Genomic DNA, 1,153,433 nt, shown 5'->3' with positions numbered 1-1,153,433 from the left:
GTACATCAGTACAAGAGGAGGTCTCAGTGACTTTCTTACCCCAGGGTTAAGAGTTGAGTCCAGTGGAATCAATAAATACCAGCTGCTGTGGGCAGCACACATTCTCTTTCCTTTCCTGGGAAATAAGAATGCTCCTCTATCTTGTTCAAACTAAACAATATTCCAGGCACTAATCTCATTTCTTAATGACACCACTATAACCTCATGTTACTTTATCACTTGGCGATTTGACACTGTAACATTTTATTTTATTCTTAGCTAAATCTAGAATTGTCCATCTTATTGTCCATTTGTGAAAATTTTCTTAATCCTAAAAGAATATGAGAAACTATTTTTCTCCATAGTCTATAACGCATAAATATTTTAAGTAGACTGGATGATGGCTGTAAAGTTTCAGCATAAAATAGTTCACTCAAATAAAAAATATAGCATAATGGGCATTAACAATAAATAAGAATTAGTTTTTTCAAGTAATTTTAGAGAAGTTAACAATACAAAATACTGATGAATGCTAAATCAATACAGATTTACTGTTCTTATAATTCTTGTTTTCTTTCTGATAGATATAAGTTTTGGTTGCTAAAGTATATGGAATCTAATTTTTTCAAGCAAATATTCTCCAAGTGATATAATATTTCGGATGGAACTTTTTGATAGACTTGGTTTTTGACTATTTGAACACCTCACTAGTAAATAATTAAACATGAAAAATTGAACTTAGTATCTGCTTTAGGGAGAAGATGGCACATTTTACCTCAAAGGCACATAATAAGAAACCCTATTTGACCAGTTAAACAAGCAGAAATAAATTCTCCACAGCCCATTGCAAACCTTGCTGCAGTCAATGAAACTGACCTATTAACATCAAAGGGGTTCAGGTTATCTCTTTACTGAATAAGTGCTTGTATTATTCGAGTGGTCAGGGACAAAGGGAATTAGTTGTTGCTGATAGGAGAGCAATTCAGCCACCTCCTTTGTTATTCCTGCTGAATGCATTGCCTTTGGCTGTATGGGCATTGAGAGGCACAAGGGCTTCTCAAAGACTCAGGATGGGTAATTTTTGATTTTCCTTCCGGTGAAAATGAAGGAGGATACTCTCCTGTGATCTAACCAGGCCATGTATTTTATTGCCTGCTATCTAGAAAAAGCCTCACATGGCAGTTTGACTCCAGAAATTTAAAGTCCCATTTCATGTCCAAGTGACAGATCGTGGCTCCTCCTGCAGCTGCTGTGTGTGAGCTGAGCAGTGCCAGGCTCCAGGAGTGACACAGCAAGCACACCTGAAGTCCGAGTGTGTCACTGCCCGCTCACATCCACCCCCATCACTGTAACTTTGCTCCAGCACCCCACAGAAAGGTCCTCAAAAGCCCTGCACGCTATGGAAGCGCTCACTTTTGAGAATAAAACCCAAGCATCTTTTAGCTTTGGTGCTGTTTCTTAGGTAAAATTCCCTCAGTTATCTTCTTTGGTAACTCTGCTTTTTGTTGCTTCCTAGTCTGAAATGTTGGATCATGACTGTGAGCTGTTTATCAGTTCCCAGATCTGTGCTCCTCTTCAGACACAGGTACATGCAGCAGTAATTTTGGTTTTGCCTTCCTTCTGTTACCACCAAAATCGACAAATTTGTTTTGACTTATTGTAGTAAGAGCCTATTGACTTCCCAAGAAAGGTACTCTCCACCTTGTGCTTGACTCAGTGCATTAAGCTGTAAACCTGAAAAAGAAGTTAACTGTGTCTCCCTTGAATAAGAAAATTGAAAGACCTTTTTTTGAAAAAGCAGAGGAAAGGTCCCTTAATGGACTTAGACTGCATTAAAGCGGCTATAAAATACCATACAGTTATTATATTACTCCTGCCATTTTTATTGAGTAAGCAAAAAACATTCCAAACAAAAAGCCTCTAAAATGACTTAAAATCTATTTTAATACCACCTGAGTTAACATTTAAGCAGCTTTCTTTTATTTTCTGTTTTTCTTCCTTTCTTTTTAATTTATTTTTTTGTATTACTGTGTTAGATGTCAGGAGCAACAGTTTCCATACAAGGTAATGACCACATAGCTTATTGATTTCTCAGTCAGTTATGCCATGACATATCAAAGTACATATACTGCAAATCAGTTCAGTGCCATTGAAATTAGTAGCAGCAAAGACTTTAAATGCACGAGTCAGCATTACAGCAGCTGAAAGATCACACCTCGGATATACCAGGTACCTCAGCAGGAAAAAGAGCCAGCAAGGAATCAAGAGACAGGTTTTGGGGTCTCTTTAACAATGACCTGGCAGGACCTGGTGACCAGCTCAAGGTGTGTTTAGGAGAGGTCATCATCTCACACACCCCCTCATGCTGAGCACAAAATAAAGTGTCAGGATTCCCTTTTTATCTAAAACAGGTTGATTCAGTAGGTAAGTTTGGGGGATGATTGCTTGGATTATCTCTCAATGCCCCATTCAACTTTTAATAGCAGGTATAAAAATTTTATCTGATTTTCTACTTTACTCTTTTGAAATATTAACCATTGATAAATTATTAAACTAAATATAAAGTGGTACAAATGTACATAGATTTCATAAAGAAGTCTGCTCAGGCAGGCTACATAATGGGGCTGCTTCTGGCACCCAAACAGGTCAGAAAACAGCTCCTCTTCTCTTTTTTTTTTTTTTAATGCCTAATGGCTCAGGTATTTCCAAGTTAGCTGCATATTAAACTGCCTATTTTTCTCAAAAGGTTAATATTAAGGGGCCCCAAGAAGCCTATTCATGCACCCTAAAACAGTTTCAGTACATTTTTGCTTTGAACCAGCCAATATTCAACTAAGCCGTTCTTAAGAGACCCCAGCAATGGAGGTTATGAGACCTCCCCTACTTGTTAGTACTATAATAATTTTTTGTCCCTTGAGGTCTAACTGAAATCCCTGATGGCCTTTTCAGCCTGATATTTTTTGCTTTATGCCAATATAGAAAAAAAATCAAAGTTAAATACCGTAGCTATTCTTGTGCCTTCATCTTCCCTCTTTTTTCCTTCTAATTACACAGGTCAGGTTATGTTCCCATAGCTCATACCCTTAAAAGCTTTGGCCATTCTCTGTCCACTTTCCTGGGATTCCTTTAAATGGTATTTTTGGAGGGAGCTGAAACCACATTTACCACAGCAATGCTTCCCTCATGGTGGACTGCCTCCCATAGTGGGTCCAGTCACCCTGGAAAATGAAATTCCACTTGGGACCCTGGCCTCAAGACACAAGGAGGAACATGATGGCTGTGAATGGCAACCCCTGAGCACCATTCTGCAAAGCAAAATGTTGATGTTTCATGATTTGACAGACATTGCTTCACTGGCCCCTGAAATTTCAAGAATTCTACCATAAAGATGAGGGAAAATCCTACTTTATAGTCATTACAATTGCAAAAAAATCAGGAAAATATAGAACAAGTAGCTATTACACCAGCTCTTAGTGAGAGCTGTGCACCAGGGAGAAAAACTTGCAGCTCACTCAGACACTGTATTGTGGACTTCAAAGAGACACTGTGCAAGTCATTTGAGAAAGAGCCTAAATGTCACTGCTGGTATTGTTTGTCCTTACATAATTCCAGTAGCTTTAGCACTATAAAGAAAAATGTAAACTCTGGCCCTAATTTATATTTGTACTTGGAACCTGGTGAATTACCCTGGATATTAGCTGTATTAAGTTACCATGAAAATATAAGCCTTAACAAAAGTAATTAGCACTGATACCTGGTTTTACATGGGCAATGCACTTTGTGGATAAGAGAATAACAGTGGTGTTAAAGTCATGCACGTTGTGCTTTATCAGACTAGTGTATTATAGCCCTTCATGTTAAAGGGTTCAGAATAATGAAAGAAAATCCAGGTGCAATTTCCTGCTGCTGTTTTGCTGTAATATCAAATCCTTGCAGGGTTAACCCTTTACTTGCTAATTCGCTATGTGTTTGCAGTTTCAAGTTGCCATGAGATCATTTGCAGAACCTATGCAATTGCTTGTTTCAAGAATTATGGGAAGTGAAAAAAGTGTGACTACAGATCAAGAAATCCATCTGTATTTCTTTTCCCATTTTTAAAATGGGTTTGGCTTTTTTTTTTTTTTTGCTTTGAAGACCATAGGCAGAAGGATCACTTCATATTCATGGGGATATGCTTGCACCTCTATATTTTGCATAGATTTTTATTTTTGCCTTTCTCTACAAGGAAAAGTAAGATGAAGAGCTGCTGCCCTTTCCCACAGCTTGCCATAAATCATCCCCTTTTGTGTGGCAGAACATTTATTGGAAACATCGTTATAGTGACAAAAATGCTCATATGCAACTGATGTCTAGGCTAATTAAACCAAGATATAAGCGGGCTGTGAAGTGGCTGATGAGAATCCCAAGCCAAATCAGAGTTACCTGAGTGCAGCCTTTGGAAATATGACTTACTTTTCTACTGTACCACACTGCAAAGTTACTTCTTGAGTCAGTACTCATCTTTACTGCTTTGGCTCAACTGCCCTCCCTAAGAGAAAAACAAATATCCAAGGTTGCTCAGAGTTCAAGACTTTCCCTGAGGAGGATATCAGATAATAAAGACATCAGCCAAAATAATCTGGGACCTTTTACCATCAAAAAAATTTCATTGATCACCATATAACATATCACATTTTTCTGACACATGTAAAATTAAATGAAAGCAAGTTATCTTTAATGTTCTCTCAACTTAAAAATAAACGTTTCATGAGTGCTCTATATATATATACTATATATATTCATAGGTTTTTATCTCAGGAAGCATGACAGTTTTAACTATTCACATGAAGGAAGGAATTTTCTTATTCACACATGGGCATCCTGGAGGCTTTTTCACAGAAGTTAATAATGCCAGTGTATTAGGATACATTGGACATTCAATGGGTAATAAAATCAGCAGTCTCCAGAAAATCCTCCAAGAAGTATTTTACTAAACACAGAATTCTTGAAAGGGATGTAAGCCCACAAACCCACATGCCTCAAGCTTTAACACAGCCTCTACCTACCAGTGGTTAAAGCAGATTTTGTGGGCAATCTTCTCCATAATTAAATACTGTGGGGTTTCTTACACTGTGTTTGCAGGTTGCAGCAGCCATTGCTAGAGACAGAATTTATGAACAGACTGGGATTACAGTCTGCTCAGGCAGTACTAATTTTTAGACTAGAAATTGACACCTTTCATAAAAGTAGAAACATGCTTTAATTGAGGTGTCAAAATTAATTCTTATATTCTTAAAATAGTCATGGTTTGATAACTCTCTTAATATTTTGTGCTCGGTTTGTTTGCTAACGTGCAATACTTGAGGTAGTCCAGCTGACTTCTGTAACAGGACAGAAGGTAGACTCAGTTCTGCCTCAGTATTAACATTCAAAATACACCAGTTTTCATATTTATAGGAGTATGGAGAGTGCACCATAGAGGGGTGTACATTAGGTAGGAAGTCCCATGTATTTACTTTTTTCTCACTGCATTCCATCCCTGGGCTGACATCCCTGGATATGCTAGTTTCCATCACCATGACATGCTATTTTAAAGTAATGCATTGTAAGTGAAGCAAGTGTTGCCATAAAGAAATCTTTCATAAAATCATGTCAATGGAAAGTAACACATTCCATTCAGACCAATCTCCTTGATGGAAAAGGGGGCTTTGAATAAGCAGAGATTGTCTAGCTCCATGGATAATTTATCAGTGCCACCAGCTGATCTCTAGAAAAGGCTTAAAAATAACAAAAGACAACTAATCCATTTTTTGAAAAAAAAAAAAAAAAATTGAAGATGTGTTTCACAAGCTCATTGGTGCTTCTGGCATTAAAAATCTTACCCTGGTGCATTCCATCGATGGCTTTAGACTATTCATCATATCATTTGCATGAAGAGGCTTACAGCTCTCCCCAGACAGAGAGCGGATTACAAATGTTCCTAAGTCAATAGCCTTCGCATTTTAAAGTATTTCCTTATTAAAGGCTACTTTTAAAAGTTCAGAATCAAAACCTTGCTATTCCTGTTTGACAAGAAAACCTTGGCAGTTCCCTAATTCTCAGTATAAAAATGATGCTTTACATTTCTTTAACAGTTTCTCTCCTAGGAACTCCAGGTACTTTGGATAATTAACATAACTCCAATATGTATCCTTAGAAACATCTCCCTGCAGTACAGAACTCTTTGCACCACACCATGGTCTCTCAAGAAGAGGTCACAAAACTGGCATCCAAAGGCAATTAATTCAGAGCTTGGATTCCGACTCATGTGAAGTGGTTTTTGATAGATTACTGGTGGATTTGATAGATTGTTTGGTATTGTTAGGGCTGAAGGACCTTCCATGGGCACACTGGCTGACCTTTACCACAGTGAAGGATTGTGCCCAGTGACTCTCTAAGCTCTTAATCCCATGGATATGGCCCCAGGATGTTGCTCTGTCTTTGCTCAGATCTCAGAGGAGGAAAAGGCAATGTGATCATGCTGCCTGCACACTCCATAGTGTTTTTGCAACCCACAACTCTCAATCTATGAAGAATTCTAAGCAATTTTAGCACAGCAAAAGAGACCTCACAGATGTTCGAATAATTTTATGGGGAAAAAATTATAGGTCTCAGCACTCAATCTATTACTGCAGTGGAGCTCCAGGGATATAAGACACAAATCCACAACAGACTCCCTTCATTAGCCAGGATGCTCATGGACCAGGCTATTATACTGGGACAGATAAAGCAATTCAAATTCCAACAGAGACAGGGAGAAATATGTAGGACTAATAAAACAATAACATTGGAGAGATTATACCTTTATCTTAATTCTCACTAAAGACTGTAGCAAAAGATTATTCTGTATAAAGAAAAATAAAAGTATTTAACAAATATAATAAAATTCAAGGTGCAAATAGACTGTTGCAGAGTCAGAGGCAACATTTAGTCATTTAGTTTTACTGACTTGCAAGCTGTAGCCAGAATTTCACCCTCTTTATCACAGGGACTAGATAGGCTGGTTTGAAAAAAAAAAAAAAAAAAAAAAGTTGCACCTATTTTACAGGTGATGAATGATGATTTTGATTTTTCCTTTATTGACTCTGGCAAAACCAAAACATGCTGGTTTTGTGGGATTACTAAACTGAATAATAATAGGAAGATAAAATAGTTACATTCTAGTAAGAAGCCATTGTGCTTTGTGTGTGACATTTACAGTTGTATTTAGATTATATAGATGGCTTAAAATAACCTAGCATTAGTTTTAGCAATCCCTATTTTTTCCCAAATAAACTCACTGGTGGGTTGATTTTTCTGCAGATTCCTTCCTAAATATAAAAAGCTAGAGAGAAAAAAAAAAAAAAGAAAAAAGAAGAAGCCAAATTATGCCTTTCCCATATCTGTGGAAGAGCTAAATGTTCCAAGAGTTAAAAGTTTCAAGCTCTCCTACAGACCACTACCCAGAATAATTTTGCCAGTACATTGTTTCACTTGCAGGGAACATGCCTTTCTACTGCAAGAGTAAATCAATACCATTTTATAAATTGTATCAGTGTAAAAGTTCTTAGTAGCTGGGTAGTATATTGTCCTTTCTGGACAGATATAAGATCTATTACTACATGTACCTTAATAAAGACATAGATGACTCTGCTCTTATGGTGCTCTGCCATATTTATACTAGAATTTTGAAAGCAACTTCACATTTTGTGCTATAAAAAGATGATATAACATTATTTAATACTTGTGTTTCAGAGTTCTCCCTCTTTTCTCCCACTCAGAGTGAAGAAGAGTTTAATATTCTTCCACCCACTGCACATTTTACTTGTCTAAATATATAATTTCTTTAGGTCAGAGTCTTTTACTTAAAGTGAGTATGTGTGTATCTACATATGCTTTGTGCAGAGCAACCTGGGCACAGTGATAACTGCTTGGGAAAAGCTGGTGAAGGGATGTACTGGCCACCACCCCATTTAAATTCTTTAGAGCTGTTGAAGTAAACTCAAAAGATAAATCAATGGTCATGGGTTCAAAGTAAAATTTACTGAGTGAAACATGAATGTCTGATAAACAGCCAAAGAAAGAGTAGATAACTAATGTAAACTATTATTTGGATCTTATTTAATCAGGATTGCTTAGCAATATTATGATGATAGAAAAATTAATACTAGGAAAACCCTTCATCATAGACTAGCTGTATCTGGGCAGATATAGATGCAAAGAGATGTGGATATAGATATAGTTCAGATGCAGATGATGGATACCTAGATAGAAAGGGGGGCACTTCTCTAAGTACTGGAAGCCCAAATGCTGGGATAAAGTATTGAGTCTCAGAGTCTCCATCTGTGGCACTGGGAACCACCACACTGAAGTCCAGCTGGGCAGCCTCCAGATGTAAATCAAGTCAATTCAAGCTGCTTCAAGAAATGTTAGCTAAAACACATTGTCTGCTGTTCTAACTTAACTTCCTAATGCTGGCATAAGTGACTTATAGCACTTGCAAGCTGAGGATATGAAAGGGGGAATGAGACTCTTGACTGGCTCAGTGACAGAGCTTGTCTGCTTTGGGGGATTGTTAATTATTATCCTCTTAACTGAATCACCCTCATGTGGAGCTTATCAGTGCAGGTAAGTAGACAGACTATTGAGAGCAAAACTCTGTGTCTCACTTTGACCTTCATTTACCACTTCCTTCTTTAAAATGTAGCCCTAATGTGTAAGGTATTTATCCTATTCAATAGTTGATTGCACACCACCTAATCTCTTGATGTTGGTCTAATCCATCCATGCCATGGATTTTTGCTACTGTTGCTGAATCACTCTCACTACATCTTCTCAGAAAGCCCCATCAATCAAACAACCATTCTGATTTTCTGCATCCCAGGGTAACTAGAAATGCTTTGTTCTTGCTGTATATTTTTAAGCTATTTTGAGCCCTCCCACAAATTAAAGTCAGAGGAGCACTAAGTGAGATGGCTCTCTGTGCCATGGGAGCAGCACAAGCTGTTCACAGCATTAGGGTGGGCTTTCAGTGGTGACAGGCAACTTCTACCTACCCTGGACGTTTCTCTCAGCATTTTTCTCAGCCACTCAGGCTCTGCTCTCCGCCCCTGTGGAGATGAGGTTGGCCAGACACCACAGTGCAGGATTCACTTTAATGTCTCAATGGGCTTGAAGAAACCACCTTCCCAGAGGCAATAGCACACAGGGACTGTCCACCAGAGAGAGGGGCTGTGTTGTCCTCAGTCAGTCTCAGGCAGTTCCCAGCTGTTCCTCAGTTCATTTATATGTTTCCAAATTTGTCCTAAAATTTTCCCTGCAACTCAGAAAGGCACCCTGGAACAGCCTGGTGAACCACTAGAGTCTCTGTGCTGATTTACCCACCCTGGTTTGCCATTCAAACCACAGGTGGTGTTGAGGGGTGGGAGGAGGGCAGAAGAGGGGATGCTCGAGTGAGTTTTCTTCTCTTGGGTAGGATCCTTCCATCCCTGACAGGGGCATCAAGTTTGAGTTTAGGCCTGATCCAGGAGCTCTCCTACGAAGTCTCACTCTATGAATAAAGGAAACAAATGTGTAATCTCTACTAGAAAAATCACACTCATCAAAACATTCATAAAGCCATGCATATTTGCACACAAATCTAAAGACTTTTAAAATTACAGCCTAAACCATTTTCCAAAGAAGTTTTCTTTAATTGGCACAAGGTGTTGAATTATGCAGAACAGATCTCAACAGAGATTTTTTTTAATATAAAGTTAATTACCTTATCTTGGTGTGCATGAGGAAGCACAATACTTTTTGCAGTGACTCTTTGTATCAGAGACAGCTAGTATCCGTGTTAGTCTGTTCATGTAATAAAAATCAAATTGCATCAATTCCTTAACAAAGCACAGCAGAGGCTTCTCTTAATAGAATCTTTATTAGAGAAGCAGATACAGATATCTCCAAAGCAAGGATTTTTTAAAGGTACTGGGATTTCTCTGTAGTTTATTAGCTAAAGCAACACTGGAATTAGCTGCTGGGAAATGTTAGGTTGGAATAAGAACTGCTGGGTGGAAGCAGAGGCAATTGGGATACCCTCTGCTGTTGACATGATTCAATGGTGAGGTGAGAGGGGCAGAAGTGCTGCCAGTCAACATTTTGACTCTTCCATTTCTCTCTGCAGAGAGCTCCTCCCTCATATGCATTTCACTCCCAGGCAAGACCAGGGTTGCAAACCAAAACCCTTCCAACTCTGCAACCATTCCTGATGCCCCATCACAAGAAACACAGGGAAACAGGGAACTCTGGGGGTTCTGCTGTGATGAGATTTGGCTTAACCTTTTTCCCGTGCCCCAAAACCCAAACAATTTAACAGGCCAAATCTGGGCTTGAGAATTTGTAAGCAAGCAGGTGAATTCTGCACACCTTTGTTTTTGTAGAGAACAGTTCTCCCAGGCTCATCCCTAGCCTGAAACTGTGTTGAGTTTGAGCCCTGAAGCATGAGGACTGATAGCCCTCGTTGTTTGCTGCCAGGCAGTGTAAGTGCCTTATCTTAGCAGAGCACACCCCACGGCCGTGGGACTCCTCTGGAGAACAATTAGCAGCAGCAATAATTGGAGAACAATTAGTGACAGCAGGGCCACGCTCAGGCTGTGCAGGGACAGACCCCGTGTACATCTCAGGGCTGCTCTCCACAGCTCCCAAGCCATGGCTGGGCATGCTGCTGGCAGGAGGTTGGCAGGAGTTTAGAGGCAGCTGTCAGGGCAGCCCAACCAACAGCCACTGCAAACCCTTCCTGGCAACTTCTGCACTTCAGAGATGAGGGGTTTCGAAATTCCAATTTGTGGCATTTTAAATTACTGGTGCCAGATCCCTCAGTCACCACTGCTTATGGTATTCTTGGCCACTGCCTTCAATTTTTTGGTCATAATGGCCATGCAGAGTTCAGTGTACACTCCAAGCTTGTGTTCAACCTGATGCTGATAGTAAAATGCCAAGCAGCACCATGGCACCCAGGGTTATCCTCCTTCCTTCAGCATCCTATTGCTCCAGCACTCCAGAGCTGCTGAAGAGGGGAAAGTGAAATTGCTTCTAAAACATCCTGCCTCTTCAGAGTTATATTTTCTCTCCTGGCAAGCTGTTATAGAAAAGGTTTTACAGACCAGGATTTCAAAAATAAATTAGTTTCCCCCTCTTCTCTCTGTCTGTGGTGATTTAGAAGTGCATGGACAACTCCTGCAATACAGAGGAGGTTAAAGAGTCAACAAGAAAACTGTGAGGGTTCCAGGATTTGGAGAGGGAAGAGACAGCCAAAGGAAAGGAGTAGGAGCAAAGGCATTGCTTGCCAAAGCTGAGGGTGTTTTGAAACTGCTGTGGAGCTGGATCAGAGGGAGAAATGGCAGAAAGTTATGCATTCCCATCTCTCTCTTGGTCTTCATTTTCCAGATAGACAAAAAGACTGTTTCTTTGCTTGGAGATCTATCAAAACCAAGGCAAGGGCAGCTACTGGTACTGGTACTGTCACAGAACCAGAGATGTGCCAAAGTTGATGCTGAACCCTCATCAACTGCCAAACTCCAAAAAAACAACAGGCAAGATGCAGTTCAGCAGCACTTTCTGTATTCATTCCTTCTAGCATGAGGTGTCTAACTGAGCTGTCACTCTCATGCCCTGCTGCAATCAGCAGCCCAGACAGGACCTTCCACAGACACAGTGCCTTGTACAGGCTGAGTCACACTCCAAAGGATCCTAATTTCTGAAACTGTTCCACATTGTCTGGGAGTGTAGCAGGAACCTCCAGCAACTCTGTCCCTATCTCAGACCCTAAATAAAAAAATCTGCAGCAGTGGGTACAATGATGCATGTTTACAGATGCCTAACTTAACCATAAATAAATTGCTTAAATATGTCCCCTGATGAGCTGCATGTGTTGTTTTTTAAGTCAAAAGCTACCTGTAGCAATTTTTACAAGCACTAGCTGTTAAAGATGAGCATTATTAAGCATGCTTTAAAATGCCCAGAAGATAGCAGCAACGTGACTTTTGGACAGTTCCAGCTTCAACGCCTTCTCAGTTTGCACTGCTGGGACAAGGGCATCTGGTCCTGCCCTCTGAATTTTTGTTCCCCACCTGCAGGTGCCAGAAAAAAAGTGTGAAGTGTTTGTCTCCAGCTTGCAGACATTTGAAGACAAGAGACAAGTTTAAGTGGCATCTCATGGGGTGAACTTTTCCAGGCAGCCAAAGCAATGATATTGAGTACTATCATTCTCTGCTGTACACATCTTTGCCTGACCTTATCCTGGACGCATCCCCTTTGACTTACTTCTTTAAAGAGCCTAATAGATTTTCTTTAGCTTGAGGCAGAGCAAACCTCTGCTGGATTGAAATAATGTAGAAGTATTAGAAAAGATTGGTGCTGGGAATTTTTTCCCTTCTTCCCCTTGCTGCATGATAGGAAGAAAATATATGACCCAAATCTGCCAAGCACTTTCAAAGGGAGGGAAGAAACACATGTGGAAAAGCATTAGAAGGCCACCCATCTCCCTTTAATTATAATGGGAATGCCACCATTGCTAAATGAATAGAAAATAAACAGAATAAGTATTAAATGATTATGGTTTCCCTCACATATTTCTTTTCACATATTCAGCAGCAGATAGTTTTACAACACAAATAAATCTTTGCAGATGTAAACAAGGCTGCAGCACAGCGCTGGGGCTGGCGGTGTGAACATCTCCTGTGGGGAGAGGGAAGGTTTGCAAATCCCTGCTATTTAGGAAGAAACAAATAATGAGTTAGATTTTTAAAGAAACCTGAATCTCTTCCTGAGGCTGGATGTAGATTGCCGCATTGCTTCCCATTGATCTGCCTTCTCCCTGTGCTAGAGACACATTCCAGCCCAGCCCTGACTGGCTCTATAGGGTAGACCAAAATAATATAATTACACTCTTAAGTTCTTGAATTTTCCAATTTAGTCCTTGATATGCTGACCAAAAGGCTTTCCATTTAATCTCCACAGATCCAGCACCAACCTGCTTACCTATTGACATGCAGTAAGAGCATAAGACAGGGATCATACACCTTTAAATTTACTAAAATGAGTTAGAAGCCTAGATCCCATCCTCAGTTACACAGCATCAGGTACCCTGTGCAGGGAAATGTCAGTGTGGGGACTGTTCCAGCTGCAAAATCTATAACCCAGTAAGAGTACAGAGCTGCCCTGCTTTGCACCTCCAGGGCTCTGTCTCACCCTGTTGCCCATCAGAGATACTCCCCAGTCTGGTTTGACCCCTCTAGGAGAAGGAGGGGTCAAACCCTGATTGCAGAGCTGCCAGTGAGCCCCTCTACTTTGCTGAAGTACAAACATGAACTTCAACATATTTGCCTCAGAATCAGGATGGTCTGAGCCTGTTTTTTGCTAACACAAGAGAAAAGAAAAATTACAAAATTATTCTTTTCTTTGCCAGACTGCTTCCCAGGCAGGTTTTGAGCAGAGCTAATTTGACACATCCCCACAGGCCTCCCTGGTGACAATTATGCAACAGACCCCTCTCATGTGGGGCATTTCACACTACTCAAACATGCACCTGGGAAGAAATCTGTTTATATTGTATTTATATCCTTCTTTGCAGCCCTGAGCTGCAGAGTGCTTCATGTCCCTCTCCAGCTGCCCACAATCTCCAGCACTTCCATCCTGTCCCTTCTGTTGAGCACCTAGTGTGACTTTTCTCCTCTGCCCTGTCCCCTTGTCAGGTCACCCTCCTGCAGAGAGCTGCTGTTGGAGCAGATGTAAAACGGTTCAGTAACACTTGCTAATATTAGCATTGACACCAGCACAGAGAGGAAATAAATTCTTTTCTAGGGGAGAAGCACAAATTACTTAATGCAGCAGATCAGAGCAGCATCTGCAACAATGCTGGAAGAGAGCTGGTTTAATATCTCCTTGAATATAACACACACACACAAAAAAAAGTCACCTGCCCACCAGCAGCTATGGTACAGCCTGTCCCAGCACACCATGTACAACCTGTGGTGATTCTTTCCCAGCCTTGCAGGACTCTGGTCCTTAATCTAGAATCTATTTGTCATTCCATAAAACACTGCTTCCAAGGGCTTTTTCCATGGCAATTACAGCTGCCAGTAGCAGCACTGGATAGGAGGCTGAGGCATGTTGAGATGGAGGGGCTGCTTGCTGGTGTTTAGTCAGGCACAGGTCACAGGTCATGAAGTGGGGTGACAAGCAGCACCCAGGCATGATCAATTCACACTTTGGCACAAGCCATGCAAGTCTGGCTGGTCAGTGGGAAGAGCAGAGGGATTTACAGTGGATAGGGAACCCAGATGGAGTGTTGGAGTGACCTGAAGAGGTTTCGGCTTCCTCCTCAAGGAAGAGAAGCTTCTCGTGGCTATATGTATTGCTCAGCAGTCAAATCCCACCTGTGCTCTGTACTATGGGGCCTTCAGCTACAAAACCTCCTTTGCCAATGATCCTGGTTCCAGACAAAAAATAAGGGATGCAGGGATGGTGCTGTTGTGCAGGGTTCAAGGACTCTGAAACACTTCTGCCTGCAGGAGTGTCCCATCCTCTGCTGCTCCAGCACAGCTCCTACCCAGACAAATTGATTTACTCTGCCCTGAGTGACTTTGCCATGGCAGGAGTGTGGCCAATGATTTATGGTGGCCTTGAGATGGAGAGGAATCACATCTCATTCCTGTGTGATGTGCCAGGTTTTCTGTGTGTACCAGCCCTAGTAACAGATTTTCACCTGCCTCTGAAATCTCAGGTACAAGAGGGATTCAACATGGGTGGGATGACCTAGTATGCAAATTATTACATTCCTGACTTGGAAACTCCTCTTGTTTCTCTTTGTTCTGCATTTGGGATGAAATCAATGAAAGCATTTCAGCAAAGTCAGTACCAGCTGCCGTGGTGGGAAATACCTTCAAAGGGTCTCTTTTGCTGGTGCTGCAAGGCTGAACACAGCCGAGGAAATAAGGAAACACATCAAATTTGGGAAGTGCATCCACTGACACCACCAGTAATTGGCCCATTGTGCCTTTGAGGAGTTCTAATGGAAATCTTGGCCGGCATGGGAGTGTTGATGTGTTAATCACCAGAGCACACGCCCACCTCGATTGTTGGCCAGCTCTGTGCACAATTTCTGCTCAGGTTATAGATTGGTGTACCATGTGCAACACAGAGCAGCATATCCAGGCAGAAACAAAATAATGCATTCAACACAAAGAATCAAGAAACTAAACTGTTTAGATAACCTTAGGCTTTTTCTGCTAAGAAAATCAATATGGTTAGAAGCTGGGAAACTACCCATATTGCCAGCAGAGTGAGAGTGCAGAGACACAGAGAAACCAATATGAATGACCAAAACAGTTCAGTTTCCTTTTCTTTTTGCTTATGTTACCTTTTTAAATAGTCCCAAGGGTTTCACTGTCATTTACACCTATCTCTTAAGGTACCTTTGCCTGTAAAGTTCAATATTATTTGTATCCAAAATCTTAGTTCTCAGTCTCCTGTATCTGAAATGCTACAGCCCTATGAGTTCCCTTCCCTTTTGATACTATCTGTTATTAGGGCACCGAAAATCTGGCATAGAAAAGACTGTGTCAACTTGCAGTCTCCCAGCATGGGTAGTTTATTCTCTGTATTCCATTCACACATTTCATGTCCTCACCCGACAGCCAACATGGGTGCTAATTAGCAGCTACACTCCTGGCAGGTTGTGTGGGCAACCTTCAAGTAGAACTTGACAGGAATTTAATTCACATCACGGATTAACTGCTTTGTTATTTGCATTGCAAAAACACCATCAGGTCCCAGGTAGGCTGGGACCCCAGGCCACAGAAGACAGAGAAGGACAGTGTAGAAATGTAATTAGGTGTGAGGGCATTAACAGGCCTCAAACGACACTAACCAGCCTCAGCTGGGACCCACATCCACACCCTTCCCCTGGGTCTGAGGATCCCACTGAAGCAAAGGCCAGGGGGTTCAGCCCTTCCCCACACTGTGCTGTGTTTCTGTAGAACAGATGTGCTGTATCTGTTCCCAGCCCTGCTGCAGAAGTTCTTTTCAGACCTGGCCAGGGCTGTAGGTAGCATGTTTCCAGTCCTGTCTCATGGATGGTGCTTGGACAAAGCTGCAGCCTTGCCTCTCTTCTTTTGCTGCTGTGTACATTCTTTGCATGGATTCTGGACTTCATGTGCTGCCTTTCTTTATCTGGGATTGTTGACAGACCCTGTTACCTCCTATGCTGTGATCTTCCTCAGCTCACAGCTTCCCTTCTGTTGCCTTCTGCTCTTGCTGCTGCCTGATAACAAAACAAGAGATGTGGAGAGAAAGGAGTGACTACAGCAGCTCAGGGAGCACTGGAGGAGCTGCCACCAAAGGAAGTGGACAAGGAAGAAAACTATCCTCGTGTGCTGCAGTGAGGAAGAGATGTATTTGGTAGTCTTTAACCACAGGATGGACAGATGGAAATTGTGGGACTACCTGTGCCTTCCTTCCTCCTCAGGTAAGCGTTCAAGCAGGAGAATGCTCTTACTCCAGCAGTCAGGGCAGGTAGCCAAGGACAGCAGTGGGTTGTGCTTGCTGTGGATCAATCTTTGATCCTTGTCTAAAGATGCAGGGTAATCCCAAGCAGGAGTTCTGAAACCTTTGGCCTTGGGACCCATCTCTGGGTGTACCCAGAGCCACCTCTGCAGTGGGAGTGCCAACAGTGGTTTAGCTGATTTCATGTCTCACACTGCCCAGCCTGAGACACCAAGTACTTGCTCCCAGTTTCCTTAGTCATTCCCACCTGATATAAGGCTGCACTGTGTTCTCTTTAGCAGTATAGGTATGCCCTTAAGTTTGATATGACATGCAGAATGAATTCTGATTAATGGAGGAGGAAAAACACCAGAGCAAAGAGGTCTTTTTAAGCAAATAACAAAATACTCTAATCTTTGGAAGAAGTTTGTTCCCTCTGTGTTTCAAATTTTATGCTGCAGAAAGGAGATGCCATTTGCTGCAAACTTTTTTTTTTTTAATCTTAGGAAGAGACTAAAGACTGACGTACTAAGAAAAAATAAGTATCTACAGACACTGAAGAGTCAGGAAACAGTGAGATCTCCTCCTTTCCATACTTTGTATGCCAAATGGCTACCAGTGCTTGTCAGCCTTGCAGAGTATCAGGGAGTGCAGCAGACTGTGTGTTCCATAAGGAGAGCCAGCTGGGCTGCCCCATAAGGTACTGCCTCACTTAGTGCTGCTGAGCCATCCACATCCCCAGCACCAACAGCAGATTGATGAAAACCAAGCTGGGGCCCCCCAACAAAGCTCAGAGAAGGGAGTTCAAATCCCTTGTGGGGGTTTCTTAAGCTCATCTTGCTGTGCTGCCAGCCTGGAGCCTGCATGGAGCTGCATCAGCCCAGGTGGAATACTGTATGAAACAGCTCTGCATGCTGCAGGGAGGAAAATGTTAGGAGATTTTTACTGAGCAAGAAACCTTAGATTTCCCCCTAGGGACCAGGGATGTGCATACTGAGGTGTTGGCTGATAATCCAATCTATAAAACTCTCATGCAAAAAGGTGTTTCTCTGTAAAGAATGAAGGGATGCTAAACAGTGGGAGATTAATCACTCCTCCTCCCCTTTCCTCCCACTTACCTCGTGGATCATTAGGTCTCAGGAAGGTTTTAATTCTGTGTGTACATGGAAAAATTGACACAAGTTTCACCTGACTGGTGACTAGGTCGTGTTAAGATCTGTATCACAATCAACACTCATTAGTCCAAAACAGCAGAGAAACAACGCATCCTACTGGGAGAGGAGGATATTTATCAAGTTAGGAGGCTTTTATGGGGGATTATCTTGACAGCTGTATGTACAGCTCTTCCACAAGAGCTTCCACTAATATAAGCCGGAGACAGGGAAACCTGTTGTCCCTTGGCATCCCTCTCACTTAAGTGATCACAGTTTATGTCCCAGCCTGCTTCCCCCAAGGAGGCTTTCCATCACAGGAGCTTTGGGGTGAGAATTTCAAAATGCCTTAATCAAAACTCTTCTGTTTAGTGCTGAAATGTGTCTCACTCAAATGCAAAGCCCCTGAGACTGTCCTGGATTGGATTTACTCCAATCTGAGCCCACTTTGTGCCTGGAGTTATTTACTGTGAAACTGTTGGGAAGTGGACTTTCCCATGCAAAGCAGCACCTTTGATTCACCCTCAGTTATATATTGATCATATTTTGATCCTTCTTCATTGCAAATGCTCCTGAGAATATATTTCTGTCCAAAAGAGTTTGGGTGTGTCTGTTCTTTATGGGTTAACAGTTGAATTCTTGTATTCATCTGCTGGTGCTTCAAGCGATGCTAATCTGTGCAGAGAACAGGGACAATAATATGGGATTTAAGGGATCAAATAAACTGAAGTAAAAATCAAGATTGCAGAGGAAAGATATTTGACTTAAATGTTTGAACTAAGATAAAACTCAAAGGCTAAAAACTTGCAAGTAGGTAAGAAGGGAAAATATTAAAATCTTTATTTCTTACTCAGTGTGTTTGGAAAATAGAAATAGATTTTTTTTCCTAGTTTTTAAGCTTCTAAATTTTATAGTATTGGTAACTAAAGCTAGAACTAGCTTAAAACTTTAAAAACCTTTAGAAGTTGTTTATAATGACTGTAGTGGTGTTTTATAGAGGAAAAAATAATCTGCTGAATTCCTCCCCAGTTTACTAAAACAGGTGTGAAAAGTCAGCCTTTCCCTCTGCAGATTAAACTAGAGCAATATTTTACTCTGCCTATTCCAAAGGTGATTCCACTGGTAAATGCTTCCATGCAGGGGGTGCAGTGAATTTTAAACAGTCCATCCTCTTTCTGTGAAAGAGGTTATTGAAGTCTATTAAAAGCTGTTATGAAGTTTACAAAAGAAATTCACTCTGGAGTTATGGTATTTTATACCAACTTTCAGCTCAAACTAAACTTTTATAGCCAGGATATAAACTCCTGAATATGGGGTCTTCGTAACAGAAAACTTGTCTGACTAGAGGGTCAGGAGGAGCAATGGTATAATGCAATTTATAGCCTGCTCAGCTTGGATTTACACTTCATCACAGTACAATATCAGGAGCAGATGTTACAATGACAGTCCCTGTTTTTTGTTGCTGTGTAAAAAACAACATGTTTTAGTCCTAAACCAGAATTGCTGTCTTCCTATGGGAGAGGCAGGGTAGCTCATGTTTCCCAGAACTACTTTTATAAGCATGGCCTTTGCAACAGCAACCCCTCAGATATCCCCAAGCCCCTTCAAATACAGGGGCATTCAAGACAAAATCTCTGGATTTGACCTGTGAAATTAGAGATTAGAAGCACAGGAAAATCAAAGCCTGATCTTTCTTGAGAGAAAGATCAAGCTATAGGGTGCTGGGAAAGGGAAGCCTATTTTAAAGATGAGAGGGCATTTGCCATGGGTAGAATCAGTAAAGTTGGAAAAGGAGTACTCTGGCCAACACCTGCTCAAAGCAGGGCCAGCAGGAGGAATAAAGTCACTTCTTATTGATGGTCCATACAAATAAGTTATACTGAAGAATACAGCAGTCCTTGCTCAGCGCCCAAATCAACCAGTTCAGTGACAGATATGTCACCCTAACACTGCCTGGATAGAAACTTCCTCACTGGATCACAGTGCAGTGTGCATTTAACAGATAAACTAGAAATGCTAAAGCCTTCTCTTGTCCCCTTGCAACCCTCCACTCACTTCCTTTTTACTTTGCTAATAGAACAGAAAATAACAGTTGCTTTAAGGCATGTAATGACTATAAAAACTCTCTGGTTTTAACCCTGGGTGTTGTTCTTTGGGGAAAACTAGTAAACATAAATTTTTGACCAAGTCTGGCAGAGTTTGTCCTGTGATAGATCATTGGCACCAGATAGCTTTTTGTTCTGTGCTTGTTCAGAATCTGCTCTGAGAAGGGAGAGTTCAAATACAGAGCTCCCAGGCATAATTGGAAATTAAATAATGATATAGGAATGTCTCCCAGTAATTTTCAAAAAACTGATTATGTGAGATTGACTGCAGAAAATCATGTATGTAATTATTTCTGTCTTTATTCTTTATTGCTGTCTTAAAGTCTGCAAGGCTGAGGGAAAACCAGTCTCCTTGTACCACTTCTCTTGCTGTAAAGATACTTTCCAGGCTACAGAACTACATTTCTTACCATCTACCATATTATAGCTCTGAGGAGAGGGCAGTGTTGGTAATATTAGCAAGCAAATTCTTGTGTAAGACCGATGCTTTCTAACAATTCAGCTGGTGCCCATTGTTGAGGTATCATTGCCTACATAGCTGCTGGTGCTCTGTGCCACCAGCAAGGCTAGCAGGAAAACAATGACATTTGAAGTAAATCAAATGCATTCTACTCTCTTTAGTTAGATCCTGGCTGCAAGAAATGCTGTGAACTACCAGTGAACCCTGGCTTAGAGCTAATGCCTCCACTTCATGCTTTTGGGCAGGTTCCCTGGTGTTTCCTAACAGTGCTCCTGGCCTTGAAGGCACCAGATAATCCATGCACTGCAAAGGGCAGTGATGGTGTTTGTTTGGGGAGGTCAAAGAGTGGCAGCACTGAAGGGAAAAGTTCAGACTGTTGCAAGAGGAGACTGAAAATATTCCCTTGTTTAATATTTTGTTGTGTGCCAGTGTGTACCAAAAAGCACATCCTGGGCATGACATTCAGAGCAAGGTTCAATTTACCATGTCCTGGCTATATTGCCAGTAAGATTTGACTGTGAAGCTTACAAACTCTGTACAACTAAACCTTCAAAACATTCAGCCTTCTGCCTTGCAAATGGATACCCAGACTGTCCTTTTACTATTTGATAAGTTCATGCATTCTATCTTTTTGCCCTTGCAAAGTATTTCCCAGGAATAAACTTCCTGATGCCATTTTGGCTTGTCTGAATTGCATATACATACACATGATTTTCAAGGTATTTTGTAGATTTTTTTTTAGTTTTCTAAGCATTAACTACAGGAGAAGCAAGGATCATATGTGATTATAACAAGTTTCTCCTGACTCTATGTAATTTAGTGTTGGTCATTAACCAAAGCACCAGAATGGATCTTCATGGCCTCTGTGATGCTGTCTAGTAAGCTGGGTACTAAAGGACAGAGCAGAAGCTCTGTTTTTCTCTGTCAGTTCCCCTCACTTTGCTGTTTTCCTTCTCCACAACTACTCTGCTTCCAACCTGACTTCCTACCAAGTCCTCTATGTATGCAGTTTGTCACTCCATGATAATCTTGATGGAGGCATCAAGGAGAAATAAGCATGAAAGAAAGAGGTAGGATGAGTGATTAGAAAATTTCTGGAGGATGGGATGACAGGGTGAATCTTATAGGCAGGAATTTTCTCCCCTCCCATAATTCTGGGGAACCCAGGACTTTCAATTAGGGCAGATGTGTTTTGTGTTTTCACACATCAATCTTTCATTGTCCTTGCATCAATCATTCACTGGTTTGTGCAAATAACTTCTCCCAAACAATATTCTCCTGTCAGAAGCAGGCACTGTCTTCTGCAAACCTGTTTGAATATTCCGTTATTACCAGATGATGCTTTTTGTTGAGGCTTTTTGTGTGTTTTCTGAATGACATACAATATAATCTCTGTGCTCCTTGCCCTAATGAAGCTGGAAGGCCAAGGTAAAGCCAGACACTGACAGGGACTGTGTCCAGAAACCTTTTCTTTGTATCTGCGCAGGGAGGAACAAAGGTAGCTGCAAACAGGGAGCCCTTGTTCACTGCTTGATTCCAGCCCAGCCAGGCTCAACCTAGCTGATGTCAAGAGTGGCTAATTGGTTTTATAAATCCAATTTATACAAATACAAAGCCTACTTTGTACTTATTCCTTCAGGCAAATATTAAGCCATAGGTTACATTTCCAGTCAGATTGCTTGTTTTCTGGAGGTGTTACTGGAAAGTCTTTGTGCATGGTCCCTGAGGGGCCACACTGACCCGAGTCTAGGTCAGCATGGATGAAAAGAGCTTACCTGGGGAGAAGCAAAGCACAGAACTGAGGGGAGTTCTGGTAAAAACTAACCCACCCAACAGCTTCTGAAAAGGAAGTCTAGCCAGCTGGACACTACAGAAATTGGCTGATCTGAGTACTGAAAGCTAGGCCTGCCCTGCAAGGGCATCACTGATGCAGCAAGCAGTAAATGCCAGTGAGCTGGGCTGGCTCATGGCTAGGGCAGTATAGTGTTTATCCAGTGACAAGAACATGGCACTTATAATGGAAGTGAATTTTTATTCCTGGTGACACAGAGGTCACCTTTACTTCCTATGATGCTAAACAGCTTCTGCAGGAACAGTGTTTAACTCAATGCAGGTCTTTTCAAAAGTGCATCAACAGATTAAAACTACAAATTAACACCATGTTGCTGTGTTCCTGTGGTCTCAGATTTCCCCCTGAATATACAATAGCTTCTGCAAGTGTGTATCAAACTTGTTGTCTTTGTGCTCTCTCACCAGGTTTCTTGGTGCTATGCTTCTGCAGTAGAAAAGACTTTGAAATCAATTGCTGAAATGTAGTTCAGTTTATGGTTCATAAAGGGCTTTGGGAAACCATTTTGTATAAAATGTGTAACATAAATAAAGGCAGCATATTCATTCCCCTTTCTTAGTTTTGAAATTATCCTATTAAGCTGGCAAACATGTCAAATATGTAACTTAACTTGCTGAAGCCCTACCTACCAAGAGGCACTTAAGTGGATGCTTAAAATTAAGCATGTGATTTAATCCTGCCTTATACAGTTCTTAACCACAAGCATAAGTCTCACTGGAGTCAGGGCAAGCACATTAGAGCTAAGTGTGTACTAAGCACTTCGTTAAACCAAGGCCTAACTCTGATTATTTTCATATTCCTTTCTAATTCTGAAAAACAAGTATGCTACAAGAGGCAATGACATCTCAACTTCTGCCCCCATTAAATAAGTTTAAAAATCATGAATCCTAAAGCAATAGTATTGCCATCATACTACTTTTCTTTTATGATTAATCCAGAGTTTGATATGTCTTTCTATAGGATTAATATCTTAACAGCAAGGTAATAGGTAGTGTGACATTTAATCTCTTTGATTAAATTCCATACTAAAAATGTCCCATAAATAAAAGAAACAATTGAGGCAATCATAAATTACCTTCATTGTTGCAAAGTGATGGATTTAGTGGTTACAGAGTGTAAAATCTCATGAGCTCATTAAAAGCTATAAGGGTTTTTCCTTCCAGAGCCCTAAAAGATGTTGTGGCCTACGGCAGGTTTTCTCACATTGCTTTCATTTAATCAGTCGAAACCTTAAGAGGAAATAGGAGATGCTTTATATGTGTGTCCATTTCATTTTCTAGTAGAGATCACTAGATCCAAACAAAGTTTTCTATCTCAGGTGCCTCCTGTGGCTTCAATACTGTGTACCTAATGAGAGAGGGTGTAATTTTTGAGTTAACAGACAGAATGAAGTTATTTCAAAATCTGAGTCTGCTTTTCAATTCTGGCACGGACCTCCACTGTGACCTTGGGCAAGTCACAGAAGGCCAAGTATTCAGGAACTCAGTATCAACCACCAGGACCAGATCAAAATGTATCAGCCCTCCATACTGCCAAATTAACAAGGTTTGGATGCAGCCCAGCAAGCTGCTCTTTTGAGTACTTGCCTAAAAGCATCACAAGGGAGATGTTCATCTGAGTATCTCTAAAAATCCATGTGCAGGTGAAGGTCCCAGACCTTTCAAGGCTTCACTGTACTACTTAAATGCACCTAGAAGGATTCATTTCTCCCTTTCCAAAATTAGCAAAAGGTTGTATTCAACCAGAAGGGCTTCACTTAGCATAATAAGACATCATTTTCCTGTCCAATTAAAAACTTTTTACTACACATACAAAGACACTTTTTACCTTTCTGTTTGACTATAGCAGGTGAAAAAGTCAAGTGACAAGGGCAATAAGTGAACAAGACTCTCATCCAAGTTGCTGGGGGTTTCAAGGGCTCTCATAAGAAACTTTCCTAGTTCCTGAAATCTGTGCTGTCCCTTTGATTCCTCACAATGAGCTGTCATGACATGAAACCCATCCTCCAACAAGAAGCACACAGATGCACAGGCTGCACCATGCCTCTGCTGAGCTGCAAGGTTAGGTATGGACAAGAGGCTTCTATACTGTCTCATAGTGCTGCTATAAAAAAAGAATTAAAATGGGATTAAGGATTGAAATGAAAGGCTTTCTGTGAGGATGTATTTTTAATATAAAAGGTTAACAGCAGAGAAGTCCCCCATGGTGCAGTTTGTAGGATCTTCTAAGAGTTTAGCAAGATTAAGTTAATGTAAGTTACTTGAGGAATATTTGTGTAACCCACAATGAGGTTGGTTTTGCTGCACATTCGCCAGATGAAATGCTGCATTTCAGAGTTAAACCTCATTCAAGCACCCATGAAAACAGCACAGCTGACAGTGCTGGGAGCAGCAGGCTTCCTCCTGGGGAGTTACTGTAGGATTAGCATTAGTGCCCATGGCATGGGTGTTCTGCACAGGTGGGCCATGAGTGGTTTTGCTGTAGGTCTTTGCCATCAGCAGAGAGTGGGAAATTCTTAATTCAGCCTTAAAAAACAAACAAAACAACAACAACAAAGGGAAAAAAAAAAAAAAAAGAAAACCCCCACAAAACAAGCAAGGGAAAAAAAACCCTGCCCATACTGACCAAGACATTTCTAATTACTGTCTCAAGAGCTGCCCACAGCCTATCTCCTTAAATTGTGGGAGGCCTGTTTTAGCAAAGATTCATGGTAGGCAGAAGCTTGCTGACCGGCCCTGATAAATCAGTCAGCTTTTGGATTGCTTTTTAAAAGCTTCAGCCTGTTTTTCTGAAATCTGTTATTAAGCATGCCCTGTTCTGACCAGTTCCTTTCACAATGACCTCCAACATTGCTCTGTTGGAGAAGATATAAAAGGAGAATGGGCTTGGGGCCAGGGACCCTTGAAAAAATGCCTTGCTATAGAGGATGGCAGGGCCTGCAGACAGTGCAAGAATGGCCCAGGACTGCATCAAAAATTCCTGTTAGTGGAGACTTAATAATGCTTTGGATGGATTTGCAAGAAATGCATCCCAAAGGGTCCAAAAAAGGGAGGAAAACCATGACTTAGCATCCCTGTGCGTTGGTTTTCTTGTCTTTCTTTGTGTACCTCCATACTGTGACTGGTTTATCACAGACTGGGCTAGTGCAAGCCTGGATTATTGTAGAAATCTCACAGTGACCTTCCAGACATATGGAATCTTCATAATCCTTGACAGCCACTTCTCTTCCATCACCCATGTTGGTCTGAGAGGCACAGGCTGTGGCTGGGGATGGAGATATTTTCATACCCTACAGGAATTATTTTAGATTTTCACACAAAAACAAACATTTTTCACTATGACTGAATTTTATTCAAAACTCAACTTTCCATAGGAAAGGGAAATTCAGATTTTTCCCACCTCCTTTGTTATTAAGCTGAATGTGCCTGGGCAAGAACTAATAGGATTTAGAGGGAACTGGTAGCTACCAGGGCAATTTCAGAAGTTTGTGACATGACCTGAAGAGCTGATTGATTTCCACTGTCCCTTGGCAAGGAAACTAAGTCATGTGCAAGGAAAGAAGCATCCAGGCATCTGAGGTCAATTGTCCAGCAATTTCTACAGTGGTGCAGAGGGATGCAGAGCAAATTAAACACTTTCTTTAATAACAGGAATTCAGTCCTGCTTTCTTTGAAGCTGAGTGAATTGTTTTCAATGTGTTCTGATTTATATTATAAAGAAAGTACTCATCTCAGGAAGTTGAGTTGTGTAATTCAGACCAAAGTAAAACATTTCTGACTGCTTTAATATTTGTTTGGAAGATAATAGTTTAGAATGAAACAGGCAATTTTTTGATACAACTAAGTCTTGATGATTGTTGTTGTTTTCAATTTGCATTTATTCTAGTTCCCTTTTTCCAAACAGACCACTTCACCCTTTGCTGGAAATCAAAAAATTAGTTGTAAGTGTAGTCCTTGCAGCAAACACACTATTCCTTTTCCGTTACTCACTTTCACTCTCCCCATGTACCTTTTACAACCTTATGCCATTATGTGGCCACTTTTCTGCCCACGTGCATTTTAACAAGTGAATTTCCAAAGTTTGTATGGATGAGTATTTACAGGAGATTCCTTGTTTTTCCTCACTCATTGTACATCTATTGAGCCTGGTGCCCTATTTGGAGGTATTTGTTCCTATAACATATTTCACTCAAGAAAACTGGCATAGTCATAAGGGCTATCACTAGGGTCACCCTAAAGCAGAGGGTAAGTACTTTTTCAGGTAGACTCTGAATTTGTATTCATATTTAGGGTTGATTTAGAAGTTATTCTCTGTAGGGTTTACAGATCCTTTTTTTTCCCCCTTCCCTTAAATACTACAAAATGTATCTCAGGTTCTCTTGAAGGGCTGTTCAAGGGATCACCCTGCATATTTATTTGATTTTTCTTGTAGAAGTCCATAACTTAACTGTAGCAGATTTAGAAAACGAGCTGTAAAACAGAAATCAAAACAGGGAGTTCTGGCATTGCAGGCAGTGTCCTGCTCGAGCTGGAGGCTAGAAAAATGGGTGAAAGCTGCAGATATGAAAGCTGCCACATACATCGGGCAACAACTAAGCAGAATGAGAATTCAAAAGAGGGACTGAGCTAGGGAGAAAAGGGATTTACTGGATGTATATCAGTGGACCAGGATAAAGGATTGATGGCATCCTAGGATTGGCCCCCTGCATTGTAGACAGGCTTGAAGACAAACACAGTGCTTGCAAATACCCTGGAGCAGTAGGCTCCAGTCACAGCCAGCAAGTTTTTTAAGGGTTGACAATATATATTGATAATACTTGGCATTTACCTGCCAAGTTGAGAATTACTGGAGCTGGAATCTTTGTCTGTTTAGTTAAGGAGAGAACAGAAGTAACACAATCTATTTCCCCAGCCATTCACACCTCCACAATGAAGCCTGAGCTTCTAATGCTCCTGGTCCCATTGCTGTGTAGGCTTTCTTTAAACTATCAAGTTCATATGATAAATAGGTTTGAGGAAATCTCTTCATTTAAGTGGATCCCCTGAGCAACAAAAGTTGTGCTGTATATATGAAATAAAGTATTAATTCTGAATTATTTACTCAGCTCCACTTACTTGTTCTCATTTCCTTCTTTTTTACTAAAACTAAATCATTCATCTTCTCTTCCTTCCTTAAAGATATTTCAAAAGTTTTTTAATCACTTTACACATATCAAATGCTGTTAGATACCATGATCATACTTCTGTTTGGGATGCCTACAAATAATATTATGTGCATTGAAGTAAATAAACCTCATTACCTTTATTAACTCCATTAATCACAGCTAAAAATGTTAATTAAGCCTATTTTAATGCCACTGACAGATTTAGGACTAATTGATCTCATTATTAACTTTTGTGAAATTACAACCATCTTGAAATTTATCCCTCAGTACTATCAAATTTTATGTGAGGCCAACATTTTCCTAGGAGATTTTGAAACCTAAATTCAATGAAAAACATTGATTTTGGAAGCATTTTGAAACATTTTGAGTTTGACGGCAAAAAGGTCTAAGAAGTAGAAAGTGAGGAGGACTGGAAAGGGAAACTACAGAGTGAAACTTCTTTTGCTACAGTCTACCCTCCCTGTGACAGAGGTGTCACCCGAGCAGCAGTGTCCCAAATCCCAAATGGGACTCAGGAGCCAGGTCTGACACAAAGACATTGACTTAGGGGCACAGAGGCCACCCCAAAGGTCTCCAGTGCACATGGACTTTACCTCACTATTCCCTCACAGGTGTCTTGAATACACTCATGCACTTGGATCTCCACATCTGGGGGGTTGCAGGAGGGTGTTAGCAGACTAACATATTAGTCTGTTTATAGGCTGCACTAAAACAGCTTTATTTAGCAGATTGTACAGGTCTGACATGATACAGTTAATTCTATACAGAGCCACAGAAAAGATTATTTTATTTTCCTTAAAATGTTGTTCCTCTTTTTGGTGAAATGTTGACAAATCCTCTATATTACATTCCCTGAGCATTTTAAAATTTAAAGCAACACTTCTACTGTTACACTATTTTCTACTTTTGATGCTTATTTTTTTTCCATATATCTCCCATTCTGGTTTTTGGCATGGATTAGAATTGGCAGTATCTAAAATGCCTTGAAAAATATGTCTTCCAATAAATCTTTGCAGTTGAAAGTAGGAACACCAGTGATATAAAAGAGCCCATTTTGCAGTTAGACTTGATAAGTATCTATTCACATTAATACATACCAGCCTTCTGTATGAGGTACCCAAATCTTTCTCAAGCACAGCAGACTTTCCTTAGAGTTTTCCCCATTCCCACAGCATGAAAACAGATTAGTTGCTCATTTCAAAAGTGCTAATCCAAAATAAACATAGTTTCTGTATTTTGGTCTCCAGTTATATAATGTTAAATGTCTATGTTGGGCTTGAGGTCAATCAGTTTGAATTTTTTAAGAACCAAAGCCTGAAGTATCTCCAGTGTGACATTCCCTCATTCAGGCAGCCTTAAGTCCCTTCCCCACTCACAAAATAAGACATTTTTATCCCTACATAATTACCAGGCAGAAAGATTAAGGAAAAAAAGAGGCGGGCAAAAGACACTTTAGAGCTCTACCTAGTGAACTGTCTGAGCCTTTCCATCAGTTCCCTTTAACTGCTCTGTGGTTAACTTCCCAGGTTTCTTTCAGTGACTAATGCTGGATATTAGTTTAATGGGTCATAGTTACTGATTGGATCATAAATGCAGAAATCTCACCACTGAAGCTTAAAAAAAAATCCCTTGGAGCTATTCAAGAGGAAAGTAAAACTCAGCAACTGTTGGCTTTCCCTTGCCAAGAGAGCCTTTCCTGACCCTGCTGCACTTCCTCTGTGTGAAAAGGGTGGTTATTTCCTCAAGAAATCCAGATTTTATAATGCCTTATGCCAAATTAGATTTTCCTTTCCTTTGGAAGGAAGGGGGATCAAGGCTGAGGCTATGAGCACAGGTCACTGGAATGACTTGGAATTTGTTTAGAATTATGAAGATCATCAGTTTTGCCAGGTGTCAGTGGCATTTCTGTTCTAGGGCAGTCTGGTACAACTTCATTATTGCAGTGCTTTATTGAAGTCTTTGAGGGGTAACTAAGGAGCTATTTACATTGACCTTTACAACACTGGCCTGAGGCTCAGAACAACATGGCAATATTCCTTGCCAGCACAGCTCTGCAGAGATCCCTCACACTGCAGGAGGTGGGAAGGAGGCAGACATTGCTGGTACAGCAATGGCCTGAAAGTTTTCCAGGTCCAATGACTCAGAGGTTCAAGGTGCACCAGAGTCTGGGGGCTGTTTCCAGCCCTAATTGTGCACCTTGCTCCTGCTCTGCAGAGGTGCTGGACTGCCACGTGCTGCAGTGGAGACACCTGCTCATTCTAAGTTTTAAGACTGACATTGTAGACCTCTGTGAAATCTCACAGTCTCCAGGACTGCATTTTACTTTGATTTGTATTTGATCACATTCGTACATCTTCTCTTTAGAGCTGTAAAAATGAAAAAAAACAAGTGAATACTGAAGCTCACTGGGATCAAAAGTGGAGTCTTTAAAATAAAAGTGTTTCAAGACTCAAAATCCAGAATGTGAGTAGTACCAACTGAGTTGGACTATTAATGCTCTTTTTCTCTCACTATAGATTTGCTCAGGAACATTCATTGTATCAGCTACTTGCATCTGAGTTCCACCTTCAAGGAAATAGTAATGAAATATAATTTTCAGGGACAGGTCCCCTGTCTGTTTGTCAGGAAGGACAAAGCAGAATGTGTATACCTTTACCACATTTATTCTTCTCAGGACTTCATGGGAAGGAAAAAAATTCCTTGCCTTTCCTACCAGAATCCTTGCATTTCAGTCATGTATAGACACACATTAGAGGGATGCAGATGTAAAAGAAGCATGCTATCCATTTCTTGCAATTTTATTTAAAGCTTTCTTTTCAACACAAAGTTTCAGAATGTTTTCCTATTCAGAATCTGAGCCAGCCATATTAGCTTTCAGACAAGTTCAGATGAGTTTTCATCCTGTGTAACAGAATGAAAACCTGAGTATGATGTGAAGGGCTCAAGAACTCAAAATTACTTCATTGTACTTTGGGTGAAGCAAATATCAGATTCAGGATGAAGGCACAAGTCCAATGCAGCTTGACAAAGATTTATCATCTTAACAGAAATGTAAAAGTAAAAGAACTTCCTAAATGACAGTTTAGTCCCCTGCTAATACCTGCATGATATAATCCCTTTAAAAACAAAAAGAAAAAAGGATTTACTTTAAATGGACTTTTATTTTAAAAAGTAGAGTGGTACTTAGTAAAAAGGAAAAGATTGAAAGTTTTTCAGTCCTGGCACAAATAGGTAAACAAGTCTTAAATCATAAAAAAAAATTGCTTTAGTGATCTGTGTGAAATCAAGGTCACTGAGGAATTTAAGGAGTGCAAGGTGAGAGGAACAGTCGCATGCCCAGCAGAAGCAGATAGGAGCTGCTGCTCTCTTTTATTCTAACTGGGCAGGAATACAGACAGTGGCACAGGAAAAGACTGTCTGCAGTGATAAAGCATCCTGTAAACCTTGTAATTCTGTACCTCCTGTGAAGTATGCCAGAACTGCAGCAGAAGCAGCACAGCCCAGAACTGACTGACACTTTGCCAAGGAAAGGCACAAGCACAGGAATGGAAGGGTTGCCATCCTCTCCTCGCAGCTCAAATGCCTCACAGAGATAAAGGTTACCATGAGTAACAAGTCTCATTTCCCAGGGAGAGAACATGCAGCACCACGGCTCTTCCCATATGGAAAGTGGTAGTGGAGCAGGAGCTGGGTACACACAGAGCTTTGGGATCAGCAGCAGAGCTGGCTTCCCTGCTGTCACACTGCCACCTGCAGACATCTCCTGCTGCTCCTAACTGATCTAGCAGTAAACCTTCAGGAACATGGAAGGAAAACTACACTCTGAAAAATTATGCACCCTACAAACAGGAACCCTTGCTGTGTCATTTCAGAGTGCTTTGAAAATGCAAAAAGAGTAGGCTATAGGATCAAAAATAGAATTGGCTTTGCCTGGGGCCTAGGAGAACTTCTGAAGTCATAAGGCCATCAGAGCTTCTGTTTTCTTCAGAATTTGCCTCAATCCTTTGTAGCTACTTAATTAGACTGAAATTATCAAGAAACAATTTATTCTGAATCCAAATTTAACTTCCTAATGCAATATGTGTCCCTCACAAAAAATAAAGCATGAAGTAAAAGATGCACATCATTAAATGTTTGGAAGCTTCAGGAATAGATTATTACATGAGGCAGAAAAAACAATCCTGCATTTTACTTAGTATTCAATATTTCACCTTGAGCATCTTATAATAATTGATATCTTGCTAACAATTAGCCAGCAAGGCCATCTTTGATGTGCAGAACTTGTGTCTAAGAAGACAGGAACTCTGAAGGTGATTTGATCATTCTAGAATTAGTGAGGAGGTAGGTGAAATTACTCTTCTTGTGTTGTTGCCTGATGCCCAGATATAAATCTAGCTGATGACAGATGCCCTCTGCTCTTGCTCTCCACAAGGAGACAGGGGTGCACACGAAGTTGGGAGGGGACACACCAGGACAGCTGATCCCAGCTGACCACTGGGATATCCCATCCCATATGGCATCATGCTCAGCACATAGAGCTGGGGAAAGAAGGACAAGGAGATGTCCAGAGTGATGAAATTTGTATTCCCAAGTCATCATAACATGTGATGGAGCCTGGCTGTCCTGGGAAGTGGTGTATGAATTCCTTGGTTTGGTGTCCCTGTGTGCAGGACTTTTGCTTTGCCTATTAAGCTTTCTTTACTTTGACCCTGGAGTTTCTTCACTGTCCCCCACCCCACTGTGGTGCTTAATTGCTGACAGGACTTAAACCATGATAAATATCAGCACTTTTCTCCCTTCTTCTTCCTGTCTTTTTGTCTGTCTACCTATTAATAGACTGACAGGATTAATGTAGTGCTTGATTGACTGCTTGTTGTCAATCAAGCCTCTCTGCCTTAACAACCAAACAGTCATTTAGGTAGCAAATTCTCTCATAAATAGGAGGTGTAATGGAGGGAAGGCTCAATTTAGCCTCCCAAAATTTATCCTTATAAAAAAGGGGACAAAAATGCTGCCTCTGATTTCAGCTTGTGCTTCGGGTTTGTTTTTTTTTTAAATCCAGAATATGCCTGTTAGCCATTTGTGATGTGCAGCACATAGTAGCCGATGCTCCCCACTTCTCCAAGAGGCTTAGTGGTATTCTTCCTTTCCCAGTTAGAGAGATTGAATTTCTTCCTGCTTTTCCCTAGCCTATCCCCTCAGCAGCTGCAGCAGGGAGGGGTGCGGGCGCTTTCCCTGCTGCCTCTGCCGCTCTGCAGGAGGTGCAGCCGCATTCGTGTGCGCGCTGTGCCACCGCGCGGGGCTGTGCGGCACTGCCGCCTGCATCCCCGGCACTGCCTCCTGCATCGCTGCCACTGCCGCCTGCATCCCCGGCACTGCCTCCTGCATCCCTGCCACTGCCTCCTGCATCCCCGGCACTGCCGCCTGCATCCCCGGCACTGCCGCCTGCATCCCCGGCACTGCCTCCTGCATCCCTGCCACTGCCTCCTGCATCCCCGGCACTGCCGCCTGCATCCCTGCCACTGCCTCCTGCATCCCTGCCACTGCCTCCTGCATCCCCAGCACTGCCTCCTGCATCCCTGCCACTGCCTCCTGCATCCCTGCCACTGCCTCCTGCATCCCTGCCACTGCCGCCTGCATCCCCGGCACTGCTGCCTGCATCCCTGGCACTGCCTCCTGCATCCCTGCCACTGCCGCCTGCATCCCCGCCACTGCCGCCTGCATCCCCGGCACTGCCTCCTGCATCGCTGCCACTGCCTCCTGCATCCCCAGCACTGCCTCCTGCATCCCTGCCACTGCCGCCTGCATCCCCGCCACTGCCGCCTGCATCCCCGGCACTGCCTCCTGCATCGCTGCCACTGCCTCCTGCATCGCTGCCACTGCCTCCTGCATCGCTGCCACTGCCTCCTGCATCCCCAGCACTGCCTCCTGCATCCCTGCCACTGCCGCTTGCATCCCTGCCACTGCCGCTTGCATCCCTGCCACGGCCTCCTGCATCCCTGCCACTGCCACCTGCATCCCTGGCACTGCCTCCTGCATCCCTGCCACTGCCTCCTGCATCCCCGGCACTGCCTCCTGCATCCCCGGCACTGCCTCCTGCATCCCCAGCACTGCCTCCTGCATCCCCGGCACTGCCTCCTGCATCCCTGCCACTGCCACCTGCATCCCTGCCACTGCCTCCTGCATCCCCGGCACTGCCTCCTGCATCGCTGCCACTGCCTCCTGCATCCCTAGCACTGCCACCTGCATCCCTGCCACTGCCTCCTGCATCCCTGCCACTGCCTCCTGCATCCCCGGCACTGCCTCCTGCATCCCCGGCACTGCCTCCTGCATCCCCAGCACTGCCTCCTGCATCCCTGCCACTGCCGCCTGCATCCCTGCCACTGCCTCCTGCATCCCTGCCACTGCCGCCTGCATCCCCGGCACTGCCACCTGCATCCCTGCCACTGCCTCCTGCATCCCTGCCACTGCCGCCTGCATCCCTGCCACTGCCTCCTGCATCCCTGCCACTGCCGCCTGCATCCCCGGCACTGCCACCTGCATCCCTGCCACTGCCACCTGCATCCCTGCCACTGCCACCTGCATCCCTGCCACTGCCTCCTGCATCCCTGCCACTGCCTCCTGCATCCCTGCCACTGCCACCTGCATCCCTGCCACTGCCTCCTGCATCCCCGGCACTGCCTCCTGCATCCCTGCCACTGCCTCCTGCATCCCTAGCACTGCCTCCTGCATCCCCGGCACTGCTGCCTGCATCCCTGCCACTGCCCCCTGCATCCCTGCCACTGCCGCTTGCATCCCTGCCAAGGCCTCCTGCATCCCCGCCACTGCCGCCTGCATCCCCGCCACTGCCTCCTGCATCCCTGCCACTGCCTCCTGCATCCCTGCCACTGCCGCCTGCATCGCTGCCACTGCCTCCTGCATCCCTGCCACTGCCACCTGCATCCCCGGCACTGCCACCCCCATCCCTGGCACTGCCCTGAGCCCCCCCGGCTGCACACACAGCCCCCATCACTGCTGCCTCCCAGCCTGCCCTCGGCCCTGGGCACAGCTGCTGCTCCAAGCCTTCCCACACACCATCAAAAGCTCCCACAGAGAAATTAGTGAGTGCACAAGAGGATGGTGGGATCTGCCGAGAGGACTAGCATCTGTCCTGACTCCCAGAAGAAGCAAAATGAGGATTCATTTTTGTTCTATAGAGCTGTCTTCACTTGGATTTGAGAAAGATACAGGGAAGCTGTATTGGTTTTTAAACATTCTTTACATGGTCAAGTGATCAGCCCTTGTCAGCTCCATTGACAACATCAGGAACGCAGGGCACACAGCTGTCTCCTGCACTCTGTCTTGGCTAGCTTGTGCTAAATTCTGAAAATTTTTTTCTAGTACTTCTTGTTATGTAAGTAATAGCAACATTAATGCAGTTAGAGAGTGTAGAAAATACATATCTAATGGCATTCTAGTATATTTTCTAAATTGTACTATATTTTCCAGTAGGTTCTGACAAGGAATAATCTGTCTCATTATCCTGATTTCCTGTAGCAGCAAGGTTTGCAGGACTGCAAGTATCTCTACCATTTTTTCCTTCAGTTTGAATTTGTTTGACACAGTGGAAGTTTCAAAGACCTGAAATTCCCATACATTTTGCAAAAATAGGAAAAGATCAGAGAGGCTCTAGTAGAGCTTTTACCCAGAAGAAAGAGTGGAGCATAAACTGACCCTTGATTAGACATCAAAGTATGCACTTGAGAGAGCAGCAGGAAGACATAAGTCCATAGAATCACCATCTCCTTTTGATATGTTACTTGCAAAATGACATGTTATTCTCCCCTATGCATGCAGAGACAAAGCAACATAAAGTGAACATCACAAGTAGTTCTCACACTGCTGCAATTTCCTAATGAGTCATTTTATAAGGTCATGGCAATACTCTGAAATTGTTAAAATGGCATCTGGGCTGCCTTTTGATCTAGAGGATTCCATTATCATTCCTTTTTTACAGTTTATTGTAGCAAGAAAGCACAGACCTTGAAAATCTATAATCCAATTTTTGCTTCTCAAGAAAATTTATATTCTTAAAAATATACGAAGAAAGAATTCTTCCAGATAAATAATTTGTACTATAAAATTATTTCATGTAAGGCCAAATACAGATATCCATGTTTCTAATGAAGTACAGTCTTCTGAGTGAGTTGTCACAGTAAAGTAAACAAAACAATTTTAGAATAAAAATTCCTATTACCTATAGATAGTAGGAAAATCCTGAAATCAATTCAGAAGAAAGTGTTCCAAAAAAGGGAATGAAAAAACCACACACCAGAAAGAGGTGACATATTACTAGAAGATGGAAAAAGAGCCAACTGTATCAAATAATTCTGCACTGCTTTGATTACTCTTTTTTTTAATATTCAGTTCTTTTGAATCATAGGTTTGAGATCCATGGTACAGCAGGAAGCACATGCCCATGCTAAAAGCAAGCCAAACTAAGTTACACCTATACAGCTCCACGGGTTCCCCTTGGCTCCTTTAAACTCTTCCTTCCTCATCGTCTTCATGAAGTTTTTCTTAGAGTCTCTGTTCTCTCTTTATTTTTTCCAGGTGATGAAAGGCTAAGGAGTCCATGACAAATAGCAATTCAGTCAGCTCTATCTTAACTACTTTTCATTTTTGGCTTTATTTCATCTTCTCAATTTCATCTGCCTTTGACTCTCTGAAACAATTCAGTTTAGCTTGAAGATTTTTTCTTATTATTAATACAATGGCTCATTAGATTAATCTCTGCTTAAAATTCATGTCCTTCTCTATTACCTCTGAGAGACAACCACTGAAAAGCGACCTCCTCTGATGTGTATTTACAGGCTGTTGAAGGTCACTTTGTGAAAAACCTATTTCCTTCCCCAAAAGTCTAAAGATTCAGGATGAATGGATGATAATCCATATCCTGTCCTCTTCCTTTATAGCTTATTGTTGTAGATTTGAGGTTGTGGGGTTTTTTTTCAATCAAAGGAGATTTAGAAATGCTTGCAGGAATTCAGTATTTGTTATTCAAATTGTCTGTGCCACTGTCTTGACAAAGCAGCTGTGCTCTGAAAATGATGACATTTCTACCCCTCTAGGCTAGAAAAGGAAACTTCTGTCCAGGCTACACAGATCTCTAGTGACATTAAAAGAGATTTTCATGAAGTGGAAGGCAAACACCATTAAAAGCTGTAATTTTTGCTCTTAAGAAATTATGCATATTTAACCAGATGTCTTTGAACTCATGCCACCTATGTAAAAAAACAAACAGCTTTTTTGAGAATTTGAGGATTATTTTACATGAGAATTTAATTTGTTTCAAAGGAAATGAATATGGATGAGGATATTTGAATAGGTTTGGTGTGTTTGTCAGTCACAATTGCAAAGCAGGGACTAATCTTGGTGATTAGTACGGGTAGTGATAAAAAATATGCTTGTACCCAATGTGCCTCCTGATTGGCATTTTATTGCTCTTGGAGGACCAGATGTCAAAAGCCATATGCTAATACTCAGCTCAGAACAATCCTCTGGTTTTTGCTTTAAAATGCACCATCATCATATGTCAATATTCAGCACGGAACAATCCTCTGGTTTTTGCTGTGAAACCCACCGTGGTTGTCCCTGCCGAGCAGTGAGCGAGCAGCAGCCCTGGAAGACAAGAGCCCTTTCAGCAAAAGCAGCATTTGCTGCAGCAGTTGGCAGAGGGAAGAGGGGCTGCTGGGGCTGCTCCAGGCTCTGCTGCCGACTCCTGGCATCTTATGGCCACCAGCAGGGAAGGGGACATGAAATATTTTACCTAAACTGCACTTCATACTTATTTAAACCAGGAATTATTTTCTCTTTACATAGCATCTGGCACACTGTGGTTCTGCCTCATTACTGGAGGTGCAGCAATGGAGTTACTAAATCAGAACTTAAAAGTATGTAACGTGAGAAGTGCATTAAAATGGGGAAAAAAAACAAACTTTGGATATCAATGGCTTAAAATGTCTTGTGTTTATATAGGATTTGAGTTCATGATCTTCTTGAGCAGGGGAAGTTTATATTTTTACTGGAATGATGAGTTTTGAATACAGAATTAACAATTAAGCAAAAAACCTCTATTAACTGGTTTCTTTAAAAATAGAAGTGCAAGCAAAAGGAAATTTTAAAAAGCGTGGAGGGAGAAGTAGACCCTTGAAGCATTTCACTTACATAAAAACAAAGCCAGCTTCTGCCTGCAGTTAAACCTTCCAGCCCCAAAATTCAGTGATACAAAGTTTGACTAAGGGCAGCATTAAGTTTGGTTTATTCTGGTACCTTTTTCCATATGCCAAATATATCAACCATAACAATTCCAGGTAACATTAGCCATAATGTCAAGGAAATAATTGCCAGATCCATCAGCATTTGCTGTCCACCTGATCAAACCATAGGGACAACAATGGGAAGGTCTCTCTCAGGACAAACCAGGCTGTAGAAATGCAGAGAACCAACAAGATTTCCAGCCACTGCCAGCAATAAGCAAACCCACCAAGATGTTCTTAAAGGCAATGGTGTTCTGCAACATGCTGCTGAAATTTCCTTGAAATTCTGAAGTTTCAATTCCTTCTGATTTGATAGCTGCTGCATAAAAAACTTCTATTTCAAAGATCAGTTTGAACAGCACTTGCAGTAGCTGATCTTACAGGTGGTTAACCTCATTTTACATCCCATTCTCTTGCACAGAGACTGAAATGAGCATAGTTTTGTACCTGCATCATTCCATCTCCAAATGATCTACAGCCACAGCATAAATGGAAAGTGTGTCTTTGAAACATCTCCATTCCAGGCTGTATTTTGATGCAAGATGAGAATTACGAAAGCCTTACCAAAAAAAATCAATTGAGTTTTTTCTTTAAGGATACTCAGGTTTCAATGTGTAGGAGCCAGAATTTCAAACTTTTGTAAAGTTGGTCTGGAGCACATTTAAATTGGAGAAGATGCTCAGTGATAGTCTCATTCCTGTACAGCTGTATTACATCTGGCATGAGCTTCCCCTTCACTCTGGGCTTTGGAGAGCTCTGTCTCATTCTAATGGAGAACTGACAATATGGTCTGAGTGAAGGAGAAATTAATCCAGTTCTTATGATATTCCTCTCTTTTTTTTTTCTCAGTCTAGAAATAGAGTGAGGTTGTATGCATCTCCAAAATGATTGCCTTATTTGCACCATTTAATGAAGTTCTTTTCACAAGTTCTGTAATCCCACACTAATTAAAGAGGGCTTAATAGACCATTACATCTCCCTTGTGTTCCTCTTGGAAGGTGTCATGCACAGGGAGGACTGAACAGGAAGGAGCTCAATGGGGGTAAATGAGTTTCTGGAGGCAAATTGTCCTGTGTGTCTGTAGGAGACAGTGTTTGAGGACAAAGGTCTGTGTTACATGCTCTGCAGAATGTAGATTATGCTTATCTTACTGTTATTCTCTCTTTGTTTTTAGCTTTGTTGGGAGAGGATCTTGGCAGAACGTGCTGGAGGGTCCTGGGCTTCAGAGGATGCTGTTGGAGAAAGAGGTATTGATCACTGTGATAATACTGTTGGGATTGTGATGGCTGAGATAAAAAAAAGACTTATAATGCCATCTTCAGAGAGTGCACACACTCCTGTACAAGTAAGCTTTAAAAAGTTGTAGTCTCTGTGGCCAGGGAATGGTGCACAGATGAAGGTCTTTTACAGGGCTTTTAACCAGAGCTGGTTTGGAGCCTGCCAGCTGGGAAATGCAGGCAGAGTTGGTATGCAAACCCTGAGCCCCAAATTACTGATGTGCCCTGTAACACCTTAGTTTTAATGTATTTCTTGAGAACTGGTTTAATATTTCACTAAAGGCTTTGACAAGGTGAAGCTTCAGTAAATTTCAGAAAGACTCATCTGCTGTTTTAGTCTGGTGAGCAGAATGTGCTTTAAGATGCTCTGATGATTTGAAAAAAACACTTTTGGGCTCCCTGAATTTTCCCAGTGTTTTTCAGTCTGATAGTTTTATTAACTGCTTTTCTAGTACTGTATTATAAATCCATTAATTTATTTGGTTCGGGCCATAATACTGACTTGGTGTGTGGTCTTCTACAGTCCTGGCTTTTAAGAATAGTAGCTTATTGAGTTTATTGAAAAGACTAACAAAACTACAGTGGTTTGTTTATGGGCAACCAATTTCTGTAAAGGATGTAGACTAAAAGAAGGATGATTTTAAATAAGTGGGATCACTTGTAGTTTGTTTTTTGTTTTATAAAGTGGGAGAAAAATCAGCCAGGATGAAATTTCATTATGGTTTTCCTGTCACATAAATGAGAAATGCTGAAGCTTTCTCCTATGCATTAGTTCGTCCCTTAACAAAATTATTTATGGTTAGGATGAGCTCTACATAGACACAGATACTTTTGTCATGTACTTTGGTAAGGTGATTAAATTCAATGACTTAAAATATCCAGAGCATTGCACCTCAAGAGAGCCCTGTCCCTGAAAGTGGTTTACAAAGTCACTTACAATCTTGCTGTGAATCATAATTGAATAGCTGCTTTAAACACCAAAATATTTATAAGAATCTAGGTGAAAATCATGAGCTGTCAAGATCTAAAGGGGCTGAGGGAGTTCTGAATCGTCTGCTATTAGATTGGATCAAGCTTTTTTAAGAGGTAGGAATACAGGGAACCATAACAGCACGCAGATAATTATCTCTAGGGATGTTAATTAATTTCTGCCTGCTAAAAATCACTTGACTTTGGACTTAACAAAAACGAAATTTTCCCTTTTATTTGTTACAACACCATATCTTCTGCAGCATTAGCACTAATATATTTTATTTTTTCAGCATATACTCTAAGAGGTCATGTAATTTTAAAGTTTCTGATTTCTCCAAACTTAATGATTCTGGGGAGAAAAGTCTCTCAAGTTTGATTCACTAAGTCTTAACAAGTAATGCAGATGCTACAAGACACAGTCTTGTAAGCCCTTAATTTACAATTCTTTTGAGGCATACATTTTATATCTGAGTCACCTTGCTAGCAAGTGCACTTGCTGGAGGGAGGATGGTGCTCTCAGGGGGGTTATTCAGGCTCTCTGTGTTAAGCTGACTTAGAATGACCCTGGTGTGGCTGAGACTGTCAATATTTATTTGAAACTCCATTCTTTATCCTGGTTCAACCCTCACGAAACTCAGAGCTTTCTTCTTATTAGCTCATAACAAGGCTGATGTGTCACTTTGGGGAGGCCAAAGGATATCACTTTTGCAGTGGAGCTGGGGGATCCCTGCTGGGGGCTCTGGGTAGGAACCATCTCCAGGTGCTCCAGATATGCCCTTGGCTGTGTTGGGCTGCCCAGGCCCCTGTGAGAAGAGACAAATGGCTCGGGGCTGGGAGGATGCTCAGGTTTGTGTGCTTTCATTATCTGGTTTTTGATACTGAAAACAGCATTCCAATGTCCTGAGGGATGCCTGCCTAGGGTAAAACAGATATGTATGGATATTGCTAGACTAGACTTGCCTTCTGAATGGGTTGCTTTGAAAAATCAATGCAAGCTGGATAGGATGTGGTCTCACCATTTTCCTGACACCCTGGTGGATTTTAGCCTGAGGGACTTATTTCCTCATCCTGACATCATTCCTTGTGGGGTCTTTTGAAAAGCAGCTGTCATCTTGGCCTATTTTGTATCCTCTCTCTGTCTCAGGGGAGAAGCAGATGGAAGCTTTGGGCTTCTTCTCTTTTTAGATACAGTATGTTAAAAACACAATGGCTTCTGTAGCCAAGGATGGCTCCTAGCCAGGCCAGAGGACCAAACATTTGTTTGTACCATATGTGGCCCAAGTGCTAAGCTTTAAGGAATGTCCAACAACTCAAAGTATGGGTATATGATGAGTTTGTTCTCTGTAAGATAGGTGTGATGGGATGTTCCAGCTTCTGTGTGTAAGAGGAAGTGGCTGCTGTAGGTGCCTCTTCAGTGCTTATTTCTCCCCAGGTACTCCATAGGGACCCTTGGCAAACCTGGCAGCACTTCAGCCCCTCTCTTCTTCTGTTTATTTAGATCCAAATGCATCAGAAATCCAAACCCTTTCTTTTATGTTCTTTTGCTGAATTTATCATTTAGCCCCATAGTGTGCATATCCTAATTGTAACAGTAAATTTTTAAAATTGGAGGAAGGAGGACAGATTTTATCAGCATATTGATTTTGATTTCCCAAGTATTACTGTAGACAATCTCCTCACAATCATAACTCTTTGGAGGCTAAAGAAGTTATAAGCATAGAAATATCCCTAGAGCTCAACTTAATTACTTGTGCCAAAATAGCCCCTTGCTCCTGCAGGGTGCTGTGAATCATTACACTTGCAGCTTTAATTTAGAAGTGTAAGTATTTTTCTCATTTCTCAATCCCTGCAAATCTGTTTCTAAGGCAATTCCTGCAACTTTTGTACAGTCCAAATTGATCCCAGACTCAGAGCAGTCCTGAAATCCTTTACAGGTCCCCTTGACATCTGCTGCTCCCAAAACTGCTGGAGTGGCCATCTGTTAATTTTAAGCCTACAAATGTCAAGTGGCAAGGATGAAAACAACCAGGAGAAGGCTTCAAACTCTTCCCAGCTGTGTCTGTCAACTGAGCCAAAAATGGCCTTTCCGTGTTTGTATCTCGTCTGTGGACTGTCACCTTTGGTGTCCCTGGTGTCCCTGTTCTCCTGGCTCTTCTGCCTCCTGACTGTTCCAGTCTGCTCACAGCAGAGCTGCCTGCTCCTAGGTTCTTCTCCCCAGTAAGGGAACAACAAGGAACCGAGTAACAAGGGATTTAATTTCAAGGTTTTCTGACACCAGAGGCTTTCTCTAGCTCTGCTTAGGCTGTTTCACCCTGGCCATGCTGGGAAGTGCTTGAATGTGAAGCACTCACACATTAGGTGGTGCTAAACTCCAATAAATGTGGGCAAAGTGATTTCTGCAGCTGTTCCTCATCTCACTTGCTGCCACTTGCCAAGACTCTGCACTCATCCTCATGCTCTGAATGCTGCCCTGCACAGAAGTGATTGCCAGTTCAGAAGCTTGACAGTTTGCTGTTAAACTTGCCATTGAATAATTTGAGATTAAAACTCTCCTGAGTACTTCTTTTCCTCTCCAAAAAAATTACACCAAATATTACCAAACTTAGGAGGCTGAATTTAATATTTTGGGACTTTCCTGCTCCTAGCTATATTTCTGCTGCATTTGAGGGGCAATTTAATAGTGAATCTGCTCTTGGGTATCTGGTAGATCTTGAGACATGCTGCAGAGGGTGAGAGAAGGAAGTCTGTGGTCTTCCCTGTACACTGCCAAGCACAATTTTTTAATGCTCTGCACACACCCCCAGGCTGCATGAAAGGTCATGGGATGCAGCAAGAATTAGCATGGAGCACATGGAACTTACAGACATCTATCAGAGTTTGCTTGTAAAATGTTTAAGACATACAGGAAAGTTCCTTGTGTTCTGTTGCATGGGCAAAGCTTTGCATTAGGAGATCAGGACCTTACAGGATAATCGTGGCCAATATTAGAAATGAAGGCATGTAAAATAGCTGAAGAGGTGCTTTGAAACAAGCTGCCACATAATGAATAATCACAGAGAATTTAAATGAGACTCACAGTACAGCCTTTTGTTTCTTAAGGCAAGCTATGTCTCTTGAACTTTTTTTCCGCTCAGAGAACAAAAGGCAGAATCAATAAGCCGGTCAAAGAGACTACTGGAAATGACTTTGAAGTTAGCGATGAAAGAGAATTTTCCTTCCTGTTTGAATTGCAGATTCCTTAACACAAAATATGGCTGGATCACTTCCACCTCAACAAATCCACCCAAGGAGTCTAAGTTTTCATTCTACCCTAGCACTCAGCCCTCCTGAGCAGCACTCCACCAAATGAGTTCCACCAGCTGTAGTCTCTACTGCAGACATTGCCTTTCCCAATAGGAGCTGAATCTGCTCTTTCACCACCACAGCTCTCAGGAAGTTTTGTTGTGGCTGTTTTAAAGTTGTTATATATTATAGGGTGGGGTAGGGGGAGGTTGTTTCTTGAACAGTCCTAAGCTCTTTAACCTTTTGGTTTTTGCCTTAAGTTTGTGCTCTTAACTTGGGTTAAGAGAGCTGCAAATGGGTTGAGAGCTGCAAAAGTACCATAATCATTACCATTAAATTAAGAGTTAAGTTATATTAACATGTAAATTAGCACTTGATAGTTCCAAACAGTTCCAACTATTGGTTGGAAACTGGTTGGACACAAGAATCATGTAATTCCTAAAGAAGAACAAGCCTGAGTGCTACAAATCATATCAGTCCTACTTTCACCTTTTAAACATAAAACACAACAAAGATGGATCTCTTGACTTTCTAGCTCCTACCTGGAGGACAACACCACTTTTTCCTGGCCGATTCATTCAAAAGACCAGGTATCCCACAGACTTCAGTTGAAGCCTTTAATGTCCCTGCCACTGCTTCACTGCTCACAGAAACCCCTGCTACCCCAGGCATTTCTGAAGGAAGCTCACTCAGCAGAAGTGCTTTTATACTGCAAGTGACCTTAAACACTTGGGTTCATTCTGAGCTAAGGTAAAGTTCCAGGGAGTTTTCTTCAAGTGAAGGCTGGGAAACAAAAGGTTAACTAGCTGACTGCAAAACCATTCCCTTTAACTGCAGGCAGGGAGGCATGCTGCATTTTTTATAGCTTGGGACAGAAAAGTGCACAATAAGACATGGATGCAGAATAAATGTTTCATGAGGCTCCTAAGAGACTCTTCCCTGTGAGGAAGGAGCTGGCATGGTGGTGGCAGCTTCAGGGCCTGAAGGAGCAAGTCATGAAGTCTCTGGTAGCTGAGACAGCTTTCTTAGGTGATCTTACCCCTTGGATTTCCATTGCTTTTTGTTAAATAAAACTTGGGCCCTTTCTTAGCAGAAGGGTGCTGTGCATCCAGCATGCACTGCACTGGACATAGAGACAGGCAGTACTGGAGATGTGTTGGATGCAGCTCTGTGAGCCTGCTGGCCCTGTACTTGTGAGCACATAAATAATTGAATGCTCTGTCAGACCATGCTCTTATTTTTAGTAGCATTGTTGCAAGTACCCTTTGTGATACAGAGATCTCTCTGCAAAAGAATGTCATTTGCAATGTAATTTCAACATGGTTAGCAGAGTTTGCAAACACGATAATAGCCTTGGGAAAATTGTTTCTGTGAGAGAAGAACCTTTGGTTTAGTCTGAGACTGTTATTATTCTATCTCTTATGTTATCTCTGTTCTGTGGCAGAAAGACTGCAGGGAATTTGTTACAGCTTGCAGTGAAAACAGATGGTGCAACAAAGGAGTCAAAAAAAAAACAGGGACAAGAAAATAGATTATGTTATTAGATTAGATTATGTATATATTATTATCTAAGATACTTCGGTCAATTCTTTAAAAAAAGTCAGGCATCATCTTTCTGGTATCAAATATAGATGTCAGGTGGGTTTTTCAGAATAACTAAGTACATTACTGCACTTTCTTCTACAAAATCCTTTTGCTCCAGTTACCAGGGAACAGTCTTTTCCCCCCAACTGTTGCAAGTCCCAAGGTACCTCCGTAGTCCCACCACAAGAAGGTGCCAAAAAAAAGAATTTTCCCCTGGCAACAGCATAAAGATCCTCACCACTTATAAATTATGATGCTCCACAAGCAAAGCAAACTAAAACATTTATTCATCACTTCCCATGGTAAAGTTCAGCCACCTCCAATGTAACAGCAACTGAAGAAAACAAACACCATCACTTTAAATACCCCATTTTCATCTCTCCCCAGCTTTATGCTGAGCATGTGGCCATACAGGATATCCCTGTGGCCAGCTGGTGTCCTCTGTCCCAGCAGTGTCTCTTTCCAACTTCTTGTACCCCTGCCCCAGCCTCCTCAGTGGCCTTGGCTCTGTGGAGGCACTGCTCAATAGCAGCAAGTGGTGTGGAAAGGTGTTTAAGAGGCATCTGGATGTGGAGCTGGGAGATAAGGTTTAGTGGTGTAGGGGTTACAGTGATGCTGACTTCATGGTTGGACTTGATGATCTCTTCCAGCCTTCATGATTCTATGATTCTAGGAAAACATCCCTACTGGCAGCACAAATCAAAACCATAGCCTCATACCAGCTACTATGAAAAAAAAATTAGCCAAAACCAGCAAGTCACACTGAATAAACTAAAATATTAAACTATCCAAGTTGGAATGAAGAAACAAGTCTGGGAGCGTGGAAGAACAGGGGCTGTGATGCTCCCACTGCCTGGCACAGGGACCAGGCTGTGTCATTTATTCTGTACAGAACTAGAGCAGTACCTCAGTGTGCACATCTGGAGCCCAGGGGTGTCACCACCACGTGTGTGAACATTTTTCTATTTGGTCTGGCCACAGACAGCTCCAGGGACCACCAAAACCTCGGTTTTGCCCTGGCCTCCCAGCATGGGGAGCTCCCCTGTGCCAGGAGCCGGCTGCAAGCTGCTCTTACGAGACTCTCCACTTCGTGTCCTCGCTCGCCTGCTTTTGGATCAACTAGGAAAAGGAAGGGCTCTGGATTCAGGAAGGACAGAGGCTGAAAAGCAAGAAGACCTGAGTTTACCTGCATTTTTTACGACAAGAATGAATCTGAAATTTCAGTCCTCCCCAGGCTCTGACTGAGCACCGTGAGGTTGCAGCGTCTCTCCTGATGCCTCTTGGGTTTGAATGGCTTCAGGATGGGACCCACACTGTGAAATTTGTAATCCACATTCAGGGGCTTGTCTTAGCTCCTCGAAGCCTGTGGAGTATGGCAGACTGACCTGTAGGTTCTGATAGAGACCCAAAAATCCCCTTTCACAACTGTCTCTGTTAAGCTCATACGCTCACTACCTGTAAAGTTCAACTAGCTTTTTAATAAAATCTCATTCCCTGGATGTCTCAAGCTGGGGAGAATAAGGTCTGTGCAGACCAGCTCATGCATTGCAATCACCTGCATCTCACAGGACATGTGGAATTGCAGGGGAATCTCTTCACACTTCCTCCTTGCCCAATTCCACAAACCTGAAATGGATCCTTTCATAATGGAAATTGTTTTAGTAAATGCAATGAAAGAATTTATAACTAATTTTATAACTTTAATATGATAACTATTGCTCACCTTAAGGAAATGTCTTTGCAGTTTTTATATTACGACAACAAAGAGTGCACAGAACCTGCTCCAAAAGCTTTCACCAGCTTGGACAGAGGAAGATTGAACCACATCACTGAGCAGCCCTGGGCTTTGCCTTAATAATTGTTTCAGGAATCTTTCTCTACTTGGGAATCTGGAGCCCTGAAAGTTTCAATTCTGTAGCTGGTAGAAGAAAATACCTATTTCAAAACTGAAGTCATTCATGAAGTAACAACTTTGTATTTTATATTATCCTCCTTTTACCAAGGTGAAAACCTGTGCGGTTTTTTCAGATCTTTTTTCCATACAAAAGCATAAATGTGGGACAATCCAGCCCTTCCACTAGAGATCTGTTCCAATGATAGAAACTATCTTGCCCTATTTCTTCTGTGAAACATTTCTAGCTTAAATTTGCAGCAGGTTGTTTAAGTACTGCCAATTGCTACTAGGGTAAACTTCAGAGGGATAAAATCTCCTGTTAATGGTAAATGAATGAGTTGGACTTTTCACCCAGTAATTCCACCAACAGTTAGGGGTATAATAAGAGGATTATCTCCTTCAGTTCCCATTCCTGTTCCCCAAACTCAATGCTCATCAGTCCAAAGTCTCTTAATTATTTTCTAGGCCCTCTGACTTTTGTCCAATTGACCATTAATTTGAACAATTGTATCTAGCAATATTTCATGTCTATTTAAATCCAGCATAATTCTTGATTCCTTTTCTTTGTCCTGACAAATATCAGGACCCAGGCCTCTAACCTAATCCTTTTCCTTGTGAATTGTTAGGATCCACCTTGAGGCTGTTGCGAGGTGGATGGCAGAGCTGGGGTTTTTTGCAAGATCAAGAACAAAACTGAAAAAACAGAAGCATTTATTTCTCCAAGGTATAGACCTAGACCAGAAAGGTTGGGCTGTCACTGATGTGTTAGGTGTGAAATACCCAGTATCTTTAATAAGGTGAATCTCTCACAGTAAAGCCTTTTATTCATGGCACCATAGAGAATTGCATCCATGGGCCAATTTTCTGTGCAGCTGAAAATCACACTGCATTTCTTCGCAGAAAATACACTTTCTTTGCAGGAACTGATTGTATTTGGGTGAGCTGTACTGAAGGAATTACTGCTATTTTAAAAATAACTGTTATTGGTTTTAGTTTGATGTGGAATACAATAAAAACTAGGCCAAATTATGCAGGGTTACTATAATTATTTTGAAAGCTCAGCATGGAAGACTTTGTAACAGTTCATGTGCTCACATCAGGGATTGTTTCAGTTTTACCCTCATGAACAGTTGTTCATTCATTGCTGATTGCAACAATCTTTTAATCAAGAAAACTGTGTGGATGTTTTACTCCAGCTGGTAACAGGGATTTAAGGAAATTGTGAGATTAATTTTACAAGCTGAATTTGAGAACCAAATTCTTCAAAGTAGTAATACTTGCTAAATAGAAAGAAGTGGCTTTAAATCTTCTTTAAAAGGAAAGACAGTGTCAAATTCAGCCTTTAAGCAGTGTGTTGCAAATTTTCTTGGGCCCAAGATGCAGCAGTGGGAAGGTCTTTGTCACAGTCAGATCACAGAGGGTGTTTTTCCCCATTGCTCTTCATGTGGCAGCAATAGGCAGCAGCTCTGGTTTGCTTCACCAGCAACAAATTATAAATCACTAAATGAATGAGACAACACACAACAAAACAGCTGGAAGCCAGGATCTTCCCTTCCTTTCTCCTCGACACTGCAATTAGCTCATGCAGTGCTTATTTACTCTTCAGTGTCCAATCCCAGCACCTTCCTGATTAGCTTAGAGCAGGTGTTATCTGACAGCAGAAAGGTGGACAGACACTGCTGTGCTTCCCAGAGAGGCAGATATAGGGAAGGGATAACAAGTCTTTTCTCTGTCCAAGCCCCATACTCCTTGGTGTTACCATCACAGCTGTCTGGAAAGCAATTTTCAATATTTTCCCATTCTTAATGTGAAAGAGGGAAGAAAGTCAGCCAGGGGGATCTCTTTAGATGTTGTTGTTGTTGTTAACTTTCTGGAAAACACTCTGGAAACTATTGAGGTTGAAAGTGCTAGAGGTATCTAATGAAAGCAGGAGAATTCTTGATGAAACCTGGTTTAAGGGTTCCCACCCAAACACTCACACAAACACACTTTTTCAATAGAAAATGGTACTTCTGGAGAAAGGAACCCAAACTTTTCTGACTACTGTTTGATCAGCTCCAGTATGATGACAAATGCTTCAGATTTGTCTGATTATAGTCATCATTTTTCAGTAGGTCACATCCAGAAATTGCACAAAGAACAGCACTTGCATTGCAGAGTTCCCTTGAAGAAGGGCACATTTGGGCATAATTTGCACCAATACTGTTCAGCTTCAGGTTGCTGCAGGGCTCAGTTGCCTGCTCTTACTGTGCTGGCTTGTGTCTGCTCTGTCTCTGCTGCTGAACTGTTTGGAACCATTCTTCCCGACAGGACACTGCTCTGAGAGCAGGATGCTAATCAGACTTCTCAGCTGGCCCATCTGAGGAGACAACAGCAAAGGAGAGTTTACCCCCCAGACCTCACTACTGTTCTCAATGACCAGATTTGGAAACATGTGAAGGAGATGCCCAAGAGATAAGAATTTACTCTCAATTCAGGCTTGAGCAAATAAGCAGATATGGAACCAGACAAATATCTGTTTTGCAGTCAGGAGATAAGACTAAGTTGTCTATGGGACACACTGCTTTTACCAGTGATCTTGTATTCTAGTAAGCAGTGGAAAAACTGTATCAAAGATGTACTTTTTAACAGTAAAGTCATACTGCAAAGTTATATACAAGTTAGGGGTTTTTCTGTCAGTGTAAAAAGGTAAGGCCCAGGCTCCTCAGCCTTCCCAGGCACAGCTGGAGTGACACCAGCTATCAAAGGTGCACCTGATAGGCATCACTCCCCTCACCCTGGTTAATGCTTGGTGGCTTCACTGGGGATCTTGCATACCTGCAGAATTCAGGCTGGGGTTAGTCATCATTACTACAACAAAAAGCAAAGGAGAAATCCCTGGTTAGGGCTGTTTTTCATATCTGTTTTCACAGATTGCTTCCAGACTGATTTGATTTAGGGGGTTGTTTTTTCTACTGGCTCTTCTGGAATGCTAATAGGAACGGGGAAACTTGAACCTATTCAAATTGATCTCTTGATATTTCTCATTGATTTATGTATTGAGATTATTCCATAATGAGAAAATGCTTGGATTTTTCATACAGAATCAAGCAGCTTTGATATGCCATACTTTACCTCAGCCAGTATCTTCTACATAAAGGGAGCATAGATTGACCTCTGTCATGGTGATATTTTCCTTATCTTTTTAGCGGCATGAAAACTGGCAAGTAAATCTTCTGTAGAAGCTCCCAGCACAAAAGTGAAAATTAAATATTTAATCCCCATGGAAACAGCTTATCATGGAGGAAGGATTTCCCCCGAAATCAGATTGTGAGGTTCCAAGAACACATCCTAAAAATGGTGATTTCACATCAAAGCTGAAAAGGCAAGTGGGAGGAGAGAGATTTGGAGGAGGAGGGGGAACCTGACTGCTGGTGCTCACCAGGCCTGTGCAGTCTCACCCTCCAAGACCTAACTCCTTTGGATTCAGTGTACTTTTGAGCTCTTCTTAGATTTTAAGCACTATGGGCAGATGTGGCATTGTTAGGTATTTAATCTGAAAGTAAAGAGGATTGTCTTTCTTCCTTTCAAATCTAAATCCCTTATTAGCTTAATTTCTTAAGAGGGAAACAGAGGGAAACAAAATCAGATGTTTCCCCCCCCCCCCTCCCCAGTACAATTGAGAGTCAGTCTTCTTTTCTGTCCTTACTCCCAAAGAAAAGTAGAAGTTATAAAGGAATGCTTACTTTTATTTGTAGCTTTTTTCCAATCACTTAAGTGCACATGATATGTCAGCCCCTTAAATTCCTTTATTCTGTGTCTGAGTCTGCACTCATCCAAGTATTTTGTTTTCAGTCTGCTGTGTCACTTCCCATTTTCCTCAGAGGTTCTTCTTTTAACTCTAGAATTTTAAAACTCAGTAACCACATACCATAATGCAAGCATACCATCTTCTCTTAAGTTTTAGATTTTCTACTCCTAAGCAATGATCAATGTACTTGATCGCTCATGCCATCTACCAGAAGAGGGAAGAAAGGAAAATCCCTCATGAATGGCCCAGACCACTTTTCACAATCCATGGTTGAACTAGGTCCTCCTGCCTTTGTCCTGGAATTTATTTTCTTTCTGCAAGTCACTGAATTGTTCTCATACACTTTTATGATGATTCCTTAAGTGTCTCAAGTCATGGCAATTGGACTCCTCTGTGGCTTCTCTGCTTTAGAAACAGTGCTCAGGCACTCAAGTTACTTAACTGTTCATGATCTTTGCACAGCTGAGGGAGAACGGATTGTTCCCAGCGAGTAGCCCACTTCAGAATCTTTTATTCCTAATCTCACTGATCTGGATCTTGGTTGATATCTGAGTAAAAACTGACATTACTTGACAGCTGGTTTTGAAATGAACTGGCAGTTTCTGTTTTCTAAAGGTATGTGGTTGATATGGAATACTGGAAATTTTGGTGACACATTCTTAACAGAGAGGAAGCCAAGGATGGAATTAGCATGCAATCTGAATTACTGCAGCATGATGAAACATCTCTTTAGATCAAATTAACCTCTTGTCAGTGCAAACCACCCCATGTATTCACACTGTTTAGATTATTCCTTTGGAACCTGGACTGTTGCAGAATTCAAAATATTATATCATTGGATATAAAGACCTGTGCAAGCAACAGCATCCTTTATCCAAGTGGGCTTTGGAGTGGCAATATACTGAGGGTGAGGTGGAACCTCAGCACTGCAAGGAGCTTTGCATGTGTCCACGAAACCACATTCAAGCAAAGGCTTGTCAAGCATCAGAGTCCTTCATCATCCACTGAAAGCCTAGATCAGCTTTGCTTCTTGTAAAGAGATAGCTATGGAAATGTCTGGCCTTCCATAAACACCACCCAGTCCTGGTCAGTGAGGGGATGGGGGTGTCAAGGGCTTAGTTCTTCCTCACTCAGGCAACATTTCACTAATTTCTTTCTGAAAAGAAATAGTTCACTTTTATTAAAACTTGGCAGAAAGCAGAAGTCTGAAGAGCAGCACAATCCTAGCAGCATCCCCATGAGGTGTCCATGTGGGGCATGGATGCTGGGCAAGCAGTGTCACTTCAGGCTGAAATCATTACTCTGCCTTTGAAGCTGTTCCAAACTCAGTTCCCCTTGAGGAAGCACTGAAAAAGAGCGGAATTGTACCAACCATTATGGAAATTTTAGTGCCTTTCCATTCCAAGACAGTCCTTCTTTGAGTAAGGAGTTTCAGTTTGTTGTGACCTGATCTAATGCCTGCCACATTCACTGAGCTGCAAGGTTGTCTCCTCAAATTTGCTTTGTTGAAGTTTTTCCACCAATTGCCTGTAAAAGAGTGGGGCAAAGAGCCTGTTTTCCCATTTCCCAGTGAGGTTTGTTTTACTGATGTTTTTAAAGCATATGGTAGTTTCTGCCTGAGGATTTCAAAGATTTGCACTTCTGCCTAGTCTAAGTACCCTGACTTCAGCAAAGCTATGAACCAGATTAATACCTCCATCTTGTGCTAGTAACTTCTAACTAATGTTATTAAATCCTTTCCAGACACAGATCAATATCTGAAATGCACTCTGTCCTGTAATTAATGCTAGCCTTGTTTGTAAGTCCCTTCAAAATTTTCTTTAGAGATTTTTATTTTAAAATTAAACTGGCTTAGCAGAAGCATGGTCATGATCTCTGTTTCTCAGTAGCTTTTTCATGCCCTTATTAAATCTCCTGTACTGAGTGCATTCAGTAATTCAGTGATCCTGCCTGGTGAACAGGTCACCAGGTTCTTAGAGACCCTGCACAAGGGCATATTTGGCAGTCTGATGGCTCATATGTGAAAGGAATCAACCAGCACAACCTGACAGATTTGTGGATTTGTTCCTCAGACACATAAACTTGTGATGAAGTGTGTGGAACTACACGAGTTAGAGCAGTGTCAGTACGCCTGGCTCCTACTCATGCAGCCATGCGTCCTCACCAATGCTTGGTCTGCTTCGGCTCTGGAGGACAGGGTGCCCCTCTTGGCAAGGACAGTTTCCTGACACCTGGCTCTTTCAGCGTGAAGGGCTATTCAACAATCAGTGGTGAACCACTCATCAGTGATTAGTGCTACTAAATTGATTAGGGCATGAAACCACCAGCCTTTAGCTTCATTGCCCTCCAGAAAATTATCTTAGTTTATTAATAGTATAGATGGCAGCAGGACTTAGAAGTAAGCTTAGGAACAGAAGGAATGAACAATATCCTGCCCCAACTCTGTTGCCATTGACCAACAGTCACATAGCTCACGTACACGAGAGTGCAGGAAATCAACCCACTACTGTTGTGTGCAGCTCAAACCCACAGCTGCTGCTCTGCTGTTGAGCAGGAGGCTGGACTGCAGACCTCCACAAGCTCCTCCCAACACGTTTTTCCAGGAGTCTGTGACCTGCCTGGGAGTCCTGTCCTGTTGCACAACACACAAATGTTCACACTCTAGTGAGAAAGAAAGGGGTCTAGGGATGGGGAGAAGCTATTGGATATACACACAGGGAATCATACAGATCTGGAAACAATATTATGATGTTGATTTCTTTTCCTTCATTGGTCTTTAGTATTCTTTGGAAGGGACTCCGCTAATTGAAGACATCAAGGAGGTGCTGAAGAGGCTTATGGCAACCAGGGCAACAAGCAGGGCAAGGCTGAGACAAAACACTGAGATACTGGGTAGAGAGCAAAGCTACAGATATTTCCTAGTCCCTAGAGCTTTCTGTGAAAGTCTGAAGTTTTTCCCATTTAAAGAGTAGGACCTACAAAGATTTTTGGCCTCAGATTTAAGGTTTCTCCACGAGACACAAAAAAATATTGCACAGCTCAAAACGCAGCATGTGAAATCACTGACAAAGTGTTGGCTCTTGGACATTGCTGTTGCCCCTAAAGGAGCTCAAAAGCCCTGTGAGGAGGTCCATGCCACTCTTTTTTATTATTTGAAGCTTAAGTCATCATAGAATTGTTTAGGTTGAAAAAGAGCTTTCAGATCATGGAGATTAACCCAGCACTACCAAGGCTACCACTAAACCATGTCCCCAAGTGCCACACCTACACATCATGTAAATACCTCCAAGGACAGTGATTCAACCACTTCCTTGGGCAGTCTGTTCCAATGCTTAATCCCTCCAGTGAAGAATTTTTTCCTAATATCCAATCTAAACTCTCTCTGTTGCAATTTGAGACCATTTCCTCTGTCCTGTCACTTGTTACCTGGGAGAGGAGAAGAGAGAAATGGGCCTTTTTGACCCTTCTGAAGAGACTTAAGGCACTTACCAACAGTTCAGCTAATGATTCAAGTTTGGCACATGTCCAGAATGTTCTTGTGCCCAGTTCATGTATCTTGTAGCTGATACGTATGCTAGTTTGGATTCAGAGCCTATTAAGAACATCTTCCTTATCTCTGAGGGAATTTGCATGCCTCACTGATCCCCTTGCACAATAAGGAGAGCCTGACCCTCCAGCTTGTGAAAATCACCCCGCAGCTTGTGAAAATTTCCCACTTTTGCATCAAATATTTTGCCTGGGTATAGTGACCCAGCCCTGACTGGGAGAGATAACCTGACTGACCAGCCAGAACCATGCTGGGCTGACAGGAAACTGGCACACCTCAGTTCTGCAAGGAGCTGCTCAGCTGGGCTGCTGCTGCTGCGTGGGATGCAAGGATAAGAAATCCTTCCAGGATGAGATCTGGGACACAGCCCGGCCCTGTGGGTGGGCTTCACACAAGACCCTTGCTCCCGCAACAAAATTTTAGAAGAATGCTCAGCATAGTTTGAATATCCCAGCGTGGGGTGGGGGTAAGGGAGCAGCTGGGGGGCTCTTCCTCTCACCCTTCATCCTCATGGGAATTAAACATGAGAGCTAAATGCTCGCCTTTTCTGAAGCTATTATTGGCAACCAATGCAAAATGTCCCTTTTCATGACAAGTAAATGACCTGCTAAGTACAAGCTATAAAAATTCAGGTCATGTTTTCTGTTTCATTAATATGCTGCCTGACAAAGCCTTTGCCTGCTGGGGCTCTCTGCTGGGGAATGGGAGTTAGAAAACCCTTAAGGATTCCTCACTGTCATTATGAGATAGAAAGGCAAACAGGCTTCTGAAGGAAAGACAGCTCCCAAAAGACAAGGGTTTGTGTCCTGATCTCACGAACAACCACAGGAGCAGGCAAGTAATGCCATTTACACACACAGTCACAGTAGTGTGGGGTTCAACTGCTTTTATGTTTCACTAATAGCTGGGCCTGACTGTCCCAGAAGTCAATAAGACGGTTCTTTTGATTGCAACAGGCAGTGGACCAAAAATGCTATTTAGACACAGAAATGTTTGTTAAGTTGGCAAGGAGGGAGAGAAGAACAATATTAATCAGAAAGAGAATTCAAGGGAGAGTCTCTCTGAAATGTTTTTCCACAAAAATCATAGAAGCATTTACACTGGAAAAGCTGCCTAAGATCATCAAGTCTGGCCATTAACCCAGCACTGCCAAGGCCACCACTAAACCATGTTCCTAAGTGCCACATCTAAACCTCTTTTAAGTACCTCCAGGGCTGATGACTCCACCACTTCCTGGGCAGCCTGACCAAGGCCTGACCACCCTAATAGTGAATAAATCTATTCTAACAAACATCCAGTCTTAACATTCCTTGGTACAACTTGAGGGCATTTTCTCCCATCCTGTGCCTGGCTGCTGGGAGAACAGACTGACCCTCACCTGACTACAACCACCCTTCATGGAGGGCAATAAGGTCACCCCCAAGCCTCCTTTTCTCAAGGCTAAACACTCCCAGCTCCCTCAAATGCTTTTCACAGGCCTTGTGCTCCAGACCTTTCACCAGCTTCCATGGTGACTGTAGTCTTTGGGCAAGTAGCGTCAAGAATTTACTGGAGATTTTTTTGATGTAGTTGTTCTTTCCGCATAAAACTGTCTTTCAAAAATCAGAGAACTGATTTCTGTCTTCTGGCAGGAGACATCCAAGGTGGATTCAGAGGGTGTATCACTTCTAGTTGTAATTACAGGGATTTCCCATAAAGGATGTAGCGAGGCTGGACCTTCATTCACATGCTCAGCTCAAACTGGATTAATCTAAAGCTGGGTTTTGGATCTAAAACCTTTCCCCAGTGTAAGGAGTTTGGGCTTGAAGGAATTTGAAGAGCATTAGGTTTTGCTCTTGACAATATTGAGTAGGATGTGTCCTGCCTTCCTGAGTATGTTCTCTGGGCTTGCAGGGTGGTAACTAATGTGCTGTCCTACCTAGGGCTGAGGTTTGGCTTTCCACCTCCAGGTCAATTCCCATCTTCTCATCTGTCCTGCTTCCTCAACTACAAGCCGATAAAGCGAGTTTCATGTGGAGAGCATGGAGGCTGAGATGTAGCAGGGAGATGCATGTAATCTGACTGCCATTCAGAAGGTTATAAACATATAATTTATAAATAAAAATCACTGCTATTCAGAGGGCTATAAATATTTCCTTGAGCCACCAGGTATTTCCAGGTTTGGCATCCAAATGTCCTGATGAATTACTTCTTGTCAAAGGTAGGTTTTAGGGACCTGGCTGCTTTGTGCCCTTTGTGTGGTTCATTACCATGTATTTTTTTCTCTGCAGTGCTCTTGCCCAGAATGCCAGTGTTTTGGAGCAGCACTATCAGCCTCATTCCAGGGATACTCAGCCTGCAATGAATGCATTGATTCATAGCTTATTTTCAAAGCCAGAAGGAACTGCTATGCTGATCTGCTCTGACCTCGAGCATTCAGTGGGCACAGGAGTATTTATAGCTCTGTTTACAGCATTCTGCTCTGTGTACAAGTGAACGGGGACAAGAGCAGGTTCCCTGTCCCAGTGTAGGTTTGACAGCCACTACAAGTTCAACTGCTTTATTAAGGTATTGCCCTCAGTAACTGGCAGGGCAGATTAGCCTTGCCAATTCCAGGGCGTGTGGGCAGGGAGTCACCCACACACAGCACTTGTGCATACAGTTCTGCTCTGCTTGCAGCACAAGCAGAAATAAGCTCCAGGTGCAAGGACAGAGATCTGGGAAATCCTGGGCCTGTCTTTCTTAGTCTCCTCGCTAAGCCTGTCTTGTGTCTTCTCCTGGGGGATCATCTGTCCTATGTTCTAACCATATGGAAGCCCAAAAAGGTGCATAAAATCACCGGATAAGATGACTGAAATGAGCTTAGCAATAAAAAATAACTCGTAGGGAGGTTCTAGAGAGCAGCAGGACAGAATCAAGACCAACTGCAGCTGTTACAGCTCTCCCTGTATGTTTCAGAGTGTGTTCCCTGCTTTGTATTTGGAGTCACAGGCTAAGACACAGTTTCTTCCAGAGCACACCATGCTGCTGCATTTCAGATGTGGTGATGAACAGACCTGCCCCAAGCTCAAGCAGTCCCAGAAGATAAACTCACTTCTATGTGTGCAACTGAGACTATTAAAATGGAAACTGCTGAAAGTTATCTCACTTTCCACTTGCTGTGCCCTGTCTTCATGCCTTGCAGCACACAGCCAGTCTGTGTGACCATTTATCTTTCCCCTGCACTTAACTCTGTTGCCTGAACTCCTGATGTGTGGTGAATGTCCATCCAGAAACCTGAGCAACAACCAAATATATTCATTAGACAGATTAGCTAATTTTTCTTCCTGTTCAAGGTCACATTGCTGCAGGTTAATGCCCTGGAACTTCCAGTGCAACATAAGGTGCCCGTGTCACTTTTTCCCAGTAAAATGGAATTTACTACATTCCTTAGAATATGATTTTCATAGCTAAATTTTGCTAGAGTTCTGATTGACATATGTCCTGTCAGGTTCAAATTCCCCTGACAGCCTGCCTTTTTCACCAAACTGTACTTGTGAGTGAACACATAATTGTCCAACATTGTACAACCCTCGGGTGAAATCCCCAAGAGAAAAAGTAATTGCTTTTTTACATGCACAAAAGTAAAATCAGCTGGAGATAATGCTCTGATAGTTAAGAGAAGCAGTTATTAATATTTCTGCGTAGAGGCAACACAGCCACCAAGGCTACTGTGAATCTCACAGTCTTGCTCTTAGGCAAAGTATATGCAGTCATATCTCTAATCTGTTCCATCTCTCTCCAAGCAGCTCACCCAGCAGCGTGAACAAATGGCCTGGAAATGTCGTCATCAGGCTTCATCTGGCACTATCTCTCCTTCTGTCTGGGTCATTGATTTCCTCATCTCCTCTGCCTTGAAACTCACATCATACATTAATTTGTGGCTCTCTGGTACTGAAGCAGCTGCACTGTGCCTTCACTGCTCGACACCAGCAGCTTTCAGCCGCTGAAGTGTCCTTCACTGCTGCTCACATGAAGACCTCCTGAATGTGTCTCAAGTGGCCTCCCTGCCTGCCACATAACAACATGTGCTCTGCCAGCTTTTGTTTCATCACAAGAGAGCTTAGAGCTCTTCTGCTTTTGGAAATTGGGTAAGATTCAGTCTCCTTCCTACAATGACTCAGTGTGCTGCAGAAATTACTCCTGCCTTGTATGAGCAGCTACTGTGCATCTCTCAGAGCTGTGCCAGTCTCTGCTAGCCACCAGCTGCCCTCTGGAGAGCAGAGCAAAGACCTGGGGCTGCTCCATGCTCTGGTCTTATGATTGCTAAATACAGCCCATTGATAAATAACATAAATGCACGAAGGGCACAAAATCAACAGTTGTTGCAGGTGCTAATGCAGCCTTTTCCTCTGTTCTTTCACCCTGTCACTGACACCTTTCAACACCACCCTTTGCATTTTGAGTAGGTATTGTAGCTTTGCATAGCTAGTTCCAAGGACCTAATCTGGCCAGCAGAAATTTACTTTCCTTGTGTTTATTAGGAGTTATAAAAGTCCTACCTTTCCTCAACACTTGTAAACTGAGTGCATCTGACATGGAAGTTAGTACACGATAGTGAGACCTCAAATGTGAAGCCCTTGCTCCTAAATTAATGGTGATCTTAATGGGAATAATTCAATTCAAAGAAGTGCCAGATAAATTGAGTCTATTTCCTTAGGGAAGTGTGTTCTTTTGTAAAGCTCTGCCAATCCTTGCCTTTTTAGAAATCAAATTGGCAGTCTGTTTCACAGCCAAATTCCTGATCCTGGGCCTGGAGTATGTCAGGAAAAATATTTCTAGAGAATCCCCTGTTATAAATAACCTGGAGAAGGGAAGTATTCTTTGTATCCTTCCTAGAACAAAGAGTAGCAGGCTGTAAATGGGCATGGAGAAAGGGCTGATCTAGTGTACTAGAGAAAAAAAATCTTGATCTTGAGTCTGATGTTTGCAGCTTGTGCTCAGGATGAGTCACATGAAAGGCAAACTGAGATAAGAGCAAAGACTCCTGAAAGAAAACGACTGATTTTAATCTCTGTATCCCAGTTTACATGGTCTTTGCTGTAGAAATAAAAGCTCTGCACTCCCCTGTAATGTCTCCTTAAAAGGTGCAGCACCACCAGTTCCTGACTGTGCCCTCGCTGTATGTTCCCTAAGCCTCTCAGGAAGTTTTTCCTTTGTGACCCGTTTATAGAGGATGCTCATAGTCAGCCTGTCCCAGCCCTCCTGCAGCTGTCACAGCCACACCATGTCCCATCTCCAGCCATGCTGACCCTGAGGAAGTCACGTGAGAAATTTTATGTAGTTTATGTAGTTGCATGTGAATATCACTAGATGTCCTCTACTGCTAAGTAGCTTCGCTGTGGTCTGCGAAGCACCAGAGAAATCTGGTGAAATCAATCTCAGTTGTTTAAACCATGTTATAGTGTCATTGTTCCTATCCATAGAAGCAGAGCAATATTGTCCATCCATAGCCCAAAGGTGTGATCTGCTTTCTCTGACCAACTGGACTCACAGTGGCAGCAAAGCTACTGCATTGGTTTCATGCAGATTTGGAGTCAACTGGCAGTGTAGGAACACCTCAACTTTTTCCTTTGCAGCTCATTTGCGATTGTGCCATCTGACAGGGTTCAGGCTGTGGTCCCTTTGTGCTCTTCTCCAAATTCAACCCCAATGGTCAAGCCTGCAGGGCTCTGCTCTAGCAAGATCCAATCTGGTGCAGGATGGTGCTTTTATCTCTGCAGGGTGCAGGCAGCTACAGCTACCTCCTCCAGCACAATCTGCCTGTCCTCCAGACACTGATGCCAGCAGCATCTTGGGTTAGTACTTGGGAGGGTCACTGCATCTTCTTAAACCCCATCTCCATCCTCTGACTTCCCTGAAATGACCTGAAGTAAATCTTATCCCTGGATATATGGCACCAACAGGAACTTGTACTGACAAAAATCTTACCCATTGCACTGCATCTGCAAGTAAAACTTTTTTCCTTTTTCTTTTTGTGTGCTCTTTTTTTTTTTTTTTTTTTTTTTTTGTGCAAACAGTCTCTGCCTTGCTGTGGTGCTGCGCAAACCCTCATGTTTGCAACATCCTGCTGCAGAGCCTGGGCAAGAGAAGTGTCCCCAGCAGCCCAAAAGGCAGGCAGCTGCCAACAAAACAAGCCGAGAGGCTCATGCTGCACTAACCCACTCAGCTTTAATATGGGATAATAAACAGCCACATTCTCTAGACCTAATAGTGAAATACCATGCTATATACATAATGCATCCTCTGATTTAGTGAGAGCTTGCTTGAAGTATAATCTGACTTGAGGAGTTCAGAGGTTGTACAGACACTTTAATCTACTCACTGAAGCTGAAACAGACTGGAAATGTCATGTGCTTAAATCTGTATGGGGGAAATGTTGGCTGAAATTGTAAGGCACTCTTTTCTTTTAGCTTTCTATTTGTTCCAAGGTTTGAAGTGTCATCCATCCTACACTCGCATCCCCCCAGGGAGGGCTGGTAAAGGGAAAGCTCTTCATGCCACTGTCTCTGCTGTCAAACTGAACGTGATGCTTTGTTTGAGGGCTCCTTGGGGTGACTCAGCAGGATACAAAAATGCACTTAAATAGGAGTTGTATTGTATAAGCGCTCAACCACAGCTGCAATTCCCCTTTAGCAATGTTGTTAACTAATACGCACTACAAGAAATTTAATGCTGCTCCAGATACTGGATGGAATTGAAAGAGGACTTTTTGGCTTTCTTCCATCCATAATTTTAGTATTTCTTATGATAGGAAGGCTACTGAGAACTGAGCAATAAGCTAGATACCTGACGTACAGGAGCCAGGCCACAGCTTTTCCTGTCAAGTGTTACTGACTTTGGTATGAAATGCATCAGAGATTTTCAGGTTTTGGTGTATGAATATTGGGCTTGGTTGGCAAATGCAGAAGCAAAAATGTGCAGCTCTGAAGGGTGATCTGTTTAAAATGCCCAAATAGAAAACTGGATTCTCAGATTTAAAGATCTAAACCTGAAATCTTTGGCCTACTAGTCCCAGGACTGCTGTGTCCCCAGCATTTAGTGACAGCACTTCCACACCTCTGAGAATGTACAGATGACCTGCTGTGTGCAGTTTTGCCAATTTTGCCCTCCCTGGTGGCAAGATGTGCTGATAGCAAAAACCAGATTCCTCATATCCAGTCACCTCCATCACTGCATTGCAGTCTGCCCTGGGAAGATGAGGAGACTGTTTTGTCCTAGAGGGAAAATCTGTAACCAACAGAGAAGCTGTTTCACACCAAATTCAGGTGTAAACATGTGACTCCTTTTGACAAATGCATATCTTACAAACCCAGCTGTCAATTCATGTAAACAAAACACGTCTGTCCACGGTTTGGTTTGGAAAGCCTGTGGGGTTCCTCCTGGTCTGCTCCCTCTCACCTCTTCCATGCAGCTGGACCAATGCAGGTTTTGAGGCAGATACTCACATATCTTGTTTGCAAAATGGCAGTATACTTCTCTCTGCCTGTTACACGTGTGGGAAAGATAGCACGGAAGCTGACTTGTTCCGTTCATGCCGCAGCGCTGTGCCAGACTCCTTGGGTAGATCTTTCTGAGGACTACTGGAGTATACAGAATGCTAATTCAGCACAGGAGGAGTGCTGGGACTGTTCACTTGGGTTTAAGAACCATTTTGAGTTCCTGTACCTCTGCTTTGCTCACCACCAGGGAGGTAAGCCCTGAGCCAGCACGGTAAATCAGCAAGTGCCTAAATGTACCCTCTGAGATGCTTCAGGCACTCGGTCTGTACCTGAGCACCACCCAGGGTTGTGCTCAAGGTGCTCCTGTGGTAGGACACGTCGTTCCTGTCATGGGTCATTCTCACACAGCCATTGCCAGCATCCTCTGTGAGGGCAGCATGTGTCAGTAAGTGTGTGTAGGTGCGGGAGCAGAGCTTTTGCTGGTGTCAGGCGCAAGGTGTGAGGTGGCAAAGGAGCCCGCAGGTGGCATGGGAAGCGCTGCTTTGGTTGTGCCTCGAAGTGCCAGACAAGGGCACAAATGAGAGGTAAAAAAATAACCACTGCTTATATGTTCCCCGAGTGCTGTATAGGATGAGCTCTGGTGTATTCAACACGAATTCTCTTATCGGGATTCAAGTTGATGAGGCTTCCTAGTATTAAGTATGAATATATATACATGGGGGAGGGGGAGAAGGGGGTTGTGTGCGCACAGTAGCTGCTTCTCAAAGGCTCGGTGTGCGCCGTGTTCATGCGGCGTGAACGGCGCTCGTACCAGTCCGTGCCGTCCGGCCGCTGCCCCGTCCGTCAGACAGAACCGGCTGTTTACTGTCCTCCTGCTCCTCCTCGTTTGCTGGCGGCTGCACGAACCCCGCGGCCGGACGGTCGGTGCGCTCCCTTCAGCCGCAGCCCCGTGGGGCCCGGGGTGCCGGGCGGGGAGAGCGGCCCGAGCGGTTTAAGGTGCCGCCGCCGCCGCTCCGCTCCACCTTAACGCGCGGCGGCGGCGGACGGGCCCATTGCCGCGCCGGGGGTCGGCGGGCCCGGGCCCCCGGGAGCCGCGCCGCCGCCGCGCCCACGGACAGCGGCACCACGGGCGGCCCGAGCGGCGAGCGCGGCCGAGCCGCCGAGCCGCAGGTGACGGGGGTCCCCGCGCCGCCGCGAATCCCCCTGCGGCGGCGCCCGGGCGGCCCCCGGCGGCGGGGCCGGGCTATTTATAGCAGCCGCCGCGGCGGTATAAGGACGGCGGGCGCGGGCTGCGCTGCCGCGGCCGCCGGGGCCAGAGCGCGGGGCCGCCGGCGCTGCCCGGCCGCCTCTGCGCGGGCGCTGAGGGCGCGGCCCCGCAGCCCGGGTGAGAGGGCGGGGAGCGGGCTCGGAGCGGGGCCGGGGGACGCGGCCAAACAAACAATAACCGGGTGCGTTCTGCCCGTCCCCCGCGGGGCGCGGGACAGCGCCGCGCACTTCGGGCGCTCCACGCGTGACAAGCCCGCGGGAGGGGCGGGACACTCGGCGGTGACACCCGGCGGTAACCGCGGCGGGGCTTCCCCCTCTGCTTCTTTCCTCTCTCCACAGCGATTCCTGCTGAAATGCGGCGCCCCACGCTGGCATGAGCCCCCGCGTCGGGAGCAGCGCGCCCCGGGCACCGCCGCTTTCCCTGGCCGCAGCTCGGTGTCGGGAGGAAAGCGCTGTCGCCGACTGTCGCCGCGGAGCCGCCGCTCGCGGCAGCGCCGGACGCCGGGCAAGGCACGGACGGTACGAGGGCTCCGTGCGGCGGGGGGCTGCGGGGGCCCGGGGTGCCCGCCCCGCCGGGAAAAGGGAATGGATGGCGCAATGGTCGGAGCGCCGTGCGGTCCGTGTCTTCTCCGGGCTCTGCGCTGCGGAGGGGGGGTCGCTCTGAGTTACGCGGTGTAATGGAAGATCTTTGTAAGTTGAGGGTTTGTTGGATTTTGCTTGTGTCAGGGTTATTCCCCCCGCCACAGATTCAGAGCCACGGTAATATTTTACTTTCCTGCCCCGGGTGCGTTTGGATGTGATCTGGGTACGGCGAGGATTCTTATCTTACCTTAAAATTGCTCTTGGATCACTGAGTACTTTGTATAAGCTTCCATAACTTTTAAAAAGGATAGAGATGCTATCTTCAATTACAGAGAAACAAGGAGAGGAGGAGGTTCAGGTTTGGGTTTGTTGGTTGGTTTTCTTCTTTTTTTTTTTTTTTTTTTTTTTCTTATTCCCGGTTTTACTTTACTTTTACTTTCTTCATTAAGAAAACAAACTGAACCACAGATAGGACAAGGATTTTTCAGACCTTGTGACTGTGATTGCTGGGGATCAGAAAGAAAACTTGTAGGTTTTTTGTTTGTTTGTTTACTTTAATCAATGGCTCAAGAGCTGTAGAAACAACGCATAAAACCCTACTTCCTAGACAGAGAAACTAAGAGCCACGCTGGCTGCAAGCTGAGGAGCAAGTTAAGTGTGGATCAGTCTCAAGCATCCTGCACTCCTCTGCTCCAGTGACCCTCCCTGTCGAGCTGGTCACGTCGTGCATCAAACTGGGACTTCACAGAGACAGGGCTTTTCTTAGAGGAGCAAAGCGCACAGGGGAGCCCTGACCCCGGCGTGAGGCTTTTTCCCAGCACAGGGAGCTGCAGCCCTTCAGCACTGTCAGCTGGCACTGATCTCCAGTAATGCCACGGAAATAGGAAAATCTAAGCCACCAACTCTTCAGGTAGCTTAAATTATCTAAGTTCGGATTTTTCAGTAGGCTTAAAGGGATGCTATTTTCCATCTGGAAATGTTTATGTACGTCTTACCTGGAAACTATTGTTCATACAAGAGTTGTTATTAAGAAAAGTGAATCAACTTTAGAGTTGTATCAGCTATAGGTGTACTTTCTGAGTTTTCACTCTGAAATTACCTGGTTAACTCATGCTCTTTTTGCACAAGAGATGCATTTAAAATGCCTAAAACTGTTCTTTTTCTTTATGAAGGGTACTTGTCTCTTGCTCTGAATCTGTTAAAACAGATTTGCAAAAACAGTGTCCATTAAGAAAGGCTGGGAGAAAGATAAGGAAAGAACAAGGGGTGTGGCAAGGAAATTACAAAGTAACAGCTTTAAAGAAAAACTCTGTAGCAGAGCTTTAGACTGCCTGAGAGGTAAGATTTCTTTCTAGATCCTTGAGTCTGAAAATACCAAGCTGACAGCATCCCCTTAAAAATAATAGTGTATGTAGAAAATAGGTATGAATAGCTTCATATTGTAGTTCTGCATCAATTTGTTTGTGTTTCTTTGATTTTGCTCCTCCATACCAGGCGCTAGCCAATATGATAGAGTGTATACCCAGATTGCAGAGGGCCAAACACCCCACCAGCATCACTTCTGAACCAGAAGAGCTGCAGTAGGGTCAGAGCTGGCCCAGCACCTCTTTTCAGAAATTATCTGAGAGGCAGTTCTATTTATTGATGTTTTAGGTGGGTATTTTCACAAACTCAAATTTTTTTGCAGAGCTGCTAAGAATTGCAGAAACTAAACCTGTCTTCTTTGGGGGAAACTTTTGTTTGTGTCGCATTGGATGTTCTTTTCTTAACCTGAGACTGAGGCTAACACTGGGGAGGAATAACATTGTATCAGAAGGTGGTTAGAGAGGACTTTATTCCTCCTCCTCACACAGTTTTTTGGCACTGGTGGAGAAACGGCATTTGGGGACTGGAAGGAAGAGGATGAGTCCTGCAGATGAGCTGGTGTTGTCATTGGGAAAGGCAATGTTAGGCAGGTGGATATAGGAAAAATTGATGTGATGATTCATTATTTTTGTCATTGTGCTGGGGTTTCTTAGGTTCTTCTTCAACTGCAGTGTCCTGCACCCACGTCCTCCCTGGCTCATTAGCCTTGTTCTAATGTACCGTGTTCTCCTAGCAGGGCTGACAACGTTTGAGCAGAAACTCTACTCCCTTCTTTTAATTCTAGAAGGCTCCTTGAGCAAAACTGTTAAGCTTTATTAATTTCTGCCCTTTAATTTTTATCTTTCTTCCTCGGGTGTGAAGTCCTTTTTGTAGCTGGATTCAAGCCAAGAACCTCTACCCACAGCTGCCAAGCCTGGCATCCCTACTGGCTCCAGGTGAGTCAGTTCATTAGGATGAATCAATATGCCCCGTAAAAGTTTTAGGCTCCAGACTTCAGCTTGACCACTCTTAATAATTCAGTTTACCTGGTTTATTTGTTTGTCCCTGCTTCAGCTAAGCTGTCACTTCTGGTGGCTCCTCACTTCAGATTTGCTCAGCCTTTGGAGCCATGCAGGGCCTTACACTTTGTGGAGCTGCTTTTGCCTCAGCATTATAACTTCTCCATGACCACTCATCCCTTTTCCTCGCTTACTTGCACAGGGGGAGTTAGGACGGATTGCACCTCAGCATGGGAATGTGCAGCTCTCAATGCAGGGAGTATTTGAGACTCTGGAGGTGGAGAATATTAACATGAATCCACAGGAATGAAGAGGGGAGTGTTTTTGCATGGTGGAGATGTTTGCATAAACTTTTACTGTCATGAATAAGTAGATTGAGACTCAGGGGACAGATTCAATGTGAAAAATAGGGAATTAATTTTCAGGCTTTCAAGACAGGGCTGAGGAAGAGAATGGTGTTAAAAGACATGGAAATGTGCCTTAAAAGTAACCTTGCAAAGATGGATGACATTTTTGTTGTGTGAAGCACCCAAGTTTAATGAGGTATAAAGCAGAAGGCTTGGGAGGATGTGGTCCAAGTGAAAACAGAATGAGCGTGGGACTGGCAGATGGGAGGAACATTAGCCCACTCCTTGGTGGAGTTATTGCTTCCTTCTCCTGTTGTTGCTTACAGGGGTGCTTGAGAGGAGATGCTTTCTGGTGTGGGGAGAATAGCCTTCCTGTTCTACTTGAATGCCAATGGCTGTATTTTTCTCTGTGGGGAAACAAAGTTCCAGTGCTCCAGTGGGTCACATCATGAGTGTATCCAAAGTCAATCTAGAGCAACACCGTCTACTTCAAAAACATCTGCAATAAGCCAAGGCTGGCTCTTTCTGAACAGAGAGGAGAAATGAACAGCTGTAACTTCAGATGCTGAATTGTTTGGCATACTCTATTTTCTTGAGATTTATGGCTCTTTTATTCTCTGAGAATGTAGTGGAGCAATTGCTGATCCGTGCATGTGTATGTGTGAGAAAATGTCAGTGGAGGAGTAACATATATGGAAATCTTGCACAGAGATAGAACAGGCAGCCATTAGATAATGAAATAATTCTACAAAAATATATCTCCTGAAATAATGATTGAGGGAGGGGGTAGGGACCAGGTTGGGGGAGGTTAACAATATTTTTGAGTAGTTTGCTCTACTTATAGTACTCATAGACTCTCCTGCAATTTTCCAGTGAGTGGTGCTTTGTGTTGCACAGGCAGATAGGTTCCATCTGAGACACCAGCCCAATTGCTGGAACTAGGGAAGGGATAGGAAACTGCCCCCAAGCACTTTCTCTGTCACAACCTGTCCAAAGGTAAGTAAGCTAAGGTCAGCAACTCTCACGGGCACCAATGAAACCTGCCTGTCACTGAGTCCACTTTTCTTCTTTCTAAACTGGAGTAGTAGAAGTTATTTCTTTGTGGGGTGTGTTGCAAACATAAATATAGCTGAGATAGTTCAGAAGGCATCTAAGTATCTGAGACACAGTCTTGGATGGGGTTCCCCTTCCTGCTATTTCTCTTCTGGCCAAAATGGACCAGCAGAAATTTTCAGTGCTTGTACAATTTACATATTAATTTTTGGCTAAATTTTATTAACCTTGGAATTTGTTTGACATCGATAGGCTCAAGAGTAAAATCTTTAATTACTTTCTTGTACTTTCTTCTACTACAGAGCAGCTTAAAAAGTTCCTGGCACTCTTTTCACCTTCTCCCAAATAACCCAATGCCTTCCTTGCTTTCTCTTTGAGAAGGTCTGCTTCTGTAAAGAATGTTGTACCAAATATATATCTTTATGCAAGATGGTAAAAATGGTTTATTCTTTCTTCATCCCAGCTCTTGACTGCATCTACCTAGTTCTTGGTCTAGAGATAAATGTCACTGAGGACTGCCTGGGGACTAATTTACCTCTGAATGGTGACTTGTAATGATTCAGATAATGGGCCAGACCACTGTTTTATTTAGTGACTGGTGCTAGTCCACTGAAGTTCAAACAGCTGCTCCAAGTTTCTATCATCTCCAGTGAAAACAAGTCCAGCAACATCAGCTTGCAGCCGGTTTACAGTAAACCTACTCCCTGGGCTGTGGGTTAACTTCCTTAAATGTCCCTTGTGGTCAAGTCTGTTACTCTTGTATGTGAAAATAAGTCTTGGTGTGCTTTCTGATTTACTGAAGTGTAAATAAAGCAAGAAGGTCTTTCACGTTCAGGTTCTCTCATCAGCATATATTAGTAACGCTCATCAGCTTTTGACTGGGACTTTGATGGCATAATTACTCTGAAAGGGTAACATATTCAGAACTACCTGTGTGACTTTGGGAGTTAGATTCCTCAGAGTCTTAGTCATTATTTTAAAAAGTAATTAGCTTTTTAAGCTACACACACTCCTGGAAGTTTTAAGCAAAGGCTTCTGTTTATCTTGTCTTTAAAATGCCAGTTTCTAGGATGACAGTGACACTCCACTTATTTCAGATATCAAATAAGAGTGTTGGAGAAAAAAATAGAAAAATACTGTGGTGTATAAATTCTCTTGCATAATCTTACTAGAGAGGTCCACGAGGTAAAAATGTACTTTTCAGTCACCTGACAGCAGGATGGATATGGGCATGCATTTTCAGCTATGTCTTTAGGACAGCTGAGAGGATGACTGATGTCTCAGCTGTTTTTGTAGACAGAGTAAAGCATGTATTTCTCTAGATAGGATTTGGTGCACTTAATTCATAGCTTGTGACTAGAACAGTTCAAGTCACTGGGGCAATCATGGTTATCAGCAGAAACAGATAAACTAAGAAAACAGTCTTGCATACTGTAATGTTTGTGTAGGTAAGATTTTAATTTGCTATCAGTCCTAGGGTTCTTTATGAGCAGTGATGGATTAGTCTTGATACTTGTGAAAGTTTTAAAGCATTCCTGTAACACTTGTAATGCAAAATCTATTTATTTTGCAACATACCTGTGAGATAGGGGGCTGCTATTTATCTCATTTGTACAGCTAGGGAGCTGAAGTATTCAGTAAAGCTAAACACAGCATGAAGGATTGATCACACAAGAAAGTCTGCAGCAGGACAGACAGGAGGGTGCTCAAACACTCTTAATTCCCATGAAAATCAACAAGCTCTGGTCTATGCTTTTCCTATCTGATTCTTCCTCAGTGCTTCTGAAGCAGCTTGTGGCATTTGCTTCGTTGGACAATATGGGTTTGGCTTTTCTAAGAAGAAAGCTCAAGCCCAGTGATGGAGGGAGGGAGGTGATGTGTGTCTGGGAAAGAGTGAGGAACATCCTCCAGCTAGCGATGCCTCCACCACCACTTCTTCAGTGAGTGGCTTCCCCAAGGCTGCACAGGCTGCCTCTCAGCTGCTTAAACTGTTCCTCTCTGGACAATCCCTGCTCTTCCTGTGCCCAGAGCCAGCTCTGCTCCTCTTAATAAAGTTGGTATGAGTGTCTGGGTTGATGATGGAGCTTCCTGCCCAGCTCCATATCTGCCGCCACAGTGCTCAGTCCCTGTGCTGCCTGGGTTCCCTGATGGAGCAGAGCTTCCACTGCTCCATCTCAGCCATGTGAGGGTCACCAGTGTTTGGAGTTTGGTGAAGGAAGTTGCCCAAAGCTGGCAGGAGGAATTTTTTGTTATGGTTGCATGATGAACAGTAACAATGTGAGTTTTATTGCTCAGATTGTATCCACATTTATAGGATGCTATATTTAAAAAGGAGAAAAAATGAGTCATGGGGAGCTATGCTAATGCTAAGTATTTATGTCTACCTCTTGTGAGGCTGAAGGTGGTGGGAGTTGAGCAACATTCTTGTGAAGTGTCTAGAGGATTTACAGATCAAACTAAAGCCTGCTGAAGTCAGCTGTAAGTCATGCAGTGCCTTGCTCGGGGCCCATGTCATGTACTGTGTGTGGGTTACAGTGAAATATTCCTCTTGGGAAGCCCGGGAGCGCTCAGTGCTGCTGCCTTCCCTGGGCTCGGGCCGGAGCTTGACTTGCTCCCAGTGGTTATTACTCTGCCACTGGAAAGTCACTCCTGGCTTGCTGCCAGGGCAGGAATGTTGCTGTGCCTCCCAGGTCATGCCTGCAGCACCATAGGAAGGGGTGCCTATGCCCTGAGTGGGAGCAGGCAGAGCCTGGAGTGTCTCAGCTTCTCCTGCAGTCCCAAGGAGATGAAGTGTCAGGGTCTGCTGTGGTACAAGCTGCTAGAGCTTTCCTTTCAGAGCTGGCTAGGGTCACAGGGGTGCCAGGGTTCGGATGCTTTCACTTATGCCATGGCTTGACACTAATTCAGTTGGCTTCCACTTAATTATGAAGTGCAAATGTTGGAGTTTGTTTTATTTAAAAGTTCTTTAATGAAATTGTAATCTGATTGAGAGCGCCAGTGAATTCAGCTTTCCAAGTGTCTGCTTGCCAGCATGCCTCAGCTCCTGTCACAGCTATAGGAAGGACTGGGATCAGGATTTCAGTGGTGGGTGAGCCAACAATGGAGTATGGAGAGGGACTCTGTGAACAAACCCTGACAGCACCATGTGTCCAAAAAATGCAGAATTGGCAATAGCAAGAGGCTCTGCAGATCCTCTGTATAATCCACTTATTGGAAGGAGGAGGTTTTGAAGTGAGCAAAAAATAATTATTGAAGTGAAATCTTCAGCTTTATTGGGCTTTATTGTTTTGTTTTATTGTAATTTTTTTTGTTTGTTCTTTAAGAATTGGTCATATCGACATGGAAATGAACGTGTTTAATCTTCCTTTGATATAATTTTGTGTGGTACACTATTGCAGCTTGTTCTGTTTTCCAGTGCAAGGCATGCTCTGGTTTATGGAAACAAATACTTGTTCATCTTGCAAATATAAGAGGGATTGAAAGGCTTTTGAATAGGGATCTGCTCTTTGCACTGCTGGAAGCACTAAGCCTCATGGTGAGCCTGATAAGCAATAGTTGGAACAAAGACCCACCCATTTCAGATTAAAGGGATATTAATGGACATCAGTGTAGTGGGAATCGCATCCACCTTTTTCTTGAACTGGCCTTCCCACTTAAAGAACTGCTAAAACACCACTGTAGCATGTCTGCAGGTACCTGGTGACTCCAAGAAAGAATTTAAAGGATTTTTTTTCCTGTAAACTTGTGATACAAGCTCTTTACGCATTGCTTGTTGAAACACTCACTCTGAAGGAGTACCAAATAACAAAAGTAACAGGATGCAGATGGAATTTAATCTCTTAGACACATTCAGAGCTGTTATCGAGTCTGTCATCTGTACTTAGCATACCCAGATAGCTCTTGAATGGTCTGCATAGACATCTGGCAGTTTAGTAGAGATTGTGATCTTCAGAAAACAAGTACCTGATGTCTTATGTAATACTTGCTATGAAAGTATTGGTGTTATTGGTGTCACCAGCCTAAGAGAAGCTTGCTGGGTGGGGAACATATGTCTATAAAGCAGGACTCTGTGGAAGAAGTTATTCAGTACCAAGCACTCAATCCCAGAAAGGGTCATAAGGGCATCCACAGAGCTTGTGCTGCAGGATGATGAACTGGGAGGTGGGAGATCACTGAAGGAATCCCTTTGGCTCAGCAGTGCTTGCTGCTGACTGCAGTTGCAGACTGAGGCTGGTTTGGCTGCTGGTGTTTCATAGGGACAAGAATCCCTAACTAACCTTGGAACAAGAGGAGACATGCCCCAGTGCTCTGGAAAAACCCTCAGCTGTTGTCAATTGTTTTTGTGCAACAGTGCAAGGTCAAACACTGCTGCTGTAGCGCTCAGAATAGTGCATGATCTTGCTGTTAAGGTACCTGCCTGCATCTGACACAGCTGCCCTGGGGGATCAAGGCAGGTATTGCCTGAGCCCACTGTGTGTGCACCTCACCTGAAGAGACCTTGGTGCTAGCTGGGGAAGGATCATAGCTTGAAATTGGAGCATCCAGAGCTTGTGATCAGCTGTAGAGATGAGGTGGACTTGAATAAATACTTGTAGTGCTTCCGTAAAAAAATATTCTGTAGCTCAAGGGCAGAGTGCTTTGAGAGAGACTTCTGTTTCCTCCACATGCTGTGGATGCTTTCAGATCTAATCTGCAAACAGGGAATATTTCAGGCATGAGGAACTGTGAAGACCATTTGCTTTTCATGAGCTTTGGGCAGGTCCAAAGAGATACTGAACGCTCTGTTAAAATGCTCTGCTGGTCATCGCTTCTTCTGTGTGTCCTGCAAAATAGCTCTACAAAGCACAAGGATGCTGACAAGGGGCTGCATCACCCTAGTCCTGTGAGCAGCAAGGGTTTTGCTATGTGAGATTTACTTGTGGAGTATTAAGTCTGTTTTCAAAAGTTTTACTTGGACCAAACTCCTGTGGAGCATGAAAAGGCTTTCATGTTAATTGGCAAAGTTAGCTAAGAGAATATATAATTCCTTATTCTTTTTGCAATGTAGCAAGCCTGTTTAATTAGGCAACTGGGATTTGAATTATTAAATAACAGAACAGTTTCAGCCTACTTTTTTCTGTTGGTAAAGATCTGCAGCTACCCTGTTTTTATTCCGTGGATTTTTAAATTATGAGTTCCAGAAACTCTTTGAACCTCAGGAGGATGACTTGCTGGATCCAGGAGGACAGAGAAATAGGACTCTTATTTTAAGGTCTTCTGAGCACAGCAAGTTACTCTCTGTTGTTTACATACCAGCCTCACAAGAATATGGAAATAAATGCTAGGCTGATGAACCAAAGCAGAAAAATGGTTTTTTCGGGCATATCCTGTGTCGAAGCATCTGTTCGGTTTTGTGCAGCATAAGTCCTTCTACCCCACAAAATACTGGGAGCAGTTCTCTGATTTGGGGTAAAAGAGAATAGAGAAAAGTAACAGGATCTGCAATTCATGTGAGCTTGGGAAGACTGGTGAAGATGAGCTGGCATAGCTGAGAGGTGAGAAGGGAGGTGCTCTGGTGTCTTAGCCGGAGCAGTGAAGAACTGCTTGGGCAGTGATTGGAGATCTGCCACCTTCAAGGCATTGACAAAAGGGCTGAAGAAATGCCTGCTAGTGTCCATGATAGGGGCAAACACGCCAGCAGCCCTGGGCAGGGTGTCCTCGTGGGCAACAGGAGGGGAGGGATTGCTGACAAAGCAACGTGGACCCAAAAAAATCCTTAAATATCTCCCAACCTCAGGCTCACCAAACCCTCCTGACCCCAGGCTAATGTATTCTGGCTTCTGTTTGGGACTGGTGCACTTCAAAAGCCTTGTTGAGTGGAGGGGTGGGTGGAACTGGTGACCCAAAATACCATTTCCCCTTCCTAAAGCTGGGCGTATACCAAACTTGTGTCTCTGTGTGGTAAAAGAATATGAACCAAAAGTGCTGAGAGATGCAGTGGTTAAATTGAAACATGCTGTGGCAGGATGAAAGTAATCTTGTCCCTTACAAGGCCTTAATGCTTTGGGGATTTTTTTTTTTTTTTCAAGTGGCTGCCATCCATGCTCTCTCTATCTGTGATTTTAGTAGAGGTATTTTTATATGCAGACATGTGTCAAGATGCCATCAGGTTAAATCACCCCATGTTATATTATCAATCACTAGGTCAAAATAAAAAAACAATATCTATAGTTGTGTTTTATTTAAAATTTTAAGACTGAATTTTCATTGAAGGTGCTGAAGCATAAGAGGATAATTCCATGTAAAGGTCTGTGTCATTGCAGAGAACCTTGCAGTACAAAGAAGGGTCAAATCCAAATTTTTTGCCGTTTCTGTGAGTCTGGTATGTAAAATATGATGCAAATGAGACATTTGCCTAAATTGTCAAGACTAAGGCTAATCCATAATCTCATTGCTTGGGTTTAAAAATAATGGCACTGTACATGCATAGGAATGGCATATGAGATCTACCCTAAGGCTAGAGCAACATAACGCTGCACCCCATTGGTTTTGAGAAGAGACCCTGGTGTCTTGACTTGGTTGCAGCTTTGCAGCAGGATAGCTGTACTTCAGAGCTGTGTTGTGGATGGAAATTAAAAATGGGTCTTATGGCAGAACCTCAACATTTCTTTGGAATTTCTCAGCCAAGAGAAACTTCTCAGCCAGTCTTTAGGAGATTGAATGTGTTTCCTTGCTCAGATTCTTCTGAGTTTCAAACAGGAGAAGGAGAGCAGAGTAATTGAACCAAAACAGTGATTTGGAAGAGCTAATGAAGGACCAGGAATTCTTTTTTGAAGGTAGCTCTTGATTTACCTCAATATCTAGATACAGAAACGTATCCTTGCATAGCCTTAGCTATGAAGTGATCCTTCCCACTGCTCAGGTAAAGCACAAGTTCTGTACACTTGTAGGAGCTCTGTACCACTCAGGTATAGCTGCAGTGTCCAGTGGCACTGTAGTACCACTCACAGCTAAGGAAAGGTGAGTGTGGTCCAGCCCAGAAAATGACAAGCAGTGTGGGGATACCAGTGTTTAACTGATGCTTTATCCTCTTGTCCCATCCAAGGTCCTTACCTGCCCCATTGCCAAGACTCAGTGGTGTGTGCAGTGCCTGTATTCTCTGTAGTCCAGCACATCTTCTCATTCCCTGGGACAGCATCCCCTCAGGGAATCTGACTGTGCAATTTCTGCAAATCTGTCAGTGTCAGCCTAATAAGACAGAAGGAGGCATCATGTTGGGCGTGGAGCACTCAGTACCTTGAAAGCTGACTTCTGAAATGAGTATAAACAAGTGTGGTGTGTTTCTCCAATGTGAAAACAGTTTATAGGGCAAAAGCAGATGTTATTGTTTGGTGTGTGTGAAAGATGCTTTGTGGTAGAAGCAGGTGTGCCTCTCTTTTCCTTTAACTGGCAAGAGAATATGCTGTTGCTTTCTTCTTTTCCATTTTTTTTTTAACTCCATGCAATGGTGATTGAGTTTTGAGGGATATTATCTTTCCCTGAAGTTGTGGGTGAATTTCTGATGTGATTGCACAGTGTAGTGGTGGTTGGAGCCCTCTGTTGCCTTGTTATCAGAGCTGCTTCACAAGAGTGCAGTACACTTTTGAGGTTATGATTTCCCATCACATGTTAATCCAGTGAAGTGCTGTAGATTCACTTGCTGGCACTGTTTAAATCCATAATGCAGCACCACCTGCCAAACCATGGGGCATAATGGAAGTGTTAATGAATGTACATATATACCCTCCCACATGGCTGCAAGTTGAATGACTTAAGAGTCAAGGCAGAGAATTTAGGCTGAGTGTAGAAGGAACCAGAATTAGGGTATCCTGATGCACATCTCTGCTGAAACTGGGGGGTGAGGGGTGGCCACAGGGGATGTAAAGTTGGGTCAGCTAACTTACAGGGTGCTTTCAAAGATGTGTTGATTTTCAGCTGCTGCTCTATGGATGCATCCAGTCACGACACCTGAGATGTAACTTGGGCATTCAACAACAAAGTGCAGGTACTGAGCAGCACCAGCTGCTGAGGCTCTGGTACCTCTCTTCTGAGGGGTATTCTCATGGGATGCTTCTCTCCAGTGCTGGAAGGGTGAAGGCACTTGATAGGAGAGTGGACTTGAGTCATGCAAGGGTAAACTCTGTTCCTCATGGGTGGTTTGGCCAGTTGCCCACTGGTTTGAGTGTCAAGGTGTGTGTTTGCCACCAGGATGGCTTATCCAAGCTAGCACAGAATGGAAAGAGAATAGCAGGGAAAGAACTAAAGAGGGACAGCCAAGGGATTTGCTAAAGAGAGGGGCTAGGAAGAGGCAGCAAGACTGTCTTGGCACGTGGCTGGGATGCTTGCAGTGTACATGCACCCTGTCCTCAGGCAGGTTCAGTGGAAAGCTGTGGCTTTGCAAAACTCTGCATCATGATGTGTGAGCAGAGGAAGGGCCTGTGCATCCACTCCTCACCCCTGTACCCAGCACCGAGTTCTGCCCACCCTCCTCTTTGAGACAAGCAGTTGGATTTGCCAAGTATGGAGTCACCTCCCCAGCATGCTGTTCTTAAATAAGAGGCTTATGCTCTTGGCAGACACTGTAATGAGCCTGGAAAAAATTACTGTTACAGGTCCTGGCCCAGTGATGGGATCTTGGAGTCTTCCAAGTGACAGAGTAATGACATGGACCTGGGAAATGCCTGGAATAGCCTTCCACACAGTTCTGGGATTTAACGTCATTAGATTCTAATGTGCCTATTTGGGTAAATTTGGGAGGTAGCTGTTCCTTCATCTTCTGAAGTCCATGCTGGTGAAGCTCTACTAAATCTCCAGCATTACAGACCAGCATACTCTCTGTTCTTCTGTACCTGTAAGTGAGTATTAGATGTGTTGTGGGGAACCAGGACAACTGTCCTTGATCCAAGACCCTGGGAAAATTTATAGAGAGCCCTTTAAGCCTGCCCTGTGCCTTGGGGTGTAGAACTATTGCAGAAACATAGCTCACAGATAATTTCTGGGAACCTTGTGATGCAAAGTGAACAGGCAATGTGTCTTTTTTTTCTGTAGGAGATGTACAATACTCTTTTTGCCTAGGAAGGATATAGACGTGAGTCAAGTTTTGGAAAAAGATTTGCAGGTAGAGGACAGATTTTGTAAATAGCCTGGAGATCCCTACTCTCCTCACTTTCCTTCATCTGTCCCTTGGAGTTAGGGTTCACCCATCTCCTAGTGGAAATGCTGTTACCAGAGAACTTCACAGCCTTCAGCTCTTTGCAGCTGTCTAAGAGATGCAAAGTGTGTTTGCCAGGAGGGAAGGGAGTCTTTAAAAATCCATTTACATCCTGAAAGGCATCCGGTAGCAACACTGGAGATGTAAAAAGCATTAAATACTGAATTGAGCCTGACTGGAAAACAAACGTGGTGCCAATTGCATTGATTGATTTGCAAGAGGGTGACTGGAATGAGGTGGCCCTGTACCCTTTCTATCCATTAATCATCTCCAAAGCATCCATAGGTGCCATGAAGTCTGTGCCTTGACACAGCCGTGTGTGGACAGCATGGTGCTCATAAGGCTGCAGGGCAATGACTCTTCAAGGAGCTGGGCAGAGGGGTGGATGCACCCCTTGTTTTGGCAGGGGCTTTGAGACTGATGTGGGGAGGGCAGGGTGGAGCAGTGATGAGGTCCATGCTGGGCAGTCCTTGGTGCTGCTTAGGATCCCCTCACAGCTCCATGATGCAGCACAGGAATTTGTTGCCTGGACCACTTCCACCTGCTCAAGTTGATGCTCATTGAGGCCAGGAGGGCTGTGCCATGCACATCTGGCTGTGCCATGCACATCTGGCTGCAAAGCCAGCATCAGGGCCTCATGCAAGCAGCAGAACATCTGGGCTGCAAACAGGACATTGCTGAAGCATTGAGTTGTTGCTTCAGAAACCTCACTGAGGAGTATTAAGAGCAGCAAAACCACCCAGGGCAGTGAATTTGGGGTCTTTTCTATTGGTGTGTCAGCAGGCTGGGATGTTTAGGAGGGAAGCTGCCCATTTCCAGGGATTGTGCAAGCAGGAAGGGCAGCTATTGGAATTCGAAGCCGCTTCCTCCACTAAATTTGTTCTTACTGTGTTATCTCTGCCTGGGCAGGGCAGGGGAACATCTTGGCAATCTGCTTTTTTGCTACAGTATGTTTAGGTCAGCTTCATTGGTTCCATGATAACATAGGAGAGGCCTTCCTGGTGTAACTAGCAAAGAATTTGCAATAGTAATACAGGAATCTATCATCCCCTGATGTCTCCTAACAATTTTGGAAACAAATGAGTAAGGAAAGGAATGGTGGATTTAAACGCACAAGAAGTAATGGAAGTAAGAGTAGCTGAGCCAGGCCCCAGATACTGAGTAGGATGCTCTCATTTCATACCTTGGTAAAAGGCTTGGATCAGCCTCCAGTGGACACCCCTAAACTGGCAACAATTCAGTTTCATTTGAGGCCTTAAAGATAAAGGAATGGATCTTGTGTAGCTGCTTTCTGGTGCATAACTGGATTCTTCTACAGAACTGGAAGTGGTAGAGCTGTAACTACAAATGGCCCAAATCTGACTGAAGTATTGTTTTTAATAATAATGAAAAAAAAAAATCTGGCATCTGCGCCTGACTGTTGGTTTGTCAAAGTGACAGAACTCTTCTTACATATTTTGAAAAGGGCACTACATCACCGAGGGAAACAGGCTGAAGATTAATGGAGTTTTTGTGGGAGGTGGAGGAGGAGTTGGGAGAGGGAAGCAGAGTTGGTTTTGGATGACATTTGTCAGTGTGATTGACTCATGCTGTGCTGCACTTACATACAGATTGGGACACCGACAAGCACGTGCTTCCCAGTAAAAACAAGTGAGTCCCTGAACCCAGCCTGGCCACGGGAAAGCTGCTGCTCAGTTCTACAGCAAGGGCTGCCCCTTACATCACTTAGGGATTCACAGAGGGGGAAGGTGGGGGGCCGCCTACTACCTAAGCCATTTCCAGTGACGTGGCTTTTTATTATTATTATTTGTTCAGGCTATAATTCTGTATTTCCTGAAATAACTAGGAAGTATTCATCAGGCAGCTCCTGCCTTTAGCTACCTTTTGTGTGAATCTCAAGTGCTTCATTACTCCCCCGGTGCGTTTTCTTTCTCTTACAGTAAATCTGAGCAGCATCTGTGTGGTGGGGGAGGTGATGCAATTTTGGGTTGAAAGGGAGAAAAGGTCTGGCTGGCACAGGAAGCCAGTGAGCAGTTCACAGAACACAACACTTGGGGTACAGCATCTTTCTGCACAGGAGGAGAATTGATGAGGCCACTTCCAGGACCCCACAGTTACATCTCCTCACATTCAAAGCCCAGCCAATTGCAGCTCTCTATTGCTTGGTAGAGGATTTTATTTTTAAACGACAGTTGGTTTAAGGCTTTCTTTTTTGTCTCCCTTTTAGTAGCAATCTGATAGTGCTTTGATCACCACTCCAAAAGGAAATGCCTGTAATTTCCTGTGCAGGTCTTACCAGGTGCTGGGCTACATCAGATCCGGAAGCTGTTGGGAGCACCTGTTAGAATATGCCTTCTTAGAAATCCTCAGAGACTTGAAATTTCACTTGTGTTTTGAAAAACCTTAATGCCAGAGCTACAAAGGGCATCAGACTCTGGCTTCCCACATGACAGATCTGTTCCATGCTGACTTCCCACTGAAGACTGGAACACAGTCCAGCTTTTGTTCACTGTGTCCTTTTAGAGACATTGGCTGGGAAGGAAATCTGACAGACTGGAGAAAACTTGGCTAAGAGTTAATCATCTTTATTTAGTAATAATTGGCATGTTTTTTCATACACCTACAAGTCCTTTGGCACTTGATGGCTTGGGACATGGTCATGCCTACTTGAGGGAGAAATTCCTGAAGTTCATTCAGTCCCGGTCAGCATGACTCAAGGGAAGCAGCAGCCTCCTAAAAGGGCATGTCCTGTCTTTCAAGGATTCTTAGTTGTTCCCAGCCCAAGGGATTGCCTACAACACATCAAGCTGAACTATTTTGGTACCTGGCTAACGTCTCTGGGTGTGTCGTGGTGGCTGTGTGGCTGCAGCCAGCAGTCTGCAAGAGGAACAGAGAGGGAAGTGTTCAGATTTTGCAGAGTTTCAGCCCTGCAGGCACTGCATGGAGCCGCTAATGCTTATAAAGTGGCTGGGTAAAAGGGTGTAATCAAGTGAGCTGTGGGCAGAGGAAGAGTTCTTAATTGCAGCTGTAGGAGTAGTTGGCAGCCTCGGTGGCTGATAGTCTTCCTCAGGTGAGATTGGCATCCTCAGGTATGCAGAGCTCTGTCAGGCCATAGACCAAAATGAGCTGAGGATAGGAAAATTGCCTTAGCCATGAGTTGATGGAATCATCAGCATTGCTTGTACATTAGGATGTGCTAATTATGGCCTATTGCTGAGGTGGGCATCGGCTCCCTAAAGCTGTCTGCTTTGGAGAGCTGCAGCAGAGGAGGAGAGAGCTTGGTAGTTCTCACACAGGCCCTGCTGTAGCTTTTCCTGGAGGTTTCATAACAGAATTAAGCAATTTGTGTTGCGCGTTGCCATGGAGACTGTAAATCACTGTCATGCTGGTCTTCCCAGCCGGTGTTTTTAATTGCACAAACCTCCCCTACCAATCCAGGGCTTGGTTCTCAGCTTGCTGACCTTCTGTAAAGGCCTCGCCCTGGGAGCTCAGCCTCCAGGACAGCAGAGCAGAAACCAGGGAGAGGGGTGCCAGCACATCAAGTATCAGCTATCTGGGGTCCATTCTAATTTTTATTATTATGTGGCCACAACTCTGCTCAGAAGCTGTGCTTGCATTTACCCACTTGCATTCAGGGCAAGTTTTGTAATGAGGGTGGGGATTAGACACACTACCTAGATTTTGTGGGCCAGTCATACAAACTAAGATGAATTTGGTGTTTTTATGTTACTTGGCTGCTCCAACGGGATAGCTCAGCCCTCCTACTCCACTTCCATGTCTAGACAGGTAAATGGGATTTTATGCAGTTTATTCTGCCTCCTAAAAGAAAACAATTTTTTGCTGAGGAGGATATAAGGAGATGATACCCTTGGACCAATGTTTCTTTTTGTTTCACATCCACCTACCTCAGAAGTAGCCACATTTCTGACTGTCTCAGCATTATTGGCTTGTGCTGTCAGGCCACCAGTCTTGCCAGTGTGTATGAAGATGGTTGTATAAGTCAGCCTCCTTCCAGTGACTAAAGCAGAGCCCTGGACGGCATTTGTCAGCATAGGGTATAGATCCTTTTCTTGGCTCCTTCAAAATAAACTACTATATAAATTGTAAGATCATTATCATCAGACCTTATTAGTGTATTACCACATGCTGTTTTGTATTCAGACAATAGATAAAAACATTTGTGCTTCACTTTTCTCAGTCAGATCTACAGCAAACACGCTTATTCTTGCTCCCACCTGAGGAGGACTGTGTCAGTACTCTTGCCAAAAACACATGAAAATTAGCCCAAGTCTTTTGCACTTGCCTGTAGCTCTGCACACCTTTAGGAGTGCATTTCCAGGAAATGATATATGTTGTTTTAAAGGTTTGAATCATGATCTGGTTAAGTTCATAATCTTGTCAAGGCATGAGTTGTCTTCGTGCTTTGGTTATCAGGGCAGATGGAGGGGTAGAGGGACTGAAGTGCTTGACTTTTGGCTGGTTCATTATGTATGTGCATGGCTGGAGCATGGAACCTGCCATCTCAGTAGAAAGAGGAGTGTTTCCTTGAGCAGCAGAAACAATCCTGCAGAAACATCTAAACTTGCTGCCTTTTGACACTCTGAAATTTTCATCTGTTGTGCTAGCATCACCTAAAATACAGGGAACTGTGCTCAACAAGCCAGCCTACAGTTTTTGGTTTTGTTTGGGTTTTTTTGGTTTTTTTTTTGTTTTGTTTTGGTTTGGTTTTTTTTGTTTTAATTTTTTTTTCAGTCCAGTTCTTGCTGTTTTCCCCAGGCTACGTAACTCTCAGTCTGGTGGTTCAGGCACACAGCATGACCAAACTTCTGGAAACAACGGGAAGCAAATGCCCCGATTCAGCTGATAAGCATGCTGGGCAGAGACACAGTTTGTACAATGGGCTAAACATTATCCTAGCACTTTGGGGAGCATTTCATGCAAGATAAGCTTCAGGCTTCTTAGGAGCGGGTTAAAGGGCTGGCACAAAATGTCAGTAAAAATGTAATGCTTGTTGCCAAGCAGCAGCTTGTGGTTTTGTGAGGAGGTCAAAAATTGTGCACAAACGGAGTATGTTTTTCACATCCACAGACTGTCCCCCGCCATGTCAGTAACAATCAGTCTTTCATTCTGCCTGGCTGGAGCTGCTCTGCTGTGTAAAGAAAGATGGGGTGAAATCTTGGCCATGGGCAGAAGTAAAAATTGTCATTAAATGTGTTGGAAGGAGTCAGTCGAAAAGCCTGTGAGGATCATATGACTCAAAAAGGATTACACCAAAATAAAACTTGGTTTTTTAAGCAAAAATTAGATATTTAGTTGAAATTCATAGGTTTTTCTGCAGACCAGCCTGATATGTATTGATGTGTGGTCTCATAAATATGACAAAGTGACTTACTCAAAAATAGGGCAAGAAACTTTTCCTTGAAGTTTTTGTGAGGAAATGCAGTAAGAGTAAAACCATTTGAAACCTCAGCTGGTTTGAGGTGTTGCTTGCTGTGGATATTCTTGAGAATAGCAAGAATTTCCTCCAAAAGTGGTTTAGAAACAAGCAGACTTGATCACGCTTCTTGCTCAGAAAATGTTGGCTGGTCTCAAGTTGGACAAGAGGCCTTTACTGTTCTTAGACTCAGCAATCTCATCCTCTGTCTCCTTATGGGTTTTTCTTTTTGGAGGTGGTATGGGGTCTCCAGTGTACTGAAAGAACATGAGACCCCCAAGTTTGCCAGGTCAAAAGTGCTTTTATGATTCAATATGTTGGATTCAACTGAAGTAATGATTATGGACAAAGGGACTAGAGAAATCAGAAACTAACCTGGATTATGGGATTATGTTCTTGTGTATTGACAAGAACACAGCTTCTGTGGCACAGAGCACATTAGACTTGTTTGGTAGTTTCTGAGAATGAAAAAGTTAAAATTGTCTTTTTAATGAAAAAGAAATCCCTAGGGTTATTGGGAAAGCCTCCAAAAGCTTGTGTGGGTTGGTGGGGATACAGGTTAGCTACTTACAGGTTGGGAGCCAACAGTTTATGGAGGTTCCCTCAGAGCAGTCCTGGTCCCACCTCAGTGCTGACCCCAGCCAGCACCTGCAAGCCCAAAGGGCACCAGCAAAACCAGAATTTCTGGGAGCAGATGCCTGCAGAGATTGTCACCACAGCTGCTGCTGCACTGAACAGTATTTTGAAGAAAACCAATACCAAGAAAATCAACTGCCTTGTCTTTGGCCTTATCATTACGATGGATTTTTTAATCTTCTCTTTAAGTGTGTGAAAGACCTCCCAGAAAATGCAACGGTCATTCAGATCTGGGAGATGGCCACCTGGTTCCTCTGTGATCTGAGTCACTGTTACTGCTGCCCAAGGGTGGGTGGAGGACACTTTCATGCACAGAACCTCCTGTCTGCCTTCTCCTTCAATGAGCAGCCTCTGCTGCTGAGTGTTGAAATGGGCCAGTCAGTCAGCTACAGCTGCCTCTTCTCTCTTCTCCACTAACCTGTGCTGTTGCCCAGGTTCAGCCAGGGAAATTTTTCATCTTGCTTTTAGGAAGCAGCTCTGAGGTGAGGGGAGCAGTGTGCCCATGCTGCCAGGAAGCTGCTCTCTAGGCTGTGTCACAGCCACAGGCACCAGTCTTCCTGCCACAGCAGGGTTGAGGGTTTAAAAAAAAAAACACCTGTTGTTCCTGGCTTGCTGCCTTCTTGTTTTTATTTCTCAAAATTGAAAGAGAGAGAGAAGAAAGTAGCTAAGTGCATTTTTGTCTACTGGCAGAGCTATGCTTGGACCTTTATCTCCAGTTTTATCTATCACCAGCAGTTCTGCCTGCAGATCTGGCCCTAGGATGTAACATACCATTTAGTGTTCTCTGTACCTTGGGTTAAGCAGTGAGGAATAGCACAACTCTGACTTATCAATGGGATATGGGCACTGGCAACAGGGAACTGCTGGGAGCTTGATAGGTGCACTGAGGCAGGGTGATTTTTGTCATTGCTGTGTGGACCTAGCCCCTGTAGGAAAGGTATTCAATGGGATAGGTGTTGTGTGTGCATTTGGTGACAATTAGCAATGTTTGCAGACAAACAGGGCACAGCGGTGGAGATGTCTGCACTTGGGAGTGCTGGGTCTGAGTTGGAGCAGAGCTGTTGGGAAGGGCTGGTGCTGCTGCTCCTTTCCAAAAGGATTTTGGATGTCAGAGCTGCCTTCATTCTCACTTCTTGGCAGCAGGTAAAAGCTGCCTTGTGCATTTTTCCCTCTTATTGTTGCTGCTGAGTGATTGGAGATGATCTCTCTCTCCAGTAGGTTTGGCACACTGGAAGCATGGCTACAAGTGCCGTTCCCAGCGAAAACCTCCCCACGTACAAGCTGGTGGTTGTTGGAGATGGTGGTGTGGGGAAGAGTGCTCTCACTATTCAGTTTTTCCAGAAGATTTTTGTGCCAGACTATGACCCAACTATTGAAGACTCCTACCTGAAGCACACAGAAATCGACGGGCAGTGGGCAATTCTTGATGGTAAGCAAGCTAGTCTCACCATCCCTTTTCCCTTCCAGCTGAGCACAGTTGCAAATAGACCTCAATGTCTCCCACAGCATGTTATGTCTCTGTCCTCCTGCTCTGGATCTGGAGCTGCAGTGCATGGTCTGCAGCTGATCTCCAGCAAAGCTTCTGCTTCCAGTTGCATTGGTTCCAGTTCTGCACAGAAATGTTTCTTGCAGGCCTGTGAAAACCTACAGATCCTCATTGACATTTGGAGTAGACTTCTGCAGCCGGTGAATTACAGCACTGCCAGGTGGCTATTGCTAATGATACTTCACTGAGGTTGAGCTCATCCCCAGGGAAATAACAGTGAGTGGGTAACTGAGTGAGGGTTGTAACCAGAAAGAATATTTAATCAAAACTGTTGTCCACTGACAGTGAAGAATCATTACAGCTCTTAAATCCAGTCATTCAGTGTGATGTTTTCACATTCAATTACCTGTTTCATTTAAATACTGCTAGGAGATTGGAGCCTGGAGATCAGAGAGCTGCTGTAACCAAGAGTTTTCAGTCTTTTGAAGAAAAACTGCCTTTTTTTGTTTTTTCTTTTTAACAAAACAACAACAGTGAAACACACAGACAAAAAAAACCTCCAAAAAGCCACAAACCAACCACGGTGATTAGCAGGTGAGGAGAAAGCCCTGTATTGCCTAAAGCTGCAGCTTGTTCATTTGTGCTGCATGAGGCAGGCTAGCCACAGCTACAAAGGGAATCTTGCTCTTAAAGGTTTTAAGTTTTGTTTTGCTTTATAGGATTATTAGGTAATACATAAAAGCAAACAAGTATTTTGTGCCTTAGTTACCCAAGTTCATGTATGTATGTGGTCACTAACATAACTGAACTAAATTTAGCCTCATTCGTGCCAAATTCTACCTCCACCCTCTTGCCACAAAGGTGCTCAAGATCTTTGATGTCTCTGCATAAGTGTCACTGGTGTGTGGGCACTGAAAGCTGGGGGTTTGTCAAGCGTAGTGGAATATGGATGCTGGTGGGGTTTGCTATGAAAACTGTTAGCTTGTTCTGGAAACTTGAGATCTTAGTTACAGTCTTATGGATTTATCAGATATAATTTAGTGAGTTCAAATGGCCACAAAGTCCTTAAAATAACAGCTTTCTTTCAATATTAAACAAAACCAGCAAACAACAAAACAAGTTAGTCTTGCCAACATTTGTTCATTTGAATATGTTAATAGTTGATATGAGGCAGTATTTGTGAAATTGGTGTTGAAATGTCTCTTCTTGTCATCTGCATTAGAGATATCTGCTCCCAATTAACCATCTCAAAATGTATACATTCAGCTTTATTTTTAAAATTCCAGTCCTGTATAAAAGAAAAATCCAGTCCTGCTGTAAATTAAATTCATTATTTTGAGTCTAAAATTCAGCCCTCTAAAATGAGTGACCTTTATCTTCACTGGTATGTCTCATATTCTGATATATATACCAGCTGCTGTACATGTTGATGTTGGCTGAAACAGCCTTGGCTTTGCAAATTATTAAAAAGTAGAAAAGGCATCTTTTACTGAATATTTGGAATTTTTGTTTAGAGAAAAAAAAAAAAGAAAAAAAAAAAAAAAACAAGAAAAACCCAACCAAACCTGATCTGAGTGGGAGTGGTGAAAGAAATTGTTTTCCAACAAGCAGAAAATTAACCCTTTGTTTTAATGAGAAAACCTTTCCTTTGCTCATATGGAGCTGTACTTGGCTGTACTTGGGCTGAACTGAATTCAGCTGTGGCCTTGAATGGCACGTTGGGAATCCCTGACTTCCAGGGCTTGTGTGCCCACAGATGCTTCACAGCCAGAGGAGTGAAACTGCAGCTGCTTCTCTTTCCTACCACTTGATATTTTGAACAATCACAATTTTGGAAGAAAGGCAATATTCTTGCCTGAAAAAGGATGTGGCCCTTCTCCATCTGCCCAGAAGAAACAGGGCACCACGAATGACTAACACTTGTGTCATTTGCCTCCTCTCTCTGTCACAGGCTTTGGATCTAGGCCATTCTCAGAGGTCACCATATCCTGGGACAGCTGCTCTTGCTGTGGCTACGTGAATCACTTCTGGTATAAAATTAGGGACAAGCAAGATAGTAAGGGTAAAGATGCATCATGATAATTCCTAGACTTTCCAGTTGTTCTTTATGACCAAAGCCTTTACAAGCTGGAGTTTCATGCAGTGCTTAGTGGGCAGAAGCAGCTGCCCATCCCCCCAAATAGGAACTAGTTTTGGAACACAAACAACCAAATAAGGCTATAGCATGAGGGGCTCTATAAGTTTTGAAATTTTCAGAAACAGTTATTATTTTTAAAAAACCAAATACATAGGCATCCAACAACTTTTTAAAAGAAGGGAAACAGCTCATCCTTTTCCAGGCTGTTGCCTGAGCAGTTCTGTACAAAGCATCTCAAGCATTTTGTAACTGCACCAGCATTATGTTGTAAAAAACCCTTCTGCTATCCAGCTTGCATAAAGCATTTGGCTTCCCTCCATGAAGACCTTCACCCACATTTATTCAACAGCACTAACAGCATGATGAAATGTTTGACTTGCATTTTTTTCTTTTGCTGAAATCTCTCAATGAAAGTAGACTGAAATGGAATAGGGTTTTATTTTAGATCTTGAAACAAAAGTTACATTCAAAATCTTCTTTTACCTGTTTGTTCTTTGGCTACAGCATGTCTCTATTTTTCTCACCAAGAGTTATCTGTGTTTGCCGCCTCCTAAAAGATTGTGGGACCTATGTTCCACACTACACAAAATCACTTGGTTGTTGACCTTATGCCAGCTTTAGAAGACCATCAATGCAGTGTTTGGAAGACAAGTGTTGAAGAGTGGAAGAGGGCACTTAACCTAAATCAAAGATGTGCAGGCAGTTAGTGGCTAGCCCATTTTTTGGCTGCTGCCACTCTAATGAGGCTTTAGGATCAGCCTCCAATTTTCTCTGTATATGTTATCTTGGTTTATTCCCTGCTGGTAGTGCTGAAATCAGCACAGTGCTGTGCTCGGTGAAATGCACGTAGGTGCTATACAGACATGAGGTCAGAATTAAGTGGGGGCCAGGGTTAATCTGCTTTGATTAGCTCTTGCTCCAGTTGCATTGCTGTGATTAAATTTGCACACTCCTTTCTGTGTGCAGGCTAATTTAGCAAGTAGCAGAGGATTTCTTTTGGTGTGGCTGCAAAATGCCAGTCTGGAATTATTAATCTGGGCATGAAGCCAAAAGTGGAATACCTTAATATGGCAAAAAGTTCCCTATGGTTCAGAATTCCTTATGGTTCATACATCATACAGAGATAAAAAGGTGGCAAGCAAAGGGAGATGAAGAGATGACCACAAGCACATGGCTTGGTCTTGTTGGGGAATTGGGCTGAACTCTGAGCTGTCAGTAGGGCTGTGCCAATTGGTATGAGCCAAACAAGGAATTGTGTTGGATGAAAGGAAGCTGTGGTTTCCATTCTCTTCCCTTTCCTTTCCCTGGTATGATTTTGATGAAACTCTCACAGCCTAGAAGTTGTTTCTCTGCTTCTGAGCTTCAGTTTCTCTTCCAGTTCTCTTCCCAAGACCTCCTCCCAATCCTGGGGGGCCTTGTGTTGGGCTGGACCTGCACAGCCTGGTGTTCACCCCTGTGCAGTCACACCAAGCTCTCTTCCTTCCCCCACACTCTATCTGCCCTTCCACCTGTTTTTCCCTTGCATCCCTTTTTGTTGAGGGTTTTTGCTGCTAGTCATCCCTAGGCACACTGTCTGCTTTTCTTCTGGGGAAACTTGAGATTAACTCAGTCATGAGGTCAGAAGGAGAGCAAAGATCACTTCAGATTTGCAGGCAGAAGGGTTGGTTTGTGGCTTGCTTTCTTCTCGTTTTTGTTAATTTAGAGTAACATCACTGAGAGCATTAAAATTCAAGTTAAATTTGTACTTTCATTATTTGTGTGTACAGTATTTCTGCTCCCTTAATTGCTGAGATTTTGCAACAGTGAAAGAGGGGGTTTTGTCTTGGGTTGTCTTGGGTTGAATTTTTTTCCTGCCAGGAAAATTTTGATGTTGCAACATGGAAAACGCAAGGCCTTGAATACTTGCCCTTTGTTAGAGAAAGGGCTCCTTTAAGGGCTTGCATCTTTATTCTGTTTATTGATGTAGAAGCCTGTCGTCTTTTTGCCTAAAGAAAGGGCAGGAATTCAAGTACTTGGGTTTTCCATGTTATAACATCTGTGTATTTAGCTAGGGCACAGAAGAAGAGCTCATAAAAGCCCCAGTGTTTTCCTATCATGTGTTTTTTTCTGAGGAAAGCTGTCATGCCAGGGGTAGCATGGCTGTGTCTGAGAAGGAGCAGAAGCGTCAGTGACCGAGTAAAGCATCTGCCTTGCTTTGCACATGGCAAGGGCACCTCATACCTCTTCCAGGTGATTTGGGGTGCGGGGATACAGAGTAGGAGCTGTGACCCCAGTACCCCATCTGTGGGATGCCCAGAATACCAATTCCTCAGCTGTAGCCAGTGGCTGATAGGAGCACCTCTCCCACGGTGCTGCTGATGGGAGAAGACAAAGACTGTGCACGTGTCTTTCCTCAGCCTGAAGCTCACTAGTTTGACTTGGCAATTCAAGCTAAATTTTCCCATGAGCTTAGGTACCAAGCTGCAGGGCAGTGAAACCCAAAGGCTGAAGGACAGAAAATGGGTTGATGTGCCTGTCAGCTCATCTATATCCCCTCTAGATGCCATGGGCAATGGAGAAACTCTCTTGAGGTGATCTATACACCCAGCTGCCTGGCAATGTAAAGGCTAAGATGTAGGAGGAAATTTTGCCTAGATATGAAAAAAGAACTCATCTGCACAACCAGATGGGCTCATCAAAGGTTGGGAATGCTGTATTTGAACTGAATCCAGCCTAGGCTCCAGAAAAAGCAATGTCATTGCTGACTTAGAGTTCACAGTGTGTCTCTGTCCTGGGTTTAGATTCACCAAGTGCCTTTGTCTCTGGATGGGCACTTGGAGCGCAATCAGTTGCAGAGGCATTGCCACATGGTACACCTTGAAGCACCAAGGGCTTCTATTTTGGACCATAAATTCCTGTGTATTCCTGGACTCCTGTGCCTGCTCAGAAGTGCTCTATAGGCAGCTCCACTTTTGCATAACCCATCAGGATTCAAAGGAAAATGGTGTGGAGAGTTCTAAAGGGGCAGGATTCAATTAGCAAGGAGTTCATCACAGCAGCTGGGGGTCACATCCACTAGAAAGTCAAAAAGGCCATTTCTTCATTCAGCAACCTCTTACCTGCAAAGCAGGAGACCTCCCTGCTGGGCTCTCACAGCCTAATTGCTCTTAGTTTAGTCTCCAGCTGGTCTCATGACAGCTCTAAATGGCTTTGCCCTCTTTGGATGTCTGTTCCTGCATCATACATCATCCTTGGCTTCTCTCTCCTTCAGCATACCCAAAAGCTTTCATAAAGCTCCTTGCTTCTTTGGTCAAATTTGTGAGAACTTCACCAAGTTTTCTGTTGGAAGTCCCTGACAATGCATTGTGCAGCCAATGAGTTTGATTTCAGTTTTTGGAAGAATGAGGTAGGAGAAACCCACTGTGCTTTGGTCCTTGTTTCCATGCTGGCATTTATCTGCTGCCAGTGGTTTAAAGTGTACCAGCTCACAGTTCTCTACTCATTGTTCTTTCTGTCTTCCTGTCTGTAGAAACAGCAACTTTAAAAGAAGGTGAATGCTGGCTAACGTGCTAAATCTTCTCATCCCTTTGGGAAGCCAATCACCTTCTGAGTTACCCCCTCCCAAGGTTTCTCCTTGCTACTTTCCTCTTTCTATGGGTAGGAGTTTTCTTGAAGCTTTTATGCCATAAGATACCACAAGCAAAGCCACTTACATCTGACCCTTTTTCAATGCTGATGCTTTTCAGGATGGGGTCCTTTCCTGCCTACCAAGGATCCAGATCCCTCTCCTGTGTTGTTTACAATTCACAAAGCACAGAAATGTTAGGCTGCAGGGGTTTGCCTTGATGAAGAGCACATTTAAAGTTAAGATAAGGACTTTCTCTGGTCATCTATACAATGCTTAATTTTGTATGAATAACTTTAACCTCCACTTGCTGTGTGTCTTTTACTTACACTTTCAAATTGCCATTTTGAATGCTGCCTGGACTTGCTCACCTTTCTATCAATGCTGCAAGTGAATTCCCTTTAACTAGGAGCTGCTGACACCGCAGCTCTGCCTGTGTTTAGTGTGATGGCCAAGATCCAGGCAAGGTAGGAGAGCCCCATGCAGTGGGGTAACCCCATAGCCCCCACCAGGGCTTGCCCCCTCTCCCAGCAGATGCAGATTTTTGGAGGGGCAGCAGCTGGGGAGGGGTTGATGGGTGCAAAGGCAGAGCTGGATGCTTCTTATATGTTTCATGAGAAGTTTGCAAATGTGCCAGAGCAAGGGGAAGTCCCTAAGCAAATTACCATGCAGGATACAGCACATCCATCTCCACCTTCCTGCCCACAGCTTGTGCTGGGGCACCTCAGGGGGAGGGAGGGCAGGAGGGCTCGGCTCTCAGTGGGGAGCTCTCCCACTCCACCACAAGCTGGGTTTGTGTGCTGGCTGTCAGCTCTCAGCCCTGCCCTGACACCGTGTCTCGCTGCTGCAGGAGTCAGATGAGGGCAGCCCAGCCTCTCCATACAGGTTGGGCAGGTAGGAGAGATTAATTTCCTCTTCTGTCCCAGCTCCAGAGTCCTGGCCTTATTCCATGGTAGCAATTCTGCCCAGGGCATAGAAATTTACCAGCACATGCAGTCTCTTTGGATTTTCTATTTCCTTTTTTTTTTTTTTTTTTTTTCCTTTTTCTTTGTACAGTCCTTAACAATAGCTGAAACGTCTTTGAGCTGAGACCCTTGTTTCCTAGATTTAGAGGGAAGGAGCAGGATAAAAGGCTATGAAGAGATTTAGGTGACTTTCCAACAATCTTGGCAAACAAGCCTAAATCTCAGCATCTTTGCAAGAGCCTGGAAGCTCTTTTTACCTTAAGAGCTCATGAAAACAGACATTCAACACCAGTTAAGGAAGGAGAACAAATGAGGCTGAAGGCTTTAAAGGGCCTACCAGCACCAAGGAAGGTCTCCAGGTCTTCCAGTGTAGCTGTCTCTCCTCCAGACATGCAGCGGAGGTGTGTGGCTGGCTCATGAAGTGTGCTGTGATGTGCAGCGTGTCCACCTGTGCTGATGCAGCAAAGTGGTCTTTATCATGGCCCCATCTGGAAACTGGGGCAGCCTGAGCACTTCCCCTACAGGGAAACCTTGCAGGGTCTGTGGGTCGGCTCAGACTAGACAAACCTGTATCAAGCCCTGCTGCTCTGTCAGCAGTATGCTCCTGCCACTGTCTCCATCCATGGCTGTGCTGGGCTTTCCCCATCACTTGTGGGCAGCAGATGTTTACACCACAGCTTTACAGTTTTGCCATGTTTACAGCAGAGGCAAAACAATTTTCCCACCCAACCCAGCTGACTGGGATGTGAAAATGCTCCAGTCATCATGAGGGTCCCACATTTGCCTCTGGGATGCAACAATGCATTAGGATTAGTACTTTGGAGCAGCTGATGCCCTTTGAGTGCACCCCATGTTTGTACTGGCTTAGCCTAAACTGATGAACTCTTCTTATAACCTCCTCCTGCCAGTCAAAATCCTGGCTGTGCACAAAGCTGGGCTCAGGAACTGGCACTGATGTGTGTGCCAGTATGTGGTGTTTACCCAGAAGGCTGGGGTAGCTTTTTCTACAAGTGATGGGACCCTCTGGAAGACAGATCCATAGAGAACCAGTGAGTTGTGATTCCATTAAGTTTAATTGAGTGGGGAACAGCATCTGAGTGGCTATCACAGCTGAGGTGTTTTAGGGGATTTGAGCATGGATTTATTCACTGAAATGTGATCACTGTATTGGATGTTCAAGGTACTTAAAGCTTTTCCATCTGTTTTAGTTACCTCCTTAGTATCAGCACACCATTTGGGACTAAATATTTAAGGGGAGGTCCCCAAGTTTCACTCTGGAAGGACAAAATTGTCTAGAAATAATATCCAGGTCTTGAGAAAAGGAAAACACTTGTAGCTATTCCTTTGGGTTGTCTCATAGCTCTGCTTCACCGTGTATTTTGTAGGTTATCCCAGACATTTAAACTGGCTTTTAGCTTATCTTCCAGTCTTGGGTTTTCTTTTCTGGGAGAGGGAAAAGTTGAGAGGGTTCTGAAATCCTTTGAGCCATATCTTACCAGAGGACCAACTCTACCAAATTCAGTGATCTGTATTGGTACTGGAAAAGGAAAATTAAATCCACATAGTCATGTTCCCCTGCTCCAAACTTAGGCATACAAGGATGAGTGAGGTCTGGGACAGAAACTCCTTTGTCAATCCAATTTGATTTCATCACATCTTACAGTCTTTGAGGAAGCCCAGCAGAGGCAGAAAGGCCACAGGACACATAGTGGTGCCAGCAGCTACAGATCCCCCACAGTAATTAAAAACCTTTGTCTCTTCTGCCCTAGTGCTGGATACTGCAGGCCAAGAGGAGTTCAGTGCAATGCGGGAGCAGTACATGAGGACTGGAGATGGTTTCCTCATCGTCTACTCGGTGACAGACAAGGCCAGCTTCGAGCACGTGGACCGCTTCCACCAGCTGATCCTCAGAGTCAAGGACAGGTGGGTGCCCTGGGCCAGCACTGCCTGACCCGCCACGCTGCCGACCGTCCTGGGGCATGGCTGCACCTCTGACCCCAGCTTCTGCCTTCTGGGTGTCCTGAGACAAATCCTTGTGTGGTGAATAAGAAGTAGTTTACTTCAATAAGCATGAAGCGCTTTCAGCCTGGAAAGGGTCAGTAGAGTTACAGTGGAATGAGAATGTATCTGGAAGAGAGAAACTTCTGCCAGAATGGCCTGGCAGAGCAGTGTGAGAAAGAGATCAGACACCCCTAAAGGTAACCAGCTCAGCTCTGAAGAGGGGGAAGGATGCTCTTTGCCCAGTGCAGACACTTTGGGATCACCAGCAGGGAGGCAGCAAGCATTTGGCCCTCATTATTTCATGTGTCCTGGTACCATCTTCCTATCCCTGCCTTGTGCCAAATGCACCTGCGAAGGCCCTGCATTATTTGGGGGTGTGAACAAGTGTCTTGAAGGGAAAAAAACTCGTGCTGGGAAGGAACTGTGTTTCTTACTAGGGATGTAATGTAGTTAATGCACTGTGCTCTGCAGAAAACAATTACACAGAATAAAACATCTGTCTTTGCCTGGGGAGACAGCAAGACAGGTCGCCTCTCTCCTCCTTGCATGTGCAGGGGAGAAGGTAGCACTGGGAGTTTAGTCATGGTAAATAAATGTGTCCTGGCACAGTGAGGGGAAGCTGCTGGTTTATCTCCAAGATAACTCCCTCTTCCCACCCTGCTTCAAGAGGCAGTGGATCCATTCTCACTGGGTGGGGTGTGAATTAAGCCCTTATATGTCTGCAGCTTTGAAACACTTAGTTCTTCCGTTTATAATGACTTTTAATTATGGAAGTCATCAAGAAAAGTCACCAGAGGGTTTGGGCCTCGTTGCTGGCTTCCTTTCACAGCTCTGAATAACTTCCCCACAGGAAGGGTGGACTCCTATCATGTGAGGTTCACAGCTGACAGCTCTTCCAGTAAAGCATCCAAAGTGTGGCCCACAAGAGTGAAAAGTAAAGGAAAAACCACCCTCTGATTTCATTTAAATGAAGAAGAATGTCAGTCCCTCAGTCAGCCTCTCAGATCACAGCAGTCTAAGCACTGGCTGACTTAGCTTGGGGCAAAGTAAATCTGTTTTAAAAGCTGGAGAGAGGACAGAATTTCCTGTAACCTTCGCCAGTGCTGATTTTATCTAATTTACCTTGGTGAAAATAAGATGTGGTGTTCACTGTTTGCTCTGGACCGAAGTTTTACCCCCCGTACGCCGCCGTGCAAACGCTGCAGCAGCGTGTGAGCGGCAGGAAGTGAAACGGGCTGGGGAGGTTGTTTGTGTTTCCCCGCTCAGCGCCACTCCGAGCGTGAGCAGCGTATCAATGCTTCATCCAAAACCTGAGCTTGGGCAGAGAATCGCAGCAGTGGGAGCAGCATGAGTGAAAAAAACCCCTCCTGCCAAACCCTCAGGTAGCTAGGAACAGAGCATCACCCTGGTTTGCAGTCTGGCAGGCAGTTTTGGCAACTTAAAATCCAAAAGAATTGCAGGCTGCTGTGTTAGCAGGGCTATTCAAAGCCTTCCTCCCATTTCTTTTCACAGCTTTCATTATAGTAAAATTTCCAACTGTTGCAGTTTTGTCCAACTTGCAGTTGCACAGCTTACAATAGGGAACAAAGTCCCCATAGAGTTTTATGCCTGATGTAAACAAGGCAAATGAGATATCATCCAAAAGTAATACCTTTCTAATCAATGTCCTGCAAGCCAAAAAGCAATCAAATAATCCAGACAAGCAAATATTTTTCTCCAAAAGGATCAGAGTCAAAATATATCAATGCTCAGGTATTAACATTAAATCACAGTCACATTATCAGAATGAATAACTCTAAGACTCATTTAAAATGCAGAGTGCAGTATGGTATTTTTCCAGCCAGAGCAATGGGGCAACATGCCAGAGGGAAGATGGAGCTCTTATCATCTTGATGAATAATGACCCAGAAAAACTGTTTTAAAATCCAGAGTTACCAGAGAAGTGTTTTATACAGAAATGAGTATAGCCAGCTGCTCCTTACCCCAGTAAAATCAGGTCTGTTACAGCAGAGAACACTGGGATCATTTAGGATGGCTTAAAGTTAAATATAAGACACCAATACTGCAGTAACTGTCAGTGATCAGAAGGGACCTCCTCCCTCCCAGCAGTGCCTAAGAGGTCCTGCAGCAGCTGATTGCTCTGTTTCATGAAGCCAGAGGAGACAGTGGCACTGCCAACACCTCCCATGGCTCCCAGCCTTGGTTCTGTTTATCGCTGGAACAGTGGAGCTTTCTGCAGGGGGAGAGGGGGAGAGCCTTGCACAGGACATGCTGTGGATAGATGGATCTCTTCTCAGGTGGTGGCTGAAGGCAGGCACTTACATGCCTGGTAGTTAAGGAAATACTGTGTATTATTACAGAGGGAGATGGGTTTGGTATTTTTTTCTGGGATTAGAAACAGGAGAAGGTAGGTAATAGCACTGGAAGCTTAAAAAATCTCTTCGGTTCCTTCCAGCCTCGTTCCAGCTACAACTGCCAAGCACAGTTTGTCTTGGGGTAACATCTGATGGCCATTTCTTTGCTTCCACTCATTTTCTCCACCATTTGATGCCCCTCTAAGCACCGGCTCCCAGAGTCCATCTTTCTTTCCCCACAATTGTTCTCAGTGGATGACCAGGAATGAAATTATTCCAATTCTTCCATCATCCCTCAGTATCTTGCCAAGATAAGCAGTTAGTGAGATGCCTTAACTGCTACAAAAGAGTCCCAGTCTCCTGTCCAAGATCTGTCTTTATGTCTCAGCTGATTTTCTGTCTAATTCTCTAGATCTTTCTAGTCCCAGTTAGATCTTCAGGCTTAGTTATCATCAGGCATTGCAAAAATGGTGACAATAAGTTCCTGAGGTCCCTACAAATAACAAGGAATGTGTGCATGCATGCAACTTGTCAAGTAAATTTTTACAATATGAACATATGTATAGCACAGCCTGGGGGTTTTATTTCTTTACACATATGTGGTATGCCTGTAGCTGAAAATGCTAGATGATGTCAGCATCAAAAAGGGAAATTTATGCTCATAATTTTTGTTGTAGTCTGCTAATAATTGGGTGGTGGTTTTGATTTTTTTCCAGGGAGTCTTTTCCAATGATTTTGGTGGCAAACAAAGTTGATCTAATGCACTTACGGAAAATTACAAGAGAACAGGGGAGAGAAATGGCAACAAAACATAACGTAAGTTTGTGGGATTAATGGGTTATTGAAAGTCCTTCAGAATCGAAAGCTGTGCTCATTAGGAACTGAATTAAAGCTTACAATTAAACATTTTTAAACACATTTTTGTCTACTACATAGTAGCAGCTATGCAGTTTCATTTCAGTAGGGCTAAATCATCACTGAAACCAGAACCTCTGCTGTGCACCAGGCTGTAGCAGAGCTGTGGCAATCACTAAGATTTATGTACAAGGTGTCTGAAAGTGGTGAGAAGTGTTCAGGATGAGGAAAGAAAGTGCACCTCCCTGGACTGAAAAGGCAGAGTCAGGTTTTAGGAGGTATATCCAGGTGCCTGAGCTTGTTCAAGATAATGAAGTTTACAGGGTTGTTAAGCCTATATAAATCTGGCCCACCATCTTAGCTCTGCATTATTCATGCTGTTAGTTTAGCCTGAGAAATTGGTCTTAGATGGGTGTAGATCACATGCTGCTCCTCTAATCACTTCTAAATGCCAGCAGCCCTGAATACCCAGAGGGAGACAACAACTCCCTTCGGAGGTGGAACTGAAGGAAAGGTTGAAGGCAAACAAGCCTGAGACCTCTTGGCAGCTTGCTGTGCCTAAAGGACAAGCTGTGGTGGTTTCTGAGCAAATCTCGATGGGAGTTTGGCAGGGCAGGTTCACTCCCTCCCCTCCCCACGGAATCTGGTTTCTGTCAGAGCCAGAACACCTAAACTGCAGCACAGCATGTTGTGTCCATCTGTGTACACACGCCTTGGAAAAGGCCATGCATGAAAATACCTTATCAGAGGCAGTTTTATAAATCTGCCAGTGTGCTGGACAAGCACTCTAGGAGGCCCCATCTGGCTGTCAGACTTTGAAGGGGAAGATCATTTTACACTGAAGGGGAACTGTAGTCATGAAATATTCATGCAGTAGTCCCAATAAAATGTGGCAAGCAAGAATTTTTGGCAAGTGCTGGTCTTTCAACAACCTTCGGCTATTTTCATGTCTGTGAGCACAGCTCAGGGGGAGAGAACATCTGACGACATGAAGTCTGGGATTATTCTCCCCCAAACCCAGAGCTCGACAGCAGCTGTTTAGCCTGGTGCTTATTCCAGACCTTTTGTAAGCAGTCCCTGACCTTGCTGCAAGTGTGAGGGTGTTGATAGCAGTGTCATGGCAACATTCTGTTTACCTGTATTTCTGTGGTATTAGCAGCCCATTTCTCCAGCCTTCAGGCTTTTCATTTTAAAACTGGTATTATCACTGATCTCTTTCATGATACACTTCTCTCCTCCAGATTCCTTATATAGAAACAAGTGCCAAGGACCCACCTCTGAACGTGGACAAGGCCTTCCATGATCTCGTGAGGGTAATAAGGTAAGCTGCAAACTCCTCCCTTCCTTACTGCCCATGGATGGGATGTGCAGGAGTCACAGCCCAGAGAGTTAAGAGCCATTTTTTGGGGAGCAGGTTTTCTTGAGGATAGGTTATTTCTGATGTTTATTGACTTCCTTGTCCTGTATCTGCTTAGGTATGTTACTAGCACTTAGCTACCCATGCAGGACATCAGTGCCAAGCCCAGTAAGAAGTAACTGTGGCCATAATGAAAATTATTTTTATTCAATGAACAGTGCAAAGCCTACTATAATAATCAGCTCTAAAAGGCTAGCATTGAAAGCTCTGGACCAGTAATTTGGGTTTTCAAAATTTTGTCCTCTCAAGGTCTTGCCTTGCCAGAAGTTAAAAAGGACTGGCAAAAAATTCTACAAAATTCTAATGTTGTAGGTGACTTCGAACATTTTGTGCTCACTAAATGGAAAAATTAAGCCATTTTGTATGAGAAACTGCATGACCTAATGGCTAAGGCCCAGGTTTCCTCAGACTGCAGAGGTTTGTTCCCAGTTTTGGCATGAGCTGCCTTTGGCAAACACGCGCTCTCCGGGCAAACCTCTGCTCTGGCTGCCAGCAGGGAGGGACTGCCTTCTCAAAGCCCAGCTCCCCTGCAGGAAAAGAGCTGCACACACATCCCAGCATCTCGGCTGATAACCTAGCTCTCTCTGAGAAGATTTGTTTTTCTGGCACTACTTGTCTGCCAGATTTTCTGGGCCCTCATTTTTCATGTTTTGGGAGGGCGCTGAGCTGAAATCACGCTCCTTCCTGCCATGCAGTCAAAGTGCCTCGCCCGGCAATTAAGCCACAAGGCATTTATTCACAGCATATCTGTACTTGTGAATATCCTAGCAGAGCCTCAAGCCAGCCTCCATCAAAACCAGATGGTACTGCCCACTCTTCCCACATGTCTCAAAAGCAGAGGGCAGAAAGTCTTTGGAGAACTGAGTTGGAAGTGCCCCAAGCTCTTTCCCAACTGTTCTCTAACTCAGTATTAGCTGCCTAGATATTACTTCTGTGTTGCAGCAAGCTCTTACCACCATCTACTCTGCTCTGCAGGAAAAGAAAACAGCCAAAAATAAGATGGAAAGGCTTTGTTTGCTTTCTCCACGTAATACAGCTCCAGGCATGCTGAAAGGGGTATTGTAATGAGGCATTACTAATTTCAAGCCCTGAAAATGCACTCCATAACCTCAAAAATAAGTGGTACACCTCAGTTTCCTGAGTAGCTACTGTGAAAGTCCTTTGCCAGCCTGTGATGTCAAGGGCACCAGAAATGTTCACAAGAGCTGGAACTCAGGTTTAGTCAGCAGGGAGACGCTGTGTGATCTGGCTGGTTATTGGCAACAAAGCAGCTTTGCTTGGTTTTTGGACATTACAAACTGTCCACAGTAGAAGGTAGCATCACCCATCTAGTATTGTTTTTCTGGTTTTCAAGTAAGCTTTTTCAAATAAAATGTAAGTTTCAGCTCCCTGATAACTGTTGTTGACAAAGTGCTTTGCAAATGAAGGGCTTCCTCAGAGCCCTGGTGAGCTCTCAGGGTGAGGATGCTCGTTCAGGGTTGCACTGTTTGTGTTCCTTGCACATGGCTGATTTCCAGTTTATTTATTTAGCTTCATGCAAGGAACTGTTGTCTGGAAGTAATCCAGAAAGAAGTGGGGTGACTGAGTCCACTCAATAGATGGTTTAAATTTCCTGATGCCCCTTTTATGCTGCAGCAGTGCACACACAGGAATTGTCACAGCAGAAGCCTTGAGTCAGGGTGTGGTTTCTGGATCTCTAAAATGGATCCAGAAGAGTGTGAACAGCTTGTGGTCACTTAGTGTTTATCCAGATTTAAAGTATTTTCTGAATTTCATTTTTGTAGTTTTGAGCTTTAAAATTTTATCTTTTTCATGCCTCTAGCCTTCATATTCACTGAGAAAAAGTCTTACTAATCAAGGCTGAGTTTTTCAGGTGGTTGCAAGAATTTAGAAGCTGAGGCTATAAGAGAAACACCAGCTAAAGCCATAGTGACTTATGCCCCAGTGATGTCTCATCCTGGTCTGGATTACTTGGTATGAACACTTGGTTTAATACCTGGCATATGACATGCTTTTGAACTGCTCAGACTCTCAGGTTTCAATCTACAGAAGCTGCTGGTGTCTGTATGTTTTATCATGCACTAAAATCTGCATCTACAGGCTGCCTGTCAGGTGTTTGAGCTACAGAGCCTTCTCTGGATCTGCACTGCTGGGCTGCCAGAGTAGCTCTGCAGTTGGGTGCAGCTGCAAACACACATTTGGGCAGTGCCTCACTTTACTGGACAGGGAGAAGCCCTCAACAGAATGCTTCAGAGGCTGCTCACTGCTCCGGGGCATACTGCAGGAGGGCTCTCGGATGTGTGTTCCCAGGTGGCTGTGACTTCAGACAGCCAGTGACATCTTTCTGGGGTCAGCTCATTCTGTGTGCACTGATGCTCTTCACATCAGAGGAAGCCAGAGCCCCTTTGGCAGCAAACTCAATTTTTGGTTTATTATTTTTTAGCTCCCCTCCATCACCAAGTCTGCATCAGTGCAGCTGGCTAAGGGCAATGCCAGCTGAAAGGCAGAAGAGAGTATTTCTCTGCGCTCTCTGGATCTCTCTCATCCTCTTCCCTACTGAGTGTCAGCAGTGTAATGGATGGTTGCATCACTTAGAGCATCCCCGTTTCCCAGAGCAGCCCCCATGGCAGGGGAGGAGGCAGCAGTTCACCGTGGGCAGCTGGAGGCATAGTGCCCTGGCAGGACATACATCCCTGCTATTAGCCTTAATGGCTTCTTTCCTCCTTCCTAAAGAATGCAGGCCAGGCCTTCTCAGCTGTGTGGCATCAAAAGCCATGAGTGCTGGAAGGGTACATGGAGATCCGTATGCAAACATGCACATGCACACCAAGGTGCTGCTCTACAGGCTGCCCAGGGCTCTGGACCCAGCCCAGCCTTATGCCTCACCTGCCTGCTTTCTTCTCTGTCTCCCAAAACAGGCAACAGATCCCAGAGAAAAGCCAGAAGAAGAAGAAAAAGACCAAATGGCGAGGGGACAGAGCCACGGGCTCCCATAAACTCCAGTGTGTGATTTTGTGACGGGACACCCTGGGAGTGCCTTGGATGCCTCCCTCCTCCCTCCTGACCCCCTGCCAGCCCAGGCAAGGAGCCACAGCTCGATGCTGATGCCCACAGGGCCCCGTGGCCCCCCGGGCTCCCCACGGCGGCTCAGACTCGGAGCGGGCGGCTCAAAGGATCCGGACCCAGAGAGGGGCTGCACGTCAGGGCCAGCGTGGGAGCTGTGCAAATGGGAGGCAGAAGGGATCGGCAGGACCTCAACTCTCAAACATCCCCAGCATCTTCCAGGGGCCTCCATGATGTTTATAAAAACAAACAAAAAAAGGCAGAAGTTAAAAAAAAAAAAAAGTGTTGGTTTTATCTGCAAACATTTCTCTTTGTGACCCATTTCAGAACAGCCTTGAATAGCCCCCCTGTTTGGTACAGTTTTCTGTGTATGTGTGGGGGAAGGGAAAGGGTTTTTCTTTCTCTTCATTTTTTTTGTCCTCTTCTTCCTTTTTGTTGTTTGCTCAGCAAGTGTTGGGTTGCAAAGAAACAACGGCCAGGCTTAGATTTTTTGCACTGGACTCTCTTGGGCGGCAGTGCCAAAACACAACTTCATATGAAAGTGCATAGATTTGGAGGAAGAAAATTAATTCCAGCTGCTCTGGGTGCTCCAGACATTGTGTCAGACTCTGGAGGGTTGCCAGCTCACAGACCATAAACTCCAGTTTAGGAAAGGAGGTTTGGGCTTGGATTATATATTTTTTTTTTCTTACCCTTTGTCAAGAGGTTTTGTTTCTGTTTTGTAACTTCGGACATGTCAAACTTAAGACATTTTGTTAACCTGGAAGTATTTAAATTAAAGTAATTTACAAATGGAAGGTATGTCATTTTTGGGGGAGGGGGGTGGAGGGGAAGGGAGAAAGGAAGTAAAATCTGAACTGAATTTGTTATTTGGGTGTTGAATTTCTCCCTCATAAATGCATGTACAGTGGTGTGATCTAAATCACTCTATTATTCCTTAACCTTTCCCAGCAAAGCCACTTGTGGGTAGATTAATTGTTTTGCTTTTCCCAGGCTCATCTCATACACACAGGAAACAAAATCTGTTTATGGAGTTTGGCTCAATGTTTCTTCTTCTCCCTCCTTCGCCAAGTTGGTGACTTGAAAGGAAGAGGTGTTTTTAGAATTATTCAAGTGGGATGGGTCTCTTTATAAGCTGACTGTATCTAAACTGTCTCCCTGAAAACAGCAAGGACTAAATATGCCTTATGAAAAGACAAGGCAAAAAACCTGCAAGCATTCAAACTGCCATCTGTAGCACCAGAACTATGGCTATGCACATCCTGGAGGGGCCACGTGTTCTTTCACACCTTTTCTGGCAGTAAGAACTACAGTAGCAAATTTGTCTTTAATGGTATGTCATCTGCTGGATTGAATCCATTGGCTCCACTCACATGGTCACCAAATCTGTTTAAAAGTAGCAACTTGCTTTTCATCAGCTTGAATCCTCTTCAAATATGCTTTGTGGGCATGACTTAAAATATTGGCAGAGTATGAATGCCTGAGATTTATGTGTCTGAGCACAGAAAATCCTGGTGCTGTATATTGAGGATCCATCCAAGATGATGGATCATCATAAACTTAGTTGCCCATACTTGTCTATTTGCCACTAGATTTCATTTCTTGACCCTTTGCCAGGCCACTTTTTAGAAGTGAGTTGGCTACTGATTGTTTTTCAGGTGAATGAGGCTAATGGAAACATGTTCTTAATTTGTCCAGTCTTCATCACAGCCAGAAGATGCAAAAGCCTGCAGCTGGCTCAGCAAGCTGCTTAGGGTAATGCTGGCTGGCTCTACTGCCTCTGTGCCCTTTGGTGTGGTGACAGATGCTGGGGATGGATTAAGCAGGGGGATATTGGAAAGAAGTGTCTCTCATGGACCCTTAGGTTGGATGTGGGCCATACACTTCAGTGAAGTATCAACGTGATGTGGCTTCTGACCATCACAGCATTTCTCCCAGGGCTGGCTGAACAGAACTGCAGCAACTGAAGCCATCCACTTCAAATTCTGGTCCTTGAGACTTGCCTCTGCCCTCTGCAGGAAGATCTCCCTGTAGGCATTTAATTTGTTCTGCTTTGAAAACCTCTAGTAAATCAGAAATTGTCTGATCTTTGCAACCACCCCATTTCACCATCACCCCTGTAACCACTTCCCTACCAGAATCCCTGTCTGGCCTCACTGCTGGCTTAATAGTTTTAATTATACACTGCTAATGCTATGGGATCCCACACAGAAGATGATCATGGTATTTTCAGGGAACTCTTTTAATGTCCCCTAGAGCCCTTCCACTTAAAAAATAACTTGATTTCTGCTGAAACACCTCATCCTTATTATTTTTATCTAAACCCTTGGGAATGCTTGCCTGAAAGCAGCATGTGTATCTCTTGAGTCGCATCTGCTGTGTACTCAGCACTGCATGTGAGAAATTACCTGCTTTTTCTAAAGCTTCTTAATTTTTTCTTCAGTTCCTTTAGCAACTAACAGCTATTACAGAATAATTGAAGGGAGGAGGAGGGGAAAGGAGCAAATTAACAACAGAATATGGAGTAGTGGCCATCACCTTGGAGTGTTTTCCAGCAAGGACTGCATTTCTGACAATCCTAGGGTGCTGAAAACAGCAAAGCCCTCTGCCACCTAACCCACCCTGTCCTGTTCAGGCCTGTTGGAAATGGAGAGCACCTTCCCTGCCATGCAGAGCACCTACAGACCTGGCAGGGAGACACCAGTTGGTGACACACTGCAGAGAGCAACAACTGTGCTGTGGGTGTGTATATTTTTCTGTGGAACATCTAGTGGATAGGGACATTTTTGCTGTGGTCAGGGCCAGACTGGAGAAGGATCCTGTAAGGGCACACGTGGAGCTCATTACCAAAGAGTGGATGGTCCAAATGATCTAACATCATCTGATGTTAGAGCTGACCTCGCTTTCAACACACAGTTTCAAACAAAATAAAAAGAGGGGTAAAACCTTACCAATTTATTGGCATTTAATAACTGAATAACATCCTTTTTCTATTTTAGACACTGAATAATATTTGTAGAACCACAAACCAAAAGTATTAAGGCACCTAAGTTTTTGCTTTGCAAAGGTGTCATCACCTCCCTGACCTGGGATCCCATAGCATCTGTACCACTGCCATCAGGTAAATCATGCTGCTGTTTCCTCTCTGTGGTCCTGCCTATAAGGCAGCCACTGGCTTTGTTTTCTTACCAGCTTCTGAGGTGCATGACATTTTTTGTACAAGCTAAGTCACCTGTTTGTCTTTTGACCTCATGTCTCTCAAAAGGGGGGGTGGGAAGGAAGAAAAGGAGAAATACCTGGTTGAAATAAATTTCCCTTGGCATGAGCAGAGTTTAATTTTCCCTCTCTGCCTGCCAACTCTAAATGGCACAAAAGCCTGATAAGAGTAAAACCAAACAAGACCACCCCACAGCTGAGGAGGCCTGTAGGTGCTGGCCACCTACAAACCTGCTTTCCTGGCTGTCTCAGCCAAGGTCACTGCTGTCACTGGCAATGCTGCTCTGTGATAGTCTGGGTACATCTAAATAAACCATGTTCAGATGATGGTTCTCAGCAGCAAAACACTGGAGAGTGAACAAGAGAAGCAAGTACTTAACAAGGGGCTGAAATTGCTTAGTTTGGATCGGCTGTTTCAGTTTAACAAGAGGCCATTGCTGTTTGTTGCTCAGTTCCTTAATCTGCAATAATTAATTTTGGCTGGCTCTTTTAACCTACAGCTGTATTAGAATTTGCAAATTAGGACAGGCTGAGGGGATTAGACATACATGGTGTGTCTCGTCTGCAGAGGAAATGAGAATTGTTGGGCACAGAGAGGACAGCACTGTAATAATGGGTCAGATTTTTTGTTTTAGCTTGTTACCATTCTCAGGCCAAAATGGACTGCCCAGAGGCTTATTCAGCTTCAGTGATTTCAAGAGATGGTTCCTGAATGCTGCTGAAGTGCTTGGGAAGAAGGTGATCCCCCTCAAAGCTCTGCTAAGAGTAGAATATAATGGGGAATACAGAAGATAGTTTAAGAGACACAACTCATGGTCTACTCCAGATGTCAGAGTTCAGATATTTATTAATGAGGGAGAGAGAGGGCTTGAGAGAAGTTTGGCATTAAGGAAATAGCCAAGGCCCTGTGACAGCTGCCACGTCAACCTGTGTACCTTGGAATGGACAGAAGAGCTCTGTGTCTGGAAATCTGCTTTCTGTGAGCTGGGTTCAGTGGCCAACCAATTCTGTCTGCTGTAGGATGAGCAGGAAGGAGGAGTTTTAGTGCATTTGTACAGGACTGCATTACAGTGCACAGCAAATGTGGCAGTGAAAAGGAGAGGAAGGATGCTGTGGCATGGAAAGTGTTGCTGTTCTTGGTCACTGCTCCCTGTGCTGGGAGGTCTCCAGCAGTCACACAGGTAAATTGAGTGTCTTGCTTTTATGTATTTAATGCCATATGAAGTTGCCTGGAGGTATCCAGGGCATTTACCTGTGAGTTTCAGCTATAACACGAGACCTATAGGAAATCTGGGCCATTCTGGAGCAGCAGCCACCAGCCAGGCAATGATTCACCTGAGCACCTGAAATGGCTCCAATGTGTACCTTGGGGCAGCCAGTAGGTGCTCTGAGAACCCTTTTCTATTTCACAGCAGTGCCCCAGACAAATCAGTGGCTATTTCAAGTGTCTGTGGATACCCTCGTTCTTCTCCTGCAAAGTGATGTCATCTGTGTTTTGGGGACTCATTGATGCATCTAGACAAAGTCTAAAGTAGAAGTTACCAATTCTGTGAAATGTATGAATTGCATTTTGCAGCCTAGGCAGTCTCATGAGTGTCAGTTGTACAATTAGGCTGTAAATAATTCAATATTTGGTTATCAGGGATTCCATCAATATTATGCAGGCCTTTTGCTTCCTTTTCTCTTGCATGCAAGGGAAATAAATATTTCATAGATGATCTCACAGATGGTTTCTGGAATGACACAGGACTTGCTTGCAGCAGAAAAGAGCAGGGAGAGAGATGCCTGCATGTGCTGGATCCCATGATGGGGAGGCACAAGGAGTTACAGCACAGAGGTAGGCTCTGGTCTGAGGGGGTTTCCCACCACTGTGGTAAATCACTGCTGCTTCTCTCCAGCTCCAAGAAGTCACTCATGAGCGGCCAGCAGGTCAGGCAGGTCAGGACTTCCAGAGGCAGGAGAAACACAAGGGGACTGTGTCCCTGCTGTGCCAAAGGGAGGGGCCAGGGAAGGAAGGCTCACACTCAGCAGTGGGACCTGCCAGGTGGGTGAGTACAAGGGGCTACTGCTAATGACAGGAGGGGGATGTTCAGCCATGCTGAGTGCAGAGAGACAGCCAAAATCCCCTAATCCTGGCAGTTCTGGGACAGCTTTTTTAATTATTTTGAATTCAGAGTTCCCTTTGCCAAATTCTGGGGGACCAGCAACATCATGCCAAGCCAAACACAGCAGTCTGACTTGCCACAAGCATTACTACTCCTGTGGTTTCCATCCCTCCAGCCAGGCCTCTCTGATGCAGACCAGGACATGTACAACATTGTCTGAGAGCTCAGACTGGGCACATGGTCAGACCCAGGGGCCAGAGAGGGACTCGGGCAGCGTCCTGGATTTGGCCAATAAGAGAGCAGGAGTAAGAGGTGAAGGAAGGAGCTTTATGAATCAGGACCCTGTTCTATAAAGCCAAATCCTCTGCAAATCTGGGAAAGAGGCATTGTACAGCTTGTGATTAAGACAATCTCTGCTGAGAAGTCAGCCCAGCTGAACAAGTCACGAGCTGCTCCCTGGGCTGCCACACACAGAGGTGGTTCTCATGTGGCTTCTGTGGCAGCAGCCCCTGTCACTGTTGTAGTGGAGCCCAACCAGCCCAGACCCAGGCAGATACTGGGCCTGTCTCTTTGCAGCTCAATAGCCCATGTCCCCATAAAGCAGGGAGTTCTTTTCTGCAACTCCATAATAAAGCTGTGTTTCAAACAACAGTCCCTGGGATGGAGCCGACAGAAAGCAGGAAATTCGAAGTTAAGGCTGATGCTCCGGGCTTTGCTCACACAATTGTTGAGGTCAAACAAAGCACAATGATGTGAGCTGGGGACAGGGTGCTACTCACCCTCCCCTGGGAGCTTCCTGCCTTGCCTCGTCTCATCCCAGTCTCCAAACTTTCATAAAAGCTTGTGCTGGTTTCTGGCATTGAGTTTCCCACAGAGCAGGTCACAAAGATTCGTTCCCATGGTTTTTTTGCTTGGCTTGGTGAAGTCTCTCTGTCTCCCCCAGCACCCTTTGGGCACCAGGGTTAGAGTGGTGATGGTGTCTGGGCTGCCTTTGGCAGCAGGGGCTTTGTGGGGAAGAGGAGGTTCAGCAGGAGACAGGGAAAGCAAAGCAGTAACACCATCAGCATAAAACACTTAAAGGCAAAGATGGCACTCAGGTTTTTGTTGGTTTTACTTTGGCACATAAAAAATTGCTCTGGGAAAATTCACGTGACACCTGCTACCATAAAATAATATAGAATAGAGAACTAGAAATAATGAAAGAATTAGAGAACTAATGATTTTTCACTTCAGGGTCTTAAAGCATTCAAGAAACAATCCAACCTCTCACAGTCAGGACTCTTAGAAGCAGCAGATCCTGTTCCATAGGCTGAAGAAACAAGAGCATAGATGTCTGAAATGTAGAAAAAGGACAGGGGCTAGTGAGATGCCCAAAAATCAAACACTGCTGGGACTTGTGACTCAAGCTGTGACACTATAATTAACATAGATTAAGCTGAAGATAAATATTAAATGCAAAAAGAAGAGGTCTAAGGCCAACTATCTCAAGAGCTTCAGCCCCTGATAAAATCTGTAAATACCTACTAGATATAGGCTGCTTTCATAAGTGTAATTTTCTCAGTATTTGCAAATTATTTTTCCCGCTAAGCAATATATCTCCTTCCTAATTAAGGATTCATCTTATCACATCATAGAGATAAACTAAAAATGGAAAAGGTCACAAGTTCTACTTTATTTCGGGGGAAAAAAAACACCCTTTGTAAAATGCCTTTGGACCTATTTACATGACTGCTTTTGTTTTTCTTAGAGAACAAAATCTTGACTCCTGCTTGTCCCATGGAGTCCTCCATACCAGTGACTGGATCAGGGATGGGCTGCCTGAGGAAAACAAACCTGTGAGCACCACGTGGAAGCTGTGTGAGCCCACAGATAAGCTGCTGTTTTTGGTTTCCAAGGGTCAGAGGCTAGTGCTTAATTTTAAAATGACAGGTCCTCTGGTAATGTTGTCCTAAGACAACAACAAAGAAATGGCACTGTCTAATGGCAGTGACTGTTCCTCCCAGCAGCCAGAGGGCCACCAGACCTGGCCATGTAAATAATGGTACTGATGTCTCTGTGGCAAACACTACCTCTGCTTCTTGAGACAGGAGTTAACACCAGCCCGACCAATGCTCCAGGCTGCTGCCTATTTGTTTATGTTTTATTGCAAACTATGCCAAACTTCAGGCTTAGTCAGGTCTACCAACAGTCCAAGTTGGATTTCCTCTTATTATGACTAGTGTGGGACTTGTAGCACTGAAAAATCACTGCAAAGTCAGTCTAGGCACAGCATAACATTTTGTTACTGCCCAGCTGCCTCTTGTCTGCAACAGCCTTTTACCACAGGCTCTGCAAAGGTGGGACAGAGCTGCTGCTGCTCCCTGGAGAGAGGTAAGTGCCTTGAATTTGATCGTGTGGGCCTGGGCTTGTGTCTGCTGCATGCCTCTATCATTAAGGGGATCTTTGCATCTCTGTGGGGCAATTTAGCTGTTTTCAAGAAATTAATTATCTGCATTGACCAGCTGAGGGCAGGAACAATTTGTCTGCGTTTTCAGGTAGTATCAGAATAAGTGGTTTATATATAGATTAAACCTCAGGAGAGCATCTGTGATGAGAGATGACCTTACCTGCCATGTGGACTGGCCTTGTCCCAGCCCAGCCTCTGTCAGTCACCTGCCCCTTGCAAAAATGTCCAGCAGCAAATACACACATGGGTGGGTGGCATCTGGTGTGAGCAGGGAAGTCAGTACAGCCCAGGAACCCTTCGTGTGTGTGCAGAACAGGTGCTGGCAGCAGGACTGACTGCTCAGCACCACTGGGAATGCACTGAAGTCTTTAGTAAGGGCACATTATGTTTTTCCAGATCAGTCCTGCCCCCCTCCCTTGCCTATTGGTGCAGAAAATAACCCAAAGAACAACTAAACAGCAGACAAAGAAAGTTTCCCTAACATCTTAGTCTTTGTGTCCCTTCTCAGTGAAGGCTAGGAATAAAACTGTCCCAGACACAATGGTTAAAAAAATGCTGAAGGGGGAGAGTGTAGCAGAGAAACTACAATGTGCACTTGTGCTGGTGATGGATGCTTTTTATTACTGTTATTGGCTATTCAAACACTTACCCAAAAAAAAAGAAAAGAAGTAGAGACAGCAGCCTCAAATCAAACAGATTTCAAACACTTCACAAACTTTTCCAAAATATATTAATCTTCCAAACACTCTTTAGCCTGTTAGTTAGATTTAAATAATCATGACCTAGTACTTACTAAATAACTAAAATCTTTTGAGAGTTCACATTTATAGTCCAGATCACTGCAAAACAAAGGGCAGGAAGAAATCCCATTTGGATGTGAATACTTAATATATCATCTGGAAAGCTGCTGCACTGACACTAATTTGAGCAGATAATCAAATAAGTATTAAAACAAACAATTATGCAGACATATAATTAGAACAGGAAAAGCTTCTAAGTTAAGCCAATAGAAAATGGTTTATAAAGACCATTTGATCACAGCCTTTCAAACAGATCTGGAAAAAAACACCAAGGCTGTTACTTTATGTTTGGGATTATAGATCAGTGGAGGTACCAGTAGTACCTGGTATGCAAATACAGGATGGATGCTGGGTCTGTTCCTCAGGGATGCACTTCAGAGCCTGTGAATGTTAAATGCAGCCTTTTACTTATGTCAAACAGGCTTTGGGTCAGGATCCATCACCCTCTGATGAGGGAGTCCCACAATTCCTTTATTTGGCAGCTTGCAGGAGAAGCAGAAGTAAAACATATTGCAAAAGCCAAACTCCAACAGGAGTTCTGTTCAATTTTGTCTTAACATTAAACTGTAGCTAATGTGCTTTTACCAGATGTCCTGATGAAATACTATTACAAGCTGGCGCATTGCATTAATTAAAGTGAAATTTCATAATGAATTTTTTTTTCAAGGCAGCAGGGATGAATTGATGACCTACATAACCTCCCTTTGCTCTAAAATCGCTTTCCAAACTAATGAAATGAATCCCCCTGGTTGTGGCAGGGGAGCAGAGCAAGCTGTGCTTTGCATCCCAGCTACACACTGCGACAGGAAAAAATCTGTGCACTCTCCACAGAGATTATGGCTTGCCTTTCATTGTATCTAGCAACAAGACGAAACTTTCAGAGGCAGGAGGACTGTCCATTAAGGCACCTTTCAGAACAGGAGGCTTTTGAAAGCTCCATTAAAATTCTTGGACAGTACCCTTACAGAGAAGCTGGGGGATAAGCTGGCTGACCCTCTACCTCATAAACTGGCCCAAATGCACAGACAGTTAAATGCACATTTGTTCAAGATTAAGAGGCTTAGGGGATGTCATTAAAATATAATCCACAAGGGACAACAAACATGCCCACAGCTGGCAGGCTCAGACCCGTCTCTGCAGCGAGCGCGAGGAGCAGCATCACACAGCCCGTGTGTGTGGGGAGGAGGGGAGGCCTCTGCTCCCAGGCATATGTTTTTAAAAGAGAAAATATGCCTATGAATTCTGATTATACCTGTGTTAGAACATTCTGATCCATGGTGGTTTGAGATTAAAAGCAATTTATGGTGTTGCTAAGTCTAGGCAGTCTACATTTCACTGAGCCATTGCAGTGTGATCAAAACAGTGCCTCTCCCAGTGCTGGATTGTGCCAGTGAGTCCTAATTGCCTGAAAGATAATGGTGTCATTAAAGTCTCTTGCCTCTGTGAGCCTTGTAGTTCTCGACAGAAAAGATGCTTTTATTGTTGGTTTCAAAGGAGCCCTCAGTCACTGCTAAAGCACGTTGTCCATTCAGAGATGCTGGGAGGCTCCATTCTGTAGCTCCTTTATTTCTCATCTTCTCCCTTCATAAGCAGTGGGCAGGCAAGAGCAATGGAGAGAAATGCCAAAAAAATATTGACTTTTCAACAAGCAAGACAAAACATAAATCGGATATGATTCAGTTAGACATTATAAGTGTCTAAGACCTTGCACTGGTCTAGGCTTCTAGCAACTGAAATGGAGAATGCTAATGTATAAGGAGACACACTCCACAAAAATGCCAACTTCACCAATAATTTTCAAGTCAGTAATCATTTTGACAGAAAAGCTGTGACCAGCTTCTTTATTCACACAAAAGGCATGTGGTTCTGCAATTACACCTTAACTCATAGCCATTCTTTCTGGACAATTTCAATTAAGAAATGACCTCTCCATAAAACATTCAATTTTGCTACAAGATTTATTCTTGTCTTCATCTGGTGGCATCTTCCGGAAAATCAGACAGACACTTATGCAGGTAAATTTATCACTTGTCTATTTATGGGTGTGAGTTTTCTTTAAGAGAAGAGGGTTTTGCTATTGTTATTTGCCTGTACTCTGAAACATGTTATTTCTTGTGCTTCAAGAATCACCTTTCTGTTTGCTTTGCACAGTGCCCTGCTCACTCACTGGGTCAGCAATACCAGACCACATACATACAACAGTGACTTGCAGAGATAGCCAAGAGTTTTCTGCATTTGTGCCATCCAAAACTGAACAGAGATGTATTTAATCTCTAAGACCACAGCAATGTCAGGACAAGTAGTATCTGCTGAGTACAGTAAGAAGCTTGGTTTGCACAGGGGCTGAAGTCCACCTGACCTGCTACCTACATACAATTTTTACATTTAAATGTATGCTCAGTTACCCTTAAGAAACTTAGGGCAGAACATTACATCATGCAGAGTGCTCACCAATGCATGCATTACACAAAAAATGCTTGGCATTGCTGCTGCAGGGTACTTTCAAGCAGAGAAGAGCCTCCACAAGTCAGCACTCAGATAATGTTCCTTTCATATTTTCCTTCTCCTTATCTGCCTTTCTCTTAGCTGTTGCTTTTACTCCTCCAGCTGTTACCTTTCCATCTTCTATCCATGTTATCCATCATGATGGGTATAAGAGCCTTTCTTCATTGCATCACATTTCTGGAGTACTTTGGAGTACTCTGCTGTAGCTTTTGCCACTGATTCTCCATTTGTTTATGATTTACTGACATTTAATACTTTTTCTTTGCTGAAACCTTTGGAATGTAGTATCTAAACTGCAGGCCTGCTGCCAGGGCTGTGCCTGTAAGGTGGCACCAGAGCAGGATTTTTTCTGAAGGCAGGAGGGGTCTCAGCTGGATCAGTTAGGGGGGCCTCTCACATGGAGGGCAGGCAGTAATTACACAGAAAACTTAATGCTTCTTGCCTGAAATGTAAGTGGCAGAGGGAGATTATTTAAACATCAAAACCAAATTTGGAGGTCCCCCTCTTCATACAATGCAGCAGCCTGGAAAGGTCCAAAGTGGTTATTGATGACCACACCAGAAAGCCCAGGGCAGCAATGTGGGCAGCTCGACCCAGTTTTTCAAACCCCTTTGTGCACACCAGGCCCTGCCAGGGACTTGCACTGATGCCCAAACACTGCAAAATGTGAACTCAGATCTTAATCTAGTGTATTGAAAATAGACAGAGTTTTACTTGTTTTTACAAAGAACCAGAGCACAAATGAGCCTTTTGGCTTAATCCCATTTCAGACACAAAAAAAGAACTCCTGCCTGACAGCCACAAGCTCTCTGGGAAAAGTCTGCTCTTCCTATGTTTCCCTAACTATATTTACTCTGCCATGTGCTGTCATCTTTCAATCCTCCTTGAGTGTCACTTGAAGAAAAAAGTCTGTAGTGAATTATAATGACAATACATTGAAGATGGCTTGCAGCAGAGAATGGCACTTCATAGCAGCCGGCTGTGACAAATCTGGGTTGGGAGAGAACATTGTGCATGTCCCAGAGATTATAGCTTTTAAAATAAAAACCTCATTCTTGTTCCCTGGGGCTTTTTAATGAATTGCCACATGCAACAATGCCTTAAATTAAGCACTGGTGATTATCCATCTGACTGTGGCTCAGTGATTAAAATAAAAGAACAGACAGCACCCTGAAAACTCTAAACCTACTTGAAGAGCTCTACGGATGCTAAGAATAGTCCCATTTTAAAGGCAAAGAAGTAGAGATCACCAAAGGAGCAAACACCTTTAGAGAGGTGGGACGTCTTACAGTGGTTAATGTTTCTCAGCAGGATAAAACTCCCACATCTGAGCCATGGACCAGTTGCACCACACACAGACTGAGGGTATGAGTGCCAGTCAGAACCCAGGATGATTCAGACATCTGGCTATATGAAAACCTTGTTTTTGCACTTCTGGCAAGAGCTAGAACAAGGCCAGGAGCAGCAGTCCTGCTGGTGTGACCCAAAGGGAAGTGGTTCTTGTTGGAGCACAAGGATACAGTCCAGTGGGGGTTACAGGTCTTATATCTGCCAAAAAGGATGTCCTGTCCCATCCAGATATCTGCTTAAACACATCAACACTATGGCTTTTCCCTCTTGGACAGATATGCTGGTCACAGCATTTAACTCTGTATTTGGCTTCGAGGTGCAAGGGAAGAGTCCAAACTACCATGGCTCCCTCTGCAGTTGCTGGGCGAGATGAGCTCCTCTCCCTGTAACACAGACCCTGCTGCAGATCATGCTGCAGCAAAGTCTACCACACTCCAAGGAATGTACAGGGGCTCTGGAGATCACAGTCCAAAATCAGACACCTCCTTTAAATGCCTCAGCTTGGGCTGTGCACACACAGAGCACCAGGTACTAGTGGAGACCTCCAGCTCCCTTGTTTGTTTAACCAATTTCTCAAAGCCTGTGCATGAGCTCTCTGGGGCTCTCCCAGTCCTCCACAGCCTGTACAGCCCTAACCACTGCTTTGGGTCCAGAAGCATGTTTTAAAGCATCCCAAACTAGATTGCTCTGAATAGCCTCTGCACAGAAGGAGGCAGATTCATCCCAATGCATTGGGCTTGCTGTGCATGGAACAGTGTCCCTCTGCCCTTCCCAGGATTTCTGGATGCCCAGAGCCTGCCTGGCAGATATCCAGATACCCACTAGCTCACTGCCTGTGCCACTGTGGAGCTGGCAGGTCCACACACTCCCTCGACGTTCGCCCCGCATTCATTTTCTGCTGCTCCTGGGCTTGGCAGCTTCCAGGGTAAATCTGGGTCAATATCTTTCCATAGGATTTCTGTTCCCTTCCTGCCATGGCTGGCAGAAGGGGATGTGCCAGGACAGAACTGAAGAGCCTTTGACTGATGAGGAAGGACAGGAAGGGAATGAGGGATTTTGGTTTAACTATGTCAACGCTGTGTACAAACACAGACCCACAGGCATTGCAAGCAAATGTCAGTAAAAATCAGAGGCTGATGTACAAAAATCTCTTGTTGTCTCCAAAGATTGCACAGATTCATTTGAATCCAGTGGGAAATTCAGTGTTTGCATTTTTCTGTAATTAATAGCTATTCAGGCTTTCAAAATTTTAAGCCTTTATTCCTAACATATGTAACAAAGTAAATTTAAAACCTTAGACCACTTCAGCTCTGAATGTTGGGAAACCCACAGGAAAAAACAGCCTCAGCCCTATTTCAGTAAATGTGCAGGAGGATCAGTATGAGTAAAAGCTCTTGTTAGTTCTCTCATGCTTTGCTCTTAGTAATTGGTTGATATTTTAGGGATGGAATAATCTGTGGAAGTTGCTTTCTGTAGCATGTGCTGCTAACCCTTTTTTTTTTTTCTGTCAGAAAATCCTTTTGAAATTAGATCCAACTCCTGGAATCAACCCAGACACTGCTTTTCAAGCCAGAAGCATATGTATAAGTATCATCAATCATGTCACTGACTCTTATCACTACTCTGTATTCACTTTCTACCTGGTTTGAATTCTTAATTGGCCCTGCTGAGCAACTCAGAGCCCTGAAGAAAGTGGTGGAAGGGAGATGGGAGAGAGTGTGACTTTCCAGCTGGGACTGGGAGGGTTTCCTGCGAATGACACTGATAAAGTCTGTTTCCTGGAGAAAATAGACAAGAAGCAGTTGGCAACAGGGTGAGTAAGAGTTGGATGCAATGGGGTATGATGTACAAAAGTGTGTACAACTGGCTCAATTATCATCTGAGCAGTTGGCCTGGCAGCTGCTTATATCATGTGTTTCAGACTCGTGTACTGCAACGCAAACACACAAGGAGTCATTTGAACAGGAATGGAGTAGATCATTCAGGAGACAGGGCTGTTTTTCTGATTTAAGTACAAGAGAAGTTCTGAAAAAAGGCAGGTGATTTCCTGTGCCACCTAGAGCAGGATTTCTCTTTCTCTGCTTAGGAAACCACTGATGTTCTCCTCATCCTCTAGCTCTCATTTACAGAAATCTCTTTCTCACAGTAAGGCTGTCCCAAGCTGCCTAAAACAATGCAAATTGGGTGGGAGCACCCTGAGGGATGGTGACCCAGGACATGATGATGGGTCTGGGCTGGGCCAGGGAATGGGCTGCCTCCTCAGGCAGGGATGGTGGGTTTCAGGTTCAGCTAACCCAAACGGGGATTGGAGCTAGCTCTCCATCTCAGGTGCAGGGTAAGCACAAATAGTATGCACGCAGAACATTTATTTCATTGCTTTGCCCCCGCTGCTGTCCCCCACCCTCTTCCCATTAAGCAGTCACACATGCTGCTGAAAGCCAGGGCAGCTGTATTCATCTATCAAAGCCTGTCAGCTTGAGAGCATAGGCTCTTCCCATTAATTAAGCAAATGTAATGTGATTAGCTAAGGCTGTAAATGTTTCTAGGCCCATTTAGAAAGCTACAAAACACCGAGCATCATGGTCTCTTATTTTCATGTGCTTGTGCTATGTGGGATGCTCCTCTGGGGCTAAGACTTTAGCTGTTAAATTTTTGTGTGTGAGAAAAAATAGGGAAATGTAATAGAAAGCACAAAAAATGGGTCATGTAGTTCTAAAATTACTGTTTGAATCTGAAGAAGAAATTAGTTTCTGCACTTTTAAAAAACTTACCTACTTTTTTTTTTTAAATGGATATGACAATAACTGCTGGAAGCTGAATTTTTGGTAAGAATCTATATACCTCATTTAAATTTTCTACTTGCTTTGATGAAAAATATATATTACTTAGCAGCTAAGTATCTAAACTGGGGTGCTTTAGGCTGTCAACCTGAAAGCAAATGGAACAGTCAGTGGGAAGTTGCATACAGAATAAGAAAATTCTTGAAGGAAATTTGAGTGTTATGAACTAGAGCTACTTAAGGATTTAAAGCTGAAGTGGGGATGTGGGTGCCTAAATCTAATATTGTGTTGCTGAATGCAGCCCTTGCCAGACTTTCTGTGAGTAGGAACTCCAAAGATACTTCCCTGTTTAAAGCTCCCCAGATGTTTACAGTCATTTTGATCTCCAGGTCTCAAAAAGTGCTCCCACCCCATCCAGGCTGAGCTGCTCAGGAATGTCATGTGAGTCTACAGCTCTTTGGGATCCAGAAATTTGGCATTTCTTTCCCCAATTCCTTGCACAGGCTCAGCCTGGTAGCCACGCACTAAGAATATCTCAGACAAAGAGACTGTACCTCTCCCAGCAGCTTAGGCCACTCTTGAGCTCCTACAAGGACTTTCTAGAGGTTGCATCCACACATGGACCACAGCAAGGGAAGCCCAGTGCCTGATGTTTCACCATCTGTGGGTTCTGTGCCAGCTCTTGGGATCAAAGCCTTGGCACCACATCGCATACTTTCACGTGGATGTTAAAAAGCCCTCGGGACTCAAATCATGAGAGTCATTTTCTGAAGCTGAATTCATTTAAATGAACCATTCCATCAGACACTGACATCCTCTCTACAATCTCTTCGATTGATCCAAATTCCCAACTTTTTTTCCAGAAACCTGGGTCTTTTCCTGCATGGGTGAGGAAGAAGCTCCATCATGGCAGGCAAGGCAAGAACAGGGATGAACGCCTGGTAAGTTCTTTTCTGGCAAGGCAAAAAGCTTTAGGGAGCGTGGGATAAGAAGGTGCTCCCTACAATCCTTATCTCACTGCTCTCACAAACATCCAGGGGGACAAAGGGAGGAAAATGCTCCCCAAGATCACTTTAATGCCTTCCCTGAAATGGGGCAGCACCGCAAAGAGCTGCTGCTCTCACCAGTCAGGGCCAACAGAAGCACATGGGAGGAGTTTCACCAGTGGCACCTCACAGCCTGAGGCTTTCTGAGGGATTGCTCCTTTGACTGCCCCAGCCTCTTCCCAGGGAGCACTTCTTACTGCTGAGGTAGAAATGGAAGGAGGAAGAGGACTGTTGGCCCAGTTGTCCTCTCATCTAGATGAACATGTGATTAGATGTGAGGTTTGCCCTTATGGTGGACCTGTAGCGCTTGAGACCAAGACTGGGCTCAAGCCCAATCCCTGTCAAGAGCTGTTTGTACAGCTGGGGCCCTTTTCTTACAAGACATAGGTGCAGTTGCTAGAAAGGCAGCAGCAATGCCACATTTTGTATAGCTTCCTAATGCTGAGATCAACAAGAAGCAGGATTCAAAGGAGACTCAAAGACCTCTCATCGAGTCAGTGCCTTGCTCCAGGCTTTTAAGAGTTTTTGACTGGAGAAATTTCCCATCTCTCCTGGATCAAAAGCAGAGAAAAGGACTATCAGGCCTATATGGCCAAGGAGCACTTACAGAATAGGACAATGCTAGAGCTTCATGTTTTGAGCCTTCACCTGGCTGTCAGCATAAGTGAGAGTAAAGAGATCTGCTGAATTACTGCAGCATCTCCTGGCAATTGCTGCAGATGTTTTAAACCTAAGGGGCATAGGTTATCCTTTTTATGCTGTTAAACCCAGGCCATCAAAGGTGATTCTAGTGAGAGCAAGACACCAAAATATTTCCTCTGACTTATTAGCTTTCAAAGAAAAACGGATTATCAGTTTGATTTCTTGGGGTGTGTTAGCACTGGAAGCAATGTGAGCAAACCTATGTGGCATTTGAACAAGGTACCCTTGGGTCTCCAGGCCCAGTAAAAGCCATGGGAGCCTAATAAATGGGATATTGTGAAACTCTATTAGGTGCCACTCTCCTTCTTCAGGCAAGATCCCCTGAAGTGTTACAATGCCGTTAAAAATCAGTGGTGGTTAGATGGCTGAATGCTTTCAGAAATCTGGCCTCCATCTTTCTCAGAAATGGGAAAATTTCCCTATGATTTATGCTATTGAGGTGTAGCCTCTGACAATAATAGCAGAAACCTAAATATTTTACTCAGAGGACTCAAAGAGCCTTTTTCATACTTCAGTTTGAGGCTGGCATTCAGTTAATGTTGATGTAATGTCTTTTTTAAAAAGACTGTAATTAAATTTGCCAACACAGTCACCAAAGAGCCATTTATAAATTGTATATATAGTTGCAATTCAGCATCTGTTGTGACTATTTCATTGGGTTAGTCCTAACATCACAAGGTAATAATAATGGAAACAGGGATATGGATAATTCACAAAGGACACTGTACTCAGTATATAGCTAACAGTGATTAAGTAGTCTCTGCTTTCAGAAGAAAGATAAGGGCCAAAAAGAATAGGTCCCTTGATAATATCAGGTAATTCTTATATATGGTCCTTCATGACATGAGCATAAATCACAATAAAACCCATCTGCAGATCTAAGGGGTGAAACCATAAATCCTGCTTTATAAATGAAACCTGCACATCTGATAGTGCACATTGCTCCAGATTTACAGCATCTGTAAATGATGTACTAAGGTTCACAAACCCATTTGTGCTCTCTGGCTGGGAGAAGGGAGGTGAGATTTTACTGGAGAGGAGAATATATTGGAAGATGCAATGAGAGAGACCATGTGGATGTGTATACAAATAAGAAATGTGTATTTTAAAGAGAATTGCCATATCTTGACTTTACATTTGAGACTCCCTCCTCTGTCCCCAGTTTCTGTAAATTCATAGTATTGTGTTATGCCTTCCCATTCACTCCAGGTCTGACAGGGTAAATGCAGGTGAGGAGGCCAAAGGCTCAGCATTTGTGGTCACTGGAACAAACTGGGCTCAAATAAAACCTTTCATGCTGGCCAGAAGCCATGCCTTTTTTCAGGCTGCAGCTTTGCCTGAAGCAGGTGAAACCCAAGTGATCATTTAAGCAAGTGCAGGGTGATGATGATCCAGCACCTTTCCTGGGTCATGCCCATCTTCTGCACAAAGCTGGCCAACTTGTCCAGCTGCTCCTTCTCCTTTGGGCACTTCTCCCCTGGAATCTCCACCTTCTTCTGACCACAGAGCTGCCTCTTACCAGTAGCACTGAGCCTCCTTGGAGCCACTTGCCATTGCACCCACCACACGAAACATCTCTGGGGCTGCTCCCAGGATGGCAGGTTTGGGTTTTTGGCTTGCCCAGCTCCTTGTGTTGCTGTAGCTCTCCTGTGACAGCATTCTGCAGGGCGTGTTCTTGTCCTTTCTGTTAGCAGCACAAGATATTATTTGCCTGGTGCTCTTGTGTGACCTGACAGTGCTGAGCACAGGGTAGAGGCTGACTTGGCACATTTTCTCACCTGTGAAATGTTGTTGTTTGGATCCCCTCTCCTTCACACCGATGCCTCTGCAGGAGCTAACAAAGGGTAAAGTATCTGTGCCTGTGCTTCCCTCACATTCTGCTTCAGCTCAGCCAGTAAAACTGAGGCATGATCCAAAATGCATGACTGATTATTTCATTTTCATTGTTGAAACTGGGACCTTGGAAATGTCATGGGCTTCCTATAACATTTGCATTTCACATTCATTAGAGTGTCTTCCCAATGGCAATCCCAAGTTTTGGCTTCATACACCCAAAGAAAGGTGTGGCCTTCCTCACGGCTTTTGCCACAGAAGTCTTCTCTAACCTTCATTTTTAGCACTTTACTGTGAAATTCCAGCACACTCTGCAGCCAAGGTTAGTGCAATCCAGTAGTGCTAACTTCTCTCCTTCTTTTGGTATTACTTTCATCCTAAATTTACATTTCTAAATAATTGAGCCCAGCAGTGTTGCTTCTTTCAGAGCAGTTGGAGCTCCCAGGCATGAGCTTTCTGTGTTTCCAAATTTCATCTATGTAAAGTTTAGTACCTCCTGAACAATTAAAGACGTTCCTGTGTTTTCCTGTAAAATGCCTTAGGAAATGAATGTAACCAAAATGTCAGTCTGAGGAAGAAGTGTCTCCCAAAGAGTGAACAGATCATATAGAAATATGGACTTTGTTTCTCCAGGAACACCTGCTAGAAATCAGACAATGCATATAAAGCTATTTGCTACCTGTCAGCTCCCCAGAAATCTTTCTTTTGAAGCTAATAAAGACTACTTTCTTTTATTACAGACTTCTTTTTTGTTCAGTCATACCTAAATATAACATTCTAGATTTTTAACATAGCTTCCTAAGACAACTGTATCCATGCAGTCCCTCTGCCTGTTTCTCTGTCTGCCTGTGGTAATCTGAATTTCTTGTCCATATAAACACATTAGGCAGGCAAATGGAGGCTTCCAATAGAAGTTTCCATAAGCTTAATGTTGAAATCTATGGCTGGAGAGAAGATAAAATTATTAATGCCTCTACTGAGTGAAAACTGAGGGTCATCCCTCTGCTTGCTGATGGCTGATTGCCAGCTAGCCCTGTGTAGCTTCAGATCAGCCAAATGCCATAATGCCTTTTGACATGGCAAGAGGAAAAATACATGATGGAGGGCAAGTAGGCAGCTGAGAAGTTGGCTTAGAAGCTGAATCATGGAGTGAAAGACAAGAGCAAAAGGGAGAGAAAAGCATGGGGGAAATATCACAGAGAGAGAGGTGTGAGGAGCAGGTTGTCCTCTTTGGGATGTTCCAGGGAGCAGCAACAAAGAGGTGGACTATTGCAGGGGGCAGTGCAGGGGCATGGACCACAAACTCTCAGTGGGTTTGCTTTTTGTGGAAGACTTATTTCAGTGATGATGGACCTCTATTTCCATTGCCTCATTAGCCTCTACTTGGCCTTAAAGCCCAAAAGCAAGCAATGTGCCAGCTGACAAACTTTTTCTGAAAGCCTTTCCATGGCTCCTGGAAGGAATTCCTGAGTGCTACTAGAGCTTCTCAGACCCCTCTCACCTGCTGTGGGCACCTGCTTGACATCTCAAAAAGGCTGTGAAAATGGTCGAGTTTTTTTCATTCAGATGGTTTATAATATATTTGTCACCTTTTCATACTGCCTTATCTTACTTTGGTGTGCTTTAGTGTCCATAACTTGGCCCTTAGTCCAAGTCAGCTGAAAGCTATTAGAACTGTCAAGCAATTCAGAACCAATTACTGTTGCACACAAAACTGCTTTCCCATTGCCATAATCTTCATCAGTTTAGTTAACATTTGCAGCTAATGGGGACAAAACAACAGAGGGTCTAAATCAGTTGTCTTCCATATTTCCAGAGTTTAAAATACAGGAGAGCTATTAGCTACCCCTTTGTGCTACTTTAATAATTATTTTATTTTCTTTCACTTTATGTTTTTCTATTTATTTTATTAGCAAACACTTCAAATGGCTCGCTCTAGGCCAGCAGTTGTGTTCAGGGCTTACCTCACTGCCTGAGCTCTTCCCAATTGGCCCCCTGCAAGGCAAATCTTTGCACTCAGCTTGCTTGCTGCAGCATCTCTGAAAGGTCCCAATCTTGGAAACAACCTTAATGGCTTCAAGACAGTATTTGGTAGGCTGGTTTTGCACATGGTTCCCCAGCTGGAATACAGGAGCAGCAGGGCTGGGACAAATGCTGTGGCGAGTGCCTGTGGGGCAGCAAGTGCAGTGGGGTGGCTCTGACGAGTTAAATCTCACTGACATTTCTAGTAGATGTTTGTTGTGGTTCCTAGGGGGTAAAGGAGGCAGGAGAAGTGCCCTGTGTTTTAGAAAACATGAGGAGCAAGAAGGGGACTCCACAGCTAACTGAGCTGGCAGCTGGCACAGCACAGGGCAGGTCCTGGCTGCGTGCCCGGGAGCGGCGCTGCTCCCACTCGCTGCCAGGGGCTGGTTGTGCAAGCTGCAGTTTGAAGCTGCCTGAGGAAGCTATAGGCAAAGCTCTTTTGTTTAGATGCTGGCTCGAGGTCTGCTTGGACCAGAGCTGAGGAAAAAGCTTTAACCCCTCCAGCAGGCCACCACCTACAGCCAAGAGGAATCACCAGTGCTCTTCTGGGCTATAAAGCAGGGGGAAGGTGGACTCTGTGGCCCTAAGGGAGCTGTTAATTCCCAGGGGTGCTCATCTGAACAGCTCTTGCTAAAAATCCAGAGGATAGGATGTGCTGTGCTTTAAGGGCCTCTTACTGAAACTTGAAGAGCAGTGCTTCTAGTTTGTCAGTGCAGCAGGAATAACTCAGCTTGGCACCTCTTGGGACTTTTTCACCGAACAGTAAGCACATGGTTTAGGACTTCCTCACATCCCAACCTCTCCTTCCATCCACACAGAGTTTGCTGGAGGGAGCAGCTGCTCATGTTCCCCAGACAGCAAAGGACAGTTGGAAGTGAGTTCTGCTACAGTTTCAGATATTAACAGATCTTTAAAGTGCACATTTAATGATGCTAACCCACTTCAAAGAGAAGCAGTACCTTTCAACTATCCTCCTCCATAACATCTGAGAGCTTTCCTAAACTGTTATTTCCCCTGAAGATTTGTTCCACAGCCTTATAGATGTGTTGAGCATATTAACCCACCTGGATTTTCAGGGTCTCCCATCTCAAGAAGTCAGCTGCCTAATTTTACCAGCCTGACCTGTTAATCTCTGTACTCCACTTTGATAGATCTGCTCAGCTTGTCCCTGATGGCTTGTGTGGTTCTTCCTAATATTAGGAGCTGGCCAGTCTGGGAGCACTGGACCTGACAGCTGTGGGCACTGTGGCCATGAAGGAGCAAACAAAGGCTTTTCTGTTTTGGGGGCTGCCATGCTGTCAGTCTTCAGGCAGGGAAAGGATCACTTGCTGTTCCCTTCCCCTCCTGTTCCCTAAATGAATACAATACTCCATTTTAAACATGCAAAACTTACCTTTCCCCACCACAGCTGAGCATCTGGGAACTTAAAACGGACTCGGCTAGTAAATAAAAAGAAGCAGCTTGATTAGTTTTATAGCAGTAAAAGGGGGTTAATCACTAAAACTGCTTCTTCTGCTGCCATGGTTCAGATAAATGGGTTTAGCACAGCAAGCAGCCGAGGGCAGGCATTAGTGGCTCATTCTGCAGCAGAGGAGGAGAGTGTGCTCAGCCCATCACTGCAAGGCACCAGCCTGCTGCCTGTGAAGATGGTGGCAGACTTCCTGCTGACTTCAGTGGAACTGAGATTGTGCTGCAAATAAATATATCTGCTTCCAAAGGGTACAAGAGACAGATCAAACATGAGTGAGCTTTTCTTGTATCTGGTATAATCTTTTTCCTCTATCCCCTCCATGGATTTCCACAGCATTAAAGTTTCATTAAAAAGAAAGTGATTTAAAAATTGCATTTACCTAGAGCCTCTGACCATATGGAGCCATATTGCTACATAAAATGTATGTGTATTCTCAACTCCTACTGGGAAAAAAGCTATCTGGGCTTCAGTTGTGGCATCTATAGCAATTCTCTACCTGTGTGAGCCCTAGATCAAAAGCACCAGCAACTGGTAGCCAGTACCAGCTGACTATTTGCAGCCTAGAGCCAAAGATAATTCAGGGTAATTTTGTTAGTCTGGATGCAGGACTTGGAATATATTAAAGGAGCGGCTGCAGTCTGTATTTGTTCACACAGCAGTTGAAGCAGGGAATGTGAAGCCAAGGAGGGAAATGGGTACCGCCTTCCAGGAGGAGGGAAAATGCATAAAGCCTCAGTGTAATCATTGGAGTCTAGAGTTTGGCTAAATCTTTAGGGGTGAACCTTTGAAATATAAAACATGAGGGGTTTTATGTCCAACCTGTTGTTGGCATTAGGTAAAACTGTTGGTAAATTATGGGTAGCCAAATTTTGGAAGTATTGTATTCCATTAGCATATTGCTACAGACTCTTCAAAAGCAGTTTTATGGAGTAGAGAGAAAATGCAAGATAGATTTCCATTTCCTGAGTGAATAACTACAACAACTCCTCTAGAACAAATACTTGCATAAATGGCTAAAGGATTTGATTTCTGACATTTCATGTGCAGCAGTGTCATTCACTCCTGCACAGCAGACTCACTGTTCATGTGCCTCATAAACACAGCAGAAACTCATCATGTTTTGGTGCTTATTGGCTTTGGTACTGGCTTTTTGCTGTTATGTTATTTATCCATTTTTCTGGCAAACTCTCATGTAAAACCCATTAAGATGCAAGAAATCATTAACCTGAGATTCTCATCTCTTGTCAGTTCACTGAGGCAGGCACCACCAGCCCTCTTCCTACAGCATGCTGCTCACTTAGAGGCTTTCCAACTAACCCTGGGACCTCACCAAATCTGCACAGGTGGCTGTCAGACAGCCATACCACCCTCCCCTTCTTCACAGAAAGCAGCACATGAAATCTCTACTTATTGACTGTAGCAGACAAGCCATTTCAGGTGCATGTGGAAGAGAAAAGCCGTTTGGTGGGTTTTCACTACAGCAAAAAACTCTCACACCAGCTGCAGCCCTCAGCTCTCTCCCAAACCCTGCACAGCCCTTCCCTCATCCCCTCCTCTCACAGTGCCAGCGCTGAGCAGGGATATGCTGTGTTTATCTGCTCTCAGAGCAGCTCTCTAGGCTGGTGGGAACTGACAGATGGTTGCTCTGAGCTATTTCCAAAAGAGGGAAAAAACAGGAGCTTCTCAACCCACTGCAAGTCCCTTGTTCTGGCTGCATTGGTAAGGCAGCATGCTTAAATGAATCAGGGAAAGCAAATGAAGTAAGGGGAAAGGTTAGGTTAAAGTAGCTCTCAAATCAGAGTCCTCATGGCAAATTTTTGCGTAATCTAAATTTCCATTCTCTTCCCCAATTGCTCAGCTGTTGCCCAATTTATGAGGGGAGCAGACCCAAGCAAATTATAATCAGAAAAATCTTGGGAACTTTTCTAGGAATCAGTGTTTATCTTTTAGCCATGGCATTCAGATTTCTTATTTCTTCATTTGCCATTTGGTTGAAAGGAGCAAGCATGTTCCAGCAACTGGCACTGAAATGGGAAGGCCCTGTGTGTGTGCTTGAATTCCTCACTGTTTCCTGCAGCAGGCTGGTAACACTGTTGGATGCCCAGGGGTCTGTCAGAGCTCTCAGGGCTGTCAGAGCTGCTCTCACTTAGGGCTGGTTCTGCTGCTTTGTGGTGAGTTACCCTTACCCTGTCCAGCTGCTGCTTTCCTCTTCTCTGTGCTGTGGCTTTTCCATGTATCCAAGACTTCCCCAGTTTGCCCAGCACTTTTCCTGGCCTCAGGTTAACCCCTGCACTGCCAGGATCCATAGCTTGCTGATGGAGGAGCCTTAAAGACTCCATGTCCCTACTGAGTGCTTTGCCTTCCAGTAGGTCTCAACTAATTGGAAGTGGATATGGAGCTATTACAGCCCAGAAAAAAAGGTTGTTAGTGGGGAAGGGGAATTGAAGGACAAAATATCAAAACACTATGCCTTTCTAGCCCTGGGACATACAGAAATGTCACAACTCTTTGGGAACAGTATTATGCCACTGACAAAAGCTATTTGAGCTTCTCTTTCTTATTTTTTAATGATATTAAATAGCATTCACTCTCTCCCCTCAGGGCACATTCTGGTTAATTCGTATCTCACTGTAAACCAAAAGCATTTCCACTAATCTCAGAAAAGACTGACTCAGTGGAAAGTAGGATTTTTAACTAGATAATTAGGGCATGAAAAATAGGGTGGTCATCAGGCTTCAAAATTTTTCTCCAATATTTTTGCAAAAATCTCTCTGCAAAGGTGAACATGCAGCAAGGGAACCTGCTTTAATAATTAACTCAACCCTCCCTTATGTAAAAACTGTGCTGATATCTAAATTAAACAAACAAAAGTCACTCTTAGAATGGCTACTTCGTTACACTGATATTTGTGATGATAAAACACAGTCAATTTCAACACCCTGTAGTGGCACAGATTTGATGGTGCCTTTTATAACTGACAATACAAAACACCAGACTGCTCAGTTTTTAGCCATGTTACCATTTGAAAACAGTCTTACGAAACAACACTGTCAGCCGCATCTTTCTTCTCCCAGTCCTATCACTTTCAGCTGTATCACCCAAATTTAAACCAACAGATAGGGGAGGAAAATAGAATCTGAAATGTTATGGAGTGCCCACGTAATTCATTAAATAAGGGGAGAGGACAAGTGCTATTAAGGACGTCGGCTTGCTGCACAGGGTGAAGGGAAGGCTGGGATGGAGATGACCCTTTCTAGATCTAGGAGGGTCCATGCTGGAGCTCTGCCTGTACGTGAACCCACAGGAACAACATATCTGTGGTTTCATTGCTCAGGCTTTGATGTCTCTGTGCATGGCTTTCTTCCCACCCCATTTAACATTTTAGTTGAGAAGGCATCCTCCTAATGTGAGCTATAATGTCTATTATTTCCACAGATCACTGATGGGACCACGAACAAGTGTGTTCATCTGGGTTTCTGTTCCTCCACTTTCCTCCCCTGTCAGCAGTAGCAACTCTTTCCTCCTTTTCCTACCCCAGAGAAGCATAAACACAATGAACACTGTGAGCAACCCTCATTTACCACCTCTGTTCACTCCAATCCCAAATGTATTTCTATGCTTACAACAGAAGTACTTCAAACACTCTTTCACTACAGGTCCCCTCCTGCAAGATAAAGTATCTAAACAAGCATGTGCATCCTTGCACAGACCATGTTGTCCAAGATACATGCATTTGCTATGGGCCTTTGGGGACCTATCCTTTACAGAGCAAGTGCATTTTATATGATGCTTAAACATCAGCACTTCACACTTCCTCCGCCACCCCCCACATTAGTTAGCTTGGGTTGGTAATTCACCATTGCTTTGACATCTGGCACTACAGTCAAAGCAGGATCTCACTGATGGAGGGTGCAAGGCAAGCACATCTGTGTTTCCCTCCAGCTTTGTCACCTCATCATGTTTCACAGCAGAAAGTTCATTGCTGCCCCCGTGACAAGGCTCTTCTGCTACCAAGGGGATGGTTTCCCATCAGGATTGCTCTGCCAGCAAAGCCTGTCCAAGAAGTTTCTCTGAGTTCAAGCCCCCACCTACAGGTGCTTCACCCCATTCAGGTGTGCTGACTTAACTTTTTCCTGTTGTTATGCTCTCAAACTTTTTTAAAGTGGATTTGCTTCTGGGAAACTGTAATGTAGCATGTCACAGAGATTCAACTACTCTTGCCAAGCAAGTAAGAGTTCCTCTTATGCTATCCTATAAAATACTAATGCACACACAGTGAAGCCTGGACTTTAAAAATAATTACCATCAACACCACCATCACCACCACAAAAATTTTTTTTAAAAAAAGTAATTTGATGTAATTTTATATATTTTGGATGGAAGAAAGGCTGATCAAACTTCTATTAAATTAGGGTTTACTCCTATGTTGCTACTAAATTAGGGTTTATTCTCATGCTTCCTACTCTACAATGAAGTATATTTATTTCCAGACCAGATGTGCACATAGGAACTTACTCTGCCAAGCACAGAATGAATCAGAGGGATATGAGAGGATCTAAGGACTCAGCTAAACTTTTCCCACTCTGCCCATTCATAACTGCATTCAGCAGCACTAAGTCACAAGACAGATGTCCATCAGCACTTCCACACCTGACCCTGCACCAGGAGCTCTGTAGTCAACGCCTCCAAACAAGACAAATCCTTCACAGAAGTACAAGAAAGTTAGTGCAGGAATGAGGACACAGGTAAAGCAGTTCTATATCTGAAGTGTGATTTGTTGGGATCTGTCATCTCTTTTGTTGAAAATTTAATCATTATAATTATTTCAACAATAGCTGCTCTATCATACTGTATATATATATATATCAAAAAACCTAACAAAAACCAAAACCTTGAAATTATATCTGAAAAACAAAGCTATAAAAATTTTAAATTTCCACCATTACCAGTCTCTCTTGGGATCTAGCTGATTTTATTTCCTTCATCTTCCCAAACCATGCTATGTATTATTTCAGTCAATTTGATGTTCAGCACTGTGGGTTTTCCACTAAAGGGTAGGAGCAGGCTCTTACATTTGCTTTATAATTGTCAGTTGCCGCTCTGTGTTTTTGCTTTTCATATTATCTGCTGCTTATGCTTTGGCTTTCTTTCCCTCTCTTTGTTCACAAATACTGCAAGCACAAACCAGGTATCTGCAAACAGCCATTCCTTCCTTTACAGAAGAGGCACCAACATATCTCTGAGATCTGTCTGCAAGCATACAAGGAAAAATCAATTCCAGACATACTGTATCAATTTCAGCACTAGGTAGGAACCAGCATAGTTTAAATCTCTTAGCTTTGTATATCTTGAATCAATTCTGTCTTTCTCTTGCATAGATACAAAAGCAGAATAATCTTCCTAATTTTGAGGGAGTTTAATTCAAGGGTGCATCTGTCTAAAGAAATTAAATAAATGTGTTTCTCCCAAATCATACATCTTCTGAGGAAAGGGAAAGATGCTATCACTTGATTTTGACACTTCTAGTGACCATCAGCTAATTCTACCTTAGTCCCACATTCTCCAAAGGAATTACAATGGAGTAAAAGCTTAATCTTGTTCTCATTCAAGTCAATAAAAAATTCCCATTGGTTTAAATTAGAGCATGAGCAATCCTAAAATATGAGTCAGAATTGCACAACCCAATTTTCATTGGGCTAGGCCTAAAGAATCTCCTTTAAACCACATACTCACTCAAGTTCCTCATGTGCAAAAATACTGATTTACCAAATGAGGCCCCAAACTCTGACTCACATGTTCCTTAACTGAATTCCCACCACAGTACTGTAAATATTACCTAGGGATTTATAGATTTGTTCTTTCACCCTTATAGCACCATCACTTTTTTTCCTTCCTTAAGTCTTCTCTTCCAAAAGCCCCTACGCTTTGCCCTGTGCCTTTATAGAAATAGCAAAAGCAATAAACTTTTGCTTCCCTCTACAAACATTATGAAACTTCTTAATTATTAAAATGTCTGTGTTGTTTCACTGGAGGGAAAAACTTAAGCTCTGCATGTTCTAATTGTTTGTTTTCTTCTCAGTTTCCTTGGCATAGGTTTATTTTTTTTATAAAAGCTTAAGCAAACATTTCTCCAGACTCAGCACTCAAAAAGTTCCTGATGAATTAAACCAGTTGGGACTCACCAACCCGAATCTTTCAATGAAGACATGACAAGGGGAGGTGATTTTATTTTATGATAAGATGTCTGCAGGACATCTATGAATTTCTGGAAGTGAAAGAATACAGTTGGCCTTTTAAACCACAAGAGTTACAGTCAAAAACCTTCTCAAATCTGTAGCTGAGCTACAGGCAGTGTATTGCAGAAGGCATTTTCTAGTAAAAACATAGCTGATGCTGTAATAAACTGTGGTTCAGGAGATCTTTGTGGCTGCCAGGGCCTGTCATGGGGCATTCAGCAGAGCAGCAGCTGTGCAGAGAGGCTGTGCAGGCACAGCGTGCCACAAGCACTCCTCACAGCAGCGATGCAGGACATAGCTCCTGTCTGGAGAACCAGCCTCCTGTCAAAGAGCTCAGGCTCTACCTCTTGCCTGAAATCACTCCTGCCCATGCTGGGAGCTGCCTGCAGGAGCTGCAGGCAGGAGAGAGCTCTCATTTCCCTTCCTTTATGAAAATTGTCATCACTAAGGTTTAAGCTCCCTTTCTCTTTGACTTTTCCAGGCCCCTCAGGCTCTGCTCCAGCAGACAGGCAGCACAAACATGGTGATTCCAGCATATCTGAAGCCAGCATATGCAGGGGATTTGAGTGAGCTTCATGGCTACAGTCCAAGTGTCAGCCAGCCTGGGAGGGGTTCCAGCCACAAACGAGTTCAGGACAAATGGCCAAAGTCTTTTTTCAGCCTGGAGAAAGTTGGCTTTGTGAAACATGCCCAGTGAAACCTACACATATGGTAGCTTTAGCTGCAGAGGACTTCATGTGCATAATCCGCCTTCCCGCACTTCTGTTGGTGACAGCTGGGAGGTCACTATAATTATCCTGAATTTGGATACTGAGCAGCACTCAGCACTTGTCTGTTTAAGGAAAGAGAGAAAATCTGTTTGCAAACGGCTTGTAGCTTAATGCCTTCAAAGTGTGTCTGCCCCTTCTCACTCTTCAGGACTGTGCACTGGGAGATCAAGCAGAGCATTAATGAAGTGGACACTCATCCACTCAAGGTTTTGCTAAAGCTGAGTCAGAAAACCTGATTAGTCGTTGGGATGTCCAGGCAGGATTAATCTGGGATTGGAAATAGGCTGGTAAAGAAATGTTTGGCTGTATTTCTCCTCCTCCTGCTCTGTCAGTGCTGTGAGAAGATTTCATGCATGTGGGATGTGGTGTGATCAAGTGGCTAGTCCATGAGAGAGGCTCTCAGCAGCAAGTGGAATGAGATATGTTACTCTCTAAGCTGCAAGGAAAAACAGAAAGGAGGTCACTTTGTTCTCTCTTTGCAATATTTTCCTGCTATTTTATCTGAACTGCAGAATCCTTCTCTATTAAAAAATTATCTGTACTCTTATCTTAGATTCTTGATGAAGCTGGAAAATTTTTAATCAGAGATACATTTAAGGAGTTACACAGTTTCTCAAATTTTTTGATGAAAGCTAAGTCCAGTTCAGTTATTTATCAAGTAACACCCAAAAGGTACTAAAAGAAGCCCAGAAGGATCCAAATTTAAGGCCAAGAAGACAGATCCTCCATACTAGAGACAGAGCACATCATCCTGTGTGCACTACTCAGGTTATAGCCATGCAAATTTTTCAGGATAAAGAATCTTTTGGGATGGTGGCAATCAGAGTGGGATGCACACAGCACGCACTTCCAAGTATGTTCCTCAAATCCACATTTTTGTGTCAGTGCTTCCCTTGGAGGGCAGCAGGCTGGAGGACCTAAGGGGATGGACAGTACAGGTCAGAAGCACCGTGGTGTTTCACAAGCAACTCCCAGTGTGACAATTTGTAGAAGGACCTCCTGTACCTAGGACTTTCTCCAAATAACAATTAGACTTTCCAGGAAAGTACATACAAAAGCATGATGTCGTGACTTCTGTGAGAGAACACGGCACTCTCTGCTTCAGAATTTGTCCTTAAAATGTACAGTGCCTTCAAACAAAGAGAACTGGGGCTTCATGCCTCTGTTTAACTCTGCTCCTACGCATAGTTGCTGAATGTCCTTCAAAGTGGAAAACGTTACTTGCTGTCAGCTATGCAGGCATACTGTGCAAGCAAAGAACTGTAACACGGAGCAGCAGGATGGCATAAGGAGGGAGGGGGTTTTGATTTCTGACTTATTCATGATCCATACAGCTAATTTAAATTATTTTTATAATTGTGTTTAGACCGAATGTGTTGGTGTTTTGCTCTCTTAAACCCAGAGGGCATTTTTAGGATATCTAATACGCTATTCCAATGCTTTCAATACTAGTTCTTGAATGAACTCTTTGATCATAGAATCATCAAATGGTTTGGGTTGAAAGAGACCTTAAAGATCATCTGTTTTCAACCCCTCCACCTTCTACTAGACCAGGCTGCTTGGAGCCCCCACCCAACCTGGCCTTGAATACTTCTAGGGATCGGGCATCCACAGCTTCTCTGGGCAACCTGTTCCAGTACCTCATCACCTTCAGAGTGAAGAATTTCTTCCTTATATCTAATCTAAACCTATGTGCTCTTTTGGCTTCCAGTCATTATCCCAGAGTAAAGATAATGACTCCCAGAGTACTGTGCAAATTCAGAAGAATTCTCTAAAAACCATTTGCCATCATCTGTCAAACAGAGGTATTTCCCATAAAATCTAAAGGGGTACAAAACTGTGAAGAACAGATTTATAGTGAGCTATTATTCGTACTTGGGAGGAGAGGAGACCTTCTGGCTTAGCACAAAGCTTTAGAAAACAGAGGTCTGAAACACAGCTCTTTCCTCTGATGTCTTCCTGCAACAGCCCCTGGAGGAAAGTATCATTTATGAAGCATTGAGCTTGCAAGTTAAATGAGCCATTTTGTGTGATCTGTGCATTCAAGAATGGGCTCACTTCTTACATGGTATGTGTGAGCCACAGGCTGCTCTTAGAGAAGCAAGTGACACTCCTGGACCAAGATGATTCAGTGTTTCTGCTTTCCAGGTTCTTGCTATTGTGCAGATATGAAAAGATGGAAGAGGCACAGAATACAATGTTTATTGTGCACTGCAGTGAATCTCTTCCCAGTCACACAGCCAAGTTTGAAGTTAAATTCAAATGAAAGCAATTCATTTCAATGAAGATAAAGTTTGCAAAAGATAGTATTTCCCAGAGAGTGCAGCTGAGGCAAATGATTTTCTCATCATCTTTGGAAGGAGAAGGTCACTTGGGAAGAGGTGAGTGAAAATTACTCAAGACTGCCTATCCAACAGCCTGTGACAGGGAACTGGATCAGATTCAGCTTTGGTGGATGAAAAATAGCAAGAGATGGGCATTCTGTGAGCTGCCCTTTTTCCCTTCCTGCTATCAGAGGATTCTCTGGTACCAAGCTTAAGCCTTTCTCCCAAGAATAATTATCAGATAAAAAACCCTATGGACTCCTCCAAATACCTTAATTCTTTCAGTGCATAAGGTGCTGCCACTGGGGGTGACAAGATGAAACCATCTCTGGATAATTGACAGGGCTAAGCCCATGCTGTTTGCTGCCAGCTTGTGATCTGCTCTGCTCTCTCAGCACATGCACCACTCAATGCCCGTGCCAAAGCAGGCAAATGCCTCTCACTCACTAGCTGGAAAGTGCAGGGACATCTTTTCCTGTTGTCTGGACCATAAAGCACTGGGCAATGTGCCAAGGATTACCTGATCTGCTGGTGCTTTTTGCAGCAGTACATGTGAAACCCTCCAAGAGGTGGAAGGTAAGAACAACCTCTTGCAACTGCTGCCTGTTTTTGGAACAGTGGTGCCCAGGGCTGGCTGGTAGCTGATGAAAATGGGCATGAGTGGTACAGAGCCCAGCAGAAGGTGCTGCAGGGAAGAGGCCACTGGTGCAGGGGACAGAAAAAATGCCAGGGGTCAGTTGGAAGAGTGAGGTGGCCATGTGTGCATTAAGGGTGAGTCAAGTGAGAGAACTTTTTAAATCATTGTAAGGTTTTCCCCCTTGAATAGAAGTTCCTCAAGCAGAGGAAATGGAGATGGAATTTGGGATGAGTTTTGAAACCATTCTTATCTATAGTAATACAACAATAAACAATAATCCTGTTACTTGTGCTTCCCCTCATGGTGATCTTACTTGGCACACTGATTTTTTGGAGCCTTGTGTCCAACATTATCTACACAGTGTTTAGGGCTCTGAATACATTGGCTGTTGCATGAAGTCCCCAGCTACTTTAATCTAATATTAATTCAAGACCAGCATAAGGAGGAACTGAAGACAGTCTGTTTTTCAAAAGAAAAAATCTCTTGGACAAGTCTAAGCAGATCACTCTTCTGCTTAGAAAAAGAGAGTAAATCCCAGGTTAAACCACTGAAGAGCACATGCTCTTTCCCTAGTGACCTCCTGGGAAAGATTGTGAATTGAAACTCAGGCTGTGTGTTGTTTATCCAGAAGTGATTATGCCAACAAAAATGCACTTATTCTTCTAGGTTGCTTTTATGAAAATCTTTTATAATTACCTTGGTTTGAGATAGCATTTGATAGCATCTAGCAGCTGAACAACCCTGATTGGCACCTCTGATTACAAGAGACTACACAGGGTGGGAAATCTGAAATTTAGCTTTATTTGCTTTAGAGCACTTATTCTTTTGCTGCTTGCTCCAAAGCCCACCAGAGTCCAAATGAAAGTTCCCATTTCTTTAAGTTTTAGTTCAATACCTTTGCCAATAGTCATTTAGTCACAGACTGAATACTAGCATATGGAATCAAAACAAATCTTACAAAGAAATGTTAAACAGTGTTTGTGGACAGCAGGGACTCAGCACGGACTTTCACACTGGAGAAAGAGGTTCCCTAGGTCACTCCCGAGGTACTTTGGCAGGATAAAGAGTAGGTACCATGGCTGCCCGAATGCTGTGTTGTCCATCTGGTACAATTTGGCCAGACAGATTGATTCCTCAATGACCTGAATGCAGCAAACTTCCCCCTAACAAAGCCTGATTCTGTTATTTTTTTGTTTGGACGTAATAACTTGGGAATGCAGATTGTTAGAGCTTAAACATGTAGTTTCTGAAAAACAGAAACCTAGAGGCAGGTTTTGTTACAGCCATTTAAATGGATTAACTCTAATTCAGATACAGTTAGTTACTCTATTTATTTTCCCCTGCCCTGTTTTCATGTGTATTATCTTACTTCCTGCAATCCCAGTGGCATAGAAATCAAGCATCTCCTCATTAAAATTCAGAACTAATAATTTTGACATCCTCTGTGCAATAAGCAGCTTTATTTCAGATTGCACATAGCCTACATTTTGTACCATAGACAGCTTTACAGAGTAAAGCAAGTTATACAGTGGCCAAATAAAAGATGAAAAGGAGCAGGTTGAACCTTTCAGGCACAGGGGGTTTTTTTGCTAGAAGGTCTGCCAGGACTACATTGTCCTTCTGGTCATTATTAGAACAGGGTTTTTAGGTTTAGAGTTTTTATTAGACTTTCCCTGATGCTAACAACAGTATATACACATTTGAGATCTTGATTTTTGTGTAAAATGGCTAACTAGTACAGTTCACATATTTAGAAATGGTCCTTAATGTTTGTAAATTTGTAGAGGAAACAAGAAATATGCAAAGGGAACAAGACACAGGTGGTCCTGATCATGAGATGAATCAATTAACCTGGGGTACATTTAAGGGGGAGAGAGAAGTTGCTATTGAATTAAGTCTGTTTTGGAAGAAAGGGTGTTTTTGTTTGGTTTTTATATTGGGGATTTTTTTCTCCCTATGTTGTTGGTTGTTCTGCAAGTAAAGCTTTTCACACTGCTCCTGACTTACTGCGTTACTGAGGATATACTTGGATGACAAACAGGTCTGTTGATTGCTTTTCATTTTTAATTTTTTTTTTTTTGTCTGCACTATGGTTTCTATCTGTGTGTGCATTTCCATGTATATTGTTTATTCCAGTTCTTTATTTGCATGGAGCAAAAACAAATACCTGAATGGTCTCTAAGAGTACTCAGGAACAGTCTTCCTATCCTGTACTGGATGGAATGTTGACATCTGTGTGCAGAAAATCATGGTATCAGAGGCATCTGTAAGCTATAGTCAGCTCTTCCTGGTTAGAGTGCTGTTTTGCAAGTTCTCCTAAGCTTATATCTCCTGCATGTTTGAATAAGACAATCATGTGACAGAAATAGATGGGGTTTTTTTCTGTTTTCGAGCTGTGGACACCATGATGCCTTCTTACCTGGTTCTTAGATGTTGTCCCTGATCTGTGAACTTGCTCTCTGTAAACGACTTTGGCTATCTGCAGCACTTGATATGGCTGCTCCTGACTTTGTTTTTAGCACTAAATTATCTATGACAAGCTACTCAGTAAATAGTTATCATATTATGTGTTAAGTTTTCCTTTGTTTTTATGGGTAATGTGGACTGCTCCTTCAAATGCAGCTTTTTGATTGACTCTCCAGTTTGTCAGGTCCCATGTGATTCTCCAGATGCAATTGTGCAGTCACTGTTATCAGCCCCAAATTAGCAGGGAGATTGGTTTGCATTCATCAGAAGTATTCTTGGCATTTACCAACTTGTGTTTCAGAATGTGGATTACTGGTTATCCCTGTGTCTTCCCTTGTGACATAAAAATGTAAAATTCAGCACTGATAGCCTCCTGTAGGTGTGGTCCAACATTCACAGGTTCCTGCCTTGCATATTCTTTGTCATGGAGTTTCATACTTGTTTACCTGTACCTAGCATTTTATCTTCACCATAGTCCACTTTCTCAGTCCGTTGTTTATATTTTAAGGCGAAGAATACCTTCAGTTGGGGAAAATTTATGGTTTCTACTTTGGGTTTTATTAATAAGTCATTAGAGGCTTGAAGAGGATGTAACACCCCTGATAACAAACAGTGACTCTCTGAAACAAAACTAGTTTCTGCAAACCAATGTACTACATACATTCCCTTTCGTAGGATGCTGGCTGGGTTGAAGTTTGTCTCTGGCTTTTCATGGTTATTTCTCCTCATGCAGAGTAATTTGTAGGATGTGAAAAAATCCAGAGTGGTTATTGTTTTATACCTATGAACATAAGTTATCACTTTAAATGACACTGAACCTGTGGTCCTTCAGTTTTCAATACTAAGATCTGCATGATTTTAGTTTTGGGCAACTCTTGGAAGACAACATAAAAATGTGTTGTGGTGTGACTGTAGGTGACAATTACATCAGCTGTGCAGGTCTTCAATGTTTATTTTAAAAGGTACTCACAACATCTTTCTTTAGAGCTTACCTTCACAGATTGGGATGCTTATGCTGCAAACCAGCTATAGGAAATTGTGTGTAGCCCAAACTTCATTAGGCATCACCAGCAATAAATAATCGGAGTGGTAGTAGATGTATAAATGAACTTGATATTATGGTAGCCAGATTTCATTTAAGCAACTACCCTGAAAAAGCTATTGATCTAGAAAGCTGGTATTTGATTAAAGAGATGTTCATAAACCATTGAAACAAACCTAGCTCTTTCAAAACAAATTCATGCTTAAACAGGAATGAGTCTCTCTGGGTTATACTGCTTTCTCTAGACCTTTTAGCTGAGAGAGGATCTCTTCAAAACTTAATTAATTTGCAAGTACACAAAGTTGATCCAGTCATATATAAAGCTGCAAGATGTGCAGTCTCAGAATCTGTGCAGTCTGAAATACAGCTCAAAAAGTTTCTAAAAGTACTGGAAGATCCTTAAATGACTGATGCAATAGGAACACGGACTTTTCAGTGGCCGAACACGTTTTCCCAAAAAGAGTGCGGGATCAGACCCCTTCCCTCCTACACACTGACATACCACAGTGCCAAAGCAGACAGATTTCACCTGGTTTGCAGGGTGGTTGGTTTATGGAGAACAGCTTTGGTTTACTGTAGCTGCTCTCTGCTTCATACACTCTGTGTAAGACTTGATCGTCTCCCACTCAGAAGCTGTTATTTTTCTCCTGTTAGACATGCTGTCCAAGAAAAAGCTATGTGTTACAGCTATATGTGATCCCATCTTCTCATTATGACCTTTTCGTAAGTATTTTAAAGTAAGACCTCTGACTGAGAAAAAAAACTTAGATGGCACTTTGAGAGTGGGTAAAAAAAGCTGTAGGCAGGTATTTTTGATTAGAAACACAACAGGTTGGGCCTGAGCCTCCAGCTCCCCAGCAAAGCACTGGGCAATCAGTAGGGTAACATAAAGAAAATGCCAGATTTCCAGTGCCAAAGAAAATGATTTGTGCATTAACAGAATGTGTCTTTTGTTACTGTTATCAGCATGCGTCTCCTTTTCCTAGACTGTAAAGATGTGGAACTGAGCTTTGGTAATAACACGGAATAAGACAAGTCTTAAACAGATTGACTTAATAGGAATCCAATGTTCCAAACAGATCTCACTTTAACATTTATCTTGCATTTTCTCATAATTTAATTCTGTTATTTCTAGTGATAGCTCTTCCCTAGAACTGGGATGTCTTTTCAAGTGACTTGAGGCAGAGAGGAATCTCTGGTCTGTTGCTACAATAGAATGTACTGTTTTTTAGACTAGCTGATATTCTGTTTGTAGCTTCCACAGGTTTTAATGAGACAGGAAAAATTACCCTTATCTGCAGTGATAAGGACCTCCTGGGAAGGTCATAGCATTTGTGAAGTACTCCAACCATGGAGTAATGCTCAGTGACCACCTAGGTTGATTGACTCAGTGAAACAGCCCCAACTTCTACTTTCTTTCAAATCTCATTACCTTTGCAGTAACTTCAAATATTCCCAAGATTAGACAGTATGATTCAATCTGTTAAATATTATAGTATCGCCTTGAAAAATTGGCATCCTTTCCTTCCCAAGGCACACTTCTTCCAATTCTGAAGGGAAATGGTGCTAATTAGATGTATTAAGAAGATATGACATATTGATTCACTATAGTACCTTCCTTTTAGGAAAGCTAAATAGCAAGACCAGAGCTCTTAAAAATAACTGCATTAGTTGCAGACAGTGAACAATTGTCCTGGTTAACAGCTTGGCTCATGTGCACTGCCAAGAAATCCCAGGCTAGACAATGAACTTATGTTTGTCAGCTTTCATTTGATTTCACCAAACGACATCACAATGGTGTCTGTAATACAACTAATGCAATGTGGTGTAGGGTCTGTTTGCACAATATGGATACATCTGAAGCAGTTTTAAACAGCATCAGACTACCTGCAGAACCATGGACTTCAGCATGAATTGATTTCACCAGACTCTGCAAGTGGTTTTGCTTCTCAGCTCTCTGCTGCAGGTATCCAGATTTTCCTCTAGCACCCATATTCACCTGGATATCACAGAATCATCAAGGTTGGAACAGATCTTCAAGATCATCTAGTCCAACCATCAATGTAGCACCACCATAGTCACCCCTAAACAAAGTGGATGTGCGTCTATTAGCCTCAGCAGAGATCGCAAGGCACATTCAGATCAAGGATTTTTTGATGATTATACTCAAAGGAGTACTGCTTGAGGGAAGGATTTTCTATTTTACTTCACAGGGTGATGACTCTATCAGCTTCTGGTACATCCAGCTAGAGGTGAGGGAGCTTGTACAATTAGCCCCCAGATATGAAAATGCAGTAGCAAAGAGATAAAAACCTGCATATTTTCCCTCTTCTGTGTCTGCTGCCACAGAGAGTCTGTCTGAGGTATGTGCAGGTCTGGATCAGCAGATCAATACTTCAAAGACTTTGGAATGAAAAGTCAGTCCCAGAGCTGTGTAGGCATCCAAATGACTTGCAGCCTCTTTATGACTTCTAAAACACTAGTTTTTCATCCCTGATCAGTTCCAAGCTGTGATACATTAGGGAAGAAAATATCTTCCCAGCTCCTTTAAAGACTTTCTTCTTTACTGTGATCTATGTACCTGCCAATACCAACAACATTAGTCATCTTTTTAATCCTTCTTAAATCTGTATATTTATGTATATAAATACTCGGGTTTGAAGGTTTGATTTGAGACCAGAAATAGAATTCCCACTTCCCATGCCTGTGTTTCTGAATGTTTATCCTTTATTATGCTTGTCTACAGCACCCATCTTGAGAGGAAACACAAGGTATCTGTCTTTAACAACATGCACAAGCCCCAGGAATAAGCAAAATAGTTGTGAATAGTTAATCTTTTTCAACAGAAGAGTCTAATAAGGAGATGGGAACTTTGTTTTTTCTACTACTTCTTATACATGCCTTTGATTATAAGCATAAGAATGCCATTTCAGCTAAACTTTGTCCATAAACCTGATAGAAAGGAAAATGTGGTTTCTAATGTGCTCTAACTGAGCCAAAAGCAAAATCCTGGCATACAGGCAAAATTTGCAGTTGTATTCCCCATCAGCTGGTGAGTGTGAATGTTCCATGAGTGGAACACATGGGACTACAAGAGGCACAGTGGGAATGGGACATGCCAGTATATATTATCAATATTGGCTGCTATCTCCCTTTCCAGCAACAGAAACTGCTGGGATCTGAAGAGCTGCACTTTCATGCTTTTGCTCAATGCTATGTATGCTTCAATTCCACTGTCACTGTGCTATTTGCTGCAATTTGGAGATGGGCAACTTACTCAGAATGACAGCTGAAAAGCCCAACTTGCCACAAGCTCTTCTTCCTCTTCAGTGCAGTAAGATGACTGCTCAAGTATGAACAGGCTCAACCTTTTGGCACCTGTCAGGAACATTAAAGGTCACTTAATACAGCAATTTTCAGTGCATTTTCTGCTGAGCTGGAAGTAGTTCCAGCACAGGGCATTGTATGTCACCTTAGTACAGGTACTTTCTAGGCATATGTTGTGCTTCAGAGCATTGCACTGCTTCTGTGTGTTCATTACTGAAGCACTACACTCGGCAGTATTGAAAAGCAGGCCAGGGAGCTGCACTTAAAAGAAGGCTCACAAGCCACACATTCCTTCACAGAAAGATCTTCCCCAGACCAGCCAACACATCTCACTCCAGGACCTTTTCACCCTCTAACATTTCCTCTGTTCATCAGACCTCTCTGTCCCCATGTCTTGTAAAACCCCCTAGTGTCCACACTCCAGACCCCTGGTTTTCATTATTATATCCATAGGTAACTGGTGGATGATCTGTGTCCTGCAGACTTTGAAATCTCTCTCCTGCAATGTCTCTTTCATCTGACACCTGGGGCATGCAATGTTGCATACATTTGTGCCAAAACGATAAGGTTCTTATTACCCTCCATTAATGTTCATATCTAGATAAATCGGATAAATAGACTCCATAAAGGAAGAAGATGTTGAGGGAAGACATGTCTATATCTTAGTCTGGTGGACACTCACTGACTAACCACATTCACATTTCCACTTTGGAAATCACATGAGCAAAACAGACTGCAAGACCACATAAATCATTAACAAAATGAGTGACTTTCAGTTCTGTATTTAAATGTCAATTTTTTTCCTAATGTAGCAACAAGGCTTCATACATACAGATTGCAAGTTAGAGAGGCTGCTGATGTTAGGTACCCCTGTCTTATGGTAAAATATGTGAGAGAACTGGATCATATTCCTGAATGAGTAAAGGCAGAGCGTGTCCTACAGCACCATCTAGCAGGCTAATTTAGAAGTGGTCCATATCCCTGGATCCATGACTACAACAATGAGTATGTTCATCAAAACCAGGGTGCACTTCATTCTTGTTTCACCTTCCTTGGTGTAAGAGCTGCTTCTCGAAACCAGAACTGTGCCAGCATGGTGATTAGTAAAGCTCAGTTTCTATTTTACCCAGTCGTATTAATTATAAATATCTTAAGAGAAACCGTAGTAAGAATGCAATGCCAGTTTTTTGAGGTTTAGTTTAAGAAATCCTTCTTTTTTAGATCTCTCCACCTGGTACAGAAGCACTTCTCAATGTAAGATTTCACAAACCCACCCAACCTTCTCTCCGTATTCACCAGCAGGATAAGTAAGTCTTAGTGTGATGAGGGATTTTAAAAGCCTGAGAGTCTCTGTGTGTTTCAGTTAGTGTGACTCTGTTGTCCATCGTCACCTACACACATTTTCTTTATACATCTTCATGAAGTATGAATACCAATGCCAACCTACAAATTGTAAGTTTCAGCAGAAGATGAAGCTCCATGCTGAGGCTGCAGAACAAAAACTGTAACAGCTCTCTGCTGATATAAAGAGGGATATGAAGTTTTTGTTGGTTTTTTGTTTGTTTGTGGGTTGGGTTTTTTTTTGTTTTTTTTTTTTTTTCCCTGGCTGCCTCATACCTTTTTAGAGCCTTGGCACTTCTCAGAGTTTTCAATGCTCCCATTCTGCTTAATAACCTAGCAGAAAATGATGCCTTTTTGTCTGTTGCTATGTTTTCTGCTAATAATGACATAAACGTGGTAATTAAGAGGGCCTGATGGGTGACAGAGCTGGCAAAAAGTGGCTCAGAGAGGGCCAGGTGAAAAAGGTGGAATTTGTCCTCTGATTTCTCCCTTTGGGTGGCAGCAAACTATTCATCTGCCTTGCCATACTCCATAAAACCATAACCTAAGGGTAGAACTGTGCCCTGTCATGAAGGAATGTGTTTTCTTAGCAGTTAGCAATCTGTTTATTGGAAGTTAAAACCAAGGTTGTCATTACCAGCTTCTGTTCACAACAGGCTATGCCTAGTCAGGCCTGTTTAGCACTAGCATTTCTAAAAATCAGATCATCTAGTAGGAAAAACATCGGATAAATTTCTTCATTAGGATATTTTCATGAAAGTCCTAAAAATCCCCATGAATTTGAAAGACAACTCCTAAGCAGTCAGTGTACAAGCTTAATCTTTTCATGTGAACTCCAAGTGTCATGGTAAAATGTCTGGGAACTAAACCTTTACTGGTAAGAAATACTTCAATCAGGGGCTGCTGCAAAGAAAGCAAGATCTGTCAAAATTAATCATAAGCAAAAAGTAAGAACAGCTTGCTTTCGTTTCTATTCTGCTGCCTCTCAACCCACTATCCAGCATAATTTCCATGTGGATAGTGAAAAATTATTACCTTATGACTGCCTGGTGTGAAGGGACACTTTGAAACAATCATCCAGCATCAGTGCAAACCTCCCATAAATGAGACAAACTCAACCTTTTACTATCCCCTACACAATAAAATCCTATCTGGCCAAAAGCACTTCTGTATCCTTGCTTTGCAAGGACTGCACATCCCAGGGCAAGGCTGGAGTTCCCAGAGCTCCGCCCTTGGATGCCAGGGCTTCCAAAGGCTGCTGCTCTGCCACCTCCTCTGCATTTCACGTCTTTCTAGGGCCTTGGGAGTGCCCAGCCTGTAGATCAAATCCACACGGGTTTATGGCGAAACCACACTGCTTTCAGCAAACAATAACTGTAAAGCAAGATTAAAAATCCCTGCGCGTGCTACTTTCCCATTAGGAATGACAGAGAAATCAAATCCTACACGGCGGATGCCAGCTCTGCGCCTTGCTGCCTTACGGCAAGCATCCCTGCCCTGCAGTGGAGAGAGCTGAATAAACAACACAGATGTACAGTGTTTCGCAGGAAGAACGCTGGGAGTTTAGCGCACAGAATTAGGTCGTGACGCGGGCGGAGAGCGGCACGCCCGCCTCACGCTGCGGCTGCCCCTGGAGGGCTGGGGCGGGCGTCTCTTGCTCTCCGCCTGCAGCCGCAGGGGCCGGATCTTCCCCTCGCTCCGCTCGCCGGAGGGCAGGCTCAGCGGGTCGGATCTTCCCCGAGGCCGGGTCCGCCCGTGTCACTGCGGGCACACGGAGCCGCCCTGAGGGCAGCCCAGCCCCGCCCGCCACGGCTGCTCCGCCCGGCCCCTTCCGCCCGCAGCGCCGCCTCGGCCGGAGCGCGGTAGGTGCCGGGCGGGGCGGCTCCGCACGGGCCCCGGGGCGGTGGGTTTCTGCCGCCCTCCTCTAATGTGTTTTTAATTTTCGTGACAGCCCGGGAGGCGGGTCTGGCCCGCGCCCCGTTTCCTGATCGATCGTGCTTTAAGTTGGGCTTTCTCCTCGGCTACGTGCGATTTTAAAGCAGTTAAATCAGCAATACGCACTTGTTATGGCCGAACCTGTCCAGATATCCCCCATCTGAACTTTAGCTGTTACAGATCTCGGAGTTCAGTGAGAATTAAGTGCCTGTGACGCCGCAGACATAATTCAGCGTGTGGTGGAGGCCGCCGTGTAAGCTTGGTGGTGGCTTCATGGTTACTAGAAAGTTGAATTTTTAGGATATGGGCCATATAAATTGCATTGCAGTTTCCGGCTGCTTTCCTCAAACATCAATTGCACAAAGTTTATGAATAAAAATAAAGATGCCATGCACCGTTAGGGTTGCAGTGGGATATCTGCAGGAGCTGAGCATCTGCACTGACTCCAGGGGAAGGTTTGAAAGCATGAATGGTAAAATGTGATGTCACCAGTTTTCCTTTTATTTTTCTGAGTATTGACTGTTATGAAAAAACTAATGCTCTGTGGCATTTCCTGCTTACTTTTGCATTCGATGTGCACAATCACATTTGATCATGGAAGGAAGGAGTTTTCATTAGGAGAGTGGAGTTTTCAGTGTGGTCTGTCCTTTCCCACACGGGTGTGGATGTAAGCTGAAGAAGGGCTTTTTTCCTTGCAGCATTTCTAATCTTAAAACTATGTTAGCCAGCTCTAGTGAGTGAGAGGGCATTCTCTGACAGGAGAAACCTGTAGAGCCCCTGCCTCAGCTTCACAAGAGGATCAAGTGATAGGCTCCCTACAATCATCCCCTTACAAGTGCTTCCCCCTGCTCTATAAATGACATGACCTTTTCAATCAGATCTAGACTACCAGATTTGCCAGGAGGTCATAAATTTCAAAATGGTCATTTGATTTTAAGTATTACTATTTTCTGGTTTTTAGTTCTATTATTTTCGTTCTAGTCTATTGGTTTCATCCAAGGTCTTGGCCCTTTAGTGTGTTTTTCTTAAATAATATTGTCAAAAAACTCAACACCTCCATCTTCAGCAGAATGTAAGAATACCAATAGTTACTACACGAAGAAATACATATTAAATTATTGTATGATTACATACATCGTTGTTTTTATTAAGCACTCAGTGTGTGTTCAGTGCAGCATAAATATTAAACAAGATTATTCTTCCCCTGGTGAGTTTACAGCCTGAAAGATCTTCATAGGAAGGAGTAGTAATAACATTATTAAAACACCACCTTTAAATTAATCTCTTTTTGTTTCCCTGTGGTTAACACTCATTTGCTGTTGATCATGACTGGTGTATCCTGGCATGTCCTGTAGTGCTGTTTGATGATGTTACAGATCCCAGTTGTCCACTCTAATGCTCTGTGAGAAGTTCTTGTTCAGCACATGTGGAAGGAGAGCATATGTCCCTGCTTCAGCTGCTGCCATACAGAGCCCAACAACATAGCTGAGACCCACCTTTGATGGTACTCCAGGCTAAGACTTTGGTTGTTGTATCAAAGCTCCATTCCCTTCTGCCACCTCGGCTTCCTGTGAGGACAGCTGGAAACACTCATGTCTTTAACAGCTGCAGCAAGATTCTATGAAGCTCCTGTGTTAAAGCTCTGAGAGAAGAGACTCCGCAAATGAGGAGTGGCGTCCAGTTTTCACTGATTTCTGCTGGATTTAGGTGCCTGCTTCACTTTTATACGTTCATAGTAGCATCATTCTAGGCGGGAATTTTGTACCAAATAGAATATTTTTTTAAGAAGAAATTGGAGATTTCCTGGGCAGAGCGTGTTTTATGGCTTGGATTATTAAAGGAACTGATGCTTCCCAAGGGAAGCATGACTCTTGAACTGAATGAGTTGGCAGGTTTGAAAGTTTTTATGTTTATTTGCTTATTTAAAGAGTCATAACATAGTTGTAGGCCCTGAAACTGTTTATGTTCCAGTTTCTGCTCTAGATTGAACATAGTATTTGTCAGAGAAGTTAGTTCAGAGTCAAATTTTTAAAAGTAGCTGCTGAAAGCATGCTGCTTTCTGAAAATAGCTTTTTGATAAGTTAGCTGGAACCACTGCCTGGAAGTTGAAATCTGAAAGAAAAGAAAAAAAAGCAATGTATAAAAAACACATACTGTTTCTTGGTTTTTGGTTGGTTGGTTGGTTTTTTTGTTGCTTGGTTTTGTTTGGTTTTTTTTAATACTGAGTTTGACTATCAGAACAAACTTCTAAAGGAAAATTCTGTCTCCTGAAATTTTTCAAATCAAATTGTGATCCTATTTTGAAAGTTGTAGTCAAACTCAGCTTATTGAATTTAGTATTCAGGTTACTGATTAAAATTTTTGCAGCTGCACTCTAGAGGAGGTTGGCATAGACTGATCTAATTACTGGCTCTTTCTGACCTCAATACCCATAGACTGTTTAGTGGAAGGCAGGAGTGGGATTGTGCTAGCAAGGATTAGACAAGTATGTTGGGTAAAGACAGGCTGTGTTTTGATTGCTGGGGGAGGAGGAAGTGTCGTGGCTTTAGTGTTGTCTTTATTGTGGTAAATTGATTTACTGGAGGAAAGGGAGAAGTTAATTCTTCATATCAATCATCCTGTATTGCAAGTCCCAAAAATTGTTATGTATCTCTTCCTCTGTAAAGATGCTTTGTGTTTTGTTAATGTAAAAATTTGTTTCTTTGGTTATTGTTCTCTGCTTCTTCTAATGTTTTCTGCTCTGGTTGTTTGGGGTTTTTTAGTGCTAGGGAGATGACAAACCGATCTGTGCACACTTTAATTCCTGATTTTGTGTTATGAACAGGTAGGATTTGACTATGGCAGTGTGGTTCCTGCGGAAGGCATCTGTGTGGTTAAAGAAGCACAAGATCACTGTGTTGGCCGTTTCTTGCATGGGACTGCTTGGCACTAACCTTTCCTATCATGTGTTTCCTGAGCAGACATTCAAACTGCTCCACGAGTGCTGGTCAGAGGGGCAGCCAGCTGAGCTTTCAGAGAAGCTCTGTGGTGTGTTTCAGGATGTCCTTCAAGACACTGGTGTGAAGTCCACTGGCTTCTACAGAGCCTTTGCAGCTTCTGGCTTCCAACCTGTGAGCGCTGGCATTCCCTGGCTGCCCGCAGGCTGTTTGGTGGGCATCCCACCTAACTTTGATAGCACAGCCAAGGATAAAAAAGGAATAGTCAACCATATTGTTGTAATAAATGGCAAGGAAGTAGACTGGGAGAGCAGTGAAGGTGTGGCTTTGAAGGAAGCTCTCACATTTTCCCTTAAAGCTCAGAAGTTTGCCATTGCCAGAGAAGTTGTGTACTTGCAGAATGGCAGCCCTTTAGCAAGTGCAGTTGTGGCTCCAACTTGCTTGGCTGGGACGTTTGTCTGTGGGACTGCTCTAAAGCTGCTTCTGAGGTTATCCACCGGCCCCGTGATCCTCCGCGGCCTCTGTAACCTTGTCACTGCCATGGGAGGACTGCTCTGCTATTATGTCTCTTCTGATGCCATCACCTATCACCTGGACTGCAGGGCCGACACGAAGGCAGCCAGGCTTTCCGAGGACTATGCCAGCGGTGGCCTTGAATTTTATGATAAAATCTTGTCCCGCAACAGGATTTTTCGTGGTCTGATGGGCAAACAAGGAATGAAAATGTATGCCCCAAGTGGTAACCTTTTCCCAAGGCACTGGTTCAGAATAAAGTATACCCCATACACTTACCGGAGAATGTTGATTCTTAATATTTTAAGAGAGCTCCAGGCATCTGATGGGAGTGCTTGAATTTTAAACTTGTGAATTATGTATTTTGGAACACCACTGTGATGCTTTTTTCTTTTTTTCCTTCTGTATCTTCAATAGAATTTTGGGGTTTATTTTTGCATATAGTTCGGGAAGAGTTGTTGCACGTTTCTTGAATAAAGAATTCTCTCTTAAAATATTAAAGACTTGCTTCCAAAGTGCTCAGTTCTGTGTGCATCTCAAATCACAAGGCTGCTGAGAAGGGAAACTTTTCAGACACTGATCTGGAAGTTCTGCTGTGCTGCATTGCCTTCCTGCCATTTCAGTCTGGCAAACTGGGAGGGGCAAGTCCAGCAGAGAGTTTTGTGATCATTATTATTTAAACTGGGGTGTTTGCCATTTTTCCTATGGAACAACTCAGTTATTTTAAAAAACAGGCACTCTATATTGTGTGGTTACATAAATATCAAGACACAGAGTATTTCTGTTCTGTGTAAGTTCTTGTGCTGTGTATATTCTTATGCTGCAATCACCATTCTTCAGTAGGAGACATTAGTTATGCTGCAATTCCTACCAGTACAGACAGATTATTACCAGCACCTGCATCATTTGCTTAAGTCTAGTTCTGCTCTCTAGTACATGGTGACTGCAGTGTCACGGTCAATGTTTCCCAGGAATGGTAGTATATAACTGGACTGTTCTGGGTTGGTTGTTTTCTCACAAGTGGGATAAGCATGTTGAGAAAAGGTTTTTCTGCTTTCTTTGGTATAGTTTTTTGTTTCATTTAAAAATATGTGTAGATGAATGTCGCCTGTTGCGTCAGTGAAGGCAAGGTATGAGACATAAGTCTGGCATTTGACGCAGAAACTAGTGAGGTCTTTTATTACGCGTTGCCAAAGGAAATTATTCTCCTGTATCCAACTGTCTGTCAGGCCAGGCTTCACCCAGGATTACTAATCTTCTGGATAAGTTTTTAGGAAACTTTCCACTATAGCCTCACCTTGATTTTTCAAGGTGATAGTTTTCAAACTTCGTGGTTCCCTCTTTTCTATGTTTCTGTTGCTGTTCCAGTAGCTCTCCCTGGTGACATCAGAGTAGTTCTCATCTCTGTCGTCATTCTCACCAGCAACTTCTATTATTTTGTGTCTTCTCAGTCAGAGATGTGCTGAGTGTCCTCTGCCTTGGCTTTGTCCTTTCTTCATCTGCTACAGTAAGAACTGTCACACTTGTGTTTGCTCAAAGCATTACTGAGTTCTGTTTTCCTTTTGAATCACATGGTGACATAAAATTGATATTCTGGCTGCTGAAGCACTGCTGTTGCTTTCCATTGCTGAAGCCATGCTTGTGAGATGTTTGAGTTTCTGCTGAAGTAATCTGTGCCATGTGCTTCTGAAACATCACCTATTGCTTGCACTTGTCCTCCTCTCATGAGGTCATGAGATGCCTCCCTGGTGCTTTTCTGACTGTAAGGCATAAAGCTATTATTTTTGTGTCCTTTCTGAAAGAGTCTGATAAAATTTCCCAGTCTGTGGAATAAGAAGTCTTTAGTTTTAGGCAGGGGTCTTTAAAAGCTTGGAGCTAATTTTTTTTTTTTACTTGTCTTCCAGATAAATCCAGTATAAGACATTACAGAAGTTTATTGGTAGAGTGATATAGTGACTCAAGACTGGAATATAATTCCTGGTTTATATAGCCTGTGAGTTCAGTTTATCCTCCTGTTACTCCTTCAGACATGTCTAAACTCCATTAAATATTCTCAGAGAGAACTTGGCCCATTTGGTTTAAGTGGTTGAAGGAGCTGCTGCTACATAAAGAGTGCAGTGAGGAAATCAAGGCCTTCTTGGAGATTTACAACAAGTAACAGTTTAAACAAAATAAAATGAAAATAATCTACTTGACTTTTATCACTCCTTACTGTTGCTTTTCATCACGATACCTGCAGCTAGTGTGGTTATTTGACATTGTTAATGTGTAAAGGCCCAGTGATGCTAATGGGTTTTACAGCTGTGCACTTCACTTGACTCTTGCAGTGGGATTGTCTAAGAAGCTCCACATATCTATAAGTGTTGTGTCCCATTTACCCTTCTTTGAACTTGCTGTGGCACATTGGTGTTGGTAAGGAAGGGCTGGCTAGCATCAAGATGCATGACCCTTCTTTCCAAAGGCAGAGTCTTGCCAAGGGCTTACACACCTCCAGTTCTATACAGTTGAGCACAGTGTCATAGTGTCAATATAGGGAAAACAGGAACTGCAATTACAACTGCTAAATAAGATTTCCCTGAATTTTGGTAATGTGCATGTTGTCCTAGAAAAGATTTGTGTGTGTGTGTGTTGCCAGGTAATTGCTTTTTGCAAGATCACCCATGCTATTTGGCAAGTAAGAATAGCATGGCCATGACATTACTCATGAAAAGTCTTTTTTATTATACTGCAGATGTTTTTCTGTAGGTAGAACTATCACTGAAATCAACCATGAACTTCACACACTGATGATAAAAATGGTCTGGTTTGGAGAGGTTCACTAGAAGCAAGCATCCCAGAATTAAAGGTGGAAATGTTCCATACTAAGAATCATTTGATGTGGAAAAGCAAGTTCATTCAGTGGCCCAGAAAAGGCCAAACAAATCAGTTCATAAGTCATGTCAGTGAATAGCCTCCCCCAGCTCTGATGCTGAAAATCTGAGGAATTTGAAGAACTTGTTTTAGTATTAACTGGCTTGTTTTTGCTGCTCAGACAAGGCAGACTTTGTACAATTTTTTGTGTAGAAAAGCAACAAAAACTGTTAAGCTAAAAGGAATTGCTAGGAGATGTAGATAAAAGAAGTCTAAGTCTAGAAATTGTAAAGCAGAGATGTCAGTGGAATAAGTTCTCATAAAAATGGATACTACAGATATGAAGCTCTCTGTCTGGTAAAGTGATTAAAGGATGAAGAAGTACAAGTAGAGAAGGACCAAAATGAGTTGCTAGTTTAAATTTAAATAAAATCTAGTTTAAAGAGAGATTTGCTTGACTGGTTTATTTGTGTTATTATCCTGTGTGTTCTACATAACTGAAAAGAAAATTATCCTTGTAACTTCTTTTTTATATATAAATGTAATTCTTGCTGCTACATAAATCTTTAGTGAGTAATGCTGCAGGAGATGAGGGTCACCAAAGTGCTTTGATCAGAATTCCGACTGAAGGGTAAAAAATGTACTCCAGGGCCTGACTCAGGACTTCTTTATCCTAAACATTTCAGTTTCTCGTTGTGGAGATACCTTCAGCTTGTTTAATGGTCAAAAACATAAAGTTGTCAGAAAAGAGCAATATTGAGAGCTAGACAGTTTTCTTGAAGACAAACAAGCTGTGGAAGTTCATCTGATTACAGCCATTCCTGAATCAGCTGCTATGGGTTTCTGGCTTCTCTAGCAGTTTACAGAAGCAAAAGCTTCAGAGAGAGGGAAATCTCCACCCAGGTGGCACTGAGTAAAGTATGTGGATTTACCCAGAGGGGTTCAGCTGAAGTGTGGTGGTCCTTTAGCAAATAGCCTTTTTTCTTACAGTAGAGCACTGCTATCACCCCTTTTCACATTAAAGTGGTTTCCAGAATTTGACAGATAAGATGGTGAGAGAGCAGACTGCAGATCTGTGGAGCTTCTTGCCCTGCAGGGAAAGCTGGTGGTGTTGGGAGAGGTGATGCTGGGAAGAGCCTACTACTGTTTTGCCTTTGGCTGTTGCAGTTGTGAAACAACCACAGTGACAAAGTGTGGCTTGCATGGGTGGGGTGTGAATCTGAATGTATGAATCGAATCACCATGACTGAAACACAGGTGGCTTTCACTAGAGGAAGAAACACAGAGGATCCATCAAGGAGTGAGTACTGCTATGTGCAGTATGTGGGCCCTATCTTGCAACTGTTATCTGCTCCAATTCACTAAAACTCCATGTAGCAGGTGTGATTACTTTCATATAAAAATCAGTCAGTTGCAGACAATCTGCTGTCCATGCATCCAGTCCCTCCTTGATTTCACTCATCTCAGCTGGAAGTGTGTATTATTGAAAGGGCAGAATGCCTTTCAAGCAGAAGAATGCTGATGTACAAACACATACTTAAGATTTTGTAATAAGGAAGACACCTTCAGAAAGGGAGACATTTGGTTGTTGTCAAAACCAGACTTAAGAACAGAATAAAAGTTGTTATTGTCCAGAAATGTATGTTGGACAAATTAAACTGAAGGCACTGAAAAATGGCTTATGGATGTTTGCTGGTTTCACTGCCAGTATGTTGGTTTGTTAAGCTGAAGTGAATATATTCAGGCTGCTCAAACTGTTAAATCCATAAAGTGGAGAAAATTACTAAAATTTGGCCAGAAACCATCTGGAAAAGTACAAGCCAAACTCTTAAGCTTCATAGCCAGAAATGAATACTGAAATATCTCTGCAGTTGGAAATTTTTACTTTCCTCAGTAAGACTAAGTTTGCCGAAATGTATTCAGGTCTCCAGTTTTGAAAGAAAGAGTTAAAACTCAGTTTTGTGTCAAAAAATGTACTTTGATAAACACAGCCAACCTAGGTGTACCCATTTTGACTCCTACCTTAGTTTTTCTGTAGGAAAAACATACTGCCAGAAGAATTTGTGGTACTCTCTGCTTGTTTTGAAAAAATAATTGTCCCCCAAATCATACTTACTGGAGAACTTTCTCCTGTTTAGTTTTTTTTTTTGTTTTTCTTCCTCCCACAGTTGAACTTCCATCAAAAGGTTGGTCCATTTTCCAGTCCTGACCTGGTTTCTCAGAATTACTTTCTACTTTGGTCTGCAGGAGCATTACCTTGTTAATGTAGTCAAGGTGATAACAGCTTCTTTCCATATAAATGAGTATCAGGTGAAGCTGAAGCTGTGTCCTCCTTTGTATATAGCAAAACTACTTCTGTAGAAGTTTGCAAAACAGCAGATCTCATTAGGGTGACTAAGAGTATTTAGAAAACACAGGACATTGTGAGCCTGATCCCAGGTTCACAGTTCCAGCAGCTCTTGTGGAGTGAACATGAAGAAAGGAAATACAGTGTCCAAACAACTTTTATCCAGTAACTGTTTAGTGCTTTACTGCAGACCTGCTGACCTCTGGAAGCTTTGTTTCTATCACATACTGGCCATTTTCCAGTGGGAATAGTGTTGTTTCTTCATTCTCTGTTTCGTTTCCCCTTGCTCTGTTACTCTAATTGCCTCTTCTGCCTGCTGACTGTCTTACAAGCTGCTTTAGTTTGCTCAAGTAAGATTTGTGAACTTTTAAGTGCTCATTTGCTGCTTGCACTTTCAGTACTTTTTCCTACAGTACTTAACCTGCCAAAAACCACAGCAGCTTCCATTCTGCTGTGTTTTACTACATTTAGTCAACATGTTTTCTCAGGGAAAAATGCTTTTGACTACATGAGAAATAGGCATTGTAGTTAAAACCTTTCCTATTTTGCCGTAAGAAAAGAATTTGTTACTTTTGAAATTTCCACTTAGCATTACTTTTTAAAAGATGTATTTCTTACTCGTTGTCTGTAGCATCCAGTTCACTTTTGATCTTAATTTGTCTATGTCACTTTTAAGGTGCTACTCCATTTAAGCCCTTAGAAAATTTGTTTCCTGTTCCTGAAAATTGCAGGGTATTTTATATACTTCTCACTAGGTGAGATAAAATTAAGATCAAGCCATGTTGCAAATAACAAGCCTTGTTTTGGAAAAAAAATCTTTTTTCCCTTATTTTTTTGTTCTTCATTTTCTGAGTAGACTGGAGGCATCTATATAAATATTTCAGACAACAGAGCAGGGTAAGAATTGCTCTATGGAAGGTTTTCCTTGTAAGATCTTTTCTCATTTGGGATGAGTTTCACTGCCTCAGTGACCGTGTTTTAAAAGCGTGTTATATAATTCTCTGTAGATACCCAGACAGATGTATTTATGGTTTTTGGAAACTTCATGTACTTTAGGCATAAATCTTGAAGTATGTTTTATAGTTCCTCATTAATAATAGTTGAGAATTATGCTCATCTAAGGCAGCAAGCATGAATTCTTAATGTTCAGACATTCATTATATGCCTGTGATGGTTAGAAGTTGCTATAGGAAAATAAAAGCCAATGATTCCAAAGATTATTATTTATATATATTCATTTAAGCATTTGGAAAATTGTGTTTATCCTCTAACAGTTATTTCCCTTTGATTTCCACATTCTTCATCTTAACTAAAGATATACTGAATATTGAAAAATATCAAATCAGGAACCAGACAAACTTTTTATTGAAGTTTTCATTAAGCATGGAAGCACCTTATAAAAGGAAATGCTAAATCCATCATTTTATGGAAGTTTTAAATTCAGGTAGTTTTTTTGCAAACACAATTTAGAGATCCTAGTCATGTTTGCCTATATCATATATGAGACAGCTGTGGCACAGTTGCAGGTGGCTGGATGAAAACTTGGCTTGTGTATGATGGCTTTACAAATGTGAAGCAGGTGAAAAGGCAAAGGTTTTTCTTGCTTTTCTGGCCAGAACATAATTTATGCATTAGAAATTGAAGTCATGCTTTAGTAATTGCAAATTGAACTGTAAAAACATTTCTTTCAATTTTTTTCTTACTTTCCAGCACCAGAACTGGATATACAGAGCCATAGAATGATATGAGAGCTGAATGAGAAGAAGATTAATTGGGATTTTCTACATATTAGGGATTTCTTTCAGTTAGTATTGAAGAAAAAAATCTCTGCTGAAACCTCCCAATAGATGAATCAAAAAAGGTACATTTTCTTTTAGAGTTACGTGGTGACTAGATCTTTTTTCCTGCTTATGCAGAAAAAAATGCAGTAGCCAAGCATGGGGCTGAGTTTTGAACAAGCAGTTCAGCTGGCACATGGGTTTTTTATGGATGTTGGGTACATATTGGCTTCAGCCTAAAATATGAAAGCTTCTGAAAAAAGAACAGACCTACTATGCACTAGTTTTCTTTCATGGTGTTACTCTGGTTTTAATCTTTAAAATTTTCTACTGAATTTTGCTTTGAATGGTATAGAGAAAGCCAATATTGATGGCCAAATCCAACAGAGGTGCTTGCCTCAAACCAGCAGGAGGCATGGCTGATGCTGTGATACAGATTGGAAGTTAGGAAAGGTGCATCCCCCCAGCAGGAGCTCTGCTTACCTGGCAGGCAGAGTGCAGCCAGAGTCTGGAAGTGACCCAGTCGTTCCTGCTCAGCCACTGGGTCACTGCTGCTGGATCTGTGGGGGGATCAGACTGGTCTGTGCTCTGAGCCACCCAAAGCTTCACTGCTAGGATCCAACCCATTACCACTGGGATCTGGGATGTCCTTTTAACACATGGCTGCAGGAGGTGACTTTGTGCCCACTGTGTTGTGTCACATGCTAGCGTGCATGTTGAGAATATAGATCTGTGCTAAATCGTCTCTTCAGGCTTATGATTTGGAGATTTAAACCATAATCTCCTGGAGATTATATGCAAGAGGGAGTTGCAGGCACGAATGGGTGAAGGGAATCCCTGTGTCACAGTGCAGGAGGAAATTTAGGAATTGTAGCTTTGGAAGAGGAAGAGACAGAGGGAATATTGTGGTAGGTTAAACAGAATGGGGACTGGGATACTTGTGTCATGCAATCCAAGGCATATTTGCATCATACTCATTGTAGCTAATGTGGAATGTGTTGAACTCCTTGGGAAATAAGGGACTGAAACCAAGTAATCGCACAAGGTGGCTGACCTCACCACAAAGCACTAATCGAGTTTTCCTTGGACAGATTATTTTCAGCAGTGTGAAACAGTGTCCCCTCTGCCTCCTTCTCAGGTCTTATTTTACCTTGAGTTTTCTTTTTATGTTGGCTTCTAGAAGAGAAGAAAAAAAAAAATCAAACCAACACTTTCATTGCTACTAAATAGGTTATGGAGAGCAAAAAGACTGCTAAATTTTTTCATTATGATCAAAAAGGCTCCTTTCCATAGACTTCGGCAGAGAAACATTATCACCTCATGTATCCTGTACAATTTTCCATCTTTACAGTACTTTTTAGGACTTTGTAATTTCCTTTGGGTTAGTTTCTATCCAGACTATCAAAGAGCTTGCAATATGAATTTCTTACTGCATGAACAGGTTCCATGAAAAGCAATGTGTAAAATACAGATCATGTTGTAACTGTTTTATTTTCTTGGAATTTAATGTGTGCATCCATCAAGCCATCATAAACTCATTGTGCATTTTGTAACTCAGCTATTAAAATTTTCCACCCTGCAGTTGGTGGATGGGTTCATGGGCTGTCAGCCCATGAACAGTGATTCCCTAGCTTAAAAATTACTCTGTTCTGCTTAATGTCCCTATAAATAATTTAAGGAAAATCACAAATTCAGAATTTTTCCCCAGCCCTTTTTCTGGTGATAATAAATAATATTGTGGACCAAAGAGCAGCGTTATGCTAGGCAGAGAAGATCCAGGGCAAGCCTCTTTGTGTTAGATGTGAACTTGTGTCCCTCTTGGCAGGCAGGCAGTCACACGTGCACTGGCAGCAAATCAGTGATGAGCATATGTGCTTGAGCAACTCCTACCCATTGGGGATAACACTTGACATTCTCTCTGAAAGAGAACTTTTTACAGGAATTCAGCAAAGCACAAAGACTTTGAGGACATGACTGCTTTTCCTGGAATTAACAGGCTGAATGGAGTTTCAGGCTGAGATTCTTTGGTTCACCTAATGTTACATCTGCCTTGTGTAATCCTGGGATTTTAAGTGCCAAGGCCGTGCTGGTAGGAAAACTAGTATCTAGCTCGAGGGCTTGATTAATGAAAGTCAAACCAAGGGAAAGGGAAACTGGCCCAAGGTTGCTGTCATTTATTAATAAGACCTGTCATTTATTAATATTATTTGTTGCTGTCATTTATCAATATTGTTTATTAATAGTATTATTTATTAATAATAATTAATAAATTAAGTGTCCACACTGCAGCAACTCTGAATTATTTAATTACCACAGGTGAAGAGGATGCCATTTGAGTCAAGAGGATTTGGCCAGACACTGGCTTTGCTTAAAGCCTCATTTAAGGCATATGCAGCAGTTTTCTTGTCTTGCGAACTGAGCCATTTTCTTTTTCCCTCAGAGTTGTGTCCCTTTGGCAGCCCAGATATTGGTCTCTTAGAAAGAATTAAGTGAGTGACCATTCTCTAGGAGGCAAGACTTTTTATTTGTGCCAAGTTTGCCACTCAAAAAATATGGTAGTTCCAAGGTGCCTACTATGTTCTGTCCCTAAAAATTTCTGTTTGGGCAATAATGGAAAAAAAATGTCAGCATTGCTGTTACCCTATGGTATCTATTGGTCAAGCAAATGGTACCAAAGGCTTGATGTGTATATTATTTTCAGGCAGCCCACAGTCTGTGCTCACTCTAAGTAATTTAAAAAAAAATAGGGTTTTAACCACTTGCTACAGAAATTGCCTATAACACAGGAGATCTCAGTGGTTTATGTTTTTGGTGAGAAGTACATAAGAAAATGAAGAGAATTTGAGCTGACACCTTGATCAATCTGGTAATGCTTAGGTTGACCCAATGCCTTCATTCAGACAGTGGTGGGTGTATCTGCAGCCTCTGGAGAGCAGAGCCTGCTGGCTTCCCTGATCAGATACAAATGCAGTCCTGCAGGATTTTTAAACCCAAATTGTGGGTGAATACCCCCTTTCAGGTCTGTAGTGTGTTTTAATATACATGTTTATGGGGATTTTCATCAACAGAGCCACTCTCTAGTTTTGTCAAATTCTACTGAGGTTTTTTTTTTCCTCTTTTTCCTGCCTACAAAATGATTACATTCTCTCTCATTACTCATTCATTAATAAATTTAGCAAAACAGATTGATTTTATTATGGTACATAGCAGTATTTTCCAATCAAGTTTATGTGACATAGAAAAATTACCAAATATTTCTAGTTTTTGTTTTCTGTCTCTGAACCAGCTTCTCATTGATTGGCGTCCCTTGATCACTTACTCTTCAAAAGCAGCATTTTGTTAGGAGAATATAAATTTCCATTAAAGTGATTAACATTAATTTTCTGATCATTGTTTTCTTTACAAGTCGGAGAAATCACAGCAAAGCATCACTTTTTGTAGAAAAGTCTTATTATATAACCCCAGACACAAGCATTAGGTTTTTGAAATCTTTAGGTGATTAAAATTAGCATGATTGTACTGTTTGTGGTGGAATAATGCTGATGTGTAAGAATCTCTACTGGCAGTCACCATACATGGGTAGGAGTTAGCTAAGAAGTGAAGCAGGGGCATCAGAGGGCACAAGTGGTTCTGGTGCATGGTAAAATTGAATATATGCTTTTTTTCAGGCAGTTTTATTCTATGGACATAGATTTAACATTTTTTGTTTCTTATTGATTCTCTGAGAACAGGAGCTTCCTACTGTCTTGTTCAGATATCCCACAATCAATTAATTATTTGGTATTTGAGAACTCTGATATTTCATAACCAAAAGTGACAGGGTAGGAGTGAAGAAAAGTCAGAATATGTGGTGCCACAGCTCATGTAAACTTAGGTATTATAAAAAGAAGATTTAGTTGAAAATAATGCAATGTCAATTAATTTTTCACACATTTATGTGTCTGTAGGACATAAATCACTTGTAACATTTATTTTCCAGTAAAATGCTGAAATTACATTTCCATGTGTGTGTATGTTACAAGCAAGTCACAGTTTTTAATTATGAACTAGAAATTCAGTTCATCTAATTGCAACAGCTCCTGTGAAATCAGCAGAGTTGCATGAATTTACCCCACCACAAGCTCTGAACAGTCTATTTTAAATAGAACCCCAAATTGTCTGTCTGACTGTCCTGAAAGCTAAGCTTATCTAGACAGAAAGGTCTGCTAGTTGACAAGGATCAAATAGTGCATATTTTTACATCTCCTATTCCTTGGATTTGGTCATAAGATGCCTGTCAGGTTTATATTCAATACAGGAGCCCTTCCAGGGATGCCCTTTGTCTTCTCCAAGCAGCACAGCACCAGCTGTCTCACTGAGACAGCAGGGGAGCAGTTGCCAGATCCTGGCCATGGCTCCTACCTGGATTTTCAGAGTGCTGTGTGTGCCAGCCCAACCTGGCCTGGGGAGAGTGGCAGGCACCGTTCCAGTCTCCCTGACCCCAAAGCAGAATGGGTTTTGTGCAGCATCAGCCTAAAGATCCCCTATTTGGTCTGGTTTGTTTGGTGACTGGCGTTAACAAAAATTAATATTATAGGAAAAAGCATTATGTTCAGTTAAGTATTCATCATCACCAAACTGGATGCTGCCATCCAAATTTCCAAGTAACTTCACTCCTGTGTGAGATTTAAGCTATTTGGAGATGTTTGTCTGATGTCTGTACAGCTTATTTCATCTTTCTTGTATGACAGAGGACCACTAACATGATATAGTGTTCTAGACAGACATAATCCACCTTCTTTATGCGAGTATGTTATTTGGAGTCAACAAGAAATAGAATGGTTGCACTGGAAAAGGGTTGCTAGCCTGACAGCTCAGAGACAGAAGGGTTTTGCTGCAGAACAGTAGGAGAGCTTGAGACTGTTTAAAACTATAATCTTTTAATGTGCTAAATCTCAGTTCCCTAAACTCAGTCTTTTTATATTATGGTAAGCTTGTCATACCTTGCAGATGTAGGCTGGTAAATAATCTTATATGTAGCAAATAGGAAAAGAAAATTAAACTTTCCCTGTATAATTTTTTCTACTTAAACTTACTGGACAAATGCAAGATAACATGAACTGTGAAGTACCAAGACAGCAAATTTAGATCAGCCTTTTCCTGGGGATGAATATTCAAGGACACTGAAGCCTTTCTGCTTCAATTCTGAAAAAGATGCAGACAAAGTAAATACTAGGTTTGTATTAATTTCTTTTCTTTGCACATCAGGTATCCAGGCTTTTGCCAATTTTTATTTTGGCAAGCCTAATTACAAGGTTTGCTTGCCAAGGCTGTAGAGAAACATCATTTGTTGGCAAGATGGACTAGATGACATAATGTTCATTGTTGTTCCTTCTTTACTTCTGCTAAAGATTGCAGCACTGTTATTTTGAGGTTTTGTTATTGCTATTGTTTCTTGACCACTGAAGTTGAAGCTACTTGCTTGTAACAAAATAAAGTACATTGTATTTGAAAGATACGAGCATTTTCCAAAGCTTTATTCACAGGGTTTGGGTGGCTGGGGGCCACATTTTCAAAGGTGTGCCTAAAAACATAATGAACATGTAGAGAAACATGAAGTGACTGAGAGGCTAAGTGATAGTTTGCTCTTTGAACCCAATCTCCTGGTAATGAATCTTTCTCTACTGAGCAAAAGGAGTTGGAAGAACAGATTTCCACCTATTTTACCATGTGAGAAAAATCTATTAATCTCTCTCCCCTCTGCAGGAGTTCTATAAATGCACCAAACCATGAAGTTAAGTGTTTTTATACCTTGTAATGATAAATTGTCCATGTTACTGTTCTTTTAAAAGCAGGAACTATATAAGGCACTTCTGCAGGAAATTGGCTCTCTCCTCATTAAACTAATCTTTTGCCCCAGAACATGGAGTATTCCACATGTTCACAATCACTAAAACATGCTCTCACCATTAAGTTGTTAATAAAGGTACCTAAGTAAGAGATACCATTACAGTCATTACTGAGTGACAAGATATAAAATTATTCTGGCACCTCATCTTTTAGGCTGGATTCTTTTCTCATTTGGTGTTTCATTATCAAGATAAGAATTAAAATAATACAGACAGGGTTTAGCAAATTTGTTTCTGATCTTGAAGCCATATGGTCCTATTTCATGATGGTAACTGCTGCAGCCTTCATCTGTAAGCAGAAGAATGGCAGTAAATAAAGATGTTAAATAATTCTTATGGTTATTATTCTAAAAGACATGACATAGGTGAATGGAAAATTGCCTAAACTAGAACTGGATAATCACTATTTAGTTTGGCTGTCACTGGACCACAGGATCCTATCCGATCTTTCTTTCCATCACCTGGGATTTAGATCTGGCCAGAACCTGTGCTGCTATTATCTTTTCTTTCTCAACACACCAGGGATTTCTTTTAAAAGTAGCTATGACTTACATTTATCTGTGTTCAAAAATTACAAAGTCATAAATATCTGACTCTGATCTCACTGATCAGAGATTACAACAGACTTTTAAGTAGCTGGCAGAGTAGAGACCCTATTCTGTGAATTTGCTTTCTGTTTTTCTTATTTATTTTGAGGACAAAATAGTAGTAATGTACATTATATTTAAGTAATGTGTGCATGTGTTTGATGTGTTTGTTTTCTTTTGCTTTAGCTGCAGTGATCAGCAAATGCAAGTGCAAAGCAGAGTACAGGTAAATTGTAATGCTAGTAAATGGTTTGCCAGAGCCACATTACTGGGAAGAAGCAGTAATGCCACTTTGCAGCTAGAAGCATTTTTAAAGTAGCATTTCATTCTAGCAGAAGGGAGCTTGATCTGCTGCAGGGTAGAGCAACATCTGTGCACACGCTGTAGGGTGCACCTGCACCAGCATTTCAGCTTGGTTCAGAAACATGATTTCGAAATGCCTCTCCTAACTGCCAGGTGTGACTCCCCATCACCTTGGCTGGTTATCCAGTGCCACCCAGAGCCCCCACGTTCCTGCATACCCCATGCCAGGCCAACAGCATGACCTGTAAAAGCCTTGCTCCAGAGGGCTGCAGCACAGCACCATGTTATTTCACACGGTGCATTTGAAAAAAAGCCAGCTCCCTGTTGCTGGCATTACCATAGCAGCAGAAACAATAGTAATAATGACAGTAATGATTGATGTCTCACAATAAGAAGGGCCATCCTGCAATGTGTGCATGACTTTTCTAAGAGATCCTTATGGACACAAGCCAGCCTGTGCATCCAGGAGCTGGGAGTCACTGGCCACATTGTATCTCATGGTATGCACATCTTGTCTATGATTTATAAGAAAAAATACTTTTCCTGAAACTTAAGAAGTCCACAGGGTTTTGCACCACAAAATGCCAGGGCTGTCCTGATTTGGCCACTGATGATAAATGTGAATTTTGTTCATGGTGTTGGTGTGTTTATATTTGAAAATTAAAGGAGACTGAAGTAGCACCTCCTTGCCTTGGGGTTAAGTCTTGGAGAATATTTGCATGGCTGGAGAATTATTTATAAAGTTTTTGTATTTACAGTCCCTGCAAGAGCAGCATTTAATCAGAAATTGAGAACTAATTGGAAGCAAATATAAACTGGTAAATCTCAAATAAATAGAAAAGAAAATACAAGATTGAGTGTATTCCTGCATTAAAGGAAGAAAAGGGCAGAAAAATCAAAACCAGCATAAAGAATGACAGTCAATGGAATAAAGACATATAACCAATACATATGCATTGACTTCATATTTTGAACTTTTGAGCCACTTTTCCTTGGTTTCCTGTGTTTTTTTATTCTCCATGTTGATACCAGAAATATTGTGATAGCAGAGATCCACTGTGTGGAAGAGTTTGCACATTTGAAGCTGAGATTACAAGTACTTGGGGGCTAACACAAAGTCTGTTTATTAGCCTAGAGAGAAACAAGCTCCATGAATACCATTTATTCATTTGTAATGAATAAATAACACAAAGGAAATTGATTTGGAAATAACTATTCAAAGGAAGAAAGAGCTAAAGTTTCAGTGCAGCACTTGCATGAAGAATTATTTGCAAGGTGTTATTCAAACATACATCAAGGTACTGAATAAGGAAAATATTTATCCATAATAAGTATTTGATAAAAATATTGTCCAGCTTTGCAATGAATAATTCAGTCTGCATTAGTAAGATGTGCATGACTCTGCACGTTATTCATATCTTTATAAATGCTACGGTAAATTGCTACAGGTTAATAGGTACTTATATCTTTTTCTGTGTAGAATGCTGTTAGGTCCAATTTCTCAAATGAGTCGAGCCACCCAGAAGTTTAAATATGATAATGAGTTGCAGATACTAAATCTGTGTGTAAATCAGGCCATGGCAATGTTAGTCACAGGGAGGCTGTTTGTGACTTGCATGGAGGAACAATGCAGCAGCCCAAACTAGGGATATGTTCTGTAGGGCTCTGTGTGTGTTTGTTTCACTCTAAACATCCTTTTCTTAGCAATACAAAAGGCATGTTTAAAATTGATACAATTTAGTGTTTAAAAGCTGATTAGAATCTGAACAGAATGCTGATGGGACATACCAAAAGATGGATAAGACTGATTACTGGACACTGTGATGAAAGATGACAAACCCTTGTGAAAAACAAGACACAATAATCTAGAAAGCTCACTCAAAAAGATCTCCCCACCATGTTTCTTCTTCTGTTTCATTATAATGACATTTAGGCAGGCAGTGGGTGTCAAGCATTGTAAATAGCTGTGAATCTGGCATCCTGTTGTTAAGCCCTGGACAGGCAGTGAACAAACACGTGTTCTAAGCCACAGAGATGTACATGAGGTATGTGTAAGAGAAAAAAAAAGAAAAATATCTTGTGAAACAGTAATAACATTTCCTTTAGATTTAGCTTTTTAAAAAGCTTGTCATTCTAAAGCAAACTGCAATTGCTTGATTCCAAAAACTGTGCTTTTTGAGAGGATTTAAATTTAAGCTAGTTCGATTATTCACCCTCTGACTTCAAAGAGCTCTCTAGACTGTATCAACCCATATGTCTGGTTAAAAGTTTGCATCTGTTGTAAAGCAGTTTTGATAACACAGCAGTCATACTGCCATAATGAAGATATATTAATAATAGAACAGTAAGAAAGTGTTGTATCTATTTATATCTCTCTGCTTATCTTTATGCAGATCCCAACAGACCATTACTTCTGTACATTGAACTATCCAGTGACCTTAGAGTGGGGATGTACATATTGTGCTAGTGAAACATGAGTTATTTTATCAGGAAGCCAGGCCTTGAAGTTCACTGAAAAAAAGCAGGACAATACAGTGCAGGCCACCAAAAGCACAGGAACACAATGTCAGCAGGGCCTTGAAGGCACAGGACATTGCCAGAAGCCTTAAGTACACATCACAATTAGTAAATTACTTTTCTCAAGAGAAATGAAATCTTGAGAGCTGGGTGAAACCAGTTTTAGGGCCTAACTGGGACATGTGCTGAGTTGTGTAACAGCCTATTGCAGCTAATTGGCAGCACAGGTGGAGGCTCCTGTAGATGGAACGAAAGATTGCAATAAAACCAACTAGTCACGCAGAAATCTTATTTCAGAATTGGGTATGCAAGTTGATCACTGATATCCTCTATGGATGCATATGTAAAATAATTTCATCATTGTATTTGCTCTTGCAATGTATTGCTTTTGTTTGGTTTGAGCTTTTGGTTTAATTTGGGTGCAGAAAGCTATAACTTTGGTTTTTCTTGGAAAACAAACATCTAACTACTGTGTTGCTTAAAACGCCTTTGCTTTATACAAAGCTTGCAGACCTTCATCATCTCTGATGATGCCATTCCATATGTCCAATTCTAGCATAATTGGCATTGTAAATCACTGGAAAAGACTGCAAGAAGCAGATATGTTTAGACATAAAATATGGGTTTACAGCCTATATGGTCTTTGTAGGAACAAGATTCTTGTGACTGATTTTTAAGCTAAAGAAAATTCATGTGCCTTTTCTGCCTGCTCTTATTTTGTGCTGATGTAGGCTGATATAGCAAATAAATAAATAATGTCTACACAAAGCTGTACTAGAATCATGTAGGTTTTATAGCATGGTCACACCTGAACATCTTGATGATGTTGAGTATGTAAATTGCTGCATAAAAAGATGCTGCATGTTGTAAGTGACAAAGCTGAAACACTGACTTACAAATTAGCCATGCCATCCGGTGAGCTTGTTAAGCAGCATCCCCTCAGGAGACAGCAGTAAATGTGAATGATCAGCCTTGAATTCACTTAGTAGATATCCTCTAAGGATTCATTTTGAGCCCATTTTTTTTTATCTGCAGACAGTTCTGAAAAAAACTATCTGTGAAATGATTCCTTAGTGCAGATATTTGGTACAGAGCTGGTATTACAACTTCAGAACCGCCTTTTTCTGCAAGTAATAATAAAGGATTTGACTAGGAAATAATGTGAGCAGGATTCTGATCCACCAGAAGTTGACAGTGCATGTCAGCTGTGGGTAATGGGCAGCCTGCCTCCCTTGGGATCACACAGGACTCTTTGTTAAGGCAAATCTGCTTTCCCCCTCCCTTGAGACAGAAGTTTTAACCTGCAGAAACAGCACAACTTCACACTTCAGCTCTTACTGACACCTCACTGCTAGAGGCATTACACTTTCATTTTGAGACCTTCTTACCACTTTTCCAGGTTTGACCAGCTTTTTCTTTTCCTTTGCTTTTTGAGAACTAGGGGTACGTGCTATTCTAAATGAGAGGGTTACCCTTAAACACTCTCTGAGAGATGCCTTCTGAGGTGTTTGGGGTTTTTTTCCCTGTGTTGTACCTGATGTTATCTACACAAGTGGTCTATGTTTTTAGGAAGTCTTTGATCTCTGCTGTATCAAATCTTAGCATGTTCATTAAGAACCTGTTTCAAACAGGCAAAATCCTCTCCACTTTTCCATTTGCCTTTATATCCCTGGTATCTGGCCTCTGGCTAATGTATTTTGGCTCCTCATGCTGCCTCCCTCAGCAGCCTTCAATCTGGAAAGCTTTGCTTGGTAAGTACCTGCCTTCCTCTGAAGACCCCTCTAGGAGAAAATGAGGTGCTATTGGCAACCTGAGCACTAAATAGCTGCAGCCTCCATGCTGAGACAGGACAGAGTGCCTTCAGACCAAGCTCCAGGGTAGCTCACACTGCAGATCTGAGCAGGCTCTGACACGAGGTTATGTAGTGCAAGTCACGGTTCTCCAGGGTGTTTTACTCACCTCGGCTCTAATAGGCTGTGTGATGTAAAAGCAAAAAAGCATCTATTTTTCTGAATATCTGGACAGTTGTATCTTAAATATATATTCTTCATTTATATTTTCTCCCGAGAGGCTATTCATGCAATAATAACCTGAATTGGTTTGTACTGAAAAGACCTATTTAATGCTGTTTTTCAGCTTCAGAAACTATGTTTGAATTTTATTGTAGCTGGATCTAACTCTTTATTTCACTCAAGCAAACCCAAGATGTTCATGCTGCTAAAAACAAACTACAACAACAGAAAAAAGCCCAGCCTGGCAATTACAGCAAAATTTTAACAGCATTAAATTATGCATTAGCTAAGACCTTATTACTCTCACCAGATATAGATAGCATGGTGTGTTAGAAGTACGAACAAAACTGACCTTCAGTTGTGAAATTAATAGATTTGAGGGACATTTGGCCAAACTTCTACACTTAGTTTGGCAGGGCAGCCCCCCCAGGCTACTCTGAGATATGCAGCCCCTTGGCAGTACTGCTGGCAGGTCGAAGCTGATAGCATAGAGCTGTATTCTCCTCCTATGGTGGGGTGTGAAGGTAGAAATCACAAGTGATGAGCCTTCAGGTGGGCTCAGAGCACATCCCTATGTGGACCTTAGTCCAGGGTTAGTTGCAACATTTGGGGCCAGATGAGGCTACAGGGACTAGCCAATCTGACCATCCACCAAAGAACTATGCCCACTGCAGCTGGTAAATTTGCCTCATACAAATTGTATTACTGCACCTGACCTGCTTTCAATTGAGCACTACATTTCCCTCTTTATTTGTGGCTCAGCTTTGGCTAAATCACTAATATACAGTGACAAAAAGCTCCCCAAAAATACTGTGAGCCTTGGGTAAAATGCCAAGAATTGTAATTGCTGATGTGCCCAACAAGCCATTTCACTTGTGGAAGTGTGATCCTAGCATTGACTTTTTCCATTACCTTCGTGTATGATGCATTAACAGTGCTTCAGTGGGTGGATATAAAAATCTGTCACTTTTACAGCTGCCTCAGTGCCTGCCCTCTAACAGCCTCAAAACCTGTGCTGTGTCCTGCCAGGGATTGCAGAAATTATCATTTTGATACATGGAAACCAGATAGAGAGAGGGGACGTGGCAGCACATCCTATGTGCAAGATTGTACCTGCCACAGCACCCTGAATGGTGCAGGCAAGGGAGTCAGAGGGTTGCAAAGCGGGCAGGAATTAAATGAGTAGTTTATCTCCTGAGATGGGGACCTGCCAGTGCCAGTGTACCCTGGCACTGCATGTCAGGCACAAACTGCTGTGCTGGGCTTGGGTGAAGCGCTTTGCTTCATCCCACATAAAAGCACTGATCTATGGTATGCATGAAAAAAGAGCATTCTCACAGTTTCTATTTCTATGTAAGGACATTTTCTAAATCCCTAAATATAACTTCTGTTTTATCCACTTGGTCCACCTGCCAGCAAATTTGGTTTTGAAACAGACTTGGTAAATGGTTGCTCCATGTGGCTTAGCCATCCTGCACAAAGTTTTTATTTCCTCTCTGCTCCACCTTCAGAGGTTCTTTACTTTCCCTAAAATATGTGTAATGTATTTCACTAGGATCCTCAGATCCACAAAAAAAGACAGCAAAAGGAGTCAATGGCACAAAATCTTCCAAAGGTGAAAGATTTTGGAAGGAACAAAGTCTAACAAGAGTCAAGGATGTGCTGTCAGATGCTGTGGTTAGAGGGCTGGTAAGAGGTGGGGGAGTGCATCAGGTCTATGCGGCATTTGGATGGATCCAGAAATAATGGTCTTGTACCAGCCCAACATATGATCAGTCTGGAAAAACTTGCTCAAGTTCAAGAGGTTACAGGCAAGAAGATAGTTAGCAAAAGATAGAGTGGAACTGGGAGAGAAGCAGGGTGGATTGGGAGAGTGAGAGGGGATAATGACAAGGAATAAGTCGCTGTACATGGTGGTTTAACCCCAGCCAATAACTCAGACCAACACCGCTGCTTGCTCACTGCCCCTGATGGGATGGGGGAATAGAATTGGAAGGGTGAGAAAACTCTTGGGTTGAGATAAGTACAGTTAAATAAAAAAAAAAAAGATTATAAGAATTTGTAATGAAAAGAAAATGATGAGAGAGAAATAGAACCCTAAAAACACAGGTGATGCAAAAAACCCCAACTGCACACCACCAACAGACCAATGCTCAGCCTGTTCCTGAGCAGTGGCCCCTCACCAACCTTCCCCCAGCTCCATTTGCTGAGCATGATGCCATATGGGATGGGATATCCCTGGGGTCACTTGGGGTCAGCTGTCCTGGCTCTGTCCCCTCCCAGCTCCTTGTGCACCCCTTGTCTGCTTACTGGTGGTGGTGCAGAAAAAGCTGTGACCGTGTATGTGCTGCTCAGCAAGAGCGAAACCACCATGAATTATGATCACTGCTTGCAGCACAAATCCAAACCACAGCCCCTGAAGCAGCTACTGTGAAAAAACTGAGCTCTACCCCAGCTCAAACCAGCACAGTGAAGAAGCAGTGCAATATTTCTTGAATGCACTAAATAGAAAAGTGGTAATCTGCTGAGATTTTGTATCATAGGGCCAGTTGATGTGTGCATGCATTTTCCTATGCTTGATACCTGAAAGTGGTTATCACTCATCCAGATTTTCCTGGGATTAGTTCTACCATAAAATGACAGTCAGGCACTCAACAATTGGGATTTGAAGACAAGTTAAATTTATTTAGCATCAGCAGTACATCGTTCTACATAGCTTGTGGCAGTGTGATTCATCACATGCAAGGCAAGAATATTAACTAATCTTATAGGAATATAAATGTGCTGAAGAAATTCAGCCCCAAAAATTACTTCAGTGCTTTCAGTAATTCCTGTTACTATTTCTTTTTAAGCAAGCTTTCCAATACTGCAAACTGCAACATTTCCTGGGTTTGTTGCTCTTTCTTGTATGGTTAACTGGAGCAAAAAAGTCCACATAATGTTTGGGTTTCTCCTCACAAATGGCAAGAATAAGCTCCAACCCAGGGGCTTTGAAAACTAAATGTTTCCTCCCTGGTATTCCTTAGCAAGCAAAATTTCTCCACCCAAAAATTGTCTGATGCTGTCCAAACACAGAAGCCAGCAGAAGTGGAAAAGAAATACAGGGATATTTTTGTTTTCTTTCCTAGTACAGGCAGATAAAGAGCAATATTTATCTGCACACATGAGACCACTTAAACCTTTGTAGTACCCTATCAAATTTGTATTCCTCCTACCTCCTGCACTGGCAATAACCTGCCACAAAATGATTTCTCTAAGTCAGCCCTTGTGACGCTGCCTCTGTTGGTCTGACTCCATGGTGGGGTCCTGCCTGGAGTTACTGGCAGCTTCACGGAGGAGCTCGGCAGGGCCGTGGGAGAGGCTGCCTGGCCTTGCTGCCTCTCGTGTTCTCTTGCCATGAACCACCTCTCACAGGGGAGACCTGGGGCAGCCCCTGAACTTGCTGCTCCACCAGCACTCAGCAGACTGAAGTCCCTGCCTGAATGGCAGCCGTGAAAATCTACTGCTGCCCTGCCACATCTGCCCTTCGCTGTGGTCTGTGCCCCCCATATGCCTCCAGCTTTGCCAGGAGGAATTCTCATCCTTATGGCTGCTCCTCAGCCTGACCTCTCTGTTGGAAGGCTGCCAGCAAAATTAGAAATTAATTTCAGGTCTAGCAGTGGTTTTATGCGATGCAACTGCTTGTCTGCTGGGAGCATGATTCAATTCCCAGAGTCACTGGGCACTGAACAGACTGTGCAGAGTAACAGTCTTCAGTCAATACTGACCTGAGCTGGAGATGAACCCATCTGGAAGAGATGAAAGCTCTGCAAAGCTCCCATTTACAATTCCCTTTGACATGCTGATTCCCTACCACTGGCCGATCCCTTCTTTCCCAGGATCATTATGAAGCAAACTCTATTTCATTTAGGTCATGACCTTATGTCTGATTTTTCAGAGAATTATGACCTACTTTGATGCTGGGCTTTGTGCTTGTTTTTAACTCTCCAGATGGAGTAAACAGTAAGTTAATTACCAGAGGACAAGCATTTATTTTTAATACTTGTAATAATTTATTTTAAATATTTTTAATAGCTTCTCAGTGTAACCAATGTAATGTGAAAATCTTTAGTGCCCTTCTTTGTAAATCTGTGGCTTTTACTCCTAACCTTGACTTTTACTCCTCACTGCAGAGTATTACACGAAATTCTGCCAAAATGAAACCTCAGGCCTGAAACACTGTGAAAAGTCCATAGCTTAGGATAAATAATGCTGCATCTTGCCACTGGCTAAACTGATCTAAGCCTAACCATGTCTACAGGAAGAAAGGAAAAACAAAAAAGGATATTCCCCCTCCCCACACTCTTAATCCACCTTTCTCTATACTAATCTGAAGATGAGCTTGTGAATGGTCAATAAGGAGGCCGGGGCCCAGTTTGTTGAGCATCTGGCCTCAGCTGATGTATATAATTTATGTTTTTAACCTCATCACACCAGCAGCAGATTGTGTTCCTGAACAGTAAATATTGGCTGCTATGGGGCCCTATTGAACTTCAACAAACCATTCTTTTCCATTCTAGTTCTTTTCCCAGATTAAGACCAGATAAGCAAATTAAAGCATGTCACAGCAAGACAGACCAGCATTGCAGGGTTTTGAAGCTGTGTTTTGATTTTTGTTGGAAAGGAAGTGTATCACTGATGCTATACCTTAACCAGGTCATATTGCAGTTTTCCCAAATTACATTTATCCCTTTCTTAAAACAATAAAGGAGCTGCTAATTGAGCCGTAATAGCACATTTCTGAGTACTGTGGTACATAATAAGCAGACCTTTAGGAATGGGGGATAACCAAAGACCTGATAGTGACACAGCCCTGAAGAGCTTAATTAGCTGAAACAGTCTCCGACCTTTGCTTCACTTTGTCCAAGTAGAGCCTCCAAGACAGGCTGGAACACATTTATCCCATAAACTTGTCACACGAGAAAGGCTGTGCAGTGCTTGGTTGGGCCTGCCTGCACTGAGAGGTAAGAGGATCTCAGGTTGTTTACCAGAAGGTGTTGCACAATGCACAAGTTAAAACCAGGCTGGCAGGCTCTGTGGGAGCCACACTGCATAGCACTTCCCCAGCTGCCTGGGTCAAAGGCTTGCATAACATCGAGAAAAGTAGTGTGTATCTGTGATATTATTTGAAGAAGCTTCATAAAAAATATAGTCTAGTGTAATTTTCTAGCTCAGCATGTGATTTTGAATTTCTGAGATAGAAAAAAGGACTAGCTCATTGTATTGACATATATAATTTGGTTAATTTTAAATTTTGTGGCACTCTCAGTATACCATTTCACACATTTAGGTAATTTCTTGATACAATTGCATGCGAATAATAATAAAAACACTTGCTTTATCCCTCTTTATTGCAGTGCCATGTAAGAAGCTGTGATGAAGTCAGAGCAGTTACTTCAATGTGAAATGCACGAGTCTCACCCTCACACCATACAGAGCAATGTTGTCACTGTTTTGTTTTAAACACGCTATTCTGTCCTAAGTCTTCAAATTTATGTTGTTTGACTCAATAAATGTTTGATGGTCTCAGTGTAGCATCTAGTGGAGAAAGGGTAAATAACAGAAAAAGTTCAAAGCAGAACAGTCCCATTAACTCTGGTGCACACTGCGGATGAAAGTGTGCCCTGTTGGGGAGGGGCAATACTGGGAATACTCCCCCAAATCATTCAGTGGAACACTTTGAGGGTTTCTGCAAAGTGGCTGCAGTTAACTGGGTACAGTGCAAGGCTTCTAATTCAGGCAGAGTAGGATGGTATCACTGGCCTGAATTCAGCTCAGGAGAGTCTCTTTGTCTGAGGTACACAATTGCTATGAAGGCAAATTGTCCTTTAGAAACTTCCTTACTTAGTTTAAATTTCCTTTTGCTGCAGCAATAATGTTTCTCTCCTGGCTTGGTTAGTTTTGTGCTTTTTGAGTTCATGCTAATACTGTCTCAAATTAAACTACAGAGCCAGAGCTGCTGTTCCCCAAATTCTGTCTTGACTTAGCCCTTGCACGACCCAAATGATGTCAGTGCTGCTGCAGCAGCTGGTCACACTGGAAACACCACAGCCAATCTGGCTCACAGGGGACTTGGCTCAGGACTGCTCCAGGACCCGTGGTGCAGCCAGACCTTGCAGGGCTCAGGGAAGTTGTGAATGTACAAGCAAAACAGGAATTGTTCTTGCTGCCTTTGCATAATCTGGGATTCAAGGGCTTAGCTTTTGAGACATACCAAATCTCAGCAAGTCCTGAAAAATGGGCTCCTCTGTGTAATTACTTAACAGCAGCAAAAAAAGCTTAGTGTAATATTTTAATATATTTTTTTCTGAATGTCAGTTTTATATTCTGTTTATAAACAAATCAGAGTAGCCTATCCATGGTAAAAGAGAAGAAAGCTTAATTTTCAATAGCTGTGAGCTTTACAGAGTAAAGAATAGAAGGCTTGTTTTATAATTATTTTCTTTAAACTTTATTGTGACTTTTCAAGTGCATAATGTCTTTAGTATTTTATGGGGAGGTGAACAAAGAAGCACAAATCCATACACCAGAGTCTGCCTCTAGGCACAGCTCATAGTGGAGAGTCCTCCTCTGTTAGAGGGGGGAGATAGCTATGAAATTAATGATGGGTTTGTAGAGCCAGTTCCTCATGATATGGCATGGAAATGTGCTGCCTTGGGCAGGAATACAAAACAGAGGGTATGTCCCTCATTAACAGTACCTCTAGAGAAAACTGTGATTAATCCAAAATTATCTGAGATACGATTTCTTTGCAATTCATGAGATCTCTGTATGTTGCCACATATGCGTAGCAAGCAATTACAGAAGAACCTGCATTAGCCTTGTGGCACTAACCAATAGGCAGCAGACTCAAGGGTTCCCCATTCTGTATTTGTCTTTACTAAATCTTGGAAGTAAGATAGGTCAGATCTGCTCACTCCTTCATCCCCATTAGCACACTGGAAGATGTAAAGTAGGGGGGATTCCTGTTTTCCTACCTTGATGCAAAGAGTAGAGCTGATAGTGCTGCCTGCAAGCAGAGAGACTGCCCAGCTGTCTTCCAAAATGCCTCCCAGGTCATCTCCAAGAGTGCCTTTCAGCTCTGTCCTAATCTCAGTTCAGACCCTCATTACTTAATGTTTTCCTACGCCTCTGAACTGCTGAGAGTCCTGTTCCATGATCCCAGAACAAGTTCACTGCAATGAGGGTAACTATCCTGGTTTCTGAGTACTTAAGAAATGGCAGCAGACATCACCAAAAAACCCCTCTCAGTGCAGTCCAGTGGCTTCTGAGCCTGGAACTGGAGAGAAAGAGCTCCAGATTTTGACCTTTTTATGCAGAGAGGAATACAAGCACACTTTCTACTGTCCTGAATGTGACTTGGGAGTATCAGTAACAACATTACTGCTAAAGGTAAGCATTCAAAAAAGAGTTTGTTTCCAAGATTGTGAAATAATATAGGTGCATTTTAATTTTCATCCTGTTGTTCTTTGGGGTTTTTTTCTGACTTTTTTAACTTTCACATTTCCAAGTCCCCACAACTATTATGACTAGAAACATCATCATTATCAATCATCAGTACCATGGCTGTTGGTAACACTAGTACATGAAAGCTAAGATTCTTAGATAGCAAGCAAATTTTATGAGCTGTGGGTAACATTACAGACCTGCTAAAGATCAGATAAAAGCCACATTCAGTGTGCAAATAAATGCTAGCCTTGGTGGTGGTGTCACCAGAGCTATGAAGCACTGAGAGATCCTGTCCTCCATGTGTGGTCCCTTTGGGGTTGAGTAAGGAAGGTGCAGATAGAGTAATGGGGTAAGAGCTATACTGTGCTTCACTGCTTTCAATGTTGTCAGTCCACAGGGCTGCCAACTCACCCTTTATTGGCATCTCTCTTCTATTCCCTGGTAACCCAGAAGCCACTTTTGTGTCTGTGAAAGCATCTTTCCAGGGTTCTATTCACCAAATGGCAACTAGTTTGAAAACTCCAGCTGGCTCTCTGGTCCTCTTGTTTTTGCTGAAAGTTTACGATGTCATCTGGTACACTCTATCTATACTATTTTTAGTATACAAATATTTTTAAACAAAAAGGAACACATACAACATTTTGCATTCTTGATCTAAAAATATTTTTCTGCCTGACTAGAAAATGCAGTGAGCCAAATTTTCTGTAGATGTTGATGCCTTTTATTGTAATTAGTCTAGCTAATTTCTACATGATCAGCCCAAGCTTTCTAAAATTTTTTCTATTTATGGCATGAACTTTGGAACCACTTCAGGAAGCCAGAAAGTGAACATTCTATGAATCAAAAATGCAGAACAGGTTTTACAGTTCCTGGAAGAACTTAACTGGTCAAAAAAATCTGTCTTGGCAATTTTTTTTTGCAGGAGGCCAGAATGTGGGTGTACCAGGAAGTATTTTGCACACATGTTTTGTTTAGCTGAGTTGCTGCTGTGCCATCTTCATCTTTTTCTTGGGTCTGGTCAAATTCAGCAGTTTTCTGTACCACACTCTAATTCAAGGTCAGAGCAAACCGTAACAGTCAATAAATGCTCTTTTATTTTTCTCTTCAGAAATACTTGTAAAGAACACTTACTTTAGAAATGTGTCATATTATACTGCAATAGAGAAAGCCATTTTCAGGACTAGGATTGCATTTCTGGCTATGTTTTGCCAGCGGGGAAAGCCCTGCACTGCTGCTGGCTGTTGGCAGACAATGCCAACCTCAAAACCACAACTGTGAAACTGCGGCACAGTGAGAGGTGACGCGCGGTCTCTGCTGGGTCTCGCATGAGCGAGGGGTTCTGTGCAAACTTCTATAAAGAAGCCTGGGAAAGGCTGAAGCACTACAGGATTATTTTTTTTAATCCACAGGAAAAAAGAGAAATGGGAAGGGATGACAGAGACGCCATTTTCTTCTCTCTTCTTATTTATGTACTGGTATTTTTCAGAAGGTTTTCTGATGTTCTACTGGAAATGGGGCTGAAATATGAAACTGCCCATCTGAAAGTGTGAGCTTATTCCAGTGTTTGTCTTGTAGATCAAGGAAGAAAAACCAACTCAAGCAACTTCTTTTCTGATGTACAGTGTGCACTGCTTATCTACACTAGTTGCTGTCACCTTAAGAGAATAAAGTGCTGTGGCCTTCACTCAGGGATCTTAGCAACAGAAATGTAAATAGCATTGAGTACAAAACACAGCAACCTGTGCACTTACATCATTCTTATTAGAACCAGTGCTATCTGACTTTCAGCTCTGAAAGAAAACTGTCTACTTTCTGGATAGTTACCTACAATTCAGTCAAATAAAGGTCAACATAAAGTTAGGGGAAAATAAAATAAAGCCTGTGCAAACAGGAGGTGAAACCTGTACATGTGAGCTGCTCATTTCAAATATTGCTTCAGTTTTTTTTATCACTGTAGAAATAAATCAATAGTAGAATTGAACTAATTTTGCATGTATTTTCTTTCCTCCCAAATACTCCAGAAATTTTCTGAAAAGTTCCAGATCCAGAAGGCTTTCGTGGCAGTTGTTAGTGCTGGGTTGCTTAATGATGGACTTAGAAAAAGCAAAAAACACTATTTTAAAACACGCAGCACAGCTCAAACCAAAGTTATAGGCCTGTTGCAGAAATTACTGGGTGAGGTTCTTTGGGCTAAGTCAAAATGAAGGTCTAACTAAACGGTCATTTTTGGCTTTGTATCTATGCAGCTGGTTTGCTAAATTAAGGTCACTGGATCTCATCTCAAAAATGTTGATTAAATCCCTTTTAAAGTTCTAAAAATATTCATTTGATGTTTCATTGATTTGTTTTCTCAGGTTCAGTCCCCAGAGAATATGACAGGAAGCAAGAGGTCTGACGTGGGGACATCTTTCTGCTGCAGCTGTAACAATAAGAAAGGCTGACCCAAGTCACACCAAAAGTCCAGGTAACCTGGTGCCCTGCAGTTCCCTACAGTGGAAATATAAGGAGAGAGCAGTTACAGCATAATTTCTCCTCCTATTTACCAGTTCAACCTCTGATTATATAAAGACGGAATTGGAGGATCTCTCCATTTCTCTGCAAAGCAGCTTGTTTTTCTGTGAATTTGTCTAGGAACTTCTTGCAACCCTAAGTATTTTTGGCATCTAAAAGATCTCATGATGATGAATTATTCAAATTAAGCAGATGTTGTTTAAATAGTACTTCCTTTTGCTTATCTTACACTTCCATTTGAAAAAATATTATTAGATTCATCGTTGTTCTCATAAGAAATGAGTAATTGTTCCCTGTTCACCTTTCCCATGTCAGACTTGATTTTTGATACCTTTATTACATCTCCCATTTGTCATCTATTTTCTAAGTAGTTCCAGAGTAATTGATCTATCTTAGAAGGTATTCAGTCTTTGTGATCAATCTGGTCACTGTTTTTCCTGTTTTTTCATGGTTTTCCAATGCTTAAGATGCTACCATGTGTCAAGATGCTATAAGCAGATTTTTGTCTGTATTAAAGGAAAGAACATGATTCCTGAAGATTTATAGAGTAGCATTTTATTTTATTGTTGCTTTTTCATTCTCTTCTGTCCTTATCAGTCCAAACTGCCTCTCTGAGCATTGTGATAACAGTTTCAGAAAACTATCCATAGAGACTTCAAAATACCTTTGCTGACTGATATGAACTAATTAGGGCCTATCTACTACATTGCACAAGTAGATTTTTTTGTCTTCCTTTCATGGACATATGATCATTGCATTTTAGCTGCTGTTTTATCACCTACTCCATCTTTATCGTGATTTTTTTTTTTCTTTTGGCTACTTTGTGTAAGCAGTTTTGGTTTTGATTTTCGTGAATAATTGTGAATCCCTAGAAAACACTGTCCAATCCTGTTTCACTTACCACTTGTGAAGATGTTGTAAAGCTCAGGTGCACTTGGAATCTCACTGGTTACTCCCTTTGTGATCATTTACCCATCCATCTTCCCTCTGAAGTAGTTACCAATCACAAAGAGAGCTCACCTCCTCAGCTTTGTAAAACTGTTTGGGGAAATCTTTATGTGTGGTTGCTGTATCCAGGCCGCGTGTTAGATGTTCTTCACATCATGTCCATAGCTCCTTTATAGGTCAGACTGGGAAGATACCCCCAACATCCTCTGTCTCCCTGAGTGCCACACATTTGGATTTCCTTCTGTGGCAATTAGACTGGGAGGAAAAGCAAGCTGGGGGATATGGATCTTCTCAGTTCATTCAGAGAGAAAAGGAGGGAGATTTTGCTAGGCTAAGCCTGGAAAAAAGTTAGAAAGGAATGTAAACTATTTATTCTCTCTTTCTGTTCATATTGTTTATAGATATGTTCTGCCACCATGTACTATTCATAGTGCACCAACGGAGTGAAAGGTTTTAACTTTGAGACCAATCATATTTCACCTTAGCAATCCTGGTTATGAAAGAGGAACACTGCTTGTTAAAGTTTTCATTCTTTGCCTTCTGATCTTGGAGTCATCATTCCCATCCCTGCCTGAACAGTGACAGGGGGAGGAGAGGAAGAAGAAGATAGCAGAGGCTGGTACAAACTTGGTCTTCTTCCAAGAGGGAGTTGATTAAGACTGAGGAGTCCAGTGTCCCAGTGTTTATACAAAGTCTACATAAGCCAGCTCCTCTTTATCAATATTTGCTGACTTTGCTGACATTTTTAAAGCACTTTCAGGTTTGCAGTTTCTGCTTCTTCTCATTACATGGTGGTGGTGAGCCATGTGTTAGACTGACTGGGTTGTCATTCTGTTTTCTCTGAAGTCTCATCTAAAAATTTCTATTCTTCCAGAACTGAGTTCACTCCAAACCATAAATTACAAAGCACAGTTAATAGTTTGGCGATTTCAGATCCAAGCTCCTTTTGAACCCTGGGGTGAAAAATACATTGTCCTGGCAGTCAGGTACACTACAGTTTACTGAATGGCTCCAAAACCACAAACACTCAGTTTTGCAAATATGTTTTTTCTGATCATGCCCCTAAAAAAGGTTTTGTTGTAGCAATCGCCTCAAAATCTGCCAAAAAGAACAGTGATGGAAAAAAAGTACTTCATTTTCTCCTGTTTTCCCTGAGTGCTTCTGTTACATCTCTGTTGCCTGCTAGTTCCTCACATTCTCTGGCAGATCTGTTATTGATATGTTTGGGGGGAAAAATTATGCTTCAAAATATTTTTTTACCTGGTTTATTATGGTTTTGCTTTGCCAGTTTATGCTACTTGCCAGAGTTTATGCTTCTCCTTTTGGACAGAAGCAGAGAATAACAGTATTCCACAAGTGAATGCACAAGTGAACTTCATAAAATCACTTGGGTATTTCCAGTGGGTATCTAGAAGTTCAACCTTGTGGTACTTTGATGTACATTAAAGACAAAGAAGTTTGTCAAAGGCTGGCTGGAGAAAAAAAGGACTTGGTGAAACATGGTCCAGAAACTGTAAGTACTGATGTTTCCATTATCTTTCAATTTCAGTGCATTTCTGAGCATTATCTGTTACATATATTTATAAAAGGAATACAGCCAGCCTCCTGACTGGATGATAGCTGAAAAAAGTTTATTACCCAAATTACTGTTTCACAGAATTCTAACAATTAATACTGTGGAGCCCTATGGCACCAGGTATTGCACAAACTTAAAGAGAAGGTGAGTCCCTCTCCCAGGCAGCAAAATTATTCTGTCCCCATAGCTTAGAACATTGTTGAACACTCATGTTCAGTGTTTATGTCCATACAATGCACTATGGATATATTAACAGTGATCCCAAAGCCATATTTCAGCACAAATTTCTCTGCTGTTTATGCTGAGCAGTGGCACTTCCCACATGGGATTTGGCCAACTTTAAGGTTATTCCCTGAGTAATGTATGCGTGTTCTAAGGGCTTTGCTGAATTAGGACCTTACTTTACAGAAAATGTATCTGCTAATAAATACATGTTATGCTTGATCAAGCTTAGCATTAAGTGCCTTGTCTCCTCTTTTCACATCTAAACTCCACCTGTGGTGAGAGTAATTTATCTTGAATTGCTTTAATGCAGTGATTAAGTATGTCTTCTTGGCCACAAAGCAGTCTGCATGTATTTCAGTGAGAGGTTTAAAATCCCATTCACATTTTTAATATACAGTTTTCTCACATAAATTAATCACAGCTTGGTTGGCAGGTCTTGCATGAGTAATAAGGTTGTTGGCACAAACACAAACCACGGATCTGTTAGGTAAAGGAGAAGCTTTTGTTTGCTTCTATATTTACACAAGAGGTTTAACTTGTACAGAATGGTTTAAGGTACTGGTGTTTTGCTAGCAGGACATGACAAGCAGTGAGATAACATATCCTCCCCAAAATGCATCAACAGAGTTACAGATAAATCCCCACACACTGGTTTGAAAATTAAACTCTTGCTATGCAAAATATTTTCACAATATGCAGCTTCCATTGCTTATGCACACAGGCAAACAACAGCCAGAAACTTACTGTTATATGAAAGAGCTATGCTCTTGAAAGAGAATTGAGCTGAATGTACTTTTTACATGAGAAAGGAATGTGCTCTTTCGAGTAAATAATGACAAAGTGACATTTCAGTTTGCTTTCTCTCTTTCATTCATAATTTTGGGAAGTGATTGTTCAGGGTATATAACATGTAACCCAGAATTCTGAAAAGTAAGTTTTTTGCTGAATTTGTCTGAGCAATACCAGCACTCAAACATTCTGCAGTGCAATTTTGCTCCATTGCTGTTGTAAGAGCACAAGCTGGAGAGCTTTGTCTCAATATCTGTTTAGTGCTCTTGCAATGTAGGCCTGACCTGAAGTACTCTGCACATGGTGGGAATCTTCCACTGCCTTGATTTAGGGCTTTGAATAAAATCTTCTGTAAACAACAAAATGCAGAAAAGACAATGTATTGCAAGGAATTAACTTTGGAATGTATATATAACATCTGTATTTGTCACAAATTTTGTGTTAGGTCAGCAAAACAAATCCCTTTGTAACACTGCAAGGTTGCATTTGCCAAAATGATGTGTAGTTCTATGGTCACGACATTGAGTGCTTTGGGTTGCTCCTCCATCATACACTGTTGAAAGCAATGTATCAATTATTGCTCTTCTCAGATTGAACATAACTGTAGCTTTGACACAAACAATGCACAATAAAATTATATGAAATTGTGAGAGACAGAATTGGAATCTTAAGTGCAAATGGATTGAAATGTATGTGTGCAATTCAACATGAACTGAAAGAGAATTACCAGGAAACCAAGACAACTCTGCAGCCAAGGATGCCTTTAATGCACAGAAGAACAGATGCCTTGCTCGAGAGGCTGGCAGCAGCTCACAAATGGAGGATACAGTTGCTGGATGTCTCTACTTGCACCACAATTAGTCTCAATGTAACTACAGAGATGTTCAGGAAGAGCTGGAGAAACAGGAGTGCAACAAGGAATGGCATTACTGACACTTTGTATTATTTTGGGGCTTTATGAAAGCATCAGTCTAGCAATTGTTCAATCCAGGGGAATCATTTACATTTCAAGCTTTGTCATATTTTAGACTTCTGTCAATAAAATGTAATTTTACAATTATAACTGTTTTCTACAAATTTATCATTGAGAAATCTATTATTTAAAATTGCTCCAGAGATTGTGATCTGAAATTTCTGCTTCACTGCTTTCTCCAAATTCAGTCTTCTCACCCGATTCAACTTGTTCCTGAAAGAAGTCATGTGGAGTATACTGTATATCCTAATACTTACTAAGGAAATGGGAGAGGTTACAAGTCCTTGGATTATTTAGCCCATTAACATGGAGGGGGTACGATTGCTTTATTAAGAGTAATTGAGGGAAAACATTGCTAAGAGGGAAGGACTATTTAAGCAAAAGAACAAAACTGGCACAAGAACAATTTAGGCTGGAAATGTATATAAGATTTGCAAACATCAAACGAATGAGATTTTAGAAAGCTTCCTGATTAGAAGAGAACATGCAAACTCCTTCAGTATTAGTCCACATCTTGCTATGGTTAGGAATTAAACTGTGAAATCCAAGAACTCATTCCCAAACATTGGACTCGGTAATCTTATGGGTCCTTCCCAGCCTAAATGATTTTATATATTCTATGTGCCTGTTACTAGGTAAAGAGCTTGTTGTGAGAGGTTGTATTTTAATAAGTGGGCATTAAAAAAGACATTTTTAACCAAACCCTTTCATACACAATATAAATACATCAAAGGACCGGGTTGTGTTAAACCACGTCTTTGAACACAAACCTTCCCATGGGCCACATATGAAAATCTTTATGTGGTCAAGGAGGCACAGTACACCTCATACTGTGGAAAGCTCCGGCAAGGACCTGCAGGCAGGAATGACCCTCTGGGACATTGGCAGGGTGAGGCTGGGTGGCCATGTGACCAGGACGGAGGGTTACATTAAAACAACCCCACTGCTGCACTGTTGCAGACTTTTCCCTCCGAAGGGAGCGGCTCGACGGGCACAGCCCCTCCGCAGGACCGCCGGGCGAGGCGAGGGCGGCGGGACAGCGGCGGCAGCCCAGCAGCGGCAGCGAGCGCGGCTGAGCGCACCGCTACAGGCGTGAGTGGCGGCTCAGCGGGCCAATCCGCGCTCCCCGCCGCCTTCAGCCGTGGTAAACCCAACCAATCAGATCGCCAGCTGCACTCCCGGTCCTGCCCCCTCCCTTTTATGGACACAAGGTGGACCAATAGAAAGGCGAGCGCAGCGCCCGCCCCCACCGGTTCTCGCGAGCTCTCGGGGCCGCCCTCCGCCGGGTGACTGCGCAGCCGCCATGTTGGTTGCTATGCTGCCCGCGTGAGGCGGGCGGGAGGGCGGCGATGAGGGGAGGAGGCTGCAGGTCCTCCCCCCTCCTCCCCCACGGGCGCTCGCTCGCTCGCCGGCAGGGAAGGCGCCTCCGCAGCGCCCCGGCGCTTCACCTCCCCTCGGTCCCCTTTGCCTCCCGGCCGGGGCTGCGCGCGGGGCAGCCGACGGTCCGTGCGAGGCAGTGCCGCGCCCCGTGAGGCAGAGCCCCGGCCCGTGCGGCCCCTCCGGCCGGTCGCTGTGAGGAGAGGGGGGGAAGGAGAGTCCGGAGGGTGGGGGCGTCCTCCGCCTTCCCCCCGGGGCTCCTCCGTCCTCTTCTCCCCCGACTCTTTTTCCCTCTCCTCCCCCCGCTCCCTCGGCCCGGTCGCTGCAGTACGATGCGGCGCTCGCCGCTGCGGCGGGGCGCGGGGCGGCTGCCGTCGCTGCTCCCGGGGCTGCGGCTGCGGCGGGCGCTGCGGGAAAACTGAGGGCGGGGGGCGGCGAGCGGCGCCTCCGCTCCCGGTTCTCGATCCCGATCCCGCGAGGGGCGGGGGGAGGAGGTGCGGGCGCTGCGCGTGCCCGAGCGTCTGCGGCGCGCGTGCCCGTGCGCGCGCGCCCGCGGAGGCGGGTCGGGGGTCGCGCGGGGAGGCAGCGGCGCGAGCGCGCAGCCCCCGCGCCTCTCCGCTCCGCGCTCCGGCTGGGACCAGGACGCGGATGTTACATGAAGGTAAAGGCGGCCGCCGGCGCGCTCGGGGCTCCGGGCTGCGGGGACGAGGGGTGCTGCGAGCCGCGTCTCTGTGCTCTAACCCCCACCCGCTCCCCCTCCCGCAAGTTCGCGCTCAGGTCGCCGCGGGCGGAGAGCGGCTCTGCCCTGAGCCCTTTTGGGTGGTGGTGGGGGCCCTGTGTGCGTGCTCTCCCTCCGGTTTCCCCCTCCGAAAAAACGGGAGAGCGGCTCCCCTCTGGCGAAGGGGCTGTGGGGGGGGGGAGTCGTAAATAGCCTCGAGGGGAACGAGCTGCGGGGGCAGGTCGGGGTCTCTAAAATGCAGTGAACTCCGCCGAACGCCTGAAACGGGTTTTTATTTTAGCGTGTTTAATAAAAAACTTTGCGATCCTGTGCTTTCTAGGCACATGTGCGCGTTGCCCTGGTTATGGGCAGGGAAAATAGGTTTGAGTGCTGTCGTTGCATTCCTCTGGTACATTTTTAGTGTCTCCCTCGAGCAGAAGGCTTGTATAATCGCTGTGTCTATATGCGACAGAGGCTTTTCGTGTACCTGGTGATGGGTTAATTCGTGCATGCTGTTGCAGCACCGGCTGGAAGAGGCATAACGTCTTTTTCCTTTCAAAAATCTCCAAGGGCTAGTAGCTAAAACTAGATAGCTGCCAGTGTACGTGAGATGTTCCCACCTCTGGTCTGTTCGGAGGATATATACATCGTTCAGATTTAAAATGCACGTTAATGAACTTTATGCTGTTATTTACACCCATCCAGGACTTCAGTGTGGCCAAGCTGTTACAATTTTTTGAACTGTGAGATGGAAAATATTTGTGTGACTTGTGTATTACAGAAGTGCTAATGGATCTCTGCTGAAGAATAATTGTTAGACTGCAGTGTGCACATATATTTTCTCACCCACGGGGCATTTGTCTTGCCCTGAGCCAAACTCAGAGTTCAGTGGTAAGGGGGTTTTGTGAGTACACGTTTGCCTGCTTGTTTTGGCAAATAAGTGCTCTGTAATGTTGGGAGCCACCGACGTGTTCACACGCATGCAGACATTGTGTGCTTATCACATTGTAAATGTGCATTGCAGGAATACAGGAGTGAGTTTCATTAGAATTGGTAAACCCATTTTTTATTAGATATGTATATTGTAGGAAAGTTTTCCAGTTCATTGCTTGAACATAATATATTCAGTATTGTAATCTTATGGATGCCATTTTCTTGACAATGGATTTCTTGCTTCACTGACCTAAAAAGTTGTTTTTACATATTGGCATGACTCTGGCTTGCACCATGTTGATAAAAGATGATTCTGGGTGATAAGCTTACAGATATGTACACATGTGTCAATATGTTTCCCAGGCAAGGGAAACTCAGAAGTTTATAAACTCAGAAGTGTACTGTTGGTCCAATTTTTTTTGCTATAATTTTGTTGTCATTACAGTTTCTTTGTATTTTTAGATGATGTGTGTGTGTTTTTTATTTTAGTTTTCCAAAGTCAGATTGAAATACAAATGCATATTCCTCACAAGCAGAAATGTCTTAAATTTACCTTTCAGTATATTTTCCTTTTGTTTGCAGTTAAATTTGTTTGGAATCAGATTTACCTGTTTAGAGTTTACTTCAATTGTTACTTCTTGTTCAGCAAAATTGTCTGTGGAATGTATTGTTTGTTGCCATGCTTTACAATTCTCATGTCCTGTTAATGTTTAATTTAGGTTGTACATAATAGTATTGATGAACACCCTTGCTAAAAATACTTTCAGGGTTGGTTACACTTATACCATAGTAGCAGGAGCGTTCCAGCCCATACTGTTTTTCTGTGACTAGAATTAATTAATTATTAGCTGCTATATTTTTAAGGCATGAATAAAAACTAAAATCCTGTAATCTTAGAAGTAATGCTAATGGCTCTGTGGAGTGGATGAGCTCTCTGTTAATGGGCAGGGTTCATGTAGTATATTTACATGTTACTGCCATTAGCATATTTGAAATATATGGTAAATTAATACTCAGGGTACATAATTTTGGCTCAGATCCTGCAGTGGCCCCTCTTTGGGCAGATTGATCCACCTACAGAGAAGTTGCTGCAGGAACTTGAGCTCCAGCATTGGTTCAGGAGACATCAGGCCTGTGTTTCTCATGGACATTTGCTGTGTGTGAATGTTTGGTTGTGTTTGTGTCATTGTCACAGGGGCTTCTGGGCATGCAGAGCTCCAGGGCTGGCAGCCTCATACCAGTGGTGTGTGACATGATTACTGGGGATAAAGGGACTTCTAAAAGGTTGCTTTCATATTGTAACAGCACTGCTGAAAGGTCCTGAGCAGTATCTGGGGCTCCATTTCACCGGGCCATTACTTATGGCTGTTACTTTATAAGGATTTTATTGAGTGTACATGGGAGTTTTGGGCATTGGTTTGTGTGCACATATAGAAAGTGGGATGCACACTGAGAACTGAGGGAAAGGTAGCCAGGATGGGTCAGCCCTCAGCTCATCTGTATGTGGGGAAAAGAACAGCTTGCTCAGGGCTGGGTAAATGTCTTCTTAAAATTACAGTGGTTTGAATATTCTAACTTTTCAACTGGTCAAAACTTTAATTGAAACAAGCAGTAGACATGTACATGGCTTTTTTTTTTTTTGTGTTGGAATCAATCTTAGACTATTTTCCTTAAACTGATAAATGGTACAGTTCTATGGTTTGTCTTCTTGGGTCTTCTTACTACCAATAGTTTGATCCTCTGATTCATCATGATTGTGCTTAGCTCTTCCCCTCCCCCAGTTTGGTGTAAATTTTTTTGCAAGATCATATGAATCCCATGCCTTCACATCCTGTTTCTATGTCACCTCACTTCCATTCTCACCAATTAAAAATTGGTCAAACAAGAGAATCTTTCAGCAGATGGTTGACTGTGCTTTTTTTTTTTTTTTTTTAATACAACACTTTCACTCTGGTGCTGTCACTTTTCATTAAATGGCCAGACAAAATTCTCATGGGTATTAATGTCCTCCAACCTAAATAACTGTAAAAATGGTTCATGTATGTATATAATATGGAATTGCTCATGGGGGAAAGAAGGAAATGTGAAGGTGGAAGAGCAAAGGGAGGAGAGAATGGCCTGAGCAGGAGACAAAACCCAAGGAGCTCAGCAGTGGGCTGGTGACAACAGCAGGTCTTTGCTCTCTGCACCAGCTGTTCATATATGCTTGTTTGGGAACAGAGGCTGTTTTTCCTTCAGGACTTGTAATCCACTGAAGTAGCACAAAACCAGTTTTCTCTAGGCTTTTGAAAACCTTTAATTTGTAAAATTTTGGAGTTCCTTTTAAGTCTGTATATATATGTGCACACATCTATAATTATTATAGTATTATATATGCAGGTACATATTCAAAATTTCTATCTTTATTTTGAAGAATTTCAGAATTAGAAAACTATTGCAGTTTGCTACTTACAATACAAAATAAATTACTTCAAGTTTGTAGCAGTTAAAGTGTTCACAGAAGTTTTATTGATGTGCTGACATGCCAGAATTCAGTGTCCAGATGTGTAGGTTAAAAGAATCTGGCTAACAGCACACTAAAGTCTGTGCTGGTTGTATGCAGTGTCCCAGTTCGTGCCATAGAATGTTACAGCTGCTGGTCACAGAGATTCTCAGTAGATCAGACGAACATAACTTGATGAATTTCTCTTTGAAATGTGAGAATTGAACCAGTTTCTCCTTTCTCAGCTTATGCACCTTCAAACAAAGACTTGGTAGGGTGATGCAATTAGGCCTCTCTTGGCACCCTACTTTGTCTCACACTGCAATTACTCTTGGCCAAGTTTACTGTGACTATTGGATGATAAATGCAATTCCATTTGTGTGGTTTATGAGACACTGCTATCTCTACAGTTACATGAGGAAGGGGGAAATGGCTAATATCCAATTAAAAATAAACAGTCTTTTGGTTATGAGTATTTATGATCTGCAATGAAGAATGCTCTGGGAAATATTTTCACTGATTGGAGTGTGAAGTGAGCTCTTCATTGCCACTTCACAGTTTTCAGTCTGACCCCAAGATCGATGAGGAAGAAATAGACAATCCACTTCTTATGGCATGTGCATTCTTACATTGCCTTTCTGGGTATTTCTTATCTTTTTCACTAGATTATAAAGTAATAACTGAATTACTCTGCAGGACCAAAAGCCCAGATCTTCAAATTACAATCAAATGTAGTGCTGCTAGAGATTAACATTTTCATACTTGGAATTTTAATGTTTGTAAAATTAGAATTGTGTAGATTAGATTTAAGGAGGATACATTCAGTTCTCTTATTAGCCTGAATTTTGGATTTTAAATTAAAAATTGCTGAATATCTGCTAGTCAAAACCTTTTCTTAGGAAACATCAGTTTAAGTCTGAAGGTTTGAGTTCTATGTGATTTTGCTATTTTGTTTGATAGTGTTAATAAGATAATTAAAAAGATGTAATCTCTTTTCTGGTGTTTGCTAGGAGTAAAAATTTAAATTAATTTGATTTTGTGGTGTTAACTGTGCTTGGATTAAGCAAATGATCCTCATTTTTTCTCCAAAAAGATACTAATTTTTAAGACAGTTGAGTGTATTTTAGCTTTTCCTGAGTCCTTTGGCTAGTTTTTTGCATTAGTGTACCAACATCTCTCTGGCCTAAAAATCACCCACCCTCCGAAAAGCCCACCCAACCAACCAAACCTCCAAAGAATGTTTTGTGTGTGCTGCAAAAGACAGAAATGAGAAACAAATTATATCAGTAGCGCTCTGAAACCTGTGTCATTTATTGAGTGCAATGAAAGTTACATAAGTGGTGTTTTCTTAGATGCGAAAATGATACTTAGTGAAGTCGTTTGCTTTTTTATATCAGGTTTAAAACCAGAAATTGAAACTGTATCTGCAGCAGATCGCTGTCCCTGCAGCAGCTGGTAAAAGAGCCTGCTGTGGCTCCTTTGTCTCAGAGATGTGCTGGCGTACTTTGTCTTGGAGGAGGTTAACAAGCGAGATTTCTGTATTTTCTGGTCACGGTGGAAGGTGGCATTTGCAAGAGTCCAGCAAATGGATTTGGTAACACTGCAAAGTTGTTTTTTTCAAAGGAGAAATTCAAGTGTGACACACCAGAACTTGTGCTCTCTAGTATGTGCCAACAGAGATTCAGTGCTGAAGTAACTTCAGGCTTGAATAAACTGGAAATGTTAATTCCTGTCCTTCAGGTAGAGAAGTTATCACATGGTCAGTGAGAACACCTGGAAAATACATCAGTCAGTGGAAGAACTGTTAATGCTCTCTGAAATTCCAACTTAGACCAGTTTTTTATCTGGACCAAGAGATAATTTCTTAATGGTGCTTTCCTTTATATTTTCCTAAGCCATGAAGTTGCAAAACATGTTAACTGTAATGAAAGCTCTTATAACTGATTTGAACAAAAAATAATCTAAAACGTAATATGTTTCTCTTGGTACCAAAAAAAAAAAAAATGCTTCTCAGATTTTACAACTATGGTTCAATGCTTTTGCTTTTAAAAAATGACAATTTAGGAGGAAGATCACATAATAAAACTGGGTTTGTTTCATTTCTATTAGACTTGTCAGTGAATTCAGTGATGTTTTTGGGGAAAAAAACCTGCAGCCTTCCCATGAAAAAACTGGCTTTGGAGAGAGTTAAAATTAACATGCGTCACTTTGCATTTGTCTGTCTTGGTATGTGCAACAAGCTTTAATGTCATCTGAAAAATGAGACATATTTTTGTCTTTTGATGTGTAAATAGGGTTAAAGATGACCAATGCTGTTGTCCAGTGATGTGTTGCATTGTAAGTTGATTTTTCCCATACAAACTGTGTGTGTGCGCTGCATATACCAGTTTTGCATTGTCTCTAAACTGCATAGAGCCTCAGTACTGCTCTTAAATTTTTTTCTGAGTTTATAGAGTCCTTCTATTTAGAAAAGCTTTGCTTTTGGAAAAGAGATGTGTAGCAATTTGTTTGACTTAAAAATAAAATTTTATGGAACATGGCGTTTGAGTTTTAAATCTGTGGCCTGTAACCTCCAAACGGTGAGCTGCTATTAAGACTTCCCTTGGAAGAGGCTCTTGCCTTTTCTTTTGGGAGACAGGCTGCAGTTAGGATTGATGCCACAGTGTGTTTTTAGTACTTGAGTGCAAATGAGGCAATGAATGGGAATCCTAATCTACAAGTAATTCCCCACTTACTATGTTTTAGGCTTGTGTGTTGATTCTATAAGGAGACAGTGCATCCTGTTAGCTCATCCAACTGCACCTGCTTTCCATGGAGCAGATCTCTCTAATATTTGGAAGGATGTCATATTTATGAAAAGAAGGTTTTGAAAGACTGAAATGTGAATGCCTCTAAAACTGAAGGGATGTGCCATCTTTGTCTAAGTTGGGATAGAAAAGAGGGGAAAGAGGCCAGCTGCCCTGCAATAATGTTAAAGTGTGTAGGGGTTTGGTAAACATAATAAAAAAGCAGAGGTAAATCCTTTTTTTAAATTGTCCACAAACCTCATGACCTGTTGTGAAGTTTGTACTGAAATAACTATCACACACCACCACAGGAGGGAGAAACTGAAATGCAGAAGTTGTGTTACAATGGAACAAACACACCAGTTATATTATGGGGTCTTACCTCCAAATGATTTTAATTGTTTTTTTTGGCTTGTTTCCTGTGGGCTTAAGTGAGAATACTGATTTAGATTCTTCAGTACTAAGGGCTGGTGCAGTTGCTGTTAGTTGTGGTTCTGTCACCTCTTCTCAAGTTTGCTATACATGCAGCTAGGTGAGGAGGAACAGAACATTAATGGTGGCAAAAGTTTCTTACCTTTCTTAACCCTTCCCTAATTAATATTTTGCTTCTCCTTTCATTGTATGATATATTAAAATATAACATGTAAGTCAGATTTTTAAACTACTCAGACTGGAAGTGGCCTTAGATACTCAAATTTGGACTAAGGAAATAATTTTGGAGTTCGTTGTCGGAAAGACATTATTTTTCCTTTGCTTTCCTGGGTGGTGTAATGTGGTTAAAATTTTTTGGCACCTTCATCTAATAGGTTTGCTATTACTTAAGAGACTTACAGTATTGGTGATACTGTCTCTTCCCTTTTCTTGTGGTATAGATTTGAGTATTTTGTTCTGCAGTTCCTGGATCTGTTTGGGGAAGTGACCATGTGAGTGTGTGCCTGGGGAGGGATGCAGTGTGGTGGATCTTCCCTGGTTCTCTTTGGTAAAGCTGTATTTGACTTTCCACAATCCCCATGCTTGCTGAAACTTTGGATTATGTTCAAGCTTTGCAATAGTTAAGTAAATTGTATAGAATTGAATAACAGACATCATAAAGGTATTAATTAAAATATTGCTGCTTTCAAAAGCATGCCACTTGAAAGATTGAGACTCATACAGTAAGAAAATGAGGTGTGAGTAACCACTAAGGATGTATACATACAGTTACACTTAGAACAGAATTCCTCAGTAGAGGACTAGAAAATAGATTGAAAATGAACATCTGACAGAAAGTCCTCCAAGAGGAAATTCCTGTAGGAGAACTTCATTCTTGAGATTAATTAAATGCAAGATTAGAAATTCTCTAGATAGCCGTAAGCTATTTAATAAAACTGAAGTGAGCAATTAAAAGACTCAGTTGTAGTTAGTAGCAGAAGCATTGCCTCCTTTTAATGATCGTGGTGCTGTCCCCTCCCCAGTTACATATGTTCTCCCTCCTTTTACAGGAAAGCTATATGGGAGCTCATTAATGCTGGATGCTTTCTGCAGGATTTTCATAAAAAGCATCCTTCTCTGAATAAGGGTGATGTAGATAATAACTTCTTTGGCATTGGAAACGCATACACAGTCCTGAGAAAACAGAAATAAAAGTGCTTTGTAGAAATTATACTAATGAAATGTATGTGAGAGAGTAGCTTGAAAGAGAAACCTGATTAACATCTGAAACTTCAGCTCATGTTCAGCCACCTTTGAATAGAACTTATGTTGCCAGTAAAGCTACTTTGTCAAATCTCTGTTTTCTATTTCTAAGTTACATTGATGTAAGCATTTTCCAATCCACCTCTTTACAGTACTTTTTTTCCTTTGTTTGCCAGACAAACAGATTCATTCTGATTGTTGTGGGAAATTATTGTAGCTGCTCTGGTATCTGCAAAAGCCTTTTTTCACTGGAGTCTTTCATATTCATTTGAATATATTTTGTGTTGTGGAGTGCCATGATAACTGTGTGTGCCCCGGCAGTTGTGTACAAGAAGCTGGGATGTGTTATATGACCAGAGATCCAGCCCTCATTGGATAGTGTTGCATGATAGCAAATTATGTCATTGTGTTAGGGACAAAGATGTGTAACTGCAGAGTCAAAGTTGCCATAGTTCAGCAGAATGAGTGTACCATGAGTAATTAGGAAAAAATAGGAAAAAAAATTAATATATGTATTGAGTAATGCTGTAATAATAATAATTTTAAATTGCTGCAAAATAAGATACTACTAAAATTGTTGAAGAGCACTCTGTGGTAAGATTAATTTAGAAGTACTCATTACTTTCAAAGAGAAAACAAATGTGGTTTCTATTAAAATAAAAATAGGCTGATACAGAAGTTCTGAAGATAAACTTATTAATATTATTATTTTTCTACTGTAAGCGGAAAGCTACATTCTAAAAATTTGCTTTCCAGACTTAAATGTCTATTGTTAGTACTCAGAAAAACTCACAGTGAAACATTTTCTTTTGGCAGTGTAGGAATACCCGTATTTTCTTAGCAAAATTAACATAATATACACTTTGGGTATATCTGTATGCATAATAAGTAAAAGGTCATATTGGGTGTATAGTGGACAAAAAGATGGAGTGATAGCATTTTAAAATTCTGTAAAATAAAATTATGTTTTACTATATATTAAATTTCAAGATTATTGCAAGTTATTTAGAAATAATATTTGAGAAGCAAATACCAGTGTTTATGCTTCCTCTTCAGGAGTGATGGGGAAATGTATTTTGAATATTGTTTTTGTATTAGACTTATTTTCTGTCAAACCATGTCATACATGCTTGCACTTCAAAAAATGTTGAAATGTTCTGTTGACTTTTTGAAACTTTTTGGCAATGTGACACTCTCCATTTATTCTGTCCCTTGTTTAACAGTTTTTTGTGTGTGTTTTCAAAAGCACTTCCATTCACCATTCAAGGAATTCAATAGAATTCTAATAGGAACTGCACATAAATAACTACAGAAATCAATGCTTCAATTCAGCCAAGAGTTTTTTTGTGACTTCAAAAGCCACAAGAGCATTTATTATTAGAAACATACAATTGACTTTTCTTGTATTATCATTTTGCATAGTGATTTGGTTTTTACCACCACAACAAGATGTTTGACAGTTTCATTTGAAAATGATGTATTTACATTTGGCATTCCAAAACAGTGTAATTTTTATCTTTTCTCTCAAGCTCTAGTCATGTTATTTTGCATCTTGCACTCTGAGATACGGTTGTTAGTGAAATACTCACTGGTGAATTTTTCCTCAGACATCAACCAAATGTTAGGCATAATCTCCTGTTCTTATATTGTGATGAAAATGTAAAAATAGTTGTCAAAGAATGGAGTTGTTTGGTTAATTTTCATCTGTTCAACTCATGCAGTGTAAAGCATATCCTCTCCTCCAAACCGCTCAATTTTCTGATGCAAACAATCACAGAAGTGACCAACCTGTGATCGTGCAGGGTTATGCTGGAACTACTTCCAGCCTTTAGTGTTCATATTGCACCTCAGGCCATGTCATCTGGAACAGTTCCTTTGATCCTGACATTTTTAGGTGGGTTCTACGAAGTGAGATTATATTCAGGGAGATGGTTTGAGCACACCAGAAGCTTTAGAAAATTGATGTTTTTCTTTTGAAGTAGTCCAAAAATGATGTGATGTGAAGTACAGCACTCTATTCAGTAATGCTTTACTGCATTGTAAATGAGCCATTGGAGTGATGTTGCTTTTGGGCAGCTCATGCAGTTCCCATCAGGTAATGGTACAGTGTTACCACCTGAGGAAGTTTTGTTCTGGTTGTCAGCAGGGTATTCAGATTAATGGATTTTTCTGTGTTCTCGTTTTACTTTTCACTGTTGCTGATAGTTCAGAAAATCAAGCCAAGGTATCAGCAGGACCTTTTAGAGACAGTTGCCTTTCCCCACCCTCCCAGTCTCCTAATTCCTACTCACCAGACAGTCTGGTTCTGTGTGAGAAGGAGGTGTTAAGAGCTTCTTTGTGGAATTTCTTCTTGAGAACCAACTGATGCTGAGACTTGCTGCCACCAGTCCAGTCACATGAGATGCAGACCCACAGTCCCCTCCTCACCTGCCTTGCTGCATGAGCAGGTGCATGTTTTGGCATTTGAGAAATATTTCAGCCTGGTGGAGATGTAGGGAAACATGGACTCTCTCTAGTCCTTCCTGTTCTAACACTTGGAGTGGAAAGATTCCTCAGAGGAAACTTACACTGCACCCTGAGAAGTGTTTTGCTGGTGATGAGGGGAAAGAGAGGCAAGATAAAGTATGATGAGGAGCAAGATTGGTAACACAGACAATATCATAGCTGCAGAGCCATTGCTGTTCAGTGTTGTCATTTGGAATTATATGCATTTGGGATTTAAATCCTCTCATGGTGTTACCTTGAAAAAAAAAAATAAAGTGAAATTAGATTTTTTGGTTGGTTCCTTAAAGTTCTTCCCCATTTCTTTTTCCACTTCTAATTCAGATTGCATTTGAGTCAGCTGCTTTCATCTTGACACTTATGTCATTCAAGGATCCACAAAGTTAGTATGTTAATGTCTGCATTTCAACTGACTGATAGGTACACCAAAACCTATCTTAATTTTGTCACTGCAACATGAAGCTTCTTTTAATTTCCCAGGCTGTTCAGCGTTTATCGAAACAAGATAATGGAACGTTGCTGGCACAATTTGTAAGCCTAATGTTTAAAGTTTATTAAACATGACTTTTCCTTTTTTCCTAAAACAAATACTTGCCCTTCCTCTGTTCTTGTAGGTGCTTTGAATGTAACAAATTTATAAGCTGGAAGAAATAATAATGGACATCTAAGAATAGTTTAGTTAGGGAAACTTGGTTCTGCTAAAGGGCAAAAAATAATTTTAGATCTGTCTAAAAGTGAGCATCACTCTGTTTTTAGGTTTATCTGTCTTCTGCTTCTTTATGAAAAACAGTTCATGGCAGTAAGCAAGACAAACCCAGTATCTCATGTTTTATTTGACATGAGTCAAATATTTGTGGGTATTACCAATCTTCTTTGGCACTGCTGTTATTAGACAGCCAATCTCAAATATATCAGAAACATTTGGATACATTTTGCATCAAATGTTTGTCATTTGTTTTGAATGCAAGAAGAAGAAATAGAAGTGGAAAAAACAGAAAATACCAGAAGTGATGGGAGATGGGGAAGACTTGGAAAGCAGCAACCTATCCAGCTCATGCAGTGGGTGCCAGAAAACCTGAAACATGGATATAATAAAATATAGTATTGGTATGGAGCAAGAATAGAAGTTATTATTTGATAAAGCATAGTGTGTTTCATAGCTCCCCACTGTCAGGTAATCCCTTTTATTGAACGTTGTTTCAAAGCATATACAGGTATATACCTTGTTTGTGGAATAGCTAGTTAAAAATTCACCTCAGGGGCAAAAATATGGTCCTAAATTTGAACTAAATTCTTCCCTGACCACTTTTTTTTTTTTTTTGTACTTGTCATCTCTTTTCCAGAAATGCTTTCGTCTGCCAGGGCAGGTCTGTGAGTGTGTTGCACTCCTCTTTGCCATAATAAAAGAACTGTATCTAATATCTAGTTGATGTAACATTGAATGCCTTAGTAAGCATTCTATCAGCGATATATGGATAAAAATTGTGTTTCAAAGTGCTTGAAAGCTGTAATGCATTCAATTTTCTGCAGTATTGTATGAAGTAACCTGAATTCTTTCTGGTTTATTTTTGTGCCTTTTCAGGTGTTTCATTTTGGTAGTGCTTGGTATTGGAACAGTCTCTTGACTGTTCTTACTTGACCTGCATCTGGTTTAGAAAGCTTAAAACAAAAATCCATTTTTGCAATACTGAGGGTCATGAGAAAGGACCTTCATCTGTCCTGTGGGCTGTGCGCCTGACTCCATATCCTCATCTGAGGAATTCCCTGTCTACAACAGCATCACATAGTTGGTTTATATTTGTATCTTATGACCAGCTAAAAATATTCTCTTTCCTTCCCACTTACCTTCTAAGATCTTTTTAAGCAGAATTGGTATATAGCCACCTTGTATGCAATTTTGGTATTTTTGTAGTGAATTGTGCCTGCTTGACGGAGTAAAGAAATTGTCCAAACTTATGAAGGAAATTCATGTTTTCAGAAAATAGTTTTCTTCTATTATTCTGGATTGAAAGCTGAACATCTGAAGCCACTTGCCTTGATCTTTTGGAGGAGGCCTTTTTATTTCTTGAGGAAAGATTTTGTGGAGTCTTTTTATGTGTATTAAACATCTCATGTATAAAAATAGAGGGAAGCAGAAAATATCAATAGGTATGGAACATAATATTTGAACAAGTAAGAAATTAATTAATGTAATGTGATAGTTAAAAACTTATACTCCTTGACTTGGACTCCTAAGTACTTACAACTTACATTATGGAAAGTAAAATATTTTTTCAGTGTCAGTTTTCATTTTAGAAAGAAAACATTGCTCTCTGAAAATTCTTTCAATTTGTAACCTATAGCTAACTAAGTTGTCTAATAGACAAGTACACCTAAAAATATATAGGGGTATTCCTTCTCCTTTCCCTGTGCCCAATTAAACATTGGCTACTGTATATAAATATTTTTCTTCTGTAGCAATTACTGTTCCAAGACCTACACTGATGCCAGGTAGTCACTTTCCAGAAGATGTTAGCTTAGCCGTGCATAGTTAAGCCCATGTCCCTTCGGCTCTTCTCACTTCTATATTGCCTGCTATTATTGTATTATCCCTTGAGCACTGCACATCCTGTGAAACAAGGTTATCTATGGCCATGCAGATTCCAAAGTGCATTTAAAAATAGAATTTTTCTAAATGTTTTGCATGCTTTGGCTTTTCAGTGGAATGTATACATTCACAGGCAACTTAAAAGAGTTGTATTCATACATCAGAAACTTAAGAGCATGTGTACAGGTGGGGCTGCTCCCCACACCTGTGGGAGCCTGCAGCGTTCCTGGAGGGAGATTGTTTCATCCAGCTGCCTTTGCCTTTGGAAATCCAGTGCCACCATCTCAGTACATGTCATGATCTTTTGTCACCAGAGTGTGATGGGGGTGTGTGCTCATTCCTGGTGTGGATTGATAGCTTTTTGATTGGCATGGTGCAGCAGAAACAATCACACAAGGGTTCAAGATCCAGGATGCTACATTTAAATATCTGTTTGAAAGAGACAATAATGACAGATATTTGGAAAGGAAGGAGCTGATCCTGCTTGCTTTCGTCCTTCAGCTGCTGGTGGTTTTCTTCTTTACCCACAACAGGTGTTTGGAGTCCGTCCCTGTACAGTTGCATGGCATTTTCAGGTGGGAGAAGATGTATCAAGCAGCTACATAATCAACTTGGCCTTGCCTACGCACCCCCTGCTGCCTGAGCTGAAAGCTGCAAGCCAGTTATGTTGGATGCACTGGCATGAAGCTCTTCATAGCACAACCCCTGTATTTCCATACTTTAGAATAGCATTTGTTTTTCATTGGCAAAAGTGGCAATCATTATTTCCAATATGAGTTTATCTATTTTGACTTGGATGTGTGCAGGACAAGAGAAATCATGAATTAAAAGTCTAGACTCTATCAGTATTCTGGCAAATGGTGAAACTGAGTGTGCAGTAAGAAACTTATGTGAAAGTTCTGCTGCAGAGACTAGTTGTAGGAAAATATATTAGCACCAATTACAACAGTCTTTCTTTTTGGAAAGGTCTGCCAAAACCATTGGTGAAGATAAAATCCAACCTTTCCTGTGGTTGTGTGCCAAAGATGATATGCTAAAGGGATCATAGAATTGATGCCAAGTTCTGTGGGTTTTAAGAATTGCTTGTTAACTAGAGGAGATTTTTTTCTTAGAGTTGCATAAATTAACCTTTTTTCTAACAATTCATCTTTTGTTTATGTGTTACTGTTTCTTGTTCATTTGTACTGTCATCATCATTCCCCCCACCCCTCATGCACTAGTCACTTTTCATACCACAGGGAGAAAAATTTTGCATCAAAAGGACTGGCACAGCACGTGCTGCAGATAAGAATGGGAGTGCACTCTTGGATCAGATAAAAGGTCCGGAACTCGGTAGTCCTGACAGTGATGAATAACATGGAGACTATCAGACTCGTGTCCTGTATACAGAGAACCTTCCTTGATGTAGCCACATACAATTGATTATAAATCCATTCCTAGGTTTGTGGGGTTTTAACATGTAGCTACTCATAGCTATAACATTTATTTTGTAGAATATTTAACTATTTTTAAATGTTCATGGTAGACCCAAACACAAAAGCATTTCTGGTATCTTTCAGTCAAAGAAATACTGGACTGAGAAAAGAAGGCACTAATGTGTTATATTTTAAATAGAGTGCATTGTATAAGCTTAGTGTTCATTTACTGAGCAAAAGAAAGAATGAGCATAAATTTGAAATTGTGAGGATCATGTTGTTGATACATATGGATGTAACTATTATAAAAGACCTTATTCTAATGCCACTACCTGATAAGAACAGCAAGAGATGTATGACCAGTGTGGGCTGCTGCCACTGACTCACTGTGTAATGACAGGCAAATTACTTGGTTTTCTGCATCTTGTTCTATTCCTTTATAAAAGAGAAATAGTTTCCCAGTAAAACTCTGAGATCATTGGATAAAAGGAGATATTTCTTTTGAACGCCTACTGAGTATATAAATTTGAAGATAGAAAGTGCAGCGAATACCAGGTTCTATGCAAGTCTTTTACCAGTACAGACATAGTAGGGTGAGTCTTGCTGCTCATTATGGATTGTATTAAGCCACATTGTACTTTTGAAGACCTTTTAATGCACAAACAAAAATAGGGGTTTAGGTCAGATTTAGCACTTCAGGGCATATTCTGTTCAGTTTCTTTTTGTAGTTAAGTACAGCTTCGATAAAACTTCCCCTGTCATCTGCATTGGTAACTACTATTCCTTTTTGTTTGATACGCCAGACATTGCACCACCTTCAGATGAAACAGTACAGGGAGCCCTTTAGAGTATTTTACTGTCAATCTCCATCACCTCTGTCATGTTATGTCTTTGGCTGCATTTTATCACTGAAATTTCATAATGTTTTGGGAAATTTGACCTTTTCAGAATTGCCTGCATTAAGACTATAGTCTTAATCTTTCCCCTGGCATCTCCTGAAACAAGATACAAATTAATGATTTGGATACCACAAAACAAATCATGTGCCACTTGTTTCTTCCCAATGATTCTTCATTGTCATTATTTGCTGTATTGTATGCAAGTCCTTGTGTGTTTGGCAGTGAAAGGGACCTAAATAATGCAGGAAATTTTAAGGGAGGTCTGTAGCAGGTAAGTAGGAAAATGATGCAATAATTTCAGGTGTATATATATTAAGATGATTTGGATAAACATAAAAAGGAAGGCATTATTTCAGCCTGATGTATGGAAATTAACAGGTTTGATGTGTGCTTTGTTTTTTTAACAAAGTTGTACTTTTATTATGATAGTCCATAAGTAGCTGTGGAAATGGTTGGGAATACATGAAATTTCTGGTCTTCAATGCTTCAAGGAAGAATGTGCTGTTGCCTTTTTTGTGATTGCTCCTCTGTTTTTGAACTTTCATCTCCTTCCATTCCATTTGCCACCATTTTTAATTCATTTTTACTTTGCTCACTTTCTTAGATTTTTTCATCACATAAAATGCTTGCTTTAGCTTCATAATTAAAAAAAAAAAATCCCATTGATGATTCTTGTTATCATCCTGTTTGATCTGGTTCTGTTCTGCCCCAGATTCAGGAAATACACAGTTGAAAGCTTCAGTTTTGAATTTACCTTCACATTTTCTTCACCTTTTCACCATTTTCCACCCATTTGTTCTTTTCTTTAAACATTTTCTTTTAACAAAATGGATGAGTGAATGATATTTATTTGGCTGGATACTAATACCTTTACTGCTTTCCTTTTTTTGACCACGAAGGAAGCCTTCCTCTCTTCATGGCCACCTGCTGCCCTCCTTGTGCTGCTGTAGTGCTTTTGCTGCTGCACAGTGAGTCGTATTGGGGAATTGGTCTGACTGAAGAATAATTTTGCCAAAATTGTGTTGCTTCTTATTTCCCCACTCTGGTTTACCATATGGCTGTACAAATGGCTATGTCAGCAGTAGGGAGAGGATGATGCAAGGCTGGAAGGAAGAGGCCAGACTCAGGAGTGGGTCAGGGATGCTGTGTTAGCTAACACTGCCAGGTTATGTCAAAATAGTTTGTCAGAGTAAAGTTTAGTTGTCTGCGATATTGTCACATCCTACTTCTAGAAATCCTGATCTCTGCTACTTTTTTCTTTAACCTCTCTACCTCTCCCCCTTATATTTTTCAAAGCTCCTTGTTCATCTCTTTCTTAGAATAAGTGATCCATAACAGCACCAATAGAAAGCCTCCATTTCTCAGTGTGCACAGGAGGTGGAGCCTGTTTCCCTCACAATAGGTTGAAAACCTCCTATTTGAATAATTTGTGTGGACATCATTAGTTAAACCTGTACTGTCATTTGTACATACCCAGAAAATAATTACAATGATGTTTAGACTGATAAGCTGTTTAGGTTAGATATGTATAAGTTAAAAAAAATTATTTAAACCAATAGTTGTCCAAATCAGTACATTATGGTACCTGATTATTGTGAAATTTGAAAAACTTTAACCATTTTGGTAGAATCATTGGTAAATAAAAAAAATGTAATGCAACCTAACCTATGCTTTCATAGTGTCTTTCCAGCAGTGACTGGATATCTTGACAACAAAGTATTTCATATCCCTGAAATCAATCACAAGATGCTCTAGGCAAACAAATGCACTAAATAATCCCTTTTTTTTCCTAAGTCTGCAGAGATGCACTTCATTACTTTGCAAAGTTATTAACAAGCAGCATGAAAGTGTTTGGTTTTTTTCTCATTTCTGTGTTTCTTGGGGGATGTTAGTTTTACTCTACAGATATTAAACTGATAATGAAATGGTAAAATGTACATCTGAATTTAAGTTACCTGCAAATGCAATAATTTTCCTGAACTTAGGTTAAAGTGCACAAAAATATGTATTCTCCTCTAAATCCATTTCTGCATGCTGCCATGTAAATAGACTTGTTCCACACCACACAATGGTGTGTCTACATTTGTTGAAGTCTCAAAATGTCTCAGCTAATGTGGAAGTATGTTTTTGTTGTTCTTAAAAATTCATGTATATTATGTTCCCTCTATTCCTGTACTTATTTAGAAAAAAATAACAGAAAAAGTGGCATTGTTTAACAGGGTGATGAACACCATGGAGACAATTTCTGCAGCTTTATGTGTACAACCTTTTAGAAAGGAGTGATATTAGTTAATCTCTGGTCAGTCATATGAGCTATAGTTCATTGTCTTGTCCATGCCTGCTTTCTGGCTATCATAATCCCAGTTATTTACTTTGTAAATTTCCTTTTGTTTCTATACAAACAAATCAATGTTTGGTTCTTTCAAAGATTGAGCTATGAAGTAAAACAAGAATCTGAGTTAAATGCACTGAAACAGACATGAGCTCACTCAGGCTGCACATGACCATTCAGTATTGGGTTTTTTCAGTAAATAGGTCATTTTCCAAAGTTTAATACCAGGAATGGATGCCCTGCCCTGATGAAAGTGAACCACCAAATTCCAATGTCTTGAAGTATAATCCCAAATTGGAAATAGAAAGCAAACTGTCTGTGGCATATAAGGTGTAAATAAATATGACATTTTGCGGGTTCCTCTCTAGATCTTCTCCCAAAATATCCTGTGGCCTTATTATGTGTATGCTTGGGGATCTGATGCCCATATCATGAGGCTGGCAGCACTCCTCTGGGAGCTCTTTCCATCGCCTTCCTCCTATTCTCAGTAGTTGTGTAATGTCTTTCTAGCCTGTATCAGTTCTGTATCGCTGGTACCTGCTGATAACATGGATCTTCCTGCCTACTCTTCTCCATAAGCCCTTGAACACTGTTCTTTTTTCCCAGCTGAAAGGAAGGCATGATCTTCATTCAGGAGTTGCTCTCAGATTTCTCAGGTAATACTTTCCTGGATCTGCTGCAAGTGGAGACAATGGTTGTGTTCTCTTTACCTTAACGTTACTGGCAAATGTTCAGCTATTTGTTTCCTGTTGCATTCCTAGATTTCATATACTTTCTATAGATGTTGTGTTTTTGTCTGTAAATGTTTTGAAAACAGGGATTTAAGTAATAGCTCTCTGATCATCTTAAACTCTGATATAGTTGCTCTGGAAAGCAATTTTTTATTTGCTTAAACTTTCAATAATATTCAATAGAAAATGGAAAGAAACTTCTTAGTGAAGCCAACAAAACAGGAAAACAAGCTAACTACAACAGTGAATTTTAGATAAATGTTCAGACACCTACAATTTTAACACTTTTCTCATCCCTTGTGGTTGAGACTAAAAATTCATCAGTCCATGTAACTGCAAGATGAGATGTAAGAACCAGATTTGTAGTGGTATTAAAACTTGCTATGTAATGGTGGCATGGCTGCTCCTACTCCAGCTACCAACATCTTCCCATATCATGTTTCAGAGGAGTATTACAATAATCTTACAAAGCGAATTAATAGAATATATAGTGGCAAAAATATTAGTGGCTGGTTGTAGATTTTTTGAGTTATTTTGCCATAGTGACCACCATGTGACAGATGTCCAGCTAGTGTAGCCTCTATATCTGTTAAAAAACAAAGCCTGCAACGAAGTATGCATAAGCTGTAGGTTTGGATGTAGATGTTCTTGAGCTACTTATTTTGGATTTCTTGAGAGCTAGATGAGATTTTTCTGCACTTTCATGAGCTCTGTCAGCACTTGTTCAGTCTAGTTGGCACCTTTTCATTTCTCTCTGTTTTTTTCAGCAGATTTTCTTACAGAAAGGCGGATGATCTAAGACTGTGAAGAAATTCTAATTTGTGTTTCTCTTTATATACTTCCAGAGGACAGATGGACATGTCTGTTATTTAATAATGCTTATGTTACATCCTTCATGAGGAATCAGAATAGCTTATAGCAGTCTGCCTGCCTGTCAGTAGTAGACACAAGCTTCTTGCTGATTCTGTGTTAAATAACAGGGATTTCTGCTCTCTGGGCTCTAGCTTTCAGAATTTGAGAACAGAAAATTCTCAGATAGGCATTGTAGATTCTTCATACTCTTAGCTGCTGAGAAGCTTCCTCAGATATTTTTGGGTGACCTGGTAAATAAGCATGCTGTGCTGGTTCTTGGAGAATGGGAACTACTTTTCATAATGTGGTGGTACTAAACTCTTTACCATTGTCTCTCTTTGTGATGTACTCATCATCATACTCATCATTCTTAAGAAGTTGCCAGAGCATCCTGACAACAGTTTCTGCATCTGGAAAGGACAAGCCTTGATACATTTCTCTCCTCTGAATAGTCAGAACTGAAGGACCCTTCAGATACTCCTCAGCATGAGACACCCTGCCATCGGCTAATGCTGAAGGAGTCATGGTGCATGGCACTGGCCACCCACTGTTCCATGGGCAGTGCATATTCCTGGCAGCCTCAGTTCAGTGATTGTGTGATCCATCTGGTGCTGCATCACTTTTTCCTTGGTTTCACAGGCTCCAGCCTTGGACCTCCTAAGACTGACTTCTGGGGAGAAGACCTCTTATAGCAGTGGACAAAACCAAAACTTGGCAAACCTCTAGTGGATGGTAAAGGGGCTCATTGATCTGTTTTTTTACTCTCTTTGCCACTTCCTGGAGCTACCAAAACATTTCCAGTCATGGGTCAGCAGGATCTGCTTCCTGTGATCTAGGGAACAATTGTGTGTTGTCACATCTTTCCACAGAAGGTATTAACAATTTCATGGTACATTATCATTGGTGTTAGTGTGCTGACAGTTCTGAGACTCTTGAACTCTTGTTATACCATTTCAACAGCTGCATGGTTGTACCTAGGTGACTACTCCATATGTGTTTATCCATGGCAACACACGCTTACTCCAGTGTACTTGTTCTGAAGTCAGTATTGCTAATGCTGCTGGTGTGGTAACTGGAGTTCAGAAGGATCAATTCACTCTGGACTTTGTTAGACAGAGTGCTCTGCATAATCATAATGCAAATGTGATGGCTTCAGATCTCATTTTTTATTCAGTTAAAAAATGTAGTTTCTATGGCTGTTCCTAGGTTTAACCTGCAATGAGAGAAAAATACTTTCCTTTTTGTGGGTTGAAGTTTTTTTGCTTTTTTATAATATGGCAAGCTTGTTCATCTCTGTCACTGATTGTTTCAGAGAAGACATAACTGGGAAAACTGAACTAAGAAGCCAGTGGTTTTGTTTTGGTGCTCTGCACTTGGTGAGCCTTGTTATTCTGGGCTGTCCTGTACATCTTTGCTAAGAGGAAGCGTGTTACAAATGGAGTATACCAATGCAGTTTTGAAAGTACTGAATTTCCTAAGGTTCAAATTTAAAGTACTTATTGCAGTGAAAGACCCGAATGGAAGACTCAAAAGAGCTGAGTCTGATCTGTCATACTCTGATAAGTCTGAATTGCTGTTTAGAGAGAAAGTGACTGTGTCTCATTGGTGAGTATGGTGGCTATTGCTTGTGTGATACTAGTGTCTTCATTTTCAGAAAAAACCTCTTCTGAGCATTTCTGGGAGCACAGGGAAGAGCTTTGTGTCCTCAGATAAGCATAGTGCCACTGTTCAGAGAGACCTTTGCTGCAGACCAACATTCCTGCTGCTTCCACCTGTGGCTCCTTGCAGCTCCTTCTAGGGGACCTGGGCTGCGCTGCAGAGCTGCCAGCAGGGAAAAGTCCATCTGAATAGACTTGGAAAATAGCAGAAACCAGTTGCTTGGTTTTCTTTGTTAATGTGCATGTTCCATATCCTGCCATATGTCTCTCTTCTGTAGCCTTATAATTCTGGGATGCTATAGATGTAAAGAGTTTGGGAAAGCTGAGTTTAATTACAAAAGTGTGCCTAAAGAAGCAGGTGTAAGAAAGCCATTTTGGCCTGAGTGCAGAGGCACATGAATGACAGAGTATTTAAACACAGTGCTCGAGGAGCAGTGCAGATATGCTGACTCAGCTTGTTGCCTTTTAATGCCATGTTAATTTGTATGTTGGTAGACTGTTCCTTCTCAGTGAACTTTGTACAATATTTTCACTGTAAAGAAAAGATGAGTGTTGTCTTTTATCATCTGAGTGTACCTTCACACTTAGAATCTTAGAATTCTTTAGGTTGGAAAGACTCTTAAAGACCGTCAAGTCCAACAGTTATATATCTAATACAGTTTGATAGATAAAAAGCTTTCTTCTCTTTTTAAGCATCAGAAAACTTAACTGGACTTACTCGTGTCACTATCAACATGTTTGTGCATGCTGAGAATAAACTTGTACTTAAGCAGTTTTCCTTCTGGGTTTTCTGTTCTGAAAGTCTTTTTTATTTATTTTTTTTTTCTGAAGGAGGTTTTCCCTACGCATTACAAGCTTGACTTAATTTTGCTGGTGAAAATGATAGAAAAATAAAACACAGATTTAAGTCAAAACGTATGTATGTAGGAGACTGGTAGGGTGAAATAACTTGACTCTGTAGGTTCTTAATGTATTTTTGTAATGGCTTGGAAATCTTTCTGTACCACATGGTTGAAATGTGTGAAATTTAAAAGCCTTTTAATGATTTTTGGTAATACTGCATACGTGATTAGGTTGCTATCCCTCCCTTCCACTCATAACCATATGGAAAGCATCTCAGGAAAATGCGTCATACATGTGTCCCATTACTCTGACTGTGGATGTACCTGGCAGGTCTGTATTAACCTTGGGACCAGACTTGGGCACGGTTCTTGTCTCTTGGCTACAGTTTTTCTTATTGATTTCAGGTGGAACTTGTTAGATTCTCTGTGCATTTTGGGGACATTCTTTTTCTGATTTCTGTTGCTGTTCCATCTTCTGTGCCCACCCCAAAGGAGGAGGGCATCAAGTAAGCCAGAGGAAAGTTGAAATGTGTTAGAGAAATGGACAAAATGTAGGAAAGGATTTGAGTGATGAAGGAAACTGAACACCTAGAAGAACTGTAAGAGCCTTGAGAAATAAAGAATATACATGGAAGAGATCTGGAGTATTTGCAGGAAGTGAATGGTAGAGAACTGATGGTTTAAGTAATAAATTGTTACCTCTGTAGTTTTAGCATGGTACCTCATCAACCTGTGAATCAGTAACCATCAACCTGTGAATCTGACTCACGTTTGTACCTGCCTATCCAGGGAAAACAACAGGAGCAAGAGCCAGGCTATTTTAAGATTATCTAATAAATTAGTTAAATTGCCTAATAATTCCTAATGACTTTTAAAAGAGGACCCCATTGAAATGTACAAAAATATAAACTTACCAGTTTATATTTTATGTTCGGCTTAACTGTGTTATCTCCACTGTCCATTGTTATGTGTTATTTCTGTCAGGAATCACAACATACTTGCTAAGACAAAAAAATCTTGCTTTTTATGTCAAATATTTCTGGAAGAATAATTCTCCCAAGGAACACCATGTGTTGTTATAAAACAAGAAAGTATATTGGAAAAAATTGTACTTTTTATATTATCAACTTAATGAGCTGGGTTTTGACCCTAATGGTATTCATAAAAATAACTCAAATATTCATTACTGTAATTTGTTTTCATTTCTCTGCAAGTCTGTGTTGATACTTTTGAGCTTTTTATTGTGACTTATCGAACTCTGAATGTAAGCAAGAATTGTAGTGGGAAATTTTAGAACTGCACTTTCCTTTATATAAAACATAAATGTCTTGAGAAAGCTCTTTTACAGTTTTTGTAAAACTAAGCCAGACTTTTGTCAGAACTTGCTTCATTCATTATTTTTGAGATTTGCTTACTGAATTGTTCTTGCAGGTAAGATTTCTCATTTTTTCAAGGTAGCACTAGCAGTGAATATTTACACCTGATCTAGAGATGACATTTCTTCTAAGGATTGCTTGTAATTTGGGGCTGGCCCAGGCTAACCCCAGGTTGAATTCAAGATGTTCCTTCCTTTGACCATCAACAGCCTCTGCACTGGCGTTATTCAGAGGGCACTACTGGACACATGGTCATTTGTGTTCTGTACTTTCAGAGGTGGAGGCTTTTTTTCCTTTCTCTCCCACAGTAGCTTCTGTTCCCTTTTAGAAAAGAGAAATGAATCTGTCCCAGAATGTTGACTGCTTGGCAGTTGAGCAGAAAAGAAAAAAGTGTTTAATGGTGGATTTAAAGGAAAGGTATTTAAGGAAATGGTGATTGTACTTGCTGGCAGCTTCTCTTCCACTACTTTTATATACAACAGCTAAAAATCTTTATTCTCACTTTTACCAAAATTATAAGAAGCTGGGAAACTTGGGTGCATTCTGTAAATCTTTTTCTCTGTAGGGACACTTACAATGATAATTTCTGTGAAGAGTTTTGAAGTTTTTTTGGCTCTACAGGCTTGGAGGAATTTCAGAGTTCATTTGTCAGAGATTTGTATTTCCACAAAGGAGTTCACACTGCAAGTATGGGTTATAGAGATCCTTGAGAACTAAAATGCTTGGGCAGACACTTGTCTGCTGATGTAAGTCCACTACTGTATTTGGCTTGAGCCATAATTGCACCTGAGAATGCAGTTGTGTCCTAGATTTAAGGACTGCAGCACAGTTTCTGTGTGTAGTTCTGACCAAGGAGCTACTGCTGTCTTTCATAGTGGTTTAAGATCAGCATGTCTATATAAACGTTGTATGAATTACCAAATGTTGAAGGTCTACTATCATCAAAGTACATTGAATTGTGTAACTGAGATGCTTCTCAAGTAGCTTTGGAGTCAGGATGTTGCCCCTTGTATAAAAATAACAAATATGGGTTATACAGGGTGAGTTTTACACTGTGACACTTTGTTGTGCTGTCATTGCCAACAGTAGATCAGCTACTTGAAGTGTGTATTCCTTGTGTGCTTTTGGAAATTGTGAGATGTTTTTTTTTTCTGGCAGATTTACATTACCTTTTTATTTTGACTATGAAATTCCTTTCTAGTATTTATAGTGTACCCACTTTGCTGCAGACAAGCTCACTAAGCCTTGCTTTGGGTCTCTGCTGTCAGTTTTCATAGGCTACCACAATGCTTCCAGTGTTCGTTACAAATTTGAAATAGAGAGACATCCAACACAATCACACATTATTACCTACTTTTTTAGTAGAATGAAAGGAGAACTGAGAGCACTGAGGGAATTGGTTAAAATCTGTCATTCAAACCTGCTGCTTTGCATAACCCCTGGCTCAGCCAGGAGTAGGGCTGGGCGTTGAGCACTTGCCTGGGGCAGCAGAGAACTCACTGCTGGCAAAACGGGGCAGCCCTGCAAACTTCTGATTTCTAACAGCCTGGGGGCTATAACCGCTTCTGTTCTCTTACAATAATCTCTCTTACCTGCAATATAGTGGATGAGACGATCCAAATGGATTTTTTGCTAAGCATTTTGTAAAGCTGCTGTGTGCTGAAAGGTGAATTAGTTTGCATACAAGGCTTCTAAATCAAGTCTACAGCTTTAGTCCTGTGATTTCAAAGAGAAAAAGTGCGATGTCCTTAGCTTTATTGTAGTGGGAAAAGATGGTTGAAGACTAGAACATGGCAATCTCTTCTGTATACAGTTGAACAGTAAAGTTTATTTTTTAACAGTTATTTTCTGTGCAAGTACTATGATTCTCTGGCATAGACAGCTAAATTAATCACTGGATTAAGACTTCTTCTGAGAGCAACTGTTGTGCTTGGATTATTTTACTATGAAGAAATAGATGTCAGTTATAGGCAATATAGTATAAAAGTTCTTTTGTTTTACACTTACTCAGAGTTTAGTGACTATATATGCAAACATCCCTGACAGTATGGTTTTCTTAGGATTAGGCTTTATTGATAAGAAAAAAAAATTGGTCCAGTCTTTCATACTACAATTTGGAGAAAATTCGAAGTGGTGGCATGGACTTCTGTATTGGGCTGTGGTTACAGTCAAAGTGGCATTTAGAGTTGTGCTAGGGGAAAAAATCAAAACCTGAACTTGCCTCCAGCTTCTTGGCTGAGACATAACTATGTGCTCTCAGCTGCAGCACAGTGAAATGTCTCAAGGTGAGGATTTGAACCATACTGCAGTTTTAGTGACAGAAAACATATTTTTACAGGGTCCTTCCAGACCTCTGGTTGTTTTACAAGGAAAAATAGGAGGTAATCTGATTACTGTCACGGAATCATCAGTGCCATTGGGCCCTTCCCACATTGGTTTATGGCTGGAGGTGTGTGCTTGTGTCCTAGCAGGGAATCAGTTTGGCCAGATGAAAGTAAGTTCTTGGGAGCAGCAGAGAAGTGAATACAGTTCAAGGCCCTGTGACATGCAGGTGATTAAACTACATTCAAGGTTTAATTCTTGCTTAGAGGTGGTAAATGCATGACAGAAAGCATAAATAGCAGTGTGATTAAATAGTAGCATGACAGGAAGCCTATAAATAGCCTTTTATAATTTTGTAGTACTTTCTCCTTTTAATAGCTTTTTGCTCTTTAACTTCAGCACACACAAACTCTGCATGTATAGGTTAATTTTCCCTTCTTGGTAATATTTTATTCCACTGGAGTTGTGATGTTTCTTTTATTACTTTATTTTTAGTTGAATAACTGGTTTGTACCATGGTTATGTGCCTGTTTTTTCAGCGGATGTGAAACTTGATACTGAACTGAGCTAATATGATAAACAAGCATTAAAGCCTCTGTGTCTTCCTCTGTGCATTAGAGGAGATGGTAGAAGTTGTTTTCCTTCTAAAAATAAACTCAGTAAATAATTGAATAATTCACTTCAATTAATCTCAGACAAACCAAATTGAAAGTTTCTTGCTGGTTCTGAATGGCAGCTGATTGTAGAAGTTTCCAGCTCCAAGCAAAATGGTCAGGTAATTTTTCTCAGTTGGTGTTTGATTAAATACAAATACACTAGATGGCTTTTTCTTTATAGAAAATGTATACTTTTTAACTGGAAAGTGATTTGCTAATATGCTAGTAAAAGAAATCTAACTTCTAATAAAAGGTTTAAGGTTGAACAGATAAGATGTATAATACAGAAATACAGTTTATCAGTGAGTTTTAGTTTCACTTGGGTATCATGATGTCTTCATTCTGGAGCTGTAGTGCATTATAAACTCTGTGGTTTTAGCTCTTACACCTTTTCCAATTGTATAGCTTCAGCTTTGTGCCTTTACTTTTTGGATTTAGGAATTTAGGGATTTCTGGTCCCCGCCTTGCCCCACGGTATATTCATAGTTAGCTGTGACAATGTTGTGTTGCTTTTCACACCATTAATAGTGTCTGCTATTTTTGTTAAGTTAATTTTGTGGAAACTGACAAGTATTACTGTGTAATTCTATAAAGAACAAAAGCTAAAAGGAAGAAAAAAGTCATATTCAGAAACAAAAAAAAAGAAACAAACCCAAACTTTTAAGGGATTTTTGAAGTTTGGTGTGATGAACTCTGGTAAGAATTACAAACTTTTATGTAACTTTGGATCTTGTCTTTCCACTTGCATTATGTTTTCTTCCCAGTTTTTTTTTGGGTTTTTTTGGGATTTTTTTGGTTTTTTTTTTTTTTTTTAACAGATACTTATGTAAATTTGTCAATTTATTTTCAAATAGAAAATATGCATAGAAATATGCATGAAGATCATTTATCTTCTTACTTATGTCCAAACTTGAGTGTAGTTTAACAATTTTCAAAACTCTGAATGCATGAAGATGAGTGCAGGGGGCCTGCAGTCTGCCCTTAATGTGTAAGCATGTCATAACCCCTGACAGGGTATGACTATTGGGGTCAGTATGCCACAATTTTGGAAAACTTTTGATTTGATTCAGAGTTTCACTTTGTAAGAACTACAGATACAATTGTTACAAAGTGGGTTTGTACAATTTACAAATCTGTGGAGTATAGACATCTTTAAGATACTTTGCTAAAGAAACTAAACCCACAAAACTGTGATTTTATATTTCCTGTTTAAAATTCTGAATTCTGTTTCATGTGAATGATTATAAGAGTTGATTGCTTGAACATACATGATATTTTCATTGTCAGATTCACTCAGATAATTTTGAATTTCTAATCTTGAACTGGCTTGAAATTGGAAATTGTTTCCTATTAAGAAAGTCATTGAGACGATGCAGAAGTCAGAAGAAAAAAGCTGAGATGAAGTTGTGAAATATAGTAAATAATTAAATAAAAGGAGGCCTTAAAATTTGGGATGATGTAAAATAGGATAGTTCTTTTGCAACCAGGCAGGTGCAGCTGCAAAACTGACCTTGCCTCATGTGGGGAGCTCCTTGTTCCAGTTCCCTGATGTTCTTTGGGGTCTCTCGAGTGCTTATCCCATGGCAACCAAAACGTGACCTGCTGCTTTTCACAGCCCACAGCCACAGCGCTGTGGAGAGGCCGAGTGCCTGGAGTGCAAGGCAGGGTGGCTGAAAGCCAGGGCCACGGATGGAGTGAGGTCCCTTTTCTGGGCAGCAGTGCCAGAAGACATCCCTTGGTTTGTTTTCTGCTGGAGGAAGAAGCGGAGTTGACAAGCGTTTTCCAGGCAGGTAGCCAGATAGGCATTTTTTCAGTGTTTCCCATGGAAAATAGGTGGGTTTTGGCAAAACTGAAATTTTGCACATGAAGATTTCTATTTTATGGAAATGGTATTTCTGATTAAAAACTAATTTTGATGGAACATGTCCAATTGGTTACACTAAGCCATAGAATTAGCATCTGCTGTGTTTAAATCTATGAAGATAATTTGGCTTGGGTTTAGCAACTCTGAACAAAATATACACAGACAACTTTTCCTCCCCCTGTTAATACCTCAGTTTTAGTGCCAGCCAAAATTCAACTTGATGTTGACGATGAGTAGAATAAAAGCTTTTCCTGAATTTTGCCAGTTTGTTTTCAGTTCAGACTGCTTTTCATTTCAAAGGCTTCACCACACAGGTGCCACAGCTGGAACTCCAGCTGCCAGTTCCACTGGCTGCTCTGGACTTGGGCATCCTTCAGCGTGCAGCAGTATTGATCTGTGGGTGCTCAAGTGGCTAGTGGCAAGCCCACAGATTTTCTCCATCATATACTTTCTGTCAGTGTTGTTTTCAGATAATTGTGGTTGAGGATTGTATAACATACAGGATGTGGGACTTGTGTTCATTTACATTCACACCAAATTAGAATGTGTAACTTTGCATCATTTGGTGTTTTACCTGTTTTATGTGCTTAATTGTGTACAACTGTTGAGGACCATCAGTTGTTATTTGCAAGTAACTTTTCTCTTTTTGATTTCTTAAATTGTGTTTAAAAGCCTGTCTTGTTGATGGAAAAACTGAAATCTGAACCTAATTTTCACTTGCTATATTTCCTTGACTCAGCATGTGTAGTTGGGCTGTTGCTCAAGTTTAGAGCAGTTAATAATTAGTGTCGTGAAAGGACTGTACTTGATTATTGTAGCTACAGGCAGTTGTGCATTGTCATTAAAAGCCCAAAAATTTTAAAAATTCCTTTTATATACTGAGGAGCTTTTTTCTTCTACTAGGTCTGTGGAGAACTGTAAAGTCTTTCATAGATGAAGTTTTTTTAAAGTCATATTGCAAAGGGGAATCAAATTTAATTACTCTTTGAAATCTTTGAGGAAAACTGTAGAAAGAAGTTTGGATTTGGAGTGGTTTTGAGGTAGTGGGTGTATATTCTCCCCCTGCCCCCCCCTTAAGCAAGATATTAAATACTAAGTTGTTATCACCGAGTGCTTCTGTACTTAGAACTTGCTCTGATCTCAGCCCTTTTTTCTTTTGATAGGTAATATTTAGGTTTCCTGATCTTACAGTTGCATCAGAGCCAGATTTCCCTTTAATGAAAGATGTATTTAAATCTACTTAACCTAGTTTAGAACAAATTTTAAAAAGTACTGGGGATTTATTTTGAGAAGTCTCTATCAAGATATTTTAGTAGTGTTTCGTTATAGTCTTCATTTACTACATCTTATTATAGCTTTGAGTCATAAAAGCAAGAATAAGAGATCCATCTCCAGGAATGGGAAGAGATAGATGTAGTAGTCATCTGTGTGAAGGTCGTGGATTACCATTTTTAATGGTATTTTTGAACAACGGAGGTTATGGATAGAATCAAGTTTAAAATAATGGAGAACTCACTTGGAAAACTTTTCTATTTATTCCTAGTAATCTTTACACACGATAAACACCTCAAAATATCATGAACTGACAGCTGCATACTAGGAAACAGGGAAGTTTTATGTCTTATTAATGCATTTGCATATTTGTTTAATTTATAATAGTGTTTTAAATATAGGAGGATAGTTTAAAACACCATTTAGTGATATTTAAACAGTGCTCCTCTTCCTGTTCTTGTTTTTCCTGGCAGACATATCCTTTACGGACTGCTTCAGCTATCTACCCTTCCACAGGGATTGGTTAGCTTTTTAAAAAATAAAGCTAGATTTAATCTTTTTCCCAGCTAGCTTTGCCATTTCCATCCTCAGTGGCTTGTTGCAGGAGTGTGGGCTGCTGCTGCTGCTACGGTGCCTGTGCATGTTTGCTGCCTGCCTGCCTGAAGTGGCCACAGCTGTGCCCCTGGGGCCTCTTCCCTCTCTGTGGCCTTACTGCCTCTCAAGCTGGCACCGCTCTAGCTGGTGCTTGCCATCAACTTGTGTTTTCATATAACAGGCCATACATGGTACCAGTATTGTTGCATAAAGACATTTCTAGCCTAAGCTGCCTTCTCTCTTTGTGAATTTTTTCTTCGTACCAAGGCATGGCTTCCCTAAACCATTCTGTAAAGCAGTCACACTGTGATCAGGTGATTCCTGAAGATCAACTGTAGTCCATTGCTTAATACGGGGATAGGTGTGCTCTATTTTCTGGTCCTTGAGGTGTGTAGGGGTGTATTGCATATTGTAGAGACATTTTCTATGGTTTTGCTCAAAGTAATCTCTGAAATCTCATGCAAGGTTCTTCACACATCTTGTTCACATGTATGTGTGTCTTGTTCCCTAAAACCTCCCTAACCCCCAAATTGCGCATAAAAATGAAAAGTCTCCAGGTCAGAAACAAAAGAGCTGCACAAATTCATATTATGTTTTCACTCTGATTGTGGCTTCAGTGTTGGTTGTGAATAACCATAGGTGCTCACTGTGAAGCTTTGCCTAAAGGCATGTGCACTCTGGATGCTTTTCTTGCATGATGTGAAAGTGATGGAAAGGTCTTGTCTCTTCTGCAGTATTGTTATCATCAGGGCAGTGGGTGCTGAGCCATGAGCTGGCAGGAATAGCTGGGAGGAGGCTTTCTGTTGTCTTTGCATTTGTTCACTCTGGCCTGTAGGACTGATGCAGTGAAAAGGGAGATGGGGGCCCTGATGAAGTAGGATGGGGTGGGGGGAAAGGGTCTGACTGTTTTAATTCTAGCACTTTCTTGGTTGCAGACTTTTAGTCTATTGGTTGAGGTTCTTCAGCCTCTCTGACAATCCAAAGCTGTAATGTGTTCAGACAGGCGTTCACCAAGTCTAAATTTGAAGCTTAAAAATGGGTTTAAAAGGAACCATATTGAGCTGTTTGGAGTTTATACATCTATTTGCCTTTTTTCCACTTCTTTTTTCCTTGCCAAAGAAATTTTAATATCTTCTCAGGCTGTTATCTCATCTGGAGTCCTGGATAGTGAAGATGGAGAGGTTATTGTCTGCATGTGAAACATGAATGAGCACAGAAAGGGAGGACATAAAGGGTTTAGGTTCAAAATAATTGTCAGTGTTGATGGTGTGGTTTCTAAGAACTTTTATTTATTGGTATTGCTCCTAAACTGCCAGTAGGTGTTGTAATCTCAAACTAATAAATTTTATCTTGCTGTTATGTGTGTTCTGAAATGTTGCATACAGGAGTGAAGCAAAGCCGATACCAGTCTTTCTGTACTGTTCTACTTCTGGCTCAAAACAGAGAAAGGGATCAGCTGAATTTGAGAGGCTTTTTTGTGAGTGTGCTGCATGCAGTTCAAGCATAATGAGTATTGACATTTCATTAGATAGAAGTGTCATTTATAATAGGCTTCTCTGTTAGCTGTGCCCTTTTTCTTTGGGGCAGGGAGGAGCAAGGGAAGAAATTGTCAAATTGTCTAAATAGTTTATTTTTCAGAGAAAACAGTAGTGTGCTACAGTATTATCTCACTAATTTGCTGTGTTCTGGTGTACAGCCTCCAGCTGTCTCTATCATATCCTATGTAGAGTAACTGAACACTCATTAATTATTATTTTTATGTTAGAAAGTATGAAAATCTGGGAGTGACCGAACAAGGTGTTTCATCTTTAACCTTTGTCTCTATCAGTAATTATGTGATTATAACAGTGAAAATCTTGCTTGATATCACATGGCAATTGTTCAAATTTGAAATTCCTTTTCAGAGAAGTAGATAAAAACCATTATCCAAGGAGGTCTTAGCTTGAAAAAAATCCTCAAGTAGTTTTTTAACTGAGAATGCTTATTAATTTAGGCATCAAGACTGCACTGTAATCCACAGCCAAACCCATGAAACCCTCATGTTTATGAGATGCATTAGCAATCTTGGAAATTTATCTAAGTGGCTAGAGTATTAAATTAGTTCTCTGCTACTGGTTCATGTATAGGAGAAGCTGATGGTGGGGGAGAGAGGCTAAATTCAACTTCTTTTCTCTTAGCTGTTGAACTTTTGGTCCAATATTTTCAGAAACTGTCATGTATATGTTAAGAACTCGTGCTTTTTATGTTATATTTGGCTTTTCTTATGATCAAGAATGTGGAAAAGGAGGATGTAAGAGTAGCTTATGGATTAAAATACAGATGAAGTAATGGATGTTTTGAGGAGAACATCCTCATGTTTTTCTTGGTGACTTTCAGAAGTGAAGTAGGATTTTCCTTTACTGTTCTATACTACTGGCATCCATGAGGGATTTGCTCAAACAGCTCAGTGTCTGCAGATAGTAGAGATCTTGGGGGGATGTATAGAAGCAGCTGCAGATCAGCTCAACTTGTGTACTGTTCTTGCAAGCGTGGAGACTGCTCAGTCCCAGGCTGTAAGGAAGGAATCCCTGACCAAGGAGCAGGAGAGTTTGGAGTCTGGGAGCTGCCAGCCCCATGCATGTACCAGGCTAAAGAGCACAGTCTGGTTACCCACCAGTGGAGAGAAGTTGTGGAGGTTTTGGGAACTTCAGCTTCCTAGCTTCCAAAGCCAGTATCTCCTTGTATCCAGGGCTCTTCCCACCACTCTCTGGGAATGTAGTAGCACTGAAGAACCAATGGCTGTAGTTATATTGTATTGTCAGAGTAATTGTCCCAGCTGGTCAACAGTAAAGATGTGATATCCCTCTTTTTCAGTGAAGTTTTAGGAAAAGTTTAATTAGTGGCCATATGATAACTTTTCAGGAGTATATTATCTTAAGTAGAATGACTGTGGTCAATTTATATATAGCTGATATTAAATAAGCTTAGAAATAAAGCAAAAGGGTTTGATAGAGCCTGTAAATGATGCTGTTGCCTGGCTAGAGGTCTTGCTGGAAGCCTTGCACCTGGTGACTGCAAAGTGAAATAAGTCAGTGTTTACATATCAATTTTAATGAATGCTAGATACTTTCCATTATTTGGTCATCATAAAGCAGAAAGGAATCACAGAATCTTAGACTGTCCTGAACTGAGAGGGACCCACAGGGATCCAAGTCCAACTCTTGTTGGAACAATTCCAAGATTGTAGTACATAAGTCGATTCACTTAAATGAAAATGCATTTCTGCTCCGCTTTTTTATAAGTGATGTCCTGAAGCTATGTGCTGCATCAGAACTGCTGAAAGCTTTCAAAACAAAATTTTGAAAGACAAAAAAAACAAGACAAGAACCTTTTCTTTGGACTTAATGTGGAATTCCCTCAGAAAAGTGCCTGACCAGCTGATGTTTAGCATTTTCAAACTAGTTTGGATTGAAACATTTACTGTAGTGTCACTAATGTGTTTTCAATAAACCTCTATGAAGGTGGGTTCTGGGTGTATCTCAGTGTTTGTCTGAATTGCAGTATGTTGTATTATTCTGTGTAAACCTTCATAGTTGTCTTTGTACTTTTAAAAGGGTGGGTTTGGGTTTTTTTTTTGGTTTTATATATATATATATATAGTTAAGTTGTCTGGATAATTTTAGTAATGATGGGGTCTGCATTTTACTGAACATATTCAAGCTTCATCATGTTATAAGGACATGGGTATTCTATGAGTCTGACCTACTTTCCTACTTCTTGTAGGAAATTTATGTACTGTGTTGAACCCAAATGAGCAGGTGGGCCACAGTGCAAATCCATGCCTTCTGGGTTGCTAAAGTACAAGCTTCTAAACAAATGGAAATCTGGCAATGCGTGAGCTTCTTTAGCTGCTTTAGATGAGCCATGAAAAATGAAATTTCTCATGTCTTTGCATGCACATGTGCTTACAGTAATGTGTTAAGGTGGTTGTTTTTCTGTACATTACATCAAGAGTTCTTTTAAAGAAGTTTGCATCAAGTCAGCAAATTGGCTGCACTCTTGGATAAATTAAATTTTAGTTAATTACCTGCTTAACCAACTGTTTATTTATTAAGCTGCTTAAAATCAGTTAGTTTATTGTAAGCCCAAGCAAATTGTCGTTATACTGTATACATTTGCATAAAAGAATAAAGGATGCTGAAAATTCACTTGTGAAGCTGCTGTATGCTCTTTAGTGCTCTAACCAAGCCAGTATTGCAGGAATGTTCTGCCCTTTGATAGGGAACACTCCCTGGAATTGCTTCACCACTTGAAACCTGAGCTCTGGCAGGAAATGTGCAACTTACTCCCTCCACAGACCTGAGAGGTAAGTGGAGTTGCTTTGCACAAGTTCTGTCCTTCTCCAGTTGCTGTAGCAGCATGTTTGTAGCAGCATGTTTTCTAGATTGTGAATTCACATAAGTATTAAATGCTTACCAAAAGACGCTGAAAAATTATAGGCAGAAAACCTTCATCAAATGCAAAAATTAAGTCCAATTTAAATAATCCACTTGCATGAATAAAAATATTTTAGCATTAAGTGGCCGTGGCACTGCCCACTATATGGATATGCACACACAGTAGTACCTTGCTTAACTTAACCTGCTCTTTAAGGTAGTTACTCTCAAACAGATTTTTTGTTTAAGTCTCAGCTTTTGTTTTTACTCCTATTACTTTTGAGGATGTAGATTTTACTTTGGAGCTTACAGCAGTCCTCTGTTCCATACTAACATTAGCTATAATATTTTTATTGCTGAAGTGTGCAATGAATTTGTCAGATTTTCTCATTTTATATATCAATATTTGTTAGGAAATCAGCTGTAATTTGTCACCTTATAAGCAAGAGCTAGCCATCTCACTATTAGTAAGTTTTCAAAATATATAGCAAGAATGGCAATATGTGTTTGGGAGACATAATACTATCTGTGTTCTTGGTGTATGTATTTCTGAAAGAAAGAAGTTGCAAAGATGATATTGGTACAGTCTGGGGCCAATTATGTTGTAAAACAAGTGTGTCAGTAAAACCAGTAATTGCAGGGTCTATCTGTGCTTAACAACTGCGTCCTTTTTGTTAAGCGTACATGTGTTGATAGAGGTTTAAATATGGGTTCTGTGCACATGATTGGCCACAAAGCAATTCCATGTAATAACCTTGGCAGGTCTTTGAAGGAGGAGTATTTTTGAAAGTACATGTGTTGGTGCAGGTGTTTTAACATATTCACTACATTCTTCCATACTTTTTTTGCTGACATATAGAGAAAGAGTGGCTTGAAGAAGACAGTCTTTTGTCACCTTCCTCTCTATTACTTTCATGGCTGTTTTATTTCCATTTTGTAGATGCATTTCAGGATTTGAGTCATTATACTTGTAAAACTGTGTCCTGTAGTTGCAAAAACCTCTTAGTTTCATGCAAGAAACTTGTCTGCTATGAGATGGTGGTTCCAGCTACTGAGTATTTTATATGGGACATAGAATATAACATTTCATTGCAGAATCTGAAAGTACAAAACATAGTTTCTTAAGTCCATGAAGAAAACATTCACGAATGACTGATGTCCAGCTAGGTGGGACTATGAGCTTCACACTGGGAAGATGCTAAACTCCAGTCTGTGGAGCAGTATGAGAAGTGTGTGTGTGTCCTATTCCTTAAAGAGAGTGGAAAAGGCATTGCTCTTCCAGTCTGCAAGTTACATGAACTGTTGTTCTGGCCCAATATAACCGCTCCTGTTTCCATAGCAAACTCATAATACAGTGTCTCTTCCTTGAATTTGATAATTTCATTTATGTGCATTGAGAAAAATCCAGTCATTGTCTGTAACTGTGCAATGTTTTTTGTTTGGTTGGAGCAAAGATGATCTATATTACAGCAAGAGCCTTAATAGATCTGCAGGTTGGGTCTGTTGGAGGGACTGAGTGAATGGTTTCATGGTGATAAAGGATTTTGAGGGTCACTAAGGGATGATTTTCTCTTTGCTCACTCTTACGGATCTGTTGCTGTGTCTGAAACCTAGTTTTCTGTCTAGTTTAAGGCAGTGATGAGGAAGGAAAAGTAATGCTGGTCTTGTCTTGATCAACAAAAAAGACAAAAATAGAGGAAAGAACAGGAGAAAATGTGAGACTTACCTTTTTCTTCTCTTAAAACATGGTTTCTAGCTTTTAACAAGTCTTTTTTTTTCCCTTTTGCTGCAAAACGGTGTATTGTTGAGTTAGACTCTCCTAGCTCACTACCAAATCGATTTGTGAGGACAGCAGTATTTTTTTTGAAAGCTGAACAGTCCTTTGTGCACTACTGTTTGTATTTGTGGAAAAACACCTTGAAGATTACACTCACTGTTTCTTGTTTCATTTGTTACTTTTTCAAATCCTTGTGAATTACACCTGCCAAGGGGTTGATTATGTGGTATAGAGAAACTCATTTTAATCAATTGTGTGCTTTTCTGAAACCTTCTTAGTTTCAGCTCAACAGCAAATGCCATGCTAAAATTTTGTCTGTAGTTATCAGTTGTGTAGCTGCACTGATAATGCCAATCTTTATGCCATGACTAGTAAGGCTTGTAGGTTATGTCTGTGTGGCAAAACACAGTTTGTGAAATGCTATGTGGTTGGCTCAGATCACTGGTATGGAGGTTCAATTCTTCTTTGGTGTTTAAAGGTTTTCTCCTACTTTTTATTTTTGAGATCTGGAGAAGGTATAGAAGAAGCAGCCTCTCCATGAAGAGTTGTCAGATGGACTTTGTTTTTACGGTTTATTTGAGAGTTTTAATATTTGTAACATAATTTTTCATTCATTTGTCATTAAGACATAGTCATAAATTTAGCAGCTGATGGCTTTATATGGTGCCTGTATCATTCAGTTTGTCATGTTGGTTTAGCAAAACAAAAATAAACTTGCTGTAGTTCATAATGAATACAGCATTTCAGTTCTGAAGCCAGTGACTGAGTAGCCAAAATAAAAAAGCTGTCTGGTGAGGAAGCAAAGTACTTTTTAATCTGAAAATGCTGAGTAAGTCAAAACAAGCATTTTGCAAGGATGGATGATCATCAATTAGATTTTTTTATGTCTCAGGTGTGTGGTCATACTTAGAGCTGAAGATGTGATCAGGGATCACATCAGGGATTTTTATGGCAGTTGCTCAGGAGGTTGTCTGCAGGCAGTGGAAAGATGATTGAACCGCAAAGTCACAGCTTGGTTCTTGATCTTCCACTTTCTCATGAGAGCCTATGTATTTAAGTTACTAACTATTTAGGAGGGGTTGCTCTTTCATTTCTTACCCCTCCCTCTTCATTTACGTATATTGGAGCATAGATACCTCTAATGATCCGTTCAAGCTCTAATCACTGCTGGAATGTTTGCTGTCCTCTGCTAAATTCTCCTGTTTTTTATCATCATATGCTCCTATCCCCCTCCACAAATATGAAGCTAATATGTAGATGTGTTTGAAAGCTTCATAATCTTATGCAAGATAAGGAAAATTAATCATTTTATATTTGGGTTTGAATATACCTGTGTTCTTTTGCTACTCTTAGCGTATTTTAATTTTATGTCTTAATATATTCTCAAGTTATGAAATTTTCTGTTTGCTTACGCCCTTGTCAAAGGATGTAGAAATAGTTTGTTGAGTGTGTAATTAAGTGAATCACAGGGCCTGATCCTGTGAGGCCCTTAAGAAAGTAGCTGGAATCATTGGATAGAGCTGATAGCTTCAGGTGGGCTGATAGCTTTTGCTGGGCTGGGGCTGGATGATCATCACCAGAATCTTGCATTTGAAAAGTGAAAGTCAATTCTTGCATTTTGTTTATCAGCTCTCAGCACACAGCGTACACTTGGTGATGGTCATGGTTGCTTGCTGAGAGGATGAGAATTTGTGCTTCCAAAAACTAAATGTGTAAATCCAATCAAAATGTCATAGACAGAAGATTCAGTAGTTTGACAAACATTAAACTATTCATGTTGTAATTTAAAAAAAGGGGAAAAGAAACAATGCTAATGTTTTTGTTACCACTGTGAATTCTCATGTTTTATGGTTTTACAGTGAATGCACACGCCTTGCAGAATAATGCCTCAAAGTGTTGTGTGTTTGTGTTTTCTTTTTCTCCATAAAGCTTTTTATGTAAGCACTTTTGCTGTTTTGTGCTGAAATTAGTTACTTAATTGCATCTAATATCAGGAAGCTGGTAGCATGATGCCCAGCAATTACAGAGCTTTTTGAATGGAAAATGTTGTTGTGAATCTTTAAAAACAAACGAAAAAATCCCAACAGAAAAACAGCAAACCCATAAAACAACCTTAAAATAGGGAGGGTGTGGACAATGGGCAGAAAGTAAAGGACTGAGTATTTTGGTATAAGATTGTGTTGTAACATGTAAGACGTTGCTTTGTTATTGGCTATTGTGAATTTAGTATTCATTTTTCTTCTGTCAGTAATGGAGTTTTAAAAGAATGGACTTCTGTGTTTTCAACTTTCTTTGAAACAAGACATTCTTGAATTTGAGTTTTTTGGCTCTTTTTAAATTTTCTGTTGGTTTTGCCTGCAGACCCTGTGTGGACAGTAATGACCGCACGTTTCCGATTGCCTGCTGGCAGAACCTACAATGTCCGAGCATCTGAGCTGGCACGAGACAGGCAGCATACGGAGGTGGTCTGCAACATTCTTCTTCTGGATAACACTGTACAAGCTTTCAGAGTTAATGTAAGTAATGGTCTTATTGCAAATCAATATCTAGCTTATTGCAGATCAATATCCTGAGCCTGCTTTCCTTTTCTGCATTTGTATGGCAGGAATTTGACTTTGAAACAGTGTTAAGTAGAGAATAAAAGGTGAAGTTGTGTTCAGGCAGGCATGCTTGTACATGTGCACAGTGTTACTGGGAACTTAGTCATTCTGGCATCCTCTATTGTACTAACACATCTTCATTTCAGAATCCAATGTACAAAGCATAATTTATTTCTCGTAATGCTCTTAATGGATTAAAGTTGTCCAGTGGAAATGGAGGACAGTTTTGCCATTGAGTTGAATGAAGCTTTTGTTCTGCTGCATTCTGGTTTTTGTGTTTTGAGCATGAGCTGACTGTGTTCAATCACCTGTATGGTTATATTTGGTCACAGCTGCCATCTTAGAGTATCTCCCTGCTCTTTGCTTTCCTCAGATAATATTCTTGTTCTGTGATTTCTCTCACTTAAGCTCACCACCTCCTACTACACTAATGAGAATGACAGGAAGGAAAATGGAAAACTGGTTGTTGAATACTGAGCATTGTTAATAGAAAGAAGCAATAACTTTTACACATGAACCTGGAATTTAAAATAGGTTATTTATCCTATTTTCTACTAAAAATCTTCATGATGTTGTGTATATATTACACAAGTGTAACCCTTTCTTTCAGCTTCCTGAGGGGGGGAAAAGAAAGAAAAATAGGCAAGGACCTCACAAGAAAACATTAAAGCATTCAAAGTCATCTGTGTGTGAGAAGAACCACAACTCAACAGGAAAGAAGCTGTAGATTTTCCGGTGGTAGTAGAACTCTGCTTTTACTTTAAAAGCTGTAGAATTGATGACTTATATAGAGAAAGGTTGAATAATATGATGGTGAAAGTTAACAGGTGGTGTAATAATTAAAATTTTTCAGAAGGAAATTGAACTACATCAAATGGAGTGTAGGACTATCAAATAAGGCTGTGGGACTTCAGATGGGAAGTGAGGGAGACAGTGAAGCAATTGTCAAATCTATGTGGACAAATCTGATTCAGACCATTTGAAGAAGTTCTAATGCTCAGTAATTATATTGAATTCTGACATCCAGTGTTCAGCAAGGATATTGATATATTAGAATAGTTCAGAGAAGATTTGTGAGAGGGGTTGCATTTTTCTGTTCTGTAATCAGTGGCTAGAGCCTGAAGCTGCTGATCAGAAATTAAATCTCTTATCTGGCAAAAATTGCAAGGATCCAACATCCAGAGGCTTAAGGTTCAGAGGCAGATCTGATGTTTATTTGTTTTAGATATGTGAGTCAAGATGATTTAGGATATTCTCTTGAGTAATTTTTGTAGCTCATTCAAAAATACTTAAATTTTCTGGACTTCTGAGTAGTTAAATGTGGGAATTTTGAATGAGGGATGGATTTTAAAGACATTAATTTAGTAACAACAAGCCTCTTTTCCCTTCTGGGATAATTTTTGCTATATCCTTTCCCCTTTTCAGTATCTCTTCTTATCCTTGCTAACAGTTTCCCAGTCTTATACTGCCTGCCAAAAAGTAATATGTGTAAAATGTAGTTGGATATAAAGCATTAGAAGTGCATAAGAAATTGTAAATGTTGTCATCTTTGCTTTCAGGTGCATGAATTCTCCATTAAAATATCTGTCTGGTGGGTTTTTCTTATGAAGAATGTAAAAATTGGGAAAAATAAGGAATAAATATTGGCCTATAGGTATGGGAGATTTGTTTCTTTCTAATCTAGGTTTTCAAAAGATGTACATTTTTAGAGGATACTAGTGCCTCTCAGAAAATCAGAATCACCAGCTATAAATCTTCCTGTTCTCTCTCCCAAGAAAAAAGTATATAATGTGTTCTTACCACCTTCCTAATATACTAAATATTTTAGTTGCATAGATCATGCTTTACTGCTTATACAGATCAGCCTGCAAGTTTGTCTATTAAAACCGAGTCTAGGGAATAAAAAGTTAATTGGTGCTGAACATCTTGATCTCATGTCCTAGCCTCAATCTGTTTTTTCACAAATAGGGAGTAATAAAGTATTCATTCGTAGCAAATGTAACCTACATGCTATACAGGTTCTTAGGTTTTATAGCTTTGGTTTACTTTATTGTGGTTGACACTATACTTAGCCATAAATATTTATGGACTTGTTTTCAAAATAGAAAGAACAAAGATAACATCAAATAAATTAGCACCTTTTTTTTTCCTCCTGGTGATTGCTATAGGTATTCTGTATGCTAATGGTAAAAATCATCTGGAGGATTCAGTGGTGTGCTAATAAAAATGTACTTAAATGCTATTTTTTCTCCAACAGCAAAGTGCTGATCACAGACAATGTCTCTTGATAGTTTATTGACGTTCTAAGTTCACAATCCAACCAGCCCTTTCCATTGATCTGAACAAAAGGCACCTTTGTGCTAAGCCTTACCTTGTAGAGAGAGTAACAAATCAAACCAGATAATCCCCGTGGACTGTAGCCAGAGAAAGGCTGCATTGGTTTCAGGCAGACAAATCAGTTGGAATTAACCTGTGCATGTGTTTGAGAAGTACAAACTCTTACTCTAAAACGCTCTGCTTACCAAATGAAGAAATCCTCCTTCAATCCTAAAAAGCAGACTTCGGTAGGACATGTAGCTGGAAGAAAGAAGGCTGACGTGAGTTAACAACATGATCAGGATGATTTGCATTACCATAAAACTGTTTCTTTGAGATCAAATTACTTTAATTTGTTTTAATTACTTGTTTAAATACCTAAAATTACATCTTTTCCATGCAGGCTGGTTTACTTATATTCCCTGAAAGTCAGGGTAGATGGGGTAGGTTGTTCTGTGAGTAAGGCCAATGGTCACGGACAAATGTTTCAGTTTGGAGCCTTTACTATCCCAGAACTACAAACTTAATGGATTTATACTCTAATGGAAGCAAAATTTAAAAACCTGTAAAATAACTCAAATCAAATAAAATAACAAGCCAAACAAAAAAACCCATACCGCTGCCCTGATTAAAAGAATAGCATCCGTTGTAGAAGGAAGGGAGACGGTTGTGCAGTGTTGGGGAATGCACCTCCTGGAGCAGCAACCCAGGCATTGTGGTGAGCTGTTAGGGGAAGGTTTCTGTTTTGCCAGTGGTCAAGGAGCCAGCACAGCATCCCACAAATGTGTGAGCAGCATAGCTGTGACCTGTTCCAGGAGATCCCAGAATCTGTCATCCCCTTCCTCTGGAATCAGAAGTCAAAATTTTTTTGAGCTGACATGGCAGCAATGTCTCGTGGTGTTTGCAGTTCCGTTGACAGCAGCAGAACCAGAGTGTCAGCAATAGAGACTGATGAGAAGAGGGTGGGAGTTGGTAAGCAGGCATCAGACCTGTGTAATGTGTAAACCTGCCTAAATTTTCACACATGGTGTTTGTGGACAAGTGACAATCATTTTGCAATTAAAAGTGAATCTGTAAATATCTAGTGGTGGTAGATGATAAATAGTTCATTAAATGCAGTTCATGTATTGATGTCTAGTCAATGATGTCAAATTTGTCCTAAGAGGCCAGATACTCTGCCTCCAGCAAAGACTAGTAAGTGCATATAACCCTCTAATTCTTCAATTCAGAAAAAAATGGACATTTTTGTGTCTTAACTCCTGTCGTTTTGTCTTAGATAGTTCCCATATTTCATATGTTTTCATTATTTCTTGTTTTATGAGGAAATAATGTTTAACTTGAATCTGTAGCAACAAAGCAAGTTTCTTATTTTGCTCATCTACGTTTATTTGGTTTGCTTTTTTATAAAAAAAATCAGATATTTAAACTTGCTATCATACTTTTTTATAATTTTGAGCAGCTATTTAATGTTATGATAGTATTACAAGTGTTTTGGATCTTTTTCAACAAGCAGAATTGTGACCTTCACCTACTTTGGCAAGCTGCAACATCATTATATAAATATCAGAGATGGGTTAAGCTAAGGTCTGGTTTTGCTAGATGCTTATCTTTATTTTGCACTAAGTAAAACATTGTGATCCAAACAAAGCTTCATGTTGAAACATGTCTTCTCTTACCAAATTTGATGCTCAGTTGCAGGAAAAATACCTTCCTTGTGGTTGTGGAATGGTGTTCTGTGTTTCTTAATTCAAACTGATCAGTCAGTTCTAAGCTTTTTCATTAGGAAACATTTGTTCAGGTTTTTAAGAAACAGTATACATTGGCAGGATTAGATTGGAAAAAAGCTGCAGAGATGGTATCTACATGCTGTTAGAGGAAGTAATGTGTCAGCTGTGGTAATTGCAAGGCTAAACTTAGGTTCCAGACATCTCCCATTTTCTGGTACTTACTGTTATAAGTTCTTAGTTTGTGTTCTTATTTAAATCTACATAGGAAGAATGCCAAGAGGCAATTAGTGTTGCTATATAATTTTAAAATCAGCTTTATTTGCTGTAAAAACTGTAATGATTATTGGTTTATTTCAAAATATAACAGAAACTCCTAATTTAGTAAAAATTTAAGTGACTATATTTGGATTGTATATAAAAATGACTTATGCATTTATGCTGTTGTACATTTATTGTGTTAACATCTGTTTTTTTCTTTGCTTTTTGTTAGTAATTTGTAAAGTAAATTTTTCAGTGGTGGACTCTTAACAATGTTGCTCCTACTTTCATAAGATATTTTCTCTGTACCATTTAAAAAATAAAAATCAGGTTCTTTGCAAAGTAAATACAGGATTTCTTAGGTCACTTCAATTTAGTCAAATTTGTATAGGACCTGAAATAAATCCCTTATGTAATTTCAACCTAAAGATATATGCAGAGTTATGGGTATGATTGTCCTCATGGGATTAACTTCAAACATAATTTTGTGGATAATTATTCTCTACTTTTTTTGTTATTATGAAATAAGTTATCATGCTTCCTGGAGTCTTTAGGCTCAAATAACTGCTTCTGACAGTGTATTAAACTTCAGTTGAATTCAGTGTAATTTCATCTGAACAAAAAAGTTCATTTTGATTGGATGCTTTTAGATGTTAACAGGTGTCTGAAGGTAGATTTGTAGATTTTTCACTTGTATGGATATTAATGGGATTCTTGCAACCATATCTTGATCTTTTAGCTACCTACTTCCATTTTAACAACTGTAAAGGTAAACTGTTATATAATCTCTATGCAAAGCAGGCTCCTTTGGGAACAGAACAGCAGGGTTTTTTTGTTCTAAAACTCTAAAATTATTCTTACTGCCTACAGTAAACAAGGCAAGATGTATCAAATCCACTGTAGCTGCAATAATACTTGGCACCTAGAAAATTATTAGAAGCTTCTCTGCTTGGTGACAGAAAAGTAGAAAATCTGGGTGGAAAATGTATCAGTCATCTCTTTCATATTTCTTCTTGTTTGACAGTTCTTGCAGAATTTTGCTTGTCTTTTGTATTTCAAGGCCTATGAAACTTTTAACTTCTTTGGGAAACTCCCTTCAGATTTCACCAAATATATTTATTGAGTCCTGTCATAATGACACACTCGGTTTCAATTACTATGTTGGCAGTATTTCCAGGTTAGGCAAAAAAATTGCTAGGTACTAAAAACTACAGATCCTTTTTATATCATTCTGTGGGTAACATTTGTCCCTGTAGTAGAAATCAAGTTTGTTCACTTGACTCTGAAAAGAAATGTTACTGTTACTCAGTTACATTGAATAAATTCATTTAGAGTGAAGCGCTATTTTAGAATGTATGTAAATGATACTTCTTGGTTAGACATTTGGGTCTTTCAGTTGTCTCTGCCATTAAACTTTGGAAACATTTTCAATATGCTGGTTCATTTAAAGTCAGGAATAGATTTTCAGATCAGGAAGGATAATTTGTGTAGACCTGTACATTTCAGTTCAGTGACCCAAACAAGATTCTCATTTGCACTGAGTTCTTTATTAATTCCTGAACTTTTTTTTCCTTTTCAATTCTCCTTTTAAATATCAAGATTGGCTAATGAAAGGCTTTCAGAAATAATCATGTAGCTAGCTGAGAAGTTCTTACTGTCAGAAAATGACAGAGAAGAAAAATTATTTCCTTACATATGTTTCAAAAAGAGATGAAACTCATTTAAAAATAGTGCTGCTGGGATACACTTTGTGATATTTTAAAAAGTGCTGCTAGAGCACATCTGAAAGAATTTATGTGTGCTCTACCTGCCTGAAATCTGTGTGTCCAGTTGTAGATATTAATTAAAGAAAAGGTCTGTATTTTTTCTCTGCAGAAACACGATCAGGGCCAAGTTCTGTTGGATGTAGTCTTCAAGCATCTCGATTTGACAGAGAGAGATTACTTTGGTTTACAGCTTGCTGATGAATCTACTGATAACCCTGTAAGTTATCCTTTATAAAACTCTGTTTTAGAAGTACACTTTTAAAATTCATAATCATGTTCATTATTGTGCTTTGTGTTATTTGAAGAGAGGTAAATAGAAGCCATTGCAAAATTGTGCCATCTTCCCCAGCTCTGTCATTTGTGAGGGTCTCTATCATCTTGTAGTTATAAGAAAATTGCATGTTAATGGTCACAAGTTTGGAGTAATAAAATATTGAGTTCTATGCTTATGAAGTAATTGCTTGTTTTATTGTATCTGTATACTAGATTGCATTATCATAGTCAAAAATAGTAAATCTCTTTTAGATTTTTTTTGTGGTTATTTTTGTCATTAGTACTTAGAGAATAATGAGGGAGTTTTAGATTGTCATGTATGGAATTTCTGTTTCTAGCCCAGATACCGGGTGATCTTTCAATAGTGCTTCATATAGTGCAGTATCTGACAAGGACAGTCATCTCATCACCTTAACAAAGAAGGGACTCCCTTGGAAATGAGCATTTACAGCAGTTCATTGGCTTAATTGAAAGGAAATTCTACACAAGTGAAACTTTGTAAATCATGAATATAAACCAAGAGATGCATATGTAACATTCACTGCACTAGTTACAGTGGTACTACTGGGATCTTGATTACCTAAAGAGTGCTTCTTGGATATTTTCTCTTATAAGTATCAAATGGTCAATACTTGTTTTGCAAAGTGCAGTTTAGCTAAGTATTATTCCTTATAAGACAGTTCTTTACCTAATTCATATTATATGTGCAGCACAATGATGAGGTCAAAACTTAACTTCCCAACTTGTACATCAAATTCAGCCACACTCCCTTGTTGACAGTTCTGTTAAGATGTTGATGGACTGCCTCTGTAATACTTTCATTCTAGCCTTTGTTTCGGGCTTAAAAAACATAAGCAGGCAGAAAAAAAGGCTGAATTATTTTTCAGCTTTTTAAAAGAAATATTTAACTGAATATTGCTCAATATTTCACTTGATATTCAGAAATTTATCTGGCTTCCAAAGGGTAGGCCTCTAAGCTCTCTTTCTTTTAGTTTATCAGTCTGGGATCAGATGAACACAACACTGTAATACAAGGATGTGATTAAGGGTTAGTCTGAAAGAATGGCTTAAGAGGTATTTGATACAAGCACATACTTTAAAGATTTTTTTGTTGTTTTTTTCTAAACATTTTGTCTCTTCAGCACATATCTAGTTGCCATGAAAACAATGTGTCAGAGCTAAAAAGAAATATTACCAATATTAGTCATGCCAACTTGAAGAATGTACGGGTTTGAATAATTTCAGGTTTTGATACACATTTACTTTTACACTTGGTTCATTTGGACAAGGAAACCATATTGGGTTGACAAATATTCTAATTACTTGTGAAATAACACAGCAGAATTTTACTAAGATGTAGTTAATGCAGCAGCATATAAAGATTATGAGGAAAAGGAGATTCTGCTAATTGAGTGTGACACCTCTAGCATTGTGTTTAAACATGGATCTCATGAATTGCAGAGCCCTTGTGATTTTTTATAATATTAATATCAAAGGAAGAATCAAGTATCTGTCAAAATGTTTGGAAAGATTCTTATAAAAAGTACATATATATCCCTGGCTAGAGTGTTTTTTAAGCTTTTACATTTAGTCTTAAAAGTTAATTGATGCTGTATGAGGCTTTTTTTTTTCAGATATTCACATTCTTGAGACTGTATAAAACTCTCTCTTTACTTCCACTTGAGTTAACTGCTACCAGGATACAGCATGTGGATCTAGTCATCATTATTTGTTATTCCTCATGACTAAAATGACACAGGACTAACTTCAGATCCATATTGTGTGTCAGATAGCTCAGGTACCTGTGTGTCTGCTTCCTCTTCCCTCACCTGAAAACAATAAAAAGCCCTGTGATAAGTGTGAGGGAGTCTCACGCTGTACTGGGTCAGATGTCTGTCACTGCATAGGAGCTGTACCCAGGTAACAATTTCCTGAGGCTTGAGGACTTGCCTTGCAAGCAGCACAAGGAATTGAGCAGTATTTATACCAAAGATAGACTTAGGAGTTACCTGGACCATGTTGGTGTGTACAGAGACTGCTGGGTTGCTGATGGGCAGTGGTTTAAACAACTTGCAGAGCTTTCCAGGCAACTGTACTTTTATCTGAAATTTGCCACATTGATTTTTATAAAAATGTGGCAGCAGTGTTCTCCTATAGAAACAATCAATATTTGGAACTGTTCAGTAAAATTATTCTGTAGTCCTAAATCCAGGAGCCTGAGTACCTAGTCTCTGACTTCCAAGCTCCAGTTAGTGATGTAGCAGTGCTGACACTCGGGCTGACAGTTTGAGCCGGTGGGATCACTCCCTGGGTGTGACAGACACGCAAAATCCAGACTCAGAAGTACTGGAAGTAGTCAAACAAAGTAACTTCTGAGTTGGGTAAATGAGCCTGCTTACAGCTCTTCAGCTACTTTTTAAAGAGTAGCTTACAGTTGTTAAACACAGTCTGGTTGGGTTCTGACCTCTCTCAGGCTCCTGTGACAATCGTGGAAGCAACTCAAAGTGGAATTACTGCTGTAAAATAGGTATCTGGACAACATAGGTTAATCTTGGGGAAAGAAAAGCAGTAGCAGTTGTTGATGATAGTGATGATGTCTCCAGAATCAGTAATAAGTCCGTGAGGCATTTTGGTAAAAGACCAAGTAACAAGTGATACAAAAGCACCAGTTTCTTGATATATAAGGCTGTGATTTGTACTTTACTTCTCTGAGGTTGTTGTTACAATTTGTCTCTTTCCAGAGGTGGTTGGATCCAAACAAACCTATCAGGAAACAATTAAAAAGTGAGTAATGTATGTATTTTGTCAATTCATCTATTGTTATTATGCTATTTTTCCAGGGTGCCCTGATTAATTAGAAATAACTTTTCTTGACCATAGGAGGATCTCCTCACAGTCTGAACTTCAGAGTTAAGTTTTTTGTAAGTGACCCAAACAAGCTCCAAGAAGAATATACAAGGTAGGTCTGGTTGCTTTGTCAAGATAATACTTCTCTAGAACAGTCATTAATTTCTTTAAGGTATAACATGGAAATTTTCTTTTAACTCGTTCTTGTTGTATGTACAAGCTTCTATGTTTTGTCTAATAATTACAGATATGAGCTATGCAGTTGTACCAAATCAATATAACAAAAAACCTACGTGAATAAACTTATGAATTTATATGCAAAGTGAAGTAACTACATGAAGCAAATGCTACCAAGTAGAAGCAGAAAAAGGAAAATAAAGAAAAGAAGAAAAACTTAATCCCAGTATTTACAAATAAGTACAAATTTAATTCTATCCTTCTTTGTGTTCTCCTTTGTGACTAAAAAATTGCTGAGCATTATGCATTTTTTCCTCCCCAATTTTCTACTTAGAACTAATAAAATTAATCTCTCTGTGGTTCTATTTGTAGTTTGAATCCCGTAAGCTTATTTTGGTAGCAGTGTGTTGAAATCTGTTAAAGAAAATGCTCAGTGTGAATCAAAATCAGAGGCTTGTGAATTGCAATTAGTCCCTGAAGAAATGCCTCAAATTTTCCATTTTTAATTACTTCTGGCCCTCTACATAAATGGCACGAATTGACAGATTTTGGAAGTCAGCCATTCTGAAAACAGGTCAGCCCCATTCAAAAAAATTGAGGATAGCTTTTGAAACCTGAGTACCAAAACTGTGATGTTTTGAATCCACATTTGTTTATCATTGCCTTTAATTTGTTATATTTTGGACAAAATTCTGCACATATCTATGCAGACAGAATTCACTAGAATGAGTCCCAGAGATTCTATATGAGACTTTGTTTTACTGAAATATTTATTCCAGGAAAATCTAGCCATTTACTCTATCAAAATATTGAACAATGAAAACATATTTTTTTAATTAAGGGAAAATATCTAATATTCCTGAGGAGATGAAAAAAAGGATAAAAGTTAATCAGTGTGAAGTAAACCATAAAGAAGGAGAAAATTGGAGAAGTGTTATTCTGTAAATACAAAGCTATAAACACAGCTTTCTTTTAAATGAGAAATAATGTATGATTTCTGTATGTAGGTCAGCTCTGCCTTTTTTGCTAATAGGCCTAATTGCCCCTGAGAAAATTAATTTGTATTTGGAGTTATTATAAAGAGAGAGATATTATCCATGGACTTCTTTGGAGTGAAGTTAGGATGCCATGCCACAAATACAGCTCCTTTCACATAATCAGTATTTCCACCTCAAAAAAGGGAAAGAAAAGAAAGTGCGAACTTCTGACAATTCTGGCTGAGGCTGAGACTGTTCTGAAATGCTCAGTTTTTATAAATTCCATGAGAACAGAGGAGTGGCTCAACACATGAAGCAGTATGAAGAAATGTCAGGGAAAGGTTCAGTGTCTTGTTAGCCCTCTGCGTTCACATGAGCGAGGCAGCTTTGAATGCCCCAGGTCAGGAGAGGTCAGCAGGAGCTCAGTGTGTGCTGAGAGCTTCGCTTCAGGACCTTGGCTGGGGAGGGAATGGAGCTTCATTAGTGCTTCTCATGGCAGGAAGAATTGCTTATTAACGTTGACTCCATTAGCAATAATTCCATTCTCCCCTTTTCTAGCTATAGCTATATAAGCAAGATGAAAACACAGTAATGCAGTGCTGCCTTTGTGGTTTTAGTGGAGTCTGTTGTTCAGGCTTTTGCAGATCTGCTTTGCTAAAGCTTCTATTGATGTCCCATTTTGATCAATAATATGTGAGGCCTCAGTGTTCAAACTGGTGATTGGCTAACAAGCCATTAACCTCACTGTTCACTGAAAACAGTGGACAGAAGATGAACTCTGCTTGGCGTCCCTTAATCAAGATGTCCTTTAAGTACCATGAAATATTTCTAATAAAGCTTTATACCAAAAAAATCCAAATAAAATGGAGGTGCAGCTGTAAATTTGTGAAGAGATGCTCAGGAAAAGCATGCAAACCATATCCATTTAATATATAAATTTAACTTGTAATTTATTGCATTTTTTAATCAGTAAAGGAATTTGCTTCATCTATTTTTGTTTCAGTATGCATTTTAAATATTTGAAGTATTTGAGATCCCTAAAGCCTGGCTAATGTCTAAGTTTTATCTTCTTATGATTAATATCTTTTTAACGAAACTTCTTGCCTTTCTAATCAATTAAAGACTCTCTAGATAGTTTTGTAGGGGTTGAGCACATGGACTAATCTTTGCTTGAAAGTTCACAAATGTTTTCCCTTACATTCTTACAAACATGGAATGTTTCACCTTTCTATTGTTATATAGCTTATAAATAATTTGATTTCTTTGTGAGTATTTGTAAATGTTTGTGTAAGACTTTAAATGGTAGATAATCCCCTTTCTGAAGACTACACAGTTATGAGAAGTCATGTTATGTGTAATAAAGTGATATATTTTGGCTTTAATTTCTTAGTTGAAGTTGTTATTGGGAAATAAGTATTTAATATTTAGTGCTTTTCATAAGTGATATTGGTCTTTGTAATGAATGGGTATAGCCCAGCTTTTGAATCAGAACTACACAAAGGAAACCAGGTGATTATTATAATAGCAATAATGTAGGGTTTAAATTTATAAGAAAGCAGGAATGATGTTTAAATTTGCCACTCAGTGACACTTTTATTAAAAATTTTAAAAGGCATTGGAGACAAATTCTACAGCAGCTTTTATGCTCTGTTACAAGGATTTTTATTCTGAAAATTTAAGCTTTTGCTAACACCCTGCCACTTTGATAAATCTTGTTTGGTTCCCCACTGCAATCTCTAGTTCAGTGAAGCTTTGTAGCAGGCATGATTTGCCACTTTTTGTCCAAGATTCATTCTGAGATGTTAACAAAATATTTGAGTTTTGTTGGAGAAACAAATGAAGTAATTTAGTGGGAATTTTGTACTTTCTAGCTTGTTGGAGTTTTTAAGTCATGGTGTTTCTTGGTGCTCCTTTTTGGTGGGAAGTAGTTTGTGTTTTAAAATGTTTGGCTGTTCATTTTCTTATATTAATCTCCTTCCTGATTTGAAAGAGTGGGTATGAAAAAACTAGATAAATTTCTAAAACAAGTTTTTTTCACATCATAATGTAAAGAAAACTTTAGAAGCTCAAGGGAAGTTAATTGAGAGGTGTTTGACACAATGGAGTCCACAGCATTTGTAATAACAATGTAACTCAAAAATACTAAGAATAATTAATATAAATGAAAACACAGCAGGATCAAATACTCAGAATAAATTAGTTCTGTCTGTCTGGAGTACAGATCATTCTTATGAGGGTACCTCCATGTACAGGTGCAAACTTCAACTTGTGGTTGCTGTATAAAGCAGGAAAAATGTGAAATTTGTAGCCTTTTAGTGAAATATGAAGTATAACTTTATAGCCTGTAAGTAATTTAATTTACCAAGTTGTATTATTAGTTTACTAAGCAAAGTTTCATTTCTTTCCTATTAGAGTTTAGGAAATAGCATACAAAATGTCAAGTGTTAGTTTTATACTATCTGAAAGCAAATTACATTAAATTGATGAAAAATTATGGAGAAATTTTATCTTTAATAATAGTGGTTTTTTGTTTGCTTTTCTAAATAAGGTACCAGTACTTTTTGCAAATTAAGCAGGACATTCTTACTGGAAGGTAAGACATTTTTCTTGTGTTCAGGATTAAATGCAATTCTGGGCAAGGAAAAGTTCATAATGAGAGATTTTGCCTGCAAAAATAAAAAACATATTAAGAATAAATCACTGTCTATGCAAGTGGAAATATTTATAATAATTACCTGTCAAATATGTCCATAGACTATAAAAGACTAGAGTTTTCACAACAGCCAAATGTCATATGAAATAGGTAATTTTATTTATTTATAATTTTCAAAACAGATTGCCCTGTCCTTATAATACTGCTGCTCTTCTGGCTTCCTATGCTGTTCAATGTAAGTATAATTTGTGTTTGTGTATTTGCTAGTACTGAAATATATAAAAAGTCTTACTGATTAGTTTCGAAAGAATGTACTTTGTATAGCATTATGCTGTGGTGTTAGTGGGCATGGTGCTAATTTTCTCATGATTGAGGAAATTGATTGGTTGTCCTCCCCCCAGCATGATATGCTGAATTGGATACGGAAAAAATACTTAAAGCCACGCTGTTAGAAAACCCCAAATCAATACTCTTTTATTCCTGTGTATTCTGAGGCATGGAATTGTGGCTTTTGTTTTGAGAATGACACTAAGTATTTCCTAAGACAGTAAAACATTTTTAACACACTGTGCAGTGAAGCTCCAAGTAAGTGTGGAAAAGGGAGTTCTGGCCTTATCTGACCAGAAAGTTCAATACCCATCTTGGCAATTGTCAGCCATCCAGTGAGTAGATGAGTCTTGAAAACTGAGATTTAGTTCTCTTCCTCACTCAGTTTTTTTTTCATAAACTGAAATTAAGCAATCCCAATATATTCATTCACATTAATGTGTTTTTCTACTGTTGAAGATACTTACCTCCACATTAGTACTTTATATACTTCATATATATCAGAGAAACAGTATCCATGTTAATACTTTCATAAAAAATATAGAGTAATGTTAATGTCATGTTTTATGCATGGTTTTGCTCGGTGGTCACCTTTTTGTAGGTCAGTCAATAGAGCAGTTTCTCTTAAACAAAACTCCCACACTTCAGCTGCCTGAAAAATGTACTGCAAATGCTGTCATGCCATAGGATTTGTCTTAGAAGAGATAAAGAGACAGAGATAAAGTATTTGATAACAGGAAATGTGAAAGTTTGATAACATTCTAAGGTTTTAAGAACAAAATATGGGTTTTTTAAAAAATATTGTAGAAGTGGTGGGTATGCACAGTGCACTGTATTTACATTTATCCATGACATTCTATTGCTATTTTCTTCAGCTTGCAGAGCTCTATCTAATGATTCTGTACCTGCCTATTAGTTAACTTCCTGGCTTCTCTATAAATACATGTAAATAGCAGATCTCAGTCCAGTATTTTGGATTTCATCAAGGAGTGCATTCTGTTATAAAACCTGGTCCAGTTTTCTAGATTTTAAATTATTAAAAGTAGGATCTGTTTGTGGTGTTTAAGTGACCAGAGGTCTTTCCTACTTTCCTTTCCTTTTCTCATCCTCCTGCTCAATAAGTGTCTTCATCTGCCTTGTCAGTGCTGCTAGGCCTGCCCAGGACCCCGTATCATGATATATTACTGTTATCTATCTACTTTTCTTTTTATGTTTCTTATCTATCACTGTTGATCTGTTACATGGATTGCAGATATTTTTTTTTTTTCTACTGTAGTTAGCCTCAAAGAATTTTAGCAAATGTTGTTTATATGTTGTTTTCTGACAAATGTGATTGTAATCTATTTCTTATAATTTTAGGAAAGTGTTACAAATTATCTAAACACACTTTTTAATAGTTTCAAATAGAGTAGTTTCAATGTAGGTGTATGTATGTGTACTTTGTTTCATACATACAATTTAATGTACAAGAAATATTTTTCTAATGCTTCTGAATGTGTCTTGGTGCAGAATGAGTGGCTGGATTTTGCAGATCTTCATGACAAAATAGCAGTTGTAGTGTTAAAAGAATAAAATTGTAATCACATGAAAACATGCAAAAGTAAAATAAGAGAAAATTGAATACTATCCTATATATATATATATATATATATATATATATATATATATATATATATATATCCATATATATATCCTACTTTGTGCTAGCTCTAATGACAGCATTTATGGATTAATTTGCCTGATAATAATGAAACACTTTATGAACTCCTTTCATGAGTGCATAATCAAAGCCCTCTCTAAATCTCAATATTCACTGACAATGTGACTGTTTATTTAAAAGGAAAAATGGGAATCCAAATATCTTCTCTGTTTTTCTTTGCTGTGGATCATAAATTATGTGGGAGCAAACTCGTGTGAATTTGGGGGCATTGCACAATGCCAAGTACATCAGTGATAAACAATAACCTCTCTTTTTAATATTTTAGCTGAGCTGGGAGACTACAACCATTCAGAAAACTTGCCAGGCTACCTCTCAGAATATTCTTTCATCCCTAGCCAGCCTCAAGACTTTGAAAAAGAAATAGCAAAATTACATCAGCAGCACATGTAAGGATTTACATCAGAAGATACTGACTTTGTCAAATCCTGACTGCTGATGCTGTTCTCTTATATAAAACAAAACAGTATTTTTTCTTAAAGGTTTTGAGGTGGGTGGGTTGTTGGGTTTGTTGGTTGGTTTTGGTTGTTTCTTTTAAGATAATGTGATTTTTCTTTTTGTAGATTAAATACCTATCTAATAAATACTATTATGGTCTATATAGACTATCAGTATCTAAATTAGTGAAAGAATGAACTTGTTAAGTTAGAGGTTCTCTGAAAGCAGTGTTTGTGCATATAATGTTGGATATTAACTTAGCCGGATATATTTTCTTAAAGATTTTTTTTTCAGTCTTTGGGAATGTTCTGAGCATAAGGGCTTTGTTTTCATGATACTCTCACCATTAAAAGAGTTACTTTAGAAGTAACAAAGTCCTTTTCTTCAACATCTGCTCTTTCCTGCATGCGAGTCTCTGACCTTTCAGAAAGAGGAAAAGGCAATGAAGCAATGGAAAATATTTTTTTTCAATATGTAAAGTTGTGGTACTTTCCAGTGATGGTTCCTTCCTATTTTAGAACTTAAGTGCCTTTTGTTAGTTAAATTTAACAAAATGTAAGCAATATTTATAAAGCATTTGCTTGGTCACGTCATGTTGTTTGCTTTCAAAACTACAGAATGTTCCTTTAAGTTTGAGATAAAGGCTTAGAAAATTCCCTTAGCTGTGTTAAAGATATTTGAGTGAGTTTACGGTAATTTAAATTGCCAATGCCAAATACAGGATTGTAAAACTAATTTCCAGATTCTAGGGATCCACAAACATTTAAATGATAATGTGCATTAAAATAAAATGTATTGTGGGCTCTTGTCAAGACTTCTGTTCTTTTGGAAACGTAAGTTCTTTTCTGTTAAAATTTTTGCGTTATAGTCTGTTTATCATGAGAAACAAAATTCAGATGTCAGGGTGGGGATAGAAGTAGTAAAATGAATGCAGATTTTCTGTCTGCACTCATTGATGTGGGAGGTTGTGTTAGAACGTTTCTGATTTAGCTGCTTTCTTTCAGAGGGTTGTCTCCTGCAGAAGCAGAGTTCAATTATCTCAATACAGCACGTACCTTAGAACTTTATGGAGTTGAATTGCACTATGCCAGGGTAAGTTTGGATGAACCAGTGTTGCAATGTAAAAATATATTCCTCTGAGATTTATGGAAAAACACACTTTTCTTCTTGTGAGCCTTCCTGGCTTTTGCTGACAAGGGAAAATAAAAGAAAAAAATATTATCTTGTAAGGTGCCTAACTGGGACACTGGACACTGATTGAATATCCACTGTTTCACTATAGAGAGGGTATTTCTTTGCTCATATTTGTACTTAGTTATCTCTGTGTTAATCAGGTTGAGCTTTGTTGCCTTGAATGTTATATTGAGAGTTCTATATACCAGGTGCTTGATTAGAGTGCAGAGGTAGTTCAAGAAAAAAGTGCTATTTAAATATACAATATTGTTTGTTTTAGAATCTCTCCTCTCTGTGTTCTGAGATTGCAATTTCCTTCAGGTAGGAATTAAAGTTGCTGGTTGCTTTTAGTGTAGCAAATGCCAGTTTATTTGTGCTGCTATTCTTAATAAGCCGGAATACTCTCATATTTATTTCATCAAAGTTGGTGAAAGACAGAAGATCTGACTTGAGAAATTAAAATTTTGTGGTAGCTTACAAGGAACTCGGAGCAAACATTCAGGTTTGTCCTAAATAGGAGGGAAGAATTTAATTTCTTATTTGTCTGATTAGAACACATTACCTTCCACATTATTTTGTGTATTTAGAGCGAGATGAGAATGAATATATATGACGTTTCAAAAGATACTTATACTGTTCTTCAAGTAATTTTCTCTTTTCTTTTAAAGGATCAGAGTAACAATGAAATAATGATTGGAGTGATGTCAGGTGGAATACTAATTTTTAAGAACCGAGTACGAATTAACACATTTCAGTGGTAAGGAGTGCTGTTTAATGTTTTAATTTGCTATTTCAAAATGTTTTTACTACTCTTAAAAAGACTGAAACTTAAGTAGTTTCATATCATGTTGAAATTCATCTCATGTGCCATGGGGAATTTTGTGGGGGGGTTTTGTCCTGGTCTGCATGGTGTGCTGTTAAACAACTTTGAAACTGTAATGAAACTGTAATGAATTCCGTGCTCTTTTTCTTCAGGAGTTTGTAAGCATATTTTACTTTTAATTAACTATGTAGCTAGGGCAAGTGTGTTGGTAGGGCAAGTCTTTAAAGAGACAGGTGAATTGAAAAATACTAACCTGGAGACTGACTGCTCTTACCTGTTTTGTGACCTATAAATTAATTGTAGTGTGTGTTTGAAATTTAACATAGTTATGGTACTTGTGAATAACTGAGGTGGAGCATTCAGGATATTGTCATCTCTTCATCTGTAAATAACCATGTTCATTATATGATCATAAAAGTGCATTTACTGCAGAAAATCTTTACATCTCTAAATTCTGTAGAAGTGCTCTATAACCTCTCTCGTGCTCTATAGAGATTTCACCTTTCTGGAAATGCTTTTCTTAGTTCCTGCAGAAGTAACCTTCCTTTGGTTTCCTTGGAGTCCACTTTGACAGCCTTATTACTTCTGTTGCTGAGTTGCTGTAGCTGCATTCTCAGTGGGTGTAATATAAGATTGTCATAGCAGACATTAGTTCACCAGGAACAAAAGTTGTTCATTCAAGAGAAATGATCAGAACTGTTCATTTGCCACTGATTTTGCATTTTACTGATTTTGCATTTTTGTTTGCTGCTTATGTGTGCTTGATTTTTTCTGCAACCCAGTGAATTTCTGAGATATTCTGGTTTTCTGTGCTAAGCTTAGTCTCAAGGTTCATTGTAGGAAATTACATATTTTGTGATTTACCAAGATAAGAAACAGTGTCATTGGTTGAATTTTAGTTGATTTTTGGAGAGAAATAAAAAACAAAGCTATATCAAAATGTTATCTGCAGCCAGTACAACTGAATGTGGTGAACATTTTACTTGTATGCATTTGAAGGAAAGTAAGTCTGAGACATTTACAAAGCATTTAAATTTCTGGTCTTCATGGCTATTGGGTAAATTAAAACTGGAGCTTGCAATGATAAACCTGAAACTACTGTACCAGTCAGTCAGACTTGCCCTTATAATAGTGACACATTCCAGAAAATATATCCTTCATGTGGTGTGCATTTTGAGATGTTGGAGCCATTTCTGGGCTAAGGCTGCTTTATAAATGGAATGCTGTAATAATCAGGAAAGTTTTATTTCAGTCTGATTTTTCTGCTGTTATTTTTGGGAAACAGCAATAGTAGAAATAGGTTCTGTAAATCACACTGGCAAATTACTGAGTACGTACAATCTAAGTCATAATTAAGCTACACGTCATTAATGGAAGTTGGAGGTTTCTCTGAGTTCTGCTTCATATTGTTTGCATGCCAGGGATGCTGATCTAAATTCTTAGTGTGTTTTTTTGTGTATGTGTAATTACCTAAACAGTTCTTCTTTGTATTCAGCCATATCAGCTGACACCAGGGATATTAATTTCTTGCTGTGAAGACTATAGTTCCAACATAATTGGTCTTTACAAAAAAAAAAAAAAAAAAAGAACCACCCTTCCCCATGTCACACTGTTAGAGGCTTTCTTTTGCTATGAGTAATAATCTGAAATACCAATTTCCACAATATAGCTCAATAATAGACCTATTACCCTTTCTTTCTGTCCATAATCATGCTGTTGGTCTTGTGCCACTAGTACTGATACTTCTTTTTGCTTCCACTTATTGTTGCTCCTATGCAACTAGAGCTGTGTAGTGTCTTCCCAGTGCTTTATAGGTATAGTAACTATTTAGATACCTGTTTTTCAATACTCCTGAGTTTTGAGACAAGTGAGAGAATAGCAATACATGCATATGGGAGGAAATAAAGATTTAACTGTATTGCTTAGAGAAAACTCAAGTAAAATGTCTTTGCCCTCTCACTCTTAATTTTGTATCTTAATTGCTCATTTTGATCATAAGGAGAAATTAAACAGGAGGAAGACAAGTGAGGAATAGGGGAAAACAAAGACACTGCCTTTTATCCACGTGTCCTATTTGATCTTCCTATATTCTATATAGTTCTTCCTTTCCCTAAACTTTGCCACCAGGCACAGAGACCTGGGAATCCAAGGAGATTGAAGACCAAAGGAGAAGATTATGTAGTACATCAGCCTTTCCTTTGTTTCTAGACCACTAGTTCAGCAGTTTGAAATGTGTTTTTCTTAGCCTGTTGTTTGTGGTTGATGTATCTCTGAAAAGCTTTGTTGCCTTTTGCATCCAGTGCCAGTTGCACCTGCAGCTGTGCTGTGGATCTCCTAGTTTTATCCCTGAATAATTAGGTGGTACTGTGTTTCTCCTTGGTCATCTGATCCTGCTTACACATCTTGGACACTTCCTTTTGTGTTTGAGCCCAGTCAGTAGTTCTGAGTGCATCTGGCTGGCCTCTTCTGGTGCTTGCATCTTTTCTAGCACATCAGGATTGTTCTGGATTGAGAAAATTGTCGTTTAAGATTGACTAGCTGTCTTCTATTCCTGTGACCCAAAGGCAGCTTCTGTGGGATTCTGCCCACCAGAACTCTGAACAAACTGGGGTTTCCTCTCCTGAACCTGTGGTATAGTCTGCTGCATCCCTCCACTTCCTTTCAGATCTTTAGCTTGGCCATCTCACAGCTGCTGGAGCTCTGTTTGTCTTTGGCTACTAAATCTGGACAATCCTTTCTTGTTTGTGAGTTGGGCCACCAGGAGCATCTTCCCTGAGTGCCTGGTCCAGAACCTGGGGCAAAGAAGTCTTGCTCAAGAAATGTGCTGGATTGCTTATGTCCTGCCTTATCACCCTCCCAAGGGTTGGGGTGGCAAAGCCCTTGTGAGAACCAGGGCTTGGTATCATGAGATTCCTTCCACGTGTTTGAGTACAATCTGCATTTTTGACTAGGATTTTAAATATCTCTTTCTTTTTATTATTTAGGATGTCTAAGGTGACTGTAGATGGGAAAATCACACCAGGAAAATAATATTGATGCCTGTCTGTTTTTATGCTTTTCCTTGGATATACAGCATTGCCAAGAGTCAGAGAAAGGAAGCATAGACAGGATGCCTTTTCCTTGGGCTGAGTGTGGATATGCTCATTCAGTGCCTAGCAGGGTATTAGCAGTGCGTAGGAACTCTTATCTGCTGTATTTTTTTGAAATAGCTGGGAAACAGCTTTGCTGACTCATTCCTTTGTACTTGAATGGTGGCTCTTTTGAATTGAGTTACACATTACTGGCTAATGTTACAGCTTTGAGTCTGTTCCAAATGGTTTCAGGCTTAAAAGTCAGCTGACCTCCCTCTGTAAGCCTAAATGATGGGATGACATTAAAACCCCATATGTATTATTCTTATTCTCTTTGAGTTTGTAAATCACCAAGGGTAGTAATTCCTTCTTTTAGAAGAGGAAACCCCTAAGAGTGAGAGATAGTAAATGTTTTTATAAATTGAATGATTGCTAAGTAAATGTGATATGTTGCAAAGTGTATGGAGGGCCATTTTTAGGAAAGGTATATATTAAAATGTTCTTTTAGTTGCACTATACACCAGTGTTAGAAAAATTAGTAATAACATACTTGTTGATTAGCTGCAGCCTAGTCTAATTTTTTTCTGTTTTTCCCACATGTTAATAATCACTAGTGTAATAATCACAATAATCACTAGTATATGTCTTATCCAATATAAGACCCATCCTATATTTTCCTTAAGCAATTTTTTGTCACAGGAGGTCCTAAGAAGATTGATGCATTGCCAGGGGAATAATTTTATTTCAGCAGATAAGATGTAATTCACCTTTAAGTTTCAAATCCTTGAGAAATGAACTCTGATAGCAAGAATTTGTTAAGAATTTAAGAAAAAAAATTCAACAAACAAATAGGAAAGTTATTACTGTTGCTTTTTTTTTTTTTAATTGTTAACTGTTAAACTAATGGCAAATCTGGGAAAGAAAAAAGAATTGGGAAAATATGTAAATAACCATAATTTAAACACTAATGTTCGCAGAGTGTCTTTATGTTACTGCAGATAAAGACTCTCCCAGCAAATTACGACATCCCACTTAGGTTCCTGCTCTGAATAATCCCCTGGAGAAAAATTGTCTTTATTTGATTTAGTTAAGATAATTTCTATATATAGATATCCAACTTGGATGTCTGTTAATGTTTTGCTCCTCATCCTTCCTGGCCTAAAGGGTTTTTTATTCAGCAAGTAATAAATATGCAAGTAGTAATTCCAGTCAGTTTGCAGTATTTTATCAGTTGTGCGTTTTTCAAGTACAAAAGTTACTATGTTTTTCTTTTTACAATTTGAACCTCACATTTTTCCTTGACCAAAGTGATACTTTTGTATATTTAATAAAATATATGGACTATCCTAATATTATATTTCTTTGAAGAAGTGTATCATTAGAGTGTGATGAAAATACAGCCTGTCTTTCCAATTTTGTATAACTGCTATTAGAGTGACCATCCAAAACAGTCTGGAATTAGTGTCAGTATTTCATATGTTTATAGATACCCTGAAAGGTGAACATGTCTGTAGGCAGATTTTTCCCTGTCATGTGATACTGTAAATGTTGTTTTCCTCCTAGTAGTTTGATTAATTTTTTTAAGGTTGTGAGTCCTATCTCTGTGCTTACATCTTATCTTAACTATTTTACTAAAACAAGTTCTGGTTATATTTAAAGACATGTAAGAACATAGAGGAAGCATGTCTTTCAGGGATCAGGTGAAGTTCAATGGATTTTTTTCATATTTTAAGGGATAATGAAAGCAGCCTCAGAAAAGACAATATCTGCCTGGAATGACCTGAGGATAGAAAAGCTCTTTGGGCTTTGGAATGGGGAAAAGATATCAAAATTAGCAACTGCCTTGGGTTTGGGATGTAAACAAGTGAATTCAATGGATAAAGTAAATACAAGCTCATAAATTTCAAATTAGACAAACTATTTTATATAATCTTTGATATCTTATTTTTTGTCCATGGAAAGGAAATCTGTTCTCTTTAGAAAGTATATTTTCAGTAGGTGTATTTAAGCCTTTAATCATGATGCAGTGTATGAAATGTTTTAATATTGTGGATTTGTTTTTCATTTAGGTTGAAGATTGTGAAAATTTCTTTCAAGTGCAAGCAGTTTTTTATTCAACTTAGGAAAGAACTGGTGAGTATCTGTCTTAAATTCGATCTGAAAGCAATGAAATTTCTTCTACTGCATGTCTGCATTATACTGACTGATACTATGTTGATTCTTGGTTTTGTCTGCAATTGAAAATCCAGCTTCTCCAACATTCTGGCCGTTTCATGTTTCAAATAGACCATTATAATGCTTTATAAGTTTTCTTTTTCATTTGATTTGCCTTATATTTTAGATACTTTTAGTTTTACATTTGTATGCAGGAAATGTAACTTGTTTATGTAAAATAAATGTGGAAAAGGTTGATAGTAAATCAATATTAAATTTAAATTTTATGAAAAACCAGACTCAAACTAAAGGTAGTGCTTAGTGCTGCTTCAGTTGTATGTATGCTTGTAAATTAAGGTTTGATAGACATGTTGATTTTTATTGTTCAGATTTGGTAATACTTGATGACTTTATTACTTATATTTAAACAGAAGAGATAAGAATTCCTTTGTAGTTCTAAATTACATATGGTGTAATTTTATGCCTACTTGGAGCTGAATGTCTCATGGTTTGAGGTGTGTGTTTGCTACCCCATGAAGCACCACTGGACCACTGAGCATTTAATTCAGCAAGAAATGGATTGTTCTGTGCCCCTGAGAGATGAGCTTCCATTACAGACATAACACTGGGGAAAGATGGAGGAATTTATTAAAAATATGACTACGTGATTAACTTGAAAGATTGGTGAAGAGGCTTTTTGCAGTTCTTACATCTGAAAGGATTTACTGTGAGGATGGTAAGATACTGGAACAGGTTGTGGATGCTCCAGCCCTGGCAGTGTTCAAGGCCAGGTTGAACGACCTGGTCTGGTGGGAGATGTTCCTGCCCATGGCAGGTGGGTTAGGATTTGATGATCTTTAAGGTGTCTTCCAACCCTTAATGTTCTGTGATTCTTTGATTGAAGACTTGAAATGCAGAGTTACGGACTAGATATAAAAGATGACACTAGGCAGAAATGCATCTTGACAATCGTAAGGCTGTTCCGGTTTTGGGACAATGTGGTTAAAGAAGAGAAACACCTTTTCTGTCAGGTCAGGCCAATGTCTGGTGGCTGGTATTAGTGCTGAAAACAGGAGTCATACAGGTGTACAACATGTGCATCTTAAAAGCAGATCCTTTAAAATCATGAACTGAGCAGGTCTCAATGTTAGCAGACATGATGCAACATGAGCAGAAAAGTGGTGATACAACAAAGGGGGAGGGGGAATGTTTTATTGGGGGGACACAGTATTTTTGTAAAAACCTTGCTGGAGCTACAGTCTTCTCAAAGGCAGTCTGAGGTCAAATTTTGTCATGACACCAGTGTGTGTAACTTCCATTACAGTTGCAGGAAAGTTGTATTTGCATGTGAGATGAGAATTTGGGGGTTTTTTTTGGAATTCAGAAATTATGGACTATAGTTGTTTTCTGAATTAGAACTTGATGAAAATGCTGTGTTAGCAGAGTTGAGGATCTTGAAGATTAAGATACCTAGATATAAAATAGGATTGGATACTGTATAATGGAGTATTTCCTCTATTTTCTGCAGAAAAGAAATTGCTTATAATAGAAGGTAATACTAAGACAGCTTTCTCATCTTATTTCACTGTTACTTTCTAACACTCTACATATTGTTACTTGCATGAGAATGTAGTTTATATAATTAATGTGATTTCTCTTCTGAGACATCTTATCCAAGCCAACAAATTAAAAAGCCTTGTAGTGTTTTTCTTTAAACTCTGTGTATCAGATGAAAATTGGTGGCAAGAATTTAATTTTCATTTATTCCAAGTCATGAATATCTTAAGATCAAAGCGCAAATTTGAGTTCCAAAGAAGTCATACTTAAACTAATTGTTTAATCATTGCTAATATTAAAATTGTTTCCACAGTTACTTTCCCTGTCTAGAATTGTAGGATAAGATTCATCTCACCTATATTCAGCTTCAGTTAGGTTTAAGGAACATATTTTCTGAATCGTGATACTTGGCTCACCAAAGCTCATCCTTACATTTCTTCTGCAATAATCACATACAAAGGCTGTTACGTCTTGCCTGAACAGGAAGTATGTTTTAGGATGGATTAACTTGCTCTCTGGTGGTATATTCTTCCTTTTGCTTTTGTTTTTCCTCCCATTAACAATAAAGGGAGCCTGAATGACTCTCTTTAGGCAGCAGAAACTAGGTGAAGTGAGTCAGTGATTGCACATTTGGTATGTAAAATATCTCTGGTCTAGTGCTTTGAGTGCATATTTTAAATCACCTATTTATGATATGGCAGGGGAAATACATTCATGGTATGCTGATGATGTGTTTCAAACTGGTGTGTAAATATATAACAAATTATACATCTGAGAAATTGCATTTATTTGAATGCAAAACTGAGATCCTGTAGAATATTAAGTCAGTGGACTTGGGAAAGGAATTTTCCGCTAGTTTTATTTTTTTCCCAACAGGGGTATATACAGTTTTACATAATTCTAAAAAGATATTTTTCCAATATTGTTAGCAAGTATTGAGAGCTTTTAATTACAACTGTCCTCAAAAATGCAAGTGCCTTATCTTGTAATCGCCTATTAAATTTATTCGCTGACTTGGCATGGCTTAAAGGCATCAACATAAGTAAAGAATTATTTGCCTACTTTTATTAGATTATATCTGTGTTTAAATAAATCACTTAAATGAAGTGAGATGAAGCAGTTGAATGTCTCAGTCATTTTCCAGTGGTAGTATAATACAATCTTGAGTAGAGGCTGGTGGAGTATTCTGACAATCATATGGCTGGAGCATATATCCACTGGAGTAGGCTTTTTTCCCCCATTGTGTTTTTATGATTTTGTGGGGGAAAAGCATGTTATGTGTAGGACTTCTTCATCCAGCATTAGAAGCCCCCTGGGCCATTACTTCAATAACATTTTTTTCCATCCTATCTTACCTTGTTCTGCCTGTTCTGTATGCTGCTTTCCTTACATGCTTTGAAGCTGCTTTAGAATAATTCAGTAGTTTTATTTTTCTAGATGTTTCCCTAAGCTTCTCTGGTTCTATTAGTTGCACCCTTGGCTGTATTAATGTCAATAGCCAGAATCAAGCTCTTAATGCCATTCAGCCTGTTTTGGTGATCTTGATTCTTTGACAGCCAAAGAAGCTGTTCAACATCTTTTGCTCTTTTAGAAGGCATATATCCATTGAAAAATTACTTGAGTCTGGAAGTAAAGAATATGATAGATTTCTGACCATAACCAAAACCTGATTTCAGTGAGTGGCCAAGATAATATCTTTTTTTTTTAATTTTAGGTCATGTATCTGAAGTTTGTGCTTTGAATTTTGTCTTTTTTTGACTGGCTTTTAGAAAGAACTTGGTCTGAAATCACAAAGTGGGCATGGGCTTACCTGTCCAAGTACATTCTTGATCTTCAGTAGCATTGGCATTCATTAGATGCCTACTTGATTGCTGCCTAATCCTATCAAAAATTGTGTATTGCTTTTTTTTTTTTATGAAGAGCAAATACTGCTGGCAGAAGTATATTTGCTCCATTTAAGCTTTCACAGGACTTTTGCCCACTATTTCTGGAAGATGCTGAGTATGGGGAGCATCTGCCATTATAAAGCACAAGTTTTTTTGTCTCTCTGAGATGGGGTAGAAAATTTCTGCCCTTTTTTTCTGGGATTTTTCCTTGTTTAGCTAAAGTAAAAGGGTCTCATTAGAGAGTAATTTTTTCAACCCAGTTTCTTTCCTGAGCAGCAAGAGATTGGAGCAGTACTCTGGAGTCACTTTTTCAAGGCAGGCAAAAGTGGGTTTGAATGAAAAGCCCCACTCTAGGTGCTTACACAAGTACTGAGCTGTTCTGTGTGGGAGGAGCACCAAAATCCTGTCTGCTTTTTTGTTGGGTTTGTATTTTTAATAATAGGAATCACAAAGATGACTTGGACTTCACTATATCCTACCTCTATTTGTCTTAACTGTAGTTTTGTGCTGGGGCCCAGGTTTTCATTCATTGCATCCCAGCTGCTTCACTCTTCCTCTGCATGGCAAGCAGACTGTTTTTCTCTCATTAATAAAAACCACAGACACAATTAGTAAGATAATAATTTTGGAGCAGAATCCTGCTGTGACTCTGACACTGTCTAACACTGATCTCAATAGACATAACCCCCTGAAAAGCCTGCATGTCACTATCAGACCATAGAGCATTCTGCATCTTGCTGGATCCTAGTGTTGTGAAAGCATTCTGTGGGCTGCAGGGCTGCAGTATACTGCCCTTTTACTTTATGTGCTTTCAGCTGAAGTACCATGGATATTACAAATGTCAGCTTGGAGCCCTGTGCTGAGCCTGAGCCCACGGTGATTCAAATCTGCTGTTTTCCAGGAATACAGGGGCAGCCTTACTCTAAATCCAGCAGTAGAACCCAATCTTGCAACCCAGAATCATCAGCTAAAATGAATTTCAAATGCCCAAGTTACACTGGAATATTATAGAACCTTCAAGGGTGGATAGGGGAGGGATGAGTGCACTTAGGAGCCAATGGCATATATGATTCTTTACCTTAAACAATGTTTCCTAGCTGTAATTGAGATGGAGGGTAGGGTTTGAGGATCAGTTCTCCCTGCACAGCAATGAAAGCTTTAAAAGCTATGAATAGAACTATTGTTAAGGTACCTTTAAATCTCTAGCACACCAAGTTCCTGTGAAAGTGCTGTCTCGCATTACAATTAAGTTGCTCCTGCTTCAACTCCTTCTCATCCTGCCATACCAGCTCCTCCTTCATGCTTCATGTCTGATCTAGTGATCAGATGGTGGGATGAGATTCAGATCAGCTCGTTTTCTGGCATACAAACTAGGGGAAACAGCAGGTTATTTTTTTTCCCCAACCCATAATTATAATACTTTGAATGACATTAAAATGCATGATCACCAGCTCATGTAACTTGTCAAATTTTCATTTCAAACTGTTTAAAAGGCTGACAGAACATGAAAATTTGCTACATCATGATTACTTGTTGCTAGAATCTAAAATCTTAGCTGTTTCATTCTTTATTGGATCCAGAGGAAGGCAGTCCATAATTATACATAGTTGCTCTCTTGAAGAATAGTAATCAAATTTGTTTATATTGTTTGACTTTTATATTGTTAAGGCCTTTTATAATTGCATAGGTAATTGGCTTAATTTCTGTTATCTTGTTTCTGATTTCTAATTTTTAAATCATTCTGTTCATACGTCTAAAAAATACGGGGAACGGTTAGCAATACATGGAAATTAAAAACAGATATATAAGTAATCTTTGTAATTGAAAAAAATATTATTTCATTTCTTGAATATAATTCCTTAAATTTCATCAATCAATACTTAGAATTTGCTGTTAGTTTAAAATCCATTTTATTTTGCCCTAAACTTGTCCTGTGGCTGAAAATAGTGTTCTTGTTCCCGAATAAAACACTGGGGGAAGAAGAGGAGGTTTCTGTGCCTTGGTTTCTCAGCAGATCTGAAGATGAGCAGACCCACAAAAGCTTAACTTGGAAAAGGACTTTACTACTAAGTTAAATCAGTTAAGGTGTGAAAAATGTTGGGGAGAATTTAGTACTGTGAAGAGAAAGAAAAATGGACCTATAGAGGTTGTTATCAAGCTCTCTCAACAGGCACAATAGCTTGGGTTGTTTTGCCATTTTGCTTCTTGCATTTCCCAAGAATCTAATGAATCATTTAGAAGTAAGAACTGTCAGTTGCTCTTGAGATCAATACTTGTTCCCAATCTCCAACTGCCACGTGTTCATGACAATTACTCATCTTAACTGTAGTTTTGAACAGAGAGGCACATTGTCTTTGAGCTCCCAAATAATGGAATACTTTTCACGTAGTTTGGGTCATACCTTTTAGACTTGTTCCTATATAACTAAACAGACTGTTAATCTTTGTGCAGGCTGTTTTTAATACAAAAATTACAAAGATATTTCAAAAGAGTTTGTTGTACATAAAGTTAATAAAAAATTAAGAGTACCATTTCAAAAATCATTATTGTAAAAAATATCTCAAAGCCAACAATATTTATTTTAGTTTCAAAAAGTACTTTGAATAATTCTTATGTGAAATACATTTTTCTCATTTTTAGCATGAATCTAGAGAAACATTACTGGGATTCAATATGGTGAATTACCGAGCATGTAAGAATTTGTGGAAAGCTTGTGTTGAGCATCACACGTTCTTCCGTTTGGACAGACCTCTCCCACCTCAGAAGAACTTTTTTGCACATTATTTCACTTTGGGTTCCAAGTTCCGGTACTGGTAAGTGCGGATTTGAAATATATGGGAAAAAATATGAGTAGTGAGCTCATCAATAAACACAGGGAATTACCTAGAATATACATTAAAACATAATTCAAATGGGTTTTAAATCCTGCAATTGTTCCCGTTCCCTGTTGGCCTAAGTTTCAAATGTCACTAATTTTTAAAGATAGCTTGAAAATACAATTATTATACTATTAGTGGTCATTATTACACTAGTGCTCTGAGATTGTCTCCCAAGCTGCATTTCTTGGCCTGTTCTCCTGCTGGGTTATGTTTATCTTAAAAGTATTGTCTCAAACCTTCAAAGTCTTTGACCTGGTCTTTTTCAAACAGTTGAGTCTCAAATACTGCATGCAGCAGCACCAACAAAACAGACCTAAATTAATACCAATTACAAATTGCTGGAAAGAGGTTGTACAAGTAAAGCCCACTTACCTACATGTATATGAATAGGAATTAGGTGAAAACAAAGGACATACATGTTCTGTTTCAAACCCAGAACTTTAGAAAATTAGGAGGAAATGAAATCCAAAACCTTTAAGGATGAACTTAACAGGCAAAAAGCTTGGAAGTGCACAGAATGACTGTGCAATAGCTATAATCCCTGTAATGCTGGAGTGGGTGGTTTTGGGTTTTGCCGGTTTGTACTTTTTATTTAAAAAAAAAAATTCTGTGCAGTGACTGAATTAACTGTTTCTGCAAGTAATGAAGAATGCCAGTGGTTTAAATCGTGCCTAAAACAGAGAATAACAGAGCTAGTACTAATCATCCATCTAGAATGGCAGTAGTGTCTGTGACGTACAAAGGGACATGATGAAAAGCTAGAAAACAGAATAACAGGCTATTTCTGTCACACTTGTGAATTGCATAAATCTATAAAGAGGAAAGTAATTCAGTGGCTAACTGTTTATAGCATCTGTTTTTGACCAGCATTCACAGTACCCATTTGAGAAACAGCATTCTGTGATCCTGAACAGTGTTTGAGACTTGATTCAATGTTGCTGTAGAGAATTTCAGGGAGCTTTTTCATTTCTATAAGGATTTTGAATCTGAATCATTGTGGTTACTATTACAGAATAGCTCTTTGATGATGATGTTCAACTTAAGTTAACATAAGATGAAAAGGGAAACCGCATAAAAACGAAGAAGGTCATTAACGTTGCTGGAACAGCCAAAAGGCTGGAATTTCTGCAAGTAGTTTGAGAGCTTGTTCAGAGGCAGCATAACAGGAATAACATGGCTCACAAAGAGAGGTTGAGGACACTAGACTTGTTTAATCTGTTGAAGAGGAAGCTAAGGGGCAATTCATCAGCAATCCTAAAGCTACTTCAAGAGTAATGTTAGTACTGATGGAGCCAAAGGTGCTGGTAACAGGCAGGTGAGATTTTGCCACTAAGGTTCTGGATGGACATGAGGCAAAGTGTTTGGTTCTTTTTAGAACTGTGTTGTCAGAACAAGTCACCTGGACTGGCTGGGAGATCTTTGTTGGTGGAGGCTTTCAAAAGTCGGCTAGACAAAGCCATGGCCAGACGTGACCTAGTGTTAGTAAGAGATTGGACTAGAGATTCTAGCCAACATTTGTATGATCAAAAGGAGTCAGTAAAATACAGAACTGATAGTTCTAGACAGAATTATCTTCTGAAAGAAATTGGGGACATGAAATTGTTGATATAACCTATTTTCGTTGGTCTAAAATACTTCTATGCATCAAATGTTAGAGAATATTTAGTTGTTTTTTTTTTAAATAAATCTACCAAAACGGATCTAGAAGACCGTTAGTGAGCAAAGGTGGCTTCTGTACACTGTCATTGGATTTTTCGAAGTGGTTCTTACAGTGTTCCTCACCAAATACTCCTGAAAAAATGTGAAGAGTTTTGCTGTGTATTAGCATCTGTTTTAACCAGATGGGAAACAAGTAGGTTCCTTCTTCACAACCGAGGGAAGTTACCACTGAAGTGATACAGTGTTTTGTAGTAAAATCTGAAATCAACAGTAGAAGGTTTTGGTGGTATTTCACAATGAGGGGTGAGTAGGCAATAAAATAGTAGATCAAGTTCAGTGCCCAAAAAGAGAGAGAAGAGAGCAGGAGCATCAATTATCTGAAAACCTTAAATCAGTTATTAATAGCAGTTATAGAAGAACAAATACAATTATAGAGTTTTTGGAAAGGAATAGAGGCAAACACCACCAACTTACTTCTTGTTGGAGTTTAAAATGTGTAACCCCAGCAATTTAGCTGGCTGCAGGTTTGGAAAGAGAAATTTCCTGGATTGGCAGCATGGCAGAGGTTGGAGGGCAGCTCTGGATGCTGTTGAGTCCAATGCCCTGTTCTAACAGTATCCACTGTAGCATGTTGCCTAGGAGCGTATCCAGCAAGGTTTTGAATGTCTCCAAGGGGGAAAACTGCACCATCTCTGAGAAACTTGGTTCAATGTTAAACTATCTTAACATGAAAACTTTCTTTTGTCTTGGTGGGTGATGAGGCTGTGTTTTGTAGCCCTGTCCTTGCTGCCTGCCCTAATTAAGATGTCTCATATTTCTGTTTGTGCTGATTGCCTCTTGTCCTGTCTCCCTTAAGAAGTGTCTGGCTGTATTTTTTACTTACTCTTTCTGGCATTTGATCCTCCTGAGCCTTCTCTTCGTGAGACTGAACAGCCCCAGCTCTCTCAGCCTTTCCCCATGCATCAGACGCTGCAGACCCTCAGTTGTCATTGTGGCCCTTTGCTTGACGTGTGGAGCTCTGGAACTCCACCAACCATTCCAGATGTGCTCTCACCTGTGCTGGGCAAACCTGCTCTCCAGCCAGTTGACACTCCTCAGCTGCAGGCTTTGCATTTTCCTTCACTGAATTTCATGAGATTCCCACTGACTTGTCTCTCAGGTCTTCACACATCCTGTTGTTCTGTAATATGAAGGTGGAAATAGCTGATTCTTTGGTTTCATAATGTAAATATTCCTATAGGAGACTCTGTGCTTGTTCTATAGTTATTAACAGAGAAGTGGCTACAAGAGCCAGTGTTTCTGATATCTAGTCACCTATTCTTGAGTGCTGATAGATACTCAAAAATGGTATTTTTTTTTTCCTAGAAGAAAAATCATGAAATATTATAAAGGATCTTTGATTTGACACAAGACATCTGGTCTTATGTGAAAAGTCAGCAAGTTTCAAAATCTAAACTTAGTTTTGACAAGTTGCATAGAAGAATATAATCCTGATGTGCTTATCATGTAATTTTTTTGTGTTATTTTGCTAAATTAAGTTACTAGCAATTCAGGGAATAGTTTAGGAAGAGCAGGAAAGGGATGCTGTAAGTTTTTAACAGTGGCTATAAGAGGAACTATTGTTAAGTGTTACACAAAAATCCAAGCAGAGATTTCTTATTGTTTTTGATAAAAAAGCAAACAGAAGGGAATGTTTTTGTAACATCTAAAATGTTTTTGAAAGAAGACCTATATTTCTACCAAATGCTTTCTAAGCTTATGCTGTACTGAAGCTAGGGCAATTGTTTGAGCAGGACTGACAACAGAATTTAAGCATTTTGTTGAGATGGTTCAATTTCAAAGAAGAAATTGTTATTTAATCAAGTTGGATTTAGCAGTTTGATCTTGTTTTGCTTTCCAGTGGGAGAACAGAGGTCCAATCTGTGCAGTATGGGAAAGAAAGAGCAAATAAAGACAGGGTATTTGCAAGGTAAGTAGTTTACATTCCTTAAAATTTCCCCATTTATATACTTTAAGAACTCAGGATAGCCTTCAGTCTACATAGCTTGTTGTTACATGTATTGGCTCTCTTTGTGCTGTTTTTATTACAAAGAATGACCTCCTGCTGTTAAAATACTCCCTTAAAAATACTGAGTTAGTGGGTATTTTTGTCTGTGATAATATCTTGCAACTGTACATGTGTATTTCCTTTAGAAATAAGTGCAGTGAGTCTTACTTGTTAAAACAGCTTTATCACTGTGTCTCTGTGAGGCATTTTACTATGAAAAGTGAGCTGCTTCTGAAGGTATTTGGTCACAGAGTAGTTGGCTAATCAGGAATATATTACTTAATTTTATTCCAGGCTTCTGAGGAGTTTAGTGATTACAATAAAAGATTCAAGACATAAATGTAGTTATTTCTTCAGAAATTATGTTGCTGTTTTCCAAAGTAAAACAGTTACTGTATCCACTGGCAGTTTGTTCTGATCATGAATAGAGAATCCTTGCAGGGAGAAGGCAGCTCTGTCCTCTTTTTCTGCTTCTACTTTTACAGAGATCAGAGATGTCTTTTTGACCCTTAAGGAACTCTGGAGTTCAAATTTGTGCTTGCAGACTTCTAGTAGTAAGTCCTGCAAACTTTGCAAGTGATGCAGACACTGTTTCTAAGAGCATTGCTGAATTCAGCCTTGATTTCCTTCCCTGTCTCCACCCCTTCTTTCCCCTGTGCATTAGAATCTAATCTGGGTTTTATCTCAGCCTACCGTAGATAGATAACTCCATGCTAGGTTTGGGGGGCAGAAATGCTGTAACATGCTGCTTCAACAAGTAGATTTTATAAAACCATATTTTTCTGCATAAAATTATTTTTTACTTGATTTAATTTACTTTGGGAATGTGAGTGAATTTAGATTTGTACTTGGAGCAATTTTTTTTAGTACTCAGGAGACTCAGCTCTGTGACAGGTCAGCTTTATGTCACTAAATGACAGTTGTGAATCAGTTAAAAACTGGTTTTCTTGTTCCACTCTGAACTTGGCAATTCCCCATGAGTCAGGAGGGTGGAGGAGAGCTGATAGTTTGAGGAGTATTTTTATCATTTCAGAAACTCATATGCAGTAGATGGCACTCTTCCCTTTGTAGCAAAACCCAGCAAGTGCTGCTGGGGTCACTTGTAGTTTATAATATATAGTTGGATAAAATCAATGAAGTTGATAAAATCAAAAGCCACGGCTGGAACTGCTCTTATTTTCATAAATCTTGGCTTTTTTTTTAGTTACTAAAATGCTTGGCTCTTCCATACTCAGGATTTTTTTTCCACTGTTGCTTTTTATTAAGAAATATAGCATTTATCCACATACTTTGAGTTTCTAAGAAGTGTTGATGACTGACGACTGAGGCATGTATGTTTATATCAGGTAAATGAAATAGTGGTGTATTATAACATACATCTCAAAAGGCTTTTAACAAATCAGCTGCTTCTTTTTCTGTCTTCCTCATGACAATATGCAATTAATTTATTTTCAATTTTAAAGACCTTTAATATTTTCAAGAGTGAAAAAAGCTTGAAAGAGAAGACATTTCTAGAGCACAGTGTTGTTCAAGAAGCTTAAGAATATTAGTTGTTTGTCTTCTAAACATTTGCATTTCAGGTGGACATGCTGAGTAGATGTCAACCCTTTTGTATTCATACAAAGGATAAATTTTGTTTTCTAAGATTTTCCAGGTATAGTGTGGGTTTTATTCCTGGAACCTGCCTTTCTCTTTCATGGTGTGTCTTTATCAGACAAAGTGATGGTGCAGTTGAACAGATTTTTAAGTTCTTAGGGAGTGGGGGTCTTTTGATTGCTTTTCAAGGTCTTTCTTGAGAATTAGGTGGGCCTGTAAGTTGAAATGATTGCTGTTGCTTTTATTATTATTACATAAGAAGATTTATTAAAGATCAGTTAAAGAAATGTTTTTAGTATTTTTTACACTTGGATTTCTTAACAATATCTAATTAGAAACTGCCTTATTGAACTAATGCTGTCAAAGCAAATCTTTGAATCATTTCATGGTAAGAAAATGAACATAGAGAGTTACACTGAGATGTTACTTGAGTGATCTGTTTGTTCTAGGCTGGGAAATGTTGATTGCCACAAGTAATGACTAGCTGCTCTGGCCTTTACATGCTGAGAGAATCATGGCATGAGACAGGGAAATAAATATTTTAAACAGCCATTTCAATAAAACAAGCAATTTTAACCTACAGGAAGCAGGCTTAGCTGTTCTCAGGATTTTACTTTAAAATTAGCTGAAGGATTATTTTTTTTTTTTACAAATCGTAGAAACATTTACATTTAACCTTTGGAATTATTACTGTGAAGGATCTATTCCATAATAAATCACATATATTATGTAGGAGCTGTTTTCTTAATCTTCATGAAGCACTAAGTTCAGCATTCTCAAGACTACTGCTGCAGTTGTCTAGATTTTTTTGTGGGTAGCTTGTTTGTTTGTTTTTAGGTTTTTGTTGTTCTTCTTTGTGGGTTTTTGTTGGGTTTTGGTGTTTTTTTATCATTTTCTTTACAGCTGTTCTCTTGGCCGAATTTATTACAGGATATTCACAATCCACAAAACCCCATAAGAATTCCCAGAAACTTAATAAAAGTAGATAATAAGAGTAAAAATGTTCAGTCAAGTAATGAATTGAGAGAATTCTTAAAGGGCACTGCTTTCTCTTAGCATGCTTGCAAAATAATCTAGGGCTGCTCAGTTCTGGTGTACACGGGGGGACTGAGAGCAGGGAGTTTGAGTGAGAGAGTGTCAGTCATTTGTATCTGCAAACTCCCTGTCATAAACTGGAGTCTGTTTCCAAAAATTCAATCTTGTTTCAATTATGCACTTATTCAGATCTATTAAATAATTTCTCAGGTGCTTTAAATTGCATATGTCATTTGTGTGGTGTACCTTGCAGATTTCTATATAGTTTTAGTCTCTTGGTCTGCAGCAGTATTTGTCAGTTTTGGTGAGAAATGTGTTCCCTGTACTCCTCGTCAAAATACAAAGCAAGGCTGTGTCTTCAGGTTATGTTTCTTTCTGGAACAGAAATGGTTTTTTAAATTCCCACCTGTATTCCCAAACACACCTTTGTTCTTTCCCAGCTTCTGCAAGATTTTAGCCCTTCAGCTGTGGATGCCAAACAAATTCTGTCTTTGAAAACTTTTCTATACTGTAGTTGAGCTAATATAATGTCATGGGGTTTTTTTAGTTGCATTATGTAATTTCATCCCTGCTACTCAGTTTTGGGTGTTTGGGTTTATTTTTTGTATTTATTGTAACATTGAGGCTCATGAGACTTGGGGGCAGGTAAAGTTTTCAGTTATTGTTACTACTCAAATAGATGGGACTGCTTCCAACTTTTAGGAATGTCTCTGCAGGTACACCAAAATGAAATCTGAAAATGGCTTATTCTGTTAACTATCAGTGCCCTATGCTGGGTGCAATAGAAGCATCCAGCCTGAGCAGACAGAGGTGAAATTTAAAATTCCAAAATTTCAAAGTTTTATGCATCTTAGTTCTCCTCCCATCTCCTCAGCTGCACTCTGGCATGAGAAAGTTATTTTAATATTGTTAGAAGTCAGAGATAAAGGACAAATTTGTAGGTATATTTAACAACAAACCTTAAATGTTAATTTAAAAAAACCCTTATTGTTGGATTTAGAAGTGTTGACAGGAGAACTAAAATTAGCACAGCACTAAGAAGTTCAGTTCTGCACTGTGGTAACTTTTTCTTTGAAATTTCTGCAAAGACAGGAAATTGGGGCAACAAACACCAGTGGGTGGGGACTCTGAGGTTAGAGCTGTTAATAAAATAATTGAGACGAAGCTTTGGTGATAAACACTGCAGATGTTTATCATGGTGGTAAGGTGATCTTCTGAAAGATCAGACCCTATCCACAATTAAAGGTGAGTGTTTTCTTGACATTGGATGTTTTCATAGGGAAGAAGGTGATGCTTTGCTTGTTTTGGAGTTGTGTTCCTTTGTTGTACCGATTGAGGAAGTTTACATAAACGGAGTTACAGATTTTGGCTTAAGATACAAAGCAGTGGGGGTTTTTTAAACTGTCAATAATGTAACTTTTGGAAAAACTTGGATTCTTTTCCCCACTCTGTATGCTCCTATGTCTCTCTTAGTAATTTATCTAGTTTCACACAGGCAAGTATTGTGCATTTACACTGTTGCTGCATGTTAAATAAAGAAAAGCCCCACCTCCAACTTTTCTACATTCCATTTGTTGCTTTTTCACTGAAGGTAAATGAGGTTCAGTAATTGTCTTTACATGTCTGTCAGCAAATACTGTATCTTCAGTTCTGTATTTACCTAATTCAGCATTGGTTATATTATGCTTTTCTGCATTTTTCCCCTCAGACTGTTCTTTGGTTGGTAGTAGAATCCACCTCTTGGCAGAGATGGCACCTGGTGCTCATCTGTTGGCTGCAGACAGATGATTTAGTGTCAGTAGGGTCCAGCTAATCAGAGCCCTGATCAATAAAAGAATAACAAAAGGCTAGAATCAGACATGCATTTCAGTTCTGTTTCAGTTTCATGTTACTTCACCTGTTCAGAACTGCTCGCATGTACATGTTTGTGAAGAAAGATACCAAAGTGGTTGAGTTGCTTCTGTAATTTGAAGCAAATTACAGAAATTGGAATTTTGGTTTAATTTATTTGATACCAAGCTAATTATTTTTCAAATCAAATTAATATTCCTTAAGTATAGTGAAGCATGCTAAGAGACTAGATGTGCTTCTCCTGAGGAATTAATTTATATTTTCCCTCTTTTCAAATATCAATATACTATTAGGTTTTTTCCCCCAGGTGAAATAACACCTGAAGGAGTATTATTTAGAATAGCTCATCTCACTTGACTGTCTGAAATTTGTCAGCTGTTACTCAGTAAAACTTCAGAGCAGTAGAGCAGAATGTAATACATGTTTAGAGCTTCTTGGTGGGGTAAAAATAAAAGTAAACCCTCCACAAGAACACCACCACTCCATTAGTACCAAACAGTTTTGACACCTTACTTATTTCTGTATATGAAGCTTATTCGATATAATGCTTGATTGGTTGTTGTTGTAGATTTTTTTGATAATGTTGAGGACAATACTATCTGCTCAAGGTGGTGACTTGCATTGAATTTTAAGTTCTCTGAGAAGCAAAAATACATTTGTTAGCAAGTTTCCCATTTTCAGAGGATGTAGTTTGTGTGCAGGTAGTTCCTTAATTTCTCAAAGTTCCTTCTTTTTGGAGTTGCTCTTTCAGTAAACCAGTAATAATGACAAAGATAAAGAACAGTTACCATGTGTCACAAGGACAGTGAAGGCAGAAATTATTTTTTTATATGGGTGTATGGAGCTGTACTGCTCATACAATAATATGTTGCCACCTCATTGTACAAAGCTGGAGAATTTAGTGATAGAATATGGAGGCAAATGGAAATGAAATTATCATGTCACAAAAGATTGAAGTATCACTGCAGCTAGAGGGTTGATTAATGATAGAGGAGAAATCTGAACTATATAGCAACATTAAAGCAGTAGAAGTCAAGTAAAAACCTAATAACACAAAATATATAGGAGATGTATGGGTTGTTTGAAAGTATTTTTGTTGTCAGCTGAAGACTTTTCAGTTGAAAGCAACGAACTACGATGTCTGGATATGTTTAGTTGCAGGATGACTGAACCATCCAATGCAATGCTAAGAAAAAAGCAACCACAGATGATTCATTTGCTGCTTTCCAATACAAAAGGGAAATGTTGTATTTCATGAGAGATTACAAGTATGGTTTCATTTGTGCTTAAGAAAGAGGTGAAAGAAACAGCAGGAGATTGTAGGCATCCTGGAATGATTGGAGAATGGGAAGAAAAAGTTTTGTTAATGTCAAGAAAGGACAAGAAGTGGAAAACAGAATTCCTTTTGTATAAAAGCACAGCTGAGAATGACGTTTAACATGAAGGCATAAAACCAGATAAAGTTCTGTTATCCACAAAGAAGTTTAAATAGTTTAATATTATTTCATCTGCCTGACAAGGGACAAGGCATGTTCTGGGAGAAAGCATGTCGTCTTGATGGAAATCCCTGATGTCTAAACAAAATTTTGTAACTCTGTTGCCATGTTTTTGATTACCTCACTTTCAGTTCTTCAAAGTCTTTGGGAGTTTTTGGCCTGGTGTTTTCACTGCTTTATTTTTCCTGAGGTGGCTAAACAGTTGTGTTCCTTGGAGGAGATTTTTTCACTTGTTTATTTGTTTGGTTTTGTTCTATATTTATTAAGTTCAGATCTCTCTGTGATGATGCTGTTTGAATCAGATTGTCTTTGAGGCATTAAAAGTCTAGTGAGTTCAGATTCTGTCTTGCCTCCCTCACAGCCAGCAGTCGTTTATTAGTATTTCAATGACATTATTTTCAAAGTACATTAAATGAAGTACAGTAGATGGAGAAAATACAGAACTGCCTATGTAAATACAGCTTTGCATTATCAAGTTTCCTTTCTTACATATCATTTGGTTTCCTGTGATAGAACATCAGTTTCATTGTGGTGAGTTTTATATAATTTTATTCTTACATCATACTATTTCTGGTTAGACATTTTACTTTCTTCTTCTAGATCCCCCAGCAAACCCTTGGCACGGAAAGCGATGAGTGGGATGGATTGGGAAGTAGTGAGTAGGAACTCACTGTCTGATGATAGGTTGGAAACCCAGAGCCTCCCGTCACGGTCTCCACCTGGAACCCCAAATCAGTGAGTAGCACCAGATGTTCTCTCCCTGAAAGTGACTCTCTACCTCTCGTGTGAGCAACCTACTTGTGTAATAAAGGGATTAATGTGTTATGTAGACAAATAGTTTCCAAAAAAATGTGTGCCAAATGATTCTGTGTAACACTTAGCTTCAGATTAAAAAAAGTTTTTAGGTGCTTCTCACTTGACCCATAAAAAGTGTAGGATGTACCATACTACCCTAAATTTGAGAGCTTGAGTTTTCTCAAACACATTTAAAACTAAGTTATTAATTTGGTTAAAAAAATACTCTGATGATAAAATCTATGTGATATTTTAAAAATCGTTTATTCCATTTAATACCACTTTTTTAAACATTGGGGAAAATTGCTGTATTGGAAATCCTTGCAGGTTTATTCCTCTCAGTTTTTCTACCTTTCCTTTCAATGTTCACTCTTCATATGATAGAGCCTTCTGTTTTAAGTTAGTGAAAAAACATTCCTGATTTCTTTTGGAGGGTGACCAATTTTCTCAGTGTGCTGAAAATTTTTTAAGACTCAGTATTATTTAATTTTGTATTACATAAATTACAAGATTTTAAGATTCTAACACATATTATTCACAATATCAGTGTTGTAAATAGTTGTAGCATTTAAAAATTACTGAAAATTTGTGTAATAAGGATGCTTAAAGCATAACAGACTTAATCATGCATGTTTAAAAGAATTTTAATGTTGTCGTGCTAGTTTTCAAATGGGAAAGTACTGGATTCCAGAAATTATAAGCAAACAAGAAGAAGAATCAGTGCAAAGCTTATGATTCTCCTAGGGGAAGATGCAGGGGATAAGTTGTTCATCTTAATAAATTCAGGTTAAGTTCTGCCATGAACAGAGTCAGGATTTGTCTTCTTAGGAATCCATTTTTCTTTTTGTTAACTGGGCTGTCATCTTGTCCATTGGAGCATAATGGTTTCAGGCTTCTTTACTTAAAAGTAAATAATTTTTTTAAATAGCCCTTAGTGTTTATTAAAATAATTTTTGAACAGTTAAAAAAATGAAATACATGTTGATCTGACAACATAATTGTTTCAGTGATTTTTCAAATTTTAATAAAAATATGTGTATGAACATGTGCTTGCATTGAGAAGAAATAATTTGTTTAGCATCCTATTTTAGTGGGTGGTATCAGAAATGTAGATTAACAATAATATTCTTGTCACACTGCACTGCTCTGCTTTCCCTCTTAGTCGCAACTCTGCCTTCACTCAAGAAGGAGCCCGGTTACGACCCTCATCAGTTGGACATTTAGTGGATCATGTGGTTCACACCTCCCCCAGTGAAGTGTTTGTAAATCACAGATCTCCATCCTCCACCCAGGCCAACAGCATCATACTGGAATCATCCCCGTAAGTTCTGCTCTTACCATGCCACTGTCGCATGCAGGGCTGCTGAAGGGAAGTCAGAGATCTTGGCCTTGAAGAATTTATTGTTAAATGTGGGGTCAAGAGCCAGGCAATCTAATAAAAACGTGGTTGTTATTTAGGGAGTATTGATGTAGGTCTTGCTGTGAGGAAGAGCTAGATGATAGAAAATTGAACACTTGTATCTGACATATTCCAGGTTCAGGATTACAATACCATCCCCACCAACCCAAGCTGTGGGTTTGCTGTAACGTGACCGTCAATGTCTGAATGTGGAACCAAAAGTTGGGTTTTTGATAGAATTGAAGGAAAGTTTTAATTCTCACAGGTTTGGAAATGTTGCTTTTTGTCAAGGCACAGAAGTGAGCTTTACAAACTACGTAGCCAAAATACCTTTTGGGCACCCAGGTATTTGGACGTTGCTAGTGTATTAAATATTTAGTATATTGTTACAGAGTTAATTTTTTTAAGCTGACACTGTCAGGCTTTTTTTTTTTTAATAATGCTGAATATTCTTTATACTGTAAGCTTACTTACCATAGGATACAATGGGAAAAATAAACTATTATTGTGTATGGGATTCAGAAGGAAGACAAACAAAAAACCCTGCTGAGTTATTCAAAGATATTGAAATACTCGATAAATTGTGTTCAGACTACAGATTAATTGGGAAAAATATTTCAATATATACCATTTTATCACTGCCACTGGCCCCTCTTAGTGTAGCTGTATACATAATGCCAGATATGCCCTCATAGTTTTGTATAGTAATCTCTGTTAGCAGGGAAATTGCAGTTTCAAAACCAACTGAGAGGTGTAAAGCAGCACATACTTAATTACATGTTAATAAACAAATGGTATGTCTCAGGAAAAATTACTCTGGGAAACTATTTAAACACAGTTTTAAAACCTTGCTTAGACTAACTGTACTTTCAGTTTTAACAACAGTATGTAATTTTGAGGAGGGAAGTAGAATACACAGTTTTTAAAGTTTTATAAAACAACACATGATGCTTTTTAGAGCAGGTTACAATAGTTACAATTTGACCCTTAGCTAGTTACCTAACTTTCAGGTTTATGTAATATTAATTTGACCTAGTTATGTAAATTATCCCTTATTTGGTGGACTTTTTAACATATTCACATGCCAAAGGATTCTCAGAACTGGGACAGTTGTGAATCTTTTCTCATATTACAGTTTTGTTGTCCAAAGGACACACTGGGTCAGGTTCCTTCTGTTCTAAGATTTCCAACTGAACTCAGTTATGAGAAACCCTTACTGAATGACACAATGATACAGTGAAGAAAGCACAATTTTTAAATACTCTGTCTGATTCATATGCTTTTACTTGAAGTTATACAAGTTCTTCCTGAGTTTTCTTTGGATTTGTTTATTTAGTACTTGATTTCTTTAGTATGTCACTGTAGAAATGAGTCTTAGAAAGAGAGGAAGTGGTTTTATATAACTCTGGCTGTTCTTTTTCGTGTTTTTGCACTTTTTATGCCCAAGCAGAAGAAGTATTACTCTTCCATCACTAAGCATTAGCAATTCCATTTTTGGGTTTTTTTCCTCTTGTTGGAATCTTAAAACTAAAATTTAATATCCCAGTATAGATTTCTAGTATAAGATACTTTTAAGAATGAGGACATTGACTTTCAAAGATATATGAATCCCATTAAGGTCTTCTGAAGGTTTAAGGTGATGTTATTGATTCAAGATTTGCCATTTATGAAGGAATATGGTAGACACGAAGTTTGTATTAGCTATTTTAATTTTAAACTATACTGTTCTACAGTCCAAAAAGCTATTTTGTAATCAATTTGACCTTTCTGGCTGAAAATGTTTGAGTAGTCCATGTGCTAATTTGTCAGAAACTCTTTATTTATTGATCAAATTTATATGTGTGAAAAAGAGGGGCTAGCCTGACTGGCAAATAGGTTTAGTGATATTTTTGAGTTTGGAGTCAATATAGGAAAAGAAATTAACAGTTTCCATGCAGTTATAGTTTAGCTAATATAACCTTTAATTGCACATCTTTTCTCCATCTGCACATCCTATTCAACAGTAAATGGAGAGATAGTGCTTGTAGTTCCCTTAGATAATTATAACCTCAAATTCCGAAAGCACGTGCTAAGTGTTTAGTTTAATAAATTTATGGGGGTGTGTATGGAACTTTTGCTAAATATATTAAAAAGATCAGACCGGATATCTGTAACAAAAATACCTAGAGCTTGCCAGTGCCAGGGTTTGTATGTTATTTTATTATTATGTAAATTGCTGAATTCAGTAACAGAGAGCTGCTTTGCCTGCAAAATAGGCTGCTTTCACTGCCATTGTCTGAGCATTCATAAGGAAATTCAAAGCTGACTGGGCAAATATAAAGCAGTGAAGTTTATGCCCGAGGCTTGATTGTTAGTTCTCACAATTCATTATGCTAATATATTACAGAACTTGCATTGCTGCTTGTAAAATGCTCATTTAAGTAACTTTTCAAATCTTTTCTTTAAGATTCTGTGTTCTGTAGGAATTTACTTGTGTTTGTTGACATGTATGTATAGACATCTAGTCAAACATCAGATCCATCTTCTGCTTTTATCAGAATAACTTCTTTTGTGTTTCTATTCATGTTTTCTGTTCCTTTTTTTCTTTGGTTTAAAACTCTCAGAAGTAATTGTTTTCAGGTGAATACATAACTTAAAAGACTGAGTAATCTGTGCTGGCCAGATTTGAATTAATGAATGCATAGGCAGCTAAAAATCTCTGGGTGACCTTTGTAAGTCGATGTCTAAATAGTTTATAGCTGCCTTGCAGATTTGTTTTGCAAATGTTGACAATAATCATATTTTTCTCTCCACAAAAATGAATTTAGAAAAGCTGCTTATCTTGAAAAATGAAATGTGCTCTTTTTTCTGTTACTTGCACTGAAAAGTGTTAAGAAATACTATTTTTCTTCCCAACTGTGTTTTGAACATAAGGTTCTTCAGACATCAGACTGAATAATTAGTACTTTTTTTTCTTGTAACACTTCATGAAAAAAATATTTTCTAAAAGTTGAAATAAAGCAGAAAAATATAGAAAAATATTGTTGGGATCTTTTTGAATGTGCTGTTTTCTTCATACACTGACAAAAATGTTACCAGTTTTGTTTTCTAAGAATATTGACTAATTTTTTTAAACTGAAGTAGAAAATGTTTGGCATTTCAAAGTGAAGTGTTCTATTTCTGAGTTTTCATGCTTTTTGAAAGAGATTCATCTTTTTTTTTTTTTTAATCTGTTTACTCCATTTTGCTCAAATTTTTATTTTTGAACATGTATCTGGGATCTGCCTTTCTTGAATTGCATAGAGACAAATTTTATGGTATGGAGATTGATGTGTGCCTTAGGTTTTCAGATTTGCAGCAACCTGAAACCTTGTGCAGTCTCATACTGAGAGTCTAGCCCTGCTAACATTTCACTGAGTAGAGACTACTAATACAGCAGAACTGCTCATGTGTGTTTTGGAGGGAGTTATGTGATGAGTTACCACTACAGCTTGCTGATAATGAAAGGAGCAGTGTCCTTCTTTTGCTTCTGGGAGTCCTTCCCCTTCTGCATGATAGCCAGCCCTGAGATAAACCAAAGGACCCAGGTTTGGCTGAAAATTGGTTGTGGTTGCTTGGTGTAAGCTGCCTTAGCCAAGGGAGGAGGACCAGTTCTTCAAGGAAGCAGCCAGGGATGTGGGTGAAAGAACACACACCCCTGTTTTTGGTGGTAGCATTCTCTTCAGATTTAGCTATAGCCTGTAAGTTCATTCTTGATGCTTTATGGATCTGGTATCAGTGGGCTGTTGTCTGAATTGTTAAATGACTTAATAGCACCTTTTAATGGGGTGCTTGTGGAGGACGACATATCCTGCTGGTATTTAGAAACTGGCATTCAAACTAAGTTAATGGGAACTGAGAGCTGGCTGACCTTTTGAGCCTTTCCAAATGTTCTTTTTAATTCTTAAATTTAAATCCATATAATGAAAGATGAATCATATATTTATGTAATACAAATTATACAGTTAAGCTTTTATTCCAAGAGGATTTCCAAAAGGAAATTCTCCATATTACACAAAAACATGGAGAACGTTTTTATTAATCTACAATAGAGTGCTTGCAGATTAGGAGTAGTGGGTTAAGCATGCTAAAACCATTTTTTAGGAAGGTCATAGGTAAAAGATGAACTTGCTGGTTCTGTGTAGTTACTTGTCAAGAAAAATGCTGCAACAGGCGCAAACATAGGCTGCCTATATATGCTACTGCACTACATTTTTAAGGTTCTAAAAATACAAAGAGATAATAATCTCTCAGACTCTTGGGTTTCTTCTAACATTTTCAGTTTATTTGCAGCCCTGAAAGAACTGTCCATATCTCATGATTGTTCCACTTCATATTTCTATTTTGGTATTTAGATCTCAAGAGACTCCTATAGATGGGCAGCCTCCAGCATTACCACCCAAACAATTTAAAAAGAACAGCTGGAACCAAATTCATCATTCACACTCACAGCAAGAACTGGATAACCATATAAATGAAACATTTGATGTTCCTGCATCACCTGAAAAATCCACCGTAAGTTTTTTTATTCATTTAATCATTCTGCTTTTTATCAGAATGATGGTCCTATTTTAATGAGCTTGGTTCTGAAGCATTTCAGAGCTGCTATGTTTGTGCATTACCCTGCAGCATTGCTGTCCCTTCACTGGCTCCTGCTGGTTTTACTCTGGCTGCTGGAGTAGTCCTTTGTCAATTGACAACAAATCACTACATTGGGATGGTTATGGAAAACTTTTGAGCATTAGCTTTTCAGCACATGCAGAAATTTCTGCCTAACCTCTTCTTTGAGAAGTCATTTGCCATCAATTTTAAATACATTGCAGTTGTTTAATATAGTTTTAGCTAAAAAGCTAAACCTGAAAATGCCTACCAGCTTCTGAAGTAGTTTTATCAGGAGAAGCTTCTTGAGTATGTGGTTGCATTTCTCAACAGAATTTCCAAGAAAGAGACTGTCAAGAAGCCTGTGACAGCAAATACAAAACTTTTTCCATAATCAAGTATGTGTGAGATGAGTAAGATAGTTGATTATCTGACTGTGGAGAGATCTCCCTGATCACTTTTGTGATTTTTGTCCTTCTAGAAATTTTCCAGTGGTTCTAGATTTTATACTGATGTGAACAGTAAATAGGACAAAAAAACGTGTTGCGGGATAGGAAAACATCCAGATGTAGCAAATACTGTGTAAATGGTTTTGTCAACCTCAGGCTTTCAAAATTATGAGTCACCTCCCCAAACTGATATTTAGAAATGCCTTAGCTTGTTTTTTTTTTTTTTTTTTTGCATCCTGAAGCGTAAACCTATGGTGTTCTGTTCTCTTAGGCCTTACAACAAAGTTAATATTCCCATAAATCCCCTGTTTCATTTCATAGCTGGGGTTTTAGTAAAAGACTCAAAAGTGAAAGTTTGGAATTTTTGAGTGTTTTGGAAATGTTGTAAATTTTTTTTGTTATAATTAAATAATGAAACAGAATTTGTAACAGATTTGTCTTCAGGCAGTGCTTACCTGAGGCACATTAAAATACTGTTCTGTTTTGAAAGATAACACTACTTTAGTCATCAAGTTCTTCTGCCCTGTATTCAGTTATCTTTACCAAATTGACAAAAATAATTTTCACTTGTTTTTTTAACTCCTTTTAGTTCTGCAAAACCAACACAGCTGCATGAATGAGATTGTTTTTTCTCTGTGCATTGTCAGTGTGGTTGTTTGCTGTGCTCCAGTGGGACACATTTATGCAGTCTCGCTGAAGGCAGCGCACTGTTGTAATTGAACATCTAATTTGGTCTGCTGATGTCTTTTTATTTTGGGGATTGCAGAAAAAGGAACATAGCGTGACTGAAATTTTTGGAATGTTGTTTTGTTTCAAAATTGCTTTTCTGACCAGAATTCAGGTTCCTGCACTGCTAAAGTCTTCTGCTGTTCCATCTCAAATATTTTAGAGAAAACCCCTCACCATTTTGACTTCATAAAGCTATTGAATTTCTTTTGCTTGTATAGAGGGTCTATGATGAAAGGTAGTAGGACACATAAGGGAATGACAACTTTTTACTCCATCTGCAATCCATAAGTGTCCAGTTTGGGAATGTCAGTAGTACTTGAAAGTACTTGAAAACAAGTGTGGTCAAAATCCCTTTAAACACATTAATGATGGCATACAGTGCTCTCTGCACATTTGCTTTATAAACTTCTTCTCAAAATAGCATCTTAAAGCAGAAAATTATCATTTCCTTTCTGTCTGGGGAATGCAGTGGCACAAAAGCTACCAAATGCTGCAGGTGAGCACTTGGTTGATGTTCATTCTGTCTGATCTCCCACACCAGTGAACATAGGCTGAAATGATTGGCATATGATCAGGCTTCCTAAGAACCTTTCTTTACATTAACATTTCTTGTGCCTTTGAAAAAGAAAAAACTTTCCCAAATTTTTCACTTTTTTATTACTATGAATGCATTTGGTAATTTTTGTTTTGTTTTAACCAAGAACAGCAGACACCTGCAACTGAGTTAACTTCTAATGAGCCAAATTGTGCAGACTTCTTTAGCCTAGTGAAACTCTAGGTTCTCAACTTTCTAACATATAAAAATATTTGCTTTTCTGAGTTTGTTGTTTATTTTTCTGAGTATGAGTCTTCTGCTTTGCTGTAACTGGTAACATTGAAAACTTCCTTGAAACACATTTCTTTATTACTTTGCATTTTTATTGTAGGAACTATAGAAATACTAGCTAATGTTCAGTCTGTGAAATAAATATAGATAGGAAGCAGCTAAAAATCACTTCAGTGGCACTAAGTTGATTTTTTTCAGAATAAAAAGCTATAAAACCAAGAAGAAAGTAGCTAAAATTTTCAGAGTTGAAACAGTGCAGAGCATATGTCACACCTCATTCTCCACTAGACTGGAAATGGAGTGAGGGATAGGGAACCAGGATTTCCTTGCTTACTACTGGCATATTGCAGTTAATAGAAACAAAAGGACATCTTCAATTATCTTCCTTTTCATTGTATTACATTCTTATTGCAGCTCTTCATTGTGGTAGTAATTAAAATGAATTTAAATTTCCATTTGATAACCTGTTTTTATTAGAGTTTTGAAGCCAGTTAGTCTTTTCTATTATACTTTCTTACTTTGAGCTTGCTTTGACAGAACAGGCCTTTAACTTAGTTATGTCCAAGACTCTTAAATATGTAATTTTTCCCTTTTATGCAAACCTAAGATGTTTGTGTTCTTGATTGATATTTTCTCAAGTGTCCAGGAGTAGTTATTTGATAAGGAAACTGCAGAATTATTAAATGCAATAGCCTCAAAATATAATTGTGAACAAAATATGTACTAATATAATATAACTTTTGTCTATTAGCCCAATGGTGGTGTCCCCCATGACAATCTTGTTATGATCAGAATGAAACCAGACGAAAATGGAAGGTTTGGCTTCAATGTAAAGGTAACAGTACATCTATTCCTTTAATGTTTATTAAGGTTATCTTCTGACATTTGGGATTTCTTACTAATTTAATTTGTTTTTTAAAGGGTGGATATGATCAGAAGATGCCAGTAATAGTGTCCAGGGTAGCTCCGGGAACACCTGTAAGTTATCAAAAAAGCAAACTTGGTAGCAATATCTGTGTATCTTGAAGGATGTACTGAAAATGAGAAATTATTTCTTAGCTGCCTATGAAAATTGATTTTTGCTATAACATTATCAGAACAAAGCAAATTACGTGCAGTAAGAATTTGATGGGGCTGTATAACATATTTTTTAAAGTTCTTCAATCCCCAAAAGTATTTTTTTCCTGCTGAAACAAAGTTTAATTTCTGAAAATTACAGGGCATTATAAATGCTCAGTATGCACTGGTATTTGAGCTGTGCCATCCTAAAAATACTTTTACTTTATTGCTTTTTTTAGATATAGACATTCAGTAATTTCACATAAATTACATATTGAAAGAGTGTTAAAAATAACCAAAATAGAAAATGTCTTACTTCAGTGACAGATGTAGCTGAGTAAAGCCAACATGTAGATTAAAACCAGACATTATGAATCATTCATCAGGTCTGATTGTGTGTTGTTACTGATGTTTAGTGACTATAAGAGTGTCTTCAAACCAGGCAAAATATTTGTCGATCTATTGCCAGAAATACTGACCTGGTATTCAGCTGACTGGAGTCAGCTCTGTCAATAGGTGTTAAGAGTGGAGCTAACCATTTATTTGCTGCCTTTTTTTTCTTTTTATCTGTTTGAAATTATTGAAATGTTTGCTGAAATATTTTTTCATGTATCTTGTTAATTATTACCCATGAAATATTTAATAACATGAATAGTTTTAGCTTTAAACATTCATTCAGAAGGGAGAAGATAGTTGGTGATGGCTTGTGCTCTTTCTTTTCTCCAATGATGTTTAGACTGCAGTTATAATAACAATTTTTATTATCCAATTCCTTTCCCTGGGATTACTGGGAGTTGTGCATTGGTTTTTTGCCATTTCCATTGCAGTATTTCAGACCTGAAGCATTTAAGCCTGTGAAATTGATTTGGACACAGTTTTGCCATGTTTCTCCTTTCAAAGTTAAAACATCCTGCTTTTTAATTGCCTATACAAAGGGTGATTCAAACACAAGAGCTTTCTGCATCAGCTGAGGGGTAGAGTAACAGCTGCTGAAAGACAAGTTACAGTGCCAGCCACCTCCCAGCTGCAAGTGGGAATGGCACTGCCTGTGTATTGTGTAACTCTTGCATTTATCATTTGAATACAGTGCAGCAGCCATAGCAACACGGCTGTTAGGATTCCGAAAGCTCCAGAATAGTGACTTTGTTATTTTAAGGTGAGAAATTGGTAATGGCTTGTGTTACAGCTGGTTTTGTTTTTTTTCCCTCAACCTTGCAGGCTGATTTGTGTGTCCCTCGTTTGAATGAAGGGGACCAGGTTGTCCTTATTAATGGCAGGGACATAGCAGAGCATACCCACGACCAAGTTGTAATGTTTATTAAAGCTAGCTGTGAGAGACACTCAGGGGAACTTGTGCTCCTAGTTCGACCCAATGGTGAGTGGCTTGTACATCATAATTAAAAATAAAAATCCACACCCTGCTCTCATTTTCTAACCTCCATTTTGTGTCCTGGGATGGAATGTTTAATCTGTAAGAAATAACTCCCTTCCCTGAAAAGGAGTTGCAACAACACAGTGTATTGATCCCTAATCAAAGGAAATGTGCATAACTAAGTGGTGCAAAATAATAAAGCCAGACATCAAATATTTCTGACAGAGAGCTAATTTAAATTTTGTTCTCACTCCTTGATAAAAATGTCCAGAAAGCTATATGCATATTGAATGTATTTCATAAGGTTATTATTATTCTCTTAAGGAAAATTTCAACAAACACAAATAACCTGTCACCAAATACTCAGTGTTTGGGTTACACTGGAGGTCAGTGCATACAAAATCCTTCCATACATTTCTCAAACAATCCAAAACCACTGGTAACATTTCTACTTGAGGAGTCTTAGTAGAAGTATTAAAATGCAGTCTAAATAAAAGCATATACAGTGTATTCACAAAATACACTGTTGGGTCATAGCCAGCAGATGGCCACTGGATTAATTCTGCTGCAACTCCTAACTACAGTGAAGTTGGAGAGGAAAAAGCAAAACGAAAAATATTGGTGCTTAATTGGAATAATTGAAATTACTTTTGCAGAGTACCTCATCCACCTCAAAAAATTTTCCCTTATTCACTGATGTGCACTCTCCACTTACATGTGCTGTCCTTCTGTGTGTAAGTTCTCTTGCAGCTTTTGTGTGCTTACTTTCTTTTCAGACAAAATTAAGAACTTTGTTTGCACATTTTCTATAACAAGCTATCTTTCCCCGTGCATATTGATTATCTTTGTATTCTGGATAAAAACATGTGATGTGTAGAAGTGAGGAGTTGCCAGTTTCCTTTTTTGTAGTGATGTAAAGTAATTTAAAAACAGGCTTTTGAACAGTATGTCTGTTATGTGTAGCAGAGGATGCATATTATTTCTGAGCTTATAGGCAAGGCACACATTGATAGCTTTGTAATGCCATGTATTAAATGTAATTTTCTCAGGTGGTCTGCACTTCTTGCCCTAATTACTGAAGCCTAAAATGAGTTCTAAGTGAATTGTAAGTAAAATGTAAATGCAGTTGTAATGATATCAGAGGCATGATGTGCGAATCTGAGATTAGAGAGTTATATCAGACAAGGCAGGGTATAATGTGAGTTTTGATCAAATTTTAGCTGTCAGTGATGGGCTTTCACTTGAAATTACTATTACACCAAAGAAAAAAAATAGTTTTATCACGAATTATAATCATCAGCAAAGGCTCCCTGTCCTTTCTGATGGGGACAAAAATTAATGTGCTAATAAGTGTGGATTTTTCTACAGGAGAAATGTGGCGCTTTTGCTATTTTAAATAAATGACTGCTAACTTTAGTCAAACAGCATCTTCAGAGCATTCATACCTTTTTTTGTTCTAGCTGTCTACGATGTTGTGGAAGAGAAGCTGGAGAGTGAGCCTGATTTTCAGTACATCCCTGAGAAATCTCCACTTGATGGTGTCCATCAAGATGATAATGCTCTGAGGGAGTCCATGATTCAGTTAGCAGAGGGGCTTATCACTGGAACTGTCCTGGCTCAGTTTGATGTAAGTACCATATCACCTGGGGCTGGGGGCAAGTTCCAAGTCTTTTGGGATAGCAATTATTTTAAACAAAGGAGATTACCGTTAAATTTCAGTACAGTCAGCATCCTTTAGCAAAACACTTGCATTACACGCTCAAAAGAAAAATAACCAAGGAAAAAAATCAATTCTATATTGTATGTGCAAATGAAGAATACCTAATCCTATGTTTCAGTTTTATAAATAGGTTTATTGATTACTTACACTTTTTGTGGCTATCAGGGACATGCTAATAAAATACTTTCAGAAAAATGAAGGCTGAAGAATGTCTACCAAAATATGTATTCTGTACTAAGGCCTTCATTCCATACCTAAGTTGCTGCAGAAACTGAATGACATGGAGCTGTTGACATTCTATGGTCATTCTCAATGAGGGAAAGTAAAATAACCAATGAAAAGTAGTGCCCTAGTGTTAAAAGGCTAATGTATCTGTGTATTTTATAAATAGTTGATTTTTATTGACATATTTCAGAACAGTAGTGCATTTAATGTGGGTCATTAAGCTGCTGATAGCTATGGTCTTTCTTCAGCATTGACTTCTGCCTTGGTGATATCCATCTTAAATGCATGAGATCAAGTGTCTTAAAGCAGGAAACAGTAAGATTGTAAAACACAAATTCTGTGAATTCCTCACCAAATGGAGACCTAGCATATATTTTACAACATATATTCATAAAATATATTATATATACTATTCTTTAAGAACTTTGGTAAAAATTCCTTTTATATTTAGAAAGAGCAGATTTTTTTTAAAGTTATTTAAAATTCTGCTTTAATATAAGTTTTATTCTCTCTAGCTGGTTAAATATGTAAAATTTTTTAAACTGCTTTTTTTGAACCTGGATCATTTCACTGATATTTTTTGTAGCACAAAGGTTGTGGCAATGCATGACCAAGGCATGAAAGGGCAGGAACTTCTCAAGGGCAATTTTGTGCAGGAAAAGTGCAAGGTAACCAGGATTTGCTCTACAGTTATTGGAATACAGAAGGATGTCTGGGGGAAAAAACCAAAAATTCTAACTGAAAGACGTGCATTGTAGGTACATGCCTATACACAACATAATCTGTTTGCCCCAAATGACCAAGTGGGATGTCAATATCAGTGAATTTGCTTACCACTAGGCAATATTACTTTTTCTCTGTATCAATGTTTTAGTGGAAGCTTGAAATTTAATTTTCACTTGGTCTTTAAACAAATTTTGGCTACATATCGGTCATTTTCAGTGATCCCAGAGCATAACTAAATTTATAGTGCTTTATTTTTAAGAGTGTTTTCATGTTTGTAGAAGCTACTGTTGCTTCATAGTTTATGTTCTAAAAAGCACCTCTTTTTAGAATAAATTCTATTTAGGCAAATAATATAATAATGAGACTATTGCATCTGTTATGTTCTGACCATCAGCTTTGTCTTTTAGCAATTGTACAGGAAAAAGCCTGGAATGACAATGTCTTGTGCCAGATTACCTCAAAACATTTCCAAAAACAGATACAGAGACATTTCGCCTTGTAAGTATTGCTATGTCTGTATGTGCTCTCAAAAGTATTTTACTGTGGTTACTAAATAAGTAACATCTTTCTAAAATTCTTTTCAGATGATGCTACACGGGTTATTTTAAAAAGTAATGAAGATTACATCAATGCAAATTATATAAATGTGAGTAGTACTTTTCAGAAGTGCTTCTGACATTAAGTAATTCTACAGTTTTTCAATGAAAAAAATTGATTTAAGAAATCTTTTTTTATATAGATCTAGTTCAGGCTAGAATGGCTATTAAACCTCTAGTCAGGTGATTTGAAATTTCCTGTAGATATTTGCTTCCTAATGTTTTTGGCACATCTTTTCATATATCTTAAAGTCTAGCCCTGCATTTAATGTGAAAAAATACAATCTGAAGCCAGCCCGCTCCAGAGCAATTAAGTATTCTTTCCTGATTACTTTTCCAACAGTTGTATTCAACAACAGTAAAGTTTAATTTGGCATCAATTTCTTTTGCATCTTGTTTTTTTCATTGTTAGTAAGGAAAAAAAATTACAGCTATTTACGGTAATGAAAAAAACCCCAGATATTAAATTCCGAGATCTGTGTTTTAAAAGCTGGTGTCAAAAGCCCACACAGCAAGAAATATTTGCACCTGAATTATTTTCCAATTGCTCTGTAATTTCTTTTTTCACCCATTAATCTTTATTATGGCAACTACATGACTACAAGTTCATATGTAAAGTGTATTTGAATCTTTGTAGTAATTTTGCATGTGAAACACTTAAAGAATTTTTATCTGTGCCAATTCATATTTGCTAGCCTTTAAGAAATAGAACTAATGTAATGGATGCTTTTTTAAAAATTAGTTGCTAAACTGTAAATGTCTGATGCCTGACTTTCATTTGCTGTAGGAATTGCAATAATGAATTTGTCTTCTCTTAGATGGAAATCCCTTCTTCCACAATAATAAACCAGTACATTGCTTGCCAAGGTCCATTACCGAACACTTGTCCTGATTTTTGGCAGATGACTTGGGAGCAAGGCTCTTCTATGGTTGTGATGTTAACAACTCAAGTGGAACGGGGCAGAGTAAGTAAACGTTTCCTTAAATACCTCTTCCATAATCTTCTAAATAAGTTAGTGATTAGCCTTTAAAAGATTAGAGGAATATATTGTGATGACATATAATATGTCAAGGAGATAGGAGGATGTGATTTTAAACTAGAAAAAGTAGGTAGAGTAGATGTAAGGAAGATATTTTTACAATGTGGGTGGTGAAATAGTGGCACAAGTTGTCCAGAGAGGTGATGAATGTCCATCTCTGGAAACAGTGAAGGTCATGTTGGATGGGGCTCAGAGCAACTCAATCTAGCTGGAGATGTCCCTACTCATTGCAGGGGGCTGGACTGGATGGTCTTTAAAGGTACCTTCCAACCAGAACTGTTGTATCATGCTGTAACTGTTTTTCGTAAGACCAGTGCATTCCTAGTTCTTTTGCAGTGATGAGTCTTATATTTTAAACACTCTGGTGTTGTTAATGCAGCTAATAATTAAACTTTTTTCAGTCCTGAAATGCACTTAACTCTTCATGTATTTCCTCAAATACTTTCAGTCTGCTTTGTTTGTTTATTGTAAAGTAAAAAGCACCTAGAATTTAGCTTCATAGAACTTTTTTTCTCTAAACTTCAAATGAAGGAACTCCAAGAAGTTGCATCAGTAGTGAGATTAATTTTTAAGGCAGCCCAACACAGCTTTGTAGTGTTAATATACTATACCTGGGTGGCTGTCTTATCAAGGATTTTCTAAAAACCTGAACTCTAAAATTTTCCATAAAATGTTATTCTGTTATAAAGATTTGCCTTAATCATGTGAAATAATCATTGTCCTTTAATTTGTATATAAAATGTGTTAAAACAGAATACTAATAATAGAGTAATTAAGAGTTAAAATTAGTAAAAATAATTGTGTATGGTACTGTAAAAGGCCTCAGGTGTGCTTTGTGGCTTGTTTGGTTCTGGTTTAAGCTGTAGTTTCTCCTTAATAGCTTTGGATTTCATGCAATTCTGTCCTTTGGAGATAGGCAAAACAATCAAGTGTGGTCATACACACAGTGTGATTCCAGAATTGCTTGGTTTAGTCTGGAGCATTCACAGTAGCACTGGCTGGTTAAGTGTGTGGACAGAAATTACTGTCTGCACTAAAAGTGTAGTGGAATTCCTCCATATCAGGATTTCTTTTGAAGATGGATTTATAGTGGATTGTGGCTGTTCTGATCAACTTAGGCTGTAGTTCTGCTGTATGCATATATTCTGACTTTTTAACAACCATATACTTGCTGTGAGGTCAGGTCCCAAAATAGAATTAGAATAATTGAAGGGAAATTGCAGTGATTTTAAACCATTTTTAAATGACTCAGTGTTTGCATTATGCTGCCTGCTTCCAAATAAACACGATTAGAGGGAATTTCAGTACAAGTGCCCTTTTACTTTGGGTTTTCTTTGCAGATCTGCTAAGAACAGACTTGCAATAGCAGTTCTCTGAGGTTCCCCCACCCCTTCAATAATGGTATTTGTGGAGTTCTTTGGAGAGCTGCTTAATAATGAAATAAAAGGACTTATCTGTCTTATACCCATAGGCAGACTCCCTGCTCTAAAGCTGATCATGAGGCTTCTGACATCACTATCCCACTGCATGCCGGGATGTCTCAGTGGAGCAGGAAGTCTGCAAATCTGGCTGCTCTTAAAGATTCGCCAGGTGGGTTGGAACTGCAAAAGTACGCTTGAACTGAAATTACCTCTGTAATTAGGCATTCAAACCATATATCAGAAAATCATAGTGTTTGAAGTTTTCATTCACATTTGAGGACTTGATTGGGAGTCCTTGAAGTCCACCATCTTCATCCCCTTATTTTCTGCATTAGCTTAGCAACTTTTTTGTTACATGTTTCCTTTTTTTTGGTTTGTTCTTTTCCCATATAAATGTACTTTGAGAAGATCAGATTAGGATTTTGGAGGTCAGAAATATTTATAAAGCAGCATCTTTGTCAGTCAAGTGTGAAGATGGACTATTTATAGATAAAGTCTTTGAAAAATTGTCATGGAAGTTAAAGGCATCCATCTTCAGTTAAACTAGCTGAAAGAGCTGGTGCATGTGTCCTCTTGGAAAAAGAAACAGGAAATCTGTGATACCTTATTTTATAAACAGTAATTAGGTAACAAAGTCTGTTTGGTAAGTAATTAAACAGTGATTACAAAATGATCAAAATAATTTGTAACAAATAAAGGTATAAAATTTAGAGAAAATGAAAATTGTACTCTGAATTTAAACACAGGCATTTTTAAAAATGTGTTGACCTTAGGTTAAATGCCATCAGTACTGGCCAGAGCCATCAGGAAGCTCATCATATGGAAATTTTCAGATTACCTGCCATTCAGAAGAAGGAAATCCTGCTTATGTCTTTCGAGAAATGACACTGACTAATCTGGAGGTAAAACCTTAATATATTTTCATGTATTAATCTGCAGAATTCTTGGAAACTACCTATAACATATGTGGATTTTCTTTTCAACTTGGTGGCATATCCATGTAAATGGCACTGTTTATTTCTAGAACCCTCTAGAAATCTACTCATTGTCATGTACTTTCTTAGGAGAAATTCTTTCTATAGAATGGTAACAAACCATTCATAAGCAAAAATATAACAGAGATTCATTTTTCAAAATCATATGAATTGGATCACATGAAGGATATGTTATTTATCCTAAAAGTTTTTATTGGTGTCTTTCATAACCTGGCCAAAGAAAAAGAGTAATAAAAGAAGTTGAGAAACTTATTATTGCCTTGATGTTTTCAGAACATGAGACATTAGAGGTGTTTCATCATAACACGGATTATAAAAAGTCTTTGTAGAGGCAAATAGTTCTTAATAATTCCATCTTGAACAATATGTGCAAGAATATGGAAGATAAATCCTGCTGAAAGATGAATCTGGAGTTGCGACTACATGTAAACAAGGACCTTTTTGAAAATGCATTGCATGATTTTCAGGGCATGTGTAGTTTTCAGAGCCTCCCCAGTCAGCATTTCAATGTCAGAAATGTTTGGAAATGAGTATCTGGAATTTAGATCACAGTTATTTCTCGCTGCTTGAGTTACCGGTTGAGAAGCCAGTTTTATAGAGCTGCCTTTTAGTCAATTTGCAGTTAAAATTCCTGCCCTGTGTCCTCTTGAGACAATTGCTCATCTGCTATCAGCCGTGGAATCTCTGTTAATGATTCAGTGCCTAAAGGCTATTTAAAATGCAGTAGCTCCCCTTCTTTTGAAATTCGACTCTGGTTGCCCGGGCTGTCCCCTCCCCTAACCAGAGACCGATTGATTATATTTGTGATACCAGAGCAAGGGCCAGGAGGGAGTAGAAAACAAAATCATTGTGCCTTGTAGGTGCAGGAGGGTCAGAGCAAGCCAAAACACTGCTGCTGTTCACACAGAGTCTGAAGGAAAGCTTTTATCTCTGATCTCCCCTCCCTACCCCACTTCTGTAATTTGATCTTGTAAGATGCTATCTCGTTCTGTTAAATTTGGTTTGCTAAGAATATGACCACCTTCTTGTACATCTAGTGTTCAGTTAGATTGCTGGTATCCTTGAACTGCTTTGCTATTATGTGCGCTGTAATTTTTTTTCACCAGTTGAAGATGCAAGCATTTGTGGATTCCCTTTTTTACTTTTAAGCAAAAAAAAAAAAAGAAAATGTAATTGTAAAATCCAGGGTTGACCAATGGTTAGCACTAATAAAGCAGTGCTAGTTGAAAGCACTGAAGCCACTTTGATTATGGGTACAAGTTGGTGTGAATGTACTGTTGACTTTTTTAATTACTATTTTTGGTGCTTTTTTAAAATGGGACTTGAATTACTCTTGATTGAATTTCATGTGTCTGATTAGAAAGAGGAAAGCCGCCAGCTAACCCAAATCCAGTACATAGCATGGCCTGATCATGGGGTTCCTGATGATTCCAGCGACTTCCTCGATTTCGTGTGTCTTGTGCGAAAGAAGAGGGCTGGCAGAGAAGAACCTGTTGTTGTTCACTGCAGGTAACAAATTTCTTTCCAGTTTTATTAAATCATCAAAACTATTTTTATCATCAAATAGCTGTTCTGTGCTTTGTTATTGAAAGAAATATTTAATATTATCTGCTTTGGGGATGACAGGAAAACTCAACCTTGAAATAAAACAAATATTTAATGTGGTAATGACATTTCAATAAGCAAGATTTTGAATAGCAACATATGTTGCTCTGTTCAGGCATTTTGCTGGGATGTTTTGTTTTGTTTGCAATTTAAATGCTTGTGGTTACAATCTGCAGAATAATAATTGAGGGAAATGGCAAAAGATACTTGGTAACCATGAGGAATAGGTTCCTATTCTACAAAGCTCTAGAATAGCTGTGTAAATGATCCATAGTGGAAAATGCGGATTGTTTATTAAAAGATCAATTAAAAGACATTTTCTCTCAAGTCTGCAGTTTTGGGCTATGTGGTATTGTGATTCTTACTTTAAGATGAGACATTTTTCTCAACAATTTACCTTTGTTATAAGTTAAAATAACTGTTGTTTAGATCTTTACATACACATGAAATGTGATTTTTCTTTTCCTTGTGCAATACTTTGTAATAGCATCTCCATTCCTGTAGCAAATTTCAAGATCTTAATAATTTTAAAATACCTGATTAGCAAACTAGAATAATAGTTGTTTTCAGATGAACATGTGCTACCACAATTCTTGGGGAACAGTTCTGTGAATAATATACATATATATTCTGAATACTCCCCAGAGAGTCAGTGTTCCTGAGTCAGGCATATATCATTCTTTTCAGAGAGAAGCTGAGAAGTGTAAGAGATTAAATAAAGACTACAAGTAAGCTAGGTATGTATTGAAGGAGATGAAAGAAAAAGAAAAATACACTTTGTGTATCAGAAATTGTATTTCATTAGTTCTGCTCCCAAGTTCTGTTTTATGCATGTCAGGATGAATCTTACTGACTAGGGAAACTAGTACCAGAATGCCAGTGTCTTAACTGATACTGCTTCTCAGCTTCCATTATTGATATACTTTTGGTTAATATGGTTGTGAAAAGACGGTGAAAATGGCAGCCAAATATACCGTCTATGATATAAACAGTGCAGAAACACTGGAACAACAATGGAGAGTAGGAACAGTTTCATTCATCTCAGGGAGGCACCAGTTCAGCTCCAAACTGATAATTTCAATGTGTAATTGAAGCTTTATGAAAAATTTGTTTGACAGAAGAAAAGAGATGGATTACCACAGTTGAACATAATTTACTTAATTGGCCCAACTTGGTGGCTGTTGGGAAGTATAACCAATTCCAGCAGGGAGTCAAGCAGAAGGAGCCCAGGTGTTCCTCCATATGGTGCATTCACTCTATTTTTAACATCTCTTCAGTGTAATAGGACAGGGCATTAGTGCAACAAAATTTGTTTTCAGGAGTAAGCTACCAGCTTTAGTGTGAAGACTCCAAGTAGCTAAAAGAAAACTATTTTATTTTGTACAATAATAATAATTTAGAGATAAAATGGTCCAAACTCACAGAGGTTATAAGGCAACCAAGACCTTAAGGAGTTGGAATGGTTTTTGTTATATTGAGCTGCATAAATCACTAGTTTCTGATGTTGTATCATGTGGTTATTTTTATCTTTACAAGGTTGTACTAGTTTCGTTGAACAGTTTCTAATTCTTGTTCAAGGTGAGATGGGAACCACCCATTCTGTCCATGCCCTGTCTCAGTGTTCTACTCCATCACTCAGTGATTTCTTTTTCTAAGCTGAGGACTCCTATCCTACCTTATGTTTGTCATAGGGAAATTATCACATTTTCCATCATGGTTGCCCTCTGAATCCTTTGAAATTATAAAATGAGTCTTTGACAGTTACTGTTTGTTTGTGCTTGGATTTGATAAAGCATTCTGCATTTAAGTTCTATTTGTATAAATTCTAGAAATATAAATACAACAGAATCATTTTATATAACCAGCACTTGTCTTAAAATTCTTATCACATCACTGAAATATAGAGTAACTTTAATGCCACCTTCTGGACAAAGATTTAAATAGTAGTTTAGCCAGACTTAATTTGAAGTAACTCTTTAAAATCGGAACAAGTAACTTTCAAAGTTTAAAATGTTTATATGAATCACTTTAGATCAAAACACTTTAATTTATTGCATCAGTTAGGATAATGCTGACATTTCAAAATATGTATTTGGCCCTATGTTCCAGTATGAGGAAACATTTGTTGTCTATTTCAAAAATGCAACATTAATTGAAAAATTTGAATCTGTTCATTGAATTCAAGGTTAAATATTCAGTCTTTAAGGCTTGCTACTTCTGGAAAAGCATTATGTATATATAAAATAAAGCAGATGAATCTTTAGTTTTGTTTTACTTTTAAGGAAAAAATGTTTGTCTGTAAGCTCTTCTGATAATTTTGCCATTCTGAGATATGCATGTTATGGTACTTTGTTGTCTTGAAAGGGATTGTTATCATGTATTCCTTTTAATAACAAGAAAACAATCCTTATTGTCACCCTACAGAGATTTCTATTAATGGTTTTTTACTTGGAAATAGGAAAGTACGTACCACTTGAAGGGCATGAATATTATTTTATTGGCCCCACATTTCAGAAATCATTGTTTCAGCAACAGTCAAACTGACACGATGTGTCCAGCATATGCTCATGTTTTGTTATCCTCTAGATGTTAGTGTGGTTTGTAATGGGATCTTAACAAACATCTCTGTCAGTTCTGCTCAGGGGAACGGCTGGGTGAGGCAGTTCCTCTTCCAAGGCAGTTCTGTACTGATGGGTTTTGCTCTGTTCAGGCAGGACAGAGGCTGCTTCCAGACAGACACAGCCAGTCCAATCCCTGCCCCAGCAGTGTGGGAGCCACAATGATCAACCCTGAGAATCCAGGAGAAGAAAGGTCTTTGAGTATGAACTCCAGGCACTTGATTTCATTTTCCACTTTGTGTTTCTGTTGCTGTTGCAGTGCTGGGATTGGACGCACAGGAGTTCTGATCACGATGGAGACAGCAATGTGTCTCATTGAGTGCAATCAGCCTGTTTATCCTCTAGATATTGTAAGAACCATGAGAGATCAAAGAGCCATGATGATCCAAACACCTGTGAGTATCATCCCTGCTGTTCTGGGTTGCAGAACAATAATTTCCTATGATCCAGTCATGTTGGATAGATTTTTAATGTACTTGGTGATCATATTGTGGAGATCACCTTTACCCAGTGTAGCTGTAGCCTTGGCTCCAGGCAAAAATAAATTCCTAAGGATATTGGAAAGGAGCATTTATTTATATTTCTACTGAGAAAACTTGAAAAAAAAGCATCAGCTGTTTCAGGAATACCTGGTAAATAATGACGAAAAGGGTCAAGTTTCACAGTGTAAAAATCGCTCAGAGAAGAAAGCAGGAGCCTAATTCCAGGTGTTAAGAATGGGAATGGGAGTAGTATAAAAGATAAACACAGAAAGAGCCAAGACATGCAAGAAAAAACTTCAGTGATGAAGTTCAGTGATTTTATGTTGCCTTAGTTGTAATGGAAACAAGCCTCAATTACACTCTGTTAATGACTGAAAGGGAAATTATCAAAGAAATAAGATTTGTAAAAATCAGTTCAATTAAATCTCATGTGAGATGCATCAAAGCAATCCTAAGTACACTTAGTCTAAGAATAGTAACTTGCTAAAGGATTCTTTTGGGGCTTTCCTGGCATTTGATTTACTTTAAGATACCAGAATTTTTCGTGCACCTGTAATGTTTGGGTTTTGTGACATAGTTAATGTATTATATTTCAGACTTATAAGAGTTTTAGAACAAATTTAGAAACTTATTATTTTATCAGTCAGGTATTGCTTATAGAGCAATATAACAAAGAGCAGTTTGTTTTTACATTTTTAGAAAGTACCTAAAAAGGGTGAAAAGGTTGAGTTGTGTTGTCTTTCAGAAAAAAAAAAAAAAAAAAACCCTTAGATTTTTGGTTGTTCCAAACATTGGATAGTTCCAGGTTTGTTTTTTTATTTTGAAAGAGTAATCATGAGTAATTGGTGCAGTTTTACTCACAGTACACAACATTTAGAGAGAAGGCATCTTGAAGGAGAAAAGGCACTAGATCCAGTATCGACTCAAACTTACTTGAAGGTAGTTACTGTAGTAATTTTCATGTCCCTGCTGCTGTTCCTCTAATAAAATTTGAATAAAACTTTTTTGTTCTTCAGAGAGTATTAAGGCTGACAAAAAGTATTTGTCTCCATTTCTAGTTCATCAGTCATTCAGTGCTGCTGAATTCATGTTCCAGTACTCATGTTTCACTAAAAAGTTGTTGTATTCAGGTAGCACAGGAAGGATGAGAAAGGTGATGATAAATGAAAAATAGCAAAGGATGGCTCTTGCTGTTTGTGATAGTTCTTCAGGATGGATAGCTCTCTAACCTATGTAGAGGGGGAGAAAGTGTTATTAGTAAAGGGTTCTAACTGCCTTTTTTCAAATTATGTGCCCAATATAATCTGGTATCCTCATTTTTCTTAGAAAACAAAATATTTCAAGATTCAGTGAAAAGCAGGTGTTTAGTGCATCAGAGTGAGAAGGTCTGACAAAGGAGTTGTGTGGGGTTTTTTAAGGTTTCGTGTCCGTCCGCCGTTCCCGTTCCTCCTCCTGCCAAAGGAGCGCGGCTCGTGCGCGCCGGGGGGGCGCTGTGCACGGCCAGCTCCGCCGCCCTCGGGGGCCAACGCAGATTTTGCACCAGTGCAGGGAAATGAACTGTTCCACATAGACGGGACAGGACAGCAAATAACGGCTCTACTGCTACGTATGGTCATATGTTAATCCCTTAAGCTCTGGCATCACTGACTGCTGCATAGAGGGGGCTGTTCCACAACACTGACAGTGCAGCTGTGCTGGAGGTCTAACCAGCGTAGACACATTGTGCAGGATGCAGTGTGAGTTGTGGCACTTTCCATTCATTTCAGTTTGTTTTCATTATAGTCTAATTTGATTACTGTCAGTTTTTTAAACTGTTATTTAAATAAAACAAACTCTTAGTCACCTCTGTGTATGCAGGTGCTAGACTTTGATGCCTTGAAGAGTTAGACATTATATAATGTTAAGAAACAGGAGGTCTGGGTTTTTAAAACATGAAACATTTCTTTTAAATCAGATTCTGACAGGGAGGTGCCAGTAACATGCCTGAGTTAATGTAAGTATGAAAAAGTGCTTTGAAACTATGGCTTCTAAATCCAAGGGCATGGAAACCTCAGGTCAGTGACATTTCAGCAAGGAAATAAAGAGCAGAAAATTACTAAATAGGTGATGTAATAATAATACTGGGGTTTTGGGTATGACTTTCGTATATATTTCAAAGTGCCTTTCATCCTATTCTTCTGTTGAGAAACAAAATGCTCTCATCTAAAGCTCCTTTTGTATTATGCTTCCTAAACTAATTTTGAAACACAGTTCTTGGCCTGTCAAGAGAATGGGGTGGGGAAATCTTAGAGGCCTTTTCTGTTTCCAAATGACATTTTTCAATTGCAATTCTTTTCAATTTACTGAATCTGCTTTTCTTTTCAGAGTCAGTACAGATTTGTATGTGAAGCTATTTTGAAGGTGTATGAAGAAGGATTTATTAAACCTTTACAAGCATCACTGCATAAGTAAAGAGCAAAAAACCTATGATATCAATTGAGGAATCCTGTCCTCTATCATGAACTGGCAACATTCTTTGTGCCATAATACTGCTTGCAGGAAATGATAGTGAAGTACAGCAAAGAATTGACAAAGGACTTTGAAAACTTCAGCACTGTTGCACTTTACGTTGAAACAAAATCAGTCTCTGAAACTCTTCTAACCTTCATCTGTTTGAAGACTTTATTTTCGTGATTTGCTCCGAACAAACCATAAACTGAAAGAACTAATTGTGTTCAGGGTAATCGACGATATTTTATTGTAGTGCCATATACTGCGCTTCTGGTTGAATTGCTACAAACAAGGCTTGGAATTATTTCACTCTGTTTTACACCCATGTCTCTTAAAATGAAAAACAAATTAAAAAATACACTAAGCCATGGTCTTTTTCCAGTGCTAGGTTTATTTACTATATACAGACTCTCACAGTTTTGTTTTTTACAACATTAGCAATATTGCCAATACTAGATAGATACACACTGCCTACTGATGCAGCACACTTTGTCCTACACCCTTACTAGAGACCAGCTGGTTGTTAGAGGAGAGCTGGCATCTGTTAACCCAGCAGTAGCTGCATAATGCCCACTTACCAGCATCTTGTACAAAATAATAACAATAAAAACTTTAAAATAAAAACATATAATTAAACAGCATTTCTTCGGCACAGCTTGTGTGTCATACACTGGTGTATTCTGATTTGTGTGACTTCAGATTATGTGATGGGAGCTAGTGCATGCATTTTGTCTTAACCCCTTAAGTGCCTTGAGACTTACAGCGTACATCCAGTGAAAGGCACTCATGATTCCATGGGGTGGTGTTGTCCTGTCATATTTATCTTAATGGATTCAGATTTTTAAAATGGCCCTTGGTGCTTGGAATATGTTACCACAAGGGGCCATTCCTTCTTTCATTATACAAGTACCTGTGTGCTACTCTCTGTAGCAGAAGCACCTCTGCCAACTTAATGAATGAGCATTTTATGCTGCTGTGCTGTAATTATATCAAAAATCTGACACATTCCTTCATTCCTTCCAACTAGTAACTTACTAGCATCTTACTGCAAAATGCTGGTAGGTCATTAGAAGCTGATACCTGGTTTTATCCTTTTATTGAGAATAGCTGTTTTACTCGATTAGACATAACTCTTTAATAGCACTGATAATTAAGTTGAATTTACAATCAGATGTGATTTAATTCCATTACCTTCTAACTAACTTGTTAAGCCCTCTTAGTTGATTTCAAGCCATGTTCGTACAGGTCTGCCTTTTATTTTCTTTTATTTGCTTGGAGGGGAGAAGGGAGGAGAACACTATGAAGTTATCCCAGAACTTAATTTCATAATGACCCCAATCGCCTTCTGTTATGCTTGTGGAAAATTGTTCCAGTTGGTATGAGTTGCTTCTTATTTAAGTAGGTAGAAGATTTGTAAGAATTGTCTGTCTGATACAGTATCTGAGCTCATTCTAAAGATGCATAAGTGTCCCTGTTTTTTAATATTTTTCTAGTATAGGAGAAACCAAGTCAGAAGCAAGGTACCCAGTGTAATATACTGTAAGGAAAAACCAGTCACTTATTTGACTGCCCTGTGACAACATAACTTTGTGCCCTCTATTTAAAAGTTTTAATTTATTGTATTGGTTTCCTGAAAATGTTTATCCATTTAATTTTGTTGTAAGCTATATATATAGCATAGAATTAAAATGCAAAGTTCTACACTAAATAATTTTTAACTATTGAAAAATTATATTATATAATATACTTTGTTCTATGGACATTTGAAACAGATCAGCTATGAACTATTAAATGAAAAGGGATTCAGGAAACATGAAATCCTGGCTTATGACTTAGTAATGAACAAGAAGTACAATGCCAAATGGAAGATAGAGTTTTAAATATTTTTAGAAAACAAAATAATATTAGGAGGGCTGTGGCCCTGTTACTTATATTTCTAGATTTGATGCTCAAGTCAATGTTATCCCTCAGTGAAAAATAAATTTTACAAGAATCTCTGGATCTGAACTGAACTGAAAGAGTAATATGGTAGCTTTAATCTCAGTTATATTTTAAGCCACTTGCAACAAATAAAAATTCTTTTTTATAGTTCTTTAACTTCCATATGATGAAGTTATTAGCTGAGTTGCTGGCTAGTTAGAAGGTTATATTGAACTCTGCACTTAATGTCCAAAAAGTAAAATAATTAATCCATTATTCTGAAAGAAATTTTCTTCATAGTTAAGTTGTAAACAAAAATAGCATTTGCCCTGTTATTCTGGGGGAAATCAGAAATGGAGGTTATAGCAGCATTATATAGCATTGGTATGTCACATATTTAAATATTCTTATGTAAAATTGCCAGAGCAGTTCGAGTTCAAAAGTCCCATTTATACCACAATTTAGTGTGGGATGTGTATTGGTCATCTGTCATCACTGTTTTGATTACAAACACAGACAATAATAATAAGTCTCTTCAGAATTTTCCTCTGCACTGACTTGTAGTTTATTAACTAGCTGCACTGGGGAAAAAATTGAAACTAAGTACCTATTCATAATTGGCCATCAGCGACTCAGTGGCTTTTGGCTTCTCCAAAGCCAGGATGAAGGTAACCAAAAACTGCTTGGGAAAGAGAATAGCACTGAAGCCTTTCTGCACCATAAATCAAGTAATTTAAATTTTTCTACCTGATGTGGTATAAATGGCCTTTAAAATATTTTTTATATGGCCAAAAAAAGCAAAACTGCTTAATATTTTACTTTGGGTTATGAAGATCTGTATCATCCTTAAGAGTTTTTTAAAGAAGTTTTTGTATGTTTCATGCTGTACAAAACATGAATGTATCTTTCAGACATAATGACTTATAGACCTATATGTGATTGGTGTTATGACTGTTGGATTTTATGAATAATTATTTTCATACCATTTGATTAGGAAAAATGTTGGGTGGGTGTGGGAAAGAGTATGTTTCTAACACTTCCATGATACAAATCCAGTTAAAGAAAAAAGAATAAGTAGTTTTCATTGTAAATAAGAGCAATATTAAGACAATTTTGTGCCAATGTAAAATGTTAAGATTTTTGTTTTTTACTTTTAGGTTCAGATTGAAAACTACCACTACCATCTCTTGTTTAAAATGGATTTGAGGGGTTATTTTAGTAGGAAGACAAGGGGCTCTAGTGGGGGCTTTGAGTGTTTTTTGGGAGCATTTTTTTATTTTTGCTAAATATGAAATAAGATACAGGTATTGTTTAATAAACCACCTACAGACTGTCAGCCAGTCCACCTTGAGAAATACTGCATTAGATATCCCAGGTAACTGAAGGCTGAAAATTTAATTTATCCTGAATTTGGAAGCATTTTGGTATTTTCAATCACTTGTAGGTCTTACACAGTAAAACACTGCTTTTATGCATTTTATTTTTATCTATTCTCTCCCAGTTATGCAAAAGAGAATGCCTGGGTCTTTTTCTCACTAGATTTAATGCTAGCTGACATTTCTTCCACATTTGTTTGTTAAATCTCAAAAGCTTATATGTCATATAGATAAAGCAATAACACTTCTAGAATATCTGATTACAGTCTGGCACACCATCTAGTAAAGAAAGGGTGAGAAAGCAGTTGGGACATTAAGGAACATGAGGAGGTTGTTATGGAACTTGTGCAGCTGGCAACTTTCTGTGGAGACCTTCCAAAAAGCTTCATGGTACCTGTGGAAGGGCCAAGATGCAGCAGATGTTCTGCAGCTGCGCTGCCCAGGGAAATGGGACGAAGGGAAGGTCTGGCATGGAGATGCTGGAGCTCCAGGTATGCTGTGGAGCTAAATTATGTGATATTTTTATGCTTATGCAGTGTGTGTGCAGGTATGTGGGTGATGTTTGGTGGCTCAGGGAATTAGCATGAGCATGGAAAGCTCTACAGATCCACCAATGTCCAAGCAAAAGAAGGGTGTCCAGTTTATATGCTGTTGTTTTGACTGTAGAGCCACTATGCCAGCAAACAGCAAGCCCCTCAGCCCTGAGGATACAAGGAGTGATTTGGTTATGGTCCACATGAAAATTTTACATATTTGGACTTCCACCAAGTTGAAGAATGGTGTCCTCTAATATCAGTTGCAGTGTTTTTGTAGCTCATATCTCAGGTCCCCAGTTGGCTGGGTTGGGTGTATTTGCCAATTTTAGTGTACCCATCTTTTGTCTTGAGACTGAAGAAGTATTTTTCCATTGCTACTTCTAGTGCTAGGATCCTGTATTAAGATTTGGTAAAAACATACTCATTGATTACCTGTGGATCTTGCATGAATATGCAGGGATTTATAATTAGTGGTGATTGGGAAGCTGTTAGAAGGAGGAAATGGTTGGTTTGTTTCAGTGTAACTGTTCTGTCCAGTCTCCGTTATCCCACTGCACTTAGTCACTTGATTGTTTAGAAGTCTGCAAAGTAGGCCAATTCCTTTTCACTGATTTTACCTCTGTGCTTGTTACTCCCACAGGTGTCTATCTTTTCATAGGGCTTCTGCTACAAATTGTGATCTGGTGCATAAGCTCTAAGTTCTGGCTATTGGCTTTGGCATATTTGTTCACTGAGATCTCAGTGGTAAAGAGGGCAGATTAATGACTTTCTTTAAATAAAAAAGCTGAAATATTCAATTTAAAAAATTTAGACATTTTGATTAGTAGCCTCATTTTCAAAAGCCACTAAAATATCTGATTCTAGTCTGCTGTAGCAAGAATGGTGGTTTACAGACTGGCTGGCAGCTTGTTGGTTGTGGTATTTCATATTTAGCGAGCTTACACATTTTGAAGGATAATTTTTTTCAAAGTGTTTTGATGTTTGAATAGTAGCACTTTATCTCATGCTTACTACTGACTGAACTATTGGACAAAATAAATTGGGTATGGAGAGAGATGCTTAATGGGTTTCTGCACAGAGATTATTTGGACTACACCCTGGTACAAATGCTTTCTGTTGTTCCAGCTATTTCTTGTTGATTGTTCTTGTGTTTCTGAGGGATTTTCAGAAAATAGATATTAATAAGATAATTCTATCATCTCAATTTTCCTGTCTTAATATGAATATGAAGCCTGCATTTGGGAAAAAAGCAGAAAAGGAAAAAAAAAGATGAAAATAGAAATTTACAGGGTACTTGTAAATGTATGTGATCTCTCTCAGCTAGCTGCAAATCAGCTACGTTTACTGTAAATGTTTCTGCTAAGCATTATTTTTAACATTAGATCAATTACCTGGAAATCAGTATTTCTTTTTTTTTTTTTAACTTATTTGAATTTTGATAACTAAAGATAATGCACAACAAAGTTTAAGGAAGTTGTCACCCTTTTGCACCTAGGCCAGGGGCCTGAGACATGAGTGAAAGGGTTAAACAGTTTATGTTAAGCTGTTTTGTTCTTTGACTAGAATATATCCACAAGGACTAGACTATAAATGATCCACTGCAATTATCTCGTACATCAGGGCACCACAGTAACAACCCATAATAATCTTACAGGAAAATTAAGGTAAGAGAGTGAAGGTTTTATCTTATCCAGTGTATCCAGATTTGTTTTCCATTTGGTTTGCTTCATTTACCAGTGATCCCATTTTAACCAGTCAATTTGGCAGGGCTGTTTGTGTAAGGTTTGGGTTTTTTTCTGTAACAGGTGCTATACAATGTGTAAATACAAAGGGAAGAGTATTATTTTGATAATTATTAACAATCAGATGGTGGCAATATTTTTGCCAGTTACTTCTGGTAATTTGCATTTCCAGCTGTGGATTTCAGTTGTCAAATTTCATCTCAGTTTCATTCTGCTGAATGATGGACTGCAAGTGTGGAGTAAATCATCTCAGAGTTGAACAGCTCTTGCATTGTTTAGACTAACTCTTGTGTATCTTTATTAATACTGGGGGGATGCAAAGGCTCTTCCCATAAGTAGACTTCTGCCTATAAATTTGTTTAAAAGCACATGAGGGGGAGGGAAAAAACAAACCAACAACCTAAATGCACCATCTTGGCTAAGCAGCCAGGGCGGTTGATGGAAAACGATGGAAACTTGAAATTGGTCAACACTGGACAATGTGAAAATAAATTCAGCTTTTGTCACTGCAGCTACTGTATGCTTTAAAGGGCCTTATGTATTTGTCTTCATTTTGATAAAATTCTTGCCATTAAAATTATACACTAACTTCTACCGAAAACCAGCAGTTCCCAGGATAAATATGCTAATTAACATTTAACAAGTCTTGTTTTAGTCTTAAGTAAAAATTTCATTCTATTATGTGAAAAAATGCTGTTATGCATATTTTGTGGATATATTTAATTTCAGTTGACAAATAGTTGTCTAGGTACAGACTTGAAAATATATATATAGTTTACTTGTGGATCTTAATTGTTTAATTGCAAAATAAAGATGTGCTTTAGTAATTTAAAGTTTAATTTTTTTTTCCAGTTTTCTTGCTACTGTACCCACGGTTTTGCTGTGCCACATTTATATGTCTCCGGTACCAGATAATATTCACCTTGTATTTTCCTTCTTGACATTGTATGACATAAACACACCCCTATGGATTGTGCATTAGAAGAGGTTGCAAATTTTCAGGAATTAAGTTGCTTGGGTAAGGCATCAGCCCAAATTTTCGCCTGAAAATATATAAATACTGCAAGATTTGCTCTAATGGAACAATATATAACTTCTAAATTACATTTTATACAGTGAGTGTATTGGAGATGGTGTTCAGTAGAGATGATAATCTGATCAAAAAGCTGAGGGTATGATGAACACTGATGTGAAGAACAAAAATTCCAGATGGAAGCTTGTGATCAAATATTTGCTGCCAAAAAGTGAGGGGATGTTCAAAACAAAAGCAGGTAAAGATAATGAAAGGGCTTAGGAGGAAAGACAAAATTCTCAGGAGGGATGAGTGTCTGAGACCCCTATATGTTCCTGATTCCACTGAAAAATACAGGACTTTAAAGTGAGGGCAGGATTTGAAGTACAAAAATATAAACTAGTGGGAAAGCACTTTAAGGAGGAAAACAGATGTAAGAAGAGGCTTTTCAATAGGAGGAGATTAAACTGGAATAGGAAGACTGGATATAAGGCAAGTGACAGGTTACACAGCTGAATGTGTACTGTACATACTCATACTGTATCTCGCAAATAGCAAGGAAGCAATTGTAATTACAGGAAGAGTAGCAAGAGGGTGGTGTGAAGTAGAAATTGCAAAAATGAGCAACTAAGCTTTTGTGTCACTGTAGCTACAGGAAGGATAAAATCTTTGTGCCAACATGGGAGCTTGTGAAAAAGTGGAAGGAAGCTCAGTTTGAGGAATAGTTGAAGATGGTTAGAACATTTAGGGACAATGTTCAAGAATCAGGGAATTCTCCACAATTCTTTGTCATATAGGAGAATGTGAATTGGTGTAGACTTAATAACCAGGAGACTCCCATTTACCTGTCAGATCTCCACTATAAACTAAGCATCCAATATGCAAACCATTGGTTAGTTGATCTGAGAATTCATCAGATATCTGCAAACCCTCAAGATAATTTATTTTTCCATGTTAAATATAGTAAGATTTTGTATGGTTTCTTTGGGAACTTTATAGCAAGCTCCCACAGGTATTTCATTACAAGCTACAGAGAGCAAGCAAGTCCCTGTTCCTCTGATAAAAAGTAAATATCTAAATTCCCCCCGTTTTGTAATTCACCTTTCTTAATAAATAAACAGGCACGTGAATGTGAATCTCACCTTAAAGCTCGCCCTGCTCCTCCCAGCGGCAGGAGTGGTTGTCAACCTGTTACTTCGTCACCAAATGGTAGGCAACTACCTGTCAGACTTCTTAGTTTTTCCCCCCATTTCAGTAAATGACATGAAGGGAACTCGATGTATATACAGGCAGTGGAGCTGAGCTATTAATGTGGGTTTCATTATGCCAATTCCACTGCCTGGCAAGGACTGACCGGGTGTCAGCCCGCGATTCAGAGCGGAGCACAAAAAACGTGTTATCTTTAGCCCAAGAATCTGCTTTCCCAGGCTATTGGGTAGGCTGGATTCCCAGTTACCCTAGGATTTTGTGGGTGTCTGGAGCTCCTTTACTCCGAGCTTTGTCACTTTTAGCTGGCATTACGCAGGGAGAGTTTATATTGCCTCTCCTGAGGTTTTCCTCAAATACTGACTTGGACACAAATATTTATGTACTAAAAAAAGCTCAGTAAAGTGCAGCCCTCTGTAATTGCTGCCGAGGAGCGGGGCTCGTCCCAGGGCTGGAGAGACGCGTACGAAAAGCGGTGGAAGCGCGGGACACCGGCACAGGTCTGCATTTAAACTTTAACATACAGACTTCATTTTGTACTCGCAGCCTTACTTCAGTGTATAAATATTAACAGTGCTTGATTTAATACACTGCTACCGCTGCTCTTTCAGGCACTGTTTGAAGATAAGGTTTTCTTACAAATTTTATGGTTCAAGCACGTATTTGCCTAAAGGTTCCAGTTACCGCTGGGCAGCCGAGGGCTGGTCACAGTCCTAGCCAAACCACAGAGGGGAAACCTCCACGCCGCATTAGCAAAAACTCCGGAACTTTTGGGAAATAACCTGAAACGCGTCCCGAAGGCTCAATCCCCAGGGCTGCCCCGCCCCCGAGGCCGCCCCATCGGGCCGCTCCGGCCTCCGCGCTGCGCCCCCCCTCGGGCAGCACGTGGTCGGCGCCGCGCCCCCCCACCCCCCGCGGCGGCCCCTCCGCCGGGCGAAACCACCTGGCACGGGAGGGGGGGCGCCCCTTCTCCACCGGGCCCCGCCCCGTTAAAGGGGCGATGGGCTCCCGCGCGGCGGGAAGCTGAGCGTTCCTTCTCCCGTCCGGCTGCCGCCGTCCCTTCCCGCCGCCCTCCGCCTTCATCTCCGCGCCGCCACCGAGCGGGAGAGCGCGGCCAGGGGAGCCGCCAGGTGAGTGAGCGCGGGGGGAGGAAATGGCCGGCGCGTCGCTGCCCGTTTAAGGGCCTCCCACGACGCTCCGCCATGTCCGCGGCCCGGCCCCTCCCGGGGCTCCCTCACCGCCCCGGGCCCGGAGGAGCCGCGCGGGGACGCTCCCGCCGGCCGCAGGTGAGCCGGCAGGCGGGGCCGGAGCGGGGCCGCGGGGCCGGGCGTTATGTAAGGGCGGCCGGCGGGGCCGGGGCTCGGGGCTGGCTCCCCGCACACTCCGGCCGAGCCCGGCAGCGCCACGGGAAGCGCCGTGCCCGAGGGGCGCTCGCCCTCCTGCCGGAGCCGTTGGTGCACGGAGAGCTGGGAGCGCGGCTCTGAGGGGAAGGGTCGCTTACCGCCTGTTTTCCGTGGGAGAGCTGGAGCTGTGAGCCGGGAAGGGAGCCGGCGGTGTGTAGTGCTGAGTCGCCTCCCAGCCGTGCAGGATCTCCGTGTGGGAGAAGCGCGCCGTGGCGTTTGTATTGCTGAAAGATTGCAGAGAACAGTAGGTGATCTGCGCGATCGCTGGTTTTTTCACCTTACACGTAGTTTCGTGTACTCCCAAAAACTCACCCAGCCGTCTTCAAAGTTCTAAGCTGGGTTTTTTTTCCAAGACTTTCACAGCCAAGAACTGTGTTTAAGAGATGTTTAAAAGTGAAAATCTGTTTGATTCTTGGCGTTTCTTTATCAAAGTCTGGGATTTTCTAAGAACTTTATTGCAGGCTTTTTTTTTTTTTTTTTTTTCTTGGTTGGGTTTGAGATCGGTTAGTTTTTCTTTTGTTTTTAGGCTTTTTCTTCTGTAAAAAACTTCACCCTGTTCATTTTCTCGGTTGGATTTTGTAGCAAAGATGCTGAGCTTTTTCCGCCGCACGCTGGGACGCCGGTCCATGCGGAAGCATGCGGAGAAGGAAAGGCTGAGAGAGGCCCAAAGGGCTGCAACCCACATCCCGGCAGCCGGGGACGCCAAATCCATCATCACCTGCCGAGTGGCGCTGCTGGACGGGACAGATGTCAGCGTGGACTTACCGGTATGAGTGATCCCAGTGTGCTTTTGAAATACACTTAGTTTGTGTTATTTTGATGTGGATTGCTGTTTGCAAGTTAGGTGAAGGTATTGCTCTTTGCTGTTGGCAGTCGACCCTGTGCCTTGATGTCCAGTAAGTTACTGCTCGTAAAAAGGTTCTGAAGGAATAGTTAAATTTGGCATTCACTGAAATTCGAGAGTGTTTTGCTGAATGTCATCGTGCTTTACACACTGGCCACTTTCTAATGTTTTAATGCAATTGTTGTGCCAAGGCATAGCTTAGAGAGGGTAACCTGTTTGGTGAATTGGGTTTTCTTTTTGGTGAGCTATCTGTCTTGACAAAGAAGGTGAATCTCTTGGTATAACTTGTTGAAGAGGAGGGATGAGCAGAAGTACTAGCAGGAATTTCTGTGTGGGTTGGGTTTGGTCTGGTTTTGTGTCAGAGATGAGCACATTTTTTAATGCTAACTTGGGAGGGGAAGAGGAAAAATCTGCTTCCTTCCCCTCCTCAGGGCAGATTATATAGTAGGGATTGTCTCATGGCATGGTGCTTTATTCAGAGTGAGGTGTTAGCCACTGTTTTACATTTCTTAAGCTTCCTTAATATGCACGTGCCTGTTCTGCTTGCCTAATTGCATACCTGTTTTTGGCCAACAGGATGAGCAGTGGCAACAGAAGCGATGTGCTCTGTTTTTCCATTACCATGTGTTATAGTTATTAGTGACTTGTCTTAAGCTCACAGAGCTGAGCATTAGGAAGTTAGGAAGGTGTGGATCTGCAAGACCTGACTAGTTGCAGAGGATTTTGGCTGCAGTCACAGTTGTGCTGGTGTTGGAACTGCTGACTAGAAAGAAAAGCCATTTCAAGACTGGCTGTTCCACACAGGTATTTCTTCCCTTTCTTTTTAATTGTGGAATGTTTAGGTAGTGCAAGGAAGTCAGCTTGATTGATCAGTGTTGTTGACATAGCAGAAATAACTCTTGTGATATCCTGAACCCCTCGTAATCTAGAGCTAGAGAAACCCTTTGGCATCTTTATTTGCAAAATGACTGTACAGATAGGTGTTTATAGAGGGTGGTAAAATCAATTTATAAAACTCTGAAGCAATGTAATTAATATATCCAGTGCTGCTTAGTGCCTAGGATGTTTGATTTGAGGCCAGGAATGCCCACAAACACTTTATAGCAAGAGCTAACACTTAAAAAGTACTCAAATTTAAATTGGTGTCTCTGCATAACCAGAGCAGTAATCTTTGGAGCTGGAGTTGGCTCTGTAGGCAAATTCCTGGTGGCTCCAACAACATTTCTAAGGCTTTGAGAAGCATAAATTGAACTTGAAGAGGTGTCACGACCTGCCACCTGGCATATAAATCTCACACAAGGGTGCAGTAGTAACTATTTACTTCTACAAGAAACTTTTCACTCCAAAACTCTTCTTTAAAAGCCAGTGTAGATCCTTGACTGTGAACATCTAAGTTATGAGTAACAGTAACCAAATTGACATAGTTTGATGTGTTAATTACAGTGCATCATCAGTGGCTGACATATACCAGTTTCTTCAGTGATTAAAATACAATAAATTAAAAGTAAATTAAATGTTTCATTTCAAACTTCCTAGAGTGTTTATTCTTGTTTCTCCACTTGCATCATTCATATTTTGGGGTTGACTCTGAAAGGAAAGAAAAAAGGGTAGTGAAGACGGGATGAAGTGGGGGGGTACAAAATCCTGGCAAAACAACATCACTTTCTAAAATTTAAAGCTTAATTTAAAAATATATGTATATTTTTTTGTTTGTTTTACAAAACCTTTATTTGAGAATCTCTGTCCTCTTTGAGCTAAGATCTTTTCCAAGACTGGTTAGTTTGTTGGCAGTAGATTTGCTTTAAAATGAACTCTTTCTCTCAAAAAGGTGCCCCCTGCTCTGCCAGTTCATTTGTGCACAGTCGCATTGTCTACCGAAACACTGTGAAATTGTTTTATTAAAAAAATAAATAACAAAGCTTTTCTTGAGAATGAATCATTTAGCAAACAGGTTAGTTCACAGCCAGAGAAAGGTTTGTCTAGGTAGGAACGAATGCCATACCTTTTTAAATTCATGACTACACAAATACTTTACAGTGGCATAAGCTGTTGCTGCCACAGGAAGAAAAGATGTTGCTTTCGTTATTGCGTTTGTCCTTGTTTTCTCATACCCCTTGGCAGGAGAAACAGTTTTTTAGCAGCCAGGCAGTAAGCTAAGTCAAGAAAATGCTGTGGCTGAAAATAATCGGTATAATTTCGTTATGTAGTTTCCAGCTGGAGTGATTCTCCAATCTGGTTCCCCATGTGCCTCCCCAAATGTGGCGAAGAAGCATTTAGAGGTGATACCAGGCTTAAGTTTGCTCAAAATGCCATTGAGTTCTATCCTTACAGTGAATTTTTTACTGAGGAGAGTATTCTGCATTTACAGTCATTGATATAATTGAACCTGAGATTGCTGAAATTCTCCTTAATTTAAAAAAAAAAAAAAAGGCAAAATCAACAGCAAGAAGCAACCACAAGGGACGTTGCCATGTAAGCCAAATGCATTTGGGAGTTATTAAGTAGCAAAGACAGAAGGGACAGGTTGTAAATGATGCAGTTGAGATTTAACTTATTAGACACAGAGCCAGGATTTGAGCAGTAACTCTGCTTTTTGTCCGCTGATCTTATCTTTGGTGTCTGTCAAGCCACTTTATCTTTCTGCTTTTCTATGTCTTCTGTTGTTTTTAATTAGAAAAATGCCTGACTTGAACTTTTCACCAAAGCTGCAGTCATACACAGTACATGGACTGGATTCTTTGCAAGAATCTACTGCTTTTGTAGCTATGTCAATGACTGAACAATATCGGTGTTATGTATACTTTTTACTGACACCTTGGTATGTTCAAAATGGGAGGTATGAACTTAATGCGAGTTAACAGTGGTTTTTTGGGGTGGATTGAAAGGTGTCAGGTTTTTTCCTACAGTTTAATATCAGATTTAAAGTTGTGTTTTGACCTGGTAGTTTTTCTCATCTCTTACCTCTCTTTTGAAGCTTCATGTTTCTCCAAATGCATTCAGCCATTTTTACAGACTTACGTGCTTAGTGAAACACTAAGAAGCTTGTTACTGTGTTGATCTTGAAAAAGTTTTTATAAAATAGATATTGTCTGTAAATGCTGCTGTGGATGTTGTTTGTTATACATTCTGCTGTTCTGTTAACTTGAGTTAAACTTGGACAAACGTCATTGTGCTTTTTCTTCCAGTTGCTTGAAATCCATGGATGGAATGTTTGCTGAGTAGTGTGAGTGGTGAGAGGACAAGAACTCTGTTTTGCTGACATCCTTTATCTTATTTTTCATCCTGTTCCCATGCAAAACTAAACTACATCTTCCCCCACTGCACCTGTGGTATTCCCAAAGCTCAAAAGCCATGAATAGCCCTGGTTTATAACCTGAAGGTTCCATCAGCTCAGTCATACCAGTCTGGTCTGTCAAGGGAACCCCTCAACAGCTGGAATACCAGCTCTCTTGGTGCTCCTGTTTTGTGAGGAAAGACAAGTTGGTGAGGGGGAATTTGAAAGTACGAAAAGTTTTCAACTGGGGTCACCAACAGCTTATTAAATAATTAGGAACAAAAATGTTTGTCAAGAGTTTGAAATGAAGTGCTGTTTTAAGTAATAGGGAGCTCCAGAGGATTTTAAAATCAAACTATTTTAAAATCAAGTTCTTGTTTACTCAATTCTATGCTATCCAGAGTACTAACTGGGGGAGGGAAAAGATAATGTAGATGGGGGAGAAACGATAATGTAAATAATGGAATATAAAATTTTAGAATATAAAATTTTTGATTGCTTTTTATGGGGGAACAAGGTCAGCCTTACAAGAGAGACAGATAGTAAGTGTAGGGTCTTAGAGAAGCAGAACTGTACTTTGTGGAAGCCAGCAATGTTTCGGTAAAAAAACCTGACCCTGCCTAACCCACAATTTACATAATCATCTCATGGATAATGGAGTGTTAATTGTATTCCAGTTTCTGTACGTGCAAAGGTTTAGGTAAAAGCTTCCTGGTAGTGTAAGATGAAAGACAGAAATTATGAGAATGGATGCTCTCTCTGAGTAGTTTTTTATCTTGGAATATTCCTTACTTACACATGAAATTTGATATGGAGATTGCAAAATGATGGTTTTGTTCTTATTATAATGAAGTATCATTAAAGCAAGGTCTTACCAGTCCAAGGGTTATGTGTAATAGTGGGATTGAAATAAGCTGTTTAAACTTTTGGAGTATAAAACAAGATAAAAAAAGGACTGTATCTATAGTGCCTATTTTAAATAAAAATTAAGAAATTTATCTGGAATGCAAAAGTCATTTAGGAGTGTCAGTGGCTTTTTTTTGGAGAGAAATTGTGTTGAACTGACTGCAAGATCAGAGATGCATTATGATAGTTGATTTTACTTAAGAATCCACTCTAGTTTATTAAAAACTTGTGGACTATTTATGGCCACTTGCTACGTATTTGTGGATGTAAATATGAAATACATAATGCTGTTCCTGGCATGGATACTGATTAACAAGAAAATCCAATACTGCAAAAAATGCTGGAAAATCAGTCATCAAATAAAATGAGTACTCTTGAGTGTTCTGGGCTGACCTCTAAAGTTTCAAAATAAAGCTCAGCTGACAAAAGTAGTGATAACATAAACATTTGAACGTGCCCCTTTTTGTGTGTGCTAAGGCTATAAAGTTTTGGATTAAAACTTTATTTCCCATGTGACCTTCTGTCTGAAAGTACTGATGTGCTTTTGAGTGTTTGTTTAAACTTCTGAAAGACCTTTAGGGGATTGAAAGTGGACAAAATCAGTGTGAGCTGTGCATTCTGCAGCAGAGATGCTGCTGTCTGTGCGGTGGGAGGGGGCCCGGCCGAAGTGCAGGGGAGCCGGTGCTTCCTGGGCTGCCAGGCTGAAATTCCTGGTGAGATGGAACCCGAGGCAGGGGATGCCGAGTGGCTGTGCCCGTGTGAGCAGCACAGAGCCCTGCACGAGTCCTGCTCGCAGCCCAGCCCCTTCGGGGCCATGGCAGAAAAGCATTTCGGTCTCGGTGCAGTGCTCCATGCCCTGGCACTGTTTGGAAGGAGGGAGGAAGGGAGCAGCTGGCAAGCAATCTGTGCTGCTTGAAGACTAAATTGTTTGGCCTGCAGTGTGCTGCCAGAGTGTTTCTGGGGCTTGTGCTGCAGGCTGGTTTAGTTGCCTGAAAGTTTCACATTCTTAACTCACAGCGATTTTATCTGAAGTCCTGCTTTCCTGCTAAACTGCCTCTGCAAGGAGCTCAAAGCCTTGGGACTCTGGTGCTCTTAATCAGGGTGCTCGTGAGAAACCTGCAGGTGGAACACCAAATAAAACTGAAATGTATGACAGTATAATGGGGGGAGGCATTTAATCTGTAAACCTTAATGATGAACAAGCAATTTGTATATATTGTGTATTAAAAAGAATCTGTAGTTAGAAGATAAAAACTTTCAGGAAGTTGAAACAGAGACTTCCACAAAACAAACTGTCAGGTATGAATGTTTTGAGTCTTTGTGTTCTTATGTAATAGAGTCAATAAGCCTGAGCACAGTACATTCAAATCCTTCTACATAGCACTCGAATGAATGTACAATTAGGACGGGTATTGAAATAATTTCTTTGTTATGAAGATTTTTGGGAAATGCCTTCTTTCTCCAGAGAATAAAAGAACAAAATATTTAATCCTAAATGCTTACCTTCCTATAATTGTGCATCACTGAGTAAATAGAAGAATTGACAAGCTGTGTCTCTCTGGAGGTGGAAATTCTCTGAACCCTTCCAGCCTGCAGGGTTTTATTTTAACAAGTGTGTATGGAAGTGTTGTCAAAAATTGGGGATAAACTAGAGAGAGAAGCACTAGAAAAACTAGTGTTTTGCTGCCAGTGGCATCTTTAGATGAATGAGAAAATTGACTGGAGAGTTTGGAAAAGTTATTATTTGTAGGAGTGGTGCTTGGTGTTTGAGGAGAGGAGCAGCTCCATTTGTAGGTCAATACTTAAAGCCATAAGAAGATCAGGGTGATACAAGTAATGTGTACTTCTAACACTGCCTTTGTAACTATAAGGGATTTTTAACCCTCCAATTCTGCAGCAGACTTTACAGACCCCTTTTCCATTATATTGATATTAAATCTTCTTCCTTTAAAGCTCACTGTTGAAGCTATCTCGTGGCTTAGTTATTTGAAACCCGTGGTTTTGGAGAAGAGGATTTACTTCATTTAAAAAATGGACAGGCTTATCTGCTGCTTTTGTGCTGCTGTGGTCTGCAAACATGCATAGGTGACATCCTAGCAACTGGGTAGTTGTAAATCCTGAATAGGGACCCATACCTCCTCTGTGTGTGTATGTGTGTGTAAATGGCATATTTCTAAGAAAGCTTGTATGCATATGAATGGTAACCCTGCTGATAAATTGACAAAAATCAGGAAGGGAAATTTTTGCCACTTGGTAGCTATTGAAAAGAATAGCTACTGCTAGTTATTGTTAATAAAAATATTAATGTGATCATTTGAAGAAAATGAAACAAAAAGTACAGCTACAAAGATGCAGGGGATAGTAAGTCCAATGAAGGTAATGCTTATTCATCTATTTCTTTCAAAGTTAATCTTATATAGGACCCTCCATTTCTTCACAAAGAAATAAATAAACAGGAGACATTATTTTCTGAGAAGTATTTTAATTAGTAGATCTTTAGGTGGATATTTTGATTTTGGGGTTTTTTTTTTTTCAAGTTTTGGAGAAAAAAAACTACTTTGCTGCGATTAAAAAGTTGAAGTGAGCCTTTCAGCTGGTGCTCACCCAGCACAAGCTCCTCTCCAGTTCTGTGAGTTTGTGCTGCTGCTGTGCTGGTGTGCACTGGCTGCTCTACTGAAGGCGGCTTTGACATCAGGCAGGTTTGGAGCACCTGGCTGGTTTATCCTCATGGATGCATGTCCGTGGGATAGCCGACACTCTGAGACCATGAGAAGAGGGTATAAATGCTGCCTTCCAGGTTTTAGGCAGTGCCTGAGATGCCTGAGCCGAGGAGAATGTCTCGGGATCGCCTTACCCGGCAGTGAAGGAAGGGACGAGCCAGCACCGATGGGAACGCCCGGCCGTGCTGCTGAGCCACCGGGCTAAGCCCAGCCCTTGCAACTCCTACTCAGCCAGCGATTGCAGTTATTAAAGCAGCAGGAGATGTCATTAGCTGGGAGCATCCCTTTCATTGGGGAAGGGGGGGAGGGGGCGGGGGCCTTGGGATTCATTCCCAAGTGATCAGAAGATGCATTTATCCAGTGTGGCAAAAGCAGGAGAGGCCCTGCCCTGTATGTATGGTGTATTTTATTTACAGTTTCTGTTGTTCATTCTCCTGTTGTGAGATGTTTGCTGTTGCTTCCTAGAGAGAATAGAAACTCTGTAAATCAAGTAGTCTGAATTGCAAAGCCATGAGATGTTTAATTTGTGCCCTGAAGGGAGGACCAGCCACTGACTGGACTGCTTGTGAGTTGTTAATTGTCCATCGGTAACCATTATGCAGTTTGAAAATACTTGTCCTTTGAGTGTAATCTGAGCTCTGCTGTAAGGGAAAGAAAGGAGGTGGGGGGAACCATAGAACAGCAGCAGGATAAAAATGTTACTTTCACAGAATATTCTGAGTTGGAAGGAGCCCATAAGGATCATCGAGTCTGACTCTTAATGGCCCATACAGGGATTGAACTCACAACCTTGATGTTATTAGCACTAATGTAGCCATGAGAAAGTTAGGGCAGTTTTTTTACAAGAAAATGTAATAAAAGTGTATCTTTGCTCTTTGAAAACTCTTGATAACTCAGTTTTATTGAATACAAAGAAATTAATTTTGATTCATGAAAGTTGACTGGTTACAAAGCATTAATATTTTGGTTGCTATTTGTTTAAGGAGGAAGGACTTTAGTAAAGTAAAGCATGTGTGACACTTCTGCTGACTTACACCAAATACAGCTGCTGGTGATTTAAGTCATATGCAAAGTACAGCATAATTAATTCCATGTTGACAGCCCTGGTGATTTAAGTCAGAGAACAACTAGAAGTCCTGTAGATCTTTCCACAGCCACTCCACTGCTTCTTCAGGGACTTTATCCCACATTAGTAATTCGGGATCCAGTTAATCTGAGAGTCCTCTGCTGAGATTTCTGAAATGGCAAACACATTCTGAAACTAATTTGACACTGCAGAGATTGAAGTTTTGCTCGTGCGTAGTCTGAGGTAGTATGTGTAGTATTCCAGGCTGGAGTCAAAGTGCTTCTGTCACTGGCAGAGAATTTGCCTGAGAATAACTGGTTAATTTGCAGATTTTAAAGATAACCTACAGAGGAATTGAGAAGGATCTCAAATGTTCTGCTGAATAAAGGGAGATTTTCCACTAGTTTCAGACAAGCTACCAAAAGCTTCATGCAACATAGTGTTTTTCTAGTTTTGCTGTTGCAGGTGCTGAATTGATTTCACTTGTATTATTATATTAATCTTTAAGTAGAAGATAAAATGAGTTGAGAAAAAATATCAACAGTTCAATGTCTTGGTCTTTTGAGACTGAGGCTACGGATTCAATTATAGAAAGAAAAGTATGAGTTTGTATTTATAGATGGTTTGCCTTAAGGTTTCTTTTTGAGCTGGTGTTTAATAAATCTGTTATTGCCTGAGAAATAATTTCTTTCCTGAGACCAACAGAAAATACTTTGAATTAATTTGATGAGGTTGACATTTAGTATTTGCATTATACAACGCTTTGTAGATGCTGTGTGTTTTGAAGTTGCCTGCCTGGCCCAAATGCTTTCCGTTCCTGCTCTTCTCCCCAATACCTGGAAAGAAACAACTGTGTGAGGATGCTTAGACAGGCTCTGTTTACAAACTTTTTTTGAGATTTTGCTTTGGGCTATGATATGTTGTGTTGGATTTAACTGACACATCAAATAAAGCAGTGATAGCGATTGCAAAGTTGAATATGAAATATTTGAAGATCAGGGTAGAGGAAGGTGACAAGCATTACAGCATGCAACTTCACTTACTTAGGTATTACTTACTGAATAATCCAGATTATTTCTGAGAAGAAAAATTTGTCTGGCGCATAATTTTGAGAGGTGTACTAAATTTGCTAATTACTAGCTTACTAAATAGGTTCTTAGAAAGTTATCCCATTTCTAATGTTGTGAATGTTTAAATATTGAGATAAAAGATTGCAAGATGGTGGCTTTACAGACATAGAGAAGCCCTTTAGCTGCTGGCAGAGTAAGCATAAATAATACCTGCATTTCTTTGCATTTAATTTTTTTAACACTATGACCTTTACATTGATCTAATAATTTATTAATGTATTTTACTACATTTAAGCATCTTAGATATAATAACTCTTAAAGTATTATTTCAATTTATTGTTATAAAGAAGCTCATAACATGAAGAATATATGTTGTGTAGAAACTGCTCAGTGCTATTCATGTGCTTTCTCTTTAAAAACAACTGTTTAATTTTTTAGATCATCACTGTAAAAGTGATGTTTCCTTGGGGCCAGAGCTGTTTTTTCATAAATTATGTATGAGCATATGAGCTGGCTTTTTGCACCTCGAAGTTAGTTTTATGAAGGTAGTTTTGTAAATGTGATGTCTAAGTGCTATTTATTCAAGTTGCTTGCCCCAGAACTGTTTCCTAGTAATTGTTAAAAGCACTTGCTAATGGAATGCTATCTCCTAATTCAATAGGTTTTGCTACCTGATTCAAAATAGTGAAACACCTAGATACCAAACAGTAGTAAATTCATAAGCAATTTGCTGTACTTGGCTCCTAAAGTTTTCCAGTACATTGGTTATTGCAGTTGTACTGGCTGTGTTTCCCGTAGTTCTATTGAATGTCAGTGAGTAAGGAGAGCCTAAAAGGAAAAATGATAAAATGACATTTTAACACTCTGTTGGCAAGTCAGTGCTGACATTTTCCAAGAAAGGAGATTATGCAAGTTCTTTATGGATAGTCTGTGTGTTTCTTGTGGGGTGTATGTTTGCCTTTGAGAAAAGAAGCCATCAGAAAATACAAGGGATGAAAAATGGTGTCCACATTATATTTTCAGAAGCTAAATTTTTGGAATTAGAATATAACGTGTGCAGAGAAAATAGATGTTAAATCTACCTGCTTTGTACTAAGTCTTGTTATCTTTTCAGAAAAAAGCCAAAGGCCAGCTCCTATTTGAGCAAATCATGTATCATCTGGACCTTATTGAAAGCGACTACTTTGGATTAAGGTTCATGGATTCAGCACAAGTGGCAGTAAGTAGTTATGTTCTTTTTTAAGCAACAGTGTAAAAGTTAAATCCTAATACTGACAAAAATGCTATAAGAAAGCTGCCTTTGTGAATTAAGTTTTGTGCAGAAGCTGTGCGGTGTGTGATTTTCCGTGTCCCCATGTTTAATTCCACCTCCAGCACTCTAACATATGATCATGCTGTTGTCTCTTCCTTCCTTGTTTCCATGTTCCTGTCACACCTCTTGTCACTAGCCAGGCTGGTCCAGTCAGACCCCAGAGCCTGGTGTGTCGTGCAGAAACTTTTGGTGCTGATGATAGAGAGAGTAAGGAGCAAAACCAGAGTGTGTGCTTGGCCCTTTTGTTGTGTGCTATTCAGAGAGGAGAAGGTTTTCCTTTGCAAATGCCTTCAGCTTTCTTGTCAGCAGAAGTCACCTTGTTAATGTTTGGTAGCAGGAGGGGTGTATCTTTGATCTGTTCAAATCATTGTGACTCAGACCTGCAACTCTTAAGTTTTTAGGAGGCTATGGGTGTGTTTGTATGTATCAGCTTGAGTTAAGGGTTCTTCCAAGCCCAAGTTTGTTGGTGTTTTATTGTGTGTTTCTAAAAATATGACAGGTTTTGAAGTCAGGAGCAGAGCATTGTCTGTAGCAACCACAGTTCTTTCACTTGTGGGCTATGGAGTTTTATATAGATACTTCTTACAGTCAAGTATTTAATCCTGCCACCTAGGGTAGCTGCAAGTTAAGTGAGCTTTTAGGCAAGGAGTGTTTTTTTTCCTTTGTTCTGCATCCCTGTAACTTAAACTTGCATTCACTTAGCCCAACATCCCGAGGTAGAATGAGATCTGTGTTTTCCCGCTGCATATGTCAATCTTATTTATTAGATGTATAACCTAATTGTTTTTGTATTTCAAGTCCACTTCAGAATTATTTCAAGCTTAGGATGGCAGAGGGGAAGCTCAGACAGTTGAGCTAAATATCTGAATTGTTCAAGGTCAGCATACAAAAATGGAGGCAGTGACTTATATTCCTTTATTTCTGTGAAGGTCTGCATCCCTAACAGTTTGAAGATGATCTCTTCATTGTTGCAGCCTTGTACAAAGGCAAAAATAAAATCCACAAACTTGAACCTTTGAAGGAAGTTAACAGTTTTGAACACATTGCTCCACCTCAAAGCACTTATAACCTGATGGCTTCTTTCCAAAATTATTGTGATCAAATTTTATGCTTAGCATGTAATTGTAGGGAGTATGCTCCTCAGAGAGAAGTGTTGGTGTTCATCATCTGAAGCAAACTTAATGGTCAGTGGGATTAGCTGCTGCTGGTCTGTAGTTCCCAGTAGTGAAAGTGGTCTTAAACCCCTTGCAGAACAGAAACATTTAACACTAAGGAGAAAAAGACCATTCCACTAACAGATGGATGGCATTCAGAACCATGCATACCAACAGAAATGAGAAAACAGCCTATTGCATACTGTTTTATATTTCTCAAAATCATGTTAGCTGTGCTCAGCATGTGCAGTCCAAGATGCTGGGTATTGATAGTGAAGGACTCTATTGCATTTGTCTTTTTGCTTCAGAAAAGCACTATTGTCTGTATGGTTAAGGTATCCTAACTCAGTTTCTGCCGTGTGGCTTCTGATGTTATTTCCCTGTCTCTAAGATCTCATAAGAGGTCACAGTGGGTTAGTTTTAACTAGAAGAATTATCTATATGTTAGGTTTTTTTTCTCTTCCTGATCTGCTAGCAAATAACGTTAGTTCATCTTGAAAAGAGTTAATCTTTCCTGCTGCAGCAGTGGCTCAGGCCTTGCTTTTGTCTGGCAAATTATTACTGCCAGTCCAGAGAGCATGTGATTGAATATTTGATACTGCACAATCTACCAGGTACAGGGGATTTCAAACTTTGCTTCCTTTTCTTAACTATGTGTGACTGAAAAACAGCAGACTAGAGATAACAATCTGTTTAAACTGGACCTTAATGATGAGCTGCGTATAATGAAGCAGAAAAGATTGCATTTTGCCAGAAGAGCTGAATGCAACAGCCAGAGATAATTAATTGCTTTAAGAAATTAAGAACTGTTGCAATAGCAGCATTCCTGCAAAAGGAGCTGGCAAGTTCTAGCAGAAACCCAATCTGCAGCTGGAAACAAAAACTAATCAAGTGACTTGTCCAGGATTATTCAGGAGACCTGTTGAATAAACAGTGCAAGAATCCAGTCCCTTACTGTAGGCAGAATTGTCCCCTGGCTCTGAAGGATATAATCTTTCTGCTACTCAGTTTAAATTTAAGAATTTTGCCATACTTGCTAGTTACTTTTACTGATACAAACTGGCAACACAAAATTATATAAAAGTTTTAGAAATCCCACACTTGTTTTGACTACAAATAAGTTTCCAGTAGATCTGTTGTGAACAACTGAAGGATTGCCTTTTTTTCATTCTTCTCTGCTGCTGAAGTGATCACTAGTTGGGTATTAAAGATTTCCTGGGGAGTGAGGGAAGCCCAGATAGTGGAAACTTCCTGACATTTTGGATCTTAGTATTCAAATAATAGCGTCTTTAAAAATGTTCTTGAAACCATTAGTGAAGTGAAAGAATGGTTGTTTTCAAGTGATTTCTGTGTTCACTCTTGTTTGCTGTTCAGGAAGAGATAAGTTTTAGCCTCGGCATCTTATCTAACAAACCTCATTTGCCCAAACTTCTTGAAATGTTGTTGGGTCAGGATTTGAAAGGTTTTTGTATGTGTTTTGTTTTTAATTTCTGCATCAGCAATCTATTTTAGTAAGGACTTCCAGTACTTTGTGCAGTCTGTTGTTTGTGTTGCCTTCTGTTTAGCAAACTTTATCTCTGATTTTCAGCAGTAGACTCTGCTGTGCAAACCCTCATCAAAAGTAAACTTCTTCTCCAGATCCACTTGAATTCCATTATAATCACTTGGAATAAATCTCAAGTTTCTTGATGTCTGTGCCTGTCCATTCATGTGTTGGTTTTGGGGGTGGTTTTTTTTGTTTCATTCCCACCCCCACTTAAAATCAGTTCTGTTTCCCTTCTCCCTTGCACATCACCATTGAGCAGAGCTCCTGTGGGCAGCAGCAGTCAGAGCCCAGCAGAGTGAAATGCTATCGGTGCCTGTCATGGGCCTGCCTCTCTGTTCCTTCCCATGGAATGTGGAGGAGATGAGAGAAGACAGGAGGGAGATGAAACAGGGGGGCACAGCCAGCCCTGGAGCCTAGAAAAGGCTCTCATTGCCATCTCTGTATCTAAATCACCTGCAAGCCTTCAGCTGGGTAGTTTCTATTTTTTTTTTTTTTTGGTGGAGGAAAGAGTAAGTAAACTCTCTTACAGCAAGTGAGTTTATGGAATAGTAAAAAAGATTATATGACTTCCCTGTAGAAAAAAAATTGCTTAACTCGCGTTTCACTGGTAGCGTATAAGCAAAATTTATGTAAATATTTGCCTCATTCCTCCTTAAGCTTCCTGCTTTATTTTAAAAATGTATTAGATACATTTCAGATAGCTCTCTGTAGCTACTTAGTTTGAATAGGCAGTGAGAGCATTCTCATCTGCAGCTAATACAGCAATCAGTCACAGCCCTACTGTGTTGCAGGCTGATTTCAGCTCTCTGCAGAAGGTAGGGCTGTTCTGCAGGCAGGAATGTGTTTACACCTAGCAGTGCAACCTGAAAATACTGGTTCTTTTTCATACCCTTGTTGCTTTTCTGTCCTCCCTGGAGCTCACTGTGAACTTCATGTCACACAGTTTAACAAAAGGAGTCTTGCTAAGCATATAATTTATCTGTATTAGTTGCAAGGTGACATTTGGAATTGATCTGATGAGGTGTTGTTCCCTGGGCATGGTGAACCATGCAGGACATGGGGTGTCAGGCTCTGGCTGTTGAGTCAGTGCAATTATGTTGGTCAGGGTGCCGTGTTTCCTGTTCAGGTGAGTCACCTCCTTTGGAGAAGGGAGCTGTTGGCCCTACACAGCACTAGGGAGGAGATCTGTCCTGCTAGATGTGTGTTGAATTTCCAGCTTTAACTTCTGGTATAAACTCTTCAGCAGTGTGATGATGTGCAATTACTTTGGGGACCTTCGTGTACCTGTGTAGGTTTTTCAATCTGCCAAGTATAGCTTTTTTCACATGCTACTGTACACAGTGTAAGTCAAGCCATTATTTTGGCTTCTTATCCAGTATATAGCTTATAATTAGCATTAGTAGGTGAGGCAGTAACTTGTCCTCCCATGTGACAGTTGCCAAAATGTCACCTGTGAATAGATTTTTGAGAATTAGGTAGAGCTGACTCTGATATTGGGACACAGACAGCTCTGCTGTTACTGCACTTGAGTCATCTAAAGAAAATGCCTGAAAGCCAACAATATTTATTTTGTCTCTCCCCTTCCTGCCCCAAGTAAACATCGCACACAGCTGAGTGCCAGAGTCTTCAGCTATGATTTATGCTTCTCTGGCCCATTGTCACTGGCTGACCTACTAATGCGTGAATTAAGTGTTTGTCTGGACAGGATGAAAATCAAGTGAAGTGGTTTGCTAATATGTTTTTTTTTTTCTTTTAAGAAGACAGTGCTGCCTTGAAGATTTGGTTTAAATAAGGTACTCTACAGAATGTTTCTGTTGTTCAGAACTGACATTTTGCATTACAAACTTTGAGCAAAATGATCTTCAGCCAGCACAGAAAGCTATGAATTGTGAAAGATTTGAATTATATTTTTTTAACAAAGTACTTGTTATTCCAAGATGGTCTTCACTAACGCTTCCTTTTATGTTCTTTCTGGGAGATTTCTTTATTGATAATTCCGTGAATTTATTTATTTTTCAGCATTGGCTGGACAACACCAAAAGCATTAAAAAACAAGTTAAAAGTAAGTGTCCTTTCCATTTTCTCTTGGAACATTGTATTTAACATATGGAAAGCACAGCCAGTTGAAATGAGTGATGGGGGGCAGTGTCCTGTGAGGAGGTGAGGGTGGCAAGTGACAAAAGCCCAGCATGGTGCTACTGATTGTTTAATGGCATCTTCCCTCTGTAGCTCATATTACTTTATTCTAATGTTCTTAATTAAATATGTTATGGGCTCATTAATTATAGTTGAAGTGTAGTCAAGGCAGCTGAAGATGTTCTAGTATTAAAGAGCATTATCCTGGCTATAGGAAAACTTTTCTTGGACCTCATTAATTGATGGGGCAATCCTGCATGCTTGAATCTGTGTCCAGTCCACCAAGTCCTCACCTGCTGCACAAGGGTTCAGTGTAGCCTGCTTGTTGCAGTGATGTGTGCTTGGGTAAGATGTTGTTTAGCAGTTTCCTTTCTCTGCACTGTGGGAAGTCTTCAGGGATTTGTGGTGTTGTTTTAATACAAGAGAGATTTTGGAAGCAGTGAGAGGGAGAAAATTCCTCCTGTCAAATGCAAGAATCAGCAGAGCGATGCACATTTTTAAAGAGCTATTAATCCACCCTTTTGCTGAATTAACTCTTTGGTTTCCAGAAGAGATGATTTTTCCATAGAAGGGTCTCTTAAATTCCCATAAAGTATGTCTAAACTTCTGTGGAATAGAAGGGCCTGAGTTGTCAGCTGTATTTCCCAGAGCCTTGGAAAGTGTTGCAGAGACCAACAGCATGCCTGAAGGTTTAGTCAACTGTAGAGCCAAGATGCTCAGCTTTCTTGGTGATGGATAGAGCCCTTAAATACAGGGATTAACCTGGATTCATGTGCTCTTGGCTGGAAGAATCACGTTAATGTGGTAGGACCGTTGGGTTGACTTGTAACACATAAAACTTCTGACTTCTGTGTGCACATTCAAGTGTCTGTTCACCCTGACATTCCTCACAGATTTCCCTGGCATAAAGAAATTCCTGCCTCAAGACCTTGTGTAGAACATAGCCAACCAATTTCAGTCAAGTTTTGTGAAGTGATTCTGTGAAATAAATAAATAACCTGTCTCATCCAGTAACTCTTTCTGCTGTCTTGAATGAATTCTGCTTTGCAGTTGGCCCCCCATATTGTCTGCATTTTCGTGTAAAGTTTTACTCATCAGAGCCCAACAATCTACGTGAAGAGCTAACAAGGTAAGAGGGATTTTGTGTATGAGAGGGGCACCCAAATAAGACCAGGGAAATGTTTTCCATGGTATGTATTTAAGCAATTTGGAGAATTCTTTAGAACTGCTTGCTTACTTGGCTTTTTGTAAATGTAGTTTTCTTTTTGTAAAGTGTCTGTTTTGTGTGTGGAAATAAATGTGTAGTGACACAGAGAGAGCTAAATATTAATATATTACTTAATGCACCATTTTTCTTGGGCAATTTTGGCAACTGAGTAGCTTATACACAATGGACGGAGGTTTTCACTGAAGAGAGCAGACATCATTCCTCTGTTTTTATTTTTCTTAAGCTGTTAGTTTGAATTGCATGCAATCATCCTGTCTCTCCAGGCAGAAAAGCATTGAATTGCAAGTTAGAAGTTCTCTTTGAAAAAAGGAAATTCAGTTAGCATTTCATTGCATGTGTGGTCTTCAAAGAGCTTATAGAAAGGGAAAGTAGTATTTTATTGCCCTGTTGAGCCGAGTTGACACTACTATAGGTGTAGGTTTGTAGAATCAGGTGAGCAGCAGTTCCTCTCGATTAAAGCATCTCACAAATCCATTCATAGAACTGCATTTCCAAATGGGCTGAGACTACTACGGGTGCTTTGAAAAACAGCACAACCTGTCAGGAGGATAAATCTGTTGTAAAAGACAGCATTTCCTTGCGTTGTTATCACTGCTGCTGATCCCTTTTGGAGGGTAAACAAAGTTATAGTTTCATGATAGCTGTTATACATTTCATACCTCAGCCATTTGTAAGGCTGTGAAGTACATTTGTTTGTTCTTCAGGTTTATGTGGATCTTCAATCTGCACTTTAGCCAAATCCCTTGGAGTGCTACCAGGAAGATTATAGTAGCATTACCCCTTCCAGCCATATGTACCCTGTGCAGCTTCGTATTTACATGTGGTAACATAATGTGGTAACTGCTGCTTCTTAATGCTTTCCTGTTGATCTGGGTAGAATGTTTTACCTCCTCATTCATGTTCCCAAATAAACATTTAACTATCTTTAAAACCAGCAACTGTAGACAAAATTGAGACCTATATTTGTATGTATGGAACTTTTTCATCCATTTTGACTTGAGTTCTGCCTTGCTGTGCAGGTTTTAGTGGGGAAGGCCTGAAACCTGACGGCTTTAAACACTGTCTGCCTGTTTAGCTAATCCTCCAGAACAGGAGAGCAGCAAGTTGTCCTTCTGTCTTGAGACAGTGTGACACCTTAAGGTAGCAGAAGCAGTGGGAAGCAGAGCTTTGTGATGGGTTATAGGTGTCATTGGCAGGGGCTTTCCCAGGGTTCCACCTTTAAACAGCAGGACACCCAGCTGGAGCTGCTTTTCAGCTTCCACGGGTGCAGCTTGCTCATGTTCTCAGCCAGTGGTCATGTAACACAGCACGGAAAGTGTTTGAATTGTTTGGAAGTGTTACGTGCCTGATGAGCACAGACTGGTCACACCCACTACACACTGAGGATCTGTGTTCATTTTCATATCTGGGGTCAGTACCAGCCAAATTTATTCCCCATGCAGAGGCTAGTGTTCAAAACGTTTTGGTTAATAAATGGTTTGGCAAAGTATTTGTGGAATTCTGTGGAACCTGTAGGAAAAACACCTGCACCTCTTCTGTGTCTTTGTATGAAAGTTTGAGGAGACACAGGCACATGTTGATGCAGAAGTTGTGTTTAAGGTTTCTGGGAATTTGTGGTAGAATTCAGACTGGATACCACAGTGGATGCTAGTGTTTTATACTTGATGAGACCTCTTCTCTTGTTAAAGGAAAGCTGTGTACCATAATGGAGTGAGGGGGCTGCTCTTCAGGGATATTGACTCAGAAGAATTCGTATTGCACACCAAAGGGATTTATATTCAATATTTGCCCCATTTCTAAGCAAAAAGAGTAGAGAATATGCAAGGCAGTGAAGGAAAGCTGGCTCTGAAGAGTAAGTGAGTTGAAAAGGCTGCAGCCTGATGTTTATTTTTAGTCACTTTGCAGTCAGCATTCCAGGTTAAATTTTAACTAAGCAATCCATAGTAGAAGCTCTTTTTTTAAGACTTAAAAATAACCATTCTTTTATGAGTTTGGTATGTATATGAATAATGAAGGAAATGCGGAATAATGAAGGAATGTGTTCTTTGCTCAAGTAGAATCAGATGAAAATAAAAAATATATTTACTTGGATATCCTGTTTATTTTTCCATGCAATGCTGTAGTTCAGCTTTTGACAACTTATACTTTTGGGTTTGCTTCCTTTGAAATGCCTGCAAAGCACACAAACCTACTGATAAAGCCTTGAAAGGTCACAGTAAAGCTTTTCGTCTTGAAAATCCATGTTAAGAGTAGAAAACATTTTTATTTGTCAAGCTCTAACTTACTCCTGTTGACTGAGTGACACATTAGCACTATTACTCAATGACTTATTTCTTATTTAATCCTACAGGTATTTATTTGTTCTGCAGCTGAAACTGGATATTCTTACTGGAAAGTAAGCAGCATTTTAAACTGTTACAGTGTGTTTAGCATAGAGTTTATTAGATTTATATTTGGATAATTAATAAGTTTTGCTTCGTAATGTAATGGGTTTTTTTTTTCTTCAAAATACTACTTTTCAATGCATGAATATCAGGAGAGGGATGCTTAAATAATGTAGTGCTTATCTCCTCATAATTTTCTGAAAATCTACCAAAACTTTTTCATTTTCTTATCCCAGACATTTGCAGTTCCTTACTGTCAGTTACATAAGTTATCTGCTAATGATGTCAGTTCAGGTTTTAACAATGCATTTCTCTTTTGGCAGATTGGAATGTCCTTTTGACACTGCTGTCCAGTTGGCAGCTTATAACATGCAAGGTGAGTAGGTGCAAGAAGGGAAGGGTGAAGTTGCACAAACAGTTTTGTGTAGACTCTTACTAACTGTTTAAAAACGTCTGTCCTTGTTATGTCCATAAAATAGACTCTGCCCAGACATTAGTGATCCAGTGTGAATGCAGATCTTTTAGATTGTACTTGTGCTTGAAAGTATGTGCAGAAAATTACTCAGTTCCTCAGGAAAGAGAACAAGGAGGTTCTGAACATAAACAGCTTTGCCCTAAAGTTGTTTCCTTATGTGCTAATCTGTCCCCTTTCACAGAAGATACGAGGGCAGCCTTCTTGAATCACTTTGATGTAGTAACACAGCTCACTTCTTTTTCATCATAAAGGTTCTGTCAAGTGTTGTCTTTTGTTGTCCAAATCTCATACAAAATTGGTTTTGTTTGCACTGTGTATAAAATACCAGCTTTTGACTTCATCTTATTTGTAGGAACATCTTAATGCCTTGTGTCTCATGCCCATGCTTCAGCATTCTGGGTTGAACTGCACTTGCTGGTATTTCAGATCATTTTTCAGCCATAAGATGTAACATACTCTTTTAAGCTCAGCTATACAGCACTGTGTTTGAGTCATCTGAGATTTTATTAATCAATTATCTTTAACTTTTGATTCCAGATGAGAATGTGGTGTTTGGGTGAGGGTGTGATGTTAAGTATGGTTTCAATCAGAGGAGCTCACAAAAGAAAGAGGCTTGAAGTTTTAAAAATACCTGCTAGAGTAGGATTTTGGGTCCTTATTGGAGGATATAGATATATGGATAGATGTCCTTATTCAAGCCAATTGATATGCCATGTGTTTGAGCCACACAAATTCTCTACACAACATACATCTTATGAATCCATTGCACTTACTCTGCTTGAGGTAGGACTAAGTCACTGAAATTTGTTGTCTTACAAGTATTTTTCAAAACACTTTCTTTTTTTCATGCAGGAGGTGCTAATGCTCCTAAATCATATGTAGGTATAAGAGTTGGAATTAAACTGTGAAGACATTTGCCTTTTTAACCTGCTCTTTTGTGTGGAAGGAAAGTAGTTAGAATACATTCCACAGTTAAAAATATTAGCATTGTTAGGGCCTTAAGATACAAGTTCAGTAAATAAGATTTTGGAAGAACAAAGTGATCTTATTAGGCCATATATCCACTGCTTTTTGTGGTGGTCTTTTCTTTCCTCTCTCCACAATGAGGCCTGTAGCAGGGCTTTAATCTTACTGTCTGACAGCTGTGTACTCGTATTTAAATCAGCTGGAACCTAAGCTGGCTTTGACAGCATTCCTTTGAACAGAGGCAGGCATTTTAGTGGGAGTAAATTATTATAGAACTACAGACTTCCTCAGTCAGCATTTAAAAAAAAAAAGAAAAAGGAGGGGGTGAAAAGACTGTTATTATGCTTGCAGCCTTCAGAATCCAAGAAATGGAGTTTTATATCATGTAGCATTTCTGTACCCGTAGAATACTGGCATTTATTTAACTTTGCCATGTCTTCCCAGTGATTTCTCTATTTTTCTCTACATAAACATCTGTAGTTTCATTTTTCATCTTTCAGACAGAGCAGTTATTTCCCTGCATCAGACTTCCAAAGTCCAAGTTACAGAATTATTCCTAATTTTTTGACTATGAGCTGGATGTTACAAGCCAACTTGAAATTAGTAGGAGGAGCCAGTGCTTAGTGACTCTGAAAACCAGTACATTTTTGTAAAGGCTTGTAATTGTCAGTTTCAGCATTTAAGATATTTATCTGTCTTTAAAACTGGACTTGTTAGCATCTTTGGGAGATGGAGTTGTGGTTTTGATGTGGCATACCCCTTGACTGGTATGTTCCTGTATGTTTTCTACATAGCATCTCTTACTGCCCCTCTGAGCATGCAGCAGTGGACTCGATGAGCCATTTGACTGACCCAGGAGAGCATTTATTATGTCTTTAGATGAAAAGGAGAGTAACAAATAACAGCTGCATTATTGTGCCCTGAAACAGTAATTTTAGCAGGCAGGACAGGGCACTATAGAATCATAAAACCAGAAACTGACTTATAGACTGGACAGATAGTTTCATGTAAAGAGTCAGAACTGATTTTGCTTTTTATAACTCTCAAGAGAAGTTGCTTTAATACTTTAAGGCAAAATTTCATTGTAACATTAGTTAGCTGTCATCTCAGTAGATACCTCAATGATAAAAATGTTGAAAACACTCTGCAAGAAAGAGGAAAGGTGAGTTGCAACGATGGTGATAATTTCCCTTTATAGGAAGCTTTTTAAGGAATATGTCAACAATACTTTGTAAACATTAGCACAAAACTTTGGTGCAGACAATGCAACCATTTGTTCAGTGTCCATGATTTCCCTGTCAAAAAAGTGAAGGGAGAACTGGAGGAGGAGAAGGAGCACAAAAAGATATTTAATGTTTTAGACTAACTTGAAAAGTGTGCAGAAATTCTTCTGTATGAAGAAATATCCATGGTGTTTATTGAGAACAGTGCCTAACAGTGTTGTTCTTTTGTAGCTGAACTTGGAGACTATGATCCTGCTGAACACGTCCCTGAGCTGGTGTCTGAGTTCAGGTTTGTTCCCACTCAGACCGAAGAGATGGAATTAGCTGTTTTTGAGAAGTGGAAGGAATGCAGGTACTAGATCTTCCAGTGAATGCTATCCAGCTGTTTACACTGATTTTTCTGTGAAAATAATTTATTAAAAAGATACTACTGATGCTTCTTCTGTGGCCTTGTTCAGAAATAGAACTTTAATATGGTTCTGTACTATTTTGTAAAAGAATATAAAGTAATAAATTAAGCTTTTCAAAGGTCTGAGTAAAATTACAAGGTACAAAATCTTGAAACAGTAATTTTTGCAGCAGCATTTTCAGATTAAAACTTTAATAAGTGACCTTTATCTTTAATAAAGTAAACAGATGTCACAAGTATTTATGTTTTTCTTTCAGGAGGTTCTTTTCCTCTTTCTTCATTTACCAGCTTTTCCTTTCCGTGCTTTTTCAGGCACCTACCTAACAGCAAAAATTTTATTTCAGGGGCCAAACACCAGCACAGGCTGAAACTAACTACTTAAACAAAGCTAAGTGGCTGGAAATGTATGGTGTAGACATGCATATAGTCAAGGTATGTTTAACAACAGCATGGTGACCTTTGGAAAATATAGTGTTAGTTTTGTGTTGCATTTCAACACTGATCCTGCTGGGGGTGGGGGGGGGAAGAAAAGGAATATTGTTCTCATGCAATCTATATAGTAAGGGATCTGGCTTTGTGCCAGCATTCCACTCTTTGGTATATATTTCTAGAAGGTAACACTTGAGTCCAAGAATTTCTGCTCTATGTTAAATGTGTAATTGATGTAGAAGTATATACTGCAGCTTGTATTTCGACTTAGGAGTTTTGTGAAAAATCACACTAATTCAGATTTGCTGGGGTGTAGTTCTGTGGAGATGCAAGTGCAGCAAATGCATAAGGATGTCTATTACACAGACAAATCAAGAAAAGTTAGTCAGCCTTATTGAAGGGTTGCAAACAAAAAAAATCCATTGCATAAGATCATCAAAACACAAGCATTTTGTTGTATAAGATAGCAGATATGTGTGTAATTATAACACTGGGCAAACAAACTACATGAGTCACTCTAGTAAACTGGATAGAGAGTCAAACACCAAAATTAATATAATTTTTATTTTGTGGCACTTAGGCAAGAGATGGCAATGATTACAGCCTGGGACTAACACCTACAGGAGTTCTTGTCTTTGAAGGGGACACAAAGATTGGTTTGTTTTTCTGGTAAGCTCTCTGTACGCTAAAATCTGTTTTTGATTTTGGTTCTTCGGTTTCTTTTATGATAACAAAAAAAAATTATTTAGGTTATGAGAACACCATGAATATGAGGTACTTTTTTCAGTAAGTTACTGAAGTTAGACGTAACCTGCACTTTCTGTTCATCTGACAGGCCAAAGATAACAAGGCTTGACTTCAAGAAGAACAAACTCACTCTGGTTGTTGTTGAAGATGATGAACAGGTAGATAAATATCTGTTTAGTTACATCTCAGTCATGATTATGCAGTACTGGTTTACATACTTCTAATCTTTCCTTATATTTAAGTTTTGATGTGGATGACAAAGATTTGTGATTGTGTCTTGGGTGGGGAAGAGAGAAATGAAGGGACTTAAGTAAAAGATAAACTTTTCTGTCATCCATTTTTTAAAGAGAATTCCTGGTGAAACTAGAGCAGGTACTTTGGAAACAACGTGCATTGTGCAAGAAGGTTAAAAAAAAAATCCCACATACCACACTTAGTAGAATTAATTACTTAAGCAGGTTTCAGAGTTGTTTCTATGGGGAAGAAATTGCATACCCCTGAGACAATTAAAAAGTGAGCATTGGTAATTTGAGAAGATTAGATTTAGAAGTGAAACCATGTTAGCCTCATCAACAAGTACCTTCATGTTGTAATAGTATCTCTAATTTGTAGTTATTCAGAGGTTTGGCTTGTTAAACATATGGACTCCAGCCTTTTCCAGCTTTAGATGATATAGCAGTTCATTATAGCTTCTGAAAAGGTTGATTTTCCTGCCTAAAGTGCTTTTTAAAGTATTTATATATATATTGGGAATCATAAAAAGCAAATTTATATGGTTTGCATGGAATTTTAGCTTTGACTTACTCAAGCCCTTTGTAAGTCGTCAGTGTGCTTTGTGTGCTTTAAGGGAAAGGAGCAGGAGCACACTTTTGTGTTTAGACTGGATCACCCCAAAGCCTGCAAACACTTGTGGAAATGTGCAGTGGAGCACCACGCCTTCTTCCGCCTCCGGGGGCCTGTCCAGAAAAGCTCCAGTCGCTCTGGCTTCATTCGCCTGGGGTCTCGCTTCCGATACAGGTCAGTGGTGCTGGCATTCAGCACAGCCCCCCTGGCATTCCGTGCTCTTCCTGGATGCTGGGTGTTAGTCCCATTATCAGCTTTCTCTGGGACTTTTGGCAGTATTTGTTTATTCTCTTAATTTTCAGCTTCTCCCAAAACTCATGCAGTGGGATCACAGAAATATGCAAAGGGCACACATGCTTTTATCAACAACTTAAATGTTTAAAAAGTTGTTGCTTCTGCTATTTGTCTTGGGGAAATGTGTGAAGAAGAGAAATGTTTCTAAAGCTCCAACGTTCTTTTGTGAAATGTCTTTTGAGGTGTGAAGTTTGAGATTTTTTTTTAGAACTGATAATGAATTTAAAATATGAATGTGATGCTTTTATGAACATTATCTCTATTCCGTCATTAAAAATAAGTAATTTATTTTACTGCTTTGCACTCTTACATGACAATTTTAGTGGGAAAACAGAATATCAAACCACAAAGACCAACAAAGCCAGGAGATCAGCATCCTTTGAAAGAAGGCCCAGCAAGAGATACTCAAGACGAACCCTGCAAATGAAAGGTAAAAGAGCTTCCATTCTGAGAAGTATAATCCAATGTGAGAATCAGGCAATCATATCCTTTAAAATTTCTGGGGAGGAATTCTCCTGTAGTTGTTTGCCCTTCTCTTGAATTTTCAAAAATAGGTTTTCTTTGACTTAGTTAAGAGACCTCGTGTATTTATCAGATAAAGCTTGTGCCCAAAGCAAGTCCAAGCCAGCTTGCCCATGAAAATTACACAGTAGGTCTTGGTATGAAGATGGAAAAGTTGGGCCCAGGAAACAGTGATCTATTAATTACAGTATTTTAAATTTATTAATTAAGTTCAAAAATTTTGTCATTTAGATTTTTTTTCATTGTTGTTAGGAGCTTCGCTTTGTTGTCATGATCTGACAGCAGCTGATATCTTGTTTCTGACACCCAGTCTTGCATAGGTCAAGTGTTTGCCTTCAGATAGTTGCTTAAATCTAGCTTTGGTTTGCTGTTCAGATTTTTTAAATTATATTTTCCAATTTAGATTTTGTTTATCACACATTATATATGAGATCTGTGCAACTTACGGTCTTGGTTCAACTTTTGCTCTTTTGGTTGCCTACTTTTAGGCAGTCCTACGCTATTTTTATTAATCATATAATTAATATTTCACTAATAACCTAATTATAAATTAAATTTTAATTAATTCTTTTTATTTTTGCAGCATATACTGCTAAACTGGAAGAAACGAGGTAAGATCCATTCCAGTGTTTCAATTTGTCTTTGGTGTTTGGCACCTGTACTTGAGCACATGTCTGCACATGGTGTTGGACTCTTATCTGTGGTTTTGCTGTGGGTATTGTTTGTTTTATATAAAAGTTAGTGTTCATAGCAAAGTTTCTGTGTTGCTGTCACACAGACAATTTTGCCAGACTTGTTTACTAGCTAGCAAAGAAGTTTATTTCTTACTAGCTATAATTCTTGCTGTATATGAGCTGTAGTTCATGTGCTGCCATGTAAAGAGATCAGGTAAAAGTTTGTGAAGAGGTCTTCTATCTGAAGACTGCCTGCTCCAGCTGTGTGACTGAAATACCTCATTCAGTGAAGGTCAAGGACAGGGAAAGACAGTAAAATGAGTATTTTTGAAATAAGTTGATGGTTTTATATTCTGTATTACACCTGCACTTCTTTTTATGCATGATCAGTATTGAAAGTGAAACCTTTTGGTTCTTTATTTCTCTACCAAAAGTCTTCCTGGATGTGTAGGTTCATACTTGCTCTTGCCATGTAAATAGCTCATATGTATCTGAATCATATAATTTTCATACCCTTCCCTAAGGGAAGAGAGGAAATCGGGTTAAAAGGAAGGGCCTGATAGTGAAGAAAATTAAGTCACTCAGTTCTGGCTTCTGTCCTTTGCCTTAATAACTTGTGAACACTTCAATGCTCAGTTGCAACCAAATTATTTTTTAAAAAGTAGATATCAAGCACAATGATGAGAAGCACGGAATGCCAAAATAACTTTTCAGAACAACAGACTTAATGCAGCCTAACATTTTCTGTCTGTAGTAGCAGAGCTGGTTCTTGCATGAGAGCAGGAGAAGTCTCAAAGTGTGGGGACAAGGCTGAACTATTACTTCTGTATTGTTTTTTCTTTCTATACAGTGGGAAAGTACTCTGCAAAACTGGGTGTCATTAAGATCCTCTGCATGCAAAATGTGACTGTTTGATTAGTGCTCTGTGTTGTCATGCCCTTCTCCGAGTTTCAAGTTGCTTAGGTCATTCTGAGAGTGGGAAGAGAAACTTCATGTGCAGTTTCTCCTCCTGATAAGACTGCGGTCTCCTGATCTGCACTTAGGTGTGGCACTGTTGTGTCTCCACAGCAAGCTATGCCATTTCTGAAACTCTACACTCCAGTGTTGCTAATTGAAATGCATCATGAAAGATGTATGTTGTTCCCTTCTTTTGTGTTAACCCAGCACAGGAGAATGTGCTAGTCAGAAGGCATTCCTTTAATATTTCTGAGAATTCTGGGGTAGCCTCCACATTCACTCAACAGAGAAAGGGTGAAGGGGGAAACAGGCAAGGAACAGCTTGTTCAGTGTTGATATCATGGTGTTTTAAATAAAAGAATTCTAGAGTCACTGAAGTAAATACAGATATCTGTTTGAATTGTCAGCTTGCCAGGTTGGATAGCTGTTGTCCAGACAATAAATCAGAAATTAAAAAGTTGTAAGAGATGGGAACCTTTTTTAAAAGGCTAGAAGTTTGGGAGAAAAGTTTGCTTTGCATGAAATAATTACTGCTTTTAAGTCTCTTGAAAATGTGAAATGTCTCTTGCAGATTCAGAAATCATCAAGAATAGGCATATGGGTCTTGTTTAATTCATCAAATATAGTAAATATTTAATATAAATTATTATTAATGCGGTGCTGAGTTGCTGTGCATGTAAATTTGAATAGCTGCCTTGTAAGTCCATTAGAGGTTTTATGCAGAAGAAACTCTTTAATTTTTCTGATAAACTCTTGTGATGTGAAACATCAAATCAGGAGGGTTCTAGTTATGGAACAGGCATAATATCTATAGCATGTGGGTGAGCTTTTGACAATGTCACATTTTGCTGGGTGTTTTAAATAAAATTATGTAATTTTTGCTTTAGAAGTGCCATATCTTACTGCTGAATCAGTAAGACTTTTTAAACCAAACTGCTTTAGGAAAGGAAGAGTTAAAAACAAATGAGTTACAGATAAACTACAGCTAGAACAAAGAAAACATAACCTGATACCCTTTGTGAAAAGAGATTAATACTTTGGAAATATCTTAGACTCTATTTCTTTCTGAAAGTCCTTACAGTTCTGCCAGCCTGCAAAAGCAGTTTGTTGATCTGATTCAGTTTTAAATTCTTCTTGTCTTTCAGTGCTGCAAACAATGCTGTTATCAGCCAGACTAATGGATCACAAGTAAGGACTCTCTTTCATTCTTTCTAAAGACAATTTTAATGTGTCTTAACAGATTTGAAGATTTTGTTATTTGTTCTTGAAATCCAGTGATTGACCAATTGAATGTTACTGTTAACTGTGTACAGTGCTGGGAAAGACGGCATAGACATGCAGTGCTAGGAAGTAAGGGAAGAAAATGGCCTTGCTCTAGCTTTGTGCTTAAGAAGAAGTGTTGATATGTTTTTTTCACTGTAATGTGTCATCACTTCATTAATGTGTATATAATAACTTGTTTATATTCTGTCTCTAAAGAACTGGAATGCAAAACCAAACCTACCTGTCCTAACAGCAGTTCCTTCTGCGCCAATCTTAGTGGAAATAGAAAACCTCCCAAGGAGCCCAGGAGCCAGCCAGCAAGATAACAAGTGGTATGTTAAGCTTTGCTGGGAAATGCATTTTGATTACTTATGCATGATTCAAGTAGCTTTTCCTTTATCTGTACTTAAATAAGCTGCCATTCTTGTATCTCTAATGTAAGTTGACAATCAAGTTAGGAATGATGCAGCTGATTTCTTCTTATGAATTGTGTGTGGAGGGGTGAGGACAGCAAGCTTAGTCACTGCCAATCAAAAAAAAAAAATTATTCAGGGACTAAAGGAATTAAGGAGGAGTAGAATTTTCAAATCTTGGGGAGAGCTGGATCCTTCTCATTTGCTATAAGCTTGTAACCTTTGCTTGGTATTGTGGTGTCCAAGGACTTAACCTTGATCCTTAGGGTAATATAGAACTTTGTAAACTTCTATCCTGGTGAATTGTCTTTTGAACTTGCTGAAATAGGCAAGCTGACTTCTCATGATCTTGTGTAGAATGGGAGCTTGGGGAAAATGACACAAGCTGAAGATAAGAGCTTTGATTTCAATGTAATCAGAGTATTTTATGGATTAGATGCATCTCAAAATGAAGAGGATTTGTTTGAAGATAGATAAATGTACATGTCATTTCTCTCTCTTAAACTAATTCTATATTGCAAAGTTATTTTCAAACCAAAACTGTCATATATCAATGCAGTACTTGTGAACAGATAATTTTAATATCTTTGGCTTCTCGTGCCTATGGCTTATCCAAGAAGGGAAATTCTGGCTTCTGCCAAACTCATCAGGAGCAGTCATGGTAGAATGGAGTGACACCAAAGCTCTTATCCTAAGCAGTTTCAACCCTCAAGAGAAAGGGTCCTTCTCCCATTGTCAGGCATATGAATCTGCTTTGCTTCAGTATCTCTTACAAGTAGATGGTGTCTAACAGTGGTGTGACAAATGTAATTTTGTAAACTGTATAATTTAAAGACTTCTAATACTATCAATTTTGAATGATAAAGGGGATGGTAATTCTGCTTTGAGTTGCATTTTATTGACATTTCAATCAGAACATATGATGATAAATACTGTTTTTCTTTCTTTTGCCCTTGATTTATCTAGTATCTGAAATCTGTGCTTGTCTATGGTGGGATCCTGTTGATCGCTCGATTCCTTCCATGGTGGTGGGTGAAAGGTGGTGGCATCTTTATTCTTCAGCATTCTCAATATGGTTTTATTTTTATTCTTTTGGCCTAATTGCAAGATGAGTGCTAGTCACCTGTATTTCCTTTGGTGGAAATGTTTGACTTGGCTTCAGACCAGCTCTTCTTGGGTACCTGATTTGTGCTAATGTTCCTGCTCATGTTTGCAAGGCTGCTGCTGCTTACTGAAATCCTGCTGCTTTGGTTCTGAAGCAGAGAGGGCTCTATAGCCATTCAGTTTTGAGTTTGTTATGCCTGTTTTTAGGATTGAGAACTTGGGCCTGTCTGTCTTAACATTGTCCAGGAAACTCAGCTTACATGCCAGCTGCTGCAGGATGTAGTGTTTGTATAGAAGAATGGGAGTGAATGTGAAATACACTTGCATGTAACCCAAAACAGTGCGTCCTAAAGAAAACAAGCTTCTTGGCAACTGATGCATTTTAATTGAGAGTGCATTGCTTCTACTGTGTCTGTGTTACATTTCTTTGAGGCATTGCTAGTGAAAGTAGTTGCCTTCTGGTTTTGCTGTGTTCACTGGAAACAGTATTGCCTGTACCCAGGGCAAATCCTGCTGTAAGAAAAAGACAACAGTTTGGAGCTGAGTCAGGAATTGAGCTACGTTCTGGTTTCCTAGATGGGAAGTGGGGTTAGGTTAATGGAATTGCCAGAACATACAGATTTATTGCTGGGGGCTGTGACTTGGCTGTTGTGCCTGCAAGGGTGTCTCCGGGCTGCTAACAAGATCTCCTTTCAACTGCTACTGTCTGTAATTGGCCTGTTTCTGCATGAACTATCTTTGTTTTCTGTCAGAAAAATAGTCTTCTTTTAGAGAGAGCTTGCCAAAGATTGTTGAGAAAACCAAAATCATCTGGACTATGGTTTTTGTGGATAGTTAGATTGAAGGGGTTTAGAAGTAAGGTCCCGACCTCCTGGATTTCTGTGCTCTGCTTGGCAGATGCCTCTATTGGCTACCTTGCAGCTTAGATCCCTTCCTAATGTCAATGTTTCCTTTAATTTAAAATGTTAATGCTGCAGCTGCCAACTGCAATTTTGCTAGATTGTAGAAAGTACTTTGCCAGATACAAAGGATTTTATTATTTCTGGGTTATGGTTTTGGATTGGGTTTTTTTTTACTTCATTGCTATAAAATTGTCAGTACAGAAAAGCTGTACTGGTTTGCAGGATCTGAAAATGGTCTGGAATATTTGTTGCAAGTCTGGAAACACTAAAACACGATCAGTGTCTTTCTAAGTTTAGTGTTTCCTCAAGAAGCTCCTTTTTGCTAAGTTAGGACAGCAGACAGACTTAATATTTACTTCCTTATTGTAAGATAAGTAGGGTGGTTTTTTGTTTGGGTTTTTTTTTTTTTTGTTTTGCTAGTGGATGTAGCTTTCCCTTAACCACATCCATGAGAGAAATGGTAAAATAAAGGAATGAACTGTTGGGGATTGGAGCCCTCAGTATTCACGGGTCACTTCCTCAGTGTATTTCACAAAAACCAAAATTCTGAATTTACACATGGGTGATCTTTGTATAAATCCTGTTTCTTTTCTAAAGGAGGACTATCCCCAAATGTTAATCATCTACCACTGTTGTGAATCCTGCATGCTTTTCTGCTTGCCTGCCTTAACACGTGTGATCTTCCAACTCAGCTGTCTGCTTGGCTGTTCTGGAACATGAGAAGGTGGAATTTGAGCTGAAGGCCATCTGACCCCTCTATGTGAACAGCAACAATCCTTCCACTTTGTTTAGATTTGGCTCATTAAATCGAATCTTTTGCATTAAACTGAAGGAATACCTTTGAGGAATTTCCTTAGTTGAGTAGTTTATGAAGTGCCATTTTCCAAGCACTTTTTTGATCTATGATTGTACCTTTTATCAGCCTCTCGTAAAACATAGCAGTGAAGGACCCTAGTGCTACACAGACAACAGTTAACAGATCGTTGTCCATTTAAAAGTATTTTAAATGTTGGCTTTTGGCTTAATTGCTTATCCCTGCTGCTTTGGAGATGTTTGTGCCTAAAGCCTTCCAGGGGCTCCTGTATAATAATATTTTTCAAAAGACTTAATAAAGTGATGTGTGTTCTCCCTTGCAACTCTTGCTAGCTTTTGGAGGACTTCATACCAACTATGGCAGAGTGGCCATAACTGTGCACAGCACTTTTGTGGGTTTGATTTTAGGAACTCTAAATTTAAAATTTACAAACCATTATGCTTTCATATGCAAAATTGGAAAGTGAGGTCTTAGTTTGTGTTGTGACCTTTTATAAAATGGTTCTTTTCCAGCTAAATTTTTATGTTAATGCAAGTTATAGCTGCAGGCAACTTCTTTAGTAGTATTAATCCCTTAGTCACCTAAATTGTGGGTGATTTGTTTGCTCTACTGTTTGCTCCTTCACAGTAATGTTCATTTTTTCTGAGCTTCTATTTTCTTCTCTTTTTTTTTTTTAAATTTACTTTAGAATCTGCACTTTCCAATCACTTTGAAAGCTGGTATTGCTGTAGATGTTTGCTTCAGGTGTACATTTAGACCTGCCACTTAAACTTGTTTTCTGCAAATAAAATGTACTGTATGCTTGAGGTCTGTTCCTCATGGATATTATTTTCTCCCATCTGTAAAGTGCACATGATTCTTGCTTAGTTCAAGTGTTTTGAAATATGAAGTGCTTTACATTTGGGAAGTAAGCAACATACACGAGAGAGCTGAACTTGCCGATTCGGACTTGCACAGACGCGTGCGCCAAGCTGTGCAGAACGGGCTTTGCTTGGCAGTGTCATCGTGCGCACGTGCACTCGCATGCCTCTTCCCCTCACTATTCACCTTCCAGGAACCCCCTTTTCCTCGTCCTTTCCTGTGCTCGCCTTCGCTTTACTTCTCCACCCTCTTCCCGCTCGGTGCCCCGACTAACCTGCGCCTCCCGCTCCCCACCGCTGCAGGCCCGCCGCCGCCGCCGGCCGCTGTCAGCGCGCTGGAGCCGCGCCCGCCGCCGGGACCGCCCTGTGACGAGCCTGCCGGGCTCCGGCCCGGGAAATCAAGGACAACGGACCCCAGCTGACTGTGGAGGGCCAGAAGCTTTTATTGCAAAGGCTCTGCAGATTGTGCTGTTGGTATTGAGTCTTTAAAGAAAAACAACGCATAGATCAGAAGCCACACATCACTCTTACTTTAAAACCGTATATATCTATCTGTTCGTGCATATAGATAGATATATTTTTAAATTGTGTTAAAGGTTTTCTTAATGACTGAAAGATTCATTTTTTTAGCTGGGGTTTGAGAGCCATGCAGGAAGTCACATTTGTTGTAAAACTACATATGCGACTAGCGGGTTATAATATGGTTTCAAAAGTCTAAGAGAAATAGAGGATGTAACCGGCCCTTTTGAACCATGGTCATATAAAAATCTTCAGATATGTGGTTGATCTTAAAACCAACCTTTTTTTTTCTTCAATAAGACCTCTTCTGAGAACTGTTGTTTGGAAATGCAATAGAATTATTTTCAATTTTTAAAAAATAAATTTAGCAGAAATGTCAAAAAGGCAAAGAGTAATTTTTAAAATAATTTTTTCCTTTTTACAAAATTTTCTTTATTTTTGCTTTTCTGGTCCAGTTGAAAAGAAACAGAAATATTTCTTGAGAAACACCAATCCTACCATATGATTCACAAGGTTAATTGTTAAGTCAGAGGTTAAAACTCCAGCTTCATGGGTCGCTGGTATTCTTGGGGGCCTTTAACAGCATGAAGAACAAATCTTTACCCTTGAACACACTGTGTTTTCTTGTGTTTTCTGAAGTTTGTTGCTTTTCAATTGCAATATTCTTTTCCTATTAAAAAAAAAAAAGTGGAAAAGTTGTAACAGAGGGCTTTTAAAGTTAATTTATATGTAGCTCCTAGGATAAAGGAAATGTTTGAATGATTTTCAAATTATTTCACTATATTTCAAATTGTCACAGAGCCCAGAAATAAAAAACTATTGTTTTCAGATCTCCAGACCTGAAGAACCAAGAAGTAAGTGTCAGCCAGGACATAACTTAATATTTCCAGAGATATTTTGGCCTCCTCAACTCCACATCTGATGGGGGGAAGAGTTTGCTAATGAAATATGAGTCTTTATTTTACATCACTGCTTAAAGACAAAGTATGAGCAAGCTGTAAACTGAAGATCTGTGACACCTATCAAGCTGATTGGAACAATCACTTGTGCTCTTCTCAGTTTTAGGTTTGGAATGGTGGATGATGTAAACTTCTGGAGCGAAGCAAACCCATTTGTTTTTTTCTTATTTATAAAGTTGTATGAGAATATGCAAACAAAAATGTTTAACTTTACAATATCCTATAACGTCTGTGTAGTTGAGGGAGAAAAAAACAATGTGGCTCACACCACTTGTAACTGAGCTTTCTCAGTCACGTTATACATTGAATGCTGTGTGGTACATATTTATACCAATATATGGCCAGGCAAAATGGAGTAATTCATTAGCTACTCCTTTAACTGTGTGAGCTCTCTGAGCATATAGTGACTTATTAATGGGTTGACCAATCTTTACATTAATTACAACCCTTCATTATTCCTATATTCATAATTATGTGGCTTGAATTCCTGGTATCTTTTATCAGCATTTTCCAGAGAATATTTATTAAAATATGATGGTAGAAGTTGAAGACATAAAGCCCAGCGTTTATTACTATGCAAAGTTCAAAGTATCCCTTTGTATGTGGGTAAATGCAGGTATGTGGAAGGGTAATGCCTGTTCAATTCCTGAGTAGTGGGAGCTGACTGTGTAGAAGCCCTGTTTTTCCTGGGAAGCCTTGGACAATTTCCCTTATGGTTGGTGTGCCAGTTCATCAGTACTTTATAAGAGGTGTCAGAAATTCTGTGCAGTGATTCAGGGTTTGGTGCTTCTTGCTTTTGTGGTTGGGCCATTTATGAAGCCTGCCTCATAGTCTTCCTCCTGGTGCTCTGAAGAGGGTGAAGAGTCTGGGAGACTTCAAAGGTTTTGCTGCTCTTTGGAGAACTCATTCCTGCAAATTCCAGTGGCTGGGGGTCTCCCAAGTATGACTTTTCTCTTACTGACTGCCTAGCTCAGGTAGCTCAGGAGAGGGTATGAAGGCAAGATGGGGTAAATTCCTACTTGAATCTTAACTTAGGAGGCTTCCTTGAGTTTATCTAAAATTAATTTTGTTTCCCTGAGGCCCTGTCCTGATGTGGGATGAAGCTGTAGGGACTCACCCTGGTTGTCTGTGCTGTCTCAACCAGATCTCCATCCCAGGGCACAAATGGCAGTAAGGTTTTTTACAAACTCTGACCATCTCAGTGTAAGCAGTACACAGTTTCTGGATAGTGCACAGCTTTTGGAGTGCACCAGACACTGAGTGTGCTGTTTGAGTATGTTGCCAGATATGAAGACTGCCCTTATCTGTAGTAGGCAACTTTTTGAATCAGCTCTCTTGTCTGTCTAGTAAATGTTACTGTATAGTCACGAGGAGGAAAAGTCTAGTGTAATTATCCTAGCAATTAAGGAAGAAAATTTTCATTTTTCATGTGTTTTCTCTTACAATACTAAGAAAAGGAATGGGAAATTCAAGTACAAGAAGTGTTACTGGTGCTCTACGTCACCTGTCTGACATGGCGTTCATAGCAACTTAATGCCAAGTTCCTTCAAACTGTCATGGTGTCGGCAACTGCATGTAGGTAAAATCTGAACTTCTTAAAATAGTGGTCATATTAAAGATTGGAGGCTATTTATAGAAATTGTCAGAAAATAGGAAGAAAATTGTTGTCTCCATGTGAAGTTTATAAAACATTTTGACTCATATATCAGCAAAGTAAGGGATCGGATTCAGTCTCACTTTCCTTGTTGCCTATTTGGAAGAGCATCTCTTCCCATCTGTTAGTTCTAACAATTAAATCTCTATATCCATTATTCCCTCCCTGCAAGACTGTGTGCTGCTTGCCTTTCCCCATTAGTGGTGCAGAGAGAGGCTGCACAAGAAGTTGAAAATTTTTCTCTTTTATTTGCTTTGCTGGTAGCTCGTTATTCGACTGCTTTAAGAGAATCAAGCCAGTGGCCTCAATTTGCCTCACAGCAATTAATTGACTTAAAATTATTTGTGTGTTATTAGCACTAGAACAGTGATACCCTGTAATCTGATTCAGAGGTGTATATTTAACAATGAAAGAATTCTTTGTGTGCATGAGCTGAAGGAGAAGGAGTTTTTTCCTGCAGCCTCTGTAGTGACAACAGGGCATTGCTTCCAGGTTCCAGGGGCTGGAGGGGGGCATGAGGCACTGACCTTGCAGTGGTAAGGGAGAAGCTGGTCTAAACTGTCAAGTAGGAAACATCTCTTGTCTGTGCTTAAGGGTAGGCTCTGTTCTGTTGGGGTGGGTATCGGCTTGGTATCATTGTTCTCATGTTTGGGACAGGACTTGCAGAAGGGATTGATAGATTTTTTTCTTCTTAAATCAATATTGCAGCCAGACTCTGACTATTGATTGAGAGTGATTGTTGATTGAACTGGGCAGCAGTAAAGCTGCAGTTGTGTGCACAGTCTGTCTGATTAACCATTGCATTGTGCAGCAGTGGTTTCTGTGTTTGTTAGTTTGCTGTTAGGATAGGTTTAGCTGTTCCCAAGCTTTAGAGAAATGTACGGGATTCCCGACTCTTGCTCAACATAAAAATCATAATATAATTTTTGTTTTTGTGATTGTTTTTCCTTGTTCATTGAAAATAGAGCTCATAGGGCAAAATTAGATGCAAACATTCCCATCAGAAACCAAGAGAGGTGAAATAAGTGATTCTGACAGAGTACGGAGTACCTGTGATTCACTTAAAACACTGTGACTGCTACGGTTTCATTCACAGCTCTGCCCAAGTTAACAGAACTGAAACTGGTTCTAGGTGTGCCTGACCATAAGTGTCAGAGCAGTCCTGTGCAGCGCACCCTTCTGCCCTCTGTTCTGCTTACCAGTGTTGGGTGAAGTGCTGCACAAACAGCTTTTTGTGATACCAACTTCCCTCCACCTAATTTTCATTTTTCTCGTGTAAAAATCCTAAAGGGTTCCTTAAGTTGGTTAGAAAAACTTAAAATGTTTGTTCCAAAGAGTATATTTCATGGATAAAAAACTTCCTTTCTTCTCTCTTCAGTTTTTCCACTGCTATGTGATGACACAACAGGCAACACGGACCTAGTCTGTTATGAAGTCTCTTATGAAGTCTTCCCTTTTTCGTGTTTCTTAAGCTCTCTGAAAGCAGTGAAACAGTTTTTCTAAATTGTGGCAGAAGACAGCTTGAAAAAAGAGATTGCATGTGTTAAAGCTTTTTTTTTATTTCAGGAAGAATGGTAACACGATTGTGCATCTCTCTGCCCATCTTTCTACCTTTGCAGCATACCTCTTGTTGATTTGCTAGACAGCACAGAGTTGCCAGAAACTTGTGTGGATGATGCCATGGGCCGTCCAGTTGTTGGCTTGGCAACAGGAGATTCAGAAGAGGCTGTTAGCTGCCCTCCTCCTGGCACGAAGGAAACTGCTGCAGACAAAGCAGACTCTGATCGTAAGCAAACTGACAGATTTTTCCATGTTATGATGTGTGAGATCAAGATTAAATAATCGGTCGATAGGGAATTGTTTCCTTATGAGAAATGCGGAATTGATTTAGGAAGCTCCCTTAGATTTTATACATAAGGACAATTTCACCGATTACTGGAACAGCAAGGAGAGAGATAAGAGTAAAAAGTTCTTCATTGGATGTGACTTTGTCCACAAATAGAGTGAAGTGCAACCATCTAAGCAATTAACTTTGTGTTCTTGCTCACTGTGAGGATGGCTGGCTAAATGAGCTGCCAGGAGTGCAGAGTGTTCTCATTTGTGCACACAGTCTGCAGGCTTGGAATCTGCACTGAAGTTGGAGCAAGTAGATCCCCCCTCCCTGTGCATTTTTGCACAACTTCAAAATTATGTACTCAGGAATAATGCAAGTTACAAGTCAGATCACTCCACAGTAACATGAGGAAGATGATATATTTTTTGTCTTTTTCAGCATTTGAAGACACATTCCTAAAGCTGAAACAGCTGGAGACAGAGCACAGCAGCCCCGTGCCAATTGAACGTCCCAACATAAACATAAACGTGCAGGTAACTGGCCTTCACTGGCCTTCCCCTGCTGTGGTCCTGAGTTTTGTTCAGATCATTCTGAAAAGCCTTGCCTTGCTCTGCAAGATTTCTAAGATGTTGAGTGAGTAGTACTGGGGGATAGCAAAGGAAATACAAATGCTTTATGAAATATAAACCTGTGTGTGACAAAGCAGTGAGATAAAGATGGGGGCAGAGGTGCATGTGTGTAAACTTGCAGCCTGGTGAGATTTTCCAAAATCAGTGGGAGTAAAAAGTATAAATGCTTGAAATGTTTCTCAGTTGTCTTTATCTGTGGGTTACTACCTGCATGGTGTTGAGTAGTTCACCCTGTTTTTGGGAGGGCTGAGTTGCTTTCCTGGCAGTTTTCAATTCCAAGAAAGTTGTTCTGGCATTTTGTTTTGAGTCAAGTTTGCTGATGATCCATCCCTCCTGTCAAGTAGCCAGTTTGTACCTGCTCTCTGATGCAAGTGTTAGTGCTCTGTGTTTACACAAAGAAGAGTGATGTGGTTTGATTTACTGCTCTCAAATCTCTCTGAGCAAGTCAGGCTGCATTTCACAAGCAGCTGAGCCAAAGTACAAGCCTGAGTGTCCTGAACTGGGTGGAGGGCTCTCTTCTCCCTCCTTCCTCTTCACTCTTTCTTCCCCAGCTTCCCTCTCTCACCACCAGGAATCATTGTGGGTTTCAGTGAACAAATATATCTACAAACTGGCAAACAATTTTTTTTCCTGCCTTTGTTTTGAACTTTTTTGTTGAGCTGCTGGGTTTCTTTATGTTTTTAATTTGCTGTTTAGGTTGGTAAATAGTGAGTTAAATAGGTTCAGGGAAGGGGTCAAAGAAATGCCAGGGCCATAGTGAAAATAAGTAGTGTTGCTAGAAGGGATGGAGAGGCCAGAATCTCTTTGATAAATTCACTGGTTATGAGACAACTGCCCCCAGATATTCTTCTGGGTTTTTATAATGAGCTTTAAAAAATGAAATCTGGTTTTCCATTACTCTGCTTTCTCTGAAGCAAAAGCTTTGGGAGATTTTTGTGTTTTGAGCAAGCAGAGAGAGTGAAACACCTGGCAGTGTTATCTCTGTTTAGACTACCCTCCCTTGCAGGGAGGCCCAAGGATTTATCTGACTTTGAGGGAAGCAGCTATGATTTTTCTTGCTCCCTCAATAGCAACAAGAGCCAGGTGCCAGGAGAGGTGTTCAGCAGTGTGTGTTTGAGCTAAGGCCACTCCGAAGCCTGTGTTATCCACCCCCATGTGAGAGAAGGCTGCTGCTGTGGGTGGTGCTGCAGGCTGCTTGGCTCCTGTCCCCTTTAAGGGCTGCCTGGTGCACCTCTCTGCTTGGTGAGTGCATTACAAAGATTACCAGGTCTCTAAGAAGATTAGTCAGTAGACTATAGGTCCTGTTATGCTGAAACACTTCCTCTACATAAACTAGGCAAAAGAACACAGTTGATTTAAGAATATTTTAGCCTGTTGAGCTTCACTTTAGTTCAGAGAGGGACGGGAAGAGCATTTAATTGGTTCATTGAAGACAATGGCCCAAATCTGTTTCAGAAGTTTTTGAATTGTGGCTGATTTATAATAAGCAAGCTAAGATTCCTGTAATGAGCTAATCTAACAAACAGCTGCCAATACAGAGCAGTCACAGTCATCCAGCTGCTGTCACATAAGGTGCTGAATAACTTTAGAGGTTCTAGATGCTGGGAGGACAGTAATCTGATTAGAGAGCAAGAACATTTGCATAACAGAGAATTATGGATCAACAGTATGCCAATAGGTGGGTAAAACACAGTTCGGCTTTCAAGAAGGATGTGCAAATTACATTAAGAAAATGTAAGAGTAGATCATTGGAGGTTTTTTAGGGTACAAGAGCTAAAATAAATCTTTTCTGCCTATGATGTAGCTTACCAAGAAGTCACTTGAGAATGTTTGTTTAAAAAAGATAGACAAAGATTAGAGAGTCTCTGCATACTTGAAATTCCCAGTGCTTCAGATTGCAAAGACATGTAGGTTACAGTAGCACCAAATGAGCACACCCTTCAGAGAGGAAGGTTAATGGTTTAGAAACCAGTCCTGAAAAGAGTGACCTAAAAGTTACTATTAAAAATACTTCCTTTCCTGCCTTTGAAGGCTGCTTTAGAAAACATAGAAGCTTTCATTTATGGTGTTTGTTATAAAATATACCTGTGGGCTCTTCTCCTGTACTTATTTTTCTTTTTAATCTGTTAGTAAAAGTGTTTGTGCTATCCTCTTCTGGCAGAATTGTATGGGACTGCAATATATCCACTAAAACCTTGCAATAAGTTTAGATCCTGGAGCTTGCTATTGTTTCAGAGGGAATGCAGTATTGCAGCATTCTCTCTGGAGGTGTGTGATTAGAAATTTCAGCACATGGAGAAACTGTTACAGTACATAAGAGTTTTGCTAAAATGCATTGGAAAAAAGTGTTATCTTTCTACTCCTCAAGGCAGAGCTGCATCCTGAACTTCATGACACTGTTATATGCCAGCTCACTTCAACTCACTTTGTTAATTAAAAATCTTTAATTGTTTTCCATCAGGGGATAGAGATAGTCTGAGAGTCATCTTTATGTAATTCTATATTTGTAATCAATCAATCCTGATTGATTTCTTTGATAGGGTAATATTTATCTAGCTATCCCTGTTCTTCCAGAGAAAAAGAGGAAGCAAGAGAATGAATGGCTTCATTCTTCTCTGCTGCTCACTGCCAAAATGGAAGAATGCGACTTTGTCCTTTCCCAGCAGTGACCAGATCTGACAAAGAGAGCAAATAGCTTTAAACACACCAACGCTCTGCTTTCATCAGCTTCTGAAGGGAAATGAACAATAAAGGTTTGCCCGCCTTCAAAGTCTGCTCCCAAGTCAGAAATACAAGGACATGAGGGTTTACTTTTTCTGAATTTGTTGTGATCTGTGAATACGTGGAAGTTGGTTCAAAATGTACCTGTATTAGGTTCTATCTTCCTGCATAAAGTGATTTTTAGTGGCACCAGGAACAGAACTCAAAAGCACAAAGGGTTGGGGTCACATGCCTTGTTACTGCCTTTAATCTTTCCTTGCCTTTTTGCATCACTGCCTAGCTCCATGTTTTGATTGAAGAACATAGTACAAGTGTAGTTTGTCTAGTCCATGGAAACAACAAACATTCCTAATGAGCTGGAATAATGACAAACCCCTGCAGCTTTACTGTTTTGTGTGAACACCTCAAATGTCTTGTAAATTAGACATCTGGAGGCATTAGCAGGTGCTGGATGCTTTTCCCTCTAGCTACATACTTTTTTCATTAAAAAAACTGTAAAACACCGATGCTTTTTTCAAGTGCAAAATAAGGTTGAAAAAAAATGGATAATTAATATTGAGGGCAATACTTCCTTGGTGGTATGAAATTCGTGCTCTACTGAATTAAAATATTCTGTAATAGTACTAAGCTTTTTCAAAAGTAAGGGAGTCTAATCATTAATAGACTAGAGTGACCTAATTAAAGTGATTTTTCAGGTGGAGGAAGCTAAGAGGCAGATAAACAAAAAAATGGTACTTCAAGCACCAGTGTACTGATGTGCTCAGTTAAAATGATCAGATTTACTGTTAGTGGAATAATGCGTTCAAAATGCTGTGCAGGTAGTGTCACACATGGCATCTACTGCAGTGAGGTCCAGGACTTAAATATTATCACAGTGGGTGCTGCAGCTGTACAAATAATAATAATTTCGTTGTAATTATTCCTTTTGCAATTCCAGCAGCTTCTCTAAAATAAAAGTACTTAAAAGTACTGTTGGTCCTCATAGCTTTTTATGTTGATAGTGACCCTTGGATATTTTGTGAAGTTCATTGCTGACTGGGTCAAAATTTGAAAATTGATTCTCCTTTAGATAGTCTCCTAAGATCCTGTTTGGATATCTCAAAAAGTGATTTTGAGGGAGACATAAAAAAGGAAATGTTTTTCCCCTCTCTAAAGACTAAATAACTACAAGTTCTCAGCAGTGTCTCCAGAGAATGTAGAAATCTGAGAGTGGATGGAGAGCTGTGGAGGGACAGGTGTTCACCTCTTTTTAACTCCTCTGTTCTGCTCTTCCCTTTGCAATGGGCTTCATTCCTCCTGGGCACGCTGCACTTGGTGCAGGTGGGAGTGCAGCAGGATTGTCCCTGCTCCAGGTGGGAGTGCAGCAGGATTGTCCCTGCTCCAGGTGGGAGTGCAGCAGGATTGTCCCTGCTCTGGGCAGTCCTGCAGCACTTCTCTCCTGGGAACAGCCTGCCCTAGACTGTGGCATATGGTGAGGAAAGCAGGACTCTGTCTCCCCCTGCTGAGTCATACCCTCAGAAGGAAGGTCAGAGAGTTTAGTTTTCACTCAGCTAATTAACTTCTGCCACTAATCAAATAGCAATTAGTAGATTGAATGCTTAATTAACATTTCATAATTAAGAAATGAAATTCTCATAATGAAATAGACTGTAGTGAAAGGTATCTCGTTCTTTCTTCTCTTCATTATGTATTTGGCTGCCAGTTTGCTCTGATATAATCAGTGGTGGGAGAGGTAACTAGTGGCGTATTAATTAAACTCTTGTTCTAACTTATAAGTGGATTTTAAATTAAAAATCTTCCCAACTTGCATTTTACTTAGGCTACACTGATGTGATATATATTATTATATTGCTTTTATATTAATCTCCTCTCAGTAAACTAGTCTGTAGTTTTAGGAAGCACTTCATTTCTTGCACGCTTTATTTTTACCACAGCAGTTTACATATCCATATTCAAGCATTTTGCTTTTTTTCCTTCATGTGTTGCTTGACATTACAACTGAGTTCCAAACTAAAGGAAAAAACTGCTTTTTCATTTCAGTATAATCTGCTGACTTTCCTCTGGCTTCAGAGCCTTGTTGTTATTTAGAGATGTTGATAAACTTCTGCCCAGACTTGTCCATGTGGAAACTGCTTCTGATAAAGATGTTTTCATGTCTAGGATGAAGTGGTGAAGTTGACAGATAAATGTCTTAACAATGCAATCGAGAGCCCAATCGTAGCAGCAAAGTGGCTTCCAGCAGATCTCAAAAGCAATATCCTGAAGGCCCAGGCAGAAGCAGGGCACAAGGTAAATACTCAACGGAGCAGAGCTATGATGCTCTCAAATGTTTTAGTTCTCTTAAATAACCTGAGGTTGGAGAAGGTGCCTTGCAGATAGGGGTGTTCCGAGAGCCTTGTCCAAGGCAGAGTCAGAGGGTTTCTCACAGGGATAAAGGGACTGTCCTGGAATGGTTGCCCAAGGAGGAATTTCTGTCCTTGATGATACTCAACAGCTAACAGGACAAGACCCTTTGCAAGCCCTGGTTTGTGAGGTCATTGAGGCAGGCAATCTCCAAAGGTTGTCTTCTAATCAAGCAAGTATTCTGTCACTAAGACTGGACACTTTGTATGTTGTAGTAAATTCCTTAGCAAATAACAGGATTTTATTTGGTTTTGTTAGTGAACTATTTTTATTTCTGCACTGAAGGTGTCATATGGAATTGATGTTCTTAAGTCCCTGAGCTGTAGATGAACAGCACGTTTTTGTGCTAGGATAGAGACACTCAGCTCTACTGTGAATCTCTGAACTGCCATAAGATGGAAACTGGTATCAGAAATGTATGTCTCTGATCATTTCTTCCTCTCAGGTTGGAAAAGATGACAGCATGACAGGTGTCAAGAATTCCAATATTCAGGAGGCTGCTGCCAGGTAGTGAATAGATTTGTAAGAAACATGTTATGTAGTTACCTCACTACAGAACTGAGAATCTGCAGTTTAGTTTGGTATGCCAGTGGCTCAGTTGCCATTGCATTTTATCTTGCCTAGGGTACCTTAATCTCATGAGTGTGAAATGGCTTTGAGATGAAAACCAGGATTATAACTGCTGAGTTTTATTATATACAAGATAATACAGATGCTTTTTATTCTGTCATACTTGCTGACCATTACTACAACAGCAATTTCAATCACTAATTATTTCTGAAATGTGAACATCTTCAGTATGGGGAGGGGATGGGTATGTTCACAGTAGGTGCTTTCTAGTGGATGAAAAAAAATTGTGTACAAATCCCTGCAGTGACAATTTGCTGAGAATTACTAAATATTAAATGATTGCAGGGTCCAGTGGAATTGCAGGCATTGAAAAATTTAAAAGGTTACAACATTTAACTTCTGACCATTTGTGAAGATGCACATGTGGCAGACCTCAGAGAGCAGAGGGGGATACTGTAAATAAAATGCAAAAATAAAATCTCCATTAGCAGTCCCAAAACTGTGTTGTAACAAGTGATTCATAAAGAGCTTTCCATAGAAGGTTGCACCTGTTTTCTGGTTTTGTTTTTTGTTGGTTTGTGTCAGGAACCTTATCCTGTCAGGCAAATCACAGAGCAGTCCCCCAGCGACCAGTCCAGTATTTCAAGATCCAAAAGAGCTGCTGAGAGCCATCCCTGCTTCAAACACCTTTGTTCTGTAAGTGATTCTGCAGAAGCATGTTCCTGGGGTAAGGGGGACCACATGGAGGTTATGATGAAAAGGCCTGAAAAGCTGAGGAACAGTTGCTGAACATTTAGTCTACATCCAAGCAGGTTTATGGATGCATTTCTAATTACCCTTGCAGCAGTTAATCAGTAGGCCGGCCTCGGGGTGAGTATCCTTGAGCAGTAAGTGAATCTCTCTCATCTTCTGAGAGGACTGAGATTCCTGACATCCTGCTGCCCCTGGCTCTAAAGAGGAAGATAAGAGGATGACAGGAAAGGCTTCAGGCAAATTAGACACAAGGGCTGAAGAAACTCCTTTGAGATAGGAGACATCGATACTGTTGGGTCTATACAGAGTTGTAGCTGGAACTATGGGAGAGAGCAGTAATCTGTGGAGGTAGTTGGAAGGCATTTACATTAACATACAAACACCAGTCTTTTGTCTGCCTCCGTGGAACTGGTGTCAAGGTTTTGAGCTGTCTGGGAGGCAGCCCTGTTCCATGCTATCCAGGCAGGGTGCTAATGAGGATGTTTTCCTTTCAGTAATACCTTGAATGAGGACAATGCTGACTCTAACCATGAGGACCTGCTAATTCCAGCTAATCTGGCTCCAACTGAGGAGGCTGCTGTTTCAAAGGTATCACCACCTGCCAGCCTGGAAGGTTTCTATGTCACATTCTGAGCTCCCGATGCCTCCAGGCAAGCCCAGCAGACGTTGCTGCATGCCTCTCATAACTCAGTGAATGCCAGGCGCTGGGGAATGCCAGAGAGTGCTTTCTGAAGCAGGCAAGGACACTGCACAGATCTTTCCAAAGGCCATCTCTGCGTGTCCTTTCCAGTTCTTGGTGTAACTCTTATTTTTCTAAACTGGTTGTTTTTCTTACACTGGAGAGAGCCCCTTGCATCCCAACGATTTCATGCTCCAGTAGGGAGACAGACGGTAGGGATGAAATTCTGACATAGGCAGTTCCCATCAAAAGAACCACAGAAGGAAAAGTTTAAATTTAGATGCTAATTTATTATATTTTAGTTACCTTAAGGTATTTTTTAACTGGATTCCATGAAGAGCAAAAATTCGGGGATTATACTTTCTTTTGTCCCTCTCCAAAAGAAGAGTCCAATGGACCTGTGCAGCCTTTACTTGAGCAGACTGACAGGTTGTTCTGGATGACCAAAACACTCTGCCCTGTAGCTGTTGGGCCTCTAAACCAGTATTACATAGTTGATCCCACTGAATAATCTCAAATTTCACTGAGTTCCAGCACCCCACTCCAGACCTTGCTGACATTTCAAATGGTGCTGTAGCCCACCTTCACAGAGGGCAAGGGACACTTTCACTGCTTGCTTACAGTGGCAGTGATGTTGTTTCCAGTACTTTAATGAGAATAAGGAAAATCAAAAGGCTATAAAAAAGATCAAATGGAAATATGTGGAAAACCAGACCTGATAAAAAACAATGTTGGTTAAAGATAGTGGTCTATAACTCAGGAAGCCACTAGAGTATTCAGTAGACCTGTGTGGTTAGTACTGGGAACTCAATTCAAAACTGATTTATTCCATAGAGCACTCCAGATGACCAGGACGTTTCCTTAACATCACTGACAGAGAATCTAATTGACTTTACAGAAGCCACACCTCGGGTAAATGTATTTCAAACCCAAACTTTTTCCTTTGCATGTAACAGTGATTTTTACTCATGGACTCTCCTCTGGCTTTAGTGCCTGTCTGCCAGGCTTGGATCTGCAGCAGTGGAAAGGAGTGATGGGCAGGGATCACTGCTCACATGGCCCCCACCTGCAGGGTGGCTGGGGTAGGAGTGTAGACTTGACAGCTTTTCAGGGGAAATGAAGGAACCTGAAGAGTGAACCTGAGTGTGCCATAGGAACCTGTAGTACTGTTTTAGTAGAGCTGCAAGTGCCAGTCTGGTTCTCACACTTTTGTGGATACATAAGGGTTCAGAAATTAGATGGGAAGATGTATGTACATGTGTGTATGTCTGTATATATATCTATATATACACAAATAATTGAATAGTAAATTTGTAATGCTAATCAAGCCTTTTATATAGATAAAAAGAAATCTCTTAGAATCTATGCTGGCAAAAACGAGTTACATTGTATGCACCAAGAGAAAGGGGGAAGAAAGAGGACCTTTAAACTCTTCACACTAGTGTGCTCTTGATTACGGTTGTCCACAAAGCACTAAAAGATGATGGATTCTTTCCTTTGGAAGGAAGCACTGAGTTGAAACTGCTCCCAGTGAGTGTCTGGCTCTGTGTTCAGTGGGTGCCACATCTCCACCTAATCACTAGCGGGATTCAAAGGCTAACAAGGGGCAAATTTCTGGGATTGTTTTGGGGGAGGTGTTGTTTTGGGAGGTGTGCTATTTTGACAAGTTCTCAACTACTTTCAGCCTTTTAATTGAGGTTTTGTTTGTTTTTTGTAGGCATCTTCTCAGTCCATTGTAACACCGAGGTGGTTAGTGCCAGTGAGTTACTTGATCATTTCTTAAAGAAAAAAATCGAAAGCTTTTATCATGATTAAGAAACAGGATTTCAAGTTATAAATACTGAAATACAATAATTTTTAATAGTTTGAAGGTCTGTAAATTAATGTACCAGACCAAAAATAAAGCAGACTAATTCAGCTGGAGTAAGTCAGACAACATACCCTGTTAATAGTTCAAATTCATTTTTGCTGTATTGTACTGCAGGTAAATGCCATAAAATACCTTAAAGAATTTGTATTAGTAAAGCCCAGTCTGGAGTTTAATGAATCCTATTTTTGCCATTTATACATAAATCATATTGAAAAGTTAGCTTGTCTTGTCCTGGCTGATGTTATGTATAGATAAAAACATTGTTGTTTGAGTTTCTTGTTTCATTCTTCCCCATTCAGACTGGACTGATTTCCAACGGGCCTTTGGGAAATAATGTTGCCTTGTCTTTGAAGGCAGCAAAAGGCAGCACGGACACCCTGATGTCCTCAGCTGGATTGACACCATCCCAGCAGGCACCCGAAGTGAGGTGAGGTCTCAGCTAACTCCACAAAGTCTGTGTGGGCACTCTAATTGCTTCCATAGCTGACATAGTTACAGAGGCCATTTAGACACAATGCCTTGTTTTGCTGTGCTAATAAACTGTAGCTCTGTCTCAGTTTATAGCAATTGAAGTATGACAAATAAATGGATGTGTGTATATTATAATTTCACTTCAGTTTCTTTACCTTATCTGCTCACATGTTCTAGTGCTAGACTAAAGTTAGGGTACAGAAAAAATTTCTGAGTTTATAGTGTTTCAGTACTTGCCAGAGGATTGGTGGGTGTGGAGAGGGATGCCCCCGTTATTTCCAAGCTATAAGGACATCAGAAAACCAAATTAGTAGAAGGCTTTTCCCTTACTATTCCATTTTGCCATGCTGATGAGGCAGAACGATGGCAGTGACCATCGGGCCTTGCAGTGACCGTCTTTAAAGAAGGGCAGTGGTGGTGCTGCTGCACTGTTTAAATTTAATTCAGTTTGCTCTGCTGCGTTGTCCATTAGAAAGGTTTGTCTGTTGGTCTCATTAAATTAAAAGGGGAACAGCCATGAATGCTCTTTGAAGCAATACTCTCTTGTAATGCATCATGACAGTCCTTTTTGGAGGAGTGTACTTACAGAGCCTTATATTTTTTCCCTCTTTTAGCCCAGTTACTGAGGATGCTACAGTAAGAACAAAATGTTTACTCACCACTGAACTCTAGAAGAAGGAGTCTCTGAAACTCTCACCTTGTAAAAACTCAAATCTTCTAACATATCTCCATGGGATCCTTCCAAAAGACTTGGCTTGGGATCAAACTCGTGCTGAACAGGAGTCAGCTAGCCAGCTGGTTTGCCAGGATCCAGGAAGACACTTCCGCATTTTTCACAATCTAACTGGAACTGCAGCCTGAACTGGGATATAAAACCACATGCACCAAAAGATCCTTTTGATCTTCTCCTCCGGGAGAAGCAAAATGTCACACTGGAGCTGGTTCTGAGCTGAGGAAAAGAAAACAGTTGTGTTCTGCTCGTGCTGGGTTAATTGTTCCTTACCCTGAGCTGGCTCTGGTTCTGGAAGGTGCTGCAGAGCTGTGGGCTGTGAGCACAGAGCCCTGCTGGCTGTGGAGTAATGAACCTCCAGGGATGAGGAGACCTCACGGGGCCACCTCATGGCCGTGCCCTGCACGGGGCTCTCCACGGTGGTCACTGTCCCTCCTGTACAGCCAAGGACCTTTTCTTCTGTGTGATTATTCTCTGTTTTTCCTTCGTGTTACCAACACATACTCTCCTTTTTGGCCTTAACCCCCTTAATAATCCTTGCACACCCTATGACAGTACCTGGAAAGCATGACAATTTAGTCCATCAGTGACCAGCTGTGTAGACTGGATTTGAGCTGCTGCTCACTGCAACCAGGAAAATGCAAATTACCTGCCAAACAGTTGTAGTATTAGCAGAATACAGCAGAATGCATAGTATACTGATAATTTCATTTGCTACATGATTCAAATACATGCATTTTAGACTAGAGATCTGTATGTTTTGAAAGCCAAAGCGGTGAAGATGTGAGTGCAGCTTGCTTCAGGAACTGCGTATTGATTAGTATTGTTGTCTTCTAGGACTAGAAAGGAAAACAGTTTTCTTGTTTCTCTTCATGCTGTTTCTGGGTGTTTTTTCCAGACACTGTGCTTAAGGAATACTTACCAGGTATTTTTGCAGCATGAGGATACAACTAGATCAGTTTTTAATACCACTTTGAATCCTGTTCCAAGTGTCATCTAATTGTTGTATGTGGAACAAATAACAGAAAGACTAGTGTGAAAATAGGAAAAAAGGATGAAAAATTCCTGTAAGCAATTCACGTCTCTGTAGAAGGAAGGTGAGAGCACACTGCACAGAGAGGGGGAAGGTTTTGGGTGCTCAGGTGAAGTTTGGGGTACAGTGCATACAGTTCAGAGATCATTTGAGCTCTGGGCAGCAGTATCATCACATGGACCCTGGCAGTATAGCCTGTGAAAACAGTAATGCAGAGTCAGAGGGGAGGAGAAACAAAGATGATTAATCCCACATCTAACAGGGAAGCACAGGTGAAACAACTGTGATCTTTCTTTCTGAGGAAGAGGTTTGAACATGTGACTGGGGTTGGAGGGCAGTTTCTGCATAGTGCTGCTGTTTGTAGATACTTATATGCATGTGGGTGTTAGAAACAAACTTAAATGTGAAAATTAGTTCTGGATCCTGCACGCACAGCTTCATTTCTGCCCATTGGCTGTGTGCACGTGTCTCAGTGTAAACAAAAGTTGGGACCAAACCACTGTGGGTCGTGCAAGTGAGCTGGGCCCAGCGAGGCTGCTGCGTTCAGACCAAGGTGTTCATGCTGCTGTTGCTCTCATGCTCTTCTTTGCAAGATGCTGAATTCATGTTGAGGGAGAAGCCACATGATTTTATATGGCCCACTGCCACATCTCAAAACCCCTGAGGCCTTAATAGAGGAATGTAGGGACCAGAGAAAGCTTGTAGGACTGACCTACCAGTGACTCTGCAGGCAGTGATTTGCAGCCATTGCCTCAGGAATTTGCCAGGATTTCAGGATTAGTGGCAGGTGCTGCAGGTGCCTCTCCAGCCAGCAGCAGGGCAGCACATGGGCAGGTCCTGCTCCCAGCCCTTGGGCTCTCTCATTGCTGCTTCCAGTTGAGTATTGGCTTTTTTTATACTTTTACATCTCAGCCTTACTGCTTATTAAAACGTAGAAGATTCCTGATTTGAATATCAAATGTCTTAGTCTGGATTAATAATGCAGTTGCCAGAAAAGTTCCTGCAGGAAAAGGGAAGCAATGGCTGCAACAGTCTGCTTTCTGCACAAAGCCAGGACTGTGTGTGGAAACTTGGCACTTGCTATTCATCTGTTTGCTCAGCAGCTGAGCTGGCATTCGCCAGCTACATGTGTTGGGTTTGTAAATAGACAGAATGCAGTAGCATTTTCTTAGGCATGTTTGATATTTGGCTCTTCCCGTTGGGTTCAGGAGCTCTGCGAACTGTCAGCTTGAATCCCTCCCAAAACTGGAATAACAGAAGTTTACAGTTTTCCAGCACTGCATGTTGAATACCATCCTTAGATTCCTCCAAGCCATCACAGCAAATAACAAGTAAATAATGTGTGATGAGTGTGTGCCCTAAAATCTAAATGGTTCCAAATAACCAACTGTTATTTCAGCATGGTCAGGATAGCAGTGTTTGGAGGGAAATGTAATTACACACATGCACACAGAGATACTTCAAAGGGGTGAGGCTTTCCTCAATTTTCAGAGGACTAATATTTGAAATTTCACATAAAAATGCAAACATTTCAACTGGTAAATTGGGAACTTGCAATGTCTAATAGATTTGGGGCTGCAAACCCAACTCTTCCCAGCAAAATCTGATACTTGGAGCAACTAGTCACTCAATTTGCCTTGATGTGGCTTATCTAATCAAATCACTGCTTATGTAGGGAGCCTTGCGAGACCAAGGTGACACAGGTTTGTGATCTGAACATCCTGCAGTTTGGCATCACTGTTCTGGTTTGCAGCTAGAAATACTGTGTTACAACATGACTGCCTAACAGGTAATACAGCATTCCTCATGACCTGCATTTTATCAAACACAAATAGGGCTAATAGTTCCTACAGTTAGTGTTAAAAAGTATCACTTAATGCCTGTGTGCTACTGAGATAAAAGGATTTCCCTACCATTGCTATACTATTGATTGATTGGCTCTAGGGTTCAAGCATGTTCTTAAAGTCTAGTTTTTGGTATTTATTTAAAGAGATTTATAAATAAAGCTTTTGTGTGAATCTGGTGTCAGGATGTTGGCAGGTCTGCCAACCACTGAAAAGCTATAAGAGTTGACAGGAATGAATGCCAAGTGATTGCATCTGAAAGTAAAAGTGATTTTACTCCAGTCACATTCTGTGATTGGAATAAAAGGTTTTATAGAAATCTTGGTGTTTATAATAACAGTATCCCTGCCTTATCTCAAACTGATTAACCCAAGAGAGATGCATTTCAGTCTCACCGATTTAAGACCATCAGAGTCTGCATGTGCTGTGTGCATTTACAGACTTAGGAAATGGCATTAAAATGTGGGAGTTTAGGCTTTCTTGCACCAGAATTAAGGGAATCTCTTTAGTTCAGTGGTAATCGAGATTAATATTAGGTAAGTTATAGGACATAAATTACCTGCTTTCCTGTTATTCAGTCATGGTTAATGAATTGTCTTGAATGTATTTGATTTTAAACTTAAATTTTTCTCACTTTGTCGAAGACAGCTATGTTAAGACAATTTTGGACAATGTTTTGGACACAACTTTAGCAAGAAAATTTGCAGCCCTGTTAGAGCAGCTCAGGTGAGCAGTGCAGCTATGTGTGGGTCTCTGTACAAGCTGTTTGCTTTCCCTTCGTCTGCACCCTGCTCCTTCCTTCTGCTTTCATGAAGCGTGTTGGGATGAGTGTGTCCTTCACAAGCAGCACTGGATGTATTTTTCACATTGTGAATATATTCTGGTACAGCCCAAATCTACTGGTGAAGTGATAGCAGCTAGCAGCCAGCTAGCATTTAAAGCTCTATCTGGGCACATAGTGTTTCTGAGTTTAGGAAGCTGTAGTATCTATATACGTACATATATATATATGTAGCTGTTAGACACTGTAATGTCACAGCTTTCAAATGCAGCTGGACAATCATAACTTTTCAACCAGAAGATAGACCAAGATGTACTAATGGCCTTTCAGTGACAGAGGTGTGATCTGGGTGTGTTTGCTCCAGGTGTTGGTACCGCAGACAGGAGTGCAGGGCCCTCCCCACAGGCAGAGCTGCAGTGGCTGCAGGCAGTGCTGGAGGGGCTGCAGGTGCTCGGCACAGCCCTTAAAGCCAGGGCCCGGCTCGGTGTCACGGGCACAGCCCTTAAAGCCAGGGCCGGGCTCGGTGTCACAGGCACAGCCCTTAAAGCCAGGGCCGGGCTCGGTGTCACAGGCACAGCCCTTAAAGCCAGGGCCCGGCTCGGTGTCACAGGCACAGCCCTTAAAGCCAGGGCCCGGCTCGGTGTCACAGGCACAGCCCTTAAAGCCAGGGCCCGGCTCGGTGTCACAGGCACAGCCCTTAAAGCCAGGGCCGGGCTCGGTGTCACAGGCACAGCCCTTAAAGCCAGGGCCGGGCTCGGTTGTCACTGCTGGCTCTGGGTTGCTGCTGGCTTGAGGAGCAGGCACTCCCGGCAGCGCTGCCACACCCGCAGAGCCAGGAGCCACAGGATTCTCCTGCAGAATTCACCTCCTTTTGACTGCTTGGCTTGGAACACTGCTCCATAAACACACACACCACCCCTACCTATATAACTGGACAAACTTATTTTTAAAGTATATAAGAATATTTTTTTAGCTAGATTTGTTTTGTTAAAGCCGCACTAACTACTGTATTTTTACTTTTTATATGTAAAGCTTGGCAATAGCTCTCAATGTATAATTTATTGGTTGGGTTTTTTATAAAACGAAGTGCACCCTCTTGCTTCTGTTTCACTGCACTGGTGACGTATGAACTGTCTTAGGCACTGCACTGAGATCTGTATTGAAACTGTACATGGGAACAAGTAGATCTGTAGTCCACTCAACCCAGTCTTGGAATGTTTATACTGTAGTTTTGTCTGAAATACACGATGTCAGTGCAAAACTCTCCCAGAGTCATCTTTAAGCCCCCTGTGTTACACTGGCACAGCACTCAGAGGTGGGTCAGCTGGGGCTTGGAACACCGGGTTGCTGCTCCAAAATTAGCCTGTTGTCAGTTAAAGCTTAACTTAGGTTAGCACCAAAGCTTGCAGGTGGATGTTTCAGAACTAAATGCCTTTTTTCCAACAGAGCTGGGATTGTCCAGGAGGACTGTCAGGTGTCCAGTACCTTTGAGAACTAGTGCCGAGGTGTGTGCCCAGAAGGGGAGCTGAGCTGCCCGGTGTGGTTCCAGTGCAGGCCAGTTAACCGAGCACCCTCACTTGTCTGCAGCAAGGGACTGAGCTGTGTCCTCAAGTGCAGCAGCACTAGTGACTGTTCAAAGGGAACTCCCAAGCCCTGACATCGACTAAATGCTAAAGATGGCAGCAAAAGGCAACTAAATTATTTGAACATCTTTGTTTCTCAAAAATTGGAAAGTATCAAAAGGAAGAGAAATTACTCCATCCTAATGACTAAGCTCATAGGAGATAATTTCTCTGTGGCATAATTTGTTGTGTAGGTCAAACTGTGATCCCACTGATAAATCACTGAATTGTTCTTCAAATCCACTTACAACTCAAAACAAACATTTAGGTTTCTTTATTATTAACTGAAAAACCCTTCTTTGAATACCTGCATTTTAGAAGAAAATATTTCTGCTATTCATACATTTTAATGTTCAGAAACCAAATGTCAGTTAAAACAGTGAGTTTGTTGAGATGTTTAGCGCTGATCAATTTGTTCCCTATATGCAATTTATGATAAAACAGCACTTCTTATGTCGTAGATGAGGTTGCCAAGAATGCTGCATCCTTTTGCTTTTTTCCTGTCGACTGAATTTCTCAGCATATCAGATATGTGCAAGGTTCCCTGCTCTTCAGAGGTATTCTAAACAGCCAGCTTCAGTGGCAGCCCCTTCAGTCCCAGCCAAAAATGGTGTGTTTTGTTTTGTTTCTAAATATTTGCCACTAGCTGGAGTAATTCCATTCATTATTTCATGCAGGCCACCACCGAGCTTTCAGATGGCAGCAGCTTTTAGTCACTTGGGCCTGGCTTGAATTCTTATTAATTGCTACAGTTACGGAGAAATATAAGCACATCCACAAAGGCCCTTTTCTTTCTCTCTGAAAAGGTGCCTGCAGTGAGAAAAGAGGAGTGAGGTGCTCTGAGAACCCTTTTGGTGTAGCTGATAGCACTGGCTAAGGTTTGAAAGGGAATATGACCCAGGAAGTGTCACAGTGGTGTGAGCAATGATTGTGTCCCTAGGTCTGGACACTGGAGGATGCCTGAAATATGGGTTGTGCATGCCCAGAGTGGACTGAGATGTCAGGCACTCCTGTGGGCATTTGTGGGATGCAGTCACTTCAATTCCCAACACCCCTCCCTTCCACCTTGAGCTCACCTTTGTTTTTTGAAGATCTGGGAATGGCCCACAAGGGGAAGAAAGAGCCTCCAGTGGCTTTAGCAGAACTGCTGTAGCACAGAGCCCCACTTCAGGATCAGGGCTCTCTCCCCTTGCACAGCATTGCTGGGGCCAACTGTGGCTCAGCCTCCTGCGAGCCAGGCCTGAGCCCCCATCCCTCCAGCCAGGCCTTTCCCAGCCCCTGCTCCCTGCATGTCCTGTACAGGGGCAGGGAACAGCTCGAGAGGTTTGGCAGAGTGGGTGTGGTGCTGCCAGTGCTGGTGCCCCCATCTGACCTGGCCCACGGGCAGAGCCCAGGGGAGAGAACAGGGAAGATGGGCTCACTCCAAGCACTTTTTGCTGCCCGTACCAAGCCATTGCCTTTGGGCTGGCTTGTGTCCCACCTGTGTTGGCTCTGGGTAAATGTTAAACCCTTCGGGGAGCTGCCAAAGGGAAGAGAGTTTGAGGGGGCAGGAAGAAAGGAATGGCAGAGGCTGGATGGCATTTTCCTGGGGCTCTTGCACATCCCCAGGATACCGCTACCTGCCAGGAGGCCTTCGCGTGACTTGGAAGCATCACTGGTTTATTGTTGCCCTTTCCAGTTAAATTTCCTTCCCTTGTCAATCCTAGATAAAAGGCTGTATGTTACAGCAGCTCTCAGGATAAAGCCAAAACAGACATGTCAGTCAGCACGAGGAAAACAAGCTGCTGATCTAAGACTGCAGTGCTGAGTACATGCTCAGCTCAGTCACTGTATTGATGTCCCTTCCAACCAAACCTCCTCAAACTGGGAAATTATTCTTCTTCTTGGAGAAATTCAAAGGGCAGCCCTCAAAGCTGGCTGAAGTGCAGGGAAATGCAGAATCGTGTTCCTTGGTCAAAAAGGTAAGTTCTTTGTTCAGTTAGAAAATGCAAACACATATTTTAGACTCATAAAGGTGAACATGAGCGCACAGTGATAGGAAATGGAGCAGGCTTTATTCACACGGCGGTGTACAATCCTGTCTGTTTCCAGGTGAGAGGGTCATGGGTGGTCCAAATAACTCTTAAGTAGCTTTTGCAAATCTATCTATAATTTTCCTATTGAATTCACGTGACAGTTAACTTGTGAAGAGATGATGAAATCTGTAAATTACTTGAAAGTCACTATTCTATGAAACTTTTGAAAAGTGAACTTTCTGGAAGTTAATACTTCCAATTATTTTGAAAAGTGAACTTTTTAAATATTTGGAAGCATTAACTTACACTTTCAGGTAATTTCAGATACCAGCAGCTCTTACAGACAGCTGATATTCTGTCAGAAGGCCAGAATTTAGTAACTTCTGTAGAAATAAATGCTTTGAACGCTGGACAATATTACCTTGCAAAACAAGCACCTTTTCAGTGAAGAAAAATCATATATGAACTCCGAATTTACTACTACAGAGGGGAAATGAGTAACAAATACTACACAGGGTGATAAAAGAGAGATGGGGTTGGAAAAGCAGAAATCTCTTTAGGGCTAAAACATGACTTACCAGTTGAAACAGCCCATGCTTTGTGCCACTCTGTCAAGCCCTCCTCTTCCTGTTCCTTCCCCAGCCCGCTGTAGGAAATCAAACCATTTTGATTCTGTGTTCAGTCATTAAAGCTAAGACTCATTTGGCACATCCTGTGTTCTTACAGGTATAATGTCCTTGAAGCTGTGGTCCTTGCTGATGATTTCCAAGGAGCACTCCTTGTTTCACTTCCTCAAGGTTATACACAAGCCTTGAATATCTTCTAGAATTGAGCTGCTGAATTGTCTGTTGGGTTACTTTGTTGTAGACCATCTCATGTTGCAAATATATTGCGCAAAGAGAATTCAAGAATATAAAATCTTTAAAATCTTAGAGAACATTAAGTCTGTTAAGACTAATTGAATCCCTCAAATGTGACTGTATTTCTCTCTTATGCCAGTGCAAAACAAGCAAGCTTTGCCCCTGAAATGGCATCTTGTGGAGCCAGTATGGGTTAAGGCAGTTCTGATTTTCAAGGCAGCATTGGCCATTGCCAATTTGAAAGGGTATGAAGTGACCAGGAGAAAAGTAACAAAAAGAGCAGCAAAAAGCTCCTCTCAGAAATCACAACTTACATGCAAGTTGTGACTTAAATATATGTTGGGTTTTGTTAACATTGTAAAAAATCTGTTCGCAGCAAGTATGAGAAGGTTTAATTATTTTTTTCCCCAGCGTTCTGATAGGAAGCTGAAGACAGTTGCAAGCAGTTGGTTTTCCACCTACTGCCACTGTGGTGGAAATTTATTCCTTCACTTTGCAAGCAAAGCAATCACAAGCAATCAAACTCCATTTCCCTGAAGGAGATCTCAGAGAAGCTGGACAAAGGTTTGCCCCCAATGAGCAGCAGTGTGTTGGTACTGCTGATCTCACCCCCCGTGGCCACACACCCACAGTCAGGTCTCTCCTCTTCACCCACAGCCTGAGCAGAAGCAAAAGCTTCTCCCGAACAGGCCAACAGATGGAGAGACTTGTCCTTGGACAAACAGCTCCTGTCTCTCTTTGGGCCTAGTCCTGCCTCTGAAGTGGTCTGGAAGGCAGGGAATTCTGCTGGCTCCAGGGGCAGGCTGAAGGTTTTCATTTCAATGGCGTTGCTCCGCTCTGTGGGCTGTGGGCGGAAGAAGCTGCAAAAGCCGGAGTGCCTCGGGATGGGCACCAGCTGGGCACGGTCCTTCTGCTCACTCTTGAAGTGGCTGGGGAATGTATCAGTGAAATCTGAGGTAGTTTGGAAATCTGTACCAATTCCTAAGATGCAGTGATACATTTTAGGAGAAAAGTTTCCCTTTGTAGTACTACTAAGCTTCTTCCATGTCTGCGTATGGAAATGATACTTCCAGAGGTCATCATTAGGGCTGGAATTTGAAATCCCTCCACCAAAAATCAGCATAGAGTCTTTGCAGACTATTGAAGCGTGACCTACCACTGGAGGAGGTCCTTGGCTGAAGGCAAGAGAAACCAGCAGTTAAGGGGAGACCAAAAAGAAACTTAGCACTGATTTTAGCTTCTGTTTTCCTTTTGACTCAGAAGGATGACTGCTGAACAGCTGCATTGGGACATCAAAATTACACTGCTGACAGCTGCATCAACGCCTTGCCAACAGCTCTCCCAAGCAAAGCCAACTGGAGGCCCAGGGATGGCAGCAGCACTGCATCCTGATCTGAACAATCCCTACAATTACCAAGAGGGCATCGTCTCCCTCTCCACCCGCACACAGTGTCAAAGAGTAAGATTAATTCTCTTTCTCTGCTCTTTCGGTGTAACAAATAGAATAGTTTACCTTGTTCTGATGCTGGACCAGCTGCTACTTCCAAAATCCCACCTCCACAAGTCCCTCTGTTCAGTGAGCCCCATCAGCCCCCCAAAGAGGTACATGGCTGTGTGATAAACCACTGCCGAGTGGCCGTGCCGCGCTCCGGGACCACTGCTGTGACAGGAGCTGGAGACACACAGCCACTTCCTTGTACCTGGAACAAAAACACTCATTTATAGATGGATCAAATTTACCCTGACTATTTGAGAGAGGATTTACTTCCTGGAGGAGGTAACTATTCAGTTGGAGAATAGGAGTTTCTGCACTAAGCTGTTAATGAGTTAACAGTTTAAATTCTGACACTGAAAAAGTGCATTTAAAAAAATCAGTTTTGAAATAAACTTTTAATGAAAATGTCAGATGCTGTGTGACAGATGCCATGGAAATTTTATTTACAGAGCAGTTTTTCCTTCAGCTTTGTCAGTTCATTGACTCTGACACAGAAAGATAATTTCCTGGCTGTTAGAGCGAAAAAATCAGTCAACAAAAACTTTAATTCACTAATGTCTCTGCTTATTCTCCCTGTGAGGGAAGGAAGGATGAGATAAACCCATAATTTGTTTCAAAATAGTGACAGAATAGCCATCAGATAACAAGTTATACATTTAGGAAATCTCTGGGAATCATCTTGTTTGCAATAGTCAGACTGGTAATGAATATGCTAATAAACTATCTCCTGTCAGGTTTGACTCCCTGTGGTCAGTTGGAGACTTGAGATCAAAAGATGGCATTAATAGGCTGAAATCTGGATCCCTGCTGGATCTGAAAGCTTTTAGTAGTCCTTGAAGAATTTTAGTGAGTAGTAAACAAATATTCTCCCTGATTTTCAGCTGTAAAACTGGCAAACACTGTAAAATATATTCCAGTGGAATAGTCTAATTTCAGCAAGCAATTTACTGAACTGACAGAATTTATCGCTAAATGTTGTTGAAAAGAAGCCGAAATGAACTTAGAGCATTTCTACTGACAAGAATTTTCTTAGCAGAGCAAGCTCTCCTTCTACAATTGTTGTTTTACACCAGATCAAAACCTTATCCTGCTTTTTTAACTTACCAAAATGGAATTCCCAAAACTCCTGAGAAATGCCTTTGATGCCAAAGTATCCCCCATAGATGTACATACTGGAATGGTACACGACTGCACTGTGTCCTTTTCTGTTAGCTGGTGCAGAGCTCTAGAACAGTTCAAAAATAAGACAAAAACCTATTGAGTCATATCAGTAGCAATGTCTGTCTTGGAAATATACCTTTTTTTTTTCCCCCCACAAATGAGCCTGCAGTCCCAAACTTTCCCGTGACTCCTTTATCAAGCAAAGGCAACCAGAGTGGTAAGTGTGTCACATCTTAAAAAAAAAAAAAACATTTTGATGTAATTTCAGGGTACAGAAGCATTGTGATGATGAAGTTTCAGTAGCAAAAAATTAGTGGCTCTTAATGTGTAGTGATACAAAATCAATCTCAATAGACCAAGCCATAAATGCTTCCACTCAGGTTTCAATTAGAAGTGGCAGTAACTTGGTGAGTCCACGTGTTCACACTGAAGAATTGAAAAATGCTGCAGCACTTCACGTTCCAAAACGTATTAGCGTGGCTGCCAATCTGTTTTCACAACCCTACTTTTAAAAGCACAGGCTTCACGTATGGTTGCAATATTCCACTTAAAATTAGTTTTCTTGGTAAGTATTTCAGCAAAACAGAAGCAGCAGCAGAGGAGAGGACTTAACTTCTTATATAGGACTTAAAATTTAAGAGCAGTATTTTTAAACACTGTTTTGAAGAAGGAAAAAGCCTTAAGTTATTGAAAGTGCAAAGAAATAAAGTACAGCCACATGTCTCTGAAGAGATGAGATTGGAACTGTTTGGGGGAACATATTTCAAAGCAATCTGTTTAATCAACAAAGCAACAGGCATTTGATTCACACATTCCCCACTTCCTGGCTCCTTACCTCCGTCTCTGCTGGTTCGTTGCAGCTCTCTGTCCATCTTGCGGAATCTGGGGGATTGAGTTAATAAAGCGCAGTTTAGATCCCGCACCACAAGAGGACACTCCTCCCACAGTAATTGTTCAAACTACACAGCTCATTTTCAAGGAAGTCTCGTCCTGGTGTTTTCTACTGACAAGGCTGAAGAAATCCCGCTAAGACAGCAGCACCGAGAGACTTGCAGGAGACACAGTTTGAACCCTTTTCCTCTGTCTTTATCTGATACAGAATTACACAGGTACCACACTGTATTCCTGTTTCCTAAAGCTAATTTCATAATGCAGAAGTAACGTGTGATTTTCATCATTTTCTGAACTTGTAGGAATCCCAGATTTCCCTATGGATGTATGAATCCTTCAGCTTAGCACATACACCTTATTATGGCAGACTTATTCTTTCTTGTTCTTTTTCATAGTTCCCTTAAATAGCCCTCAAATAACAGCCAGCAATCACAGATCTGGGATAACCGTGAAGGAGAGGAAATATCAGAAAACCCACCACAGAAGTACAATGAGAAATCAGTGCAGGCTTGCATTACTTAAGGCTATTATTGCCAAAAGATTTAAAATAATAACTATGGAACAGCTAGACACACTACCAATGTTGAATAACTAATTTCCAATTTCCACTGGTAAGTAATGTGAGTAATAAGATGCTTTCTCCTTTAAAATATGTTCCAAGGGTTTCTTTCCTCCAGCAGGTTATCTCAGACAACTGGTGGAAAACAGAAACAAAGGATTGAAAAAACCCCACTGATTTAAAGTTACATGGTGAAGTAGCAAAAGAAGTCAGTAAACTTAAATCTTGGTCTGGACACAAGATTTACTGGCTCCAAAAGAACTGAGCTCCTCTCTCTCTCCTCCCAGTCTGACATAAAAATAATAGCTACTACTGTATGCAGGATTTCCAAAGGGCAAATTCACGGTGTACGACATTGCTATTAAATTCAAATGCTCCACTGTTTTTATTAGAATATACACTTAAGGGATCCTAAATGTCTGTTCTTAGAAGAAAAAAAAATCCATGTAATAAAATGTTGATGTTAATTTCCCACCTTATTGAACATTTGATTTTTTTTTGCTCTAGCTTATGTGCTTCTTCAGTAAAAGTACAAATGAGATATACTTTACTACTCTATTTTCTTCCATAAGAGCTTAGTTTCTAAAACATACGTGGCATAAAAAATAAAAACTAAATAATGCATGAATTATCAGGTCTTATGATCAAATAGCAAACTTAAGGAGGAGAGAAGGAGGAATGGAAATTCTGGGACCTAAAAATACATAAAATTTTCCCATAAAATCCTCATTAATTGAAATAAGAGCAGCATCTCTGATAGCTTAACAGCCTAATTTTGAGAGGAAAATATGCACACAGTTTTACACACATTACTTGTTGTAAAGTTTAGGGAAGGCTCTGTTACAAGCAGCAGAAAACTGTTTGGTTCTCATTATTTATTACTGCCTATGAACTTGGAATGTCCCATGGAAAAGACCAGCTATTGTGTATCATACCAATGTCATATATCCAGAGAGGAGTTTTTGCTTGTGTGAAAGCAGAATCCACCATCCCACCAAAAATATACAGGCTGCCCTGCAAAATGCACAAGTATTTGTCACTTACAGGGAGGTACACAGCATGAAAATAATTTTAAAAACAATTCTTAAATGAAAAGTTGCTATCAGCAAAATATAGTTAACAGTATGATGATCTTTTAACAATTAGTCCCAAAAAGCCACCAACTTTTAATTATTCTCTGTTTATTCTCCTGCAGTGGGAAGCCCTGAAGAACATTCTGCTGTTTAATGGGGACAGTATTTCAGAACTGTTCCCTGTTAGCCTGGGGCAGCTTCAGCGCTGGAAATCTGGAGCTCTCTTGAGGCATTGCTCAGGTATATTGGATTATGCATGTTTAGAGAAGTGTTTCACTGTGTGGTAGCTCTTGATATCCTAAATTCTGTCTTCCTCTCACAGGCAGGGCTGTAATTCTTACTTTGCTTTACTCCCCCGTCCCTCTTCTACGCGAGTTCTGCAGTGAATGTTTTTATGCTGTAGCTGATCATGCAAATGAATTCAGAGCAACTGTTACAACTGCACGGATAAGTCAGGGGAAGTGCTGCCAGGGTCTTTATCTGGTATTACTGTTACTTACTGAGCACTGACTGAGAAAACCAGGGGGCTGCTGCAGGGCTGAATTACTGTCACTCTGTTCAGAAAGATTTCCAAACATTGGTACAGCTACATCCAGAACTGCAACAATGCAAAATGCTTTCTGGGCATAGTGTTACAGTACATAATAACCTGTGGCATTTTATTGCATTGTATAGTAGGAAATAAAATGTCAGGATATGGACAATATAATTCTGGTCTACTACCTTATAAGCCACCATTGAATGTTCTTCCAGTTCTTCTGGACCATCTCTTGAGCAATCCAACATTTCCCATTCATTTTTCACTATAAACCAAAGCTAAAGTTAAGACAGTAGTGTACTCCACACATAAACAGCGGGGAAAAGGTGGGCTTTGAATGTGGCTGTGCTGCTTAAAATGAAACATTTTGTAATCTTTCCTCTGTTAAAAATTAAATACATGCATTTTTCTATTTAGCAAATTTAAATATTATTATTTAAATATAATAATTGTTATTACTTGTATTTTAATTGTTGCCTATGTCAAATCTGGACAATTCCATGAGCACGAACCCTAGGACAATTCTGTTTTATTCCAGTAACAACTGAACAGGGAAAGCCATACATCAAGTCAAAAAATACAAAGTCTTATATTTTATAGTGTATTGACACTAGAAACCGACAAGGTATTGTATTTACATGTTCCCTTTGTGCACTTTTATATGCATGAACTATTGCTGTGTTAAGAAAGTCGGGAAAGTTCACTGATATCCCTTGCTAGAACCAGGATATTTTAAATGACTGTATTTTTGGTCAAGGAAAAAAAAAAGCCAAAACCGAAAGGAACTGAACTGAAACCAAAATTTTGTGGGACGCTTGCAAGAGGAGAAAACACCCACCATATGCCCAATGAACAAAAGCAGTTTACCCAGCCCTGTGACAGAAAGACTTTTAATGAGGATAATCTGTTAAGTACAGAGCATCCTCAATTTCATGATGACTGGATGTAGAATCGCTTTAATCCTGACCTACAAGAGAAGGGGCCAGCTCACCTGTGTGGTACCTCCAGAAGTCCCTCAGCGTGGTGCTGCCGTGCCCTCCGTAGAGATAAACAAAGCCTCTGCAAACAGCACAGGCGTGCTTGTATCGGTCACAGGGACGCGCCTGCTGCGCCTCGGCCGCTTCCCGCGCACCGCAGGCAGCTCTTCCCTTCATGCTGATAACCAGGATCTTATCCAAGGATCAGCTTGAAAAGGGCTGCCATGTCAGAGGAGGGTCCCAAAATATCAGGGACAGGGCTAAACCCTGTTTGAGCTGCAAAAAGACAAAAAAGGAAAAAAGGAAGTCTCCAATTTATGATAAAATGTTACTGTGTTTTCTTTTCAATCCCCTCAAAAGCAACATTGGATAACTGTCCATTTGTGATAACACACTAACTTGAGTAAAGCACCTGAAATGCTGACTCAGATTCTTGTACCAGTGAGGCTGGGACAGGAGCATTCCTGGAGCTGAAAGTTTTCCAAGGAATATCGGTGAACTGCAATCAGTGAAGCTCCAACACACTACATTTACAATACCAAAGCTCGGTCTTTTTAAAAGAGTACTTTAGACAAACCTGTACTAAAAAAAAAACTTTGGAAAGAGTGAATATTACAGATGGAAGTAATGCATTAGCAGTTGTCCAGAATTTGTTTAGACTTTTATCTATAAACCTGCTAAAATGAGGATGCATCTGGAAAAAAAAGACACCAGCTCTTCCCATGCCACAAGATGTCACTGTGTTCTGTGAAGACGTAAATATCAGAAAAACATTCTTCTATTAATCCTCTTCAAAACACAGATTATTTTACAAAGCACACCCAAAACCCGCCCCAGCATTAGACCAGATTTGGAATTTGTGTTGATAATGTGTCTGAGGTGGCACATCACCTAATGAAGTGACAAAATCTCCCAGTTCCAAGACTTCAGTGGGAGCCAGATTCCAGCTGCATTGAGAACCCAGGAGGAAATCAATAAGGAAGAGTCATTTACCTAATGGTAATGTGTTAGTCCAGGGCAAGTTGCACTTAACTTGAGGAAGAACAAAGATTACAGTAAAACAAGCTCGATAAAAAAGCTAGTTATATTTCATATTAATATGAAATTATTGTACCTAACTTAATTTATCATCCATTAATCTCTAAAATTTACCCTTTTTAAGACTGGAATATATTCAGTGACAAAGAGATATTAGATAATCTCTTGCAGGATATTCAGGCAAGATTAACTCTTCCATTTTATTGGGTTTTTTTTTTATGTAAACCAGTATTATAAACTATTACTGTAGAAACTGAAGTATATTCTGTGTATATTTCCTCTGAAGGAATGCAAAAATGGGTGGCACTTACTAAGGGTGTATTTCTCATGTCCCATGGAATTAGCAGATATGAAGTAATGATACATTACAGGCATGTAAGTCCATAATGCTTTTTGGCATCCTGTAGAAAAGGAAAAAGCAGCTGAAGGCATGAAACAGGGATTATCTCCCTAACTCTGCCAAGCTTCTGAGCAATCACAGCCAAATCATTCACTTCCAAAACTAAATGGGGACAGTCACTTCCTTAGAACAACACTTCAAATTTGCTGATGCACTGCAGTGTAACAGTGCCAAGGTATTACTGCCATTGATGTCATTAACTCTGAAAAGGGTGATAGGTAACTAATACTTTACAAAGGTAAAACAGGCTTGTCCCCTTGCTGTTTGTGTTTTTTTCTCGCTGATAAAGCTGGTTATTCTTCTTCCTACATATTTCAGCTTGTTTATCTTCCTCCAAGCCTTGCCTCCTGTTGTACAAACATTCAGAGATGATGACAGCCCTGATTTCATATAACAGATTAGCCACAAAGTCCTGTCCAGTTGTTATCTAGCCCAGCTGAACTCTTGCAAGGCAGGCGAGCAGGATGGGATAACAAAAGGTCAAGCAGGGATGAACTGAATGGGTGTCACCTCCCAGTCACACCTTTCCAGCATCAGCTGGCCCCTGTGGCTCTTGGCCATTTACTCTCAGCTGAAACATTCCTGGAAGCCGACCTACAATCCCTAACAATCAGTTAACTGTTCCACTCCACAGTTGGAGAAAAAAAGCCACCAAGTCGATAATGAATCTTGCCTTTCATCATTGGTATTTTAAATTGCAAACTTCACTCCCAGATTGCCTGTCTACAGCATCCAACCCACCAGAGTTCATCTACTGTCAACCTTAGCAGTCTCATTTCCAAAGAAAAGCTGCTCCTCTTCTGAGAACGTAACAAGCTTTGTCCTCTGTGTCCTGCACCACTGACCTCAGTTTCAACTTGATACAATATCAGTTATCCAACAGGAAGCTCTGACTTCACAAAAAAAAAAAATCCAGTAAGATAACTCTGAACATTTTTATTCAACTTTTTTTTTTCCCCAAAACAGCTGTAGCACACACAAAAATGTCTGCTGCTCTCCAAAGTCTTCTGCCATTCCATTCTAAAAATAACTCCTGTGCAATCAATCCCAATTGTTAAAGGCCTGGAGGAGCTGAGTTGAGGGCCTGGAGAGCTGCAATTAACGCAGTAATTATAGCACTGAGTGTGTATCAATTAATGGCGCCCCACTACTCTTTCATAATACAAATAATTCAGGAAATGTAGCAAGACAGGAATTATTTCAGGAAATGTAGTTTATATGTTCATTATATAATTATTTATATTTTTGATAGATGTGGTTTCTTGTACAAATGATTTATTTATTTAAAGTATTGCTTAAAGAGATCTTCATTAAAGCTTTTTTCTATCTCAGCCTCTTGATTAAGTTCCATCTGTTTTCAATACACTCAGAAAAGTTTCATTTTTAAAATGATCAAGCTTTGTGGAATGTAATGAGATATGAAACCACTCATATGGGGAGGGGCCCAAGTAGGAAATCTTGTTCTGTTCTGGGGCTTTTTTGTTAATGACCCAGTTTTCTGAACTCAAGCCTTGAACCTTTCCAGGCAGAACACTGCATTTTCTCACTAGACAACTTGATGTTTTACTGCTTTTGAAAAATAATAACGGATCTTCCCATTTGTACTTATCCTAGAAACCTTGGCTCTAGAGGTGGTTTTATTGTAAGTCTGGTTCTAATGGGACTGCCTGCATGAATGAGGAAACTCTGGAGACTTGCAAGGCCCTTACAAAGTTTTAGAAACAAACCCAACTTGTTTAGAATAATGGCTTTTTTCAGTATATCACGTTTACTTACAATGCTTTACTATGTGTGATAATTTAGTATCCTCTGATTTGCGATTTTATTTTTTCTGAAACTTAAGATAACCTGAACTGTTTCTGTGGTGGGCTTTTTTTCTTTTTTTTTTTTTTTTGGTTTGTTTTTTCAGAATACAGGAAGTAATTTTCAGTGATGCTCAGCTTCAGAGTTTCAACCTGAAAATATGAATGGCTCTAGGACTGTTGGGTGTCTGTGACAGCTCTGTATTATAGGCATTCTTGACTGAAATATGGGCCTGGCTTTGCCACGTGTTGTAAAACATGCAATTACCACGACTGAGCTTACAAGTGCAGGAGTCAAGACAAAAGGAAGGGAACAGAAAGAGGTATTGCTTCTTACAGCAGAAGCTGAAGGACAGAAAGAGGGTTTGTAAAATGACAAATCAAAGCAGAAGATACAGGGTTCAGAAGAAAGACAGGTACTTTCAAGTAAAACAATAACAACCCTGTTGTCTGAATAAAGCTTAGAGCAGACATACTAAAACCTGACAGACAAACTGGGAGACTTTTATTTGAATACTCTTAGTTGAATTTTAACAAGATTAGGGCAGTATTTCTAAACACGATCACTGCTGTACCCCAGTGCTCCAAAATGCTTTTTGACATGAACAGGTATTTTAAAGGGGGCAACTCTTCTGAAACAGCATATATTACAGTTTCTGTATGTAACTGCTCCTTCTGGAGAGAGCAGTGCCACAGCACCGAGGGCATTGGCACCATCACTGCACAACAGACAAGAACATCATCAATCTCTCCCAGAGAAAAGCTCACTGCCTGTTTCTGGAGCTCTGCAGGCAAGATATTGCTTTCCTTTAATTCAGATCACATTAATATTAAAGCTTTAATTTTAGAAGTTCATAATAAATTTAGGTTTGTGTATCATTCCAAAATTAAAATTTGCAAATTGACATTATTAATATATTGTCTTTTGTTTTTTCTAGAAGCTTTCACCCAGAAATTAAAATCCTTCAGTCATTAGTGTTTTATAGCACTATTTCATCTCTGTTACAAAGAGAACTCTTAAGTAGTAATAAATTAACTTATTAAATATAAATATATGCAGTCGTATTTCCTATATGCTAGGTTTATATCTTATTTTAAAGTAAACAAAAACAAAAATACAAACTTGGTTTTTAGAATAATAAAGTAAATATTTCATCTATTTCCTAAATATGGTGGAGGAGGAAGTATCTGTGAAGAAGAAATTCAGTAATTTAAATATTTATGGGGTTGTTACATTTTATATATATTTCTAGCATATGAATCAGGAAATGGCCTTTTCTACTGTATTTAAATATGTTTTATGGTAAGATGAAAGTGAATACATATTTACCATGTTAGTTTCCTTAGTAAATTAAAATCTCATTTGCTGGAGATTTTTCTTTTGGTTGGCTTTTGTTTGCTAGTTATTTGATAGATATTTTTTTTAAGAATGGGCTTTTTTATACAATAAAAGTTAGACTATATAGTTTTGATTAGTAGATCTCCCAAGGTAATCTCTTAATTACAATTTACATTTGCAATTAATCATTTAACTGCATCTCAGTCTTGAATGAAGTTTCTGAGAAAGAGCTTCCCTAAATACACATCCATGGGTGGCACAAGTATAGCATTTATGGATATATAAATCCAGGGTAGCAGCCATGTCTGATCAAAAGTTTATGCTCATAATCAATGTGTGGATGGGTTTTATTTATTTGTGGTCCTTAATATATTAGGATATTTACTTCAGGAACCTAATCTGCTTTTCAAATCTTATTTAGGGTCCTGTTGGTGACTCTACCCATAGGCAGAACTCAGTCTCTGTTGTGGTCTCAGCACCTAAATGGAATGGACACCCTGGCTGTGAATTGTTGCTGCAGCAGGGCAGCTTTTCAGCAATTACCTGAGACAAACAGGTGATTTTGCATCTTCTAGGTATGACAGAGGGAGGAAATACAGTTTCTTGTCCTCAGACTTTATGAGAAAAGAAGTGAGAAATTCCCACCATGTTCTCAGGGCAGTCTTAAGATTTATTTGGCCTTTTAGCCTTTCCTTGGAAGTAATTTGTACTGTCACCACTGGAGTAGGTCATTTCAATGCACAGGTCATCACCCTTCCCCCAGAAATAGCAGTTCTCAGAGTTCCTAGAAGGAATCATTTGGGGATTTCACAAAAATTAACTAGCTGGATTTTTTTCAAGATACGGTAGTCAGGTTCCCTGGAGATTGAGTGTAATAAATCTGCCCTTAGGTTGACTGAATGCATCTTTTTGACAGCTTGTGACCTGCTGCTGAAGTAACTTCAAAATACTTTATTTCCTAAGGGAGACTCTACTCACACTAATTCACAAAATTTTCTAGGTTAGGAAGAAAGACTCTGGTTGACAAAGGAGTCAGTGGCTGCTCAGCCTGACTACTCTCCTCAGGCACAAATTAAGGTACTAGAGTATATGCCTGACAGCTGAGAGTATAGCAGTGAAAAACTATTATCTTCCATTAAAAACAAAAAGTCAGCATTGAATTTTACTTGGTTGTTATTTATATCCCCTGACTCAGGAAAAGAAACATCTAATAAAACACTCAGTCGCACTTAAAACTTAATGCCACACTTCATGGAAGATAGACATTGTGCTTTTCTTGTCCCTGTGACATTTTGCCCTTAGACAAACATGAAGCAATGAGATAGAGAAGACATACAAGGTTATGAGAATAGCAGAAACTGTAGCTTGAAGAAATATAAAGGAGGAAAGAGAGGGCATTTGGCAATCAGAAAAATAAAAAGCTCCAGCTGGCAGACACTAAAACCAGATATCCTGTTAGAATCAGCATGAATTTAGATTATTCTGTATGGGAGAAGTCATGAGAGACCTGTGTGGGAAAAACTAAGATGGCACAACTGGAATGACTGTCATTCATGACTGGAATAAAAACTGAGTACAAAAAGATCTTTTATAGGGAGATGAATTTACACCATCAGGTGAAAGAAGGTTGCATAAAACCATGATATAATTGCATAGTTGAAATAGATTGCATAGAGAGGAATAGCTACATTTCAGTCTGGCAAGGAAAACAAAGGTGCCAGCTGACAAACAGTAATAACAACTGTGATGGTTCACTATAACCTTGATGCCAACAGTTACTGGGCTGCACCATCAAATGAAAAAAATAAACCAAACCCACATCATTGCAGTATATAAAAGAGACAGAAAGCATATGAGTAACTTTAGACATACACGTTGTCGCTCCAAATTCAAATGGAATTACTCATGTGAATAAAACCAGTGATATGCATGAGCCTGCACAATGTAGCCTAGATACCAGAGCAAAAGAAGGACCAACTCTTTTGTCAGAAGCCTGAAAAAATGTTTTGCAAGCTGTTTTCATATTCAGACTCCAAATGACAGGGTCCGTTTTGGACTGGAGTCCAGCCTTCTGAAAAATTCCCACTCCCAGCCGACATGGTCCAGTATTCATCCCAAGCCAGATGCACTTTGGCTTGGGTTTTGGATGGTTGCATTTCTTTGTTTGTCTTTTGCTCGACAGAAGGCATTTTGTGCTTTATGCTCTTTGACTGTGGAAAAGGGAATGAGCAAAAGGAGGGTGGTGAATCTCCTAAACTGGAAGCAGGCAGCAAGAGCTCTGGCAATTCCTACCACAGACCTCCCGGCAGCATCGCGGAAGCGGCAGGTCCCTGTCCCCAGCGGTCTCCTGGCTGCTGAGCGCTGACGGCCCTTCCTTCCTTTCATGCGCTTTGTTTCTTTTCGTACCTTTTGGGTGAAAGCGACTGTGTGCAGAGCTGCACGCAGCCCCGCTGTCCAGCAGCACGGGTGTGCACGGCCCGGCTGTGAGGGGTTCCCGGGCTCTGGGCGGGCATGAGCGCTGCCAGCCCTCAGCGCCTTCCCTCAGCCCCTCTCCGCCGGAGCTCGGCTCTGCCTGTGCAGGTGCCCCCGCTGGCGGGCAGGCCTCAGCGCCCCTCCTCTGACCCGCACCACGGCTGGGCTTGTCCCCGCCGAGACGGGGGCAAGGGAAAGAAAAGGGAAAACACTCTGGCGAGCCGGCGTGTGGCAGCGGTGCACCAAGCCTGGCCGCGCCCGCTGCCGCCCCTCGGGCCCGGCCCAGACCCCCGGCCCAGGCACGGAGCCCAGCGGGGCAGCGGGAGATGCCCGGCCGCAGCCCGCACGGCCGGGAGCCCGAGCAGCCTCCCCCGCCTCCAGGGGCAGCAGCCGGCGCCCCCGCCCTCCCCGGCCTTACCCTCCCCGCCCCTGCCGCGGGCGGCGGAGCCGGCGGCGAGCCCGGGGCGGGCGGAGCGCGGCCGCTGCCCGGAGCCTGCGCGGGGCCGCCCCGCGGGTGGGACCGCTGGGGCCGAGCGGGCGGGGGCCGGGTCCGGCCGGGTCCCTGCGCGCCGGGCACGGCCGGAGCGGCGCCGCGGCGAGGGGCTGAGCCGAGGATGCGCGGGGTGCTGCGGGCTGCGTTCCTGGCGGGAGGAACGTCTCGTAGTCGTTATTTGCCCTCTCAGTCATGGGGAAAGTGCAAAATCTCGTTTCTGGCCTGAACGCAGCCAGAAACAAACATCCCTATAACTTTTCGGTTTTTTTCTGTGGTAGCGGCGGTGGGAAGGGGGCGGACGGAGAGCGGTGTTTGTTGGCGTTCTCCGTTTCAAGCCCTTTCAAGTCAGGGTTTAGCCCAAAGCTCCCTTTGCACGCTTTTCAGTGAGCCGCAGCCCCAGCGCTTGCTTGGACTTGTGTCCTTGGCTTTCCGTTCGGCTGCCACCGGCTCGCATTTTTGCCTGTTTCTCGTTTACAGCTACATAAGGCTTCAGAAAACAGGAATGAAACTCCCCCACCCACACGTGCATCTATTTTCCATGCTGACATATTTCCCTGCTTTGAGGCGGAGGCTAAAGCTTTCCTCCTAGTATTGTTCCTAAAAAAAGAGAGACTTGGGTAGCTGCAAGTGAAGGCCAACAGATAGACCCAGTCCATAGCAATGCAAAGCATGTGGTTTGGACTAGATAAATAACGTGAATACATTTGATTTTAATATATTATGTATAACATATCTGACTGTAGTAGTGATGCGTGCTCCTGAATTTTGTCATTCTAGAACTCGGGTGTAATTGAGAGGCTAGTCCAGAAATTTCTCCAGCCTTAATTGTGTTCTCCTAGGAATTAAAAAAAACACCAACAACCCAACAACAAAACCCAAACCCACACATATTTCATAAAAAGAACTCTGAGATCATTAGCTAACATTTGGAAGTCCCTCAAATTAACATGCGTGAAGGACTGTGGCCAAACTCCCACTGGCTCCCATAAAAGCAGTAATCAGTCCTTCAAGTAAGATTCTCCACAAAATAACACCCAGAAGCCCCTGCAGAAAGGATTGCCAATCTCACCATCTGACTAGATTAAAAACAGCAGTAACAATGTGATAATTGACAGAAGAAACTTCCCTGACAAGGAATGAATCAGTGTTTATTTTTAGCCTTTCCCCCAAAACTCTTTATTTAAGTGAAAGATTAGCTAATTATTTCCGTCGTTGTATTGTCCACACTAGATACAGGAGGTGGCTGATCTGCACTTGTCTTTGGCTCTTCCTTTGAGGTCTGCACCCTGGAGGGGTGAGATTTTGCCAGTTGTCTTTTCATTTCCAGTCTGATCAAATATGAACAGTATGGTTTCACTAAATTTAGACACCCCCAATCATTTTTTTTTTTTTTTCCTGAGTAGAAAGCCCCCAGCAAAGGTGGTAGAAAATGTAAATTGTGATTGTGGCCATATCCCACCTTTGCTCCAAGCTTCTCTTGCCAGCAAGTCATTAATCCTGTTGCTGCAACTGCCCGCTGCAGCCGTGTGCACTGACAGACCACTTGCATTCCAAGAAGATAATTTCCTTTCCCTGTGTACAGGAGCCAGCAGTAAAATTTTATCTAGGAGAAAGCAGCTTACCTAAGAAAAGGCTAGCAAAATATTTGTTCTGTTTTATTGAAGAAATGCAAGGAAACTGTATTGATCCCTTTGATACCAAGTAATATCTCTGTTTCTGATAATAAGCATTTGGGTTCTGCTTTTTTTTTTTTTTTTTTTTTTTTTTTTAAGGGAGGAGTTATTTTTCTGACTATTTTTTCTTCTTACATTTTTTTCTGATTTTTTAAAAATTGTGAATGAATTGTGGATTGCAGCATGGGTTTCATAAGTAGAAAATTAATCAAACTGCTTTGAAAATGTCTGAGGATACTTTTTTTTTTTGTTCTTATCTTAACTGCTGTGGAATTAAGACACATAAATTACTCATTGTTTCATTCAACCACATATCCATAATATGATGGTTGCTGCAAAGCACACAGAGAGCTGATATACCAGTCTCTCACTTTCTGTGTCTCAAAGCAATTGTACCACACTAAATTCATAAGTCAATTTACATGAATTTTAGTCCTGGAGAATGAGTCTCATTTTCAGCATTTGAGTCTTTATTCTTCAATGCAAAATGTTTGTGTGTATTTTCTTTTCCACACCTGTTAATATTTAATACAATTTTGAATATGAGTACTTTGGCTAGACCAGTTCTAGGTAAAATAGTTTATTTGTACTAATTTGGTGTATACTTTTTCATTCTCAAACAGAGTGAAATGTGAAGTAGAAGTAAATGATCATAAAAGTAATGTGAATGTCTCAGTGTTATGTGCAACCCACTGATCTCTTTCAGGAGTTGTACAGAGAAACTCCACTGTTGTTTTGCTCTTAGGAGCAGCCTGAACCTTCAGCATCTCATTTCACATGTTACTGCAAAAGATGCATCAATATTTAATTTTTCCTAGAAAGAAAAGTATTGTTTGTCCTAAAGAGACCTGGCAGAAAGGGCTGCTCATTGGGATGAGCTCTGCCATGCAAGTATTAACAGTATTAACGGCAATGGTGCCTCCACAGCCCAGATAACCCAATTCCTGTTTAGAAGTAAGATGCCTGTAATGCTAATGGAAACAATGGATGAAATTATTTAATCTGTGAGAAATCAGGCCAAACAAATCCATGAATCATTTATAATCATTCCTACACCACTGCATTGCAAGAGATACAGTTAAGTACAAAGGAAAACATTACAGATGGGGGGAGGGTGAAACAGAGAATAAGGTAGATCAGTAAAACTGGCATGAAATACATGGGATTTTACAGGCCAAGTCCAAAAAACAAGTATTTAGAGCAGAATTTGAGTTCCTAAATCTAAAACAGAGTTGGTGGAAAAACCCCAGTGAGCTGTGTCTGACCTTGCATCACGCCTAGATTCCCAAACCACATTTCCTGTTTATACAGAAGCTATATTCTGCTGTATAGAGCCTCTCTGTGTGCCTAGATCTGCACCAGTTCAACAGGGCTGAGCAGCTTGGCACTCTTTCATATCTCAGCTCAATCAGGAACTAAAAGCTTTGTGTTGCTTCATTCAGTTCCCCAGAGAGGTTCAGTTCAAGAGGTAATCCTCAAACCTCTCTAAAGGATGCCAATCAGACCGAGTCTTGACAACTGGAGTTGTACCTGTTCCCTCTAAAAGACATTTCTGTGATCTACTAGAGCAGGTACAGCATTTATCCTGGAAGTGGAAGGTCTGAGTTCAGGGCCTGTTCTTTGCAGATCAGAGATACCAGCAGCCATATTGATGTCTGGGTGTGTAAGTATTCACATGAAACCAGCTCAAAGCTCACAGTCACAGCTCCATCCCCTGCACAGGGCACTCCAGAGCAGGCAGTGAAGCTCTGTACAAGGATGCTTAAATGAGTACTGATGTGTTCCTCTCAGATCTGACTAATGCCATGCCAGGAGAGGGGGCTGGAAAGTAGCTGAGAGGCAGCGTTAGGGTGGTGGTAGTACCTCTGAATATAGCTGTGCCAGGGGCCTCCTCCTTCAGTATGTTCCTCCTCTTAAGGAAGCAAAAATCTACATTCATTGTCTAAACTATTTCAATATGGAAAGCTGATTTTTTTTTTAAAGAGACAAGTTATCAATTTTTAACAGAAATGTTCCTTTCAGCCTAGCAATAGCTACTCAGGAGTTTGGATTTGCAGCTAACAGGTTGGTAGATATAAGCAGCACTGGCTGCTGGTCAACTCTCCTGGAATGGCTTCAGTGAATACAGGTTTGGGAATTACCACTGGATGGCAATCTTGTGCCACAGAGGCTGTAACCACCTGTGATTTTATTTGGCTGCAAACACAGACTTTTTTAAAGACTTCTACTTCTTCCAAATACCATCATAGAGTTACTCTGAGTAAGGCCTTTAGTTTAATTTGGAGTTGCACCAGCATAGCTGGGACAAGAATATGAACCAGATGCTGAGAAGTGATATTTGACTGTTAATTCAATCGATAAAGTTTTGAACAATTTATGAGACATAAATACAAGGAGCAAAAATAGAAGCTCTGGCCAAGAAAGACCAAGCTCACCCAGTATCACTTTTGTGTTATTACAATCTACACTAAATTCTAATAATCAACCTTTAATGCCTTGTTACAAGCCAGTGGTTTTACCCTTAAGACTGCTATATTATACACATTATTCTTTAAAGAAATTTTTACTATGGCTAGCTTAAAACAAGAAGTTATCTTAGTTCTGAAAGTCAACATTTGAAGACTGTTTTAATGTTTCCAGTCTATGTATTTAAAATGTTTGGAGGGTGTTTCAATAATTTACAATCCCGAATATTCTGTTTTTATTTTTAAATATTTGAATAATGGGTTATTTTTTTTTCAAATAGAATAATCATTCTGTAAAATTCAACATTTTTGTCAGAAAGTATGTAGATTTTTTGAAAAGGAATCAATTTTGGACTAAATCTGCATTGTTAAAAAGTGATGATTTTTTCAGCTCTCTAGCTGACTAGAATCCCATTCACAATAACTCTTTAGGAAAGATAATCCATTTGATTTAATGTTCTCTATACTTGTTGTGTATCAATGGGGGGAACACCAGGAAATTACTGCAAGTGCATTTGAACATCAGGGAAAAATTTTGCTTTAATTTGTGCTTCTGCTCCTTTTCTGTTTGTACTGATGGTGGCATCACTTTCCCATTAAGAGCTTCAGTTCCCCAACCCTGGAGTGCACAATACTCTAAACATTAGAAATAACAAGTCCAACAACTTCTTCAGTAAAGTCATCTTCTCTACCTTCACTTTCACCAAAATATCACGAGAGCTGGTAACCAATTTAAGCTGAGGTGTTTTCTATTTTGGGGCTGGTAGCATATCTGGTTTCAGCCAGGGAAGGGAGTGCTCAGAGTGTTTTATCACAGGCAGCTCTTGTGATTTACTTGGCATAACTGGAAGAAGGAAACTATGTAAATATGGGCTAAAGCTTATTCTTGGGAAATGCATAGTTCCATGGACTTGAGATCTTTAATGTGTATTTTTAGTTAATCCTTGCTGTCACTTCAGTTCTCTGTTTGTAGTATGAGAATAATAACCCACAAATTCTGTGATGCTTGACAGAAGAGTTCCTTCCATGGGCTAAACTTGCTCAGAGGCAAACCAGTCAGGCTCAGGGTAAGAATGTTTCAGCACACTTCTCCTCCCCTCCCTGGTTTTTAATTCTAAATTAAGAATTGGCTGTAATGGCTGAATAACACAGCAACTTGGATATATTCAGAGAATAGGCTCAAAATTATTGTCTTCTCACATTTCTGCCCTTCTGTCTTTACATTTGATGCTGGGACTTAGAGCATTCCCAGTTGACAGAATAGTCTGCAATTACCCTATAAAGAACATGTGTCTCACCCACTTTGGTATATGTACCTTTGCCATTCACCGAATAGCTGGTAGTTAATTTAATTTTTAAAATCTATTTTGTGGCAATTCCCCAGGGCTCTATTTTTGATTGTGGTTTCTGTGTATTAGCTATTGTAGTTATTGGTAGTTGAGAGAGATGCTCTCAAGAAAAAGTTACAAGCTCTAAGTAGCATAAGTGGAGAACTGAGATTCAGGGAAATAAAGGGATTTGCCCAAGGTCACATGCAAGTTTTGTGGCAGTGTTAATCTACCTGATCTGATTATCTAAGGCATGTAGGCACCAATGCATATTTAGGTGCATGTATGAGCCACAGGAATGCTAAACTGGAGAAGTTAGTTTGGGAAAATAAAGTTAAAAAAAAAAAAAGAATAAAGGCATGCTTGGCACTACTTGAATTTTGGAAGAAATTTCTACTTTCCCATTCTTTGAATACTTTGGAAATACATAAACACTTGAGATCTGCATTTTAAAATGTTGTTTCAAGCTGGAATAGCATCTGTTAAATGCAGTTAAGAAACATCTGTCTTTCCATTCCTGGAACCCTGAGCTGAGGCAGCCATTTTCCTGTCAGCTCTGCTGTGGAGCAAAATTGGTTCAATAGGTCATTCTGTTCTCTCCGTTTCTTAGTTCTCAGTTTCCTAGTAAAAAGATGTCCAACAGCATGGGTAAACAGGAGGGGAAAGGAGATTCTGTGTAATGTTGTAATGCTGTGAAAAAAAAATTCATTTAGCTTCAGACTGAGTTAGATAACTGTTGAGAGCTGAGTTATTAAGCATTGCAATGAACACCAGGGATTATGTGGAGCTGTAAGATTTATTAGCCCTAAATAGTTTATCTTTCATCAGTGGAAATAACAATCTGATACAAATCCCACTGAAAACAAAACAACACTTCACACTGATGGTCACTGGGCTCTGGATCTGACCCTCTCTGGTATTGCTGATAGAAGGCCTGGTGGAACTGGTCACCAGTACACAATATATTGGTTGCAACTGTTGTTAACTCTGATCTGAACAGCTCCAGACTGGATGCAGCAATCAGAGGGCCAGCAATGGTTGTATAGAACCATCTTTTCAACCATCACTCACCCCAGTGAAGTCAATCTGAGAGCAGCTGGGAGAGAGAATCAGAAGACACCTTCAAAGGCCTCCTGTAGAGAATACCAAAAGCATATTGTGTAGGTTTAAGTTCTTACATTCCCAGCTCTCTATGCTTTGACAATGCCTTGGACAAACAAATACATTGTTTGAGAACTGCATATTTTTTTCCCTTCATCTTTTAAGTAGAAGATAAGACTTATAAAGGCATTTAGCTGCTTTTGCTCTCCTTGAAATAATCAGGCATTAAAAGCATGAATAGCATTAAGATTGTCACCATGATCTGATATTTAATTAGCAATGAAAATCTGTATTTTCAGTCAGTGGCATTAAAATTAGGTAACAAGTACACTGAGTTGGCAGAACCTTCTAAGGATACATATGTATCCTTACTGAAAAATGACAGCACCCCTGTTTTGAAAACAACTGGAAAAGAACATGTTGTGACCTTCTGTCATGAACATTTTGTTGACAAAAAAAACAACAGGCCATTGGAGTCCTGTTTCTTATATGGATATAATTTGGCATCACTCACATGACTTAAAAAGAAAAACTAATCCAGAGGAAGGGTTTCTTCTTTTTTTTTCCTTAGATGTGACTTTCCCTTCCACTTTGTGAATTTAAAATACCAAGGAAGTGAGTCCTAATCTGAGGAAGAGTTTCCAAAACAGAATTGGAGATGCAGCACTTTCTGTGGCATGGTCTTACAAAGTGCTGATGGTATAAATTAACTGATGGGGGTCAGGAAACTTGTGAAAGGCAGATAGGATGCAGGAAGGGAAAAGGGAGTTGAACAACTACTGGGCAGTTGCAAGCAGCTTCCTGACACTATTTACTTGGTGAAACATTTTGTTTCCTCCAGAGCAGTGTTTGACTTTGTTTTCATCATTGCTAGTGTAAGTCAGATGCTGTTATTTGTGTCATGTGCTGGGCTTACATTGCCCAACATGCACAGTCTGATACTGATGTGAGCATTCCCTAGCTAGACTGGAGTTATCTAAGTCTATATGGTGATATGGTACTTCCAAATGCCAACTAAACTACAGACAAATGTATGGTTTCATTAAATAAGATTTAGTCTGACTGCCATGAGAGACTATGCCATTTTACTTCATGAATGGCAAAAAGATAATAGCATGTGTATATGAAAAATGTTGTTGCCAATGTATAGTTTGGAATGGAATTATGCAGGTTTCTGTGATGCCTGGATTTCTAGTCCATTTTCCTCAATGCTATCTTCATCTGCTTTCTTCAGTCTCATCTGATTTTTGTATTTGCTATATATGCACTTTTTTGTGCAAAATGGGAGGCTCAGATTGAATATTAGGGATTTCTTCACTGAATGAATTGTTAAGTTGGAGCAGTTTGTCCAGGGAAATGTTGGAGTCACCATCCCTGGAAGTGTTCAAAAAACAGGTAGGCATGGCACTTTTTGATGGTGGCTTAGTGGGCATGGCCATATTTGTTTGAAGGCTGCATTTGATGATCTTGGAGGCCTTTTCCTTGATGAAACTTGGTTTTGTAATTTGTCTCTACATGGTTACTGTTGTTGTCTGTTTGGACCACCAATATCTGGAACTGCTGTGACTTAGAGAATCACACTCAGCGGTGTGATTCAAACGACCAGCACGTGTTAAAGAAAACTCCTGCATGATGTGAGCACAGACGTGCTTCTGCACTGCTTGAGTTCCACCTTAGTCCCGCTTTTCCTCCTGGATTGTCTCCCACCTGGAGCTTAAGGTAGGAACGAGGGACATCTAGTGGCTCATTAGAACATAGCAAAGGAAGATCTGCCCCAAAAGGTACATTGTTGTGCAAAGAAGACGGTTTAGTGAAAATTAAGCTAAAGACTGTCTCAGTAGTTGAAATGTAGTTTCAATATATGTAATTCCTTTAGTTAAGAGTCAAATAATTGGTGATGAATTTTATTTTTGTGTTTCTATCTTCTTTGAAAAGGTAGGCTGGCTTCGAAACTTAGGTTAAATGTGTTTGGTACCTACTTTCAGGAGGACAGAACATCCTCTTGCACTAGGAGAAGCTGACATACAGCATATGTGGATAAGAAACAGAAGCAAATCATACAATACAATCTTATATATTCTTTTTGATCCCCTAAATGAACAAATTTATTTTATGGATGGGAATTCAGGATGTGATTAATTAGGCTTGGTGATACCTGACAGCTTTCAATGACAAGAAATGAATGTGAAGAGCAGTTAAATGGATCTTTTTTCTCTGCAGTGTGTTTCCTATTTTAATATTTAAATAATGAGTTTCTTTAACAAGTAACCCACTCTGAGTAATGTTTTCCTCTTTCCCTTTTGTTCTTATCCTAACCAGTAACTGCTTGTCATCCCAATAGTTTTTATTATGAGAGATGAGGTGCACTTAAGAGAACAAAAATATCTGCATTGAATTATATACTAGTTTTGTATTGCGAGCCCATTTGCGCTATGTTTGCCATTCTGTCTTTTTCTAGTCTGTACTAAAAATCTGGATGAAGTCTATTATGATGCTCAGACCAGGGCAGTGTTTGACCTCTCTGCCTGCAATAAATAAAACTGAGAGACCAATGTCAGGTAGTCAAGGGTGTAATCTCTGAATGTGTCTTGTTCCCATCCTAACCCCACAGAAAAACCAAATTTGATTGATGCAGACAGAGCTGGAGTATTTTGGCTGGGGCATGTGACTAAAGAAGGCAGCCTACATATAAAGAGGGAGGCTTCTCTGCAAATGAGAGCAAATCATTGCCAAATACTAAGACAGATCATCTTCAGAGAGCAACAGGAGGCATTCTGTCTCACCTGAAATGCTGATAAAACCTGGAAGCCATGGGAGTGAGAGTAGACTGAGAAAAGACGAATGACTTGTTATTTTGCAAAGATGCGTAACTTGAGAACTTTTTTAAAAGTGTAAGAAGTGATGATAAAGAAAATCCTTTGCTAACCAAGAGGATTTTGTCTTCCCTTTCCCCTCTGAACAGACTAAACTAGAAGCTTGTAGGCATTGGTAGTTAAGCTAAGGAAGGAGTGAATAAGTAAACAAATGGCTCTCCCAGGTCAGTTCCATGTGGACCCCCTCTGAAGACCCTCTGCTAGGAGGCAGGGAGGGATTCTCAGTCTATGTGTGTGCCATTAAAAACAATGAAGGAACAATTATTTTAAAGTTGCTCAGCTCACAATAGGAGCTTGGAACACAGAAAATGGGTCCAGCAATTCGAGCTGGTGTTGCTGGGGGTTGTTATTGGTTATTCAAGATACACTGGAAGCAGGAACTTTATTAATGTCCTACAGTTAATGAGTAGTGGAGAGAATATGACAGCAGATTAATCTTATAATCATTAAGATTAATGAAAGTACTTCTTTACAGTAGGGTATTAGCAGCCTTTTTGAATCTGCAGTTTTAGGTGAACCAAGAGGCACTAAGTTATGTTGTTGAGGTCCCATTTATTTCCAGATTTGTTTCAACAATAGTTCATTGCAGAGAGAAGTTTCCATGAAGAGAGCTTTGAAAGGTTTCTGTTTGGATGTCTAGTGAAGGCTACGTTTAGGATGTGAACATGGATATACCATGTTGCTGGCAACATTCAAACTAGTATTAGGAACATGTGAGCTGGAGTTGGTTTAGCTGGCAAATAATTATTTCTGTTTCAGAAACTTCTGGGAAAGAATGGCAAAGCCAAGGTACACCTGATAATATATATGAACTATAATGATGCAAGTACGGTCAATGACCAGAATGAGGAAAAATAAGCAGGCTGGCTTTTTAATGAATATTTATTAAATGTGAACTTCTTAAATATCTACTTATCTTTACCACTGTGAGACTCTGGTTACCACATTACAACTCTACTGATTAATAGGGCAGTCCAAAACAAACCTAGACTTACGTGACTTTTAGAGTGAATAATTTTCCTTATGAAAAGATCTAGGAAAAATTAACAGACTTGTACTGACCCCAGATGAGTGAAAAGAGCATGTTTTGGGGAAAGGTTGGGGTATACCTTGGACAAATTTTGAGCAGAAAGGGTAAATGGGAGAGCTGAGACTCAGCACCTGATATCCTTCACACATTGGGTCTGTTACAGTGCTGGAAATCAGCCTAGCATTCCTCTGTTCTTACTTCTGTCTTTTTTGCTGGAGTGCCAACAGCAAAAAGGCTGTGACTGCTCCAATCCGCCTTCCACTCCCACTGCCCTGGTTCTTTCCCCTGGCCCTGTGCAGGCATGGGTACATATTTACTGACTAATACAGGCACACACAAATTTCCATTGACTAATCTTCCTCTAGCAGGGTGAGTCATCATATAGGAAAGATAGTTTCTACTTGTTCTTTGTTTGGATTGAATACAGTCAGAGTTCTAAAAAGGCCAGGCCAGTACCTTAAGCACCTATGACCATCTCTGTTCACCCACAGTAATGGAGGGAAGCTTCAAGAGATGTTTGTAGCTTCAAGATTTCTGAAGGGAAAGATCTTCCTTGGAAACTACTTTGAAAGGAGCTGGCAAAGTTCCTGGTAAGAACTTAGCCTTTTCTCCATCTGTCAAAACAAGGCATAATCTTTCCCTGCTTCACAACAGTCTTGGGAGGAATCATCAGTTAACATGTTTAAATCACTAAAAGTAATTTCCTATAATAAATCACCTAGGCTTTGGTTCTTATGAACACAAACTTGTCTCACCCTTCTTAAAGATCTTCTCTCTCTTTTCAGACATCTGTATTCTTCTTTGCATTCTGCTATTGCATAGTGCATTTGCTGCTAGCATTGCTTTTATACACCTGAGATCAATTTTACCAATCGCAATGTATTTCCCTAAACAATAAATAATCACAAAAAAAATCTTCTTCAATTTTTGTTCTCATTTTTATCAGTATTGGAAAATGCTTTCTCCTTCATATTGCTGACTACTAAAATTTATCATTACTGCTCCAACTTCTTGGTATTGTTATGAAGAAGAATATCTGCATATATTTATAAAGCATTTTTTAGTCCAGCAATCTTTAAAATAATTAACTGTGATTGAAACTGGAGTTGTCTATAAATAGTGCCCTGTATAAATATTGTTGCCTATGTTTGCATGCTGCAGGGCCTGTAGCTGTTTCTTCAAAGAGGCAACTTTCTCTGGAACAGAACAGCAGCAGACCAAAAGATCAGCACTGTTTTAAATGTGAAGTGTACTATCCAACTGGAATTTCACAGGGAGCCAAGAGAGAAAAATGCTCTGGAAGCTCCTGCAGTCAACTTCATGCCAGAACTGGCAAGATATTTTTAGCTATGACACATTCTTGAAGATTTATTTAGGGTTGTAAGAGGTACCCAAATCTGGGGGTGGTGACCACTTCATTTATCGTCCTGCCTTGTCATCATCCAAATTCTCCTCCCACACATGACCTTGCCTGATCTGTGAAGCAGTCCTTGCTTTTCTCCCTCACTGCCATGTTTCCTTGTACTCCTTCTTATCAGTGTCTCTCCTACTATAAATGTAAAATCTTGGCTTTTCCTCATTTCCCCATGCTATAAATCCCTTCCACCTCTTCCCCAAGCTTGAAACTACTTCCCTATCCAGGTTTCTTCCAGATGTTAGCATAAGGAAACCTCCCAGCCTTATATATGTACATGAGAGAGGAACATGAGTTACATTTCCTATGGACTTCACAGTGAGGGTGGTCAAACCCTTAAACAGGATGCCCAGAGAGACTGGAATTTCCACCTTTGGAGATATTCACACCTAGACCAGGCAAAATGCTAAGCAACCTGACCTAACTTTGAAGCTCTGTTTTTAGTAGGTAAAGGATTAAGTTATCTCCATTTTTTTTTTAAATCAAAATTATTTCATAATTCTAATTAAATCTTGAAGAAAAAGAGGAAGAGAGAGAATACACAAGAATCTAAGAAAAATACAAATTTCTGGCAAGAGGCAAAAGGAATACAACCAAAAAACCAGAGTTTTGTACAGTTATCCTGCTTTTCGTGCTGACACTGAAGTAACTCAGGATGCAATCAGAGAGAGGTTAAAATCTGCAGATAACCAAAAAGAGAATGAACAGTGACATATCTGTGGTTAACCAAGGCTTACTTCATCTGTTTGACCTCAAAGCCTGGTTAGAAATCTGTGTGTTGTCTTCAGAATATTCTCCTCTGAAATATTCCAAGGCACCATCTGTTTTATTTGCTGCAGATTCAGAGTAGGAGCATGATGCAGGCAGTACCCACCTCCTCAGAGCTTGGGCTGAGCAGTGACCCAGGTGCTGCAGCCAGATATTCACTGGAGATTAACCCCCCTGGTGCTGCAGAGGAGTAGGAGCACACCAGAGGTGTCCCTGCCCCCTTCATTGCAAGCAGCAGTTCCAGCTCCCTTGTCTTATGAACACTTCAAAGGTTTGCAGTCCAGTGTGTGAATACATTAAATGGCCAAATCAAATCCAGAGCTGTTTGCTATTTTAGGAAATCTCAAATCCAGGTGATCACCTCCATAGGTTTCATAGTACTACTGAAAATCAAGGTGAGAGCAGAGAAACAAAAACATACATGTAAACTCTATCACAGTTTTTTTAGGACTTCGCAAATTCTACAAAAATTAATGTATTAGCAATCTTAAATCACACTCCTCCAACTCATAAACAATTTGAAAAGTCATTTCTCTCAGATGCTTAATTCCAGAGTACAGATAGTTAAAAAGTCCCCAGAATCTTTATGAAGAAAATTATTCTGTGCTCTGGTTTATTTTACTACTGCTGCTGGTTTATTTGAGAGATGCATCACCACCGGATAAACAAGCATTGATAATACCAGCATCTGTTTAATAAATATTATAAAGTATTGTTCTTCCCCTATCCTCTTAAATAGAACAAGTTCCTGAAATTGAAAGTCCACTAACAAAAGGCACAAATAGAACAAACAAAATATTTCTTCTTTAACAATAGAGCTGCAAGAGCAACACCCTTTTGTGCAGCTCAGAAGAGTACTAACAAATACTGAAACATAAAATGACTGATCCCTAAACTGATTTAATATGATAAGGATCCTTCAAACCCCAGCCATTAAACTAAAAGACAATAAAGGAGCTTGAAATTTATTATAAACTACAATATATCGCTCATATATATAATGTTGAGTCTGGGATGAGTTGCATGAACAAAAATCACTGGAAATTTTTAATACAAAAAGAAGAAACTTGTAAGGCAAGCACAATGACCACCATAACAGAGAATGTAGCAATTCCTAACACAGCATTAAAATGTTGCTTGCTTGAAATCTGGGCTAAATTTTCCTATGAGTGTGTTTTATGGGATTATAACAGAAACAAAATTATCCTGACAACTTGAAAGAAAAATGAGTGGCTTAGTAGACTAATTGATAAAGCTGGAAAGGACACAGAAGCTTCCAGGCATGCAAATGCTGCTTTGGATCTGAAATAAAACCAGAAAATTTCAAAGCTAAATCCAGGTAAAGAACAATTGTGCTGAGTTAGGACACATGCTTTGCTTCAAATGTATATTAATTTCTTTTATAAAAGCTGTAGACAATGGCCTGGTAAATACATTTATAGTAATATATCCCTGGAAATGGATTCTTTCTGAAGCAGACTTGCAATTAGGAAAGGATCTAAGGAGTAAAACTTAACCCTGCAAATCTGCACAAAATCACATTGACTTTTCATAAAATTTAAAAACCTGATTGCTTACATTGCTTTACAAAATAGTAATTGGATTCCTGAATCACTTAGATGCTTTAGAAGATTTTACTTTTGCTGAGAAAGGCAATCAACAAGTCAGGATACTGCTAAGGAGTGGATACACGTGGGTCCCTGTTGCTTACACAGACCCAGCTGTGGCTGCAGACCCAGCTGTGTTGGGCCTGGGTAAATTTGTCTCAACAAAGCTGGCAACAAGCTCAAAGCTTGAGCTCTGACAGAGGCAGCAGCAAGCATTGCTCTGAGGTGGCTCAGTTGTAATAGGTCCCTTAGGCTACTCCTACTAATGATGCAAGCATAGTTTTCTAAGTTTATAATTTTTATTTATTGGAACTTTTCACTGGAAAAGGTAGGACAGATGAATTAGAAAAATAATTTTCTCCTATTGGCCATTCAGGATTTTTAAGCTGTAAGTTTTAAAATTATCTACAACAGTTTCCTTGTTTTTAGAATGAGTGCATGATATCATATCCTGAGCCCTTCCCTTTTCTTCTAAGTTTCTGAGGCACTAGGAGGAGTGCAGCTACAGTCATCGTGTGGATTGGTCTGTAAAACTGTAGTGGAGCTCCTTCTGCCACCTCCTGCCTCCCTAATTCATACTCCTTAAGAAACTGCTGCTCTAGGACGAACGATCTTTTAAGCACAGTGAGTATCAGCTGAGAAAACAACCAATTTGTCCAGCTTGTAAAGTTGCATCAGAGAGCAATCACTGCTCTGTGTATTTTGGGACATAAGTAAAAGGAAAACTTGCTGTCAGTATTTGACACTGAAGCAGAGACGGGAGTTCCCTGGCCCAGCTGGGGTGAGAAAAGGAACAGCAGCAATGTGGGAGGCTCTCAGGGTGCAGAGACTGGATTAAAGGTGTGGACTAGGTGTAGAAAAGCTACATGTATTGTGCCAGGCAGCATACCTATTTGCTGTGGATGGACAGGCAGAAAAAAAACAGCTGCTAAAATGTATGTACAAGTAGCTGTGCCCAAGCACATGGTACTATATTAATGCTGGATGACAAGCACCTCTTATTTATTCTTAATCTGGTTTCATATAAGGAATGTAGTAGTACTAGCTAGTAATAAGCAAAATAACAGGAGAATAAAAGAAATAGTTGTCTTCAGTAATCTTCACTCATCCCTAAAGCATGCAGGCCAAGTAAACATTCACAGTGAGTCATTGACTCTTTTTTAGTATAACTATAACCTGTGGTGGTGTTACTGCTGCATTTTTCCAACTTGGTCTGTAGCTCTGAAATGCAGAGCTAAAGGCTCTGCTATTACTGGTGGAGAGCCTAAGGCTTTGTCTAGATGTCTCTGATGTGATAATTTAGTAGAAACTAGGTAAATATATAAATAATAAATTTATGATCGTGATTTATTATCTTTAATAGATATATGAGCAAGTCGTATAATCCATGTTTCACAGTGTAAAAAATGTTATAATGAAAGTAAATAAATTACATGCATTTATATCTACCAAATGAACTTGTAGAACTCCTTTATTAACCTGGAAATCTGCTTTTAAAAGGATAGAGCACCTGAATTTTCCTGTGTCTGTTGTCCTTGTAGAATACCAAGCACTAACTTCATTCCAAGGTTGCAAAGGACTTACAAGCATGCTTTACATAAAGGCCTCAATCTAGGATTAGGTGAAACCAACAAAAAGCAGCAGTGATGTTTCTGCTTAAGATAACAATAACTCAATAACTGTCTCCAAAAAAAGTCCTTGGTGATGTGAGCAACTATACAGGAAACACATAACCTCTGCATATGTCATTGAGACATCACACAAAAAACATTGTGTTTTTACTTTGCTCACTGTGGTTTTGATGAGCTCCTTCACAGGATCACAGCACAGTGTTAGTAAAAAGCATTGCTTTTTGTTGTCTGCTAAACTGCACTGTGAAGTAAAAACTCCTCTTTGGTTAAAAAATTGCTGATGTAGTTAATTTTATGATAGAGCAAACCTGACATTTTCTATAACATGGCTATGATAAGAGTAGCTGGAGGCTAAAGATGTGCTGTGTGCTGCTCAGCCTCATTAGTATGGAGATCGCTGTACCAGAGATGACCATTAGAACACTTCCTCCCGGGTTCTGCCTCCTGCAGTGACCTGTACCAGCTGCTTCTGATCCAGCAGTCCAGAGAGCTCTGCTGTCATACAGGCTTCATAGGTGATGTTTTTACATGCCTACCAATTAGTACTTTCACATGTCTACCAGTTAATAATTGTCTTGTACTGTGCAATGGGAGGGGGTTCTCTTTTATTTAATAAAATATCACAGTGACTGTTCACATTTCCATAGAAATGTTTGTTTCTTGAATTCACTCAGAAGTTCGTTCCAACAAAGTTGTGTGGCCATGAGTTCAGTAAAAATTCTATTTTAGAAGAACATTATTTCCTTTATCTGGATTTAAGTCATTACCATTCACTTCCATGAGATGTAAACTTGCTTATACATCATAGAAAAAACTCACCTTAGTATTTCAATGGTGTGATCTACTGAAGAATAATGATATATTTTTATCCCTACTTATAGTTTGGTCTGTCTAGTTTGTGACAATAATTTTTTTTTCGACCTAAAAACTTATTTCAAAAGCTTCATTCACAGTTTTAGAATTGTAGAATAAGTGATGTAGTCAGGACATTAGGTTGGCTACTTGCCCTAGATGAAGCCATGCTGAATATCTCAAATCTCCTCCCTGTCCCACATGCCCTTTCCTGATTTCTTATACCTGGGTATTGAGAGCTCTTGCTCTATGGAAAATGTCTAGGTCTGCCAGCTCTATTTGGCTCCTTTTTCTCTGAGGTCCTTTACTGGGGGCTCCTTTTGCTAACTTCTTGAAGAGCTGGAATTTAATTTTTTTTTTTGCTTTACTAGCGTTCAGAGGCCTGACTTTACTTTTCGCCTAACCCATATCCCTGAGGACTGAAAACTCCACCAGTGTGTGATCACAGCAGCCCAGGCTGCTGCCAATATTGATCTCACCAATTAGCTCACTTGTGTTGCTGACCAGCAGGTCCAGTAGTTCATTATTTTGTTGTCATGCTTTAGAAATCCAAAGAAAAGAATGAATCAAATGAAAGAGATGTGTATTTTTATTTACAGAAACACTCTCATTCTGCTCTTGTATCCTGTTTATATACATCTTCAAAAATAAATTTTCCAGCACATTGCATTCAAGAAATGTTAGGTGCATAGCAAATGTTTAATTAAGTAATCCCACACAGCACTTGTGAGGCGGGCTCCTTCCTTTTACAGGTGAGACAGAGAGCGAGGCAGTAAATTAAGTGACTTGCTTAATATCATATAGTGAGTCAGTGCTAATGCTGAAAATAGACTTTGTCTTCTGTTTTTTTCCCTGTATTTTAATCATCAAAGTAGACTTAATGCTGAAGTTGAATGAACTCCTTAGTCTATTGAAATAATTGTTCTAAATTTCATGTTGCAGTATTATATTTTAATCACCTAAGCAATACCGAAATATTTACTAAAGTTTTCCTTGCTTAGAACCTTTTTGTCTTTCTTGTTCAGATATTGCTTCAGGTTATCAGCTCAATATGTTTTGTTTACAGTGATCCTGAACTTCAAAAATATAATCTAGCATATCTCCACAAAAAAAGCAAAACAAAAAACAAACCAACAAAAAAAAAACCCCAAAACCAAAAACAAACCCACTTTAAAAATGCCCTTAAAACTCAGAGCAATGTCCTTCAGTCAATATAACTTTTTTCATACCCTTGTGATTATAGGGCCATTCCACTTAATAATACCTATAGCTTTAATTAATGGAGCATGCTGAAGTTACTGAAAACAAAAGATAGACTGCTGGTTATGCTGTCATGACTAAATGAAAATGTATCCTGAAGCACAAAAGAGCAACAACATGTTAAGAAATATTTGCTTAGAAGTGCAGTACTGAACTACAAGCTGGGTCATCTCTGAATAAACTGGTAGAGAAAGATGCCATCCCTACAGACTTAAGTGAACAGTACCCATGTTCAGGCTAATGAAATGCTCCAGCAGCTTTAGAGTTTTCTTGAGCACAGTCCACAGATTTGTTTATGCTGATAGAACTTACATAAATTTTTTCAGTCCTTGCCATATTACCTGCTTAATAGTGTTCTTCAGCACAGGAAAGAATAAATGGTGCAGCAAATATGTACATAGGCCTAAGACTTAAAGAGGCTCAGGAAAGAGGAATGAGGGAATACTATTACTGTGGCTTGTTCCCTATTAAACCTGAGTACAGACAAAGCTGTCTGTTACACAGCCTTATACAATACTTTGTATCATACAATATTTTTAGTGTGGGTGGGACAAACAGCAAAGGCTGTGGTCAGCTCCAAGATTTTTGTAAAGACTTTTGCCACACGTAATGAATTTACATTTTACATTGTGATGTAGGCAGCCTTACAACTTAATTGAAATTTAACAACAAAATACCTTAAAAATTCAACTGCTTCATTGCTGAATGCAAATAAAGCTCCTAGGTGGCAGAATCAGTCAGTAAGCATTGGCATGCTATATTTTTAGAAACAACTCTAAAGTAATTTAATGTGTTGTACTTGTAAAGAAGATTGTCACATCTTGCCTACTGAATTACAGGCTAGACAGAATGTTTCAGGTAAGATGACAAGGAGAGATGTTCCAAGAAGGACATTCTGCTTCTTCTTTGGGGTCAGTGCTTCTAGTTTACCATGTAGTTTTCCTTTGGGGTTTATCTTCTTAAAATGTTATCTGCGAGAATATTTTGCACTTTGCCACTTGGGCTGTGTAATCAGTGATCAGCTGTCCAAGACCCATCAGAGTACCATTCTAACTTTGCTTTCTGTTTTTGCTAGTGAGTAAGAGGTTTTTCTCAGAGACTTCAGCAAATATCCTGAAACCAAGTGATGAGCAGTTTGCAAGACAGGGCTGTGTCTGTGTACCACTATCAGGGACAGAATTACTGCCTTTCAAAGGGTTTTTGAATAGCAGGCAGGAGTTGTTTAGTACAAATGGGGCAAAGAAGACAATTTTGTGACCTTTACAGACTTTGAAACCAAACCCAAGAAAGCAATGCAAATAACTGATTTTTTTTTTTTTTTTTTTTTTTGTAGCTCTTCATTTATGTCTCCTTTTATCTGTAGATCCTATTATTAACCTGCTAAGTGAAATGGTAATAGTGTTTGAGAAGTTGAAAATTTTAATCAAACATTAGACAATATTTTTAAAAAACAGGGTTCAAAATAAGATGCTCAGGTGTTCTCTTCCTGATTAGGAATAGGGAATATAATGTGTCTGACCAAAACTAGCCAAACCAGTAGAAATTAAATACATGAACATTCAGCTCATGGGTAGAGATTAATTTTCATTAACAATTCAGCTAATAAGTATGAAGAATGAGTCAGCTTGAGAAAAGCAGAAATTACATGTGGATAATCTGAATAAGAATGGGGGATGCATAATACATTATCACATTTGAGAGTTCTGACAAAATAGGGGCCTTGAATTTTGGATGCAGAGAGTTATACTTGCTTCATTATTGAAGAGGATAGATACAAGCCAACTTCTATGATTAAGTAAATACTGTGCTTTTTTACATAATTAACATTATTTAAGATCCTACTTTCAGAGAAGACCTCCTGTGTCCTGCCCACCTTAAGCAATCAGACTATTGGTCACTGCTCTCTGGCAGGTCTATTGCAGTCTTGTTCTGTTGATTCAGCACAAAAGGAAAACATTTTAAGAATGTCAGTTCTTCAAGTAGTGGGGATTATAGGCATGGTAACAGAACGTGTTTGTGAAAGGTATATGCTGCCAGACTTCATTCCCTGTGATAGCAAGAGGGAAACTGAGGTACAGCCACAGTGCTACTCTGAAGAGTTCATGTAATTCATATGTTATTCTTTAGATTTGATTCACAGAATTGAGAAAGCATTTGTGGTAATATGGTACTTATACATAAGATCCAGAAAATGAAAGGGAAAAGAAAGTGAAAAGAAATGCATAATGAGGGATCTGGCCAGTTTATTTCCCAAGTTCTTTCACTGGCCAAAGCACAGTGAAAAGGGCAATGCTAAGCAATACAAGTTAAATAAAAATTCTGGTATGAGTTCCCTTAAACTCTATTAATTATAAAATATGGCCTTAGCAATGCAGACAAGGTATATTTTTTTCTAACATTCCTTATTATATGTTAACGTGGCACTATAAAGGTCTAAGAATCTGGGATCACACAACTTGCAAAACACCCCTGAAATGTTTCTTGCTGGAAGTAGGAACAGAGAGACAAGTACAAGCCAAAACTGTAAATATGGGGAAGACCTTCTCTGTTCAATAAAACAGGTGGTTTCTGCTGAAACTAGTTTTGCTTGAGGATTAATTTGTAGTTCCAAGTGTCTTTCAGTGCTGACAACTGAAGAAGGTAGCTCAGGGCCGGATTGTAATAATGTTCACTCCTTGATCTAATGGGAGGATGTGTTTAATTAACCTTTGTTTCTGCAGAAGCAGACATTCTGGCAAGCTGTAAGAATGTTAAAGAAGGGAAATCTAAACTGCAATGAACCTAGGGATATTCTATATATCTAGTAGATAAAGAATGTTGATGTAGATAAATACTGTTTCCTAGGAGATAGATATGTATAAGCAATTTCTGTAAAATAAATTTAACATGGATCTCCCTGTAGGACTACCCCTCATTAATTTCACAAGATCCAGCTATGATCCCATGCCCTTGGGATGCTTGTCTCTTGTGTCTGGCACAGTTCATCAATAGGTGGTCACAAAAGCATGGATTTAAAGTGAAAATATTCTGCTTAGTATCTCTTGGATGAAGTTAGACCTGACAGCCTCATTGCTTGCTTCATGTCCTCCAGTGACTTTTCCAGATACCAGAGCTTGGACTGACCCTTCCCAGAACTTCCTGTAAAGTGCAGATCTTAAGGTTTATAGCTAATTCTTCAGAAGGCTTATGGCAAATCTAATGCAAAGCAGATATCCTTTGCATGAAATTGCTGAAGGCACTGTTTTTTGCTTGAAAAACTAAAGCACTGTAGATTACAATCATACAAACACAGCAAACTCTCTGGCCACAATATTCCTAATCTTACACTAAAAAAATCACCAACTTTATATGACTGTTTTGAAAGAATGCAAATCAGAGCTTATTGTCTCTGATCTTCATCAGCTCTGCTGCCACAATAGCATCATTGTTTCCTGTCTCCTCCCCTTAATAAGCAACACCCTCCATTCCTCTCACTTCCTTTCCATCCTAAATCTTTCCATCTGAGAGGCTTTTTAAACCTCTGCTTTGTCATCTGGTTTTGCTACTACTGTGATCTAAATGCCAAACTTCTTCTGTCCTTCGTCTTTGTCTCAGTCAGCCAAGTCTCTGTTTTCACTTAAAAGGCATCTTATGAGCTTGAATGTTGGAAATTCCTTCTACTCCTGTAGTCTAACAAACAAGGTATATTCCCAGCTGAAACAAACATTTATGTTGCAGCATTATTCTTACTAAAACTGTGCTGCAGCAACACAGTATCAATTGCAATCATAAACAGTACTTTTCCCATCTCAGCGCTGTGGCACAACTCTTTTTCCTTCATAATACTGTGCAAAAATCTCCACATTGTCACATTACATAAGGACTAGTGCTAAGGGTGCAGTTAAATTACTAATTTAGTAATCCCATGTTTTATCCACTGGATTTCTGTTCCAGAATGAAGTGTTGTGACAACAAATGAGGTAACCAAGGAAAAATCAAACTGGCTACAACTGTCAGGATTTATGAGTTCAATATAATGCTTCAGCCTGTTCATACTATTCTCTGTTTGTTTCTAGTAAGGACTGATGACTCCAAAAACCACAAACTGTGCATGAATTTCTTGGGTGACAACATTTCCTTTGTAATATTGCCCAGTGTCTGACAGTATCCTGATAGGGTTGTGTAGCCCTGCTGTGAGCAGTGTCCTATTGCAAAGAGAAGGTTTGTGCAAAGACTCAGGATGGAATAAGAGTCTTTATGTCCAAATATAAACAAAATAGCTCTTAACACTGAGCACAGTCAGTGGATACAGTCAGGTGACACAGATGAATTTTGGAGATTCTTGACCAGCATGGTTCAAAATGCAGCCCTCTGGCCCAGTTTGGTCTGCAGGATCTTCTGTCTTGTCTGAAACACCTCTTCTATGGAAACTCCAACTAGCAAGCTCTTGCCTCCTCCCAAGCAGAAGGAAAGGAGTGAGAATTATTCTCAGGATGAGCTGCTGCCTCATCCCAAAGAGTAGGAAATGTGGACAAGGATAGCACCCTAATATAGAGAAGTTGTTGCTATGCTTCTGTCTGAATGATTCTGAGTGCTTGGACATGCAAAAGAAACACTCCTAGATAGCCCGATGCCTTATCTCTTTGTTGAGCAGGTAAGAACAGCAGCAACTACACCACTGCTGTTCTCATTTGCTACTTGTTGGGGGGTGGGGACGAGGGATGGGACACAGAGTAAGGAGCAAGGGACAGTAATTTTCCCCTGCAGCCTGTTGCTCCACCCAGCCTTCCCCTCAAACCTGATGCACTGCCCAAGTATGACAGTGTGAATGGTAGGAGGTATGAAATCACAGTCCTGAACTGCTATTGATTGTCATCTCAGTCAAGCTAACAGGGTACCTCTCCAGATTTTGATCAATGGCAGTTAATTATGTCTTTCCTCTTTGGAAGTGGTATACACTACTTTCTTTTGTTAGCATGTGTGATAATAGCAGGGGATTTTTCTGAAGGTAATCTTGGAACAAAACAGCACCTCCAGGCACTCTGTAAGAAGCCAAATACAAGGGAAGGGTGGAGCAAAGTTGCTATTTGATAATAGGAATAGTCTGCAAGAAAGTTTCCTTATCTCACTTCAATGCTTGTTTTTCAGAAAGTAACTGTGATGAAAAGGCAGCAACTATTCTTCTCTGAATGTACAATCTTTTCCGATAAGATTTCTGGAAGAACTTGCATTCAAAGCTATCTCCATTCAAATCCTTCCTAAGATGCATTTCTTCCATAAAGTGCTTCTATGCTAATCCACTAGGCGTTGCTATTTACATCTTTAAAAGAAACACAGTACTTAATCTGGACCGATTGTAGAGTAAGAATGACTAAGTGCAAGCATGTCCCATAGGAAAGCATAGTCTCTGGAAAGAATATATTGCCTCCTGGCAGTTGTTCTTTATATTGTGGTTTTATTACTTATTGTTGATTATAATCTCCACAAGGAAGGGGCATTTGTTTTAAGCCTCATTTATTCCTTGTAAGGCATCATTTATGTCTGTAACTTTCTGTTATCTCAGAATCACAGAATATTTTGAGTTGGAAGGGACCCATAATGATCACTGAGTCCAGCTTTTAAGTGAATGGCCCATATGGAGATCAAATCCATGATCTTGCTGTTATCAGCACCATACTCTAACCAGCTGAGCTAATACTGAAGATCAAGAAGGAAACAAGAAGTAATTTTACAACGCAAATTAGCTCCAACCTGAATAGCTGTCAAATTCTACTCTGCCATCTCAGTGTATATCCAGATTTGGTGCTAAAGTCACTGGAATGGAATATGGTCATAGCTCTTGAAATAGAGAGGACTGAAGGGGAGAGGAGGCCAGTAATACTGCAGCTAATAGATTAATTCCCAGTATCTTAGACTATGTAGACATTAAATAAGGCTTAGTCAGCAGGACAAGTTGAGTCTGTGCAGCCATGTGTTATAGCCTGCTAATATAGCTCAGAAGTGCACATCTGCTATGTAACAGTGTAAAAAGGTTCCCAAACCAGACACTATTCTAGTGAGGTCACAACTTCATGAAATTACATTTGGTCACATATTTAGGCTAGTATTTATTTGGGGTTGCATTAAATTTTTGCTCCAGCAGAACAGTAGCATTTTTTTTTCAGTGAAAACTTTGGGAAACTTCTGTGAAAAATTGCATGGAGAGACTATTTCCTCTGAGTCACGCTGGGAAAAATCCATTATTACAGAGGCAAAATATGTAATTGTGACAGCTATCATTGAAAGAAAATAACTACAACTGTAGGTATTTTGAACATACTCAAATTTTTGTAGTTATATTGAACATACACAAATCTGTTGATACAGCATATTTCAAACCCAAAGGGGTCAAACCTATTGCTTTCCAAAATTGTAATTATATATAATATGTCCAAAATTGTACATTGCTATAATAATTATCACAATAAAGTTTATAATAAGAAAGATTGGTCCTTCACAACCAAAATACTCATTACTAGATAAGACATAATGGTTATTTATGCAACAGAGGAGAAGAAAGAAATAAGATTACTGTATCCACCAAAAATGTCTGGATCCTCTATTTTCTAGCAGCATGTGGATATCTGCTCTGTATTCTGGCAAGGAAGCCCTGACAGAAGAGGCATAGGATGTTGTAGAGGTAGCAAGCTTGGAGTCAGGAAGGAAGGCAATACTTCCTGATGCTCGTTAGCAATCTCAGAGGAAGGACAGCATCCTGCCTAGTCATGCTAAATCAGCTAAAGAGGCCCTACAAACACAGGAAATCTTTTACCTATCCTTGCTGAAGCAGAAGGATATTCAGATTTGGTTAGGAAAAAGAAGCCATGATTTTGGATGTGACTGTGCGAAGTCACTGAGACTTTCTGATTTGCTTAAGGGACCTAGGAAATTAAGAACCTGAGGGCTTACCTGTCTTTGTTTTGTCTCCCTTTATCAAGCTTTAACAAGCACACTTGGCCAGTTTTCCCCTTTTTGTGCTATGCCTTGGTTTATTTATGCCATGTCCCATTCAAATTCTCAGCAGAGAATTTTAATTCTTTCATCAGCACAGCTACTGCAGGCCATTTGATAATTTATGAAATTCAAGTATATTTAGTGTAACTAAGTAATAAAGTTTGAATAACAATGGTTTGTCTTTATACACAGAACTTCTATATCCCCTAACATGAGTCCTTAGAGTTCAGCCTCTTGTGCCTTAATAGTCCTTCACTTCTTGTCTAGCAATTGCCAGTTCCCCAGCAGTTTTTGTAATATTAATGTTTCAAGAACCCACCACAGTCAATAACACAGTTTATTGTTTTAATTATTTAGAAGTGGATTTGGTTGTCTTTTTAGACAATTGGTCACAAATGGCAGCTTAAATAGCAGATTTAAAGCTGTCAACCTCATTACGTGATTCCACATGATGTTATTATTAGCAACATTAAATTTCAAAAATACTTGTGAAACATTTGTTAAATAATATAAATTTAAATTGGAATATGCTCAACCATTGTAAATAACAAGTTATACAGGCTAGAATACATTTAAAAAAGAAAACTAACACAAAAAAAACCCAAAACCAGAAACCTTAGGAAAAACACACAAAGAAGAAAGGTGATATTAGATGTCTATATCTAAAATCACAGATTATGTTTCATTACTATTACTCTTACCATTTATCAAGGGCTTTCAAGACAGTTCTGATATTTTGTCCCTTTGAGTTTGACTGTTACGTTCTAAACTATCGTGTTCCTACCTAAACTATCCCTCTTAAAAGTTTTTTTGTCCACATTATTTCTGGTCGAATTTGAATCAGCAAAGCAGAACATTTCCTGTCCTTGGTGGGATGAGCCCACACTGGATATGGGGAGACTGTGTCAGCACTAACAGGATGCAGACCAGGAAACACTGCATTTTATTAACAGGAACTAGAACAAGAGTGGCAAACTTTTGGCAGAATTAAAATGAAATGGTTGTACATGGAACAGAGTAAAAGCTGAAACAAAAACTTTTTTTATAAAACTAAAAGAAGGCTGCCAGCAGACTGGCTTGGTAAATTTGGAAAACATAGGAGCATATGAGAAAAATGTTCACTCAAAACTTAGGGTTTGAATCAGAGTTCTGGCTGCCCAAATAACTGGAGCTGTGTCTCCGGCAGGCTGGAAAAGTCTAATTTAGTGACTTGAGAATACAAATGAGTTATGTCCTGGAGCAACGAGCCTTTGACATTCTCCTGAAAAATGAATAGTCAAAAGTTTGGTATTAACAAAAATGGAGTTAGAATTAATATGAGTCAATAAGAATAAAAACAGACTCAAAATCTCCTGCTGGAACAAAAAGTATGCTTCTCAGAGAACTAAAAGTGCACATGGACCAAAATACAAATAGGAAATAGCTCTGTGGTGTGGATCTAAAATAAGATCAGGAGTAGCCACAAGTGTGGTGCCTTCTAATGTATCATAGCTCTGTCTGCTGCTCAGCACTTTCTAATCTGGACTAGGATGTTTTCACACCTCTCCTAGCAGCAACTTTAGAGTCTCTCCATGAGCCAAACCTGTGACACATTTTTGAAATTTGCTAGAGGGAGAAGGAATGTACATCTTAAAAAGATGATAGATGTTTTATTGGTCAGCTTTAAAGGCTGGTCTTCCTGTTAATTATGGCTATATACTGAAAGAAGTCTCTAAAGAGATAGGTGAGCATGGTCCTCCATTAGCTGACTGGAAAAGCACAAAAAGTATTTTTTCTTCTGTAGCCAAAATAAACTTATATTTGTCTTGAGGGAGATGGAAACAATATTTTTAGAGAAATAAATTTTACAGACATTTCATTGTTGACTTGTGACCTTGAGATCTGTAAAATCAGGCAGTATCCTCCTTTATGACAGCTGCTTTTATAACAACTGACATGGTAAGAGAGCAGCCCTTTAATCAAAAGGGCTTTTTTTATAGAAGAGAGAAAATGAAAGTTGCTGGTGAAATTGATACTGTAAATGCAGCAACCAAGGACAAATCATAGCAATCACGCCTTGTTTTTACACTTATGGCTTTTGGGAACTGACAGGAAAAATTATTTTTGATTTACACCCATTTCTGAGAAGCAGACACGATAATTATCAGGTAGTTCACCTGTGTAGCGCAACAGCTATGTCAAAAGCCAACAGTTAAACTACATGTCATAAGGATATTGTGTGTGGAGTCACCTCATGAGGATAGCTTTAAACCAAGCTGGAAAATTCTGGGGATGAGACAGAGTGTTTCCCACACTGTCATCAAGCTGTTGAATAAATCTCATTTGCTTTTAACTGGAATAGACTCCTGGATGTGAGATCCAAGAACCTCTGGAGTCATATTACAATGATTCCTAACTTTTAATGCTGACAATCAGTTCTTCTAACACAGGTAAAAGTTCTAAATGAATCTTTGACTTCTATTTGCAAAATAGTTCTCCATCAGAAGTTTTGATTTTTTTTTTTTCCATGCTGAAATCTTTACCTGCTTCTACTTTTTAATTGCTGTGTTTGCATTACAAGAACTAAGAAATGAAACTTTCATAAGATACGTAGAACCTTAATGGCAGAAAAGCTAGCTATGGCTTAGTGAAACTGAAAACTAAATCACAGCTCTCTCTGGGCAAGAAATTCTAAGAATTGTAAAGATGAGCTCAATTTAATAAAGTATTAAAGATGACTCCTGAAGTTTAAGGAAATTTTAACTGCAAGCAGAATAGGGCTGCAGCTCTTTCTTCCGTGATTCAGACTGTATTTAGAGATGCTAGTTTAGACCTATCTCCATTGATATACAATAAAGCAAGAAAGTGTAAATCAGCTAAGTGGAAAAGGAATTGAGTTTTATCATCTTTTCCTGAATTTAAAGTTTCCCAAGTTATCCCTAGAAAACCCTTGGAGAGGTATAAGAAAAGCCACAAGGAAACTGTTTCTGAGCTAAGAAGTCAAAGAAGCCCAGCTGATCCAAACAAAGGATTCTTTACATGCTAAAGAGAGGGATTCAGCAGGTGGTAACATTGCTTAGGCTCAGTGAAAGGAAACTGAAAAGGCAGAACTACATCAAGCTGAATCTAGCATGGACGTGACATGACTGTTGCATTTTGCATCTGACATGATGGATATCTGCAGCCACAATGGGCATTTTTGCTTTCCAAAGAGCATGAAGGACTGCTTTTTTTTTTTTTTTTTTTTTTTTTTTTTTGGAAAGAACTGAAGGAAGGTTCCACATTAATTTTAATGCATTGTGCACTGCTTCCAGAGAATGGAAAAATAAGATTATCAGCCATATCTCCACATTATGTGACCATTTCTCTAGTGATTAAATCTCTATCAACTGATATTTAGCATTTTGCAGGTATTTTTACAGACAGGAATTAGGGGAAAAGCAGGCCTTGTACATTTTATGACCTGGTTATCATTCCATTCAAAATGTTTGTGAACTACTGCATAGAAAATGGAAAGCCTAAAAAATGGCAAGAGTTATAAAGGGAATAACTATAGTTATGAGAGCTAGATCAAACCAATTCATTTTCTACTACTGAAAATCTGATCAGGAGAAATAGACTAAAGGTCTGTGTTTGCCCTTCAAGAAATCCAGCTTTAAGATGAAATTCATGCCTGAGTGCAGTGAATCAATTTTGAAAAGTCAGAGTTTGATTTATTGTTCTCTGAAAGGTTGTGTAAAGCTTCTTACTAAAGATCTCAAAGTTACACAAAGGTGTTTTGTATGATTAAAGGCAATCATAGCTCTCAAGGACTTTTAAAAGACGCAGATATAGGTTTATTTTTTACTGTAAATTTTAGGTTTCCATTCTGAATAGATGGAACTTTTTTTCATTAATTTTTTCAGCATTTGCGTTACAGGCACACTGATTCAGCAGTAGTACAGGTGCAGATTTGCAGTAAATCATATACACAGATTCTGCTCTCATCTATTAAAATGTCAAAACAAGAAAACAATATTTGAGAAAGCCAAGATATGATACTATTCAAAAAACTGTAGTTTATTAAAAAATGTTTGAAGAAGCCATTCTTTGGCCATTCTGCTCTAGGCAAATCTGTAACACAAATTGCAAGGTCTTAAAACACTGTCCTGCAATGGAAGGGAAAAGCCAAACTAAATTAAAGCAAATATGCACTGTTTCCCAATAAATGGCTCATTTTAGGCTGCAAATATGAGATGAATTTGGGTTTTCAGTTATTTATTTTGAGGAGATTAGCCTAGGTAGAAGAGTGGGTGGATTTGCTTGTGACTACATAATGCAGTTCTCTTGTGCTACAAACCCAGTGTAGCTTCAATGAATTTTGGGCACAAACCGTATTTCTGACCCTCAAAAACTATTCCAGTTGTGCAAAATCACAACAGCTTCAACTTTTAAATTAGAAATATGCATCTCTCTCTCCCCTCACAGGTTCCTTCCTCCTTGTATTTCCCCTTTGTTTGCTCACATTATCCACAGTATCAGGAGTCTCAACTCAGAACTTCCTAGCTCTTGGCAATTTTTTTAGCCTTCATTTTACTGCATTGCTCCTGGTTTGGGATTTTTTTTGTTTTGTTTTGTTTTGTTTTTTAAATAGTATTCCAGAAATAAATCATAATGAAATAACAAAACTTGAGGATTGAAGAGAAGCTTATGCCGTGGTTGTGAACTGAGAGAGTACTGTACTTATTTTTTTGGCCAAGGTACATTATTTTTGTAGACTGAGGACCCCACAAACCAGCACATCTTCTCCCAGGCTTTTCCAAAGGAACAGGAGATTTACTGTAAGTTGCATCAGAAGAAAGAATGTAATGATGTTTGTTTTTTTTTTTAATTGACAATGTATTTATTAATGAGTTATCAGATTTAATATTAATTAAACCTATTAATATATTGAATCAAAATTTGTTATGAATGACATAATTAGCTTCTAGCAAATAGTCTTTTCTAAAAAGTTAATCTCTGATTCTTCTGACAGATCCTAAGTGTATGTTGGTGTTCACTGAAAAGATAAAAAACAATTCAAAAGCCCAAATGTTACAGGACACAATGCATGCTTATTTTGAAATTGTTTTCCTTAATCCTCTAATGTAAAGCATATTGTACTCTTATCAATTTAACATTGAAGAAAAGGAGGGGCTCTTTGTAGACTGTATTAATAGATTAGTAGACTTATCAACCACAAGTAACGTGTATTTTCTAAAAAGAATGCTGTATAAAGTAACACAAGAACACTCAGCTCAGCAGTGAAAATTTCTCAAATGCAGCAATATTATCATATGACTGTATAATGTGCTTAACAGGCTCTCTAGTTTGGGACAAGGTAATGCTATAACAATACAATACTTACATTAATGTATTCATGGGCACACAAACTTCCTCAAAAACTTCACTAATGGAATAAGTTCCTACAGGTTTACTACCCAGTTTACCTACTTTTTTTTAGGCTTTCACCTCTGTATTTAAATATAGGAATTAACAAACAGTGAAGTGTTATATGGTGTAAATTTAGGGAGTAGCAAAGTGCAGTTGAAGAGGAATTTTTGTAGACAAAATTTGTAGCCACTTGTTTCACTATCCAAACCACTTCATACTGAACTTCTAGAAGAGATTTACCCTTCAAGTTCCCATTTAGACCTTCTTTAATAAGACATTTCCCAGGACAATAGTGCAAAGTTACTTTGTAGGTGCAAGTAAAGTCTGATAGTTTTTAATCAAGTTGTGTCAGAGTTTATTCTAGAAGGAGTGCCATTCTTGAATAGGTAAAACGCTGTCATAGCAAAAAACTGTTACAAATTTCAGTTGCCAGGATCTCTCTGCTAAGTTGTGAGTTGCTTTTAGAAAAAAAATTCTATTGCCACTTAAACGGCGAAGGGGCATCAAAGCTTCCAGAGATTTGCAAAAGATATTGTGATTAAACATGAATAGGGAAAACTGCGCTTATAGTAATGAAGATAGTAGACTAAAAATTAAAGCTTTCATGGTCAGAATATTTTTATATTAAAATGTTATCTGGTTTAATTTTCAGAAGGACATTTTAACCTCATTCTAAGTTATGTCAACTTAATTAGAGATTGTATACAGAAGTAAGTACTTAAAAATAATATCATTTTAATTGAAAATTCTTTGAAGTATTGCTCCCACACTGCTAGAATGCTGGCTGCTATAAAAGCCAGTAATTTTCATTATTAATGCAATATATTTGTCAATATTTTAACCTGGGCAATTTGATTTAAAAATAAGAGGGACAAGATCTGTTAGTATGAATTTTTTTAAAGTATGGTAATACTACTTTCCAACAGCATTTGTTCAACAAGGTAGCACTGTTCAACTCAAGGAGGTAAATCTTCAACTAGCTGCTTATTAGTCTAAAAAGAATCTCCTGCCTTATCCATTTTTGTAATACTTCATGCTTTTACCAAACTGGCTTCAGTGTGATCTGTAAGACACTAAGGCACACTTTCTACTCTACGTGTGACAGGTATAACTTCACTTAATGTATCTGCTTCAGCAGTACACTTCAGGAAACATTTGGCCCACTGGAGGGAGTCCAAAGGGGAAAAAGAGTGACTGCCAGTTAGGAAACATGACCTACAAAAAACAACTGCAAAATCAGGAGTTATTTGAAAGAGGAAAAAAAATATAAAGAGTGAAAATCATAATGATTTTTGAACATTTATCATACAGGTGCAAAAAAGGGGAAAAATAATCTCACGGCTATGTCTAGTATGGAATTAATTAATATTCTTAATCTGCAGAAAGTGAAATGCAAGGTAAATCTTGTTGGGTTTTTTCCTTATGACAAAGTAGTCCAGTACTTTAAATGAACTGCTATGATAATACCACAATCTTAGCTGCATTTTAAAAAATGGCATGCCAAAAATGCTACATGTGTAATCGATCTTGGCTTTGGGCCATGGACTGACCTCTTCTAACTCTTTGTAGACCCTTTATTTTCTTTTGATTCTTGGCTATCAAGTTATTTACAATAAACTTAGCTCCTTCTGTAAAAGTTCTAAGATCAGGCCCTAAATCTGTCATGGTGTTGATAATCATGACGATGAGAAGTGTAACACTTGTAAAACTGGAATGTGAAATCCCTTACCTCACAAAATGTCAGTGAGAATCTCCTTAAAAATGACCTTGTGATATGATCCTGACAAATCCCAGCTGTATCTGAAATGGAAAGGTTATTTGACAGTGAACTTTATTTTAGTGTGGTGACTTCCGGCTGTTCGTAACAAAAATAAAGTGAATGGTACAGTCAAAACACCATAATCTCACAAAAGACCAAAACCAGAGTCATATTTCATTTACTATTGCTGGTTTCAGATATTTTTTAGTTTATTGCTTTATGGTTTTTGAATGCTTAAGTTCATAAATCATGGTGAGGTCAGCTGCATTCTCTTAAGTATATAAATAATCTGTAAAATGTACTTCTTGTTAGGCTATCCATGCACAAATAGAGAATCATCTTTGACTACATTATTTTTAATATAGAACAAACTCTCTTTGAGGGCACACTATGTGCATGTACGTCTTCTTACAAGTTATCTGAGCCTAGACTAACTTTGGCAGCTCAACTCTGCACATACAAAAAACTGTGTATTTTGGGAACAAATGGGACATCACAGCATTCTAGATAATACAGTTTGGGGTGGTGTTTCTGATCCTCAAGCATTCCTCTGATTCCCCTATGAATACTACCAGGTGTGCAAATGGTGTAGGAAAAGAGCTAAATATCTGGGATTTACATTTTTCCCATCACCAGTTTCTGGAACTAACTTCAGCTAATTTGTATTTAGAATTGCTCAAAAGGGAAGCATGAGTCCTAATCTTTGCAAAGAAAAAATATTTACTGTTCAGTCATCCCACCACACTGTTGTTTATGACTCTGGCAGTGACACACTGTGCCCTCTTACATTCTTAGCGAATTAGAAACTAAATATATGCATAAAAAATACTGTCCCCATCTCCAGGAATTTGCAGTTTAAAAGATGTTATGGCAGGATAAAGCAACAGCTGGAGACAAATTTTTCCATCTCTACTGAAATTTTACTTGTTTAGAAAGTGAAAGAAAATAGAATAAAATAAATGCAATATAAATGACAATGAAAATGAATTTTTTTCCCCTAAATTGTTCTATAGAATTTTTCTTCCTAAAGTGCTGAAGCAAAAAATACATCTGTAACCATGGAGATTATACCAGGCAACATGCATAATAATTCAAAATGTGGCATCAGACAAATGCTCTTTGTCATGAGTGGATTACTACAAAGAAGTATGTTTCCCCTAAATTTTCAGAAGCAGGGTAGATGTGGTTAATTTCTTAACCCTCTTTTTTGCAAGGGGAAAGTGGAAGTGTCAGCACTGTGGTATGTGCAGGAGTGTTGTATTGCATTCAGTTTGAAAAGACTCAGCTTCCCAGGTTCTTGGCAGTTTTTAATCATAGATACAATTTGCTGAAAATGTTTATCTTCTGTGAATCGTCTCATCAGAGCAATGAATCCACCACAATGCCCATGTGGCATGAAAGATGTCCATGGAGACACAGTTACAGGATAAATAGTAAACATAATTATTTTTTCCTTGGGTCTTATTGGGTTTGTTCATTTGTTTTTAGGACCACATACAAATGTACAGAATCTATATTAAAAACAATTCCTGTTTAATCATAGAAATAGCACAAATTGGCTAATTTAAGTGTTAGCTGTAAAACAGGATTTCTTCACTTTTGGCAATGTTTTTTCCCCTCTGTTTATTCTTTCATTGCGTGGATGGTATCAAATAGCAAATAGCTCTCAGCCTGCCAGATTCTAGCGCAGGATGAATATTGGTGCACCTCTGATACATTCTGTAAAGCAGAGGGAAAGAATTGCTGTAATCAGGACCTTTCATAATACTTTAATTCCATAATTTCACTTTTCCTCAGAAGGAGTTAACTGAAATCTGGTGGTTTGCAGTTTGAGTTAGGAAGAGAAATGATGATGATGTAAGAATGATGTAAATCCTGTTTTACTACCAAACAACATGGAAAACATTGTTTTCTTAACAAGAGGAAAAATTCAGAAGAGACTTCCTTTTTATGCAGTCCTGAAGTACTCAGCTGTTTCCCAGAGCCACATAACTATTTTTGTTTTCTGCCTCTGCAACTTCTTTTTTCAAATTCCTGGCATTTTTTCCCCAACTTTGAAATTACAGATTTTAGTAGATCTCTTTCAAATTCCTCCTCCATGTTATTTAGCTTTGGCAATAGGCTTTTGTTACACCTATCACTTTTTTAAGGATGAAAATTTTTTTGCATTTATTTCAAGTGACGGGCCTTTTTTATGCTCTCCAAATTGAAAATGCAATTTCACCCAGCCATCAGTGGATAGAGCTAGAAGGTAATTAATTCTTTCCCTTTCTCTTCTGCAGGAGGCCACATAGAAGCCCAGTGTGAAAGCAGGAGTTAGCACAGTTACTTAAGGTATTACTTCTGTCCCAGAGGAGCTGAACCCCTAGGAAATCAGTGGTAATCATAATTTCCATCATTGCCCAAAGTGGATGTTATCATGCAAAGAATGTTTTTTCCGAAAGGAATAATGTTACCCAACATTATTCACTCTTAAATTTAATGAATGGAATTCAAAGAGGTCAACACTGAAGCATAGAAAAATTAAGCTAATTAAAGCAATGAGGAAATGTATGTTTTCTTTTGTAACTGGCAAGATAGCTGTGCCTGCCTCTGTGACATTGGAGATGGCCAGAGAGAATTTGGATTTGAGAACTGATAAAGGCTTGAAGAAGTAATCACAGTAAATACATCAATAGCCATCACTTCGTTATCGTGAGCAGTGAAAACTGCTCCGTGCTGCGCACATGTGACAGGATTGCAGCTCAGTGATTTAATAAAGCACTCAGCATTCCCAACCCGTATGAGCCAAACCAGGGACACTTCCATTCCTTTACATTCTGACTTCAGACTTAATTTCTGCACCCATTGATAGAATTTGCATTAAAATACGTGATATGTTTAAGACAGCCCTTCCTAACTTCTTCCCTTACCCTTGCGCTCAGCTCTGGTGAGGCCACACCTCAAATCCTGTGTCCCGTCCTGTCCCTCCTTTCAGGGAGGACATTGCGGTGCTGGAGCGAACCCAGGGAAGGGCAACGAAGCTGGTGAAGGGTCTGGAGCACGAGTATTGTGAGGAGCGGCTGAGGGAGCTGGGGGTGTTCAGCCTGAGAAAAGGAGGCTCAAGGGGAACATTCTCACTTTCTACAACGCCCTGACTGGAGGCTGTAGCCATGTGGGGTTGGGCTCTTCTCCCAGGCAGCCGGGGACAGGATGAGGAGGACACAGCCTCAAGGGCGCCAGGTGAGGTTTGGGTGGGACATCAGGCGGAATTTCTTCACAGAAAGGGTGATCAGACATTGGAACGGGCTGCCCAGGGAGGTGGCGTCCTGGAGGTGTTAAGGGAAAGACTGGAGGTGGCACTCAGTGCCACAGTCTAATTGACATAGTGGTGTTTAGCCATAAATTGGACTCGATGATCTTAACGGTCTTTTCCAACCTAAATGATTGTGATTCTTTTGGGTCAAACCGAGCCTGCGGGGCTTACGGGCTCAGCCGCCCGGCGAGGCTCTGCGCAGACCGCGGGGGGCGGCCGTGGGGCGGGCGGCCCCTCGCGGCCCCTCACACGGCGCGGCCCGCCCCTCACGGCCCCGCCCCGAAGCTGATTGGTTCGCGAGCACCACGTGACCGGCGGGCGGGCGCGCGCTCGCGGGGAGCCGGGCCCGGCGGGAGCGGCGCCGGCGAGGGCGGAAGTGCGCGGCGGGGGCGCGCGGGCGGCGGCGCCGCTCCCTCAATGAGAGCCGGGGCGCGGCGGCAGCGGGAGCAGCGGGGCCGGGGGGCGCAGCCGGGCCTTAGCCCCCAGGTGAGAGCGAGCAGCGACCTCGGTATCCCCCAACCCCGGGCCGGTGGGGGCCTCAGCCGTCCCGGCCCCGCGCCCTCGGTGAAGGCAGGCGGGAGTCGCCGGCTCCCGGCCGCAGCCTGGGGATGTGGCTGAGCGCCGCCGCGCCCTGCGGAGAGGGAGGGAGGGAAGGAAGGTGTCAGCGGCCGTGCGGGGCAGCCCGTGTCTCCCGGGTGCGTCGGGCGAGGAGAGCCCCTCGACTCTGCCCGGGAGCTCCTCGGCCGTGGGAGAGCACCGGGAGTGGGCGAGGGCAGAGCGGGGCCACCGGTGACCGTCGGGCCTGCGCGGAGCCGCAGTGGGAGGCTCGTGGATTCCGGTGGCGCTGGGCCGAGGTGGAGCCGGGGACCGCTGTGGCTCCTGTCTACAAGTGGGACGTGGGGGAGGGAAAGGACGAGGAGGAGCTGGCCTTGGGCGTTAGTGCAGGCTGCCCTGCCTTCCCTTGGTGCCGTCGGATAAGTGATAACGATTCGTCTGCGGGAGATAAACACAGGCTTTGGGATGCTGGTGGTCTCAGCTGAGCCAGAACTTCCTGGGGAGTCTTGTTTTATCTGGGTGTGTTCTCTCTCTGCCCATCTTTAGCCGCCCTGCAGCCTTACCGGTGTAGATCTTATAGGAAGAGAAGGGTGGTGCCTGAGTGTGACCTTACCTGGAGAAGGGCAGGGAGTGAGGTGAGACGAAGCAGACCAGTCATATTTCCCGAACAGCTGGTGCAGGCCTAACTCGGTCATTCTGCTGGAGCCCTGTTGAATCGATTCTCTTCTGAGAGCAGGAGACTTAGCCTTGACTGTGCCTGCGTATTTTCATTGTGGAAGGGAGCAAGGAGACTGCACCTGTGCAAGAAGCAGCCTCGTCATTTTCAAAGCTGAAGTGTGCAGTCTGAGTAGTTTTGGTTTTGCTTTTTTAAAACTGTTCTAACAGTTCTTCTCTGATTCCAAGATCCTCATTTCTCTTCTGAGGGACAGGGAGGTGCCTGTCCTCATCTTCAGAGGTACATGATTTTCAAGAAAAGCTTTTTTTCCTAATGTCTTAAACACTCCCTGCCATCACCCTCCTCCTCCCACCCCCCAATTAAAGTTGTTAAAATGAGAGTAGGAACTAACAAATCAGAACCAGACTTGTGGTTCTCAGAAGCGATTTGCTTGAAGGCTGAAAATAATTTTATTATAGAGAATTTAATAGTAACAGTTCAATCTTACTTGACAATAGCATCTTTGCACTTATTCATGCATAGCAGACTTGCTAGAATAATTTTAACTATTTGCATTTTTGCTTATGATTAGACCATACCAACTTACCATGGTGAAATATTTTGCATTTCTTTCCTCTATTAAATACTTCATTTAGGAATAGAATAGCCTTCAGATTAGTCCTGTAAACAAGTTTCCTGTGTTAGACTTTTAGGAGTAAATTGTTTATTTTCACTTCTTTTGGAGTAAGCCAAAACTTGATTCTGTTTTACATGCCTGGAAAAAGTGAAACTGACCTATTTTTGCTAGCATTATGTATATACTGCAGAGGAATTTCTAATCTAAAGATTTAGGTGGAATGCTTTATAAAAGCTTTTAACTTAAAGCTTAATTTGACCAGACAATATCCTTTCTTGGCCATTCTTTAGAACTCTCAACCTTGTCTCTAATTGTCAGTGCAGTGGTACTGGAAATCTGGATAGAAGAGCAATTGAAGCATTTTGATCAAATCAAGTCAGTAATGATGGGACACTGCCTGGACCACTTGGATGTGTACACTGAAATCCTGGATGGGTTTTTTTTGATCCTGTGATCAAATGCCTCATTTGAACCCTTTAAGTTTTTGCAGCTGCTTAATTGATTTTGCACCTATTGTTTGACCAAATGCTGGATAAAATTACTTGCTTCTCTAGGAAGTGTTGGGGTCCAGGCTTCACATGGAACAAAATTGTCCTGTGTCTAGAGCAGAAATGGCCACATGAATCAGTGGAACAAGCTGTAGCATCATGATTTGGGAATCTGGTTCCTAGTTTGTTCTTGTCCTATAAACCTTTTCATTTTCCATGCAGTGGATAATTGCACAGTAACTCAATCATTTCCTACAAACTAGATTCAAGCTCCATGTGACTGATTAAATGAATTGCTTTCTATTACACAACGGATTCATGTGAATTAATAGGCTCTCTTAGCAGGGGTACTGAGGGAGCCTGTTTCTCATGACAGCTGTGGCACACCCATAGGACTGCAAGTGCACAGTGGTATCAAGACAAACAGTGCCAGAGGTCAGTATGTGTCTTGTGCCTGTTGCTGTAGCAAGCAACTTGGGGTGGCAGTAGTGGTGTCCGGGGCTTTGAGTGAAAGGCAGTGGCTGGGGAGGCCACAGAAGTAGATAAATGTAGGTACTTGATGCTTTTCACTCTCTGGGTGCCTGACTTCAAGTAACTTTGCATGGCTCACTTAGGAGATGTGCTGATCCTAATTATCAGCCAGGTTATATAGCAACTTACATTCTTACACTCATTCTGTCTTGAGTTGGAAATACTATCCTACTGATAAAAACCTGCAGTTTTTAGATTTTCTCTGTTCATCCACCTTCGAGCCCCATGTCTCTGCTAACTCTTCTGCATCACTGTCAAGCAGTGGTGATAAGATTCCATTGCTTGTTGCCTGCTATTGCTTGGAGCAGCAAGATCAGCAAACTGTCTTGGTTGTTTCACTCTCCTAATGGTAATAGTAAATTTTGTGGCTTTTCTTGTATGATACAGCTGATGCTTGCTTCTTGATAAGAGGTTCAGAATGTGTATTTTAAAAGTCCTTGGTAATAGCTGCTATGGAGCAATCATTTTGTTAGTAGCTCTTTTAGCTCATTAAACAGAACTAACCACCTTCCTCCATGCCTGCCCCAGAAATATCAAGTTGTCTTGTCATTTAAGCAAGATAAGTCTGTATAACTCATGCTTTATCTCTTCATGTTCTCCCAAATACTGCTTTAATATTAGAGGATCTGTTTTGTCTCTTGTGCTTGAGATGTGCAAATGTGTTTTTCAAGACCTGTCAAAATGAAAGTCATGGAGTCTTGTAATGTGAGAATGTTATTTAGGCTGATGTGTAAGTAGTTATTCTTTATGTAGAAGTGATTCTTTATGGTAACAAAGTGCTTGCTTAGAACTTCAACTGTTTTCTGGGGAGCCTTGACCCCATAGCCCTCCTTGCTGAAGCTGTTGACAAAGGAATAATGGTTGATAACACAAATATGAGACTTAATGGAAATGCAGTCCTGACTAGGAATCTTTGCTGGATCACAAGTCAAAGACCGAAAAAATCAGTTCTTGGATTATAAGCATTTGTTAAAGACTTAATCCTGTCAGCTGTTACTTTGTGAATTAGTGTTGCTGTCAGTTGAAGTGATTAGTGTGAAATGTTTTAGACCACTAATAATGCAGCGAAACTGGAGTTTTTAATATGCTCTTCTTAAGTTTGGAATGTGTCAAAACTAATCTGAAGTCAAAGCATAGAACTGGAAAGCTGAGAACATGCGGAGTTAAGCAGATGTTGTAATTTCTCTGGTTTCTAGCTCTTTATATATTTTTACCTGTAGTGAAAGATTTTTTTTCTTCAAAAGAGTACTGGAGACCTATATTTAGTTCCTATTTTGGATATATTAAAGAATGTTTCCACTTGGATTTAATATTGATGACTTTTTTTTCCCCCAAACTGGTGGTTTGAATCACAGGTTTAATACAGGAAAGAATCCCACTTTATAGACAAGATTGTTATAGAGTACTGTATTACAGGATTATATCTAACTTGACAAAGCACTTTAAAAGATTATTATAGAAACTACCTGAACCCTGGACTTCATCCTACAGAACACACAGTAAAGTGGTTTTTTTTTGTTTTTTTTTTTTTTTTTTTTTTTTGTAATGCTTTATAAGGTTAGTGCTACAGTCTAAAGCAGACATTTAACAAGTGAAGCGATTTTAGATCAAGTTGCATGCCAGTTGCCTCAGCTTTCCAGAAAAGAGATGGTTTTGCTAATTGTCACTTTTGCTAATTGGGGAAGCTGCTCCCTGATTAAAATGAATTAATTGTGAAGTATGTAGTGATCTGTGATACAACCTTTCCATTAAACTGCTGCTGCAGTAAAAACTCCTCTCCATGATGATACTCTTCTGCTATTTAGTGTTCTTGGCTTACTGTGAGATCTCATTTTGGGTAGGTAAGGAATTCTCATTAGTGTACCCACCAAGAGGTCTCACTGACTGACTTTTATGGCAGCTTTCTGCTTTTATCTACCATGCCACAAAATAGACTAGCCAAGAAATTCAAGGAAATGGTCTTTCAAAAGACAGCACCAGGTTCAAGCACACATTCCTATCTCTCTTTGTACTTTATCATGTTTTAAAACATAGTTTAAGAATCAATTTTTTAAACAATTCTGCAGGTGTTGAAAATTTACTTTTAAGTTTGTCTTATAAGGCAAACTAAATTCAAAGTAGGCTTTATTGGTTGACTCTGTTCTGATGTTTCAATGGAAGGAAACTAATTTAAAAATTATTAGGCAGAACAGTTGGTGGTGATACTGTGCATCATTATAGTATTAGATAAAGTTTCTAATTAAGTGTTAGTCATAATGGATTGGTTTTAAGTTTTCTAGCTCTGCTGTACTACTTGTGCAAGTTGAAAAATTGGCCTTCCACAGATAAGATTTATAGCACCTGCATTGCTGGGCACAGACTTGACTTAAAGTTGCTGAGGCTGGAAGACACTTGTGGGGACTGCCTAGTCCAGTCCTCCTGCTGACTGCTACTCCTGACAGGCTCATTATCATCTATAGGCAGAGCTTTGTGCACTCCAGCTTTTCTTATGAGAGAGATGACTCTCCTGCCTTGCTGGTCTGTCCTAAAGAGCCTGTAGCCATCCACACAGCAGCACTGTAGCCATGAGAGCTATCCCAGCTCATCTCTGTGGTCCCACTGAGGTTCTAACCCCTGCAGCTACACACAGACCCCAAACATCTCCAGCCTGTTCCTTGTGCTGCATGCATTAGTGTATGGAAGCACCCTGTTGTGCTGTTTTCCCAGGAAAGGCATGAGCTCTGAGATGAGCTGGCTGTGTATCAGAATAGTAGGTTTTTTATTCTGGTTAAGTGTTCTGCAGAGATAGGAAATGTCTCCAGGAGCACACAAGAATAAATGCACAGTTTATATTCTGCACTAGTTCTGTATGTTCATGTGACCTGTCATTTGCTAGGTCATAAAGGGAAGTGTCCTGAGCTAAATATGTCCTAATTCTCTGTGTTGAAGTCAAGTGGTTCTGAGTTAATAGTCTGCCACCCAAACCTAGAGTTACCAAGTATGTTATATTGTGCCACTCTTAACTCTACAGCACTCTGGAGGCTGTGTTGAAGAGCACACATTTGGCTGTAAATGTTTTTATAGTGGTGGGCAAAGCACTCTATGAGGGAGACCAAGGATAGCACTTCTCCCATAAGTAAAGCTCTCCACAGCTTTTTAGTTTTTTTAACTATAGGGATACTGAAATTTCATAAGAATCCTGTACTGGTGTAATAATCCAGTTCCCATTTGAAGGCAGAAATACTGCTTTTGGTTTGATATAAAGTGTATGAATACAGTAGTCTGGAAAACTGTCTGTTATTGAAAACATCTCCTAGTCCAGTAGAAAGGTGGCTTCTTGGATGTGCAGAATGCCTTGGTTTGGTATTCTCTACCTCATTGGGGAAACTGGAGTAAAGAAATCTATTTAAAGATGACTTAACACAGCAGCTGAATTATGGGTACTAAATGTCACTGTTTTGTGTGATGTTGTTTAGTGTGATTGAAAGATGGAGGGAAAGGTTCAGTGCTTCACACTTGTGTGATGTTGCCTGATTGAGGGAGCTTAGTGACTCACAATATATATCTGTGAACTCTGACAGTGAAGTCAGTGAAGTGCTTAAAATAGTGGAAAGTACCTTCATAGACTATAGGAAGGCAATCCCTGAGTGTTCCTAGGGAGCTGGGATTCTATGGTTAAGAGTGAGCTCAGGATGGGGAATTATTACCTGCCTATCTGCATCAAATGTGGTCTCAGCAGCACCTTACATTTCCCCAAATGGAGATTTGAGCTTGAGAGATTAACTTCAGTTTGCTAGCAAGAAATGTAATTGTATGGGCAGTCACATTTACTTCTCCAGATATTACCTGAACATTTGGACTTGTGATTTATTCCAGCCATCCAGTTCACTAGGGAAGCATGATCTAGTGAGATAGCAACAGTAGCAGCTTGTGGCCCGTCCGCAGTGTCTGGTGCCATGTTGGTGGGACCAATGGGCTGGGTGTGACAGCCCCAGGACTGGGTAACAGTCGTGAGAGCTCCTGCAACTCTGTAGCATGCTTCTTGTTTGAATTGGCATTTGTTGGAATTGGTGAAATCAGTGGTAGTGATAACTTCCTTGTGGATTATATAGTTGAAGCTTTTTCACTGAAGTAATTGAAACCATATAACCTGGTACTGAGATGAGATTTTGGTTATTTTGAGCTCTAGTGTGTCACTTAAGACACTGATTGTGTGATCTGAGATGTTTGGCTGTTGTATTTGTTAGGCTTCTGGAGATCCAGTTAAAAATTGGCATGAGAATAACTGTCTGAAGCATGTCACCACTGTCTCTTAGTGGTTTGGTGCACTTCATGTATGCTGTGTATCAAAGATGGACATGTTTCTGCATGGGTGAGCTTTCAAAGGAAGTGTAGTTGAAATAAACTGCAAGTCAGTGGAAGTGAGGCTGTTGAGCAAGTCTGTTGCCTGAGTGCTACTTTTCTATAAGCCAAATTAACTAGTGTGAACAGTGGTGTCATAATTCGCCCTAAGTAATTAGGCAACTAGACTGTTAGCACCACAGTGACAAAGCCTTAGCATAGATATACTGATTAATGGCATTAACTCAGTCTTTGTGCTTGTAGAAGAATTCTATCAGGTTTTCTAGCAAGATCTTGTAGAGTAAGAGCAACACGGTAGATTCCTCTCTGTTGTAGTCTGTCTGCAGTGTATCTTCTGGGTGTTAATATTAGATTTGGAGCTTTCTGAAGGTACTTGGAGAGATCAGGCTGGATATTTCCCCACAGAGAAGTGGCTTTAGCTGTAATAGCACTACTATCTTATGACTTTCTCTCCAGGTAACACTATCTTGCTGAAATAAAGAATATATTCTATCTGGTGCTACATACGCCCTATTAGTTGCTCTGTACTGAGTAATATGGAAAATAAAGTGGAGAGTGGTTTCTTACTTTTTCCCCTGTAAGACTCTATATAACTATGATGCTCGCATGCTATCTGTGAAACAATGAGGCAGTTACTATAAATGTACTGCCTACATGCAATGACAATCTCTTCATACTGTTGGTACCTGGCTGTTAAGAGCATTAGCTTTATAGCATGACATTGAAACCTTACTTACTTTAATACAGATGTGTGTGATTTTTTTTTTCAGGGGAGGGGGGGAAGGGGAGGGTGTACTCCAGTGACTTAAAAGCACTGTTGGAGGGAAGTCCTTTTTCTTCTCGAAGCTACTGCTCAGAAACAAATTACTTGGCTGTTTTTATTTTACTGTGATGGCATTCTAAAAATAAACAGCCAACCAAAACCAAGCAAACAACAACTGAACCCCCCCAACCAAACAAATTCAGATATTTAAATTCCCTTGCAACAGGGATATATATTTGCTTATATTTCACTTCAGCATAAGATCCAAGTTTTAAAGCGCTGCTTTAAAATGTTGCTCTCCTGAGCAACAGATCAGACTGATTCTTTCCTGTCACTAAATCTTTGAAGGTTGTAGCCTTGCTACAGACTTGGACAGGATTTAGTTCCCGTTTTTCTTAGACATCAAGATTATTCTTAACAAGGTTATTGGCTTGAGATTACTGATGTGTAAGATAATGTCTATTTGTAATAAGTAATCTAGACTAGTCCTGTACTGAATGATGTGAGAGGGCATATATTTAAGAATTTCACCTAGTAAGTAAATGTAAATTAAATGCTATCAGATTTGCTTTCCAAGCTGTACAGATGCATTTCTGAAAACCTGTAAGAAGAGTTAACCTGTGCTTGGCAAGGATGGAGGGGATTGTGGGGAATGAGAGTATATACAGGTATTTTGTACTTAAAATGTATCACTGTTGTGGTGATCCAGATCTGAACAGAGCCTTAAAAGATGGAATTATCAAGTCTAGCTATAACCTGTTGGAAAGAGCAGCATGGTACACTTTGTAGGTTGCAAGGACAATGATCAGTTGAAGGAGCAATGCACCTGGGAGTCTCTTGTTCTTCCTGTTCTTCATAACTGTGGTGCCAAAAAAGCTTTTTTATACTCAGTCCACTCTTTTTAAAATCACTTGATCTTACTTTTTTGGTCTTAAGTGAAGAGCTGGAGATGGCTTTGCATGCAAATGTGTGAAATAGTGAAAAGTGAGATACGGTATGGAGACCAGGGTGTCTAATAGAGATTCTTAATCCAAATTGGCTGGTATCCAGTGGCTGGATGTCTGATGCTATTGATACTGTTGGAATATTTTGGTGTGATATCTGTGTCCTCTTCATGCACGCAGAGAGGGCTCCTGATCACAACTATATTAAAAATACTGTTTTTATACTCCCTGTGGTATTTTCCAGATGAGCAAGTCTTAGGGACTCTCCTGCAGTTCATCTCATGGTCTGCAGTCTTTCTTATTATGGAAGTTAAGACTCCAGTCTGATTCTTTTCATGAAATTCTGAATTGAAATGGTTCTTCAATCTGTGCCAGTCATTTCCCCAGCCTTGTAGGAGATGGAAAACAATAATGACCTGGCTTCAGGTTCTGGTTTAACCTTTAACTGCTTTAACATAACTGCTTTAACTTGCTAGTCCTGGTCTTGCTTCATGTGTCTGTTAGTTAGCAGTGTATATGTAGCTCCTGCCAGAGCATATTTGTGATAGCCAATATCTGTAAGTGTGCACACAATTCTGGGGAGTTTAGGCAGGATTAGTAACTAATAATAATTGACTGAAATTGGTGTAATGTAACTTTCAGTGTATTAATTAAATTTATGTATTCTGTGTTTTTTCCTGTAATATTTAGGGATATGGTTGTTGCCACTTTGAATAAGAATATGGCCTATATAAAGAGGTTAGAGCCCTTCATTTGTACAGAGTAATTGCTTGCCTTAAATTCTTACTTTTCATTCTGATATTATAAATTATTAATTTTTCCAAATCTGTTTTGAGTTTCCTTTCCAGTGTCTTTATTGTGGCAACTGCAAGTCTGATTACCAAATGCCTGATTACCAAAAGTAAATCTGAGGCTTGGGTTTCACTCCAGTGCTCAGCCTGGCCACTGCAGCAGGATGGTGGCTGTCCCCTGTGTAAGGAGTGAATTGTGATCAGGGTCAGAGAACTGCCCTGTTTCTGCAGCAGTATAAGTAACTGCTTGGCTGCTAAACCTTCTTTGGCCTTAGTTGTGCAAACTGTCTTCACATCAGCACTGAGGCATGTGTGGCCTTGCAGATGTGACTGGCAGGCCCAGTGGGCTGTGCTTGAATGGCTCTGCTGCAGGAGGAGATGGGCTGGAACAAGAAAGAGGGAACTGAGGGACAGGGGATGGTTGATGGCAGCATTGGGTGATATAAATGGGGACTGCAAAATTACCCCAGTGTACTCTGGGATTCATTTCAAGCTGAATGAATTCTTTGATCCAATTAAACATGGCTCAGAAAAATCTATAAGTGCAACTGAGAAGGTAGAAACATCCAGCATTACATGGGGAAGGAAATTATTATTATTATCAGGAATTTCTACCAAACACATAATGATCTCTGTTTAGCTTGGAAACCATTAACTGGATATATGCCAAGAGTTAAGACGAGAGCACTGCAAAAGAGGACAGAGTAGCATTTGTAATTTTTCAGCCTGCATATCCTAAAATTTTCAGTGGCATTAAATATGCCACTTAATCTCAAATGGGTTTTTTTAGTTGAATTACCAGTTGGAGCATTTACAGTCCATTGAAAACTAATGGAATTTCAGTACTTAAATATTTTCTGGGTAACCTCAGAATGGCTGAGGAGCTCTTACGGTTCATAGCTCAGTGAGATTGTTAATTAGTTTTGTGATCCAGGGAATTTCTGTGACTGCATTCTTATGGCCATATCACAGAACCAAACACTTCAAAGCCTCTAATTCATATTCTGATAAATGAGGATCACTAAAATACCATTGCAAACCTTGTTCTTTCTATGCTGGCTTTTGATGACATCATATTTAAGTCTTTATAATAGGTTGAATACCCAGATTTTCCTTTAAAAGTAGGTATCTGAAGGGTTTAACAAAGCTCCTCTGTCAAGCTATTGGGCTAAGGGTTTCTAGAATCCTGTTTTAAAATCCAAAGAATGGCTGCTTTCACTGGCAGGATAGAATGAAAAGAAATGTCCAAAGATATCAGCTGCACAGCAAGAGAACAAGGGCTGATCTCAGCAATTTTGAGCTTAGAGCTTTATTTCAGTTCTAAATCTCAAACTGAATGGAAGAACTAGCAGCAATTCCAATTAAAGCCTTTGGAGGGTTTCAGATTATTTTATTACAGCAGTAGACTATTTATTGGAAAACAGGTAGACTTAGTGAAGCTTCTGGGTTTTTTTCCCTTATGTACTTGGATGAACTGTAGCAAAGTTTCTTTCTTGTGAAGTGACAAGAATGTTTTTCTTTAAGTGTTCTGCAGCTGTGGTGTCTTAATGCATGTGAAATAAACAGAGAGATGTGAGTGTGGTCTGGTTTGAAATACATGCAGTTACTCAGTTATAGTCTTTGAATCTTGGTATTAGGTAAACCAGTCCTGTTAGTAAACTGTGTTCTGAGCAGTTTTACTGTTTAGGTTGAGGAGAGGGTGGAGAAAAAGCAGTTTACTAAGCTGTTTATAAACAATTGCCTTGAAGTGCTCAGTTTCAAGGGACCAGGCAATAATGACACATTGTGCAGGGGGCTTTAGTTTACCTGCAGAAATTGTAATCTGAACAGATAAAGGAAGGCTGAAATAGCTGGCGAGTTTAGGGTTAGATATCTTACATTGAAGGTGGCATGGTTTGATTAGTCCTGTGGCCAAGCAGAGATCTTCAGAAGTCTAAATCAAAACAGCTGATGAGTAACTCCTATGGTTTGAATTGTAGATTCTGTGCTTCATGTGGGCAGCCTGTGCCTGGTGTAACTTTCCTTTCTGGATCTGAAGAGCATCTTTCACCAGCATCACAAAGCTCCTATTGTGCATAAGGCTGTGTGTTACCTATTATAGAATAAATGCAGCATTATCAAGTCAGTGGCTTAATCCTTATCTTTGAAAACTGATGAAACAGGTAATTACTTCTATTTTCTTGATGAAGAAAGACTGCTAGAAAAAGTTTATTCTCTGACATGGCATATGTCTAGCAGTTTATTTAAAAGCAGGGTGAACGGTAACCAGAAGAAACCACCTCCCTTACCTTATTCCCTCAAATAAACTTTCAGAAGGTTTGGGGTGTGGTGGAGTTTTCTGTTTGTTTGTTTGTTGGTTGGTTGGGTTTTTTTTTTACACCTTATGACACTTAGCATATGAAGTTCAACATGGTGTCATTAAACCCAAGGGTAAAGTGACAGATGGAAATTAAATAGATTGACTGACTGCCCAATGGATTTCTTCTTGTCCTGTCAGAGGAGGGTGAATCTTGCTGGAAAGTAAACTGTCCCCAAAGAACAAGAGCAGTAGGAGAGGGGAGGCATCTTACCACAGTGTTATGTGTCTTGTCTGGACACCTACTCAGAGGGAGCTCTTCAGCATGTGCAGTAAGACCCTTTGCCTTAAATCTATGCCCCTTAAACTGAAGGGATTTTGGCAATGTTCTAAAGCAACTGCAGTTGTCACAGGTTCTTCTAGACACTGCTCCTTTTTTTGAGAAGTGTTGGATTTTCCAAGACTTACTTTTCTGTGAACAAAAGAGTTAATGTCCCCATCTTGATTGCCTCAAGGATGCTTAATGTACAGAATAGGAAGAAAATTCATCCTTGCCTACTCAGAGATAAGAGGAGAGAGCTTCCACTTGTGTTAATAGATTTTTTTTTTTTTAATTTTTTTTTTTTACTTTTTCAACCTCAAGGAACTGTTAGAAGTGAGCTTTGAACTATGTTGTGTAAACTGTTTATTGGGCTGCAGAGGTGGAGATAGAAATAAACAAACAGTTGGCCCCAATGCCTTCTCTTGTTTCATTAGAATATTCCTATTATAATCTCACCATGCCCTTTTCTGGAGCAGTGATGTGCTGTCAGCCTGTTGTTCTGTAAGCACTGGTACTTCTGCACTGATACTGGCTGTTAATCCTGTGTCACACTGCTTCATCCTCTGTCCTTGCCTGCTCACTGCCTGCCTATTCTGGGCTGGAGGGGGCCATGCTCCCTCTGATGCCACCAAAGCAGAGCTGCTTTGTGTGCAGCTTCTGGGACCTCACGGAGTGCACACTGCACAGGGTCTGTGTTGTGAGCATACTGCAGCATTCACGGGGCCCCTGTAGTCCTGATCCTCTGAAGTATTCGAGCTTGGAACAGCTCTGCAGGGAAGATCAAGTACCTTGGCCATGAAGAGCTAGAGCTCAATCAAACTGTAAATGTTTATGCTACTGGATGGATTTTGTTTAATATTATACTTTGATTATGAATCGGGTAATAGTGTAAGGCTGACCTTGCAGTTTTTATAGGCTGTTGTTTCAGTGGAATAGAGAAGGAAGGATTTAAATATTCCCTCCACTTACCTTTATGATGAACTCAAGCTTGTCAGTATTTTTCCTAAAATACAACTATTCATTTACCATGGCCATGTAAAGATGTGGTATTTGTATTGACAGAAAGAGAAGTCTTCTCTTGGCTATTAGTAAATTACGCCTTTATTGCTGTTGCATTGCACAGTGGACTTAGTGCTGCTGCCTATTACATATTCCTAAGTTTGTGATGCCAGAAAAATGTCTAATTTGAAAACTTTGTATTAGATAACACAACAGTTACAACAATGTTAGGATGCCTGATAAAAGAATACTCACAGGTTAAAACCATTCACAATTATATGAAAAGTAGCTAAGGGTCACACTCCATAAAGTAGCTTATCTACTACAGTGAAAGCCAGACTACTCTTGAGCTAGGACAAAACAGCATTCTCTACAATTTAAGTACAGGCTGTGTTATTTTTAGAGCACTTAAAGTCCCTGAACTGTCTCATTGTCTGGCCAGTCTGTAGCCCTTGTTTCTTGGGTGTTTATGCCCAAACAAGTTGAATCCTAGTTTACTATGTGGACAATAGGAAAAGCAACAACTTCTGGAGTTCGGGTGCTACCTGTTGTGTTTTTTCACATTCCCTTGGCAGGGAAATGTTCTCTTCCTCTCTTGCCTCTCTGGCGACTAAGAGTTAAAAATCAGTCTCTGTGGCAATGGCTGAATTCACTGTCCCAAACAAATTTATGTTTGTGCTGTACAGGTAGAACCTATGGAGAAGTAGGAATTGTCACACCCCATTTCTGTACTAAGGAGTGTCCTGGATGAGGGAGGTGATGTATAACATAATAGAGAAGATTAACAAAGGAAAATATCTGTCTTCACTTACCAGTGTTTATCCCAGAATGAGCACTTAAAGATGATTAATTTGCACTGTGTGTGTAGCAAACAGGTATGAGTAAAAAACTCTGCATGGAAAAATACTTCTGCTCAGATGTTTGAAAATGCTGTCCTGAGGGCACTTCTTGATTGTTGGCATGTTTGTTCTTGTATGCATGAGTAAATGAGAACTTTGTTTGATTTGTTGCTTTTCAGAACATCCAAGTCATGACAAGGGGGAAAAAATAGTCACTATCAGTGTACTCTAAGGGCAGTTGTCCAGACTGGTCATGGAATTGTCAGTCTCAGAAATGCAGGGCACGTAAACTGGATTGCATGGAGCAAACTGCTTTCAGGGGGAGGTTTGGACTGGACAGTATCCAAAGGTCCCTTTCCAAGCTAAATAATCCTATGGCATGTTTGTAGGCTGACAATCTCTTAGTCTCTTGTTAATTTTGTTTAGGCCAGCTGGTTGTCCTGAAGTATATTTTCCAATTTACTACTCAGTAACTTCTACTGTTGGCCTTGTGTTTCCGTACAGTAGCACTTGCTGATGTGGCAGTTGCAGTGGTTTTCTAGAATAATTGTGTCCAGGTAAATTTGAGACTCCTGGTAGGTCCATTGCTTCTGTGCTTCTGGAATAAAGCATGCTGCTGTAAATCAAGTCTGGTACAGCCGCTTTCTATAGCAGTATTTTCTGAATGGTCTGCTGGTCTCCTTACAGCTCTCTGCCAGGATATAAACAGCTGGAGTCCTTTGTTCTTGTGTCCAAGGGCACAAGAATCTCTATCCTGCCATCTACCATATACACATAATGTATCTCAAATATTTATATTTGGATTTTTTTCTGTGTGGGAATCCTGACTGGTTATACATCTTTGTTTCACTTATTTCTGCTTTTGTCTTCTGTGTGCTGTCCTCAGAGATGCTGCTGTGTGCTAATCAGCATGGCAGCTGCTGCTTATTCTTCTGGTACAACTACCGTGTCCAGCTACTCATAAAAAACCCAACCAACCAAAAAAAAAAAGGCAGTATTATTTTTAAGGAGCCTCCAGTATTTAATTACTAGGTTCTCATAACACACAAACAGAGGCTTGTTAACTAGGGCTTGTTTATTGAAGCTTACTCCTTTATGGCTTAGCAACATCAGGAGAAGAATAGGAACTGTGATTTTTTTTTTTCTTTTTTGTAAAGCTGGATTTTTTTTTTTTCTCTAAGCAAATTAGATTTGCAGCATCAAAAGGCAGGAAGAGTGTAAAATAAATGGAAATGTCATGTCATGAGACTTTCTGCTAGAAGTTTTTGCAACTTGTTCCTGCCAATTTATTGTGTATCTCTGCTGTTTTCTTAGCCTACATAGGGAGAAGATCAAAAGCCAGATTTCTGCCTATAAGCAGATCTAAGGCATAGCTGTATCAACATTAAAGAAATACTTCAGAAAGGTGTAATGCCTTATAACAAGAACAATAAAAAACACTTAATTTCATATATTTTGAGAAAGAGTAAGTTTTTCTTTAGAAACTGCTCTAGACACTAGTTTTTTAGACTGGGTTTTCAAATTAAGAGTAGCTGGTTAGAAACCCTTGGCACCTTTATTAATCATAGTGTTGTCACAAATAGAAGGCATTTGTTTTAATACCTTGCCCTACTCATACTTTAGGCATGGTTTGCATGCCAGTGCATTGGAGTGGCCCATTCTTTAGGCTTTCAGGGCAGGGTTTTAATCTGGTCTTTCAGCACTTGTGAGACACTTTACCTGTATGCTACCCTGATGTCACCAATGCCATGGATGGGTGACTGTGCTGCTTCTCTCTGCAGATCTGATTGGTTGCCTGGCACTTCGTCTGTGGCAAGCAGGGACAATGGCTGCCAGCAAGAGCAAGAACCAGAGTTCCTTGGCCCTCCATAAAGTAATTATGGTTGGCAGTGGAGGTGTGGGTAAATCTGCTCTCACGCTTCAGTTTATGTATGATGAGGTAAGTAACTTCAGTTCAGCTTCTGTAAAGCACAAATTCATATGGCTTGCTAAGCATTTTTTTGTGGGACAGGGGAACTAAATGTGATGAGCAAAAGACCTGATGACCCAAGTGGCAGGAGCAGGATGTAGAAAGGTGGAAGATGTGTCCTCTGGGAACATCTCTGGCTAAAGGTGACAAAATTGATGCTTATTTGTGAAAGAACTGTCTTCAGAAGTCATGCATAATGTATGGGTGCTTGTGTATAGAAGCTGTTACTACTTGGAGTTGAACTTTAATTTTGTAATTTAGGTCAGTTAAGGCTGAAGTGAGAAGTAAACATGCTAGCTCATTCTGAGCCCGGTGATGAAGTAAGCGTGTTCATAGCATGAATTCTTCCATACTGGTATATAGGCAGTTAGATTAAGCAGCCCACACTAGTATGTGAAGGAATACATGATCCTGTAGTTCAAAAGTTAGTATTTATCTATAGGTTGTCCACACATACTATAGTAGTGTATCTGAACAGGTGTTGTAGTCATTAATGAAAGCCAGCCAGCTTAATTGGGCTTAATTGTTGTGTTATGAGGCTGAGAAGCTCTTTACCTCTTTATTTCTCCACTGGATGTGTGCTGTTGAACTGGCAGTGGCTTTGTGGATCTGATCAATACTGAATGGACTAAAGTATGTGTCTGTGTAATTATGAAACAGGCCTTCGTGTTCAGCAGCTGGATGCTTTCATCCACACCTGTTAAAAGTTCAGATACCTGTTCCTGAAGTATATTCAAATGCATTTTCTTAAAGTGGGAGATCTAGATAATGGCAACACATTGCTGGTAACTTATACTGCAGCTCTGTTCGTATATTGTACTGAAGTTGCTGACAGTATTTTGTGTAGCAAAACTTGACTAGGCAAATTGGCTCTTTGATGTATTAAGGGCTTAAATAATTTGCTTTTAATAGTAACACTAAAAAAAAGTGGTGGAACTTAGTGGCTGACTGAATTATGAGAAGGTTTTGGGGAATTTAAATGTCACTGAAGTGAAAGAAGGAAGATGGACAAATAGTGAGACTGTTTGACAGTAATTCTAAACACTGATCCCTTTCTTGTCAGTTTGTAGAAGACTATGAACCTACCAAGGCTGACAGCTACAGAAAGAAAGTAGTTCTGGACGGTGAAGAAGTTCAGATAGACATTCTGGACACAGCAGGACAGGAGGATTATGCAGCTATCAGAGATAACTATTTCCGCAGTGGAGAAGGATTTCTTCTTGTCTTTTCAATAACAGAGCATGAATCCTTCACAGCAACAGCAGAGTTTCGGTGAGTAGTTTCTCTCCTAGCCAGGGGAAGTTATCCAGTTCCTGTGCAGCTCTGACAACTCTGCCTAAAAGCTACACCTCTTTATTCTTTGTCTATTACCATTTAATCAATAAGAGTGACACCTGACCATTTTTCTCTCAGTAACTGATAACCTAAACCGCAGTATTCAGCCTCTGGCTTTAGTCATCTTTGTGCCTGCAACTTATGAGTACACCATGCCAGCAGCAACTTCAGGCAAGTAACAGATTCTTGGACTCTTAAAACAGGCATATTCCAGCCAATTTTCAGTCTTCATGGATGTGAAGTTTAATTATCTTAGAACAGTACTTCTGGAATTAAATCTGTCTTTTGGCCCGGTTTCAGACACAGTATTGCTTACTGCTAGAAGCAGGTGCTCTAAGGAAGGGAAGGATTAGCTTCCACTCTCAGGTATGGATTGATGCCAAACAAGGGTTGGCAGCCAAGCATTGCTATTGTAGGCAGATGTATTCCTAGAAAGACACAGGGTACTAGTAAGCACTTCAATTTTTCTTCTTGGGATTAGCAGTTCTGATCTAAAAATTGGCACCAGATTGACCACAGAAACTGCTTGTGTCATTTGGGGGGTAGATAGAAAAGGATTTAAACCACTACTCTGGCTTTAGAATCCATGTAGCCACATTCTTCAGGGCAAGTGTTCTAACTCTTTTTGATAATACCTGTTGCCTCAGTAGAAGGTAAACTGGAGATCGCCTGGAACAGCTGTATAACTTTAAGGAAAACTTCCCAAAGCATAGGGAAAGTTTAAGAGTGCCTTACGCTTGTCAGAATAAAAGCTCTTAATCAGTCTGCCTTACGTTCCCTTTGCTTCAGTGGTACAAGTTTAACAGATACTAACTGGTAATGGAAGTGCTGTAGCTGAGGGCACTTATTTCTAGGTTTTCCTTAAAGCTAAGGCAAACCCTCCTTGCACTCCCGAACTTAACATATCATAATACTCTTTCAACAATAGTGGAAGACCACAAAATCTTTCATGAGGTATAAAAATACTGGTCCTTCTTCACATAATATTTCTATGACTTTGTTCTGCTTCAGAAGGCTGACAGTCATGGGACACACAAGCAGAGCTCAGTTTGCTCTAACTGCAGCTCTGAAAGGAGCCAACAGTTTAACTGTTACAGGACTGTGAAACTGAGTACTAGGACTCTTCCTAATGTAAGATGGAAGAAAAGGTCAGGTAGCACTCAAAGAACACAAAGAAAATGAGACAAGCAGAAGCACTTGGTTTTGGCTTATGTGCCTAAGTGAAATATAATGTTAAACCCAAAGTTTAAGGCTTTGAATGAAAGAGTAGGAGTATTTATCTTGGCAGTTGTTTTTTTTTTTTTTTGTCAGACTTTTGTAACTCAGTTAACGGTGTGTTGGTTCAAGATTCCAGCACAGCAAAACAATGAAAAAGTAATGCTAGCCCTGAAGATGGGCAAGAAGGGCATAAGAGTTTTGTAATGCAGAATCTCCTACTTTTCAATGGTTCAGAAGTAAAACAAATAGTGAAATTAGTTAAATGGAATATTTCGGCTGACATGCAAGAACCAGCTCCTTGGTCCCAGAAGGAGTGTGGAATGGGTAGTACAAGTCACCAGCATCTCAGGCCAAACTGCAGAGTGGTATTATTTGCTGCCGAGCAAAAGGTTCCAGAATTCTAATGCTATGGGAAAGTTGCATACTGAACAAATGATAGGTTTGTCTTTAAACCCTAGCTCTCCTGCTGATGCTATGTATTCAGTGTTTGCTTTCAGTGCCTCTTTAATCTGAAAATGTGTGAAGATACAGTTAAATGCAACAGCAGATTGTCTGCTTCAGTGTTAATGCTATTTTAGAGTCTCATGTACTCTCCATACATTGTTATTTTGTAGATGGAAAATGCAGGCATCTCTCTTTGGGGAGATGAGAGGGCGTAGCACTGTGCTCATGCCTTGTTTAGGTCTTTATAGCTATTTAAAAATAGTTTAGAGTGGTAGAGTTCTTCCAGCATCCTAGATGGACAGCAGGATGTGTCAGTCTGGTTTCAGATTGTGTTTTACCCAGTACAGACTGAGACTAGTATGCAACATCACTCCATCTCCTTTCCTAGACACTGGTACATCCTCTTAGCTTGACAGGTTAATGCTGGCAGTTTGAATATCTTCCTGGAGTCTGTGAAGGAGAAAGGCTGCAAGCATTTTAGTTCAGAATTGTGTAGTAACTCTCTCCTTTGGGTAAAGTTTAGGTAGCCATTAGGAATGATCTCTGCCAGGCCTGTTTGCGACCTACTGCCTTGGCAAAGACTTGATGTTGCCCAGACCTATATAGAGATGTGATGCAGACTGTGAATTAAAGATGGTGACTGAATGCCAAGGTAGAACTTGGCAAACATGGCACTTGTACTCTTTTTCCTCATTCAGATGTGAACTCCTGCTGCCAGTTGCTCTTCTGCCATACTCTTCTTTCCTAGAACCTGATTACTCACTAACTAAATGGTAAAACTGCCTTCCTGCAAGTGTGAGGCTTTCAATAGTGTAATTGTAAAGCCTATAGCATTACTAATCTTGGAATAATTTTAAAATGTGAGGCTTTCAATAGTGTAATTGTAAAGCCTCTAGCATTACTAATCTTGGAATAAAGTGTGTGTCCAACGGCCGGGAAAAGTCCAGTTGTAAGCACTAATAATGTGCAGACCACTTGATCCACTCCACATAAGTGTGGGAGTTTTGTTGCTGCTACTAACACAGATATTTTTATTTGAATACCTCATGTATTAGGGAACAGATCCTGCGTGTGAAGGCTGAAGAGGATAAAATCCCTTTACTGGTAGTGGGAAACAAATCTGACTTGGAGGAGCGCAGACAAGTGCCTGTAGAAGAGGCTCGAAGTAAGGCAGAAGAATGGGGGGTGCAGTATGTAGAAACCTCTGCCAAAACTAGAGCAAATGTAGATAAGGTAAGAGAAATGACATCTGCTCAATTAGATCATCGCTACTTGTTTAGTAGCTGACTCTTGCTGGGACAAAAGCAAGTCTACAGTTTGGTTTCTGAAAGCCTAGTTTATTAAAAAAAAAAAAACAAAAAAAAAATGAACTTAAGCACATACCTAGCTTAAGGGAACCTGAGATCTGGAACAAGTTAATGCTATTGTCTTGTTTTAACTGTTTGTACCTGAACCAATAGTTTTAAAATAATACTTTGGGTAAATGGTTCTAAGGATTCTGTAAGTATGTTATTTTGTTTGTAAAGTGTGTCCTTCTAATAACACCAATAAATAACAAGCTATGGACAGCTAGAAATTGTTCCCCCTTCCCTATAAAGCTACACATAGTGTGGTTAATCTTAAAAATTTTATTCTTGTTTTCTGCCAAGACTGCTTTCATCTGTGAGAAGAATTTTTTGTTGTGTCCTCTCCTGTTTTTACTTGTCCTTGTGATGTAGGACAGTTATTTTCTTGTTATTCTGCTGCTGGTTTCTCTCATAAACAGTGATGGTGGGATATTCTAGAAGAGAAATTAATTATGACTATGGAGTGTTTGTCCTATATAGAGGACAAATCAACTTCAGTCATCCCCTTTATTTTGTTTGTAGTGAGGAATTCTTGAAGAAAATGGTGCCTTTTTACTTCACCAATTCATGGAAGATGATATGAAATTACTGTTTGCACACTAAGGGTTCCAAATGTGTCTTATTAATATGCATCTGTTTAAAGATTACAACTTGTAAGCAATTTTCTCTTTGGATAAAGGTCACTTGCAGCTAGCTGTACTCTTCTGGACAGCTTCCTGTTCTTCTATATTAGTTCACTAGTGGAAATGCTGTTGGTGCAGAAGTTACTCCTTCTCTAATTAAAACTACAGTATATGAAACTCCTGAATTGAGATGTCTTGATTTAAAGATTGTGGCATAATTTCATTTTGGTGAAGTCACTGTCAGTTGCATAAACTGGGTGGTGTAGTGAAACATGGATATTTAGACTTGCTTTTTCCTATAAGCATCTCATATTACTAATGAATGGCTAGCCAGTTTTATATTTAGACTAGTTTTCTGATCAGTTGGGATTAATAGCAGTGCAGCTGTGTGTCTGGAGTGTACTAGCATGGTGATCTAGATTTGCTGTTACAGGTCTTCACTGGATAGCTCATGTGGCATACTGGTTATCCTCTGTGTAAGCACTGTTAGGTGCATTGAACAACAAGATATTTCTCTTTGTGGTGATTGTGTGTTAGTACTGTGGCAGAATAAAAAAAAACTCTAAGTGGGTTTTGAATTACAAACAAAGCTACTTTTGACCAGTAGCATGGTCTTGTTTCCAAGTATCAAAGGTTTGAGAAGTCTCTGTTTGGAAAAAAAACACACTTTAGTTCTACAGAGTGATGCTAAACTCTTATTCTGTAATCATAAAAATAATTTTAAATAATAAAAATATTTTAAAATAATCCTAAAAGTAAATACCCAGTGACTGTACAGCAAAACAGCTCTTGCATCTTAAGTGGTATGTACCTAGGCATCAGGAATACAGGGGTGAAATTGCCTAAGTTTTAGATGAAAAAATTAGAGAGACATGAAAGGAAGCATGACTTTCTCTGAATTTTTCTTAGAACATAATTTTGAGAATTTTTTGTGCCCTGTCACTTGAATGCTGCACCTTTGTAATTATAGACCAAACAGAATAGTAACTGCATAGAAAAGACTGGACTAACTGATTTTCAAAGTTAACAGCACTGGAAATGCTTGCTGGGCACAGACAAATGTTCTCATGAGCTCTGAATGCTGCTTTTGTGCAAGAATGGTACTTAAAAAATCCCTTAAAACTGGGCTATTGAATTTTTTGATAACCAGGTAAGATTGTGCAGCTTTTTGTCACTGCTTGGCACACTACATAATTCTGATGTTGAATTTGTCACAGGAATCTTAGTCTAGACTTACTTCTGCTGTGTTGAGTACAGTGTGGTTCTACATCTTTATTTGCTGATGAATACAGTCATTTTTATCTGCTTTCTGAAGGCTGATGTTGTTTAATCTTTCTCTGTTTTTCCCTCCTAGGTATTCTTTGATTTAATGAGAGAAATAAGAGCAAAGAAAATGTCAGAAAACAAAGACAAGAATGGCAAGAAAAGTGGCAAGAACAAGAAAAGCTTTAAAGAAAGATGTTGCTTACTGTGATGCTTTGGAACTGTAAATATCTATCTACAGCTGGCACGGATAAAATACCACTAAGGATATAGGGCTGGATTCATGAAAGGAAGTCTGTATTGACTCCCTTATCTTTTGCTTTGCATATCACACCTTCAAAATGTGAAAACAACTTTGCAACCATTTCCGGTATCCAGCAAAACCTTTGCCTCCTTAAACTGAAATGGGCTCCATCTTCCAACTTTCAAAACTAGAAATGGTTTCAGAACTACAATCCTTCTGCTTGGTTACACAATGTACTTTTGTATTAACTTCCTTCTAATGTTTCTCTTGAACCTCTATTGGCCTTAACCAGCACAGCTGTTCAGGTTCAAACACTTTTTCCTGCTGTTGCTGCCCTCCTTGATGGTGCAAACTGCAGAAAGGCTAGATGATACCTTGTATAGGGTTTGAGTCTACATCTTAGTTGTCACTGATATTTCTTACACTGAAATCTGCTGACTTCCTCCCCACACTCCATGTAAGAAATAGCAACTGACAGTTGAGAATCAACTCAAAACAAACTTTCTTCTGTGTTCTTTTTAGTCAATACAGCATTCATGAATCAAGCCTATGGACTCAATTTAAACTTATTTAGGAAATGCAAAAATTGATATTTAAATACAGGCTAAATGCATTCCCTGCTGGGGTCTGTCTTCTCATCCTTAAATTAGTGATATGGGGTGAGAAAATGACTGTAAGCCTTTCTTCAAAAGGAATAGTATTATCACCATCTCCCTGAAATGCTCTCCTGGGTTTCTTCCATGTATTGTCTTGACTCAATTACACTCTACATCTATCATCCTTCCCTTCCCTTGTACTGGAATAGTGGAAATAGGTGTTGATTTAATCAGTTATGTTTATATTGGAACACTTGTGATGATAATGTTGGAACGTGAGAACATCTGCATCTGTCTCCTGTCTTGCTGAAGATGAAAATGCTGAATAAGGGTGGGTCCCGTCACAAAATCATGACCTGGAATAGGTGAGGCATATATGTTACCTCTCAATGATTAGCTGGCGAGTTAGCTGTATGGTGTCAAAAAGCAAATGAAGTTAAGCAGTTGCCACATCTATTACTCACTGTTCCTGATGCACAGCAACCTAGCACATGGTGAGTTTTGCTGTCAGTTATGCAGTGGTGGTCATGTCTGCTCAACAAAAACAGTCTAGAAGTGGAAAAGTCAATACATAGCAGGTTCTGTTGTCATCTGAATGAAATGAACTTTCTGATGCAGTTTAAATGAAGTGCAGTTGCCAAAAATCACTTCTGTCACTGTGGAAAAGAACTCTCTTCTGGTTGTGGAGTTTCTCAATGAGTTATGGCTATCTTCTGCCTCCACGGAGTAGACAAACTTGGAGAGTAGCTGTATCTTGCTGGTAACTGGATGCTTAAAACACAGTTGCTTGGTGAAAGTAATTTAAATGGTTGTTCAATGAAGCTCACTGCAGCACTAAATTTACTAATGGTGTTTCTTCCTGAGATGGAGTAGTGAATACTGTTCAGTACTTAGTGTTGTAATTTGAAGTTGAAAAATATTTTTGCACGTGTACTAGATTGCTTTTGTGCATTCCATCTCTGAACGTTGAAAAAAGTAAGGCATGATCTATATCAGAACCTCTGTTGACCTGAGGTTTCACAGGGACTTATCACAAACTCATTGTCTTCCATAACTAGTTCATCTTGTCAGGCAACTCACTGGATTGGGGAAACTGTACTAAATAAAAGGTGCTGTAATCTTCATTCTTGTAAAATTAAATTCCTTCTTTGATACTCTTATCTTGTATGGGCAGAAAGAAAGGTTAACCAGGTCTGGAAATGCTTCTCTGTGAACAGTATTAATTGTGAACAATTAATTGTGAAGTTGGCTTTGGAATGCCCAATAGTCTTTTGAAGCAGAAGCTGGAAGCCTGCTGGCTTACAAAAACCTCTCACTTGAGCTGTGTCACCTGTGTCTAAAGCCCAAGCACCTAATAGGACACTGGAAGCTGTAATACATCTAACAAATTTTCCTCTTGAACTTCCATGGATAAAAGTCCATTTCTGACTATAATGTGCATACAGCAAATGAATGTCCTCTTCTGGAGGAAGGCAACTCAGTTTGGTTTTAGTAGAGACTTAAAAGTTAAGTCTTTAATTAACCGAAAGGATAAACAACACTTGAGTTTGCATTACAAGCTTATCTAGGTCAAGCCCCTCCAAGGTGGGTTGTAAAATGTGTATAACACAATTGAATAAACTGTCCTTGCTGTATGAATGAGTTCAGCAAAGCTCACAATGAGTAACTCAGTTATGTTGGCTTAAGAGACTTGCATGCCTTGACCTTTGATCTCTATAGTCTTAAAGTATCTGACAGTATTTGATAGGACAGAATTATTTCTTCTCAGAACAGCGACTCTCTCACTGGTGTTCTTAGAGTCCATGTGCTGTTTCCACTCAGGTTATTTTTTTTCTCCAACTGATAAAGCTATGCCACTGAGGTAGACTTACCTGGAAGGAGGTGCTTGCTGTTTCATGGCTTGATGCTGCATCTCTTGGTGTTCTGTTCTTGTCACATGCTTCAGAAGGACTAGGCCTGGAGACTAAATAAAGCAGCTTTTCAGTTTTCCTCTTTCTGTACTTGCGACAAACTCAGTTTAACTTGCCAGTTTCAGCTGAAAACACAATAAACAAAGCAGCTACTTTGGAACAGTGCACAGCAAGCTTTCTGACTTGTACCAGAAAGGCAATAAAACTGGTCCCCTGGAACTGAAATCCTGTTGTCTCCACCTCATGGTAGAAGTGCCTGAATGTAACCTTCTGAATAGGGGCAATATGATTTGGGGGTTCTTGAATGGATTCCAGGTGTGCTTCACTGGACATCAATGGATATCACCATGAGGTGGGTTGAGTGGAGTGACTATAACATGGCACAGCATCCTGTGAGTGTGAATGGAGCTTTGAGTAACTGGGGGTCAGGTACATCAAATAAGGGATCACTTTGGCAGCAGGGGGTGTGTGGCTTCCTGCTGGCCCTGCTGTGTAGCTGAGGAGACTGATGGCTGGATTGAAGCTGACATATTGTATCAGCCTTTGCACGTTGGGTAATTGAAATCTACGGCTTCTCTTTGTTGGTATAATGTGCTCTTAAATCATTCTGGAGCATGTCTGTAGGCAAGTAACTGGATATTTGCAGCTGGAGATCATGCAAGACTTGACTATGCACTTGCACTTAAGCATTCAAGTATTATTCTTGCGCAACAGCTTAACATGAAGTCAGGGAACTGTTTTCTGCTACGTGCAATCTTCCATATGTGGCTTAGTGTCAAGTGCTCCAGTTTTCCTTCTGGTTTGAGCAGAGCAAACAAGCCCCTGTTATAAAAAGGTCTAAGTCATTATATGAAAAAAAGGACTCTGGGACTGCAAAGGGAGACTTGACTCTTGCAGAGGAGCGTCTCTCCAGGTGGGAGTAGAGATGCAGCAAGAAGTGTGTTTTCAATTACTTGTGCCATATGTGTTCTTATACAGACTGACACACCTCTACTGCAGTTTCTAGGGGAACACTTGGCTTGATTGGGAGAACGATGTATGCATATATTTAGTGGGCATTAAACTTCAATAAGATGTTGATAACCATCTGAAGTTCCAGTTGAGTCCTATCTGGCTTAAGTATAATGCTTAAGAATACTACAGGTCCAAGGTACAAAACTGCAATCTGGAATGCAGTAAGAGGTATGTAGGGGGGATATGCATCTAACTAAATGCTTACCCAGATCTTTTTTAAAAGCTTTTCAAAGCATTAACCCAGTTCTTAGGCCTGACAGGTCTATCAATTCTGCTCAAAAAGAGGATACTGTTATCAGTTCAGCTCAGAGCTTATGTAGACAGAAGCTTTCCTTAATTGCTAGAAGCATATGTTGCAGTGTTCACCTCCTGTTGACTTCATAGTTGGGAGAAGGAGGGAAGAGGAACAAATAAAAAAGCTATGATTTTCACCGTAATCTCCACACTTCATGGAAATGGCAGGTGTTCCTCTTGGGAGGGGAAGGTGTTATCTCTAACACCAAGTGAGAAGTTTAGTGTAGAGGAAGTGATTGTGATTGCAAGACTTAATGAAACTGCCTCTAAACTATGTATGCTGTACTATACTATGTAAATTCTTATTTTTTTCCTTACATAGCTTCAGAGCTTTGTCTCTAACTTGCACAAACATTTTTAATGTCTGTAAAACTGGTCACTTTTCATTATCATGCTAATACAACTGATTTGTATTACTATTGATAATAAAAAGAAAAAATGAGCTTCATATTTGTTTGTTATTGATTTTTACAGCATTCTAAAAGCATACCTAATCTCCACATTCTTGAATGAGCCAGCCACTGATTTTCAGTGTCAGTAACTAACCTTTCTATCAAATATATAACAAGATTATATTGCAGACTATGGGAGGGGAGGAAGAGGTGACTGAGATACTCATCATTGGCTTTCTGAAAATGATGTGCATGTTTTTCAGGACTGAATTGACATAGTTTGATTCATTCACAGTTAATTTTCCAGAAATTAATTGGATCAGACAGCCTGTATCAACTATATGAATGACAGAGTTGCTTTGTCTTTTCTTCAGGCAATCTTGTACCTTTGAGTAACAGAATAAGCAACATGGTGTGGAAAAAGTAGTCCTTAGTCATTTGAGTGTGCCAGACTCCATTCTCTGTGTAGGTCTGTGGTGAATTAACTGCAGGAGAGAAGCTGAGATGCTTCTGAGGCAGAATGGCTCAGGACAGACTCACTGCTCTCTAATGCTACTTAATTTGGAGTGGCAGAACAATGGGATTCAAAGCAAACTTTCAGGCAGTTTCTGCCACCACTGCTGTACAAGTTGGAAGTGGAACATTCTCTAGCTGATGACTTCTGGCCAAGGACTACAGCAATTTACATAATCTTGTTTACATGGTGCTTGCCTGGTGTTTGCCCCTGTGTTTCTGATTGCCACGGTGGTTTATGTTGCTCTCCTTCCCAGTGGAGTAACTTTAAAATACTCTGTGGCAGAGAAAGGGTAGCATGGAAAGTGTCGTGTAGGAGGCAGGAGAGGGTTCTGAGCACGGTTGTGTTACACTGCTATACCTAAGGCCCAGATTAGCACTTTTTCTTCAGATAGTCTGCAGATGCTTGTGAGGAACAGGCTTGCCTTTGGTTGCAGCAGAATGAAACAGGAGGATGATGACTTGTACATAGCTTGGCCTCCTGCCTTTGTGTTTGCCTGTATTCTGCCCCAACCAGAACATTTTAGCATGGTTCTGTAAGTGCTGACAATTCCTGGGATGGTATAGGCACCTCTTCCTGAGAACTGCTGGCTCCATCTTGTGGATTTAGGAGTTAGAAGCTCTGCTGTGGAGAGGGGCTGGCTGTTTAGCATGCTCAGACGAGCAGACAAGTTACTGCTATTTATCTGCCACCTGAATTACATGCAGAAATCCACACTAGCTAGATTCTTCTGGTTTTGTTGCTTGGCTGTATTATTCTCTCATGCGGTATGAGACTTTGTTTCAAAATTAAATTTTCCTTTTGCATGCAAATGCTAATGTTAAATCTTGCCTAAACATTCTTCCGTGCAGCAAAACACCCAATTTCTCATGAGGATGGTGGATTTACGTTTTCTCTGGCATTAAACCAGTTTGCCTTGCAAGTGTAAGTTTGTTCTGCTTGCTGCACACTGATTTGCATGCCTGAAAGAATACTTATTGTTCCCTGAGACTGTGCAGTACTTCACTAAATGTTTTGTTTCTATGGGTGACTGAAGATGCTGGGCTTTCTTTGAAATATAAAGCCTTAATATGGGGGTGGGGCAGAGAATATCCTATTTATTTTTTTTCCTGGGCCATAGTCTTTTCTCCCCCAAAATACTCACTGTCTGTCATGGGAATAGGATCTACTAGGGATATAGCAGCAAATGGCCCCTTATAAGCATTGTAACTCCAAAGGGGGTGGGAACTAAAAAGTTGAGGTGAGATGGGGATCACTTGCCTTCCTGATAGAGTTGATTAATCTTCAGAGTTTACAGTAAGTTCCCTTCAATGAGCTTTGTTTCTTGGCTTTGAGGCAGAATCATGTTTTTGATATAATCAGAGTTTATGGAGTTTGTTTTTAAAGATGGTGTTTGGGGTATTGGAGGCTTTATGCATGTTAGCTTCATAGGCCAAATACCAGAATTCAAGGACAAACTTGTGCACACGTAGCATTGAGAGACAAGGAAAGTTACTCCCTACGGTTTAATAGTGATGTGTTTTTATTCTAGAAAGGAAAACATATACAACAAACTGAACCTGCTGTTTGGATGAGTGTTTCAACCTGTGGTCTGTAAGAGTGCTCTGTAACATGATTACTCTCCCCACAAAATGATGGCATTACAATTCTATACTTGTAAACAAGGAAAACAACTGTGGACTGTGGGAAGGAGCAATTATCTAAAAAAATAGCCAAATTCTTCCTTGCTTCTAAATGAAAACCATCATGGTAACATTGCCCAAGATACCCTGCAGTTTTACTCCTAGAAATTTGGCTCTTCAGTTTTAAAAAGGCTGCTGAAAACCAGAGAGAGATGGTTGTGGTCAGGCACAGACCTCCCTGATAGAAGACTCTTTTCCCAGAATGACAGGCTTCAGAAATCAGATATTAAAACTGTTTCTTGCTTGGAAGTTGGTGCTAAGAAAACCCAAACCTATTAGGTTGCTGGAAAAATGCCTGCAGGATGGACTAGGTGTTTGGCTTTAATTTTCTAGTTTGTGCTCTGGTCATTAGTGTGGAAGAGCCTCTTTCACTCAGAGGTCTCTGCTTTCATTTCTCTATAGCATGCTTGAAGGGTTCAGAGGGTTTCCTAGGTCTGCTTGGGTTCAGGTGCTGAGCTGTGCCACTGTGTGACAAGTCCTTGCATCCCTAGCTATGGTTGGTTGGCTGCCTCATTCCAGCTCTGAAGACTGCAGGACAACAGAATGAATCACGCTATGGGAAGAACAACTAACTACTCACAGAAGGATTATGAGCACTAGGAGAGCTGGATGCTTCAGACTTTGCTAATGAAAGCTGCTTCCTACCTGAAGAACAGCAGCAGAATATGTAATTCACCTACTTCTGCAGTCAGGTTAGAACTTTCTAATGTGGTACCTTGAGTCAAGTCTGCTTGAATGATGACAGTAGTGTACTAAACACTCATGGAGCAGAGGGAAGCATTGTGCCTGCTTGAGTTGTTTTGTCTTTTTTCCCCCTTTCCCTCCCTGAACAGTATGGAGGGAGGAGGGCAGGCAGAGCTTCTCCTGCGTGGGAATAAAGGCCACATTTGCAGCTTTGCCTCAGGAGCTTGAAAAACCATAAGTCAGACCTCCAAAACTGCATTTGGTTTAGAAATAATGAGATGCTTTAGAAAATGAACTTGGAGTTCTCTTTCACAATCTTTTTATTTCCAAGCATTTTGAGTACCCTTGCTTCGTGTTTGCAAGCTTTCTTTCTTCAACAATGATGGCAGAAGTACTTTTTTCAATGAAAACAAAGATGTTCTTATGCTTGCTGATTCCAGCACCTGGGGCATAAATTTTAAAATATTGTGGCATTTGGAGAGAAGTGGAGACAGGACACACAAACCACTCAACTTTAAGCCCCATTTCTGCTGGGTCGCCATCCTTTCCAGTAGGAATCTGAAGGATTGCAAAAGCCAGAACATAAGGATCCCCTGTTGGTGGTCCCAGTGTCTGTCTTGGCTGCTTGCCAGGAGCCCAAGGGATGCACTTAATTTTCTTTATTCATTAGCATATTTTTAATCAAATCCATCAAACCACAATGTTTCCACATGTCTCTCCCATGGCAGATGAACAAAAATAGGTCAGTGCCCAAATGTACCTTTAACACACTGCAGTTCACTCCTTTTCTATATTTGCAGTTGGAGGACAGCAAATGACTTGTACTCTGCACCTGGTGAAAACTTGTGATGAAGACTTTGCTTCTCTCCTGAAAGAAGTGAGCACATGGAGTTTGTCCATGACATAAACTGCTTTCCATCCGCTGCCCAGTCAGAGAGCAGAAAGAGCTGTGTCTGAATCCTCTCCAACTTGAAACTAAGTTTACAGCCATTTGTTTAATAGTGAATAATCAAGCAGGTGCAATGTCCAGGGCTGAATTCCCTGGCCCTAATGAAGTTCCAAGACTGCTTACACCTAGTTTAATAACAGGCTTTTACATTCTTGTCACCTGTAACCTACCTTCATATACCTCATGCTGCCAACCCATCTCTAGCCAGGCAAGGAAAATGTTGCAGTGTTGAGATCATGTTCACACTTGCAGCTGAGACGTGTCTTGCCTTGTTTCTTATCTCTGAATTGTTCATAACAAGAGCTAAGTAAAAATTACTCTTCATGTTTTTTACATGAGCTTTCAAAGTTGGTTCTGGGTGGGGTGAATATTGCATCAACACCAAGTTAAAACTTATCTTTTGTTCTTCTTTTTTGGAAAGAAATGGGGATATAAATTCCAGGGAAACAGTCTTCCCTATGAGACACAAATCAGGTAAAGTCAAAGGTATTAAATAGGTTTGGAGTTTTTGAAATGCAAGTGTATGATAAATGGATGTGTGCTTTACTTTGTTTTCTTTCTCTTTTCCTAAAGAGCCTTTCCCAGGACTTCAAATTTAAAAAGCTGATGAATACATATCCTAAATGCAGAAATTGGAATGGACTTGTAGCCTGTTCCTAGCTGCAGAAAAGCTAGGGAAGTGAAAGGTGAAAAGCTCTGCAGCCCCACCTCTCCTGGTAACCCCTTCCTGCTGACAGCACCATCACCCCAGACAGGCTGCAGCAAGTGACGCATGCACAGAGGAAACTCTGCTGCTGGCAGAGCCTCCCTTTCAGTCATCACAGGCTCCTTTGCGGTTCCTCTTGTTTTGGGAAATAACCAGGGGGTGAGGGCAGGAAAGGTGTCTTAGCAATTCTGTTAATTTTGGCTTCCTAGTTAAAGGATTTGGGCACTTCCTGCTGAGAAGGCCTTTTGCATGTATTTGTGTCGGAAGCCCAAAACAGAGCATAACCTCTAAAAGCTGGAAGTCCATAGTGAGAAAATGAAGTTTTCTCTGATGTGCACTAGGTGGTCTCTGCTAAATAACAAAGCATCCCAGTTGTGGGGCTGGGGAGCTGTTTACTCCTGCCTTGTTGCATGCCTGTAATCATTCACAGCAGCAGTCCCATGTTATGGGCAAATACTCTACCAATTTATTGTTCTTCCACTTCTGCTCTAAGTACTCCTTGACAGCTACCAACCACTTGGTTACTTTCAAGTCTTAATACAGACAGTTAATGGTTTGCCTTGTCTAAATTACTTACCCCTGTATTCTTTTATTGTCCTTTGACCATTACTGTTAAACAAGCTCAGCCTTGCTACCTAGACAGAAAATAAGTTCCAGCAGGACTAATTTCACTACAGGCTTAATCCTGCAAGTTTGTCACTTCAAGAGGGAAGAGAGTCACTTGACACATTTACCTCATGATCTCTCTGCTCTCCTGTAGTGCCTGTTTTGTGGGCAGACCTGGGTCTGTACAGAATTTATTGTGCAGGGGTTTGGACTCTGGGGGAGCTGCCTCTGCTAGCATGGCAACGACAGTGATGTTTTAGTTTGGGGGAAGCAGACTTAAAAAAGGTATTGGGCATCACTGGGGAGTGTTGCAATGCCAGTTCTTGACAGCTGCTGCAAATCTTTTCCTTTTGAAGTGATGTTTCCTGAATCGTGTTCTACCTCAGAATGGCAGCCACCAAAACCAAGAGGCAGCTCCTCTGCCTGAACAAGCCATGGGCAACACAGCCTCTTAAATCTACCTTGCTTGGGGGCTGAGGATCCCTTGGGCTTCACAATTTAGGCTCTCTCTTGGCTTTTTTCCATGAACACAGCGTGGGTCCGTTCATGCAAGGGAAAGGCAGGGTGGTTGGCGGCACAGCAGTGTTTTGTATACACTGTGCTCGGCACTCAAAAGGCTAGTGCTGAACATGGGGAATTTCACATGGCTCAATTCCCTTCTGCCCCGGGGAATGTGTATGTCTCTTCTCCCAGCAGAGTGCGCTTACCAGGGTGTGCTTGGTGCCAGGGAGGGGACTGCCTCCATCCCCTTAAAGCTGGCTACATGTGAATTGGCTAGTTCCAAATGTTTTGGCTAGCAGGGTGAGAAGAAGGGAGGCCTGGGCTTGTGGGTCTCTGAACTGTCTGTTTACAGAGTTGTGGGTTCCTGCTCCCTTTGGTCACGAACTAACTCAACTGGAGGCTTGGGGAGTGCTCCTGTCCCAGCACCACCCTATGGCCTGCTCCTTCTGAGAACACCTGAGCTGCCTCTCATCATCCCTGGGATTCCTGTCAGGCAGAAGAGAAGACTGAGCCCAGCTCTTCTTCATGAACTGTTGGACTATTGACTAAATTAAGGTATGAATAAAAATAGCCTACACCCACATCCTCCACCCATCTTGAGCTCTTTTAGAAACAGAGAAGGAAAAAAAATTGTATTTATTGCTGCATTTTTGGACACCTGATCTGGAAGGTGGGCAGACTGAAAACACCTGCTGCACTGAGTCCTTAGGGAAAAAAGTCAGAGATGTTCATCTAGTCATTGTAAGGGACTTAGTCCAAGATGGATGCTGCAGGCTTTACAATGCTCAGAGGCCTTTGGTTTGCCACTAAAGCCAGCAACAGGCACCTGGGCATCTTAAATATATCATCATGGAAGTCACTGCCACATCAGATGCTCAAGGTTTCTTTGCATTTTGCTATGACACAAGTGATTTTAACATAGAAAGTCAATTAATGGGGGTAGGAATTCAGCAGCGGCTAAAACCACACATTTCACAAATTTCAAGTTGCTCTAGCAGAAGTTGAATAAGTGTCTTCTGTCTCCTTCAACTTTGTCCTGACCTGCATGCACTTGTGTGAGTGGGAGTGACACTGGGAGCGACAGGGAGTGGACATCCAACAAATGTTTCCCCAAAGTGAAATCTGTGCAACAGCCTTATTTCTCATGATATTTGTTCCAGTAGTTCACCAGGCTGTGGGCAATTTACTTAGTTGCTGTCCAGGAAATGCACAAAAATAGCATGTAATCATAATGATGATATTAAACAAAAGCACTTTTCCTGTGTGACTGCACACCACTGGCAGCTCAAGTGCACATTTTGAGGTAGGGAAATGTCTGTGACCTGAGGATCACCTGAAGCTGAATGAAGCAAGAGCCCTTAAAAATGCAGTCCGAGCCATTGTACCTAGTGCTTAAGCTTTTCTGTCATTATGAAGAGATTATCTTTAAAACACACATACACAAAATATAGGGGTTCTGTGATGCCTAAATAACTGGTTATCTTAATTTTTCTCTACCCTGACATCTGGAAAAAGCTGTGGTAGTACAAAATGCCATCTATTGCTAATTCTTTATGCAGCTCTAGCACCTTTCACCCTGAAGGACCAGACCCCTTGAACTCTGGTCCATGACTACCTTCCCATTCGCCCCGAAAGACCACAGTAAATGAGGTCATCTTAGAGAAGTCCAGCTGTGTGGTAGCAGCTGCTGCCTTATGCTCCCCCAAAGGGAAAGTGGGGCCTGTTTTGGGGTGTGTTGGGACCAACTGAATGCAGGCCTTGCATTTTCTCTCAGTGCCCTTCACTGTTCTTGTAGAGGTGGCCCTGCAGAAGAGGGTCCCAAAGGATGCAGCAGCCAAGTACAGCATCTGATGGAGTGAAAATTTGTGCACAATTCAGAGCAAGTACCAATTTACAATAACCTCTAGTAAAGAGGAACTGTGGAGAATAAAACAACTAATTGGGTCTGTGTCAGGGTGCTTTAGTACCAAGGATAAAATTTGGCCAAAGAAATGAAGCTCACACCTTTCTGTTGCACATAAATAAACCAATATTTCCTAGGGATCTTTCACAACCAGTATTGGTGAGGATTTATCACACATAATGTCCAAACCTGAATGCACCTGGCCCCGGTATGGGATCCTTAGTGATTGTTTTTTGGGGTTTGGGTGGTTTTTTAATATTCCATTTTCAGCTGGAAATTACTGATGTGACCAAAGTCCGATTCCTTTCAGCAGTTTCTCCCTTCCTCCCCCCACCTTTTCGCACTCCCTGAGGTCTGACCATCTGGAAATCCTCCTCCACCTCTTCATCATGTGTGAATTTCCACCTAGGGCTGAAAGTGTCACTGTACTAAAGTGTGATGCATTAACACATTGAGGCAGAAAGCAGAGGGGAGTTGGGGATTATAACACTTCATGACCCACTCTGCAGTCGCTCTATGATTTAATCATCTTTATCAGCTTGTATCCTTTTCTTTGTATCCCATATTTTCCCTGTATCCTTTATTTAAAAATTTCCATAATTAAAAAAACCCAATGCTCTACACAAACACATAGTGTGCAGAATCTTATATTGAGACTAGGATCGACTGAAAAAGGCAAATGTCTCAAGGAAAACATGCCTCACTCAAGCAGTCTGGGGGACCTAGATGCCTCTTTCATAATGAAGCTGAATAATTATCTATATCTCCTGTTGCAAACTTCAGTTTCTTCCTCCCAGCTCTCATGCAGAAATATATATATGTATATCTAAAATGTAAGTAATAAAAATTGTGCAGAAATGAAACAAACTCTGCAAACCAGGTGCCATGTTGGTTTATACTTTTGGTAGAGTGGAATGGAAAATTCACTAATTTGGAAGTCAGTTAGCTGCCTAGCCTTCTTCTAACTAAATACTGAGGCTTATTATGCTTCAAATAAATATATATATGTATTTTGTGGCTTGGTTGCTGTAATCATCTTGGATGTAATAATGTTAGTAGCCTCAGGGCTATATTTATTAAGATTTTAATTTAAAATCTTTCTGTCCTTCAGCATTTAAACAGAGGAAAACCCCATGTGGAGTAGCCAAAAAAAAAATTCATCCTTTTCTTTTTCATGCATTCCCCTCCCCTAGGCCCTCTCTCTCATCTTTTAAGCAAAAAACCCCAGAACAACACACTTTCCTGTTGCAGCTCTGCACCCTGCTAAGACTTCAGTACCTGTGTATGTTTGTTAGACCCAACGTCTGCTTAACATGATCCGTGGGCTTCTGCTCTTGCCAGCTCTGAAGCAGTGGTTTGTGTTCTTATCTGGTATAATAGTATCAGTATATTTCACAGTAATATTTCCACATATTATAATTTATTCTTAATAATGTTCTTGGTAAGGATCTCAACCACAGCTGTAAACACTGATGGGGCAAGATTATTACTCAGAAATAGCAAAGGGCTGTGGAGAAGTTTGAGGGTTATTCTTTGTTAATAAGCTCCGCCACTTCTGGGAAGATCACGGCAGGGAAATAACAGAACAAGAGGACCCCCTTGTAGCCTGGACAGTGAAAAAGCTGTCACAGTGTAAGTGCTTTTTCACGTGTTTTGGAAGAAATGGCAGAGGTTAGCACCCAAGTCGTGCAGCGTTTGCAACCCATTTTGTTTTAATGCCGCAGCATACTCGGGCACTGACTTAGGACTGATGGATAGTAAGCAGGCCAGAAGGTGATTCAGAAATATTTGTTAATAAGCTTCTCCTGTGATTTAGTATGATAGCAGAGGACCTTGCTTGGAGCCAATGTCCGTGCAGCAAACATGGGGGGTGAGGCAGCCTGAACATCGTAGCCAGAGGCCTGCAGAGGCTAAATAGCACTGGGCAGATGAGAGTGAGCTGTGTGGGGCAGCTCTCAGCTGGGCTAAATTATAGAGCTCCACTACGTGTGACAGTGCTACTGCTCTGCCCCAGTGGAAGAGCCTCCTTGCTTGAACTGGGGCACCTTGGTGCTCTTACAGGAGTGCCTTTATCCTGGCCCTAGTAGAAAGTCAAACATATCACAACCATCTTTCAAATCTCACTCTGACATTCTTTTGCAAACAGCCGAACTACACAACAGTTTTCATTTAATATAATAAGATTCATGGAAACAAAACTGTGCAATTTAACTATGAACAGATTGAAAATTACTTTTGACATACAGCACCAAGGCCATGCTGTTTGTGTCAAGCTCCATGGAAAAGATGAATTCTTGTATGCCTCTTTTCTTCATTTCAAAGCAATTTACAGAGGACTGAATGCTGTCATTCTAACTTAGAGCTAGTGAAAATGGGCTAAAGAGAGAGAAATTCAGGCTAAGCCCAGGACTTCTGGCTACAGCCTGTCCAGAGAAAGTAGGTGTAGTCACTTCCTCTACATTGTGCTACTTGCTTGTGGGGGAAAAAAAACCATTTATGGTCAGGTACTCATGGAGTGCTACTGATTATCCACTGTGACATGACTCGAGTACTCCATTTCTCTTATGGCATTGCAAAGCTACCAGCCATTTTTTGATTCTCAGCTTCATTTAAAATTTGAGGGAAACATGTCCATCTTGTCATCACTCCCTGATAATCACTGCTTTTCTCAGGACAACTGATTTTAACATTGCTCCATGCTAAAGTTAATTTTCTTGATCTATCAGATACATTAATCATGGGTGGATGTACAGAAGAAAAGCACCCATGGACTTCTAAATGCATTCAGTAAGTAGCGTTCAAATTACAAAAAGTCAAGGTTTAACTATTTTGTTTACGAATTAAATGCAGATTTTATTTTTACCTACTTTGCTACTTTGCAAGCCTTTTGGTGTGATCTTAAACATGAAAATCATGTTCTTTACAGTATGTTAAAAGTGCTTATATGTTAAAAGTGCTCACCACAAAGCAGACACTTCTTTGTTGGGCAACCAGCACAGCTTTTTCATGTTCTCTGTGTGTCCTCACCCGCCCCAACCTATTTAGGTCAATACAAGCAACTTCAGAGGAAGTCACTGCCTGGTTATAAGGCTACAGCTTTGGACTGCAGCGGACAGACTGTGCGAGGAAAACAAGAACACTCTGGGCCATCAACAAGCAGAGGATAGCTCTTAAATACCACATGGGATATCCACCCGATGGTGTTTGGTGCCTTTACTCTGGAGACTGGAGCAGATCCCTGAAGTCAGCCCTTTTGGCAAAGGGACACTGCTGTGTGCAGAGAGATGCCTGAGGCAGGGACCTGGCTGCACTGCACCACGGGCACAAGATTCAGCCATGCTTCTTTCCCTACAGTGAACCTGGGACTCAGCTGCAAACCTTCCGGGAGCATGGAGGGGTGATTGAAGAGGATCACTCAGTCAACACATTGCCCATGAAGCACAGCCAGGTAGCTGAGGTGAGGGGAGCAGCACTCCAGCCACACTGAAGCAGGCACAGTGGGAGCAGGAGGCTGAGGCTGTGAGTATATCCCTGCCACCCTGTCCTGCTGTCTCCCCCATGTCCCCCATCCTGCCTGGCACTCGTGCTGAAAGCTGGCATTCAATCGGTGCTCTTCAAAACCTGTTGAGGGCTCTACTGTATTTCTTTGTGAATCATCTTTCAGATTCTCGTTGTACCTGTTTTAGATGAAGAGTTCCCAGTTTGATCAGGTCTTTTGCTTCTGTCTGCTAAACCCCTCTTCTTCCAAGTGCTGTTCAGAGTAAGACCCTTTCTTTTAGAGAACAAATCTCTGTTAACAAACAGTTTTCAATTAAAGAAGCATAGGCAGGAGTGAAGAAGCCAGATTAACCTCTTAATGTTTTTATTTTTTAATGAGTTAGGTCTACCTTTGACAATTCAGAAAATGTCTAGGTCATTCAGAATAGCATTTACCTACCTGATTTTCAATAGGACTTTTCTTTTATACAGAATTATGCTGCTTTTGAAACATCCACAGTCTTTGTTGGACTTGTTCAAGAAGTAATTTTGTGTAGTGAGGAATGAGTCTGATTTCGGATACATAATTTCATCTGAAGCTAAAGAATGTAATGAACACAAATTCCAGATAGAGCACAGCACTCCCAACCTACCCCTGTATCTGTGTGTCTCAGTTTCTCGGTATTTCCTGCAAGATGACAATGGCCACTTTGTAAAAAGCTCTTTCGATATGAGGCAGAAGTATACACTTCAAGGTCTAGCCTTGAAACTTCTGTGGGATAGCAATGCTTTTCTGAAGTGCCATTTAAAACAGATTGTGTTTCACTACGTGCAAAAACCCCCCATATAGATGCAGCTATATGAGCAAAAAAAAAGTGCTTTTGCCAGTATAGCCTATTTTATTTGGGAAACGCTTGCAGAAAAAGATGCTTGTGCTAGTAAAACTTGTATTTGCTGGTTATCAAAAGAGAAGCATTTCTAGTGCAAACCAGGCCTCTCATATGTGAAGCTTTTATTCCGTTCAGCCATCAGTACAGCAGAGAAAATCCTACCTCAAAGGGATTAGTAAGGTTACCTAACAGATATTATTAATGGTTTAAGTGCATAAAAGGTGCTTTAGCAAAAGGTGAAGGGCTAGATCCTTTGCTAATGTAAGTTGTTCATGGTCCCACTGAGGGCATGGTGGAAACACAGAGCACTGAGGGAGCTTCCTTGTGCCATCGCCTCCTGCTCAGTTTCTAGCTCAGGGCTGCACTGACTGGCCTCTCCAAGAGTGACTTCTGCATCCTTAGCCCTGAGAAAAATGTGCTTAAGCAAATATCTAGGTTATAAAGGAAGAAAGAGTTGTATCTAGGAAGACCTTGTTTGAGCAGGGAGGTAGGATCAGATGACCCCATGGGTGATCCCTTCCAACCTGGCCTGTTCCATGATTCTGCAGCAGGATGTCTCAGGAACATGCCGACGACTTACACTGCCTGAGGATCTCAGTTTATACTGTTTTCATTATACTAGTAGCTTTTTATAGGCATCAGATTCCAGTCATGAGACTTGATGATTCTACAGAAAATACCCTCCGACGCTGTACTTTCTCACAGCAGGGCTCCCTGGCTAATCGTGTGCTTGCCCGTCAAGCACAGATCCCAGCCATTTCCTTCCCAGTTTTCCCCTGCATTTAATGTATGGAAAAGCATGACCCTGAATCAGATGAATAGCAGCCGGTTTGAGAAGGTGTGTGTGAAAATGTATCCTCACGCAGATGAGCTCAGAACAAATAGAATAGAGGGGAGGAGGGGAAGAGAGCAGAGTCACGGAATGTGAAGCTTTCCCTGATAGTTCAGCCACTATGTGTAAGCAACAAGTTTATGCCCAAGGGAAAGAATTGAAAGCTGAGGAAATCTTAAAATTAACAGAGCTTTATGGCTCAATCAATAGGCCATGCTCCCTGAGCAAGATTAGAAATCAGATGGCACATTTCTTTCTGTTAACCCTGTTTGCTCTCCCTGAAGGCTCTTCTGCCTGAAAGCATCTGAGGTTTGATTAAGTTCTTCTCTAGGAGGAAGCCAGAGAAAAGTCCATTGTGTGAGAACTGCCTCCAGAATGCTGTGTTGGACACATTTTAAATAACAATGGAGGTTATTAGAATATTAGTTTGTTAGTAACTGTGAGAGAAGATAAGTCTTCCCAATATTTGAATATGCAAAATGGCTTTGGATAACTGTGAAAGGGGGGGGGGGGAAGCAAAACTCAAAACATGCCACTACAGTAACAGGGATGATTAAAAATCCCCACATGTAAAAAATAAAACCTCTGCCTTGTTTTACTGCTAGATTTACTTGCCAGATTTGTTATCCCCGTCAAACCCATTATATTTTCCCTCTTTGGCATTTCATTTTCACTGGGGCAATGAAATAGTTTTTTTCCAAAGGGAGATGGACTGTGTTTGCACCTATTTCTTGTTTGACAGTGACCTCTATGAACCAGTCATCACTGCTCTGCCTGTTGTTTTCTTGTTAGCTCTTTGCTGTCAAATTAATTACTGTGAAGTACTAAGCTTGTTGCATTCACGTGCTCTTATTAGCTCACAGGATGTCAGAGTGATTGGATTTTTAGCATTATTTCTTTTTTTACATTCCAGGCTTTCCATTCAAAACCTGTTACTGGCAGGGAGGAAATACTGTACCTAATTCTGATCTCTCATCAGGGTAGCTCCAGTGATGCTTAGGATTTACAAAGCTGTATATGCAATTAGATTTTGTTTATATTAAACCCAACATGAACAATTAGACTGGGATTGCAATGTGACTTTGAAGCACACAATGAATGTCTTTCCTTTTGCAGTACAGAACAAGAAAGAAAATATTTATGATGAGAATAGCATTTGTCCCCTCCATTCTTAAATCACTGTAATGAGCTGATCCTCCACTTGACCCTCTTCACACTCTCGAGTTGTTTGTATTAGTGACAGCTAACAGCTCTCACTTGAGTGCAGTTCAGAGATCTATGAGAAGTTTTATTATTTTCTTCTTCTACAAAATGAAACGAGCAGAAGGGACTTCTTTGCTGTCATGCTTGAAATTTGTGTGTCCTGCATCTGCCCTTGAAAAGCTCCATCTGGCTCGGTGAAAAAGATGAAGGTCTTGAGAGTTTGTCTTCATTCCTGAAAGTAGATTTTTCTTTGCTGTTAAAAAAAGAAAAAAAAAAAGAAAGAAAGACAGAAAGTAGATGCGATTAGAAGGGCCAGCTGCCCCGCTGCCCGGGTAGGAGGCTCAGCCTAAGGTGCTCCTTCTCCCAGCGCAGAGCTCCGACTCCAGCGCGCACCGCCCGCTGCCCAGCCCGAGCCTCGGCCCCCACCCCAGCCCGGCCCGCGGAAACCTCCCCAGCGCCCCCACGGCCTGCGTCGGAGGGCTGGCACGGGATGCCCGCTGTGCCCGTCCCGCTGTGCCCATCCCGCTGTGCCCGTCCCGCTGTCCCGGTGTCGCTGTGCCCGTCCCGCTGTGCCCGTCCCGCTGTCCTGGTGTCGCTGTCCCGGTGCCGCTGTCCCGGTGCCGCTGTCCCGGTGTCGCTGTGCCCGTCCCGCTGTTCCGGTCCTGCTGTCCCGGTCCCACTGTCCCGGTGTCGCTGTGCCCGTCCCGCTGTGCCCATCCCGCTGTCCCGGTGTCGCAGTCCCGGTGTCGCTGTCCCGGTCCCACTGTCCCGGTGCCGCTGTCCCGGTCCCGCTGTGCCCGTCCCGCTGTCCCGGTGTCGCAGTCCCGGTGTCGCTGTCCCGGTGTCGCTGTGCCCGTCCCGCTGTCCCAGTCCTGCTGTCCCGGTCCTGCTGTCCCGGTGTCGCTGTCCCGGTCCCACTGTCCCGGTGTCGCTGTCCCGGTCCCACTGTCCCGGTGCCGCTGTCCCGGTCCCGCTGTGCCCGTCCCGCTGTCCCGGTGTCGCAGTCCCGGTGTTGCTGTCCCGGTGTCGCTGTGCCCGTCCCGCTGTCCCGGTCCCGCTGTCCCGGTCCCGCTGTCCCGGTGTCGCTGTGCCCGTCCCGCTGTCCCGGTCCCGCTGTCCCGGTCCCGCTGTCCCGGTGTCGCTGTCCCGGTCCCGCTGTCCCGGTGTCGCTGTCCCGGTGTCGCTGTGCCCGTCCCGCTGTCCCGGTGCCGCTGTCCCGGTGTCACTGTCCCGGTCCCGCTGTCCCGGTGCCGCTGTCCCGGTGCCGCTGTCCCGGTGCCGCTGTCCCGGTGCCGCTGTCCCGGTGTCGCTGTGCCCGTCCCGCTGTCCCGGTCCCGCTGTCCCGGTCCCGCTGTCCCGGTCCCGCTGTCCCGGTCCCGCTGTGCCCGTCCCGCTGTCCCGGTGTCGCTGTGCCCGTCCCGCTGTCCCGGTCCCGCTGTCCCGGTGTCGCTGTGCCCGTCCCGCTGTCCCGGTGCCGCTGTCCCGGTCCCGCTGTCCCGGTGTCGCTGTCCCGGTCCCGCTGTCCCGGTCCCGCTGTCCCGGTGTCACTGTTCCCGTCCCGCTGTCCCGATCCCGCTGTCCCGGTGACCCCGCCCGGCCCCGCCGCCGCTGCCCCGCGCGGCCCAGAGGGGGCGCCCTCGGCCCAGGCTTCCCCAGCGGCGGCGCGCGCGGCCCCGCGCAGGTGAGCGCGGCCCCGCGGGGGCCCGGCCGGGCGCGGAGCGGCCGCGGGGACGCCTCGGTGGCGGCGCCCGGTGCCGCCGCCTCGGTGCCACCGCGGCCGCCGATGTGCGCCGGGCTTCTCCCCCCGGCCCCTCGGCCCCTGTCCCTGGCCGCTGGTCCCCGGGCTGGAGCCGGGTGGGAATCTCTGCTGACCCCTGCGAGGGCTGTCACAGCCATCCCCTTTGCCTCGGTGCCCGCTCCCCTTCCATCCCCCGCCAAAGCGCTGCCCCGCGAAGGCGCGCAAGAAAAGCCGGTCCCCGGGCGCGGGCAGGGCCGGCTGTGCTGCCGGCTCCCCGCCTCGGCTGCGGGAGTGCAGCGGTCCCGTTATTTCCCCTCCCGGCTCCCCTGGGCCGCCGCCCCGGTCCCCCTCCCCCTGCTGCCTCCGACAGGCTCCGCGTCCCTGCTGCCCCACGGAAAACACACACAGTCCGCGGCACCCGCCCCGGCTACCCGGCCCATTCAAACAAACAAACAGAAACCCGCCCCGTCGCAAAGCCAACCGACGGTAAACTTTCTAATGACTTCTTCTTTCAAGTGCTTAAAAGGCAAGGAGCACCGGGGGAGGGAAAGAAGGGGGCATCCATCTCCCGGCCGGGGCGGGAGGGGGGCCAGAGCTGCGGCCGCTCGGGGTCCGTCCGTCCCTCCGTCCGTCCTGCCGGACGACGGGACAGGGACGGGAGCCGGTGTGTGGTGGGTGTGTTTGCAGGAACCGGGAAGGAGGGAGGGGACGGGGGGAGTTAAAGAAACAGCATAGTTAATATTTCCACATCAGGAAGTTACTGTAATAGCCCAGGGGGCAAAAGACTTAACTTAATCTCCTAAATAGAGAGGAACCCATGGCGTCTCTGTTATAGGTTGGAGTTCCCACGTGGTTTTAACTCCTGTATAAAAGTTTCAGTAGAAAGTGCCACAATGTCGTGATTTTGTAGGGGGGAAAAATTAGCAGAAGGAGATCAGAGAAGATACACGAGGAGCAAGCAGCTTCCCCGAGACCTTTCACTGCGGATCCGAGAGGGAACATCAGACGCGTAAAAAAAGAAAAACAAAAAACAAAAACAAAAACCAAAAAGCCAAACAAAACAAAAAACCCAAACAAAACAAAACACAGCGTTCAAGCCAGCACAAGGCGAGCGAAAGATCAAAAAGACGCAGAGGGAGACAGATTAACTGGAGCAGCAGCAGCAGCAACAACAACAAAAATCACACTTAAAATAATAATAACAACAATAATAATAAAACCCAAACCACCAACAAGGGAGATATTGTTTAAAAGGGCAAGCGAGAGAGCGAGCCGAAGAGCTGGTCTGACCGAGTGGATCCGTGCAGCTTCTCCTGGGATCGCCGGGATCGCGCCGCTTCTCCGCTCCGCGTCGCGCAGCGTGCGGTGCCCTGCCCGCGGCGGGGGTCCCTGGGCGCCGCCACCGCATCCGCGCCGGACTCCGGACCCTCCGCGCTGCTTTGAAAATAAAAGCATCTCGCTAATAATAAGCGGGACGGTGGGGGGAGAAGACTCGCAACAGTGGAGCTGCCAGCCGCGCACCCTCTGCCCGCCGCCCCCGGCTCCCTCCCCAGCTATGCTCCGGGTCAACTTTGATGGCACGTTGAGAAGCAGCGGGCGCTGAAGGGGGACAACCGAGCGGCGCGGAGCCGACCTGCTCAGAGACCTGCACCCACGGATTGTCTTGCGGGGGCGGAGTGGGCGGGGGGGTACAAGTGGCATTTCTCCCCCCCCCCCTCCTTCCAGGCTATAAATTGGATTGTATATAAATCTGCTTCGTTTATCTCCCTGACCCCCCTCAATGACGCTGGACTAGAGAGCTCCTCTCCGCGGCCCGCCCGGACCTGCCGAAGCGAGCGATGGACCACGAGCGACTGCGCCCGGGGATGCCCCTCTGAAGCGACGCGGGGCACCGGGGCAGAGCGGCGCCGCCTCTCCCCTGCTCCCCGGATCCCCTCGCACCTCCGGCTCGCTCCCCGCTCCCCCTCCCTCCTCCCCGGGCTCCGCAGCCACCCCCTCACCTGCTGCCGTCCCCCTCCCCCGTGGAGCCGGGCTCTCTCCGTGCACGCCAAGCCTGTTCCCCCCCCGCCGCCAACTTCGCCCTCGGTGCCTGCGCGTGCAGCCTCCCCCTCCGCCTCCCCGGCGGCACACGCCGCTTCCCGGGCGCCCCCTCCCTCCGCCGCGGCTCCCCCCCTGCGCGGAGCGGTTGCGGCCCCCCAGCTTGGCTGCCACCGCCCCCTCCGCGCCGCGGAGCGCTCGGAGCGGCGCTGCCTGCAGACGGGCTCCCTGCGGCGCTCCGGGGCGGCCCCCAGCTCGGCCCCCCGCTCCTCCGCCATGGACGGGGCGGCTCGCCGGGGGGTGCTGGCCGCGCTGCTGGCCTGCGGGCTGCTCCTGCTGGGCGCCGCGGCCACCCCGACCCCGCCGGCCCCCGCCGGCGGCTCCCCGCAGGACACATGCACCTCCTGCGGCTTCCGGCGGCCCGAGGAGCCGGGCAAGGTGGACGGGGATTTCCTGGAGGCGGTGAAGCGGCACATCCTGAGCCGGTTGCAGATGCGGGACCGGCCCAACATCACGCACGCCGTGCCCAAGGCGGCCATGGTCACGGCGCTGCGCAAGCTGCACGCCGGCAAGGTGCGGGAGGACGGCCGCGTGGAGATCCCCAGCCTGGACGGGCAGGCGAGCGCCGGGCCCCCGGCCCACGACCCGGTCTCCGAGATCATCAGCTTCGCCGAGACAGGTGGGCACCGCCCGGCCGCGCTCCCCCGCCGCCCGCGCCCCTCTGCCCGACCCGCCGCGGCCCCTGCCCTGCCGCGCTCCCCGCCTGCCCTGCCTCGCCCCGTCTGTCATTCCCCCTGCCCGACCCCTGTCAGTCCCCCTGCTTGACCTCTGTCAGTCTTCCCTCTCGCCCTGCCTGTCCTCCTGCCCACCTTCTCTTTCCGCCTGCCTGACCCGTAGCACTTCCCCGGCTGCCCTTGCCTGGCCCGCTGCGCGCCCTGCCTGTCCTCCCGCCTGTCCTTCTGCCTGGTACGGGCACCTGGCCGCCCGGCTCACCCGCTTGTCCTCCGCCTCATTCGCTCTCCCCTCTGCCCCGCACCGTCTCGCTCTGGCCCTGCCCTCGCTTTTCCATTCTCCCTGCTTTGCCCCTGTGCCCGGGATTCTCCCCAGGTTGTGCCTTGCAACTCCCTTCTCTCGTCCCTCCATCCCTCCGCAGCCTCCGTGCCCCCGGCTCCCCTCTGGCGGTCCTTCGAGCAGCACCGGGGCTTGTCTCTGTCCCCGCGTGTCCCGCTGTCCCTCCTCTGCCTGTCCCGCTCCATCTCTTGCATCCCTTGCCTTGTCTGTCTGCCCTGCACATTCATCTGGTTCACTGCCTGCATCTGTCTGTTGAGGCTTGCATTTCCCCATCCTCTCTTTCCATTTGTTTCCCATTTATTTAGCTTTCATTTGCAGTATTGGCCTTGTCTATTTGTCCATTGCATGCAGTGTCCAACCAAGTGTGTCTGTCTCCTCTCTGTCTGTCAGTCTATTTACTAACTGCCCTCCATCCCCACGGTACCAGCCATCTCAGTCCTGTCCAGCCATTGCAGTTATGTGTCACCGAATCCCTTCAGCACAGCTTTCCAGTAGTTTAACCACTGTCCCCATGAACTTTGCACATCTGGCTGGAACAGCATCACTCTGCGCATTACCTGTCTATATCTGCCCATCTCTCCTTTCCTTCATCACTCTATCGCTCGTTTCATTTTCCTCCCTCTATCTTCTTGTGGCATCTATATATCATTTGTCCACAAAATAAATCTCTTTCTATCCTGTATGCTGCCCACTCATCTTCTTTATCTACCCTCCCACTTACCAAAGGCATATACATTTACAGTATCTATGGGATCTGTTGCATTATACATATGCTTGTTATATTCACATACAAAATTTATGAGTGCACACAATCTCACACAACACAAGTGATGTGGATCGGTGCAGCAGCACCGTACTGTTCTTTTTCTGTCACTGTCACCACAGTTTATGAAAAAGTTGTGTATTTACTAACATGAGAAAGGCTTTCTTAGTGTACATTTTGGGGGTTATTATTTTTTAATAGGACGTTGTTGGGAGATTGGGGGTGGGCTCGTACTTCCATTTGGTATTCAGTCAATCGCTGTCTTTTGTAACACTTCCAAAATTGACTTTATGTAAAACGTAGACAAACACAGTGAAAATTTTTGTCACTGAACTATTACAAGGTACTGAATGGGCTCTGGAGGCACATATGAAAGGCATCTAGGGTAACAAATGAAGACACCGACTACGCAAAAAATCCCATTCAGAGATTGACAAAAATGCTAAAGATTCTTAGGGAAGGAAAAGGCAGGAAAAAAAATCTACATTTAGCTCTGTACAGACGGAAGCAAAACCAATAAGGGCAGATGAGAAAATGCCTTTCCAGCAATAATTTTAAATAGCGATTGGGATGCTTTGATTCAGGGATCAGAATTACAGTCTCCGCCATAAAGGCCGGCACATTTATCACCTACGCCAAATTTAGTTAGGACTTATATTACAAAATTGCAGGAAGGCCGCTGGTATTTCTGAAATGTTTCGTGCAGCAGGCTCTTCTGTTTACAAATAAGGGGTTATGTCAGACATTTGGTGACATTTGGTTTTCTGTGACAATTTCTCTCCTTTAATTCTGGTGTTGCTGAAATGCGTATTGAGAACAGCCAATAACGGCGTTACAGCGGGAACAACCGCTTCATTGCCTTGCCTCGTATGGGAGCTCATCGTTCTGGGGAGAAAAGGCAGAGATTGAAATGATTAATAATAGCCGATATTCTACCAGACTAAGTGGGGGTTAGCTTGATCTGTTGGACAAGCAGGCACATTACTGAAATATTTTCCGTTCTGTCTCATGAATCCTCTCCTTTAAACCGCAACAAGAATACGTGCAAATCGAAACAAAATCCCTGGTTTGGCATTGGCGTTTTAGTGGTTATTGAAAGAGCTCTCCCCATGAGAATTGGCAGGTAGCTGAAAGTTAAAACTATTCTTAAACTGATGAGATAGCAGAATCTAGTCCTAGCGCCGGTCTTTTTCAAGGTGCTGCTGTAGCATCTTTAAATCTGGCTTTCTGGAAAAACCATATATTGGGGAAAACTCTTACTGTTGTCTGTGCATCTGACACATCCGACGACAGCCCGATGTTGAAGGCTGCTGTGAGAAGTCCCCTTTTCAATTAATTCTAATTGCAAATTTGGGATATCTGATGCAGTGCATGCCTTCTGACTGGCACAGCCCCGTCACTGTTCACTCAATCCGCTGTGCTCTAGTGTTGTCCCTGAATCCAGAATGGCACACAAGCTAACATTTCCTTTTTGACTTAATCTTGCTGATCTCTCCTTATCTTGCAGACGATCTGGCCTCATCTAGAGTCCGCCTCTATTTCTTCATCTCAAATGAAGGGAACCAGAACTTGTTTGTCGTTCAAGCCAGCCTGTGGCTTTACTTGAAGCTGCTTCCATATGTCTTAGAGAAAGGCAGCAGGCGAAAAGTAAGAGTCAAAGTCTATTTCCAAGACCCGGACACTAGCAACAAGTGGAATGTGGTTGAAAAGAAAGTTGATCTCAAAAGAAGTGGTTGGCACACTTTTCCCATGACAGAGGCAATCCAGGCTCTGTTTGAGAGAGGAGAAAGGAGACTGAACTTGGATGTTCAATGTGAGGGCTGTGAAGAGTATTCAGTGCTGCCAATTTATGTGGACCCCGGGGAGGAATCCCACCGGCCTTTTTTAGTGGTGCAAGCCCGCCTCGCTGATAACAAACACAGGATCCGGAAAAGAGGCCTGGAGTGCGATGGCAGGACCAATCTATGTTGCAGGCAACAGTTTTACATTGACTTTAGACTCATTGGGTGGAATGACTGGATCATAGCACCATCAGGTTACTATGGGAATTACTGTGAAGGGAGCTGCCCGGCCTACTTGGCCGGTGTCCCGGGGTCGGCTTCCTCCTTTCACACCGCTGTCGTGAATCAGTACCGAATGCGGGGGCTGAACCCGGGCACCGTGAACTCCTGTTGCATTCCAACCAAACTTAGCACAATGTCAATGCTGTACTTTGATGATGAATACAACATTGTGAAAAGGGACGTTCCCAATATGATTGTGGAAGAATGTGGTTGTGCTTGATTTAAGGTGTGTTTTGGGGGGGGAGAGAGAGAGAGAGGGGGAGAGAGAGAGAAACATTCCCGTACAAGATGGTGTTGGAGGAAGTTTCACTGTGTATCCGGGCATCAGTGTTGGAAAGTCACTGTGGAAAAGTTTGACAAAAAAAAAAGAAAAAAATAATCATTTCACTTTGGTGTCAGGACAGTGGCAGTTTGTGGATCATGGACACTTATATATTCTATCACTTATAAGTTAATGCTATGAAATATCTTAAAGACACACACACACACACACACACACACACACACAAAATGTGGGCACGCATACAAACACACGCTCAGACACACAGACACACACAGACACACACACATGAGGCAGCTCGGAAAAGGGACATGAGCACAGAAAGTCAGTGACCAGTGACGATGGACCTAAATGCCTGCCAGTACGAGTGAACGGCTGAGCAGCTGTTTCCCCGCCTGCCGGCAAAGCCAGACCGAAATGAGCTCCCTTTGCTCAGGCAAAAGCACAGACTGTGAGAACACAACGTATTCTTGCACGCAGGTGTCAAAATGACCAAACTTAGAAAACTAAAAAAAAAACAAAAAAGAAAAAAAAAAAAGTCGACTGTCACCTCTTAGGTCTAACAGGAAGCTGCAGGACACCTGCCTTGGGAGGCTATCACTTCCTCTTAATTTAAATTTATCTAAACATAAACATCACAGATACCCACTTCTTGCTACAGCACTTCCAGCAAGGAATTCTGTGGTTCCATCGGGGGGAGAGAGAGAGAAAGAAAAGGGGGCAGACATGTTAGAAACTGCTGTATTTCTAACTCCTGGCTGTTGTGGAGTCACAAGCTGGGCTGGTGCGATCCGATGCTTTTACTGCCCACTAGCAACCCATGGTTGGCTACACCCGCCGTGTCTTGGAAAAGGGAATCGATACCATATCTGGACTGTGTTGACTGTTGGCATCTCTCACTGTGCAAAGAACAAAAAGTCAAAAGTTGCAATCTGTGTTCTTCAGTGGGGGACTCGGCAAGGCTACGTCACGTGGGGGACGAGCAAGCAAGCAATGGCCACCACGGCTAAACCAATGAACCCTAAAGAGGAGTGACAGCGACAGAGTGGAGACGTTCTGGGAAATGCAGTGCATTTAATAACAGGCGAGGAGCATTTTTACAAGTCTTGGAAAGGAGGAGAGAGGAGAGTGCTTTCAATTTCCTTACCAGGAGGTGTCAAGGATGGCCATAAAGATCAGAAAATAATGATACAGCATAGCACTTGCAAACTGCTTGAATGCACGTATAATAGCACTTGCAAATTTCAATGCCTTGAAAAGTGGTACTTGATAGTGCACTTATCTTTGCTCACTATCTAGGTAAACAGGTGCCGCATGAGCTATGCAATTTAAAGTGTTGACCCATACTAGACAAAACTGGACTTATGATATGACTTTTTTATATTTTTTTATACTTGAAATTAAATCTTTTGCTTCTTTTTTAAAGCGAATGATTGCTTTTAATGTTTGCACTGATTTAGTTGCATGATTAGTCAAAAACTGCCATTTGAAAAAAAATGTTATTTTTATAGCAGCAAAAAATGAATACAGTTAAATGTATTATACAGAAATTTTGGAACCAAAGAGGCCAACATATTAGTTATAATTTTTATGAGATGGCAAAGCCATCATATATCATGTAGTCGTACTGAGCAATCCCTCACAAGGCCTACCAATTGTTTCAGGGTACAAAATGGATTCTGTTTGTTCTATTCAGTGTCTTTTCTATACCATACGCACATGGAATGTAGAGTGAAAAAAAAGTGACTATTGTAGAATACATTACAATATGTGCATCCTTTAAATCCAATTTTTATGTTTATTTAATAAAGTTCCTTTTAGGTTCTGTTCCATAATAATTTAAACCAAACAATTTTCACTTAGATTTGCTGTTGAAGTATTTTACATTTGTGTACAGTTTAAATAAATAAAAAAGATTGAAAACTGGATGTGCTTTTTTTTTTTTTTCAGTGTGTAACATCTGGAGGAACTTGCTTACTTTCGGGACTGAATAGGCTGCAGACGGTGAACTGTCGCATTAGACTGTAGTCGTATTAGTCATTGCAGAAAGCCTTGTCTGAGAGCTCAGCTGTGATCCTAAAAATGTTACACTCCAGTTTTATTGCTGTCTATACATGTAAGCATCTGCTTCTTTCTCTCTGCAGCAGTGCAGGGGCTCTGGGCGCAGGAACGGCGCTGTTCCGCATACCTGCAGGTCATTTACAGCAAGTTCCTGGTTCACCTGCTGTGTAAGAATGTAACTTCTTCTCTGGGTCACTCCCTGACTGCTTAGAAGAAGTAAAAAATTATATGTGGAAAGCACTTCCAGGAATAAAGGACCAATAGTAAGTTTGATTAACTTTTTTTTTTTTTTTTCCCAAAATCAGCTGACACTAAGAAAAGGGGTATTTTTCATTTTTAACAATATATCTACCTTTTACTCACAAGCCCTCAAAAATGTTGAGAAATACTCAAGTACTCAGATGCACACACATCCACATATTGATTTAACTGATTTTCACAGATAAATTCTTCCTCCTCGAGACCTGAGCAAATGCCAGCTGAAGCTGACAGAAAGATCTCTGTTGACTTAGCAAATGTTAGATCTGACCCTGAAACCCGAAAAGTGTTGAAGAAGCAAGATCATGCAACTAATGATGGGTTCTAGTTACAATTCACATTCAGGTGTAGCTCTGCCCAGCTCTCCTCACAGCCAGGCACTGGGGTTAAACAGGAGACCTGGAAGAGTAATTTGCTGTGACTGTGTCAACAATTTGCTTCTCAGAACTTTGTCCTCCAGATCAAATTTTTTGAATATCTTACAGCTTTCTCACCACCTTGAGCTGCACATTGATTGTCAAAGCCACTAACCACTCACTGTTGCTGTTCCACCTCTCAGCAGCCTTCTCTCTGGTTTTTATTCCATGGATCAACTGGGCTACTGATGAGTTTAATAAATTCCCCTTGAAATCAGTGGCCAATACCTGCACCCCTCTACTTTCACTCTGAAGGCATGTTTGCTCTAATATGACACAGTCATTATAAATAAGACTGGGCAGCCCTTTGAAAAATGGGATATATTAAGAAACCTTGCAAGGCCCTGGAGGCTGGCTCCAGTTAGGTTTTGTTGTTAATTGAAAGTGTTTGGTTCCTGGGGTCAAAGCCAAACCCTACACTGGGCACTGGGACTCCTGTGCTCAGGGGCAGACCCGGCTGTCTCAGTGAGGGGTTTGGACCTGCAGCCCTGGGAACAGGGAACTGCTGGCAGCCAGGATGCTTCCAGCCTGGGCTGGCCAGGAGTGAGGGGCAGGAGCCGTGCTCTGCATCCTGCTGCAAAGCCATAAGCGAGCTCGGGATCCTGAACTCTGTCACACAGGCCATCAAAAAGCACCTCTGTTCTAGGTATAAAAGTATTTTCCAGTTTTCTTCCCCTGTCCCTGCCTTCTTCGTTCTCCAATTTGTAGCTAGAGTCATGGTGTTTATGGAACAGAACCAGAAACGAAAGGATGAGCATTAATATCAGGATAGTGTGAGGGGCATCATCTGGGAGTGGGAAGAGCTGGATCATAGTCCAGGCTCCCAGGTTCTTTTATTTTGTATGAGACTCTAGAAATCAATGTGAACTGAACATGCTTGGAGTTTTCTGCAGCATGGAGTCACTTGCTGCTTTGGGCATTCTACAGACAGTGAGGTATTCTTGTATCCTGGTGCTGACAGCAACCTGTCACATAGATTTCTGAGGCTAAAATAAAATAAAATTGTCTTTAATTTTGTGGGACCAATCTGAGACAGTTTGGGCTTGATTTTTCAGAAATGTGATAAAGCTACTGCTCTTGCCAGCTTTTTACGGGAGTGCAGGAATTCTGCTTTGTGCAGCTTCCACCTCCTGCACTTTGGAAATTGGGCAAAATGAAAAATGAGATGGCCAAGCCTGATGGCTGCTTTTCAAAAATTTTGGGGTGTTCCCATCTGTCATTCCCATCCTTATAAAACTGAGCATCCAGTTTCATTGCTTTTTGCCAGGTTAGGTACTCTACCTCAAAAAACAGCTGGGTCATATCCATACCCCCCCCCCACCCAAAGGTGACTTGGTGACTCTCTGTTGTCTTTGATAGGCTTTGAACTCGATTCTGTAAATGCTGTATCAGTGTCTTCTGTCATGTGACAGAATCAATCTCTGGAGGTGGAGAATCTTCACCATTTAAAATATTCTAACACAGGCAAAACCCCATCCCGGACCTCGCGCTGCTGTTAATGAGGATGGTGTGAGCAGGGTGACTGTCACAGTGTCACTTGTCGGATTAACTCTGCATACATCATGTATTTCCACACTTAATAGACACCTGCTCCAAAATTGCCAGCTCTCACCTTCTTTGCTTTGTCACTTGTGAGAGATGAACTCAGCAGCTGAAAATTATTTGCTGCACTTGCCCTGCCACCAGAGAAGAGGGAAACCCCTCACTGAATGCATCCTTCATAAGGATAATTTTTGTATGGAGTGGTTTCTACTGGGAAGGGTGGGAAACATTTTGAAAAATATATCAGAAATACAAGTTTCTGTTTAAGAGGGGAATCTGTTTCAGTTAATGCTGATGTCAGTCTACAATAACTCCCCTAAAGTCTGCAGATGTAATTCAGGCTAGCACCAATATGAGTAAAGACACACCTGAATCCGGTTTTCTGGAATTCCTGACTGGGCCCAGCTCATTCTCAATTCTCAGTATTTCTAAAAGAAATAATATTTCCTTTAGAATCAGCAGCTAAAAGTTTTAGCAAAACCACACATGCTGGGTGACAGATCAGAACAAGAGTAGAAGACATCTAACTTTGTAATGAATCTCCCTACATACACTGGAATTTGGCCAGGAATTAGCAATCGGCATCAGTAAAAAATGTCCCAGTAGCTTTCATTTGCTTGCCCAGTCTGTAATCTTGAGCTAAAAGCTGGATTTACATGCCTGCTTGTAACAGTAGGGGCCAATTTTATTTGGGTAACTTCATTGATTTCAAGGGAATTGTTTCTGATTTGTACTAGAATAAGTGGGAGCAGATTTAGGTTCTTTAATGTTCTTCCAGTTTAGCTCTTGGAATAACTTATATTTCATTATTATGTGTTTATGTAATTAGTGCAATTATATCAAATTATATAATTGGTACAATTACTTGGACTCATGTAACCACTGCATATAGCATTCCATGCTGTAAAATATTTTACTCTGGAAAAAAGAAAGCAAAAAAAAAAAAAAAAAAAAAAAAAAAAAAAAAGCAGTCAATATTACATGGGGATCTTAATTTGTTTTTAAATTCCAGTATCAAATTTAGGGCCTGACCACATGCAAGGAGCTTCTGGTTCACATCAGTGGAATCTCTGAGCAGGCAGCTTGCAGTCTTCACCATAGATATTGCATTTTTAATCTGATTTGGCCAATTCTATTCAACAGAGGCCCTCCTGGAATGTGTGCAGCCCCAACCAGCCTTCCCTGTACAAAGCAGAGACGTCAAACTTTTACACACACACACACACCATATGACCTGAGAGATCTTGAAGCCATCAGAGCCCCGAGATATTTGTACAGCTTTTTTATACTTGATCAGATTTACTGTCTTTGTGATCTGCCGTTGAGAATTTTAAACTAATATTTTATTAAATTCATAGACTCACACTTTTCGGTCATTGAAACTGTTTTGTTCCCCTCCTCTTCTATAACTTGCTTTCAGGCTACATTGCTGCGAAGGCTTGGAAATAGAGGGTTCTGCTGTATCTGCTGGGGACAGAGGGAGGTTATTCTGCCCCTGTAACCACTCAGGTGAGACCCTACCTGGAGTGTGCATCTAGCTCTGGGGCCCCCAGCATAAGAAGGACATGGACTTGTTGGAAGAGTCCTGAGGAGAGTCACAAAAATGATCAGAGGGCTGGAGCACGTCTCCTGTGAGGACAGACTGAGAGCACTGGGGCTGTTCAGGCTGCACAAGAGGATTACAGTGCCTAAAAGGGCCTACAAGAGAGCTGGAGGGGCACTTTTTACAAGGGCATGTAGTGATAGCTTTAAACTGAATGAGGATAGGCTTAGATTAGCTGTAAGGCACAAATTCTTTGTTGTGAGGGTGGTGAGGCACTGGAACAGGTTGCCCAGTGATGTTGTGGGTGCCTCATCCCTGGCAGTGTTCAAGGCCAGGTTGATGGGACTTTGAGCAACCTGGTCTAGGGGAAGATGTCCCTACCCATATCAGGGGGTTTGGAACTAAATGATTTTTAAGGTCTCTTCCAAATCAAACCATTCCATGAGTCTGTGAAAGTCAAAGTAAGCACATCCAGCAAAACAGGAAAAACAGGTAAGAAGGAAATGGATTTGATTTTCCTAGGTGAGACCAAGGAAGACAGGGTGAGAGTCATGATTGATAACCACCTGATGGACCTCTCCTCTCAAAAGTTCAGCCTTCCCAGGTGCTTTGTATTTGGGGTTCTGCCCTGGCCCTAATGCAATCATTGAACCCAGAGCCAGTGCACAGACCCCAGGGGAGGCCCTGCTCTACCTAAGGACATCTCCACAGAGTTTGTGTACTACTGTTCTTTCTCATTTTGGACCTGCTTTTAGGGAGGGTTCACCTTTCTGTGGGCTCTTCTGCAGTCTGGCCTCTGAAATCAGGCTACAGCACAGCCATTTTAGGGCTGCAGCTCATGCTGCCTCACTGCCTTCCTCCAGCTGGTAAGTGTGCTCAGTGCCTGTTATTTTTATCTTGAGCTTTTGCTTTGTTTTTGAGGATAATTGCACATTATTGCTGCAATATGTTATAATAAGTGCTATGAAGATGACTATTGTATCCAAGGGGAAAGAAGATGTGGCTGGGGAGCAAACTTAAACCTATGTGTCAGCAAAACAAACACGCTGTGTTTGGGCTGTGTCAGTCAAGTGCTACCAAAGTGGCGTTTGAGTTTTGCCCGAGAGGAGGCTGCTGGACTGATCTTCCCCCTCTTCACTTTGTTGGCTGGTGTGGCTCGTACCCATTTCCGCAGAGGAGTTTGTGAGGAGCTGGGGAAGAGCTGCAGCAGCCGTGCTGCCCTGCAGCCGCAGCCGTGCTGCCCTGCAGCTGCAGCCGTGCTCCTCACCACTGACGGGGGAGCCGGTCCTGGGCAGTGCAGCAGGAGCCAGGTAGGAGAGTTGGATGCTGAAGGCAGTATCCATTTGAGGATAAGGAGTTATAAATAATACTGCATCTGGCTCCTGTGAGCTGAAGCACACTGGGCTCTTGGACTTTTAGACCCCCATGTGCCATATTTTATTCACTATATCCTGTGTAATCTCATTTGGTCTCGTACAGCCTGGTTTTGGGTCAGGTTTTGGAATTGATCCTTAGCTGTTAGGACTCCAAGGGTATCAAAAATAATTCAGGACCTTATAAATTAAGGCTTTGGGCTCTTGTGAAAGGAAACAAACAATGTTATCTGTGTTAATGAGAGTTGTGTATGTGTATTTTGTATCCAATTGTATGCATTATCTTTAGCAGTGATACTTCATAAGACCATATAATTTATGAGGTGGTTATCAGTGACTCATAAGTATTTATTTATGTCTTATATGCATTGTGTATGTTTGGCTTGATCAGGGTGGCATGTTTGCATGGGTGAGCACCATTTCACCTGCAAACACACAGACAAGAAACAAAAGGCTTTATCTAAGCAAATTGTCTTCTGCCATGCTAATGCTCCTGTAATAAAATTTATTTTGGGGGATCCTGATGAGAGGTTGGAGGTAATGCAATGTAGCTACTGACTATTTTGAGTAGATTTCTTGCCTCTTGTGTGCCCCATACTTGGCTTGCATTCAGTGTGTGGTATGTAGGTGTCCTTGTGATGGCTGAAGAGAGGCAACCTGTTCTCAGATGTGGCTCTGCTCCAGCCTGCTCCACATCCAAGAGAGTGCAGCAAACCACTTTTGCTCAACTCTTGTTTTGAAATTGTTCAGAAACTGGTTTGGTCTTTAGCACAGTTTGGAGCAACCTTGAGGCTGCCTTTAGGACAGCTGCCAGGGGTCCTCAGAGTAAAAGCTGAGAAAGGGCTGGAATACCATAGTGCCCTGACCACAGGCCTTGTATTTGGCCATGCTTCCTATACTGGGAGCTTTTGGGTGGTACTTGGATGGAGTGGAACCCATCTAAATCTCTGTGCTGGATGTTTCTTATTAAGTACGTGATAGGCACAGAGATGCAGGATTTAAACCAGCTCTGTTTCTGCTAGCTGTGCACCACAGTGGTTGAATCACTATGCTAACAGTGCGTGACAATGAATCAAGCCCTATATTTCATTTTATGGGTGGGTTCCACTTTGTTCTCATTTTCTCCTCCCCTCCTTTGACAATTTAGACATGTGCATCTTGGAGAACATTGTTTCCAGACTGTATCCCCTTGAATGGGGTTACTGCATCAAGCAGGGAAAGTAATGCTGTGTTTAAATTCTACCCTAAATGAAAGCTTTTTCTGCTTTGTATGCCGCAAATAGACTTTTAATTATGGGGAGCACATGCTGTAAGTGCACTCCAGGATTTGATTCCATCCTTTGTCTGTTAAGCTTGTGGATGTGCCAGCTCTTACAGTAATCTTTTTTTTTTTCAGCATCACCAGTTGCAATCCACAGTTAGCAGGTAAAGCAACAGAAGGAATGGCAAACCAGTCTTTGTGCCGATGGTCGCCAGTTTGCTACTTCTGGTAGACTTTTTTGAGGTGATATTGAATGTTAAAACAACATTCAGGTGTGCTCTGTGATTTGCTGGGTTTAAAAATCTGTTGATGTTAATGTAGGGCCAGATTCAGTTATTCACACCTGTGGAAAACAGGTTCAAAATCCTACCAAATTGGAATTCCCCAGTCAATTACAGTCAAAAGCAGACTGCAAGACTGTACAGAGCAAAGCCTGTAGTACTTTTGGTACAATATCAGAGCCTTAGCTGAAGGTGTTACTACTCCATGAACTTCTGTTCAGTTGCACCCATTTGCACCAGGTGTGAGTTTATCCTCTTGGCTTGTAGACAAACCCCTTGCTTTAGATCAGTCAGCAGTCAGCTCCTGGTGCTCTGTGCATTTCTGTAGCTGGTGATAGCTATTGTTCTTTTCTGCAGTATGTTCACGGCATCAGGCATTATGACTCATGTCATAACACCATTGTGAGCCATTTGTTTAATAATACAGCATCCGTGTTGTGTCACTCCAGCAATGTTCTTAATTCTTTCTATTATTAACATCTGTTTTGAAGTGTTTATATTTGTAATTTAGCTGTTCAAATTCTCACTGGATATAATAAGCTGGTGCAAGATGAACATTTTCATAAACACGTCTAAAAGAATCTGACACTTTATTGGCCATACCTGATCAGAAAACCAAGAAGTGTATTTGTTTAGGCCTCTTTTTGGTTTGCAATAAATGGTAATGCAGGTTTCCTTAGCACCTAGAAAAGAAAATGCAGGTGCTATTTTTTTGTTGGTTTTAGTTTTTTACTCCTGTGGGACTAGTTGGATTTTAATTGTTAAGTATCTTTTAATTTGACAAAGCAGATGCTGTAAAAAAGGTAGCTTATCTTCTTCCAGTTGGGCAAGTAACTAATATTTTAGGGTGGTGACTTTTTTAGACAGGGCTGTATCTACATCCTATCTATAGATCTTTGAAGCTGTTTGTGCATTCCCAGCACTGTGCAGAATGTGAAGAACCTCCTTGGGTCCTTCCTTTCTGTCTGCTGGCAAGAGTGGAGCAAGATCCAGTAAATATTTGGGCAGCAGATCTTCTGTTGACGCTGTTGGAGTAGAAATGCTTAGTCTATAAACAATTTGGGGTCAGGGAACTTCTGAAAAGTTCTTTGTTGCTGTTGTTCTGTTGTTGTTTTGGTTGGTTTTTTTTCTGATTGGCTTAGCTTCTGGCAATGTTGTCATACAAGGACAACTCAGAGGTGTCTCTCTGGAACATAAATGTAGCTCTCTTCTATTCTGCTGCAATGTCTGCAGTGACCCTTTATTGGGGCTCTGAGTAAATCTTGCCATAATTGATAGAAACAGCTTTAAAAGAAAAGCAAAACAGATTATGAAGAAAAGAAAGAGCTGATAAAGCTTCTAGCATCAAGAGTGTGCATGTTGAAACACTCTCTAATTATATATTTATCCAATCCAGTTAATACTACAGAGCTTGCAAAAAAAGCCCCATAATTAGGGGTTATGAAAATGTCTACATAGCAATAATATGGCACCTAAATATAGCATCTTTCCTCCTGAAGCACTTTACATCATTTGAGAACCATGGGTTCAATTCACAGCTGGCATTCACAGGTGCAACCTTATTGATTTCAATGGAATAGTGCCATTTTTACCAGGGATGAATTTTGTTATAAATGGAAGTTTTATCTTAGGGGCTTGTAGGGCTGCCCATCACAGTAGTATCTGCATATCTTTTACATCAAATTAACTGGCAGTTGAAAAACCTTTAGCAGACTTCACAAAGTCTCTGCCACATCTGCCCTCTTATCCTGCAGAAATCTTTTCTTGGGCTAAACTCTCTCATATTTTGTGTCTTTTGGAGACTGGGATAGAAAAACAGCTGATGGTCATGAAGATGTACAATGCTCTTTTGGTGGGTAATGTGACCATGGGTTTCATTCAATTATTCTGCTGGAAGCTGAATTCACAGTTTCTGATTTGAGAATATGAGAACTTTGGGACTTGTGTTGTCAGAGAATCTCTAGAGCTCAGACACAGGGTGACTGTAGCAGGACCTGAATTATACATTGGTCATGGTACCCATCACTGATGAAGTGACTGTTATGTACAATTTTAAAAAATCCTAAGTGAACTTTGTCCAATACCTGGTGAAGTCACTGGGAGTAAGGCTCAATGCTTATGTAAGGATCAATGCTCTGTATTCCCCAGTGTCAGAATAGGCCCTGGAGATTTTAGTCTACTTCTCTGTCATTTTGCAGATTACCTATAAAAGTAATGACAAACCTGTCACCTACCTCTCCCTAACATGGGAAAGACAGTGTTTCCTGGGTGTGAAGTAAAAAGGTTGTATTGGGAGTTCAGAAGCAAAGAAAAATAGTTGGCTTATAGTTCAGTTGTATTTACCACAACCTTCCGTGTGAGGAAAATTTGATTTGGCTGAAACTCGTCAGCTTGAAGATGAGATGTTGGTGGGGTAGGAGTGAATCCTTCAAGTCAGAAGGTGGGCAGGGATTGTTTGTTCTGTGGCAGTGTATCAATTAAAGTCATTAAATGAAACTAGAAGCAGCCAGGCTTAAAGCAAACAAAAAGAGATGTTCTCTATGCAATTGATAGTGGACACAAGGAATTCACTGCCAAAGGTGGTTGAGGAGGCTAAAAGCTTATTAGAGTTCAAAGGATGACTGGACAAGTTTGTGTAAAGAAATGCATGGAGGATTACTAAGTAGCTAGAAACCACATCTGGCTTAGGAAATACCTTGATCTGAAAATAGCTGGAGGCTAGCAGAAATGTGAGGGAAATAGCATAAGTGGTTCTCTGGCTTCTGCTGCTTTCTGGCTTGCTTCAGGAGCCAGGTATAGGAGACTTGATGCTGGGCTAGATGGACTGGTATGGCCATTCTTCTGTTTGTACTTGATGTGACAGCTCTGCTCTGCAGGTTGTTGCAGCAGGCACATGTGGGTCAGGGCTCTTAGAGGTGTTGTGTGCTCCAGTTCTCCTCCATTTGTCATTGGTAAACTTGGTCCCATGTTGTCTGTGACAGTCTGGGTTCAGAACCTATGAGAAATGCATCTGGAGTGTCTTTTATGTTGGAATACCTGCTCAGTGTGAATGGAAAGGCAAGACTGTGGAGTACTGAAAATCAGTCCTGTTTCCTATAATCGATTTTCCTTTGAGGCTTCTTCTCCAAAACTTTACAAGACAGACCCTGTGTAGTTCTGAAAGGATTGAGGAGTTTTATTGTGAAAGAGAATAAATTATATTGAGCAACTCCTACACACACATACGGAAGAAAAAAATTCACCTCCTCCCATAATATCAGATTGTTGATATTCCCTGCATAGAACTGTAGGGAATAAACAAATGCATTCATTAACATTTACCCAGTAAGGTGAACTGAGGACAGAATATCAGTCCAGATATCCAGGCTTATCTCTGAATTTCCTGGATTTTATGGGTTTAAGTCTGACTCTGAACAGGTCTTAAGGGCATTTTCTTGGTGGATTAGAAGGATCTGTGTTTGGACAGTCCCATCTATAGTACCTATGGGATTGTACAAAGCCCTAGTTTTACTATTTGTATCTGTTTTAAAATCCTGCTATTCATTTGCCTGAGTCAAACAGCTTTCCAACTAGAATTAGAGTTGGGTACATAGCACGAGGAGAGTACACATCTGGAAAGAGCTCGAAAGACTCAACCAATGCTTCACAGACAATGTTGGAAAACAAACAAAAACCTCTCTGAAAATGTGGTCTGCAGATGGGTCTTTATATTCTCTTCCCCATTATTTTAATGGGGAAAATTCATCTTTAACAGAAAGGCATTCAGCACAAAAACAGCAGGAAAAGGGCTCAATGGGAGTCATTTTCCAGGATATCTTTCTGTCTGGGTCAGAGAACAAGTTCTTCTGTGCCAAGAGACTCCACTCCTCACGGGGTACGTGCAGTGTCGAAAATGTCATCATCAGTGTCTTCTGCTGGAACAGTGCTGGGTGAAGCTGTGAATTTCCTCAGGATATTTCTCCAGTAGCTGGTATGGGGCTCTGCTATGGGCTCGCCCAGTTTGCCACAGAAAGCGTCGCGTGGCTCGGGCGGCCAATCCCAGCTCCAAAGATGGTGTGCTTGTTGCAAGCTCGTGCCAAGCCATCTGTAAGATTTGTCAGATAAATGTGACTAGCGAAGTGGCACTCGTGAGCAGATGAAGGGAAATTCCCTAGGGGATTCTTTATTCGCTCATCATTAGCAGGAGAGGCAGTGGGAAAATTCATTGTTTAGCTGTTCAAAACACTGGTGAACATTTGATACTGAATAATCTTTAAATCTTTGTCGGGAGATGTCAAACGTGTCTTGAGCAGCCCAGACTGTGCTGGAGGCAGAGTATCATGTTCTGCATGTCGCGCTTACCTTCATGAAGAAGGATAAAGATATCCCAGTTCCTCAATTTTGTATTCACCTCAAAACCACCTCCCCTCCCTGGGGTAGCTTTATTTAAAGTGAGCTGAGGCATGGAGCAGCCTGGAGGTGCATTACTGCTGTTTACCTGTGTGTGTCCCTGCTGTGAGAAGGTAATGCCCATTCACTAAATGAAACTGGCTTGCAGGCTTTTTGGTGGCAGCTTTTCAGTGAGGACTAAATCTCATTTGCTCCAGTCATGAGGCTGACTTAGATGTGATGTCTTGTGTAGTAAACTTACTGGGTTCTGCCACTGGTATTTTGTGAGCTAAAGTGAGCCCACTCTTCATGCTGATGAGAAGCAGGTCATCAGTCTCACATGTTCTCTGTAGAACTCCTTTTGTGCAACTCTCTTTGCTTCACCAAAGGGATTTTTTTAGTCTTAGAGGTAATTAAGCTCCTATAACTGCCTTCCCTACTTCCCTAGCCAAGATATTTTAGGCAAAGCCCTTGGTTCTTTTACATTTTTATGGTGGGACCAGGATGCTTTATGATGTCTGTGCACTGACAAGGGCACACATGGCACAAAATATTCTGCTTGCATTGTTAGCAACCCTATTATTCATTCAAATAGGCTTATATTTAAACTTATATTTAAACAGGAGCTTTGAAATTAATGAAAATATAATCTGCTTGAAAGTTACGTTGTAGTTGCACTCACTGGGGTCTCTTCCTCCCAGGGAGGACTGGGAGAGGGTACTAAGCTGCTGTTTGGGGAGAAAGAGAGAGGAGGTTGCAAGATCCAAGTCAGAACACTCTGTGATTCTGTGAGATTCCCAGTTCCATAAACTACCATGGCTGGAGACCAGCACGGGTTTCATCCTCAGGGAGGTTGACTTAGTGGAGAGCTGGTGAAGAGGACGCAGGGAAAAATGTGGTCTTCTACTGAATCCCATAAGACCATTCCTCCAAAGCCTTGCTGGTGTAAGGTACTGTAAAAGATTAGGATTCTGTCTTCCACCACTTCTTCACATAAATCAAGATGAAAACCAAACCTAACAATCCGTAACACCATTATACCACAGCAAGGGTCCCATATCCACATTCAGCACCTTCACTGTGTGAGCAGATTTGAAAAAGCTGAACCCCTTTGCAGCTCCATTTGGCTTGAGGGAGACATGAAGCAGCATCTGACTTTAAATGGTAGTATGTGAAATGTAAAGGCTATCAGTGAATCTTGAGGAATGAATAGGTAGTTCTTCAGATTCAGCAGGTTTCATCAGTGAAAAGGTATTTGTGAATTTGAGTTGAATGCAGTGGATAGCTAGAAAAATGAGAATATTCCAACAAGAGCTCCAGACCTTTCTTCAGTTTTTCTCTAAATAGATGAACTTCTGTTGACTCCAATACAATGTTGCTTGCTTGCATGACATCGGTCTTTTTTATTACAAAGGAAAAAGTCACCTCACAAGAGACCTTTGATGTTTTAATGTGTCCTGGCATATTGATAGATACATCCAGTGGAGAAGAACAATCTGGGACACTTGGTCTGCATTTGTGCTTTGCTGGAGATTTGCTATGTAACCTCGAGCAAATCTATTAATCTCCCAGTACCTCAATTCCCCAAATGCAAAATGGAGATAATAAAACATAACTCCCTTAGCAGGGTAAACACATTAAAAAATGCACTTAAAAGCAGTTGGGTACTAGGTTAATGGAGACCTATATCTTGTGGGGAAGATTTGTTGTATTATAAATAATACATCTTCACAATTATTCCACTTAGTCTGCCTTGAAGCCTTCAAAGACATACCACGCAAATGTTTACTGGCAGCATGTTTCCCCCCTTTTATTGGCCAACAACATGTTTAGACCAGACTTTGCTGTGGCAAAGTATTTCAGCACATTGCACATGGCAAATAGCTCTTTTACTGTAAAAGTAGATTTTAATTTTTTTAGCGAATACCCCAAATAATGCTGTACTCAGCAAAGGCCTGTGCACCTGGAATAGCTGTCTCTGAGCAGATTTTCCTTCCAAAATGTTCAGCATGCTTCTGCCTAGAGCTTTCAACAGAAATGGAGAATGAAGGAGGTGTGGTGGGTACCAAGGACAAACTTTTTAAGGGTGAGTTAACTTTGCAGACCACCTGAAAGAACTTGGGTATGTCTCAAGTCAGCTAAGCAATGCTAGTGTCAGAATGTCCTGGACAAAAAGGCCAGTGTTGCAGAGCACGGTTGAATTGCCTAGGGTACAAAGTGGGGGTCTGGGGGGCTCCACTGCAGTGTTAGTGCACAGGAGCTATTCAAGCCTTTAGACCACCCACTGTTTTAGCAGTGTTACTTAGCTTCCCTGGACTCTGTAATTGCTCTTGTCACATTACTGAGGATAATGTAGAAACATTGTAAGCATTTGCCTTGAACTTGGAGTGTTGAAGCTTATGTAAGGAGGAAAAAAGCTACACAAAATAAAATGAAGGGTGTGATTCTTATTGCACTTGTGCTTGTTTTACACTGGTTTTCCCTCTGATGGAGTAATTCCTCTTTAATGATGTAATATGTTTAGAAGAAGACCTCTGTATGTTTGTGAAACATCTTTGCCTGTCTAAAAGAGGTGTGTTATCAGGATATTTTGGGGAAAGCAGCATCCTGGAATTGGCATTTGCTTCAGTTCAGATAAGATTTCTTTTTCCCCCCTCATACAGTGAAAGGCCAGTGAAGTGAGAAGAAGGAAAGCTTTGTTTCTGTGATCAGGACATCAAATAGAGAATTGGATTTTTTCAGGTGCCTTTCCCAAGGGGATGCTCCCTAAGAGCTGATGATGGTAGAGGTGTGCTGTCACACCCTCTACGTCAGGCTGCTGGAGATGGGCAGTGGGATTTGCTAGTGTGTGAGACCTGTCATGTACCTGCTTCCCAGACTGGTATAATAAACCTGTGGTAGCTCTGGTGACACAGTTGATCCCAGGTCTGTGTCTGCTGCACAGCTTGGGAGGTGTCATGCAGCCAGCTAAGAAAGGCTGGGTACCAGGAGAGTTTGCTTTTAACCTCTGCCCCAAAGTACAGGAGCTATGGAATTGAGGGGTTTTTTGGTATCTGTGATGTAATGCTGTTGGGTGAGGGGCACCACGGAAGAACAGCAGCAGCACAAAAATACAAAGGACCCTAAGAAGAATACCCTGAAATGAGGATTAGATGGGAAGAAAGGTATTCCTGCAGAGGGGCTTCCACACTTGCCAGTAGCCTCTGACAATTCTCCTGATCTGATGCTAACAAAAACCCCAGCGAATGTTTATTTTAACCTCTGGCAAACATATATTCATTGGGTAAGACTAAAAAGTTGATCTCATGCTTGGGAGGAGCTTGGGAACAGCTAGTACATGCCACTTGGCTGTGCTTCAGGAACAGCTGGCCAGTCCCTCCAGCAGGTGATGCTGGGCACACTGGAAGTGCTCCTGGTCTCTCTCAGGCTGTGTGTGCAGCAGTGAGCACAGCTCTGAGCCTCTCTGCAGCCTGGTCTGCATGGGCAGTGTTAGAGGAACCTGTCAGAGGGTTGAGGTTTGATTGTGTTTGACCCCTAAACAGTATGCTATTGCTAAGAAGATTGCATTTATTTGTGGGTACCCACGTGTGCTGCTGATCGGCACCTCTGGTTGCACACTTCATTAATATTTATTCCACAGCATAACCCAAAGTGGCTGAACCATTGTTCTGCAATAAGGCAAAGAGATGTATCTGCATTGTTTTCTTAGTCTATTGTGGAGAGGCCAAGAAGAGAAACTACGTAGGAGTAGATACTCCAATCTGGATGATTGATCTCCCAGTGGTGCTAAACTGAAGGTCAAATTTTTTCATATTGCATAACTGCTACTGTTGTTCCTATATGCCCTAATGAAAAGCATTTATTTTGACTCTGTATTTTAGGTGTCCTACCGTATCTCGATGCCTAGAATCTATAGGTTAACTAATTCTTTTTTTAATTGGGAAATATTTCAAATTACTCTAGATATTAATTTGCTGATATCATGACTGTACTTTCTATTGTGATTCAGATTACCTCCTTTAGTAGTGTTTTGTCCTTTCTCCTCGATTTTAACTGTGTTTGGGACATGAAACTATGTAATGCAGGGTCACTTATTCTTCTGTCTTGTGATCATCTGTTACCTAGACTAGCAGACAACAAAGAAAAAAATGGTAGTGCCAATCTATGAGGTGTCACTATTTATGTATAGCACCTAGCACAGTTGGGAGTATATATTATCGACATTGCTGTGGTGTGAAGGGACCTTAATGCTCCAGGCATTACACAGACAGACAACAAAATATGGTGCCTCCCCAAAGAGCTTATGAACAAAATGTGGTTAATGATCAATTGATCTTTGCAGCAGAACCCTGTAGAACCCCAGTGGATTGAAGCTGCATAAAGAAGTGACACACACAATGGCATGTTTATCTGACTGACAAGCTATGCTTGTGCAGAGGCTCAGGGAGGGCTGTATGCCAGATTCCTTGGGAAGAACCTGCAAGCACTACTTCATGTGAATAGGAGGACTTAGAATGATGAAGTTAAGGCCTAGCTAAAAGCCAGTGATCAGAGAGAAGGGATGGCTGAAAATGTGAGTTTGCAAGAATCACTTCAGAGAAGGCTAAATGGGTATTTCTACCCATGCTAGGGTTCTTTATACACAAAGACAAGCCAGCTAGAGGCTGATTACTTCTCTGCTGAACCAGGCAGAGGCTGCTGGAGAAGCTGCCTTGGTAGGCCTGGGTGTACCTGTTGTGTCATGTCATCACCCTGTGGCACATGAGGAGAGGCATTGAAGGCCCAGGAAATGCTGCTTAGAAACTGGTGCTATGGAGAGGCAGGGTAGGAAGAAGGGGATAATGAATTTGAAGTTGTTAAAGAGGTCTACTGGCATGGGGACTGTGGGAGGACGAGGCTTTCGGAAGAAAACACAGATCTGCTGTTGTGCAGGGGTTGATGACTGCTCAAGGCTGAGGATGGGAAGACTGAAACTCATGTTTCCCTACGTAAGGTGCTCCAAGCCTCAGACTTCTACCTTTTAGACCAGCAGAGTGTAGGAGAGTGTTGCAAGATGATGAATCTATAACACATCTTTGCTTGCTTTTTTGAGGGGAAAAAATATGCAATGGCATGGAAAGAAATTCATTGAGGCAAGGTTGAGGTTGAAGAAGTATCAAAAACTAATGGAAAAGCAATGAAAGTGCAGGAAGCAAAGTTCATCTGCCTTGGAAGAGCAAAGCTGGCCCTAGAAAAAAATGGCAAACTAAGAGAGCAATTGTGGGGAAAAAAATGAAAATCCCAGTCTCAATAATGTGAACAGGAGGCCTTTGGAGAACATGTGGTGCAGGTGGCCAGCACCTAAGGAAAGGAATGCAATGGAGGTATAACCAGACAAAAGAAATTGAGTTAAAGTAGAAAGCACAGCTTGTGACTAAATTAAAACAAATATTTTGTATCTTACTTTTTTTTTCTCCACCAGATTTTACACACAGCTTTTGTAAAGACTGTAAAGTATTTTGAAAGGTGTTGAAAAAAGTAGTAATTTCAATATCAATGTATTTGGTTATGATTTTAACTATTTGTTTTCTGGTAGAATTTGGGAAAGAGTTGTAAATCCTCAACCTGCATTTCTTGTTTTAGCATGAATATGTGAAATTCTTTGTATGAATTGGACAGAACACTTAGAGGCATAGAAAGAAGGCATAAAAATGCAGATTAAATAGATTCAATATGAATCAAATGGATTCAGATGTGAAATTTGCAAATGCAATCTACTATAGTGTAAATAAGGTTTATTTCAAGTTTTATCCCAAGCTTGATTTGCACCTGAAAAAGCTTAGCCAAAATAGAAATACGAATCTGTGCAAAACCTCTTGCCAGAGTTTAAAAACTAATTTCAACTTAAATTAGTGCAGCTTTTAGTTATAAACAGAAGACATACGTTAGAGTGGAAACTGAACTCTGATTTCTGCTCTTCTAATTCAGCACATACACTACAAGCCCACTGCCTATGGTATGAAAATCAGAGCAAGAGAGGCAGATGCAGAGCACAGCAGCATAGGATGGTAATGTTTTGGTCTTTGTCATGCAATATCCTTCTGTAAGAGATGCAGATGAGGGGAGCCAATGGAGGGCTCTCTCTAGCTCTTGGAGGTCAGGGGTGAAGTATTTATATTGTAGTGTTGGGGAACTGATGTTTCACAGAATGGGAGAGTTTGGAAGGGAGTTTGGTGGGTCACCTGGATCATCCCAGACACATGGCACAGGACTGCGTCCAGACAGTTCTGGAATATCTCCAGTGAGGGGAACACCAAAGCCTCTCTGGGCAACCTGTTCCAGTGCTTGGTCACTGTGCAGTAAAGAAGTTCTTCCTTTTATTCAGGTGGAACTTCCTGTGCATCAGTTTCTACCCATTGCCCCTTGTCCTACTGCTTGGCCCCAATAAGAGCTTGGATCCATCCTCTGTCACCTCCCCTTATAGATTGTTAGTCTAAAAATTGATAAATTTCCCTGTCATTCTTTCCTTTCCTCTCCCCACAGTGTGGAAAAACATGGCTAGAAACATCACCTGGATGTGTGAAATGCTTTTTTCCCCCTTCCTTGCAGGCTGTGGAGGCTCAGATCTTTCCACTGCAAAGTGAAGAGCTGATAATCCTCTGCAGGGTCATGAGAGCTGCTGAGTTGTCAGACTTTGGCTGCTCCCTGTATTCCCATGAGAACAGGTGCCCATTTTTCTTGCTTTAGTGGATGCTCCATTTGCACAGCTTTAATCAGCATGTTATGGTTTTGGCCATTGCAGTTTATGATAGTGACAAAGTAATTTTTTTTAAATGTGGAATCAGCCTGTGCCTCATTGAACAATGTACAAATAAAAGATATGGAAATTAGAACTGGTTTGGCTTGCTGGCCAACGTAGACAAGAATAAAAAAAGAACAGGTGAACAATTCTAGCAGGTAATTCCCAGTCTTTAGTGGGTGCCTAAACTTCCACATGTCAGAAGGAGAGAGAGCAAGACTTTTCCTAGCAGCATTGCATGCATTTGGAGAATGACGATTATGACTTGGAAACATTAATTCTCATACAAGATGTTCTTCTTTGACATTCTAGTTTTATGAATATTAAAATCTTTATCATCTGGTCAACAACTCCTGCTACTCATTTTGAGAAAAGCTGATACTTTCATGTTGTTCTCTAGGTGGGGCTTACAGAAACACTGTTCTATGATCCTGCACAGGCAAGAGCACAAACAGAATAGGAAGCTGGACAGAGTCCTCTGCTATAATCAATCTTGCTCAAAACTTTAGGTGAAATAAAAGGAATGTGATTAACCATTTTCAGATCTGACCCTGCTGAAAGCCTCTGAGAAAAAATAAATATCTTGCTATGTGGGCAGGCTGCTATCAGTATCTATCTCAGGGAAAGATTTCACTTGATGACAGAATTATTATTAAATCATGTATTTGGTTGCTGGGAGTTACCTCAGACTTGAAATCCAATAGATAATAGGCTTTATGTCGCTGATGAAATAACTAAATCTGCATATGTTATATCTGAAGTAAATGAAACAAGCAAAAGGAATCTACTAAATGGCTTAACGACATTTTCTACTTCACTTCTGGAAACAAGTGAAAAATGAGACATTTCCCAGCACTTGGCTGAGTGCAGTGACATCATTTTTGTTCAAGGGTTTAACTGAAACAAAACAAATAGCCCAACTGCTCTGACTCTGTTGGAGTGGAGAAGAACATCTTGGGTCCTAAATGTGCTTAGGGACAGTACCCACGGGATACTCTGAGGACCCTGAACTGAATTTGAGACACATATCTTTAATAAATAATAAAATCTCATTTTGACTTTTTTTAATACCTGCTTTTCTGTTTCCAAGGTACATCATAATGCAATGTGATTGGAGTAGTGAGATCACTCTTCTCCCTAAGAAAAAAGATTATGCAAGGATGTTAATCATATTAGTTGTAACAGAGGGCAGCTATCTTTTCCAATACTTGTTCCACAACATAAATAATTTTTCTGGGTGTCTTCAGGAAGGATTAAGAAGTCTGCTGTTAAAGACCAAGAAAGATATGGACTTTTTGATTTTGTCTTTACCTTTGTTACTCCCACCCAAGATAAAACGTCAGCAGCAAATTTATCTCTGTTGTGTCTTCTGTCCAAGTCAGCTTGGGTCTCTGCTTCAGACTGTTCGGTGTTTGATAATTTGCATTTAAGTCAAAGCTCCAGTTACCTTCTGCCTGTAATAGCTGTCAAGGTGTAAAATACACAGCCTCCGTGAAAGCACTGCTTAATTGGCAAATAATTCATGGCATAGGCCTTCAGCTGTGATTGCAAATCAAACTGATAACAGGAAAAATCCTGCAGTGAACACTGCCATCATTATCTTTTAAAAATTGAGACTCTCACAAGCAGTTTCTTTTGCTGGGGGGTGGAAAAGCTCTAGCCAAGCTAAACCCATCTCAAAATTCTGAGGAATTTGCAGGGAAAATGATTAGATGAGTAGGTTTTCCAGGCATTGCTACAATGGATTTTGTCTCAGAATAGAAAATGGAGGTCATACTGAGAAAAGGAAAATGTTTCTTTTATGTGGTCAAAAGTGGAAGCCTTCCAAATTTGGGAAAATACAGTAATAAATCTGCAGCCACCTAGAATTATGTGGTGTTACAAGTGAAGACAGCTCCAAACTTCATTCCTGCAGCAGGAGCAAAACTCCATTCCCCCACGCTGAATCCACCACTGCCTCAGCTCATCTTCATTGGCCCAGTGTGCTCTCCAACGTGGAGTCAGATTGCCCTGAGCCCCTGCCTTCCAGGGCATTGCTGCCCAGCACAGATGCTTTTTCATACAGTCACATCACAATTTTTACAAATAAGTATTGCTTGTACTCTACAGTAACATTCAGAGGTCCTGTGGGACTGGGTGGCATCTCGTGTGTTTCTGGATCCCTAGCTATGGCAGGCTACCACATCAGTTGACTTCAAGAGGGGAGCTGACACTAAGATGGATTTGGTTTCTCACCTCTGTTGCTCTCCAGGAAGTATTCAGGTGCTTCATCTCTCTGATGATTAAGCAGCAGCTGCTTCCCCTGCTGAGGTTCTGCACTTGGTACTGTGCACAAGCCTGGGAGGGCACCTTTGCTCCCTGGTAGCCTCTCCTTTACAGTTCTCTCTTGCATGCTTAATGCTGTCAATTCATTTCATTTTTTCCTCCCCTTTCCTTCTTGCTTGGGGATTTTCTGCCCATTTTCTCTGTGTTGCCAAGTGGTTCTGTGTTGTAGCTTGTTAACTGCCAGTGTGTTGGTGTTGCATATGGTAAAAAATCGTAGCTGGCAATGTAGTATCACCTCCGCAAAAGAAAAAGATGTGAAACCCTACTGAATTCAGCCCTGAAGCTGCTTTTGCTGGGACCGTCTGGGGCAGAGACCCTCATGGGTACAGCGAGTCAGGGATGCTGGGCAGCCTGGAGCACAGGGATTTTAAAGGCTGAGGTTAAACACTATTGCTGGAAATTCCTTGGGAAAAGGAAGGGGGGGAGGGTACTCCAGAGGGAGCAGCACAGGTAATGAGGGCGGAAAGTGAGCTTTGCCCCCGAGCTGGTGCGAGAGGGGAAGGGGGGACGGTCTCTCGCCACTTAGGAGGAAACAAGTACAAGCCCCCTGTAAGGGAGGCAGCGCTGCTGTGCGGGGACAGGCGGGAGAGGAGCAGAAACCTGCGGAGGAGAGGGGCTGGGGGCGGCGGGGTGAGGGGCCGCGGCGGCGCCCCGGGGGCCGTCGGCACCTCGGTCACGCGCGTGGCGAGCTCCGCCGGTGCACCGGGCCCGCGCGGCGCGTGGGTGCCCGTGGCGAGGCGGTGTGGGACGGAGCCGAGCGGGGCCCAGCTGCTTCTGTTTATGCTCCGCGGCACGGAGGCACACACACACACAGACACACACACAGCGCGGCTGCGGCTCGCCGGCACTCCGCCGTGGGGAGGCCCGCGGGCCGGCGGCGCTCCGCGGCCTCGGGGCCGGGCCCGCTCGCTCTCCCCGGGCCGTGGTGCTGGGCCGCGGGGATTGTGCCGCTTGGGATTCGCCGCTCCTCCCCAGCACTGCAGCCCTCGTCCCTCCGCGCTCTGCTCGGGAGGCCCTGGCAGAGTTCAGGATCGCTTTTTTCTCTTTTCCATCTTGAAAACAATAGTGGAATTCCTGAAAAGGGGTAAGCGTGTACCTGCATGCAGGTATGTTTAGGGAGGGAGGCAGGTAAAGCTGAGAAGTAAGTGGTGAAGGGAGGCAGCCCAGGGTCTGTGGCGATGGTCTCCTGCTTGCCTCAGTGGTTCTCGTGAGGCCATCAAGGCATTGTGGAGTTGCATCACAAAACCCGGTTCCACTTCATTTGGCTTTTTGAGCCACAGTCCAAGTCCCTGAGGACCATAAACTTTTAACACACCCCCCTCAGAAAGGAAAAAGTCACAGTCAGTGAGTGCCAGAAGCTCTGGTCTGATGATGGTCTTGATAGTGTCATGGTGGAAGAGCAATGTACCTGGAATAGACACTCAAGGAAAGGGGAAGAGACCTGGGCTCTCTCAGTCTCTTAGTTTCAATTTGAGCAGGACGCGTGGCTCCTGACACATGTTGTCTAACCAGCTTGGTTTTATGTGCTACTTCAGTCAGGAAATTAATCGGGCAAAAAAGATAAGGAAGCATTATGCTATTCAGAGTAAATCGCCGCATTACACAATGCTGCTCCCATTGCCTAGGTAAAGCTGTTTAAGAAAATGGGCTGGCTTGAGGGCTTCCTTCTGATTGTCTAATTAAACTTCCAACCTTTGCAATTATGAAAATAACCATGTGGTTAGAAGTACTCGTATATGCTATAGGTAACTGTTGAATTAGCTAGAAAGAGGCTAAGATGTTTGCACTGAGATCTTATTCCAAGATATCTTTTTTTAATGCACTTTGGCTTTTTTTCCAAAGACACTATTTCAATGTGTAGTAGGACAAACTCATAAATGCAACTGCTGTGATGACTAAAACTAGAGGTTCACTTGTTGCAGCTTCCCATTTGCAGCAAGACCCAGTTAAAAAAGGCCTTTGAGGAGACAAAAGACACAAACTAGTTTGGTCTTTGTAGCCCCAACAATTAATTTCCATTTAAAAATCTTTCATCCAATGACAGCCAAGTATTTGAAAGATGATGTCTTGTGGCAGAGTTCCACTGGTTAGCTGTGTGCTGCATTAACGCAGAAAGCATTAACTATTTTCCTGTTTTCTGCTTGCAGACATGCTTCACATGCTATTATATGAGAAGATAAAGTTGTAGCTTGTTTTGTTTTTGCTTCTGGGAGCATTCTGGCTATTTTTTATTATCTGCAGTTTTGAATGCAGGTAGTTAATGCATAATTCTCAAATACTGTTTGATTCATCTCACTTAAGTCAATCAAAGTCAACAAACTCCTGTAGGGTGGGTATGTGCCCTAGCCTCATATAATTTGCTATCTTTCCAAGGTCAATATAAATATTGGAAATAGCTGTCTGCCTGATCTCGTGGGGTACAGTACTTTTCAGGTGAAGGTGACTCTGTTTTTCTCAGTACACCTGTGCATGGTAGAAGCAGCAGGCTCTGCCTACCACAGCCATGAAGATTTTCATTAGAGCAAAGCTACAGATGCAGATATTAAAAATCTGGTCTTTGAAAGAACCATCACTTCTCTCTTAAGCCCCTGACTCATCGCTGTGAATAGTTGCATCAGACAAAGGACTGGTAGCAGGGGCTGTGTTGACCTCCTATGCATTGGAAATGGACTGCATGCCACCCGAAGTGTTTCCTTTAGTACCTTATCCTTGGCTTTTGCTGATGCACATCCCTTTGCTAGTTTGCTTGTGCATTTTTTGTCACGACCCTGAGATCAGCTCACTTGGTTATAGCATGGTGGTAATATCACTGAGGTTGTGGGTTCAATCCCTGTACGGGCCATTTACTTACGAAGTGGACTGGATGATCCTTGTGGGTCCCTTCCAACTAAGAATATTCTGTGCCCCTTTTTTTCTCCTGATTTATCTGATCCTCCTTATGAAAACAGAGCTATGTCATGCACAGCTGGATGCGCTTTGAGAAATCTGCTGCCTGAGTGCTACCTGTTCATGTGATTGGAGGGGAGTGCTGAGCTGCAGAACAGAATATGTCTTTTGTGATTGATCTGCCAGGCGGGTTTGATAGTGCGGAAAAAAGTAGGTGTTGTACATACAGGAACGTTAGGGCTTGGACTCTGTTTTCAGTATGAAAAATGAAGTGTTGAAATTGGAAGGGAGCTAGGGCCTTTGCATAACCACGTGGTAAGTGCAGATGAGTGACTTGTCTGGTGCGTTCTAGTGATTTTTCAGTTTCTAATGGCACTGGTTGCAGTGGGGACTGCAGTGTGGTAGCCCGTGGAGGTACTGACAGAAGCAGGGATCTGGTGGTGAAGGTGCAATACATGTGGTATTCAGCCATCACTCAATGCTTCACATTCTTGTGAGAAATCTGCTTTAATCTGGGTCTGGTTCCAACTGGCAGTGCATAACAACAAGGCTTTCCAGCCTTCTCCTCCCCCGGGGTTTCAGTCCTTAAAGATGCAGGTTCTGATAGCATGTTTTTCTTTCTAATCCAAAATTTAGTTAAAAAATTGACAAGCACTTGCACACAGCAAAATATTTAACCTTACTGCCAAGATGGAATTAGCCTCTGAGTTACTTTCTGCTATTTCATGGCTAGCAGCACTATTGCAGTGAGAAAGCAGCACAGCTACTTCTCTTCCCTTTGCATCCAAGTGTGCCATGAGGTCACCCTGTTATCACCATGGCTTTTCTGAGGTCTTTCTCTAGTAAGATTGTCACCTATTTATTTTCTTGTAATGTAATGATCCCCTTCTCACAAGGTCCCAGGAAGCAATAGGTAAGGGATCACAGCCCCCTGGGACACAGATGTGATCCTTCTTTTCCACTCCCAAGATGCACAACTTCCATGCAGTGGTGGTGACTGCCAGGATCTGTTCCGTGACTGAGCAAGGCTACATATGGGTAGAATATGCTTTCCCTGATTTATTTCAGGGTGACCTTTAGTATTCTGACACCATTTTTCATATATTTAGCAGAGTGAAGATAACATAGACTAGAGATTACGTGTCTAGATGTGTATTCCATTGCCAGCTGTTTATGCCCCTAGCCACTGAAATGGACTGTTGTCAGACTTTGTTATGTAAAGTGTATGATATTTGGTAAGAATAGGCTTTATATGCAAAGTCAGTGCCCCAGTGCTAACTTAGAGAAAACCATTCTCTTTCTAGCTATAATAAGCAAACCAGGCTAATTTTGCTCCAAAGGGCCAGTTTTTCATGGCCCTTTGTTGTTGATGTGGTCTTAGGTTTGTTTGTGCTATGAAGAAGCCTCAGTGGTTCTCTCACAAGGGTAATTTTGATTTTTTTTTTCTTTTTTTTTTTACCAGTATAAAATAGCTTTTGTCCTTCCCTGAAGACTTTTGAATTGTGACTGACTTTCATAAGTCCCTCTTAAAATGTTTGTTTGTGACACTGTAAGAAATGCAGCCTCAGTGCCTTTAAAAATCTTGACAGCTTCTTGGTAAGCTAACTGTAATAGCAAGGCTGTCCTGTGCTGGTAGCTCCAAGCTGACCTGGTGGCAGTGACACTGACTGTCTCAGCTCAGTCCATCCAAGGGGGAAAGGATCAGTTTTTGGAAGGTTTTGCAGGACCCCTTTGTACAACATCTGGCATTGCAGAGCCACAGTGAGCATCATAGCACTCCACTCATAAGGACCTTGTGAGCACCATGCTGAATACGGCCCCTGATACCAGGCATCAGCCTTGGTACAGCCGGGCTCTGAGAGCACAAGTATTTGGGTCTTTTGCAGTTTGCAAATTACCCCAATGCTCAGTTCTTTGCTGGTCTGGGACCTAAAAATCCCATTTGTAGAAATTGTAGGGTACTGAGTTTATAGGCAGAGAGACTCCAGCTGATCTCTGAACAGTCCTTGTGAGTCTCTAGATACATTATTTTTGCACACCCTGCTTAGCTTTCTCCAGAGAGAAACCATAGACATTGGCTCTCTAAAGCATACTTGATGTAGGTTATTTTCCATTTACTTTAATCATATTCTCAACCCATTTAACAAACAGACAAATGTGTAATGCTTGGGGCAGACCCAGTTCGCCTGTGGGAGAAATAGTTATTTTAAATAAAAACAGTCTGATTTTTCTGGAGGTGATGAAGACCCGCAATTCTGATTGACTAGTTCACCAATAGATAAAAATCAAAATATCATCAAACTTATCTATTTACAAATTGTCCAGGAGCAGATTGTGAAATTGTCAGGTTTGTCATGTAAAGTTATTCACTAATTTCTTCAGGGAATAATTAGATCATTAGACAAATATGCCATAGGCAATCTGTGTGGGAACTTGTGTAATTAACCAATCCAAAATGAGTGATAAATTGTATATCGGTAATTTTCACACTTAGCAATTTAAGACGTGTTAAGTAGTTTTGTCATCAAGTTAAGGAACAGAAACAATACATTATGACTTATATAACTAATTAGCATTCCCGATTTTACAAACACAAACAATTTGGAATTTACCTTGGGCGACAGTTTGCTCATGTGATGTAGGAGAATATTCATGAGCACAGAACTTTGCACTCACTTTTTGCAAATGCTTGAACGTTAAAGAGGTCATAAATCTGGTTAATCAGAAATTTGCCTTTCAATTTTAACAAATGTTCATGGTATGTTACTAAGAAAAAAAAAATCTCTTTTCTTTCCCTGATATTGGCTCAGCTTCTTGTAAAATCCTCTTGATAGCACTTAGTGAATCAGAATTGTGTTGTACTAAGGAATGGGTCTGTGCATGTTTTGAAAGTACTGGGTGATTCCTTTGTTCACTGAATTGCTGAATTTATGGTGCAATGCCAAATTATTATTTTAATTGTAAATTAACTTGGTGGGGGAGGGAGGGCAGAGGACATTGAAAACAAAAAGGTTTAGTAGTTGGAAAAGGTTAAATTCAGAATGGATGGAAGTTATCAGGAGAGGTTAGACTGTGGCCACAAGTAAACAGGAGTGGCACAAGTAGTGCCACTGGTGACCAAGTGGAGAGGCTGTGACCAGTGTGGTATGAGGAGTGTTGCACCATGAAATGGTGAAAGAACAAGGAAAAAACTCCAGATGCTGCATTTCCTTTATGACCTCACTACAACCATCTAAGAAGATGGGATATGTGATGGTAAAGTGGGTAAAGACAAAGGATCATGCTGAAGGTTAGGTGTCTATGGGCATTCATTTATGTCTATACTTGCTATATATATATGCACATATACCATGTGAAGAAAGATGGAGCAGGAGACCTCCTGGTTCTCTTCCATACATGAATTTGAAGTCCACAAATGCCACAACCTAGCAAGCATACTAGGCACAAATCCTCTCATCCTCTCCTCTACAGCATCCTTTAGATAGAGTGAGCTCATCAGTATAATATTAGGTCAAGTACGATGCAACACCATGTAAATATAACAAGGCTGTAGTGTGTGCAATCCAGGGCTACTGATGATATCAAGGTCTCTGGGAAGAACAAGCAGCTGTCTGCTTTTAAACATTATGCTGATACTACAGGAACTGTGAATGATCTCTGGTTTGCTCAGAACACATAATTAAACACAGAGACAAATCAGTGACATGGTCCAGTTGCATCAAGACACCAAAAAAATCCACAGACCTACCTGACTGGAAATCAGTGTGTTGTATTCTCATTTTCACCTTGAAAAATGTGTTTGAGTGCCAGGATGTTTTTGGAGGGAAGAGTGTTGCGTAGAGACCATTAAAAATAAAATTAAAAAAAAAAAAAACAAGAAAAGAAAAAAAATAGAAATACACTACACCACTGGAGAGTCAGCAGAGGGAGTGCGAGTTAGGAAGCCCCTCTTTTAATACCTGAATGGCTGCAGTACTGGAGGAAGGAAGTAAACAAAAAGATGTGTGAGCTAGAATTGTGGGGAAGAAATAGGCCTAAACCAAAAATCTTGCTGGTAAGGCGACAGCAACATCTTGATGAAAACTGTGATACCCTTGCTCTTGAAGGTATTTGAGCTTGATTCAATGCATTCTAGAAAATGCAATAAATTTCGAAAGGTTACCTAAGCACTTTCAGCTGCTGTGATTTTAATTATTATCTTACAATATTTTGTATTCCACCCCATGGTTACATTAAAATACTTTCCTTTTTTGTATTTTTGTCTCTAGTTTCTGCTGAAAGGTTATTGCGTCTCAATATTACCGAGATGGTTATGGAGTCAGGCTTAAATTGTGATCTGATTGCATTTAATGTGTGAAAAAGCCATAAGGCAAATAACAAGATTCTCAGGGCTTGAAAAGTCATGATGGTGCTTAAATGCTTTGAGCTGGCAGAGCTAGCACTACTTAAAATGACATTTAATGAGGGTGCATTTCTGGGCAACTCCACAGAATCTATTTTACCTCTGCATCTTGTAGGGTTTTTCTTTTCAGTTACAGAGAAAATATGTAATAAGAAAGCCTGAAATGGCATTTTCACATTTGTATTTAATTTTTCTGTTCCAAGAATACACAATTATTCCTTAGAGACACACTTTATTTTTTGATCTGTTCAGGACTTTTCCTTAAGCCATGCCTGTAGTCGATCATGTCTGAGACCAGCCATTTTCTTCAATATGTTTTAGAAAGATGTCCTGGAATGGCCCTAAAAATTAAACCTATCCGCAGTTCTAATTAGGGAAAAAGTTCTTTCTCCGTCTAGAGCTAAAAAGCAATGCCATACTAGATGGATAATATATTAAATAATTGAATTTTGTTTTGTCTAGAGCTTCAGAAATACACAATGTGTTCTTTTTTTACTTCCAAACATATATGCATCAATGTAGATGATCAAAATGAAGATAAGCAGTTGTATAGGAGGTACTTGTGGGCTACCTACATTTTTGCTCAGCTTTGAATATGGTTCTTTATCTCTGAAGTAGTTTATTTAGAAGTATGTGCTCAGACAGAAATGCTCCTTGAGATTTAGAGGGCAATGATGCTGAAAATACTGTTGGCTGGGGGTTTTTTTGTGGTGGTTGTTTTTTTTTTTGTTGTTGTTTTTTTTTTTTTAATATTGGGCACACAAAGACCCTCAGTAAAAATATCCAAGGTCCACTCTACTTTTGACTACTGAAGATCACTCTTAGTAGGCTGCAGAAGTGTGACTTCTAACTGTGTCTATCTGGTATGGGCTATTGTGCTAGTAACTCCTCATGCATTTTCAGTTTGTTTCTTTCCAGTATTATGCTACCCAGTTTATTTTCAGTGGTGTGTTTTTTCTTTTTTTTTTTTTTTTTTTTTTGCCTTCTCCTCTCTCCCCTTCCTAAACTTCTGTCAATGTGTTATGGTAATGCAGCTCAGCTTTCCACTCATGAGGTGCCTGCATTCATTGGTGGGTGATACGAATAAGTAAAACCTGTCTCGTAGTGCGCATTCACAAGAGTGTTGAACTGAGATTACACTGACATCTGAAATTCTGGCAGTTTGTAACTCCAAGTGCTTACACTTTGTAAATCTCAATCGCGTCCTTAATGTAGATTTTGTTTCGTTTCCTGCTAAAGAGTAAAAAAATGTAAATTTAGAAAGACTGTCACTCTCCCCCTTGGTCTTTGAGTGATTTAAGTCATTCCTTTGTCAAGCGATCTAATGTGTTTTTGCAGCGATAATGTCTGCTTAGTCTCCAACATCTGTGTGCTGGACAGAAACTGAGATTCCTTGATGTGCCTTGGGTGCAACTGTATCTGCACTATAGCATAGTGACATGTAGGTAAAATATATGGCTTTATGCAACAAGTACAAATGAGACTGTTTTGAACTGAGCATTGTTTGAAAGCTATGATGAAAGAAACTGCTGTCAGGTGCAAGCTTATTTGATTTTATTGAAACTGTCCTCTTACTTGAAGAAACTGGAAGTAGAGTGAGCCTGTGGTGCCATAACTGGCTCTGGAACTGTTGACTCCTGGGGAAGGTCAGATGTGGGTGAGAGTGGCATGACTCAGGGCTCTTTCTGGCATGGGCTGAGTCACAGCCCTAAGTTCATGTGCCTTTCTGTTGCCTGCAAAATCAGAGACCTGTAACTATGGCCTCTCCTAAAAGCCTGAACTATGTCCTGGGTGAATAGAGTAGCTCTCTGTGAAGAGAACATTTTCTCCTGATTTATCTGAACAGACATCTCTTGCTGGTGGTTGTTCCCACTGGGACTGCAGGACACTTTAGGTTTGCTCCTGGATTGAGTTTTGACATGGCTTTAGCTCTCAAAACTGAGCATGGTTTGTTTCCTTGTCTTCTTACTTTCTTCATAGATATCTGCCACCTTCTTGCCTGCTTCTATTTGCATGCACTTAAAAACTTTTTATCAGCTGAAGTAGCCTCAGCATCACTGTCTGTAAATATGGCTTTTTTTTTTTTTATGACTTAGCCCCAAAGAGCCCAGAGGCTAAGCAGGTACCTGGGATAACAGTTTTAACCCACTGAAGATTGGGGTTTTTTTCTGTATTTTTGTTTAGTGTGTTAACACTGCCATGAAGGTCCTTCTCTGGTCTAGACCTTGAAAACAGACTGGTCCCCAGTGGAGAACTGATGAGCCTCAACATGTCAGACTGACAACTGCCATTTGCCCTTGTACAGCATCACCTGCTAAGTAAGGAAGGGAAAGTTCCAGCTATAAAATTATATGGTTATACAAATACAAGATACTTCTTACAAAATAAGAACAACATGCCAAAATAAACCACCACTCTCTGTAGCAGAGAAATGGAGCAGCTGCTCTTGGGCAAGATGAGGGGTGTAGCTGCAGATGCGGAAATCAGCCTCCATGCCAGGGGGCAGTGGTGGAGTGAGGTTTCTGTTGCGCAAAGTGCATGGTCTTTAAATAAGTAAAGGGCTGTGTGCCCTGCTCCCGTGCCTTCCTGAGCAGAAGCTGTGGGACGTGGCCGTGCTTGCTCCACAGGTTCTCTGAGCTAGCTGGTTTCTTAAGACACTGATGTTCCCACGGGCCCCTGGCTGGAGAAAAGCAGTGGGATTGGTGGGTGGTGAGCTCCAACCTTTGCTTGCAGCAGTGGCTTGGTACGGCCATGGGTGTCCAAGATGGTGCAGGAACAGAGCAAGGACAGGCTTTGGTTGCTGTGGGGTCCAGCACTCTCCATGTGCTGTAGTGGGGATTGGCCTCAGGCTGTGTCCAGCCAGTTGCTGTTGGTGTACCTGGGGACTGTCCAGTTTTGCTCAGTCACTTCATTGTTTTAATTACTTTTTTTCCTTTTTAATATGAGAAATGAAATAGATAGAAATGCCGACAATTTAAATGCAGCAAAGATCCTCTGACTCCTCCATTTAGTGTCTTCTTGTAAAAGTCTGCTTTGGACTTAATTGTTTAAATTGAAATGGACATAATTCTTCTGAGTGAAAATCATCACAAGCAAAAGTTGCTTCTGGCCAACCCAGTGTCTTTAATTTCTTGTTATCTGAACCTTCATTAAGTTTTATTAAAAAAATCAAATTAAACCCCATTTTGTATTTTAAATCTTCCCCCCAAACCCAGAACTCATTTAAAAGCCTGAGGGAAGCATTTTGACTTGTAGAAGTTGTTCTCAATTATTTTAATAGACAGATCCAAGTTTGGCATGTGATATCAAACCTGTTAATTTTAAATAAATTGATAAATAAAATAGTTGTCAAGCATGTTGCCAAACCTTTCTCATATAGACTTCTGTGTGTCAGCTACATTTGGTTCTTATTTTTAGGATTTCTCCATATTGTAACAGGATTAAGTCCCCAAAATGAAGACTGACATCTTGAAGACCAACATCACCGTTTCTTGTAAGCTTAGGCCAAAAGACAGGAGTTGCAAGATCTCTGACTTATGTAACAATACGTTTTCCTGTGTTTGAATAATAAAAATTCTGCAATTAATTTTAATTAACTTAGGCAAACCAAAATTTTCAAGGATGCTCTGCTTTTCCTAATGAGAGGTTAAGTGGGCCACCAGAATTTTATTTAATTGGCAGCATTTGACTTCTAAGCTATTGCAGTTCACCTTACCAGCTGAAACTTATGCTGTGTTTGGAGCCCATGGGGGGTAAATAATCTTCCTTTAGAGCAGGGGCTGGTCGTGGTGGTGCCCCTTGCACATTCATAGTATTCCCCAAGGGTACCAGGTTGGAGGAATGCTCTGGTTTTGCAGCCACAGCAACGACCTATGAGCTGTGCTTTCAGTTTTGGTGTCTTTGGGTCCTATTTGCCTCTATTTGAAGAAATACTTGAGAGAGTGGCAGAATCTTTTAGACCTCTGTGTGTTTTACCTTCAAGACTTGCCCCATGGTGTAAGGTATGCCTTCTTCTGATCAGACCACACAAGCTATGCCTTATGGTTTCAGGTGAAAAGTTAAACAATGCAAAAGGAAATACTAGTGGCAGTGTTTGACTAGTTTGGACAGAAAAGCATTGACTTAATATGTAATATGAATTGTTTCTGGAACTCTGACCTTGATTAAGCAAGTGTGATTGTCTTTGGAAGCCCTACTGGCACCTGTATCCACCCACAGACTGAAGAATATTTTTCCAGCACAGTCTTTTCTGCTGCAGAGAGCTCAGAGGGGAGCTGGTGCTACAGTCTAGTTATGTCAGCTCTCTGCTGTGGATGCTGAAGGAAGCTGCTCATAGTTGGCTGCAGCAGAGCTGATCTGTGGGGCAGCCAGCTGAGGGCTGCCCTCTCTGTCCATCTTCTTCATCCACCAGATCATAATTTCCTGAGAATCCCTGAGCTGTTTGGCCATGGGTTCAGGTTGTGCTTTTATCCTTCTATCAGGTAGAAAGCAAAACACTAGGGACAGCTTTTAAGCCTGTCTGCAATATCAGCCTCAAGGGCAATGGAATAGTTTGAAAATAGAGTATGTAGTTCTTTGTAGATTTTAAGAATCTTAGAAACAGAAAGGGGGACACTCCCCCCACCTTTGTAATTAAAATTTTTTGGCATCTTTTTCAGTCTGAGTTGAACTAGTGCTTCTTCATTGATCCGTGTGAAGATTGCTGAGCCATATAAAGACCCTGCTGTCATATTTTTGTCAGATATCCTGTTGTGTTCCTGCCCAACTAGCAAAATGTCATGCATAACACAGCCTTTCCTACACAGAATAGCCTTAGGCAAATGCACTCTACTAGTGCCTAACAACCCATGGGATCTAATCTCTGCTCCCTTACTGACTGTTCATAACCTTTCTATGCACTTCAAGACTTTTCAGACTAATCCTTCTGCATATAATCACAGCACATATGAAACTGGGAAGGGAGCACTGGCCGGGGCTGGATCTGGCAATCCAAGTGTCTTCTATGGTAAACCTATATTTTTGTCACTTTTCCACATTATTTTCAGGAGGCAAAGTGTCTGTGATGACTTAACCACAGGAAAATGTTTAGTATATCCTTATTGACAAACAGGCAACGACAACCCTTTTGCTATGGACAGTGCTTCCAGTATTTGGGAGACCCTCTAAATGTGACCTCTGAAGGTGGTAGCAATGGAGTTTTATCATACTTGGCTATCCTCCTTGGATAGCAGATTATTCTTTGTACAAAGAAGAAGCCAGCTGAGGGGTTATTTGGCATTCAGAAGTAGTGTAATCCTTTCCAAATAACTGGATTTCTGTGGTCTGCCAGTGTTGGTCAATGCACCTGCAGATACATGCCTTTCATGAGCTGCAGTGGGGGAGACTTATTCTGTGGATGTAATGATTTGGTATTTTCTGTGGGATGGTCCACTTGGGGGCATGTGTGCCAAAAGTCCTGTAAGGTCCTGGAATAATTGCTATTATGAAGATCAGTTTAGAGCGAAGCATGTGCTGCAAGGTGACATTTGAGGCTGGGTGGAGTTGAGATGCCTGATTAATTGCTATAGTTAATTAAATCCACCTCATAAAGTGGAGAGAGGTGGAGATGCTGGCTAAGAAGACATGGAAGTGCAGCAAGTGCAGCATTGCAAACTCAAGTGAGCTCCAAAAGACTGGAATTTTCTTGATACTGGCATGTCCTTCCAAAGACAAATCTCTCTCCAAAACACAATGGTTTGTTTTTGTTTTTGTTTTTGGTGGGTTTTTTTTTGGGTTGGTTTTTTTTTTTGTTTTGTTTTGTTTTGTTTGTGTTTTGTTTTTTTTTTTTTTTTTTTTTTTTGTTTTTTTTTTTTTTTTTTTTGCCTGGACATCATCTGTAAAAAAGTAAATTAAACCAATGTGTGTCTGGTGACTGCTCACTGCAGGAACCTCTGTTGTGACTTCAACGCTGCAAACAAAACTCACTGCTGTGAGCTGGGCGACTCAGAAGAGATCCAGCCTGCAGATACCAACTTCTGCTCTCATCTCCTGTGAGAAACTTAGCCCTTCAGGTCAGGCTTGGGCTGAAATGGCCTGGCAGCAAAGATGTCTCTAGGTAAAGAGATCACATTTTTCATCAGCACTGCCAAAATTATTCCTTTCACCCTGTGATAATTCCTAAAGGATTTTTACAGCTATACTTTAGGGAGTTGCAAATTGGGTGATTTGTGTGTCAGTAACTAATGCCCTTTGCCATGAAGCCACGGCAAATAGGGAGCTGCTGCTTCGTTTTTCTCCCTTCCCATTGATAAACAAACAAGTTCCTCAACCTGTTAGTTATTCCAGTAAATTACAGCTGGGATTAACCTGTGCTGTTGGCTTCACTCATCTTTGTGGAAAGCAGGCAGGAGCTCCAAGGCCATCCACAGGAGCTGGAAATGAAGTATTCCTGCATGTTGTGGTATGTTCCAAGACTAATGAAAGAGACTTTGCATTATTCCTTGCATATGTAGCAACTCTTGAGAGTACCAGGAAGCTTGTCTGCTTGCTGTAATTCCAGGGGGGTGTTTGCCATAGCAGCTTTGATCATGGGGTACCTCTGGCCTCTACAGACCAGGGTGCTGGAACAGCTTCAGCCCAGGACGGCTCTGCTGGTTGAGGGGAGAGGTCAGAATGCCTGGGGACAGAGTGAGAAAAGTTGTTCACTGGGACAACTCATGTCTGGACTGATATGCTTTCTTTAGTTTTGGAGAAAGATCAGCAGGCTTAGCTTCTCTTTCAACATGCACTCTTTGATAAAATAAGTTCAACCAGGGGAAAGTGCCCAGACATCACATTTTCAAAAGAAAGCTTCCATTTAGTTCATGCATTTTGGTCAGGCTGAAACTGTAACTGTGCTGTTACAGCACGAGACTCAGGACTGTCTGTCTTGCTGTATAATCTCTGTGTTTGCTCTAGGTATAATTTAGGAAATAGCCAGAGACTGGGGGTCCCTATCATGAATTACTTACTGGTCTAAATGATAGATGTTACAAATGACAATATAACATACATCAGAAAAGGAGAGAGCAGCATACTGCAGCTTGTGGATTTGTGGTTTGAGTTTAGATGCACCTATATTTTATTGGGTCCTCTGTTTATGCCAACACGGGAGGCCAGATTCTCATGCCGTGTGAACGACGAGCACGGTGCAGGGCCTGCTCTTTGATGTTTGTAGGCAAAGGGATTTCTCAGGAGCAGTTTGAATGAGGTGAGGGGCTGATGTGTGCTGACTGGAGCTTAGAAAGCTGTTCCAAGCATGAGAGAAGGTGTGGGAGATGGTGCAGAAATGCCTCTGTGATGAGAGAATGAAGGGGAATGCAAGGTCAGTGCTGCAGGACTCTCTGGGGGGTGGGTCGGGTCACATGCAGGACCGTGGGCAAATCCATTAACTGCTCTGTGCTTAAGCTTTACTGCTGTAAAGTGGGGATGGTAATGCAATATCCTTGGCTCCTGTAGTAACTCACAGTTGATAACGGAGATGCCCAGAGTAAACACAGCTAAGCCTGGATCTGGGTGTGCATTTGGGTTTGTGCCGTTCATTCTTTTTGATGCTTTTAGAAATCCTGCCAAAGTCAAGGGGCTATGAGAGACCAGGCTTTCTATCAGCATCTGGAGGCCAAAATCCCAGCAGAAGACCAGTTATTGTATTATTCTACTTCATTAAGTACCTTCTTGAGGGGTTAAAGTAGCCTGTGAAAATGTGTTATCATGAGCAGTGGAGTGTCTTACAGCCCTTTGGGAAAAGGGAAGATATGCTATCTGTACACTTCAAGATCCATTTGTAGTGGCAGCCACGTAGATTGTACCCCCCTCCCCCAGCTTTCTGCTCATCATAGCACCTGGACACTTCAGATATTGTGGATAACTCTGCTCCACAGGAGTTTCCCAAATAATGCATGCTTAGTACTTACTGGAAGAATCGTGCAAACAGAAGCTCTGGAGCCATATAGATCAAAACTCAAATAACATTCGACCAGGAATATATATTGTGTTGCCCATGAAGCCATGGAGGTAGAAATAGTTTCAAATTCTTGTATCCTTGAAGGAAGCTGTTTCTGCTACTGACTGCTATACTACTGCTGGGGTGTGTATGGGTTAGTGCACACTGAGCTGTATGTTATCCTTTCGTGGTAGTTCCTGACCTGAAATGAACACTGCTCTGTTACCATTTTTCATGGAGTTTCAAGCAATAAATGCAGGGAACTTGTTTTCAGGACAATGGAAAGTTTAAATGTGAGTTCAGGAGTTTGTAGAGTAATAGATCCTGTCCTGTCAGATTCAAAGGGTATAAAATATGTCAGATAATTCATCAGGTGTTGGGATTAGATAACATAACTTAATTAAGGTACAGTTTGGCTGAAAAACATGCATTAAGACAGGAGTAATGCTATTACTGAATACCATGTAGCAACACGTAGATGTCTTTTCTGGAACAATAGAAGAATAAACAGATATCAAAATGGATAAATCTTTTCACATATTGCTGAAGATGATCAAATAACTAATGGCAAAACCTAACTTTGTTTTTTTCCATTTTTAAATCCTTCATAATCCGGTCCTCTCTTCTATTTTCAACTTCTTAGTGTCTGCCAAATTGCTTCTGAACATTTTTCAGCTGATGAGTTGCTCATGAGGGCTCTGCTCTGTAACTAGCTGGTATTTGTTCATGATGTGCTTGACTGGCTGTGCTCTCATTCTTTCTGAGTAAATGGCTTAAACTTTTTGAGCACAGAGGAATAATAGAGCCATACACACACTGCATAATTTGATGATTTATATTAAAGTCATTAAATCTTTGGGTTTGGGATTGCTTTCATTGGCAGTGATACAGGCAATCCAAAAAGGGAATAAGTATGACTGGACTGGTAGCAGCATCAGACAGATTTCATTGACTTTCCCTTCCCCCTTCCCAAGTTCGTTGTATCATTCAACTTGGTGAAAAAATATTTCTACTTGTGGTTCTTGTTCTTAGTGGGATGCAATGTGTCTAGGTGTGGTGGCTGACCTTTCTCCTGGTTTCCTGTACACATATGGGTTGGTCGCTGCCTTACTGCCTGTACTGCTCCAAGCAGCACTGGCTGATCCCCTCCAGATGCAGAGGTGGTCCTCTCTTTACAGGCTTGTCTTGGAAGGAGTGGAGGTGGCCTGAAACAGACTGAACTAACAGTGGACTGCAGTGGACAACTGGGATTTTTATGCATGAGCTTGGTCCTTGGCCTCCTTTAACGCTGTAGATGCCATGACCTACATGACTTACCCTTGAAATACAGCTAAGGAACTGATTCTCTCCTATCTTGGAGAAACATTACTAGGGGGTGGGAAAATACTATGTGGCAGTTGGTTTAATAATAGGGTTTTTTCATTTTTTAATGGGCAAAAGCAATCAGAACCAGAAAACATTCTATATGCACTAAGTGAAACCTTCAGGATACCCAACATTACAGTGAAAATAGAGGTTAGCTATGGATATAAAAAGGAAGGAAAGTGCAACTTCTGCAGTAGTGGAAACCTTGAGATGGGCCAAGGAGAAGGGATATCTCTTAGCCTGTAGGTCACCTCTGTCTTGTCATGAGGAGCAGACTAATGCGTGTGAAGAATATGCTTATTTTTATCTGTGGTTTTACCAGAGGGGGTTGTCAGATTATACTTGATAAAGCTTGAAAATGTTTCTGCATTTATGGCACTGTTGATTTGCTGAAAGGAACAACCCAGCAAATAACTGATGACTGATTTTTGCCGCCTTGTGCAAAAATATGTCTAAGTGCGTGACTTCCCTACCACTGCAAGAGAGATCAACATCAGTATTGTAGACTTTTGGACTGAGGGAGAAACTTTGTTCAAAAGCAAAAGAAGAGGAAAAATGATCATTTAAGTATATTTCAATGGGACATTACTGTATCTGCATGTATTTTTTCTTGCTCTTGTATTGACTAGGTCCCTCACTTTGTTTATCTTTGTTCTTAGGAGGAACAAAGGAGTGATTAATCACCAATGTGCAGGGATACCTTACTTTGCATTTGTATGGCATTGTCTGTCCAAGTGGCTCAAAGGCCTTTACAGACTTCAAGGGCTGTCTTCAGCTGGTATAGCAGTGCTATGCTGACACCATCTGAAAATCTGATCCTATCTCACTTCCATTTTTGTCTGTGTTTTTCGACTTGACATATCATAATATTACAGATGCAAAACTAGTCCCCCGCAAACTCAAGAGCAGCATGATTTACTCATGGATCACTTCTCTAACATCAGCTTTTAGAGCTGCAGAAGTACTTGATTCTCTATTCTGATTTTCCTTGTTCCTGTAGTTTTATATATCTGTACTGAAATGTACTGTTTTAGTGAGTCCAAGTTAGCAACTGACATGAATTATTTTTTACAGCAGCCCTGCATTTACTGTTATTTACTATCTGTCAATCCTAGGGGGTTGTCTCCTGCATTTTATGATGGTTTGTCTTGTACATGATAATTTTATGTCAGTGAAAGTCTCAAAGCTAGATGTGCATTCGGATGTGGAGAGCTGCTTAGAACTCCCCTCTGTGATTGCTTTCTGTACCGTAGCTAATTATACATTAGTTGGGAAATGTGTGCTACTCATACCGTTGCAATTCTAATGTCAAAATGTCACACTGGACCAAGTGCTGCAATCCCTGTATTTCTCTGCAAGTAGCTATATTGATCTTGTAACTTCTGCAAAAAATTTATATCTTTTATATATACATGTGTATCTGTGTGTAAAATTTTATATTTTCTTGTTGTGTGTAATTGGTTTCACTAAAATAATGTTGACAGGTGTTGACTAAAACAATAATCTGTATTTTTTTATTAGCAGGTATATTGGGCTTTTTGTTTGTTTTCACTTGGCCACATTACTCTGAAAAATGTACCGTCTTTTTGACCACTCAAATATTCATCACTTCATGTAGTTACTTAGCCTTATCTTTGGGATCTTCTGGAACTGGTTTGATGTTCTACTCTAAAAAATAATAATAACATCAATAAGATATTTTTCAGCAGACTATCTTTGGTATTTTTAGTTATGAATTATCTGGACCTATTCACTAACAAACATTGTTTAACAGTTTTTAATAATGAATATTCTTCCCCATCAATAGAAAATGTTGGAAATCTTCATTTCTAATAGGAAGTACTTCATCTTTGTAGTTCACATACATAAGAATAAACTGTAAGAAAATTGAAGGCTGGTTGCTACAGGGAGGTGGTTAAATTGTCAGTTACTGCAGAAACAGCAGCAATAGTTTTGACTTCTTTGAGGAAGCAGCATTGGCTTTATGGCCTTCTGATTAGCTCCTCATTAAAAAATTCACACTTACGTTTCTATCTCTTGCATCTACTAAGCATTATCCATGTCTTTTGAAACAAAACTTTATTAGTACTACTGGCTCTGGGCTGCCTGCACTGATGCTGAATGAGTTTGGGTCCAAATTGTCCTTTAGGGGACTGCTGGTATGTGGATTAGCAACTAGTTTGTTTTGAACCCTTAAAAATATAGCAAATAAAAAATAGAAGGTCCATGTGTAAAAGTTTTAATGCATGAATGTTGTGTTAAATATTACCAGCAATTTTCAGAAATGTCTCATTGCGATCTGTGAGGGCTTCCAGCAAACTGGAGTAATGCAATGCAGTTTTTAATTCTGAACGTTTAACAAGTGTTCAAGGATTAAATAATTCTGCTCCCTGATGTGCTTTGGTGGTCTAAAACAGCGTGGACTGAGATTCCCCCATCTGGGCTTTACATTTCCCTGAAGTCTTATATAAGCCATGTAATACAACGGGATGCTGTGTCACTTATTCCAAAGGTATCATCACCAGTGGAGATTTGCCAGGTGACTTCATCCTCCCACTCAGTTTTGCCTCTGTCTCATGGTTGTGTTTCGGGGAGGGAGCATACCAGCTTGTTGTCCTTGTGCACGTTGATAAATTTTCTTTCTGTATTTCCTACTGTGGAGTCCTTGAGGATTACTTGCCCTTTTAGAAAAGCTGAAAGGCCTCCTTTCATATCATAAAGATTTTTTTTTCCTCTCTGACCCCTCAATCTTTCTTTCTTCTTCCTCTCAAGAAGGATTCCTTAGTATTTGCTTTGCTAAATATTGGATATTTCTAGCTGGGTAAAAATGTCTCCTGATTCTTTTTCCTTGTGGTCACAAATCTGTTTCTTGTATCTCCAGTTCTTGTACCATCTGTCCTTCCCCCTGCAGCATGTGTGGCTGTAATTTGGGTAACTTATTGTCCAAGAAGTCTTTGTTTTCTCAGATGCTGTGCATTAATGACGTTTGAGTTTTAGACTGTGTGTATTCTTCCCTTTAATGGATCAGGAGTTTATTTGGACCACTATCAGATTGGAAAACCTGAGCACAGCCAAGACACTACCAGAAAATCTTGCCTGCTCATCTGCTCTTTGTTTACAGAAAACAGTGAGCCTCTCCTCCCCAGGCTGTCCCCCAAACTGGGGGTTAACTGCAGCCCCTTCCCCAGAAAATCAAATAAGCTTAATTTCAAAGATTTGGTGACATCGTTTTGCAGAAGTGCTGGGTGAAGCATAAGTTCATTTCCCTCGGCACCACTTCTTAATGCATTTTTGTTCATCAAGGCGTACAACTAATGTGAAGAGGCAATTCAGTCTCAGCAGTCATTCTGCTGAGGGTGAAATACTGATAGGTACTTCATTTAATAAAATAATAATGCTGTGCAGCTGTACACTGTCTCTCCCACAAGGATATCTAGGTACCTGAAAGAGTATTAAATAATTAAGCCTGACAATACCCCTGTATTTCATTAGTTCCATTTCACAGGTGGATTAGCAGAGGTTAAGTGACTTGACCAAGGTCAGGATCAGACCATATTCCTGTGAGGGAAGCCTGTTTGGGGGATAGTTTGTATGTGGATGGATCAGCTAGTCCTGCATCGGGTTTCTGTGACAACCTGGGGTCTGTGCATGGAGGCAGAGCCAAAGCCCATGGCAGAATGGGGAGGGAACCAGGGAATCCTGGCTCCGTTTTCTTAATTTGTTTCCAAAGGTCCAGGCCTAGGATAATCCATACTAAATGCGGTGACAAGGCTGAAGGGTTTGATTTGCTGAAGCCACAAAAATATATAACTTGCTGCCCAAGACACCTGTAAGCATTTATTTAATATTCACTGACATCTCCTGTCCAGTTGGCTCAGCAAGTTATATTTTTGTAAAGTTATTTTGCACCATCTGTATTGAAAATGGCAACCTGGCCAATTACAATGGATTTTAACTGTCTTCTGTGAGAGAGTTTTAAAATGGAAAGAATCCAGGAGTGAAGCAGGGGAAGGAAATACCATATCTTTCCCAAGAAAAGTCAGGGTTTGATCCTGCAGGCAGCTGAAACGTGCTAAATTAGTTGGATGCTGAGTGTTCAGCACCTTTTCAGTGATGCTCAGGACTTTGCAGAGTCAAAGCTCTGAGCTATAAGGTTAAGCATGAACATTAATGAAATGTTATCTCTCTACCAGATGGAACTAAGTGACAAGTACTCTGGCTGTCAAGCGCAGAAAATCGTGAATCTGTCGCACATCCCCTGACAACAGCAAGGCAATCTTCTTAAAACTCACTTATGCAATAGGAATTGCTCTGTGGTGGGGTATCTCATTCATGTGGTCAGGAAGCTGACCTTTGCTGAGAACTATTTGTTCCTGCTTTTTGTTTGTTTGGTTTTTTTTGTTGTTGTTGTTGGTTTTTTTGTGTTTTTTTTTTTTTTCCTTGTGGGATGCATCTAGCTTTCTGATCAGCTGCCACCTTGCAAATAATCCACTTAAAAGGATATTTTTGCAATGCTTAAATAGCTACAAGCTAAGGCTCAAATTGCATAAAAATTACATGTATGCTTGAAATCTTTACAACTGATGGTTCCAGATAAGAGCAGTTACTCCGTTCTGATCAGCCTTCGGCTGAAAGGTGTAACCACTACCAACCTTTTGCTGTCAATGAAACATTTTCCCTGTCTACCAGGATACAACAAAAACATTATGTTGCCATATCAGAGCACAGGAGAACTTTCCTGGAGCCTTAAGGGATTGCCTCATATTTTACAGACTTAACTGACTGCTGATAAATGAGCAGCAACATATTTTTTATATGTGCATACTCTACATGAATGATCATGTAGTATTAACATTTAATCCACAACAGAGGATATGGGAGAACACTCACATATTTGAGGTTGGAACTCAAATATGGAAAAGTGGGTCTAGGAAAATAAAGTAAGCTTTCAAAGGGATCTTAAAATCCAAGTGCATCTCATTGGCCTAACATTGTAGCTGCAAGCTGATAGCAAATAAAGTGAGGTTGTTCAGAGGAAACTGAAGTTCCCCTGGAAGTTTGGCTTCTTGTTGTTTGGCAAATAAATTTACCTTTGCATGTAATTGACCTGCTGTCAATTCTCACCTGCTGTTGGAGAATGCCCTTGTCTGTTCAAAGAAGGGCTCATTTATCATTAAGTTTAGATGAATGGTTAGAGTGGAATCTTTTGGTATAAAATATTCATTATGAACAAACTGTGAACTTGTGAATATGCATGATTACCCTTTAATCTGTTTTTTTTTTTTTTTTAAAGAAACATTTTCTTTCCAAAAAAATGGCAAAATCGGTCTGCTCAAACTGACCAACAAGACTTAAGTATCAATTGCTGAACAATCTGCGCACAAACTGCCTATGGGTGTGATTATTTATCATGTAAAGAATTTGCTGAGAAAACCACAAACGTGACTGTAGACAACTTGCAATGGACTGAAACTTCCTCAGTAAATTATGTGTTTCACTTTAGCGAGTAAAGAGTCTCCAACTAATGGATTTGACATGATTAAGATAAGAGAAAGAAATGTGTAAAAAAGAAGCTAGAAAATCTTGAGGATATACCAGAATGCTCCTTCCATACCTGGGAAGTGTGTTTGTTAGTTTCCTTTCCTTTTAAGTAGGGGAATTGGTCATCAGGTTAATGCTTGGACAAGTGCATTTAAATGGTGGCAGAGAGCAGCTACATTCTTACGATGTGACTTTCTTCATCAGGTGGTTTCTGAGATGTTTTCAGAGATTGTCACTGTTTAAAATAGTGTCAGTCTGGGGCATTCCCCTGCTGTCAAACAAGGTGTCCGTGAAGCTGTGCTTTAGCCCATCTTCTTCTCCCCTCATCCAGGCAATGCTGCTTGCCATGTGTCACTTTTGGGTGGCTGATCCTTTGTCCCGGTGGTAGGTCTTCTCAGAATATTTGTGTAGGAAGTGACTGTGAGGAAAGGGTAACCCCCAAATTTCTTATATTTCAAAATTATTCTAGGAGCTGTAGAGGAGGGAAGAATCACCATATTGGCACAACCAAGCTGAAGATTATATACATAAATCTCTTTCATAATACTCAGGGGTGGAGTTGGGGCAAAATATTGGGAAACGTGTCCTACATTAATCTCAAAACCATATTCAGCCATGGCTATTCCATCTTATTACAAGGATGGCTTCCTGGGGACTTGCTAAACACGAAACAAGAGTGGTGGTGCTTTTTTAGAAGGTTAAACTTCTGTCTGTGGTGGTCAAGCCTTGGAGATATTGACCTACAGGTTGCTACAGTACTTTAAGGTCCATGGCTCCTAGGTACATAGAAGCACATGAGAGAATAGTGAAGAGAGAAGACTATAATCCTCTTCCATAAATTATATCTTCATGTTACTTATTTCTTTTTTCCTAACATTTATTAAGTTTCATGATGTGGGTATGGAGCTTCTCTAGATGCTGACCTGCTGTAAGAAATTTCTTACTTCTTTAGGTAGTTTCAGTTGAGGCAATGAAATAAGACTGAAATGTCCCGCAATTGTTCCTGGTAGTAAAAGCCATGGTTCAAATGTATGCATTTACATTAATGAAAGAAGGTTGCATTGCAAGTAGTGGCAGTTTCCACATTGGTCGTAACTCACCACAGTCCCAGTTCAGCAAGTTTTAATTGGTGAGATTCTAGCTTTCTCACAGGCAACTTCCAGCCATCTCATTAATTTCATTAGAAGTTTATGCTGCTAGGAGATGTTGAGCTCTTGAGGAGGTACAACACTGAAGAAAATATTCCTCTGAATATTTAGCTTGCAGCCTGGGTAAGCACAGGGTAAGAGATAAGTGCTCTGATATCAGAGGACCAGAGATATGTAAGAAAAAAGTCTTGTTTTCCTTCTCCACAGCAAATACATAATTAAAAGTGACAACCAAATCAGCTGACAAAGTCTGTGATTGTGGGCAACATGGGTCAAGTCAATTATGCGCAAAATCAAAATGTTCTTTGACTTCTGAGGTGGGCAGCCCTAAGGCATTTCTGGAAGGCTCTGAAAGGTTTCTGGGATGTAGTCCTTCACAGTTAGGGGAAAAAGGATCTCAGAAGCAGGTCTCCATCCTGCTTGTGAGATTTAGGGTGTGCCTCTTGTCCCCATTGCACCCGTATACTCTTGCCTTAAATGTCTGTGTCATGCTTGCGATGAAGTGGGTGTCAGAGCTGGAGGAGGCAGGGATGTGCTGAAAAGTCATGTGTGTTTGTGAAGCAGATATTTAAGGGATAGAAATCTCAATTTAGATAGGAAGAAAGACACCCTGTATATGCTGTAACAAGGTGAGAAGGTTATAGAAAGGGAAGAATTTTACTTCCAGAGTTCATCCACTCTGTTTTCCAGGGTATGACCAGGAACCTTGCATTTGAAAGCTGTCCAAAAATGGAAGCTGTCAAGGACTGCTGAAGTTTCACATTACTGGGTTTTTGAGATGTCTCCTGTTGCTTAGTTTTGAAATGCAGCCAGTGCTGGGGTAGGTCGTGCAGTTGCAACATGCACATCATTTTTGAGCAGAATATCAACTATGTGCTAGAGAAATCCAGGCAGAGTAGAAGCTGGCTTGGGCACCCGTGCTTGCATCTCTGGGCTCGTGAAAGTGAAAAATGAAATATTTGACTATCGCAAACAGCTCCAACACAGTGATCTTCAAAAATGTGTTGTAGGAGCACTGCTTTGCCGCTGGCTGCGGAGAAAGGAGACTGCACTTCTGGAACCACCCCATGCTTTTCTTCCTCTCCCACTTGCATATTGACCTAGCTTAACTCTCTCTGGCAGGGTCAGGAAGCACATAAGTTCAGAAAGGCTGTCTGCCAGCTTTCATTTTTCATAGTTTAGTCATTCATGGTTTTCTGTGGAAGAAACACCCTGTTTGGTTGGAAGGTAAACTTATTTTGGCAGAGAGGTAAATTCACAATTTTCACTGTAAAATTATGGCTAAAAAGAAAGAGAAACCATTTTTGCATTCCAAGAATTAAACTCGTTAATGTATGTAGCATTACATTTTAGCAAAGTAATCACAGCTGAGCATCCAAAATGCTGTCTTGAATGCTTGAAAAATTTACTGAAAGTAGAAATGGAAAGGGCTCTGCAACATTCTTTATAAGAGAAGCTGCTAGGAATTCTCATATTGGGTCAGCAATTCAAGATGCTACAATTTTTTTATTTATATATGATAGATAAATTGTGTCTCTGCTTATAAGGGAAAAAAAAATTCACAATGAAATTTTTCAGTAGCTTTCCATATTTCAAGCCATACTTCTGCCTCAATCCAAGCATTTGTGATATCCGTTACCTGAAGTTTAGACTTCTGAAGGGCGCATGTATAAACATAATGTTATCATTCTATGATATAATTGTAAAAATATATATAAGCAATTTGTAGCTATAAAAAAAGGGGAAAAAAAGGTGGGGAGAGAAGGAGCAGAAGAAAGAAAGCCCAGCTCCTGCTTCCTAAGCTGGTTTTGGAATTCCTGTGTGACTGTACAAGTCCTTGCATTGGAAAGGTATCAACTTTAGATGCCACCCTTAGTCTTTGGAAGCACTGAATGTTGTACAGGTACATTTTTTGTGTTTAAGTAGAACTGTAATAAGCAGTACAAAATATTCACAAACATGAAGTTTCATGAGGGCTGATTTCCAAGGGGTTTTCAGACACTAAATTGTTGGGGAATGCTCTCATAGATCCTTGGTATTCTTGGACCCGAGAGGATCAACCTAAAGACTGGCTTTGAGGCGTTGTTTGAATAGGGATATGTGAGAACTCCTTAGGTTTCTGTATGCATGTGTGTGAATTATTTATCAGGGAAGTTGAAATGGATGCTTCATTTTTGTTTAGTGTAATTAAGACCCTAGTATTAATATATAATCAAACATATTGCTTAGGGGTTGACTTTTCTGATTCTCAGCCTCAGCTTGAAGATATTGTCTCTTTCTTTCCTCCTTTTTCCTCATTAGTAGCTTAGATAGGCATGAAAAATCTTTTGAGCTTAAATAAGAGATCTTTGTTTTTGTTGTTCTTGTATAGTTCAAAAGCAGTTAATTTTTAAGACCTCAAACTTGGCATGTGGCCACTCTCAGCTGGCAAATACACCCTTGCTATTTTTGCTGTGTGTGATTTTTAGTTCATCTGGAAGCTGCTGCCAAACAACTTTTGTCTAATTCTCCTGCCCCTTGCCTCTTCCTATTGCTCTCCAAGTGCTCTCATGTGCTTCCACCCAGTTAATGAACCATCTGTAAAATGAAGGAGTAGCTCAGTCCTTGATGCCTCTGCTGAATCCCCGGGCCATAATGGCAACTGTGGCTGCTGGTGGCTTGCGGAGCCATGCCCGAGTTGGCTGCGGTGGCAGCTCTGTATTCTCCTCCAACCCACCCTGAGCAATCATCCCATGGATGGTGGAATTACAGGCACTGCAGAGCTGGTCTGCTTTGGAGCTGTGCTCCCCAGCTGTAAGATGTTCTACCTCTTCATCATTCCCCTCTGACATCCATCCATACAGACAATTGCATCATTACAACCACATCATTTTGTCTGGCATTCAATCTGCAGCTTAGGAGAAGATTCTTGTAGCTTCAGGTGCATGAAAGGAGGAGCTGGCATGTTTTGTGAGCAGCAGGTGGGAGTTGTTCAGTGGGAAGGTTAGATGAGATGGTAATTGAGAGTCTTCAGGCTAGTTAACAGGGCAGGAAAATTTGTGTGGATTTTATTTTCTGGTTTAGAGGAGTTTAGGAGATAAAGGGAAATACCGTATCAAATTTGAAATCAAAGGTGAAAATGAGCTATCCAGAGGCAGAGTGTAAATACAAGGAGGCTGGCTTGGACAGTAGAATTAAACAGTTATTATTCCAAAAGTTCCTCTTTAACAGCAAAGGGGTTTTTTGTTATTATTTATTAGACCTATATTAATGCTATACAGTCTATCTGCTGGAAATTTTCTTAATTAAACTTCTGTAGAAAATATAAAAAAACTCTTATAAATCTTTTGTCTTTTTGCCTTGTCTGTTCCCTTGTTTATCAGTAAGAGTGAAAAATCTGTCTGAGAAAAGATGCAGAGAAAATCTAAACAACTCTAGTTCCATCTGTAAAAGAAAACACTATCTCCATGAAAAACTTCAAATGGTGTATCCCTCTCTTGTATCATCACACTTAGTATATGGAATGTTATGGGAGTATTTTAGAAAGATCGTACATTAATGTAATATATCACAAATCTCTTGTTTGGTTTTATCGGGGGAGTTTGGTGTGCAATTGATTCATTGCTGTATGTGAATTGCTTGTGTGTCCCTTTCCAGATCTGAGTGTTATCTGCGCATGGTCCACCCACACTTCCTGGCATGCTTGGCAATGCTTACAGGCAAAGGTGACTGGAGGACCCAAGTCCCTTTGAGATAGAAACTCTGCGTAGGTGAGCGAGACGATATCCAGGAAGGGCAGAAAAGTAACCATTGAGTGACAGTGTGTGTTTTAAAAAATAATAAAAATCTTGGGGTGGGGGGGGAGTTGAACAGCAATGTTATTCTTGTTCCCTCAGAAGGCCAGAGGAATAAGGAAGTTCAGGCACTGTCAAGGCACTGTCATGTTATGTACATTGCTTATTTCTCACAAACACAGAAGGGTGAGTTTGTGCTGAACGGGTAGTGGATTGAATTAAGCAGACAGCACTGGCAGCATAGCCATAACTTGCTGAGAGTGAAAAAGCTGAAATTGGCAACTGCAGATTAAACACACCAAGGTTTTTGATATGGTTTTGTTTAAGATACCAAGTGAGACATCTGCAGAAACTGATGTGAATTGTCTAGATTCCCAGACACTTTTTGCATCAGTTGAATTTTGGGAGTGTGTCTGTCTGCACATGTGATCTTTGCTATGAGTGTCTGGCACAACATGATCATCAGAAGCCATCTTCATTACATCTGCACTAGGGTCTCTGCTGATGTCAGTCATTAGGAGGATTTTTTTTTTCAGTTTTAACAGGACAATGTGGAAAGGATGGAGTTCATTCTTGCTGTGTGTAAATTCCGAAGACTGTAAGTCCCTGCATCCAAGATGGAAGGTTATGAAAATGATGTGGGTTGCAGTATCACTGAAGCTTGGTTGATACTTGTATACTTGTATCTCTAATTGTCTTCTCATTGGACCTGTGTTCAGTGGTTCCTTTGCTTCCTTAGCTCTTGGCAGAGGTGGTAATGAGCTGGTTGCAGCTCTGTGCTGAGCAGGTGAAAACAATGAGGATTGTTCAGGAAGAATGGGTGGGACCTTCTGCTTGCCTCAGCTTGTATGATATATGTCCCATACTATTATATTACCTAGAGGCTTTCTCTCAGTCTGGAAGAGAGAAATCAAACCATTTGAAATCAGCTACTTGCTTTTAGACAAGTATGTATTTGTGCATCTTTAGCTTTCTTAAACAGAAAACATACAAAGTAAAAGAGAAGAGAGAAAAAAGTTCACAGCAGATCCATGCATATATTTTGATTTTTTTAAGATAATTTGTATCCATTTCTTCTCATCTACTGGTGGCAAATAAAATCTTGAGAAAAGCAATTGGAAGGAGTGAAGAATTTAGAGATCAGAAAATTTGCAGGATGGGGGATGGATGAGAACAAGCAAACAGGAAGATGAAGAGCATTTTTGACTTGGGACTTTTCTGATTTGCACTAAATATTGTATTTTCTGACTAAGTTTGAATGAATTTTCAGTTGGGTTGTTAAACTTGGCATTGTGGGCTGCACATTTAACAGGAGAGCTTTATGAACTTAACTCATGCAGGTGGTAGACCGTTAGCTATAAAGGAGCCAGAAATCCTGGTATGAATCCCTCAGCATCTGCTCTGTTGAAGGTCACAGTGTGAAAAACCCCACAATTCTCCTGATCCCTGAGGAACCTGAAGGAAAAAGGCATAACTGCTACTCTTAATATGTGCATTTTCTCTGTATTCAGCTTAATTCACCATTCAGTTCCCACCCCTAACTGTAGATTGTACATAGTACAATTGGTTTTGGTGAATCTTAACCACCTTTACAACACTAATAAGATCTAATTTATCTTTTGTTCTTGTTCATTCCCTTTGCCTTAACAGTGTGTTGAATCTTCCAGTATGAAAATTCAGTCAAATGTATATAAAATTTATGAGGCTGATGGCCTGAGCTTTAGGATTAGGATGCACTTTTTTTTTTTTTTTTCTGTATGTGTAATTGTACAAAGTGCTTTATTAATTTCCTGGTATTTATATAGCTTATATTTTTCCTGGATGTATTGTAATTCTTTTGTAATTGTTGTAATTCTTTAAAAAACCCAAACAATTGTAATTTTTATGGCCTTAATCTTTTACAGTGAATCTCCTCCTTGTGGATTTTTCACTTTTAAAGAGGACATGTATTTCCCACTTTAATGCACCATAGCTAAGTTAATAATACTCCTATGAGACTTTAGCATTTGGAAGCATGCTACATACATTAAATCCTGTAAAATTCTAATCAACTTAGTAAGTATTTTTTCCCACATTGTACAGATGAAGAAATGCAGTCAAAGTAGTTAAGCTACTTGCCAAACCATACAGTGAGTTAAAGACAGAGATGTGATTGGACTTTGTGGTTCTTAATCCATGTTCAGACTAGTAAACAATATTGAACCTCTGGGTTCTTTCTGTAATACAATATCCAAACCTTCTTTGATTTCTTTGGGTAGAGTGAAAATGTCATTGACAGAAAGACCATTTGATTTTTCTCAGCCTTGAGAAGAATATGAATTTTTTTAGAACTGAATTTTTCATCAGAAAATTGTGTGCTGACTTTTATACGTCACAAATCCCATATGGACTCCTAAATATGGAGAGAGAATAATTATGAGCCCCTTTGTACTGACTCACTTTTCTGATTTTTTTTTTAAACTCCATTTTAAGGATTCAAATGCTGATTGCCAACGTGGTGTATCACTTCTGCTGTTAGATAATCTTAGCTTTTTAACTGAATACAGCCATGTACTGCCTTACAATTAATTACATGTACAACAGGTGTTGATCTTGTTGGACCAAGATTATGAAGTTCTTTGCTATCCAGGTGGTCTGTTTTAATATAAAAAGACCAGTAGCATAATGAGCAAAAAATTGAACTAACAAGTGAGGGGAAAAATACTTGAATGCATTAATCACCTTTAATAAGCTTAGCCAGCTCAGCACAGCTAATCAGCTGGGAAGTCCTTGCTTTGAAGAAGCATCAATTGTTGTATACCCAGTAGGGTAAATAAAAGATAAGCCAAGAGCAGTGGGAAGGGTGTTTGTACATCTAAAAGCTTTCAAGATTTTCCAAATATAAGGCACCTGGTATGATGGTTTTTAAAATTATATTAGTCAAAATGAAAATGCAGTTACCTTTTGGTAATGGAGAGATATGTCAATCAGATATCTCCAGATGCAGTAGCATGGTAGTAATTATTGAAAAGGGTTGGTTATTTGGAATATAGCTCATTTTAATTTTCACACTTTGAAGGGATCAGTGAGGCTAACTTAAACTCCTCTACTGACCTCTGTTCATAAACCCTGAGCTCAGAAATTTGAGACTAAGATACTATTCCTACTTAGAAAGATATGTAGATAAATCCCTCACCCTCCCTCCTCCCCTCCAGTATTTTACATTTCATATACATCAATTCTTTGTATTTCAAATTCTTTGACAGTGAAGTGTCTGTCTAATGCTTAGTGAACAACCCTTTCAGCATAGCATATATAATTTTTTTTCCCCTTAATGCCATAAATATATTTTCTTCTCTTAACTCCTGGTTTTGCAGCTCTTACCCCTATGGTAGCAATGACTACACTTGTGCTGTTGAGGTGTTGTGAGCTATTGGGCAATTGCACTGTACAGTTACAAAACAAATGCACAGAACCACCAATGATGGAATCTACACTTTTTTTTTTTTTTTTTTGAGACCTTTAGTGGTATTTCTGTGTTGCTGATGTTAGGGCAAAATGGTTCTGATTCTGCAGTTTGCAGGTTAGAACTCAGCATATCTTAAAGATATTGAAGCCTTTTTCGCACATACTCCCTCAACATTGCTCTTAGGCTGGAAAAGAAGGAGAGGCAGCTTTCTCAATACCTGTGGTGCTCAGGATATAATTTCCTCAGGTTGTTCAAGTATCTTTTCCACCATAACTGTTTAAACCCTGTCTTTCCTTCTCTCTCACCCTGTGATTTCTGTCTTTGGCAGTTGAGGCATGTACTGACTTTGGAGGCTTCGCCTCTCTATTCTGTGCTTTGAAAATTTTTTTTCATTGAAAAATGTTTTTATTATTCTCCCGTAATCTCAAAACAGTTAAACAGATCTTCTGCAGACTTTCCAGATCAATTTGCCTTGGGGATAAAACCAAGAAAGAATTTTCAATATTTCTGTATGAAGTGAGAAAATAGGATCGCCATGTCTGACCATGTTACACAGCCATCACCTGAGCTAGAAATCCTCATGTGCTGATATAAAAATGTTGCTCTCTGTTCTGAATGGTTTTCTTAGAGAGAAATGGCATAAAATATTTTAAATACAATAGAATCTGTCCAGGTTGATGCTTCAAGTTAGTGTTGGTTAAAGTGTAACTGTGGCTGTGTTAGCAGCACTTGGGAGTGAGACACACACTTACCTGGTATCTTGGTTTAACTTTTCCAGTATGTGGGAATCTAACTATTTGTGTGATCACATCGAAGCAAAATCAGCTACTGTTGTGTTTTCTTCTCACAACTTCCGTTTGATTACTAGTGGTGGTTATATTGAACTTGGGGCATGTCTGTACAAGCGGTTCCACACAGATGAAGCAGGACATTGATTCTCTAGTGGCATACCTCGGCATAGCCCTTCTGTAGCTAGCATGATCTGATGCCTTTTTAATTGGGGGTAGACAACACTTAAAATACTGGCAGCATGTGGGCATGTACAGTAGTCACTTTTTACACAAAGCTTCTGGGTTTTTTGCAGCTGCCTGGCACAGAATTTGGCAGGACTCATGCTGAAGTGACTGAGGAGAAGGTGATCTCACCCTCATAGTATTTTTGTGTTGATGTACCTCATTCTTCAGTAATGTTGTGATTTGACCGAGGCTGTCACATATCCCTTAACATGTTCAGACAAACGTGTTCAGATCTGGCATTCCAGGTTGAGATGTGCAGCCAGGATGCTGGAGGGTGAGGAAAGACTCCAGAAGTTGCACATTCACTGAGATGACCATGGTGTCATTAATTTGAAAGAGTCCTTGCAAGGTCCCCCTTACTTTTCATTCAGTAGTTTGGCAGCACTGTGGCTCAATCCCAAGTCTGCAGGCAGGCTTGTCTGAGGCTGTCTCAGTCAGGGCTCTCAACCTCAGGACTTCACCCAGGGTGAGAGAGAAGCTGAGAGTAAGAAATGTGAGGGGCAGTCTGGTACATGTGTTAATGCATCTGTGCGGATGACCATGCTAGGAATGACTTGGATGTTGTGACCCCAGATGTTGCCTTCTTCAATTAGAAGAATTGGACTTTGTCCAAGCTGCTGATAAATGTTGAGACTGAAAATGGCCGGTTCTTATTTTGGAATATCACCACCAAAGTCCTTGATTCATAATTATGATCCTTGAGGCTGGAGTACAGCAATTCACTTTTCCGCCTGGGTAATGGCAAGGTAGGGGGAACAGCTGCTCTCCTCTTCTCCTCTGCTGAAATCTACACACGCTCAGCAATTCTGGGTGCTTTCAGAAAGACACAAAACCCACGTGTTTGCTGTTGTTAACAATAGTGGAATCAAGCACTCCTGTTTCTCTGAAATGGGAAAGTATGTTTCTTCTGCCATCACATATTGGGTGTGTCAGTCATATCAACTGGGCCTTGTGTTGAAGCTCCTACCACATTGTACCATTGTTTCATAGTCCTACATTTGTCTGTAGTTCAGGTAGATGGAACAAATTTGCTAATAAAGAGCACACAGATAAAAACTTCTTTCAGAAATCTTTGTCCAAATCCAAATTCAAACCCTTTTGAAGTGTGTTTTCTCCAAGACTTAACTCTGGTTAAGCTAAGGCAGGAAAAGTTACTCATCCAGCACTTTACCAGAAGACATCAGATGCTGCAGTGCATTAGGAACTTGATAGTGGGTTGAATAAGGTGAGAAAATGGTACAATTAGTTTTAGTAGTCAACTAGTATTACTCCAAATTCTCCAAAATAATTTCCCCTATCATTCAAGGCATTTGTTCAGTGATATGATAAAAGTGAAGTTTGATTGCTCCAAATGAGTGTCACTGAGAGTGACAGAAGGGGGTGGGATGGAGTAGCTCCTATCATCCTTACCCTCTTAGGTTTCACAAGCAAAAATGACCTGCAGTCCTGGATATAAATTTACCTTGTATTCCCTGAGTAATGCTATAATCGTGAGTGTTGTACATTAAGGGAGCTGACCTTAAGCTACCTTCCTCACTGATTACTTTCCTTCCTGCAATCTCACAGTGCTTGGGAGCATATGTGCATGCTGTCAAAGCATGATTTCAAGAGAGAAAATAAGGTTATAATCATAATTTAGGTCTTGGCTATACTCAGATTATTTCAGTAGTGAATCCTTTTTATACTTGATTTTCATTAGATTTCTGTAATGCCCTTTTAGATGCCAAATTTGTCATCTTTATTCTACAGAATAGATGTGCAATTTGAGAGAGCTAGAAGTATCTTTCTGATTTTGCAGTATATTATAAATCACTTTTTCTTCCACATGTCCTGCCAAACCTGAAAGTCCTGCAGCTCAGTCAACATATAGATGAATAAAACATTGCTAAAAACTTTCTTGAGCCTCTGTACTACTTTCAGAATTGCCAGAGGTCAAGCTGACCTGTATCCTTACAAAGGAAGTTAAATAGTAAAACTTTCTTTAGTCATACAAATAAAAGAGAACAAGGAACGAGGAAGTGATGTTGCTCAGTAATGATGCAAACAAAAATTTAGTAGTTTCCCAATAAGTAAGTTGATACTTTGCCTCTAGTTTTTAAATAAATATGATAATTTGAAGTGTAAAGGTAAAATCAAACCTTCCAATGAGAATGAGCATGTATAGTGAAAACTGGCACATTCAGGTGGAATTATGACTGAAGAACTTAATGCACTCAATATGCAGGCAGGAGATAGTCTACATTCCAAAAAAATTTTGAAAATTCTGGCAAGTGTGCAGTGGAATTCCACCAGTGAAGATTTTAAATGCATTTGTCAAGCTGATGTCGTGACTGTGGAATAGCAAATGTATTATCCATAGACATTAAGGAAATGTGGAAAAATTATCCAGGCAACTACAAACCTGTTAGTCTGGCCTGAGAAGTATGCAACTTTTTGGAACAAATTCTGAGTGGAAGTATTATCAGACAAGATAGTGGAGAATGTGATAAAAATGTAGTGTATTTTTAACAAAAGAAAATCATGCCAGACTAATCCTGTAGTATTCTTTGATGTGATGCTGATCTTACAGGCAAGCCAACTGTGCTAAGTCTCATGTATTTGCTTTTCAATGAAGCATTTAGTGAGGTGTTCCATAGGAAAGTATTAGTTGAGGAGAAAGTAGGATTTGGTACTGTAAGGCAGGTATTGTAAAATTTGTGATGGGAAGAAAACTTTATTATCGGTTCCATGCAGATGAATAATACTCAGTTTAAAGGATTGAAGGGCATAAAAGAGAGAAAAAAAGCAAAATGCCAATGAGGTGCATTGCTGTCAACAATGTTGGAAGCAAAGTTGCATGAAGCATTGTGATGTCTGAGATAGCCTAGGTTTTGAATGAGCAGGAATTTCATGTTGCATGGTTGTTGTGACTTTGAGAACACCAGCATTAATTATTGTTGTAAAATGTTAGTTTATCAGCCAGAAACTGAGTATAGAAGTAGTAATAATTACACATTCAGGGTGTACAACAACTACTGCAGGGCATAGCAGTTGTACAGAGGATCATTATGAGCTACCTTGTGATCCAGCCATGAAAAAGGCAGAGTGCAGGCAAGTATTTATAGTGGGGGTATGAGCTCTTAATGCTTGTAAATAAGGCTTTGTATACACAAAATAAGATGTAACTTTTAGTCACCCATATTCAGCAGAGAGCAGTTTACTGGAGCAGCTTCAAAGAAAGTTAGCATAGCGGACTGGGAAAACGGAGAGTCCGTGTCATGAGTAGAGCTGAGAAATGTTAGGCTCTTTCAGTAAAAAGAAAGCACAGAAGGGAAATAATTGCTGTCTATAAGCAAATCACATGGGCAAATAATAAAGGGAGGGGGGGAAAGTTAATCCAAAGAACAGTGCTGGTAGCAAAGCAAAACATTAAGTTGGTCATGAATATGGTTAAGATTAAATGAAAAATTTCTATTCATCAACAAAACTGTGAAGTCTGGAAAACCTTTCTAAAAGGACAACAAACCCAACTTTTAAGATGTAGTAAAAAAAGACTATGAGCAAGATTATGTCATGCTTGTCCAGTTGTGAAGGGTTGTGTTGGGTGATTCTGGTATTCCTGTTCCCAATGCTTGTCTTATGGCTCTACTGTGAAGCTGGTCTGCTCTTACATGTAGTCCCAGAACACTCTAAAGGAATTATTGGTTGCAGCTATGAATGTAGAAACATATCTTTTACCAATGATATATTACTATAAAAAATATTCTACTCCGTTGACAAGAATAATAGTCTAAATTACATCAAATTAGTTGCCTTTTTTGGTAATACAAGACCAGGTTATAGGCTGGTACATATTAGCAGACTTAAATCCATAATGGATTTAGATCAGATCCCTTGTTTTAAGCTTGTTGGTATGGCAACCTATGGTTGAAATTGTCCAAAAGGAGTTTTCTTAGCACGTGTCTCTTTGTCTTCATATCTGTATATGCTTGCTGCTAGTTTTCACTGTGTCAACAAATTCGAGAGGTTTGTGGTTGTTCTGTTAAGATCTTTTGGTCTCCAAATTGTAACATTTTTACAAGGGCATCTTATTTTTAAGAACTTAAAGCATCTGCTTTTGTGCTTAATCATAGCTTCTGTGTCATAGCTTCTGTGTTAGTTTAACAAGTTGAATTTTACATTTTATATTGCACCAAGTGTGGTCTATGGGCTGTTTAAGAGCAGTTCCACAGAAAATGTGTTGTCCTTCAACATCAGTATTGTTTGAAGATGCACCGTAATATTTGGAGCCCAGAATGCCAGATGTGGCCTTTGAAATAGGCTTTATTACCCTGATCCAGCCATGCTGGCTTCCCGTTGTTCCCAACTGGAAATGGTTTGGAGGGTCGGGGTGAGACCTGGGGATCTCCATAATGCAAGTGCAATTCCCCAGTTCCAGCAGTAGCAGCAGTATTAATTCCTAGCATGGCTGTTGGGGCTCGGTCGGGCTGAGCCCTGCCTCCCTGGCGTCACCGCTTTTTTCCATCCCCAAATAGGTGATGAGTAATTACTTGGTCTTGATTTATCATTCAGATCATAGTAGTTCTGTTACAAAGTAAACATTTTTGTTGGCTGAGTCCTAATGCAAAGACCATTTCACAACCACCTCTTATTTTAGATTTTAATTGCTTTGCTTTGCTGTCAACTGATGTCCCCCTCCCCCATGCCTGGAGCCCTCCTCCCCTCTCCCCCTTCCCTGGCATGGGTTTTTTCCTGTTCCCACACTGCTAATGTGATGAGCAACAGTTGCAGTATCACGGGGCCCTCACTGAAGGAGAAGAAAAAAAGAAAAAAAAAAATCCCAAACACCACCTTGTTTGCTTTTAGAGCCCTCCCGCCTTTTCAGTAGGGGCTGTGTTAATCCTTACACTATGAAGGGAAACTCCTATGTAAATCAAACCAGTGCTCAGTGCTCTCCTCTTTCCCTCTTCCAGCTCCCATATATTAAGTGATTGTTCTCCTCCCTTAGAAATGACAAATGATTGGTTGCCTTACTCTTGGCTTTCAACATATTTTCTTTACAGCCCAGAATTCTGGGGTTAAATCATGCTTCTTTCTGTTCTGTTTCTATTCCCTCTTATTATGCCATACATTCATATGAATTTATTTTCCACCAACATGCTCAGAATAAACCAAGGCCTTTCCTTGATTTAAAGACGCAAAACCTAATGCAACTCAACCCAGAGCAGATTGCAAATATATTTTTTTCTTTTTTTTCTTTTTTTTTCCTCTCCCCTAATGCTGTTTCTGTTTTTGTGCTGCATAGCCTTCTCTGGTTTAGCCTGCACTCTGGGGCTAGATTTTGATGTCAATGATTAGTATTTCTAATCGGTTGAACAAGGACAATGTCCCTTCTGCTGCGCAGAGGACACAAAGGCCCAGGCACTGATTCTGCTCCCCCTTGAAGCATTTTGGCTCCACTGGGCCTTTTCCCTTGTTGTTGTAAATCAGGGGAAATTCCACCCATCCCTGGGGTTAGAGATTAGAGCTGCAGCCGTAGGGGAGCTCTGGTTCCCCAAGGTGGGCAAAGCAGGGGAGCCCACACGCACCTCCAGCCTGGGCTCTGCTCTTTGCTGTGGACAGGGGCTCTGGTGGTCTCCCTTTGGTGCTGGCTCAGCAGCTGTGGGTTTGCTGCTTTGGGGGAAATGACTCTGGATTTCCACCTGTAAAGCAGATTCCAGGGCTTTGTTCTGCCCTGACAAGGCAAACTTTGCTTCTGGCAGCCCGTGCCTGCTCAGCTCCTGGCGGCATCTGAGGGGCAGAGGCTGAGGGCCCCGTCCAACTTTCTTTGATATTAGTGGGAGTTTGCAGTTCTTCTGTGCCCCAGGGATGGATCCATGAAGTGGTCGTACAGGTTCAGGCTTCACTTCTTTTATTTTTCCTGAAACAGTTAGTAAGTTAATTTACATGAGATGTGCACCCTGGCAAATGCCATCTCTTAGCTATTGTTTCAGCTAAGCAGCTGTCATTTGCGTAACATTATGCATCCTTCATTGTACCATGCTAATTTTTTGAGGGGCAATTTTTCTACAATGAGCACTGCGGCTTCTAACAGAAACCTCTTTATGGCATTGGCCCCGGGGAGCTGCAAGCTCTGCCAAAGCAAACAAAGGCTTATTGCTCCAACTGGGCATGTCTGTGCCTTTAATACAGCGTGAAGTTCACAGAACACTGCATCCAATCTGCACATAGTTAACACCTGGTCCAATGCCTTCTGGCAATTAATCAAGATATCAATCAGTGGTGACAAAAATTAATAAATAACCCATGCTTGCATATTGCACATTCTCAGAACGGGAGAATTTGCATTGACACTTACAGCCTATTTACATTTTTTGACTGAGTTTTCAGAGTGTGATACTGTACAATACAGTAATTACTGATACGTATATGTAACTGGTACCTTGGAACTTATGAAAGTCATATTGGTCCATCTTGACGAAAAAAGCTTTGACCTCATTGAATCACAGTCCCAAACTTTGATGTAGGACCACAAAACTCTACTGCAGCAATGAATCAATGGGGCCAGCCTAATTTTGTCTTCTTTCAAAAGCAGTGGAGTGGTTTGGGGTTGAATATGACATATTCTTATCTTGCTAATTAATGGGAATGTTTTCCTAAGCTAAATTCCACTGTTACACCTTTGTTAACTCTGAACAAGTACCCAAACTTTTTCCCTTTTGAAGTAACTTGGATGCTAGCCACAGCTTCAAAGGAAGGAAGATCTGTTCCTCTCTTCATTTAGAATACATAAAAGTACTCTGGACTATGTTTAATTTATCAAAACAGAGGCAGCACTTTGCAAATATAGGTGCACAGTCATTTGTACTGGCCACGCGAAGGTGTTATCAAAGGAGTGGCTTGTCTACTCTGAAAGTAGAAGTCACTTGGTCAGATATTAACAAAGATATCCTCTCTTTTGTAAAAGCTGGTACTTGTTCTCTAGTGATGCAAGAAAATATTCCTGGCAAAGAAGGAAGCAAGTAGCTTTTGTTATCCTACAGAGTCCTCCACTACAATGGTCAGAAATGGTAATTATAAATCCCCATCACAAACGGTTGTTCTCCTTTGCAGCCGAGAGGCCGTGGCTGTACAGACCTGGAGTTCAGTATTTGCTGCAGCTTTTAGGTCAGGGTTGAAGCTCATTAGCTGTGCAGGGGTGGGGAGTTTGTTGTGCTTTCACAGCATGTTTCTCTCCTACCTGCTCTGTGAATGAGCAGAGCTCTCCTTGGGTGTCAGCTGGGGTAATTAAACCCGCTGATGAATGTCATGGCTTTGAAAGAGTGGGTCATGCGTGGCCAGGTAGGGCCAGGAGCAGCCAAGGAGGAGTTGTACCCTGCACTGACCTACTGCGCTGCCCTACTCTCCTGAGCAATAATTTGGCTATCGTACCACACTGGGTAGTGGCTTTCCAATGTGGGTAAATACAGCCTTAGAAATAGCAGTTTTGGTGAGTCCCAGTGCAAGTGTGAAATCCTGTCAGGACCTGCTAGAACTGAGAAATGTAACAGTTTCATAATAGTCTAGTACATGAAACAAGAACATAATTCTACTACCTGAACCCAAACTATGGTATCTCTAAAAGGTAACTTCTGAAATAGTTCTGGTTTGGCTTCTGAATTATTTGGAGTATAACAGTGCCTATGAACTTCATGATTTAAATACTTTCCAGAACAAGGAGACAAGAACATTTAAATTAGCTTAGTAGAAAGGCATTTAACATAAAGAGAGCAATAAAAATACATCACCTGTCACATGTGATCTTTATTTGACCTTAGCCACAGAACAATAAATATTACATAACCACACTAAAAGCAGTTTTTAACATCATATATTTATATTTAATAACTCATGATTTTCTTTCCTTCAAGATGCAATTTTGATGAGACACTTTAAGTGTGTGATCTAAAGGCAAAAACTTTGTGACTGGTTATGTAATGCTTCTAGTGGGGCATCATTTAAAGACTGTTTGAATGAAAACACAGTCACTTTGTTTTACTCCGTGTCTTGCCAATCTAATAGAGAAGTAACTATATTGTCCCTTTTAAATACGATTTTATGTTTTCTACATTTTATTTGTGTTTGACAGTTGGGCAACTCTTCACCTAGAAGCATAAAATCACAGTTGCTTATTTCTGCATAGTTCAAGTGATCAGTTGCTATCCCCAATTATCAGTTTAACTGTTAGATTTGCACTTTTAGTCTATAAAAGAAAAAATATTGCAAGCTAGTTAGACTTTAATTGTCCCTTTTAAATTAATTATGTGAGATTTAGGTTGCAGTATCAAAATGCAACAAGGGAAATCAAAGTATCCTCCTTTAAATTAAATTAGCTTTTAATTACATTAGAAAGCCAGATACTACAACTGTAATTATTTTTTATTGAAGGAAGGCTGATTTTTTTGCATGTGCTGTCCTGTCTTAGTAAGTTTTTTGGGGGGGCAGTGCCTATTAAGAATAGATTTGTATAAAGGAAAAGCTGATAGTACTTTCTGTACAAATATAGGCAATAAATATTAGAAGTCTAAAATAATAATGAAATTTTTATTTTTTTACTCATATAAGCTTCCTTCAAATCTCCTAGAGTTTTATACTGGCCATTTTTTAGATTCATGTTGTCTGTCCTGAGATAAAGCCCATAAATATGTAATTGAGTTTATTAATCCGGCTGGGGAGAAGACAAAATTTGCCCCTTCTTTCCCCAACAAGTTATAACTATTCTGTGCAATCAGCCTTTAGGCACTAGTCAGCTGAAATGGAAAAGATATTTAATAACAGAAGCTCAATAGCCTGCAGATCTCTGATGTCTGAGATGACTTCAACTCTTGTGATGATCTACATTTAACCTAAGAAATATGATTTAATTCCACTTCAAAAGTGTGCTGAAATCTTTGATATATTGTCTGTGGCCTATTAAGCTTGATCCTGGCCTGACCTCTTAAAGGAAGAAAAGCTTTGTTTCTTTTTAAAATGCACAACCAAACAAAGCAGAAATTTCTATGTGGGTTCCAGTAGTTACAGCTTCAAAAATGAAAAGCATTAAAATACAGGGTTTACTTAAGTGTTTCCATTGTCTTATTGACTTCACAGTCTAGATATTTCTTTCTTGCCTGTTGGGAAACATTGACCTCAAAATTGCTCCTTGCATTGGAGTTCCTTGATTGACTTCAGAGGATGTTACTTGTACGAAGCCATCTGAACTATGCTTGCTAGAGGGGTCAAATAAAATAAATTTGGATGTGGCTAAATTAAACTCTTAGCCACTTAATGCTCTCACGTGCAAAGAAAGGGGCAGTAGCTATGCCAGAGGGAGTAAGCATTCTAGAAAGACTAATGGGGAAATAATCAGTATGTAGGCTGGGTGATCAGTGAAGTGTTGGATGTACACACAGCAAGGGACATTCTGTAATATACTGAAGGTCTCTTTTGTCTTTCAAAGAATATGACTGAAGGACTGGAAGAAATATCTATTGCATCTCTGTGTTTAGTTTCCTGTTTTAGAGATAACCACATCTATTTATCACACTGTAAGAAAAAAAAATTAGTTCTCCTGCCTTTTAGTGATGGGCTATCACATCTGGTGGGTAGTTACCTTCAACTCACAGTGTGCATTAACTTATCACAAGTTCATACCCAGTTCTATTGTCCCAGTTTTTTGTTTGACTAAATAAGTCCTCTTCCTCCATGATGCTTGTCTCTGATCCATCTATGAAGAGCAGTCATAACCTTTCTAGCCAGTGTTTTGGTAGGCTTGCCATACCACACTGTTTGAGTCCTGCACAGCCATTCATAGGGTTGTTCTTTAAAGCTTTTCCAGTAATCTGAGACTGAGACATGGTAAAAGGGAACACTTTGCTGCTGGGTGGCTGTAAGGTGGAGTGAAGGGACTTGTCTGGTTAGAAGAACTATCATATGGTATTAAGGTCATCACAGACACTGTAATTACAAAGGAATGGGAGATTTGATCATCAGCTAGGTAGTTACAGTCAGATATGGGATGACCTCAAAACAGCTTGGTGACTTTTGGTTGGGTACAAAGTAATTGATAATAGCTGAGAAGAAACCTTTGGCCATGATGTATATTGATACTGGTGTAGGAGAGAGTTTTAGAGAGTTAATTTTTGAATGTTTCAACACAAGGTCTTTGGTAGTTTTCTCTGGATGTTTCCCAGTATTACATGGTGCAGGGAGGGCAAGGTAATCTCAGGTTCTCCAAAGTGCAGCTAAGCAGGTGTGACAGAGAAGAGAGAAGTTAAGCTCGGTTTGGTGTTTGTAGACATCTTGAGGAAGAGAAGAGTGTGCAGGAAAGCTGGGTGAAGCACCGATCAAAATAGAACCTACTTCAGTGCATACAGAAAAAAAATCAGGATAATAATTAATCTCGAGAAACTGATGGGAAATGAAGAACTTGCAAATTGGAGACATCTCTGCCAAAGATGTTGGTGAAGCAAAGAATTACAATAGAGGGTGGGATACAAATTTTAATCGAATTAAGGGGGAAAAAAGGATGTGGCAATACATTATGTGAAGTCAGTGGCATGTGAGGTTAAGTTAAAGTATGAAAACCAGGCATGACCAGAGAGGTTGGAAAGCAAAATTGTGCTTGATGGTCTTCTATAAACCTTAATAATAGGAAAGCTTTAGAAGGAGCATAAAACACTGGATTGTATATGGACATAATCATAACCTGAACTTTTGCATATACACCTGCTTTCTGGTTTCTGGGCAATGCTAGGTAAAAGAAGGCTACAAAAAGTTGGTCCAAGACAGTTAAACAAAAGGATATTTTATCTCCCATAGAAAGTACTTAAGCTGCAAGAGGATCTAGTTTATGGAAGTAGTTTCTTGATATTGTATCTATGTTTTTTAAAGCAGCACATTTTAATGAGTTTAAGTGGTTCACTCAATGTTCTGAGAAATGTAGCATTTTAGTCACAGAGTGATGGAAAATGAACAAGTATCATAACTTTTCTAAATTACCTTCAGTACATAAAGCCAAAGTAGAGAGTGACAGAGTGATGCAAAAATTAAGGAAAAATATTATCAGTTAAATGAAGTGGTTGAGAACAAAACTCTCTCTTAAAATAAAGGGAATAAAATCTGTTTAGGTACCATGAAAAATGTTTCAAAAGACACGTATTGTTTTCTTGGCTACAAGGTCAGTTAGGTGAGAGAAAGCAAAGAATTGGATTTGAGGTCTCATTTCATCAGAAGAAAGTATCAAGTTTGATTTAGCTCCTGTGTTACTTAACATGCTAGTGGTCTGCAGAATGTGTGGGGAAAGAGGGAGGTAGCCGAATTTCCCAGCTGACGCAAATGTGGTGAATGCTTTCTTTAAAGTAGTGAGGTGGGGAAGGTGGGCAGCAATGTTTACACATGGATCTCTCTGCAGCATTTCTGCTTTGCACCTAGGTCTTACACAGGAGCTTCTGCAGAGCAGCACTGGGTTTTCTCCTACCATGGTGAAGCACAATGCTTACCAGCGAAGGGCTTATCTTGATTTGCGTTGGTGCTGAATAGGTTATATTTGTTGTCTAGAATCCCATTAATTTTCTTAGGCTAGGAAGTATTGCTTAAAGTATTTTAATGTTCTACTGTAACAGGAGGCCCCAGGTAGGTTAAAAATTTATATGAAATCTAAATTGTGTAGGGACTCAGTCTTGCACCAGTGAAGTTGAGGCAAAATTTCCTTCAATTGTAACAGCAACAGGTTCAGGACCTTTTATTAGTCATCTTTTAACTCAATTGATGTGGTTAGAAATTGCATGTATGCTTTTTCTTCTTCTTTCAAACAAGTAACAAAAGCTGAATTAGGCTGCAGTGATGAAATCTGAATCATTTCCTCCTCAGACTAAACTTGCTAAACTGGTACAATCTGGAGAATGATGTAATGAGGAAAAAACCTGTTGTTTGTCTCTTGATACCATTCCTGAAAAAAATAATTGCTACGTAATACAAATATAGTCATCACCTTTTATATCCTTTCACCATTGCTGATACTGGAACCCTTCCAAATAAGTAGCATTCCAAAATTGGCTGTAGCCTTCTTCACAGTTTACCTACTTAATTATAGGTTAAACTGGCTTATTTTTCTTTTAATTTTTTTTTCTTCTGCTTTTAAATAAAGCACTACTGTTTAAAAGGTTGTTTGAACAAGCTATGTAACAATATTTTCATTCATTGTTGTAATAGAAATATCTATCTTTAATCTCATTTTTGCATTGATTTAGAGCTCCATAGTATCTTGGCTAGACTTCCTTTAGTCACGTATTGCTACAGTTTTGATGCTAAAATAAGAAACTGAGGAACTTGAATTATTCATGGGAGACTCCATTTAGGACTCACAGCTAAAACACACAGGAGTGTAAAAGTTCAGAGGTGGTGGGGTTTTTTTATTTTTGTTTGGTTTTTTTTATTTTTTAAAATAAAAGACAAAGCAACTTGAACCAGCTGGGGAACCTGTGGTAAGCTATAAATTGTAGATGTCTTTGACAAAGATGATAGAGATGAGCCAATGTTGTATAAACGAAACATTCAAGTTCTTAAACTGTCTGGCACACATGCTTTCCCAGAAAAGTAATCAGCTTAAGGAATGAATTCTTTATTTCTGTTCGGCAATTCGATCATGATTGCCAAACTTATTTATCAGAAAATGGAGAGAGCTTGAGGCAAGATAATGTATATTATTTTTAAGCATGAACTCAAAATGAAAATCTTCTGTAAGTTTTGCACAATGACAATTTAACTTTATTATGCGAGTTTGTTACATAACACCAGCCTTACACAGGCATCGCACTGCAGAAGTAATGAATTGCTTCAAAAGAGGAAAGGTAGCCTCCTGCATTTAGAGCCCAGCAGCAGGGGTCAGGAGATGCTAGTTCTGTTCCTTATCCTGCCTCTGATTTGATATATCACCATGGGAAAGTTTTTGAAAAAGACACTGGCCTTGATCCTGGAATAGGTGCTTTATGGGTAATCCTCTGAACAAACACTGCTTCTGTGCCTTTCTGACTCTAACAGAGGCTCCTATTCAAATGGAGCTCATTGGAGGAGTAGGGTGATGGTGAAGATACCCTCTTTGCACAGATGGAAGAAAAATCATAATACTTCCTTATGTAGCTGGGGAATTCGTTTTAGAGTATTCTGAGCTCTCAAATGGGAGAGGCTTGTAATGTGACAATAATAGATTTTAACTGAAGAGCAATCTCTGGTGTCAGAAATGTGAATAGACCTTATCAAGGTGCATGAAATGCTGTGTAGGAATTTTTTATGCAAACTCTTCATAGAGAAAGATTTCTTGAGAATAATGAATTGTAGGTAGCTTCTAATGAAGTGTAGAGCCAGGAGGATATAAAGAAGAAATGGGTGAGCAATTACAACAGGTAAAATAATGAGAATAGAGAGACTGTTGTGGGAAATGGTAAAGTGTCAATCTTGGCTACAATAGAGAGACAGCAGCTTGTTACTTAAAGACAAAACAGACATGACTTTTTTTTTTTTTTTTTTTTTTTCCTTTTGTGAATCCACAGCTCAATTTGGCATTACAATGTGAACTGGGGGATGGGGGTGGTGTTGGTTGTTACTGGTTTTTTTTCCCTTCTTTTTGAATGTTCCAAGTCTTGCAAAGATAAAGGAAGTTTTAACTGAAGAAATAAATGTTGGCCTTGCTTAGAGCTTATGGTCAAGTAGTTTGAATAGATGCAGAACTGAAACATAACAGCTTAGCATTAGACATACTTTGTGTGCTGTCCTATGAGAGTATTATAAAGGTGCTTTACCTCCTGAAGGCCTGATTTATTCCAGCAACAGGTTAATGCAATAGATATTTTGCATATGCCACCATCATATGGTTGAGCATTCAGCTAAATCTATGTAATTTCTTCATACAACAGGAAAGTGTTCTGCTCATTCAGTCATGAACAGCACATATGCAAAGCCTTTCTTGGGAAAGGGTTATCAGCTAATCTGAATTTCTGCGTGGCACAAGCTGTCGGGTGTCACTGTAATAATTATATTCTGCATTAGTCTGGTTTGCTACTGGTACTGGTTGAGGAGGCATGGTGACGTTGGAGCACATCTTTCAGAGAAATATCAACCCTTGCAGGTGTAAGTTGTTCCAATGTTTAAAAGTGGCACTGCTTTTCTAGACTGAAGTTGTCTGACACTTACAGGGCTGAGTGTCAAACATTTGTGAGATGTGGAGTTTTTTGAAATAGCTTTTTATGCCAATGAAAAGTTGAAAATACTAATTTTCAGGAAATTATGGAAGAAGGAGTTGGGGAAGGAATGAAAGAAAGACAGAGATCACATCTTTACTTCTCGTCCCCCATGTCTGTGAAGACTGGACATCCCAGTTACTAAGGCATAAACCTAGGGTTTAAGATACTCTGATGCAGTTCTTTGCTGGGTAAGAGTTAGCGTAGGAATTTGAAACTTGCTGGCTACTTGGGGAATTCCAGTACAGAATTGAACTCTTCACTGTGTATTTGAGAAAAACATATAAAATTAATTGCTGAGTAACTTGATGATATATTAGCAACAAAAATGTTTTTATATTGTGCTCTAGAATATTTTGGTAATGGGTTCAGAGGATTTTATGTAATCATCTTTGTTTTATTTTCTAGAGGTGGGCAAAAAAAGGAAGTATTGTTATCACTGCTTCTGCATTTCCCATGGCCCCAAAACCCAACTAATGACCAGTCTTGACAAGTTCATTTCTGTGGAAGACATTCTCTTACTTCCAATTCACTACCACCCACAGATGACACTTTACAAAATGTCACTGTTACATAATTGATAATCACTCAACAACTGAGAAAATGGAACTTGGAAAGAGGAAGCATTTCTGTGTCCAGAGAGGAAATTCTCTTTCAGCTACTCCATCCCAGAGTGGATAAAGGTGAGTGTTCTACAAGTTAGGAAAAAGTTCATTTTTGCATGGCGGCATCTTTCCAAAATGATGACCATAAAATTAAAAAAAAAAAAAGAAAAAAAAAAAAAGAAATAGCTATTTAATACTTATTAAATAAAGTGATGCTCATCTCAAATATATCTTGCTTTCTGGAGAACAAAGACCTTAAGAAAATCCAAAGCAAACGCTCCCTCACAGGGGATGCAGTATGCTGAAGGAGAATCTTGACAAATTTCAGTGGTTTATTAAAGCTGGGACACTGGAGACAGGAAGTGTGAAAGATATGTTTTTCCCTCAGGTATTATATATGGATAATTCCACTGTAACTGGACAGTCGTTGTGATTGTACAATCAATCCTATCGGATTCCTAGGTGAAGGGTACAGTTTTTAATAAGCCCATCTCTTCAGGCTCAATCTTTTATCTCTTGTACGGAATAATACATCTGGTGCTTCCCCCCACCCCCAACTCTGGGTAAGACTGTTAAAAGCACGTTGCAGTGGAAGATATAATTTCTTTAGTCTGTGATGTATACACCTGATCTCAATTAAATTAGTGGCTCTCCTGCTATTCACAGCCTGATGGTAGCCAGAGAAGGCCCCAATATTTGCACAGCAAAGCAGGTGTGTGTGCAAAATTTCTGGTTGCCCTACAAGAGAGCTCTTGGCTGGTGAGCAATGAGCAGCAGCACCAGTGGAAGAGAAGGGCCTCAGTTTGCACCCCAGAAGTACAAGGGACAAGTACTCCTGTAATTAAGTGAGGTACTTACATAGCACTTATACACTGATATTTCCAAACTGGCATCCACAGGCACTTCCAATTCCTCTCATTTATTATTGAGGCTCCTCACAGCAGTGTACGGATTCCTTCCACTTCCCCCTGTGCTTGCATTCGTCATATGCATGACACCTTGGAACTGGTGTATGCATCCGTGATTTGTGCTGTGATTAACACATTATCAGCTTCCCGTTTCTTGTTAGCTAAAAATAGTCCTGGCTATCCCTGCTAGTCTGTCGCTCAGGTGATGGAGATGGAGGCTGCAGGAACCTTCTGTAGCATTTGGCAGTCGGGTCCATCTCTCTCATGCGTTTCCCAAATCTTTCCTTGATCTCCTGGCATGGGTAATGGTTCAGAGTTATTTTTTGATGTCTCTTGCTCAAAGAATTGGAAGAATTTCCAAAACCTGCATTCCCATCCCACCTTTTCTTCCTTTTCTGATGCTTTCATGGACAACAGCAATCTCTCTGTGTCCCTTTCCCTGCTTGCAAGGATGCCCACACAAGGCATGTGAGGCTCAGTCCTTTCTTCCTGCAATGCTGCCTGTTGTGGTTGCACCACACAATTTTACAAATAAAATAGAAACACAAAAATACCCAAAAGAGTAAATGCACCAAATAGAGTGCTTGTCATCTTGTATGACTCAAAAAGGCCCAACAATATTTTTCTTAAACTTTCCTGGAATATTCAGCCGTAGAGTGTATGCAAGCAGAGGAAGGTTTTGAGAAGTAATGCATTTTGGTTTCAGGTTAAACTTGTATTTTAATACATATTCTGGAATCAGAATTTCAGGTTGGTGTAAATATGAGGAGATTAAAATATTAGCGATCAAATTAGCCTCAGAATTAGAATCCACCTATGTACATCTCTTTCCTTACCCCAGGCACTTACTTATTGAAGCTTCAAAATCTTGAACTATTTGCAAAACAGAGCACTATAGAGACATGAATGCCTATGGTACAGAATTCCTGCCACTTCTCTTCTATGCTGTTTGCTGTCTCCAGAGTAAAAGCTTCTATTTCAGAGCTGTGTCAAGAACCATGAAGCGTTATAGCCTGACCAAGCATCGACCTAGCACTAAGCAAACTCTTAAACCCTGGAGACAAGTCAATGGAGAGATTGAATAAAGTTCTTTTTAAAATGCTCTCTCCAAACAGTGGCAGCAGTAGTTAAATTTTTTTGCTCCTCAGGTTTTCTTCAATTTCTGATTTATTTTGCCCTTGCATATTCTTTTTTTAGCAATTTATGCATCTTATTTTAGCAATTTTGTGCCTTCATGAAGAATTATATGCAGTCCTCCACTTGTTAATGTTTCTAAACCTTCCAAAAAGCTGGGTCTTTCATCCTTTGACTTTATACTCCATTGTCTTATCTACTGCATCCCAGAATCCCCTGCACATCTTCCAGCAAGGAAAAAAAATGCATTTGGACCCATTTCTGAAGGCTGTAGGAATAGCAACTGAACTTGATTAAATCAACCAACTAATTTGATAGCTTGACCACACACATGAATATGGTGCTAGGTGCCTATTTCTAACTTTTTGTAGAAAACCTTAATGTCTGTGAGCAGAATAGCTGCAGCTACTTCTACTTAATCTAGAAGTTGCTGAATTAGAAATGTCAGATTTCTAGGATGCTTCAAAGGGAGGTGGTTACTGTAAGTGTCTCAGCTGAGGTATCTTACTACAATCCTAAAATTCTTTTCCCACTGTCTGTGGCTGAAAGTTTGCCATGAATGTGTAGCAGGTGACAGCCTAAGGTTTAACATTCACAGATTTTTAAGACTGCAAAAGGTCACTGTTGCAGTGTGATCTGACTGTTTGTATGCCAAGACTGTGGGATGGTGTCTAGTTCAATAACTAGATGAATTAGAACATCAGTTTTGGAAAAATGCTTAAACCTGATCTTGCTATTGAAAGCAAGGAGATGTGTTCTACACTGACATTTTGGGACAATATCTGTTTGAAGTCTTGCACAAGGAAGGAGAAAGCTTGGCATTGCTGCAAAATGAGCCAGGGGAAGGTCCTCTGCCCCTGGCAGAGCTGTGTGAGGAGACAGTGCACTGACAAGGGAATGTGAACGTTTCTGTATGCACAAAGTCTTCCCAACCACTTGGCATTTGTTATAAATGTGTGTCTGAAAGCTGTTTCAGATGTTTCAGTCCCTTTTCTCTTCTTTGTCTTTAGGTTCAGTCCTCATTTCCCCTTGTCAGTGCAGCATCCAGAACACTTGCAGACATTCACTGGGAAGAGCAACTGTTAGTTTGTGCAATTTTACTTTTTTTTTTTTTTCTCTAGAAGAAAGACAATGCAACTTCCTAAAGTATACAATTAATCTGTTTGTGGATACTGTATTTTATTTGTTTTTTAAGGGAAGATGAAATAAGAATAGTTGTGCTTGATGTAAAAAGGGGTGTGATTTAAAAGAGCTTTCCTGAGTTTTAGATATGCCAGGTGTGCAGGTGTGTGCGACAGGGAAGGTAAATCCCAGGTTCTGGGGAAGATTTGAAAGGAGTATTATGTACAGACAGAGCCTTGGCATGGTGCTTTTCTTCTGTTTGCTCTTCCTTTGGGACCTAGCTTGAACAAATACATAAGACCCTGAAAACTTTTCAAATAAGGTTAAATGCATGTGATCTTATGCTCCAGGGATGAGTGGAATTAGCTGTGCAAGTAGGGGGATTTTTTTCTTTTCTTTTGCTTCCCCCCCCCCCCCCTCTTAGTTTTTATTTTGGAATGCTTTGAGTTGTGGCCATGTGTGGGTGTATGTCATTGGACTACAGGGCTCTTTAAAGTCAGCATGCATTGTAGGTCTGTGGGCCATATCTACATTTAGAGTCGGTGCCACATGGCAGAGTTGGCTCCCACCAAGCAATCTGGCTGAATCTGATTAAACAATCCAGATATTTTTCACACCTTATATGTCCCCACCAGCTAGACAGGTTTATCGTATAGCAGTTCACTAATGTCTCCAGGAAATCACTTGCTACTACTGAAACGTATTTTGCATTCAACTTTATTCTGTTGGGTGTTCAGTTTCATTATGGAAATTTAAATTTTAATAGTTAGTGAATGGGTCCCTCCGTTCACTGTCATGGAAAGCAACCATAACTTCACATAAAGCTTCACTTTGGAGATGGTGGAACAGGGCTCTTGATGTCCCTGACTAACAAAAGGCACCACAGGGCAGCATGTAGCACACAGGGAGAACAGGAAAGCAGCTAATCCCAGCCAGATCCCATTGCAGAACATCTTACTATCTGGCTAATCAGGATAAGTGCTGAAAAGCTCTGAGTGTGATGTCAGATTTATTTCACGATGAACAGGGAAGATCTCTTGATCCTCAAACACTTCAAGTAAAAGTTAAAAGGGGGGGTGTGAGGTGCGGGGGAGGAGGCGGAAAAAAGATATTGCGCTTTTTTTCTTTTTTTTTCCAAGTGTGATGAACTGTTTTCTCCTCTAAGTGTTTTAAATAGCGGCAGTGTGAAAATTACATTTGCTTTGAATAATTGCTAGCGTTTTTCCCATTGCAGTCCTTCTATCTGGAAGCTTTGTATCTAATATTGCTCTTGCCTGAAACTCGGAGGAGCAGTGTGAATGGAGCGGCAGGTCCATTTTTAAAACAAAAAATATTTTATAATATTTTATTTGCTCAACAGTTCTACGCTGTGGCAACACAGGCTTACGCAGCAGTTTATAAGCGTAGGCCCTGGTCCAACAAAGGCTTATATCGCGTATGTTTAGCTTTACACTGACTCCAAAGGGAATATCATGTGTGATATGGACTGTAGGTAAGGCCCATTTCCTGCCCTGAGCAGCTTGCAAGTGAAGTAAGACAAGACCCAGAACAACTGTGCGCGAGTAGGAGTCTTGAGCAGGGAGCAGATCGAGAGGGGAAAAACCCTACTTGGAGGCATTTTTAAAGAGGGAGGAGGAAAAAATAGATTTTTCATGTTGTGGGTCAAGGGCATTAAGAGGGAGAGCACAAGGGTGGCAGGGAGACCTTGTGGGAGGACAAGGCAACGGCTGGAGGAGTGAAGGCTCTCTGAGGAGATGGGATGCAGCAGACTAGTGGGCCTAGTGCAGTCTCTTGGTTTTATCTGTTGACTAAATAAAACTGGTTGACACTTCAGGGCATTCATTTTTATTCAGTCTAATGAATACTGTCAAATCCTGAGAACAGCTTGTGGAATTCATACATAATTGTTTCACTGATGAAGAAACCGAGGCAGGGAGACTAATGATTTTCCCAAGGCCACAGAAGGAACATCATAATTTAAAAAAAAAAAAATCTCTTTCCCAGGCCTGGGCTGAACCACTAATTTATCTCTGAACAGAGTGCAGTATTTACAGAGGTGCTGTACTAATTTTTAAGTGATTTAGGCACACCCAGGAGTTTGTGTCATTGCAAGGCAATGCTATTCCTAAAAGGCTAGATCAAGTTTAAGAAGGAATTTTAGACTCCTAAAGAGAATGGAAAAGATTATCTGATATCTGAAAAGAGTATTTGATAGGAAATTATAGACAGCAGATGTAACTGGGCTGGATTGTGGTCTGCTGAAGTCAAGCAGATCTGATCTGCTACAACTTGCTGAAAAAAAAAAAAAACCCAATTAATTCCCAGCTTGGCAATCAGCTCTATCAAGTGTCCTGCTTTACTACTTTCTCTTAGGAGCCATGATACCCAGGCTTGTCTTAGTATATAGTAGCACTTCCTTTTTTTCCTCCTCTACCCATCAGTTTTGAAATCAGGTTGTAGTTGGCACCATCTTCCTCTTCTGTGGGTAACACTAGGAAAAAATGATTGTTAACTGTAGGTACTCTGTTTAGGGAAACAGAATCTTTTCCCAAGGATATATATCACTTTCCAACTTAGTCATGTGCACACCCAAGCCTGTGCATGAACTGCATTTCTGTTGCATGATGCATACTCTCATTTCATTCAGGTGGAGTCCTGGTAATATCTAATAAATATCTGCTTCTAGCTATTTTGAAGAATATTCTCTGAATCACCTGCTGTTTGGCAATACATCCAATATGTAAACAAATTCACTTAAAACCACTCTATGGATAAGCTGAAACTCGGAGGAGCTGCAAGCAGTATGCAGGATAAGTTGTTTGGAGAAAGCTTCCACCTGTTTGAGCAGAAAGATTGCCTAAATGATTCACTCTCAGGTGACCATGCCCTGCCCCAAGTTACTGCAGGGTTTACTTTTCTGTGGGACAAAGTGCAGTGATGCAGGAGGAGAAGAAGCTGCAGTAGAAGGGGTTTAGCAAAGGGGAGACCTCTGGCCTGTGTTTGCATGAGCACTGCTGCTAGTTTTAGCCAAAGTTTAGGGAAAGCACTGTCTTATCTGCAGCCCTGCATTCATTCCTGCCTTTACTATGCTGAATCAGAAATATCATTTGGTTGCAATTTCACTCATAAATCTGCAGTTTTGAAGTGGGAATCAGATACATTAAATTAGGAAAAGACATAGCATGCCCTGCTGCCTGTGGCCAGAGAAGGAGGCACATGATCTGCAGGTCTGATCTGGGACACCTGTGCATCTCTTGCATTTGGACATATGGCAGCTCTACCTGAGCAAGCCCTTTGAAACCAGGCCCTAAGTGTTTGAGTGAAACCTTATGTTATGAAAGGTCCTTGTGTAGTGTCCTTTGGGAAAGGGCTTAGTGTGCTCATTTGCATCTCTATACCCAGAATGCTTTTCCAGCTCATTGCTGTTTCATAGTCGCTCTGGTGTCAGTGCTACAGAGCAGCTGAAAATGGCTTGATGTGCTTCTGCATGCTGCTACTTTCCCTCTGGAGCAAAAGAAAGGATGCCTGTCTGGAAAGGGAGGAGGAAACAAAATGTCCCTATCTTCCCCACAGCATGGGTACTCTTTCTGACCACCCAAACAATCAGCAAGTGCTGCTAAGAGGACAGATGCTGGTACTCAAAATCTTAAGCTGTCTGCAAAATATCATCGCGCTCCCAGGCAGAGACGCAGCTGTGTGAAATTGTGAACCTTTAACGTGATCCCACCTCCCTGACACAGACAGTTAGACAGTTTGTGGCAGCTTGGAGAAGTGCTGAGGGTCTAGAGATGTAAAATCCTGACTTTTGTGTCTATTATAGGGAAGAAAATATGGTGGATTTTGCACTGAAGCATCAAACATGGCAATCGTGAGTGAATCTGGTAATGTTAAAAGTTCTGGGATCAGGTGTGAGGGCTACAAAGCATCCACTGTGCTGCAGAATGAGAGCTCAAATGGAAGAGAGCCTGACCGAGTGGTCATCAATTCCCTTCCCCGACAGGCAAGAGCAGTGCCCTGCAATGAATATTCTGGTTAAAGACATATCCTTGAAGATTCAGCATGTAATGATTTGCACGTTGTAGCCTGAGATAACTCAGAGGAAGTACTATATAAATGTCAAGCTACTCTTAATATACTGGTACTATAGACTGGTGATGGTACTTTTTCAAGGAATTGTCACTGAAGTAAAATTAACATGCAAAAGATATGGCAAATCTACTAGCAAATTATGTAAATATTTTGCAAGGGGCAAACTTTCAGTGCCAGGCGTGAAAATTGGGTCACAATTCCCATTAACAATTACACAGCCTGCGTGCCTAATTTTCCAGGCACCATGCTGAAAATTCACCCCACGTTATGGAAGCAATTAATGGCTTAAAATTCTTTTTAGGCCAGTAAATGTGTAGAAGTGTTGATAGCCTTTTCTGTGTGGCATTTAATGAGCTATAATCTGATAACTAGATTAGATTGTTCTCTCATGATATCGACAAAGATTGCTTTATATCATTATTATTGCTATTTAAATACTACAGCAATGCCAGATGCAGGGATCAGAGCCCTGTTGCGCTAGGTGCTGTACAAATATCTGTGAACATGTGGTCTCTTCACTGAAGACAGATATAATAACTACTTTGCTATTCTGGTCTGCTTAGGCACCAGGGAAATGCTGAAGGTTCCCACACAGTATGAATCTATTAAAAAGATAATCTGAAGCTATTTTGGTTTCTCATATAGAGGATTTTTTTTTTCCCCTTTTCAATGCTTACACATGACTTTCATTAGCATTAAATGTGTGTGGAGGAAGAGTTGCTCTTAACGTTTGTAGCTCGGTGCCTATCCCTTTCATATCAGTTAAATCCCAGCGAATATAACTGTTTGGTAATTGTCTGGTATTTAATTAAAATACAATAACCCCTTTCCAGAGACGCCAGTTGTGAATCTGGTGGCCCAGTCATAAAGATGCTAATTTAATGAATATTCATAAATCATGAATATTCATAGAGTGTCAGGGATGTTCTTTTGTACCCTGCTGCTATGCCAGGTCTTGCTGGCACAGCAGACGGCACATGTTGAAGGAGCTTTGCTCCTAGGGGAGAAGAGAAATATTCACGCTGGAGCAGGACAAGTGTCTGGGTGTAGCTCTGAGTGGAGGTGCTGGGAGGAGAGGCGACGGCTGGCGAGGAGCACATCCGACCCGCCAAGTGGGATGTGCAGTCTCGATGTGGCTACCAGGTGGTAGGATGTGCTCCTTCTCAGGGCTATTGGTGCTTTTATAGCTGATGCACGGCTCTGGCAGAGATGTTGCAGTCAACCTTTGCAGTCACAGTGGCCACAGCCACCACTACTATCACCTGAGCAGAGCCTGTGTGCTGGGATTCCCAGTTATTCTTGCCCTGCCCAAGCTGTACGTACATATGGAAAAGGCACTGTTGGAAGCTGCCTTAAAGCACTTCAGCCTGCTGCAAGTGATAGGTATGACGTGCTCAATACTGTGGGGCTGACTGGGGTTCGTGCAGAGGAGCCTCTCTTATCTAGGACATTCCAAGTTGCTCCTTGTACTGGGATCTTTCCCCAGGGTTTCCAGGGATTTGGCATTCTCCTTGGTCAATCACAGTGACCCTGCTTGACACTGATGTTGTAGCCAAATATTTTTTTCATTAACTTTGAGGTGTGTAGGGGAATTTAATGCTACATCTTTTTATTAGTCAAAAGAAAAAATAAAACAATTCCAGAAAATTGTGTTTTATCCTGCCACCTGGGATACTGCAGAACAAAGTCGGTGTCCCTCCACAGCCTCACAAGCTCCATGCTTTCCTTGTGGCATTTTTTTAAAGAAACGGAGTGTTTAACCTAACCCTAGGAATCCCTAATATGCCATCTAAAGAGCAGGGGAGGGAGCCAGCTTTGTGTTCGTTGGTTCCACAGGTTTCAGTTGCCCCCAGAGTTCCAGGTTGATGGCTGAAATATGCTTGAATGCAAATGCTGCACGCCCTTATGGTGCCTGTGTGATGCCAGTGAGGCGCTTCGTGCAGCCTCGCCTTGTGAGGCGCGTACCTATGGGTGCGGAGCAAGCCCGCTTCTCACCCCGCCGCACACTGCTGGGATGCAAATTTGTTCTTGTGAAAAAATGTCAGCGCAGAGAGTTGAGCTGTTTGCTTTGGCAAAGTGTGGAGCAGGAGCGAGCACCGTCCCTGTGTCCGGGCTGGGATGTCGGAAAGCAGCACCAGTGCTCCGAGTACCCCGCTGCCTCTTCCCCGGGACCACCGCAGCACTTAGGCTCTGGCTTTGTGCAAGACATCCCTGCAAACCCCCTACCAACCCTTCAAATGTGTTTGCAAAAACTGGCAGGGAGAGAAGGGAAGAAGAGCTGCTGGTGCTATCCAAGAGAGCTCTGTTTTCTCTGGTAATTTATTTCAGCTAATACACTTCTCTAATAGCTGCCGGCTCCAATCTTTGCTTACATAAACGCTTATTTAAAGCTCTTACGATCAAATCATTCATCTGGACTCAAACTCGCTTCTAAATTTGTGCATGTAAATTTTATTCATGGGCCCAGCTGTGTTCGTGCCGAATTTGCATTTGTGCATATGAATGTGTTGTTTTTTTCCCTCTGTCAGCATACAACCACAGGCTGCAGCTGAAAATATGGACCTAGATTTCAAAAATTTTAATGACCATACACTGAAAGTTTTAGTTCCTTTCCCCAGAGCTGGTAAACTTGTCTGCATAAGCCTTATCTTTATCCTTTGCTTTAGGGAGCTTGCTACTGTATGTGTCTGAAGACTCACTTGCACGTGCTGTTCAAATATAAAATGAGACTTTGTTTTGCCAATAGGGGTATTGACATGAAAGGGCAATTAACTTTTTGTCTTGCTTTTTCTGCAACTAATCCTTCCTTCCTTCCTAAGTTTGTGACACCTCAGTTTGTCTACCAAAAGATTATTTTGAGAAGAGTTGAAATTTATCTTGTTTGTGGGGAGTGGCAGGGCAAGAAATCAGTGCACTGGAGGCTGGGAGGAAAAATACCTTTCTGCCTCTGTAAACAGTGTAAATAAATACAATTCAGAGAAGGAAACAGTAAATCAGTCTTGCAGAGCAATTTGGACATCTGATGTATGCAGCATGAGTAACCTCACTTTGTGTACTAGCAGAAGTGTGAAGCAACAGTGGTGCTGCAGGTTCCCTACAGCTGTTAATCAGAAGGGGCTTACAGGATTCTTTTCCTGATGCTTTGTGTAGAAGATTGTGATGAGCATTTGCCTTCTGCGTGCTCCATTCAGTATAATGCTCTTCCCTTATTGTCCAAGAGTGGCAACCCTGTTAAATTTGGCTCTGGTGAAAAGTTTGTTAAATAAACTTGCAGTAATTGCTAAACTTTAAGTAGTTACAAATTTGTTAAAAATCAAGAACCTTTGCAATCTGCTGGGTACAAAAATATTGTAAATCAATTAGAAGGTACTAAAACTCACTCCAGTGCTTCTGAAATGAGTAAACTGAAAGGCAGGATAATCCTGAGTAGAGCATGGAGTCAAGGGGATCCCAAGCACTTTGCATGTAGGGGCTCTTCTGAGATACATTGTTTTACATAAATTGCTTTTCTACCCTTCCATGTGGCATAGGCTATTTCTTTGGGATTGGGGTTTAAGTAACAGTGTAGGTTTTACCCTGGGAAATGCAGATATAAGTCACAAGTTGTTCTAGGTAAGTGAAGATGTTTATGCATCTTCAGTGCTCAAGTGCGGCATGGGAGCTGTAGGCACTGGTGTGAAAGGCACAAAGAGCTGAAGACCCCAGCATCATCTTTTGTTGTCATTATAATTCTCTCTTCCGACAGGAAATGTTGGGGACTCATCATTTTTCTAGAAACTGGGGACTTTGGAAGGAGATGAAGGAGGTACTTGCTGATCTTGTGAGAGTTTGAGGATATTTAACTTCCTTTGGCATCTGACAAGACTGCGGGAGTTTTGGATGATGACGACCAGTAATGTCACAGGCATATGTTGGAAGCACTCTTCCTCTCCAGTAGTTTTTGGGACACTTTAGCCAAAGAGGTTAAAATTGGGTTGAACATTGATTAAATGATAATTCTGGAAACAATCCCAATTCCACTTCTTGTACTGCTTAGATTGTGCAAGATAAGTAATCATATCAGAAATGTGGTATATAAAGCTGGGCAATTCCACACTTGAACAATTACTCTGCATTTGAGATGCAACCCTGCCTTTTAATTTTTTTTTTTAATTCTCTTTTCTTAGTGATTTTGGTGTGGTTTTTATTTGTGGCATGCTGAGCTGTAGCCTGTTTGTGCACTACTGACTTGTCAGTAGTACAGAGCTGTGGTGTCCAGTGTCATTGTATGCAGGAAAGCATGAAGACTGAAGTGAGAGTTCCTTTTCATCACAATTTCCACTATGCTGAGGACCACAGAGTGCCTGGAATATCCCCTACCTTGTGCTTTTGTGCTTTCACAAGTTTGGATGAATGAATTATTCCTTGAAATGATACCACTTATTTCTTCAGTACAGCCTTTCTCAATAGGAAAATGTCTCAGACCTGTAACATTTGCAGGCAACATCTGAGTTGTCCTTAGTCTCAGACATACTCTAAAATTTGTCAGTGTAACTAATTGGAGTTCTAAAATTTCATTAGAGACACTTTAATGAAAAAAAAAATCTATTGAGATGTATTTTACATACACTGCTCATACCTTTTTGCTTAATAATCTAAAATGAAAGCATATTTAAGAAGGGCCTAATTACATATTTATTCAAGGTTTTTAACTTAGATAAGAATTTCAGTGGGATGTCTTCACCCAGAATATTCTTCAAATTCGATGAGGAACAAAAGATGGTCTATAGAAATCAACATTTTCTGCTTTAGAATCCAGTAGTGCTTGTTTGAAGAAATAGTAGTTACAGAAGGGAAAATGACAGTCTCTTTAACATATACTTAAGTATGGTAAGTGCAACGATGAAAGTAGACATAAGGAGTGAGAAAGATATAAATGGAAAGATTAATGACAGCATTAATTTATTTGCATCTATCATGGAGAAGTTATTTGCAACATAAAAAGTAGCAGTTTGTGAAAGGCACTGTAGTAACTTAATTCTCATCTGGGTATTAAACTTAATACGTGTAATATTTCTACGGTTTCACCTGCCTCCCTTCCTTTTTTGTTCTCTGCCTTGGAATTTACAATGCCCTTTTGTGTTCTTATTCATGGGGTGGTGAGCAATGCTTTGACCTCTTTTGCACTTTAGACACGAAGCATGTGCGTTACCTTGTCTGGTGAGTACAGCCGTCTTTACGCCCTTTAAAGGAAAAAAAAAATCATTTGTGCAAGCAGATAATGCAAATTATTTCTTGGAAAGTATTGCAGAACAGCAACTATGGGATATTCTCATTTATGTTGCAACTCCCTTTTCACTCGGTATCCAGGCATGAGTTCACGTGGGTGCTCGAGGGTTGCGTTTCCTCCCTGGTAAGGCTGCCTGTGTGGTGAGCGAGGTCTGCATGTCACCTGGAGGGGCCACAGCTCCACGGGTGCCCTTTGCAGTTTCAGGTAGCAAACCTGTAGTAAGGATCCGTGTGATGCCAGCTGACACAAAGAGGAAAACTGTGTTTCTTTGAAGCTGCGGGGGCTGGGCAGGAGGAGCAGAAGAGTTATTAGACTGACACAGAGTAATTGCCGGAAGCGGAATTTGGCCAAGCCTCGTGGTTCATGCTGGGAGCACCTTATGCAGTTTATATTACGGTTATAGATTTTTCTTGTGATATCACTTACCTTAAATGACCATTGCCTCCTTAAATGACCATTGCCTGAAAGACAGCACATAATGAGAGAATGTTCATCCTGACACCTTCCTGGGTAATGGCTCAATGTTCACTCAGGAAGAAAAATTCATTCTGAACAAATTACCTCTACAACAATCTGATGCCTTTATATTTTTTTTTCCCCTAGAGGGCTTATATCCAAAGACTAACTTCAGCAAAAAATCTCACATGTTCACAGTCTGATTCAATAGTTTGCAAGGAGAGACAGCCCATTAAACAAATGCACAAGATTGTCTTGGCTCAGCATTTATTCATTGTTCAAAATTTTTAAACCAACAGAGGTTCTCCTGCATTTGGAAAGAGATGATCTTAATGATATATAATGGCTTTTCCTTTAAAAAAAGGTGAACTCGAGTATCAATTCCAAAAGACCAAACCGTTATGGCAGCAAGGCCATTAGGCTGCAATTTGTCTTCTAACAGATGTTGTAGATTCTTGTCACTTCGAATGCTAAAACAGATGGGATATACACTTGAAAATGTACTAGAAGTATTTAATTTCCTTTCCAGCTCTGGAGATTTCTTCTCTCCAAGGTCTTTGATGCTCTTTGCCTGTTTGTTAAGTCCTGTTGCATTGGTTGGTATGGTTTAATCTCCTTGGGAAGCTTTGTCTGAGTTTGTGTTCTAATACAATTACTCTTGAATTGCTTTGGTTTTGCTGAATGAGACATGATTCCGTTTCAAGCTGACTTTTTATTAGCATCTTTCAAGATCCCTTGTAAACTTGCTATTATCACTATGTACGAAACTGTAGAGGTGACACAATATCTGGCACTGATTTTCAGCAGTTATGAATAGCATTAGCCAAATGCTTATTATATATGTCTATGTATTGAAAAAAACACCCTAGATAATCTGCGATACTCATATGCACTTTTACATTACAGGCTACCATGTACATTGTGAGGTTACTGTTGTTTACAATAACTATGATTTCTCATCATCTGCAGGAAGACTCAGCTGACTTCATTGGACTCCATATCAGGTTTTCTAATCCAATGCAGATGCTTTTTCAAAGTCTGGGGATTATCAAGTCAATCCCCACATGAACTGGGAAGTTGTTAAGTGAAAATGACGGTGCCGTAGTGGTGGAGGAGTGAGGGGCTAAAAACTTTGAATGATTCTCCTGAAGACACATGGAGGGAAACTTGGAGAGCAGGTATTGACTTTCATAAACTGGCCTTGGGCTCTTAACCTGCGAGTTCTGAAGAGCAGATATTACAGACACATCCATATGTGGGCTTACGTTTCATACCATATGATCAATTTTCTCCTTTTAAAATCAACTTTCCATGTAAAACTAGTGTTTGTTTTTGTAAGTCAAAGGAAAAGCCCTGGTAACACCACATCAGTTTCATTCTCAGTTTCAAGATGCGTGACTTTATGAATATCAGTTTTTAGATAGCTAGCACAAAATTCAGCATCTTTAAAGTGCTCTGTGCTGGGCCATCTTGGGTCTGCCTCAATAAATTAGGGGACTGCATTGGCTGAGTCAAATGGCCCTCTTATTTTCAGCTTCTGATAGATTTTTAGTGTGCATGTGTGTAGAATCAACTCTAGAAGGAAAGCACACCCAGAATGCAAAGGACCTTTCACTGTTTTGAGCTTGGCAACTTCATTTTCTGAGCTCTGGAAGGAAAGGCATGAGTATAGTAGCTCATAAATGTTTTATTTCTTCCTTTTCTTTCTGGGCTAGTAAACTTAATTTTTGAAAACAGTAAATAAAAGGTTTTTTTACTGTTTTTCTTTCTGACCATTTAAATGTAGTCATTTTCCAGAGGTGGTAGACCTTGTAGCACCTATTAATGATTTCTTCTGTCATGCCATTAATGCTCTTCTGCCTTTACTTCTGCCTCACCAGTTTAACTTGAATTTTTGAAATTTGAGGATAAAAATCAGGCTATTATAGGCTTTGTGCTGACATGAATTTGTACTTTAAGTGGATTTCCTTATCATAATACTAAAGTCAAAAGCAATTACACTATTTTTCATATAGGTGCATCTTTTGGAAACAGAAAACTCGGAGGGCTGTTCCAATGCACTGAGCTGGTTGGTAAGAATGCAGAATAAGAGTTCAGAAGATAATTCCTTAGGTGAGGAGGAAGTGGTGAACAAGGTGTCTTTCATGTAGCTCTTATGGTTTCCACTTCTCAGGTGCTGCATCTTTATTGCCATATTTAGTTTCCTGGCCTTGGAGGGGACTTGATAGTTTGGGGAGTGGGGGGAAGTTACCATTTCATGGAAATGACAGTTGCTCCAAAATTTTATTTCTCCAGCTGCTTGTATGTGAATGTGGAATGCTGCTACTTTTTGGGTTTTTTTCCTTTTTTTTTCCCTTTTTTTTGTAATTATTTCTTAGATATTATTTAAAAGGGTAACACAGTTGGAAGTAACAAAAGGCTTCAGAAAGTTTATACTTGCTATTCTTTGAAGCAGACACAAATAGAACAAAACTTTACCACCTCAAGACAATCAGTCATCCTCAAATCATTTGTTCATTAAATAGAACATTGATCTCATATTTACTTAAACTTTTTACTGTCCGTACTTCTCTCATGAAGTTTTTTTAATCATCTACTATGTGAGTCAAGCTGTTAGAGCTTCACATGGCTAAAAAGCTATGTTAAGAATTTATTAGCAGCTTAAAGTGATTCTGTTAGAAAGATAACATGTACTTGAAGCTGATATGATTTGTGTACCATAAGAACTACAGGAAGAGTGATATTGTGTAAGGTTACCAAGGATTCAACTGAAGAGGGTGAGGGTGAGATTTATACAGAAGAAACTGTAGGCCTTTTTTTTTTTTTCCCCAGTTAAGTGGTTAAATAATTTAAACACCAAGTTTAAAATGAGAAAAGAAATTGAAAAACACATATCCATGCAGTCCAGAAGTTAACAATAGCTTGCCATCTAAACTTTAACAGTTACTTCTGTAGAAGCCATTTAGCCTGAAGCAAAAAGTCTAATCTTGCCTGAACCTTACAAAATAAGTGACATAAAATTGAAGTACAAATGGGAGTACAGTTTGGTATTTCTTTTAATATTGCCTGCATAGCAAAAATACAAAAGCAACTACGTGCAAAAAACACTTCTTTGCATTCTAAATATAGCAGCGCCTACTTGAATGAATACAAGAATAACCTGTAAAAAAGGAATAAACACAGGCAGTAATGATATTGGTAGGATATTGTTTTTAGATGGAACAGGTTTTAAATTAATATCTAAGAAAAGCACTAAATTCTTGTATGAATGAAAGTCTGATGGACCTGTGTTTTGTTGGCTATTCAATAGAAAACTTTTAAAACAGGGAAAATAGAAATAAACTTCAGTTGAAATAGAAAGAAAAGTGCATGTTTCTCTAGCTTAGACTTTTTATTGCAGCTGACTGGTTCACCTGTGATGGGATGCAATAGAAGGCAGATGTAAACACTGCCCTGTTGTGTACAGAGCCCAGGATGGATCAGGCAATGCCAGGGAGGAGTCACGGAGTGAGCTGCCTCCTCTAGCAGGGGGAATGGAATGTTCTTTGGTGGTTTTGGTCTAAATCTCTTTGAGGAAATATCCAGGGTCATATTAGGCAACCAGCTTGCCTTCCCAGAGGTTCACTTGCCTGGGGTTCTGCAAGGTTTCAGGCTGCTCCACTGACACACATAATGCTGGCACGGGACTACTGAGGAACACAGTGTGGGATGAGCTAGGTGCAAAAATTACACCAGCCTTTATATTTCCTCCACCACCTAGCTCAGATGCTCCAGTTATGTCTTGGGGGATGTTTGGAGCATAAAACTGGAAGTGCTGGCAGGAACTTGACACAACAAAATGAATTGAACCTTAGGCTCAGGCCAAAGGGACAAGGGATGCTTGAGCCTGGCCTGACCAGGATTGCATTGTGTTCCCCGTGTGCAGGCTGGAGACTTGCTGAGCTCCTGCCTGGGAGCCTGCTTTGTCCCTTTTGTAGTTGGTGGGGAAGGTCAGTGGGAAAGCAACTTCTATGCAAGGAATGAAAATTTAAAGCTTACGGATTTTTGACCAAGTGTCTTGAATTTGATACTGTAGCCTAACAGGGGGATAGGAAGGAGAAGGGGGATTGATGAAGAGTGTTAAATAGATAGCAGAAAGGTGAGGAAATATCCTGAGACCCAGACTGTGGGAATGAGAAGATCTCATGAAAATTATGTATAGAGATAAAAGGGGCTATGATCTATTGCAAAACACCAAACCAGGAAGGTCAGATGGATAAGAATTTTTGTGAAATTAATGATAATTTTACATTCATCTGGAATTTTAAATGCTTGCAGACATCTCCTGAGGGAAAAACCATAGTGGAAAATGGATGATTCAACAAGTTTTAAAGCAGTGGGCTTATTCTTGATTTTTTTTTCCTTTTTTTTTTTTTTTTTTGTTTTGTTTTGTTTTTTGTTTTGCAGAATGGAGAAATGTGTGGAGAGCAAAGGTTTTTTTATATTTTAGACAATGAAGGTGAAGTAGCTGAGAGTACAAAGGCAATAGCCAAGTTGGGTGAAATTGAGCATGAAATGAGATTTCACAATCTTTGTGATGACGAGGAACAACAATGTAACAAAAATGGACTTGAGAGAATGATAGCTAAGATATCTCCAGAGACAAATTTAATAGTTGAAAGCAAAGGTGAATTAGCTGCCAGATCCTCAAAGAGGTGACATTATGGTACAAGCACAGAAAAACCCAATATAGAGATTAACTTGGCTAAAGAGATGTGTCCTGCACAGGGAGCAAGAAGGAAATAGATCAAAGAGGAAGAAAGAGCACTCAAAATGGCACAAATATGAAGGGATGAAAGGAAGGTGCAGGCACTAGGTTGCAATGCTATCTAGCTACTTAGAGATGTTGAAATGAGGAGGAATCATCCTTAACATACATTAATAGTAAGGTAATCTAGTCAAGGATTGCTGCTTTGCTTACAGAAGAAAGCAACCTGCTAATGGAACACTGAAGAGTCTTCTTTTAATACTTTCCTTTTTTTCTTTTTAATTGAGACCTCATTAAGAAAGTTTTTTGATTTCATGTTATTGATACTATTAAAATCAATAGAAAAAGGATACATTCCTAGATAAAAATAGAAAATACTAAGTTAGAGATTACAGATAATTCAGATGTTTTCAAACAGACTGGTTGTGATGGACTTTGTCCCAGGATTTGTCTAAAGGTATCTCAGAGCAGTTAGTGTTTTCTTTGAGAGTACATATGAGATTGATGATGTACCATTGGCTGGGAAAAGAGAAAATGTAATGTCTTTCATTTTGAAAAAGGTGGGAAAAAGAGGAGGCAGAGGATTTCAGACCAAGCACTGCTAACTACAGCTCCAGTCCATAGAAGAATTCTGGGGAGGGGAAAAAAAGTCAAAACTAAAAATCAAACACTTGAAAGCAGCTGAAGGATAACAAGAAAGTAGAAAGCTGCCAGCACAGATTTGTCAAGAATGAATTGTCAAACCGCTTGAATTTCCTTGTGCAGCAGGGTAACAGACTTCATGGAAAGAGAAGAAACAATTGACATAGTCTCTTGAGTATTGTGAGATCTTTAAAGTTGGCTTGCATGACATTCTCTGAAGCAAGGGAAACCTGGGCTGGATGAAAATGCAGTTAGGTAAAAACAAAACTAGCTAGAAAAACTGCCTTGGAGAATGAATTTTAGGAGGATGAAGTAGTATCAAAGCAGAAGTATGTATTGAAGAGTGCTCTGCAGAGCTGTGCCCAGCTTGCAGACCATGACCTAAGTGATGCAATACAGAAAACTGAAAGTGGGAAGCTTTATGAATAGAAAATGGCCTTGAGAATGGGGAAAAGGGTCTATAAGAAGAGGTTGAAACTTTGTAAACTGAGTGCAGAAGAATGGTAGTTCAGCAGAAACAATAAACTGCAGGAATACCAGAAGGAGAACACCTGTTTTGACAGCAGTTCTTTGGAAAAATTACAAACTGAGTAATGTCACGCTGTTGCGAAAATGGCAAACATCATCTAGGAAGTCATAAATGACAATATAATCTGAAAGGTGTGTTAAGTAACTCCTCTGCCATGCTTAGCACAGGCAATGTCTTCCCAAAAGATGCTGACCACTTTGGGAATACCTTTGTCCTTCTAGAAAGATGTTGACCACTTGGAGACAACCCAGACAAGAGTGATGGGCATGGTCACCATGTTCTGTCAAGATGTTATGGCTGTTACAGAGACGTGTGGTTATGGATGCTGTTTACTCTAGGTCAGAGAAAACTCTTGTGGGTCCTACCAATAGTCTTCAAACATGCAAAAGTATGGTGCAGAGAGGAAGAAATAGGTTGCATTTTGCATAAGAGGAAATGGGATGAAATCATTGTTAGGAAGAACTGGATATTAGGAGAAATAAAATACACCCAGTTTTCTGATCATTCGTGCAGGGCAGTTCTGGAACACATTGTTCCCTTTGTGGCTGGAGGCTGTTAAGAACAGGAATGACAAAATGTAGGGCTGATTCTGTCTTGAAGCAAGAAGTCCTGCAGACAGTGTCCCCAATCCCATTTTCCTTGATTCCACAGTTTCCCTGCTAATGATAAGCATCCATCTTCTGTAAGTACTTGGAAGGGATTAAATAATTGTGGAATTGCTATTGTTCTAGGACTATACCCTTGACAATGTCTGCTACAACATGCATGGCTGTCAATATCAAAGTGAGATAGTACTTTGGGCAGGCAGTTAGATCCAGCTTGGGCCTGTAACAGACAGCACTAAGCAATAGATTTTTCCTGCTGTTATGAAATTCCTTGCTGTATATTTGCAGATAATGAATCTGTCTGTCTCTTTTTTCATGTACTGATGGAACTTCTGAGCAGTACAAGTGATTAGAAAATTGTTTAGTTCAGTGCTGGTGTATTGAATTTTAAATCAGACTAAATAATATTTTTTTTGTTATCCCAATCAAACTGCTCATACTCCTTTTAAATTCCTTCACTCTGATTTTGATTCTCAATACCCCAGATTAAAGCTCTTTATCCATACCTTCATGCTTTCTCTTTTGCACTTCCAATGCAGATTTGCATAGCAAAGGAGATATTTGTGTTTCTCCTGACCTCATCTATATTCTGGTGCACAGCGTGCACTTATATGATAGTTTATTCCGGGATGATGAACAGATGCAAAAGTGTCTTCAATTGTCTTTGGAAATTAGCAATGGTCAATACATCCTGCAAACACAATGCTGGATGCCGTGGTGCATGCAAAACATGCATGGCAGGCAGAGCACATAGCCTTTTCCTGCCTCTAACACACTTCATTTAATTTTAATAGTAAAAGGAGATGTGGTATCTTTTGAACATAAATATCCTTGTGGGCTAATGTAAGGCTTGGACAATGAGAGTTTTGCATAGGAGAATTTGGCTTAACCTGTCAGTCTTCCAGAGATTAACAACTTCATCAGCCACTGTTGATATTGACAGTCAGTTGCTAGGCTACATGTTTACTGCTAAATGAATAGGCGACTTGGGGCCAGTGTGAATATTCAACAGATTGGCAAATAAGTAAAACGTGCTGTGACTTGATTTGTTAATTATAGTCAAAATAAATGGCTGTATTGATGACTATGATTTTACACAGCATTAGTCCTCTGAAAACAGCAATTAAGTCTGCCATGTAAACATATATCTTGCCTGTGACAAAAAAAAAAAAAAAAAAAAAAGCTTTAAACAACTGAATACACCACTCCAAGCAGTTTCACTAGGACTCCTGAAGTGCTTACATTAGTTAAATTATGTCCTTGGGTGTTTTTATACCTCTGACTGAAGCACAACTTTCAGGCACGGTCTGGATTTTGAAAAGCTTTCTTGTTTGCTGCATGCCGTGCTACTTATGGTCAGAGTTTATCAAAAGAAGCATGATCACACTTGAGAGAGAAAACTCAAGGAGCTGGATTTCAGGAGGACGTTTTTTGGGTTTTTTTTTCCTGTTGGGAGAAAGCTGAGCATTAATTTTATGCTCTATATTCTCTTTTCTTGTGAAAGGAGTTCTCATATGTATACCCTGCTACTGTGTTCCAGTTTATCAGCTGGGTTAACTAGAATTCACTTCCCTTGATTTGTACTACTCTCTTGTTATATTTGAAGCTCTCATTGTATCAATTCACTCATTTTGTGTTTCAAGACTTGCACACACTGGCAGGTGCACTGAGTATTGAGCATTACTCATTGTTCAGTGTTGCATGTGTATAGGCAATGCCACTGTTCTGGGCTGAACTGTGCCTTTTGGTTGAAACTTGGAAAACACATATTCTGTTCTCATTGCTGTTGACAAGTTTCACTGTGGCACTGGTCATGCCTCTCTCCCAAGCTTTGGCTCAGTTTTGCCATCTATAATAAACAGTTGTTGGGATTTTTGCCTTCATAAATAACAGCCAACCTGAAGGGCTCTGAAGTTGCCCAATATGCCCCAGCAAGAGAGAAAGAGAGATTATATAAAGCTTGAGAAAAATAAATATGTTCTTGCACAGAAAAAAAAAAAAAAGAAAAAAAAACAACAAAAAAAAAACACAACCAACAACCCCCCCCCCAAAAAAAAAAAAAAAAAACCTACTTTCCCTGGATAGGTCTGTGTTACCAATATGTGTTGAGATTGGGTTTGAGTTTGGGCTGGTAATTATCTTTTTCCCAGAAAGAAGTGGGAAGGTGCTCCCCTGTTTCAGACCTAATTTTTGTTCCAATGAACATCTGAACATCTACCCTTCTTTGTAAGTTCTTGAATTGTTGTCTTCTGCTGTCTCACCATGGGGTGTCCAAGACCAAATTTGCAAAAGTAAAACCACACTGACCCAGTGCTGGTCTGAGGCACAGTGGTACCAAATACTTAAGCCAATAGGGAGTTTTGGCTTTTCTTTCAATGTATTGCTGAAGGAGAACCCACCCAATGCAGAGGCTTGGCTGGCAGATGTTTGGAGAAAATCAGTCTGAAAGGGTGTTAGAAATGAAACTAGAAATTGAGTAGGACTAGAGATTGAGCTGGGTAGCTTAGAAGGCAACAAATGAGAAGTGATTTGTATAGGGAGAGCTCCAAAATTAAGAAACAGTTGGGAGACAAGTGGTTGCACTGATATCAATTTGATGAGGGAAAACAAAAAAGATTAAATAAAAACCAGAGTGATAATCAGCTGCAAATACTGTTAGCAGCTTTATCTTTGCTTAAGGATATGAGATCAGTGTTCTCTGTCAGCACATTGTCATACATCTGCATACTATTCATCACCTTTGTCACCAGTGCAGGTTATGTAGAAGGCTTGCAAACTACCCCGATTCCCAGGATCTGCACTGACTGTTACGATGAAGGAGCAAGGTGCCAGGGATGTTGACAACTCTGTGAATTCTTATGTGCTCTACAATGATTAAAAAAAACCAGAAAAAAGTTAATAGTTACCAGGGAAATCACTGAAGACAACACAAAGAATATCAAGGTTCGCCTTGAATGCACTCATGTTTTGGACCTTTCATTTTTGCATGCTTTTGTGGATAGGGAAAACAACTTCAAAGGAAGACAAGGATGTTCCAAAGCATTGAATGGCTTTACAAAGTGGGTGGTAGACAGTGGAGCTCACTGCCAAAAGACATTGTGAATGTGACAGGTTTACATGTTTAAGTTCATGAAAGACAAAATCAGGGAGAATTACTAACGGCATGTAAACTATACACGGGTCAGGAAGTCTCAGAGCTGAAAATAGTTGGAAGCTGAGAGGCTATGAGTTGGAATTAGGATTGCTCTGTCCTTCCTCATCTCCAGCATCTAATTATGGCCACCACAGCAGACAAAAGCACTTCTGATACATGGATTTTGTCCTGGACATTTTTTCCTGGTTAGTTTGCCCTTGTCTTCACTGTAGCTCATCTGACTCAGAGGGGTATTTTGAGGGATTTCTCTCCCAAGGGCTACACTTACCAAATTAGTTTTATGTCATATGTTGCGCCATAAGTATTGGCATCCTCTTCTTGGGAAGATGACAAATCTTTCACTGGATGAAGCAGAAATATTTATGCTTCTGGGAATCATGGGAAAATGACAGTGTTTCCCCAGAGATTATTAACAGTAATGAGCTACTGGACCAGGCATAGTTTCATAACCAGTGTGGCTATACAAATATACATCGCTGGTTCAGTCATTTGAGGATTCCCACAATGTGAACCATTTTTACAAAAGCTTGTTCTATGCTGACCATGAACTTCCTTGGAGATCCAGTGTGGGAAAACCATTTTGTTGGGGCATCTTCTTGTTGTGGGGGGAATAAATCCCTTCAGAAAATTTGGACTTTTATTCAGTAATCCACTGTTCAACTTTTGTGTGCAGTTGCACTTGCCCCCAAGCACTAATGAGTTGACAGGATGAAGAAGCCTCAGGGTGCAGGTAGCTAAGACAGGAGCAATTGCAAAAGCCCTTTTCAAGTCTGGAGACATTAACTTTACACTGACTTACTACTGGGATGGTTTCCCTAATCAATTTGGTGGTTTTGCAATGCTGAAAAATATGCTGATAGTCTTGAAAACAAGAAACAGAGTCCTCTGAGAGCTGGTGCCTATCCCTGTGTGAGGGCAGCTGCAAGATCTGCGCCACTTCTCATTGTCCAGGGAAGTCTTGCTCCCTTCCTTGCTTGATTTGCCCAAGGTAAATTACCTCTTTTTGAAACAAGCTCCTAGCTTTTCTATTTAGACAGTCTAAGACTAGCAGCTTTAAGCTAATTACAGTCCATTTATTAATGTATCAGTTCTTGTTCCAACATTTTACCATGCACCAGGATATCATCTAGGTATAACAAACAGGCTGAGAGAGGCATGCCACGTAATACCCTCTTTGTTAGACTTTTGAATGTAGCTGATGTATTGCACTAGCCAAAACCCATCATTTTAAATTGCCACAGTTCTTGTCCTGCTGTGAATGTGTTGGTTTTTTTCTTCCCCTGTCCCTCTGGATCCACTTCTACTTGCCAATTGCTACTTTTAAGATTCAGGGTAGTAAACCAGACTGAGCTTTCACCAGTATTTAGGGTACTATTTACAGTAATAAAGGAGCACACACTAAATGACTTTGTGTTGTTTTCTGTAATCTGATGCTGTCACCTTTTTGCCTTAACTTCACTCAGCCTGAGATTTGGCTTCTTCTATGGGCTTATAAGGCTTCTTTACTGCTTCCCTGCTTAAAAGAAGGATGCTGTTTAGGTATCCAGGATAATTCTTGTGTGGAAGCAGTCAGGTACAACTCAGGTGTTTGTCAGAGCGACATTAATTTCTAAAAAAACAGTCTCAAAAACATTTTCTTGCTTCTCTTTGAGTGCTTTGTAGGATGCCAGATTAAAAGTTAATACATTTTCTGAGTGTTTACATGTTCACACCCAAACTTCCTATAGTTCATATTAATTTACAAAATCCATTTTTTGCCATCATGGTCTGTCTTTCCCCATCTCTTTCTGACTATTGTAAGAAGCATTCTGTAAATGTATAGAGAATTGCTCTTGTTTCAGATCCAGGAGAACTTCAGCAACTAAAGATCCCCAGGGGTCTGGGGTCTCAAAGCAAGTTTCAAGCACTCCTCATCTTTCACTTGCTGGAAAGAGGCCACTGCCTGTAATTCCTAGTGGCATTTATGCCCCTAAAGATGGGGCTTGGGCACTGCAAAAAGAGATCTGTAGGTTGAATGACCCATTCTCTTACCTTTTATTCCTGGTGTCACAACCAAAGTCTGACTCAATGATTCTTGTGTATTTCAGATAGTTACTTATTACACACTAAATAGCCTTCTGTATTTATTTCTTCTTTTAAAAAAAGTAACTGTTAAGCTCCCTACAGAAACTACAAACTGGTATGTGACTGGTGTCTGAACTCCTGGCTTGGTTCAGCTTCATGCTCCTCTCCAGCCTGTTCGGCATCTTGGTGTTGGGGGTCTGGTTTGGAACATGCCATTCTCATTAGACCTGTGTTTATAACTATTCTCCTTGAAAGGCATTTTTTTCCTCCAGGATCAATAATGACCTCATCTGCATTCCTTCATTTTTTCCATTGTTGCCAATTTCTTTTGCTTTATTAACTCAAATTGGTCATTACTCCTTCCACATAGCATAATGATGGTATGAGCCATATTAAAATTGCTGAACTGAATTTGAGATAGAGAAACAGCACTATAGAGATCTTGGCAAATTCCTGGCATCTTCTTCTGTTTGCAGCAGCTGTTTCCTTTTGTGGTACACAGCTGTGAAAAAAGTTCAGGATGTGTTGTAAATTGTACAGTCAGTACAATATCTTTTTGTCTTTTGCTGATCTTTATTTCCGGCTCTTACCTGAGTGTCTGCAAACTGGTGTGTAGCCAATTTGCCCTTGAGGTCCTTGCTGATATTTGAGTATATCAGGGAAAAGGTTTGTTCCCACCTAGTTCAAATGAAGTTTTAGGTTTTTTTTTTCCTTTCCCTTCCTTTCAGCATGTCATGGTTGTTGATACTGGTTCATTTTCATTCTCTGGGACACTTTTTAATTCCCTGGGCCCTTTCTGCAGTTTATCAGATAGCAACTTCCAGGTTGGTCAAAGCTTTTCTAGCCCTTTCCAATCTTATTTCAAACCACAACTGTTGCAGCTGCAGCTCTTAGTTTCTTTGGGCATTTTGCCATTGGCTTTCTAAAAAGGGTTCATCTTTACCAGTAAGTTTTCAGGTGCTTTTTTAACTCCTCCAGTTCTTTACATGTTTGAACTGTGTACTGCCTTTTGTTCTGCCCTGATACAGGAGAGATACCAGCTCACAGGCTTTGTTCTTGGAAACCAGAACATGGGGGTTTTCTCTCTTTAACCCTGTTGTAGGAAGCCCAGAGTCTGAATGTTAAGAAGTGCAATTGATGATTGAGTCACTTATCTTTGATGCAATCCTGTTTATTTACAAAGTCCTGATTTCTGTTTCTGCAGGTAGAATCAAACAAGAGATAATTCCCTTGCTTGAAATTCCCAATCTCCTTCAGTCAGCACTTGCCTCAATAGCTTTCTTAAGGTTTATCTTGAAGTCATGCTGTTGATGCTTTTGTGGCTCTTTTTGATGCTTCCTTTTGGCTTTTGATTGGAGATTCTCCCACAACCATCCAAAACAAGCATTCTGCTACCAAAGTCCTAAACATCTAGACTCCAGGGCTTATTTTCATTCCAAACTTCCCATATGTTTATGCTTTGGTTGTTCTCCCATTGTTTTGATTATTTTGCTCCGCAAATGAGCTTAATGTTTATTTGTATTTAGTACAAATGAAAAACAGTTCTTCCACTCAATGATTTCAGCAAGTTTTGGTCAATCCTGCTGTGATGCTTTCTTACTGCTCCTTGGATAAAGGCCACAGAGGTACATAGAGACAGTGGAGAGAGAGGAGGGCAGCTGCATGGTGCTTAGTGTGAATTCTTGTCTGACCTCCTCAAGTGGCCTCTTAGCTGCTGGTTGTCCTTTCAGTTGTGTCCAAAAGGATTGATAGTGAAATTTGGTTGGAGAACATTAAATTTATCAAATGAATAATTTAAATTTTTTTTTTTCCTCCCTGAAAATGCTTGGTGGACTTCAGGAGTGAATAAATCTTTAGTTTTTTGATATTTTTAATAAAAGGCACTACTTTAGAAAAGCTCAAGAGTCTTTATTTCATTTTATTTGGTATTGAATAAGTATGGAAAAGAGAAATAAAGTTGATTTAATTTGATAAACAATTTACACAAAAAGGGTTTTGGAAAAAGTGTTCACATTGAAAACTTTGCATCAGACCATTGTTGTAAAGTCATAGGTCAACTCTGAAGTCAAACTCCAAATTCACTCTCAGCAAATACGTGTGAATATTTTACTCCTAGCAAAATTGCTAAAATCTGAATCTCCCAAGGAGATTAAAATTAAAATCTCCCAAGTATGCTTATGGAAAAAGTTGCACAAGACATGAGGCATGGCATAGTTCAGTGCTGTTGTTTCCCCATGGGATTTGGGCATTGTGTAACACACACTTTAACATTGTGTAACTGACCACAGGAGACTGGGACTTGCTCTCTGTGATAAAGCTCAGAGATGCTGCATGGTGTGTGATCACTACAGGTTTGCATAGATGCCAGTTCACTACTGACTAAAGGCAGGCTTTAATGTTCTCACCATAATACTTAACTGACTCAATCTACTCATTCACTTACGTTTTAATATCTGATCAAATTCACCCTGTGGACTCAGAGTCCCTGGGGTTAGAAGTGGCTGATCCACCAAGTTATATTGGCTTGAGATATAATAATCACAATAAAGTGAGATAAGTATATTGGCATGGAGTCTGGGAATGCAGGGATGACCAGGCATGTGGGATGAGACAAGGATGCTGTTTTGAGCTTTTACACAATCTCCAGGCATGCAGTAGAGGATGGAAATGACTGTGACCAGGTGCCAGCAGCCAGAGTCCTAAAAGTGTAAGTTTGATAGGTGAAAATGTTGGGTTGTAAATTCTTGGCTTCCCATGTCTTGTCCATCTTCTCCAGCTTTCATGCTTTCATGAAATACTTTCAAGCTTTCATGCTTGCCAGAAAGGAACCTTACCATGGGCACCCTATTCATACCATCCTGTTTCTCTGTGTTTCTGGGTGGAGAGCAGAGGGGCTTCAACCAGGGTAGTCAGAGCTTCTGGACTCAGGGGAGAACCAAAGCAAGCACTGCAGTGTTTGTGCCAACACAAAATGCCACATTGCACAGAATACAGCCTTTAATTCTACCAGTTTCTTGTTTGACACAGGAAAACAGAGCGTGATTAAAAAATTGTGTCTTAACTGACTGCTCCATATTGTCATGCCAGAAACAATTAGCTTAACTAGAAAGTTAATTTAATTGCAAATGTGGATGGGCAAACTGTGCCAACCACTTCATTATCATTATTCTATGTTATTCCTAATGCTTAGTGCTGTTTAATATGTTCTTATGGTATATGGTGGTGGAATTAAAAGATTGTCTCTGTAGCAGTTAAGGTTGCTACTGAAAATAACTTCCAGTATCAGTGCTACATGTCTTTATCTGTGGGACTTTTAAAAGAACTTCTAATAGAATTTTCTAGCTTCTTTTCACTACTATAGATGAAAAAGAATAAAAGCAGAAGGACTGCCAGAGGTATATGTAGCAGTAGGAATTGACCACAGATATTTTATGGTAAAATATTCTGTATTTTTCGAGGTGAAGAGATTTTCCCTGTTTAACTTTTGTCATAAATTTATAGGTATTATAAATTTATTTCTGTAATTTTTACTAGCAAAAGAAATTTGCCTTGAAACAGTGGATAAACACTCAAATCTGGAGATTAAAATGGCATCAAATAATTTCCCTACTTTCTGGTACAACTAAACCTGGAAATGGACTCTTGCAGTGGTAGTTTTTAGGAATGAGCTCCTTTGGGGAGAAGAATCACAAGGGAAAAACTAAAATTTGGTAGGGAGACATGCAAATTGTGTCTTTTTTTCTTATGCAGTTACAATGTTAATGGCTGGTAATGACTCAGCCACCTTTTATCCATGGACATTGTTATTACTACTGTTCTACCTCATATTATTATATTTTACTGTACTCTATAATATTTTGTCACCTGTATTTTATTGCTAGTTTTAGATTTGATTAGATTTGAAGACTGCTGTGCAGTAAACACACTGCACTGGCAGAATTTATTGCTGTTCTCTTTGAATAGTTAGTTGAAGCAAAGATCCATCCTTGTCCTTCTTTGCAGTGGCAAAATTTTGTTACACATATCTTCTTTTTAAGCAGTATTTTGTAAAACAAACAAAAAAGTAATACCTGTTACATCAGGCTTCATCATGACAGTTCTAATGCACAACACTGAAGAGTGTGTGGGTTTTATATTCCTTATTGAACAAAAATTCAACCCCAAAGCCCTATAAAAATTTGGATGCAATGTGATTTAAGCCACCCACCCTTTGGCAGGCTCCCCTGCCTGAAAAACTCAGCTTGAGACAGGGAGTGCTACCAAGGTTGAGTGACGGAGAAAATCACAATTAAATGGTATTTGCTTTAGCAACGCTGACTGTAATCTTCTTTTGTGTACACTAGCTACAAAATGCATCTCAGCCCTCCTGCCTCAGACCATCAAATGATCTTTGTTCTTAAGCTAAGCCATCCTACCTGTGTTTTCTAGGTTTGTGGGGATAGTTGTTTGCTATGGGGCACTAAGCCTTTGCTTGCCGTGGTACACAATATTAGCTGACAGAATATCTTGGACTAAGCAGGCCACTCATCTGATCCAATATGTCATTTTTCATGTTCCCATAGAAACTTAGATTAATCGCTCATTCCCGATGCATTTCTTCTACAATATTGTCATTTTGATGCTCTTTTGCTGCTAGTTTTGAAGGCAGCTTCAAATCCATTCAAGGAAATAGAGCCAACTTTGTGCTCCTTTTTAGCAGCAGGTACTTTGCCTGTAATGAGGAAAATCTCATTTTACAGAATTCTTGCAAGGTAAAGAAAACATAGCTTCATCTCCTTAATGAGAGCTTTCTTATTCAAGAGCGCTTGACTGTAAAGAGTGCTATCCACAATGGTTAGTGTGGAGAGGAAACCTTAAGTAGAACATGCTATTGTGGCCTTTGAGCAGTTCCCATCTCCTCTATTCAGAAAGCAGAGTTAACTGAGGATAGCAAGAACACACTGTACATGCGCTTGAGAAAAAGAACTTGACTTGGCAAGTTGGCATAAGTGTAACACAATATATTACCACTTTCTGCTCGGCTTATTCTCTTACTGTCATTGACCAGATCTGTTCAATGGCTGCCATTTTCAGTTGCAAGTAGAAGAAATCCCAAATACAACCCCCTACCCCCCCCCCCCCCCGCCCTTTACTTTCCAAGAAAGACAGTTTATGTAATCGATACTGGGTCTCTCTAGGAAGCTGTTCTGAAATTTGGGGGGTCGGGGGATGCAGGGGGAAGAGGGCTGAAGGATGAAGGAACAAACATTAGACCTGACAAAGCTTGAAATATAAAACAAAAAAAGCATCTGCGAGGCATAATAAAACAAAGTGTATATACGTGTTGTTCTCACAGAGTATTTGGCTGAGCCCGGGCAACGGGAAAGCATGCATAGCTAACGCTCCTGACTGTGTGAAACCCTTTGTATACTCCAGAGTCTCTGCAAGAGACCTTGATTACAGAGTTTGGCATGATACCCAATACATTTTTTGGAATGGTTTCTTGTCCATCACTGACACTGGTAATGAGAAATTTATACACCATCCAAAGCGGATAAATTAATTTCAAACACTTTTGACTTGGGTCAACAATGGCTATTGGCAGTGCCTATTATTTGCCTTTTTATTAAAAAAGAAAAAACAACAAAACAAAACAAAGAGGAGAAATTGCTCTTCTTCACGGTGATAGCATGGTAAAGACCCCAAGTATAGTGGAGATAGAATCTTGGCAAGCACATATATAGGTCAGGATAGATTCTTTCACTTTTCAATGTAAATGAAAGTAATTTTCTTCAGTATGAACAGTTTAATAAATTCCCAGGATGGTTTTCATTAAGAAATTTGCATATTGGCTAGTGTAAAAATTTCTGAAAGCAATCAGTTGGCAAAAATAATTTGATTCTACTTCTACTTTCCCAATGCAGTTAATAGTCAAGGAATGAAGTAAAAATTAGCTTTTCCTTTGAGAACTCCTTTCAAAACCTGGATGCTTAAGTTAGCCTTTTAAAGATGATAATTGCACATATTCTCATGCAGATACACACACCAGAAATGGGGAAAAGGCATTAAAACACACCTACACACAAAAAAAAAATGTGGATTGGAAGCAAACAAGAAAATTGCTACATCTCCTTGGGAGATATTGAAATTATGGGAACATATAGATGAATTACTGGTAAATTTCCATTATGTGCAGCCAATTTGATAATTTACTAATTTCTTTAAGTCAATGTAAATTCCAGGGTTTTGACTTATCTTAGACTTTTTCAGTGTGTTTAATTTTGTACATGCATGGTACATAGATTTATTGAAGGCAAAGCCCTGTTTATATCCAAATGCAAGAATCTGCTAGCTTCTAAATTATAACTGGAGAACTTAATGTAAATAAATTGTTTCAGTTTTCAGAGCCATATGATAATGGGAAGACATAATGCCAGTAAATATTAGAAGGTGAAAAATAAAAATAGGATGTGGATTTTAAGGAAATGTAAAATATGACGAATAATCAGCCAGGATTATGGAGTATGAACACAGATGATACTGCATGTGCACTTTTTTTTGGTTGTGTTTCAGTTAGCTTATTTGTGCAGGAATTGTTTATGGTTTTGATTTGGGCTTTTATGCTTGAAATTTCAGCTGTGTTGCAATAGGAATGGCAAAAAATGGTGTATGTGATTTTTCTGAGAACTGCTTTGGAGGCTTTTTTCCCCCTAAAAAGGCTGATTTCCTTTTTATCTCCCTTCTTGCTTACCTGTTTCCTTTGTGCAAGGAGGATTGCCGGAGGAAGGTGGCAGCTCCGAGTGCCTCGGCGGTTTGGAGTTGGAAGGATGCTCCATGCAGCTGATACGCTGGCTGCACTGTGCATAGTGACAACTGAAACACGAATCCTGGGATGCTGTGCTGGTAGGTCCTGATGGCATCGCATGGACACCCATTATTAGGGAAGAACCAGAGCAGGTTTTCAGATGAGCTCAGACTAGATGATCTAATGGTCCCATCTGGCCTTAAAATCTGTGAGTCTATGAAAGACAGTCCTGCAGTTATAAGCATTTTAGAACTGTCAATTCCAGATTTACTTCAGTGTGAGAGGCAATTGCTTCCATGCTGAAATGCTCAGTTATGTATTATGTGCATGGTGGCATAAATGCTCTATAAAATAGAGATATGCAGTGTGAGCAAGGCACAACAAAGCAGAACAGTTCATTGTAATATGAATGAGGAGAGATGAGGCTTATATATGTAGAAGGTGGGTGTTTGGAAGAGATTTGAGAAAGGAGTAGAGTGCATTTGGGAAAGAAGAAAGAATGCATTCCCCCAAATATGAAAGACTTAAAGCTGCAAAGCCAAAGGAAGAGAGAAATAAGCAGCAAGAGAAAAAAGGGGGTGAGTGAGATAGCAAGAATTAAAGAGGACCAAGAGTAGCAGACAGTGAAGTTTCAGGATAAAAAGGATGAATACAACTTGTTTATTCACTCCCTTTATCATTATAGGACTGTGCTTGTATGGCTGTCAGTGGCTCAGCTGCTATGCTTTCTTCAACTCCCCAGCTAAAATATAGGAAGGGAGAGAACTGGGAAGAGGGGAAAAAAGTAGGTGAGGGAAAGGTATTTATTTGGTTCTCCTTGTTAATGGAGCTGGGTGTGCATACCTGGGTGTTGGAGGGCATGCTTGAAGTACAGCTCCTGGGGCAGAGAGGGGCCCTGGCAAGTATCTGGCAGCTCATCAGAAAGAGTTGAGTGGCTGATACTGAAAAGAAGGGCTACAGGGTCTTTTCCCCAGCACCCTCAGAGGAGGGTTCTGTAGGCACAGTTGTATTGTAGTCACTCTCACTCTGTTCTTAATTTTGGTTTTTATTTTTGAGATGAATATTCAACTTTTTGCTGCCCCTGAGTATCCCAGTGTGCTATTTTTTTTTTTTTTTTTTCACAATATACTGTGGATTCATGTTAAACATGCTGAAAGGGTAGAGCCTCCTTGCTGGTGCAGATGTCTGCAGCTGAACTGTTTCCTCAAAGAACTTTCTCAAACAGCTCAGCAGCCTCTGTGCTCTTGCAAACACAGCAAAGCCTGTGCTGGAAATACTTACACTTGTAAAACAGGCTGTACAATTCTAATGATAGAAAAATACCCTTTGTTGAGATGAGAATTTCTTTCTGTAATCTGATACCCTTTGTTGAGATGAGAATTTCTTTCTGTAATCTGAACAATTTTGATGAATTTTTGCTGTAAGATTCAGTGGTTAGAATAGCTTTTTCTGGGAGAATGAGGTTATTTTTTCTCTGGTTGTCAACAGCTTTCACCTGAGATTCTGGAGATGGTTTAAGACAGTATTCCTCTAAACTCACAAAATCCTAAACCTTATTCCTTGAGCTAATCAAAGGAGTGTGATACTCACTTGACTATTATCTATGATACAGTATCTTGGAGATTTTTGCTACAAAAACAGTGAAATGCCAGAATTTGCACATTCAAATATTTGTGCTATTTGTTTTGTTTTGTTTATTTTGCAAACCAGTTGTTTCCTCACCAATTCCTAATTCGCATATCTCTGTTTGGCTCAAGCAATAAGGAAAGGTGCTATAAGGTGTGGCATGGCAAGGATGGGATTACGATTTTATTACAGTTTTCCCCACAATCACAGAAAACAGAAGTAGATTATCTTGTAATTGGTATCTCTCTGGGGCAATGCGTTTCTTAAATCCTTGTATGTGATGGCACTATCTAGTTACACTGAACAGACTACCTGCTGATTGCTGCTTCTGGGATTTACTGATAATGCTGAATGCCAGAATCTTTCTTAACTGTGAGTGCAAGAATTCATTTCCACTGTCTTAATTTACTTTCTAGTGACAGTTAACACTGTATCTAGATTTCATTGTTTCAAAGCATAGATACTAAGAAATCTCTTCAGAACTGAGCAGACAGTATTTGCTGGCACTTTTTACCTGTTGCATTGATGGAACAGGTAATTCTTTTCTTCCTAGCTGAATATCTTTGGCTGGCTGTTCACTCTTAGTAAAGCATCCAGGTTTTACCATCAGAGGCACTTTCCCTTGTGTGTTTGGAGATGGATGTTACCTCTATGGTCAAAACTGTGTACAAATGTCTTTGGTATTTCAGAAGATGTTCATCCAGGAATTTTATCATGGGCTTTTTTGCAATTTAGTTGACTGGCCACTTTTTATTTCCTTTGGGATAATAAACTCTCAGTGTTATTTCTCACACTTCTAATTTTATTTAAAATATGAGATAACCAAATGCGATTGGGAGTAAGTAGGGCCAGGCACATTTCAACCTAGTTTAAGTGGTAGAGTGCAACTATTTACTGGAGAGCAGTGGCTGAAACTGAAACGGGCCCCAAAAAATTCCCTCTTACAAGCTGGCTGCCTGGCATGCCTCCTCCCCTGGCCAAAATACCACAACCCACGCGGCTGCTTGGTTGTGAACTGGGGTGCTCCTGACAGAGCGGGCAGGGCTTCGCTAGTAAACAGTGAGTGGTGGGGATGAATGGGGCTGGGGGATGGGAGGGGAGGGGAAGGGAAGGAGCAGTGATATATTCCTGCCGCCGGGAAGCAAAGCGGAACCATGCGCCGGGTATCATTGCATAACAGATGATGTATTGTACAGCCTGTACCCTCTCCTAAAGAGCAGAGGTGGGCACGCCAAGGAAGGCTTGAGCCTGGCTCCTGGTGAGTGCCTGGCTCTGGCCTGCCTCCATGGCTGTGAATAAAGACAAGTTAAGGAAGAGGCAAAGGGAACATGCTGGCATCGCCGTACTCCCCGTTACTCACAGTAACAAGATTGTTGTGAGGGTGAAACAAAGCCTCGCTGCGGGCAAGGGACGGGCTTTTCTTGCCACAGAGTGGAGAGCCTGGGAGACCTGCTCTTTCCAGTGTCTCCCTGTGCATCTCAGAGCCTCCTCTTCCCCAGGCAGAAAGGTAGGAGGTCTGGTAAGAACAGTCCTTCAAGGACAAGGGAACTTGCTGCCTTTTTACCCCTTCGGAACCCCAAACACTGTGCTGCTTCAAGCATTATGTCCAGGCTCTAGCAGCTACTGCCACCTCAGCCCAGGGCAGCAGGACCAGTGTGCCGCTCCTTCCTGCATAGCGCAGACCACAGCTGTCTCCAGAACAGGGTTTGCAAAAATGCAGCTCATCTTCAGCCTTTAAACATTTAGCAATGAGAGAAAATGGGTCTGTGAAAAAATCCCAACAAGATACAATACAGAGGGGATGTATTTTCCTTCTTTGTGGCAGATCAAACACATTTATCTAAGGTTTTAATTTCTTTTCCTTTCACATCATAGTGAGGATCTTCAGCAGGGAACGGAACAGCCGGGTGATATATTTTTGGGTTATAACTTGAGAACAAAAGCTCATTAGGACTCAAAGATTTTATATGGATAACACCACCCACGGTTACTTTAGATAGGGTAGAAATGTTTTTATGCTTTAGGGCACAAACTAGCTATTAAATTACTAGGAACTACAAATATCTACTAGACATATCGATGCGAGTGCAAGCAGAACGCAGAGTACTACATAAAATAATTACATACAGCACAGCTAATATTAGATCACATGAAAGTACATGACTGTTCTATAAAAATCGTTTGCCTCTCTGTATTGGACATTGATTGAGGGTGGCATTGGTGTTGTACAGGGAGATGCTGACCTAGCTTTCAAAACCTTGTAGCCTCTGCCAGCATTTTTCGTCATGGCTGTGCCACTGGAGCTGCCAGAGGAGCCAAGTTTCCTCAACTAGAACAAGTCCTCTCTTTTCTGTGGCAAGGTGGGATGTAGGAAACCCACGTGAGAGGGGATGGATTATCCATCATGCCGAGGATCCACCAAGTAAGCGTGTCCTTGACGTGTGAGCCTGAATTGGGGTCGGTGACAAGGACAACTCTGACATCATATGAGTCATGTGAGGAGGGAGGGGTGTCGCTGCCTCCTGACGGGGGGACGCATCTGTTCCACGCTAGCTCGTGAGATGTGAAGAGGTTGCAGTGCTAAGATGCACATAGGGAGAGTGGGAGTGTGCCGCTTAGCAGGGCTTTTTTGAGTTTGGGAATCTCATCGGAGCTGCCTCTCTTCTGCTCTGTGATTCCCACCCCTCAGGCGCAGGTGGTTGGACCAGTGCTGGCATGGTGGCAGAGGGGCCAGGGGCTAGGCTGGTGTGGAGAGCATCACAGGAAAGTCAGGGCCGGATTTCCCACCTCTGTGGGACTTCAGAGTGTGTTGTCTCTCAGGGGTGCCTGAAGTATAATGGAAGAAAACCTTAAAGAAGGTCTTGTAGGGTGCACTTTTATTAATTAAAGGGTATATAGACCTTGGAGGAGCCAGCTGCCTGGTGTTCCCACTAGAAAAGGCACATTTTCATTTACTAATGACTTTGCTGAGCTGAGAAGTCAGGACACGTGTACACATGACACTTTCTAAGCTGCCATGTCTTTCTCTTCATGCGTCAGTGCTGTGCACTCTGTAGGGAGACATTCTTCTGAAGAGAAAAACCTAGTATGTGAAGTTATAATTAAGATCACCTAATAAGTGACTCCACTGACAAGTGGGGTCAGTTCTAGCTGCAGAACTGTAAATACTTAATTTTCTGACTTATTTCTTCAGCTTTGTTATGTGGTGGCAGAGAGCTAGGTCCTGGGAAAAGGTGGTGAAGTAAAATGTCCTCCCTCAAGTACTTTAGATGTGTATAGTGAATACGCATACGAGCTTCACTGGTAGTTACAGTTAGGTTTCTATTTTTTTTTTTTAATATATATTTTTTGTGGTTATTACCAGAAGGCTAATAATTTTGAAGAAGACAAGGTTATGGGCAGCACGGGAAGGTTATGAGGGTGTGTTTGCAAACCTAACAGCAGGACGATGCTGAGGTCAGTCACTGTATAACAACTGAAGTGCAGTGGTTGCAAGAGGGCAGTTCTGGTATGAAAAGGTTAAAAAAGCAAACAGAAGCGATGAGACATTAGATGCTTGGTAATCTGAAGAAAAGGAAACTGGTGGGGAAATGTAAAGAAAAAGCTGACACAGTCTAGCAAGAGATGAAAAAAAGACCATTAGAAAGTTCTTAGTGGATGTTGATTAATCAAAACAGAAACAGAGAAGTTGCCATGGGTTGAAGTGCATATTAAGCAACCTGCATAGAGAGGGCGGTGATTTGTATTCCTGCCTGAGATTAAGAAATGACAAGGTGTAGAGGAAGTAAAGAGGATAATACAGATGCTGCTGGGAACTACTGTGATAATTCCCCTATTGTGGATAACTGGCAAAACCTGAAGCCAGAGGCCTCAGCATTTGCATGCAAAATGAATGCTGCTTGACTTTAGGTGCTTAACACCACAGCCTTGTGAGTACAGAATGGAATAAATTGGTCCATGAAGTAAAAAATCCTACTCCACCAAGCATGGGCGGTGACTTGGGGATGCTGTGTGCAGACTTAGGGTGCAGCAATGCTTGTGTCCTGTCCATAGGGTTTCTGTTCTGTTTAGGGCCTATTAAGTGAACTTCAAGGATAAAAACATTTGAAGGGGAACTTGACCCAGTCCAACTGCATTTGCTGTAGTATCTGCTTCTACTCTGCAAGACTTTGCCATAGAAAACTCATACCTAGGAGTTATTTGTATACTTTATTTTTTTAGTGTGAAATTTTTCTGCCAAATTTGCCCTGGGAACATAGCTGGAAAAGTTTTGGGTACAGCTGCATAGTACAAAAGCCAGAATTTATATCTTATCAAAATCAAGATGGAATTTTGTGGACCAAGTGAAAAGACAGATGTGCAAGGTTGGGACTTTGGTCCAGCTGAATTTCAGGGGTTGTGTATAAATGCAAGTATGATAGCTTCTCACAAAAAAAAGACTCAGTTTTGCATATTGGAATTCTCACTGAGCTGTACTCTAAAGCCAGCATCATAAATACTCATAATGCTCTAACACCCAGTAGCCCAGCTCATACTGTGACCCCTTTGCTCTTGGCACTTGTCATGCACGGTGAGAAACAAAAGCTTCTCCTGATACATTGAACACAGCATGGAATAAGCAGGTGTGTTTCTGATGTGTCCTGCTTCAAAGAGCAAGCCGGTGGAATTCCAGGGACTGAGAGCACACCTGATTATGGAGATTTTCTATTTGTATCTCTTGGGGTTTTAAGCACATCTTTGCAGCTTAACACATGTATTTCCCCCAGTCTGCTACTGGTGACCTGTTGTACATGTGTACATGCTGTAAGAGAGAAGAAAGTCACAACAAGCTCAGCCTGATTCACTTGGCAAGGGCCACCCCATGGTCTATCCCAACAGCTTCCTTCTTTCTAGCAGCTCTTCGTGAGCTGCTTCATAATGCTGGCTTAGTTGCACAAAATCCTTTCTTAGGCCTTGAAACTGATGTAACTTACTCCTATTTTCTTCAGTAGTTTTTTTTTTTTATTTTCTTTTTTCCTCAAAGGAAAACCCCTAAATATTACCAGCTTGAACAGGGGTGTAATTTATAGAATTCCTCCTTCTCTTTCCCATTTTCTCTTATTTTCCTTGCTTCATGTCTTTGGGTCTGGACTGGATACTTATCCAGGAAAATGCTGGAAACAGCACCTGTAAAGTGGTCACAGGCCACAGTAAAATGTGAGGGAACAATGAAGGTATTTGGACGTGCTTCTTTTCTTGTACAAAGATCTTTCAAACAGATAGCTTTGAGAATTTTGTTGCATTTCAGTCCTGTATGGAGCCCTAAAGTAACCTACATAAAAAGATAGCTTCTGCTTTAGTGGCTCTCCCAACACTGATTTTCTTATTAATCTCCCTAGCAATACTTATAAAAATGCTTGACTGTGGTTACGCAGATTGTCTGATGTGATCACTAGCAATTATGCTAATCACAGTCTTCTCACAGTTCTTTCCCATCTGTTTTATCCACCTATGGATACTTAGAGTGATATAAATGATAAGAGAGGCTCTGATCACATCATGCTTTCATTTACTAGTTGATGTATGACCAAAGATTTTGCACATATAGACTAGGTAGAGGACAAGGAGTGAGAGAAAGGAAGTTACAGAGTACTACCATTTTCTGTGGAAGAGGAATGAATGACTTTCCAGGGATGCCTGTGGCAGAACTGTAGATCTATGATAGGCCTTTGGAAAACCTTTTAATACAGGTATGAAGCCATGTAGACTGAGCATCACTTAAAGGGACTGTATGGGGGAGGACAGCCTCTATGCGGTCATTTACTGAAACTGGAGAAAGAGGAATGCAAGGGCAAGGGGCAGATTTTGTTTGCCTGACCCTCTGATGTCATTAGCTGTAGGTGGAGGATAATAAAACATTGTTTTCTTTGCTGTGTGCCTGAAGAACTGCAGTTTGCCAAGTGCAACTGGGTTAGTGAAGACACACACTATTCAAAATGCCAGCCTTGAAAAATGAGGTGGTGCAGCTGGCACCTACCCCTGAAAGCAAAGGGAAAAGGATCCTTTTTCCAACAGGGAGATCTCAGTGATCCTCCACTCAACAGCATTGCTTCTGCAGCACAGTGACAGTGCTGCCTTTCAGCAGCTGGAGAGAGAACAGGATGACCAACAGGGCATGAAGCTGTGACATGTCTAAAATTGTTAATGTCAGGGCAGTAAAGCCTCTTCTGGGGGTGGAGGCTGAAGACTGCAGTGGCATTTTGGCCTGAAGGTCCAGACTGGTGAGGGCTGCATCCCTGATTGCTGGTATGGGGTCTGCAGAGAAGGGACACAACAGAACTAGAGAAGAGGACAACATATTTTTGGGTGGTAAGGTATATCCTCTCAAAAGCTCTTGGCAGCTGAAAAGAGCTCTGTGCTTTTGCACCTCAATGCCTCACTACCCTCTGATGCGACAATGAAAGAGATCTCAAAGAAGCACTTGTTTGTAGGATATTGCACTGCTTCAGGAAACTGAAGCAAAGGTTTATGACATGAATTGCTGTGGTGAATGGCAGTGACTTGTTTGGAAAGTAATAGCCTGCTCCTTTTTCCCCTTCATACATTTTTCCTATCTTTATGTGGAGACTTAATGCTTGGGAGAAATTAACTGTGGCCAGTAAAGCCTAGAAAAGGAAACTGCTGAAGTTTCCAGGTGGAGATGGGATCTGCTGCTAAGTGGAATCCTTAGTATGTCAAAAGTGTCTCAAATCCATGAAAAATGCTTTAGTACCTATTTTTCATTACATTTGACTGTGCACAAATGATGAACTTCTTGAAACAGGAAATGTGTTTTCATTATGTGTATGGACACACCTATCAGACTGGGGCCCCTGACCTGAGGGTGTAGATGCTACCTTGATAAATGACAATTACTTTTCTGAAAAACTTGGATTAATCTTGGACACAAAAAAATGCAAAGGCATTCACTTGGAGATCATTTACGGCCATTGGAGAGAAGATCATGCTTTGGTGGAATATTACCTGTCAAAAAAGAAACCCTAGACCAAGAATCTTTCAGGGCTTTATATGACATTCAGTAAAATCATATCCGTCAGGAGATGCTTTCCTGCAGCAGATCCAGGTCCATGTCCCATTTCCGGCTAATACAACACACAATGGGACTACAGATTTTGAAGGAAATAAATTCTTTCCAAGCAGTTGTCGAAACTGTTGAGTCTAGGGAAATATATAGAGATGGATGGGATATGTCATTCTTAGAGGGATGAATTATTTAAAGCTAGTCTGGGGTATGCTATTCTTAAAGGAATGAGATATTTATTAACAGACTTACATATTCCTGTAATGATTCCAGTGAGAACAATGAAAATTGTGACTGAGTAAACATAAATTTAGAGTTTAAAGTTTAACTTAAGCTTGCAATTTTCAAAAGCGCTTCATGTTGACCTAATGCTGGGCTCTTCAAAGTCAGTGGCAGTTTTATGCCTTGTGTCAGGAGGAAGAAAATTACTCTGATAGAGAAAGCTTCTGAAATCATGCTCTAAATTGATAAATACATACTTTCAGTATATTTCTGATAGTCCTGATAGATGCATATTATTCTAAGAATGAGTTTTTTCAAATGAGTCTGATACTTCCCTTAAGAGTAATGGAATTTGAAAAAAAAAAAAAAAGAAATCTTAAACTCTTTATGGTAAGGAATATGTCTTCTGCATCTTACAAAGAGCTTATGGCACCAAAGCTTTAACATAAATAATTTAAAATTAACAGTGTTTTCAAATTAATTTGTTAAATGCCTAGCTATATAGTTAAGTCATTTTATATCATATATAGTCTTAAAATAGTGTCTGGGTATTTAAAACAAACCTTAAGATACTCAGCTGATAGTTAAATCCATAACATATGCCCCACCTGGAAAATATGGCCCTGAAATAGCTGTTTGAAATTAAATTTCCATGTGAAGACTGTGTATTTTGGGCCTCATCTCCAGGTGGAATACTAAGATTAATTTCTTTGAGAGTTAACTCTCTTACCCCAGCTGAGCATTGCATCCCAAACTTGTTTTTGTCCTTCTGGTTAGCTGTGATTTTTAGAAAAGCTTGCCTGTGCTTGGTCAGTGAGCACTGGGAAATATGTAAGATACAGAGTGAAATCAAAGTGGCTTTAAGGGGAAACTTGTGAGTGAAATCTTAGCGCTCAGAAAGTCAATTGGAGTTTTGCCACCAATTGACATGGGGTCAGGATTTTATCCCTTAACTTCTCTAATGTCTTTACTTTTGATGACTTGCTACCTAAGTCTTTATGATACACTAATGCTAATTTATATGTTCTGAAGATACAGTGCCCGGTAAAATGTAAGATGTAAACCTAGTACAAACCTCTAGTGTGTGTTTCTGTTCTGTCTTCTTCAGGCATTAAAGGATGTGTCTTGTTGGCTACTGCTTTGCTGGAGCTGAAACTTTCCCAAAACTCACAGCTAAGCAGTTCAGTGTGTGTTGCATGGAACAGCTACAGAATTCCAATTACTGCAATGGTGAGTAGCACTGAGACATGTAATCCTCAAATTTAAGTAATTAAAGAAGCTGTAAATGCACCCGGGAGCATTCAGAACGTAAGACAAACACATTTAAATATAAATATAGAAAAAGACCTTCAGGCCACAATAGTCTCTGTTAGAGGTACTGTCTGTCAGAGGTATTATTTGGTATTTGTTTGTGTATCAGAATGATTTGCAAAATGAGAATTACAGCCCTGTTTAATTAGGCATTATAAAGTGCTTGTAGACAGACTCTCAGAAATCTAAGATATGTATGCTAAGAAAGCTGCTGCTGAAAGCACGATAAAGGAGGGACAGAGGCAGTCAGTGCAGTTCTTACATGTGTGTGTTTTTGTCTTATACACTACTCAAGCTAAGATCAGACATCCTGATTTATCCTTTAACCTGCTCATCAACCAGCTAATTTTCTACAGTGTCTGTAGCAGAAATAAGTCTTGAGAAGGGATTTGGGGGAAGATTTAAGACGGATTTGAAACGTTTGGCAACTGGTTGGTCAAATTTTCCATTACTGACAGTTGACCTGTGACTTCTAACTCTGTGCTCACAAGAGGTTCAGATTCGATTTTTTTTTTTAAACCAGAGGCATGACTATGGTTTTGAATATAGATATGACTATGTTTTTTTAATATACATATTTATTATACAGTGTGACTTGGTATTTATGCTGGTCAGTAGTAATCTATGGATATGAATTTAAATGAGATTATTATATGTTGGATATGTCACTAAATCCCCACAGTGAGGCAAGAGTTCTGTGAACACTGCATGTAGCTGTACAGATACTTGGGTTTAGCTGAGTGATTACTGTTATTTTAATGTCATCTCTTCTGTGAAAATTATAACATTAACAATAAATCATTTGTCCTTGCTACTATCACCATAGCATTTTTAAAAGAAAAATACAGGTTCTTTTCCTGGTTGCAGCTTCTCAACCAAAAATCAGATACCTTGAAGTTACAAGCTATGAAGTGTTATTGCTTGTGTCACAGCTTTAGCCAGGATTCTTTGCAGTGTTCCTTCTGTGAGAGAAAAATAGAAAGAAAAATGACTAAGCTTGTTTAGGAAACCTTGTAAGCACTTCCCCTCTTGTGGAGTATGCTTTTCTTTTTCAGTGTTTCCTTTTATTTACTGAATTTGTGTCCTGTGTGATAAGCTGACAGTAGTTAGATTCTTTGATTGGGCTTCATTTTAAGATTTTTCACTTGCAGCCAGTGAAAGCTGAATTGAGTGCTTTGAAATTGTAAATGCATCCTTTTTATTATCATGGTTATGGTTTGAGCTGTTTTGTTTCAAATGCCAAAGCCTTGTGGCCTAGGAAAGTGTTGCTGACCTTTCCAAACCTGTGTTGTGATGCCAAGTATAAGGACCAACTTGCAGGCAGTAAATGCAGCGATTTCTCCCAGAAATGCTCAGCACCAGGTGCAGAGATATTTACTTGTGTATGGCTGAAGATGCAAAATCAGTCACACACCCAGAAGCCAGGTTATGCTTTCAAACTGTACCCAGATAAGGGACCCCTCACATCATCTGCCTTCTAGACATGTCTCCCCTCTGTTTCCAAACTCACCTTACTCAAAGGCAAACTTTATGGGAGAGGAACCTAATCACAAGCTTCATTATATGCTGTGCCATAGCAGGCGAGTGAATAAGCAGGGTTCCAAATGGGTTTTTTCAGCTGAAAACCGTATGTGCTGATTGCAACTTTGTTAAATACATAAATAACTGGAGCCCTTCCAATCAGAGCTAGCCAAACCTTTTAATCATATACAGAAGTGTTCCTCGTGACATAATTATGCTATCCAGGCTCCTTCCCTCACTGGGAAATATTCTGTCAAACAGTAAAATAATTAACATGGATTTTAAAATCGGCATTGACATTCTAATGTCTAATTAGGTAATTGTCATTGGCACAGCAATACCTATTAGGAGCATGCAATTTGTGGAAGGGGTTTTGATGGAACAGACTGCAGGTGCAGATGGTCTAACAGCAGGACTCTTACCCGATGTAAACAAAGGTATTTTAATTAGCCATGTGACCCTGATCATTGTTAAAAGGTAAGGGCTGCGCATTCATCTTCCCACCAGCTACTTCCTGGTCCTTTCAAGGGGAATGTTGAAATATCTTGACCTGTGGTAAATTATGTACAGACTTCATTGAAATTCTCTTCAAATCTAATTATTGTTTCATTTGGCTTCTGGGAACATTAGTGCTATATTGCAGTTGGCTCACAAGTCTTACCTACTTGCTGGGCTATTTTTGGTTTGTAGATCTCAATTGCTAACCTACACAAAGATACCAACTTTTGCTTGATATACTAGGGAAGACTTTGAAGATGCTGGGGTTTAGTTTTCAGCCAGTGTGTGCTGAAACTACTTAAAAATGTGCAGAAGACCTAAAGTCTATAAAATTATAAAAATCCCTTGCTGGTGAATCTGCATGTAACTCAGCACAGATCTTAGCTGAATGAAAATTAATTGGGAAAACAGGAATGACCACACAGCCTCAGCAGCAATGAATAACCTTGAAATTTAGGAACACAAGAGACCTGATCATCTCCCCATTCTGTTTGCATCAGCTGTGGTAGAAGCTGTTCCAGAATAGAGGCTGCACCTGGTATCTGGAGGAAAACTTCATAGACATGTTGTGCATTTCATTTTTCTTATTACTGCAAAGTAAACAAGTAGAAAAAAATTTGAAGGAAAAGCACTTCTGTATTTTTTTTTTGAGACTTTTATTTTGCCTAAATTATATTACAGTTCTTAATTTGAGAGATTTATTATTTTTCTAATATAGTTTGACTTTAATCATGTTCAGGTTTTTTTGCAGCTAATCACATAAAACAGTCACAATGTGCTTCACTGCAGTGATATAGTTCTAGTAATGAATTGGAATTGTTCTTATGAGGAAAAATTTAAGTATTTGTAGAATTGGGGCCTTAGTGCAGGGTCTGTCTCTGTGGTATGTTTTCTGCAGTGTTCAGCTCAGTGAATTACAAATTACTGATCTGCAGAGCTGATATTCAAATACAGTGAAAGCAATATACCTATATATCTTCCCTCTCTCTCTGTTTATTGGAATATGTTGGTGCTATGACAAGGCTCCCAGCTTGGCTATTTAATAAACATCCAATGCAAGTTTGCTAGGTTGAGACTAAGCCATTCTGAGAACTGGTTTAAATTGTGTGTGTGTTGCTTTTTAGGATTTACAAAAATATAAACTGTAAATATTTTGATAATAAATAATTATATTACCAAAGTTCAAATTCTCAAGCAGCTGAGATACATGAGAGCCCAGAAAATACACTTTTTTGAAGGCAGCTGCAATGGCTGCTCAGGCATTTGATTTCTTTGGCATATGAGAATCCAAACAAACTTTTTCCCTGTTACTTGGTTTGCTACTGGTTTTGGGGTGGGAGAATCTCTGAGGTGCTGAAGCATCTTGGTTATTTCATGAAGGACTTTTTCATCCTATGGCTTTAAAAATGATGCTAGACAGAATGTCTAATGAAATATGTGATGGTCTTTTGACTTTGTGTTCAGATTCCTCCAGAGCTATAAAATGAAGAATCTATATTCCTGACAAGGTGATAAGTGCAATTGTTTTGGTGTTTTTTTGAAGCTATTGAGTCCAAGCACAGAAATATTTATTTAATCAGTGGTGAAAGATAAACTTTTGTTGTCAGGTTAAACACCTTTGGGAAAAACCTTTCATCTTGAGAGTTGCATGGGATATGTCCCTGCTTTCCAATCAATGTGAGTGTTTTTCCACTTCTCTCAAGCAAGTGCTATAGAGACCTTATTGTTTGAGTGTGAAATAATGTACACTTGTTAGTTAATGTGTTCAACCACCATGAGATAATCCTCAGGTGACATGATGACCGTCTGTGCTCAAAAATAAATAAATAAAAGCTAGAAAGAATACAAATGATAAACACACATTATATCTCGCCTACTGATGCTGGGGTTTAATTATGGGGGACAATTACCTACCATAGTCAAAGGATTCGCACATTAATAACATTATATAGGGATAATGTCTTTCTAAGCTGCTATAGCATTTAAAAGCTGGTACTTATGTTGCAATCCAGATTCCGTCTACCCGTCAGTCCTGTCTGGATTATTGCTACATTATGTAATGTGGTCTCTTGTGGTTTTTTTTACTGTGTAATTAACATGTGGATCTGACTTATCCAGTCCACTCTAATAAACCATCCTTAATGAGTGAAATAATAATAACTATCATAATAAACCCTACATGATTTTTTGAGCTTCTCTATAACTCTTGCTAAGACATTTGTATTTAAGCAGCATGAAAGCTCATTTAAATATATACGTATCTAATTCTAATTCATGTGCAGTAGTCTTCTGAGAACTTTTCTCTGGTTTTATCCAGGAAAAAACTAACTGCATTAGAAGGGTAGAGTAAATAGACAAACTTTCTAACTCTGCATTCCCTGCTGCTTCTTAGTCCTGCACTTTCACAGAGGAGAGAAACACTAAAACCCGTCAAAACTTAATCTCTTGCATATCCTTCTTAAATATTGTGTTTTGTGCTCTTCCCACTGTAAAATCTGTTACTGATCTCTCCAAGGAATAAGTGAAGGATTTGTGACAATATTACAAAAGCAGAGGTAATTAGAAAATCACAGAAATACTGCTAGTTTCCTTTTTTTTATTTTATTTTTTTAAACTTTTGCTAAAGGTACTGCCTTTTGTGTCATTTTTAGAACACTCATTGAATGAATGGAGTTTATTCAAGAAGCAATATGACTTCACTGAATGTCAATTTTCAGCAGAGGAAAACAAACCAGTGGCTTGAGTTAATGATAGTTGCTAATTTTCAAAAGCTTTGGGGGGAAAAATAGCCATAACTTACTCATAAAGAAATAATTCCTAAAAGTTGAGCACTTTCTTTTGCATATAGTGCAGGTTACTGTAAGCAAGTGTAGTGTGCCTGTGCTGTGAAGAGCTCTAATTTACATTGATAACTCCTGTACTTTCTGCTGAAATTAAAGAAGGGCTTTTCTCAGTATTTGTTTGCTTTATGCCTTATTTTTCCTATGCTGATACATGAATAACTCAGATAATGATGCAGTGCCATGATTTTTATGGGTACCAGAAAAATCTCTCCTTGGCTTTTCACAAAGCTAAAATTGCAAATATAATCAGATTGTATTGGTTTATAGCTGAACTATGAACCATGGCATATATCAGTGAAATTCAGATTGATTCCAGAAGGAATTATTAACATATATTACATATATATTTAATTTATGCCAGCTCTAAATTTGCTCTTGGATTTTAGAGAGTCTACTTTTATTACTCACTGCTGCTAGGATATTTTTTTTGTATGCCTTTAAAATTTGCCCATTCTCTGCAAATATCAGCATGTAATTGGAAGCAGAGCTTTTAAGAAGATAATTTCTGATTAAAGAAGTTTTTTCATAGAAACTTGCATCAGCCTGCAAGTAGAAATCCATGTACTAACGTAATAACTTCTTAATATAGATGCACCTGAATTCAAAGGATGCTATAGCATGTAATCTCTTTTTACATTAAGTATAGCTTAGGTAATACTTTCTCTTGGGATATGGTTTTTGCTGGTTTTATTTTTTTCCACCAAACCATTTTTAGCCTTCAGAAATTTGCTAGTGAAATATTATATCAATCACACTGAAACTGAAGGTAGAACTGAAGGTGTACTTTTATCGAAATTGCTTTAGCAAATATGTATGTGTTAGCTTTGTATAGCAAATTTTGTAGGAAGTATCTTTTATTAGAACAGGGAAAATAGCTGGCAGAATAAAAAGGACAGTCTTAAAGAGAAACAGAAAACTTCTGCCAAAGAGCACTCTGGAAACAGTTGTTTTAATTTAATTTCATGTTCCTCTGTAAGAAAACTTGTAGGCATAGCTAGCACCTGTGGAGCAGAGCTGCAGTATTGCTGAGGGAGATGCAATATCCTCAGTGACCTATGACAGAGGAGGCCAGCACCTGTGGAACAACGAAGTATAAAATCGATATGCCATAGAATGGGTGCTTGTACTGCAGGCAGCAATTCTTCTGGCTAGTACATAGTACATACTCCCAGGGCTTCAGGATGTGCTGCAGCAGTGATGGACCCAGGCATCACCCCTCCTAATCTACAGGTAGCTACAGTCCAGCTCTTTGAAGGAGTGAGAATTAACACTCTAAATCAAAAACACAGTGTGAATTGTGACCATCAGATAAACTACAACACACTCTTTGAAGATGAAGATAGGAACTAAAATTCCTGACATGACTGGATACCAAGAATCATGGGCTTAATAGATACACTTGATTTATGGCATGCTATAACTTCCTTCATTAACTTAATTCTGCATTTCATGGGCTATAAACTACCTGCTTCTTTTCTTCTGCTCAGAGAGAAACACATTATTATCTCTCTCCTCCTTTCCCTTTCTTTCCCCCCCTCTCATTGCAAACATCCTCTCTGTTTCACTGGTTCTAACTACCTTTTATTTCAGAAATGGTCTTATAAATACTTGTCTTAATTACACTCTAAGCAACTGTTCTCAACTTGTTTTTAGCTTTGAAGTCTGTTGCTTCTATTTCAGACAAGAAATAGAAGAGGACTCGTATGCCCAAAAGCTTGTATTCTCTCTAACTGCACCAGTTGGTTTAACAAGGGACATTGCCTCTAACTACAAACTAGTCTTGCCTCATTTCCATGTAATTGTGGGCCTTCCTGGATAATCAAGGTTGAGAAATTTTAGATGGAGCCATTGCTTTATGATAAACACTTCCCTTCTTGTAACTGAATATGTCTGATCATTATCAAGCTTCTTCCAATGCAATGTGACTGTCCTCACCCTGGTAGCTGCTGTGCAGCTTTAAGGATGGATACCCTGTTCTGAGGTGCATGTGTATAGAATACTGGAGCTGGTGTTCCTTTTGCTCATAAGCATTTATTTTTACTACTGGGAAGATGGGCTATGACTTCTAGGGTAGGGGAGGATTAGCTGTATGTAGGGTGTTCACTTTGTACTGTAAGGAGTTAGAATAATACCAACACTACTTATTCAGAGACATGAGCTGTTCCCCAGAGACTATTCCTAGTGAATAAAGACCAGTTATAGCTTGGTAAGATTGGGTCTCATGGTTGTTCTTCTCATTGCAAGTATGATGTGCCTCAGGGTTTGGGTGTCTAGCGTTTTTAACATATATTCTGGATGATTTCTGACTCCATAATGTAGATCTAGAGATTTTTACTAATAGTAGTTTGTAGGCTGCCGTATCTCACACTGATCTAATTGGAGAACTGCAATGGTATTATGGGTCTGATGCTCTCTAGAAAGTAGATTTTTGTGAACTGTATTTTTATGGGGGTAATTCCAGATATACTTTGATGAAGGAATAGTTCTTATTGAATTTGTGGTGGGAACAAAGAAAATAACAAAACTTTTAGCCCTGTGTGTGTGTTAGTGTCAACCTATTGTTGCTGCAGTTACCTAGAACCTGTTCTTTGTAGCGGGATATGAAAGAGTTTAGGTTACATGATCATTTCAGTGCTGGTTTCCTAGGGTCAGACAAACTCAGTTTGGGAAGTTAAAATGTAAATTTGTTAATATATTAGGGTTTGCAGACTGATGGGTGGGTGTTGCCTTCTAAATGCTCAGGAGTCTGCTGTTGCAGGGAGGTAGATAGACGATGAAGTCACTGAAAAAACCCCAGCTATATGTAAGGCTGTAGGATGTTTCTGTGAATTTTGCTATTGTCCTAGCAAGGATATCATAGATACCTATAGGTCTCCAGACATTCCTTAATTATACATGATGAGGACCATGTGACAAGTTTGGAGGATGAGAATGAGAAATTAGAGTACCATCTTTTCTAGCAGTTGTCAGGAAGTGGATCCAGTGGTATTGATCTGAGCTCTTAAATAAATGAGGGACTATAAAGTCTTTGTTAAGTCCCTTGCAGTAGGTGTAGGTCTGCTAGTCTTATTCATGCAATCTTTGCAGGTTAACATGATAGTAACCTTATCTTTGCTTGCTCTTTGACTGAATCATAAGAATTCTATAGCCTTTAAAAGTGATGAAGGTAGGAAAAGGAAGAAATGTCCAGAAGTTGTTTTAGCCTGGCTATAAAACAAATCTTGGATATATGATTGATTTAAAGAAAATATCCTTTAATGTTCCATACACTTGCAATTTTTGGGGTAGCTTCTCTGTGCAGAAGTGTACATCTATGGAGAGGTTTATTTGTTATTAATTTAACAGCTATGACAGCCTTGTGCCAGATGTTGAGAAGATACTTAGTGGTCATAGACATTGCAGCTTTGGGTGAGGTTGTGGTGTCTTGCCCGGCCCAATGGTTCATGTGGTTTATTCTGTGTACTCTTTCTATGGTGGTATGCAGAACAGTAACAGAAATTGTTGATGTGTTTCTTATCTTAATTTTGTGATTAAATTTAAATGACTGGAGATCAGCTAATTATGGACATACAAAACCGACTTATCTTCTACAGTAATATTTGAGGATTTGCCAAGGCTGGGGCCTGTGGTTCTTGGCCAAGCAGCATAAAACCCATTCCCAAGAGACATTTCTCTGATCTCTCCTATCATTGTTCCTCAACAATGTCTCTAGTTTTTACACCCACTTAGTGTATACAGATCTAAATTAAAATGAGAACTTTTCAGGGAATGGCTTGTTTATTACTTTGTGTTACAATGCTTACTGTAGTGGAAATTCTGCTTGCTGAGAACTCGAGGACACCAGGAATATAAACAAAAATAGTACTGAATCATGGAAAGTTACCCTTTCATCTGTTTAATATTTACATTCCTATTGAGGGAGAGACTAGGACGGGTTCATACTTTTGCATTGTGTGTGAACAAGTTTTTGCTGGAGTTCTGGGTTTTCATTTGGTGTCTTGCTGCTTGCATTGCCTGCTGCACTTGCACTGCTCTGATAACTTTGCAGCAGCTCATATCTGCAGCTGAGTGAAGAAAAGGGTACAAAGCTTAGAGAAAGCAGAAAAATATGGACTAAGCGTGAAGCTGTCATGGACCTAGAGAGTAAATCCACTTGCCTTATTCCTGCCTTCCTCTATATAATATATATATAAACACACAGATGTATAAAGATATCTATATAAAATACAGATATATTTAATTTAGAAAACAGAAAGCAAGTGGTTTTATCCCATCCATGGACCTCACAGACTCCTCTTCTCCCTTCTCTCATCTTTTACATGTTTTACGATCATGAAAACACACACAGGAGGAGTCTCCATGGATATGGGGTAGGAGACTTGTTTGTTTTTTGTTTTCTTTCATAGTTATGTGGGCCCACAGCCATAAGGTAAGCACCTTCAATTCTAATATCTTTTTTCAGGTTTACCATTGTTTTATATCCTACCTATTTAATCTGTATATTTACATTTTTTTGCTTCTCAGTATTTTGCTTTGTTCTGTTAGGTATACACAGGCAATAACAACATTGGTCCATATAGCCATCCGTGAGCCTTTGTACTGAACACAGAGAAAATTCCTGGGAAGTGCAACAGTCAAAATCATGCAAATTACCAACTGCAGCATCATAAAGATGTAATTACAGGACCAAAATGCCAAATTTTCATTCCTCTTCTGATTAGTTGTTGGAACAATGAGTTATCACAAGATTGCTACTTGTTAATATTGGCAAATCAACAGCTGCTATTCTTTGGTATAATAATATCACTCAATTCTGTGATTGTCATGTATCTAGTTTTGCATCAGAAATGATTATGCCCATTAGGATTAAAGTCATTATACAGTAGGATTAGAATGGAGCATGAATTTGGATAATAACAGTGTTAGTGTCACTATAGATTTCAAATTATATTAATTTCTGTCAATATGCAAAAATACATTAGAAAATCTTTTCACACTAGAAAACATTTTCACAGTGACTGGGACATGTGTTTGTTTCCTGGTAATAATATTCAGATGATATCCAGGCTATAAATGAAATAGGATTGTATAATTTACTGTCTGCTCATAATAAGAATATGCATTCTGTCGTCAAAATTCAAGCACTGTAGAAATGATCCCATCTTTGAGCAAATGTTGCAATTACTTCAAGCTGTCGAAACTCTGCTTCCTTTGAACAGAAGTGTCCAGAGCAAATACTGTAACAATGAATCTTTTTATCATTCTGCAATCCCATTTGTGATAAGAGGAATTCCTTGGGGATTACTTTAAATTCTGTACATTAGCAGCAGTTCCGTGGGTTAAATCAGATAAAACGGGCTCTTATCAGATTATTAGTCACATTAGGCAATTACATTCTTATCTCTTAGAAATAATTCGTGCAGCCTTGGTGCTTATTTCTCCTCATTAGAAGAGGCTAATTCCTGATTAAGATCCTTCGCCTTCCGTACAATAAACCTTTATATTGGATTTGCCACATAAATTGAAAAATACCTTGCGGCAGAGAGGGACAGCTGCACTTCCCTTTTAAAAATATACCTCACTTATCACTTAAACATCAGCCATGCTCATTTGCTGCCTGCAGTTTGGGACTGAAGAAGTCAGCACTCTAGCTTTCCATCAGCATCAACATTAAGGGCCTCCACGGCAGAATAGTTTTAGGGGACAGGGAAAGGGAACGTTTTCATTCAGTTTTATGGAATTTGGTTTAAATTGCATGAAAATTGAAGAAAGGGAAGGATGTTTCACATGCCATTTGCATAAATACATTGCCCTGTGAGCATACCCACCTGTGGGATGCCTTCAAGGTCAACATCCTGTGCGGTGTGAGTAGAGGATGCTGGCTCAGAGATGGATCTTAATCTCTGATATGTGTTGCTCTTTTTGGAAGTTTTCTGCCAACATAGTGTCACACATATGGAGCTGGGCTTGCTGGCAGTTGTGTCTCAAACACGGGTTTGTGTTTATTGTAGGAACTGGATCAAAGTTGTGCTCTTTCATGTAATTAACTCAACCCAAAAGAAATATCCAGTCGAGTGATTTACTTCAGATAAGCAAGGCACTTGGGAAATGTAAATACTTCAGTGGAAAGGATACATGGGAAAAAAATGAGCGTCAAATTGCTCCATAGGTATGTCATGCTTCCATTTCTGACATCTGTGCCAGAAGCTGGTTGCTGAAACAGATACCTCCCACTTCCCACCCTTTCAAGAGCATTTGCTTTTGCAGTCATTCCATACTACACCATCTCTACTGCTGTTCTTTGTGCACCCTCATGTATAAATCTGTTTTACACTTGGAGGCCTCAGCCTGCGTTACGTGCATGCTTGTGTGAGAAATGAGTACAGTCACTGTTGCTTCATTATTTTTGTTAAGGATTAGAAAAAATGTTTCCCTTACTAGAACTGAGATGATGGGAAGTTTTCAAAGACAAAATGTCAAACACCTAACTCCTATTAAAAATAAATGGGAATTAAGTGTCTGCCAATTAGACCTGTGAAAATCTTTCTGGTGGTCTGTAGGATTGAACCAAATTGCATTGAAAACCAGAGGGGAATGTGTTATGGGTGAAGTGATTGCTTGAGACAAAGTGTTGCCTGTTGGAGGTGGTCCCGAGTGAAATTTTCAGTGTCTGTCTGTCTGTCTCTACACCAAGGGATGCCATATTAGGTTTCTAGAGCACCTTTAGTGAGAAGTTCAGTGCAGTGACTGCACAAGTATTGCTATGTGCATTGCTTCCATTTAGTTTTCATATTTTTGAAGTGGTAAAGATTCATGTCTAGAGTAGTTGTATTTGCATATGTATCTACAGGATTGTATGGGAAAGCCTAATAGCTACTTAACTTCTTCATAGAGCTCCTAGAAGACAGTCCTGTGGCAAAATTTGAACCTTCAGAGTTGTAGCCTTTCAAAATACAAAAGGAAAACTGCATTTGATTAAGAAACTGTTAACTTGTGAAAGAGGCTAGAGCAGTTTCTTTTACAGATTGCAGGACAAGGGTAAGATGTTGCACAAGTGTTCAGGTGACCACCTGAGCAGATCAGGACAAGAACTTGAACTTGGGTTGCCTTTGTCATGCAATGTCCAGAGAGCATTGAACCTTTCCCCCCCTTTGCCCAAAGCTCTGTCAAAGCCCACCTCAGAAAATGTTCCCTCTGGGACAAAATATTTTTTAGGCAGAAATACCTGTTTTTGTTCCAGTTGTGTCGTGCCGCACAAGCCCAGAAGCTCTGAAGATGCCACAACAAATAATTTCCATGATAGTCTGCACACAAAATTACATTGTCTGAATAAATCAGAAGTCAGAAAAAGGATGTATTATCTTTACCTATGTCTCTGAGGTATAAAGATGAAGTGATTTACCCAAATCTTGGAAAATTTAAGGTAGATCAGAAAAACTGAACCCACATCTGCTACTTTCAGTGTTGCACAACAGATCTGATTCTGACTGTGATGTGCCAGTGTCCCAACATTGATTTGGGTCAGCATGATTAAAGATCTGTGTACCTCAAGTGATGGGGCTGAAACCATTGCTCTAAGCCTGGATGGCTCTCAGGCTCCCAGTCCCTTGGTCTCCAGCTATGAAATAGAAGAGGGCTGGGGTCCTTGGGCTGCCCTGCACAATTCCCAGTTGGCCAGGCAGTATTTCCTCAAATATCAAAGCACTGATGAAGGGTACCTGGAACTTGTTGCTTAAACTTTTGTAAAAGGAAATAGTTCTATAATGGTAAAGTCTTGGATATCAGAAGTTTTTACAAGTGGAAGCTGTCTTGCTGATATCTAATCTCCAGGATCTCCACTTGAAGCAGAATAACACAAAATTGATCAATGGAGCAGTAGATCTTGGCTGTTTCTTTACAGTTATCCTACTTCTCTGGATAAACTTGGTTGATTGCTGACCTTTATTTTGCTGTGAAACTGATAAACAGGTTCTGCTTGTGAAATACTTTAAAAATTTTATTATTATTATTATTATTATTATTATTATTATTATTATTATTATTGAGACTTTTATTCTGGCCTGGTTCCATTTATAAGGAAAGTCTGGAGCAAAGCCAGCTTGACAGGGTAAAGGGATCTTGAGCAAGTGCCTATGCTGAAGCTAAACTCTTGGCTCTTACTCAAAAATCAAGTGTGAAATGGTAGATTGCCTAAGGTGTGATAGAGTAACCTCTTTTTCTAATAACTATAGTATTTTTCTCCCCTGTGGTTTTTCACAAATTCTACTTCCCTGTCCATTTAAGAAATGTGATGTGGGTAACTGAACTACATGAGTTCGTTAATCTCCATCAGCTTCTAATATATCAGCATTGGCCAAAAACTGCAAATGTAATTCTAGGGCTGATGGGTAAAAAAAGAGAAAGTCTCTTCAAAAGCTTTGATAGATTTTATTTTTCTTTTTCTTAACTAAAAAAAAAAAAAAAAAAAAATATCAGAGAGCTGCTACTTTCCTAGAAGGCCTGTTAATTTCATTGGAAAAATCCCAAACCAAAACATTTCAATAGGAAATTCACATATTTCTAACTGGGTTTTCTCTCCTACCTCCCCCATTCTCAAGTTGCGAGACTCAAATTGTTCTTTTCTATGTATCTAAAAATGAAGTTTCCTACCAGTGGATGCTGTTAGCTTCTGTGCAAGCCTTCTCAGAGGTGTTAGAGATATTGATTTCTAGACCTTGTATATTAGCAGGCCAGGGTAGCAAAGAGCTCAATTAATGTGACCATAAATTTTGACCATTTATGAACTCTATTTCTTCCTCTCCTCATCTAGAGTTAGAAGCATTGTCTCTCTTAAGTACAAATATTTTCAATATGTGCTTAATAAAGTTATTTTTGTTCCCTGGCCTTTTTTCAGAGTCTGCTGCTGAATGAGAAATGGGCAGCTCTCTAGGAACAGTACACGGTAATGGTTGCTTTGCTGCAAAGGGATTTGTGAGTTTTATGCCTGTGGTTACTTGATTTTAACGAAGTCGGTCTCTCTGGGACCAGCGATTGTAGTGTAAGCATAATGGCCACTTGTGGCATAAGGAGAATTTATGACAGATGTAACAACCTGCTTATGGTTCTTGTAATAGCCTACGAGTTCATATTCCATGACCTGCCTTTGAAAGCCCGTCAGATGTGGGCTCAGCTCTAAAATATGGAGCTTACAGTGACCGTATCTTCTACTTCTCCCTATGACATTACAAGGGGGAGAGTGAGGTGTACCATGTTTTCTGAGCATTGATTTAATATTACAACCTGTGCACCAAGAAGCAGTTGGCTACTTTCCAAGCTCTTTATGTGGGATGGAAATGGTTGTTTCTTGTTACGTTGAATCTATCCCATGACAAGAGATAAGAAGACAACAGATGAGAAACCTTGCTAAGGGATATGCTAACCTCTTAAGAACCATATTGGTCATAGTGACTAGATGGTCACTCCAGGGAAGGCTGTCCACTGACTCCAATTTCCATGCTATTTGATCTTAATCTATTGATTTTTTTCTTCTGCTTCTCATTCCTACACACAAGATCATTGCCTGTTAATTGTGAAATGATGTCTGTGTATTCCCGGCAATTCTTCACTCTTGGAAAACGTGTTGCCGCATGGAATGTTTCCAAATTTCCTCAAGGATTGCCAAAATATAACTTAATAAGAAAACAGAAATATAACAATATTTTGCTTTCCCTTTCAATCTAATTCTTTGTTGTTGTTGTTTTTAAATCTAGAATTTTTAGCCCTGAGTCTCTCAACACATGTAAAAATAATTGCCAAAATGCAAATTTGCCAGATTAGAATGAGAACAGCATAAATTCAGTGGCAGACCACAATGATCCACAGCAATCTGTGGACTAGCTCATAGGGGTGTTGAAAATCCTGCAGTAAAGCAAGTTAATAATCAATAGGCTTATGTTTGTTACATAGGGATCAGCAAATCAAAAAGATTTAAAAGAAAACCCAAAATCCACTGAAGTTTATTCTGTGCTTGACCAAAGACATGAGTCATCCTTTAAACAACCTTCTCACCACATGTTCTATGGTTCAGTGTTGGATGATGCTTTATAATAGAAAATATCTGTCTTCTCAAAAGACCTCAAATTCTGTTTAAAGAGTAGTTCTTGCATATTACTGTCATGTTTTCACTTGTTACAAAGTACTTAATGAAGTAGGTTTTGTGAACATCTTAAAGTTTCTCCTAGAAATTTCGAACATTATAATAGTAGCTAGTAAGAATTTTAAGTTTGGTAGTTGGAAAAAAAATTGAAATAAATGTGCCAGGTTCCAGTTTTCTCCAGACAAAGGCAAATGTTATTCCCACATACGCTACCTGAGCTGTTTAGGGTGATGATTTTTGCGTATCTTAGGGCAAACCTATAAGACATGGTGGTAGATAATTTTTCTTTAAATTTATTTATAAAGAGAAGGAAAAAAATCACAACAAACCAAAACCAACCAAACAACAAAAAAAGCTCAAATCTGAACTATAACAAATACTTAATCTTTCCATTTCCTGTAGCACTGTATATTTAAAATATCATTACTTATATTCAACTGGGTCTTTTCCAAATCACTCATGGAACATGGAAATTCTCCAGCTGACTTCACACGATTTTGGCTTGAGGCCTGATATGGAGAAGTGGACTGAGTGTCTGCTGAGTAGGGCGGAGCAGTGCCTGACAGGAGGCAGCATGAACTTCAGGTGATGCTGTCTGATGACCTCTACAGTGGGAAACTGATTTACCAAGGGCTCTACTCATGTCTTTGGCTAGGTTCTGCCCCATTTGTTGATCTTTAGGCTCTTTCCTCCTTTAAAGTACCATGGGTGCTGAATGTAGCATTTTAGGGCCATACAAACCTTCAGATCCTGCATTCTTGAACACACTGGAAGCTTTACCAGTGATGGGGCTGAGCACCTGCTGAGTCCTGGTGTATGGGCTTAGCACTGATTTATAAGGATGATAACAGTATGGTCTGTACAAAGGTCTGCTCAGGTCAGACTTTACAGTAGAAGTGGTCTAAGGATAATTGCTTTTATAGCCATCCTTACAAAGATTTTAGTGCTCTTAAACTCTTACTTGCTTAAATGCAACAAAAGTTCAGTTGTAGTCATAGCTCTTTATTTTACAAGGCAGTTATAGGTGGATTTTGCTGCTGGTCAGGTTTGTAAAAAACACATGCTTTAACCTTAACGATTGTGTTGAACAGAATATTTTCTCCTTTTGGACTCTCCTTTTGTGTGTTTGATCCTGTTAGCACAATAACAGAAAGAAATGGTTTAATTCAACATTATTATGAATGAGATTTTATTAATAAATTCAGCTGAAATTGATAAGAGCTTCATAGGAAATGCTACTAACAAACCTCCTAAACATTTTTGGTTAATTTGGTCATAATGAAAGAAATATATATATATTTTAAAAGTACATAATTTTAAGTCTTGATGAATAATTACCTAAAGCTTTGGAATTTTGGTTTTAATTTTGTTTAACTTACAAAATCTGTTGGTTGACTGGAGACTTCCAGCATCATGATGAAGCTTCAAGTCTGTCCCAGTTGTATTTGCATATGAAAAATATGCACAAAATACACAAGCACCCTAATTCTGGAATCAGTTAAATATCTTGACTAAATTTAAGGAAAATCAATGCATTTGACTAATTTGAATAGTGGAGCATTACATAACTATATTTCATTGAAGAATCAGGTAGGAAAGAGTTAACAAGTGGAATTTGTGTCCTCTTTCCAGAGTGGTTATTGCCTTAAAGTACATGTTGCAAAACAATTAAAAGCCAGTGTACAGGATGGATTTCTGTGTCCTCTAAAAGACAAATAGGTTCATTTTCAATAACTGATGTTGAAGAAGTTGAGCCTTTAACTTATTATTCATATTACCTGTGGTCTTGCATGTTTAAACAGTTCTGCTGCTTTGGTTTGCAGTGATACAGATGTGACCACGTAATTTGCAGTTCTGCAATGTAGCAAGAGACATTTAATACAACCTGAAATATTTATTTATTTATTTATTTATCCCTACACCACACTCCATCTTACTCCTGCGTGTTTTGTGGAGGAAAACATTTCACCAAAAGGAAAGCTATTTTCACCCCTTTTGCCTTTCTTTGCAAGGAGACAGAAATGAAACCTAGCTGGAGGAAAGCTCTATTGAGAGGGGGAGGAGAACAGAAAACTATTCTGTTATATTGTTTGGATCAGGATATTAGTATGTGAAATCCGGTTTCACATAGACTTCAAAAACAAACAAAGACAAGTCCTTTTGAGCCTCTAGCGATGTGACTGGCTCCGTAAGATCAGAGCTCAAATTTACATGGATCTGTATTAGTTCAGGTATGAAGAGTTTCATTTTACTGATCTTTTGAAGCAAATTCCACATAGCAGCACAAGAAAGGGCTGCCACATCGGATTTGACACCCTCCAACTGTGCCTTATGCCAATGTTTTCGTTGGTTCCCTCCTTACAAAATAGCTCTTTGCCAGTTTTCTGAGGGCTCCATCCTTTCTTTCTTTCCCCTTTTTTTCCTCCTTGTTTGAGAATGGTTTCATTTGGGATTGTTGAAGTATGTACAGAAATAGCCATGAAGGAGGGGGAAGGAAGAGCTGGCTTGCAATCCTCCTCTATTTTAGTTGAAAAAATAACCCTATTGGCAGGTGATCTGTTGTTTTCTTTGGGTCTGTAAACAGTTCCTACTCTGTGTGCATGTATTAGCCAAACATGGGTGTAATTGATAGCTCTACAATTTATAAGATATGAACATGTGAAGTGTAAAATAAACAAAAGCTCAGCTCTTGGTTTATGTTGTTTCTTAGGCTCTCCCAGGCTGTGCTTCTGCATTAAGTACCTGCTTTGCACAGTTGTTTCAAGCTTCCTTGCACTGACTTCAAGCTTCCTGCCCTCTGGGCACAAGGCAGCTTGGAGACATGTGGCTGCATGCTCAGGACCTGTATTGCAATCCCCTTTTAAAGGACTGTAGAAACTGTCAGTGAATGCAAAATTGCCCATAGAGCTCTGGGTTAAGCCATGGCAGAATGCAGCCAAAGCCACAGCAGAGTGCCCAGCGCAGTGCTCAGTGCCTCTGGCTGTGTTCTGTACAACCCCCATGCGCAGCTCTTGCCCTGATGGTGCTTGTGTTTGCTTGCTTGCAAGCAACCAAACTGTGACCTGCAGTACCCAGCAAATTGAATTACTGTTAAAATAACACAGCTAAGGTAACATAGAGCTCGCTCTATATTGCTGTTGTTGCTCAAAAGCTGCTCTGAGCAAATGGTAGTAACTGACAACTCCTATATTTTGCTATATATGGGCCATAACAGTCTCTTACAAGCTTATCTTTTGCAAGATGGGTAATATTCATAGTTACTCCCTCAATTCTGCAACTTTGTCAGAGATGTAGCATTTAGTTTGCAGGCATGATGCACTGTATCAAGATCAGCAGTTTTCATACTGTTTTTTAGATGCTCCTGCCACACAAGCCTCCCCTCAGTAGGTGGGAAGTGGTTTGTGATCTAAGCTTTGCGAAGAGAAACAAGCAGGGTGACTTCATGGCATTCAATGCAGGCTGTTTCTACTCCCCAGAAATGGTTGGTAAAAAAGCCCCATTTGTGATAAATGTCTTGATTTATAGGTGGGTTCATTAATGATTTAAAGTTTGGAAGGGGTGAGGTGGGTTGCACACATGTTGGTTCTTAGGTCTTCATTTGTGAAGCTTTGAAGTTGGAGTCCATTTAGAAATTCTCTGCAAATCTTAGAAATAACATTTCTGTGAAAACGTAACGCAAAATCTGGTGGCATATGGTTGTATTTAGGTGACTAATACTCACTTGGGGCCACCTTCTTAATTTACTGCTGGCTTCACCATTCATGAGTAATGCATCCATTCCTAGCTCATGCCAATAAAGCTTTATGCCACCACACATATAATATTTCACTACATGTCTTGCCTTCTCCATTGCTATGGCACTTACGTGGTTTACAGATGACCACCAAAATGAATAGTACAGCAAAATTACATAACTTGTAATTAGCTTTAACAATTAAAAAGTCTAAATGCAGACTTTGTAATGCCAAGAGTCCAAAGATACTATTCTGTCAATAAATTCATTTTTAGATCACAGTAACAGCGTGTAAACATAACCTACAATGGGAAGAGATTTTCTGCAAAAAATGTTATAAAAATAAGATTACTTTTCTTTTCAAAAAGTCTAGCTGGTGAGTTGGACCATAACAAAATCGTCATTTTTCTGTCTGTTAAATTGTGAAAATTGACAATATTTGTTTCACTATAAATCATCCTGAGTTCCAGATATCAGCATAAACAATGCCATTAAACATTCCAGTACCTCCTTTCCCTCACATCCTGGATTTGGTTGCCTTTTACAAAAACTTCTCCAAGCTGTTTTAAGTGACTTGTACATAAGGGAGAGCTTCATTTGCCTCTGAGACATGGTTGTCAACATTTTTACAGATGATGTAAAGTGGCACATCATCATGTTCCTGGGATGGAGACAAAGGCAAAAATAGTTTTTTGTTGTAGTGGTGTTTGGTTTTATATATTTTTTTTCAAGTCAGCACTGGGGAGATGAGCGTTCTCTAGAATGTAAACTGGAAAATCAGACTGCAGACCAAGGTATGGAAGCTGGGAGCTATTTTTACTGAGAACAGGTTCATGAGTGGAAGAAGGGGAGATTAAAGATGGCAAAGAAAATAAACTCACTCATCTCCCATGAGCAGTGTGCTCTTGCCCTGGCTCCATCAGTTCAGCCTATGTGTCACTCATGATGGGGTCACAGAGTTATGCTTTCAGTTGTCTGTAAGCTGTAGGTCATATGAAGAACATCTCTTAAAGATCTGACAAAGTATTTTAGACAGAAGACATAATTTTTTAATTCTTCAAAAGACAAGTTAAATGTATTCATTGCATAAGAAATCTATAATTTAACAGCAGCTGTGCAGCAGCCTTTCCATGCTATAGTGCAGTCTACTATATTGATGATTTCAAATATTTATACCATCATCCCACATTCATGAAAAATATTTAAATTAAACATGCATGGGAACAGATGCCATTCTGTTCTGGCAAGAAAACCTAGTCATAAACTTCTGCTTATGAAATGTTATTTCACTTGACCCCTATCAGTAGGAACTCATGAAAATTAAACTGGGGAAGGAGAAATATTGTATGTAAGCTTTTCTCTCAGTGAAACCTTTGAGTGGGTATGTGAAGACAAGATGTTTCCATTAAAAGCAGAACAGAGTCTGATTTGATAAGGTGAAGATCACTCTTTAACTTCAACTGCAAGAGTCAGTCCCCACTTAAAAGTTTCCTTTCACCTGCAGAAGACACTTGTTAAAGAAGTTTTCTAGATTAGATTGCAGCTATTTATTTCAATAGCTAATGCTTCTATTAATTGTTAGAGATCATGAAAAGTTACTACATTTAGTTTTATATTAAAAAGCAGAACTTTACTTTTGTTCTTGCTATACTAAAAAAATCCAGAGAGATTGTTCCTTACTAGTTCTAATTTATGTTATGAAATAGGAAAAAAAGAAAGGAAATGTCATGTAAAGATTGCAGGCTAAGGATGTCATCAGCCCCAATGTATTCAAGTAAAACATTTACATCTCCTCATGTAGACCTAAAAGACTACATATGCATTTGACTGGCATATTTGTAGCACGGCCTGAACAAACAATTGGTTCTATCTATTGTATCTAATCTATCTTGGCATTTATACAATCCTCTGAATCCTGTTATCTGATGGAAGTTAGAAAAATAAGTAGGTGATTTCATGGTTCTCTCCACTTCTAATAGATCCTGTTTGAAATGTTAGGATTGGATTTTCTTCTCCTGGCCTTAAATTTCAGCTGTGTTAACAGATTTTATTGTGTATGTCCTCCCTTCCCCCTCCCCAGTGGATGTAAAAAATCATGGGACTTACTGACGCTGGGATAGTTATAATGTATGTTATTTGTCATCTTACTCCTGTTTTAATTTGCAGAAGGAAAAAGGAGAGGGGATTCTTGGACTTGGACACTTGCTTTGCTTTTCCATGTGATGCTGTCATGGGAATCAGAGTTGGACTGATGGAAAGGTTTGATCATTTCTGGGGTTGAAAGTCTCATGATACTGAGCAGTGACAATGAAACAGTATTGCAAATGCCTCGCACCTTACATCTGTCCAGAGCACAGAGTCCTGCCTTGGTTTTAATGAGAGTCTCATGATGAAAGGATTCTTTGGCTTGTGGAGGGAGATCTGTTAGCCCTGTGGGGACGCAGCTGAGGGCAGCTCAGTATTGCAACATTTTGGCCAAAATCATTGAGAGATGACTCCTGAGAACATGAGGTGCAGTAAATTCCTCAGTGACAGAAACGCAAATAAGCTACAATACTTTGCAACTTGTGTATTAATGAAGTTCACTCTGCTAGTTGGGTACAATTTACCTTATTTGGCTGACTCTGCAGTACAGTTTCTGAGAGCTTTTTTATTCCCAATTTTTACTGATATTATACTTGATAAGAAAATATTTTTACATCAGCAAGATTTCAGGATTAGGAAGTAATCAGATTTCCTCTCTGCGATGTTTTCTGTGAAATGTCAGAGAAGACAAAAGGCACATGAGCTGACTGGTGATGTGACAAGAGGGTACCTTCATTTTTGTATTCAGAGTAGTGTACAAACACTGTTCCTTTCATGGCCTCTTTACTTGCCTTTGAACTTGATACTCTGTGAGTCGGAAGTAACAGCAAACCAAGATGCATGACCTGGCCTATGAAGACAAATGTTAACCCATGTTAACTCTCACCATGTCCTTAATTCTCTGCTCTTAGACCCTGTCCTCAAAAGGCTGCACTAAAAAAAAATAATACTGTGCTTCATTGAGAGCAGAAGGTTTGTCAAGTTATTAAAAAAACACAGGAACACAAGCTAATTGACTTGGGTTTAAATCTTAGCTCAATTGTAGCATGAGGCTTTTGTACAAGTTGCTTAACTCTGGGTTTTTTTTTCAGAAATACGTATATGCTCACCTGTACTCTGGGAACTGAGAGAGAAGGAAATCTATTTTTAATACCAAAGACTCAGTAAAAATAGATTGCATTTCTCAGATAGACATACTTTGTTTATAGCCAATAGACTATTTCAGATTTTAATATATGTTTGAGCATTTGTGATGTCCTCAGATTTATATATGTATTTTAGAATGAGTAACATAAGCACTCTGGTATTGTATTATTTTCTTTTTTCACATCACATTCTCCTCTGCCATTTGCCTCCTATATAAATCCCTCCCTCCACTCCAAAAAAAGTTTGAAAAATTACTAGCTTTTGGATGTTGCCAGGACAATACCATGGAACAATGAAAGGACATTTCTTGGGCATTTTGGCAACAAAACAGTCAAAGATTAGAGAATTAAAAATATTTTTTTTTTAAATCTACAAAAAATCTACCAGGATAACTACCTTAAGGAAATACTGACTGGAATTTCTGCATGTATGATATAGTTTTCAAAGCAGGAAAGTACTATAACAAGCCATTCTTTTATTAAGGTCAAAGAAAGTAGACTATATTTCCTATGGACTAGCATTGGAACGTTTGTTCTTCTTCTGGTTTTTATTTTAATATAGCAACTCATATATCATATCATATATATATATATAATTTAAGTAGTAAGTGGAACAGTTGGACTGAATATTTATGGAAGGTCCTGGATTGATAGTCTTAAAAGCTTATAAACCTCTGTTTACATATAGTTTACACATAGTACTGTTAGAGCACAGGCAATGTAGCAATCCTCTCACCAGAACATAACATGGTGAAGAGGGTGAGTTGCTTGGGTTCCTAGTCCAGCCATGGGCTCTCCAAAAAGTGTCAGAAGGGTGATTTGCTAAAGACCACTGATTGATGGACTGGACCTGTTCTGGGACCCTTCAAAGTACTTGTAAGCAAAGCAGTTATGGGGAAATGCCATTAAGATGCAGATAGTATCTTCCTGGCTGTTTGTATAATGGAAATTAGTGAGCTATCATAATTTTTCAGGATGGGTAAACTGACTGCAAATGTGCCCTCAGCTATACCAGTGGCAATTTGCAGTAAGTGCATTGCTTATGACAGAGTTGCTACAGGTCTCAAGGAAAGTAACTGAGGAAAGAATTGGCCTTATATCTGGTCTTTTGATAAGTGGTATTTTACTAATATAATGTGTACACACCGATATCCTGTGAAATTCCTGCACGTCACCAGCGGTTTTTATTCATGCCCATTAAAATGCATTACAGTGAGGAGGTTGCTGAAATGTAAATTAAAGGCTACAGCGCTCATAGTTTAACAGCTGCCATGTAGATTGACAGCCTTTGTGCGCCCAGCTGGCAGTGTCAGGTTAGTGGGTCTCTAGTCACAACATTAATCAGCTTTATTAGTGCCACTAATACCAATTTGTAAGCAGACTGCAAGGATCAGACGGCCCAGCTGTCAGGCACTGCACATAGATTATTACAGGATTTCTTTTTATTGTTTAAGATTGGAATTATAATTTAATTACAGAATTTAACTATTTTTTGCACCCACTGAAAACTAACAAAGGTTTAATAAAAAAAAAAAGCTAACTTTTTTACCCCACCGTTCTACCATCTTTTCTACTTCCCGCTCCCCATCCTCCTCCCCGCCTCCACCCCAGCATGCACGGGAGAGAAAATGAATTCGCTTCACAAAACCTGTTGTAGCATATCACTTGCTGAGATGAAGAACTTCTTACACTGCAGCAACAGCTCATATTGTGCTAGTCAGGATTTCCAACTGATTTCAACAGATTTTCCTTACTGCGTTGATGTGATATACCCAGTGCCTTGAAGGACCAAGAAATAGAGGGATTGTGTTTATAATTTCCTCAAAAAAAACCTGCTAGCCGCCTGCCTGGTTCCTTGTTTCATCATAGTAATTCCTAATTCTTCATCAAAATGTGTGTGTAAACTTCACAAATCTGAGGACTACTAAATTAGGGTCATGTTGTACAGTAAAATCTGATTCAGGAAAAGCAGAGCAAATATAAATACATGGACATCTCTTAAAACTTCTTCTTTTTTGGCATGGGACCTCTTGTCCTTATTACATTACACATCAGTTTCAACTCAGTTTTAATTAATGATTTTAAATTAGGCTAAGAGGATATTAGCTTGCAAAGCCTAGCAATGAAGAATGGATGTTGTGGCTCAGACACAACCTTCCAAAATCTCTGCAGCTCACATCTTATAACACTTTCATGTCGGTCATACAGATTACATTTCCTGCAACACTAAAGCAGCTTTTCTAGTGGGTCAGAAACATGATAGGTTTATCCTTCAGTGTGGCCTGAAAATATACTGAGAAGGGGAAAAAATGCCTTTAGCATCTTCTTAGAGCATGGAAAGAAGGAAACTTAAAGATAAAATTTCAGAGACTTAGAAGTCTTATGCAGGAGGTATTTTCAACAAGTGTTACAGAGGTTTTCTGATACCCCAAAATGCAGTGTAAATGGAATTTCAGCTGAGAGGTCTCTGACCCCAACCTGTCTTCTACCTTTACCTGTTGTGTGGACCACAGAGAAAGAGGGTCCATGCCCCCATTTTGCCCTACTGGGATTGCTGCAGAAATGGACAGGCTCTGCAGGGCTGTGGCTTTTGTGCTACTGGCTGTCCTCTGTGGTAGGGCAAATCCCATGTTCCAATTGGAGAGCCAATGAGGCAGACTATTTCTTGTTTTGCTGGATTTCTGTATATCTCAGAAGGCATTGAAATGTATGTGAAGTAGCCAGAGGCAGCTGATATACATATCTGATAGAAGACGCAGTTTATATTGCCGTTGCTGGGCAGGAGCAGAAATACAGTTTCTCTTTAGGAAGATTCTGGTTTTAATATATGAATTCTGACAACTAAATCAAATGCCATATTTTTAACCTGGGTGCCACAATTATTAAGGTATTCAGAAGAAAGAAAAAAAGGTTAGGGTTAGAGTTAAGTTGATTTCTTTTATTTAAGACTTTTGATTTGTAAGGAGGCATTTTGGGCAATTTCTGCATCTGAGGTATCAGGCCCAGATGGCAAGTATAGTGGAAAATACAGAGGAGCAGTTTTTAAACACAAGGTAAGAAAAAAAACCCCATTACATGCAAAGACTAAAAAATGGAAAGCTTCCCATGATGAAGAGTAACAGTGACCTAATGGACCTCAGATCAGAGGTCCAGAACAATAAGAAGATGGTCAACAATTGCTGCCCTGTTGCATAACAGAGGCAAGTTATAAGCAGATGAAGTTGCAAAGATTACAGTGCTTACTGCTCTCTGGCAGAAGGCCACATTTTCTCTAAAAGAGCCAGCTTGGTCCATGTTGCCATAAGTAATCCAGGGACACAAGGGCAACACCTCATCTTTCAATAAATAAAATCTGGAGAATACTTAAAAAGGGTCTGCTTATGGATACTTTTGCTAATTTACAGATGGTTGGAAAAGTACTAGACTGCTGGAAAAAGGAAACCCACTGTATACATTTAAATAAGGAAAAAAAGAATTGAGACAATACAGCCTAATTTCTTCAGAAAATACTGGAACAAGACATTAAGGAGATAATAGAAGCAAGCAAAGGCCACAGACTTACCAATAGCAAATAACATCAAATATGTCCAACTTCCTTCTGTAACAGAACAATACACCTTTTTAACAGGACAGAAATTATATTCATTGTGTTTGTTGATTTGTGGTTTTGATGCTGTTTCACAGTGTTTTCTTATAAGTAAACTAGAGGAGCTTATTTCTTATTTCACCACTGTGAACAGGGTGCCACTTTGACTGGAAAGCTGTAACTGCAGGTTGGAGGGACCAGGCAGAATGATCGCAGATACAGAAACCTCAGTATGGAAGAGAAGAATGAATGGAAGTATTGTCTGTGGAAGAGAGGATTGAGGGAAATCAAAGTAATCTTTAACAACATAAAAGGCAGCAAGTAGACTGTTTATCTTGCATAAGACAAAGTAATACACTCAGATTGTAAAGAGAGGTTAGTCATTAGAAAAACCCTGACTTTATAATGGTAAGAATAGTCAAGACTTGCTGGGAAGATTAGGGAGCCTTTGGTATCGGAAGGCTTTGCAAACAAGTTGGGAGAGCATCTGTCAAAATGACGCAAGAATTGCTGATCATGTTTTTGGACAGAGGTGAGCTAGATTTCTCTGGAGGCCTCTTCCAGCTGCCTTCTCCTATAAAATTTGATTCTGTAACATCAGCAACATAATGCATGAGTTGGCTGTGGGCCTTGCCTTGCCGATATCATCAGCAAGTGCTACTTGGTGGAAAAGAGCACAGGTTGTCTCGGGGCCAGGAAGGCAGTGCACTCCCTGCCGTGCCCCAGGGACCTGATCCACTTGGCGTCTGGCTGCTCCCGGCCCCGCTCCAGCTTATTTACCTCTGAGTCCTTCTCACTGCAGCTCTCAGCTGGAAGATCAGGGAATCTCCATGCCAAACCTTGAGAAAGGAGGAAGGATGCACCTGGAACAGCATGCTTGGCTTGTCAGTATAGGCAGCATTTCAGAATAGCATCCTAATGGCCCGAGGTGGGCTCCGGGTAGTGGGTCCACAATGACAACAGCAGAGGAGATGGCCCACGAGTATAGAAATACTACTGCTGTGCTTACTGGAATAGAGGCTAATAAATCACCTAGAAATTGTGCAGGATCGTAAACAAGTACAGCTTTAGGCAATGAAAGTGCAAGATTCAAAAACCTGAAAGTATTAAGAGGTTGAACCTGTAAAGTCTGCAGAGTTTATCTGCAAACTAGTCAGGCTGAATGAAAGGTCATCATATTTTCACAAGCTCCTCTAGCTAAAGAGTGCTTCTGCCAAGTTTTCTTTTTAGTTTAAGCATTTACAGATAATGTCTCAAACCCAAAAACCTCATTCTAAAATAAAAGTTTAGATGATTAAGTGTGCACGTTCAATATTTGATGGACTTAAATATTTTATAGAAATCTTGCAGAAACAGGAAAGTTACTGGAACATATATGTTCTGATTATAATCCCTCTAGAAATTTGATGGGTTTATTAACCTTATGGAAGCTCAGATAAGTTGAGCGTTTTAATTAAATGTAAACAACTTTCTAATAACAACCTTGACATTTCTTCCCAGAGAGTGATCCTAGAGGCCCAGTGCACTTAGAAATACCAAGGAGTTGCATTACAACCTGCTGAGACACTGCTGTACTGTCAAAATGATGTGGCAGTGAGCGCATTTTGAACAGTCTTTACTCGATGTTCTGAGTCTGTCAGCTTTAAAAATGTATTGTTTCCTTCCAGTTTTATTAGTTCTTCATCTCTGTGTAAAGGGTAAACTTTCCAAAGACTAGAAATTTAATTTGAAGTTTCAAACTTGTTCTGAATTCAGCAGATATGAATAGAACAGAGACATTTTGGCTACCTGTATTTGTGGGGTTTATGCAATGATGGCCCTGACATTCTCAGGTGCACTGAGGAGAGTCTCTGGGGCTGTTCAGAGTAATTTTTTATTTTCTTTCATCACAGTTTTCAGACGTTATGACCATGCCCAGCATGTATTTCTCTGCAGTCAGGGAGATCAGGATGTGGAAAATCTTTGGTCAGCAGTAGAGGTAGAAGTCAGAATCTGTTTCTGCTGGTGGAGTCACCCTGAACATCTTGCATGGCTGCTGCAGACAACTTGCCACGGCAAGCACATGGGAGCAAAGGTTGGCATGTCCTTCCCTTACTTTCATATGTGGCTTTCACTGTGGAAGAGGTTAGAGGGCTAGTGCATAGTTATTGCACTTGTTTGGGGTTTTTCTGAGCAAGAGTTGGTCCTTTCTGAATCATAAACCTGGCTATTGCTTCTGTTCTTTAAATGCTCTTATTTCCTCTTCTTGACTTGCCTCCTTTGTGCAGAGAGAAATTGTATCAACAAGCATACTTATTAGAAAGTAAGAAATAGATTTTATGCATCTTTTCCAGAAACTGAGAGGGGTCAGTTATATAAATTTTGTACTAACATGTATGATATATTCAATGTTTATCATGAATAGCTGAGGCAGTTCAAGGTTTGCTAATCAACAAGAAAGGGGAGTTATGGTAGTGGAGGGATTTGTTTATTCAGACAAGCAAAAAAAAAAAGGTTCAAAATATCCCCAAAAAGCTTGCAGTCAAGCCATCAAGGCACACCAAGGCTTCTTCTCTGTAAATGGGGGCAGCCCTTCTGCAGTCAGAGACTGGGGTCCTGCTCTTTAAACCTGGTGGGAGAGACCTGTGAAGAGCAGGCAAGAAGCAGGTCAGTGAAGCAATTCCCACAGGCCGAGAGCTTCAGGACAAAGCATATTGATCCTCTCTTCTGTGCTGAGGGGAAAGCCCCCGGGAGCAAGAAAGCAGCATGAAGATGAAAACTACTGTAACTTGCTATTTTCATCTGTCTCTACATTTGGAAAAAATCCAGCACTATTTCTCAATGAAAATGGGTTCATTCCTTTACAGAAATCAAGGCAGGGATAGGAAATATGAGGTGGGAAAAACTGAGGAAGAATTAATCCTGCAGAGAAAAGGGATGAAAGTCAGCAGGGAAGTGGAGGAGAGTGCAGCTCATTTTGCTTTCCATGTTTATGTCAAAGACCTGGTCTCTGGAGTCCCTTCTGTCCCAGCAATGACATGCCCATTGTTGGACCCAGCTCAAGAAGATGCTCATTTGCTACTTGTGTGTGTGTAAAAGGCTGTCCTGAAGTAGGTCATAACCGTGAGTTGGGAAGGGCTGAGCACCACGACAGAGATCCTGTCTTGTGGGAACCATACAAAGACTTGAGGTTATTTTAGAGAAGAAAAAATTCTACCTAGGGAGCTAGCATTCTAGTCAGGTTCCTTTTAAATGTCAGCTGCTCTGTGTGTTACTACAGTGAAGCTCAGTCTGCAATAACTGGCATTTATCAAGGCAATCTGTTTATTTTTTTTTAACATCTCATTTATGGCAGTTTTAAGTTCTTTACATTGGACTGTAGAAAATCCTCTTACAGATTCAGAAATGATCCCCCATATATTTATATAAACAAAGCTTAGGAATGGGAAATCTAAATTGTTAATCACTTGTGCTGTTTTCTCCATGGAAATATCAAGCAGCTTTCCTTTGAGAGGGTAAAATACCCTCTTTGCACTCCATACAAAAAGGTTTTCTTTGTTACACCTGCCAGCATGAAAAAGGATTAATTTTAACAGAGCTTAACCTAGGCATCTAGGGGAAGCCATTTAAATGACTCTATGTCTTGGTTGCTTTTAATGGCACTGCTCTGGTGACTTCATTTAGTTTTGCAAAATTGAAAAGAATTTTTTGACCTATGCCACACAAGTTTGTTGAATTTCATCTCAATTGGTGTAGATAATACAGGCAAGCCTTGCCTGTATCTCACTATGAAAAATACTTACCTATTTCTTCAGAATTTTTTTCAAGAGCATTCTTCAGGGAGAGCAAATAAAAAGTGCACCTTTTTTATTTTTTTTTAACATTAGTTCATTTCATAAGGCAATGAATACAAATTTTGGTGAACATTTGCAGGAATCTTTCAGACTGTGCAATACAGTAAGCAAAAAATTGGTGAGTGTTTTTTCTGGGTTGGATCATAGGCATTTTCTTCTCTTTTAAGGCTATTTTAAAATGAACCTGTATTTTGTAAAATAGGCAGCCCTAGAATTTCTTCTCAAAGGAACCGGAAAGAAAAATGTTAATTCAAGCAGGAGTTAACAATGGATATATAGCGGCTTTTTATTTTTTGACACCTTCTGCAGTCATTACCAAAAAGAAGGAAATGCACAGGGCTACAACAAGCACTGGTGACACACATCCAAGTTAAAGAACTCGTTTTTCAGGGTATCAGGCTGTGGGAACCCTCGAGGAGGAGCTGCTGCTGGCCTGCCTGCACCAGGAGCTCTGCAGTGGGGACTGGCCTGAGCTGCTCACTGCACGAGGCCGCAGGGACTGCGCATCTGCGAGGCTGTACAGAGCCACAGACAGGACAGTCATGGACACGTGGCTTCTTTAGTTTTTGTGATTTTACTGCCTTTAATGTGCTGCTAAACCTATCAGCATAGACAATGGATTTTCAGTTTTCAGTTCTGTGAGTAGGTCTTTGGGAAAGAAATAGCAAACAAATGACACTGCAGTGGTCACAAAAATCAGAGAGAAATGCAGTGTCTTCAGTTCCCCAGTACTGAGGCAGAGTAAGCAGCTCTTAAACCATCCCTCTTGCATACTTCATAAAAACATGCATCAAATTCAACAAAATAAGTGTTCCCCACTGAAAATTATTCAAACTTTTAGGATTAGCCGAAGTATCTTAAGCACAATAGGCTTGTCTAATTGCTGACATAATTTAAATATTTGAGTTCAGCTACTGCAGGCAGTAATTCAATAAGAAAACCAGAACAGTGAAGGTTTTTTTTTTTCCTTAGTATCCTTCTTACTCTCTTCTTTTCTTTATTCTTAGTGTTAGCAGTGGTAGCGAATAGCTTATTTAAAATTTGCTTTAACCTATTTATAATGAACAACCTCACTAAGCTGAAAAGTAAATTTGTACAAAGGTCCAGGTGACATCAGCTTCTGCAAATACACTGGAGCAGATCAGTGAACAGGAAGTAATTAAACCTTTTAAGGGAAATAAATCTCACCATTTAATGGAACAAACAAAAAGTTCCCTATTTTAGTGTTGATTTCTTGTGAAGAAATATTTTATATCATAAAATATCCTCACCGAATTTAAGATTTAATCAAGTTTTTATACATTTAGACTGTGTTCATCTTTGAGAAATCCCTTGAACATAATGAAATATGTCACTTTGAAATGAAGTTTGCTGAGATACAAAAATTTTAGTTCAGCTTAAATACAAAAAAGGGAATTTCTAGAAACTGTTAGTCATTCCTCTACTACTAAAAAACTATTTTAGCTCTGTTATTTTGTTTCCTTGATACATATTTGCACGTAAAACACTACACAATAAAGATTTCCAAAATTAATAGAAAATTGTAACTTGCCTTTCTGGAGGATTAAATCTTCATGTCTGCAATATGTTCTTTCGCTTAATATTATAGAATCATTATTTCTAAAATTACCACAGCAATTTAACTTCCCCCTTTTATTTCTATGAATGTGAAGGGAGAGAAACTGCCTCTAGCAATAGTCCTGTGCTTCCTGGCAGCGTTGGCCTAGCAGTTATTTGGAAGAAACTGTGGACAAGCTCTGTGAACCTGTTGTTGTATCAATTGCAGCCATGGGTTGGGAGGTGCTTCTGTAGTGATGTGTGACCAACACCAGCTCTGTGATTGTAGCACGAGACCTTTTGGGTTGTAGTGAGACCTCAGGACTTCCCTAGATCATCCTCTTGTAGCCTGTGGGATCTGAAGCATCCTTTTTTTGCCATGCCAGACTTTGCAAGTCTGCGTAGCTCACAGCCATTAGGAGAATAGCTGCCCCAGCCACATTATGAATAAATCTGGATAAACTCTGTAGCTGAATATTTTTAGCAGTAAGTTTCTGAAAGCAGGAGAGCACATACCAGTCTAAAAAGACAGTCTAAGTATTTAATGTGGTATTTGATTTCATTAAGCTCCTTAAGAAAAGGTTATGTCTACAGATTGATAAGGATTTGATCTGTGTAGATCCAATAGGTCTGTGGATCAATAAGTGCAACTGTGTTGCATTTAATTATGATCTGCTTTAAATGGATCATCGAGTGTAAATTATTTATTATGGAGGAGTACCAACGTTAGCTGAAGATGTCACTCTTTCCTGTGACACTCTGCTGCTGTGTGATTTCTAGGCAGGAGGAAACAGAAAGCTCCTTGACAGTGCCTATGTAGGAGGTGTGTTTTTATTTTTTTCTCACTTGGGAGAGAGTAAAATATTCATATAACAAATAATAAGGCACAAAACATAGATTGTTTTACTGGTGGCACCAGATTTCAAAATCACATCAAGAAAGTGAGTTTTTTAATGCTAGATTTTGCCCTAAGAGTAAGCAACTTCAAAGGAGGTGCTGCTAACTTTTAGCTGCATTTTTCCAGGGTGATCTCCTGAGTTTTCTTGCATTTCTTGACTGATTTTTGTGATAAAATGAGAATTTACAGGCATCTATTTGGTTATATACACTATATTAACCTTGGTTTTTAGAAAGTGCAATAAATGCCATAAATAATATAGTAATTTTATTTACAACTTTCTGAAATCATCTGCTCCTTAATTATAGGTTATAATTAGTGTTTCTGTAAGAGTACTTTGTTTTATACTTTTCAATCCTGTTCACATCCTTTTACTCTCATATACTGACATATTGAATTTTACATGATGGAAAATGTTGATCTGAAGGTGATCTTGAGCATGACACAGGGGTCAAGATGAATAAAAGACTTCACCTGGAAAGGAGGTGACACAATGGCAGTCAGGAAATTAGCTTTTTCTTTTTCATGAGTTTTCATCTGTTCAACACTGATTGTTACTAGAGCAGAAACAGGAATACAACCTTGCTTAGGTAAATTTTTCAGGTTAGTACATGAAGGTTGAAAGGTGGTCTGATGTGATGGTGCTGGAAAACTTGCAATGAATTACCATAAATCATGGTCTTTTTGTAGTAATTTAAGTAGAGGAATGGGGTTAGCATATTTCATCCTTTAAATCTTCCCTTTGCAGGTATTTTTGATACCTGTGGCCACTGTGCCTCAGACTGCTGTGCTGTGGCTGCATATTTTTGGGTGCAATGAAACATTTTAGCCTCTCTTGGACAATAATTGGAGCCTTGGACCATAATTTCAGAGGGCCTTGTATTTTGAAAACATACAAGCCAAGTAAAGTGTGTACTGAATAACCCAAGTGTGGGGTAATGAATGTATTTGTAGTCTGACAACAACTTGTCAATATATCCAAAATTCCAAAGACACTGTTTTGCTCTCGCCTCTGGGAGAATCGCAATGCAGTGAAAAGAGCATGTTCATTTTGGGGGTTTTGTTGAGGTTTATTTATCTGTTATTACTTCCCCTCTGTCATTCAGTTTCCTGGAGCATAAGGAAGGAAAGTACCAGACATGAGACAAACTTCTTTTTTCCCTATGGTTTTGAAGAGTAACATAATGCAAAGCTGTTTGATAATAGAAAAATATATTCTGTCTTCCATCCTATTTCATAGTTATTTAACCCCTCTTGCATGGTCAGCAGAACATTACAGATGAGCTGTTCAGTGAAGCTTCTGTTTACCCATAGGGTTCAGTAGCATATGAGCAGGGTAAATTTATTTTCTGTGAATACATCTTCTATATGAGTTCAGGAGTGGCAGAAGTGACTGGATCTTCTTGTCCATCACCAGTCTGAGCCTGTCCTTTCTGCATTCCAGCCAGGGATGTGCCAATCTGTGTAAGCCCTAAGGCACTGATGCTCACTCCCTGGCAAGGTCTCTAATATACCCCAGCCCTTAGGAGGGGATCAGATTTGGCCTCAGGTGCTTGATGTGCCCGCTGGGTGTCCTCTGAGTGTTCCTATAACCCTGCTGTAAAACAGCTGGCAGTGGTGATGATTGGGAGGGCTTCCCTTCTCCCATTTGTCTTGCTTCTTGAAGTGTGTTTGAAATTAGTCAGGGCAGAGAGAGTTTGAAATCTGTGATTCTCCACTTGTACACTGGATTTGTTCTGTTCAATTGAGCTGATCAGCTTCTCATCTCCCACAGACAAATTAATTTCCTTGCGTAACAGCATATGAAACCCTTTTGAGCAGCACCACATGATAGAATCATAGAATTATTAAGGTTGGAAAAGACCTCTAAGATATCATGGTATCAGTATGATCGTGTAGGATCCAAACTGTGATAAAACTTGGAAGAATTGAAGTTAGTGCCCTCATGGGACAGATTTGCTTGATTAATGCAGTTTGTGCCAATAGCATATAAATGTTTTTGTAATCACCTGTTTAAACTGCCTTACAGATTTTCATACCACATTCAGTGCACTCTCAACCATTGTCAGTTTTTTTCATTGTGTCCTTTGGGAATAAAAGATACATATCAACAAAGTATATTAAGTAAGTTTGCGGTCCCCACTTTGGGAATTTATGTAACCTGGTTACGGTTTTCCTGTAAACAAATCCTTTTAAATATTACCTTATAGTAATTCTACAATCAGAGAACAAATAACATATAGCAGGGCCTGACCAATAATTATTTACACTTCAGGTGCTTAACAATTGAGATACAGAGCATCTCACTGACAAATGTTTACTCTTCTTTTCCTTGGGATGGTGACAAAGGTTTTCTATCCCTGGCTGATGACAGATGAAGAATTTGGAAAGTCCCTATCTCCCATCTGGGAAAGGCAATTGCAAGCTCAGTTGGCTTATTTTCATTTCTAGGAACAAGTGAATCAAGGCAGGGATTTGGAAGATTCCTGCTTAATCCTTTTCTCAGAGATTCTTTTCTCCTTTTTCTTTGGTTTTGACCCCAGAGGGCTGACCTGTACATATTATCTTGTATCTAGTGTAAGAATCAGAAACACCATCTCTGCCTCCCTGCTACTTTACATTTCTGCAGTAATAAACTAGGAGGGAAGGAAGGGAGAGATGAAAAATGCTCTTCTAGCCCTCAGTGATGCTCAGGTCATGTCCTGAAGACTGATGACCCCTTGAAATCATTATCCTGATTGCTGTGGTTTATCTACAGGCGGGCTTCTTTTCTTTCCTCTCACCTCAGGCTGTGTGACAATTGAGGGGAAAAAAAAAGGAAAAAAATAAGAGAAAGGAAGATAAAACACCCCACCAGGAAGCATCTCCAAGATTAGATGCTCGCCTGTGCGATGTAGGCTGAAATGCTTATCCATGCTTTTGTGATTAGCAGGCTGGATTATTGCATAACCCTGCATCACCGGGTCTCCCCGCTTCAACTCTCGCTCAACCCTCTTTGCTTCAAGTTCCCACTGCAATGGAAAGGCCGTGGCGAAATCTCGACTGTAATATCCTTATGTTGACTTAAGCAAGGCTTTACGTGGCCTTGGTTCATCTTACAGCCCCGATCTGACTTCATCCTGCTCTCGAGGGATGTCAGTGTGTTCTGCTAAAGCTGCTATGGATTAGATCACATGGCTTGTGAATGAGCATTTCCTTGTTGGAGACTCAGATGGAAAGCTCCCTCTAGGAAGCAGTGAGGTTTTTCTACAGCTGAAATCAATGGTAAAGCTCTCACTGATTCCAAAGGAAGTAGGATAGGACTCAATAAATTGATTTTTCCATATATATTAATCAAATTCTACAATTCACATGGTACCTTACTTGTCTAATTTTTTTTTTGTTGTTAAATTTAAAACACATTTGAAGTGTGAGTGCACTCTCAGAATGACAGCTATTAACAATCCAGTTCAGACTCCACTGAAACCAAAGGGAAATTTTCATTTACTTGAGTGGGATTTGAATCAGGCTCTGAAATTATATTTTGACTGTCTTCTTCCCTAACCTTTTGCATACTGTTGAGTATTAGAATCAAGTCTTTTTTTGCCTTCTTCCCTCTAGTGGTTTTCATTGCTGTACATTCTTTAAGTAATCTATCTCACCATAACATACTCTGTGTTTTAATCACCCAGCAACAGCCCACACCCTGCTCAGATACACAAACGCACTCATCACCTTCCCCGTGTCCCATCAATGCAAAAACATTGATATGCCTGAACTATCTTTATGTAACACAAGTATACAGCCTGTTCCTGCACGGCATACCAGAGAGAGAGCAGACCCAACTAATTGCCAGAGGGGACAGATAAATAAGGATGTGTTCCTACTTCCACTATCAGGTGTCACTACCAATGGATTGGGAAGGGATCAGGGATCTTCCCCTTTGGAAGAAATTTTTTCAGCTAAATTTGCTTTTTGTGTTGTCAGATCCAAACCAGGGAGAAACTATCCACCAGTCTCAGGCAGAGGTATAACAATGCATTTAGCCAAACACAGGATGGGGAACTTAGCAGTTTTACAGAAAAGTGTTGTACTTGTGAATGAAAAATTGAATATGAGTCAATAATATGGTACTAAAGAAGCCCTCCTTAGTCCAAGAAGAAAAAATATAAACGTCTGAGCAGGAATGAATCTGACTTCTGTACTGGGCAGAGCCCCTGCTATTAATAAAGTAGAAATATGGATAATATGATTTATTGTGAAAACACAAGATGGAATTTATAGAGGGATTTTATCTCACAGATTTGTTGGAGGCCTGTGTAAAGGTATTAAATACAGACAAATGACAACCCCTGCAGTGAAGCTGATAAGGACAAATTTTGTATTTCCAGCAAGTTTCTCCAAACAATTTCTGCTTGATGTCTTTTCATAAAATCATAGAATTGTTTAGGTAGGAAAAGAACTTTACGGATGAGTCCAGCCATTCACCCAGCACTGCCAAGTCCACTACTAAACCATGTTTGGTGCCACATCCAAAGTCTGTCCTCCACAAGTCCAAGCTTGCAGTATCTGCTGATCCAAGTCTTTACTTCTCCATGAACCAAAAACTGTATAATTTTGTGATTGCTGTGCCCAAGACAGACTCCAGTTATCACTCACCAGTCCTTCTCTGTTCACTAACAAAGGTCCAGCAGGGCACCTCTCCTGGGTCCCCACCACACACTCCAGGAACTTCCTAGGCTGTTTCCTTTTGCTAGGTTGTATTTGCAGAAGACACCTGGTAAGAAAGAAACAGTTGTTATAAAACATGAGGGACAATCTTTTTAGGGGTTAACAACTAGCTAAAAGATGGGGGAAAAAATAAGTGGGAATAAATGGTCAGCTTGCTTGGTAAAGGGAACTTAGTGGTATCCAGCTGGTAGCTGTGCTGTTCAACATATTCATAAATGAACTTAGATACTAAATTGAATAATGAGAGCATTTGGTGATAGAAAATTATTCTGGAAATCAAACTTAAGCATAAAGAGTTGCAGAAGATTCTCACAGGAGTGAGTGACAGCATGCTAGAGTGGCAGATGAAATTTACTGTCAATAGAAGAAAAGGAAAATGTAGATGGGGAAACAAGTATAATGCACACAGGAATAAAATTACAACAGACATGGCAAATTTCATTTACAGAGAGTAAAGCCACATTTTGGATTTGGAGTGCCTTTAGTTAAAGAAATTGTCTCTGGTTCAGAGACTTCAGAAATCATGGTATGTGGAGAAGTCTCAATGTGCTGGCTCTCATTTTAATAGCAGAAAAATTTACTTTAATCAGTATACAACACAAACACACAAAGGACACTTTTAGCTGTATTTTGAGTTAATGCAGCTTCAGCCACATGTTGTGTTCAGGCTGAGGCACTACCTTTGAACAAAGAAGTGGTTTCATTGGAATGAGTCCTGGGGAGAAAAACAAGGATGATTTAAGCTCTAGATAAAATGCTGATCTAACAAAGACAAGAACACATTATCATGGTATCAGGAATTCTTCTAGAGTGGTGGGGAATTTTTAAAACCTTTTTTATTATTATTAGGACAAAGAGGGAATTTAGGTATCCACCTAAACAAGAGATCCTGGGCCTTTGGCTCCTGTGCAGCTTGTTAGTCAGCAGCTTGTGTGGATGTACCTAGCAAAGCCTTTTCTCCTTCAACACTCAAGTAACTCCTGCAGCTTTGGTATAATGTCTCCCAGCTCCAGAGATAAAGCATTACCTGCTGTATATTTTGTCCCTTGAATTAGCCTTTTGTCTGGTAAAGTTTTCATATACAACTCCCACCATGACAGAGATGTGTCGTGTCTTCACTTTTTCAGTAAAATTTAAGAGTTCATTTAGAGTTCATGAATTCTCGCTCAGGAGTTATCAGAAGCAGTAGATGTGTGACCAGCCTCCTGGAGATCAGTATTCTAGTGTAACTAATTATTTTAGGTGTTTTCTAAATCTATTCTTTTCAAGTTCATCTCCCCAGTTTTTGACACAGACTTGGACAAAATACTTTGTCCTCAGTTTTCCGGCTCCAGATGGTCTGCAAAGAATTTCACCTCTGTGAGCTGCACACCTATGGTGCCAAATACTTAGTGTTAACTGATGAAATTATAAAGTTAAAGAAATAATTAAAGAATAATATGGTTGTTAAAATTGGTTCTTTACATCCAGTTTGATAAGAATACACTTACAACTAAAAAAAGAAGCCCCTTTATAACTAAAGAAGGAGGCAGATCAGGTTGGTTTCTTTGTATTTTCAACACAAAAGGTTGATCTGTTTCACGTCAAAGTTAAACTAGAAAGTACAGGAAAGGGCAATATTAATATACATATAAGACTATGGGATAATTCAGTTTCTATTTGCAAAAGTTTTTGGACTGAGACTAAAAATGAACCTAACCAAACCTTAAATCTGAATTTTATGAGGAGGTGAAGAACATAAAGGAGGACAAGTCTGAACTGAAGAGCAATAGCATTTGTTCAGTTTTCCCCAGACATTGTAGTAAACATGATGCTGCTTTCTAAGCTCAGTGTGGTGCAAATGCAAAAGATGTGTTGTGTCACATTTTGATTTTAACTCCGTGAAATACTTTTCAGTTTTTATGAGTTTGCAAACACACTGTTACTTAATAACATATCATGGCTTAATTTGGCTGTTAAAGCAAAATTTCAAAATGCTAATAAAAGTAAAGTATACTCTAATTTTCCGCTCTTTTTCCTTATCAGCATGAAACAAAATTGAGGTATCTTAATGCCATACAGGTTTCCTGAGTTCTCTGTTTTCCATACTCTAAAATAATGTTTAACTTCTGTTGTTATCAAAATTTTTTAGAGGCTTGGTAGAACTGGTTGTGATTTATTCTTGGGGGGGCAGCAGCAGCAATGCAAACTGTTGTAGCAGCCTTCCAGAATGAAGCCACATCTAGCCCCAGTATAGATTTCTATAGGCAAGAAGAAAAACTGCTCTATGAAAACTGCCTGTGAGATAATATATAGAATATCCCAACACAGAACTCTGCAAACCAAGACAGCTGGGCTTGGTCTACTGTGGAGCATGAGCAGCCAGTCCATTGCTTAAACCTACAGAGCAGATACTGAACAAAATTATCTGTGTTAAAATGATTGTGTTGTTCTAAGTAAAATATTTGTAGACAGTGTTATCTTGTAACAGCTTTCTGTAAATAAAATGAGGCAAAGTTAACTTTTTCTCCATGTGAAAAAAATCTCCCAAATTCCCCAGGACTTGTTAGTTGCTGCAAAATGAGCAGTACTGCACAGATAAAATGCCCATCATCGAAAAATCCAAACTGTTTTAATTGAGGATGTGATTTGCATATGGCAGATGAAATTCTTCTGTGAATTCCTGCCATGGAGAGGGGGGTGAGGAGCTGCTGGCCATACCTCTGAGGGCAGGGTCTGGCCCAGTACCTTTATGAAAGAAATCTGATTTGTATGTTTCTTCTCTCTGCAGAGATCAAAGACAGTTTACTCAGCTAAATAGTGAGGGCTAGTGTAGATTTATGGAACCAATTTAGAGAATTAATAAACCACACCATAAATCTTGTTAAGGTCACACTGTATGTGATTGTGCCTATATGCAGACATGGAAATTTGGTATCCTTCCAAGTGAGAAGACTGGCTTTCTTGAGCTTAGTTACAGTAAGTAATTAAATTCATGCCTCTTAAATAATGGATCATTGAGGAGAATGTTGTTGGTTGTTTGGTTTGTTTTTTTTTTTAACAGAGATTTTTAAATTATGTGCCCAACTCTTCAAAGTACAGAGCACTTTCAACTGCTTTGGACTTTGGAGGGAGCTGAAAATGCTTTGCCTCTTGCAGAATCAAGGCCTCCAAGTGGGTCTGAATCAAAACACCTATGAGCTTTGAAAAGACTTTGTCTGAATGCAAATGCTAAATCCTCAGATTTGTTTTTTATATAAACCAATATTTACAGTTTGCATGGTCCTAAAATGTAGTAGCTAGCAAGTATGGTCTGTGTAATAGATTGAAGGAACATGAATAAAAAGAATCATCTTGTGAATAGAAAGGTTTTAAATAGAATGTATAAAAATAGCTTGTTACTTGGGAAATTTTCACATCCTTAAATCTTACAGAGAGATGGAGACTTGATCTTTAGGGGTTTGTTTTGTTTGTTTTAATTCCCCTTAGGTCAAACCCTGCCCTGATAAGTAATGCATTCTCTCTGCTGTACAGATATAAATCTGCTTTTACACAGCTTTTGGCCCACTAATTCCCTGTAATTGACCTTTGAGGTTTTCTCAATATTCATAGTTTTGCCATGCAAAAAAGACAGTTTCCTCCTCAAATTTCAGTTAAGGTGCATTTATATATTTTTTATTATTATTTTAATTTTAGATACTTGAGGAAATGTCAGGGATACCACTGCAGGCCCAACCTTTCCTCATCCCTAGGAACATGTGAACCATTTTTTGGCATGTTTAACACAAGGCAAGAGGAATGTTTCAAGTCTCAAAGACGTGGGGTGTCTCCCAGCAGACCACCTGCTTTGTTTTTGCTGCTGTGTGTGTTTCCTTTGTCCAGCTCCCACGGGAGCTGATGTGCTATTCCAAGTGGGGGGTGGGACACAGAGGTGTTTAGCATCAAGGTGGAGGTGCAAGGACATGTGGGAGGGGAGGAAAGACTGAGTGTGGAAAGAGGTTCTGATCTATGGATCAAATTCATCAGAAGATGGGAGTGGGCAACTCTGCTGCTCCAGAACAATCTCTCTGTATTCTTGGTCTTTGTGTCAGCATTGGTGCTGGGGTTACCATAGCTCTGGAAATCCTGTGGAGTTGTTTTTTCATTAATCAGGAAGCAGCAAAGCTAAGAGACTGAACGTATTGCATTAACAGTGGTACTGCATCTCATCCTAGTGACAGGGTTGGCCAAGTTCTTTTAAAATACATGTGTAAAAAAAAATGTAATCCCCTCTATAGCACCATTTCAATTTTTTTATCCCGCTTGAGAGAACAGTCTCCCTCCAACAAGTCATTTCTAGCTCTGGCTCTTGGTTTAAAATGCTGCTTTGAATATGACATGAAAGAGATATGATAGTGTGTAGGAAGAGGAGGAAATACAGTGGGAGGAGAGAGACAGCAGCGTAGCTGTATTGTCATCTGTCTTGATTATTGTTCCAAAAAAAAAACCCCGTGTGTAGTCACCTGCTCTGATGTCATTTAGTTTGAAGACCTAGAGGTCCTGGCCCTGCTGAGTGAGGTTGCAGGGGTAGTTTTTCAGAGGACTTTTGTCCCCTCTTCTCTCAGCCTGTGTGTGGTGAATTCTGCTTGGCCAGTTGCGGTTGCAAGCTCAGACTGTTAACCACAAGAAAGGATAAATATCTGAGAAGTCCTTAAAGCCATTCAGGTGGCTTTCAGTCTCTTGGAAGCATCCCTTCCCCCAGAGTGGCATTGCTTGTGCAGCACAGCAGTCCCTGCTCCCAGAGCTAACCAATGTTTACAGAGTTAGGGGACTAAGATGCTAAAGACATCTAAGACCTGTTGAGGGCATTTCTTCTGTCTGCCCAGTTGCATATTAATAGGGTGCACTGTAAACCAAGACTTGCAGCTGAAGGGCAGGCAGCTTAGCTCAATTCTTTCAAACTGCTGTGAATGTAATTACACCTAACAAATCAGCCTTTGAATGATGCCCACCAAAAACGAAGCACACACAGATTTATTGCCTGGTCTGTGTGTGAGAAAGGCAGAGAATGTGATTTGAAAGAGGGAGAATAAAAAATTAAAGGATCCCATACAGCGCAGAATTCTCCCTGGATGTTTAAATTGGAAAAGAGCAGCAAGGTTTTGATTTAATTTTAAAATACATCATCAGGTGTTCTGCCTCTCAGAATGCATCATATCAAATCAGTGGCTGCTGAAGAGGTACACAGCAGGGTGCAGAACCACACACTGCAGAAAATGGGAAACACACGGTGACAGCTCTGTTACTGTCAGTCATCCAGGCTGGTCCTGTACAGCAGAGCATCTCTGACTGCCTACCTTGAGGTGCAGCACTAAACATATGTGCTTGCCTGCTTCTGACAAGGGAATAGCACTTGTATCACTGACTCCCAAGGATCTGGAGTGATTTATTTTTCCTAAGCATTCCTGATAGGATATTATTATATGTTGGCTTATTTCCAGCAGTTGGGGTGACATCCAGTATTTTAGCATTATATTCAAAATGCACACACGTATGAGAAAACGGACTCTAGCTGAAAAAAAAAAAAAAAAAACAACAAAAAACAACAACCAAAACCTAAGAAAAAAAAACAAGTGACATGAAAACCTTACACTTTCTGAATGCTATGCACATACTCATCAACCAGGGATAATTAGGCCTGTTGAAGCCAGTGAATACTGAAAACGTACAGAGGGTTTATTTGTTGCACTGAAGGGGTGCAATAACAGGTTTCGTTTCTTTCGCTGTTTGCCTGTCAATCATACTTTTAATTACCTAATTGTTAGATCTGTTAACAGCCAAGACTGGTTGACAACTTTGGGGTAAAGGGCCTAATAATTTTACTGTCAACAGTACTCCAGTTTTTTTAGTACAAGGAAAGAAAACAAATGCAGCCTTCAACACAAACAAATGGAAAAAACAGCTCCAAAAGCAGCATGAAGCAAACGACAGGCAGGCTGTAGCACACTCAAATGATCAAGCTGCTGTAAGTGGATGAGCATTGTGCCTGGAGTTGCCTGCTCTGGGGTTGTTGTTTGCTTTTGCCTAAAGTCTGAATTGAACCATAATTTGTGCTTAGCATATAGAAAGTTCGAGAAATTCAGTTTCAGTTAAAAAGTGAGGTTGTTTGTGTGAAGTGTTTTTTTTTATCTGCAAATAGTTTTGTTTTCATTCCTCCAGATGCTTCTGATGGTAGGAAGAACCAAATCTTGACAGTGCTGCTCAAAGCAGGCATGACTGTCAGGACCAAACACTGAACTTGCATTGACAGTGTCTGTGCTGCACAGCTGACAAACATCTGGGCCACGTTAAAGGGAAACAAGAAACTTCTGAGAAGTCTCCCCGGTGCACATTCAGCTTTCTAGTCCAGAGTGCCATTCAGACAAATAATCTCATTCCAGGAGATAGTATAGCTTTAAAGTAATTTCTTCTTTCTTCCTAAAATAATTTCTTCTTTCGTACCTATATATATGTGGCTCATAAAGTGGTATACTGCTTCATGATTTGCTACTATTTAGTAAAGGGCACATGTTATTGCTGCCTTAGGGTATGGCAACACACAGAGGTCAGAATTATGGCAGATGCTTCTCTGCTATCAGCTATCTACAAATAATTTGTAAGGCATAGTCTGGCCTAAAGATATCACACTCTATTTTAAAAACAATTCAGTTTTGTATTTGTTTTTTATCTCTATTTTCATTTCTGTGGGATAAAACCAGAGATTGCTACTTTACTGGGAGCCAAGTATTTCTTTAACTAGAGTGAAGCATTTGATGTGACCAGAAGTTACTCCTATCTCTGGAGTCACTAGTTCAGTTTTCTCCTTTTGGATCAGTGTTTAGGCTATGGGAGTTTGCGTCATGATGAGGTAATGCTTCTATTTTGTCTTTTATTGATTAGCTTTTTTCCCACATTCTTCTGGCAGAGTGCAAAGGTTTGTAAAGCATAGGACACTTTGTCTGGAGCTGTTTAGTTAGCGTTACCCTTACTAAAACTAGTTACTTTTACTAATTCCATGGCAGTTTCTTAAATACTGTTAGTACAAAATCAGCAGTATAAAATACTCTTATGCAAATGCTATACCAGCCTTTAGCAGTTTCTCCCTCAAATAGTGGCCAAGAGGAATAATGTCTGTTTATTCTAGATTTTAGCTCAGTCATGATTACTGATTACTTTTATATTATTTGCTGTAATACACAAAGAAAATAAAAAATAACTTCTACAAGAGGCGAGCTAGTTACAGCTTATTTCCTGTCTTGTTTGTAGGAAAGAGGGGCTTAAACCAAAATATTTACTTCTAGGGAATGTAAAAAATTGCTATTCTAGACATGTTTATCATTAAAGGTTCTGATCCAGAGAATATTAAAGCCCGTTATTAGACTTGTATGAATCCAAAGAGGCTTAGATCAAGCTATAACAGGCAACTTCAGCACATTTTTACAGGATCTGGTGGACTGCAAAAAAAAAGTATTTCATAAAACCTTTTCATGCTACTGCTGTTGACATCCCCACTGACAAGTCCAATGTCATAATTTCACTGTTTCCAGCTGGCATTAGATTTTGGAGCAGAATTATGGCTCTATTCCTCAGTGTGTTCACTCGTCCTGTAGCAGAAGTCAACATAACAGAAGCCAACTGAGACAAACTTGAAGTATCCTGGTAGGGTTTGCTGAGATGTACACAAGGAGAGATGATGATTTATTTTTTTTTCCAGTTTTAAACTTGATGCACAGAGATAAGAAAATTACCGGGAGTTGTGTTAAATGACCCAAAAATTAACAGTATGCTATTGTTTCTCATCTTTGCTGTTTTGCTCTTTTCTTGGTATCTTAAAATACTTTATACAAATTGCTTACAGCTCATATGTCTGCACATTAGCAAAGCAGAAGGTTGCTGTTTTATAACAGAACCATGGGTTGAGTGACTGGTACCAGGGTGTCCCTTGAGGGGATATGGGTCTGCTGCTGACTTTTCCATCACAATAAAGCAAACTTCAGCAGGATTGTTGTAATAGCAAGATCCAGGTCACAGATAGAGATAAGGAAAATGACTCCTTAGGAGAGGGAAAGTAATGGGATTGTGCTGGCTGCTCAAAGCCTGGCTATTGCCAATATCCCTCTTTCATTCTGTGCAGGGTAAGAGTGCTTGTAAAACTTCACTGCCTGTTTCTTGGTAGATACCTGATATAAATAAACCTGTCCAAAATTATGATAGTCCATGCTCTGTGTGTAAATCCAAGGCTTTTCCTTTATGCCCCCTGGGACATGTCCTGTGCCCTTCTGCCTTCAAGTTTGAAAACTGGGGGGGTTTCTTGCAGCCTGTCTGGGGGTGGGAAGTCATGGCTTCTCACAGGGCTGGCTGATGCTGGCATCCAAGACCCTGCTCTGGTTCCTGCATGATCTCTCTGTTAAGCTTTCCTCCAGCCCTGTCCTTGTATCTACCTCTGCTCTCCCAGTGACTCCCTCATTTAGGGTCATTCCGGGTAATTTTGGGAGCCAGACTGAGGTGGACTCTCATAAAGGAGTCCCCAGTCCTTGCCCTCTCTGCTGCAGTGGACTGCCTGCCTACCCTGGTGTCCTGAGGTGGCTTTTCTGTACTTTCTGTGGTTACAGTGACAGGCTAAAGGCATTTTTTATTTTATTTGGGTTTTTTTAGGAGTACTTTGGGGTGCACAGAGGTGTGCTCCATTTTTATTTTTCATTTTAATTTTGACATCATGTTGCCTATGCATTTGACAAGTTTATGCCTGTCTCACCTGGATTCCTTGTGCTCCAGCCTCTGGTATACTTGCTCTTCACTCTCAGTTCATCTAGTATATGTATATTTTTAGCAACTCGGTGCTTTCTGTACAGAAATACTTGTTGGGTTTGGGCTGTTTCTCTCAGCGGTCAGTCCTTTATGTTGGGATCACCCAAATTATTCATCCATGAATGATCTTTCCTGTGTTTAATGAATCTTTCAGATCTCTATATGTAGACATGGACCTGAGCAATACATTTTAGCGCAAGAATTTATTCCCTTTGCTCATTCCAGGAGCTGAAATGTTATTCTCCATTTTCAGTCACTATTTATCAAAGGTATTTTTTGTCTATTTACCAGATATCTTAGGTAATTGGATCTTATTCTTTTGGTTTTTTCTGTTTCAAGTTAGTAGGACATCAAAGTATTCGCTTTTAAATTATTTCCTTAATTTTCGTATTTTGAACACCCATGATCTACTTGGTCATGGACTGAATTCTTCTTTCCATGCTTATAGAAGGCTTGGAATTTAGTGCTCCTGTTGTTCCAAGTCCCTTCTTTGTTCTCTGCTCAGAGATGTTTTTATTGTCTTCCTGTCAATTGCAATCTCTTCTTTGCTGTTGCTCTTGCTGGACTGAAAGACTTTGTGCACTATTTGCCAGCTAATAATATGAGACAATGCCAGGCTTGCCAAATGTGCTCGGCTTCTTACAAGAATATCTGTAAGCAGAGATTCATGACCTGATTACTAGTTACATCCTCTGTATACGGTTACTTAACTAACTTCCAGTAGATCCAGGAGCAAGCTGACTCCTCCACAATCCTTCCTCCTGTAGGCTCTGCTCCCTCCTCTGGGCTGAACACAGCTGCAGCAAAGCCCCCTCATCTCTGGAGGTACCAGGGCACCTGCAGTGCCTCCCTCCCTGGCCCCCCAGGCGGGCTCTGCGTGCTCACGGGGGATTCACTGCCCGGCTTGGGGAAACCCCCAGGGAAAATGGGCTGATCTGGAGAGCAGATCCCACAGACACAGCCTCAGACCCCCAGGGAGCTCCAAGGCGTGGGACAACAGGAACTTTCTGGTATTTGCCTCAGAAATATTTGACCTGTCTGAGGACTTCACACGGTATGTTGAGGGCCAAGAGTTCTTGGCCCCAAAGCCGAACCCTGAAGGTAGATGATGGAATTTGCTGTATTCCCGTGTAAAGAAACCACTCTACACAATGAAGATTTTTTTTTTTTTAAAGTGGAGTTTTTTGACACAGTCTCATCTCCAAAATAATGCATTCTCAAGACTTCACAGGGGAAGTTATAGAGCAAAGGGCAGATTTGAGTTGGATCAGGTTTCTTCCAAGCTGTTGTTGTACAGTGCTGAATTTGGTTTCATGTGTTGTTTCATATTGTAATTGTTTTGATTTTTATTATCTGCATTGTCCTAACACTCTAAAATCCCAATGTAGAAGAATCTCACTGTGCTGGGGTTTATACAGACAGAGCACAAAAACAGCTCTACCTGCTGAGTTTGCTTTCTAAGAACAGACTAGGAGAAGAACATGGTCTGCCTGAGAAACCATCATGTAAGACATGTGGTCTGTGACCAGGGGAATTCACCATGCAGAATTTTCATAGATATTTTGACAAGCTTCCAGAGATGTACACATCCTTATCATAACTGTACGTAAGTCTAATGAAATCTGGAACTAATAGTATATAAATCTTTCCACTCAAGTCATAAATAAGATGTTCTAGACCTGAAGTATTGTAATAAAGGCTGTATTCATAGGTTGATTATTCTTTTTTTTCCCTGTCCTCATGGGAGCTGTGTTCAAGTCCTCAGCTGATGTACTCCTAATCTCTGATTGTGCATTCATTACCATAAAACATACTGCATGTACTTTAAGCATGAAATAGAAATTTAATACCACGCTCTTTTTAGATCCCCATTTCAGGTTGTTTATACAAAAAGGGAAAAAAAAAAAAGGTGGTTGATCCTTCAGTTTTTCTTTAAGGAAAATTGACAAACTGCTTTGAAGACTTGCTTTGAGGCCGAGTTATTAGTTTTGCTGTGGTTTTAAGGAAAAGGTGAAGACAGAAGATGAAATTAGATCAGTAACAGGCTAAAAGTCCTTTCCCAGAGCACCTGGAGAGGTTAAATAAACTGCATATGGCCCACATTGAATTTACACATTGTTAAGACTTCTGGGAGCTAGGGAGAAAAGTAGGTAGACTGCTAACTTGCCATCTTAAGCAAAAAGCAGCTGGGGAAATGATTATTGCAGTCTGAGATAGACATAATATATAATGAGATATTCATCAAGCTTACAAAATACAGTTCCTTAATTTGACTAAAATCTCTGTGAATCTAATTAGGGTCCTGCATGCAAGGTCCTGAAAGCTACACATGCAAGGTAATTTTTTTGTTTATTTGCAGTCAGGAATTTAGGTTTTGGGGTGTTTTTTTGGGTGAAGGAGAGGGTTACATTTGTTTGGGGTTTTTGCTAAACTCCCTATGGGCTTGCAACAACATCAGAGTTTGCTGATACCTTGAAATAAATAGCAATCATGGTATGCTTTCACCCAAGCATTCAGGGTATCAGGGATGGTTCACTGAAATACCATTGGATGCTATAGGCTGACAATGTGCTTTTGTTTGTAACAAACTCTGAAGCCACAATCCTCGCCCTTCTAGTGTTAATCCAAGATCTTGGCTTGCTTTCAGGCTATAGAATTAACTGGGAAAAGTTGGAACTGCTTGAGAACTCCCAGCTGCCTTGCACAACGGCTTTTCTTCCAGTACACCTCCTGAAGGCAGTCAGAAGCAATTAAATGTTTGAGGGATGAAATACTAAGGAATTCTGAAAAACTTGCAGAGATTAATTTAAAAACCACTGTCCTTTAATTGGCAAAATATAACAGGTGGTAGCATGTGATTTATATGTTTCTCCTGGGAAAAATTAACAAATTCACATTTTACTTAGATATTTTTGTATGGTTTGAGTAGCTTTGTTCTTTCTATATTGTGCTCTGGGCATGATTCTTCTAGACTATTTTCCAGAAAATATAGACTCTGTATTGCTATGAATAGTCTCTGAACCTGCAGAGATTTTACTGTTTTGTTGTCATGCCTTGAGCCCTTCACTGATCCCACCAAACCTGCAGCATCAGCACATGGAAAGGCCAAAAAACCATTAAAACATATTCTCACATTAAAATCCTGGATCCTCATCTACACAACGAAGCCTAAATTGTTCAGGCGGATAGCTTGCAACTGACACCCCACAAAACCTCATTGGAGGGTCATTTCTCCATAGGATAGATTGATTCCCAGTGGGTATGGCAAGAACTAGTTGAACAGACTATCTCTGTTATGGATTGTGTCTTATAAAGCCCATCTTTATAAATACAGGTACATCTGAAATATGTATTGAACTTTAGTTTATAAATACATGGGATGTATGCAGCTCTAAGAATGTCCTAAGTTTGGCCTTTCTCTGCTCTATTGGCAGAAAAGGTATTTTTGACTTTTGTAGATGCTTCTGAAACCTATTATGAAGAGTAGGAGTGCAAGGTCTTGGCAAGCAAGCTCACAGTTTTGTGCTGTGTGGCCAGGTTAGCCTTTAAGTATGCATGTCTGACAAGAGGTTATGTAAATGAGCATATTTTTGTGTTGCACTCAAGGCAATGGATGGGAGGCAGTAAACAGACATGTGGTAGCTCATGTGATACCTTTGCATCTGAATACTTAGAAGCACTGAGAAGCAGCCCAACATAAAGACGGCTGTGTGAATGGTATGTGGAGAGGAGAAGGCCAGTAAAGCTCATTGAACATGGGGATCTGTTGTGCTTTACACCGCATCAACACGTAGCCAGGTACAGTGGCTGCCCAAAAAGGTTTCACCCTGAAGAGTTAAGGGAGACACATCAGAAATAAACAGTCTGAAATAATGCAGTCAAATGCAAAATCCTACATCTATGGACAGAGAATGTAGGTCACACTTAAAAGGTGGAGATAATTTCCATCAATGCAGTGACATGAAAAGGGGATTGGGGTAATGACAGAAACACAGGTAATTCTGGACTCCCAAGTAGAGGCTGTCTCTTAAAATGGCAAGTATGATTATTGGCTGTGTGAGGAGTAGGAAGATAGGGAGACAACTCCGGGGTTACTGAGCCTCAACTTCACAGAGTGTGTGGAAAAAATAGAAACAGCATTTAGGACAGAGCTACCAGAATGAGTTGAGGACTTGGAAAGATCTTTTGATCAGTGGGAGAAGCGAGAGTGATGTTTTGTTGCCAGTGTAACAGAATGACAGATGAGATGCCCACAACTACTATTTGTGGCTTCAACTCTACTAATAGACTTCTTATGGACACAACCCTCTGGATGCCCAATCTGGTGCATTTTATATGGTTACATGGTGTCTGAATCCTTCTTGGACAGTGCTGGAGCGGATTAGGATATGTACTCTTGCATAAGACTTCTTACACCTCATTTTTAAGATTGATAAGAAGATGGCAATACCTGAGCTTTGCAGGGAGGTTATATCTGAATTTAGCTTTGAAGTTTCAACCTTTCTCAACTGTATATGAAAAGAATATTAATCCTGATGGTCTAGTTTCTTACACAAAATCAGTGGCACTAGCACTAGCACTTTGATATCTTCTCAAAAAAGGTGCTTAAAAAAATAATTCTTGAAAGTCAAAGCTTTCTATTGTGTTTCCAGATAGGAAAATAGATGAAAGCTAAGAAGATATGCCAAGTAATTCCGAAATCAACTTTAAAGCACACGATCATGTCTTGGCAATCTGAAAGCAGTGTGTGGAGAAGAGAAAAGGGTTGGCAGAGGAATGAAGAAAAGAAGTATTCTACAAAAAAAGAAATGGCATGTCTTGGCAGAGAGACAATGTTTGCTAACCTGTTGAAGGGTTCAGTCGTAAAAGAACTGTGTTCATGAGAACTGAAATAGAGCAGAAACCATTTACCACTTGATGTTTTAAAGCAAACTGCCAAATAAAATTCTGAAAGGTTTCACTTTGCAGATCAACTCGACCTTATCATGTGATAATATAGCAGGAAAATCTGTGCTCTTGCTAGGTTCTTTAATAATGCATCTGAGAAGACAAGTCACATTCTGCTCTCAGCTACAGTGGAGTAAGTCGTAATATATCTGTTGAATTCATATTTATTTTGGCATAGCTGAGAAAATGAGGTAGTCCGAAAGGTGCAGAAGGAACAAAATCAGTCATTTTGGTGATAAATCACAAATATAGACCAGGAGTCGGATGCTGAGCAGGGCAAGTATTAGTCTGCGGTGGGTGCAGTTGAATTTAAAAGGGCAGGAGATACTATTAGGCTGGTCTTGCACACCAATATCCTCAGTGTTTGTTTTTGCAGACTTCTCATTATATGACTTTCTAGATCATCTTTTATAAAAATATTTTGCATGCAATAGATAAGCTCAAGAGAAAAGTGGAATCATGGGGAAAACCACCTGAAACACCTGAAAGGAAGTATAGGCAAGGTGAGCCTCCGGTAGCCTGGAGAAGACCCTGTTCTGTGGGTGACTGGTTGTGGCTATCTTGTGCAGACAGCCCCTGGCACCACAGTCGGGCAGCACTCCTTCTCTTTGCAGCACCGTCAGAAGTGCCAAAAAACATAACCAACCACCTCTGATACGTTATTAAAAATATTATTTAGACTGAGGTTTTACTAATCAAGCAGGGAGCAGCTGAACTTTATTCACCCAGACAGAAGTCCTCTAACCCCTATCCAGCGGCAGATAACCCAGCTCTTTGCTCACCAAGTGGATGCGCAGGCAGCCACTGAAGCTGTGTTTGGATACATAGGGGTTTTGTCCAGCTTGAAAGATGCCTGTGTTTGTACTTAGCAATTAACTTTGCTGTTATCTGCCTGCAGCGTGACGGCTCGGCTGCGTGTGCTGCACGGGAGGGCTCTGCCGTGAGCACAGCCGAGGACGTCAGCACCATCTATACAGCCAGGCTGTCTCATATGGATTGGGCTTGGTATGCAAGGTGTTTCTGCAGTGACTCACGTTTTCTGAGTAGCAACTCTTGTTACACAAAGATAGGAGAAGGGTTAACGCAAGCCCTTTTCAGTCCCCCTTCTTTCCCCCCTTGCCAAACACACGCTCTCAGCAAAATCTCTAAATCATGCTCTCTTCCCGGAGCTCCAAGACTGTGAGCTACACATAGGACCTCTGTAGCTGCACAGTGCCACACTATTCTGAACGAGATGCTGAAGGCACTTGAGTTTCTTTTACTCTCTCCCCTCCCCTCCGCCCCAGATTTAACCTAGTTTTTATGGCATGAACAGCCCCAAAGAAAGTCGGAGAGAAAAGAGATGAAGGCCAGAGAGCAGAGGAGGACCAATGAAGAAGCAGTAACCATTCTGTCATTCCTTTGGAGAGCAACGCTAGACACCTTTAAATGCAGAGAGTGTCCTCTGCCTTTTTGCCAAAGCCCTTTTATCTGTGTGAATAAAAAGGGAGGCAGGTCAGCCTAGTTTCTGTTGCCAAATAAAAGCATGAATAAATTAGGCTATTCTTAGTAGGCAAGTGAAAGGGAGGGGGGGGGGGGAAAGTCAGTATCTATTTCTAAAGCAATTTCATATTCTGCCCCAACTGTTTGCACATGATAGAAAGGGGCTGGAGCTGCCTACTATTATGATTAGTACTATTGTTATCGCTGAAGGGCCTCATTGTTCTAGAAGATGTTAGGTTTGCACGATTCACAATTCGTCTCTATTCATCCAGGAAAGGTTAGGAGAGAGGATCTGATATTCTGCAAAGGGTTTTTTCCCCCCTCCCTCCCCTTCTCCTTTACTGGCTTAAGGCAGAAAGCAGGCAGAAGGTCTCCTATTAACTAGAATTAGGAAACAGGGATCTAGGTGCCTGGGAACAGCCGCTCCATAGCTCTAATCCCAGTGAGGACCTTAATTGTATCTGGTTTAACAGTTATTCATGCTATTTTACTGCAGGCAGGCACGGTGATTAGGGACATTGGTTGGAAAAATCTGTTCATTAGCCTAATAAAGGCTGCCTAAGCCTGCTTGTTCAGCCACTAATAATCCAACTATTAGTGCCATGCTAGATGCCTTGATATTAATATGTGTAGTTTACTAGTGTCACAACAGCAATATGGGTCAGTTTAGTGGCTCCTTGGTTTCACAGTCAGGCACCCTGTGCTGGTGCAGGAAAGAGAAAATGAATGAGTGAATGAGTAACAAAAGAGATCACACCATATAGCGAATCCCCAAAATGTTCTTTCCTACAACTCAGAGGCAGCCCAGGAGCCTTAGGAACAAGGTTGTTTGAGGACAAGAAAATCAGCCCTTTCCAGTGATGTATGTTCTTGAAAAGCAGTTTATTTTTTCATAGGTGGTTCACTCATTTTCTTCACAGAAACACTTTGGCTGTCTATCAAATATTAACAGAGAGTGATTGTTGGGGGAGAGGGGCGTTCGCCATCCTCCCAGTGCCGCCAGTGCATGGGCAGTCACACCTCCCAGCGTGTGCTGAGACCAGTACCCAGCCTGGACATGGCCAGGCTGTCTTTGAAGGAGGAGAAAAGGAGGTATAATTGTATTTTTCTCTGCTTCCTTGATTTCCCTCAGATGACCTAAACTTTTCCTTTCCTGATAGGAGATAAAAATACTGCTCACACTTTAGGGATTCATCCACCCTAAGCATAATCCTTGTGTTTCTAATTAGAGTGTCAGTGGTTCCTTTGGTAGTAAAAACCTACCATTCATCTTTCTCTTTTATTTTTGGGAATTATTTATTTCATTTTCCACTGGAAGTCAAAAATTATGCTAATATAATATTATAAGTGAATTGGTGCTAGATATCGTTCTATAGACGTTTTGTCCAAAGATTTTAATGAGAGATTAGAACATTAAGAACTGGATTATTGCTTTTTCCTTCTATAGCTGATCTTTCACCTGCATGTTTTCAATAGCTTTTCCTGTGAGACGTTATATGTCCAAGTTTGCCTTGACTTTGAACCAAACTAAACTCCTAACCACAAGCATAGAAATTAAGTATAAACACACACTGTGTGTGAATGTTAACAATGCTGATATCTGTGGTTAAATGAGAAAAAATAAAACCAACAGACAGGTAGGTGACCTGTCACTACCTACAGCTACCCACCTAAATTCAAAGGATGTACATTCTACTACCCCTGATAAATACCCCTTAAAAACAGAAACAGCAAAATTGCCCATCCTTATGGAGAAAATCCAGACTTCTTCATCTTCACTGAGCCTCATCTGCTCTCTTTTAAATCCAGTAAAATGCTAACCCAAACCCTCCCACAAAGTACCAGATCCAAAATGTGTCCTTGCTGAGTTGTCTATATAAAAATGATATTGCATGACTATAAAAGAAGTTGTACATTGCTCAGTACCTTTGGGATAGGTAGATATCTTAACACATCTTTTTTCAGTTAATTACTTCATTTGGTTTTCTAGCCATGTATTTTAATTTCAATTGCTATATACTCATTTATAAAAGATATTATTTTCATGCATTTGATTGGTGTCTCATGGGTTTCATTTTGGTATCAAATGGTATCAAATGGTATCTATTATTTTTGATAATACTGCATTTCAACAGTTTGTTTAGTGACATCAAGAGAGAATATACCAGGTGGGCATGTTCACTGCTGCCTCCATGTGCAAATGTCTACATCTGGGCTGCTGGTGGTACACGAAGTGGTGCTGCACATTTCATTAATTTCAGTAATGTAAAAAAGTGTATTTTTCATGCTCCCATGATCATCACCTTCCTGTGCTCCAAAATTGCTTCCAGAACTACTGATGCAGAAGCCATGTAGATTCAGGCAACAGTGAGGGTTGTATTCTCCCTTGCCTGCAATATGTTGGCTTGGAAAGCAGGTGAAAAATAATCACCATTGAAAAACAATAGTGAGAGGCCTTGTGACTGATATTTTCTAATGTTTAAGGTTGGAATTATGTTTTACTCTAATAGCTGGAATATTTCTAGGACTTCACTGAGAAACATCCTATGTTCTCACATTTCAGACATGACAGATTGTATCTTTTTAAGTAATTGTACTAGTTTGGAAAATACTATTAAAATCAATTCCTCCTCCCTACAGAATTAATCACAGGTGGTTGTTTAATACATGGAAATCTTCACGACTGGAAATAGATGTCTTTGTGTGATTTCTGCTGTGTCTCCTTGCCTGATGAGAAAAGCTTAATGTTGTAAGACATTATAAGATTCTTTTCTATATATATAACTTTGTTAGAAGTAATCAGATTGATTTCATGTGACTGAAAAGAAAGGCTGTTGAAGAGACTGTTACTGAGCATGAGGTACCTTTGAAAGATCCTGTATGTTTGGCTGCTACCACATTGCATTAGAATAATTTTGTTATTACTATGTTTTCTTTTGCTTTTTGACATTCAGCTCTATAACTCTGTCAGCCTTACTTTTGATTTTATTTTACTTTTAAATCGATAATGATGGACATAGCAATATGTTATAAATATTAAACTTTTTTGGGAGTCTAGCAATAAGACTGATCACAGCTTTAAATAATATTAACAAGAACTGTTGCTACAGATGCTGCTGTGTTGGAGTAGTTCTGTAATAAGGGCAGAAGAAGCAACTCTCTTGTACTCTGTTCCCAACACTGATGATGCTTTGTGAAAAGTTTGGCAAGAAAAATGAACTTTACGTGACTAGTCTTTCGAATCTGTAAAATTATTATAATTGTGTTTCCAGTCTCCAGAGGGTCTCATAAGATGGAAATATATTGGGACTTCTGAATGAAAAGCTCAGGAAAAAAAAAACCAAAAAACCCTTGTTTTACTGGCTCCTTGCCTTAAGAAACAAGGATCTTTATTTCAGGAACTAATTGCTTTGTTTACTGCTTTGTTTATTTCGGAGGCTCTATCAGAGATACAGGGGTGCAATTGCTTTTTAGCAAAATGAAAAAAATAATTGCTCTGATAATGCATTCAAGGGCATGAAAGGGAATAACTTTTTCTGCTGGGGTGTTGCTAGACTTTGCAATAAAAACTGTATACTCTTCAATGATTTCGAGTAGTCAGTGAAATGATTTTGCCATTGCATATTGAGATCTAGCAGTGCATTATCCCTTCTCAGGGGTCATTCAGTGAAGAAAGGGCACAATACCTTATTTTATTTCAAGCCTGCATCTAGAGGCATGAAGGATGAGAGTAGAGTAGCCAGAATGCAAAAAACTGCCTAAATTTGGAGTAGATGTCTTAGTTATGTAGATTACATCTTTGTGTGGACTGTGACAATGCAAGAAGATGACTCTTAGGTGACTCTAATTCTCCAGCATAAAACCTCAACACTGACTGTCACAGCTGAGATACTCTCAGTGTTTATGTTATAAATACTGAAATCATCAATATGGGTATTCAAAAGGAAATAATGTGCAAGACTAGTTGTCAATTGACAACTGAAAAATCTAAAAAGCTAAGCAATATCTTTCAATTGTATTGCATGCATGACCATCAGCTGTTACTTCATTAAACGGAATTTATTTTAGTTCACTAGCAATAGATGCTTTCAGCAGAAGCTCAATGGAAACTTCTAATTCATCTTACCAATAGTTCCTGTAAAGATAATTCAGTATAGACTTTGGTGCAGTTTTAATTGGATTCCATGGATTTTAGATAAGCCTATGGCTGGAAGCCTAATTCTAAGAACACTTAAGGAGCAGGAAATGGTAACTTTTATTTCAACACCTGCTAAAGAATAGCCATGGAAATGTCTGAAATTCCACAGGTATCTGGCTGAAATAAAAAACCAAAGAAATCCAGTTGTGGCATAATTTTGTGTTGTTTCTGAATATTTGGCAGTCCGCATGAGGGTTTTCTGCGACATCTCTTGTCCACCTGATTGCTTGCTTTGCTTTAGTGCTGACTTCAAATTCACATCTTGAGATGAAAACAGAGATCAAAGACATTTGTGGTAACTTACTTTGTGACCTTATTCAACCTCTAGTAAACTCCTTCCAGAGAGGGAATGGCACTTGTTCTACCTGCTGGTAGCAGGCTGACTGCTATTTCTTAGCCACTTTCACCGTAGATGAAACCTTCTAGGTTTTCCACACGCTACCAGTATTTGTCTCCTCCAATATATAAGGGCACAGTTATCCAGAGTGGAGAATGTGTTTTGCAGCAGCCTGCTGAAAGAGCAGATGAACAGTGAGTTACTGTGAGGGGCTGTGCTATTTGATGGCAAGAATGCTGGATGGGGATCCATGAGATTTGTCATCTATTCCCTGCTCTGCCCAGTGCCTGTTGAATGACCTTCAGCAAGTCACTGTCTCTCTTTTGTCTCAGCTATCGTTTTACCTGCTAAGATGTGATAATGAAACACTCTTTTTTTATGAACTGCTAGGTGCTGATGAATAGCACTGATGAAAAGTACTGTACAAAATCTAAGTGGTATTGAATATGTGATTGCACTTGTCTTCATTGAATTATGAATGATAATACAGATACTGACCAGCAGGAAATTTTAATGATTTGGTAGCTATTATACAATTGCCAAATTTTCTGTTTGTCTACCTTTATGCATCTCATAAATAATGCTTCATAGATTACACTGATTTTGCTTTCTGCTGTAATCTCAAGAGAACCTAAAATCTTGGGATCTGTTGGCATTTATTTTGTTTGCTGACCTTGGGAGGGAGTGGAGCTCAAGATGCCTATTTGTATTAGCTAATTTAAGATTAGTTAAACATAGTAAGCTGAGGAGTCTGGAAGACTTGTATTCAATGCAATTTATTGTGCTTGTGCAAACATAAGACATAGATTTTCCTCCAGCTGTGACCCATCCGCTGTCCTGAGTAAATGGGAGCCCAGTGCTGTACCCACAAACTGCAGAAAGTGGAGGTGGCTGAGATGCTGTGTGGAACACCCTTGCTTTGGAATGGCAGGCAGATTTAATACACCCTTCTGTTTCTGTGTGGTCATGCCTGCTACTGGACACAAGTGACTCATTTGATTTGCCAGAGGGAGGTGGCTCATATGATTTGCCAGAGATCAGTGCTGAAATACTTGTAGCTAAGATTTAGGGGAATATTTTAAGTCTCTCAGCAGACCTAGAAGCCCAAGAAAACAGGCCAAGGATCCATCATGCCACTAAACAAAGAAAGTTTGTTACTAACATCAAAGGTGTTTGGTTTTTAAAAGGCTTTGTCCTGATGCAGTGCTTTTCTGGCTTCTAACTTAATTTCATCCTGAGGTTCTCAGCTGGGCTTACACTGAGGCTCTTGTTTCTCCTAGGACTTTCTGAAGGATTGGTAAATTCAGCCCTAAAATACCAACTAGCTGTTAGTGTTTCTCAATACTAACATATATATTTTCAGTAATAAAGAACTTGGTTATTTCATTTGTGGGGATTTTTTCAGAAACGCGGCAAACGAAAAGTTTCATGCGTACTTCTGTGGTGTAAAATTTGCACTGTTATATTTACTTGCTGAATTATGATGTTAACATCGCCATTCAATTTTGCTAAAAACAAGTATTAATAGGTCTCTATTTCTTTGGAGTTAATAGCTTGAACTCTCAGATACTATCTTTTCACTGGGTGGTCAGCAGCATAACTTTAATTGATAGCTTTTGGACAGGATATGTGGACAAATGATCAGAGTATCCCCCAAAAAAGTCCAATAACTTTGAAAGTCATAAACTTTACTAAGAAAAAAGATATATTCAAAAGCTCAAGTCAAAAGGAAGTGACCAGACTCCATCTGTTCTCATATGTTTTAATATCAACTTTCCATCTTAGAAATTGAGGTTGTCCTAGGAGATCTGTATTTTAGTATTTCTGTCATATAAAATATGAACTTCCTTCCATAGTTATGCAGTGTGCTGCAAGAACTGAAGACAGACATTTGATATAATAAAAATAGCCAACCAATAAGATATGAGGCTCTGTTAATGTTGGCTTGACCATCAGAAACAGAAAATTCCATAAATCATGTTCCTCTTTCTATATGCTTGAAAGTTGTGGTTTAAAGATCCTTTCTACCTATGGCTAAATGATGACAATTACCAGGAAAAAGGGCTGTCCCATTTCCTGTCTCTCACACTTGGAGTATCTTTACAACACAAAAGGAGTTTTTCTACCAATACCTCTGTTTCAAGTTTTGTCTCTATTATGGAAAAAATACCCAAAACAACCCCCTCCCATCCACGCCAATTTGTTCTACAAAGCCTAAGGGCATGAAATTTGTTCCCAAAGTTTATGGCTCAACAATGTGCAGAGATAAAATTGTCTCCCCTAAAAAGTCTAGCCTCAGGAGAGGGAATTCAGAAAATGATTGACAGGGAACAGCTAATTCCCTTGGCCTCCTCTCAGCTTTTATTGTTAGGAGTTTAATTTCCTATTTTTGGAAATATTCATTCAGAAGCTGAACTCCTTTACTTCTGTACTTCTCCATAAAAATTCTTATTTTCTTTGCTAAGACAGTGAACTTCATAACAAGTAAGAATACAAAATTCAAAAAGTAGAGAGTCATTCATCCTCAGCTGAGTTATAGATTTGAAACCATTGCTAAATGGTATTTTTTTAACCATTAGTGTCCAAGCTTGGGATGCCACTGAACACTGATAGTGTTCCTTTAAACACTGAAAAAATGAAGATCCCTTTCCCCAAGGGCTGGTAAGGTAATACACTGATTAAGTATGATCTTGAGAATTAGTGGCAGTAAGGATACTTTTAAGGAAGAGTGATTTTTAATGTTACTTCTCATTTTGCTATATGATTTGCTACAGGCCTCTCTCACATCTTATTTGGTGATGTTATGTATAAATTTTAGAGAATATACATTCTGCTTTCTGCTGTTTAGATTTGTGAATATGTTTAGAGCCTGTACTAATTTTGTGGAAGGAATAAAAAGAATAGCTATTTGGATTATTTGAAGTCCTTCAGTGTGCACATAATTTCTGTTACATGAGCTATGGCTTCCAGATAAACTCTCCCAGACAAAAATGTAGTATATGCATATAAATATATTTATATTTATATGTATCTATATTATACCAGATAACTTTTGTGTTCATTAGGATTCCATTTAGTTCTTTGCTATAATAAATTTACAGGCACACATGACTTTTCAAGGGTTTCATAGATATGCCTGTGTTACAGCACTGTGGGCACTGGCGTTCACTGTCTCCATCTCAAGGGCAGAGCATGGGGCTGCTCCTGCAGTCCTCACTCTGCAAACCTCTCACCTTGATCAGAGAGCATTCCTGTGACGTTGAATATGTGGATTCACACCAGGAAAGTCATATTTGCCTGTAGGTCACCTTCTTTCTGGTCCTTTTCCAAAGGTGGGGGGGGAACTGGAGCCAAATTAAGTCGAGCATTAGCCAGTACACAGACTAATTTGCTGTTCTGACATTGAGAAGTTCTATTTCTTTAGTTTCTTGCTTCAAGCTGAGAACATTTTATGAAATAGTTATATTTTTCTCTAGAGCCTCTTTTGTTTACTTTTCACTCCCAAACTGGTGTTATAAGGAGCTGAACTTTCATCCAGCACAATTTCTCTACCTCAACAGAAGAGATGCCCTTGGAACAGAGTGCAGCAAAGAAAACCTTTTCACTTTTTCACTTTATTCTTTAATGAAACAAAGCTGATATCTTGATTAAAATATCCCTGTAATAATAATTAATTTCTTTCATAACCTTTCCCCCAAGGCCTGCCTGGTTTTCTGTTCCTGTTTCACCCATGTCTTACATGTAGGTGTGGGCACGATGCAGCTCGTGGTGCAGCTGCAGTGCAGATGCCATGATTGCTCTTACAGTCCTGTTACCATGAGGCAGCTGCCAGTTCCAATTAACCTCTGAGAGATAAGGACTCAAATTAGCACAAGCTGACAGATACCTGGTAACAGGAGGAGGACAATGATTTGGGTTTATATGTTGTTAGGTTGTGACCCAGCATGTATTACTGAATGATCTGGCTGCCAGAGGCCATGCATGGTGGCACAGCCTCAGGAGGTTCCTGTGCAGGGTTCACCGTGGTGTGAGATGAGGACAAGAGTGACCAGGGCCTCCAGTGCTCCTCCACTTCCATTGGGGTAGCCAGGAAGGGCTTGAAGGCACTGTGTGTGCAGGAACAGGTTATGCCAAGTGATCTTTGAGAGGACAGTGCATCCTCACATGGATGGTGGTTAGATGTTGCTCTGAGTCTCCAATCAGTTAAAAACTTCTTGGAACTGGTTATAATAGTCTTCTGTATTGTTCTATTGTTCTTAAAAATATCTCTCCCTCACTCAAGAATTGTGTAATTAGAGAAAAATTTAATTTCCTGGCATAGGTTAGAAATGCAAATATTCACAGTGGTTGGTCCCAGGTATTTCCACATGGGAGAGTGGACATGCTTCTTTCACAAAGGTTAACAAACTAGCCAGAGTCAATGCTATTTAAGACTTGATTTCAGTAAACAAGGAATTTTTCTTTCAAAAATAATACTATCATAAGAAACTGTTACTGGATTAGGAAATCCTGATTTGATCCAGTTAAAATCAGCTAAAACTGAGAAAGACAAACAGTTCTGTCACTGAAATTAATATCTACTTGAAAACAAACTTTGTTGAATTTAGAGATATAGTAATAAAATTCAAAGAACTACAAAGACCAGAAGAATACAGGGTATAGGCAAAAACTATTTTTCAGTGATATAAAGTCTATCTGAAACTTCTGTTTCCAGAAGAGGAAAAAGAAAAGTATTGACAAGGGCTCCAGATCCAACCAGAAATGTAATAGGAAAAAAAATTCCAAACTAGGAAGCCTGAGAGTAGTTTTATTGAAATAAATCTATGTTTTGTAGTTCAGGAGGTTTAGAAATAAATTGAGGGTTTCTAGTAATCAGCTGAGTTTGACATGCAAAAGAAAGTACAACAGCAAGAAGACTTTTTCAGGCACAGAAGCAAGAAGACTAAGGAAAGAAGAGAGGCTTAGGGAAGAAGTTCATGAAGCTGGGCATCCTCCCCCATCAGCCACAGACTCCCCCATCTCTCACATGCACCACAGCACAATTCTCCTGACACTGCTGGTACCAGAATGTCTCAACACAGAATAGGGAGAGAAAAGAAGCCTGAATTTTAAGGTTACCAAATTGGGCTTTCTCATCATACCCCTATCTTTAAATTTCATTCTCTAAATGTATTGTTAGTACATACTTGGTAAAGGAGCAGTTGAAACTAAAGGAAAATACTGGCTGGGAGTGAACAAGTGAAAAAATGGACATAGACAAATGTAGGCTGAAAAGAAGAAGGTGACAGTAACAGCAGTGACAGTCTTACAGCCTTTCTCCCCCTGTTTGTATTAAAGCCTGACTAACTTGAGCTGGAAATGCAGTTTTTAAAGTGGATTACACGGTGTGGCTGTCAACCACAGAAAGGCACAGACTTGTGCCCCAGACTGCTCCTTCTCCAGTTTGCAGCAGAACCTTATCTGGCAGTAAAAGTGCAAGCCCCTAATATTGATTTTTGACTTACTGACAATCAGAATGAAACTGGAAAATGAGCTGATTGATATCTGACCCGCACCCAAATATCCAAATAAAGTGAGTTAAGCTTCTTAAAGTTGACATAGATATTATAGGAGGATGTTTGGTTCTTGCAGCAGTTGCCTGCATAGAATATGAAGAGGAAATCAGTTTTGAGATGCTCTGTCACCAGTTCTGGTTCATTTCACCTTCCAGCAAATCTGAGGCCTTCTGCATCCAAATTATGTATTATTTATTCAGTTTTCTCTTTGCTTTAAAAAGCCATTATATCCATTATCATATTGAATAACTGGACTTGCCATTTTGTCTTTATACTTTTGGCTATTTAGGAAAAAATACAGCAAACCTCTACCTGAAAACAAAGGATTTAAAGAGTTTGTCATCCTCTTAATGTAAAAGCATACACTTCACTTCTACAAAAACATGTATTTTCAGTACAAGCTCCGTATGACCAAAATGACAGATAGTAAGTGGTTATTATTTCCTTCCATCTTTTGATTTTTTTTTTCTCCACTGTAAGTTGTTTTCTTCTAAGAAAAAAAATAGCCCAAAGAAACCAAGCAGTCCCAGTTATATGTGCTCCTTCAAGCAGGAAACAGAATTATGACATTGCATATCCAGCTTTTGGACATGGCCTCTGCTTTTGAGACAGTCCTTCTGTGTACTCGGTAATGCTACCATGCTAATACCTAGATAAACTACAAAATCCTTATGGAAATCTGCCATCTCTACAGCAAAATGCTATTTCCAGTTTTCAGGGATAAGCAGTTATGTGTCTTGTTCACTAGACTTTTTTTTAAATCACGTTTTTGGAGTACAAAGCCATTTACTGAAATAAGACAGTAATGTAAACTTTGTGGAGATCTATTTCCTTACTCTGTTGAGTTTCTGTGTAATGGTGCCCTTAGTTCAGGTGGGACCACTTTGTGTTTCACCAAACAGAATTTACTTTGTACACACCAGCAAGTGACACAGTTTAGATAGAGAAATGTTATTGAATGACAGTCCTTAAAGCTTCTTGTGTCCAGTCCATAGCAGTTTTACTTGGGCTCCATATGAGGTTTTCTTTCTATAGGAATTCAAAATTTTTCCATTTTAAAGTTATGTCTTATGCTTCTATGGTTTTACAATATTTTATATGAAGGAAATAATAATCTTTGCCTGGAGATAGTTTGTTGATAGAACCTCTGAAAATGAGATATTCAGGTCTGCCAAAAAACATTGTTGGAATTAAAGCAATGTAAAACCAGGAATTGATTAATTCTGTAGTTTAATTATGTTCAAATGGTTTCTATAGACACAAAGAAATTGCATACACAGGCTCAGATTTAATTTTTATAAAACCAAACCCTAATTCAACAAAGCACAATCCCAGTGTACTGTTTCAGTAGTCAATGCTTTGCCTCCATCCGCATAAAGCGTTTCCTCCCATAGTCTCTGATCATCTCTTCTGGGTCAAAACTGAAGGTCTGGTTATTATCTCATCCTCCTTGATCAGTCTTGATACCAATAGGTACTCATTCCTTTCTTTTTTCTGCTTTTAAAGTTTATTCCATTTATGAATCTGTTCACCTGATGAGTCTATGTGCAATATCTTACTAGCCACAGTTGCCAGAGACCTAGGATCAACTGCACAATAGCATAAATGGATGGAGACCAGAGGGAAATGGTGTTTAATTGACCACAGTCAATCAGATCTGAACAGTTACCTGGGATTTCTTCAAGTTGTACAAAAAGTTCCTGAAGTTCCAGAGGGATGAGGAAAAAATTCTGACGTTCCAGAGGGATGAGAAGCTTCTATTAAAAAATCAGATAAGGACAGAGGAAACTGATTGTCTAAATACAGCCAAGGAATTTGACGAATAACTCAGCTTGGAAGTAATTGATTTTATAATTCTCATTTTAGTGGCAGTTCAAATGACCTCGTGAAGTTAGAACAACCACAGCCCCTCAGTTAAGCTTAGGGCTAACTTTAGTTACAGGAATCTGCTTTTAATCATGATCAACTTGTTAGTCATCATCATACAGTGCAAACCAATTTCCAGTTCTGGAAGATTGCTGTAGTCAGTTCATAAATACCTGCATTTGTCAGAGAAACTGAATATCAGATAATATCTGAAGTGGCGAAGACTAAAAATTAACATCTTCATCACTTCTGACAGCATCTGGCATTTAGTAACAGCTACTAATACTCTTTAAATGTAGGGACTATCAGCAGCAAAAGATGCTCTAAGTGCATGTAATTTTAGTGCTGTGTTTTGTACTGAAACACAACTTCAGCTCAAAGCACAACTATTGTTAACAATCTTGTGTATCATTATTAACTTTTAAAAATTGTTGAAACAGATAATTTATACGTGAATGACTGTTACAAAGGAATTACTTTCAATATTTTTTTAATGGACAGCATTAGAATTTTTTCAATTATGTGTCAGTTGTTAGGCACTAGAAATCACTGATTTTGTCCAGTTTTGATGAAATTAAGTAAGTCAGCTCCTGTTCCATGCCTAATGTTTCCTTTACTTATAATTTAGAAAGTGCTGAATGTTTTTGGTGGGTACCCTTTCTAGACCCAGTGGACAGGAGTTTCTAAACAGCTGAGGGCTATCTTGCACAGAGATTGTTTGAGCTAATTATTTTTTAGATGTGCCTTTGTACATATTTTTTAACAAATATTTCTCTTCCCATTAGGCTCTATGCATATGTTGTACGTCTTGTTTTCTAAGTCATCCTTATCTCAACTATTCTGCTCCCCTTGCATGTTTGGCTTCCTCTGACTGTTGTCCTGGGACACTGCAAATCAAAGATGTTTTCCCTTGAGTCTGATATTCCAGTTTCCACGTCTTCCAGTAAAGGGAGATCAAGTTTGATGGCAGTATTGTGTAATCTGCTGCATGCCAGGAATATCTTACATACAGTTCTTTAGAAGGACGATCTGGTAATGCATGTCACCACACTGCTTTTTAAAGATGATTAATGGTCTTTTAAATGATTACTCAGGTGAGCTGTAGATCTTCATTATCTTCTCTGAGGACATTGCATTAGATTTATTTGGAGAAAATGAAATTGGGGTCATGAACCTTTCTTGAAAAACTAATTTATATCTTCTGAATTATTGAGAAGCACTATACTCTAATGATGTGATATGGTTGTTGATATTATAAAGACAACTGTCAATAACATCCAGAAGATAACTGTTATTTCTTATTTAACAACTTGGGAAGTTGCTGCTGTCTTTAAAGCTATTTTTAATAGCTGCCGTTCCTACTTCAGTTTCATCTGGATACACTCAAATTTTATCTGACTACCCAATAATTAGCTGCTGTCAATCCAATCAGTGCTAGATTGGCTAAGCTATTTTTTCTAAAATGCAAAATTGTCACAACACTGCTTGACAATATTATGTCATGATGACGTTAGGTACTTTGCCACCTCACCCACTGCATAATGGTTAATTTGAGAAATATTAAATGAATTATAGGATTTAGGATTTTGATGAGCCAGAATTTGCCTGAAGAAGTATTGCCACATAGAATATTTGTCTATAGTTTATTTGGATGAAGAACATCACAAGGAAAGGATTCTGTCATTTGCTATTGATACATTAAAGCCTTCCAAGTAAAACACAACATCTAGATCTGAAAATAGAGGCTCTGGCCTATTTTGCGAGCTCCTCATTAGCTGACTGGGAGTTTATGCAGTGAGGAATCTTAGTGCTTGGGTTTTTGATGCTCTATCACTATGTGTGGCCGTATATTTAATTCTGTCAGGGGTGTATGGAAAACTTGGCACAGCAGATGCCTTGTACCTCCATGATGTTTGGGAAGTGGGTGGTTTGCATGGAAGTACAATTCTTTCTTTAAAATTTTCTGCTGATCTTCAGTTTCTCCATGGTTTCCTGTTCTACAACTATTTAAACACCTCCAAAAAAACTGTGCTAACTTTAAGTGGTCTTTAGTGGTCTTAAACATCCTCTGTGGTGCAAAGAGGTTTTGCTATTTGAACTGCAATCTTTTTAATACCCAATAAATATGCTTTAATATATAACTGAGATTAAAGAGGGCTTTAGCTGTGGACTGCTGATTAAACTGACATGTTCTAGAATTTCTGTGCATCACCACTCTAGAGTACAGCTCCAAACACAAGGCAACTGCTTGAAAAGAGTGGGTGTTTTCTGAAGCCCCAGTGATCTTACAAACTCAATGGCCTGGTCTCTGGTGACCCACAAGCACCCATGGAAGTCATTGGTGCACCTAGATTTAACCATGTTTCCTTCTCAGGCCTGGAGCTCGAGCCTGTCACACACAGGCAGTGCACAAAACATCCTTCCTTTAGAGCCTGGCAGCTCAGGCTGTGTTCCATAAAGGGACTGTCAGCCCCACAATGGACATCATCGCACCAACATTTTGGGCAAGGAGCTCCATTGTGTGAGCACAATGTCTGTTTGAGGTAAAATGTCCTCAGTGCAGTGGCTGTCAGAAGAATAACTGTTATCTCCCAGATTCTGGCAAGCATTTGAAGGTCAGAGTTTAGGTTTTCAGGTCCACAATGGTGTCTTGCTAAGCACAGAGTGTCCATAGCACGTGTAATGCTTTCAGCCAGCTCTCTATGAAAATGGCTTAATGCTCTTCAACACGTAGGATAACTCTACAGCCTCAGTCCTGCACAACAGCTTTCAAGGCTTCTTCAGGGTCTGATCCAGGCCCCCCTCCTTCACCAGGGCACTCATCTTCTGTGTGACCCCCTACTAAAACAGCTGGAGCAGTGGAAGGCAGCATGGACTGTGAGCATGCTGGGGCCATTTAGTATCTGTTCCTTTTGTTTGTGAATTTCTGCTTGGCTATCAAGTCCTCCAAAATATTAATATGAACTAATACTTTCATCTTAGACATTTCTTTTAAAAGTAAATACAATCTGTTGCCCCAGATTACATCATTTGCTAATTAAGAAAGCTAGAGTACTGCAAGAGTGTGTATTTTCACCTGAAGAACTTCTAACAGCCCTTCCAAAGGGAATTACTGTGGTGAGTCACAATGCAGTGAAAAAGGCATTCTGTGTATCTCTGAAGAATAATTGTGGTACAAAAAGTGCTGAGCAACTCCCCTGTATGTTGCTGAAGATGTCACTGCCTGTGATTTAAAGCTCTAAACAAACTAACTGTGCAGCCTTTGGCTAAGCAGCTTGGAAGCAATGGTTAAAATACCCTTCAACGGCAATATCACTTTCCTTTTTAAAAGTTAAAACAGGTCAGCAAAGGTGACAGAAAGTTCTTTTTCCTGCTTGCCTTCATTAAGTTTTTGTTTAAAGAAGAGAGAAGGGACTGAAGCATGCAGAAATTGCCTCAATAACCCTGCAGCAAACTGCCAGAAAGTTTTCCAAGGCTCTCATGCAATTGAACCTGGTGAAAGGAACCTACTCCCCTAGTCCTGCCCACAGGCCTCCTTAATAAAGTTGCTGGAGGTTAGTTTTTTTTTCTGAACACTTAATTGTGTAGGTCTCCCAACAAACTGGTGCCAGCCTGAGAGAATTGGAGCTGATGTTGATAGTGGAGAGGGGAAAAAGCTAAGCTGGAGGGAGGACGTTCAGGGGTTCACAGGAGAATGGGGACCAGCAGTCTCCAGTTTCCACTGCTGGCCAGCGTACAGAAGTCACCAGTTATGATTGGGTTACAGCTCATGACTATTTAGACTTGGACATGGACTTGAAGCCACTTCGTGTCAGTACAAAGGGAGGAATGTAACACTGTCTCTCCAGTGCCAGGGGGGAGAGATTTGTAGGTTGGTATGTGACCTTCACTGCTGGCCCATGCAGGTGCTGTTCAAAGGCTCTCCCCATTCAGCTCTTGATACTGATACTAGATTAAAAAGAGAGAATGAAAAAAGTCCTTGTTAAAAACTTTCCTCTGTTTTTTCCCTTTATCTCTGTGAACAAGTTGTCTTTTGATTTGCTTGGGTTTGTGGGTTTAGGAGGCTGTTTTCCTTTCAAGGACTTATTCTTGTATTATGTATTTTTTCCTTTAGCAAATAACATTTAACTCAGTGAAAAATTTGTCTTGAGGCAATTCTTGGGTATTTAAAAAAAGGTTTTCATTTGTGCTCATGCTGTCTTGTCATACTAGCTTTTTACATTTTAAATTTTAGCTCCTTACCTGTATTCCAGTGCACGTGTTAAAAGAATCAGATCAAGGAAAAGAGAAGCATGCAAAGCCAGAAAATCAAATCAGCAGGGCAATTAAAACAATGATTAGTAATAATCTTACTGGCTGCTGGTCAAGGAAGGGACCAGCACCCTGCCTGGCCTCTGGTACCTTGTTCTGAGGTCAGCTGTGTTCCCTAACAGCCCCACTGGTCTGTGCACTTGGGTAACTCACGGTGTTTAAGGTGTTTTCAGAGATGACGTGTTTGAGAACTGTTCAGGGACTGTGCCGCGCCATCCTGCAGTCAGGAGCAGAACAGACCAGCCTTCCTCACCTGCAAAGCAGACAGCATCCATCAGCAGAGATGGCTCAGCACAGATGTTCAGAACTAACTTTTGTACTAGAAAGATCTCAGGATTTCTGAGGAGCAGGACCATGCAGCAGAGCTAAGTTTATGTAAATGCCTTGTTCCAGTAAGCACTTAGGTCAAATTTCTTCTCACGGCGTTTTTGGAAGGCTGCAGTACTATGATGCCCACTTTTAAAGATGGTTCTTTTCCTGTGTGCATGCTGAAAGGACCAAATGTGTAGAACAGAGTTGCTCCCTCTGCTTCCAAATTCCCTCCCTGGAATGCTGTGCAACCAAGCAAGCCTGCCCAGCCTTAGCAGCAATTTTTCCTTAACCCTCATAGTGTTTTTTGATTGAAGTGGTTGGTATAATTAAAAAGCAGCTTGACTGCTGCTGAGTTTCTTTGTTTTATATTTACTGGAGAAAACCACTGGGCTGTTGATCTGTGAGTTTTATGTTATTATTTAATTACATTGAGGGAAGATCCAGCATTTTGGATAATTTATTTTGAGTGCTATATTTTCCAGGGCTTCGTTTGGTTCTCGTATTAATCCCTTTCCTTCACAGAAGTTTGCATATTGTTTTGGATTATTTATACTTCACTGTGCTTCCAAATCCATTATTAATCACACAGGTATTGAAAAACATTTCACAGATAATACTGGACATACTGCTGTATTGTTTGCTCACATAATAGTCATGCTTTCACTCGGCAGGTTTCTCATACATCAAATTATCATTAGATAAGAAAAAATGTTACCGTGAAGATTTGCCAACAACTTAATGCTGAATGCTCAAGCAAAACCCTGGTTTCCCATTCCAGGTGATGACTCCTGGGGACAATAAATGAGCAGATGCTCTACTTAGATGAGAGCATATCACCTTCAGGGATGTGAACAGTGCAAGGTTCTGCTCAGTGGACCTAAAGGAAACCTCTTGTTCATTTTTTCTCCGGCACCAGTCCAGATGACTAAACAAGTCATTCTTTCATGGTTGCATTTTGGTCAGTATAAAAAGTATTTTAGTTTTGAGAGTGTCCTGCAGCTATCACTGTCCGTAAGCCTAAGAACATGGGGCTGGAAAGGACCATCTGGGTCACAGTATCCAGTTTCTGGGTCATCCAGCCTCTAGAAACCCACGGGCTGCAGGCCATGCTTCCCCAGGCTCCACTGCGTCATTGCAACCTCACAACAAAACCCCAAAAACCTCAACTAAAAAGAGAGGAAAATCAAAGGAAAAAACCAAGAGTGATAGAGAGTTTTACCAACAGTCTAGACCCTTGCAAGAGCATAAAATATTGGCTAAAACTCCTTGATGATCCCAGCAGGCAGCTCTAGCCTACTGCACAGAGGAAGACAAACTTTCCTGTCCCGTTTTCTTTGCAGGCTTTTCCACTGAGCTCTTGTATAAAAATGGGCTCAACCCTGAGAGTTTGAACAAGTGTTCAAACTCAAACCCTGGGACCCTGCTGAGAGCTGCAGCATTTTCCACACTGTGTTTAGTCTCTGCTTACTGGCCACACCAGGGCCAGGTGTATTAGAGCCAAAGGAGAACACAGCCCTGCACACTGGAGACAGCTAATCCATGAACACATTTCCCTGCACTCTACAGAGCAGGGGAAAGGGGTGCAGCTATGCTGTGCAATGCAGAGGTTCAGGCTGGGGCCCTAAGACAGTTTTTCCACCCTCAGTGTGGTAGAAATCTCAGCATGGGTCCCTAGCTGTGGTATAGCATGGCACTGGCCCTGGAGTCATTCTGAGCTGGCACTGGCTTAAGGAACTTAAGTTTGGGCATCAATACAGGGCAGGGACCATGGAAGAGCACACGAAAATTGGAGATATCAGTGCTGTTCCCATGTCAGAGAATAATCTTCAAATACCTCTCCTTTTCCATTTCCACATCTGTACTTGAGGGAGAGTAATAGCACTTTGACACAAAAGCATTTTTCTGGTCCTTGGATGGATGGTTAGTGCTGACATTAAGACATAAATCTGTTAAAACTGAGGGTTGGTTAAATAAGTAAAATATTATTACAGAAACTCTCTTAGCTGTTCAAAATTACCTTTCTCCTTAAGTTAGCACAAGTGAAAAAGGAATAATTGCTTTCTGTCTGCCCACAGAGTCAGGCACACACAAAGTCCTCTAGGTTTATTAGACTTCACAATGGAGTGGAGGACATCCACTGTGTCATCCTCAGCAGTTCCTGCAGTGTCTGGCTCTTCAGCACAGTAAAAGGTCGCTTTCTGCAGACAAACAGCAACAGCAATAATGTCTACATCACTCAAATGGAATCTCTTCTCTGTAATTCAGTGGAGTAGCAGCACAGGTTTATAGAATTTCCTTCCAGTGATCTCAAAGACTCTGCAAGTGGAAAAAAAAATCTCAAAATCCCCACCCAGTCACTGGGCCCCAGTGTGACTGTTTTGCAGGTGGCAAAGACATGTCACAAGCAAGAAGTGATTCATCAGATATGCACATGAGAGCTGGGGCACAGCAAAGAGCAAAAGAAATTGGCTCTGTTGCCTGCCTCTGCTAAGAGCTGATCTTATAAAACTGAAAAAATGCATAAAATAAAAGTGGGGATTTGTTTCTTATGCTATTTGAATTTAATTTTAAGTCCTGTGTAATGACTGTGTATCCTTCCTTTTAGTGTAATATTGGCTTTCATTTGGCTTAGCCTGTAGGAAGGATGTTTGACTGAACAAGAAAAGGAAGCTCAGTCCACAGGTGACTCTACCAAAACCATTTTAAAGATTAGCTTAAGTTCAGCCCACTTTGAGGATTAATGAAATCTCTTTATATGGTGATAGGTATAATTTATGTGCAATGTTTTATGATTGTAATACATTAATGTGGTTGTTTTAGATTCATTTTTATACAGATAAGCACCACTGTGGATCCCAATTACAGCTGGGCCAGGGTAGCATCCTCTGACCCATCAGTGTTCTAGCTCAGAAAGGCCTTGAAAGCAGGAACTTCAATTTGCCTTTACAAGTTTCTTGGTCATAATTTTTCCTCCCAGAACTGTGTGTGAGCTTTCATTGTTTTACTTGCTGGTTCAAAAGCCTCAACACTGCCTGCTTTTAGACTGTTATTTCTGGGCCCAAAACAACAGGATTGCCCAGAAGAAGCCCAGGGAATTTCTTCGGGTGGAACTAAGTCTTCAATGGATCTAGATGGAAAGCTCTCTGGGCACAGCAGCACCTTTGTATTTTGTCTGTTGAGCACCCAGCTCACTGGGGACTCGCTCTGGGACAAGAGATCTTGCCAAAAGGCATTTGGGTTCAAGACAGTTTTAGAGCAAAAGAGCTTGAAAGTTTGCTTTTCCTGAAAGAAGGGAAACGGCTGTAAAAATGAAAATTTTATCTGCGGGGAGAGGGTTGCTGGATTTTTTTTTTTTTTTTTAACAGCAGCATCATGACCCCTTCCATGTTTATGTGTCATTACTTCTGTCAAAACTTGAACTATCTCCTCTGTGTTCAGGTTTGCAACATCAAAAGGACCATAGAACAGTTTTCTTTGATGTTAAATTTTTCTGCTGATGCTGTCTGTGGTCAGGTAATACCACATGATTAATGTGAAAAGATTCAATTTGCTTATTTTCCCATGTTCATTAGCAAAGCAAAGATGCAGTGGGATATGAGATACAGTCAACCAAGAAAATCCTCCATATTAGAAAACATTTTTTTGTCTTTCCAAAAATCAACCCTGATGCATTTTCTTTGGGTTTTTTGTTTTTGTTTTGTTTTGTTTTTTTAATGTGTGTGTTTGCATAATTGCTTCATATTAAAGAGAGCGTGGTTTGGTCATTTAGTTAGTAAAATGAGGCCTTGGGACTGGGAAGAACAGGCTCCTCTCACTCAGCTCAACTATTGGTCAGGACAAGCAAGTCACTTTGCCTTTTTATAAAGTAAGGATAATGGTTCCTCCATTGTAAAGATGTGAGATCTACTGCTGAAAAGCAGTACTTTAGAGTTAGGTAATATTATTTCTGGCTCTCCTACAAATGTACTTAGTGTTCAGTTTTCCCATCTGTAATGTGGGGATGTTAGAACTAATCTACCTCCCAGGGTTGTTTTGCTTAATTCCATAAAGTACTTGAAAACCTCACATGGAAAGAGTTATAGGAGCACAAGGTTTCTTAATAAAGCTCATTCATGAGTAATGTATTTTTGAAGTAAGTGACTTGAACCTTCACCCATAGTTGGGAACCAACATGAGCCAAGTCGTCTTTGTTGTTCAGCAAAGGTTGGTTGATCTTTTTTTTTTCCCCTTGCATATTTAATTCTCATACGGCTTTACATCTCTGGTTTCTGGCTATGATTGAAAGCAGAAATTCCAAATACCACAAGAGAAGACTGGGGTTTTTTAGTTTTATTTCCCTGACCCTTCCAGAAGCTGGAAGTTTTGAAACGTGTAAGAGTCTCCCCCACCACCCAGTTCTCACTCCCCTCACCAAAGATTGGTGTCTGAAGCAGTTTTCTCTGCAAACTGAGACTTACACATCCAGGCACAGCCTGCACCCTGCACCCTTTGCGACCTGCTCAGCCACCTTGAAGGTGACGAGTGGCTGAGGCGCAGCCGGGCTGCTCTGTGCAGACATGCACTGGTGCCTTACCAGCCCTGCCCTGCACGCTGAGCCTCATCTGCTGCATGTCACTGCTGCTGCTTGCTGCACAGAGCACGGGGAGGCTCTTCAGAAGCGCTGCACAAACGCTGAGGCTGAGATGGGCTTTGCGTCAAAGGGCTGTAAGAGAAAATTAGCCAAAACTCATTTATCTCCGTGTCAAAATTCCTACTAGCTGGGGAGGAAGCGAAGCTGGACCAGGCTGGAGGCTGCCAGGGAGCCTGGCCATCACACCGTGGGATGCATTACAAACCCGGATTTACGGGATCTCTGCCTGCAAATAATCCACACTCGCAGTGCTCTGCACATATCATTTGATGTGTGTAACAGAGGGATGGTGCCAGGAGCACAGAAGCTAACTTGGAGCTTGGGGAAGTTTTCAATCGGTTTTGCCAGGGTTTCCCTCGGTGGGAAGGCACGGACGGCTTTCTCCTGCCCCCTCCTGGTGCAGCCCTCAGATGTGGCTCTGGAAGCAGTAGGCTGGAAAAATGGCACCTTCATTTTCCAGGGGATTTGCACCTGGCATATATGGCAAAGCTGGCCTATTTTCGTAGCACCAAAAGGAAGCTTTGTCATTATTTTTATTTTTTACTTCTTGGCATTGTAAATCCCAGTGAGCTCTGTGAAACGAAACTGAAGCTGGGTCTGGTCAATGCCAGTCGAGTGGAAGGCAAAAGTTACAGTATTTCAGGTGTATGAACTAATGCCTTTCATCATGGTAGTACACCGCTTTGGGAAATATTTCTATATTTCTTTTTAAGCTGGTGTGATACTTAGCCAACCGAAGAATAATGTAGTGCAAATAATTTAAAGAAGATAGATTATGTAGTCCTCGAACAAATTCTTTATTCTTTACTCTAGGAGACACCTGCAAACCCAAAATTTATCCTGAAGAGTAAAATTTGGCAGTGGGTGCAATGCTCCCACCCTGCACTTGAACAAAAGGCAGCCCCTGGGCGCTGCACTCCATGGAGGAACGGGGCTGTTGGGCAGTGCCCAGACTTCTCCCGAGGTCTCCAGCACCACTGGGTGCTCAGACCAATGCAATCATAGCTCTTGCAACAGGTACCCACCAGTAGAGCAGTAAAATCAAGGAACAGTAAATCAAAATAGCTCCTGCATGGAATCTCCTCACACTTAAACCCTTCAGCCTTTTGAATTGAGCACAAGCGTGAATACAGTTGAACACAAACTAAAATAGATTTGCCTAAAAGTGGGCATCCTAAATCTGGGCTATCATTCTCTCTTCATATCTGCATTAACTTATTTCACTTTGTAAAATGATTATTGTTTACAAAACCAGGAGAAGATTTTCAGGCCTTTTGGTTACCATATTTTGGAATAAGTCTAAGATCTTCCTGTCTGTGGACTCAAAACTGTATTCTGCTCTTGATGTAAGTTCTCTGGACATCAACATGTTTCTTAAAAAAAAAAAAAAAAGAACAGAAAAAATTCACAAATGTAGAGTTTTTTAATAACAGAAAAAGAACTGATCAGTTTCTGACTGTATAGTTAAGTATCTGTTCCCTTATTTTGCCTAACATATTGAAGAGGTTGGGGCTTCTGAATTTTCTAACAATTTGGAAACAGCTTTTATATATATATATGTGTGTGTGTGTCTATGTATGTACATATATATATATAAGTATCAGCCAGCTGTGATTGTGCTGCATTTTCAGAGACTTTGTATTTCCTGGGAAGGTGTTGAACTTTGGTTCTCCAAAATATTGGGAGCACTCTTTCTGCACAGCCATATCCCAAGCTGAGCTGAAGTTGGTGCTCAAGAGGGTGTTGTTTCTTCAATAGATGTGTTTGAAAAGCACGTCTTGCAGCACTAATTATATAGATTTGTCTCATGTAATAGTACCTTTTTTTATATGTATCTTGGCTGAAGAGCTTCCATGTGAAGTCAAGCAACTCAGCTCCCTTTTTGTACAGAGCTGGAGAAAGGTGGGTCACACTTTGTGGTGCTCATGTCTGTGTAGCTGCAGCATTGGGAAGGGGAAGACACAGAAAACTACATCATTTCTGCTAAATGAACAGTATCAGAGACAGGAAAAAGAGGTGGGACTTTCTATTTTCTATTACTCATGTCCAGTAGTCTTAAGGAGAAAAACAAAGCTTTGCAAAGAGCAAAGCATGTCCCATGGTCTTAAGGAGAAGCACAAAACTTTCTCCGTCTGAACGTTGCTTTTTGAGGAAATTTCCAGAGAGTAATTCCTTTCAATGAGTTTCTCTGGACTTTTCCATCACAGCTTGTATCTGGCCATTTTTTAAGGGCTGAGATTCTCTGATCCATTTTGATATTATCTGGATCCATCAGTGTATCTCTTGAAGCTGAAATGCATAGAAAAGTCTGAGCAAAGCCACAAAAATTTTGGGAGGTGAATCATTTGTTCACCACTCAGAAATTCTGTTATGGGTGGACTTTTGAAGAAAATTTTCCATAAATTTCTGTTTATATGCAACAGACCACAAGACAAAACAATTTCAAATCAAACAAAACAGTTTAGTCAGACTGATGAAAATAACTTTTTTTTTCCATGGTTCTTTTCATCAACAAACAGACATGAACTTCACTTCAGGGCAGTGTGAATGTTTTTTCTCCCTTCAAGTTCACCTGGCAAACTGAAAAATTAGTTATTTGTACAGGCCTGGTTGTGAATCATCTTGACTCAGATGTGTCCTTGATGGGGAGGACACGTTAGCCCCTGCCACCTTTGCGTGGTGCTTTGAATTTTCAAGTTCACCATAATCCAATTTGGCCTCAGATGACCTGAAAAATGCCATTTCTCAAAAAGCACTTGAACTGCTACAGGGCTTCAGGGCAGGTAAGTACTGAGATAGGTATTAGATAACCAGAACCTCAATTTCTGGTCTCAGACACTGGGATAACAAAAAGCAGGCTGATGTGCCTTCTAGAGTAACTGAGCTAAAGAAGTTTGGTAACATCGCATAATGTAATGTTCAAATTTTCATTCTATTAGACTTTCTGCATAACAGAGGTCCTATCTGTCCTCATTACCTGTAGCTCCATGACCATGACTTTTACTTGAATAATAGCACAGAAATTATAACAGTAGGTGGGACCTAGGAGATAATCTAGTCCTATCCCTCCCTAAGCAGAATCAGTGTAATAGAATAGAATAGACTATTCCAGATGAAAGTGACCTACACTGATCATCTAGTCCAGCTGTCCACCCAGTTTGGAGCTGATCCTTGTGGGTCCCTCCCAACCCAGAATACTCTGTGGTTCTGTGACCAAAAGTTAAAGCCTGTTAAGGACATTGTCCAAATACCCCTTAAACACTGACAGGCTTGGGGCATCGACACCTCTCTAGGAAGCCTGTTCCAGTGTTTGACCCCCCCTTGGTAAAGAATTGCTTCATAATGTCCTGTCTAAACCTCCTCTTAAAATAGTTTTGAAGCATTCCCATGTATCCTATCACTGGATCCCAGGGAGAAGGGATCAGCACCTCTCTGTCTCTGCTTCCCTTCCTCAGGAAGCTGTACAGAGCTACAGTTGCTCCTTAGCCCCCTTTTCTCCAAGGAATTGAAAGTGTTTGTGTAAAAAGGTCTTAAAAGCTTCAAAGATTCTACAACTTCCCCAGAAAATTAGTCTGCAATGCTTAAAAAAATGTCTCACATTTGGGTTTTTTTCAATTTTTTTTTCAGTTTCAAAAAATTTATTTTTAAAAATCCACCCTTGATGTACAGTTGTTACAGTTGTAGTAATATCGACATGTCCAGTGGTTAATTAGTGGTCATTTTGTTACTAATTTTTTAGCTTACTTTCAAATTTGGTTTAAAAATCTTTTCCTCTACTAGATTGCATTGCTCTACCAGATTAGAGGTAAGTTTCTTGCAGATATCCAGAGATTCTGCACTCAGAGAAGACCATACAGTCATCATATTTTCTCTCCCACATGTCATAGACTTTTATGTTTTGTGCTGTTACCCAATACTTTGCATCTGAATTAAGCATAGCTTTTATTTTGGCTAAAATATATTTTCTGGAAAAGCATCTAATTTTGATATGAATACATCAGGAAATGGATAATCAATCATTTCCTTTAGAAGTTTGTCACAGTGGTTAATCGCTGTCACTGTTTGAAAAATTGTGACCGTTTTGAATTTCTGATTTCAACTTCCAGTTACCGGTTCTCATTATGCTTTTCTCTGCCAGATGTAAGAACCCTTTAGTATCCAGTATGTTCTTTTCTGGAAGTAACTACACAGTGTAATCAAGACATCACTCATCTTTTTCTTCACAGTAAATTCAGTAGATGGGTCTTTAAATCTCTCACAGTCAGGTGCCTCCTTCATTCATCAGGTCATTCTAACACTTGCTCTTTCTTGCCATTTCAGTTATTCATAGAAGTTGGTAAAAACTGGACCAGACTTCTGTGAGATGTACTGTGAGAAGACAGAAACACCTTTCTGCTCGCTGCTCCCTTGTTTGTGGGTATATGGATGATGGGAACAACCTGTCCTTTTTTATAGACTTTCTGGAATTAGTATTTTCATGGGGTGTTACTTGCCCACTGTGATTCCCAAACCATTCTCCACAATCACAGCTTTCCAGGATCTAGGGTCCTATCAGGTTATTTTGCTCTCTGCCTTGTAGATCAGCTTTGTACTTGACTGCATTTCGTTCAAATGGGCTTCCTTTAACAAGTGACCCAAAATACTCTCAGCATTAGTATTTTCTCCTCGTCGTTATTTACCAGGCTGCTAATATTTGTGTCAGCCATCTGTCTATCAGTGCTGACTTTATATTCCCTTGCAGAGCATCAGTGAAAACGCTGAATAGCACCGAGTATACTTCAAAGCCCTGCGGAAAGCCAGTAAAGAATCCTCATTTGATGATGATCTGATTGACGCAGCTGGGTTTTGAGTTATGCTAAATAGCCATGTCTTAGCCATTTAACATAAGTTTCCTTCATGTTATATAGTGTTTATCTAGTAAGTATGTCATGCACTAAGTCTAAAGCCTCGAGAAAGCCTGCTACATCTGTACAGTTGGCTTTTTTTTTTTGCAGGCAGAACATGAAACCAGTTTTATTTGAGCTATTTTCCATAAACCCACATTGACTGGCAGTAATTAAAATCTTGTTCTTTCATGTTTTAGCAGTTCAGTCCTGTCTCAGTTTTTCCACTCTTTTACGTGGGATTGATGTGAGGTTAGCTGCTCAATAACTCCTCTGTAATTGCACTTGGTTTCCTGTTCTCCCTCTCTCCCTTTTCTCTCTTTATCTCTATCGCTCACTTTCTTTTTTTTTCTCCCCCAGGTTACTACCCTGCTTCCAGTCACCTGGAATCCCTCTTATATTAAAATGTATTAAAAATTAACATTAGCAAGCCAGAGTTCTCCTCAGTCAAATATTTTAGGACCCCTGGGTGTTATTTATCCAGGCCTGCTGATTTTAAAATGTTTATCTCTACTGGATGATGTTTAACATCCTGCTTATTTCCTAATGGGATGGAAAGTACTTATTCAACCTTGCTCTCATATAAACACCATCAAGATACTACTTTTCAAAATAGCAAATGGAAACATTTATTGAACAAGTCTGACTTTTTGTATTGTTCACAATTCTACTGTATGCAATTCAAACACTCCTCAAAAAATCCTGCTCAGCATTGCCATGGGCTAGTTCTTCACAATCTTTTTATTTTTCAATATCAGTTTTTCTTCACTTCAGACTGTTGCTCTATTATCCCTATTTGTTGAATATTTAAAACACTTTTCATTTACCACTGGAGTAGTTGAGCCTTAGCCAGTCTGTCCTTGATGTTGCTGATGGACTGACTATTCTGAAAGAACTTCTGATTTCCATTCATGTTTTCCACTCTGATTTTTTCCTCCCACTCACTGTTTTCTCATAATTTTCCTCAGCTGGAGGATATTAGCCATTGGGAAGTACCAGCTACAATTGTCTTAATTTTGTCCAGTTTTAATTACCAGCTCTTAGGATAATGTTACTTGCCAGCTGTATGACTGCTACATTCTCTGTTAATCAGGATGAGTTGCAAAATGAGTAGTTGATGTTGGATGCAGCATCTTTTCCTGATGTAAATGCGTAAGAGCAGGTTGTCATCCCATCACTTCCTCACTCTCTTTTGGATGAACTGCATTGCAGTCAGGGTTAATTAGATCATTAAGATTTCTCCAGAAACACGGGTCAGGTGTGGGAACCGTGCACTGCCTGAACCTCACCTTCTCCAGAGGATAACAGACATCAGGCTTTGCTTTTCATTTTGGCCTTATCTCACATTTGGTTCATTCCTCTCTGCCTAAAATGCTCCATATTCTGATGCCCTCCTCAGGGCTCGCTGCTGCAGATGGTGTATTTATATTAACTCAAAGATTGCATTCCATTCCATCTTTCAAATGAGATTAATATATTTTTCAGGCCATTGTGGTTACCCGACCTGACCTTCCATAAACACAGCCTATAATTCTTCACCCGGATTCCAGCATCTGGTCCTATAAGTCATACTTGAAACACGGCATGTCTGTTTTAGAAATGCATCTCGTGGACATGTAAAGCCTCTGTCACTTGGATATTTTTCCTTATTTAGAGCAAAATGCAGTCTCTTGATGATGTATAAACATTGCACTACCGATGGCTGTTTGTAAGTATGTCATACTTCTGTTTCCATACCTGCCTTCTACCTACCTAAAATACTGCCCTTAGTTTCTTCCAAGCAGATGTTGTTATAGCCATGAAGATGGGATCGGAAGTCACTGAGAGTTGCAGATGCTTAATGAAAGATGCATGATAAAAAACAAAATAATCTAATTATTTATGGTGTCAAACTTCTTAGACACATGTGCAGGGCTTGACTGTCTGCATCTCTGATTGCTATGTGTTACATTTCTGTAATGTCTTTCAAATGAGGATGGACATACAGCTGCTGGAATTAGGAGGGCATTGTCATTTGCTCTGTAAAACGGACACACATTTTTGTATGTATGATTAGTGTCAGAAAACAGGAACTGGAACAGAGTGTTCAACATCATTGCTAGTACTCTTGGGGTTTACACTTATTTTTTATTTCATTTAATTTCTTTTTCTGTGGTGAGATTTTACACTGAACCCTAATATACTCCTGCAGAATGGCATTCTCCTGGGCCTATTTGAAATTCTTGATCTTTTCTGCATCTGTTTAAATCCTGCGTTCATGCACGTACAGTACAAGGTCAACCCTTTGTTTGTTATTTTTATGGAGTTTAAAGAAAGTCCAAATACCTGACCGAGGTACCTGTCTGGAGCAGCCTTGTGACAATTGCAAAATCTTCAGGCTCAGAGAGTCACATGATTAAGTGTTTCTTGAGGAACAGAGGGAACCATAAAATCAGGGGTGCACTTTGCAGCTAACGGGTGGTTTGGGTTGGCTCCCCACCCATCAGAATGCAGAAGGTGATTTGAGAGTTGCCTGCTCAGAGGAAGCCAGCCAAGGGTATATTGCTGAGCTCTAAGAGTAAATTGTCATGCTCCAGACAGAGCCCTGCATACAGGGAGGTTAAGAGCTCACAAACAAACCACAAAGCTTAGCTCTTCCTTAGGTTTATCACCTTCAAATTCAATCTTACCCCACAGCATAACTGACCAGCTTCAGAAGACCAAAGGGTATGGAAGTAAAGATGATCTGACAAGAATATTTGGGGTTATTTCTGCAGAGTCTGGGACTGGCATTTTCCAACTCAATATTGAACTGAGACTTCAGTTCAGCGTTATTAGAGATGTCAAACTCCTAGGGGGTTGTTGCTGATCTCAAACACAAAACTGGGCTGCCTGGTGTGCAACTGTCTGCACTGCTAAAATCCCAAGAACTTGCTCATGAAAGGTCTAGTTTTGGAATAGCTACAGTTAGCCCTGAAATAATAATTAACTTTCAATTTTTATCTGCTTGGATTTTTTGTTTTTCTTCCCAAAAGATAAACTCCCTTCAGATGTTTGAAGGGATTTTGTTATATTTCTGCTACATTTTATTGGTGTGAATCTTTGGGGAGAAGCTGATGCCTAAAGGAAATTTATTATTAAGAACTAGCCATCCTGTTTCCCAGCAGTGAGCTTGTAACTGACACATCTTTGTCTAAACTCTGTAATTGGTAATTATGTTTGTCTGACCTACATTCTTATGCGTAATTGTACTGAGATATGGTATCTTTCAATTCCTGAGTAAAAATGTCCACGCCAGTTGTGAAGTGTTGCTGGGCAGAAGCTTTCGCCCTCAAAAGGCAGTAGTATCTTTGTGGTGGAGGATGCATTTTTTTAAAATGTATGTAGAACTAGAATCCTATGGGGGTAAAAAGCAATGTTGAAATAAGTTAGATATAATGACATGATTTTTCAGAACCTAGGAAACTAATGGTCAATTAAGTCCCAGTGGAGGGTGTGTATTAGCTTCCTAATTTGTTTTGGATCCATGACTGGAATGTATACGCACATGCTATTCAGTCCGGAGCATTCATGTGAAAGATCCTTTGGGTAATTTAACAGCTACAAATGGTACTTCCATCTAAAATTGTTATTGTGTTGTGTTTCTGCACCAATTGAGCCATCAGTAACAGATCTGATGATCAGGTTAGGAAATTCCCTCTCATATTGATTTTATCATCAAAAGAAGAAAAATTCAGATTCCTTATAAGGTAAAAAAAAAAAAAATCTTCCTTTCTACTTAACAAAAAAAAAATTATTTTCCATAGATAACATGGGAAATATCTCTCCTACTGCTTCACCTCAGAAGTTTTTCAACATTTTGCACCCATGAAGACTGGAGGATCTAGTGGATTATTAGCATTTCCCAGTATGTGGACCAGATAATTCAACCAAAAACCTTGTTTCTGAGCCTTTCACTCTCTGGCTTATTGACCCAAAAGTTTTTCATCTGTTCCTTAGGGGCTGCTGAGAATTCTGATATTTTCTCCATCTGTTTCTCGAAATTTCCCTTGTGAGCACTCGGCATGTTTCCCTGTTCCTTCCAGATGACCCTCTCTTGCTGTTCCCACTGGGTGTCATAAACTCCATGACTCCTTCCAAGAAACGTTAAGGTGAGTCTCATTTTATTTATTGTGCTGAGTAATGCCATTAACACATTCCAAATTGATCCATCAAAGAAATCAGCCTGGAGAGCCTGCTCAGTGAGCAGCTTCAGGTCAAATATTTAGGTGGGGCGCTGCCTCTCACCTGAGCACTCTGTGAAGTTGTTATTGAAGTGTATCACCCAAAGTACCCCTTTGGACTCTGCTGGAGTTGCTGGTCTGTTCCATGAAGTCAACCAGCTGCTCCTTTTAGAGCACCCCTCTGAAATGTGAGTACAGGACAGGGAAATTGTTGTCCCACCGGATCATTCATCTGGAACAGACATTATTAATAAAGGGTGATAGACTTCCCATTGATTTGAGGTGAAGGGATGACCACTATATGGGTGGTTTGTTTTATCATGTTTTGAGCCCAGTGCTGAGCCTCTGAGCATAGCCTGGCAGAGGCTGAATCTTGCTTTAGGGAAAGTGCTGACACTTACAATGGCTACAATGAATGTAATCTCTACGTCTGAGGGAAACCAAAGAAGTAAAAAAAAAACCCAGAATCAGATAATTCCTTGTGATGTATGAGAAATATGAAAGCTGCCGTCTGGAGCGTCTCATAAGTTGCTTATTTGTCCTCAAGCTGTCTGTGGGGGACAAGAAACAGATATTTGTTCTCTAAAAACCCAAAGAGGTTAATTTAATAAAAAGTTATACTAAAACTATTTCTCCTTACATATTTTGCTAGGTGACTTCACTGAAACTCTGTTGTTCCTCTTGATCCTGTTCTCTTCCATCTGTGCATCCTCCTTGGTCTGCACAAACCATAATGTTTCATGATCCACCATTTGGGAGAGGGGGGAGCAACCCTAACAGGAGTCCCAGCCACAGGAGTGCTGGGCAAGCTGGAAGCCTGGCACACGGGGGAGAATGGGAAGAACAAGTCCACAGGATGACAGTGTTCCTGGTTACCAGGGAAACAATCCTAAACTGGAGTTGTTTTTTTTTTTTTCAATCAGAATATTTGTTTTCATTCGAAATATTTTGATAAGGGGTTTAGTTTTTGATTTAAAATGGATTTTTACAGGAATGTCTGTTTTTAAATTCTTAACCTTTTTCAAAAATCAATATTTATAACATACAGATATAATTTAGAAAAAATATGGGGAGCTAAGTCATCATCATCTTTTCATAAACATCTAACCTTGTACACAACTTCATAGAAATGCAGAGATCATTGATGCAGCTGAAGGGACTTAGAGCGGTCCGCTGGTACAGAACAGGATTAACCACACCTGAATTTCCCCCACCAGGTATTTGTTTAACATGCTTGCAGGGAAGCTGCCATTGTGGAGATTCCTCAGTCAATTTAGGCTTCCCTACCCCCACAGTTAGTAAATTTTTTCTGCTATCAATCTAATCTTTGTCACAATTTTAAAACAGTTAAACACAAATGTTGACTTCCCTCTGCAAAGCAATCTTCACATGTTTGCAGACCATTACGTATCCTCTGCCTCTTCCAAATACAGTAATGTCAACATTACTTTCCTGGTCAGAGGTCTATAAATCCATGACCTCTCATGCTTGTTCTCTTCATGCTCTGTATCTTTCTGGAAGTGTCATGCTCACAGCTCACATCAATGGTTTTATCCCAGCATGCACATTTCTGATTGCAGAAAGGATCTTACTTTTTAAGCAATATCTGCATCTTTTCCTTTGAGCTGAACAGATATCTCACTATATCCAAAACTGTGTGTTTAAACATATTTTACCCTTCATGCCTATATAACAACAATATTTTGACAATGTAATTCGTCAGTAGCATCCTCCTGCTAAGAGCTATCATCTATAATCTGAAGAAGTGATACAAATCTTAAGTACTCATAACCCTCTTGACTTGTTCATCGAAGATGATCTTACGTAGCCTTCACACCTGCCATTTCTCTGGCATTTTCCTCCACAGTATCCATTTGATGCTCATTAGGTTTTCAAGTTATTTTCCCAGCTTTTTAACTATGTGTGCAATCTTGTATTCTAAATAGGGTTGTTTATGCCCCATGTGTTTCAGTGAGTATTTTGGTAACAGTACACAAGCAGGCGATATATTTGTCCTACACATCTTTGTCCCAGCATTCTGCAGTTCCTTCCCACTCGTGCCTGAAAATTGGAGTACACTGTTTTTTTTTCCTTCATCTCATCATTGTTGTTGTATTTTTTTTACCCTCTAGCATTTTTAGAACATAACATATTTTCATGTAAGTAGTGTTAATTATGTAACAGTAATTTATCTCAGATAAGATCTTTTATTTTTGTTTCAATTTGGCAATTAGAATGCAGAAAATTTCATGCTTTGAACCCTGCCTTTTATGTCAAGTTGTCTGCCCACAACTGATGAGTATAAGTATCTTATTTGCTTCAGAAAAGGAAGTGAAAAAAGTACCATCTGCAAATTTATTGGGAATTTAAATATCTTGGAGGTATGGCTGAAGAAATAGATCAGGGAGTAGTCAGAGCTGTTCTGTGATACTGACCACAGAATACTTTAATTCAGCATGCTAAGAAACATTATCAAAGGGCATCAGAAATAAATGAAAATATTGCTTCAGACATGAGGTTAAAGCAACTGGCCAGGCTTTTCTGCTCAGGTATCACAATTTACTGGGGTTCTTTGAAGAGGTCAGCAAGTATGTGGATAAGAGAGAGCCAAGGCTCTCTTGGCTACCTGGCTACCTGGATGTCTCAAAACTATTTATAATGCTTTTGTGGGAACTGAATAATGTTTGGAGAAGAGGAAGGACTGTTGCATTAATTAAAATAGCTTAAAATGTGTAAAATAGCAGAATATATGGCAACTCTCAAAGTGGACTTCTATAGGGATATGTAGAAATGTGAATGGCGAGTTTCACAGTTGAATACTGTACAGATCTGTTTTAACCTCTGATCTTATAACCATCCCTGGGTTCTAATTCAGTCAGTGCACCACTTGCTTGATCTAGGACTCCTGGCTGAATGGTAAGTCTTAACTCACATATCCTAAATATGTTGCTTGCACATGAACTCCTTATTTAAAGTGACTTCATAAAGATGGTGTTTGTTAGGGAACCAAAACCAGTGGAGACTCTGCTCTCCTGCTTTGTTAGGAAGCTGAAGTTTTAACTTCAGTATCAATTACAGCAGACAATTTAGTGCTGGGTACACAGACAAATTTGGTCTAATATTCCCTGGCTGCCTTCCTACAAATCTGGATGTTGATGTTGTGTCATCTTTAGGACACAAAGATGTTGCATTATCCTTAGGAAATCTTACTGTGTTGGTACAGAGCAAGCACACTAGGTCTCCCAGTAATACTAGGATGATCTATAGTTCTCTGCTTTATTTTTTTGATCTTATAGAAAGCATCTCTAGATATTCATATATCTCTCACCATCCCTCAGAATACCTCAGTGACAGAATTATCACAATCACAGACCTAAGTCCCATGTTCTCTATGAACTGCCATGGCACTGCTGTGCTATGGAGGATGTTACTCACTGCACTGTATCTATTGCTGGCAGATTTGACTGTCCTCATCAAACCAATCAGCTGACAAATAGAATGTATTGCCTTGAACGTCAGAGTAGGTTTTTCTAACTAGGTCTAGCTACTGAGCATATGCAGGAGCCAGAATAGCAGTTGCCTTCCTTTATTTCATCCTCCTCCTCTGACAAAGCTAAACTAGCTGATGCTCCCTACCCAACATGATCTTTCAGGCCTTTTAGCATCCTCTATTTAAACAACTCTAACTCTCATAAAGAGAAATAACAGCTTCTTCAAGCCTGCTGGGAGCAGATGGTGGAGAGGAACTACCCAGGGTGGGAAGACCCTTGCACATATATGAGTCAATAGATGTCATGCATTACCAAGAAATATAACCTCTAGATATCTTCAAATTTCTAGACTTTGAACAACAACAGAACAGCATTCTCATGATACTCTAGGCTGTACATCTAGAAAGGAGTATAACATCATCAGTGTCCACTAAAGCAGAGTCTTTTAAACTGTTACTTTGAAATGCTACCATTGCTGGCTCTCTGCTGATCTGCAGCAGAGCTCCTTGGTGTACAGAAAGTCCTGATGACACAGAACCCTGATGACCATCACTCCTACACCCAGGTAGTGGCAGATCTAGCTCAGCAGGGCAAACTTTTTTTTTTGGACCTGAGTGTTTCAGAGAGGGGGACACTTCTCAGGGATACACAGTGCTGAGGGAATGAGAACACCATAGTGCTGTGAGTAATGCATCGATTTGGTGTGTTTTTCTTCACATGGCCAGGCTTAAATCAGTCACCAGGTTTGGCCTGAGCAAAGAGCATTTCTACAGCCGGTACCAACACCTGTCTCGGCTTCCTATAGCTTTGTCCTTGTCTATAGCATGGTGCACAGTCTATTTCCCAAGGACTGTACATTCCAAATCTTGTCCACTGTATCCACCTATATTAAGTGGCCAAATAACAGTTATCAGCATTAGTAATCTGAGATCACCCACTCGATTTCACCTACAAATGCCCATGAGTCACAGTGAACCACCCCCCACCCCCAACAAGCTGTGTCACTAATTTATCCTGTATTTGTCATCTTCCATGGTCCAGTCTTGAAGTTTTAGATCTTCAATGAGAAAGTTTAACTTGGGTTTTGAGAGCTGGTTTGTGATTAGAGAAGTCTAGGGCTGGGGAGAAGGTAAAGGAGAAATGTGTTTCTTTCCTTACTTGCCTTTCATGTACCGTGGCAGGGACTGTAGAAACCTGGTCCTGATGACCCAGCTACAATGTTCCAATTCACTTTTCCTCTCCCTTGAAGGACTGTAGCTCTTCAGCAAAAGGTAAATAACCCTTTTTCTTCTGACCCAGAAATACTTATATGAGTCATAATGTTCTAAATGTGCCTGTTGGTGTAAAACTACATGCTGATGTGAAATCCTTCTTTGGCTTTCAAGGTTGTTTCAGAACAAAGTGGATTATATTTCTTCACAAATGTTTTACTTTATTGTCCTTAGAACTTGGGAGGAAGGGACCTATATGTGGTTTTATTAACACAGAGCAAATATCTGACTGTTTACTTTCAGTCTTGTAACTGCACTCTGATGAGGAAAAGAAGGGGAGATGAGGAAAGGAGACTGCAGAGATTTAAGCAATTCTGACAAGGACAGGAAAGAAATCAGTGCTTCTAGAGAATCTCTGTCTCCTGAATTTCTCTGTAGTGCCTACTGGACCATCTGGAATACACACAGAGCAGGATCTTCAGAACTATTGGAGACGCCACTGAGACTTGAAGTCTATTATAATTTGTCTTCCTCAGCCAAAGAGATACCTCTCAAGTATCTACATTTTATTCAGAATAAGGTTATTCTGACTCAGTTAAGCAAAAGGAACTCATCTTCTAATGAACTCAGGTGAACACACACCGTAGCTAAAACTTATCTTAAAACTTCAAGTTCCTTGAAACAAACTCTTTTGTGAGTGAAATTAGAGTAGGAGAGAAGGAGGCAGACCAAACTGAACAATTGCTGTGAATATGAAAATTATATAGGGCCAATAATGTGTTTATCATAAAGAAGAGCTGGCTAAAAGCTGTAGGAGGACAGTGACAGCTTGCCAGGTTTTCTTGTGTTTTTTTTTTTTTTTTTAATCACTAATTTAAAGTTTCAGAAAAATTATCTGTTCTGCAGAAATAATGATTTTATACACTCTAAAATATATGGTAGCCAGCATAGTTTCTTGCAACTCTGGAGGTGTTGCTCTTTCTATTTCTGGAGAAGCTGTGACCCTCAGGTCTCAGGTGAAACCCCTCTGTAAGTACAAACAGTCTGCTCCACGTGGGCTTTACAGAGTTGGGAGATGCTTAGCTAGTTTTGGCAGCCTAGATCTGAACCTTGAGTGACTACAGGAAGGGAGGAGGGAAGCAGAGATACCAAATGGCTCTGTCATAATTATTCAGGAGGTATTTAAGGTAGTGCTGTGGACTGTATTGCTTTGTGTTCCATGTTTGTAAGCAAAGGCATGGAAGAAAAGAGTTCCTCATCCTGCTGCAGATCTAAACTGGAGTTGTGAGTACAGGTAAGCAGAGTGTGAGGCAATCCTCAGTGCACCAAGATATCTGGACTACAGAAACAATTGCATCATGACAGACCTCAAAAATGTTAACATAGATGAAGGTTTCAAAGGTCTATATGTGCCTCTTTCTCCTGTATCAAAATCCATTTCACAAGCCATAAAATACTGTCAGAAACTTAAGAGCAATAACAAAGGGTGTGAAACAAACTAGAACATGTTTCTGGGTAAGACCAAGAAAGAGACAATTCTGCTGATGTCCAAGGACCCTGTGATAGCCAGAAATCTCCACTGGAGAAAACTCACTAATGGCTCCTGGGAAGCAGATTATGGTCCAGCATACAGAGAAGGAGGGGAATCAGCAGCAACCCTCCCAAAAAAGTTCCCTCCATATTCAAATACGGCTGTCAACTTTAAATTTGGGTCTGTGCATGGATACCCTGACCATGAACCAGATTTAGCAGTTGAGAAGAGAGCAATACAGGATGTTAATGATCTGCTACAGGCACGAAGCAGAGATGAAGAGATTCTACTTCCTAATTCTTGTGCTGATTTTATAGAATGATGAATTGAAGAAGAAAAGAGAAACACTGATCACAGAGAGCCTTGAATTGTGCTTGCACCTGAAGGTGCAGGGATCTGAGTTTTGCTATGGAAGAATGATCATTAGAAAAGATGGTTTTGAGCCAAGATCAAACAGAAGGGCTGTAAGCAGCAAGAGCAATGAGATTTTTTTTTTTCCCTTTTAACTGTTTTTGTGCATACTGTAACTGCGGTACATTGGTGCCATCTACTGCCTGGCTGGGGCTGTCCCTGCCTGGATCTCTGAGGGAATCACCAGAGATAGGTGCAGCCAAAGTGTAACAAAGGTAGAAACAGCTTTACTCTGTTGATGCCCTGACGTAGCAAGAAAAATGCTAACTGCAGTGATTTAAAGAGAACAGAGCTGTTAACCAGGTACAGCTCACTTGTCTTGGAGGTAGGACAGAAACCATGGGTAAGCATATCCTTGGCCTGGAGGAAACATAAGGGAATCACCTGGATTCCTTGACTGTGTCCATGTACCATGGCAAAATAAGTCTCATATGATCCCATACAGATGCCAACAGCAGTGAGACACTGAGAAACAGGGGAGGAGATCCTGCAGCTTTCACAATGCTGATGGTATATGGCTGCTTCCCTGGGGTCAAAACAAAGGTTCATGTGGCATCTGTGCGAGGAGACTGGCACTAGAGCATAGCCCCCAGCTCACACCCTGCAGCCACTGTGATTGTCACCATGAGCAGGCTGCTGTACACTTCTGAAACTCCTCTTTGCATGCCAGGGTCTCTTTGTAGCCCATGTCTCTCTTTTAATGTCATTACCATAACCCACCCATAAAGCTTCCTTGGCGATCTGTGAAGTTGCTGTTCACAGTGGCTGTAAAAATAATACATATAGGGGGTGTTTCCATCAGCTGGTCTGAGCTGTACAGCACAGTTCACATCATCACAGATAACTCAACTGAGGCTGCTCCACAAAACTTTGTCTGTAGAGAAGGAGGGAGAATGATCAAAGGTAAGAGAGGTTTTGGTTGTTCATAAGGTTATGCTATCAGAGAACTGAATAATGAAGCAGCTCCTCACAAATGGCAGAGATTGGCTCCTTAAGTGACCGTAGAAATTGTGAAACATCTCTTGATCTGGCAAAATTATTCAGATTAAACTTCAGTAATCTGCATGTATCTTGAGTTGACCTATAGGATCCTTATTAAGAGCCTGTTTTCTGCCTCACACTCAGCAGCAGTGGTATTTTCAGTGAGAAGTGGCATCTGAGAAAAAATCCAAAAATTCTGGCAAGGGCAGAGAGAAGCAAAAAGAGAAATTAAAAGTTTCCAGGACAAGAAGGGTGTGACCTAAGAGAATGTAAATTCAATAGGGTATGCTTTGTGCCTTGTATCTTCAGAAAATCTTAGAGGAATGCTTCATAAACTTCAAGGACCGTAAATTTAAAATCTGAAATTAAATGTCTTTATATCACATATTGGTGATGTCATTCACTGTCCAAAGAAGTGTCTGAGAGGATGAGAGGGTGACAATCAAATTACTTAGACACTCAAGTGTGCACTGCAGCATCCAAATCCTCAGGAATTCTGGTAAGAGTGCTCCCTTCCGGTGGGACAGCCACAGGGATCAGGAGCAGGACCTGGCATCCTTCCCTGGTAGAACAGGAATAGGGTTCATGTTCCTCTTAGTCCAAGGCATTTGTTATTAGCCATCAAACTGGACATTTACAGGGCCCTTAGCACCACTGTGGTTAAGGGTTTCATCAATGCACTGTGCCCTCTTTGTCAGTGTGTTCTCCTTTCACAGGCAACAGCAGCCAAAATTCCAGTCCCAGGTTTGTGACCAGCCACCAAGCCAGTACCCAGGCACCAAGAACACAACCAACAGCAGCAGAAAAATGCCATCTTCCAGCAGACCTGCCCAGAGGAAAAGGGGGAAGAGTACTTGAAGACAGACATGGTGTTTGCCTGACTCACAGTTCAAGGTGAAATCTCATTTAATGACACAGGTGTCTGTTTACTTTGTGACAGAAATTGTCTCAAACATTTTCAGTCTATGGGTAAATGCTGACTTTTCCAACATGTCGTTCTGAAGCCTCATTTGATCATTATGTTTACAAGGTAATCTCATAACCAAAGACTCTTTTAAGTGCTTGTGAAGTGCCTGAGTTCAAAAGGATGTGTCTTAGTTTTCTCTGCTTCAAATGAAAATCCAATACCAAAGCCAGTTCCTATCCAAGGATAAAAACTTTTGTAGGTAAGAATGTATATATTTGTTATTATGGAAATTATTTAAAACTGCACAAATAAAAGGGGTTTCATTCTCTTCTTTAGAAATTATGGAAAATTGCCTTTCTTAATAATTCAGTTTTATACAAACTGAACATAAACTCTTTCTGAGATCGTGAAAAAAAGAGAACTAACATTTTCTCAGAGCTGCAAATCAATGGAGACTGCCTTTCAGGAGAAGAAACTTGAGTTTCCCACTGGGAGCTGATCCCACATATGACTTTTAGGAAGATCAGCCATGGCCACCAACAGATACACCATCAGAGCCAAACATAAGCCTTTGGGGGAATGTGATCTGACAAGCAGCTGCCACTGCTGAAAACTTTCTTTGTAGACCCTGACATCTGGCTTCCTCAGCTGCCAAGCTTGGCCTCCTCCAAGGTGCCGCAGGAGACACAGCGCTGCAGCAGGTAGGAAACTGGGAGGACAAAGATCACAATTTGATGTGACTGGGAAGTAGGAGATGAGCTTGCCTGGATGTAAGGCACTAATTTGCATGGCCTTTGTGATACCTTTTATTTTCTACAGGTTTGTTCATGAGTTTGCAGTTCTATATGCATAAATTATTTTAGTAGAAGGGAAAGGGGAAGAAAGGAATGGGAAGGGTTACACCAGAACTTTCAAGCTATGTTTGTATATTCAAAAGATTGATAGAATTTGATGTGGCTCCAAGCCAGAGATCAAAATCCAGTGCCTTGATACACTGAAAATGATGTGCACAACAGTATTAAAGGTGTCAGCAGAACAAAATTAAATGGGACAAATGCATTAGTGGTGAAGGTTGACAAGGTAGTGGTTTCTTGAACCACCCTGAATACTGTGGTGACTGGAGACTCCCCTGAGCTCGACATGGCAGTGTTCTTCTGCTCCATGTCTGGAGCTGAGCTCCCTGCCAGGCTGCAGTGGTTTTGTTCGACACACAGACCATGAGCACTTCAATCCTTTATAAGGTGTGAGTGAGACCAAACTGAGGCTTTTTCACATATTGTGTAAGCCAAGGTTTCATTTCAAGAGGGGGTCACTTGAGACCTGAATGGTGAGACAGGGTGAAGGGAAGTTCATGTTGCTACACTAGGTGTGACTGCAACGTCACAGTGAGAACAAGGTGTTTGTTTTCCCTGGCTTGCCAGCTGCTGTCTGTACAGGGAAGGAGGAAAAGACCAAGATGAGTCACTCTCTGAAAGTAGGATTTCTTACTCCTTCCTCTGAAGAGTCTGTTCCCAGTGTGGGAGACAGGCTAGGTAACTGGTTTCAGAGAGGAAACTACTTTGAGCTGAGTCTTGGCACTGTGCAAATGTCAGTTTTCAAAAACATTTAAATGGTTCTTTGGTTTATAATAATTTTTACATATAATTGACTGAACTGTTTTGTTCAAAACTTGGCTTCTGCCTAGACCTCAGTGAGGAGGAAAAGTAATTGCCTGAGTTTAAATAGTCCCCTGTTTATAATCCAAACACTGCAGCATGGAACCATTTCATGAGAACTGGGAAGTAAGCCTGACTACAAGCCAGCTCCTCACAAATGTGAAACAAATGTCAGCCTTTTATTATCCAAGACAAAATGCAAAGCAAACAGCTTCCGAGCTCATTCACTTTTTAACCTATCTCATTGAAGGATAGAGGTTTTCCTTGAAATGCAGAGGAGAATATTTACTATAAATATTTTATAATGGTGAAATCATAGAATGGTTTGGGATGGAAAGGACCTCAAAGATCATCTAGTTTCAAGCCCCATGACTTGGACAGGGACACCTTCCACTAGACCAGTTTGCTTAGTGCCCCATCCAGTCTGGCCTTGAACACTTCCATGGATGGGGTATCCACAACGTCTCTGGGCAACTTGTGCCAAGGTCTCACAACACTCAGAGTGAAGAATTTCTTCCTTGTATCTAATTTAAATCTGCCCCTGTTTCAGATTAATTGCCCCTTGTCCTATCACTCCATGACCTTTTAAAAAGTCTCTCTCCAGATTTCTTGTAGGCCTCCTTCAGTTACTGGAAGGCTGGCATAATGGGTCTTCAGCAAGCATTTTCTATCCAGTATACAGAATTACTGCCAGAAATTACAAAATGTTAAACAGTACCTCTTAATATTTACCACAAGATGGCAGAGTTGGACTGAGAACAATTACATTTTTGGGTAACTAAAATAACTAAAACTTCAGACTAAAAAAAGTCTTTGTATCCTGTAGAAAAACAAAAAGAGCCAGTTATTAAAGAAACATCTTTCCATGGCATGGAATTGCACATCTGTATAATACCAATAGTAGCAAACAAACTGATCAGATCTGACTAGACCTGAAGTCTAGTCATTGAAGGACAATGAGATATGGGCTCCCTCCTGAATACCCTGGCCACAGTGGAGGAATCACCTGGATAATGAATAGAACTGAGGAGTGATTTGGTGGTACCTCTTTGTTTTCCAGGGTCAGGCAAAAGCCAGCCAGCAGCAACTGAAAGTTAATTCCAAAGCTGCCGGAAATACACGCGATGCAAACAGCCATTGTTACTAATAAAGTTCCATAAATACATTCACTGTAAACAAAAAGTAGCTCACTTCTTGAGAAGTGCTGACCCTTACAGATTGTCTCTCCTAAGCAGCTCCCTCCAAAATTACTGTTATCCTACAGCTCCAGTAATGTCCCCCTCACAAAAAAAAAGTTGCTGTCTTCAGGGGTATCCTGAGAATCAGATTTCCTGTGCTTCAAAATGGTGGTATGATCCTCAGGATGCTAATCACCAACAGAATGATACAGGATCCTATGGGAAAATTTGGCTCTATATTCACATCTTGGGACTGCTCTGAATTCACGTGCAGTCTCCCTTAGCTGTGTGAAATTTTGTTGCTGGGTAGCTAGAAGGTGACTTGGGCTGTGCTCAGTTATCACCTGGATGAGACTACACGGTGACTTTTAACCAAGTTCTGTCTGGTTGTGATGTAAATAGGCAAGAACACACACACAAGTAATGTTATGAGCATCATACATGAAATAAACACGTTATATATTCATGTTATATATTTATGGCCAGATTCACTGTCTTTGGGAGGTTAAAATGCCGACAGAGGGCTGCTTATCCATTGAGAGCCTTGTCTGTGCAATTCTCACTTTTCTAAAAGAGGTCGTTCCATTCTTGCCAGACTTCACAAAGGTTTTTTTGCCATCTCAGTGCCTGGTTAAAGGAGTAAATTTCACTTTCCCACTAGGTGGCAGATTGTCATAATTGAAATCCTGGTTCAGATCCATTAATTGAGCATCGTCTGCTTGCCAGCTTTGTAGTTGAGCTGTTTCATGTACGAGTACATTGGAACCAGAATAGATATGGTGATGTGCTCTTCACCAATTTGTTCACCTGAGCTCAGTCTGACATTGCAGTACCTATGCTGCAGGACACACGGCTCCTGAGAAATGATGGGCATACATCAGATGTACTTTGCATCTCCACAGGACCTGACTTACGCAGCTCCTCCAGGGCTCTGCAGGAAGCAGTGTGTTGGCCAAGCCACTCTCCTACAGATCTAGGATGTGTGTTGTGGCTCTTTCACATTTCTGGACACAGGGCATCTCAAAAAGCCCAGCACTACGACACAAAACAATTTTTTTCCTCTTTGAATGCTAAAGGAATGGAACATACTTTCTAAGAGCTGGTAGCTGTCCTGCTTCCATATTCCAGAGTTTTTCAATATCTTTTTCACCTGCAAGTGATGAACTCTTTTCATTTGGGCAGGTCCAGGACTTCATAAAGTCCCACCAATAAAATCTGCAGTCCTGATGCTCCTGTGCTTGCATGAGGTTCTTCAGGTTCCAGTTCTGGCTTCAAAATTCAAAGCAAACTCTTCTATAACTACCAGATTTTTCTTGTTTTACTCAAACACATAAATTGTTACAGACCTCTGGAAAGATAACCTTGACTCACAGGACACTTCATCTAGGTACAGATTTTCTCCCCTGGAACTTGTTCTTTATAACCTTAAGAAATTCTTCTGGAGCTTGTGCTAATGTCATGCACTGAGTTCAGTGGATTTTTTTTCCTGCCTTACTTTGGTGCAACATTGATGCCAGCTGGTCCTGGTGACTTCTCCCTTACCCATGACTCAGTTTGCTACAGTGCTCTCCCAGCTCTGCAGTCTGTGCCGAGGAAGTAGATGAGCTGTTTAAGGATCAAGGTCTCTCCAGCTAAAACTGCAGCACAGATTTTCCCAACAGTGTTGGGGATTTAAGGTCCATTAGCCATTAAGCAGGCACTGGCACCTGAAATTTCATTTCTGAAGGAAGATGTGTGAGCTTTGCATACAAAGGCAAATAACAAATTACACTTCTGGATGTGTTAACTTTGTCATGTGCTGTTGCTTCAGCAGTGGGGGCCTTTTAACAGTCCCAGAGAGGTGTGATGTACTCACACCTATCTGTATCTGTTTTCCTAATTCTAGTGCAAGTCTTTCAAACTTTCATTTGAGAGGATCAATGCTTCCTAATAGGTTTTCAAGGGCATGGAGCATTCTCCCACTTTCCTGTGAACTAGGTAAGGACCTTGGCGTCTCACAGAATTGACTGGAGCCTGTTACAGCTGGACTGACCTGTAGTAGCATCAAACACATAAAGGTCACACAATCTCTTTTTGAGAGGGGGAATGATGCCCCACACTGGCTAGGTCCTGGAAGGTGGTGATCTCACTTCTTCACACATCTAATTTTAATTACTCCTGTTGTGGTGGATTAGCACTGACTGGACACAATAATCAGGACACTTCTGGTGCCCCATGCTGCTGGGAGCTTCCTTGCCCTTGTTACATGGTAATCTTTTCCATGCATTTTGCAGATGTCAAGTTGTCAAAGAAATTGCCTGGGTTTGTTTGTTCTTTCCCTACTACTAGTTTTTCAGTGTAAAAGTTGGATTTGCAGATCTGTCTCTGGGGGGAGGGTTTGGCTCTTCAGAGAGCTGTACAAGTCCAGCAAATACAGCCGTGTGGAAATACTTCATTTCCTCCAGATACAGCCCTTCCTTCAGGCTCCCAGCCTGCTTCGAGCCCATTCCTGTTTGTGTCCATCTGCAATTTGCTGCAAGTCTTTCCTTGCCAAGTACATTTTGACTGCACACAAACAGGAGGTCTCTAGAAACTATCTGAATTGATCTAATGGAAATCTGAAGACTGTGGCAATGAAAAGCCCAGTTATATGGCAGTGACAGTTTTTCTGTGCATAAAAAGCTTATGACCAAAAGTCCAATACTTCATAGACTACAGAAGTGGGAGCTTTATATCATTTCCAGCTCACTAATAGTGTTGCCAACTCTCATGATTTTATCATGAGTCTCATGATATTCTTCTTAAAAGCTTAGTTTCTGAAGTCAGGCAATTACATGAGAATCTTTCTCTCTCTCTCTTTTTTTAACATTCTTTTCTTAGCAGCAAGTTTCTAGCCCTGATGCTTTCAAGGGGGAAAGAAGGGGAAAAAAAAACAAGCAGAGAAAGATTTAAAAGATGACCAAGGTTTGTCCTGAAGACTCAAAAACACCAAGAATGCAAACCAAAAGAGGTACATAGACATTGCTGTTTGCTTGTTTCTTTTTAATCCTGTGGGCTTTTTTTTAAGCCAACTTTATATCCAACTCATGATTTTTGAATGCCTGGGATTGGTAACTCTATTTTGACAGACCTAATGCCTATGTGTAGCACTGGAAGTCCTGTTATGGTATTTATTTTTAGAAAAGCTATTTTAGCTCATTTGGCACATTCTTTACAGCTTCATCTACCTCATGTAGTTAGACTCATGGGGCCAGATCCTTTGCTGGAGCAAATTAGAGCAAGACCTGTGATTTAAACCATCTGGAGATCTAGCTCATGGTGCAGTCATCTGGCTTTACTGGCAAAGGGATACAAAATATAGTCCCAATAACATTTTTAAAAACTCCATAAACTGTGCCTAAAATAGTCTTCTGCCATTCTGGAGCAGATGTGGCTTATACAGAGAATGCAGGATGGAAAGCTTCAGAGGATTTTCTTGCTGCTTGTGTGAGAGCACCCCCATAGATCACTCCATCAGATCTGCCTGTCTTGGGTTTTGTACTCTCCCCATGCACTGCACCACAACTGAGCTGCTGCTTAAGCATGTCTGTGCTGGGTGCTGTAAAATCATCTTCACAAATGTGATTTCCATACAGGGAGATACCTGCTGTGCTTCCTTCTCTTCATAACCTTTTACCCATTGCACTGGAACCATGTAGCTTAGCATGAATGAAGGAGCCCCTTGGAGAGTAGCTCACATAGAAATGTCTTTGTGCTGGGCCCCCAAAACCCTTTGAGAGGTCAGACAAGGTCAGTGCCACTCTGGAGTTGGATTCCTCAAGGACCACAGAGGAGCTGCAGGAAGCAGTCTTGGTGACTCAGCTGATGGCAATCCCCCTGTCAGCATTGAGATGATGCCCAGCATGATGTGAGAAGGCAATGCTTGCTTCAACATCCTCCAGATAAAGTGTAAAGTGGGGTCTCTGACCATTTGTTTCCAAAAGATCTTACAAACCGTTTTGTAGGAACAAAAATTGGCATACCCTTTCAGGAGACTGAAGTAGTCAAAAGAATATGGTAGCTAATTCAAATCTTGGAAAATGAATTTAAAAAAAAAAAAGAATATGCAACTAATTTCCAGCCCTTTTTCTAGATGTTCTACAGTGGAAGTCCCCACAGCACTGTCCAGACCTCCTGAATGTCACTAAACCTTTTCCCTTTGCCAGCAGCACTTCATGAGCCTGAGCTCCCTTTGCTGAGCTGCTGCCACTGTTGATTGGAGTTGTTTAAAGCTGCTCTTCAACTTCAGTTTCTGTGACTGTGTTGTTGGCACTGCACCAGAGGCATGTGAGCCCCTCTCCTGCTATTCGGTGATTCCAGTGATGATCACTGAGAATATTAAACACCAATGCTCAGAGTCCTTGCTGTACCTCCTGCTCTCTGTCCCCAGCTGCTTTGTGGAAGCTGTTTCACAGTGCACAGGAGCTCGTTTTGAAGGTGGTGGTGGGAAGGAGGCCACAGCTCAGCTGCAAACTGCAATCCCTGAACCACACTTGTGGCTGGAGCTCTTTGCTCCCAGGAAATCACCGTATCTGTGATGGCCCCTTTCCTCAGGGTCTGTACCCATGCAGGGCCCAGGGCTCACTGCATCTTCTGAGCTGCTGGGTTTGTTTATTGTGGGCTTTCTTGTGGTTCTGCTTGTGTCACTCCTTGGATGAGTTATTCTCCTACGATACAGTTCGCACTGTCCACCTCTGGACCGCAGAGTGAACTGTCTTAGGTTGCATCAACTCCAGCCTTTTTCTCTGTTTGCTTTGCATTTTTCTCTGGACTTATCCAGAACCTGATTAAGTAACTTTGTCCTGGGCAGTTAACTCTTTAGAAAATCCGGAGAAAAAGGGCATTTTCTAGAGAGCATTTGGAAAGGAACTGAAGTGGGCTGTGCCTAACACCCTGGGAGTGTGAGAGACCTAACCCAGGCTGGTGGAAAGTGCTCTGCTGTAATACTTAGTAAATTCACCCTCTTTTTTTTCATGGTTCTCCAAAATGTGGCACACTTCAGATGGCAGCTGTGATGTTCTGTGAAAGTTAAGGAAAAGGTACATCCTTCAGGGTGTACCTGATTATTTTACTATGATTTATTCTTCTGTGGTCAGAAGGGGAAAATGTAATTTAGTGGTGCAAGAAAATGCTTACTGGGTTAAGTGTGTTCACTTCAGAGCATTGCAGGTTTCAGACAATTTGGGGAGAGTGTGTTGAGAGAAGTCTCAGGATGTAACAAACTGTTGGGCTGCACCAGGTTCCCGTGAGTTACCATCCCAGTTTTTGGGACTGTTGCTTAGAGGTTCTGCAACCAAATGACAGAATGACTTTTAACAGTATTCTTTCTGATATTTGGAATATATTCATAAATTGGGACTACTGGACTGCATTCAGTGTTTGTCAACTTCTTTAGATGATCTTCAAAGAGAGGACTGTTGTTCTTTGCACTGACCAGAATCTGCATGGTCAGTACGGGAGTTCGTGCCATGAGCTCCTGGCTGGGGGAAGCTCTGCTCTCCTCGGGGCGGCCTGGTGAGTCATTCTCACCATGTTACATTCAGCATTTGGGTTATGTCACATCAGCTCTGCCAGCTGGAATTGAGAAATTTGCAGTGATACTAGAAGATTAATTGTCCTATTAAGAGGTTATATTATCAAAGAACCAGATTTACCTCACATTTTTATATCAACATAATACAATGGGTTTTTTTTCCTCCATGTTGTATGCCAAATAATTATTTGATTGCCGATTGAGGAAATCAAAGATTAATAATCTACACATTAATAGCATAATCTCTTCTTGTGTGTAAAATTGCTACTAGTATACTTTCTAGGTTTTGTTCACTCCAAATTTTGGAAGTCTTTAGAGATGGAATTTATTTTGCCCTCGTTTTTTAATTAGTATAAATATCGTAATTTTCATTCTCTTGTGGAAAACTTTATTTGAATCCATGCATCAGAAACACTGGATTAAAATTAATGGATGGTTAGGGGGTGGTAGAAATTAATTTCGGACTTTTGATGAAAGTTTTGTGGTCCTTGCTAGTCACCTTCTACTGATGCCATTGTTCTGTAAATATATTAACAGATCTTAGTTGTCTTGGATAATTAAATAGGTACTGCATTTAAGAGGAAGATGTTAATTTTGTAGTGTGGTTCCATTGTTCATCCTGCGTATGGTTATGTGACCTAGTGTATATATTATATTCCACTGAGGACTTTATCCCATCTGTTTACCTTTACCCCATGAGACATTCACAGATCACCTCCTGTGTGTAGATCCAGCAGGATCTAGGCTGTTTTGGAAATGTTTGGGATGTTTCCAGAAGAAAGTAATCATATTAGTGTTACAGAGCTCCCTTTCTGTGCATATTATCCTAAAAACCACTAACAGAGAGAGAGGTGCTTTAATTCTGTGGAAAGGTTTGATGCTGTGTGCATTTCAATGGAAATAACTTTTGTCTCTGTGGATGTGTAGCTTTATAGCATCAGTCCCATAAGTATATGTAAAACATATTCTGCTGGTAAACCACCTCTTGTGTAGTCAATATGCATATTTATTGGTAAAACATATGCACACTGTCATCTGTCCAATATTTTACGTGTTACCCAATTTCAAATGAATAGAATAAAACAACTACATTAGGCTGCTGTACATTGGCAAAAAATATTTATTCTCATCACAGGGAGCTCTGAAGCTCACGAGTGACTGTGGTTCCTAACACTAAGCCCAATTAAATCAGGTATAGAATCTTGCCACGGTGGCAGTTTGGGTTGTGTTCCCTCCATGCAAAGCACAAAGTAACACATTAAGTTCAGCAGCGAATCCACAGAAAAGGGGCATCCAAGCATTAATCATTCATTGCAAAGCTTCATGAAAGAAATCGCAGTGAAAACAAAAGCAGGAAACTCAACTATTCTGAGAAACAGTTTGAGATAGCACTAGTTTCATCTGCCAGGTATTTGCACTATCAATCAAAATATATTTATTTATCAGTTGAATCATATATTAAAAATCTCGGCTATGCAGAATAAGAGGTAGAAGAGAAATATTGAATGTATACATACAAAAATACTGAAGCCTACACTTTCTAGAAATAATACATAAATGTCATTTGCTGACAAGAAAAACAGATTGTTGTAAAAGGAACTCCAGCAATGACCTGACATCAGAATCACAATTTCCTGTGTCACAGGTTAGTGAGAAATTGCTTCTTTACAGCCTAACAATTCAAGGAATAATGACCTAACATTGTTCCACTGTGAATTGAGGCTAAGATATATATTTTTGCAGGTAGCAACAAATAAGAACAAACCTTTCAAAGAACTGGAATACATAAATCCTAAAGCACACCAGAGAATTCACCAGTTTTGACATAAGCAATCTATAAACAATATAACCAATTTGAAATATATTAGGTATGATTGCAAATGTTCCTTGTCTCTTCAGCAAAACTGGGCTGGACCTCTGTGGGCAGTACATAGGAGGGCTATCATTTAGGGATTTGGGTTACTTCTAATTCCAGATGTTTGTGCCACTCATTTATTCAGCAAATGTAATGGAAATTCACATTGCCTTGATAGTTTTCAGGCACTTCCTGCTGTTCAGCCAGCAGTTTCATACATCTGTGTCCACATTCTTTGCTCATCACCATAAGATGTTAGTCAAGATTTACAGTAAAGGATAGGTATTTTGGATGCTTGACTTGAGATAACTCACAGACAACTCATTTCCAAAGAAGTCAGGCTACCTCTGAAAATCTGAGTACTGAAAAATTGGAGCCCTTTCCAGAACTCTTAGTATTTGTACAACTTTGTCTGTTGTTCTGCACCCCCTGGATGTGTTATCTGGAAAAAGGGGCCCTTGGTACACAAGAACTCTGAGGTGTCAGTGACATGGTTATATTCTTATTTATAATTCTTTTATTCCTTTACAGCCTCCTAAAGCTAGGACTAGCATAAGAGTTCATGCTTTTGCTAAAATGCTATCCAGCATGGAGGACTTGTAATTCCTCCAAAAGACTTAGAAAAAGTGATTTACAAAAGTAAATAACATGAGATCTTTTTGAATGCTTTATATACCCTTAAAGTCAGGGCAGAATAAAGCACACTGAGCTCTGGCAAAGGATTTCTTTGTGAGACAGCATTATCTAGTAGCCTGAATTTGGGTCTATGAATTGGGATTTCCTTTCCAGCTGTATCAGGGATTCTTTATCTGGCTTTGGATTAGATAAGCATTAGAGATCCTAATTAATGGTTATACAGCTATGAAGTTTAAATGGATAAAGTTTTTTGGCTGGAGGAAAGCACGAACTTTTATTACAGGCATTGACCACAGTAGATAATGTTTCAGCAGTCCAAGGCAAATCAGTGCAAATTATTTATCAATATATATACACTGTGTATATGCAATATGGTATAACGCGTATAGAACCAGGTTATAATTTTGTACTGACAATTCTATTTTTCTGCAAAGTCTAACAAATTTTCTCTTCCTGGAGTAGAATGAAAAGTCATCTTGTTAGTTTTCTCTCATGAAATGTAAATATAGCTTCCTACAAATCTCATTGACTTTATATCAATGTCCGAGTTTTGCTTTCTGTTCATTGCCAATTCCAGTTGTTTGCAGTTCTTCACACTATGCTATTTACAGGTATCCCAGTTACTATTCTGTGCATTCCTGTGCCTGCTCTCTTCCCCTCCTCCCTATAAAGAGACAACAGATTTTGAGTAACCCAATCAACCCCGGGAAGAGAATTGTTATCTGGGCCCTCATCAAATCAAGCATTTTGCTGGGGACAGATGAAGCCCAGAGGAGCCCTGCGAGGCTGCTGTGCTGCCCTGCTCCCTCCTCAAGCCCCCAGGCAGGCAGAGCCCTGTCGCTCATCTCCTGTCTGGCAGAGGGGGCTGCAGCTAGAGGGACAGGGAGAAGAGGAATAAAGAATGAGAAACTGCAAATGATTATGTGAAAAGACCATCCCTGAGAAGCTGCACATACATTTTGTTTTCACATCTATGCCAAAGAGCAGTGCTTCTGCAGGGTCACTTGTTTTCCTTTCTCCACATAAGCACAATGCACTGCTGCTTTTCTACAGCTGGAAACACTGTGAGAGGCATAACTTATCCCTGAGCTTTTCATGTCAAACTTTCTGTAGTTTGAGCTTGGAGTTGCCAGTCTTAGAGCAAATTGTGCTTCCTTTTTCAGACCTGAGTGAGAAAGGCCCTCTCACAGTGTGACAACAGCCTGGGTCTGGCACGGGCAGCCACAAGTGCAGCACTTCTTGAAAACCACCCAGATATGATGGGCTCTGTGTACTTTGAAGAATCTTCTGTCCTTCTGCTAAGCTGGATAAGGATGGTGTATGTATCTCTGGTCCATTGTGAATGCCCATTCAAATGGTTTATTTACCATTTTACAATCATAAATTTCAGTGTATATAGTCATGTGAATAATATCTTGTTTTAGCAGGTCATTTAAATTTGAAGTTGAATAAGATCTTGCATGCTCTCTGAAATGACAGGCAGGTTCCCAGACCAGGTTTGCAGTAAATAGAAGCACCACCTTCTTTGCTGATGTAACACAGAAGTATCATTTTGTAATCACAGGAAACCCTTAGTAGATTTTATGGTATTAGTTCAATATTCATGATCCAATATAGATTAAGCCAGCCAAAAATTGATCCTTCCAATGCAGCAAAAAAGGTGTCAATCCTCTCCCCACAAACCAAACCAAACCAAACCAAACCAAACGAAACCAAACCAAACCAAACCAAATCAAACCAAACCAAACCCAAAACCAACCAAATAAATAAAACTAAAGCAGCAACCTTCAGGAAATTAACATTGAAGTTATAATTTGAATATACTTTGCAGAGAGGAAAAATAAAATAAGGCTTAATCAAAATGTAGTATGCAGGAAGATGGCATCTGCCTTGAGAAACTTAACACTGAAGCTTTAAACAAGAGGCAACACACACATGGAGGCAGATAGGAATCAGAGCTGCATATCATCCCCAAGAGTATTGGCTCATTGTCTACCCACAATTACAATTTTCTCCAGGTAACAGGGCAACTTTAAAAAAAGAAAGGAATTTACTATGCTAAAAAATCTTTCCCATTCTCTTAGTAAAATTCTGAGCCAGCATTACACATGACATTGTTAATTCATTAAATATCATTGTGATTAATTACATTCAATAGATATGAGGTGCATTCAGGTTCAGTGCAACTTCATTGACCCCAGAGCTGGTACAGCTGTTTAAATCAGGGCAGAAGTGGTCATGTACTACTTCCCACTTGGACTTAAACCAGACATAATAAAGATATGAGTTGTATGAAACACGGTTTTAGGCTGCTATCTCCTAGTGATCATGCCACATGTAATTATTTTCTATGTTCTAAAGCAGAAGCATATTTAAATGTGATTTTTTTTTTTTCGTGGTAGCTTCTACCTGTGAGTATCCTTTGGAATACTCAAATGGTCCTTTTAATTTATCATAAGGATTTATGAAGATTATAGAAATAAATTCTATAGACACGAACAGAATAGAATGGAGCATTCCCCATTGGTTTTTCAACAATTTTCTCTTAAGATGCACCTTAATAAAGAATTAAAGTCCATCTTCAGAATTATATCAAACATTTTAATAGCCACATTTGTGCCTTTTGAGGCTAGTCTAACTTCCAGATTTTTTTCACTGACCAAACCGAAATGGGACAGATCCTAGATTAGCAACCTTAGACCTAGTGGTATGTCAATCTTTTATCACTGTGAGAGGCTTTTTTTTAAAATTGTGATTAAAAGACCCTCTTTCCTTAGTCCTGAACATTTTGGAATGTATCTTCTATATCCACATGATCATGCTACAGCAAGATATAGTAAGTGCACGTTGTCATATATCTTTACATCCCTACTTGGTTTCATCCCTATCAAGTTCTACAAGAGCAGGAGGGAAGACAAGAGGGAAGGTTTGCACTTTGACCCGTTGTTCATATTTTGATTCTTTTATGTGTACCAAACGTCAGTCATTCTGTCGTCTATTTAATCTCGGACACCTATGGAAGATTAAGAGAGGGCAGTTCAATGAGCAGAGCAGGAGAGGGAAGGATAGATGAGCTACAGCAGGCAGATAATGTAAAAGCCAACTCAAAGTTCTCAAAAAACTCCAGCCGTCGCCAGCCATCGCCAGCCGGCATCCTTCAGACAAAAAGGAGGAGTTTCCATTCAGGCTTAAAAATCTCCATCTTCTAAAAGATTGACATGTGAGAATTCTAGAAGGGAAAACTGTCCTTCTTTACATAACTTTGAATTAATCCTTTAATTCTTCCTTCTTTTGATTTAAATATGTTCTTGGCCAGCAGTCTGGATGTACACATGTTTATAACTGTGCAGCAAGAATTTAGAACATATGTAGTGTTCATGTTTTGCCAGCTTGTCGTTTTGATCCATCCAAAATCCCATTATTCTAACCTTTCTCCCAAGCTGCTGGGTCATCTTTCTCAAGTAAAGTAACCTGGAAATAAAAGTGAGCTTTGTTTTTGGAGATCAAAGATCTTTTTTGATCCATCTTTTGGTAACCAAAGCCTCCTCTCCCTTGCATGGTGCTTATCAGTAGTAGGTGCAGTGAAACTCCTCTCAGCACAAAATTGTCCACTTGGGTAGGGTAAGGTTGTGCTGCTGTGCCAGCACCTACTGCATGTGTACCATGGAGAGAGGAGGGAATTTCTTTGGATAAAACAGTGAGTGCATATTAATGTGAGACTTTGACCAGAAAAAAAAAGTTGCAGTATTGGTGGTTGGCAAAATAACCTGCCTCACAGTCCTTCCCGGGCTATCTGAATGGAATAAATGGGATTTGGGAGAGCATGGTGAACCAGTTGTCACCCTCAGATACCAGATAATGACATCCAGAAAATAAGGGGGAAAAAAAAAAAAAAAGAGAGAGTGAGAGAGAGAAGGGAAAAAAAAAAAAAAGAGAGAGAGAGAGAGAGAAAAAGCTATGTGTGCAAAATTTCAGAGAGAAGGCACCCAAATTGGTAGCTGTTTTTTAGGATTAAAATTGTAGTATGAAGCAGTCCGGGCAGGTTGCTTTGCACAGGCTAGAAAAGGAAGGTTTCTGAGTGGTTTGTGCTCATTTTCCACTTGCCCGGACCTGGGCTGCGTGTCGGGCAAATCCGCTGGCAAATGTTAACACTGCCCAAGGGACTGAAAGTGAAGCTGGGGGCTGATGTGGCATGCGGTTGCCATGGTACTGGCCATAATCCTGCCGGAGTCAGATACCCTGATGATACGGCGAGTTTGAGCTTGCTCTGGAGTACAGCGCAGTGACCCTTCCCAGCAGCATCTGCTTGTGTTTTAAACTTTTGATAAATTCCATAGCCAACGAAATCAAAACAATTTAAATAACAAGCCGAGCCTGGCCAAAGTCCAAGTTCAGGCTGCTGCGTTTCTCATTGGTACTGCTGTTTAATGTAGATCGGAGCAAAAGCGAAGATATTCGGGGTGGGAGCGAGGCACTTTTTGGAGATTCTTTCTCCCCTCCTCGTAGCCTTAGTCCCAGAACAAGAGAATGAAACTAGATTCAACCTCCGGCGAGGTTGCTTAGCGCGTTTAGGGAACTGTCTTTAATGAACGCGTTTCTCCCCCTGGATGTTCCCGGCGGGTAAAGCCGCCCGTGTGCGAGGATGTTCCGCGGAGCTCTGCTGCCTCCAGCCCTGCTGTGGCGGGGGCTTGAAGAAGTCGCGCAAACTCGCGGGGAGAAAGCAACCACCAAAGTTGGAGAAAACCACCCCCAGCTCTATCCCCGCCTCTGCGCGAGCGAATCTGCACAAGCCAAACTTGTGCAGTTTGGGGAGGAGGGGGGCAGCTTTCCTCGAGGAAGGGGGGTTTGTGTGGGTTCGCTGCAGATGTGCTCCAGCCGAGCGGGGCGTGCGGGGGCTCCCGGCGCGGGGCCGGCGGAGCGGATCCCACCGCGCCCCACAGAAAGCCCCGCACCCAAAATGGTGCGGTTCGCTGAGGCGAGGGGGCGATCCGGGATGGAAGGGGCTGGGGGGAGGAGAGAGAAGATCCGGAGCGGTGCGCTGCTCCCGCGCCAAAAGGGTGGGAAGGTTTAGATTTCCCTTTTTTTTTTTTCTTAAAGGGCGGGTGAAAGAGAAAACAGACCCTAGAGCCAGTTTTCCTCTTGTGTCAGGGCTTGAAAGCGCTCCAGCTTCTTCCTGCAGGCTGCTCAACTTCATCCCTCGTGTGTGTGCATGCGTGCGTATATCTATTCTACACATAAAGTAGGTGTACGTGTGCGCGCCGTGTCCCACCGGCGGCCCGGGCGGATGGGCAGCGGGAGCCCCTCACCTCTGCACGCCGCCCCCAGCCCTCCCCAGCCCTCCCTCTCCCCGTCCCTCCCCGCCCGCCTCCGCGGAGCTGCTCCGCGCCTGCAGCCGGGAGAGCACCGCGCCGCCGCCGGGATCCGCGGCAGCTTTTGGCGAGGAGCGGAGCGGAGCGGGGAAGAGGCACAAAAGGGAAGGACGGAGGGAAAGTCCCTCCCACGCCCCCCTCCCCCAAGTTTATGATGGGGGTCCGGAGGAGCTGCGCTGCTCCGCGGCAACCGCTCGTCTGCTGAAAACTTGCTGCTTCGCTTTTTGGGTAAAGTTGATGCTTATTGTATCTTTTCATTATGCTTTTTATTCTCTTTTTCTCCCCTCCTCTTCTCCCGCTTTGGTTGGAGCTGCCCTGCGCCGGTGGGGGGTGTGTGAGAGGGAGGGTGCAGTTTGGTGAGGGTCTCTCCTCGCAGCGGGTGTCCGAGAGGGGCCCGTCCCGTGTGTCCCCCCGAGCTCGCAGGTGAGCAGGGAGGATGGGGCCGCGCCTGTGTCCGGTGTGTGTCCCCCTTTCCCGGCCAGACCCCTCCGGGACCGTGCCTCCACGGCCATTGTTTTTCCGGGGGCTGCGGTGACAGTCCCAGCCCCGGGCTGCTGCCGGGACCGCCTTGACCTGGGTCCCGGAGGACGGCAGAGCTCCCCAAAGCCAGAATTGAGTTTGTCTTTCTTTTTTCAGAAGAAAAATGAAGTTGCCCCCTCGCCTCCTTGTCATCCCCCCATCCGGGAGGGGCAATCTTTCGACAAGTATATTTGCTGAGGAATTTAAAAAATTCCCCGCTGCAACTTGATCCCTGTGTGATGAGGAGCGGCTTGGAGAGACCCGGACTCCAATCCTATTAAGGACTTAGAGAGTTGAGAGTTTTTTCCCCGGACTCGGTGGCTTTAAAACAATCAGGGAGGAGGGGAGGGAGATGGGCTCATCTAGATGCCTTTTCTGCCTCAAGTGATTGCCATCATTTCCTGGGAAACCTGACTTTTCCAGCGCGGGGCTTAGGGTGATTTATCAGTGGTCCTGCTGCCGGCTTTTCCGAGGTTTACGGGTTTATTTATTTATTTATTCATTTAGCTAACCTGCGGCCAAGGCTTCAAAACTTCCCGGGCCGGGGCTGCGGCTTAGCCGCCGTGCGGTGCCCCCTCCGCGGGCCGGGACCCGGCTCGGCCCCCGCTGCATGGCCCGGGTGGCCAAATGTCCCGGAGCGGGGTCACCCCGGCCGGGCCACTGAAACTTGTGTCTTCCTATAGCTGCCCTCGCATTTCATACTGCCCCAGGTGCTGGAAAACCTCGTGCTTACAGAAATTAGCATTTTATTGGTGTATGGTGTTTATATTTTTACGGCCACAGATAAAGGCACTAGTTGTAAAACCTTGTCTACCCCCTACCGATCCCCTTCTTTTTCTTTTTTTTTTTTTTTTTTTTAAGTGAGGCTCTTGGGATGTGCAAGAATGTGAAAGTAAGCGTTACTAGCATGTGCATAAAACAGCATTTAAACAAATATTGTATTGGCATGTGCTGTGCAGTTGGTGCCAAAAAAAGTTAAGTAAATAAGCCATGAAATTCAAAATACACACAAGTGGAATAGACTGATTTGTTGTAAGACTTGCTGATTTTATCTGCTTGTTCTAGCTACCTTGCTTTAAGAAAAACTTTGGAGTTTTTTTGGGGGCTGTTTTTTTTTTGTTTTTTTTTTTTTTAAGTTTAAACCTAATAAAATTAACTTCATTAGAAAAGAAACTAAATTCACCTAGAAAAGAGGATCTTGTTAAATAATTAAATAATTGTTTATGCTGCTGGAATGTTTGAATTGCGTGATAATTGACAATTACTGCATACAGCAACTACCGTTGATGAATTGGTTTGGTTCAGCTTTTCTATTGGGTGTATATGGTAATTTGTATTTTGGCTGTAACATCAGGAAAAGGTGACACCTGTCAAACTTTGAATTGCAATAAAAATGTAGTATTGAATGTTATTGCAAAACTGACAACTTTTAAGAAGCAAATGAAATTCATTATGGCTTTTCCACTGTAAACAACTCCTGGAAATTTGTCATTTGATTGAAAGCATGACCTATCTGTAGCACTGAAAAGTGCCTGATTGACTGAAGATGAACTTGTTAATCTATAGGTATGTGTATATCCAACCTCTGGTGTGTGTTTGTGAAAGAATTGATCTTTAAAGCAAGTTGAGGTAAGATTCACTTCATCTCGAATGTATGTGACTTTGAAGTGCCCAGAAATACAACTGCTGTTCTTCAAAGGAAAACAGATCTTGAGGACTGTTTCCAACTTCCTTTCAATGTCTTTCTTTTTTTTTTTTTCTCCAGTGTGTCAAAGGGGATGTATACAGATGGACAAGTACTATTTGTGTTAGTTCCTTCAATTAGAGAAAAATTAGAGACATAGAAGAATTTGAACTAGGTGCATATGTCAATATAAATCTAGCATAATTTCATTGTAGCTACTCCAGGTTATACTTGGATAAAAGAGAATAGAACTTGACCTCAGACATCCAACACATAGCAGCTTGCATTCCCAAATGTCACACTGAAGTCACATTTAGAAAAGACAGCCTTCTGGCTGCATATCTATAATGAGCAGTATTTTTGTCATTGTTTTGAAAACCAGTTAGAACTTCTATGTCAAAGAACCATTTTTGATTACGTTTTCTGTGATTCTAATCATCTTACAAGTTTATACCACAACTTCCCTTTCAGTGGCACAGTTGTATAGAAGCTGCACAGGCTCTGGGGCTGTGTGATCAGCTGTACACAGAAAGGGTTATGTGTTAGCTGCTGTTTTGTCTGACTTGAAAATACATTTTTCATTATCTCGATACTTTGTTTCTATTAAGAACATTTGAATTTTCAGTCCTCTGGACCTGTCTTTTTTTTAATTTAAGGCTAGGGTAGAGCATATGACCTAGCAGCAGTTGCAATTGCGGAAGACACTTGGTTAACTGCCTGCCCCTGTTTTTGGTGGCCTACTGTAAGGCAGTTGTTTGCCCTGTAGTCTGAAAGGTACACAGATACTTCATGCTTTTGTACTCTGAGAAGTGCTCTGTTCATAGTGAAGTTTCCAGTGCAGATTAGTGAAGGCAGTGGATTTAGTAAGCAGTCACCAAAATCTGTATGTATTTGTGGAGCAAACACCTATCTATTGCCCCATCACAAAGCCTCCACTTAATAATCTGGCCAAGGATTTCAAGGCAGTGAGTTTTTTCAAAGAAGCTACTTAGGAACATTAGATGTGACTATAGCATCAAACTAATTAGTTGCCACTCCATTTCTATGAAGCTACTAGGGCTTTATAGAAATGCAATATTTGCACTTCTCACTTGCTGCTAAGGCATTGAGGTTAAGCGGTCTCTGCTTTTTGTCCGCTTTCTTGCTGATGGGAAAGATTCCAGGGCATTGTTCAAGAGCTGCACAACCCCCTTATGTACCTGGGTAAATATTTTAAACAGTTGCACATTTGGACAACTTGCCACAAAGCATTAAGTGGTATTTAGGGTTTGCTTCAGCTCTGTTGCCAGGACCCTTTTAAAGAAAACCAAAACAACTTGTAGGTATTTGGGAATTAATTAATGCAACACTACAAAAAATAACAGCAAAGAATGAATCTTCATATGAATGACAGCAAGAAGGCATTGTATTAGAAAGGCAAATAATACATGTGTGCCTGTACATATGCACACATTTGTGTGCATGCATGGAGTATACACAGTTCATGACCTGTGTATACAGCAGATCCCATATATATGCATCTTCTAGAAACTAACTGGTGTTTGGTGTAAAAGGAAAGAAAAATCCCATCTTGCATGGCAATCTTGATTGTTCAAAAGGCAAAATTGCAGGTTTCCCTTGTGAACAAGTGACTGTAATGGAAGCAGTGGTTAATCAGGTCAAACTTTCTACAGACCAGTTCCAGGTGGGAGTGAATTCATGTTTGATATGTGTAGTCCAGGAGAGGCCACAGAACTTTGTTCATTCACTTTTGGCTACTGTAAAACCACAACCCATAACCTTTAACTTCTTATAAGCGAAGTGAACCCAAATGCATTGAAGATGAAATGTGTTGCACAAAGGGAACAGGAAAATGATCCTTTAATTCAGAAGGTCAGAGTTTGTAAAAATTGTTTGGGATTTGTGAATATTCAGTACCACAGCAAAAAGAGGCCTTAGTGCCTGGAAGTGGACACCCAAATTAGAAAAAAATTGAATATAGGCTCCCTTGGACTCCTATTGTAATGTGTGGAAGCGTTTCTGATACTGTCATGGGCATGACTGCCCAAATACATTAGTTACTGGTGAATCTTTTCTTATAGTTTCACAATTATTTGTGATTGGCTGTCACCTTTCTGCAATTATAAATATTCTAAGAGGAAACAATACAAATTAGAACTGTAGGTACCAGGATCTTTGTACTGGATGTGTTTCTTTTTACTTTCTAAGTGTTCTTTTTCATATGAAAAGAGTCTTGCAGCTTTATCCTTATTCAAGTCTTTTCTTTTTGTATCTACTGGGGAGAAAACCATTAATTTTGAGGAATGGTGAGAGTAAGCCTTAAGCTGTCTTTGACATTTTAGTTTAACTTGAATAGGTTAATTTTTTTTTTTTTAAGAAAACAAGTTGGTGGGAAGTGTGTTTTAACTGTGAGCGCCCGATTTTGGCCATTAGCATAAGAAAAAAAGTTTTAGTGCATTTACTATTGTATTGAATGAAGAGTTCCAACAGTCAGGGAAAAGAAAGTAAAAGGCTGTAAAGAAATGATGGTCTATTCAGATTATTCAGCAGCCCAGAGCTCTGGTCATCTGCCTCTGAAATCTGTGATCGGGATATCACTTTTATCTTCCTGTGCCTTTCTCTCTCCTATTTCACATGTTCACTTTTGTCAAGGTTTATTGATCACGTTTTCTTCTCTGCAAATCTGTGGAAAATTTAATGAACCAAAAACAACTGAGAAATAAAAGGAACTTTTTATTCATTCGTCACTAGGTTGAATTTTGTTCTATAGTCACTAGCCTCTTGCCTCCCATGTGCCTCATTGTGTCACTCCTGTAGCAGTTACAGTATGTACAGTGAGGATGGCCACATTATTAATTCTCTTCCAGGGAAAAGTTTGTTTAAAGTTGTGAACTCACAGCAGCCCCAGCTCTGCTCCTTGGCTTTTCTGTGCCTTCCTGACATTTGGATTCTTGACTGTGGTGCTTCTGTCACTAAATACCTTTAAGTGTGTATTCGGCAGGGCATTTACCTCTTCAGGAATTAAATGTATTTGCTGCCTAGCAATGAAATCCAAATTTAAATGATTGCAGATTAGTAGTAGTTATTTACAGTCCTGATTGTTTTGGTGCTGTGATCCTTGTTCATTACACATCTGCTTTGCCGTGGTGCTGCCCCAGAGCTCTTTGTGATGCAAATGCTTTTGTTAACTTACAAATAGTTTCAGTATCTAGATCATCTCAGGTGACATATTTAAGTCGCTTCTTTTTTGCCCAGATGGACTTAAAAAGCTGTAATTAAATGTGGTTTCCAGTATGATTAAGCTTTCCTAACATTTTCCATGGAAGGATTTATTTGAACTCTGTCACTTTCTGAACTTGTCACTGGAAGATTTTTCAATAAACGCTCCTTTTAACATTAATTTCATTTCATTTCATGCAACTTGTAAGTATAAGGAAATGAGTTAAAATGTAGCATCTATCTGCCTGAGAGATTACTTGGATGTTTCTTGATTCTAAAGAACTTTACTGCTATCCCATGTTAAATACTAAAGTCTAAATCCCAGAGGAAGCAAAACCATGGAGTTCTGTAGAACGTCCCAAATACTCTCCTAATGATTAGTAGCATCAATCCTGATGCTTTTAAGGGATGCTCTAAAAGCCACAAAAGGGACTCTAGACTTGAGCTTGTAATTTCAGCTACAGTGATGGCACATCTGTTTTTCTGTGCCCGGACTCTCTGTTCTGTAGTAGACACTTGCAAGCTTAAACTGCCTGTACATCTAGAGAGAGGACTTAGTGCCCAGCAGAATGAACCCTGCTGGAAAAATCCGGGCTTCTGGGGAGGGGTGGGGATGGGGAATAGTAATAAAACGTCTCCTATCCCCTGTGAACGGTAGGATTTTAGTGTAGGTAACCCATTCACATGAAACTAATGAAATCTCTCCAGAGGAAGATGCCTTCTCTGGGATGCTGTGCTGCACAGCAGAAGCCAGTGTGGGTCCACCCCTCAGAGAGGAGCACCCTGTGGTCACAGTCCCTCAGCCCTGCCACGAGGTGGCAAATACCCGCAGCAGGGGACCAGCTGCTTCTTCCCAGAATCTGCAAGGGATGGTTAGCTGCACAGCTTAATTCCTACAATGGCAGTGGAAAAACTTCCCGTGTTACAAATGCAATTCAGAAGAGTGGAGATTCTGTAATATTACAGTGCAGTGTTTTATATAAATCACTAGGAGCTTTAAACATCCAATCTCTAGAAGTTAAATCCTGTTTTAAACAAAATGTATATTTGGTGATTATATTCTATTCAAGCAAGCAGATCACCTGGAAATAGTTTAGCACTATGTTAAGCAGTTTGATTCTGTCGCTAAAATTCATTGAAAACCTCTTGAAAACATCTCACCATTTATTTTTTTTCAGCTTGGAAAGTGGCATTCCTAGCTAGAATCAGTGTATTGCTCCCCTCCATGCTGACCTGAGGAGCTCTATTTTATCACACTGTCTTTAAAAGCAAGGTCTGTTGATTGCAGCGGTGTTAAAAGAGCATCAGTTCCCAACACCAAGATCGCTCCTTTTCACAGCAATGCTCAGCAATGCCCCTTTGTACGGGGGACAATGCAATAAGTCAGACAGGACTTTCTGAGCCACCTCTATAAGGAACTGTAAGGGCTGCTGAAGTACACTTGTGTTAAGTTGAATTGATTGAAATTTAATGGCTGTTAGTAGCTATGAATGGTAATGATTTTCTAGAGTATCTTCACCATGCTTGACATTAATAACTGTAGAGTGTGTATGTGTGACGCTAGTATGTTATTCATTTTTAAAGACGCTTTCTCCCAGCCCTCTTTCCCATAATTTAGTTGTTTTGATGCTTCAGAAAAGAAAAAAATCTTGTGCTTCGAAGAGCACGTACATCTTGTCAACATAATTTTGTGCTCAAGATTTTTATTTTTTCCAATTCTAACATAAATCAGACTACAATATAGTGAGAGTGATGAATTTGTTTTACATGCCATCAAGAATTAATGGTATGCAAATAAAAGCTTTACAGGTGCCATGATTTACTTAATAATTTCAAGTTCTAATATTTAAGCTCATTCATTATGTTTGAGTAAAAAAAACACACAGCATGTACATATTTTAAAACGTGAAATATGAGATTTGTGTGCATTTGCTGTGTGTAGTTGCTGTGTAAGCACATTTGATGGCTAAGAAAGAATCAATCAGTGTTTGCATTCGGCATCCTATGCCTGTAGATGTTACAGAGACATTTCAAAGAGAATAATCAAATATTTGTATGTAAAGAGAAGAAGATGGCGGTGAAATATCCCTCACAGATACAAAGAAGCAGAAAACTGCCAAAGAAAACTTCTTTGGCCTTTAGAATTGGAGCAGGGCAGCAAATTTTGCTATGCAAAGTGGCCTTTATTTCATCCTGAGCCGTTTGCTCCCAGACCTGCTCCTTTGCCACATGGTGAGGATGAACTGAGGAGCTGGTGAGAGCTGCAGGCATCCTGGGTCAAAGGTGAATGGGAATGTGATCGCAGGGTTTTCAGGCTTTGATATAATTTTTAGTGTGCTTCCCAAAGGCTAAGGACAAGGGGGAGAAAGTTTGACACATAAATACATCTTGAATCTCTGAAGATAAGAATAGATTTTGACTTTATTTCTCAAAAATTGAGGTCACAGTGGTCTGATGACAGGCTGAAAGCCCATCACTCAAGTTTTTTTCTGTTTCTTACTTTTCTTTTTTTTTTTTCAAATGAACAGACAGATTCTTATTTTTGATACATTGTACACATTGAGGTAGTGACAGCATATTCAGGTTTGGAAGTTTGTGGCCTCGGGATCAAGGTTTAGCACCAGCAGTCAGGCCTCCCTGCCCAAACGGTGGTAATATTACTGATAATGCCATAAAAGAATCAAACCTCTTAAAGCTGGTAACAAGTGAATTAAAAGTGAATCTTTTTCAAGAGGGTCACGTGTTTCTGTGATTGCTACAGTTCATAGCTGTGGGAGTGGGCTCAAGAATTGCTCCTTGACCTCTTCAAGCCCAGGGCACCATTGGCCAGGGAGCAGAGTGGTACTTGGCTTTTAGTAATTTTGACAACTTCTCCTTTTGCTCTGTGTTCTTGAGGAACTCAGAGGAGAAATTCATTTGGATGCCCCATTCAAGCCAGGGATTTAGCTGGGTGTTAAAGGGCCATTTGGGAAGTGGCACATAGTGTATGTACCGTGATCAAGTTAATTATGTTGCTTTGGCAACCCCAGCTTTGGAATTTCCTGGCTAGGACTCGTTGATGGAATCATATTCCAATATCTGGCATCATCAACACTAAAATCTTCTACAAAACCAGGTCAGGGTTATAAAAAATTAGCAGAAAAAAGAAATGGAGGATTTTTTCTGAGTGTTAGCAATTCATTGTTTTACATGCTTTGTGCTGAAGTAAGTTTCTGTTTAGAATTTTCAAGTATAATTCCATTGTAGGAAATACAGTAGCAATATAATTGCTCTTCCAATGGACTCTGATTGTTTTAGAATTCCTTTTGCGAAGAATTTCAGTATTTTGAGGTTTTGTTTCAATTCATAATAAGTCAGATTTGGAAACCTTAAATTTCTTTGTAGCTGCAGTAACTGGATTCTTAATTTTACTCGCTTCTTCTGGGAGCTGTAAGGGAACACAGGGCTGAGCACAGTACATGTGTTACTGAGCCATGCCCATGGCCAATTTTTTCATCTTTGATTTATTGTGTGCTGTTGGGGTCTTTTTTCCAATTTTTTCAGAGAAAAGGGAATGAGGGGGGAAACATTGTGCATATTGGGGTTGCATTATCCCAGCAAAGCTTGCACTTATTTAGAGACGCTGCTGCAGCACTCTGAATCTCCATTTCCTATTTGAGAAAATGTTCCTACTTCTGCATTTTACTCCAAGGCCTCTGGCAGGGTTTGGTGAAATTTAAACTATGTGTTGGACTTCTGAGAAATTCACTGATGCTGGAGGTGATTTCATCCCTCTGGGACAAAGCACATGGGGGAAGTGGGAGGTGAAAGGCAGGTCTAGATCTGTGTCGAGAGGATGGGAATGAAACGGGGCAGCTGCCGGAGGTTGCACCATTCTTCCAGGAGTGTGCAGAGTGAGGGATCTTCTTCTCCTTCCAGAGGGCATTTCCAAGGTGCAGATGGCAGGGGCATCTTTGCCAATGCATTTGTTTCCTTTAATCTCTTCTCAGGGTAGAGAGACACCCAAGAATCAGACTCCATCCAAGCTGTTGAAGGTGGGAGAAGAGAGGGGCTTGGTAGAGAGGAACTCACTGCTTGCGAGTTGATGTTTCTTTCTGCTGCTTACTTTGGGCTGGCCCATTTCTGGTCACTGTGGGTTCCTCTGCACCAGGTGGTGGCTTTCCAGGGAGGCACTGCCTTAGTTTAGGCTGGAAACTTTTAGTGCATTGGGTGCAGTCAGGTGATTACATGTTCCAGCTGTCAGGCTGGAGGAAGGGGACACAGAACAACTTGGGACCCCTAACTCTGGTCATTTTGGTGTCTTCCTCCTTTGCTGTTGAAGATGCAACTTTTCAGCCTAAGGGAACCTCCTGCCATCACCCCACTCCCTCCTGTTACTGCATGTGGAATAACTAGTACATTCATGGGGTTTACCAGAATCAGATCTCCAATGAAGTGTAGGACCCTCCAGTGGAAGTGAAGAAGGCAACCACTCAGGAAGTCTTGTTCAAAGTGACTTCTCCCTCCTTTCCTCAGTCACTCTCTTCCCCTGGTGTGGTGCAGCCCAGGGGTTGCTGCTTGGGACTGGCAGGCTGTTAGCCCTGCTCTAATGAAGGAGAAGCAGTTGGGGGGTTTTTATCTGGCTTATACATTTCCTCTTTTGCCGTGTGTTGTTGGGTTGCTAGGATGAGGTCTGTGGTCCTGGTGTGCTTTCTGGGTGTGCTAAACCACTCGTCCCACAAACCTCCCATGTAGGCTGGACTGGGAGTCCTTGGTGCAGCAGTTCAAACAGCGTGCAGTGCTGCAGGTGCTCTTTTGCTGGCTGAGTGCTTCAGATGTCACACCTATCCTCGGCTTAACATCTGTGCTGTTTCAACATCTCATGTGAGCTAATGCAGTTTAGGCATCACCCATTTCTCTCTCTCTCCCTGGAGGTTACAGATTTCCAGACACCCTTGAGATGGAGTTTTAAGGTCATCAGTGGCATTTTTAGGTCACAGAACTGCAGGACCTTGTCTTCTTGCCAGCTAATCAAATGACTAATTAGTTCATATATCGCTGCTGTTATCTTTCTCTCTAGCTTTGGTTCAACTCTGCAGGATGAAGCCTGCTAGGAGATGACATCTGAGAATTACCTGATTGGAAACTTAGAGGCAGATATGGTCAAGAGAGTCCATATGAGCGATCACAAGTGCCTGTGTTAGTCTCTGTACCCCAGTTAATCCACATGCATTATTGCATCTGTCAAAGCACAGTATTTAAAAACAGCCTTGCTCTAAGCCTTTCTATGATTACGGCAGTGAATACTCAAAACACACAGCACTCTTAATTCCACTGTAATTTGAGTAATTTGCACAAGACTGCATTTTAACAGATGTAGCTGTATACATATATTTTAATTTATTTTAATCTATGAGCAATTTTACATCTGGGCACTTTATCCTGCACCCTCTTAAATGCTCACAAATAGGGACTTGGGCAGTGCAAACCTTTGTGTGTATCACAGTCACATTAACCCACTTTATTTCACACTTTTCTCAGGTGTTGATGGCATCTGGTTGTGACAGATGCTTTCTGATAAAGCCTTCAGATCAACATGCCTTTGGAGACATCAGTGCTCTGTGTTGGTACTTGCAGACTGCTGTATCCAAATACTCTTCTTTAATTGTCTTATTAAGTAGAGAATTAAGCTGTGTGCTTTGACTGTTTTGGTGCCAGTGATTCTTATTGCAGGCTTTGGCACGGCACCACGTTGTGTTTTAAAGAGACAGCATCATTTTAATGATGTGGGAATTGAGTTGGAGGATAAAAATCCGCTGAGAAAATGGCTGACTGAAAGTACCGTACGTAAAATCTGATTTTATGTTCTACCCCTCAGACTATTAGGTGGGAGGTTTAGTTCAAATGCCTGCAATAATTTAAGAAATAAAAAGCAGAAATTCTCCCTGCTGCCAGACCACAGGCTCCTCAGCGCCAGACTTGCAGACGAATGTCACATGTTGCTGTATGTTTTGAAAGCATACCATGTGTTATTCTTTAGCTGTCTCAGTCTTCCCCTCCCCAGCTATATCATCTTCCCCCTAGCCAATCTCCCAGAAAAACTTTTAATGAAAAAACTTTCCTTTCCCCCCTGTCTGGCACAGACCCCAGGATGTGTTCCCCTGTACCTGTCGCTCCATGTGAAGGTCGCTGCCCACAAACTCGCAGAAGTGGTTTTAACTTGACTTCATGTAACTCTGCCTCTTATGCTTTAAATCAGGCACTTTTGACACTGATATTGCAGCTTATGTTGTGTGTTAGGATCAAGAGCTCACAAATGACTAAACATATGGTTAAAACTTTTTTTTCATGAAATATAATATGTTTCAGTTTAACTCAGCTGTGGGTCTAGATAACAAACCTCCACAGTTTGCCATTAGAATAATTGCATTTCCAGAAACAATTTTTTACTCCTTCTTTTCTACTGTCTTGGATTAATGTTTCCGCCAGCTAATGACAGGACTGGACATGCAGACTGGATTAGAGCATAGTGTGAGTAGTATGAGCTGAACATGCTGGCATCTCACTTTATTGCCTACAAGGTTAAGCGGTTTACTGTGAGGTCGCAAGACGTAAACTGAAAGCAAAAAGGCAAATTAATACAGAACTCTTGGGTTCCATTGAGCGTGGCTCCCAGGGCATTTGCCTCTAAAATGTTTTTTTGCCCATCCTCCCAGCCTGTAGCAGTGGAGCTTTCCCACGTAGGGCCAGCTTGTGCTGAGATGGGAGGTCAGAGTCCAGCCGCTCCTTGGGTACCCGGGTATCGCTCCGGCAGTGTGGCCACGGGATGCCGCTCCTCCTCCTGATCTGCAGTGCCAGGATGAACGTGGCAGAGAAGTTGGCAGCAGCAGCCTGGCGGTGCAGCTCTCGTGAATGGTAAAGGCTGCTTTGGATTAGAGCTGCTCCCTGGGGCTGCCTCCTTGCAGGAGGTCTGCTCCCAATTTCAGCAGGGCTAGGAAGCAGCCAGCACTTGAGCTCGACATCTCTATTAAGTTCACTGTACCAAGAAAAAGACGGCTACTCAGGAAAGCCACTGCTTGGGTTTCTGCAGAAAAGAGTGTTGAATTGGTCCAGTGGCAGAACTGCAGATCACATCTCTGATAAGCAAGAAACTGCTGGGAAATAATGTTAGGAAAAAGGACAGGGCTGGGAAGACCAGAGCAGATAGTGCAAGGGGTCATACATGCATTATGCATTACACTTACGTGTTCTAACGTGCTGAAAATTCATCATACTTCATTTGTATTCCTTCTGTTTTTTCTTTTTGTTTGTTTGGGGTTTTTTGTTGTTTTTGTTGTTGTTGTTGTTGTTGTTGTTTTTTAAACATTGTCATGATTGGGATTTATGCAAGTACCTGCATCTAGCTGTACCTTGTAATTGTAGTTGGTATTTACACCTATGAGCTTAGGTGCTGAGTGTGCCATCCGATATCCCAGTTTGCAAGTGGACTGGTCATACTGGGGACTGAATGAGTCTGCTCACTTATTGCACACAAATGCTTAGATTTGAATCCATGTTGAAAGGCTGGATCACAGCCTGTGTCTTAAGTGTGTTGGGCTTGTAATTCTCTTTTCAGTAGAAATGAAAGATTTATTGGTTTTCTATGAAAACAATAATAGAAAGTTTGTGTTTCATGTTTAGGTATAATTATGAGTGTAAGGCTTGAACGATGATGTGTGCTGTGTTCAGAAAGAAACCTGGTGCCATCCCACACAAGTGCAGGGCTTCCACTGGGCCATATCTCTGACTTTACTGGGACCTCCTTCCTCACCAGTTCCTCATGTTTCCTGGGGAGCTGCAGTGTTCAACTGGACTCAGCAACCCAGCTCTGTTGTAGTGGTAGAAATATTGCAGGGACACAGAAAGTGCCTGTTCTGGGACCACCAGCCTAAGGCAGAGTGATTCCTGTGACTGCACAGCTTCTATCTGTGGGGAGGAAAAATGGGTGTTATGTTTCCCCTCTTGAAGTCAGTGGAAACTTCATCAGAGTGCCACAACTTCTCAAATACGGTGGATGGTGTATTAGCCACTTCACCAGCTCCCTCAGGACCCACAGCTTAGTCCCTTAGAAATACCAGTAAATGTTGCAGCTCTGGCTCCCTCACCAAGGGCACAGGGCTGCTCTTTACATCCCAGGTTCGTGGCAAGAGCTAGTGAGTGATGACTGCTTTGTGAGAACAAGTGTGGCCAGGAGGGCATGTCCTGCCTTGTGTATTACCAGTTGCCTCTCACATGGACCCCTGTGACCTTTTTGTGTTAGATCTGGAGCTGTGCCTTGGAGCCATGCAGAGCTTGCACTGGTGGAGCAGAAGGGTGACTTACCCTGCAGCCTTCCACAGGCAGTGATACACACACTGTGCTTCCTGTGCTTTGTCTGCATACAAGTAGGCAGGGGCATTTCAAGATAATTGCTATAAACTGGAAATGTCCACCATGCTAAGCATTTGCACGGTTGGGATAGACCTTTCCTTTGTGACACTTGTCATGGTGGTACATGAGAAGCTACTTGAACCTGATCCTCTTGATTTATGAAAGAACTGGTTGTAAGTTTGATTATTTCCCATGGGGCTTCTCAGAAAGCAATGCTTTCCCTGCCCTTTTCTTATCTGAGGGCCCTTCCTGTGGCTGGCAAAGATCACCTTACTTTCAGGGACATGCATGTATTACAGTTCTAGTTGGTAACAATACCTGTCTGGATTATCTTAGAAAAACTATTGCATTACTGCGTAGGAAGTTCATAGAACTTTCACTGTTTATTTTCATAAGGGAGATCTTTGCCTTAAATTTGTTGCTCTTTAGCAGAAGAGTCATTGTCCCAGCAGAAGAGGAGGCTGGAATGTGATGTTATCAGTTCTCTGCTCTGCTAGACCTGCGGGCTGGTACAAAATCTCTTTTAGCCTCCCAAGCAGGCACTTGGCTCATGAGTATTTAAGGGACATGAAGGAGTCCCAAGGAGACAGATGCACAGACAACCTGGTGGCAGCTGGGGAAATATTGTAGGGGAAAGAAGGGATGTAAGACAGCAAATCTGTAGGAAACCAGTCTTCATTATTTCTGCAACTTGTCTGACTATTTGCACTCTTTTATTAACTTTTTATTACGGCAAAAGTGACTAGAATAAAAATAGTCTAGTTGCCAAGGGGATAAACAGTGAATTAAAAGGATTAAGTTCTGAACACTTTACTGCTTTTAGAAAGATGGTATTTGATTTACTAGCTTAAGTTAAATTTACATGACTGAATTACTTCTTAACTTAATAATTACTTTTGTGGGATAAAGCACCCCATCTATTTAGGTGTTTTAGAAGGACTTAATCCAGAATATATCATAACTCTTGAAGCCATTACGGAAGAGTGGAGCAGCTATCCTTTGTGTCATGAGCTAAATGAGTGCTGACTGGCATTTGAGTCTTCTGGAAGTCAGCATGACCTGCATGTGGTGTAGGTATAGATAACAGCTCAACATGTAAGATAGCAAGGGAACTATTCCCAGTGTTACATTAGCTATGTTGCCAACTGTGATATTTTAGATTGTTTCATTTTTCATAAACTCTTGAGATACTTTAAGCTAACTTGTTGGGGTTTTTTTAAGATATATAAGTCTTTGTTTTCCTAAGACAGCTCATGGAAAGTTGATGACTGACAGTGGCAATTCTGTTTGAGATCACCTGCAGTAAACTTCTCTCCTGATACCTGTTGATGTAGTCAAGCCAAGCTCCTGTCCTTTATAAGGGTTTAGAGTTGCTGGCAGTTTGTGTTGGTTTCCTCTGAATCCACAGTGCTTGTTTGTGGCTCTTTCTTCCCCCCACAGCTCCTCACACAGCACACTTGCATATTGGACAGAGTCCAAATTTCCTCCCTCCTGGGGATTCCTTTGCTGTTAATTTAAGTGATGGCAAATGCAAACTTCTTGCCAGAGCTTGCTGTGTGTTTTTTGGATGCTTTTTATAGCTGTTCCCTGAGGGGTCAGCTTTTGTCCTTCCCCACCACGCTCTCTGCTGTGGGGAGAGAGGCCTTGAACTGGAGCTGATTGGTCCCACCTGGCTTTGAATGCATCTCTGACGTGGCTTCAGGACCTCACTGTCTTTCACAGTTTTTGAAGACTTTTGCTTTGTTGTTTGAGCTTTATAATAACTTGAGTGTATATGCAAGCTTAAAAGCAGAATTAATCATTCATGCCTATAATAGAGTGTGTCTAAGTTCTTATTAGATGGTTTTCTGCAGCACTGTGACCTGATGATATTAGATGCTACATGAAAGTAACAATTAGGGGAAAAAATTACTATTTTTAATAGGTATGCAAAATAGCTTTTCTCTTCAAAAGTCATGTGGTGAAGACATGGTGCTAATATGAGACAGAGTGAATGTGTTGAAGAGAAGTGAGTGCCTATCTGCTGTATGCCTGAACTGTAGATTTTTGGGATACCTTCTCCATCTGGGGAAGTACACACAGTCTAGAAAAGCACTCCGTCTCCTTCCAGGTAGACCAGCAGTAGGCAGGAAAGCTGAAAGGCAGCTCTTCAGTTTGAAGTCATACATGCCTTTGCTCATTTCCCTTCAAAAGGTCTGCCTTTGTCACCAGAGGGGATTTGAGTACCTCCCCCAGCCACAAGTTCTGCTTCCCAGGGTTATTCTCCAGGGCCTTTGTCTTGCTGTGAGGTTTGTGCTTGCACAACTGAGAACCCGTTTAGTTGTGGTTTTAACCCCTCAGCTGTTTTCAGCAGTCCTCCTCTGATTTTTCCAGACAGTTTTGTTGAAGGAGCTGTGCAGCAGGACATGTTCACAGGACAGGGAGAAACAGTGCTGGCTTTATGGAGATTCACGTGTTGGAGGAATGTCATCTGTTTGTGCTTCATTTTGCACTGGGGTCCCGCAGGGCACTGTGTGTTCTGTGATTGTCTGGGCTGTTGTAGAAGGCAGAACATTTGATTACAGAGGTTTGTAACCCCAGCATTGCAGAGGTTTGGTGTCCCATTTCGTGTTGAACTGAAAGTCCCTGGTGGAATCAGAGAATCATAGGAATGTTCTGTGAGGGCACCTGGTAAACTAGTGGAAATGATGGTGAAGGAGTTGTCCATTGTGGCATCCTGGATGGAGAAATAAACCCTCGAGTCTAGAAGCAGTGTGGCAGGCAGATTCAGTGTTTGGTGAAGGTGACTTGTGGAGACCATGCAAGAAGCAGCACAGCACTTCAAAATAGGGTTCAAGTAGGAAGAACACCTAGATTATCTGGGGGAAAAAAATCCAGTGGAGTGGACATCCAGGATGCAGCATCTATTGGGATACATAGGCCCTCAGGAATTAATAACTGAACATGAAGATCTTGCAGATTTGCTGCTTTTTGTAACCTAAAAAGACTTCCCCCCAAAAAGGTTTGGTTGCTTGTCCTGTGCTGAGGCAGCAGATGGGACTGAGGACACAGCACTGGTAACTGCAGAAAGTGTAATGAATTCAGGTCTGCTTCACTCCATTACAATAGAGATTGACAAATTGGAGAGAGTTCAGGAGAAAAAAGAAGTAACAAGAGAGCTTGAGGGATTGACTTACAAGAGAAGACCGAAAGAGCTGAATATAGATAACTTGGCTAAAGGATGACAAATGGGGTGGTTGAGATATAAATCTACAAATATCTGAAGGGTGTAAACACCAAGGCTATGAAGAATTATTTAGAGCGGTACAATGGGGTGTAACTAGAAGTAATGGGATGAAATTTAAGAGAAGGCAAATTTCAGTTGAATAATGGGAGAAGCTTTTTGACAGTGTGATGTATTAAGCCATGGGCTGCTTTTCCAGCAGTAGTCCTGTTGCTCACTGTTTAGGGCACAACCCTGTTTGCTTAAGAAGACAGAGTTTTCCAGAGTCTTTATTAAGGACAGTTGCAAATCATGCCTTTTGTGTTTTATGTATTTGATGCAGAGGCATGCAAACCATACACCAAAGCTGCTGTGCCTCTCCACACATGCACCGTGTCTGGGTGTGACATAGCAGCTCCTGGTGTTGTGGTGGTGGAGATGAAGGCAGGGGTGTGAGCAACCTTTTGAGCCACAGCTCAGCCCAGATGGCCTCACTGGCATGTCAAGCTTAGCCAGGTCAGTAGTATCTGCTCTTTGGTCAGGACCTTCTTTTACCTCCCACACTTCTCCCATCCAGGTGCTGTAGTGTTACCTTTTGGGGGTTAGTTCACTTAGGGTCTCCAGAATAGATATCAAAGTTATGCTGCAGCTCTGCACCAAGAAATCTCCCACTTTGCTTCAAAGAAATCAGGAAAAACAAGCTCCCATTGATGCACATGGTCTATGATCTTTTATAAATCTACAATACTGTACCTCAACTTTTTCTTTAGAAACTCCCATTTCTTCTTCTGCTTTTCACTTCACTTGAAATGCAAACTAAGGTCAGAGGATCACTTTCCTACTGGCAGAACACACTGCATTGTCTGTCATTTTAAAATGTCCTCCACAGTAACTGAGGAAAGGTTCATTTCTCTACTCTTTATGCTTAAGAGTGACTCGAATGCATTTTGCTTTTCCTAATCTAGAAGGGCTAAATTAGAAAATTAGGTTAACTAGCTGTGTAAATCAAGTTAGAGTTATCTCAACTAAAATGGTAGCACGGGGAAGATGGCAGATTCATGTAAATAGAGAAACAAATGCAGCTGTAGCACTTAGCATACACTGGAAACTTGGGTATTTTGTTGAAGAGAGGGAGGACAGAAAACTTTAAAGCACTGACATTCCTGGAGCATAAATGAGACAAGCTGAAAGTGTCTTTTATAATTGCTCTTAAATGTGTTTTGTATTGCTCGTGCTGTCTCTGAAGAGGTCTGTGTCCATACGCTTCAGGGAAATTTCTGAATTATATCCTCTCTCAATCTGTGGGAAGAAAGAACTGCTGAAGGGTTTCATTCTCCTCTGCATGGGGATGAATATTTTTCTTGCTGAAAAATGCAGTTTTGGTCTCCTCAGAACTGGATTAATTTGGTGGATGATTTTCATGGGGAATTTTGTATGTGGGGAAATGTCAAAACAATTGTGTCTTCATTGCATTCCTGTTACTGAGGGCTGTGGTGAGAGTGCACTCCTGGAGAGGAGAGCTTTGCTTTGAACCACTTTTCACATCCAGACCAAGAGTGGATGTGTGCTCAGGCCCCATCGTCTCAGGAGAGCAGCATAACCACTAACCTACCTCAAGTTTGCCACCTTAATCTAAGTGGTTTCCATTCAGCAAAAATAAATCATTTATGTCAGTATGACTCCAGAATTATTTTTAAAAAATTGTTTGGTTTCACTGCTGTGCAGGAGTATCAATTATCCTCCCTACCTTATTTCTGAGGCCACTTTAAAAAGGAATTTTAATTATGCAGCTGGGGTTCTCTAATGGCATTTGCAGGAGACATCAGTGGAGTTTTTTTCTCGGAGGTTGATTGATGATACTTCTGCACCTCTGTTAGTAGACTTAGGACCAACCCATTTACAGGGCAGACTTTCCAGGCAGGCGCTCCTCAAGAGGACAGTGTAAACCTGGTCAGGTTTCTTTTAATTGTTGCTGCAAACTTCTCCGACCCTTAATAGTGAAAGATATCTTTGCAAAAGCCAAGTCTGGAGCAACTGAGGGAAGTGTTTTGGGGGAAAAGGTACCTCAGAATAAACTGCAGCAGATTTTGGGGTCACCACAGCAGTCCAGGCCAGTTTTAACTTCACAGCAGGGCTGGATTATGATCTGGAGCATTTGGAGTATTCCCAACCTCGTTGATCTGAGTTGATAACCTGCAGCTGAAGGCCTTGGAGATGGGTGGGAGCTGTGAAGTACCAGCAGGAGCAGCAGAAATTCAGCTCCCAGAAGTCCTGGCTTGCAAGAGCCAGCCTGTGCAGCATGGCAGACTACAAGGCACGGTAAGCACACTTTTACGTCAGTGTAAGAAAGGAAGAGGCTGCCCTTCCTCCTTATCTGTTTGAGGGCAATGAAAAATCTTGAGCCAGCTTGTGCAGTGAAAGGATTAATTTGCTGTGGATGTTTGATTAATAAAGCAGTAGTTTATCTCATTACATTTCCCCATAGTAACTGCAAAGGAGTTGCAGATGTGCGTGGCCTTTGCTGCTCTCCCCCTGCCATGAAACAGATGTCTCACTGACTGTCCCCAAAAAGGACAGAGCAGCACCCAAAGCCTCCTTCTGGCAGGACATAAGGAGAAGCCAAAACTGAGGGAGGGAGTCAGCCCAAGTGCAAGGAACATGCCTTTCTTTTTCTTCTACAATATGAGAAAACATAAAAGAGTGAGCATGAAAGCCAGGCAATTGAATCAGATTATTTTGACTTAAAATACAGTGTTGGTTTTCTTCAGCAGCATTTAAAGGTTGGAAAGTTTTCAGCTAATTTTGCTGACAGTTGCACAGTTTCTTTACTGCCTTTTGTCATTTTCCAGGGCATCTATCCTTCATTTCTCCATACTAGTGCCCTGCCTTTATCTCTTGCAAGTCCTGCTCCTCGGCCCAGCACTGTGGGCCTCCAAGAGTAAATGTTTATAATGTTCATTTAGCTTTCAGTGAAATTTCTTCCAGCTTGCAAAGAAAGCTCTTTAGTTTGGTCTGCACAGATGTAAACTTTCAATAGGAGAAATTCCCCGTGTTCAGCTAACGGCTTCAGGACGCCAAGTGCTGCTGGTGTGAACTATAGTTCAGTGTCCTTGTAAATTCATGTAAAAACTGTGTGCTACCTCTGATTTTGAGTTTAATACTCCATAAGAGTGGATTTCGGCCTTCTATACATGCAGTGTATACTAACAGTACCTTATTTTTGTTTATGTATAAATAAGATGACTCTGCACACGATCTGTTGGAAGCCAAGTATGGGGTTTAAAAAAGGAATAAATAAGCAATGGAACAGTAATTCTGTCAACAGCAGTTTATTTTATTTACCTCTTAGAGTAGGAAGTGCTCTGACTTGTTAGTTTGTTGTTGCTTTCTGATGTGTTGAGTTCTCACATGGTTCTCAGTGACTTTTGTATTCTGTTTTCCCAAGAAAAGCCTTATATCATATTTTCAGTTATTTTCCTTGGCAAAACTTAGTATTTTATTTATTGTAAGCTGCCATAAGTTAGATGAACTAGCTTATGCTTACAGCTACATATTTCATTCACTTAGTTTGCACATTAATTTAGAAAACCAAAGAGATGGTATCAGCCATAGGTGATGGAAGTTTTTCCCCTGATGCATTCTCATTTCACAACAAATCTAGCAGAGACTGAAGGGCTAAGGGATGTTGTTTTTTTCTATCAACACCCATACAAGTATTTTCTTCCCATATGTCTCAAAATGCTTTTAAGAAATGCTTGAATATTATATACCAGATTCTTGTGTTAAGAAGCTGAGTCACAGATGGACAGTCAGGGGTATCATGACACCTGATAATAGTATTGTAGAATGGGGCCCTTTGCTCCCTGTCCTAGGAATTAGACCACTGCTTCATGGTCTGCACTGCAGAAGTGGCTTAAGGTCTCCCAGAATTTCAGCATCCTATATTCTAATGCAGAACAAATTTTCCAGGATTTATTAGGATGTCCACAAAATCAGCTGTCTTTGCAGTATGTCCACTCCGGATGAATCATTTCCTGTCACTTTTCTCTGACAAGATGGGAAAGTGAGTGGCTGTAACTCTGAGCTGTGTCCTCCACATCTCTCCTGAGGGTCAGGAGGAAAGGGCAGTGCTGGGACTGGGTTCTCTTGGTGTGTGCTGTGGGGTGAGGTGCAGCTCCAGCACCTCTGAGCTAGCATCAGATGAGCAAGTGATAAGGCAGGTTTGGCAGTGTCCTGGCAGCTCACTGATGAGGTTGAGCAGCCCAGTACAGGTTGCCTTGGACTGGCCAGCCCCAGCCCAGAGGTGCCTTAACATGCTCCACACACAGCACAGCAGTGTCTGTAAATGACTTCCAGATCTAGCAGGCTGGGGACTTACACTAGACTAAAGCTCCCTTAGGAATGTAGAAAAGGAGGTGGAATAATTAGCAAGCAACTGGTGCTGGACCCCTGAATTGGTCTACCTCTGTTATGGTTTGCACCCATAAATTCTGATAGCTGTTGTAGGGCCATGTGTGTATGGGAGCAGGGAGAGGAGGAGAGAACTTCTGGTAGTGATCAAACTGCATCTTAAACTCTGGTTTGTGTTGAGCCAGAAGGGTTTAATTATATATATGTAACATGCAATGAAAAGCAACATGGGTCTTGAGTAGACCATATGTCTTTAAGTGCTGCTTGGGATCACTGAGAGCTGCAGAACGAGGCTTTAGATTTTGGAGATGTGGTTCAGACACAGAATTGTGCTGGTGTCCCCAAACTTTCCTGGTTTTGAATAACATTTTTGTAGCTGAGGTTTTGCAAGTATGAAGCCTGAAGCCAGCTTAAGGAAAGTTTATGATGTGAAAATTAAGTTTTCTCTAGTAAGCTGCAGTTTGTCAAAACAACTGCACACATTCCTGTTGGGCTGAGTTTGGCAGGATGCAAAGATTGCATCTCTCCCTTTGAATATCCGAAGAAAATGGAAACCTGGCATTTTAATCTTGCATGGATTTCTACACATCCCTTTCAACAGCTGGGAAAAGTTCCTCTGCTTTATCACACATTTTCCCTTGTTTTATGAATCACCACCTTCTCTTCAGGCAGTTCACATACAGGATTCTTCAGTTTTTGGAAGTTTGTGTGTTTGACTAAGGGGAGCAAAAAAAGGTTGTAAAGGGACTTGCCCAAGGATAAGATGAATCTCAAATTTGGTTGTCTGACAAGAAATGAATTGTCATATCATTGGAGCTTGTGCTAACTGACATTTCTGCTTTTGGGGAAAATATTTTGGGAAAATTCACTCACTTTTCCAACAGACCTCTTAAGAGGGTCTCACAGAGAGGAAATTCCATACATTTTTTTGCTCTGGAAGCAAAAAAAAAAAAAAAAGAAAAAAAAAAAAGAAAAGAAAAAACCAAAACTGGTTTTGGTTGATTACTGTGAAATGAAAGAGAACAGCTGTCTGCTCCAGCTCCTCACTCCCAGGGAAGGAGGGCTTAAAGCCCCCCTTAAGCTTCGTGAAGAGCTTGGATTCATGGAGTTCTCACAAGCTTTGTGTTCCTGCCAGTAGTCTGGGACAGGCATCCCGGCTCCCAGGTGCAGAAGGCAGTCCATGAGGTAGGGTTTCCTGGGAACAGAAGCTGGGGAGTTTGAGTGTCTTCCTGGATAGCTGCTGAGGAAAGTTCTGACCCACTCCAGGGTCAGAACTACTTGTGTAGTTACCTATAACTGATGCATAGCCATAGAGATTTCCAGTGTGGACAACCTGATGATTTCCACTGGAAATCTCTCGTGACAGGAGCTCCTGACCTCTTTTACACAGGTTTTGGTATGTATGCAATGTGTAGCATATTGCTGATAAAGCTGTATAGGGCCATTAAGATTTGGAGTATTGCTGGAGCAGAGCTCAGCTGGGGAATCCGCTTTTGCAGGTCACTGTTGGATAGGAGCTTAATGGTATCCAAGCAGTTGTAAGCAGGAGATCAATAAACCAGAAATGTCTGAGTTATTCCCTTTCTGCTTTGTGACCTCACTATTTTAGAGCTTTCCCTTTTATGAAACTCGCCCCGTGTGAATTTGCTCACAGCTGTAAGAGCGATTTAGTTCCACTCATTAGTGATGAAGCAAAGGTCCATAATAAAAAAGAAAGGATAATACATCACCTAATGTATTTTTTTCCTGGGCTTGATGCATATGGAGCACTTTAAAGTATTAGTTGTTTTCAGATATAGTAGAAGTATTGTGCGTTTTGGAAAACTTAACTGCGTAAGTAATAGGAGACCTCAGCCATACGCTTCACTATTAAATCTTTTCTGGGAAGTGTGGAGAAACGTGTTTGCTCTGCGTGTGTTTGTGAGAGTTATGGGCTGTGCAGATCAGCGAAATGCAAATTAACAGTCCTCTACTGTCCTGTCATATCTCGACTCGCAATAGCAGAGTTCAGAAGTTCATTGCTTGGGGGAGGCAAAAAAAGGAAAAAAAAAAAAAAAAAAAAAAAAAAGAAAGTTTGCTCTGACTTACTTGTGCTTTTATGAAGACTGTCTGGAGCTAAATAACCCCTGGTGAACTTGTATCCTCCACCCCAGCTGCAGCCTTTCAGCTCCAACAAAGACCACTCACTAAATGCAGGAAATCGAGCGGCGCGTGGGTGAGTGGCTGAGCCCGATTCACACCCTGCCTGTGTTCCGGGGGAGCCAGAGGCTCTGCCCAGCCCTGCCAGCAGAACCCTCTGCATGTGCGCCTGGAAAAAAGAATTCCTCGCCATCCACAGAGAGCTGCGCTTTCCATTGAGTTTTTCCAGCAGTGCAGCTTTGTAGAAACCACAATAAAAACATGGGGCTGCAGGATTTTTATTCTTTACATTCCTCACTGCACAAAAAGCAGCACCAAATGTTTTTCTGGAAGCAGGATTTCCAGCCATGGAGCAATGATTTAGGAGAGTGAGAATATCAGTTTCCAAGAATGTTTAGTTTGGAAAACTTTGAGAATTACTTGAGACATCACCAATCTATCTCCTCCGCTTTGATTACTCCGTTTCCACATACATTTATTTAGCCAGCGGCTGTTGTTCTTTTACCCTCGAAAAATCTGTTTTGATGCCCCTAAACATCGTCTTCTTTGTTATGCTAAGGCGGAAGATAGAGCGGCATGCGGAGAGAGAGAGATAAAAGCAGTGTTGTTTTATGGATCCTACGCAGTGTACTTTGCAGGAACTTTAAAAATAATTTGCACAGTGCTCCTCAGTGGGATAAATGTTCTCTAAGATCATTTACAAAACACGAACAAAAGAATATTAACAAAGATGAGTAAGCACAGATTTCCTCCTTTCACAGGTGAAGAAACAAAGCTCTGTAAAACTTATTTGTTGATACAGGGCCTGGTCAGGGTTAAAAAGGGTGAGGCTCAGCCTGCAGGGCCATCATGTCCATATATCATGGTAGCTGCAGTGAGATGGGGCTTTAAGGTGGCTGAGGAAAGAGGTGGCTGTTCAGCAGCTTGGTCACTGGACTTTGCTGCTTGTGTAATGTTGGAGATGCTTTCAGGTGACATGGATTTCTATCATCGGGGTGTAAAAACAACCCAGAACCTCAACTGCCCCTGCCAGATGCTGTAATATTTTGTATTAGGAAACTTCTTATTAAAAAAGAAAAAATACATTTTGTGGTTCTCAAAGACCAGAAGTTTCCTTGGGGACTTCAACCTGAAATGAAACAAGTGGGCTGTTGTGCCAAGGGGGAGAAGGTCCCCAAAGGAGCAGCTATGGAAGAATGCCTGACTGGCCCTGGCACTATCCATTTGCACTTACTAAAATCAGTGATTAGTGGTTTAAAAATATTTACAATAAAGCTTTTGAGAAGAGATTAATGCACAGTAGTTGGAGCTTTTCACATCTCCTTCTGACTGTGCTGTTCTCCAGCTGCTGCCTGGTAGCCTTTCTTGGGAGGCAGATAATTTTCAGACTTGCTGTACTTGGGGCAATGCTCTTGGTCAGTGGCAGATGCAGAGGAATGCTGTCAGGATGGAACTTGGAGCCCACATGCCTTGCCTGAAAGGCATAACTAGTCCCCCCAGTGCAAATGCCTGCCTCTGAGAGGCTGAAAAATTGTCCAAGGTGCCTTGTGGAGCCACATTCATGGACTTTCTGGCCCCTCCAGTTGCACCAGGTTGCCCCAGTATCTGCTACTTGTGAGAGAATGTATTTAGAATTTTTTCTCTGCAAGCTATTGGTCAAAGGCAACTTAAAATGATCCAGCTGTTATAATCGTGTTTCCATCTTTACCTTTCTGGCACTTGTGTGGTCATACATTGTACACATTCAGATGCTGAAAATAGATTTTTTTTAAAAATTTCTCCCAGAATAATGTTTTTTGGCTGGATCATTTCCCTGAATTGATTGACACTGTGATTGCATTAATGTGAGCACAGGAGAATGGGAGGGAAGATGGGGGCAGGCAGGACAGTGGGATCACAGCATCCCAGGCTTGGTGTGGTGTAGGCTGTCTCCTTGGCTGCTGGAACAGACTGTATCTGTGGTGGCTGATGAGGCATAAATTTGACAATAATTTGTGCAGGAGAATACAGCAAAAAAATCCATTGACTGACCTCCCAAGCCAGTGGAGGTAATTCTGTATCTCAGCTACTACACAGCCTAAGTAATTCTGTCTTTTAGATTTTTAAATATATTTTTAAAATTAGTTAGTTATACAGTGGTTTCACTCTCTGTCATCCATGCTTAGTCGTGCTTCTGCAGTGTGGTCCTGCTTATCACTAACTGGGATTATTCTGTAGCTGGAGCTGAATCTCTCATTGAGCAACTCCAGGAGGAGGGCTGGTCACCAGAGGCTGCTCTGAGCAGATGTACACCAAGAGTTTTGCAGCCTGAAAATGTCAGGCTGATGTTTTTTCCTTTTCTCACTGGACATTTCTATGTCCTCATAAGTGTAGGTACAGCTGCCTTTTCTTCAATCACCTACAGCATCAAAACAAAAATTACTTTGGCTTCCGGTGCTTCTGGCTGGGTTGCTTTTCTCCCTGCCGTTTGCAGGAACGTCCTGGGACACAGCCTGACTGTCCTGGCCTAGCCCATGGGCTGTTCTCTGCACACTTCTAGCTGTGCTTCAGTCGTGTCTCCAATGGGCTTGACAGTAAACTGGAATCATCTGTCTTGCAAATGGCCTTGTCTTTAATTAGAAAATCTTTAATATCTGCAGAGTCACATGTGGATGCCAGAGTTTGCAGCTATGTAATGTAAATTCTTGCTGGTTTTAAGTGTAAAGTTTTAAAAAATATCTCTTGAGCCTCAGGATAGCAGTATCCATTGAACCCTGCTTGCAGACTTTCATGAGTTAATTCTGGCCAAAAACCACCCCCTCTAATTCATATTTTTCCACCAGTGAACTACTAAAAAAGGTCTTTGATTTGTTTGCTCATCTTCATCCCCAGTGGCCAGCAGACTGTTTATTTTCACTGTCTCTGTATAAGTGCTAATGCGTTTTTGTGTTTTGTGTTGTATTTTTCTGATTTTGCCCTGTAGTTAGGTATCCTGAGCCTGTTTGCCCTATGTCAAGCATTAGCTTGTTTCCTATTAGTGCCATTCTCTTCCTGGCTGTAGCTTTTGTGGTCTGGGTGCTGCTGCCAGGTTTTGTGCATATCATGTGCCGGGTGGCACTGAGAGAGTAGTGTGTGACTCCAAACTCCAGCTTCCTCCTGATGAGAGACTCTGGGAATGCTGTGACTGGAGCCAGAGCAGGAGCCACGTAGGCTTCTTGGTGTACCTTCCCAGTCTCTCTCATCCATGTCCATCCTGTGTTACGGGAACCTCCCTTGCGCCAGGCTTCAAAGGAGCCATGTCAAAGGGCAGGACCTTGGGTGAGTTCTTTACCAATAAAGCCCTTGAACTTTTTTTCCAGTTTTGTAGGAACTAGAAAAGCATAACTATAACTTAGCTTATGGGGTTGTGGAGACGAAACATAGCTCAAGCCTAGATAGACCACAAGGCTTCTGTTTCCTTTTTCAATCCTATAAATTCTTCCTACATATTATAGCATGAGGAAAGGATGCTGCTTCTTTCCAGAGGCCAGTATTCCCAACTTTGGGAAGCATTTCGTGGACAAAGCTTCTTGAGCTGTGCAGAGAAAACTATTAACGAAATAAAACAGTTTCATGAGAAGCAATGATTAGTGCTTTGTCTATGAAGGAATCAGTCTTTTATTAAAGACTTTGTGTTCCATGATTTATTTATTTATTTTTCCATTGAATGAGCAAGATTGTTTAAAAAGGGTGGTGGGGAATGTCACTGGGGAAAAGCCCCCTCTTCTACTCACTCATCGATTCTTATAACATTAAAAAAATTAATTTAAATTGCCACTTTCCTCAAAATGAAGTGTAAAGCTTCTATAGTTCTGTTGTTTAATTTCCCAACTGGATATGAAATTAAGGAAATTGTAATTGTTTGACCTCTCACATCAGGGAGTCTAGGTATTTTTTCATCTGTTTCACCGGAGTACATCTATATGAGAATAATGGCTTCCCTAGAGACTCCATTTCTTGTAAAATACAATCTAATGAATTAAAATACAATCTAATGAATTAAAATATATCTCCTCTTCTTGGTGCTTTTTCACGCTGTGACCTGCCTTGGGTTTGAATGCAGGGTGGCTCCCACTGAATTGTCTGAAGGCTCTCAGCATATTTCCTCCTGCTGAATTGTTCTTCCTGAAGTTTGCCCATTGATTCCATCCTCTGCCTTGGGTGGGTTGTCTTTCTTACACGGTTCACTAATTTTTCCTCACTAAGCATTGCTAATGCGCCTTCCACAAACTTTCAGCTTTTTGAGCTTTGATCCAGGAACCTTTCCAAAATCAGCAAAATCAACTACAGAAGCAGGACTTTTTTTTTTTTCCTCCTTTCATTGTGTCCTTTGTTACTGAAGAGGACAGCAGATATTTAGTACCATTTAAAGCCAGACAAAAAAAAAGCCCTCTCGTTTGGTGATTTCTCCAAAACACCAGTTGATTATTGTTGGCAGGGATATCACACTGGAAAGGACTAGCTGTTCTATGTGGTTTTGAGGCCAGAATACTGCTGGGATTGTCCCTGGTGGCTGGGTGGAGCTCACTGGGTACCTGCCTGCGAGCCACAGCATCCTCATGCAGCAGATGGACCTCCCTTGGAGGGAGGGAATAAGTTGACGCCAAAGAACAAAGCTCTTCTCCCTCAAAAGGTAAAAATATACTGGATGTCACTGATAAAGCAGCAAATATTGATCTTGAAATCTCTGTGCTTTGTATGTCTGGACAGATGGATACAAGATTTTTCAGGGGATCTAATATACTATCTTTGAGAAAATAGCTGGGTGTGTCTGAGTGTGAAGTAAGGGAAAATTCAATTCAAAATTCAGAAATTGCATTCATTTTGAGGGCTCTTACAGAGAAATTTTTGTTCCAAAATCAGCACTGGGAGAGGTGGGAATGGAGGCTGAGCTGACTTGCCACCAGAATAAGTTTATTTTGCTCTTGAAGAGAAAAGGTAAGCAAATATCAATTTTACTGATATATTTAGCTCTCAATGATTGCAAGGATGAGTTCAACTGGATCCATAATCCCTTGCTTAGCTCTTATTTCCCAAACAGGCCACACAAGTGGCCTCATGCACGCCCATAGCAGCTGGCAAAACAGCTCCACTTGGCAATGGAAGAAGTTGGCAGGAGAGGACTGTCAGGAAGGTTTTGCCAGGATTTAATGGCAGAGAGGTGACTCTGTCAATACCACACAAAAGTTGGTCCAGATCCGATCAGAAGTCAGGATCTGCTCTGTCTCATTTCAGATATTAGAAGTTCTGGTTTATGTAGTTTGTATATCTGAGCTCTTAATAGGTAAAAATCCTTGAATTTATTTCCCTTTCTCCAATCTCATTGCTTTAAAAGGAGAGGAACTTTTCAGCGTGCCCCAGAGAAGAAAATGACAAAAAAGTCTGGCTGTGGTTCGGGGCAAACCCTTGCACCCCAGGCTGGCAGAGGAGGCTCCCAGGAGCAGGGTGGTGGCCGGGGTGCTCCGTGTGGTGTGTGCTGGGCAGCAGGAGCAGAGCCTGCCCGTGGCTGCAGGCAGCTGTGGGGCAGCAGCAGCAGCAGGCACTCGCTGCCAGCACGGCTCTGGCACCGCAGAGAATCGAGCCCTTTGTATCTAACCACCCAGACCTAATACACTGACATGGTCGTCATCAGATACAGTTGACACATGTTTAAAGGGTGTATCTCGCTGCTTTGAACAAGTGGGAAAGTGTTCTTGGACTGCTTTGCTCTCTGCATTTCTACGGAGTTTCCCACTGTCCATTTTCCATAGTTACTTACAGCAATTAACTGGAATCCAGGGCTGCAGCGGCTGCATGCATAGTCTCTGAACCCACACCTGTGGCTTTTTTGTGTCACATATAATTCATGACTGAGTGACACTTCCTGCCTTGTCATCTTTAGTCCTGGATGAATGAATGGTGTAGCTAAATCAGCTTAGTGCCGAACTAAAGTGGTGGTTCATGTTCAGCTGTGGCTCTTGCACAAGTCGTGCAGAAACTTATTTGTGTTGGTACGGCTGGGTGTTCACTGGAGGCTCCAGCTCTTTTGATATCGGATCCACTCACAGCTTGCATGTCCTGCCTCAGCTTTATTTTCCCTTCCAGAGGCATAGATACTGCATGAATCACTGTGTCTTTGCAGAGGCTCCAGTGGGCAAAGGTATTTGTTCTGAAACCTCACCGGGCTGTAATTAATCTGTAGACGAAAGGAAATGGTTTTGTGACAGCTAAATGAAGACCAAATAATATGATGTGATGAAAGGTATGCTCAGCAGTCAGATTCAAGATCTGAAGTTATATGAGTTTAGCTTTATGGTGAGCTGAAAAGTGTATGAAAAAGGAATTGCCTCTAGTCCCACTTAGCAGCAGACAAAAGCAGAGGAAAACCTGCATGTAATTATATATTAATATGAAGAAAAGTGAGAAGATATTAAAAAAATTACACCGTGTTATGCGTTATTCCATGTATTTACAAACATTGGGAAAACTTTCACATAAACTATGTGGAGTGCTGTGCACAAGAAAGCATGTGCTTTCTGCATTAGATCTGTGAGATCAGCATATAAACAGTGAACAGGCTGTCTTTTCTTTGGGCTTTAGTTATGCTGAGATAGAAGACATCTGATAACCTTAACAAAAATATTGCAGACTTTTGTAAATTAGGCTGAGTTTGTTTTTCTCTCTCCTTTCTTTCCCCCACCCCCCCATTTCAAAATGTTTTGCAGAAAGAAAGAAGTTGCTGATCATCTTGTTTGAAAGTTAAATATTTCTCCAGTGAAAAGTTTGGGGGTTATCTTTTTGCTTGTTTTTTAAGAAGGAAGTAATATTTTAAAATCATGTTTCAGCTTGTTCATCATCAGTTGCACCTTTGATGCAGGTTCTACTTCATGTGTAGCTGGGATTGGTTTTAGCAAAAAGGCCCAGTGGTAAATGTGGAGGCTTCCCTGAAGTTTGCTGACTCCGACCTGTGGAGTAGGCACTCAGACCGGTTGATGCTGAACATTTCAAGCAGCAGCAGTGAATCCTTAGCCAACTGGATGATCTTCCAAAGCCTTGAAATTTATTAACTCCACTTCTGCAGGCTTGCAGAATCCCAGAAATTTCAGCTGACAGAAAGCTGAGGGGGGCTCTTTGTCCCCAGCCTTCAGCCCCACTGGTGCCTGCCACCAGCACAGGGTTAAATTGGTCATGGCTTGTTCAGTGGAGTCGTGCAAACCTCTTTGGAAAGAGGTGCCTCAGCCTCTTGTGGGTGACCTGGTCCAACATTGCATGGTCTTCTGGGGAAATCTTTTCTGAACACCCAGCCTGAACTCTCTAGGGAGTGTCACATCATTTGCCACTACCAGAAAAGGTTTGGCTTTGTTAGAGTTTTAACTGCAGATTCTTATATTAGATCATGTATACATGATCTTATTTCTTATTTTCTGTTTGATCCTAAGACTTTCTTAATGAAACTGCAGTTAAACTGTATTTAAAATGAAACCAGATTAGGATTACCAAATTTGAATGAAATCTTAGTTTCACTAGGGCTATATCATAACTATGCCTGAGTAGCATTACAAGACTGTGACAGTATTATTATTAGTATTATGATTGTTTTAATCACTATCTATCTCTATACTCAACAGGAACATACCATTTCAGGTTGCTGTCCCTAATTCTGATAGCAGAAAGCAATGATTTTTATGACTGGACAGAGTTGCATAATGGCAGGAGAATGAGTTTGATTCTCTTATGACTTCAGCATCATCAACAAAATGATCAAGTACTATAAATTTACATTATAATTATGATGTCAGAAACAATATAACTTGGTTTTCAGGTTGAATGAGAATGTGCCCTGGGAATTTGGAGGAAATATATTTTTCTCATTTGGAAGCTGAATAAGTCCTAACAGAAGTATTTCAATAATATTTATGTAGTTCAGTGATGTTATACTCAGCAAGTATTTTATAAACAGCTGAAGTTTTAAGACCAGAGCATCTCATTTTTGGTTCCCATTTTATTTACTTGTAATAAATGAACTCAGGACTCTGCACCTTTTGTTTTTTTTGCTTTGATATGATTTACATCCTACACACCTACTGCAATACTCACTTTTCTCTGGGATGGAAATTACCAATTTAAGTAAGCGGGTAGTAGACAATTTGAATCTTGAGAAAGGAAGAGCTGTTTCAGTGCTTCGATTAAGATGTAGGACAGAATTTTCAAATCAGTGTAGAGAACTGGCTGCTGGAATTTTAGGAACACTCTGGAATACCTTGTATGTGCAGCAATGGGCCAGGTATCTTAACTCCTTCTGGCTGTATCATTTCTTTGAAGCATCTTATCATGGACATCCAAAGTCCTCCAGAAGTGAACAAAGGTGATACCTGGGTCACCCTGACAGAGAAGATAGAGCCATACAGGATGCTGGCTGCTTCTCCAAGACATGTGAAGGGGACTCATCTTCCTCAAACCAAATCTTTGTACCGCTAATGACTTAGAGTGTCAGAAGGGCTTTGTCTTCAAGATCTTTCTGGTTCTTCCTTCAGGAAGGCCCCTCTCAGTCCTGCTTTAGGGGTTTTCCAGGATGATCTGGAAGAGGTGGTGAAAGCAAAGGGCACAGTGGTGTGGAGAATGATGCCATGTCTCATACCACAGTGGGTATGTGAGCTCATCTACTGTGATGGGAAACAATAGCCCTTCCAGCAGCAGCTGGTTTTGCTCCTGTTGGTGCTGGTGTCCAATACCAGTCACCTGCTTTGGAAACAAACATCACCCACTGGAGCTGGGCATCCTGGCTGTGCAGCAGCACAGCTCAGTGGGTTTGCTTTCTTACCTTCATGCCTCTCTCGTCCCCTTCCCCCACAGTTTCTACTATGCTTTCTCTTGTAGACAGCAATATAGGATCAGACTGCTTTTCATTTCCATCACTTTTCCCTGCTGTGACTGAATCTGTTGCAATTAAATTTTAATTGAGATGCACACTGCTTAAATAGACACAAGACAGCTACAGCTATCGCTAATTAATTTTCTTCCAAAATGACAACATTTAATAATTATATTCCTTGTCACTTACATTATTTATACAAGTTTAACTCTGGGAATTTTTTTAAAGACACGTCAGCTGTGAAAGTGCTTTATGGTGTTAATCTCCTGTAAGGCAATTGTGATTAACTTCAGGAGTGGAAGTATGTTTATGGTGCATTTATTAAAATAGCATGTAGCTCTGCAAGCTTCGGGAAAGATTGAGGTATTTCTGCAATAAGGTAATAGTGTTTCTGGTTGCAGTATTCAAATCTAGAGAAGCCCTAATGGTAATAATTTGTGCTTCTGTATTATCTTTGATCTGATGATCTCTAAGCACTTTCTGACTGCAAATGAACAAGTTCACACCTTCTGCAGAGATGTCTCCCCAGTTTCTCACTTCATCTGATGTAGTACAAAGAGATCATCTGCTGCCCCAGCTTGCAAAAATCCTTGCCCTCTGCTAGCTTGCCGTAATACTGGGCAAAGCAAATGACCTTTTTGTATTTTAGTCTGAGGAATCCATCACTGGTTGCTGTCAGGCAGGGTGTTGGATGAGTGGGACCATTTGTCTGTTGCGGTGTGACAGTCCTTAGGCGGTGCTGTGACAATCTGGGGGTTCTGTCTGTGCTTGAATACATCATTGCTGCATCGTGGCATGACTTTGGTGTTTGAAGAGAGGTGCATCATCATCGACCTCCAAACTTCAAACGTTCACAAAACAGGCAGAAATTTCTCGAGACAGCTGTGAGGAGAATTTTTCCAGCCTCTCCTGTGGGGATGTGTGGCTGTGATGTTCCCTCTGCAGAACAAAGGAGCTGGCTATTCAAGGTGAGATGCATCAGCCCTGGGGTTTTACTGGAAACTTTGGGAATGACTGAAGAATCAGAGAGCCTTTTTTTTTTTTCTCAGTGAGGGTCCTATCTAGGGTGAAAGTTTAAGCTGGAAGCTGCAGCAGAGGGATTTTCTGGGTCAGAAAAATAAATGTGGAAGGGCAGAACAGGTAAGACTTGGATCTCTTGGAGGACCCAAGACCAGTAAAAGTCAAAACTAGATGTGAGAAATGACTGCAAGTACCTGGGTGTGCATATTTTCTCTACTAGCATCAAGTAACTCTTCAGAAATCTTCACAACTTTCTGGTCACTAGCAAAGTAAAGCTGCTCTGGGAACAGAACTCTGGGAAAGTGTGTGCTTGCATTTATTAAGGATGTTGGGGATTAGTACTGATGTTGCAGAGCAGCATGAGTTGGATGATGCAACCCAATTCCAGGAAGGCTCAACAGAGAGGTTTTCCAAGGATGGCATGAAGAGCAATTGTACTGTGCTGCTGTGATCACAAGAGGTTAAGATGGTGTGGATCTAAAGAGCTGATTAACTGGACATTTGTAATGACTCAGCCAAAGGAAATTAATTTAAATATGTTAAATGTGTATATAATGAAACTCTTTTGTTGGACATTTGGGACTATTGTAATTATTACATAAATATCAGCAGTTTCTTGAAGTTATTCTGATTGATTATATAGTGAATATATAGCAATATATATATCTGGTTGTCTGTCTATCCTCATTTACTGTCACAGCAACAAAATTGCATTACAAAAGCTTGTCATTGTCACTTCACTTTATTTTCCCCTCAACTTTGACAATAGCAAAAGAGACTGAGCAATATTTAGTGCTATTTTGGTATCTGTTTGGTTTCTTGTGCCATGTTGTACTGTGGCAGGGGTAGGTAAGCCAGGAAACTGCTTAGAGGATTTTTTAGAAGCAATAGAACCTTTTTGCACCTTTATTTTATCACATTTCTCAGCAGGCTGTAGTTTACCACACTCTTCCTAAGAAGGTAGTGCAGTTAATTATTTTTGTACTTATTGGTAACACAGTCACAATTCTTAGCAGAGACACAGATCTGTGTAGCACAGTGGGGTGGGACAACAGAGTGTTCCTTCCAAGAGCCTGTTCTGGGAGTCCAGCTCTGCTCCATTGCACCTGAAGAGACAGGGATCATTTATTTATCTAACAAATAGAGCTCTTCCCGTGTGCGTTTTCCCTTAAGTTATTGGGGTTTATACATGGCCTTGGGGCTGTGCTGTACCATTGCACTGATCAGCAGAAGGGAAGGTCTAAACATTAAGGAATGTTCTCAGCCAGCAGTGTTGTGTTCTAAAAATCTCAGCAGGCTGCAACAATGGAAACCAATCCAGCACATGCTTCGGGTCTTTCTCTGAAGGCCTCTTCCTGAACATATTCTCTAAATAAAGAACAATCTTTGGTTGCAACAGTGCTAAGGGAAGACATCTACTGTTTTCTCAGTATGCCACTAATGACTGGGGGATGTCCATCCATTTTTATTTTCAGAAAATAAATTTTCTCATTTTTTTTAATTAAAATTTATAAGCATCTATTGGTAATAAACCTGTGAAGTGCTGAGTTTGCAGTGATGATACTGTCTCCAAGACAGAAAGTATGTTGAGCTGTCTCACTTATAATACATGAGAGGCTGGGAAATGCCCAAGAGACAAGGTGGTACCAAATGTTGGGTAGCTATGGATATGGTTTAAAAACAAGAAATGGTGTGGTCACCTATAGCTGGTGACAAGTCCCCTGTCTCTGTGCCTTCAGTTCTGTGAAAGTTTGGACTCAAAAGGATGAATGTAGAGATGGGGGAAAATAGATGTTTAATTTCCTTGGTAGAGAAAAAGCTTACTGGGTTTTCAGTCAAGTGCTAGGTTGTGACAGCAATTAAAATGCACACAATGAAGAGGTTTTTCAGTATTTGTAGTGTATAATTTTGAATGTCAAGATTCCCTGACACTGTTATGCAGAAAGCAAGGGGGTATAAGAAATATAATCTTTCTTTTGGTGAGGAACAAATGAGTTATGATACATGAGTTATGCAAGTGATTATTCACTTACAGGAGGAAAAATAGAGTTAACTATGAAACCCTAATACTTCTAAAAACAGAACAGGAAAATCAGAACTGGTTCCTCATTTTTTGAGGGGATCTGATTCTCTTATCTTGGAGACCTGTAATGAAACAGAAGGCAGTTCAAATTAGTAGTTTCAGTGGTGAAAACTGATTATGAATGAGACTGGGAGTGGGCAGATATATCTGACCTGTATGACCAAACACACTCAAAGAACACATATTTAAGCCCTGATGGAAGCAAGTGCATATGCAATTGCTGAAGTCTTCCTGAAGCCAGTGAGATTGAAAGCATAGTGTGGTAGGCTTTGATAGCCTTTGAAAGAGGAGACAATGGCTGAGGCAAAACAAAAGAGCATGCCATCAAAGGATGTAAAGCAAAGTGACAGGAAAAAAGTGACAAGCTAGGAAAATGTTCTTTGTTCCCACATTCTGAATGGCTGTGAAATCAGCTTTGTACTCATTAGAGCCAATGTAAAGGAACTTGCTGTAAATGAAAATGAATGGGTTAGAGGCTGGTGTTTTGAGTTCAGATGTGTAGGTGAGTGGCAGGAAATTCAAGAAAATACCAAACTCTGAGACACTGCGCAGAAGGAAGAAGCAGGAGTCAGAGGTGGCCTAGAGGCAAATCTTACAGTGAGGTTGGAGGAATCTTGAGGACCACCCCAGGTTTCAAACTTGGATAACAAACAAGATGCTATCCACTTCTACAACATTTGGCATCCTTTGCTAGCTTCTAAACATGGCCAGACTTCAGTGAGAAGTATTTGAGAGACAGGCTGAACTTTGTGTGGTTGGAGGGAATTAGGTCCAAACTAGGTCAATCTGACAGTAAAATGTAGGTAAGATTTAGTGGAAAGAAAGCCCAGAGGCAACTGGTCTTTGAATACAGCTTAGCTGTAGTGAACAAGAAGGAAGATGGAATAGACACAACTGGGATTTTGGGTTTAGAGGGAGGCAGACCAGAAAAAAAAAAAAAAAAAAAAAAAAAAAGCAATGAGAGCAAAAAGGTGGCTGTGGCATGGTTTAGAAGATGGGTGTGGAGGGGTGAGGTGGTTAAAAAAGAGTAGATGAAACTTCAGGAGCAGGGAGGGAGTTGTAGATGGGAGCTAAAAGAATTAGCTTGCTTTGACTGTTTTCTTGAAGAAAAAGATATGGATATAGAATATAATTATCTACATTAATATGCAACAAAAATAATGTACAATAACTGTGAGGTATATTGTAACTGTTTTAGTAAATAGTTATATATTAATTATAACTGGTTTAGTTATAACTAAATAATAACTACAACTAAAACCAGATATATGTGTATGTGTGTATACACACATGCTCCTGTACAAGAGTTCTGTTCTAAGGAATTTATATGAATCCTTTGAATTTTGTCTCAAATTAGAAAGTATCAAGGAACAAAAGCAAATTAGGAAGCAGTATTTACAGAATCCTCAGGCTAGCCTTAATGATTTAAGTCTTATGTAATGAAATAGTTAAAAGAATATTTTTGTGTCTAGTGGCCACATCAGTCACTGTGCCCTGAAGTTTGACATAGCCTCTGAAAATCTATGGGGGCTCAACAGGTGCAAAGGCAATTTCCAGTGCTTGGGCCCTGGCCTGGCTGCTACCACACAGGGTTCTTCTGCTTCACTTGCTTCAGCTGCACTGTCACAGACACAGAACATGGTCCCCAAACCTTTCCCTGAGCCATAGCAACCTGCTGGCATTTGCTAAAAGTTCAGTACTGGCCTGTGTTTTGCTCTAGTAAGTTCTGGGGACATGAGATGTTCCAGCTTGTCAGCCCAGCTTGTTTTTTATGTGAAGCAGACATTGCAGGGCTGCAGAGAACCAGACCTCCTTGTATTCCCAGTCTTCTCTGGGCTGTGGAGACACCACTGCTGGGGTTGAGATGGGAGGTTTTCCCCTTAGCTTTTTTAACAAAAGGATGAAATAAATTACAGTGTTGTTTCTTTCCTTTTTTTTTTATGCTGGCAGCTGCTTACCTGATCAAGAAAGGAAGTGAGTTTGTATAGGCTACAATGTGAAGATTGCATGATACTCTGTTGCTGAACGGTTTCATAATTTGTCTCAGTAATCAAAATACTTTTAGCACAGTAGACACGACTGCATAGTGAAAGAATGTACATTCTGCAACATCGTCATTGGCAGGACATAAACACCTATCCTAAGTCCTTATCACAAAAGAAAAAAATAGGGAAGTTGGAAGGTGGACATTAGTTTTGTTGTCAGCAGAGACAGACATGCTAAAATTTAATAATAATAAATGCAGATGTTTTGATGTATGAAGGTGTGGCAAACCAACCATTAATAATACCCTAATACATAGGTGCACAGAGGATCAAGGTGTTGATCTAGTCTAACCTTCTCTTTAATACCATGAGAGGACTTTCCTGTACTTAAACCCATCCTGTACTTAAAACCCATGTCCTGTGATAAGTCTTACACTACAGCAGAGCTCCTGGAAAAATACCTGAACAAAATGTCAGCTCTGCCATGCCAGAAAGTCTGGCACCAACCTGAATGACAGAATTAGCGCTCTTTTCTGTTGCAACTGGGAGTCTTGTTTCTAATCTGATTTTCTCTAGTTTAATATCTGTCTCTTAGCCTTTGCAGTTGTGTTTGTGTTAATATTGCTGATCAGGTAATTCTGCATGCACCTCTCTGTTGACCTCTCTTTCATTTTACTCATGTGTGGCACAGTAGCCTTGGCAATTTCATCTCTCTGCTTGGACTGTGGGCACCAGAATTGCACACACTGTCAGTTCAGGGTTAGGCAGAGAGGCATTACAGCCTCCCAGACTCTGTGTAACTCTCCATAGAGATTCTCAGCCACTGTCTGCCCACCATAAACTTCAGCTATTCTCCAGTAAGTGTTTCTCAGACAGTTTTCATTTCAATCAATTATTTTCCAGATGTGTGGCCTTGTTTGTGGTTACTTTAGAACCTATAATCTTTATCTAGGCCATCTAGGCATGGAGAGCATCTCACTGGTATAAAGCAATCATCTTTATTTACCATGTCAACAGCCATTTGTCACTGACAGGTTTCATGACTCTCTATTTGTTTCCAGTCCCTGATACACAAAATGATTGTAACTCTCCATTCATATGAATGTTTCCACCAGATTCAGTAATACCAGTCAGGACTAATTTGTGTATTAAAGGAGCTATTCCACTTCTTGTTTATTACTCATGTTCATAGTGTTACAGTCTACACAATTAAGGAATCTCTTTTCTTTGAATCCCTTGGTACCTTGATTAATTTTAATCTTGACATCTTGATTTCTGGCTAAATGAGTGCTCATTTTCACCCTTGTCTTTTGTCATTAGCTTAATACCCTCCTGAATACTTTAGCCTGTCTCCTGAAAGACTTATTCCCATCCACTGTAATGACAGCCAGCCACATTGTACAGTTTCTTTTCTCTGTAGATGGACCTGCACTGCTGAAAACATAAGGCCTCTGCCAGTCACCACTTACTTAACTGTTAATTGCTGGAAAAATATATAGCTTTGTAACTTGAGTCACAGAAATTGAATGCTCTTCAAAGTATTGATTTCATTCTTCCTCATCTAATGTTCCTTGCAAGGATTCTTGGTTCCTCTTGAATTTTTCTTCACCAGCATGTTTGTGTCCTTGCGGACTAGTCTTTGTTGTGGTTCACGGGTGCATCCCTTATAACTCTGACCTCTCCTACTAAAGCAGTTGTCAGATATTTCAACAGTTTTGGGTTTTCCAAATGCTAGTTGTGAGCATAAGGCTGACCTTGGTGACCTCCGTGGGTCCTTTCCAGTCCTACATGCTCTGTGTTCCTCTGAGAAACTCTTCTCCCATTCTCATCTGGATGAATTTTTCTCCATTCTCCTGTTTATGAACTGCCAACCATTTTATGTGGTCTGCATCCTGCCTTCAGCTGGCAACTGGAGTCTTATAAAGACAATATGTGGAGTGGAATAAAGTGTGGAATAGCAGCTTGTGTGGTGTATGTGTTCAGCAGAGGAAAATGAGCCAACTGAAGTGTTGCTTTTTTGTTTTTAATTACATTCTTGTTTCCTTTCCAGGCTTCTCTATTCTGCATGCTTACATGTGTGCCTCTGGAGGGAGAATTCAATAGGCTGATGAACAGAACTGTAATGTTTAAAAATAAACCAAAATTTTGTAATGAAACATGTTCTGAAAGAACCTAGTTGCTATAGGGATTTTTGCAAGGATGCAGTCCTTCATCTTTCATTGCTCAAAATAAAGATTTTCATTTATTGAGCCAAATGAAGGGTTTCTTATCCAAGCTTTGGAGCCTGTTCAATGTCATCTGGATGGACTAGCCACTACAAGACATTATTACTCATCCCACCCCTACATAAAGCAAACCCATTAAACTTCAGTGCATGTGGTTTGTGTTTGGGGTTTCATTCATGAGAGTTGAAAGTGCCCAAACTACTGCAGCACGGAAGTGAAACCGTGAGAGGATTCTCCTTCAGTCACCACCAAGCCAACAAAACATTCACTTCTCAAAACCTCCTTTGAATCCAATATCAAGGCATCTTTTTTTCATGTTAGCCAGATCTCCTGCACTGATCCTTCTCCACTCTGTGGAATCTGCATAAACATCTCTGCTCAGAATCAGTTTCTGCTCCTCTTGTATGTACAATTTACTTTTGTAGTATCTTTTACTCATAAACCTGATGAAAAGTAATTAGGTTATTAGTGATTTGCAGAGTCTAATTTTGTTGTAAACAGTTTAATGGTCCTCCACCCTGGTCTCCATACAGTCTGTCACCCACCCTGTTTAGCTGTAACCCACCCTGGTGTAGCTGCCAAGCACCACAGATGTTTTCCCTGACATTTAGTTGTTAGCAGTTTCTGCTCTTGTTGGAGGGTGAATACTTGATGAAGCGGGGTTTGGGGGGGGTTCTATATTGCCCTTTTTTTTTAGTTTTATATTTTGGTGTGCAAAGGTTTCCTAAAATGAAAACAATACTTCTTAATTAGATACATGTGTGCACACACAGGTAGTATTTGTCTTTTTGGTTCTGTTTTTGGAAAAAACACAGCCAGTTGTGTAAAAGGAAATTGAAAACTTCTTTGGATTTACATCAAAAACACAAACTTAGACCATGCTTTGCCACAATTCTTCACACTTACAACAATAGCAAGCAAATAAACAAAACCCAAGTGAAGATTCATGGACCAGTTATAATGGTGATGCATCACTTTTGAGCAATTTTTGTTTACCTGGTGGCATCCCTCCCATATTTTTGCAGCATGTTAATACAGAGTCTGAATGCAGAAGTGTCTTGATCATCTTCTTTGACGGTTTTTCGCATGTCGGAATTTGCTTCGTGGAAATTTTCTCATGATAAGACATGTAGGATTGGTTTTGTAAAATTACAAGCATGACTTTGTTTTCCTGTTCTACCACAAAAGACTCTTCCCTCCAGCCCCCACTCCTCCATCTTCTCAGTTCTTCCAAAGTAAGAAACAAAGATAACTTCTGAGGGAAAGGAGGGAAAGTCAGGTACCCCAGCCTGCATGCCTCGGCATGGACCAGTGCTGATTCTGTGTCTGGCTTTGAGCTTTTATGTCTGTTCGTATGTTTTGATGATGTATTGAGATTGTTTTTAACCCAGCATCTGAAAGATAATTTTTGTTCAAGGCTCTACGTTTGGCAACTTGAAAATATACTGGAAATGGGGAAACGATTCAAATGTTCTGCAACTTTTATAAATCAGATTTGTTTGTAATGAAGCAGCAATAAAAAAAAAAGTGACATTAGTGTTTGTGAAAAGTAGGAACACCTGGCTAAACCTGAATAATGGCTGAAATGTTAGTTCCTCTATTTAATATAATTTCCTTTCCAATAAATGCAGCCCAGAAAATAAAATGGCTTTAGAAAGGGAAAAATAATTTTTGTTGCAATATAGTAGCCTCAGTGCTGTTGTTTGGTGCCACAGTGTCCTAGGATAGCCTGGTCTGTGGTTGACATTCCTGAGGGACATCTCTCCAAGTTCTATGCCAGCAGGGGTCCCTGCCCCAGCAGTGCATGTATCTCCATCTCTTGGGGAATCAGGTCTGCCTACAGTCTTGATTCTTCTTTTCCGTGCTTCTTTGTTTCCACAGAATTTGCCATTGTCTGTGCTTCATTCACTCATTCCCTTCAGTAAGTCTTTAAGGTCATCCCCCTAGCCCCTTATTTCTTGTTTTCCAGGTCCTTGTCTGTCTTCAGGAACTTGCTGCTCTTTCCACACCCATCCAATCATCCTTGCAAACATCCCTCCTTCCCTCATGCCTCCTTCCTACCCTGTGCTTTTCCTTTCTTTACCTTTCTGGACAGAGTTGTGCCTGCAATATCCCAGGACTTCTGGAGCTGGCTGGAGGTGATGTAGTAGAGTAGAGAGAGACACTACCAAGCACCAGTCAGTTGTGGTGCACTTTGAGCCCTGATGGTGTTGCAGAGCAGCTTCTCACTCGTGCTTCACTGTTGCTGTGTGGAAATGGCAGATGGTGCTGATCAGGAAGTTAATCTAGAAGTGTATCCGTTTCATGCCGTACGCGAAGGATTTCTTCATTAAACTTAGAACTCTAATTTAAAGCCAATTAACGGAGTGATTTGAAGAGACTTGTTGGTTTTGAAGTTCAAAAGAGATGCTAAGTCTCTGATTTCAGCCTTTGTACATTCCAGAACCTGTATAACTATTGCAGTTTTGCCAATTCTACTAGGGCTATTTTTTGTCTCTTTTTTTTTCCCTCTCTCATTTTCTTTTTTTTTCTCTTTTAATTTTTTTGAGTGATACAACTTTTGCCATGGCCTGGAACTGTTTGTTGAAGCTTTCTCAGATTTCTCAACAATTTTAGCCTTACCTTTGGGCAGGCAGAACTTGAGTGTCTTCCTATCCTGTTTGCTGCTAGCACAGCTCCCTCCTCCCTCCCTTTGGCTGCCTGGTATTACTCTTCTCTGAGCAGGAGTCAGGGTAGGGGGTAGAAAAACAGTATAACCCCATAGCAGCTCTGTGCCCTTCTAGCACTGCTTCTGCCAGCATGGGTTTGTCTCTGCTTCCTTTCATCCCAGAAGCTGGTAAGGACCCACCACAGAAGGTTTTTTGAGGGGAGGGCACAGGAGCAGCCCCCAGACAGAGAGCTTCTGCCCCAGTGCACAGCTCTAATTTCCATGTTTAATCAATCCTGTAGGATTGGCCCAAGCAAACCATTTGTAAGAAATGTCAAGATGGGAAACCTTTTGTCAGGAGGACCTCAAAAGTGATTCATTCTGAAGTAGTATTTATGCTGCTTTTACCTGAGATTGATAGTCTGTAAACAGTTGTAGGTCCTTCAGCAGCAGACAGCATGTTTGGATAGTCCCAAGATTTACTAGTGGCATTTAGACAGAAAAACTTTCTTAGTAATTTGAAGCATTTGCTGATATAAAAGAAAATAGAGGGGTCAAGTTTTGCTGTGCTACAGAGCCTATGACTTCACCAGGTTAACTGCTGCTACTTCCGTGTAATTGAGAACATAATTTGGCTTAAACCCTGGGAGACTGAAAAGGATCACGGCGGCCACTGTATTATTAAGCCAGTGTTCAGAGCAGTTGGCTCACACTGAATTTCATAAGTGGATCATGTATTCAGAAGGCTTTAGCTGTATGACACAGTCCACTGCAAAAGAAGAGAGGGTGGGAGTATGTCCTTGTTTATTCTAACTAAAGCAGCACACCAGGAAAAGCTATCAAACCTGGGATTGTACACCCTACATCACCTACATGGGGCTGATGTGGCAGAACTGACTGTCTCCCTGTGGGTGCCTGAGCATAAACCTGGTGAGAGCTGTGCAGAGGCTGCCCCTGGTTATCCCAGCTCCCATCAGCCTTGCCAGGAGCCAGCAGCAGTGGTAATGGATACTGGCTGTGGTACTGCCAGCACACCTCCAGCGTGTCCCCTGGAGGTGACACCACCTCACTGGCACTGCTTGGGCTGTGTGTGGGGAGGTCAAGTGGAGATGAACTCAGAATGAAGAGAGAATGCACACTGGTCTGAGAAAGCCCAAAATATTCCCAAAAGATGAGATGGCTTCTGGAAGCATGCTTTGGAACTCCCTTCCTGCCCCTTCCATGGGGCTATCAGGCTTGAAGGTGGCACTCAGGATTGAATCTGAGTCACAGTGTCACTGGCAGTGCCTGCCCTCTGCCAGAGAGGATCACTCCCATGGTGCTGCTTAATCTTTGAGCAGAAATAGGCAAAATTCATTCCTTTTTCACAGAGAAGAAAAAAAAATCTGTTTTCTCTCCTGTCTAGGGGAGGAGAAGGGGGTTTCCTGATGAAAGAACAATTCTGAAGAAGGAAATAATTGCCTTTAAAAAAAATGGTGTGCAGAGGGTATGGCTGATGAGTATCTGTTCATTCCTAGGTTTGCCAGCAGTCCTGCTCAGGCTGATGCCCTCCAAAAGAGAAAAGCATTTTCAGACAGCAGTTTAGACCATTCCTCAAGCACTTGGGGGAGGGATTGTTTTATTAGGAAAGTTTATGGCTTCTTGTTTTCCCTCAAAGGCAAATGTGACTTTGTTGTTTTTAATTCTGTTGGGATTTCTCCCTTTTAATATACAACACAGCTGTTAAAATAGCTAGGGTTGTCTAGGGCAAATCATATAGCACTTTCCTTGTTCAGATCTCAGATGGCTGCCTTTTTAGTGTCACTGCAGAATTACATTACAGGGCATATGAATAGTGCTGGTATTAGTGTCAAAATCAATTATCCAGCCCTGCTCCTGCAGAGAAAGCTACAAACCTTAGGAAAAATCTGAGTAATCCATTCTGGTTTTCTAATTCTGAGTAATGACGGAGGGCAGAGAGTTGTGCTTGAATAAGTGCATAGGGTCTTTCTCTGTATAGTCCCTCCTAAATGCATGCTCTTTACAGGAAAAAGCAGGCTCCCTGTGAAACCCTTTTTCATGCCAAATAGCTCACTGCTAAGATTAATCTGTCATTGAATTTATAAATTCTGTGTGGCACAGAGCAGCGGAAAAAGTTTAGCATCGAACAGAAAGCAAAGTATGCATTGCTTAAAAATGAATGTTGTGCTCCTGGATAGTGTGGATTGACTGCCTCCACCAATATATCTTCTTATGCTGGTAATAAAAACACTTCCATAGCCTTGTGCCTCAAAGGATCTCAAAGCACTTTGCAAATAGGGCAAAGTACTACTTCCTATTTTATGGCTGTGGAAACTGGCTGCAAGAGAGAAGTTAAGCTTTTTGCCCAGAGACACTGAAGAGACTGTAGCAGGTCCATGATGGGAACCTAAATCTCCAGAGTTCCAGTGCTGTGTCCTGGTCACACATCACACCACTGCAAAGGCCGCTGGACACCAGCTCTTGGCCCGTCTGTAAAACTTCTGAAAGTGGGATATGAAATCAGTGTTGGTGCTCCTTTGCTCACTGGTCTTTGTCCTGGTCTGTGGGCAGAGCTGCTGAGCAGAGCAGGATCTGACAGGAAGGATGCTTGTGTCTTCCTGGGCTGAGGTGATCAGCTCTGGCTGTGGGGTACTGTGAAAGGAAAATGACTTTTAGTTGTTGCTGACTTGGGAAAAAGCTTGGAACCTTATAGTCAGCCTGCTCTGCCCCAGGCACCTTTACGAAGCAAAAATAATTATAGACTTATTACCCTAAATCCTGTGAGATTAGAGTAGTTATATTATTTATTTTTTTTCTAATCTGGTATTTGAGGATTTACTTGTTTAATACAACCACTTATAACAAGCACTTGAATATTGTTTTAAATTCATAATTCATCTGAAAAGAGAGCAATACAACTGCAAAGACCAGATTTTCAAGTACAGGCATGATCTCCTGTCACATTCCTGTTGGATAAATGACACATCTGAAAAACTGGGTCCCTACCGAGGTGTCTGTGGCAGGGATGTAGAGATTTTGCTTCAGGCATCTCTGGAAAAAAACCATGGCTCTAATCTGCATGTTTCACAGAACAAGTCCTATTACCAGTTCCTTCCTTCCCTCGCTGGCTGCTGAGCTTTGCAGTGCCCGAGGATGCTCCCTCACCCCCGGGCTGCCCCCAGGGTCAGGGTACCCAGAGAAGGGGGGTTGGGGTGCGAGGGCCAGCGTCTGGTTTCAAACAAAAGTGCAAAGCCTTGAAAGGAGGGACTAAGAAGAAACAGGTGGGGGGTTCGTAATAGAGCCTCTGAAGTTTATTTGCTTAACGAACAGAAGCCCAGGCTGTCAGACCTAGGTCAAATACTCCTGCAGTTCGGGTGTATTTATTTCATACGTGGCCTGTAACCCAACCTGATTCCTGGATTAAACCACTGTAAAGTCCTGGCCCCCAGGAACCCATCTCATGCTTGCCATCAAGCCCAGCACATGCCGGGGCAGGACCTTGAGGGGCCACCTCAGTATTCAGTGGAGCCTTGTGTCATCAGTAAAGCCTGTAATTGTAGGTCCTGTCATTTCCAGTACGAGCTTTGCAGTTTACAGCTGCAGACTGTGACCACAGATCCATCACTTTGTTGTCCCATTAGTGTGAGCCATGCCTGAAGGCTCCTGGGATGAGCTGCTCAGGCTGCAGCACACAGCTGCTTGGTGGGACACTGCTCTCCCAGAGCCCAGGCAGTCCTCCACAACCACCAGGCACCAGGTCCCTCGCAGGCTGGGAATTCTTGTGCTTTAAAGTTTTTAGGGGAGTTTTATCTATTAGTTCAATATGTTCAGGAGTCAGTCAGTCCTCCAGAGCAAAGGGAGGGAAGTTTTGAATTGGCACAATGGTGATAAAACTACACACACACACACACAAAAATGTTCTGGTTTCCCTTATATTCCCCTGATCCCATTAATTCCAGTAGGTAAACAGCCAGTGTACTCCAGAGTATTTCAGGAGCTGAAAAATTTGCATTTGAAAATTTGCATTTGAAGAATTGCAGATCTGCATTAAAATTAGAAAGGAAAGAGGAATTAGCAGTGGGTTTTCCCAAGACCAGCCTGAGGGGTTAGTGCCAGGTAACTGTGCTGGTTGTATGCAAGCAGGAGTCAGGTGAAGACATGGGAAATCAAACAAGGTAAAATGAAGGGAACAAAGTATTTGCATTCAGAACAAAGTATGCCTCCTCATTTAAGAGACACCCTGTTTTTACACTAAATTTGGGATACCCATATGTTTGCTTTTGGGAAACTATTAAAGTCTGAATCATGCAGAAAAAATGGTCAAGCTGGCAAAAGTTCAGGAGCTGCTTTTTTATCAACATAAGTTTAAAAACCCAGGTTATTTCTACTTTGGTATCTTCTTGTTTTGTGGATATCTCATGGCATTTAATTCACCGTCTGTAATGGGGGTAAAGCTGTGGCTGATTTTCAGATGCAATTGTTCAGGACAGAAGAACTTTCTTGGGAGAGAGAGGGATCAGTGTTTGTTAGACTTCACCAGTGAGAACTTGACGGGATGTGGCAGAACTGCTGTGGCTTATCTGTAAGCATTGCTGAAAAGTTCTGATCATGACACTGATTCCAAACCAGCCCACAGCATAAGCACCCACAGTGGGATAGAAAAAGGAACCACTTAAAATATATGTTTATCTGTATTTTATTGGAAATTTTTTGCTGAGTTTTTTCTTAGGATGGTCTGTGTCACGTATACCATGGATAAATCCATTTTAAATGTGCTAAATATTTGTATCTCACCTGTTCTATAATCCTGGAAAACCCTTTGGACCTGTAAACTTTACTGTGTAGCCCAAGTTTAGCTGGGGATTGTTTTTTGATCCTGGTCTTTGTAGGTCTGTGAGAACACCCAGCCCTTTACATAGTTGTGTCCTTTATGCCTCCGACTTCTGGGACTGGCTGCATTGCTGGAGTTAGGAACCCAGGAATTCTCTGCTGCTTGCCATTTGCTTTTGAACTCTGCCAAACCATCTTCCGCTTCATGGAGCTGATTGTGCCTGTTTTGTGAGTGGTGACCAGAATCTGGTTTTGTTTTCTGTCCTGTAGGGTTCCTGAGCTGGAAGATGCCCGTCTAAGATGGAAACTTCTGCTTCGACAGCTGCTGGGAAAAAAGAAGGGAAAGGTGCTGTTCTGGAGGGGAATGGCTTTACAGAGACGGGAAAGAAACCCCCTCCTTTAGCAGCAGTGGGAGCAGCAGTGGCACAAGGAGGTACTTTGTTTTCTACAGTTTGAAAGCAGCAGGGGTGTTTTTCATTAGACTGTAAGAATTTAATAAGTATGGTGGCATCTGTCTTCCTGTGAACACGCTGAGTTTATTGGGGTTCTTGGCTGTCAGAGGAACTGGAAGCTGTGTCACTGCTGGCATCTAAACGTCCTTGTAGTGTGATGGAGAGCTGGACTGGAGTGAGGGAGGGGATGGGTGGTGAGGGGTGGCTGTGGGGGAGTTGGGGCATCCCCTCAATGCTTGCCACCAGCTGACTGGTGCTGTGTAGTGTTAGCAGCACTCCACTCCTCCATGCTGGAGTTAAAGATTGCCTGGTGAGGCTGCTGGAGATGGGGAGCACCTCATTATCCTGGTCAGAAAGGGGTGTCATGTGCCAGCTGTGATCCTGCTAATGAGCTAAACAGACTGCATGGTCTTCAGCAATTGCTGCTGGGATTTCATGGTTAGAGAGGAATTTGGTAATGTCCAGATCCTGGGCAAGAATGTTCATACAGAAACCCCTCCACTTGCCATTCCTGTTCAAGTCAGTGTGTTAAGCAAGATTTTGGTCTTGCTGCTGTTGAAGTCAACTGGGAAGCTCTTGTGGACACCTGCAGGCATGGAACCATTACTGGTGGGTGTAACTGTGGTGTGCAGGTGAAAGTGCAGGGATTTTGCTCCTGCCTCCTCCTGCATGCTGTAGCAGGCAAAATCCACACCCATCTGTGGTACAGGTGTGCTGGTGGATTTCCAGAGTAGTGCCAGGGCCCATCATGGTGGCACAGCTGTGGGCAAGGCTGTGCCCACTGGGGAGCCTCCATAGCTGCCCTTGCTGGGGACTGGTTGTCATCTCTGGACAGGGTATAAGAGACAAATTTAGAAGAGGCTGCACGAGTTTGGATGGGACAAGAGACACCCCAGCTGTGTAAACTTTGCAGGCAGCTTTTTTTTCATTTTGTAATATACGTTATTGCTAGCCAGCGTTTACCTCAAAATGAAGCTGTCCCCTCCTCTTCCTTCACTGCAGGGTGGTTTTTCATCATCCCAGGAGAGCAGAACTGCTCTTCTTTGACCTCCTCTCTTTCTTACCTGCATTGGCTGGGGAGTTTGAGTTTTTTGTTGCCTGAGTTTTGAAGATTGTTTTTGACCAAAAAGGCTCCAATCTGCTTTATCTCTCCTTTGTCATAAACTTTGCTAGTCAGGTTTCTTTTTCCATTTGACCTGTGAAGATTCAGATGCACAGATTATAATCTATCAGATTAGTTCACGTGTTTGACAAACTTTTTCTTAAAAGCAACCAGAAAGTCTTTGACAAAATTGTTTGGAGGGAAACACAGTTTTGTGGTCCTGGATGGGTTTTGTGGTCCTGGGTGGGTCTGAGCCACTTTCCTTGTGAGTGCTGCACAAAGTGGCAGAAAGGAAGGCTTGCTAGGAAGCAGAAATAAGAGGGACAGCAATGTGCATGCAAGCAACAGCTTGGCATCCCCCAGCAAATCCCTGAAGAAGCAAAGGCTATAGGAACTACTGAGGCAGCCAACTTGGGGGTATCATGTCAGTGACTGACAGACCTGAAGGGTTGATTTGCCCCAACATAGTTCAAGCATGTTCTAAAATTCACAACCTGTAGATGTGAATAAACACTTTCTCCCCACTTGGCACTTGCCTTGGGAGTGCCTCCACTGAAGAAGCAGTCACAACCTTTCCAGAGATCCAAATGAGGATGCCCTGAGGTGGAGTGTCCATCAGCCCATTTGGCATCCCTGGAGACCTAATTGGTTTCTAAGCATCCAGCATAATATGTTCTCTTAGCAGTGTGCTCTCACCTTTGGAAAAAAGTGATTTATGGGCCCAATGTTTCTCCTTTTAGTAGGAGGAAGTGGAGAAGTAAGTTGAGGATTGTTTGAAGATGTCAGGAGAATTGTGATAAAAGCGTTGTGTAATGAGATGTAAAGAGTGAAATCTATGTCGTGCTGTGAAGAAAAGTGCTCATAAATGACCCAAAATGGGCAGCAGCGGAGCAGCTGGACGCTGGCCCCAGGACACTGCAGGTGATGCACGTGCTCTTGTGGCTCCAAGTGCTTTCCTTTGAACTCCAGACATAATACAGGCTCCTGAAAGTGAGCAGCGTGCTTGTGCGTGTGCTTGAAAGAAGAAAAATTAATACGAAGTTGTCTTCTAACTGAGTCAACTGCAAGGTGTGATTTAGCAGGTGATAACTAAAAGGCTGGGTAGAGATGACACTCTACTTACGTGGTATTCGTGCTAATATAACATGTTTGATTCCCTAAACTAAAGTAATTACTCACAACAGGCCAGAACTATGAGTATTTATGCTCATATTTTTACAGAAGAAAGCAAACGAGGCTTGAAGATTAATTAGGATGTTCAGCTTGAGGAGGGCATCAGCTTTAACGGGGGGGCCTCTGAGCTCCCCACGCTGCTTTGGGGCCATATGAGCAAGTCTTTATTCTCATCCAAGGCAAATTCTTGATTTCATTTATTGCAGAGGTTTTACTCTTTGTATTAGCATATGAGAAAGTGGCACTGAGGCTCAGCCAGTGTTGCAAATCACCAAGCTGCTCTCCAGAGCCAAACAAATGTAATTTGCAACACATTTCTTCTCCTTTATTCTACTGAGTCACACAGGAGGAGTGCCATCATAGCATGTTTTGCATGTTTCTCAGATCATAAGGTTTTCTTTTTCACTTGTAGGAATTAATAGATTCATAAGGTTTTATTTCTAATTAATTGAAGGAATACAAGTTAAATAATTGAAGAATAATTATTTGGCTATATTATTATTTAGACTGTATTATTATAAGATGATATGTTCAGTCTGCATTTCTAATTCCCTTGCTCTGGGTATTTGTCCCAAATATTTCCAGCCTCTAACAAATTAAGTTATGGCTGTAGGTAAAGAGATCAATATTGTTGATGCTGGCAATAGAGAAGAGTCCTTTTGTACTAAAAATTTGCATCCCATATTTTTAGTCTTCTGAAGCTGCCATTTTAAACATCATCTGCAACAGTTTTTTATAGTAACTTATTGATCAGATGTTCAGAAATTGGCCTCTCAGATATGACATCAGGGAAGTCTCTCCTAATTTTCTGGTTTTCCATAAATCATGTTGGCCAAGGAGTCAAAGCTCTGCTTTTCTCTGGCAGTAGGGGCACATGTGTATATGTGACTGAGATGGAAAGTGTTTATAATGACAGTATGTAGGAACTATAGACAAGTTAGATCTGCAGAAGAGGCTCTTGATTTTATTGTCTCTACTTCTAGAAGGGCAACTTAGAGCAATTCAAGTTCATAAAACCCTTCTGTTGAATGCCAAAGTCCATATTGCTGTGTAGGGTAGGAGGGTTCAGTGCAGAGCACCACGAGTGAGGCTGGGTTGTGTCCTCCAGCTGGCACTGACACATCCTCTGTACTTAAAGGCATGAGGAAGCCCAGGCATATGACTGTAGGGGAAATTTAAATGAGCCACTCTTTCAAAGGCAGAGATATTTAGGAAGATAGGTTTTTCATCTCGTAATAAAAATTAAGTACAAATTCTCCTAAATGCTAACTGCCCAACTTTAACAAGGTCCAGAATGTACCTTTCCTTCTTCACCCCACCCTCTGCATGACACAAACTCCAAGGTCCCAAATTGATGGTGTTTATGTTCGAAACATTTTTCTGATGTCTGGCTCTGTCAAGACTAATTTTAGCATTTCTAAAGCTGGGTAAAAATACAGCCTCATTACTTTGATGTCAGAGCATAGTTTACTATTAGTATATTCTGGGGTTTATCATTTTAGTCATGTTTAACACAGCTACAGCAGGCATGCACTATTAAATCTGGCTTATTTTACATTCCTGTCCGAAATTATTTATTTGGAACAATTTCCTCTCTATCAAAAGACACGGCTAATGCTGAGTTTTAATGTGTTATTTACACACAAAATAACCTATTTACAACTCAGTATCTGCCGCAGGGAGAATGAATGGGGCAGTGCTCCCTTCATCCTGTTGTATCTGAGTTTAACAATCTGGATTGCTAATAGAACCATTTATCACAGGGTGGTAATTTATTTTATGTTAGCTGCACAGGTCTCCCTGCCTCTGATCTATGGAAATACTTTGTATATAATGAAGTTCAACAAGTCATTTGGTGTAAACATGGGGAAGCCAAGCTGCAGAACTAGTGAAACTCTGGCTGTGCTTTTTTTTTTTCCAGGAGGTAACGACTCTCCTCTGATATTAAGGCTTCAGTTGATGAAATACAGCTCTTTGCCCTGTGTGTGCTGTAAAGGCAGAGTATGGGGCTTTTCTGCAGTGGATCAGAGATTGGGATAGAGTTTGCTCACTTGATTTATGGGCTGGCAGGAATGCTTAGTTCTGCAGAAGTAGCACACTCAGCCCTTTCACAGGCAGAGGAGAAGGGCAGGGAGCACCTCCCATCACTCTCCAGAGGTCTTCTGTAAGCAAGCCCCAAGTGGCATTGGCAGGGAGTCCTTATGCAGTTCAGCTTGTCTTAGTGCTAGATTATGGGAAGACCATGTAAATGAGGAGGAGGAAATGCCAGCATCCCAGCACACCTCAGCACACTGAAAAAATATATCATTTGTGTGGCCCAAGACTCAGACAACTTAGAGTGAGAACAGCCCCAATGAAGTCATCTATGTCCACCCTGGAGGGGCAGGGATCTTCTTGAAGAATGTTTTTCATTCACTTCACATTTTCCAGGAAAGGGAGCATAACCAGTACAAGCACATTCTTAGCTTCCCTGCCCTGCACTGCTTTGCTGTGTACAGCTTAAAATGCTGAGAGATACATTCAACAAAAAAGCTGGGATTGGCTCCAGGGGGAAAGGGGGCAAGTGGTTAAAACTGAATGATGGGAAAGTCCTGTTATTCAGACTGAGAAATTCTCCTGACAGCCACTGTCTGTTCTTCTGCATCTACTGCATAGACTTTAGCCCACCTTGGGTAGGGCTTCAGTGCAGTGCTGCCACAAGAGCAACAGCAATCAAGAACTGTATTTCTTCTCTGTTTCTGTCAGCCTTTCATTAAACTAATTCTGTTGGGTCCTAAAGTGTGTTTCTTTGCTGCTGTAGCCATTCTAAGTGGTCAGATTGCCTGCAGTCTCTTGTGAACCCACTCATGTCCCTTTGGGCAGCTGGATGTCTCGGATGCTCAGACTGGTGCAGTGCTGAGACTGTTCCACAGTCACAGGATCTCAAGGACAGCTTTGCCTCATGCTGGTCACCTGGAACCTGCTCTTTGGGATAGTTTAGAAGGATTCATGTAGAGATGGATGAAGCCAAAGCCGTGCTGGACCATTTTCATGTTTCATGAGCAGTATCTGCTCTGTGGGCCTGACAGAGCGCTCTGGGAACAGGTTTATTCTTCAGTTGCAGTAGCAGAATTTTGATAATTAAGGTTGCCACAAATTGTGCTACAAAAGCACAACTTTTCTTCTGCCTGTCCTTTATCTCCTATCCATGCCTTGCAATGCTGTCTCCCTAGTTTCTTCTTCAAAAGAGTCAGCCCAGGTAATCCTTTGCTTTGCTTAGATGAGTGATTGGAGTCTGACTTCTTGGTTTGTTTTCTTTTTTCCCTCATGAAGGAAACTCCATGCCCAGGCCTCTCTACTGACCTTGTGTGATAGCCAACCCTGTGGGCAAAGGTGTGACCTCAGAGTGGGTAACCATTAATGTTTACAGACTTTCTGATTCAAATTGTGTAGCCCTTAGATGATGCAGCAGCTTTATGGCTGGACTTGATGATCTTACCAGTTTTTTCCAACCTAAAAAATTCTATAATTCATAGCATCAGCTAGCATTCCCTGGTTGTATACAGCTCCCCCATACTGTTATAGCAAAAGTTCCTATAATTTCAGCTCATTACAGATGCAAAGGTACTTTTGAAGACAGAGTAATTTTATCTCATCCCTAACCACATTGCAGGTTTGCATGCCAAGTTGAAAAGCTTTTATGACTTCAAAATGGAAAAAGTTATTCTTCACAGGCTGGTTCTGCCATTGGTGATCCCAACCATTAAGCACCACCTGGAAGACCTTTGTATTTTGCGAGTGTATTTTATTATCATTAATAATAATTGTAATAATAATCACTTCTGCATTTCTACCACTTTGTAAGCTCCTTAAATTTATTCTGGCAAATACTGGTGAGTCTTCTTTTCTGGGGACCCAGCTTAGACTTCATTTAAGTGTCCCTCAGAGGGTACCTAAATATAAACTTTTTGACTGATGCTAAACTTACCTATTGTGGATTGATCAATTGTAGTCAAGTAAGAAAATCCAGTGGTGATAATGCATTATCTCCTGGATTGTCTCTTCTGCAAGCACACCCCGATAGCTTGAATTTTACTATCTCTGGCAGCTTTTTGCCTGAATATCTGTGAATTTGTGCAGGTTTTATAAATCAATTCTCCCAACACCACCCATTAGCCAAGGCATTTGAGCCTGCCATAATCATGGGAAGACAAAGGATGGGAGTAATTTTGTCTAAAGTTGGCTGCTTAAGTGTTAGGTGTCTAGTTTGGGGTGCTTTTGCATTAGGGTGGAGTCAATCACACTGTGCAGATGCCTGCTTTATTCCCTTGAGGGCTTCATGCCTGATTTAATGTTAGGTGGAAAAATCCCAGTCTTCCCAACTTTGCCAAAATTGCAGAGTGGGGTTAAAGTGAGAAACCAAGGTGGGACTAGATTAATACTTTAAAGCTTTTCATTCATGTCCATCAGTCCATAGCCTGATGAGCAGTCTGGGAGCCCTGACTGCCAGCTCTGAACTGAAATCTCACCCATGGTTTCTCAAGTTAGAGGCAAACTCAACACCCAGATGTCAACACAGCCAGGGGGGTGCTTCCCAGAGCTGCTCCCGCTTTACACCAGCATTGGCAAAACTAATGTTTTAACAGCCCATTCAGAGAGATGGGGAATTTAAAATCCCCACTAAAAATACAAGGGGAAAAACCATAGTAAATTCTCAAGGCTACAAAAAGGTCCTAAAAATAACCCACATGGAGGAAGGCTATTAATTCAAAAGTAAGTAATTATGTTAAGGGAAGCAACTAGAGAGGCCAGTTGTGTAAATCACTTTAAGGGGAACAAGCCTTAGATAAAATCCATCCTTTTATCACACAGATTAGGTCTACCTTTGGATGCTAAATAATGGATAGGGTTTGGCAGAGCATTCCATGGCTGCCTGCACAGAGCAGTGGGACTGCTCCTGAGGTCAGACAAGTGGCAAAGAAAAATGTTCCTAGAAATGCCGTGCATCCAATACCAGCACCAAGAAGCAGGGCTTGTATTCCCAGCACCCCCTGAAGAAGTGGCCTTCAGAAGGCATCCATAGACCTTGCAGTGAAAAGAGAACTTGGCATTGTTCCTCACCTTGTTAAACTGCCCCCCATGAAATCCAGTTGTCTCTTTGCATGGTTTCCTGTGGTGATGAGTGAGGTGCAGATGCCTGAGAAGACACAGCCAGTTCCACTGCGCTATTTTTATTAATTTTTGTAATTAGATAAGATTAATTGTTCTGTCTGGTGGCTTCTGGGAAGCTCAGGGCTTGTGGGGGAATTTCTTGCTTTTTGCATCCCCCACACAGCCTCAACACTTCAGCATCTGTCTGCATATGAACATCCTGGCAAGACAGGGAGATGTCATTGCTCCCATTCTGCAGACAGGGAGCACAGGGGATTTTTTCCATGGCTAAAGTGGCTGAAATGGGTTGAGCTGTTTCAGAGGGATGCCAAGAAGTGATTATCTCTGGGATTTCAGAAGCTCATATGTGGTGTACATGGGACATTGATAATAGTAAAGAGGTCTTAGCCCAGGTTCCTTGGCTCACCATATCCACTAGCAAGCCCTTCCTCTCTCAATGATATGCCATGTAATCATGGTCAGATGACTCAAATCCTCATGCCCATCTGCCAAACGGAGGCGTTGTTTCTTTCCCTTCAGGAGAGATGAACACAAGTTGTCTGTGCATCATCCAGAGCCTCTGAGAACATCACGATGCAGCAGTCAGCTTCATTCCTCTTGGTTGCATAAGGGTATGAAAATGCTCAATAGTACAAATAGGTTATCACTGAATTTAAACTAACTCAGCAGTGCCTTTGTTCAGTACCTAGCACAGTGGGCTCATAATTAGGGACTACAGTTTTTTCCAGAACCAAGTGAGACAAAAGTTGCAGAAACCTTAAATTCTGAAATAAATTGATATCCCATGAATTCTGTGTGGGGACTATACTTGACAGGATGAGTTCTCTGATCTTAATGGTAATGACAGAGAATAAAATCTCAGCCAAGATTGTAAATGTAGCTCTTGAAGGAATGAAGAGGATATAGTATTTTCATGCAGACTTCTTCAGAATTATGTTAAACTCGTGACTTTACATGTGTTGGAACTCCCATAGTGGTGTTCAGTTGAAATCAGTCAAACCTTGCTGGAAAAAACTGAGCAAACCTTTGGGCACATAGGCTGAGTCCAAAATGGAAATAAAAAAAATTGAATGTGATCCCACATGATCACAAACTTGACTGAAATAAATTCTGCCTTTTCTGTAGTTTTCTTAGAGACCTCATTGGGGGTTTCTCTCATCTTTTTTTTACACCTCTTTCCTTCTCCTGGAATCCCAGATCTTTTTAAGACCATCCCGTTGAAAATGCTTCCAATTGTAAGTAAATCATAAATAAGAACAGGAGGATTATAAGAAAAATATTTATATTTACTGCCACCAGTATCTGATTTTTAAAATATAGTGACATTTGCAGGGATTGACTGGTGCCATTTCAGCCAGAAAGCTGTTCTATTCTGTTCTCTTTTCTTACAGTGATCAGCTCCTGACAGATTTTCAGAAAAAATCACAGCTGCAAAAGATGCGTCCTTAAGTAAACAGTTAAAGTAGATGTTTTGATGGTTTCAGTTGTATTGATATAAAAGATCAGTGTCTGACATTCCTGAAAACTATCCAATAAAGGAGGTATCTTCTTCTAAGCCCCTGGCCCTGTGCTGCTTCAACAATAGATTAATAGTTTAAAGAAAGCAGAGATTTTGTGCACCTATGGGGATGATCTGAGCCAAGGGAAGTGTGATAGGGGGTCAGCACCACTGACCCTATAGCCAGAATGTTGGGTAATATTTAGATTTTTCCGAAATGAAATTTTTCTCTTTGTGAGGTGATGAAATTACCTTTCTCATTCAGTTTTTCTACCTGAGGTTCACCCTGGTTTATGGCTGCTCTTTGTGGGATGGACCAGCTGTGATGGGGGGAATTTCCTACATCCTGGCTGGGGTGAATATCCCTGTCCTGTGTTAATGTGTGCAAGTGCCTTCTTGCAAGTGAGGCTTGAGGTTAAACCAAATCTGTTTGTGTCGGTTTGCAGGTACAGCTGATGTTCTTTCAGAGGCATTTACAGCCACACTATAAAGTAAAACCAGAGAAACACAAAGGTGAGGACTTTAGGCATTGGTTTGCACGTCCTGTTTTAACGAGAGGAATTATTATGTGTTGTGGGAAGCCGATCCGACTCCCAGAGGCTGCTTGTGTGAAGATACCCAATTTTTTGGTGGCTCCCTACAGTGAGGGCACAGAACTGAGCCTGGAGAAAATTAGTTTCAGTTCCTGATGAAGTCCCAAACTTCCTTCATGATTTTGGGAAAGCTGCTTGACTTCCCTTCACTCCCTCATTTATATAATGAACTCAGGTTGTTCTTTGGGCCTCCAGGCCCATCCATCAGCATCTGGTTAGCATGTTTATGGCATCAGTCACAAGGAAACACTTTATGGGTCAGGCTGTGGGGAGATTACCATTTCCATTCCCCACTGCCTGTAAGAGGGTGCTGCTGCCCCTGAGTGCTGCCTTACAAGGGTGACCTTGTCTTAGGTGTCACCTGTGTCTTAGCTGTCACATATATTGTCCAAATGGAACAATAAAGTTTTTCAGGGTTGGGAAGGATAAGTTTAAGTCCTTACAGTGAAGGAGTTTTCAATATCTGCAGTGGAGAGACCATTTTGGGGTATAGAGATTGAGTGTATGCCATGCTTGCTCTGAAGTGAGAAAGTTTTTCAGGTGATCTTACCTGGAACTCAGCTGGAGAACATCAAGTTGTTAATAACAATGTAAATATTCTGTATCAAAACAAGAGAAAATTATTTTTCTTAGTTCAAAACGATTTCCTACATGCGTAGTCTACGGGTGAGCTCCAAGTGCCTGGGCTGGGTTTTGGACACACCTGAATGAATTTACAGAAACCATGGAGAGCTTCATGGTTTACCCTGACCCAAGCAGCAGACACCTAATAGGCATGTATCTACACCCAGTCTAGCAATAGCCAGTGGCATAGCAAAGTCCTTTCTAAGTAGAGTCTTGGATGCCAGGTGAGGGAATGATAAAATCCATTGTCATGGGATAACAGCTTCAGAGAGAAACTTAGTTTCAGCTTACCTTCCCATTATTCTGCTGTGCACACGCATGCTCTAAAGCTGTCATCAGCTGCAGAGGAGCTGGCAGTACTCTTGTTTGGTGTGATTTTTTCCCCTTTGAAAATTCCAGAGGAACTTTCCCGTGCTGTTAAAAAGACATCCTTAAAACATCTTTACTGCAGGGTCCTGTGTTTCAGCTGCTGGAGCAGTGACTCTTAAAATAGATATGAGATGACTGAATGTGTGAAAAACATTTGCATCTCATATTCTGAGCTCTGTGCATTCGGCATCACTTATGCAAGCAATTTAAAAGGGTTGAGAGTTTTGCAAATTTTTTTGCTGCTTCTAATTCCACTCAGAACAATGTCTTTGCAGGTTAAATAAGATCCAAGGCTATCTTTTGGTCACATAGAGTCACTGACACTTGAAACAGGCTGGATTTATATGTAGTTACTAAAAAATATATAGCAAAATTAAAGTTTCAGACACTGAGTTCACATGCATTGCCCATTGTAAAGATAAGTAACGGCTGTTATAAGAACACTTAAATGGTTACCTTTGGGACATAAAAGGGATCTTTGAAGACAGTAAGTCTTAATACAGAAATGTTTACTCATAAAAAATACATTTGGAATGGGGGAGGGGAACACATTTCCTATTAATGTGGGGTTTGCCTTTTATGTCAGGTTGTAGCAGGTCTTTAACCTCTGTAGCACTTGAGTGAGGATAGAAATGAGCTTCTCTAAGTATCAGCCCAAAGGGCCTTTCCTCAGTGCCTGTATCTGCAATGGTTTTAGTTTATTCTTCCTTTCTGTGACCATAATGAAAAACTATTCTTTTCCAGCCTCAAAACTTTCCCATAGTTATGTCCTGAGGGCAGAATAGAAATGTCCTCCTGAATTTGCTTTACTTAACCTTGTGTTTTGTGAGATACAGGGCTGATGGCCCAAACCAGTGCGATTTGTAGGCAGTGTCAGCTGAATAAGGCACGAGAAGAGAAGAAGGAATTGACCCTTGAGAGCCATGTTATGGCTACCACAAAGAAGGGTTGATGGCTCTCTGGACACTTGCTAATGGTGCGACTGTGTCCTGCATTCCCAGTCTGCCTCTGAGTACACATGAAGTGTATGGTGGCTCATGTCACCTGTGAGTTTTCTGGTAACAGTTCTGCAGGTAGTTTTGAAATTCTTTTTCCAGGCAGTTATTATGTTGAGTGAGGCAAAAGAAAATGCCAGGAATATTTGGTCAATGTGAACCCCACAACTAGGGAGGATGTGATTTCTGCTTCAAAGTTTTGCAAAATTATTACTTGATAGGGTAGGACACAAGATTCCAGTGACTTCATAGTAGAGAGAAGGTGAGAGTCCTTTAAGGAAATCATGGTGGTCAAAAGGAAGTCAAAAGGCTTTACTCAGATAAAATTAGATACAGAGCAGCAGAAGTAGCCTGGACAAGTTGTGTGGGAGGAGGGCTGAGTTGTGCAGAGGGATCTGAAGGCTTTGACCAGCTGCTATACAGAGATGTGAGAAACAAGAATGTAGCAGCAGGGTTTGAGCCAAAAGACACCATTTTGTGGAATCCTCAAAAGGAGAGCTTAGTAGCAAAGGGAAAAGTTAGGAAATATTACACATTCAGAAGTGTAAGAGGAAGCTGGCTGGGTGCAGAAAAAGACAAAAAGGAGATAACCTGCAAAAAAGTACACATTGTTGTGAAGATGAGGTTACCAAAGTGAGATGACTGGATTTCTGATTAACCTTTGCTGTAAGCCTAGGCCTAGTGCAAAATTAGTTCTTCACATTCTATAACAGGGGAGAATGATTGGTGGGCTTTGTTATTCTTATTCCAAAACATCATGTTCATCCAGGCAGTAATCATTTTAGGTAAGTAACAGAAATTAGGTTTTGAGTCACATACTGACCTGTCTTTGTAATTAGTATAGTGTGTTCTGGTCACGTAATGAGAGAGAAGACCGATTAAATGAAAGACAGGCAGGATTTTCATTCAGGAAATTGGTATGGTAATGACAGATATGGAGTCTTGGCATGTTTCAGATAGGCTTCATCTAGCCTCTTCAGGTAGCAGATACAAGCACGGTGCTCACTTATATTCACCCAGTCAAGCATGAGGAGGTAACAAGTTCTCCAGGGAGGCTGGTATTTAATATCTGCCAGATGCCTGCTGGAGAATACTAATACAGATCCCAGATTTAGTGTGCCCTGGGAATGCAGATGGCTGGTAGCAGCATGCCTGGCTCAACAGCCACATCTCGCTTAGCTCCATGGCAGAGCTGCCTGGATTTTTATCCCCTACTATTTGGATTGTTAAACTGATGACTTGGCCAAGGAAGCCTTTTACTGTCTTCCCTGGAAGGAGGGTTAGGAGGCCAGGGAGGGAATTACACTGGAGCTTCTGTCAGGATGTCACACTTGTGGACAGGGGGAGTGGCAGCATCGATTCCCCTGGATGCCACTTGGATCATTCTTTTGGGCAGGACAAGCCAAGTGCTGTGAGGCAGTGAGGGCCACAGGGAGGATTTGTGTGCTCGAGGAGAAGCTTCAGCCAGCTCCTGCAGTGTGTGTATTCCCCTCTGAGACCACAGCATGGGCACAGGGAGGGTGGCAGTGCTGTGGAGGTCCCGCAGCTTGTCCTCAAGCTGCAGCAGGGAAGGAACTGGTATGAGTTTCACTTTCTTACCAAATAAAGGGAAAAAAAACACCAAACCCCTGCAAGGTTACATATAAATCAGGGCAATAAAACTGCCAATGGTCATGATCAAATTATGTGGTCTAAATCTATATAAAAGAACTGGAGCAAGTTCAGTCCAGCACTAATGTCCTTCTTGCTGTAAACAGTGAATGGGGTATGAAGAGAAGGAGGAAGGGCAGACACTGAGCTCCCAACACCAACACACCGGGGAAACAATTTGCTGAGGTGGTTGAACTACATGTTTTCAAAATCTGTTTGTGTCCATAAGGGTTTAAGAAAAGGATGTCGTCTGCTTACTCGGTAACTTGTGTGTGGCCTGTGAGTGGTTTCAGATGCTGAGCCAAAACCAAATAATTTCTCCTTTTAGGAAATTTGAAAAGTATGCATGCATCCCAAAAAAGAACAGAGATTCTCACTGATGTCCCATGCTCGAGTCACAATGCCTTGTGTAACTGTGGCACTGTGTGCTGTTGAGATGGGGGGAGAGAGGTTGCTGAGCCGTCTCTGCTAGAAACAGAGACCAGATATGACTTGGGCTTTCATGAGTCTGAGTTAATAGGTTGTTTTTAATGGGAGAAAGGACTACCAGGATACATCGTATATCTTCAGAATTTAGCTGAATGCTGCAAAAATGTCCATATTAGGATATGTTCCTTACTAGAAGTGAAATAACAGAACTAGTGAACTTTCACAGTATGAAGAACTTGTAGATGAAGTTGAAATTTCTGATGGTGTAGGAGAATTTTAAATTGAAGGGTTTTGCTTCTTTTCTGAGTATCCTGGTCACACTGATGAGTTCATAAATCTCTGTGGTGCTTGACTAATATCCCGAGGATCTACACCGTCCTACTCAAAAGTGGTAGCGGTCGTCAGTATTAATTAAGGGCTGTATTAGAGAAGAGCAGGGGGAGCAAGAGGGGTCTTTCAAGTCTGGCAGCCACTGCTTTCAGAGGAAATGAGTAGAGACTGCACACACGCAGCTGAAAGCCAGCGTGACCCCCATGTCTGCGCAGCAGCTCCAAGGGGCCACCAGAAGGTGTGAAACACTCCTTGCCTGGAGGAAGAAACATAAAAATTTCTGGGGCAAGGGAGTGAAAAAAAAAAAAAAAAGCCAAGAATCTAAAAGTAGTAGCAGGTTTAGGCACAATCCATCGAAGACCACTGCAGGCACCAAGAAATTTAATAACCTGTTATATTTATGTAGCACATTTCATCCTCAAAGCGTTTTGCGAACTTAATGATGTGCAAACTATGTGCACACGTATCCTTTCATCTGCCAACGACTGTAGCCGCCTCCAGTGTGAAGCCTGATGATGGCTGCTTAGCCATCACAACAGTGTAGAACAGCAAGTGGAAAATGCCTGAAGTGCAGGCAGATTTAGGGAAGCAAAACATAATCTTTGGGCAAGACAAAGGGGTTGAGAACACTTGTGCTGGCAAAGTGTACATATCTTGTGTGACTACAGTCAATCAGATCTTTTAGCAATCCCATCAGATAGAGCTTTCTTTCGGGAAAGCTGGAAAATTCACCTTAGCTGTCTGGAAATCTGGTGTGAGCTCTCTTTTGTGCCAGTTGGCAGTCTCCCACCTCAAAAAGTAGTTGCTGACTCTGACTCACATGAGCTGCTTTTCCACCTGAGATCCAGTGGGATCAGATGACAGTGTTCTACAGATGGCTTTGTGATGTTGTCCATTTCTTAAATTCCACTTAATGGCATTCTCATCTCAAGGGAAGGGTGTTTATTTTTTAGAAGGGTCAGTAAGTGAGCATTAGAGATCCTGGGAGATGTATTTACAAGTTGATAGCATCTCAAATTAGTCAGAAAAGGGGCAAAAAGAGTGCCACACTAGCAGTGTTGCCCATTATCATCCAAGGAAGTTCTGTATTGTCAGGCGTGATAGTTTTCAATGTCACCCACCCTGTAAGAGTTTTGGTGTGCCATCTAATCCCCCAGCCTAATGAGTTCTGCAGGGATGCACCATGATAACTAAAGATCATTTACCTGAATTGCTTTTTAATTTCTGGAATGGGAAGCTGCTTGTGCAGCAGGATAATTACATTATAATTTACAGCAATCCAAAATCAATAAATTTAGTCATATTGGGATAGAGAAGGAGGATGAAAATCCCCTCACCATTAAATTATTTTACACTTTGTACTTGATGTTCCAAGAACTCAACAATAAACTTTGGGGGATGGGAGAGAGAATTGAAGAATCACTGGCTTCCTGAGGCTGACCAGTAAATCAGCTTTGTCCAGTGATTTCTATAGTGAAGAAAAACACGTCGTGTGTTTGCAGAAGAGGGCAAATACAGTAGATAATCTCCTTTTACTGATTTATTTTAATTATGAAATATTGAAGGAGAGAAAATGCTTTGTGCTCTCTGGCCCCTTATTCCAGTGGGGAAAAGCTGATGTGCCATCACCAGCTGCAAGATAAACCTGGGCATCTACCTGAGCTCTGCTCCCTGCCTGAATTTGACAGTGGAGTTGAATAATTACTGGGATGAGCCACTAAGGGAGCTGGTGGGGTTACAAGCTCTTGATGTCTTCATCAAGATGAGAGTGGAAGCTTTCCTCCAAGTCAGTATTTTTGCCATGCACAATCTATTTGGCTCATTGACTCATCTCTCATAAGGAGAGTGGACTGTGCAACATTGGTGTATTGTGAGCTTCCCTGTCCAGGAAGGGCCACTTGAGGGATGGTTTTTTTTGGAGTGTTCAAAACACAGTAGTGCTCTGGTCACTGGAAACACTGAGGGAGGAGGGATGGCTTGCAATGAGAAGGTTGGTCTCAGCTGGTCCTTGCACCTGCTGCCAGCACCTCTTTGGTGTAAGCCAAGCCCTGGCAGCAGCAGTGCTAATGTAGCCCCTCCCTGGGCCACCAGCCCTGTGGTGTCCACAGTGCTCCATGTTTTTAAGGGTCCACCCAAGGCTCATGTTTGGTTCTGGCAAGTGAGAGGAATGGCAAATAGACACAGGTAGCCCAAACACACCCCTCCCTCATTTAAGAGAAATATTATTCAAGCAGACAGTTCAAAGGAGTTCAGTTGGGCACATGGCGATTGGAGCTGTGGTTTTGGTCTGGGTTGTTTTTCCTTCTGTTTTCTTTAAAAGAAAGCATCCTGGTTGTATTAGATCCCACCCGTGTCTTCACTGAGGTATGGCCTGCTGAATTTATGTCACAGGAAGATGTATTAGATGTTTCTGGACTTCCCCCACTCAGACCGACTCAATTTTATTTTTCCTTTGAAACCACAGAAAAGCTGTCGATGCTGCACCCAAAAAAGGATGTGTATGAAAAGGAAATCACTTTGTCTCTTGTATTTGAGGAGGATTATGATCTGGCATGACCTCATTATGGGTTAGGCGAGGATATTTCTGGAAATACTAATTAAATACTTTTTCCATCCCTTGTGCCCTTGCAGCAAGTGTAGACTTTATGACAAGAAAAAGAGGGGGGGAAAAATCTGTCTGCAAGGAATTTTTTCAAGCTCTTTCTCCACTCAAATGAAGTACAGTTACAGTCATGATAGCAATATTACAAGTTATTAAACAAAGTTTTCCTAGTTGTGATGAACTAGAGGAAAATAATTATCTGAAAGAAGACAGTAAATGTGGGATTCTTTTAGTGCTTTTGTCTATGCCTGACTTCAGGAGTCTGAATTGATTTTGTTATTTCAGCAAGATCACTCTGGACTGCTAGAAACATCCTACCTTGTGCAGATTTTTTGCTTTAGTTGCCCTCCCCCAATCAGGTTCAGTGAGCCCAAGCAGTAGTGCACAGCCCCACAAAGGATCCCATTGCCAGCAGCCGGTGGTGAGCTGTGACACGGACTGCAAATCTGTTATACTGGCACAGTCAGGTTAGTAATTCCATGGTACCATGTCCTAATGTATTTATTAATGGATATTCTCCTGTTACTTCTCTAGTTGGTGTTTTCCTCCTGGGTTTACCCATTTTGCTCTCGGAGATCTGTTCTCTACTTGTGGCATTTCAATGAGTTGTAACAGCTCTGAATCCTGCCCTGACTGTCTGAGCTGTTTCCTATTGAGGTCAGTGGGAGTCTTTCACTTAACTTCAGTGGAAGTTGGACTTGGCCACTGACAAAATGTCTTCAAAAATCGCCTTCAGCAAATAAGCTTGTAAATGTTAGCACTAAAATAGTGACATGCAGGCCCAAATATGTCTGTATTGAAAACACGTGCTATCAGATAAAAATGTGTTCCGACAAAACCTTCCAACATCATGATGTGGAGGCTGTAAAGATTTTTTAAAAATTTTTAATCATATATTTAGCACTTTGGTTTGCTGTTCTGTTGTGTGGCACAGAGGACTGACTCTAATGAGGCAAACACCAGACTCGTTTGAACGAGCGGTCGGTGGCTTTTGTTTCCGGTTATTGTTCTAAGTCTAGAGATGTGGTTCTTCTTTTCCATGTGAATGTGAGATTCTGTCTAAATTTCAGTATTCCACTGGTATGTAACAATACCCAGTCCTGCATGTTTAAAGTCTTGTTGCCTCCATGGAAATGAAACAGGACTGCTATATTATAGCCAAAGGAGGGAAATGGATGCTTTCTCACGATAACTTCAGGAATTGTTTCTTGAACTGCAAAGGCACAACCTTGCACTGAAACATTGCAAATAGAGAGAAGATTTGGGGAAATTGTTCACATTTTTACACTTTTGCTCTCTCTGTACTTCACAATGGCTAAGGAAAAATGAAAGCTGTGGTTAGGGTGGCTTGGGGCAGCTGATGAGTAGACCATGGCTTGTCTGTCATCAGCATTCTCAAGTGCTTCACTTGAGTGATGGTTAAGGCAAATGGAGCTGGGTGATGGCTTAAATGCCTGTTGTAAATTGTCGAGTCCCAGGAGTGGATTGATAATAGATAACTTGATTCAAAGCAAAGCAGGGGCAGCAGTGGAAGTGGTAACTCCATCGGCCATCCCAAGCCCTGCTGCCTCTGCCTGTCAGAGAGCCAGAGACACCTGGCCTTCAGCAGAACAAAATGAAAAAGGTTTTATCCTGGCTCATCTGAGATGATTGGTCTAACCATCTCCATCCTCCAGATTCAAGTCAGTAATTTTGAAAACTCCGTCCATCCACATGGGTGATGCAAATGTTATTTCCTTTGATTCTAGTTCTCTTGCAGAGGTAGGTCTTTGTAGGGGTAAAAATCAAAGCTCTTCCTCTAAAGTCTATTAAAATGAGTTTTACTTATTGCCTGAAACAGGGAAATATTTGTCAGGGTAAACCTTCTTGGAAAGCTAATGGACGCTGGAGCTCTAGTGCTCAATGGGTAAGACATTGAGATGAGCTGGAGTTTGCCAATACAGACACTTTGACTTTTCCAGACAAGTGGGATATATTCATCTACTCATATCAAGGTGTCTTGATGTGTCCCTGTGTGTGTGCTGGGAGAAGCAGCCTTTTGGTGTTGTGTTAGTATTTGGTTTTTTGCCAAAGCATCTGTCTATGCTCAGCACTTCAGGAGGGTGGAGCAGGGTGTGCAGGAAAGGTACCAAGACCCATCCACTGCAAGGGAGCTGAAGACATCCACAGTGCTTTGCAAATTGGATGTGGGGTGGCTGGTCCAGGCTGGGCCCATTATATTCAGGGGAAGAGCACTGTGAGAAGATTTAACCACAAAGAGGCACTGTGCAGAGATTTAACCACAATATTTTTGGCTTTGCAAGAGAAGGAGTCCCATTCTTCCTGTTAGCCTAAAAGGCTTTTGAGAAGCTTCAACCTTCTTCCTCTCCAGCTCTTGAACTGAAGTAGGGCTGTTCCTTTGGGTAAATGCACTTGTAGGATAAAGGTGCAGATGGTTCAGGTCCTGGTCACTGCTGTTACAACATGCTGTGAGACTAAAGCACAGCTTGGCACAGCCACTGAGCTCAAGCCGATTATGTGAAAAAGTGACACATGAGCAAATTCAGGGTGAGGCAGGAGAACAGTATGGGATTTAAAAATCTCAGCCCTGTTATTAATTTCTCTGGAAAAGGTGAACTAATGATACTACTTTTAATTCATTAGTATTTAGGCTAAAAATATGTTGGCTCTGAAAGAAAATTATGAAGTTAAGGGGAAGATGTAATAAAATCTCCCCCCTCTTCTCCTCTTAAAAAATGTTTTGCACAAAGACAATTCACTGATTAGAAATGAAAAGTTGTTGTCCCATGGGGCCAGGTTGGAATTACTGCATTCCACTTGTCTTTGAAATCAAGGCCTCCAACCTTCATGTCCAGGTGGGGAATTCCGGTGGCTTTACTCTAATCCAGGCAAATCTGAAATCCAACCCTGTTGGGAGGAAACAATGTGGGAAACAGATTCATCTTGATCTCGGTTTTGTGCCTTGGAAAACGATTAAGACCAACTGTTAAGCAGCTCCCGATAGAGTTCACAAACCTGCCGGCCTCTGTGTGACACAGATTTCTCAGTTCAGGCTTCACCCCTTAAAATAACAGATGGAACTGATACAGTTAAGCTACAAAGTGGGTTCCTCAGTTGTTTAAATATTACTTTTGTTGTTGAAAATTATTTTTAATCTGATTGATTTGCTGCAATTAATTATTTTTCACTTTCTATTGTTGCTTTAACAAAATTAAATGCAAACAATTTAATGCACTGACAGGCAGCCACTCTGACTTCTGTGAGAATGATGTCCTGATACACTAAATCCTGTGCAGCATTGCGGAGGTCACACACATGGTCCTATCAAACTCACCCAGTGGGGTTCCTTCTATGTCTTTTTTCCTGTCCTGATCTCAGTCAAGATAACTGATTTTATAGCAGCTTTTGAGGATTTCAAAGTGATTTAGAAAATCAAGTCCTTTGAGGTAGAAAGGTATTCATATTCTACACACAAATAGAAGTGGGAAAGAGAAAAGCTGCTCTTTGTTAAAGCTTATTTGGGTAAATCCATAAAGAAAACCAGGGACTCACAAGTCCATTTGCTGACACAGTTGTTAAGAAAATGTCCTCCAGCGAACCTGCTTTTATAAAATTTCAGACCTGGTAAATGCTGGAAGCACATCCTGGCCTTGCAGAAGCTTCCTGAAAACGAACCTTAGAAAGTTTGGAGGTTTTCATGTTCCTGCAACACCGATTAAGGGAGGGTGTTAAGAAAACAGTAACCAAACATTAATGTAATCTTTGTTATTCTTATTTTTTCTATATTTATTGGATGTGGTTACAATCAACACCCATGGTAGCAAAACTTGTTGCTGGTTCGATTCTCAAGTAATTTTGCAAGTAGTTACTAGCATATTTGTGAAGTTGGCACCAGACTATGCTATTTCAGGGTGGGATTTCAAAAGCTTCCAATGGAATTTGGAGCACAAATCCCTCAGTTTCTCCCCTGCGAATAGATGTTTTGTTCTTTATAGTGAATTTATCATTATTGCAGTTTTGGCAAGAATGTATCAGCAAATTTTGTTTAACACCATTCCTCAGTATTCCATTACTTAAAAGTCATGGATTGCTTTGTTCTCCCTTTTTAGACAGCCCATCCAGTAGGTGATTTTTAAAAGTGCAAATTAATGTGCAGTATTATGCACCTCTTTTACACCATGTCAAGGATAAAGGGATTGATTCTGCTCTTCTTTTTCTTTTTCTACTGAAGGTATTTTGCTAAAACTCTGTGTGTGTATGTGCATGTGCTGGCCACCAGTCCAGCTCCATGCTGTAGGCATAGTTCTTATCTCTTGTTAGGACCAGGAGGAGCCAAGAAACCAGAAGACTCATATGATGGTTTGGTTTTGAAGGGACCTTACAAATAATTTTGCTCAAAAGCCCTGCCAAGAACAGACATAATTTCCACTAGACCAGGTTGCTCAAAGCCCCATCCAGCCTGGCCTTGAACACTTGAAGAGATGGGGTAGGCAGGCATCACTTCTCTGCTAGTCCCTTTCAGCCTTAAAATTGGGGCAGAAAGTTTTGTCAGTTTACCATGAGGGAATGTTTCTCCCGTTAGTGGGGTTCTCAAGGTTTTCTTCATTACCAGCCACTTTTTCTCCAAAGATTGCTCCATTTTGCCTCTTGGAGGCTGCCCAGACACCACACATTTGAGCTGAAACTTCAGGGTTTGCAGGGCAGCTTGAAGACTCATTAGCAGCCCCAACCCCAGTGTCCAGCAGGGATGAGCAGGGTAAAGCCTCCCACTAATCTGTTTGAGGGTGGAGGCTGAGCTGTGCTCTGCTGCCTGCAGGTGGTCCTGATTCTCCTTGCAGGGTTCCAAGCTCCTTCTTCACCAAATAGCAATCCTTACCCCATGAGTGTCAATGCTCTGATTCCAGTGCACTTTGCTGTGGTCCCTGCTGAGTTTTGAGATATCTAAGTTGAAGTTTTGAGCACAAAAGTTGGACTGAATGGGGATGTCAATGTAGAAAACACCATAAGGTTCTGCCTGGTTTTGCCCTTCACCTTTGCAGTTCTGCACAGTTGCTTGCAGTTAAGAATAGGCGTTCCCTTCTTCTTACATGCTGGGAATGCAGTAAAAAACTAGAGAGTGTAAAAGGGAGCTCTGTTAGCACTGAGCCAGAAGTCCAGCCTGGGAGAAGCTGGAAGGAGTTTGAGAAAAATTCACATCTGTAACTGAGTAGGTTTTTATGTAGCAATATACATACTTAATTTATGCTTGCAGCGACAGCAGTTGTATATGCCAAAGCAGGCGTGCAGTTACATGTGCACTTCTGTTTGGGATTCCAGGACTTAAGAAAGAAGTGATTATGATCATGGATGAGTTATACTGTAACGGCTCTTAGTGTTGTATAAGCAGCATCTGTATGCTGCATCATGCACATGTGAAACTATTTTTATTATATTAATTTGATTTCCCTGGGAGATTGCATAGTAACCGTTTGTGTTTCATGGCTGCACAGAAACTTGTCTTGCAAAGAGTCTGCTGTTTACGTACGTGGCTCTTGATAAGGCAGAATGTACCAAAATGGTTGACATTTACACACTTACAGTTAGTATTTTTTACAATGAAAAATCCAGTTTGTTTACCCCAGAGGAGTTGCCTTGTGAGATTTGCATTGTAAGTCCAAACATGTATCTTGCCAGTTATTCTATTCAGGTAGATTTCTTAATGAAGAACAATTTTTTTTTGATAAAGGTTAGTCCTCTGTTCAATAATTAGGAGTGAATGGTTGGAGAAGATTGGCTGTGAAGGAGTTTTTGCAGTTGCCTGAGATCTGTTTCTATTTATTTATTTTATTTGTATGTTTTGAACAATCATTTCCTCTTAGACTTCTCCCCGCGATAAAACTCACTTTTCGCAGGATGTAATTTCCTCCTTTTCCTGCTTCTTCTAAGGTTTAGGAAAGTATGGTTCAGCAGTTCAACTGTCTATATTGAGCTACCTCCTTAAAAAACCAGATGCACATAACCTTGCCTTAGAAGCAATTTCTCCCTTTCCCAAGTCCATCCTTTAACTTGATTATTTACAGTCCATGGTGTTATCCATACAGATGTGCTCAGGTATTTTAAGACTTTTCCTGAAGTTTTGTCCACACTAATTTCTTATGGTGAAAGGTACCCTTGGGAAACCATGTGCTAAAATCTCTTATATTTGCAGGCAGTAGTGAGTGGTGTGTTACAGCTGACTGTCTCCAGTGGAGACTTCAGGGGTGCATTTGAGCAGCCACCTTTGCTTCTGACTGTGTTTTTTTGAGCCTGACAGCTTCCAGTTTTGAGACTGTCTCTGTCACAACCAGGAATTTTTTCATTTCAAAAATAACCCAGGAGGGAGGATGCATGGATGATCAGCTCGTCATGGTTTTCATTCTTTGCAACACAATAGCAGGATAAAGAAATTACACACAGAGAGATGGACTCTAAATAATTATGTTGATTCGGTATACAGAGATATGCCAAGCCTTGCCACAGAGGTACCGATGCTCTGTTTTATGTGGCTTGTTCACAGTATAGAGGAAGCTTCATGAACTCCACAACAGGCTTCTGAAGTCTTCCAAGCGCTGTTCCGGTATCATACTAGTCTCCTTCCAGTAGAAGTATTCAGGTAGAATGGTGAAAACAGGAGGTTGCTCAGGACTGCAAAGAAAATTCATGTTTTTAACAGAGTGTAAAATTTTTTACAAAGGTTAAGGTTAGTTTTGGCACTGATAAAATAAATGGTCATCTCTGAGCTTTGTTCAAAAATATTTAAAGTATAGAGGCAGTCAACTGTTGATGTATATCTCCTTGGAGGGGCTCTTCCCATTCTTTTTCAAGGTTTGGTTTAATAATAGTAATATTCTTGTCATATATTTTAGATAATGGTCATCGTATTTTCTTGACTCCTTAGAGACACTGTGAAAATTAATTAGCTAGTGTTTATAAAGGAGGACACTCAGATTCTGTTACTCTGACTAATTACTCTCTGAATACCTGTATTGATTTATAGGAGGAATGTCCCCAGGACAGGATAATGTTTTGTAGGGAGAAGAGCATCCATGTCTGGCTAGAAGTTGACATGGCTCTGGGTTGGCACATGCTCCTGGTTACCCAGCCATCTCTGAGAATGTTATTGACAAATATCTGATACTTATACATGCCATCTTACCTGCTCCTTCAGGATGCATTTATTGATCTGCAGGATGAATTTATTGCAATGATTATCGCCCATGGTTTATTAGATCACATAAAACATGACTTGAGGGGGAAGTCCTCAGGTTTCAGGGTCTGACTCTTGGGGGAGGTAGTATCTGTTGCAGGCCAATGTATTTATGAGTGCTTGTGTTTGGGTGCATGGATAATGTTTGTGCATGTCAGATCAGGAGAAACTTATTTCAATATGTATATTTTTCTTCCTGATCTAACAAGTACAAACTTCAACTGGTGGTAAGAGCACCACTTTGTAATTGTATTTAATAAGGAAATGGCCTGGAGCCACGCACCCAGAGATCCCACTGCTGCTGGGTTTGGGAATGAAGCAGGGCTCAGTCAAAGCTCTCTGGTGCAGACACATCCTTTCCCTAGTCCATCCTGGCAAGGGCTCTGGCACCCACTGTGGGTCACAGGTATGACCGCTCCAGCTAAAGTTTCTCTCCAGAGAAAACAGGGCTTCAGGCTAAAACTAGGCCTGAAGAGCATGAGCTGAATGGAAAAATCTGATGACTAAACAATCACCAGGTTCAGTGGATCCCCAAGTTTAGCAGGTAAACCTGTTCTTCAGATAGCAGCAGCAGCTGAACTTTAGTAGCCCAGACTGCAAAATCCACACCAGCCCTGTGCAGCACTATCGTGTCCTGAGGCCAAGTTCCCACACTTTAGCTTGGTATAGATGAGCAGCTTCCCTTGCTAAAGGATGAAAGTTGTGCATTTGTACCAAGGGGCTGGAGAGCAAACAGCCCTGAACGTCCCCAGTTTCATGGCTTGCAGTGCTCCATGTCACAGTGCACACCAGAGAGTGTACAGAGCAAGACCAGCTCCTGTAGGTGACTTGTATCCCGTTCTTTTCCTATAACCAGTCTCAGCTGAAGGAGAGTGCATCCCAGACTAGGTATGGAGTGGAGGATGTGTATTTCAGCCTGCTATGACTCAGAAGCAAAGTAACAGCTTTGGTCTGGCAGAGGTGGAGCTGGGTATATGTTGCAGCCCAAGCATAATAAAGGTCTGGAGGCTATAAGTGGGGAAAACCATTCAGTCCTGACTTGGCAAAGCTCTTTAAAAAAGAGCTCTTTGCCCCAAGCCACAGAGCCTCCCAAATCTCAGTTGGTTCCCAGAATTCAGACACCAGTGTTCCTACAAGAAATGAACACATAGAGTTCATTTTAATAAGGATTGAATTGGCAGCTGCATGGAGTATTAGTTACAAGAACATAATAGATGCAGTAGAGGGAATCTTTAAGCCACTAAAAGTGACTACAGGGAATATCCTGTCATTCCTGGAGTCATTTTCCTTTGGCTTCTTCCAGTCATGCAGCAGAAGCATGCAATTGCAAGGATGTGAACACATTAATACCTTGTCAGTGGGACAGTGCTGCTCTTGGAGGCTTTCACCACTTCCTAGATTGCATTAAGGGCTGTGGTTTGCTGCAGCCTTTAGAGATATCTCTGCTTTTGTCAACCTTTTCCATGTCTAAATATGTTCTAGGTGTTTCTTTCTTCACAGCATGGTTTTTGTGCGACTCATGATAACTGCCTCATTTAACAGCAATGTGGCATCATCTCAGTTTTGCAGCCTCAAGGGTCAGATGTTGGGATGACCCAATTTCTGCAGGGACAGAGACTATGTTCACCATCATGGAAGTTTGTTCCTGCAGAAACTCTGAATGTATCTGTCTATACATACATTTTCATGGTTTAATCTTCTTTAACCAGCCTGAAATCTGTGTGGATTCCAGACTAGGTGCAGTGAAAATGTAAATGTGACTCAGTTCTAATTTTCTTTGGGACTTAATGGCTTTCCTTGTTGGAGCAAGATGTATGTTGTAGAAGAAAGGCCTTGGATGAGATACGATTTCTGTAAAGCTGAATAGGGAAGCTTTCCTGAAAGCACATAAAATCTATTTGGGGGATGCTGGTGGTGGTGTACAAATGAGCAAACTTAAGGCTGGAAAGGTTAAGATCATGGCATCAGAGGAAGAACATGAAAACTGCAGTTTCAGCCCGTTTGACAGCATGTAAGAGAATAACCCAAAGTTACTGTTTCTCTTGATCTGGCCACTACCTACAGCTGCTCATGTACTGCTGCAGCCGTGTCTCCATCTCAGGCAGTCCCCTGCATTGCCTGGGTAAACCACTGAGGGTTAAACCACAACAAAATATCCTCGTCACTAAGTCTGCAGATCTGGAGGGGAAAGAAATGAAGGATAGAAACAATGGATGTTTTTTGCTGGTTGCCAAGATTTATAATGATGATTACGATGATGATGAGTAGCTGAAGGAATGTTGCTTGCATTGTAAACCACTGATCTCCTGACGCTCATCAGCAGAATTTTAGCTCTCAGATATTTTAGTGCTGGGGTGTTTTCTATCCTTATCCAAGTGGTTTATTTAATACAGCTGCAGCCAAACCTCCAGCATGGTGACTTCCAGCTGCAGAGCCTGTGAACCCCCTTCCCAGGCCCCCCTGAGCGGCTGCTGTGCTGGGAGCCCAGCACAGAGAGGCAAAGAGGCAGATGTCGCCAAGCAACATATCTTGTTTATCTTTTATTTATTGCAGGTATTTATACAGGGCAGGTCTCTCTGCTCCCAGCTCACAACTTTGCACCAGTGGTGGCTGCTGCTTGCCAGGCAGAGGCAGGGGGAAGGCAAGGGAAGGGGCATGAATAATGCAGTGCAACATATTTATCGACATTGTCAAGTTGAGCCTCAGATCAAGTTTAGTGGGTAAAGAAGAGGCTTTGAATTCCTGCCGTACTACACATTAAGATTCAGATAACTTGATTTCGTAAAATAAGTGAATCCAAGAGGCTGAAACACAGAAATGCTGTGTACAAAATGCACCTAATTTTCTTCTTTCCTTTATTTTCCCTCCTTCTTGTGTTACCAGCATAGGATTTGATGTGGGGTGTAAATTGCCTGAAAAATGTTGGCTGGCCATGGACATGCTTCTCCTTCCTCCACTGCACATCTCTCCCACCCTGCAGGACTGCTGCTGTGTGTGCTGAAAGCTTGTTCTTGTGCCTTACAAACCCTCATGTAAATTTTGATTTGTACCATCATTTGTAATTGTCAAGGCAAAAGTAATGAACTGTTCCAGTAAGTATGGGCAGGGTGCAGTGCAGCTCCCAGGAATGGCCATCATGCTGCAGCCCTGCCTGCATCCCTGTGCTCACAGCAGCCTGGGCTTCCCTCACTGCTCCAGTCAGCCGCAGGAACTGTGCAGATTGCTCAGGCTTAGAGAACAGTGATTTATGTATTTATTTATCTATTATTTATTAGAACACTGGACTAGGCCTCAAGAGTTACATTCTGTCACAAACTACTCCAGTTGTTTTGAACGTGTCATTAGGGCTGGGATTTCCTTAAAGCAGGTGGCAGCAGTTCAACTTTTCTGCTGTTTGAAAAGAATGACAGCAAGTCTTGAAGAACATCAAGGGGTGGGGAGGAAAGAAGCGAAGAGCAAGTTAAATTAGCACTGAGTACTTCAGAACCCCCCTCCCTTCATGTTCCCATTTTCATCCCCGTGTGACATTTCCTTACAGCGCAAAGAGCCCGAAACATAAGCTCTCCTTAGCTGCAGCAACTTTGCAGCACTGTGGACACAAATAACTTATTTCAGAAAAAATTTGGTATGTTTTTATGTACATGAGGGTGCATGTAATTTCATTTTAATATGAGTTGCCAGTTATGTAAATTGCCCTTGTGTTTTGAGTCCTGACACCAACTTCCTATGCCCCTGCTTTTGTTGCTACACCTTGGTTTGTCCCCTGCATCTGGGGAGGCAAGTGCTGGTCCTGGGCTCTGTGGTTAGGAATTCATCTTCTGCTGCTCACCCACAGGTAGTCAGTAGTTCCTTAAGGCACAGTTCAAGGGACGTTTATTGATTGATACTCCTTTTGCCTGCGAATAGTAATTGCAGATGAAAAAAAAAAAAACCAACAAAACTAGTAAAGGTAGGTAGAAGCCGGACTGGCCCTTGTGTGATGTGAGGTACTTTACTGGCTTATAGCCTCTGGTTTTTAAATGTCTGTGCAAGGACACCCTGTAGTGTGTATATGTGTGTGAAATTAGAATAGGATTGTTATTCAGCCTGTGTTTTAAGTGCCTAACCTCTCCATTCTGAAGACATCCTTCTGCTTTGTGGGAAAGCTCATGCTCTTTAAATTGTATTTTTTTTATTGGGGGTGGTGGAAAGAAGTCCACAGGGAGTTTAATGGTCAGTTCACACTGTCAACTCAGCATTTCTGCACACTAGAAAAACATAAGTCTTCATAGTCAAAAAAAAAAAAAACCCAACCAAATTCTGCACAAGCTCTGTCTTTTTTTAAAATCTTAATTCTAAGTGATTTTTTTTATTTAAATGTGAAGGGTCTGGAATTTTTTTTTTAAATGCAAACAAATAAATATTTTCCAGAAAGAAAACATAATTTCATTCTGTCTACAGCACACAAGGGAAAGAAATAAATGATTACTTGACCCCAGGACAACTCAATGCTCTTTTTTTCTTCTGTTGTCTGGTTGTGGTTCTGGAATGTGCAATCTGCAATCAGAACTGGCAGATGAACAACTTTTGTTTGTAAAACTGACTTCATTATTCCTGCTTTAGGGGTGGGCTGGCTGAAGACGTTTGGGATGCTGACAGTTTCTGGCCTTCCTGTTGAATCATCTGAATATTTGGCCTGAACTGAAGGAGCAGTAGCATCGCTAAGCTCAGATCCAGTGCCTTGGGAATCAGGGAGCTAGCATGTTTTAACCATAGCTTTTTAGCACTAGTTCACATTATCTCAGCATTAGCGTGGTTTTACTCCACCCTGTCCCTCGGGTTTGTTTTGACAACTGCTGAGACTACAGACTTTTTGGACCAGGGTCATCTTCTCACGTCACATGCAAAGAGTAGAGCAGAGGTGGTTTTTACTGCAGCTTTACATAGCACTATCACATTACAAATAACTATGATCTAATGTTATATATCACCATATGAGCTAAAAATCCCAGCCGCCCACCAGTACTTAGCTATATTTTACCTCTGATGGCTTGTGCAGTGCTGTTCATCCTGCTTGTATCACGCTAATGACTGTCTTCCCTTATTTACCTTCTCAGATGTCTGCCCTAGTCTGAAGTGATTCCCTTAAGGTTAAGATAAAGACATTGGGGACAAAAATGATGTGTGATTTTGTAATTAAAGCCTGTATTAATTTATGCAAAGTAGTCTGAGGAGCCCAAACTTCTGCATTTCCTTTGGAATTCTTGAATCAATCCTCCTATTTGTCTAGTAGGAAAGACTTTTTTTTTCATCATTTTCCAAAGTGAAATTTCTTTGTTTTCTTAATAGAAAATGCCAGTTCCACTATGCCCAAAATGATATTTTTTTCCTTTGCAACCACCCGTGGGGTTTGAACCACAGACCTACAGCACTGTAACAGAGGTCTCTATCATGTGCTAATTATAGGGATTCAAACCAAAGTCAGACAGAGGGGGAAAGCAGCAGCTTGGGGCCAGGTGTTAAAACGGGGATTTGATTTTGGGGCACATCACATCCCTTCTATGGCAATCCCCAGCTGATCATACTGTCGCTGACCCTCCCTTTTTGTTGCCTGTCCCTTTCCAAGTCTTGTTTGGAAACTTTCCCTTCCCAGTGCTATGGGACTGCCTTTCTCCCTCCCATCTCTGCTGTTATTCATCCTTCGAATTGTGTAAAACGTTTTGGGCTGTAGTTTCCATGAAGGATGCTATGCAGACTAAAGTGGGTGCTATATATATGAAATCGTGATCTGTAATTTCTTTACTGTATAACTCAAGCTTATTAAATAAGGATGTGGCTGGATGTAGTTCTTAATATCAAGTAGACAATGCAATTTGGTTTTACCATTTCCTTTTGTTGATCCCTCTTTATTACTTTTCATCTCACTTAGAAGAACAGAATATTTGGATTGTGGCTTTTCAGCATCATAGCAGTGGGTCAGAGATGAAGGAGATGGAGAGGAGGTCAGCAGGAGAGTCTTAGGTGTCTGTGACTCAAGTGACCAGCAAAGTGACCAGCAAGCCCCCTGGGAAGAGTTCAGTGTCTGTGAATCTCATCAGCCTATTTATTTTATTTCACCTTCCTAGTATTTGATTATTGCTAACACTTAGAAATCCTTCACTTGGGAATCATGTTGGCCTGGGACCTAAAGTACTGAACAGCTTATTACTATAGCAAAGCTCAACTCCTTTGTGTCTCGTGACACTGATGCAGCTCAGTGACCTGGTTGGTGGTCCTAGCAAGGCCTCTGATCCTACCTTTTTGTTAGCATAGAGAGAAAAAGAAAAAAAGGAAAAAAAAGGACATTAAAATTAAAGTCTCATGACTGTAATGAAAAGGTTATTTCCTCTTCTCTCTCAAGTTAAGTTCTGTGCAATTGCAGCTCACTTTGTCCTGTCCATCTTGTAGTCTCATTAGCTGCTGGGCCACAGAGGAATTGAGGAGAGAGAGTTGGGGGTTTTATCTGCATGCCAATACCAGCGTAGAAGATTCAATGAGATGATGGCTTGTCATTTTTTATTAATGAGTTGGAGCCTGATTCATTATAGATGTGTGGAATGAGCTCAGTGTGGCTGCAGGGGGAGGGGAGGGACTGCCAATGGAGAGGTTTCCCCACCGTGGGTCTTCTCCTGCCCAGCCCTGAGCAGAGGCCGATCACTGTCGCTTTGCCGTTGTGAGCGCGCGGCTCCGCTCGCCCGCCGCCCAAACCCGCAACAGACACGCCACACGTGCCCCAGAGGAGAAACGAGTGTTCAGAGGTGCTCAGCAGTTAGGGGTTACTAAGAAGGCACTGTCCCCCAGGGTCTGTCCCTCTGTCAGGTTGGTGGCTGAGAAAGTCTCCAGAGTTTCTGTTTCAGTGGTAGATTGGCATGGTGGATTAAACCATGTTCTCACCAACGGAAGCAAATAGCTGTGGGTCCTTCAGTCCTTCCTGGCATGCGTCCCATGTATGTGTGATGTGTGTGCATATATATACATATACATGTGTATATGAAAAAAAAAAATCCAAAAGTCATGTGGTCACAAATAAACATTTGTGTTCAAAAGGAGGTGTGCCAAGTGCTGGGGAGGTTGAGAGCAGGTGACCTCTTGCACTGGGCTAATCTAAATTCCTTTGAGTAGACATGGTCACTGACACTCTGAGGACACTCTGAGGACCCCCCAGCCAACCACTAGAGGAAACCATTCTTGGTGGCCACAGGCAGAGGTTGGGTTGTGCCCTGGCACTGCTGCCTTTTGCTGGCTGCTCCTGGCTCTAGCCACGTGGGCAGGCTATGCCCATAGTGTGCCTCTCCCTCACTGACCACACATGCCTCTGTGAGATGCTTCCTTGGGGGCGAGGAATTTGGATAGCAAGAGTTGTTGAATGTTGGAAAACAGGATTAAATACTTAAGGAGTATTTAAGACCAGTTTAAAGAGTGTTTAAGCCAGCTTTCAAAGCCCACTGTAGGCTCTTCTCTTTGCACAAATGTAGCTAATTCCATTTTTGTTGCTTCTGTGTTTTCAGCCTATTTCTAGAAGCCCTGAAAATCTGAAAGAGGGGCTCCTCTCTCTCACTTCTTCTGCTATTTCTATGGATCAAAGAAGTGCAAGTAAATATCCCAGCTTTTGGAAGTGTCTCTGACAATAATCTGGCCTTTTGGAGAGTCATCAAGTCGTAGGTAGAGGCAGAATAGGCATCATTTAGCTTGCCTGTTGCATTTTATTTATTATGTGTTTAAATTTTTAAGCTCTGTGCTCTTTTCAGAGATAGGTGACAATTCAGCACTAATCTCATTGGAGGCTGTCAGAGTCATGGAGTTGTAGTTGTCTCTTCTTAATCTGCAGTAAGGTCATGCAGGTGGAAGTTATCTGGCTGCTCTTTGTACACAGAAAAGTGTAAATTCTGCATGTTTGACAGTAGTCTCACACTGGGAAGGTGTGTCGTGTCCCCCTGTGCCATACTGGCACGCCCACTGGCATACAGGTTTCTTGTCTGCATCAAAACACTGAGATCAAATAAGGAAATATTCCTGAGCATCTTGGAGGATCGTTAATTTAATAGCTCTTGTTGAATAAGGGGAATTTTTCCTACTTTGCATTTACACTGGCCCTCAGATAAATTCTGGCTGAGGTTACATTCTGGTGATCTGCAGAGGACAGAATGTGCTAATTTCCATTCTCGTTATTTATAATCATGCAGTGTGGTTCAAATACTTTAGAGGTAGCTGCACAACTGGGTACACAGGGAAATAAAGATATGCTGTTCCTGTCTTTGGTGAGAGCTTTCTTTTCCAACATTTTTTCAGGACCCACAAGCATTTTGAAATGGTTGGGTGTACTGCATAGAAACTTAAAATAAAAACTCAGGATGCTGTTTGCTATTCTCTGTTTGCAAGAAAAATAAAAGATCAAACTGTCCCTGCAGTAGAGGTGCAGGCTTGAAAGGGTTAATGCAAGAAACAGACCTAAAGGAATCTTTTCCCCTTGTAAAATATGCAGCCGTAGTGACAGCAGTATTCCCAGAGTCAAGTTATCTTTTACATTAGTGGATGTTGTTCCTAAAGCTTTAGCTGAGGTAATAAATGATTCATGGTAACCACACCTTTGTGCACAGCCGTCCACTTGATGTTCAGTCCATGTGCGACTTCAAGAAGCCTTGTGCAGGAGCTCCACAGCTCCAGTTCAGCAGCTTTCTCCCAGTGACTGTGACAGGGAGAAAAGCATTTGAGTAACAAATGGTAAGTCGAAGGGAAAGGTTTCTCTTCTGCCTCTTAAAGTGTAAATTAGCAGTTTTTGCTTGTGCTTTCTGTGCAACCTAAGTTTGATGCACGTTCCTGAGAGTCTGGATGTGGAGAGGAGGCGGCTGAGTCTATTCTCTTCAGAAAAAAGGAAAATAGGAAGGGAACTCAAAAAGTTCCATATGTCAGTTCTCCAAGCACATGCCCAACATGCAACTAATGAGACCTCCCAGTGCATTGGTGCTGCAAGATCCCCTTGCAGAGGAGCTCCAAGTCAGATGACATTCCAAGGTGGGCTGGGAGAACAGGTCTCCCATTCCCTGACCTTCTGCTGATGCTGGTAAATGCCCAAGTCTCTGGGCTCACCTCAGACCGTTTGTGCCCATAAGGAGTGGTGGACCCAGGTTCCTTCTAGGAGAAAGTGGCTGACCCAGGTGAGCTCATACCTCTGGGTTTTGAAAGCCAAGGATCAATCCCTACCATCTCTGTGGTTTGTCCTGCTGGGTTAGTAATTTGATATTTAGTTGTGTCTCTTGATAGAACATGTCAGATGTGTTAACTTAACCTGACCCAAAAGCGCACAGTTTATGATCAGTTAAGCCACTGGCACAGTTTTAGATGCACATCCAGAGAGTTCTTCAGCTGATCTGGAGGGTGGATTTCTAAAATGGTTGGGAAAATTGGTTTTGGAAGACTCCATCCACAGATGAACGGGGACTAACAAAAAGTTGCACATACAAGAGATAGACCCTATCTTTTCTCTTCCTGCCTGCATTTACACAGCTGAAGAGATCAGGGCACAACATCATCTCTAGTCCTGCAGTCCAGTTTATCCACCCAAGTCCACACAGCTACACTGCAGAGTAGCAATCCCCAAAGCAGAGTGGGCTTGTCTGCACCACATCCTGGAAACAGTCCCAAGCCAGAGCTCTCCTCTGAGATGTGCCCACTGCCTCCTGGCACAGCACAGCAGACAGAGGACTCAGTAGTTCCTTGGTGGGACTGTAGCTTCACTGATCCTGCTCCAGAGGAAATGACTGAGAAGGTACTAGATGCTGACACCCTGTGATTACTAAAGATACGTTTGTCCAAGCAGTCAGACTTGTGCAAGATTTTAAAAAAGTCTTATTGGGAGAAGCAAAGCAGGCCCAAGGTTGATCCTATTAGAAAGTGGATATAGTTAACAAACCATGTCAGGACACTGGAGGATGATTTAGCACACTCATTTGTGTTCTGAGATTCAGTGAGAAGTGAGTGGAAAGAGGAAGTATCAAAGAGCAATGCTGGACTAGCCCGAGAAGTGTTTTAGCAGTTCAGAGAAGAGTCTAGAATTAATAAGGACAGCAGACATTCAGGAATGACAAATGCTAATGAAGGGATTTTGTCCCAGTTCATTTAGTTTTCTCTGCAAAAAGAGGTGGGGGAGGTTTTTGGTTTTGATCTTGAGTCGACTTCCAAAGGGGCAGGCCGTATGTCATTCCCTTATGACTGTCCCCTGCCCGAGCAGGACACAGTGTGCCAAGTGTGCAGCTGACTTTCCCAGAGCCACCTTTCAGAGTGCCACTCTCCAGAGCAGCATAATGTACTGGGGACCTGTGTTTTATGTATCTCTCTCTCTCCTGCAGTTCATGAATAGTAAGCACAGTGGGTTTTACAAGGACAGATATGGAATGGCCTCCATGGCATTTGAGTAGAAAGTACAGCAAACAATTGATATAGCTCAGTCTTCAGGCATTTGCTGGTTTGAAAGAAAAAACAATTTCCAACAATTGAGGGGTCTTTTTCTTAGCAGACCAATCACAAACTTTTGAAGCATGAAATGAATTTCACTGGTCCTTGCCAATAAGCTTCTTTCTCTCATATTGGCTTTTATGAAATGGCTATAATCTTTGCAGGTAATGAATGAAAGCTACACTATGAAGTCCCACCTTACATTCTTCTTCTTGATTTATGGTGTATTGGTCAAAATAGTAAACTGATAATGATCACAAAATAGCAATAAATCACTATGGGATGATGTATCAGAAACAATAGAAAATGTTCTGGAGGAAGAAACTTGGAGCCATTTGGGGAACAGCTGGGTGATCCGCAGATATGAAAGATACCAGGGAGTCCTCAAAAATACAAATTAAAAGACTGTCTCCCTTTGTTTCTGTCGAGACTGGGCTGTTCCTTGCTTCTGCATGAAATAAACTCAAGACATTTATGATGAATTAAGGTTCCCACACCCCCAGTGTATGAAATCTAATTAGAAAGTGCTGGGGAAAATCAATTTAGGCCAAAATCCTGTCTAGATCTGAAGTTGAGATCTGGACGTGATCATTCCAGTTTGTACAGTTCTGCAGAACACTGGTATTTAGAACTCACTCCTGCCAAAAAAAAAAAAAATGACCCTTCTAGATAAATTTATGCATTTAATAGTTTTCCAAAGATGAAGCAAAGAAATGTTGTTGTCTTGTGTTGCCTCAGCTTCTAGATAATGCCCCTTTTTTTGTCCATCATGTGTGTTTTCAGACAGTCTGTATTTTTTTGTTCACATCATATAATTGTAATACATTTCAACTCAGATGTGCTTTGTCTAATAATGTGCCAATAGATAAAATAACAGATGAAGCAAAATCACCCCTGCCTAAATGTAGTTTGAAGACACCATGGTGTCTCCTGAGAAGCGAAAAGTTACTCAGTCTTGTGGGGAATTGATCTATCCCAAACAGATCTTCCTAGAAAGATTTTGGGTTATATTCTCCCTGTTGTCATATCTCATAATGGAAACTTTCTTTGGATTTGGTGCTAATCATACCAATGAGTCAGCTCTGATTGGTACTAGCTTGCAAAAGGCCTCTTTTGTTCTTGTTAGAGTATCTAACCTCTAAATCTATTTAATACCCTTTCCCTGGTTGTCCATCATTATGACACATGATTTTCCAAAGGATTTACTATTAGTTAGCAGCACAGGGCTTTCTCCCTGGGGTAGCAGCTACTTGCAGTGAAGAAAATGCATGTTCGATGTAGCAATTTGTCTTTTTTTATATATTTATTATAAGAGTAAATGAGTTATTGTGGGGGACTTCAATATTATTGCAAATTAGGTGCTACAAGCCAAGCCATGCACATTTGTTATGTTTCCAGGCATACACAGCATGCATAGCAGTTCAAAAATCAGCAGTCATATTATATCTAGGCCTTTTCCTGGGCAGCTGCTACTTTGCAGGTATTTTTGTAGTGTGACTGTTCCATAACTCTGCTTACTTCAAATGAAGGGAGGGGGGAATCTGTCACAAAAGTGATTGCTATAAAAAATGTTTTGATGAGCATGAAGGCATGAATTATAAAATCTCTCAAGATTTAGTTTCTAAAGTAGGTGTGGGCTAATGAATATATAGAGAGCATTGTTTGTCATATATTTCTTCTATAATAGTAATTTATTAACTGGTTGGCTTGTTGGTTTTGGGTTTTTTTTTTTTGTTGTTTGTGGTTTTTTTGGGTTTTTTTTTTTGTGCCTTTCTGGATGTACTTGTAAGATGGAAACTTACCAAAATTATAAATTGCTCCTCTATTCACAAAAGCGTGCAGATTCAAGCAAAGCACACAGAATCAAATCATATCTGACATCTGTTTCAACAAGGAACATAATTTAATTGAACTTTAAATCAGCAGAATTAGTCAAATGTTTTGGTTTCAGCGGCTCACCAAAGCTGAAGTATCTGTTTTGAGGAGGGACTGAAGGGAGTTCTGTCCCAGGTCAATCTCCTGAGTTTCTGGTGTCGGGAAAAACAGACTCTCACCACAAAAATCCCTTTCTGTGTAATTTCATCTCACAAGGATGCAGAAAGGGGCAACCAGGCAAGAGCCCCATGTTCAGATATTCTGCTTCCCAAGTTGAACCCTTTTTTCTAGTTTAGCCATCAGCTTAATCCTGGATTTAGAAACTAATCTGGATTCAAACTCGGTTTCTTTTGATGTTCCTGCAGGATGGGTGGTGTTTGGTGGGAGGGGAAAGCACCCTGTGTACAAAACAGTAAGGAAAAAAATTCTGAAAATCTCCCTGGCTCCAACAGATTTCAAAAGAGAGGAATTGATAAGAATGTGGAAGCCTTCTGTATCTTTTCTATTTTTCCTTTTTTTTTCCCCCCCCAATAAGGGAGCCCAATGTGTCATGTTTCGTGTAACACTGGTTATATTCATCATAGGTGACCTGGATCATTTGTACTTGTGGTTTATAGTCTTTCGACATGCATTGTTTTCTCTAGCTTGAAATATAGCACATTAATGAGGAATGTATCTGTTCAGATGTACACAGTCAGCTCATGAAAGATGCTTTGGTAGCACTTAGACTAGTTTGTCAACAGCGAGCGTTTTGGCAGCTGCAGAGAAAAAAGCATCCAAAATTCATACAAGAGACTAAGAAAATCTGACATTAAACTTTTGTGAGCCATGTTTTCACATGCTGAAGCTAACTTGGTAATTAGTCACATTGTAACCTCCCTAATCCAAGCTCCAGTGAAGCAGCTGTCATTTTACAGTTAAATGCACATCCATTTCTGATGTGTCTGCATTGATACTTCTGTTCCCCCTATATTAGGAGTGGACTGCAACTGGGGTAGCCAACAGCCTGAAAAGGTACAGCAGCACTGGAAAATAGCACCAGGGCTGCTCACAGCGGTTCATGTCAAGGAATCAGGGATGAGCATGTTTGGTGAGAGAAACCAAGGATGCTAGCAGCATGGTGGGAAGCTTGTGACCTCCAGCATGGGAGACTCACACTCGCTTTTGGTCTGTGTGGGGTGGCCCATGCAAGCAGCCTGCTCCTCTTGCTCTGTGGGCCCCCCATTTGTCTGTGCTGTCCCGCTGAGCACGAGCAGCCGGCCCTTGGCAGTGCCCAGCGGCGGCTCCCTGCCCGCCAGCTGCAACGCTGCAGTGGCATCTTTGCTCTTCCTTATTGCAAAAAGAGGTCACCTTTTACTATTTTCCTATATGAGATCTGGAGTTGTTTGGTGGTGAGAACAGAGATACTGGGAAGTGTTGGGACTCCTAAATTTAGCTCTTTATTTGGCCCCAGGTTATTACTCTATGAGTACAAGCTTTAGCAGTGCCTTGGAAAGCTGTTAGTGTACCAGTTTATAGCTGTTGACTTCAGTAAGCATTGGACTAGGACCTATTTGCAACGTGATATTAGACCCACAAGAGCATTGGGAACAATTTGGATTGTGTTTCCAGTTACCAAGGCAAGCTGGAAAGACCTTTCAGACAAATTTGGGAAGGGAAAAACATTATTGCTATTTCTCCATCAGACAAAGAAAAGAAAAAGAATTTCCTTACTAAGCATTTGTGAGATTTAAGCAGTTGTGGAGTAAAGTCCTATCACTGCAGATGAATGCAGCTTTTTCTTATCAGTATACGATCATCCTCAAAGCTGTTTCAGTTTGGCAGAAATCATTTTATTTGCATGTTAGTGACTTGTGTATTAATAGATTATGGGTGCCAATCTGGAGTGGGATCCTACGGACAAAGAACATGACAAAACTACATCTTGAAATCTATCTAAACTTGAATAGTTCAAATCTCAGGAGGCAAAACTCTGTTATAAGTATTCCTGTTGAGTAGTATCAAGTCGTCCCATTAATCAGGAGCTAGAAATCAGCATGTCTCTGAGACAGCACAGCAGCATTTATTCAGAGACTGAATTGTGGGTGAGATGAGCGGCGCTGCCTTTGTACTTTGCTCTGAAATACTTATCCCTAACATCCCTCTGAGCTCCCGGGCTTCCAGAGGCCAGGGCTGCCTCTTAATCTTTGTTTGCATTCACCTCTCGAAGATCAGTATTTTCTCATTACAAATTGCTGTGCTTCTTAAATGACAATAAAGGTAACTTTTAGCCTAGAGACTGAGCCAGTTGTTTGGTTTAACTGAACTAGGGGTATATATTTAGGAGCTTTCTGATTCACAGGAGTTTGTGTGTATGCATTCTTAGGAGAATCTTTGCTGTCAGGGACCTTTTTTTCTTTGTACAGAGACTCTTATCAGAGCTCATGCAGCACATTTTGTAGGAGCTGAGACCATAAGGAGTTCCTCCCAGCTGTACAGAAATCTTTATTGCCTTTAATCATTTAGTATTCCACAGAAATAGTATTGTCGTCATCTTTTTTTTTTTTTTTCCCATGTGCCACTCTAATATAAATGCATCTTTTATGTTCACAGATTTGACCAAACCAGTATGTTATTTCAGCTACTTTTCATTAACAATTTGGGGTATTTTAGCTGTTCTGTAGCTTTTTCATTGTTTCTATGCTACTTTACTGTTGAATGAAATTTAATACATTGCTTATAATTAGCAGTGAGGAATGTTACCCTCTCATCAGTTTGCTGCTATGAGGCTTGCTTGAAGATTTTAACAAAGAAAATATTCTTTACTCTTGAAATGCTTCACAGTTCTGCTCAGGCTGCTCTAAATAAACATTGTTTTTGAACTAAACTCTTCCCTCCTGCCCCCCCTTCCCCCCCCCTCCCCGCCCCCTTCCAAAACAAACAAAATATCTTCAGTGGCCATCAGATAGAAATATGACCCTAATTACATGCTTTGTCTATTCATGCCATGTAGTAGGGGTCCAGAGACTGATAGTTTGAAACTGAATGCACTTTAACATACAATCAGGTGCTGGCAGAAATACACAGCATGTGTGTTGAAAGGTTTAATGAGAGTTATGTGCTCCTGTAAGCTTCAATTTGCATATATGAAGTGAAGTGGATTTTTCTTCCATGGTGATTAGCTCTTCTGAGCCAAGCCCAGAAAGAAATCCTTACTCAGCTGTAACTCCTGATGCTCAGTCATTGTTCATATACTTGTGGTATAAATTAACTTTTGCATTAGTTGAATTTCCAAAGACCATCCCATTTCCTGCTTTGCTGTGGGTTTCAGTTGTCTTTCAAGCAAATCTCCAGCACTCAGCTGTGCAGTTTTGCTTGTCACCTCTTGCTCCAGAATCAGGATTCTGAATTTCGGTGATGGAAGGTGTCCCTTGGAGCAGCTACCCAGTTTCTTTACTGGCTAAGTCACCCACACCATTGCTTACACTCTTGGGCACTTCTCTGGGAAGTCTGGGAAGCCAGATGGCTTCTGCTGATCACAGCAAGGGTACCCCATCAGTGGCTGGGTACCTGCAGCCCTGAAAGCATCTGGAAAGGAATCTGGCCATTCCAGGCTCTGCTCAGTGGGAATTTTTACAATCACTATAAAAATGAGAAATCATCTAGTGCAGTGGTGGTTCCCTTGGGGGCAGCTGAAGGAGCAGCTCAGTCGATATGAGCGCAAACAGCAGCAGTGAGGATGGTCATTTGCCTACGACTTTGCTTCAGTCTGTGTACACCCAAGTGAGGTTGGTTGGTGTCTCAGACCTGAAAGATGCTGCAGGTTGGTGCTGGTGTGCAAGTACCCACATGAAGAGCTGAATCACTCAGCAAAACAAATTCTTGGTCTTCCCAGGGTTTTATGGCCTTGTTGCACTGTCTCGGTTCTTATGCCCCCACTTCTCTAACCAAGCTCAGTAAGCCATGCTAAGGTACTGTCCTTCCCAAACTCAGTGCCTCTTCTTGTATACAGATAAAAACCAGTAACACTAATGTTGTTTCACTTCCTTTGGTGGTTCTTTTTTGTTTGCTTATTTCTTTGTGTTGAATTCAGTTTATGACTGGTTTCTCAGATGTATAGGAAATTGTTATGGTAGCTCTGCACAGGCATTACTTCTAGTGACCTAAACAAAACAAGAGGGAGAGAGAAAAAGGAGGAGGTTGTCTCTTAGATACAGAACAGCGAGTTCATACTGAGAAAGAGACTAACTCTTAAAGAATGCACTGTAATTTGTATTGTAGATCTAATTTGTGTGAGTCTTAAGTGCAACCATGCATTAATGTGTTTGCAAAAATTAAAACTTAGAGATGTGGGAAGAGATAGAATTTAGTTTCTAATTTGTGCAAACATTTTAATCTCCCTCTCACAGAAGATTTGTGAAGTCTCTTCAAGCCCAGAATGTTTAATTATTCAGAGTTTTTTCAATAGGCCCAAGGCAAGCAGGGACAAACTCACAAAGGAAAATCACATCCTTGGCCTCCTTTTAGACCAAACCTTCACAACAAGAAGTTCAGCCAGAAGGTTGAGAGGGGTGATTCTACCCCTCTGCTCTGCCCTTGTAAGACCCCACCTGGAGTGCTGCATCCAGCACAAGAGAGCACATAGGAGGCCACAAAAGTGACCAGAGAGCTGAAGCACCTCTCCTGTGAAGACTGAGAGAGTTTGGGTTGCTCAGCCTGCAGAAGAGAAGGCTCAGAGAAGACCTCATTCGCAGCTACAAAAAGGTGGAGAAAGACTTTCTACCAAGGACAGGATGTAGTGGTTTTAAACTGAAGGAGAATATGTTTACAATGAACATTAGGAGGAAATATTGTACTGTGAGGTGGTGAGGCACTGGAACAAGTTGTCCAGAGCTGTGGATGCCCAATCACTGGAAATGTCCAAGGCCAAGTTAGATGGTGCTCTGTGCAACCTGGTCTAGTAAAGATGGCAGGGGTGTTGGATCAGTTGATGTTTAAAGGTTTCTTCCAGCAGAAAACAGTCTATGGATCCATGATGATAGGTTTTCATGCTTGAAGCATGAATGCTGAATGTTTCACCAGCATGAGACACAAGCTGCCTGAAAGCAGCACAGAGTCTCAAACTGGACCTTCAAAATCTCTTAAAATGCTCTTGAAATAATTCTCTGAGTGTGCTGAGGCTCATTACACCCTCTTCAACCTGCTCTTAAGAGGGTAGAGATTTGGAGTGTGGCTTACCCTAAAGGCTCTCACACAGACAATCTGTATACTGTGCTCCTGGTAATGCTGTATGGTGTGCCATAAACAGGCTATTTTCTGTTTTGCACACACCCAGTCATCAATGGCTTCCTGCTTGGGATCTGTGGTATTCAGACACTTCAACAGCAGCAAAGATATGTAAACACATTTACCCCCTTTAAGTCAAGGCCAGAAGAATGTTGGCCCATCCCAACTAACAACATAATAGCTTGCTCACTAGCACAGGTCCAGCTCATGTACTGAGGACTTTTCTGGAGTAACCCAGACTGGTGGCTGCATCCCAAGGAAGCTCCCTGATGATGGAGTTGACTGAAGAAATGCCCAATTGCAAAGCCATTGCTGTTCTGTTCTTTCCTCTGCTCTGTCATGTGCTTGAGGGATGATGGCCATTTTGGCCATAGTTTACCCCAGCATAGTGTTTATTTCCCAAAGTAACCGTTGGGTTGCCAATTCCATTTCATAATGGAAAGATGAGCAGAAATTACGTTGAAACCCACCATCAGGATCTGCTTGGGCAAAGCCTTGTTATTTCATAATCAGCTCTAATGCTTTTGGCCCAACTGTTTGGGAATCAGTTCTCATCATCTTAAGAAGCCAAATTTCTGGTTTTTTCTTGGTTCTGGCATTGCTCCTGCAGTACTGTTATGATGTCTGGCTCCAGTGACGCTCACAGTGAATTTGTATTGCTGACTGCTCAGGATGGAGCAGTCATACCCAGACTATGCTTAAACAGAGGCTTCAGTGGAGTACATCACTGTGCCTTTGGCTGACACCACAGAGTGACAGGTCTGTGTCTGCTGTGTGGCAGTCTTGCTTCATATTGGAGTCAATATTTTTGTACCTTCATGTGTGTAAGTGCCAGCAGGCAGTACTTTACAGGCACTTTACTGCAGTATCAGTGCTCACCACTGAAGATTTCTAGAGTGCTCCAGAATAAGCTCCAAATGGCTGAGAATATGGGCAGTGAAACCTGACTCTGTGTGCTTATTAGTTGATCTACTGATTGATTTTTAGTTCATTTTGAGGGTATTTTGTGGTTTTTTTACAAGAGGCAACTTGCTATTGCAGTTTTAGTCTCAGTGGCCTTAGAGGACTTCTGCACACATTTTACAATGGGCCTTTGAAGGCAGTGACTCATAAGTGGGTTTGGCCTGACTCCATGGAAAAGTGATTTTGATCCCTTCCAACACAGGGCACCACAGCCAGTCTGTCAGCCAGCACACACTCTTTTCTCCTTCTGTGTGTTCATATATCCTGTGAACCCATGACAAATCTGAGCATGTGTGTGGCAGTGTTTTTCTTTTCTAAACTAAAAAATATAGTAGCAATGGTCCAAGTCAAGCTAAACCTAAGCACTTAGATACTTTGAGAATGTTCCCATTAAAACAGATAGGAAAACTTCCATTGCATAGAAGGGATTTTGCAAATACAAGTGAAAAACAACAAATAGAAAGCTCATTAGAATATACTCATTAATTCTTGAGTTAAATTAACAAGGTTAAATATAATTTAGTGAGTTTCTCAGAGTAGGTCTGCCTGTTTCATTAACAGGAGTTTAAAAAAAACCACTCTGATAACCACATTTCTTAAGAGCTGCATCAAAAATGCTTTGGCAGAAGGTCAGCCCTGAATCTATGATATTTTAGGCTACCCCATGCTCATGGGACCACTTTCAGTGTTTAACATGCTGTGAATAAATAAGCACTCTGGATCTCTATTTTTTTTTCCTTTGTTTTTTTCTTCCCCTGAGTGTGAAAGGCTCTGAGAAATGGTATTGGCAGCAGGAACACCTTGTGCAGATCAGAAGGAAAACTGCTTTTCTGACTTGAGCTGACTCCTGCTAATTATATGGCTGGAGATGGACTTTAGGGAAGCTGCCCCAGGCATTGTCCTGGACAATCCCCACCAAATTAGGGCTGGTCAAGCCAAATGCAAAGAGAGTAGTGATTACTGAGATTATTTTCTTTTCAAACATGCTCCTTAGCTCTACTTTGCTGGGTGTTGGTTTTCAAAAGGGCCTTATAATAAATGTGGGCCATCTATATATAGCCCAACTTTTGTTCGTTTGCACAGTTCAGAAAGCCTACTGTTTGAGGTTAGCCTTGAGTAAACTTGTACCATTTACTTTGGAGCATTTCAAAGGGAACAAAAACACAAATCATGATGAGGCTAATAAGAAGTTTGGGTGTTTAGTTTAAATGTGTACACAGCAATCATTGTAGAGGAAGTCCTTCTCTTTGGGAGTACATTATTATTAAGCAGCATTGCTGTTTGCCTGGTTTTGTCTGGTCCGCAATTTGCATTCACTTGATGGATTGCCAGGGTCGGAGGTGCACTACTTGGGAAACACTGAAGTGCCGTCTCAGCAAACTCTTAAGAGGAAAGGAACACTAATACAAGCATTTGCCCAAACTCCTTGAGTCTTCTTAGGCTTCCTTAGGCTGTGCTAGATCAATATGACAGTTTGCTAAGAAGCTTTGGACATGCATTCACAAACTCTCTCTGTTGGCTTTCTTGGCATGTTATTCAGAAGGTAGTTACTAGTGAAACATGTCTGCTACCAGCACAGAAGATTTATACATGCATTTTCTTCTCCTGCTAAGTGATTTATTTACTAGCAATAATGCCTTGCAGAGCTGCTTGGTCCAGTTTGCAAGACTCATTATGTCGACCCTCAACAATCTATAGATGAATGGGATCACTACCGCACGCTCTCTCCCTCTGGTTTCCCTCCCCCTCTCGCCTTTTCCCTTTTTTAAACAGTGGTCACATGGTTCCAATCCTCCTGTTCAATGGAGGTGATCCAAGGCTGATGAACATTTCTTTCCATACTATGCATAGAGGTAAGTCTTCTTGTCCCACTTGTCTCAGAGCAATGAGGAGTTTGCTTACTTGCTTGCTTTAATTGTAATAATTTGCTTTCTGACTGCTTACTGTCAGTTGCTTGCAAATGGATGGGCTTTTATGGGTAACAAGTTATAGAGCTTATTTCCTGTGATCTACAATCCCTGCAAAATAAAGCAAGAATGTATTTTTGTGGAAGTTTTTAATGACAAACACTTTGTTTGCCATTAAGCACACTGGTCTTTATTCACAGAACGCTCAAATCTCTTGTTCTTGGGCCATCAGAATCTCATGCTGCTGCTTTTCAGCCTTTTCACTGAAAGGTTTTAATTCTGGTTTTAATTCCTGTCTCTCCTGAGCACTTAGTGAGATTTGGCTCTTTTGCTTCCCACTGGTGAAGGATGGGAAATTTGTTGCTCTAATAGCTGCCACTGTCAATCCCTCTGCTGGGGAGATGATGCAAAGGGGACAGGTGACCCTGACCCAGGTTATTCAAGTTTTTGTGAAGCACTAGTGGCACTCCTCGTGTCATGTACAGGAGCAATGGAGGCAGTCTGGGCCCATATGCACTAGGTGTTCTCCTTCCCCTCAAAGCCCTGTGGCCCCACATGCCAGGGAGACGCTGTGACAGGGCACAATTCCTGTTAGCTGCCCTGGCTGTGAGCAGTGGGACCTCTCCATTCACCACACACTGAGCTTTCAGTTGGTGGTGGAAAATGCAGTTCAAGATTTTGGTCTTCCCATCTTTCTGGGGAGTGGGGTCTTTCCACTTGACACGAGTCTTTGTTTAGAGAGTTCCCCAGCACTTTTGGCACTATCTCCTTCCCGAAATGCCTCAACAGATACATGATTCCTTGGACATGTGATGTAAAAATGTTCCAGGGCATCTTAAATTGTTCCACATTCTGTTAGCCCTGCCAATTTCTAAGCACACCTTGAATAAATTCATAGTTGGTGGTTGTGGCGTATGTACCTTGGCTACCGTGGGTGGATAAAAAAAGTTTTATACCCCCGAGGAGCAGCAAAAGTGCAAGTGAGCTCCATGCAGCAAAGGGAGTGAAAAAGTTGGATTAAATCATGTCTGTCTGCCTGTGGTTGAACTAGCAATGAGGCATTTTCAATAAGAGGTCAGGGCTGTGGTCACATTTGTGCTCCAGTTTTTGCTTGCCGTAATTTTCCCTCATACCAGATTCCCTGTGAAACACCAGAAGAACCGAGACACTCTGTGCCTGACCTTTTGGGGCAGGATTTTTCAGACAGTCCTGTTTCAATTGAACTCGCTGCCAGAGCATGCAGGAAGGAAGCGACATGTGTTAGTCATACGCCCTGGTGTGTGTTTAGCATCCAATTTGTGTACAGTCCAGGAATAACCCAGCATAATTCTGTAAAGCTGGACTCACACTTAGATGTTTTGATGTTTGGGCTAGGAGGGGATTTCTTCATACATGAAACAGGCTTTTGGTGCTGGGGAAGGATCAATACCTCCCCCGGGGAGCTCAGGCAAGGAAAATATTTTTGTAAAAGATGCCAGAGCTCATCCTGCACACAAGCATCTCGTGCTGTGTGAGTTCATTTCAAAGCTGAAGTTTACCTGCCCTAACCCACCCAAGCCCAGCACGTGGGCACCCCTGCCCTGTCTCCATGGGCACATCACAGCCCAGGACAGCTGATGTGTGCCAGCCTGGGGGAGCGTGTGCCACAAAAGGCAGATTGTGACAAGTGTGGGAAGAGCCTGGAACACGCTCGCCTTGCTCACCCAGCTTTTGGAAACAGCCTTTGGGGGCAGCCACGCCAGACTTGACATCTTGAAATAACATTAATTAAAAGTAACTTTTTAATCCTTGAGGGAAGAGAAACTAGAAGTGACAGTCTCCTGGATTCAGCCCTTCAGTTTTAATCCCAGTTTTGACTTTTTGCTGGGGATCAACAGGCTACAGAGAACAAAAACATATTTTAAAAGGTCCTTTCAAGGCAGATGAATGTTAATCATGAGGGTGAGATTTTGGGGTTTTTGGTTAGGTTTTTTGTGTGGTTTTGTGTGGTTTTTTCTCTCTTTTTTTTGTGTTGTTTTTTGGGTTTTCATAGTTTTTGTTTTGTTGGGAGTTTTTTTGTTTGTTTTGGTTTTAGAGGGTTTTGTTTGGTTGGTTTCGGTTTTTTTGACTGTTGTTGGTCTGAAGCTGTTGTTGGTCTGAAGGAACTGGAACAGCAGAGTGCCTCACTTTAAATGGGTGTCATTCTGCTCCTTTATCTAGGACAATATTTCTGCTCTTCAGCATTCACAGTCATACATTCTGTCTGGCTGTTTTTGGGGCATCAGGCTGCTGTGCAGATTGGCCAGAACTTCATATCTTATGAGCATGATGCTGGGACAGTCTGTGTGAATTGTCCTTGACTGTGGTGCTCTGTGGTGGGAGGAACTGGGATGAGCCAATATTTGGATCCATGCATTTGTTGTCCTTGAAAATGGGTTCTGAAGCCAAGCTGTAAGGAGAGTGATGCAAGAGAGGCTGGAGATGCCATTTCTCTTCTTGCTGCAAAATCCCACACTGTTTTCTTTCTGACACACCATGCTAGTCAGTACGTTTGCTCCCTCACAAGGCCTTGGTCCATTAGTAACTGGAAACACTTCAGCAGATCTCTTCTTGGCTACCTGTTACAGCAGCAATCTCAGAATTTCCAAATAATCCACTGATCCAAAAATGTGTGTGTGCAGTTCTGCAATTAACATTCCTTCTGAGTGCCTTGCATTAAGCATCTCTCTATGTGTCTTGAAGGAAACCTCTGAGAGATTGTCTTTTATGGAGGAGTTATAAGAGATTTCTTATGGCTGAGTTCACCTATAGAAAATACAGAATTGTAAGTCTATGTAGTTCAAGAAAGAAACTGAATTAGCCAGACCCAGACAAGAATAAGTTAACAGTACTCACTAAGGAGCCTTGAGTGGAATTAGAAAAGAGAAAAATGGCATGCTGATAAAAACAAAAGCTTAAAAACTTGAAAACCTTCCTTCCCCCATCCCCATCTAATCAGTCCAGGACAGAGCTGGAGCAGGGGTGGGAGGGAATGTAGGATTTACTGGATGTTGGTGGTGTATCTCCTCCTTCCCTGCTTTATTTGACCCTCTTTTAGAGGAATGTTTAGCAAAGCTGTTTATTTTGCATAAACCCAAGTAATAATGTGGCCCCGGGTGACAGGACCTGAATGAAGATGACAGCAGTTTGATTTAACGATTAGCCACCTGACCCGATAGCACCTCTGGAATCTCAACTGCAGAATAAATTCCCATTCTTCCCACATGGGTTGCATGTTAATCACGGGAAGAAAAGCAAAGGGTGGTTGCAATAGGGCCATTGTTCCTGGAGGCGAAGGCTTGAAAAGAAATTGCCCGTTCCTGCCTGCTTTGTGCTGGCTTCATGCTGAGTCTTGGACACTCAAGTTTCTTTTACTGCTTCATATCCCCCCTCCGCCAAAATACTGGTTTCCAATGGGGTAGATTCAGTTGAGTTCATTCAGCGAGGGACTTGCCTTCCCCCTGAATTATCACTATGCAGTTTCTAGTATTTGTTTCAGCTGAAAATCGGTGCTTGCAGCACAGGAGTCTATTTGCAGAGTTAGCGGAGCAAGTTGCTAAGGAATCCCTGCTTTTTCCAAACGTTTCCCAAAGCAGCTTAGCAAAGTGGTAGGGCTTTGTTTTGAGGGAAACCAATTTGGGGAAAATCTTGCTGTGCTTTTTGTTTCCTCGCTCCCCTCCCCCTGCCCTCCAAACTCTTTCAAAGCCCTCGCATTAAGCACAGCTGCAATGGTACAGCCCTCGCCTTAGCGGGCTAATATTCACTTACAGTTCAGCCTTCCAGCTTGGTAGCACAGGGAGAGATGTGGCAAAGGGGAATTAAAAAATGATTGCAAAGTCAATGGTTTAAAGAGTAATTACAGAGTCATTAAAGGTTATTACGGGGAAATGTTCAGCTGAGCAGCGATTAGCATTCCTGATACCTCAGGTTCACCATGGTTAGAGGACACAAGTGAGACGAGTTGTTGAGGTCTCTGCTGCGAGGGGCTGGAAGTGGCAGTGAGCCCTGCAGCTCCTCCGGGGCTGGCAGGCTGCTGCCTTGGCTGGGCACTCACTGCTGGCCTCCTGCCTCCCCCAGGGCTGGCGGCTCGGCCAGCAGCTGCACCAGACCAATCACACCAACTCCAAACTACACACGGCGTGCTCTGCCCCAGAGCAACACTCACTCAAGTTGGCTTGTGGCTGCTGGGTCCAGCCAACCATTCAGGCCTGCCTCAGTCCTATTCTGATTCCTTCCCATGCAAAACCTTCAGGTGCATCAGGATTCAGCTCTCACTCAATATGGGTCTGAGAGGGCTGCAAGCTGCCATTTACACCTGCAAATAATTTTGGAGGTTAAAATTCCCAGCAGGCAAATGCTTAAAGCCAGCACTTGAATATTGCCCTTGCGTGCTCACTGCAATGCACTCCTGTGGCTGTGTCACCCCAGTGCCCAGGGCTGCTGGAGTCTGGGATGCTGCCCCTGATGTGGATGGGCCTTGCATTGTCCCTTTGGGAAGCTGGGAAAGCCTGGTGTCCCCCCATATTGTAATTGTGAAAGTCTTGAGGTACAGCGAGAGCAAAGAGTGCTGTCTTTTGCCTGTTTGCATTTGTTCATATGCAGTGAAAAAAAAACAAACCTACAAAATCAAAGTCAGATCTGTTGGGTCAGTGTGAGAAGAGTGAAACACTGGCCAAAGTCCCTGATGTTTTATCACGGGGAAGGCCAAGTAACTATTTAAGCAGATAAAACACATAAGTAAAATAAAGTATTAATGGCAGCATTATCAAATTATAAATATTTAGGTATCAAAGCAGGTACCATTCTCCCTGCTCAGACGCTTGGCTTCTGGTCTGTGCTGCTATTTGGATTTTCTTTTGAGCCTTGAAAAGGGCATTAATATGTTGCCAGGAAATATTATTTCCAAGGTAAATTTAAAAAAAAAAGAAACGGGCAGAGGAACCCAGCTGGAGCCCTGGGATATGCAAAGGCAGACCCCACCGGAACCCAGCATCAGGGCAGGAATGTGCTTGTGCTTGAAGGAGAGCAGGGGATGAGTGCATCCAAAGCGGGTCTCTGGGGCAGCAAGGAAGACTCAGACTTTCTTCTTAGATAATATAAAATGGGATTTGTTTTCAAGGTTAAAAAGAAATGTATTTAAAAAAAAATCAGGGATGATCAAAAAACTATGTTTTCCCCTCTGAGGGGAAAAAGCAGTTAGTTTGCTTACCAAGTGACACCTCAGGAGGAAAACACTGACGCCCTTTCAGCACACCACTGCCTGTGTGTCTCCCTGGGACGGAGAGACGAGGCACGTCCTGCCAGCCCGGCCGGCTTCCCCAGGGAGCACAGCCCGTCCAAGGAGGGAGGCTGCCCTCTGAGCCTGTCCGACAGCTGGGATTCATTTCTGTTTTACAAGTCAGCCTCTCACTGCAAATAGCTTTTGCAGATCTCTAAGATGTCGGAGCGGCACAGGGAGGGAGGCCTCACTTCCAGCTGCCCGAGGCTCACTTCTGCAGCGCTGCGCCACACCAGGCACTGTGTTCCCCCCACTGGATCCATCCTACTCACTCTGCTGCCAGTGTGGGGATTTTCACACTGCCGTGACCAAAGCTCATCCAAAAGCATTCAGTTAATTCCGTTGCTTTCGTTATTCTTGTAAACTGCTTCTACCACGTCTTTGTAATATCCTGTGACATCTGAGATGGGGAGTGGTGAAGGCAAGAGTTTATATCCTGGCCTTTTGAGGCTCAGCGGTGGCAGAGAGAGAGCCAAGCATTCTAGGTGGAGCATGGTGCATGATAACTGCTCTGCATCTGAGCTAGTGGCACACCTGAGGCCGTCAGCTCTTTCAAAATATCAGGGATTGAAATGTAACCCCTTGCTGATGCAGAAGAGCCAGCTTCCAGACCAAAAGTTGATTTAGAGCTGGGAGTTGGGGATTGCAGAGGCCACCCTTCCACACGGAAAATAGCAAAAGGGAAGGATACTAAGTTGCTGCAGGCATTTGGAAATATTCCTCACCTGTTTTTTCCCCCCACTGATGGAAATATGGGCAGCTGTAGATTAGTTTGGATGTTTAGCTGCACAAAAGACACTGGGGATAAGGAAGACCTGACTCAAGCAGGCATTGCCATTAATGCCAGGCTGGTCATTTCCCAGACTCCCCACTGCTTCTATGTGCTGCCAGGTTGTGTCAGGGAAAGATATCCATGAAACTTAGCTCAGAAGCAGCAGCAGCAGCTTAGGTGAAGGTCAAGGTCTGTCCACCTCTGACTCCAGCAGAGAGGCAGGAGCGCTCAGTTGCAGTGCAGGTGTGGAAGCAGCTTCCCAGTGGTGTTCTCACAGCCTCACAAATGTTGCAGTTCAAGGACCAGCTGATTACCAGGTAGTATCATAGGATTTTTCTTCCATGAATTTGTAGTCATTTTCTGAAATTATACATCCTTTTAGTGTGAGCACCATCCTGCAGTGAGCAGGGCCACGGATGGACTTTGAACTGTGCATGGAGATGTGTTTGATCATTGTTGCCTGCATCCTCTCTGTGCTACTTGGTGGCTTGCAGGTCTTCTGTGGGAAAAGACTGTGAACTAGCAACCTGTAGTGCTGCCTTCATCACAGCCACAATCTGCTGAACTTCCTTAGTTGCCTGGTTTGGGTTTTTTTTGACTGATGAGCATAGGTTTGCTCACTCTGCATTGAGCCTCATTGCAGAGGCAGAGCTTTGTGATGCTGGTCTTCTCTGAAACTTCAGGATGTACTGTCTCCTCTGTTGGCTGCTAATGGCATGGAATCCTGTATTCATAGTGATCCAAATGTATAGCTTCATGATGGGAGTCCTTTCTGTGTGGTATACCCCTTCTGTTTGTATTTTGGTTGCACGGACTTGCAGTCCTTCCTCAAACCCATCCTCCAAGGAGCAGTATGTTTTACCTTAGAAACAAGATGCAAACACAGAGTTGTGTTCCCTGCATAGTCAGTAACGCTGGTGACGCTCGGTGCACTGTGTGAAATGCCTGGGGCTGTACAGAGCTGCTTTGTGCAGACCTGAGACCTGCTGGCTGTCCACTTCTTTGAAAATATTATGCGTGCGTGATGGTGCATGGGGAAACTGAGGAGTTGGAGGAAGGGCAGGAACCAGGTACTTCTGGGCAGGGGCTCTCCACATTCTGCCAGCTCAGCCCTGACCTTTGCTTTCTCTTGCCTTTTCCTGTCTTGTCTACCTGGGAGCAGCAGTGGGGCTGGGAATGCAGACAGGCGCCAGTGGGAATCTGCAGCCCCTCCGAGTTCAACCCACCCAGGCTCTGAACACGGGTCTCCATGGGTGAATGATCAGTGCCTTAAACAATCGCACTGCGCTCTCCCGGCATCTAATTACCAGGACAAAACAGTGTGCAATAATAGATATTGCAGAATGGCTTATTCTCCTGGAGGATTTGATCCAAGCCCCAATGAAGTTGGTGGAAAGACTCCCACTGATTTCAATAGACTTTAATGTCAGGCTGTTCATGTGCTGTCGTCTGCTTTGCTGTTAACTGCAATATACTTTTCCCAAACTTTTTCATTTAAAAGAAGATCTCCATTTTCTAAATTATTTACTTAAATCAAGGAAGTGCCATCCTTTTCAGAGGAACTGTCCCTCTGTCTTTTATTGTGGTGGTGACTTCCAGGAAGATAGCATTGTTTTTGAATATCACCTAGTTTAGCTGTAGTAATGACAACTGATAGTTTCTTGCATTTTTTTACGTTTCGGTAAGTAAAGGTGTGCAGGAGTTTATCCTAACATCATACCATTCGAGGAGCTTGGCAAAACATTTTGTTTGCTTCCTCCTCTGAAAGCACACATGAGGGCTGATATATACACTACAAACACTGTTCTCCTGTGCTTTCGCTCCTTGTGGCTGCAGTCTCATTAACATTGCTGCATGTGAAAGACTCCTAAGACTCTTTTTGTAAACTGAAAGTCTTCTCATCTGATATTTTCATGAGTATCAGGAAAATATTTTGATATAAACTGATAGAGGAACAGTGAAAGTTCTTATAATTTGTATTACATCTTTTTTTAAAAAAATAATGCTTTAAAATTCTTATTGTCCTGTGGGATGCCATCATTACACACTACTCTAGGAAAAAATGCTCATGTCTGACTAACATAACCAAGTCCCTTAAAATAAACCATTTTCTTTAGGAGACTAAAATTTAAAAGTAGATTATGCTCCTTTACTGCTTCTTGGTTTGACTCTGGTGAGCAGGAGGATGTACGAATACTGTGCCTTAGTGAGGACTTTGGCTGAAGGATCAAAATGCAGGGAGTGAGCCTCAAAAGTGCTGAGGCAGATACAACCTTGATCATCAGGGAGAAGGTATTGGGTATGGTGCACATCTGGTAGGGGGAATGCTTTGGGGTGCCTGAGGGTGGTGGAGATGTGCCTTTGAGCAGTGACAATGTCCCTAGGAGATAGAAAAGGGGTTTGTTGTGGAACCTGATGGATGCTGGTACCCTCAGAGCTGGGAAAACCCCTGAGGAAGGAGCTGGACAGGTGCCCAGGGATGGAAAAGTGGGGCACCTATTGTCATCGTGTTTAGGGAGACAGTTTAGAGAGGCTAAAAATTAAGCAAAAGGAAAATATTGAGAGAAGGACATTCAGAGCTGCCCCAGAGGAAGATGCGTGGGAGAGAACAAGCGGTGGGTGACTTTACCCCAGCCAGGTGCCATCAATGTAGGTTGTGCAGCTGCTGAGCACAGCCCTGTCCCAAACCCAGAATTTCATGAGCTGTCAAAAACAGCAGAAGGAAGTTCCAGGAGGGAAGGTTTCACTGCCTCTGTTACCAGCTGGGCCAAGGAGGAGGGGGTATCAACACAAGAAACCCTCTTTGATCCCTGCACTGGAGCTTATCCCAGCTCAACAGGGAATATTGGCCTGTGTATAAACTTCAAATTACAGCCATTCTTGCACATGAGTACTCAGGTGCCTGGGTGGTGTTTTCTGTCTGCTGGGCAGCCAAGCCTGGGGGACGAGCTGCCCTGAGCACCACTCTCAGCCTAACATGCCAAGTCCAAGAAAAACAACACGCTTTGCAGCCAAGAAAGAGACAGCTAAATTTGTCTTCAAACTACAAAGATTTCAAGCAGGATCCATGCAAGGGGAAGCTGGTTCGTCACGGTTCAGATGATTATTCAAAATGCATGAAATTTGCGTGGAATTTCGTTAATCTGCCTTTATAGGAAAATTCCTTTCCCATTTCCTGAGGGCAGGCCTATATTGTTGAAGGCAGCATTCTTCAGCAGGGGGATATCATTTATTATAAAGGATCACGGGTCAAAGTATCTTAACCCAGATCAAGGGCAAGGTCTGTGGGGACTGCCTGGAGCCTTTCGTGATAACTCACAATAAAGAGCCAATTATAGAGTGAGCGGCTGACACCAAACCCACGCCGTGGCTGCAGACAGTGAATGCACCTACTTGGGCTGTGCATCTCGGGAAGAGAGAAATTACTGTAGGTTCAAATTCCTGAGCTGGGTGACCATGGCTACCTGACTAATTATGCCTTTTGAGAGAGAGATCCATGTTGCTTAACACTCGCTATATTTTTCTCAGTAGTTTAACCTTGATATCTTTCCTGGGATTAGAGAGTGATGAAAGGTTGAATTATTTGTCTCTGAACTCCCACCGTGAGCAGTCTGACAGCATCTGTTCAGGTTCCTGGTTTCTCAATATAGGTGTTGCATGCGATGCTCTGAGGGTGTAAGACACCAAGATTGTATCACTCTAACTACTTTTATTTGCTTGGGATACATTTTACTATTTGAAAGAGTCAGCAGTTCCAGGAAAAAGAATAGATGGGTGAATGCCATGTAATTGAGAGAAAACTTGAAAAGTAAGGGGTTTGCATATATATGCACAGATTTCTGTCCAGTCTTTTTTAAAGACATTTGCAGGCAGTGGTATTGTTGTTATGAGATTCTTATAAAACCACAGCAGCCTTTTTCTCTAGTTCTGCTGCTGGGCAGAGCTCAGAAGGGAAACTTCTGAAAAGTCATTAAATACAACGGCACATCTTGCTCAGGACCCAAGATGGGAAATTGCCTGGGGGCAGGACTCTAGAGTATGATGTTAGGCATCTTCTGGCCTTGTCCCATCTTACTTCTGGAGACAGGACACCGTGAGCTTTGTCTGGCCTGGTGAAGCTGCTCAGAGGTCCTTGGGCACTGCAGCTTCTGGTCAGGAGTTGGGAGGAGGAGGAGGAGACTGAATGTACCGTCCACATCTAAGTACTAAAACCCGCTTATTGTGCTGTTGTGAAAAGCCAAACAAAACTTGTAAAACAGTGGTGTTTCGTTCCAGGTTTGTGTGTACACTTCTGATGTGGCCAGCTGCTTGGCCAAGGCAGGTGGTTTTGGGCGCAGCCCTGGCTCACAGAGAGCTCTGCAGGGGAGTGAAGGCTGTGGGAAGGTAGGGGAGTGTGGGATGTCTCACGCTGCTCTTAGTGCCAGGCTGTGCTAGGAGATACTGTAGCCTCTCCCTGTGTCATTAAGGCATATCTTTGCCACAGACAGTTATTGGAAAAGGCTTTTTGCAAGGCTGAACTGTAAGCAATAAAACTTGCATTCTGATACAGGCATAGTGCACTTAGGTAATAAAAATAGCCTTGGTGTCAAAAGGTTTCAGTAAATGTGGCTAAAGATATTAGCAGTCACTGCATTCGCCTTTCATTTCCCTACAGACCCGGGATGAGATGAGGTGAAAAAATGGTCATTTTGTTTCCACTGGGAGCCAGAGTCACAGAAGTTTACTTAGGATGGGGAGGGATCCGTTCTGTTGTTTCTCAAGGCAGATCATCTCTCTGCTCTTCTGCCTCCTTGACAGCTCAGATATGCTTCCAGCTATGATGATTTAATGTAGAGTGTCCCAGTTTGGGCAGCAGAATTGACTTTTCCTCTTGACCCAGGGTGGAAGGCTGGAGCGCAGGAGAGTGCCTGAAAAGGGTGGATGGAGACCTGGCCCTCCTTCTCTCGCCCCCTCTGCATGACTGGGCTGTGCTGTGTCACTGGAAAGTTCAGGCTGTGAAAAGAGGGATAGCTGTGCTGTGATGGAGATAAGGATATGCACCAACAATTTCCTGAATTGCAAGCTGTTTTCCAAAGCCTGCATCTGCATTCCTGTCACAGCTGGAGCTCCCTTAAGTCAGTGAAACTGTTTGCAAACTATGGTATTTACAGGACATAAGCAAATGACTTACAAATAACAAATTAAGGGTTTCTTAGGACCAGACACTGATAAAAAAAGAAACATATCATTGCTGAAAGTGAACAACAATTAATTTTCCTTATTTACCCAGCTGCTAACAGATTACTTTCATGTGATCACACAGTCATTTGAATCAGAGGAAAAGGTATTAACTAGTTTTCCTCCATCTCCCAGTTGTATGTCAACCACATGGCATTTGCCAGGGGAGGTGATAGGAGTATCTGTGATTTTGATTATGCTCTAGAAGTCCCTTCTTGGCTGGGAGCTGTGGTTGCAAAAGTTTAATAATATTAATTAGCACACGCATGTACTATCAAAACTGTGTTTGGCAACTCTTTGGGCTATGGATGTGGCTTGCCTTGATACTAGAGGAGATAAAATCAAGAGGAGATCAGAGAAGAATGCATTCTGATACATGGAGAAAACCCAGCAATCTGAAAAATTGCTGTACCCACAAACACACTTGCTGGCCAGCCAAGTAACTGAAAATCTCATAGGGATAAGTGTGAATAATTAAACATAGCCATAGTGATTTGTGGCCATTGGCATTCAATTTGCAGTTTAGAAAGGTGGCTGCAATAGCCTGTCCCTTTCCTCCACATTACAGCTTCCCGTGCTCTGTTTCTTATACTTCCTCTTTTACTTTACTAAGTGAACATGCCAGGATAGGTACCACCTGATTCCTGGAGAAATGGAACAGGGCACTGTGAACTCACCAGTGTGGATAGGTCTGCCTCCGCCAGTGGTGGCTTTGATAACCCAAGCGATGCAGACATGAGTTCATTTTGGTGCTTTCTTTCCTTCCTCTTCCTCAGCAGCCCCAGTGATGTTTCAAGGTGCTGGTGCCTACCTGACGCTGTTGTTCCCTGAGGAACAAAAGCACTCTTCTTGCAATGTGGCTTCTTTGGCTCCTGAGTCCCTGACCCAGATCCCTTCTCCTTTTGAGCCCACACAGGCTGTTTGTTTGCAAGTGAAGAGTTGTGAAATCAGGGTTGGTGCTGGGAAAATGCTCATTTAGGTGTTCAAAGGCATCTGCTGCTGCAGCTTTGCTGCTGAAGATGCTTCCAGGCTGCAGGTACCCTGTCAGAGGGATATATTCGCATCGATATTTGGGGGGCTGGGTGAAGGAAATATTCCTCAGACTGGGAGCTGGGAAACTGAGCATCCATGAGAGTGCTGACCACTGCCAGCAAGGTTGCAGGGGTGACATGACATGTGAGGACATGAGTGTAGAGATTAAGGCACTACAGCATCCTCAGCTGTCAGTGCAGCCTCATTCACATGCATCAGAAATCAATTTACAATTTTCAAGAGGATAAGTGGAAAAGTTCCTTTAAAACGACTCTCAACAAGAGTATCGCCAGCTCACAGGAGCGCTCATGTAGACCATGTTTGAGTTATCAAACTCAACAGCTAGAGGCAAATGTCAGCTTATCATAACTGCTCTGTAAACAGAAATCATCACGTAAGCCTTTGTCTCAGTCACATGCAGGTGACAGCCCAGGAAGCCTATTAGCAAATGCCAGCACACCCACCACACCGGGCGAGTTACGTGCCTGGGTTAAACACGGCGAGGGGAGCACGGGAGCCTCAGCAGGGGAACAGCAATGAGTCACCTCAAGTCAGAGAAGTGCTAAGTGATTTTCTCATGGGAAAAACTGAGAGCTAGCATCACTGGGATTGAAAATGTCTTCTTTTTTTTTTCCCCTTTAAAGTTTCTTATTGAAAATATCATGCAGGATAAAAGAGGGGCACAGGAAGGGGGTGCGCATACCCGTACCACTCTGGATGGGTGTATTACAGGCTGATTTTTTCCAGTGGGAAGATAAATTATAGAAGTAACCTGAGCCAAATGAATACCAGAGCTGGGAGTAAAATTGCAAGAATTACAGTACATACTTCAAAGTAAAGTGCTTGTACTAAAAGCCTGATAGCAGAACCTGTTTCAAAGTTAGAAGTGTGTTGTCAGTAAAACACAGTCTTCATAGATGTTTTGATCTGCCACTACTGCATTTCTGAAGAACTTAATATATCCATTTCTGCTCTTACCCTAATTGGTGGGCCCAGTTTACAAGTGGTTGTGTAGTTCCCATCCTGAAATGGCACAAGGGGCTCCAGGCAGTGGGTCAAAGCAAGTCCAAAAGGCTTCTCCTGACAGAATGTCTGTCTGTTTTTCCTGAAGGCACTGAAAACAACAGAAAAGTTCAGTATGATGCTATATCCACTGTGCAGTGGCTTTTCAACTCAAAGCCAGTGCTAGTGTTGCTTTCAGCAGATGATGAATTAATAAATTAAACCTTAAATGATATCTGAAGCTGTTTGCCATAGGAAGTTCCCCATCTTGCAGATCTCTCCAGGTATCTTGAAGTTATCAGCACACATCAGCTGGGCTCTGAATTGAAAATGGGGAAACAACTGTGTTTTCTGCTCGCTGATAGAGAGACATGCTACAGAATCACCCAGCTTGGATGTGTAATGAGGTCTTTTATGCATGGGGAATATGCTATCAGTGACAGAGTAAAAAAAAAAAAAAAAAAAAAAAAAAAAAAAAAAAAAAAAGAAGAAAAGGGCAATATGTTAACCACAAATTAATAAGCCCATCCAAATTTATGCAAAATATGAGGTTCCAGAGACCTGGGTCACATTTTTGTGTTTGCTTGTTGTGTTTCACTTAAGATTAATTTTTTTTTAATAAGAGAGACTCTCCAAAATTGATTGTGGGCTGAGGTGGTTGTGGTGATCATTAGGTTTTTTCAGTGCAAATGTATTTTGGTTAACTGTAGCTTTGCTTAAGACTCTTTTAGTCCCCCACATTGTCACTTCTAATCCACCAAAAAGGGGTTTGCACAGGTTGCCTTAAATAATAAACTGCACATAAATGAAGCTGCACAGTTTTGTGGTTTGATCTGGCCAAAGTAATCTGCTTCACTTCTCAAAGTTATGGGATAGATTGACTGGGTGAATTAATATGAGGAGTGATACAGGATATTTGAACTCTTGTCAGTTATTTCATTCTGCTTTTTCCCAGCAGTAAAATGGATTTGTTCTGAAACCTGGAAAATAAAGAAATAAACTTGGCAGATGTAGCCAGTTTATGATTTATTCTGAGTTTGTAGCCTGATCCAAAAGCCACTGAAGTCTACAGAAATCTTTTGGGGGATTTCAAAAGGAATCTCATCAGACTCTTGATTAATATGCTGGGGAATTGGGGGGCACATGTTTGGGGCCAAGGGAGTCTTGCAGATCTAATCCCTTTTTTTCCGGGGTTTGCATTCTCTTGGTGTACATCCTTTCATGCAAGTCTCTCAGTGTTCCCTGAACCATATGTATTTGGATTAAAAGGTAATATGAGAAGTGCTAAGAAAAGCTGGAGCCAATTCCCATTTTATTGCAGGAAGGCCTCGAAATGATGTGAGGAGGGACAGTGTGTCTGACATCTGGGGCTGTGGGAACGTTCCTTAGCGGCTGCAGTGGGCAGGGGGGTTTCTTGTCAGTCCTGTTTCCCTGGTGTCCAAACTCCCGTGCTCATGTGCCAGCTGAGAGAGTTCGTGGGTGGAAAGGAAACGGGGGAGGAAGGAGGAGAGGTTTGGATCGTGTGATCTCCTAGCACGAGCCCCTCTGTGAGGGATGCTCAGCAGGCAGCCAGCTCATCTCGGGGTGGGGGTGGAACAGGGCAAGCCCCAAAGTCCTGTGCTCTGGTGCACTTTGGATCTCAGTTTCATGAGGCAGTGTAAGTGTGTGTGACCTTAATCAAGCTGATTAACCTTGCTGAAGCATCTGGAAATGGAAACGAGAAGTAATTGTAGCAGAATTTAGCATGCAGCATCTTTTAACTTTGCAGCTATCTGCGGTCTTTTCTAGATGGAAAAATGTTCAGATTTTTGTAGGATGGGAAAGGCCACTAGGTATGGAAACTAAACGGGCTTTGCATCTTGATTTATTCCCAATCTTATTACTGTGTGACAGGATCAGTTATCTCTCAAGGGGTGGTATTAATTAATGTTTACAAAACACTTGCAGTACTTGGGGAAAAATGCATCATAGAACTGTGCTTTTACTTGAGCTATTTATTAGATGGCACCCTAGGTGTGAAACCCCCTCCTTGTAACCAAGACCAGGTTTGAGTGTACATTGCAAGTTTTCAAACTGCTTTTGGAAGAGCTTGTCTTTTAAAACCTTATTATATTTTTCTTTTTTTTTTCCTCCCCTAAAGTGGGAGGGAATCACAGATGATCTTTCACATGATTCTTCCAACACCCAGTCATTCATCAGCAGAGACTTAAAGATAATAAACTTTTTGTTTCAGGCAATTACTTAATCTCGACAAACTCCTGTGTTAAGCAGGGCTATTAACTGAGCAGGCCATAAATCAGCGTGTTGCCAGGTGGGTGAGTCTCCTGAACTGCAATCACTCTTAAGGACCTTCCAGAGACCCCTTCCAGTCTTAAGCACCCTCATTACACAAGCAGCATGCTAACAACCAGCACTTTGCATGAGCTGCCCAGAGAATCTGCTGCAAACTGCACTGGGACCATTTTTAATACCGGTCGGAAAATTTTCATACGAAGGCAGGATGATACATGGGAGTTATTAGCCTGCACCAAAACCACAGCTGGGTAAAACAGATAACTTCCTCACCCCTCTCCTCATCAGACCTTCTGCTTAGTTAGGAGCAGCAGGCTGCCTTATGCCTGGTTAAAAGCCAGCTCTGCAGTATCCTCTCAGTCTTTATCAGCCAGGACTGCTTTGGGGACTGGTGTCCTGAAGCATGAAAGCTCCCAAAACTCTTCTTTGAAGGCTGCCTAGATGCTTATCACCTGGGTATAAGTGCAAGAAAGAAAAATACCCAGCCCTACAATTTTATCACAACTAGTAGAGAGCAGACATCTTTTCGTCCATTTCCAGCAAGGAGTTTGCTGAAAATATACAGCAGACACTGCAAGGGTTTTTTCCAGGCTCAATCTGTTCAATTTTACAAATTATATAAACAGACCTTTCATACGAAGGGGAAATTTTTCAAGCCATGGCCTATAGGAACAGTTTGATTTCAGTTTGTTTTAATGCCTGGAGGAGCATACGCATAAAGAAAGCAAACTGACTCCTGTGGTTTGGAGTAGAGAGGCTCGAAATGCCAGCGCTGAATTTGAAGCACAGCCTTGTCCTGAAAGATTGAGCAAGTCTTTGTGGCATGAGGCAGTACAGGTGTCCCCAGCACGGCAGCAGGCAGCCCTGCAGTGGCAGAGACCATTCAGGTAGGTCTGTGCTCAGGGCGGGCTGGCATGCCCTTTCTTGTTGGCATTGGCACCTGAGCTTTCACAGGATTTAGGCATCTGCTTGGGAGTTTTCTTCTGCAACACAGCTTTCCAGCTTCTGCAAGTTGTGTTGGCTGGTTGAGCAGACAGCTCGTAGCGTGCTACCTGATGGATTTGGGGAATTGTATTTAGTTAGCAATGGCCAGTCAGCCCAACTACTCCATACGTGTTGAAGCAGCTGTGCCTAGCAGGACCTGAAAGCTGAGCTGTGAGCATCAGCCACAGCTGATGGGTATGTTATGAGGAGGGGTATGTTATTTTTCATTGAGATGTACTCCTCAGTCCAGTCAGCCCTGCAGTCACAGAAAACATCCTGGCCACTGTAACAGGGTGTGCTCTGTTGTGGGGACAAGTGGCCAAGGGAGGTCAGGGCTAATGCTTTCAGTGGCAGCCTGGGCTGGAAGTGGCTGCTGAACAGCAGCCTAAGGGATTTTGTTTTTTCTTCACCATTGATCTCATGGAAAACTGGTTCAGGGAGCTGATCCAGCCAAAATCCTGTGCAATAAAATTTTAGGCGATTAGTTTTCAACTGGATGAACTCCCTGAGCTGGCTCAGTATGAGATTGAGTGAGTGCCAGTGGCACCTCAAGGGAGGGGTGTGAATGCATGAAAGGGGGTGTGAAGGCTAAAAGACATCTCCATCTGTAGATCTGCTCCTAGAAATGTGGCTTGGGATGAAACTCCTCAATAAGGGTTTACTTGCAGGAGTGGAAGGTGCACAGTCAGAGCTCTGCTAGATTTGCTGCCCAGATGAGTGTTGTCCAGAAGGCACTGTGTGATACTGATGTGCTCTCCCTCCATCTTCATTTACTGCCTTGCCCTTTGGTACTCCACCAGTCGTGTGGTTTCCAGTCTGAAGATGCTCAACTTCCCTGTCCCGCCACATCTCGCCAACAGAAATCCTGGGCTTGGTCAAGTCAGATGGAGCTGAGGGCAGCAGTGTTGTCTGGTGCTCCTGCTGCCTCCTGGTCATAAATGCCAGTTAGTGCTTTCTCCTATAAAGCCTCAATCTAATGGCAATATACAATTTAGCCTTCTATTATAGATGACCTGAAGCATTTGCACTTCAGGGAGCCAAGGAAAAATCCTTTGGAAGTTTGGAAGGAAAACAGCTCAGATGTAAAATCAAGCTCCAGAAACACCTGAGCCATACTGAACTACATGCTCAGGTAACTATGGACTCAGGCTCTGGTTCTCTGCTGCCCAGAGTCACTACCACAGGAGGCAGGACTGCTGTCAGGACCATGTTTGCACAGGCATCAAATGCATTTCTCTCTCCTTTGGATACCCAGAAAAAGAAACCTGTTGAGGACTTTAGGGACTCTCACAGCCAGGTGTTGGAGACCTTGAAAGAAAGGCAGAGGGTATTGGGGAATACTCTGGGCAGTCAGCTGAGGTTCACACACTTTCGTTTCACCATCTGGCTTGAAATGAGGTGGGTTCCACTGTGAAATGAGCTTTACTGTAAAACAGGCAAGGTTTGTCATCCATTGGCCTGGTCCCAGAGAAGTCAGGGGCAAATCCTCTTTGCCCACTGTTTTTGGAAGTTGCTAGATCAGCTGGAGGTGCAGGCAGTTGCTGAATCCTATTGGCTTCCCAGGGAGCAGGATGATAACAACTTCTGGAAAATATCTCTCTTTATAAGTTTTCATAGAAGTTTTTGACAAACTGATTTTTCTCCTGCCCTCCAGGCAGGCACAAGTTGAACCACCATCTGGTCTGCCCCGCCCCCCTGCCCATCCCTCGCGTGCCGGGATTTCTTCCTTCCTGGTTGGGATTTTTCTTCTTTTTTTTCTTTTTCTTCTTTCCATTCTCCAGCAGCAGCTGTTGGGAGAACAAGCCCGAAGATCCATCTGGTCCTTCGAGCTTATCAGGCTGTATCTTTTCTCAACAAAGCAGCAGTGGCCGCGCTTTCATACAAGAGTTACATCATATAACAGCAACTTGCCTGAAAAGCAAACTGCCTTTTATTTGCTTGTGCTGCCTTTCTCCCTTTAGAATTGCAGCCACAGCCGAAACACAATGTAGCCTCAGATCTGAGTCAGTCTAGAGGGCTACTTTTCTCTTTCTCTGTTTCTGTTCTTTCTTTCTTTCTTTTTTTTTTTTTCTCCTTTTATTTTATTTCCCTCATTTACTTTCTGGAAGAGTTGGCACAATCCTGTGTTATTAGGACATAAGCTAGCTTGTTCTAGTGGAATTTCCTGTCTGATTTTAATTTCCCCTCTTTTTTTTTTTTTTTTTTTTTTTCTCTCCTCAAAGTGAGACAGAAAAGCTTTTTAATTGCACTGCCGTAGGTTGGCCTTTCGGGATATTATTATTCTTATTAAGTACTTCCTGTTGGGAGGTGGCACATGAGTAGAAATAACAAGGATCTCGGTGCAGTCAGGGCTTGTGGCCTCTTTGTTTGTTAATAACTGTCAGATTGGCAGCGTCCTCAAAACACATCTTGGCCTGACAGCCTGGCAATTAAGTGATTTTCAAGACTCTCGGCATTTGCAGCTCACCTGTGGAATTAATAAGCTGCATTAAGCCTTTCCTCTTGGGTTTCTTTTCTGCCATTCAGTGTTCATATCACCATACCCAGCTAATACAAAGCTAGTGAGAAAGTCTCACTCTGGAAATGCTCAGCATGGATGTAGAAACTCCTGATCAGGTATGGTGGGGTAGACTGGTACATCCCAGGTGGGATTGGCATCCTGCTACTTCTCCAGCAGTGATGTGTGAATCAAGCGGGTTTCCTTTGCAATGGAAATGTGCAGTTCTGCTGTTTCAGATTTCATTGTGTCACAAAGAATTCAGTGCTTATTTAGCAGAAAAAGGCAATTTTGATTTCTTTTTAATTTTCCAGGAAGCACAAATGCTCAGCAGTCCCTTTCAAATCTATTTCAGCAGATATTGTTGAAATAAAGTCAAGGTATTTCAAGTTCATCACTTCCATGTTCTTGTAGTCTAAAATATAATAGATATTAAACCATCTTAATCTTTTCTGTGCTGCTTCTTACAGAAGGTGCAGGTACCTGTAAAACATTAACCAATGAAAAAGTATTCTGCCTTAAAGCTCTCCTAGCTCTAGCTATTTGGGATTGAAGAGGGTGGCTGGTGGCAGCAAGGCTGATCCAAGGGCTTTTCTAATTACTGCGCCTCAAAAAGCCATCAGAGATTTGGTGTTTGGGCACCCCACTGCAGGACTTCCTTGTGCTTGTGGGGTTCCTCCTGGCTGCAGGAGAATTCTGCTTTCATCTTATTTACTCTTCCCAGAGGTACAAAAAAATAATGGTTTGTCCCCTTAAGGCTGCCACTTATCAGTAACCTGAAGAACCCAGGAATTCTTGTAGAATAATAGTTACTGCACTGCCTTCATGCACAAATGCTAATCTGAATGTTTGAAAATACTTCTATAGACCTGAAAAGATTCATGGCCCCAAACAATTTAAAAATTTTCCTAAGTTTTGGGTAGAGCCTGTTTTGCACAACCAAATCCAGGACTTCCCATGTCAGCAGGCTTCAGAAAATTCCTGTTTTCTCACCAAGAAGTGAAATGCCCTGTATTTGGTCACACAAGAAGAATGCTGCAAAGCCAGCTGCTGCATGGCAGCATGTTGAAGAGATTCCTGGGGTCCTCATGTCCCTTCCAGCAGCAGCTGTCCCTGCTCCTTTGGAGGAAAGCCCCTGATGATGAGTTCCAGAGACGTAGATAGCAACAAAGGAATTTCAGTTTGATTTTTTAACGACAATTCTGTGTTCTTATAGAAAATGTCAATGAACTCTTCAATTTTTAATCTAAATTTTCCATGTAGAGGAAAAGGCCATTTTTAGCCTCACTGTAATTGTTCCGTCTCTTTTGCCCAGGAAAAGATGGAGAGTTTCAATGCCCTTACCAAAGGTCAGGCAGTGCATGGGAGAGAGCTGAGTGGAGCTGCCAGCAACTTCAGGATGGGTTAGACATTGAGCTGAACAAGAATATCCTACTTCCATTAGGGCCGAGTTCATCTGAGTGCACTGTCTTCTTCTTGGGGTGGGGAGGAAATTTATGGGCAAATTCCTTCAGTGCTGCCTCGAGTTGGCCACGGGGCTGCGGGGGGAGCTCGCTGATCTAATCTCGCCCGTCGCAGCTGCAAGAGCCGGCTCGCTCGGCAGCCGCCTGCCCGCCCGGCTGCCAGCAGGGATTGCAGGACTCCACTGCTCTTCCACCTGAGCTGAAGCAGTAGAATAAACTTTGTAAGAGGATAAGCTCCTCTGGGCCATCCCCAAGAGGATGGACGTGATTGTGATTGGGTTGATGGAGAGGGGCATCCTGCCATTTGCAGTGTCTGGGGGAGATGTTTGCTATCTTTCATGGATTCCATTATGGTATTTTTTTATGCAGGTAACCTCAGGAATGGACTTCATTCTGTGTCAAGTAAGTCCACGTGTGCCTGCGAAGTCTGTGTCCCTGCAGGGAGCTGAGCAGGGAACCCAGTGGCTCCCGGGTCTGTCTGTGGTAGCGAGGGTCATGCAGGGGCTCCAGCAGTACTGCAGTGGAAAGACAAACCTCATCCTCTGCTCCTCACTGCACCCCAGCTTCTCTGAGTGTGGAGTCACACTGACTGTCCTGCAGGTGCTTTGAGATGTCAGTAAAATAATGCTTTTCAAGGCATTGTTTTTCGTGATTTTACAGCTAAAGGGCAATGCGTTTTTTTATTATTTCTTGTTTATTCTTCACATATCTGCATCCCAGCGAGGCGCCTTCGCCTTCCAACTCTCCTACAGGGCATTTACCATTACTTGAGCTGTTTGCCCAACAGAAGTTAGTTGTGTAATCTTTATTTCTTATCTGGATGGGATGCTGTACCCAACCTGCTGTTAAACCAAGCATGTTGTCTTCCCCATATCCTGACATGCATTTTCTGAAAAATATGGTTTTGTAAATCAGGCTACCTTCATCTTTCTCCATTAGTTTTGTTATAAGAAGAGAAAACTTGTTCTCCATCCCTTTGGGTGGCAACAGCTGGCTGGATGTATTTCAAAATGGTCTGTAGTGCCTGGGGGAAGGAAAGAGGTCTCCCCAGGTGAGCAGGTGGGGGCCTGCCTCCTGTTTCTCCTTGCTATAATGTTCCCAGTGGGCCAAAATGAATATTTCCTATTATTCTTCTTGTGTAGTTCCTCTTTTATTTTTGTCAAAGCCATTGAGCAGGTAATAAAACAACAGAATAATTAACCAGTAATAATTGAAGTATGCTGTATGAAAACCAAACTAAATGCTAACAAGCCAAACAAAAGGAAAGTAGGCATGGTGCAGCCCTGTTTATAGGGCTGTCTGCTGGAATCATTATAGACGTTGATATAATAATACTGAGCACTTAATTACCACATCATTTTTAAATAGCTGTATAAACATTAACCAAACCTCTGAGGTAGGGAGGTATTATTATCTCTATTTTAAAGAAGGGAAATTCTGACAAAGCAAGGTTAGTCAGTAATTTAGTGTTGTGAAGACAGGCAGCTGATGGGGCAGGAGTAGGGGCTGCAGCTCTTTCCATGATTTGGAGACAGAAAAACAGAGCTGCTGAAGCACCTGTTTTTTGTGAAATGCACAGTGCTGCCATTCAGGAAAGGGACACACTTCCCCAGACACCTCTCTGTGCTTAGAAAATTCTCAGATTGGTATAATTAGCCATTGCATAAGTATCCTTTTTGAGGGAGGCACATGGTGTATTTTGCAAAGTAGCTAAACAACATTAAAGTCCATCTCTCAAGGGGGGACTAAGAGGCAGCCACTGTAGCCTTATGTGTCTGTTCCTGCTGCTTCCCATATTGATCTGAGCAGTGGTTCTGGGAATGGCTGTCCCTGCAAAGCCCTTAATATTCTGCATGGTGGTATATGACTTCATCCGAGGAGAATCCCACGGACGCATCAGCGTGATCTGCTCTGTCATGTTTCTGTGACCCAATTTTCCCTGTTCTTTGTCTCAGACCTTCCCTGACCCCAGGCCTATTATCCCTTCCAATAATTCACCCAGACCATTATTAATGGTGCATTAACTTTGGCTGCGCTTTCAGTGAAGATGTTTTTCTTGTGCTCATTCATTCGCTCAGCTCACTTAAACAGCTAGATCATTATTCTGGGGACGTCACACAAACACAAAAACATCTCCCTTGCTGACACCTACAGTCCTGCAGCGCTTTGCCAGAGGGGCGGCCATCCAAATACAACAGTGAAACGCCCAGGAGGGACTATCAAAGGGAGTCAAGTAGCCACACACAGACTCAGTTGCTCGAGGCCGGGTTTGCCTCCCCTGCTCACACACTGAGACTGTCCAGGGATGCTCAGAACTCACCAACTCTAGGAGAGCTCTGATGTGAGGAAAATGACTGCAGGAAAGCTGGGGAACAAAGCATGAGCCTGTCTTTGCTGTTTCACAGCCGCTGTGCTTGTTGAATGCCAAGATAGATCTCTTGAAATGTATACCATGGATGAGTAAAATTGGGACACTAAAACGTGCAACATGAAAAACAATTGCTTTCTAAGATTTCTTTCTCACTTGATGCTTTGGGCTTCCCTGGGAGATTACTGAGTGAAGAGCACTTCATGTTTTTTGTACCTTAACCTTGTTCAGAAACAGAGTAAGATTTGGACATCTGGGAGCAAATGTGGGCAGCAAGAAGGGCCTTTGCAGATATCTGTTGTTTTACTATTATCTTTTTCAAAGAAGCTGGACTTGGGAGGAAAAAAAAAAGAAGCAAAAGTTGTTCTAAGCTGCTGTGTCACACCTGGTGGCATCCTACCTTCCCCAGTAAGAGGGATTTGACAGCACAGCTCAGTTCACCTGTAGAAGTACTGATGAAATCTCACAAGCTTCCTCTGGGACATCTCTTTCCCATTTTTTCTGTCAGTTGCTGATGCACAGCTGCTAATGACACTGTAGTGACAGGAGAGTGTGAGCTGGTGTTTGGAAAAGTTTTTTGCCCACTAACACAAATCAATCTAGTACCCCAGGGCTCTGAAACTTTTTTGAGATAAAGTTGATAAAGTTGCAGTTTCTGCCTGCTGTGATTGAGGTTCATTGGTATCCTGCTCTTGTTTGACTGTGTAGACTCCTGCAAGTTATTTTATATTAGCTTGCTTCAGCCCTTCCCAAGTTAAAAAACAGGACTGTTTTTCAAATGCATGTTTTCTTCCCTTCCTAAAGAGAGGTGAAGCTTTGTTAGTCTTTGCAAGGGATCTTGTGATCCTTTTATGAAAGCTGTGTCCCATGGATCATTGACTCCATAGGAAATCAAACCAAAAGGCATCTCAAGAAATCAGAATTTGTGTTTTCTCTTTTATAAGAGATCAGTTTTTATGGGACCTTTTTTGCAAATTTGTTCAGAAAGGCACAACAGGTACTGAATTATCCAATGATATTTTACATTTTCCTCAACAAATTACTTTCACTGTTGATTGCAAAATATCTGTGCACTATTTCTGATGGCAAAGAAGCCTACTTATAGGCTGGACTGCTTGCTCCCCCAGAAGACTGTTGGACACCCATAGGAAAGCTGTATATTTTTTAGCTTGTATGGTGGCTTGCAAAACTCACATGTGCTTCAGATAATGCAGGGGGAGCCCAGTACATTCTGTGTGGTACCAAGGGTATGGGGGAGCTTCTCAGGGTCTCTTCCCAGCCAGTCTTGGCTGCAGCACCGCAGTTGCAAGTGGCAACTTCTTTAAGTCCTTTCCCAAGAGCTTTCTGAATTGTTTTTTGTTAAAGAAAACTGCAAATGAAACCCACTTCAGTGCTGTGGGGTCTGATTTCTTTTCTTCTAATTTTTTTCCTCTTTTCAGCAAACGTGTGTAAGCTGAAGTATTTGCAATAGAAAAAGCTTGCTAGACCCTTCCTAATTCTCAGTTTTGAGCTCAAAAAGGTGCTGCTATGAGTGATGTCAAAACAGCTCTTTTGCTCGCTTGCAAACCCATACTGGCAGTCTTGTTTCTCTTGAAGCACAGACTTATCTGTAGAGATAATCAAAAGCCTGCATCATCCTCAAATAAGGGCTGTTTCTGATGCCTCCCTCCCTGATCCTGGGATTTTCAGCAAACGGACATCCCCTTTAAACCTGCATTTCTGCCTCCTATCTTTTCTCTTTGAAGCCAGAGGGTTGGCTGGCCTTTGAATAGACAAGGATGAGAACACAGCAGTGGGAGGTCCATGTCTCGCTCATAAACCTTGGCCAGAAAATCGGCTCTGACAAGTGGGGACAGGTAGCAGCATCTTCCCCCTTATCAAATGGCGCAGCAGAGCAGACACATTCCTGCAGGAGCCCCGGTGGGGTGGAAGGTGGGGCCTCCTGAGAGCGCCTTGTGCTCTGCCCTGCTGCTTCACCAACTTGGTGTACAACTGTGTTGTTTCTGTGCAAAACACGCTGTTCTCTCATTGTCCCTGCCCCTTGGGTGCTGCTTTTGATGTGTTCTTTGGCTTTCTCTTCCTTCAGCAGGAACCAGAGAAGATGTTTATCTGTGGTGCCAGTGCTTGGGGACTTTTGGAGGTGCCGTGTCATGTTTTTGCGCCTCAGAGTATTGTTTTGCACGGCTTGGTATGGCCCAGCCTTTTCCTGGGGAAAAGCTTTCCCCAGGCCTCCTGCTAAAATCTCCCTCCCTCTTGTGTAAAGCAGTCATCATTAGCTCTAATTGGGCAGCTTTGGGGTTAAATCTACAAAGATTGCTTGGGTTTGGTAAATCCTCTGCCACTGCAAAGCAGATAATGCTAAACAAAAGATTGCCTTGATTAGATTAAAGTTGGCAAATTCATTGCCCTAATCATCATATTGCCCTTCCCGTGGCTATTCAGGAATACATCACCGTAACTTACTTGAAGTAATTGAATATAATTGTGTTTTTAACTCGTATGTGTAAAACATCCATCTTTGTTAACAGCATGTGTTGCTGTCCTGCTGCCAGCTCGCAGTCCTCTTCTGGAGGGGTGGGAACAAGAAGCAGAGCCAGGCTGACGTTTATGAATTGGTAGTTGATTGCCTATAAAACCATTCATTATTTCTGACCAAGCACCTGGAAGAGAATAAAAATGAACAGCACCAGCCACTGGGGCTTGGCTGTTGCTTCCAGGCAGGGAAGCAGAGGGAAAGTCATGAAGGGGAATGTTGCAAAGGGGTGTCAAAACCACCAACCCTTGCCCTTGCCCTTAATGGCAGCAAAGCTCAGGGCACATGGTGGCATTAGAATTGGGGGTGTGAAACAGATACCAAAGGCAGAGGCATTGCTGAGCTTCCTGTGGGCCAAATAGGTTGAAATGCTAAAAACAAATCAAGAGTGAAGTGGGAAGGAGGAAGTTCATGGAAATTTTTCTCCCATTAATAATCAGAGGTGTGAGGAGGGAGAAATTCTCTTCAGATGCCAATTTTATACCAACAGATAGCTAGGAAAGGAGGCCAGGCAGCAAACAGCCTGTTTTCTATTTTCCAGCTCTCCTGAGTGACAAGGAGAGACTCTTTTAGCACAGAAATTTCCAGTATTATCTCAGCAATCAATCATGTAGCAATGCATAGGTACAAAATAAAACATAGCTGGCTTTTAAGATATTCAGTTTGACCTGTTTTTAGTAGTTTTATCATTATTAATAAATTAAATTGCCCTAGGGGACAGGCCAAAGGATTAGGGTGACTCCACATCATTAAAACTCAGCTGCGATGGCAAATACTCACTTTCCTGCACTCTGGGGAATTGCTCAGCCCCAGACCTGTCCATTAGAGGCAGAGTGACCACCCTATTTTGGGAGGTTGCTAATCCTCACCTATTGGGATGCCACCAGCAGCACTTTGGGTTGGTTCCAGGATGACAGAAGTTTCCTTGCTCCTTTTGGTTTATTTGTACAGTAAATATGGGGTGAGCACTGCGGAAACCCCAGCCTAGGGGCTCAGGCTGGAAGAGGTGTTTGTGTTGTTTGCCATTGGATGCCTGTGCAGGGACAGTTGATTTTGTGACCATGCATTGTATATGATGATGTAAGAGCTTGACTCCCTCTGGTCCCCACAGCAGCTGTAGGTTGTGGTGGCAGCTGTGGCCAGGGAACAGCAGTGACCCCAGGGAGGAGGACAGCAGCTGTAGGTGTCTGCCAGCCTAGGCTGGAGTCTGAGCTGAGCATGGTTTGGGGAGACCAGACGCTTTACTGTGCCATGTGAGCAGGGGATGGGGTGTGACAGCTAAACTCTGGTGTATTTTTGATCTGGAAAAACACTGTTTGCCTCTTAAAATGAAGACTCCTTAGAAGTGTCCTTACGTAACAGATTGTCCCTACCCAGGACAGTTAAAGGGTGAATCTTCCTCCTGCAAAAGCAAATACTGAAGGATCCAAGTTCATTCTCTCCCTGAGCTGCTTTTGGGAGAGGAGGGGAGGGGGGCAGAAGCGGGGGAGGTGGTTAACAGTTACTCTACTGTGTCCTGACATTAGGCGAGCTGCAAAAATGCTCCCAGTGTATCAGGTAGTGTGAGGTGCCAGCCCTTTGCTGGAGCACGGAGAGCAAGTCTGCTGCAGAGCCTTAAATACTTTCCACCCCGACTACCTTAGCTTAACGCCTTTCAGCAGAGTTGGCAGGAGGGTTGTTTTTGTGTAGTCTCTCACCTCTCCCAGCAGCCTGGCTGACGCGCCTGTGCCGCGCTGCGCTCAGGGATTGAGCGTTGCGATGGGAGTAGGAGCCGCAGATCCTCTTGCTGATATGCCGGGAAAGACGTATATGAGGATTTCACGCAGGCTTTGCGCCACGGACCCAAGCGGAGCGCAGCCCCACCGGACAGAGTCGGCGTAGCTCTGCTGCAGCTGGAGTCACAGATGCAAAAGGCTGAATTTTCAGTCTTTTGTAGAAAAAGAGTTTGGCATTTCTGAAGTTTGCTGAGCAACAGCGGGAGACTTGGCCCAAGCCTTGACACTTTGGTTTTGGATGGTGCTTCCCCAGTCTCCAGAGAGATGGTACCTGTCACGGAGGCAAGTTACAGTGAAATACCGAGCACAAGCTGGGTTTTGAATTGCTCACTTAGGAGGTTGGGTCTGGTTTATTTTTGGTCTCCAGGTAGACAGAAAGGCCAAGAAGTCAGAGAAAGAATGGTAAAACGTGCAACAATATTAAGTAATCTGTAATGAAGAGCTTCTGACTGTTTTTAGAGGCAGAGCAAGACCAGCCTTTTATCTTTAAGCTGGTTGCTGCCACAGATGTAGAAAGGGGCATCTTTACAGATGCGCGGAGCCCTGTCAGGGGTGATCGTACGGGATCGCTATAGCGGCTGTGTGGTATCGCTATCGAGGCTCTGCTAATTCTATTTCTTTAGCTTCTGTAATTTTAGCAGGAAAGGCCCAGGCGGCCAGGCAGCATTGTTGGGGGTGGTGAGAAGAAATAACCTGATGAATTTTCCATCAGCTCAACTCACTCAAATATTCTTGCCGTTAACTTTTGGGGTCAATAATAAATATTAAAACCTGTAGATTTAATAAGTCAATGTAGGTGTTCACTGCCTTTTGAGACCACTTTATCTTTCCATCAAAGATGAAACAAGCTTCTCAAATGAATAAAAAATAGGGCCTCAAGTGATTACAAGTGAGAGCAATTTGAGCTCCTCTCTCAGAACCTGGCAGTAGGCACTTCTGAGCGTCTTCTGACTGCCTAGACACTCTGCTTTAGCACTGCTCTTGCTGTTATATTTTTAGGTAAATATTTCCAACTTGTGTGTACAGACCTTCAGCAACAGTGTTTGCTGCCACTCCAGGCTTGAGGGACGATGCGGGTTTGGATCCCACCAGGCTCTGTTGAGTCTGATTTGCGTTGCAAGTCTAGTTTTCCTTGGTGCTTGCTATAATCTCCTCAAGTTCAAAGAGCGCTTAGCTGCTTGTCTTTGTCAAAAACCCTGTTGGAGATCTTTTATGTCGAAGATGTAGGATTTTTCCGCATGACTTTGATTATTTATTCATTCCACTTCTCTGGTGTATGATAGCGCTGATATCATGAAGACCCCTTGTCTTGCACTGCTCTTGCTCTGAAATTCATGGAGATTTAGTGCCTTTGAAATTGTTTTAAAAGGGAAGGAAAAGTTTTTGAAGTCCCTTTTTTTTTTCTTCTATTCCCCATAACAGTGCCGCAGCACATTTTTCCGGCCTTCCACGCTCCTTTGCCAATTGACATGCGCCACCAGGAAGGACGATACCATTACGAACCTCACTCTATCCACGCTATCCACGGGTAAGTCTTACACCCTCACTCCCGTGCCTTGCTAAAATTTCAGCCACCTGCAATATTCCGAACCCCACTGCTAAAAATCCCTGGGACTCAACTGGCAAGCTGGCCCTACTGGCCACCCTCCACCTCATTGTCCCTATCCAGTGACAATACTAACCTGCCTGGCAGGAGGGTTTTACAGCTCTGTTAAGCCAGTAGAAGTGCCCTACAGCAGCAGGATGGGGGTATAGGGCTTCTTTGTCATTATCCAGCTCAGGTCCCGGGTACAGGCTTGACTTGTGTTTTTGCACCCACCATATTTCTCACATCTTGCCTTGCCTGGGTCATTTCTGTCACCATCTTGGCAAAGACCCAGCACTGCTTCCTCTCTCTGGAGACCTTGTGTACCATTCCTCCCTGCCTGCCAGTTTTGGGGATGGTGGCAAAAGGCTGCCAGGAATGCCGTAATTCAGTTTGATTTCACTGGACAACAGCCCGAATGAGCTGGTAGCATTTTCTAAAAGCAGTAATAAGTCATGGGGGTGTCCATGTCCACCCTGGAGGGGTAATGGTGACCTCTGGGTTTTGGTGGTGACCTTCTCATGAAAACCTCCTCTCCCTGAGGCAGCTGATGGGCAGTGAGCACAGAGACTGTTCAGGGGCTACACCCTACGAGGAGGGCTCATGGTTAATCTCCTCATCCAGGATATGACAGCTTGGTAATTCTTGATTACAGAGAGATCTGTTTTCACCTCCTGTAAGGTTTGATCAGGACAAGGAAAATGGAGCCATCAGGAATGTGAGCAGAGGTTCTAGTGATGGTGAGGCTGGAAGTGTTTCTTCCAGTCCCTGACATGCACCTTTCCCATGAGAGGTGAGGAGCAGTGCAATGGGGTTGGTGGTCCCACGGCTATCCCAAAATCTTTCAACCTGCAGCTGTAGCACTGGGCTCAGACACCAGTTCAGGGACAGGTCCCAGAGCACCCAGTGTAGGGGAACCACTGAGGGCCAGAATCATTTTGCAAGAACAAGGAAAGAGCAGCTAGGGCTCGTCACTTTAAAAACTCCCATTTGATCCCCTGGAGTCCTATTGCAGCCTCACTGTCTGGCCAGAGGCTGTGCTCACCCAGATTTGCAGGGGCTGTTTGTGGAGCTGTGCTGCTTCTGGATAGGTGTGAGCAGGAGAACATACCCTGGGAAGCAAGTAATGCAGACAGCAGCAGCCAGATCTGTGGAGCCCCACAGCTACCACAGCTTTATTATTCTTCCAAAATACTGCAGAGAAATAAATGATAGGGCATTCCCCTGGATCCTACCAGAAGACAAGTCATTGTCTTTTAGGCTGACAGTCAATTTGACTGGATTTTTAAAGGGGCAGAGCAGCTTCTTCCATGCTGTGTGCAAAGGGGAAATGACAAAGCAGGTTGCTAACATGGGAACTGGGGGGGTTAGGGAGGCTGCATGAAATAGTTCTGGCCTTTCATACAAAAATTGTAAAAAAAAAAAGAATAATAACTTGCTGGGAGATTGTTAATAAGCTGGAGCTCTGGTTAATAAAGCATGTAGGGAAGAGGGATATTCAAAACAGAGGGAGATATTCTAACAGTGGTTAGAAGAGAAGCTGGAGGATGTTCTGATGTTTGTCAGAGGTTATTTGTGTGCCCTGCTTGGTGCTCCCCTTCAATCTTCATGAGGAGGTTTGGGGGCACTGCATATGCTGTCGGGCTCCATAGCATTTCTGTGGTGGGCTCATGAGGCAAGGTCTTCTACAAAATGCAACTGAGAGCTTGCCATTGATTCATACCTATGAATCATATGCCCAGTAATCCCGGTATTTTTTCATGCTGGCATTGTCCAGCTGATCAACCTTGGCCCCGTGTACAGCCCTGGCAGATCAGGTTTCAGTTCACCTGCTCCAATATTAATAATCTTGTTAGCAGTTACCACATTTGTCTATCAGTGGACCAAAGATGTCCTGTTTAGTATTTGGGTAGAGTTATTGGCAAATATCTGTTGCATTTCTTCTTTGGGATTCGTCTCTTTCCCAGCAGCTCCACTCACAAATCTAACTTGTGGTGTACGGGACAGAAAACTTGGTTGCAGGTCTTAAAGAGAAAACATACTCCTCTTTGAAGCTACCTGGGCACTGCACTGAAAAGTGCCTTTGTGGCCAGAGAGGCTCCAAAGCTAAGCAGCCAAGTGCTTCTTGGCTGTGACAATTTTCTAGGGTCAAGGGAATGCTACTTGCATTTGGCTGGTTGTCAAGAAGTACCCTGTGCTATGGCACAACCACATTGGGAGAATTCTCTGCAGCTGTGGTCTCAGTCATTTTTCTTCTTCAGATTTTATCTGCCAACATCTTAAAATCATGTCTTGCCCTTTAATCTTCTTGGTTTTTATTCTACATTTCTTGTCTTTCTTCTCTCTCCTCCAGTCTCTGCTCTGGAGGTCACAACGTAGCACTCACCCTCCTCACTGGAGGATGTCCAGAGTGAATTCATCCAGACATGGTTGTAGACCTGGGCTAGAACATACTTGATGATTGCGTGGCTCTTATCCAATACACTGGACAATTTAAGCCACCAGCCCATTTGGGCTGTTGTCCAGTGAAATCAAACTGAATTAGAGCATTCCCGGCAGTCTTGTTCAATACTCTGTGGGCACAGATGAGCTTCTAGAAGTTTGTACTCTGTCCTGGTGGGGCAGAAATCAATCCTTCTTGTTTCAAGAGTAAACAACCCGTAAAAAAAACCCAAGGGCATATGCATATTCTCACTCTAGAAAATTATGGCAAATGTTTGGAAGAAAAATTGCGTCACTGAGTTTTGGCTTTATGATTAATGTGATGGGTGCCTGACAGAGAGCCCCCAATTCATCAAGTCTATATTCTACCTGTCTGCTGTCTTGACAGTACCAAATTTATCTAATTATGGGAACGTTGCACGGCAAATTAAGTGCAGTCTCATTTGTTGCTAACTATGGGGTCTTATTATCTGCCTGCTGTATTATGTCAAAGGTTTGTTTCCTGATTGTTTGATGTGACCTGGCAGCGCATTCCCCTTCATCACTGTTTGCATTTGGCCTAATGAGAATGTACGTTATTTTATCTCAGCTGGAGAGAACTCATCTGCAAGGCTCTCTTGAGCAGAACCACCTGTGGGACCCTTTGCTTTGGAACACAGATGGGAATGTGAAGAACCTGAGTTAAAAATGCCCCCTGTGCCAGGATGGGCCTGAAAGACTTGCTGTGTTTCTCCTCAGTGTTGTCATTCCTTGTGTCTCAGTGATTTTCTTGTTAAGCAGCATGACAAATAATTTTCAGGACTTGAATCTTCTTCTAAACCACTGAGGATTTACTATATGTCCAGAAGCAGATTATGCTGGGGTTTTCTTGAATTCTACTTTAGAGATTGTTTTGGTGTTTCTTTAGTCATTAGGACAACCCACTTTTCTGTACAACCACTGTTGGTTTTACTTGTTTGGTGGTGATTTTTTTGGACATCTTTAATATTTGGACTTCTTTTCTTGGTGTTAACAACAACTTGACAGAATTGTGGTGCTTGCTTGGCTTGTCTAGAAAACAGAAGTATCTCATTCAGATGATTGTCCTGGATTGCAATGATTATGTGCCTGTAGTAATACGGAGTATAGAGGGCAAGGCAGAATTGGAGTCCAGTGGACACTGTAAAGGATGCAATGCAGAATGGAGTGAAACTGAATATTGGATAAAATCTACTTCAGGAATGTAGAACTAGAACAGAATGAATAAAATAAATAGTATTGGTGCATAAAAATGGTATGAGCCAACATTTCCACAATATAACATTAACTTAACAATGAGTAATACTACAATACTCAAAGGCTAAGAAAAGACCAAAAAAACAAAAAAATTGGTGGTTCTGCATTATTCTGGAGGTATAGGATCAAGTTTCAGAGCTATGTACTCTTTTTCCCTGTGATCCTCTCTTCCAGAGCACAGGATGGCCCAGGCTCTGTGGAAGAGCAGTGGTGGGTCTTACATGCATTTTCTGCATGCAGCTTTTATTGATTTCTCAGAATTTCACTCTTTGCTGCTGGTTGTAGGTCAGCACTATTTCAGCGAAAATCATCATCCAGGTGCGTTCAGGTTCAAAGCTGAACCAGAAAAATTCACTTCCTAAGTTAGTACAGGTCCTTTTCTAACAAAAGGGGTATTTTGTATTTTAGTGAACTTCTTCACAAAAACCTAATCCACTGGGGCCTGGTCTCTGCTTTGAGCTAAGAGGGCAGCATCAGCTTTGCAAGACCAAGCCCTTGGCTCCAGAGGAAAGTTGCTGGCAGATATGGGAGGTGATTACGCGCTTACCTGTTTTTTATTGTTATTATTTTTTAAATCACAACAAAAATAACTAAAAACTCCTTAGCTCAGCTTAAAAGTTCCTGCCAATGCAAGAGCCTTCAGGGCTAACCCTAGTAAACACCATGCCTAGGCTTGACCCAGCAAGAAGCTTTTTAACAGTAGCTCCTAAACTGTGGTTAAAACCCATCAGGCATTATGCACTGTACAAAAACAAAAGCAGCCTTGTTTTTCTACCAACATCCTGGTGGTGTTCTAGGATGCAGTTCTGACATTATTTATTAACAAAATATTGTTGTCACTCTTCTGTCCACACATAAAAATAGTAAAAAATACCCCCAAACCCTGAGCTTATAATCACAAATTCCACAGTTTTCATTAGGACTGCATTGTCCCAAAGACTTAAACATAGACATGTCTCCATCTCCATGATAATGTGGAGTTGCCCTTATTTTCCCTCTGGTAGGGATTTTATCTCATTTAATCAAGGATATTCCTCCATTTCCCTGAAATCTTAATATATTATTACAGATTTTTCCCGATATCCAGCCTACACTTTTTTTCTTTATCTGATTTTGTTACCCCTCCCTGTTGAAGTTTGCTTCCTTTTTACTGTGTTAAAAATTACAGAATACTTTTTCAGGACCAGTTAAAATGTTCCTAAGCTGTTTAGGCAGGGTGATTCACAGGCAGAGGAGTTGACTGTTAAACTTTTCATCATAAAAAGATTATGTCTCAAGTGTTTACAAATATGCCAAATTTAATGTCAAACCCAAGATTTTCCATGTTTAATATCTGTTCCAGTCTGAGGAATTGTTGTTTTTTGTGAGATTCAGCCAAGGGAGGCCAAGTGGGGTTAAGGGAAAATATGTTGTTTAGCCATACAAAAAATAATCATCATCATCTTATAACTGCTTTTAGAAACACCAGTGTCTCTTGCTTTAGAGTTGGAATTTGTTATTGTCACAGATGTGCCTTTTGCTGTTCCCATTCTACAAAAACACACATAAAGTCCCATCAGTTTTGCCAGATTGGAATCCTTTGAAAGGTCTTGCTTCCAATACACGCATTGAAAGGGTGTCAGCGTTTCACGGTGAAATTTTCCGACTGCCCTGTGGCCCTGACCACGCTTCAGCTGAACCTTGCCAGGGCTCACCTGACGGTGCTCCCCATTCCCTGCTGAGGCCTCTCTGCCATCCCTTCCATCCAGGGGAATTCCTGACTCCATGGAGGAGTTTGCAGCTGCCTTTGTGCACCATCAGGCGTGTGTAGAGCGCCTTTGGTTGCCCTCCGTGGGGCACCGCTCCCCAGGGCTGCAGCTGGGATCCCGTCACACAGCTCAGGATGGGACCCCTGGTGATGGTCGTTCCTGCAGCAGGGATGCCTCTCGGCTGAGCCACAGAATGTTCATACCAATAAAACCTCTGTGTTTTCATATTTACTTTGCTACTGGAGTAGAAAATCTTTGGCAGGTCATGATTGATGGTACTGTGCTGCTTAGGAGACAGAGCGAGCTCCCTCCGGAGTCAAAGCAAACAGCTGCTCAGAGAGGCCTTCTCATGTGTTTTGCAAAGTTTTACGACTTTCACCAAATAGATACATTGCTCATTTGGGAAACAAGTTTGGGGGCTCCCACATCCAATTTATTCTGTCCCCTTCTTTCCCACATGCTTCTTTTATTTATTTAAGAAAATCAGAATGTGTAAGTTTTCAATGGTTTGCAGGGGCTGGTCCTCTCCAGAAGGCTGGTTCAAACCTCTCCCTGATCTGTAATTAGCAGGAGTCTGTTGCTTTGAGGTGGCTCTTTGGTAACCTACTGGAGGTGATTTGGGGGACTGTCAGTTCCAAGATTAATACTTGATGGTCACTTGATCTCCATTTCTGGGAGACCACAGATGAAATACTAGGATTCTACTGTCATGTTCTGGGAGCTGGAAAAAATACTTTAATTCTATCTGTGATTTATTTTCCTCATCTCTAAAATGTTGTCAGAGTAATACTCACCGTTTTGATATCTTGAGAGCTAAAAAAAAAAATACTCCTTTGGCTTCCGAGATTGGTCTTGTAGCCATTTTCAGGCACCAGGGAAGAGGTACATGGCGCTACCTCCCTGTGCAGAAACTGAGAAGGTGCATGCCTAACATCTGGCCTCAGTGGGAGGACAGGCTGATCAGGTCTTTGGAGAATGGGGAAGGCATAATTCAAAACACTGATCAGGGCTAGTATGTTTCTGTAAGCTTTTCCTATCTCATAAACTATTTTGCAAAAAAAACAAACCAAAATGCAAACAGACAAATAAACAAACAAACCCAAAACTAAACAACGAAATACAACCCCCCACAGCTTTCTCTTTTGAATCATTTTAAATATGTTAAAGCATATTCCATTATGAGACAGATTTACACATCTGTGCTGTTCTTTAAATTCAGGATAGTTTTGTCAAGTGTGTTTAGTTAAATAGCCTTCAGAGTACTTCAAATAACTGAAACCTGAAATTCAGAGGGACCTGAAGGGGAGTGGTTTCAGACTCACTAAACTATGCAATGGAATGCAGATTGGGCTTGGAAACATGTGGGCTGGATCTCCAGTTGCTGAATGCTGTGACATCGGGCTGGAGTGAGGGGTCTGGGTAGCTCAGATGGAGTGAGCCACCAAGTTGCTGGTGCTGTGAAAAAGTGCACCTCTGATTTAGTCTAATCACCACCAGAAGTTTAAAAATGGCTAAGAGGTTTTACTACTGAGAACAAAAGCATGATCTTTGAGGTCTTTTATGTAAACCTCTGGCATGTGTTCATTTAATATGATGTCACTCTGTAATCCACCATTGCTTTTAAATGTCATTCGCAGAGCTTCATGTCAGCGAGTCTTAAGTGATAATCCCTTTGCTTACCTCACTTTATAGTAGATTAAAAGTGACTTCATGCTTCCACCTTATCCTCTGTTAAGCTTGTGCTTTAGAAAAAAAAAATTATTTGAACTTTCTTTTCCTGCTGCTTTTTAAAGAATTTCTAAACAGAGGGTGTGTGTCTTTCAGAAGCTATCTCAATAGGATTGCCCATTCTCCACTGCTTTCAGCATCTGTGAAAATGGATAAATGTTCAGTGCCAATTTCCTGCCCTTTTAAACTCCAGTGTTCTGAATTTGTTTCTCAAGTTTTCTCTCAGATAAATGGGGAGCACTACCCTTCCTGGCCTCTTCTTTTTCTTAATCCTAAATAAGTCACCTCTCTAGATGGTATTTCACCTCTTGCCAGCTTCTTGCAGTCATAAAGACAAGAGATGCTGACACTTGTTGCAGTGTTCTGCTCCTCTGTAGCACTTTCTCTTGTACTGCACAGGGGTCTGTGGGTTCCCCCTTGTATCTCCTGGTTTTGTATCTCTGGGTTGAACTTTTACACTGTCCTGTCACAAATCCTTTCTCAGTATTTAAAGCTCTCCATGCAGTTCACCTTTCTGGCCACCCTCCTTTTTTTCTCTCCCTGAATTTCACCCTCCTGCTGCTAGCACACCTCCTTGTGTAACATGTCCCTCCAGATATTTGCTGCATGTTTTCATATCCTCCTCCCTGCTCTAATGAACTGGCCAGGCTGCAGCCTGCAGCATACAGTCAAATATCAATCCACTCAGCCTCCTCATTTTCACTGTGTTTCTCTGAAATCCTTCCAGTGTGTGTGAAGATAAATGGACAAAACGCATCCATCTCATTGGCTTGTGGAATGAAGCCTGCGGCACATCACTTTTCAGGTGCTGGTTAATCAGGATTCCCAGCTACCAGTGGCCATGGGGAGCAAATTACACAGGGTGCTGAGAGATAAAAACTAATGGCAGGAATGCTGGCTTGTGATGTTGGCTGGAAGAAAAATGCAGGATTTTTAATGTCCATACAGAGCGGAAATTTTCAAATCTCATCCAAAAGTTCCCCCCACGCAGCAAAGAGCAGGAGAGTCAATTTACCCTGGATGGATAAAGGACTGAGTCAATTCTGCTGGGATTAGAACATGTGGTTCGAGGGATAGGTATTTTGGGTCTGATTCTTGGACCACCCAGATGGCTGGGGGAAAAGTTAAAAGAAAAATACCAATATGAAAAGGACCCTATTTGGCAGAACTGTGGATCTGGATACCCTGTGTGCAGCTGACACCTTGCAGACACATCTGCACAAACCAGAGACTGCAGAACTGGGTGCTGCTCCTCTGGCAAATCTCAGCTCTGCACATCACTCCCATAGGAGTGCGTGTGTTTTAGCAGGCTTTCTAGAGCCCTGGCTCTGACACTAAACCACATAAGTATGTTTTTCTTCTGTGTGCCAGACCATTTTGAGAATTTGTGATTTTACACAATTTTCTGCCTTGGAGACTCTTGATTCCTGTTCTTTTATGTTTTACTATTGATATTAAATAGACAGCTAACAGCTAAAATTTAGGGCATTTCTCAAGGGTCAAACTTTTAAAAGTGCCTGTGTTATTTCAAATCATAAATCCCAGTGTACTGGGTCTGGCTAATAGCATTTGAAAGTGGGTGTAGTGGATTTCAAAATAGTGTTGACTCTTAGGCTGGCTTGTGAAGTGCTGGTAATACAAAGGCTCAATGGGTTTTTCAAACAAGCTGGATACTATTTAAGGTCAAACTACTCCAGCCTCTGCTGAAAATCAGGACACTAAAGCCATCTCTAATAAAGGATTTAAGTACCTAAAAATTAATGAAGTGGCTGGAGTGGAGTTAAGAAACACAGACATGCTAATAAGGTGGCTTGTGCATACTTGGAGCCCAGTGTGCATGCCCAGGCCATGCAGCTCCCACAGGATCAATGGGGATGTTTTCTGCCCTATCTCCTCTCTGTTGTAGAAGCATGCACATGGCAAATCTCATGGGAGGATGTGCTGTGGAAAAAACACATTCAAGGTTTAGATGATATCAGTTGGCTAGGCTCCACTTCAAGAGCAAGTTTAGTGCATTCCCTTCTCTCACTTTATTGGCGTATGTGAGGTTGGGTTTTGATATAATTGATCGTGGTGGCTGATAGTGAACCAGGAGAATGTGAGCCTTTTGATGATTTTTTTAAGCAGATACTTGTCAGAGGGGGGAGTGCCTTAGAGCATGGTAGGAGCTGTCCTTTTTCACCCCCTGAGCAGCAGAAAGACCTGTACCATGGTTTCCCTGCTGCTGAGCACATGCTATTAAATTAAATGTGAGAATTAGGCTCCACCCTCGCCTCCTGCCCTTTCTCTGGCTGCAGTTGTGTGCCAGTGTTTATTTTGCACAGGTGGAGCCTCCTCACAGTAGGGGGATGTTTCTTCCTGCACAACTCATTTTATCTCTCTCTTACACCTCTCTCTACTCTGCACACGTGAGCCAAAGTCACTTATAAAAGCACCTGGGTGAAGTCAGGTAAGACTGAAAAAGTATGTTGGGGCTGTGTAAAATGCAGTCACATTCAGCTTTTTGAGTTTAAGTCTCTCAGAGAAATAAATGTGGGTTCTTGAATCCAGTAAGGGCTTTTGAGATATTTTCCTTTTGATCCTGTGAAAGCATCCTGGAGAAGAATTTGTCTTATTCCTTCTCTTGCCCCTTCAAAAGAGACTTTCCTAGCTTGGTTATGGAGATACTTACATGGCATTTGATTTGCAAACCAGCTACTGGACATGGTACCTGCTGATTGAATGCTTCATCTGAAAGCCTCTTAAGATCCCACAGAGTAACCACACATCCCAAAGTACACTGGTAGAGTGGTAAAGTCTACCAGAGTGTGGTTAATACATTAAAAATAGGAAAGTTTGAAGCTTACAGCTCCATTAGGGTGATGTTCTTACATGCACATTCTTGAAGACTATTTGTCTTTACTGTGAGATAAAACACTTGATTTCATAGGCTGTCTTTCATTCTCACTCGAGTGAAGTATGATATTTTACAAGAGAAAACTGCATTGTAGATGACGGAAAGCAGAGTGTAGAATGATAGGGAGGTGAAGGAATTAATGCATTCAGTCATCAAATCAGTAAATTAAAGGAAGATCAATCTAATCAGGACTAGCAAGAAGGAGAGGATTTGTAGAAGATACTTGAATAGCATCTTCTTGAAAAGTATCATCTAAGAGATGAGTTGATAATGCAGAGGGTCACACAGAAAGTGCTCTGGGCTAAAGAACTGTTTTAAAGCCTCTTCCTATTCAGGAAAATGTGTAAGTGTATGCTTAATTAGAAATGCCTGTTTAGGTCTGCTGACTTCAGAAAAACTTTAATGAATGGTCACTTGCTGTCCTGAGGAGAGTGCTGTTCTGAAGGTAGTAACAGTTCTGGTGCCTCCTGTACTGCTGATCCAGGGGCAGAAGCAGGAGGATCTTCATCACTCCACAGCCTCAAAAATCTCCCTTCCTGCATCTCACCACAAACCAGGGTATGTGGCATTTGAGTGCTGAGAAGGATGAGACCCCCAGCCCTGTTTGTGCACATTCAAACTATGCAGAGCCATGGAGAGATGGCTGCATGGGTGCTCAACTCACAGGTCACAGCCACTGCATTCCACAACAGCAGCCCAGATCTGTCTGACATGGTCATCTAGGTAGTCTGAACACAACCTCAATGTAATGAGGACAGTTTAAAATTATCAGAGAGCTGTGGAGGATTTTTTGGAACATTTTATCAAGAAGGAGAGAGAACATGATTTATCTTTTGCATAGGATAAAGTTCACTATGGGATTCAGCATATAGCATGACGTAAAGCCTCAGGCAAGCCAAAAGGTGTTAACATTGTGTGCCCTTTAAATGAGGCAATTAGTCAGTAAAACGAGATGTGCTTAGGTTGGAACTATGTAAATACACTCATTTTATTAATATAAGGCAAAAAATCTAAAAAATATATATTGCTGGGCAATTAAGTCACCAAGTATTGGTTCTATATAAAATTCAAGAGAAGGGGTATTAAACATACTCAAATTTTAATGAAAACATTTGCATTAGTTTTAATAATTCAGCACAAAATGTTATTTAAACATTTCTCTCTGGTTTTGGAATAGGCAAACACAGAGCCATTGTACTGTGGTCTGGAAATGAGAAATAAGAACTGCTTAGGTGCAGTGGATTTCTTTACTCATTTTAGACAACTCAGTGGCAAACAAACCAAGCCTGGCAACCAAAGCTATGCTGAAATCCCAGTTGTGAGGTTTTCCATGTGGTAGAAGCTTTCGAAAGTCCCATCAGTCATCTTTTTGCACCATCAAGTATCACTTGCAGCTCAAGTTGATTTCAGTGGCATATAAGCTCTTACATACTTTCATTGTAGAAAAGGCTGTAGACAGGATTTTGATAAGAAATTCTCCTATCTTGCAGTTTAGTTTTAAAATAGAATTTAAGATCCTGCATTTTACATGCTTGGGGTTTTTTTAATTGTATCAGCTGCTTGATTTGTTTAAATAAGCAAAGGATGTAACAGGTGAAAATAATGTGGATTTTAAAAGTATTTTATGGTTTAAATAATCTAAAGTATTAGTAGTAAACAAGGAAATTCAACTATCTGGATCCAAATTGCCAATATTCACAATTCTATTTGTGCATGTCACATCACAGTACAGGAAAGCTGCTCATAATCTAATGGCAATATAATTGCTCTTACCCATAATACAGTACAATTTGGTACTCATGAAAATCATAAGGATAAATATAACCATTTATGCCTACTAGAAGAGTTTCTAGACAATGAAGAAAAGGTACAAGAATGGACAGGCCATTTTCTAAGGTCAGTCATAGAGTATCTGAGAGACAGAGCAAGTGCAAGAAGTTATAAGGACCTATCAGTAGGAGATAAACTTTTAATTACAAAAATTCCACATGAAAGGTCTCATTCTCTTGTTCAGTGAAGGAAGACAAAAGTTTGACAAGTCAAAAATTAATAACAAATGCAGCCTGTGCTATCATACACATGGATTTTTACAGACGTATTAGTCAAGCTCTTGTAACACCTTCCAAGATGCCAGGTTGCTGGGCTGCACCACATCCACTTTCTACCTTCAGCCCTCAAGAACAGCTTCTAAAAGTCTACAATTTCATTTTAATTAAAGACTTCCTCTTGCACACCACTGGCTCTTTCAACTGAATCTCAAATGTGACTGGGGAGTGCAGACCATGGTACACAGTAGGCCAGGAGATTACTTTCAGCCCAGCTTTCACCCAGTGAGGATGGTAACAGAAGGAGACTAGACTGAGACCTTACACTGCTAAGTAAGGAAGACACCACACACACCCCATGTGCACACACAAATCTTTACTGCACTGGAAGTTCACAGGTCGCAGCAATTTTGCTGGTGAATGTGTGAACCACAAAATTGCCCTGCCTGGGAGAAAAGCACCAATGAACATGGAGCTGGAAGGGTTGGGTTTATGAAACACAAAGTAATGAAGTCAATCACAGAAACCAGATCCTGGAAAAAGTCCAGTTTGGCAAGGTAGTCAAAAACCAAACGAAGGGATAGGAAACCACTGCATCGAGTGCAAGACTTTGGCAGGGAGCACAGTCTGCAGCTCTTCAGCACCAGGCACCTTAAGGAATCTGTCTCTCCATTTGTGTCCTTTACTCACTGAGTCACCCTGGGAAAGGTCACTCATCCAATATGCTGCACCAGAGTGAGATACCTGAAGCAATGTGACATCTGCACAGAAATCAAACCCAAGTCTCTGCTCACCATCCATCCTTATCAGAAATTGTCACATAATTCACCAGAAATGCAAAACCTGCTCTGCAGAGATCAAGCAAGGAAGAAACCAGGTTGACAGAATCCTAAGCTCCAGCAGTACATCAGGACTTGAAGGGAAAGAAGTTAGGGAAAGAAGTTACAGCTCACAGAGCTCCTACCTTCTTCACATTTGGCAGAAGTTGTCTCTTAAACAAACAAACAAACAACTCTTTGAAGAGATTCTTATTCTTGTGGTAACACTCATCCAGGCACTGACAGGATTCAAACCAGACGTGGTTGAGAGAAGTCTGGAGTCATACCAGGTTTAGCTCTTGCATGCCAAGAGAGGTCAAGACCTTGCCAAGCCTTGAGCAGACAGTCCCAGGACATGGAGGAAGTGGTGCTGGTGGGAGAATGCCTTTCCCTCCGACTCACTAGGCAAGGCCATGTGATGATGCTCTGGTGAGGAATATGAAGTGGTTTTCATTGTTATCCACTAAAGCCCAAAAGTCCACTGTATTTGTCCTCTGTAAAGATCCTCTGGAACCCTTAAAAGACACAACTTCTAAAATAATATAATATAATATAATATAATATAATATAATATAATATAATATAATATAATATAATATAATATAATATAATATAATATAATTAATATAATATATATAAGCTGGCTCAATTCCATTTTAACGTCTTACATTCTGGTCATCTCGTCCTGGGTGAGGGTTTGAATTTCTCTGACCTAGCCTGAAAAGTGGTTGAGTTATGTGTTTGCGTACAATTTCTTTTTCAAAGATGGCTAGAAATGTATTTGACTTTGGAAGGCTACAATTTTGCCAAGTGAATGATGTGGTTTGGGGTCTGCTGACACTGGTTTCATATGACTATTTCTCTCTTTAGAGAATTCTATTTGAAACAATATACAAACAGGTTGTAACTATTGAGACTTCAAAATGTACTGCATAAAACTTTGTAGATACTTCACTGTCCATCAGTTCCTAGCAATACTTCTTAGAGAGAATCAGTTGGGCTGGAGGACAAGGAAAAAAGAGAAAAATAGAAATCACTTCTATATGATTTCTCTCCTGGGAACCAACTGCAAAATCCTTGTAGCTGATCTATAGAAAATAGAATTATTCACCCTGACCTGATCCCTATAATATGCCAACTCTAATGCTGTACCTTGATCCCCAAGGGTACAGCATGGGATCAGGGTAAAAGAGCAGCACGGTAAAACAGCAGCAAAGGCCTCATTTTAGAGGCCATAGAACTGAAAATGTCATTGGCCTCTTGAGACTCTTTTCAAACCAGCACCACCAACACAGTCTAACCTGAGTGGTTATCAATTACTCAAACACTGGTAATTCCTTGAAAATTTGGTCATCACAGGAAGCAGACGCTGGGATATTTTGTCTGCACGCTAACATTCTAGACTGCTCTAAACTGGCTTGTTTGACACCAGTTCTGGGACCTCTGTGATGATACTGGAGTAGCAGCAATGCTGTCTGAAAATAACCACCACAGCTCTAGAGTCCCTCTTCATTAAACCTGGACTTATCCTTTGGAAAAATCATCTAAAGAATCATAACTGAAGTGAAGTCTTTCATGAGAATACCAGCAAATAATCCACTGCTGCAAGAGGTCTGAAGTCAATAGCCGAGTCTGTATCGACACAAGAAAAATTACTAATGTGAACAAATTTTACAGCACAAATACACAAGCAGGATTTAGTAAACAGGAGGTACCAGAACTGTTTGTGTGAGGAGGATGTCTGGGGGCCTTTGCCAGCACTGATGCTGCAAAAAACCCATTTTTCAGGCATCACCCCAAACCCAGCTGCAGTTCCCTGGAAGGGGGAGCATAAAGAGTGGCTGTGCCTCTGCCATTGGAGCTTTTAGGAGGGAAACAGTTTCAGACTTGGCATCAACCTGGTGCTTTTGGGAATTTGTGACATTTGAGGTCAGGCTGGCATAACTTAAGGGTCAGCTGAGGACTGGAGGTACTGAACTTGCTACTTTTACCCAGCTGAGCATAGTGCCCAGTTTTTACCTGAGCTGAAGGAAGGTCTGGGGTATCTAATATTGATGGGAGGCCCCATGCAGGCAGAGCGGCAGGTAAGAGCAGTGGCCAGGAGAGGTGAGGCCGTGGTACAGCCCTAAGGACAGAAGCCACTGGTGGGTGGTGGCATGGTGATGAGCTGCCTGTGCCCAGGCCTCCTCTCCTGCTAGGCTGGTGAGCACAGACCTACTGGACACCAACATAGCACGGCAGATGTGCAGGGCTGCATTCTTTGGCCTGGAAAGACCATGTGCGTGTGTACATCGCTCTCCAGCTACAATGACAACGGCTCTTTGAAATGCTCTTCTGCATTTGCATTTACAAAAGCTGGATAAGCCTTTTTAAAAAAAAAATCTGATAAGTAGCAGGCAATTGAATTAACCACTGTTGACTGTATTGCTGTCTCTTAACAAACTCCATCTGTATGGTCTCCCTTTGTAGACACAATTTTATAACTTAATTTCCCTACCAAAACATCAGTGTTTACTTAGTAAGAAATCTGTTCTTTGTCAGCTTAAAACAGTGATTTCTTTATTACCACTCTGCGCAAGGAATGACAGCACAAAGTTGGCACTGAAGCAAGTCTGGTTGAGTCTACAGCGTTGTAATGGAAACAGGGTGAACTGAGGGTCAAGTATAATGGGATTTGTATACAGAAATGTGTCTGCATAAGGAATAGCTGCATGAGATAAGAGAATGAAAGATGAGGCCCACAGGTCTCCCTTTGCATGGCGTTTTGAAGGAGGTATTGCTGTAGGCACACAGCAGGCACAGGAGATGGGGTTACCTCTGCACCAGCATAGCAAAGTTCCCTAAATCACATGTGCCTGCTCCTGCACCAGCTGATGTTGGTGGGCGTAGGACGGAGTGGGACAGTCATCAGGGATTACTCTTAAGAATATTTTGTGTGTAATTTTTACTGATTTTGGGAAGTATAGGGTCAGTGAGGGGTTTTCAAGCTATTACAGTCTGTGGCCTTCCTAAAAAATTCCTAGCAGAGTTATTAAACGTAGTATCATGAATTTGGCCTGAATAACAAGAGATTTGCAGAGATTTTTCGCTGTCTTTCACAGCCCCTAAAGGAGATTTTAGTGTTTCCCAAGGGGTTTGCAAACCACAGGTGGAAAAGCACTAGTGCAAACTTTCAACAGTAAACAGCTGGGGAACATCAGATCCCTATTCCTTCCCTGATAAATGTGTTATATTTTCCTACACTGTTGAAAAACTGAAAGAACAGGAGAGCAGCTGTAGTCAATGACACCAGTGGATCTGGGAGCAAAGGACTTTTGCAAGGAAGTTTTTTTTGGGTGGTTACATGGCAAATGAGATATGAAACACCTCGTATTTTCTTACCATGAGATGATGATTTGCAGGGTGGGGGAAGCATCCTGGCTGTTTTGAAGTATGTTCAAATTGTACAGTGTGGTGAGCAGGGCTGGGATTTTGCCATAGGACTGGACTTCTGTTTATTGCTTTTACTTTTTCCTGTCATAGAGCCTTTCTCAGTATTACATTGCAGGCTAGATCTACATTGCAGGCAGAGAAATGCCAGTTGTTGCAGGCAGTTGGGGAGAGACTCTGCTTTCTCTGAATTTTTTGTGCTTAACTTTTCCCTATACAAAATTAAACCCCAGAAGAATGCTGCCTAGATTTAAAAAAAAAAAAAAATAATGTATGTCTCATTCATGTTCATTTTCTTTCTAATGTTAAAAAAAGCAAATAGAAAGGGGGAAAAAAGTGATAGATTAAAAAGAAGGAATTAAGGTTGAAGTGCTGATTTATTGTTAATTCTCTTATTTTGTACAGAAAACTCCAGATACTTCAAGAGAAAAGCTTGTTTGGAATAAAAAGGGTTTATTCCCTACAGTCATATCAGTGAAAAACTTTTACCTAGTTCTGCTCTTCACCATATAATTGCTTGCTTTTCAGCATCCTCAGTGCAAAGCAAAAGCTGGTTAGATCAGCCAGTCTGCTGGATCAGATCTTACATTACATCTTGAGCTCTTTGAGTGCCATTAGCATTTCCTTTTAGAAGTGAAGAAATATTGACAGTTTGGTAGGTTATCTCGCATTTTACTGCACGTTAGGGCACTTCAAAGTCTTTATGTAGTGATGGGAACTGTCACGAAGTAGATGTGAAAAGGGCCTTTGGTCCAACTAAACCTGTCAGCAAAAAGATTTAGGGCAGATGGTTATTATTAGAAATCAATGTATTTATTATATATTGTTCGGGAATATTTCCCTTTGGAGGTTACTGTGAGTACTGTTGCTGTTTAAAATGTGTCAAATGTCAGTAAAATTAATTCCTGCAGAAAACCCAGGGAGCCCCAACCAAAAGCTTTGTTACTGTGGGAAGGCATGTCTCTTACTCCTTTGTGCTGTGATGCACCAGAGGCAGGTACACACACAGCACACCAGCAGAATGCCTGGCGTGTGTCTGTGTGTGTGTGAGATGTATTTCTGTGCAGCTATCACAATCACCTTTATGTACTGACAGAGCTCCTCTGTCTGCTGTGTCTGGAAAGGCTCTGTAGATATCTGTGCTGTACCTATTCCCATTTTGTTATATTCCCCTTTGTAGACTATGGGGTTTGGTTACTTCCAGTTAGTTACAGCAGCTTACTGCTGCTTAGGGCAAGTGTGTCATTTTTCTAAGGCTTGAGCACCAATGATTTTCCCCCGTACTTTAGAAAAGAGAAGCAGGACATTTCAGAGTTTTGTACTTAATTGGATGTAGGTTTTCCTTCCTTGGTGTCTTGTTTAGCTATAGGTTTTAAGATATAGGACCTTGGATTATGGGAAGAGGACATTCCCAACAGAAAAGGAGCATATTAGCAGAAACATTAATGCTGGAAGTCGTTGTCCTGGAACAAAGATTCATTTTCCATTCACCCCGTGATTTACAGCACATTCCAACCAAGTGATTTGGCTATGGTCTTCTGGCATAACATTGTTTGCCCTTTCCCTGACATTTTGCATATAAAGAAAAGTTATGAGCTTCTTGGGCATTCAAGGTACCAGGAAATGCAGGAGTCTTACCTAATTTGTTAACATGAAATTATAGATGTCAGACACAGACTCTGTTAGTTAACGTTGGTTAGAGTAATGCTGCAGCCAGTTGATTGTATTACAGTCATGATGAAGAGGAATGGTCTTTTTTTGCTTTTCTGGGATATGACAGGTATGGAGCCAAGGCAGATTTAAAGTGTAATGAATGAATAAGCATTTTTTGTGGTTTGCCTGACTCTTCCATGAGCCCCATTGCTGTGGTGTTGCTGCCTCTGTCTTTCTCCTCAATGGGTTAGTGCTGGCATAACATGGAAGCAGACTTTCCCAAAGTAGTAAAGGAATTGTCTTTTAAATGCTAAACCCTTCTGTAGCACTTGAATGTTATAACCTTTTAAGGGAGAGAGGCCTCCACCCAAAAGTAGCATAGGAAGAAGACACTGGGCAGGGATTCAAAAACTCAGATTTCTTCCCCACAAACATGCACTTCCATTTGTTTTCCCAAGCCCAATTTCTTCACAGCTACAAGCAAAGTATTCACTTGAAAGTGCTAATATCCTCAACATGTGTCCCAAGGGAAAACAATGAGATGCAGAGAGATGGCTGTGTCACATCCAACACATCTCTCTAACACCCGTTTCCCACATCCCCACACCAGGGTTGACTCCTCTCAGATCTCCTCAGCTCTGCCATCAGGATCTGGTCTGCGTCTGCACCTCTCCCCATCTTTTTCCCCACCGATTCCTACCTCGCTTGCTCCTTCAGTCAGCCATGTCACTGCACAGCCTTCATCCCCTCCCCACCCTGACCTTGCAGCATTTTGACACCCCAACTCTCAAAATTTGTGACTACTGGAATCAAGTTCTCATGCAGGGTGGTTTCACCCTGAAACTTGTGTGCCTCCAGGTTTGCTCCTTAGGTTGGCTTGCTTTCTCTGGCTCCTACACTTCTATCCATGCTTTCCTTCATGCCTTTTCTCTCACCTTTCTTCCTTCTCTCCCCCTCAGCTAACTTCCTTGAAGTTCCCCTTCTTAAAATACGCTTCTTCTCTGAAGGCTTTCATCATTAATCTCTCAAGAAACTATCTTAGAGGCTCATCTGCTGTGCTTTGATTTATTCGTTGTGCAGTTTTTTTGGTAAGTATCTCACAAGAACTGAGCTGGTCATCCTTCTACCTCCATTCCTAAAGGAAAGCTTGTGTGAAAAGGTGAGCTTTCAGAACTTAAATTAAAAGATCATGTAAGTAAGATAATTAGATAAAAAATAGGATATTAGGATCTGAAACAGAATGTTTACTTGCTTTGATGTGCTTTTGGAACATATGTCTGCACAGTGGGTTGTGTGGCTGATTAAGTATAAAACAATCTGAGGAAAAATCACCACTATTAAGCTTAAATCAAAGATCTCTCCCTCAGACACTAATTTGATTAGGGTTTGAAGGTCTCGTATCAACTCTAATTTCTACCTTTGATGTCTTGCTTCTTTGTGTGTCATATAATGGAGGGCAACCTTACTTATAAAAATTTGTGGTTTTCTTCCATTTTAAAGCAAATATTGTTATTGTTGTTGTGTTGCAGTTGTGACTACAAATGTCAGCCAATACTAGACCCTTGTTGTGGTAAATGCAGCACAAATGCAATGAGAAACCATATGTGGTCAGGAGAGTTTTTAATCTGAGAACCAATTTCTGTGCTCAGGCTCCCAACTTTGGTCTCTCCAAAAGTTGCCCCTGACCCCACTGAGGCTGGCAACCTGTGAGCTTAAAAACTTTATTAACTTATGGTAGAATTTAGATGAAAAAATATTCCAATGGTTTCAAACTCTAAACCAAAACACTTCTGATTTCATTATTAAAAAATAATATATATCAGGTGAAATAAAATAGGTTGTTTGATTTGTTCTTGGGTTTAGATATTTTAGATGTAGGATTGAAGTCAGATATGTTTGAATATGGAATCATCTTTCAAAAGGAAAAATGAAAGATGTTTACCACCGGTTTTTTCCACTTTTGTAACAAAAAATGCTTTTACTTACCCAAAGCAAGTATTTTAAATTGCTCACAAGCTAGAAGTAGCTTAAAGTCTAAAGGATGGGGAAAAAAATAATGCAAAGAAATTGTACCTGCCTTATATTATGATACTGTGTAGTTGAAAAACATAAGAGTTGTGTTCTTGTTGCTCTTCCCATTGGTGGCAGAGTTTTCTTTGATTTCAGTAGTACAAGGTTAGACTTAAGGCATGATAACTACCATTGCCAATGGATGTGAAGTGGGATTTTCATAGTGTCTACCTAAATCCTTCTCAAAGCGCTGCCCAAGCCACAAATTCACAAATAAGGGATTTCATATTCAAAGTTTTTTATCTGTTAAGGCCCAATGGAATTATCACAGTTATCTGATCTGACATCTGCAACACTGATTGCATAGGATTCCCGTCTTTAATTTCTACAGTGGGAGAAATTAATATTTGCTACTATTAGAACTCCAAACCTTGCTGTGCACTTAAAGCTCATCTTTTAAAAAAACATCTCGTTTTGCTGTACAGCCTTGTTGCAATGCTGAATTTGCCAATTCCATCCATAAACCCATCTAATGGGAACCTACCCTTGTTGATAAAAATATCTTTTAAAATCAATATTTTATTGTTATAAACCTTTTATTATTACTTGTATGCTTCCTTTCTTGATAAAAGACATGTTTGAGGGGAGATGAGAAAATATGAACTGCATGAAACATACCCATTAAATTTCTGCAGAAAAGCCATAACAATTTTTGCTCAGATTCATAATCTCTATAACATAAGTGAGAGCATTAACTGCTGAATTAGCCATGGTAGCTCTGATTTTCTATATATTCCTCTTTGTGAGTATGAAAAAAAAAATATATTGACCTTATTTTAGAGCTGAGAAGATACAGGGGAAAAATATATTACTTGTGCTGTGCATCCCAATGGAGTGGGGGCTGGGAGATAGCAGTGATGTCTCTGGAGTCCCCATCTCGATCTCTTTGTAGAGGGACACAGAGGCCGGCTCTCCAAGTTGATAGTCCTATATTCGATCATCAGGTCCCTTTACTGGGTAATTATCAACTTGTTGCAGTGCTGGGAGAGCTGGGGAGAGCGAGTGATTCCCCATCGCCTCATTACCAGGCTGCCCTGCGCTCCCCGGAGCGGCTGCGAGGCAGCTCTGGGCACATCCTCTGCTCTCCGAGCTGCAAGGGAGGGAAATCTTTGTGAATGATCAAATGCCATGTGAATTTGATAGTCGTGGCCCAGGTTTGACCTCGGGAAGTTACCTTGTTTTGAGGGACCTCGTGGGGTTTGATCCTCAGGGTACCGCACAACTGTTGCGACCTCTCGCCCTTCCTGTTGTAAGGGACTTTAAATCAGAAATAAACAGAGGTGATGCTGAGCGGCTGGTGAGAGCTGTTTAGACTGATGCATTTAGCATGAATCCTGGGGCACTTTAGGTTTCCTGTTGAATACAGCTTTGGCATCCCATCCATACAGTGTCTGCCATGAGAGCAGTCCATTTTCCAGTCATCTGTATGGTTTTCTCCATCTCCTTCAGACAAAGGTGTTGTTCTCGGTACACAGGACTTGGAAAAACGGGCTAGGAAGTTTTATGTAAAACAGAACAAAATGAAGTTTTGGGGTTTAAAAGTGGGGTTTAAAAATGACTGTTGGTTTTAAAAGCGCTTTTTTTAATAGCAAAACTCTACCAGAGTATGATACCTCTCCCCATGAGTAGTTCTGTTCCTTGCTTCTATGTTTGTTTAGCAGCTATGAATTTCTTTATTGTAGAGCAAAACAATTGCCTTCAAGTGTCCATATTCCATTAAGCATATGGAAAAGTATTCAGCCCTTTGTTTTCTGCAGAATGAATTTATTTGTCACTTAAGTATTAATTTAAACTAGTCATGGAACATTAGTGCTTGGTAATTGTCCACATTTTTCTGGGGTTTATTTAACTGATTGAGATTATTTCAGAAATATGCAACTTCTTTAACTGTTCCATTCATTGCTGAGTGTCCCTTGCAGAGGCTGCAGGCTCACAGCAGTGACAAGATGTTGCCCCATCACGCAAGATTTTGGAACTGCTGATGCATGTCCACTGAGGGAAAGCGGTAAAAAGTCACCCCAATTCTTTTCATAGCAGCCAGCTCTGGTTTTGCCAGTTCCTGAGGTTTTCCCTTCCAGGAGCCCAGCCCAATTCCTCAGAGAGGATGCTGCTCCTCTGCCGTGGGACCACAAGGCTTCTTTCTCAGCACTGCATCCAGCAGCAGCATCAAAGGCAAGCACCTGCCAGGCTCCAAGGGCACACACATTCTCCAAGGGAGAATGGTGCTCTGCCTCACTGAAAACCATGGGCTGAGCTTTTTTTGCCTCAGTTTTCAAAGAAAACTGCCAGCTCCTTCCCCCAGACTTCAGACAAGCTGTCACTCCTTTCAGCAAGAAGCAAGAAAATTAAGCAGATCTCTTTTCCCCAGTGAAGAAATGTTATGGAGTGACCAGCTCCTGGGAAACCACCAGAAGTCTGCCAGTGTCCCACAGGCAGTGTGTATCATGTCTCATATGCTGGTATCTCTCCTTTTGTTGATTGTGTTTCTCTGTTGTCAAGTGTCACCATTGCCCCATAGTTCTGTTTCGCAGGCAGCTGAAGCCAGGTAACTTGTGCCAGGATTTCTGCTCTCCCAGAGGGGTCATCCACTACACTGGTAAAGACCTACTCTCTAAAGCCTTTAGCAGCTTGTATGCCCCCAGCACCACCTGCAGCCCTTAGGTGACATCAGGTAATGTCCCCCACACCTCAGTGTCTCCCTCTGTTAAAGAGCAGCAAAGGAAAAGCCACTGCTGGGTGGGGAGGGAAATGAATCCAGGCTCACGTGCTTCATCAGAGATGCAAATTGCTCTGCAAATCCTGAGCATTAATTATAGAGCCTGGGCTTCTCGCTGGAGCCACGGGGAAAACAGGTCCCTGGCTCACATTAAATTTAATGGTGTTTGGACACCCAATTCTCTTAGCCTATTTGAAAACCAGAATCCCACTTTCTCCAGATATATATGTGGTCAGGTGAAATCCCTCATCCCACTGCAGACAGCAACATTTTTACAGCATTGCATTCACCCTCAGGTGGTGGGGTGTTTTCCTTGTGCCGTCTGTGGGATCTAGGAAAGAAACAGGGAGTGACATAGTTAGCAGAGGTCTAGACAGAGGGCTCAATGGACAGGCTGAGGAACACAGCTCTGGCACCATGGTTTCATTGCATGGTTCACTACACCCAGCTGAAGGCTGTCCCACTGCAGGGTCTGGGAGATGGGCATGGAGGGCCCTGCACACCCTGGATGTGAGCTGGACATGGAGACAGAGCTGCCTTCCTCCAGCACTGCTTCATCTCTCATCCAGTGCCTCCAAAGGTCATTATATGATGGTTCTCTTCTGCAAGGAGCAGACCTATGAGGCTACAGCTGCCTCTACTATGTAGCTGCAGTGGCAGTGTGATAGCTCAGTGTGGGATGAGATAAGAAATAATGCAGTTGGGAAAAAAGTGGGGGAAAAATCAAACATTTGGGGGTTAGGAGCAGAGGATGCCCCTGGCTGAGTGAGTTGTTGCTGGTAAGCAGCTCCTGGAAGCCACGTTATTTTGTGACGTGCTGCAGTGTGGGATGTTGTTTTTCTAGGATTGTAGGTGTACAACAGTGAGAGGTGATCCCTGCCTGGGAGGGCTCACAAAAGCCAGACTTTGATGAGAGTATGGATGTCCTAGTTCGCAGATGAACCAGTGAGCAAGGACAGAATTTAAGCAGAGCCATAAGAAGCTGCCTACTCTCTAGCCCAGTCTTTGTGCACAGGGCCAACCTCATGTTCAAACACCAGCTGTGTTTCCAGCTGCATGCATTTTGGGGAAATTCTTGATCTTTTTCCCAGTGTTACCTCTTTGTTCAGGGTGGAGTTTTCCTATTCTGAGGGACTCCAGCATTTCTGCCTAATTTAGCACAGAGAAAATGAACAGCAAACCCTTCATATTGTTATACGCATTTTAGATGTCGGCCTCACAGTTTGATCAGCAGAGGCTCCAAAGGCTCATAAACCTGGTAATACATAGTTCCAGGACTGCATCAAAGAAGTTCACAACCCTTTTGGGAGAAGCTGTGAGTACTGATGAAAGAGGGAACTTATTGTATATGTAAGAAAACCTCTTTCATGGCTTATGTATTAAGGCAGGCTCTGTGGCCCAGGGAAGATTGGGGCTGCTTTTAATTTACATCGCCCCTCACTTATATTAAGTCTTCGTCAGAAGAAAAATTAGTCAGATGTTTTCTTAATGACATCATTTTTTTTAATCCTGTTTCATTTTTTCCAGATGAGGCGGTGGAGATTATTAGAAATGAATTGAAACTAAATCTGGAACAGAGACTTTGATTCACTTCTCCCTCCTCCCCGGTAGAAATAAATTGGTCGGCTCCGTGCTCGGATGCCTTTATTAGCAGCCTCGACAGAAACCAGCCCCAGCGGCCTCGGCTGCAGCTTCCTGAGCTCGCCGCCGCCACGGCTGACGTCATGGCGAGAGGCACCAGGGAGTGACTTTGGTCACCCCATAATTTTGGTAATGGAAGGCCATGGCAACACAGGTGGGGAGGTTATGAGGTCTGAAATAGCCATGCCATCATCAGTTCGTCTTTCAGTGTCATGAAAGAAGACAGGGTTGATGCTGGTGGGTGTTTCTCTGGCAAAACCCCAGCCTGGGTCTCATGAGCCACCTGTTTTGGTGGCTGTGCATCTCCACAAAGCCTTTATGTGTGACAGATTTTCACTGCCTGGTATTTCACACCACCGAGTGTGCTCTCTACCACACTGTAGAGTGCATTTCTACAGGAAAGCACTTTGAACTATAAATATTTCAGCAGGCATTTAATTTACTACCCATCAGCAGAAAGTGTTCAAAAAGCCACAAGGTTTACTAATTTATCAGAAAGACAGAGAAACACACAGAAGATCAAACAAAGACAAACACGCTTGTTAAATTGCTGAATAAGTCTGCAAAGCTTATATTACATTTCTATGTGGTTTTGTTGATATGCAAGTATTACAAATAAATTAAAATGCACCTGAACTGTTGATAAGGCAGGGTGGGACTGAGATCCTGAGGTGCTGGTGGCGTGTTGAAACTGCTCAGGTCTTCGTGTTTGTGGTTGTCTGTGTGTGGAGAGACAGATCTTCCATGCACTCACTAATGGCATACTTGAATAGTCTTAGTGAAGGGTCTTTGTAATTCCCTCCCTTAGATCAGCCCACGTCCCAGATCCCTGACCTCCAAATTCCTGTTGTCTTCTGTGCTCGGGGTGCAGCCCCACGGGGTGCACATCCATCTCCCTCAGCTTTGCCAGAGCACCCAGTCAGGGACAAATGCTGTCCCTGCTGTGACCTGTGTGTCAACGCCAGCTCTGCTTCCAGCAGTCTGTGAGTACAGAGAGAGCTAATACAAAGCAGATTTTGCTCTTTTGTTTTGCCTAATGACAGCTCTGCCTCCTTTGGTGTCTAGCTCAGATTTTCTGCATTTCAGGTCAGGGTGAGTAACTTTTTCTCCTTTGCACCCTCTGTGGTTTGTTTAAGAGGCTGGAGGGTACAGTAGGGCACGTGTCTGGGAGAAGTCTGTAAACTTTCTCTTCCATCCTTGTTCACCCTTCAAAAAACTGCTTAAGCACTGAAACACGCATGTGATGGTTTTTTGTTACCTGCTGAATCCCTCAGTATTTACTGACTTTATTCTCAGGTAGCACTTGGCCTGGGGAAGATCTGAGGGATTTAAGAGAGGTGGCCCCCAGAAAGCATGCTGTAAAACCTCTCATGAACTTTTGCCCTCTGAACCATACCACCAACCTGTCAAGGAGGTTTGTGCTGGCCATGATGGACGCAGGAGGTGGGGCTGCTGCGCCAGCACGGGCCAAGCCATGCAGGCTGGGCTGAGCAAAGCACAGCTCAAGATCACATGAGTTCTTCTTGCAATATTCCATCCTTGCACAGGCTGCCCTGTGTAGGGCTTTCTGCATATGGCAGTTCTAGACATCTGGATATCCAGGGGCAGTGAGGAGCTTGCAAACCCCAGGTTTGCCTCAAATGTCATTGTGTGGGCAGCCTCCCTGTGCAAGGAGATGGAGTGGGATCTCTAGCACCGGGTGTGTTCCATGCCTCCTCTGTACCCAGGCACTGCCTAAAGCAGCTCATGCCCCTTTCCTTAGCAGCCCAGCTGGGGTGAGCCATCTTGCACAAATACATATTTAGTGCAATAGCGGTGCATGTCCACAGGAAGCTTGGGAGCTTCAGACTCTGCATATGCCAAGAAGAGAAGATTGTCCCACTGTGTGGCTGAACTCCTCTCCTGTGGGCAAAGGCTGTGGGGCAGGAGAGAGAAGGGTGGCAAGCAGTTGCGCTGTTGGGTGGCTGTGACTGACGGCGTGTCTCTCTTCTCCTTCCCAGGCCTCCTCCTCTGAGCGGCAGCCCTGTCATCTCCGACATCTCCCTCATCCGCCTGTCTCCGCACCCTGCCGGGCCCGGCGAGTCGCCCTTCAGCCCCCCTCACCCCTACGTGGCACCCCACATGGAGCACTACCTCCGCTCCGTGCACAGCAGCCCCACGCTCTCCGTCATCTCTGCTGCCAGGGGCCTCAGTCCTGCCGACGGTAAGGCACTGTGCTACTGTGATTTTCTAGCTCACCAGGACTGAAATTCCCTAAAACCCGGGGATTTACAGCTGCAAAGACTCCACAGCTGCTCTCTGAAGTGGGAGAGCTGTCTCTTTTTCTTTTTGTTGTTTCTTTTTTTTCCCCTTTAACTACACATTTGTTTTGCATCATCGCACTGAGAAAGCAGAGCGTGAGAATAGCTATTACTGCTGGATCATATTATAAATATTTTGCTTAAAGTACGTTCCTTTCTGCAGCGCTCTTTCTCTCTTAGGAGCTTCCCTGTTCTTATGTCTCGACTGGGACCCAGCTTTCCCCAGAGAGGGTCACAGTTGTTCTGGCTGCCTGGCCTGGCTGAGACTGATGTTACAGAGGAGACAACACCAGCTGGGTTATCCCTGTTGGCTTTGTGTCTGGGGCCAGCGTGGCTGCTGAGTGAAGGCGAGGGGCCACATTTTCTTCCTCCTTACTCCTGAGCTGCCCTGCAGCAACCTTCAGGGAAGGAGAATATGTGGGGAGTTGGTGCTGGGTGCTGGCAGAGGTGATCATGCTCTCTGAGCCCTATCAGACCTCATGTTGGGGAGCTGGGGACAAAGATATCCAACAGGGAAAGGGGAAAATGCACAACACTGCTTTCACTAGGCAAGGTGTAAGTCATGCCTTACTTCATCAGGAGAGCTTCATTACACAGTTGCAGGTGGCTGGCTCAATGTCCAGGGAATAGCTGGGGACCTGGTCTCTGCATGCCCAGCAAACCCCAACATCCCTCAGCTCCCAAGCTGCTGCTGGGGCCAGCGGTCCTTCAACACTGCAAAGCAAACTGAACCAGAGAGCAACAAGGCCCCTGGATTAGTGTCTGGCAACATAAAACTGTCTTGTATGGCTAAAACAACATCACTATAGTGATGGGGACATGCATATGTCTTCTTCTTCCCTCCCCTTAAAACGTCACTGGAACTCTCAGGCCCCCGCCAGAGAGAGTCTCATGGCTTGTGTGTGTGTGTGTGTTCTGCTCTGTCCTCTCCGTCCAAAACCAGCTTCATTGTTTGCTGTGGAAGAAAGGCATTACATTTTGGGTTGCTTTTCTTTTCATCCTTTTCTTTTCTTTTTTTTCCCTTGTTTAAGGTGGTGGTAAATAAGTTAATGGGGCAAGCGGGTGGGGAGGCAAGTTTGAAAAATTACAGCTGGGAGAAAGTGAGTGTAATTGGCTTTGGCAGCCGAAATGGTTTTATGCTGCCAGACACTAAACCTAGTTCTATGCATTAGACCTTGGCTTTAATTTCCTCACGCTGCTATCGGGAACTGGGCTGCATTTGTCTTTCCTTCCTAATAGGCAGGGATGTTAATGCTGACAGGGTTACTGCTGTCGGCAGCCTGGGCCCTCTCCCCCCCTCCCAGGGGTGCTGGCTGCGTCCGAACGGGAGGATTATTAGAAGGGGGAACGAGAGATTGTTTATAAATTTGCGGAAATGGAGGAATGCAGAGGCCCCAGCCTGGTCTCCTTTGTCCACAGAAGCACGCCCAAGCGCACGTCACGCGCGCCCTTCGCGGAGCCGTGCGGCTGGGGCTGGCGGGGGGCGCGGGGGGAGCCGGGGCCGCCAGCGTCAGCTCCAAGGTCTAACACTGCAGTGGGAACCTTCTCCCCATGTTTCTCTCCTCGCCTGCGGCTCCAACAGTGGCTCATGAGCACCTGAAGGAACGAGGCCTCTTCGGGCTGCCACCGCCACCACCGGGAGCCAACCCTGCTGACTACTACCACCAAATGACGCTGATGGCCGGCCACCCAAACCCCTATGGGGACCTCCTCATGCAGGGCGGGGGAGCAGCCAGCACAGCCCACCTCCACGATTACCTCAGCCCTGTTGATGGTGAGTAGCAGCTTGGGTTCTTTCTGTCATGGCTAAAATTTTGGGATAGATGGATGGGACTGTCCTCCAGGCGGAGGTTGCTGAATGTGGTCACTCTGCCCTGCTGGAACTTTTGGGTGCTGCATTATAATTTATGGCTTAAAAGGTCACCTCCTTCCATAGATATATAAAATACACATAACCTAAAACAGATACATCCTGCTGTCTTAGGGAGGATGGCATGGCTGCAGCATGGGTAGGGAGATGGGCTGGTCCAGCAAGCTGGCCATTGCTGCTGTCCTGCTGCATTGACCATGGGTGACCAGAGTGTGCCTGGGGACAAACTACATCTCTAGCTCCTCATCCCACCCTGTGTTTTGCCTCCTTAGTGTCTGGGGTGAAGCTGGGCCATGTGCATGCAAAGCTGGACTAGGCACAGCAGACATCTCATCTTGGTTGGGACCTCTCGGGTCCACAAGGAGAGAAAATATCTGAATGGGGAGACACAGTGGAAAGAATAAAATAGTACTTTGAGCAAGGAAAATTAAAAAAGCAGGAATGTGGTATTTGTGATAGCATGTGTGTTATAAACCCAGAAAGCTTTATCTCCTGGCTGCATGAAGAAGAAATAGAATCATGTTAGGCACTGCAGTGCTGAGTCACCCCTGTGGCCTGACTGCTGCCCTGTGAAGAGCCTATCTGGAAGCATATATGAGGTCCAAAGGATTTTTAGAGCTGTTAGAAATGGCTTTCCTTTCACTTCATGCTACATCTTGCAAGAACTGGTTTTACAAATATTACAGAGGGCAGTTTGGGGATTATTTCTGCTGCAAGAAGGAAAAATCTCAGCTCAACTTTCAGATTCGGTGTCTGTTTCCTGGGATGTCTTTGGATTTGTCGGTGGACCATTACAATTTTTGCAGTGGAGATCTGCATCATTTCATTACCGCTTCAAAGTTTCTGTTGTTGAGCTTTTAAGATGAAAGACTTTGTGGTCTTGCTGCTTCATAAAGTGACTGGTTTAGAATGATAAAAGCTGTTCTGGCTTTTCAGTGATGGGAGTTTACAGATACTTCTAATGGAAAAACAGTTTCTCATCTATGGCTGCTGTGGAAGTTTTACCTGAATAGTCATTTTGTGCTGGTAATTCCTAGATTAATTTGGAACCTCGATACTGGTCTGAAAGAGAGAGAACAAGCTCCTTGGTACCATCCTGCCCTCTAACACCCAAAATACATCCCAGGCTTCTCTGCTACAAAGCAGCTGGTCAGTAAGACTGCTCTGTATTCTCTCCCAAGGGTTAATGCCTCTGGTTATAGCAGATGGGTGCAAACAAGCCCTGCCAAGTTCCCCTCGGGCTCATGAACAAGACTCCTTCCTCCTTGCCTCCTTATTAGTCCATCTCTGACCAGCAGTGCCTCACTGAAGTGCCAGATAAACAGCCAGTGAGGGAAGCAAACACAACTGTTTTCATGGTGGTACGAGCTGGCTCCCAGCACACCACGATGCTCATCCTCTGGTTTGCTGAAGATCAATCTTTATCTGAGGTACTGAGATACTCCCCTTGGCAGAAGACTCATACTGTTTGCCTTCTCCTGAAAACAGCTCTACGGTGAATCATGTATCAAAGGTCTCCGTTTCATGCAGCCAAGCTCATAACCATGATTCACTGCAGAGCCAGGGCTCACCAAGAATTTATTACAATCTTTTGAAAAAGTTTTGTTGGTGATTAACTGGAAAGCCTTTTCTGGGTCTTCATATGTTCTGCACGAGATGGAAATTTTCAAACATTATGAGAATGTGGCACAAGACACTACTTTTTAAGAATGTGTAAAGGACCACCAGTCCAGTACCAATCCATGTGCCTGGGTTTATCCATCACCCAGAGAAAAGAGAAAATGTACATTATTAAAGCAGAGAGTAAAATGGATAGCTCTGAAATGCTCAATGAGGAGACAGTGTCTTCTTCTCTTTTTAGAAAGTTATTTCAAAAATTTAAATCAGCAGGGCCTAAGTAAATAGTTGAACAGATAATTTAATAAAGCATCCTCTTATGGTGTTTTTCTGAGACAAGAATATCAGTAGCATGCATAAACCCCCAGTGAGTCACCACCCCACTGCATCTGTCGTTCAGAGAGCCCTTTTCTTCCCAGGGAGCCTGGGAACATAGAAACTTTACAAGAATTAGTTTGCTGAAAATGCAGGTAGCTCTTGTTAAACCACATGCAGCACCATCATTCATCTGTGATAACACTGGCACCTGCAAAAAGAAAAGCAGGAGATAAGCATATATTAAATCTGGCCTATTCAGTGTCACGTCACTTCCAAAGATCTGCTGGTTGGTCCATGGGAGCTGTGGACACTGGCTATGGTGATTCTTCCACAGACACATACCTGTGCTTTTTTGGTTCCTGTAATTGAATTTCTCAGTGCTTTCATAGCTTTTTGTCAGTATTTTTCACTCCATCACATGTCTAAGGTCAGGAAAAGTAATAGGATATAAATGGCAGCTGGAGCTTGTTGGTGCCAACCCTTTGCCAGGCCTGCTGAATGTGCACATGGTGACTGAGCTGGGCTGCCCAGAGCTGCATCTCTGCTGAGTTTTCAGGGTACAGCTAGAAGAAGTTAAAGCAGTAAAGTAGACCAGATTTAAGTTTTATGTACCAAATTGCTGTGGTGTTAAGGCCAGTCCCAGTGGAGACTAAACAACCGTTCAGTTGCTTCTCCTGTGACATTTCCCCATCCAAACAGGGACTCAAAATCCAAGAGTGGAGTTTGAATCCAGGCTTAATCCTATTTTCTGGACAGCCTATAATTTCAAATCAAAAGTTAATCACTTTCCAATGTCACAGCATTGCTGATGGGGTACATCTGAGACTACCTACAGGTTCTATTCACCAGACCAAAACAATCTTTTGCATTTCTTTTTTAGAAGTAGTGCTACATGGTGGATTATTCCATGTGACAGAGTGGTTGTGCAAGAGCATCCCTGAGGCAGGAAAGACTGGTGGGGAACACAATGACCCTGGAGATGGCTACCACTTTCATGTTTAGTACTTCCAGCTGCTTTTTTCCCTAGGCACAGGACTTTCTGTGATTACCCTCAACCCTTCAGGAGGAGCCATTTTCTCTCAAGAGGAGTCTATCCACACTGACTCAATTCTGCTACTGTTCTAGCCCTGTACACCAGCAAATCTCAAAGTGCTGTACAAAGCAAAGACATTTCATCACTGGAGACCACAAAAGAAAAGGAGATCAGTGAGCAGAGTAGTGGCAGCTTTAGGAGCAAGAGCCAGATCTTTGGAATAATGCCAGGGTAGAAATTAGAGGTCATCTTCAAGTCCATCACTTTGCACAGCTTTAATAGTGTGATTTGGTTGTGCATGCTGAGTAAGGGAATGGGAAAAAAACATCTTGAGCACAAGTTAGGTCCAAGGTAGTCCCTCATGTCAGGACAGCTGTATAGATGTGTTTGTGCTACACTTACCAATAGCAGGGATGACCCTGCAGTGCTGTCATTGCATTTTGTCCAGTTCTAGAGCTAGAGGGGGGATCTCTACCCCGTATTTTGCTGCCTGGTGCCACAAATGGTGTCACAAATGTCTTGATTCACAATCAGCAGTTTAAGAGGGAAAAGGCTTTGTTCAGCACAGCATGGCCAGCAGCTGGCATAGTTGCCTGGGATGTGGGCAAATCACAAAGCGGGACTTTATTTCCCCAAATCAAACGGTGATTCAGCTTCACCAGCCTCTTTCAGTCAGTGTTGTTGGAGTCTTTCTCCTTGAAAGAAATTATTTAATAGCAAGCAGGGTAAGGAGCAGGGCTGGCAGTGCAGCTGGGTGGTGACTGCAGTCGGCAGGCACGTGGCCGGGAGAGGTGAGCTCAGGACTCTCTCCAGCAGGTTCATGTGGAGCAACTGCTCCATCAGGACAAAAGCAGAGAGCCAAGCCTCATGGGGACCTAGGAAGGAAGTGCTTCCCCTGGGGCTGGAGGGACAGCAGCCCTAGGTTTGCAGGCTGGATGTTCTGGATCACAGATGACTTCCCAACCAAGCCAGCTGTTGGCTTCTCTGGGCAGACGGCGCATCCTGTAGTCACTTCCTTAAAAACTCTCAAAGACCTATTTTTTTTGTTGTTTTCTTTGTCCCAGCATAGAATGGAAACTTGCTGAAATCTCAGAAAAGGTTCAGAGAATGGGAAACAATTTCCCACCCATTTCTAGCCAGCAGTGCTGTTTTCCTCCCCAGAAAAATATGTGCAGAAGAGAGAAAAAGTCCCAGAGCACCCCATAAGTGCTGCGTCTGGAATCCTGCTACACTCTGGTTTCTAAAGAATTCAATTTACATATGCAAGTTGGGTCGACTAAACAGTTACCTTGTGGATTGGGAGTAGAAGAATGCAGCCTTGTCTTTCAGCTAGGATTTGAGGGAAGCATTAGTATTCCTTGAACTGCAAAGTTGATCGGCCTGTGGAGAGAAGAAAGAAGGGTCCCAGGACAGTGTCTGGTGCCAGAACAAATGTCCAGCATCTGCTGCAGTCTGAAAAAGAGGTGTGTTGCCTCTGCAGAAGGAGAGAGGGGAATAAGGAACTGGTTACACAAAGAGTGTTTGTAGTTTATTGCCGCTTATCAGTTATGGGTCCATCCCGTGTTTTTATGGGGCTCTTGGTTTTCATATGATGATGGGAGTGGGGAGGATATTTCTGTACACTTTGGATGGAGTTTTCTTGGCAAATGGTGAGGAAGAGGGACCATTTTGATAACACAGTATTTATCCTGGGGCTTGGCCAGGGGATGGAGGGGAAGCAGTGGCTCTGGCCAGGTTTCAGTGAGGGGGGTAGGCAGGGTGTGAGCCATCTGCAGCCCATGTGCCTTACAGGCTTGTCTGTTAGGGAGCACATAGCCCTGATGGTCCTGGGCTGTCGTGATCACAGCCACATGTTTGTCTGTAAAGGGTTGCCTCAGATTTCCTTACTCTGAAGGAGCCTCGAAGGAGCTTCCCCTGAGTGTCTGGCATTTCTTTCAGGAGGGCTTTGCTGCCACTATTTCTAGTGTGACATAAGGTCTGAATTCTCTCTCCAGAAGAAAACATCTCTTGTAGAATCCCTCTGATAGCCCATGGCCACAGAAGTGGTCAGAGCAGGAAGCTCTGCTCTCATCTCCCAGACAAGTTCAGGGGTCTGATCCTGCCCTTGGGCATTGGGACCAGGCACCAGAGCTGGTCCACAAGCCACCACATGTAAGAGCTGACCATTTGGTTATTACTGGCCTGTTGTGGATTAATCTTAATTTGGGAGGTTTCTGAGCAACTGGTGGATGTGATAATTCATGGGTACCACAAGAAAGTGCCAAGGATACTCTTTCCTTCTAGCAAAGAAATCTGGACTTTCCTCCCAGCACTCTAACCTGTCTGGGGAACTTCGCCCAACATATTTTCCAAATATCAAAAAGTTCTTTAAACTAATCCTGTTCATTTTGAGAAGTAGGAATTTTTGAAAGGGGAGAGGAGGGAGGAGTCTTAGTGATAAATGTTCCCAAAGCTTTCCATCTGTGTGTCTGAAAAGTGTATCCTGCCTTTAGTTACTTCTCTGGGCACAGTCCCTGCTGAACAGTTGTGTGTTTTTCTTTTAGAACAACACTAGACCTCAGACAGCAGAGGACTTCACTTATATGCCCCAGTGGCTGTCAGCCTGTGTTTAGCACCTTGCTATGTACAGCTACACAAATGCTGACCACTGCTGCTCCCTGGTACCATTTAACATTAGTGCTCCATGTACTCAGATCCGGAGATTCAGATCACGCAAACTTTATTATTTAGAAAAGTCCCAGTGTTGTTAATCTGCTTTTAAATAATAATTTTGTAAAGATTCTCTCTTCCTAAATGCACTAGTGAGCGTTTCTTCTCGTGCCTAAATTTCTTTTCTGTTTCGCAGACGATTCTCTTCCCAGGCTCCTCGGGTAGGCTGTCATTAAGAAGAGAGGAATTGTTCATCCATAGCACGATTTTAGGTCACAGCTTTCTGTGGAAGCCTGCAAGACCTAAGAGGCTGTAGTGTAAAGCATGAGCCTAACCTATTGGATCTGCTATCAAACATTTCAAATAGCCCACAGTACTTGCAGGATCTAAATTAGAGAGGACACTAACACAATGCATATTACTGGTTTTGGGCTGGAGAATTCCCAGGAGAGCTTGATAATCTGACAGCTTTCCACAGAGTTACACATGGGGGAAAAATGACATATCTGTGTGCAGCAGGGAGGAGTGCCCACATCATCAGCACAGCTAAAACCCAGGTTTCTGTTGGACATCAGGTCTTCTTCCCTCTGCAAATTAATGTGAACCAATGGCTGATCCAGCACTGTGAGCATAAATCATGTGAAGGAAGAGCAAGAAATGAGTACAAGGCTTTTCTTTCTATTTAGTAATTTATCAAGGGAAGTGGCACATTAATAAACAGATCTCCCTTGAGATGTGGGAGTAACAGAGATAAATATGACTGTCAAATCTGGCCTGCTTCCTTATGTTAGAGAAGGAGGAGACTGTGGGAATGCAAATGCAGGAAACAATATCTGTATCTGGAAATACGCATATTATCTGTAGGACAGAAACCCTGACAACTCATCTGAGATGGGCCCCATCGCACTTGGTGCAGTATGTACACAATAAAATACAAGCCCTGTCTAAAGGAGCTCATCTAAATAGATGACACTGGGAAATAGGGACACAGAAAGAAGCAGCAACTTGCTCAAGGAGGTGTGGCTGAAGAGGACTGGGAAAAGTACCCAGATCTTCCCAGGTTGTGGTGCACGTATTGAATCATGATTCCTTATGGCCAGAGGAACATTATGATCTAGGCCAAATCAACCTTCATGTTGTTTGGTCTAAGGTTCTGGCAGGGCTCAGATTTCAGGAACCACATGGGAAGTTTAGGAAGTCTCCATTTCAGCCTTTTGGGCCAGCCTTTGCTGAGAGGAGTTCATTTGCACAATTTGGTTTTGTCCACAGTGCCTCTACAAAGTGGCTGCATCTTTTCTAGCTTCCAGGGAAGTGTCACACTAGAGTCTTTCAGCTGCAAGCATTTGGGAAGTTTGAGCCTAGTCCCTCAAAATTGTGGGACAGCTTTAACACTCACATGGTGTTTTTTATAGACTGCTGCCCTTTCTCTTTGCTGTCTGATCTTTCAGTTATGTTTTCTAGCATCTCTCTGCCCCCTGAGGCTGCACAATGTAGTTGTACAAAATATTATAAGAATGTGTTGAATGTATGTTGAATGTAAACAATCTGATTTTTAAGAGAAATTTCCTAGTATTGTCAGTTTTTCAGTAAAGGCATTGCATCTAGCCACTTTTGAAGCTGCTTAGGTGTAGAACAGAAGTCACAAGAGTGCTTGGTTCAAGTACCAGCTTAGCCTTGGATTTCCAGTGGCACATTGGAAAAGTAATTTATCTTATGCAGTGAGGGTCATTATGGGGTCTAAGAGGATGGTGATACTAAACCCCATAGATTACACAGCACCTGGGCATGGTAATGGCAGAGCCACTTTGGTGCACAGGCATGTCACGTGGAGGCTGGGATACTGCAACCCAGCCACTGGTCTCAGGGAAATGCTGACAGAGACTGCTGTGAGCCAACACAAATCAAGGAATTGTTTGATCACACCAGCAGGATACATCTTACCTCATTCTACACCCCATTCACCCTCTCACATACCAGTACTGTCATCAGGACAGAAAGTTCATGCTCTTACAAAGTGTCAGGCTTGTATTTAGTGATATGCAGCCAAAATCAGTGCCTTCAACCAGTTAGAGGAAAATGGCTCATACTGCCTGTCTGGGCAGTTCAGTGTTTTATTCACAGCATTTAATAGGATAAACCCATAGTATAGGATACGGGAAAAGTCAGGTGGTGATACGTTACTGTGCTGATCAAGGGAAGAAGCTGAAGCAGCTGAACCCTCCTGCACCCCTGGGTGGATGGCAGGGATTACCAGCCAGGACCCATTGCCAAGTGCTATATTTTATCCTCGGATTTTTTTTTTTTTTTAAATACACAATCCAAACATTGCTTGCTTTGGAAGGATGAGTTATTCCAGGCAGGCAGGGTTTGGATGTGGTGCCCTGGTACTGAGGAAAGTTGTGATACAGCCCATCTGCAGCTCCCATCCGTGCCACCCCAGAGAGCTGCAGGTGCGTCAGGCCTGGGCAGAGTTTCCTTTGGGTGAAGTCAGTCGTTCCAGTTTGCAGTGCCAAAACACTGAGGGGTGCCAAGCTTTTACAGTAGTAACCCATCATGTATTGCAGATCCATACATGAGCCTGGCAGGGTTGGAAATGACTTCATGCCTGAATGATTGACAATTGCTAATAGGTTCCAGGCACTGGCAGGTCCCCTCAGAGCGGGAGAGCTTGAACTTTGTGCCTGAGCTGCCAAATTGGTTTTCTTAAAACTCTTAATTTACTTTCAGGGTTTCTGGAGCCTCGCCTCCTTCATTAATTGGATGGTCAGCATTGTGCTCACACTCGTTTGGTTTCCGTTCCCCCCACACACAGGCACGCACTCACCGTTTGCAATGGTCGCCCAGCTTGGATGTGCAGCTCCCCTGGCCTGCTGCTCCTGACACCGAGGCAACATGGCTGTGCTCATGGAAACCTTGTAGACATCCTCCCTTTTTAGTTAATTTGGTGCCTATGAAAGGGGGTGATGGACAGGAGTCTGTACCCTGAGGACAGCAAAGCAAGCAGGCGTTCATGGTGCTGCCTGACCCCTGTGATTCAGCGCCCAGAAGAGAGGAAAGCTCCCATCAAAGGGCAGCTGGTCCCTGCACTGCTCCTGGCTCCTGAACATCCTGCAGCAGTCAGGAGCGCAGCAGTTCTCAGCACTTCCAGTTTGCCTGCAGGAAGGGAGCAGCCCACTGGTCTTGTCTGACAAAGCCTCTCTTTTCCTGCAGTGTCCCGGTTTTCGAGCCCGCGGGTGACTCCAAGATTAAGCCGGAAACGAGCCCTGTCTATCTCCCCGCTCTCTGATGCCAGCATTGATCTCCAGACAATGATCAGGACCTCCCCAAACTCTCTTGTGGCATATATCAACAACTCCAGAAGCAGCTCAGCAGCAAGTGGCTCCTATGGCCATTTATCTGCCGGGACAATCAGGTAAAGCTCTGGGATCAGCTCCATTCAGCTGAGGAACCACCCACACGAAAGAAGGGATGATCCTCCAGCAAGGGAGAGCTTCCCTTCCTTGCAGCCTCTGCTTTTGTTCATCAGGGTTGTGTAGCATAGTAAATCAAAGCCCCCATGTGGTTTTGCATGTGGAAGGGTATTTTGTGGCATTTGGGGTGGGGTTTCTTTGGCTGGATTTGGGTTATTAGCTACCACTTTTCCAGTAATTACAGTATGATCATGCCTCCCTGCAAGCAGAAACAGATAATAAATTTATCTCAAAAAAATGCTCATTGTGAGAAGTTTAGTTAAGAAACACTCTGATTTAAGAGATTGCCCCAAAGTACTCTCCAAATTACTGGCCCACATTCTTAGAAAAAATGTTGCCTGGGTGGATAGAACAGCCTAATTCTAAAAGCCTATTTAAACCAAATCTAAACCCTTGAGTAAAGTTTTGTTCAAATCTTAATTAAAAAGCACTTACATTAGGCAGCTGACTGTTGTCAATCCCTACTGTGATTGCTTCACCCAAGTTTCACAATGTTATTATTCTTTTTGTTACTTAACTGTTAAAAATGTAAGATCTAATTAACACTGATGTTGCAAAGCAAAGGGTTACAAAGATTATGTGTGCTTAAAACTTGTGGGGGAAAACAAATATGTTTTTAATAATAAGTGTAGCATTAATTATGTAAGTTACTTTATCCAGCAGCATAATTTAGAAATTGACTGTAAAATCAAACATAAGGCTGACATAAACAGATTGCAACTTCTTACCTGTTAATCATATTTTTTCTCATCTTTTTACCTGTTCTCATTAGCTGCACATACCTGTAGCATCTCAACTTAGATATTAAGAGTAATATCTGGTATTTTTAACCAATCAGTAGAGTTCAGGGACTGACCCAGTGGTCAGCTTTCAGCCTCTTAGGGAATAATCAACTAATAATAAAGAATTTTAACCCCTTCTCAGTGTTCTAAAAATAGACCCTAAATGTTAGGATTTGTAAAATAGGTAACATATATAGCAGCATAACTGCCAGAAATTTCTTATGAAAATACTTTTTTGTTATTATTTTAACAGCATCTTAGAGGCAGGAATGAAATACTTTCTCCAAAAGCAAAATTGGTTATTAAATGTGTTTCTAATGATGGCTGTATTCTCTGAGCACTCACACCTTGGGCAGTTTTAGTGGTGTGAGAGAAGATACCATGAGGGTAAAGGTTCAGGGCAGCCACTTCTTGAAGATAGCAAATAATCAGGTTAGGGCCTGTCTATGGTTCATGCATCACACATCTAGAGTTAGCACAGAGCATCTTCTGTGCTTCTCTCTCTCTGCCCAGTGGTCTTGCCCCTGGGAGTGAACCCCTTTTTTCCAAAAGCAGAACTTTATTTTACTGCTCTCCAGTGCTACATCCTGTCCCGGACCTGTTGCCACAGTTATTGCGCAAGCAGCCAGGGCGGGTGGTGTTCTGGTCACTGCTGACCTAGATTGGAGATGAACCAGTGACCTACATAGGAATGGTGACATGCTTCAGCAGTCCCCTGAGCCAGCACTCCCCTCACCTGAAGTCAGAGGAAACTGCATGGTTTTGGACTATGTTAAGTGCATACTTATTCATCCTTGCTGTAATCTGTGCCAGGTGAGCCAGGTGATGCTTGTTTTTCATATTCAAGTTAGCATAACCCCAAAGCTGCAAGTTTGCAAAAGAGGTCTGCCTGGGGAAACCCAGGAGCCTTAGGGGCTGCAAAGCCAGATTTGCCCAAGTCCCATACTCTTACGAACTCCCAAGAGCTTTTGTTGGGTTTTTTTACATAGGAAGCAAAGAAATCACGATCAGTCTAATCTTGGGTCAAAATGATTCACAAGTTTGCTGAGGCACATGCACTTCAAATCATGACTTTGCAGTAAAGCAGGTAGTCAAGCTTATCCTTATGCATTGAAGGCAACTATCTGGGCATTGCAGCCTGGTTCCTGGAGTCTCCAAGAATCCAAACTTCAATCAGTGACTGGCTAATATGATAAGTATTGTTTAAAATAACTTCTCATCATTTCTCTTTCTCCTGTTGCTGCAGTCCAGCATTCAGCTTCCCCCACCCGCTTAACCCCGTGACATACCAGCAGATCCTGACGCAGCAAAGAGGCCTGAGCTCAGCCTTTGGACACACTCCTCCCCTGATCCAGCCATCCCCAACCTTCCCCACACGGCAGCATATGGCTGTCATCTCCGTGAACCCATCACCAGCACAGAGCAGCAGCAACAGCAACTGCATCTCCGACTCCAGCCAGGTAGGGACAGCCATGCTGCATGGCACACATGGGAACGGAGGCACATTCTCCGTGAGATGTGGGCTTTCCTTCATGGTGGTTGTGGGAGTCTTAACAATTCTCTTTTTTACTCACTCTGTCCCTTTATGTTGCTTTTTCCTTTTCCTGGGACATGTTTCTGAATTAGTCACAGACAAATTTTGCACCCATCTACCTTCCTTACACCTACCCTTGCTGAAACCAAAGGCCTTGGTCAATCCAAGTATTGAAAACAATATGTAAGGTCATCCCAGGCAGGAAATCTCCTTGAACATGCTATGTTCTATGAAGTTGAGGGAAAGCAGTTGCTTTAGTGTTTTGCAAAATAAGCACCTGTGAACCAAGCTTCTTTGGGACCTTCACCAATCCCTCCTTCCTTTAGTACTCATGTGAACCATGATGATGGTCTTAATCATTAATGTGTAAGTGCATTCTGTGTAGGACCTCTTCACATTTTACTTGCTGTTCCTTCTTTTTCAGTAGATTTTCTCTCAATGTGTCCCTGCTGTTGATTTTTACTACTAAATTTTATAAAACCAGGGGCCAAATTTTGAAAACTGAATGAGATCCCACACCTTAAATGCATCCTTACTAATACCTGTGAGCACACAAGCACATATATGTGTGCACAAGCCCTCTACATGCACTGGGTTAGTGAATATGCCTAGCACATTCTTAATCATTTTTTCTTTTCCACATACATTCCTTCCAAGTCTAAACTGCAGTTGCTATTCTCCCCAGAGACTTATTTCACCATATGTCACACCCATTTCACATCGTTTTAGTAGCATCATACTGAACTTTTAAGACTGGTTTATTGTTTTAGGGTTTCTCATGGCTGCTGCACTACAAACTCTGTTTGTTATTGCAGACATTTGATTGATTGGTTTTGTTTTCTCCTTACAAACTGGCTACCAAAATAGTGTGGCTAGAAAGAGTCCTGTCTCTGTTTAAAAATTTGTAGGATCAATCTTGAGCAATTAGCAAGAGTATTTAAAATGTTCATGTTCCAATTTTGTGCACATACAATGGGATTTTTTTTTCTCCTGAAGTTTTTCTTATTTTTTTAAGAGCTCAGCAAATTACACACATAGTCTTTCATGGACACAGCATGCCAGAGCCCTCACATATAACCAGAGCCCCCTGCTTCCCCCAGGAATTCATTTTCTCTACAAATCATTTCATTACATTGAGAAATAAAACTGGCTTGGGTGGGGGTTGTATAAGGCTTTGATGGCTATGCCATGGACTGGTTTGCTCTGAAACAGAGCAGCAGTGGAAAGGCCAAGCTTGCCAGCAAGCCTGCAGAAGTTGGGGCTGCCCTTGATTCTTCTTCCCTCTCTCCCATCCCTCTGCTTTGCACAAACCCACATGAGCTGGTTTTCCTGTGAACCCCAGGCCAATCCTGCTGTCCCCTGCCACTCCTGAAGCTCAACCTTGACTAATTTTAAAGTTAGTTTTTAATGAGGAAGTGAACTCTGTCTGTCTGTCATCCCAAACCCAGCGCCATTTCTTGCCTGGTTTTCTTTCCTAGAGCAAGCAGAGCAGTGAGTCGGCCGTGAGCAGCACCGTCAATCCAGTAATTAACAAACGCAGCAAAGTCAAGACTGAAGTTGAGGGCTTGCCCCCAGTGTCCCCAAACACACAGGTAACCTCCCTGCTGTGAGCCATGTTGTGGGGTTGAGGCGGTGAGCTGAGTCTCATCTTTGGGAATGATCCTCTTGGCATCAACTGTAGCTGGGAATAAGGCAGCAAAATCTGCCAGGCAGGCACATTTGTGCTCTCTTGGAGCACAAAGCCCAGGAAGGGACGGGGAAGAGCTGCCGTGACTGAGTGAAGTATTCCATGGGTATTTGGGACTCAGCTTGCTGTTGCTGTGCTTGAATAGAGAAAAAAAAAAAAAAAAAGAGGAGAGAGCAAATATATCAAGTGTAATAATGTAAAAATGATGTCTGAATTTTCTGTGCTGCAAAGCAAGCAGCATTAGTCTTAGAACAAACATAGATTATGAGGGAAACTTGCATGTAGGTAGAAAGCTTGCAAAAAAAGGATGACTTCTTGATTCAACAAGGAATTGCTCCTAGAAACATCCTTTACACTGGTGACACAACATTTGACACCAAGAAGGGCCCAGAGGCCTTTGCTTTCTTTCTGGAGCCCTGTGATTGCAAACTGCTTAATGGCTGACAGTATCCATCTGACCGTCCTTTATCACAACTGTAAACTATCAGGAGTGCTCTGGGCACTTCATTTTCATGAAATATTAAGCTGTGTTATTGTCAAGCGAATGGAAGAGTTGATGACAAATTTCTCCTTCTGCCCTGGTTCAGGAGCAGGTCTCAGCATGATGCATGGGGACAGCAACGTGTGCAGTCATCAGGGGGCTGGTAAAATTGATGAAGATAGCATATCAGGGAAAGATAAACATGCTGTAGTCAGCACGATTAGGGCAAAGAGGCACCTCTCTGGAGCTTTGAGTTTAGGAGTGCATCTACACACTGCTGCAAAATCACATGCCCTGAAAAACCAATCTGGCCACTGCCTGGGCTAATAGGGCAATGTGTTTATTTCTTGCAGTAAATGAAAAAACATTTGAAAGCCATCAGTTGCTTTCTCAAAGCATGTGTTAGTGGAGGAGCTACGGGACAGACAGCTGCTTGCTCAACAGCCGCCATCCTCCGTGCGCTGCTCCATGCGAAGCCGTGCGCGCCCAGCTTGGGAGTGCTTGGACAGCACCAGCCTGGCTCACCCCTGCAGCCCTGCTCCAGGGGTTTTATCCACTGGGTCTTAAAAACACTGAAATTGGCACTGAATGGAGAGGGGGAGTGGTTTAAAGTACTGCAATGAGATTTTATTAGAATAGCACGGTGAAATTAGGAGTAGGAAAATGCACACTGATCATCTAATAGTTCTTAATGAGGCGCTATGTGAAGTAATTCCCCAAGAGAAATGTCGGTTCCACATCTTGCAGTATTTCAATATTGACTGGGAAATTACTAGAAGGTACCTTATAAAAGACAGCCTGTTCTTGGCAAAGAGAACAAATTAAAAAACTGAATATAGTGGGTGTCTCCTTTGGTCTAAGCAAGAAGAATTAATTAAATTTAGAAATTCCTTTTCTGCAGGAGACTGTGCTGAAAATTTGTGTTATAGTCAGTTAGTAAATGACTGATCCACTTTTTGTTGACTATGAAGTTCATCTATTCCCAAAAACGTGTATGTTTTGTTTTGGAAATGCTGCATTTGAAACACCTCATGTGAGTTGTGATTTGGGTGTTTGCAATCCTTGGCAAGACAGTATCTCCCATGATGGTTTGTGCTGTAAAAATACAATCAGACAAGATTTGTGGGACACAGTGAAGTCCCAGGCATGAGGGACCTGAGTTACTGAACTTCTGCAGTGCCACAAGAGAGCTCCAGTACAGATTCAGACTAGCATTGAACTAGCTAGAAATGAAACAAGTCAGTCCTTTTCAACAAATAGAAATTGTTACAGTTCCATTTCTCTAACAGAAAGTATAAAATTTTTGTCTAAGTAAGATTTTTAGTAGAAAATTACAGTTGTCCAGGAACCACACTTTGCACAGAGACAAATACTAAAAAAAAAATAGTGTTTAAAGCTCAACCAAACAAGAATTGCAGGAAAAAGAAGCTGCTGTTTGAACTTTCTCAGACTGTTGCTCTGGGCTCTGGTATAGTTTGAATCTCCAGAAGTCTTTCTGTAAATTACTACAGTTTGCTGTCCCAAGAGCCACCTTGCAATATCTTTTTTTTTTTTAAATAAGAGCTAATTAAAACAAATCTCTTCTGTCTGAAGTGTCCTGGAGGCAGGATGCTTTGTGCTAGGCAGCAGTAGTATCTGGGAGGAAGGGGGTCAAAACCTGCAGGGTTTTGTCTTGCTAGATTCCCAAGCCAGTTCTGGGTGCTGATGGCTTTGTCTGTAGTGCAGGTATCTGATGCATGCAGGACAGTTGTCCTTACTCAGATTTATACTAATTATCTTGTATGTTACACTATTGTGTAGCTGCCCATGCTTTAATCCTAGCAGCCGTAAGAAAAATCTTCTGTGCTTCATTTAGCACTGAGGAGCTGGCTAGACAGAGAAGTTAAGGAGAGAGCTCACAGTGTACCCAGCATAAAAGTAACTCATAAATGAGTCCAGAGTCCCAGGAGCTCTGTTCTGCAACCTACTCTTCACTGGGTCTTGCTCAAGCTTTCCAAACTCCCCTCTCAGATAAGTGCTTTGAGAGCTCATCACTTCATCCCTGTGGACCATCCTGCAGGCATAAATCTTTGGGTTAGGTATCATTTTCTCATCTACTGAGAGATGCAGGAAACAGGAATCCCCTGCCCAGCCCATGTCAGGTGAGTGGGCTCTGGCCTCTGACTGCCCTGTGATTTCTTTATGCTCATGTTTCTCCACGCCCCCAGCAAATAACACAACCAAAGGTCAGGAGTCAGCTCTTTCCTTTTTTCAGTTTTTCCTGGGACTGCCCACAACTCAGCTAAATCCAGGCACTGCTTCAACAGTGGCTTTGAGGTGTTTCATGTTTTGTCATCAACTCTGATACACTTCTGCCAAAACCCTGTAGCTCCTTATTTCACAGTAATCATGGATGTTAGGTAGCCACAAGAAGCATGGTTTTGTGATCAGTTGATACTTGCCCTGTAATCTATGAGTGATGGAGGAATTCAGATGAAAGTTCACCTTATACAATGCACCGTTATGTGTTGCAGGAGCATCTGACAGACCTGAAAGAAGATCTTGATAAGGATGAATGTAAACAGGAGCCTGAGGTTATTTATGAGACTAACTGCCACTGGGAAGGGTGCACAAAGGAATATGACACTCAGGAGCAGCTCGTCCATGTGAGTAATGGTTGGGAGGAAACCCCAGCGATAAATTTGGGTTTCTGTGCACTTGTCCTCATTTTTTATCACTAGCTGCTGTACAGCCAGAGCTTACCCTGGGAGCTACTAAAGGTGCAAATCAGAGATACGGTGTGTAAACACTGCCAAAGCAGGTCGCTGCTCCCCAAGGAGTTCAGCTGAAAGAAGCCTCTCATAGATTATGTGATATTGCTCCCTTCTCAGCTGCTGAGGCTGCACTTTCAGTCTCCCTGGTGCATGGCCCAATGACAGAAGGCTCAGTGCAGAAGACTGGATCAGAAAATGGGGAAGGGGGCTGAGCCCTTCTCTCTTCACTGGCCATATTCACTGAGCCTTCCCACAGAGCTACACCAACTATGGGTCAGGGATCATCCATGCTGTCCTCAGTCTTAGTCCAGGCTGGGAAAGCTTCTAATGCTGCTGTTAGTGAGCTGTAGAGCCATATCACTTAGAGGCTGTTGACCTGCTCAGCTCATCCCTCCCAGAGAAACAGAGCACTTTCAGAGTTTGGAGATATGCTCCATGTCTGAAATACAGAAAGTGGGTTGATTTTCTAAAACTTGTGCAACAGGGCTTCCATAATCACAGTGATGTTCCCAAACCAGTGTCAAAACTGCTCTCTGAAGGATCCCCAAACCAGGTCATTAATCAGATTTTCAGTTCTAATTAATTCCAAGAACCTTTTGTGTGCTTTGCTTCATCTGCATATCCACCATTTGGTTTCCTTTGGCTTCTGGGGTCAACAAATTCCTCATCCTCAGGGAAGTGTCTGTGAAATTGGACCTGATCTGTGTCTAAGCCCCATCTTGCTCCCAGCCCAGCACTCTCCCAGTCCTTATTTTGAATCTGTGGTGTGAGTCCCATTGCTTTGAAGCCAGCCTGTATCTTCTGGGAATTCACCAGCCCAGCAATCCTGATGCTTGCAGCAGAATTTTGGATTAAGCACATTTTGCAACAGGAGCAGCTACCTTTCCCTTTAGCTGCTTGCCTCAAACAGGCTCCCAGCATGCCAGGGGCCACCCATGTGCAACTCACATGTAGACCCCTTCCTGAGGGCTTGTGTCTGTTTTCACCATTTTTTATATATTTTCATTTTGGATATGCTCCCAAATTGGCATCAGTCACCATTTGCCCAAGTTCTGCACACAAACATTGTGCAGAGGGACTACACTCTAAATTATAATTTTGGGCACACACTCTTCTTCCATCTAAGGCTAGTGCCTGCCTGTCTCTGCCACTGGTTCAGTGCATCAAGTCCTTGAGTACAGACAGATTTGGAAACGGTTTTCAAGGCTAGTTGAGTGATAAGGTGTTTAATGGTTTAATGGCACATTGCATGCTATAGGGCATTGTTTTTTTTGGGTTAAACCACAGCATGCCTGTCAGATGGGCTGGGCTCACATTTGTCCAGCAGTTTTTGTGTGTTTCCTTCTCAGATGTATGAAAAACTAACTCTGCCCAGAGCAAAGTGCAGAGCACCAGGAAGCTCAGCACAATTTATTCCCAGGAAAAAAAACAACAAAAATAAACAAAGAAAAATGTTTGATGAAATATTACAGGATTTTCCTAAATTTGGAACGTTACAAAAATTGAGTTTTCTGTACTGTGATTGCTAGCAACATAGGGTTGTGGACTTGGGATGCCCAAAATACACATGCAAATGAAATACAGATGTCATGGGCCAGCTTCTGAGAAGGTGCCATCTTGCAATGCATGGAAAAACTCCAGTTTGTGTGCAGAACAAAGTACCTGGGTGAGCAGAGTCTGTTGCTCACACACAGTTGTGCTTGTGGGAGAAGTGCATGTCAACAAGGAGCAGCAGCAGTGATGACATATTTTTTCCAAGCACCACTGCTGCTTCCAACCTCAAAGGTCACACTGAAATTGAGAGAAGCCCAAGCAAAGCTTTCGGCCAGGTAGGGGCTAAGGAGCTGTAGCTGAAGGGGGGTGAGCTGTGCAACTCCTCCTAAAGCAAGTGATGGGAAGCAGATGTTGCCTAGACAGGGAGTGAATAGTCTTGAATTGGGGGCTACAGTTCCCCTCCTTTAATGTTCTTACTCTGGCTCAAACAAGACCAAAAGAGTAAGCCTGTGCTCTTCCACACTCCCAACATTGCTGTGTGTAGTTGTGTTTGCAAGTTAGACTCCCACACAAACAGAGCCTGGAGATGTATCTCTTCAGTCTGCTCTGGACATGGTTTAGCATGTCCATGGGTCTCTGGGGAGGTTCATCAGATTTCCATCAGCTGAGGTTAAAATTTCACACTGATGCCACGTTGTAAAACCAGAACTGTAGGCAGCAGAACTCTAAACCCATACAAAGCCTCTCCCAAACCCAGGCTCTCCCAGCTCTCCCAGCACACAGCTTTGGCTCTCAGTGTTTATGTGTGGTGCCCAAGAGACCAGCTAAGCCCCAACATCTCCTCTTGTCCCTGGGTAGAACTGGGAACCCAGGCAGCAGGACCCCAACCCCAGGATTGGACTGCAGCACACAGAACACCGAGACTAGGTTCAGCTGGGACTGTGAGGGCTAATGAATCTGTTTTAATGTACTTTTGTGTCCTCATGCTGCCTCACTGCCCCAAGAGAGTCTCATCCCTAGCTGCAACATGTGTGCCTGGCCTTGGCCGGGGGATGAAGGCGGGGGCTGGAAAAGATTTCAGCACAAAAAAAGCCAAAACCCAAAACCAAAGTAGTTTATTTTAGGATTTCCTGTCAGTGAATGCCTTCTGAAAACACAGGAGCGAGGACAGGCATTATTTTTGGCAATGAGACCCCATCCAGAGAGACAAGGCCACCACGGGAACGGTGCTGCCGACGGGCTGGCCTCTGGCTCTGTTTATTTTTGGCAGGGCTTCATCTGCCCTGAGCTGGGGAAAAAATGGCCCTTCTCCATGCCAGGGTGGATGAAGGCACCATTCTGGGTCTGGCATTTCAACACTCCAGCACATAATTTCGTGGGCCTGAGTAATTATCAGTAATTGAGCTCTCCCTGCTGCATAGCTCTTAGATGCTGTCATTTCCTGCCAGTCACCAGCTCTGGACAGCAGGTGAATGTCATGGGGCCAGCATATGGACTTAGATGCATAGGATCATTTAGGTTGGAAACTACCTTTAAGATTATTGAATTCAGCCAAGGTTTGTCTCCTGTCCATCATCCTCCAGCACCCCAGGAAGGGGTCTCAGGTGTGTAAATGCAGCACAGGAGGGTTCAGCACAAACAAAAACTACTCTGTCATCCCCATCAAGAGTGGCATCAAGCAGCTGGGGGCACACTGAGAGGGCTCCCTGCTCCCAAAAGCTCCCATTGCTTTTGCAAACCTCCCATTTCTAGCCTGCTTTATACTGAGTGTGCTGGGTGCTGCACACCTTTGCAGGACACACCAGACCACAGTGCTGGGTCCACGTCCCTGGTGTCACCTGTGCACCTGGCACCCAGGTGCTGCAGTGCCTGACAAGCACTGGGGAGGGAACATCTGTCTTTCGGAGCACCGTGCATGATCCCCTGGCATCAGCTGTTCCAGGAGTGACCTGATTTTCCTTTCTGTCCTACCAGCACATCAACAACGATCACATCCACGGGGAGAAGAAGGAGTTTGTGTGCCGCTGGCAGGACTGCACACGGGAGCAGAAGCCCTTCAAGGCTCAGTATATGTTGGTGGTGCACATGCGAAGGCACACGGGAGAGAAGCCACACAAGTGCACGGTGAGCTGGCAGGGACACATGGTGCATCTCACTTGGCATGTGGGACACCAGGCTGGGGTGGTCACAGAAATGTGATTGCAGATGTAGGCACGGCTTCAGGTAGGGCTCTACCAGTTAGCCACTGGCAGCAGCTCAGAGCCAGTCCAGCCCTCTGTGTCTGGGCTACAGCTGCTTGCAGGTTAGACCCTGGGGACAGGACAAGAGGTCAATGAGTGTGGTTGAGGTGTTAGTGGGCAAAACTGAATTTCCTTGGGAAGAACTATTTCAGAACTACCACAGACATCCAAAGCAACTCAGGACAAGTCACTTAAGGTGAAAATCCAGCCAATTTAGTTACATCCAAGAAAGAAATCCAGTAATGCCATTACTGGAGCTGCCTAACCCTGGTTGTGTCTAACCTGGCATCACCCACTACAGCTGCTGGGAATGCAAGATTCCCTCACGCACGGACCCAAGCATGCACACATGCCTCTTTCTAGCCTGGGAATCTAGGCCAACACCTCCTGCCTCTGCTCTCTTAATCTAGAGGCGAGGTTAAGCCATAGGCGCTTAAACCCCAAGAAGAGCTCAGTCCCCAGACCTTCTGCATACCAGTAGCACTGTGTCTAGGGTTAAACACTGCCTGAGGAAGAGTATGGGGTACTGTTTTATATCTCAGCCATTTGGGTGCAGGCTCACTGACCAAATGGGAGAGCTGGGCTCTCCTCCTCCTTAGCCTCAAGATATGAAATCCTATATGTGCCTCCACACTTGGTGGTGCCTCTCACCAAACTACTTGCAAATGTGGGGCAGCCAAGGATGCCTGATGCAAGGCACAAGAGGGAAACAAGGTTATGGAGTTCAGTGACTGTGGTCAGCTGATGGGAGAGGTGTTGACAATCTCCCTCCTCATATTCTCCAGCCTTTATTCCTCCTAAGGTCTTCTCCTCCCTGTCTTTTGATATCCTCTGCTCTCTGCCTTCTCCTCCTGATGGCATTTATACCTCCTCTGCAGTCAGCATTACACTGTTCCTCTCCTCGGGGTCTTGGGGATGAGTCTCTTCCTGCTTAGCAAAAGTCTGAGCCCTCCTCCCATATCTTCCTCCTCTTCTGTTCCATTAGCCAATTCCAGCCCTGCTTGCTCCCTGGCTCTGCCCCAGCTCTTGCTTACAAATATTAGGATATGTATGATTTGCCTGCTGCATGGCTCCTTTATCAATCTTCCAGCCTTGTGTTCATTTAATTTAGAGCATAAGCTCCCCTGGGGCATAGGGCCATGTCCTTTGTTTTAATCTTCTAAAGCACTTTGCCCAGTCTAGTGCTTTACCAATCTTCCTTAAAAGTATCAAGAAATATTGATTGTTGGTGCATACAAAGTGAGCACTGAGGGCAAGTCTAGCCTGCCCTTGTAGGCAGAGGGACTCAGGAGACAAAAACAGCAGTGGCTGAATCCTCTTTAGTGCTGTGGTTGAGTAGGAAAAAACACTGCTACACAATCTTGCCCTTTTCAGGCCTCAGTTTTGTCACACTGGGGGCAATGGCAAGGCTGTGTTTGAGTCTCAAGTCATCTTCTGCCTCCTGGACTGCAGACCCTCCATATGCAGTATGTTGCAGCAATTGTCCCCAAACTGGAGAAGCACCATTTTCTAGTTGTCTGGGATAATGGCAGTTCTGCAGACGGTGCCCTTCTGTGGTAAAGCATTCCTTGTCCAAGTCTGGCAGTGATTTTTCAAAGTAACATTGGTTTCAGACAAGAAGTTTGTGGTGTACATAAAGCTACAGATGAGCCCAACTGCAGCCTGGGATTTGGTCAAGGGTGATTTCAAGAGATGACAGCTAGAACTCCCACTGGCATAATCAAATCCACACGTAAGGGTGGGAAAAACTGCTTTGAACATGCACAGGCTGCTTTGCTGAGAAGCTTTTATTTGAAAATGTGGCCTTAGAACTTTTGCTCTTAATAACTGCATTTTTGTGTCAGTATCCAGCAAAACTAGAATGAACACATGAGTTGTCTCATGCTGAGTTCCTTTGTTTTCCAGCAAGAGGAATGATGTATTTCAATAACTGTAAGCGACTTGAGTTGTAAAGGATTGTTTGTACAGGGCAAAAGAAGAAAGAGATATACTGTGCTACCTCAGAGCTGTGGCATGTTCTGTGGGACAAGTGGACTAATGAAAGTTGTCTGAGGAAGAAAAACTGGATCCACCCTGTCCTAACAAAGCTGTGGAAAGAATCAGTTCTTGCAGGATGCTCCTACTTGTCCTTGAAGAGATATAAATATCTCAAGAGCAAAGCAGCTCTTCCCTATGTCCACCATCCCTATGCTAGACTTAAAGGGGATCTTAAGTAAGCAGCCTTTTCCAGCACAACAAAGTTGCATGGGATCAACCTGTACCTACAAGCTTCATGGGTTTCATGGGCTGCATGTTTGCCTCCCTCCCTGCAATCTGGCAGGTCCTGTGCATGTGGAGCACAAGGTGACAGGTGCACATGCCTTTGACCAAACCTTTGGATGTGTAGAACAACTCAACTGCCCGTGGGAAAATCAGACCTGGCCTGCTGTGGCTCCAGTTTCTTCACTGGCCAAGACTCAAACAGAGCAATGTGAAGTCTTGTCACAACTGGACTGAACTTGTAGATGTGTTTAAGTGATGTGAATACAACACATACATTACAGCAGCAGGGGCTGCTTGTTGGAATTTAAAGGGTGTTTTTTTGTATAAGAAGTACAGCCTGAGTTTTTCAATGCTCCCAGCTGAACAGGCAGTGCAACATTTAGTTAGAATTTGCAAGGGAGCCTTGCATTTCTTAAAACCTCCCGCTTGTTTTGTCAAAGAGCACTTTGGAGACTCATTGGTTGGAGGTGAAATCCTCCCATGCTGAGACGGGGCAGGTGCAGGGAGAAGCCTCCAGCCCAGCCAGAATGGAAGGTGGCAGGACTTGAATCACCCAAAGCCTCACCACATCTCCCAGGCTGCTCCTTCTCATTGTGTGGGCAGCTGGTTTCCTTCCAGGAGGAAGGTTCCTGGCCTGTTTTGTCATCCAGAAATCCATCTGTCTTCAAGACTGAGAGTCTTGTTTTTTAAACTGGTAATGTCAGACAGCCTGACCACAGCATCCTCCAAGAGCAAACCCAGGCTGTAATTTGGGAAACTTTAAAGCTTGCTAGATTTCTGGTTTTGTGTGTTAGGGAGCTGTCTGCTCTTTCCAGTGTTGGTGCTAGTGAAGTTGCAAGGCTGGTCAGACTGTGGAGAAGCTGTCAGTTCCCTGGGTGGGAAGGAGGGGGCCCCTGTTTCTGAGTGCTTTAGATGCAGAGGGGTGGCAGGAGGGGCTAGGAGAGCTCTGGGAGGACTGGAGTGGTGTTAGGTCTGCTGGAAAAAAAGAGTCACTTGTTGAAATGTCAGGTGGGTACTCAACAAGGAGTAGCACCTCAAATATGACTCACTGCTGAAACTCTCAACTTACCTAGGGAAGCAAATTCTCCCAACAAAGTGGATGTTGTTCCCTAAAACACAAGCCCTTTAAAAAGAAGAAAAAAAAGAAAGAATGGGAAACAGATTGGAAGGGTTTAGGCAGGGGGAAAATCAAATTTTTCTGGTTAATTAATCACTCCTCATGTGGTTTTTTTATTTTAGTTTGAGGGTTGTTCCAAAGCCTATTCCCGCCTGGAGAACTTAAAGACACACCTGAGGTCCCACACTGGAGAAAAACCTTATGTCTGTGAACACGAAGGCTGCAATAAAGCCTTTTCCAATGCCTCGGACAGAGCCAAGCACCAGAACAGGACACATTCCAATGAGGTAAGCCTGGGCTCACCACAGCTCAACGGAGGGCTTTTTTAAAATTTTGCTGACAATAAACATACACTTTACACACTGGACGCATGTAAAAAGAAACCTACTGTAATGTGAGGTTTATCTTATTTTTTAATGGGATTTATTTTTGCTGGGGAGCCAGACCACATTAGCTTTATATTTATGAAAGCTGTGTTTAAAATCATAAACAGATGTTAAAGTATGCAAACTTTTTAATCGACTTTGGAAATGAAAACAAGCATTTTCCAAATTTATAATTTTTAATAGCACAGATAGTATAGTACAGTTGTGCAAGTGGTGTTTAATATTACTGTGGAGCAGACTTGCAGTAATATAACAGCTACCCTGGATCCTGATGCTTTGGAAATAATAGTCCCTCCATCACTTGATGTACAATGATAGAGCACAATGCAATGCTTTGTTAACCTTGGATAATTAAGACCCACTATTAGTAGTTGGGGAGCAGAGGAAATTGCCTTTATTGTAACGCATGTGATGGTCTGTTGCAATCAACCACAGCCGACGATTGAAATTTATATTACCACTAATTAGCTGACAGGGGAAGAAAAACAACACTCTAAAGTTCTAATAGTGTTTTCAGCCATGAAGAATTCGGTCTGTAGCCTAATTTGCAACAGTTAAATATAGACTATTGGAGAATGGAACGCAGTTGCCACGGTTGACAGCCTTTTGAAGCAATGCTGTGTCTACAAAGGGCTTGTTGGGAGTATTTTTATCTCTGGCATAGTATCAGTCAGTGATAACCAAAGCTCTGTAGGTTTCAGAGATTCTGTTTGAGTCAGAATAAGGACTCAAAATCTAGAATCCTCTTCCAGACTGAGATGATGCTGAGATGGACCAATGAATGACTGGTATCCCAGGGTTGTTTGAACTGGTTTGGCTATGAACCCAAAAGTCAGGATTGTTCTCCACCAGCAAGATGCAGGCCAAAATTAACCTATATCCACACTTAAACTGGATAGCTTGGAGTTGTTTTAAGGCTACACTAACCTTGAGGCCAGGAGGGACCAAAAAGATAGGTTGCAGCCTCTCGTCTGCTTGGCATCCTGCATTCCCAGGGAGTGGTGTTTGACTACGTAATTTTTCTATGTTAAAGCTTCTTCCCCTGAAAGGTAGGCAATTTTGGTTTAATCTCACATTTTAGGTGTTGGAAATTGCTTGTTCTCCAGCCCTGGATTCTTTTTTTGCCTTCCTCCAGTGACAGATAGTGCTGGATCCAGTGTCTCTTTCATTGTTGATATTTCCACTTCCTAATTTTGCAGTGTTAAGCCACTCTCCATAAGTTCATAAGCTGAATAAATCAATAAAGCCACTGAAGATTTACATTTTTGCAACACTTTTTCTTGTCTTAAAGGAAATTTGCATCTCCCTTTGATTCCTAAGGATTCACATGTGAATGGATTAAGACTGCTGGTACAGCTTTCAGTGCTGGATACAGACTCACTCAGCCCAGTCTGTGCGCACTGATGACTTTTTTGCCCATAGATCACTTGAGCTCAGATCCCTGGAGTTTTACCAGGAGCTTTGCTAGGCAGGGCAGTTTCCCATCTGAGCCAGCTAATGCTCCATGTAGAATTTTCATTTTGAATGTGTTAGTAAGTGTAATTTCTCCAATGGGTTCAGATTCCCAAGTGATCCAGATCAAGAGTTGCATTGGATCTGGGATGATTCCTCATTTCATCTGAGAAGAGCTTGAACACACTTGAAAGTCAGATCATTTGGGTTCCCTTTGTGCAAGAAGGTGAGGCTGTGGGACAGGAGCATCCATCTCCATGTCTCTTGTGGATCCTGATCTAAATATGCTGACACTTGGCACAAACTGCCTCCAAACGACCCAGCCAAAGACTCAGATAACAGAGAAGGATTTTATCCTCTGCAGTTGCTTTCCCTGAAGGACACCTACCCCTCCTCTGGTGTAGGAACAGCACAGCCACTAGTGGAGGATCTGTACCAGACCAGCTGGCCCTGCCACAGGAACTATAAGGCACTACCACTATTCAAATGATCTTTTTTGCAGTCATGCTTACTCCTGAACTGCTGTTCAGCCCTCCTTGATGCAGTAGAGAAATACCCCAAGACTTTGGGAGATCTGTAGGCTGCATACAATGGCTCTCTGGGCCATATTTTTGACATCCTCTTTCTGAGTATCATCTAACACAATCCTTTACACCAGGTGGTGTCCCTCACAGCAAAGCTCCTCACACTGGGCAGCAGGCCCAGGCAAAGGTCCTGCATCCAGCTGTGGCCATGACCACTGCCTTAGCAAACTGTACAGAGACCATGGCTCACAAAACCACACAAATGCAAAGCAGAAGTTTGTGGCTGTGAATATTTCCCATTACCCATTGGTAACTCTCTTGTGGTTCCTAGCTACCTCCTAAATATTTTCATCTGCTTGCAGTGTTTACTTGGATTACACCAGTTTCAGAGTTAGTCATCCAAGTTTCCTCTAACGGGGAAGTTCCAGGTTCCCTGTGTTTGTCACTATCATTGTGTGACAGGATGTAGGTGTATGGTCCAAACAAGCTGAAGTTCAAGGCTGGGCATATGTTACCACACTGGCTTTGGTATGATTGTTGAAATGTCATACACACTACATTTTAAACTTTCAGTGATTGTTTGAATCCCTTCAGGGGACACCTTCAAAGTCACACCTGGAAAAAGGGCTTTCATCCTGTGACAACTCTCCAGTGCATACACAGAGGAGTGGCATGAGTTCATGGCCAGCCAAAGACTCACAGTGACATTTTCAGCAACTCAAGCTGAACAAGGGTAAAACACATAAATCCAGTTCTGCTTGGTGTGTGGGGAGATCTACAGTTCTCCCACCCTAAGGAGTATTACCCTGTATGTGCATGAGCGTAGGAGTTTAGATATCTAAACTCTTGACTTCACTAGGGTGAAGATGTCACTAGATGTCAAAATCTGAATAACCCAGGGACAGATGCAGGCACACTAATGAAACAGCAGTCATGCTTAGCTCAGTTGCAAGACGTATGGCCTGGTGAAGAGGATGATTGAATCCCCTTAGGTGGAGTGTCTGCTGTCTAAGCAACAGTGATCATGTTACCCCAATTGCTGGGGTCTGAAAAATCATAACTGTTGAGCCTAAAGAATATTTACTAAAAAATATTTGAGCTGTTCATATACAGAATTTTTTCAGCACATGTGGTGGGGGTTCTGTTCTTTATAATAAAGCTTAATAGCTGTAATAGTATTTCTATAATGCTTGTCCAAAAGGTTGCATGATATTTTTAAATAAATTATTTAAATTTTTGTGCTTTGGTTTACCCAGCTTTAAAATATATTAACTATTTTACCTCAGTGGGGTATTATGTGGATTTAACTGGCTTGAATGATGTGCCAAGATCAGTCAGGAAGCATGCTTTTGAATACAATACAGACTTTCAGTGTTTTTCATGTGATGATGCTGGCTTTCTGCAAAGCATATATACTCCTTTGTATTTTTTCACTTAAATTCCTGGACAACATTACAGAACAGATATTAAAAAAAAAACAGAATAGGAATGGTCATTTTGGGTAGCCTTCAAATAACATCTGTCTCTTTTTTCTCATGTATCTATCCTAGTGGATTGGCAGAAAAAGACATAAAGTAGTTGTGAGGCCAAAAGCGGAATTTATGATGAATTCAAAGCTTCCAGTGCAGCAGCACCAGCTCAAACAACTGCAGTGCTAATACACTTTGGAATTGAAAACTCAGTAAAATAAAAGAAGTTAAAAGAATAAAAGTATCTGTTGCAGATTTCTGTTTTCAGAAGCATGGCTTCAGCCTTGTTTTCCTGTAGCAATCAATGATTCATGAATTCGGGATAGAGTGCTGTCGTCCAAAAAAAAAAAAAACATTGCATGCCTGTGGTTTGTTTTGCACAATAGCAGATTTCAAGGTGACAGGTGCTGGAGTGGTGTGATAGATTGAGTAGGGTGAATCCAGTCTGGCTTGAATTCACTGGACTTCCATCAGCCCAAAGGTTTCAGACATTTTATTGGTGTAGACCCCATCTTAGCAGAGTGAATGTGTTATGCCCAGTCCGCTACATCACCTCCTTCCCATCCTTAATCAGAAAACATTCCTGTGGCCACCCAAGCAAATACATACATGGGAAAGTAATACTAGGCAAGTATTTCATGAATTCTTAGCTGTCTTTTGATCCAGAAACTGAAAACAAGAAGTTTAGCCAACATGAAATGGCCAGCCAAATCTGTGTGGATCAGCAGCAGCCCATATATCACATCTTCCATATCTCAGTCTTACAGAATCCTGTGGAGCAGATGCTCCACATTTTGCTGCTGCCTGCTGCTTTGCTCATTATATTTTTTTGGCCCATACACTGTATCTGGAATATTTGGGCTTATTCTAAATATAACCCAAGGTTTGCTTGTACTGACAGAAACCCTACGTCTGTAAAATCCCTGGCTGCACGAAGCGGTACACGGACCCCAGTTCCCTCAGAAAACACGTCAAGACAGTGCACGGGCCTGATGCCCACGTCACAAAGAAGCAGCGCAATGACGTTCACCCGAGGCCACCTCCACTCAAGGAAAATGGGGACAATGAGGCAAGCGCCAAGCAGAGCAGCAAGGTGTCAGAGGAGAGCCCCGAGGCCAACAGCACCACAAGGAGCATGGAGGATTGCTTACAAGTCAAAACAATAAAAACAGAGAATTCTGTGGTAAGAGCAGTTGCTTTTGGCAGAAATGACATGGTTCCTGATTTCTCTGATGCACTAGGGGCATAAAGCATTTGTATTCCATTTACCTCTCTGGGCAGGTGGCCTTCAACCCTAGAGTTCAAGTCCAGGAATGAAACTGCAGGTCAGGGCACAGTCCACTGCATTTTGTACTTTCCTACCCAGCATCATAAATTCCTGCCCTTGTAGTCATAGGAGCCAAGTGATGCCCCTTGCTGAGGTTGGCATTCCTCTGCTGTGAAAGTGGGTAAAACCCAAGAGTGTTGTGGTCAAATGAGCTTTACCTACCCCACCAGTTTAAATTGAGCAATGACCACAGGGCACAGATTGATGAATGCTTCTTGAAGCAAAGGTCCTGGCTTAAGCAGTCCCTTTTCTCCTCCTCCCTGTACCATTCACTTCTTTTCTTTCTAGTCTGCTGCTGTTTGATGAAGCCAGTGGGGATAAAAATAGCTGTTCTATTTTTGTTGAGTATCATAAAGCAAGTTCAATTCCTTGATCCTATACACCATACACAGAAGCACAAAATCCCTGGGGTTGTTAGGGACCTCTTGAGATTATCTAATCCCACCTCCCTGATCAGCCAAGGTTGGCTAGAGCAGATTACTCAGGAGTACAGAAATTCAATACATGACTCCTAGCTGCCATAGAAAATTGTAGTGAGATGATGGGGCAGGGTAGTGAAATTAGGAATAAACAGGGGACCAGTGCTGTGGCCCACAGAGTACAGACTGTCAGTCAGCCATGATCAAGTTTTACAGCTCCAGCACCTGAAGCAAAGACCATTTATCAGCTTTCTGTCCATTACAGCAGCTCCACAATTGGCAGTAGTGTGGTTAGTGGTACTAAAGAGCTGTGTATAGTGGTGCTTTCCAACACATCAAACCTCTTCCACCCCAGTCAGAATGGAGGAGGAGATGAAGCATTGTAACACATGAATCACTTTTACCTTTTGATGTTTTCTTTTCACTTTTGTACCCAAAGTTCTGGTCTGCTGCATCAGCTCAGAGTGGGACAGGGTATGGGCTGGATACAGAAGAAAAGACCTTCACCTGCAAAGGAATGTTCATATATTCCCCAGACTTCCCACTTGAGCTGAAAAGACTTTGAGCTCCAAAATATATATTTTCTTGATTTGAATCCAGCTAAAAGATAGTTATTCCTGTGAAAAACATGCCCTGGAGCTACAGAGATTTTCTCAGAAGGGTTAGGGGATGAGTTGTTGGACAAATTACTACGGAGCAGCATGTTTCAGTTAAGAAAAAATTCAGTATTTATACACCCAGAATGTCTCTAATTGACTAAAGAAACAGTTTCCTGTGATGAGGTTCTGTACTGTGTTGCAAAAGCTGAGTGTGAGAACCACTGGAGAGAATGACCTTTCTCCAATACTCTTCCTCCATGTGTTTTGTTGTTTTTGTCCTATGAAAACACTGACACAATTACAGCTCCCCACCCTGCTTCTGCTGAAGGTATGGGCTTGTTTTCCTAGCACTCTGTGCTGCCAGAGTTCCAGCCAAGCCATCTCACTGGCAGCAGGGTCATGTGTTTCTCTTCACTGTCCCTCTCTAGCACCGCGTACTTCCCTTGTGCACATCTGACAGGTGGCATCTCATGGGTGGGTCCACATCCAGCTCCTGTTTCGTGGGTAAGGTCGGGGTGGTGGGAGGAGTGAGATGCTTCACTGGTTCCCATCATTCCCAGGCTCCTTGTTTTGACCCATATTTGTGTGCCACCCCAAACCCATGGAAACAGGTAGAAAGTCTCTCCTAGGAGCTTTTATTTGTGCCCTCAAAGAGGGAAGGCAGGAAAGATGGGGTATGGGAGCGGGGGATATCCTGGTAATTTGTGCTGTATTCTGCATTTCCTTCTTCCTCCTTTTACTAACCTGGTCCTTTTTGTTAATGCTGTCTTTGTCCTAACAACCTGTTCTTTATTCCCACTTCCCCTTCCTTACTCTACCTTCCTAAGGACAGTCGGTACTAAGGTGAGCAAAGAAATCCTTTGTATTAAAATAGCTGTATAAAGCATGATCTCCTGCAGATCTCTGCCTCCATTTAACTCTCACAGGGTGGAAGGGAAGTATGTGGGGCAGTGGGGAGGGATAGGAGAAATTTACTTGAGTGCAGAAAGGGAAAGGGGGAGGATGCAGTGCCCAAGGATTCCCTTTGCCACCATTCTCCCAGCATCACAATTTGCCATTAAATATTGGAATTGGAATCTCTATCATCTAGACTGAAGGGCAATCAGAGCCAGTCAACCCTGCCCATGGGGGGCTGCTATGGTGTAAAGTAACAACACTGCAGCACTCCGCATTCCCACCTTGGCCCAGGGCAGAGTATTTTGCATTATCAGCACTCCCATTTTTTGCTGGAGCATGGGCCTGGAGCAGAAAAGCCAGGCATCCTGTTTGGTAGCAGCAGCAGAGCAAGTTCAGACCATGTAGTTTCTGCTGCAAATAAACTACTCAGTGTGAGTAGTTTACATTCCTAATGTAAATAAAATAAATATTTATGGTGCTTATCTGTCTTATCTGAAAGTGGGAGTTTGCAAACAGTGAGCCAGGTTTTTATCTGGCGGGGAAGTTTGTCAGCTAACATAATTATATGTTAGGGTATTTTAAAGACAGAAATATGTTGTGTCTGAAATACTTAAACCTTGATCCCATGTTAGATAAGCCAGTGTTTGCTGCAATATACCTTGCACAACCAGGTGACATGCTGCTTTTCTTTGAGAAACATCTGTCCTTCTTTTGGAGAGAGAGCATTTGGTTTCTCTCCATCTTGCAGTTGAATCACCATGGTTTTTCCAGATGTGGGGTGCTGTCCCATCCTCCTCTCACAGGGAGGAGGCACCTGCCTTTTGGAAGAGCTGAGATCCTGCTGCAGCAGGGAGGGGTAACAAGGGAGGGGAGAGCCAAGGATAGGAGCTCTCCTAGCCTCCAGGATCCATGGGATGTTGGGCTCCTGATTTCTTTCCATCCATGTTTTCACCTGCCCAACCCTTTTTCCTCTTTTCCCTCCCCAAGATGTGTCAGTCCAGTCCTGGTGGCCAGTCGTCATGCAGCAGTGAGCCATCACCCCTTGGCAGCACCAACAACAATGACAGTGGAGTAGAAATGAACATGCATAGCGGGGGAAGTCTGGGAGATCTGACGGCGTTGGATGACAACGCTCCTGTCGTGGACTCAACAGTCTCATCTGGTAACTCGGCAGTCAGCCTGCAGCTAAGGAAACACATGACGACGATGCAACGACTTGAACAGCTCAAGAAGGAGAAACTCAAGACAGTTAAGGATTCCTGCTCATGGGTGAGCCCAGCTCCACAAGCCAGAAACACCAAGCTGCCTCCCATCTCAGGAAATGGTAAGCCCTGGGCCTGGACCATGTCCTGTAGGAACATTTCAGAGTTTGACTCTGGTTTCATAACCAAGAGTGCCCTGGAGGAATGAGGATCATTCTTTATTGCCTCTGAGTCATGCTTTGAAAGATAAAGATGTCAGGTGAAATGGACAGCTTGGGTGTAAACACAGCCATCTGGTGATGTGCAAGAGAAACCCAGGTGCTCAGTTCTACAGACCTATAAAGGGAGACAGAGGTTTTGGTGTCCTTGTTTCTGAGCTTGCCCAGAACCAGACACAGCTGTCCCCATTGTCTCAGTTACAGCCACAAGACTGCTTGCAATTTTTTCTAGCAGTAAGAATTCCCCAAGGGCTAATGTGCTTCTTAGGAGACCACTGGAGCACAGCAGCAATCCAGACAAGAGCTCCCTCCATAATCTTGCTCTGACAGGCCTTTTGTCACTCAGAAGCTCCAGCTGTTGCCTCCAGCTTCATATGCTCATTTCCCACTGGCTGGTGATTCCTGATAAAAGCATCTTTTTGAACCCTCTAGAGGTCCTCTAACTTTGCCAAGAAATCCAAAGTCATGGCGCCTGGGTTATACTAGATCTCAGAGCTTCTTGGGTTGCTCTTGGAAGAGCTCTTGAACATCAACCTTTGGGCTCTTGGCCTGCTCTCCCTGACTGCTGTACATCTGTCCCAGAGAGTAGCTGTGGTTGTAGCTATGTGGGGTCCCTGTGGCATTTTCCACACCAGTCCTACCTTTGTCCTACTGAGGGAAGCCCACATGGAGACATTTCCTCAGAAGCTGAGTATAAGGGGTGTACATGTTACAAACACTCTGCAGCGGGGATTTCTTAGCTTCTCTCCCCAGACTTCTTGCCCCCTTTGCATGAACACAGAGCTAGAAATGAAGTTTTGAATTCACTAGCAGCACATGAAACTCATCGTCACTCCCGTGAAATATCTGGGGGTGGCTTTGTGGGTCTGTATTCTGGCACCTAGAACACTACGAAGTGAAATTTCTCAGCTGACTAAATCTTTTCCTTCCCTGCAACCTTTCTTCCAGGCTCTGTTCTAGAAAATAGTGGTGGTTCTTCTGCTATGCTGCCTAACCCCAGAATAATGGAGCTGTCTGTCAACGAGGTTACAATGCTGAACCAACTCAACGAGCGCCGTGACAGTACAACAAGCACCGTCAGCTCTGCCTACACTGTGAGCCGCAGGTCCTCAGGGATCTCCCCGTACTTCTCCAGCCGCCGCTCCAGTGAGGCCTCGCATCTCGGGCACCGCCCCAACAACACGAGCTCTGCTGACTCCTACGACCCCATTTCCACGGATGCCTCCCGCCGGTCGAGCGAGGCGAGTCAGTGCAGTGGGATGCCGGGTCTGCTGAACCTCACACCAGCTCAGCACTACAGGCTGAAAGCCAAGTACGCTGCTGCCACAGGGGGCCCACCTCCGACTCCCCTGCCAAACATGGAGAGGATGACCCTGAAGAACAGGATCTCACTTATGGATGGGCCAGACCCCACCTTGCCCTCCATCCGCCTCCCACCAGGCCCTAGACGTTGCAGTGATGGTAACACCTATGGCTACCCATCAGCTCCAGCATTTCCCCATGAGGTGCAGGGCAACTGCACAAGACGGGCAAGCGACCCGGTGAGGAGACCTCCTGGAGACCCTCAGGCTCTCCCACGAGTTCACCGCTTCAACAGCACTAACAGTGTGAACCCCTTCCATCCTCCACACGCCACAGACAGGAGGAATTTTGGTCTCCAGAGCTATGGGCGTTCAGATGGGAGCCTGCCCCGGCACACCTACTCACCTCGGGCACTGAGCATCAGTGAAAACATCACCATGGAGGCCATGTCCGGGGAGACAGATGTGCCCATTGGAGATGATGACATTATGCTGCCAGATGATGTGGTACAGTACATCAAATCCCAGAACAATGGGACAGTGGCTGAGAGCACTTCTGTGGGGTACAGCAATGAGATGCAGAACTTCCAAGGAGGTGGGAAGCTGCAGCCTCCAGCCTTGCCCAGCCAGCGCAGGATGGCAGTGGCAGAGGCAAGTATGAGCCACTTGGGACCCATGATGGCAGAGTGTTCCATGAGTTTTGATACTTCTTCAGACATGAATAAAAATAACATGCCTGTCCAATGGAATGAAGTCAGCTCAGGCACAGTTGATATCATGTCCAATCAGTCAAAGCAGCAGTTTTCACAGGGGAACTTAGCAGTGGTCCAGCAGAAGCAGAACTTTGGTCAGTACCAGAACTACAACCAGCAGCAGATGCAGCTGCCAGACAACAGCATGAATGCAGCACAGCAGAGCTTTATGCAGAGGAACATGGGCATGGATGGGCAGAGGGTAAACTGCATGCAGCTGCGGCAGCAGCACATGAGCCTAGGTCCCAGCATGAACCCCGATATGGGCTTGCACACAGCGTATAACCAACCACATCAAATGCTGAGCCCCAGTGCAGTCAGTGGCAATCCAAATCAGATCTCTCCTAATTGTAGCAACATGGCAGCAAAATCTGGATCCCACATTCACCCTCAGCAAATGGACATGGCAGCCAACCCTTCCTTGATGGTCAGGAGCAACAGTGAGCGCACAGTGCTGGGACAGGTCATGCATGAACCGAGTCAGCAGAACTACTCATCTCAGTCAAGCCACCTGAACTTCCCTGTGGCACAAGAGACCTTTCCTCAGCCCATCATGTCCTCCAATCAGCCCAATTTTGAGCCTCAGCAGAGCGTGATGGGTTCAGCTGCGCAGGCATATCCACCTGGCATGATCCAGCCTCATCCTCCACCGGAGCCGAACCCGGGCAGCAGACCCCGAGGGGTCCGCACTGCCCAGCAGCTGGGCTACATGAGAACTCCCCATCCTACGAGCACCATCAGCCCTGGCCAGGAGACAACAGAGGCCATGCATAAAAGAAACAGCGACATGCTGCTGGCACCAGCCCAGCAGTGCGCGGACGGCACGAGGGACAACAACCTGATGTACTATTACGGCCAAATCCACATGTATGAACAGAACAACGGCTTCGATAACCACACGGACTGTCGGGTCAGGCAGCAGCAGTGCACACAAAACAGCAAGCCAGCCACTCTGCCTTCCCCAGGAACAAACCAGGTGTCCAGCACAGTGGACTCTCAAGGTCTTGAGCCGCCCCAGATAGATTTTGATGCCATCATGGACGATGGGGACCATTCAAGCCTGATGTCGGGAACCCTGAGCCCCAGCATCCTGCAGAACCTCTCCCAGAACTCCTCTCGCCTGACGACTCCACGAAACTCTCTGACACTGCCCACCATACCTGCAGGGATAAGCAATATGGCAATAGGTGATATGAGCTCCATGCTAACCACGCTGGCAGAAGAGAGTAAATTTCTAAACATGATGTCGTAACACTAAAGCACAAGGTCTTGGTGCTATCCAAGGGGCCCTGCGTGAAGCAGTTGTATGAATGTGCTTTTCAAAAATAATCTGTTTCAATAGAGTAGGGTTTTTTATAAGTGTTAAATACATTAAAGGATTTCAAAATGAAAATTTTTTAAAATCTGTGTACAGAATTATGTAAACTATATGCAGGCAGTTCAGTACCACAAGGGTGCACCTCTAGTATTATTTTTTTTGGCTTGGTTTCCCAGAGCACTGAACAGTATCACCACCAAGCTAGGAGACAGCCTAAGGGTGGTTAGAGATGAAACCCTCCCTTCTGGGAAGCCCTGTAAATAGCCTTCCCCATCATTTTTCCATTAGTTACATTTGCAAAAAAAGTCCGTTTTCAACCCACCCAGAAAGAAATGGGAGGATGCGGTTTTGGTTAGACTAAAAGCCATACTATGTATTCTGCTCTGATGAGAGTAGGGTTTAGTTAAGTCTCCAAACAAGCCCTCTGCCAGCAGTATTGTTTTATACCATAAATACCTTTGTACCTTGCAAAGAGCGACGTTTCCAAATGGCTTCTCAGCAAAGTGCCTTACCATGCTTTCTTGTTAAGTAGCCAAGGCCTCTCTTCCTTTAAAAATCAAATATAGTGTATTGTCAGAAGCATATATAAAATGTACATTTATAAAAACATAGTGGTGTTTCTGAGAAAACATTGGAAAGACACATTGATGAGACACATAAAAGGTGAATGCACACTTTGATCAGATGTGTTTACAACGTGGTTTATATCATGTGCAGAGTGGAGCAGAGGTCTGGGAACAGCAATCACTGGGAAATAATCCCCCGTGGCAGGAAGGCTCTGGCATGCAGACTGACACACATGCATAACTTTGCACCTTCTAAACACAGTGACTTTCTGTGAGTGCCCCACATACATCATTAATGTCAAAGTGCTGGAGCACACATTACTGGATCCCAGTGCAGCTTTGCAGCAGTTTCAGTCTCTGGTGGGTTTTCCATGCTGAGGTGCTCATATAAACAAGTGATGGTGATGGAGGACTTTTATGATTGTTCCAGCCCAGTGTGCACTGTGGCAGCACCAGGGGAACAGGTTAATCTGCCAGGGTTCGTCTGTGTGATGTGTTCAGTGCAGGGTCCTGCCCGGGCTCCATGTGCACAACAGGTACCTTGGTGCACTGATGTGGGGCCAAGCATAAGCCAAAGCACTCTGCCCCACAAGCAGGCTTGTTGGCAGGCACCCAGCGCTAGCTTAACATGTCCCACAGCATGAAAATACCTGCTGTATCCAAAAAATATACCACGGTCAACCTGAGTTGTTCATTTGACTAGCAGACTGCACCTGCAGACTGCAGCACCTGCGCTTGCAGACTGCACCTGCAGCACTAAACATGTGTATAGTCTGAAAACAGATATTTGAGTCAGAATAGTAGCTTGCTCTTTCCTTCCCATCTCTCTGTCATATCAGTGTCATGTTCTCATTTGCACCTGACTCTGTCACTGCCCAGGACCAGGACAGCTCTGTAAGGGTGTTTGCTGGTGTCTTTGCTTTCCTTTTGCACAAACTGATGTCAGGATCACTCTTCCCAGTATCACCAGGGGCTGACATGAAAATGCCACATGCTACCTCCAGGCAAACTCTGTGACATCAGGTAGGCAGGAGCTGTGGACTGGGGCAGCTTTGCTGCCAGGTATCCCTGGCTACAGCTGGTGCAGGGAGGTGCTGCTCAGCATCCTGCAGTCTCATCATCCTCATCCCAGATGCAGAGAGTGCACACAGGGTACTCGTACCCCTGCCTTTCACCCTTCAATGATTTCTGCTGATGTCCAGGGTGCATGAGGACAGGGAAGCAAAGCAAGGTGCCTGGCTGTTTATTTGTGTCTCCTGTGAAAGTTGTGTTTAAAGGGATTGTTTTATAATCTGCTGTATATATTCTCCTGCAGTTACTGACCTTGCCCTTGCCTTCGCATTTATGAAAAGAGGGCAGTACATGTTTTAGGACATTGTATGTTGTCCTGGACACTTGGAGCATCCCTTATGCTGAGATGGATCAGACTTTTGTGTGTCCTTTGATTGCTAATGACTTTTTTAACAGCTGCATAGGGCAACAATGGCTCCTGAGTCCCTCCTCACAGATATCTCATTAGCAAAAGTTCAAATACAGAAGCAAAACCAAATCTCCAATGACTTGAGATTTTTTGGACTTTCCAGTGGTGGTCTTCCTTCATTTACTGAAAAAGTATTATAATAATCTTTCCAGCACTGTATATATTATGTATAGAAGACATCATTACTAAAAGTACTGTAGGTGAATTGTTCTGTCAAATTTATATCCTAAGAACATTTTTAGCTGTTTTCTACATCGTAAGAATGGAGGTAACATGCTGAACCTGTATATAAACCTTTTGTACATTAAAAAGTAATTTTTTTTTCATAATTCATTGTGTTGTTATTTCTTTTTATTGGCAAATGGCGATTGGTTGGTTGGTCGGTCTTGGTCTGTCTTTACCACACCAACACTGTCAGTTGGACTCTGGTGGTGCCTAAGAACTATTGGTGAGGACCTTCTAGGGTGAGTGATACAGCACAAATGTGGAATGGTCTTGCCTTGAAGAGCTTCCACTTCACAATGAGCTGAAGGTGGCAGAAGGAGAGGCAGCAAGGTCAGTGTGTGCTGCAAGCACAGTCCTGCTGCCCAGGTGTCTTTCACTGCCTCTTGGCAGAGGTGATTTGAAGGACAGTGGCAGTGCAGCAGGGAGAGGCTCAGAGCAAGGGCCTGGACAAATTTGTCAACTAGAAAATTTATGATAAAAATGGCTTGTTGACTGACTTGGTCGTTGTCCAAAAGGAGACAGAAATAGGACAGATTAGCAGAGTTGTGATGGGCCATGACAGTGGCAAATTGAATACTGGGTTTGGAGAAAGGAGAAATTAATCTGTGCATTATGGATGTGATGAGAAGCAATTATTGGGTGAGCAACTGATAGATACATCAGTAGTGACTAGTTAGAGTCTCATCCAGCTTCTTGATGAGAAAGATTTAATTTGGCTGCAGCAAGAGTTAGTTCAGCTACTCAAGAGATTGACTTTCAACTTGTTTTTGTGGAGGTGTGCACAGGGCTAGAGCCGTAAGGGAGGGTGAGGAGGCTCACAGGTGATCCTCACGGGCACAGCAATGAGCTTGCAATGAAAGCTGCTGAGCCAAGCAGTTGGCCAGTGAGTCAGTGAATTACACTTGGTGCAAATGAACCAGCAGTTTCATGCAGAAGCAGCTGAAGGGGATATACTCCTTTTCCTCTCTGTGGGATCCCTCCTGAGCTGATTACCAGAATCAGGTACGTAGAATCAGGTACATATGGGACCAACCCTCACCCTGTCTTCAGGATTCCTATAAATGGGATTAATTGTCTGGGTTCCTTCAAAGTCCGTGGCAAGAGATTGGCACATCCCTCTTGTGAAATTAAAATCATTTTTCTGAAATCATTTTCATGTGTCTAAAATCCTGTTTGAGACACATGGAATGGGGTGGACTTTTCCTCTGAAAGACATGTGTCACTCTCCTAATTGATTACAGAGAGACCCCCAAGTAGCCAGCTTAGATGCCTTGTTCAGTGGGGCGAGGTGAATCCCATACTCCTGTGGATCTCTTACACTAATCTGGTCACCCTCAGCATGATCTGAGGTTGAATCAGTGGAAGTGTTAGTGATCCTGTTAGCCTGTTATTTATTGGATAAATATCACAGCCCTCTGTACTGTCCAAGAACTACAGAAATCACAATAAAAATGTAGTCATTTTATTAAAAGGAAATTGTTCAGATCTTTTCTATTGACAAAAGGTTTTGGAGACTCAGCTCCTACTGCTTTTCTACTTTAAACACTTAAAGTAGGTTTCTAATCTAGATCAAATGATGCTTTTAGCTGGTGTTTCTCTTCAGAGTTCAATCAGGGCACACCTCTGCCAGTGTGAGAACATATTTATTACTTAAACTGGGCTAAGATTTCCTAGGAGCCCATCTGAGGTCATGTACCAGCATGTGCATTTTTACTGCTTTACCATCCTGGAATAAACAAGGAACGAAAGGCTTACTGCTCCAGTTGTAAGCAGGTAATAACCCTTCTGCAGCAAATGTTGTTTATAAGCCAGAGCTTGGAGTTTATACTACTGTGGCAGCTGCATAATATTCAATTAACCTTCTTTTTAATCAATCATATCCCTTATGAAAACAAACCATCCTAACAGGTCTGATTCTGACCTTCTTCGGTGAGTGTTAACCTCACTTCACTCCCAAAACCAATGGGAACATAGGAAGAGTAAGATCCCACTCTGGGTAAAACCATCACAGCTCTTTAATATTGCACTAATATCTCAGGTTTTCCTGGAGGGGAGAAAAAAGCCCATAAAAGCTACTGTTGCTGGATCTGATTGCACTTACTGAGTACAGAGTCACTCCAACAGCTCTTTATTGCAGTGGTCTCTGTAGGGATGACATAGGGGCTCCCGTTCTTTACGAGCTGTTGGATCTACTTGGAAGCGCATACGTGTGGTAAACAAATGGTGTGTTTTATATTATTGGAAAGACAATTTATGACCAACCAAGGTCTCTTGCAGACAGCCATTTAACTTGTAAGTAAAATGACCTAACACTTAAGAAATTTAGAAGCTACAAAACAACCCGTGTTGTGCCCAGTACACTTATTTCTCTTTGATTTATGCTTCATGTAAAACTTGAAATGGCCATATTAAATATATTTGGTGTAAAAAAAAAAAAAAAGAAAAAGAAAAAAAGAACAATGCAATGTTTTCACATATGCTGAGGGTTTATGACTACCGCTGCACCAGCACTTCCGATTCATGACATGGGTCCCTTGGCATCCCTTATTTCCATTTTCCCCACACTGACCTGTCTGGCAGATATGTAGAGGGCATGGTGGCATGCCTGCTGTCACCTTTAGAAAAGCTGCTACACACAAATACAGTGCACTTGCCGGAAACATCTCTTCAGGTGTCAATGTCTTACCAAAAAGCAAACTCTGTGGCTGATACCTCTGCCTGTCAGAGGTATCATCCCACCCTTACCATCATGTGTAGGGTGGGCATCAACAGGCAGCAGAAGATGTAGCAACAGACCACAAAAGGCAGCTTCTGCACCAAAAAAACAGGGAATGGGACTACATATATCTCTGATCTACATTCCTCTGTCTGGCCTTAACTCTTAGTAAGTCCAGCCCAGGATAGTCTTCATAGAAAAAGGATGTTTAAGGAAGCACTTTGAAGGAAAGGCTTGTTCTGATGCTCTGAATGTCTTCTAAAGGGCTCTCTCTTTCCTTTTCCCTTTTTCTATTCACAGAAAGAGTACGGATGAAGAAAACCTTCACAAATGTCCCCTCTCTCCCCTGTCACTATCCCTTTTCTGTTCCTCTTTGGGAAGGACCCTGGAGTGCTCTGCCCATACAAACACAGCTGCCACGCTTTGACAGACAGACATTTTTTGACTCAGGACTACAAGGAACAGCTTCCCTGACACCTGCAGAGTGAACCATGCAGAAGAAGAGCACACATTTCACGGCTGGATGTTGGCCAAAGCACCAAGGTTTGTGTTCCAGTGTGGTGGTAGTGGTTAAAATAGATCAAATGAAATGAGGAGAGCAGCAAGGAAGGAAGTAAAACTCTGGACAAAGCAAGGCTAATTTTCTTCATGGCCTTGTGTCTTCCAGTGTGTTTTCCACTTGGAAAATTCCATGGGCCATAAGGTGTAACTGGCCATGACAAAAACAAAACAAAGAAGTGATGCTGATGAGGGTGCAAAAGAGATCTATTTTTGAAGAATTTAGGTCTGTAGAGTTTCACATAAAGGACTTCTGGAACAAGAGCACTATTTTTAGCTCTGTTACCTCTTTTGCCAATGACTCGGTTGGCCAGTCGTGCAAGCAGCCATGCCCTGGGAAGGTGCTGTGAGCTCCAGCCACCTGCTCCCATGGAAATGGCCGTGGCGGTGACAGCAGCCGAGGAACGCAGCTGGGATGGATTTGCAGCAAGCTTGGAAAGGCACTCCAGCCCCAGGCCTGGAGTCTGTAGGTGGGCTGCCCCACCCTTTGGCAGCACCAGCATCCTGCCCTTGGCTGTGCAGCTCAGAGCAAAGGCACTCCCAGGCTCTGCGGCTCAGCCAAGCTGCAGGAAGCAAATGTGCTTCTCCCTTTCTGCCACTGTTACTGTACAGCAGGGATTTGGAAATCTCCAGGTGGCTCCACTGGGCCCCCTTCCCAACTGGCAAAGCAGCCCTCTGAGAAGGTACCTGCCTGCTGCACTTACCCATCTGATTGGCATCTGAGAAAAGCGTCTCCACGGACTCAAAACTGATGTATTCTTCTTTTTTCTTTTTTTTTCTTTTTTTTTTTTTTAAGTAAAATGTCTTGATGCGAATCGTTTAACCTCTGTGTCACTCATCAATAATGACGATAAGTGAAATTCGATGAAATGCACAGAGGATTAAACATCACTCCAGGCACACTGAAAGAGGGCGGCGTAACCATATCTGGGAGATCTTAAGGAGGGGAGAGAAAATGGGCTTTGCTCTGCAGCCCAAAAGGCTGAACACCCTGTAGCACCAGCACCAGCTGCAGAGTGCTCCACGTGGTGATCATAATCACGTCCTGCAGGCCAGTGAATTTCCCCTGTTAGCAGCCATCCAAGAACCAAACAGGTCTCGCCTTGCTTGAAGACCTCTCAGGAAATGATAGCTTGTCTTAGCAATGTCAGGAGATTTGTTAGAGAATGTGAAAGATGTTTTCAGGGAATAGAAACTGGGGCTGAGCCAGGTGAAGGTTTCTATTTAATTGGGAAAAAAAAAAATAGATCCCAGCATTTCCATCATTAACTGGAAATAAGTGGGAGCATTTTAAACATATCAGCAGTGGTCTATGTGTTGAAAGCATCAATGACACCAATGTGTTTGAGAGCCTTTTCTTAAAAATGAGAGACAGCTTTGTGGTCATTGAATACTTCCAAAAAATGGTCTGTATTTGCCCAAATTATGAGGGAAATTTAAATCCTGAACCCATTAAAATGCTTTCCCAAAATTTAACATCTACTAATAATACATCAACAACTTTATTATAAAGACCCTTCGAATTTAAACCTTGAATTTACAAGAGCATTGGGCTGAGACATGACTTCTCAAGTAGTCTTGTAAAAAAGTGACATCAAAAAGATTTTCAACTAAACTATTATCTGCACATTTCTTCAATAATGTTTTAACTGTCATTTATGGGTTTTTTTGAAAAAGGAAGATTTATTATGCAGAGACATGGGCTGGTTTCATCACAGGTGAATCAGTACCAGAGAAAGTTAAGTCTCTAAGGAGCTCATATGGAGTTGTTTTCCACTTCTGATCTTTCTACAGAGTTGTTTCACTTGCAGGAAGTTGGGTTTGAGCAGACCTCACAAAAAAAAAAAAAAAAAAAAAAAGATAAAAAAAAAAAGATAAAAAAAAAAAAAGATCTAAAATAAAGTAAGGGTGCTGAGGACCTCTTAGATTAGCATCATTCCTCCTTTTAACAGGAAAAACCACATTTTTAGTGGTGTTCAAAATTATTCCAGATAACACAAAATACTGTACTGTGTTGCAATTAGATTAGCTGAGGTAAAACCTCTTTCCCAGCCCTTATTTAAATGCTGACAAAGTCCTTCAGGCAAAGCACTGTCCCACAGATGTTCCAACAGATTCAGCAGGGCTTAGAAATTGCTTTTTGTGAGCACAACTGGTGAACAAACAAGATATTTTCTTCCCTCAGAATAAATCCCAAAGATAGAGAGGAGGAGGTTTATTGTTTTAAGATATGTCCAATACCTTTAGTATTACTGGGAAAAAACAAAACAAAACAAAACATTTTTTTGAATAAAAATAGCAGGAGAAACTCAGCGGATTGCAATTGTTGTGTACATGCTTCAGTGTTCTCTATTACAGTAAATGAAAACCACTCAAATTAGGGGGAAAATCCTCTAATGACCCGGGGTTTTTTTTGTGATTTGTTTTTTCTGTCATTTGTTTTTTCTTAAGACAACAAATTTTGAGCCTACCATTTCTCACCGTTAAAGCACAGAGCAACAGCACTCATGGGCAAAACTAGTTCAACCTCTGTCTCACAGAGCAACCTGCTGCTTCCTTTAAGAGTGAGCTGATTTTCTGAGTTTTCCTACCATATCTTGGAGTTCTTGTTTTGGGGTTGGATGTTTGAGGGTTTTTATTTATAAGCTTGCATATATTACCTTTCTCTCAGGGGAAACTCCCCCTTTACAAAGAAAATAGCAACGGGAAAAGAACAAAGCAGCTGAGTTTATGTCCAGGGCAGAAATAATGCCAGTCACAGGTGTGTGCCTTAAATGGAGAAGTCAGAGTTTTCCTTCCACATATCCAACTGCAGAAATCCAGCTCAGAACACAAAATTCCTGTGAAGAATGTGGCACTTGTTGAGAAAAGTCTTTTCTTTTTCACTGGAAGTTGTAATGACAGACATTACCATGAGCATTAGAGAATCACAGAATCATTTAGATTGGAAAAGACCTCAAAGATCATAAAGTCCAACCATAAAACAAACACAGCCAAATCCACCACCCAACCATGTCTTGAAGCACCACACCTACACTTTTTTTTTAACATTTCCAGGGATGGTGATTCTACCATTCCCCTGGGAAGCTTATTCCAATGCTTCACAACCCTTTCAGTGAAAAAAAATTTTCCTCATATCTATCTAAACCTCACATGAAATGCAGCAGAAAGCAGACAAAGAAGAAGGAGTAGGTCTGAGCTTAGTGACAGAAATGAGAAGCTGCATCCACTGAAGGACCACTAAGATGGACAGCACAATGTGGGACACCAACCACCTGCAGCCTTCACAGTGTGCCCAAGGTCACTCTCAAAGGACAGCGCTGCATGTGCTCCATGTGTCAGGAAGCAGGAGATGGAGCAAGTCAGAGTATAGCCAAGTTATACGGGACATTTAAAAGAATACTGGAATGTATTGGAGGCACAATGACTTTGGGCAGGTTTTTTTTGGCAGCCACAGGAGATTATTTTTTTCTTTTGCAATGTACTAGATGAGACAATGTGGGTACCATCAAGGCTTCGTCTCATTTAAAAGTTTATTTTAATGAAGTCACAATAAGGCCTCCAGCTGGAAAGGTTATTTATTAACCTCTTATTTACAAATTGAGCCCTGATTTGAAAATTAAGGCATTGTAATTTAATATTAACCCACATGTCAGAAAATAATGAGACAAACTACAGGGAAAATTGCATTCCATATTGCAAAAGACCCATTTTATTTATAATGACCAGTATTACAAGTCGTGCCAACATTGATGGATCATACTTTAAAAATCTTGATAGCTCATTCATTTCTATAATTATATTTATTACAAATTAAATAAGTTGCGGACACCCTTGATATACAAAGAGACAAAATTAATTTGTGAATCAGTATTAATCTGTCATCAAACTAAATGAACTCCCTTTCTGGCAGTCTACTGAATATAATGTACTGTACCAGACTTCACTCAGGACATGAAAGCAGTGAACTGCAGGTCCAAGCTGTTGAAGGAACACCTCTTCAATTGGATGTATGTGATTTCTCAGTATGGCTTTTAAATCAAGAGATTAGACCACAACAGAAAACCTGCCTGACTAACTTCTGGAAAGAAAAACAAAGTCTGATGATTCCAATCACATCTGTTCTTTGCCTCCGCTCAGGTCAGGAGTAAGATGCAACGTGCAGCTCTTTAGCACTTCTCCTGTGATCCCTATGCCTACATCACACTGGAAGCTGAAGGGCTGGTACATTCCTGCCTCCTTTCCTGACCACGCAGGTCCTGAGGCCCTGGGGCAAACCCCTGCACTGTGGCTGCAGTGAGATATTTGTGCTGGACATCAGCCTGGGCACCACGGGAGATGCTCGCTCCCCTCGGCCAAGGGAGAAGGGGAATGCTCGGATGCTCCTGGATGAGATTACAGACCTTAATGCTCAACAACTGCCACTGTGGTTAGCCAAAACCTGTGCCCATCTGCTCAGGGGTTTTGTGACTGGAGACAAAGAGTTCTGCCAGCTTCAGGAGAACTCAGGCTTTCCTCCAAAGTATAAATTTAGAGAGGCAAAAGGGAAGAAAAAAGGACAAAGGACAATGCTGCAGGTTAGAGCACATAGTCCCTGTGGACACAAGCAGGGATGGGTTGTGGCTGCATGTCCCCTTGCCTGCACCATTCCTATCCCAGCATCATCCAGACTCAGTGCTGACAAACTAATGCTGGGGCTGTTCCTCTTCTAAATAGGACATGACTCATCCTAAGGCAGTGGAACTGTTGCATGTCTGTGGAGGAGGAATTCATCCCAGTGTTTACAGACTCATTTTAAAATTTCCACTGTATTATCCCACCCCTCTTCCTCTTGAGTTAATCATCATCAACATCCCTTGAGTTCATCATTTCAAAGGCAAATTTTCAACTCTAGTGGGTTGGACCCTGTCTAAAACTGGCCAAAACAACTGAACTCCCCTGCCATAATATACTGATCTGTCCGAGTCATTTAGCAGCTAGGATCAACTAATAAAGTGCAAGATGCAGAAATGGCATTCAGAGTTACCTACCCGTAACTAAATAACTTTGTAATGAATGAAAGGCCATTTTGAGCTGCTGCCTTAAAGACTAACTCCATCTCCATAAAGAAAGAAATATGACTCAAGCAGAGACAGCCTGCATGTGGCATTAACAAACCCTCTTTGTGTTTCTGTAGGAAAGACTGACACCAAGTGAGTTGAGTGCTTGCGTCATCTTCGCCTTATTTTCCTTTAAAACTGATGACTCCACATCAAAATATTCCTGCAACTTTAGGTCTGCTTCCAGGGAGCAGGTGGGCCCCTTCACTACAAAACAGAGATCTCTATAGGTGTTTCTGGGCTCAAAAAATTTTCTTAGGCTAATTTCACCTAAAGAACAAGAACAGTACCTGTTTTAGTAATATAACAGTAATTAATTCTGTCTGTTCATAGAGGAAAAACACAGTGTTGCCAGAAGAAATGATTTTTAAATCTTTATATGACAGTGTTTTTCCATTCACCTTTTTTTGGAGCATTTCCTTCAAAAGACATTAAGCCCATGCATTACTATTTAAAGAGCTTAATTCAACCCAGGCAATAATGATCCATAAATATTCATGATTTTGTTTAACATTAAAATAACATCTGTTTCAAAACATCTGCAATCTGTTTTCAATGCTTCGGTAACATTTAAATTAACTGTAACTAATACAATAAACCACTATTAGGGATAATGATAATGAAGGATGCCCTATTAAGAGACATGAACAACATGGAACTGAATGAAAAACAAAACAGGGGGTGGAGGGAATGAACCCAATAGTCAGGTACCAAGGCTCCTTGGAACTTAAATCCACCATTATGGCAGAGTTTCCTGTGTGCAGGGCTATTGTTTAACCCTGCTGCGTCTTTGCTCTGCTTGGTCCTGTTCAAATTTCCACTGCTAGAGCAGTAATTTATGGTGCAGGCAGTGTGAGTTCTTGTAAGGCCGGGGTGGAAGGGAGACTCACTCTCTCCAGCTGAAGGGGCCTGCAGAGTGTTTCTGAGCTGGGAAAGCAGCTCACAGTGCACCCAGGGCTCTCCCAGCCAGATGTGTTTAGCTTGTGCCTGTTGACCTCCCACCCCGCAGTGCCACGTCCCCGTCCCCAGCGAGTGCCAATGGCCAGTGACTGCCATCATGTCTGTGCCGTGCTCCAGGCCGTGGGTTAACCAAAAGGACTATGCTTCCCCCAAAAAGGGCTATTGTTTTCTGTTGTGATTGCTCCCTGTGGCCAAGACAGATGAGGTCACTGCACATCTGTGTGTCGTTGCAAGGGTGCAGGTGAAGGTTGGGCGTGTGACAGTGCAGGGGAGGAAGGCTCTCATCGTTCTCATCCTCTGCTGGCAGCTGCTGGTGGGCTGACGCTTGGCACTCACCTCCCTGAGACCCACATGGGCCTTGTGCTCACAGCCCCTGGCTGGAAAGTTTTACTTTCATGGAAAGCCTCAGTGGGTCACCAACCATAAATTAAAAATTATATTTAAGGGGTTTTGTGGCTTGTTTAGTTTTTTTAAGCCAGCCCTTCTTCTTTACTTCTCCCACACCCTGACAAAAATCCAGGAGGCGTTTCTAATCTCCTGGACATAATGCAAAAGGCATATAGCAGCTGGTTTTCCTCTTATCTGATGATTTCTTTGGAAATAAATTCTATGTTAAAACATGTTTTTTCAGTCAAAACAAAGCCAGGATTTGCCACTCATTTGTACAACCTTGATGCAATATAAACAGCTGTTTACATTGTCAGAGTGACATATTTTCACACAAAAATGCCCAGGCAATCTGAAGAGACCATTGCATAGGTACAAACAGCTCCAGGGAAGCCCTGGAGGCTGTGCATCCTCGCTGTCCCGAGCACTGCACCCCTGGCACACACCCTGCATCCTGGCTGTGCTCCCAGCCCCGGGCACCGGCTGGACCAGGTCCTGGCTGGCCACCACGGAGCCGTGCCTCTGTGCCTTTCCAGCAGTGGCAGTAGCCCATGGAAAGCAGAGCATAAATCCAAAGCATTTAAAGTGTGATTAAGACTTCCCCTGATTACTGCTCTGCATGGTATTGAATCCTTTGGCTGTTGGTGATTTATTGAAGTAATATATAATATGCTGCATTCAGTTAACAGTCCCCATCAAGCACAATCTAGCTGAATAAAAAAAAATAATAATAAAAAAAAAGAGCCAGAGAGTGAGAGAGTGTACTTTAAGAGGAAATCTCCCTGGATTAAAAGGAAATTGAAATATGCGCATGGTAATCTGTGTCCAAAGCTTTTAGCACTTTAAAAAGTGCCAGTTGCTAATGCCACTGGCTAAAATCAGCATTTCTTCAATCACTAATGGTCCCAGTGCCATCCTCACCCACTCGTTCACTCCACCACCACCAGCTGGCTCCTTCACCAGCACTACTTTTGCTTTTTGGGTTTTTTTAGTTTTATTCCAGAGTGAAGTTTTAGTTTCATGTTCTTTAGCAAAGGGAAAGCAGTGCCACAATGTTTTTTGTGTCACCACCAGCACCAAATCAGAGAAAATGAGGTAAAACTGGAGGTAACTGTAGTCTGAAAGAAAATAAACAGGCTGTCATTTAAAGGGGAAAAAAAGGAAAAAAATAGTAGTATAAGCACTCAGTATAGTTACAGTGCTTTAAATACTTCAGCTTTAATAGCAGAAGTAGCTATTAGTTATGCAGGGAAGAGGTTTATTTATTTTCATATATGGTACTTAATGTATTTCTGCTCCTTTAGGATCTAATTCAATGAGATACCTCCACAGTGGGCTAATTTTAAGGTGTCATCTTCAATTAATGCTGATCTCAAACACAAGCCTTCCAAAATAAGATCGCTGGCTTAGAAATTATAAGATTATTTAAAAAAAAAAAAGGTTTTATTTAACATTTTCTTTTGAGGATCCATGCTTCCATGTTGTTGTGCACTTTGGTTTTTCACCCCCATGAAGGCACAAACTTTGGAAATTTCTTTTTAAAACCAGCAAGAATGAAAGCAGATACTCTCACAAAAGCACTCTTACTCTGCAGCCCAGGGCTTTCACAAAACCCAGATGTAATGCCCAGAAATCATAGGCTTTTCAGTGCACTTCTCAAACTTCAGAAAAAAAAAAAAAAAAAAAAAAGTGGCACCTGAAAACACACGTGTTGTTGGGTTTGTTTTCCCTTCTTCAGTTTCTAAAAGTGATTAAATAGGCCCAGTACCAACCCTGATACTGATGGTAAGGACTTTGATTCAGCTCTGACAGTCTTCACAAAAGGTGCAGCAGAGTTTTTGGTCTACAGCAGAGAGCTGACTTACAGTCAGTGTGTGATGGACATTGGAAATGCCGTGCATTTCCCTCTCAGAGAGCTACTGGTTCAGATGACAAGGGTGCACTCTTGGCATTGCCCTGGCTGAACTGGCAAAGAGTGAGACTTCAGCTCATGTTTTTAGATGTTCTTTGTTCTGGATGCCAAAGAGACATCTTCCACAGTGACTGCCAGGAGACACAGTCACTGGAACAGGGTTCCTTCCCTCTTGTTAGCTGAGAGCTCACAGAGAGTTTGGCTGTTGAGTTCTAACATCTCTAAAGTACACACTGACAAACAATTATTTTTTTTTCTGCAGTTAATGTGGGTGCATTTTGATGGGAGCATCAAAAGTGCAGCCCTGACCTGAGGGCAGGCACTTGCCAACTGTTGAGTTCTTGCTTCAAGGCCCCAGAGCCCTAGAGCTTCTCTGTGAAATATCTGTAAGAATATTTTAGTCTGGGCATCATATTTTCCTTTAATCTCATTCTAACCAATGTCATCATCATTTTAGCTTGAAACTTCCCAAATTTAACTCAGCCCAAGGCACAGACTGCTGAAAGTCTGGCAAAGTTGTAGACTCCTGGATCTTCAAATGGGAAGACTCAAGGCAGCCTTGCAGAGAAGTGGAGGTCCCAGTTCTGCTGATGAGCTGAAACATCATGTGCCTACCCAGAAAAGTATCATCAGCCCTGAGCCTGGGCATTACAAACCTCAAAAATGCAGTAGTAAAAATATTGCTATTTCTCAGCCCAATAAGGCAAAAAATGCATATGCAATAAATTGCCTTTTTTTGTTGTTTTTTTTCACAGTTTGATTATCCGTCATGATAAGACATTACTTAAAGCAGTGGTGACACTGTCTAATCATTCTTGTGAAATATAGACTTCTCTCTCCACTTCAGACAGAGCCGACATTAATACACATTTATGCAAAGCAGAGCTGGAGCTGTCAGGGGCTAATCTTTACAAGTATGATAAATGATGTTTATTTTCAGTGATGGAACGAAACACCCGGGCTGACAATAATTGTAATAAAAAGGACAGATCAACTTCTATAAAGTGATTGAATTACCAGTCTATTGCATTAATGCCTGATCTTGGCTCTGTCATAAACCTGCTCTAGGTTACCAACGACTGCACATTAGGAAACATCCACCTTCAAATCGACACCCTGCCCTTGACCTGGGGCAATGCAGGAGAGTCACTGCTGGATGCAGGCTTTGGCCATCCTTACTCAACATTTGTTTAAAGTAAAGTAATGTTTCTTCCTTTTAGGCCAAAAAAGCAGCAACCTCTGTCCTTTAAGCCCTACTAAAGAGTTTCAAAACCTCAGCAGCTGCACATGCCTCCTCCACACACACACACTGCCTGAGCTCCCACATGCAGGGATGCCAACACTGAATTTAGTGCCTGCAGTGCAGGTCAGATTCACCAGCACCCACAGGGACAAACATATTGACTGTGGACCATCAGAGACCCCTCAAACCAAAGAAATGGAAAGAGATCAGCCTTCCCCACCTTCCTGGGCACATGGATGCTACCACTAGATTGTCTGTGATTGCCCTAGCTGTGACATGAAAGAAAAATGAAAGGAACTTGAAGTCCCATCATCCATGGGATGACCAAAATCTCTCATGAATAACTGGGTCAATTAATTGCTTTGTAATTAACGCTATCATAGGAAGTAAAAACAGCTTCAGTTTACAGAATGAGGGAGAAGCTGTATGAAAAAGAAGAGATAAATAGAATAACAACGTACAGTTATATCTGTGTATGTTTATAAAAACATTCATGTATATACTGCCCTGAATTTGCCTCCAGTTAGGATTTCTGACATAAGACTAAAAACTGAACAGGAAAGGTGAAATTTGGGATTGTCAACAATCTCTTACAAAACAATATTCTGGAAATACTTCCTTTCAGGTCAACTGAAGTATTTATTTGCATTTTTGCATTTTTTCTTTTCCATTCCATTATGCTTATATTTAATGTGTATTTCATATTTTGAGGATTTCCTGTTTCTATTCCAGTGTAGATTTGTATAGTATTATTCTGTTTTGTAATTAATTTTGCATTATTGAATGTAAGAATTTGTATCTGGTATACATTAATGCACAATGGTGCCAAAGAGAAGGCATGTGAGACTGAAAACTTGAAATGTGCCATTTTGACAGCTGACTGCTGACTGCTCTGAATTTATTGAGATGAGTTATTCTGGGTTTTTTTCCCCTAAACTTAAGTTTGTCCAAATTGACATGCTCCCATGGGGATGGCTCAACTGTGGCAGAGCAGCTTTTTCTGACAGCAGACACTAAGCAGGAACTTCCAGCCTTTCTCAGCTGCGTGTGTTTGTCAGGGTATGAGCGTGTGTGCTGTGCCCCAGGGCAGGACCCCACTGGGACTGGGAGCTGAAGACCATAGCTGGGCAGCCAGAGCACAGAGCACAGCCCAGATGATGCTTTCCAACAGCCCTGGCTGATGCTGGAAGGGTGATGATACTCCCGAAAGTCCCAACAAAGAGGATTATGATTTTGAAACAATATTTTTTTAAAAAGTAAATAGAGCTGATGTAGAGAGTTTGCTGACTGTATTGAAGAGCATCTCCTGCATTATTTTTTTCCATGAAGTGAACTTAATTTTGGCTGGATCTGTTCCTAGCACTGCTGTCACAAGGTTTCAGCCTCTGCAGACGTACCTGCAGTCAGGAATGTGACAGTCCAGCGTGCAGTGTGGCTTCTGTGTGCAGACCTGGGAACATCTGGGAAGCCAACTTATATGGCAGGTTCCTGGGAGGGTCCTTCAGCCATGGGGAGAGAGGAGCAGGGCGAGTAGCTGGACTTGTTCATTCAGCTGGTGCTGCACAGGGGCCTTGAGGCTGGAGACAATTCTGATCAATGGATTTGCACTCATACCTGAGTGCAAATATTCCGTGTCCTGCACTGCAAAGGGCTGTCAAAGCTGATACCTCAAGTGCCTTTTTCTCCTCCCGTTTCCTGAGAAACTCTGAACACTGAGATTTTCTAAATATTCCATTGTTTTAATTATTAAAAGGGGGTTATGTGCATTGCATGTGCATCTCATAAAGAGGACTGAACTTCTAAATTACATCATACCTCAATTTTACATGTCACATAACACTATATATTCTATAAGGTGAACAATTGTCAGAGTGGAAGTCAACCTTATTGGCAGTTAAAGATTTTTTTTCCCCAGACAGCAGTGAGAAAAGATTCAACACAAAGTCCTGACCACTCAGCACTGCCTGTGTCTACACTTTGATGTCAGAAATGCTTGAGGGCTGAGTCAAAACAGCTTTAGCTGCTTCTGTCATGTCCCACATATCAAAAAGACAGGTAGGGGTTTGTTGCCCCGTCATCCAATAATGTCAGCAAGACACTGGCACCTCAAAATATTGCTGACCTTAAATGTGCTGGAACTCATGAACCAGCTATGCAAAGTGCACATTTTAGCTAAAAGAAAGAAAAAAGCTTTTATTTTTAAAGTAATGTGTTTGAGATTTCCCTCTATCTGGCCTTAGCTCAGTATTTCTGAGTGCCCTGCAGAGAGCAGAGACAGACAAGGGGGCAGGATCAGCCAGGCTACTGCTCCCACAGCTTTGCCCAAAACAGCCTGACCCACTCACATTCCAAAAGTTACTGGTCCAAACAGACTTGGGTGAGTTTTGCTGGGAGAAGAAGGAAGGTCTTGTATAAGCTGCTCCCCCAGCAGTGATGCAACAACCCTGGAAAAGAGAATCATAGGATCATAGAATCATAGAATATGCTGAGTTAGAAGGGATCATTGAGTCCAACTTTGGCCCTGCACAAGACATCCCAAGAATTCTGCCATTGCCTGAGAGCATTGTCCAAGTACTCATTCAACTCAGACAGGCTTGGTGCTGTGGCAACTTCCCTGAGGATCCTGTTCCAGTACCCAACCATCCTCTAGGTGAAGAAACTTTTTCTGCTATCCAACCTAAACCTCCCCTGACTCACCTTCCTGCCATTCCCTTGAGTCCTTGATCAGGAGATGACAAAACACAGAAAGCTCCTTCACTGGCACAGACCACAAGGACATTTCACTGCAGCACAGTGTGAGGCTGGGAGAGAGCAGGGCTGGGGTGTCAGGGTTTGTGGGGGCACTCGCTCATAGGCACTGCGTGCTGGAGGGGACATGTGGGGTTTTTCTGAGACTGCCAGAGCACAGAAAGAGGCTTTGACACTCGAGAGGGTCAAAAAGCAGTGCTATCATAGAAACTGTGCAAACAGCAGGAACATTTAAGTCTCCAGACAGATAAATCACAGCTTAAGGAGAGATTGTGGTGCTATTTATTAGTCATTTGTGCATGATTGCACAAATTTCATTGGTAGTGGAATTTCTTTTTTGGATATTTAATTTTCATCAGAAATGATTTGTGTGCTGCACAGCACATACCGACACCACTGCCCTGCACAGGCACCTACAGACAGCTCCAGCCTCCAGGAAAGTGCTGGCAGTGACCTCCTAAAGGAGATGACCCAGTGGCTAAATGCATCAAGTTTCACATGCACCTTTTTTATTTTTCAGAGCCCTTAGGCTTCCTTGCATGGCTGAGCAATACCCACCAGGTAGCACACACTCCTTTGAGCTGGGTTCCCTATTTCCAGCCATTTCCACATCCCAGTTTCACACTGGAAAACAACATGCTGGGTGGCAATGGGTGACAAAGCACAGAATGAGAGAGTTAAAAGTCTGGTGTAAGGAAGACAGAAATCATTAAACACAAACAAATTACTTTCTAGAAGACTGAGTTAAATGCCACCGCAGTTTGTACCTACTGTTAATCCAAGGAGTTAAGTCAAAGCTGAATTTTCTTCCTGTATGCAATATCAGCAATAAAACAGTGACATAACTAAAGTGACAGTGCAGAAGCTCCAAAGCAGTTTTTGTTGTACAGGACAGATCTTGCTATTTGATGGCGCTCCAGAGCAAATATTCCCAGGTTTTGGAGAAGTAATTAGCTGTCTCTCAGAGATACTCATTGTGGAACCTGATGGTAGGTTTGACTGCATATATTGTTGGGCAATTTTTACATTCCTACTAGCAAGAGGTAGCAAAGCAAGATCTTGCATGATTACCAAAAGTTTTCAAGCTCTCCAAGACTAGCAACAGCAAAGACTACTTGGAATAGTTTAACTTACTCACAAGCAAAAAATTATCTCTATTTCTTGTTTTTTTCTGATAGTTCAGGACACATTCACTCCTTCCCTCAAAGCCCCATTTCTCAGAAGCAGCTGTTAACAAAAAGGTTTGGACTTTGGAAGCCATTAATTGAGAAGTATGAGGAACTGCAGAGTAAGGCTCTGCCCTCGTGTAAAATCCACTTTTAACCTTATTCAGACACAGAGAGAAATTTAGTCCCCAGTCTACTCCCTGCCCAAGTCCTTGAACTAGCAAGAAAGACTAGCAGATGTTCATTAGTGCATTGGTAACTAGAGAATTGGAGGCACTTGTCAACTCTGTGTGTGATGAATAAATGCTGGAAAGTTTCTGCTGGGGAATAGTACTGGTTTGGGGCCAACTGGATGCACTCAAAAAAAGTGTGTGAGGGGCAGGGGAATTATGAGCAGCAGTTCCACTTTGTTGCTCCTGTTACTTGTTTTAATTATAAGTGGTAGCTGCCAAACATCTGAGGGTATCTACCCCCTACCTAAACTTTAGAAATAGCAAATATTTGGGTGAGATTAATAATCTTTTCAAGGTTTAATAAAGATTTGGCTGCTTGTGGATATGTGTGTAGTGTTTTCCTGCTCCCTGGCACCAGAAGAGCCTGGACATCACAGTGACCCCACAGAGCAAGAACCAAGGAGAGCAAAGCTCACACGGGAGCACTGCAAGCACCAATGTTACACAAAGTCATAAAATGCTTTCCAAACCTGTCCTCATGCTTGCATTTACTTGGCAAGTCCAGGATATTTTCCTTCCCTGCAAATACCCCTCCAGAGCCTGAGCTTACCTCCAAAATCCAGCAAATATCACACACCCCTGGGTGACTGTCACTCACACCAAGCAGTCCTTTCTAAAAGGAAAGAGTTACTTTCCTCAGTATTGAACTATGCTGCATGTTTCCCAGGCTGCAAACAAGATAACACTGCACTGAAAACTTCTGAACTCTGCAAGGAAACAAAGGCTTGGTAGCAGAGAAACTGCTTCGCTTTGAAAAACCCAAATACTTGAACAGTTCTAGGTAAAGTAATTCAAAAATGCAACACTGGCCCAAGAGGAGAAAAGCCAGTGCTTCTCCCCAGGCAGCTGTGTGAGCCAGAACTCTGTCTGTATGTGGGAGTGAGCAGCTCTGTTCAGTCTGTTAGCAGAAAAACAACAGAAAGTGATCTGCTGGAAGCTGTCTCCACACACAGGCATGAGGACACACAGACACGCACACACAGCTTTGATATGTGGGTCTGGCTCAATTATAACTGGCAAACATGAGGGCTAGATATGCCTGAGAACGATGCTTGACAAAACTGTAGCCCACAAAAGAGAACTTGGTTTCCCAGAGTAAAATAAAGCAGATAGTGGCCACATCTGGATTTCTTCTCACTCTCACATCACTCTGCATTTCCTGCTTAGAACTGGGATCTCCCCAAGAGAGGCTTTTCTTGTGGTATTTCTAGCTGGGAGTGGATGCACCACAAATCTCCTGAGAAGGCCTTTCCTTCCAAGATTCATGAGCTGGAGGCTCATGAAGCACAGATAGTTCAGGGAAGCGATTGACTGTGTGGATGCTTTCCAAGCTCTCAGCTTTTTGGGGGGTCCAGTAGCACTCACAGTGATAGGGGGTCCCCTCTCACCCCCTTCCCACCAGCATGGACACTTGACATCACAAATGTCTGGAAAGCTCCTTACTCCAAAACATTAAGAGGGCGACAAGAAGCACTGCTGGGTCCAAGCAGGCGTGGAGGCTGCCTGGCTGCCTCAAGCCCTGCAGCAGGAGCCTCAGAGCTGCTGGGAACACGCCAAGAGCAGAAGGACACCACCAAATCACCCACCTGCTGATTTCCATTTCCAGGGGACACCAGCTTTGCTCTGTGCTGGGAGGTGAGCAAAGCCCAGTGGGAGCCTCAGACCTTCCTTTGCAGGAACCAAACCCTCAGGTCAACACGAGCTCTTCACTCCAGTCAGTTCTGGTCCAACCCACCTCCACAGCACACATACCTCACCCTGCTGGTCTCTGGGTTTTCTGAAAAGGTAAAAAACAAGTACTTTCAACAGCATTTAGTTGATTGTGGGATGCTTAGGATCTCAGTTCCCTATCCATAAAAACAAGAGGGAGAGAGAAGCAGCAACATTTCCCAGCTTCCCTGGGATCTTGTGAAGATTAATGCATTAAAGAACAAAGTGCGTCAAGATTGTCCATAGGAAAAGCAAGTTAGTGTAGCAATGAGCAGGAGTGTTTCAACACAAGGCCTGTTTATTCTGTGTTGTTACTGTCCAAGGGAGGTTTGAAGGTTCAAATTAAAGCAGAGCAAATGCAACTCTCTGTGCTCCAGAGGGGACTGCACAGTGTGTGGGTATCAAGGAATGCTCTCAGGAACAGGAGGTTTGGAAACTATTGTGAAAATTGTGCTTAAGAAGAAGCAAAACTTACTGAATTCCCCAAGGAGCCTTTGCTGCCAACCACTCAGAGTTCTCCCTGTGGACAGAGTCTGGTGGTTTCAGACTTCCCTGCTCTTTGACCCAAATGCAAAGACTGGAGCCACATAGTCTGAAAAAGCTCAGCCACCAGGTGTCAAATGTGTCCTTCCCCTGCCTTGCTCTATTGTGGCTTCAAGGTAGCTCACACTGAACCCCCCAAACCCAGCAGGCACCTCCTGGCACAAACCTCCTGCAGAGACCCCTTTGTACTGCAGCCCCACTCCTCAAGCACGCAGCCCTCCTTCCTTCCACTTGATCATCCTTCAAACCTGAAGGCTTGCATCTCTGTCCTGAAGGAAATCTCACTCTAACAGTGTGTTTTGGCACACTATGCATTGCCCAGGGTCACATCACATGGGGCTGTGGTTTCATATTTTAGCACAGGACGGTGAGGCTTCCAGGACCTCTCCTTTTCACACGAGGCAGCCACTATTCCAGAAGTGTGGAGCCAGCTGGGAGCTGAATGCCCTCCAGTTCAATCTGCAGCATCATGCTGCATGTTTATTTTCCTTCTGGACCCATGAGATGCATATTCCTGAAAAAAGACATTTATCTCCAGGCAAGTTAACACTCTACGTTTGGGCCTCCTTCAACTGACAAAAAAAAACCCACCTAAGAGTCAGGTCCACCATTTCTCAGGCTCTATTAGGAAATTTTTACCATTCTCATGAGTCTATCTGAAGAAAAGTTAGCTATTTCTATTTAAGCACTTATCCTAGAAAACTCAGCACAGGACACACTGCCTCTGAATCCTCATGCCATGAAAACAAGCACCTCAGAGCTGCAGAAACCTTCCAAAGTTATTGCAGGTACCTTCAGATTGAAAGGCATTACTGGTCCTTTCAGCTGGGTCAGACCTTTTATTGTACCCCATCCCAGTCAAAACTGGTGTGCTTTGAAAAATGTTCTGAGCCAGTGTTGTGCAGTGCTGGGATCAAAAGCACTCCAGGATGAGACCAGCCCTAACTGCTGAGCTGCACAGCTTCCATTCATCCAGTCTGCCCAGAAGAGCTAGACAGAGTCCCCACTTTCATGCCATCACATGCAGCTCATCCATCTAGACTTCAGATAATTCAAAGAAACATCCATCCTCCTCTGAATTATTGAGGTGTGAAAATATAAATCCAGGCAGGATGTTTGAGTGATGGGATCCTGACACACCCCCAGTCCACAGCACCTGTCAACCTTCATCCCTTGAACTCATATTTTAGATAGTGCAAAAATTTCCTAAGGTGAAATGTGATACTCCAGAGCCAGGGAAGAGCATGGAATGCTGAGGTTGGTGCCTCGCTCCCTGCTTTAACCTCTCACTGGGGGTCCAGCTTCCACAAAGAAGCCTGGAAAGTGCAAACTAGAGCAAGCAGGTACTGAAAATTCAAGCCAGTCTTTGGTCTAGCAGGAGTCAAGCATCCTGGGTGCTGATATGTGATTGTTTTATCACTTTGCCTGGATCTACTGAGCCTGAACTCCAAGGAAGATTTGGATAATAGGGGAGAGCACAGAGAAGATGTGTGCAAGGGGTAGAGGTAAGATCAGAAAATAATGATGTCTGAGTGCAGGTGTGGGACTGGGCTTCAGATATGCAATAAACTATAGTCAAAAGGAAAAACACTTTTCCTGCCCAGGATGTATTGCAAAAGAAGTCAGGGGCCTCAAGTATGGCAAAAAAAAAGAGATTCAAGTTAGAAAACAAGAAAATATATGTAAAGATTAGGGTAATGCAGACTGGAGGCAAGCTGCAGAATTACCTCATTAGAGCCATTTAAGCACTGGTCAGACAAATAAACACCAGTCTACCATGAGCCAGGTGGATTTGATCCTGCCTTCAGGTGTGACTTCTTTAAGTTACTCCCACTCCTCTGATCTTTCAGGGTGTGGGAAAGGAGCTCAGGCAGTCCTCTGGGGCATCCGTGAATCCCAGCCCTGGGTTGTCCCTGTGGGGACTGGAGATGTCAATAGGAAACCACTTTCTTGAGGTGTCAGGGCTCCTCCTGCCAACCTTCTCATCCCTCTGTCCAGGCTGGCCATGAATCCTGCCTTGGAATAACTCCTGTGCCTAGTTAAAACTGCTGTCAAGGAAGATGTGTTTGACTTGTGGGAGGGGAAAATCAGGGAGATACAGTGAGTTAGCATCAGTGGAAAACACTGAAGTCACTGTCACTGCTACTCAGGCAGTGCAGGCACGTGGGCAAAGCTCACCAGCTCTGTGACAGGCTGGAGTGATGCTGGACTAGCATGTGCTAGATTAAATCAGCATGAACACTTCCCCTGCTCCCCACTTTCTTTTATTAGATACAGCCCATTTCAAACCACATTCCCCAAGACCAATCAGTAAAGGGTCATAAAACATCCACAGATGTCAAAAAAAGTGTGCCACGAGTGCGTGGCACAGCAGTGGCTGGTGATGAGCAGGACCCAGTGTTTGGTGGGTGGCACCTGTGCCCTGCTCAGCACCCTGGCCACCCCTCACCTCTCCCCCAGCCCTCTGCAGTGACACCCCTCTCACATGTGGGTCTGCTGGAGTCTTGGCTATAACAGAGGTCTTTGGTTTTATATAACTCCCCCTCTTTCTTGCTCAGCTGTGAGAAGCTGGAGGATTTTCAGCCAAGCTCTTCTCTACCACCTAGTGGGAAATGGAATTTTTTCTGTCATGACAAGCACAGAGCAGAGCGGGATCTCTGGTGTGATCCCGAGCAAGCCCTTTGCAGCCCATACCCACTGGGGATATCTCATCGACCCCAAAGACCAGGGCAGCCCCAGAAATGGTTTCTTTCCTGACTCTCAGCAGCACCCTGGCTTAGGGGCCAGAAAGACTTGTTCAGAGAAGTTGTCCCTCCATTGCTCACTATTTCTAGTGCAGTTACAAGCCTATTTTCCAGTCAATCACCAAGAAAAAGGGCACTTAGATTTCCATCATCTCAATGCCTCTCAATGCAGCACCCACATACACATAAAGCTGAATTTCCCCTTTGTGCGTAAATTCTCCATGTGTTCCTGCCTCCATCCACCCCAGACAAGGTTTGGGCATGACCCCCAAGGCCCCAGGCAGCCTCCAGAGCTGTGCTTGACCCCGCAGCACCTGAGCGCCGGCGTCCGGCCCCGTGGCGACGCTTGCAGGAGCGGGGCTCTGGCCAAACTCCAGCGCAGGTAATTGCAGTCTGTGCACTTAAATTCCCCCTGCAGATGCAGCCGCCTTCATTTCCTGTCCTGAGCTGCAGGGCAGTGTTGCAGCGTGTTGTTCAACAGCTGCCACGCGCTACCCAGAGGCGCTTGTACTCGGCAGTGGGTGGGTTTGGCACGCTCCAAGGATGGTGAGAGAGCAGCAACAAGGGCTCTGGCTTAGGCTGCTGCTCGCCTCCCCACTCCCCAGCATGGCTGAGGCACTGCTGGCTCTCTCTGCTCTTCCTCACATGGCCAAAATCTGGACAACACCTTCCCCTTTTCTGGCAAGCATGTGCCCATGGGGAAAGCTCGGCTTTCTTCCAGCAGCTGCCAAATGGGAGGAGGCAAAGGGTTAATGCGACCAGCGAGGGAGGGGTCTCCTGGCAAACTGGAGACCCCTGCGAGTTTTATGGGGAGGGCTCATGGGGGTGGAGGGACACGGCAGGGGAAGAGAATTTGCTTTATGGCTTTGACAGGAACTCCCATCATGGTATAATTATGGAAGCGAGAAGTCTGTGTGTAATGAAGACCATATGCCGTGTTAAAACACACATGCACAAATATTAGGCTCCCGTGAGGCCTGTGGGGGAGCTGGGGAGGGGATTAGCAAAGGGTGGGGGACCCAGCCCTCCCCGAGTTCTCCTTACAGATCTTCCAGCCCAGCCACAGCCAGGGCAATGGGAATGTGGAGCTGAGGAGTCCAGCACAGCCAAACACGGCTTGTTTGGGGAAAGAAACATCCGGTTTAAATAACATTGGGTGGAAGGAAGAACCTCGATGCCAAAAAAATGGGGTTTCACCCTACATTGCTTCAGACAGTTTGAGAGCGAGGTTTCCTTCAGCAACAATTTTTCTCCAGCTTCTGCTACGATTTTTCCCTTTCCTTTCAAACTGTGCCCTCACTGCTCTTCCCTCAGTGGAAAACATCTGCACACAGCTGCCTGTGGAGGCGACCAGCCCTCCTCCCTGCCTGATCCAGCTGTGCTGGTGGAGCTACAGGAGCCACGCGACATCCCCAGGCAGCTCCTGGGCTGGGGAAGATGACTTCAGCAAGCACCAAGGCCACCCAGCTGCTGTTTGAAGACCCCATGCCATCCTCTCCATCACCCCGCCTACGCTTTATAATGTGAAGCTTTCTTGGCTGTGGCATATTTCTCCTTTCCTGATCTCACATGTCTATTGCTTCACATCTCCTGCTCGCTGTCTTTATGGGTCCTTTTGGCTTTTTGATGCTGTTTCTTCCTTTGCTGGTCACACGTTTCCAAGATCACTTGGCTGCTCACTTTCTGATCTGTCACCCTGCAGGTCCCTGTGACTCTCATGCCCAGCAGCACACACTCACCTCAGCATGCCCAAATACCCACTACATCCTCATGGGGCCATTCTCCATATTGACCTTCATAGGGATGGACAGAAGATGTCCTTCAGAAGTCTTAAATTACTTACTATGTCCATCCCCCCAACCCTTGTCCATTCTTTTCCCTGCTGACAGGACAGACTCTGGCTTGTAGCAGATGATCCTAGATTTCTCTACTTTGGACCATTTTCTCCCTGCTGCTAGTGGGAGTCCCTGGCAGCCAGGTAGTTTGCTCTTCCAACTATTTTGCCAGCAAAACAAGAGCTGTTGCTGTTGAGTACCAGGGCTGGAGGTGAGAGCTGTGCAGGAGGTGCTGTGGGCAGCGATGCTGCTCTCCTTGCCAAGCAGCATCAAGGGTGTCCAGCTGCAGGTCTGGCTGGGGTAAGCAGGGCAATGCAAGGCTATGGGAAAGCAAAGCTGATTAGCTCAACATAAGCTCTCCTTGCATCAAAGGAGGGAAAAACACATCCCTCTGCCTCTCTTGCAGAAAAGAGAGGTGACAGGAAAAATCACATTCCCTGTGGAAGAAATACCAAGTGCAGCGGAGGATTATTTCAACTGGTTTCACTGGGACTGGCAATGTGCAGCAGAAGAGAGCCATAATTTGTGTTTTTCTTATCTTTCATACAGCCTTCACTTAAAATACTCTTTTCATTCATCTATACATATAGTATTGTCTGTATTCCTAAAAAAAAGTAGCTGCTTTCCACCACCCATAGATACATTACAGATACAGGGAAGCACAACGCCCACAGCACTGCCAGGCACAATTAGGTGGTCATCCACTCTGGGAGGGGGAAAAGCCTGCATTTCCCAGGCTTTTGAAAAGGGAATCCCTCCAAGACTACAGCACAGAAAATGCCTAGATGAACAATGCTGCTGCCAAATGCATGCTCATTTTAGGATATATCTGCCCTCCTCAATGTATCAGTCTAAGTTCTTCCCTCACGTCTCCTACCTGCATCTGCTCTGAGGCAAAGCAATCATGAGCATTCAGTGTCAGGAGCAAAATTTTTAATTGTTGCTCTGATTAAAAGTATCCCTGACCATGGTGGTTGGAAGCTGCTGATACTCAGGACTCGTCCTCCTCAATGCTCACTACCCACATGCAGCAAATCCTCCCCGCTGCTGCCCCTGTGCCTGATGAGAAGCAGAGCCATCCCCAGGCAGGCCCATCCAGTCCAGCTGTGATAGCGTGAATTTTCCAAGGTTCCTGCAAACTTTGACATCCATCCTTACAGGGGAGAGGTGGCACGTGGAGGGGAGTCCCAGGTGTAGCGTGGCCTCCCTCCGCTGGGGACAGTGGGGTGAGGAGCAGCCTCTTCCCTTGCCAGTGTCCGCTGTGATCCGCGATTCCCGTCATGCACGGTGTGTCATTTCCCGCGAGTGCCTGCCTGCTCCTGCCATCTGCCATGATTTATAGAAAATGGGCAGTGATTAATAGCCCAGTCAATGCCAAGTGAAGCCATTTTCTTTCATTTGCCTGCTCCCTGACCTCCCTGCACAGTCCCAGACAGGGGCTGGGAAAGTGTATTAATCATGCACTTAAAATATATTTAAAAGGGGAGATTGGCTGGGAGCTTGGTGGTATTTATGGAGTAATTTTCTACTGAGGATGCAAGCTAATTGCCAGATAAAACAAATGGGCTCTTTGAAATGGAAATGAGTCACTTCGAGGTACTCGATGTTTGGTCCTTGAGTGATGCCCCAAACCCACACTCCTGCTGGGGCTCTGTCACCTACCTGAGTCCAAGTCCAGTGGCAGCTGCAGCTCTCAGACAAAAAGGATGGGGGATGCCACACCAGCTCAAAGTGTGAGCATGGTGCTACGAGATCCTTAGCACCAGAGTCTCCCGCTGTAGCATGGTCACAGCACTAGGGCAGGGGCCTGCAGGGGTACAGAGAGATCCAGACAGGCTACAGTCCCCCTGAAGGGTTCCTGCAACAGGAAAAGGCTGTTTAGGGAAAAGACCTTGATTTCTTATGGCATGAGCTGAATTACTAGAGCACATGGTGGCATTTGTCCCCTCTCTGGACCCACAATATCAACAGCCAGTAGGCAAGCTCCAGACCATCTCCCCAGACACAAGGCAGGCTCTCTACACCATTCTTTATGAGCTCCAAGCAGCAGGACTGGGGCTCTTCATCCCTCAGCAGAAGCAGATCACTTTTTGGGGGATAAACATCAGTGTGCCTTGCTTCCCCCAAGCTCAGAACTCTGTGGCACAGAGCCATAATGCCACACCTGGAGTGGCAGCCCACAGAACCACAGAGCGGGTGAGGCTGGGAGGGACCACAGAGTGCCACCTGGTCCAGCCACCCTGCTCAAGCGAGGCTACCCTAGAGCCACGTGGCACAGAATCTTGTCCAGACAGTTCTGGAGCATCTCCAGTGAGGGAGACTCCACAATCTCTCTGTGCAACCTTTCCCAGTGCTTGGGCACTGCACAGTAAGAAAGTTCAGGTGGAACTTAATTTTCTTTCCTTGTGTTACAGCCCTGGGGCAGCAGCATGTGCACTGTGTCCTGTCCAGTTTTGCATGACCTCCCAGAAAATGTTGCTGTGCCATGAGCCCCCAGGGACAGCTGGGGTTGATAGCAATAAAAAAGAAAATCCCCTGTCAAGCTGAACAAAATTATTGAATTATTCTCACCAGCCGGAGACCAAAGGTTTGTTGACAACTTAATTAACTGTGTTTGTAATGAATTTTTGGCCACATGCAATAGACTAATTATCAAAGCAAACATTAATCTCTTTCTAGGTACATCAAAGTATTGAGAGCACAAAATATTTACATGAATCTCAGATAAAATTCTTTGCACTAAATCTAACATAATTAAAATTATGTTGGGGCTAAGGTAATTATGCAAGGTGCTTATGTGACACAACAATGTAATACAAGATGGTGCTTATTTTTACCTAGAGTCAATCAGCAAAGTTCTCAAACAAATGTAATGTCTTTTAAATGTATTTTCAAGTGAGAGAAAACAGCACCACTTTTGAGCTCAGTTAAGGCATTTTAAATAGCCCACTAAGGGTGGATAAGTACCTACATTATTTGTACTGTCTGAGCTTTTCCCAGCAATAACTAGACATGAGTAAAATTGGTGAGTTTTAAAAGGACCTTGCAGCATTTCCAGCTGTCTCTGTGCAGTAAGTGATGGCTTGCTTTTCTTTGCTTCAAAGTGCTGATCTGAATTTGATGCCTGAGAGGTGGAGCAGACTGTCTGCCTGTTATTTCCTAAGGGATGCCCTTCCCAAGCATCATGAAAAGAGAGAAGAGCAGAAGGAAAAGAGACCTGTCATTCTGGGATGAGCTGTGGCAGCACACCTCTTTGCTCTGGAGGAGGAGACACTAACTGTGCCACAAGGCAAAAGTGGCTTTCCCAGATATCCCCATGGCTGTAAAACAACCTGGCCACAGTGAGCTCAGCACCTGCTGCACATGTCACCAAACAACTGCCTGCAGTGCACCAGCTAAGCCTCTGCATGAGAAAATGACCACAAGGCAAGGTCATTTCCAGGTCCCACCTGCCATCTGTGCTGAGAGCTGTTTCTACTGTCACAGGAGGTGACCTAGTTTCAGGCAGCAGGTCCCAGAGATGTTACCCTGCATCCCCCACCATGCCCTCCTGTCCCTGGGACCAGCACACCTGCACTGCTCTGACCAACGGCCTCGTGGTGTGGGTCTTGCAGAGAGTCCATGGTGACCCAGAAAATCCTCCAGCTGATGAGAAGGCAAGTTTTCTGGATGAAAAAAAAAAAAAATTAAATGCTGCTTTAGATCTGTATCACAGAACTGCAGAGACATGGCTCCAGAGGTCCCTGACTTGCTTCATCCCTGATGTGCTTGTGCATGTCTGCCTGATGCTCTGGCTCATGGGGATGGATCTCCAGCACTGGAGGTGAACAGCTTGTTATTTCATCTAAGGCACTCCCCTTAGGAATTTGTTAACTCTTCTCACTTGTGTGTGATCCTGCCCTGCCCAAAGGTGATGGGCAGAGGTGGAAACCTTCATGGGCACAGCAGCCTCATGGATCTCATGGGCATCTCCCAGGATGTCCATCTGACACCTGATCCACAACAAGGAGGGTCACCTCCATGTGGGTTGTACTGGGCTAGAGCCTTCAGCAGCAGTTAAAACTGCCCATTCTGAATAAAACATGGGGCTCAGCTCCCTCGTGTCCCCCCACACTGGGTAAAGCAGCAGCAGTGCCACAGGGACCTGTGCTACAACACCATTCTGCACCTGCACCCAGGCCCAGCTCCATCCCCACTGCAGATGTCAGGACATCAGTTCCTGCTTTAAAATCAGCTCCTTCCCATGGCCTTTGGAGATATTTGCTGGAGGGAAGGCTACCTTTGAACAGATTTCTGCCTAGGTTTCACTTCATTAATCAAAACATTTCTTGACACAAAGCACTGAGGACTTGCTGGGGCTGCAAGGCCAGAGAGTGAGGTCATGTTGAGTGGATACAAGGGGTTGCCCAGCATAATTCCCATAGACACACAGCCTTGAGGAACATGTTAAGCTTTCGGCCTGATTTGCAGACTTTAAAAAAATTAACAGGTAATTTTGGAGCAACAACAAAAATTACTTTTCCAATACCAGCTGGTGTTACTACCCAAAAGACAACTAACTTTGCACCAAGAAAAAGAGAGCAACATCACAGCTCAATGTCCTCAAAAGGTGACAGAGCTATAGAGAGACTATCTGGATTTCTTCCATGTTGGTGGGGCTAGCCCAGAGTTACTCAGGAGACAAGCCCTGCTGTTTGGCTAACTAACCAGCCAGCTAACTGGCCTGATGAATCTGAGGGTGGGATGGGAGAAAGCCTCATCATTAAATCTCTGTGCATGAGATAGCTGTAACAGCCTTTCCTCTCCCTGACTCTCTGGCCCAACAGTTTTGGCATTTGTTCAGCATTTGAGTAGGTGAAGCCAAGTCTAAACACTTGACAGACTCCAGTGCAGTGCTGCTCCTCAAAGTCCAATTGCCCAAAAGACAACTCTCACGTTCCTCAAGTTTCTGAGCAGCTTTGTGTCTGGGGTTTTCTCAAAACCCTCTAAAGCTCCGACAGGATTAGTGCTTGGCTTAAGTTCTGGCAGAATTGACAGAGGCTTTAGGAGCTGGAAAGATTTTAGGGCTTTGTCCTTGGCCTCTCAGCAGAGGCCAGAACCTTTATATTCAGGTCACCTTCCAGCCACAGAGTTGCTGAGGGTGCTCTTTAGTAAAAGCCTGCAGAGAGAGGAGAGGAGCAATGTGCAGATGTTATCCTCAACATCTGGAGCAGCTGAGATAAAAATACAGCTGTGGAGGGAGGCAAGCTTTTGAAGTACAGGGGAAAGCAGAAAACATTGGCTAGGGGAGTGGCAGGCTACAGTCTGGTATGAATGTCTTTTGCTCAGGTGGCTCTCAACAAAAAGGTGTAGTAATTTCCATTAGTTGTCCAAAGACATTTGTCATAGCTGTTCAGCACATTGCTTTTTTGCTGCTTGCAAAAGGGAGTGTCCTTTCTGTGGTAACTGAGTAGTTCCACATAGTTTTTAGGGGTCTTTTCATCCTGACAAAGCTCTCTCAAGATTAGGGGGAGTTAGCCCCATTTTAGTAATAGCAAACAGAGACAGAGAGAGCTCAAGTGTCTAAAGGGTTTTTAGCACTGGCAGAGAGGAAATTACCCAGCATCAGTGGAAAAGGTGCATGGATAGCCCTCTATATTTTAATAAGTCTTAATAACTCTAAAATCTGGACCAGAGCATGGAGAGGGGTAATTTTAAAATGTATGTTTGTAATCTTTTCAACATTATCTTTCCAAGTTATGAATAATAAAGACTGGGAATTAAACAGACTCCTGACATTTTCCACTATTTAACAGGGAAGTGATCTGAAAATCTGGTGGGAGAAGGGCTTGTAAAAAAATTAAATTCAAGAAAAAATAAATCCATTAACATTTTCCACTTCACAGTCACAAAAACTTTTGGCCTTTTCTCAGAGGAAAACAATCTCGCATTATTCCCAAATTATCACTCCCATCACCCTGAAAACCATGGGATTTGTTTATTTGACTAAAAACTACAAGATTGCACACTGGGGGAGAAGAAGGTCTGGTTCCATGCTCTACACCAGTCCCTGCCACCAGCTGTCCCCCTTTTGAGGCCATACATGGAGAAAAAAAAAAAAAAATTAAAAAAAAGACACTGCATCTCTGGGTCCCAAGAAGATTCTCAGGGCAGCAATTAGCCATCTGCAGGTTCTGAGAATGCCCCGGACCCCCGTACCTCCAGCCTTCGCAGAGCAACGAAGTGCTGATTGCACCAGAAGCTGCCATGGGGCTGGGAAAGATCTTGGCGGGCTGGGAGCAAGACTTGGGCTTTCCCTTCCAGCTGAATCAGACCTAAAACTTGTCCGCCTGGTGCAGAATAAAAGAACCTTGGCTCACGATTGCTTAAGCCCCTTGCGGCGAGCCGGCAAGGCCGATCCGTGCGGCAGGGAGCAAAGCCCCGCAGCCGCGGCTCGGGATGCGCCAGCGACAGCAGATGGAGCTGCGCGACCGCGAGTGGGACCGCAGCGCTCCGCTGCCAGAGCGGGGCTGCCAAGTGTCCGCTCTAGGCGGCCTTCTGGAGGCCTCCTTCCTTGTCACAAAGAAAGGGAAACGTTTGTTTCTAAACGAGGTTGGGAGAGAGCAGAGCCTGTTGGCTTTTGCAGAAAAGACGGATGCTCAGAGGTCGGGATGTGGTGTTTGGCTCCCGGCCCCACTGCCACCACAGATTTCATCTGCAGCCTTGCCTGCATCTCTCAGCGAAACACCATTTTCCAGGGAACTCAGGTAATTGCCAAGCAGATGGACTGTGGAGCATCCCAGCTCCTGCTCCTCCACTTCCCCTGGCAGCCCCCAGGATACCCACCATCCTAACAGCTCCTGCAAAAGCTTTCAAAGGTCAGAAATGTCCTTCTGCTTGTAACCAAAAGGCAGAGCCACAGCTTACCCAGGGAATTTAGGGATTACTGGGGGCTGCTCCCCGGGGCATAATTAGAGTTTGCCACTGAGCCTCCTGAACAAAGAGCTCTGGTGCTGGCCCCAGTGGGTGTTCCCAGATGTGTTTCTTTAGACACTTGCTTTGGTAGGCTATAAAACTCCCTTACAAAGTACATGATTACAGTTAAGTGAGGCTTTATAAATGTGGAGTGCTCTTTGATGGCATTTGGCACACAGGAAAGAATTTTAAAAAATGAATGATGCCAGTGTGCCAGGGCCAGCAAGGCCAGGCTGACCTTGCAACAGATTCATTTATCTTCCCCACTACATGCTCAATACACCAGCACTCCAGGTTGTGAGAAATTTTATAGAAGAATAAAGCAATAACTGAAGTGTAATAAGCTCACATACAGCCCTCCTTAGCTTAATTTTTAACTGTGAGAGTGACAATCAACCAGCCAAATAAAACATCTCTGAGGGGGTGGGTGGATTTGACATCCTCCACCGATCAGATCCATGTCCTCCTGTGGGATTTTCCAGGGGTGGCAAACTCAGTTTCTGGGGGAGGCCTGGCTGGCACCCCAGTATCTGACATGGGTGTAAATGAAACATTTTTAAAAGAAGCCCATTTAAGGATAAGCTGTTAGATTTAACTCACTGCTTCTGCAACAACTGCAGTGCAGTTACGTGTACACTATGCTGAGCTCTCACACCAGCCTAAGAGCCTCAGCACAGGGCTGGGTCCCAGCCTGAGCTATCACAGCAGCCCTGCACACTCTGGCAAGCTTGGATGAAGCTGTTCTTCAGGCCAGGCCCAGGCCATCCCAATTATCATCTAATTTATGGGCTCAGGACAGTCGAAATGGGAGAAGGTTTTTTGCTCTAGGCACATGTGAGCCAACATATGATTGCAATGGCTCCTTCTCACATTCACATCTCTGGAGTGCTTCTGCCACACAGGAACAGTAGGGAACTGGCTGTTTTCTCCATGAGCATAACCACAGCCTAACATTGCACGAAACACGTAGGAACAAAAATAAAAGCGTGTTCTAACCATGTTGCAGCTATTGTTCTTCCACAGGATTTTCATCTCGTGGCAATTTCTGAGGGAGTTGAAGCCTTTGTGGTTTCTTGCATTTAGGGGGAAAAGAAGATCAAAGCACAACACCCTCTGAGATCTGGCCTGGGCAACACTGTCCCCAGATGACTCGGTGTCGTGTGACATTGTATCCTGCAAAACAGGCTTTAACAAGGCAAGGCACACAAGCGGCTCGGTGCTGGCTGCCCCACCGTGGGGATGAGCAGCAGGACAAGGTGCGTGGAGGCACCTGAGCCCTCCATGGGGTGTGGCAGAAGGGACAGCTGTGTGCAGAGTGAGGACAGCACAATGTCCTGAAAAACCCATCCTTTGAGACTTCTACCCTGCTGCGTCCCAGTGCCATCTACCCTGGACAGGCAATTCCTTCACACCCCAGGTCAAGTCCCACTCACTAAAAAAGAGAGATTTTTAAGTTTCTTGAAGGAAAACAGCCTGGAAAGTTGTGGGCTCTTAAGGTGGATATCTCACTGTGCCTTGCCCATCTCCACAAGCTGTAGGCATCTGGTCCCTGCACTTCTAGCACGCTTCCCTGCAAGGTCCCAAGCAATCTGACCCAAAATCAGCACTCATTATAGGAGGGAGTTGAACCAGAGACCTCCCGAGGTCCTTCCAGCCTCATTTACTCTGCGATGCTACTTGTGTGTGCCACGGGAGGTCATCCCAGGCCACCACAACCTCTTCCTATGCGCTTGCCTTTAAGGCCACTTGGTGCTCCCAACCTTGACCCAGAGGCTCTGCAGGCAGATTTCTCCTGATATTTAGCTTATCCCTTCTTCCAGCTCAGCTGGTACAGATCACTGCCTGTGCTGGCACAGGATCTAGAAGAGCCATGCATCACAGCTGACTCAAGCCCAGCCTTCCAAGGATTTCTTCCACTTGAGCCAAACCAGAACAAACCCACATGCCCCAGAAACATTTTGCTACAATCAACCAAGATGATGCAGAAAATCCAGGGCTTAACTACTGAACCCCTGTTAAGTTTGCAAGGCTGAAGCCTGAGGGAACAGACATTAAAACCCTTCATACAGCAGCCTCAAGAGGCAAAGCAGAACTTTGAGCCTGGGAACTTTGATCACTCTGGTAAACAAGCAGACAGGGATTGGGAGACTGGAGAAGGACTCCTCTAACATCCTGGTCTGCCCATAAAATGAAAGAATAGGGTGTACTTTTAAGAACTCTGCATGTTTTATGACATTATTGTCTGTAAACCTTCCTAGTTTCCTTAGTAATCAGAAAACCAACGCCTTTAATAGAAAACGCAGTGTACTCGCCACAAGAGCAGAGAATGAAAATTGGTCTCCTATGCAAATAGTTCAATTATAATCAAGCACAAACACTGGAAAAGGTCAGGTTCCCAAAAGGATGTATGTTTACATTATAAATAAGGAACTGGGAAACAGGAACAGTATGATAGCTTTACTACATGGGAGCTCTGACTTGTAAAGGTAAACTGCAGTTTCACAAGGGGGCTCAAGGTGTGACAAACTCCCAGTGGTGGCACTATGCTGCCTTTTTTCTTTTTCTTGTGAAAAACTGCAAGAAGTCTTATTCTTTTCACAAAATCATGAGGCTGAATCTCAGAAAAGGTGGCAGGGTTTTTTATCTGGATTTGTCTTGGGTTTTTATTCTTAGTTGACCTAAAATTAGCACAAACAAGTCTGAAGAAAGCAGAATTTGTCACATAAATTCCTCACAGAAGGTAAAATAGTATCAAAGATGGGTCCACATCCTCAGGTACAAGGTGAAATCAGTTCCTTGTAACTATTTTTTAACTCCTTTTTGTCCTCAATCATGGTTTGTTAGTACAATCTGGCTTTAAGTCATTTGAGCTTTCTTGGAGTAACAAAATGAAAACCACTAAATATTTTACTATTTATAAGTAATCTGTTACAGGCAAATAATGGAGTCCTACTATAGCTTTGAATTAATGTATAACTTAAATAATGGCTATCCTAGTGCTGGTGTGCTGGTTTACATCCAGGAAGGCTTTAGGCAAAAGCAAGGCCTGATGGGGATGGTTGAGTACTACAATAGAAAGAAAGTCCTAACACAAGAAGGAAAGCAAGCCCAGTATAGAGAGTCACAAATGTAAGACAAGAAATACATAAAGAAATAAGAAAGCTTGCTATAAGCAAAGACAAAAATTTCCCTCTGTCACCTCCCAAGAGAAGCCTCAAGTTTCGAGGGCTGCAGGCTGAGCACAGAATGCAGCTCTCAACTCCCAGCTGCAGGAAGAGGTCAAGGCTGGAGATGATGACCACAAACACTGTGTAGGTGTAGAGCACCCATGTCAAGTACCATTAAAATGAGCTCAAGTGCCCAGCAGTGAGCCATGACTGCTCTGCCATCAGAGCACAGGAACAGCACTCTCCCAAGCCATCCACACGCACTCCAACACACCCACTTGGAGTGGGTGCTCCCAGACACAAAGCAGCACCCATATTCCTGCTGTCCCACCATCCATGCTCAGCTCCTCAAAAACCAGAGGTCTTTCAGGAATGTTGTATCTGTGACAACTTATCCTGAGAAAGGCAGCAAAACCCCTCCCATGGGACATGGAGGGCCCTGTCCAGCCTGCCCCTGCCCTACAGGTGGTATGTTGGCAGCTCTTTGGTGTTCAATGTGCTTTGAAAGCAAGACAGGTAGTGATTCTGCATGATTTTATCAGCATATTTTCAAACTGCATTATCAAAGCATTTTTCTACACACCATTTTACAGGTGGAAAAACTGAAAGAGAAACGTAGAATCTTCACTTTTTATATACTTCGCTTTTGATATACTAAGTTAGACATGTTCAGTGATTTTGGTGTTTCTTTCAGAAAAATCCATGTGAGGAAAAATTGTATCAAGTGACAGAAGCCATCATGAGTTGGGGCCTCTAACTCCTGAATCAACTCCCCTACCCCCAATTAATCAGCATAATCACCAAATTTCCAGCTCACTAAAATCACATTAAGCATTGCAAACTTTCATGAGCACTTCCAAAGCTGAATATAATTTCCACTTCCAAACAAACAGAACCAGATGTACAGTGCCTCCTGCCTAAGGCCAAGCTACCAACAACATTGTTCTTTTACTCCCCTCAACAGTTCAGGGTATTTTAAGCTTCAGGAGAGTTTTGCCCAGGTATATCCCTGTTCCCAAATGCATGTTCACCTTGTAGCTCAGAGTGACTGCAAAGGTAAAAGGACATAGATCCACATACCAACAAGGCTCTGAGCCTGCCTCCTCTCCCCACACACACTGCTGAGCTTCAGCTTTCCCTGGACAGGCAGGGACCAGCTGCATCAGGCACATTGGATCAGGCTGGTTCTTTGTCCAGATGCAAATGTCAGAAAGGGAGGGAGCACACACAGACCAAAACTAGCTTATTGGAAATGTAGGGCGGTGGGACAGATCTGTGAATGCAGGAAAACTCAAGCATTGAAAATATCCAGAAGAAGAAAAAGGTTTGCCTGGGGGGCTGAGTAGTAGAGTGTCTTTTCTCCTCAGAGTTTGAAGGAGAACAGTTAGACAGGGAAAAACAATATTGCTCCAGCTGAAAGAGGGATTAGGGACTGCTTCCAAGAGGAATGACCCACCAGTAAATTCAAAGAGATTCAGCAAGGATCACACAGCAGGACCTAGGTCACTTGGACGGTGACCTCAGATGGTCACTCAGTGATCTTTGAGGGTTCCATCCAATTCAGGATATTCTATGACTGACAGCAGTTGTTTACTATGGGCTCATATACACTTCAGCAGGGCTCTGCTTATTTCTCCTCCTCTCCCACACATTACCTAACACTGCTGTGCAGCATTTAGCAGCTGCCATCCCAGATCCCAGGAGGTGGCTGCACACCAGCAGGGTGAATATGTGCACTCAGCACATTAAATGCACACGTCTCTGTCTGTGCATTAACCACTGCTCCAGGCTGGCTGCAGAACAACATCTGTGTGACACTCGGTGCCAGTGCTGCACAACCATTTGAGTAGCTTGAATGAAGTAAAAGCACAGATGTTTTCCAAAATCCTTCAGGACGTTCTGACTGTTACCAACAGCTGGGCAGGCTTTCCCATGGTAACATCACAGCAGACAGTAATGCAGAAGTAAAGGAAGAGCTGAGGTCTGAGCTGAACTGCCAGCATTCCAGCAAGTAATGTAATTTCAGTAAGGAGCACAAATGCAGATGCTGTTTCTGAGCAGCGTAGAATCCTTCCCCACCAACTCTTTACTTGGAGCTTGAATTTTCTGCTATCTCTCCCATAATAAATGAAGTTATTTGTGTGATTTTTGCTACTGTATCAATAGCCTCATAAAGGGAAAAAAAAAAAAGGGGGCTGGCTTAGGTGCCTCTTGCACAAAGGTCTCTGTCTGACTGCAGTCACTTGATCTCCACATGTGGTGGGAGATCCACAGCATCCGCAGTCCATGGTGGGCCCTGTGCCACACAGAGCAGTGGGGTGCTGCAGCCAGGATCCCTCTGGGAAGCCCGGGGAGGGGATCCCTTTGCATGTGCATTATAGTCACAGGTGCTCACAGCAGCAAAGCCATCCTGCAAATGCTAATCTTGTGTTCTCACACCCTGCCTCTCCATCACTCAGACAAAGGCTTGCCAAGATCAGTGTGTTTGCTGAAATGAGCCAAGACCTCAAAAAAACTTCCCACCAGCCACACAATACCAGAGGACCAAAGTGACCCCTCTCAAAGAGGTCTTCAGCATTCTGAGAAATGCACGCTGTTTTACCACATCTTTTGAACAAGTTTGTTTCAAGAGGTGTGCAGAGGAAGGAGGGGCAGCTACTAATGGGGTTAGCTCTGTGCTTGAAGAGATGCAATTAAAGTGTGAAAGCCAAATTACATCACAGTGTCACATATTAACACAATATATTCAAAAGCTCTGAGGTTTTACCAATATAAAAAAAAAAAATGTACTTGTAGCAATACAAACTTGTCACATTACCACAGCTTCTTTCCAAATAAGAAAAAAAGCATCATAGCAAGTCAGTGCAGAAGAAAGCCTTTAGGTTGGATTTTGGGGTTTTTTGTAATTAATCCTGTCTTGCAAACAAACAAAAATAGGATTTATATGAGAACAACATCAGGGAACCCAGAGCTACACACTGCACCTGAAAGTCACTCTCTCTGCTTTTCTTTTCTCCTCTTCTTCAACTGCTGTTAAGATGCTGTATAGACAGCATCTTAATACAAATGCTCATGTATCATTAATACAAATTTTTAGTCTACATATCGAGCTAGAACCTCAGAGTACTCCATCACAGGCAGTGTTCTCACTGGAATTGGTGTTGTGGAAATGTGGAAGCACGAACTAGTTCCTGATCACATTAGAGGTAAAAGCTATCCAACATGAAAAGCTCTACAGGACTACCCCAGTCCCTATGGAGGGGAGTTAGAAATAACCTGTATTCTTTCTCTCTAGTCCATGAGAGCCACAGGCAGAGCACATAGGTCCAGCCAGCAGAGTTGCTTTTCTGGCCACACCACGTCTCTCTGAGGTTTGGTCCAAAGTGCTTCTACTCTCTGTTTTAATTGAGAAAACGCAGAGAGCGCCTCAGGCTCCGTTTGTACCAACCTGCAAAGCAATTCAGTTACAGTTTAACTTCTGCTTGAAAATGAGGTCAAGAGGTGAAGCCTACAAGTCAAGGAGAAGTCCTCCAGCAAGCATATAGTTATTGGGTGCACCACATAAAATCAGCTATGCCATCTCTAAGCACAACCTTATGATTCATCACGTGCACAAGCCTTTGCAATCTATTGAAGACAGCTATTGTCCCTGGAAATACCAGCTAAATTGGGGAAGAATGTGATGACTTCATTGTATTCATTAGGTGCTTTTTCCTACCAGATGTGGTAGTGGGCAGTGCAAATATTGACCCAAAAGAAGCCGAACTGGCACATCAAAGCTTGCAGAGATCTCTATGCCCTCAGCTCAAAGCCATCACTTGTTTTCATTCTGCCAGGGCTTTTGGAACTCTAAAAATCTCCTAAGGCATGCAAAATACAACTTTACAGATTGTGACATCCTCTCTCTATTCTCTACAAGCAGGGAAAGCCCTGTTGCCTCTCACAGGTCCCAGAACATGTCATTCATGCTGAAAAGCACAGAAGACCTCAGACCTTAGACAGAGAGGCACCTGCAGCTGGCTTGCTGAAGGGGAAAGACACTATGAGTGGCATTTGCTAAAGCAGGGCACTGTCCAGAGAAAAGCACAGTACCCACTACCCTGCAAGAGACCTGGGTACAAGTGAAGCAAGCAGATGTGGTGCTACTTCCACAGGACTCCATCCAGGAAGGGACATTTGCTGCCCTTGTTCAGCTGACAAGGGGACATCAAAAATGCTGAAGCAGTGAGTCAAGGCTTCATTTTTTATCTGATCTCACACTTCTGTCATATCACTCAGTATCTTAACACAATCTCAAGCTTTTCTTGGTAAACATTTCCACAGAGCAGCAGTGGTATGTGCTAACTCTTTCCATTTGCCCTTTGTATTTCTCAGGGTTGCAGGCGATTTCCCATTCAGCGATGCTGAAGAGGCTCCCCTGGGGATATCATCAAGCAGAGCATGATTTTCTCTCTCTCTCTCTTTCCCTGTGGTGATGGTTCTGCCCTGCCCTTCCCATCCCTCAGCCCAGTTAGACAAATCAGTCTCCAGTCCGTCCCTGCTCTGCCTCCCTTGCCCCCTGCACGTGACCTTCCAGCATTTACCATGATACAACAAAAGTGCATTTCTCCAGAAAAACTCTGCCTGACCCACACCTGCCCATGAATCCTTCTCAGAACCATCTTCCAAGCTGAAGGGATTTCAGTAGGCTTACAATATTCATGTGACCTTCACCCACAAGACTGTAGAATGAGCCAAAAATCCTTTGTATTTCTTGGGATCCATGGAAAAAGTGGGGATTTAAAAATTATCTCTAGATTTTTTACAAGATAATGCTGCATCTTTGAAGAACTATTGAGCTTGGGAATTAGCTGTCAATCTAAATAATATTTAACTGGAAGATTTCTCTCTCCACCCATCTCCAAACCTCTGGACAGATCTTCAGCTGATGTAAATTCATGTAGCTGTGCTCAGTTACTCCAGCTGAGAACCTGGCACGTCTTACAGTTCTTCCAATATTAAAAACACATTCTCTTTTTATGTAAGCACAAATTTTTATGTGATGTTCTTTGCACAATTTTGGTCTTTTTTTGGTGCAGCTCAGGGTCCCCCAAAGAGATGGGTAAGTAAAATGGTTGCAGCACTCAAGCTTTATTCAGTCCCTGGGTTCTCTGTTTCTTCTGATTCTTGTTTGCATCATTGTTTTAATGATGTGAAGGGCACATGAAAAAATCCATATATGGGAAAGGAACTGATGAAAGACCAAAAGCTGTTTACAGATGAAATGCAAAGTACTTAATGGAGTTAATACCAGCAGAGCCAAATAAGGCCAGTTGAGTTACACGGGTGCCATTCTTGAGTTGAGAAGCAGATTTTGTACATTTCTAAATCTTATGTGCCAGGTCACTGCACTGGAATATATTCACAACCATTGAGATAATGGTTATATGCTCATTTACATCAGAGGATGAGCTGGCCACTTATCTACATGAGGAAATGTATTCATCTCCCTGAGATTGCCCCACAAATTTATCTTTAGACTTGGGTCACATTAAATTGAATTTAAAAGTTCTGTGTCACTTTAATAACTGAGTTGCTCAAAGGATAAAATCCAAGCTCTAACAGTCTCTTGCAGCATCCCTGCCCTGTAGTCATGCAGGAATCTGAGGAAATTTTTCTTCCCCAGCTGTGAACCTCTCCATCAGAAGAATTTTCTCCTGATTTTCACTGCTTTTTACAGTATTTGATGGACATCCCATGAATACAAGGGCAGACTTGCTTGATGACTTCTGAATCTTGACTGAAGTACATCGCTGTTTTTCACCATGGTTGCTGAAACAGCTGCATGTTAACTACTACATAAATCTCCTATTTCCCCCAAACACAGACAGTTTGGAATCTTCTTCTGTGTGACTATAGCATTTTTCCTTCCCATCAGTCACACTAGATAACTTATTAAAAACAGTGCTTTTAATAAATCCCAGAAAGCTATGTATTTCCTGTACATGCCTGGCTAGTAGAAAAGGCTCCTTTTCAGCAGTGCAATATGCAAACTTTCCATCAGCTGCCAGGAAAACTATACCTGTACTCAAAGCGTCAGGAGTGAACTAACAGAAGAGCCTGTGCATATTTCCTTTACAAACCAACCTCCAGCTGCTTCAGAAAATTTACTAGGAATGGGATTTCTACGCATATTAAAGCCCACAGGATTCCTCCATCAGCATTAGAAAAAAATCTTATTGCAAAACCCCTCTCCATCTTGTCTTGTCTGCCTACAGAATGAGCTGGCTAAGAGACACTGCTTGCTTGGTTCGTCACAACATCTGGAAGTCATAGTGACACATCCAGGCAAGTGAGAGTTGGAGAGCAGCAAGTGATGGACAGAATGAGTGTGTCTGGCAGACTCTCTCCCAGACACCACAGTGCCATGAGGGGAGATTAAGGGAGTCCAACAGGGAAATGCAGGTGCAAGGAAAGGATAATGCAGGTACACTTGCCTTCACCATGTCAAAGGTCCTGATTTCAATTTGTGTTCAGAAGGAGAGATGAAAGTTCATATCAGTCAATATGCACATTTCTGTGCAGGAAGTTAAAGGAGATGTAGACAAATCCTGTTAGGAACAATAAGAGAGGTAATAACTACTAAGATTTATTTTTAATTCATTGACTGAGTTAAAGAGCAGTCCCCTCATCTGGCAGACTTTACTACCCTAGTAGTCATGGTTGCTGTGAAATTACTGGTGACAGCATCACACCTTGGAAGTAAAGCTCTGTTTGTGCATGGCATTTCTTCCATAAAGGATACCAACTGTCAGAATTTCTATATTTTCATAGTGCCTCTTTTCCCAGCTCAGCATCACACCATGTGAGATGCTCCAACTTAAGCTTCATCATAATGCATCACAGCACCAGCATGAACTGCAGTTCTCATGTGATGGTATCTATATTACATCTTATAGGTAATCTTTTTGCTCTTGCCTTACCCATCAACACTGTAAACCTGGTGTAGGAGGCTACTGCATTTGTCAGGGCTGATTTGTGCTTAATGAAGCCACGTTGGCTGTCACTAATCACCTCTTTAGTTTCCACATGCCTTAGCCTAGTTTCCTGGTGGATCTGCTCTATGCTCTTGCCAGGGACAGAGATGAAGCTCACTGGCCTGTAGTTCCTTGAGTCTTCCTTTTTTCATTTTCAAAAATTGGGGTTATATTTTCCCTTTTTCTGTCAGTGGGAACTTCGCCAAACTGCCACAACATCTCGAACAAGATGGACAGTGACTTATCCACTTCATCTACCAATTCCCCCAGAATATGCAGATATATCTAATCAGGTCCCAGGGACTTGTTCACCTTAAGTCACTAGAGTGAGGCACTAGATTGATTTTAGGGCATTTGTCTTTTTTCAAAATGTGCTTTGGGATTCAAGTTATTTATCAACAGCTTTTAGGGTACCGGGAAAAAAACTTGACTCAAGTGATGACAGGCAAATTTGGGATAAAGGACCAGATCTTGCCCCTGAAATGCTGTCTCTGAATTAGACTGGAGAGCAGCATTTGGATGGGGAAACAACCATCCCCTGTGAAGAATTTCCTTGGAAACTACACATTAAAGTGATTGATTTATGGTGCAAAGTTATTTCTCCATACAGCTGTGGTCACAGAAAAGCAAAGTACTTCATTTGTATAGGTCATACCAAAAGTTTATTATTGTTTATAAAGAGGCCACATCAGCTCCCAAAAGCGAGACAGGCAGCCTGTCTGCAGTGCAGACAAGTGTATGTCCGCTGATCCCATATTTTGCCAAGACCACTATGTTCTAGTTGGGAATAAGTTTAATTTTTCATACTCAAGGAGGATATGAAGGAGGGTATCTGGGCCCGTAGCATATGGCCCAAATTACAAACTGCAGAAATTTTAAAGGCGTATCTCCAGGGCAGTTACCCACGTCTAGTTATTACATTGAATTGAATTTAGGTTGCATTTAAGGGGCCCACCTGAAATGGAATGAGTCCAAGAAACTCAGCCTATATACTGAAATAGTCAAAGAGCAAGTACTGCATAAAATACAATAAATTCTTTCAGTCAGGTGGGCAACAGACTGATCTTGATTTGACCCAAACTGTTGTAGAGCTTTGTTGCAAACACTCTAGTTTGCAACATTGAAACACCATGCAGGTATTTAATTTGTCTTTACCCTTGGCTGTTATCATCCCTCTGGAGCTGGCTTAGGCCGAACCAGGTCAGTTGGTTCCAGTCTAACCTATCACAGGGAGAGGAAGAAGGAGGGACCACTTATTTGCACTGCTAAGCAAAGCCAGTCTTTCTATCACCATCTGCCCTGCTCTTTTGCTAGATGATTTTTTTTAAAGCATAGCTAGAAAAAAAAAATAAAAAAATACATACACCACTCAGCCTGCCTCCACTGCATAGCTGCCCTAATCAAAGGTTAAAAATGAACTCAGGCCAATGAGATGGAAATAGAGAATAAACATGCAGAAGCATCTGAGATTTACTACTCAGATAGGACTATTTTCCATAGGATTTGACTAAGAATTCCTGGCAGAGGAATGGAAGGCAAATCTGTCCTTTGAATGGAATGGGGATTTTCAGGTCTTTCTCTGGCTGAGTAAGTGCAAGCATATGCAGCTTTCTGTGGATTTGAGCAGATGTAAATACCATATTCAGCAGTAAAAGGTTCAACATAAGCTTGCTGCTTTCAGAGGTTCTGAGATTTAAACAAAGCCCATAAAGGCAGCAGAGGCCTTCCTTGACTCAAATGCCTGGTCCCAAAGCCTAGGGAAGCAGCATGTCATCTGAGTATGGATGATCTCATTCTGAGTATGAGAGCTTTCACTGAAATTCACTATGAAGTTTGCAAGAAATGTTGCAATAATTAGGGGCAAAATGTGCAAATTTCCTTTACTGCCCTTCATTCAGCTAAACAACTTCAGACCTGAGAAAACTCCAGTTCTGCCCCTCAGATCCTCAGGAGTTCTCTCTCAGCAGTCATAGACACTTGTATGTAGCTCCCAGTATAAGGCAAACCTATTTTTATGCAAGAACAGTTGTCATTAGGGCAGTAAGTCTTTCCCAGTCTGGAACATCACACATGCCTAATTGGCATGCCATGCAGACAGGACATCCTCAATACAACCCCATATAATTATGTCACTCCAGGCACCTGAGTGAAATCTCTGCAAGGTGTTGTCCTAAGAGACATGGATGCACCCATTGCCCCCAGACAGGTGTGGGTACCTCCAAAAACCCTGCCTGGCACAGACTGATCTCATTCCCACACACCTGCAAAGAGGAGAGGCATCCTTTCACTCAGCCAGCCACATGCACTATGGAAGATTTCTTGAAGCACAAGAGACCAAGTCCTCAACAGGTATTGACTGGTACTAATGGCATTACCAGTAACTGGTATTGGCTGGTGAGATCCAGTAACATCATCCATTTATCTCGCCAAGTTCAGTATATTCCTTGGGACTGCATCATGCTTGGCAATATCCTCCCTGCTCTATATGGGCTCTCAATCAGCACAACCCATGTTGGATGGAGGAGATTTCCAGCCAGAGCATTGTTAGGAGTTTGGGATTTGGAGGTGGCTCAGCAAGTAAAACATCCCACATGACCTCAGTTCACAGCAGTGGTCACAAGCAGAGCTGTGTACGCTGGCTGTGCCTGAGAAAATCCAGAACAAACAGCAAACAAGCCAGACCTTGCTGAGCTCAGCAAGGGGAGGCTGTGGCTCAGCCTTTCACAGTGCACTTACTATGTGGCCATCTTGGTGCATCAAGTAAAGAAAGGGTGAGAGGGGGAAACTTCTTGAGGAGGAATCTTCCACTTCTTACCTCCTTCCCTCAACATATCTAAATTCTTAATATGCTTGATCCTGTCAAATTGCTCAATGGGATAAAGAAACCTCCTATTTTCATAATACAATTGCATAACAGATTCACAATGTCATCCTAGAAGCCTTCAACATCTTAATTCTTATCAGTGCACCCAGATTTCTACTTAGGAACCGAAATATCATTGTGAATTTTATTCCAAATTGACTACTTATTTTCAGACCTGCTGTGTCAAACATGGAACTAAATGGCCCTTTGATCCTGCTTGCAGATGCCTTATCCCTCAACCAAGGTGGATCCATCCAGCTTCAGTGGGTCATGTAAGGAAAATCCCAGGCAGAAAATCTCATGTTCCCACATCTGGATTCCTGCACAAAGAAAAGCCCTCACCTGCAGAAAACTTAATTTGTTTTCTTCTGGAGGTATGTTTCCATCCAAGTGCCATGCAAACTGGGCTGAAGAGCAAGCTGCTGCACCTCCCATGCCCATCTGCCATCTTTTGCATACAAGTCCATCTCTTGCTCCTGTAGTTTTGCATCAAGCAAAGGTGAGGACAGAGGCAGAATTCTGCTTTTACCCCACCTCTGCACACACACAGCAAACTCCATGAATGCCATGAGCACACAGTCTCCTACCTTCTCCACCATCTTTTGACAGAATTTTAGGAATTGTTTAAATGCAAAACAACTACTTGATCTTAATACCAACAAACACAAGCAAGGATTATTTAAACCAGCATGGACATAAGACACCTACAACAAACACCACACCTTCACTAATTGTTTGGATATCCAGCTTCTGTTCAGGTCTCTGTCTTCAGAAACATCTTTGTATTGTTCTTTAGTGTGTTTACACTGAAATTAGGAGCTTTTGTCCTTATCAGTGTGCTGTGCTAAATAATCTTCTTTAACATTGGCTTTTTCTACAATTTTTTGTTTGTAACAGAAATTCAGTATTCACAGGCATTATGAAAACAAGAGTGAGTAAAATCAATTATCCAAGAAGCACTACAGCTACAAGCTACTATAAGGAAGCAATGGCCTGAACAATCTCTTTCAATTTTAGTGTAAATATTTAAATTTGCATGAGTAGTAGGTCATCATATACTTCACTCAGCAACACTTTGGGTGAAACTAGGGCAGGAAGAATATGGCCATAGACTCCTGAGGAATCTGTCAGCACCTATCCCATGTTCACCCCAAAATATTTATCTATCCATAATACCTACTTTCTACTAAGATTACAAGCTTTTGGATAGACAGAGATCACCCTTTTGTTCCGCCACAGTATTTTCTTTGCTCTCAGCCCAGCAGATCTTTCTGCATGGTTAGGAATCCTGACAGAAGGAAAAAACTCTTCAGTGTATGTCAAAGTATCTAATAAAGGAAGTCAGTTCCTGGTTGACAGAAGAGGAAAGCTGAGAAGGAGAGGTCATGCCTATCCTGGTTTGAATGAGGAGTTTAAGCAGTGCAGGCTCCCACCTGCTCTTCTGTGCTTAGCCCTAGAAAACCCAGCTGGCTTTGCCTGGGGGCACGATAAGCTGCTGTGTGTGCCTGGGTGGGTGAGATCATGCCTGACCTGGATGATGCCTCAGGCACAGGTCACTGGCTGCTTGTTCAGCAAAGGTGAATGGCCTCGAGGCACACATTGCCAGGCAGAGAGCTCAGACATGCCACAGAGCTTCTCAGAGCTGCGAGAGAGACTTCAGGTTCCAGGTTCTGTCTAAATCCTTCAGTTTTCCATTAAAACATCTCCCAGCTAATTTAGAGACATTTTCTTTTCAAGGTCTTGATATCCAATCTGAGAATAATGGTTCTTTAGCAGCAAAGAGGTGGGTTAGAGTATCCAGCACATGTGATAGTGACATTTTTATGAATGCCCTGAGTGCAAAGCAGGGAATGGGTGCTAAGAGGACAAGGATAACTTGCAGAAGGTCTCTAATTCTCTATAAATCCAACCCTCAAGATATGTGTACTCTGGAACAATGGGATTTAGAAGAACAACTAGGATTTACCAAAAGAGATTTTGCTTTTCCTTGTTTTGTAAAGATATCATGCCTAACAATATTGCATGTGCTACAGTAAGTGATGGCAAGAAACTGAGCCATAGTATAACATGTTCCAAGTGCTTAAAAAGGGCAAGGACATCTGAAAAAGGTAAAGTCTGATGTTTAAATACCAGAAATTATCACTTAGGTGTTCTGATAGGAATTCTAACATGACAGAGACAGTCAGAGTACTTGTTCCAGCTTCAAGCCATGTTCTTTAGATAAGTGTCTGCTGGATATGCTACAAAGAATTGCTCTAATCATAATGACTGTGGATTTTCTGTGCAGGCTTTGAAAGCATATAAAAAGTCAGATGTAGCCAGACTTCAGTCCCACCTGTGCTAGTGCACAGAAAAAGGCATCAGTGCTACTAAGAAACTAATGCTATGGCAAAGCAGGTATTTCACATAAGTCAGGTCCTGTTTCCTCGATATAAGGTGCTAGAAATGTGTCTACAATAATTAATGTCAGATGTGGTACAGGACTTGAAAGTTCATTTGGTGTGAACACCTTTTGTTCCTTGTATATGTCCTCTCCTAGGATGAATCACTCTGAACAAGAAGTTCTAATCACCCACCTCAAATCAGATATTCCTCACCTGGCTACAACCACATGCTAGCTCTTTCCCACACTGAATTCATTAAACTGCTAGTGATTCACCCACTACTGTAAGTGGTACAAGTCAAGGGTAGAGTTTGCTCTGACTCAATTTAATACCCAAGAAAATAAAAGAAGAAAATCCCAGGTTGGAAGGACAGTAATCAGGACAATATTAACTTAATTAGAACAAAACTAACTAAGTTTTACTGTAAGAAATTAGTCTTCTTGCTGCTTCACCAGTGTACCCTTCACTATTTCATCCACAAAGATGACAGCTTTTTATATAATTTTCCATTAATCTCAAAAGGATTGGGTTAAACAATCCAAAACTTAAAAAGCTTTTCCAAGCTATTTGACCTTCTGAAGTCTGCAAAGTCTGGTACCAAATACTTAGTCATTTACATTTCCAGCCAAAAGTAGAAGTGTAAAGACTCACACAGATGAAAAACAAAGGTGGGGAAGGGCATGTCTTGGTCACTGGAATTGATTACCCTGCTGACTGTACAGAGCTGCAGAAGTCACCAGCCAGTGTTCCTTCTCATGTGACAGTCAAAGCTGCACACTTGAAGGCATGGGTGCAACTACTACCAAAGGGCTTTTCCAATTGGTTTCTGCCCCAGCTCTTTTTTCATAAGACAGTGATGCCTTGTCAAGGCTGACCTAGAACAGAGGCTAGACAGAGTTAAGGAATAGAGTAGGGATTTATTAAAGGGCCTCAATGGATCCACCTTGGGCAGTACAAGAGCCCAGCCAGGGCTAAACCCAAAATGGTCACAAAATGGACATCCAGTCACAGGGTCCCTCACTTTTGTAAGTTCTGGTCCATTTGCATATTGCAGTTAATTGTCTAGTTATAGATTTAGGTTGTGAAGTCCCATCCTTCTTGTTTTACTCTCCTCAGTCCACATTGCTTATGCTCTTGGGCCTGAAATTTGGATCAGTTGTCCTCGGTCCCCAGCTAGAGAGGAATTGTTTTGTCTCCCTACTCTGTGAAGAGACCTAACCATCCCTTAAGGTGAAGCTCAGAACTACACACTAAAGCAGTACAGAATCTGAAAAATATAAAAGCTAAAACCTAAGGCATCAACAGCTCAATCCTTTTTGGAAATTGCTCACAAATTTCTTCAAGGATTCCGTTGGGAGATGAGGTTTTCTAGGCTAAGATTCAACCCAAAAGGTTTTAATTTTAGCCAAATTGATTTGACTGTTTTTGAGTAGTGAAGGAATGGAAGAAAATACTTTTCCCATATGTTCCAGACAGAGGAGCACATTTGCTGAGAAGAAAGAATCCTTGAGGAGACAGAGGGGGAGAGGGGGCAAATATCTCTAAAGGATAAAAATATTCCCAGACACGACACCACCATGAGCTCAGCCCTAACCTTGCGTCAAAGAACACAGCAGCAATGGCACTTGTGTTTACACCAGCTGAGTATCTGGCCCATAGGAATGGAGAAGAAAGCTTTCCATTAAAATCTTGGATAGGACACATCAGAATCTAAACAACATGGCAAAACCCTCATATGTGAAACTCCCTGTTATTTCTCAAGACCAGAGGACAGTGTATTCCAATGCATGGAGAAGACAATCTGCTGCAAGCCTTGCCCAGACATAATGAGTCTGTGCAGTAAGACATCCCTGCTCAGACCTTCCACAAGAATTAGGATCTCCAGGGATCTGGGCTCATGAACCCCAAGGATTCATTAATGACTCTGTGCTCCTGGAAGATCAGCTGCTAAACCTCTCTGGGTCAGTCCAAACCTCCCATATCTCATCTGTTGCCTCATGGCTAAAGTGAGGCAATATGAAGCCCAGGAAGAAAATTAAGGAGGCCAGTGGTGAATACAACTCAAAATTAGATTTGCCCTAAACTTAGCAGTTCCAATATGAGGGAAAGACAAACCTTAGAACGGTCAACTTCTTTTCCTGACCATGGAAGCCCATGGATCTATACCAGAAATCAACCCATGCTGTAGGGCTACTTTAGGCAGAATCATCATACGGCTTGAGGCATGTCCTGTTCATAAGAGTGCCAGGTTCTCAAAAGAGCCCAGCTGCTCAGCATGAAGCCTAGAAATTAAAAAACATGTTTTGTCTCTTAACTTACTCTCAACAGAGCCTCTAAAGTTTGCAGATTCTTGGTGTCATATGCCAAGTCCAAGACGTTCCAGTTTCCTCAGCTTCCAAGGAGATTCTCATCAAGAAATCTTCATGAAGCTGTGGATAAATGAGAACCTGAAGTCATGACCAGCACGCTCATTTTTATTTAGTAATAACATCTTTATTAAGCAGCTGTGTCCTCAGTACTTCATCGAGATTGACAGGTGTTACGCAAAAATCTCTGCCTTAAAGAGTTTTTAATTTATAAAGATGAACAGCAAATATAGGAGGAACTAGGTGAGGATATAAACAGAAATAATATATAATTTAACATGAGTTTGCAATGTGCAAATCTATAGGTATGCTCACTAGTACCTGTGCATTAACTCCATCTCTGCTGCCCTCTTAGCTCTTGCTAGTCTACTGGTTCTAATATTAGTATTTATTACAGACATAGACCTCAGAGAAAAAACAACCCTGGTTTTTTTCTCTGTTTCTTATAGTCTCCTTTGAAGGCCTGCCATTGAGCTCTGCTGGACAGGCTTCCTATAAGGCCATGGAGGATGCTCATAAGCATTTGATAGGGCACAGGTGAGAGGGGGGCACGAGGCAGGTGATGAAGTGGTAAAAGAGAAAACAAGGTCTGAAAGGCAAGATTCTTCCACTTGGTACAGATAGAAGTAATAATGAAAAATAAATGCAAATATCTACAACGATATAATCAATCAGCAGATTTTTCTTAGTGGTGATCCAGTGTCCATACCTTTAGTAGCAGTAGTCTGTAGGAGGTTAGATGAAAAAAATGAAAGCTTGCAGGAGGCTGAGAAGGAAGAGAAAAATGAGAAAAAGATGGGAGAACACTTTCAAAATAATTAAAATAACAAAAATATTGGCATAGGTTATATGTGTGTAGTAGAAAAGAGGCATATAAACAAAACAGTAGTCATTTCATAGCCAGAAAGATGGTAGGAAAACAATGGGATGGTATTTTAAATTCCAGCAAAGTTTAACAATAGCTGGTCCATGATGATGAATAACCCATTTATATTCCATGCCATGGACACCTGAGACATGAGTGTTTGTAGGAAGATAACACAAGTCTATTCAAAGAATTTCTCCATTGTAACTCCACTAGCATGACGACACACATGCAGAGCTTACAAAAGCCCTCATGCTGGGGCAGGTTAGCCTGAGTGACACAACCATCCAAACAAAAAGCTTTTTTACCATCTTGATTTTTACACAGGAACTTTTGCCAGCACAGCTGCACTGGATTTGAACAGATTTAACTTATACTGATCCACAGCCTAGGTAGGTTCTTGGAAAACACATCTGAGGTCTCAACCCTGCAACAGGATTGGCAATGTGACATTCTAAGAAAGGTTTCCTGTATTGCAACCTACTAATTTACCTACTATTGTCAAATCTTAGTAATTAAAGACATGACTCACACCCCCTAAGAGCAGTATGTTTAGGTTAAACATGATGGGGTTTTGAAAACATGTTAGGTAATAAACATTTGGCTTCTTTTTTAACTGTCTTTTGTTTAGGGTTGTCAGTTGTGCAGGTTAAGACTTTGATTACAGATAAAGGTGATTTTTTTTCATCCTGGGAACTGCAGCCAGAGCCAGGTGTGTAGGATTAGTTCGTTGTATCCCCAGAGCAGAGCAGGATTACCATGTGAACTCATGGCAACACCCACAGTCTGCTCGACAAGCCACCCTTCCACATCCCACCACTGGTGGGGACAGTGGCACAGGCCACACAAGGTAGTGACCCTGAGTCTGAATGTGGCACAGCTCTCTTTCCCAATCAATTAGAGGACTCCTGTGCCTGGATCAATGACTAGTGAGGACACTGAGCTCCTTATGTGGCCTTGGCTCCTTATAGGACCCTATATGAACTTAGTCATGCATCTTTGTGTCCAGGTTTCCTGTCCCTCAAAGGAGCCCCACTTGTCTCAGCTATTCAGAGCAGCTGAATAGTGTGCAAAAAGAGGCAAGAGCTTCTGTGCAAACACAATTCAGTCATGGTTATAAATTCTCTTTCATTTAATTCAACAATATACTTAATTTTGGTCCAGAATGAGAACATTGACTTGCAGACAAGCACTGAGGCACTGAGGTGTGATGGGCAGTACTTTGCCACTTCCAAGGTTCTCAACCCTTGTGAGACAGGTTGTCTCCACATCAGCTACCCTGAAGAAAAACATGACAGTTCTGTGCCATTACTGCAGGGTCTGGGCTGTAGTTTAAGCATTAGGAATACAGCAACCAGGAAAAGAAACCAACATGAAAAGCAAGCCCAGAGCAGGGAAAAAAAAAAAAAACACCAAAACAAAACTAATTTGCTGCAACACTGGAGTAACTATGACTCTTGAGCACATACCCTCTGAGGACCTCAAAAGTTTCTAGAAGAAACTGGTTACCATGAAGTTTGTGGGTGAAAAGGAAAGAGCAATGGAACCCATAAATGGTTGCACTTATTTGATGATGGGGTACACTCATCCCCACCCTTCATTTCCTGTACCACCAGCATCAAGGATTGTGTTGACCACAGAACTTCTAAGATTAACCCTGATATCCAGCCAAGATGTGGAGAAAATCTTCCCTGGTTTGGATTTCAAGACTTGGCCAGAAGGGAGCAGAAGAGTCCTGCAGAATGCACGCACTGGGCACAGTGCTGTCCTGCACAGAGCCTGGCTCTGCTGTCAGCCTGGGGCAGCCAGACTCCCAACAGATTCAACAGCTGCAAGATTAAGCAAACTCATGAACATCACCTCACAGCCTAGGAAATTGCAACTTTGCAGTTCTCTACATGTGCAAGTTGTATGCCTATAGTCACACAAGTCCATGAAGACACTAAAAGTTGTCCATTTCCTTTCCCACTGCTGATATACTTTCAGTTTATAAATACATGTACACCAGAAGAGTTCAAACCTATATAAAAAGAACACACACCAAATCCAGTTCCACATAATTTTAGCAAAGTGGAACTGTATCTGTGCTTATTGGAAGCTCAGGTTAAGACCAAATCCCCCCTTCCCTGCTGACATGGATATCTCCGTTCCTGTAATAAAATTTCAGTCAATAATTGAAAAATCAAGTCTTAACTGAGCACCATGAAAAGGATGGCAAGAAGGAATCTGTTTCAAATATTTTCTATTTGGGAACAATATTTGAGAACAGGTTTCACAATAAGGCAGTACAGTAAACACAGAAAACCAAGGTTTTGCCTTGTCCAGAAGCGTTTCCTAGACAGCAGTTCCACGAGGCCCTGTCCTGGACACGAGGCTCCAGTTGCTGTCTGGCACACAATTCCAGAAGCAGTCCTGCAGCAAATTTTACAGCTGGTTTCTTGGAAGACCAACATTAGCAAAACATTCAATGTAAATATACCAGTCTTTAACTGCTTAGAGACCTTAGAGCAGACTTTCATCTGACAGCAGCTCCTCTTAGAGCATGGCCCAGGTGCCTCCACACCATCACTGAAGAGTCAGTGCCTTACCCGGGACATTTTCAGACTTGTATCAGGGTAAAGGAAGGTTTTGTATTTCACACCTGGTCCAAATTCAGGATCACATTCTTTGGGAAGGTTTAAAACCATGGGCTTTTCTCTACCTTCTCCTATAATCTGTGTTAGTCACACTAGTGGATGTAGTCACTGAGAAACCCTGGACACCCATCACAAGCATCCAGGAGCACGTTGTGGTCCATCTGCCAGAGAGCACTCTGACCTTTCCCTTTCAGGGGCAGCTCTGAGCTAGTCCAGCTGATTGTGCCCAGTGAAGGAAGGCAGAATCCCATCAGTACAGGTAACACTCAAGTCTTGACTGGACATCCTCAGAATGATAGTCAGGAACCCTATGGGCTGAGCAATGAATCCTGTTTATTCCTTAAACTCAAAGTGGAGTTAGAACACATCACACTTTCGTAGCAGCTGGGTGATATACACAAAACTGGGTGCTGTTGTTTACATGACCCAGAGCTCATTTCTGTTTATTTCTATGCACAAAAAACAAAACATTTAGCTACTTTTCCATCTAAAATAACTTTGATCTTGACTTTGTGCCTCAGCCATCCAAGAATGAGAGCTCTGTGCAACCAGAAGAAGGGAAATGCTTGGAAATCCATTTTGTTCAACTGCTGCTGCTCCTTGCTGACATTTAGCCCAGACAATGTGAGCACCACCCTCAGTTACACCCAGCTGGGCTCAGTGACTTCACTGGGAAGCCACGGTGCAGCATGGCTGCAAACAACAGCAAACACAGCTAAAGTATTTCTCTGTGGAGCATGAGATTGGTTGCTAGATTGATTCCTTGCTCAGTATATTTTGGGTGCAAAGTATGTTGCCTTAACCTTGCTGCACTGCTCCTGATCCCAGGGGTAATGGCGCAGGGAAGACGAGATGGGAACACAGATTCCCTCTCCCTGGCTCTGCCCCAGCGACAGCTCTCACCTCTGCTGCTCTGTTCTTGTGGCTTTGGCAGGACCTTGCAAGCTACAGATGAAAGAAGGGTCTGAAGAGCTGTCTGCTGTAGCTGCTATCAGTCACACCCTCCAAAATATCCACTGTGATAGTGAATCAGAGAGGGGTGCATAGTAGATCCCATGAAAAATGAGCAGGGATTCAGCCTGCTTCTCTGCTGATCAAGTCACGCTGTTTCAGTGCTCCAAATACACAAATTTCTGAAATCAAGCAGTGTGGCCAAAACACTGACTCAAACCAAGATATGCCCCAGCTGAACAGTAAAATGCAGCATCAGGTGGGGGATGAAGGCAGAAGAAGGGATAATCTCCCCACCAAGCAGCTCTAGCCAGGATTGAGCTGGAACTGGCTCAGCATTGCCTAAAAGAGAGCTCTGAACCCCAGTGCAAGAGCCACAAATGCCACATTTTGGGGAAAGAAAACCTCAGCCCTCCCTACACACCCCAGCCTGGTGAGTCTCCCACTGTGATGGGGTTTGGTTCTTGCTATGACAACCCCGCTCTCCACACACAGGTGCCCAAGTCCTGGGTCACCCCTGGGCCTTGGCTTTGCCCCTTTAGGGCAGGCTCCTCATGCTGACACTTGAAACACCCAGCACGGAGCAGCTCCCAGCCAGGACCTTCAGCAAAGCCAGTGCTCCTTAGGACTGGAAGCCCTGCTTTCAATTCTGGCCAGACTTGCACTGCTCAGCTTCATGTGCACAGGGCAGAGCACATCTGAGCTCCGTGTGCGTTTCAGCCTGCCCCGGCCAACAAGTGTCTCCCCTTGCAAAAATCTAGACATAAATAAAAAAAAAATTTAACAGCTAGAACGTCCCAGTTAATGATTAAGCAGGGACAGTTGCACAACTTCCCCTGGAATGTCTATGTGGATGGCTGCGGTACACTGACAGGCTGGAATGGCAAAAACAGTCTGACAGTGAGGACAGGATGGGGTCCAGGTGATGCAGCTGCCACAGCAAGACTCGGCAGGAGATGGGCTGTCCTTCTGCAACAGGAGGCTGCTCCCCTGTTAGCATGTCAGCCCCAAACTCCAGGGATTTGGGGCACAGGGCTGGTGGTGACCAGCCTCAGCAGGTTGTGGGAGTCCTACCATCACAGGGAGCAGGAAAATACAGCATTGCTGTGTGTTTTATACAGCTGGTTCATTTGCAGGCGTGGGTCAGTGCAAAGCAAATGCAAACCTCATGCCTCAATGTCCTTACGTATGAGTTTAAAAGCTCACAGCACACTTATAAAAGGGCCGTGTCTCCAGGCCTAACCTATAAGTATCCATCAAGACTGATGAGTTGGGTTTTTTTTACAGCATTCAGCACGTCTGACACTATACTGGACTTTAAAAAGTCCTGCAAGAACAAGGGCCAATAAATATCTAGAATAAATACAGTCAAATAGCAGTTCAGACACCCTACTCTTCATTTGCACGGCCATGTCCTGTACTTGGAAATGTGGAAGCTTTCAAGTCAAGTTCCTGGAAAGATTAGCCTAATGCACAACTCCCAGACCCCACAGCTCATTAGGAAGAGGCTCTAATGCAACACCTTCCAAGCAGTCCATGTGCATGCTGGCAAAGCAGTTTCTTGCACACATTTGCTGGAGACAAAAGTCTGTTTGGCTGGTCATTGGGTCATTTCAGCTTCAGAGACATCATCTAGCCACAGACAGCATCCACCCAGCGCTTCAGGGTGACAAGGAACAGAGGAACCTAATGTTGCTGCTAGAAAATGGGTTAGTGGATTGATTAATCTATAAGAATAATGTCCTTACAACACACCTTTTGCTGGTTCCAGTGGAGAGCAAAAGGGCACACGTGTAATGGCCAGCACAGCACGATGCCTATTTAATGATGTCCTGCAAAGAAAACTCTCCATTGCCAACTTACTTCATTACTGAAAATGAATACATGAAATTCCCTGACACAGCCTTGCACGAAGGCATCTGAAGGTGAACAGGTCATTTCCAGTATTAGCAATTTTTTCCTCTAATAAATTTCAGAAGGGGGATTGCTGTAGAGGCTGTTGAAAAGCAGGCTCACAGAGAGCCAAGGCAAAGAGAGGGAGGTAGTCCCACTGGCAATGGTTAAGAAAGACCATTTTCAGGCAGACTCCAACTTGCAAGCTCAGAAACCAGCCCATTTCTCTCATGCTGAAGAAAACACAGGTCTGTGGAAGGACATCTGTTGCCAATAATCCATCTGCTCTGTTTGCCATCAGATGCCTGACTCACCTTTAAATGAGCAACTTCTCAGTCTTGAGATAATTCTGTCTCAGCCATGCCTTGGCCACCCACTGGTCCCTGCCTGGTTGAGACTGCAGAAATGCTTCAGAACTAACAGCAATTATCATTCTGGTTTCATCACTGCTTTTCCAAGCAGCTTCTGTCTCTGCTGTTTGGAAACAATGCTCAAGGCTACCAGCACCAGATCAATAACTCATCTGGGAACAAACAACTGAGATGAAGGAAGATGGTCAAGGGAGGACCTTTTTGCCAAGGGAAGGTTTTCTGCCCCATGATAGGAACCAGAGACGGCCGTGAGAACACAGGCACAGAGAGCAGAGCACCAGCATGGGAGGCCAGACATGGAGCAAAGGGAGCCAGCACTGGGGAGCATTGCTCCATTCTGCTGACATTAGTGCTCCTCACCAGCTTGTCTACGGTCAGCTGAGGAGAACACATGGTCCTTGTAGCCATGGGGGCATCATATGTAAACCCCAAATTTCCAGAAAGAAATCTGATGCAATTTTCACTATAATGAATTAATGTACACTCAATACACCACTCATCCAAGTGTTTCCCAAAAACTTTTCACATGTTTTTGTTTCTTTCCCATGTTCTGAGAATTGAGCAAAAGGTTTTTCCATCTAATTTTTTCCTACCAGCATATATGAGGATTTTTTACCAAATGGACAGTTAATGAGTGTGTGTGCCAAGAGGTGGAGTACCAAATACTGTACATTTGTAACACTATTATCCAAAGACTCAGATTTTGACAAATATCCAGCCCAATGTTTGCACATTGGGCTGATGTCTCATAGAAAGCTCAGCATGGGCCTCTGTCATGTATCCCCATCCTCACGTGGCACATCCCTCTCCAAAAGAAAAAAAACCACCACAAAATACACATATGCACCTACCTTCCCAGAAAGGATCAAAGTATATAACAGCATAAAACCCACTGAATGTAACAGAAGGGAATAAACATCAAACATTAATCTTTAAGCATTTGGACTTGCTGGGTCTTTTCCGAGGACTGCACACTGGAGAAGGTAGACTGAACTTCAAAAATGAAATGGCTGCAAAAACCAGAAGTAGCTTGATAATTCAGATAATTTAATGCCAGAAGGAACCACAGTGCTTGTAAGTTCCCCTTCTATTTACTGAAACTGCTTCTTCTGTTTAAAACAGTACTTTGGTATGACTAAAACATACCTTTCAACAAGGACCTAATTCAGTAGTTACCAAGAGGCAGATAATCAATGCCATCCCATTGTAGTTTGGCTAGTCACCCTCCCATTAAATGTTATGCTTTATTTTTAAGTACCAGCATCCCTCTTCAGCTGCAAACCCTTCACCTTGCTGCTCTTTCCAGAGAAATGGCATGCTGCCCTTGCTGCTGAGGCTGCTCACAGTGAGCCTGCCCTACCTAAGCTAAAGATAGTTTCTTACTTCTCTTAGTGTAAAATAAGAGGCTTCTCCCAACATCCCTTTTTGGAGAATTTTTTTGTTCCCCATTAATTTTTAAAAGTTCTAGAGGTGAAGGCTCTATGCTAGCATCAATCTCACCTATACCTGATAAAAGCAGCATAACCCAGCTGAACAGGCAAATGAATGATAGAATTAGAAGCTACAAATCTACTGAAATTTTAGTCACATACTTGACACTTCCCCATCACTGAAACACAGCCAGCTTCCAAAAGTACTACTGGTACTTTAAAACCACACCTCAAACACCAGTTGCTTTGGCCATGACAAAAAGCACAAAAATAAAATATGGCACAGTATAATAAAATATAATTACTAGAACTGTGGAGATTAATATCCCCCCATTTAGAAGAAGTGCCTTTTACAAACCTTAAGGATCATGTCTTAAACCCTTTAACAACCACTTAATTTTATGATAGTGCCACCATTCTGTGCTGCTGCACGTGATTCAGTCTTTCATAAGGCCATGTACAAAAGATTATGTTTTGGTTATATTTTAACTGAAGCAGCTCTTTCATACACGGTAGTATCTTGTTTGTCTAATATAATTGAAGTGCACTCAGAGATCTTGTGCCTGTTAAAGATGTCTTTGGTCCATAGATTTGGACTACTGGTAATGAATAAGTTATTAAAAATCATTGTGGATGTCTATAGCACAAGCCACATTAGATCACAAAACCACAGAACAATTTTTCTAGGTCACAGATAAATATATTTGAAACAACTGTTGGTTCTCCCCTCAAAAATGTTTGCAAATTCCTTAAGTATCTCATAAAATCTGTATTTCTCAGACTGCCCTGGCAGGGATTTCAAGTTTGTGCTTCATATCATCACTGAGGAGTTCATAAAAAGCAGACTTCCAAACTGGACATACTTTTTCACTCTCAGCTACACAGTGATCCTCAAGGCATTGTGTTTTTTCCCTGGATCCACCATAAGAATCAAATCAAATAACTCACAGCTTGTCACTAGATTAGAAATTAAAGACGAGCAGAAGCAAAAGCCAGACTGACAACTTGCTAATCTAAACAAGATGATCTGATCTTATTACACGGAAGATTTTTCTGGAAGCTCCTGCAAGAACAAGGGTGTTCATTGCTACTCCAGACACTGCAGAAACACCAACCTTCAGCTAAGTTTGTAATTGCCCCTCAGCATGAAAACTGCTGTCAGCACGTGTGGGGCAAACTTGAGAATTCAAACCACAGACCACCTTTGCTGTGAAAATTGATGTTGTCTTATACAGCCCATGTAAGGAGGAGCCCTGTAGGAGTGTGAGCATGTGCGTGCAAATCACATCTGAAAACACAGCTGGACAGCTCTATAGTCAGTTTTCATTTATATTTTCTCAGAACAACTTAGAGTCTCTTCAAGCATGGCACATATGAAATTCTATTCACAGGTGTTTCAAGACTTAAAACTAGGACAGAGGAAATCTGTGTTTCATAGAGAAAGTTGATGTTCTGATCGGGATTATATATTGTTGAATATATTGATTTTCAAATATTTTCAGAACATCTTTAAAACTTGTTGGCAGCCCATTGTAAAACAAGCACTGTGATAAAGGAAAGAAGACAACATTTTCCAGACTGTGTCAGCATCAGCACACTGTATGTCCTCTCTCTAAAAATTAAAACAGAAGATTTACAATAATAAACTTCCAGTTACCATATCAATGTGAATAATTTCCATCTTGTCATTAGAAGGACAAAAGTCTATATAATACTGAGCAAATGACCAAGACAGCAGTAAAATATGGTTGATATTTCTATAGGCATTTGACAGCTGAAAAATGAGCCAAGATTATTTACTGAGAATTATGTAAATTGAAGTACTACCTATATGTAAGAACACACACATATGCATACATTATGTTCATTATGCAAAAACATACCCAAAATTTCTTCAGCCATGTTGGCTGGAATGGATGCCATTCCTTCTCACCATCTGCTCTACAGAGCATTCCTTGGCATTAAACTGTAATATGTTTATGGAAAACTGGCTGCAACCAGCTCAAACAGGTCAAAATTTATGTCCTCTCTATCAGCAATCAGTCTCTTGCAAGGAAAGCCAAGGGGAAATGATCCTTGACACACTGCTCTGGGTAGCTATGGAAATCCATCTAATTGTACACTACTCCCAACAGTGACAATAAGTAGATATGATTTGCCAATAATACTGATTGCCATCAGTCTGGGGTTACTATACTTTCACACATATAAACTGCATCTCAGATAACACATATATAAAAGTATGAGTTGTTGTGAATGTGTCCTCAGTTGACCTCAGCATTTACTACCTCCACAAAGCTGGAGGTGGAGGGAGGTGCCAGTCAAGGGGTTCAGGCATCCTGGGGATGCTTGAGCTTTCCCTCATGATGCACTTACATATCTGTGGTCTATCCTACTGCTAAATCACAGGGACTTTCTAACAGGTGACACACGAATTTATGTGTCGTTACTTTAAAATACCCATAAGATAAAAATAAGGGTGCCTGATGACATGTCTCTAGCTGGGCACACAAAATCCTCAGTCACTTGTCACTCTAGAAAGTTTCCACACACTGGGGAAGACAAAGGAGTGCCACCATGCTGGTTTAGGTGGCCACAGGAGGGACCATGCAGCAGGCAGGGAGTACAGCAGGCTGCAGTGACAAGCTGAATCACACAATCTGTCATTTAGGTTGGAAGAGACCTCTACAATCACCGAGTCCAGCAATTAACTCAGCACTACCAAGTCCACCACTGAACCATGTCCCTAATCACCACATCTACATGGCTTTTAAATACCTCCAGGGGTGGTGACTCAACTGAAATGTCATGCCAAACATTTCCAGCAAGCTCGAATCTCCACAGAGTAGTCAAAAGCCTGGCAGAAATCCTGATACCAGGACTTTTTCCAAGGGAGAATCTTATCTGTGAGCATGTTTACAAGAACATCATTAACTATAGTTAGGGACCCACTGGGCCATTCAGACATCAGTCAAGTTGGCAGCACAGGCAAAGACCTCATGCTGATGGAATAAGAGAAGGTGTCCTTCCCAGATCAATGCACGTGCAGTTCTTGGAGTGAGAAATTAATCTGCATTTTTATTTTCATTTCCTTGAACTGGAGATAACACAGCAATGATTTTGTATCAGGTGTATTTTTTTACTGGACAAAGTTCACCTGACATGGGGGCAGCAGTCACATAGGTTACAGCTCTTCTGGGTTTTAAACACCTTAAGGTGTTGTTTAGGCAAGTAACTGCTTGGCCTAGTTCTAGTAATCCAACAATCCACTTTAAAACATTTTCAAAATAATGAAATAACTCCTAGAAGGATTTTGATGATGAATGTTTAGCCCTTCTAAGGTACATTTCAGTTCCATTAAAAGCTACAGACATTTTGTGAAACATAAAACTGAAAATAAAAATACCTGGAACAGCAGAATCTGGGACAAAAGGAAGTCAAGATTTGTAAACATATTAAGAAACAGGTAATATCAGACTGAACAAGAAGCCTGCCTGAAATGAGGCTGCAGGAATGCTCCCACTTCAAGAGCATCACACTGACCCACCCAAGAAAACTGCAGCTTTGCAGAGGGAGACACTCAGAGAAGATTGGGGACAATTCCCCACTTTCCAGAAAAGAGAGGGATACACTTAAGGGGGATTTGGCTCAACTAATTCACTCTTCAGCACTATGAGCTCCTCACCAGTGTATGCTGGTCACATGGGCTCCTTCTGCATTTAAACAGGATTCATCCCAAATGTGTGTGGTGACCTGAAGTAGGCTGGACTAGTTACTCCATGCAGGCTGACTATAGTGGGATATGAAATCATTGCTTAGACAAGAAACTTAATTTTTGGAGGGCTAAAGATGACTCCTAAGCACAGATTGCCATTTTACCTGGAATGGTTTTGGCACCAGACAGTGCAGGACCAAGAACTTCCTAATCTACTGAGACCACTTCCATTTTTCTTTATTGGGTAATACCGTAGCTTCCTCCAGGCAAATGAATCCAAGTTTTCTTGACATGAAAAACCAGACTGTGTATGTCAAGATCTTATCTCTGCCAGGCCTTGAGACACAGCAGGATCAGGCACTGGGTCTGGCAGTCACAGTAAAACTACTTTTTGTCCCATGCAGTTCCTAAGTCACCATCTATTTTAAGTATTTCAGCTTCTCAGGAAAGGGAGATGGCATTTTTCTGGAAGGCAGATCTGTGTGGAGCTGCATCACTGAATACTGAGGGTTTCTTTCAGTGACATCTGCCTGGAGTGACTCCTGAGTCCTGTTCAGCTTAGCTAAAGTTATCATCTGACTACATCCAAAATATCATAAATTCATCTTCAAGGAAACATTTGTTCTGACCACTGACAGTCTCTGTCTAATAAATGTCTTCTAGAAAAGGCAGAATATAGTACATCTCATAAAAATATAGGAGTTACAGACATTTAACAAATCTGGATCTTGAGAAAAATCCCCAGTTAATTCAGCACATTTGGTAACAGCATTACACTGTCACATCACAGCAGATACTGTCATCTACCACATGCAATGTCTGCATTCCCAAGTAAAAAACTGGCATCTTTTTTTCTCTGAAGGCTTGAGTCTAGTGCTTCATTCCTCTCATCAACCACTAATTTCTTCCTTAATGTTAGGAGGCATCCTATTTCCTTTGCACAACATTAAACTTTCCCCCCTTATTTTCTCGTCAGGAAGGCTTCACTCCTTCTGTATGTTGAGCTACTTTCTCTCTTTGACATTCATTGATGTAAAAATTTAATCACCAGATACTCTTATGTGAACAACCCAGATCATTGTTTTGCCTCATTATACATTGCTATAATATTTAGTGCTTAGGACCCACAATCAGGTTCACTGCTGGTAGAATTTCCTTTTACTATTCCTCCTGTCTTTATGAACTTCTTTAATTTCATTGCTCTTTGAAAGAACCAGGGTTTCTGGGTCAATAATTTCCCATCTTTGGAAGCTCTCCAATTAATATTTTGTTTCTTGTGGTGTCCTTGCAACTATGTTGAGAGGCTATTCCTATAACAGTTTTAGACTGTTTTATTCTTCCCCTCCAGAGATGAGAACACACCACATACTACTAGCTCACATCATCTTGAATCCATTCCTCACAGCACTGAACACATTTTCAGCACTTTCCTCCATTGTAGTCCATAAGCCATAAGTTGTCATGGCTCATGAAAATCATTGGTACACCAGCTGGTACTCAAGCTAATTTCAGCAATTGATGAGGCAACTAATCCATGCAGTCATCTCTTTTCAAAACTGTTCCATCACTTTATTTTCTCATTTCTGTCTACACCTCTGATCCTAATGTCAATCTACAAGCTGCCAGCTGAACTGTTCCCACTTGTTGTGATATCACAAACCCTTTTTGGTAACACTAACTATTGTCTGCTGGTCTGGGTACTTGGGTTATGCCCCTTCACTATTACCAAATTTAGCTTTGCTGTTATGTTGCAGCTGGTGGTTAATGCCATATGTTAACATTCCTTTCTAATTAGCTTGTATGTTAAACACATGTGACAAAAAGAAACCTTTTCTCTTTTTTAAGCACATACTGCATAGCAAAATTAACTTACAGCATGGTCTTTGTGTCTTAAGTGAGAGTGGTGTGTTTGTGGCCAAAATATCAGCAAAGCTATGACAACACAACCCAGGTGATTACAATATGAAAGCTCCCTGCTGATGCCATAGGCTGCATTTTTTTAGCTTGTAACTCACCCATCTCCCCAAACCCAGGCAAAACAAAACAAAAAAACAGAAAAAGATAAAGGCAAAGAGAAGATGAGGGAAAGGGAAGTGTTGTTTCTCCTCCATCCCAAACTGCACAAGAGAGAGAAAGGCATCTGAACAGGTGACTCAGCCAGGTCAGGGAGACCCATCAAAGGCTGAGAATGTTTGGCATCATTAAATTACTTTCCTCAGAGTTTGGGAGCCTAGAGTGTCTTCAAAAAACTACAGACATGAGACACTATGATCCATTATCATGGTAAACCTAACCAACTAGATCCCCCCAGACTTCATTGAAGACCCCTGTATGCTCTGTCACTTGCTTTCCTAAGTCTCCTGTGCCTTTAGTCCAGTCTGTCTCCTGATCTCCAACACAATGACACTTTGCAGAAATGACATTACCAAATGTCAGAATGTGCTCATGCAAACCTTGTTGTTTGCTACAGAAAAGAGTCAGTGAGAGAGACATATGACCTTCTCTCCAAATTTCAGTGTTCAGATTAATACTGATGACCCTAAGGCTGCTCAAGTTATCTAGTGTGCTATGACACCTTGGAGAGCCCCATTAGCTAAGGACAACCAGGAACCAGGCAGCTCTCAGTCTGTGTGAGGATGGACAGGAGCCACGAAATCTGGATGCAATTTCATGCACTCTGTGTCTCATGGATATATGTCTTCTATTAAGTGACATAAGGTGGCTAGACAAGACAGTCTGATTCCCACCTCTTTCATGTCCTGCAATAGTTTTTGGAGGCCTCATCAGCGTTGCCTCTTGCACAATCAACACTTGCTTCTTTTCCATGTTTAAGAACCTTAAACCTGCACTGTGCTTAAAACAGTCCTTAAGTCAGCACTGTTTAAAGACCAGGGAATGCCAGTGCTCTTCCCGTGGCACTGGACTGTGGGCCTGCAGGAGCAAACTGTGGAAGCTGTGGCTGCCAGGCTCTCTCTGCCATGTCAGCCCCAGCAGGCAGGACTCAGAGTCACTCCAAGTCATCTCTGAGATGCTGCAGTGATGAGAACACAATGACCAGGCTGGACAGAAAGAAGAGAAAAGCCCCAGTCCAACAGAAACAGCAGGAGGCTGCAACACCAGCACGGGTGCATAAACCAGAGCCAGCTGGAAACATGAGCAGATCCTTGCAGGAAGGCAGACAAACACTTTAACACCACTGCTCATAAAGGGCAAAGCAGAAGCAGGGAGGTTAAGTAGTTTACTTAAGCTATGGAGCAGAGCCTAGTTAGACACCCTGGAGCTGGGCTCAAGCCACTGTTAGACCAGCAGCTTTCAAATAATCATTCCCACAAACTTCTTCTCTGGTGATATTTCTGAACAATACCAGGGAACATTCCACCATAAATTGTGCTGTGTTCCAGTTTCCACATTATAGCTGTGATGTAACTCAGTAACACTTTGTCCCATCAAGCCCAACAACAATAGATTTAATCAGAACATTTGTCTCAGAGAGACAATGGGGAGTTCTGATTAACCTGGCACCAAACTCTGGCAGTTGCCTGCAAGGGACTTTTTTATTTTTATTTTTCTGAATGCTTGCCCTTGGCAGCTCTTCAGCCTGCAATATGCCAAGCCTATGGCTGCCAGGAGAGCCGTGAAAATGCCCCATGCCATTTGACATGCAAACAACATACTTCATTTCAGAAATACAACATTTCTGCAGAAGCAAGGAGGAAGACACTGCTCCCCAAGCATCCCACCAGCCAACTGCATGAGCATCAAGGATATCAGACCACTGTCAGATGCAAAGGGTCTGTCCTGCAAGAACTTGCTGGTGGAAACTGAACAGCAGGCACTTCCCTCAAAAGAGGGGAGAACAAGGGTAGAGCCAGGTGAGAAGTGAAAGCACAGGCACACTCACACACCGTGACTGACAGACATCAGTCAGTCATCAAAAGTACAGGAGCACAAGCTACAGCCCAGTGCAACTGGGAACAAAGCAGGGCTCAGTGCTGCATCCAAGCAGCAAGTTGCACCAAGCAGTTCCCTGAGGTTTGCAGGGTGAGATAAAAGAAGTATTTTTTAGATTTGGCTTAGAGGATATCCTGTATTGTCCCCTCACACAGTCCCCTGTGCTCAGCCCATCCCAGACAGCTTCCTCCCTGGAAGCTCTCTCCCATGCTGCTTGCATGCAGCTAGCACCTCCACATCTTCCATCATCCACCTGTCCCACTCCTGTTCTGCTCACATCCCACAGCCCTGGTTCCCTGCATGCAGCTGCCTTTGTCCCTAGCAGTGCAGTCATAAAAACCCATTTCCATAAGGGGCCAAACTATATCAAGGCTGAGTCTCAGACTTGTCCTGGCGTGGATTGCTGCTGGGCAGCATGCTCAGGAGTTGAAAATGTAACAGGAGTGTAACTCAAACTAGCTCTTGGTGTTTGTAATCTGAGACAGTTTGTCATAAATTAGGGGGAAGATGAAAAAAAAAAAAAGAAAAAAAAAAACAACAACAAAAAAGCCAGAAAGAAAACTATTAATAAGAAAGAAGAAATGCCATAACGAAAGTCTGCAAGATGGTCCCAAAGCATCTATCAGCCTCCAGCTCTTACTCCATCCTTCCTCCTGCTCAGCCTTGCTGTCACTGCTCTCTCTGCAGTAGCACAAAGGAAAGGGGCCAGTTCTGCTAGAGGAGATTTGGATCCAGAGAAAAAGGGGGCTTCTGCAGGGCTCCCCATCAGAGCAACTACAAATAATATTTTAGCACAGCATCTTCTGCATATCCTTCTTTCCCATCAAAAAAACATAAAGGCAGCTTCTCCAATACTAGACAAAATTCTAGATATCCTTATTTTCACCAACAGCCACTTCCATTCCCATTCTTTTGCCTTTCTTATGGTTGGCATGAGTGGTATTTCTACAGTTAAGACGTTCTTGTGGGTGTTGATGGAGTTGAAGGAACTTTCTCTGGATGGGTCCAGTCAGACAGAGAAGTTTGAGACTTTTCAAAAGTATGTTACTAATCCTGACCAGCTCCTGCCTCCAATTCATTTCAGTAAAATATGTTTGTTTTGCTATAAATCTTGATTTGATGTCCACCACTGCCAAGAAAAAAATTCTGCATTCTGCATGTCACCACTGTGTTCTCCTCTTCTTAAGAGCTTGACGTGAAATAAAACAATCAATTTATATTAAGGCCATATTTTTATAAGGCCAAGGCTTTTAATGGAAGGAGTCTGTGTATGGTAAAATATATTAAAAACTACTGTTGCTAAAAAAACCACCAAAACAGTCACTGTTCAAAGCATGTAAGCCACTACCTTGTTTATGCTATAATTTATCCAAAAACCCCTAGCATTCTTATGACAGTTTTACTATTGTTTCATCCACCACCAAAATAACATCTTGATTCTAAGATTCATTTCAATAGCTCTGCAATTATACAGCCAGATCATTTTGTGTGCACCCAGCAATTAAAAAAAGAAATAAAGAATGAAGAACACCTTGTCTTGAGCTTTCTTAGAGGTCCTTAAGAGTGTAAACACTCTCATTTCTTAAGGACTTGGTTCATTTTTGGAATTATATTCCTTCCATGGACATGTACAAATGTTTCCAGTCCATAGTTTTTGGAGCTATGCAATAATTAGATTTTTTTCTCCACGCTCAGGAGGTATTGGAATATTCTGAAGATATCCAGATTTAAAATATAATAAAATCTTCTCCACATGGTTGCAGAGTGGTTTGAAAGCAGATAGAGAAAATCCAGCTGTACAAACAATTATCTTCCAATATTATCTGGAAGCCATTCAGGAGCTGGTTACAGTGTGTAACCATCGCTCTGTTCCCCCACATCAGTAGAATAATTTATATGCAATTACATTTCCAACCATCATTATGCACATTCCTAATTCATGGCATTTCAAAGACACTAATGTCACACTTATTCTCTTTGTTACTAACCCTATGATATTTTAAAACCATCTCTTCAGTTGATCTGTATCTTCATTAGAGATGGTTTCAAATTGGATTTTTGATTTTGGGGTCATTCATTATGTAGACCTTTAGGTCTACATAGGTCTATCTCTTCCTATAAACATGACCTATAAACCAGGGCCTAAAGCCAGTGATCCCCTGGCTAGTTCATCTTGAAATATTATTTACTCACTCCTCACTCCCTTTAATAGATTTAAAGTTCTACATCTAGATTTTTCTTTCCATATGCATTTATTTCTGAGTCTAGTAGGTTTAATTATTTACAGACCTTGCAGCCAAAAGTAAAAGAGACCTAAAACATATGATTAGAACATTTTTTTCTTCAAACATCACAAATAATCCATTGCAATTATTTATGTCTTTGGATTGAGACAAAGAAAGAAAACAAGTATGCCATAAATAACAAGTTTATGTATTTCAGTACGCCACAGAACTGCATCAGTGAAATTACTTTTAACTGGTTCTGTTGAGGTTCCTGAGACATCTTATCAGGATTATTGATGAACACAAACCAAAGTTGATACTGTTTGTATTTTGAGTAGCAGGAAAAGCAAGAAGCGTTTTGGGTGATGCTTGAAGACAACCAAGAAAGCGACTGAGAAAACAGAAGTGGTTGTGATGTGTAAAGGCAGAGGCAAGGCACTGTCTGTCAGGAGAAGGCAGTACTGCTGAAAATGTTCTTTCATGCCTCAAAACCTGCCAACTTTTTCCAAATATAATACCAAAAGATGATGCTTTACCACAGATTTTGCCCTGATCACCTGTACCCTACCCTTCACCTACAAACCCTTTCATCTCCTCAGGGAATCCAATTGCTTTGGATCAAGTGGATATGAGCAAAAAATCAAGTGATGCATCTTGATTCACAATGGGTCATAACAATAACACTGGCCACAGCATTTAGAAACACCTTTAGCTTGTGATGTAAAGAACATCACAAATCATAGCATATGCCTGCATCTCTTCCATAGCAAGATTCATAGAATTAATTTGTCATATTCTCGACTTTGAGTTTGTCATCACAGGATAACTCAAACCACTCTCCTTTATCAGAAATTTTGATGATACAGTACATTCTTCTAGAAAGAAAATGGTCACTAATCAATTCTCATTTATTAATTCTACAGAAAAACACTAATTGCATTCATTCATACTAAAAAAGAAAAAAAAAAATTTCTGTTCTGAAAGACAATTTTCGAAATCCGGTGTTACTAACAGCTTTCTTCTTCACATCTGAAAATCTACAATTTCTCTAACACTGCCCATATTCAGAATTTACAAGGAGGAATTTCTGCCTCTGCAATTGGAATTTGAGTTTGAAAAGGTCTGTGAGCAGCCTCAAGCAAACTGTTTCATTTATTCCATGCTGCCCTGCAGAATGACAAGCACTCTGCATTTGGGGTTTTTCCCAGTTAATACCTGAAAAAAAATACTGCAGGCTAAGGATTCGGTCTGTGCATTAACTACCTCACTTTAGCCAAGCCACCACATCTCACATTTGTTTTGTGCAGTGCTAAATCCCATGTGAAAATAGTTTTGCCACAGCAGGGCTACCTGTGATGATCAACCAGCACATGCACTAAGTCTCCACTGTGGTCATGCTGTCTTGCTAGGAATTGATGCACCCATAACTCATCTCAAAAGAGCAGTTCTGGGTCAAACCTTATGGAAAAAGTTGCACATAAGCATTTAAGCCAAATTAGTTGTGCTGGCATTTATGTGTCATGGCAGGTAGAAGATCTTAAAACTTCTACACACTCCATGAACTTTACTAAACTGACACATCTGGAATGCTTCAACACATTGTTTGGTTGAAAGAAAAGCCCATGTCAAGCTGTATTGCAGCTTTATTCCTAAAAATCCATGACACAATGTCTTTTTTTGCAGATAAAAAAAGAGAGCCCTATGTCAGGTTTCTTGGTTTGAGCAATCCTAATACTTTCCTAGTGTGAGGTTCTGAGAGCACTAACAAATTCACTGAGAGACACTGAGGGCTTTGGCTGTTTTACAGCTTTGTCTCAAGGGAAAATAAAAAGAGACCATGAATTTGTTTGTCTTTTAAGGAGCTGTACTCAGTAGAAACATGAAAATAGTGAGGGCTGCAGTGGGTGATTAAATAGTAGCCCATATCAAGTAATAATGGTATTGACATTGTTTTTTAAAGGAAGTTCAAGTGTAAGGAGATGGACTGTACCATACTTGCTGCAGGAAGCTACTTCAACTCTGGATCCACAGTGCTGCCTGCTCCCTCCATAGACTGTGGCTCTGTCTCTCTATGGGCCTGTGAGTTTTCACAGGTAATTGTCTAATCCCTGGCTGAGGGTCTCAGTCAGACACACAAAGCTCTGGATGAGCTCATGCTCAGCTTCCCTGTGGAGCAGCAAAGAGTTGGGGTGAGCCTTGGCCTCCACAGGGCACAGCCAAGCCATGCACCCCAGCTCTTCCTGCTGATGGGCTCCAGCACCCTGGGATGGAGCTGATAAGGATCAGATCAGGCAACTGACCCTGCTGAAAACATTTTTCTTCAAGTGTTCACCCCTCTCACAATCCAGGTTTGTCACTGCCTGTGCCAGAGACATCTTGGGAGATGAGATGAAGAGACTGAGAGGGCAACCACAGCTTTGGGGTTGCAATGGGGTAGGAAGATGGTGAAGTTAAACCATCACAGGGGTTACTCACAGAGGCTGGAGATGTGGCCCCTCATTCACACTCCACTGAAAACTAAAACCAGCCCCGCAGGGTGTAGCACAACTTTATTGCTGACCTCTCTGGTATTGTCTGAAAGAGAACAAGATACACACTCTTCATTTGAGGCTACTACTGTCATAATTGAATGTGCATTTTCTTGCCCCAGCCACCTCAAACACACTGTCTTGGACCAATATACCCATTGTTGTAGCTATGAGATGAATCAGATCAAGAAATTCTTCCAAGTCACAACCAGTCATTTATTTCTAACCTGAGTAGTCTCTGCATAGACACTGGCACAGGGATCACAGCACAGCCCAGGCAGAAATGGAGTGCAGGGCAGGAATCTCTGTGGGTCAGAGCAGCAGCCAGACCCGTCCTGGCAAGAGAGCCCACCCCAAGCACAGCCAGCTCATCCAAAGACAAGCAGTGCAGGATCAACAGCAAGAGTAGGGAAATTACATGCAGAAAACCTGAAAGAAAATAAAGGGGGAAGGGGCATGGAAACAAAATACTGTGGAAGAGGAAGGGCATGGCAAATGTTTTTTGATCTTGCCTACAAGTGTATAGGGAGTGTTCATTAACACACACACACAGTTCCTGGGACTGACTGGAGACACAACACCTGAACACAGAATATGTACAAGGCCGGGGAGGAGGAAAGATTTGCTTTGATCAGCAAAGCAGTGAATAATGGGCTCACTATGTCTACATGAGGATTTTACCCCTTGCTGGTTCACAGGATCACAAAGTCTCTGAAGACACGTGGGGCACAGACAGGAAATGTCAAAGCATTTGCTGGTGACTGCCCATGTCTCCTACCTTACCTGTGCAGAAAGATCAAATATTGTTCTTGCCTGCACAGGGCAGGGAGTTCTACCTCTGAGCTCTAAATTTCCAGTGACAGTGGGAACAGGAGAAGCCAGGGCTCTCTGCTCCTCATCCCAGGAGTGTCCTTGGCTTCATTTTCCCATGTGGAGGACCCAGCCTGTACATTGTGATATGCTGTGACTGCTTGGTGCTGATCCAGCACTCCCCAGCTTCCTGTAGAGTGCACTAACCTCTATTTTTTGACCATCATCCAAACACACTCTTTGCACCACACTTTTTATCTCCCCAGCTGGTAATTGCACCAAAGGAGGCTCCCAGATAAATATCAGTAGTAACAGATTCTCCCTCACTTGTCATTGTTCTTCCATGATTCAAATGGCTTCAAATGACAGGCTTGAAAAGTGGCCAGGGCTTGCAAAGTGTGGGAATGGAAAGTTTCTGAATGCTGGCAAGTGCTTATCAACCCCTACATCATAATATCAGCAACCAACTGGCAACAGATCTGTGTCAAATTAGGTGGAAAAGGGGCATACACAAAGAAAGATCAATAGATCTAAAGCCACAACTGCTATAAGCATAAGTACTCCTGAATTACTTCACCCACTATTTGCTAGAGCAGGACTTTCTCCTCAGCAGCATCTCTTAAGTCTTGTTCCTGTGACCCTCAAGAAGGCTGATGCAAACATCCAAGAGTTTCAGCTGCAGTACAACATATGCCTCATCCATTTTTGCAGCTGTCCAGTAAAACTAACCCTACAGCTCAGTCATAGTTTGTTATGGAAAATATTTTATCAACCCATTAATTATTTGGATCTACTTGTGAATATCTAAATACTCAGGCAAGCCCTTCAAAGAGAAATATAGCTGGGTATCAAGTGCTGCAGAAAAATTAATACTCAAGAACTTACAGGGCAGATGTTGGTCAGTGTGGCAGGATACACTGCCTGGCCAGCTCTGTAACACACTGCTACTTCACTGACCACCACTGGAGTGATGCTTCTGGCTGCAGTGTGTGCAAACCTCAAACTCAGAGCAGTCACACCCACCCCATCTTCTCCCTGTGGCTTAGCCATGCTTCTCTACTTCAGTGACAGCCACAGGTTTCTGACAGAACAAAACTATTTTTGCACTACAGAATTTCCCTCTTCATAGAGATTATGTGTGTGTGGGGCATGGGGGGGGGGGGGGGGGGAAGGGGGGAATCATCAACCCCCCAAAAGTCCATCTGGACATAACAAAAGTGTAAAAAAAAATCCTGCCCTTTTTTAAGCAACTTTTGCAAGAACTAGGACATACCAAGCATGGCTGCCTCTTATATGCTGAGAAAACTCAACAACGTTAAATTCCCCCAGACAAACACCATGTCTTTTTAAGGTCTTCCAAAGGCACTTCACTCAAAATATGTAGAAAAATAAAATGCTACAGTTTAGTTAGCAAAGGCTGGCCTTAAACCCAATTTTAAGAGAGTTCTTATTAACTCTATAGATCTCAGCCGAGCTGGTCCCAGGGATGCTGCAACAATGCTCAGAAGGCATCCAGACCTATCAAACATAATTCCATGGATCTTGTGGTCAAGCCATCATGTCAAGTACCTGTTCAGAAAACAGTTTGTGTTCTCAAAGCAGTGAGAACGAAGTGTACAGGCTAAATAACTTAATAAAAATGTACCTTAAGCAATTGGTGTTCTACCCTGCTCTGCTGCCTTTAATTTACTGAGGTGAACAATGAATTAAATAATACTCTGCCAAGGGGAAAAAAGTCAGTGTCAAAATATCCCATTTTGAAAATGAGGCAGGAGTAATTTTGAATGGCAAAACCTAAATTTATCATTTGTTGAATTGCAGTTTTGAAGTAGTATCTTCACCCTAAATATCAATTACTCAAAAAAAAATTTGCTATGAAACAGAATAAGTCTTCTCTTTCTCAGAAACTTTATCAGTCAACACAGATTGAAGGAAGTTTGAAATGAAATTCCATTATGCATTTACTACTGAAAAGACCATTGTATCTACAGGTTCTCAGTATTGTTGGTAGGGACTAATCTGAGCAGAAAATGTGTCAAGTAAGATTTTAAATGGAGAAAACCTGAAATATATAACTGGGTTTATTATCATAATCAGATTATGCCATTTCCCACACTTAATATCTTTCCAAGTTAAAACCCTTTCTAGCATGTGTCACACATTCTTCTGAGAGAGTTGCACTTAGAACAGGACTCCTCAGTGTGAAGCCCATGGTCACAGCCTGGGTCATTTAGGAGTTTTCCCATCAAGTTCCCTCTAGAATTTGCCCCTCTTTGAAGAAACATAATGATGAGTTTCTTCAAAGACACATGAAGGCACCCATGTAATGCTTCTCTGCTTATAACCCGTGATCCAGGCTCAGCTTGTAAGCCTTACCTTAGTTTTGGGGTAGAAAGCCCTGCCAGTTGCAGCCTCTCCATCCAAATTAAAAAGCATTGAAAACAGCTTACATCTTTATTTACTTCAAGACTGTAACTTAAGGATAAGCAATAAGCATCTCTTATCCACAAACTCCAGAGCCATTTCTCCTCCTGATTCTCCTCCTGTTCTTTCATCATGAAAAAAAAAAAAAAAAAAAAAAAAACCAAAAAGCGCTAAGTTAATGCAACCTCTCCCATCCAGAGCCATCGGAACAAGCAAACAGGGCTGCAGCACACATACCCAATTGCACAAGAACCCAGACTGGAGATTTAATACATTCACAGCACAGGTTCCCCAGGCTCCCCAAAATGTAGACTGCTCTGCGCTCTACAGGCACATGTGGAGCATGATGGCATCTGCACTGTATGGAAAAGCTCATCCACTAAAGTTTCACCCCAATTTAAAGCCCCCCAGACCCCTCCCAGTGCCAATCTCACCCATCATTGTGAAGCAGTACTGTTAGCAAGTAAAACATTGAGCCTTTAGTGTACAGCTCCATCTTTAGATGGCAAACACACCACTACAAGAACTGCCCAACTTGGTAGAAAGTGGTTGCTAAGTTATATTTTTTTATATTCACTGGGGAAAATTTATAAGTAAATAAACACATCCCAATTAAAGTTAAATATAATTTTTAAATAGACACTCTTAATGGATGAACTGAAAGATAATTATGGCTTAACACAGCTATGTTGTTTTACTTTTCTCCCACCCAACACTGGAAAGACAAAAATATTTTCTTAGTGATTCTTAAGTTATTTGAGGCAAGAACGGGGTATTATAATCTCTGGTTGGATTTCCTGGCTAGCACTGGCCAAGGGCTTCCCCTTGCTGACCCTCCACAACACCAAGCAGCCTTTGGCCTAGCTCCACACTCCACAAGGTCTAGCCCAGATGAATTTTGAAGACTCCTTGCACACTAAATTACTTTATGAGCCTGTGAGTTTACAGCCTTTATCAGAATTCAGATTGACGTCAATCACACTTTCTGGCAAGATAGTGAAACCTGATATTAAGGCTGGGAGCAAGTTTCACCCATACTGCCAGCTTTCAAGAGTAATTATTCCATTGAATGCAAAATCACTAGCCTGTAATTGATTTAATTGCATCCTTCTACAGCTCCCACCAGTGCCAAGCACTGCTCAGCCAGCCCTGGGCTGGCAATTCCTTGAGCAGCCACAGGTGAGCCCCACCAGAGGGATCAGCACAGGCTACAGCTGCAGGGGACACTGCTGGCTATACCAAGACTGTCCCTTTGAGTTGGGGACAGATAATTACTTGTCTGTGTGACCATGTTTATCCCCTAGACAGCTCAGATGAGAAGACTTTTGCTCTGAATTGCTCAGGACTTGTCTCATTTACACACTCAAACAGGCAAAACCTCAAGCCACACAGACCCTTAAGGAACACAGCGGAAAGAGCACACAGAGCACCACTCATTAAAAAAAACCTCACTAGATGTTCCCATCACAAAACTTCTCCAAACCATGCCATATCCTCATTCCCAGCACCTTAACAGCAAAAACTTGTACCACAGCTGGCATGAACCATGTACTGCCAGCCCCTGATGAAATTAAGGAGACAAACAGAGAAACGAGGGAAATACAGTAAGGGTGGGGAAAGCATTAGAGATTTTCATGCTGTGAGACCTGGTACAGACCCTTATGGAGCTTTATTGTAGCTTTCCATATTTAAAGGGCAAACATTTTAGCAAGGCTCATCACACTGGGACAAGAGATAATGGATTTAAACTAAAGCAGATCAATTTATATTTTAACCACAACCACTCACCTGAGATGACACCCCTGCCCTGCCCTCAGCTCCAGCACTAAGGGAGGGAAGCCTGTGGTTTATAAAGCCAGGCCCCCTGAGCAGGTGCAAGGAGGGTTCCCTTTGTCCAAGTTCCGAGGAACACCTGCACCTCCCAGGATATCCTCCCAGCTGTGGCAAAAAGGGTATTTTCAACCCTGGCTTCCTTGTAAGACTTCCTAAAAAGTCAAATGTGTAAGTGAAAAAGTGTCACTCTTAATAAAGGGCCATCAATTTCTTCCCCAACACTTCCTAGTCAGCTTCCTTGCCTTCCACCCACCTGGCACTCTGCTTAAGGTGACAAGGAAACTCCTGAAAAAGGACCCTGTTGGTGTAGCTTTGACACTCTGTTGGGATGGGGCTGTCTTGTACTCCTGACTACCAAAATGGCCTGTTAATATTTAACTTAATGTCTGATCCATGCTATAAATCTCCACAGGGAGAATTAAGTTAAAAATCAGACACTGCAGACAACACACATGTAGCAGAGTGCTGCCATGGTATTTAAATTCTTACCATTCTTCCTGTGCTTAGTGGGTGTATAGAATGTAATTTCTTTGTAAAAATGTATATGTCTTATATTTATTCCCTTCTCAAACCTGAAAACACCTCCCCACTTATTCCCATATTCCTTCAACCAAGAGTGGTGGCCAACAGTCAGGAATGTACCAACAGTCCAGTGGTTTGGGGGTTTCTGAATTTCACAGTGCTGTAATGTCCTAATAATTTAATTTTATAAGCAAGTGCCAGACTAGTTTTTCTTCACAGTCCCAAGCCCTGACAAATACATCCATCTCTTTGGCCCAGGGTCCTGAGTTCAGGCTCTTGGTCATGCTCTTTGCACCACTGGGGCTCAGGTGCTTTGCACTAAAATACAATTTTAAGTATATTTTCACAAAGGGAGACAGAGGATCATCACCTGTGGGCATGGGAGCCTGAAGGGTGACGAATTAACACCACTTGGTATCACCAAGTTCATGGGAGAGAATAAACTGTTTCATTGTTTTAAAGTGGGAGTCTCCAATAATCCAAAGGTTTATTTTCTTAATTACTTTGCTTGTGTAGCTGGCTAGCAGTGACCACAACCATTACCATAATTTCAGAATTATTGAAATATAATCAAAAATTCAAGTGTTTGAGAATTGAAAAGTGCAGAGCCATTGGCAGGGGCTGGAGGAATCAAAAGGGAGCCAAAGCTTTAGAAAAAAAGAATGCCTCCCCTTTTTCCCCCCAGTACTTACTTCAACAATCACCAAAATTATCTCCAGGTTTTTATTTGGGGATACATTTCTTTCTTAATTTCTTTCAAGCCATGCATGTGACAGTAAATAACTATGGCTGCAGGAGGAACAAGAGCTGTGGCCTCATAGGCACTGCCATGAAATGAGGTGAATCTGATGGAAAAGGGGAACGTGGGTGGCTCTGGAATAATTTTGTCTGGGACAATGTTTTTGTCCTCAGGACAGCTGTGCAGCAGCACGCACTTGGCTCAATGTATGTGGCCTCCAAGCCTTTGTGCTGGGTTTGCTTTCCAGGGGGCTCTGGCCATGCACCCTCAGCCAGGATTTCCTACCTGCACTGAGTCATCTGTTCATCTTTTTACTTCACTTTTCCCTTATTTTACTCCCACAAGTTAAACCATCAGGTGATGTCATGGACATCTTAATTCCCAAAGTGGTGCCAACCTATCCAGGAACTTTCTTCTGGGAGATAGTAGGCTTTGAAAATATTTTCAAGGAGGAATTCCTCTCAGCATTGCCTCTTTTTTTTAAAGTCTATCCAACATAATATTTCTAGCATGTCTTCTCTCTACATCGTAGTCTTCAGCATTTAAATTTTCACCATTGGAAAAACTATTTCTCAGTGCACTAATGTGCTCAGGTAATTTTGGATTCTTGCTAATCAAACTTTTTTTCCAGCTGCATCATACTTACTCATTACTTAATATCAGATAAATCAGAACTGAGGCTTTTCTAGACAGCAGAATGGATAGTGGCACTGTTTGCAACAGCCAAAAATAGAAGATTTAGGATGGGATAGGATGAGACAGTCCTGCCTCCCTGGGCCACACATCTCTGGGGAGCAGGGGAGTCAACACTTGCCTGAAACTCCAGTTTGATCAGGACAACCAGCCTCTGCTGTAATATACTAAAAACCCTCAACAATTTAATTTATTGCAGGGTCAAATCTTTCCTACTCAGGTAAGCCTGGAAGCATTTAGCTTCTTTACAGGGCTATGACAGGTGGCATTTCTCTGCCTGCTCCACAGTTGTGACTAATCTAGCTGAAAGACTGCATTGTTCTGGGAATTAGAAAATTAATTTTAAAATGTTTACTTCCTGTTGAGGATTTAGATGAGACTATGCCAGTGCCTTGACTAAGCAGCTCCAGTTCTAAGTCTTGTTTCTCCTCACTTATTAAAAGCTCTTAACAGGTCCTGTCCAGTGCTATATCTGCTGCTAACTTCTGGATTTATTCTGAGGTTGTTTATATGCGTTTCCCATAGAAATTAAATCATGCAGAATTACCACTTTCCCACTCCTTGAATGATCTTTATAAGGTAAAAACCTTCCTAGTGTTCCTTTCTGCATTGACTAATCCCTGCCAGCACATGGATCAAGCTTACAAAAGAAGGGATAGTTTTGCATGGAGTTTGGTAGGAACTATCAATGCATATGACACACCTTTGGCAACTCCAGCTTGCAGGACTCAGGGAGAGATTCACCTCCCTGAGCTCCCAAGAGCCCCAGGGATGGCTCCTGCAGCTGGCAGAGCTCATACAGCCACCAAGTCACCAAGCATTTGCTACCAGTGACCCCCCCACACTTAGCACCCTCCAGCTAGCCCTGAAGAGCCCATATGCCAGCCTTGGACCCTGAAGTGTCTACCAGCATCCTGCCCTCGGGGAAGAACCCACCCAAACTCCTAGTTGCTGCCTGGATGTGGATTTGAAGCCACACTGAAGCCGAGTTGAACCCAGCAGCCCTGTGGCACACAATGCTGCCTCACCATGCATGAAGCAGTTCAATACAGTATCAGGCCTCAGATGGCTGGACTGCTGCCTCCAGAGCTAATAGAAATTGGGGTAGACAGTCCCTTTCCTCTTCTCAGGGATGCCCAAGTCACTGGTAGGAAAAATCTATTAAACTGTTTTAAACCTCTACCTAGGAACAGTCTGTGCCCTTATACTTCGCATATAAACTGCTATTCACACCCAAGGCCCAAGATGTGTTTTGTAATTTTGAGATTCAAATACTTCTTCAGCAAAGGGAAGGAGCTGAAATTGCTTGAGGTCAATTCAGATTAAGGAGCACCCTTACATTGGGTTTACATCCATTGTCACTATTTAGCCTTGACATGAAGTTTGGCTGTTGGAAGAGTATAGTATCTCCAAATTGGGCTCCATCTTCTCAGACTAGAAAACTACTCTGAACATCTGCTGATTTCCTGACTATGTAAGTTACTGGATCTATGGTTTAAACCTTAGAGGATACTGGAGTTCTTCCAGCCAAACCACTGTGAATGCTCCACAATCCAAACCTCACTGCCAGCATGTGTCTCACAGCTGCTCAATGGGACAGAGCATTGCTGTGAGGAGGGGACTCTGCTCATCTCTGATGTCAGCAAGGACCAGGCTCTGAAATGCCTCTTGAGCACTGCAAGACCAAAGCCAGCTGCCATCTGGCACAGCTGGTGCCTTCAGTAAAGCACATGCCCACTGTCACAGCCTCTGTGGGAACGAGGCGCTTCTCCTCCTCCCTTGACCTGGATTAAACACGAGCCAGTCACTGCGTTGTGCTCTGGGGAAATGGAGTCAGTCCCAACTCGAAGAAAACGCTGCAGGACATTTGGCTGCACTGATGTTCTCTGCCCAGCACTTTGCAAACTCTGCTCCCCCTCACCCCGAGGTGGTGCCCAGCCCCTCACAGCTGCACGCTGAGCAGCAGCCGATGCCGAGGCTCTCCTGTGCCCAACCACACCAAATAAACCAGAGACCAAACCCGTGCTTCTTACAAACAGATTTATTTGCATTTTGACTGGAGCACAGATTCCTAGATACAGATTTCTTCTGCACAACAGTACAAGAGCCAGTGCAAAATATGCTTTTTTTTTTATTTATTCATGTACAAAAAACCCCAAAAACCAACAAACAAAAAGACGAAGAGTGTGGCAGTATTTACTCACAACTGGTACGTCTCAGCCTCCCATCTGCCCACCTCCACTGGCCCTTGCCCATCATGCCAACTTTGTGGCCAGCACTGCCTGCCTCTAACAGCGGCACTGTCAGTGGAGAGAGGTAACTCCCCTTTGAAAGATAAACACTCACCCCAAGCAAACCGGGAAAGCAGGCTACTTTAAAAAGTTGGGCACATCATCTGGTCACCAATGCATCCCCCACCAGGGAGCAGAATTTTGAGGGAATGGGGAAAAAAAATATACAAATCAAAAATGCACAAAAAATTAGGCACTAGCTTAACCCACTTGTTAGAGAGAGCCAAGGATGTTAGATACACCTCCAGTCTGCCTTCTCATATTCACCCACAGTAGTGATGATCAAAGCCAAACACTCCCCACTCTGAGTACCCTGTGCTGTCAAACAGATTATAATCTAATGAAAATATTTCTATTACTAGCATAAAGTTAAACCATTTCATAACTGGAGGAGAAAGAGAAGCTACAGTCTGAATATAAGCATTTCTTTGAGAAGTAAAAAAAATCCCAACAGATAAGAGACAAAAAAAACCTGTTTCAGTCATCCATCAGATGATTGTTAGCATTACAGCCAATGCTTAAGCAATACAACATTGAGCTAGGAAAAGTCATCGTATGGTTGTTCTGCTTATGGAGTAGCCTTACTAGTTCACTAAGCACTGGGCAACCTATTTCTCTGTTACTCTAACTAGTTTTCAGAAGCTGCAATGTAGAACTGCAGTGTTAGTGAAAGAATATGCTCATCTTCACCAAGGCCTGGGATTTGTATCAGAAATTCATCAAACTTACATCACTCCAAGTGTACCATGTCCAAATCACCTAGTTGCTACTGTGGACTTTTACATTTCTACCCAAGGAATGGCTGGGTTTTGAAGCTTGATCAACCAGAGTCTTACATTGAACTGCAACTAAACAAAGCAGAATACCAGTTAAAGCCAAATAACACATGTACTCGGCACAAATATGCGTTGATACAGTACAGTATGTATGTGGATATATATGTGTATATATATGCATATATATGTATATGTTACATTGTAAGGAGAGTGCCATTCAGCGCTTCTCAAATGCAAGAATCCTTTTACCACCTCCGAGTCTTCAAACTTCAGCCCATTAAATTTCACACTAAGACAATGAAAACTCCAGTATTTTCCATATTAAAGGATTATTTCTACTTTAGCCAATTAACCATGCAGGGCCAGCAGAAAGAACAATTATTTAATTTTAATAGCACTCGTCCTACTACCTCAATCAAATGGCCAAGAATTTATCACCAGATCGTTTGCCCTCTCCCTGCCCTGCAGTTGTGTACCATGGGCATTACTGTGAGTTTTCCAGACATCATCAGTCAAATTAATTGATCTCTACCATTTTACTTAGTTGATAGAGAAAATGCCACAATTTATGAAATTTCAAACAGACAGTACAGATCTGACAAGAATTCAAGTTTATACTTTAGAGTACTAGCTAATCATATTGGTATTAATCACATAATGATTCTGTCTTTTCATCCCCAGCAAGCCCACTTTTACTCATAGTGGCTGTCATCATACATACGTACAACTGAAGAGCTGGACAGCTTGGAAAACTGTGTTACTCACTCTTATCCTAAGCCCTGGTCCTTATAAAATTCTGCTGCACAAGTTTCACATATAGCTGAAAAAAGTTCCAGTTAAATCACTTGGAGTAGGTTTTCTTACTTTTTAAGAAAGAAATAGAAGCAACAAATAAAGAGTAAAAATAAGTGTAATGGGCACTTAATAAAAAAGTAAATGCTATTTAGATGAGTGGGAGCTACTCACCTCCCTTTCCTTTAGTCTATCTAGAATTTAGATTATCTATCCCCGACTAAACATTTGTGCTTCCTCCACTCTTGAGGAAACAAAAGCTTCCTTCTGGAGGCTGTCACTTCCACAAATGGGTCAAACAAGTCCCTCCAGAGATGGCAGATCCAAGGACAGTCAAGGATTACCTGACACACAGGTGACACAAGTCTTTCTTTACCTCTCTGCACCTTCCTCAAGGGCAGCAGTGGAGGGGAGGTGCTGATCTCCCCTCTCTGGTGACCAGCAGCAGAAACGAGGGAATGGAGTGAAGCGGAATCAAGGCAAATTCAGACTGGACATTGGAGAAAGATTCTTCACTTGGGAGGGTGATTAGTCACTGGGACTGGCTGCCCAGGGACCTCCCTTGCCCCTGGTCATGGCACCAAGCTGGCCAGAGTTGAAGGAGCACCTGGGCTGCTCTGGGTAACACTCGCTCACAGGGATCAGTGTTAGGCACTCCTGTAAGGACCAGGGCATTGGACTCTCTGACCCTGCAGGGCTCCTTTTAACTCAAGACAGTCTATGATTCTAAGCTGAAGTAACTCAACAATTTCCTGGACACCAAACCAGCCATGCTGTGTCTTCATGGATGTGTATATTACTTAACCACAAACCTCCAAATTCCTGTTGGGGTCACAGAGGTTAAACAAGGACTAGAACTACTCTGTCAAATAAGGGTAAGCATTACATACACCCCTAAATCATACAGCTTTACAACAGGCTCACACAGAGCCAACCCATAGGAAAACATATATAGTCTATGGGATTGTTTACTCTGGTATATCTTTTTAGAGCATGAGAACAAGATATATTGTCAAATTCATCCTCAAATGATTTATTTTATTTTAAAAAATGTAAATACAGCAAGGCCCTAAGAGACTTTTGCTCAAAATTCATCAAGTGAGTGCTACTGAAACACTATGAGGACTTTGGCATATAATTCCTTACGGGCAAGAGTTGGTTTTTAGAAAAATCAATAAGTTAGACATTTTATAACAAGCAAACAATTCTCAGTCCCTAACTCTGACAGCAAAGCCACCTCTATCCTTTCTTCACTCTACTGTGTATCAGTATTGCTGTGTCCCCTCAGTTACAGGGTTATCACATGCAAGTGGATATATGATATGGACAGGCTACACCCCTGGTAACTTCAAGGTCTATTTAGAACCCTTCCCACGAGGTCAGAGTCACCCGAGCTACGTGCCAATGACAGCCATACCATGCACTGGGCCAGTATTACAGAGCAGGATGAAAAACCACAGCCAACATCCATCTTCCAAAGCACCTTCTAGAAAATAAATCAAGCATCTCCTGGTACCCAGGGGCACACTGGTCGCACCTGCTCACAAAAGCATCTGGAATTCATTCACTGTTTTGGAAGGCAGCTGTGTGTGGCCAGAACCTGGATTCCGTGGCCAGGAGCTCCTCTCCTCACCCACACATCTTGGTTCTCAACCAAGAAGCTTCAAGTCCTTTATTTCAGAAGGGGGAACCCCCACGTCCCAAAGCCTAGATATCCTTTTTGTATGCCTACAATTCATGGGAGCATCTAGGACAGTCATTTGAGCAAGATCGTGCCTAAGTAGGCATTGCTGCTCAATTAGCTGAGTTGGCTGAGGGTTTTCCCATTGTAACACAAGTTTTCTATTCTAGTATTATTTTCGGTGTAAAAAAAAAAAAAAAATCAGTGGGGATGGGTGGGGTTTTTTGCGCAAAACTTGATGCCTTAATGAAAAAAAGGTTGCTTTTCCCAATATTTTGCTGTTTATTTCTGTTGGGAAAACTTGAAACACATAACTTTTGTCAGAGAAATATCAGTCCGTGTCTGTCCGAATTCCTGCAGTGTCAGCTGGGAGCTGTAATTCAAGGGCTCCATGGCCCCCTCTTTCCCTGGGCACCTCTCCAGCCCTCATGACGCATTCCCCGTTTGACTAACCCAGGGTAGGAGCATCATGGGATCTGTAATTCAGCCAAAGAGCTCAGCCCCAAGGGAGGCACAGCGCGCAAGGCACTTGAATGACAGTTTTTGAGGGCTGCAACAGTAGCTCAAACTGATGCTGCTTTAAGGGCCAAATGGATTTAATTAAATGTTTCCATTTCAAAAGGCTGGAACATTTTATTCAGTGTTTTCCAGCTGACAATTTCTAATTTTTTGAAAAATTTCCATTCCAGGAAAATGTTCGGTATTTCAGCTCTCCATGTCAGTTCAGGATGAAATGAAATGTTCAAGAATCAGATTTTGATGGTATATGGACACTCAGTTTGGGGAAACAGTCATATTATAGTTAGCTGTCAAAAGTGAAAGGGTTTCATCCATGGAAGAAAGGTGTGATCCAGTTTGCCTCTGACTTCAGTGGAAGCCACCTTTTTAGCTTAATGGAGCCTAGATGGAGTCCCAAAAGACCAAGGGAGGGTGGAGCTGATCATAGTTATAGATATGGGAAACAGGAGTCAAAAGTGAAAGAGCAAGAATGTAAGAAGCCGCAACTAAGATGATCTGTTACCTGGTCTTGATCAAAACAGTTTTACTTCAGTAACAGGATGAAAATCCATTATGATTATAACTTCTAATTCCCAGTTACAGTAAAGATAGCAGTTAATCACTAATTTGTAGAGTAGAAAAAATCCATAGGATGAATTTGTCATGAGCACTATAGCTTCCAATGCTCAAAACAGTTCCTCAGAAAACCTTCATATGCTCCATTCAAGGAGACTACTCTGAAGCTAAAGATAACAATATGGTACTGAACCACTAGCCTCAAGTTGTGTGTCCTCTCTTGAACCCCCCCAGAACTGTTCTGCTGGATTGGTACTAAGAAGGTCTGTCAGGAGGGACCAGGGTCTCTGGACTTTGAGCACATCTGCAGGTGGAGAACAGCTAAGTGTGGGCTTCCAGAGCTGATACTTTGGGTGAAGGGTGGGCACCAAACCCATCCCCTGCATTGCCCACTCTGTTTTGGGAGGTAGCCCCAAGCCCTCCACCTCAAAGAGTACAAGAGCAGCCCTGGGGAGCCCATGTCCATCAGCATCAGGGTGTATGTTGAAAGCAAGAGCGCACTCAGAACTGTAAGTAAATCAATTCATCTGAACATGAGGGATGAAGAGAATTGGGATTTGTTTATCTTTCATTTCCCTTTAGTACAAGGCAGATGTTTTTAAGTAATAAGCAGAAACCTCTACAATTTTTATGACTGAAGAGGAAGGGAGGGAGGAAAAAACATGTACAAGCATTGAGGATGTTCTCAGCTCCAGCTTAAAAAAACCAAAAGAACCAAAACAAAAGTCAAACCAAACAAACAAAAAACCAAACCCACCAAAATCACACACCACCAAAAATTTCTATCTGTAAAAGCAAGTTTTTCTTAAGCTGTTTGGTAATTCTTAGTTCACAGGAGCATTTATCCAGAAGGTTCTTCGTGTTTCCAGTCTAGGTTGTAGCAATCTCAGTGAGGCACTAAGTTTTAGGCCGTTAAAGTCTCTGTGCAGCACGGTCATTTTAAAATGATGTGGTAGCCATCATTGCTTTCAGCTGTAAAAAAGAAATGCAAAGCATATTTTCATTGCTTTTAAGAAACAGCACAGATACAGAACTTCAAATTTTCTTTCTAGGTAGTTTGCAATAGTTCATACACTTGTTTCACAACCCACTTGTGAAAACCAATGTTGTATATCTAAATCAAATAATTTACATAAAAAACCTACATACTATCATATTTTATAATTTTACTCAAAGGCTTCCTGCTCATTTATGTCAGTGGTGTCAATGGATTTATGGAATTTTTGTAGCAGTGTAACTGGGAGTAAAGCACTGTGTAGTCAACTGCTTGATTTATAATAGATTAGATTACTTATCTTTTCAGGATAACAGCATTGAGTTTGTGATAACGTTTGGCGAAATTGAAAGGAGGAATTATCTTTAGCGTAACAGGTAACAGGAGCAGCAATACACACCTTTCAATGTACTGATAACAAAACAGGATTCGTCTTGGAAGTTTTGCACCATCTGAAGGACAGAAGAAAAATAACCAACACATTTTTAGCAATTAAATTCACATTTCTTTCAGGGCCAGTATAGACTTAGAGGAGAGGTATTAAACTGCATTTGTTGTCTAGTCCTGCACAGTCCTGAGTAACCCTGCCCATGAACTTATTAATGTACATGACTGATCAATTAAGGTCCTTGCAGTTGCTAGTGTGTTTAAGGGAAGCTCACACTAAATGTGCTTGCCTGAAACTGATCTAGCTTATTCAGCATTTTGCCATCCTCTTTGCAGCTCTCGATCCTGAAGGTTCCTATAGCACTCCAATTATTATATTAAAAATCATGTCTTTGTTGCATTCAGTGACACTATACTAGTTTAGGCAGGATTAAGGTAGTCCCTTTCCTAAAAATCCAACAGTGGTAATTACAATATTCAGCTAAACAATGGAGCTCAGCTGAACTTACATTAGCATTTAAAGAATACCTGAAATTTGTAAACCCCAAGAAATGGACTCCTTGCTGAATAAAGGAATTGCTACTGACAAGCCACCTCAGCAGCATCCATCTGGCTATTTGGATCAGACCTTAGTACAGATACTGTGCTTGCAGGATTCATTTACCTGTGTGCATTTTGTCAAGAAACAATTGTAGTGAAACTGCTGTGAGAAGCAAAGGAAATCATGGAAAGGAAGACTAGAACCTAAAGCTGTTTGAGCTATTCATGAGAGGCAACTAGATTTTCAGAAGAGGTGCAGATTTTGGTGACACCTTTAAATAAAGAGATAAAGAATATTTCAGTTCCAATATGAAAAGCCCATTTAAGATTCATCCTTCGCCAATGCTTCCTCCCATCTTAGAGTAGCTATGTGGGACAGAGGACATGAATTACCTTCAGGAGGGGTCTCCTACAGTTGAAGCAAATGCTGGACACAACATCAGAGAAGCGAGGTGTGACAAGAACCTCTCTGACCAGTTAATGAAATCTAGCTTTGTGAAAAAGCCTTCTCCTAGCTACTGAGTATCATTCAAGTAATGTATTTATCAGCTGTAAGTTCTCACATCAAAATACCCTTCTCAACTTGGACTGATCTCCCTATACTCTTTTGGATTTAACATCCAGCCTCTACTCCTTCAAATCAAACTTCTCTGGCCCGTTTGTGTGTCTTTGCCTAATGATGCATGAAGTACATTCACAAAATACCACACTCTTGCCACTATAGTACTAGAACAAGAAAAAAATATTAGAAAAGCAATAGAACTTGTTAATAATTGACATCAACAAATACTTAAAGCCTTATACCCAGGCTGGTTCATGCAATTCCCCTGCCAAGAGCTGCCTCCAAGCACTTTGCTTCCATAAAGCATCAAAGTTTCAGATTTAATCAGGCTGGAATAGCAAGGAGACTTCAGGAATAAGCATTACAGCCCACAATTTAGGCTCCAGTTGAGACCTATGCTCTGCTTCATTTGTTTTAACAATGCTTCTTATAAATGAAGCTCCTTAAGTGATTCTGGTGCATGAATGAGTAAGTAATTTAGCAGAGGAAAAAGGAAGAAGGGCAACTCACTATTAACCTGTAAGTTAATGAAATGGACTAAATTAAGGCATCATATAATGGGACACAAACAGTAGCAAAGGTCCATAAATTATAGTGTGCTTATAGTGTATATAGTGACAGACCCAGTGCCTGGAAATATGGGCCAAGATGTAAAACTAATTGCCCTACAGATTTTAAAACTTACCTTCCTTGGGCAACTTACTTATTTAATTTTAAAGGTTTTTACTTTAGATCCTCACTTCAAAATGTGTGTAAGTAGCCAAAATGAAAAGGCACTCATAGAATCATTTAGGTTGGAAAAAACCTCTAAGATCATTATTGACCTGGCACCAGCAAGCCCAGCACTAAACCACATCCCCAGGTGCCACAGCTACAAGACTTTTAAATACCCCCATGGATGGTAACTCAACCATTTCCCTGAGCAGCCTGTTCCAATGCTTGGCAACCCATTCAATAAACATTTTTTTCCTAGTACCTATTCTAAACTTTCCCTGGTACAAGTTGAGGCTATTTCCTCTCATCCTGACACTTGTTACTTGGGAGAAAAGACAGAGTCCCAAATTGCCACAACCTCTTTTCAGGCAAAGCACAATAAATGACCATTTTGGTTTTGTTTTGCTTTAAAAAAGCAAACAAGAACTCCAACATCTTTTACAAAGCAAAGGTCTTGAAACTACACCAAAATCAGTGCTGGGTAAGCTGAATCTCTAACTTTTTCGATGCATTCCATAATTTGAAAGTTCATTCTAACTTCAAGAAGCCAGACAACTGTTCCATCTCTGACAAAGATGCAGCCCCTTTATACCCCCTACCTCATTGCTCACTAACACGTGGATCCCTGTGGGTCCTTGCCGGTAGATCCGATTGATCTGCTGTGGAGAAATGCTGTACAAGTTTGCAATCTTCTCCAGCAATTCCAGCGTGGTCAGCTCTTCTAAGAAGATTGCATGATACACTGCAACAAGTGGAAAGCAGCTACAGAACAGCAAATACAAATGGCACCAAGACACTCAGCATCAACAACCAAATGGGTTAAGATGAAGGTTCAAATGGAATAAACAAGCTTAGTATTTTAAAGCATCCCCCAAATATCTGGCTTGATGATTTGCAGAAAAATACTCATTATTTGTGTGCAGCAGGCAATTAAAACACACACAACTTTTACCCAGAGGAAAACATGAGGACTAATTACAACTTGCATCATGAGGCACTAAAACAGCCCTCTCATAAAGCTGCTTATATTTCACATAATCTTCTTTTACTGGTTTTTGAAGTTTAAAAAAAGAATTCAATCAAATAGCATGTGTGACACATGCTATGTCACACAAAAGCAGTATTTTATTAGATACTGTTCACTGAGCCCATAGGCACAAACTAAAACATACAATGTATAAGGTAATACCATGGATAACAGTATTGTTTTAGAAATCTAATCCAAATTATAGATACCAGGTAGGAAAGCTGAGCCTGTTTATTACTAAATGCAAGATTTAAGGACAATCTTTGCTCTCATTTGATTGTACATTGTGAAATGAGGGATGACAAATTTCCAAAAGCTTTGAACTTTCAAGAATCATAACCTTACTTTGAGACCTACCTATCTTCCATTTTCCTGATTTTTTTCAAACAAGACAATCTATAGAAAATTGTGTATCTATACAAAATTGTGGAAGGGTGGCTTTTAATGCTATTGTCCCTACTAAGAACCAAATAAGAGATTTTGCTGTGGCATTCTGCAGATAATTTGTAAGCTGGGTCTGTCCCCCAGGCAGACAGTGCCATTTGGAATCTGTAGCTGTGAAACCATAACCAAAGTGGCAAAACTGGAATAAACAGAATCCCTCCAAACACTAAGGACACCAAGCTGTCTCACTCAGGAGCTCAGGCAGAAAGCACCATTCTCACCAGGTAAATGTTTAACAAAATCCATAAATAAGAACTTACCACAAAGACTTCCATCTCCATTTTCTCGTTTTTGGTGGAGATGGGACCTGTTTTGCTCTGGTTCTTGACAGACATAAATTGTCATCTTGGGCCTCACATTTCTATGGATTAATCAGATACAGTAGTAAGTTATTTAGTAGATGTGAAATAGTTCCAAGTCAGCTACCAAATAGTAAAAGATGGAATCATCCAGGCCATGCATAAGTAACAAACTACAGAGGATAGCCTTGATGTTGTTGACTAGACAGCTTAGGATGTCCAGCAAAAGACCCCTGGGAGGTGGTGCAGAGAACATTAATCATTTCAAGATCAGGTAAGAGTAAAAAGCTTATAGCACTTGCTAAGCAGTTCATCACACTGGCCTCTACTGATTTAAATCCTGCTCAGCTGTAGAATTTATGAACAGCATAGGGTTTTGTAGGCTGTGTATCTTGTGAAATGGATGCAAGCTATCAGCTGGCAGCAAATCAACCACTAGAGATTCACATTGTGCTGCTTTGTTTTGGCAATTTTTCTGAGCTGTGCCTGGATTTGAATATCATTGTGATCTCCAGCCCCTGAGAAAACCTCTCTGAAGTATTAAAAGGAAGTCTAAATGCTACAGTTCAAGGATTAACTTCTAGTTAACACTGAAATTATCAAGCAATCATAAAAAATAGGAAGGAAATAGTACAAACCTTCCTTTAATTGCATTAAAGAGCCGAATTCCATCAGCAGGCCCACAGATTTGAACAAAATCTTCTTTGGACATCTTCAGTAAGTCGGCACCTACATATTTCAAATTGATTTTCCTTCAGAAGTTAAGCAAATCTTAGCTTCCAAACAGTATGTATGGGCAGCAGAACAGGGCAGGGGTAGAGGGCGTAGAGAATCCACAAAGCTAAACCACACATTTATACAGAGAAGTTGCAAATTCAGAGAGGTGTGCACTTTAAATCAACCACTGTGAAACAGAAAGCTGTGAACTGCCAAAAGAACTGTGCTGCACTGGAAAATACTCCAGCCAGCTCATAGACAAGCTAGATATTTCACACTGGCCATTAAATGACCTGGTCTTCTGTAACTGTCACATTCACTGAGTTATTTCATCATGTTGCAAGTCAGAGAGAGTCTCCTCATGGTTTCAACACCGCTAACAACTGTCCCTTCCATCATCTTACTGGTGTGTACAACTACTTAAATTGGAGGTACAGTGAAGGTGCCAGATGCTTCTTAAACATGCACAGGGACAGGATGAGAGGCAGCAGATAGAAGATGAAATGCTGATTAGATATTAAAAAAATATATATTTTCACTGTCAAAATAGTTAAGTATTCAAAGAGGTTGTTTAGAGAGATTGTGGAATTTTCAGCCTTGGAGATTTCAAAGGCAACTGCACAAAGCCCTGGGCTTGCTTCAAAGTTGCACTTTACAAACTTAGGAAGTCCCTTCCATCTTAACTTATTTCCTTCCAGTTTTACTTACTCTGTAGGTCTACAAACTGTTTCAACAAATGGTAACTAATCCAACAACCAAAGAACAACCACAGTGGATCAAACCAATGATCTCATCAAAAGTGGTCAGCAGCAGATGCTACCCGAGCTGCACTTGCAGAAGAGAAAAAAACCAGAGTATTTGGACTGTTTAAACTCACCCGAAAAACTTGAGAAGAGTCTACAGAATGGAGAGAACCTATTACGATGAAGCCACTGCTGGGCATCTTGAATAGAAGCAGAAGGAAGGAGATGCTACATTGCAAAAAGAATAAGAAGGTCTTGAAATGAACTGTTCACCAGTGTCCTAAAAGAGAAAAGCACCACATTAACATGATCTCAAGTACTTACATCATTGCTGGGAGGCAGGAGCTCCATTTGGTGGGTTGGAGAACTGTTGCTAAAAGAAATTATATAAAGTTGGAAGAGAAAAAAAACACATTATTTTAAATTTTACATTGCAGTGTCCATCCTCTTCCCCCTCCTCTATTTGACTCAATTTTCACAAGTTACATCCAACTTGTCTATCCAATCTTTAAAAAGGTGTTCAAAATTTGGAAGAAAAAAAAAAAACAACCCTCTCTACTTGAGTCTTTTGTTGGTCAGTTGAGGTCCTCCTCAAAACTGAGAGGACAAATTCAGATTTACTGACCTCAATCAAGCTTTTCCATATGGTTGACTCACTAATGTGACATGATTTAAGCAAGAAGATTGTAACCTACAGGGTGGCTGAACTTGAAATTTCCATGAACCAGAAATATCCTAACTAAATCCACTGCATAATAATAATTCTTTACAAAATTTGAATAAAGGACCTTATAATTCAACTCTGGTGTTATCTAAAACATAGTCAAGTGCCATAAATCATGCAAAACCACATTTCTACTAAATTCTCCTAAACACATACAGGATTCCTCAACATATCAGGGATTTTACCAAAGGAAAAAAATACTCAGCAAATCTCTCTACTAACACAAAATTTTGTAATTTCAGTGTTCATTCTTTTTCATAGTTTGAGGGGATTCACTGAAAATTAGTGATACAGCATGGTAATTAAGTTGTGTGGGAAGGAAATAAGATGGCAGAGTCCTACCAAAAGAAAAAGACCTATACCAAATTCCTATGGGGAAATATGCAGAAGAGAGGACTGACAAGTATGAGGGACACTGCTGTACCTTTCTGACACTAGTTACCATCTTCAGCATTTCAGAATCACTAGAGCTGTCTCATTATGATGGCTATTTAATGAATTAAACATGTCTTCATTAATCCTTTGTTCTGAAATAGCATTTCAAAACCCAGGCTATTTTGCCCCAAACAGGATTTCTTTACATGTCATTCACCTAGGAATTCAGCAGCCCAAGCTACCTCAAGACAGAAAGTAAGGAAGAAACACCAACTCTGAAGAGGTGCTGAAAGCCTCTAACACCTGTGAGAAGGTCCTGGGGATTGGTGGTATAGGGTATGGTGTGTTCTCACCAGGAGTTGCCCTGGAGGCCCTCTGACACTCCCCTTCCAGCCACCACATAAACAGGGCACATACAAATAGTACTCTGCACTACAGGGGGAATTCCTGGATGGAAGGTCTTAAAGGCTTTTGGAAAATAGTTTCTCCTTGCTAGAATCGGGGGAGCTCCTTAACATCATCTTGCAGGGTATGAAATGCATGGACACACAAAGGCTACAATATCAACAAGAAAGATAAAGCATGTATTTGTTACATACCCATCTCCGAGGTTGAAGCTGTTGGGAGAACTGTTGTAACTTGGAGATGGAGCATTGTTCATTTGATAAGGCACATCTGGCCAGGGAGAGCACTGTTGGAAGAAAGGCAGTAGGGAAACTTTCATAAGGATGGAAATAAAGGATTTGATTCTCCTCTAATACCACATTCATGCTGTTGCCACGCCACTAACTTCAGCTCATCACTCCTGCTGGGAGGAGGAGACGGGCCATGGATTTTCTACACTGCTCTCCAAGTGGGCTGTCAGGGGGCCAAGATTGATTCCAGTTGTGCATTCCACATTTCTTTCTCCCATTTCACAAAGCCTGTCCCCAAATAACACTGGGCCAAAGTGTGCACAGCTGTAAGTCAGAGCAACGCCAGTAAGTCAACTCAGACTGAAGGCAGCAATGATACAGAAATACCCCTGGACTCAATTATAAATCTCTAATTAAATCCAGGCAAGAGTGACAAAAAGGCTCCTATGGCATTGCTTCAGGTTTATACCAGCAAAAGAGCAGAATGTGAACAAGCCTGCTGAAACCTCTGGCTATTAGTCAAACAGCTCCAGTCATAAATGGGTACTAAATAGAGAAAATTTAAGATAGACAGACAGACACAAAGCTACTAAATGCCTTCACAAATATAGGTCAGACCCCACATTCCATGACAGTAGTGTAAAACCAGAGTAACCCAGATAGAATTGGTGACTCTGTTCTGAATTTAAGCCACAGTAATCAGCAGGAGAAATCTAGCCCTGTTGAACCCCCCACCACCAAGAGCTCAAGAAAATACTCTGTAGTGGCCTTGTTTGCAATGATAAAAAGACAGCAAGTGTAGCTTTGGAGCTTTATCATCTCCTCAAACACGAGCAAATATTTTATAATCTCCACAAGCACTGGCAAATATTTAACTCTTTGGCAACCCACATTTCCCCACGCAATATGTCAAAGTGCATCAGAGCTCACAGGAAGAGTCTGGGATCTGCCAACTCAGTAGAATTAGGTCTGTCAATCACAAAACATGCTGGTTGCTCCTGGCAACATGAGGAAAATGGAGTGGGAGAGATTGGATCTCACAAATAGGAAGTTGATTTAAATTAAGAATAATTAACATAATTTTTGGATGTTCAGCAAGCTGCTCCAAAAAAAAAAAAAAAAACTAAATCAAATAACAAGTCATTCCCATAGGAAGACTGAACAACACTTTTAAATCCCTTTCTCAAGTCCTGTTGCTGACTAATTCTATAGCCTATGGTAAGTTTATAACATCTTAGTAATGACAGGGAAGGGAAGAAACACATACAACTCCACACCAGATACATCAGAATATAAGACACAAGATATTGCTAGAGTACAACCCAGAATCTTGCATGTAACAACAGCTTCATAGGCACATTCACAGAAAACAGATTAATAATTTAATCAGACAGCCTATTCATCTGCTCAAGTGTCCCATCTCCAACATGAGCTTTTCTCAAGCAGTTCTGAAAAAAAATACAGACAACTGTATTTTCATACAACTGGCACCTGAGGGCCATGAAAAGTGCCCAGGAGCACAGTGGTGAAAACTGAGAAAGTTGTTGTTTTTTGGGGTTTTTAAAATCCAGGTTGCTAAGGGTTAGTTTATACCCCAAGACAAACTTTGGCATCTTTCATAAATTTCAACAGTGAGTCATTTTATAATTTCCACTCTCAGTTTCACTCAGATCTGAGCACACATGTCTCCACAAGGCAATCTCCAGGGCTCAGATGCTGTTTTCTTTTAAATTTATCTCCCAACATGATGTAGCATGATGAGTCTAAAACACTTTACCTCTGTGAGAATAGTTGTCTCATAGGAAGGCTGATACTTCTCCTTCTCTTGGGTGGTCTTCTTTTCCATTTTTTCCCTGTCAGTCTTCTGTTTTCTGTCTGCTCCTTTCGGCTATAAGTACAAGCACAGGCTCTCCCTTATGCCAAGCATTACAAGTTTAAAAACAGAGGCCAACAGATTTATCTAATCTGTTCACAAAAGCCTCCTTAAGATTTATGGGAATTCTACATATGCAACAAGATCAGATCTGCACTTTCTAGACAAAAGAGTTAATCAAGCATCCCTACTGTTTCTGTACATCCACCACTAATGCCTACTGCAATTGTGAAACAGGCTGACCACAGTCCTGAGATGTGATTCCAGCTATTTCAGTTCAAAAGTTATGCACCTCAACTGGCATTTGTAATATCTTTCCAGAAAGCAGAAAGATATTGCTGATGGAACAAAACTGGAGCAGCAGATCCCTTGAGAAAACAGGTCTATGGAGAGTTTGTTTTTAAGCAGCTATAGGGGTGTCATGCCCCGATTAGGAGCTTCACAGATGTTCTTTCTTCCAATCTTTTTCTCCTCCAGGTATCACGGAGACAAACTCTGCTCCAACAACAACAATAAAAAAGTATTTAAGATCTCCATAATGAAATTTTACTGCTCATGGAGGGTTCAATCAAAGAAATTGAAGATGCCCTGATGTCTTGATTGCCAAGGAGCATCAAAACACACTGAATACCCTAAATATCTCAGTATTTTTGCAGTGTTTGAGGTACAATGGACTGGCACAAGTCTTAGTGCAACACTTCAACTGTAACTGCTGTGTAGGTCAGTGTTTATACCATCATGTGCACAGGAGTCTGTTTGAAATCTTAAGCATTCCCAGTTAAAAGTCTATTATTTTACTCCAATGTTTGCATCACTCCTATACCATCTGCAATCTTTGCATGTTCCTGTGCCTTAATCTAGTTGATGACAAAGCCAAAACCACCTCATACCTTGAACACTTTGATCTGGCAGCTTGCAGAATGCAAGTGTTCTGTGTATTCACCATTTTCACTCTGCTTAAAGGTGTCGATTTGCACCCGGAAGGGCACACCTTTCTCCCCTCCATGTTTCCGTGGGGTAAATTCTGTGCTGATGCAATGTACCTGGCAAAACAGAAACTGTGCTCGTCTCTGGAGACAGTTGGAGTCTGTGCTCATCTAACTTTCAGATACTGCCTAAACAAGAGGTTTTGGCTCCTCACAAAAAACTAAAAGAGGCAGAAGAGTTCATATGTACATAATTTCTGTTCCTTTCAACAAAATAATCAGGAGAACAAGCAGTTCAGAAAGAAACAGGGCATCAGGAAAAGCATCCTTTTCTTTAAGTAAATCCCTCATTCAGATTAAAAACAGATCATTGATGCTCAGAATGAGAAATAGTCATGAAAGAGGAAAGCAAGGAAAATTAACAAGTAATGAACAATTTTCCCCAAAACAAGACCTATGCTTAGAAAGCAACACCTGTGTCTGAGTACTTTTTTAAAGAAAATCCTGGCAATAGCAGGTAGTACTCCAACATTAACAAATAGCCAGCAAATTGATTTAGTGAGTATATTACAAATTAATTACACATCATTATCACGACTTAGTAATTATCATTACCATCCTTCTCTCTTGTTCATGTGCTGGCTATTTTGTCTCCCCAGGTCTTTAAAAAATATCTAACCACTGTATTTACCACAGAAATATGACTTATCTCTTACCTGAATGAATGCTGAAGCCCTCTTTGACGGATCCCAGAGAAATTCAACAGTGTTCAACTGGGTTGGGCTAGCCCTGGGATCCAAGATACCAACTGACAGCGGGATATCTGTAGAAGAAAACCCCTAAAATTTTAAAAATATTAAATTGAAGAAGAGAAAGCATTTCCATACAATCAGAACATGCATGTGAAAGCGAAGCCACCAAAGACATCTCTACTTAGGACCTATAGCGCTAGATCTCCTTCCCTCCCAAAGATATATAGGATTCCTAAAAGACCTAAACACACATGCAAACACACCATGCACCACTGATCTCCCCAGCACTGCAGAGGTGCCACGATGAAATAGTCTCACCTATATCAAGGATGCGGTCCCCAGGACGACTCCACCTCCAGCCCTCGAGCTGCTGATGCTCTGTGTACTGCAGGCGGCGGTCGTGGAAAACAACACGAATTATACTCTGTTAAAAAAAGACAGCAGTATGAACAATGGGATCCAGACAACTGGATGTCTCAAGATGACTTTGGTTTTCCAGAGTAGAAGCAAAAACTGATCTGTTATGCTTCTCACCCCCACTGATGGGGAGAACAGAAGGGTCCACCTAAGAGACCCATCACCATATGTATCAAATTCCTAAGGGACCCTCAGAGAAACACTTCCCCCTCCACAAAAAGGCTCATATGGGGGTAATATTTAATGTGTCTGTACCACGTCCCAACCCCAGTATATCCCATTCTGATTTGCAAATGTGGAAGCCAGCTCACCTGTCCCTGCCCTGGTGGAGCTGACAAGTCAAGACACTTTGTCAGTGGGAATTAAGCTTTATTCCAGCCATTAAGAGCCAGTCATTGGATTTTTCCCCAGAGTAGTTAAACAAGAGTAGGTAGAGTAGGAAAGCGTTTGTAACAGCAGGCTGGTCTGCAATGTTGCAGCCATGCCAATAACTGGAGAAAAAAGGCTGGAATAAGGGCAATCCCCAGGGCAGACAAGTCCTAAGTGCTCCTAACTAGTATGTTCTTTTGTATATTCACAGTGCTACACTTAGATGAGTTAATGACCTCTAACATTCCAGTTTCTCAAGCCCACACTCTTGCTGGGGACTTCTGTATCAAGTGAGTGAGCAAATTTTACCAGTGAACCTGAGAAATTCCCAAATCAAACCCTAGCTTCAAGATGCAAACAAGCCACAGTGGGAACATCTGCAAAATTAGAATCCCAACCCACATACTACCTGGAATGGGCCAAAAGACAAATAGGGAATCACCTAAACTTGGACAACATTTGAAATCTAAATTGGAATACTAATTTTGCAACTAGTTCCTACTTCTCAAAGTAAATCCTGAGGCAGAAAGCCAAGAATTGAAGGCTGGATCCAGAATCAAGGTCCAGACCAATGTTTTTGAATTTTAACTGTTTTGGCAGTGGAGGAAACAACAGGAAAAAGTCCCCCAAACCAAATGATCAAATTCTATATGTTCATCATTACGCCCATTACCAAAGTAAACTGGAGCTATACAGAATCTGCCTGGCAGAACTATGTAAACACCTGGGACCTCCATTTGTCACATAACAACCCAGGCATGTTGCTGCAATTCAGTAGGGAGACAAGTCAGCCTCTCCACTGCTTTGACCATGTTCACCACTGAACTTTGGGATTCCCCTGAACCCAATATTCATAGTGAAACTCTGGGATCACAATCACAAACAGAATAAAGGTTCCCCTGAAGCCCTGCAAAGCCAAGCTGCATAGTCCCACAAAACTAGCACTCAACAATTCCATCACCCCTGCTTCCATTAAAAACAATGGCAAAGTGTTTTCCATTGTCTCAGTGGGAGCAAGGTCAGGCCCTTCAAAGGCTGTATGTAGTAGCAGGAAGAAAAGAAATCTATATTTCTCCTTACCTTTACATATTTTGTGTTTATATCTTGAAACTCTCCCAATTTCCTATTCTCAAGTAGACGGATTTCATAAGACTGACCTAGAGTTTAAGGAAACATTTCCAAGGTGTTTAATACGTTGTAGCAACGAGAGAGTCATGCTGGCATTTATGTGGCTGATAAGGCATACGTTTGATCAGGGAAAGCTTATTTTTGCTAACATAACGCATTTGCCCCAGTAATCGATAGGCACTAAAGCACAGCAGAAATTTCAGGGGAAGGTTTGACTTTTGGCAGCTAAAACCTCTCCATTATGGCATTGATTATAGCTGTCTCCCAGGGCTGCTATGGTTTTCTGGTCACCCTCCAGAAAGTCACCAGGGTGCTTGAGGCAGTTGTCCCCCCATGCCACATGGCTGTAACAGCGCTGCCTTTGTCTGTCCCTTCTGCTAAAGCAATTCTGCCAAAGCAATGGTTGTGTGAAGACGTGCTGGCATAACAGGTCCACGAACAATTCTGCAGAGAATGACAACTGGGGAAAATCTTGCCATTTTCAGCAAGCATTCAGGCCTGTAAGGTGTTTTGGTGAACTACAAAAACAAAATTTGCTTCATACGGCCTGGAAAGTTGCTGCCAAAGGCACAAATATTCCTTCAGATGTGTGTGGAGGCAGCAATGGGGCATTGCAGCATGTGCAAGGACCAGTTCCGGGAAGGGATTACACACTCTACCACGCCACCACCATCCTGACATGAGGAATTTAGTCATTTCAACAGAATTCAGCTAACTGGTTTATGAAATAACATATCTTCAAGGCTGACAGCAGACAAAGGAGACTGATGTTTCAATACCTTACACACAGAAATTACTAAGACAGTACAAAAGCTCAGTGTATTACACGAAGTCTTTAAAAGAAACCTGTAACCAGTACCAAGGCAGGATAGGATCATTAGGATTAATGGAGTATATGTGTACCTTATAGCTAGCTTTTCTTGTTCATCTTGCTATCTTTCCTTTCCCTGAAAAATGCACAGGGTATGACAAGGCAGGCACCAAGAAGGAGAATGGTTTGGTTTTTCTGGCTCAACCACTATCTCTGCAAAACTGGCCCTGCACTAAACTGCAAAATAGATCTATCTCCCTCTAAGCAGCTTCTACCAGCAGAGACAAAAATGCTACATTTTTGGATCTGGATTTAGAAATGGATGACTTATGACAGCTGATGTGTCAGAGAAGAGCACCTTATGAGAATCCCACCCATGTGAGTACAGACTATATCCACAGAGCACAGAGATAATTGTGCTTATTCAGCTGGCTGGCAGATAGGAAAAGGAAAAAAAAGGAAGGACAAGAGAGGCCATACTGAAGCCCCAAATGTTTGCACAACAGCCCTACTGAAGTTAGTAGGTGTTCTGCAAACAGGAAATGACCCTTGAATCCAGCAAGTGACTTAGGGCATGGGGAGAGCAGAGAATAAACCATATGAAGTACCAAAATAACCATGGCAACATGCACCAGTCTTTACCCATCTCTTGGCACATAAGTAAAACAAAATTACAACAGGGACCTGCCTTTGAAGACTGCTAGAAAAAAGTGGATGTTGCAAACCACAGTCCTGAAATTGAGATCTTCCACACTTAAACTCACAAGACTTTCTAATGTTCTCATTGATACATATTACTATTGTTCACTTGGCAAATTTTAAAGATATGCACATCATCAGTACTGTTATGTTAGCATAAAAAAGATCAAGGTCAAGTTAAAAAAATTGGTTTTCTGTCAGAGTCATTTAAAAGACCCTTTAGACTATAAAGTCCAACCATTAACCTAGGAATGCCAAGTCCACCACTAAAACATGCCCCCAAGTGCCACATCTGCTGTACATGTTTATCAATGTACAAACTGACTGCTTAGTGGTTCAGCCTGGAGATACACTTCAGCTATAGAGTGATACAGTTCATCATCTTGAACCCAAGCAGCTCTTCTACTTCCAGTTCATTCCCATGCAAATATGAGGCTAATTAATCATAACAGAAGATTAATTTAGGTTTTGAAAGCAAGAGACAGTAAAATACATCTGTGACTGTACTCAGGGGTAACAAGGACAGCAAAATGTAGTGGTATGAGCTGTGCTATGGAGGAAGGCAATGGTCAAACCAGAAGCACTGTCAGCCATTCAGCAAGTATCTCAGGAATGAGCAGGTTTTTGGGACACCCTTGTGCACTGATAGACTCTCACTCTGGTCAGCCTGATCTGCTTATCTTCACTTACAATGAAACAAAAGAAATAACAGGCACTAACCCATCATCCATGTTCCTTTCAAACTAGCATCAAGCACTCAAAAACTCTGCAGCATGCCATTTCTGACCCCTTTGCAAGGATAGGGGCAGAATTACAGCCTGGCAGGCAGTAGGCACCACACATCTCCACCTGACAGGAGTGATTCACCTCGGAAGGAATCAGAACAGATCCTGCAGACCAGTGAAAAAGAATCTGCAGTGTAGACAGAGTTAATATTAAACAGAAAGCCAAAGAGGAAATAACATGTTTTGATGAAAGATATATGGGTCATCTGATGGAAGCCCTGGAATGCAGTTTATGCCATGAAAAACCTCAATCAAAATGGTATTTTATGCTAACTGCTTTCCCCTTGAACTCTGAATGTTTAACTTGAGTTGCTACATGATTATCAAACAAGACTGCTCCCAGCCGAGCTTCAGAAAACATGAGGGTATTTTCCCTTCTCTGTGAAACTCTGTCAGTGAGAATTTGGTCCCAATTCCTCAAAGTTACCTTATATATCTATCTTCTGGTAGTGGTTTTTAATTTATTCTCCTTAAAGCTTTCTAGCAAATTCATTGCTTTGTGGTTTATAGTACCCAGAATTTATTAGCATGGACAGTATTCAGATACTTGTACTTTTATAACACCAAACTGCTTGGATTATACTTTTTCCTTGGAAAATACCTTCCAAACCTTGGTCACTTTATATTCTCTATTTTCACTCTATATCACTCTATTTTCCACTCTATATTTTATATAGTTTTGCTACCAGCAAAACTAGTGAAATACGGGATTATGATCGCAGCCCTGCAATTATTACTGTAGACAAAAAAGGCTCTAAAGAATGACCACTTGGATGTTGGAAAACAAAATCTCTCTGCAAAATAAAGTGAATAATAGCAATCTAACCTGAAGGAAGCTGAATCCCCCCTGGCGTCAAAGAGGGCAAAGAAATCACACAAGGCTCTGATACGCAGATCATTTATGAATCTCCTGCACTGCTGACTCACCAGCACAAGCAGGCACACACTGACAGTTTTCTGCTAAAACTAAATCACTAACAGAGCATTCCTAGTCAGGTGTCCAAATCTGTAAAGAAACAAGTCTGTAACAATCTGCATTTCCAGTTCCCAAGTTAGACTACAACTAGCTAAGCCCACAACAAAGCTGGAATACAGAGTTCTCCCCATACCGAGTTTTTCCATGCATCTCAGATGGAAACACAGATTAATACAGGTCAGACTACAACTTTCCAAGTCAATACATGGTGGTAAAGCTGGAGACAGGAGCAGAGGATACCAGTGCTTAGACTACAGTGATTTGATTAAATACCCCAGATCAGATGTAACACTGGGCACATGCCCAGGGGCACCTAAAGCACTTCTGTCGCCACCTGAAAAGAAGGGGACACTTTGCAAGCAATCCCCAGCACAGCTGATGCTGCAGCAGCCTCCAGCACAACTGTGTGATCCAGTGCTCCCCTCACTCACCACAATCCTTCTTCCCACCTCAGGCAGAGAACAGGACAGTAATAAATATTCAGAAAACCACAGCACATTACTGAGATGCAGTTTGTCTCCCAACTTCATTGAAAGCTTCAGGGGCACCAATAAAAACCCGGGCAGGTGACGATATACTGTAATTTATATTTTGAACAGGCATTCTCTGGGCAAAAGGAAATTCATATAATCTCCTCCTAGGCTACAGTTTGAGCAACTCACTTTACAAAGTAGTACCCAGTAAAATAGTAACCATCCAGGTCCAAGGAGTTCCTGGTTCGTAATTCATGAAGCAATTCCACCTATCTGAAGGAGGATTTATAGACTGCCTACTTTTTTAAACTTGCATTGTCTTTGATAATTAGCACACATTAAATGTGGGCATGGTCACTTAATGTGAGGTGAGTAGAATTTAAAGTCAAGCATTTACTACAGTTGAAAAATAATTTAGTTCAACACAGGAATGATTTCACCTGCTCAAAAAGTACAAATTTAACAGCTTACTGATTTCCATGGAATTTAGACAGCCATAGAAGTTTTAGGTAATTTCTGAATCAAAATATTATCACTATTTCACGCTCAAATTTACATTTTGTTCAAGGGTCATTTTAACTACACAACCACAATATCCTGTTTGCTTTTCTTTGTTATGGTGTTACATTTCAAGGGCCACTTGCACTATGCATTTTGTGGTTTTCTGCACAATACACCAATACAATACACTAATTTCCAATTATGATGTTGATGTTCCAGGCTGATATGACTCAGGCCTTACTTAAACTAACAAAGTAGCCTTTCCAGAAATTTATTGAACCCTAACCTTTGAATAAGCAATATCCCCAACAAAAGTCTGTGGAAAAGGGGAAAAAAAAACAAAAACCATCAGTGTCCTCCTTCTCAGAATGGATCCACACAGCACTAGACAGAACCAGCCTGGAAACTGTTTGATTATTAAGCCAAGCCAATAAAAATTCCATTTAGCAACTTTATATGGACATCCTAAAGAGCGCACAGATAAAGGCAAAGGAATGCTGACAGTCAAATGCACCATACAGAAGGAGGGGGAGTGGAAAAAAAAAGCAAGCATTTATTAAACCAAACCAAAGCACATCCAGCAGGCAGGAGGATCACCTTTGAAATAATCAAACACAATTATTCAGGGCATCAGGCACACACAAAGAGTTTTCTGACACAAAAGATTAATGAACCCTCGGGGTAAACAGACAAGAGTGGCAGAGCTGGCATGTGAACTTGCATGCTTGATAACACACACCTTTTTAGCCTGTCACAAGCAAAAATAAAAATTAGCATAAGACTTGCTCAAGTGTCCCATGTGTGGACACTCTGCAGGACAAGAAGCAAAAGCAGAACCCTCAATCCCTGAACCACAAATGACAGTGAGATATTCTGCAGTTGCTTACTGTAGCCTCATTTGACAAGATGCTGTAGATGTTTATCCAGTGGATATTATGAATTCACCAGCTACACAATAGGCCACCCTGAAAGCTCCCACTATGCTAGGAACATGGAAATCCTGCAAAGGAGGACAAGCTGTAGGCCAAGAAATGCAAAAGGATCACTAGACTCATTCTAAAACTTCAGGCTCATCTTGTCCCATATCCCATCTTCAACACAGCAGCCAGAGATGGAGCAGGGTCAATAAAGCCAGCCTTTTCTTCCTTGCCATATCTTCTCAGTTTCTGGTATTCAGTGTCCAGATTGCATCTACATTGAGCTGCCCAATCATGACCAACGTTCATTAACTCCTTTGGGTGGTCTCCTTCTGAATTTGCTTCTACTATGGCAATCACAACCACAATTTACACATGCCTTGCTTTAACATTGGCAGTCTAGGCCTTAATCTGCTCCCTGCCTCACCCCTTGCACAAAGCCCCCTTAGCTCCACCATGTTTTGGTACCCAGGAGTTCAACATTGAGGATTCCTGCTCTGCTTGCCCCTACCAACAGGGCAACAACACTACAGGAACACAGCACAGCAATTCAAGTCTTAATTCTACCACCACACCACAGAGCTTCACTGTCATCATGTCACTTTTATGTTTTTCCTCCTTACAATGTGCCCCCAATTCAAGGGGGCTTTTTTCTTGCCTCCTTTTTCTACTTCCCTGCCTCCTTCTTGTGGGAAAGCCAAAGAGCTGCCTCGGAGCCAAGTTTGCTGCAGGAAAATTTCTTTGCTCATTTACTATATGAGCATATTTCTGAGTCCTACTCTTCACAGACTTTTGAAGATGGCCTATTCTACAGTGGTGACACTTCATAGCTAACAGGCACTAACAGAAATCCTCCTCATTTACAATGGTTTCCACTCAAGAGAGGGAAATGCATTTAAATCCCCAAAGAATACAGTCTTCACTTTGAATCAAGGACACAAAACAAGCCAGCAGACACAAAAACACTTCTAGTTGCTAACTTCACTGGGTGCACTTGGGTGTCTTTTGCACAGACTTCCACTTGATCTCACCTAAGCTAACCTATGTTATAAACATTGATTTTTAATACAAATTAATCAGCAAAAAAAATTATGGACCTCCAATGGAAAGCTGGAAAAATACCCTGTGAAAATAATTTCTTCCTGTATTTCTATTTCTTTAGCATGTACTTGAAACACTCAGGATTATCTTAGTCACATCTGTCCAGCTCAGAAAACTTCAACCCTCTCTATGTAAATAAAAAATACAGGCTTTTTCTGGTTTCAACCTGTTTTAAGTCAATTTGGACAACAGGTTTTATAGCTCTGAAGGAGTAGCTTTGTGTGTAATATTTACTTGAGTTTCAGATAACTAAAAGGAATGGTCCTGGGTGAGTGTGCTGACGAGGGATGCAGAAGAGCTGAGTATGACTCTTGACCGCACCTAGCAGCTCCCTTAGATGCCCTCAGGTTAAGCCCCTTCCTTCACCACATTTCTGCAATAGGAAACTGGGAGAAGCAAGTCCAACTCCCACCTGTGGCTGCTCATTCAGGCTGCTGCCACAGGGCAGGGAAGGAGATGGGATCAAAGCTGACTGTACCTTCCACACCAGTCACAAACGTGGCACCAAGATGGGACATTTTGTCCCAGCTTGGAGGAATGTCACTGCTTGCTGTCTAGTTTCAGGGACACAGAATAAATGCTTCATGGAAGCAAATAGGAGAAACAAAAAGGTGCTTTTCCCCCTACCTCTTTAGGAAAAAAGTATATTCTCTTATAAAAATGTATGTTATTCCTACAAAAACAGCTAATCAGGTCAAACCTACAGTATTTCTCATGCTTCTTACTGCTACCTAAAATGTGATCTTTTAGGGCACAAATTAAAGGAGGCTAATTGAAAATTTTCTACATCACCTCACACTGACAGTAACATTCACACAAACATCAAATCCTGCAAAGTCACAGGCAAAAATTTCTCTGTCATAAATAAAGGAACCTCAGATATGGATAATGAGGTAAAGTACAAAAAAATTATGTGGAATAATCAGGAAAAAAATCTTCTCAATATTTTCATACTTCTTACTACGCTCTGAGGAACTTCTGAGTACGCCCTTTTTTCACAGATATTGAAGATTTATGGGGGAACAAAATGCAGTCTAGGGGCTTCCAGTAGGATTTGTGCACAGGCTACAGTCCAGCAAGCTTACAATCCTGTTTGAATTTCATCCAGATGTTAGCAACAGAAGAAAGGAACACAAGAAGAATAGAAAACAGCCTCTTGGTTAAAAGACAACTGAGATTCTAGCTTCCTCGGGACAACAGAAGTCAGATGCTCTACTTACACAGAGGTGCCCTGTCATCTGAAGCAAGATTCATAGTGAGCTTTGGGATGGTGTGGTTTGGAGACAGGGTTGTTTATCCTGGGCTGCCAAGTGAGGACAGAGTTGCCAAACATATGGGGAAATTGCTTCTAGCACAATTAATGGCTTCAGCTGAGACAACAGAACCTACTCAGAGCTGTCTTCAAAGTCAGGCAGGAGACAAATTCCTTCTCCAAAGATGAAGTGCACCACAAAAACCAAAAACACCAAAAGCTACTTTCAGAAATGGGAAAGACAAATTAGAATTGTTAGCCATTTCATTTTTAAGCCATCTAAACCCAAGGACAGAGTGGAAAGCGCTCAAGGAGCAGTATGGCATACCATAATGATTTGGGAAAAAGGATGCATGGGTGGGTGGGCAGGAACCAGGGAGCACCTGGTACTCACAGTCTCAATGGCACAAAGCCACTGTTGTGCCTGTGATCCCAGGCAAGGGTGGAATGTTTGTCCACATGGGAGAAGCCACCAGCAGCAGAGCTCCTACACATGCCCAGGGTCTGGTCAGTGATGGCAGTCACTGTTAGGAAAAGAGGTAGTTCCTAGCACAGGACAAAGCAAAAATATCCCCATAAACAGAGCTATAATTAAGCCAGAAGCACACCCAGAGCTTGTCACTCAGCCTTCTCTACACTTCATTTTGGCAAATAAAGAACCATTCCAGGAAAAGTATAAACATCCAGTTGTGACCCCATAAAAACTCAATTACGTAGGAGTTAACGTCAATATAAAACAGCTTTTTACATTTACTGTAAATCTGAGTGTTTAAAACTGTGTTCTCTTGCTGTAGATTAGGCAACCAAATTTGAGCTTTAGAGCTTTTAAGGGAGGCAAAGGTTTTCTTCTGCCTCCTTCTGTAAGGAATTTCATCTCCTACCCAATCAATTAGGCATCTACTCCAAAGAAACCTCTTGCCCAGTGCTTCCTGCACCTTTCTTTGGGGAAGCAACCAGAGCACATCTCCAGTTGAGCTGAGGCAGGGCAACACCCAACAGATTTTAAATGTAGCACCATTTAAAATGTACCAGTTTATGCACACATATCTTGAACCTGGATATATGCCTTGGCACCCTGGGGTTGAAATTTGGGCTTGTCCATCATTAGGTTTATGAGGCATTGTTTGCTAAGGCACCTCTACAGCAACACTCCCAAAATCACAAGTTCTCAGGTATTAGTGGTTTTCCCTCATGGCCTGGGTTTTTGGCTTGTCTTCTGAACCATCTAGGAGTGGCACTAAGGCTGACTCCTGGAAGACACCATAAAGCAGAGGTGTCCAGCCTTCCAAACTCTAGCTAGCTGTACACTAAAATCTTTGCACAGCCAAGAACCACAAGTCACACGCTGCAGATTGGGAGAGCTGAACAGAGCCCAAGAACACTTTACAGGCAGATGACAGCAAGTTACTCTGAAGTACCACTGGGACACTGGGCTGGATCTCTCACACAGCTCTCAGTGACCCTCTGCCACCAAATTTGGCCTCCCTCTACTTGAAGCAATTAACAATTGAAGTTCTGAGCCAGCCCAACACTGGTCATGAAACAAAATCATGACTTGAACAGCTTGTAGTCCACATGTGGTTCTGGCACTACAAGCCGAATCCCTTGGGCAATGACTTTCAGGTTTTTGTGATTTTGACATTTTGTTTTTTAAAATAATGACTTTATTCCTCACATTTATTAGCACTCAGATCCACTGTACACAGTACTTGTTTCCTCCACATTGCTCTTGCTGCAATTTCTGGAACCACCTTTCCTTGCGTCCATTTCTGTCCATGTTTGATACTGGTTTCAACCAGCCATGGTCAAACCACACCCTATACGACAGCAGACCATGGAATATGCACTGCATCAAGCCATCTTGCTGAAGCAGTGGTTTGTAATATGGTTTCTGGTTGATTGTTTGAAAATTCCTATCCACAAGAGACACTGAAATAGTGCTAAAAGGCAGGCTAGCTCCAGAAACGTTAGGATGTTTGTGCTGCAGACTTCTGGACAGTGTAGTTCTGTTGACAGATGTGATCCCCAACCAAAGGAGAAATGCCAGCAGCAGCTTGCAAGGACAGCACCTTTACCAGTCTCATGGACTGAAGGTGGAGTGGTATTGAGACACCACACTAATAAGCCTGTACTTTGTCCCATCAGATGAGTAATCCTCCTGAGATCCAGTAAAGACCTCTTAATGAAGGAACTGCCCTAAGGATCAACAAACTAATACTGTGTTCAATTTGGCTCCAGTTTCTCAAGGAATGTGGGAAGGCGGGAGAGGAAAGAGATTGGGACTGACAAGTGTAATGAGTCAGTCTTTGGAAACCAAGTTACAGACTTGACTCTGGTTACCTCATTTAGAGGTTGGTTCTAGAGTTGTGGCCAGAGAGCACTCATGGTTTCAAACTGGAACAGACAAACTTGGAACTCTGCCACTATTGAATGTCCCCAAGTCAACAGCTAAGATCACTCCATTATGCTCCCTCGAAAATCCTTCCCCTGCCCTTTTGGGCAAACACTGGTCTCTGGTTTCCAGCTCCAGAGTCCTCCGACACCATCCTTGGGGAGAGTCCAGGCCAAAGATCTCTTCCTCCTCAACACCACTGACAGACCTCTGGGTCTATTCTGCAAGAAGCAAGGCCCAAGAGAGGCTGCTATGCCTCACAAGCCTGGAGCCCTCTTCCACTTGTACACAAACACAGCCACTTGGACAATCCTCCTTCCTAGCCCATATGAAGTCTTTTCAGATCTCACGTGAAACTCTCCACTGATTCCTCTTCTAGCTCTGCTATGCAACTTGGCCTTCAATTTGCTACTCAGTACTTCCAGCTTTCCACAGCCAATAGGTCAGGTCATTCCTAAGCTGGTCCACTCATCACCACAGAACCAGTCACGTGTGGAAAATGTGTTTCGGGACAGCAAGCAGAGCTGCTTCACAGTGACAAAAATTCATAACTGAGTGGTGAAGAGCTAAAGCTGAGAAGGAAGATTTGAATAGCAAGCAGCAAGAATCACCCAGCAAGGAGAAAACCCCAAAGCCCTTACTCACAATTTGAGAAAGTAACCACACTGGATGTGAATTGCTTTGCTGGTGCTGCTGGGACAGCCACTGTCTTTGTATCTAACTTCCTACAAGCCAGCCATGACTGACACACAGGCAGGGCAGAGGGACATTCATTAATTAAGTTACCCATTTGCTAGAGTAATCCATCACAACACTCAAGAAGGGAAGTTTTATGTAACAGTGCTTGGCCAATCCATGATAAACACAGAGGGAGGTTAAGGTGCAAGAGGTGTCCCTTTACTTCGAGCCAGCACAAGCTGATAAGGTATAAGGAATGGTCTTAAATTTCTTCACAAGATGTAGCTTTGTAGCTAGGTCACAGTGCTCTGGAATCAGCCAGTTCTTCCCGAAGCCACAAGCACTGGTTCCAGAAACCTCAGCTGCCTCAAGGTCCCCTTCATGCACCTCCTCAAGCTCATAGAACATAACTCTACTAAGGGGATTCATTTTCTGGCAGAGCCTTTAAATCCTCATCCCTTTTTGACCCATGGCAATGTTCTCACCAATAGCCCACTAACAGAAACTAGATACTCCAGCTTCCCAACACAGCCCCTCTGCACAGCTCCTGCCAGCCTCATCCCTGCTTTGCCCCTCCAGGCCTGCCCAGCTTCATGCTCTCTGTATTCTGCAAAGACACATCCCACCTTGAGGGAGGAAAGATAGATGATATCCAAGAAATGACAATGAAACAGGAAACAGTGCCAAGATGTAGCAGTAGACAACTCCTTGCAATAGTAAGCAGGACAAAGCCTAACACAACACGGTCTATCTAAAAGGCAGTAACAGTCTTACTTTGCAAAGGGAAACATGGACTGCTCATGGTATTGCATTAAAAGCTGTCTAACGTTTTCCCTGCCAAGGTAAAAAAAGTAGGCACTGCTTCAAGTATGCTAAAATACTTGGCTGTCAACAGATTTTCATTTAAAAAAAAAATCTTTTATTCCAATACAGGAAAGAATTGTGTTTCATAGGAAGACTCATCTCAATCTCACAACTGATATGCCCCATTATAACCTCCTGGGATCTGTTTAGATGTTTATTCATTCTGTTTAGATGAATAAACTGAGATGACACAGTCACATATCACAAGCATCTTTTAATCCTGAGAGACAGAACAGTGCCAGCTTATGTGGCAGAAATACCTGGTTCCTTGGGCAGAGCCTGCAGTACTTCACTGATCTTTCTGTGGGGGTTCTATGGGTCTACCACCTGTCAACACAGATCCAGCAGCCAACTCCACCTGAGGTCAGAGTCCAAGGGAGGTCAGGACCCTGATTTCTACCAGCGTTAAGAGAAACCTATCCAAGGAGGCACCCAAGTCAGCATCCTACTCAGTGCATGAAGCTTAAAGAGATAGGGCAGTATCCTGAGGCAGGAAAGGATCTTAGTGAGAGGGCAGACAGCCTTCAGCTTGTTGTTAGGCCCTTTTTTCACAGCCTGGCAGAAATGGAGTGAAAATATGTTTTAGCATAATCTGTGCATTGAGAGGTCTGATCCCCTCAAGACCCATGCACAGGAGGTCCTATAAAGTGGCAGCCAAACACCAACCACAGATGTGTCTGCACAAATGCTGCCAAAGGGGGGAAAAGAAGAGAACACAGAGAAACAAAGTTTATCCAGGAATATGAACTATTCTGTGAGGTCAGCTATAGAAGACCTTGCGGCACTGAACCCTTGCAACTTGTCAAGGTAGGCACTGAGCAGAGCCACCAGCCAGCCTGTTGGAAAGATGTCACTCTGCCCAGACCTCAGAGCAGCCCTTGGATACCTGCTAAATCATTCCCTGGCTATGCCCTCCAGCAGTGCTGGGGGACTTGCAGTGGTAAGAGCCCTACCCAGTCCAATCTGCTTCATCAGTCTGGCCTTGCGAGATGAAGGCAGGAGGATGCAGCTTAAGTTGTCTGAGATCAAACCAGTACTTTGCCACAGGGAACTGCCTTATAACACCACCTTAAGTCAACAGTTACATCAGTTATTTTAAAATAGTTGATAATCTGGTATCTAAATGCAGAAAATTAAATATTCCTCCTTTCCTCCACCCTCCTCCCACTTCTATCCCTCTTTTCCCATCCCACTGCCCTCCCAGTAAGGCAAAGTATAGGATCAAATCTCATGAACTGTTCCCAGGAAATATCCTCTCCTTCAGTGTACTGCAGGCCCTACCTTGGTTGAGGTAGGTCAGAGTTTCTTCGTGCAGTTTCACGGCGGGGGAGGTGGCTGTGCAGAGGACATACTGGAAGGGTGGCAGTTTGGCATCGTTCTCAGGAGACAACTGCGGCTCTTCCTGCTTGAAGATCGGCAGCGCAAGGACATCTCTGCAACGTACAAGTTATACACAGTCAAAAAGAGTTTATGGACTATTCTAGCCTCAATCTGCATCTGGCTCTCATGATCTGAGGTAGCAGGGGTGGTCTCTGAAAAACACCTGGTTAAAATGGCTAAAAGAGGGAGAATTTGGCCTGTTTAATGTAACCAGGCAACTTCTGCATCTAGGATATCAACACTGTACACAAAAGAACATAGCCCTGGCAAAACAGCATCTCTGAGAATTAAGCCAAATTTTTAATAAATAAATGAGATTTACTTTTCGGTTAAGCAGTCTTCTTGATGAGGAAAAATTATCAAAATAGATCCTTCATCCTTATGGACATATTTGATAAAGAGTTCTCAGGTTCTCAGATAAAAGCCTTTAAAAAAAAAAAGGCAAGAAAAGGCACTTTGACAGCCCAATGTCAGATCAGTAGAATGTCTTCAAGTCGCAGCCATGGGTGAGAAGTAGACACAGCCCTGGTGTACAAAGGTGGTATTCAGGTAAATGATAGATCAACAGCTGGATTAATTTATTCTTAATATCTCCCTGCATTCTAGTAAACCTGGTCCCAAGGAATCACACAGCTCTTAAGTCAGCACTGGGCTACCTTTGTAAATGCACACACAGGTGTGAGGGAGCAGCTTCACTAGGACCTGCACACAGCCTCAGCTCCCACTTCTTTACAAAATGCTGATAGTGACCTGCCTGCTGACTTGGTCCCAAACTGATGCCAACCCACACTAATCCCCAAGCAGAACTGGTATTAGCAAGGCTGAGAGCTCAACAAATGATGAGTTGATTAGTACAAAATGAGATGCCAGGAATAAGCATTCTTATCTCAGCCTGTCTGGTACTGAAGAACCACATTAGCCTTCCTATGCCACTGACGCTGCTGATCATTGTGTCCACCTACTTAAAACATTAATACCCTTCCAAATTAGGAGGATTATACTGAACAGGGTGACAATTCAGAATGAGCGATTCTTTTTCTCCTCTATTTCTTCCACATGCATGAAGACTTGAGATTCACTTTACACAGGCTGAAGTTCTGCTCCTTTTGACAACCCCATACACAAAATGCTCTAAGAAAACTATCCAGCAAGTACAGGCATGCAACCCTAAAAGGGCATTAATAATTTTTTCCTTGCCTGTTCAGTTAATGATCCACTCACAGGACTCACAACCTTGAAGGCTACCCAGGTCATCAGTGAAACAGTGCAGCAGTTTAGAATAAACTGCTTAAGTGCCTGGTTCAAACACAGGTACTCCTGTTTAATGGAAAATAGTGCCAGAGAGCAAATTGTGCCATTTCAGACGCAGATAGAAGAAAAGAAACACCCACCTCTGTTTCCATTCTCTCTTCCAACCCCACGCCCCCAGTATTATCAGCCACTCGAAGGCATTCAGCCCCATTTGCTTCCTGGCATTACTGACATAATCACAGCTCTTGCCTAACTGCTGCCACGGAGAGGGATTTTTTTTCCTTAGCGATGATTTACTACAGCAATGAAGTGACAGAAATGCCTGCAGTAGATTTCTGAAATAGATAGCATTGCTCCACACACATGCAGGATCTGATACTGCTCTGGAGTCATTTCACTCAGCCCGGAGTCATCTCACTCAGCCTGGATGCCAACATTTGCTCCTAAGGATGCCAACATTTGCTCCTAACCCGCTCTGCACAATGCTCTCTGAATGCCTGTGGCTTTACAGATGAGAGCAGGTCAAAAGCTCCATCGCCTGGGAACTTCTGCAGTTCAGCAGAAGCAGTGCACAAAATCTGGCCTGGCTTTAACAGTTAGGGGTGAGGAATTTGTACATATACTCACCTGAAACAGCTGAGATATTTAGGCAAGGGGAAGTCAAAATTTAAATACCATATTTCACATCAGGTTCTTTGCACCCCTACACCTGCCAGCACAGCTGTCTGACCACTGAATTCTGCAAGCATGGAGGAATCCATGACTTGGTTTCTGGAAAGCTTCACCATATTAAAGCTCTAACAAAGCCACACAAGTTAATCACATTTTTATTCCTACAGCATTTAAAGTAACGGCCTGTGGTATAACTGCTTTGGGTCAAGACCTTTTTAAGCATTCAACCTTACTATAAGTGTTTGGACCTTAGAATGAGCTCAAAAGAATTTTTAACTTATAAGTATATAAAGCCATCACAACACTTACTCAACTCTTCACTCAAGAGTTGCAAATCAAGTTTAGGGGAAAACCGGCTTTTACAACAGTTCCTATCCTTAAAAAAAAAAAAAATTAACTCCTTAAAACTCTCCCAATTTTCACCGTTATGCTAAAGATTTTACAGTTCTGGACTTAAATAACAATTCATTTGCATACCTGGAAGGAGAGCAAGTTAATTGAGAGTTCAGTCTGCTGACAGAACAGAGAGTAAAACACGTACTGCATTTTCATAAGAAATTAATGAAAATTTGCAAGAATTTTTCTGTAGCATCATGTTGTTCCAGCTACAAATACCACTGAGGTACAGCAGAACTTACACGGATGTCTCAAATAGACAGAAAGCTCTCTATCTCTGCAAAATATAACTTACACAAACTTTTCTTACAGCAACTTCAAATATTGTACTATTTCAGCTTCTTGTACTGTTACTACAAAAGGCTATGGAAAGCCTTCAGAAAGGCAATGCTCAGCAGGAAAATGCCCCTGTTAGAAATGAATGTCTTGACACATTCTCATGGAAAGTGAATTGGCCAGAATTAGCCATCTCTACATAAAGAAACAAGGGTTTTGTTCAACCAACCTCTCCTGAAATACCTGAGGGCATTGTTGCCCTAGAAGTGGTTATAGGGATTTTAATCCCAGATAAAACCCAACATGTTAACAGCAGTAGATACTCACTAAAGCTGAAGCTTGTTCCTAAAACACTAACAGGTCACCTCCATATCAGCAGCCTTCCTGACAGAACAGATACCCTTTAACTCCAAACCAGCAACAAGCCAGCAAAAATAAGCTAATATGTTTTCTGGCCCATTAAACAGAATTTAAATTGTGGAGTAAAGCCTGACCTAGACCTGATGATCTTGTAGCACTCTTGCTACAAATCCATGGAGTTAATGCAGCAGCCTGACCACCGTAAACACCCTCTAATGGAGAATATGCTGATGCTCCTCTGCTAGTACCATTTTTACTGTCCTAAACTAATCAGATTTGCAAGTGCAAAGCAAGAGAGAACAGGACTTTTGCCACATACATGTTGTGAAACTGAGTTATTGACATAGAGGGAGGAGATGAAGAATCTTGTACGAAGAAACGAAAAAGCTGCCAGAAGGCAAGGATCTCCCAATATTATATCATTTGATAATGGGAGATTATTATTTAGTCCAAAATAAAATTCCTTTGCAAGTACACTGATATGTAGCAGGAATAGTCAAGATAGCGTGTCTCCTTGAAAAAGAAGCATTATCTGTATTCGAAGTGCTTCCCCAGACAAACTCAATGTTCTCTCAAGAGTGGTTATTTGGGGGTACATTTGAAAGTCAGAGTTCTTGGGCCACAGCCACGTTCTCCACTGCCACAATTCAGCAAAATCCCACTCCAGCAATAGTCACCAGCAGACGGCTGAGCTTTATATCTTCAGAAAGGAAATAATTCACAAACACCCAGCAAAACGGGAACTCCCAAAGTTGCCTGCTTTGACATCGTTTGGAGGGAGGAAACACGGGCTTGCGCTACACATGTCACAGACTATTGTTCAGCAGCCCTTGTACTTAAATTAGGCACATTTAATTGAACGCAACTGTGCGGAGGCAGGAAAAAGCTGGTTTAGGCAAGTTCAGAAAGTGAAATTCTGGGCTTTTCACACATCGTCCTAAAACGCAGAGAAAGAAACCCCATCCCCAGAAAACTGGGTGCCTTCTCAGTTTGCCAACAGGCGCTGTCCTAGACCTCCGACAGCGCTCCGCCGCTGCCGCACCTCCTCGCCCGGAGCTGCGCTACCCCAGCCCGGAGAGGACGGAACCCGGCACAAGCGATAAAGCAACGCTGCGGGGAGCTGCCTAACCAGGCGCTAAAACAAATAAAGAAGGAAAAAGAGACAGCAAAAAAGGAAAACGGTGTCTCAGACAGAGGGAGCGGCGGCGCTGGGCACCGGGAGGGAAGCGCGGGCAGGCGGCCGCGGGACGGGGCACCCGAGCGAGCATCCCCGTGCCAGGGCTGCCGCCGCCCGGACTCACCGCAGGTAGCTGCCGGTCGAGTGCTGGTTGTAATGCTCCGGCTGCGTGTGCCAAAACAGCATCTTGGGGGCGGCCGGCGGCGGTCCCTGCGCTGCGGAGCGGCGGCCGCGCTGCCCGCCCCACGGGTGCCCGGCACGGCTGCCGCCAGCTGGAGCCGCGGCCCCGCCGGCTCCCGGCGCTTTTATGGCTCAGCCCCGGCGGGCGCGGGTTGGCCGGGCCGGGCGCCGCAGCCGGGCGAGCCCTCCCCCGGCCCGCCCCGCGCCAGCCCCGGCCCGGCGGGCACGGGCCGCGGCCCCGGGGCGGAGCGCCGGCCCCCGCGCCGGGCGCGGTGAGGGGCCGGGGGGGCCCGAGGGGCCGGGGGGGCCCGAGGGGCCGGGCACGGCACCCCGGGCCATCCCCGGCTGTGCTGGAGCTGCCGCCGGGCCGCTGAGCTGTGGGCGAAACCGAGCCGCTCCATCCTACACCAGTGTGGAAGTCCTGCTCAGGTTCCTCGGCGGTCCCTGTTTTCCTTAAATGAGCCGCAGCTGATGGCTCCGTGCTGTCACTTACTCTCCCCTGTGCCTCATGTCAACGCCCTTTGTGTCAGGGGGTATTCTCCAACTGAGAGCAAGAGGCAAAGTTTTCCAGAGAAAGGTAGATGAAGAGGAGAACAGTGTCAGAAACTAAACTCACCCCCCACCCATTTGAAACCCTCCTGTCCTTTCTATCTCAACTCCCCAACACATACGGAGAAATCTATTTCTTTTCCATTTCAAATTGCAGATCCTGATCCTCGCCCACAAAGCTGCCCACAGCTGTCATTTTCCTAACTCTGTGCTCTCAGGGCTCTTTCATGTCCCACCAGTCATTCTCTGGTCTGATAGTTTGGAGGGGGGGAACAAAAGGGTAGAGGGACTCCCTGTTTAGTTCTTTCACACTGTCTATCCACCAGCAGAAATTGAAACAGATCTTTAGTTACTCTGAATCATTAAACATCTTTCAGTCAGTTCTTCAGGAGAGGGCTTCCTATCCCTGAGGTTCCTGGTCAAATTTCAGCTGAGAAAAAGGCACTTGACTCAGGGTACTTGTCAGCATTGACTGTCAGATTTCACCGTCGGATGAGTTTTTTCAGTCAGATGAATTTTCTATTTTCCTGCCATGATTATAGAATCTTGCTATTGTCCTAGCATTTATAGATCATTGTTAGGTCAAGCCCAATATAGTCAGATGCAATATAACTATAGGCATTGGTTTTTTGCATCTTGAGGTAAAGAACAAGGTAGCCCGAAAGGTAACTAAGCAGCTTTACAGAGGTGTTATGAGTAAAAGTTTTTAGGATGCATTGCTTACATCTGTTTGTCTCTGTTAATTTCAGAGTAAGAAATTGCACATATCAATGTCCCTTTATGGTGTCCTCGGTTACTACACAGTTAGACAAACACTGGCTCTAGCAAAGCAAAATGGCTGGAGTTATCTTTTTTATACTCTTGAAAATATTTAGCTCTGGTCACACAACATCTGAGACCTTGATTAAGCAAAGACTATATATAGCTCTTGGACAGAGAAACAAGGCAAAGTTTGCAGAGCCATCCAAGGACTTCTCTAAATAGTAAATATCCTTCCACAGTTTAAGTAGTTCGCCGCACCTACTGGGGAAATATGAAGTCCATTGTGAAAGTAAATTGCCATACTGTATAGAACAAACGATCCCATCAAGTCTGGCGTGATATATTTGCTTTACTATCCTTCTAGAAAGTACATATGTTGGAATGAAAATTACTTTAAAATAATTTCACTCATTTCCTCTCTCGCTTGTTGATGAATGTAGAAAATAAGGTGAAATTTACTAATTAATTTTACAGAGACGCTGGCAGCAGCTCTCATTCCTGTCATTCCCATTCCTTTCTAAGCCAAATCTGATGAAGAAAAATACTTCTTTTTTCCTTGTCTACCTCTCCTGAAAGAAATCTCAGCCATTTCATGGTCTAACTGCTGCTCATCCCCCAGTGCAGAAGTTTGTGTCACAACATCAAATACCTTCTCCTGGCCTTCAGAACCCACCACATCACACAGGCCAAATTATCCTCTGCACCTCTCTCTCTGGGGCTCCCAGCATCTGCTCTTCCTCTTACCTTAACACAACCCCTCAGTGAAGAAAACTTCTCCATCACAGCTTTCTCACCCAAACTTCCCTTTACTTTCCTACTTCCTCCCAGATTAAAGTAATTTCTTTTCTGTGCTGATTGCTTTTCATCTCTCATTTTAGATGCTTGTTCAATTTTCCATGGTAAAATACTTTGATCATATGATTAAAAGGGATTGATTGAATATTTTGTTTGATGGATTTTTCTACTTGAGGTAATGCTACGAAGGAACCTTGGGATACTTTTTGTGTTGAAAAAAGGTATTTTAAAAAATCCTTTTCCTGTGGATGTTTGTACCTGGAAACCCAAGTAGCATGCCAGTGAGTTCAGTCCAAAAGTTCATTCTGCTGCTTCACTGTTTGTTGCAATCCCTTTAGCTAAGCACTGAGTGGGAAACTCTTTCATCTGCTTCACTGGAGAGTCAAGAAGTTTTGATCAGCTTTTCAGCACCTGGAACCAAACTAGCAGAATTTGCAGTGAAGTGACTGAGATACAGTCGCATATTCAGTTCCCTTTCTGCTCTGGAAGAACAATGTTCCCATTAGCCAAGGGTCTAAATGGATGTGAGCATTATAACACTGTAGAGATGGCTACCGATCTGTAAAAGAGGTGAAACTCTTGCATGAAACTGAAAAGAAACAGAACATCTCTATACCTTTCTGACTTCATCACAAACATCTGGGAAGTCTAACACGATGTTCTATATCAGTTTAGCAATTTTGTGTTCACAAAGCCCCAGATAACCTTGAAGGATCAAGGGTGAACATTATACTGTACCAAAGAGCTCCCAAAAGCAGCCACTTATTCAGGGATTACTCCACCTCCCTCCTGATGCACAGACCATAGAATCTGGGTGAACTGCAGGGATCTGAAATGAGCTGCAGAAACTTACTGAGATGGTCACCCAAGCACTGAATATGCTCTTGTGAAAAACAGTCAACATGTGCCTTTTGTGTTGCCTTTCTGTATATTTTAGGTCACAGGTTTCCAGCCTTTGACTTGGGGATCCTTGGGAGAGTTATATTGAAGGAAGCTCTGCAAGATAACCAAGAAATGTGACTGGGCTATGACTGGCTAAATTTGCTCAACTTTCCCCAGAAAATACTGAAGGCAGCAGAAAATAGAAAGGACTGCAAACCTGAGGTTTTAATCAACTGCAATATTATGAATGAAAAAAGGAACAGCTTTTACACAGCCCTTATTCTTTTAAATTGAGAAAAACATTGCTTTGTCTTTGACAGGGCTTGGGACTGCTTCCAGTTGCAAGTACAGGCTTTCACAGGTAGCCCACTGACCCTCAAGGTCTCCTCATTTATTCCATGCTGGTCCACTTTTCAGATGGAAACCAGCCTAGATGTGTTCCCATGGCCCTCAACAGAAGCTCTGGGCAGTGGCTACCACCAGGAGTATGAATGTAGTCGTGGTGTTACAGCCAAGAAGGAGGACACTGAACTGGAAAAACTGAGAATGAACAAGGTCTTGAAAGTGTGTATTATACTGACAGAAACACAAAACTTATTTTGGTTTTACAAGAGGAAGATTAACAGGTGACTCAAACATAGTTTATAAATACTCACATGGAAAATCAACATTTCATCAAATATGCTCCTGAACCTCAAAACAAGAGCCACAGAATAAACACTGCAAGTTAATAAAGTGAGGCTAAGAACAGGCTGCAGTGAAGTATGTATTATGTATTATTATGAGTATAACTTTCCCAAACTTTGTGGTTAAAGCCATCTCCCGCCATCCCTATTTTCTAGATATAATTACAAACTAATTTTTTTTCACAAAAAAAAAAAAAAATTGAACAGAAAGGGATTAATTTAGGTCCTGTGGACAGTTTGACAGAGAAGAGCAAAGAAGCTCACCACGACTCTTTACTCTTTCTATCTTTACAATCTCTGACGTCTCCTGCCAAAGGCTTCCAAAAGCCATCTTATTAAAGTCACCTCCCTGCTCTACCTCGTGCGTGTGGAGCAATGTGTCCCCTTCCCTGACAATCAAAATGCCCCGATGCTCATATGTTGTGATGTGCTGTCAACACAATCAGCCTGACACAATGAGAACCACATTAACTGAACTTAATAGCAAAACAAATATCAGGAAGAATACCACACAGACTGGCTTATTTTCTTATCCAAGTCATTCATTAAAACCCTCACCATTTTCTTACTTATCAGAGGTCACCATCAAATTTCCAGCTGCCACTAAATTTCCAGGCACAACATAGCACTGATGTATCCACGAGGTCTTTTTGCCACAGAAATTAAGCCTCATTTGCGAGCTCTCCCCAGTGTCATATTAATCATTTTGACTGTCCTGATTTTATCACCAGAATCAAAATTTTCTTTCTTCCTGGTGAACATTTCTTTTAAAGTAATTTTGTTGTGGAAACAAAAAAAATATTTACACAATGAGGAAGATGGATGATTGGATGACAAAATAAGTGCTTTTTAAATGCTCATTATACATCTATTGGCATTGGCTGTCTCATTGTGAGCTACAGGCTGCAATCGTGGGGACACACAGTAGTCGTGTTTACATTGCTGCAATAGAGACCTCCAGAGCCAACAGCACAAGTCAGAAAGCAGCACATGACTTAGGGAAAAAAAAAAAAACCCATAAGAATGAAAGAACAACAGCAGAAAAAAAAAATGTACTTTTTGAAACAGCTGTGCCCAGAACATGGCTGGGGGTTAGATATGGTCCCTCTGCCTGAGGTCACTATCTGTGCTGCGCTCCTGTCCTGGCTGGAGCAGCATGAATACATCACACCCTCACACACCAGGGTGGCAGGGCAGGGGAGACCTTCACTGCCTGGTGCTCTGGGGGGAGCAGTGGCAGGAGGTGAAGCATTGTCACTCAGAGCTGACAACAGCCCAGCTCTGCTCACAACTCTGCTGCCTTTGCTTCATAGCTGAAAAATTGTAGCTGGGCCAAAAATATCTGTGATGGCTGAGTGTATCCCACATCCGCCCACCAGCCTGGTCTGCAGGCCTGCCCCAAACACTGGTGTCAGCAGGGAGAAGTTGCATGGGGAAGAGAGGCCAGGAGCCAGGCTGCAGCAAGAACTGTCTGCTTCAGCCAGATTTGCCAAGGGTGGGTGTGGGAAAGCAGAAGAGGTGCCAGAAGATGTCTAGTCCATAGATCCCACAGACCAAGGCTGTGTCCTCTCTACTCATGGAAAGGGAGTCCTAAAAGTCTGAACAAGAGGCAGAAGACTCCCTCTGGAGACTTGCAGGCACTGCCAAACTGGGTGGGATGGTTGGCATACTGAGCACCAGTGCTTTGATCAGCAGGCCCTTGGGAAGCTTGAGGCCATGAGAAACCTCACTGAGTTCTGCAGAGCCATGCAAAGCACTGCACCATGCTGGAGTAACCCCAAGCATCAGTTCGGGCTGGGAGCTAGCTGACTGCAGAGCAGCCCTAAGGAGAAGGACCCAAGTGTTGTTGAAAGATTAAGTACAAAACATCTGTTCCCCCTTGCCACAAATGAGGCAAACCACTCCCCATAATGGATGAGATCAAGGAAAGCTATCGCCCCTTCTCCTTGGTGCTGGTGGAACTGCACCTGTTTGAGCCTCCTGTTCAAGGTGGAGAATTTGGACAGATCCAGCAGGTGAACTGCTGAAACACTCAGCGCACAGACCACTTGTCCTGTGAGGAGAGCTTGAAGGCATTAGGCTTGGTGGCTCTGAGGATGATGAGGTCAAGACAGGTCCTAATAGCAGCCCATTATACAAAGGCATTAAAAAAGGTGATGAAGTCAAGCACTTCTCATTAGCAGCAGTGATCAATGCAATGTCCACAAGCTGTCACTTGGAGATTAGACTGAGCATTAGCAAAAACTCCTTCACCAGAGGACTGGAACAGGCTACCAGCCAGGCTTTGGCATCTCCATCCTTAGAGGTGTTCAAGATGACAGCAGCAGAGCCATGGTTGATATAGTCCAGTGTAGGCTCCAGCTCTGTTTTGAGGTGGAGTTTAGATTAGAAACATTCAGAGGTCACTTCCCACCAACATTTCAACAAGTCTGTGGAATCCTGCAAGAGGTACTATGGTCCTGACCCAGGTTTTAGTGTACATGCTCCATAATCCCCTTCCTACTCAAGGTGGTATCCAGGTCTTTACCAAACGTGTAATACCCTAGCACACGTGGGATGTCCACAGCTTCCTACTTCCTGAAGAGACTCATGGTAAAAGGTCTGCATGCTGCTCTACTGCATGTGCTGTCCTGCCCCAGTGAGACTTCTGTGTAAAAGCCAGCTGAAAAGTGGTTATTTTTAACTCTAGAGGAAAGGCTTTATTATAATCTGGACTTGGCAAAGTAACAGTGTCAAGTAGCCACATCCTCTCCAATGTAAACTCTTCAGACATGAAATAATTCCAGGATAATTACTAGACACAGTTGTGCACATAGAAAGTACTCAAATGCTCCACCCCAAGGCAGTTATCTGTTTTAGGACAGCACTAAGTATGAAATACATTACAGTCTCTCATTTCCCCTGAAACACTTTAGAGACATTTTGAATTCCTTAAGAGGAAAACAGTTCAAGATGCTTCATGTACTCAAAACACCTTTCAATAGTCCCTCAGAGAATGCTTAGTACCTCAGCAGAATCACAATTTACAAGATCATACTCCTTAGCAAACCCTATGTTTAAAAATTCAAAATACAAGAATACATTGGCAATTATTATCATCATTATTATAATCATATTTTTCTTTGCTTCAAAGTAAAGCTTCCATCAAATGAGGTTTTTCTTATAGAAATGCTCTAGTTAGATGATTCACACAACAAATTCATAACTAAGAAGATAGACTGGAAAAGGGAGTGTGGTTTTCTTTTATTAGCTACATGTAGTCTGACTGTAATTATTCCCAACTGGAATATTTGTACATAAAAGCAATTTTGCAATGACAGTAATTTGTACAATTATTCTAATAACATGTTACTGCCTTAATTTTTATAAACAAATTCTAAGACTCTTTTTTATTGTGTTTGCAGAGCAATTCCCAAGTTAAATAATGAAGCCTCCCAAGTTCCCTACAAGGTAAGGTAAGGTGAGGTGAGTGGAGACTGACCTCTACTGCTAGTTACAAATGCATTTATTTCCTCAATATTTCTTTCTCCCCCAGTACATCCCAGATTTCCTGCTTATACAAGGTGCCATCTCTTGTCTCTGCAAGTCCTGTGGGGCAAGTTAACACATTTGTATTGATTAGTTAATATATTTGTATTAACTTTGTATGATGGGATAGAGTGTAGATGCACCTTACATGTGTAAATATCCCATCACCATTAGGTAATGACCAAGTCATCTCACATTGCAGGAACCTTGAGGGCAAACTGACATCACCAAGACACTGATGGATGTGTAAATAAATCCCAGGGTGATGAAGCTCAGTCTACCTCTCCTTGGCAGCCACACAGTAGGACCAGGGAGAAGCCATCTCTTTCAAGGTGGGACGTGCAGTACTGAAGTCTGTGATTTCACTTTCTTCTTATGCATCCAGGGATAAACTAAGAATTGTTTGACAAAAAGTAGTGGAGTTACAGGAATGCCCAAAATATGAACGTGGAAGAAGAATTGCAGAAACACAGAATATCCTGAGTTGGAAGGGATGCACAAGGATCACTGAGTGTAGCTCTTGTTCCTGCAGAGGATATCCCAAGAATCACACCATGTGCCTTAGGACATTGTCCAAACACTTCTTGAGCTCTGGCAAGCTCAGTGTTGTGACCACTTCCTTGGGAAGAGTGTTACAGTGTCCAGTCACCTTCTAGGGAGAACCTCTTCCTGATATCCTAATATCTAACCTAGAGATTTCATTTTCCACATAATAGTGGGCACATTGATATTACTTTAAAATAACCTGAGTGGGACCAATAGAAATGTGACAATTTCAGCACCTTCCCACACAACCCAAGGCAATGGTTTAAGATATTGTAGTTTCCAATTTTTAAAGACTTGAAATCACCAATTTCAAGTCTCTAATACACAAATCATCTGCACACTGAGGTACTCTTGTGCTGTGAATAAAGACTTCCCAGAAAGAAATGAGATAGCATCTGAGGGCACAAACAGACTGTTTGAATGAATACCCTCAAATATGACAATCCCAGTGACCAAAGCACAAAACTCCTGCACCTGCACTTGCAAACGAAGGCTTGTGGGTTTGCTTTCATAGTGCAATAACTAACCTCACTGCACAGCCCTCCTGGGGGCCATTACTTCAGCTTTTCCCATGATGTAGTTGGGGGAGGTCAGCAGCAGTTCAGATGCACACTATTCAGTACTGCTGGCTACAGCATGACAAAAATTACCCATTTCTTGCCTCCTCTAGGTCTGACTGTCCAACAGCAGTTGGACTAAAGAGACAGCAGATATCAAGGATATAATTAAAGCTCACTGTACCAAGCAGAAACTGCTGTCTTCAGTAGGATTTTGTCTCAGGCTAGAAGCACTCCCATATTTCATAGCAAATACAAGCACAGACTTCCAGAGGAAATTTTTTCTATTGTTCTACTTAAATCAATCAGTGCCAATTAACCAACATTTTGTTTCAGCTTGAGGAAAGAATGACAGAAACAATTATGTCCTGAGACAAACATCCCATCAACTTCTCCAAATCATTAAGTGCCTCAGATGAATTGGCAATCAATTAACTGAGATTAAAAAGTCTACCACACAAGCCATTTTCATTCCCCTCTCTAGAACCAGGATGACACAAAGATACTACCCAACCTCTGCATGTGTTAATATAAATGCAACCTTACTCTGTCCATAAAACAGTTTTACTGGTTCATCTCAGGACACGAGTTCATCTGACATTGAAATTCAACGTGGATTTGTTCTTAGCTGACCCTGAGCAGGGAATGGAATAACCACTCCTGACATGTCTATTTGTAAGGCATCAGCTAAATAACTGTGTTACTACAGAATAATTAAATCAAGAGCCTTGTGCTATAGATACATGTTGCCCATTGTAAAAGAAATTTGTGGCCTTGAAGATAGATTATTGTAGATAGACTGAAGATGTAAAAAATATAAATGCTAGTATGAAATAGGCTAAGGTTGTAGTAGTTTCAGTGTAGCTCTGCCTTCTTTATTTGACTTATAAATATTTGTTTAGTATAGGGTGCAAAGCATCCTGAATTCCTTGGATTGTGCCAGTATGATCCCATTGCTATAAACACCGATGAATCCTTCCAAACATCTGCTTTCATTTATCAAAACAAGAGTAAGAAACCTGGTCACAATTTACAAACATCTCTTGGGAAGGGTCTTTTCTTGACACAAACAGTGGTGAGGTGGTAACACTGAAGGGGAAGCTGAGTGCATCCAGAAATGTCCAGCTCATAACACCTAGTGTGAGCAGTAGCAATCATGGAGATTATTAATGGTGAGACAGGACCATTATTTTTATGATAAATAAATAGAATAAACCCAAAGTGACATCATCTACTTAGCAGTGTCAAGCAGTCAAATTTATATCTAATTATCATAGCTGCTTTTCAATAGTTTCCATTTATTTGAAGTTTTGATTTTATCATTATACCTGCCTCCTGTGCTTTTTTTTTCTTCAAAAGCATAAAATACATTATTCTGAAGTTCTTCTTCCTGCAGGTTTCTTGTTTGGCCTGTTCTAACCTTAGCAGTGAGTAAACTTGCAAGGTTTTAATCTAGCAATCCAAATATAAGCAGCACTGAAGAGCTCTCGAAACCATTGGTGCCAGCAGTGTACAGCAGGACTGGAAATCCATGGGGAATTCCAGAAAAAAAGGCCAGGTTGTGATAATACTTACAAAAGGGGAGGGATGGCCTCCTTGAGCAGCTTGGAATCAAACAGTAAGGAACACGATGATATGGGGAGATGTCTCTTGGTGGAGGCTGTGGGTGGCACACCAAGCGTTATCCCAGCTCAGCAGCAGGGAGCTGGGAATAATCAGACTATGACCTTTGAGTGAAAAGAAATGTGCTTTTAATTTTAATAAAGGTAACTTCTTCCCCTGCTGTGACCCCTGTGATGGTCTGGGGCTCTGTTTCAGCATGAGGCCTGTCCTTTGCTGTCAGTCATCCCTTCTCTGCTGGATCCAGCCTGACTGTGCATCTCTGCCAGGTGCAGCCCAACACAGCTGGGCATGGAGAAATGTGACCAGAGGAGATTTCCTCTGCAGCCCCTCACCTGTGGGGATTTCGATGCCAGCAAGTGCAGATGAATCCTGTGGCTCCTCCTGGGTGAGGGGGACACGCTGCAGCAGGCTTCAGCCAGCGACCCAGAGACCCTGCAAGGGCGCAGGTTGAAAGTGATTGCTCTTCACAGGCCAGCTGGCTATAGATGTGACTTTTGGGGGATTCCCATCTCTACTGGAAATAAAAATAATGGTTGAAAATCACTGAACTACACAAATGCAAGAGCCTTCCAATGGCCTTGAATATGCTATTCATTGAGGTCGGAAGCTGCTATGGAATTTTTCAATACATGATTTAATCTGGGCAGCCTGAGCTCCAGAAGCAGAGGGAGGAAACCCTTCGACTCTGGAGCCAGGGGCCCCCAGGCAAGGAAAGGGAACATTTTCAATGGCTTTTAGAGAACACATTGGCCAAGTCAGGCATGTTCCAGCAGTTCACTGGCAGCACTATAAAGCTAGAAAAGAAGTGTCAGGTGAGCTTTCTAAAAGGGCAAAGATTGCTCCCTATTCTAGAGCATGCTAACATTTGGACATTTGTGGGTTTTAACTGCATCATGGTTTGAAGACAACTGCTTAGCATTGAGATTTTTTGCCACCCTAAACAGAGTAAACAGAAGCTCCTCAGCAGGCAGAAACCTGCTGTGGCACCCACTTCTCAGCAACTGAGGTGTCCCTAGCAGGTTCTGGGGGGACATAGCCCTGCCCTGAGAGCTGCACTGCCTCCCCATGAACTTCCACCCACCTGCAAGACACACGGTACCTCTTCCCTCACCTGTACCAGCAGTGCTAGGAACTGAGCAGCTCCCTCTGGGAATTCTTTCATCAGGAGAGGAAAAAATGCCTTTTTTAGGTCTTCAGTTTTCTTCTCAGATGGATCAATCCCTGGATCTGAGTCCCAGTGTGGGGCGGTGGTGCCAGCACAGTGTGGGGAGCAGGGAGGGAAGAAGCCAAGAGAGGGCTGGGGGTGGATTCTGCTCTCAGCCTAGTGAGGTATGAATACCACTGAGGGTACAGCATGGTCTCAGCTCCAAAGAGACCAGTGTCTAAACAACTTTCCATGAACCACTTCCACATCTTCCTGCCTTGATGGCATTCCTTCCCTCCTGACAAAGTTTACTGACATTTTCTGCATACAGCATCTTCTTTTCTATTCCAGAAAGTCTGGAACCTTATTAACAAAGCAAACAAACCCTACCTTCACTCTTTTGTTTCATTCAGTCTCAATAACCCAAGGGAAAGTAAAACACAACATTCACTGACTGCCTCCTGAAGGGTGTGGGAGCAGCTCTCAGCAGGGAGAGGAGACGCAGAGCTGGGGAGTACCTGAAGGACACAGACTGCCTCTCCTCACCCTGCACTACACAGCTCCTTCCAGGCCCTCTGGTAAATGTGTGTTGGCACAGAGCTTCCAGGGTGATGTCCTCAAGTCAAGGGAACATCATCAGCAAAGAGGGACCTATTCAATTTTCTGTCCTTCCAATGCCAGTGGCCTTTTTGTGGGTGTCTTTGATTTTAGAGACTGGTCGAGGAATTTGTGCTTCACACTCAATTGCATCCAACTGCTTTTAAAGAGCATTGCCAGCCTAAGAAATACAATCTTATCTCAAGGCCTTGAGAAACATGGTGGCTGTTTTTAAGAGTCTTCCTCCGTCACAACCAAGTCTTTGTCAAGAGCACCCAAGGCTAACCAACAGTGATAAGAGGATCACATCCCCCACTGCTGCAAATGGTCCTGCAGCTCCAAGGGAGTCAGGCTCCAAAGGAAAAACCAGCTCCTTGAAAGGCCTGGTGCAGGCAGGGCTGAGGCAGAGCTCCCTGCCCACTCCCAGGTACCCTTGGCACCAAGAGGTGGCAGAGCTCGGTTCAGGGTGCAAAGCTGCATGCTGGCTTTAGCCCCAAGGCAAGGGGCTTCACCCCACACAGGCAGGGACCACCAGCTGCATTTCCCATCCCAGGGCCAATTAACCTTGGAGAGCCAAGGGGAGGGGAGGCTCCCCCTGGTAAAGGTGCCTTCTGCAGCATCCATGAGATTGGGGGAACCTGGGACATAAGGTCAGAAAACAAACCTTAACACAAACAGAGCTTTGGGATGGTTGAATAAAATTTGAATGTGTTTCAACAATAGAGGAAGTCCATGACTGAACATGCGTTTTAACTTCCTGCAGATATGTAATAGCTGTGGAGGGATCTTGAAACAGCAAAAACTCACCATCCCCTTGCTAACAGGAGCCTTGAAGGAAGATGTGCCGCATGTCCCCAAAAGATCTCCCAGTGACTGTAAATTGCTTTGCTAATTTTTTTTCTCTGGATTCACTATTTGCAAGGCTTTCTCCTGAAAGGGATCCTGTTAGTGCAGCATCCCATGCCTCTGTTTCGCCACTTGCACATCCAGGGCAACTGGGCTGTCACCACAGGAGCATTGGAAGATGGATTAGTTAATATTTTCTTAGTGCTCTGGAGATAGCACTATATAAGTCTAATTACATTTTATGCCCTCATGTGATAAGGATGTCATCTTGGATTAGAGGGGATTAGTTGTTAATGCCATTCCTGTACATACCGGTCCCCTCCGGGGCTTTGATTTCTGCTGAGAAAGTTATTCACCCTGCTTTCAAACCACTGAGGTCCCCCTAGTTATGGTAATCATGGAAATCAGAGATTTTTGGTGGATGAAAACAAGACTTGGTGCATACCTGACTGTGCTGTCAGCCAAGAATCGGTGTGCACTCAGTGACTCTCTTGCTTTGGCAAGGCCAGGAGAAGGGGCTTGAGGGTGTCCCCTCCCTCTGCACTGAGTTCCAAACACACCACCAAGTTATTAAGTACAAATCTAAGTTAATGTTTAGTGCTTTCCCAAAACATGGTGATTGCCAAAAGCCAAACCAGAGTGAGAATATGTATGCTGGTAACAACTGCAGAGAAAAAAGCTACTGAGAGGACATTGCCACATCCTAGCAGTGCTCCCCTCCAGGGAGTGCTCCAAGCTGGGGACCTGTCCCAGAGGGATGCGAGGGGCCTCTGGCTCCCATGCTGCATGGCAGGAGCTGGGCAGCTTGCAGGGATTTGGCTTTGTGAAACCTCTTGCAGTGAAGTTTGCATCCCTTCCCCACAGTGACCCTGAAAGCTCTCAGGGAACTTCCTGGAGAGCCAAGGCCCTCTGTCCTGGTTGCAGAGGTATCACAGATTAAGCCAAGATCCCTTTCAAGGTTGCCTTTGCAGCACTCCCAGTCACTCCAAGCATTATTTTGGAGCAGGCTGGATTTCAGCTTATAGCCCAGAATGAAAAGGGCTGTCCTCTCTCTACTTCCCACCACCAAGGGTTTGTCCCAGAGGAAACCCTGGATCTGTCACCTATGGCTGACCACCCAGGAATAGCCAAGGGTAGGGCACAGGCTCCTCTCAGCAGCAGAAGGTAAGGATCCCACCTCCTGGCTCTCAGCCTTCAGCTGACAGGAGCAGTTTTGGCTTACCAGCATGATGAAGAAGCTCATTGGAAAGGAAAACCTCCAGGGACTTCTTAAAATCTGCATTAAATTTTCAGAGATAGATCCCACCATGGTCCTTTAGCAGGGACCATTGTGCAGCCAGGTATAAAACAGGGAGCTGCAGCAAGAAGTGGTGGGAAGTGGTGAACAGCAAAAGGAGCCCTTTCTGGGCTTTGTGGGGAGCACCATGACAGCCAAGAGGGCACAGCTGAGTGAGGAAGAGGGTGAGGACCCCACCTCTGGGGAGCCTGTGAGGGCTCAGATGAATATAGTTCAGGCTGATACTGCTGGGAGCCAAACTGGGTCAGACTGGAGATGCTTCTCCATCATCTGTGGAATGCAAAAGCAACTGGAGCTTTCTGCTTACTTGGGTTGGCTCTATACCCACCTCCATTTATTTCTTATTGTTGGCCAGAAGAGCTGGTCTTTTGCAAGAGAGGGACTAAATTACTCCCACTGTCACACTAGGTGGGTGTTCTCCATCTTCCCAGGGGAAGAGGTGCTGGGGTGCAGATACAGTGCAAAATGTGTGAGGAAAAAAGGTCAGTTTGGTGTCTGAAAGCAGACATGTTCCATGGAGGACACCCCATGGCCCAAGAAGCACCAGGGGCAGCTGCAAGGCAGAGTGCTGGGGGACATGAGGCTGAAGATGCCACCAGGGTGCCCTGGCTTGCCACAGCCTGTCCAGAGCCTCAGCAGAGCCATCACCCTGGGAGCCCTGAGCATCACATTTCTTTGGCTGCCAAGACTAACCTCCCTCCCAGCAAATGCAAGGCAGGGAGTCAAGCTGTCAGAGAAGCCAGCAGGATCCCTTTGTAATTTTATCAAACTCAGCATGTTTTGGGGGGAGAACATCTCCATTTCAGTGAGTCAGCAGCCTTGGAAAGTGTCTGTCTGTTGGCAGCGATGAAGCTCCAGGTGGGCACACAGGGAAAGGCCCCTGGGACAGGCACCTGACCTGGCATGGACAGTGCTCAGGAGGAGACCTGCAATGGACCTCTCACTTTTTGGCCAATTCTCCTCCAGTCTGTTCCTTGCCCATCAACAGAGAAGCTTGTCCAAGCTGTGTTTTCAGGTTTAAGTGGACTGACATGCAACAGGTCAAAACAACGGGATTCATTTCCTTCACATGCTGATCATACCATCCCCCTGCAAAATTAGGCCTGGAAACAAGTTAACTTTATTACTCTGATTGTTTTCCTCATCTAAATTTTTCTTGCTAAACCCAAAATGTCTTTCCCTATCCAGAGAAGAGATTAACTCCCCTGTGGAATTGCTTCTTGCATATTTGAGGGCTGCTCTCATGTCTCCCTGAGCCCCTTCTGTTGCCTGTTATCCAACCCAGGTCAAGCTTGCTGGGAGTCATCATGTCCTTGCTAATCTCTGGCCTCCCTCCAACCTGCCCATGTCTTCCTCACCCCAGTGGGAAGCCAGCTTTTCCTCACAGCCTTCCCTGCAAACCCCCAGTCCCTTCTTCCAGCAAGTCCTCACAAGGATTTACAGCCTGTCGCTCAGCACGGGTGGAGTTTTCTCCTTGTTGGAGAGATGGAGGAGATAGGGCAGGGGATGCAGGCGTGGGGGTAGCCAGCACATTGGAGACTTGCAAAGAGACCAAAACTGCTGTCAGCCCCCATTCCCTGCTCCCTCTCCACCAAGAGGGATTTTTCACCCAGGGAGCTGAAACAGCTCTACCACATCAGCTTGCAGTGCTTGAACCAGGGCTTCCTTCACCTGGCCCAAAAGGGGATGGCTCTGAGGCAGCCCTGGAGAGGCAAGGCAGGGAGTCAAACTGGACTGGAGACTCTCAGGACAAGCCAGGATCCTGGAGTTCCTCCCAGGGCAGGGCTTGGTTTCTCTCATTCATTGTTTTTTGTTTTGTTTTGGGTTTTTTGTTTTCGTTTTTTTTTATTTGGTTTGTTTTTTTTTTTTTTTGAGAAGGGGTGTTTGTCTTGTTTTGTTTAGTTTTTTGGGTTTTTTGTTTCTTTGTTTTGGTTTGGGTTTTTTAATTTACTTGGTTTATTTTGTGTGTGTATGTGTGTGTGTATGTGTGTGTGTGTGAAGCAGCTACTTGGTGCTGTTTAATATCTTAAATGACTCCGTGCCCATAAATCAGCCAGACACACGAGTCTCATCAGTCAGGACTCAGCTGCTCCTCCTCCTCCTCCCCCAGCAGCGTTTGCAGGGCTGCAATCTGTAGCAGTTGCAGGTACCTCCTTGCAGGAGAAAGCAGGAAAAAACTGGCAGGGAGTGGAAACAAGTGGCAAGCAGATTAGAAACCCAGCTCCTATTTATAGACTGGCAGCCAAGAACCTGCCCCTGTGACAGGGCCATCCGTTTAACCCTTCTGGTCCCAAGCACCAACCCACCCAGAGATGCTGAGCCTGCACAGCCTGGGCCATGAGGGAGAATTTTGGCACAGGGGAAGCAGGATCCTGCACCAGGACACCTGTGGAGGGGACAGAAGACAGGTCCAGGCACAATGGAGCTTACAGGGGTTATTCCTCAGCAAGGCAGTGAGGAGAGAGGTGGGGTTATGGTTGTTAAGAAGTTGGGTCACCAGGACAAGGAAAAGAATATCCCAAGTATCCTGCTGCATGGCAACAGAGAGACAAAAATATTTCCTCTAAGATGGAGGTAATGAACATGTTTTAGGGGCAGCTCCAATGTTTCCAGCCTCTTTTGTCTCCCCTGGGCTTTGGTAAGTTTGAATGTAGTGGGGGCCATCCCTCTGAGGGCCCAGGAGTGGTTGCTGATGCTCTCACAGGGCTGCTGCATCCCACAGGAGTGCACTGTGACCCTGCTCACTGCTGCTCTTCCCCATGGTCTCCCCAGAGCTCAGACACTTCACCAGCCCCCTGCCACATTTGCAGTGATTTGTTAAAGCTGAAGCTCCCTCTTGGCTGTTACTCACCTGCTGTCACTTACGGGTGTCTTTATGCCATACACGGTTGTTTTATACACTGCCATGGCAAGACTTTCCAGCTGTTCCCCCACTTGCTTGTGTCAATATCTATTTTTACAAGATTGACTTTCTTTACTTCTTAATTGATCTAAATCCTTTCCCTTAGCTTTCTTGTTAAAGGTGGATTTAAAGAAAAGGACTTCATTATCTTGGACATTTTTGAGTCATTATGAATTTCATCCCTCTCTTCATTAATTACTCATTACCCCTCAGGTCTGGAGGGCTGCTTTGTCCTCGGTGTGTTTGTGAGCAGCTTCCCTGGCACCCTGTAATCCCGCCAGCCCCGCGTTAGCTCGGTCTGGTTTACGCTGCCCTCACCATCCCCTCCGCTGCCCGCGCAGCTGCTCCCGAGCCAGCTCCTGCCTTTCCCTTGTGCCCAGCTCGGTCCCTGCATGGTCCTGTGGCACCTCAATGGGTTATACCCCATGAGCATCATCCTGTGCTTCCTGCCTGCCCCAAGGAACAAGCACCCACTCTGTCCCTGAGCCATGCAGAGAGGAGTCGCTGGCTCCTGGTTAACGGGCTGGCACCCAAGCCTGGATGTAAACAGCTGGGTTTTGGAAAGCTGTGGCTTTGCTGAGCCTGTTTCAGTACGTGCCAAGTTCTGACAAAGCAGCATGGAGATCAGAGCAATGTTGTGTTACCAGCCTTGGGATTAACAGGCCAGTATTTCCCAAGACGTTGGCTGCAGTCAGATCCCCAGGGAAAATCGGAAACATGAGCATCTCCTGTGCTGCAGTGGTCCAGGGGGCACAATGGGTGCAATGGGTGTCACTGCCCTCCCAGCAGAGGAAAGCCGTGCCCAGTCGGGCACTCGGGTGACCCCACTATGGAGCCAACCTTCTCCAGCCCATTTCCATGCACTGGCATACTGGCTGTAATCCCGTGTTGTCCACAAATGGATCCATGACTGGGATCATGATCAGAGATGGCCTTTCTCTGGGCCTACACAAGCACACAACCATCTGAGACACCCTCTCCATCCCAGTCTCATGCTTGGGTTGATTTCCATGTCCCTGCTGCCACAGCAGCTTCTCTAAAGCTTTGCAGGGCTTTCCCATGCCCCCACCACCAGGAGCAGGGGACAGGGTTTATGGTCTGCCCTCTCCTCCCTGAGGTCAGTGTTACATCCAGTTCTGCCCTGAGCCTCTTCCCAGCAGGCTCCTTGCCAGGGCTGGAGTGGAGTTGCTGGGGTGGGCCCTTTCTGTACTTTGTGGAAACGTATGAAAAGGCAAAGCAGGAAAATGTGTTGGGCTGGTGAAAGGAAGAGAGTGGTGTGTGGTATTTTCTCAGAGAGGGTAAATGAGGGTTGCACAAGTAAGAGGTTGGGTTGCACAATCAGGAGCAGTGCAATTATTTAAGTTAACACTGATCAACTGAGATGCACTTTCTCAGGGGGTTTGAACCAAAATTTCTTATTTAAGTGGATAAAATTGAGATAAGACACCTACCTGATCCAGGAGTGCAGCTCTGCTGACACATCCTGAGAGGCTCCTTGGCACATCCCTTATTGGGAGGGAAGGGGTCACAAAATCATTTGACAGGGAATGCAGAAGGAAGAAGCAGCAGCTCAGACTCTTCAGGACAGAGAAATTAATTGAGAATGGGCTGTGAGTGCTTCCAGCAAGTCTTCACACTTGCCAGGAATCTGTTACCTACCTTTAATGGCTGGCAGCAACTCCAGTTCTCTGTAGGGGTGAGCTCAGCAAAACCATCTAAATCAAGGATTACAGCTATTCCTCATTCTCCATCTGTGAAGCAGTCATGTGGCTGAGGACAAGGGACTTCACCACAAAGGGGATACAAGGGACAGATACTTTCAGGTGGTTCAATAAACAAACTCTCTTCTGTCAATTCGCTTCTGTCTCATCCCACATGAAAATCCATAGAATCATTCAGGTTGGAAAAGACCCCTAATGTCACCAAGCCCAGCTGGTAACCCAGCACTGAAAAGTCCACCATGAAATCATGTCATAATTGACACATCTACATCTTCTAAATACCTCCACAGATGGTGACTCAGCCACTTCCCTAGACAGCCTGTTCAATGCCTGACAGCCTTTTCCATTAATTTTTCCCCTAATACCTAATGCACTCCTGGCTTCCTTGCTCCCAGCACAAGGAATTTTGAGGAGCTTTTGCCCTGATTATCAGGGTAAAAATCAAACCTTAGGGAACTCATTTCCCGAGTACAGAGCACAGCTTCACTACATGTTTTTAAATTGTGATGAGCTATTATTCCCACAGGAAAATACACAAGTGCTTGAGTGCTCAGGCTGCCCGGACAATTCAAATTCAAGGCACAGAGACCTAGTTCTGCTAGGAGTTCCCAGCATTCCTTCACTTCCCCAAATACTTGATCACCCAAATATATACAACCATGTATTTTAAAACCTCTCAAATTCTCTCAACAAGCATCAGAATACAGGTATCTTTGGTGACCTTCTTCAAGTTACATGACTTGGCACAACCATCAACTTTCAAACACAATTGTGTCAAATAACACCAAATTGTTTACAGCACAGGCTGGAATAAGGAGCTCTGTTGGACAGTGAATTATTTTGATGTTTCCCCCTCAAGAATAAATCCAACTTCCGCTTATTCTAGGGCAAACTCAAAAGGTTTTATTTTAATTTTTTTTTTTTAGCAAATTCTATCACGTAAATGTTAACAAAAAACATCTGTACAATTGCCATGATACACTCAAAAGTGAAACAAATAAGATATAAATACAGATATGGATGTAACATGACAAAAGCGGAAAAAATAGAAAAAAATACATGCGCATGAACACGGTGCCACCAAAGTCATTTCTCATGGCTGGCATTTTTCAGAGCATTTTTTACTTCCCATTTAAAACATTGTTAGCAACGTCCTGCTGTGTACTACAAAGGTCTATTTTTCTGTCCCTTAATATGTAATATTATGCTTGATAAATAAAGGGGTGGGGAAAAAAGGTTCTGATGACAAAGATGCAAGTTACATTACTTATACAGGTTATTGGTAAGCTAGTAATAAGCAATTAAAAAGACAGTCTTGTATTGTATTGTAATCCAGGCAAGCACACATAGTGTACCTTAAGAAAGCCACATGCCTCGGTATTTCTGAACTACATGAGAACTACAGTACGTAGACCTGTGGGGCAGATGGAGCTGGGATTTGCCCATGCCCACGGAGCACTGGTGCAGCCAATGGCAGAAAAAACATCCACATCTGAGATTTCGGCAACTTTGCAGCCAAGAGCTGCTGTCTGCTGAGAGTTTTCTCCCATTCAGATTTTTAAAGCATGGTGGGCAAAGAAAATACACTTTTTTTTTCTTTTTTTTTCCTTTTTTTTTTTTTTTTTAAAGGTACGAAAAATTGAAGCCCTGCATAATGGGCAGCAAGAAAAAAAAAGGCAGCTGCAGTAGGTGGCTACTGCCAGGAGAAGGTGAACACAAGATTCACCGGAGCAGTGAGGCACTGCAGCATGCAGACCTTCCTCTGCAAGCGTGCGTGGACACTGTGATTTGTAGCCAGAGAGACCTTTATGCTTGCTGAAAACAAGATGATTGTACAGCTTGTTGAAGTCAAAACTGGAGATCAGAGAGGTGACATTCAGAGCTAGCCCTTTGAGTACTTCAAAGGAAACACAAAATAAAAACAGGGTCATGTTCAACATACTAAACAACCCTACTATGTACATTATCCGCGATGATTTATAAATACCTAAAGCAGAATGCTCCTACTGTGTACAGGTAGAACATATCCTAGAGTACTCAAAGGATGGACAGTCCTCGACTCACGCAATGAAATTAAGTAGCACATGAATGAGCAGCTGTTGACAAAGAGAACTGGATCTGATTCAGGAAGTAAGGCCTGATTCCACCCTTTGCAGCCCCGGGAAGCGCAGGCTGGCCGCAGGCGCCTTTCCAAGCACGAGCTGGGACCCGGCTGAGGTGCCAGGGACGTTACAGTGCGTTCACTCTCAGTGCATACCAACGGGATTTTATAAAGCATATAAAATCATTTGAGAAGGAATTTGATTCCTGGAGATTTGCTACAGTGTGCCATTCAATGGAAAGGAAAAAAAAGTCAAAACCAACAAACAGCAAATGATGATAGACCAAGCTCCATCACAGCTGAGAGGGACTAACACGACCTGGTCAGCTGTGCTGACCTTCTGAACCCCAGAACTGGAACAGAAGATGCTGAGCTGGGATGGGGAGAAAGAGAGGCATAAATACTAAGCAGTTAAGAGCACAATTTAAAAAAAAAAAACAAAACAAAAAACCAACACCCCCCCCAAAAAAAACTAGCCCACTACTAAAAATTCAAACAAGACAGCTTAACTGCTGCCAACAAGTCAACTGAGTATTTCCTCAAAAGGAAAAATAAATTTGTGTTAAAATCAAATTTGAAGCATTCAAAAAAATTTAAAAAGAGCATTCTAACAAGCATACAGAAAGATGTTGAAAAGAAATGGTCCACAGAAAGGCAGACACAAACCATGAAGAAGCCAATCCTCTGCCTTTAGTGAGGATGGCTTTTCCGAGCCTCCAAAAAGACCCTGGGGGAATCCCCCACCCCAGGAAAGCACATGGTTTCTCCTGCCATAGCATTACTGGTTGGGAAAGATGAGGGAATTAGCCCTGCAGCCAGCCTGCACACATGTGTTCCAGGAGCAGGTTACCTCCCCTGCTCTCAGGTGAGCAGGGAGAGGGACCAACAAGCTTTGCAGCCCACTGACACACAGTCCCCCAGCAGCCCCAATCCCTCCTGAGAAGAGAACTGGGAGAAAACCTGGCACCAAGTGTCAGCTCCCAGCTTAACTCCTCAGGATGAGGTTGAAACACAGAGGGATAATTGATGGAAGGGGCTTTACCCTCTCCTGCTGCAGTGATGGAGTCTCATGTTCTCAGTATGTTCCCCAGGTGCCTCTTCTGCTCCCTAAAGGGGAGATGTAGGAAGCTGGAGAGACTCCAGGGCACTGAGAGCAGCCAGGGAACACACATCCATCACCACAGCTGCAGCCTAAAGCTCCAAGTCCATCATGCTCCTGCATCACTGGCACTGGAGGCAAAACCCCAGCTGTGATCCATGGCAGGTTTGGGGTGGGCATGCCCATCAGCCAGGATCCAGCCCAGGGCCAAACACAGCACATTAATTAGCAACCTCCTGCCTCCCCTGGTACAGGCAGAGCCAGAGGGAGCTCCTCCTTTGCAAAAAGAAGGGTCTCTGTTCAGGGAAGGGCGGTGCTCTGGTGTTGTTTGATTGTTGCTGGTTTGCCTCTGACCTGGTCTGTGTCATTAGGCTGCAAACACCTCACCCAGAGCACCCTGCTGCCAGCAGTGCCTGGTGAGGAGCCCCCACTCTTCTGAAATGCAGAGCATTCAGCAAGCCTATGCATGGAGATGGCACAAAGGAGGCTTCTAACGGCTGTTAACAACACTGCAGGGTCTTCAGGAACAGGAGGGCTGTGGCAGGCAACCAGCACTGTCCCAGTTGGCTCAGAGGTGCTTCCATGTGGTGTTTCTGTTCAGATTCAGACACCCTTTCTGTCCTCTGGGATGAACATTTTGCCCAAAGTGCAAAGGAGCTGTGGGTACAAAGCCAACCAGCATCAGTGGGTCAAGTCAGAGCAGCAGATCAGCCCTTTGATGCTACAGATTTCAAGGAAAACAGCTGGCACTGAAATACAGCTCTGCCAGCTCCCACTGCCCACTGACACACTCAGAGCCTAACCCAATCCCACCCACCTAACTCCACTATCCTATCTGCAGACGTCGGTCCCAGAACTGGGCCTCAGGTTCCCTTTGGGCAGTAACAGGTAACCTGGAGAGTCTTTTGAACTTATGAAAGAGCCAAATGGTTTGAGAGGGGAGAAGTATTTACAAAGTCAATGAAAAGAGCAAGACCCCAGCTGTTATGCACAGCTCAGCTGGCTGGATAGCAGTTACAGAGAGATCAGCCCATCCGAGGGTCTGTCAGAACTATGTACAAAACTCAGATGTTTAAAAAGAACCTACTTTCATTACTCACTTGGTATCTCTCAGTATTAAAGCATCTGAGGCTGGAATCACAGTCACACCTCCAAAGATCTCCCCATGGAGGGCCCTGCAAGTCAGGCAAGCTGCAACAGGGAGTACAGAACAGGAACACCAGACTTGAAAGAAGAGGACCCAGCCAGAATGGGTGAGGGGAGAGAGCAGGTAACTAGCACACAGAAACCAAAACTGGGAATGAACTAAACCAACAAGATTTGACTTTTACGTGTGTCCAGGTTCTTGGACTCAGTGTTAGAATGCTAACTTAAACATATTTCTGAGATTTCAGCAGGCTATGCAAATATGTTTAAGTATGGCTTTCTGCTGTTCACTTTTAATGAAGACTGCGACACAGACCTTGCTTCCTTTACATTCAATACCAGTAAGATTCTACATAAAAGCTTTTAAGGGACTAAAATACTGATTGCAATAAATATCTGCATGGCCTCCTTAAGCTGATGGAGCGTGCCAGTGAAGAGTAGCAGAAAGGTCTCTGAGAGGCACCGTTGATTGCTTCTAAGTCTACACATATGTCCACAGATCTCCATTAACTGTGCGTCGAAACATCTGAAGAGGAGCTGCTGTTGCTGTTGGTGGTCTGTGCCCTCTTTATATACAAGTTTAGTAGCTTCATCTGAAAGAAAGAAAGAAAGATCAAAAGATGCCAGAAAAAAACTGGTGGAGAAAAGTTGACTGCCAATGTAAAAACTTGCATTCCGTGGTGAGCTCATTTTGGGGTGAGCTGACACTGGGCACTCTGGAGGAAAAGCAAGAAAACTGGCCATATTTCAGAACAGAGACAAGAGGCCATTACAGACAGACTTAATTGGATTTAGAAAACTTCTTGCATTTCACTTCAGAAGCCCTCAGTTCATAGACCTCAATCCTTCAGCCAGGTCAGGTCAAGCAGGATTCCCAGAGAGGCCAGTAGGGCTGCAGGCAAACTGGTGATCCAAGAGCCACAGGTCTCCCCCCTAGGAAACACCCTGAACTTTCCCTGTTTTATAAAATGTTTTTCAATGACATTATATCTTCACTAATGTAGTACATCTAGTGCAATTACAGTTGTTATGACTATATACTTCCCTTGCATAGATTTGTTTTCTTTTTCCTCCATGCCACCTACACTCCAGGCCCTGTAATGACTCATGTTTACACTTGATTTTACATAGGCAGGAAGAATTACTTACATGTTTATAGTTAGTGATGTGGTGGACTATGTTTGTAGCACCTAGGATACTGGAATAATAAAGCCTCTACAGCATTTCATAGGGGGATTTCCCAACATCCCAAATACAAAGACGTAAACCTGAGCACTCATACCTGTCTCTCTGCACAGCAATTTGAAGGCACAAATATAATTTGTTTAGTGACAAGAGAGAAATTAAAATCCAAGTGTTTTTAGTGTCAGATTGTTTTTGCCTATACCACACTTCCTTACCCATGAAATAAATTGTGACTTTAAAATGACAGAATAAAGCCCTGTGAACTAAGTAGCTATGTATGTGCACAGATTTGTTTCAGAAACAAAACCTGCAAAATTCATCTTAAAATTGCATAGAAATCTTGGGTATGAACACTTAAAACAGCAGAAAAAAAAAATCTGTGGTGGCTTGTTGAGCAGTTCTGAAAAGCAATCAAACACCAACACAAAATTCTTGACTGAATGACAGAGTTGAATTAAGGGCTTGGTTTCACTTGCAGCCATCAGGGCAGAATTTGAGTTTTGCAGCTAGTCTGACTCCAAGGTGCAAAGTCCTTTGAAGAGTCATTTCAGCTTGCTGCTGTCCCAGAAGGAAAGGGATGTTAAGAGTGAAGCTTTTACCTGCATTTCTACCAGCCCTAATCACAACTTGCTGCTGAGAGGACCTGCTCTCCCACCATCCCCCTGCATTCCCATCACTCTCTGCACAGGGATCCCTGTGTGGCCACAGAGCAGACTAAAAGCTATTTAATTTGTATTGCAGATCTGGTTTTCAGCCAGGGCAGCCAGCTGAGCCAGCTCACTGCACAACCACCTCTGGATGTAATGCCAAAGGAAGAAGACAAACGTGGAGAAGGACCTGCTCAGAGGCAGCGTGCAGTTACACAAGATCAAATGTATCACAAAACCAATCTCCAAACACCATTAAGATTTTCTAAGTGGGATTTCAAATGCTCACATTGCTGAGCAATTGCAGTGCTGCTCCTGTGGTATTTGTCAGGTTGAGACAGGATTTAATAGAGTTCAGGGAACCTGACCCAGAGCAACAGTGAAGCCACCGGTCTTGCTGCTAGTAATAGCCAACAGAATGGTTTACACTACCAAAACACCAGAGACACATCACTCTTGTACCTTGCTTCCTGTGAGTTGTGCGAGATGAGGTTTCAGTTCTTCTCCAATTACTGAATAAATAGCCACTAGGCAAAATACACTGGCTTTTCTGACACTGCTCTCCGTGTTATCATAACCCTGGAAATGAGAGGAAAAGGTCAGAAGGCAAACAGCACTCCCCAACACCCTTCCTGAGCAATACACTACTGATGTACATTTTGCAAATGTGGCTGATCCAAGAGATAAGTTAAAAAACCTCTGCTTAACAGTTTGCAACCTGAATACTCAAAGAGCAAGAGAATGCAATCACCCTATCTGTTATTACTCTCATGCTGTAAGTTATTAATATCTAGTTATTTATAGCATTAGATAACAACATATGGTTTCCTAACACGAGCTCAGGACTCTATCAGATACACACACTTCTGTGTCCAGTTCAGATGACCAGGAACTGTCCTGAACAGTCAGGACTCTTTGGAGGGCTGCTTACCTATCAAGCAGGAAATACCACAGGAAAGAACAAGCTGAAAGACCCCTGTATATGTGCTGATCTCTGGCACCTTGTGCAGAGCTCAAACTAGCCACCAGGTCACTCAGCAGCTATGGACACCAGTCCCAAACTCAGGCAGAGATGTTCACTCAGCAGCCATCCCACCCCATGAGAAAGGCAGACATCCCTTCAGCCTGCAGGACGCCGGCTCCTCTGGATGCAGGGTGACCTCTGCTGGGAAAGCCAGAGGAGGGATGCAGCACAGCTGGGGCTGTCCCATCTGGGGCCCAAGGACAGCCCAAAATGACAGCCTGCAATCCCACAAAGCACTAAGCTAGGAAAGCAGGAGACCACGGTGAGCTCAGAGAAACACCAAGCTATTGAGCATTAAGGTGGAGAAAAAGGCTGAGCCTCCTCATCAGGAGCAGGGCAAGCACAACTCTCCCCTGCCAAGCCCTGCTCTTCCATGGAGTCCCCATCTGTTCATGGAGAGCCTTCTCCAGGCTGTTGAGCTGCACACTTGTGCCCACACTGCTGCTGACACTCCTCGCCTCCTCACCACTCTGCCAGGACCCTCAGTGTGGTAAACAAGCACCAAGGTGATTCTCTCCACACACAGTCCTTCAGCCAGGATCCCAAAATACTTCTCAAATGTAAATTCCTTATATCACTCTGTTTCTAAGGTAAGGAAATATCTCAGGCAAATTACACTCTGAAACAAGAACCATTTAAAGTAATTAAAGAAGACAAATAAAACTGCCTTTTTAAAGGCATGCTGCTCTCAGGCTTTTCCAGTGCATCAAAGCTTCACTGTTCAGATTGTTGTCTCCAACAATGATAGCTAAAACCATTTTAAAACAAAAGTTCAGATGAATACAGAATTGTCCAATTCCCAGAAGCTGAGATTTAAGAATTGTAAGAGCTAACCCTACAAAGTCGGTATGAATGCCAGCATCCATAAGGAGAATTTCTGACTTTGCTCTTGTCCTTCCAACATTTTAAGCTCACAATGAGGAGGCCTCTTTATCCCAGTTCTCCATGGAAGTCTTACTCACCTAAACACATTTCCTCCTTTCACTCTGACTGATCTGTTCCTGTCACAGTCTCTCCCCAGTAAACACACAGATTTACTCTCCTCACTGCTACTTCATGTATTTCCTTCTTGTTTGCAACCCCATCCCAGTGCTGCCAGCTGCTTGTGCAGGTGACCAAAAGACAACACTGCTACAGCCAGTGCTCAAAGCTAAATCCACAGTGTACAACCAAGCCTTAGCACTGCAAAAACACAGTTTCCCACCCAGCCTGAGAGAGTTACCAAAGAGGCTGAATAAAGTCAGCAAGTAGTTCTGTCCTAATTTCAGAGAGAAAAGAGGAAAGGAGCAACCTGCCTGCTGGGATTCAAATTCAAGTGCAAAGTAGCATCAAAGCACAGAACAGCTCAGCAGAACTAAAGGAGAATTAAAGGGGACTACAAGATGTACAGAGATAGTGTAAAACGTGACTAACTCCTATCCTCAAATTTATTATATGGTTGCTACTGGCTTATTTGGGAGTCAGAAAAAGGCATCCAATTATGGAATATCCATGTAAGAACCTGAGCTCTCCTTTCCTTAACATTAAAAGGATTAAAAACTCATATATAAAAATTTTATTTTACTAAAAATTAAATGGCTTAATTTACCAAAATCTGGCCCCATAGGATCCATCATTCTGCCTCCCTTAAGGCACAGATGTCACAAATTAATGGTGGCTTGTGCTCAGGAGCAGTGACACGGGATTCTGTACCTGTAACAATCCAGGAATGATATCAGGTAGGAGCTGATGCAACGATTCCTTGGAAATCCTCTCGATGACTTTCGTTTGCATTTTGATGGCAGCTAAGTTAATTGGATAATCTGCAGTCTGAATGATGGGGCAAAGCACCTTGATGCACTGCTCGGGGTGGATGGAACTCGCCAGGGTGGAAGCAGCTTCTTCAGCAGCTCTGACCACCTGAAATGAAAGCAGAGCAAAACTTAATGAGGTCACACTTGACAGCCAACACCACTGGTGTGTGCTAGGAATGACTGCCAGGAAATGCTTGGGGATGTTCATTAACAGATCTGCAGGAGGCTTTGTTGAGGGACAGCTGATTCTGAGACTTCACATCCTCTGTCTCCAGTGACATCTTTGTTCAGCCAGTGGCAAGAAGTCCTTCCCGCCTGATGTAACTGTGTCAGAGTTGTGGCTAGGCTGAAGAAATGATCTGTCATCCAAGATAGACAGGCACTCCCATCCCAGGAAGAGTGAGAGGATGACATCTCTCCAGCCACTGCCAAAGAACCCAAACCCACCAGCTCAGACTTACACAAAATGTTATCTCCTCAACCATTACCATGAATGTCCCTGTTGCAGCCTCCAGTGTGCACCTCAGTGCTGAGTGGCACGTGCCTATGCTGGGGCACCCATGGCAGCTGTGTCCTGCCCTTCCCAGCTGAACTGCACTGCAGTCAAATCCAGGACACAGACACAAATGGGCTTTAGGGAGTCCCTGACCAGGCTCATGTGCTGCTACCAGCACATGTAACCCATCAAGACAGCACTGGGATCACCATACAAAATTGGGAGGAAGAACAAATGGAAACAGCAGCAGCACCCACCTTTTTCAACAAGCCCACACTGTAAAGCAGTGTACATATCCTGTAAAGCAAGGATGATGCTAAATCCAACTCTACCCTGAGAGAAATCAGATTCACAACTTTCACTCTTCCCCAGCACAGCTAGTTCAAGAAGAAAGACCCAAATCTGGTCTCTCCTCCCAAGAGAATTTATTAATTTTACATTCTGCAGTAATTGGATAAAAAAGAACAGGATGGGAAGGCAGGTTTTCTTTTTTCAAGTGTCTGTGCTAATTGCCAGACAACAAAAAGAAGCTTCCTCTTGGCTGCCCTCTTCCTGGCCACAAATAACACTCTTTGCTCCCCATGTTCTTGTTACAACACGAAAGATGGAGGATGCTTTTCCCCATCTTCTCTTATCCCCCTCTTCTCAGGGCTTACTTTAAAGGGAGGGTAAGTCCTGAGTAGAGATGCCCATGGGCAGACTTGAATCCAACACCTCAACTTTAAGAAGAAGCATTCACAAATCCTCATGTTTGGGATCCTCCAGCTAGTCCCAGGCAGTCCCTAACTAAGCCCAGGAACATTAAAGCACCCCTCTTTCCTGGCCGTGTGGGAGGCTCAGGTGCCCAGCACCAGTTCTCTACCTCCTCCTAAACTGAACTACCTGGGGTTGTCTGAAGTCAATACGTTGAACCCAGCACTAGGAAATCTGTCCCAGGCAATCTGCAAAACAGCACATGAATCAAACCACACGTCTCCTGTCACTTAGACTGAAGCATGGCTGCTGAATTTGTGTTGTTCTCCTCTCCCACACACTGTGAAGGCATTAAACTCAGGGATTTCTATTTGAGTAAGCCAACCTATGGACAGATGTAGCTCTATCAAAGCCTCAAAAGAAGGTGAGTTTTCATTAATTTTAAGCAACTACTTTGGATAATTCATGAACAAGGAGTAGCTGGAAACTTATCTTAGTCCATGGACTACAAACACAAGGTTTAATTGATTTTTAGGATAGCAGCAATTAGTAGTGACCAGAAGGGATCATCTCCACCTACAGACCTTGCTTCACCCACAGTCAATAGTCATATCCATGCTGCTAACATTTATCTACCACTCATGCTGAGAGCTACCTTCCTGGAACAGGAATGGCACAAAACACTTGAATTCCCAAGAAACAGCAGAACTCATCCACTTGGCTTTTGGAATTCTCTTAGGCAGATCCAACAGTCAGTGTGATCTCAGACACTTCACACAGCACAAACACTGCATGCAGGCAAGATATGGGCAGGATGGTGAAGCAACCTGAGATTTTGGACTGCTTCTGTACCAGTGCCGTATTTATAGAAAGAAAGCTGTCCAAGTGCTCCATTTACCTCAAGACTTTCTCAGAATTTAATTATAACATTAAAACATATTCTAAATGAATGACAATCCTCAATGTGGTCAATATTTAAAAAAAAAAAATTCTTCCCAAAAGATCTGTGAATTATTAACTATATAGAACAGAATGCTTGCTTTCCCACTTACAGCAAGTTTTCCCTCTTCCAGCTATGTCTTTGCTAACTTCTCTTCAATTTCCCACATGAGAAGCATAAAAGTTGGTATTTTTCTACATAAGTTAGTACTAACTTAGGAGCCAGTACTGTGTGATTTTGTTGGGAAAGAAGAGAAACACCCAAGTACTTAAGGGAACCTAATGCCAGGCTTTGATAGCACAGGGTGGCATTGCTGGAGAAGATTACGCCAGGAGCTCCCAGAAGGTCTCTAAAGGAATATACTTCCAAGCACTGCAGTTTTTGATGTTTGCTTTCCACAAATGATACAAAGCATGAACTTAGAGGGCCCTGATACTTTACCATCAATTCAACTATTCACTAGCTAAAAAATCCCAAATATTACTATTTGAACACAGGCCACTTGGGATTTAGTTCTGCAGCAACGCCAAACACTGTTGGGAAGGTGTTTTCAGACACCCTCAGAAAGAAAGCTTGCACATATATCACAACACACTAAAAGAAAGTTGTAAAAAATTTTAAACCTTATATCCTCTTGGTATCCTACTTGATTAAAAAAAAAAAAAACAGTATTTTAGCATAAACCTATGGCTAGCCTGTGATCTCAAACACACTACCATTAAAAAAAAAAAAAGCAGTAGGTGAAGAATTTAATGAATATTCTCTCTGGGTTTCAGCTCCATATCCTGTTTGCACATAGTTTACTATGTCTATTAAGCTGAAGGTATGAAGTAAGTCCATGAGACAAAAAGCCTATTAAATCAATTCCATGCACAAGCAACATTAAAATACAGTGGTAATTTTTCACAAAATAAGCAAGAGTTCAACAGCAACAAAGGTCACACATATTTTGCCCATCAAAAGGTGAGCAAGGAAAGTTGTGAAGGTACAGAAATTATTTATGCCCCTAACAGTCCTGCTTTCAGCACTGCTGCCTCATTCTAGCATGGATGTGGCTACATTTAGGCAGTGGCTGGCTATTTCACATCCCTCCCCCCTGAACACAGGAGGATGCATTACACACACCCAGCATAATAGGAGCTTGTAAATGTGACAACACCAGGGAGGACTTCCCAGGCTCCCACGAGCACATCTGGCAGACAATGCCTGCATCTCAGGCACACTTCAGCAAACCCCCTGAGCTGTGATTAGCTTTAATAACATGCTCAAGTCTCACTGACATCAACTGGATTCCAGCATGTGCTTACATGTCTGTTTGGATGAGAGCCTCTGCAGGTAACCAGCTCCTGGCTCCCTGGGGAAGCACCAGCAGGTGACAGGGCATAGGAAGGGGTAGGACAATACCAGGGTGAGTCAAAGAGAAAAACTCATCCCTGATGGCACAGGAAGCCAAATGCCACCATTTTCAATGCAAGTACCAGCCCTGTCCTTCCTCCTGGCTTTGGCAAAACAAAACATTCAGCCACCCAGAGAGACTCTGGATCCCATGAGGGGCTCTCAGAGTCCTGCCCACCTGGCACTGCCAGAGAAATCAGCAGCATTTCCAAACAGAAGGAAGTGCATTATCGAAATGCACAACCTGCCAGGTCATTTGGCAACAAAAACATGCAATTGTAATAGAGTTTAGCAAAGACATTTTGCCATGAGGCACAACACTTGTGCCTTGCAAATTGTACATACCTTACAGTATCAAAGAATCAAGTATCATTTTTAATCAGGGCTTTAACCTGGCCAGCAGAGTGAAACAACCTCAAAAGGAGTGGGAGAAATGAATAAACAGGATCAAGGAACAGGTCTTCCTCCCAGCTTTGAAGGCAAGATCAACAGATACACATCAAGAAGTGACAGGAAAGGCTCGTACTAACAGTGACACCCCAATAAGTAGTGTCTATGTCATCTATCCTTTAAGCCCAAGAAAATGAAAGGGCACTGTTTGCTACGTGCTCAGACTGAGGAGCTTGCTGTCACAAGGGGATTAGAAGTTAGACAAGTTAACCAAAGGAAAGAAAAAAGCCAACCCACACAGGGTGGCAGGAAGAGCCATTCACACGGAAAGGCTTTAAGACAGCTGGAAGGGGGAAGTATATCCACTGTATGCTTGCTTCTTGCTAGTGAGTCAGGTAGGGTATCAAGCAAAGCAAGATTTTTGTCTGATCTAATATAATTCTTCTTAGGAATTTCAAAATAAAAGTAGAAAAACTATCAAATGATGATGGCAGCTGGAAGCAGCAGATTCAAAAGGGTGGCAATGAAGCAAGACTACAGAGAGCCTGCAGTTCTTTAAAAGCACAGACACACAGCTATATGTAAGGTATGTCACAAACATGATTTTACCTCCCAGTAAAAGCTTAGAACAAACCATGCCTTGAACTGGATAGTTTGACATCGTTCAACTCAGGGCAGGTAGCCCTGGAATGCAGATCTAAGAGATAGCTCTTGGCCTTAAAGCAGCAGGTTTTTCTCCTTTCTAAAGGCTTACCTTATGCTCTACACACTGGAGACTAGATTCAGCCTGACTTTTGCTGGCATAACATGAGCTCTGTGTGCTGGAGGGTTCCTTGAAAGGCATCTGTGATGCATTAAGAACCTTTCTAGCGAGTCTCACGAAATAGAAGTTTTTATACTTCCACCCAGTTTGCTTTAGGGAAGGAGCCATATTCAAATGCACAAAGCCAGCAAAGTGCAGCACACAGAAAGCTGTTCACCTCCAGCAATGTCTTCCTTAATGCTACCAAGGAGTAAACTTCTTGTTAGGCAGGGACAGGTCAGGCAGTCCCTGGAACATGCATGGGAGTTGCTCCTTGATTTCAGTGTGAGGGGATATGCTGATGTGTAGTATGAGTGTGATCAAGACAGTGGCCTGTCTCAGAGCCTTGTCTTTAAACAGAAAAGCATACTGGAATCATCAAAGTTCTATAAAATTTGCTGAACAAACTTTGGATGACAATTCCCACTGGTTTACCTGGTTCACAGTGCACTGTAGCCACACAGGATCCTATTCTGAGCCAGAGCTCAGCCTCCATCTCTTCCACTCAATTTCCTCTGCTCAGCTATTACATTTCATGCATTGACATGTTGCTTGCTGCCTGATGGCTGCAACAACCAGCTTATGAGTTTTTCTAGTTTCAATTCTGCTTTAAAGAGACATAAAGTACTGGAAAATAAGGAAAGAAAAATGTCCTGACTCCCCTAAGATAGAACATGCCAGGTTCATAGGCTACACAGGGCATCAGTATAACATGCAGAGATTTCAGCAAAGCAGCACTTGAGGCACCTGGATGAGAGCTTCCCACAGGACCTTAAGCTGGAGTACTTTGCCAGGACTGCTAGTTACTGTGTCTGGTGGTTACTTAAAGCCTGTATAATCTAAGCTGGAGGGGATGGAGGTTTACCAGTACCTAGTCAGGCAAACTCCCATCCCTGAAGGCTTTACAGTCTAATTCAGACAGGAACAAACAATTGCAGACTTGGTTTCAAAGCAGGAAGTGGACTCAGAAATGGGGAGTGCTAAGAAGTGTGATTTTTTTAAGTGCTCAGAGATTAAGTAAATTAGACTGCTTTTCCTGAGCACTAAATATTTGAAACGTACTGGGAAAAAGAAGAAGCACATAAACATGTATTATGAAACATCAGTGACTGCCCACTTGCAGCACTTGGTAGCTTCCAGCGTGGACTAGATAAAAATTAATCTTCAAGACTATGATCATTTAGCGCTTTTCTTTTTGCAGAAACCTACACAGCTCATACCATCATCAGAGGACAGTTACAATTTATAAATGTCAGAGGCCAGTCTAAAAGCACCTCAGCAAGATAATAAAAATTACCTACAGGTAATGGGTAACTGATTTATTCTTCTGTCTCTTTCAGAGGGTTACAACAAAGAGTGCACAATAAGCATCCCAATTATGCTTATGGACCTTCTATATCATAAAATACAGAAATTAGATATAGTACAGGATCCTTTTCTTACACATAGAAAACAGACATCAGTTAAGTCTATAGGACTTGTGCCAGAGAAGCAGGGAATTAGCTATCCTATGATTTCTCACTCTGCTGCTGATTTCCAATATATTAAACTATTTGTGTTTTAAAATACTCAATAATAAGAAATTATCCTCACTTTGCTGGCATGAATCTGAAGCAATGTCATTATCAGTGGTATTGGGTCAGCAAGCAGCATCTCTCCTTAGTTATGGGTGAGTAACTACACTGGAACAAATGAGTTAATATTAACTAATTGGCAACAGAAAGATGGTTCTCTTCCAAATAACTACAAACAAAGATTGATAAAAATCAACAAGATTTAATATCATCCACAACTTCAATTATGTTCTAATGCTCCAAAAGTAAGTGAAAGGCATTTACATGTCAACCCCCCTAAATGTTTCCAGTTATGACCAAAGCAGGCTTGACTCATCACATCACCCCATTAAATCAACAGCATTAAACAGACTGTTGTACTACAAACAGTATAAAAACAGGACAAAGTTAAAAAATGCAAACTAAACATGAATCCCAACCCAGAGCCCTCTAGTCTGTAGCCTAGGGTTACATTAATTTTGACCTGCTGCTGAGGTCTGTGCTTTGCCAATCTCCTGCATTTGTACACACAACAAGGTGTGACTCAGCTCCAACTCCATGCACCAACTTTTCCTCTCCCGTATCCCTGGGGGGAATGTGGTGCTCTCACCTGTGCTGCTCTGCTAATCACAGACCTTGCCTCCAGCAACAGAAGGCAGACGACTTTTAGCCATGGCAAAGACCCAACTGTCTGAAGACTTCTGCTTGGCCTTGAAAAAACAGCCAATTATCCAGGCATCCCAAAATATCTAACTATGCTACCACTGCTTTGATACTTCCAACTATGTAATCTGGAATAAAGTCACAGATCTTTCTTGTTTAAAAAAGAAAAGAAACTTTAACTAGATATCAGCACTCAGCTGGGTGAGGGGGTGATATTTGCTGGTTGGTGAATAAGTTGTTTTTGACATTTGATGTCTCCTGGTGATGCTGAACAACAGCAATACTGGAATTTGTGTAGACAAACAAACCTTCCTGATTTCCAAAGAACTGCTTCTTACTATGACTTCTTGGAGACAGTACCCAACCTTAACAGTTCTGCTCCTGTTCAAATTCCCTTTGCTTGGTCACTTTAGATTGAGTCTCTGTGGGTCACATATAATTGAAAACATGAGAAGTAGCTGGGAGCAATTAGTAGTCCCTGAACTGAAGGAGAAATTCAGGTAAAAGAGACTGAAACAGATACAGCTTGCTCAAAATAGACATTTTCTCCTAACTTACACAGCCTGTTGAGACACCAAATTGTCAAATCATAACCAAAGATCACTTCTGTCTTCTGCTACAAGGCAGAAGCAGTCCATAAACATAACAAACTGGAGTCATCAGGACATCACTGACACAAAGATTAATCCTTTCCCAACTAAATTATATACCAGCTTTTCTTGAAATAGTTCTTACAGTCTAGAGGAAGATTTGATTTTATGTAGTTTAAGGACAATGCACCACTCCCTTTAACACTGCTGTGATATAGTGAGAAAGAAAGCTGTAGAACAGACTGCTCAGAATTTCCTTTTCCTCTTCAGCTATCCTTTGAAAGGGCCCTTCACTCACAAACTGGTGAATCCTCATTTAATCTCCTGCTCAGTGGGATCCAGTCAAAGAGCAGCTCCTCTTCCCCTCCTGGAGAGAGCAGTGCCCCAAGTCAGCAGTGGGAGCGAGCTGGAGGGCCACCACGGGAAGGCAATTTGTGACCTCCTGGCTCTAGGCTATGAGTTTGACCAACTGAGCCATGCCCAAATGATCTCTCAGTTAATTTTTCACAGACTTAACTGAATCAGCAAGTCCCAACTACAGGTAAAACTACTTTGAGCATATTCCCAGGTATATATTTAGCCTAGCTCATGTGGACACTCAAGTGCAGGTACCTTTCTTAACTTCAGGAATGCTGATATCCTCAAACTACTGACAGACACGTGATACCTTTCCTGGCCTGCATCATGGTTCTGAGAGCCTCATTTACACAGGGATCAGAAAATACTCATACACAGAGTGAAAAATCCAGAACCAGTGCCCCCACTTCATACAGATCTGCACATGCAAGGATGACATACCTGCAGTGTCCTGCTGTGACAGATGTCACCTAAAGGTCCCACTGCAGCAGCTGAGGTCTCATTATGAAGCTGCTTGGAAAACCATGGCAAATCAAAGCCACACTATGTGCAGCATAGCAGCTACTTGCTGAGCACAGCACAGCTCAATTATTCTATAAAGAAGGGCCAGAACTCCCATCTCTCATTCCCGGTTTGAGTTTATCTTTCCCTGTTTTTCCCTGGAAGGCACCTCATGAAAATCCCAAAGAACCTTTCCACACCACAAGAATACAGAGGCATAAAGTATGGTGTTTTCAACATCAGTCTTGATTTCTGTAAAACCCACCAGTCCCACAAGAACAGTAAATTCTGAGGGGCATTTAAAAAAATGCCAGGGGCAATCTGGAAAGGCTCTGCTAGAAATGTTAGTTCTAGAGGATTCTCAGACAGAAAATACAAAGGGCACTGAGTCAAGGTGAGCTGAGAAGCATGCAAGCAGGAAAACTTGCCAATAAAAGGCACTCCTTCAGAACATAATGTTTTGTCTGACTCCTTTATCAGAAAATCAATTTACAACTGCTTCTTACTACTCTGAACTGAAAAAGACAGAGGTGCAAAGGCTCAAAATCAAGAAGAGGAAGGTAGGCAGAATAGGGCAGCCCTCATTCACCAAAACATTAAACATATTCTACTTCTGCATTTTAGAGAAATCCTGACTGTTATTTTCTTTCCCTGAGAGTGTGTTTTGTTTGGCTGTTTTGATTTTCAAACAGTACAGTTTCTGCTACCCATAGTTAAAATAATCTTGTGTCAGTCATCCAATGCTCTGGAGCAGCCTGGTCTATTTTAATAATCTTTTCATGGCCAGATATCTTCAGAGATGCCTAAAATGGCTAATTTAGAATAATCCTGTTGTAAAGAATAAATGTCTTAGATTTCAAACCAAGGACTTTGTTACAAAACCCTCACAGACTGATAGGGAAATTCTGGTAGCACTTTCCAGAAGGTTGAATTCAAACTTCCAATATGCACGAGGTAGATTAAAAGATCCAACTTGGAAATCAATCTACAAAGATTAACTTTAAATGTAACTTGAATTGATCTACTTAAAATGTTATCATGTCCCTTTATTGTTACTTTCCTTCAGAATACTTTCAGTTTTGTATACAAATTCTCTCACAAAAAGGCAAATGCAATTTGCCCTCCCCTTTGCTTCTTCCTCTGCCACTGCAATATGGCCTCTTTGTCCATTTTCTCCTGCTATTCACCAGTTCCAAATTTTCCAGCACAGCCCAATTTCACCATTCAGTTTTCACACACAATTCTGTGTGAAACATAGCCTTTGTGTTCTCCAGTACATTTTGTATTCTTACCTGTACACACAGAGGCAGCACAGTGCCCCAGCATGCTCTAAAAAGTAATTAAACGTGCTCTTTTTTCCTACAGTTCTCAACCTCTCCCAGAATGAGCAGGAAAATCCTGGGAACTTAACAGTGGCATACCACTCCAGACAGCTCCAAGTGCACATAAATAACTCTGACAGTCTCCACTTTTTTCCTCACTGTTTCAGCATGTAAAAATCCTGTCTCTTCATACTTCATACTGATTTGCTCCACTGTCAAGATGGTTCAACACGTTTGCCTGCTATGTCTCACAGGTCCCACATTTCTTCAGCAGGTCCATATTGCTTTTCCAGTAGCTGAAAGCTCACTCACCTCCTTGTGGGAATCCTTATGTGCTTCCAGTGTTTTCATGATAGTCAGCTCCGCGTAGTTCTTAAACCTCGCCGGCTGGTTCCGCAGGATCTCCCTGAGGACTCGCAGCGCCAGGGCTCTGATCGAATGCTGTGTCAGGAAAAACAGACATTAGAAAAAGATTAGAAAGAGTCACTTCTCAAAATTGTACTTGAAGTGAATTCTCATGGCTCATCAGAAATTTGCATAGCTCCCTAGGCCACCAGCTCCAGTGGAGTGAGCAGTGGAATCAATGTAACAAAATTCAGAATTGGGCTCCTTGCTTGCTCTTGCACAAAAAGCCACATAAAATGACTGTTCTCACATATACAAGAATCAGAATGACTACTTTCCTAAAATCCATATTCTTTTGGCAATTAAGTAAAAATTTGTACTCACAGGAAGACATGTACATTACATGAATTTACAAAGAAGGTTAGAGCATGTATGTTTTGCCTTTCCTCTTTTGCTCAGCTTGGCAGATATCAAACGGGGCTCCATCCATGGCACAAAGCTGTTTTTCATGTACTAAAGCAGTAAAACTGACTCTTCCTGTAACTTATATGGAAATTACTTTCAAAGACTTAAGTTATTGTAGTCAACACTGACCTATGTCTTCATCCTTCATATCAAAAGATCATGAGCAGAAGGGATTTATAACATCTGTTTCAATTTCATAACATACATTAAATTTTTGACCTGTGGCTACTCCAAATAGATGTCATTATTTCAGCAGAGGAATACATACTTTATTTCATCCTCTTCAGCCTTTAAAATATGTGCTTTGTTATTAATCTGCAAAATTCATACAGTAGCACAATTCACATGTACTTAAGATAAAGTCACCAGACCTTTTGATACTTGTGTGATGGTGCTATCATTAAGCATGAAGAACTACAGCAGTTCATGCTTAAACTAAGAACAATGACTGAGAAAATGTCAGCCACCTGCTCTGCTTCAGAATTAACATTTCTGAGAGCACTGACATATATTTCACAAGGAGTATAAGAAATACAACAGATTTTTGAATCAAATGAAACAAACAAACAAAAAAAAAAAAAAAGAACTATGAGTGCTTTGAAGCCTCAATTCTGTAGGAGCATGGCTCTGCTGTGAAGGTGCAGTGGGGTGTTGAGCCCCACCAGGTATCACTGAGCTGCTGAAGAAATATCCCCAAATCAAAAAAAGCCTAGCCTGTAAATTACCCCTTTGATCAACTACCAAACATAAAGCTGTGATAATAACACAGTTTTTTTAACATTTCAAAACAAGATCCCCTATAAAAGCCGCGTGTTCTTGATGACATTTTTACAAGAGACAGAGACTCATCCCATGAGATCTAATACCATGGGTCTTTAAACCACTCAGGGGAAAAAAAAAAAATTCTAGAATGCCTTTATTCTCCTTGCTGGGAGTGGGTATAATATAGCTAAGAGCTTGTAACTTCATCCTAACTCAGAAGAGAATAACTGAAGTGCTGACAATTTTTTACTAGACTAGAACTTCTTTTCTGATTCTATTTCAATTTCCTAGCTATTTATTAGTAACACTCTAAGGAGGGAGGGGGAAAGACTGGAACATTTTGGTGTAACTTAAAACTCATCACTGAACAGAGTGAAAACTAAAGCAGAGTTGTCGACCTTCAAAAGAAAAAATGAGCAGTGCAGTATCACTGATGAGTGGTAGGTTTCATTTAAACTAGTGTGTAGGAATCATTACCCAAGATGAAGCAATGTACAGGAGAGTTAAGACAAAATCTACAGCTCACATCTTTGTCTCCAAGCGTTTCCAGCAGCAAGAGCAGAATGGTTTTGAAATGCTCCTCCCAAACTCCAAGATTATCTTCCCTTGTAATCTTTAGCAACTCCAGGAGAGCTCCTTTGCGCTCCTCCACCCGCTCGTTGTGGTTGGAGAGCTCTTTCAGAAGATCAGCCACCAAATCCGAATGGTCAATGGGTACTTCTAGGACAAATGGCAGCAAATCATTTGGAGAAATGGAGAAAAGATCAAAGTGCCAAATTGCTCACCCTCTACAGAACAAGGTTCATGTAACAAGGGGCCCCCCAAAAATGCATCAGATGGTCTTAGTCAAGCAGGCAACAGAATCAGACCAGTCCATAATTTGACCTGAGTTCATAGCATGGCTCATGCATCTGCACAGGGCTTCTAACGAACCAGGAAGAGATGACACCTGGATTTCTTCCAGTTCCAACAATTACTTCTACAAGATGAGAACTGCCGTGGTTTTTCCGAGACATACACACCCAAAACCAATGGTCACATGTATGACCTTTAGATTAAAGTACAGTGACTCATCAGTGTACTGCAAAAGAATAAAGCTGATGTGTAGCTGCACTTAAATGAAGTCACTCAATAACAACAAGCTGTTGAGTGAGGTGTTTCAGCCAAGAGGAGGGGAAGGTCCCAAAGCAGTGTCCCTACAGATGGATATGGATGCTTAAGGGAGTAGTTTGCTGGAAACCCCAGGCAAATGAACCAAAACCACAGTATAACATTTTTTCTCAATAGTCACAGATGAGGTTCTGCTGTGACATGAGAAAAAAGGGTATTTCATACCAAGCCTCAACTCAGATGCAATGTAATACACAACACATGCACAGGCAGGTATGTATCTGAGGGTGCTGTCCCCACACAGATACACTGGAGAGGCAGCGAGCTGCCTGCAGTGTTACGAGGTGAGCTGATACAAACCATCCCGAAGCTGATCCATGTCATCATCGAACACTGCTTCCTTCAGGGCAGTCTTGTCATAAGTGTTGATGGTGTCAGCATAAGGATAGGGGTTGTATTCCCGAGCACGGGGCCCTGAAAAGGCGCGGGGAGGCTGGGTGTTCAGGAGGGAGGTTTTGTTATCCAGAGCCATCCTTCCGCCTTCCACAATGTCACTGCTGCCACGGCCATCACCACTAGGGAGAGCAAGGCCACCATCTCGAGACACCTAGGGGAATCGAACAGAGGGAGAAAAGGTATGCTCAAAATTCTCTAGAAACTGTAGCAGTTCTGGAGCTCAACCACCAATTAGAAAAGGCACACATTTACATTAATTATTTATATGCAATACTTACATAAAACTTTGATTACTACCTTTTTCTTTCACACAACTACACCTGCTCAAAAATCTCACAACCACAGTTTCTGTAACCAGTCTTGCATCACAAGATGCTGTATGAGCTGTGTACTTGGAGTAATCACAGGTCCTAAGCCTGTGAGAGAAACCATCCATTTTAAGAATGAACATTTCCCATTACAGACCTGACTACACACGCTGCATGCATCACTGAGCCATGCTGAGCCTGAGGAACACTAGCACTTTTTCCATCCTTTGTGGCACTCACACAGAATCCCTGTGAGCACATTCCACAGGAGGCCAGAGTTTAAAGGGAGCCAAGGGAAACAGTCAGTGAAAGCCCATAATTAAGGCATAAGAAGTTAACAACCAAGAAGAGGACAATGCCTGTAAGAATACAGCAGGAATAACTGGATTTTGTACACTACCAATCCAAAGACAGGTTTGATCACAATGTTTTAAAATTTCATCTCTCAGGGGACAGTAAACAACTGAATACTTACAATGTCACAGTCCTTCTTTCCATCACGTTTGATTGGCTCATTCAGATCCTCTTGACTACGGAAACTAAATTTCTCTATCGCTTCTGTGACTCCGCGAAGAGAGCTGTAGATTTCATCAGAGTTTAGGTTCTCCGTGTCATAATCCAGCATACTAAAGACCAAACGTACATGAAATGTTACAAATGAAACTGGAATCCTCTTCTGACTGTCAACAAAAACAAGCTGGAGACATATGGTTTGGAGTACCCTTTCTAACAGTGACTTGTAACACAACATGGATGGAATCAAAGCAGAATTCAGGTCTGAGCTTCCCCTCAAATGGGGCTAAAACAAGGAGAACGCATTGCTGTAAGTGAAGGGAAAACAGGTCCACTGTCTCTGACATTCAGAAAGTGTGCTACCTTCTGTAAACCAAAAAACCGTATTTCCAGTGTGGCAATGGTGTAATTTAAAAAGGAAAATAGTACTAATCACTAGAAGAACTCAAATGGTTGTGACAGCTGGTGGAAATGAAATCAGTGAAATTTAAGTTTAATAATATACGAAACTATAACAGATTTAAACGGAAAGGAAAATGTAACTTGACATGAACCTTAGTCTAACATGGACCATTTTAATTCATAAAGTAGTAAAACCTAACTTACTCACACAGTGCCTTGATAAAAACAGCATTTCATTATTTGGCCTAAGTTTGGGAATTCTCTCACTCAAACCTGACACTTTCTTGCGCTTTATAAGTTCCTCAGTAATTTCTCAACCAAGTTTTGGGATTCCTTGAGGAGTTATATCCAAAATTAGGTCCCATGATAAAATGCCTTACATGGTAGGGCAGATGACATTAAAAGATGTGGCTAAAGAGAAGTTCCTACAATCTTTGAGAAAATAAAAAAAGCATTATTGGCAGGGCTTTGCTCTATCTAGGAGAAGTTGAGTTTGCACGACAATCACTAAATTAATAAATCCAGCAAGACAGAACAATTTCTGGCAGAGTCTCAGATCTCAGTAGAGCCAGAAGCAAACAGACTGAATCAGACATTTACATCAAGTTGTTTGTCAATAAATGGCAAGAAGTGGCTCACTGCAGTGGTGAATTACTATTTCATAACATTTTGGAAAGAATGACAGGATGGGCTTGGAGGCACATGGCTGAACTGAGTTGTGTTCCTTTCCCACAAAAGAAAGATTCCCTATGAGGTGGGTGGGGGAAAAACCCAAACAAACAAACACAAAAATCCCTTCTGAATTCTGGGTACACAGCTGTTATTTTCAATGGAACCAAACAGAGGATATTCAATATCTATTAAATATCTAGAACCACAGCTTTTTTCCTGGAAGAAACTTGGGAACTTCAGACAGAGGATAAGATGGGCTGCCCAATACCTTTGGGATTAACACACTGAAAATAGCCATAATCCCTGGCTCCCAAGCAACATGTTCGCACTACACTCACACAAGCATCAGCACTATGTATTTTGGCAAAGTAACCAAAGAACAATTCCCCAAACAGTGTCTGGCAGACCGGGGAGAATGAGAAATCATTTAACAGACCAAGATCAGGAAACAAAAGCTGTTCATAAACCTACAGAAGTTGACATATTTAAGGCTTTTCAGACAGCTGAACAACAGCAATGTACTGTGATGGCTTTCCAGACAGAAGGCAAGGCAGTTTAAGTACCAGTCAGGAATAGGAAAATCTTTGTTTCATACAATCTCAAAAATATATGTTTTGAGCTCAAGCACATTTAATTCACAGATCTTGAAGGGTTCTTTCACACAACTTTGAAGTGGGCAATGAAACCACCATTTGAAAAGGTATACAAGTGACTGTACCTGTGTTTTCACACCAAGAGATGACATGACTTACCAAAGGTTACACAATTAAATCCATGGCAGAAAAACCAAGAAATAATCACAAATGTAATACTGACAATAAATCTGCTGAAGTCATCACTTCTTTCCTCAGGGATAAATTTTGCCCTACAGTGTTACCAAAGAACAATGAGATACAGACTCTTCAGTGCTAAAGGACTAACGTAATTTCTCAGAGCCACCAATCTGATACATTTGTCAAAGCACAAACCCACATTTTAATAAAAATCTAAAGAATCCAGTAATTTCATATGTCAGGAGTAAGCCTGTGTAGGAGGTCACATTATGGCTGTGCTCTACATGAATGAAAATTCTACAATGTGAACACACGTCTCTACTGACAGTATGTGCACCAGAATACTTCACAGACAACACAATGGGGGGAATAAAAGTAAAATGGAACTACACTCACCTTTCAGGAAAAAAAAAAGCACAAAAGGGAAAAGAAATTATGACCCATGCAGAAAACTAGAGGAAAGGCACAGGATGAATAAGAAGTGAGTAGAGATGAGCGGTGTTTAGGGATGTCACAACATTATTTTCCATCTGCTGCACAAAACCAATGCAGCTGTCTGTAAGTTTATAAAGATACAATTTGGTCGTTTTCCAGTCTGGCATGAAATACATTTTACTTCCATAAATTGTTATTCAGTTTCCAATCCAAACTATGTGTAAGTAGTTCACAGTTTAGTGTCTTCAAGCAGTACACAGTAACTCTCATCTTTGCACTTTCAGGCTCTGGGCTGAAATATATGTTACATTATTCCAAACCTTATTATCTGGTGTCAGATAAAAGAAGACAGAAAAAACACTCTCAACTAGTTTTATTTCAAAAATCAACATGGATCCCCCTCCACAGATATTTCCACAGTGTCCTAGCAGAGTCAGAACATTCATTTAAAGTTTTTACTTCTGCAGTTATTCACAGAGGTACCTACCACTGCATTCTACTTTCTCTCTCAGATGTCACAGGTTCTCAAATTTTGAGCCTTCAAAGAAAAACTTCTTTGCTTTTCTTTCAATAGTTTTTCATTAGGACCTTTTGCTTTAAGGAAAGACTATATGTAGCCCTTCCCCAGGTAATAGACATATCTAAGTCAGAAGAAACCAAATTTACAGATGGTTTGTTGTCACGGTTTAAACTTTAAAAACTCCAAGGAATTTAACAGAGATCTGACAAATTAAATTTGTATTCTGGTTGGGTTTTTTTCTTAAAACCAGCATACAGCTTTAGTCCACCATATTGATCCAAGAGCTGTATGCAGACTGGACCAAAATGTGAGGGCACAGGAGGAGGAATAGATGTCGAAATTGCGACTGATAAATTCAAAATCTTGTGGTAAGGACAATTTTAATTTCAATACTACAAATTTCCAAGATTATTCAAAATTACAACACACAAGCAAAGTTCTATGTGAAGTCACTCCTGAGTGACTGTATGTGTCCATCTGGAGGTCCTCTGGTGCCACATTCACAGTGCAGCCAAATTGAAAGATCCTGCCCCAGTATTGTGATACAACCAGCGCCTGCCAAAAGTGCTCAGCAACTGTGTTCTGCATTAGAAACTGACTGTGAAGTATCTTCCCTGCCATCTTCTTGAATGGGTGCAAGAGTCTGGAAAAATCCACTTTTTTTTATCCCCACTTGCATGCTGCATCTTCCCCAAGCAGCGAGCAAGTGGCTGCCCATCACCCCTGCTCTCTGAAAACTATCATAATCTCTTTTCCTTTTCCAGCCAAAGCCACTGCAAGCCCCACATCTGAACAAATCCCGTTGTGTGGAAGGTAAATAATACTGTGACACCTCAGACAAGTTGGTTTAACAGGTAGCTTGTTACCTGGGAGAGTAAGAGCGTCTGAAAGTCTTGTGGGAAGGAGCAGTGGGGATGGAGTTAGGCTGAGAAAGGGGAGGGGGGTGCTTCGAAAGCCCATCTGCACTCCAACCCCAGAGCCGACTGCCGTGACCAGAGGAGAAACAAAAGAGAGAAAAACAGAGAAAGGAGAGGGAGGGAAAAAAAAAAGAAACTATAATCTGAGTGGCTTAGTGCTGTCATGCTGCCTTGGAGAGAGAAAAAAATTAATAGAAACAAAATTAAACAAGAATACTCCATTGCGCCTCACATGTCTTTGTTTTGGTCTTTATTGTTCATTTCCATTTTTATTCCTAATATAATATGATTCACAAAAAATCCAGTCCCTGCTTGTACTAACCAGGAGTTTTTACAAATGGATATAGCCTCTATAAACAACTCAATTCATAATGTTCTACGCAAACAGTCCCTGGCCACACGTGTATTCCAGCTCTAAGCAGATGTTTCTAAGCAACAGGATTTCCCTGGAAGAAAGAAAAATTTGAATTCATTTTTTTATTAGACACCTCAAGGTACCTTGTAAAGTTTGTCTCCTGGTGCCTCTATATAAGCCTGCAGTCAGGCCTACACAATCAGAAAACCTTTGCAGGGCTTAAAATCTGATCCTATTTCACCAGATTCAAACTGAACCTAAATATGCATCAAGTCAGTCTGGAGCATAAATGTATCATGGGGACCTGGCCCAGGTCTTAGCAGACAAAGCTGGAAAGCCTGGGTGAAACCAGCCTCTGAGTTGATTCAGATTGCTCCTTAAACTTTCACAGGCCCCTTTAAGTTATTGCATATCCCTGTGCCTTTGGGTAAAGACATCCATTCCTGTGTCAGTTTGTCCAACCTCTGCTTTTGTACTTTTCCTATTCAAGTACATGCATTTTCAAAATCACCTTCCAAATGAGAACAGATGCTTGAGGTGGTGGAGTATTCACAGCACTACTTTGTTTCTATTACATTTCAGCACATTGTCTTGGATAGTTGTATTTGTACATATGCAAGTGAAAGATACTTTCACATGAGAAGCGACAAGTCAAGAATGGCTCCAGTGCAAACAGCAGCAGAGCCAGTTAAAAAAACCTATGCTGAAGAGCAGTGTCAAGAATTTCACTCATTAACCAGCAGTCAAATCCCACAGCTATTACATGCCAGTTTTATCAAGGAAATACTCCAGACTCCCACACTGCTGATCAGAAGTCTCACAGCTCAGGTATCACCTATCTGAACACAGGCCACCAAACAATGCAGGCTTGTCCTTATTGTATAAAGTAAGTGGCTTATTTTAATTCTGTTTCCATGCCTTTGCTTGCTCAACTCAATACTGAAAGTGTCAATCAAATTGTTTTTAATGTTATGTTTTATTATCAGTGAAAAAGCAAATATGTAAACTTATATAGCCAGATACAATTGTTAACCTTTTATTCTGATGCATTTCTCTAAACATCTTTGAAGAACTAAATGTTTGTTTGTTTGTTTTTAATTTTGGGTGATTTTGATATTTTTGTTTTTAATAATAAAAACTAAGCACAAGCTTCTGGGCTATAATAATAGCAGAAACTCATTCCAAATGTATTCATTCAATTACTCCTACAAAATTCTAGTATGTGAAGTTCCAAACCTGAATGTAACATTTAAGTTTGCAGAAGTTGATTTACCATTCAGAATAGTATTCTAACACCGAAGGATGTAGCATTTGCTGTTTTGTACTACAACATAATTTATTAAATCTCAGAAGAGTTCTCTGTCCTATGCAAACCCAAGCCATTTATCTGTGCTTTGCCTAGGAAACATCCTTCTCTTCCAGCCTGAACCCTGGTGTTTTTTTCCTTATATTCAGTCTTCTCAAATGCTCTTCCCTGTTTTCTTTTTGAGAAAGCACATCTCTCTTCCACAACTCCTCTCACCAAAAACTAAAACTGTTAAGGAAAAAGAAAATCAGATACAAATGCAGAAGTAACTCACAGATGTAGTGGACATGTTATAGTGACCATGAAGCAGAACTGGAGGGAGCAAATGAAGGCAGGAGAAAGGACTCTTTCCAAGACCCTGAAGCATGCTACCCTCCTAAGACTTTAGGGGATACTTAAGCAGATGTTATCATCTGGATAGGCAAATCAGCTGCTTGCAGAGTCCACTTCAACCAAAACATACAAAATCTATTCACAGAGCCCAAATACATGTACACATAAATACACAAACACACAACTCCCAAAAAAATCAGTCACCTGGAATACATACATAATACAGTATATCTGTATCAAGGAAACCTTGCTGACTAATGTTGAGGATATTGCCCACAAACCATTAGTAATATGGGAGAACAGCTATGCTTAGCAGCATTTTCATATTTCTACAGGACCCAATCATCCTTTCTACACACATGCCAGCTCCAGAGACATGTATGCTCTTGCAATTGCCTCCAATCTGTGAAACAACAAAAAAATACAAGGAAAGCATAATCTTCAAAACCAAAGCTGGCATTAAGAACTGGAGATCCTTCCACTGACTACACTCAGGCTGCCTGTACAAGACATGGGCAGGGACAAGGTAAGCAGGGCCTGCACACAGAGCACCCCAGGAGACAATAGGAATACACAACCTGACTACAGACCTTTGGCAGTAGGTCCCATAAAAATGTAAAGACTACTTTTGGAGGAGAGCTACACGAAGAAACTGGGAATCTTTATCCTTTTACACTGCTATCAGAATGACCTGGGCATGCTTATGTTCTGAGTTTGTAGAGAGAAAAGTGACATTTCACAGCAAGCCTGAATAGCAAACATCAAGCATTTGAAATGGAAACATGACACTGAAGCACCTACACCAAAGAATGCAATACTGCAGCACACCCTACTTACCACAATCTGTCAGCACATCTTTCCAAGCCTCTTCTCTGAAAGGACAACCAGAGCTAAATTCTCCCTTTAAGTCAGGACCATGCCCAAACCGTGCTATACAAGACATTTTCAAGAAGTATGCAGGCCAGCAGAGCTTCAGAAGCTACTGCCCCTGATTTGCAGTACTTGCCACTGCCTCTTCTACAAATGGCAAAAATCTGCAGATACTGTCACAGCTCAGAGGGCACTCACCACAAAAAAGTACAGCTTGTCCCTTCCAAATATTTTTAGGAAGTGTATGTATTTCAGAGCACCTTCCACCTTTACCTATCACTGAAGAGTAATTTTTAAACATCACCCTTGAATAACTAAATCTAGCAAGGAAGCAGGACACACTTCTGGAAAAGTCACCTAAATTTTTTATTAAACACCTCCAAGAACTCCATAGAAAATGGAAGGAATGATTGCTTTCTAAAGGAGATTTCTGGCCAACTGCATCCAAGGCAGAGTACTCTGGAATTGTATGCCCTCTCAAACTAGTACTTGAGAACAAATCACATGTAGAAGAAACCTTTCCGTTTCTAAATACAAAATGCTAGAAAGCAACAGCAACAATGTATACTGGATGCTTTAATCAATACTTGTCATATTTGTCTCCTGACATCAAGAGGTGAGAAGAACGCAAAGACAAATACAAAACAGTGAGTGAAGTGGCAATAAGCAATTGTGTCCCAATGGCAAAACCCAAAAAGCATGGTAAAATGTTGTGGAATTACAAAATAAGTGCCACATGCCACCACGGCAAACAAAACCACAACGTAACCACAGGGAGATACAGTCAATAATTTCCCAGGACAGAAATCAGCAGGGCAACAATGCTCAAGTTATTCAAAAAGGAAGCAACATAGTTGGAACTGTTCCCTTGAAACTCTACCACTTAATTTCTTAATGAAACCTTTGTGGAAAAAACTCATAATAGGCAACTTGGCTTTGGCTTGCAAGCTCTTGGTTTAGTTTTGAATTACAGCAGATTTAGAAGTCACAAAGATGTATTTAGACACCCAAAATTTTCTCAGGAAACCCCAATGATTCCTATGCTGCTGGAATTAACATAATTATTCATTAAATGCTAAAGGCCTGTACTTTTCCTGACACGTTGGAACTCTTAACATGAAGAACATGTCTAAGCATCCCTTCAGAGAGAGTTCTGCAAGTAACATGGGTAGATCAACAGATTTCAATGTAAACTACTACACTGCACTATGAACTGCAGTCCTCACCCAACATGGTTCTTTGTGTTTCTCCCACAACCAATGAAGAGGACAGGCAGACACAGGCCACAGAATTTAAGCTTTTCCAGCATGAACCAGAGCTTGTCCAGATAACAGCTTGCTACTTTCCTCTAATATTTTTATGGTCCCAGAACATCCTGTCCATAATGCCATCTCCCCTGCTCTAAGTTTTAATGCTGCAAAACATCCACATTCCCAGCAGCCAAGAGTTCATGTTGGCTGAATACAAGATTTTGGAGTGGACCAATATATTCTAGGGTAGCACTTGCAGCTTCAGCAAAACACCTGGCTGCAACAGACCTGCTGCTCAAAAAACCAGGCCACTGCTCTCTGGTGAGGAGCCAGGTGAACAATCTGGGAGGTATTCAGCACTGAAACACAGTCACCAGCTCTGCTTGTCCTGCATCCTCACAAAGAATAAGAGGGGAACAGCAGATACAGCACTTCTCTCAGCAGCACAAGCCCTGTAATATAGTCAGAAGAATTACTGATTACAGGTCCACACCTAAAAAATGGCATAATCTGAAACTTCTGTTCAGAGAGTCATCACAGACTTTGTGACATATGCAATCTCAACAAGACCTTATTTCTAATGCTGCCAATTAATATTACCTTTATTATCCACAGATGCTAATTCTGAAAAAGGCCACAAAAGAAAATTAGTATGATAAGAAAAGACATTAAGATTACACAGACAGCATGAGGACTGGAACACTGAAGTCAATCACCAGCCACATATTATCACATATTGCAGAAATCTACTGTACACTTATTGTCTTGTTTTTGCTTTCAAAGTGAGTCATATTCTGCAAACGCACACTTGGTGTTGAAATCCTTGAGTATTTTGCAAGGGGTTTAATCAGCCTACCACATTACCTTGGAGACAGTCCACCATGGGAACAGTTGGTAGGTGAAGTTAAGGGGCTGGTTCTGCTGCTGGAGTGCCGGGAAGGAGTCCGACCAAGGGTATTGCTGGGGGAACCCTGACACAGAAGCAGGAAGACAGGGATTAGCAACGTGTTGCAATGCACAGCCTGGAGTACAACAACAGGTCCAAACAGTGCCTCTGTCTGCTCTAAACAAGCTTAATGCAGTTTTGATTATGCCTCTTGACCTAAGAACCCACAGCCATGGATCATGTAGTCATTAATATGTTCCTGAAAATATGACTCTGAGGATAAAGAAAGTGTATGTGCACTTCTCTACAACCCACAGTACCTGCAATTTAAATACACATGTATGGCCTGCAAATATTGCCAGAGCAATGGTCAATCAATCCAGCTTCTCAAACAAGATTTGCAAGGCTCCAAAATATGCTCATCATTATGCTGACAATTTAGTATTCTAATTACACAGCTATTTTCCACATTGTCTAAAACATTCTGATTATGCTTGTTAGGAGCCTAAGTAAGCAGCCTTAGCATTTTTCCATTGGCCTGCACAATCTTTTACACCACAGCAAAATGAGTAGAAATTGCTCTCAATTCTGACACTTTTCACATAGAGTCAAAAGTATTAGAGAATCCAGACCATTTGCCTGGAAGCCAAACACTGCAGCTCTAGCTTACACTAAATTCTACTTAGCCCTGTGGAAGTGCAAAGATAGGAGGGTTCAAATTCCAGCAAGTTCACAAGACTTCCACATTAAAAAGAAAAAAAAAAAATCCCTAATCCTTGCTGCTCTGGGAAGGGAAAGAAATTTCATATTCCTTCAGAGAAATAAAAATATGTAAGAGCTTCATATAAAAGCAAAACATAAGGTAATAGGCATAGAGTGAGGTGACCTTGTAGGTCATATTAAAGATTGTGCAAGCTCCTTAACAGACAGTACAACTGTTATTAAATTGATCTCAATAATAGTCATAAGCCCAGAAATTCTGTGGTATCAGGATCTGTTTTAGCCAAAAAGTCATTACTGGCAGGACTTTCAAAAGCACCACCAACTTGAAAGCACAAACCCCACCAATTTTAATGCACTTCTCAGTCATTTTTTTTAATCTCTTCTGGTTAGGACTACATTAAATTTTAAAATAACTGAGTTTTTTATTTTAATGGTCCCTATTAAAAGCAAAATCAAACAAAAGCCTCCGTTGCCATATTGCTTCAAGACAACAGTTACAGATAATTTGAACTGAACATCTGCAACAGCTTATTAATGAGCTGCTGTCTTTGGCCCTCTGCTGTTTGCAAGGACAAGGGCCTCTCACCACACTGGTGTTACTGGAGTTCTTGAGGTGGTTGTGCAGGAGCTTGGTAGCACCATCCTGGAATGTTTTTGGCAAGGCACCAAGTAACATGGTAAACTCAGGAGTGTTCAATTCAAAGAGAGAAATCAGGACTATTTGTGCTGCCTGAAAAGAAGAAGAAAAAAGAGACCATCAGTTTTTGTTCTTTGAAAAGAGCATGTATTCTCTTGGTAGTGACCCTTACAGTAAATGATGTGTGTTTCATTCAAAAAGAAGACTCCCCTATAGGCAAATCTTTGAAATGGTCTTTGTGATATATCATAACGAATTACTAACAGCAATAGTTTTAGTTCTTAAAGCTTAAATATATTTCTACATTTGTATCATTATTATCCCAGATGTGAAGTGTACAGCCATTCACAGCCTAGTGAGAAACTCTTACCATTGTCCTGTCCAGAACATATTTCAATTGAACAAGTTACTGCAAAGATTTACTGAAAACAAATAAAACTAGAAGTTCAAACAAGTATGGAGACTCTAGGGCTGAAATTTGTCATTCCCGTGCTTTTTACTTTATGTGTGAATGGGATGAGTTCCCCTCTTTTATGCATGAATGGGATGAGTTCTCTTCCACCCAATCACTTCTACTCCTAGGGATCCCAAATTTCTTTCATCAAATAGATAATCCACCTCTCCTTTTAAGTCTTGACTGCTCAGGCTTTTTCAGCAATAAAAGACTCCATCTGAAGTGGAAGACTCATGAGGATGGTGACAACCACCATTCTCTTGACCACAGACCAGACAGACTCCACCACATTTCCTAAACTTAGTAAGTGAAACCAAGGTACCACTGAAACAATTGAGAATTCTACCATTAATTTTACAGGACAGGGTTTGCTTTATGTGCCTCAGAGAAATCCTGCCAGAACAGGACCTCCCCTAGTCCATTAGCAAACATAGTGCTCTGCAGATCCTGAACGAAGACAATGGAATCAAATGGGAATGGAAGCAGAATAAATCACAGTGTACAGACCTGAAAAAGTAATTAACATCACATGTTCCTAACTAGACTTCCCCAGCAGCATCCAACCTGTGTGGATGCACAAGTTCTGTGGGCTTTTTCCCTGACTTTACCTCAAAAGTGTACAAACATTGATAAAAAGAACAATAAAAATGAAGCTCTGATGATGGACCTCTGACAGTCTGCAGCAGCACCTTCTCCATTGACACATCAACTTCCAGAACACATATCTAGACACAAAGCAGTAGCTTGGGCTCACAAAGTTAAGCAGCAAAGCTACATGCTCTTATTTTGGAAAAGCATACACATATGCTTAGGAGAGCAGACACTTGGGTTTGACCCTTTCAGGAACTTCCTAAAATCTCCTAAAAATGAAAAATAATTTTGAAAAGAGTACAAACATAATTCACTGCTGTGGGGATAAATCTACATTCATAGTTCTCATCACTTTAAAGAAGGATTTTTTAGTAAGTGATGTGGTCACAAAGTTGCCATAATTAATTGGATCTGCAATTCCCTGTGCAATGGAATTCTTCACAGATGATGAACTTGGGTACACAACTACCCTTCACAGTAGAGGAGAATTACAGCACCCCATTGTTTCAGTGTGCAAACTGCAATTCAAGCTATACTGTTTCTTCTGCCATCAGCAGCAACCAGCACAGCTTTGTATATAAAAACATTTTCCATCCATGAAAGTTTGGTATCATCCTTTTCATATGGCCACCAAAGGAACCAAGGCCCACAGCACTCAACAGGCTTCCAAGGACTGCAGCAAACAACAGGTCTTCAGACTTCATACCAGATGGATCATGCTGCCTCTCCTGCCAAAACTCTTACTGACTTGAACAGAAACACAGTATGTCATTGTTCACTCCCTTCTATAGACCTAAGGATGAAAGAAGTGGGGAGATAGTTTTCGCTGTGGCCTTCTCAACTGCATTGTCTACCCTCCTCTGACCTGAAGTTTTGGACAACTCTGTCATGAAGCCTGCCTGGGATCCAACAAGGAAGTGCATTTCTGTCCATTTTGATCCAAGAACTTTTAAGCTTTCACCAGCACAGTATTTTCTGTAATAAAAACATTACTGCACACAAGAGATCTCAGAACAAGGAACAGCAAGTTGAACTGAATGCAAAGTGACAAGTCATGCCAGCGTTCCCACTGGTGAACGGCATGCGTATGCTCGATAGTTAGGAGTGAACATGCAGATCCTCTGTGCCAGAACAAGCAGATCTCACATTCATTGAGATTAAATAAAAAAACAACAAAACAAAAACAACAACAAAAAAAAAAAAAAAAAAAAAAAAAACAAAAAAAAAAAACAAAAACAAAAAAAAACCAAAAAGCCTCCAAACCAAACCCCACAAAAATTGATCAACAAGGTCCACAGATTGAGAGATTGCTTAGAGATTAGAATATCTGGAGTTATCAACTGGTAAGTCAGGAGCTGCCCAACAGAGATGTTCGAAATGCATCTCAGAGATCTGAGAAAAACATTCAGCAAAGCTTCACCACAAACACAAATAGCACAGACATTGTCCTACAGGAGTAGCTGAGAGAAGTTTCAGATCTCAGAGGTCACAACAGTTTTGTTACACTTTTGCTCTTTGGCTTTAATAACAAGAAAACTCTGTCTGCCCTCCCTCTTTGCACAAAATATAGCTTGTCTTTAGGAGTGTCTGCCAGAATTCTGTATACCCAGTGCTCCTCAGCAGCTTTCCTATAACCTGTAAATAGTCACTGGGCTTTGAATGATGTGCTTAACAGTAGCTCCCAATGTTCACAATCTTCTATGGCCTCAAAGAAAACAGACCTATAGTATATACCTTCTGAAATAAAGCCAGGGACTACTACATCCTGACAGTGGTGCTCCAGTAAAGGCCTCAAAGGTAACACTGGAGTAGCATGGGTAAAACCCTGTCTGTGCTCTTTCCAAATTGTCCTCAGACATCCAAGCACTTCCAGGTTTATTTCAGGCAGAAGTCATTATTTGAAAGTGTGCCCATAATTTCGTACTTAATATTTAATACACAAAGGTCTTGATCCCTACCACTCTAAGATCAACATTGCTACTTACTGGCCTCAAAAGCTGGAAGGTCTATGTTAGTTTGAAATCACATTTGTAACATGCTCCAAGTTCCACTCCTGAAATGTTTCTAACACAAGTAATTTTATTTCAGTAATGAAGAACATCAGGAGCAGCATTTCCACATCTGTCGTAATAGTTAGATTTGGAAACACTTGATAATCTAAGTCTCACTTATCTAGAATATTTTTACCTAATCAAAGGACATCTTCTACAGATAATGTTTCTAAGAATTTTAAATCTTTGGATTTTCAGCTTGTGACAAACCAGGGACATTTTCATAATCTCTGAATTTCTGGACGTCTTGCTTCATTAGATTACTGTCAAAGTAAATAAATATAACAAGCAATAAAAAAACTTGTTTCTGTACACAATGTACAAACATTCTCCATGCAACACTCATGCTTGATGATATATAGTGTGAAGAAAGTAATATCTGAATTTTCCCTTGCCTTTGCATCCCTGTACCATTAGTACAGAACACCAATCCATCTCCTTCAGTGACATATAACGTAGACCCTACAGATTATCTAATCTTAATGAAGCCATTCTCTGCTGGCTTCAGCTGGACAAACTCCATTCACTTCAGAGCCTGACTATGCTAGAGGAGGGGTCTGGCTCAGTGTCAGGTTATTGAATCATTTGCAAAGGATTACTTATGTCACTTTATTATTTTCCTTATCACAATGCAGTGAGAGATCAGGTTCCACAAACCAGTAGCAGTTCCCAAAGTGTCACACTTAGGTCATTGCAATTCCTGCTGTCCAACAATATCAACTACTAAAGGGACACAAATGCTTCAGCAATATCTGTTTTTTGTTTTTACCTAGATGGTGGATGATAGTCAGATTCATCCAAATCTGTAACTTTTTCAACTTGGCTTAATAATAATAAAATGTCTTGGAAATCTTTTGGGCTTATTAAGCAAATAAGTGGGAAAATCCATTCATTTTAGAAAGGAAATGTGGTTAGTTAAAAAAAAGAGCCTTATGACTGCTGCTGCTGCTGCTCCAGTGGACCAAGCAGAACAAGCAAATAGTTGCCTGAGTACGTGAAGGCAGTTTCCAAGTTACTCAAACATCTATCAGTGATGGGCTCCCAACACTGGCAGCCCCATAAAAGAAGGGGACTTTGTACCATAATCCTCTATGAGGAACTACAACAATAGAGTTAACAGAAAAACACATCAAAGCCAAAAATTACTTCAGACAGACACAGTTTTTTCAGGCTCCCAGTCCAGGTCTCTTTACACAGCTAGACAGTTGAGTTGAGACTGCAAACACAATTAGTGCGATTAGTGTACAAGGCTTTCAGTCTACCTGTTTACATTTCTCTTCCAAGTTTCCTTCACCAGGCCCTGAGGAGGCTGTAGTTGTCCTAGCTGGCAAATCCTCACCTACCCAACTATGCATCGTCTGGGTTTGACAAACAGGAAAGTTGGTATTATTCAGAGAAAACACAGATTTCAACTCAATCACCTAAACAATACACATGGTATCTTTCTGCAGAAGAATTCTGATCAATTTCTTGCTTATTTTCAAGTAATGGAAACTAATAAAAAAAAACATTATTTGATGTAATTAAAAGAACATACCTTTTGGCAGAGGGCAGCTGAAATTAAATTCAAAATTAAATTCAGCCGCAGCTCTCAGGCTTACAGAGCATCCCTTAGTTCTTCTACAAGCCATTGCTTTGGCAACCTCCTGGTGGCCTCCACAATCACTTGAAAACCTCTGCTGAGGTGCAGAGGCTAGGCAGTGCTGAACTGAGATGGCACTTGCATCTGGCCAGCCAGGAATGGAGGAATAGCTGCATCTCCCTGCACCTGCCCTCACAGACATCTCTAAGTTCAGAGGAAACTATGGTTAAAAAACTGCAAACACCTGTCTCCAGTCTGGACATCAGTCTGATGGACCAACACTGCCTATAAATGCCTTTTATCGTGTAATCAGTCTGGGGAAGAGCCTCACTAACATCAACTCACATTTGACAAACACAATTATATTCTGAATGTATCACACACAATTATATTCTGAATGCATCACCATCCAGTGTAAGAAAAATGTGGTTTTTAATAACTTAAGGCACAATGGAGCAGAGAAGCTCTCTCTCATGTCACTTTGATTTATGCTAAACTGCAGATCAAATAGAGATCCACTGAGACCAAGGGGTAGCATTTGCACATTAGGCAGCTTGCATTAGCACACACACTGGCACATGGCTTCAATTCTCCAATGAGTAGCTGGTGTTAAGTGAGTTATTCTCATCTACTGAGAGTTTGCAAGCTCTAAACAAGTGTTATTTCAGTGTATTTTCCAGCAGACAATTAAGCATTTGCTGGCACTGGAACTATCTATCTACCAAACCTTCTGTTTGTTCCTTTTTCAGGCCTAGAATCAGATAAGCAAGGACATCCACATCACAGACATGGCAATGCAAAGCACAGTGGCTTTAGCAGTTTATACATAATCCAAGAACATTAGCTTGGTACAAGTTTTTAAACACACAGTTTTCCCAAAACACTTGTATTAGCATATGCTGTTCATACCCACATCCTGAAAGGGAAGAATTTGTTTAACAGATTTAAATACAGAAACAGATTAAATCCATGTTGCTATTCTGTTTTACACAGTACATACTTTATACATCACAAAAGGCTTTTACAAGTCAGAGATAGTAGCATTACAAGTGTCAAAGACATCTCAGAAAAGTGACAGCAAAAAAGATGCAGCACCAAACCACCATATGTTTGGAGTACTGTTCTACAGCAGATTATGACTCACGTGTGCTGCTTTTTTGTGACCTGGGCACAGAAAAGACCATGGCAAAAATGTTCATTATTTCTTAACAACCAGACATGATTCCAGAAATCAAGTTTGATGAAGGCTACCTTGAGTAACTTTGCTTATTATAAAATGGCAGCTGTTGCAAAAAGAGGCTTTAGGGCTAGAAACATAGGTTTCCAGTATAGGGCTAGAAACCTTTCTTTAACAACTGAGAAACTTTACTTATAAACCTGGCACAATAGAAGTCTGAATTGTCAGGCAAAAGTTCCCACATACAAACTAAGAAAGAAGAGGAGCTACTGAAGTCATATGGTTTGTAATGAAAACATGCACTTAATCTACATGGATTTTTGAAATGCTAGAGGAAGTACAACAGAATTATCTGTCACACTGCAAACAGCTCTGCAATGCATCATGTCAACATCACCTCTAGACTTGATTTTCCAAATAGAAACATCACCTATACCTGTGTAGGTGTGTGAATGCTTATATAAATGGCACGTACACACAAACATATTGTGCACAGATACATAAGTGTGACTATGCAAATTCTGGGAAGCCATTTCTTCTCTCACATGGTAATACACACTAGCTCTTTAAGTGAAGAGTATGTATACTCAAATTGCTTTTAGTTTAAGGAAATCTACCTCAGAACCATGCTCCCCACAAGCACATCCCCATTTTCAGGCCACTAACAGCAGGTGAAAGCCATTTTCCTCACACTGTGTACACTTAAAATATTTGGGCTCTCATAGCTCTGCAGCATCAAATTCAAAACAAACAGAAAATGAGGGATACTATTTTGGAAACACAGCTAGGACACAGAGATCCTTTTTGTGCTAAGAGCTTTAAATCAAGTAATCACTACAGTTCACCAGGTGTCATTTTTTATGTATTACAGTCCTTTTCCTAACACTATGTTTTAAATGCCTGAGAAGTTCCTCTGGGCATTTACACTGAATTTGACTTTTTTTTTTTGAATATTCTTTGGCAAAAGGCTGACCTCAGCAATATGGACATAGTCCTATTTAAGATTCCATAAGCCTGAAATGAAATCCTAATGGCTGGTGCTCTGGTAACTTGGCTCATCATAGGGTCCATGAGATGCACAAGTCTGGTGTAGGAATACTGCAAGAGTGCTAGAGAAACCTCTGACCCAGAAAGGCAAGGGCCTCTAGTGGCTACAGAGTACTAATATAATTTTCCATTCAAAAGTATTTCTGCAAATGTCCTCTTTGCCACTGCTGCTGTAACAGGCCATGACCAACATGTTCATTGTGTTCATTGAGTGCTCACTGCTCAACACCAGCACAAATAAGCAATGCCATTTCAGCTAAGAGGCTCTGAGAGTGCTCTTACACATCTGTCCCAGAGCAGCTGAAATCAAACTGATGCTAGATCGATGATTAAAACTTCCAAGAGTTTTTAGAGGTCTCATGGCATTACCATGCGAAGGAGCCTCATTTCCTTTCCTCTCACTTGTCCTCCTAGAAGTGTTTGCTATCCTGTCACTGGTCCTCCTACAGATAGCAAAGAAATATTTTATCTAAAGTTGCTTGATCTATCTTCACTGATAGATAGGTTTTACTGATCGAAGTGGCAATATTAATATTTCTCAAGAAATGACCTTGAGGATTATTAAAGAAGTAAATACATCTTCATTGCCTGCTTCAGCTTATGAAGTTGGCCTTCAGTTTTCTCTCTGAAATCTTCCCCATCTTCTTCATAATTCAGAAACTGTTCCTCAGTTTTAGTGAAAAAAATCTGATCCCAAACTCATTTTTTTTCCATATCCCTCGACTTCACCTGCAAACCAGTGGTAGCAATCCAACAAGGGCCTTCCTCTCAAGCCTTCGGGAGGGCTTAATCTTTATGAAAATTAGAGCAACACAAGCACCTTCCTGAGTTTTTTGATTCAGTGCAATCAATTTGGTTTTTCTTACCAAAACCCAGTTGAAAGAGGAAGTTTTCCCAGTTACATAAGTGGAAGGCAGAACATGATGTACACGTGACACAAGGCTGCCCATAACCTGTAAAAATGCCTTCAGGCTTGTAAAATAAAACCACCATAGGAATGTTTCATCAACAGAGAAGACAGTCAGGATATTTGGAGCAAAGGAAAAAACTTCTTCTGCCCTGAGATTAGTAGTCCAAATACCAATCAGGCAATACAGATCTTGTCATTTATCATTAAGACCAGAGCTGGGCTGAGTAACAAGATGGTAAGAATTGTCACTGGTCATTCACCTGAGGAGGCCTCACCCCACTTTAGCCTGTACAAGGTCCTCCTGAACAATTAAGATCCTGTGCGCATTCACAGCTGATTCCACACACACAAATTCTGGGCACTCATGTTAAACAAAAAATTCCATTCAGACAAGCCTTGGACACGAGGTTTCTGTAGGCTTTCGCCAAAGTCAAATAAGAACCCTTATTCTAATTTCCATTCTCAAACTGATGGCTCTTTTCCAGGATCAAAGTATTTTCCCACACAGAGCCCATGCCTGTCATCCAAATTCAATCAGCACCTTACCTACGTAAGGATTGCACAATAACTCTGCTGGCAGTATTACTAACAGGATGGTGAAGTTACTGACTTACAATGTCCTCACAGAGCAGCCATCACAGTACTGGCATTACCATTGTGTTCTTTTTCTGTGTGCTAATTAACTGGCTTTTGTAAAATTATTTCATCAAATCTTAAACAATTTCCAGGGAAAAATCAGAATTAACACCCTGCTACAGCAGGAAACAAATCAGTGCAGAGGAAAGCCAAGTACCTCACACAAGGTTAGATGCTACTGCAGTCAAAATTACAGCTCAGTTATCTGAAATCCTGATCTGTGCCCTGCCCACTGATAAGCTCTGCTTGGGGAAAAAGCCACAAGCTGGCTGCATGGGCAGGAATCACCAACAGGTGCTCTCCTCACACTGGAACCACATCCCATGCAGGTCTCCACATGGCACTGCAGGAGCTGCTCCTGCCCCGTGGCTTTTGCTCAGCACGGAAGGCAAATGTCCTCACCTTTCTTCCAGCATGGCTTGCAGGAAGTAAATCTTAAGCTGAATGCAGGGTAAACACCCACAAGTACTAACAATCTTTAAAACAAGACAAATATTTACCCATAACACACTGCAGATCCCCTTATTTTAAACCTAAAACTTGACAATAATTTTAACTGCACATAGTTCATGGCTACACTATCAGCAGTTTAAATGGTTTCTGCCTTGAGAGGGAATCACAACATTTTGTCAATGCACACTTTAGTATCAACTGCATGTTCCTCATAGTACATCACATTCTCCTTGTGATAATAGAGCTTATGTTTTAACTACAGATGTCATTCCATATAGGACCATAAACTGCTTTATGCAAAACAGCATTTCTTTTGACTTTTTCTTATCTCACTAGCTACAAAACACAAGCTGTAGTTCAAGTTGTGTCAGATTTGTTAAGTGTGCTCAGTAAGTCTGTTTAAGTGTTGTCACAAGAAAACAAAGTTATTAATAAAACTGTAGCATTCAGTTTGAAAAGGCTGTTGGGTTAAATGACATTTTTTGTTCTATTTTTCCCCACTGCCTTAACACTGTGTGGCTGGACCTCCATGACCATCACACATAGTAAGTAGCAGTAATGGACAGACTATCACTAACAAAAGGATAATCTCAGTATAGACTGAAAATATTATCAGTTCTGTTCTTGAACAGATGCCTTGATTGCTATTACAGGATCAGATCTGCATGACTAATTGCCATGTGCACACAGCAGCCACATGCCCTCCTCACTGACAGACATCACCAGAGTGAGGAAGTTTGCTTTATCTGCCTCTGCTCAAAGGTAAAACCCAGACAGAACAACAAGGCCACCACATGCAGATGTTACTTGCATTATGGTAGAATTCAGTAACTCAGACTTGGGTGAAGAGGACATTGGCCGTGGGACTCCATTTCCTGGGGGAAAGAGTCCCTGGCTCCACGAGCAGCTGAGCAGCAGCATCACTGTTCCACCCAGTCAGCCACACCTGTAAACAGGACTGCACTCCCCAGGAGCTCTTTGTCACTTGCAGGAGTTGAGTTCATGGCACTGGTAGTCTTGAGAGCAGATTCTATTGAAAAACTATTTTTACAGGCCACTTGTGGTACTTCAATCAACTAAAGACAAAAATCCTTCTCCCAATAATCTCCACTGCTGTCTCCATTTTCAGGTTCTTATAGTATTTACAGGGCTTGCTTTGCATTTAGAAAACCACACATCTTGAAGGCCACCATAATACCTTCCACAAGGGTGGACTAAGATGCTTAAATGAATCATCTTGATATTAAAAAGGTACTACATTTTTTCCCCAAGTTATATTGCCAGAAAAAAACCACAGCAATATTTAATTGTGTTCTTCAGAACATTTTACCTGCCTAGATTGGCTCTTGATAATCCAATTCACTATTGCATAATCAATTTATAAGTCTGTTAACTACAGTCCTGACAGAGATAATGGCCAGTGATTGCTTATAAATCCTTAGCTACACTGTTTCTTCTAAAGTCTCTGGTTTGTACTATGTTCTTAATAAAATCATAGTACAGCAATGGTATGATGAAATAAAGATCACCTGTGCATTTGTTTTTAGTAGCCTAAATTAGCTTAACTGTGTAATAATTAATTTGGAAACTACTGGCACCAAAGGCAAATCCAAGTCATATGCAAGTTTAATAAAAAGAATTTTGATTCAGTAATCTCCTGCCAGCCACAAGGCACTTGCCCAAGTACTACTCAGGTAGAGTCTGCTGGAAGTTTTGCCAGAGCCGTGCAAGCCACTGGAACAGACAGAAGGATGGACACTACACAGTGAGCACCTGGTCCCCACAGCCCACAGGGAACAGCAAACATCCAATTCTTCAGCTGCAGCAGATACTCTCTGCTTCCCTTTGCACGCAGCAATGATGACCCCTAATGGTGGAATGTTTCTCCTGCTGATATAAAGAGATTTTGCTTTTCAATGTATATTTCTACTTAAAATAATTACAACTTCCCCTCACAGCCCAGCAGCCAAATAAACTGCTTGAGATTCACCTGAACTCTAACACAGAAGCAGCTGCTTTGCATGATCAATTCTTTCTGACTTTGGACATGGAAACATTAAAATGCAAATCCATATTCCAGCTCTAAGTCCAGAATTTAAAATACCCCTCTTTTCCTGAGGGAGGCTGTCTTACAGAAGCAAGTTTCAGTTACAGTGATGTGAATAATCCTTGCAGGAAGTCTTCAGAAAAGAGGATATTCCTTTTTTCCCCAGAACCAATCATCTGTATGTGAGCAAGCAAATAGCACACACCCAATCAGCTTCTTTGAAGCCTTCCTTCAGCTGCTGGATAATGCTGCACACATGTGTGTGGCAGCACATTTAATACCCAGCAATCTTTTCATCAGATTAATATTTCCAAAGTAATAAAATTGCATGTTATTCTGTATTAAGTCAACATTTTACGTGCATAGAATGTAAAGTTCTTATACAATTTTTACATTCTGTAATTTTTAAAATTTGGCTGGGATTTTTAAATCCAAGTACAGCTCAAAGCCTTTAACTCCTATTGGAAATAGAAGGTAATTTTAAATTGTGTTACAGATGCCACTACATAAAACTAAGTCTTGCTTTTCTCTTGGGAGAGATAATTATCACTACCCGTCCCATTTTAGCTTGCCTGACACTTGCATTGAGAGCAAGATAAAGAAGGTAACTATTACCCAGGCCTGACCTAGTTCTGTCAGATTTTTCCAGGTAGAAATAAACACACAGCCCTTAAAAGAGAGGGGTTGAGAGCCCCTGGCAGCTTACTGATTTGTTTACTTTCTTTTAACAACATAACACTGAAGTTATGCTAGCTTTCAGTCTACAAAGCACAAAACCTTCATCTAAACAAAATATAAACCTACAGATATTTCCAGAATGTTTAAGAAAAAACACATTTTCGAATCATTGTCTCTTTTTTTTATGGTAATAGTAGTTGAAGTCAACACAAGTAAAAAAATATCTCAACACGTGAGTCAGAATTGTGTGTGGACTGAATTGATAATTTTGTTTGGACAGTAAGGTATGCAAAATCAGGGTTTTTTAAAGTTTGAGTGTGATCACTGAACTTTTCATTACCTTTATGACAGGTTGGTTTGGGTTTTTTCTTCTTCCTGAAGAGCAATAATTAATACAAATACTTCATTTTCCTGTCTTACCTTTCTCACATCTGAGCTCTTTGGTTCTGTAGTCCAAGTTATAATTCTAGATACAGCAAGTCTTGTCTCACTGGAATTCACAAAGTCTGTTGGATCCATCTGTCTTGCCAAGGACTCAATATACTTCAGGATAGCAACCTTGACCTGAAAAATGCAAAGATATTTCTGAAGCTCAGGATCTGGCAAAGATGCATTTTTTTCCACATGACAGAGCCCACTACAGTTTGACAAGACTTGCATCACATGGTGGGGAGGAAGTACTCGTGGCACACATCTCCAAGTTGCCAATATAGTTTCTATATCATGCACATAATACAATCATTACTTTCTCATGAATTTTATGCTTTATGGCATGCCTGACATGACAAGCTAAGACAAGCACATTGGTGCTTTAGTGAAATGGCTTTTGATACTGACCTTCAGGTTTGGTGTCTGGGTCTGATCCACAATAAACCTCATCAAAATGTTAAACTGCTGATCAAATGGAAAAGAATCCCTGTCCAAAAAAAACAAAAGCAAAAATGTAATGCAACATAAATGAAGTTAATGCAATACCTCAAAGCTTACAAAGCAGTTTTCAACACACTTTTCTTCTTGGTAACTTTACCATCAGCAATATAAACTTTAAGCTTAAGGATTAGCTAGTTATTGACACAATACTGGAGAAAACTGCTAAATCAGTATCTTTGCACACTGTCACTCTACTGTCTTTACACTTCTGTTGGCATGGTGTCCATTTCATTTCAGATTCTGCTTTGTTCCCTTATCTCTAGAAGCAGCTTGGTTTATCTTGTCCTTAGGGTTCATACCTGGTTTTGATCTCTCGCCTCTTTTTTCCCCACTATTTTCTCCTAGATTCTTACTACTTTCTATTTTCTTTTTTAATTATCTTATTTTTAGAATGAGCTCAACTGTACTGTAATAGTGTCCTGTGCTGAACATGGAGTACAGAATTGCTGTGAGCACTGCAGCAGCACTCAAGGTTCTATCCTGACCTGTTATTTGTGTTTGAACAACATAAAAGAGGCGCTGAACTTTGTGGTAAAGCACCATTCATATTATGAATACTGCAATTTTTTGGGTACCAGTCAATCAAAAAACCCTGATATCTGAGCATATACACCATAAAACCCTAAAATTAATCTGGTATATATTTTAAAATTTATGCTTTAAAGTTATTTATTTAGAAGAGAGACAGGCCTTTTTAATTCAATACTTGAAATACTGTGACATAACTTTGTTCTCCTTTATTTTTATATTCATCAAGAATTGAGCCCTCAAAATCACAGCACTACTGGATTTCTAAAATCATACCTTCCTGAAATCCCAAAAATTCTCCGCAACATTTGCCATCTGAGTACTCTACCTGGTGACATCCAGAGCTTTTTGAACTTTTGCCTGCACAGACCCCAACAAATCTGCTCCCATCTTCTTTAGCAACTGGGTCAGGAGAACAAAAAGCCAATCCTGCAAGTCATCTTTATGAATGATGATGAAATCAACCAGGGTTTCCAGAAACATGCTGAAGACCTATAAATAAAACAAGTGTCAGAAAAAGAAATACAGTTCTTAAAATAAAAAATATTCAAAGGGGAAGGGGGTTTATAGTCTGAGTTTCAAGATGATTTTGTTATAAAAGTTTTATGAATGAATGATTTTAGTGACTACATTGCTCTGGAAAAAAAATCAGACAAGACATGTCTAAAATGTGTTGTATTAAAATACCACATGTAACAAATGAAGGAAGGAAGGGGCAGAAAACACTTACTCTCTGTTGTGAATTCCACAGCAAAGCAGGCCATGCAACAAAACAAACCACTCGTTAGCACACAGAGTGATCAAGGATGCAGTTTCTCAACAGATAAAAGACACATTCATTGAAAGTTTACATTTTCTTAAAACACAATCTCTTCTCAACAGAGTAACTTAAAACATTACATGCCTTGGATCAGATTCAGTCTCCTCAGTCAGGAAAGTAACATATGTTTATATACAGTTATATGAACAAAGCTATGCGTGTTTAACACCACAACTAATGAGTTTGTATCTGTAATTCTACAAAAGCAGCGAAAGATGACTGATCACTGCGGCCACAAAGGACATAGTTGAGCCCAATGTGCAATGAACTCCTACCTTACTCAGAAATTGTGATTATTTTGCAAACAAATAATTACACCTTCACCCTTTCTACTACACAAACCTTGGGGAACCAAAGCATCAAGAATCTACACATTTTTGGTGAGACCTGTGGGACCTACAGCTTGGTGAGACCTGTGGGACAGCTGATCCACAGTACAATTAAGGCAAAAAATGCACGTTTTGAGCAGGACCTGTGACAGGCTACTCTGCCTACCCATGGAATTTCCACCCAAAATCATTTATTAAAACTGGTTTACCAAGAGGTCTTAAAGTACAAAGATTTATACAACTTATTCTTTCTCACACTGCATTTAACCCAACTGCGGATGTTTTTAACACAGCCATAGTGGTTTTCCTCAACTAGCAAAACTCAGAAAAGGGCATGAAATTCCCTGTTCCTTTCTCCCTACTCCTCCTTAGCTGCCCATTGAAATCCACTAGTCTTGAACATGCCTATGGGCCCTAATCCCCATTCTGTGGCCCACTTCTTCTTAAGAAATGTCTGTAAATTCATGCCACAGCCTTTAACTTGAAAGGTCAGTATTTAAAGGAAGGCAAAGTCGGTATATTAAAGACTTTGATTATGAGAATCAGAATAGTATCTTGGTGAGACATCTGCTCCCAGGTGTACACAACACACAAACCCCAGTGACTGTGATGCTCATGACCCCTTGTGGACCAGTCTTCCCTGTGTATCACCAGAAATACACCCTAGAGAAGTGCAAATCAAACTGAACTTCTGGCTCCAGGAGGTGACCTCTGAAAGGCTTAGGCTGCTCCTCAGGAAGAAAGGAGTAACCAGCTCCCGACAACATAAGAGAGACTGAGACACATCTCCTCCTTGTAAAACAAATGCAAACCAAGGAGATTTTTAAATGCCAGTTTTCCCCAGCAGATGGCAGGGGTAGAAATACAAACCACTCATCCTGGAACAGTGTCAAATGTGCACACACAGAAAGGCAGGAGAGCGAGCCAAGGCTTTGTGGTCTTACCTTGCTGTGAGGGTCAGCAAACATACGAGTAAATATTTCACACAGCCTTTTTAACTCGACTCGGCTGAAATACATAAATAAAACACAACATTAATGCCAAAGTTTTAGTTACTGGGAAAAAAAAGCAGCTAATAAATATTAACAGCTGAAAGATCTAACCTTTTTTATTTAAATGTTACTTCAGTCACACTTCTGGAAACTTCATATATCAAGGCAAAGCCTTTAGTGGCACTTCAGTTTAACTGCTGAGATCACCAGTTTTACATTATGAATCTAATAAACTTCCTTTAATCTTAATCTAGACAATTTTATTTTCTGCTTCTTTTATCTTCTTCTATATTCTAGATTCCAGAGACAACTTGAAATGTGCATATTTGTGAGGCACTTTGTTTCTGTCCGGGTCACTGAAGGTCACTGAATCATGCATTTTTTTCACCTTAAGAATAGGTTTTTCAATTCTCCTTTGTGTCAAGGATTTCAAATTTTCAAGTAAAATCAGAACTTTCTGGTTATATACTAATCAAATCTTTTGGTTTAAATTCCCCATTGCTTTAGTATCAGTCTAGAATCACATATTATTAACAGATCAGAACTGACTCCGAGGTCTGACAGCAGGCAGGTTTGAGGAGCCAAACATATAGAAATGAAAGAGACATTAACAAATGACCAACTATTAAATCAGAAGATAATTACATCAAAGAACAATCTAACTTCCTATTCGTAAGAGATTATTAGGTGCTCAGTAGTGCTCTTTTTATGGCAGGGGAAAAAATGAATGATGCATGAGATACTGAGCTGGAGTCAAATGCAGAACTCTTTGGTGCAAAGCTCTTGTCTGCAATGTATTGAGAAGTCTTAGCTTTCCTGCAAAGCAAACTGGCAAAAAATACAGAAGCTCTTCTTGTTTATGGTGCAAACAAAAACAGAGCAAGGCAGGTTACATTTCCTGCACTCTACGGATGTGAATAGACATTTTTCACAATTACAATGAAACCAGAGCAACTAGTGAAATGAACACTGCTCAGAGAAGAGTTATTGAAGATTGTGACTACAGGGAATGTATTTCCAGACCAACATTAATTCTACAATCCACCAACTTCTGTCTTTCTAAAAGTAATCTCTGAACAGGCCAGAATAAGGCAGCAGTCTACAAATGCTATGTGTTAGCATGTTTATGTTTCTAAGTAACACAGGACTTTCTTTTCCCCAATAAATCTATGCATGAAAGGCTGATTAAATTTTAAAAGGGCACAAAACCAATGGGTTTAAGAGTCTGGTAGGGAGGGAAAAGTCTTTGTAACAACATCACAGTAAGCTGTCAGCTTAATTCAGGGTGAGGCTGCACAGGCTCAAAATGACTACAACACTCTCGTGACATCATGCAGATTGCAGGTCTCTGAATGAACCCCTATTTATTACTCTGATGGATTTTCTTTCTGGACAAAGCTATAGTAAAGCAAGTATATGTGTACCTGTTTCTAAAAGCTCCCAGACCCAAGTTAATAATGCAAGTACTAAACTGCAACAGGCAGTGGAAGAGCATTCCTTAAGGGACTCGTTCGCCTTGTTTTATTTAGGACACCTTATGGGAATCCCTTAAAAAAGTAGGCCACATGAAGCTGTACGAAACAAAGAGGATGGGTAAGTGCCATTCCACTTTACATGCACATCTCTGGATATGCAAATCCCAGCTAACAGAGGATCAGCCACCTTTCAGTTCAGAATACTTAAGAAAACCCAGCCACATCACTGCCTCTTATTAATGTGCTACACCACAACAGAAGGCATCAAGTTTAATTACAAGACAGATGTGCCCCTTGGACTAATGACCTTGACGATGTTCTCAAGACGCCGTGGGAACAAGCAGGATGATAAAATCTAATCATTAGAACAGGCACCAGATCAATTCTGAACCAAGGAGGAAGGAGATCAAAAGAAAACCAAAACAAAATACAGAGAACTAATCACAGTATCAAACTTAAAAAATAACTGCACAGAGTTTCTGGGAAAGATATAAAAATTATTCAGTATCAAAGCTAAAACAACTTGCTATCTTGAGGGACTGTGACAGCACAGTTCAAACACTACAACTAGCATGGTTGAAATTGAGGGTTTAATTTCACCAGTATTTCTGCTAAGATTTACTGACCTGGATAAACAGCCCAAGACCAAAACTTGTCAGCGCTTCCTCCCTTGCAACTATCCCCAGCAGCACTCTAAACCTTGCTTATAATCCTCACACACTTCTGTGGCAAAACCAAAATCTCATTCAACTTTTTCATACAAGCAATGAAGTGCCACAGTTTTTCCAGACACTTTGTTAAAGAGAAAAGAGACAGCATACATGGTGGAATTATCTTTAAAGAGACTCAGAAATAGACCACATCAAAAAGCATCTCTGATCTAGAGACTCGAACTATGCATTTTGAAAATCTGTAGCACTTTCCATTTAAGGCCTGTATCACATAATGTGAAGTGCTAGAATATTTTTATAATGGCAAGAAACCAACTTTTTGAGGCCTGCCCTCAGTACATTTTTATTCAGACTGTTAACATGAACCATCAAATTATTTTCAGCCAGTGTGAAGCCCTTTTAAAATAGAAACAATTGCATAAATCCAAGCAAGGAGGCTCTAAACAACCACTTTTAAACTTGGCTATAATTTAAGTACATATGATTCATAACAGAAAAAGAAAACTGTCACAGCTATTTGTGAATGCTACCTTCCTTTAAAGGAGCCAAGAGATAAACAGCTTATTTCAAACATTTTCTCCATAAATTAAGGGTGAAATGTCTATGGCCTGAGAGCAAGTTATCTAGTTAACGTGACCTATGGCCATAGGGAGTTTCCAAATGACTACTGGATAATTCTGAGGCCTACTGGGTAATTCTAAAACCTCGTTAAAGGTGTGATGTGCCAAAGGTGTTTGAAGGGGGAAAAGGTCTCCCTCTCCTACCATATGCAGTTTCAGAATTGGTATACATGCTTTACTGCCAAAAGAAACTTCCCTCCACATTATACACTACACCATTTACAGGACACAAGTTTCTGATATAAAATTTTTCAAGAGTTACAAACAGAATCTGTAATTACACCTAACACAGCTTTCATAAAGAGTCAAAGTACAGCCAGCACAGCACTGCCTGATCTCAGCTTTGAAGCACGTACCCCAAGTCATTTAGGAGTAAGCACAATGTTTGCTTCACCAACTAAATTGCTGTGGGAAAAAATATTGAAGGTTCAAACAGACTAATGTAAAAATGGCACCACCCTTTGAGTATGTTTACAGTAACACCACTGTGGGAAATCTCACTGTGCTACAACAAGCACCTACCACTGGAGGTCTTCATGAGATGGATGAAGGCAAAGAGAAGACAGCATGCATATCTGAGCCCTTTCTACACTACTGCCACAGCAGAAACCTTTCCAAAAGGTAACTGCAATCCCACATTGTGGAGACAAAGCCTTCACAGCCATGGAAGACACCACCTATCTCCATAAGGCAGGTACATAATACTGCCTTCTGGCTGTAGCATTCATCCCTAATGAATTACTGACACCAGAAAACTGTGAAGTCACCTCAGTGTCCGTTGGCTTTTCAGTAAATTCTGAAGACCTATGAGCCCTTCTTTCCTTTCAGACCAGTTGGAGCTGGCGCAGTGGTTCAGGACCTCGGCCACGTCTTCAGTCTGCCGCAGGTAGTGCGGAATGCCCCCGTTCCGGGAGCCATAGGAGCGCTCCGAGCAAGCGCTGGAGGCGTCGCTGTTGGCGTCGTCATCCGAGTACATCCCATAGGGCTCATACCTCCTTCTCACTGGCTTTTTCTGGAAAAGGGGAAACTCGGACTTAGCAACTTATATATCTTACGTTGTCAAAGAAAAACATTCTATTTGCAATCACTAAAAAGAAGATTAGTGCTACTGTTACAGTGACTGAAGTGTTTAAAAGGTGACACCATGCATTGCCTGCTTACCTCACACAGCAGAGCAAGACAGAGCTCACTGATTTCAATGAGACTGAGTGACTCATGGGAAGTGAGCCTGCCTTCCCCAGCATGAAAATTGTGTGTTTATGCCCAGTAGAATTAAATTACTAGTAATGAAATTAAATACAATAAATGTTCTATTGGCAATAATAGTCAGTTCCACTGTTACAGATACTAGGATGACACAATCTCTACTTTAAAAAATAATAAAGATAAGGAAGAAATAGCTGAAAGAATCTGTGCTGGCATACCCAGTCGCTTTAACATCGATACTGAAGTTACTCTAGAAATGCACTGGATATGGGAGATGGCAATTTCTCTGTTAGTTTGGGCTAGGAATCTTTCTAGAGGCTGCTAAGGGAATTGAGTACTCAAATCTCACTGAGTTCCATAGGCTGGCATTAGGGAACCTAATTGCCTTAGGTACATCTTTGACTGTCTTGATCCTTACAGAAACAAATACTAGCATAATTGGCAGCAAAAACACCTCTTAAATAAACCTTAAAAGAACAGGGTTGACAAGATAGTCTATAAAAAATATCATCTATATTCTAAAGTGTTTGCTACAGAATTCCTTCCAGTATCCAGTCCTGCAGTTCTTGGACTTGTGAAGCCAGCAGAGTTTTGCTTCCACTAGGACTGGAGGATTGAAGCATAGAAATTAACTCACGTGCAGTATCATGGATGTTAGCAACAGGGTGGGGAGAGTTGGAAAGTAGAAATAAAAAGTCAAGAAAGCACTAGTACCTTGCTCCTGGAGTCTCCTAACAGCTGTAGGCAGGAAAATATTGAAGGGTGGGAAAAAGCATAGAGAATTATGTCAGAAGCTTATGTAGGGTTTGTTTTTGCAACAAAAACGTATAGCAAATGTGTCTTAGCAAATTAAAAAAAATACAGTCTTTGCAAAATAAAAGTGGGAATAATAATGCCTGACTTTATCGCCGAACTGTTGCACTACTCATACTGGCTACAATTTCCCTTAGGGATCTAGGAAGTGAGAATATCTGTTAAAAACTTTTTTAGGAACATTCAGCACCCCTTTTCTTACTTTTAAGAAATCAACAATGAAAGATACCAGAGATTTTGGCAGTGATTTATCTTTCTCCACATATTACTAGCAGCATTTCATTTTAGAGTCTTGCAAAGAAATTCTGATGTGAGGAAGCCACTATCTACAGTACAGCACACTTAATCAACTTCACTTGCCAAGTTCTCTTTCAACCCACAGTTCTTTTACCACACTGTTTTGAAGATTAGCTTCTTTTAAGACCCCCCTGGTTGGTACCACTGGCTTAAAGGCCTTACTTAATAGCAAAGTTTCCATCACCCTTTGAGCTCTTCTGACAGACCTAAGCAATGATTTCCAGTATAGACATTGTGGTTTTAGGCCAAGTCCAGTTCAAACAGGAGTGGATCCAACTGGAATTGTACAGAGGGAGTAAAGGTCACAGAATGACCCACCACATTTTGTTTCAATTGAGGATTTGGCTGAAACCATCTTTGGAGAAGTTATTTTCATTTCTTACTGCATGGAAATGACAAGTTTCTGAAAAAAAGGTTACTGGGTAAAAGCTGGCATCACAACACTCTCTCAAAAGGAGCCTGCACAGGATTTCTAAGTTGCCTGTTGTCAGAAGGCAATGAAGAGAAAACTGGGGTGCTGGGAAAGAAGGGATTAACAAGATTGTGTTGCATCTCCCGAAGCCGTACAAACTCAGATTGATCAACCAAGTCAGCAGCACCAGCTGGTTTCCAGCTACACCTAAGTATTTCGCTTTTAAGCGTTCAACCCTTCAAAGTTTTAACATTTCAGTTTAATGTTACTTAACATCAAAGCTTGAATACTTAAAAGAACATTCTAAGTCTTGCTGAAGATTAAGTCACACCCAAAGAAATCTCAGGCTCAGCAGTCAATTGAAATACTGTGACACTCTCCTCCCTTGAGAAACCTGTATTCAGCAGCTGCTCACATGCAGGGATAAAGCCTGATTTCATTTACACAGGCAAACCACTGTCTGTAATTATGTCTTGAACTGCTCTGGTAGCAAATTTGAGGTGCTGAGAGCAGAAATGGGCTCACAAGCTGTTACATTTGGTGATGAAAATGCTCACTTAGTGATTCAGTCCACTAAATGCAAGAGTGTCATCCATTATACACTGATCTACCTTTCTTTGTTCACAAATACTGGAGAAGACCAATGGGTACACAGCTAGCACTGTACAGTAATTTCTCCTGCTTCTACTCATCCTTGCTCCCCCAGACATACAAGGTACATACAAAGGCTTATCATGTGCCTTCTGAAAAGCAGAAGACATTTTCTGGGTTCTATCCGAGAGGTATCATAGTACAGTAAGATTATACAGGACAGTAATATTTTTTAAAATGACATAAAATTTGCTAGGAAAAGCAGTGAATGTTTGAAAGTATTGGCAGCAAACTAGACAAATACAATTCAACTTACACCATAACAGCATGAGATGGTACAGATTCCATGCAAGCCAAGTTATGGGCTCTCTGAGTATCTACCCAGGTGAAAATAACAGAGCAGAAACTTGTTCTTGTTAAAACCTGATCACAAATTGACACTAACAGAGAAAATTGTTTTTCTGACAAAATCTTCATGCAGGTAATAGGACTGATGGAAATCTCCGACCCCACGAGTGCCAAGCACTGTCACAGTGCTGGGCACATTCTCTGACAGCCAAGTGAAAGGCAAACAGCTGATTCAACCCATCCTGCAGCTGCAGTACCAAGCCACAGCACTCTGTCTGATGACAGCTGCAGAGAACTGACATAAATAAGAAAAACATACTGCTGCCAGTATACCCAAAGTCAAACCAGCCAAAGGTAACTCTACAGCATCAGACACTGGCACAATCAGAATAAAGCTACTTAGAAAGAGGAGAACATACGTACAGGTAACTTTAAGCCACTTTCCGGTGTTGGAAGCATTTTGTATTTTTCCTCTTACCAGTGCATCGGCCACAGCAGCCTCCAGATCTGTGCTGGTGCTCAGGACTCGCATGGCATTCACAGAAGCAGGCATCCTGCCTGGCTGTCCGAGTCCAAACCGGTCTGCACAAAAGACAACAGTGAAAGGGATTGTTAAATGAATTCACATTCATTTGGAATCCTAATCAGGTGCCCGAGTAGCTCTCCCCACGGACTCTGGGAACTCACAGTGCTTTTCCATTAAAAGCCCTTTAACCCAGAGCTCCAGAGAGTCTGTCATTAGGGTAAGAAATAAACTATTGTCTGTTGGGCGTTGGAGGCAATTTTGGATCCTCAGGGCAACTTTGCATTTATTTACTTTAAGCAGGGTATCTATTTTCTATTTCTTTTTACTTCGTTGTCTCCAAGTTTTATTTTAATGTCAGAGGCAGACATGCCCATCCCAATCTGGCACTCTCAGAAATCAAGAGAGCTTCTCATTAACCTCAGAGAGACAGAACCATGCCCAGTGTCAGAACATGTAAATACTCAAGCACTCATCTATCCTGCAGCCTTCTGTCTCAGGCAAGGGTGTGAGACTAGCAGCACCAGATTAGTCTATTTTATGTCTCAAGGCTTGATTAACCAATAGAATATACCCCTACACCTTCACAGTATAAAAATTAAGTTAGTAACTCACTTGTGAAGTAACTCCAATTTCTGGTTCTCTTGAGAAGAAGTTTAAATTCCAGAGCTCCGTATCAAAGCTTTTAAGTAGAAAATATGATCTTTTTTCCCCTTTGAATTTGATGGCAAAGTTCTCAATGGCATCCAAAGCAATGGCATTGAGTCTAAAATGCCATTTACACTCCTAACATTAATTAGTTTATCATTTGCCGAGTTTACAAAAAATTTTACTGAAATTAAGTTTTTTTAAGCAAAGCCAAATTCAGAAAGGTCCACTAGCAGAGCTATGACAGAATCAGTAACTTAAGTATCACAAGCCAGGTTCTGGCAGCTGAGTCCTTCTCGAGTGGGACAGAGCAGATACTGGGATCCTGGCTGTAGTCTATAAGCAGAAAGACCAGTTATGACATTCCAAGTTTTTCTTTCTGTGTGAGCTTGTGTTTGCTCATGAAGGACTTAAACTATCCCTCCTGGAACATATGTTACACCTCTGTCCCTGTACCACACATGCCAACAGGAGTTTTGCCAGCAAATTCAGTGTTGCACAGATCAAGCTGCATGAACCCATTGAAGAGACCTTCAGCTGATCCCCATCAAGCAGCAGGAGAGAGGGGTCAAGTCACACAGGTCTTTTAATAGTTCATCTATATTTAATTTAACAGTGGAAAAATACTGCTTATTAAATTGCTGAACTATATTGTGGATTTGCTCAAAACTGAGGCCAAAGACAGTATTCAGCAGCTTAATGTGTTTTTGGGGAGAATACTGCATCGCACAAAATTTCATTGCTTTCTCCTTTATGAACCTACTGCACTGAAATATCTTTCAGGGATTAGCTCACACTGATATGCAGTGTGAGCATATTTATATCAGAGATTGAAGCTGGCCAGTTCTACTGTCCTGATTACAAAGCTTTATTCGAGATTAAGCTACTTGGGGAAATAGGGAAAACTTTTAAAGTCCAAAGTATTTTGAAAAGAAAAAAACCCTGCAGACTAATATTTATTTCAAACAGAAGTGATACCTATAAAAATTTACTGTTTCTTAGTTACATACCCAGACAAGACATTTCTGATTTACAACAAAAGCACATTTTCTACAAAACACATTACAAGGAAAAAAAATAAACAAACTTCTTAGAACTACTGCCAAAAAGTAATCAAACCATGACATTTCACAAAGAAATAAAAGTTGTATGTGTTATTACTATCCCCTTTTTTAATGCACTTGGGTTGAAAAATAACTTCAAATACAAAGATGAAATAGTGCTTTATTCCTAAAATGGAAAAATCTGTGCACTCTTAACAGAAGCACAGAGATGATAATGCAGTAGGTCTGACTGAAACTGAAGTCACCACTACAGAGGTATATACACTATAAAGTTGTACAGAGGACAAGGATTTTCCTAAGTATAAATGAGATCTGGAACAAGGGCTGTAAATGTTGAGGTAAGTTCTGGACTTGGTTTTATATTTAAATCCAACCCAATTATACTACTCAAGTGTAACTGAGATAAAAATTTGACTTTAACTTTTGAAACTACATATCATGAAAAATACCACTGTCATTTGTTTTTGAATAAATTTAGTATTACATTAGAAAAGGGAAGATAGTTGGTTGGGTTTTTTTTTTTAAATGAAGAACAAAATGACAAAATAATTCAATTGTTGATCAGTTTAAATACCCAGCATAAAGAAACAAAATTGAGCTTCTTTAACACATCAAGTACAGTGTGGCATGCTAGCTTCTATCTCCATGGCTATTAGGAATCTTCTGAACTACTTTGTTCAGTGATTTTTAAATTTACAACACCCAAATTACTTCAGGCTTCTCCCCAAGACTCTGCTGCCATCCTGGAGTGCTGAAATAAGACCACAGGAGAGACCTCAGCATATCTGTGATGTGGGGCTGGAACACACCGGGCTCCAGGAATAACCAATTACAGTCAAGCCCAAAGTTACTGGGCAAGAAATCTGCAGATTATGCTCTGGCCACATTCCCTTGTCTTCCTGGCTAGAGTCATTCATTATACTTGTTACAAACTTGGTGAAAATTTGCAACCACCATTATTAATCCTATTCTGCCATCTTTTAGAGCATTTTGGCCTTCTGCAGTACACAGGTAACCGCACAAAATTTGATTATGCTTTGTACCAAACCACAGGAGCCAAACATGAAGTGACTATTACAGGAAGCCAAAAGCAAACAAAACTTAGATTTGTATTACAACTGAGCTATTTTAAATATTTTTTAATCATTTTGGTTAAATTACAAATTCAAATTATTATCTGAAAAATGCCAGTCAATCAGCTTGCATCATTTCTGTTAAGTAACATAAGGGAAATGTTTTGAGAGTTTAAGTGATAGCCATTTAACTAGACTCATGAGAAACAGAGTATTTTTCATTCCCTATCTGAAGGGTATTAATTAAATAACTTTCAGTATAACAAATTCCTTGTAAGATTTTAGCTTTCAAGAAAACACTGAAGCCCTCATCTTCTACATTACCTTCATCCTCACAATTATGTCTCTCTTGTCCCAAAGCTAACCCTCATTCAATTATTTTTAAGATTCCCAGTAAAATATCCTTATTTCAAAAGGAATTACACATTCTCTACAACTGCAAATCCAGTACAGGGGAGGGACAGAAGTAACTGGAATCTGCAGATTTTTCTCATTACATGTAACCATCAGTCACATTATGCAAAGCCCAGTGAAATTAAGGGATTTGTTTTTCCTTCAAAAAATTCCATGTACTTTGGACAAGGCCCTGAGACTAATATGAAGAATGGATCAGCATGTGTTATGCTCCAAAGTTCAGTCTGAAAGCTCATCAGGTGCTTAATTTTTCCTGCTCTTGTGTATCTTGTGTATTTTGGAGGGGATCCCACAAAGAACTTTCATTAATAGAGACAGGAGTCCAGAATATTTAGTAATAAATGTGATGAAACCCACTGGGATCCTGTCCTAGACACTGGAAAGTGCTACACTGCTAAAGAGGAAAAAGAATTTGCAAGTACTCTGCATCAGTCAGGATTTAGCCCATGCTGCACAACTGATCAAATTTACAGGAGAATTGAGAAAGCCCTGGATCACCCTTTGTTTAAACACTTTTCACAATGTTCCTAAAATACACAAAATTAAAAACATCCAATAAATTAAACTCAAAACAAAAAGCCACGTTGAACAAAACCAGAACAGAAAGCCCCGCAGTGGTGAGAAGCACATGCCAAGTGCTGGCTGATGCACACGATGGCAAATGTTAAGATGGTGTAAAACAAGACTACGTATAAGAAGCGGATTCATGCAGTTAGCGCTTGTTCACCTGACTGCCCAACAGAATCAGCAGTGGAGAGAGCACTAGTGGACCTGGAATGACGTCGAGAAGCTGCAAGTAGAAGGAATGGCAACACCCACAGGATTAACACACATTGAACCCGAGACAGAAAATGCCACAATCCAAAGGGGATGCGTGCGACCGCTACCGGCAGAGGTGTTTCATAGTGACAGGGGAATGGCGCTGCACGTGGATGCGGAACAGCTACAGTGCGAGCCCCACAGCAACGCCTCTACCTGGAGCTTCCCCCCCTTCCCCTCGTGACCAGTAACAGGATGCATGACAAACTCATTTGGAACAGTCCCAGTCTGGGTGCAGCTCAGCAAAAACACCCCGATGCACATCAGTCATGTTCCAGACCTGCAGGTCTGGCAGGCAGCCGTCACGAGAACGTGGAGCACGTAACTACAGAGAAGGGTTTAGATGTGTCAGATCTAAACCCCAAAGTGAAGCCATGAGGAATGGTTACAAATTGTGCTTGCAGGTATTTTTCCACAACATTCTAGCCTATGCATAATAAAATCAACGTTAACAAAGAGAATGCGTAACCACATAAGTAGGAAGAGTCATACAGGGAGGTCACCAACCACTGTAGAGGTCCTCGGGTTGGTTTCTTTTCCAAATAAACACACGTACACACATATTCAGGTGTTGCTACTTCCAAAGATCTCTTGCTTTTAACAAATTTTGCATATATGTTTCTTGAACTTCAGTATGTACATGCAGAGCTAAGGAGAATATGCACATCACACACCCATCGAGAATGACACATGTATACAAATTGTTAAAAGCAATGGAGTGCACACAGTAGCAGAGGAGCCTAAGCCAAATATAGCTCCCACTTCAATTCTCAGTTGTTAGCAGCACATCAATGACAAAATGCCTTTGGAGAGGTTTTCAGTTCTTGGCTTCAGCATACAAGTGAGTTCTTTATGAAAGCAAATGAAAAATGGGCCCAGTCATTCCCAAATTACAGAAATTTTGTCTTTCTAAAGAAGTTTTCCCTATGTCTAGCAATGACATGCTCACCAGCTCAAAGCAACTGACCCAAGAAACCGATTGTTCATTTAAGCAATTCATCACCACAGACTCACTGAAGGCCTTGTTGCTTTAACATCATAACTAGTACTGTCAAGAAACTGAAAAAATAAAGCAGAATCACCTTACAATACAAATAGGCTTTGTCAATTATGCACATAAGCGTGCAGCAGAAAATTCTAAGTCTTCTGTTTAAGGCAAAGCATTCATAAACACAAATACTAATATAATGAAATAGGAATCAGCAATGTTGAGAAAAATAGAATGTTGGGTTTTTCTGACTTTGAGAGCTTCACTAAAAGCAATATGCAATATGGCCTTTGGACATGGAGAACACAGGCATTTATTCAAGAGTAGTATCCCACTGACAACATAAGTAAATTCATAAAAGATTTGCATGATCAGTGCAGGATTACACACTGAACTTCACAATTAAGGTTTGTAGGTCACAATTGCTTCCCCCAAGTTAGCCACTGTGCCCCTGTGGACACCACTGCAAGATCAAGGCCCAGGGAGAAACAATAATAACAAAAAAATTTCAAACACCCACATCTCTGTAAGGAAGCTGAGTACAGATTCACTCTTGACTGTTTTTACTAACTTAGGAAACAGGACTCATAATACACAGACATGTATGCCTGCACTGCAGCCCCAAAACAATAGGATGTCAGTGCTGACACTGACCATAATACTATAAAATGCAAGAATCTTGTCATTTCCATTTAGTTACTCTAAATATAATTCACAAATATACAAGTTAATAATTATAAGCAAACCAGACTGTGAACAGCAGGATTATATTCCCTTTGCATTATTGCAAGATTAATTGGTTTCTAAAAATACTGTAAGAGAACCACAGTTGGCTTAAACCAACATATATAAATTTCTTTGAGATTAATTACACACCACATAACTAACAAGTTCACAAACACATTTGATCTTAAAGCATTTCAATGAAAGCAAAGAAAAAGGTAGTAGGGTAACAACTACATTGAGTTACTGTTGTTACATTGGTATTTCTTCCCTATGTAACCTTTATGACCTAATAACAATGTATTTCTAGAAATTAATTACTCTCCAGGAAATTAAAAAGCATGAGCTAAAATGAGATTATTCTTTCTTTGCAATTTCCTCTCAATAAAACAGTATAACAGACATCTGTAACTGAGATTTTACAGTCAGTGTAAGCGTCAGACTCAGCACCAGTGGAAGTGTACAAAGCTCACACCAACCACGGTTCTGATACACTGCATTTGCTTTTCAGAACACAGGTCAAGACAGTACTTCAATGACTGTATTTTCAATAAAATAAACAAAACATAGCACAGTGACACAGAACACTGATGAGCTAACACTGAAATCCAGCCTACTTATACGTTTTGGCTGGAGAAAAAAGACTTCATCCAAAATTGAAGCTAGGCAGGCTAACTATAAAAATAAGCTACAGTTGTGGATCTACTGTCTTTTTCTAGGTCTGGTATGAAATCAGCTTCATTTAATCACTAAAATGTTCATCTATTTATCTTAAAGAGCTATGAACCAAGTTATGAATGTAAAGTTGAACTCCTTCCATTTTTCACCAGAAGTTGACACATTAATGTAAACAGATTATTTTATAGCTCAATACAATGAAATCCCTGAACCCAAAGGCTTCTCCAAAATTAAAACTTGTGCTATGTTCCATTTACACATTACATCATACAAAATTTTTAGTATTTGCCACTATGTGCAAAATAGATATTGTAACACCATTCTTCATTAAATTACTACATAAATGAAGAGGGCCTGGAGATAACTGTATTTCATGTCTGAGATGACAAGTTTTGATACAAGAAGTAATGTATTTGGTTGAACATATGATATGGCATTTGATCAGAAACATTAACTATCTTGCTGCATTCAGCATTGTGCAGAAAAACTGCATAAGGTAAGTGTAATGAGATTTTCTATTTGTACTGTACACTTTAACTGCAGTTTAATGATGCTCCTTTAAAATTTCAGTCTTTCCTTGGTTGTACACTGCCTGATTAAGTTTCCTACAGCATGTGCAACTTAATTGATGATAGACTGCCCTGTAAAACCTTTACAAAAAGACAGCTGCTATCTCCACTGGAGGATTCAGGATAGAAATTATACACTGTAACTATAGCTAGCTGTAAGAAAATCGAATCATGAATAATTGAGTCACTCAACAACAGGCTACAATGCTACAAAACTACTTCACTGTGACCTAGAAAATCCAGGCTTGCCCTCCCATAGATTTCCATCATTGTTATTAAGCAAAGCAGCACAGCCCAATACAAGCTGAATCAATGAAACTAAAAATGGTAAAAGTTCAAACTAAGCTATTTCCCTACTAACACTGAAATACTGAGAACCAGAATTGAAGCATGCAGAAGAAAACAGAAGGGGGAAAAAAAGGGGTTGGAAATGGGGAGTGTCAGGAATCTGGAGGACAGAAAAAAGCTCATTCCACCTAGCAGTGTCTTGAAAGGGCAATCACAACAAGGGAAAAAGGAAAAAAACATACTGACCCTTAAAGCTCCAATGCCTACATGTACTCACCAAGTGGAGGGAAGCCCCGAGCAGGGCTTGTATCTCGACTGCTCTCACGGCTGGTATCACGACTGCACCCCTGACTCATGCTGGGTCGGGGGATACGACTGCTCCGTGCTAGCATGCAGCATGGAGAGTTTCAGAGAAGGTGAACAAGTTTAATGAGGACAGAAAGCTCAAAGTCAAGTCACAGTTCTGTTAGTTATGGTAATAATTACATTAGTAATTACAATTTGCAGCAGCCTGCTCAGGCTCTTTACAAACCAACTACCTTACATGCTGAGCTGTGTTTGTGCTGTGAAATTTCAGCAGCATTAATGTCTGGCTGACAGTCTGCTTTTTTCTTAAGCAATCCAAGTTTTGTTATTCAAGTAGAGCAGGAATCTTCAATCATTTAGGGAAGTTCTACTGTTGCAAAACAGATGAGGCTGAAAGAAACCCTTCTGGAATATTTCTTCCTTATTTTTAAAATAAACATCCTTCTGGAACAAATTTCTTTAAGTACTACTGATATGATGTTTTTACATAGATTTGACTTTCACAAGAAGAGTTTTTTGAACAAATATCCTAAGGGGAAAAAAAAGTGTACTGCACAGACTTGCAGAGTTATCTTTCTCTAATGAAAGATACTGGGAAAAATATTTAGAACCTGAATACCTGAAAGACAGGTTAAAAAGTGATTTGAATTAGAAAAGAGTAGTAGCTTCAGATATTTAACAGAAGCTAACTTCTATTCCACAGACATTTCAAGAAGTTTATCTTTATGGTTTTATATGCACACAGATTGAGACATATGCACACTTCAGGGGAGTTATAAATTATATTCTTTACTTGTACAAAACCCTACATACCTGCAGATGCTTGAGACACTGAATGTTTTAAAAATGTTTGCAGAAAGTTATTTAGTAAGCTTTATGCCTGATGAAGAATACAGTATTTCCTTAGGGCAAAAACCATCAGTTAATTGTCAGGAGAATTTAATGACAAGAGGAAGATTTCCCTTGCTGTTTTAAAAAGGCAGTAGCATAATTCAAGTGTTCAGGAATCGCCGTTGATGAGTTTTCTCAGGTGCAGAGTAAAACCTAATCTACCAGCTTTGGTGACAACACGGCAGATGTACATATGCATAACATGAACGTACTAATACTTTGACTGTATCCTTGTTTTTATAAAAATAATGTCATTTGCATGCTTCAGAATATATATATATATTCTTACAAATCTCTATTGATTTGTATACAGAACTGAAATGCCTGGACTCAAGCTGAAGTTCCTCTAGAGTGCTTCAGTGTTCTCACATAAAATGGATATATTAGCATCCTTCAAGCAAAACAGTACAGAACAAAATAGAAACCTTCATATTTAGGCTTTAAAATTAGAGACTTCTGCCAGATTCTTGCTTTGTCAAATCCCTCCCAATTTTGCAAAACCCAGTTCATATCTCTGCGATGAATTAATGGTTCTGACGGTTGACCTCTGATGTCAGACAATGTGAGATGAGCTATCAACCAAGCTGATTAGATCACCATAATGTGTAATGGTACTGAGTTACATGATCTTACAATAAAGACTAAATTTTAAGAACTGGATGAAATTAGGGTCCATGAGTACAATAATCCCATCTCAGACGTACAAGGAAAAAGCTGACAGGTAAAAGTAACATTAAAGTTCTCCACACAAATCCTTGGTTTGAAATTGCAGACTCTCTAGAAGCAAACTTCTCATTCTTGGGTCTCATGCTTATTTCATGAATAAATAATGGCAGCCTTCACATCAGGTTTGCACAAGCAGCAATTTCTCTTAAACAGAGAAGATCTGCCCATCTTTTCAATAATACAACTGTATTAAAAACAGTAAAGGCTCTTTAGAGAGGGAGAGATGTGAATGATTACAAAAATTAGTGGATGCACACAACAGATTCTCCTTCCATACCAGCTAACAGCAGCAGCATGAAGAAAATGCACTTTATCTGCATTGTCCTATACTAGTAGGACAATGCTACAGATGTAACATAATACTGACTTTACAAACAGAACACCCAAAGCCAAACTCTAGGTACTTCAGGATTAATGGTCAAATAAAAGCTGCATGTTACTGGATACAAAAGAAAATCAAGGAAAGAAAAAAAAAGAAAAAAAAAAAAAACAACAAAGAAAAAGGATTGAAAAGAACTGAAGGATGAGTCTGCTGTGGACTCCCAGGCACCCGCCTCACATTTTCACCACCATGTTGTGTAGAGAAGGTTTTTTATCAGCTACTCAGACTATTTCCTTTAGACACTGCCAGCAGTGTTGTCATTTAGCTAAGTCTCTCACACTGTGACAGCCTGTCTCTGCAGTGCAGGGAGCAAAAGCAAAGAAGACAGACCAAGTCTCAACTGGAGAATTCTCAACCCCCAAAAGCTGGACAGAAATCAAGTGAATGAGTAGCAAAATGGATTAAGAGGAGTAGGCAGCATGAAAGCAGACAGTGTGTCCACAGCCAGTTCTGCTGTGAGAAAGTCTAGGACAGGACAAGGATGGGTTGTTTTCAATAATATTCCAACTTTGTAATGTATACTGTACATCTAAGTTTTACCAATTTCATCTGGAAAGTCACTTAGACATGGTTCACACCATTATTAAAACACACTATCAAACATTCTTATGCCAGTGGAACCCAACAGATGCAAATATCACCAGCAGAACATGGAAGTGCCCCTGTTTACCAATCTACCACTTGGAAGAAACTGGTATTTCATAAGGGTGTGAATTTTAATGATTCTTAAGTGGAGACTCAAAATCAGCAGACGCTTTCTTACATCAATACCGGCATTTTAGAGTCTGAAATTCTGCCAAACAGCCAAAGGAAAGCTCTGCAGTGGGGAACACCCAGTCAAGGCAAGTCAAGAAATGCCTGCAGATTTCCAATAAATGTACACAGCATAACCCCAACAGAAAGAGTACTGCTGCATGAAGCTGATAGGCAGCTGTGCTCACTCCACTTTTTGGAGAATGGCTGTCTTGGATCTCTCACTTCTTTCAGATACAGCTGTGCCACACTATCTGCAGAGCATCCAACAGAATTAACTTCAGGCTGATAATTTTCAATCCATAGGAAATGGACATCACCTATTTGAGGACACAATCTCCTGCAAGGAGCCCAAAGAAACACTCAAGATAAAGTGGACTGCACTCCTCCTTCCCCAAGAGGATATCACTGAACAGACAGCAGAGGCAGGCTTAAAAATGAAGTGTCACAAGCAGAGACATACAGGTGACCACACAGGGGCTCAGAACACTGAATGTGCTGCCTCTGAGGAAACAAAATCTTCTTCAAGTTTCCCAGCACACAAAAGGAATCTACTTCACAGATACCTGTAGCCATCATGGAAATCAAAGCTAGCAGCAAGGTATTGATGCTAACAGGCATCCATCCACATACAGAGGACTTTATTTTTGTTACTGCCTCAGGAGAGCCTGAAAAACTCCAAGGGATGGTTTCTGTATTTGGAATCAAGGTGAGTGGGAGTTTATTTAATGAAATGAACAAACAAAATAAAGTATCAAGGAAATATAGAGACTGAAGCAACACAATAAAAAAGCATAAAATACTGTTAGCTACTATGCCATAAAGTAATAAGTACAATGGAATAATGGTATAAAGCTGACAGCTCAAAAGCTATCTCCATCTGGGTCAGTATTATAACTTTCAAAATCCAATAGACAGAATTTCTGCAACTGAACAGTAAAGTGTCAAACACTCCTGTTCCCATAACAGTTCAATCCAGGCTGTGTCCATCAACCTGGGGGGAATAGGTGAAAGCCACACATTGATACATGTCAGATCTCTCTCCCACTCTCAAAGAACAAGCACTGATTATGTTCTCAGGGAGCACATCAGAGAAATTATACAAACTACTCTTTCAAAAGAATTCAAGGCTCCTGTAATATACCTGAAAGCAGGCAACCCAAGAGTGAGGATTCTACACAAAGTAATTTCCCTTCAGATGCTCAAGAATGTTACAGATCAGACCACATAGTATGATGATCAGCTTAAACATGTGTGATGGTACCATCCACCATTCTTTGCTTCTTCCTAAAAAACAATCTTCTTCTACACAGTGATAGCAGAACAATTACCTCTAGTATTTGGGAGGCACTTTACATTTAAAAGCAATGAACAGAAAAGCATAATATATTCATACAGAGCCCATAAAATAGATTAGACATGAGAAGAACACAGAATTTGGAAAAGCAGTCACAATGAATACGCAATATTTTTTATGAATCATAACGGCATATACACTCAGGTGCTTTAAACTCATTTCAGTATACTGTAAAGAATTAATAAAATAGTTCTTTATTAACGACAGCCTCTAATTAAATATGCAGATCAAATGTAAAATATAAAACTATTGCTAAGGCAATAGTTATAAATTTAATTGCCAACAGTAAGGCTACAATTTTAATCCATTTCAATCTACTAGCAAAGTTTCTGTAGATAAAAATAATTTAGAATCAGTATAATTTGTTTTTCTACATTAGCTTCACACTTATAAAATAATTTATATTAAAAAATTAAAATATTCAGAGACCACACTGAATACCTTTCCACTTCAACTCACATACACAAAGTCTTTATATATATAATGATATTTACTTACCTGACTTTAAAAAAAAGTCTGCTGATAAATTTGAAAATAGAAACTATTACAGAATATTTACATAACAGTCACTGAGACTAGAGTATCAAAAACAGAACAATTACTACATAAGTCTAACATGTGTTCTAAGAAAGTGTCTCCAGGATATTAGGGATGAGAGAAGCAAGCCATTTAAAATGCAAAATTTCTAAAATAATCCAAGAAGGTGCTTTTTGCCCTTGGTTCCATGTGATTGTAAAGATTACTCGTTTTAGGAATAAGCTTAAATGAGGTCTTTTTGCTCTGATGGTTATCCACAATTGTTCTTGCTTCCTGACCTAATAATATTGCCCATGTTGAATTTCAAACCAAAAACACATCATGACATCTTTAGGCTTACTTTGAAACCATAAGCTCAACCTGGAACACAGAATTACTCTCCTACAAACCACAGGCACATTAACTTCTCAGCTGAGAAGCTCAGAAGAATAACAGCAACATGAACAGTTTCCCAGTCAAGAGGAAAGCCCCTCCTTCAAGCACTCCCGCCAGCACATCCCTGCAGTGACTGTTCTTACCTAGGCCTATTCTGTTGGGACTCGTCTCCCGACTGCATCCCTGGCTCCGAGGAATCTTGCTGCGCTTCTCTGAGGATGATGGCACTGGCTGGACTCTGGATGTTCCACTGCTCAGGCCACCATAGGAGCTTCCTAAGAGCTTACCCGGAGAACTAGACCGGCTACCAGCTAGGAGAGAACCAGAAACAAGGAACACACAATTAAAACCCCCAAGATTTTAAACACACTGGCAGCAAAACTGGAACACAATCAGCTCTAAGTAACAATCTAATCCAAATCCCTCAGAATACTAATGGAAGTGTTCCCTCTAAGTTTTCAAGAAGACTGAGGAAAGCCCGTGGACAATGAACACTGACATCAGCAACCCTCTGCTGCCCATGGAGATCAAGCCCAAGCAGACACTGCAGTGTATGAACATCCAAGCTGGCTTTGGGAGAGCCTCGTGGAGGTGCTGAGGCAGCCTTGCTGCAGCAGCAAGGGGTTTCCAGGCTGCCTCACCTCCTCATAAAGCAACACCAACCAGGCTGTGTGCAGAGCTGTGCTGCAGTGCCCTGGCTTCTGGCACAGGTCACCTGCTGCAAAGCAGCTCAGGAGCTTTGTGCTACACTGCAGTGGTGGCACTGCTTTTCTGCAGTAATTTAGTGAAGGAAAACAAAAAACCCACCACATCTGAACAAATCAGCACAATAATGAGTAAATCTCATGAGCCTCAAACTCAGAGATGCTGGCTTACTTAGATCTGGCTGGTTAAACCTAAGTTCTTTATTTTTCACATGATGAAAGTGAGTCCCTCAAAATCTGATGTTGCCATTACTATTCCTAACATTAAATTCATTTTCTGAAACACCAGAAAAAGTATATTTGAAAGGGTTTCAAGAGGATACTCAGGCAAGCTCACATTTTGAGCCTACAGTCACACCAATTTCTTGCTGAAATGCATCTCGCATCTCTCAAAAATTTCATTTCCATATACTGTTACGAGTCCAACAAAAGTTGAAGACTGTTCATCTGTCTTAACGTAAGAAGATAGGCAACTCTATTAGCCTCATGAACAATAACACAGCACATGTATAAACTTACTCGCCCCCTCCAATTTCTTGGCCAGAGCCATTCTGAACCAACCAAATATATTCCAATACTGTATGGGATGCCAGCTCCATTCTCCCCACCCCAAAGTGACAGGTACCAGTCCTCCACCATGACCTAAAAGTCATCTCACTGGTGTCAGCAGGGATGTATTGAAGTAACTGAGAGAAGAATTCAGCCCCTAGGGTTTGAGCTGCAGCAGTGAGCCAGCTTTGACATCAGAACATATGCTTACCATATTTGATTAGTGGGAGAAAGCATATCACCTGCCATACACACTTTATGACTTCAACAAAATGCTTTTTAAGTCTTATAGTTAGGAGAGAATGAGGAAAGCTAAAAGCTTAGCAGTTAAAAAATGTGAAGGAACTAACATGAAAAAGCAAGAAAGGGAAAACGTTTCTTACCACCAGCAGGATTAGCTGATCTGGATCCTTGATTATGAGGGCAGACCAAGGGACAGGCAAAAAGTGGATTAAAAGACAGCAAGACAATACAGCGTTCAGCATGCGGTTTGTGCTATACACAATACAGACAGATTTATTTACAAACATGTCACTCCTAAAGCCTCTGCAGAATGCAGTGAATTAATGTGCAGATGCAGCTAACTTCCCAAAGTTGACCAACTTCTCAGAAAATGTCAACCAAGACCCAAGTTCTGCTCTAAACTGCACCCCAGCCCAGTCTGTGAAATTACAACACGGTTATCCACTGTGTGGGCATGGAGAATCTGGTCCTGCGACTGACTCATTATATTTGAATTTGTAAATTATTCCGTGCAACATTTGGTTTAAGGATAAAGATCACATCTGGTTGGGCTAGGCTGGAAACGCAGCAATCTAGACCAAGGCAGCAGGTGACCATCCTAAACCTTCATAAGGCATTCTATAGAAAAATTAGGTCCATAATCTTTGAAACCTTTAAAGAATAACTACTATTTAAATACTTTTGAGACTTGGCTCATCTGGTCTGACCATTTTTTACCAAACTAAGTTTAGGGAAAAAAGGTGACTTCTAGCTTTGGGTAAGTTCTAGGTTCAACACTAAAGAAATCAATTTACATTAGCATCCCAAAGCCCAAATATATCCTTATGACTTCAGCGTACAGATTTCCATTTGGCTCCATGCTCATGCCTTTCTGCAGATCTCCCAGTCTAACACAAGGCTATAAACTGCTTTTTCAACCCTCCAGCATGACATAGCAAAGCAATGAAAGAATGAACAGAGAAGGGCTTTCAAATAGGGGTACAAAGCAAGACAAGTCCTCAGAACAGACAGGTCCTTCACAAACCCAATCTCCTATTCACAAGGCTGAAGTTCCTCATAACAGGGAGTTTCTCCCTCCCTCAGATTCTTTTAGGACTCTGAGTGACAGAATTCTCCTCAGATACACATGACAAATATGCAGCAGCACCATATGCATGGCTCCTAGGAGAAAACCATGCCTTGCCAGGAAGCCAGAGAGTGCAGACGTGTCATGTGAATCAAAGCAGAACCCTTCTTCCCATGTCCACACAAACAGGTAATCCTATTTTCAACTGATGCCAAACCCCATTAATTTTAGACAGCTCACGTGTTCACACATACAGAAATAGTCACATAAGCAGGAGAGGCTTGGCAGGGAAGCAGTCAGCTACAGGCACACGGGGTGTCTCAGCAAGACACAGTGCCAGTTATTTAGAGCTACACACCACAGCAACACGGAATTCTGCTGCACAGCTGGTGAAAAAAGGCCACAACTAAGCACTCAGACTTGGGGCCCCGTGTGTCAGCAGGAGCACACACTGGCTAGGTGGGGATTCATTTTATTATGTGTCCAAAGTGAGCCCAATTCTCTGATGGTGCTACTGCAATTCAAGAGGAACACATGAGTAACTCTTTGTTCCGCTCCCCCAAGAATGAAGCCATGCTTACGCTGGGACTGGGACACTACTTTAGCGCGGCTGCGGCCTCGGGTGTCGGCAGGCGTTGAGGTGACGCTTGTGGCACTGCCTGAGCTCTGCCTCCTGGTGCGGATCCGGCCTGGAGCAACGCAAAGACAATCACACTGTTAGCAAGTTTCTTACAAAGGCAGCAGCAGCGTCTAGCACACTACAGACACAATTACCCAGGGTACAAAAGAAATGTACTGGGAGAAGCAACACGTTTTATTAGGCTGGCTGAGATGCAGGGGAGGGAGTGGAAACAGCCACAGCCCATAGTCCAAAAACTTCTTTGCTTTCTGTAATGCTATCAGCCAGGTTAATTAAAAAACATTACCTCTCTATAGCCTTTGCTCCTGTTCTAGAGTAGCTTTTTTACAAAGGATCAACAACAAAAAATTTCAAGCCTCCTAAATGCTGCTTCCTGTATCAAATTATTACTTTCTGACATGGTGATCACCCTTTTGGAGACAGGTGTGACAGATGCCCTCCCAGATTCCATCGCTGGGATTTTCAACTAGCTGTCTGGTGCTTTATACCCTGCTCCACCTGCACAGGCTGGCAGGCACTCCTGTGATGGTCTGTCAACACAGCCTGACCACACTTTTATTTCAGGCTCATTGAATTTTCCCTGCTGTCTACAGATCCCTCATATTTATCCAGAGATCAGAGTAACTTTACTTGTAATGGAGAGCTTTATTTAAAATAATCAGTGCTGAGGAAAACAGACTCTTGTGTGCCTTCCTTTTATTTAAGCAGATAATGAATATAAAGTCTCAAAGTGTTCTCAGTCCTTGCTCTGTCCTTTCCTCATGGAAAAGCCAGTGAAATTTGAGCTAGGAAATCTTATGAGATCATCAGTTTATCCCCTTCCTGGAGTAGGGTTGTTTCCTACAGAATGCCCTTTTTAGTGCTAAGCTTCAATTATCTATCTCTAGTTAATGGGAAAGAAATTATAATTAAGAGTAACACAAAAAACCTCCATCAATACTTTTCAACACATCAGCTCTTAACCAAGACTAGTTTTTTTCTCAGGACTCATGCCAGTGCTATCCCTGCATTCAGAGGGTGGCTTCCAGTTTCTGGCACAATAATGAAAGGAAAAAACCCACAGCAGGTAAGAGAAGTCTAGACAACTGCACCTACTGGTTATAGATACTCATCTCCTGCCCTCTGTCTCCACCATAAGCATACAGAGATATATGAACAGGGAAACACACACACTTCCCACCCAAAAAAACCCACTTCACATAAGGCACACATGCAGGACAAGACAATGGCAAGCAGCTCAGACGGAGTGATTGGGAGCTGTGTTCCTTCTCTGAGCTCTCAAAATATTCATAACATGGTCTGAAAGCTTCTGCTAGACCCAAAGTAACAAGAAGATGCCTAACTTTGACAAGAAAGGGCAAATTTGCTTGCATGAGAAAAAACCTACAAGACACTTCTACTTCAAACCTCTCCACCAGCACCTAGTTTTAAAACAGCTCAGTAGGCAAAGTACAGGTAAGACCATTCAAACAATTGTTTACAGATGGGACATAGATGGAATCATCAGCAGAAAACTGGGAAAACACAAACAAAACTTTAAACCACTGTCTCAACTGAACAAGCTCTGAGCACACCCATGTGGGTCCAACAGCCATAAAAACTGGCTGCTGATGTCTTCTTTACCACCAGCAAAGGCTGCAGATTCCTCTGCTGTAGGGCATTCTTGTGCCTTACAAAGGGTCAGCCTGATGCACTGCTGGAGGCAAGTTCTAGAGCTCTCTGCCAGCCAGATCCCACCCCACGCAAGGCTGGCACAGCTCCACACAGGTGAGCAGAGCCACTCTGTCACCTGGTAATGAGGTGGACCCAAAGCCCGACACAGGCTCCAAGGCAGGCCAGCACGGGGAAGGAGGCAGGCAGACATCGCACTCCCCTCAGAAGCCTCAAGGCTTCCCTCCATTTTGGTCAGGAAGGCATCACAGTAAGACAAAAATTTAAACCTGACCAGTCTTAGGAACCAGTAATGGAATTCATTTACATCCTTCCAGCAGGCCAGTGGGAGCCTTGGCATTGCAGGAAGTCCTAAGGGGAAATCAAGCTGAAATTCAACACTACACACAGTAACAGGAGCACTGGAAGACACATTTAGTGATGTGCATGGGCCAAGAATGGGTGAGAAGGGACTGATGTCTCCTCTTCTTACACAAAGGCCACTTAAGACCCTTAAATTTTCTGGATTTTTCTGCATCTACAAAAGCCGGGGTTTTGTTTTTCTTTCTTGTATCTTCAGCAGTGGATGACTAAGAAGGGGAAAACTGGGATGTGTGACTTTTCCAACTTAAGAAATACTATGTCTAAAATAATACATAAAGTGAAACTGAGATTAGCTTCTGAAACCTTTTCTAAAGGCTTTAAAAAATTAAACAGAACTAACAAAACTTGATTAACATGTGATTACTAACAAGACTGGAAGAAGAAAACTCAGCCCTATTTTGAAACTCCTAAGGGCTGGTGGATAGATTCCTACCAACTTCAGCAGTTTCTGAATGAATGAATGCCCAGGAACAAAATTCTGCTTCCTTTTGCACTGGTACATTTGCACACTGATTTAGGCCTACTGGGTGTCAGAACAGTGTGAGAGGAGAAGTTGTTCTTCCACAGTAAGAACAGAGTCCTTACACTGATACAGATTTTCTCATCATTTAAAAAATGCTGACAAGCATTTGAAGTAACAACTGCATTGGACTTGCATTGTGCATATGGATTTTTAATATATATTATACGAAGTACAACATGCATATGTAGTAGTTAATCCATACAAAACAAATGTGGCTTCTACATTCCCCCAGGAATTTCATTTGCAAACAAGAATTTGCACTCACAACCAAGAGTTATTTGCACATAGGACTATGTGTGTGGCTTTATCTCTATCATTCTAACCCAGACAGAAAAATTAATTTCAAGCAGGACTGGAAATATAGTATCAAGTAAGCTATTTAGACTTTTTCTTGTTCTTAAATTCAAGCAAACACCTCCCCTCCCAAAACTTTGCTTTCAAGTGGGTTTGTCTCCATATCTAGTTCAAACTACAGATGTTGCAATCCATATTTCACAACCATTCTTTTTCTGCTCTTTTAAAAGCATTGCTGCATCCTAACAACATGACAGCAAAGGAACAGACAAAGAGTGCCCCAACTAGTCTCCAAAAACCATGAAAGCATTTCCATAAAAAAAGCCCTTGATCTAAATTTGACATGTGATACACTGGTACAGAAAAGGTCTTGAAAGACTCCATATAAATGCGTTGTGTTAAGAAACCATTTCTGGATTTTTAGGAGGTTTTGGTTTTATTTTTTAAAGTTATTGTAATTTTTACAACAATGGTTCAGAATCAGATGTGAAATGTCTAACAAATGCCTAAACCTAGAGAGGTTGTTTTGTTTTGTTTTGCTTTTAAGGAAAGGAACAAATTAAGGAAGATTCTATGATAATATTTGTGCTTTACAAGTGGCTTCACCTGGCAGGTTGAGTCCTCTGGGTGCATATTGCAGCATCCCCACCCCCAGTACACAGAACAGCCATAGGCTTTATGGCACTCAGGCTGCATATCACACTGAAGAAAATGGTTTTTAAATAGTCTAGAAATGGTATGCAGCAGCCTCACAACTCGCTTTAATCAATTCCATGCTGTGAACAGGGACACCTACAGCCACACAAGTTGCATGTGGACACACTGGGATGATGATGGTCTCTCCAGGGATCAGGTTAATGCAGTTAGGTTACCCAGCACTGGAGTTTTTGCCCCACTTGGAGAAAAACATTCCTGAAAGAGCCTCTAGCCCTATCTGTATCATTGCTAAATAACACATGGACAGACATGGGAGACACACAGAGATCAATTAAAAACAAGCGTTATAGATAATAATTAAGTAACTTTTTGCAACCCCCATCAGAATGGTTTCCATGCATATTTAGCACTTCTCCAATGTTAGAAAGACCAGACTCTGCACAATGATTTTCTCTGAGAGGCACTTGATCCTCACTGGAAACCATCAGGATGTGCTGCCTCTGGGTTTTATGTGAGATCTCCCTCCAAAGCAGGGGGCTCAGTGAACACTCCACTTTGCCCTACACAAACAAAGCCAAATCAACTCAGCACTTGCAAAGGGATGGAGCAAGAAAAGCAAAAAACCTACAACCTGAGCAGTTCCATGTAAGGTACCACTGTCAGTCATGACTTTGAATCAAGCCTCACTCTTAAGGACAAGGGAGAGCTTTAAGGCAGAGAAGAAAACAGGAATGGTGATTTCTTTAAACTTGTGTTACTCCCAAAGCCTTTGATAATGCACTCAAGGTGTCCACCTGAGCCTACGTTATCTGAAAACTGTAACAAACTCTATTTTATTGCCTTTCTGGTGAATACTAATAAAAACTATTCAATATTGTGCCACTGACTGCAAACTTCTGATTTTGTTTTGAATTTGCCAGTTGGAGGTAAAATCAGCATTTATGCTTTCCCTTTTGGAGAAAGGCTTTGTCTGAAGGGCTTGACTTCCTGCTTGCTTTGAAAAAAGGTAACACAAAAGCTCTAAACCATTCTAATTAATGAAAGCATTATGCACCCTTTAAAAATATTACTTGAAAAGCTGTTTCATTATAAGCAGAAAATTTTCTAAGGTTTCCTTTTAATCAGGTATAACAAACATGGCACAAGTGCCACCTCCCTAGCATCAGCTGTGATGATCAAGTCAGTAGAGGTTTATCTCTTTTGAGCTTTCTGCGTGTAAAGCCCTTAATGCAGTTGAAAAGACCCCCATGCATGAAGGGTCTGAGCAATCAAGGTACATCTGTGCACTGCATGAAGACCTGCATAAACCTCACTGGTATACAGACTCACCTACTTTTCTATAAGGAAATGCATTTCTACAGCATTTGCCAGTTGCTGGGATGTCACAGCTTAAAACCAAGGACATACTCAGCTCTTAGTTGGCATTCTTGTACTGGCATCACCTACTCTATCTTGCTCCTTTGTTTGAGCTGCCTGACTCCAAAGCAAACCATGAGGAGAACCAAGAGCAAAGCAGATGGGAAGTGCCAAGTCCACACAATGCTGGCTCCCAGTTGAGGGGAATCAGCAGAATTTTACAATGTAGCTACAGAAAGCCATGATGGAAACCAGACTGCAGATTTAATGTCAAGCTGAACCACACAAAAAGACACAGGAATTTTCTCTTAAATTATTTACTGGTGACCTGCAAAAACAACCAAAACAAGCCACAGGAGCACAACTGTAGATGACATTTCTGCTTTATGTTCTGTTTCCTTCTGTTTCTAGAGCAAGAGGATGTTTTTCTCTAACCCCATCCTCTTAATTTTTACATTTATGTCAAGAATACAAAGTTTTATCTTTCCTGCAGTTCCTGACTCAGTCTGCAAGATCACAGAGTTGGCAGAAGACCTTACTCAGTTTCATTATTCAGTGAAGGACACACTCAATGCTGAATAAATGGTTTTTTGCCTCAACAATCTCAAAGGAAAAAGATGAGTTTCAAACAGTGATTAAACACATTCTTGAAGTACTCTGGCTACAGTGTACTCTGTTAATTCTCCCGGACTCTCCTCATCAGAAAAGAGAGAATCCTACAGAAAAAAGAAGGTATAAGACTTGGTATTTAAAACTGAGTGGATAGCAAACTCAGTTTCTGAAAGTTCATCTCAATCTTCCCTGCCCCAAGCAACTTCCTGGTTTCCATTACAGATTTCTACCAAATCAAATCTGCTCCTAATGTAACTGAATTGAAAACAGTAACCAAATAAAACCCCCACCCTTTTGCTTCATGACAATAAAGTATTAATAAACTAAAAATAGAGGTATTGCACAGGACAGCTGTTGTAACAGGCCTCTGCAAACACTATTACAGCCAAGGAGAGGATTAAAAGCTAGTATTTCATATAAAACATTAAACCCTCAACATTTCAAATGTAGGCCAAAAGTAGACAGGTCTGACAACTAAGACAAAAGAAAGAAAAGTATCAACAATTAAAAAAAAAAAAAGAAGAAGAAAAAAGGTCAGTTATTACAACAACTTGGAATTTCCATCTAACTCATGATTTAGAAATACAGGTCTCAGGTCAACTTCATAGTTCTTATCACTGACAGATCACAAAACACAAATACTCTGCTCAAGATATAGAGGTCAGCTCATCTCTCAACACTAAGTACCATCTCCAAAAATGGTACAGACCTTTTCCTCTAAATAATAAATCAATGTCTCATTAATAGTAAGGAAAATAACACAGATGTCACAACAGCACAGTGGCACTTCTCAGCCCATCACATCCAAATACAACCAGCCAAAGATATGAGCACAGTCCCACAAGACAGTAATAGATCCCTTGAAAAGAGACTGGCGCTGGGGAAAAAAAAGGCTTTGCTGGAGAGTGTGGTATCTCCATTCTGTGTAGAAAACATTTTTGTTTCCAACTCCTGTCTACTTCAGAAAATGATTTCCCAGTGATTTTTTTTTTTCTTCAAGAAATAAGAAATAAAGAACAAGTTTTGACAACGAGCCAGAAAAACAGACTGGGATCCTTCCCAAACTAGCAGGCTCAGTGTTCTAGTAAAAAAGCCTTTCCTCCAACTGTCTTTGGTGCAAGCCATCTCACTCAGACAGTTAACAACAAAAAGAGAGAGATCAGGTTTAAAGAGGTTGACTAAGTATTCCTTCCCTAGAGATCATTGTTTACTGTCCTCATTTTTCTGCCATGTGATCATCTCATTCAATTCTCTCACTGCCCAGTCTATTCCCGAAAGCATTTGGCAGTTGTGACCTGAGCTTTGGATGGAAAAACACAGCAAACCTTTACACATCAAGGAGAAAAGAAATCACAAGCCTTCTGTTGCTTGGGAGTTTTGTCTTTGTTGGGTTTTTTTTTTTCAGTCTATACACAGGTCACCTTCAACCAAAAGCAGTGCTTTAAATAGAGAAAGCCACACAGCAACTTAGTGACCAGAGTCATAAAAGCAGACTAATGATTTTTAGCAGGGAGGAGTTCAAAGAGAAAGTGAAGAATACCCCATGGCATCAAAATGAGCAGGACAACCATGCAACACTTCATGCAGGTCACCAGTGAACATGGATGAGAACCAGGTAACACTTTGAGAACAGAGACCAGGTAGGGTAGTACGACTGTGGACACACCTCAGTTACACAGAGAGACTGCTTACCCTCGGTTTTACTGGTAGTACCATCTTTAGGCAAATTAAAGAAAAGTAAGGACAGGGTTAATAGGGAAAAATCAGTAACATCAACAGAAGTGGGCACTATATATTAGCTAAATAAATATGCAAAAAAAATTTAATACAATTAAAGAAATTTAAAAAGTTGGATCAAGCAGCAAATCAAACCTTGATGTGTAAGAAGAAAACACTTGCAGGTTTTCCCTCCTGCAACAACCAACCTTTGCCTAACTCCATTTTTATTGTTTGCCTCACCATTTCTCTCATGGAAATGTGCAGGTGATAAATGTCCCTATTAGCTAAAAAGGAAGCAGGATCCTTCAGGAGCAGCCATGTTTGCATCACTTAAGAGTGAATTTGCTACTGTTCTCCTAGAGCCTGGCTGAAGAACAAGACTGACACTGGATTCAGTCTCTAAGCTTCAAGGACCAAGTTAGCTTTAAGCAGATACTTCCTCCCTCTTCATTCTTCCTCATGGAACAAGACTGAAGCCAGTTTAGCCACTGAAGCAAGAGTGCAGCACAACTCAAAAGTGGCTGCACCTGTAAGCCCACCATCATGTGATCAAATTCACATTCTGTAATTACACTTCGACTGCAATGTAACCACTGCATCTTGAACCACTTATAAACAATTTAAATCAGAGTAAGAATTCAGCTTCTGAACCGAATACAACCAACGCATCTAAGCCAACGTAAAACATTTGAGATATGGTTAAGGTCCAGGTTAAGAAACCTGTCTGAAAATCAAATCCATAAAAATCATCCCTATATAATTCACCACTTACTTTTTAACAGGTTAAAGAGCAAATGCCCTACATTAAAAGAAGAAACTCTTCAACCTACTCAGTGAAGACAATGTACACGGCCTAAATCAAGAGCACAGACCCCTATGTGTCTTCCCTGCTGTAAAGGTAAATCGATGCCAACTCTGAGATTAGATTAGTGTGAAACCAGCAGAATGAGAAATGAGCTCAGGTGATCAGCTCTGCTGACAATAAGAGATGAAGCTCAGCAAATACGGTGTCAATCACTGCCTTGCATTTCCTCCTCTGTGACTCCTTCGACAGCAACTCCAGGAGAGAAAAATCCAATGCAAGGTTTGTTTTAAGAAACCCTGAGACACCTGAAGGCGATACACAGTGCTCTGAAGGAATAATATGACATGGCTATAATCCAAAGAGTCAGCATAAGGAACAGATATTTTTATCCTGTCTGATGACATGGCACGGCCAACCTCCTCTCTGCTTCTCCATCTTTCTCCTTTGTGAAACAACGCGAGCAAACTCAACTAGATGGTACTATTCAAAGCATAAAACAATGGAAAAGCAGTTTCAGGAAAGGAAGGAAGGAAAAGAAGGAAAAGAGACAGGGGAACATGTCAAAAGGAACTGAGCAGCACTGTCCTCAATCTGTGAGACGCAGATTATTGCACAATTCAAAACTGTTGCTTCAAGTCAGTTCAGCTGTATTTTTTTTTCCTTAATCCCAAAGGGCAAGAGATCACACACTGATCCTGGAGAGCTGGTAACTATCTCAGAGGCACGTTCTTCTAGACAGAGTTTATTATTCCAGTAAAACTACGAGGCACTTTGTGCTACTAAAGGAAGCTACCTGCAAGAGTAGAACACGTGGATTTACCTAGTGATGCGTATGACCCTGGGGGCAAGGCTGCAGCAGAACTGAAGGGGGTGGATGCTCCAGAAGACGTCACTTTTGACTTGGCACTAGCTGCTGCATTCACATCGACGTCACTGCGGGATCGCTGCAGAGATCCTGGTGTTGACACAGATTTTGTACTTACTGTAGATGCTGCAGATGGGAGTGGGAGATCCAGAATAAAGAAGATTAATTTTTTGAGCTGTGTGCTTCAAAGAGCCTGACAAGCAGTTTAAAGTACTATTTTTAACACTCCCTGCTGGCACTGAAATACCTCAACTAAGAATGCTTTATCAGGGCAATGTGGGCTTCCCCACACTGCCTGCAAAGATATTTCATCAATGCTGCCCTGATGCTAGTTCTAAGAACTATCAAGTTCTAAAAGTTTAAATGATAAGATCCAAAAGGCTGTCAGGCCAGTAAAAAGAAATTTCTAACAGAGTTTAGATGGGAAAGTTCAACCACAGTACCCATCACTGGCATGTGAGAGTTGCTGGTCAAAACAGACCTGCAGGTCCTTCAGTCCAGGTTCTAATAACTTCCTTCCCAACACCTCATCTTCTCATGAGGATCGTTGTTCCCATCACTTGTTGATGCTCACCCTCTTAAGCATGAAGCTTGACTACTCAGCTGGAAGCAAACATGCATTTGTGTGCACAGTCAAGTAGGTTACACAACATCTCTTTGAATCAAAGGTCTCAGTAAGGTGTAGTTACAGACAAACCAGCCAGAACCCAACTTTGGTCAGGTGTAAAAGGCAGCTTATCTTTTAAACAGTATTTTGTCTATTATATTCTATATTAAAATGTATTATTTAGATTATTGTATGCATTTACTTAGGACAAAAAGCTGTACCTAAATATTCCACCTGACAAGAAAAACAGATTAGCAATGAGATGGAATTTAACATTGTAGGACTTGTGTGCAGACATCTCCAGTAAGTGCTGAAACCACAGAGAATAAGTAACAAAAATTGCAAAACCGAAGGCACTATTAGACTATGTAGCTGCATGTCTTAGTATCAGCAACAGTTTATTCAAGTTATTACAAAGATAAACATACCTTGGCTACAATGTTCAAGGCTTTTTAGGCTTCCCTTCAGGTGTAAGAAATTATTGATTTACTAACTTCTTTTAAAAGCATTATTTTATCAGCAGCTGATGCACAGAATATGGTGTGAAATCCAAAAGTAATTAAAATTTCTACATTCTGGGCTGCTGTTTTAGGGAGCAGTAAACAGTGATCAAAGTTGGTTTTTGTGTATCACAATTTCACACACTTAGCAACACCTGAGCACATTTTTCAGCTCCTGTTCTCACCTCTTGATGTTGTACTTCCAGTAGGACTTCTTTTGGCAGACAGTGGACGGCTGGAAGTTAATACAAACACTTATTAAAACAAAACTTGTATTTCAGTCATCAAGAGCAGCACAATTCTGTTCCCTCAGTACACAAGTAATTAGGAAATCATTTATATGCAGGAATAAACTAACAAAGCTTGTTGTTTAAGAATACAGCACCATCATGAAATTATTTCTAAAGCATTAAGAAATAGTACTCACATTATTTGTGCAAAATGAGATTTTAAAGTACACTTTTTGTAGATTTAAAAAGTTACACCAGTAAGTTATAGGTATTTTTCATATAGGTCTTACACTTAAATCACAGACATTTGGATTGTATATCTAAGAGTAGGTAAAATATATACATTCAACATAAGAGCTACATATTGACTCTGCAGTTACAACTCAAGTTTAATTTAGTAATTTTTTTCTTTTATCTGGCAAGAGACAGCTTTTTACCTCTAGGATTAATGCTAAAGGCAGCACTTCAATCTAAGCACTGTTTTAAGCACTGAAAGGAATAACTAACAGTATCTGCTGAGCACAAATAACTTCCTAGAAAATTATTTATTGAGTCAAGATAATAATTGTATTTTAAAGCCAGTACAGGGTTTCGTTGTTCATACAAAAAAGTGTGGGGTAAAAGTGTTAGGTAAAAAAACCCAAATAAATCTATTTTGGAGTAACCAAGTGTATAATCCAAATAATGACCAGATGAGACAACGCAATGTGATTCCCTTCAATTTAATGGAGCTGTCAGCAGCTGTTGAAATGGAGAGGCAGTGACACAGAAAGCCTTACTTGAGACTCTCCTGGGAGCTGGAGGAGGAGCGATCCGACTGTGGCAGGGACACGATGCTGTCAGAGTTCTTCAAATGTGACTGCAGGGCCTTCTGGTAGGAAGACTCCAAAGTGTGGTACAAATGCTCTGCCTCTCGGCTGAAGTGACTGTGGAAACCCCAGTAGCACCTGGAAGTGATGCACAGCACTGTGAACACACCCTTGTCACATTCTAGGCACAGCCAGAGCCCTTCTCACTGATCCCAGGAGTGGGCTCCTTAGGCCAGCCATTTCAAGCACCTTCTGCCCTGACACATTTAAGACAAACAGCTTTTTCAACAATCATATTGCTCAAACAACTGCACAAAAGACAAAAAGAACCATTTGGTGCATTTGTTAGAAAAACAAGAGTAACCAACAAAGCTCCATTAGGGAAGAAACTCTCATCCCTACAGCTGTCTACTGTACATGGGAGACTGCAGGCCCACCAGAATGACAATAGTTTGGGACTGGGTGTGCAGTAGCTGCTTCAAAAACATTCCAAAGGCAGAACACACATGAATGAGCCTGATTCAGGAAAGCACCAGCTGTTGTCTTCTTATTTAAGTTTAACCAACAGGTCTTCAAGAATGCTGCAGAGACATGTCTCTGTACTGAGTTGTGGCTGCTGCCTGTCTTTTTGGAAAAAAAAAAAACAACAAGGAAAAGCAAAGAGATGCTCACATGGACTTCAAATCAGTGCCATGATGAAAATAAAAGAATATTTTAAGATGAGGGAAGAATTCCTCTATGGTCCAAACCTCCTGGCCGATGGCTAAGCACTATTCACTCTTGAGGCACAAAGGAGATGAACACTCTCAGTACTTTTCAAGGGGCAACTAATGGGCAGTTCAAGAGTAAGATCATTAGCTCAAATGAATCAAGAATTGTTTGTGCATGACAACCATTCCTCAGAGAAGCCACATTCACTCTTACATCACAAGAAGAAAACAAATTTCTGTCTCACAATCAGCCACACTACTATTTAAGAAACACAGGAAGAGAATTAAGCATGCTCTCTGAAGTCCCATGCTGTTCTCCTTGCTGTCTATTCAGCTTAACTAGTCACCTGCTGTGAAGTCTCAGTGACTACTTTAATTTTCAGTGATGGACATGATGCCTTTCAAAAGGATTTAAGCATCCTGCTGTGAAACACCACTGCTTAAAACAGAGCACTTAGATTAATAAAATTTATTATTCATTGTTTTCATGTTTTGCACCATCCTCTTTCTGCACAAAAATGTTCCTGTAGTGTTCTGCTCAGAAAAGCATGATTCTGCTACTCAGCATACTACCCCTAAGTATAATCATATTAATGGAAATGCTTAAGATCTTAGAAAGAATAAAATTAATTAAAATATTAAAATTTCCTAGAGATAGGCACAATTTTTTTTAAAATGTCATAAAATACTACCTTAATTTAGGACACCATTTAGCAGTGTACTAGCACATGGAGTTTTATTTCAAGAGTAGCAAATAACAGAATAGGCTACTTCAGTGGGATGGGACCTATAAGAAACATCTAGTCCAGCTGCCTGAGCAAGTCAGAGCTGACCAAAAGTTAAAGTCTATTGTTAAGAACATTGTCCAAGTGCTCCTGAAACAGGTTTGGGGCATTGACCACCTGTCTGTGAACCCTGTTCCAGTGTTTGACCCCTCTCTTGGTAAAGAAATGTTTCCTGATGTCCAGCCAGAAGTTCCCCTGTCAGAGTTTTAAAGCATTCCCACATGTCTATCACCAGATTGCAGGAAGAAAGGGTCAGCACCTCCCTCTCTGTTTCCCCTCCTCAGGGAACTGTACAGAATGGTCACCCCTCAGCCTCTCTTTTTTCCACCAACTGGGAAGTCAGGAGAATGTTCCTTGTCTGGATTTTTGTCTCAACCATGCAATATCACTGACTCACAAAACAGAGGCAAAGAAGGGGAGAAAGAAGAGACACCAACAATAGCTTCCACTTACTTTCTTGCCTCTATCCTAGCTTCAGAGTCTGCATCATGAATTCCCTTCTTTATTGTTTCGGCCAACACTGATATGTGTCTGAAATAAGAAAGAAAATATTATCCATCAGTTCAGAAAGATGTGCCACACTTATGAGCAAATGGCTAATTTGATTTTGCCTTGGTTTCTGAGAACAAACAGTTCACCACATCCTTTCATTTCCATCAAGGATCTTTTGTGCCCTTTATTTATTTATTCTTACAAGTCAGTTTTATTTTATCCAAATTGATGTCTAGGAAACAGCAAGAAGCATCCTTCAGAGACCTTTACTTAGCTGTCCAAACTGCCTGGATTCAAGAACAGTCTCCTAAGCCCTAAAATAGTCTTGTGCAGTCTAGGGCTAAAGAATTGTGTCCCAGTCTCTCCTTATACAATTACTTCAACTGGTCACTAGTTTGAAGTAATGTATATGTCTCCGAAGCTCCTGATAAGACATGCAGCAGACTCCACCTCATCATCTCACTTCAGGGTACAAAAGGGGGAAAAAAAAATTGTTAAACAAAAGTTGTTGAGTTCAGGAATTTGCTCAGCCAGGTTTTCCAAGGCTGGCATAGGAGACAGACTAACCAAACTCTGACAGAACTACAGAACAAACAGTGTATTTGCATACACACTTCTTTTGAGTGGCAAAAACATCTCTACTACAGCTACCTAATATGATCTTCTCTCTTAAAAGATCCTTTCTCCAGAATGAGCCAGGAAATAAATTCCTTCTCCCCAGATAAGTAGGAGAGAACAAATCCACTTCTATTCAGAACTTACCTTTCTAAGGAGTGTGTTTGCCACTCCTGTAACAGCAAGTCTAAAAATTCAAAGCAGCGCCTGAGAGGAGAGAAAACAAAGAGAAGAAATGCTGAGTTTAAGTTAATTGGGGCACACTAGCATTGCCATACCTGACTCTGAAGAACAACCATGTTTGTTTAAGAAGTGTTTTGGGACATAAAAATTATTCCGTGTTGACCTCAATAAAAATATCAACAACTCTAAAAAGCCGTTCATAAACAGTCAGAAGTATTAATTGGAGGCAGCTTTCTATAGGGAAGCCTGAAGAGAGGGTTTGCTATAAACAATCCTGGAAGCTTCCTTTTTCATTAAACAGGATACAGACTCAGAAGATTGAAACTGATATACTGTACCTGTCAGTCCAGGCTTCACACAGAAACCCCACAGTTAGCCTCATGGCGGGACAGACCTTCCAACTTTAATCTCCCTTCCTCACTTCAGGAGCCTTAAGGCACAAGTGTGCTGAAACGTGTTTAAGGTTTGTCACCAAACACAGCAACCACAAAGCCTTTCCTTTTGACTAACTCAAAGAGAACCAGTTCAAGTATATGGAGGAGACAAGAGTCTTCCAGTGAGGTAGAGGACTGAAGCACTTCAATTTTAAGTGCAGACAGGACCATTAGACCATTCAGTCCAAGTTCCCTTCCAGATGATGTTTTCATGTAAGACTGATTTACTGGCTCAAAGAAAACAAGTCACTGTAACAAACAGCCAGAGTGGGGAATAGGAATTTGTCTGTAAAAATGCAAAATATTATTACAAAATAATATGTTGTTATAACAACATGTAAGGACAACAATTAGTTTAAAAACCATTTCTCCTTGTGGAAAAATGCTTTTTTCCTTTCTGCAATGATGCAGTTTATGCAGGATAGTTGGCTTCAAATTTGAACTCAAATCATGGAGAAGAACTATATTCATTCTTATATTAAGTGTGTTTTCAACCCTTTTCAAAAATAACAAATACATTCACATTCTCAGAAAGCATTTATTTACTAGGGAAAACCAGTAAATACAAACTAAATTCTCACCTTCTAACAGCAACAGACTTGGAGGTACAATTACTGGTTATGATGGGTATTAACCGAGGGATGTGCGTGTGCTAGAAGAAACGAGAACAGGAAGAAATCTTTACACAACAATTTCATAGAATGAAAGACCATCTCCTTCACACACCTGAGCTCAGTATTCAGATCCTTATTATTGCTCAATACTTAAAAACAGAACTGCTAGATAAAGGAACACTAACAGATATAGACAGATTTTTAATATTAAAAATATTTTATAATTTATCAGCTAAAATACCTTTCATAAATACTGGATATTCTCTTATAATGACACTCTCTCATGAGTCAAGTAGCTGAAGTCACTGCAGGAGGATCTAAACTACCAATGGTGACAATTTTAGAGACATTAGGCTACCTACAGCTTACCCAATGAATCACTAGGGAGAAGTCACCACTAATAGTGAACTAATAGTTTTGAGAAAGATGGACTGTCTGTGAGGTATTTTAGAGCATAATTAAGAGGATGAGTCTGTGCTACAAGGTTGGTCTAAAACCTTTTCAAAGAAAAATGTTTGTTCAGCTCTTAGAGAGATTAATTTTTTGTCCTGCAAGAAGAAACATTTCTTCTACTATTTTGGCAGAGCTTAACAAGCATCATCTGCATAAGGCTGCAGAACATCTGAAACAGCCAAGTCCAGCACTATCAGAAAAGTAGATTAGGCATTAATCTTATTTTTATTGCAGCAGCATTCATATTTCATCAGAAACACTGCAGTTTTCAGAAATTATAACACTGTTCTCTTTTGATGTATACTTACTCGAATGATTAATCTAACTGCTACAACACCAGAAGTGGCCATGACTTTGGCACTATTTGGAATTAGATTAAAAATTGTTGGCATGATGGCTTCTGCCCCATGGTCAAACTTGTTTCCCAGAACTGATGACAAATGTCTGAAAAACAAAATGAAGTCATGTTGGTAAGTGAGCTGAAGATAAAGTGAGTCAGACTCGTACAGAACATGTGACATAAGCACATCTGACATCTCAATCTTTGCAACTGTCACCTCCACTCCAACTCCAAAAGACAGATAACACCATGTTTCAAAAAACAGTTCCCTTCCCTTCATTTCACACTTGTGTCCTATATTCATCTGAACCCTGAGAAACCGTAAGGTCAGCATAAAATAAAGTAACTAGCACAGCTAAAAATTTATTTATCAAACAAATGGGATCACGGTGATATAAACTAACAAAAAATATTCTATTACAACTTCTCTGAAGCTCCCTATTAAAAAAAAAAATTATGCCAGGAACACTGTAGTACACTTCTTCTTGAAGTATTTCATAAAGGATAGACCATCAGAAATAAAGACTAGCTCAATCCGAACCAGAACAAAACAAACATTTTCAGCTTTATTGTTCAGTGCTTCCCTCCCTGCCTGTGCATGAAGGCATGGCTTGCTCATTCATTCTGAGCATACCACATCAGCATTATTTAATACTCAGGTACATGGCTTGGCAGAATTACAATTAGTGGCCCACATGATGGGGTTTGAAACAGGTGCATAAAAATCATGTTCTAGCTTTAACTGTATCACACCAGCAGCACAAGCTGCATCCTAATTGTGTTTTAACCAGTGCCTGTTCCTTTTCTTCTACATCACATTTCAAACACACATAGAAAATAAACTTACCCCAAGGTGATACAAGCCTCTCTTACAACTTGAGACCGCAGGTCTTTAGCAGATAATTTAAATGCTCCATCTAAAAGTCTTAAGTGTTGGAAGAAGTTATCATATTCTGCAGCTCCAGCCAAAAGTAAGGAGCGGATCTTTTTCAACTGTTAGGAGCATAAAAGAAAGCAGTGACTGTTAATGAGCAGCAAATATAAGGACAGTTATGTTCAAGACCAATATCTGGTTCCAGGTTTCTTGTGCAATTATTCATCAACATGCATTGAGGAATTTGGTTATTGATGTCCAAGTAATTTTATTACTTCCTATCTTATATTCAACCCAGGGTTAATTAACATACTAAGTACAATAAGCTGAAGATCCTTGCTAACTTGTAGAAATCCAGAAGTGTTACATACAGCTACTCAAAGTGTATAGTTAATAACCCAAACAATTTTTTTTTTAAATCAAAAGATATCTTAAATATTCTCGTTTGTTCCCCTATTTACAGCAGCTTCTAATGTTTAGCAAACTCAGAGCTGACTCTTGTGATAAAAAGATACCTAAACTTAAAGGACATGGTTCATACTCAGGCCTGGGTAATAATGATTTATATCCAGAATGTGTCCACTGACTTCATTAGAACAGTTATCTGGCAGAAGTGGAACCCTGACCCCATCAAAATGGGAAATTTCCTATTAATATTACAGGGACCACCATCTCATCCTACAGACAATCCTCTGACACCTTCACAGGCCCTCCCCTGCACTACTACATCTGCACATGGGCTCAATTTCAGCTGCCTGTTACTCAGTACAGAAATAAAATTAAACAGAAGTAAGCTGAATCAGCCAAGTCTGCCACTCAGACCTGTAATACAGAGTTTGACAGACAAAGCTGCAACAGCAGTGATGAAAGTCTACTGTGTAGACAAGACTGTGCATCTATCTGTATCATGAAAACACAGCTCACCTCAATAAATAGTATTTGGTCTTGACATGCATATGGCATCCAATTTTCCACTTCCACACTTCCCGCAGTCATATTTATTTATTCAAAACTTAAGTGTGTAGATTCTTGATAAATTATTTTATACCTCCCTTTTGTAGAAGTATAAACAAGTTCTCTGTAAGCAAAGTAATTTTCTGCTTTATCAGGTAAGTTTTAAGATACTCTGAATAAGACTTGACATTTTGATTTTAGCACCTGCTAGCAAATTTCTAGCTTTGCACCTGGATTTGCTGCACAACTTCCAATTCAACCTGATGCTGTCTCAACAGACTCTTGTATATCAAACAGCAATTTCCCTCACAAATGTGGCTTAAATTCAGCCTCACAAGGAAACGTTTCCCTCAAATTCAGGGGAACATAACAGGTGCTCACCACTAAAACTACACTCCAGCCTTAGTCTGAGGATCTCCCAGTACCCTCAGTGGGATTAAGCTCACTGTAGAAAAAGCTTATATTAATAGATATCCTATCTAAATTCACTACTTACCGCAGAAACTCTCTGTTCCCAGTCATGTTTGTCATCTGATAGTATCTCTCTGATCTTGTTTATGGATTCCTCAAGATCCCGGCTGGAATAAATCTACAAATTGAAATACAGAGTAGCATCGTAATGCAGGATTTACTCCATAAAATCAGATCACTTCCCAACTACCTTCTTATGTCCTTTGCACCTCAATGCTTAAACATCATGTGTTAGCCTTAGACACAACTGGCTTTGCATAATGCACAGAATTTACACCCATTGCCTGCAACCAAAAATTTAGGAATTATCACGATTGAAGGATCATATTGCATTATTTTACTATAGTTTCACAATTTTAAGCAGCATTTCTACAGCTACTAATGGCTATATTAGTCAAGACCTACAGAAGATCATGAGTGGACATATGTGCTGTTCAGCTGTCCCAAATACAAACCTCCAGTGAAGGAGAAGGGATACATTATGCATCCCAGCTATCCAGCTAAATCAGTAAACATTTATGGTCCAGTTGTCACACTCACAATAGCAGCGATCCCTGAGACCCAAGTCACTTTTGCTTCTTTCAGTTTCCAAAGGGTTTCACATAAACTGCTAGTACATCCCACCATTTTAAACTTGCCTCCCTTCAACTTCTAACCTGCTTCCCCCTTAATGAAGCACAACTTGCCAGTGATTAGCATGAGATTCTATATCCACCTTCTGCTTTTTAGTATAGCATGGCTTAACAGGTAGCTCTATTTACCTGAACTGTTGGGACATCTTCAAATGCCTTAATGAAGTCTTCTTCATCCACAGCACCTGCTCCCTCTTTGGCTGCTGACACAAAAATGAAAAAGCCTTTTCAATCTTGTTATCAACAAGAGAATCAATTAAGAAACCACCAGCTATCAAAGCACTTAGGAGAAACTTCACTACCCATGCAGCCTGGGAGTGCAGCAGAGGTAATGAAAGCAGAGGCAAGGAAATTCAATGCCAGGCACTGGTGAGACATTCATGGCATCCTTCAACTCATAGGCACACAGGGCACATTAAGGAAGTCATTACAGTAGTCACTCACAGTTAGGGGACACAGTTTGAAAGATGAAAGGGAATACTTACTTTAATTATATGGGAGACTTTATTTTAAAGAATTTAATCCCATATATAATAGATGAAGGTGGGTATCTGACAGGTGCACAAACAGAGGAATGATAAGGAAGATAAATAGTCTCTGGAATACTAATCAGATCAGAGACTGCCTGATATGGGGAACTCTCTCCCTTTCCCTAGGACACATATAGAATTAGAGCTACATGTAGAATAATTGCTAACATTCAGAATGACTGATCAGAATTCTTTCTGCACCTTCATTACCAGCAATGCCCAAAGGTCTTAAAAGAAAGCCAGTGTGTCAGGTTTAGACTGCAAGGGCTGAAGGGTGGCTATATAGCTTATGTATCTATAAGCAGCCTCAGTTCAGATAGAGTAGGAACTACAAAGGCAAAAATCTACACACTGGAGCACCAACATGATTTACCCATAACCCTCAGTGCACAACCACACAGGTGCAACCTCTCACAAAATGCAAAATAAATTATGCGGATGTGGGGATTGCTTGGAGATTCATCCTACCAGACTCTGGCTGTGGCATGCAGAGATCACAGACATAATGACTGCATAGGAACAAATTTGTTACTGGATTTTTGGGGCCAGTCTGGAAGTGCTTGCAAGAAGCTCAATATGAACACTGTAAATACTTCACAGACACACCAATTTATACAGGCTATTGGCTTACTTGAAGACTTGGAGCCCAGAGCTGCAGAGCCAAGTCTGCGGGTAGTGCCCATCCCAACTCTGCGTGAGTTTGCAGGGGCCTTTGAAGATGTAGAGGAGCTGGCTGAGGAAGGTCTGTTTCCATCCACGGAGTCTTCATCATCAAAAATTTTATCTGCCAAAAAAGCCACACTCAGCTGTAAGATCAATGAAGCAAAGGGATGTCCCAAGGAACATGCCAGTGTTATAGCAAACATGCCACATTTTCCAGCCTGCTCTGCCAGCTCCCATCTCAGCAGTGTCCTCATGCTAAAATCCAGTTAGTCATGGAATACCACCAGCTCACTGAACCCAATCCTTTGCTATTGCAGCCACTACATTATAAACCCTTTCAATGAATGCATTCAGATGAAAAGAATGAACTTCAAATCTACAGCAGAAAGATGCAAGCCCCAGATAATACTTAGGGTGTTGACAGTTTGCATCTCTCACATTTATGCCTCCAAGAGCTCTTTTGACATGAACTGTAGCAAAACTAAGACCACAAGCAAATCCAAGATTCAGCAGCAACTGCCTGTACCAGACCAAGGATAAACAGTGTCACCCAGGAAAGCTCACACACCAATGCCCATATTGTTGATGAACCACAGACCATTAATCACAGACTCATCTGGAGCTACAAATCCCCTTTAACTCTTTAAATTAACACCAGAGATTCCTTACAAGGAAATACAAAAAAGTTTCCTCAAATTCATAAAAACATAAATATAAGGTGCATGAAACCTTATAGAACCTTCTGTGTACATCCAATGTCAGCCTCTACCACCAAACATGAACATAAATTAACCAAAAATGAATTACAGCCACTTTGATTCTCAGTCAAGGTTACTTCAATTCCAAAGGACTGCTTATATCGCAGTTTTACACAGATTAGATAATTCACTTGAAAAAACAGCCTTAGGTTGAAAGGTGACAAAGCAGTTGGGCAGCTGATATAGATGGAACACGTAATTATTGAGGCCAGAAAGCCAGCTCAGCCCCATCACTTGGCTTCTCCACAGGAACACTTCATTCAAAATTTGAGACCAGCTTCATGCCCATCCCTCTCCAGCAGCCCAAAGTATACACTCACTCTCACCAGATGAGGAACATTTCCTACACAATTTTCACTTGGCAAAAAGTCAAGCAGGTGCTTTAATCCATCCCTGCTCAGGAAAGCATCTGGGAACATCTAGTAACAAATACAGGCGCCTAGTGAGACACTAATGAGCAAAATTTAATACAGGCTGAGCTTTCTGAAAGTAAAAAAATAACTTGATAACAGTATAGGCATATTCTAGGGGAGGCAAAAGAACAGGAAGAAAAGCCTGTTTTGTTCTCAGCTCAAACACCTTCAGTTTTCTCTGCCCTAAGTAACACTGGCTCATTAGCACCTGGACACAGGAGAACTATCACAGATCATCTAAAAACATACACACCACATTTTTGATATGCAGAAGTGAACATTATGCCATTCTCCAATCACAACGCAATACCGACACAAAAAGCATCCAAAAAGCATCCAATGCAGGTACACAAAAGCATCCAAAAAGTGAAAAAAGGTGAACAAGGACATCTCTTCATTTTGATGTTTAAGATGTCCTGAAATATGGGAAAGGGCTAGAGGAAAAAAGCAAATCTAAAGCAAAGGGGTAAAATACTAACTGGCACTTGTACTGTTGTTCAGGAAAAAGTGAACAAGGCAAAAGTGAGCAGAACTTTAACTCAGATAAATCTCAGGTCACACAGCTAAAGAGAATATAAAGCATAATTAGGATGTGGGCTGTCTCTTTAACACAGTGCCTGAAGGCAGCCATGGAGACCAGACTGTGCTATCTCCCTGTTGACACCAGTCTTGTTCTGACATATGTAATTCAAAACTAATTTGAAAAGAGCTCAGGGAACAATCATGAGAACGATTAAAGGATTAGAAAATATGTTTTTAATTCAATTAAATGAAAATTCTCTGCAAGAGATTGTTTAGTCTAGCCAGATTCCTAATAAGTTGCTTGATTACATTCTGTGTTAACACAGCTACTGAAGATTTATTAACGCAGTTTTCCAATGTGATTTATGAATATTGCTTCTCACCTAATAGAAAAATATACAACAAGGCAACTGGCTAGAGATTAAAAACAAATTAAATTCTGAGTTGCCTTTTTTTCCTCTCTTCCCCACCACTCCCCCCTCCATTTTTTGCAATAATCAGAGGGCTGACCCTCTGTGAGGTTAGGAGGTGCATCACCCAGTGAATTGTACCACAAGCAGTACTTGGGAAAGCAGAATTTAAAATTTTTCCCCCCAAAAAGACACAGTCTAGTTCAAACAGAAATTATTTCAAAAACACTACTTGGTGTGAGTTGCACCAAGGTCAGGGCAGATCAAAATAGGCTTTAAAATATGATTCAGAAAGACTTGGATAGCCATTCAATCAAAAAACTTCTAAGCAAAACTTGTTCCAGTTGCACTTATTTCAAAAGCTCCTATATAAATATTTAGCGAGCTATTATTTGACATATAGGTGTATTAACAGCCAGGAGAAAGTCAGTCATATTTGAAACAAAAGGTACTTTTACTAGTTCATAACCTCTTTCATCAGGTAATAAAATTCTCCATCAGCTGCATTTCAGGCTACCTTGATGCAGTCTTAGTTAACTCACTTCCTCTTCTATATACATTTTAAAGCCTCAGCCCTCTGAAGGGAGAAGAGGGTGTGGTTTGCTCTTTCATATAATAAATCAAAAGTTAAAAATGCAGGTATTAAAAGCATTACACTCCTGCAGCATTTTAGCAACTAAATAAGACTATCATTTCTTTTTTACACAGGCTTTTCTGAGCATTAGCAAAGAAACAACACTCCAACAATCAAACCAGCCCACCCACAGTTCTGAGGATGCCTGGATTACAATTGCATCTCCCTGTTTGTTAAGTGTGCAAACTAAGCACTATATATTTATCAAACCAGAACACTACTTCAATAACCCATCAGCATTTTCTCATCTAAGCAGTGCAGAATGACAGCACCACATTCAGAACTGCACATCAAATCTGCCAGCAGCACGTGTACAGAACAGAAAGAGAAACAAAGAACAGAAAGAAACCAGGGCACGGGAGTACAGAAAAGAACAGAAAACCAAGCTACTGTACATTATTGTTACAAAACCCTTTTTTTTCTTTGCCACCCATTGATTTCTGCTCATAAAAATCATTTGAACTAAGATCATATTTTTCAGCATATCTACAAATGGCAAATTCAGCATGGGTGTAACTCTCAGGACACCAGCTGAGGTGCACTGAAGCGGAATCGGTGCCCCACTCTAACATTAAATAACCACTGACGTTCTCCCATCACAAGACACCCCCAGTGCTCATTTATAAGGACCTTACAGTACTCTGTCAAAGACATGCCCTTATAAAAGAGGCCTTTGTCTGCTCGCCACTCTGTCTCAGAGACGGAGAGAAGACAATCTGCTTCACATTTTTCAATTCCTTTACATTATTTAAGAAGAGAAAATTGCTTACAAGTACATATCCTTCTGCAAATAAGCTTCCTCAACATTCCTTCATATTTTCCATAGCGAGCCCAGATGTAAGAGTGCTTCACGGAGCGCCGCAGCTTTCAGCCCAGAACATAATCAATCACTGCCCCTTGCATTCATTAAGCATGCTGTCTTCACACGTGGATTTAAACAGCCATGGCCTCTGTCCTCTCTCTCTACGGCTGCAGATCTGCACAATTCTTATTAGCAACACCCATTTCAGCCCAGGAAACTTTGGTTCACTTCTAGGGAGGAAATTCCCTACTAGCGAGGGGAACCCAGGACAAATAATCCGGGATGAAGATGAGCCGAGTCTGCCGGCTCGGCTGGCTTGCACTAGGAACCAGCCTGACTTTATCCCCTGGGAAGCACTAACAGGAGCATCTCAACAGCTGTCATCATTTGTCCATGACGAATAAATTTAGTCATTATTCATTTTAAAACGTAACCCCTTCAGGTCTGGGCAAGGTGGAAAGTGGGGAGAAGAGGCTGCACCAGCTATTTGGGAATCCTGGTATACAAGGGCCAGCACTTCCCTTGCCTGCACCACCAGCCTGGGACATTTAAAGCAGAGTCTCAAATGTCCTTTCCAATGAAAATTATGTTTTCTGGCTTTAAAAAACTTTAGGATGTCAGATTCAAATGTTTTAGTTATTTGTTTGCAAGCTTTAGAGAAGAAGCTACTCTGTAGTGATGACAGAGTGGAAAGAGAGCTTTCCATTTTGTGTGTTCTTAAGATGCCCCACTATGGTCTCCAGATTCATGAAGGAACCCTGTATTTATTAAACCCATACCAGTAGGATAAAATAAACTTTACCAAACTGGTATGAGGAATTGTTGTACACTTTGATCTGACCACGTCCAACATCAGACTAAGCAGACACAATAAGCATATGGAAAGTAAATTCCAATTTCAATCTACCTGAATAAGCAATAGCCCAGGCAACATTCAAAATCTGCTCTCAGGGACTGGCCTGGTAAGACAAACAAAATCGTCCTGCAGAAGACTGATCTGAAATCATGCAATCTATGATGATGTAAATTACTCTTCTGAGGGACATGAAAATTTTCAATCCTGGAATCAGATTACTCCAATTTATGATGCAGCCATGACGGATGGCTGCGGGCATGATTGAGAACAGGAGTTTTAAAGACTTGAAAACAAGAGACAAATAAAAAGGATTTAATGAGGCTGTTTACTTCAGTACAGAATTTTTTAAACCATTATGTTGACAGTATTAATGCCATCACATCAACAAGTCACAGCATGCCCCCTCTAATAGCATCTACAAGCATTAGCACAACTAAGAACACAGCAGACAGAAGTTTTAAGAAATTTCTGTTCCTGAAACTAACACACCTGGAAAAGGGAGTTTTTAAGAGTTAGTGAAACTGTCACTTAGCCAGTTTTCAGCCATATGAAAGTTTCCATTAGCTTTAAGTAGATTTACAAAAGAGGTGGTATAAATGTTACATTCCTACAAGCTTTATTAAATTAAATATCAATAGCAGACAACATAATAACTATGATACTTAGTGAAAGAGCACCAGCTGAAACAATCAAAATAATTCACAAAAGCATCAAAAACTGAAATAAATTCATTAAGGGCTAGGATTTATAAGTTTCACCAATTCCTTTACTATGGTTCATACAGACACCTAAACAAGAATCAAATACCCATGTGCAAGGAGCTGCACAGCCTTTACCCCATAATGATTTTTAAAACATTAAGTAACTGAGAGACAGCCACAGACATGTACATAAGGCAAAATCAAAGTGGAGAAGAGAGAGAGAGAGATAAGGATTTACTTTCCTCAAAGTAATCCTTGGAAATATAATATTCCCACAGTGCTTTTTCCAGCCAGCCACACAGCCTTCCCCCAGACCTTAAGAGCACCAGGAAATCCACAGTGCATACCTTGGAAAAACACACCCAGCCCAAAAGCCCGCACATTTACATAAAGTTTCAATTTAAAGAGCAAAAGCAGCTGTTCCCTGCCCTGCACTTAGCACTGTGGTTTCCCAGAGCTTGGTCATCATGCCTTGTGGGACACCCACCCTCCATTCACTGCCAGGCTGTCCACACATCTGCCCAGCCTTCACAAACACCCCAGCTATTTTAGAGCCTGTAACAGACTCCACACCAGGGTGTTGCTTCTGTGTTTCACTGCAGTGGCTTTCCCTGCTGACTGTGCTTGGGGGTGCTGCCCCAGTTTTGTTCTGGACCCCAGAAAATACCCTTTAAATTGCACCACCTTATTACTCCCTCCACACTGTGCTCTCATTAGCATAATCCTCAGAGATAAAAGAGACGAAGTGGGTCCCTGAGCCCTAGAGATACCAATCAATGAGAAAGGCTGGTGATGCAGGATGGCTCAGGAAGATATTTTAGTGTCAGAAAACATCTTTTGACAGAACTATGGGAATGAGCCTTGTTGCAGCATCCTGTCATACCTGAACTGCAGATAAAGCACACTATTCCTACTTTAATATTAATCCTCTGTGCTGCACTGCAGTAGCAACATTAAGATTTTGCTTCAGCCTTAATGAAGTTTAATTATTTATGCAAATAATTATATAAAAGAAAGTGAATTCTTCTGCCTTCATTCACAAGACAGAAAAATTCCATTCTGCAGAGGCACAGGAACTCCCTCAGGCGCCACTTCCATATGCATACATAGCAGGGATGTGCCAGGTTAAAGAGCAATCAATGAACCTTTCCCCTCACTCTCACCTCCATCCATGCATTTGCTGGAAAACTTATGACAACAGCTTGGACTCCCTGTGTTTGCAGCAAGCAAACGTCAGGATTCAGACAGCATCAGCATCACTCAGCTGCTGGTCACCCACACTACATCCAGCACCCCAGGCAACAGCCCCATTGCCAGCTCTGTGATCAGCTATGCACAGTACTTACTTTCAAAATTATATAAATGTAACTAAAAGGCAGAGCCTTTCAACAAGAGCAAGAAGTATTTGTTGTTATTTTAATGTATGAGTAAATTGAAACAGAGCTGAGGGACATTCTCAAGGGTGTGAAGACCCCAGGGCATTACCAGAGTCTAGATCATGCTCCATTCCTGAACAGCTTTTTGTACTGATCCTTTCTCTTCCTCCTACTAAAGATGCAAGTAGTGCCACAAATGTTTTCTTATTTTCCCAATATTATCTTCAGAACTGCTCTATGCATATTCAAAAAGGGACATTTACAAATGGCTTGGGAAAAGTGGAAGTAACACATATTAAAATCAACGTATTGGGAAAAAAATTAATTTAATTTAGTTGTTCTTAGAGGTTTCTTGAAGCTTAGCCACACCTGAAATTGAGTTCTCTGTATTTCCCAGGGTTGGTGCTACAGGAAAACAGCAACCAAGATTAAACCAAGCTCCCAGGGAGACACCTGCTGGCAGGTGGGGCTTATTTGCCAAAACCTGAAGGAACAAGGAGATACCTGTGGAATCAGTAGATGGTGTTTTGTCCTGCCTGGACTGCCTACACCCTATGTAACTTAGTTAGCAGGCATACCAGTAATATGAAGCCTTCCAATGGACCGTGTTTTATCACCAGCGAATGGCAGGAGCCCCATGTGCAGACAGGTGACTCCAGCCCCACAAGCAGGTCCAGACTTCCAGCTATTTGCACCATCTGCTGCCATGAATCACAGGGTGAGGCAATTCTCCAGCCTGCACTCCCCAGTTGGCATTCCCTGCACAGATCCTTCTGCCACCCCGGGCAATTATGACCAGTGCAGCTGACCTCGATGCTGACTATCCCAACACCCATCACTGTTTTTAGGACAAAGTGCTGTTACAAAAAAGGCAACGGCATCTTATTGTCTCCAGTTACACAGAGCACATTAAGGGGGACAGAAATGTTGCAGATCCCACTTCCAGCCACCACAGAACATCCTGCAAAGCCTACTAATGCACGTGAGTCTTGCAGAAGAAAGCTTTTTAGAGGTATCTACAAGGAGCTAAGAATGCCAGGCTGCAGCTTTGGTTCATTTTGGGTTAATTCTCAGAGGATGGCTGGGTTGGTGAAGTTAAGCCAGTCGGCTGTGCTGGAGGGACCGGGGGAAGCTGCAGAACCAGCCCTTTCCAGCACCTTCATCTATGTTTATTTACAATTATTAACAGAGACACATTGCCCAGCACCTCCTGTGAGATGATGGGGCAGCCTAAACTTTCCCAGCAGCTACCTCTGAGCCAAGAATCAAAACAGGTGCAGTTATCCCAGAACAGTGAAGGAAAAGATAAGGCTGTCAGCCTGTGCAGCCACAGAAAACAGGAGCCTTCTGTCCCAAGGCATTATATTTGTCTGGTTAAAGGCTAATGCAAGAACATGGGTACTACACTGGCAAAAACTGTACAGTGTTACACACATCAGTGACTCTCATCCAGAATGCCAGGCCTGATGCATAATTAATATACTTTAATTATATGACCATTTAAAATACTGTCAAATGCTCAGTAATCATGAGATGTCTTAGACTGAAGGTGGTTGAGACAAACGAAAAACCACAGGGAAAACTACAGAACAACTCCCCAGCCTACATGCCTTTTGAGAAAGATTATCAACTAGTAAAACAGGCACAACCAGCATGATAACCAGGAATTTTTACCATAAATTAATGCTTCATTTTTATAAAGATGCATATTACTACAGACCGTGAAAACACATATACAAGCAAAGTATACAGACAAGTTTTGTTTATTTAAGAATAATTCAAAGTTGAATTTTATGATCCAGGCTATGCTCTATAGCCAGAAATGGTCACCAAACAGTGGTCTGAGATGCCTCTGAGCTCCTGCCACAATGGCTACTGAGTTAAAGAGCTGGGTCTGTGCTCTCCAGAGCACCCACTGCAGCTGTTGGCAAAGGAAAGGGATGGGGAACCAGACCTGATGCTGACATTTCTCTGGAGTATTCAGCAGCACTGCCTGCCTGCCACAGCACTCTCCTGATACACTAGAAGGCACAAGTTTCTGCCTACTCCTAACAAATAAAAGGAGGACTTAGGAACATTCTTGTCTCCCCCCCACTTCAGTACAGCTCCCTGAGAGCAAGCAGAGCCTCTGAGAAGCTGCATGCACACAGATCTTACAAACCATGCTTCAGCACCAGTGCCAACATTTGCAGCCCATGCCAGCTTTTGCAATGTCTGCACAAGCACATTCAACTGCAACCAGAGCTTAGAGCAGCAACTCCTTAGAGCTGGGCAGAAATATTCAATCCCCACTCATATCACTCGTTTTGGCAAGCACTGTCAGAGGGAAGCAATGGTTTCCTGACAATCAAGCCCATTTGGTTTTTATGCCCAATGTCTTATAAGAATAAACACAGTAAATGAAAAGCTAGCATTTCACTTTTCTCAGGATCATTTTCGAAAAATCTAATTGTATTTATTATGATCCTTCAAGACTAGTGATTCCAAAGGTAGCATTGAAAATGTTTGGGGTTTTTTTAAGACTTAAAAGCAGAAACTAGTAAGTAATGAGGCAGGTTTTACTTTTAGTGAAAAAATGCTTGTTCAGTAATTTTTAGAATGCATGTTCACTGGCAATAACTCATAATACTACTGTGCACAGATTTGTGTATGATCTAGATAGGATTAGTTCCACTTTTTTGACACAGTGGAAGCAAAAGCCAAGGACACATGAGGAAGTTGACTGCAGGTAGTGCAGAAAAGTCAGAGCACACGCCAGAAGATGTATCAGAATATAGGATTTATTTTATTTAATCCCCATCACATTAGGCTAATTCTGCTTCCAGCTCTATAGATTTGGGATAGAGGTAAATCCAAAAGCATGCAGAACTTTGCAGGATTTTTTTAAAGTTGCTATTATTTCAGATTTTCTTCTGTATGGTTTCAAGTGAGCATGGAGAAGTTTTAGTACATCAACTAGTAGCTTATTTGACAGATATTTCAGTACAGCATATGGCTTTCACATGGTTGGTTAACAAACAATTCAGACTGATATTTAATACAGCTTCAAATAAATATAAGCACAGTCTGAATGCCTTATTTACAAGTGGAAAGCTCCAATTCCTGAGATCTGTTTCTTGGGCCTTTTTCACCCATCCTTCAAAGCCTCAATTTAAGAAAACCATGGGCTTAAGGAAAAAAAGTCATGGAAGAAAAATACCAAAACCAAAAATGTGTCACAATTCATAAAATATTAATAGTCAGCAAGGCTTCTGTTTTCCTGAAGCTCGTTTCATCCACTTCCCAACATCTTTAAAATAAAAGGAAGATCTACACTCCTTCATCCACATTCCCCCCCATAAAGAATCATCATTAGGTACAGCAAATAGAGCAGTCATACTCAGAGAAAGAAAAATAGACAAAAAGCTAGAGGGAAGACATTGCTGAAACTTTCCTTCCTTTTGTCATTAATTACTTCAGCCTACTAAATTTGGTATTCATATTTCAGAGGCAACATGAAACCCTGAGCAAGCAAGGGAACTTTAATGTGCTACAAAGAAGAAAGCATCTTTCTCAAAGTGCTTGCAATATAAATAATGCAGTCATAGCACAGATAAAAGTAATTACTATTTGACTTTATTATTAGACTTTATAAAAAGATAAGCACAAATCTCCCCCTCCATTTATTTTAAAAGAAAAAGGGCAGTTAAAAAATGCAAGTAGTTTTGTCCTAATCAATCTAACATATTCCTGCCCAATCCATTTTCATTTGGACTCAGTCAGTGTTGCTGTTCACTTTCATCCCACAGCTCAGCATCCTTTTTCAACCATCCTCAGGTCCCTGCACCTAGGTAAAACTTAAGCCTGTTATCCAGATATCCAAAATCATCTGCCACAACTTGAAGTTGGACTTAATAATTGATTCTGATCACAGCTGATCATCTGACTTCTTTAGTAACCATCCTGTTTTCTTCCACATACTATGTTCACAGTAAAAGACTTCCACAGTTGGTCTGTCCAAGAAGGAACAATGAAAGAAATCAGTTTTCTCACATAAAACAACTTACTACATCAAATAATATGTCAGGATCAAATAGAAAATTCAAATTGAAAAAATGTGTTTGGCAGACCAGTAAAATCTTGATTCATTTGATCTGAACTTTACCAGTTTCTCTGCTGTATCTCCTGTACCACTTGACTAACTCTGAGACCATCTCACCCACAAGAAGAACTAAACAAAGGAACTAAGGGCAGACTAGTTTTGACCTTCATCTCTTTGTTTTAATCAAGCTCAAAATTTGGTAAGAGGTGGTGGAAGCTCTGAATAAACATCTACAAGCAAGCAGATTCCCTCTGGTTCAAGGGCAAAGTCTGTCAAGTGAAAGCGAAGGATGAATTTGCCTCAGGACTCAGATGCACGATCAAATTATTGCTGCTTAACAAGTTATAAGACACCAGCTGAGGCAAAGTAACAGCCCTTGAGATGCTCTTAAACTATGGCAAGTGTAAGGTAATACAATTTAACTTAGCCCTAAAGAAAATTAAGCCAAGCAAAATCCTTCACATTTACCACAAAGAACACAAACACTAACCACAACCCAACTAAACATCTTACTCTGGATCTGCTCATTAAAGACTTCACAAAATAAATACTAACATAAACAGAATTGGCAACATTAAAAACCAAAGAGGTTCCCATTCAAAAGCTGGGAATGCTGATTGCAAAAAAAGCCTGGCACAGCTGTTTTCACCACTACTGGAGGAAAAGAGAAGTCAAATTACTCATCTTTCCTTAGCACTTCTCACAGGTGATTCTGCCAAGAGAAGCTGATGTGGAACAAGACTGAGACAAGGTGGTGAGCATGGCTGGTATAAATCCTTCCTCATTCACAAAAGTTACTGAAATCATTATCAGCACAAGATACCAAAACCCAACTGATTTCAATCTATATAGATTTCTGTTTCAGTCAGGCACATCTACTGCCTCCAGGCAAGAGTTAAAGAAGTCAACAAGTCAAAACTAAAAAAAAACCAACACTTTATTAATACAAAGAACCATTTTTTAAGAAGCTTGAGATCTCTCTTTTGCCTAAGGCAAGTCTGGCTGGCACAGAGACTTTGTACATCTGTGACCCTGAAAGATCGCTGCAATGATAATTCAAATGGACAAATTAGAGAGCAGCTTCTTCCCTCTTGCATTGCTTTGTCTGTGCTGTAGAGAGATCTGTCCTTTCATACATGACATTTACACTTTACTCCTAAACTGCAAGCTGTAAAGTGTAGTCCTTGTAAAGGCTCAGCTCCCAGAAGCAAGCTGTCCCCTTTTTCAGCAGGCTGCTTATAATATAAACATAGAAGTCACCAGGAGAATCAGACTCCACTACACCATGCTTCTGCTTTGTTAACTTGTGAAGATGAGCATAAATATACATGTTGAGATGAACAGTTCCTACTTTTATTTCAGTTCTAGGATATACAATTCACTCTAAAGCTTAAACTCAATAACCTTAAAACTTACAAGGATTTCTATTACTTGCCTAAAATGCTGATTACCCAACAGAGACAAAAATCTAAGTAACCAGAGCTTAGTATGATAATTGATGTACATTGCCTGAGTTAAAGTCTGGGGAGATGAAAATCGGCTCTGGAAAGTACAGAGGACAGGTAGAGATTAAATTTCTACAACACACAGGGAAGGACAGATAGTAAGTAGAGAAGGGAATAGAAAAATGCTTGTAAAACACATCTAACAGGAATTTGCACACTGTGCTTTGTGAGCCATCCCAGGAATTGGTACATATGCAACTTCTTCCTTGTCAGATCATCTCATATCATGCTCAAAAAGCAAGAGTCAGGCATCTCTTTCAGTCCAGCAATTCAATTAAATACTTCCTCGTGACTGAAGCCATGATTCCTTACTCCCCATTACTATGAAGTCACTCTCCACACTTTGATGTCAAAATAAAATATTACTAAAACAGTATCAGCCCAAGAGATTATTTAAATGTCTAATTTTCCCACTAACAATCACTTCTTGGGTGGTATTTTGTAAGTTGCCAGACAAGCTGAAAGCCTAGCAGAACTATCTAGGGTGATTCAAGGAGGACCAATTCAGACCTTCCTCCTGTTCAGGCACGTTATGGCATGTACTGTAATGCAGGAAGACTTTTAGATCCACCTCCTCTATGGGACCTAAAGGACAGAAACCCTTGTATCCAGGGGGTGTGGGAGAACAGACAGAAATCGAGATTAAATGGATTCATATAATTGTAATATCCCACCATTTGAGAGAGTATAGGCAACCAACTGCAAAACCAAATAGCACAACATTTGAGCATAAATCTTAATCAGGAGTAATAACAGAAATTAATAGATTGCTTCAATCCTAAAGAGGCTTCTTTCAAGGTTATTCAACAGAATAAAATAGGGATGAAGTCTGAGACATTCCTATTTTGGAAACTCTGCAACAGGTTCCCAGGTTGCAATAATGGTCTTCAAGTACTTACTGGGCCTTTTACAGTGCAATAGCACTGATGAAATCTTTCCCTGAACCCAGGTTTACCATAAGTGATGACTGAGAAGGAGAAATTTGTTTTCTAAGTTTGCTCTAAAGATACTGATCCCAAGGCAAGTATCTGTAGCCATCAGGTCACAGAGGTGGCAAGAGCTGAGGGAAGGAAAGGTCTTTGAAGCACCTTTGAAATCAGAGTATGATGCCTCCTCACATTTGCATGATTTCTTATATCCCCATTTTATTAAGTCTTTATTTTTAGATCACTTTGTTGTCATCTTCCACTCAGTTCACATTCTTGTACAGGAGAAAAGGTATGACTCAGAGAAGAGGAGGTGCAGAGGAGCACCATTTCTCCTTCACAAGAGGCAAAATGGATGATTTTTCTTTGTAAGGGTGAGCCCATCCAGTGAACCCCCTCCTGCCAGTCCTCACTCAAATTACAACTCTCTGTAATATAACTGTGTACTATGTGACAAACAAAAAATCTAAGTTCAAGTTTATTAAAGGCACTTTGTCTCTCACGGGCTGCAAGGTATCCAGACACACCTAGAATTTACATTGCAGAGAAGGAACAAAAGAAAATAATACATGTCAAAGAATTTAAGTATTTTATTTTAAACACATTTCATTTCAGACACAGGAATGGAGTGAATTAAAAATATGGGACTAAGTTGTTAAAAACAAAATGTGTGTTAGAGAGTAAAATCTAACAAAGAAAACAATGGCTCTTCCACATCATTCATTTCAGAACAGCTTCCCACTCATATATGCAAAGCAAAATACACTTGTATTACATACAAGTAAAAATATATTTGGTGGTTTGTATTCATTGGGTAGCAACATCAGGATTCCAGGTGACACCAAGACCTTCTTTCTACCAGCTGGAAGTGACACTGAAACCAATCTACAAATGATAACAACTAATCATAGACTTTATCTGAGAGTTTCCTTTCTGAACCTTCAACTTTGGGGCTTTCACAGTGACTCACAAACGTGCAAATACATTTGTCCAAGAGTACACTTGAACCAGCTGTAAAAACTGAGAGCTACAACTCACTATTTCTATTTATTCATTCACCAAGTAAAAGGATCTTGACATGCAAGTAAATTATTTTGAAATTAAAATACTGCTTGAGATCAACACTCACATTCCAGATTCTTATGCATCTGCTTTACTTTTTCACAAATCAGAAGCAGGAGTGACCATGTGTTATGCTCCATGTAACCAAGTGTTGATACTCACTTTGGCAGGCAGGATTACTATCTGTTGACACACTGAAAAACATTCACAAACTCCATGACTGAAACCCTATCAGGTATGGAAGTGGTAATAGCACAGAGGAGGTGTGAGGCAGAGGCAGATATGAGCACCAAATTAGCAAGTTTTCATTATTAGCAGGTGTTTCCAGGCATTGCTTAGACTATCTGAAGAACCAGTATGAACATTAAAAAATATGCACAAACAGCTGACTATAACATAAAGGAAACAAAGTGTATCAGTAGTTGCACATCAGAAAATGTCAAGCAGACAAAGTTGCAGAAGAAAAAGCCATATAAATCTTTCTCCACCCAATTCAGTAATTTTTAGCAGACAATATAGGTTGCTGCTGCCTTGTTTAACACAAATAACAGGGAATGCTCATAGGGCACTGCCATCTGTCAGCAGCTGTTACTGAAAACCAAATACGGGGCAAGTGAGCAGTTCACAGCACTCTGCCTCCAGATGCAAACAAAATTCACAAGAAATAGAAATAAAGTATAGGGGAAAATAATGTTTTATCAAATCCCTAAACCCAAATTCTATGCTCAAATGTACACAAACCTTCAGCATTTCTGGAGAAGACAAGTACCAGTCACAGCTTGACCACTTCATTCCTCTCACAAGCAGGAGTGCTGAAGGTCCTGTACACTTGCAGATACTATAGAAGCAGGAGATTTCTATCTAGGCATGATTATTCTTCATATGTGGCCAACTGCTTTACCAAGTACCAGTTTATTCAGATAGAAAAAATATCTGAGGCCTCCCAAAACATGAGAGCAGCATCAGCCTGGTTCATCTGAAGCTTCCACCACTAACCATCTTGAGCCATCTGAATTGCTCATCTCCATTACAGATCACTTACCTTAATTTCAAGTAGCAAGAATTATTATTTTGTCCAGACTGGAACTGAATGGCTCAGTTACACAACAGCTCTTTACTATTTGTACTGTTGTGGCAGCCTGCAGCTGTGACCAGCAGCATCCTGGTTCATTGGATATAGTGCACAGCCCATCAGCTCCCTGGATGTTGTCAAACACTGAATCCATGCTTAGAAGCCACAAGCCAGCCAGAGAAGCAAGCTTTGAACCATTAGGCTGCATATTAACCAGCACCCAGGGGCCTTTCAGGCCAGCTAAACCATGTCAGCTGAACTAAAAAGATGAAATTACACTCACACTGCACCACTGGTGAGAGTCTCTTGGCATCATTTAGTCTGAAGAGACTGTGAAGGGATGAGAACAACTTTGCCTCCTGGCACAATGGAGAGAAGAACCCCTACATCTCTTACAGAATTAATGCATGTCCTACATTAACTTCTCTGTTCATGTCTTGTTTAGGCTCAACAGGTAACAACAAATGACTGAAAGGTCAGCAAGCATCTTGCTAGAATTAAAAAACCCATAAATTAATCACACCACAAACTAAAGATTCTGGCAAAATTTGGCCATTTTAGCTTTCTAAATGAAAATTTCAAACTCAAAGCAATGACAACAAATCAGCCTTAGGCCTGTCCAAGTCCCACTCCTGCAACCACACCACCATGCTGGCAAATCATCTGGTTCTCTTTAGCAACCATCTGTGCTTGCCTTCACTTAAAGAAGAATTAGCAAACAGAGGGACTGGCACATGTGAAGTACAGCACGTACCAGACAACTACAGGTTCACTTTTAGTTTTACTCAGAGATTGAAAGCATGTAAGATCAGGGGTTTTTTAACTGGGAGGCAGGCATTTCAATAAAACCTTTACATAAGAATGTTCATAAGAAGTCAATGCTTCAATTAGCATAAACTCAAACTGCCTTGCCTCTTTACCCATGCAAAGCTTCAAGGGTCCCCACTATACACTCCCTCCTCTTTACAACCTGGAGACTGAATTGATGAAGTCTTCACTGAAAAACAGAACCAAGAAAATGGGCTGGAGAACTTCCAGACCCTCTTTTTTAATAGCAATTTTGTGTTTAGTTTTTAAATATTTGAAGTAAGATCCTTCTGATTCATCTGGAAAGCCTTTCCCACTGACACAGAGAACCACTGATAATTCCTCCTTGGAATAGGGGTGGATTTGTTGAGGTGATCTAGGTTAGTCATTTAGATTACATTTAAACCAGGTTTACTTAGCTTCCTTTTCCAAATATTACAAGGAAATAAGGTAAAAATACCTTACTGAGATGAAGAAAAAGAATTCAAACATCCTGAGTTATAAGAAATATTTAGGTTGTCTACATAGGGAAGAGAAATACAAAGCTCTGTCTGCAAAATAAAGCTTACAATTACAAGTTTAAGAAGACTCTTAATAATAGTATTTTGAAGAATGACATGAAGATTAAATGGATCACCTACTAACTTGTAGTAAACTGCTCTTCACATAAACAATTAGAATACATCCACATTTAAATATCAAGCTTTAAATTCTTAATATTAAAATCAAAGAGCAATCTGCATCTTAATGCTTCACTGAAAGTGCCCATGTGCAACTTGACAGTCACACTGATGACAGACCAATTAAACTAAAGTGAAGCATTATCACCTATTCTAGCATAACACCAAATCAGCAGAGGATGTGCATTAAATGATACATGCTGCCATTTATAGAGGTGCCTCTGTTGTGGCTTGCAGCCTTTTCATGCTGACATCAGGTAGTGTTGTTAGCTGAGGTCACATTCTCTTTTGCCTTTAGCCCTGTTACCACTCGTGATAAACTGAGGAGCTGAATATCAGACAGTTTCAAATGACACTGGCAAACCTTGCCTTCAGTTTACTGACACACACAGCTAAAAAGTACTGAGCAAAAAAAACCACTGAATCAATTTGAAGATCTTCCATAACTACTGCATCCTACAGAAGGAAATAATGAAATAATGGCATAATTTAGGTTAAAGGGGACCTCTGAAGGTCAAGTAATTCAACCTCCTTTTGAAAGCAGGGCTGACAAAGTTGTATTGCTCAAGGCCACATCCAGACTCAATTTAAAAACCTCCACAGATGAAAATCCTCTGGACAACCTCTTCCAGTGCTTCACTCACTATCTTCAAAGTGAAGAAAAATATCAACTCATGGGAAAAAACCCAAGCATAAGGCTGTCCTCTCAGTCCCTCAATACTGTGGACTACTGGAACTTGCATAAAACCAAATTAAAACCTCTTGATGAAAAAAACCTTACTTCTAATTCAGAGATTTTCTGGAATTAGTTGTCTATGCATTATAGGTACAGGAAAGTTAAGATTCTAGCCCAAAATTTACAAGAGGAGCTAGAATCTAGTACAGGTTTTTACTGGCGTTTGTCCTGTGTGTAGTTTCACAAAAACCCCTTGCACACCAAGAGGGAGCAAAGATCACCTGCTTCCAAATACTGGTCAGACCATCACTGGCCAAGGGTGCAGAGCACCATCAAATATAGTTCATTTTCACCTCTAACTGGAGCTATTTACATTTCTAGGGCATGGTAAACATGGTGTTTCAGATGGCTCTGTGATCCAGCTTTCCTGGGAAGAAGCTGTGGAAAGGATCAAATGTAACATGCTCAGACTGGACGCCCTGGAGGGAACATTCTGCTGCAGCTGATGGAGTGCCTGGCCCAGTTTATACAAAAAAGACAGGACGTGGCACAGTCCAACTCCGTCACAAAGCTCCCAGGGCCCCAGTATTCTGCCACATCTCCCACACTTTCAGGCAGAGTGAACAGAGCTCCTTATAATGTGCTGCTACAAACAAGAAATAGCTAGGACAAAAATAGGGACAAGACTGCTTTAGAGCCCATGATAATAAATAGGCTTCAGGGAGTGCAATGAAGGGAAGCAGCAAGCACAGAGCACAACATGCATACAAAGACCCAATACAGAGTCTTCAGAGAAATCCCACTGCAGTGAGACAAAATCCAGCACACACATCAAAAAGAAAGGGATTTAAAAAAAAAAAAAAAGACATTTAAGGAAAGCACTAGAGACAAGTATGGAGCTTCTTAAGGGGGAGGGAGCAGAGAATAAGTTTCAGTGTGCTGGTGCATAAATATTTTGCCTATGGAAGCTTGGGATCAGATCTTATTTAAGTCTCCAGTGAAAAGGAGCGTGACTGTCCCTCCACATCACAGAAGCTCCATGTGATTAGAACCCTCTGCAGATTCAGCTCCTGCTCAGCACAGAGCTCAAACAGCAGGAGCATAAATCGAAGCTGAAGTGCACTGGCAGAGCTGCAGCAGGAAGAAGTGTGCCCACCTCTGCCTCTCCACAGCTGCCTCCAGGATTGCCGCTGATCCCAGCAGGAGCTGGGGGAATTCAGGGGAGGAAACATAAATGATGAAGAACAGAGTTCGACCCATTCTTCATAAAGCAGCCCTAATTAGAAATGTCAGGCCTCATTATGAGCCAGCGCTCCACTAGACAGGAGTCCCATTACTTGGCAGAGATGTATGTGGGAGACATGCATTTCTTAAAGATGAAACATCTTGTACACATCTTTCCTCTACCCACACCACAGCCAAAGGGAAAAGCCTCACTACCTGGGAGTGAAGGCAGCACCAGTGCTGCCAACTGCATAAACACTAGCTGAAGCAGTGCCAACACGGTTTCATCCTAAAACCCCTATCTCCCCCTTCCCTCTGGAAGGCTAAGAGCAGTCATGCTTAGAATATTCATAACAAGGCTTTTTACAACACAGTCTACCAGAAATTTACATAGGGGCCTGTTCATTTCCCATGGAAATCATTAGAAATAGTCCAAGAGTATCAAAGGGAGAAGATCTGGAGTAAAAAAATAGTATAAATTTCTCTCTTCTACCTCTGCATTCAAGCATTCATCTCCAAAGAAGCCCAGATATGTCTCATATTCCTTAGACATCAGCATCTGCACTTCATACCAGAAACATCCATGTCAAACATCTAAAGGATTTTGTTGTACACTGACAAGTTCTGAGGGAAGGCAGGTTAGGTGTATCACAGGAAAGGGAACAGCTCAGGAAATGTGGTTGCTACAGGTTTTGCCATTCTCGAAAAAAAGCAGTTCAGGTGACACTTCACAGTGAGCAAAGGTATTTCTCTTCCTCTGTAAGGCATTGCTTGTGATAAAATTCACCTGGCTCGATTCTGAATACCACCTGCAAAGCAGCAGCCATTAGCAGCTTTCCTCATGAAGATTTGTCTGCAGTGAGATCCCTGCAGGCTACACGTGGGGTGTAAACCTAGCCAGGACTATTCAGGGATGTCTGCAGCTTTGGGGCTTCAGGGGAATAAACAAAAAAAGAGACTCAAACTGCTTAGCACAATGCAACAAAAGGATTCTTTTGACAGAGCAGCAGGGCAGAATTACTTCCTTCAGCAGGCAGAAGAAACCCAGTCATTATGCAGTATTTGCTGTCTTAATACTACAAAAATAGGATGCATTTACTTATTTCAGCTCAGTTTTGTTCTATTTCACATCACTATATCTCAGCTACAAACAAAATACTTCAGCCAAACATAACAGAGGAGGAAGGCAGAGTAATGCCTGACCAGGGCCAAGTATAGACAATGCCTTCCCTGTACTTCCCTCTGAAGTAACAAAACAGCACTTGTCCACTCCTGCATTTTCAAAAAAAAGCTCCTCTTCATGCCCCCCACTAATATGTGGCTGTAACAGCAGGTTTTGTTCTACCACTGCATGTTAAAACTGGATATACCATCTGTATTACTAAGTCTTCCTCAGAAATGGGCTCAGCAGTCTAATCTCATCCAGCCTAAGGTCAATGATCTGAAAATGAAAAGTAACTAGGTAGAAGACCTTCAAGCTTCCAAGCATTTGGTCTCAGATTTTTAGAAATCAACCAGGTGCACTTCAGTCTAGACACTTTCATAAAACCTCACAGTTATGGAAGCTGCAGCTACTGTGGTTACAACATACAAGGACAGGGATGTTATTTGTTGCTGGTAGGAGAAACACATGTTTCGTGTACTTCTGTTGCCCATAAAAGCCTATCCTGTATTTCACAATTACCACAGTGACTGTTGTCCTCAGAGGCTGCTAATTACAGCAGCTAAACTGAGTCCACTTGTTACATGCTCAACCTGAAAATACATCTCATCAAATAAATGAGAGCAGCAGCACAGAATTTATCAAACTGCTCCACAAGAGGTGCAAGAAATTTCATCTCTTCCCCAAGCAGTCTTTGGCCACCACTGAGGCAGCTCATTAAGGACAGCAACTGAATTCTAACTGGGACAGTGATACTATATAAAAACAGCCCAGAGCATTAATTTAAAAGTAGTTATTAGGAGACTACTCTCCAGCACCCAGCCAGGCTACAGAAAGGGAAAGAAAAGACACCTACTCCTCCACTACTTTCTTGGAAACTCAACTGTTTGTGAACCTCAGGCAAGGACTTCTATGCCAAGAACAATTTTTTAATTGTTCTCATAGGAGCAGAAAGTTTGTGATACCTTCACTTGTGCTCACTGAAATACTCTACTGTGTACCCCCAACAAGTGTTGAAGTCAGTGTGTGTGAAACACAAACACAACCCAAATGAACTTTACAAATCTGCACAGTGTAAAACTATGGGATACTTTTTACTCCCACCATATTGCCCTTTAGTGTGCCAGTTTTCCTCTACAATATTTGAATACTCCCATCTCTCAGAGAATTGCTGAGAATTAAAAGGCTGACTTAAAATCATTGCTATGTTCACAGTGATCAATACATGTGTGCACAGGCATATGTATGAACCATCCTACTGATGAACTTGCCCCTGGAAGATTCTGTGTACAATAAACAAAGCTAAGCAACCAAATCCATAAGATTTTGTCTTTTCATGTAAAAATGTCACTGAAGTTAATATTACTCCAGCTTTGACCGCAAGCTCTTTCTGACAGAACAACTACAAAGGAGAGCCAGCTGGGAAAAACAGCACAGTTTGGTGCAGAGTTGTTTTTTTTTTTTTTAAATGACCACTGCAAATTTAAGGCTTTGTTTTAGAGGTGAAACCAACCTGACACCAAAATATGTGAAAGAATTTGGAAGAAAAGATCATAGCAGAGCAATCAGCAAACTGCTAAGCATTCCTGAACTGTGATCACCTCTGCAGCTGTACCAGATGTTACTGTGTTTCCATGGGAGGGAAGGGTGTAGGATTTCTTCAGTCTAATTCTTTATGAACACTGGACTATAAATTTATCCTTGCCATGTGTTCTAAGTTGCATGTGCTCCCTGAGACAACCACTGAGCTTGCTCAGATACACATGGTACTTTACCAATGGGGGAGAACAGGCCCTGCATGAAGAAATTAATCTCCAGACGTGCAGGACATTCATGTATTTAACTTTCATCAGTAATAATGGAATGGTGCACAATAATCTTTTAGTCATGAAGCCCACACTAAACAGCAGCATCTCATCCTTTAACTGCCCACTCCTTCAGCCTATATTTTATGCATGTCTGTTAGTGATGTTGGTAGTAAAGTGATTCTGCTTAATTACACCAAAGCTTTGCCAAAACAGCATTTGTGTGTTCATATAAAACCATTTGGCTTAAGGGAAGTGATGAAACAACCAGAGTAACTCTGGCCTTCTTTGCAAGGAAATCACAGATCAAGGCACTCTGGATTCAATCCAGAATTAGCAATACCCTAACAACATACACACGTACTTTTCTTCTGACATTTGCTACTACCACAGTTCAGACAACCAACAGTGACCTGGAGGTCAGACATTTCCCAGCTGATTAAGATCAGCTAGACCATTGCCCCAGGCTCTTCATTTCACCAGCTGATCTTTTAAAGCTGATAAGTTCCTAGAATGATGAAATCATCACACTTCATTGACAACAACAAATACATGCTTGTTTTCTGCAATAAGCAATGAAGTACATTAATTATTCAACATAATTCTGACTTTGGAAAAATCATGGATTATTCTCAACTCCTCTTTTGAGAGACAGGAGGAGTCAGAGTGCAAAGGTCTCTCAGCTGTAGATGGTGACACTATCCACTGACAGGTGATGCAGTTCACAAGAAGAACAACCAGCCCAGACAGGCTTCTGTATTAATTTCCTGGCATTGGGAGGCATTTACTGATGGTGAAGAAGGAACACCACATACATGAATCTACTGCTTCCTCTGAAAATACATGCAGTAATTGTCTTGGAAAACAATGTCCCAGGAGGATAAAATAAAGATCTGTCCATAGAAATGGCACATATTGCAGCATGCAGTATTCATTCCACAGCATTCAGTTTGCCCAGGAGATTTCCACTTTCTGGTACAAAAAAGCTGCCAATTAACTCACACCTTGAGACAGTAAATATCAATACAAACCCAAGGTTCACAGAATTTAGATACCAACTGACTCAGACTTCCTAAAATTATACTATATCCACAATATAGTAAGAATTTCAAAAAGACAACAGGTACACTGAATGAAAAGGGGAAAAAAAGAAAATGCAGTTTTACAAAGATGGCTAACAGAAATCATCTCCTCTGAAAGCTCAAATGAAAAGCACAGGCTTCTTACATATCAAAAATATACACAATATATGCTTCCCTCCTGTAAATTAATGCTTCATGGGTGCAAAGATACAAGGCTCCTCTGCCTTTCCATTTCACCAAGCCCCAATCCAGCCTCACCGATTACCACAGACATCCTCTTACAGAAACGCAGTTAAAACACAAAAATACAGGTTAAAAAAAAGAGTGATTTGGCGCATTCTTGGAACTGTGATTCAATGCTAATTCAGAAGTACTCATAACCAAATTAAATAATCTTCCCAACTGATACTGCAGAAGGAAATTGTTAGGAAATAGAAGTCTTAATGACCACTCAAAAACAACATAGATCAGCAGGGTTTTTGAAAATTCATGTTCTTCATCTATCTCAACCTGTTCTGGTCCCTTACATATGCACATATTCTCTTTCATCACCCCATGACATAGATTATTTATCATATTTTATAGAATCCTAAACTGGGCTTGATGACACCAGGCTACAGATGCTTGCAGACTATCTTTTTAAGTTCCACTTTTACTGCAAGATGGCTTCTGTCCCTACACACCGTTAAAAAGAAACAGAGCAATCGAATACTCAAACATTTACAAATAAACACAATCCATCCGTGGGGCACATTCATCAGCACCTACCTTTCCCTGTAGTCATTATTCTCTGCAGGGCTGGGGAGCTGCTGGGGAAGGGCACTGTGCTCAAGAGCAGCCCCACAGTCTCTCAATACATGTTTCTCAGCAACTTAATCAGCAGCAAACCAGCCACCCTCCTACACCACTTTGCTGTGTGACCTAGCAGGCGATTGCCACCTCTCCTCCAAAATAAAAGCCTGTTCAGCATGCAGCTGAGCTCCATGTGCCCCCCTGTGCCTGCTTGCTCACACCCCTCCCCTTCTGCATCTGAGAATTTCAGCAATATGCTTATTTACAAAGCTGTTGGAGAGGGAGCAGAGCTCCTCTTGTCCATTTATACCTTCCACAAGGATGTACTATTAATTAATAGTGTTCATTCAAATATGACTCGAACATTACTGCTTTCTCTTGGCCCACACAGGTGAAGAGGCATGTATTTGCTCTTTTCATGCCCTAAAAATGCTGAGTCAATGAAACCAATCTTCTCTTTCATTTTGTATTTCAACTTGGGAACTGTATTAATAGAGAGCAAGCCATAATGGAAATTTAACTGCACAAGGAGGTATGAACACAAAAAAGCACAGTGCAGCATTCACTGCTTCAAAATATCTTTTATCCAGGAAAATTGTTGCTCCTTCCTGTCTGCAATTCGGCTGCTTGGATGTGTGTTGACAAACAAACAATATTCCACCCTCAGATGCACGGCCTCACTTGAAAAATGTGGGTGATTTTCCTTCATATAATAAATATCAAAATACCTTCCAATAACTCAGCTTTATTACCAGCAAAACACAAGAATCTAAAATAGTTCCAGTTTTCATATATTTAACTCCAAGTTCTCAAGTTCACAAACAGAATTAATTTAGTAAATAGCATATTTTTATACACCGTCCCAAATATACAAGTAGTCCTACTGAAAAGTAGCATTGCTCCCTCTTCATAGGTTTCAGTAACTGAAATTATCAAGTCTTTTATTTCAGCGCTGTTTTAATTAACTTGCTTACTCTCAGAGCACATACTCATGTAGTCAGCTACCAAAATTGCATCCTCCCCTCACCTTACTCCATGAGTATCCGCGGGGGAGAGACTTCAGCTCCAGAATGCTGGCTTAAAGATCCTGCTTTGATTTCCTTCCAGCCCAGCACCACCACTACCATCTCCACTGTCCCTAAATCTTGCTCTTCTGAGTCAAAGTTCAACATCAACAAAAAAGTACAATGCCCTCCTTTGCCACAGGAAAACCACCATGATATCCCTTCATACACAAATATAAATGCATCTCACAAGAATTGTGTGACTTATATTAAAAAATTGAAGGTTTGCATCATATTAGAACATCACAATGATGAACAGCATAAAAAACACACCAAAACAATTTGGTTGCTAATAACTTTGGTTTGGATCATTGATTCCTATCAGACTATTTTTCAGTACATCATTTATTTTATTCTTAATCTTTACTAAAACTTGATTATAGAGTCTTCTGGAGTTTAAGTCTGATTCAAAGTCAACTCAAATCCATGGAAAATCTGTGCAGTTTATGTGAAGATCCTTACAGATAATACCAAGGAAACCCATACAGCATGAATTTCTTGAAGCCTCTGTCCAATAGCCTCTCTCTGTATCACATCCAACTAAAGATCATCACACAATGCCACTCAAAGACAGCAGCTGACTAGCTGGCAATTACTGGCTCTTTCATGCTGAAAATGTATTTGTCCCAGGGGAATAAGGCATCTGCATAATTAGCAAAAGCAGTTACACAGAAAATAATTAGCTTGCTGAAAGCCCAAAAGGGGAAAAACTATAATTTTTGCTTCAAGAGGCTGACTAATTATATACCAAATAACAAAACAGATCTGCACTGAGAATCATCAAGAAATCCAGCATGGATTTTAGCTTCATATTCTAGCTATAAGGGCTGCTGGTAGCTTAGCAACAAGCAGCATACTTGGGCATGCCAAAACCTCCTCCGACTTAATGAAACACCTCAGATTACTATGCCAACCTCCCCCACCCCACTATGCATTTGGTTCTTGTGTATCTAAATGATAAAAACAAAGCCTAGCCAAAAAACAATCAAACAATTCAAGATAAACTCAAACAAGCACTAATGGACTACAGTATAGAAAGATAAGCCAAAACAAAACATGAATTATTTTCAGAGACTTGAAAGTCACAGTCTGATTAGAGTTGATTCATTAGATTTCTTCTTTGGGTAAGAAAATGTTCTATTATTTTAAACAACTTTTCTAGTAGGTCTGTCTAAGATTTCTGTTTGTTTGTGTCTTGGGAACCACTAGATATGAAACCTTTAACAAGTCAGAGCAACCCCCTGATCTCCAAAGTACTCCTGGATATACACAGACCACTGCTGCAATTCCTTCCTTTTACTTGAATCCTCAGTGAACTGGTGGAAGAAACTGTTATCCCAAACAGCAGTCTCAGAGCCTAGAGACCAGTTTTTACTGTGTTCCACCATTCTAGAAGCCACAGCTGCTGTCCTAAATCCCCAGCACCACTGTGTTCTGTACTAACAGAGGCTTGACAACCACTGTGATTAGCACAACTCTGGTGCTCAGTTATGAGTAACTTTTCTGCCAACAGCCTGCTCTTGGTTATCCACAAGAGAAGCACATTCACATAGTCACCCATCCAACCACTCTGCCAGATTCAAAGAGTTAACAAGACTGGGCTATTTCCACTATTTCCGGAGAAAGGCAAATCTTTTGCATGTGCAGTATCTATCACCATTCTCCCTGGTGAGTCTGACAACTGCTGAAAGTGTCACCTTTGTTCAGAAAGTGTCAGGGCACAAGAAACCTGACAAATTTAGCTTGTCTTTCTCTCACAGGCCACAATAAACTTGTGACTGTGGGTGAAGATAAGCCTCCTTTTGCTGGCTTAGGCAATCTCAAAAAGATAAACTAAAAGTTGCACAGAGCTGTTGACACACAAGATAGGACAAGCATGTAATGCTGTATTTGTGCTGTGCTTGGAGGGCAAGGAGAAGCAACAAACAAGCCTATGGCACTAAGGGAAACTGAACCCTCCCTTCAAACACACACACAAAATATTAATAATTAATGTTATCATTACTAACTTCACAAGTGAGAAATATTTTGATTCTGCAGCTATAGACTTTTTCATTTCCAGGGAAGATGAAAAGGTTCTGGCAGAACAATAGGAGATCCTAACTTTGCTCTCTTTGACCCTTAACACTCTCATCCACCCTCCCTTTCCCCCAGGCTACTTTTTTGTCTCAGTGCTCATACAGGAGATTCTACAGAGGAGAAATCCTACCACACACAGACTCCAGAGACTGCATCCTGCCACAGCACAAGCAAGAGCAGGGAGACATCAGAAGATCAGGTTAAACAGAGTGCAGAATACAGGAGTACTTGTGTTGGGAATACTGAAAGTGTACCCATGGAGTCAGAAGATGGGGATCATAACGTCTCAGGACCTCGAAGCACAAAAAGGGTAAATCTTTCACTGGAACAGTGACAAACGGGTATAAAAGAAAAAATTATTTTCAAGGAAGCCTAAAAGTAGGAGATCTGATACACACCAATGCATTATTGTGTACATGCTCTGTGCCTTTTAGGGCTTTAAACTGAAAAGGCAATTCTTCTCTGAAATTACTATCTAATTTACCTTATGAACAATTTACATGCACATGGACTTGAGAACAGGAGATATATTTCCCTAATGTAACTCAAGAGGAAAACAAGACAGTTACAGCACCACCTTCTCTTCTTGAAACTCAGGCTTCCTTCTGATACTACAAAAAGACAGCAAACAAACTAAATGTCCATTTTATTTGTTGCTAAAACACTGTGTAAATTTCTGAACAATCACCATACTTGCTTCCCCTAACAGATGCTTGCTGTATATCTATTTGAATGCCTCACCAATTGAAAATTGCCAAAAGCACCAAACAGAGAGTACAAGTACTTCTACTCACCAACTGAAGTCTGGACCATGTTTCCAGATTTTTGGACCTCATCGAATTTTGTAAAAATTACATTCAACCTGTTTGAAAGTTAAAAAAAATACACAATTAACAACTGAATTTAAATTTTAGGACTAGCAGAACAATAAAATCACTATCGTTGTAAAAGACCTCTAAGATCATCAAGTTCAACCTTTAACCCAGCACCACCATGTTCACTACTAAACCATGTCCTCCAATGCCATACCCACATGGCTTCTGAACACTTCCAGGGATGGTGATTTCACCACCTCCCAGCCAAATTCTAACATCTTATGATCTTATAGAAGAGATTTGGCTTCACTCAGGTCCTTAGGAGCACTGTCAAAAATGTCAGCAGAAAATGTCAGTGCAAGAAAGTTATTTTAAAATTTAAAAAAACCCAACATCAACACAAGTTGAAAGGAAAACCTGAGATATAATTGATAATCTTACATTAGTGAAGATGTGATATAGCTAATTGTAGATGCACTTCCAGTTCATCATCACTTTTTCTATCTTAACTATTTGCAGAAATACCACAAAACATACCCCTAAAAACCAACTTGACACAACGTTTGTCTTTGGCCCTGACACCTTCCCATTTATGTCACAGGTCTAGCAGAGCAGAAGACTCTTATCACATCTCATCATTCCTTCCCAGTGAGTTTATTACTTTAAGGCACATTGTGGGAGCAGATATTTCCACTGGAGAAGAAGAGGCAACAGTGCTGCTTCCACCTGCATGTAGCCCAACTCTAAAGCCACCTCCTCCCTCTGAGCACTGACAAGCTGCCAGCTACTCCATCCTCAGGGCTAACCATGCTCTGCCCTGAGCACTGGAGGCAAGATGCAGAGCAGCTTTCTAATACACCTGAAAGGGCAGAAGCAGAGGGACATGGCTTTGGTTTTAACCTAAGTTTGGTTGCTTTTTATTTAAGGTTTGGGTGGGGTTTTTTTAGGGAGAAGGGTGCAGGGGGAGGGAAGCTGATTTTTTTCTTGAATAACATTTTAAAGCTGATTATTTTGTTTGTGAGTTTTTTTGTTTATTACAGCCTAAGTAGCATAAACACAAGCTACTCTGATATGTCTCCTCTCTACATATGCAGAACATACAGGAAAAATATTAATTCCCTAATCTTAAATCAGTTAACTAAACACCTGTAAAAATTTTTGTGGTTTTCCAAAGATGATGTGGTACACTTGGGCAAATGTACAGGATCTGCATTAAATAAATCTGAGTGTTTCTCAAATTAAGAAATAAAAATAAAAAATGAAGTTATCCCTGGAAAAGGTTCAATTATGATGTTCCTAAAGTCTTCTGAAGGAAGGAAGGAAATAAAAAGCAGCCCAAAAACAGTGAAGACCTAAGGACATTCTCAACTTACCGAGATTGGGGTAATCCTTTTTTACTGAGATCAGCCCTTACACGTTCACCAACATGTCTGTAAATTTCCACAAGGCTGTTTATTGCTGCATCTCGAACCTGGACATGAGACATGAGAGAAATCAATCATCTTTACAATTTAAATTAATAAATCTCCAGTAAATCCTACATTAGAGAACTAAATTTGTCTATTTCTCAGCAACAACAGCTGCTACTATACACATTACCACACAGTTCATGAAGGAGCTTCCAACCCTGCCTTTCACATGTTAACAGTATCAGCAGGTAATTGAATTGAAAAGGCAGTGAAGGTCTAACATGAAGGGTGTAAGATTCAAAAGGAGCTGCTTGGCTGCCTTTGCCAAACTCCTCTCATTGTATGTAACAGGTACATTTACTGGATGAAAAAAGGATAGAGACACAAACAGACCTTCTTTTACTGGGATATTATAAAATAAACTGATTTGTAATGCTGTTTTAACAACTTACATTTCTATGTGGATAGCAAAACAGGGCGGAAGGGAGGAGTAATCAGTCACCTGAGTCACCATGAATTTTGCATATTTTCCAAACTGATTTGCAAGAAATTGCTGAGCACATCCTTCCTTCCAGCCAACAGAAGGGACATAAATCTGATTAAAGTGTCACCTTTCTGTATTTAAACCCTTGCTCCACTAGACACAGCAGGCAGAGAAGGTAAACAAACAATCTGCTCTGCCTACAGAAACACTGACAGAGCTGTGCACTTCTGCTTCTCAGAAGATAGCTCAGCAGCTAGCCCCCACACTCCCCAGGACTAGACAAGGAATATCCTGAGACACAAGCTAGAATTGCCTATAGGTGTGAGTCCAAGGGCAGACACACATACCCTGTCCCCCAGCCAAAGAAAACCCTAACACTTGACTCACATCCACCTCAGCCCATTCTCCTGCTGCACGGCCTTCCCACTCAGCAGGTCACTGCCAGCCTCCAAACCCCTCCTCCACTCATGCCAGCCTTTACCAGCACTCTTGCCTCTCATCTCCTGCCCGTCAGCCCCATTTGCTACCAACCTCACTGGGCACAGCCGTCTGTGGGGACTTTTTGGTGGCCCCCGTTCCTGTACACAGACCCAGCAAGCAGGAATTGCCTCTGCATGTACACTTAAGCAAAGGCACAGCTGCAGGACTCTGTAAATCCCAAGGAGCAAGGCAAGGAGCCCCCACCATCATACTTGGTTTAATCTACCACAGCAAAAATAAAGCTTTAGTAATTTTATTTTTGATAAAATTATCAGAGTTTAAGAACTGTTGTTACACCAGATGCACAACGAAAGCACTATTTTTGAAAAGGGCTCTGATGGAACAGCTTCCACATCCACAACAAAAGAAAAAACTGGACTTGACCTGGAGTTGTTTCTCGATCCTCTCTCCAAGAGAGGGCAGCAGTGACCGAGCCCAGCAGTCTCCCAGCGCTCAGGAGGCAGCAGCAGCACAGCAGCTGCTCCAGGGGAGCCAGGACCAGCCCCGGCCCCAGGGCAGGCACTGCTTCACCCAGAGCCACTGTCACAGCGATTTCTGTCTGACCAATTCAGGCTTGCTGGGAATGAGGAACCAGACCCAGGAGAAAAGGAAAGAGATCAGCCTTGTTTCTCCCTGCAGTTGGATACAGGACAAGGAGCTGTGCCTGGCACAAGGAAGAGGCAGCACAGAGGAAAAATGTCTCATTGCCCTCACCAACTTTCCAATTCAGCTCACCTGAACTGGACCTCACACTTGCTCAGCAGGACCAAGGCACCTGTGTGTTTAAAAAGTCCCAGCCCTAAACCCAGGATTTCCTCAGAGGGTAACAGCTTGCTTAGTTCCAGCTCAGAACTACAGAGGATCCTAAACATTAAATTTCTTGGAGTAATGGTTTTACCATCCTGCACTGGCACAAGCAGCAAGAGAAGGCTGCTTCACTCTCAGTCCTCCTCTTAGCAGGGGAGACCCTGACGGCCACAGAAATATGGCCAAGTTCCCAGAGCAAACATAAAACCATTCTCCAGCTGGACACCCTACACCTCCTTCCAGCCAAACACCCTCTCCAGACCTGGATCACAGATGTTCACCCATGCTGGCAGAACAATCAACAGCATCATTCAAAAACTCAAAAACTACTAGAACACATTACACAACGACCTTGAACACTACTTCTCCACCTCCTCTTCTCACTAACCCCACAAACTTGCATCTAATCCCAAACAAGACAAAAAGCACTTAGGAGCAACAGATTTTATTCCACGTGTATTTTCACTTGGGTTGCATTGCTGATTAAAGGTCCTGGTACAGATTGTCTTCACCCCCTATTCAGAAACTGCCTGTACAACTTCTGGCAGTGCACATGGCCAGGCTGCCTGACTGGCCCCATTTGCCCTCCCTGCCCAGACTGGTTTCTCTCTGAAGGTGAGGGGTGCTGCACTGAGCCCAGAGGGATCCCTGCAGCCTCCCCTGTATTCAGGCTCCAAGGCACAGGAGTTCCCTTCCCACAAAGGTTTCCTCTTCTGTTCATCTCACCTGCAGATTCATGTTGCTCTGCTGAACCCTTGGAGTAACTGATATGTTGGTTTGGGCACACTTCAAATTATGCCTCTCCAAAACCAGCCAAGGGTTCTGTGTGCACAGCATTGTTCAGAGCTCACCACCAGCAGCACAATTAGCTCATTTACCAACAAGGCAACCAGCACAACCTTTAGATGTGACTCACAGCAAAAGCTCACCTGGCTGTTTGGATCTCCAAGTAAGTTACATATATGTGGCACTATCTTACTCAGTGTTAAACTCTGAGCTCCAGATCTGGGAATAAAGAACAAAAAGCACCATTATGAATCAGAGCAGGCTCATGTACACAACATAGGTTTGCAGAAGGTTCTGACTTACGCATTGAGTGTTGCAATAAGGCAGAGGCAAATCCCTTCTCTTGTCCGAAAATTCTTGTGTTTGAATCCTCCTAGCATCCTGTCCCACACGTACTGTGGAAGACAGGAAAGAGAAAAAAATGAGATGGGATAAGATACAGATTCTGTCTTCCAGTAGAAACACACCACACCACCTCTGAAGCTCAAATATAAGCACTACACCCATCCAAGCAGAACAGGACAAAAAGGAGCAAGATACTTTTAGATCTGACTAATTCTTTGTTTTGTGCTGACTTCACAGTAACTCCCCACTACCAAAAACAATACTCATACTTACAGAAAGCAAATACCTTCCAAAAACCTGGAACAATAACTCTTGACATATACCCATCACATCCTTGGGAAATCCACTGACACACTCCCATGTGGATCCTATCAGGCAATAGCCTTCCCAAGTGAAGTAAACATCTTATAACAAGGTTTAGGGAAATAAAGCCATTTCAGACAGAAAAATGGCAGAGAAAACCTTCTGACGGAAAAAAGGTTTCCTTTTTTCACACCGCCAGTCATTCATGCTGTGGACCATTTCAGACAGAAAAATGGCAGAGAAAACCTTCTGAAAGAAAAAAAGGTTTCCTTTTTTCACACCGCCAGTCATTCATGCTGTGGACTGTTGCACATACCTGAGGGTTAGCAGCTTGTTCCATGATTTTCAGCAGCAAGGTCTGATCCTGCTCCCTCACCGAGTCCTTAGAATCTCCCAGCCTATCAAGTAAACTTGGCAGCACTAAGGAAAGAAAACAGGAACATTTAAATTGCTCAGGAAAAAGCTGTAACAGCGGCAGAGTCCCTCTGGTCTCCCCCCAAAGCCCAATGGAGGCACTGGCCTTGCTGCCCTTCAGCAGAGAATGAAAACCACCCAAGAGCCTCCCAAGTGCTCTCCTGGGAAGCAAGACAACTCTGAGTTGTCAGCTAGTGCAGGTGCTGGCAGAGTGATGGTGATACTCGCACAGAGACCCCCCTCACCTGTGCCAATCTGGGCCTTGAAGCGATCTTGCAAGCGGGACACCAATGCAGAGATGATGTCAATCCCCAGGAGAACCACCTGCAAGCACAGAACAGGCAGTGAATTAAGAGTGCACTGCAACTGTGATTGCTGCTCAGTGCTAAATTCATGTGTAAGATGTGCAAGGTACACAAACCATGCGTATAAACTATTTTGGTATTTGCTGTAACTAGTATTTCTAATTAACTCAAATTATTACAATTAGTAAATGGTATGCACTAAGAGTTGCTTAACTATTTACTGGCAGACGTTAAACCAAACACTTTTATGATATAACTGGAATTCAGAGAAAGACACCTAGTTTGAGAGAAGCTTCATGACAGGCTGCAGATCAGAAAACCTGCTCTGATTAACTAGGCTTACTTACTAAAAAAAGTGCATCACGTACGGAACATACTGTCTAGCCTGTATGTGAAAACACTTCGCAAATTCTGTAGATCATAATTGTGCTGGTACGAGATACTGCTCCCTAAGTTTTTGGCTAAGCACCAAGGTTAATCACACCTGGAAGTGTTAGAGACAGCCAGGCTTCTGAGGCGGCGCCACCGGGACTGCTCCAACACAGCCCAACCCCCTGTACATACACACAAGTGTACATATATACACAAACAACAGGACAGTGGTCGTGGCCCCCAGCCCTGGCTCAAGGAGTGTTTGGACAAGGCTCTCAGGCACAGATGGGATTGCTGGAGGCAGGAACTGCAGCTGATGATCCTGGCGAGTCACTTCCAGCCCAGGACGTTCTATGATACTGTCATACGTACATATACTTACACTCCCGTACTCACGCCGCACGCGTGTACAGCTGTACTCGCTGCGCACACACGGTGTCTGTACAGAGGCCATCCGTGCCCGCTGTCCCCCCTTGCAGGGCGGGGAGCTCGCTTATCCCCGCAGCCGCGCGGTTCCGGAGCGCTCACCGGAGCCGTGCCCTGCAGTGCCGCGGCCGCTCGGCAGAGGGCGCGCTCCGTCGCCGCTGCCGCCGCACGGTGGCCCCGCCCTCTATGCAAATCAGACGCCCCCTATGCAAATCAGCGCCCGGCTGGCGCGGAGCACGCTGGGTAGCGCCGCCGCCGCCGGGCTCGAACCCGGGTCGGAGCCGCCCGGGCGCGCCGGGCCCCGCGCCGTGCGCGCCCCCGAGTCGGGCGTGGGGCCGCGGGCGGGCCGGGGGCGCGCGGCCCCTCGCCGGGACCTGGGGGCGGTTCGCGCGCCCCGACGGGCGGCGCGCCCCGGCCGCCGCCAACCGTCCTTATCTGGGGGTTGCGCGGCTGCTCGATGAGCGCATGGCGAGAGCAGCCCTGCTAACGCCTTAAACAACACAGCGGCGCCCGCTCCGTGCGCGGCGCAATTTTTGGAACCTCGCCCCGCGGCGTGTGCGCGGCGCGTTCTGAATAACCTCACACTGAGCTCCGTCGAGCGCACCACGGCGCCGTGCGGGACCCGCGTGGTGCTGAGGGCTCTTGGCACCGCTCCCGTCCCCCGGCACCGCCCCGTCCCCCTTCCTCCCTCCCCGCAGAGCCCGTGCGGGGCACCCGCGGTGCTGCTCTGACCCAACCCCTCCGTTACTCCGCCGCTCCACAGCCCGCAGCTTGTCACACGGATCCACTGCAAACTGGGCTCCGGAACACCCAGGGAACTATGCGTGGTGTGGCAGGGGAAACAGCCTACTACTCCATGCCGAGTACTCCGTGAAACAAACCTTCCTAAATACAAGCCCCTGGATCCTAACTTCACCACCTTCTCTGAAGAGCTCCTGCAGTCTTCTCCCCTCACAGTAACAGACTGTCAACACTGTCAATTTTTAATTCAACATCATTTATTCATACACCAAAGGAGACGTTTCCTCGTGTTTTTACTAAGCTGTGTTTCGTTTCCACATTCACCTCGCACACTGGATTTACTGTACCATCGACAAAAGCTCAGCCAGCTGCCCTAAGCCTATCGCTGCCTGCGCCTGCCAGCTCGCCGGGAGCCTCCCTCCCGCCCGGGCTCCGGCAGCAGAGCCCCAGCAAGAGCGTGGCCTCCAGCTCCTCATCAGTGGAGACATGCTTTTAGGGAGAGGCAGTGGGACTCTGAGTGCCAGTCACCATTCACAGCTGTCTGATCAGAGTCCCATCACGGCAGCATCCTGCAGAGAGATAAGGGTGCTGCCTGCAATTACAGAGATGTGCCCCAGGGATAAATTCGATCCCGGGAGAGAAAGGAATTATCTCTTCTTCAAACCGCCCAAAAGCCGGGAAGAGTGAGGGGAACTCATCACTCAAACATGAAAGCAAACACATGCACAGTGCAAACATACCCTGCAGTTCACCCCCAGGATAAGGCCAGGAGAATGAGCTAAGCCTTGCATGACTTTTTGTTGTTGTACTTATAAATTAACACAATTATTACAATGGTGCTTGGACAGCTTTTGAGGAAACAGCAATTGGGGTAAGCAAATGTTACTCCAGACTATGCTGCATTCATTTATCAACCCCAATGTGACACCTGCCTCAGAAGGTCAGAGGCAGAAAGTAGAAATCATGTTTGGATTGACAGAGTCAACAGATCCGCTACAGACAGATAACAGACAACCGAGGGCATGGCTGGCAAACGAACAAAGAATTAATTGAATTCCAGCCCTGGCTGCATTGGCCTGACTGCACTGAAGAGCCCACACAAGCTCTGCATGAATTAACACACACCAAGGTCCAGGAGGAACACCGGGAGCAGCGATGGGCCCTGTCAGCAGCCATCCCACTGCCATGATCCCGATGCAGGCCTCTCCCCAGGGAAGCCAGCTGGTGGGCACAGCTCCACACCAAGGCACAGGAAGGCAGCTCTCCATCCGAAATTCCAGATAATGCTGCAATGCTGATAGCTACAGAGCTATTCCAGGCCTTTACATCAACACAGATCCTTTAGCTTCTTATTTACACGGGCCCCCAAAAGAGTGATCTCAGAATCAAAGACAGTGACAGTCCTCAGCCTGAGGGTCTGCTTCTGCTCATTTGACTCCTGAAGTTCTCCAAGACAGTCAATAAAACAAGTTGTGCCACCCAGTATTCAGCTCATTTGGCATCTGCTGCTGCTTTGTCTTGTCTCAAAGTACCTTCTGTAGGCGCCAGGGCTGTCAGCAAACCCTTCTCTGCCTCTCTCCAACTGCCAGGTCATCTCTCCCAGTAAAGAAGTCTCTTGTTAGTTCCCAGGATGCAACACAGCCTTTCCCAATACAGACAGTACTTTTTTTCAGAGGTCAACAAAAACAACTCAAAGCATTTGTCCTTTAATATCTCGGTGTTGTTGAAAGACTTGCAGACAGCTCACCATATCAGAGAGCAGACAGCCCACCATCATCTGTTCCAGCAGTACACGGTCACCAATCATGGCAGACAGTTTAAAACAAGACACACCTAAACACACTCCCATAAAAGGGTAAAGAAGCTGCACAATCCAGCAACATCTGATTGAGCACAAAGAAACCAGAGTGAATCAGCTCCAGGCTAGCCTGATGGCCTGGACAAACTGCGGGGGGAGAGAAAAGCCCTTTCCTCCACTCAGCACACCATGCCACAGCAGGGATGTGGTGCTGCCTGCTGGAACATTCATCCCCCTCTTTGCAGGGAAGCAGCAGTGGGCTGAGCACTACATCCCCACAAAGTCACTGCACTCCGCCGGCCTCCTGCTGAACCTTCCACGCTGGCAGCTTGGGACCTAAATGGGAATGCTGGAGAGAGCTTCTACAGCAGCTGTGACACCAGCTTGCTTCATGCTGCTTCAACATGCTGATTGCCACACTGGTGACACAGCTTAGCTATTTCACTTTGAAGTCTGTCTGAGAGGTTTTTTTTTGGAGAAGGGATGGGAAATGGAAGACAAGACTACTAAATCTCAATATGAAAAAAAAAATGTAAGAGTATTCAACCAGGGTTTTTTTGAACAGTTGCTTAGATAGTCTTTTGGATTCATAAGCAAAAACATTAAGAAGTGATTGCATATTTAATATGATTTTGAAAAAGGTGTAACATGTCACATTACACACTGAGAAGTCCAAGGCACAAGCATTAATAGCTTACATCACTGCTGGTCTGATCAGCGCTGATCAGTCAGAGAGGCAGCAGTTCTAATTCCTTGTGACATGAAACATCCACCACAACTGAACTGGGCACTCAAGACCAAGCTGAAGTTAGATGATATTGGCAAATTTAGTTCTGAAGTCAGGTATTTTAGGTCAGCAGAGCAGTAACCAAAGTCTTGTCAGAACCTGGAATCAGCTTCTGAAATGCTGACTGCTGTATCCCACCTGCACACAACTATAATCACATCTACCCTGGAACAGCCCATCTCCTTCTGCCATTCCAAGAGTTAACATTCCATTTTCCAAGGCAGTACCACATCTGCACTGGAAGCATGAGTCCATCTCCCCAGCCCAAAAATCCTCACACAGACACAGTTGCTACGTTTTTTTTGTACAACACAATTTGCAAAACCAACACCAGCAAACAAAAAGGCAGCAACAGTAGCACAACTGGTTTTACCAGCATGACTACAAGCTATGGTCAAAGAGCTGAATGAAAGAAAACATTAAATCTATATTCCTGGGCTCTTTCCCTAGATTGATGAGATACAATCCATTCTGTTGCAGACCTCACCTTTAAAATCCTCAAATTCCCTGATGGAATTAGGTGAACCAAAACACCCAATGAAACCACCAGCACTTGCAAAATAAAGAAAAACCTGGTTATTAAAAGCTCTTAATTTACAAGCCTGGTAACAGATGAGCAGCTCAGTAAAAAATGCATAGTTCTACAGTGAAAGAAATTCCAGGAGAACTAAGGTCATTTAAATGTTGGGGACATTAAGAAAAGATTGTCAGAAATTATCACTACAGAGATGTATTTTTACCACTACTGTCAGGACACAAGGGCACCTTTCCTGTGCAAAAACAAAAAATTCCAGTGACTATCTCCTGGATCCAGTAAAAAAAGCCAACAAAAGCCCCTCAGTTGCTGTCTCTTGATCTAAAAGCTAGAGATTTGGTAGAACACATGAGAAATTCAATGCAATTTAAAGAAAATGCACCACAGAGGAAAAAAGTTATCATTATAAAAATTCCAGAAGAGCTGACAAGTATGTCCCAGGTGAAAGAGCTGGACCAAGTCAGCCCTCAGTCACAGTGCTCCCTACCCTGCCTCTGCTCAGGGAAACTGAAGGGAGGAGTTCCAAATAATAAGTTCACCCTATTTTGCAAAGATTCTCAACTGATCCTTGAGTGGTTGTGTATGATGAGAAGAGGAGCAGCCACTGGGCTTTCTCCAAAGGACATGGAGGGAAGCACAAGCTGCAGAGTCACTGCTGTGGAGTACAGGAGGCTTTTCTACCCTGAGCAAGGTCAAAGCTCCAGACAGCACAGCAGGTAAACCACCACTGACACAAAATACAGTCTGCTAAGTCTCCAGGGAAGCAGCACTCATGGTAGTACAACAAGAGACATTGCAGTTGAAAGCACAGTTACAACTTACTTCACACTTTCACATCTCAATTACCCCAAACACTGCTGGAAAAACAGCAGCAGCACCATTGTTTCAGAAAGGTGGTCCTGCTTATGCAGCACCTTACAGCTATGGATACTCAATGCTTAGTGTCTTCACATGAAATGACATCAAAACAAAACACCTGCACTACCAACTGCTATTGCCTTCGGTTCCTCACCACACAACAGTTAAATATCTTGGTCATAGACACTGCCACTATTCCATACATCTTTATTGTCCCCAGCTAAGCAGTTACACTTACAGTCAGGTCCTCAGCCAGGAAGGAAAAATGAATATTACTCTGTGAGCATTGAGGAGATCTTGCCCAGGGATCAGCTTGGGATTAGGACCACTACTTCCCTGTAGCTTTGGTAACTAGTTGCATCCCAGAGCTCAAGGCATAATGAAGCCTCATACAAAAAAAAAAAAAAAAAAAAAAAAAGGCTTCATTATATGAAGCATTCCTTTTGCTACAGAAAAGCAAAAAGAATATGGCAAGGAAAATAAAAAGGCCATTGCATTGCCCTGTTTAGTTCTTTGTAGGAAAATGGAAAGCCTTTATTATGGCAACTAATCAATTGCCAGCACAGCAATGTGCCTTATTAGCAGACCAGGCTGCTTTACCTAATAGCATTGCCTTCCCCTCCATTAGCAGCTAAAGGCTGCTACAGTGCACAGAGCAAGTGAGAAATCACACTGGGAATCTGCCTGCAGGCAGAACCATATTAGCTGGAGCACCTCAAAAACTCCTAGCACAGAAGCACCGACCCCAACTCCATCTCCAACACTACTAGAATAGAAAGGGTCAACACATTTTAAAACTGCAACAGAAGTGTTTCTGAGGGTTTAGACAGCATCTGGAAAAAAACAAGGCAAGCACACAACTTAGTAAATAATCACCAACAATCTTCTGCTCCCTTAGGATTCACAAAGCCTAGTAACAACTGTGAGGATGTTCAAATATCCAGATACTCCCCTTGATCACTAGTTCCCAAGCTTCTGAACATCTGCACTTCCAGATTACACCATTCAACATTCAACACCAGCTGTTATAAGGAACAGCAATACTGCAATGCAATTGATGACAGGATGCATGGCCAGCTTCATAAGAAGGGCAACAAAGAGGTGCAGACACAGCAAAGTCCCACCAGCTGTTGGCAATGTGATAAAAGCTGGGGATCCATCAGGGTGGCAGTGGTGAGGGGCAGGCAGCAGCTGAATTAAGTAGGAAACTTACTGGACGATGACAGCTCTTGCTAGATCGTAGCTAATGAAGCTTTTCTCTTGTCTTGTAAGAAAGGAACACAGGCAATTAATAAAGCAATAGCATTTTCAGTAGCCAATCTTTGTAACACTCTGGAAACACGCTAAGACCTAGAGCTGTCACAGCACCTCCCACCCTGCACAGACTGCCTGCTCAGCACGTACCACACTGTCCTACGCCTCTGGAGAGTGTCTCCAGACACAATCAGCAACAGCTGAATCGTACAACAGTGAAGAACTCCATTCAGAAAAGAAGAAAGGTTCAAGATGCCTTTGTCAGGCATAGAAAGATACAAAATCCCAGGAAAGCTAAGAGATGGGGGCTAGGTAGAGAAAAGAGTGAGAGATGGGAAGGAATTCCACAGAGGAAGGCACCACCTCAGCCAGAATCCTGCTCAGACTCTTTCTGACCCACTCTGGAGAAAGCCCACAGGATGACCCTTAAAGGCCTGAGTTAAAACACTTCCCAGTCTCACCAACACCAGTAAGGGGTGCAGCTGAGCTACATCTAACCCAGCATCTACAGCAGCCACAGATCTAGCACAGCCCACAGAGCGTGATGCTTCCCACTGTTCTGTAAGGTCAGTGAAGACTGAGAGCTACTGCCTAAGCTGTTGCCTACAGCAGTTTCTCCTTTTGCCATTCTCTCTTACCCCCTCTCTAAGCTACTCTTAATTGCCATTTCTCAATTAATGTCAAACAACTTTAAGGGAAAACTTTCTGGGGCTTACCATCGGTGCTATACTCCAGCTAAAACCAGGACCCCAGGAAAAACAGTGCCACAAGAACACAAAAAGGGACAGTCCCAGTGCTGACCTGCTCACCTGAGTGTGCCTATTCAGGTGGAACCAGACCACACCAGACATGTACCAGTGCCTGTCTGCAAGCTGGGCAGCTGTCAGCATGCACTCTGCTTGAGCTGCTGTGTGATCCTGCAAGGGACAGGGATGTTTGAGCAAAGTGACACCTCTGGCCCAAGCATAGCACTCTGCAGACCTTCTTACACAGCTTTTGGCTCAGCAGCTTCAATCGCTCTGTAGCCTGTGCATGCCTCTTGCAACTATGTCTTATATCCAGCTCTTAGCACAGTTCTTGACCAAGTTAAGCATAATTTTTTAATATTGTTTAACTTTTGGCAATTAGCTCTCTTCAAAGACTTTTGATCTATCTGGTCTAGGAAACCAATGAAAAAAAAAATCTGTCCCTGTACATTTAAAAATTAATTCTAGCTTAGAGGGTAATGCTTTCCCACATGCTTCAGAACCAAACCCCACATGCCACTTAACACAAAGGAAATAGAAATTATTTAATGCTGATCTCCTCAACTCCTTTTGACCTGTATGTCTTTCCCTTTGCCTTTTTGGCTGTCATCATTGAGATCTGGAGCAACAGCTGCTGCATCACTGTGAGCTCTCACAAGAGAATAAAACATCTGTTTCCCTCCCTCAGACTGAAAACAGATGCCTTTTTAGTTGTGTCCAACAGATACTCAATTATATGACAACACAGTGAAGCACAATGCATCTAAATCAGGGCACACCCTCGGGCCACATGGGTGCCTGGCATGTGGTCAGGAACCCAAAAAGGCTTTGCAATCTCAGGCAGGCTACCTATCCACAAGTATCCAGGGTCTGGGACACCTGCACACATCAAGGGAAGTTTTCTTGCCATGGAAATGTCTGCAGAACTGCTCTGGAGCAAACACTACATGCACCAAGTGCTGTGCAATCCCACTGCCACTCAGCAATATATTTGGAGCTTTTCTAATAAGCTGTCTGGAAAACCCAATTCCAGACAAAAACCACTCCTTATCAACCAACTCACCTAACATTCCAGATCTGAAAGAGGTGATAGTAGTCACCATGGGACAACTCTTCAATAAAACCTGCCTGGAGAGATTTTTCTGGCTACTGTAGTCATGTTGGCAAATCACTGCTATGAAAAACTTCTGCAAATGGCACCTGGGGAAGCCCAGGAGAACAGCCTGGCAATAATTGGTTCAAAATTCAACTTAGGATACATGGATCGGCTGACCAAAAAAAGGGAAAAACAAACAAACAAACAAAAACCCTAAAAAAACCCAACACCCAAAACCAAAATAATAACTCAATTAAACAATCAAACCCCCACCGCCCAAAAGATCAAAACCAGAAAAAAAAACCTCACCCAAACAAACAAAAAAAAATCAACCACAAACAAGGGAAGAGAAGGGAATTCTGCATCCTGCACTGCTTGAGGGAGCCAGCATTTTGCTAAGGGAAAAGAACAAACCATCTGAGCAGCTGACAGCACAAGTGGAAAACCAATTGGAAAATTATAGGGACAAACCACATACATTCTGGCTTCTATATCCAGCTCTAGAAACACATTTAAACAAGTCAGGCAAATAGATCCTATCAATGCTCTAGTGCCACAGCTACACAAACAACCATCCCTCATGTTAAGAGGTTTCCACAAATTCTTGTGGATTAATACAAGTAAAGTATTAATTAAGTGTTCAACTAAATCATTAGTTCTTGGATTAATTATCTTAAACGGAACTCTTAAGAACTGAAATAGAGGAACAGAGGCTGTAAGTGTAACAGAAGAAGCCACTTAGGGCTCAGCACAGGTACACAAAGAGCTGACACCCCAGGGGAGCTCAGCCAGACCAAACAGGTACCTCCTGGACAGGCTCTACTCACCTTTCACAATGCTTTTGCTACATTTTTATCTCCTTCACAACTCTCAATGTTATTTCCAACATAACAATGGCTAAGCTAAATCAAGTGTTTCAATAACCTTTTTTTGTGTGATTTTAGAAGACTGATGCCTTGTTTTGAATTCTGTTATTTTCTCAAAGGTTTGTTCTCACTGGACACTTGCTAGCAAGATCAGCATTCTTGCTTTTTGTTGAACAGGTTGGAAGCTATGTATATAGCTCCAGATATATATATATATATACACACACATTCACACACAAATATATATATATATACACACAGGAGCTTCGTGTAACATCAGAAGTGGTTTATTTCCTTTGAGACACATATTTCAAACTGAAGTATCCCATTAGTATTTTTTGTTTGTTTTTGTTTTAAATAAAGCAACAAAACTTTTGCACAGATGGGAAAGCATGGTCTTTTAGAACTCCAAAACCTGGTGTCTTATGAATTCTGAAACAAGACAGACAGAATGCTGGATGTGAGAGTGTGCCATTGCTAACCTGACATGAAAAGGATGCCAGACTGCTTCCTCCCATCCCAGTCAGCCTTACTGTATATTCCAAACAGTAAAATGAAACAGTAACTCTTTACTTTTAGCATAAGAATGGGCCTCATCAATAAATTCAGCTGAGAACTTGTTTCCAAAGGCCAATTAGTTCAACACCATCTCCCCTCCACTGCTCAAATTAGATCAGTCAGGCCACACTTCTAGATAAGGTGTTTTGTTGTACCTGATTCTTAACATACTTAACATTCAGTTATAACTGACTTCTACTGTTCATTAAAACCTGCAACACTTTATTCTAGTTAGAAGCAGCCCTGTCAATCCAAAACCAGGTTTAATGAGCTGTTGTGTCACCACCTGTATGACCCTGCTGACAGACTGTGAAACAGAAAAACTTGTTTTATTTTTTTTAATCCTTCTCTATGTACAGTAGTATAAGTCAGGCAACGTTTTGTAGCCCTCAAAGACTCCAGCTACATGATCTGACCCATAACAATCCCAGACTTCAACAATGTTTCACACAGTTAATAAAGGATCTGCAACACACATCAGGGAGCAACATACACACACACTTCAAGTTCAAGTACTGCCAGTTATAACAGGAATTCTTTTCAGCAAAGAAATGGCATTGGGCTTTTGGTTCATTTATCTAGGAGGTTTTAACTTGACATCATCTGATAAAAGTAAAAACTTCAAAGTCACACAGCGATAGGCTTCAATTACTATTTCTCTATCAGTCTGTCAGTGGCAATGTGATTCAGGAAGGAGGAGGGATTGCTGCTGGCAAGTCTCTCGCAGTTTATAGCACAGAGGCTATTTGAGCTGAATTGGAGATTGAGTTTCACAGATCATAACTATGTCAGGTTAGAAAACAATTTAGAGGATTTAAAATATGACAATGCCCAAGGATAACACAGAAACATAATATGCTTTTGAGATAACACTGCTTGTAGTACAGGTTAGAGATCAAGTGGTTGCTTTTTCTTAAGACCAGACATTGTAAGAGAAGTCAAGCAGATAAGTTGTTAAGTCTTCCACAAAATCAACACCACAAACTGATTCAGAAGCAGATGAAGCTACAGTTACGCCTCTTCTTGCTCTTGATCCTTTTTCTCCTGTAGATTAATAGCACTTTTCTGCACCACAGCAAGACAGGAAATACAAGGTAGTGTTTTTTTATTAGCTTTCCTATCCTCATCTAGAACTACAGAGCATTATTACTATCATAAACTTGTCACACTGAGGTCTAACAGTACTGTATGTTGGAAAGAGGTATTATTTGGCTTCTTCATATACATCTGCCTGCAGTGCTGGGACTGTGCCAGCATGCAGTCCAGTAACAAATGTACTTCCATCTAAGATGCAGGAAAAAGTACCCATGCAGATCTACTCATTATACTCACATCACCATTTAAAGAGATTTCTCCTTGGTCTTTCAAAGGACTGGGAATTTGAGTGTGCACATATACATTCTGTTCCTTGTCTCCAAATTCATACATCAAAGAAGATGCCACAACAACAAAGCAACACAGAAACAAAGCACAGACTCTTTATTAACTCTTTCTTTTTAAAAAAATCTTCAAGAGATATGTAGGCCCTGCAGTAGTTTCTGTTGTATCTTAACATTTTCATCAACCAAAGTAAGGAATTCGGATTAGCTGCTAGAGGCCAGATTCTGACCCATCAGACTAACACAAAACCAGAACCCTGAGCCAGCTGTCTGCATTCACATTCTCTCTGTGCAGAAAAAGGACAGGGAAATCAGCTGTCACTGCAAATTCCTCTCCTTTTGATGACTTAATTCAAAGTCACCTAAATTAAAGTCACCTAAATTCTATTAGGTAGGGAAAAAAATCCAGTAACAGATTTTTAGCTACTAAAGTACTTTAGTCTACTACAGAGACCACATGCTCTTTAAAGAGTTGCCCAATTATATGCTGAACTTACATGGGCTTTAATGGTTTCTTTAAGTGACTTATTAAATAATCCAAGATAGTTAAAACTTTATTTTGCAAGACAGGTTAATGCAGTTACATGATTTTTTCATAAAATTCTTCTTGATCACTACATAATTAGGACTAGGAGTCAAGATACAGCAGCATTAACATCTCCCTTTTACCACTTCTCTCCAGCAAGAAAAACAAGGAAAAGTAATACAAGGAAAGCAATCCCAAATGCCTCCTTAGGAGGACTTGAGAAGGCATATAACACCAATCAACACCAGCACTGGTTTTATTGTTCCTTTCATCTGTACAAAGCAGCATGCAGGCAAGCAGCACCCTTCCAGCCTACACTGTCTCTGTAAGAACTTGAAGAAATTCTCTGACTTTACAGAAAAGTTCCAGGTGACTCTGAGAACAAAACAGAGTTGTTGTAGCAGAGGCAGGATGGGTCTCCCAAGTCTGCCCTCTGAAGCCTTGGGTGAGGGCCTCTTCCCACACACAGGTGATGTGGGTCTGGCCACAGCTGCCTCACAGACACACTGAGCAAAGAGCAAGCCCAACACCAGCCATGCTCAGCAAGGAGCTGAGAAACAGCTCTCTGTCCTCACCAAGTTAGAAAAGAGCAACACAAGTCAAACTAGTTTTCTGCTCACATAATAGCAGCTCAAGAACTTCTTCTGAGGTAAGCCTAAGAGCCATTGCTGGCTTCCTGCAAGCCCTCACTACCAGCAGCATGCTGTAGTGCATGTGAAAGGCACACTCTTCCTCAGGCTGCAAAGCTAACCAGAAATACAAAAAAGAGCTCCACCAAGGAATGGACAAGAAAGACTAAGAGCATTAAATACAGTCACAAACCAAAGCATCATTAAAACCATCCATCACTTCTGCCATGTACATCAGACAACTGTAAGACACTGTAAGCATGGTGACCACCAAGGGAAACTACAGCCCAGCTATACTTGTACAGGACATTTCTGCTGCCGCCTCTAAGACTGTTTCTTTTCTCTGCTGTTGCTTTTCAGGCTGTACATGCAAGTTCATCCAGAGGAGACTGATTTGAACCCTCTGTCTCTAAGGGCAAAACTCCCCATGCACAAAGATCAATACTACCTCTTCTACAGGTTCTCTTCGCAGAAATGCCCTTAATTCATATCATCACATTCTTGATCACAGCTGAAGTTCCCAGAGTGAAATATGAACATTGTGACACTCTTGTCAGCCACAGAAAAAAGTCTCACAACAGTGCCTCCTTGGTACAACTGCAGCTGCACTCACCCCGTCTGCCAGCGTGCTCTTTTCCCTGCCACAAGCTATGCCTTTCTAGAGATTACAAAAGCTATCTCTGCCCACAACAATTCCTTTAAAGCTTCATCCCACATCTCCCCCCAGCTCTTTGTTAATAACACTGCTACAGAACTGGAGCTGGAAACCAGAGCAGTTCCATCAAATGGCTAAAGATTCCTTTAGATCTTCATTAAATAATGATGTTACACCTCCAAGGGCACATGACCCCTTCAATGGAAAGGAGGCATAAGCAAGGCCTTTGCCTTTAAGCACACCTACCTACAGGCACAGAAGTTCTGCTCTTCTCTACCCTTCAATTATTCAGCACCTTTCTGGGATGAAAAGAGTAGTGTGCTCTCCCCCCAGAATCCCACCAGATCCAGCAGCATAGACAAAGCTGTGCCAACACACTGCAGAACAAGGCACAACCCACCAGACTCATTTGGCACACATAAACAATTATAGTGAAAACCACATTGAAGAGATTTTGCTAGCGTGGACATGAACAAAAGTGGTGATCATCTTCTCCCATATCCTCCAGGAGAAGGATAAAGAGAAATCCTCTTAGATTAGCTAAAAAGAAAATTAAACATGCAGAGCAGAGGGGCACTGGAGCAGACTAATTCAGGAGACTGTGAAATCTTCAAAGGATGTATTTTAAGTATAGACTGGATAAATATCTGACAGAAGACATCTGGGTACATTCATTTGTCTTCTGTGAACAATAAACTGGATTTGACTGTTTCCTGAAGTCCCTGGTATTACAATACCTACAAAGCCTCTGAATTTCCTCCCTTGCCATTAAAAACACATTACTAGCAATGTAAGTTATTAGTTAGTAAGCATCCTTTATGAGTAATAAAAGGCAGAGTGATAGACCCTTATTAGCAATCCTCTGTAGAAATACACTACACTGGCTAATAAAAAGTTACTCTCCACAGTAAGGTTGACACCATGGTTAATCAAACTCTCCAATACTGGCTTAAATCAAGATTAATATATAATCATGAAGTACATAAAGTCTACACTGAACTTCAGGCTCCCTTCTCCTATCTCTGACACTCAAACCATATCCATCCTTTCCTCCTCTGCAGGATCCTTAGCAAATTCTACACTAATTATGCCAACTTAAACACACACACACAAATACATTTTTCTTCTTGACAAAGCTTACTTTGAGCCAAGTTTTGAGAAATACAGAGCATATACATAATGAGATTTCTCAAAATAACATATTAGAGAAGGGCTCACTCAAAGAACATGAAAGAGCTTTCTCCTCACTGCAAGTAAGATTCAAGGAGACATTTTGATTCTATCATGCTGAGCTGCTCCAAGACCCAGTAAAACTCCTCATACTCATGACATTCATTATTCAACAGCAATCAATATATCTTAAACTTGTGGCTCTTCAAAACAACTTTCTAACCACCCATACACCTAACTTCACAGAACACACATGCTGGATTCTTCATGAAAAGGAAACAGCCTCAGCATATTCAGCATGCTCTGTACTGGGTTCCATATCAGCACGACTCAGTTGTGCTGCTTTGCAAGACCTGCTACCAAAGCCAGAACAGCACACAGACCAGGCCTTTCCCAGTTAAATCCAACTCATTTATGCCACACTAAGTGAGTTAAACCTTGTAAAAACGTCTCCAGGCCACTCAAAGCAATAGAAAATTTACTTTAGGCTTGTAGCATTTTACTTATTAGGGAGAAGTTTAAACTAAATTGCATGAAACTGTGTCAAAAAAGAGATTTGCACGATTTCCCAGACCATATGAAAATTGTCTTACCATCACATAGTTAAAAACCACCACATCTTCTTTAGCTGTTGGCTCTGGAAGGGGTAAGAAACAAGCTGATCTTAAGTCAGACATCCTTCCCCAACCTCAAATATCTTGACACCATCCCCCTCTCCATTTTCAGATCACTACAATGGGCCAGTATCTTCAATTTAATAAGCACAAACATTTTCCCTAAAGAACAGATAAGAAACTCAGGAAGAAGGGAAGATTTCACAAACTTGTACACTGAATCAGAGTCCCCAACAGCCCAGGTTCTGAGTGAAGCACCAGTCTTGCCTCTCCACTGACTCCAGCTGTGAGGTTCACAACTTGTGCTCCCAGGCCTTGCAAAGAGATTCACTTCTCTTCATAAAGAGAGGATATTAAACAGCCCAGGTTACCTGGAAATAGAAACTTTATTTTTCAGCCTTATCCCAGGAGATTTTTTTTTCTTCTGTGGATAGCCTGAATACCATAAAGACAGAAACCACCAAAACACATTAGTTACTAAAGGCTAGTTGTACACATGAATGTGTAGAACTCATATCACATTACTGCAATGTCTATTCATCACCACAGGAAAAATACAGCCTAGCTTGCAGTTAGAGTTTCCTAAAAATTCACATTTAACCTCTGAAATTATTCAACACATTTTATTCAGAACTTTCCCTGAACACAGATGAACAAAACGGGCAACCAATTTCCAAGTGGGGCACTCTGCACTGCTGCACCTGTGTCCTCTCTTGCAGCCTTTAAGCAGAGCATGACCTTCTACAGGCAAGGAATGCATCTCCTTGCTGACTGCAACTTGCAAGTAGGACACAAACAAGCCCAAAAACTCTGCTGGTGTCTGCAAGGTACCTAAAGCATCATCTCATGAGCCACCTGCAAATACACTGGACTGCTATTCTGACTCCCTGCACAGAAGAGCTTGGTTGTGGTGCAGACATGTGGTTTGCAAACCTGGCTTTTTTCACTACCACCTTTTACAGACTCAGCACCCAGTGGAGGGAGAAGGGTTTGCTGCAAGCTGAGTCAATAGCAGCCTCTTCATTATTAACCAACTTCACTACTGCTCTCCTCATACTGACACCAAAGAAAATCCACACAGCTCCTTCACTGGTCAGACTGGGAGCAGTAGAGGTTGGCTGACAAGGATCTGCAAGAGAAGTCATCTTTCAAACCTGGACTATACAATATGCTTGGGAAGGGGAGAATGGCAAGGTTCTGCCCCCCAGTCATTTCCCAAGAGCCCAAAATACTGAAGGCACAATTGCAATTACCTGCTGCTAGAGCTGCCAGCTCAGCAGCAACTAAGCCCTTCCCATGGCTCCAAAGTGAATTCACTGTGGTGGTTTGAGGAACTGGGCAAACAGACCAGACTCAACAACCGAATCCTATCAATACACTTCTCTCTCCTTTAAACAACCTCCTTGAGACCTGGAGGAACAAAGCATCATTAATCTGGAATAAGAAGCACCTGCATGTGGCATTAGCTAGAACACCTGCATAGAGCAACAAGAGAGAAAACACCTTTTCCCCTGGAGCTAATCCCTGCAAGGGCACCTGCTTTCCCAGTAAACCTTTACACCAGCAGAAACCCACTTCCCACTCATTGATCACCATTCAGTAACCCAGACAGATGGTCTTTAACTTGTAATGGTAACCTTCTGACACACAAAACCCACCAGCAGTTGTTTAATCATGTTTTTACATGGAAGAGGCCAAGGCTGGCAAGCAACTCACCTAGACTATTTCCCACACAGTGAGGAAACCTTTTCAACAGGAATTTGTGGAGCAGCCTTCATAGTTTGGGGACTGACTTACAGTTTCATCGAAACATAAGGCAAAAAAATGAAGAGCATGAAAAATATCCAGGGATTTCCTCTTCACTGTGGAGTCACCTTGCCTGCCAGCCTATTTCAGTCATGCAGTCAGAGGAGGTCTTCCTCCCACCATGCCTGGTACAAGCATATTCCTAACACTGCTTCTGTACCTCTCCCTGTGACAGTACTGCACACCAGGTTATGTGCTCAGTCACACCAGACCTGGCCAAGGAAGCTCCAGAACAGTCTTGGCTCCTAGAGCCAAGCTACCTAATGCACCTGCTGATGCAGCAATCAGGGGAGGGGGAACAGCTCCACATGAACTCTGCCAGTGTTGCAGTAAATACACTTAAATCTTCAGAGCAGTTTCCTTCCCATTCAGGGGGCAGAAGCAAGGCAGGGTACACTGCAAGCCCATTTCCAGATTTTCCCTGTCGTATTGCCTCACTACTTTATCTGTGAACTAGGAACCAAATACAATCTCTGCCTTAATGCCTGGTGACTAAAGAACATATTTATCAATATTTAACATCAATATTTAAACCAGTCAAATTCCCTTGACAGAAAGCAACACATTTATGCTACGTCTATTGTTCAGGCAGGTAGGAGCAGCAAGCTTCAATGATGGATTTAGCCATTTTGTTGGCTGAAAAGTAATTCCAGATACTTTCAGATGAAATGCACTACAGAATTTAAAAATTTATATTAATCTCATTCTTCCAAAATAATTTTATTTTCTTTTGATCCAGCATCAAAGACTTTCAAGATATGTATGTCATTAACTATGCCAATCAGAAGAGCAGTGAACCTCCAGCTATTTGCAGTATATATTGCAAAAAACATGCACTAAATATTTCTAAGTCAGATCTTGCAAGATCAGGAGAGAAGCAGGGAGGTTCCTCATAACAAGCAGGAATTTCAGGAAGTTTTATACAGATTAGTTCTAGTGAAAGTTTTAGACATCAGGCATCAAATGGTATTATCTCTATTGAAGGAGTCCATGCTCCAGCCCCAAATACTCTGGATAAACACAGCCCCTGCTGAAAGATGGCACTACACAAAGCATGGGCCACCACCACAGCCTGAGACCCACCAGGCCAGAAAGTGACAAACACTGACATGAGGCTCAACTGTCCACAGTGCAGCCAGATCACCTACTGCTCACCACTAACAAAAGAGCATAAGGAAACGGGGAATCTACAGCTCCCCAGGAACTGTACATTTATCTCCCTGTGACTCTCCCCTTGTAGACTCTTGGTGCATGTGCACAAACTTGCTTTCAGCAGCAACTTGAAGCTCACAGCATTAAGGAGAAAATTAGCTGTGCAAGTCAAATAAAAGCATGTATGCTTCTTTTCAAGTTTTCTTTTAATCTTTTGATGCTAGATAAAAGGAAAAAACAAGATTCATCTCACAGATATGCAACTGTTCCAAAAATGAGCACTGAACAGCAGAGATTCAAAACAGGCACAAAGATGAAAACAATATCCATATGCAGGTTAAGCATGTCATCCACAAACACTGAACCTGTCAGTGAGAAAGAGAATGCTTGTGGCAAAGAACCTCTTTCAGCTCTGTGGGTTCACTCCTCACCTCCCTCCCTGCTAAGCCTCAAGCCTCACAGGAGCAGGATGCACCCTCCAGTTCTTTCAAGAACATGGATGCTACCGCAGGTCCAGGGACAACCAAGTATCTGCTGATCAGTTTTTCCAAATACCTCACTTTCAGCTCTTGTTATCTGCTACAGAACAGTAACCCTTTCAAAACAATGACACAACTCCCAGTTGATCTCCCAGCATGAACCCAAGCAACCGATGTCCTTCCTGGACAAGGACTTGTGACTGAAACCTTAATTCCAATTTACAATCCAGTTTGTAATGTTGGTTGGTCAGCTGCTCTACTCAGACACTTATACCTAGAATGATTCTACTCAAGTCAAATGAGATAGCAGATTTCCCACAAAATAACCAAGAGCAGATTTCAAGATGTCAAAACAAACATTGTCTGGAAGCAGAGGGAACCTCATGCCACTCACAGAGGAAATACAAAGGAAACAGCAAAAATAAAAGAAGAAAAAAATTATTGAAAACAGTATCTGTCTACCATCACACTACATTATTTTAAACAATAGAGGCAGCGAAAACTATGACCTCTTTATACTACATTATTTGCACCAGTAACAGATTTTTAGAGGCAGAAGGGCCTCATTAGATCAGTTAATCTGATATCCCATATAATATAGTCCACGAAATCCCAAGCAGTTCCTTCTGCACTGAAACCAATTATTTTCTATGAATAAAGTATGTCTTCTGAAACAGTGTTAGGGTTTAACCCAATTTATTATCTTCAAATCAAATAAAGGAAGAAAATCAGAACAAAGAATACTGACCAACAATTTGGTTTTTGTTATAGATACAGACATTGCCTATACCACGGTAAAATGCAGAAAAACATAAGCATCTTTTTGTCATCTGCCAAAAAAGGACTCTCCATTCCCAATTCTAAAGTAATAGTTTTCAGCCCTCTGAAACATATAGTGATCTACATACTTTCTAATACAGATGTGGATCTCTACAGAACAAATGGAAGCCCACAGACAACAGACTCACTTCCTCCGAGTTATGTTTTATAGCTCTCTAAACAATAAACCAAGTTCCTCGTGGCTGAGAGCTCACAGCTTCGAAATTGGTGTGCTCCAACCAGTGTGCAAAAAAGCTGAGAGGTCTGGGGTTGGTCCCATAACCATTCCTAGGGCAGTACAAAAAAAACTGTAATAGCACAAGATTTTTTCCCCCCCCATCTTCTGTTGTGTAAGCTTTATACAAAATAGCACATTTAGAAGACACCACATTCACAAATACCAAAGTAACTAGCACAGAAGCCAAAATTTCTGATATAAATTCACATATAATTGACTAAAAAAGAACTATCAATGTGTTGTTACTTTAAAATCACTGAAACTATCATATGGAAATACAGATTCAAAAGCTTGAAATAGTGGGACTGGAAAATCATAAATTTCAATCACAAACTCTGACTTCCATAACAAAAGACTAACAAGATTAGTTATCCCCCCCTTCATTACCCATTATTAACGGTAAGCCTCAAAGGAATGTCTGCATGAAAAAATCTCCATAAGAAACAAAATTCAAATGTAAATTAATCCTTATAAACATGCACACAAGTAACACAGGCATGTTATTAACAGCATTTGAAGAGCTCAAACTAAAAATAAACAGACAGATCTTCCGCACATTAGATGTGGTGTTCATCCAAAATTCTCTCCCACCTCCGGAGAGCCTGCACATGGCACTCTGCAGCAGTTGGGGGCAATCTGAGTTTCTCCAACTTTAGTGGCAGCAGGATCTGGCTCTTAATTAAGTTCCAGACTTCCCATTGTCCCAATCCTACCACACCTTTCCTGACTAAAAAAAGCAGGTTTTAGAGCATTTTTGTTTGAACTGTTCCTCAGCCAAACTGTTCCTGTTTGGCTGTAGCACCATTTTCCAGCACACATTCACTTACCAGAACTGCTTCTCTCATTCATCACAAGTGTCCCTCTGATCTCTGGAAAACCCCCCAGTAATATACTTTATTTCCATCCTCCCAGTCTGAAGATGCCAGATTTCAATGGTGATACCCATGAAGAAAACAGAAGGAAGATAAACAGGCTCAGAGCATGTTCTTGACGTGCCAGAAGTTTTTTCTGGCTCAACTCCCACCCTGATGAACACTATCTAAAAGTCCTGCCCTTGGCCTCTTCTCTTTGCCTGTGATTCCCTTATCCCAGTTTTAAAAGACACACCAGGATCTCTCCTCCTGCTCTCTTCCTCTCAGACTGCCACATGAGAGTCACCATTGGATATTTTCCCACAAGGATAGCAGAGTCTATCCCACACCTATCTTTCCCCACAGCTCCATCTCTTCCCAGATCAGCAACTCCTTTCTCCTCCAAGCTCCTGGCTCATGCACACCTTCAGATTCCCCAGAGGGCTTTATCCAAGCCTTTTGAACTGCCAGCATTAAGCTGTCTGCACAAGAACTGGTTCTTTGAGGCAGGGACACTTGCACAGCTCCCCACTCTTTCTCACTCCATGTCTCACCCATCCAAAGCACAGCCTTTGCTCAGCAGCATTTGAGGGCTGTAGCTGCACCAAATAAGCCTCTCTGACTGGGAACATGAAAACAGCAGGACAACCTGAACCACCCTTTGTGCCAACAGACTTACACTGATGTTTGACCAGTTATCTTGGAACCATCATAAAACACAGTCCTGCAAAACAACTGTGATAAATATGGATTCTAGTTAAAACACAGAGAACACTACATTGAAGTCTGGAGTACCCATACAGAGTATAAAGTACATATTCCAGCAATTCTTCCTGGCTCTCCTGTCTAAATCAACTTTCCCTTCACCTTATTTCCCTCCTTTATGTTAGCCGAAAGAACTGGGGAGCCCAGGGGACTCATGTGACCTAGACAACTTCACTACTACATCATGAGAAACCTGCTTTCGACAGACAAAAAAGCCAGCAAGCCACCCTCACACCAGCTTTCACATGAGTTAGTTTTGTAGCAGAGCTACCACCTAGAAAAGTCACCGACTCTCATTCTGAAGTGTTTGCCCAGCTTCAGTGCACTTGCTACAATTCTCATGCACTACTTCCTCCTGAAAATGGCCACCAAAAAATTCAGAAACGCCTCTCAGAGAGCCATTAATTAGCATCAGCCCTAGATACCTCAGTGATGGCACGATGAAGGATAAACAGCTAAGACCATGCTAGTACCTAGTACTCAAGATCTCTCCCTGATAGAAACCTGAAAGATACTTTTCAAGTTTGTTAAGTCTCTAAACTTGCAGTATTTCATGCAGACCTAAAATCCATCCCATCTCATCTGTATTAAATAGCTTGAAGTTCTCACATGGTTCTCAGCAGCTCACCTTTCTGCTATTACATAGCCTCTCCCTTCCAGCTTTTCCAAATGTATGCCCCATTTGTACCACTGTTCCTGTAAGGGAATTATCTTTCAGATACCTTTTTTTCATGGATGATCCTTCTTTTCACACCACCATCATTCCCTAGCTGTTCTGCAAATTGAAGTTTCAGATCTCTACCTTCAAAGCACTGTCATTTGGTCCAAGATGCCACCTCCTGCCTTCCCATTCATCTTCAGTACCAGTTCCCATCACACCACCTCTAGGTGCAACTTTTCACAGCACTTTTCTCCACACATGCCCTCCTACTTAAGAAACCTTCTCGTTAACTTTCAGCAGGCTTATAGAACAGGAAATTCCAGAAGAAAACAGATGCAACTGCAAGTAGAGAATGAGACCTGACCAACATAAAGAAAGAAGTAGAGTACTTTGAAGGCAACAAGACAGTTCAGATCTTGATGGGGATTGAAGCTAGTAGTCTTTCACAAGCAGACCTACTCACATAAATTATTCATATTCCAACATTATGCAGGTAACAACTTCCCAAAGACCTAAAGGGAAAGAAAGTAGAAGAGGCAGACAGGAAAACCAGGAAAGCCACCAATACAGGCCTGAAGAAAAGCCCTAGCCAGACAGACAAAATATTCCAATCTGTAAGAGCATGCACCTCCTAAAACCTGTGTGCAGTTTCAGCTTCCATACCACATCCAATCATGGTGTGAGAAATTCCTTCTGGAGGTCAAGCAGTTCAGCCACACACACAACAGCAGCACAGCGATGGCACCCTCCAAGCCTCAGGATACAACTCTGCAGTGCCCCTCTGAGCATCTCAGAGTTCATCAAGGTACACAACTGCCTTCTCTGAGGCACTCGTACCTAATTTACAAAAGTAGGAGTGCACTGCAGTATTTGCATAAGGATCATTCTGTCCACAGCACTCCAAACAGATGAGAACACACACAAATACACAGGCTATTGAGGAGTATTGTGTTAAACAATTTGATGCATCAGGACGGACTCCATCAGCTACAAGCAAACAGAATTCCCTCCAAAACTCAGGTGCACTTTTTATTCCAATGTGAAAGCTCAAGCTGTCTGTATTTACAGAGCTACTACAGAAATTGGTGCATGAACAGGACTGGCTCCATCAGACAACTCTGGTGATGGGTGTACATCAATAAGAGCCTGTAAAGCCTAGCTCTGTACCACAATGAACGAGGAGCAACCCTTTATTTAAGCTCCCAACAGTGAGACACGAAGTCCTCCCAAAGTGTTAAAAGCAGACATTTGTTCCATGTCACTGCACAAGCACTGATGCCTCCATTTGCTGCAGCATTTCCAATTAGACCCAACACAACTGTGTCACTTGATATTAGTCAAACATAGAGTCATGGCAATACAAGGCTGTCTTTTAATAGAGTACAGCTCTAACAGACACAAAGAAAATTACTACAAAGAGCTGATTCCTAATGTACATTTCACAGTAAATGCAGATTTTACTCAGACAATATAACTTCATAACACACTGAACTGAAGCAACTTTAGGTTTCCCATTTGCTGTTAGCAGGTTCTCAAATACCAGCTGACTGGCACAAACACTCTTAACACTGACAAGGTGGTGCCACCACAGTTCACCTCACAGTGCTTACACATCCCAAAGAAATCTTGCCAGCCTTTGTGCTTGTGTGCACATCCTGCCTATAGGAGCAGAGCTGCCACACGAAGGGCATGGCCAGGCTGGATGAGGTTGTGAGCACCTTGGTCTAGTGGAAGTTGCCTCATCCAGTGGAAGGGGGACTGGAACCAGATGATGTTTAAGGTCCCTTCCAACCCAAGCCATTCTGTGGTTCTATGTCAGAATGTGACTCTCCCGTGCAATTTTTCATCATTTCCACAAACTTTTCTCCAGGAGGTTACTTTTATAGATGAAAAAATATTAGCAGCCACAAAAGTTTTCTCATACTTAATGCAAATTCAATCCTACACATTCTTTCCTCTGGCCAAAATCCCAGCCACAGTATAAAAAATTATTAAGCTCTTGACGGTCTGATAACTGCAAGTCTTTGCGTCGATTCTTGAGTACTCAAATGTTGCTTTGTTTTGAAGTTCCATGTTTAGCACAAAGAACTCAGTAGGTTTTGCCTAGTTAGAAAAAAAGATCTCATATAGAAAGAAGGTAATGAATGATTTGTGGAAGGCACATTCATTTGGAAAAATTCAGACTACATGTCTCCACTGTGTTCCCTCCCACATTTAATGATACAGCCACAGACCAGAGGACACATGGGATACAATTACATGAGGCAGCTTCATACAGACACACAAAACACAGTTCCAGCCATCAGCTCTGAGCAAGGCAAGCTGACTGTGCTCAGCCTCAGTTAAGCTGTCACTGGTACCCTGGGTGACTCAGAGTCATCACACAAAACTGCTGGCATCAATGGCATCCCAAAAACATTTACATGGGAGTCAATTCATGTAAGCACCTCTGACACCGGGACACTGAGAACTTACCAGCTAATAGATTCTGCTAAAAAACAAATAAAAAATAACTTTTACAGCCTTGACAGTATACAGTGGTATGGTGGATGAAACTAGATGGTGAGTCCAAAGGCCCTTGCAACCTGAGTTACCCTGTGACCCAAAGGGCTGATCCAACTGCCATATAGCTAATGCTGCCTTTCTGTTCCAAAATACACCTGCTGAAAAAGGAGGGCTGCCAGAGCCAGAAATGCACATCAGAAACACAAAGATAACCCTGCATCAGACTAGCTAGTCCCATGGGCTGGTCTCCCAAAAAATCCCATAGGTGCACTTAATGCTAAGAGCACACTGGAATGTTTAAAAAAAGGATTATCAGATATTTTAATTACTATTTTAAGAAAGCTATGTCTAAAAAAATACTATTTTTTAAGAAAGAGATCATTAAGTTGTTGATCTAATATTTATCTATTCTTTTTTCACCCAACTTCTGAATTTTTCAGCCCAATTTTAGCAAACTTCAACTTAATGTGGTAGGGAGGACAAAGATACCAAAGATTACATGCAAATACAAATACAGTAAAGAGATTCCACTGAAAACATAGCCCTCAGTATGAGAAAAACTGAAGCATGCAATACCAGCAAATCTATGAAGAAAAAGGCAAAGGAAATGAAGCTTCATACAGTTTTTCTACTTGCAAAATTACTTAATTAAAACTAGACCAAATCAGAGGCAACTTAAAGCCCACTGACAGTGGGACTTTGAGTATACCATTTTTTCATGTGGAAGTTCAAAGGGTGAGACAAGGACAGCGTTTAAGACAACTTCAAGGAATACCACACATGGAAGACTGTGCATACTTTCAAAAGAGAAGCTAACAGGTTGGTGCTGGTGGGAGGACCCTGAGGGCTGATGAGTATTTCTTTCAGCATCAAGAGGACAATGAAAACTCCACTGAATAATTTAGAGACTAGCAAAAAAATCAAGGTGCCAGTAAATCCAGCACTGACACTAACCTTCCATTCAGGTCATGTCAGGGAAAGTGAGGATTCACGCCTACTCACCCTGTTACCTACTAAACATGAAGGCAGATGGGTCCCACACACATATAAATGACTGCTAATTTTACTCCAGAGGTAACAAGCACAATTTGAACAGTCTCTCTAAGTCACTTTGGGATTTCTGAGGACCAAAATCATTACACTGTTTAAAATATTTTATTTAAAGTGTTCAAGCAGTTTAAGGCACAATATCATATCTGTTCTACCACAAAAAGGACTTAAAATTGCCCTACCACAATGCATAATCCTGTTACTCTACACTGTACATAAACGATTCTAAATCATCACAAGATCTATACTAAAACCAAATGTCTTGTCCTTATCTGTTCATCTCCAGGAGTTTTCCAGTGTTCTTTCTGCAGGCAACTTTCATCTGACATGCAGTCTAAATTTACTCACAGCAAGTTTATACCCATTCGTTCTTGTGCTAACCTTGCCCTTTAAATCTAAGAGTTCTTTCCCATCCCTGATGGTCACCCCTCTGATGTATTTATGGACAGCAGTCATATTCCTTGCCACCCTTCATACTGTAAACTAAACAAGCCAAACCTCTTAGTGTCCTCTGGTTAGGCAGGCTCTCCAATACCCTAAAACACCCTGCTAGCCCTTCCCTGCACCTGTTCCAGCTTGAATTCCTTTCTTACAGACAGGCAACTAGAACTGTACAACACATGCCACAGAAGGGCCCAATAAGGCACTCTGCAATAGCATTAGTACACTCTTATCCCATGAAAATAAATCCCCAATAATCTGCCTTTTCCACCAATGCATCAGCTGTGACCCTGAGTCTGCAGTGAAGCAATACACACCAAGGTTTCTGAGACCTGGCTAACTCTGTTAGACCTCTAATAAACCCTAGCGACAAGACTGAAGTGCTGCAAATGAAACACTACACCAGCATTAAAGGAATAGCTTTATCCTCTCAATTTAGTAACCACAATGGTTCAGTCTGTTGTGTGTTGACCCAGACTCACAGTCCCAAACAGGAGCCTCTTGGCCTTGCCAATGCTGAGGCAGTCACTCTACCAAACACACAAGAGAAAACATATCTAACAAAACAAAAACATAACACCCCCCCCCAAACAAATACACACCAAAAAACACCCCGCAAAAAAATCCAACAAAACCACAACCACAGGCATGCAAAATGTAAAACACTAAACAAAAACAACACAGCAAACAAACAAACAAGGAAAAAAATTGCCCCAGACAACTTTTGTTAGTCCCAGCACTAAAATCCTATGGGAGCTTAATTTGGTCAGTAAACAAAATCAGGGAATCGAATCTCGACAAACCAGTGATATACAAAGAAGACTTTTACTTTGTATCCCACATTTCCATTTATTTCTCACCATCCACTATGGGCCACCAAGAAATGAGATATCAAGCTGTCATGTAATTAAAACTTCATGTAAGTGTTGCAATTAAACTGCAATTAGACTTAGGCTGCTTTGGTCAAAACAAGAGCAATGGAAACGGCTGGAGGAGTTTTACTGAATGCGAAACTCTTGGTTGGTTTAAAGCATCTCCTTATGGTTTGTAAGGTTGCTGTGTTGCAGACACTTCTGGGACACCTGAGGACTCTGCTCCAGCCTTCAACTACTTCTGAAACAGGTGACCCAAAAGAAATACACTTTGGTTTACAAAAGCTACCTGTCTTCTCAGGGATGCATTTCATGAAAGACAGAGCTTTGAATATTGAGCTCTAAAGCCAGTGGAAAAGAGGTTAGACCTTGAATGTACCACTATGGAAACAAACTTCTGTCCTAATTATTTCAACACTGTCTCCACTCTGCATGCTCCCTTGGGATCCTGTGGGTTCTCATTATTTGTATCTGATTTGGTAATACCTTGGTAAACAACTGAGAGATGCTATTCTTTGGCACACTCAGGCTCACAAACCTCTTGTTTTATGCAACCAGTAGCAAATCCACTTTGTGCATAAAACAACATGAAAGTATTACTGTGCCACTAGAGTTCTTCACACTTCAGCCAGAAAATCCTTCCTGCTACACCAGTCATTATTACCTTTTAAGTATGAAGAAAAAGCTACAGGGGAATGCTAAATGCTGACTTGCTAGAGCAGGTAATTTTTCCCCTGCCCTGAATCCAAAGGTCTGAAACCAGCACTGAATTTGATCTATTCCACCTGCTACAAACTTCTGCTCTGCACTGCACCCTCTGTGGCACTCGCCACACTGCTGATATCATAGAGGAAAGAGCTGCACCATAATCCAATCAAATTACCATACAGAGCACTTAAGAGCTGGGAAGGCAGGTCCAGCTATTAGAGAGCCAGAGAAAAAACAACTGATCAGCTGGACTGGGAATTAACATCAATGCCTACAGGAAACTGAATATCCTGAAGCCAGAACTCTGTTCTTCCATAAGTTTAAGTTAAGAAAACCCACCTATAAGGAGCATGCCAGCACAGAAGCCTGGGCACACTCCGCAAACACAGTTCAAATGGAACGAGTTTTTAGGCCTTCCTAAGGCAAGGAAAGGCATCAACAAGGGAAGTCATAAACAGCAGTTTCCGCCATGGTCCCTTTTGCAATATAGGCATATGCAAGGAATGGGGTGTACTCTCAAGTCCAGATCTCAAGACCACTTTTCCAGAGTCCCTTTCTCATGTCTTTTGTACATCAAAACTATTTAATTCATCTTTATTGGCAATTTCAGTTTCATGGTAAAGAGGGATGAAAGTGGTAGCTGAATGCATACATTACTGATTTCCATGCACCCCCAGCAGCTCAAAACTCAGCAGCTAACAGCAGCTGCTTGGAAACCTTTACAAGTCTCTTTTTCTTCCACAGATGGCGAAGTCCTTTCCTCCATGCATTAAATACTCAACAAAACACACTCGCCAAATTATCATATCAACCCATAACCATGCATGATAATTATGTCTTAAATCAGGATTTCTTATACCGAATTTCAACCAAAATAAACATGGTATAAGAGAACAAATGTGTGCTTATAGTGAACAACCATTCATCAGCTTAAGTAACTCTAATGGATGTCACTTTAAACTAAGCCTGCACCATCTGTTCTACCCCTCAATTAGCAAGCAAAAAAAATTATTCAATACACAGTTTAAGAAAGCCAGCTAATTTATGTAAGTTTTATTTCTCTTCAGCTCAGTGAAAAACATGCTCTTGTAAGTCTTGATATTCAGAAACAGATCAGAATGGAAGATTGCTTTTTCTCAAGCTATTAGGAATTTTGTCAGGGGAAATAAAATACTTGTACAATATTTCACAATATTAAAAAAATTCTCGTTAACATCTTACATTTTACTTTAAAGAGCATGATGTCTCTCTCAGTACCAAAATCAGCTGGGAATGAAACAAATCAAATGCGAAGTGCTGCATACATGAACACAAACAAAGCTCAGGACACAGCCCTGCCCTGACAGACTGAGTCTACCAGCACAGCAGGAGGCTGTGGATGTGTCCTCAGACCCGGGGGTCTGTTAACCATGTCAGTTCCTGAATCACCTCTCAGAGGCAAAACCGAGTCCTGCAGGCTGCTGGCACAGAGCCCCACACAGACCTGGCTGCACCGGGACAAAGGGACCATTCCATGCAAGGTGAGATGCTCTCCTTGGAAAGCAAACCCTGTCCAGTGAGAGCAGTGCAGTGCCAAAAAATCACTACTTGCCAAAGTGCATAACAAATCTACAAAGCTGCATCCAATTCCTTACTGCAAACCTCCATCCAGTTTCACTTCAAGCTGGCCTCTCCTACCACTGTGCAACAAATAAAAACACCGAATAGAATCTCTCTTCAGTATGTCGGACCCTGACCTGCTTGAAGACTCTGGCACCTCCAGTCTCCCTCTTGGATGTTTGTTTAAAAAAACCCTGCAATAACAAGAGCTATTTCCACTGGAAAATGCAACTCCACCAGCACAGGCAACACATCCCAGGGAAAAAAGTGCAAGAGACCTCATCTCCCAATACTGTTGAGGAGAAGCAGGCAAAAGAAGGTCACTGCCAAACACTCTCAGCTCACCTCTTGGAATAGCATGCTGGTTTAATACTACTTTAAGATCCTGGCCATATTGCTTTCCGTTACACCTTAATTTACATCACTGTTTGGGTACTGAGAAAGGCTCATCAGCCACAGATGAGCCAGGAGATCCTGCACACTTAACATCCGCACTACTAAATACTGCAGAAGCAGCTCAAAGCGAGATGGCTCACAGGGGATTACTGACTATTTCAGCTCTCTCCCCTTGCCATAGGATTGTGGAACCCGAGAGGACATGGTGAAGCCTCTGACACTGCTGTGCTGTTTTGCCTCATGTTTTAAGACAGACAGCTCTGTGCAGGCCTTAGTTATCGTTCAGAGATTCAAAGCTCAGCAAAATAAGTCTCTTTTATGCTTAGTAGGGGAAGGAGTCAAGCAGAACCACCATCCTGAAACAGCACACACCACACAAACAAAGCACAAACGAAAAAACAGACCAGAGGCAGAATTTCTCTTTGGCCTAAAGCATCCTGCAATACCTTCCTCAGCCCAACCTCACTGGTATAATCCACGACTCCTAGTGCTCATACAAACACAGACTGTCTTCTCTAAGCAAGTGTGCTCCAAAGAGGAGTAAGAGCTCTCAAAGATAACTCATTTTATCACTCTGCATCATTCTTATGTCTTCTACACCTGTAAGTACTGCTGAGAAAACTCAAGCCTGCAATGGCTGTTGGGTGCAGTTCAAGCACACTCCTAGCAAGCACAAACATGCAAATGGCTTTGCACTGGACTTCAGTGCCTTGTTTCTTACAATCACCTTTATGTTTCCTTGACTTGAAAAGCATCCTGAGCTATCAAAGTGCCTTCTGCACCTAAAGCATCTGTCTGTTACAAAGCAGGAACCAGTGATCAGATCATAAGACGATTTGTTAAAGAGTTTTAGAGTACTGAGTTCGATCAGAAGTATGTTAGGCCTCACTAAGTTTTACACATGCTGTTTTTAACAGACTTGAGACAGTACCAATCAAAGAAAATCATCTCTGCCCTCCATCGTTCTTTTTTTCCTGAATCTCTTGAAAAAGAAGAATCCATTGTCTGCAGTCATGGTCTGAGGTCAAGGACTTCAAAAAGTAGTGTCATAAAAAAATAGAAACAATGTATAGAAAAACAGCAAAACCTAAAAAGGTCAATGATGGCCATGACATACACAGATCAGACTTGGATTCCAATGAGGGAGACAGCTTGAGCCCTTCCTGTAAAGGTGCAATTTCATCATCAGTTCAAGCTCATTTTAAGCCAAACTAAACTGGTTTGCCTTAGACATGCCTCTTTGCTGGTTCACTGATGTTTCCTCAGTGATAACATATAAGCACAAGTGTTTAGTTAGAGGAGTTCTAGACAGGCAGGAGCCATGAATCAACTGGATGCTGTCCCAGTATAATGGCTTGTTGTACACACTCAGCCTTATTCTGAGAACACACACTTTATTGATGAAGCGCTAGGAAATTTTAAATCATGCAGATGATCTCAGTCTTTGTTTTAAGCTGATACTTTTTCAAACTAAGAGACTGAGGTGAAAAAACAGACTACAAATACTTGAGCTTCTTCCACTGTGAGCAGACCATTGCAGTTTAGCTCTCCAGATGGCTATCCTAGGCCAGTGATGCTTAGTCTTTCACTCCTAGAGTTGACACACTAATCCATGAACTGGATCAGATGACACCAGCTCCTCTGTGCTCTCTCACACCAGACAAAGCTGAGCTTCCAAACCCCCACCCCAGCAGCAGTTGGGAAAAAAGGCAATGATAATGCAGATGCAAGCATTAAAACACAAAGAAGAGATTGGCATAAGAGGGTGCACTAAGCCTTGCCTGGATCCTGAAGCAGACTTCACCACATCACTGACCTTCACATAGCCAGCTTGCCCCACTCAAAGGCTGCACATCTCCTATTATACTCATTCACTGAGAAAACACCCTCCAGACATCTGAGACATGTCTCTGTTATGCTTACTAGAACTTACTAATCACAGCAAATGCTATCTATAGAACACACACATTAATGAACAGCCAGCTCAGCAGCATGAGTTCTGGAACAGAGTCACTGCACTACAGAAGTGCCACCAGTTTGTTACTAGAAAATGAATACCACAGATCATTTTAAGCATGTAGTTCAACAGGCAAAAGATTGTGAAGATGAGCAAGTTATCTGAATAGAAATTCTGCAAACTAAGTGTGGTACTGGCATTGCAAATCCCTGCACAGCTCTACAATCCACATCACTTAATGAAATCCATGCAAATAGCACATTTTGTAATAATTTCAATTTTACTGTACCTGGGTTACTCTTCCACTGAGAATCATGGAAGTTTGTAAAAGAAAGCCAGTTAGCAAGAAAAGGGGCAATAACCATATGTAATACTCTCAGAAAATTATATGCACACTGCTTGTTCACAACAACAAGCTAAATATTTCTTCATGTGTTCCACCAGAATGGATTCTCTACCGAGACCACATTAGCCTTGGTGGTTTGGTGATAGCAGTTTTAATGTTTGGGGGTTTCCCTACATGCCAAACAGCTTCTACAACAGCTGCTTGTTGACAAAAATGAAAAGAAATAAATGCAGTTGTGCAGAACACTGCAATGTCACAACCACCTCTCAGTCAAAATTTCTGTTAAAAATAATTTTAATTGAGTATGCTGAGTTCCAGAGCACTTACAACCGATACAGCCAGTCACTCCTTCACTTCTACAGGTGTGAAGTCCCATGAACCCCCATCTTTAGGCCCAGCTCTGTAGGAACTTTCACACTGAGATTCCACACCACTTATCAAAAAGGAACATTACTACATCCCATACAATAGCTTCAGTACTTTATTAGACTTTTCAGAGAGCCTCATGAACAGAGCAGGACAAGAATTTTCCAAGTCACAGCTGAGAATCCCTCCCCACTGCCACAGTACCTGGCTGTGGTAGGACTTCCTCATTAAACCTGAAGGGAAATGAAGTAACATGGCAGGGATAACAATGCAGTGGAGTTCCATGTCCTTCCAACTCATCTCAACATTATCAAGTTCAACAGAAGACACATACACACATTATCTTTTTTTGAGCTAAGTACAATTGATCTACTATGTTGCCCACAGAAAATAGCAAAAGTCTAGAAAGATTTAATGACAGTGAAAACAAATGCAGTTTATAAACGATTTTTTCAGTTTCATAAACTTTTTAGTATGGCAGGAAATCATGAACACTGCTAAACTACTGGGATGATCAAAGCATGCCACCAGCTAACAAAGTACACAAAGAAACCAAGATATCACAGACTATGAACACCAAATGTAAATCCACTTGTGCTTAAAACACCATTCACTGAATTCTTACTGCCTTGAGTCCCCAATATCATAGCAGCTAACAACTACCAAGATATGGAACAACAATCACTGATTCAGTCTAACTACCAGCTTACAGAACAGTATCAGAATGTCTACTATACAGCCTTCATTCAGATCAAGTAGCATTTGACATCAAAACTTCTGACAGTAATCACATTCCACATGACAAAATCTTACCTTATAATTGCTGGAATTTACCCAAGAAGTGGCCAGTCCATCAACCATTTTATCCAGCATAGTCTGATCATGTTCAAGATCAGCTGATTTCTGTTTATCTGAGAAATAATCTATCAATTCCTGGCCAACCTGAAGTCTTTTTCCAACATCCTTCTGCAGCACCTGCGCTAAGCAGTACTCCATACTGGGCTCCATAGTGTCTCAGAAATACAGCAGCAGCCAGAAAGCCAGAGGGCAGCAGGGCCAAAAACTCCCTCTACAAATGTACACAGGAGGTCGCCTCTTTCTTCTGTGAAGGTTACTGAGGGCCTGGGTTTCAAAGATGCAATTCTGAGAATGGCAACAATGCACCATGTGTGTGTGGACAGCAGCTGGCAGGATATTAAAAGTCCAATTTAAATAACTAGTAATAGATGAAGCAATGAGCAGTGCTGTACAGTTGAGTCTGCAGTAAATCCCAATTCAGCAGTCCATTCTGAAAGAAATGAAAAAGAACAGTATTATAGGTTAAATTAAGACTGGAGGAAAAAAAAAAGATTGAAAGCATGTCACAAACTAGGTTATTCACATACAGCTGCGAAGCTGTGTAAGTCAGATACGAGCAGCATTGGTCTATTTTAAGGAATCAAACAAGGTAGGTCAGGACAAAAACCTTATTCTTTACACTAGCAGTTATCCATCAGTTCCCTGGACGTTTCAGTGAAAGACAGTAAATTTGTGGGTTAAAGTAACATCTGATTAATAATCAGTATTATTGCAACTGTCACCATCCACCCAAAAAGGTGGAGAAAAAATCCTTAAGCAGGTCACCAGGAAAACCTATCTACTTTAAGTGAAAGCAGGAAGAGGTCAGGATCCTGTTTTGACTGTTGGCCTTCAGCAGTCAATGTCATCAGCTGGTCAGCAAGATAAAGCACTAACACAGGGCTCCAGGAATGTAAAATGATCAGTTTTCAAAAACGAGGTGCTCAAGCTGTTTCCAGGCTGAATTCTGTTAACATCCCAACTACACATGTCCAGGAAACAGCACTCACTGGCACACTCTAAATGCAGTTCTCACAACCAAGGCCAAACACAAGGAAGGTCAGGCTGAACTTCACTGCCGCTCCAAGGCACAGAATCACCTCAGAAGCATTTGGCTTATGAAAAAAAAAAAAAAAAAAAATTACTGTATCTTTGGGCTCTCTTTATGTTCTTGAACCCCAGGAACTCTCTTGCCTCCCTCATTAGGGGTTTTGTCCCTCCATCTTCAGCCAAATTAATCCCTCCAGGCAGCCAGAGAACAGACTAAGGGCCTGTCCTCCACCTTCCCACAGACCACAGGGTTCCTGGCATCACCACAGTGCTTCCTGAAGCACTTCCTCATCACAGGTTAGCTCTTTTAGGAAGTGGGTGATAAAAACCCAGGGTGTCTTTTTGTTTCCTGGCTAATAATATCCAAAGCTAGAAATTTGCCCTACTTTTTCCACCAACATGAGGAAAGCAGGTCAAGCTCAGAGTAAGGGAAGAGGTTGTGCAGTGGACACCTGGTTCAATAAACAACTGGAAGGAAGCTGGAAGGAGGCACAAGTTCACTAATTGGAAGCACTGGGGCAGCAAATAAATACCTTCAATACCTTCTGTTTGAGCAAATAAGGCCTTCACAAAGGCCTTAATAAGGCAAAGTGAACCCAACAGCAGATGAGATGCACAGAACCACCCCAGCCTGGAAACAAAAGGATCCTTTGCACAGCAAACTATTCAGTTCATTACCTCAGCCCCATCTTCCCTGGCCACATCTTCCCACAACCAAGCACAGCATCTTGATTCAGCTCTGAGGGCCTAGGCTTCCCTGACCCTCAAGCATTGCCACACATGTCCCAGCTTCCCACACTCAACTCAATCAACTGCCAGGCAAATCCTACCCTCAGCCAGAAGGGATTGCTCATGTCAAAACCTCATCCCCAGAGCAGCAAGGAAGCCTTGGCTGCTACTGCACACACAGCATCTCAGGCTTTGAGTTAGTGCTGTGACAGATTACTGATTGTGACCCCTACCCCAATCTAAACCATTTCAAGGACACACAAAACTCCCACCATTTTGTTTCAAGTCACTTCAGGAGGGATTTGATTTTAAGGTCTAAGATTGTCAACACTCCTCCAATCAATACTCTTAACACCTTTTTTCTTTCTAAAAGAAAGTTCCAAACTAGAATATTGCCTCTTTTACTGCAGTTTCTACTGATGCTACAGTTTCTCACTTGGTCAATTTAGCACCAAATCTGAAAGAAGCACTCTGAGCTTTCCCATCCTCAAACAAAAATGGTTCATGACATGGCGCTCACTCCCATGGCAGCACAGGCACAAAACCAGAGCCACTTCCACAATTGTACAGGCACAGCAGATGCTTTCCTTCAGGTCTCCCTGTCTGCAGCTTTGAATACTGGCCCCTGCCCTGCCCTCTAGCACAGGCTGGTTTGCTCTTTGCTGCAAACATTCCACTTAAGGGAGACAAGTCTTACACACAGCAGCGTCTAAATATCCAGTGGATGGATTTTCACACAGCAGGGAAGTATTTCACTGGACACCTTGCTAGCACAGAGCTACTGGAGAAGGGACAGGGAACTGGTATTAAACTGCTACCACATTCTAGCTGAAACCCTTCAAGTTAGCTGGGCAGTTTGTTCCTGGACTCCAGAAGCTGCACACATGTTCAAAAGGGGACTCTCCTGTTAAACTGGATAGATAGTGAAGAAAGTCTAACTGCTTTTAAAATGAAAATTTAGAACTTGCTTAAACTTGAAAATTCAGATTACAGAAGGATGTAAATGAGTGCTAGTTACCACAGAATAGCCATTTTTTATTAACATCACACAGAGGCATGTCCCAACACGTCCAGAAACAATTAGCTGGCCATACTGCCATGAGAAATGAGCATTCAAAGTTTCAGGTTTGTCTTCTATGTGGTTTTCATTAAAGAGTTTGTAAGTCTCTGCCTACAAGCACAGAAACAATCTTTAAAGCAAACTAACAAATAAATTTCTCTCCACTTTCCTTGCTTTTTAAACACATGAAGGAAAGCATAGGATAAAAATCATGGTGCACTATAGAAGAACAAATTTGTGTCACAACCTTGAGGACTGTAGTCTAAAGAAGATCCTCTATACATTATGGCACCACTATATGGGGAAGAAGAGCAAGAAACATCTTTGAGTCCTGGTGAAAACAGTAACAGGAAGAGAAGAGGAAAAGCTCAGTGTGGCTTTCCTCTACCAGCTAACTGGTGTTTAAGTAGCACTTCTCAAAAAAAAAAAAAAAAAAAGCTATCCTACACATGTTAGGAAGTCTTGACTCCCCTCTTCCCAAAAGGCGGAAGTGGAAAAAACACCACCTCAGAAAAACAAGACCCACGCTGACAAAAAAACTAACCTGCCAGACAAAGAAGCATATGGCTGCTGCATCCCATCAAGTCTGCAATCATCTGGGCAGATGCTCCCCAAGTAAGTTTTGAAAAACACAAAGCCACAGTTCTCAGCCCCAGTGGTCTACTTCTGCTCCTGGACTTTTTGGGTAGCCAATGTTACACGACAAACAAATTTGGACGGCGATGTTGAGTACAACCTCTTCCCACAGAAGAACAGTCATACAGAACTCAAAATTAATAACTCAGTGGCACAGGTCCTATTACAGGTCCTGTTTTTGGAGCTCCTCCAAGTTTTGAGAAGGGTTGCCAGTATAAGCTCCAGAGCAAGGGTTTTCTCCAATCCTCCCAAGGCCTTGTAGACTGCCCTTGAAGAGACAGGCTAGGCTCAACACGTAGACAAAATAATCCAAGAGAAAAAGCTACCCCAATTCTGTCATTGGAAAAGAGTTATTTGTTTGACTAATCAGCCATCAAAACTGTGTGCTCTGCAACACCCAAATTTTCCATCAACAGCTATCTAGCAGAAAGCCACTACAAAGGCTTCTTGGAGCTCAAAATGATGAATTTAAAGGCAAAAGCTGACAAAGACCAAACAGCCCAAAGTTACTCAGCTTAGATAATACCATCATAACAGCATAAATACTGGTACAATTCACAGTAAAGCAACTGGCTCAAGACATAGAATAAATTAATCCAAACAGTAATAAGGAAATACTTGTTACCTAAGATGCTGTGGCACTATTAAACTGGGTACCTAAGTCAATTAAGTTCTTTCAGCACTTAGGAGAACACCACTGACCTCGGACTGAGTGAAAGTGCATGAATTGCAATTCTCAACTAAGATTCTATCTTAGGATAACTTCATAGGAAATTTTGAATCTTCTTCCTCTTGCAAGAAAGGGAACCTGAAGCACATAAAAATACACTATTACTCTTGATGTCCTGCCTATCCTTGGGAGTTCTTACAATATAAGTATTTGATTTTTAAAATTATGTTCTACTCTTCTGCTCTAGACATCAGATTATCATCTTTGTCATGTTTCACTGTCATCTTCATTTGCCAAAAAGTCAATGCAGTCCATAACTTCTCCAGACAACTGCTCCAGACACAAGCACACAGAGACAGCTCTTGCTGCCACTCAAAATCACTAGAGGCAAGAGCCAGCACCACTCAATAACCAGTCATCTTCCTGAAGGTATCTCCCAACTTTCAGCCAGTGAGCCTAATTTGCAACCAACTTGTAAACATGACCACACTCCTTTGGTGTCCTTTTTTTGTGTATGTGGTTAGCTGTAGTCCAACATCTGTAGAAATAACACAGCAACACAATAGTACCAACAAATCTCCTTCTTCACAAGTCTCAGGACCTAATTGCACAGTCACTTCAGTTTAAAATTAGCTTAAGGTATATTCGACAGACCTCTGTCAACTAACCAAACTCTGATGCTTCAGATTTCCAGCTTAAACAAATGAAGCAATTTTTTCAAACATAAAAGCAACCAGGCATCCAACCTGCAGTAGTTCACCACTTCTGCAAGGTGGGCAGTGTCAACACACAACTAATTTGGTTTGAGCAAGAAATTCAGAGCACTTAGAACAGCACGTGGAAACCATGTGCTGCAAAGACTAAGTGGAGATCTCATCGGCAAGGCAGTGTCAAATTGCAGCTCTGCAGGGTGGAAGTTAGCCCTCTGCCCACTTCTCTATTTTTGCTTCCACCTGTACACCTATACCCTCCCCAGAAGGGACTGGTGTCAGACCTCTAAAAGTATTACCATCACCAAGCACTCAATCAAACCTGCTCTTCCCTCGGGAGTGCAAGCAGCCATGAACAAAGCAGCTCAAAGGCTCCTACTCGTTCAAACTCTGAGAGAAGGAGGTGGCAAGTACCACATCAAGTGTCCTACTTAAAGAAGAAAGCAACATTTTTCTAGGGTCAAAGGAGTTTGTCGGAAACACCCACCGAGCAACTGACAGGTGGGCTCTCCCCATTGTTCAGCTGTATCCATAAGGAGGTAATAATGTTTCTTTAGTGACAGGGACTATTACACAATCACTGTGATTGTTTTAAATCAGTAATTAGTGTTGCCCTGTACTTGAGCTTCCTCCTAATCCGAAAATGGTATCTTAAGATTTCCAGACTGATAACTCATGCTTTTCTAATTAGCTGGTGGGACAGCCCCACGCTTATCTCCCCGTACCACTTGATGCACTCCTTCCACGCCCCATCCAGTAACTTTTAACTGTCCTCAGACAGTGCCACCACTTCTCAGTCCAACCTTGCTGATAAGCAAAGCACTGCCTGGATGAATGCAGTTTCTTCTATGGAAGGTCTTCAAAGGAGGATTTGTCTTCCCACAGCGGCAGCTGCACTAAAGCACTGTAAAACTCTACTGCTGCATCCTTAGAAGAGTCAGGTCTGGCTGAAGGCTTGCTAGGACTCTGCTAAATACTGGCTGGTCTTCAAACTTGCCTGGAGTCTGTTAAGGGGCTCATCCTCACAAGTACAGACAGTAACCAACCTGCAGCAGGGCACAACTCCACTGCCATCCCGAAAGCTGAAGCAAGATTTCTAGAATGAAGACAGCTGAAAGATTTCCAGGGCTTAAGGTAACCATGGCCTTCTCCCCCATACACAAACCTTCTAGGCCAGATGCTGGCTGTGAAAGTTGCATTACCTAGCCTGGGTAAGATAAGAGATAAGCTTCAGATAACAGAAATTCTTTTGCCTCCACTAAAGGTTTACATTACTGCCAGGGTAACTGAACACCTCGCACAAGGCTACCAATTTCAGCAATGCAACAATCTTCCAAAGAATCTCCTCAGTAATGAAGCTTCAGCAAATCAAGACAACTCACAGGTCACCTCAATGTGACTCCAATACCCTACATTAATGAAAACACTTTGCAGAGTAGGAGTAACCTTTCCAGAGCAGGGTAGAAAATGAGATGAGCTTTAACATCTTTTGTTTTCCTAATACAACCCCTCCCTGGTTTTAACTTTGTCTGAGACAAGGACAAGTCTAAAATGAGCTTTCAAGGTCTTCTTCCTTTTTAACAGCTCAAGTGCCAAGACACAGCTTAAAATCCTGCAATGGCAGGAGCTGCTCTCCATGGGCTCCCTCTTGCAGACATCTCAAGTTTGTGGTTCCAAGGAAATGCACTACAAGCAACTTACTAGGGGCCTGTGGGACCAGTGGTGGGGGGGACTATCATTGTGACAATTCTGTGAATAGTTCTCAAGTTTTGAGTTTATGTGTATTAAAATATCCTCCCTGTCCCTTACTCTAGAGATCTAACCTTATCTCAGAGCCTGCAGCCTGACACTGTGGGACCCTGGCACACAGACCATACAGCACTGGCACTACAACTTCCAGCTTGGCTCTGCAAGGTGACCCAGCCAAGGGGGCACAAGGTTCCCCCCATGGGGCTGTCTGGCATCCCAGAAGAATGGAAGTGTCATCAGCCCCCTTTCTACAGCAACTAGGAGAGCAGGACAAAATTTTCCAGTCACATCCTAACCCTCTCCTCCACAATCCATCAGCAGTATTGGATCATCTGGGAAAAAACAGGGGAAGAATAGACTTTCACCTGTAGCCTTGTAAGCAAAATGCTTAGCAAGGTTTAGAAGTAGAATGGTACAGAGAATTAGAGCAGTGACCCAGCATCACTTGCAGTTTACTGGCACAACAAGTGGCTTCACAGACCATCTCAATCTTGTAATTTCTCTTTGCATTGTGATTAAGTCCCTCAGGCTAAGATTACTAATTTAGGCAGTCTTGAAGATGGAAAGCATCTACTTTGTGTACATCACTTGAAGAAAAAAGTAGTATAATACCACCTTCCTATTTTACAGGCAGGTATGGGGTAGGAATTCAGTGCCTTTCCCAGAGTCACTCTAAAGTACATCTGTAGTGGCAGTGGTAACTGAGGGTGAGATAACACCTTGGGAAAAGAAAAAACCAATACTGTCACATGCTGGTATAAGATCCAAATAACTGACTTGTAAAGAGAGCAGTGGATTTGACAAAAATTTCTTACTCCAGTGGTGCAGGATCTTGCTATTCCTCTATAACTGGCTAGTGACACAGAAGTCAGTTTTTGTGAAAGTTCAAGCCAGAACTACCCCGGAAGGAAGTACTTGAGAGACAAGTGCTTATAGTAAAATGACAGGTTAGAACAGGAAAATAATACAGAAGATCAAACCTTGGGTGCAAGCCCTCAAGAGATACTGGCTGTGGGGTGCAACAGCAGCAGTGTGCAAGTCAACAGTTTTGGAAAAAGGTTATTTTCTTGGTCTCTTTCAGGCTTCCCAGGTAATACCCATCTCTCTTCCATGATTCTAAGCACAAGTTTTTTGCATGGCAAAACAGGGGTCTTTGCCTACCCCTGTTGTCCAGGGCTGCCATGGAAACTCCTGGCCAAAGAGAGGAGAATTCAGCAGCAGCAGGATTTCAACTGCTGCCGGGCTGGAGTGGGGGGCAGAAGCCAGCACCTAGAATCAGTTCAGCTCCAGGGAGGGGAAGGAGGGCTACCCTCTACACTCGGGCATGAGCAGGTTCTACTCAGCCTGGCACCTGCCACTGCACAGAAGTGGACAGCCAAAGAAATCCCTCAGCACAGCCTGCAGGAGAGTGCAGAAAGCCACCATAAGACTTTAAGGTATATAAAACACTGGGTGGAAGAAACACAGGACAGGGAGAAGCAGAAGGAGGTTTTATCTGACAGCGTCATGAATTGGGCTGAACCCTAGTAACAGTTAAGGGAACTTCTGGCCACAGAAACCACCTGCATGTAACAGGCAGAGACACACATGCAATTCCTGCCTTCTGCTCAGCAGCACTTTGAAACTCCTGTCAAAAATTTAATTTATTTTGATCAGATCTCTGCCTCAGCAAATTACCGTTGGTTCAATTTCGCTTTCTGAAATACCTTGGAATCTGAAGTATCTACGTGCAAATGTAAAGAAAGGGCCACACACTAAGCCTGAAATACTGAAACACTGCATCAGGGACTGGCCTGGTTAGGCTGTTTAGTCTGTTATCCTGCTGGCAGTGGAAACAAATTAGAGCTTTTTAAATCTTCCCACTCACAATAAACTAATGATGATGATGCTTCCCTAATAATTAATTTTGTGGCTCCTGCTTGGCATACTTTTTTCTGGATGCAGAATTGACATCTCCCTCCTTGCAGAGCCAAACACACAGAGATTTGATTAAGGGGCAGAACAGGAAGCCAGATGAACTCAAACACTAACTATGAACTGAGCTCAATCTCTTGGGGAGCACCTGCAACCTCTCCAACAAAACCCATTTATTGCCCTTCTACAACTTGAATAGTTACAACTCCATCCAGTTCTTTTGGGTTTTGTGGTGTGGCTTTTTTTTCCCAGGTGTAAGAGTGTTAATGCTCCCAAAGAGAGAACATGAACTCTCCCATGTATGACAGAGCCAGACACCAGTGCAGTGCAGAATGCCAAGGAACATGCATGTGCTCAGATCCTCAGTATGCCACTGTGCAAAGCTCATAAACAGCTCACATCATGCTTTCACATAGCTTTGAGAACTGGTAACAGGTTTGTCCAATGGACAAGATCCAAACAACTGAATGAGCTCTAAACACATAATGCAAGCTCCAGCACTGTAGAGTGTGATGGAAATTGAACAACTGAGCAAAGCACAACATGGACACCATCAAACAGCGAGGTAAAGCTAAAGCTGCACATCACTGGCACATCAGCCTTCATCAAGGGAAAAAAACAAACCCCTTCCCTCACAGTCAGACTTCTTAGAATTTATTCAAGTCTCAGTCTGAGGAAATTAATAGACGTGGACAGTCTATTTTACTTGCTCAGGTGACAGACCTTTCTATCCTTGCCAGCATTTTCTCCACTGCACTGGCAATCACTGCTCCAAGGTGTGCTGGCGCTGTCAGAATCCAAGAGAAGCTTCAATTACAACTGCCAGCCAAGGAGGCATGAACTGCAGCAAGCCCCATCCAGGCACGCCAACAAGATTTCCAGCCCTGGTCTAGGCAAGGCCTGAGATAATGAGACACTCAGGGTGACACATGAGCCTGATCCAAAGTCATCTGAGGTCAAAAGGGACCTGTAATGGCAGTCCACAAGCCTCAAAGGCACATTACTCTCACAGAAATCCACGCGTATGTTGAAATTGTGAAGTACACAGAGGAAAGGAAGGTCACTACTTTATCCCTCCTAACATTTCATGTCATGTCCAGCCTCTTGAAACATTTTCTGACCTGCTCCTGACACAAAGGTTGTTGAGGGCCCCTCTGTAGAGGACATCTTGCCCTCATCCTCCTCTGTGATGCTGCAAATCGCTACAGAAGTGGCCAGACTTGCTGTCAACTCTCATCCTCTTAACATCCAATTGCCCTGACCAAATTGCCTGATGGATAGAGGATTAATTAATATGGGAGAAACAGAGAAATTTCATTTCAGTTTGACTTTTGCTGTTTAAATATATGGTTTTCTTAACATCTAAGCTGTAGTGTAGATTCCAGATTTCTACAGAACTTCAAAGATGCCTGGAGGACCAACTCATTCAATCATAGGCACTCTCTCCAGCTGTACTTCTGGGGAACATCACGTGATCTAGAGAAACATTTCCACTTCCAAAATCTGCTGCTCTATCGCTTTTAACACTGCTTGTTATCAGCTAAGTGAAGCAAGGCTGAGGTGTATAATGCCATGGCATTTTTCTTCTTGAAACAGAAAGTTTTGAAGCTACTTGACAAATTGTAAGGACTTCACCGGAATGTTACAGGCATCAGTATGAAAAAAAATCTATTTACACTGGCAATAATTGAAACAAATTTAGCAAGTGAGACTATGAAATACAGAGAGAATCACGCATGGTGACATGTCATTCCTCTATCCATCTCATAGTTTCGAGGCTTCAGGCCCACTGACAGGGTTCAACAGAGAAAACAAGCAAAGGCTCGACTTTGCCAAGCCCAGGAATGCAGAACAAAGGCTTGCTCCACACAGCAAGCTGTGTTGTCATGACAAGGAAGACCCTGAATGTGACAGTAATGCAGTTCTACTCTGCACTTGGGTGTAGTCCGTAACTCAAGAGAAAGCTGCCTCCTATTGCAAGTTCTCAAACATATCCCTTCTCCAGCTGCAAAACTTAAATCTAAGTCAGAGTCCCACATGGAAACAAATACTTGCACTTCCAACACCTTTCCAAGAACTATTTAAGCACAACTGATCTAAGTGATGGATCTGTGTCTCCAGGTGTCACATGACAATACTGTGATTTGTCCACAACAGTGCCCTGGGAGTGCCAAGAGGAGCACAGAGCAGAGATGCAACTGCTCCAAAGATGCAGAGAAATGGGCTACATTGCTCGGCAGCAAACTGGACTAAGACATATTTGTTTCTGATGCTAGCACAAGTGCTGGGCTGGAGACCACATCCCTGCCCTATTAACACTGGCTTGGCACATGCTACTTTACTTAACCCTAGTCTTCTTTACTGAACACTGGCTTATGAAGTTAAGTCCACACGGGGCAGAGAAAACTATTTGTCAGAACAACCCACACACCTGGGGAGCCTCTGTGCTACTCCACCACAGGCTTCCCAGCCAGCCCTGAGCCTGTTATCCTGCCTCAGCTTCCCACATCCTTCTCAAGCAGCTGTGCAGGTACTGGGGAAAGAGGCAGCCTTTCCCTTACTCACCAGTCTCTTTAGACATATAACATTAAAAATACCTTAAGCGGAGCCCACACCGGCCTGCAACACACAATTACATTTTATTTACTCAGACTCAGTATCTCTCTGAAGCATTTCTGCAGGATCTGTCTAACGACCAACCCACCTCTTCGCACAAACACACAGTTCTGACCCAAATCCCACTAAAAACGCTGCCAGAAACAAACGAAGCAGAGCAGGGCACGTGCACAAAGGGGCCAAGCACAAGGGCTGAACCCACCCCAGCCACACGGCGCCTTCGGGAGCGCAGCAGCCTCAAGCGCTGGCAAAGCCGCACCTCTCCCCTCGCCGAGCCGCCGGTCCCAGCGGGACCCAGCGGGACCCAGCGGGACCCAGCGGGACGCCCGCTCCGCCGCGGCCCGGCGCCGCCGCTCCCGCCCGGCCGCCCGGCGGCGGCGGCCCCGGGGGGGGGCCGAGCCGGGCCCGGCAGCCCCGCACCCCCGGTCCCGGCGGGCCGCCCTGCCCTGCCCGAACCGCGCCGCCGGGAGCGCCGCACCGCGCTCCTCCCGGCCGGTGCCGCGGACGGCTCGGCCCCGCCCCGAACCGCGCTCCCCGCGGTCACCCGGCGGCGGCGGCACCGCACACAAAGCCGCCCGGCCGCGCTTCTCCCCGCGGCCCCTCCCCGCGGCGCGGGCGGTACCTGCGGGGCGGGGGCCGGGCGGCCGCGCTCCCTTCTCCCTCTCGCGTCTCCCTCCCTCAGAGCCGGCGGCGGCGGCGCCCGCTCCGCTCCATGGCCGCGCGCGCGCCCCGCTGACCACGGGAAGAATGGGGCACCCAGCGCGCACGCGCCGCCCGCGCCCGCCCCGCCCCGCCCCGCGCGCCGGCGCGGCACCGCCCTGCGGCCGCTGGTACCGCGGTGAGGTCAGCGCGCGCCGTGCGCATGCGCGGGGGCCGCTGCCGCGCGCCCGGTCGCCATGGCGACCCCGCCCGCCGGGAGCCGGGCCCGGGAGCGCGGGCACGCGCGGTCCCGGGAATGCCGCCCGCGCTCCCGGGAATGCCGCCCGCGCTCCCGGGAATGCCGCGGCCCCGGCCCCCCTGACCGGCTCCCAGCCGCTGCCGCGCCCCCGGCTGCTGCTCCGAGCGGGCTCAGGCCGGAAGGCTTTGAGAGGAGCCCCGGGCCCCGCCCTCCTCCGCCCAGCCCCGGGAGGAGCTGCTCCCGGAGCCTCCGAGCGCGGCAGCCCGAGCGGACCGCGGCCGGACACCCGCTGCTCCAGCAGGGCCGTCCCACAGCACTCTGGAGCCAGGGAAACTCCACACCGTCTCTGCACAAGCTGTTGTGCGCGGTCACTGCACACTGAAGGAGTTCCTCCTCATGTTCAGGCGGAAATTCCTGTTCATCGGTTTCTGCCCGTTGCCTCTTCTGCTGCTGGGCACCACGGAGCAGGGCTTGGATCCATCCTCCTGACATCCCCCTTTAGATGTTTATGCGCATGGATGAGGTCCCCTCTGTCGTCTCAAGGCTGAACAGCCCCAATTCTCTCAGCCTCTTCTCACACCAGAGATGCTCTAGTCCTTTAACGATTTTTGTTGCCCTCCCACCAGACCCACTCCACGTCTGCTTTTTGCAACCTTAGTTAGAGAGCTGCATTTTAAAGCGACTATTTCTTTATCCTTCATGGAAAAAATTGCAGTACTCCCACTCTATAACTGAGGTGAGAATGGGAAATAAATGTCCTGTGCAGAAGCTCTTTACCAACATGTATTTGGCCATCTTGTTCCCTGGGCTCATGACTGCTGTTCTGTTGGTTGTGGGGAATGAACCTCCATGTTCCCTCAAACCAGCACTGTCCTCATCCTCTGTGCTGTGGAAGGCAGCTGATCTCCATAACACTGCAGTTCCCAAAGAGCACCGAATCTGAGCCATCAAAACATGGGAGAGCAGTACATGGAACAAAGGATCGATTTTCATTCATAACTTCATGAAATAATAACGCCCTTCTCCTTGGCTCACAGCTCTGGCACAGCTCACTCCAAATACTCCCAAGATTTTCCAGCTTGTTCTTTTTTGCCATCAGGTTGCAGAGCAATACCTAACTGCTGCTTTGGGTGAAGCCATCATCACAGGCTGAGTGTAGTCTGGAACAGGCTGCACAGATGTCAAGAGAAAGCTGGGGACATTAGTGCTTAAAAGGATGCCAGGTCTGAGTAAACTGAAAGCAGGTGATTACAAACCAGCTTTAGAAATTACCATGGTTCTCACCCCCAGGCAGTAGCTAATCTCCTGAGAGCCCTAACTGGCTAAGCACTACTCACAGTAGAGACACAACAGCTCTGCCTCAGCACAGCCCGTGTGCCCAGTGTTCCCCCTCCCTGGTTGGGCAGTTCTGCAAACAGGACTCCTCCAGTGTTTTGCCCTTCTCTTGTTTTGCAGTCTCCCAACAGCAGCTGAGAAAGATCATGGGTACATTAACAAAGGACCAATCATTCCACTTCATCTGGATCTGCTGGAACTACAGGCAAAGCTCTCTCAGAGAGTCTTGATAGTTCCCACTCTGTTCCCAAAATACTTTCACAAAATACCTTGCTCATTTTGAAAATGAGAAAGAAACTGAATAGTAGTAAGTTAGGTGAATTATGATAAGCAATATTTTGTTTAGTCTTAGTAAGAAATTGATAACTTCATATCACACATTTTATTGCACATCACACATTTGCTGTGAATTTATTCTCTTCAGTATTACAACAAAGAGGTATTTACTTTGGAAATCTCCCAAAACTGCCTTCTGATATAATTGTATGTTTGCCCTTTTTTCACAGATTCTTACTTCTGGTGATTCTACATTCACTGTTTGGCAGCCTAAAGCTTTGTAAAGAAATGCTGAGAAAGGCAGCTGGCATAGATAAAAGTATATTTTTTTCTCCCCTCCTATGTAAAACTTGCACAGAAAATATTAGACTTTTATTCTCTCTTTTGTTGCAAGACTTCAGGGGACAACAACCGCACAAAACCTAGAAGCTTCCTTGTGCAACTGACAGATTGTGGACAT

At 41.5% G+C, this 1,153,433-nt stretch overlaps 10 protein-coding genes, 3 long non-coding RNA genes and 1 other non-coding gene across 92 annotated transcripts; 9 read left to right on the top strand and 5 right to left on the bottom strand.

Moving 5' to 3' along the window:
• Positions 1-62,089: 62,089 nt before the first annotated feature.
• Positions 62,090-100,922, top strand: MRAS (muscle RAS oncogene homolog). Of its 11 annotated transcripts, none has more exons than XM_085584990.1 (8): positions 62,633-62,717; positions 62,939-63,118; positions 65,408-65,481; positions 83,462-83,672; positions 92,205-92,358; positions 95,507-95,606; positions 96,887-96,966; positions 99,981-100,922. In XM_085584990.1, the coding sequence occupies exons 4-8, from the start codon at positions 83,480-83,482 to the stop codon at positions 100,078-100,080; spliced, it is 627 nt and encodes a 208-aa protein (XP_085441116.1). In that variant the 5' UTR covers positions 62,633-62,717; positions 62,939-63,118; positions 65,408-65,481; positions 83,462-83,479; the 3' UTR covers positions 100,081-100,922. The 11 variants fall into 11 exon arrangements, with proteins under 11 accessions (XP_085441114.1, XP_085441113.1, XP_085441118.1 ...); XM_085584989.1 differs by having other exon boundaries at positions 83,459-83,672; XM_085584988.1 differs by lacking the exons at positions 62,633-62,717; positions 65,408-65,481 and adding an exon at positions 62,090-62,253 and having other exon boundaries at positions 83,459-83,672.
• Positions 100,923-113,538: 12,616 nt separating this feature from the next.
• Positions 113,539-117,697, top strand: LOC146766887 (uncharacterized). Its single transcript, XR_014956711.1, has 2 exons — positions 113,539-115,372; positions 116,191-117,697. It is a non-coding gene; the product is annotated as an uncharacterized LOC146766887 (long non-coding RNA).
• A 16,571-nt stretch (positions 117,698-134,268) lies between these two features.
• TMEM177 (transmembrane protein 177) lies at positions 134,269-146,446 on the top strand. Of its 8 annotated transcripts, none has more exons than XM_085584978.1 (3): positions 134,269-134,409; positions 143,856-144,186; positions 145,304-146,446. In XM_085584978.1, exon 3 carries the CDS (start codon positions 145,317-145,319, stop codon positions 146,265-146,267), a length of 951 nt encoding a protein of 316 aa, XP_085441104.1. In that variant the 5' UTR covers positions 134,269-134,409; positions 143,856-144,186; positions 145,304-145,316; the 3' UTR covers positions 146,268-146,446. The 8 variants fall into 8 exon arrangements, with proteins under 8 accessions (XP_085441104.1, XP_085441107.1, XP_085441108.1 ...); XM_085584981.1 differs by having other exon boundaries at positions 134,271-134,409; positions 144,085-144,186; XM_077784948.2 differs by lacking the exon at positions 134,269-134,409 and adding an exon at positions 140,809-142,406 and having other exon boundaries at positions 144,085-144,186.
• A 34,160-nt stretch (positions 146,447-180,606) lies between these two features.
• On the top strand, positions 180,607-289,659 carry PTPN4 (protein tyrosine phosphatase non-receptor type 4). 5 transcript variants are annotated; one of them, XM_021526146.4, is made up of 28 exons: positions 180,607-180,758; positions 214,853-214,937; positions 219,146-219,300; positions 225,561-225,668; positions 228,466-228,508; positions 228,605-228,683; positions 232,274-232,318; positions 232,561-232,613; positions 234,691-234,811; positions 235,865-235,952; positions 236,702-236,790; positions 241,997-242,060; positions 248,165-248,337; positions 251,963-252,031; positions 258,688-258,822; positions 260,045-260,203; positions 264,655-264,814; positions 267,654-267,737; positions 267,824-267,880; positions 269,180-269,336; positions 270,794-270,960; positions 272,412-272,502; positions 272,589-272,650; positions 273,419-273,565; positions 275,835-275,963; positions 277,417-277,565; positions 280,539-280,674; positions 283,126-289,659. In XM_021526146.4, exons 3-28 carry the CDS (start codon positions 219,163-219,165, stop codon positions 283,210-283,212), a joined length of 2,790 nt encoding a protein of 929 aa, XP_021381821.3. In that variant the 5' UTR covers positions 180,607-180,758; positions 214,853-214,937; positions 219,146-219,162; the 3' UTR covers positions 283,213-289,659. The 5 variants fall into 5 exon arrangements, 4 of the variants coding, with proteins under 4 accessions (XP_021381821.3, XP_085441089.1, XP_021381820.3 ...); XM_085584963.1 differs by lacking the exon at positions 214,853-214,937 and having other exon boundaries at positions 180,609-180,758; positions 273,503-273,565; XM_021526145.4 differs by lacking the exon at positions 214,853-214,937 and having other exon boundaries at positions 180,609-180,758.
• Positions 281,553-292,684, bottom strand: LOC146766886 (uncharacterized). The gene is made up of 2 exons (XR_014956710.1): positions 292,545-292,684; positions 281,553-281,990 (listed from the first exon to the last, which is right to left on the bottom strand). It is a non-coding gene; the product is annotated as an uncharacterized LOC146766886 (long non-coding RNA).
• On the top strand, positions 292,328-345,692 carry EPB41L5 (erythrocyte membrane protein band 4.1 like 5). 3 transcript variants are annotated; one of them, XM_021526143.3, is made up of 26 exons: positions 292,328-292,690; positions 293,029-293,213; positions 303,441-303,545; positions 308,358-308,400; positions 309,525-309,603; positions 312,053-312,097; positions 312,410-312,462; positions 314,982-315,102; positions 315,504-315,591; positions 316,169-316,257; positions 316,424-316,493; positions 317,183-317,352; positions 317,796-317,902; positions 318,578-318,605; positions 320,771-320,813; positions 321,105-321,220; positions 329,733-329,899; positions 330,386-330,480; positions 335,458-335,586; positions 336,146-336,207; positions 336,856-336,966; positions 337,518-337,611; positions 338,537-338,614; positions 339,420-339,461; positions 339,872-339,999; positions 340,658-345,692. In XM_021526143.3, exons 2-26 carry the CDS (start codon positions 293,034-293,036, stop codon positions 340,713-340,715), a joined length of 2,301 nt encoding a protein of 766 aa, XP_021381818.3. In that variant the 5' UTR covers positions 292,328-292,690; positions 293,029-293,033; the 3' UTR covers positions 340,716-345,692. The 3 variants fall into 3 exon arrangements, with proteins under 3 accessions (XP_021381818.3, XP_085441090.1, XP_085441091.1); XM_085584964.1 differs by lacking the exon at positions 338,537-338,614; XM_085584965.1 differs by lacking the exons at positions 292,328-292,690; positions 293,029-293,213 and adding an exon at positions 293,225-294,094.
• Positions 345,693-348,088: 2,396 nt separating this feature from the next.
• On the bottom strand, positions 348,089-363,159 carry LOC110468312 (attractin like homolog atrn-1). 12 transcript variants are annotated; one of them, XM_085584967.1, is made up of 9 exons: positions 362,501-363,049; positions 356,972-357,061; positions 355,637-355,898; positions 354,831-354,910; positions 353,970-354,048; positions 352,420-352,466; positions 351,528-351,648; positions 350,442-350,628; positions 348,089-350,103 (listed from the first exon to the last, which is right to left on the bottom strand). In XM_085584967.1, exons 3-9 carry the CDS (start codon positions 355,797-355,799, stop codon positions 349,437-349,439), a joined length of 1,344 nt encoding a protein of 447 aa, XP_085441093.1. In that variant the 5' UTR covers positions 355,800-355,898; positions 356,972-357,061; positions 362,501-363,049; the 3' UTR covers positions 348,089-349,436. The 12 variants fall into 12 exon arrangements, with proteins under 12 accessions (XP_085441093.1, XP_085441097.1, XP_021381810.3 ...); XM_085584971.1 differs by having other exon boundaries at positions 362,608-363,049; XM_021526135.4 differs by lacking the exons at positions 356,972-357,061; positions 362,501-363,049 and adding an exon at positions 363,092-363,159.
• A 14,732-nt stretch (positions 363,160-377,891) lies between these two features.
• RALB (RAS like proto-oncogene B) lies at positions 377,892-425,450 on the top strand. Of its 12 annotated transcripts, none has more exons than XM_085584959.1 (7): positions 377,910-378,049; positions 392,859-392,939; positions 397,573-397,624; positions 414,528-414,685; positions 415,779-415,987; positions 418,768-418,945; positions 421,036-425,450. In XM_085584959.1, exons 4-7 carry the CDS (start codon positions 414,572-414,574, stop codon positions 421,153-421,155), a joined length of 621 nt encoding a protein of 206 aa, XP_085441085.1. In that variant the 5' UTR covers positions 377,910-378,049; positions 392,859-392,939; positions 397,573-397,624; positions 414,528-414,571; the 3' UTR covers positions 421,156-425,450. The 12 variants fall into 12 exon arrangements, with proteins under 12 accessions (XP_021381808.1, XP_085441082.1, XP_085441081.1 ...); XM_085584958.1 differs by lacking the exons at positions 377,910-378,049; positions 392,859-392,939; positions 397,573-397,624 and adding exons at positions 398,977-399,071; positions 401,266-401,355; positions 413,251-413,303; XM_085584961.1 differs by lacking the exons at positions 377,910-378,049; positions 392,859-392,939; positions 397,573-397,624 and adding exons at positions 398,977-399,071; positions 401,266-401,355; positions 412,594-412,782.
• A 15,670-nt stretch (positions 425,451-441,120) lies between these two features.
• Positions 441,121-449,219, top strand: INHBB (inhibin subunit beta B). Of its 2 annotated transcripts, XM_085584951.1 has the most exons (3): positions 441,121-441,565; positions 441,990-443,795; positions 446,458-449,219. In XM_085584951.1, the coding sequence occupies exons 2-3, from the start codon at positions 443,393-443,395 to the stop codon at positions 447,231-447,233; spliced, it is 1,179 nt and encodes a 392-aa protein (XP_085441077.1). In that variant the 5' UTR covers positions 441,121-441,565; positions 441,990-443,392; the 3' UTR covers positions 447,234-449,219. The 2 variants fall into 2 exon arrangements, with proteins under 2 accessions (XP_085441077.1, XP_021381806.1); XM_021526131.3 differs by having other exon boundaries at positions 441,121-443,795.
• A 21,234-nt stretch (positions 449,220-470,453) lies between these two features.
• Positions 470,454-851,463, top strand: GLI2 (GLI family zinc finger 2). 9 transcript variants are annotated; one of them, XM_085584946.1, is made up of 18 exons: positions 470,454-470,583; positions 557,397-557,518; positions 639,448-639,599; positions 644,344-644,433; positions 648,013-648,190; positions 711,938-712,100; positions 784,994-785,099; positions 811,618-811,820; positions 813,500-813,691; positions 822,615-822,816; positions 824,903-825,116; positions 826,669-826,782; positions 829,872-830,003; positions 833,580-833,729; positions 837,347-837,511; positions 841,957-842,238; positions 845,285-845,621; positions 846,666-851,463. In XM_085584946.1, the coding sequence occupies exons 6-18, from the start codon at positions 711,968-711,970 to the stop codon at positions 849,020-849,022; spliced, it is 4,587 nt and encodes a 1,528-aa protein (XP_085441072.1). In that variant the 5' UTR covers positions 470,454-470,583; positions 557,397-557,518; positions 639,448-639,599; positions 644,344-644,433; positions 648,013-648,190; positions 711,938-711,967; the 3' UTR covers positions 849,023-851,463. The 9 variants fall into 9 exon arrangements, with proteins under 9 accessions (XP_085441072.1, XP_085441070.1, XP_085441071.1 ...); XM_085584944.1 differs by lacking the exon at positions 644,344-644,433; XM_085584945.1 differs by lacking the exons at positions 470,454-470,583; positions 644,344-644,433 and adding an exon at positions 546,932-547,478.
• Positions 851,464-873,060: 21,597 nt separating this feature from the next.
• LOC146766885 (uncharacterized) lies at positions 873,061-921,412 on the bottom strand. Of its 3 annotated transcripts, none has more exons than XR_014956708.1 (5): positions 920,476-921,412; positions 899,917-900,026; positions 878,785-878,878; positions 876,876-877,071; positions 873,061-876,539 (listed from the first exon to the last, which is right to left on the bottom strand). It is a non-coding gene; the product is annotated as an uncharacterized LOC146766885 (long non-coding RNA). The 3 variants fall into 3 exon arrangements; XR_014956709.1 differs by lacking the exon at positions 920,476-921,412 and adding an exon at positions 900,285-901,852 and having other exon boundaries at positions 876,876-877,020; XR_014956707.1 differs by lacking the exon at positions 920,476-921,412 and adding an exon at positions 900,285-901,851.
• Positions 921,413-929,575: 8,163 nt separating this feature from the next.
• Positions 929,576-965,033, bottom strand: TFCP2L1 (transcription factor CP2 like 1). Its single transcript, XM_021526311.3, has 15 exons — positions 964,875-965,033; positions 960,520-960,671; positions 947,742-947,818; positions 946,194-946,299; positions 945,840-945,946; positions 945,088-945,240; positions 944,102-944,212; positions 942,289-942,380; positions 940,915-940,963; positions 940,725-940,818; positions 939,769-939,859; positions 939,092-939,192; positions 937,960-938,102; positions 935,558-935,609; positions 929,576-935,135 (listed from the first exon to the last, which is right to left on the bottom strand). The coding sequence occupies exons 1-15, from the start codon at positions 964,934-964,936 to the stop codon at positions 935,098-935,100; spliced, it is 1,428 nt and encodes a 475-aa protein (XP_021381986.1). The 5' UTR covers positions 964,937-965,033; the 3' UTR covers positions 929,576-935,097.
• Positions 965,034-984,242: 19,209 nt separating this feature from the next.
• CLASP1 (cytoplasmic linker associated protein 1) lies at positions 984,243-1,151,243 on the bottom strand. 23 transcript variants are annotated; one of them, XM_085584910.1, is made up of 43 exons: positions 1,140,341-1,140,911; positions 1,139,307-1,139,781; positions 1,106,413-1,106,491; positions 1,106,070-1,106,173; positions 1,105,409-1,105,500; positions 1,105,249-1,105,324; positions 1,102,513-1,102,610; positions 1,101,119-1,101,186; positions 1,073,804-1,073,956; positions 1,072,772-1,072,845; positions 1,072,036-1,072,128; positions 1,070,559-1,070,704; positions 1,069,680-1,069,815; positions 1,068,886-1,068,956; positions 1,067,835-1,067,894; positions 1,067,034-1,067,111; positions 1,065,056-1,065,223; positions 1,064,232-1,064,281; positions 1,062,895-1,063,065; positions 1,061,243-1,061,266; positions 1,054,016-1,054,123; positions 1,052,509-1,052,535; positions 1,051,016-1,051,183; positions 1,045,823-1,045,930; positions 1,042,208-1,042,270; positions 1,038,237-1,038,340; positions 1,036,012-1,036,035; positions 1,034,859-1,035,103; positions 1,031,278-1,031,341; positions 1,029,513-1,029,676; positions 1,028,564-1,028,642; positions 1,028,147-1,028,290; positions 1,020,459-1,020,554; positions 1,016,050-1,016,193; positions 1,014,719-1,014,825; positions 1,009,690-1,009,806; positions 1,005,984-1,006,134; positions 1,005,105-1,005,351; positions 1,004,161-1,004,354; positions 1,002,375-1,002,503; positions 992,260-992,466; positions 990,006-990,122; positions 984,243-988,304 (listed from the first exon to the last, which is right to left on the bottom strand). In XM_085584910.1, the coding sequence occupies exons 2-43, from the start codon at positions 1,139,499-1,139,501 to the stop codon at positions 988,218-988,220; spliced, it is 4,830 nt and encodes a 1,609-aa protein (XP_085441036.1). In that variant the 5' UTR covers positions 1,139,502-1,139,781; positions 1,140,341-1,140,911; the 3' UTR covers positions 984,243-988,217. The 23 variants fall into 23 exon arrangements, with proteins under 23 accessions (XP_085441036.1, XP_085441040.1, XP_085441044.1 ...); XM_085584914.1 differs by lacking the exons at positions 1,042,208-1,042,270; positions 1,140,341-1,140,911 and adding an exon at positions 1,151,087-1,151,243; XM_085584918.1 differs by lacking the exons at positions 1,045,823-1,045,930; positions 1,140,341-1,140,911 and adding an exon at positions 1,151,087-1,151,243.
• LOC116183871 (U4atac minor spliceosomal RNA) lies at positions 1,107,695-1,107,811 on the top strand. Its single transcript, XR_004148569.3, has one exon. It is a non-coding gene; the product is annotated as a U4atac minor spliceosomal RNA (small nuclear RNA).
• Positions 1,151,244-1,153,433: the final 2,190 nt, after the last annotated feature.

The sequence above is a fragment of the Lonchura striata genome, chromosome 7, assembly GCF_050655825.1.
Source record: "Lonchura striata isolate lonStrDom1 chromosome 7, ASM5065582v1, whole genome shotgun sequence".
Taxonomy (NCBI): domain Eukaryota; kingdom Metazoa; phylum Chordata; class Aves; order Passeriformes; family Estrildidae; genus Lonchura; species Lonchura striata.
This window is presented reverse-complemented; position numbering and strand designations above follow the sequence as displayed.

Coding starts and splice junctions, on each gene's coding strand:
- EPB41L5 (XM_021526143.3), top strand. CDS start 293,034: ATGCTGAGCTTTTTCCGCCGCACGCTGGGACGCCGGTCCATGCGGAAG. Junction 315,103..315,503: donor GAGAAGTGGAAGGAATGCAG/GTACTAGATCTT, acceptor ATTTTATTTCAG/GGGCCAAACACCAGCACAGG. Junction 316,258..316,423: donor AAGATTGGTTTGTTTTTCTG/GTAAGCTCTCTG, acceptor TTCATCTGACAG/GCCAAAGATAACAAGGCTTG.
- MRAS (XM_085584988.1), top strand. CDS start 83,480: ATGGCTACAAGTGCCGTTCCCAGCGAAAACCTCCCCACGTACAAGCTG. Junction 83,673..92,204: donor GCAGTGGGCAATTCTTGATG/GTAAGCAAGCTA, acceptor CTTCTGCCCTAG/TGCTGGATACTGCAGGCCAA. Junction 96,967..99,980: donor GATCTCGTGAGGGTAATAAG/GTAAGCTGCAAA, acceptor CTCCCAAAACAG/GCAACAGATCCCAGAGAAAA.
- RALB (XM_085584952.1), top strand. CDS start 398,443: ATGTGGGGTTGGGCTCTTCTCCCAGGCAGCCGGGGACAGGATGAGGAG. Junction 414,686..415,778: donor TTCAGTTTATGTATGATGAG/GTAAGTAACTTC, acceptor CTTTCTTGTCAG/TTTGTAGAAGACTATGAACC. Junction 418,946..421,035: donor CTAGAGCAAATGTAGATAAG/GTAAGAGAAATG, acceptor TTTCCCTCCTAG/GTATTCTTTGATTTAATGAG.
- GLI2 (XM_085584944.1), top strand. CDS start 711,968: ATGGAAACTTCTGCTTCGACAGCTGCTGGGAAAAAAGAAGGGAAAGGT. Junction 811,821..813,499: donor GGGCCTCAGTCCTGCCGACG/GTAAGGCACTGT, acceptor CGGCTCCAACAG/TGGCTCATGAGCACCTGAAG. Junction 830,004..833,579: donor CTCAGGAGCAGCTCGTCCAT/GTGAGTAATGGT, acceptor CTGTCCTACCAG/CACATCAACAACGATCACAT.
- LOC110468312 (XM_021526135.4), bottom strand. CDS start 355,799: ATGAAGGGAAGAGCTGCCTGCGGTGCGCGGGAAGCGGCCGAGGCGCAG. Junction 350,629..351,527: donor GTTTTGGGAATTCCATTTTG/GTAAGTTAAAAA, acceptor TTTTTGTTCCAG/GTACAAGGAAGTGGCTGTGT. Junction 350,104..350,441: donor TGGTCCAGCATCAGAACAAG/GTAAACTATTCT, acceptor TCTTGCCTTCAG/CCAAGGACCTCCTCCAGTGG.
- PTPN4 (XM_021526145.4), top strand. Junction 228,509..228,604: donor TATCAGGAAACAATTAAAAA/GTGAGTAATGTA, acceptor TCTTGACCATAG/GAGGATCTCCTCACAGTCTG. Junction 277,566..280,538: donor CCTGTTGTTGTTCACTGCAG/GTAACAAATTTC, acceptor TTGCTGTTGCAG/TGCTGGGATTGGACGCACAG.
- TMEM177 (XM_085584978.1), top strand. CDS start 145,317: ATGGCAGTGTGGTTCCTGCGGAAGGCATCTGTGTGGTTAAAGAAGCAC.
- INHBB (XM_085584951.1), top strand. CDS start 443,393: ATGGACGGGGCGGCTCGCCGGGGGGTGCTGGCCGCGCTGCTGGCCTGC. Junction 443,796..446,457: donor CATCAGCTTCGCCGAGACAG/GTGGGCACCGCC, acceptor CTTATCTTGCAG/ACGATCTGGCCTCATCTAGA.
- CLASP1 (XM_085584910.1), bottom strand. CDS start 1,139,501: ATGGAGCCCAGTATGGAGTACTGCTTAGCGCAGGTGCTGCAGAAGGAT. Junction 1,067,895..1,068,885: donor AAGTCTGTTGCTGTTAGAAG/GTGAGAATTTAG, acceptor CTCTCCTCTCAG/GCGCTGCTTTGAATTTTTAG. Junction 1,014,826..1,016,049: donor ACTCCAGTAACACCAGTGTG/GTGAGAGGCCCT, acceptor CTTCTGTGTCAG/GGTTCCCCCAGCAATACCCT.
- TFCP2L1 (XM_021526311.3), bottom strand. CDS start 964,936: ATGCTGTTTTGGCACACGCAGCCGGAGCATTACAACCAGCACTCGACC. Junction 960,672..964,874: donor TCGACCGGCAGCTACCTGCG/GTGAGTCCGGGC, acceptor TGTACGTTGCAG/AGATGTCCTTGCGCTGCCGA. Junction 944,213..945,087: donor GCCAGATCAAAGTGTTCAAG/GTATGAGGTGGT, acceptor TTGTACTTATAG/CCGAAAGGAGCAGACAGAAA.